At 41.5% G+C, this 1153433-nt stretch overlaps 2 protein-coding genes and 1 long non-coding RNA gene across 12 annotated transcripts; 1 reads left to right on the top strand and 2 right to left on the bottom strand.

The window, feature by feature from the left end:
- Nucleotides 1-263164: 263164 nt before the first annotated feature.
- Nucleotides 263165-278488, top strand: LOC135972957 (uncharacterized). Its single transcript, XR_010589576.1, has 3 exons — nt 263165-263296; nt 275412-276333; nt 277999-278488. It is a non-coding gene; the product is annotated as an uncharacterized LOC135972957 (long non-coding RNA).
- Nucleotides 278489-316817: 38329 nt separating this feature from the next.
- On the bottom strand, nt 316818-393250 carry HGF (hepatocyte growth factor). Of its 2 annotated transcripts, none has more exons than XM_024114760.3 (18): nt 393043-393250; nt 380973-381138; nt 377019-377131; nt 376213-376327; nt 367283-367410; nt 363799-363919; nt 359115-359233; nt 343687-343861; nt 341485-341612; nt 339816-339918; nt 338312-338451; nt 336518-336556; nt 335882-335978; nt 332298-332372; nt 329120-329263; nt 327346-327452; nt 320963-321108; nt 316818-318295 (listed from the first exon to the last, which is right to left on the bottom strand). In XM_024114760.3, exons 1-18 carry the CDS (start codon nt 393116-393118, stop codon nt 318122-318124), a joined length of 2166 nt encoding a protein of 721 aa, XP_023970528.1. In that variant the 5' UTR covers nt 393119-393250; the 3' UTR covers nt 316818-318121. The 2 variants fall into 2 exon arrangements, with proteins under 2 accessions (XP_023970528.1, XP_005297021.1); XM_005296964.5 differs by having other exon boundaries at nt 367283-367425; nt 393043-393249.
- Nucleotides 393251-479721: 86471 nt separating this feature from the next.
- Nucleotides 479722-1139917, bottom strand: CACNA2D1 (calcium voltage-gated channel auxiliary subunit alpha2delta 1). 9 transcript variants are annotated; one of them, XM_065553645.1, is made up of 40 exons: nt 1139370-1139917; nt 1057197-1057278; nt 1033783-1033899; nt 843908-843967; nt 806179-806223; nt 760702-760831; nt 671607-671738; nt 641481-641550; nt 640286-640336; nt 638788-638887; nt 601315-601473; nt 594009-594113; nt 567523-567601; nt 562853-562902; nt 559202-559291; nt 555217-555285; nt 552247-552321; nt 551461-551535; nt 547293-547349; nt 541795-541866; nt 540455-540526; nt 534037-534098; nt 531288-531364; nt 529234-529294; nt 527163-527260; nt 519262-519346; nt 518891-518953; nt 514562-514665; nt 512635-512721; nt 512183-512250; nt 509117-509155; nt 506220-506291; nt 504499-504651; nt 504355-504407; nt 500973-501028; nt 500712-500841; nt 497985-498097; nt 491022-491104; nt 489365-489453; nt 479722-481327 (listed from the first exon to the last, which is right to left on the bottom strand). In XM_065553645.1, the coding sequence occupies exons 1-40, from the start codon at nt 1139462-1139464 to the stop codon at nt 481291-481293; spliced, it is 3315 nt and encodes a 1104-aa protein (XP_065409717.1). In that variant the 5' UTR covers nt 1139465-1139917; the 3' UTR covers nt 479722-481290. The 9 variants fall into 9 exon arrangements, with proteins under 9 accessions (XP_065409717.1, XP_065409725.1, XP_065409722.1 ...); XM_065553653.1 differs by having other exon boundaries at nt 541795-541851; nt 1139370-1139783; XM_065553650.1 differs by lacking the exon at nt 489365-489453.
- Between the last annotated feature and the right edge of the window lie 13516 nt (nt 1139918-1153433).

The raw sequence follows: 1153433 nt of genomic DNA, 5'->3' as shown, positions 1-1153433 counted from the left end.
TCTACCTCTATCTCGCCTCAGTGGCTACTGCCAGTCACCATCTAGCTCCTACTCACTGGGGCAGATTGCAGTCTATAAACCACTGATCATCGGCAAGGGGGGTTGGACCTGCTGCCTCTGCCTATCTATGGGCTGCCTCTCTGCAGCCCCAGTACCCTCTGTGGGCCCTTAACTCAGCCTGGAGCTTTGCTAGGCTGGAGCTCCCCAGCTCCCTCTGCCCTTCCCCAGCACTGTTCCATCTCAGGTACCCTTCTCAGCTCCCAGGCAGACAGGTCCTTCTCTCTTCAAAAAGCTAGAGACCGAGTGTCTCTTCTTGAGCTCCTGGCTCACAACCCTTTTATAGGGCCAGCTGTGGCCTGATTGTCCCCGATCAGCCTTTCCCCAGCCACCGCCCTCTCCAGGGCTGCTTTTAACCCCTCTGGGCAGGAGCGGGGTAACCACCCCGCTGCAGGACGTACAATTCTCCCCCAAAGAGTTTAGTTACAAATTTAATGAATGCACAGCTTTTTTTAACAAGCATCATCATCATGGAAGCATGTCCTCTGGAATGGTGGCTGAAGCACGAAGGGGCATACGGATGTTTAGCATATCTGGCACGTAAATACATTGACAAAGTGATTTGGGATCCTTCTGGACAGATATGTACTTGTATGTGTTTAATATATTAATTATTATTAAAAATGAGGACAAATATGTTGTAAGGGTGAAAAAAGAGAAAGTAGAAGTTATACTGACAGTATTTTCAGTTGCAGCATATTCTTCTATCTGGTCAGTTTCTGACAAGAAGTTAATTTGTTCATGTGGAAAACACTCTTATTTTATTGAGGTTATCAAAGACTGTGTTTTATGAAGCTCTCTTCATGCCCTCATTTTTGGAGCCAAATTACAGCTGGGTTTTATAATCTGTATTGTAGAATTTTTTATCTACTTCTATGGAAACAAAGTTGTTGTTTTAATCTTTGATCACATAGTGATTTTCTACATCTGGTCCTGCTTGGTAGAACAAATCAAGAGACTGAACTGAGTTGGGTGAACACAGTCATACACAGTGGACTTCTGCAGACAATGTTCAAATTCAACATATGCTAGTTAGAAAGTATGTAACTATCAATGCTATTTCCTGCAGCTCATTTGCCTGTCTTTATGGTGAAAGTCCTTCTTTGTGGACTCAAATGTAAGACAGGCTTTTTCCTGGCCCCTGTGGGGTAAATTTTACCCTGAGCAATCACCTGCATTTAAATGTTATAATATTGTTATTTAGTTTGATCACTTTAATCAAAATTACTGGCCTGTGGTCAATAAAGGGAGGCTTTTATTTTAACCATCAATCCCTTATTGATGATTAATCAGATTTTCAATTTCCAAATGTCGCTGCTTATGATTTTGATATATAGCATGGAATGGTTAAAATAGGATGAAATAATTTCACCAGATCTTAAAATAGTGTGAAAAACTGTTGTATTAATATAACTTGCAATTTGTATTATTGCTTGTACCTGTTTAGAAGTTGTGGTGGTGTGATATTGGCAGGATATGGAAGATAAAGTTTATTTCCCTAGACCAACGTTTACCCACCTAAGCTTGCAGCATATACTTTTGAAATTAATAATTTTTTTGTAATCATTTACAAGCTCCACCCCTTATATTTATAGAATTGGAACCTTTATTTCAAATGAGATTGCTTCATGAAAGATTGTGGGGACAGTTGAAACTGCGATACAAATGAATGATGACCTTTTGATGACCCTGAATGGAAAAGGTCACATTTCAGATCTGGATCTATTTCTCCACACACTGTCCTTTAATGAATGGGTGAAGCAAATATCAAGATATTCGCTCACCGGCTACATGTTTAATTGCATCAGTCAGATAGTGACTGACCTGTTGCAAGTATATATATTATATTAAGAAACCATAGTGAGTTTGAAACTATGGATATGTACGTGACCTTTTCATTTCATTATGAAGTGCTCTGTTAAATTTCACTATATGGATGCATTCTTTAAAAAAGTTCTGGCTTGATAGAGTGATTAATTTGGTGAATTATTACTATTTAGTGAGTAATTTTAGCTGGAACTTGATAACTCTGGCTTTAAAGTAATATACTTTGCTTCATTTCTTAAATGCAATAAGCACATTTACAATGGTAGAGGAAAGGAATTCTGAAAAAAAAGGGGGATTATAAAATGCTGAAAAGATTGATCTTGACTCTTCATTGATAGACAAAAGAGCTGATATAGTCTATTGAAATAATCCCAAGGATCATAGATCTGTGAGTCAAGAGACTTGGATTCTCCTCACTACAGTGCCTTGTAGTGTGATCTTGAGCAAGCCACTTTGGCCCAGCAAAGCATTTATGCATGTGTTTAAGCAGAAGAATAATAGTGAGAAGAGCTACTAGAATGCTCAAGGAAATGGAGGGCCTCATCTTGTGAGAGGACTCTAATAGAGCTTGGCTTGTTTAGCCTAGCAAAATGAAGGCTGAGAGGAGATGTAGTTGCTTTCTATAAATACATTAGAAGGTAAGCACCCGGTAGAGGAAGATCTATTTAAGTTAAAGAATAGTTTTGGCACAAGAACTAATGGGAACCAAAGGATTCCACCCTCCACACAGATACACACAATGTATCACAAGTTTTTTTTTTTTCTTCCCCTGAAAAATCAAGGATGTCCACACCTGGAGATGAGGCACGGGAAGGGGTGGACCGGTGCTCTGAGGTGGTACAGAGAATTAACTCTCTCAGGTACTTGGTTCGCTGGTTCTTGCTCAGATGTGCAGAATCTAACTGATCACCATAGGAGGGGTTGGAAGGAAATTTCCCCCCCAAGTCAGATTGGCAGTGACTTTGGGTTTTGTTTTGTTTTTTTTTACCTTTCTCCTGCTGCATCGGGCACAAGTCACTTGCCAGTATCTTCTGAGTATATCTCATTTAATCAGTTGGAGAGGTTTGGGGTATTAGTACAACTCGCTCCCTTCTATTCTCTGCCTGTGTGGCACATAATAGTTTGGTCTCCTGAGGGCTGTTATACTCTGGTCTAATTTCAACTGTTGGGTTTAATGTGTGGTTCTAGGAGGTGATTGGGGTCTGTGATATACGGGAGGTCAGACTAAATAATCTGATGGTCCCTTCTGGCTTTAAACTCTGTGACTCTCTGACTCCCTATTCAGCAAAGCACTTCACTTCAATAGGACTTAAGCACATGCTTAAAGTTAAGCACATGCTAACTGCTATGATGAATAGGGTTGGACTGCTGAATGCAGACCCTAATTTCCCTATCTCATTTACATCTTTGTAAATCTTTGGTTTTAAACAGGTGGATAATAATTCTTATCTTTGTAAAGCACTATTGACTTAATCCTGAAAGGTGCTGTGCACCTTAAACACCCCCCCACACACACACTGAATTCAAAGCGAGTTGAGAGTGCTCAGTAACCTGCAGGGTCAAGGGCATAAACAGGTGCTGGGCCATTACAAAGTACGACCATTATGAAATGTGTGTATGGCTTCAGTGAGCTCAGACCTTGGTTACGTCACTTAAACGACACTTGTTATGGCCATTTTATGAAACATGTTGTGTTCATACTTTTTTATTCTAAAATGGACATTTATTGAGATGGTATTTTTAAACTAAATTGGATGAGCACATCTTAAAAATATGATGGGATAAATATTCAGCATGGAAATGTAGGCATACAATTTTGAGCATGGTGAATGGAAAATGAGGTTCACAGTTTTGGTTATAATCAATATAGGAGATGGAGTCAAGTCACAGAATGCAGATCCAGACTTTGAAACTTTGATTTCAATGGGTGCTGGATCAGACACTAGACAGTCCAGTCCAGTTAGATCAGGGCCTGGACTAAAGACTTCTGGGTCCTTCGGTCAGCTGCGTCCCTGACTAACTGCTTCATACAATTTCTCTGTTTACCTGTCTGTAAAATGAGTATAATGGTAGTTGCATCCCTCACATGAGGCTTGTGAAGCTTATTGCATTTGTAAGATGTTTTCAGATGCTTGGGTATAAGGTACCATATGAAACTGAAGGAACAGTGTTATTGTTATTGTCTGAGATGGTAAAAATACTGAACATGGAGGATGGATAGATTATCAGAAAGTAATTTGTAGCATTATAATAATTGTACTATTTCAGGAGAAAGAGGTTTGCCTTTTATCACAATTTTTTTCTTATATGGACAAATCAGGATTTTTAAAATAATTTTATGCCAGTTCACATCACTTATCATAATGGAATATACATCAGCTATCAATAAAATAACGTTTCTCTTGCCTAAGATTGCAGTCATACCTGCAGTGCTGTGAGCCTTTGAGTTCCTAAAGACCACAGTAAGCCATATCAGACCCATTGACTGTTGAATAGACATCCCCAACAACACCTAGATACTGCAGAAGGTGATGCTGGTGGTTTCATAGGTGACCAATGTCTCTCTGAACCAAGCGCCCAGTATGGTGCTAGGAGATATTGTGGTATTGTAACTGCTGACCTGGGAGTATGGATCCTCTTCAATGCAACAGGAATCCAAAAATTAAAAAAGAAAAGCCATGAGGCTCCAAGAATATTCTCTTTAGTATCCTCTAAAGAACAAGAAATTTGGTGGAAGGGCTTTGGAATTTGCAGGTTCTCAATCTTACAGTTTCCGGGGTCCTGGAAGGAAGGAAACTCCCAGGTCCGTGAAGGCAGAAGTCATATGGCTGTTGCTTTATATGGTTCCACTGGCCCCATTCATCTGTGGCAGCATGGGTCTCCATGTGGTTATAGAGTAGTATCTACAGAAGAGGCCAAAAAAAAAAAAAAACAGCTGGGATCTGTATTAATTGTTGACCAAATTTCCCCAAAGAAATCTGATTTGTCTGAAAAGGACAGTGTCAGAGAGAGTAGTTGGTCCCCATCTCTGCCCCTAAAACTATGTGGAGCCTCTTCTGCACTGGGTCCACATGGAAGACTTCTGTGAGAGTTCAGAAAGGGGAGTACTGTGGTGTACTGCCAAGACGGTGCATACACTCTGCTGCTGGGTCGGGGAAAGCATCATTGGAGGAGAATCATCTCTCTAAGGCTAGGTCTACACTGGGGGGGATTGAGTTAAGATATGCAAATTCAGCTGCGCTAATAGCGTAGCTGAATTCGACGTATCCTATTCGACTTACCCCCCTGTGAGGACGGCAGCAAATCGACCGCCGTGGCTCCCGCATTGACGGCGCTTACTCCTCCTGATGAGGTGGGAGTACGCGCGTCGATTTGGGGATCGATTTATCCGTCTAGATGAGACACGATAAATCGATCCTGGAGAGATCGATTTCTACCTGCCGATCCAGGCAGGTAGTGCAGACTAGCCCTATGTATAAATGGAAGGGATGAGCCAACCCCTGCTCACTGAAGATCCCACAGCACTTTTTGTAAAAGGAGGGATGCCAGACCCTATATTCTAGCTAAATTCCACATTTTTATTTCCTTTCTTCATTGATGATCTGGAAGAGGAAGTTAACACACTAATTAAATCAGCAGATGACTTGAAATTGGAAGGAGTTACAGATGCCTGTCAATACAGAGGGAGAAAAATCATCATACAGAGAGAGATTCAGCTTGGAAAAAAATGCAAATACATTTGTGGGGTGATACGTGCATTTTGCAATAATCAGTGGGAGGGGAAATTTGAAAAGTGGTAATATAGAGAAACATAATTGTGGCAGTGGTCAGCAAATTAGACAGAACATACAGTGTGATATAGCTGCCAACGAGGCCAATGTGATTTTGTATTACCAGGAACATGACGCCCCCTGAGATAATAACCCTTCTCTATACAGCTCTGGGATGACTGCAGCTGGAAAAATGATGGAAAGATATGAACAAAGTGAAGGGAGAAAAGTATGTGTAACTTGGCTAAATGGCAGCTAGATGTTGGATACAATAACTGCCTACAAACATTCACAGAAACACAAAGAGAGAAAGTGTTCAGTATGATACACAGTCTTATAACTTACATGAAAGCAATGAAACCAGAAACAGGAAAACCTTAGCTGAAAGTCTGATAAAACTTCCCGACAGTGATGTGTATTAGGTTTTGGAAAAGTGTCCCTAGACAAGTGGTAGAAACCCAAATGTCTGGGTCATTTATCACTTGCCAGGACAAAATAGTAGGAAAAACTGCCATTGAAAATAATACTGGATTGGTAGGGAGGTGGACTGGGTGATTCAATCAGTCTTTTTTGTGTGCGTCTCTCTCTCTATGTTTTTAAGGTTTAAGTCACCCTGGTGTATAGTTAGGGTTTCCATTTCTGCAGTTTCTAAAGAGCTTGTAACTTCTAATACTCATATCTTTCTAAGGCTGGGTCTACACTACCCGCCTGAATCGGGTCTACACTACCCCCCTGAATCGGCGGGTAGAAATCGACCTCTCGGGGACAATCGATCCCCGAATCGACGCTCTTACTCCACCGGCGGAGGTGGGAGTAAGCGCCATCGACGGGAAGCCGCAGAGGTCGATTTTTCCGCCGTCCCTACAGTCGGCTGCGATACGTCAAATTCAGCTACGCTATTCGCGTAGCTGAATTTGCGTATCTTAAATCGACCCCCCCCCGTAGTGTAGATGTAGCCTAAGATGAGCCTAAATTATGTCTGTGAATGTAACTCCTAGAATTAAATGAGACACATTTTTCTACTAAGAAATGTTGCCATTCATAATTTACAAAATGGTTGGTCTCTTGTACAACTTTATCTCTGTGGGGTTTAAGCAACATTATTTCCTTAATACATCCTGTGTTGTTCTCACCCAGAGGTACATGTCCCCCCGGGTGTACTCAGAGGTCTTCCAGGGGATACATCACCTCATTTTGATATATACCTAGTTTTACAACAAGCTACATTAAAAGCACTAGCGAAGTCAGTACAAACTAAAATTTCATACAATGACTTGTTTATACTGCTCTATATATTATACACAGAAATGTAAGTATAATATTTATATTGCAATAGATTTATAATTATATGGTAAAAATGAGAAAGTAAGCAATTTTTCAGTAATTGTGTGCTGTGATACTTTTGTATTTTTATGTCTGATTTTGTAAGCAAGTCATTTTTAAGTGAGGTGAAACTAGGATTGCCAGGTTTTTGACCAGAACATCCGGTCGAAAAGGGACCATGGCGGCTCCGGTCAGCACCACTGAATGGGCCGTTAAAAGTCTGGTCGACGGTGCAGTGGGGCTAAGGCAGGCTCCCTGCTTGCCCTGGCTCTGTGCAACTTCCCAGGAGTGGCCGGCATGTCCGGCCCCTAGGCACAGGGGCGATGAGGGAAGCCCCGCATGCTGCCCCCACCCCCAGTGCCAGCTCCATAGCTCCCATTGGCCGGGAACCATGGCCAATCGGAGCTGCGGGGTGGCGGTTGCAGGCCCGGGCAGCGCGCACTGCACAAAGCTATCTGGTCCCTCCACCTAGGGGTCGGACATGCTGGCCACTTCTGGGAGCAGGGCGGAGCCAGGGCAGGCAGCGAGCCTGCCTTAGCCCCGCTGTGTCGCTAACCAGGAGCTGCCTGAGGTAAGTGCCACCCAGCTGGAGCCCTCACCCCCACCTGCAACCCAACCCCCGGCCCCAGCCCTGAGCCCCTTCCTGCACCCTAATTCCCTCCCAGATCCCACACCCTGAACCCCATGCCCCAGGTTTGCACCCCCTCCTGCACCCAAACTCCTTCCCAGAGCCTGCACCCCTCCTGCACCCCAACCCCCATCCCAGCCCTGATCCCCCTCCCAGAGCCTGCACCCTGCACCCCTCCTGCACCGCAACCTCCTACCACAGCCCTGAGCTCCCTCCCACACCCAAACTCCCTCCTGGAGCCCGCACCCCATACTCCATCTCGCAATCCAATGCCCTGCCCCAGTCCTGAGCCTACCCCTGCAGTCCAAACCCCATTTCCCCAGCCTGGATGCCCTTCCTCCACCCCAAACTCCTCATCCCCAGCCCCACCCCTAAGCCCGTACCCCCAACCAGAGCCCTTACCACCTCCTGCACCCCTGCCCCAGCCCAAAGGCCCCTCCAGCACTCTGAACCCCTCATTTCTGGCTCCATCCCAGAACCTGCACCCCAGCTGGAACCCTCACCCCCTCCCACACCCCAACCCCGTGCCCCAGCCCAGTGAAAGTGAGCGAGGGTGGGGGGAGAGTGAGCAACGGAGGGAGGGGGACTGGAGTGAGTGGGGCTGGGACAGGGCCTCAGAGAAGGGGCTGGGCAGGGGGCATGACAAGGGCATGGCAAACCTAGATGAAAGCTGGAGGTACACAAGACAAATCAGATTCCTGAAAGGGATACAGTAGTCTGGAAAGGTTGAGATCCACTGTTTTAGACAAAGACAAATGCTTTTCAAAGCTGCTAATTTCACATGCCTATTGTTCAGTAAGACAACACTATCAGAGACATAATTAAAAGGTTTTCCTTTTAAGATATAGCTGTCTTATTGGAAGGGGCAAAGTACCACTGCCCCCTACTAGAAAGTACTTCTGCCTTCTGCTGGACAGGCATCACAGCTCAAATTTAAAATACTCATGATCAGGGCATAGAGTAGCACTCTACCACTATTTTTTCCCCTTAAATTCAAAAACTGGACAAAAAATGTTTCAAGTGTTGGTATTTTTAATGAAAATGCATTTTTTCACAAACATATCTGTTAATTGATAAGCAATTTTCCATTGAAAAAAGTTTTCACAAAAAACTGTCAACCATCTCTACCATAGACTAAAATAATAATTTAAAAAATCATAAAATATACTTAAATACCAATGACAAAAATGTAATCTCCTTGTGGCTATTCTTCAAGGAGAACAAGAGGCTAGATTCAAAATACAAATTAATCATTGTCAATTATTTATTCAGCTCTATCAGCTGGTTTTATGTCTTATCTGGAAGGGTGCACATCCAGCCATGCATTGTCTTTTTGGGGCCCAATTTTGGGGCATTGAGTCAATAATGATTAACATAGGATAATGCCTATCAGCACCACTTCCTGCAGCACTCTGGGTTTTCCTTGGAGTTGTTTCATTCAAGTATTGACCAGGCATAATATCAGAGATTTTGCAAGATAGCAGCCCAGGTGATAACAAAGTTGATGTATTACTAAGCCAAGAAGTCATGAAATACAATCAGGTATCTGGAATTCCTAAATATGATCATCTGCATTGTGTAAAATGTACTTATGTGAGAATGTCATACTGTATTTCAGACTAAAGTGAACAGGTAATTATGGTATTATTATAGACAGCTGAATGAAAACCTCTGTTCAATGTGCAGCTATGGTCAAAAAAGCAAATAAGATATTAGGATGCATAAAGAATTATTTTGTTAATATAGAGACTAATCTACTGCCTTTATATAAACAACAGTGAGGCCTTATTTGGAATAGTATGTGTAATACTGGTTACCCCATAACAAAAAGGATACTGCTGAATTAACAGGGGTTCAGAGAAGGGCAAGGAGAATGGTTAAGGGCCTGGAAAACTTCTCATATGAAAAGAGATTGAAAAAAGTGGGATTTTTAATTTTTTTTTAGAAAGGAGACAAATAAGGGAGGCTATGAGAAAAATATATCAATGAATGGTATACAGAAGACAGATTGGGAACATCTCATCCTTGTCTCATCACACACGAACAAAGGAGCATTCAGTGAAACTAAAAACTGGTAATTCAAAATTGATAAATGTGTAATAAAACTGCAAATCACATCATGTGTAATTAAATTGTAGAACTCATTGAGGCCAAGAACATAATAAAATTTAAAAAAGAATTGGATATGTTTATGAATATCAAGACTATCTAGAGCAGCTTTAGTTAATTATAAAAATTTTTAGAAGGGAGTTCAGTCCCCAAATCAATTTCTAATGATTAGAGATAGGGACCACACTTAGTTTGAGAGACATATTATCTCTCATCTACTTCTTGTAGGGTTCTTACACCTTCTCTATAGCATCTAGTACTGGGCACTGTCAGAGCCAGGATACTGGACTAGATGAACTTGGGGGTCTAATCCAACCTAGTAATTCCTATGTTCCTTTAATGCCCAAATTATACAAAGGCAAACAAACAAAAAGGGTCTGATTCTTCTCACATCTCACTGTCATTACAGATTGTCATTTTTGCACATTTTGCCACCTCTGCTCATATTTCAGTTTCAATAATTACATTCTACTTTTCTAAAATTCCTCCTGCGGTTTCAGCTGGACACAGTATTTTCCTGCACTTATTGTACCTAACAGTTACGCAATGTTCCTGTGTGCTTGTTGGGTATGTCTACACAGCCAAAGCGTCTTAACGAGACACAATATATCGATCACTACCCGCTGATACAGCGGGTAGTCTGGACGTACCCAAGCACTAACCAGGGTCTGTGCCAGGCATTTCCTATGTGTGTTGAAGCCCATGTTGTGTTGTCTTCACTGCTATTGTTACCTGTACTAGCTGGATTTAAGATATCTTGGGTAGGCTAGTTCATGCACGGCTCTGACATTCCCTCATGAGATAATGTTTTTAACTCCCGAGACTACTCCATTCCAGCAGTGGCTAACTGACAAATGTATAGGGCTAAGACGTTGCAGTCTTTAGTCAGGGAAAACTCCTTTTGAAGATTGCAGGATTTGGTCTAGTCTGTAGAACACTTTGGTATTCTTTGGAGTGAAAGTTACCATCAAATCGTGACTTGCTATATTTATTCATTGATTGATTGATTGTTTTCAAGACTCATAAGTAGAGGAGAAAAATATTAACAACAAAACTGGGGCCACAATGTTTCTCCAACTTTTTTTTTCTAAGCAGCACTAAAATATGTAACATCTTCCTTTGTTAACAAAACGACACTGATAATGTAATGCATTTGGGGCCAGATTATTGAACCCTCATTTACGGTGATGAATACCAGCTCACACTAGGAGCGCGACTGAAGCCAATGTCATGAGTAAACGCTTACCAATGTACATCAGGGCTCCAACATGTAATCCTGCAGCCATTGTCAGATAATTGTGATAACAGAATCATGAAATTAAAAAATATGACACTATGCTGTACATTTTAATGTTTAAATTCTTTTTAGGGACGTGTTCATTACATCAGCGTTGCTATTCTTTCTTATTGCTGTGGTCATTGTTAGGAAACAGCTTTCATGTACTGTTAACCAAATTAGGAAATATAATCTCACAAAAGATTGAAGGTTTTTTTCTCCTTCAAAGGAAGAAAGAAGGCTGCTAAACTCTCTTTTAGAATGTTATATGCATCTGGAGTTTGGTATTATGGAACCAGCAGGGATTTTTATCAGTGTTCTTCAGAATGGGCAACACCTGCAGCCTATTGGGGATAATGCACTTCATCTCCTCTGGGAAATACACAGTAGACTATTTCCATCCACTAAAATGTAATTATGGCCCTTTGTATCAAAGAAGAGGTTGATTTGAGAAGTTTTTTACATTTGTCAAGTGTATTTTGAAAATGAAACCAGCCAGCCAAGGGCCTGATCCAACATCAGCTGAAGTCAATGGATGGGCTCCCATTGATTTCAGTGGGCTTTGGATCGGGCCTTAAATGGTACATGCAGATGTGCATCTTTTCATGATTTACGTCAATACTGCAGTGGAAGGGCTACGTGTTAATAATATACTTTAAATTACAGTATGTGATTGAATATTAAAGAACGTTTTGAAATGTTGAGCTCCTTTCAAGTGTTGCAACATCAGCGAAAACTTTAAGCATCTCACCTTATTGTTTTTTTCTCTCCTTTGCACTTCATTTTTGCTGTGTAGCCTATTTTCTTTGTATGTTCAAATACTTTTCTATTTGCAAAAAGATAAACATAGCAAAATACCATACTCAGAAGGAAAAGGATAGGCGTATATATTGAAGTTTTTGAGTCTCTGGCTAGTAATAAAGGAGATGGGTAAAGGATATCAGGACAATGAACCTATTAAAAAAAGACAATAAATATGCCTATGGATGGTTTAAATAAGCTGAGATGGTTAATAGTGCCTGATAGCAACAACCCTGTCTGAATGCAATTCCAAATTGCCTTACTGATTTACAAAACTCTCCCTGGATTCATTAAAGCCGCTGTTGTCTCTGCAATGAAATGGGAGCAAATAGTGTCTCGTTCTCTATATCCAGGATACATTAAACTCATTAGGAGAACTAATTTTCTACAATAATAATTATTCCCCACTTATCTAGCCCCTTATATTTCAACGTGCTAAACAATTAATTCTCCTGACATTTCTGCAAGGTAGGTAAATAAGTATAAATTTCCCCATTTTATACCTGTGAAAAATGAAGCTCAGAGAAGTGAAGTAAACTTTCCCAGTGTCTCGCAGTGAGTTAGTATCAGAACTGGGATCAGACTTCAGGAAGTTATGGCTTCCAGCCTTTTCATTAGTTCACTAAATTTTGTTGCTACTCTGAGGGTACGTCTTCACTACCCGCAGTATCGGCGGGTAGCAATTGATTTATCGGGGATCGGTATATCGCGTCTTGTTAAGACGCAATATATCGATCCCGAACGCGCTCCCTGTCGACTCTGGAACTCCACCGGAGTGAGCGGTGGTAGCGGAGTCGACGGGGGAGCCACGGACATCGATCCCGCGCCGTGTGGACCCCAGGTAAGTCGATCTAGGATACTTCGACTTCAGCTACGCTATTCACGTAGCTGAAGTTCTGTATCTTAGATCTATCCCCCTCCCCCAGTGTAGACCAGCCCTGAGTCAAGGTATCTGGTGTTTGTGTTGCCATTCACATTGTAGAAGAACGGCTCTCCACCTCATCAGAAATGTTCTCCTGCACAGGTTATTTTCTCTTCTGCTATGTTGTGAAGCTTGCAGCACACAATTAGAAGCTTTCATACGTCGGAGGCAAGAAGTCCTTCCACTTTCTGCCTCGGCATGGAAGCACAATCCCATCTATCCAAGAGTTCACTTAAATGACAAGTTGAGTGTCAAGGTGTGCTTTTCAGGTTAGTACAATGTATAGAAGGGGTCAGAAGCTAGCGGTTATGTGCTTCGGCTTCCTTCTCAGAAGCCTGGCCAGCTGTCTCCTATGTATAATGTATGCATTGAGACAGATGGTTAGGGTATTTGGCAAACATATGTGTGATGACCTGTATGCTGTTACAGGTCACCTACATACTCCTGCTGTGGAACTGCTTATAATTCCTGCATGTGGGTTTGTCCCCATGAGTAGGGTCCATAGTATCTAACACATTGGGAAATCAACTGATAGGAAAGAATTCAGCTTTGCCGCAACTCATTCTTTAGCAATGTGTTGGGGAAATGGATATAGCTAACATAAGGACTGATCAAACAAAGGAACCAGGTGCCAGGTGACATGAGTTGGATATATAGCCTTGGCCTCTGAACTGTTCCTGTGGCAAATAAACTTATGACACAAAGTCTCTTTTGATGGAACTCTACAATATAAGTACTCTCCCTTTTTAACACTGAGGTCCAACGTAGTTTTAGATTTCTTGTATATAGCTTTTGACCAGTGGATATTTGAGAAGGCATTCTAGTTAGTTAAACTGCTGAAGTTCTAGAAAGAAAAGCTTATTTTCTGCTTTGGGCACATTGAAAATCATGAACAGATCTTTCAAATGTCATTCCTTTTGATAGACCTGAGTCATTTTATTCCCACAGTTACTGTCTCATTAATTAGTTTCTAGTCTCATTGAACTCAGTAGGATTACTCACAGGCATAAAGTTAAGCACATACATAAGTAGTTGCAGAATCTGGGCCTTATATAGAACTCTTCGCTTTTGCTGAGAGCTTTAACCTCTTCTGTGACTTTCTTTTCTTGGTGGCTTAAGTATCCCATGGTTGAAGAAGACACAAAGGAATTCAGGGAATAACTAAAGGGAGATCTTTACTATGGAAGGGTAAGTGTATTTCAGACTATTTAGCCATATTGTATAAATATATAAAAATGATATATAAAATCCTGAACAAATTATCACATCTTTTAATACAGGGGCTTGAAAGATGAGAATGTTTACTTCCCGCTCTCACCCCCCTCACACACACCAAGAAGTCATACTTCTTGCCATATCTGTGTTTTTTTTTCTTAGGATATCTATAATCTAAGCAGTGGGAGATTGGAGTGTAATACCATAGCACACTGAGAACATTGTGTTATCTAGCAACAGCCAATATGAGTGTAATAACTTTTTAATGGTTAAACACACATGTGAACAGCAGGTCCACTGGCCCTGAATAATTATTTTTCACAGCAAGATCTAGATCCTGGCCCCTATCTCCAGGCAGGCACTTCATTTACTGACTGGTGTTCAGTTCTTTCTTTCAGTCGATAATGCCAGTTTGAGAAGTATTTGAAAGAAAGTGTGTGTGTGTGTATGGGGGGGGGGGGGGGTTAGAAAGTTGTATGCAGAACTTTTTCCACACCTGGTATCGACAAGATCCTATGCAATGGCATTTCAGTGTTTGCATCATCCCTAGATTCTTCCCTTAAAACATTTTTTAAAGCTAAGTTTAAAATCTGATCAAAACAACTAACGTGAGAATTCAGAAAACAGGCCACTTACATTCAGTTGAATCTTAGTTGAATACTTTAAAGTCAGTTGTTAAAATGAGGACATATACTTAGTAACATTTTAATTGGTTACAGGCTCAGACTGGATCTCTACATCCCCCCTGGAACTTCAAGAAATTCAGAACTGGATCCAGACTTTGCATCTTTAATTCTAATCCATTATAAAGAACAATGGGGCCATAAATATTCGGGGGGGGGGGGGGGGAGGGGTGATTTGAGAATTGGATTTTTCTTTTCTCATCAATTAATTTTGGAATGGAGCCCTCATCGTCTGTTTTAAAGGTTTAATTATAAACCCTATAAATATTCCTTTCTCTTTTTATTAAACTTTTAAAATTTAATTTCTTTTTACTCTTAACTTTACTTCCAAACATATGTGTCAATATCTTACCCCTTAGAAGTATATGCTATCTTGGTTTCCAACTATAAATTAAGAAATCTGTAGTTAATTTTAAGCACCAGAACTCTCTTCTTAGACTATATGATTTCCAATTATATAAGTACACAACCAGTTCCTACTGTGAAAACAACATATTATTTTAATAGAAGTTCAAAGATATTATCACTTTGCCAAGAGGAAAAAAGTAGGGAAAAAGGCAATTATCATAAATAAAAGAATGCAGCGAATTTGCTAGTCAAATGGACCGTGGGAATTAGCTCCAGTTGTGCATAGGTCACAGGAAGGGAATTTCTAAGGATTGATAGTCCCCTCTGACTGCCCTTAGTTCTAAACACTGGTCCAATGCATTGACTTCAGCAAAATTGCTGCTTATATAGTTCCTGATCCAAAGCTCAATGAAGTCCATGGAAAGGCTTCCCCACTGACTTCAGTTGGCTTTGGGTCAGGCTCTTATACCAGTGGAAATAAGGAGAGAATCAGGTCCAATATTCATGCAAGACAATAGTCTCCCTGTTAGACTCTGCTCTAGGCATTTCTACTGTGCACTTACCTTCACCTCCCACAGTTCAGGTCCTTAGTTTCAACTGATGCATTTCTGGACGATATAGAATTCTTTTGATGATAAACGTTAATTATTACCCCTAAAGTAGGTAGCAACTACAATGCCTCTCTGTGTCTGTCTAATATCTGGAATATTTGTAGTACATTTTGATTAAAAGATAAGGTGGACTTCACTCATGTCTTACGTTATCTAACTGCCCAGCTCATGGTAAGAGAGCAGAGCATTCTGCTGAAAGCTTTGCTCTTTTAAAATGTTCCCCAGCTATAATGAAATTGCACTTAAGAATTCCAGCAACAGCTGTGAAGATTGCTGTTTCATTTTTGATATATAAAGAAGTGTGAAAAGAGCAATACCAAGAAATAGGCAGCAGCGGATGAATATTAACCCCATGGCATGGCTAATCTGTATGCTAGGAATCATTTGTTCTAATAATCAGAATTTAATGTTATGTACCTGCTGATGAGCAGAAACATATTTTTCTTCCCTAAAATGAAAAGCTCTCTAGGCTTCCTGAAGCCATTAAAGAAACTGAAGCTAAATTTCCACTGGTGTCTGTGTGATGGATTAGTCATGCAACTGCTAGAAACAAGAAGTGTTGTGTATTTATTCCATTGCACACAACACGGCAAAACATCCCCTTAAGGACTGAGTGCCATATGTTCCCCTTTCACATCAAAATATGCGAAGAAGAACAAAAAAAAATCAAAAAATCCACATGACTTTTGAAACACGGACAATGGACTGAAATCTTCCCCATTCCACAGCATTGGTGGGTAAATGATGCAGGAAATGGGGGAAAGGCGTAGAGATCGAGAAAACCTGAGAAATCCTGTCCTGATCCCCACTGATTCCTGGCCTTGCAGGCAGATAGATTTAACTCCAGAATTTCACTCAGGGGCCCCCTTAACAACAGTAGCATTGCTGACTCTAGCTATTTATCTTAGCTTAGAAGGTATTTATATGGCCCTCATTACCACAGTATCTGAGCATCAGTCAGTCTTTAATGTATTTATCCTTATAGCACCCCTATGAGGTAAGGAAGTGCTGTTATCCCCGTTTGACAGATAGAAAACTGAGAAAGAGAGAGAGTGACTTGCTCAAGGACACAGGAATCCTGTGGCAGAACAAGGAACTGAAGCCAGGTTGCCTGAGTCCCAGCAAGCACTGCTAACCATTACCCTCTTGCTCAGATTCTAGCGGTGTAGGTCCAATGCCTGCACTCTGGGACCCACTCAGATGGAGCTCACTAAGGGCCTGTTCCAATGCCTGTCAAAGTCAGTGTATCAATGGCAAGTCCAAGACCAAGTGTCAGAGGATTAATTTGTGCTAGTTTAAGCAGCACTTACTAATTTAGAAGGGTTTTTAGCCTGGAGTTTAGTCTATGGAGCAGTGAAATTCTGCTATGCAGAGCGTCAGTTCCAACCTCTTCTGTTTCACTGCCTATGCTTCCTTTCTCTACACATTCCATGGGGCACAGAGTTTTTGCAAAGGGAACGGAAGCAGTTACATAGTGGGCAGGAAAGCTCCTATGTAGCCACCTTTTCTGTCTGCATAGCTACACCGAAGCTTTCTGTATAGGTTTTGCTTCCCTTGACATTGCACAGTGGTGAAACGCTGTACCCTAAGTAGACAGGTTGATCTTCTTGTTGATATATTTATAAAACTCCCATGGTCAGCAATAGAATTTACATGGTTGTAGAACCACCTCAAGGACAGAAATATCCCCGTTTTTATATTGGTTATTTTAAGAAATCAAGTACCTGAACTGAATTATCTACAAATTAAGGCACAGATTGCAATGCGGAGAATGCAGTAATTCCTGGGTTTCTGTCTAAATTCGAAGATTTTTAAAAATTCTAAAAACGAATGCCACAAAAGAGAAATATGGTTTATGATGCAGATTAGAGACCCTACTTTCAGGCAGAAAGAGATGGGCATCTGGTAGATAATAAAAGGATTAATCAATATGTCACTTGACTTTTCAAAGGGATAGGATAATTTAAAAGCACATATCACAACTTCATTCCAAAACTGTAGACTGGGCTCATGTGTCATTTTTCTACCATAGCTGACACTTTTTGAATCATTTTTTCAGGGTATGTCTACTTAAGTAGGAACAAAGAGAGGAAATGTTCTTCCTTTAAAAAAGTAATGGCACAAAAAGTCCCTCAAGGCTTTTCTTCAGCTCATTAAAAGCTACAGGAGAGATTTTCAAAGGCACAAAATCTGTGCCCACATACCATTGGAAATCATTGAGAGCTGTGTGCTTAACTCCCATTTGTGCCTTTGACAATCTCCTCCAGCTCTTGCAATATGCCAACTAGTGATATTCATAAGACATTACTGTGTTGGGCCCTGTGGAGTGTGCAAAAAGGAGAAGGGGGGTTCATGCCACTAGATTCCCTACCCATGTGCACCCTATAGGGCCAGGGCATAATGTGGGCCTTGCACTTTCCTGATCACAAGAGGTATGCAAGCCAATGCTAGCCTCTCTAAAATGTGTGGAATATAACAAGGCTGCACTGATCCTTCTCTCCTGAGGCCATCATTGCTGTTCAGACAGAGGGGTGCACTGAGCCCGAACTCTAGCATTCTAGGAGGCGTTGTGCTTGTCTGAGGCACAGTGGGGTCTGGAACTCCTCTTGGGGCAGTGTACCTCTGCACCATCCTTCATGTGACACTGCGCCTGCAAGATACAATATAGCTCCTAATCTTGGTTGCTCATATTCTTCCCTTCATCTGCCAGAGGCTAACTATTTACATGTACACATACATGCAGTTAGTGAGCCCTTTCCAACAGTCATGGACAATCCCCATTGAAGTCATGAGGAGGGTAGGATCTGAAGCAGTCTTAACAGCAGCATAGTTATTGTAGGGGCTTTTCTACATCGGGGATTGACTACCTGTGGAAATTGACTGGCAGAATTATAGCAGCATAACGATATCACTGTAGCTATGTTGGTATAACTTCCTGTGTGGAGATGTAAAAAGTGACTCTATTCTATTCTGATGACTCTGCTTCTAAAGCCATTCAATTTCACCATGAAGTCAAACCCTAGTCAATAGGATGGTGCTAATGTTGTCTCAGTTTCACTGGCAGACCATCTCTCAAACAGACCTTCGATTTCTCCCAGTACATGGTAAGCTGTCTCCAGGAATCTGAAAAGGAACTTTGAGGGCTGCAAAAAGAAATCTTTTAAGGAAGTAAAGAGTTTTATTGACTGAGGATGAAATGATTCCATTCAAGGAACAGACACTTCATAACTGAGTGTTCAAAATGCAAACGCTTTAGCTTTTTCTCTGACCCCATGTCTCCGCCAGGTCATGGGCGGCCAGATCTAATGGTCAGAGCTGGAGTCCAGTCACAAGACAGGGGTCGAGAGCCAGCTGGGCCAGGATACCAGGAGATCAGAAGCAGGAGACAAACTTGAGATCAGAACCATGAGTCAGGAACCAGAGTCAGGCCAGGTCAGAGTACCAGTGGATCAGAGGCAGGAGACAAACCAGAGATCAGAACCACAAGTCAAACGCCTGGAGTCAAGACAGGTTGGGTTGTCAGGAAGTCAAGCTAGGGGAGCAGGAGCAGAAAGCACACAGTCCAGAGCAGGGTGGATCCCAGGGGTTCAGAGAACTTCCTGTTCCTGGTTTAAGTAGGGTCAGTGGGACAATTGGCTGCTCTGGGACTCAGCCAATAGTATCTCGAGGCAGAGCCTCAAACTGGGGCTGGGCTTCATGAGTCCTGGGTAAGCAGTTGTTAGCAGGCTGCCAAATGAAGGATTAGAGCACGACTACTCATGTGGACCTGGTTTCGAGCCTCTAACCTTCCCAGTCAATCAGGTACCACAGTTTACCCCGCTTGACCTTGGAAGTGAGGACTTTGTGGACAATATATCCCTCCTAACCTTGTGCGTGCACTAGTGGGGGGCGGAGATTGGGCTGTATGGGGAAATGTGTTCTCAGTGTAGGGTTTTAGGAGTGAGATATGGAATATGGGGTGGACTTTAAGGGACTGAGGGAGCTGGCACTCAAAGGACACAGGATTAATTTGTTGCCGAATCCGGTACAGGCCAAGGAACTGGTGGTGTAGTTTCCAAGAGGGTCTGTCTGTGTAGAGGTCTTATGCAGAAAGTCATACCTTTAGTCTCACAGAGTCAGCGGGGCCTTGCTACCTATGTTTGTCCTCATGTTTTCTGTAGTCCTCCTTTGCCTTCTCAAGGTATCCCTTCACCTCTTTTTGGATGTGATGGATGTTTTGTACTAGGTCCAAGGCCAATGGCTTGGGGGAAGATGTCAGTAGTTGTGAGTGAAATCAGGGGTGGTATCCATAGTTGACAAAGAAGGGCTGTGGCCTGTGGATGTGTGGTTTGCATTGTTACACAAGAACTTGGCATATGGCAATAACGAAGACCAGTCATCCTGGTGATGGTTAGTGCAGCATCGTAGATATTGCTCTAGGATTGATTCTTTCCATTTGGTATTCGACTCAGGATGGTAGGCAGAGGACAGGTGCAGATAGACCCCTAATAGACATAGGGCAATGGTCCCCAAACTGGGGGGAGTGGAGGAACATTCAGGGGGTGCAGTGGGGCCTAGGCCAACCCCCATGGGGAGTGGGTAGGGAGTGCCACCTAGCCCCATTCTATCCCCAGCTCCACTCCAGCTCTGGTCCCAGCCCTGCCCCCCAGCCGAGGCCCTGGCTTTGGCTCCCAGCACCGTCCTCAGATGCTGACCATGGCTTGGATCCCGGCCATGGCTCCCACTTCCAGCCGTGACCCCGCTCCTTGCTGCGGCTTTCAGCCCCACCCACAGCTTTGCTCCCGCTCCCAGCTGCAGCCTGGGCCAGCACCCATAGGGAGCAGGGAGGCAGCGCCACCCAGCTCTGCTCCAGCTCCGGCCCTGGCCCGATCCCTCACCGAGGCCCCAGCTTCAGCTCCCAGCCCCAAATGTGCCCTGGCCCCGTTCTCAGTCCCCAACTGTGGCCTGGCTCCTGGCTCCCAGCCCTGGCCCCCCTCCTGGCCGTGGCTCCTGCTCCGAGCTGTGGTGCCTGGACACAACTCCTGCTCCTGTCTGTGGCTTCCCAGATGTGGCTCTGGCCCCAGCTGTGACAGCCTTGGCTCCCAGCCCCCGCTCCCAGGGCGGTGTGGACAGATTACATTATAGGTATGGGTGGGCATGACATAAAAAGTTTGGGGACCACTGACATAGGGCCTCCTGCTAGAAGTGTGCAGTGAACTGGGCCCTCTGCTTGAAGATGACAGGATCTGGGAGGCCATGAAGATGGACTGTGTTGTTTATCCAGAGATGGGTGGTTTCTCCTGAGGAGGGTAAACTTGTGCAGGGAACGAAGTGCACACTACTTGGCTATGGAGTACACAAGGGCCATCACTGATGTCCGTAACACTGATGCTCATGCTCCCCAGCTTCTGCTTTCCAGTGTCTGCACCAGGTTGACCCTTGTCTGTGTCTTGGCAGCTACCTTCTTCAGATGGTTGTGGAAAGTTTGTGTGCAATCCAGCTTCACTCTGAGATAGGTTAGAGTGGGATAATGTTGTACAGTGTTGCTGCAGAAGGTCACTTTCAGGGTGTGCTTAGTGCTCCTGTTATCAAGATGAAATTCAGTGACTGTTGTTTTGTGGGGGTTTGGCTTGAGCCTCTATTTTAGAAATATTTCCCCATGGTGTTTAGGTCCCTGTTCAAGGTGGACTCTATGTGGCTGAAGGTGGCTGCTTGTGTTGACAGGGCAAGATCATCACATATGCAAATTTGTGTGATTTCGTTGGCGGCATATTGCTTGTGTAGACATTGAAGGGTGTCGGCGCAAGTACCGAGCCTCTTGTCGGTTCATTGTTGTGGAAATGGGGCAAAGTGACTTCGCCACCCAAGTGGACACATAACTCCCTATTGCTCAGCATTGTTCATAGTAGGTGTAGTGTTTTGAGGAAGGGGATGATCCTTGCGAGCTTCAGCATCAGGCATTTAATCCAAACTGTATCGTAGGCCAATGACAGGTCTACAAAGGCTGCACCGGTCTTAGATTTCCTCTGGAATCTGGTCTTGATATGCATTACAAGGGCCAAAACTTGGTTGCAGCAACTGTGTTTAGCCCAGAATCCTGACACCACAAGAGGGCTGATTCTCTGGAGGATGATACATTCTAGGAGTTTGTTGGTAGTGCACAGGATATTGGACTATAGCTTCCCAGGTTGTTGGTTGGCTTGCCCAGTTTGAGTGTGGTAATGAATATCACCTCCCACCAGCTTTTTGGATGCTTCCAGATTCCATGGTTTTGGTGTACAGCTTTTGCTAGCCATTGGCATCCCCTGGGGCCTACTTGATGAAGAAATTCCAGGAAGATACCATCTCCGCCGGCCTTTCTTCATTGCGGCTAAACCTTCCTTCACTTAGTCTATACTGATGGCTACGGGGTCTTGTGAAGGGATTGAGGTCATTATCCGATGTAGTTGACAATGTATCTCTTGCTTGGTGTTTCTGTTGAATAGCCCTTTTGTGCTCTCCACCAATTTGGAGGCTACGGAGTTGGGCCAGACTTTTGAGGTCTGATATTCTGACTGATTAGTGGCTCCAAGACATCATAGTAAGGCCCAGGCATGGCGTCTAGAGTGTGTGAATTTCAGACCTTCAACACACTCAATCCACCAATGGCATCTGGTTGAGTCTAGAGACAAGGCCTTTGCAACCTGTGGGCTGCCTAAATGATTGTATTGCTGGTGAAGGTCCTGGTTCTCTTTTGTCCAGCAGAGAGTGTATTCTTCCTGGAAGCCCCGGTGGACACTCTTCTTGGCAGTGGCAGTAAAGAGGCCAATGAATAGTGATAACATTCTGGTGTTGCGGGGATTTGGATCACCAGTTTTTTTATGGCTTCCTTATAGCAGTGCCAGTCAGCTTTGGCCAGGTTCCACCATGGTATTCATTATGACAGAAACACAGGGATTTTGATGCGGTCATGGGTAATGATGGGCCTATCTTGGCTGTTGGGGATGTCGGGAAGCATTTTATGGGATGCATGAAGTATGTTCCAGCTTTGATCTTTGGAAAAAATGGTGAGATCCGGGTTGTAATCGCATTGTGGAAAGTTGCTCATTGTTTGGGATAGATAACCAGTTGCAGATATTCCGCGGACATCCAGTCCATGAGGTATTCACCATCAGTTTCATTTACTTCATCGCCCCACATACTATGGTGGTTGTTAAAGTCACCAATATATATGGCTGGGATTGCTGTACTTGGGAGCGCTGGCTTTGGCCATTTCAAGTTAGGGGCTTTATACATGTTAGTAATGTGTAGTTCCCCTATCTTGATGGTGGAGGTGGAGGTAGCTTCTTCTTCAGTTGGAGGGAAGACGTCAAAATCCGTGATGGTGTTCTTCACATATGTGGCCAGGCCATATTTCAGATGCTAGTGGCTAGTCATGAGGTTGTTACGTGGATATGGTAATGGCTAGCCTGTTGGTCATTAGAGACATGGGTTTCTTGGAGTGTAAGGACGTCAATGTTATGCACCTTTAACATGTTCGCGAGATACTAGCACTTCACGCAGGAAAGTCCCTCAGTGTTGAATTGGAGGATCCTAGTTCCAGAACTTTGTTCAGTCACCGGGTTCATAACATCAGTTGTGATTTCTTGCTTAACAGAGTGGTCTTCATGAAGGCTGCCATTTTCCTCTCCATCGTGATTTATATAGTGGCATTATGATATTTTATGTTTTATTATCTATCCCTTTCCTAATGATTCCTAACATTCTGTTCGCTTTTTTGACTGCTGCTGCACATTGAGTGGATGTTTTCAGAGAACTATCCATGATGACTCCAAGATCTCTTTCTTGATTAGTACCAGCTAATTTAGACCCCATCATTTTGTATGTATAGTTGAGATTATGTTTTTGAGTGCATTGCTTTGCATTTATTAACATTGCATTTCAGCTGCCATTTTGTTGCCCAGTCATCCAGTTCAGTTTTGTGAGATACCTTTGTAACTCTTCACAATCTGCTTTTGACTTAACTATCTTGAGTAATTTTATATCACCTGCAAATTTTGCCACCTCATTGTTTACTCCTTTTCCCAGATCATTTATGAATATGTTGAACAGCACTGGTCCCAGTACAAATTCCTGGGTGACACTGCTAATTATCTCACTCCATTCTGAAGAGCGAAAGGTAAAAACCATTACTTTCTACCCTTTGTTTCCTATTGGGGTGCCAGGAAGTCAAGCCGGGGTAGCAGAAGCGGGAAGCACAGAGCAGGGGGATCCCAGTTGCTCACATTTCCTGTTTCTGCTGCTAGCTTAAGTAAGGTCAGCAGGCCAATCAGCTGCTCTGGGACTCTGTCAGTAAGACCACGGGGTGGAGCCTCAAACAGGGGCTGGGCTTCATGGGTCCTGGATAAACCACACTGTGGAAGGTTAGAGCATGGCTGCTCCTGAAGACCTGGGTTTTAGTCACATGGGTCATGACACCACATTTCCTATAAAGACGGGGAGTCAGACATATTAAAAATATGCTAAAGAAAAATAATACACTCTTAAATCCTAAAAGAATAATGACAAAAAGTAATGTGCATTAGCTGAAGAATGAAAATTAAGCACATTTGTGAAGACAGGCAGGGAGAGTTGGTGACATCCAGAACAAACTTAATGGTTATGCTGGCAAATATCATAGCCCTAAAAATGCAGAGAAGTCTCCTTTGATCAGAAAACCAGTGTAAGAACTGAGTGAAAAGTTTTAATAATATGGTTCTGTCAGTGCTATTAAATCATAACATCTTCCAGGACTCTGAGTAGTGTTTCTTATAGAGTACAAAGAATCTTTCATAGAAATTTGTCAGAAGAAATAAGAATGACTGCTCACCTCACTGTATTTGCAGAGAAATTAAAGACAAACAAACACTTCTCTGCCCAGGCTATCCCATAAACCCTCACTTTCATGGATTCATTCATTAAATAAAAGGAAACAAATAAAAACAAACAAAGCTTCCTTGTTGATGATGGAATACACATATAGCTAAGCAATTATTGTTTTGTTTTGACGGGCTTAGTTTGGGATATTATATGCCTAGGGAAATAATGTGTAGTGCTGGAAACAGAAGCAGTAGGGAAGATTTAGAAGGGCTTATTCTCCTAACAGGATTTATGGAGAGAATCACTCTCTTAAATCCACCAAAACCCCCAAAACACATTTTTCAAACATGTACACTTGACAAATAAACTTTATTTGATCTCTAGAAGAACTTAAATGGGATTTAGTATACTTGATGCAGTTACTCATGAAATCTTATTCTAAAAAATAATTCAAAAAGTGTCAAACTGTCAAAGGGACTGAAAATGATCCGAAGATCAAAACAAAAAGAAAAGAATAATACATATATTTGGTGAACTGGGGAGAGGTATATAGTGAGTTACCCCATCTTTTTAAAATAACTTTAATGATCTGAAAATGGACTAATGGCATGTTAATGAAATATTAAAATAATGGCATGTTAATGAAATATTAAAATGATACTGAATAGAGAAGTGCTTTGAATTCCAGCCAGGCTAATACAAAGGGACACAGAAAGGTTAGAAATATGGGCAGAAAACAACATGAGACTCAGATTGGAAAAATCATGCCTCCTTGGTTCTTGGGCCATAATGCAAACCTACAACCACTTTTGCTCCAAGTACCCAATAGAACTTGGCCAGACCAAAGGGTTTAGGGCCCAAATCCTGAGAGCTATTTAGGCACCTAATTATCATTGAAATCAATGAGAAGTAGATACCTAAATACCTTTGAGGATGTGGGTCTCATCCAGGGGTGGGCAAACTTTTTGGCCTACGGGTCACATCTGGGTATGGAAATTGTATGGCAGGCCATGAATGCTCATGGAATTGGGGGAGAGGTTGAGGGCTCTGGCTGGGGGTGCAGGCTCTGGGGTGAGGCCAGAAATGAGGAGTTCAGGGTGCAGGAGGGTGCTCCAGGCTGCAGCAGAGGATTGGGGTGTGTTTGTGGGGAGGTGAGAGCTCCAGCTGTGGGTGCGGGCTCTGGGGTGGATCTGGGGATGAGGGGTAGGGGGCATAGGAGGGTGCTTCAGGCTGGGACTGAGGGGTTTGGAGGGCGGGAGGGGGATCAGGGCTGGGGCAGGGGCTTGGAGCATGGGAGGGGGTCAGGGGTGCAGACTCTGGGTGGCACTTACCTCAAGCAGCTCCCGGAAGCAGTGGCATGTCCTCCCTCCGGCTTCTATGCGGAGGCATGGCCAGGCAGCTCTGCATGCTGCCCCGTCTGCAGGCACTGCCCCTGGAGCTCCCACTGGCCGCAGTTACGCATAAGAGCCAGATGGGGGACCTGCGTGGAGCCATGATGCATGGAACGGAACAAGCCCCCAACTCTGCTCCCCGGTTGGAGTGCCGGAGTTGGGCAAGCCCCCAGAACCTGCTCCCTGGCAGGAGCACAAGGGTCTGATGGACAGAACATGGCCCGCGGGCCATAGTTTACCCACCCCTGGCCTAATCCAAGATTTTTAAATTTCTTCATGTCACAGCTAGTTCCAAATCAGCATGTAATTTCTGCTGCTAACACTCTAGCCTTGATAATAATGTCACCTCTCACAGGTCACCTCTCTACCATGGTGATGCATTGGGAAGAGGATGATGGGAATCAGGATTTTCACAGTCAGGGAAACAAAAAATTATGATGTCCAACAGGATACTGAATTAATTCATCAGCTGCACATTATTCTTCCTCAGAGCTGTTTGAACCCAGCAATCTTCATACTTCACAGGCAGCCTTGTCAATAGTCATTCTACCTTGAAAGGAGCAAATGTGAGCCCAGACCTCAAACCACTGATTGACAAACTTTAAAACTCCCTCTTCCTCAATCCCCAGATTCAGCCTAACAACAAACTCCAGAATGTGGTCAGTTTCGTGTACTGAGCCAGAAACTATCTCAAACAGTTCCATGATTGTCATGACAGCCAGTTTCTGGAGGAGTTATTGTCATGAACACAGAAGTCCCTGCAGACAATCAGCTTCTGTGACTCTAACATCAAATCAGACAACATTCTGGCTGTTCAGCCATGGGACCTGAAGTGCAGCGATACCAAAGCCATCTTCACTACATCCTTGGACTCAGATATAAGGTGGACACAATATTAATCAAATATGGCTTAGAGCACTATCTACATTTAAGGCCAGCACAACTCCATTACCTCTTGGGATATCTGCTTAGCTGAGAACCACACAGGAGACAACTGGCCTAACAATAATCCTGTAGCATCATCCAGCAAGGTGTCAGTAGCATATGAAAAATTCAGGGTTTCATGCATGCTCACATAATAGAAGGTGATAACCATATTAGCCACAAGCTTGTGTTACACAGTGAGAATGATAGACTGGGCTTCCTCTTCATAGGTATGCTGTGTAAATGTTTGACCACCATAACACTTACATGAAACTGAAGTTGCTGGGAGTTCGTGTGGATCTTCACAGTGGTGGAAGGGTGAATCTCTGTTACTATAGACTGCCTTTTTTTGTAACAACCCATTTTTAAAATCACACTTATATATTTATTAGTTTCAATAAAACCAAACCAAATGAAACCAATAGATGTTAGGGTTCACATATCAAAGTAGAGTGAGGTAGATTATTTGCAGTGTCTTTTTTTCCTGAATCTTCTTTCCAGCCATTTATCGTAGGTGAGCCATCCTGTACAGACCACTCATGAGATGACAATTAGATTCTCCACTGGAATTCATGACTATCATCATTAATAAAGATGCCAATGCCTTACACATGTTTCTAAATAGGTCGTAAAGAATAAAAGACAGGTTTCTGCAGCAAAATGATAGGCACTTTTTAGGGCTACCTTTGCCCACTGAGCTATTCCAAGTCTCCTTTCACCATACCCCTTTTGTGTTGATTAATGACTTCACTGTAGAGCCCATGTCAAACAAAGTTACAGTAACACAGTGAGCTCCCAAGAGGTAACAGTGTTGAACCCTGCAGACCTTTGCAAGAAGTGTTTTCTAAGTATCTGTACATTTGGTGTCAGATTGAATACATCTGGGATAGATTTAGAGTGAGTTTGTTTTTTAGCAGAGTTATCCAACTGTTCAACACTTATTGGAAGTCATTCTTATCCCTTAGATAACTGCAACCTATTTATTAATCAACTATATGAAGAAGTCGATGAAAACATTCATGAGAACTTAGGAATTAGCAAAAAAATTGGAAAACTTGAAAAGTGAGTGTTATACTGAAATACCAACCAAACACTTTTTTCTAAAGTGTCTCCTTAGGGCTGAAGGTTATTTTTAGTACATGTATATTGGGTTAGAGATATTCATTTGGGGTGAAGCCAATGGGAACACTGCCATTAACTTCAATAGAGTCAAGATTTCAGCCTTATTTATTTATCTAAAGACATTATATTATAGCTGTTCATTTCTTTCCAATTAGCAAGAACAATAAAACAATACAATTTGACAACCATCTCTAATTACAGGGCTAGAATCTACCAGTTCTTATACACAGTGAGGAGAGCAAGAATAAAAAGCCTCCTGCACCATTTGTGTGGCTGATATATGGGCCTGGCAGAATTCCAGAACTCCACTGCATCTTCTGTACTCCTCTGGGGCCACATGGTAGCATAAAGGGGCAGGGAGGTATAGGAATCAGAAGGGGGTAGCAAGCTGCACCCCATTCCAGGATTCCCTGAGCCAGCATGTCTCCCATTGCACCCTCTGGAATGTACACTTCTTCTTACTATGGGTAATGCCCAGTTTGCACAATGTAGCCCTCAGCACTCATATTCCTTATCCCATTGTGACTTCCTGGAAGGTGCTCTACCGCGTCAGCTGGTGGGCAGAGGGAGTGAGTCCCACAGGAGAGGAGTTGAGAATAGGCTCTTTGGGACTACAACCAGAGCTGTTGTGAGTGGAGGGAGTTAAGACAAAAAGTGGATTAACATTTTCTTCTAAAAATAGTGAATGGAGGGGGAGAACCTAGACTTTGTCCCAGCCAAGATTGCAATAGATGGGGAGAAATTCAGATTCGCTGAAGGGCTCAAGTTAGCACTCCAGAGCTCTCAGTTGGTTCAAAGTATTCATACGCCTGTTATCGTAGGCATCATCAGGTGGCACTGTTACAATATGAACAGTTACAGCTCTATATAAATAGCAATAATTAAGAAGAGATGAGAAATAGAGTTCATAGAAGGTACAGAAGAGGAGGCGCATAAAGAAGAAAAGACATTGACAAGGAAAGGGAGCATTGATACATCTCACAGATGTATTTAATTCAGTATTTAAACAAGAGTCCGAGAAGCTATGTCTATCATAAATCACAAAAAGCCATCTGTGGTGCTTTATAAATGTCTCTTTGTGACCCAGAGTCTGACTCACAATAAGGTTATTTTCTTTGCAGTAGAGTCAAGAGCCAATATAAGATTAAAGAATCTGAGATGAATTGGGTCCAAGAAGTGAAACAATTTGACTAAAAACTCCTGGACAGGTAACAGTTTTTACATGAGAAATATGAATGTAAATTGGGCATTCTGCAGATCATAACAAACAACTGGAACACTGTCTACTTTCTTTGTAGTAATAACATATTATTTCAAGAAGAATTAATAACAGATATTTTCCTTTCCCTTATTTATACACTACCTATAAAGGTTCAAAGAAATTTTAATGCCCTTCTAGGAAACTCTATACCTTTCTGAATTTTAATGGAACAGGAGTAAATTTTATGCTTATTGAAAGACACGCTTTTTATGTGTTTGCCTAGTTACTCTGGTGTCTCTGTTAAATGCTGTGAATGATAAACATGTGTCCTTCCCAGTTGCGTAACACACTGAAAGCACAGTAAACTATACTTAGCAGTAGTGGTAAACACTGAAACATCATAAATGAAATTTAAAGGTAACCATCGATACCTTAATGAGTAATATCAATTCATTTCAAATTACCTAGAACTGGACTCAAAGACAAATATCCTCATTGCTTTTACAGCCTAGAGGCTAGTTTCAGACTTGAAACTAAAAAGTGTGACTACTTAAGGCTAGATTGTTAGTATCCTTTGAAATAGCATGCAGGAAAGGGAGCCAGGGAGCCTGGCAAGGAGCCATCTTCTGTGCATGGCCTGTGCAAGGGCTATGTAATGACTAGTGTTGACAGCATCTCTGCCAATATATGGTGCTGTATCTTTATCTTAGTGCTAAGTTATTAAGTGCTGGAGTTGTTACTTACAGTGTCCCAATAAACCCTTTATTATATAAGTGAATATTACAATTACTCACAATAGCGCCCTGTATCAGGAACTGCTCATCCTCTGGGAAGCAAATTAACCTAAAAAGGCACAGGCAGGGAGTGGGGGAGGTGGTGCCATGGCCAAGGCTGACCCTAGACCAAATGGTGCCCCAGACGAGGAGTGTCTTTGGTGCCACACCCCTCCATTTGTTCAACTTTGGAATACCTTATTTTATTGCATTTGTAGCCCATTTCATGACTTTGATGCATTGTTTGCATGCATGATTTATCCCTGTCATATAAGATGTTAATTTTTCATGCTAAGATCTGTAAATCTGTAGTTATTCATGCCATATATAAGCAAATAAAAATCTTTTCCTCTAAGCTTATAGAAACATTTTAATTTTAATTATAACTGAAATGTATTAATATTAAGAAATTCAACTGTGCACGAACATTGTGTGGACCAGTATTAAATAGTGTTACAGTAGGTGACAGTTTTATAATGTTAATCCTAGTCCTTTAGTTCAAAAGGTTGCTTTTCTCACATTCGCCCTCGTGAACTGAAGCACAGCATCAGAGAGAACCAAAGACTGGCCAATAGCATTTTCAAGCAATAAAATAGCAAGTAATATCAGTCTCTTGTTGGCCATTGTCAATTGAAGATATGTTTTAATGAGCCTCAGCTTAGAAAAGCTGCACTCACCACTCGCAACTGTGAGCGGAGCATGAGCAGAATTCTCAAAGCTATCCACACATTAGGAAAAGTGTCCTTCAGCTCTGCATTATGAATGAACTGGAAAACTTGGAGTGGAGAGTCCTTCCCATGTGCAAAATGTGATGGATGTTGTCCAATTTGACACAGAGATCTTTATCATTGATGTCTGAACATTCCCCAGGTGTCAGTGTCTGGTGAAGGTCTGTACAATTGTTCAAGAGTGCTTTCCTGTCAACTGGAAGCTTCCTAAGGTCTTTTCATGGTGCTTCATTTGTCTGAACTTTTTTTCGATGGACACTCGAGCAGTGTTAATGAGCAAGTGAAAAAATACCCTTTTGAATTTTTCTTCCAAGCTTAGCATCACCTCATCTCTTCCCTCATAACCAAACTCTCTTCTTTGATGAATATGAGTTTCCTTGAAGACAGGCTCAACTCCTAAGTTTTCTGCCATTTCTTAGACAACAGCAATGACATCTTCAAATCCATTGTCGCTATAGGCCATAACAAAATTAAGGCAGCTTCTCATCAAAGTAGTAGCGGTTACAATGTCCATTGACTGAGTTTGTAATGCTTTGCTTACAATGTTTACTTGGAACAGGGCATCCTGCCAAACCACAATTGTGACCAGAAATTTGAAGTCAGTGATCTGGTTTGTTAGGCTTTATGTCTCGTGTCGGATTCTGGTCTTGGCTTTACTCGACTGCACAAGTTCCATCAGGGCATTGTAAACCTCAGTCACTTTGTACCTCACTGGCCTTAGGCTGTCAATGCAGCTCTCCCAGCAAATGTCACTTAGCAGCGTCACAGTCAGATCTGCAACATTGCCCTTGAGGCTGTTCCACCTGATAGTTGATGCTGAAAACAGGACATGTATCCTTTGCAGTACTCTGAAGAGAGATATTGAATCTAAAGAAGATGACAATGCATCTGACACAACCAGGTTGAGGGAATGGCAGCCACAAGGCATAAAGAAAGCTCTTGGATTCAGTGCAAGGATCCTTGCCTGGACACCACTGTTTCTTCCCTTCATGTTCGTGCCGCTGTCATAGCCTTGGCCACTGCTGTCCTAAAGCTTTATTTTATTTCCATTCAAAATGTTCATAAACAGTTCTGTTAGGCCTTTTCCAGTAGAGTAGTTCACAGACTGGAAACAGATAAAGTGTTCCTTTACTTGAATACAGCCATCCTTGTCAACAACAAATCTTACCGTAAGTGACATCTTTTCACTGTGACTAATGTTGAGAGTGAAGTCCATTATTACAGCATAGTACTTCGCTTTGCCAATCTACATCAATATGTTATCAAGCACCTTTCTTGCCATAAGGTCAATCAATTCATTTTGAATTGTTTTGCTGCAGTAATGATTCATAGCTTCTTTATATACTACTCTACATAGGTGCTCACGCATGATATCGTTGTATTTCCAAAGGCGCTCTACCAAAGTGAGGAAATTTCTGTTATGTTCAGTGAACAAGTTATGTCACGAGCCCCAGAAAGCCAAACTATTCTTTGCAAGGAAGAGGGTAATTGAGATCAGACACTTGAGCACGTTTTCCTGTGCTGGGTTTCTACATTAATAATACACTGGATTTTTGCATTTATGTATTCATTCAGCTTAAGCCTGGACTCGACCTCCATCCATTAGGTATAGGCCATAAAAGGGCTGAGCACCTTTGCATGTTGCTTCAGAACATCAGCTAAATTATGCCAGTAATTGAAAGGTGTCAACTGTCTAAAATGGGCCATCCTGATTATCACTACAAAAGTTTTTTTTCTCCTGCTGATAATACCTCATCTTAATTAATTAGCCTCTTACAGTTGGTATGGCTACTTCCACCTTTTCATATTCTCTGTGTGTATATATATTTCTTACTATATATTCCATTCTATGCATCTGAAGAAGTGGGCTGTAGCCCACGAAAGCTTATGCTAAAATAAATTTGTTAGTCTCTAAGGTGCTACAAGTACTCCTGTTCTTTTTGCGGATACAGACTAACACGGCTGCTACTCTGAAACCTGTCATCCTTCTTCATTGTTTCTCTCCTTTTCATGTAAACTGGATTTTTCTTTGTCATTACTCTCCTTTTCATGTGAGCCACATTCTTCTTTATCATCACTCACCTTTACACTGCCAGGAAAACTGGACAATTCTCTATCACTTTCTTCACATTCCCATTCCTTATCTTCAGGTAAATCTACTAATTTCTTAATAATCGGACTTCCATTATTTACGCTTCACTCCTCAATTTCTTCTGCACTGGGACAATTGCTACTGCCTAAAGCCCGATCTGCACTCTGTTTCAGATATTTTCCCATCAAATTTGCCCCTTGCTGCAAACTACATTGCAATTGAGCTTTTCGCTTCTTATACTGAGCTTCTGAAGGCTTCTTTGGGAGCATCTTTTATTTTCTATGGGTGAAAACAGATGGTATTAGGGAGAGCAAAAGTCCATGTTCTGCAGTCTTAGAAAGTCATGAAACATTGTGCATTAAGCATGGAAAAGAAGTAATAATATTTCTTTTATATTGTTGCTTAGATACGGGTTTTATATACCGTATATACTTGTTCATAAGCCGAATGTTTTTGGTAAAAAAGTGATGCATCAGAGAGTGGGGGGTCTGCTTATAAATGGGTCTACACCAAAATTTGATGATTCAAAACTCTATGGAATAATTGAATTGAATGTCTAATCAGGGATCGGCAACCTTTGGCACGCGACCCGCCAGGGTAAGCCCCCTGGCGGGCTGGGCTGGTTTGTTTACCTACCGTGTCTGCAGGTTCGGCTGATCGCGGCTCCCACTGGCCGCGGTTCCCCGCTCCAGGCCATGGGGGTGTCAGGAAGCGGCGGCCAGCACATCCCTCGGCCCGCACCGCTTCCCACCACCCCCATTGGCCTGGAACAGCAAACCGCGGCCACAGAGAGCTGAGGGGCTCCAGGCCTGCAGATGCTCCAAGTAAACAAAATGTCCCGACCCGCCAGTGGCTTACCCTGATGGGCTGGGAGCCAAAGTTTTCCAACCCTTGAAATATAGGGTCGGCTTATGAAAGAGTCATACAGTTTTTGATATTTTTACCTATCCATTTTGGGGGGTCGGCTTATAAACGGACGGGCTAATGAACGAGTATATACAGTATATATATATCTGGTGTCTCATTAAATATGTCCTTTATCAGTCACTACTTACACTCTTCAAATCTTAAAACACAAGTACACTTTCACAATTGTACTATAAAACAAGGTTCACAATATTGCAGCTGTGCTCTCACTTCACTTCAGTTCGGTCTTATATCTCACTGACTGACTGGTGACTTATATACCCATGAAATATATAAGGGAGGGATAGCTCAGTGGTTTGAGCATTGACCTGCTAAACCCAGGGTTGTAAATTCAGTCCTTGAGGGGGCCACTTAGGGATCTAGGGCAAAATCAGTACTTGGTCCTGCTAGTGAAGACAGGGGGCTGGACTCAATGACCTTTCAAGGTCCCTTCCAGCTCTAGGAGACAGGAAGTCATGGCTGACAACATTCTAGGAGGTTTGAGGAAAATGGAAGTCTGGAAAGTTCCATGAGATTCTGCAAAGGTCCAGAACATTCTAGGAGGTTAATGAAAAATGAATCCACATATGGAATACCTGTTTAAATACTTCAAACATTCTATTTTTCCTTTTGTCGTAAACAACAAAAATACCACCGTGAGCCCAGTGCCCCCCAAGCCTAGCATGCTAGGTGGTCGCCTGGGTCACCTACCCCTAAATTAGGCCCTGGTCATAGCCCTGGCCTCTCCACACTCTCTCACAGAGCACTGCTAATGCTCCATCTTTTTTGTTCTATTAGATGTAGAAAAGTCCACAACCTCTGTCTGCACCAAGCATCCCCAGGAAAGGTTGTACCTTCTAAGTGAATATATCTGAATGGACTTCAAAGTAGTGAGAAAGTTCAGTGTTTAGGGTGCTGTCTTGGGACTCAGGAAACCAGGAGTCATGGGGATAATAGCACTACCTTGCCTCATAGGGGTGTTGTGAGAATAAAAAGATCTGTAGTAGGGACAAAATGTTGCCTGTTCTTGAGGTGACCAAACACCATGGCTTGGTTTGCATATGAGAGGAAAGGACATGATCCTTTTTCCAGCTCACGTTGTGGATTTGTTTGTAAGATCATGTTGCTGTGAACCTTCAAAATGCAGTTAGAATTCTAGTAACTACAGTACAGCAAAGAGTTGATCTTTTAAACACTGGAAGTGATTTAAACCGTAACACAAAAAGAAAGAAATCATTAGAAACAGATTGAGAGGAGAGACTAAAGACTAAAAAGAGACAAAAAATGACAGCCCTTGACCCTGATAGATAGATTATCACAGTCAGCAATTTCTGGAGCTAGCCATAAGAGTGCTAATCCCAGTGATTTCTCTGTGTATTAAATTACCTTAGAAATCACAAGACTTCACTTAATGCAACTTGTTTATTTTGAATTCTATTACATCTCCAGCTATGAAAACATTATCAATGTCTTTTAAAAGCTATAATTAGATATGGTCCTGAGCCACAAAGTTGGACTCTGAATGCTAAAGGAAGTCCAGGGTTGGTGGAGATGCTGAATCTAGGTTTTTGATTTAGACATTTAATAATCATAATCATAACCACAATAATACAAGTATAGAGACAGAGGTCAGTGGTCTAGAACAGAGGCAGATCCAAATGTCCCAAAAAGGTTAGGGCAACACTGGAGAATATTTGGATCTGGGGAAGTTGCTTCGGGTCCATCTTTAATTACGATCTTGACATATGGGGCAATTCTTCTCTCAGCCCAAATAAGCAAAGAATAATCAAAGAGCCAGACTGTGAATGCCTTATTCATGGTGTTGAGCATCTATATATATGAGCAGTCCCTCGAGGGTCAGTAAGACTAACTCACCGGAGTAAGTGCTAATTAGTGTGAGGTAAGGGATTCACAGTTTGGCCCAACCGTGTCTATTATGTTCCATTATTTAAGGAACCAGAGTCAAACATGGGTCGTGTCCATGAGGTCCAGTTCACAGTCTTGCTTTTGTTACGAAGTCTCGTTTCACAGACATGGTGTGTTATCCTGGACTATGTAACTCAAAGGGGGGGGGGGATCGATTGATTTGAACAAGAAAGATTTTGAGAATATGCTGCTATAAGTTTCAGAGGGGTAGCCGTGTTAGTCTGAATCTGTAAAAAGCAACAGAGGGTCCTGTGGCACCTTTAAGACTAAAAGACTATACTTCTATTAGTCTTAAAGGTGCCATAGGACCCTCTGTTGCTTTCTGCTATAAGTTGAGTTCTACCTTCCATTTTAAAGTTTGCAACAATTCACTATAGTATATGCACACTGATTGTCACAAACATTAAAATGCAAGGTAGGGATATAATAATTGAGCAATAAAAAGAAATAAATTAATTTAGCAATACCCTAAAGCAAAATATATATCCCATTTTCTGATAAACTAAACTATTATTTTCTTGACAAGTATACTGATTCATCATTGCATGAAATTTGGTATTTAAACAGCAACTTCATTTTTTAAAAAATTATAAGTAGAAATATTCCTACCTTAGACAGCAATGAACGATAGCTACATTCAGAATAGTGTTATTATTTGTACAGCCTGATGACAACATGTAAAACTAGTGTGTGTTTCTTTTTGCTGATGAAAACTATCTAAAAAAAGTTGATTAATAGGATTTAGATGTGATACACTAAACCTGTCTCAGTTACATGGAGCGATAGATGTTGTCAGGGTAGAAAGGATAGTCCACATCTTTAAATCATTATAGAATTTTACTTTGTAAATGTTCCTTGAACTACCAAAGCATCATCTGCAGGACCACACATGGTCTGATGTTTAATAGACTTGAGAGATGTTAATGGACTGAGATTTCTAGCTGCTTCAAGGTTTGAAGGCTTGCAGCAGTCTCTGAACATTAATCCCCTCCTGTTTATTAAGACAGAGCATAGTATTTTAAATGACTGGATTTAAATTTAATGAGCCACTTTGGGTTAGACTTCAGGAGCACATTAGAGTGTTTATTATGTTTTGGTATTAAATGCTTAATGATTTTTAACAAACATTTGTAAGCATCAAACACCTCAATTAGCAGCTGGTGTTACGAATGGATTTACAAGTTTAAGGCACTGGCATTTGGCTTCATTTGGACATTCTTTTTAAGTACAATGGAATTTAGGATCATTTAATGGACTCTGTGTTGGGCTGCAATGAGAACACTTTAAAAAGTGAGCCAAGGACAATTATTTAGCTGCAGTTCATATTTGAAATTTTTTTAATATCTAGGGCTAAATGTTGCTTTTGGTTACAGTATGCAATCATACATGTAGAAATGAGAACATAATTTGGCCCTTCTGCACTACAGATGCATGAGCACACCCAAGGGCAGCATTTGGTCTTCTAGTAGTAGTACATGAAATTGAGGTCAACCAATCAAACCTTGTAAGACAAAGGCAAACCATTTTATTCATAAAATTTAGGGAAAGGAGAGACTCTTCATAAATCCTATGGGTAGATCTCCCCATCATATACAGTATGTTTATCGCAACTACCCTTTTATAGACAGGGGTGCACACTGTTAACCACCATCTACCATGCCTGCTCCTGCATGAGGCCCTGCAAACATTTTGAGAGGAAACAGAAGCATAGTTTTGGCTCTTTCATGTTAACACTTTTTGGGTGCATCTTTCCCCTTTGCACACTTTCTTGAAGAAAAGGGAATGAATGGGACTTTTTAAATATAAATACTGGATTTCTAATGATTTACTTGATTTCTAATGATTAATTATAGTTATTTACACATTGCTATTGGAGAGGATAAGATTTATGCCCTGGCTAGTTTACAGACTAGGAATCATTCTGCAAATCCTTATGCACTTTAATTAGTACTTGCTCATGCACTTTGCATAATTGATTTCAATGGCATTACTTGCATGAGTCAATCTAACAGAATCTGCTCCTTCATTAAGAAAATAGAGTATTCTAGAAAATATATAAAATATTCATGAAATTGCCATTAAACACAATTTTGGTCTTAGTATGGAAATAATAATCATATTTGAAAATGTGTTAGCTGGTTATATTAATCACAACCAGCTAACTGATTTTAAAACATGATATGCCTGTCTCCAATAGTTGCTAAGTCATGTTTACCATCCCACTGGAGAAATGTAATGCCAGACAAGCTAAATGTATTAAGTATGGTAAAGGACTAATTCAGTCAATCCTACCACATGTTAGTTAAGCGGATTTCTAACATGACACTTTTTACCCAGCATATACATGGTCTTAGAGACAAAGAGTAAAAGACAGCAATAATCAATGGAGGCGGAGGAGGGGTATGTGAAGCAAAGCAGGTTTCCTCAACCAACCAATATTTAATTTTCAAATAATGGTACTGTACACCAAGCAGCCATCGTATGTCTGTTTTATTTATTTTCTGATGTTTGACATACTAGCAATTAGTTATGGAAGTAAATTTAGTAGTAAAATGGTATACGTATGTTCACAGAGAAGGATATAGTAGGTATTAAAAAGCTTGTGAAAATAGTGGAGAAAAGCATAAGAACCAATGGCTGGAATTTAAAGTCAGACAAATTCATATTAGAAACAATGCACAAAGTTTTAACAGTAAATGTGATTAACCACTGGAACAAACTACCAAGGGAAATAGCGGATTCTCCATCTCTTGATGTCCTTGAATCACAACTGGATATCTTTCTGCAAGGTATGTTTTAGCCAAACACAAATTATGGACTCAATGCAGGGGTAACTGGTTGGAATTCTGTGGCCTGTGATATATAGTACATCAGACTAGATGATCTAATGATCTCTTCTGGCTTTAAAATACATGCGTCTATGAAAATGTGTCCATTTACTTTAAGGCTGAGTTTTAATAAATACTCCTTTGCTTGGGTGTTCATTCACAGTAGGAGATGACTGTCGTATGAAAACATTCTGTTTTATTGAGTACTCAGTTATTTCAATCCATCATCTATTGAGAGGCAATGCATGTAGAACACTGTGTAAGTCAGGATAGTACTTTGTAGACACACAATACTGTCACAATTGTTGTTGTGTGTGTAACACTGATGCCTCTGGGTGGGTCAGCAGCAGCAGGGATTGAACCTGACACCTCTGGCTCTTAATAGAGGAGTCACTCCTGCCTGAACTCACACCCCACATCTAAAGCTGTAGCAGTCTTATCAACCTATAGTTGGCCTAGCCACGACACAGAGCGAGACAGTGTCATACCAAGGAGGCATAGTTTACTCTTATAAAGATATTTGTATCATTCTATACTGTAGACACCAATCTGCAGGCATATAAAAAGAAAATATATTTGTTGCAGGGTACTTTCCAGCACAGTCCACCCAGGGTGTGGCACTACCATCACCCTGACATCAGTTTCCCTCCAGCTCAGTCCTGTAAAGTACACCCACTCCATAGGGTGTAGTTAATGTTCCCCTTCATTAAGGTTGTTTATTAGAAGACAGCAAAAAATGTATCCCTTGTTCAACTTTATGGCAGGGCTCTCTTCCAAGTCCTTGTAGTCCTTTCCAATTAGCCTGGTGTCAGGGCTTCACCATTCCAGTTGTCCCTTCCCCAGAGCTCCACAGCTATCACTGATATCACAGCTTCAGACATAAGTTCTCTCAGCTCCCAGCCACAGGTTTACCCTTCCCTAGGCCTCTATCTGTAAGGAGACTACACCAGGTCTTTCCCAACCTCGGGCCCTCCCTCACTCTACAATACTCCCTGTCTTTTTATTTCCTTTCTTGTTCATATAATTAGTTTCATGTCTCAGATATCTGATAACACTGCCTCCCTCCCACCCACCCCCACCTCAGTTTGGTCATAAGTGATCCTTCTGGGGGAACTACAAGACCCAGAAACCTAGTCTTAAAAGGATGAGGTCTTGGAACAGAGCTGGCTAACCCTACTCCTAGGCCACAACTACTCCTAAAGGCAACAGTTGGAATCCTTCTAAATTGAGATTCCTCCCATTTAGATCATAGAATCTTTCACCTTGAACCTCTAGTGGTTCCTGAAATCCATCCAAGTGCATTGTGGTAGGATTGACTGAATTAGTCTTATACCATACTTAATACATTTATCTTGTCTGGCATTATACTTCTCTAGTGAATCTGACAAAATATCCCCTGGCAGCTTGTTATAGTTCTTTACTACAGAGCTTACTCTGGAATAATTTATGACTCATATATGGTTAAGAATAATTTTCACGCTGTACTAAAGTTTATTCTTTTGGATGCAGTGTACATGATAGTTGAAGAATTTTGGTTTCTGAGTTTATTGCCTTTGTGAAGTAGCAGCATTAAATTGATTTGAGACCTCTTTCATTTTATGTTCTTCTTCTGAACACTTCACTCTCATGTCTTTTTTAATCAAATCCAGTGCGTGCCACAGTGAAAACAGGAATCTTTTCTCACTGCTTTAAGAATGCAATTCTGTGCAAAAGCTTACATATCCTTACATTAAAAAAACAACACAAACATTTGTTGAGACAGAGTTCTTACTGTTGTGCTATGACTTTGCTTTGTTCATAGAATTATCTTTTTAGCTATAATCTCTGCTATTTTACCACTTGTAAATTGTGATTTTTTAATCGTTATTTTACATGTACTCATTTATTAGTTAGGCACTATTTCTCAGCGCTTTCAGTATGGAATCAGAAGTTGTATATTGTTTACGGTTGCATTTGTATATAAGTGTTATAACAAAAACTACTAATAGAACTGGTCTAAATTTTCTGAACTTTGATTTTTGTTCAATGACATTTTTCATTGTAATTATAAATTTGGATAAAAAAGAATACTTTTTTGCAAAAAGTTTCACCAATAATTCATCCTATTTTTCAACCAACTATAGACTGGTAGGACATTTTTCAAATTGTGATTAAAATTTTTGTCAAAAGGCAAAACTTTCACAAAAATATTTCCCATTTTTCAACCAGCTCTAGCTACGACTCATTAGATCTGTCAGGAATTTCCTGTCAAAATGATTTTTCGATAGAAAATCAGTTTCTGCAAAATTAAAATGTTCTACTGGGAAAATTGAAATGAAAATTTCATTTCAGAATGGTATGACCCACATTGAAATATTTTTACCTGTTGAATTGAACTGAAAATTAAACTGCATCTGCCTCTGGTTCTGGCATGTATCATGGAAGTTGTAGCTTGAGTTTTTCAAGTCTCCATAGTCCATACGGTGCTACTTGGCTGGACACCATCTTCCACGATGCATTATAGTCTCTCCTCTGACCAAAATATGTCATACCTCATGGGAATCACATTACTTGTGGCACATAAATAGGAGATATAGATCATACAGGAACCCTGACCATTAGGGAGGAATAAGGTCAGGAGGCACCTGAACAAGAAGTCCCATGAGGCACTGCACACAATAGGCAGATACAATTTAATGTTGAAACTAACTCACAATGAAATATTTTGATTTGGTTCAACCACCAACATGAACAATTTAAACACTTCAAAACAGAAATTGTAAACTTTTGTTCCATGAAAAATTGATTTTTGACATGATTCAAGATGAAAATCAGTTCTGAAATACTGGAATTTCCAAGAAGAGAGAAATTCCAATTTTCATTCAGCTCTGCTACTTAAATAATATTATTTAGGAGTAAACTCTGCCTGCAAAACCTCACTGGCACCCTTTTTAGAGCAGTATAGAACTGTACCGACACAAAGCTATGTCTTTGAAGCATGATAGAACTAGAACTCAAATTTGCTAAATGTATAAAGAGGAATTTGGAATATTTCTGAAGTACAAACTGAGGTTTAAAGGCTCGTGTATTACTAGCACATGGGCTTTGGTAGATTCTGTTTACTGTGTTCATCCAACACCTATTCTTTGGTATTTTAAATAGTAATAGACAGTTATATAGCACTATTATTAAGCTATATATAATGCCAGCTCTGGCAGTGAATAAACAATGTCTGAATCTAAATTATATGATGGAAAATTCAGACAGAGAACAGCAATTTTCCCCCCAAAAAACTGACCACGACTGTTTTAGTTTCCAGCACTGAAAACTCTACAAATCTGATATTTGATGCATGCAAAACATACAAATGACAGCTTTCTATATACCCTCACTGAAAAATGATTTGCAATGAGGTTTTCTGTATAATGTTACTCCCTTTCTGTGTGGGTAGAGAATACACGGAGTTTTCCAAATGATCTGTTGTGCACAACTAAATTGTGTCATTTTTTTCTGCAAACCCAACACAGGGATTATTCGGAGCTGCCTCGCACTGGGAGAGCACAGGTGACTCTACAGTGTCCTACTGAATGATACAGCCCGCTCTTCCCAGTGTAACCTGCCTGTTGCATGCTGATGCATCGTGGGGGCCCTTTCAGGTGATGCATGCTCCCATAGCCACATGAAAGGACCATTGTCTGTATTGGGATGGGAACATGAGTGCTGTTTCCTGTGGAGTGCAGAAAGCGACAGGAAGTTCCTTGTCCCCTTCTCACTATACACTCATAATTCAGCCTTCATATCTATAGAGGGTTGTTAATCAGCTACAGAGTCTTTCACTCACTGGTTTGAATCCAATCCAGGCTTGTGGCAGGTCCATGACCACACACTCTTACTATCTGATAGTCTGTATGAAAGTAATTGTTGGTCGTAGTCCAGCTTCTAAATATTGTGCTATGAATATGCATTTCATTATTTAACCAGCAGTTCAAGTATCCCTTGAGGTGGGATCAGGGAATGGAACTGAGACGGAGTCTTTGTGGGCAGCTGGGTAAGAGAGAAGGGAGTGTAGATCAGGTTTACATGGCTTGATGGGGAGGAACTTTTAGAGGTTTGGTAGGAGTTTGATAAATGAGTGAACTGTTGAGGGCCATTCATCTCTCTTAACATGCCTCTGTTTGGCACTACACATACAAGTCTGAGCATGTGCATCATATTTGTATTATTCTTGCCATTAAAATAATCTTGTCAAATGTAATAAATGAGATGAAATCACAAATGCAGGGTCAAAAGTAAAGATAAATATATGGTAACATTTCTGCTTTTAAGATAAAATTGAAGGTAATTAAAATATTATTCTCCTCGCTGAAGTCAAATAGATTGTACCAGCATAAAGTGAAAGGAGAATTTGGTCCAGTCATGATATCTACAACCTAACTGGAGTAAGCATTGTAACTGTACAAAAGTGAAATTGAAAAATGGCAAAATTCTTTTGCTAAGATATGAATCACAATGTCTCTCTTCTTCGTTTTCTATCAGGAATGGAATCTAAAAGATATTACCCATCTAAGTTGGCAGCAACAAGGGCCAGGTTCTGTATCTAGGGGTTCCGTTTCAATAACGCAATGCAAAACCGGCTCGAGCCCCCACCCAGTGACCTGGGACAATTACATACCACCCCCTGGGTGCCTCTAAGAGGCAATACTTCCCCTCTCACAAGCACAGAGTCTGAGTGTAGCAGAAAATGTTTAATAACATGATGTAAACGACATCAGCATTAAATTGGGAAAACACCACAAACAGGATTCATAACACAAACCGTGAGCAAAAAACCCACCCCAGCAAACTGGGCTGTGTCCTTTCCCTTTGGTTCTTGAATCCAGCAACCCAAAAATCACCCAGAGTCCCCAAGGTCCAACACCCACAAAGTCTCTTGGATACAGCAACCACCCAAAGTCCCATAAGTCCAACAACCGCCAAAGTCTCTGTCCCTGGTCAGTGCAGCCCCAGAGTAAAAGGGGGGCACGCAGGATGTTAAGGGGCACCTTACGTGATCCGAGGCCGTCCGGCCATCTCTCCATGGGGTTTCGCCACAGCCTTCACCATGAGCCAGTCCACTTCCTGCCGTCCCACGAACCACTCCGCTCTACGAGCTGCTCCGCTCCGCTCACCGACCTGTGAGCCGCTCCAGCGGTCCTCGCAAACAGCTCCGCTCACCATTCCTTGGGCCGCTCCAACTGTCCCCGCAAGGGTCCGCGCCACTCGCTGCTCCTCCAGTCGTCCCCACAAATTGCTCCACCAGCTGCTTAGCAATATAGCTTCAGGCTCCCCCACTGGTTAACACAGCACTTAATAACTTTAACTCTTTTGTGATTTCAGCTCAGAGTAGGGGAGCCCTAGTGCTGGTGCACCATTGGCCCAAAGCAAATTCAGCTCAGCAGCCTGTAACTAGACTCCTAATGGAATCAAAGTTAGCTCTGATATTCAACAGTGGAGAGAGGAATTGGTGTTTCAAGCTCTTGGGGGGAGGGGACAGGGCATACCATCAGGTACAAATAAAGAACATATCAGATATTAAACTGATAAGAACAGATATAACTTAGAGAATTTTTTCACTTCAAGGTCCCAGAAGCAAAGACAAGGTTTTCATCTTGAGGCCAAAAGACCAAAAACATCAAGACGCTTGATCACGGCCTTGGATAGACCAAGAGACTACCAACACTTTACCTGTCCCCATCCTCTCTCCATTCACTGGAGTTTTGTAACCCATGCCCCTTGTCAAGCAAGTGCTACTTAGGTAATGGTGAAGGACTCACTCAGTCCTGTCATACAACAGTTCCACTGGCCTTGATTCACAGAATAAGGGTAACAAAACTTTATTCTTCCTGCCCCAGTGACAGAGAAACTGGGGGTCTCACACCAGCAAAAGTAACCACTTTCAGTTGCTGTTGTTTCATGCCAGGCGGGTGGGTGTGCCTATGCAATCCAAAAAGCGGTGCCCCCAATTTTTTTTTACAGTGTTCCTATGCCCCCTCCCCAAGCACGGTCGCCGCTCCACTTCTCCCACCTTCCAGGCTTGCAGCGCCAATCAGCTTTTTGGCGCCACAAGCCTGGGAGGGGAGGAGAATTAGAGCGGGGGTGGCGTGCTTGGGGAGGAGGCGGAGCAGAGGTGAGCTGGGCTGGGGAGCTGCCGCACGGCTCCCCGTGCCGGGGGGGTGGGGAGCTGCCGCGGGAGTGCCTCAGGGTGTGGGGGGAGCTGCCGCGGAGGTCCCCACCCCAGCTCACCTCTGCTACGCCCCCTCCCCGAGCACACCGTCACTGCTCCACTTCTCCCGCCTCCCAGGCTTGCGGCGCCAATCAGCTGTTTGGCGCCGCAAGCCTGGGAGGGGAGGAGAATTAGAGCGGGGGCGGCGTGCTCGGGGAGGAGGCGGAGCAGAGGTGAGCTGGGGTCGGGAGCTGCCGCACGGCTCCCCAGGGGATGAGCTGCGGCGCAGGGGGGGGGGCGCCTCAGGGTGGAGGGGGGGACGGAAAGCTGCCGCAGGGCGGGGGGGGAGCGCAAGGTGGAAGTTTCGCCTAGGGCGCGAAACTTCCTTGCACCGGCCCTGCTCCTAAGCTAATCAGTGGCTAATGCTGACAAGAGGAGTGTGTGCTAAGCCATGCCCTTCTCAGAGTTTGGCACCTATGTCCAGGCTGCCAGGCGGTGCCTATCTTTGTTTGTGGTTCATGAACTGGGGGAAGACAGGTGTTGCCTAAATCATGTGTGGGGCCCAATCTGATAGGTGTGCTCGGAGGCTGAATAACTCCACACAGAAGGAGGAGGAGGAGGAGGGGCCCTCCCTTATAACCTTTAGCCTAGCGATTAGGGTACTTACCCAGGATGTGGGAAATGCCTAGTTCAACTTCCCCCTCTGTCTGATGAAGGGAAGGAATTTGAACCGGGATGTCACCTCTCATATGAAATCCATAACCATGAGGATATGGGACATTTTGGTGTGGGTGTCCTTCAATCTCTCCTATTGCAGCTCTACCACCCTAATTAAATAATTAAATATTAATTGAGGGAGATAAATTGTTAGAATGACTCTATAGCCTAGTGGTTAGGGCACTGCCCTGTGAGGTGGTAGATTCCTGTTCAAATAACTTCTCCTGCGGAGTGGGGGGCTTGAACGGGGGATCTCCCACATCCAGGCTGAGTACTCTAACCATAAGGCTAAAGGTTATAAGGAAGCTACTCCTGAGCTGTGTTCTGGAGTTAGGTGGCCTGGGTATGTCTGCTGGATCAGGCCCTGCACACGAGTTAGGCAGGCGAATACCTGTTTTTCCCCTTGTTCGTAAGTCACTCTGGGGCTTAGATGGGAGATAGGTGTCTGGGCATCTAGAGTGGGGCAGTAGTGCACATGATCTGAAGTTGAAACATGGGCACCTAGAGCACTTTTACTAAAAAACCTTAGGATCTGAGTGACTCGAGGCACCTACAGGGTTAGGTGGCAGTTTGTAGACCAGAGTAGTACCTGAAAATGTTGGGCACCTAAGTACCTTTGTGACTCCTACCTTAAATTACTTTCACTAATACAATAGGGAACACATTTATTTGCATTCATTTGTTAAAGGTACTATATGTTAACAGTAAGAACTACTGGCTTGAATTGATTCCTGTCTGTGGTCAAACTTCCTGCTACTGTTTGCAAACTACAATTAAAAAAGGAAAATATGGCTCTTCTATTTATATACTACGAATATACATATTCAGAAATGCAAATAGGTCATCTATGGGCTTGTAGAAGGGGATCGCCCAATCCAGCACCAGGCCCATCTGCTGCCCCAGTTTCCCCCTCCTTCTAAATAAAAAAACACACAACAGGTACTTTCAAGTTAACTCTCCCTTTCCTGTGGTCAGACTATTAAAATAGTTTTTCAAGAGCCTCTGATTGGGTTCCAGCTCTTGGTGCAGGGTACTCTGTTATCCTCATTTAAGGGTGTGTATCTAATATAAGAACATAAGAATGGCCATACTGGGTCAGACCAAAGGTCCCTCTAGCACAGTATCCTGTCTTCTGACAGTAGTCAGTGCCAGGTGCCCCAGAGGGAATGAATAGAACAGGAAATCATCAAGTGATCCATCCCCTGTTGCCCATTCCCAGGTTCTGGCAAACAGAGACTAGAGACACCATCTCTGCCCATCCTGGCTAAGAGTCATTGACAGACCAATCCTCCATGAACTTATCTAGTTCTTTTTTGAACCCTGTTATAGTCTTGGCCTTCACAAAATCCTCTGGCAAGGAGTTCCACAGGTTGACTGTGCATTGTGTGAAAAAATACTTCCTTTTGTTTGTTTTAAACCTGCTGCCTATTAATAGTCCTTTAGCCCTCCCTGGACTCAAACTATTATTCTGCACTTGGTTTTCCTACAGCTCTCCCTCTAGGGCTGCATCTAACAGTCTGTTATAGCCTCCCCAGCAGGCTCCTGTCCCCTTGTAGGCCTCATGCACCCGATCTTCTGCTTAGAAACTAGGGAGATTCTCTATGCTACTGTCTCCCTGTACAGACTCCCTGAGCTAACTATTAAAGCAGCTGGTTGGTTTGCCGTTAGCCTGTAGGTCTGATATCTGACGGGCTAAATTAGGCTCAAGTGAGGCTGAGCCCAACTCCTTTGAAGAGCCAGCCTTGGAACAGCTGCATGAGGGTGTGCATGAGCCCAGGATCAGTGCCCTCTGACAGGGCTTACGTGTGTATTTTTGTCATGTGCTTGTTTTGTTTTATTTTTCAAAAGAGACATTTTTTCAAATTAGAGCCAGCTCCTCAGCTGGTGTAAATCTGCATAGCTCTAATTAAGTCAACAGTGGGGAAGATCTGGTCCATAATCTTCTTTGACCTCAAAGGATGAAGCTGGCCATCATATTTTTCATAGGCACTACCTATGGACCTAAGGCAATGATAATCAACCTGTGACTCTTGGAGTAAAGAAACAAATGAATGCCTGAAAAAGACAGCTCTGGAGAAGAGGGAACCTACAGCCAGAGAGAGCAAACAAGAAAGAAGTAGGGCCTAGAAGCTGATACATGTATTGGAGGAGACAACACAGAAAGATGAAGTACGGGAAGCAGTGGGGAAACCAGAAAGCAGGATCACTGTAGCAAAAAAACAGTGTGTCCCTCTCATCAAGAGCTGTGGGCTGGAGTCTGTGCTCAATCACCACTGTGGCTGAGCCAGCATAGCTTTGAGAACCAATTAGTCCTGTAAATCCCAGATTTCATTGATTTATTTTGCTGTAATTTCTAGCTATAAAGATTTTTTTTTTTTTTTTTTTTTACTCTGTGTTGTGTCTTTCTTATGAGAAAAACATTTGGAAAGAGTTTCCAAAACATCTCAATATGGCCTAAAGGTTTTGCTGGACCTAAGGCTCCAGTTCTTGTCTTCTCTTCCTTAATACCTGCAGCAATCTTTGACACAGGGAAGATGCAGACTGGCAGTGATATTATTGGGGCTGAGGGAGAGGGTTCTAGCAGAGTGTAGCAATCAGTCAGGGAGGTGGAGCTAATAGAAAGGGCAGTTAGAGACAGTTGACAAGAGGGGACCAAATGTGTCACTTGGTTGGGAGACAACAAAACCAGACTGTGAAATGAAAGAAACCATTGCCAAGGGTTTGGGTGTAATTATGACCACATGTCTTGCTAGTCCTGCCCCTGTCCTTATGTGACAGAGTGGTCTGCCGTGTGAAGACAGTACTGCCTAGTGGTCAACCACCCTGCCACGTGACATGGCCCTTTACTGGTTTGAAAGGTCCAATATAAGGATCTAAGGTGGATATGGAAGGAGAGGGAGCAGTCCCAGGAATGAGTGGTGCTTGGGAGGAAATCCCATCACCGTATCTTTAAGAGCCTTGGGCCAGGAGTCTCACAGAGAGGGTGGGACAAGGCTCCATTCTCATCCAACCAATCAGGAATGAGCTGGGAGATGGGGACTCGAATGTTTGCTATTCATACATAACACAGCAGACATCAGCAGGAGTAGGCTACTAAACCCTCTAAGCCTAAGAACTAAGTGGGGCCAGCTGAGGGAGAAGCTGGCTAAGGCCCTACAGCAGGATAAAGGAGACCCTGCTACAGGAGGAAAGTGTGGCTTATCCTGCTGAAGAAGTCCTTCTCCTTGTATCACTTTATAATAACTGCTCATATAATGTACAAGAAGATGATTATGGGGTAATAAGTGTCTGAATTACTCAGTCCAAGGAAGAGAGCTGGGGATCCTGCTTTGAGAAGAAACAGTGACTATTTGAAGTACACTTGGTTCTAGGAGGAGAGCTGGGGCCTTTTGGTTCAAGGAAAGAGACAATAGCTACAGTAACTCCTCACTTAAAGTCGTCCCGGTTAACCTTGTTTCATTGTTGCAGATCAATTAGAGAACATGCTTGTTTAAAGTTGCGCAATGCTCCCTTATAATGTTGTTTGGCAGCCGCCTGCTTTGTCCACTGCTTGCAGGAAGAGCAGCCCGTTGGAGCTAGCTGGTGGGGGCTTGGAACCAGGGTGGACCGGCAGCCCCTCTATCAGCTCCCCTAAGTTCCCTGTGCTGCAGCCACTCAGCAGGCTATCAATTGCCAGGCAATTCAGCTGTCCCTCCCTCCACTGCAGTGTGCTGCTCCTGTACTCTGCCTTGAGCTGCTCCTGGGAGCCTCCTGCTTGCTGGGGGAGCGAGAGGGGCAAGTGGGGTGCTAATGTCATGGTGTCCCCCTACCCCACCGCTCCTGCCTCCCCACTCCTTTACCCCATCTCCACAGTGGGAGCGGGGGAAATGCTCAGGACGGAGGGAGCTTGCTGGCAGCAGCTTCTGTCTCAACTTGCTGATCTACTTAAAAAGGCAGTGTACTTAGAGTGGAGTCAGTACTTAAAGGGGCAATGCGCATCTCTCTCTTATACAGGGTGTGTGTCTCTGTCTCTCTTTGCCATGCTGTCTCCCCTCCCTCCATTTGTGCTGCCTGGTAGAGTGTGAGGTTATATTAACAACAAGGTGTTAACCATTGAGGGCTCAGCCAAAGGCTAGTTCATCATTTAGCAGTAAGGCATTCCCTGGGAAATATCCCATCCTCTTCCACTCTCCTACTTCACCACCTCAGCCAAACTTCACAATCATCATTCCTATGTACAGTATTAAATTGTTTGTTTAAAACTTATACTCTGTCTGTGTGTGTGTGTGTGTGTGTGTGTGTGTGTGTGTGTATATATATATATATATATATATATATATAGAAAGAGAGAGGCTTTTGTCTGGCAAAAAAAAAAAAAAAAAAAAAAAAAAAAAAAAGTCCCTGGACCCTAACCGTGCCTATTTACATTAATTCTTATGGGGAAATTGGATTCACTTAACATTGTTTCACTTAAAGTAGCATTTTTCAGGAACATAACTACAATGTTAACCTGGGAGATTGGACTAGTATGCATGTTATTCACACATAACACAGCAGACACCAGCAGGAGTAGGCTACTAAATCCTCTAAGCCTGAGGACTAAGTGGCTCCAGAGATGCAGTCCTGGGGACCAATGTTCCACTAGAGGAGCAGAGAACTCTGAGTTGAACCCAGGAGTGACTATTTTTTGAAGGGAGTGTTTCTTTTGTGACTTTGAGTTCCATGAAGGGAATTGAAATTTTAAGTGATCTGGCCATAGGACTAGGTCAAAGAAGACCCACACATATGTGGTACACAGGAGGTGGCAAAGAAAGGGAAGACATAATCACCCCATATCCAGTCTCAAGGGGGTCCTGGCTGGTGAGTTACTTCTGTGCATGTGGGGCTTGCTCTGGGGTAGGACCCCATAACACCTTGTCAGGGAAGGCTTCAGAATGTCCTTCTGCTGCAATTAACTGGATGCATCTGTTACTATCATTTTTTATGTTAAATACCTCAAACTCATGTCAGTAAGGACTTTGGAGAAAGAAAGGAGGGAGCAATCTCCTGGGGAAATCTCCTGAGGAGAGGGGTGTGTGTCAGAGAAAAAATACAGTAGAAACCAGCTGGTGTAGGTTATGGGTCTTGCTTTGGATGTTAGAGGTCATGGGTACAAATCCTGAGGCACGCATAGTATATAGAGTGAAAATTGCTAGAAGAGGAAGAATTATCCACTGGTAAGGGCCCAAGACTAGTTTTTGGGAAACTTAAAATCAATTCCCACTTCTGCCATGGGCTTTGGTGTGACACCAGGCAAGCCACTTAGTTTATTTGGGCTTCAGTTCCCGATCAGTAAAAGGGAGATAATAGCACTTTTGTACCTCAGAGGGGTGTTTTCAGGATAAATATATTAAAGATTGTGAAGAGCTTGGATATTATGAACTCTGACAGAATCAGGGGTATGTTGCTTTTTTAAACAAAAAGCTACATTTGAAAATTTATAGGTTTAGGATTGGTATTAACCACTAAGGCTGTGATCTTGAAAACACTTACACACGTGTTTTACTTTACCACTGTGTGTAAATCACTGTGACTACTTATGGTAGTGACATTTACTATGTGCATAAGTGTTTGCAGGATCAGAGCTAACTGTAAAAACTTCTGTAGCTGGCTAACATTGGTGAGCTTGCCAGCCCTCAGCATACTTCCCACTTTTCACTGTATGTATTATAAAAAGTCACTGGAGACCAGGCAAGTTCATCAGCGAGGTACTACACTTAGAGCTGGTCCCATTAAAGTCAATAGCAAAATGCTCATCAACTTCAGTGGGTCTCAGCGGCATAGAAAAAATAGGCCTAATGCTTTGAACAGAACTGGTAAAAAAAATTTGAATTCCAACATTGTTCCATACAAAGCTTGCATTTTTTATTAAAACTGTTCCCATTCTTTGGACCAGCCATAATTTGGAGACCTCCACATTTTCACTTTCTCTTCCAATTAAAGTCTTCCAGATAGGGTATATGTTTTGGATATTTAGGGCACAGAACTTGGAATCTGTGATGTATGGACCTGGTTTGAAATTCACATTTTACCAATTTTTACCTGCTTCTGTCTGCTGCGGTAAGCAGCAATCCCAAGATAGGAGTTCATGGATTCCTAGTGCAGAGAGAGCATCTCCCGCCTAGCTCTTTTTTTCTCTCCTTGCCCCCCACAAACCACACTCATGAGACCCCATCCTTGGTTCCCATTGAAAGGTGTTTAAGAAGCTGGGAGACTTGAACATCTTCAAGAGGTGACATTTGCCCATCTTCTCTTTTTGGGGGGTTGGCTGCCAAAAAGGTCATTTGCTATCCCACAAGGCTTTCTGATGAACAAGGTGCCACCCTGCCCAATGTAGCAGCAGCAGATCTTGGAAACTGTCCACTGCACTAGGCGATTGAGCACTATAGGGCCCAGACCAGATCTCAGCTAAGCATGGGGCAAACCCTACCTCCAACTGCTGTGTAAGTAAATAAAAAACATTGTTGAATGATTTATTTTTTGGAAGTTGAGAAATGTGTTAAATACATCATAAATGGCAGGATTGTGACTTCAGAGTTATGATTAAAAATGAATAGCATCCTGTTGCCTTACATAAGATGGGACCCCATAACAATTATACCTTGTCTGATGCCGCTTTCTTTGGTATTCCTTTAGAGCTTCTTTGGGATAGTGTTTATGATTGATTCATTCATCAAGTTTTAAATCCAATAGAGATTATTATGATCCTCTAATTTGACCTCCTGCATAACATAGGCCACAGAGCTTTACCCAATGATGCCTGCATCACACCTAATAACTCGTATTTGGCCATGACAATTCACATAGTGCCCTGTAATACTTGCAATTATCATATATGAGCAATCAGTATAAAGTAATATGAGGACAAGGACTACTACTTAGAATATTGTTTTAAATAGTAGCCATACGTGCTCCTTATGGGTTTTATTTAAGGTTTTAGAGAGGCATAAGAGCTCCACACGTTATCACCACAAATGAAAAATATGAACAATCTGGGGAGGCACGCAGTGTCTTAAGATGAGTGAAGTTAATGGTATGACATGTTGAAGAAACTATCCCAAACTACACTTTTAAAAAAGCAGTAAATACTTGGAATGATGATTTCTCTAGGGTGCCAAGTGTTCGCGTGGAGGGAGTACTCTGTTTTGCTGGTGTTGTCAAAAAGGATACACAAATCCCTGCCTGAGATAGATACATATCAGATGATTAATTTGTTTCAACATTCTAAATGGAACACTGACTCATCCCTGCATAAAATATATTTCACTTTCTTTATAAACACATTTTATGATAGCAATAAGCAAACCAAAGGGGTGAGATAATGATAAGATCTCAGCATTTTGGCCGTACTTTATGGCTCACAATGCCTTAGGGATAGATTTTCAGAATAACCACACCTCTGGTTTTGTATCCTGGCCTGTATACAGAGTCTTGAAGTGAAAAACTGTATTAATCTAATCTTCCAAACATGCTGTGTGTGAGCTGATTGTCTTTCTCCTCTCTGTAAAACAAGATGATGCACCTCAAGATCCCTTCCAGGTGATTTAGGGATTAACACAGACTAAGCCATCCAGTCCTGTCAGCTTTACTTGTGTTTTTAGTCCTTACTCAATGGGACAACTCATGTGAGTTAGGATTGCATGGAAAGGCCTTAGAGCCATTACAATCAGGCTTGTGCAGGAAAACTTGGAAAAATGAATGATAGATAATTAGTGTCCATTGTCTGCTAGGCATTTTGGATAAACAGGGTGGTACTTAACGTGATGCTGACAGACCAGGTGACAGTTTATGCCAAGGCCCCTAGACCTCACTGACCACTGACAAATGCGTAGCTGGAAACCGGTCTGGATCATCTGTGTATTAGTATTGTTAAAATAGGCATTAGAGTCATAAAAATGTATTTAGACTTTATGAAATGCTTGTGAGTTGCTGCATACATTAATATCACTTAGAATATCCGTATCCCATGTTATAGGGCAGTATTTAAGTATTTGCTCTGTAAACTGTAAAGCCCCACAGTCAGAATAGAAGCATCACCAAGTGTGAAATACTAGCTTTCCACAAGAGCTGTCATCTCCTGCCCAACAAAAGAAGGCCCATTGACACCAGACAAGCCATTGAGGAACATCAGAGGACAAAAGACTTTGTTGATTGCTCTCCCAGGGCCATGAAGAGGAGATGTGCAGGTGCACACCTCCCATCAGCTTGAACTCTGGGGGAAGGGAATAAAAATCCCTAACAGGAAGGAACTGGATCTCTGTGCTGCTTGGACTTGAAGAGGACAAGATTCCTAAGCATAAGCAAGGGATCCACATCTGCTTGGCCTGGGCTAGCCTAAGAGGCCACATAGAGTTTGCATATTACAGCAGCTTCTATCACCTTTTGGAAAATAACACTTATTTTTGTGTGCATGTTTACCTGCTTTAGCCTTGTTAATAACTCTCATTTATTTTTCTTAGTTAATGAACCATTAGTTAAGTTATTATAGGATTGTTTACAAGCAGTATCTTTGGTATTGGATCTAAGGTGCAATTGACCTGAGGTAAGTGACTGGTCTTTTAGGACTGGGAGTTGTGTTTTGTGGTGTAAGGGACCATCGATCAGAAAGGGAAGTTAACTTGGGTGGCAAGATAGACCGGAGTACCCAAGGGGAACTATTTGTGACTCCATATTAAGGCTGGTATAGCACTTGAGGAGTTTACACTTGATACATGGTTGGTGAATCTAGATATTGAACACACAACCAGTTTGGGGTTTGTGCCCTGCTTCTTCACAGTCTTCCCTGAGGTTAGTACTCATGCGCCTGAGCTTCTCCAGTCCAGACAGCTTGACTCCTAATAAGCAATCTCCTCTCCAATTTAGAGTTGGCTTACATGTGCCTCAAGAGGGGGCTACAACAAAGCGTTGCCAATTCCGGCATCTTGCAGCCTATGGTGCTTTTTCATAAATCCCCAGCTCCTGCAGTTGTGTGACTATGTGATAATATCATTTAATCTCTTGGGGGGGTGAGGGGAGTAGAGAAAAAGCTAAAAGCCACGAACCCTGAATCTTCAAAAACTAGAAGGCAAATAAAAAGAACCCGACATGCACATTTTTTTTTTCGTTGCATGATTTTTTTTAAGCCAGTCTCATGACTTTTGAGGACTGAATCTGGAATTGGAATGTTTGGGATTGGCAATGCAGCTGACTGCACAGCTGCTCAAGGGCCTCTCTCAATAGCAATCTGTGGGAAGCACAGAGAGTACTCACCAGGCACCCCTCTCGGAGCAAGTCAGTGAATAAAAGAGCCCCAGGAGGAGGACAGCCAGGGCCACCAGCCCATGGAGCAAAGTTGGCATTCTGTGAGAAACAATCTGTGAATGGATGGAATAGACTGCTTCATGCCATACACCTGGAGCAGCCCTGAGACAGCATATGATTGACTGTAGCAGAACTTCCCTGATGTTCCTCTAGGGTTGGTACAACCTGCCCTGCCCTCCTGCACCAGGAAAGGGGCATGAAAACCACAATTTGGCCTTTAAAGTTTAGTAACGGTTTTTAAAATAAAGACACTTTAGAACACACTTTAAAGTGGAAAACATTTGCACTTAAAATTGCTTTGTCAAGGAACTGTTTAAAATGCGAAGAGAAAAGCTGCAGCGAAACATTTAAAAACTTGGAACCAAATGTATGGTATCAGGACTAATTGAGTGAATGATTGAGACCATCTTGTCCTAAATGCCAACAATTACTTAATGGAGCAAAAGCCCACACGCAGCAATGCCTTTCTCCCCTAGAGTTGGCTGCAGGCAGCACCCCTTCCCCCCCTCACCACTCTTATTTTCACTTTCCATTCCCTGCAGCCTCTCCCAAACCACATACACCCCAGCCAGGAGGAGAAGGGAAATCTATTAGAGTTTTAGTGCATATTTCCTTGCTGATCAGCAACCAAAATAAATCATGTCTTTATTCTGAACCTGGTGCTGAGATCCCTATTTGAGGTACTTCAATAAGACATTTGCTTGAGCAAGGATTTAGTTCTCCTTATATTACCATTAAGTATTAACATCATGGTTGTTTAATATCAAAACTGATCTATTTTAACCATATGACTGTAAAAACAGAGAGAGTTTGTGAGATTCTTCAGGGGAAAAATAGCTCACTGGAGCCATGAAAATAATTATGGTTGGATGCTATAGCCTATCTTCTAGAACAGAGGAACTCCACTCTATATAGAGTCTGTACAGGGAGTATTACACATACTTTTGCATAGTAAACATGCATTACACATACTTATTTTGATAAACAAAGGGATAGATTTTTTTTTTCTGAGGTAGAATAGGAGTTCATATTTAACACATTATCACCACTTGCCCTTTCAGACACTGAAATAAGATAGGTCAGAAAGTTGGCCTCACTGCTGGCTTTTAAACTATTAATCACAACCTATCATTTTTAGCTGGGACAAAACCCAGCATTTTAAACATGTTTCAGATATACTGCTCTGTGTTTTTGTACTGTACATGAGCTATCTTTCCAATAACAAGATTTGATCTACTATGTCTTAATTTCATTATGTGTTATAGTAATCAATCACAGCTGCGAAAGGAAACATACTTGAGCATAATTTCATTCCTTTAGATCAAACTGAAAACAAACTTTGTACTGTATGTCATGGAATACATTAAATATCTCATACTTCAGATCACATCCTAGACATGATATATCAATCATCCACAATTCCATTTCTTTCTGCAAATTATGGGCCTCTTTTCCGGAGTGTTACTGGATGACCTTTCACTGTGTTCAAAGGATGGTATAACAAAGTGGCACTATAGCGATCATTTTACATTCTTCTCTTATTTTATATTTCCACAATCCGTTGAAATAAAAACACATTACGTGTCTAAAAAATCAACCAAGAAACTGTACCAGATTACATACATTCACTTGATCAGCCAGTGGTAGAAGTGGTTAGGCACCAGGAGTATAAGACTACAAACTACAACTCCTATAAACTATTAACACAAATGATGAGAAGCTCAGGATTGTCCGAGTCCATGGATTTAAACAGACAGATTTAGTTTCTAGGCCTGAATAGAGTAAGTATATCCTTATGTAGGCAGGGAGCTCAGAGTGATTGCTGGTAGCCTCATTATAAACCTAGATTGGAAAAGATGAGTTTCTGACGCAGGGTTTTATATTCTAGTCCTTTCCTGTGGAGCTGACAGAACAAGAAAAGAGCAAAATGCAATTGCAGAGCTTTCAAGCTGTGTCTCACCAGGCCTTTCTATTCCTGAGAGCTGCAATATGAATTATGGAAGCAGCCTTGTGTTCTTGCCTCCTGTCAGTCAATCAGGATTCACCTGATGAGTCAGAAAGTTTTGCCTTAGGAAAGACTAAATAAAAACTCGTGTAAGAAGGATGTCAGGGTTTGGTCCAATCTCAAGAATTTTCTTCTGATATTCAGCCTAATTTTTTCTTGTTTTTATTTTACCCCAAAATGTGTTGTTATTCTGAGCAAAGACAGGTTTCATATCAGAATGTTATTTTTAGAAAACTCCAAGGCCAGCTTCTCTAGGGGCAGACTATTAAGCCATCCTAAAATATGGATGATAACAAGGTGGGTGGGTTAAGGAGGACGGGGAAATTCTCCATGGAACTTTTTCTGTTTCCACAATGAATCTGCCATTTCAGAAGGTTTATTTTTGTTATGCAGTCATATCTGCTTCACTTCCTCCTGCTGCATGCTCTAGGTCAAATTCACATGCAACTGACTTAAATGGATTTGCACCTATCTATATCAATTGTGAATTTGGCTTTCTGTGGCTATTGTGATTGATATGGTGACTATTAAAGCCAATGGCAAAGCTTCAGTGGTGCAGGGTCAGGACCATAATTACTTCCACTTATCAGGCATTGTATGTGTCTCTTGAATAAATGTTTAGTGTAAAGCCAAAATGCTTCCTGTATAAAACACCATCCTCAATAATCCCCTAAAATTCCCCACAAACCCACTGTTTGTTTTTAGCTAAATGACATTTTAAGAACAAATTAAACCAATATCAGATATTTAAAAAATACATGGACAGTGATGTCTTAAGAAGTCCAATAAAATCAGTATCACTCCTTTTAAAAATACCACAGGTGCTATGTTCTTTAAAATGCCACATAAAATCAGTGTCACTCCCTGTAAAAGACCACAGGCAATGAGTTCTTAAGTGCTGTCCTTAAAAAAAAAAGATCCTTTTAAGAGGCACACAAAATGTTAGATAATCATTAGTCCAGAGACATTAGTCCAGATGTCTCTGTTATCTTAAATAAAAAATCTCGATTCATTTTTAAAATGCTTGAAAATATACTTCTAGTAAAATAAGCATGCAGTGGAAGGAAAAATATATATGGAAAGAAAAATAATTGCTTTTGAACAAATACACAACTCGTGTGCTATTTGTGTGTGTGTATTTGGGAAGCAAAAATATTATAAAATAATTAATATTGAAAGCATATGTCAGTGGAGTCCCACTGAGAGCTTCAACAATTTCACAGTACACAACACATTTTCAAGTGAATATAGCCCCATGCTATAGAAAACTATGTCTGAGGTTTTTACATTAATTTCTTTTTTTTTTCCATGATTGACCTGTTTTGTATGATAAACTGTGTTGATTATATAATATTTCTACACAGGGACACTCAGGAAAATTAATCCAAATTAACTAAACATGTGAATGTCAAGTGGTTTAGTTAAATTACATTAAACTCCTTTGTAGACACTCTTTCAGAACTACCATGGCCTAATTTGGTTTAGTTTAATGTGAATTAAGCTAAACCAAATTAAGACCACCTTAATTCTGAACGAGTATCTACAGAGTGGTTTAATGCAGTTCAACAATTCCACTTAAAATTTACACCTTTAGTTAATTTGGATTAACCTTCCTTCTTGTCCCCGTGTAAACAAGCCCTTAGGTTTGTATTTTGACTATATTAATTGTATTATCTGGCAACCCAGTTTTCACTGTGCAGTTTTTTTTCTTTTTAGAGAGTAACACTGTAGTATATATTAATGCTTACAGATAGTGGAAATAAATCCCTTAAGTAGCAATTGGGATTTTATAATCACCTGGTAATGTTATTTTGATCTCTTTCAAATTTCATGTAGCAAAGTTAAGGGTGGATACGTGGTAACAGTTAGGTGGGATGAGATGAGGGATGAAAGATAGGTGGAGTCAGCACCAGTGCTAGCCCATTGGCAGAAATATCCCCTCCCCATGCAGCCATAACACATACTAATAATTAATAGGGGGGCTCTTTCAGCTGCTCCAGCCCTAAGCAATTGCTTAGTCTGTTTAGGCCTAGCACCAGCTCTGGGTGGTGTGTAGGTTCATTATCTGAGTAGGTGAGGGTAGAGAAGGAATGTTCAGGGGGGCAGTATCAGGCACTCCAGTAGAGCCAGGCAATTTTTTTCAGTTGAAACTTTTTTTCACCCAAAAAAGGCAGACTCCCATCGATTGAAACGTTTTACTAATTTGTGTTGATTTTGGCAAATTAAAAAAATGGTTTGTTTGGACATTTCTGACATTATCAAAATGAGAAATGTTGGGTTCTTGCGGGGAGGGGGAGGAAAGAAATTCACAAAAGGATTTAAACCTTAGGCAACATTCACAAACCCCCCTGAGGAGGAAGAGGAAGTGATGATGATCTCTTATACCCAACAGCCCAGTGACTAGGGTGTTCACTTTGCAAGTTGGAGACCTGGATTCAGATGGTCAGTGGGGCAGAGCAAGTGAATGGCTCCATAGTTTGGTGGTTAGGGGCACTCCACCTGAGAATAGGAGACCTAGGTTCTATCCCATGCTCCACTAACTCTTGAAATGTGGAACAGCTCCAACAGGAGAGATTGAAAGCACCACCTCCACACTAGCCAATGGGCAGGTAGTCAGGGCACTTGCTGGGGAGGTGAAAGATCTGCATTTAAGTCCCTGATCTAAAGCAGGAATTTGGAGCTGAGTCTCTCACATCCCAGGTGAGTGCCTTTACCAGTAGGCAATTGGGTATAAAGTGCAGGTTCCTCTTCAGTTTGTATTAATCTGTTCCTGCATTTCCTCTGCTTTTATTACACATACACAATATGAAACAAATTTTCTGACTCTCTTTATTGGCTGAAAATTCCAAAGCCCTGGGTTTCATGCCTACCTGAACTGATTTCCCACCCCTCTTCCTCTCTCCCATTTTTTTGGGACTGCCAGAGAATCAAAATATCAGTTATCTGCACACCTCTAGTCTCCACCTTGTGTCCTGCTAGCTGGATCCTCCTGCATTATATTCAGTCTTCTCCCTACAGGCTGCTGCTTCTTTCTGGAGCAGGAGGAGCAGCTAGAGGTGCAACAGAGATTCAGCTGGAAGGAAACTCTGTAGGGGAAACCTCTCTACCTCCCTGTACTCCTCCTGCCTCCTCCAGCTGCCCCAGATTTTTGCCTGGGCTGCAATTTGTATGGATTGCTGTTTAAACCAAAACCAGGCCAGTTGGAAACTATTCAGGGGATAAAATAAACCATCCCTCCCTCTCAAAGACTATTGAAGGGAAGACTTGGAGATATAGGTTCAATTTCCTGCTCTGCTACAGACTTCCCATGTGATCTTGGGCAAGTCACTTAGTCTCTCTGTGCCTCAGTTCCCCATCTGTAAAATGGGGATTGTAGTAGTTTCCTGTCTCACAGTGGTGTGATGTGGGGGGAAAAAAACTATTAAAGATTGTGAAGTGCTCAGATACCATCATAATAGGTACCTTTGGGTACCAGGGAGAGAGAGAGAAATTTTAAGGCAGTACTTTGTCCTTCAGCTTCCCACTTCATCCTTACTGGGCTAGGTAAACATTTTTATTCCCCTTTCTCATGCAGGGCCTGCTTTCCATGGGCTCCATTCTATAAATTTGCTTTAATGAGCCCTTGCGTCTCTCAGGATTGGCTCTCTGGGACCCAGTGCAACTCGAGGGTGATGGAGCAGTGCACAGATGGTTGAAACCCAATCTTGTGATTCCCTAATTCTTAGGTCACAAGGTGCTTGTCTGATCCAGAAAAGCAAGTTACAGCAGTCTCAGGGCTACTCTCGATTGCACCAGCTACAGCAGTCCCCTGCTGCAGGCCATTCCAAAGCAAAAGAAAACACAGCTTTTCCCATCAGACTGGGGATAGTGAGGAAAGGCATCTACATTAACTATAGGTTTCAGAGTAGCAGCCGTGTTAGTCTGTATCCGCAAAAAGAACAGGAGTATTTGTGGCACCTTAGAGACTAACACATTTATTTGAGCATAAACTTTTGTGGGCTAAAACCCACTTCATCAGATGCATGCAGTAGAAAATACAGTAGGAAGATATATATATACACATACAGAGAGCATGAAAAGATGGGAGTTGTTTTACCAACTCTGAGAGGCCAATTAAGTAAGAGGAAAAAAAAAACTTTTGAAGTCATAATCAAGATAGCACAGTACAGACAGTTTGATAAGAAGTGTGAGAGTACCTACATGGGGAGATAGATTCAATGTTTTAATGGCTCAGCCATTCCCAGTCTCTATTTAAGCCTAAATTGATTGTATCTAATTTGCATATCAATTCAAGCTCAGCAGTTTCTCATTGGAGTCTTTTTTGAAGCTTTTTTGTTGCAAAATTGCCACCTGCAGGTCTGTCATTGAATGACCAGACAGGTTAAAGTGTTCTCCTACTGGTTTTTGAATGTTATGATTCCTGATGTCAGATTTGTGTCCATTTGTCTCCAGCCAAACCGGACAGTCTCTATGCAAAAGAATGAATGGAGACAAATCTGACATCAGGAATCATAACATTCAAAAACCAGTAGGAGAACACTTTAACCTGTCTGGTCATTCAATGACAAACCTGCGGGTGCCACAAGTACTCCTGTTCTTTTTGCGGATACAGACCTAACACGGCTGCTACTCTGAAACCTGCCTAACTCCACTTTCTGATAAGTCACTGCTCTGGGTACTCAACAATGAGTAGTATCTGAACTGGGTGGCATGGCATTTGTCTAGTGTAAACATGGTTTTCGGGGTTAAGAAAGCATACAACTGATGTATTTATGCCATGTAAAAACTTCTGAGTGTGCAAACTCCTGCTCCTTAGTGAATTTCGACCTTCAAGTTACTAAAATCCAGAAACATACTAATTTTTAAAAAGATATATATTCTTTGTTAAGCAGTAAAGTGTAACACTCATGAAAGCTTATGAGACAGATACCAGGAAGATAAAAGTATACAAGTGAAATTATTTGTAGGCTGTGGTTTATGCAGGAGTGATGGAAAATATGGCTACCTTTGTGCTGTGAGGAATAGTGAAGCTTTTGCTCCACTTGAGATGTGTCCAGCTGTGCACAGAATTTTGTTTTAATTTAATGTCAGGAACTATAATTAACTAATAGTAAAATGGTCATGATAGCATTTGCAATCTATTGAACAAAACACACTCTTATAGCAGACATATGTGTAAGCAGAGTCAGCATGAGCTCTATCCTGACATCTGGTGGTGAATTGTGGCAAGTTGTGGAAAAGAACTTCAGGGCTGATCTTGTTTGCATAGGCATACCCACCCCGCCTAGCATGAGCCCAAATGGTCACTTTGGCTGCTGTGGGATCCCCAGTTTCTCTGTTATTGATGCAGGAAGAATAAAGTGTTGTTACCCTGATTATGTGATTCAAGGACAATGAAACTGTTTTATGACAAAGAGACTCACCATCAACTAAGTAGCACTCGCTAGACAAGGGACATGGGTTCCAACGCCCAGTGAATTGAGAGAGAGAGAGAATGAATGCCTGCCTGCTTTTGAGGGCCTGACATACTAATTGCTTCTCTCTACTGTGGAATATCAAAGCTAATTTTAATTCTATTAGGAGTCTAGTTACAGGTTGCTGAGCTGGATTCACTTGGGGCCAATGATGTATCAGCACTGAGGCTCCCCTACTACAAGCCGAAATCACTAAAGAGCTAAAATCACTGGGGGGGGGAGGTTGAAGATATGTTGCTGAGCAGCTGTTGAAGCAGAGCAGTTTGTGGGATGACTGGAGCGGCTCATGGGACAGCTGGTGGAGCGGAGCGGCTGGCAGAGCGGAGCAGTTTACAGAATGGCTGGAGTGGCTCACGGGACGGCTGGTGGAGCGGCTTGCAGTGAAGGCTGCAGCAGAACCCCATGGAGAGGCAGGGCAGTTGCCCTTGGACCATGTAAGGTGCCCCTTAACACCGTTGTGCCCCCACCCCCACCCCCAGGCTGGGAGGTAAAACTCTGCAGATAAACTTTTTAACTCTGGGGCTGCACTGACCAGGGACAGAGACTTTTGGGTTGTTGGACTTTTGGGACTTCGGGTAATTTTTTGGGTTGCTGGACTTAAGACCCTGAGGGGAAAGGATACTGCCAAACTTACTTGGGGGGGGGGGGGTTCCTTTGCTCATGGTTTGTATTATGAACCCTGTTTGTGGTGTTTCCCAAACATAATGCCGCATTGTTTCCCTCCTTTATTAAAAGGATTTTGCTATACTCAGACTCTGTGCTTGTGCAAGGGGAAGTATTGCCTCTTAAGGGTGCCCGGGGGGTGGTATGTAATTGCCCCAGGTCACTTGTTGGGGGCTCAAGCCGGTTTTCCATTGTGTTATTGAAATGGAACCCCTAGATACTGAACCCGGCCCTTGTTGCTGCCAACTCAGACGGGCAGAAGGGTTACATATGTTTTCATTTTGTCTCTTTTTTTTTTCTTCTCCTTTAACAAACATTGTACCTAGAGAAAATGAAATGAAAATAAAAACTATATTAAAATAATATAAGGAAAATTTAAACAAGGAGCATTTTTGTGAGCTGGGAAAGGGGGATTGCAAGGTGCCAAACGGACACCTTTTGAGTCTGGAATCCTCTTTATCTAGGGTAATTTTCACTCCTGTGCAGATGGCAGATGCAAGGCTTTAAGTGGTGCATAGACCTTGCTCTGGCTCTCTCCGCACAGCTGAATTTTACTCCTACAGAAAAGGTGGTGTGTATGCAGAGGAAGCTTTCCCACACTGCCCTGAAAATGTACTTCCCCCTGTACTGGAGGAACCATCTCCACATGAGAAGGTTCTAGGAAGGGAAGTATCTTAGTCCATGCAAATCTTGTGCTTTCCGCTGATGCTACCTATTAAAGTTAAAAATGATGTTCCAAAACCTCCACTATTAATCATTGCACTACGATGTCCATATTTCCTGGCACTGCAGCATAAGCCACAGTCTACAACTCATTTCACACAGACCACTGAAGAGATTTCTGTTATTTCTTGTTTTGGGTTGGATTTGAAGTGGCCATTTAAATAATGGAAGGCACAGTTTTCTGTCAAGTAGGATCCTGGTGATATGAACATTTGGAGTTAAAGCATCCAGAGAACAGCATCCCGTATCTCCCTTAATCTCTGAGAAGAGAGGCAGGAAATCAGATTGGGAATCTCATTAGAAAAGGTATTTCTACTGCAGCACTGGAAATATTTGCTATAAATTCACATGGGACAGATCCTGAGCTGGTGCAAAACAGTTGTGTTCAATTCCAATGAACGCAATATAGCTAGATCAATCTATACCAACTGATGATCTGGCCTAGCATTTTCCTTGCCCTGACCCCATCCAACAGGTTTTACAATGGATGTATTGATCTGGCTCCTGGTTTTATTTATTTATTTAGGCACCCACTCTACTAATCACTATGAACCACTAAAATGCCAAGAGATGTGCTAGGTAACCCAGCCTTTATAATTTTTCTTCAGTAAGTGACAAAATGGTGCACACGACTGCTCTATATGGGTTTTGTTCAATAAGAGTGTCTTCCAGCTATTCCGTTTGTTCCATGACAATGTGTGTGACCCGGCATAATTTATGAGGTCACAGGTCAAGTACGTGAAGGGCTAACACAGACATAAATTTCGGTACGGACTAATAGGTGAAAGGTCAAAAAGTCAGGTCAAAGGCTAAATACAGATGAAAGTGAATAGGCCACATGACAAACCATCCACATGCTAATAACATATATATGCTTACTTGATCAAACAAAAGTTTCTTGTCTCAGGGAAATGTTGTAATTTTATTTTAGTCACCAAAAAATGTCTCTCTTAAAACTGGCTAGAGTGTAGGCATGGGCAAAGTTCAGGCAGGCATTGTGTTCAGCATAGGAGATTTTAGGGATTCTTAGTGATTTTAATGGGAATTGGGCATCCAAATCCCTTAGGAGCTTTGAAACTCTCAGCCTACATATTTATTGCATATGTATGTATGATTATTTTATATATGTGTGTGCACATGTGTATATATATATTATACTCACACACACAGAACTACATAAAGAGAACATTATTGAGATTGCTAAAACAAGCACTCAAAAGTTAAGAAATGCCAGAATTAAGGTTGCCTGGGCAATCTTAATTTGTCTCCTTACCGCATATATATTATGATTTTTAATTACATGATCATATACTACTTTTCCCAAAGGACCCTGCCTCATTCATTGCACCGGATGGGCTTGGTCTGGGGTTTAACCAGGGCTGTGTCCTGGAGGAGACTGTTGCCAGCAGGATTCTTGTTTCATGTGTTGCAGAAGTTGGAAGGTGTGTAGTGAATGAGTCAGGGGTTCCAAGAAGAGAAAGGACAGTCTTATGGTTAAAGCAGTTGGCTGCTGCCCTGGGGAACTGGATTCTATCTCTGTCTCTGCCATAGAGTTCCTATGTGATGCTCGGCAAGTCACTTAAACCAAACTTTTCACAAGTGGACACTAATCGTAGGTTACTCATTTTTTGGTTGCCTGGACGAATCACATATGTAAGAATTGCAGGAACAGACTCTAAACTAGGGTGTAATTTCAGTTACCTGATGTTATAATTAGATGAGTGATTATGAACAGTACTAGGAAAAGAGGAAGGGAGGATGGTGGTGATAAAGATGAGATTATGTGGATGCTCTGATTAGTCAAGAAGGTTCTGAAAACTATTTTTTTTTTAGTTTATTTTCTTGCAACATTCTATGTGTTTTAGAGAAGACTAGGGCTTGTATGTTTCATGAGAGGACACTTGGAAGAGAGGTTGGAGGCATAGGTCAAGAAGGGGGTTTTAGGAGTAGATCGCCAATTGGTACAAGACATGGAAGCAAGAGAGGAAGAAGATGACAAAGGAGTGGTTATGAGGTATGTAGCCAAAGGGGTAAGTATAGTAAAGAAAAGAGATGGGGCAGAGAAATGATGGGAGTTAAGTCATACAGAGAAGGGAGGAATAAGAAGGGGAAACAAACAATGTCCTTATAGATCTGATCCGAGTCTTTTTCTTCTAGACCCTGTACGTCACTGCTTGTCATATGCTACATATGCACTACAGATCAGTAAGCTTATTCTTAACTTGTAGACAAGTATGAACATAGGATTCCCAAACCCCATTAAACATTCAAATTTTTACAGATATTAGTACAACAAACTGTGATGTGTGTGCAGTGTTTTCTTCTTGGGGCACTATGCACTTGTTGCATATAGTACACATGCGCATGTTACAAATAATAGACATGACGTGTACTTTAGTGATGCTGATAAAATAGAACCCATCACTGCCCTCAGTTTGGGTTTTGCAAAAACAAAGCCTGACTAATGAGGTTTAGCCAAAACAAGACATATAAAAAACCACTCTGATTGCCTCTTAGACAGAAGAGACAAAAATGTGCCAAATGGCCTCCTTCCTTAACTTTGGTCATTCAGACAAAATGGTGCCTGGCTCCAAGCCACCTGAGGTTTTGGTTTTGCAAAATCTCACTGACTTGGTTTTTCCAAACCAAAACCATGATGTCTTCAGCCCAGTTCTGGAGTGTAGGCAGTGAACATGTTATAGTGTATGGGTCACCTGTATTAGCAAGTAGATTTCTATTGCATAGTCGGATACGTAAGTGCGTACAGTTTCCAGCTCCCGTTAAAGTACACGTTACTTGAACATTGTCGTTGGGCATCTTTCCAATCACACAGTAGTGCTGGATCTTGCATACACTGAAGTCAATGTCAAAGCTTTCATTGTCTCTAGTGGTGCAGGATCTGCCCCTCAGTAAGGCATTAATGAAGTTGTTGGATTTATAACTGTGTAAAATCAATGTATATGAAATGAGAATGAGACCCATAATGCTTGAAAAAGTTTCTGGTTTTGTACAACATGGAGTATCATTGTTTTATAGATCCCTTCAATTGAATCATATGCTGTTGTTTCAACTTGTTAGGATTTCCTTGTGAGCTTTTGAAAGAAAAATAGATTTACTCCATTGATTATCCTGTTCAATAAATTGCCTCTATTTTTCCTCATGTTTATGGTAGAGAACTTTATGATCTAATCCATGTCAGCTCAAGGTGAGTTCATTTATTAACTCCTGGAAGAAATATTGGTCCCGTATGATCTTTTTATTTAACATTAGAATAAAAAACTGTGGTTACCCTGTGACTAATATTTGATGTTTGAAATATACACTTTTTGACAGGTTTTGAGTAGCCCGCCAACCATTTTGTGATGTTTTCAGCTATAAAAGACAGCTTCCCAGGTATTTGGCTAGACAGGGCTATGGAAAAAGGAAATAGGCTGACTCCAGATCTGATGGTTTAAAAGTGAGTAGTGTTCATTGTTTGTGGCTCATTCTTTGCAGTTTTCAAGTTGTGGTGTTCATACGACAATGAAAAATGGTTACCCAGGAAGGTAAAATCACATCTGCCTTCTAATTTTCTAGGTAAGCTGGAGTTGTTTTTATTGGTTTTAGACAGTAAAAATCTTTAAAAGGATCATCCTTTTGTAGCGGGGCAGTCACCCCACTCCGGTTAGGAAGGGGTTAAAAGCAGCCAAAGGAGGCTGGTTGGGTAAACAGTAGGGTGACCAGATGTCCCAATTTTATAGGGACAGTCACGATTTTTGGGTCTTTTTCTTATATAGGTTCTTATTATCATTTCCCCCGGTCCCAATTTTTCACACTTGCTGTCTGGTCACCCTAGTAAACAGCCACAGGTGTGACCCAATTAGGATCCAGGTGACACTGATAAAAGGGCAGGCTGAGGGAATGAGAGACTCTTGCTCCAGCTGAGGAGCAGAGAGGACCAGGCTGTCTGGGAGAGCAAGTAGAGCAAGGGTACCTAAAGCAGAGCAGGGCTGGGGAAAGGCAGGTAGAGCTGAGGAGCTCTGGCCATGTGAGTCCCCAGGCTGAGGCCTTGCTAAAGGCCAGGGGAGGTACTAGGGCTGCAGGGAGGCAGCTGGGGCTAGAAAGGCAGCAGGTCCAAACCCCCTTGCCGATGATGAGTGGCCACTTCAGACTGCAGTGGAAGGGGCTAGATGAAGACTGGCAGTGGGTAACTGAGGTGAGGTGGGCTTAGGGGGTTGGGGTTCCCCGGGGAGGGGAGACCCAGAGTGTGGAGTCACTGCTGTGGGGCAGCACCCCAAGGTAAGGGGCACTGGGATCTGGGAGGGACACGGGGCCGGAAGTGCTATAAGTGGTGGAGATCAGGAGAAAGAAAGTACTGGGTAGGAAGACACTGGCCAGCAGGAGGCGCTCTGAGGCTAGAAGTGCTAATTCCCAGACTGACCAGCAGGAGGCACCATGGCGGTGAGTGCCCACTGTGCTACACCTTTCTTTTGTTTGAACAGATTTTTGAAGTAGGTCAATCTCCCAACAATATTTAGATTATGAAAAAGAGATCCACAGATGCCATTAGGAAATGTTAAATTGTTCATTTAATTTTATGCAAAAGAAGAGACAAAATAAGTAGAAGGAAATTCCATCTTGCCCCAACCAATATCTTCACTAGATGTTTTTCGATTTAACCTATGGGAATGACAATGAAGATTTTCATCAGATCAAGAACTTGATAAAATGGAACTGATTAAGAATCTCAGTCTATTTAGACATATATTTTATAAAAGATATATATTAGTTTTACCTCACATAAATCACTGTATATATCACTTCTGTGGTATATATGATGACATCCATGTGATTAAGTTGGAAGAACCATACAGTCTACTGAACTGGGAGTCAGGAGACATTTGTTCTGTTCGCAGCTTTGCCTCCAACTCGTTGGGATTGTTTTCACTGCACTGTTAGCTCAGAATATAATTTCAGTGCTTCCCCTAACCTGGCACCCATCCACACACAAAAGTCTTTATCTTGAGTTAAGTAGTCTAGCCTGTCAGGTGTGTGGGTTGAAGCTTGAGTGTTGATGATGCTCAAGATATGCAGTGGGGATTCCGCCAATCTGCTGCTAATGTAATAACTCTGTTCTGCTCAAGTTGTATTTTGCAGCATAACCACTTTCAATTAAGGTTGGCTAACTCAAGAAGAGTTATCTCAAGTGTAAATAACTCAAACTAACACTGCAGTGAAGTGAATGAATTGTTGATTCAAGTTGACAAACCATTCACTAACTTGTGTCAAGTTTGCCAAATAGTATTGACCAAACCAAAAAAGTCAACATTTTGGTAATGTCACTATGAAACATTTCATTTTTACCTGAAAAAATCCATTTAGATTTTCAGGTATTTTGATAAAAGCAAGGAAACGGGTCACAAAATGGCCACTTTATTCTGCAAGCATATCAAGAAGGGTCCAATTTCTGAGAGGGTTGAGTGGTCTTGAGATGTTTGACAGACAGCCACATCTTCTGACCTCCCATGAATACCAGTGCTTCTGGTAGATGATGGTTCTCATGCCCCTGGTAGATCTTTTTTGCCTCTTATAGGTGGTTCATGAATAAGATGGATCTGTTAGACCCAGTTGGTGGCAGCAGGATTCAGGGAGGCTGTTGATAGCACAGGTTGAAAGTGGTAATGTCAAAATGAAACATTTCATTTCATTTTGACTTTCAGCTTTTTGACAAAAGCAAGCAAAGGATTCACAAAATGGATGCAGGAGGAGGTACTGGTTATGCCCCCTCTCTTGTTGGTAAGTTTTAGCCCACTAGATGTAAGCTTTAGCCTCACTTCAGATGACAAAGACTCAACTACCAGGCTATCCCATCACCCTCACTCTTTTCCTCACCCAATGACTATCCATTGTCATTCATGGTGGCAATTTTGTCATTCATGATGACAATGAATAGTCATTGGGCAAGGACATTCTCCTGCCATGGGAGAGATCCAAGTTCAAATCCTTTCTTCACATTAGGTAGAGGAAAGAATTGAACCTGGCTCTCCCTTATTCCAGGGGAGTGCCCTAATCACTGGGGCTAAACTTTTAAGGAAATTGGCATCACCACCACCTTCGCCTCCTGTGTCCATTTTGTGAATCCTTTGCTTGCTTTTGTCAAAATGCCTGAAAGTCAAAACAAAATGAGACATTTCATTTTGACTGTACCGATCATTTTGACTCAATGCTTATGTTTCAATACTGTCAGAATGTTTCAACTTGAAATTTTTTCAGCTTTTCAATTTGCTGGAAATATTCCAAAAAATGTTGTTTTTGTTTCGGGTAAAAAAAATTAGTAGTTTTCCTAAAGTGCCAGCGAACCAAAAAATCCATTATTTGCTCACCTCTAGTGAAGACAATCCCATTTTTTGGCCTTGGACAAGTCACTTCTTTCTACCTCTTTCCTCTGAGCTCTAAAATAGCTGTGTATGGTTTAGTTTACATTTTAACTGAAAGTTTGGCTTGGTTCTTATTTTAATTGATCCCATTCTCTTCTGTCCAAATGACTTTCAATGTGTTTTACTAGATACGTTGGCTAACTTCTTTTCCCCCTTAAATGTTACATTAATGGAAAAAATGTAATTTAAAGAAAATCTCCATGTGAAGAGCAACGAAAACTGCAAATGATGATGTAAAAAAACAATCTTTGGAATAATCAAAAATCACCATGGTTTCCCTGTTACTGCTTCATTCTGACTGAACATAAAAAAAGTCCTGCACATTCAGAAGTGTTTGAGGATGATGTTATGAATTCATGAATTCATTACTGTAATGAGCATTGCACCATTTATGTTTTAAGCCAAAAGGAGCATCTTGTACTTGAAGTGGCTGGATGACAAATGTGATATATTTCATATTGTTTTTAATGCCTAATTAAAGTGTGAATAACCATAAATAAACATGTGAAATGGGGCCAGATTCTGGATTCAATAATCCTAGTTAATTTTACACTCTCTACAAAATGTCCTTTGTCTTACAAGCAAAGACGATTCAAACTTATCTATAGAGGCGTTCTTATTCCTGCTAGACCATATCAGCAGTAGGTGTTGGTATGCATGTAAGCAACTATAATAGTATCTGGTGGCTATGGTTTAGTGCATTCAGAACAAAATAACGGAGCCTTTTAGTGAGTGATTTCTCAGACAGTTTCAGAAAATGTTCCTGGGTTTTTTTTTTTTCAATGAATATCAAAAATTGCACACAAGTATCAAAATAATATTTAAAATCTGACTTAAAACAGACCAATCTGAAAATTCAGAATTAAGGATGAAACTGTCCCAAACACCTTCATTAAACTTATGCAGCAATTACTTATATACATCACCCAGCAAAAAGCTACCCTAAGGTTATGGTGACAAAACATAGGGCATACAGAAAAAAAATCCATCTTTAACTCACAACATTGCACCTTGGATCCATTAATATGTAAAAGGTTTTTTTCAGAAATGTTGGGTTTGTAGGATCCTGCAGTTTCACTATTAATTGTTAGTGGAAGATTCAAAGCCAACATAAATTTCATACATTTTCCTTCCAACTCCTGCTAGTGTGATGGATGGCCCTGTTTAATCATCCATTGTTCAGAGACCAAGCAGCAGTGGGATTAGTTAAGGATGGATATTCAAATTCATAATCTAGATTTCCTGGATTTTGTCAATACAGAACCTAATTTTAACATAGTTTAAATCTAGGGTCCAGTCCTGCAAAACCTTGCACTTCCTGAGTAGTCTCACTTTAATTTATATAGCCTTATGCCTCCTTAATAAAAAATTACTTCAGTTTAGATTCTTTTACCATTGGGAGAACAAGTGTAAATACGTCTAATGGAGTCAAATGTAGTTCAAGAGATTCTAGGGGAATCTACATTAATGTATTGGAGTCTAATTTTATACCGTGTTATGTACTACCTCTGAATTTGGCCCTAAGACTTTCAGACTACTCACTTGAATGTAGGAAGTTAATTAACCTTGCCAAAGGACTTTGGAGAAAGATATATTTTCTGTTGTAACAACACCTGGAACATTCAGTTAGAAAGGTTTAGTGTGGTTGGAAGAATAATTAATAAACTAATAAAAACATTCCCAGAATGACAGGGTCAAAAAAGGACCTTTCATTTATGCATTCAGATTACTCAACTGCCCAAAATACTGTATGTTTGGGCAATAATGCACTTTGAGAAGTGAGGAATTCAGTTAGTTCTTATGGATGTAGTGCTGGGAAGGGCTGGAAAAAGCAAAGGAACACAGACAACATTAGGAAAGCATATGAACTGGAGAGAGATCTGCGAAATCAAGCCTCTAGCCTTTGGAAGTGTTTAAGAAAAATGCCAATGATTATATCAGTAGTATTCTAAACATGAATAAGCCATTTTAAGAAAAGCATAAAGAGATCTCCATTGTATGCAGCCAGGCATTAATTATTCTGTATCTTGCTCCTCTAAAAGCTTTCTGTATTTTCTCAAAGTTTATAAGTCTTGTCCAGGTCAGGGGAGATATAGACTGTTTTTCTGGTGAGGAATCAAAACACATAGAAGGCAGCCATATCCCAAATCACTAGCTGCTTAGCCTTAATTTTTCAGAACAAACAAAAAGAATATTCTTTGGCAGGGTTGAAATTCCAGGGAAAAAATCTCATTCGGTTCTCAGGATACTATACAATGAACACACTTTTTCGCAGTTCCATATTTGTGTGGTACAGCTGTAACTGGATTTAAAATTGGTTTAGCTGAACCAGTTTGAAAACTGACTAGAAAATGTTTCTTACTGTAGACAGGTTCTTTGTATGCTGGAGGCTTCCTAGAATTGTAGTGAGATTTTAGGATTAGCCAGGCATCCTCTTCAGAGAATTTTCTTTTCTCCATTAATTGGCATGAACTGCAATACATCAATTATCTCTCTCTTCAATCTGTTTTTGTAATCTACTTTTCCCCTCTCTGTATTAGGTCTGTGCATGAAACTGTAATAGAGCTGGGCCACTAATGCAGACCCTCCCCCCGCAAAACTATGAATATTTGTTTTAATTTTTAAATGAATGCCTTTAACTATTCTTGCACCACTTAAGTGCTCTTTCTAAAAATATTCCAGCAAATTATTTGCTGGAAAAAAACAAGAAATTAAGTTTCTATATTAATCAACATTCTCAAAGTAAATTCAAACTTGTGGGTGTCCACAATAGTAGCCTCATTCCAATTAGTGCATAAAAAACATCCCATGTCGATGATTCCAGTGAAAAAAGCTTAAATTCTGAATATGAATATTCACAATGGAGGATTTGTGAATGAACTGCCAACCAAGAATTATTTAGAGATTCCCCTGAATAACTGTAAAATGAATACATTCAACAAAAATCTGAATTTGGTCACAGACAATTTGTGACTAGGTAAAGAGAGGAAAATGGCAAGTAATAGAAAAGTTATGAATTATTTGTCATGTTCTAACCTGTATACAGGTTAGAAATTCCATTATTAGAAGGCAAGAAATAGGGTTTTTGTGAATGATCTTACTGTTTAACTGAGTGTGTACACAGCTCTTAAAGAGACACTCTAGTTAGCTGTAGTGATGTTTTTTATGGAAGTTGAATCTCTCTTCTGTAAACTCCTACCTTAGTATGGCTCTCCCTCTCGCTTTCTGGATTATTTATTTAGGTGTAATTACTCCTTACAAGTTATGCCAAGCAAGCCAAAAAACAAAACACAACATAAACAGACTATAGACACTTATTTCTTTTCTTGATTCACTGACACTAAGCATGGATCATCACATCCAAAAGAATTACATAAACTCATTTAGGAGTTGCTCTTAGAGCCATCCACAGGGTATAAAAAAGTTCTGATAAATTATTGTCTGAAATTATGAGTACTTTTAATTACCAATTATCAAACACACCTTCCATTCATTCAGCATGCTTTGTATGGACCAAACTCATATGAGCAGAAAGCTGAAACAGAATCAATGAACTTTAGATTTTCTTTCATAAGGAATGTCAACTTGTTGGTTAACCCATTTTGTCTTCAAAGTCTTCCTAAATTAACCTCTTCATCAACCATATGTCCATGCTATATTACTCTGTGACAATTTAATTTGTGAGTTAAACTGAGTTTTTTAAGGCAGCAATATTATCTTGTATGTGTATTGTTAAATGCTGTGTATAATTACAACACTCAGTATAGAATAGTACATAACTCATTAGGATATTGCAGGTTCACCTTTCCAGAGGACTCAAAATATGTATTTTCATTAATAAAAAGAGGAATAGGTCCCATTAACAGGCAGTCCAGGATGCTCTAAAATACGTAACAATACATAATTCTTTCAACAGAGCTTTCCTACTATATATCATGTGTATCAGTAGGGAGAGAGATGTACCTTTTGTCATCCATAAAATTGCAGGTTTTCTCCTGGATGAGGGCACATAATTCCTATTAACACTCTCAATTTCTTTTGCAACTCAGAAGAACAACAGATTCCATAGTCAATATCATATGGATCAAATTTGTGATCAGAGGCAGCCTAATTTTATGATGAGCCGAGCACTGTCAACTCCCATTGACTTCAATGAGAGTTGAGGGCGCTCTGCACCTCACAGGAGGCTTTCAGCATCTTGCAAGATGAGAGAGACAAAGAAGAGTCCATCACTTTTTCTCATTTACATTATTTAGCAAGCAAGGAAGGATGGTTTTATAGTTAAAGTGCAAGACTTGCTGTCAGAAGACTAGATTTTCTGCCTATGGTTGTGCCACGGATGTCTTTCGTGACCTAGGAAAGCCTCTTAATCTCACTGTGCAAGTTTCCCCACTTGTGCCCAAACATTTCCTTTTGCACCTCCCTTACCAGTAATGGAATCTGTCTGCACACCTCCTCTCCATTACTGCACAGTAGGCTCAGTAGAGGAACATGGGATGAAGACAGAGCTGGGGACCAGAACTGGGGATGAGGGAGATGCTGGGGCTGGAGGTGGAGCTGGGCTGGGGGTGGAGAGGGAATGAGGGCAGAGCTGGGCTGGGGGTGGAGTGGAACTGCAGCTGGGGGCGTTATGGAGCTGCGGCTGGGGGAGAGTGGGTGGCGCTCCTTCCTTGTCCAACATGGGGGCTGGCCCGGGCCCTGCTGTGCACCCCTCCCAAAGTTCCTCTGTGCCCCCCTCGGGCTGTGTGCCCCACAATTTGGGGACCACTGGGTTAAACTATTAAACATCCATGAAGTGCCTTGTTATACTTAGTCAAAGACTACAGAAATGTAAATTACGATTATTTTACTCTCCACTATTACTGTTTGATTTTTTTTTTCAAAAGATGGATTTGTGTTCAAAAAGTCAATGTGGTCTATGAATTGAGTGTTTTCCAAAAAAGCATTCAGCTATGTCATGTGAAAAGCTGAGCACTCATTTTATATTTTCTTTCCCTCAGTTTTAGGGTTGTCATAATACGGCCATTCCCGTCAGCCTGCTTGGTTTCCGAAGGTCTCTATGTCAGCCTCAGAGGCTCTCTTTTCATAACCCATGTTAGCCTCCGCAACATTGCCAAAGTAATGCTTTTGTTTGAACATTTTCACATTCCCACCCCATCTTCACATTGTCTCAATATATCTCATGTTCTGCATTTGATCTGGATAAATACAATGGGTTGCTGAGTGTTCTTACCAAGACGAGAGGTTTCAGATTCATTCCACATGGTAGTGTTTCATTTTTAATTTCTTCTTGTTTTCCTGATTGCTGTTGTGAGCTGTTTGAAGTTTACAAGCCAAGTTCTGCTCCCACTTAAGCAAATGCAATCCTATTAACTCCAGTAGTGTTAGCTCTGTGTTCTTGGGGAACCAGGGTGCAGTACCCAGCCTGTCTGACTCATGAAAGACCCCCATCCCCTCACCCTGCAGCCTCTGCTTGAACCAAATCTGCATCAGAAGAAAGACTTACAAAGAGCAATGAAAAGGCAGTGGGAGACATACCTAAACCCTTGGGATAAGGATGGCAGAATTAAGGAAACTCCCAAGGCAAGGACAGCATGGAATTCTGGGACCAGAAAAGCAGGGAAGCACTGCATGATGGGGGAACCTCTGCTCAAGATGTTAATGAACCCACACCTGCACACACCCAGCTCAGTAGTTATCAGACCAATTCTAGTAATAAATCCTTTATTGCTATCGAAAATAGTGAAGCTCCCTAACTGCATTGTGAGCTCCCTCCAAGGAACACCTCCCAAAGCCAGGAATGATCAGCTGCTATGTCTAGCCTGAATAAAACAACTTGGCATTCTCCCTTGTTTACACACAAACAAATTTGGTGTTCTCCCTTGAACCAATGTTGTTTATCTACAAAAACCCCTATCCATGCTCAAATAAGTGTTCTGATGCCTGGATCTAAACTCTGCATCAGTTCCATTGGGACTTCATCTTCTCCTGACTGATTGTGCTGGGGGCTCTGTCTGTCTCCAGCACTCCAGACCCTCAGCTACCACCACCACCTGGGACCCCCGATTGATTCAAGCTTCAGGGAGTGGTGAGAAACCATCTCTCTCACTCTCTCTCTGTCTCTCTAGGTATAGCCTTCTGACCCTGACTTGTGTGATCAGTTATAGTTTTGTAAACCTGACTTTTAGAATAAAATTTAAGTTAGATTTAATATTATATTATTGGTTTGTTTGGCTCCCCTATGGTTGTTACCTGGCAATAAGTAACTTTCATGATTAAGCTGGTTGCTTTCTTTCTCTCTCTCGCTCTCTCATGGGTGTTTTTTGGTTTCCTTATTCGCTCTGCAGCAACACTCCTCATACCTAAGCTAAAAGATCCTTGCAGCGCCCAAAAATCCTGTGGGGTTTGCTCATCAAGTGGGTTACTACCAGAACAATTGTAACGTGAAAGGGGATAGAGATGTGCTGAAGCAGGGACATATGAGGGTGGCAGTTTGCAAGTGCTGCTTAACCCAGCCTACTGAGTCCAGGGACATATAAGGGGTCAGCTTGGGAGTGCTAATTAACCCAATCCTCTGACGCGCTCTGTTAATGTGTGTGTGTGTGTATCTGTATAAGAACACAAGTGACACAAGTAGTACATTTATAGAAATAAAGAACACCCCTCCCAGAAAAGTAACCCTAATAAATGAGCATACCCCAAAGTAACGGGCAAAGCTGGTAACAGTAGGTATAACAGAGGGCACAATTTGGACCAGTTCCTCAAGTTGGCTGGGAGTCATAGGCTTTTTCTATGAGGTAGCTTTCCTGTTGCCTTTGTTATCTAGATGTCTTTGCTTTGGCTCAATGTATGTGTAAACACATCATGGTGTGCAGTGGCATGCTGCAACCTTTTTAATAAAATTGGCCTGGTATGTACTTTATGCCTACCATAAAGTTCTGGGTCTGTACATATTTCTATAACTATTCAAGGCAAAATGGATCCTCTCCACACTTCATTTTAAGTAAAGAGAGGCAAACATGGACTGAAGAGCTATCCATGGGGGGGGACTGAAAAGCTATCCATAGGGGGTCATAGACATACTTGCACAATAGTAAGTTATCTCATGCACATCAATTTTGACTAAGATTTTTCTTGGGATTTTTTTATATTTTGCCCACTGACCTTCTAGGTCATTCTTTGTACACATTTTGTAGTCCTTCTGCAGGCTACTACTCTTGACTGTTGTAGATGTGCTACATTTTATCCAGAACATGGGCTTGGTGCAAAACAATGCACCAAAGGTAATTAAGGAACCCAATTTAGTAAGCGACCACATTCACAGTATAGAAGAGGACACGATTCAGGAGGACTCCTCTCCCTAGCAGTTGTGCAGTTCTTAAAACATTGCAATATGCTTGTCTGATTACAGTGCCTTTGCCTTATCAGTTTACCAGCCTAAAGTTATTGGACCAAGCACTTTTTATCTAATTTTGATCGGACTCCTATTCAATGGATGGATTTGAAAGCAACTCAAACATTCAACTGGAAGAAAATATTCAATGAAAAATGGAGTAAAAATGAATAGGAAAAACTGAGAAAAGGAACAGAGAAAGGGAAATGGTTTGAGAGATTCCTGGCTGCCTCTCCCTGTCCTTGTACATCTGTGAGAGTCTGTCTACAACCTGGCCTATAACTTTTCCCATGCTGAGCAAACAAAACCTGCTCAGGAGAGGAATGTCACTGATAGCATGCCAGTGCCTCAGCACTCAATGAAATTTCCACCCAAACTGTCAAGAATCATTTCTCTTGCAGTGGAATGTTCACGGCAGCAATCAGGAGAGTGAACTTTGACCTGAACATTTGTACCCGGCCTGTTTCTGGGCAAGTGCATAGCTGTGAATTCCCAATGAACATATGTCAATACACTCCCCCTCACACACACACGCATACAAACTTTGCTCTCCATGTTGTCAAAGGAAAAATGTATCTCTTGGCATTATACTACAATATAGTCAGAAGTTTTCTTTACATTTTTGTGTGAATTTGATTGGCCTGAACTATGAACGAGGCTAGTATTGAAATTGTTTTCATGTTTGTGATCGCTTAACGCTGCACCTGCCCTCTTTGTGCAGGCAAAACTCCTATTGATTTCAATGGGACATTTGCAGGGCCTAGTCCTGGGGTATGAATGCAAACACTGTGAGGCAAGTTCTAATTCATGGCATATGATTGTTTAGAAATGTTCGATGGTTAATTTAACAGAAGGCCAAATTGTGTGGTCCTCGCTCAAATTTCTATTGAAGCGAATGAGTTTTCCTGAGTAAGGTGTGAATGTAAATTAGATAAAGGACCTGTGACTATGTCAAGGCTCCTTCCCCACTCTGAACTTTGGGGTACAGATGTGGGGGCCTGCATGAAAACTTCTAAGCTTAACTACCAGCTTAGATCTGGTCCGCTGCCACCACTCCCAATGTGCTAATTCCCTTCCCTGGGTAGCCTTGAGAGACTCTTCACCAATTCCCTGGTGAATACAGCTCCAAACCCCTTGGACCTTAAAACAAGGAGAAATTAACCATCCCCCCCTCCTCTCTCCCACCAACTCCTGGTGGATCAAGATCCAACCCCCTTGGATCTAAAAAACAGGGAAAATCAATCAGGTTCTTAAAAAGAAGGCTTGTAATTAAAGAAAAAGGTAAAAATCATCTCTGTAAAATCAGGATGGAAAATAACTTTACAGGGTAATCAAACTTAAAGAGCCCAGAGGAACCCACTCTAGCCTTAAGTTCAAAGTTACAGCAAACAGAGGTAAACACCCTAGTAAAAGATACATTTACAAGTTAAGAAAACAAACATAAAACTGGTTTCAGAGTAGCAGCCGTGTTAGTCTGTATCCGCAAAAAGAAGAACAGGAGGACTTGTGGCACCTTAGTGACTAACAAATTTATTAGAGCATAAGCTTTCGTGGACTACAGCCCACTTCTTCGGATGCATATAGAATGGAACATATATTGAGGAGATATATATACACACATACAGAGAGCATAAACGGGTGGGAGTTGTCTTACCAACTCTGAGAGGCCAATTAATTAAGAGGAAAAAAAAAAGAAAAAAAAAAGATAAAACTAACACGCCTTGCCTGGCTGTTTACTTACAAGTTTGAAATATGAGAGACTTGTTCAGAAAGATTTGGAGAGCATGGATTGATGTCTGGTCCCTCTCAGTCCCAAGAGCGAACAACCACCAAAACAAAGCGCACAAACAAAAGCCTTCCCCCCACCAAGATTTGAAAGTATCTTGTCCCCTTATTGGTTCTTTGGGTCAGGTGTCAGCCAGGTTACCTGAGCTTCTTAACCCTTTACAGGTTAAAGGATTTTGGAGTCTCTGGCCAGGAGGGATTTTATAGTATTGTACACAGGAGGGCTGTTACCCTTTCCTTTATAGTTATGACAGACTATCACCCATACAATCCGGAATGCCCACTTTAATGACATCAGTATGGAGAACTCTAATATGTTTACTGATGTATCCAGTTCTGGCCTTTCCTAACAGGTCTGACTGAAAAGAAGGAAATCTGGGTGCAGAAAAAAATAAGACAATCTGCCTTCATAGAAACCCACTGCCTATAAACCTATACTATATCATCTTCCCACTCTGAGCCAATAGTACTTGCCTTTCTGTTGACATTCTATATATCACTTGTCCTTATGAGGTGTCAGCCTCCTGGGTATTAGACCAGAGGTGTTCAGCCTGTTCCATATGCTATTTCAGTTGTCACCAGATGTATCTGAACCCACATTTCAACAAATGAGAAAGCTGTGTTCGCAGTAACTCAGATTTTCAACACAGTTGTTACTGAAGTCAGTGGGAGCTGCTGGGAGCTCAGCAGGCTTGAAAATTAGGCCACTTATTGAAGTGGACTAAATATAGACTTATGAGCCTTCCTTTAAGCACCTATTTTTGAAAGCCGTGGCCAATTACTTGGCCACTTCTGCTTCATTTCCATCACCATGCTCCAGTGAATAAATGAACCCCTATACTTTTCACTATGTTGTATTCTTTTTTGTCTAGAAATGTTCTTAAAGGGAAAAAAAATCACTGAATAGTTTCTGATACAATCTACCATTAGTACCTTCCGTTTTCCAACATGGCTTTCTTATAGACAATCCATGAGTGTCATTTCTCAGCTAATATATTTTGTTTTATAGCCCTCTGACTGCATGTTACTGGTCTGAATAAAGATGTTTTTCTCTGCATGATTGCCAGAGCACTCAGTTACTGGATGAAATGCTCCCTCTGCTGGCCAGTGGAACACTAGATCCCAGTGCTGCTTCTCCATTGACGTTAATAGGATTGCTCAACATAGTAGGTATTCGGTAGTAAGTAATCACAGAATCAAACTCTTAGTCTTAATCATGATGAAACAGAATATTTCAATCACCTACAGAAATCAATTGTGTTATTGGAAATAAAATAAAATTACCTTGTTATTACAAGTTATTTCTGCTGTTACTTTAGAAAAATGAGGTTTTCTGGGGCCTGATCCAAAGTCTGTTGAAGGGAAGTCTTTCAATTGATTTCAGTGGGCTTTGGATAAGGACCTTTTCATACAAAATGTAGACTGGTTTTAATTTGTCATTTTCTTTCAGTTATCAGTCAACTCTGATTTAACAATGGACATTATGTACTGAGAAGAATGTGAAAATAATAATTGGGCTATGCTCAGGTACGTGAAGTTATTCTGAGTAGTAGCAAATAGAGGGTGAAATTCTGGTCCCGTTGAAATCTGTGTGGACGTTTAGCCATTGACTCTAATAGGTCCAGGATTTCACCTGGGCATTCAACAGGATTGGAGATATTTTGCTGTCTGTTTCTTTAATTCCATACCATTAGTTTTGTACACTGTAATTAATCCCTATTAGAGCGGGGTCAATTCTGCATCTGAACATTCATTTACAAAGCACTGCATGTATTTGCTCTGATAGTACTCACAACTTCTTTCATTCGCTTTCTGAGAACACTTGTACGAGCTAATTCCATAACAACATCTCCAGATTATGAAAGTGCTTGAACACTCATACAAATATATATATGTGCAAATGTAAAATTTTGTTAATAAAGACTGACAGCTCCCGAAAGGCATCTGGGAACTGATTCATATCATAAATGTTTGGAGACCTGTCTTTAAAGGTCTTTGGCTTTAGAAATTGGGAGGGAGGCTTGTACAGAGCAGAAGGAGAAAACAATTCCATTAAAATAAAGTAGCAACAGTGATGTTAAGATAAATTTGTATTAATTATGAATGGTGATAAGAAAATTGAGACTAGTAAATTCAATTTTAAACGCTTGACTGATGTGTAAAATATATGACAACATGCTTCAATGCACAGCAGAAACTGCTATTCCAATTTATCATATATGGCATTAAAGCTCAACACAGACTTTGCAGTTTGCATTGCAAAGCCCTGGCACAGAGGCAATTAATTCAACCAGATAAAGACCAGACTGTGCCCTGCACAGCTAGAGCCACACAGGTAAACTACTTGGAGAGAATTCAATAACAGAAAATTAAATTGAAAGTTTGCTGTAACCAGCTAATAAATCTGGCTTTCTGTGGTTTATGTATCTCTGTCCCTCAGCCAGGAAGGAAGCCACTTGTTCTAAATTTGGAGTTACGTACACAGCCAGAGTTATACTGCCCCAATGAAAAAGAAAATATATGAAATTTCCTAATATTCTTTTTCAGCTTCCTTGGTCTAAAATGCTCTAAGCCTTGCCTAACAAAATTAAAGCCTCCAAAACATTGAACCACAAAGAACTCCTTGCTATAGCAAACCTTTTATCGATATCAGTTTAACCACCCTGAAGTGTCTTTGTAATTTAGGAATCTTAAATCTGAGTTATAAACCTTTGGAGTAGGGACTGTGTCTTCCTACTTGGGGTGCTTCTGTAATGTTGATAAAGATTATCCCACTGCATTCTTTGCTCTCTCATCCTATCCGAGGCCTCACGTTCTAGACCGTGAACGATTACTACAGATTTCATAAAACAGTTTTAAAACTTAGAAAAAAATAGAAATCATTCTCTGTCCATTCAGGAGGAAGCAGAAATGGAATCTGGGACCAAACCGTGATTGCCTTCAAATGAGTAGTCCAACATTGGTCCTAGGAGCATAAGTAAGGCATTTACAATGTTATCCTTTATAAATAAACACAAAGTCACAAACTACTGCATGTGCCAGACTTAGAACTGCATATAAATGTTACAGGGTAGCCCTTGTGTGATGGCCGCTGAAAGCTTTAGTTCATTTATTTAAATGCATGAAATCAATATACTTTAAAGCCATATTCAGGACAGTCAACGGAGATTAAGCAAGAAAATATAAAATGTAGTTAATGAAGATGGACAGCTACCTCCAAGGTATTGAGGGCCTGAGCCTGCCAGGTGCTGAGCATCCACTGCTCCCAATAACTTCATTGAGGATCAGGCCTGATCAGAACTTTAGTATTTTAGGTTGGGATTCATTACATTTGATGAATGGTGTTGCTCATTCCTATGAGGACAGTGGTTAGCATTAACTAATGGCAGCTATAGTATGGGCAAGTTCTCAAAGCTTAAGTTTCCACACACCAGGCTGTCAGCACACCTCAGTCCTGACCACAGCACTACCGTTGCCTTATAATCTGGCAATTGCATTAGTCAGTCAAATAACTCATGTGGGCTCTAACAGCCAGAGGCAAATACTTCCATAAGCCTTTAATTTCCTTTTGGTACTCAACCCCTATGTACATCTGCTTTGTGAACACCCACTAAGGTACCTCTGAATGCCTGCTCACCTCCAGGCAAAATGGCTAGATCCTGAGGCCCCTGCTGGCCCGTTTCCATCTTCATGAAGGTCAGGCCAGCATAGTTAAGAGGGTGTGAACATAATCCAAGGCCCAGACCCACCTGCAGAGGGACAGAGTGGAGCCTGGGGGAGGGCATAAAGAGATTTAGTTCAAGCCTCCCCCCCCCCCATACATGTGCTGGTGAAAGAGTATGATGGCTCATTTGGGGAGCTCTACTGTCCACCTCTCAGTTATCCTGGGGGTGATGTGTATGTGTGTGTGTCTTTAAGCCCTACAGGTGCTCATTAGAGCTGGTTGGAATTGTCTGATTCATTTGGGGGGGAGGAGGTTGGGAATGCTAATTCATCCAAACTGAAACTCTTCACAGGAAAGGGTTGGTTTCAATTGATCTCCCAATTCAATTTTTGTATTTGAAAAACAACATTTTGAAATGGTCAGATGTCGCACTCTCCAAATGAAATTTTTGTTTTCTGGTTCAAAACAACTTTTTGTTTCAAAAGTTTAGTACATTTATACTGAAAAAGCTTTTAAAAATTTACAGGGTCAATCACAGCAAACATTTTGATTTTTTCTTTTTATTTTCAGATTATCAATCCATGAAAAGTGAGATTTTTTACTTTTTGTCCTAATTGAGGATGGGAAAAAACCTGAAATCTCAAACTCTCATTGGACAGGAAAACCATTTCTCATCCAGCTCTAGACCTCATTTTGCCTCCAGACAGCTCCACACTCTCACCACCTGGGCTTTTCCCAGGAGGCCCAGAGTCACATGCTCAGAGGTTACGTTGAACATGGCATAAGTGCCTACATATTAGAGCAGGTCAGAGAACCAAATTTTTTCCCAGGGTAAATTCCACAGGAAAAATCACCATTTGTAATCTATTGATTTAAAAAAGGTGGAGTAGATGTTCTGGATGAATTATTTCAAGTTAAAACAAAAAAAAAAAGTATTTCATTTCCATTTAAAATATTATTTTGTTGTAGCTTCTGGAAACCGAAGCTTATTAGGTTTTGGATTTTAGGTCCCATTCCTTTTTTATACCTCTTCCCCTTTATTTCCCCTGGGGGGAAGAGGAGAAAGAAAAGGAGGGAAGGAAATGAGGGAAAGCGAGGGGAAAAAACTTTTCAGCCTCTTTTTAATACTGTTTTCCAACTTTTTCTTGTGTCCTCTGGATTCACATACTCTTCCTCTAGCACAGAGCCCAGCCTAGTGCTGTGGGGATACCGGGTATTTCCCAGACATGTACAGTAAGAAAATACTTGTTCCTGACTTATGAGGCTTACAGTCTAGTGTACAAATTACAGATCTATTACAAGAAGTAATAATTAATGATGTTCATATACTTTTTGAATACCTCCAAAAATGGTCCAAATCAGCAGGCTAACTACTACTGACAGAGTATATCAACCTATTAGGATTTTCCATATTTAGTTACAATAGCATGCTATTGGGATCATAAAAAGACCAGCTCTTAAACACTAATAAAAAATAGAGAGAATTTTACCCACTGAATTTTAAATTAATTTTAGCCTGTAGGCATTTGGAACAAATTGGGATTTCTTTTAACTAGACCATATTTCTAGTATGGAATGTATCAAAGCAATATATTCTTTATATATGTCTACAATCTATGTTTGTAAATAATCAGTACTCATTCTTAGCCTCTAATTGGTCAGACCAACATTGTCACACAGATCACAAATACAGAATATCGCTGTACTTATATCATACTCATCAGTGTAGTGTCTGAGTGCCTAATTCATCTTCATATCCACTATACAATTGCTGTCTAATATTAGAAAAATAATTCACTGTCTGCTCAAAGGAAGGAATTGGATTATCAATATATTTAAACAAGGTGTCCAACCAATGGCAGTCAGGAGTTTCTGGGAGGTTATTTCAAATCCTGGTGATGCTGCTATTCTGTGTATGCGTGTGGGTGGGGGTGGGGGAGAGGGGTCCTTAACTTATTTAAAATACTGCTCAAGGGACTGATCAAAATAGAAGTAGATAGAAGTCTTTCAATGGGTCAAAGAAAAGACTCTCTCTTTTCCCCACAGAAGTAAACCAATGAGTTGTTCTGAACCTTACTCTTTCTGAACAATGCTGTTTAGTGATACCATGGATTAGGCAGGGCCAGATTAACATAGGGGCTTTAGGGGCTGCAGCCCAGGGCCTCAGGCTAAGGTGGGCCCCACAGGCCAGATGCAGCCCACTGCTTCTTTTCATCCGGCCTGCAGAAAGTCTCTGCACCGTGGGGCTAGACACGCCTCGGCGCCCCCCTGTCCCCCCATGGAGATGGAGCTATGAGTGCCGGCTCGCTGGCATGCCCCTGCGGCCCCTAGGTGAGGGGCATTCAGGGAATCTCTGTGCACTGCCCCCACCCCCAGTGCCAGCTCCGCAGCTCCCATTGGCTGGGAACTGCGGCCAATGGGTGGTGCAGGGGCAGCACCTGTGGGCCCAGGCCGCGGGCACTGTGCAGAGCGGCCTGGCCCCTCTGCCTTGGGGCTGGACATACCGGCCACGTCGGGAAGCAGAGCAGTGCGCAGCCAAGGCAAGCAGGGATCCTGCCTTAGCCCCGCTGTGCCGCCAATAAGGAGCCACCCGAGGTAAATGCCTCCCAGCTAGAGTCTTCACTCTACACCCTGACCCCAACCTGGAGCCCCTTCCTGCCCCCAAACTCCCTCCCAGACCCCGCATCCCAACCTGCATCCCAACCCCGTGTCCAAGCTCTGAGCCCCCTCCCGCACTCCCACTCCCACTCCGAGCCTGCACCCCGAACCTCCTGCCGCACCCAACCCCCCCGTCCCATCCCTGACCCCACCCCCCCAACTGGAGCTGCACCCCCTCCTGCACCCCAATCCTCTGTCCCATCCCTGAGCCCCCTACCGCACTCAAACCCCCCAGGGGCCCCACAAAATCTAATAGCGCCGGGCCCACAGGAGAGTTAATCCAGCTTGCGGTTAGGGACAGGTTCATTTTTTCCTGGCATCTCTCAAGGCCTTTTTAATGGAGCCTAAATAAACCTCTCTTAAGTAAGGCCATTGCCAACGCACACTCCTGGAGATACAAAGCCTACTCAGCTTAACAAAAGCAAGTCTAAGATTAAACGCTTTCTATAAATGTTTTCCTATGACATTTTTCATTTCATTTTTTCTCCTGCACTTCATTTTGATGCCAGACTGTAATATTGCTTGACTGAGGGCTGGAGACCAAGCCCTACAGGCTTGCTGTGTATAAAGGTAATCTCCTTTGTTTCCCAGTGATGATTACCCATATGAAAGGAATTACAGCTTTTCCCTCTTATTAATGGGCCTGATCCAAAGCCCACTGAAGTCAGTGGGAATCTTTCTGTTGATTTTAATGGGGTTTAGATCACCCCTATTTAGTAAGTGTTTAAAAACAGACCTTAGTGGATTTCTGCTGTGAGGCCAACATTTTAAAATGTGAGTATTTAAAGATTGGCTTAAATCAGTGGGACCTGCAGGTCCTGGGCACCTCTGAAAATCCAGCCCTGTTGATTTGAATGCCTAAATACAGTGCTTAATTTTGGGCACCCACATCTGAATATTTTTGGTCCAGGCATTGTTCTTCTGGAGACCTGGGTTTTGATCTGTGTCACAGTTCTACTCAGCTTGGTGAGGCAGGGCCTGATCCTGCCAAGCACTGAGCATTCTCTACTCCCATTGAAGTCAATGGGAGTTGGGGAGGAAAGGAGTAACACCTAACACTCATGGGCCTTTTATCTTTTCTTTCATTTGTCCACATAAAACCAACACAGTTTGGCACGTTCTGCCCTCTCGGCAATTTCTGTTCAAGAAAAGTCTGGGAGTGAAATAACAAGGGTGTGGCTAGTTTGAACCAAAGCATATTGGCACAGCGGAGTGTTTGGAAAAATAAGTGGTGTCTCATCTTGACAAAATACCTTGTTTTAGCTGGGCTCTGACTTTCATGATCGCTATATCCAGGCCCTTTTTTCCTAATGTTCAGAATCCAACTGTTTTAAAGCCATGAGACAGAGAACAAAAAGAAAATATGTTTTTAAAACAAGTCCAGCAACTGCAATTAAAGCAATCATCTACTCAATTGACTGTTACACATAACATCAAGTAATACAACAAACACCTTTTATCCATAATAGTTCAAGGCATATTCGCTTTAAAAGCACTCCAGTGAAAAATTCCAACATCCCCCCGCTAAGATCCAAGTACAAAGAATATAATCAAAATATATCCCTAACTACAGAGAATGCACAAGGCACGTAAGCCCTGGTGTATAATTTTCATTCTTGATCATAAACGACTGTAGAGAGTTAGCCTTTTATGTGGACAAATCAATAATGACTTCTTGAGAGAAAATATTTTGGAATGGCCAAGGAATTGCTACAATATTTAAGTTTGAAAATGAATTTATTGTGAGCATTAGCTTTCTCTTTGATTTCGGCTCTTTCCATCAGTAGTAAATCAAATAGTCCAGCTGTGAAATAAAAACAGGTGCTTGGGTCTCCTCTCTCTGCTCAGGTCCTGACCAACAGTATAGTCAGGCAAGCTGGAAAATGTAGCTGGAAAACAATAAATGGTCAGATTTTCTAGCCAGTTTACAGCTCTTTTACACCAATGGGGTTACAAAGGCGTCAGAATCCAGATGCATATGCCCAGTGCATCACTGCTCTGGTGTTGGGGAATTTACTGCTGACACATCTGTACTACAACCAATCCTGTGCCTCTACCCCACATCTAGCACAGGGGATGAGCCAGGGTTAGGAATAGGCAAGGAAGCAGCATGGGGGAGCACAGCTTTACTATGGAAATTCTCTAATCCAGCAGTTCTCAAACTGTGGATCAAGACCCCAAAGTGGGTCGTGACCCCATTTTAATGGGGTCACCAGGACTGGTATTAAACTTGCTGGGGCTCAGGGCCAAATTCGAAACCCCCCTGCTCAGGGCCAAAGCCAAAGCCTGAACCCCACTACCTGGGGCTGAAGCCCTTGGGATTCAGCTTTGGCCCTCCCACCCGGGACTGCAGGGCTCGGGCTTTGGCTTTGCCCTCCCCCCGGGCGGCGGGGCTCAAGCTTTGATTCCCCCTCCTAGGGTTATGTAGTAATTTTTGTTATCAGAAGGGGTCATGGTGCAATGAAGTTTGAGAATCCATGCCTAATCCTTTATGGACTCTAAACCAGAATTTAAGGCTGCCTTCAAACAGCTTTAAGTTGGGTTGGAGTTGGCCCCAAGAATTCTGGCTTGCTGGCGCCTTCCACTACCTCTGAATCAAGAGAGATTATAGCCCATGATGTTAGTAAAAATAGTTAGAATTTTTGTTTACATGGCCAATAAAGATATCATTATCTACACCCTCCCCCCAGAATTATAATGAATATTTATTACAGTGCCGAAAAGTGTGCTAGGTGCCTCACAGTCCAAATAAGAAAAGATAGTCCCTTCCCAGAAGAGTTTACAATCTAATTTCAGACATGCCACAACAACTCAACAGTAGGAACAGGGAGGGGTTCCATGGACAGAGGTTAAATAAATAAGATTATGCAGCTGGGGCCTGATCCAGCATCTACTGAAGCCAATGGGCTATGACTCAGACCCAGTAGATGGAGGAAGCAAGGCTGAGGTTACTTGGTGGTTGGTTAACTCAGCTTTCAATACCGTGGTCTGCTACTCAGTCTGGCTCTGAATAAAATCAAAATTTAACAGCACCATTTGCTACACACTCAGACTTTTCTTTGCTAGTAGCTTTGAGACTCAACTTCATGAAGGCTACTGTAAATGAAATAAATGTCTTTGTCTCATTTATTTTAGCTTTGGGGAAGCATTTGAACCAGCAGATGGTAATGGATTTTCGGATTAGCTCAAAAAGGACATTCCATGTGTTGGGTGGCCTGAAGAAATGTGTTGAAACATTTCTGGGGGAAGTGGACAGTTGGGGCTCCCAGGCTAGCAATATAGGTAGAAGAGAGGGTGCTCGGTGTAGAGGAGGGGAATGTGATAAGAGCTCTCATGTATATTTACTAGCTCTCTGGGCTAAGCAAAGTGAGAATGGGAGAGTGGAGGGGGATAATCTATGGAGAGAACAATTTTAGTTCTTTATTTCCACAAAACTAAACTGATGAGTAAGGGTGTGGAGGATCAGGCCCCTGTGATTTCCAGGACTGGCTTCTGTGGTAGAATTACTTCACCCCCTTCAAACTGGAGCATTAGGATTACTTTCAATTAATTTAGTCCATCACCTCTGTAGTGTTTAGCTATTGTTCGTGTAGTTCAAATCCAAATGCACCAACAAGGTCAGAGTTCAGAAAAAACAGTAATTTCAGATCTCAGCAAAGATCCCCGAGGATAACACTCCTTCAGCATCACATAACCAAGCAGACACAGTAAGAAGGTGTGAGATGTATGACAGGGTTACAGTCTTTATTATCTCAGAACCCTACACATTCCAAAGTGCTCATTAAAAAGTTTATTTGTGGAAGCACATTAACAAACCTCAGTTGATACAACTCAACTTCCCGGAGTTGAGTCTCAAAGCTACTAGCAAAGAAAAGTCTGAGTGTGTAGCAAATGGTGCTGCTAAATTTTCATTTTATTCAGAGCAAGGCTGAGTAGCAGCCCACAGTATTGAAAGCTAGGTTAACCAACCACCAAGTATCCTCAACCTTGCTTCCTCCATCTACTGGGATCCAATGGAAGTGGTAATTGTACCATGTGTAGCTGATGTAAAACTAAATTACATAACGGGTAAATATATAGTTAGTATTATATGTAAGCATATACATATACCAAAGGGATAGTATAATTAGTTTTCTAGCTGTAAACATACAAATTAGCACATGAACAGCCCCCAGTGATCCATAAGATCTGGATAAAAATATAGGTTTTAAAATTCAGAGCCAAAGTTGGTATAAAATGACCACTCTTGCTATAAAATTAATAACTCCTTTTAAGAAAAATGATATTTATATAGTCCATAGAGTCAGTTGGTCCCCAAGTAGCAATGCTTACTAACCACAGTTAAACACCCACAGCATTGCTTTAGACTACTCAATATATTCAGTGATCTGCCTTCATTGGCACATCTGCTAACTATCTTCTTGCTTAAAGGTCTTTTTATGCCAACTCATGTAAGTATAACAAACACACGGTAGATTGTGATGCTTGTTTGTAAGAGACATTTATTGTTATTGCTTTTATTGCTTTCTTTAATTTAATATATCAGATTTTAAAAGCATCTATTCAATGCAACAAGTATAAAAAATACAGGCCATATAAACAACATCCAAACCAGCAGACCATCCTGACCCACATGGTTAGAATCAGTGTAGGAGCAAACACTTAAGTTCACCCTTCCCACAACACCAGGCTGTACCATGCCATCCTGTCCCCCCACCACATAGGCTTTGAAAATAGATGGGTGCTGCATCCTGCACTAAAAGTCAAAACAGATTTGGGCTGTTTCAGACAAAAGGGAAAGTGATTTCCAAAGATGTGAGTCCCTTCCACCATGTATTGCTCTGCTAGCAGCCCCTCCCTTCCATTTTTTAAACCAATGAAGTTCCAGTTCAATCACTACTATGTCAGGATCAGCTGAGGAAAGAGGCAATCTCTCAAGTAGGCAAGCCCCAGCCATGTGGGCATGCACAATGACACTTTATTTGGTACCACTCTGTGGCTGCAGTGTGGGGGGAAATGAGAGCTGGGAGTAGCAGAGGCCTGTGCAACAATATTTTCCTAAAACGGAAGGAGGAAAATTGATGAAAGTTTTTTTTTCTTTCTAAAAATGTTCACAATTTTTCTATTGTGTCAGTTCATGGGATTTCACACACAGACTAAGGCTCAGAGGGTTTAAAACTGAGGTCCTGCACCACTGGAAGTCAAGGGAGGCTTTGCCATTAATTTCAGTGAGTACAGGACCAGTCCCTGATGCCCAGATTCACAATGGTACTTAGGTATTAGAGGGGTAGCCATGTTAGTCTGGATCTGTAAAAAGCAACAGAGAGTCCTGTGACATGTTTAAGACTAACAGATGTATTGGAGCATAAGCTTTCGTGGGTGAATACCCACTTCGTCAGACGCATGGGTATTCACCCACGAAAGCTTATGCTCCAATACATCTGTTAGTCTTAAAGGTGCCACAGGACTCCCCAGTGATACTTAGGTATTGCAACACTCATCCCTTATTTGGCAAACCGACTAGACAGAAGGGATATTTCCTAAGCAAATTGACAAATGAATTCCACAAAGAACTGCCCTGCCCCCTTGTGCAGTGAGCATGGTAAATCTCTCAGATTTGGGCTGGGTTCCCATTTAGAGGTGACACCTAAGTAGAGCCAAAAAAGTTGTTACTGTTCGAGTCAGAGCCACTTCTATGGAGTCAGTATTAAACCAATATCTTTTTGATGATGTTGGGAGAACGGTGTCCCCAGAGACACTAGGCCAGATAGTCAAAAGGTGTAAGTCAATGTAGCTCCACTGAAGTAGATGAAGCGTTGCTGATTTATACCAGCAGAGGACCTCAGCCAGTTGTGTTATGGATTAAATGTAAAGCTGTGGTCCTGATCATTTGTCATCAAAGATCACATTGCATTTGCAGGAGTGTTCAGTTCTCATGTCCTGACTAATTCTATCTCAGTATGCCTAACTACATCTCCTTACAATGTTATCTAAAATATATGAAATGACAATTAAATATCAAAAGCCCATCAATAAAATATACATCGACTTGGGACCAGGATATAGTTAGGCATACTGTGATAGAATTAGCCAGGACATGAACGGATAGGTGAGGGAAATGATTTTAGAATTAGTGTCAATAGCTGGGATAAGTTCCAGAAGCTTTCATGGAGACAAATCTCCAAACCATCTTAATACACTGTATCACATCTTACATAGGTCCTGCTTAGCTCATAAAATGTTATATGCTGGGATTCATCAGCAGTGAATCTGCTAACACTGCACTTCTTCACCTGGCACATTTAATTACATGCGGATCGCCCTGGAGTCCAGATTTTCAGGGGGATGTTAAAAATGTAAAACACTCTAATCATGGGCTTACCAGCTTGCATCAATATGTCAACAGCCTTACTTGGAGATGATAATGAACACATCATAGCAAAAGTTGACCTATTTATGATTGTTCTTACTTACGTGAGCCAGGATTTACACTGCAGTCCAGTGTCCCTATATAGGGCATCTGGTTTTGAAAAGTCTGGGACGGTCTTGTCATGAGGTGACTTACCAGCATAAAATATAGAAAAATAAAGTTTAATGTTTTCCGTACAGTCATAGAATCATACAAATGTACTGCTGGAATGGACCTCAAGAGATCATTTCTCCCAGCTGTGCTGAGGCAGGACCAAGTATACGTAGATCATCTCTGACAGGTGTTCATCTAATCTGTTCTTGAAAATCTTCAGTAAAACCATGATGAATTCATCAATAGAGGATGCAAAACAGCTTTAATCATTAGTCTTTTGCCCTTTACAAACTATAGGTGTGATACTTCTCATGTTGAAGTCAACTGGAGTTTTGCTTCAGTAGAAGCAGAATCAGGCCCTGTGTTTGCATCATTCCTTTTTTAGAACCAGAAGAAAGGGAGGAGAGGAGATGAAAATCTAGCAACACCCCTCACCCCCAGGAAGACGGCTACCTGTGCAGCATGCTTTACTTTGATCTCTGCAAAGCTCCAGACCTGGGCATGATCGGGGGGCAGCGGAGGAGAGCAGCTCAAGGAATAGCCATACTCATTGTGCACCTCAGTGTGCTGTCCCTCCACCTAGGCAATGATGAGTGAGACTGTAATGTCTTTGGAAACTTCTCTCTCCATTGTCAAACAACCCCTTTGGGAAGTTCTAGAGGCATCAGCTACAGGAGAACCCTCTGGAAGCATGTATGGGACCAAGATGGGGTCAGAAGCCAGCATGGAGGCATAGGGCTTCTGAAGAGATTGCACTGGCCTCTTGCAGGTTCCCAATAATCTGTAAATTTAGGGAGCTGAATCCTTTTGTGCCATGGAGGGGCAAACCCCGACGTCCCTGATGAAATAAATCCAAAGGAATTTTATCAGACGAGCCTCATGGAGTTCCTGTCCTCTGCATGGATGATTCCTCCCAAAAGTTTCCTTTGACCCTATAGTACTGCCTGCTCTACTGGAAACTTGGCTGTGCTAAGGTAACATCCACAAAGATCGGTTCTTTGTAAAACCCACATGCTTTAATATTCTGTATTTACACAGTTTCCTTGTTTCCTCTTTTTTACTTGGTTCTGACCAATAGGGAGGAATTGGGGGTGAATCTGAAGGCGGAAGGCAATTTGAGTGAAAGTGATGATGAAATAAATAATGTCATGATTCTAAGGAAAGGAAGGAGTGAGAGCAATAGAATAAGGACAGTGGACTTCTAAAAAGCAGACTGTAACAAATTCAGACAGCTAGTAAGAAAGGTCCCATAGGAAGAAAATCTAAGGAATAAAGGAGTTCAGGAGAACTGTCAGTTTCTTAAGGAGCCAATGTTAAATACACAACTGCAAATTATCCCAATACAAAGGAAAGATATAAAGAATAGTAAGAGGCCAATATGACTCCATGAGGACTGATTTAATGAAAATCAAAAAAGAATCCTATAAAACGTGTAAATATGGACACATTGCTAAGAGGAGAACAAAAGAATTGCACAAACATATAGGGACACAATTAGGAAGGCTAACTCATAAATTACCTAGCAAGGGACATAAAAGACAATAAGAAGAGGTTCTTTAAATATAGTGGAGCAAGGAAAAGATGAAGGAAAGTGTAGGTCTTCTACTTAGTGGGGAAGGAAAGCTAATAACTGATGACATCAAGAAGATGGAGGTGTTTAATGTCTATTTTGCTTCAATTTTCACAAAAAATAACAGGTTAATGGTAACTGATAATCAACACAATTAATATTGAAAACAAGGGAGAAGGAACACAAGTCAAAATAGGGAAAGAACAGCTTAAAGAAAATGTAGATAAATTAGAAGTATTCAAGTCAGCAGGACCTGATGAAATTCACCCTGGGGTACTAGCTGAAGAAATCTTGAAATCATTAGGTAGAACTCACAAAGAATGAGGCGATCCCAGAGGACTGGAGAAGGGAAAACACAGTACCTATCTTGAAAACAGGGAAACAAAGAGGACCTGGGGAATTACAGACCAGTCTAACTTCAGATGGTGGAAAGATACTGGAACAAATTATTAAATAATCAGTTTGTAAATACCTTGAGGATTATAGGGTTATAAGGAATAGATAGCATGAATTTGTCAACAACAAATCATGCCAAACCATCCTAATTTCCTTCTTTGACAGGCTTACTACCCTAGTGGATGGGGGAAATTAGTATACATGATATATCTTAATTTTAATAAGGTTTTTGACACAGTTGCATATGACATTCTCATAAGCAAACTACAGAAATGTGAGCTAGGTGAAATTACTATAAGGTGAGTGCACAAGTGGTTGAAAAAATGTACTCATAGAGTACTTATGAATGGTTCACTGTCAAACTTGGTGGACATATGTAATAGGGTCCCTCTAGAGTTTGTCTGGGTCCAGTATTATTCAATATTTTCATTAATGACTTGGATAATTGAGTGGAGAGTATACTAATAAAATTTGCAGATGACATCAAGCTGGGAGGGATTACAAGGATTTTGGAGGACAGGATTAGAATTCAAAATGATCTTGAAAAATTGGAGAACTGATCTGAAATCAACAAGATGAAATTCAATAAAGACAAATGCAAAGTACTACACTGAGGAAGGAAAATCAGATGTATAGCTATACAATGGGGAAAAACTTAGCTAGATGGTAATACTAGTGAAAAAGAACTGGGGATTAGAGTGGATCACAAGTTGAATATGATTCGTCAATCTGATGCAGCTGTTAAAAAGACTGATATTATACTGGAATATATTAACAGTAGGACGTGGGAGGTAACTGTTCTTGTCTACTCACCACTGGTGAGGCCTCAGCTGAAGTATGTGTTCAATTCTGAGTGCCACACTTTGGGAAAGATGGGGACAAATTGGAGAGAGTCCAGAGAAAAGCAACAAAAATGAGAAAAGGTTTAGAAAACCAGACCTATGAGGAAAGGCTAAAAAAAAATCCCCAACAACCTGGACATGTTTAGTCTTTAGAAAAGAACACCGATTGGAACCTAATAACAGTTTTCAAATACGTTAAAGGCTGTTATAAAGAAGGACACGGACAAGAAGTAATGGGCTTAAACTACAGCAAGGGAGATTTAGGTTAGATATTAGGAAAAACTTTTTTTAACTACAAAAATAATTAAGTTCTGGACTAGACTTCCAAGGGAGGTTGCGGAATTCCCATCACTGGAGGTTTTAAAGAACAGATTGGACAAACCCCTGTCAGGGATAATCTAGGCTTACTTGGTGCTGCCTTAGTGCAGGTCCCTTCCAACCCTACATTTCTATGATTCTATTATACTCATGGCAGGAGGAACCAGATCTAAATTTTGTGAGGATGAACTATTAAATCTTTATAGAAGCAAACAGTGCATGTCTGCTTACTATATGGATTATCAGGTTCAAGGCTATTAAAGAAATTGGTCTGCGTGGCTACAAAGATTATATGAGTTAATAAAACATCTTTTATATACTCAGAGAATGTGTGTGTGTGTGTGTGTGTGTGTGTGTGAGAGAGAGAGAGAGAGAGAGTAGTGGGGGTATGGTGCAGTAACTCTGAAAAGCATGTCTGCACCTCCCATAGAACAAACCTGATATGTTATTAAATCCAGCCAGCTAAAACAGCTACATTAAGGAAAGTGTAGCTGCTGAGAAAGCACAGCAGTACTCTATTATACTTCAACTCTCTTTGCCTAAGTTTCCCCATCTGTAAAACGGAGATAATGATAGTGACCTTTGTAAAGTACTCTGAGATCTACTGATGACAAGCACTATAAAAGAGAAGGCTATTATTTATTTGTTATTATTCTTTTATTATATAGTCCTATTTAAAGAGGGCAAAAAAAGCCTTTAGTAGAAGACTGAGGTCAAATTCCCTGCTGGCATGAATGGATTCAGGTTCATTGACTTCACTAGAGTTTTGCTCAATTATCCCAGCAAAGAATTTGGCACCTAATTTTAAAAATATATAAATACAGTGACCTCTGTATTTACATTGCCTATGCTTTCCGTTATATAAAAAAATGTGTAGAGGTATTTCAAGCAGCAATTTCAACCACTTTAATCAGGTATCAAAAGATGCATCCGTTTAAAAGAAAAAAGGAGTACATTGAAAGTGAATGATACAAATATTGAGGTCACTTTTCCCCTGTGATGGGGTAAACAAACCCCACACTGGAGAAGAAAGGGTTCAGGGACAGCTCTGGGCCCAAGCAGCCCCACCTTGATGCACATGCGAAGCCCCTGCACAAGCTGGAGGGGAGCTTTAAAAGGGAAGCAGAGCACCTTAGAGGACAGTATGCAGTGGAAGGGAGCAGCCCTGTATTTTGAGTTTGTGGGAAGGACCACTACAGCTCTTGTTGCCTGAGGCCTGGCAATACTGACCTGACCAAGCCTGAAAAATTGGTACTAGTGGTTGTTTATGAAGATCAGGAACTTTATTTTGTGTTCAGTTCTTTAATTTGCCCTGTGGGAAAAAGGGGACTCTGATAGAAAGTGATCCAGGGAGGCAGTTGTATAGCACTCGAAGGAAAAGGACATAGCTGCCCACCATTGGCACAGGATAGGAGCCCAGTTGAGAGGGGTGGGCCTGGGCTCCCCTTAAAGATGGAACAACAATAGGAGCTTATCCCTTGGTGGGGAACTGAGTTGGACAAAGAACTGAATGCACAAGAGTCCAGACCCGAGTCCCTGACCTAAGGAGGTAGCCCTTAGAATCGTAGAATATTAGGGTTGGAAGAGACCTCAGGAGATCATCTAGTCCAATCCCCTGCTCAAAGCAGGACCAACACCAACTAAATCATCCCAGCCAGGGCTTTGTCAAGCCTGACCTTAAAAACCTCTAAGGAAGGAGATTCCACCACCTCCCTAGGTAACCCATTCCAGTGCTTCACCACCCTCCTAGTGAAATAGTGTTTCCTAATATCCAACCTAGACCTCCCCACTGCAACTTGAGACCATTGCTCCTTGTTCTGTCATCTGCCACCACTGAGAACAGCCGAGCTCCATCCTCTTTGGAACCCCCCCTTCAGGTAGTTGAAGGCTGCTATCAAATCATCCCTCACTCTTCTCTTCTGCAGACTAAATAACCCCAGTTCCCTCAGCCTCTCCTCGTAAGTCATGTGCCCTGGCCCCCTAATCATTTTGGTTGCCCTCTGCTCGACACTCTCCAATTTGTCCACATCCCTTTTGTAGTGAGGGGACCAAAACTGGACGCAATATTCCAGGTGTGGCCTCACCAGTGCCGAATAGAGGGGAATAATCACTTCCCTAGATCTGCTGGCAATGCTCCAACTAATACAGCCCAATATGCCATTGGCCTTCTTGGCAACAAGGGCACACCCATTCATATCCAGCTTCTTGTCCACTGTAATCCCCAGGTCCTTTTCTGCAGAAGTGCTGCTTAGCCAGTCGTTCCCCAGCCAGTAGCAGTGCATGGAATTCTTCCTTCCTAAGTGCAGGACTCTGCACTTGTCCTTGTTGAACCTCATCAGATTTCTTTTGGCCCAATCCTCCAATTTGTCTAGGTCACTCTGGACCCCATCCCTACCCTCCATGTATCTACCTCTCCCCCCAGCTTAGTGTCATCTGCGAACTTGCTGAGGGTGCAACTGATTCCATCATCCAGATCATTAATAAAGATGTTGAACAAAATCGGCACCAGGACCGACTCCTGGGGCACTCCGCTTGATACCGGCTGCCAACTAGATATCAAACAGTTGATCACTACCCATTGAGCCTGACAATCTAGCCAGATTTCTATACACGTTATAATCCATTCATCTAATCCATACTTTTTTAACTTGCTGGCAAGAATACTGTGGGAGACCATATCAAAAGCTTTGCTAAAGTCAAGCTATATCACATCCACCGCTTTCCCCATATCCACAGAGCCAGTTATCTCATCATAGAAGGAAATCAGGTTGGTCAGGCATGACTTGCCCTTGGTAAATCCATGTTGACTGTTCCTGATCACCTTCCTCTTCTCCAAGTGCTTCAAAATGGATTCCTTGAGGATCTGCTCCATCATTTTGCCGGGGACTGAAGTGAGGCTGACCGGTCTGTAGTTCCCCGGGTTCTCTTTCTTCCCTTTTTAAAAATATGGGCACTATATTTTCCTTTTTCCAATCGTCCGGGACCTCCCCCGATGAATTTTCAAAGATAATGGCCAATGGCTCTGCAATCCCATCAGCCAACTCCCTCAGCACCCTTGGATGCATTAGATCTGGACCCATGGACTTGTGCATGCCCAGCTTTTTAAAATAGTCCTTAACCTCTTCTTTCACCACTGAGGGCTGCTCACCTCCTCCCCATACTGTGTTACCCAGTGCAGCAGTCTGGGAGCTGACCTTGTCTGTGAAGACCGAGGCAAAAAAAGCATTGAGTACTTCAGCTTTTTCCACATCATCTGTCACTATGTTGCCTTCCCCATTCAGTAAGGATCCCACACTTTCCTTCAGCCATCTGAAGACTGTCCCATTATTGGACATTTGTGTACTCTAAAAAAGGTGGAATGCTAACTAGGCCGGAAGGCTGAGTTGCAAAAAAGGGACTGACCACCACAGGGTGGGATTGATAGTTGGGGACATCCAGAGGAAGATGATGTATTGCATCCCTCCCTGACTACTAGATGACACTAGTGGTGAGTGTTCCCCTTTCACGGCCCCATATCATTTTGACAAAGAGATAGCATTATAAAGAGATAGCAGGGGGGGAGGGATAGCTCAGTGGTTTGAGCATTGGCCTGCTAAACCCAGGGTTGTGAGTTCAATCCTTGAGGGGGCCACTTGGGGATCTGGGGCAAAATCAGTACTTGGTCCTGCTAGTGAAGGCAGGGGGCTGGACTCAATGACCTTTCAAGGTCCCTTCCAGTTCTAGGAGATGGGATATCTCCATTAATTTATTTAATTTATAATTTATTAAATCCTAGGGGTATCACAAATACAGATATTGTAGAATGTGTGTATGACCCTGAAACTATTCTCCAAATAGCTGAGGTTTTGACCTGCACATCAGTGAGAGGCAGGGAATCGCATAGAGTGGAGGAGTCATCATCCCTCCTCAACTCCATGACCATGTGAACATTCCCCCAGTGGAGCACTGCAGAGTTTTGCAATCCGGGCTTGACACAAAAGAGGGTGGAGCAGGATTTGCCAAGTCTGCAGAAATCCATTCAGGGGTAATTTTGCTTCAATGGGTTTGCTACTATGCAGTTGCAGGGTGTCTGTCAAAGGCAGAATGACTCACTCCAGCAAGAGGAAGAGAGGCTACAACAGATTTGTAGAGGGGTGTGAAGACAGAGTCAGACTAGAAGTTCCTTAGTGATCCACAGGATAGAGAGGTTATATCTCCTATCTTCTGCCTGGGCTCCTAAATCCCTCCCAGTTGTGGGTTAAACTGTGAGAAATCTGTTTCTTGGGCATCCTGTAATCCCCTTCTTGCTGTGGTATTCTTGTGGGAGGGTACAATCTGGCCCTGAGAAACCATGCCTTTAAAAAGTATTTTCCAGTTTGCCCAATTGTCCTGCACACTTTCCTGGTCAGATAATGTGAAATAATGCTGAAATGTTGAATCCAGTGTGCTGGTTAGAAAACTCAATTTGGGGCAATAGCAGTGCTTGTACCTCAGTTATTTTCTTTTGAATGCTAGAGATTCTACACATCAGACATACAGCTCTGTTTCCACTCCCATCTCATCAGCCTTTTCTGATTAAATGAGAGATTTGTACAACTTCTTCCAATAATGCTATGATTCTTTTCTGGCAGCTCTACAAGAAATGAGCATTCCGAAAGAGGCAACATGCATTCAGCAAGGGGATGGGAGACAGGCATTAGATAGTACATGACTTTAATTCCTGGTTCAATTCAATAGGAATTTGAAGTGTTCATTGACTACAGAATTAGATCCAAGAGTTCCAAATCCAGCTCTGTCACTGGTTTCCCATGAGGCATTGGGTAAATCATTTAACATCTGTTTCACCATGGTGAATACTTCTACTTACTTTCCTAGCTTACAGGGTTGTTCTGAGGATTAGTTAATGGTTGTAGAACATTTTAAAGGCATACGACTGATATATAAGTGGCAAATGTTGTTATAATTATTAGTCCTGGGTGTATATATACACTTAGGGTTCACAATACTGTAGACAATGAGGACGTTTGTTAGTTTTGCTTTTACTGATACAATTGCTGCAGTATTTTGATGTTCTTGGATGTAATGCTTCTTAGGGTGGCATTTCTAAAAGTTGTAACATTAGATTTATCATGACTACTAATGGTGGGTACTTTTTGTAGGCAGTCCAACAGGAATATTTAAGTTTAGGGATATGCAATGTTTCTTCCTAAAGGAGAAAAAGCTAAATATCTGCAAAAAGGGTTTTAGAGAAATGTTTGGCATACAAAAAAATCTTGACTTAGAATTAAACTTGCCCAGGTACAGGAGACTTATATGTGTGTTACCTCATTTCAAAGGTATTAAGATTTCTCTGAGTGTTTTGGCATTTACCTGATAGTTACTGTAAAAATACAGGGAAAACTTCCTTTCCAGTTCTTTCAACTAAAGCTACTTTGAACTGGTTTCCAACATTGAACTCTATTCATAAAGTACCTCATAGCAGAAACTTCCTAGTAAAATGCAGAGAAGTGGCTTGCACTAGTTTTGTAAAGCACACACAGTAAAGTTGCATGTGTTATTTTTAAAGGTCTGGGTCTAAATTACAGACATGTTAGGAAAGCTCCTTAGCCACAGGGGCATAATAGGATCTGTACCTTCAAAGAGACCAAAGTCCCCTTTGGGACATGCTCTCTGCTTTTTGGTTGCCTTCTGATTTTTATGATCAATGTCCAAGAGCATTAAGAGATCCCAAAATGCAAACTGTATGTGTATCCTTGGCATTGAATCAGCATGGCAGCTCTCTTGAAACTCATCTAAACAGTTCCTGGAAATGAAGATTTATATTTTTTCCCCTGCTTAAAAGTCCAAATCTGTTCTGTAGAAGATGTGGATCAAGGGGCAGGGATGAGACAAAGCAGGCTAGAAAAAAGTAGTTCTTAGCTCCATTACATGCAAATTCTCCAAAGAAAAACTTGGAAGGTTTTCCAAACATACAAGAGCAAACCTCATTTATGTTATGGAGTGAGTGGGCAAGTGAATCACAGCTAGATTGAGCCACTTCATAGTCTTTAAAATATGTTCTCTCAGTGGTACTAGCTGCATGATCTCACAGACAACAGTGATGCTTGTTTTGAATATCAGCCAGGATTTCAGCCACTTGTGGTTTCAGTCAGTTTTTAGCAGCAGTATGGTATAATATTGCAATGCATCTTATTTGCATGTTTACATTCCCATTCCAAAAAATACATTAGTTAAAATTTCTGGTAAATCTATTTTAAAAAGAAATTAATAATGTGAGTCTCACATTTTGGGTCATTAACACAAGTTGTGTTCCAAACTTGGGCCTTGGTAGGTTAAGAGGTATCCTGAAACCCAAGAAATTCCTATCAGTGTGTGGGAAAAATCTTCCAGGGGAAGTTGTGAAGGCTCATCTCTTGGGACTTTGCAACAAGACTGGATAAGCCACTAGAAAATATGGTATAGGGAACAATCCTGGACTGGAAAGGAGAGGCATTAGATACATAAGCATTTTTTCCCACTCAAATTCAACGATAAGACTAGTTAGACTTGAAGACTTTGGTCAGCCTATGAATTTCACTAATAGTGATGTGTTGGCAACTATAGGGGACTTTTCTTCAGGCAGAGACACATCCTTCCTGGATTTTCTTTACAATGACTATACAGTTGCTGTCTGGGGTTCTAGGAAGACTAGTAAGGAAAGGAAAATCAATTAAAGTGGTTACTTTGTGTGTGTTTGTTGCTCTTGTGTGGGGGCCGTTTGCTTGCTTGCTTTTCAGGTTTGTTTGGTGAATACTGAATTCACGGTAAAATTCCCATTGACTTCAATAGTAGCAGTATTAGGCCAGCACTGATCGATTTTGAAAAAATCCCACCTTTGGAGTTTGTGTGGCTTTTTTTGTTACGGAAAAACAAACTAGTCCTGTATTTTACAGATAACATGTATGTTTAAAAATGTCGTGTTTTTCTCAGAGCTGGAGTTCTAGTTCAAATGGCCACAGACATCTGTTTTAATTACCAATATGGAGATTCCGTTTCTGTTTTCATTATTCATTTAGGGCAAAGTTGAGATCATTCGGTTAGTCTTACTTGTAAGCAGGGGATAGCTAGAACTTTAGGACATTTTTTTTAAAGGGCGGGGGTATTCACTGGCTTTTAGAAACCCTAGATGTTTTATTATCCTCTCTCTTTAATTTTTGGGTAAAGGTTTTCGTTGCAAGTCTCAGATTTAAAATTTTCTACAGCTATCAGATTGCAGGCACTGTGGAAAGCAAAGTCATTACTGGGTGATATCTATTAAGAGGAATTCAAATGGCAAATGTTAACAATCTGTAACACCAGGGTAGCTTTTTTTCCCTGTGTCATAAAAATACGAAACAGTCACAGTTACCACAAAGCTTCATTCGCTTTCAGTGTGATAGCTGACACAAGTTAGTTACACAAAATCTGCGTGTAAGCTGTAAAGTGCCTGAATGCTTGGATTACAAAAGGGGGAAAATAAATAACTGCAATTAAAGGATCAAACATTGCAATGTTGTTCCTATTTTATCATGTGACTTTAGTTTCTTAAAAGCACTTCAGAGTGAAATCACATCAAATGAAGGTCCTTTATCCCCTTTGGAATGACAGATGACATTCAGGTATTCTAGTGAGTAAAAACAGTGTTAATGGTTTGATTAGAGAAAATTCCTTCTGAGAAATCTTACCGGAGTTGCTTGTAATGTCCCGAAGGAAGTTTTAACTAACAAAATTACTTGTTCCTCTTTTATTTTCCAAATGAATGTAAAGAACTTCTGTAGGTTTCTCATTTCCCATCTGACAGCATCATAGTGTATTCTGCAGGAACAACTTCAGCCATGAAGCACTTCAGCAATTTATTTAAAATAAATATAATTTTAGGTCATGAATACAAGATTTTAACACAGAGATAATATTCATCTTAAATTTGTAGTAATCTGAATGATGATTGTGAAGTTCAATAGGAAGCTTTTATACGACTCATTTCCAACACTTAAAAAAAAAAATACCTGAGCAGGATACCTCACAGTATAACCCTGCTGTGGTGGAGACCGTGTTATCTGAATAGTCACGGGAATCTACAGGAGTTTCCTTTGAACACCTTGTGAACCAAACTCCAATATTCAATTCACCAATTCCTTGGAAGCTAACCCTGTGGGGTTCACACCCATGTAACTAATAGTACAAGATAACATGTCTAGTAATACATATTTTCATTAGGTGTTGCCAGTTACTATTGTTTCTTGGTGAATTTAATCATTTTAAAGATATGTGAAAGTTCTGCAAAAAGTATTATTATTGCTCTCTTATCATGTCAGATACGGTGGAAATGTTTTGTCACATTCTAACCACTACGTTTCTTTTGTGGCTCAGTGGCTACCAGTGATCCCAGGGTGCAGATTTTTTTTCTATGAATGATTTTTTTGTTTGTTTTTTTAATTTACAAAAATGAAAACATCAGAGTTTGGGAAACTGTAACCCTACATTTTGAACAGCCTTTGAATTAGATTTGGTTCCAAGATCCACCAATGAAATACATTCCCCACTGAGATAAAACACTACACAGCAGTTTAGGGCAAGAAGTGAAGTTATGCAGTTAAAACCACAGCTGCAATACAGTTACCTTATTGTGTTGATTTATTGGTAATGCAGAGTTAGCCAGAATGTAATCACTAAAGGTGGCATTTGGCCAGGATACTGAGGTTAACACCCCTACTCTGACTAAATGTGCAAGAGCTTTAATGGTCACAAGTGGTCAAGTGCTTGATTTTTACATCTCATCCAAAAAACACCCCCCCACACCCAAAAAAAAAAAAAACCATTCCATAGCACAGTGCCAGCAACACCTGCTTGAATATCAGTTCAGTACTGATTTGGAGGGAACAGCGCCATCTACTGAATTACCATCACCAATTCATATAAACCTGTAAATTGTTTTCTTCCCCCTCACTAACTGATCCAGCCCAGCAGTTGTTTAGCTTGAGAAACCTACCAGTGTCACATGAACACAGGCACCTAGGGAAGTTTTGCAGCAAAAATTAAAATGCCAAGTGAGTTTAGGCACCTATGGGGTTTGGAGACACTGAGCTGGGGTCTTGTGTGCCTTGGTCGGGCCTGATTCTGGGATTTAGGCCTCTAAAGTAGCAGGTGCCTACATCCTTTAGTAAATCTAGCCCTTTGTCATAGCTTTAGCTGTATTCCTTAGTGGCATAAAATGGCTTTTTTTAGGGCTATCGAGTGGTTAAAAAAATAATGGCAATTAATCCCGTGATTTAAAAGATGAATTGCGTGATTAATCACGTTGTTAAACAATAATAGAATAGCATTCATTTAAATATTTTGGATGTTTATTACATTTTCAAATATATTCAATTTTCAATTACAACAGAGAATACAAAGTGTACAGTGCTCACTTTATATTTATTTTTTATTACAAATATTTGCACTATAAAAAGAAAAGAAATAGTATTTTTCAATTCACCTAATACACGTACTATAGTTCAATCTCTTTATCATGAAAGTTGAACTTACAAATGTACAATTATGTACAAAAAATAACTGCATTCAAAAATAAAACAATGTAAGACTTTAGAGCCTACAAGTCCACGCAGTCCTACCTACTTCTTGTTCAGCCAATTGCTCAGACAAACAAGTTTTGTCACAATTTGCAGGAGATAATGTTGCTTGCTTCTTGTTTACAATGTCACCTGAAAGTGGGAACAGGTGTTCTTATGGCACTATTGTAGCTGGTGTCGCAAGATATTTATGTGCCAGATGCGCGAAAGATTCATATGTCCCTTCATGATTCAACCACCATTTCAGAGGACATGCGTCCATGCTGATGATGGGTTCTGCTCGATAACGATCCAAAGCAAGCGGACCAATGCATGTTCATTTTCAGCATCTGAGTCAGATGCCACCAGCAGAAGGTTGATTTTCGTTTTTGGTGGTTCGGCTTCTGCAGTTTCCGCATCTGAGTGTTACTCTTTTAAGACTTCTGAAAGCATGCTCCATAACGCTTCCCTCTCAGATTTTAGACAGCACTTCAGATTCCTAAACCTTGGGTCGAGTGCTGTAGCTATTTTTAGAAATCTCACACTGGTACCTTGTTTGCGTTTTGTCAAATCTGCTGTGAAAGTGTTCTTAAAATGAACAACATGTGCTGGGTCATCATCTAAGACTGCTTTAACATGAATTATATGGCAGAATTTGGGTAAAACAGAACAGGAGACATACAATTCTCCCCCAAGAAGTTCAGTCACAAATTTAATTAACTCGTTATTTTTTAATGAGCATCATCAGCATGGAAGCGTGTCTTCTGGAATGGTAGCCAAAGCATGAAGGAACATACGAATGTTTAGCATATCTGGGACCTAAATACCTTGCAACACTGACTACAAAAGTGCCATGTGAACGCCTGTTCTCACTTTCAGGTGACACTGTAAATAAGAACAGGCAGCAGTATATCCCGTGAACATAAACAAGCATGTTTATATTAGTGATTAGCTGAACAAGAAGTAGGACTGAGTGGACTTGTAGGTGCGTTTTACATTGTTTTGTTTTTGAGTGCAATTATGTAACGAAACAAATCCACATTTGTAAGTTACACTTTCACGATAAGGAGATTGCACTACAGTACTTGTATGAGGTGAATTGAAAAATACCATTTCTTTTGTTTATCATTTTTACAGTGCAAATATTTGTAATAAAAAATAATAATATAAAGTGAGCACTGTACACTCTGTACTCTGTGTTGTAATAGAAATGAATATATTTGAAAATGTAGGAAAACATCCAAAAATATTTAATAAATTTCAGTTGGTATTCTATTGTTTAACAGTGCGATTAATTTTTATAAGTTAATCGCGTGAGTTAACTGCGATTAATCGACAGCCCTACTTTTTTTGCTTTAAGTTCACATAGGAAAAGTATGAATAATGAAATCCAAAGTAAATGGACCTGAAAACAAACATTTTGTTTCATAGATTCTAGGACTGGAAGGGACCTCGAGAGGTCATCGAGTCCAGTCCCCTGCCCTCATGGCAGGACCAAATACTGTCTAGACCATGCATGACAGACATTTATCTAACCTACTCTTAAATATCTCCAGAGATGGAGATTCCACAACCTCCCTAGGCAATTTATTGCAGTGTTTAACCACCCTGACAGTTAGAAACTTTTTCCTAATGTCCAACCTAAACCTTCCTTGCTGCAGTTTAAGCCCATTGCTTCTTGTTCTATCCTTAGAGGCTAAGATGAACAAGTTTTCTCCCTCCTCCTTATGACACCCTTTTAGATACCTGAAAACTGCTATCATGTACCCTCTCAGTCTTCGCTTTTCCAAACTAAACAAACCCAATTCTTTCAGCCTTCCTTCATAGGTCATGTTCTCAAGACCTTTAATCATTCTTGTTGCTCTTCTCTGGACCCTCTCCAATTTCTCCACATATTTCTTGAAATGCAGTGCCCAGAACTGGACATAATACTCCAGTTGAGGCCTAACAGCACAGAGTAGAGTGGAAGAATGACTTCTTGTGTCTTGCTCACAACACACCTGTTAATGCATCCCAAAATCATGTTTGCTTTTTTTGCAACAGTATCACACTGTTGACTCATATTTAGCTTGTGGTCCACTATAACTCCTAGATCCCTTTCTGCCGTACTCCTTCCTAGACACTCTCTTCCCATTCTGTATGTGTGAAACTGATTGGTCCTTCCTCAGTGGAGCACTTTGCATTTGTCTTTGTTAAACTTCATCCTGTTTACCTCAGACCATTTCTCCAGTTTGTCCAGACCATTTTGAATTATGACCCTAGCCTCCAAAGCAGTTGCAATCCCTCCCAGTTTGGTATCATCTGCAAACTTAATAACCGTACTTTCTATGCCAATATCTAAGTCGTTGATGAAGATATTGAACAGAGCCGGTCTCAAAACAGACCCCTGCAGAACTTGTTATACCTTTCCAGCAGGATTGGGAACCATTAATAACTACTCTCTGAGTACGGTTATCCAGCCAGTTATGCACCCACCTTATAGTAGCCCCATCTAAGTTGTATATGCCTATTTTATCAATAAGAATATCATGCGAGACCGTATCAAATGCCTTACTAAAGTCTAGGTATACCACATCCACAGCTTATCCCTTATCCACAAGACTCATTATCCTATCAAAGAAAACTATCAGATTGGTTTGACATGATTTGTTCTTTACAAATCCATGCTGGCTATTCCCTATCACCTTACCACCTTCCAAGTGGTTGCAGATGATTTCCTTAATTACTTGCTCCATTATCTTCCCTGGCACAGAAGTTAAACTAACTGGTCTGTAGTTTCCAGGGTTGTTTTTATTTCCCTTTTTATAGATGGGCACTATGTTTGCCCTTTTCCAGTCTTCTGGAATCACTCCCGTCTCCCATGATTTTCCAAAGATAATAGCTAGAGGCTCAGATACCTCCTCTATTAGCTCCTTGAGTATTCTAGGATGCATTTAATCAGGCCCTGGTGACTTGCAGGCATCTAACTTTTCTAAGTGATTTTTAACTTGTTCTTTTTTTATTTTATCTTCTAAACCTACCTCCTTCCCATTAGCATTCACTGTGTTAGGCATTCCTTCAGACTTCTCGGTGAAGACCGAAACAAAGAAGTCATTAAGCATCTCTGCCATTTCCAAGTTTCCTGTTACTGTTTCTCCCTCATCACTGAGCAGTGGGCCTACCCTGTCCTTGGTCTTCCTCTTGCTTCAAATGTATTGATAAAAAGTCTTCTTGTTGCCCTTTATTCCTGTAGCTAGTTTGAGCTCATTTTTGCCTTTGCCTTTCTAATCTTGCCCCTGCATTCCTGTGTTGTTTGTATTCATCCTTTGTAATCTGTCCTAGTTTCCATTTTTCATATGACTCCTTTTTATTTTTTAGATCATGCAAGATCTCGTGATTAAACCAAGGTGGTATTTTGCCACATTTTCTATCTTTCCTAACCAGCGGAATAGCTTGCTTTTGGGCCCCTAACAGTGTCCCTTTGAAAAACTGCCAACTCTCCTCAGTTGTTTTTCCCCTCAGTCTTGATTCCCATAGGACCTTACCTATCAGCTCTCTGAGCTTACCAAAATCCACCTTCCTGAAATCCATTGTCTCTATTTTGCTGTACTCCCTTCTACCCTTCCTTAGAATTGCAAACTCTATGATTTCATGATCACTTTCACCCAAGCTGCCTTCTACTTTCAAATTCTCAGCAAGTTCCTCCCTATTTGTTAAAATCAAATCTGGAACAGCTTCCCCCCTCGTAGCTTTTTCAATCTTCTGAAATAAAAAGTTGTCTGCAATGCAGTCCAAGAACTTATTGCAAAGTCTGTGCCGCACTGTGTTATTTTCCCAACATATAGCTGTTCTTAAGATGGACTTTTTTTGTCAAAACGATCAACCGCAAACTAAAAGTGAAACAGCTGATAGCAAAGAGAATTGCTCCATATTTCAGTTTACCCTGCCAGCTTAAGAGGAAAACAAAGACCCAATGTGAATGCAGCTGTGGAGTTTGTTATCGTCAGGAAGTTATGGAGGAATTGGAGTGACTCGTAAGTTAAAGTTGCAAGACTGAATTTAATCTCTAAATTTGGCACAATACTTTTAATTGGCCAATTAAATTTTCTATCTAATTGTTTAGTGAAGTTAGTAATGAGTGCAGAGGAAACATTTTCCTCACATTTCTTTGAGTTCCTCTAACTATATAAGCACAGGGCCCAGGCTTATCCCCATTTTATACTAGTGTAAGCAGAGTCAGGATAAGCTTTACCGTGATATCTGGTGGTGAATTATGGCGAGGATGGAAAAGAACTTCAGGGGCTGATCTTGTTTGCATAGGCACACCCACCCGCCTAGCCTGGGACAACAACAACTGAAAGTGGTTACTTTGGCTGGTGTGGGATCCCCAGTTTCTCTGTTATTGGGGCAGGAAGAATGAAGTGTTGTTACCCTGATTCTGTGAATCAAGGCCAGTGGAACTGTTCTATGACAGAGGGACTCACCAGTAACTAAGCAGCACTCGCTAGACAAGGGGCATGGGTTACAAAACCCAGTGAATTGAGAGAGGTTGGGGACAGGTATGTGTACCTGATGGTATGGGCCCCTTTTGAGAGCCTGGAACACCAATTGCACTACCCCATCTCTCCACTGTTGAATAACAGAGCTAAGTTTGCTTCCATTAGGAGTCTAGCTAGAAGGTGCTCAACTGAATTCACTTTGGGCCAATGGTGCACCAGCACTGGGGTTCCCCTACTACAAGCTGAAATCACTAAAAGAGCTAAAATTGCTGAGCTGAGATCACTGAGTGCTGTGTTAACCAGTGGGTGAGCCTGAAGATATATTGCTAAGCAGCTGGCAGAGCCGAGCAGCTTGTGGGATGGTTGGAGCAGCCCATGGAACAGCGAGCGAGCGGAGTGGAGCAGTGCAGAGTGGAGCTGAGCCATTTGCGGGGGCAGCTGGAGCGGTTCATAGGACAGCTGGTGGAGTGGAGCGGCTGGCAGAGCTGAGCAGTTTGTGGGACGGTTGGAGCGGCCCATGGAACGGGGAGCAGAGTGGAGCAGTTTGTGGCAACGGCACGCCGCGGCGCAGCTGGTAGAGCGGTGCCATTCGTGATAAAGGCTGCAGCAGAACTCCACGGAGAGGTGGGGCAGTCGGCCTCGGACCACGTAAGGTGCCCCTTAATATCCCGTGTGCCCCTCCATTTCCGCCCAGGCTGGGGGGGTAAAACTCTGCAGATAAACTTTTGAACTCTGGGGCGGCACTGACCAGGGACAGAGACTTTGGGGTTGTTGGACTTTGGGGTGATTGGACTTAAGACCATGAGGGGAAAAGGACACTGCCAAACTTACTTGGAGGTGGGTCTTTTGTTCATGGTTTGTGTTATGAATCTTGTTTGTGGTGTTTCCCAAACATAATGCCGCATTGTTTCCCTCCTTTATTAAAAGGCTTTTGCTACACTCAGACTCCGTGCTTGCGAGAGGGGAAGTATTGCCTCCTAGAGGCGCCCGGGGGCTGGTATGTAATTGTCCCAGGTCACTGGGTAGGGCTCGAGCAGGTTTTGCATTGCGTTATTGAAACAGAACCCTAGATACTGAACCCTGCCCTTGTTGCTGCCAACTCAGAGGGGCAGAAGGGTTACACTAGCATAAATCAGGAGTAATTCTAATGAAGTCAAAGGAGTTTCACTGTGTAAAACCTGTGAGCGGATAAGCAAGTCAATGACTATGTATCTTTATCTTCTTATGCTCAGTCACAATTCCATGTGCTTTGGTACCCTTAAGGTGTCAAAATATGTGTAATGAAAATATTGTCTGTAACTCACCACATCAATATGCTTTAATAGAATCTTCAGTTCTTGTTTGTTTCCAGATTTTCTGCAGTTTACGGTGGATGAGTGAAGTTAAATAGAGGAGCCTATTGTGTAAAGTTCTTACTTTACTGTGAATAACATTAGAACTGATCAAAAAATGGAATTTCCATCCCATGGGAAATACTGATATTTCAACAAGGTGAGAAGTCAAAAATACAAAAACTTTGTGAAATGAAGAGTTCTGAGAAATTTCAGTTCAGAAATGTCAAAATATTTTTCTTTGGGTCAGTTCAACATTAATTTGCATCTGCCTGAGCCACTATGGTGCCTCATGGGAGTCATAGTTCTGGTGTCCCTCAAGCCCCCATAGAAGTGCCCATTTATTGGGAGAATAAGTAGCTAAATAAGAAGGTGGTGGGGCCTTCTGAGTGTCTTATTCTTGATCTATTCAAGTCAAATGCAAAACTCGCATTGATTTAAACAAGATCAGGCTCTGAATGAACGTAAAGCACTTTTGACATTGGTTGAAATCTGCTCCAATAATGCAAAGTGTTACCGTACTCAATTTAATTTCAGAACCGACAAGTAACTTGGAAAATAAGGTCCCCAGTGTGTAATGTAGAGCTATGGTTTTACTCTTCATTCCTTAGTTTTATTATTACAAGTATTTTTTAAAGCCTAGTAGTGCCATTCATGGGCCAGGATGCCATCATGCTGTTCAAACACTGATCAAAAAGATGGGCCCTGCCCCAAAGAGCTTACATTCTAAGTATAAAAGAAAAGATAACAGCTAGATTAATGGGGATGACATGAAAATAGACAATATTGGCCAGCATGATAGGCTGAGGTCTCAGCACACTAGCAACCTAATCTTTGTCAGGTTTTTTGTAGGCATTACAGCAAAGGAGCAGAATGGGAATGGGGACGGGGACAGGGACAGAGGAGGGGGAAGCATGAAGTTGTTTATTTTGAAAATTTAACAACAGGGTGAAGGAGGCCAGCACTGAGGAGTGATCAAAGATAGGAGCTGACCTTTCACTACTGAATGAGACACGATAGGTAATAAAGGGCCATGAAAGTGAAAACAAGTAGATAATGTTTGATAAAATAGAGAAGAGGGAGCCAGTGAAGAGATGCAAAAAGAGGTGTGACATAGTCAAAGTGACAGGCTAGGGAAATGATCTTTGTAGCAGCATGCTGAATGTATATTAGCACAGCAAGAAATTGCAGATTATTGACGCCCGCGATGAGATCCTGGAGGAATGTTTTTTTTTCTTGTCCATCATCTTAATGAGATTTGTCACTGGACATATCTGAGAGACTGTTTAAAAACCAACCAACCAAGAGATTCAGTTCAAATGATCACCTCTATTGCATTTGAGAAAGTAAAACATTTGAGTGTAATCCTGCTCCAGTGTTATAGGCCCCAACTCAGCAAAGTATTTTCATGTATGCTTAACTTTAAGCACATGTTTAGGGTCAAATGAAATCAACGGGACCTACATAAAGTTCAGCATGCATGTAAGTGCTCTGCTGAGTTGGGGCCTTAGAAGTTCTGTTGTACCTATTCATGAAATATGTTCCCTAAACAAAGTATGAACACATAATAGACTCAGGGAAGACAAATAAAATTACAATGCATATTCCATTTCAACAAGCCTGAAAATGGTTCTGGAAAATACCTTCCTGGCAAGAGAAGCCATTGTGCTCAATGGAAAAAAATAGTGTTGAATTTCCAGGGATTCTGTCAACAAAACATTAAAGTAGCTCTGAGGCATATTAATGCACTAATTCCAGTAACAAAACCTTTCACAATTCTGTATACATGTGACAACATCTGGACAGATTTTATGAACTAAAATGAGATGATGGGATGGTTGAAACTAAACTGAAATAGTATTTGGAAAATATGGGAATACTGTTGCATATGAGAAAGTCTGGCCAAGATAGAATGAAGTAAGTATTTGATACATACTGTGTCTAGGGGACCATATTCTGCCTTTTGGGGGGAAGCATTTGACCATCTATATGTCATTTCCTTCTCTAGCTATTTTAATAACATCATTCTAATTCACAGATGTGTTAAACACAAACATACCAACTTGCACACATTTTAAAATAAGCCACATACTTCTCGGGACCCTAAACCGCAGCAGTATCTTAAAAGACTGATTATGTCAGCCATCATAAACTTTAGGAAGTGTAAGAGGATTAAGCCCAGGAAAAAAAGTTTTTAAAAGGAGTCAAACAAGCAGAAAGGGGAGATAAACTTTTACCATCCTGCAACCTAAAATAAAAGTCAAATACAAAAATGTCTTTAGAATACGGGTTGACATAGTGTTAAGGTTACAGATTTAAGGCCTGATTCTTCTTGCAAGTTGGAGCCCTTAAGTGCATGAAGTTCAGGAAATTGAAAAATGAACAAACATTAAGTGATCCATATTGCATCCACAATGTCTTTGATTCCTACTGTTACATGTGTGTTGAAGGGTATATAATGGGTGAAATCTTGGCCTCCCTTTGACTTCTATATGGCCATAATTGAATTGATTATATGCAGAACAGGCAAGTGAACATCAATGTGAGATTCTTGTGCCTTTCATTTGCTAACTGTTGTGCATTTAAAGTTGTAACCTTCATAGGGTATTATTTCTGAAAATTTGCTAAATCAGATAATAAATGACATTACCAAACAATACCATGCTATTACCACTAAGATGGCCCAGTGCTTGGACAAGATTGGCTCTTTGATGAAGAATAGCTAGTTGAAATGGGAGCTGAGCAAAGTAGAGACAATGCTAGTGGGCAAAGGAAAGTATTTTGAAGAGTTTGCAGCCATAGTGCAGTCTTTTATAGTTTAAGGTTTGTAACAGCATGGTTTTCCTCTTTAAAAACCAAAGGCCTAGGGCCTAGCCAACCCTGCTTACTCAGGAAACACACCTGAGCAAGGATCAGTTAATTCCCTGTAAGGGGCAATGAGGGGAAGTAATGGTGGGGAGGTTCAGCAAATAGCAGGAACTGCAGAGAAAAGGGGGGGGAAACTGGAGGGATGCCAGAGACAGTAGCTTTGGAGGAAAGATCCTGAGGGCAGAGAAAAGGCCAGCCAGAGCAATTGCCTATGATGCTCTCATTTTAGGTTTGTTGTTTCTTGGAAGGACCAGTGGGACTGATCTGTTGTGAGCAGAGTTATGGAGTCCTGTCCTGATGATGGGGAGATTGGTGGTGAGAGCTACAGACCCACCCAGGCCACAGGGCAGTGCTTGGGAGGAGGCCACATTACACCACCGGTGTAGTTGGCAGGATTTAAGACTACCTCACGCCAAGAAGGGAAACAGAAGCTGTGCAGAAGCTGAAGGGATAACTGGAAAGTTGTCCATTTATTGGCAGAACAGCAACAAAAGACTCAGGCCCTTCTCTCGCAACTCTTGCAAAAGCAGCAGGAGGTTCAGTTTTCCACTCAGTAGAAGTGGCATGACTCTGAATGCCAACAACAGGAGCAGTTCCTGCAGCAACTGAATAAATGAGTCCCATTGACTTTTACAGGAAGAGACAGGGCACGCCTGTCCTGTACCGGCAAAATTGGGCCTAAGGATGCTGTTGAGCTCTTTCTCCACTCTTTGAAGTGGGTGGCCAGTGCTGTAGGCTAGTAAAAATGCACTTAGGCAGCAAGCATGGTGCTGATTTTGACTAGAGAAGCTCAAGTCATGCTTAGAGCTTGAGTGATACATAGTCATATCATGAGCTGAAAGCAGACATCTTGGACAGATTGGGACTGCCATCAGAAGCATATTGGCATAAATTTTTCATCAAGCTGTTTTTACAGGGAGTACGGCCCCATATGGTAGCCTGGAGGTTGCAGGACCTTGCTTGTAGGTGGCTGAGTCCAGAGACAAATTTCTGGGGAAAAGTCATGGACCTAATTTATGTTAGAGCAGTTCTTGCAGGTCCTGCCTACAGGAGCTCAAACTTGAATAAAGCATTTCCACCTCTCATCCAGAGTGGAGGGAAAGGCCTATCTGGGGACTGAAGGAGCCAAACATCTGAAGTGGCAGACCAGACCAGGAGTACCCAGTTTGGGAGGAGAGGTCAGTAATGGGGAAGAACAAACAGTCCACTTATTCTCACTGACTGCCATTCTATAGGGGAATTTTTACCAGAGAAACTTCAGTAGTGGGTTTAGTTGTGGGGAGGGGGGACCATATTTAGAAGAACTGTCCTCTTATGGAGTGACTTTCTGAGGTCACTAAATATGGAGGCTAGGGTCCCCTCCTAAGAGGCTAACCCCTCTGAGGCGGACGAGGAGTCTCTCCAATGTACACTTCCAATTAAGGATGGGAGGATGTGCAAAGAGCTTGCCCTTTTGAAGACTGGAACCTTGGGAAAGTTTGTCACCCAGGGACAAGTGAGAGAGGACAAGACATACCCCAGGACAGATCATCAAATGTGGGAATAGTGTTTTAATTTATTAGCTGAAGATAGAGACCCATGTATATGAAAAGAAATAGGAAGGGGTTCTGGCCCAACCCATGGATACAGAGGAGAGTTTGGACATGAAAGCCAGCCCACCAACGGAACTGGTGTGCAGCACGGATGAGGCAGGAGATTTGCTAAAGTTTGAATTAGGTACAACCCAAATGGAGAGGTGTCATGGGGATCAGATTCATGATCAGGAGATGTGGGGGGGGGACTCAGCCTGTGCCCATAAGGACTAAGGACATAGTCAGAACCCAAAGGGGGCCCTGTGAGGAGGTAGTAGGCCTTGAGGAAACAAGGAAAGCATGGGTATCTCCAACCTACCCCCTGTTATGTAGGAGCAATCAGGCAAGGAGTTGCAGGTGACTCTAAATGAGAAAGGAACAGAGGGTCCTATGGCACTTTAAGGCTAACAGAAGTATTGGAGCATAAGCTTTCGTGGGTGAATGCCCACTTCATCAGATGCCATTCACCCACGAAAGCTTATGCTCCCAATACTTCTGTTAGTCTCAAAGGTGCCACAGGACCCTCTGTTGCTTTTTACAGATTCAGACTAACACGGGTACCCCTCTGATACTAAATGAGAAAGAGCATCTGCTCATCATGGTCAGCAAACTGTAAGGGGAGCTGGAGAGTGCTCAGGTCCAGACGCCACAGAAACAAGGGTATCGGGGAATTGGGTACAGATGCTGATCTTGTCCGGGTAAGGTTCTAAGAGGGTGTAACAAGCTGGCTACCCTGTTAAGAGCCAGAAGCCTGGAGCCCAGCCAACTCCACTTACTAAGGAGACACACCTGAGCAGGGATCAGCTGATTTCCTATAAGAAGCAACAGGGGGTAGAGCTCATAGAGTGAGGCACTGCTGGAGATAGGAGGCCTGGCAATAGCCTTTGAAAAAGGAGCCTGAGGGCAGAGACAAAGCCCAGCAGCATAATTGACTTATATTATTCTCATTTTTGGTTTGTTGTTTCCTGGAAAATAAATAGAGCCCTGCCAGAAGGGCTGGAAAGGCTGCTCTGTAGTGTGTGGAGTTGTGTAGCCCTGGGAGGGGTAGACTGACAGAGGGTCATTGCAGACCCACTGAGGCAGAGGGCACACTACAGTGCCACACTTCAATCCATAGCTCAGGAGTGCTCCTGAATCCCTCACGGGTGGTAAGGTCTTATAGAGCAGCATCCACCTGTAATGCTTTCTGTCATCTCTAGGGGGGGCAGGAAATTCTGTCCCATTCTGGCAAACAAAGACCTGGCCTCAGTTATTTATGTCTTCATCACCTCTTAGCTGAACTACAGCAATGTGATATACGTGGGCACGAAGCCTTTAGTGCTTAGGAAATTCCAACCAGTATAGAATGCTACGGCACGTCTCCTTAGCAACAGTTCCTATTGCAAGCATATCAAACCTACCTTCTGCTCCCTATGCGTGTCTCCTTCAGAATCTTAAATCGAGGTCTCAGTCCTTATCTTCAAGGCACACAATGGGCTGGGCCCAGGGTATCTAAAAACTGACTAATGCTCTCAGGGCTTTGGAGCGGAGCCTGGAACTGGAGCGCAGAGCAGCTCCGGAGCAGTGGAGCTGCAGGTTTTTGCTTGGAGCTGGTCCGGAGCCGGAGCACAGCTCCAAAGCCCTGAATGCTCTAGGATGAAGACTGATTGACATCTCTGCTCCTCTGGCATTGGGGAACTTTCTACAATAAGGGTAAAGCACAGGAGACAGAGCTCGCTGAGGGGGTAACCAGGTGTACACAATATGCAATGACCCTTCAAGGAGTGGGGCTTTATTGTACTTATGAGCAACAAACAGCTACTCTGTTAATCCTGCACTCACTTAAAATGCAAAGGATGGCTGTCACAGTGAACCTGCCTTCAACAGCCTTCTGGGCAGAACAGATGCACCCACCTCAGTTTCCCCTTTCAGGCATCCCAAGGACTCAGCAACATCTCTCGTGCCTAAATAATACCCCTCCTTGCTCCAGTTTATTACAAAAACATAATGCAACATAGTCCATAACAGAAGTCATGCCAGTTAATGTCATGGGAGGCGGAGAATGGAAACAGTCAAAACAAAACAAATGGATTTAAAATGTTGAACCAATATTCCAAGGAAAGACTTTCAGTAATAGTCCTTCTCTGATGTTAGGTAACTTGAGTGCAAGTAAACTCTAAAGTAGTTTCCACATTATTATTTGTATCCATTCTGTACACCCCACACTTTCCATACTACTCAGAAAAATGGGACCAATCCTAAATCAAGTTTTAACATAGCTCCATTGCAACCAATAGAGCTAGGCCAATTTATAGCAGCTGAGGATTTGTCCCAGTGGGGTACTGTAACAAGCCGGGTAGCTGAAGTGCCCTACCCTGTGGCCTATCATCTTCTGTGGTAGGGACCTGCTCCCCCATTCAGGTTCCTCTAGTGTCCTACCCTTCTGGGCTCACTATTGTCCTCAAAGCCCCAAATACTTCACTCAAATATCTTCTATTCCCTCCTGGGGTCTATCTTCAGGCCAGGCTTTCTGGCCAAACAGTTATAAATAATGCTATCAACCACTGACACCCCTACCTACAGGGCTTGGAATTCCAGTCTCTCTTCCTATTCCTCTCAATCCTTCACTCTGTTCTCAAGGCATTGGCTCGCATGGCCACCTCCCTCGAGTCTCATCCCTTCCCAGTGCCCACCACAGGAGATAATTCTCCCCTGCAGTTTCTCCAAATCCTCTTACCCATGATTCTCACCAGCCACCTCCCCAGAGCCTTCTCTCATTTGACTGACCTGTATCTCCTGTTTTAACTTCCTTCCTCAGCTACCATGTCCCCTCCAGGAATACCAGGTGAGGACAAGCCCCTTACTGGATGTACACTAACTCTTTCCTAGGCTGATATTCCTTACCAGCCCTACCCATGGCCACTCACCTCAGGTAATGGCCTATATCCCCTTAAAGGGCCCAGTCACCTGTGACAGGTACATCTTTCAAAGGCATCCAGTGGGTTAAGCTTTGTAGTCCAAAGTAACAAAGAGAGAACTAGGCAAGATTTAAAGCTCTTTCCTCCTGCCACACAATTTCACTCTAAATCCCCATTCATAAACATTGTAAATGCATGTCACAGAAGCTCCCCTTTTCAACCTTTCCCCACACATCGCATCTTTACATATGACTTGTTCCAATTTCCATTGAAGTCCATTGATTTCAGTGAAAGTTAGGTGAGAGTGTTAAAATGGATGCTGAACAGACAGCAGGGAATTTAGATCAGTCATTTATGAACAACATGCATTGTAGTCTGGCACTCTTGAGTGAACACTTCTCTCCCCTCCTTCCCTCAGGGGGTCTAATGGCAAGCTGGCCATCTGTCCACAAAGAAGAAAGCTTTGATAAATGTGAACAATTCAGCTTTTATTCAAATTTGGAGAATTCTCCACATTAGTGTGAAGTGCTCTTAGAAAATATACCATGACATTTTTGTGGATGGAGCCCTTTTTGTAAGTTTAACATTTGAAATGTAATTTATGGACTATGCTTAATGCTTAAAGGGAGTCATTTGAGCCAGGTATCGTAGAAAAGAAACTGTGGTTCATAAACATTGGAGTTCTGAAATCTGCCAGTTTTTACTTTCTGCTTTAGTGAACGACTGACTTCTTAATTAGAAACAATTCTCTTGCTTCCAAGATCTGATGGTTGACCAAAATGAGCAATAGCAAAAAAGTAAAATAGCTCATTATGGTTATAAGTATATCCTTTGATATAAAATTAAATTAATCGTGCATAGAAAAACATGCATAATAAAACAATATTTATCTTACTGGTTCCTTTGTCAATCATGGTTCATTCTGTCATCCAGTTTTACAGGAAGAATTAAGAATCATGAATTTATTTCAGGCTTCACACGATGCTGTCATTCATATACATGGTGATATTGTGTCACAGTGGCATAATGCAATACCTGGAGATGGACAAGTGAGTTGATTTTATTGATTCAGATGGAGATTAGCAAAATTAACTGAAAACTGGCAATTGTGACTGGGCCTTTCCTCACATTTTTTCAGATTAATTAGAACCAAATTCAAAATAAATATTGGGCGTGTTAGTCCCACAGAAAATAAACAGCAACAGACACTGATGATATCAAAGAATTTCCTTCATTTTTAACTTATTTTCTTTGCATTCTACCAATTGGCTATTTGCACCAACCCCATCTTGCCCCCTCTGTTGCAGACTTTTTACCTCAGCCTGACTCCACATCTGCCCTCTTCCCCTCCTCTTCTCTCCTGTCCATTCCCTTCAGTGTCCCTTCACTTTTCTTTCCATTTAACTAAATCCTATCACATTTTATTATATCTAATGGAACCACCATGACATTTGCTGCCATCACATTCTTCACTCAGCACGAGGGTGGCCATATTTCCCAAAGGAAAAATGGGACACCGCGTGGGGCTGGCTCAAGCCCCCCTCCCTGTGTGTGGCTGGGCCGAGCTCTGCCACCCCTCCCCTCTCGTGGCTGGTGTCGCTGCTCGCCCAAGCCCTGCCTGCCCCCACCCAAGCCCTGCCTCCCCCTCATGTGAGGTTGGCATTGCCATTCGACCTCCTACCCACATCCCAGTTTTTTGACAAAAGTGGGCATTTGTCCCATTTTTTCTTGCCAACTGAACACATTGGCAAGAGCAAATGGGACAAATGCTCACTTTTGCCTAAAAGTCGGGACAGGGCTTAAAAAAGGGACTTTCCCAGCCAAAACAGGACATATGGTCACCCTACTCAGCACACACATTGTACTCTTTTCCCCTACCCTGTGTCTATCTTGTCTTTTTGAGTGTAAGCTCATTGAAGCAAGGACTGTCTAGTACTCTGTTTTGTGTAGTAACTAGCACAATAGGGTTCCATTCTTAGTTGGTGTCTAGGCACTACCATAGTAAACATGATTATTAATATATTGTATGCAGTGTTGTAGCCATGTTGGCCCCAGGATATTAGAGAGACAAGGTGGGTGAGATGATATCTTTTAGTGGACCAACTTCTGTTCATGAGAGAGACAAGCTTTTGAGCTTACACAGAGCTCTTCTTCATTTCTGGGAAATGTACTCAAGAGCATCACAGCTAAATGCAAAGTGGAACAGATTGTTTAGCATAAGTAGTTAACACATATTTCAAGGGACCTTCAAGGTGAAATGGCCAGTTAACACCTCTCCAGTCATAGGGGGAAAAGGAGGGGAAAGTAGGGTGCTGGAGGTTTGGTGGCTTTTACAACAATCTATAATCAACTAACACCTCCACCACCACACTTTTGCTTCCTCCCCCCCCCCCATTTTCCTCCTATGACTGGAGAGGTGCTTAACTGGTCACATCACCACGAAAGTCCCTTGAAATATGTGTTAATTATTCATGCTAGACAATCTGCTCCACTTTGTATTTAGCTGTGACACTCTGAGAACATTTTCCAGACCTGAAAAAGAGCTCTGTGAAAGCTTGAAAACCTGTCTCTCTCTCACCCACAGAAGTTGGTCCAATAGAAGATATTACCTCATGATTTCTTATCATGATTAATAAAACAAAATTGTTCGGATGAATTCTTATGAACAGACATGACTGAGTTTTGCAGAGTTCTGCTAGTGGGACATCGAGTACTTCCTTCCTGCACTGTTGCAACACTGACCAATAATATTGTTTTGTCCTAGCCTGCTTTTGAATTCCTAGGGCCAGATTCAGACATGGTTTAAGCAGGTGCAGCTATTTTGAATTTGCTTCCTGAGCTTGGGATTCTGGGTCGTGTAGCCCAGAAATCATGAGAACTATAGGCTGCTGCAGAAGCATGCTGGGTATAAAAAGGCCTGCTTTCTTCAGTTGAGCAGAGAACAGGGAAAAGATAGGATGTATTGGAGATAGAAGTTGCTTAGGTAAGGAGGAGACTATGAAAGGACAAAAGTGCTGATCTTTCCGAGGGAAAGAGCTTATAGAAGAGGCCTGCAATAGAAGCCTGAGAGGAAATTCTAGGTGGAGATGACAAAGTCATCTGGGAACTAAGCATGAAGAGTAGTGAGTCTCTCATAAAAGGAAAGAAGATGCTCCCAGGTCTCAGATAGGGAGAGGAGGATTGTTTACTGTTGAAGGGGGAGATTTTGGTTCAGAGGGCTAAATTGCCCAGCCAGTGAGGAAACTGATGCACTGGCAGACTATGGTGATAAAGAAGTAAGATTCCTGTGCTACAACTTACTCCAAATCTGATTTAATCCATAGTGCTTTTATCTCTAGAAGCTCCCTTAACTTCTGGATATTTAGTTCTGGATATCTCAATTACAAATATTTTCTTAAATATTCTTTACTTACTCACTTTTACAATATCCTGAGCATATTTAATGCTTCCTACATGTTAGCATCCAAGCATATTTAATGTTTCCTACTTGTTAGCATATCCTCTTAGCTTTTTTCCTCAACCTGCATATATCACATTCTCTTGATATCCTGTCATAGTTCAAGCCTTTTAATTGTTCTTTTCAGGGTCTAGGCTAAGATCAAAATTAGAATCAGTTAAGTAGCATCTATGTCCTCTGTCTTGGAAGGACTATTATATATTACATACCTCCTTTTCAGGGAGATGTTTTTTGATTAGGTCTTTTCAGTCTTTACTTAGATCTGAATCCTTTTAGCATTTCTGTATCCTTCTTTAGATTCTTCCTTTAACTTCACTCTTTAATTTTGGGCTGTTCCCTATAAAACAAATGCAGTCATATGACCCTATAAAGACTGCAAAAATAACAATATAGGATGGGAATATAAAGTTTGAGAGAGAGAGAATATGTGCTAAAACCAAGAAAAAGTTACCTACAAGTCCTACAGTTTATTATTCTAACCTGAGTTTTACAGCACCACAGATGAGTCTCACAAGCAGTAACTTGGGGAAGGAGGAGGGGAATAAGTGTATATTTCAACTAAATAACTTGCATCCATACCCAAATCTTACATACACTGTATTTCTTTCATCCACAGAAAAAGGACTACTTATTTTTTCATCGTTTCCAGTGTTCAACACCCAAGGGGCTAGAGGTGATTAGGAGCTGGGGACAGAAGAATAAGATCTCTCCCTCCTCACCCCCACTGTATATATATATATAGAGAGAGAGAGAGAGAGAGAGAGAGAGAGAGAGAGAGACCTTTTGTCCAACAACGTTATTGGTTATTCTCCTAAAGGTCAGATGAAAAGAGGTCATGACATTCTTTGCTAATGCACAATAAGAGCCTGTCCCTCCCTCCCCCCATTGAAATTAATGGGAGTTCTGCCATCAGCTATAATGGCATCAGGGCCAGTCCTTGAATGAATGTGTGTCACAGTGTCCTGCTGAGTTTTATTTGTTTTTTATAATGTTGCCTCTGGCACTGAGGTGTTTACATGGTGGGCCCATTTAATCCTGGCATAACACCATTGAAGTCAATGGAGTCTAACAAAAGTTGAATCTGACCCAATATTTCTTCAATAGTACAAACATCTATGGGGAAATCCTGGCCTTATTAAAGTGGGATCCTTGCCAATGATGTCAAAAGAGTGAGGATTTCACCCATAAAGCTGATCACACAATAACTGATTGATAGGGTGACAGAAAAAAAAATCCCCCAAAATATATGTTCTGAATATTAGACCATATATAGAGCTGGTTAAATAGTGATGAAAAAATAGTTATGATAAATGTTGAATAAACTATTCATGAATATTACTTGAACTTCTACTACTATACTACCTAGATGTGAGCTAGTTGAATCTTTCTGTTTAGAGACTCAGTTTCTCAGAAGACTCAGAGCTATGTGAATCCACAGCCAGTAGGTTCGTCTAGCTCAAGCATAGTATGTGAAGACTCTTGAACCTTATTTTTTTCCCCTCTTACTTATACTGGTGTTATTTCAGGGATCATTCCTGATTTACACTAGCATAAGTAAGACCATTTACTTGCATCTTTCTACAAGTGTAATTACCTTTGTGTTTCTTCTCCTTTTTGGTGGGCCCCAGTAAACCGCAGGAATGCTGAGATCTTAGTGTGTGCGTCATGTTCTTCTCTAAAATTACTAGAGATCCTGGCATGTTGATCATAATGATGCTATTAAGACAGTATTAACTCTCACTAGATCCTCTGAGGCTCCCTTCTGCTGGGTCTCAGATCTGATCGGTACAGCTACTGATCCTGATGAGCAGCCCTAGCTGTGAGGTGTCCCTCCACTTGCAAGCTTGAGGGTCTGAATCCCATTCTAAACACTGCCATGGCCCTCAGCAGTGTAGTGTCTAATGACCTGTTTCATACCTACTCTGCACGCCCCTCCTGCCCCACAGATGAGAGCAGGTAGAATGCTCAGACTCCATATCTCCAATGTAGTCATATCACTTTGGCATAAATTTATTCCCCTTGGCACGTTATCGCTCAGAACAGGAGAGTATAAGCATGTGTAAATATACAACTTTATGCTTAGATTCATATTTACCATGTGTTTTAGACAAATGTGTCTAATTCTAAGTCTCTATGCAGGCAAGACTTATACTGAAGACACCGGGAGTTTAAATTGCATAAGAAGTGGATACTTTTTTAGCTTTAGAGATTGTCATTGTAGCTTATAAGGCACTGAAAACAACAAGGTTTTGAATGTAACAGAAGCTAAGGTAAACTGCAGCTTGGACTGCATTTGCGTATGTTCATTATGAGCCTCAGTGATTTTAAGAAACATTGGATGTTGCCCAGGGTATTGTGCCTTTAGGCCTTTGGTCCTATATGATGGTTTATTTATCTGGCCACTAGACCCAGTTAACAAAGCCTTGAAGAGAAGAAACTTCTTTCCTGTGTGACTAATTCTGTTTGGAATCAGCAGATACTCTGGTAATTTTTGTGACAATAAAGAATTGGGATACAAATGAAACCAAAGAGGGCCTCATTCAATCTGGACAGAGAAGTGTTTTTTTGTGGTTTCTGCAATCCAGGAGCCAGACATATTTTGTATCAAATCAGATTCAGAAGTAGAACTGTAGTTGATAAGCTATGATTATATGCTATTCAACCCTAAAAAACATTTTTAAATTCTTGTGTCACCTATCTATCTTATTGTCTCTGACTCCTTATATTTTATCAGTGTCATATGGGGGGAGGGGAATAGTTACATTTTCCAACAGACAAAGCCCTTCTTTATACAGTTTATTACAGATGAAAGGGTAATAGAATTGGCTGTCAGCTAAATCTTTGGATCCAATCCTGCTAACCCTTCATTCATATGAGTAACCCCAAAAGGCTACAATAATGAGTAAGCAATACTTTGTATGAGAGTAAAGATTCACAGTACCAGGTCCTTTGCTTTACATCTGTATAACAGCTTAGTCTACAATACCAACACTATATAGTGCAATAATTGACATGTATGTTGTACTCTTAAATCATTGGGATATTTAAATACTTAAATAATGTTAAATAGTAAGTGTCACTAGGGAGCTAATCACAGGTCAGTTAAACTGGAAAAAAGTTTCTTGAGACATTTCCAATATTAATTTAAAGAGACAAGTAATTTTATTCTAACTTTGCTAAAATCACTCTGTCCAGTCTACCAAATGCTAACTTTTTCACATTTCCTTTTAGGAAGTATTATAATGTTTTAATGCTATTTTATTTAATGGAATGAGGTTAATCTTCTCCTCTCTTCCCTCCCTTTCCCTCCTCCCCATAGAGAAATATTTTTCAGATATCCTCCACTAGATATCAGCATATCAGTGACTACTTCTACTTTAATCAGGAGACATATAATTAGATATCTCAATCACCGACTTCCCTATACCATTGTAAATGGTTTAATATTCTTGATTGTTGTGACAAGGCCACACAAAAAGTGGAACCAGATTGAGGGTACATTTAGAAAAAAATTATTAAAACCTTTCCCATTTGTTTATCATGTGGTTTGGGCTGAATATTGTGAAATGTGGGTCTAGCTTATAAATTAAGTCTATGTGAAATTGGCAAACTCTTCTTATCCTAAATATGAAATGATTTGTGATGGTGGTGAGCTGTCAATTTCAAAAGGTTCCATTCAGACTCTTATCCACATGTGTCTGGAATGAAGGCTGGAAATCTCAAATCTTCTCCCAAAATATGTAATATATCCTGGTTTCAATCAAGCTGAAGACAGCCTTTCTTACAGTTTCAGTTGAAGATGTACTCATTAATCAATCCAACCACAAGGATTTAAAGAACCCTGAGCTCTGCGGAAGTTTAGGTCCAGATACAAACTTTGCAACTTGGCCATATAGCATCCATGATGATCTATAAACGTCACCCCACTGAGGGCAATGTTAAACAAACACTAAAATCCATGACTCTAGGGGCTGGAGCTTTAAGAAAAACACAAGGATCACAATAAAATCAAGAGATGGCAACATTCAATTTCATTGACATTAATAACATTGATAAAACCCTAATCTGAAGGCCTGAATTGGACTATAGGGCCAAACAGTCCTGGTAAGGCAGTACTGTTGGTATTGAGCCCCATGCCAGTGCCAAAGGCAGTGTTGGTCCCAATGTGAATACCTATACCACAGTGCCCAGCTGTGTCAACATTGAGGATGGTGAAAGCCACCAGGGAAACATCTGTGTAGGTTCCTGGTACCAAAGTCTCCCTTACTGATCCTAGTACTGGCTCTACCCCAGCTACTGGTGGGGTGCACTAGGGTGTGGTACCGAAGGACACAAGGATTCAGTGGCATGCTCAATTGGAGAGGCTATCAACAGCATGACCCTAGGAAAAGTCTTGGACCAATGGCAAGGTTGGGACAGAAAGCCAGAGCAGGTCTGCAGCTGCCTGGTATGCCAACGCCATGGATACAGTCAGTACTGGCGTCACCCTTGTCAGTACCAGACTTGGCAGACATCCAGAGCTTGGAACCGATGTTACAGGGTTTCTGTCCTCCCTACTCAGTACCATCCCTAGTATCGGCCCCATGCCGTTCCACGCTCTTTCTGCAGGAGGCAGAAGAATAGCCCTGAGACCTGCAATGGTCTCAATTGGTCCTATGAGACCTCTTCTTGGTGCCATCGATAGGGAATGGCTCCTCCACCTCTTCAGGGAGGTGCCTGCCCCTGAACGGGCAGCTGTGCTCTCAGGGCCCAAGGGTGATCTTCAGCCCAATGAAGGCCTTGCTACTGAATTAGGCCTCATGGTCTATTCAAGAAGGTGTGGTGGTTGAGGTGAATGTCTCGAGCCACCTGAGTCCTTTTTCTGAATGAGCTGCAGATTGAATAACACTCTTTAAGGGGGGCATAACCAAGACAAAGCAAGCAGCACATATAGGGATTGCTGTTAGGAATTACTTCTCCACCCAACAATGTTCAAGCTCCATTGAGAGCATTACTGGGGAGCCAGACTATAACTAGCACTAACTACTAACTAACTAACTATATACAATAAAACTAGGCTAAGACTAATTGTAAGGTTGTGAGACTACAACAACACAGAGCTCCAACTCCAGCCAGAGGCGGTAAGAAGGAACTTACTGGTTTGGGGCGGCGCCCCTTCATATAACCAAGGGAAGGGCCACAGCCATGAGGCATGAGTACTACTTCTTTACAAGTACTGCTCAGCAAAATATCTGGCAATCTGGGCATGCACGAACCTAAGTGGAATGCACGTCTCCATTTACTCAAAGAAGAAAACATGTTTTGTTAAAATAAAAACCCACCTCTTCCTCCCCACAATTAAATCAAACCCAAAGGTAGGTTGGTTGTTTTCTGGTGGATCAAAAATACATGCTTAACTGTTTTTGTTGGTATCTTGCATCCATTTTATCTTACTTGTGATCTATGGTTTCACTGGAACAAAAGTAAAGACACCAAAAACCTCTAGTACAGGAGAGTTTGTTCCCTCAATAACTTCCAGCCCAAATTCTAGACCAAAGAAATTAGATAAACCTCCAAAACTATCCTGTCTACTTCTGAAATTCCCCATCATTGGTCAACTTCTGGGTTTTTTTGCATGCATTTGCACTCTTCTTCACCTTGCGCACTTGCTGTGATACATCTGCACAAATAATTTATTTTAAGGTTGGCTGGTAAACCCAAACAGCTTTATTGTTGTTCTGTATTGCCTAGATAGGTCATGTGTGACTGCTGCTTGAATTCAAACAATTTTTTTGGACAATATGTAATATTTTTGCAACTCACAAAAGGCACTGAAAGGGTCATATATTTGCAAGAAAGAGGAGAAATGTGTTTGGTAAAATGAACAACAGAGATACTTGAGCTGATTATAGTTTAAATAATGTAAAAAATACTGTATTACTACCAGTATGGGACAGAAATCCATGCCAAAGATATGCTTTCATCTTACCATATGTACCATGTGGTAACATCGCACCTTTCCACTTTCAGGAGACTTTCAGTCACTCAATTTTATTTTTCTAAGGAAGATAAATTGTCTTTTACAAGTGTCTTGCAAATCTAAGACCTCTCTAAATAGCTCAAGCCAACTCTTGTTCTCCTTTGAATTAACTATTTGCTACTTCATCACATGCATTAAAAAAACAGAGCAAAATGTCATAGGTATTTTATTTTAAATCTGAACCAGACCCTTTAAATATGAATCAAAATGGAGACTTCCCCACTGACTTCTCTGGAAGTGGGAGCATACCCTATAACTGCTCATGAAGTCCTAATAGAAAGATAAGGCAGGTGAAGTAATATATTTTATTGGATCAATTTTTGTTGGTGAGGGAGACAAAGTTTCTTACCAACAGATGTTGGTCCAATAAAAGATATTACCTCACCCACCTTGTCTCTCTAATATCCTGGGAGCAACTATACTGCATACATGAAGTTTTATGGCATTTTTCCATAGAACTCACAGAGCTGAGTTTCTAATACTGTGATTATGTACAGCAGAGTAAACTATGAATCTGCTTGTTTCAATGATTCTGTTTCTCATTTTATTAATGTTCACTGTGGTGCTTGACCCATACACATTATACTTCTAAAATGACCCAGAATGGGCCATCCATGTACTTTATGACTCCACTATGACAGGAGACTTGCACTCTATTTCTAGGTCTGTTCCCTCACACTGCACCAACAGTCATCACTCTGACGGGGTTACCTCAAGCCCTACATCAAACTACTGGCTGACCAGAAAATCTCATTCATACTCCATACATTTAGGGTAATCTAAACCCTCCTCCTCTTCAGAATAAGACCTCTAAAGATCCTAAGACCTTTAGACATGGATAGGGCGAAAAAAATAAATGGGGATAAAAATAGGTGGATCTTCAAAATCCAAATTGAAAAATACTTTCCCTCCCCACCAAAAAAAAAAAAAAAAAAAAAAAAAAAATTCCCCACCACAATTCAATCATTCCAATTGTTTACAGATTATATATACTTTTTATTATCAGACACCGGTTTAAGAAGCATCTTACACATCTGTCACTGAATTTTGTGCAACTATCTCGTTTACATACATATGTTGAATATATTAAAAACAATCGGCCAAATTCTGTCCTGAATTGCACTACATGCAACCCCCAAGGTATAATGTGGAGCAGATTTTTTCCTATGATAGTAACTGACTAGTGAATAAGTAACCTGGGTTGGTTTTTTTAGATCATGACTGTAATTTTGACTATCCACACAGCCTTTCACAAAGCTACATGGATATTTAGAAACGTGACTGGATAAAGATGCCTACTGATTCAGTGGCCTCAACATTCTATAAATAGCATAAAAAGGGCCATACTGGGTCAGACCAAAGGTCCATCTAGCCCAGTATCTTGTCTTCCAACAGCGGCCAATGCCAGGTGCCCCAGAGAGAATAACAGAACAGGTAATCATCAAGTGATCCATCCTCTGTCGCCCATTCCCAGCTTCTAGAAAATAGCTTCTAGATAGTGATGAAAATACTGAACGAAATACTTGGATGATGGAAAATAATAATAACATTTAATATAATAACTTATGTTCATCCACAATCAATAACTTCATATTGAACCCACAATGTAGTGATATATACAATCTGAGGTTGACTAATTTCTGATGCAACACTGTTCTTCAGCTCCTCCTGCTGCCTTCACTATGTCATTACATAGCTATTGGTAGATTGAAAACAAATATCAAAATTAAGGACAACTATTAAGTACTATGCCATTAGTCATGATCTCTGTTAAAGTGTATCCGCCTACCAAAGCTTTTTCCTTGTTTCTAAGTCGATTGGTTTTCCATCCTTCCTAGAGTTTACCTCTTCCACTTGAAATGAAATTCACTTTTTTTTTCTTTTTCTTTCCCTTTTTTTGTAAGAAAAGGAGCAAATAGAATATCCCCTGTTTAGGTAAATGCAGATAGCATGGAGCTCAAGAGCTGTCCTCTCTGAGGCCTTTCTATTCACCATCTTTTCTACTCCATGACAGTTTCATGATTGTGGCACCTTGCACATACAAAATGCTGACCCCACCGGAATTCCTAAGTATTCTGGAACTGTGTCTGAGGCAGTTCTTCAAAATCCTGAATCTCAAGTCAAAAGTTGAGTTAGACGGTTATGTCACTTTTGGGACTTGCACAAATATGCAGCAGGGTGGATTCTCAGCTGGCCTAAATCAGCCTAGTTCCAGCTCCAGGGGCTTTAGCAGATCTACACTGATTTATACCATCTGGGGATCTAACCTGATTCCTTTGATATGTGAAAATAATAGTCAATTCTGAAAGCTGAGACTGAAGGAATCTTCTGCCTGTCTGATGAGTACAGACTGTGCTAATTAGTTCAGTGTGTCAGTTACTTTTGTGATGCTTTTGACAAACAGCATCCCCCTAGTTCTTTTTGTAATGTCTTAACTTACTTTAATAGGGAAATTTCTCCTAATGACCAAGTAACAAATGGATGGAGGGGATCCCATTTTCCTTCTGGACTGGCCATCCAGCTTGTGAATTCTGCCCAGATTCCAGTCTGTACTGAAGTTCCCACATACGCGTAATATAGAACAGGTGGAAGCAAGGTGGCTCATGAGTGAAAGGAAATATCATAAATTACAAAGTCCTAAGTGAGTTTTGTAAGTCTCCTCATGAGTGAGCCAATGACAATAGATGCAGCAACCCTCCTGCATGTGATTTACAGAGAGCGGGAACAAAAGAGAGTGAATGGATTAAATTCATCATTGGCATAAGCTCATTGAAATCATAGGGTTTACACCAATGATGAATTAGGACTCATATATTTGTCAGTAGGGGGACAGAACAGGTCGTACGGGGTGGGGGAGTGGCACTACATGTGAAAGAAAATGTAGAATTAAATGAAGTAAAAATCTTAAGTGAATCCATATGTTCCATAGAATCTCTATGGATAGAAATTTCATGCTCTAATAAGAATATAACATTAGGGATCTATTATAGACCACCTGACCAGGACAGTGATAGTGATGATGAAATGCTAAGGGAAATTAGAGAGGCTATCAAAATTAAGAATTAAGAACCCAATAATAGTGGGGGATTTCAATTATCCCCATATTGACTGGGAACATTTCACTTCAGGATGAAATGCAGAGATAAAATTTCTCGATACTTTAAATGACTGCTTCATGGAGCAGCTGGCATGGGAACCCACAAGGGGAAAGGCAACTCTAGATTTAGTCCTGAGTGGAGCACAGGAGCTGGTCCAAGAGGTAACTATAACAGGACCGCCTGGAAATAGTGATCATAATACAATAGCATTCAACATCCCGATGGTGGGAAGAACATCGCAACAGCCCAACATTGTGGCATTTAATTTCAAAAGGGGGAACTATGCAAAAATAAGGGGGTTAGTTAAATAGAAGTTTAAAAGTACAGTGACTAAAGTGAAATCCCTGCAAGCTGCATGGGTGCTTTTTAAAAACACCATAATAGAGGCCCACCTTCAATGTATACCCCAAATTAAGAAACACAGTAAAAGAACTAAAAAAGAGCCACCGTGACTTAACAACCATGTAAAAGAAGCAGTGAGAGATAAAAAGACTTCCTTTAAAAAGTGGAAGTCAAATCCTAGTGAGGCAAATAGAAAGGAGCATAAACGCTGCCAAATTAAGTGCAAGAATGTAATAAGAAAAGCCAAAGAGGAGTTTGAAGAACAGCTAGCCAAAAACTCCAAAGTTAGTAACAAAATGTTTTTTAAGTACATCAGAAGCAGGAAGCCTGCTAAACAACCAGTGGGGCCCCTTGATGATCAAGATACAAAAGGAGCCCTTAAAGACGATAAAGTCATTGCGGAGAAACTAAATGGATTCTTTGCTTCAGTCTTCACGGCTGAGGATGTTAGGGAGATTCCCAAACCTGAACCGGCTTTTGTAGGTGACAAATCTGAGGAACTGTCACAGATTGAAGAGTCACTAGAGGAGGTTTTGGAATTAATTGATAAACTTAACATTAACAAGTCACCGGGACCAGATGGCATTCACCCAAGAGTTCTGAAAGAACTCAAATGTGAAGTTGCGGAACTATTAACTAAGGTTTGCAACCTGTCCTTTAAATCAGCTTCTGTACCCAATGACTGGAAATTAGCTAATGTAACACCAATATTTAAAAAGGGCTCTAGAGGTGATCCTGGCAATTACAGACCGGTAAGTCTAACATCGGTACCGGGCAAATTAGTCAAAACAATAGTTAAGAATAAAATTGTCAGACGCATAGAAAAACATAAACTGTTGAGCAATAGTCAGCATGGTTTCTGTAAAGGGAAATCGTGTTTTACTAATCTATTAGAGTTCTTTGAAGTGATTGGGCAACAAAATGGCAAATGAAATTTCATGTGATAAACGTAAAGTAATGCACATTGGAAAAAATAACCCCAACTATACATACAATATGATGGGGGCTAATTTAGTTACAACAAATCAGGAAAAAGATCTTGGAGTCATCATGGATAGTTTTTTGAAGATGTCCACGCAGTGTGCAGAGGCAGTCAAAAAAGCAAACAGGATGTTAGGAATCATTAAAAAGAGGATAGAGAATAAGACTGAGAATATATTATTGCCCTTATATAAATCGATGGTACACCCACATCTCGAATACTGAGTACAGATGTGGTCTTCTCATCTCAAAAAAGATATACTGGCACTAGAAAAGGTTCAGAAAAGGGCAACTAAAATGATTAGGGGTTTGGAACGGGTCCCCTATGAGGAGAGATTAAAGAGGCTAGGACTCTTCAGCTTGGAAAAGAGGAGACTAAGGGGGGATATAATAGAGGTATATAAAATCATGAGTGATGTGGAGAAAGTGGATAAGGAAAAGTTATTTACTTATTCCCATAATACAAGAATTAGGGGTCACCAAATGAAATTAATAGGCAGCAGGTTTAAAACAAATACAAGGAAGTTCTTCTTCACGCAGTGCACAGTCAACTTGTGGAACTCCTTATCTGAGGAGGTTGTGAAGGCTAGGATTATAACAGCATTTAAAAGAAAACTGGATAAATTCATGATGGTTAAGTCCATTAATGGCTATTAGCCAGGATGGGTAAGGAATGGTGTCCCTAGCCTCTGTTTGTCAGAGGATGGAGATGGATGGCAGGAGAGAGATCACTTGATCATTGCCTGTTAGGTCCACTCCCTCTGGGGCACCTGGCATTGGCCACTGTCAGGAGACAGGATACTGGGCTAGACAGACCTTTGGTCTGACCTGGTACAGCCATTCTTATGGGGGAGGGATAGCTCAGTGGATTGAGCATTGGTCTGCTAAACCCACGATTATGAGTTCAATCCTTGAGGGGGCCACTTAGGGATCTGGGACAAAATCAGTACTTGGTCCTGCTAGTGAAGGCAGGGGGCTGGACTTGATGACCTTTCAAGGTCCCTTCCAATTCTAGAAGATAGGATATCTCCATAAATTTAATTTAGTATTAGTATACAAACTGACATAATGAAAGAGTTGTATTGCTTCGATATTGGTATTCTCCTTCTGACAATTGTCAATGCTACTGTGACGGGTTGGATCACAGAAACCCCCTTGGGAGCTGCCACCCGATGTGCAAAGACTACCCCTGCTTCTGTTTTCCCTGCCAGCTCAGGACTCCAGCACCCCGTCTTGCTGAGCCAGACACTCCTGTTTGGCTCCACACACAGATCCAGGGTCTGAATCTCCTGTCCCAAAGCTGCAAGTTTACCTGAAAACAGCTCGCAGTAGTGCGCTTGTCTTTAGCACTCAGATGCCCAACTCCCAATGGGGTCTAAACCCAGATAAATCCGTTTTGCCCTGTATAAAGCTTATGCAGGGCAAACTCATAAATTGTTCGCCTTCTATAACACTGATAGAGAGATATGCACAGTTGTTTGCTCCCCCAGGTATTAATACATACTCTGAGTAAATTACTAAATAGAAAGTGATTTTATTAAATACAGACAGTAGGATTTAAGTGGTTCAAAGTAGTAACAGACAGAACAAAGTAAGTCACCAAGCAAAATAAAATAAAATGCGCAGATCTATGCCTAATCAAACTGAATACAGATAATTTCCTCACCCTCAGAGATGTTTCAGTAAGTTTTTCTCAGACTGGACACCTTCCAGGCCTGGGCACATTTCTTTCCCCTGGTACAGCTCTTGTTGCAGCTCAGGTGGTAGCTAGGGGATCCTTCATGATGGCTTCTTCCTTCTCTGTTCTCTTCCCCCCCTTTATATATCTTTTGCATAAGGCGGGAACTCTTTGTCTCTCTGGGTTTCCACCCCCCCTCACTGGAAAAGCACCAGGTTAAAGATGGATTCCAGTTCAGGTGACATGATCACATGTCACTGCAAGACTTCATTACTCACTTGCCAGCACACACATATACAGGAAGACTCACAGGTAAATACAGCCATCTGCAGACAATGGGAGTCATCAAGATTCCAAACCATCATTAATGGTCCACACTTTACACAATTACAATAGGCCCTCAGAGTTACATTTTATATTTCTAGTTTTAGATACAAGAGTGGTACATTTATACAAATCAGATGATCACACTCAGTAGATTATAAGCTTTGTAATGATACCTTACAAGAGACCTTTTGCATGAGGCATATCCCAGTTACTTACATTCACTTATTACCGTATTTTCTCTAAAACTATCTCAGTTACATTATATTGACTTATTATCAAGTTTTTATAAAACCATATAGACTGCACAACGTCACACCCTCCTCCTGAACTTACTGCCAGAGACTTGGACACTGACCATGGCGGAGGCAGTATACCTAAAATTCATTTTTGGGCTCCCCTATGGGGCAGACACTCCTGTGTCCCCCAAAAGGGAAAGAGACCCTGACCCAGCTGTAGGCTCACAGCTTCCAGCTATGAGGGACCTTTCGCTGGCCAGCAAAATCCCCCCCCTTTCACTCAGGTTGGGTTTGCTTCCAGCTAGAGTCCTTGGGGTGTGTTCCCACCGCAGCAGTCACCAGGACCCCAACTTCCAGCTCCAGGATACATGTCTCTGTGCACCTCTTCCACTCCATTACAGCCAGGTCATGCTTCTGGGTCTTAATTGCTTTGTCACTTAAGTCCAGGCTGGTGGGCAGCCTTTTCTTTTTCCAGGTCAGGCTTTCCCCAGGCAAATTGTACATCAATTTCCATTTGTCTTCCCTTGAGACCATCACTTGATGAGCTGGGATACCACAGAGAACACCCTCCTGCCAGAACAGGCACCCCTCCACTCCTGTCTTGCTAAATTAGACACCCCAGTCAGCTTCAGCACAGACAGAGGTTGGGCCACACCCATCTGCAGTTCACTGAAACTGAGATGCACTCAGCTCAGGGGCTTCTTAGTTAACAGAGACATTCCCAGCGCCCATTGTTCAGTCTTTCTGGGCAATTTGCAACTTGTGTAGTTTTAACTTCTTTTGATCTTCATTCTTACTTATTTTGCTTCTTTTTCTGTCCCTACTTCCCTTTCCCGAAATAAGCAAACAGAAAATAACAAACCAGTAACCACTTTGTCTGTTCTCCAGCCACCACACTTAAAACTCACTTAAAATCACTACCAGTATCTCAAAGCAATCAGCTGTGCACAGACCCTGCTCGACTACGCCACTGTGACGGGTTGGATCACAGAAACCCCCTTGGGAGCTGCCACCCGATGTGCAAAGACTACCCCTGCTTCTGTTTTCCCTGCCAGCTCAGGACTCCAGCACCCCGTCTTGCTGAGCCAGACACTCCTGTTTGGCTCCACACACAGATCCAGGGTCTGAATCTCCTGTCCCAAAGCTGCAAGTTTACCTGAAAACAGCTCGCAGTAGTGCGCTTGTCTTTAGCACTCAGATGCCCAACTCCCAATGGGGTCTAAACCCAGATAAATCCGTTTTGCCCTGTATAAAGCTTATGCAGGGCAAACTCATAAATTGTTCGCCCTCTATAACACTGATAGAGAGATATGCACAGTTGTTTGCTCCCCCAGGTATTAATACATACTCTGAGTAAATTACTAAATAGAAAGTGATTTTATTAAATACAGACAGTAGGATTTAAGTGGTTCAAAGTAGTAACAGACAGAACAAAGTAAGTCACCAAGCAAAATAAAATAAAATGCGCAGATCTATGCCTAATCAAACTGAATACAGATAATTTCCTCACCCTCAGAGATGTTTCAGTAAGTTTTTCTCAGACTGGACACCTTCCAGGCCTGGGCACAATTCTTTCCCCTGGTACAGCTCTTGTTGCAGCTCAGGTGGTAGCTAGGGGATCCTTCATGATGGCTTCTTCCTTCTCTGTTCTCTTCCCCCCCTTTATATATCTTTTGCATAAGGCGGGAACTCTTTGTCTCTCTGGGTTTCCACCCCCCCTCACTGGAAAAGCACCAGGTTAAAGATGGATTCCAGTTCAGGTGACATGATCACATGTCACTGCAAGACTTCATTACTCACTTGCCAGCACACACATATACAGGAAGACTCACAGGTAAATACAGCCATCTGCAGACAATGGGAGTCATCAAGATTCCAAACCATCATTAATGGTCCACACTTTACACAATTACAATAGGCCCTCAGAGTTACATTTTATATTTCTAGTTTTAGATACAAGAGTGGTACATTTATACAAATCAGATGATCACACTCAGTAGATTATAAGCTTTGTAATGATACCTTACAAGAGACCTTTTGCATGAGGCATATCCCAGTTACTTACATTCACTTATTACCGTATTTTCTCTAAAACTATCTCAGTTACATTATATTGACTTATTATCAAGTTTTTATAAAACCATATAGACTGCACAACGTCACAGCTACATCTTTCAGAAGAAAGTGTAAGCACAGTGCAGCTAAGAGTATAACACATTATTGGTTAGGACTTGAATTTCTTCTTCCCCACAGTAGGTGGTCAATTTATGCCCTGAAAATTAGGTAGCTTTAATCCAAGCTAATATAATTTCAAATGCTATTCTTATCTGGAGTCACGGCAGTGTCTCCATAATGAAGAATGAAAAAGCAGTTTTCATTTCTGTCTAACCCACTCATATGAATTTATTCTGAAGACTAACTTTGATCTCAAACTAATTTACTCAGAAAGTTTCCTTTTGAGCAGAATTTTCTGGACTGAGACCAAACTTGAGAAGAGAACAATAATAGTTTGAGGTTAGCCAGACTAAGTGTTTGTAAGTTATGGGAGTGGGACTTCAAAAAAGCATTTAAAAAAATTAAAAGTTTCAACCTTTTCTATTTCCAATGATAGCACAAAAATGGGTTATAAAGATGTCGGGAAACTTTAGGAAAAATGTGAGCTGGAGGAGGTGATGGCTTCAATGAGTTTGATTGCATTTGCCTGCCAATATATAAGCATAATATTTTAATTCGATATATTCTGTAATAGACTTACATAGACACACACATACTTATGGGCTCCAATAAAATGTATATTTAGTGAATTCTGCAGTAAAGCACATTTTTTAAATGTGTGCAAGCCTCTGAAGTATTTGACAGCTACAAGCTGTGACACATCAACACAGAGCCTGAGGTCAGTAAGAAATCTGCTGTCCTTCTCTAGGAGTATCCTGCCCAGCTGTGAGGATTTATTTATTTATTTAGCATTAGCGTATCCACCGAGCCATGCAATAGCATTCTCTGTGGCCAAGTGGAACTCTCAGAGCTCACTGCTGAATTTAGTTAGCGGGCACCTCTCAACGATGTGTATCATTGTTTGATCTGCACTGCAGCTGCAGCTTGGATTGTCTCGAAGACCCCAACGGTTCTGGTTGGCTGCACAGAGGCCTGGCCCAGTCCAGAATCAGTTAAGAAAAGCCCACTGATGACATGGCAGTTTGAAGCTGGGTGGGCGAGCAGTAGGGTTTGTGATGAGAAACTGGTGGCTGATATTAAGCACCAGCCTTACCACCATAGGGACTCCGCTATCATATCCTGGTATGGCAGCCTTGACCACAGTGGGTGTCGTGATGAAAGATGTGTAGCTGGTGGGCTAGAAAGGTCATTGAACAAGGACAAGCTTGGGTTGGCACATTATACATTCTCACGTGTAAGCAGGGTCTGAATGAGTTCTCCCCTGACAGGTAGTTGTGATGGGGAGAGACTTCAGGAGCAAACTGTATTTACATGAAAACACCTACTCTGCCAAAATATCCAGCAGATAGATGGGTGTTGCTCAAATTGATCAACTTTGGCTAGTGTTGGGTTACAAATCACTTTAGTACTGAATGAAGGGGTAGTGAAATTTTGTTTTCTTTATTGTATGAGTAAAGGGGAGCAGAACTGTCCTTAACCTGTCCTGAACGAGGGGGTCACCCTCATCTGAACGGACCTCGTTAAGCCAGGGGCTTGAATGCCAGACTCCAGTGAAAGCAAGTGGGATGGGGGTGAGCCCTAGCCAGGAGGTGTGGACTCTCCCTAAGGGTTCCCAGTCTGGTTTAACCTGTTCCTTCCCACTGTTCAAAAATAGAGCTAAATAGGCTCCATTAGGAGCCTTTTGTAATGTTAAAGTGCTCCAAGGAGACCTGAAATCTCTTCTGGTGGGGCAGTGTTTATGACCAGCATGCTAAGAGCTGAAAATCACTAAGAGACTGACCTGCAGAAGTCACAGCAGAGAGGCAGGTGGCAGCAGAAGGTGATTGGCAGGAGCAGCAAGCCAGGGGGCACAGTGAGCTGTTGGCCAGCGGGAGCGCCTGGGTGATGAGGAACAGTGACTGGCAGGGCAGCCAGCCAGAGCAAGTGCTCATATGGTGGAGCAAGCCAGGTGCCTTTTTCCCTGGGTGGGAAGTGAACTCACACAGATGCACCTCAGAACCCTGGGTCCACACTGACCAAGGATAACCGCGGTGAATGGCATATGATGAGAAAGCAGAGAGGGGCACAGAAAAGGAACTTTTGGTTGTGCGACTCAAGAACATGAGGCAGAAGACACACACTCTGGGGAGGGTGTCCTGCTCACAGCTTTATGATTACGAATCCTGCTTGCTGCATTTTCCCTAATTAATGGCCAGTGACTTCCCTCCTTTCATTAAAAGTTTCTTTTCTACACTCAGACTCTGCTTGGAGTGGGGAAGTATTACCTCTCAGAGGCGTCCAGGTGTGTAATTTTCCCAGATTACTGGGTGGGAGTTCCAGCTGGTTCTGTGTTGTACTGTTGAAAAGGAACCCCTAGAAGCCAGCCCTGGTTGCTGCCTGCTCCACCTGGCAGAAGGGTTACACAAGCAGGTTACCATCTGCCGTCTCCCTCCTGATGTAAGGGGGAGCAATGTGGCTCAGAACTGGAAGCCATGGAATATGAGTTGATTGGTGAGTTCCTGTGATGATACACATAGACGTGGGAATGAGGTATACGGGGGGTGCTGCAGCACCCCCAGGTTTCATGGGGGTTCCGCTTCTGGCCCCGCACAAGGGGTCCCAGCTGTTGGCCCCGTGCCCGGGCTTTGCTCCTGACCCCGCTCGCGGGCTCCTGGCCCCAAGTCTGGGGCTCCAGTTCTGGGCCCCCGACACGGGGTCCAGGCTACCGGCCCTGCTCCAAGGGCTCTGCTCCTGGTCCCATTCCAGGGGTCCCAGCTGCCGCCCTGCGACCAGGACCCTGGGTGCTGCCCTATGCCCGGGACTCTGATGCCGGCCCCGTGCCCCACACCGCAGGTCCTGGCTGATGGCCCCGTTCCTGCCCCCAGCAGTGGCCCCAGTCTCGGCCCCTTACCCCATCTGGGTCCCCCCGCTCCCGGAGACAGAGCCCTGCTCCTGGCCCCAGATCTGCGGGGAGAGAGGGTGCGGACAGGGGCAAGGAGGCTGGCTTTCAGCACCCCCACTATTAAAAGTGTTTTAGCACAACTGATGATACACATTGTTGAGTTGAGTTGTACATCAACAAGTTTAGTGTGTGCCGACTGACTCCATAGTGGCACACAGTATTCTGCTTTTGAGTACGAGATGGCAAGGGCTGAAGTCCTTAGGATTCTCAGCCAGTTTGCTGAGAAGGTTGTTGCGTGTCTTGACCTTCACTGCTATCTTGCTCAGGTGGCTTTTGTATGTCAGTGTTTGGTCAAAGGTCACACCTAAGTAAACTGGGTATGCTTCATGCTTCAGTCTCAGGCTGTTCATTATGTTTAGCTTCCTCTTAGAGTTGGCATAGTGGAGGTGGAATATGCTAGGGACTGTCTTGCTGGTGCTAGGCTGAAGGTGCCATGACTTGTAGTAGTCAGCCAGCTTTGCAGCGTGGTCATTCAGGGTCTTCTCCAGCTCAGAAAAAGTCAGAGCCCGTAGCCCGCTGCAAATATTGTTTGCATGGATGAACTTCTGTGACTGGGTTGATAGCAGATCATTGAGATATAGATTGAACAAGGCTGGTGCTAGCACAGATCCCTGGCGTAATGCATTCACCTGTTTTTTCCAAGCACTTGGTGGCAATGGATCAGTATTCTGGTCGTGCCACCTGTCAGTATCTGGCACAGTCCGGGGAAGCTAATGATCCTCCTAGTAAACCAAATTCCACCAGTTCATACTCAAATAATCTCGGTATCACTGCTTCTGGTAACCCTAAGAATGTGCAGCCTCATGGCTTCCATACCATCAGGCCCGCACTCTGAGTCTTATCGCTCAACACTGAGGGTTGATCTAACAGCCCAGCGACACTTAATCAGCACTTTTGCTAATCAACATGCTATCGATGTGATCTGCATACAAGAAAGCTGGGAGGATTAGGAAAGCTCAGTTTGGTTCTGAGCTCTCTGCAGCCCACAGGTGGTCTGGCATGTGGTTCCTGCCCATAGTCATCCTTCCCTTCAGGGAAGTGGCCTGTTGCCTATTGCTGGCCGGTCACCAGCAGTAGCAGGAGGACACTGCATGTGCATGTGGATGGCACAGAGACCACATATAAAAGAACTGAGCTCTTGCTCAGGGAGTGGGATGGGCTGAGCGAGTATTGCTGGCACTTGTGTTTAAGAAGCCCAATAGAGCACAGTTATCTCTTGATACTTTTCTAATTTACTGGGAACTGTTAGTCTGACCATGGCTTTCAAATCATTGTGTACCCTTTATTTTCACTCTCTATTTCTAGGAGACCTAGTCAACTAATCCTTTTAACTACTTAAAATTGGTGAATATTAATGGGGACAAAGAGCCAAGTGGATACAACCATGCCCTCCAAGCTCATGATACACAGAACATGTGACCTGACTTTTAGACTGCTCTGGTGCAGCATGACACTTGCAGCGCCACCCTGCTGCGAGGTAGATTACAACATATTAGTGGCATCCTGCTGCGAGGTAGATTACAACATATTAGTGGCATCCTGCTGCAGGATAGATGACAACATATTAAGCCTGACATTGACTTCCAAGGGGAATGGTGACTTGGGATTTTTAAATTTGCTCAGAACACTCAGAAATATTCTGTAGACAATTCTCTTGCACTGGCAGACAGATGGTAAAATAGATCTGTAACTTTGATGGTTCTGCTATATTAAACTGTAGCTACACTTAGAGCAGGAGCCATAAAAAAGTCAAAATCTTCCAACAGTTACTGTACAACTGTAAATTCCTATTCTAAATGGGGGGGGGGGTGGGAAGAGTGGTGGCTCGTTTAGCACTAAGAAGAACAGGAGGACTTGTGGCACCTTAGAGACTAACAAATTTATTAGAGCATAAGCTTTCGTGGACTATAGCCCACTTCTTCGGATGCAGTGGGCTATAGTCCACGAAAGCTTATGCTCTAATAAATTTGTTAGTCTCTAAGGTGCCACAAGTCCTCCTGTTCTTCTTTTTGCGGATACAGACTAACACGGCTGCTACTCTGAAACCTTTCGTTTAGCACTGTGTAACTCTCGGTGAATGTTGACTCTTCCAAAGACAACCTCTGTACTGCTGATTATCCAGACAGTGCACAACAAAATTTGCTTCCTGTATGGCTTTTGCTTTCACTTAAGCTGTAAGAGCCTTTATTCCCAGCATCTTCTGGACCCATTTCCAGATGTTGCTAATGGATCCTCAGAAATTTCTGTTCCCAGCAGCTGTTTTCCTTCCTTTGAATACACTCTCTGTTATCCAGATGCGCTGCCTAGCCATCTAGCATGAAGGATACTTAAATCTGTCTTTAGTCTATTGCAAATCATTTATCTTTTAAAGTACAAGATGTATGTTCATCCTCATTTTTCTCACTCTCTTCCTGCCACTTCCAGCCACTCATTAGGACTGCTAGGCAGGGAATCCCAGCCTGGGTGTCCCTGCATCCCCCAGATGTTTTAAGCCACAAGAGCCTGGAATCCTGAGATCCAGGGCACATTGTCTTCTGTCTGGCACCATTTTCTGAGAACTGGAGCCCACCGCCCACTGCTTCTGGGAACCAGTGGAGGATGTCCATGCCCCTGAACTAGTAAACACCACCCACAAGGACCACCTCTGAAACACCCAGACAACTATTGCCCTGGAGGTCCCTAGGGGAGGGGTTGAGGGATCACAGGTCTTGAACCCAGGGCTGCAGGTCCTAGGGTTGCCAACCCTGCAGATTGTCCTGTCCTGGAGACTCCAGGAATTGTAGATTAATCTTTAATTAAAAATTATGTCATGTGATGAAACCTCCAGGAATATATCCAATCAAAACTGGCAACCCTAGCATGTCCCCAGGCAGCAATCAGACCATGGCCATCACCTGGCAGCTCACCAGGACCAGTGGAGAAGAGGGCTAGCAGAGGTTTAGCTCACTAAGAGCTCTGCCTCCGAAGTTCCTGATTGGGGGAGATGTCTGGCCCCACTGATTGGCTTGGATGCACTACTTAAGCCAGAAAGAGGCCCAGAGACAGAAGGAGGAACAGTTGTCCAAGTAACTAGGTGGGTGTCTGGCTGGCTGCTGGTTTGGACTCCTGCACCCAGCCTGTTCCTGCCCTCTTTATCCCAGATTCTTTCCTGCTCTCAGTTCCTGCTTTCCTGCCTTGCTCCAGGTCCCTGCTCCTCGGTCCTAAACCTGACTCCAACTCCAGCTTTGAGCCTTGCCTTGACTTCCAACTCAGTCTCTGATCTCTAGTTCCTGGTGCCTGACTCCAACCATGTCCCAGGCCTTGCACTCTACTGGAGAGTAGTTTTGTGAAGACAATGAGAACTTTACTTCTAGAGAATGGACTGAGATCACCGACTCATTTCAAATAGGTCACCAAACAGCCATCGCTGTCAATATGGACCATGTAGGCACTGTAGTTGTAGCCATGTTGGTCCCAGGATATTAGAGAGACAAGCTCTAAAGCTTGTCTCTCTCTTACCAACAAAAGTTGGTCTAATAAAACATATTGCCTTGTCTCTCTAATATGGACCATTGCATTTAAGCTATAAAAGTTGTCACCTTCTCAACTATGCACTCCTTTCCAGGAAGATAGGACCTTTTCAGATACTTAAGAAACATACGGCAAAGGAGTGATAGGTGGTGCAGTAGGTCTGTAAATAAGCTTGTCAGGTGTAGAGTAGAAGGTAGTTCAAAGCTAACTTAGATAACAAGGGAAATATTTTTTTCAGTGTGCTAAAGCAGCAGCATATGCTTGTCCACAGGAAAAAAACACCAAACAAATATGACACAGTATCTCATGAATGTCAGTCTCCGTTCCTTTACAAGCCCAGGGCTGGGGGTTGAAGGAGATCAGGAGAGTGACACATCAGTATATCTTGCAGACCTTTTGCCCAACAGTGCTATCAATCAGTTTCTTTTATGAGTGCAAGAGGTCACCAGATTATTTATTTCCCTTTGGCTGCTTTACAAGTTTCAAGCATCTCATATCCAATGATGAAGAAAAGCTGGGGCTGGCAGTTCAAAGAAATTCAGATGGCAGTAAAGGAAGTGTCATAGACAGGCAATTGTGGTGAGTGTAAAAAGCACTGAAAACCCAATTGTATGATTGATGGCACCCCCAAGCAAAAGCAGGGTACATGCTACTAGAGGGAATATCAGAATATAGACTGCCTTCTCCTACACCTATGACATGAGTATGTCTAAGTTGGCGCAGCCTGAGTTAAGTATGCATAAAATTCCCTGCCACTCCAAAGCAGTCTTCTTTTGATGTTGCTTTTGATTAGGGCTGCCCTGCCCCAGAAGTTATACAAGCTGTTTCCAACTTGTCAGTTCACTGACAGATCTTCCTAGCCATTGCAATGTGGCATAGGATTTTGCATGCCACGGCTACACAGGCCTCTCTGTAATTAGAATCTATTGTTTCCAGTGGAAAAACAAACATGGTAATGAGGGAACTCTGGAACGGCACACCGCAGAACAGTGGGTGATCTTTATACACCATATGTGTTGCAAAGCTCAGAGGCATAGCAGGAAGAATGGAGGGGGGGGGGCGAACAATCTCCAGTTTGGCTTTGTGAATTCAATTCAAAATCTTGATGTTAACGTCACATTTGTTGAGAGGCACTACTACAGTAGCAAAATTCTAAATACTGTTCTCACACCAGTAGCGTACAACCAGCTCCATTAATGAAAACATTGCCAAACATCTCCCCCCAGCCTAGTTCCCAAGTTTGAAAAGCTAAAAGGATTTTCTGTCATAAGATCTATTAGAACTGTCAGAGCTTAGCTACTACTATAACTCCAGGAGAAATAAAAGGGGCATATTGTGAGGATGAAAGGCAATAAAAATTATCAACGAATATTTATATTTCCCCAGCATGGTAATGAAATTCAGATTGTCAGAATGATTTAATTGCATTTAGTTTCTGTATTACTGCACTGACCTGTAATGACAGCCTGCTTATAACTTAAACAATTATTTTTCTTTCTGAAACTTGGACTTTCAGACATATAATGTATATATCTTTTGGGCTCCTCAGTCTTTTATAGAAATTCTGTTTACACTAGGCTTGAAGGGTTTGAGTGCTTTCTGGATGAATGACTCAGGCCAGCACTTCCTTTGCTCCTTTGTGTAGCTTCAGAAACAGGCTGGTGGGGCTGAATGGAGAAGGCGGGCAGCAGTCCGCATGCATTTGAGAGAGCTGAAGTGAATAAGGGAGCAGTTGTCTTGGAAGGAGTGCCAAAATTGCCAGCATTTTTTGTTTGATGAGAGAAAACCTCATCCCAATTTTGTGTAGATGGCTAAATGGCCTAATTGCATCTAAATTGAGTATTTAGCAATAATGATGGCCAACATTTTCAAGTCAGAGTGCCTCAATTTAGAGAGACAAATGGGCGAGGTAATATCTTTTATTAGATAAATTTCTGTTGGTGAGAGAGACAAGCTTTTGCGCTACACAGAGCTCTTCTTCAGGTCTGGGAAAGGTACTAAGTGTCACAGCTAAACACAAGACTGAACAGATAGTGTAGCATAAGTAGTTAGCACATATTCCAAGAGCCATGCAAGGTGATGTGGAATCTGTAGTTCCTGCTTCTGTGTTTTTAAAGTCATCTGCTGTGCCCGAGCCAATGAAGGCCCACTGCAGGGGGAGTGATTGGGGAATGCCTGGAGATTTGTAACTCAACTGGCACTCATAGGAGCAGTGCGGGTCAATGGGAACCAGCACATATTCCAGTCAGGACCTCAGTTTGCGGTTCAGGGAGACACTGTCAGGATGCCCAGTCTAACCCCCTTCACCAAGCCTGGCATAGATCATATCCCAGATTCCTTTGGGCTGGGTTCCTTGTGGGACAACTGGAGATAGCATGGGCCACCTCACCACAGCAGTAACACAGGTTAAGGTGTCACCGGCACTCTCTCTTCAGGGGCAAGTTGCTGGCAGGCCGGGTCTGTCTGTATCGGTTCAACTGGTGCAGCAGAATCCGACAGCGGAGAGTCATGGTCGTGATGCCTTTCTTCTTTCTTCCCATCACTCATGTAGACGATTGTCAGTCTGGATAACAAGATCTGCAAAGGTGTTCATTCACACTGGGGACACGACTTGGGTCAGTTCATCCTTGACCTCATCCCACAAGCCCCACCGAAACTGACATAACTGGGTTGCCTCATTCCATTTTGTGTCTGATATGAAATGGCCGAAGTGAGCTGAATAGGAACCGGCCCCTGCTGGAGTTTCTGCGGAGCAGCCTCAGCAGAGCAGGCATGGGTAGAGTCATCAAAAACGGTTGATATTGCCCACTGGAAGGCATCCCAGTTGGACAGCACTGGACTGCTGGTTTCCAACAGGGCGGGTGGCCCTATCTAATGCCTACTCAGTCAGTAGGCTGACTACCAGGCCTACCTTGGCCGGGAAGTGAAGAGTAAATCTGCAGTTGAAGTAAGTTCAAGAGGAGGTGCTGATTCATGAAGCCTCAGAATTTGGAGCAGCTTCCATCAAAGCACCTGGGCAGAGGGATAGCAGCTCCAGGCTTGGGTGACAGTGTGGCTGAATGGACCTGGAGCACTGTGTTGTCTGCATGGACTTGCTCCTGCAATGCCTGATTCTTGGCAACCAGCTGCACCTTCTGTGCCTACCATGGTTCAGTGTCTGCCATGGAGATAGATCACCTGATCATGCAGTGCCAATGTCCCTTGAGGTACAGGGGACTTCACTGGGTCCATCCTCAGCTGAGTCCTCCCATAAGAGTTGGAGCAAGCTGTAAGGACCAGGGCATAGACAGTCAGGCTTAGTCGTCGGAAGCCAGGAACTCACGCCAGGAGTGAGAGCTGGAGACAGAATCAGTAGTCAAGCCAAGGGTCAAAGCCAGAGTTTGAGTCAGGGAATGAGCCAGGGGTCAAGAGTCAGGTGGAGGAGCAGGGGCCTGGAGCAAGGCAAGAAAGCAGGAACCAGGAACAGAGCTAGATCTGAGAGGGAACAGGCTGGGAGGCCGGGCTCAGGAGTCAGGATCTGAAGTGGCAGCCAGCAGGGACCCACTTCGTTGCTTGGACAACTTCCTGTGCTTACTTTTGGCTTACATAGTGTCCCAACCAACCATGGGACCGAACACCTCCCCCAGTCAGGAGTTTCATGGGTGGAGCCCTTGGCAAGCTAGAGCACTGCTAGCCCCCTTCTTCACTGGTTCCAGTGAATTTCAGGTTGGCGGCCATGGTATGAGCACTGCCTGGGGACCTGCAATCCCTCACATTGACGTCATTTGGAAACCCTATTGATTGCCTTCATTAGGGTTAGTGACTTATAGTGAATAGTCCCATCTACTTATGATATTTATCTTTTTTATCACTTTGTCCATGACAATGAATATCAATTAATTTGGTTGTAATTGTTTCAATGAACAGTTTTCATGAATGTATCTGTAGTCAGGATGCTTAGTGTGGTGATGGTTCCTCTTCTTCTAGTGTGCTCACATGAGGCATCTCCAAAGGCTTAACACGTGCCCCATTGTCAAAAAAAGAGCTGAAGTCAAGAAGGAGAGAAGATAAGGGAGACAGGAGAAGAAAATATATGCCTGATTACATCCTGAAAGTAAGGAGGAAAATTAGACCACTGGTCTATTGTGATTTTGATTGTTGCCTCTTAAGAGGTGCTCCCAAACTATTGGGATGGGTGCTATTATAAGGTAGATTCCTGAACCTCTTGTAGCATTTACTCCTTTAAGTATTTGATATTTGGAATTCATTTTGTGATTGGTCACCCAAGTCATTCTCCATTTGTTGATTGGATGACCTAACCTTTATAAATGGTAGCAGTGCTGAAATCTCTAGTGTGCTGAGTTTCTCAGAGGATGGAAGGAAGCAGTTTAAGGTATAAAGCAGGATAGGAGATTTTTTAGAACATTTTAAATATTTTTTCTGTCTTCTTTCTTGTGCAAAAAAATGAAAACCAAAAATAATTAATAATAATAATCCTATTTTAGTATAGATTCAATGATACCTGGGTTCCTTCCTGATGGAGAACAAAAAGTTATAAGCCAGGTTTAGCAAAGTTTATATCCCATTTTCTCTTGCCACCTACACAAGTACATGTAATGGTATGTGTGCATAGTCCTAGTTCCAAAGGTTGTAGCCAGACCCTTGTTTTTATTCGAGTTTTTAGTTGGCAGTGTGCCTGGACACTGGATAGGATCATTCAGGGACCCACTGTGCACTCTCCAGTTCTATACAGAACACAGGTTTTTTTCATGCATCTGCCAAGTACATGGATTGATCTCCACTTTATATCACATTATTGCTAACCATTAACTACATAGGTGTACTCATACGTAGGTGTGCTGTGCTAATTGTGAAGAGTCCAATCATCCTTCTTCTGTCCATCACATTTGATTAGCTACCTCAGTGCCACTTATTGCTTATTGCTTTGTCCCATACAGCAGTATCGTATGTCTATGCTTATTTAATTTACCGGTCTCATTTTTCCGTCACCATTTGCCACAAAGAGCAGCACTCCTTCCTTGTCATGCTGGTGGGAGCCACCTGGCCTCTGCATCACTTTATACAGCCCTCAGCCTCCCGTAGAGTTAGTTCCAAAGGTTGTTGTCATTCCCTCTTCCCACTATCTCAGGGTCTGGCCAAAGTGCAGCCCCCTTGATTTATGTTATATAAGCCTGGAGTCTGTGCTGCAAAGTTTGCCCAAGGACCTTTCTGCTCCCTTCCTTGTGGCCCTTTTCTCCTTACTGCTGCTCATACTGACATTGTACTTGAGAAAATCCAGCTGGTTAGTTAATTTTGATTTAAAAAACAACAACAACCCTCTCATAGTCTTTTCCTGCCTCCTGACACCCATGGCCCCAGATGCTTAAACCCAGTGGACGGAACACTTTGCACTGTGCACACAAATTAACCCACTTGTGAACAGCAACACCGTATAAATATTTTCCATAAAACCAGATGATAATGAGGTCTATTCGGAGCTCTGTGGTCTAATGCCTCAGACACTTGAGGATTCTTATGTGTTCTGTAATTGAACAGATTAGGGTCATAGCTAGTTCAGATAATCACTTTCCCTCCAGTATCATCTCTTACTCAATATTTAATAAATACATGCAAAATGATGAGTGTTCTTTCCTCCCAGGATATATAGTAAAGAGTAATTATTAAGCCACCTAGAGAGAAGGTACAGTACTCACTCACAGAGTTTATCAAGCAAAATGAGGCCTCAGAAAGAAATCTCATCTGAAGGAAAATAAACAGCCTGGGGTTTGGAAAAAAATTGCTTCATTCTTTTTCTGGACTGCTCGATACTGATACCAGATGCACAAACATAGAGGATCACAAAGTGAAGAGACTTACATATCTGACCATCTAGCAGCGTCTGCTTGAAACTGCAGTTCTGCTCCAAAAGATGTCTGACCCGCTGTCCTCCAACAGACCAATTAAGACAAACTCTGACTAAAATTTATCTGCTCAAATATCCTGAAAAAAGGGATTATGATATGACTAAAAGTGGGAGGTATTAGCCTTACTCACTTGCATTCCTTGTCTAAATTAGGCATTTTGAGGTAAATTTTCACAAGGGAGGCTCCTTTTAGCTCACAGGTCTTTTGAAATAAATTACCAAAATAATTGAAATTGGTGTGATTATATTGTGTTAGTTTGACAAATAAAATATGTGGAATTTTGCAGTATTTTAAATTTTTTGGTGCAGAATTTTTAATTTTTTCATGCAGAATTCCCCCAGGAGTAATTAGGAAACAATGTGGCTCAAAATGGAGATTTATAATGCTCTATACGCCAATAAATTATCTATTTAGCATCACATTGAGCTTTTACCATCTTGGGTCCAATATGTGTTTTGTCTATGCTTTGTGTGGCTATAAGTATCTGGAGACAGACTGTGTCTTATACATTTCTATAGCATCTAACCCCCAAGAAGCTTACCTTGGTTCCTGGGTCTCTGTGCAGTAGTACCTCAGGGAGAGGCACTGTCCCTGAGAGGAAAGGGAGGGGACAAGGGCAGACTCAGGACTTGTCTACACTGCGAAGTTGTCAACAAAACTTTTGTCTTTCATGGGTACTTAAAAAAGCCCCCCCGTGAAAGACAAGAGTTTTGCCGACGCTCTCCTGCCAACAAAGCTAACCCCGCTCGCGGGGCTGGAAGTATTTTGTCGGTAAAAGTGCCAACAAAGTACCGAAAAAGAGCGTTTACACGCTTTGTGATGTACACAAGCCCTCAGAGTCTGCTAGACAAACAAGAGGGAGAGAAGAGGGACACTGTTTCAAGAAATAGAGGCCCCTGCTGGCTCAAGGAGGATAGCAAATGTGCATGGATGGCCACCTAAGCGCCTGCTCAGAGAAGGAGCAGTGTCTTAGAAAAAGGAGGGGGTAGAGGAGGGGTTTTCAAACTGGGGGTCAGGACCCCTCAGGGGTCACAAGGTTATTACATGGAGGGTTGCAAGCTGTAAGCTTCCACCCCAAACGCCAATTTGCCTCCAGCATTTATAATGGTGTTAAATATATAAGAAAGTGTTTTTAATTTATAAGGGGGGTTGCACTCAGAGGCTTGCTATGTGAAAGAGGTCACCAGTGAAAAAAGTTTGAGAGCCACTGGTCTAGAGCCAGCCAGTGAAAGGGAAGGACTTGCTGTGGGTGTGCTCGTGAGTCCCAGATCTGAAGGCAGGAAACCCCCTGAGAACTGGCCTCTGGGTACCTGGAAGCAATGGCCCTCACCTTGGTTCTTTCCATAGGCACCGACTTCCTCTGTTCCCAAGGGGGTGCTCAACCCCCGCTCCACTCCAGGCCCCGTCCTCATTCCACCCCTTTCCCAAGCCCCCACCCTGCCCCGCCTTTTCCCACCCCTGCTCTGCCCTGGCCCACCCCCATTCCCCCCCTTCTCCCAAGCCCCCACCCATGCCCCACCTCTTCCTATCCCCACTCCTCCCCCTCCCCCCAGCCCGTCCTGCACACCACCAAAGAGCTGATCATGGCAGGTGGGAGATGCTGGGAGGGAGGGGGAAGGGCTGATAGGCAGGGCCACTGTTGGATGGGAGGCATGGGGGGGGGAGGTGCTGATCCACGGGGCTGTCGGTGGGTGCTGAGCACCCACTATTTTTTCCTCATAGCTGCTCCAGTCCCGGAGCACCCACGGAGTTGGCATCTATGGTCCTTTCCCTTTCCAAGGTGACTCCCAGTTTGTAGAGTTTTGCAGAGAAAACTCCCCACCCAGCCAGTCTAGCTCCCTAGATACATCAGTTACTAAAGGACAAGTTCTGTTCTTGCTGTTAGTTCAGGGATACTGCCTGCTGAGAGTGTATCTGAGCACTAGGGGAGGAGATTGGGAGTTAGGATTTTAGCAGAGTTATTGTATCTGCACCTGATCCCTGCATCCCTTGTGGTGAGGGGAAATCTTGGGACCAGCCTGACTCCTGCATGAAGAGGATCTTTGCCAGCTGCAATCATCAGCCCCTCAGCTAAGGAGTCCAGATCCATCTCTGAACCTGGGGATCATTGGTGGATTTGTGTATGCATCACCTTTTAGTGAGATAATCAGGGAAATTGTTTGGGAGATACCCTATTCCCTGAACTGTGTTCTCAAGCAAGGGGCTGAGGGTTTGGGGATTTTATTACCTGCTGTCTGGTAAACCCGTGGAGGGACTTATCATCTTATCCCACATATGAGTCTTTTGCGCTGTCCTAACCCAGTCAGCCAAGTTGGTTTGTTGCTACTGAAGATATCATTGTCACAGGTTGCTAAGGGCCTCTACAGAGTACACATACCAATGGGACACTAAATTTTACTCTTGCTCAGGTCATTTGACTGAGGAAATTCATGGGTATTATCAGTTTGGGCACCAGTGACAGTGAGCATAGTGTTTTACCTTAGTAGAGAAAGGGAAATGGAGGCACTGCCAAATGCATTCATGTGGGAAGAAAATAAGGAAGTTATACCCTGCTGAGCTGGACACAAGATCCAGAAGAACTCAGGTCTGTCCATCAAAACCCACAAGGAGATTGGTGCTAAAGGAACTAACCAGGATAGGAGTGCTACAGCTCATTATCAATGCAAAATAAATAGTATATAAAAGTAATATTGAATCTCAGTATATTATACATTAGAAATGTTCTTCATTTGATTTCATGACTTCAGAACCTTGTGCATTATAGCAATATATCTAACTGACTTAAAATAACTTATATTGCACTAGTGCAAGTAGCACCCAGCATACTAAGGCATGTGTGAAGACTCTCACGCCAGACCCACCACACTAACTACCCTTCTTTGCCTTGGGAGCCAATAATAGATTCTTCACAGCTGTGTGGGGAAAGATCTGTGGGTTTGGAATGTGATGAGTGTAGATGTTAACAATTTCTCTCGTTATGTCTGAAGTTTCTTTTTTACCTTGGTTTTAGTCTGTGAAGTTTGGACGGAAGAAGAAAGGGCTGTGTTCCCTCCAACTGTGTCAATTTCTTTGGCAGCTATTGGCTTAATGAGGTGAATGGAGTGCTTGTAAATGGTGCTTGGATCTACCTGTGCCAGCACAAACTCCAGACTTGCCTTGCTTCCGTTTTTTATTATTATTATTATTATAATGACAGAGAGCTCCACTGTATGATTCAAGAGATCAGAATTCATCAGTAACGTACTGTAAGAACTGTGCCATTGTTCAGAAATCAACCATGGATATTGATTGCATAAGACCTTAAGAGTCACCACATTTTGATGCAAGATTTATTTTCCTAGCTTTGTGGGCATATGAAAAATATGCCCTCTCCCACCCTTCCTACATGTCCTCTTTTAATTAAATTACTAGCTGAGAACTGGGCAGTAGGTCCTCAGTCCTAGAGCCAGCAGAGAAGGAGCTGGATGGATAGTCAGACGGATGCAGAGGGAGCTGATGGACACACAGCTGTACGCTGTGGTGGCTTTATTGTTCTGGCTGTCAAACTGAAACTAACATGAAAGTGAGGCTTTGCACAGAGCCCCCCTGAACATTTAAAGGGACAGGACATCACATTCCTCCACCCTACTTTAAAAAACTATCCAAACATATCCGTTATCATTTACATGGCTAACATGAAACACTAATATAAAACATAGCTTAACTAAAAGTTGCGAGTGGACTACCACAGACTCTTAAATAGAAATGGATTATTCTGCCCCGGAATAGCAACTCACTAACTAAGCTATTTATAAATTCAGGTGCACAACTGTTTTTTTGCATACTTTTGGGATAACTTGGTGATGGTGGTGCCGCAGTATCCTGAATAAGAGGAACAATCACTGGTAAGGAATTAACTGGATCAAGTACCAAAGATTCTTCCACCAAGTTGTCAAAATTAGGAGTTGTAACAGAAGGAGGTTAGATCAGAGGAACAGAAAGTCCTCCTGTAACATCCCTGGATTCAGTACTTGTTGAGACTGCAACTGGTCCACATATGTTTTCCATAAAATACCACTGGATAGTTTTACCATGAATGAAACAGGTCCTGTGCATTTTACAAGTTCTTCAGGTACCTATTTCACTCCACAACTGTAGTTGCAAGTCCACACTATGTTTCTGACTCGAAAATAATGATGATGAGTCTCACATCATTGATTAATTTGCATAACTTGGGATTTGGCTACATGTGAGGCAATATCAGGATGTAGTAGGTCCAAGAGGCATGCAAAAGATTGCTTCAAGAAAAGAGTTACATGTGACTTCTGGGTAGTAGCATGTAGTGTGTTCCTGTAGACAAGCAAGAAATTGTCCAGTTTCTGCTGATGACTCAAAACAGACACAGGCCAGCAGCAGGTGTTTAATTGCTGTGTGGACATACGGTTAGGCACAATTCCCTCCCTGTGTGTATGTGTGTGTTTATGTGTCAGTAGCGTGCTGCTTCTGATTTTCAGAGAAATAGAGAATTCATTCTACAGTAGATTTATATCAGGAGTGGCTATAGATTCATATGCTAAGAGGCTAATATTTATATTTGGAAATTTGGGATCCCGCATCAGAATAATCAATCTTGTGTCTATTAGTGCTGACCAGGAGCATCATCTGAAATGATTTAATTGTCACCAAATCTATTGCACTGTTCTCAAGATTACAGAAAACAGGGGGGGCTTCATATTTTATTAACTTAAAAACTAATCAATCTTACTGGAAGTCAAATCTATTTTAATTTGTTCTCACAAGCTATATATTGGGTTTGTTTAATTTCCAATATTTTCACTCAGGCTCCAGATAAAACACTAGCTGAGATGCATATGAGAGGAGTAACCTCTGAGGGGTTAATTGCTCAAAATAGATATAGAGCGCCTCCAGGGCATGAGTTGCTGTTGCTCTTCTGTTGGGAGGGGAAGGCTGGGGTTGCACTCCCTGCCAACAAATGCATGGACATCAGCCTCCAAACCATGTGGATGTTGTAGGATTGGCAGAAAACATGGAGCCATCTATGCAGACTTCAGCTGCTCCAGAAACCTCCCCCCTTCCTCATGGCTCCAATTCAGGTGCTTACATTACGTACTTCAGTCTTAATGACTACAATGGGATCTAAGCAGGTGCCTGAATGCTTTGATGAACTAGGCCCTGAAAGATGGAGCCAGGAATGAGAGCCTGTTTAGGAAGGTCACAGCCCCAAGCTGTAATAACTTTGCTGTTATACGTGGGAGGATGGGCTTACATTTTTCTGCCTTTCTCCCCATTTATTTCTCTTGATTTTTCTCATAACTATTCAGTTTAATCTTCTGGTCATATTTATAGACACTATTTGGCTACCCCTGCTCATACAGTATTGTCTTACCTTCTGGGTCATTCCATTGGGTTCAGCAGCACTATATGGGGAGTAATTCAAAATAAGTATAGATGTGTGAAGGGCCATATCCTCAATCTGGTGGTGAGGAGACTAACAAGTTCTTCTAGGTCTGTTTGGCACTAACAAGGGGCACCTGTGAGGCTTGGTCTGCCTGGAGGGGGGAGTTTAAAAAACGAAAACCTGCCACAGGAAGGGATGGTGAACAGGAAGAGGACTGACACACCTCCACCTCAGAGACTGCTGACCCTAGAGATAGATCAGCCAAGAGGGAGACAGTCACTGGCTGCACCACTCCAAAACTGCATAGACCAGCTGTAAAGCAGGATGACCCAAGAGGAGTGGCTGGAGATAGACCCTAATTAAAGACTATAGACCTGTTGATAAGCTAAGCCCAAAGGGCTGACTCCAGAAAGACAGTCTAAGAGACAGCCTACCTTTGCCTTTCTTTTCTTTCTCTTGGGTTCCCCTCTCTCATAGGGGAAAGAGAGAGGCAGGGGCTTTTCTTTTGTTTGTTTCTCTTAGAGAATCCCTCGGATGATACGAACTGTGGGAAGGATATTGATAATCAACATGAAGCGGGGTCTGGTGGGGATGCAGAGGAGCCCCTATCCTTATACCCTACAAGATTGCAGAATAAGCCCTGTGAGGGGAACAGAAAAAAACCTAATTTTTAATCCCTTTAGAAAAGGTTTAGGGCATACTGAGCCAGATTTGCCTCTCCCATGCATCTAATGGAGTTATTGACCCCAGTGTGGAGAGGCTGTAAAACACCCCCAAATTGGACTGGAAGAGTCTCACCCTGATTTTGTACAGATGTTAATGACCACACAAAGTACCAGGCAGTGGAGAATCAAGTCCACTCTCTAAAAGTCGTCTATCATGAGCTAGAATTTTTTAATTAGTCTATCTAAAAAATATTTCCTTTGATTCTTTGTGGAATGCCATGAAGATGATAAGCAATATACCCATATTGGCTGTTATATTTATGTTCCCACTCCTTGTAAATTAGGATGAACAGGGCTTGATACATCTGACTGATATTTTTTCCTCCCTGTGCAATGTTCTTTCCCTTGTCAGCAGCAAACCACAGGCTTACTGATAAATCCAAGGCAACTCCTCTTCCATGTTATCTTTTTAGAAAAAATCAGAGGGATTGGACATATATGGATGACAAGAATGTCTAGAGTTGTTATACCTAGTCCTAAAAGAGTATTGGAAGGGATATAAAAGCTCCATGCTTCAGGGTTTAAAATCAATTTCTTAACTATTAGAGATTAGGGGGAGACATTCATGGGAGGCAAATTATCCCACATCTGCCTACCGTGGGGTTTCTTGTACCTTCCTCTGAGATATCTGATACTGGCTAATCTGAACTAGAGCACGGGTCTGACCCAGTGCCTAAGCGGAGTACTTTGCATTTGTCCTTATTGAATTTCATCCGATTTACTTCAGGCCATTTCTCCAGTTTTTCCAGATCATTTTGAATTTTAATTCTATCCTCCAAAGCACTTGCAACCCCTCCCAGCATGGTATCACCCACAAACTTTGTAAGTGTACTCTCTATGCTTTATAAGTATACTCGTCTTCAGTGTTCTTCTGTCTGATTTAGTTCTTTGAATTCGCCCAGCTGTTTTCTATCTGAAATAGATTCACTGTCCAATGTACAAACTATTTGTACTTTTATGATAGTTTGGGGAGGTGCTTAGTTACGATAATCCTTCTTTCCACTTCATTTGCTGCATGCCTGTACAGCATAATCTTCCATTTTGTCCAGGCTTAGTTTTTCTTCCAGTGAACTGTCACATTACTTAATTGAATCTTATAGTTCATAACAAATTGCGTTTTGAGCAGTATGATATTTTCTGCAACTCTGAACTAGTCCAGATGTGTGTTCGTTATTCTGGTGTAAGTTTCCAAATGGATATTGAAGGGGAATATCCCAAATATGCACTTTTCTGTGAGCATAAGTAGCAATTGTAAGTACTCACTATATGTGATACGCACATGCACATCAAGGCTAAGGCCACAGCATATGTAACACATATATGCACATCAATGCTAAGGCCATGTACCTACAGTTCTATGCATGTATCAGAGTGTTCTGAGGTATTGTCTTTTCCAAAAGGTACGTTATTTCAGTAGAATCTGGAGACCCCAACTCATAATGATGCACCATTGTGTTAGGCATCGTACAAACACTGATTCAAGCCCCCAAGAGCTTAGTCTAAATATATAAGACAGAGGAGGGCTGTGAGAGGAAACAGAATCATGGAGAGGTGAAGTGACTTGACCCAGGTCACACAATAGGTCTGTGGCAGAGTCAGGAACAGAACTAGGCCTCCTGACTCTTATTCTAGTGCCTTCATTAAACCATACTGCCTCCAATTTTAGGGATTAGAGATTTACCTAGTGGCATTAGGTAACATGCATGTAATGAAGTCTGCTGTAAGACTGTGCTTACCTGCATCTTATATGGTAGTTCAGTAATAATTGCTTAGTTGTAATGTTTTCAAGCACTTCCTTCATTGTCCAATACTAGTTTACAGCAACTTTAGTCATTCCAAAGCTAGTATTACAACTCCAACAAGCTGCAGAACCAAAATGTTAAAACAAAAGGAGCCCCCCTAGCAAGGGGTGGACAAGAACCTCAACTTCATTAGCAAGTAGAAAACAAAATAAATAAATGACGTGTAAATATTTTGAAACTGCAACAAAAATCTTGCTAAGTAGGGGGTCATTTGATCAACCTATAGGAACAAACAATGAATATTACTGCAAGTTTTTAATGAATTTGTCTCCAGTCTGCCCCAGAATTTTTCCATGCTGTGCCTCTCTCCTATTAAAATAAAAATAGTAACAATAACATTAAATGGGTTTGTTGTAGTGAGAAACTGGCTTATTAGGCTAGTATACTGCTGTGTGAACAAACAGTAGATTTTCTATTTTTAGCCACATGCAACAAAGTAGCCGGAATTCTCTCCAGGGTAAACCAGCACTTGTCTTCAATGGGCCACTGCTTTATGTTTGCCGTTTGTTTGAATTTTCTTGTGGGGTTGGGATGTGGGAGGCTACCAGCAGGTTTTAATTACAGCTTGTATATATTTCCCCATGTAATCCTGGATTAATGAGACCAAATACCAAATTAGGGAAGAGTTTACTTACATAAATAGAGGTTTCTCCACATTCATTCTTGGATCTCAAACCTCCAGCAGCTCCACTATTCCCTAAAAAAGCATGTGACATGAAGGAGGCCAGACTAGATGATCATAGCAGTGTTTTTTGCCTTTAAACTCTTTGATAAATAATTAAGTTTTACATTGTCATTATTCATATTCATTATTCGGGGACTCAAGTGCAAATGCACCCACTCACACCAAAAGGGAGAGAGACACGTGAGAAAGAGAAATGATGTGTTCAAAAGGTGCAATATTCTATACATCCATATAATGACAATGATAAGTGTTCTTGAACAGGCAGAGTAAACGCGAGAGCCATTCTAAACTGAGCTGACGGCATAAATCAAAGTTGTGAAGGTACGAGATATTGTGATCCCTTCACCTACCAGTGAAATGCAGACACAGCTGATGTGTAGAACAGCAATTATTTATCAGTGCACAGCAAAATTACAAGTGACAGTTGATACATCAAGGAGAAATAAGTAGGCAGAAAGTAATCACCAAGTTATATGAACACTAGTTAACACTAGTTATATGAAAAGTGCCAGGAGATCTTTAGTGGCCAAAGGTGTTCAGGACTTTGACTCTAAGTGCCATCTGCAGGAAACAAAGTTTGTTTGGTTAAACTTTCCTGGTTAGGAAGGGAAGTGAAAGCAATATCACATACTAAGGCTAGCAGCCTGAGTACAAACTGAGGGAGTTCACGGAGCTAGGTCAAACAGACCCAGTGCATATCTGAGCTGGGGACCAGGCTCTCCACTGCCGTTTAGACATACCCTATGTGATGTGATGGTTAAGAGACCAAATGAAATTGCTGAATGCATAACATAAGGAAATATGAAATAGAAGCACCACAGTATATGGCATTAGTGAGACCATTACTGGAATACCACGTAGAATTCTGATATCAACACTTTAAAAACGACAAATTGAAATGAATTCAGCAAATACCTACAAAAGTGATTCACTGTAAGGCAGGTTTTCCAGAGACTGAGGCTAAAAAGTTCAATCTATTTAGTTTATACAAGAGAAAGTTAAGAATAAAGCAGGGTGAAATTTTGTGGCTGATTTTTTTCCATGGAATAATGCAGATTTGGGTCAAATTCAGCAAAAAAAAAATAATAATAATCCTTTCATTAGGATTTTTTTTTTTTTTTAGTTTTCAGTTTGCCAAAAACAATTGAAAATGTTTCATTTTTGGAACAGCCAGAGAAATGAGAAATCAATTATTCCTGCGTCTCTTCTTAAGAGTGACTTGATCACAATCTGTAAGTAAGTATATAGGTAAACGGGGAGAAGAGGGTTCTCTAATCTAGCAGACACAGGTATAACAATGGCTGGAAGCTAAAACTAGACAAATTCAGATTGGAAAGTGAAGCACTTAATCATTGGAACAACTTTCCTAAGGATGTTGTGTACTCTCCATCACTTGAAGTCTTTTAATCATGACTGAATATCTCTCTAAAAATGTTTTCTAGCTCAACCACAAGATATGGCCTTAACACAGGAATACCTTGGTGAAATTCGAATGCATGTGTTATGCAAGAGCTCAGATGAGCTGATTGTAGTAACCCCTATTATGGCTTTATAATCCATGAATTTTAGTCACAGTTAAGATCATTTAAGTCCAGTCTGACTCCATTGAGTCACTCTGAATTTAGATCATTAAACTCAGAATTTGGCTGGTCCATACTGTTTAACTTTCTGCAGTTCTTAAGAAAGGCACTAGACAATATTCATAAGTATGACTTCAGTGGCACACACGTTTTCTCTTGTGCTGCTTTCTACACCTTTGGAAGACAAGTACTAAAAGTGTGTTAAAACACAATGGCTCCCTGATTTTGACATTGCATAGTACATTGTATACGGTAATATGCATGGCAAGAAATCAAAGCACAGAGGGCAAGTGGTTTCCTATTACTCTGAGCAGCCTGTTATGCCTGCTCATCTGAACCCAGAGTTATTTTTAAAATGACCATAAAGCCAGAACCACTCTTAGAGACTTTTTTTATATTTCCATAGTATACAGGATATTTCTTGGGTTTTTAATTGCTTTTTTGGCTTCTTTCATTTTTATTGCGGGTAGTATCTTATGTTGCCTTTTGGCTTATTTATCTTCTTGTATGCTTTATGTTGGACCATTATTGAGTGATTGGGAGGGATGTGTTCCAGTAAGGCAAACATTTTAAGGGGCTAGTGACTCTGTTACAGTGTAATTGTTAAATTGGAGACTCATGATGACATTGTAGGTTTGTGGGCAATTATGCAGAGAAATCTTCCAGGTGGGCTTTGAACTATGAACATAGATTTGCCTTGTGCTCTGGGTTCTTTTGTTTGTTTTTCTTTTCTACATGTCTACATAAGGGGAATAGTTTTTCACTCTTTCAACTGTTGTTTTACTGTGGCACATATTTCACCTTGTAATTATATTTGTCCAGGGCCAGGAGGAAGGGGAGACCAAAGTTTCCACAGGCTTCCTGAAGAATTTCCATACAGTTCAGCCACTGTGGTATTTTATTCCCCACACATATATTTGGTATAATAATGATATGAAGGAAGTAAAACCTTCATTGTTATGTTGGTCCCTTGCTATGGAAAAGTTCGAGCAATTCTTTCAGAAGTCATTGTTAATTGAAATGCTAGAAACCATGGGCCAAAACTTTCAAAAATGGCCACTGATTTTGAATGCTCCCTGGAGATACCTGTAGGCCTGTCTTTCAGTGGTAATCCAGCTCCCATTGACTTTAATTGGAATTGTATGTCCTCAGCACTTCTGAAAAAAAATAGGCTAAGTCTTAAAACTAAGATTTCTGAAATCAGTGGCCACTCTTGACATTCTTAGCATTTGCACATGTAAGAGCTGCCCTTTCTCAGGTCAGTAGTGCAGTTATTTCTTTGCTAATCTGATTTTGCCAGTCTGACATTCAATAGCTCCTTATCTGTGAGTTGCTGCATTACCCACAAGTCATGTCATTCATTGTAAAGTACTATTGAGTATAAGGGTGATAAAGCCAGCGCCCTACTAAATTAACTTTACTGGTTACTTTTTGGCAGCTTTTCATATATTTAATATAATTATGCTCATGATAAATCATTATTGGATCACATTCTGCGGTCCATACTCATTATTTATTCAGCCAAACCACATTGAAAATCAGTGTTTGACTTCAGTGGCAGTCTCACCTGAATGAAAAATAACAGCCTCACCATTTGGCTAGTTGTTGATAATGATTACTGTGAGTGAGACTGTGACTTGGATTATATGGGCATGCATGGCCCGAAGGAAGAGTAATACCCCTTTGCTCTCCTGCATGACCTACTTGCACTTTGGACCAGGAATAACTGTGAGGAGCAGGTGCAGGAGGACTATCAGTTATCAGCCATTTATTGGCCCAAACCATCTAAATGATTTTGATCCATTTACTACACCATTTTGCACAAGGCTAAATGAAGCTGCATTCCTTTCTCCTGCACCAATGCTGACTATTTAGAGATGTTTAAAAATAATTTTCTGAAAGAAAACCATGGGAGCTTCAAGAAACTGGGGTTCTCTATTGCTGCAAAGCTAAAACATTGTACTTACAAAATTGAGTAACAATCTCATTAGAACTCAAATAAACATAGAGTGAGAAGGTCCAATAGCTGCAGGTTCCTGGTTTGAGATCATCTGAAATGTCAAGGAGCTTGGACTCTTCAAGCACACACCATAGATCCCACCTGGCTGACACAGGAAAGCAAGAACTGCACCTCCCTGAACCAGCTGGTACTTCTGAATTCCTGCAGGGAATCATCCTGAGAGAGGGCAGTCAGTGTTTGTATTGCCAGCCTCCCTCAGGGTTTCCAGGAGTAGCTCTCAGTTGTGGCTGAGACTCCATGGAACACTAGATACTATCATCATAGGTGCTGGAACTAGGTGTGCTGGGAGTGCTACAGAACCCCCAGGCTTGAAGTGGTTTCCACCATATACAGGGTTTACAGTTTGGTTCAATGGCTCTCAGCACCCCCACTATACAAATTGTTCCAGCAGCCCTGAATATCATGCTGAGAAGTGCTAATGGCTTGTAGAAAGAGTCATTGATATATAAGTAAAACCCTATCAAATCCATGATCCATTTTGATCAATTTCACGGCCAGAGGGTTTTAAAATTGATCAGTTTCACATTTATAGATGTTTACATCATTCTGAGTTGGGTGACCAGATGTCCTCTTTTTAAAGGGACAGTCCTGTATTTAAGACCTCCTGCAGGTATCCCAACTTTTTCTTAAAAATGGGCAAATTGTCCCATCTCCCCGCATCAGTACTAGCAGATCCTGCTGCTGGTTGGATCCCTGCTCGGCAGCCGCCCTCCCACCAGCAGTGAGAGGGGGGGTCCAGTGGCTGAAGATGAGGGTGGGTGTGCAAGGCTGGTGGCGGGGCTGGCCGCTCCCCCTGCTGGTCTATCAGTGCAGCCCCGGCTGCGTGCCAGTTCTCAGCTAGCAGGGCCATGCCCCTGTCCCATTTCCAGCTGGAATGAGCTGCGTGCTGCAGTGGCTGGTGCGTGCAGGCAGGCGCCAGGCAGCGGTCGGTTACGTGTAGCCTCTGCTACCCACCCATAAGCCCCTTACATCCTCCGTCACTGTCATCTCCCTGCTTTTGCCCCTTTGCCCTCCCCATCCCCTCTGCTCCTCCATTTCCCCCCCGGTGGGCACGTCCCGCTCCCAGCGTGGTGCAGAGAACCAGCCCCAAGTCGGAGCGCTTAGCTGACTGACAACCTGGCCAACAGGCTCCTTCCTTCCTCCACTTCCTCTGGCTGGGCTGGCACACTGGCAAAGCCCAAGACCCTCCGGCCTGGGGCACTTTCCAGGAGGAGCTGAGTCCTGCATGTGCCAAATCCCCACAGAGCACTGGCATGGGGAAGCTTCTGTGCCCCACCGCTAAGCTCTGGAGTGGTGCGGGGGGGGAGGTAGGGGGATTTCTAGACTTCATACCCCAAATCTGCAGGCTCCACAGCAACCCCTGGGGCAGGGGCTTAGCACCCTCTTCACCCCCCCAACCCACCGCTCTGGGTCCTGCCCCCAGAGAGCATGAGTCAGCTCCATTCCCTAAGCACCCTCCCCTGCTGAGCCACCTCTCTGGTCCAGTTTGCTGAAGCCCCTGCAGTCAGGTTCCCTGGGCACAATGCATCCTTAGGACTTAACCCCTTCCTGCCCACGCTGTAGCCAGGGGGACAGGAGACAGCAGGGTTATGTCGGTGGCCAGCAGCAACCTGGAGGTGTTAGCTGTCTTTTGACACCGTGTGGGCAGGAAGGGACAAGCTGCTTCCAGCCACAGAGGAGTGGGTGGGGGAGATGAGCCAGACACCCAGGTCATTCCTCCCCTGCGGCTGGAAGCAGCTCCAGTCCCTCCCCTCCCACACAGGGCCAAAAGGCTGCTGCTGGCCATGTTCTGGTGTGAACCCTGACAGAAATCTGGGGCGGGGGGGCATGAGACCTTGCATGCCTGCCCCCCACACACGTGTTGCCTTGGGAAGACCTGGTGCCAGGCACCAGGAGAGGTGGGTGCATCCTAGGGGCCCAGCCAGGATGGAGGGCAGGGAGGGTCAGGTCAATCAGTCACCCCCTTGTTTGAGAGTGGTGTACACGAGTGTGTGTGTCACCCCTCCCCATGGGAGTGGGATAGGGATGTGTGTGTCACCCCTCCCTGTGTGAACTCTAAAGCCTTAAAGATAAGAAGATAAATAAAAAGAATCCAACTATGCAGTATTTCTTTTAAATGGGGGCTCAGTCAACTTGATGTTAATTTGAATATTTGTACTGCATAGTTCTGATTGATTGCTGTTGAACTCACTTGAATACAGGTAATTTTACCAGGTGTCCCGTATTCAGCAGAGGGAAATATGGTCACCCTAGTCTCGACCCATAAGAGAATTGTGGGGGGGTCTCAAAGCTGTTGTAGGGAGATCACAGAATTGTCACCCTCACTTCTGCACCACCTTCAGAATTCAGCTCTGAAGGCAGCAGCCGCAGAGTTTCCTGCAGCTGGAAGAGGTAACTAGAGGTGCGTCTGATCTTCCCCCACCCGGCCCGCCCTGCCCTACTGGGTCAGAACAAAAGTCCATTTAGCCCAGTATCCTGTCTTCCAACAGTGGCCAGTGCCAGGTGCCCAGAGGGAATGAACAGAACAGGTAATGATCAAGTGATCCATCCCCTGTCGCTCATTCCCAGATTCTGGCAAACAGAGACTAGGGACACCATTCCTGCCCATCCTGACTAATAGCCATTGATGGACCTATCGTCCATGAACTTATCTAGTTCTTTTTTGAACCATGTTATGGTCTTGGCCTTCACAACATCCTCTGGCAAGGAGTTCCACAGGTTGACTGTGCATTATGTGAAGAAATACTTCCTTTTATTTGTTTTTAACCTGCTGCCTATTAATTTCATTTGGTGGGCCCTATATCTTGTGTTGAGAAGTAGTAAACAACACTTCCTTATCTACTTTCTCTACACCAATCATGATTTTATAGACCTCAATCATATCCCCTCTTAGTCGTCTCTTTTCCAAGCTGAAAAGTCCCAGTCTTATTAATCTCTCCTCATAAGGAAGCCGTTCCATACCCCTAATCATTTTTGTTGGCCTTTTCTGAACCTTTTCCAATTCCAATATATCTTTTTTGAGATGGGGCAACCAAATCTGCACACAGTATTCAAGATGTGTGCATACCATGAATTTATATAGCGGCAATATGATATTTTCTGTCCTATTATCTATCCCTTTCTTAATTATTCCCAGCATTCTGTTCTCTTTTTTGACTGCCGCTGCACATTGAGTGGATGTTTTCAGAGAACTATCCACAATGACTCCAAGATCTCTTTCTTGAGAGGTAACAGCTAATTTAGACCCCATAATTTTATATGTATAGTTGGGATTATGCTTTCCAATGTGCATTACTTTGCAAGGGAAGAAGAAGTCCTATTGCTCCCCAGCCCAGCAGACTAGCAGCTGGAGCCCGGTGAAAGGTAGGATGTCCCAGCTAGGGAGCCCCTAGCCCTGCCCCTCTCCCTCCCCTCCAATAGCTAGATTTCACATGGGAGGTCTGATTTCACAGTTTGCAACATGTTTTTCAGTGCAGTGAATTTGGGAGCGTCTTATGCATAAGCACACAGGAGAAAACTCATAAAATGGGAAGAATTACAATGCCATATAGTAACCACACCTACACTGAGTTTGTCATGTAGTTAAAACTCTGAGGCTTTTTTGTGTATTGGGGAAGAGGGGGGATGGTTAATGGCCAGGCCATGTGGCTGCAGATGAAGAAATTTGGATTAGGGTGGTGGGTCCGCAGGCTATGTCTAAGATTTCCAATGGGGTTCGCACCTCCATTTTTAGAGATCCACATATGCAAGAAGGTTGAAAACCACTGGATTAGGGGTTTGTAGGTTTAATCGACGAGGCCTGAAACAAAGCTGCAGTGTGGTAAGCATTCACTTTGGCTATGAGACCCAGGAAAGAGACAGGGGCGAGAGAGTTGCTTCTGGGGAGAACGCAATGGTGCAAAAGGGAGTTGCCTGGGTGCAGGTTGTTGTTGTGCCCTGTTCAAGGAAACGGGACTCATGCAGATTTTGTAAATAAACAAATTATACTAACACACCTGACTCCATGTCACCAATTTCCATGTCAAACAGTAAACTGACCAGCAAGGCCCCATAGATACTGCAGTGATGGGCACTGATCAGAACTCTAATGGTGCATGTGTGTGTATATATACACCGCTCAGACATGCTCATTGGGAAGCTCCCACTGAGATCAGTGTGGCCAGGACAATGGCAAAGGATACTGTGGGGAGATTGGGAAAACATATGCAGAGCCATATAGAGATCTATAATATCTGCCTCAAATGATTGGCTGAATAAGTGGGGACTGCTTGTGGGGATGTGCTGACTCAGTGGATCCCTTGGCCTCCCTAGCTCACACCTACTCCTGGCAACAGTTCCATCTCGGGGGCAATCTTGGCTGACTACAATGATGTTACAAGGGCTTGCAGTGCCTTGTGTCACCCCATAGTCTCTCCATCATAGATTTGTGTACCAGTCGGGGCCCAGCTCTCTTTCAATGGGAGCAGGATCTACTTCTGTTTGACAGTATGTTACTGGAGTCTTTAAAGGAGTTTGATATACAGTTTTATGAGAAATACTCTGTCAAACTATATTGTATTTACTTAGTCAATCTTTAGAGGAATACTTTCCATGAAATATTTACATTTGGAAACTAAATAAAAGATGTATTTAATTTTCCTTTAGTATCTCAGCATGGATACAATTTCTTCAAGCTGAGCACTACAGTTCATAATGAGAGAGGTTTTGCTAATAGTCTTATATGTGGCCTATGGAGATTTTGTATCCATTCCTGAGGGGAAAATGGTATTAAAACATTATTAATGTTGTAAACGATCTTAAAGAGTTGCTGATTTAAATGTTGCATCCAACTTCTGTGTGATTTTCTTGTATAGGCCTTGTTGCAAATCTGCACATTCTTTTTGAATTCTGTAATAAAATTCAGATACTATATTTTAAAAAGTCCTCTATTAGGGATTCAGTTCTTTAAACTGAGATTTTCGTAAATGCATTGTGTGGAGGAAACAACACATTGGGAATTTGTACCATTCTGGTTTGGTAAATATAAAAGTGAAACATTTGGGGTTATTCTTTTTTAATAGTTTTTTTGTAAAAAGAGAAATTAAGAAATGCACATATCAGTTAAAGCCACAGTTCCATTGGCCCAGGGCCGGCTTTAGGGCGATTCAGCCGATTCCCCGGAATCGAGCCCCGTGCCCCTAAGAGGGCCCCGCAACGTCCCGAAGGAGTTGCCGCCGAAGTCCTGCCACTGTCTTCGGCGGCAGCTCAATCGCTGCCGCGGAGGAAGGTCCCTCTGCCGAAGTGCTGCCAAAGGCATTGGCAGCCGATTGAGCTGCTGCCCAAGTCCCGGCACTGTCATCGTCGGCAGCTCAATTGTTGCCGCTCTCTTCGGCAGCATTTCAGCAGAGGGTCCTTCCTCCGTGGCAGCAATTAAGCTGCCGCCAAAGACAGTGGCGGGACTTCGGCGGCAGCTCCTTCGAATCGTGCCCCGCGGTGCCTAAAGCCGGCCCTGCATTGGCCAATGTCTGCTCTTGGATTCCAACTCACAGCTTCCCTTTGAAACCTATGGGAGTTGCGTGCTTGTGTCTTAGAGCAGAATTTGACCAGATCTCTAATTCTGCAATAACACACAGCACATATGGTTTTTCACAAAAAGTTAAATAGTGAAACACATTCTTAACCACAGTAACTGTGCTTGGTCACAAATGTTCAAAAACACCTTTCTTTTTAAAAAAATATATCAGTTTCTTTTGACATTACAAATTTAAATGAATTACATTTTAAAGCAACAACAAGAACTGAGTTACCTACAAGGGCACAGGTGCTGCTGCTGCTGATCTTATCTGACTTATCTAACGCAAAAAGTAATAGCAAAAATTCCTTAAGTATATCAGAAGCAGGAAGACTGCTAAACAATCAGTGGGGCCACTGGACAATTGAGATGCTAAAGGAGCACTCAAAGATGATAAGGCCATTGCGGAGACACTAAATGAATTCTTTGCATTGGTCTTCACAGCTAAGGGATTGCCAAACCTGAGCCATTCTTTTTAGGTGACAAATCTGAGGAACTGTCACAGATTGAGGTGTTATTAGAGGAGGTTTTGGAACAAATTGATAAACTAAACAGTAATAAGTCACCAGGAGCAGATGGGATTCACCCAAGAGTGCTGAAGGAACTCAAATGTGAAATTGCAGAACTACTAACTGTAGTTTGTAACCTATCATTTAAATCAGCTTCTGTACCAAATGACTGGAGGATAGGTCCATCAATGGCTATAAGCCAGGATGGGTGGGGATGGTGTCCCTAGCCTCTGTTTGCCAGAAGCTGGGAATGAGCGACAGGGGATGGATCACTTGATGATTACCTGTTCTGTTCATTCCCTCTGGGGCAGCTGGCATTGGCCACTGTTGGAAGAGAGGATACTGGGCTAGATGGAGCTTTGGTCCGATCCATTGTGGCCATTCTTATGTTTTTATCATGCAGCTCATGCAAATGGATCCCTACATGTTTTACAAATCAAATCAGTAAGACTACCTGAATGAACAGGTCAAGCAGGGTTTGACCCTATATGTAGGTGGGAATCATTTCACTTGCCACTGAGAGGCAGCTGCTGCTGTGAAACCATAGCCATTAACAGCCAGTATATAGCAATCCTGGGTGATTTCTGCCCCCGCCAGTGTTCCAAGACTATTGGCATCTAGGCCAAGTGAAAGGAAGCACCCGCGGAAGTAGGAAAAGGCACTAGTAAATTCTGACTGAGGACGCGGGCAGGTAGCAAGTTCCAAATGGAACGGAGACAAGGAGGCAGTGGAACTGGGAAAGGAGTGGTACACATATGGTAGGTTGACCAGATAGAAAGTGTGAAAAATCGGGATGAAGGTGGGGGGGTAATAGGCGCCTACATAAGAAAAAGCGCCGAATATCGGGACTCTCCCTATAAAATGAGGACATCTGGTCACCCTAACATATGGGGAGGAACATTTCCTAGGCAGCAATAGCAGTGCCTCAACCCAGAGGGGAAGAGGCAATGGGCTGCTTCTTTACACCCATCTTCTAGGTGAGGGGAGCACTGCAGGAAAACAATGCTAGTACAATCTTGTCTGCTCAGTGGCTTCCCTCCCCTCTAAACTATATCTTTCAGATTCAAGTAGCTGGCTGTCAGCTGTACCTCATGCAGCTGATTCAGATGTAGTCAGTGGGGGGGGGGTTTCCCACTGAAGCTTGACAGGTATATGGAGGTGGGACCTAGGCCTACAGCAGTCATTAGTCCTCCTAATGCAGACTGGGGAGCCCTGTGAAGGAGCCATGGTGAAGTGTTGAAGGGGACCGTGTGTGAGAAAAGTAGAACAAGGAGTAATGTGAAGAAGGGGTCCACATGTAAGGGGTAGGGGCAGGGGGTGAAGATCCACCAGTGGAAAAAAGGCAGCTGTGAGAGAACCAAAATGGGTATTTGGCTAGCACACACGAATTAATTTGATTGTTCTTAAGTAAAGCAACATGTGATCACAAACAGTCAGAAAATTAAACCTCTAATAGCATGGCCCCTTCTCTTGAAAGACTCCACCTCCAGCTCCTAATATCATATTGCTGTGATGTTGGTTTATACCTGATTCAGAGGCAGGAGTTCCAGCTACTGAATCTCCATCACAGCTTCCTGTAGCCCCTCACAATTTCTTGGAAGTCTCACATCCACCTACTGAGCCAGCTCAACACTAGTTAACTGGTGAGATCTGATAGGTTCGCAGCACAACATAACCTACTTCGAAAGGGTCAAACCATGGCTAGCTACCCTCATCCTGAGTAACAGTACAGCAACAGAAGATGGCTCCACAGAGCCATTACTTCCCCTAACTCCTTTTTCTATCACACCATCCATATGTGTTTGTGTGTGTGTGTGTACGCACACGTGTTCATAGACATACAAAACAAAATACATTTGTGCAAAATTGTCGATCAAACCACAGATCAGCAAAGCAAAAATAACCCTTTACACCTTTAAAACACTGTACAAAGTTGACCAATTTACACTGAAAACATGTCAGTCGGGGAACTGCAACACAGAAAGAAGTGAAGAGACTAGGCCAAGAGCACACACTAAATCAGTGACAGAGGTGAGATTAAGATTTGGGAATGCCTGGGTCCCAGTTACAATCTCTATCCACTAGACAACCCTGGCTCTCACTCAACTGGTCCAAAAACAATCAGACCTAAGTAACAAACTGAAAAACTTACCTGTCTTTATTACACAATCAACATTTTGTACCAGATATTCAGCTAGCATAAATCAGTGTTGTTTGAATGGATTATAGCAATTTGCACCAGCAGAGGATCTGACCCACTGGTTTCTAATTCAGAATAATGTGTCATTTTATATTAGTAAATCTGTACTGTTCTGAACCAAAAGAATTTTTATTTATTTTGTTTAAAGAACTGACCCAAAGAGTCAAAGACACAAAGTATCAAATACTTGGAAATTTTAGTCTTTTTTTTATCAACAGTAAGATAAATGATGTGTTGGATGAATCTGAGCTAAGAAAATATAATCAAGGCCAAATGTAGACAAAGACTAATGCTATTCAGGGAACACACTGAAAACAAACTGATGTTGACCTCTAGTATCACCAATAGCTGCAGCCATATATATGAGATAAAGTTCAACTTCAAACCTGACTATTGTGGGATTTTCCATACTCCCCATTATTGCAGCATCAAAACATTTCCCTGATAAATTAAATCCCTAATAGATTTCACAAAGTTCTGCTTTTTTCCCCTCACTGGTTAAAGAAGACTGAGCAAAACTCTTTTTGTTTTTAAACTCATCATCATGCTAGTTATGGTGGAAGCACTCCATAAAAGGAGAGTACCTTGTAATCTGTCCCCAAAGTGCTAAAACTCTGGACTACTCTGATGTCTCTGGAAACTCTCCCATAGCCAAAGCTTCTTGATCAGGAATGCTTAATCCTTAACTCAGACATTCTTCAACTTGGGTTTTGCTTTGTAAGCAGCCTGGTTCCAGAGGTGCACAGCTGTCTTGGAGGATCATGGAAGGAGACCTGGTCACTGATGTAGGTGGTTCCACACTTACTGATGGCTTTGAAGATCAGGATCAAGGTTTTTAATTGGTACTTGAAATGGACTGGACCCCAGTGGTAGGCTCAGAGCATGGGGTGAAGTCCTCTCATGACTGGTCTATTTGAGAAGGTGGACCTGCACTAGCTGGAACCTCAGTGTTGCATCTACCTACGGTAGAGACCGTCGAATCGCGGAAGTCAATGAATGGCTACGCAGGTGGTGTCGGAGAGAAGGCTTTGGATTCTTCGACCATCGGGTGGTGTTCCAAGAAGGAGGAGTGCTAGGCAGAGACGGGCTCCACCTAACAAAGAGAGGGAAGAGCATCTTCGCCAGCAGGCTGGCTAACCTAGTGAGGAGGGCTTTAAACTAGGTTCACCGGGGGAAGGAGACCAAAGCCCTGAGGTAAGTGGGGAAATGGGATCCTGGGAGGAAGCACAAGCAGGAGAGCACAAGAGGGGAGGACTCCTGTCTCATACTGACAAAGAGGGACGATCGATAAGTTATCTTAAGTGCCTATACACAAATGCAAGAAGCCTGGGAAACAAGCAGGGAGAACTGGAAGTCCTGGCACAGTCAGGGAACTATGATGTGATTGGAATAACAGACTTGGTGGGATAACTCACATGACTGGAGTACTGTCATGGATGGATATAAACTGTTCAGGAAGGACAGGCAGGGCAGAAAAGGTGGGGGAGTTGCGTTGTATGTAAGAGAGAGGTATGACTGCTCAGAGCTCTGGTATGAAACTGCAGAAAAACCTGAGAGTCTCTGGATAAAGTTGAGAAGTGGGAGCAACAAGGGTGATGTCGTGGTTGGAGTCTGCTATAGACCACCAGACCAGGGGGATGAGGTGGACGAGGCTTTCTTCTGGCAACTAGCAGAAGTTGCTAGATCGCAGACCCTGGTTCTCATGGGAGACTTTAATCACCCTGATATCTGCTGGGAGAGCAATACAGCGGTGCACAGACAATCCAGGAAGTTTTTGGAAAGTGTAGGGGACAATTTCCTGGTGCAAGTGCTGGAGGAACCAACTAGGGGCAGAGCTTTTCTTGACCTGCTGCTCACAAACAGGGAAGAATTAGTAGGGGAAGCAAAAGTGGATGGGAACCTGGGAGGCAGTGACCATGAGATGGTCGAGTTCAGGATCCTGACACAAGGAAGAAAGGAGAGCAGCAGAATATGGACCCTGGACTTCAGAAAAGCAGACTTTGACACCCTCAGGGAACAGATGGGCAGGATCCCTTGGGAGAATAACATGAAGGGCAAAGGAGTCCAGGAGAGTTGGCTGTATTTTAAAGAATCCTTATTGCGGTTGCAGGAACAAACCATCCCGATGTGTAGAAAGAATAGTAAATATGGCAGGCGACCAGCTTGGCTAAACAGTGAAATCCTTGCTGATCTTAAACGCAAAAAAGAAGCTTACAAGAAGTGGAAGATTGGATTAATGACCAGGGAGGAGTATAAAAATATTGCTCAGGCATGCAGGAGTGAAATCAGGAAGGCCAAATCACACTTGGAGTTGCAGCTAGCAAGAGATGTTAAGAGTAACAAGAAGGGTTTCTTCAGGTATGTTAGCAACAAGAAGTCAAGGAAAGTGTGGGCCCCTTACTGAAAGAGGGAGGCAACCTAGTGACCGAGGATGTGGAAAAAGCTAATGTACTCAATGCTTTTTTTGCCTCTGTCTTTATAAACAAGGTCAGCTCCCAGACTGCTGCACTGGGCAGCACAATATGGGGAGAAGGTGACCAGCCCTCTGTGGAGAAAGAAGTGGTTTGGGACTATTTAGAAAAACTGGACGTGTACAAGTCCATGGGGCCGGATGCGCTGCATCCGAGGGTGCTAAAGGAGTTGGCGGATGAGATTGCAGAGCCATTAGCCATTATTTTTGAAAACTCATGGCGATCGGGGGAGGTCCCGGATGACTGGAAAAAGGCTAATGTAGTGCCCATCTTTAAAAAAGGGAAGAAGAAGGATCCGGGGAACTACAGGCCAGTCAGCCTCACCTCAGTCCCTGGAAAAATCATGGAGCAGGTCCTCAAGGAATCAATTATGAAACTCTTAGAGGAGAGGAAAGTGATCAGGAACAGTCAGCATGGATTCTCCAAGGGCAAGTCATGCCTGACTAACCTAATTGCCTTCTATGATGAGACAACTGGCTCTGTGGATGAGGGGAAAGCAGTGGATGTGTTATTCCTTGACTTTAGCAAAGCTTTTGATACAGTCTCCCACAGTATTCTTACCGCCAAGTTAAAGAAGTATGGGCTGGATGAATGGACTGTAAGGTGGATAGAAAGCTGGCTAGATCGTCGGGCTCAATGGGTAGTCATCAATGGCTTCATGTCTAGTTGGCAGCCGGTTTCAAGCGGAGTGCCCCAAGAGTCGGTCCTGGGGCTGGTTTTGTTTAATATCTTTATTAATGATCTGGAGGATGGTGTGGACTGCACTCTCAGCAAGTTTGCAGATGACACTAAACTAGGAGGCATGGTAGATACACTAGAGGGTAGGGATCGGATACAGAGGGACCTAGACAAATTAGAGGTTAGGGCCAAAAAAAACCTGATGAGGTTCAACAAGGACAAGTGCAGAGTCCTGCACTTAGGACGGAAGAATCCCATGCACTGCTACAGATTAGGGACCGAATGGCTAGGTAGCAGTTCTGCAGAAAAGGACCTAGGGGTCACAGTGGACGAGAAGCTGGATATGAGTCAACAGTGTGCTCTTGTTGCCAAGAAGGCTAATGGCATTTTGGGCTGTATAAGTAGGGGCATTGCCAGCAGATCGAGGAACGTGATCATTCCCCTTTATTCGATATTGGTGAGGCCTCATCTGGAATACTGTGTCCAGTTTTGGTCCCCACACTACAAGAAGGATGTGGAAAAATTGGAGAGAGTCCAGCAGAGGGCAACAAACATGATTAGTGGTCTGGAGCACATGACTTATGAGGAGAGGCTGAGGGAACTGGGATTGTTTAGTCTCCAAAAGAGAAGAATGAGGGGGGATTTGATAGCAGCCTTCAACTACCTGAAGGGGGGTTCCAAAGAGGATGGAGCTCGACTGTTCTCAGTAGTGGCAGATGACAGAACAAGGAGCAATGGTCCAGGTTGGATATTAGGAAACACTATTTCACTAGGAGGGTGGTGAAGCACTGGAATGCGTTACCTAGGGAGGTGGTGGAGATTTTTAAGGCCTCATAGACTCATAGACTTTAAGGTCAGAAGGGACCATTATGATCATCTGGTCTGACCCCCTGCATGCTGCAGGCCATAAAACTGTCCCTACCCCTTCCCTGGACTCTGCTGTTGAAGTCCCCAATCCTGTTTTTAGTGACTGCAATCGGCAGAGACCCTCCTGCTAGAGATCCCTGCCCCATGCTGCGGAGGAAGGCGAAAAACCTCCAGAGGCTCAGCCAATCTGCCCTGGAGGAAAATTCCTTCCCGACCCCAAATGTGGCGATCAGTAAGACCCCGAGCATATAGGCAAGAGTCTCCAGCCCGACCCCGTTAGCCATTATACTATTTACCTACCATTGCTTGGCTTTCCTTGACTACTATGTTTTACCATTAAACCATTCCCTCCATAAACTTATCTAACTTTATCTTAAAACCAGACAGGTCCGTCGCCCCCACCGTTTCCCTCGGTAGGCCGTTCCAATATTTCACCCCTCTGACGGTCAGAAACCTGGCGTGGAGATTTTTAAGGCCTGGCTTGACAAAGCCCTGGCTGGGATGATTTAGTTGGGAATTGGTCCTGCTTTGAGCAGGCGGTTGCACTAGATGACCTCTTGAGGTCCCTTCCAACCCTGATATTCTATGATTCTATGATTCTATACCTTCAGAAGCAGATACAGGGAATTAAGACTGTGACAATATTTGTTTTCTACGTTATATATTGGCACAGCCAGTGGCCTAAATGATCTGATTCCAGGATCCTCTCTTGGAGTTTTGTGCTGTTTCAGTACAAAATAGACAACATCCTAAGCTGACTCCAAACCCATTTGAATTGCTGTCTGTTCCTAAAAGCAAACAATGGTACTCATTCCACAGCCTTAGTGGAGAGAGATAATCTTGTTGAGATGAGAACTAAACCTGTTTTGAATATGTCTACATTTTACAGAATAGATAATCCAAGTAAATCAGCTATGCAAAACCCTCAACAAAAAAATAGCAGAATGAAAATCTGATCTGGCTGAACGCCACCGGTAACTCATCTGCATCTATAATTTTCTCTTAAATAATATCTGTTATTTCTTTATGCAGATGAAAGGGAGAAATGTGGGGATATGTGTGCTGTTAATTTACACCTATAGCAGGAAGCCAGGGATGTGGGACCAGGGAGAATTCTTGGCAGAAGCTCTATAGTGAATCAGAAGGAGATGGACAAAGTAGCTTTAGGGATAATACTATTTTCCTTATTGTAATAAAGTTGCTTATTCGGTGTTAGAAGAAAGCAACTCTCTGTATTTCTTTACCATTGTCACATGACAATTGCCATTTGCCTATAGCCTTTGCAGATGTAAGTGAGGCTCCCCTTAATAAAGATGTCTGCTGTTTCCCATTATTCTTAGTTGAACAGAATCCGTACTGTCCTCAGTGAACATGGCCACCCCTATTCATCATTGTGTATGTCCCAGCGGGAGACAGTGGTGACGGGGTGGAAGGAAACTGGAATGCAGAGAGGCAGCCTGAGTTGCAGGAGAAATTGTGGGCATAGGAAGGGACTCTGAGGTAAGAGGTATGGTAATCAACAGTAGCAGATTCACATTCTTATGATGTAGTGGTGGTGGTGTGTAGAATGGACTTCCATCTAGAATGGTCTCTTGCAAGTCTTCCTTTGGAAAGAATCAGTATGGGAGGATTTAGGCTTCTTAAATCCCTCAAAATTGAATCTTCCAACCTCATACATAGTCGTTCTCGCACTCTACAGCTTTCAACCTCAGCTGTATAAACCTTAGATAAAAAGCATACCTTCTTTTGCACATTGAACATTAACCCACCATTGCTGTAGACTTGTTCTCAGTGAGTGCAAGACTGCAATTAGCTGAGATCATCTACATACCTCCTCATCTGTGACAAAATCAAATTGTTGGCAGATAGTTCCATCAATGGCTGTTAGCCAGGATGGGAAGGAATCGTGTTCCTAGCCTCTGTTTGCCAGAAGCTGGGAATGGGCAACAGGGGATGGATCACTTGATGATTACCTGTTCTGTTATTCTCTCTGGGGCACCTGGCATTGGCCACTGTCAGAAGACAGGATACTGGGCTAGATGGACCTTTGGTCTGACCCAATATGGCCGTTCTTCTGTTCTTAAAATCGAATAAACAGATGTTAAGGATATGCCATAACTTTTGACACTGAACACTGTTTAGTTTTCTCTCATCAGCTGTTTTTAGCAGCCATGTTTCTACTCCATATAATGGGTTGCCATCACTATCGCATTGACCTCTCATAGTCTTAGTTGTCACACAAACTTCCCACTGCTCAAATGGAGGCTTTTGAAGATACTAAAATGCAGTTGATGCGAGATCAATCTGACACATGACTTTTTAATCATTTTACAATAACATTCCATAGAGCATATATAACATGGATTGCAGATCGACCTGTATGGAAACCACATTGGCTGTCTCTCATTCTGGGGTTGAGACCATGTTTTGGTTGATTCAGTAGTATGATTGTAAACACCGTCCCCGGGACTGACAGCAGCATTATTCCCCTATAATTAGAGCAAGCTGATCACTCTCCTTTTATAAAAAAGGTGATAATACAGCCCTTGTCCAATCTTCTGTAATGTGACCAGTTTCCCAAACTTTTAAGACCACTCTATGATGCCATTGAACTAAATCTGGGCCTCCATTCCTTAGCAGTTCTCATGAACTATTGTCAAAACCAGGTGATTTAATCATTTCGTAACTGTTTGACCACAAACATCACTTCCTCTAATGTCACTGGTCTGTTTTTTGCTAGTTTCACTTTTGGATTAAGTTGCAATTTATATTTTGGTGGGTATCTGTTCATTATTTCACAAAAATACTCTTGCCAGTGCTTAAGTTGTGATCAGCATCCTGGCAGTATTTTTCATTTTTATCCTTAACTGGTGAAAATCACAAGAATGAATATCCAGGTGGGACCTTCAGAGTCTCAAATACACATTTCTGGCCATGACTTTCAGAGGCTTCAATACACTGCATCATACTGTTCCGCCATTGACTATGATGATTCCAACAGGCCTTCTTGACTGCTTCTTCAAGACATTTATTTTTCTTTATTGCCCATTTCCTCTTCTCTTCACTGACTTGATTCTGACCTTCCAGTGCATCCATTCTTAACCACATCTTTTTTCTCTCCCACAATTTGATGGCAATCCAGTGTTGCTTTTTCATTCTCATTAGTCCCATTTGTTCTCCAGTAGTCTTTATAATAGATTCTAGACATACAGTCAACTTTTCCTCCAAGTTAGACAGCTGCCCATTCAATATAGAATTTGTGTTGGAAATTTCTACTGCATAACTATTAGTGATCACTTCATCATGAAGCTTACCAATGTTGAAGCATTTTCATGCAGTAGATACTTGCCTCTGGAACTTTATTAAACAGAACATTTTTGCTATTAGAAGTTGATGATCAGATTCCAGAGCAAGATCAACCCTCTTAAATACAAGAACATCCTGGATGAGTTTAGTCAAGGGTTTCCAAACTAGACCGTGGATCCAAGTTTGCATTGTCACCTTATCAATATTGAAAGGTATACTTATGACATTTCACATGCAAAAACCATTAAAAATAGTCCATGTCTGTACGTAAATTTGTATAGATACATGCCATTATCGGATCTCTCTTCCAGTAAGCTGTGTGGTCCCAGTACCAATTCAAATCCAGTTCTATCATGGCCAAATTTCGTGTTCATTTATCCTAAAATGACAATATGAAGTTGGGGTGACATACTAGATACAATGTCAACTAATGTCATAAAAAGAATCTTAGGATCATGCCTTGCATCATGTGGTGCATATGTACTAATAACTACCATACATCCCACCTTCAAACTGAAAAAGGCAGCTATCAGGGGTGGAGAATAAGCCTGACAAATCAGTAGTGCAGACTGTGCCCCCAGGAGCAAAACCAGAGCAGCCCCAGACTGCCTATTAGGTGTATCACAGGCACACAACAATCAAAAGGTCTGACCACTACTAGTCAGAAATGTGCTGTCAGTCTTCAAATTCCACCATATCTCCTACATGCCAAATATATATATACATTCAACCATAGGCATAGTTTGATTCTATATTTCAGGGGGCAGCTCTAATCAGGCCAATGGGTCTGAACGTGGGTGGCCAAGTTCCATGCCTGCCTAAGGCTTGCATTTGGTGGGAGGAAGCCCCTCCTATCCCCACAAACTACCCGCATTCATTCAGCCTTTCCAGCTCTTCAGCCAGGAGAGTTATTTTTCTGACAGGTCTTAATGATTGAACATTCCATGATCCCATCCTTATATACCGACATCGCTGCAGAAGCAGACATACCGTCTTTATATCAGGCACCTCCCCCATCTCCGATTTATGGAAGAACCATCATGGAGTAGAAGATTTAGATGAATATTGAAGTTTGGTTCCATTGTGAGTAGTACATGAAACGGCCAAAGCAGACAAAGCTTTATGTTCTTTTCTTCTCCGTGTTGATGCTAGAGATGTTTTACAGAGATGGCTTGACGGGCCATTGCCCAACCCTCCCACTTTATCCAGGGTTGGTACCCTCACTAGGGACAAAGAACCCAGTGTTGTGCTTAGCGGGAGAGAGGCAGGTAAATAGACTTCAGGTCAGGTAGGGACACTGGAGGGTGAAAAAGGTGGTATCTGAGGAGGAGGTTATGAAAACAAGGTTATATAGGGACAGAAGAGGAGGGCTGGGGCTAATGAAATGACAGAGAGAGGTACTAAGAGGTAGAAGAATGTGGGCAGCAAGGAGGTTGAATATGGAGGGTAATGGTGAGGGGAAAGACAGTAGGGCAGGGAAGGAGACTGCACACAAAAGAGAATTACGGAAGGACAAGGATGGAGGATGTGAGGTGCAGCAGACTCAGAGGGAAGGGAAGAGAGGTAGGGGACTGGATACTGGGATAGCAGGCAGGGAAAATGTGAAGAACATGAGAATGAAGAAAGTAAAAATAGGAGGCAGGAGATAACAGGGGTGGATCTGAGGGGCTGGAGATGGAAGGGAAAGTATATGAAGAAGACTATGAAGTGATGGAACTGGGTGAATCAAGAGGGAGGCAGAGGAAGGACATGAAAAGGAGCAGAATGATACTTCCCGTAATGAAGGAGAGGTTAGGAGAATTCCTCAAAGAAACCAGAAGAGAGGCCAGCATTTTTATATATATTGTATCATTTAAGGTAACATTTTAAATCTGAAATGATCATCCACAAATTGGGATGCTTCCCTCAAAAGATAAAAATTTATAATTCAGACCAAAAATACGCCAACATAATTTATTTTTTGAAACATTTTATTACTTTTAAGAAAACCTCATGGGCTTGGGTGTCTGCACCACTATTTGAGTGGTACACCCATCTGGATGCACTCATATTTGTGCAAAGAGGCCAAGTCTTGTACATTATAGAATATGTACAAATCTTCATACAATTCTCTACTTTAACAGGTTTTTTTTAAGCGCCTGCAATACTTTTAATGTAGAATTATAAGAAGTTTGAGGACTACTTACCCCTGGCAATATAACAGATGGTTTCAATGTATTCCAAGCATTGGCAAGCAAGGAATAGGAATGTCATATTAAAAACAATCTTTGAAGGATATCTCTGTGTAAGAATGATAAAAGAAATGTGATAATTTATTTATCTTGGAAAATCATTGGCCCAGTATTTCAGATAGTTCTGTTATGCATGACGTGTATATAAGCCAGTATATTTATCCTTCTCGTCTATTTTTGAATGCTGCCTGTGAGCTGGAAACAGAATATATGTTGTATGATTATGATTTTATCTTTGATAATTATCTTGCATTTATATAGCACCTTTCATTTTTCATTGCAAATGACCCCAAAGAATTTTGGGCATTTTAAGGTGATCTTTCGGCAGTGCTGTGTGGCTAGTGGCTAGCACATGGTACTGGGAATTGGGAGACTAGGGTTCTAGTCCCATCTCTGCCACTGGGTAATCTTGGATGTGTCTTTCGCCGCCTTGTGCCTCGGTTTCCCCATCTGTAAAATGGGGTAATGATACTTACCTCCTTTGCAAAATATTTGAGATATACTGATTAAAAGCATGATATAAGATTGTAATAAATAATAATATCTCTCAGTTTCCTCCTTCCACCCATAAAGTATAGCTACTCTGCTGAGGTATGTTTAACAGTATACAGCAATGCCATTCATTGGTTTGGAGGTAGACGTGAGGAATACCATCTTCAGTTGAAATTGCAAGGAAACTTCAGGTGGACAGAATGTTTTGATCCTTTTTGGGATTTGCCTAGAACAGATTTCAGATCCCCCTACTGTTGAGAAAAGTGTCAGATTATGTAACAAGGTGGCCTTCCCCTTTAAGGGCCAGGAAGCCTTGGGTCAGCTAGCCCTGTCCCTCTACCCGTGCCTTGGGTGTGAGACATAGAGGGTCTTGAGTGGGAGCCAGTAAGACTCCATCTAGTTACAGCTAGAAGTTCCAGGAAAGACAGAACCTGGGAAACTGCAGCTGGCCTGAGGTAGAAGCTGCAGGTGAATGTGGCAGGGAGCCAGTCTGGCTCCTACAGGGAAAGGGTTTGAATTGAACCCAGCTCTGGGAAGGAGGGCTGAGGACTCTTGGCTCAAGGAGAAAGCCACTGAACTGAGGCTGGACCGAGAAAGCCAATATGTGTGAGGACTAAATAAGTTGGACCTTGGAAGGGGAGTGTTTAAATTACTTTTGGACTGTGATGTGGAGTTCTTAAAGGGCCCTGAGCAGACCATCAGTTGAACAGGACTTCAGCCTTGTGTCTAATCCAAAAGACAGCACCTCTAGTAGCAGAAGGGTCCCTAACATAATTGGGTGGTGGTTCCAGGCAGACTGAGAAGCCCCTGTTCTGCTAAATATGTATTTAGCTTTAAGCATGTGTTTGCATGCTTTCCTGTATAGGGATACTTTTCTGTATTGGGACCAGAGAAAGGAGGGCCACCTTTTTAATCACTAGAACCATGCCATGTATATAACTAGAAAAGGAATTTGCATCAGGGAAGACTTTGGGCCAGATTCTCAGTTGGTGCAGACTGGTAGCTCATAGAAGTCTGGGAGCTACGTTAATTTATACAGCTGAGGGATCTGGCCTAAAATGTGTAAAACATCCAGAAAACTCAAAGACAGTTAGTATTAAATGGTTTTACATACAGTAACTCCTCACTTAAAGTCGTCCCGGTTAACGTTGTTTCGATGTTAAGTTGCTGATCAATTAGGGAACATGCTCCTTTAAAGTTGTGAAATGCTCCCTTCTAACGTCCTTTGGCAGCTGCCTCTTTTGTTCACTGCTTGCAGAAAGAGCAGCCTATTGCAGTTAACTGGTAGGTGGTTGGAACCATGGTGGACCAGCAGTCCCCCTATCAGCCCCCTATCAGCTCCCCACTCCCCTAAGTTCCCTCTGCAGCAGATGCCTGCAGTTCAGCTGTGTCCCTCCCCCTACTGCCATGTGCTGCTCCTGCCCTCTGCCTTGGAGCTGCTCCTAGAGACTCCTGCTTGCTGTGTGGGGGGAAGGGAGGAAGAGGAGGGCTAATGTCAGGGTGTCTCTCCCTCCCCCCGCACCCCGCTTACCCCAGCGTCCATAGAGCAGGGGGGACACACTACGGAGGGAGCTTCTAGGCAGTAGCTGTGGTCTCAGGAGGTCTCAGCAAGCTGATTTAATTAACAAGGCAGTGTACTTAAGCCTGGGGTCAGCTACTTAAAGGGAAAATGTGCATTTTTTCTCTCACACACAGGGTGTGTGTCTCTGTCTGCCCTCCCTCCTTTCCTGCTGCCTCCTAGAGTGTGAGACTTAACCCTTGAGGGCTCAGTCAATTGCTAGTTCATTTAGCAGTGAGGCATTCCCTGGAAAATATCCCACCCTCTAACTCAAGGGTCGGCAACCTCTGGCACGTGGCGGGAAGCTGCGGCCAGCACATCCCTCGCCCGCCCCACTTCCCGATGCCCCTATTGGCCTGGGACGGTGAACCACAGCCAGTGGAGGCCGCAATTGGCTGAACCTGCCGCGTCAGCAGGTAAATAAACCGGCCCGGCCCGCCAGGGTTCTTACCCTGGCGAGCCGCGTGCCAGAGGTTGCCGACCCCTGCTCTAACTCCTCCTCCTCAACCAAGCTTCACAATCATCACTGTGTACCAGTATTAAATTGTTTGTTTAAAACTTATACTGTGTGTGTGTATATAGATATATAATATAGTCTTTTGTCTGGGGAAAGAAATTTCCCTAGAACCTAACCCCCTCATTTACATTAATTCTTATGGGGAAATTGGATTCGCTTAACATCGTTTCGCTTAAAGTCGCATTTTTCAGGAACATAACTACAATGTTAAGTGAGGCGTTCCTGTACTTGTTACTATATAATATGTTTAATTCTGAACCTTTCCCTAATATAGACAACATCCAAAGAAATTACCATTCTTTGTAATGTAAGGATGAAAAGTGAAGCATTCAAAAGTTAGGATGGTCATACTCCCGGGTGCTGGAGAAACTGTAATTCAGCTCCCTTATCCATATGCATTATGATACAGTTGTTAGTTACATGATCACATACTATTTCGCTACAGGACTCCTGCCTCATTCAGTAATGGAGTAGTTATTTAATATTACCTTTCATCTTCCTCATCCAATGCGTAGCCTCAGGCCCTATTTAATGTCCACCATTCAAATCCTTCACTGAGTACAAAATTATTAATTTCCTCATGGGCATTTGTCAAGTGCTCTCACCATAGTATTGAGTGTCTCATGAATATTAATAAATCTGTCTTCACAACACTACTGTGAGATTAGATGGTATTATCACTCCCATTTTAGAACTGTGGAACTGAGGCTTGGATCCTGTAAATACCTTTCAGGATCTGGATCAGAGAGATTAAGGCCGAAATCTACTAGTCTACTAATTTTGGGTGCCCAATTTGAGACACCTAAGCACTGATTTTTCATTGTATTTGGATCAGGCCCTATATAAAGAAGTTGATCATAGGTATTGCCATTGATCACAAATCCAAGCCGTTTGTTACACACCCACAAACTTACAGAAAACCTGCCGTACCATTTTAATAACAAATGTGCTATTCTGTACCTGTGAACAGACCCTCAAATCTTTATAACGGTGGGAAATGCTTGTTTGAGATATTAACAACCATCCCAGGAAACGCATTACTGTACGGTTCATGAAAGAAAACACTTCCCTTGAGATTGGCTAAAGAAAAAACAAGAAATATAAAATATATAGCAAATCGTAATTCAGATTTGACAATCCCAAGAGTAGTGTGGAGGCCATTTGTCTTTAATGAATACACTACAACATACAAAATAATGTTTGCATTGGCACTCAGGAAGGATGTTGACCTGCCAGCCCATAACAGTACACCTGTACATAATGACAAGCCACAAACTTAGCAATAAATACAATTCATACAGCATCTGCTGTGCACCTAGTCACAGATAACAGTGTCATAATGAATGCTACAACAGAAGCCTAGTTCTCTAAGTGAATACAAGAATGTGGCACCAACTGCCAATGCACCCAACTATGTATGACAATGCTGTATCAAAAGAAAGCGTGTGTCCACATATTCAATGTTTTTACCTGGTTATCCATCTCTTTATGTACATGTGTAATGACCTGGGCACCAGTCTCTAAATTCCTTGTAAAATACAAATACACGGTTACTGAAGATAAGATCAAATAAAATTAATAAGATTTAGTATATCTTTCTCTGGTCTAGGTAAGTGAATATCAAAAAGGATCTGAAAACTGATATGCCCTGATCAAACAAATTAGGTTGGACTCAACTACGTGACAGCTGGGTTTTAAAACAGTTCCACTGAAATGGTATGAGCACCACTGCAGACAGTGGCACTCCCCCATTATTCAAGGCATTTAAAGCATCCGCTATCTCGAAGTCCATACTCTTTAACCATGTGTATTACACAGCATGTTTCATATATAATTTCAGATTATTTTTTTATCTGGCACATGATGGCCGGGTTTTATTGCCTTTGCTCATTCCATTTCAGTACTTAAATTGATCACAGAAGACTGTAAGTATGTGTTCTGCCCTAAAAACAAAACCTGATTGTACAAATGTTATCCTTGGTATTCCTCCCTCCGTTACAGAAGACCTGAGGGGTGATGGCTGGAATGTGTTCTCCCAATCATGAGCCTAAGGAAACACTAACTAAAGTTACTCGTTACTTTTAAAGCATGCCCACACATTCTTCAAAGCTTCTCCAAGAGGTTTACATTTTGACGCTGCATCAGAGCAGAAATGGACATATTTCAAAGTACTTTTAAAATATTGTTCATCTCCTCCTACCTGCAGAATCCCACCTTTGATCCCCGTTCTGAGTAATGAGCTAATGAATTTATTTAAAAAAAAATATATTCTCCGAGGACTGTCTTTCACAGACTCCCACTTCATCCCTGTTTTCCTACCCAGATCACAGAAATATTTCAAGAAACCATTCAACCTTTCCTAGAGCAATCTCAGGTCCTTTAAATCTTCTCATCCAAAAGTCAACGTCTCTTTAAATGTGATATTGAGAACTACATTCTTTTCATTTTTTCACCAGATGCATTGACTCATCTCATCTTAGTCCATTAGTCATACTGTGGTATGACAGTGTGTACGTTTGAACCAAATCAACAGCTGTGGCCAGACTTTTAAGTATCATCTTGTGGTTTCTGAGCCAAATTCTGAGAGCCATTGAATTTTTCAGGGCTTTTGAAATCCTCCATTTAATTTAGAGTATATGAATATATGAAAAATCAATTAATCAATATCTCCTACTTATCTGATTTGTTTTGGGTCCTGTTTTGTTTTGTGATTTTGTTATATCTAGTGTAATATCTTTGTACAAAATTCAGTCATTCTGAAAGTACAAAGAGGCAGGCAAAAGCAACGACGCCCTAAATTTATCAATTTTAGAGTTATGCAAACCAAATGGAATAATCCAGTTCATTATAAATGACTCACAGACTGCAAGTAACCTTACCGACAACTTTGTAAAATATACATTTGAGTTATGTTATGACATTTATGTTCAGAAAAAGGCATTTGATCAGATAATGTGAAAACTACCAGAGTAGCTCCATTAATCAGACTTTGTTTCTTCTGCAATCCAGAATGTAAACACTCATGCAAGTGCAAGTTAGGGAAATATGTTTATTATGTTATCCTTTTAACCCATGAACTGTTAGTATATTTAATACAGAATTGCATCTATCATTCTTATCCAGACAACTCTCAACTTAGAAACATTGTATTCTTGGGAAATACTACTTAAAAAAAAAATAATGAGACAAATAGTCAACAATATGTCAGGATGTTGAAAAGTTGCACATGACTGGATTTTTACTCACTTTTGCTATTCACGAGGGGCATGAATGTCCTTTGCTGCCCAACAAGCAGACTGTGACTCAGTCACAGGCTACTTTCTGGTACCCTCTTTCACGCTCTTGATCCATCCTGGAGAAAGTATTCTATACCAGCTGTATAACTGGCACAGATTACTCCCCTCTCTATGCTGCACAGCAGTGCTGGGAAGCACTTGGGGGTGGGATGCATTCTCTAACTTTCTACCCTCCTGCACAGAAGAAGAGCAGTTACCCTGTGCAGTGTAGTCCTTCTTCCCCGTCCCCTGCCAGCCTCCCTCCCCCTCAGTGACCCATGATACAGGCAGCCCAAGTAAGGGAATTAAGGTCTATGTTACTGTCTTGTATGGGTGGCTCACAGTTGAGCCCTAGTAGTTTAAAGTGGAATGCAATGCTGTGTTGATCAACTCTAATTCCAAGATGAACATTTTGTGCTAGAAACTGTCTTGTTTTTTCAGTAGTACAGTTAATCTTATAAGGAACTTAGCAATAGGTGCAATGCTCTTTTTTTTTGCGCACCAGTTACCGCTTTGTCAGTCCAGAGGACTGGGCCTTTGTGTTGTGGAGCTATGGAAGGGTTTTACAACATTGTCAGTCAGGAAATAAAAGATGGTTAGAGAAAGGCAAGCTAATGAGCAGATGGAAGTTCAGTAACTGAACCTATTGGCAAGACTAGACCTGTGATAGGTGCTTTCTAGTCAAGATCTAGTAGCCTTTTTTCAGGGCTACAATAGTGTATGCTCTGGCATATGGCTGCTAATTGACTCTGCTCTTGTTCCCACTGAGGCCAGTGGCAGCAGAGCAAGACTCAGAAATTGCCTGAGCAATGCCTTATCTAGTACTACATTGAGATTCTGTTTTCAAATTAACTTAATTACATAAGAATGCAAGACATTTGAGGATAAACTGAGGCCAAGAAACCCCACTAAGTCTGTTTCTCTTTGCAGTTAACATACCATGAGTTGCAGTGAACCAGCTCATGAACTTCATCTTTCACCCCATTCACTCTTCATGCTGAGTCTAAAGTAATTCATTAGACTGGGCAGGAAGAACAAACCTCAAAATCATTGAGCTTACAACCCCGTCTCTTCTGCTTACAATAACCAGAGTAGCAATGAGCAAACTCATTTTACTTAATATGGAGCTCAGTCAATATGTTGTGTGTGAGAGATTTGGACTTCAAATCCAATGTGGTAGGGGTTGTGGTCTGCTGAGGCAAGTCTGAAAAAAGCAGCAGAGAGAGAGGAGGGAAAATGTCCAAATGAACAAATAGGTGAAAAATAGAGAGTGGGCAGTATGGTTGTTGTACATGTAGGTACCAATGACATGGGGAAGAGTAGGAGAGACGTCCTGGAGGCCAAATTTAGGTTGCTAGGAAAGAGACTGAAATCCAGGACCTCTATGGTGGCATTCTCAGAAATGCTTCCAGTTCCACACGCTGGGCCAGGTAGGCAGGCAGAGCTTCAGAGTCTCAATGCGTGGATGAGACTATGGGGTAGAGAGGAGGGGTTTAGATTTATTAGGAACTGGGGAAACTTTTTGGGATAGGGGGAGCCTATCCAGGAAGGATGGGCTCCACCTAAACCAAAGTGGATCCACACTGCTGGCACTTAACATTAAAAAGGTTGCAGAGCAGTTTTTAAACTAAGAGATGGGGGAAAGCTGATTGCTGCAGAGGAGCACGTGGATCAGACAGGGACTTCTCTTAGAGGAGAGTCTATTGATAGAGATTCTCTAGGTTTTAGTCAGGAGGAGAGGATGGAAGAGGATAAAGTATGGGCCAGACCAGACGAGAAACATTCACATAAAAAGAATCTGACACATCAGAAAAGGGCAGACAAATAAACAGTGACAAGTTTTTAAAGTGCTTGTACACAAATTCTAGAAGTCTAAATAATAAGATGGGTGAACTAGAGTGCCTCGTGTTAAAGGAGGATATTGATATAATAGGCATCACAGAAACCAGGTGGAGTGGGGACAATCAATGGGGCACAATCATTCCGGGGTACAAAATATATTGGAAGGACAGAACAGGTCATGCGGGGGGTGGGAAGGATGGAGTGGCACTATATGTGAAAGAAAATGTAGAATCAAATGAAGTAAAAATCTTAAATGAATCCATATGTTCCATAGAATCTCTATGGATAGTAATTCCATGCTCTAATAAGAATATAACAGTAGGGATCTGTTATCGACCACCTGACCAGGACCGTAATAGTGACGATGAAATGCTAAGGGAGATTAGAGAGGTTGTCAAAATAAAGAACTCAATAATAGTGGGGGACTTCAATTATCCCCATATTGACTGGGTACATGTCACCTCAGGACGAAATGCAGAGACAAAATTTCTCTATACTTTAAATGACTGCTTCTTGGAGCAGCTGGTACAGGAAGCCACAAGGGGAGAGGCAATTCTCGATTTAGTCCTGAGTGGAGCACAGGAGCTGGTCCAAGAGCTAGCTATAACAGGACCGCTTGGAAATAGTGACCATAATATAATAACATTTAACATTCCTGTGGTGGGAAGAACACCTCAGCAGCCCAACACTGTGGCATTTAATTTCAGAAAGGGGAACTATGCGAAAATGAGGAGGTTAGTTAAATTAAAAGGTACAGTGAATAGAGTGAAATCCCTGCAAGCTGCATGGACACTTTTCAAAGACACCATAATAGAGGCCCAACTTAAATGTATACCCCAAATTAAAAAACACAGTAAAAGAACTAAAAAAGAGCCACCGTGGCTTAACAACCATGTAAAAGAAGCAGTGAGAGATAAAAAGGCATCTTTTAAAAAGTGGAAGTCAAATCCTAGTGAGGTAAATAGAAAGGAGCATAAACACTGCCAAATTAAGTGTAAAAATGTAATAAGAAAAGCCAAAAAGGAGTTTGAAGAGCAGCTAGCTAAAAACTCCAAAGGTAATAACAAAATGTTTTTTAAGTACATCAGAAGCAGGAAGCCTGCTAAACAACCAGTGGGGCCCCTGGACGATCAAGATACAAAAAGAGCACTTAAAGACGATAAAGTAATTGCAGAGAAACTAAATGGATTCTTTGCTTTGGAGATTCCCAAACCTGAGCTGTCCTTTGCAGGTGAAAAATCTGAGGAATTGTCACAGATTGAAGTGTCACTAGAGGAGGTTTTGGAATTAATGGATAAACTTAACAGTAACAAGTCACCGGGACCAGATGGCATTCACCCAGGAGTTCTGAAAGAACTCAAAGGTGAAATTGTGGAACTATTACCTATGGTTTGTAACCTGTCCTTTAAATCGGCTTTTGTTCTCAATGACTGGAAGATAGCTAATGTAACACCAATATTTAAAAAGGGTTCTAGAGGTGATCCCGGCACTTACAGACTGGTAAGTCTAATGTCAGTACTGGGCAAATTAATTGAAACAATAGTAAAGAATAAAATTGTCAGAGACATAGAAGAACATAAATTGTTGGGCAAAAGTCAACATGGTTTCTGTAACGGGAAATCATGTCTTACTAATCTATTAGAGTTCTTTGAAGGGGTCAACAAACATGTGGACAAGGGGGATCCAGTGGACATAGTATACTTAGATTACCAGGAAGTCTTTGACAAGGTCCCTCACCAAAGGCTCTTACGTAAATTAAGTTGTCATGGGATAAGAGGGAAGATCCTTTCATGGATCGAGAACTGGTTAAAAGACAGAGAACAAAGGGTAGGAATAAATGGTACATTTTCAGAATGGAGAGGGGTAACTAGTGGTGTTCCCCAAGGGTCAGTCCTAGGACCAATCCTATTCAACTTATTCATAAATGATCTGGAGAAAGGGGTAAACAGTGAAGTGGAAAAGTTTGCAGACGATACTAAACTGCTCAAGATAGTTAAGACCAAAGCAGACTGTGAAGAACTTCAAAAAGATCTCACAAAACTAAGTGATTGGGCAACAAAATGGCAAATGAAATTTCATGTGGATAAATGTAAAGTAATGCACATTGGAAAAAATAACCCCAACTATACATACAATATGATGGGGGCTAATTTAGCTACAACTAATCAGGAAAGGGATCTTGGAGTCAACATGGATATTTCTCTGAAGACGTCCACGCAGTGTGGAGCGGCATTCAAAAAAGCAAACAGGATGTTAGGAATCATTCAAAAAGGGATAGAGAATAAGACGGAGAATATCTTATTGCCCTTATATAAATCCATGGTACGCCCACATCTTGAATACTGCGTACAGATGTGGTCTCCTCATCTCAAAAAAGATATCCTGGCATTAGAAAAGGTTCAGAGAAGGGAAACTAAAATGATTATGGTTTTGGAACAGGTCCCATGTGAGGAGAGATTAAAGAGGCTAGGATTTTCAGCTTGGAAAAGAGGAGATTAAAGGGGATATGATAGAGGTATATAAAATCATGAGTGGTATGGAGAAAGTGAATAAGGAAAAATTATTTACTTGTTCCCATAATATAAGAACTAGGGGCCACCAAATGAAATTAAGCAGGTTTAAAACAAATAAAAGGAAGTTCTTCTTCACGCAGCGCACAGTCACCCTGTGGAACTCCTTGCCTGAGGAGGTTGTGAAGACTAGGACTATAACAGGGTTTAAAAGAGAACTAGATAAATTCATGGAGGTTAAGTCCATTAATGGCTATTAGCCAGGATGGATAAGTAATGGTGTCCCTAGCCTCTGTTTGTCAGAGGATGGAGGTGGATGGCAGGAGAGAGATCACTTGATCTTTACCTGTTAGGTTCACTCCCTCTGGGACACCTGGAATTGGTCACTGTCAGTAGACAGGATGGACCTTTGGTCTGACCCAGTATGGCCATTCTTATGTTCTTATGTTCAATTTACGAACAGGATTATATGACAGAGTTGCCTGTGCTAGCAGGGGTCTGGACTGGAAGACCCAGGAGGTCCCTTCCAGTCCTCTGTCCAGTGAGCCTACATAACACAATTACAGCAAGAAAGAGAGGGGGACAAAGACAAAACTTCTACTGAAGAACAGATATAGGATGTACAAACCACATGCAAGCTATATCTATGTGATAGCCTAGCTTTTGGTGGGTAATGGTCTAATCCAAACACACAGCGCTCACTGGTTTCTCTTTAGCTAGGAAAGCTTTTATTTATTTATTTATTTTTGCATGATTGTTAGTTTTTAAATCAATTCACCTTTGATATAATATTGTGCCAGATCTCCAGCTTGTGCAAGTCATCATAGCCTCCACTGAAACCAATGGCGCTACATTGATTTACAGCTGCTGGGGATCTAACTCCTTAAGATTTAAATTACAAGGAAATACTGGTCTGTAAATTTGAGCTAGTTTTATAAGTGATTCAGACAAAAAAATGTGTGTGAGATACCCCAAATGTCATATGGTAATGGGTATCATTTGTATTTAAGTAGCACCTAGAGGCCCCAACTGAAAACGAGATCCATCTGTGCTAGGCACTGTAAAAGCTCATAGATGATCTCTTCCCCTAAGAACTTACATTCTAAACAGATAAGACAGCCAAAGGGCAGGAGGGGAATAAGAATCCAAGAGAGGTGTAATGATTTGCCCAAGGTCAGACAACAGATCAGATGCAAAGCCGTGTCTTCCAATGCCTAGTCCAGTGCCCTGTCCACTAGACCACACTACTATTATACCACCACACAATACTATTCACTTGTCCCTAATAAGAATGCTACTTTGTTCACCAGAGGTTACCAAAGGAGAGGTTAAAATGCTTGTTCTCCCCATTGAGAGATCCCTGGACCAGCAAAAGCAACTAGACCTATAGTTCTCCGGGTTTAAATATAGAAGATTCTTCATTCAGAAAAAGCAATCCAGCCTTAACAATCTGCTTTGTGTCAGCATATAATTTCCTCTTATTGGTAATGTCTGTTCTGTAACTAATTTAATATCACAAAATATTATGGGCTCATTCCTCAGCTGGTGTACATTGATTCAGCTCCACTGAAGTCAATGGAGCTACAACAATTGATGTTAGTTGAGAGCTTTCTTTTTGCTTGTCCCTATTTTTTAAAGATAGTGCAATTCAGAATTCTAATAAATTTTTGATACGTGATTTCCCTTTACAAAAGCTGTGTTGACACTTCCCCAACAAATTGTGTTAATCTGTGTGTCTGATAATTCTGTTCTTTACTATAGTTTCTACCAATTTGCCTTGTACTGAAGTTATGCTTACCTATGTGAAATTGTCAGGATCTCCTCTAGAGTCCTATTTAAAAATCAGGGTTACATTAGCTACCTTCCACTCATCTGATACAGAGGCTGATTACAGTGATAGGTTACATAGTATAATTAGTAGTTCTGCAATTTCATATATGAGTTCCTTCAGAACTCTTGGGTGAATACCATCTGGTCCTGATGACTTATTACAACTTAGTTTATCAGTTTGTTCTAAAACCTATTTTACTGACCCATCAATTTCGGACAGTACTTCAGATTTGTTGCCCAAAAAGGGTATCTTTGATGTGGGCGTCTCTCCCAGATCTTCTGCAGTGAAGACCTGTGCAAAGAATTAATTTAGGTTCTCTGTAATGGTCTTGTCTTCCTTGAGTGCACTTTTAACACTTTTGTCATCTAGTGGACCCACGGCCTATTTGGCAGGCTTCCTGCTTCTGATGTACTTAAGAAAAAATACTGTTAGTTTTAGCATCATTAGCAAGTTGCTTCTCAAATTCTTTTTTGGCCAGCCTAGTTATACATTTACACTGTACTGGCCAGTTTGTGCTCCTTCCTAATTTCCTCATTGGGATTTAACCTTCAAATTTTAAAGGGTGCCTTTTTGCCTCTAACAACCTCCATTACTCTGATCTTTAACCATGGTGGCATTCTTTTGGTTCTCCTCCTGTCTTTTTTTATTTGGGGTATACAGTGTATCTGAACCTCCATCATGGTGTTTTTATGTAGTCTCCATGCTGCTTGCAGGCATTCTACCTTGTGATTCCTTTTTTTAAATTTCCATTTAACTAGCATACTTTCTCATGTATAGTTCCCCTTTTAAAAGATAAATGTTACTGTTGTGTTGGGTGGGGGGTTCCCCCCACCTCTACAAGGATACCAAATTTAATTATGTTATGATCACTACTGCTGAGCAGGTCAGCTAGAGTTACCCTGTGGAACAGATCCTGTGCTCCACTTAGGACTAAACCAAAATTGCCTCTCCCTTTGTGAGTTCCTGGACTCATAGGACTGCTCGAAGAAGTAGTCATTTATGGTGTCTAGAAATTTTATCTCTGCATCATGCCCTAGGGAGATATTTATCCAGTCACCATTAGGATAGTTGAAATCACCCATTATTGCTACATTTCTGGTTTTGTAGCCTCTCTAACCACTTCCTTTAGCATTTCACAATCACTGTCATCATCCCGTTCAGGTGGTTGGTAGTATATTCCTATTGCTACATCCTTATTATCCAAGCATGGAATTTCTATCCTTAGGGATTCTATGGTCCAGTTTGATTCATTTAAGATTTTCACTTTATCTGACGTTATTATTTTTTTTTATGCAGTGTAGTTGTAGCTGTGTTGGCCCAGGATGTTAGAGAGACAAGGTGGGTGAGGTAATATCTTTTATTGGACCAACTTCTGTTGGTAAGAGAGAAGCGTGTCTCTCACACCAAACAAAGTTGGTCCAATAAACGATTTACCTCACCCACCTTGTCTGTCTATGCTTCTTTAACATTGTAGTGAGGTGGTGTGGCTCCCCGCCGCCCCAGAGGGGGAAGAGCCCATCCAGAGGCCGGAGTGGGCAGAGCTAAGGAGCTCTGAGCCTGCCCCTCAGAGGGTCAGGCAGCGACCCGGAAGTATAAAAGCTCACCCTCACAGCTCAGTCAGGCCCCAGCTGCCGGATAGACCAGACGTCTCCAGCCTAGCTCATGACTGGAAAGACCCCGCGGCCCAAGGCAGCTGCCAGGACTGGCTGGGCCTGCCCTGCGCCTGCTATCTGGAGGAGCCGCCAGACTTGCCCTGCGCCCACTATCCATAGGAGCTGCCGGACCTGCCGATCAATCCCTGCCCTGACAAACCCATGGTCCTGGATCCCCCAGAGGCAGACACCAGGACCCAGGTAGGCCCCAAGGGGGAATGTGGAAGTAGCCCAGGGGCAGCCGACCCCAGTCTGGCTACAGCACTGCCAGATCCTATGTCAGTGTGTTGCAGCCAGGATCCCCACTGACAGCAGCGGGTCTTCTGCCACTGCTAGGGCCCCGGGCTGGGACGCAGTGGAGTGGCAGGGCCTGCGTTCTCCCTGCCACCCAACCCGTGGGTGGCAGTCTCCCCCCTCCCAGGCCTTTTGAGGCTTGGGGCCTACTATTGTTGCTCAGCCCTGACTGAGGGCCTGAGCTCCTGACTCAGCATTTGTTGCCCTGCCCCAACCTACGGCCTGGGCTTAATACCTTGTACTATTGTTGCTCAGCCCTGACTGAGGGCCTGAGCTCCTGACTCAGCATTTGTTGCCCCGCCCCAACCTACGGCCTGGGCTTAATACCTTGTACTATTGTTGCTCAGCCCTGACTGAAGGCCTAAGCTCCTGACTCAGCATTTGTTGCCCCGCCCCAACCTACGGCCTGGGCTTAATACCTTGTACTATTGTTGCTCAGCCCTGACTGAGGGCCTGAGCTCCTGACTCAGCATTTGTTGCCCCGCCCCAACCTACGGCCTGGGCTTAATACCTTGTACTATTGTTGCTCAGCCCTGACTGAGGCCTGGTCTACACTACGAGTTTAGGTCGAATTTAACAGCGTTAATTCGAATTAAGCCTGGACACGTTCACACGATGAAGTCCTTTTTTTCGACTTAAAGGGCCCTTTAAACCGGTTTCTTTACTCCACCTCTGACGAGGGGATTAGCGCTAAAATCGGCCTTTGCGGGTCAGAATTGGGGTAGTGTGGACAGAATTCGACGTTATTGGCCTCCGGGAGCTATCCCACAGTGCTTCATTGTGACCGCTCTGGACAGCACTCTCAACTCAGATGCACTGACCAGGTAGACAGGAAAAGCCCCGCAAACTTTTGAATTTCATTTCCTGTTTGCCCAGCGAGGAGAGCACAGGTGACCACGCAGAGCTCATCAGCACAGGTAACCATGATGGAGTCCCAGGATCGCAAAAGAGCTCCAGCATGGACAGAACGGGAGGTACGGGATCTGCTCGCCATATGGGGAGACGAATCAGTGCTAGCTGAACTCCGTAGCAGTAAACAAAATGGCAAAATATTAGAAAAGGTCTCAAAGGCCATGAAGGACAGAGGCCATAACAGGGACGCACAGCAGTGCCGCATGAAAATTAAGGAGCTAAGGCAAGCCTACCACAAAGCCAGAGAGGCAAACGGAAGGTCCGGGGCAGAGCTGCAAACTTGCCGCTTCTACCCGGAGCTGCATGCGATCCTAGGGGGTGCAGCCACCACTACCCCAACCGTGTGCTTTGACTCCGTCAATGGAGAAACACACAACAGGGAAGCAGGTTAGGGATACGAGGAAGATGAGGATGAAGATAATGTAGATAGCTCACAGCAGCAAGGAAGCAGAGAAACCGGTTTCCCCAACAGCCAGGATATGTTTATCACCCTGGACCTGGAACCAGTAACCCTCGAACTCACCCAAGGCGTGCTTCCAGACCTTGAGGGCACACAGGGGACCTCTGGTGAGTGTACCTTTGTAAATATTACACATGGTTTAAAAGCAAGCATGTTTAATGATTAATGATTAATTTGCCCTGGCAATCGTGGCCAGTACAGCTACTGGAAAAGTCTGTTAACGTGTATGGGGATGGAGTGGAAATCCTCCAGGGACATCTCCAGAAAGCTCTCCTTCATGTACTCCCAAAGTCTTTGCAAAAGATTTATGGGGAGGGCTGCCTTATCCCGTCCGCCATGGTAGGACACGTTACCACGCCAGGCCAGTAGCACGTAGTCTGGAATCATTGCATAACAAAGCATGGCAGCATATGGTCCCGATGTTTGCTGGCATGCAGACAACATCCATTCCTTATCTCTCTTTGTTATCCTCAGGAGAGTGATATCATTCACGGTCACCTGGTTGAAATGGGATGATTTTATTAAGGGGACATTCAGAGGTGCCCGTTCCTGCTCGGCTGAACAGAAATGATCCCCGCTGTTAGCCCCGCGGTAGGGGGGAGGGGTGAAGTGATCATCCCAGAGAATTGGGTGTGTGTGGGGGGGTGTAGTTGGGTTTGTGCTGCATGTTAACCCGGAAACTGCAGCCCCTCCATTTACACTGCAAACCCATTTTAAATGGCCAACCCAAGGGGTGCTTGGTATGGGAAATGAGGGCGCTACTGTTTGAAACCATTCCCACATGTTCAGAAGGTTAAAAAAGCCAAAAGACTGTGACTTACCATGGCTGCTTGCAAGCCGAAATCTGTTGCCTGGCACTGCGTGAGTGAAATCTCACACCAAACCGGCAGGTCCTCAATATAAGAGGAAAAATGCGACCTTGTAATGAAAGCACATGTGCTGTGTAATGTGAACAGCAAAATTTAACGTGAAAGAGTGTACCCATTGTTCTCTAAAATGTGTCTTTTTTAACCACCTCTCCCTTCTCCTGCACCAGCTGCAAATGTTTCTCCTTCACAGAGGCTAGCGAAGATTAGAAGGAGAAAACAGCAGACTCGGGATGATATGTTCTCGGAGCTCCAGATGTCCTCCCATGCTGACAACACAGCAGAATGCATGGAGGCAGTCAATGTCAGACTACAGAAAAGCACAATATGAACGAGAGGAGAGGTGGCGGGCTGAATCACGGGATGAACAGAGCAAGTGGCGGGCTGAAGATGATAGGTGGTGTCAGCTTGCAGACAGAAGGCAAGAGTCGATGCTCTGGCTGCTGGAGCATCAAACTGATATGGTTGAGCTGCAGGAAAGGCAGCAGGAACAGAGACCGCCGCTACAGTCCCTGTGTAACCAACAGCCCTCCTCCCCAAGTTCCATAGCCTCCTCACCCAGACGCCCAAGAACACGGTGGGGGGGCCTCCAGCCACCCAGTCACTCCACCCCAGATGATTGCCCGAGCATCAGAAGGCTGGCCTTCAATAAGAGTTAAAGTTTCAAACTGCAGTATGTCCTTTTCCGTCCCTCCTCCCCCACCCATGGCCTCCCCTGGGCCACTCTATATGCATCCGAAGAAGTGGGCTGTATTCCACGAAAGCTTATGCTCTAATAAATTTGTTAGTCTCTAAGGTGCCACAAGTACTCCTGTTCTTTTTGCGGATACAGACTACCACGGCTGCTACTCTGAAACCTATGAAAAAATGGATTGTCCCTTTAAAAATGGGGCATCGGGTCACCCTAATACAGAGTGATTTGGCTCAACACCAACTTTATTTAGAAATAAACAAATCTTTTCACAACCCTTAAAAACTTATATCCCTCAGATTACTCTGTGCTTTCTGTGAGGGGTAGGTACTCCAAACGAACTCTGGTATTTGTTTATTTCATTAAAAATGTTGACTTTTTGGTGAAAAACCAAAAATTTTGGCTGAAATCTTCTATTCAGAAATGTTGGCCCCAGTGGCTTATGCTCCTATTCTTTTCTGAGAGCTGGTTATTCCAGTCAATGTATATATCCCCTGATCTCCCATCTTGCTGAGCTGCATCAGAGGAATACTATGGCCACAGTGAATTAGGAAAGTTGTAGTTGAGATGGGAAGTGCTGCCCACAGAAGAGAATGGAGTGTGATATGTAAAGAACCAGAGACTAGAACCCAAGTCTGTAGAAGCTGATAGTCCACCAGTGCCACCAGAAGGCCAAGTAGAGATATAGACAGGGAACACTATAGAAAGGAGGTGCCACAGAAAGTGCCACCCAAGAGACCCAGAGTGATGGTACGCTGCAATTTTCTGATTGGCCAAGCACCCTATTTAACCTTTAGGGGTTGCCACCAGGAAGTTGTCTGGGTAACTACATAAACTGGTACAGCCTCTGATCTCCAGCCTGTCTCTGACCCTGGCTCTTGCCTCCTAGTTTCAGACTAGTACACTCTCTGACCCCGGCCTGACTTTGACCCTGACTCTTGCTTATAGAACCTGGCTTTTGTGATTCATCCAACTCCTGCCTGCCACTACTGGCCCTGGTGAGCAGACCTCAGCCCAGCTGTGACCATTAGGCTGCACCGCCTGTGCACTAGTCCCTTACATGAGGGACCAGAACTACAGCTCCCAGGAAGCGCTATGGTAACATTTCCAGATCAAAATGTTTGGCTTTCAGCTGAAGGCTTTTCGGCTTTCAGGTGTCTGGGGTTTTGTTTTTGTTTTTTTGACAAAAAAATCTAAAATCTGCCAGGGAAAGCAGACAGCCTGAAAAATTCCATTTTGACAGAAATTGGGTTCTGGACAGAAAACATTTTAGATGGGAAACAATCTCCAAGCAATTATAGAATCTGGTTATGTATCATGGTGTAGATTTCTCCCATGTGCAACCATTTGGTTTATAATCCAGCTCTCATTTATGGGCAACACCAACCGACAAAGATATATTCTTAGGGCAAGAAAACATGAAAATCACTCTCAAGGGCTCATCCAACAGAGGATTTGACTTAAAACAAATGTTGTCACTGGATGATTTATCAAGCAGCCCTTCATTTAATTAGAGAGACTGAGATACAATCACATAGGGCACACAGCTGGCACCCTGCCATTAATCTGTTTTTGGCATTTTGCCAGTCATATTAAGACAACAAAATAGTTTGTATGTGCCATCAGCATATATGTTTTGGCATAATTAGCAGCAATGACATAATCAAGCTTGTAATAATATTTGCATCATTATATGAAAGCATTCAAATGTGTTGAAATAATATATTTTCTTCTTTGTGTTGTGTAAAATGGAGAGGTCACATCCAGTTCTTATGCACAAAATTTACTTTCAGACAGAGGAGACAGACTCATAGACTTTAAGGCTAGAAGAGACCATCATGATCATCTAGTCTGACCTCTTGCACATTGCAGGCCACAGAATCTCACCCACCCACTCCTGTAATAGACCCGTATTGTCCGTCTGAGGCCAGGTCTACACTACCCCCCTAATTCGAACTAAGGTACACAACTTCAGCTACGTGAATAACGTAGCTGAAGTTCGAAGTACCTTAGTTCGAACTTACCTTGGTCCACACTCGGCAGGCAGGCTCCCCCGTCGACTCCGCGGTACTCCTCTCGCCGAGCTGGAGTACCCCAGTCGACGGCGAGCACTTCCGGGTTCGACTTATCGCGTCCAGACTAGACGCGATAAGTCGAACCCAGAAGTTCGATTGCCAGCCGCCGAACTAGCGGGTAAGTGTAGCCAAGGCCTGAGTTACTGAAGTCCTCAAATCATGATTTAAAGACTTCAAGTTACAGAGAATCCACCATTTATGGTAGTTTAAAGCAGCAAGAGACCTGTGCCCCATGCTGCACAGGAGGGCGAAAAAACCCCAGAGTCTCTGCCAATCTAACCTAGGGGAAAATTGCTTCCTGACCCCAAATATGGACCCTCAGCATTTTCAGCAAGACCCAACAAACAGGCACCTGGGAAAGAATTCTCTTTAGTAACTCAGAGCCCTCCCTATCTAGTGTCCCATCACTGGCTACTGGGGATGCTTTGGTTTTGATACTGGATAAGTTGAATACATGGTAGTGGAAGTCTTCTAATATTGGTCCAACCCATGAATTTAACTAGTTTTACAGTTTAACAGTTTCTAAATTCCTATTACTAAAGACAAAACCACATGGCTGAAATATTCGTAGCATCATAAATCATTAGTTTATATGAGTATGTGGTATTATGTGCTTTGCCTATGCCATTTAGAACAAAGGGCCAGGTTCTTAAAGGTATTTAAGTAATCAGAGAAGCAGATAGGAACCAAGTGGGATTTTCAGGCACTGTAGACTACATGAATGATTGATGGGTGAAATTCACCCTTGTGCACAGATCTCAAAACAAGACTTGGTGCACATGTCTTGTGCTGGCTCTATTCTGACTGTGAATTTCACTGACAAAGAACAGCTATTCTCCAAATATTAGCATGAAGAAAATCCCATTCACATTCCTGTTTGTAATAGTGACTGATAAGGGGGACAGATAAGGTCAAACCAGATAGTTGGTCAGAACCCAAATGAATATTGGTGAGTATCTTTTTCTACAGTATTGAACGAGTGTTATCAATCAGGTAACTGTGTGTGTAAATGAAGAAAGAAGATGGGCAAAGGGCTACAATTATTAATAAGATCGCATCGTTACTCATTTTTGGTATGTGTGCTCACAATTATCCAACAAATGTGCGCGATCATTTTGGCAGTGTCATATGTAGGTGCATAATGGGGTGTGCAAAAGTATCTGAAAATCAAGTTTATTGTGGACACTGCAGCATTTCACAGAAACCAGAGAACATTATAGCAGCAGTCTGTACAACCTGCAAAGCCTTTCCTGAATCCACCCTCCTGCGTCTGATGAAGTGGGCATTCACCCACGAAAGCTTATGCTCCAATACTTCTGTTAGTCTTAAAGGTGCCACAGGACCCTCTGTTGCTTCCTCCTGAATATGTGATCTATGGTACACTAGTGACATCAGCTGGTCAGATCAGGAATTAACATGTCTATTCTTGGGAAGAATTGGTTACTCCGACCCTTCATTGACTGGAACCTTCTGCAATAGAATATCAGCTACAATCTTCCAGTCTCCTCCTAGCCCCAGCATAGCTGCCACAATGTCACCATTTTTTTTCTGTTCATTTTTCTCTAGCCTATTCTATTGTGGTTTATTTTGCTCCCTTTCCCCTAACGGTTTACCCCCCTCCCTTAGCATCCTATTCCCAGTTAACAGAGAGCTCCATGCCAGGGGTTAGAAGAGTTCCTTTGGTAGCTTTCTGAGACCTGTGTGATTCCAGCTTATGCTGCTCTTCCAGCTAAGTGCAAGTTGGGTTGGTAAGAGAAAAAGAAAGCAGCTAGACTGGTGCTTTAATGGGAGCAACCAAGATATTAGCTCCACCTGGGGGGAGAGCAATTCTATAGTGGGTGCTCAGTGTATGGCAGGTTTCTCTGCTTACAGCGCCCTTTCTTTCTCCCCACTGGAACCTTCTGGTGCTCAGCTCCTCCCCTTTGGCACTTGGAGATGAATCACCTCAGAGATGACCAGGATTAACGTAATGCAGTGGTTTTCAAAGCCGGTCCGCCACTTGTTCAGGGAAAGCCCCTGGTGGGCCAGGCCAGTTTGTTTACCTGCCACGTCTGCAGGTTCGGCCGATCGCGGCTCCCACTGACCTGGAGCGGTGAACCGCAGCCAGTGGGAGGTGCGATTGGCTGAACCTGCGGACGCGGCAGGTAAACAAACCGGCCCGGCCCACCCAGGGCTTTCCCTGAACAAGCGGCAGACCGGCTTTGAGAACCACTGATATAACGGACATCAAAGGGATAGCAAAAAAGAGCAAGTGCCTGAAGCTGCCCCAAGGATTAGATTATCAGAGATGGCAGGGCAACAGCCAAATGCACTGCAAGCTCACCCTGCAGTGGATTTTCTGACATGCACAGGTAATGGTGCACCCTTATTCATGCTCTGGGCATAGGGAAAAAGGGTAGTTAATGCAAAATGCAGGAGGGAGTTGTGATGTTGCACGCTGTATGATTTTATGAAAGTATGCTGATGAGTGTGAACATAATGTAAGTAAAATATGCTTCATGCAAAAGGTCTCTTGTAAGGTATCATTACAAAGCTTATAATCTACTGACTGTGGTCGTCCTATTTGTATAAATGTATCTCTCTTGTATCTGAAACTAGAAATATGAAATATAACTCTGAGGGCCTAGTGTAATTATGCAAAGTGTGGGCTATTAATGGTGGTTTGGAATCTTGATGGCTCCCATTAACCGGGACAATTGACTGTAGATGGCTCTGGTTTACTTGTAAATCTTCCTGTATACCTGTGTGCTGGCAAGTGGGTAATGAAGTCTTACAGTGACATGTGATCATGTCACCTGAACTGGAATCCATCTTTAACCTGGTGCTTTTCCATTGAGAAGGAGGGGTGGGAACCCAGAGAGGGACAAAGGATTCCCGCCTTATGCAAAAGATATATAAGTGGGTAGAACACAACAAAGGGGGTTTCTGGAATCCAACCCGTCATGGGGTAAAATGAATGAGGCTCAAGAAGAAAGCAGATATGTCTGTGAATTGTGTGTGTGTGTGTGTGTTTGTGTGTAAGGCAGCTGATGGGAAGGAGGTTCATTCATGGAATGATGGTGGTGCTTGAAGAGATGCTTGCAAAACACATACAATGGATAAGAATGGAGCTGATCTTGAACTCCTTACTAGGGCAAATTCCAGTTGAAATTTGTGGGGATTTTACCTCAGTAAAGAGATCCCCATATTAGCATTGCCAATCATCATAAATTACAGAAGCTGTAAGAAAAATGAATAGCAGACACCATTCTGCACCTGAACGTTGTTCCTGCGTATAATGTTCTTTCACAAAGTGTGATAATTTGGCATTAATAGTATCAATGCCCGTGTTCCTAAACCTTTCTCCTTTTACTAGAATCAGGTTCACAGTGTAAATAGATCATATCATGTGTTCGCAGAGCATCTTAGGAAATACAGTGGGAACACAATTTAACCATTCCTTAGCCACTTCTCCTTCAAGGACTGGTTAAAATTCACCTGTACAGGCTTGCTACTCTTATACTATACTGTTAACCTCCTGTTGTCTGCTAGTGTTAGAAAATGTTAAATAACTCCATCCAGATGTGACTTGTCAGTAATTTTGCCAACCCTCTCGGATTGGTTGGGAGTCTCCCCGAATTGGAATTGATCTCCCGATGGCTACTGAAACCAATCCGGGAGATTTTAATAGGCCACTAAAAGGCCGGTCAGTGGTGCAGCGGGACTAAGGTAGGCTCCCTACCTGCCCTTGCTCCACGCGGCTCCCAGAAGCAACCAGCGTGTCCCTCTGGCTCCTAGGCACAGGGGAGTCAGGGGTCTCTTCGCGCTGCCCCTGCTCTGTGTGCCAACTCCACAGCTCCCATTGCCGGTAACCATGGTAACATTACCGGTAACTTCAGGCAGGGGCAGTGTGCAGAGTCGCCTGGCCACCCCTGAACCTAGGAGCCGGACATGCCAGGTGCCTCCGGGAGCCACCCAAGGTAAGCGCCGCCTGTCCGGAACCTGCACCCCAAACCCTCTCCTGTGCCTCAACCCCCTACCCCAGACTCAGCCCAGAGCCCCCTCCCATACCAAAACTCCCTCCCAGAGCCTGCACCCCAAACCCCCTCCTGCACCCAAGCCCCTCCCCCAGACTCAGCCCAGAGCCCCCTCCCATGTACTCATGTAACCCCCAAGGAGATTACCTAGATTCCTGGGGCTCTGTCTGTTGGCAGCTCAGAGAGAGGCACACTGTCCCTGGTAGGGACGGGGAGCCAAGGCAGACTCAGAGTCTGCCTGGCAACCAATAGGGAGTGAGATGCCCCTCCCAGGGAGTTCAGGAAAGGGGAGAAACCATTTTTGAGTCAATCTGGAGCCAGCAAGGGCAAGGGCAGGACTGGTTGTGTGGGGAGCTAGTGAGTCCCAGGCCTGCATGCAGGGTTCCCCCTGAGAACTGGCATCTAGGGACCTGAAAGCAAGATCCCTCAGCTGGGCTTTTCCTTCTCCACTGATGATTCCCAGTTTGTAGAGTTTTCCTGGGAAACTTCCCCAGCCAGGCTGAGTTACCCTCCAGCTCCCTAGGTAAGACCAGTCACCACATGGTCAGCTCTGCTCTGTCTGCTAGTCCAGGGCTGCTGCCTGCTGTGTGTGTGTCTGGACGCTGGGCTGGGAGACTACAGTTTGGATTTTAGTACAGTTGTGTAATCTGCACCTTGAGCCCTGCACCCCTTTGTGGTGAGGGGAAATCCTGGGATTGAAGCAGCCTGATTCCTGCCTGAAGAGGATCCCTGCCAGCAGAGATCAGCCCCTCTGCGGTGACTGAGGAGTCCAAATTCATCTCTGAATCTGAGGATCATTCATGGAGTTTGTGAGTGCACCATCTTTTAGTTAGTCAGTCAGGGAATTTGTTTGGGGACCCCCTACTCCCTGAACTGTGTCCTCAAGTCAGGGAGTAAGGGTTTGGGGATTTTATTACCTGCTGCATATTTTGCAGCAGGTTATAAAATACATATTAAACCTGTGGGGGGATTTACCACCTTCTCCCACTTGTGAGTCCTTTGGGCTGTACTGAACCCAGTCAGCCACACTGCTGAACCACTGCAGAGAAGAATTTTATGGTCATAGGTCATCAAGGGCCCCAACAAAGTACATGTACCAACGGGACACTAATCTTACATTTGCTACATCAAGTCACGTGACTGGGGAAAGTCACAGGTATTATCAGCGTGGGCACCGGTGACCCTAAAAATAGTGTTCGACCCTGTTATGTTATATTTGTCTCCTGTTTATCGTGTTGAATATATTATATGTGTTTGTGTTATTTCCTGGAAGTCTCCAACTATCTGGCAAGTAAGGGGGATTATCCTGCGGTTAGAATTTTTCTCCCAAGCTGCCCTGGTGACCCTGCCAGGAAGGAGCGAGGGGGATGGAGGCACCGACAAATGAATTCATAGGAAAAAATAAAGAAGATACACCCTGCTGAGTGGTTGGTGGGATCCAGAAGAACCCAGACCTGTCCATCAAAACCTGTCACCAGATTGGCATTAAACAAGGTAACCGGGTGGAAAGGGGGCACTACACTCCAAACCCCTCAGCTCCACCACCCAGCCCAGAGCCCACACCCCCTCCTGCACCCTCTGCCCCAGCCTGGTGAAAGTGAGTGAGGGTGGGGGAGAGTGAGCAACAGAGGGAGGGGGGATGGAATGAGCAGGGGTCGGGGCATCAGAGAAGGGATGGAGCAGGAGTGTGGCCTCAGGGAAGGGGTGGGGCAAGGGTGTTTGTGTTTTTGCAATTAGACAGTTGGCAACCCTACTTGTCGGGGGGGAGTGTGACAGTGTACCCCATAAGGCTTTATGGGGGGGTGCTTATAAATGTATGTATGGCATAACTGGAATATGTTTTGTACTGCCTGTGCCATGTAACATATCTCCATAAAGGTTATGGTCTACTATATGTATTCATCCTGTTTGTACACATATATCATTTTCTACTTGAGGTTAAGAATATGGGCTGTATACTTGCTTGGTTTCTAAGTAAGCTTTGTGAGGCATTTGGTCAGCTTCTTTAGGAAGGAATTCGGAAGGTTAAGTACCAGATCAGGAAGCACTTGGGGAACAATGCATCTTGGAATGCTCCAATCCACATAAGAAGTCTTCCTGGAGACATACAAGATACCATGTGGACAATGGCTTTGGCCTGTAAAGACTGAGTCATGCAGGGACATGTGACTTGCCCAGTTGACTCCAGAACTCCATCTTGGAGCTGGACTTTGCATAGGAGTGAGGAGGGGTTCTCCACCCACAAGAGAAAGTCTATTTAAACCCGTGGGAGACCCCTCCATTTTGTCTTCAGCTGGCTAAAGAAGAAGCTTCTCGGCGCCACCCCAGGATACTCGACGGAAACTGGAACAAAGGACAGTAACTACAGGAGGTGTGAGTGATTGCTGGACCCAGGCTAAAAGGAGATTAGCCTGTAACAGGGAGCATTCTGGAACTGGTGAGGATCTTATCTGTATTTAGTTTGATTAGACATAGATTTGCGCATTTTATTTTATTTTGCTTGGTGACTTACTTTGTTCTGTCTGTTACTACTTGGAACCACTTAAATCCTACTTTCTGTATTTAATAAAATCACTTTTTTCCTTATTAATTAACTCAGAGTATGTATTAATACCTGGGGGAGCAAACAACTGTGCATATCTCTCTATCAGTGTTATAGAGGGGGAACAATTTATGAGTTTACTCTGCATAAGCTTTATGCAGGGTAAAACGGATTTATTTGGGTTTAGACCCCATTGGGAGTTGGGCATCTGAGTACTAAAGACAAGCACACTACTGTGAGCTGTTTTCAGGCAAACTTGGAGCTTTGGGGCAAGTTATTCAGACCCTGGGTCTGTGTTGGAGCAGACGGGAGTGTCTGGCTCAGCAAGACAGGGTGCTGGAGTCCTGAGCTGGCAGGGAAAACAGGAGCAGGGGTAGTCTTGGTACATCAGGTGGCAGCTCCCAAGGGGGTTTCTGTGATCTAACCCATCACAGGGAGCATGGAGGGTCAAGTGCCCCCCCCAGCAGCTGGCCCAGGTGGGGGCTGGAAGGGGTGGGGCCAGAGCCTCTTCCAGCTACGCTGGGACACTATCTGGACACTGCCTGGTGCAGCGCAGCCACTGCTTGGGAGAGCACCTGGCTGCACAAGTGGCAGGCTATCACCTGCCCACGCTCCGCTTACCGGGACAGTGGCCGAGTGAGCCGGAGTGCCTCCACTCCTCCGGCATGCGTGGAGTCGGTCCCTGTGCCATAAGCTGAGCATGGCCAGGGAGCGGGCTGCCGCTGCCCCACTCCCCAGCCAGCCTCTCTCCGAGGCAGCTGCTGCTGCACATAGAGAATGCCGGGGGGAGAGGAGGGCTCTAGCTCACTCAGCCCTTGTCCAAGCCCGGGCAGGAGGCAGCCCGCCACCACCGCTGCTGCCAGGCACGCTCCCAGGCAGCTCCTGCACGGCACTGGGCAGTATCTGGGAGCAGTTCCATCCCACTCCCTGCCCGGGTCTGGCTGCCAAGAAGAACAGCCGAAGAACAGTGCTGGGGGGAGCCAGTGTAGTGGGAAGACAGAGCCCCTCTCCCCCCATGGGGAACGTGTGGTGGGAAGAGGGCAGGGAGAGCGTGGGGGCACTGGGATACAGATTGAGCTCTGTCTTTTTCAGAGCAGGGACTATCTACCTATGTGTCCGCACAGCATCGTATACAAGAATGGCAATGCATCATTTCTGAGTTACCGCAGATTAACTCGACTGTTCAGTTTTTCTATTTGACTGAGTGATGGAGAGACATGTCATAATAAAACAGAGCTGATGGGAACACAGACAAGATTTGCTTTGAAAATTATAAAGCAGAAGCCAATACAAGCCTGATTTTGGTTTGACCCATTTTTCTTTTAACCTATTCCAGATCCCTTGCCAATAGACTTTGCTCTGTCTGCATCCTAACTTTCAATCTCTGTAGGTCTCACATCTGTATTTTGCCTGCCTTCTAATTACTAATATTGATTTTCAATCCCTCACCTGTCCTCCTTCGTCTGATTAAAAAAAGCAGATCATCACATTCAGGTCCAATTAATTTATTTACAGATACACTGGTCTAACTTAATACAAAGTCCTGGATCTTTTACATTCCTTCTGCCCAACAGGGTGAATTCCATTCAATACCACAGAGTTCCTGTAGAAAATAAATCACTCCCTTCCTACAGGACCTGTGGCATTTAAGGCCCCAAACTATGGGTCATTAGAACTTAAAGTCTGCCTGTTCATGTGGAAACACCTTCGGACAGTGGGTTAAATAGAGCTTAAGAGAACCAGTTTTCTCTTACCCTGTAATAAAAGTCACTTAACTTTTCCCAATGTACTTACATTAGAATTCCAGGCAATCGTGTTAGCCTGGTAGCTGAATTTGGCTGACTCTCACCTGGGCCCAGCTTTCTAAGTGAAAGAACCAAAGGAATATTGAATATGTGAATATTGGATCATTCATTAGACATATTTGTCCACTGATTCATGGTATCCCTCAATACTTGTGAGGCGCCACAGGTACCCACAAAACACTGGACAGACTTACACATCCTGCATCAATTGAAGAAGGACCAATGTACACAAGGTGACCAAATTGAATGAGCAGGCTTGGTTATAAGAGAATTATTATAGACCAGTCAGCTTAACGTCTGTATCTGGAAAGATAATGGAGCAATTAATCAAACAATGTGTGAGCACCTAGAAGATAATAAGATGATAAGTAACAGTCATCATGGATTTGTCAAGAAAAAATCATGTCAAATCAATCTAAGACCCTCCTTTGATAAGGCAACAAGCCTTGTGGTGGATAGGATGGGATGTGGGGGGGAGCACTAGGTGTGATCTATCTTGAATTTAGTAAGGTTTTTTAGATGACTTTCTCTTAAGCACACTAGGGAAATATAGCCTAAGATGTGCACACAACTGGTTGGAAAACTGTACTCAGAGAGCAATTATCAATAAGGCTAAGATTTTGTCACGGATATTTTTAGTAAAAGTCACAGACAGGTCATGGGCAATAAAGCAAAATTCATAGAAGTCCGTGACTTGTCCGTGATTTTTACTAAAAATATCCTGACAAAATGGGGAGCTACTGGGTCCCCACACCACCCGTGGTGGCTTTGCAGCTGTGGGGGCCCCAGCTCAGAGCTCCGGGGGCCTCCTCCACCAGCAGCAGCTGGGAGCTCTGAGGGAATCCCGCCACCCACAGCAGCTCGGACCTCCAAGCTATGGGGTACCTCTGCCACCCGTGGTGGCTCGGAGCTGCTGGGGGCCCTGCCCCCAGCAGTGGCCAGGAGCTGCAGAATCCCCACCACCACCCGCGATGTCTTGGAGCTCTGGGGTCCATGACTTCCACGACCTCTGTGACAAAATCATAGCCTTAGTTATCAATAGTTCACAGTCAAGCTGGAAAGGCATATCTAGTGGGGTCCTGCAGGGATCTGTACTGGGTCTGGTTCTATTCAGTATCTTCATAAATGATTTTGATAATGGCACAAATAGTACTCTTATAAACAGACAACTTAATTTGAGGTTTAGCATATTTTCCAGAAATTGTGAAATATGGCCTCATTCGTTAAATTGACCTTCAAAATATTAATATGCATTATTCATAAAATATGGTGCAAAACTTCTGTGATTACCACAATGCAAAAAAACAGTTGACCATAATCATGTGATGAAGGCAGAGTGGAGAGCAGTGGCGACTGGCTGGGCAAATAGCTCTGAAGGCAGTACCTCTGCCAAGAGCAGCGCAGAAGTAAGGGTGGCATGGCATGAGGAGCGGGTTGTCACAGCCTGAAATATTTCCAAAGAGGGTCCCAGCAAAAAAAGTTTGAGAACCCCTGATTTATCAGACTCTCTTATCCAGGGTGACTTAGAAACTTACTAGTAGTATAGTACAATACTTGTATATTGTACGTACACATCTATGAAATTTGCTATTTGCTATTTATGTGACCAACCCGCGAAAAGTGTGATTTCTCTGCAATGTAAGTAGATTTCTATTTATAAAGTTTGTGGATGACACAAAGTGGGGATGGATTTAAGCACTTTGGAGGACAGGATTTGGATTAAAAATGATCTTAACAAACTGGAGAAATGGTCTGAAATAAACAGGATGAAGTTCAATAAGAACAAATGCAAAGTTCTATATTTAGGAAAGAATAGTTAATTGCACAAATAAAAAATGGGAAATGACTGCCTAGGAAAAGGATCTGGGGGCTCTCCTGGATCACAAACTAAATATGAATCAATAACATAACTGTTGCAAGAATAACATGCCACACTGTCAATAAAAGTCAATAACACGCAACACTGTTGATTTAGTTGGTGTTGGTTGAGCAGGGGGCTGGACTAGATGACCTCCTAAGGTCTCTTCCAATCTTAACCTTCTCTGATTCTATGAAAAGCGAACATAATTCCAGGATCTATTTGCTAAAGTGTTGTACACAAGACAGGAGAAGTAATTCTTCCTGTCTACCCAGCACTGATTAGGCCTCAGATGGAGGATTGTGTCCAGTTCTGGACACCACACTTCAAGAGAGATGTGGACAAACTGGAAAAAGTCCAGAGCAGGGCAACAAACATGATTAAAGGTCTACAAAACATGAACTAAGGGGAAAGATTGAAAAAAATGTGTTTGTTTAGTCTGGAGAAGAGAAGATTGAGGGGCAACTTGATAACAGTCTTCAAGTATGTAAAAGGTTATAAAAGGAGGGTGATAAATTGTTCTACTTATCCACTGAGTAATGGGCTTTAATTAAGAAGTAATGGGCTTTAATTATAGCAATCTAATTTAGATTAGATATTAGGAAAAACTTTCTAACTGTAAGGGTAGTTAAGCACTGGCACAAATTACCTAGAGAGGCTGTGGAATCTTTGTCATTGGAGTTATTTAAGTACAGGTTAGACAAACACCTATGAGAGATGATCTGGATAACACTTAGACCTGCCTCAGTGCAGAGGACTGGCCTAGATGACATACTGAGGTCCCTTCCAGTCCTAAATTTCTATGATTTTTTGATAAATGAAACCAAATATTATATACACACCAAAAAGAAATCCCTTAAGGCTTTTCCTTCCTTTGTGTTTTGGCAGCTTTGTCATTGGGTGGAATCTATGGATGGTTCTGGCCAGTCCAGCAATGAAGGAAGAATCTTTGAGTTTTTGGAACATTGTTGAGAGTGAATTATATCATATACAAGTGGAAATATAGAGCAGATATTTAAGAATAATTCTGTAGCAGTATATGTTCATCATTATTATCAGTGTGGTGGTACTCAGAGATGCTCATTCCTCCTACACATTATGGAGTTACGGCACTACCAAATCAGCATTTCTATTGGTGTGGTCTTTTGCCTTTCAGAAGCATAATGGTGAGGAACGGATGAATAACAAGACTTACGGCTAAGTGTCTGCCTTAGCTAGAGGTTAACAGGATTCCCCTCTGCCATCAGAGGGTTCAGTATCTGAATCCCTGCAAGGACATGTATCATTAGCAACTAGGAATGGGCAAACCTGTATTTCTCAATTTTATACCATGCTAAGGTTTTCATGTTCTTTTGTGAAGAAGAATAACTCCAGTGGAAATATAGAGTGAAAAAAGTAGCTCAGTGCAAACAAGCTAGAGGGAAAATTTGAAGAAAAGAGAAGTAGAGAGGGAGAAAGAGACTGCATTTGTTCACTAGAAGTGGTTTATCACCTTGTATGGGTATGTCTACACTGCTGTCATAACATGTAATTGCAGCTTGCATGGACATACCTGAGCTAGGTTCAATTTAGCTAACTCAAGTACTAGAGCAGTGAAGCCACGCGAAAACAAGTGTCAGCCACCTGAGTAATTACCCAAGGTAATTATTACCCAAAGTTCCAGGTGCGCTATCACAGTTTCATTGCCCTGGGGCCCAAATTAGCTAGATTAAAGCTAGCTTGGGTGGTCTACAAAAGCCACAGTCACACCCAGTGATTGTAATATAAACATACCCTCTGTGGTACTCATTTGTGCCTGTCTAGCTTTTAGAGAGAATGAGGGTGATGCGATCCTCCATACTGAGCAAAAGTTTCTAATGTTTCTAGGAAAACTTGTTTTATGTTTAAAACAAATCATTCTCGGCAGAAGTGGGGAAAAAGGGGTCAAATTACTAGTAAAATTGTATGTGAGCTGGCACTAGTTCTATGACCCCCAAAATTCCAGAGGTTTGTAAAAGTTTTGAATTCCAGAGACTGTCCATGCCTATTACTACCAATTACAATACATTAAAAAGAAGAGTTAAGACAGATCCTATAGGGATTTTAAAGAAACCCTATGCCATGTCATACAGACACATCAAACACAGGACTGCTGTTATAGTTAATGTGGCAGGAAGCCAACAGACTCAATAATGAATCCAAACCAACGCTGATTTAATCACCTGGAAATACATAAAATATAGCAATATTTTTTTCCCCATTGCCTGGCACATCAGACATAGCTACACAGGGAGTTGCACTGGGGAACAATTCCAAATGTAACATCTCTCGATGAATCATTTGGCTGAGAAGTAAAAGTAAGGTTCTGATTACATGCAATCACAAACGATCGCATGTCCCTTTTTGCAAGAGTAGGTCTTGTTAACCCAGGTGTCCTGGCCACATTCCAGTTTGAATAAATACTGGAGATGATATTGCCTGGGAATTTCACTTTTAATTTTTTTTTAAACAGTGGATTTCTAGCATTCATTGTTACTGAGGAAAGCGTGAAAATATCAATCCTAAAGGCTAAGGAACCAGAAAGCTTTATATATCTATATCTATGTATATACCCTCACCGTTATTATTTTTTTTTAAAGTATAATAAAGCTGGGGTTTCTTTTATATATAATAATTTGTTAATGTCCATGGTGGCCTACCTGCTATTTATCTTTCACATGATTTAAATACATTCTAATCTTTCTATGTGTATATCTGTTTTATTACAAAGATATTCTCTCTTGCACTCCATTGTCATATCCCACCTGTCCCTGCTTGGAGCTGTCATGCTGACAGTGACTTATCCATGACTCATTTCATATAAGTAGAGCCCTACCAAATTCACAGCCATGAAAAACGAGTCATGGACCATGAAATCTGGCCTCCCGCTATGAAACCTGGTCTTTTTTGTACAGATTTCACAGGGGAGACCAGCGTTTCTCAAACTGGGGTCCCTGAACCAAAAGGGGATTGTAAGGTTATTTTAGAGGGGTTGTGGTATTGCCATCCTTACTGCTGCGCTGCCTTCTGAGCTGGGTGGCTGGAGTTTGGCAGCTGCTGACCAAGGGTCCAGCTCTGAAGGCAGCAGCACAGAAGTAAGGGTGGTAATACCATACCAGGCCATCCTTACTTCTGTGCTACTGCTGGTGGTGGCTCTGCCTTCAGAACTGGGCTCCTGGACAGCAGCAGCTGTTCTCTGGCCACCCAGCTCTGAAGGCAGCACCGCCGCCAGCAGCAATGCAGAAGTAAGGGTAGCAGTACCGCAACTCCACTACAATAACCTTGCGACCCTCCGACAACTCTTTTTTGGGTCAGGACCCTTACAATTACAACACTGTGAACTTTCAGATTTAAATACCTGAAATCATGACATTTACAATTTTTAAAATCCTCTGACCATGAAATTGACCAAAATGGACCATGAATTTGGTAGGGCTCTAACTATAAGGCCATCAGCCCAGGCTTACAACTCCATTGCAGGATCAGGCAGAAGAGGCTCTTATTTTTTTTTTTGGTTTCATATATAAAATAACAACAGAAGGAATACAGAAAATCACCAGCAAGGTACAGTACATTGTTTATAACTATTCTCTTTAGACATTAAAATGATTACATGGACAGATTCCAAAGTATAGATTGGAAAATCAAGTGGAAAGTGAAAAGACAAATAAAACAACAGCAGCACAAATGGTCATAGAAAGTTCTTCATAGATTTTAAGGCCACAAAGGACTATTAGATCATCTAGTCTGACCTCCTGTATAATACATAGAATTTCATCTGGTTGCTCCGGTACTGACCACAATGTTTGGCTAAAACATATCTTCCAGAAAGTCATCCAATCTTGATTTGAAGACTTCGAGAAATGGTGAATCTACCACTTCTCTTGGTAGTTTGTCTTATCGTTACAAGGCTAGTTGTGCATCTCAGTCCCTTTTCTGATCCCAGGTGCCAGGCCTCATGCCTTAACTTATCTTGGCGGAATTCCCCAATTCTCCCTCTCTTAGCCTGGACCTTGGCTACAATACACTGTGTATCCATGTTCTTACCCTGCAGGTCTGGCACCCGCAGTTCTTCCCTTCGGGACTCTGTGACCAATGCTGAGCGTAGTGATCAGACAAACTTCTTAAGCCAAAGTGTTGTTTGTTTTGCAGTAGGAACAAAACATTAGGGGGAAAGGATTTTAGGACAAGTCTACATGCATGTCCATCTTACCTAAAGACTTACAATCCCCTGATGGTAACCTAGACAGGCCTAATGTCTTCAGACACTGCAGTTCGTGTCTGTGTCTCACCCTGGTTCCCTGAACAATTACCCTGCCCCCTTGAGAGTCCCTTTTTTATATCTTGTTATAGCTTTTTTAAAAAATCTTTTGTCATCCCAGACCTTCTCCTGTCCTAGAATTGTCTGTTAACAACCCTAAAGTGTTTGTGGAGAAGTGGCTAAAGTTGTCATTCTTTCTTTCTGTGCTTACTTTTCCTGACAGCCCCCTATTAAACTAAACCAAAATATTCCTACAGTAGACATCTGAATAACCAGGTCAATGTACAGTGTTCAGAAATTATTACAGAGCAGTTCCAAATCCATCACAGTTTGGTCCAATGGTTAGTCACCCTCACTGTTAAAAATACGAACCATCTCAGAACAAAGTATTATTGATACAGTGTTTCAAATGATCAAAACGACAGCAAACATGGTGCTATTGGAAATTTGTCAGGGTAGCCTACAGAGTACTTAATCTTTTGGCTGTGCAGGAAATACAAGAGCAATACTACAGCCAAGCGGATGGACAGCAGTAAAACAGCAATTTGAGCGTTAAGGATTGATCTTTTTATAGCCACATTCTTAAGGTTTACTAATGAGCAACAAGTATGGATTGCAATATTACACCAACAAGCACAGTCTTTTCCATTTAATTGTTCACAGCAGAAGGAATGAATTAGACATGCCCATGAATGAAAGTTTTATCATTATGTCAAATAAATGGTCCATCTCAGTATCCTGTCCTCCATCAGTGGCCGGTGCCATATGCTTCAGTGGGAATTAACCAAATATGGCAGTTATCAAGGGTTCCACCCCCTGTCATACAGTCCCAGTTTCTGGCAGTCAGACATTTAGGGACACCCAGAGCATGGGGTTGAGTCAGTCTGTCAATACATTGAACGTGACATCCTGCCCCCATTGACTTCAGTTAGTTTCAAAAGAAGCATGTTGCCATTTGAGTTGTAACCTCCCTTTGTCCTATCCAAAGATATCTATCTTCTCGACAGACTCTGTTTGAACCAAACCGTCCAGATTCCAATTCCTTGGATCTGCTCTTCACCCCTGATCTGTGTAATGGACCAAAGCAAAAGCTTGGATCTGAAAACTTGGAAAGTGTGGGTTCAGGTGTGAACTTTGCCTTTCAGGCTTGACTGTAATGATATATAAGTGCTGCACCATCACTGATAAAACAGGGATCCCTTTCTTCAAAATTGCATTCCTGGGGTAAATGGTTTGTATGATATAAAGAGAAAATTAAAATAAGCCTTAAGCGTATGGGGAACCAGAGTGTTGTAGCTTTATATTAGAAAGGGAAGTGTGTATGAAAGACCCTTTCAGAAAGTCAGCACTGTATAAACACACAGGACCAAATCCTACCATCCTTACTCTTTTCTTATTCGTACAAATTTCTCATTGACCTTGGGGGGTATTTTACCAGTAGGGTGACCAGATCACCAAAGACAAATATCGGGACGCGGGGGGGGGGGGGGTGACGTGGGGGGGGGGGCGTGGCGGGGGGGTGACGTGGGGGGGGCGTGGCGGGGGGCGGGGCCAAAAAAAAAAAAAAAAACTTCCTCCGCAAGTGCTGGAGGGAGGCCCGGGAGACTCAGGGGAAGCGCGGGGCCGGGGTGAGTAACAGTCCGGCCTGGCCCCGAGCAGGCAGGACTCAGTCGGGCGGTAGGGAGAGGAGGGGGGCGGCCCGCGGGGCCAGGCGGTGGCTGTTCTCCCCCCCGGGCAGCGGGACTCGGGAGCAGCCGCTGCTGCAGTTCCCACTGCCGCGGGGGAGGAAGCGGCCATGGCGCTCCGCGGCTGCGGCTCTGGCGCCCCCGAACCCCCCGAGCCGGGGCCTGCTGCGGGGACCCAGCAGCGCGCACGCTGCGCCCAGCCCCTGGCCAGCGTCTGGGCTGCTGCCCAGCTGGTGCTATCGCGCGGCGGCCCTGGAGTGGGGGCAGCAGGCCCCAGCCCCCCCGTCCCGCAGGGGAACGAACGGGGCTGGGCTGCCGATGCCTCCGCCCCGGGGCCACCGCGCGATTGCACCAGCTGGGCAGCCCAGACGTGCCTAGCCAGGGGCTGGGCCCAGCGTACGCGCTGCTGCAGGCCCCGGCTCGGGGGGTTCGGGGGCGCCAGAGCCGCCGAGCGCCATGGCCGCTTCCTCCCCCGTCGCCTGGCCCCGCGGGTCGCCCCCCTCCTCTCCCAACCACCCAACTGAGTCCTGCCTGCACTGGGCCAGGCCGGACTCTTACTCACCCCGGCCCCGCGCTTCCCCTGCGTCTCCCGGGCCTCCCTCCAGCACTTGCGGAGGGAGGGGGAATGGTGAGCCCAGGGAAGAGGCGGGGATTCGGGGAGGGAGCCAATCGGGGGAGGAGGGGGCGGAGTCGGGGCAGGGGGGGGGGGGGGGCGCGAGCACTTCCGGGCTCGAGGCTCGGGGCATTTCCTTGTTTGTCCGGTTGTCCCGACCGCATGTCGGTCGGGGACGCGGGACAAACAAGGAAATATCGGGACGGTCCCGATAAAATCGGGACGTCTGGTCACCCTATTTACCAGTGTAAGCATCAGGATTTGGCCTCTAAATACAGAGACAGTATTGAAAATAAGCTTTTTAATGGTAATATAACAATTTCCACCTCTCCTCCAGCAGATGGCAGTGCAGCACATAACAAAGGATTTGTTGAAAATGATACCCAATTATGAAGTTTACCTTTCAATTAACTTGCTAGAGAAATATGTAAGTGGTAAGGCTGAAAATAAGAAGGAAATAATTTAAGAATTTGCAGTCTCAAGTTTAAAAATGTTATGTGCTTATTTTATTTTGATTTTATTTTATTGGTTGGTTTTAATGTGAAGTTTAAATATTGCATCCATTATTATAGTAAATGATAGAAAACAGATGCAGAGTACTTAGGTAATTGATAGAAGAGAACAAAACATTGTTTAAGATATTGAAGGACATTGGTTTAGATAATGATGCACTTAAAAAAAAAGAATCACACACAACTTTACCCCCATGGAAAGGAAGGAAGAAAAAGTGAGAGAACCACACATCACAGATCCTAGTAACTTTATGTAATATACTTTTGGAAGCACTCAGATTCAGTGGGGACGGGCAGAGTGCAAGAATCTGACTAAAAAAGAACAGAATACACAAATCAAGGCCATTTATTGGGCTAATATATATCAGTTCATGAAAGCAGATCCTGGATCCTCTATTGTTGGTGTCACAAATGCATAATTTTTCATCATGATAGTCATTTCACAGATACATAGAATTTAAGGCCAAAAAGACATTAGCTCATCTAAACCTCCTGTATATCATAAGCCATTCAGTTTCACCCAGTTAGCCCTGTATTGAGCCCCATAACTTGTGTTTGGCTAAAGCATCTTCTAGAAAGGCACCTAGCTTTGATCTGAAGACATCAAGAAATGGAGAATCCACGACTTCCCTTGGTCATTTGTTCCATGGTTTTATGACCCTCACTGTTAAAAATATGTGACTTGTTTCTAATTAGAAGTTGTCTGGCTTCAGCAACCAGGCATTGATTCTTGTTATGCCTTTCTCCACTAATTAAAGAGCCCTTTAGTATCTGATATGTTCTCTCTGTGAAGGTACTGATACAGTGCAATCAAGTCACCTGTCAATTTTCTTTTCAGTAAGCTAAACAGATTGGCCTCTTTAAGTCTCTCACTGTGACACATTTTCTCCAGCCTTCATTTTGGCAACATCTCTAATTTTTCAACATCCTTTTAAAACACTGTGTGCAGTATTCCAATATCAATTTCACCATTGTGACATACAGAGGCAAAATCACCTCCTTATCCTAACTCATTACTCCCTTTTTTCTATATCCAAGAATCACATTAGTCCATTCAGCCACAGCATCACAGTGGGAGCTCATGTTAAGATGCTTTTCCACTATCACCTTCCCAAAATACAGTCCTCCATTCTGTAGGTATGGCCTGCATTCCTTGATCCTAGATATATAACTTTTGCATTTGGCTGTATAAAATTCATTTGGTTTAAATGGGTCCATGTTACAAAGAGATCCAGATCATGCCATATGACTTTCCTATCTTTTTCATTATTTACCATTAGGCCAATCTTGGAGTCATCCACAAATTTTAGCAGTAGTGATTTTATACTTACTTCTAGAGGACAATGAATAGCATTGGGCCATGCACTAATCTTTGTGGCACCCCACTAGAAACACGCCATACCATGATGATTCTCCATTGATGACTACTTTTTGAGCTGTCAGTTAGCTTGTTCTTAACCCACTTAACACATGCATTATTGATATTTTACAGTGCTAATTTTTTTAATCAGAATGTCATGCAATGCTTAGTAAAATGCCTTACAAAAGTCTAATTGTTTTACATTTATGCAATTACCTTTATTAACCAAACCTATAACCTCGTCAAAGAATAAAATCAGGTTTGTTTGACAAGACCTATTTTGCATAAAATTATGATGATGGGTATCAATTATATTTCTATCCTTTAAGTCTTCATTAACTGAGTCCTGTATCAGCTTTTCCATTATTTTGCCCAGGACTGATATCAAGCTAACCATTCTATAGTTACCCAAGTCATTCTGCTTGTTGCCCTTTTTGAATATATGCAAACATTAGCACTCTTCCCATCTTCCGGAATTTTCCTGGTAGTCCAAGGTTTATTAAAAGTTAACATTAGCAGGCCAGAGATCTCCTCAGAAAATTATTCTAGGGTACAAGTTATCTAGGCTTGCTGATTAAAAGTATTTATCCCTAGTAGATGTTATCTAATATAGTAGTCATTTACTAATGGACTGGAAAATACTTCATCATCCTCGTGAGATAGGAATACATCATCCTACTTCTTTGAAGTATTTATTGAATACTGCTTTCATGCAACATTAACAATTTTACAACCTCTATGTAATAATGGCCCTAAACCATTGCTATGATTTCTGTTGTTCTTAAATACTTAAAAATCTCCTCCTTATTGTCCTTAGCCCCGCCAGCCATGGATTTTTTTTCTTTAGCTTCCCTTATCAATTTTTTACACATCATAATTTTTAAGTTATATCAATTACTATCTATTTCCCTTTTTTCCATTTGTTATATATTGCTTTTTTATTTCTGATTACTGCCTTTACTTCAGCATAAGCTTTTAAGCTAAGTTGTCCTATTTCTTCATTGTAGAATCCTTGGGGTTTTGGCCATCTAATAAAGTCTTCTTAAAGAACTTCCAATTTTCATTCACATTTTTCTGTCTAAATATTTCTTACCAGTAAAGTTCACTTATAATTTTCCTTAGCTTTGGGAAATTAGCTCTTTTGGAACACCAACTATACATATTCCTAGTACATCTATTACTGGTTGGGCTGTCCTCTGTTTGCTCATATTGAATGTAATCAAGTTATAATCACTGGTCGCTAGAAAACTACCAGCTTCCAGTCCAGTGATTAATTCATCTTTATCCATCATAATGAGGTCCCAAACAGTTACCTATGTTGGGGCATTACAAAATTGTATTACAAAATTATCATCTATAATTTTTAAACACTTCAGTGACGTTTTACTACTGATGGCATGAGAGCTCCAGCATATGTCTTCCAAATGTCCAGCATATGTCTCCCACTAGAGTGTGGCCGAATGTTCCACAAAATGTTCAGCTTCACACCAGCTGCCGCACACCTCCAGTATTTTCTGCCTGCTGTCTTCTCTTGCTCATGGGATTTAAAGGATCTTCAAGAAGATTACTTAGATTTTCCTATTTTTTCAGTTCTCTTCCAAGATACCTGAAGTCTTCTATAATACATGTAGTTCACATGATATCATGTCATTTGTTCCAATATGTATCATTCCCAGTGGAGATTCGACAGATGACTTCATAATCCCACCTAATCTTGCAGTAACATTTCATGTTTTCACTCCAGGCAGACTGCATATTTTCCTCTAGTCTTTGTGTCCTTTGCTGAATTCTATGTCCTCTCTTCCTAACAGGGCCGGCTCTAGCGTTTTTGCCGCCCCAAGCAGGAAAAAAAAAAAGCTGCAATCGCAAGCGGCGGCAGCTCTACCTCCACTTCATTCTTCGGCGGCAATTCGGTGGCAGATCCTTCGCTCCAAGAGGGAGTGACGGCACCGCCACCGAACGTCTGGACGTGCCGCCCCCCCTCTTCATTGGCCGCCCCAGGCACCTACTTGCTAGGCTGGTGCCTGGAGCCGGCCCTGCTTCCTAATAGAAATCTGCCATAGATAACTGCTTCCTTTCTTAGGATGGTTGAAGAACCTCTCTTGGTAGCTGCTTGCTTCACACTGCAACAATGGTAATCAGGTATGTCCCCTGTAGTTTTCTGTTCCATTTCTCCAAACAGTATCCTTTGTTTGTTGACTTGAGGAGTATTAGATAACAATTCAATATTGGTAGCCAGGTTGAAGGCCTCCTGACCCTCTTTCCCCCTTGGTCACAAATCGTCAATTGGCTGAACTCCAGTTCCCTTAGTGACAATGCTTCCCCTTGTAGCATCTGTAGCAATGATTTCTGAAGCTGGTTGTCCAATGGGTCTTCAATTTTTCAGATGCTACATAGTTCTGTAATTTGTATTTCCAGACCACATATTTTCTCCAGCATGGCCACCACCTTGTACTGCATGCACCAGAAATCTCTTGTGTCTTCCGTCAGAAAGAAAAACAGCTTATGTAAGGCTGGTTGTTCCCTCATTTGCACAACTTGGTGTTGAGCCTTACCTAAATGGAATGAACCACACCCCCTCTCCAACTCCCCTGTGCTCCTATGTGTCTAGAAAATTTTCTGCCTGCCCTAGTAAATAACAAATTTCAAAAAACTCTTTTGACAGAAAAATTTTGTCCACTGTTAATAAGCCCCAAAACTGAGATGTCAAGACACACTAGGAAGCCCAGATTAGAGTATGCTCATTGGCACTGTGGAAAAGGTGAGTCTTTAGGGGAAGACTTGAATGTTTAAGGCCTGTACATTCTATTTTTCTTTATTTCTGAAATGTTTAATTTCATTGACGACACCCATTTTTCTTTCTATCTTGGTATCCTGCACAGAAATTTCAGACAGATGAATGTGAAGAGACTATTCAGATCAAGTGGCCTGTCAGTCAGTGCTGCTGGGTATTGAAATAATTGGCTGATGATGGACAAAGTGTTGAATTAACAGTGTATTTGCACACTGTGGGTGTCAGACATTTATTTCAATATTATGTCACCAAACAATGAAATTGAAGGACTTAGACAGTTACCATCTGTTCTGTGCAGTCTCTCAGTGGCCTGACATTCCGAGTTCCTTAGGCTGTGGCCAGTTAATTTGATTTCCTGGCTTGGTGTGTTAATTACTTGGTTGGCTATCTCACTGTAGGATTGTATTATTTTTAGAAATAGGGACAGGATATAACAAAATGAGAATCAGCTAGGGGATAATGTATATGAGGGAAATAGTCTGAAATGGATATGGTGGGAGCAGAAAGGGATAGAAACCCAGAAAACAGTAATTCTGTAAGGGATTCTGGGCCTAGTCCATCTCCAGTGAGGTCAATGGAGTCTTTCCATTCATTTCAGTGGATGTGGGACCAAGTCCTTAGTGATGATGTGGCAGCAGAATAAATCATATGGAGTTGGACATATTCCATGGATCTCAGCAGGCAGGCAATACTGCCAATGTAGTACACAGGCAAGTTAGCACCTGAAATACCATCTTTCCTTCTAGGCACCGAGGGTGAAACCCTGGCTCTATTGGCGTCAGTGGTCATTTTGCTGTTAAATTCAGTAGTCATGGCTTTTATCCCTGATTCCCTGAAACATGTAGACAAACTGACTAGAGTTCGGAGAACAGCAACACACACCGTGAAAGGAAAGGAGACAGTGAATTATGCAGTGACAGTAAAATAATTAATACATAGAGCGAGGCTCAGCAATCTATGTGGGATGTTTCACTAAAATGTTTCACAGCCTCAAAAGGACCCATCTCCAGTCCTGGGTTCTTGGGTGGCAGCGGGAGGATTCCAGAGCACTTTAAATCTACATATGAGAATCACATTATCCAGCAATATTATACTACATAGCAGTTTAGGAGAGGAAAAGAGAAGTACAGGATAACTAACTGAAATTCAGGTGAAATACAGGTAGGCACAACGTAGTCATTCAAATAGGAATTTGGTTAGAACACCAAGGTTAAGCCCCAGACTCCTACAAAAAGTATCTTTAATGAACTAAAAAGGATTTCTGTCTTACATCTCGCCCAAGAGATAGCAACATCCATGAGAACAGTGCCTCAGGCCTTGTCTACGCTACGGGGGTAAATCGAGCTAAGTTATGCAACTTCAGCTACATGAATAACATAGCTGAAGTCGACGTACTTAGATCTACTTACTGCGGGGTCCACACTATGCGATGTTGATGGGAGATGCTCTCCCATCGACTCCCCTTACGCTTCTCGTTCAGGTGGAGTACAGGAGTCAGCAGGAGAGCGATTGGCGGTCTATTTAGCAGGTCTTCACTAGACCCACTAAATCAACTGCCAATGCATCAGTCGCCGCACATCGATCCCCTGGTAAGTGTAGACAAGCCCTTAGTCTCACCATGCTGGAGCATGTGCTTGGTTTCAGACTCAGGAAGAAGTGTGTCACTTAGTGAATCACCAACAGCACTTCCTACAGCACCATGGAGTGCCCTAAATGATCTCCTGTCTAAGTACTGATCAGGCCCAATCCTGAAAGGTTTATGAGACCTGAAGAGAATCCCAGGTTTTAAGTCCAGAAGGGATCATTATTATCATCTAGTCTTACTTCCTTCATACACAAGGCCTAGAACGGGGGTGGCCAACCTGTGGCTCTGGAGCCACAGGCGGCTCTTCCGAAGTTAATATGCGGCTCCTTGTATAGGCAGCAACTCTGGGGCTGGAGCTACAGGTGCCAATTTCCCAATGTGCTGGGGGTGCTCACTGCTCAACCCCTGGCTCTGCCACAGGCCCTGCACCCATTTCACCTCTTCCCGCCCCCTCCCCTGCGCCTGCCATGCCCTTGCTCCTCTCCCCCCCCCCCCCCCCCGAGCCTCCTGCATGCCACAAAACAGCTGATCAGGAGGTGCGGCAAGGGAGGGGAAAGGCGCTGATTGGCGGGCTGCCAGTGGGTGGGAAGTGCTGGGAGCGAGGGGGAGGGAGTGGAGCTGATGGGGAGCTGCTGATGTATTACTGTGACTCTTTGGCAATGTACATTGGTAAATTCTGGCTCCTTCTCAGGCTCAGGTTGGCCACCCCTGGCCTAGAATTTCACCCATTAGTTCCTGCATTAAGCCCATAACTTGAGGTTGAACTAGAGCTTATCTTTTAGAAAAAAAATCAAATCTTGATTTAAGCCATCTTATGTTAGTCATGTACGTTCATATGACTAATAACTAAAATAATTATTCATTTTCAGCCAGTTTCTGATGTTCTTAACCATGTGGAATCATACTTGAAGCCAAAGGGACCACTCATGGAGTAAGGTGCTACACAACATAAGTAAGCATGTCAGAATCTGGCCTTATATTGCAGCACGGCTGGGTTGAGCACCCAGAGAGAATCCTGCTGCAGACCCTGCCTGCAAAGATGGGGAACCCTGCCCCTCCCAGCCAGGGACTGCCCCATGTACCCAGACTCCCAGCCAAGGACTGTCCCCCATCACCCAGGCCCTGCACCCAGGGACTGCCCCTCATCCCCTCTCCAGACAGCCCTCCAACCAGGGAATGCCCCCCATCACCCAACCCCATGGGACTTTGCCCCCAGCATCCAGACCCTCCAACACTGGGCTGGCACATGGTGCTGCCCTGCAGAGACGGGGTGCCCTGTCCAGGGCAGAACAGCTCCCCCCCAGGGAATGCCCCCTTCAGCAGCCAGTCCCCCATCCAGGGACTGCCCTCCATGCACCCAGCCCCCTATCTAGGGACTGCCCCCCAGCAGCACACAGCTGCTACAGTATGTATCCCCCCATCCAGGGACTACCCACAGCCCCAGTCCCCCCATCTAGAGTCTGCCCCCATGCACCAGCTCCACCCCTGTCCCCACAGCCCTTAGCCCCCTGCAGCCCCCTCTCCAGGCCCGCTGATCTCCTACCTAGGCTGCACGTAACTCAGCCGCACAGCCCGTCCTATCAACCTGCCACTGCGGTTCCTGCTCCAGCTGGGGTGGCTGGACCTGCAATCCTGCGAGGTCGGGGGCGCTAATTAACCTGGCCTGGTTGCTGATACTTCTGAACCTGATTCTGCTGGGGGCCCTGATTCTGGGCCCCATCCTGTGCCACCCCATTTTTGCACACATACCCCAGCTCTTCGCCCAGAGCATGTACCCCTCCCACCCTGAACTAGTTACGGCCCTGAGGATGTCACGTGGGCCACAGGTGTATGCTGATTAGGACGCAAGCGGGCTGCAGGTTGAGACCCACTGGCTAGAGAGATCTGTTGGAATTCCCAGACACTTTGGCCCAATTTTTTACAGGTATTTAGGCCTTGCAATACCAAACTGATTTAGGAGCCTAAATCTCATTTTCAACAAGGATCTAGGCACTTAGGATTCTAAATCCAATCAGCTGTTGATGGGATTTAGACTCCCAAATACATAAATCCCTTTTGAAAATGAGATTTGGGCTCCTAAATCCTTCAGTCGCTGCAATGCTGAGTGTAGCAACACCTGAATACCTTTAAAATCTGGGCCTTTATGATTTGCATGAACTTTTGAAAAGTACTGGAATGCTACATACTTACTGTAGTGATAGTTGGTTTTGTGTTGATATTTGGCTTGATTACAGTCTTAGGAATTGCATATATTATTACAGTTGCTGTGGTGGTCAACTGACTAGCGTTGTTTCCATCAAATTCATCAGCTACTTAGGTCAGTAGTTGAAAGATGGTCGGACTCTAAGTTCCTTGAAACACATCATACTGGAAATTCTGAGTGGTCAGAAGGAGGGCCAGTAGTTTGTCTCTGGAGTGTGAAGCAATTATTAGTTCTGCCTAGAAATAATGAAGCTATAGAATTAGAAAACAAGATTGACCTCATACTGTACCTAGCTATTCTGCTAGTTAAAATACATTGGGACTCTGTGTCAAACATATTACCAGCAGTGACTTTTTGGTTTGCTTTCACAACCATTCTAGATTCCCAGAGGACTGTATTAAAACAAAGATATCAAATTTGTGTCATTCTTGGCTCCCACAATAGAATAGCTGAGATGAATAGCTGGTGAATCTTTATCCAAACAGTTCAACTGAAGAAAGGGGTTCTTAACTGTGAAATACACAATTGTGTCATAATATGGCAGAGGACAGGAGCTTCATAGTTCACATTCTGTAAAACAAGAACAATAAGAAATTATTGTTAGCAGAATTATTATACTCCCTCCTTCTTCCACTTCTCCTCATCACCCTATAAACTCCCTGAACAAAGACATACATAAGCATACATTCATTCCCCCATGCATAAATGGTGGACTAACAGAATTACAGCAGTCACCATTCAAATTCAATATTTATCTGCAGTTACAAAGGGAAAAGGAACTATTCTTAGAATCAGAACAATACCTGTGAATACAATAGGAAGTAACTCTGGGCCAGATTGTGCACTCCTTGATCATGGGGAGTACCTTACTTCACAAACAGTCCTTTAATTTCACTGGGTTTACTTGTGAAGTATAAATTGGTCAGTATGAGCAAGAGTATCAGAATCTGTCCCTCTGGTATCTCAGATAACACTTCACAGTGTCCATGAATAAGTGTTGATAAATTGCATCCGGGATAACTGAAGAGTCACCACATAATACCAGTCCATTGGTCATATCCTCTGATACATCATTACAACTTTATGCCTTCTGTATTCTAATTTCCTAATACAAGAATTTTGAAATTTGCCAATCATCATTTACTGGTTTGAGATCGTTATTTCTTCCTAATTAGGCAGATACAGTTACAGAAATAACACCACTGCTGTACAGGATATTAATTGCCTAGCTTTCATATGACAGTGAATGCACAGTAATTTCTCTTATACCAGCTCAACTAAAATCAATTTTAAAAATAGACAGAAAATGCTGCCTCATTAGACCAACTGATAATGTTTCCAGAACCTACAGTTGGGGAAAAGTCTGCACAGAGAATTCCTTCTTACAATAGGAACTAAATGTGGCTACGCTCTGGCTGAAATATATTTCTAGTGGGGAAAGAGTTCCAAAGGTGAGGGCCTGATATCAAAGCATAATGTTCTCAGCTTCTTCACGCGCCAGCTTTGGAAAAAAAATAGCCAAAATATTCAGGATGCACACAGATGACTTGATGGGCAAGACAGAAGTGGTGCCGGAGATAACTGAGGGTTTTGTTGATAGTAATAAGTAGCTTGAATTTCATGAAGAAGTAAAATCTTTCTTGTGGCTCTGTAGTCTCCTAAGGGGTCTCCACAATAGCTGGCATACATGGGACAGAGTTCTATGGTGGTGGCTTGCTCTAACATGTGGATTAGGAAAACTGAGTGCAAAATTAAGCCTTATATTCTCCTGTGTCTACTTCTCTCATTGCATAGCACAAAAATTGTTCCACAGCAACAGTCACAACAAGCTGAGCCTGCCGACTTTGAATTATCTATTCTTTCCTTCTACAATGTTCTTCCTGTTGCCTGGGTTTGTACATAATATCCCAGGGCTCTTGGCATAGAACCATGACTGGCATGGTCCATTGAATTTCCTATTGCCAGGTAGAATATTACTCACTAAAGTCTCTCAGTATACCTAGGGAATAGTCCAAATGACTGGAAATATACCTTACCAATGTGTGTCTGGAAGTTCATCTTCGCAAAAACTACCAGGAAGAAATAAACCTCTCTTTGAATTAACTATTTGTACTAGCTGAAAACTAAAATACAGCACATATAAAAATATAAAATAATCCACTGATTTGTTAAGTGATGAACTACTGTTTACCTGTTATTATGTAGCGCTTTGTCTTTCCTTTCAAAAGATGGTCTATCAACAGCAGAGTTATAATGCTCTGCAGATGGCTCATGGTACACATAGAACAGTGCAGGTTGCAGGAAAGAGCTGTCAGTCAGTTTGCCTGGAAATCTGTATGGCTTTATAATCTGTTCTCAATTAAAGAGAAATGAGTCAAATCAGGACCACTCAGCCAGCCTTTCCCCCTAATGATGTAAACAGGAAAGTCATTTTGAATGTTTATCTTATTAAATTCACCATTAAATGATTTACTAAGGTAAATAAAGCTGCCTACTCTTCCCTGTGAGATTTTGCTTTACTTTTTAGGAACAAAACATAAGAGTCAATTCATACTTAAATAGTGGATTAATATACCTTAAAATAATGATGTGAGAAAATAAAGAACAGTGGGTGTGCCATGAAGCCCTATTCGCTATAACAGAACCAATTAGCTAACAAGATTTAGGAAGAAGCAATCAATTGCACACATACAAAATGGGAAATAACTGCCTAGGAAGGAGTACTGCGAAAAGGGATCTGGGGGTCACAGTGGATCACAAGCTTAATATGAGTCAACAGTATAACACAGTTGCAAATAAAGTGAACATAATTCTGGGATGTATTAGCAGGAGTGTTGTAAGCAAGACACGAGAAGTAATTCTTCCGCTCTACTCTGCACTCAAAATCTGACTTTGAGTCAGCTGAAGACAAAATGGAGGGGTTTCCAGGGCCTTTTATATTCTCTCTCGTGCAACATCACAGCCACAAGATGGCATCTCTAGCCACCTGGGCAAGGCACATGTCTATGAATGATTCAGCTTTTTGCAGGCCTTCACCATTGTTTATATGTTAGTTTGAACGTTCTCAGGAAAGCTCAGATGTGGATTGGCGTCTCCCAAAGTCCATTGTTAGTTAAGTACTCCCAATTACTTGAATAACCCCCTCACACTATGTTGTCCAAATCTGTCTTATGTGCTTCCTACAGCAAACACTTTAAATACAAGCATAGAGCCAACGCAGATATAAAAATGATACATGCATACAAATAGGATGAATATATTCAGTAGATCAGAACCTTTGCAAAGATATGTTACATGGCATATCTAGCATAAAACATATTCCAGTTATGTCATATTTACACTCATAAGCATATTTCTATAACGTATTATGGGGTGCAACATCACAGTGTGACTATTTGACCATGTGGATGTTGGATTGAAAAGTGTGACTTGGGAGTGCTTTGTTCCAGGTGGACCTTGAGTGGTTGATTGGAGGGAAGGCTTTGAGCCGGGCCACCTGCTTCGAGCCAGCAGCCTTATAAAAAGGCAACCAGTTGTGAACCGAGTGAGCAGCGAACAGAGGACAGGCAAACAGAGGGAGTTTGCCTGCGGGGAGTTTGCACAGGGTGTTTTTGCCTTTCAGGCTCCTGTGAGCAGTACATACAACATCTGAGGAGCCTCTGAGAAGGAAGGCATGGATAGTGAGCGATCAGCTGTTGTGACCTGCTCAGAATGTGCCATGTTTGACTTTCTCCCAGAGGACAGAAGCGACTTCATCTGTACGAAGTGCAAGCTGGTCTGCATATTGGAAGAGAAGGTTAAAGGACTACAGAATCAAGTATCAACCCTGCATTGGATCAGAGTACATGAAGATTTTCTGGATAGAAGTCAGTGTTTGGTGCTGGAAGCACAACTTGCTGAAGAATCAGAGTGTGCAGTGCAGGACGGGGATGCATTATCCTAGGGATGGGGGTTCCATGATCACCACTCCCAAGAGAAGGAGATGGGTGATGGTAGTTGGGGACTCCCTCCTAAGGGGGACAGAGTCATCCATCTGCCAACCGGACTGGGAGATTTGAGAAGTGTGCTTCTTGCCTGGAGCTAGAATCCAGGAGTGTCGGAGTGTCTTCCAAGACTGATCAAGACCTTGGACCACTACCCATTCTTACTTCTCCACGTGGGCACCAATGATACTGCCAAGAATGATCATGGGTGGATCACTTCAGACTATGTGGCTCTGGGAAAAAGGATAAAGGAGTTTGAGGCACAAGTCATGTTCTCGTCCATCCTCCCTTTTGAAGGAAAAGGCCCAGGTAGAGACCGTCAAATTGTGGAGGTGAATGTGTGGTTACACAGGTGGTGTTGGAGAAAGTGCTTTGGATTCTTCAACCATTGGATGTTGTTCTGGGAAGAAGGATTGCTAGGAAGAGATGGGATCCACCTAACGAAGAGATGGAAGAGCATCTTCGCAGGCAGGCTTGCTAACCTAGTGAGGAAGGCTTTAAACTAGGTTCGCTGGGGGATGGTGACCTAAGCCCAGAAGTAAGTGAGGAAGTGGGATACTGGGAGGAAACACAAGGAGGACGGTACAACACAGGAAGCCTCCTGATTCATACTGAGAAAGTAGGGCAATCGGCTAGTTATCTTAGATGCACGTACACGAATGCAAGAAGCCTGGGAAACAAGCAGGAAGAATTGGAAGTCCTGGCACAATCAAGGAACTGTAATGTGATTGGAATAACAGAAACTTGGTGGGCCAGTTCACATGACGGAAGCACTGTCATGGATGGGTATAAACTGTTCAGGAAGGACAGGTATGGGAGGAAAGGTGGAGGAGTTGCATTGTATGTAAGAGAGCTGTATGATTGCTCAGCGCTCCAGTATGAAACTGGAAAAAAGCCTGTTGAGAGACTTTGGGTTAAGTTTAGAGGTGAAAGCTTCAAGGTGATGCCGTGGTGGGTGTGTGCTATAGACCACCGGATCAGGATGAGATAGACAAGGATTTCTTCGGACAACTAACTGAAGTTTCCAGATCACAGGCCCTAGTTCTAATGGGGGACTAAAATCACCATGACATCTACTGCGAGAGCAATACAGCAATGCACAGACAATCCAGGAAGTTTTTGGAGAGCGTTGGGGACAACTTCCTAGTACAAGTGCTGGAGGAACCGACTAGGGGCCGTGCTCCTCTTGACCTGCTGCTTACAAACAGGGGAGAATTGGTAGGGGAAGTAGAAGTGGGTGGCAACCTAGGCAGCAGTGACCATGAGATGGTTGAGTTCAGGATCCTGACAAAAGGAAGAAAGGAGAGTAGCAAAATACAGACCCCCATCTAAGCAGACTTAGACTCCCTTAGGGAACTGATGGGCAGGATCCCCTGGGAGGCTAATATGAGGGGGAAAGGAGTCCAGGAGAGCTGGCAGTATTTTAAAGAAGCCTTATTGAGGGCATAGGAACAAACCACCCCAATGTGCAGAAAGAATAGCAAATATGGCAGGCAACCAGCTTGGCTTAACAGTGAAATCTTCAGTGAGTTTAAACTCAAAAAGGAAGCTTACAAGAAGTGAAAATTTGGACAAATGACTAGGGAGGAGTATAAAAATATTGCTAGAGCATGCAGGGGTGTAATCTGGAAGGTCAAGGCACAATTCGAATTGCAGCTAGCAAAGGATGTGAGAGGTAACAAGAAGAGTTTCTAAAGGTATGTTAGCAAAAAGAAGAAGGTCGGGGAAAATGTGGGACTCTTACTGAATGAGGGAGGCAACCTAGTAACAGATGATGTGGAAAACGCTGAAGTATTCAATGCTTTTTTTGCCTCGGTCTTCACAGACAAGGTCAGCTCCCAGACTGGGCAACATAGAATGGAGAGGAGGTGAGCAGCCCTCAGTGGTGAAAGAACAGGTTAAGGACTATTTAGCAAAGCTGGACATGCACAAGTCCAGATCTAATGCATCCAAGGGTGCTGAGGGAGTTGGCTGATGTGATTGCAGAGCCACTGGCCATTATCTTTGAAAAATTGTGGTGATCGGAGAAGGTCCCGGATGATTAGAAAAAGGCAAATAGAGTGTTCATATTTTAAAAGGGGAAGAAAAAGAACCCAGGGAACTACAGACCGGTCAGCCTCACTTCAGTCCCTGGCAAAATCATGGAGCAGGTCCTCAAGGAATCCATTTTGAAGCATTTGGAGGAGAGGAAGGTGACTAGGAACAGTCAACATGGATTCACCAAGGGCAAGTCATGCCTGACCAACCTGATTGCCTTCTATGATGAGATAACTGGCTCTGTGGATATGGGGAAAGTGGTGGATATGATATATCTTTACTTTAGCAAAGCTTTTGATATGGTCTCCCACAGTATTCTTGCCAGCAAGTTAAAGAAGTATGGATTGGATGAATGGACTATAAGGTGGATAGAAAACTGGCTAGATTGTCAGGCTCAACAGGTACTGATCAATGTCTAGTTGGCAGCTGGTATCAAGTGGAGTGCCCCAGGGGTCGGTCCTGGCGCCGGTTTTGTTCAACATCTTTATTAATAATCTGGATGAGGGGGAAGGGATAGCTCAGTGGTTGCTCATTGGCCTGCTAAACCCAGGGTTGTGAGTTCAATCCTTGAGGGGGCCATTTAGGGAACTCGGGTAAAAATCTGTCTGGGATTGGTCCTGCTTTGAGCAAGGGATTGGACTAGATAACCTCCTGAGGTCCAGAGTGACCTAGAGAAATTGGAGGATTGAGCCAAAAGGAATCTGATAAGGTTCAATAAGGACAAGTGCAGAGTCCTGCACTTAGGAAGGAAGAATCCCATACACCGCTACAGGCTGGGGACTGACTGGCTAAGCAGCAGTTCTGCAGAAAAGGACCTGAGGATTACCGTGGATGAGAAGCTAGATATGAGTCAGCAGTGTGCCCTTGTTGCCAAGAAGGCCAACAACATATTGGGCTGTACTAGTAGGAGCATTGCCAACAGATCGAGGGAAGTGATTATTCCCCTCTATTTGGCAGTGGTGAGGCACACCTGGAGTGTCCAGTTTTGGTCCCATCCCCCCACTACAGAAGGGATGTGGACAAATTGGAGACACTCCAGTGGAGGGCAACACAAATGATTAGGGGGCTGGAGGCACATGACTTATGAGGAGAGGCTGAGGGAACTGGGGTTATTTAGTCTGCAGAAAAGAAGAGTGAGGGGGGATTTGATAGCAGCCTTCAACTACCTGAAGGGGGGTTCCAAAGATGATGGAGCTTGGCTGTTCTCAGTGGTGGCAGATGACAGAACAAGGAGTAATGGTCTCAAGTTGCAGCGGGGGAGGTCTAGGTTGGATATTAGGAAACACTATTTTGCTAGGAAGGTGGTGAAGCACTGGAATGGGTTACCTAGGAAGTGGTGGAATCTCCATCCTTGGAGATTTTTAAGGCCCAGCTTGACCAAAAGCCCTGGCTGGGATGATTTAGTTGGTGTTGGTACTGCTTTGAGCAGGGGATTTGACTAGATGACCTCCTGAGGTCTCTTCCAACCCTAATATTCTATGATTCTATGATCTAGATATAGTGATTTCACTACCAGTGGGTCTTTCACTGATGTCCACCTATCCTATTAAAAGAGCTCATTATGACAGACCACAGCAAATCAGCAGCTGCATCTGTAATGTATACAGGGAAAATGTTTTGGCCTTGTCCGAGAATGAAAACTCTATGGTTGTATATTTGAATATGCTGCACGACATTCTAAATAGTCCATCATTCTCCCAAAGGCCTTTGTGTTACTGAATGGAAAGTTTGCTTCTGGCTTTCTTTATTTTAAATTATACATGGACTTGCCTTCTTGGATGTCTACTATATTTCAGATGTCTCAAAGGACTCCTGGCAGGCTGCTTTTATATCAGCTTTAAGCTTAAAACGTGCCTTGGCTCCAGCTACAGATTGGTGGACTGTGATGGATTGAGATGAGACTTTAAACACTTCAAGGTTAAAAGGCTACTTAACAGTGGGTGGGCAGATCATGGTAACTTTCCCTTACTATAATTGTATTTTCATATTTCAATTTTACTCATGTATTAAGAAAATTACTCCTCTATAATTGTAGCTTTCTGATTTGCTGTATTTTAAGTGAAGATGGCAAATTGATTCAGGTAAAGCATTAGTAACAAATCACATTTATAACAAAACCTTTCTTATTGAAGGATCACAAAGTGCTTTGTAGGTTTAAAAACTGATTGGCAAATTACACTGAAACTTGTTAATGGTCATTAAATGGTCATATGTGGTTTTCTGGCCATTATAAAAGGTTGGTGCACTCTCTTTCTCTCTCCTCTCTCTCTGCCTTTTTGTGCAATGGGAAAAAAACTTTCCATGCAATAGGAAAAATGTTTCCCACTCAGCTCCAGTTATCAGCAACTGGATGTCTCGGATTTGATAAAAACTGCTTAATCATTTATTATCCTTTATAAACCAAATCTTAATATAAAGTGTTACCAAATATTCAGAATAATTAAATGCCCAGGCCTACAAAGGAAGCTCTACATAATAGTCTTCATTTTGCTGTGTTCATTTGTGCAGCAGAGCAGAAACAGGTGAACATTCACATTCTCTAAGTTAAACCACGTAGCATTTCTGAGGGTAACTCATATAGCACAACAGACACGGGGGAACGTGAAGCAAAATCCAGGTCTCCACCCTCTCGACTTAGTTATTTTAAAGAGCTACTTGGACTTCAAACAAGATCAGTTAGTTAGGGAAATATAAACATTAGCTATTCCATTAAGAACTTGTCTAACTGTGGCTACTTAGGGTAGGTCTTCAATGCAGAGTTAGCCCAGGTGAATAGCACCCAGATCTGAGCACCTGGATTAGCCTATTCTGGATGTGGGCATCCCCACAGCAAAGCCATACCCACATTACTATGTCCTCACTGTTTTTGCACTCACCCATGTGCATGTAGGTGCGTGGGTCTTTGTGCTGAGACACTTAGGAAATAGATTCTAACCCAGTCAGTTGTGTCAATGGGTGAAGAACTTGTCTGTCCTTTAGTGGGGATTGTGGGAAGGCATTGGAGGACTACCAACACTCTAGTGATTTAGCCTGTGTCGTCATTGCAAAGTGGGCAGGTTCATGCCCCAAGGGTAAATGGATCCCAGGCTCTAACTCAGAGCCATAGCCAGGTCAACTTTCCTGGGCTTAAAGCACTTCCAAACCGAGTAAAAGGTTTCGTTGTGTGGGCTAAAACTTGGGTAAGAGCCCGCGTTAACTCTGCAGTGAAGACATAACCTTAGTGATTTCTATAAAAACACACCAGGCCTATTGCTAAGTTATTTTCTCAGTCAATTAAATTCCTTTCCGCTGCTTCTTTCTGGCCTTGCTTGTTGGATTTTGCAGACATATCCAGTCTGTGCTTGGGACACTAGCACCATCATTTCTATTGATGCTTTGAGTCAACATGAGGACTGAATCTAGTTAGGAAATAATGTTCCTGGTGGGGGATTATACAAGGCAATAAACAGCATTTGTGGGTGATCTGCAAAAGCCATTGTATAACCCCAATGCTATGAATGTTATTAATTTAATGTGACAAGTAAAAACAAAATTCAACAGACCATAACATTAGAGAACCATTATTGTGGGCGGTGACTTCTGAAGGTCTGAAAATCTTGGGCGGCTGCCTTTTAGGACTTTCCACTGGTGAACTTACATCCTGTGTCCCAATGCCAAGCAGTTCTGATGATGAACAGCAGAGCCCTTAATATACACTAATATAGATTTTTTTTTAATTGTGAGAAAGACATAGCTCTGGTAGATATAGCCATGGCCTTTGCATGCTAAGGACTTTAGGTAAAAGTTTATATAGCCTAACACCTAAGGCAAACACACTTCTGCCTGTGAGTAAGGGCTGCAGAAGAGGGCACAAAAATGTGGCACTGAAATCCAAGTAAAGCTTTTTGAAGTCAGCGGACCTAATTCTCCTCTACTTCCAGTTTTACAGTGGTATGACTGCAAATTACTCCTGGTTCACACCAATGCATGTGAGTGAAGGACAGAATCATGCCTAACAGGAATTTTGCGGGTGTAGCCCAACTACTTTCATACAAAACATTTTAAAGTCCTGTTAAGAAAGGGAAAGCAAAAGAGAGAAAGAGGAAGGGGTTTGTCAGAATCATCTGTGTCTCTGCACATGTACAGAGATCAGAGCAGAGCAGAGATAACAGTACAAGGGCCTGATCAATATACAGTCAAGTCAATGGAAAGACACTCAGATGCAGACCCTCAAAGGTGTTTAAGCAACTAACTCCCTCTGATTTCAATGGGAGCTACGCACCTAAATACCTTTGAGGATCTGGGCTCCCCTGATTTAAGTAACCACTGGTTCAGACATCAATTTCCCAGCAATGTGTAGTAGTTACACATACAGGAACTGACCTGAAACCCATTGAAGTCAAAGGAAAATTTGACTCCACTGGACTTTAGATAGTATCTGAGACATGAAATGGGCCCATAAATTGAATATAACAAAAGACACACATTTCTAATCTTAATGATAAACTGCCTTTTGTTTTCCTAACCTGGCAATTTGACAGAGTGTATTTATTAAAGGATGGAGGAAAGAAAAGTTAGAGAAGATCTGTGTGGCATTTTACTACAAAGTCAAGGAGTTTTCTTAATTTATATTTCACGGAAATGGTACAAATGAGCAAGAAATACCGTGTTACAACCTGAAAATAAACACGTGCTAAATCCAATTTTATTTTCTGAAATAAAATACATAAATTCACAAACAATAATAAAAAAAGAGTAGGCAAGGACAGTCAACATTTATAGTAAAAATGTAACTTCATTTCTTGCATACCAAATAAAATGTTATTCATGATTGGCCTCTCAGGGTGGGTTTTTTATGACGAATTCTTGAACTATCTTATTATAACCATAAACAATCCAAAATCCAAATTTTATTATGGGGTGTGTAGTTTTTATGTTGGAACAGAAATATATTTTGCAGTTTTCAATCACTGGAATATCCTTAGATAGTTTGATTTGCACCAGCAGAAAATCTGGACCTTTCAGTCAATGGTATGATATACACTGATTATTTCACTTGTGTCCAGAATGATTCTGCGGTACAAAATCTATTTATAATGTTTATTTTATGGACTAGTTTGACATAACTGATTCAAAGATGCTAAAGAATAAATGCATAATGCCATGAAATGTATGCTTAGACTGTAATTCTCTATGGTGCATTGTCACCTTTGTTACACCATGATGGTGTCATGTACATCTTAAAAGTATTATTTTAGGATTATAGTTTGCAAACATAATTATGTAAATTAATTTGTAACTGTTGTATCTAGTACTGTTGTTTTATTCATAAATGTGTGTATGAGAGAGACAGAGAGAGAGTGTGTATGTGTAGATGCTACCTGAATAGATATAAAATTATCTCATATATCTAGGAAGGAGAGAGAGAAATATAGTGCTAGTTACATGCCCTGCACAATATCTTGTTCAGTTTATTATGCAATCTCATATGCATACTCATGCAATCTCATCTCATTACTTCAATTTTCCACACCCGTTGCAAATAATATATTCTTTGAATCTATGAATCTATTATTTGCAAAGGCAATAATTGCTCACAGTATTGAATTTATTATGTTTTACAGAATAAACTAGCCAGTGACATATAATGCATCTTTTTAGGTTAATAAAAATTTTGATTCACTGACCTTACTAAACTTTTCACTTATCCACAGCTACTTAGGTTGTTCTGTCCTTCATTAAAAAACCCATGGAAATATAGAGTTTTCAACAAATAATCTGAAGGTACATGGGGTTTAACTCTCATACCACAAACATCAGTTTTACATTTGTGTAACACATCTGACTTCTATGCATTTACACCAAGTATCTGACATCAGAATCAGGCCCCAACTTCATTTGTTCCGACACCCCATAATTTTTGGGGGGCGGTGCGGGACAGGGACATATAAATCATCTTATTGACCCAAACATTGACTGTGACCACAGCAAAGGTTGTTTCCTCTCTGATGGGATCTGCTTCAATGTCATTGTTCATTGCTTTTACCATGATAAAATACTGGGACTTTGTTTCACTGCTTCGTGCATTGAAAACCTTTATGACACCTGGCAGAAAGACACAAAAAAGTCTCTGAGCAGAAAGTTAATACATATTCTTTCCAACATAAATCTCCACTTTAAGTTAATTAATCATGGATACTTAAATTGCGAGATGATTGTCTAACAATTGTGGCTGAGTTGCGGACAAGACATGGAAAATCATTATTTGCGGTAATGTGGAAAAGCTGATTATGGGAGCCCAACCATGCCCGGGGGAGCCCACGGCTGACAGCGGCGGATCCCACTGTCAGCAGCCTGGGGCTGGGGTGCTGGAACAATGTTTATAGTTGGGGTGCTGAGAGCCATAGAACCAAACTGTAAACCCTGATATGATGAAAACCACTTCAAGTTAGGGACTGCAGCAGCACCCACAGCACTCTTGGTTCCAGCTCCCACTGTCGGCCGTCCAGGGCATGGCTGGATTCCTGCTATCAAAATTGCATTGGAAGCCTAATATTGTGGGAGCTGCAATTTCCACAATATTGCAAAGTAGGGCCTTAACTATGAAGTAGGGAACTCAATGTCTAACTGACATTATCTGGAATATCCACCTTTGAATATATTTCTTTCATAGATTCATAGATGGTAAGACCAGCAAGAATCATTATGACCATCTACTCTGAAAGCAAACGTGTTAAAGAGGTAAAAGCCAAACTAAAAATGTTTCAAGTTCCATTAGCTCGACTCAGTTAAGTTACATGCATTTATAAGCATGGGTAGTACCTGAATCTGGCTCTATATAAAACATGGCAAGGATTCCCAAATTGTCTTCAGCAATGATGTACTTCAAATTGTTGAATGTCCAGTCCCCATCTGTAAATATGACTCTCCCAACCAGAATATCCATTTTGCTATTTTCAAGCACACTTAATATATTTCTGCTAGCACTTGGAGTCTCCTCGTTAACATGAGTCACTTTTACAGTTGTGATGGTGCCTGTGGAAGAAGAAGGAAGGCAAGGACAGCAATTTATATCTTAGAAAAGATCACAATGCAGATCACTGAGGAAATGTTCCCCTTGCAGCTTCTTCACAGCTCTGAAAGTAGAACAGTTGTTCAGTTGCAGCTGTTTTGCTCCCATGTGTACTTTTGTGTATTCCTCCACACACATCACATATCCTGTACTGACATTTGTTTACAGTACCTTCTAATGCAGCATGAGCCTGTTTCTCTCTCTCTTGGGAGAGATTCTGCTTGACAGCTCGAGAGCCTGGTCAACCTCAATACAAGGTTAAGTACAGTTCCTTCTGTGACATTGTATTTTAATGAGTCTAATGTTACCACAGTTTCAAGAGCTATTATGTTAATAATCTAACCTTACATATGGTCCCCCTCATCCCAAAGGACCCTAAAGTGCCTTAAAAACTCTAACGATTGTACACTTGCCAGACATCAGCTGGTGTAAATCAGCGTAGCTCCATTGAGTAATTTGGAGCTATGCTGAATTAAACCAGTGAAGATCTCACCCTACACCAAAGTACTTTCCCATTCCTAAACAGCACCCAGCTCTGTGTTAAAAGACAGCAAGTGTTTAATAGCATATGGCCACAGCAAAGAAGAATACTCTCCTCAACTGAAACTACTGTGCTAGGAAATAGAGGTAAGTAAAATGTAGTTTTACTCTATTTGTATAAATTGTTAGGCCTGAATTGCAATAAGACTTGTCATCATTAGCTTTGTTTTGAGTTTGAACTGTGTCCAGGAACCAGTAGTGATTGAACAGAGCTTTTGGTGGGAGTGCCCCAAAGATGTTTGTGAATTATTTTACTTTGTTCACAAACTTCTTCATGCTGCTGTTGATGGCAGATGTCGGAGTTTGAGCTAACTTAGATGGAATAGTGTCTCTGAGGGCTGAGTTCATCATGTGATGAGGAGAGTTAGCTGATCTCAGCAGAGGTTATTTTCACTTGGAGTCAAGGAACTGTTCTTCTCTGATTCAGCTGGAAAAATCCAGAATTATTTTTTCCTGGCTCCTGTCTCTGTCTGGCTCTTGCAGAGCCATAGTCTGTGGCCTTCTGTCAGGCCCTCAGTTACTGAGACCTGACTTATTTCCTATTTAAGTTGACAGTTATATCCCAGTTTTACAAGGGGAATTATTTCCCTGATATCTAAGTTCTCTTGTGAATTAGAGTTGTTCTTGGACAGGTGCCTCAGAGATAGAATGAGAGAAGGTGGATTAGTGACCAGACCCAAAGTCTACTGAAGCCAAGGGAAATGCTTCCAATGATTACAATGGGTTTTTAATCAGGTCATAAGGGCACAATTCAATTATCACCTAGGTTTTATCCCACTGCCTCTCTCTCTGCCACCCACGTGCACAAGCCTTTTGTATTGATGGAGCTAAGAAACAACTATTTTCAGCTGCTCTTTTTTTACGTACTGACATTATGGACCAGATCCTGAGCTTGTGTAAATCAACACTGCTCCACTAAAGTTAACGGAAACACTCCCTTTGGCTTCAATGGGCTTTGAGTCCAGTTGTGACTCCATCTTGTCACGTTGAAGTCAACAGACCTACATCCATTTATACCAGCTGAGAATCTGGCCCTACCTCTGCAGGATACAAATAATCTTTGCCTGGATAACTATATGGGAGTGGCCCCATTTAGGAGGAGATGAAATTTCTGTTCTGTTAACAGCCTCCAGAAGAAAAGGACACTTCTTTAAACAAACTAAACAGTGAGGTTCTGAGATATTTGCATACTCAATATTATTGTTCACATTAGAAAAACTCTGTAATTGCTTCTTTAATCATTTTGATCATACAGATATTTGAGTTGCTGAACAGTACTTCATGTCTCCTCTGGTTATTTCTGATGACTGCAAGTGGCCATTACTTGTTTGCAATAGTGTGCTTCTAACAGATACTTGAACCATCAGTGTATACTTAATCTGTATCTGAGCAAAAGTACCAGAGTCATCGTTCAAATGTTTAGGCCCAATCTGTGGCAGTAAAGGAACTTTGTTCATACTTGAGCATCCATCTAAAAACAGCATGTTAACGTGTAACCTGAACTTGAAGGAATTCAAAGCATTACTAGTCAAATGCATTTAGGACACTTGTGGGATTGTGCTCTTTATAACTGAATGAATGTACTATAGATGTGCATGTGCAACTAATATATGCTTTCCCTTAAGTATGGAGGAATGACCAGGGTATCTTTATTCCCTGGAAATTACTGGCTGCTGGAACAATCCCTTGAGGCTATTTGCAGCCGGGTGTAAATTAAAGCAGTCATGAGGGTGCTCTAGTTTACACTGAAGGGGCTACACCAGAGTCAGGGAGCACAAAATGACTAAACAGCCATTTTTATTCCCTCTCCTTCCTGTCTGTGCTCAGCACAGCTCAGCTGGACTGGAGGATATAGGCCACAGTTGTTGTCTAGTGACCTTTTTGTTTTATTAAAACAGAAAGTTTACAATGCCAATGACTACAATAATCTCTAGATCCTCAAAAGATATGCAGGTGTCTAACTTCCAATGGATCCTTTGAGGACCTGGGACTGAGTGTCCTCAATTTCCAATAGATCCAATGGGACCTAATGGGGGCTGCGGGAAGCAGCACGGGCCGAAGGATGTGCTGGCCACCCTTCCCACAGCCCCCATTGGCCTGGCATGGCGAACCGTGGCCAGTGGGAGCCGCGATCGGCTGAACCCGCGGACACGGCAGGTAAATAAACCGGCCCGGCCCGCCAGGGGCTTTCCCTGACTGACCACGTGCCAAAGATTGCCGATCCCTGTGCTAGTCTGTCAACCAAATAATGGGAAGATTTGTTTTTGACAATAGCAAAGTGTTCTTAGAAATAATTGAACCACATTTGCTGTAACTTTTCAAAAATATTCAGCCTGAGGCAGACACCTAACTTTGAAAATTTCAGCTTGAACAGTGAAAGTTTGGCGAAATTATAATCAATAGAAAGCATGAGGCAACTTAAACCATAGTTGTTGCTCAGGCCTATAAGAGGTAGAAGAAATAGATTCTGCAAAAATCAATAGTCTTCAAGGAGTGCATTAGTATATTACACTTGTGTTCCACAACCATAAGAATACATTTTCTTTAATGGATTCATTTGGAATCAGTGCAGATGTTATGGATATTTAGAAAAGAAGTAGCATGTAATTCAGTATTTTAAATATTGAAATAAAGTGTCCCACTCTAATATTCTGGAACATGTCACTTCACAGTAAATTAAAATTGCTTCAGACCTCAAGAATCAAAGTGGAAATCAAAATTACACTGCTGTATAGCCACACTCATGGATGTAATTAAAGGTCTGTCAGCACTTTCATTATATAAGCCCCATTTTTTAAAGCATTTTAGAACTTGGCCATGACATTTTGCTTTAGGCTGAAAGCTGGGATATGAGTTTCCTGCGTAGGAGTGAATTTTTCTTCCCTATGAAATTTAATTGGAATTAGATTATCCTCTTATGTTTCCTTTGAGTAGGAAAGGGTTAAAAGAACTTTTGTCCAGTTTTTGATGCTCCCCTCACACACACAAGCAAATGACTTTGTACTCCCTTAAAAACATTGCAGTTACTTTAGTTTGCAGGGACAGACTAGACCATGGTGCTTGCCCAATGCTGAAAGCAACATAGACTGAGCAATTATTGTCCTGTACTTTTGCTTGTTCAGAGTGATCTATGACCATTCTAAGGTAACAGCATGGTTGGAAACTAATTACGGTATATACACCCGTGGAAAGCAATCGACTACAAAGAGAGTTTTAAAATACACAAGGAATGTTGGGTTTGTCCCAAATTACTCAACAGCTGATATTTGTACAATGTCAAATTATACATAGAACTCCTATAGAAGTAAGTGAATAGAGGAATTCATGATGAACAATGAATTTTATACAAGTTCTCATTTCCACTGAATACAGTACTTTCATATACTGTTATTTTTTAGAAGAATTATATCCACTGCCACAGAGCAAGGAAGCTGCTTATCCTAAATACCAGAATTAGTACAAAAAGCATTGCTGATCATTGTAGACTTGGATAAAATTAAAGGTGATTGTGGTATTTGGGAAGAGTTGTTCAGAGGAGCACCACCCAGGTACCAGGTGGAGGCATTCTGTCTGCAGAGTCTACAAGCAGGGAGAATTCCTGCATGGTTATTGGAGCAGCATGACAAGGAATGACATGTACCATGTTCTTTTAAAGGATGAAGCAGGTTCATTACCCACTGCTGCGCCTGAACCTTAGCAGATGTTGTAGGGGAAAGGTAATGCTCAGTATGCTCCTACTCTACCAAGCCAATCCTCTAGGTATGGAATATCTCCATCCTTGCCAATCCTTCCTCCTCCTCAGCCCCTTACACACCAACCCAAATAGAACCACAAGTGTTCTCACAAGCGAAAGATAAATAGTACACGCTTTATTTATCTGTGACTAAATGTCATCATCAATCCAGTGATACGACAGAAAGTCTTGCTTTAAATTTTATTAGTAGTTAGAGTAAATGTTTCACTGGAAAACTCGTTGAGCATTAAATCATAGGTTAAAATGTTATCAGGGCCTGTTCTGTCTCTATCTCCACATGCTAGGGTCACACCAGAAGGGTTCCAAGGGGAACTCTTTCAGGAACTTCAGTGCCACATGTGACAAGGACATGAGGGGAATCAGAGGTGGCAGTTCAAATTGGTGCATCATGTTAACATATTTATATATGCAGTAACATATAGTAACATATTTCTCTGGCAGTTTTCCCCTGGAAAACAGCTAAGACGACTTTTATTTGTGTCCTTGGTTTAAGATAAGAGGAAGGCTGAACTGTTACCTTTCCATTTTGTATATGGTGCCCAGAAACCAGAGCGATGGCTGTATCAGGGACTGAGTCCTGCAAGGTGCTGAGCTCTCCTGCAAGTTGCGGAAGCATCCTCAATTCCCAGTGAAATTAGTTGGGATTGAGAGGATTCAGCTCTGCCTTGCTGGGCTGCCCTCTCGAAACACATTTAGATAGAATGTTTCCACTACAGATGAGGTTTTAGAAACACATAGGCATTAGGCACCCAACTCCCACTGACTTTTCAATACGACTGGGTGTCTTTCTGCCCTTTGTGCTTTTGAATGATTTATTTTTAAGTTAATTCTTGTGCTTATGAAAAATCCTGCATTGACCAGAATGAAGCATGTAGCCTTGTATGTGTCTACATCATAGCCAGCACCGGTGCAAGATTTCCTATGATTGTATATCAACCCTTACCTGGAAGAACTTGAGGACTTAGGGGGGAGATAATTCTCTATATCCATTCAGTCCTTGACATGCTTATCAATGGTGATGCTGATTTAGGAACTGTGTGGACAATAGCCAACTAGGACTTGGGCTGAAACAATCAATTTATTTCATACAGTGAAAGCCACTGAAATAGTGGTAGAGAATTGTGGACAATATCAGCTTGCCTCAGATCTGAGTGCATATGAAGTAGATATGAAAGGCTCCATATATTTTGATAGCAATCCTCTAAGTGATTTAGTCATGTTAATTTTCTGTTGTATACAAAAAAAACCTTACATTCAGTGCAATGCTAATGTCAGACTAACATTCCCAAAGCTATTTTGGATTTGGTTTTTGATTTACACTTAAAGGTCCTGAGCCCACTGGGGAGGGTTATCATTTACATCCTGTAAAATGAGAGGTACTGCTACTGTAGAAGAATGCATTCTGTCACCGTCACAAGTTCTGACTACCAATACCCACCTATGAGGAACAGCAGGGTCTTCATAGTCCAAAGGGTAGGAAATTGTAATCTCACTAGTTTCTAGAAGGCCGGCAACATGAAAGAACATGTCAGTGCTGATTTTACAAGGCAAGTTGAGGCAACTGAAACAGCCGTTAAGAAATGCAGAATCTGAAAGACTGTGGGGGCAGAGGTGGAGGAATTGCTATAAATACTCATTTGAAGGGAAGAGTCATTTAAATATAAGCATCATATCCTGATCCAAAGTCAATTGAAGTCAATGAGAGGCTCTTCACTGGGTAGTGTCTGTGTTGAGTTCTTTGGGTGAAATGTACAAAACCTGAAGTCCTGTGTGATTCATATGGCTACTAATGATCCCATGGGACTTTCTGTAAGAGCACGACTAGCCTTGGTACCCTTAGCTAAAATCCCCACACAGAATCTGTTTTGCAGGGTACTGGTTAGTTGACACAGGCATCCTCAATTCCAGAGGCAGGTGTATTTGCGTCATGGTGTATATTTACTATTTGGAACCCTTTCAGGTGAAAAGTGCTTGATAACAGTAAATTTATATCTGAATAGGGGGTATGGAATGGCTTCCATATGAAGAGAGATTAATAAGACTGGGATTTTTCAGCTTGGAAAAGAGATGACTAAGAGGGGATATGATTGAGATATATAAAATCATGACTGGTGTGGAGAAAGTAAATAAGGATGTGTTATTTACTTCTTCTCATTACACAAAAACTAAGGGTCACCAAATGAAATTAATAGGCAGCAGGTTTAAAACAAACAAACAAATAAACACACAACTCACAGTCAACCTGTGGAACTCCTTGCCAGAGGATGTTGTGAAGGCCAAGACTATAACAGAGTTCAAAAAATAACTAGATAAATTCATGAAGGAAAGATACATCAATGGCTATTAGCCAGGATGGGCAGGGATGGTGTCCCTAGCCTCTGTTTGCCAGAAGCTGGGAATGAGTGACAGGGAATGGATCACTTGATGATTACCTGTTCTGTTCATTCCCTCTGGGGCATTGGCCACTGTGGGAAGACAGGATACTGGGCTAGATGTATCTTTGGTCTGACCTAGTATGGCTTTGATCTTATGTTCTTATGATAGCATTATTAATAAAAATAACCAATACTATTTTTAATTTGAGGTAACTTCCTTACTATTTCAGTAATGTAATGAATAACTGAAATGAACCTTGCTACTGACAACTCTATCATGTTTAATAATCAACACTTAATTCAGTGTGCTATTGTTACTTCAAGGATAGTTTCGTTAATATTCAAAAGTGTGTGCATTTTGGTAATGAACTCCTAGAGTTAGATTCTCACAGCAAGAGGAGGGGCTGCTAGTTGCATCACTCTGACTCTGAGCCACCTGGTCCCATTACGAGCAGCTCTAATTTATGCCACTGGCATAAGGTCCTCCATCAAGGATCTTGTATCAATGGAGGATCAGGTATGGTGCAGCTCCACCCTGTCACATCCCTCTTTGTTCCTGCAGACTCCTGACATGCACCTTCCCTTCTTATGACAGAAGGGAGAGAGAGAAAAGGGACATGGTTGGTGCATGAGGCAACTATGTTGCCTCTGTAAGCGTTACACCAGTAAGGACTTCCCCTGTACAAAGGGAGTGATAGCAGGAGGAGGGATAGTGCAGTGGTTTGAGCATTGGCCTGCTAAAACCAGAGTCGTCAGTTCAATCCTTGAAGGGACCACTTAGGGATCTGGTACAAAAATCTGTCAGTGATGGTACTTGGTCCTGCTGTGAAGGCAGGGGCCTGGACTCAATGACCTTTCAAGGTCCCTTCCAGTTCTATAGGATAGATAGGTGCTCTCTACTGGCATTCTCCAGCTGCTCTAAGTCCACTTCATGCTATTCATGGAGAATTTTGGAGGGGCTGTGCTTAGTGCAGGTAAAGTAATGTAATATTAATTTAAATCTGTGTTAAAGTGTTTTCTATCCATATAGGCATAGAAGGTCAACATTTTGAATCAGTGAACCTGCTCATGCCTTGATCTCCCCTCTTTGGAGGGGGAAAAAGGGATTGTCTTGCAAAAGTACTTTGGACCAGATCCTCAGCTGGTATAAATCAAAGTCAGTCAAGCTATGCTGAAGATGTGGTCCAGTGTAACCAAAATTCTTGCATCTGCATTGCCACTGTATCATAAAAGCATCAGGTAATGTATGATACTCTGCTGACTTCTGAGTCTTACAACGTTCGTTCTGAATCACAGCTTTGGGAATGTTGATTTTCCAGATCTAGTATTAGAAGGCTGTTCAATAATATATTAATGATATAACTCATTTTACAATGTGGCTTATGGGTAATATGCTGTCAGATTCTCAGTAAAATATATCCTATGAAACATTTCAGTAAAATTAAAAAAACATGCTTTGATTCTGTCAAAATCCCTTGTGTGTAAACTACAGACTTCAGAACAAATTGTACAATGCCTTTCTTGTATATGTCTATAAAATACTGTATATGTATTACCATTCAACCAATACAATTAAATTTCAGCCTAAGCGGCCTGTTTTTTCCAAAATAACCGGGACTGCGTTGTGTACTCCTTCTTAAGTAAACAAGGTTAAATGATGTTTAAGTATGCAAGATAAACGAAATCCTTATATTACAGTTAACAATGAATAGCTAATTACATTGACCAGCCATTAGTCAAATCAACAGTAATTTTTCATGAAGGCCAAGGGACTGATTTTCAGAGGTACTGAGCACCTGCAGTTCATGCTAACTTGAAGCTGAAGGTGTTCAGCATTTCTAAAAAATCATGCTATGTGGCAGAGCTCAGAATCTAGCCCACTATCTCTATTCCAGGTGCCTTGTTTGGCCAATGTCATGTGGAGGTCAGACTAGTTGATCTGAATGGTCCTGTCTGGACTTAAATCTGTTAATTGTTTCCAAAAATCAGGGGTGACATTTTCTGGCTAACTTGCATCAAGGTTGCACCAAGTGTAAATGAAAGCAGAATTTGGCCTTAAGGGCCTGATCCTCCAACCCTTATGCATGCAAGTAGTCCTGTTGCCATCACACTCACTACTACTTATGGAAAAGACTGAGCATCTAAAATTCTACTACACTTGAATTCATGCATTCAAGGTGTCGCATTCAAGGTGTCTCTCTCACAGAATATATTATTTGTCACTTATCATCCGTTGTGTTTTTATAGGTGCAATAGCATTCTGCTTACTTATAAAACACATTGCATTGTACTTTAGATCTTCACATGTTGCCAAGGGACTTGTCTAATATGTAGAAAGGACTTAATAGTGTAGTTTGTTTTACATCTACTTGTCCCACTGAAATCACTGGGAGCTTTGAGTGCACAAGGAAAGCAGGGTCTGGGCCTGAATTCCCCAATTACAGCCCCAGTTTAGCAGTTTTAGTACCCATTTCCTTATTACCTTCATGTATAGAAAATGCTCTGTAAATGTCCACAAATTCATAATGGACTTTGTCTCCTACATCTCAATCAACTGCAGGCAATCTGAGCACCATTCTCCCAACAGGCAAATTTTCCAAAATGTTCCTTAGAGACCCTGGCATATTACTTTTGGACAGTAAAAATAAGGACAGTAGAGCCTAATGAGACATTGGATTGAAAAGTGTAGCGCGGGTTACAGAAATAAAAGATCAGTTTCACTTCCTAAAGGCGACAGCTGTCTCTGTTCCAAATGGTCACAAACACAATCTCTTCCAGTATTTCTCCAAAATAGACTTTGGGCCAGATTCTGATCTCAGTTGCATGACTGGAATGAAAGTAGCCTCAGATTTACATCAGTGTAACTGAGATCAAAGTCTAGCCTATTAAATGAAGCAAAAGAGAAAAGCAGATAATTTCTGTATTTTATGAATCTAAACACTTTAAAAGGCAATCATTTGAAACCAGATATAGTCTAATGTTCTCAGAGCAGGAAACTAAAGGGATGCTGTGTTGAAGGCAAAACCAAAATACTCTGAAAAGAAACGTTTCTGAACTACTGAAAACAGAGTTGCGGTTATGTTTCATCTACTAGGAAATGTTCTTCAGGCTGAGAGGAAAAATAGTCAGTCTCTCTCTCTCTCTCAGGGCTTGTCTATACCACGCAGCTTTTAGCGACAAGGCTGTCTCAACACAGCCTTGTCGATAAAAGTCAGCGTGTGTAAATGCTCTTTGTCGGTACTTTGTCAGCACTTTTGCTGACAAAATACTTTCAGTCCCACGAGCAGCGTTAGCTTTGTCAGCAGGACAACGCTCCTGCCGACAAAGTCGAGTTCACACTGCCACTTGCATCGGCAAAACTTTTGTCTTTCGCGGGGGCTTTTTAAAGTACCTGTGAAAGGCAAAAGTTTTGTCAACAACTTCACAGTATAGACGAGCCCTCAGAAGAGTGAGCAGCACTTGAAATGTCACCTCCAATATTTTTCTGGTTTTAGTGACTATTTTATTATTAACTCTTGTTTATACTTTTAAAAATGTTCCTGACTTATAAAATGTCTTATCATAAAGAAAAAAAAATCAATCATTACCCAGCATGGGCATAGCTAGTGAGATTAGTACACTTGCTACATGGTCAAAAGTTGTTTATACCCAAATGGAAGACGTAGTAAATACTCACACAAAGACAGGGGCCTCATTGTTTGCATTCTGGATGTTTATGGGATTGGTGCCCATGCATGATCTGGGAGTTATTTTTTCCCTGTCTTTGGCAGCAACAACCATGTGGAAATGGTAAAGTACATAAGAGAAGCAAGATTTGTACTTAGAAACAATGAGCCTAATTCTATAACCTTACTCAGTGTGAGTAGTAGTATTTGCTCATGCCAGCTGTTCCTCTGAGGTCTGTTCTTGTGCTGGGCCCATCACCACAGTGTCTGAGTATGTCAATGGGAATACATGCATGAGTGAGTGCAAGGGTTGCAGAATCAGGCCCATTGTGAAAAGTAATCTTGTTGAGCTTACTTCTCCCACCCTTTCTTATGTTGAAGAGCATCTTAATTCATGAATAATAGTGCACTCGTTATCCCTAGACTACAGTGCATTTTACAAAGGAAGCCAAGAGCATTATCCTTGTTCTACAGATGGGGAAACCAAGGCACAGAGACTTGCCCCAGGGCAAACAGCAGCAGACCTGAAACTAGAACCCAGGTTGCCTAAATGCCTATCTACTGTGCTATTCATTAGACCAGCCATGGGCCTATTTGTATAGTGAAATACTACTCCTCATGTGTAAGTGTGGCAACAAATGGCTCTAAAGGATTGTACAAAATCCTATCCTACAAGTTGTATAGATACGTGATTCCTTGTAGTATATTTTTGCATAATCCACCTCCACAGACTCCTGTTTTATGAACACATTGTGACTGAGCCACAAGCTACTAATTTCATCAATCCCCTCCCCACCGACCATCCTGGGTTGAGACACAGGTGCATCCCCCTCCCTTGACCAATACTGGGAAGGCATGGAAACTCCTTGAAGGAGCTTCACCCAGGACATGATCTCTGACTAGCCAGTGGCCAGAGCAGGATGGGCTAGGTAGGTGGTATGGCTATCTGCGAGCAGAGCAGAGAACCTGAATTGTGGCTAGAGGAGTTGTACGGTGCTCTGGGAGCAGAGCAGTGAAGCAGGCTATAGAGAAGCTGAGGAGCTGCAGGTAGAGCAGGAAGCTGGCTGAGGGAGCAAAACCTAAGGCTCCACCTGTACAGCAGGGTATGAGCACCGTACGTTGTAGCTGGCTAAAGGTCTGTGCTGTTCTTGACTGGCTAAGCAGCAGTTCTGCAGAAAAGGACCTGGGGATTACAGTGGACGAGAAGCTGGATACGAGTCAACAGTGCGCCCTTGTTACCAAGAAGGTCAACGGCATATTGGGCTGTATTAGTAGGAGCATGGCCAGCAGATTGAGGCAAGTGATTATTTCCCTCTATTGGGCACTGGTGAGGCCACATCTGGAGTATTGTGTCCAGTTTTGGGCCCCCCACTACAGAAGGGATGTGGACAAATTGGAGAAAGTCCAGCGGAGGGCAACAAAAATGATCAGGGGGCTGGGACACATGACTTAAGAGGAGACACTGAGGGGACTGGGGTTATTTAGTCTGCAGAAGAGAAGAGTGAGGGGGGATTTGATAGCAGCCTTCAACTACCTGAAGGGGGTTCCAAAGAGGATGGAGCTCGGCTGTTCTCAGATGGTGGCAGATGACAGAACAAGAAGCAATGGTCTCCAGTTGCAGTGGGGGAAGTCTAGGTTGGATATTAGGAAACACTATTTTGCTAGGAGGGTGGTGAAGCACTGGAATGGGTTACCTAGGGAGGTGGTGGAATCTCCATCCTTAGAGGTCTTTAAGGCCTGGCTTGACAAAGCCCTGGCTGGGATGATTTAGTTGGTGTTGGTCCTGCTTTGAGCAGGGGATTGGACTAGATGACCTCCTGAGGTTCCTTCCAACCCTGGTATTCTATGATTCTATGTCACAACTTGAAATCAACCGCTTAAGCCACTGTACTTAAGGTATCAGCAACCTCTCTTTTCTCTCAGCCTCATTAATATCCCTTTCCTTTAGCCATGTGCGGGTGTTTATTGGGATCCCCCATGGTTAGTACCAATAGATTTAGCAGCTGAAGCATCTTCAGCACTTTCTTCTGAGTCATGACACACCTGGCATGCTACTGAGTCCCCTGGCGTACCACAACACTGAGCACCTGAATCAATTACAACATCTTGTGACCTCTCATTGACCCCATTTTGCTTAAATAGATATTGTTTTTTTCAGGTAAGACTATACGGTAAAATTTTCAAAAGTACCTGAGTGACTTAGGTTTAACCATTAGGGAGCCTAAATACCATTGACTTGAAGGTTGAGATGGTTAAGGAAGCTAAGGCCTCTTTGTTTGAAGGTAGGGTTGATATCTTGGGGTTATAGTTAATAGCCATGGAAAGTCTTACATAGATTCAATGGCTATTTAAATCAAACTCTTCTTGTTTTAGGATTAGATTTTTAGAGGTGCCTATGGAAGTTTAGGTGCCCGACCCTCATTGACTTTCAATGATCATTGGGTGACTCTTCCTTAGGGGTCTTTGAACATCCGACCCTTAATTTTGAGGGGTTTATGTGCATAGGATGTTTATAAGTTTGAACTGGTTTAGAAAGAGAACAGGATAGGCTAAATTTAGGATTTAGTTATTAAAAGCCATTCTGACACTCTGCCAAGGTAAATGACATATTTGGAAAGGACACTACACAGAAATTATTTGCTGGGGTAAACTCCTTCTGAGGGTTCACCACTACTGTCTTCTAATCCTTTTTCCCTTTTCTCACCATTTGTTGTACTCATAGTGTTAATCATGCCCTAGATTTTTAAGCAAAATGTCATTAAAATCAATATCAAATTTGTATTTCTTTCTAAAGAAATCATCTTCTTAGAATCAGCATTTTCTGCACATAAATTTAGAGGATTTTTTTATAGATCTCTTTGTAGTCTTACTTTACAGTCTGTTTCATAATACAGAATTGGTTCAGAGGTTTTGTAAAACACACCATTATCTGAATCCAATAAAAAGTATGTGGTTGTGTTAGCTGAGCAATGCAGTAAACTGAAAAACACACTAGTTAAAATGTACATGAATGTTTTTTTCCCTGTGCCTCTTTAAACAGCACTCTTTGGACAGAACATACTGCAAGCTGAAATGAATCATATGAAAACAGATCATGTAAACTAATCCTGTGTAGTCATCCACTTCCAAACGTCAAAAAGATTTTCTGAATTCTGTTAAATCCTCAGATGTAGGTTTCCAAGCTATTTTTATATGATTACATTCATTTTTGATAATACATTTTAGGTGTACAAATTGTTGTCTTACAGCACTGAAGTCCTGGTTTTATTAATAAGGAGAAAATCTGTTTCCTATTTGTTCACTCTACTGTTCAGAATTAAATGCCAGTGGAAGAAAATCTGTTCCCCAGATCTCCACCACATGAGAGAATTAGGGTGGCCCTGGCTATGTGCAGCAAGTCACATGCAGTAGGGAAAACTTGTGTTACTTCACTCTAGTGATAACTATAAAAAGGTTTCTTCTCTGGAGAGCAGAGGGATGTAATTACATTATGTATGAGGCCACATTTTTCGTCTGTCTCTAGTTTTGTATTTGCAGGCACCTGCAGGTTAAAACTACAAGAACAATCAAATTATAGAATTTAAACATATTAGTACTTGGGGATCAATGCTCAGCACATTCTGAGTTCCTTCAGCTCCCAGCTGAGGCAGCTTGGATGAGACCACTCCGCACGTCAATTAGTTAGACATAATAAAATCAAAATCTAGCTGCCACACGTGTTGTCATGGTCATCTGAGCTAGGAAGGTAATTGGCTACTGCTCAACCTCCATGGAAATTTCATTTACTCTTCATGAAGGTCAAGAGGTATGGGGAAAATATCACTCTGTTCAGACACTTGGATAGGTGGGATGTGTCCTATGTATTTATGTACTCCTTATTTCAGGCTATGTACTGTTTTCATTTATAGTGGTTCAACCTCATTGATTTCAAGTGGATTACAGCAGCAGAATCTGGTCCTTGGTGTTCATGAATGTGTTGATTCACCATGTTGTTTGTGAAGCCATTGTTACCACACACACACGAATCTGGTCTTTTCTTGGTGCCTGTGTAAGGCTGACAGACTCCGGTCGTCAGCGGGAAGGATCGAACCTGGGACCTCTGGAGCTTAGTGCATGAGCCTCTACCGCATGAGCTAAAAGCCAACTGGCTGTTAGCTAAGGCTGTAGAGCAAACTCATTAATCTCTCTCTCTAAGTGGTCTCAATGCCACTAGATGGGACTGAACACCACACCCAGGAGGTGTGTGGGTTCCACCTGCACAGTTTTATACCTATTTTAAGTTGATGAAGATAAGATGAAAGGTCATGGCCCATCTTTGGGAATTCCCATTCCCTGTAGTGTGGTGGGAACGAGGCTCAGTGGATGAGTGATTTCCACTGGCTTTTAATAGCTCATAAAATAAAACAAAACATGTTTATCAAGCATCTTTATATGTGACCATCCAAAGTTACCATTATTATAAAATCAGGCAAAATAATACAGCTGAATGGTGGGTGTGATTAAAAAGAAAATCTTTAACCTCAAAGAGAAAGTTGGGGAAGCCTGCAAAACACAGAGTTTCAGATGGCAGCTCATAATATAAAATACTTTGGTCACTTTTGTCTGGTCTTGGATCAGCGGAAGCCAGAACACCTGGAAGGGATAGCCAGTATATTTCAAGGAGGTTTGACAGATATGGTGTCATTTTGTGAAAGACTTCACATATGGCGGAGGGGGAGGGACTACAATTCTGGAATTAAACTAACAAGGAAGAAGCCTGTGTAATGTTCCAAACTTGTGGATAACCCTGTGTTTTTGTCATTGCTGCCACAGAAGTCATGGATTCTGCTATTTTCTTGTTTATTTGTTTTTTAATACATGACCTTTTACATTTTTTTCCATTTGTCTGGGAATCTGTCTGAATGGGACTGTAACAACTGAATGAGTGTCAGAGAACCTCGAGAGCAGCACAATTCAATGCTGAGCTGAGTAGGTTAAGGGGAAAAGAAGAGGTTAGCAACTCAAACTATCAGACAAGTACATATTCAGAGGAATTCTTTAATTTGTCCAGGGTTGGTGAAGTTTATTTCAAAAGGTTAAGAAATGTATCAGCATGGAAGATTAGTTTATATTTACAAAGTGTGGCTCTGGTATGGGTTTCTACTGGTCCAATCCTTCTGTGAGCTGCACATGGCAGATCTCTGTAAGTATGTGAAAGAACATGCCCACATGAGAGTAAATGGCCATTCTTTTGGAACAATGTATCTGATGCAACACAAGCATGCTATTGTGTTCCATAGCAACGAGTGAATACCGTAATGTTGGTATTTAAATGAAATTCGTATTCAAGAACCCAGTTTAGACTATCACATTCAAATATAATTTGATTAGGCTCATAGGCTAATCACCTTCACAAAGGTTTCTCCTGATTTCCACCAGGACCCAGATTCTCTCACATTTATCTATAGCCTTCTACAGAGGATAGGATGAAGAGGAGGCACCTGGAGGCCCATTGTGAAGCTCCATCCATTGAAAAGAACAGTTCTTAGATGCATCTTACCCACTTACTTCAACAGTTTCAGAAGGGTCTGGATCTCTTGACAGAACTGTGTAGACATCTGCAGAGATTGGAAATGATTCAAGAACGGATACAGAAATGTCTGGGCAATAGGAATAACAAATTGGACGCATTACAATACCTCAAACAAGTTTGTCTAATGGCAATAAATTGCTGCTTTAATTCCTGGAAATAACTGATTTCCTTTTTATAAAAATATGCATTAAATCTCTAGGTCCAGTCTTGAAGCTCTACAGTTCTTATGCAGACAAACTGCAGGCAAAACACCCATTGACTTCAATGTGATTAATAATAAAGGACATTAAGCAAAATCATTTAACTTTAAAAGGAACATTGAATAGGAGTCAAGATTTTTTTTATAAAATAGTTACATATCCTTCTACAAAAAAATGTCACTGATTTGATTTAGTTATAGTATCAGAGTGAAATTATATCCTCTGAGTTTCATTTGCAAGCCAAGTAAAAGAGTTGTGTTTAAGAGAGTAAAAGCACAAACTGTTGATCTACTGATGTTCTGCCTTTCCCCAAAATACATCTCTTCATACCTGCACTCCTGTATCTTTTTGTCTGTGAAACTAAAAGGCCACACCAAAGACAGAACTACAGGAATAAAGGGCTTGTATACACCTTGCAACTCCCAAGGTTTGGTCCTTAATTGGCCATTTTGTCCCTAATATTTCAGACAAACATTGGATGTTATTCAGGTACATGTGTCCCTGATTAGCAGTCTACCCAGTTTCAGATAACTAGACAGGCATTCTGCTCCCTGTGTGGCAAAGGACACTTTTAGTCTATAGGTGACCATAAAAGATAAAATTTAACCCAGTTGCGGAGGCCCTCTTCATTATTTAAGCCCTGCATAAGGAGGAGATAAACACACTGGTACCTTTCAACCCTGCACACCATAGAAAAGGTCTCCATGCTAGCCCCATGTTGTCTGCTATAGAAAGTTGGCTCCACACCAGGAGAGAGTCTAGGGAACAGTATTTACAGAGATCCAGTGGCCTTGACACTCCATCCAACTAGCACAAAGGAGCTGCAACTACTATTCCAGCTCATTGCCTAGAGCAGTAGCGGTAAAGTGAAAGGTAGGTTGGGGCTATACAGACACCCCGTAGTCTGGCTCCATTTTGCATGGGTTAGATTTTGACTCCCCAACTCTATTTTACTCCACCGAAATACAGCTCAGTTACTTGTGCTTTATTTGAGTGAATTACTCTCGAAGGGCACATATATATATATATATATATATATATATGGGAAAGGTTGAACGATCACATTTGAAGAACACATGGGCAGAATATCACACAGACTGTGAATTATGAAATTTGAGGCCACCGTTTGGATATTTATCACTGTCATAGTGTGCAGAGATGGATGACAATTCATGTACCATGCAATTTTCTTCATGTTGGCTTACATACATATTCCCATTAACATTTGTATTTATAGCCAGTCCATTGCTTTTCCAATGTATAGACCTAAAGATTCAACAGTGACTTGCCCGTGCCAGCAGAAAAAACTATGTTGCATACCTGACAGTCATCCATATTATCTAACAAAGTGTAGGAAGGCAGTCTGAGAATTTCCATTTTCTCCTGCCTCCAGCTGCAAGGGGTCGTTTGGGCTTTTCAAAGTCCAAAAGCTGAAGAGCAACACTGCCAGTGCCTGATTTTTTTCAAAGTTAACAATATGCCAGTGAAGTACATTATCATATTCTGTTACTATTTTAACAGTGGTAATTTTAACCGTCCTAGATATTTGAGAAGTGCAGCCTATGATTTCCTCGTATTTTAAATGCTGGTTTGATGTGCACTATGACAATTCAATTCAGAAGAAATCAGTTTTAGCATGTGGTTTGCACAGAGAATATTTTAGATGGTAAAATCAAAGAAAGAATATAGCAGTAATTTAATTTAAAATCTCTGGGTATGATGGCAGGGGAAATTTTAGCAGTAAATGCTTGTTTGGAAAAGGGGAGTTTAATTAATGATTATGTAGCAAGTCCTGTTCTTGCTCCATATGGATACAGCAGTCTGCCAGTGCAAAGCATTTTGAAGAATCTTGACATTTCATCTGAATTGTTCCATCCAAATTGTTCCAGTGCCCAATTCAGCAAAGCACAAATGTGTTAGTGAAATCAGTGAGATTACTCCTGTACATAAAGTTATGCACATAATTAAGTGCTTTGATGGACTGGTGTCTTGGATCTTCTTTAGCAAAGTGGTTAAGCATTTACCTTATTTCAAGCACTCAAGAAGTCCCACTGTTTAAAGTTAGGCAGCTGCTTAAGTTACTTACCGAATCAGAGTCCTAGGCCTCAGTTCAGGAGAGCACTGAATGGGGGCCTTAGTGCTGCAGAAGTGAAGAAAGAAAGCTTTGAAAGATCTGGCGTAGATGCTGGTACCTTTGAAAGTGAAACACCCAGAAAGAGGAGAAGGTACAAGGAAAATGAACAAGTAAGAGAAAGAGGTGACCCAAGCAACGCAAAAGGTGAGAGTTGATGCCATGGGCACAGGGTGAACACAACACTGGGGGAGTCTAGCCCCTGTCCCCTTCCTCTCTTCCCAAGACCACGCACCTCCCCTTACATTCCCCTCCCCTGCCAGAGCCCGGAGTACACACCAACCGTACCCGCCGCCCCCCCAACTCCCCCAGCCCCAGCGTTGGGCAGGTGAGTGGCGTGACTGAAGTAGCCCCAGGTGCTGGGCAGGCAGCGCAGCCGGAGCGCCCCCAGCCTCAATGCTGGGCTGGCAGCACGGCCAGAGCATCCCCAGGTGGGTGTCTTGGCCTGAGCAACCCCAGCCGCAGCACTGGGCAGGCAGGTGGCACGGCCAGGGCGTCCCCAGCCCCAGGGTGCTGGGTGGGTGACGCAGTCTCAGCACCCCCAGCACTGGGCAGATGGAGGGGTGGCTCAGTGTGGCCTCAGCCCCAGCACACCCAACCCAGGGCCTTGTGTGCACTGGCCCCAGCCTGCCTGCCCCAGCCTCTCAGCCACAGAAGAGCCAGAAGGGAACTGAAACAGGCAGGAGAGGTCTGGGGGTGGAGCATAGGCGGAGCCACACCAGGCTGTCTGGGGAAGCACAGCCTTCCCCGGCCTATGCTTCCCACCGCCCACGTTTGATGCATAAAGAATAAAAAAGCCACCCTACCTGCACAAAAAGGGTTATGATATGGCTCATAGGTTTCCTAAAACATATGCTTTTGGATTCTCTCCATGTCAAATGCTATTTTTCAAATACATTATAGTATCAGAATTAGTCAGTGCTGGATAGTCTCACTCTCATGAGGGAGATTAGTGTCTTGAATATGGTGTACTCAACTTCTGAAACAGCAAAGTGGCCAAGCTTTAATAAAGAAAAGCTGTTTCAGTATTAACATTGACTTCTTTTGGTCTTTAATTTCTAGCTGAACATGAACCTCAATATCCTAAATGCTTTTTTTTTTTTTTTTTGGCAGACCTTTTAATCTGTTTTATAAAGACAAATTGAAAAGTATTAAATTTTACTTGGGTCCAAGACAAAACACTGTCTGTCACGCTGAAAATGCATAGTTGATATTTGCATCTTTGCATCTTAATATGTTGCTTTTATTTACAGTCATGTTAACTGAATCCAAAGGGATGGCATCAGAAAAAATTGAAGCCTATTTAGTGATGAGAGAAAGAGCTGCTATGTTGTGTTTTCCTCCAAGACTTTGATATTTGCAACTGGGTTGGTATGAACTTCTATTTTACTAGACAAGCTGAAGATTTATGAAAATTAATTGATGGCCCATTCTGTATCTCTTGCAAACCTAAAACCACCATTAATATCAAAGGAAGTCCCAGATGCCCAAGGAAAGCAGGATCAGGTCCCTGGCAGCTGTACATGGCAAACCTTTGCACCTGAATCAGGGATCTGCCGTTAGGACGTAGAGATGATCCCTGTGATAAAGGAGGTCTTGTTGTAGATGAAACATTGAATCTGAGGAAGCAGTGATGGTTCTTAGAGTTTGGCAGATTGGGCTGCAAATGGGTGGGTTGGAAAAAAGGAACGGATGGTGGTCATCAGGTGACCAGTGATGGTCCCACAGACAAAGTGGGAGGGTTTAAGGATGGTGGTTAGAGCTTCCAGCTCCACTTTGCAGTACTTATCTTTCTGGGAAAAAGTCATTCGCCTTCCTATTCTTAGTCCCCAGACAGTATATAACTGTAAAGTCAAATAAGGAGAGGAGAAGGGCCCAGTGAATCTGACATTGTTGAGTCATCATGTTGCCACCATTCTTTGAAGGTGGCCCTGATGGCCAGGAGTTTCTTGTCGCACACATCATAATTTATCTCAGTGGGACTCTGTTTCAGAGAGAAAAAGGCACAGGGATGAAACAACTGGTGAGGATCAGTAAATTGTGAGGACCATGCCTATTGTGAAGTCCAAGGTGTCAGTCTCGACTATGAAGCTTATTGGGGGGTCCAGATGGGTCAAATGGGGACAGAAATAGATGACTTTTTCAAGCAGTCAAAAGATCAGTGAATTTAGCCCCCTTTTTGAGGAGGGATGTTATAGGACAGAGGTAATCAATTATTTTTGTCAAAGTCCAAATTTATTGGTCAAGGTATAGTCAAGGTCCAGACTCCACAGAAAATAATACAAAAATAACAATAATGATAATAAATAAGAAGATTTCAAGGTCCATTCAAAAGCTTCTGGTGGTCCAGATTTGGCCCATGTTCCACCTATTGACTATCCTTGTTATAGGAGCTACCAGGTTAGAGAATCCTTGAATGAATCATCAGTAGAAGTTTATGAACCAAGAAACCACTGCACCCCATATATATCTGAGGACACCTTCCACTCAGTAATGCCTTTAACCTTGCAGGGATCCCTGGAGTGTCCTGCCAGGAGATGACATAGCCCAGAAACTCCATAGTATCCTTGTAACATTTGCATTTCTCAGATTTTGCATACAGTTGATTTTTGCAAAGACAATAAAGAAGAATGCACATATGGTGGTCATGGAGTTCTTGAATCTCTGGAAAAAATGAGAATATCATCTAAGTAGATGATCACATATTGATTAAGGATTTCTCTGAAAATGTGATTCATAACATACTGGAAGGTATTGGGGGTGGGGGCATAGCATAGAACAAAGGGGATGACCAAGTATTCAAAATGGCTGTATCTGGTTTGAAATGTCATCTTCCATTCATCTCCCTGCTAGATTCTGACCAGATTGTATGTTCCACTCAAGTCCTTCTTAGTGAAGACCAAAGGCAAATGGACCTTTCCAGGAGTTCATTTATGAGAGGAAGGGGCTATGGATTGTGGACTGTGATCTTGTTGAGGGATTGATAATCCACATTCTTACCCAAGGAGGGAGCTCTCCTTCTTACCCAAGAAGAAGATATGTGCTCTTCGTGGGAAAGTTAAGGGACTGATGAACCCCTTCAACAGATTTTCCTCCAGGTACTCCTAGAGGGCTTGCAGCGTGGGTTCAGATAAGGTGTAAATGCCAGATAAGGTGAAAAAGGGACCTCCTTTCCTACTTGATTGGGCAATCATAACTGCAGTAAGGAGGTAGTATCCACCTTATGTTTCTCAAACACCTTGGCATATTCTAGGTATTTGGTCAGAATTCTGGGCACTACTGATGAATCTTCGATTTGTGACTCTGGATCCTTTTGGGGTTGGAGTGTGTTGCAGGATGCATCTGGTCATGGAAAGACATGCTTGTCAGCACCACAAGGAACAGAAGAGTATAGATTATGAGCACCAGCTGATTCAGAGGTCATGAGTAGTGAGCAAGGGGACACTAAGGATGAACAGTGAATGTAAAGCACAGATGAACTGCAAGATCTCTCAGTGACCGCCAAGAGTAATGACCACCAGGAGGGCTGTCTGAGGCATTCTAGGGCCTGAAGAGAGGAGTGACCTGTTGCTAGCGTCGACAAGCACAGGGAAATCTTTGCAGAGGATGGGAATTTCATGGTCTTAACAAAGTTCTGGTCTATGAAATGGACAGAGGCACCCAAGTCAACCAATGCTTCTTAGTGGATGTGTGGCATGACAGAATGCTGGAGTCGAAGAAGGAGATGGAGTGGGGCCGTGTGCTTGTTAGGGGTTGCCAAGATTCCCTCAGATAGGCAACCATGTGATTCGCTGTGAGGAGGAGTGAAGCACCGACCCAACCCTAGTCCCCTAACCAGAGCTGGGCTTTGGCATTTCTTGACTTGAGGGTGGGGCCAGCTGTTGGCCAGGCACCCTGCTGAAATGTGCCTGGGCATCCCACAATACAGTCACAACCCCAATACCCAAGGGTGGTTCTTTTAATCAGTGGAGTGGGGAGGCCAGACTCAGTAGATTTGCATCTGTTTGCCGTCTGATAAGACAACTGAGATTGTGGGAGACAAAAGAGTTCTGGTAGATGGGGGTTGAGTGGCACGCTGTTTTTCTTGGGCTCGCTTTGTTAGCTGATTATCAATCCAGATGCAAAGATCAATTACAGCTCTCAGGATGGGTGGAGGATCCACCCCGGCTAGTCCGTCTTTGATAGAGTCACTGGGTCCCTGCCTAAAGTGGTTTTGCTGCATGGCCTCATTCCAGTGGGTCTCTGCAGTGAGACATAAAAATTCTGCTATATATTTGCTCTGCGCCCTGCCAGAGGTCATGGAGAGCAGCTTCTGCATTATGTTCCGGTTTAGGGTTGTTGAAGATGCCTGCCATTGCCTCTACAAAGCTCTCAAAATGTTTAAGGAGCGGCCTGACCCTCCAGAAGTGGAAATGCTCACTTCAGGGCCTCTGAGTAGGTTCAATACTAATCCCACTCAGGATTGATGTCTGGGTGTCTGACTGTGGCCGCAATACGAACTGGAGATGACTTTCGTTAAGGAACTCACAAAACTTGGCACAATGCATGTCAAATTTATCAGGGAAGGGCAGCTTAGGCTCACGGACAGTGGATGTGAGAGTTGGGAGGACAGATGATGCTGTCTAGGCTTATACCTGGGCCCTATAGGGCCACATTCTGGTCACATAGTACAGCGACCTGAGCCCACAGTTATTGTAGGACCCCAATGACATTTAAAGGTGAGTTGGGCTCCCGCTGGGGTTGTTCTAGAGCGGCACTCCATGCCATGGGATGAAGCCCAATTCAGCCCTGGGACGGCAGCGGGGGGGAGGAGAGTACAAACTCTAGTGGAAACAAAGGGAGTTGCACATGCTCAGAGCAGGGCTGAATTTGTTCCATTATCTGTAAGATGGAAATGTGAACGATCCTGATCCTTGAGACTAGCCCTTTGTAGCATCACCTGGGGGCAGTGAAGCTGGTCTAACTGGGCAAATAAGGATTCTGTCACTGTGGAGAAATCACCAGGTGGCAGCATGGCAGATTCTATGCCATCCCCAGGCCCAGCGTTGGGGCAGATGGGAGTTGTGACATGGGGGAGGAGTGTGACCAGAGACAGGGGGATGGCCAGAGAGCTGCTGTATTCCAGCAATCCTAGGCTGGTGTAATGTGTTTTTCGGAAGCTACTACCAGTCAGCATAAATCTAACAGCCAGCTTTTCCCCTGCTCTTATCCCTCCCATCAGGTCCTGCACCGAACACACCTCAACTGGACCTTCAGATTTGTCTCTAAATAAGGAAAATTCAGTTCAATCATTAGCTGTTTCATTACATGATTCCCTGCATCAAAGTCCTGATAACAATACCAGTTGCTGGATTCACACTGAGGCTTTGTCTACACTACACAGCTTTTAGCGACATGGGTGTGTCGCCACAGTCCTGCTGCTAAAAGTTATGCAGTGTAGCCGCTGTTTGTCCGCTCTCCTGCCAACAAAAGACTTCCACCCCCAAAGATCGGCATTTGTGAAACCATTCACACTGGCACTTGTCACAGCAAAATTTTTGTCTTTCGGGGGGAGGGGGGGTTTAACACCTCTGAACGACAAAAGTTTTGTCATTCAATTGCCAGTGTAGACAAAGCCTGAGAAAGATCCCACCTTCAGTAGTCATGAATAAGGAAACCAAGCAGACAACGAAGACATCATTTGCACTAGTGTCCAACAATCAAAGGGATTAAAGTGGCTGAACTCTTAATCACCGCAGTAAGGAAGTATGTGGATTGTTGTATCTGGTTTCAGGAATGCTACATTCTACTGTACAGTATTGTATTACTAACAAGATCTACTTGGTGTCATTCATTTGATTTACTGTTTTAAATGGAAACATTTCCAAATGCTGCTTGAACTTTTCAAGAATACATTATGGTAGAAATACCATATTGTGCCAGGAGCAAGAGTGCCAAAAACTAAAAGTATTTTAAACATTGTGTTATTTTTTTGGACACATTTGCTACAGGTGTGTCTTTTTCCAATCCTGGGGGCAATGAAGCTAAACACTGCAACCTATTGAAACAGAGCCTGAATAAAGAAGTCACAAAAGTTTTCAGTCCTGTGTACCGTTCTCTCTCTCACCTACCCACCGCCTCAACCTGCACTCTCATGAAATGTAATGCACTCATTGCAGTCATTTATGATATTGCCATTATAGAAGAGAAAGTAGGTCTCTACCAACACATGTCCATGCACGTGTGTGTGTACATGTATATGTGTGTGTATATATATATATATATATCACCTTTGCTAGAAACTCATGTTTACTCTCTGCTCCCATAATGCTCTGCGATTTGCCTTCCTTATAGTTTGCTTACAGCTTAATACTTTGGTCCCTTTCTGTGGCATATTATAAGGAAAGAGAAAAATAAGGCTGTGTACTGTCAATCTGTCACGATTTACTGCATCCTCATCTGTGGCCAGTGCTTTGTAGATGGGTTGGAATTCTGGTTAGCTCTCATCAATAGCTGCACAGGCTGTGAAGCAACAATGAAGACAACCTTTCTTTCTAAGGATGTAAAATAGAACCAGTGTAGGCAACACTAAAGGCCTGGATACCTATATGCAGAAGAGGGCAGAATTTGTCTGTCTGTCATCCCACAGTTAATGAAGTTGGATTCTGAAAAGGTTCAGAAGTTCAGCTCGAGAGGGATATGCTTCCCAAATTATCGTTACCTCTCTTAACGAAAATTTCATGAGAGCAGGCTCTCTCCCATGTGATCTGGAAATACCATCCAACCCTTCCTTTGAGTGTTTCCATATTCTTGTTTAACATCATCTGCAATCTAGGTGACATGACAAAGTTTGATTGTTGTTTTAATAGGTTACTGAGCTTTGATTCTCACTCTAACCAAACCCAAACATTTTTTCAAGCTTCAGCCCTTATTTTAATAATCTCAAGTGTACATTAAGGATGGACAGAGGGTCCTATTCTCATTGCCTCAACTGTAAGCCAAATCTGAGCCTGTAGGTCATCCTAGAGTTAAATCTACCTCCCCCTACCCCAAAAAAGTGAGTAAAGTACAGTGACTGGAGTAGTTTATCACAATCAAAAGTGAGTGAACCCCAGCATGCCAACTCTCTGACAAATGGGCATTTTTTACTTAGATTGCAAGCTGCTTGGGGCAGGGACCATCTTTGTTTGCTGTGGTAATACAATTAATAATAATAAATAAAATAAATTGTGGACACATTCCATGTGTTTGTATGAACAAGCTGAGGCTGAGGTGCTCTAAATTAACCATATACCTGTTAAGAAATTAATCTATTTCTATATGAAATAAGTTATTGGTTTTAAGTTCTGCTCCCAGCAGACAAGCATTCACATAATCACAATTAGCTCTTTTTTCCTGTAGGGAAATTTATGGCAGTTACACTTCATAAACTACTAAGGAAAAGAGTATAGTAAAAAAAAGCAGTGTGTCTCATCTCTTTATGCAGAAAACCGAGGGTCAGAGCACACTAACTTTTCAGGGCTATCGATAATATTGATTCAGAGATGCTTTCTTCCCTTGTGGACAATAAATCTTGATTCAGTTATCAGCTCAGTCCTTTTGGGTCAGCCTCAAAATTAAATACTTTGTTGTCTGTAAAGAAAAGAAAACAAAGACATTTTTAGATAAGAAGGCTTCGATTTTTACACCCTCTTTTTGAGAACTGAAACATCTTTCTCTTAAATATCTCAAGTATTAAATCAGCATCTCAAAGACTGGGTAGGGTTACAGTCATAAAAACATTAATTTAAAGAACAGAACCAGTTGCATTTAAAAATATGTAGTGGCATAAATATCATTAATCGGCCCAAAGTGAACTTTATAAATTAGAGGGAGATTTTTTCAAAGGCACGAATGAAAATTATGCTCCCAGTTTCTAGCCCTTGGTTAGTTAGACCTCTCCCAGTTCATTTGTTTTAATGTCTCCATCCCTGTACATGAAGTTAAGAGAATTTTCAAGTAGTTCTTCACTAACAGTAAAATGCAGTCGATTTCCACAGAGGCAAGTATTAGTATACTGTGGGGTAGAATGTGGAAGGTTTAGGGGCTTGCGTGAACATGGAGAGCAGCCCCTCCCCTCATGATCCTCCTCCATCCTGGTGTATTAGTGTATGGGTGTTATGGTGTGGGCTAGGAACCCTTTTCATTTGTTCTATCTTGTTGTGCTGAGACTGAGTTCTTTGCAATATGGAAAACATTTTGGTTGCCCTAAACACGAGATCAACATGAACACAAAATCTAACCATGCAGTAAAGATGCCAATCAGGAATGTATTTAAACAATCGAAGGGAAAGCAAATCCAACCCTGATTTGAGTCAATTCTTCTGAGTCTCCAGTAATACTGTATGGATTTCTGCCACCAGCAACAACAGTATCATAAGCTCGGCTTAGTTCTGTACCAGCAGGTGTAGTCCCATTCAGATTCACTGGGATCGTGGTAAATAAGAGATCAGCTGGGGCCTGAGAAACCACTTGTAAAATAAAGAAAGGGAATTAGGAACCCTTACCAAAGACTAGCCCAGGGGTAGGCAACCTATGGCACGAGTGCTGAAGGCGGCACACGAGCTGATTTTCAGTGGCACTCACACTGCCTGGGTCCTGACCACCGGTCCGGGGGGCTCTGCATCTTAATTTAATTTTAATTGAAGCTTCTTAAACATTTTAAAAACCTTATTTACTTTACATACAACAATAGTTTAGTTATATATTATAGACTTATAGAAAGACACCTTCTAAAAACGTTAAAATGTATTACTGGCACGCAAAACCTTAAATTAGAGTGAATAAATGAAGACTCGGCACATCACTTCTGAAAGGTTGCCGACCCCTGGCCTAGAGCAACATGATGGTGATTTTTTTATATAGTTACTGTGTGAAATACAGGTGGTCAATTTAATATAAAAGCTGAATTTAATTTAATAACTCAGTTGATTTTTAAGTACTTCCAGGTAGCATTAATACAACTATTCTATAACTTAATACCTTGCTATAGTAGTTACTATGTGTATATTAATGGCTTATTAATTGTTTCTATGAAAATATCTTCTATATTGCTAATTTACAATGATAGTGGCCAAGTTTGCACCCTTCCACTAAAAGAAAAAAGCCATGGTTTGGTCCTGTGACAGGGTGTACCAGGTGCTTTGAGGCCTCCTGCTGGAGGCCTTGCCGTCTTGCCACACCCACCCCAGGAAAAGGAGCAGTCAAGGTGGGTCCTCCAGGCCTGACTAGAAAGGCTGCAGGGAAACAGCCAATCAGAGTGAATCAGGCTCAGTTAAAAGGAACTGCATGGGCTGAGTAGTTCAGTTGCTGGCTGGGACCAGAAGCATGAGGAAGGAGCGTAAGGCTGTGAAACTCTCCAGGCAAGGAGGACTCTCCAGGCAAGGAGGCCTAGGAGAAACTGTGTGCAGGCAGGGAACAGAAAGAGACCCCTGAGGTAAGGGTGAAGAGGAAGGGGCTATGTGGGAAGTGGCCTAGGGAATAGCAGCAGCAATGGAGTAAAAGGAAGCAGCATGGGGCTGCTATTTGTAGGGTCGCTGGGATGGGACACAAAGTAGTGGGCGGGCCCAGTCTGGCAACTGGCAGAGTGGCCAAAACCCTGAAAAGGGACAAGTTTCATGTAGAAGTCCAAGCAGAGGGCTGGAATTTAAAGGGCTCTAGGATGGGGCTGAACACCCTGCAGAGGGCCAAACATTTGTTGAGCTTTGTTACACCGGGAAGGGGACTGAACTTGAAGGAATAACTTGGCTGGTGAGCTGGGGTGAGAAGAACTGATAAGGAAAAAGAGTCCCCAGGGAGAAAACTCTGAGGGCACTGCTCCATATGAGGGCAGGGATGGACTTAAAGCTAGCCCAGAAGGGGCTGAGAACTGAGCCCAGAGACAGGGCTGTAGATACCAACCAGGACACAGTGATAGGCCCTGTTGGACCTTTTACCTCAGCAGGGGTTTTCACATATTGATGATGGGACTGGGTCACTGAAGACCCACCCAGTGAGGTTAAGAGCCATCAGGAGGTGCCAGAAGCAGAGCGAGAGAGTGTGCAAGTTCTCACCCAACCCACAGGAGGTGCTCATGAGAGGTGAATGTCCCCTGTCATGGGTCCTTTGAAAAAGAAAAACTCCACTAGATTTCCCTCTGAGTTTTCCCCACATACTTCCACTGGATTGTTGGGATAGCAGTACTGGCTTAGCCCCCAGTTCTCACAGCACCCTTGGTACCTTTATACAGACACTGGGTTAAGGCCCCCTGATCCTCTTCTCCCCCAGCTTCTTGTCTTTGCAGCTCCAATGGAAGGAAGTGGTCATCTAGCTGCTACTGCCCCTGCTTGAAGGGTTGGGAGTGCAAGTAGTTCAGACAGGACTAAATTCAGCCCTGATATAGAATCATAGAATCATAGAATATCAGGGTTGGAAGGGACCTCAAGAGGTCATCTAGTCCAACCCCCTGCTCAAAGCAGGACCAATTCCCAACTAAATCATCCCAGCCAGGGCTTTGTCAAGCCGGGCCTTAAAAACCTCCAAGGAAGGAGACTCCACCACCTCCCTAGGTAACACATTCCAGTGTTTCACCACCCTCCTAGTGAAATAGTTTTTCCTAATATCCAACCTGGACCTCCCCCACTGCAACTTGAGACCATTGCTCTTTGTTCTGTCATCTGCCACCACTGAGAACAGCCGAGCTCCATCCTCTTTGGAACCCCCCTTCAGGTAGTAACTAGGTGCAACTCCATTGAGCTAAGTGGAGTTACACAGTTGTAAATTCTGTTACTAAACGTCTCTGATATTTCTACAGATTCATATATAAGATTAGTAATTTATTCAAAACTTAACGTAGGTAGGTCACATAAACTTGAGAAAATGAAAACTATTGGGCCAGACCATTAGCTGGTGTAAATCAGCATAGCTGCATTGATCTGAGTGGCACTACAGCCATTTACTCCAGCTCAGGATCTGGCCTGGTGTAACTTTTTTTTGTAAGCACAATTGAACCATTGGGCCATATGGTAAATTATTCACCTAGCCTATGTTGTAGTTACACCTACCTGCATATATTGAAAGAGGAATACAGTTGGTCACTTCAAGAGCCAGGTTCATATGGGTTCAATATCCAATACTGATAAGTACAGGGTATTAGCTTTCAGGTTCTGTTGCTTCATTTGTATGTAGCCTGTAAAAAACGGAGTGTAGACTTAACAGACGGTTTAATAAGCTCCTGGAAATTACAAAAGACAGATACTGTCTTCTGAGTGGCTGTGAAAATTTAGTTGGATGCAGGTTTGATTTGATTTATTTGACAGCCATAATTGCAGATGAGTAGGGACCTGATCCAAAATCCATAGGAACTCTCATTGATTTCCATGGGTTTTGGATCAAGATGTTAGGAAAGGGATCCTCCGTGTAGCTAGAAACATTAAGTATGTAGTAATGTAAGGCTTCGGTTTCAGAAAAAATGATTTCATCCTCCTTTACTCTCTCTCTCTCTCTCTCTCTCCTTCACACACACACACACTCCTGTTATTTAGGACCACAATTGGGCCTCCCTTATTCACATTGGATAGCACTGAAGTCACTGGGAGCCCTTTTAGAAGTAAGCTACTATCCAATGTGAGTAAAGCCCTTAAAATTTACCTGAAAGATGGGCATTTTCCCCTTAGGCCTCGTGGAAAAGCTATCTATATGCACACCCCACTGAAGTCAATGGCATTCTACATGTTTTTATATATAACGTTACATAAAAAAACCTACATTAAAAACATTAAGATTGCAAAGTCAAGCACTCAGCAGTTAGGAAATGCCAGAATTAAGCCTCTGCTTGCCCAAATAAGGGTATAAACTAGCCCCAGATTAGTTGTATGTGTTTCTAGGGATATAAGTTGCAGCTGCAGAATGACTCTTTCAAACACAGCTCACGAATGCATATGCATCTCAGACTTCGTAAGAGCAGCTAAAAATCTTATTGACTATATTAACATAAAGGGACGGATTGAGGGGGAGCAGCCAAATAGCTAGTTCCTTTCTGTCATTAATTTTCAAAAGATAAGGAGCATATTAGGAGGATGGGGGCTGCGTGGGGACTCCATGACTCAGACAGTGAATCACTGGTTTTTCCTCCAAACAAATTTCAGACTTTACTTGAATCATTAAAGATCTTTTGAACTGATAACTTAAGCAGCCCTAGGGAACAAGTGAATGATTTTCTCTTCAACCTTATATATAAATTGTTATCCAGAACATGGAACAGTCTACAGATTCACTGAACACACAGAATCTATCCTCACCATTTATTGTTCTGCCAAAGAGCATTAAATAAATTAGTTTGGAATGGGAGAGTGGAGTGAACTTAACATGGGATGACATTAAGTTTTGCAAAAGGTGAGAAGAAATGTCGTCATAAGGGCCTTGAGCTAACTTTTCAAAAAAACCTAAGTGACTTAGGAGCCTAACTTCCATTTTCATAAGTGACTTTGGAGGCTTCTAAGTGCTTGAAAATGAGACTTGGGATCGTAAATTTCATAGGGCCAAATTGGCAAAGGTACTTAATTACCCAACTGCATCTATAGGTGCCTAAGTGTAACATTTAGGCATCTCTGACTTTCTCAAAACCACCACTCAGCTGCCACCTAACCCAGAAGGAGCTTAAGTTTCTGCTGGTGGGTTTACATATAACTGCCTAAATCCTGATGCTGCCCCACAGCTAACAATCTTCCTGGAGCCCTGACTCAGGGCGAATGCTCAAGGGGATTCTAACACTAGGTGTTCTGCTGCCTACCTCGCCAGTGGTACCTGATCCATGAGGCATCCTCTGAACATGCCTAACCCACTCAAAAGGCAGTAACGGGCAAGAAGAGAGAGTGTGTCCCCCAGGCCACTCACCAGGAATGTGGGAGACCCAGATTTGAATCCCCAGACTGCCTGGTTTGGAGCTGGGAGCTCAAGTCAGCTCTCCCACATCCAGCTTCCATTCTTAGGTGCCCAATTCTCCCCATTCAAGGCACGGGGAGCTTGGGCATCTAACTCAGCTCTGAGAATTCTGAGCATTGCAACGATTAAGTACATTTGTGAATCTTCCCCTTGGGCCCTTTTGAAAATTTTACCCTTAAGGATTAGTGAAATTTCCCCCCTCATCTACATTAGGAAGCGTTATCATTTTTAACCCTGGTTCCAGTAAAATTTACTCAGCTATTCCTGATTCATCACTCATTTTATCACCTTCCTTACTACTAGAGTGGCTTGAAACTTGTTTTTTTTTTTAATTTGACAAAAGAAATCATTGGAGGGAAAATATTGAGGATGCTTTGATGAATTATGTCCATCATTTTTAGACCAATAATAAAACTGGCCAAAATCTTTAGAATTTAGAATTTTGAAAAAATATTTATGTAGCATGGGGAATTCCTCCTATGTTTTGACCATCTCTACTCTTATTTATCTATATAAGATAGGATTTCAAAAGAGCATAAGAGACTCATGCCCCCAAATACCATTGAATTTCAATGGGAATTGGATGTCTAAGAAAATCTCAAGTATTTATTTGTGATAGCACCCGCTATTTGCTAGGCATTTCCAAACATTCAAGAAGGATGGTCCCTCTTCAGAGGAGCTCATGTTAATTAATAGGCCTATTTTCTCTCTCTAGTCTTTTCCTGTCTGGTATATGGGTAAAAAACTCTATTTCCTGTTAACCGCCTAGTATAAATAAATAAAATAGATCGGGATAATTTACCAATTCTGTATCTGTGTCCACAAGTTGCTCCCAGTAAAAGGGGAAATAACTTACTTCTTGAGGCCAAAACTTCCTGATTGCTCAGAGGCTGTGATAATAAAGAGCCAATGTATCCGTTATATCCAGCTGGTATTTTTATTTTACACTCTCTCCCAGTAACTATTATGGACTATATATTAATTTAACATCTGCCTAGAATTATAGTAGAGATTGAAAAATATTTTAAACCATCAAGCCATCTCCTTGCAAGGCGGGAGCTAGTCCCCAGAGAGAGGATGTATCAGATACTAGACTGATTAGCCTAGTGAATGAAAACTGTGTTCCTTGACTCATTGTGTGTGTGTATGTGTGTTTAACATATATATAAAATAAGCATTGCTCATAGAGTCTGCATGCCAAGTAAAGCTGGACTTCAGTCAGAGCTTTCAAGGAAATCATGTGTTCTGTGTTGCCTATGTACTGGGTTTGTTTAGTTTGTTGCTTTGGTTTGTTTAATATCAATGACTTGACACTTTGGGTTGTTTGTATATCAGAGTAACTAAATTAAATGCAGGATTACCTGGAAAATTCAGAGAGAGTAGAAGATCAGAGACAGAGTTGCAACAGCACAGAGGAGCACAATGAGGTCTCAGTGAAAACTTAAACAAATGTATAAAAAATATACACTCTCATGCTTCAAGGCATCAACCAACCACTTACTCCCTAGGATAAGGAAGAAATTTATCCTGTGGGCAGCTTATTCCATAAGTGTCCAATGTGAAGTGTCTTACACCATCCCCTAAAGCAGCTGGTATTTCAGAATAGTAGGGACAGAACCTCTTTTTCTTCCATGACCAAATTTATGGTTGACAAGAGATAACTAGCGCATGAAGCTACATAGATCTCTGCATGCTACACAAAGAGGTAAGCCCAGAGTAGGATGCTTCCTGGGTAGTTCCTCCTAACATGTATGCTCATATCCCAGACAAGGGCAATGTTATCCTTTGTCTTATTTCTTTGTACAGTGCTTATTACAATGGGGTCAGGGTACCTTAGCACTACCACAAAAGAAGAAACTCAGTGAGCTGAAGCTTGCAACATTACTTATCTCTTTTGCAGGTGTAGCCCTTATAGGGAATAGAAGAGCTTGATGTTAATGTGTTTAATTTATCCATACTGATTTCAGAAGTTAAATACCAGCTTTTTGAAGCCAGTTCATACTGAAATGTGGCATGCTATGTAAAGTAGAAACTGGAATAAGTTTATTTTTTCAGCCCACACTCGTTTATTCTAGGAAAGGGAAACCATTCCTTTTTAATTATAAAGCAATCAAAAAAGTATTCCTGATCAAATGCTTTTTTTCACCCCTAATAAAATGCAACAGATTGTTTTTAAGCATTGCTAACTTAGGGCTGCACAAATATATGGCAAAGAATAAACAAGTTTGCCTACAAAATGGCATAGACTAAATTCCACTCACCTTACTGAGTCAAAAGGATTATTTGTGTAAGACCGGCAAGCAGGATTTGACCTCATTAGCTTCATCCTGTGGAAGGCATTTGGGGAGAATGAGTAATATTTTGAGCAAAAATCAGTTTGAAGTCATAGGACAAATAAAAAGTCCATTGTGGTTTTCTTTTTTGCAATAATATTTAAGTTAATTTGGTTACTTGTGTGAAGATTTATGCTAATAGCTTTGGTTCCCCATTTACACTGGCAATTTCCCCATGAAACGGAGAACATACTCTTCTACCCCACCTCAGGAAGGATAAAAATTGATGATTTTAAAAAAAAACAACATTTTATTTCAATCAGATTTTTTTAAAGTAAATTCATTTTTACTTTTGAAAATAAAATATTTAAAATTAAAATTGAAATTATGACAGCCTATGTTTAAAATAGAATCACAGTACATGTTTGCTGCTGAAGTTTTAAAGAAAATCAAACCACTGAACAGGTAGAAGTCACTGGCGAAACAGCTGGAATCAGAGTTTGTCACTTGCTACAGCTGGTGCAAAGAGAATATTTTCTTCATTTCTGTTTATTCAACTAGTTCAGTTCAAAGACTACTTCGTTCAAAGTTGAGAAACTGATTGGGAGCTGAAAAAGCAGGAAAGCTTGTTTTCCTCTTCCAATCTATGAATAATCTATGTGTGAAAGGATGAGATCTACTAGTTCTGAAATTTTGAAGGATATGGTGTCCAAAAACAATCAGTTCAATTCACTAACTACAGATAATATTTCCTTTGTTTAATAAATCAGTTCATTTTAAATACAAAACATATCTCGATAAATATCTTATATATCCAGCACATTTAAGGTAGTTTTATTTAACTAATGAAAACAATTTGGAAATGGTGTATTTGTGAATTAATTGAATTCCAATGTTGATCCAAATACAGCTTGACACAAATCACAAGTAAAAACATAATCATTATTTAGTAAATAAAAAAAATCTATCATTCCATTTGCTAACATAAGAATATGTAAAAAATTAATAATATGAATAGATGTATGTTAAGCTATATAATTGCACAAATTTTGTGTAGCTGTTGTGTATCCTTGTTAAGCAAAAAGAAGCATAAATTAGTGTAAAGGTTGATTTGTAACTAAATGTAGCATGTTTTACTTGTTGGCAACCAATGAGAATCAAGCTTTCTCTGGGAAAATAACTAAAGTACAAATGCAAAATAAGATTAAATCAAAGATTTAAAGCAGGATTTTCTGCTTGCAGATTTTAATCATGATTAAAACCCTGTCCCGCCTTAATCCAACCTTCACTCACTATATTTTATTAGTATTAAGGGATCCCAACCAAGGTTAAGGGACCAGTGTGCTAGGCATTTCATAGATTTGTAGTAATAGCTTAGAGTCTGACTAGACAAGACAGACAAATTATTGTCCCCATTTTACAGAATTGAGGCATAAAGATTAAGGTCCAGATCCTTAAAGGTATTTAGGGGCCAAGCTTCCAGTTGATTTCAATGTAGACCTAAGTGACCTGCCACAGGCCATACATGACAGAGCTTGAAACTGAACTCAGATCTTCTGAGTCCCAGTCTAATGCCTTGCACATAAGATCATTATTCTTCTCATTTGATTCTTCCTAGCACAGATATCTGTCTCCTGAACAGACTCCACAAACTATTTTTGCTCCTGTTCCCAGTGAGTCCATCCTATACTGATCCACTCCCACTCTGTTGCTACTTCTTTTGCAAACATTCTTACACCGGGTTGTCCTACTCACCCCTGAGCTACCATAGCTACCATAGCATACAAACACCTAGAGTAGCTTCAGTTTCTTTCTGCTTTATAAAATGAAAATGGACCTTATTTTACAGACATTTACACAAAGGAGACTGAGCCTCATTTAGATTAATCAGGAGTTATTTTAAATTTATTTTTAATGTAGGGACTAGAGCAGGCAAACATCAAATTTAAAAATCTTTAGATGAAAAACCGACATTTTTCACAAGAATGTTCAGAATTTTTTTCATCTTTTCAGTCAGATTTAGCAGACATATTTTCTATTTTAGCATCCTATCTTTGAATAACATGAATGAAAAATTGCTACTTTATTTATTTGTTAGGATCCATTTTCATTAGTTTCAGATTGCAGAAGAATGCCATTGATAGAAAAAATGATCACTATATATGAGGAGTTTGGCTGAAAGTACAATGAAAGCTTTGTTTATGCTCTTGCTGAGAACAGCCAATAACCCGTTCAGTGGGAATTGTATATTTTTGGCATTATTCTGTAATATTTCAATAAGCTTTTATCCCAAAGAACATTACAGTTTCTGCAAACAAGAATCACTTAACCCATATCTGAGGTGCAGCCATCTCATGGAACATAGCTGCTGTTTGTGCATAGCAATGCAACACAAGAATTTAAGGCCAAGACATGAAGAATACTGTATTCAGCTAAAGCAGGAGGGAAGATATCCCATCACAGAAAAATCACCCGAGGCTTTGGGATTAAGCACCACTGTCTGTACAAAAAGTGCCAAAAATGCTTTTCAAGTGTCATAGGTTTTCATCAGGTGTACCTTGTCTACTTTTACAGGTTTTACTCAAGTTCAGTGTGTTGAAATGAATCATACCATCGCTGCTAGGAATCATTGCATGAAATCCTGGTGCCATTGATGTCAATGCCAGAACTCCCATTGACTTAAATGGAGCCATGATTTCACTTGCCTTTGTATTTAGAAGTACTCGCAATTCTTGCCGTGCCATAATGTGTCTGTTTCTGCTAGCCCTGCCTGTGTTCTGAATGTTCTAGCTGTGCTTGGAGAGTGGAAGAAACCAAGAGTGCAAGGGTTGTTTCTTTGTGTCTCTTACTGCCCTGAATTAACTCGGGGGTGGTACCATTGGACTGGAGAATAGCTAATGTGGTTCCTATTTTCAAGAAAGGGAAAAAAAGTGACCCGGGTAACTACAGGCCTGTCAGTTTAACATCTGTAGTGTGCAAGGTCCTGGAGAAAATTCTGAAGGAGAAAGTAGTTAAGGACCTTGAGGTCAATGGCAATTGCGACAAATTACAACATGGTTTTACCAAAGGCAGATCATGCCAAACCAATCTGATCTCCTTCTTTGAGAAAGTAACAGACCTATTAGATAAGGGAAATGCGGTGGACCTAATATACCTCGATTTCAGTAAAGCGTTTGATACTGTACCGCACGAGCAATTATTGGTTAAATTGGAAAAGATGGGGATCGATAGGAAAATCCAGAGGTGGATAAGGAACTGGTTAATGGGGAGACTGCAGCGGGTCGTATTGAAGGGTGAACTATCAGGTTGGAGGGAGGTCACCAGTGGAGTTCCTCAAGGTTCGGTTTTGGGACCCATTTTATTTAATCTATTTATTACTGACCTCGGAACCAATTGTAGGAGTGGGCTGATAAAGTTTGCGGATGACACAAAGCTGGGAGGTATTGCCAATTTGGAGGAGGATCGGGATATTCTGCAGGAAGACTTGAATGACCTTGTGAATTGGAGTAACAGAAATAGGATGAAAATTAATAGTGAAAAGTGTAAGGTGATGCATTTAGGGATGACTAACAACAATTTTAGTTACAAGCTGGGGACGCATCGGTTAGAAGTAACGGAGGAGGAGAAAGACCTCGGGGTCCTGGTAGACCGCAGGATGACTGAGTCGACAATGTGACGTGGCGGTGAAAAAAGCCAATGCGGTCTTGGGATGCATTAGGCGAGGTATATCTAGTAGGGATAAGGAGGTGCTGCTTCCGTTGTACAAGGCACTGGTGAGACCTCATTTGGAGTACTGTGTGCAGTTCTGGTCTCCCATGTTTAAAAAAGATGAACTCAAACTGGAACGGGTACAGAGAAGGGCCACTAGGATGATCAGAGGAATGGAAAACCTGTCGTATGAAAGGAGACTCGAGGAGCTCGGGTTGTTTAGCCTGACCAAACGAAGGCTATGGGGGGATATGATTGCTCTCTTTAAATATATCAGAGGGATAAATACAAGGGAGGGAGAGGAATTATTCCAGCTCAGTACTAATGTGGACACGAGAACGAATGGATATAAACTGGCCGTGGGGAAGTTTAGGCTTGAAATTAGACGAAGGTTTCTGACCATCAGAGGGGTGAAATATTGGAACAGCCTTCCGAGGGAAACAGTGGGGGCGAAGGACCTGTCTGGTTTTAAGATTAAGCTAGATAAGTTTATGGAGGGAATGGTTTAATGGGATAACATGATTTTAGTCAAAGGAACAGCGTGCCATCGCTGGTAAATAGTATAATGGCCAATGAGGGTCTGGCTGGAGAATCTTGCCTAAATGCTCGGGGTTCTACTGATCGCCATATTTGGGGTCGGGAAGGAATTTTCCTCCAGGGTAGATTGGCAGAGGCCCTGGAGGTTTTTCGCCTTCCTCTGCAGCATGGGGCAGGGATCGCTAGCTGGAGGATTCTCTGCTAATTGGAGTCTCTAAACCACAGGATTTGGGGACTTCAACAGCAGAGTCAAGGGGAAGGGTTGGGACGGCTTTGTGGCCTGCATCATGCGGGAGGTCAGACTAGATGATCATAATGGTCCCTTCTGACCTTAAAGTCTATGAGTCTATGAGTCTATCCACTATGGCCATAATTTTATAAGGTGGGTGCCAAACTTCAGGCATGAAATAAATGGCCTGGTTTTTAGAGGTGCTGAGCACCCCCACTGCCATTGATGTCACTTTGAAATAACTAAGAGTAAAAAATACGGACACTTTTTAAGGAGCCAAATAAGGACTTAGATGCATCTAAATCTTCAAATACTTGAAAAGCTTCCATGAAAAAGATGGAGAAAAGTTGTTCTCTCTTGCCACAGAGGACACGACGAGAGTCAGTGGGTTCAAACTACTGTATAGCAGATTTAGATTAAATCTCAGGAAAAACTTCCTAACTATAAGCACAGTAGGACAATGGAACAGAATGTCTCAGGAGTCTGTGGAAGCTCCTTCACTGGAGGTTTTAAAAGGAGGCTGGAGCCAGGGCCTGTGCAACCACTTAGGCAAATTAGGCAGCTGCCTAGGGCGCCTAGTGGTTGAGGGCACCTAAAAGCCCACTCAGGCGAGGAGGTGGAGTGGAGGTGAGCTGGGGCGGCGGCGGGGGGGGCGCGGGGAGGGCCGCCCACAGTAACGGGGGGCGCACAGGGGAACCGCTCCCCACCACAGATCACCTCCACTCTGCCTCCTCTGCTGAGCATACAGCCCCTGCTCCAAGTCTCCTCCGATCGGTGCCGCAAGCCTGGGAGGCGAGGAGAATTAGAGCAGCGCCGGCGTGCTCAGCAGAGGAGAGCTGGGGCGGACTTCCCGGGCCGGGTTAGCTGCCGTGGAGGGAGGGCTTGCAAGGTGGGGGTAGCTGCTGCAAGGGGGGGCTCCCCGGGTGGGGGGGTGGGTTTGCTGCTGAGGCGGGTAGGGATAGCTGCCACGGGGGGGCTCCTCGGATGGGAGGGGCGGGTGGGCGTGGTTAGCTGCCACGGGGGGGGGCGGGGTTAGCTGCCATGGGGTGGGGGGGGGCGGCGCAAGGTGGAAGTTTCGCCTAGGGCGCACGTGAAACTTCCTTGCACCGGCCCTGGCTGGAGCCATCTGTCTTGGATGGTCTAGAAACAACAATCCTGCATCTTGGCAGGGGGTGAGATTAGTTGACCCTTGTGGTCCCTTCTAACCCTATGATTCTATGCCTAGCTTTAACCATCATGTTTGAAAATTTTGTCCTAAGTCTTTCAGGGTGTTTAGTTTTTCTAGCTGTCTATGTTAGTTCACTACTGTGTCTCTGGCACACATGAAATAAAAATGTGCGTATATTTTGGTAAGGAGCTTGCTGTCGTTTGCTGAGATGTTAGGGATAAAATCTAAGAACTGGAAGGGAAAATCTGTTCTGTTTCAATTTCCCAACTTCATAAAGTGTTTTCATTATGGAGGCGATCTTGCACAAAAGAGATGATGTCTATGAAAAGTACAGTTTGCAGATGCTTTCAGATGACAAATGATGATGAAACCAGAAGGAATTTCTAGTAACAAACCGCATGTCAGACTGCATTAAAGATTCAGCCAGTTATCAACTAAGAAAACAGGCTTTAGTTATACATCATGGAGTAAACACCTAACTACTTTATTCAAGTGCTCAGAAACAAAAAGAAGTCTGACCCTAAGATGAGTATGAGAATACACAGAGGAATCTGCCAAGTATAGGTCACAACATGACTCTACTGTTGTACTGATGAAAGGAAGAGATGCACATGTCTTCTTGCCTTGGGCAATGTTTAATTAGCTTACATAAAGGTGAGCTTCAGAATTTAAAGCTCAATTATTTGGCACATTCTGACCCCTTTGTACTTTGCAGGCTTTTCCACTGCCACTGGATAAAGAAGTATAAGGAGTTAGATGGTGCCTTAAGGACCAGAGGCCCTGTCCCAGCCCAAGTACAACTAAACCACAACTCAGAAGACTTCTCAAGGAGAGGTTTCCACATATCCTCACCCCACTGCAATATGAGATGGGAATGAAATAAATGCCAGCAGTAGGAAGAAACAGACCATGGAAATCACCTTGGGGTGGATTGTCGCAACCCTTTCTCAGCCATGCAGACAATGAAGTGGAGTCAGGTCCGTGTTACTCCCCTTTTCAGTCCTGCTGTAGGAAGGAGATCTGAGGCTGCCTGACTTGCTACTCCCCCCTGCAAACAAGTGGGTGGAGAGGGGATGAAGAGAGTGACTAATGGAAGGAGCTGTGATTCCCACTTTTCTACCTCTGGTTCCCCAACCAGTGACTGGTCACAGTACCTGGTAGCACAGTAGTGAATAAGTTGCTCTCAGCACCCAGTTTGGTGGTGCAAACACTCACTCCATCTTACTCATGACAGATTGGGATGGAGGGGATCACAATTTGCATATTTATAAAAGATATACTTGAGTCCAACCACAAGGCATCAAGCTTGATGCAGACACCATGGAGTGAAATTCTAGGGTCTTTATTCCGCAGAATGCCAGACTAGTTGATCACAGTGGTTCCATCTGATCTTGAACTCTACTTGAACTCGTTGGTCTCTAGGCAGTCTCTTTTTTGAGCTGGATGACTCACATATGTCTGTCTCACTGGAAACATTTTTTAGAGATGGAGTGAGAAAGGGACCTACCTACACTCTCCCCATTCCACCCAAAAGCTATCATCAACAAGGAAGATAAAATGGACACAATTGCATCTCATTGTAACAGTAATGATTTGGACTTCATCCAAATGACTACATTTAAAGACCATTAAAGAAGGTAATATGTTTGGCTAAGTATGGGCTTGTCTTGACTACTGGGGAGACTAATACTGTTGCAATCGATGCAGTGGGCGTCGATTTAGCGGGTCTAGTGAAGACACACTAAATCGATAGCAGAGTGCTCTCCGGTACTCCAGCTCCCCAAGAAGAATAAGGTAAGTCGACTGGAGAGTGTCTCCCATTGACCAGTGCAGTGAAGACATCGGGGTAAGTCGACCTAAGCTCCATTGACTCCATGTATTCACATAGCTGGAGTAGTGTAACTTAAGTCGACTTACCCCAGTAGTGAAAACCAGCCCTATGTGTGCATGTGTGTAGACCAGCCCTATGTTTTCAACAATTATTAGATGCTTTAGTTTAACTTTCTTTAAATTATTATTTTCATAATATACTTCACTTGTTTCCCCGAATATATTTACATTCTTAAATAAGTTTAGACAGCTTGGGTATACACTGAAGTTTTAACTGTCCGTTTATAAGTTGATACATTATGTTTGCTGTATTGTAAAAGAGCACACACATTTTTCTTATTGGCTAGTGTTCATTATTACTTTTTGGATCAAGATTCACTGAATCTAAATATTTATAATTTGAACGTAACTGTTTAAAAATGGAATGTGCTTTGGGGATTTGTTGTATCCCTCCTACAAGATGGGAGGGTCCCAGAGCTCTGGCTGCAGCCTGAGCCCGAATGTCTACTCTGAAATTAAACAGCCCCTTAGCCCAAGCCCCAGGAGTCCAACGCAACTGGTACGGGCCACTCACAGGTGCCTAAGTGCAATGTAGACCTACCCTTAAAAAAAGAGTTGACATCACATTTGGGATCACAAAACTCAGATTTGCAAGTGAATTGTGGGAGTCAGACTGAAGTTCACCCCGGTGCAAAGGGATCAGCACAAGTCCAATGTACCACATAAGCACCACAAAATAGGGTCTAAGTGGTGCTTGAGTGGTGGCTGGCTCCTCTGCTCAGGGTGAACTTCATCCTTAAAGAACATAGCTCTCCTACAAAGCATTAAAAACAAAGGACTTCATTCACATTTACACTTTACAGCCCTTTTTATACTGCCAGGGAGGTCTACAGGGGCCATGTGTAAATGAAAATTTCATCCAAGATGTTTTAAATTATGTGGTGACTAAAGTTGACTGATACTGTGTTCATGAACCTTTTTGGTGCATATTTTTTAACTGTGTTTGTGTCCCTTGTTCACGATTTGCAAATATTTTCATAGACAGGTTTTTTGTTCTCCCAAATGTTTGGAGAATGACCCTGGTTCATAAGATTACCAATTTCCGAATATGAACCAGGACGTCCATGCATGTTTTCCCCATTATTCTCGTTTTAAAAGTTTCAGTCATCAAATAAGAAAGCAGAAAAATGTCATGTGCCTTAGATGATCAATCACACCCCACTAACAGTGAATAACTGAACTTGTGAACAACCTATAGGCTGGAATTTGTTTATGTAAACTCTTCATTGGATAATTACAAATAGCAAATAGATTTATAAAATTCAGTCTGTCAGTGAATGATGTCTAAAAAGAAAGGGGTAAATTTGCTGTGAACTATTCAACACCCTTTAGTTACACCCAAAACATGCGGACATCATCACTGCAAATATAGATGAGTGATGTGATTTCTCCTTTCTTGGTATTCCTTTTAGAAAAAGCTTCATTGAAAAATATGGTGTAATGAAGACAGAAGTGATGAATGTACTGACAAATGGCTTCCTGTCTTAAATGACTTTATGAACCTACATCTGGAAGATGGTGACTAATGCAGGACAATGAAATTAGGCATCATTGAGCCAGGACGTTCTAGTGACCACAACAAGATCCAACAACTACTATAAGATTAGAAGTTGTTATGTGTAAATCACAACTGCTTCTAATCAGAAACAGAAGCAAGATTTCAAGCAGATCATTTTGGGGAAGATGTCAAAGAAGCTTAGAAGCAATGGAGTGGACAGAGAAAATGAAATACACTCTACATCATAGTGTAAGGAATTGGTGGAGCTCAGTAGATGTAGGCAAGGGTGATTTATATGCATAGTACACTTAAGAATATGTAGAACAAATAACAGCTTTTTTTATGTCTGTAAATTTTGCCCAAGCAAGTTTTTAAATAAAAAAATTGTTTTATCTTACTCACTTTATAATTTCAGTGAATAATTCTTGGTCTGTAAATTGTGTGAGAGTAACTTGGTGGCGGTATTTGACATTTGAAATTACAAGCATGTAGGGTAGTTTAAATAGGACCCATCAGGGACGCAATGTGTTTCTGTTACCTGATTCCGTGAGGTATGTCTACACTGCAATCTGTGGTTGGGTTTACCCACACCTGCATTGTTAAAGTACCAGTTTAGATGCATGCGTAAGCTTCAGCATGGGCTAGCAATGTGAGATAGTACCAAGGGTCTCCAGTGTTTGTACAGCGCAGGCGGAAGCCCATGCCACTGCATCTACATGGCTATTTTTAGCATGGGTAAAGGTAGCACAGATATGCTGATCTGAGTTCAATCACATCTCAGATTGCAGCACTGACATATGTAAATGTAACCTTAGAACCATGTATCTGTCATGTATTTACATGGTCAACATTTGCTTGCTATTAATATGCTCTAATAATTGCTTAAAACTGGCTCTGTAAGACTGTTGCAGCCATTAAACTCCTTCATTGAAATATTTGTAGGTGTGGATACAAGTGAAGCAAAGTTCACTTAAAAACTCAGCTGAATATTTATGGAGAAACTGCTGTGCTGTTTACGATCTGAGTTTTCAGCTCTGCTCCTGACCTTGAAAACATAAGTATATAAACATGGAAATAAAGGTTCTTTCTTTAACTACTTAGGAATCCAACATCTTCCCAAAGGAGGAACTACATGAAGGTTTCTAGGGCAAGTTCCTGATTCTTACTGGATCAGTATTGATTCCTTGTTCCCAAGGGAGCCAGAACAAATCTGATGCTGGTCTTGCAAAGATATTTATGCACATACTTAACTGTATGTACTGTGAGTAGTCCCACTGACTTCAATATTGACAACATGAATATTGTCTTCAGTGGCAATAGTCACAGGCTGTAAAGTTTAAGCACATGTGTAAGTCTTTTCAGGAGGTAAGGATATCTTCCTGTTGCTGAATGCTATTCCTCTGTGGTGCTACAATAAAGTGAGTTCCTACTTGTGCAGGTCTAAATAACTCTTGACCTCAACACACTGATCCAAGCCCCTACAGATTTGTAAACTACTGTGATGTATATTTACTTTTTATTTTATAGGAGGCGAAGCAACCAAAATAAAGGAGCATGAGTATCCAATATAAATACTATGTATTCTGTCAAGTCTGGCCATTTTCTCTCCAGCTCATGCATTAATTTTCCCAGCATAGGGATACTTGGTACAGGCATACCCCTCAATCAGTGCCCTAGAGAAACTGTAAATAAATAATCCCCTTTCCCATTAACATATTAATGTATGGCATTTATCTGACTTATTCACATGCATCAGTAATGTTGAATTACATGAATAAATTAAGTTAATTCATTAAGTTAATTCATTAAGTTAAACACTGGAATAAATTGCCTATGGAGGTTGTGGAATCTCCATCTCTGGAGATATTTAAGAGTAGGTTAGATAAATGTCTATCAGGGATGGTCTAGACAGTATTTGGTCCTGCCATGACGGCAGGGGACTGAACTCAATGACCTCTCGAGGTCCCTTCCAGTCCTTGAATCTATGAATGAAAATAAATTAATCAGATGATATATTGCAGAGCCTTGGATTCATGCAGAATGTGTGTGGTACCATACCTAAAAGGATAAATAATGTTTTTGTTTTTTTCTAAGACTTATACTTTTGGTAGAGGAAAAATACAATTTCTGTAAAGCCATGCAAATAAATTACTAAAATAAATATAGCCATACGAATTTGGAGAGAATCACAACCGGAGGTTGGCAAACAATCCCCAATAAACGATTGGTTCAGCAAATTGGCAATTGAGCACAGACTAATATTACTAAACCCACTTGTTTGCTCTTCTCAATTCTTCAGCTAATCTTTTGTGCAAACAAATTTCAGGCTGTGATTGGTTGCCAACTGTTCTCTCTGAGTATTTGTGTGAATATTATCCATGCTGTGAGATTGGCCAAATGAATCACATGATATAGTTTCTTCTACCGACTGGATGACTCCTCACCTCACAGATGTACACAGAGATTTAATAACTATATGAGCAAGTTCTCCTATGAATTTACATTCACTTTCCAGAGATATTCTTGCAAATAGATAAACAAAAACTCACACCGACAAAATGAAATAAGGAGGGTTATGAATACCAGCAAAGTGAATTTGGGTTTTTATTTGAAAGACCGTTCATATTAAGGCCTCAAGTCACTAAAACCTATGTTTAATTTTAAGCATGTGAATAAGTCCATCCCTATTCAGCAAATCAGTGGAGTGGGTGAAGTCAATGGGATAGAGCACATTCTTAAAATTAAGCATTTTTAATTCTTTGCACAATGGGGGCTGGGAGGTGAGGGTCCTGAGACTTTTTGCTCTAATCACTCAGCACTAATTATAATTGTTAACTAGGGGTATGGGTTGCATTGAAGAGTGAGAATGTGTATAATTTTACAATTATGTTTTCCTTATCTGATGTATAAAATATTTATCATTCATCTTATGCCTCCTTCAATTAGACACAAAAATATTTAGGACCTGATTCTGGACCACTGAAATCAGTCGTCTCTCCTATTAGCTTCAGTAGGTACAGGATCAAGCTCTTAGTCACTATTAAAAAACCTAAAACCCAAGCAAACCATATATATAAAATACTGTACTTTAGGGATGAAATCCTGGCTCCACTGAAGTCCAACAAGCATTTTCCCACTGACTTCAGTGGGACCAAGATTACACCCCCACCCTATCTGAAACAATGTATTTCTAGTCATAATGTCCCCCTACATTTGGCGAACACTGATTTTAATTTCTAATAGCTATGTTTGGCAATAATTATATATTGATCATATTTATCTTACTCAATGTGTTTTTTGAAGATTAGAGAGCAATATTTGTGCTTTTTACTCAATATAAAGTGACTGGTAGATTGTTACCAGCATAACTACACATGCCAAAGCACATGTACAATTAACATCTTAGCCCTTATCAGCTTATGAATGCAAACACAGCTGGAAGAAGAGGAATTAACACAGGCATCATGATTAACTGCTGTATTGGATATTACAGAGGAACGACAGACATGATTTTTTAAGCATGAAAAATGTCTTTTGTCGATTCTTTGAATTAATAATATATATATATTGCTTGCTTGTTTTTACATCTTAGAGAAAAATAAATTAAAGTTGGCTTCAACAAATATAGATTTGATGAGTTTTAATGAAAAAGGACTTCCCAGATAGAATCCAAGATCCATAATCAAACAGGATGTTTAAATACCAGGAGGAAGTCGCATGACTCTGGGCTTAAGCTTTATGCAGCAAGAAGTCAGATTAGATCGTCAGACTAGTCCTTTCTGCCCTTAATATGTTTTACTCTCATCTATCTAATCTAAGAGACTCCATTTCAGTCAATGAGGAATTCTCCTCTTTCATGGCCATTATAACTTGTTAGTAGTTTGGTACCCATATGAGGAGGGGGACTTACTCCTGCTGTGCACACTTAAGTGTTCACCCATGTGAGAAATGGTCAGAGGTGAAGTAAGCCGGTATGGCCCGGTACAGTGTACCGGCAAGAGCCAGTACGCAGTGCCAGACCAGACCGGCTGGTGATTTAAAGGGTCCGGGGCTCCCATCGCCTCCTGAGTCCCGCTGCCAGAGCCCCAGGGTAAAAAAAAAAAGCCACCCGGACGTGCTTCCTCCGCTGGTGCCTGGAGCCGACCCTGGGGGGGGGGGTGAGCTTTAATACATAGCCCAAATGTAACCAAAAGGCGCAAAATCCCAAAGGTAAAAGCATAAAAACTTAAAATATAGTCATTAAAATCTCATAATTTTAAATCTAGTCCCATCATTTTTTTTGGATCTTGTAGCGGTGTGGTCACCTGCTCCTGCCCTGAAGGGCTTGAAAGCAGCCCTGGAGAGAGCTGCAGCTCTGAAACCTGGGCTGATTGGGGAAGTAGCCACAGGTGGGCCACACCCCAGTCAGGCCACAGCTGGTCCTTATAAGAGGGCAATGGACCGGAAGCAGACAGTCTCTCTCTGCCTTCAGAGAGAGAGAAGGGCCTGGCTGCTGGGAAGCTCAGGGTGCCTAGAGTGAGGCAGGGCTGGGGAGCGGCCAGAGGGGCTGGGGAGCTCCAGGCTGCCAACTCCCCAGGCTGCAGGGCCTTGTCCACGGCCCCATAGAGGCACTGGGTTGCAGAGAGAGGCAGCAGTCCAGACCCAACCTTGCCTATGATGAGTGGCTGACACTGCAGTCTGCCCCAGGGCGCGGGCTGGTTACTGGCAGTAGCCTATGACTGAGGCAAGGTAGGTATAGGGGGTGGGGAGATCCTGAGACTGCAGGGGTCTTGCCAGGGGGCAGCACCCCAAACACAAGGGACACCGGGTCCTGGGAGGCACATGGGGGGCCTGCGGCAGCGGGACACCGGCCTGCAGAGGGTGCTCCAGAGGCTGGAAGAGCTAATTCCCTGGACAACCAGCAGGAGGCGCGCAGGGGTGAGTCACGCATCGCTACAGTCCTGATCATGATTGTTGAGCATGGCTGGCAATAGTCCATTAATACTCTTGTTCACACATATGAACACTCTTGTGAACTCAAGTGTTTGTAGAAAGAACAGTCATTCCCCAATGTTGACATGAACAAAAGGAGAGGACTTGGAGTCAGGAGTCCATTTCTGTTCCCAGATCTGCCACTGATTTATAATGTAACCCCGAACAAATGACAAATGGCTCTGTTGCTGATTCGATCTCTCTGAAATAGATTGGCATTGCTAGGCCTAATTAAATAAAGTTTGTACAGTGTTTTGAGATCCCTGGAGGAAAGGCATGAAACTAATGCAAAATAGCAAGAGTTTGTATGTACGGGAGATTAACTGCAGTGATATTAGGAAGCACTCTCCCAGCCCTGGATCAGATAACTAATTGCTTCTAACACATAACGAATAGAATACTAAGCCATCCAGTCTAGCTTGGCTGTCATTATTACTGCAGTTAATCAAAAAGGAGTGGGCAGAGACAATGTATTCCAAAGGCAAAGCCCAGTGTGAAAAAGACAATTTTGTTGGATTACGTGATATGACTAATGGGGCTGCACATAGAGCATGCTTGCTTATATTGTTAGTCCTGAATTTGGATGTGGATATGAAATGCTATGAATCATTGACATCAGGGATGGAAAAGGCCTAGTACTAGTCATCTAGTTTATTTCCCTTGCCAGCACAGTATTGTTCTCTAGTGCTTTGTCCAGTACTGTCTCAAAGGATGGGGCTTCCATCACCTGCCTTTGGACACTTCCACATTTCAATAGATCTCACTCTACAAAATTTGTCCTGATATGTAGCCTGATTTTTTCCCTTTCTTTGCTTCCTGCCATCCCATTACTCCTCATTATACCTCCCTTTCACTACATTAAATAATTCCTTTCCTTCCTTAGGGCCAGGAGGTGACTGGCCCCTGCATAGGTGTCTCAGCAGGGGGTGATTACATGAGTAACAGTAGTCCCTGTGAGCAATTAATGGTCACACCCAGTGAACTAATCACCTGAAAGAGGACAGGAGTGTTGAGAGCTGACAGAAGACAGTGACATTCCCTCTATGAGACCAGCTGATGGAGCAGAGCCAGCATCCCACGGGGAGCAATCTACTGTATGGTGCAGAATGTATAATCACAATGCATGCTGGAGGGAGGGTAAGACAGCTCCAGGACATGGTCTGCCTTAATTTATGGCCACCTCCCCTTGGCTACCTATTGGCTACACCAACAGTCAGAACTGAGTGCTATGGGCACACCCATTTCTACTGCCAATATACCCTTCCTGCCCCATCCCCTCCCCAGACATGTCCCCTTCAACAGGGCCAATGTAGGGGCAGGGTAGGGGCACTTACATAAACCCCATTTTGCTCCTGTGCTGGGAAAATTCTCCCTTGACCTGTTCTTTATGGGTGCTATAAGCAACCAGACCAGTGTTATAAGTGTCAGGCCAGGCCTGAATTTGTTTAAATATTTGTAGGCCCTCATGCTATAACCCATACTGATCACAATGGGAAGAGCATGAGTAAATATAACTCATGGGAGCACACACCACCACCATCAGTCTATGCATTAATTTCTGTTAGGATTGCCCCAACCACAGTTCCTGTGATAGCATCAGCAACCGTTTGTTAAGCAGAGCTTTATATTTATGGAGAGCTAGTGTGTGATTTAGTATTCCTGTGCATGAAGGGATTAACCTTGCAATATAATATGGTATAAACAACTCCAGCCCCAGAACAACATAAAGGCTCTGAATAATGGTGGCAGTGAGAGTAAAGATGCATGTCCTGCTCTGACTGTTGTGGACTGGGTGAGCAGGCAGGCAATTTGTTCCTGCTATTGAGTATTTCTATGTATAATAAATTTACTTGCAGTAGGTTAGTGAGCTGGTAGATGTCTTTCTGTACTTCATAGAAATCCAGACAGGATGCAGTCCCTAGTAAATAATGGTGACAAAGCCGGAACTCAAGCTGTGCAGATGTCTGTATTGTAGCAGACTTGTAGTAATTTTCTTTAATAAACACTTCCTGTTCAAAGCAGACTGTGATTCCAAATATCATACCACCATAGTTTCAGAAAAGAAATCTTATATCACCGTAGAGTGCAGATAGGAAGCTTAACAGCTGGTGTGCCCCAAAATGTTTCCCTAAAGATTGAAAAATTAAGTATGTTAACTGGGACAAGGGAAAAGGAGCTTGCGGGAACTGGAACCAAGTCATCCTCAATGTTCATCAAACAAAGGTTGGGCCAGAGTGACCCCCACAGTGGATTTTGCTTTTGGACCAAAACTTGAAAACAAGCAGGTTTAAATCCAGAATTCTGTGGATGGAACCATTCCAGCAGCAAAGCCATTAATTTTCACTACAAAGTGGTTTAGGTAAAAATAACACTTCCTTACTCAACATATCTGCTCCCTCTGATTATCTGATTTTTGTTAGAGAGAAAAGTATTTTATTACTGTACCTTTTGCTCCTGCTAGTCCTGAAGAGTCAACAGAGCTAAGAAACGACTTGTGTACTGGCAAGAGAATTGTTACTAAAATCCAGTCAAACGTGCCTATGCAAAATCTCCCAGATAGTAGGCAGCATATGTCAAGATGGCAGTTAGAAATGGATTTTTACCTGCAACGTAAATCAGTGAGAGCCAAACAAACTTGGAACCCCAAGATACCATTTGTAGGGTCTCTTTTCTGACTCGAATGTATTTGAAGGAATTCTCAAGGTAAAATTAATACATACTTATGAATAAAAAGATAAATTTTCCAAATGACCCACTAGTCCTCTCCTCCCCCCCACTACCACGTATAACTGCACAATTGGCTAAATACATTATGGGTTTTGTCATCCTTTTAACCATCAGCAATTGGCTACTGTCAGCGGGATTTGGTTGACTAGTAGTTTGAGCTGGAATGGAAAACTGTATTTCTATTATGTATATTGCCTTTTGGGGATGAACAATTTCCATTCTTGTCTTAAAGATACAGAATGCAAACTTGTCAGGAACCTTATAAGGGCAGTTGGGACCAAAGGTCAATGCAGGGGCAAACCTGAGGCTGAGAGTAGCAGAGGAGTTTGTAGTCAAGTTCTAGGCTGGGGTTGATACCAAGGATCAGAGTCTAAGTGAGGTTTCAGTGTCTGGGTCAGGAGGTGAGGTCCAAGTTAAGCCAAGGTCAATGCCAGGAATTCAAGAACAGGGAGTAGGAATGGTCATGGGAGCTACAGGACATCTGTGCTGGTGCCTGGGTACTTCCTGGAACTCCCCTTGGGTTTCTGTAGGGTGGGGAACCAACCAGGACCCATGAGGCTGCTGCCTGTCAGATCCTTTGAGGTGAGAATTCCCATGGTCTTTGTCCACAGCAGGTTGTGGGTAGTGGAGATCAAGCTGGTTAGAACTGCCACTGGCTAGCAACATGACCTGCCTGCTGCCTGGCAGCTCTGCAGGCCTGAGTTTGAGACCCAGTAGACCTTACATTTCACCCACCCCCAAGGATGCCCTCTGCTGGCCTGGGTTTGTCTGTGTGGGCCATATGGAAGCTGCTATGAGGTCAGGGGTATGGACTTGGAATGCTAGCTCCCCAAATTGCTCTTCTGGGCCATAACCCTCCCAGTCTACAAGGTACCAGAGTGAGCTGCATTTGACTTTCATGTCCGGTATGTTGTGGACCTCATACTCACTGTGTCCTTGGATCCACACCAGCCGGGGTGGTGGTTGAGCCTGGGGAGAGAAGGGGTTGTCAATATAAGGCTTTAACAAGGCTATGTGAAACACTGGGTAACGGAAGTCTCGTGGTCATTAGGTTGATTACGTGGTTAACGGAATGTGGTCCAAAGACTGGGCAGTCCTTGGTATCCCAGGATTATGGGAAAGAGTGCTGAGCAGATCACGCCCAACCTAAAGGACTTCCCAATGGTCCTGTACAGCAACTTCCAGAGTTACAGTCTCCTGTGTCACTTGCCCCAATGACTGGAATGAGCCACCTACAGTCTCCTCTAGATCAGGGACTGTCTTTGATTGTACTGGAATACCCAGGGCATGGGCCATTTCATCATCTACAAAGTTGACTGCTGCCCTGGAAGCCACCAGTACCCACTGTGGGGGAATTTGGCAAAGCTCCCGTGGAACATAGAGGCACACCCAGACTTCAAGGTGTGGGGAGCACTCACTGTGCCTGGGGCTTGACTTAGTGCGGAGTCGTCATCATCATCATCATGTTCCCATTACGCCTCTTGCATATAGGGCAGCAACAAAGCTCCTTGACGCCTGTCTTTCTGGCAAGTCTGTCAATGATTTCCCGGCTGTGCCCCCAGGTTTTTCAGCTCAGCTTCCACAGTTCTTCGCCATGTTGTTTTCAGGCAGCCTCGTTTTCGCTTGCCTTCAGGTGTCCATCTTATTGCTACTCTGGTGATGGAACGCACATGGCCAATTCATCTCCAACACCTTCTGGCAATGATGGTGCTCAGATCCTCTTGGCTGCACTGTGTCAATAGATCTTGGTTTGAGATTGTTCTTGGCCAAAAGATACGGAGGATTTTTCTGAGGCAGCTTGTATGGAATGAAGACAGTTTGGACATGTCATACTTTCTCATTCCCCAGCATTATGCACTATAAAGTAATGTTGAAAGTATGTACTTCCGATAAATCTTGAGTTTGGTTTTGGTGTTGTATTTTGATGATTTCCAGACTGTATTTAAGCTCCTGAAGGTGTTCCTGGCTTTATTGATTTTGTTCCAAATGTCCTGGGTTGTTCCATTGTCTTGGCTGATGGTGCTACGCAAGTATATGAATGTTTCTACATTGGTGAGAACATAATCCTCTATCCGTACTGGCGATGGTGAGGCAATATTAAAGGTCATGATATCTGTCTTATTGTGATTGATTTTTCAGTCCAATTTGCTGGCTGAATGCATTGAGTCAAGTTGTTTTTCCTTGTATACGGTGTTGAGTATGTGATAGGAGAGCGAGAAATGGCCCCTTGACATGTCTTCTGTTGTACGCTGCATTACCCAGTCAAAGGCAATGTTGAAGAGGATTGCAGACATGACACACCCCTGACGTACTTCTGTTTTGACTTCAAAACTGAGCTCATTGTGATCAACACTGCATGTAACGTTGAAATAAAAGCTTAAGATGATGTTTTTATACAGAGAGAGATTCCATATGCCCACAGAATGTGCCATGGCTGGTCCTGTGAATGTTATCAAAAGCCTTCTTAAAGTCTATGAAGTTTATGTAGAGCTGCTGTTGCCATTCTAAGCATTGTTCTATTATGTTACATAGAGTGAAGATCTGGTCTGTGTATCCATGCCCTTTCCGAAAACCGGCTTGCTCTTTTCTGAGAACGCTATCAACTGCCTCTAATATACGCTGGATTATGATCTTACACAATACTTGGCTTGGCACAGATAAAATGTGATACCATGCCAGTTATTACAATCACTGAGAGTTCCTTTCTTTGGTATCTTCACTATAACCCCATTGGTCCACCCATCTGGCACTTTTTCCCTTTCCCAGACTGATGTAAATAGAGGGGCCAGGATAGATGCTGCTAACTCAGGATTTACCTTGAACAATTCTGCATTTAGGCTATTGTTGCCAGGAGCTTTCCCATTTTTTAAGGATTTGATGGCTTGAATGATCTCTTCCTTAGTTGGGTTGTCTATGTTGATATCAAGATCTTCTTCTGCCTCCTGGATGTTTGCTTCCTCTTTAGGTGGCTCTCTGTTCAGCAGTTCTTTGAAATGCTCTGTCCAGAGCATTTCTTGTTCTTTTTCTGTTAGTAGGTGGCCTTGTTTGTCTCTGATGAGAGTGTCTGTTGGTGCCTGCCATTTATCACTGATAAGCCGCGTCATTTTGTAGGCGATTCCTTGTTTACCACGAGCAGCTGCATCCTCTGCTTGTGTTGTCAGGTTATCAATATAATGTCATTTGTCTGCTCTCACAAGGCATTTGACCTCCCTGTGTGCTTTGCTATACTGCTCGCGGTATTTGTCCTTTAGCTTCTGGGATTTTGTGTCTAAACTTTTTTTCTTCAGGACTCGTCTGGTTTCAATGGTGTTCCTTGTATAGGTGTAATCCACTCCTTCCTTCTCTTCTGCCTGTAGCCTAGACAGGCTTCACTGCTCTGTTTATAAATTGCTGTTACTTTGTCCCACTTCCTGTTGATCTCCTCATCTGCATTCCTCTCCTTTTCATCAAGGTCTGCAAATGCCTGAAACCTGTTCTTTAACTGCAAAATGAAGGCTTTCTGTATTTCAGGGGGCTTTAGCTTATCAATGTCATAACATCTATGTCCCCTGTTTGGTGGACCCACCCTTCTCAGTTTTAGCTTGATGGAGGCTGTCACAAGGTGGAGGTCACTGCCAACATCTGCACCCCTTCTCACTTTCATATCTGTCAGTGAGCATCGCCATTTGCCATTGATCATCATATAGTCAATCTGGTTCTTATCTCTGCCATTTGGAGAACACCATGTCAGCTTGTGAATTGCACAATGTTGAAATAGGGTTCCGCCGCTGACTAGGTCATTCATATTACAGAAAACAACAAGCCTCTCTCCATTTTCACTCATGGTGCCACACCCATGTCTTCTCATTGCTCTGTTGTTTGTGTTGTCCTTACCAACCTTGGCATTCAGGTCTCCCATGACGATAGTTAGGAATAGGGGCCATTATCTCAGAGCTCACCCACGCCAACCCACTCTTCCGGGTCTGGGCATGGTTGTTTCTCAAACTGAGTGTGCTAGAGCTCAGGACGGACAGTTGGCAAGGCATGGCTGGATCCATCACAGTAGAAACATAGTCCACGGTGGCAACAGTGCTCTTTCTCTTCAAGGGTCACATGGTGGTGGGCATTATCCAGCTGCATAGGTTCAGGGTCCAGTCTGGAGACAGATACCAAGGGCTGCCCGGACTCATTCCTTTCCTCACATCACTCAGGAAACCTATTGTCAATGTATATGAACCGGTCAACAAAGGCATCTAAGTTGGTCCACATGAGCTAAGTCATCTTTAATCTCCTCAAGTAGTCCCCATCAGAACTAGTAGAGCTTTGGCACTTCCTTCCATTCAGTGTTGGGGATTAGTCACCAGAAGTGGGCAGTATAAGAGGAGGCCAGTCCCTGCCCTTGCAGGAGTTTGCACAGGGCTGCCTCCACCAACTGGGCACTGGGGGGGGGGGGGGGGGGGGGGGGGATCATCAAATATGGCGGGAAATGCCGTGAGGAAGGACTCCCAGTCTGATAACATTGGTCTTGCTCATGCAAGCAGAGGCAGGCCCAGTCCAATGCATCTCCCATCAGGAGGCTAATACTGAGTCCTACTTTTGCTTGGGTGGTGGAGAAGGATGGGGTGTGAAGCTGACACAGCAAGTGGCGTTAGTTAATAAATCCCATGCATTTTGGCGGTCCCCATTAAAATGTTTGGGAAGGGGGACTTGGGGTCCAGGTTCTGGGTACACGGCTGAGTGTGTGCTCATAGTACAAAATTCCTGTCCTGAAGCTGGGCTGCCTGATCTTGATATCTGCTGTCTGATGTACCAGCTGGGCCCACAGTGCCATGTTTTCATCATGGAGCCAGATGGATTGTCTGCAAAGAGCTTGGGTCTCTGTTGAGATACTTGGGCTTGAAGCATGTGGTGCTCACAGTCAACCCATTCAGGCATTTTCTGTACCCTCTAGAGCATGCTGGGCAGGGATGCCACTGCCCCCACGTTACCGCTAGGTAGGCCTTCACCATGGGCTAGGGTGGTCAGGCTAACTGTCAGGATCTTGACAAGGGCAGTTCAGACTAAGGATCATCGCAGGGTCAAACCTGAGGCTGAGAGTAGCAGAGGAGTTCATAGTTAAGTTAAGTTCCAGGCTAGGGTTGATATCAACAGGGCTGGCTCTAGGTTTTTTGCTGCCCCCAGCAAAAAAAATTTTGGCTGCCCCCCACCCCAGCCCTGGGCTCTCCCCCTCCACCCCCCAACTGCACCCTCCTGCTGCCCCAGCCCTGGGTCACTGGTAACTCGCTCCCAGGGCGGGTCATTCAGCAGGAATTTTGGATGTGCACAGAACACAGATACGATTGGTTCCCATATGGTTACAGAACTGCAGTAAAGTGGAACAATTTTCAGCTTGTGTGACTGGATGATATCTGGATGCATATTATAAGACTGTCCTACATAAATGAGAAAAAGTTGAGGTGCGTTTATTATTCTTTTGTTCCATTCTTTCTTTCTATGGGGAACGCACTATCACGGTCTTCCTTTTAAACAAATAAAACTTTAAAAAAAAAAAAAAAAAGCAATGGCTGTTGAAAATAGCAATTCCAGTCCTAATAACCACTGGGAAGCATTTCTTGCTCAATTTATTCTACTTTTTCTACAGCAAGTTACAGTGGATCAGTATATTTGATTTGGGGGAAATGAAGTAACAACTGCCCAAATTGAGCTTGAGCACTCCTGGATTTTGAGGGTGTTCAAATCTGGAAGGCAGGTGCTAGATTCCCTTTCTGAATATTAGCTATATATGGAAAGGAAAAGTCAATTTCTGCTTCCATGGCTCAGAAGTGGAAATCCTCCTAAGTGCCTGGTACTGTATCTAAAGCTGCCCAGGTCCAAAGTCTCCCCTCCCTTACTTTTCATTTTAAGTTCTAGTGGGATCCACATACCTCCCTTGCTAGGCTTCAGATAGAGAGGTGCACCATCCATTTAGTCCCCACAATTCCTTCTTTGGGGGACAGCCCAGGGCTGGGGGAGCAGGGGAGTGCAGGTGGGGGCCAGAGCTGGGGCGGCTGGGGATGCGGGGGAGTGGGGGGAGGGAGAGCCCAGGGCTGGGGTGACAAGGGAGTGCAGGTGGGGGCCAGAGCTGGGGCAGCAGGGGGTGTGGGCGGGGGAGAGCCCAGGGCTGGGGCAGCAGGAGGGTGAGGGCCAGAGCTGGGGTGGCAGGAGGTGTGGGAGGGGAAGAGCCCAGGGCTGGGGCAGCAGGGGAGTGCAGGTGGGGGCCAGAGTTGGGGCAGCAGGGGGTGTGTGGTGGAGAAGAGCCCAGGGCTGGGGCAATACAGAGGTGCGGGGGGGGGACGGCAAAAAACTTAGAGCTGGCTCTGTTCCTATCATTCACAGCAAGCTGCAGATTTCAGTTCCATACTCCTTCCCCTACCCTTTCCTGTTGCTAGTGGCCAAGGGAATGCTGGGAAATGTAGTTCTTTCCCTGCTCCAGGGCTGGCTCTATTGGCAGGGAGCTAACCAAGGAACTACAGCTCCCAGGGCCCCCTGTTGGTTCTCAGCTCCCATGCTGGATTCTTGTGCCCCTTGCAAATCTGCCGCCCCAAGCAACTGCTTGCTTTGCTGGTGCCTAGAGCCGGCCCTGGATACCAAGCATCAAAGTCTGAGTCAGGTTTCGAGGCTCTGGGCAGGAGGAGAGGTACTAATCAAGCTGGGGTTGAAGCCAGGAGTTCAAAAACAGGAAGCAGAAATGGTCATGGGAGCTACAGGAGATCCACACTGGTGCCTGGGTACTTCCTGGAAGACCTCAGCGGTTTACATAGGACAAGGAGTAATGAGACTTCTGCCTGTAAGACCTCCTGAGGTGAGATTGCTCATGTTCTGTGTCCACAGCAGTTTGTGTGTATTGGAGCATGATCTGGTTTTAGCTGCTACTTGGTGTCAGCATGGAAGCGTCTGCTGTCTGCAAACTCTGCAGTCCTGGGTTTGAGACCTGCTGCACCTTACAAAAATTCTTCATAGGAAATAAATTGGTATAATTACAATAAGAGAATGATGGCATAAAATGCACCTTGATTTCACTACTCATGTTAGGAAATTTTAAAAAATGTCCACTACTGACACCTATTTCCTGGATGCAGACTAAGTTCCAGATATGATTGACTCTGGTAGGATCAGAATCTTTGACAATATAGCACAGGAACTATAAAATAAAATGTGATATAATGAAACTACATATTGGTATACATCATAAATAATACAAAAATTCCTCAACCGTTGCACAACACTATCAGGTGCCTAAATAACTTTAAAAGGCTGGTTCCTAGTGGAATTTACAAAGTATCTAAACAAATTGGAGGCCTGACGCCCATTGACTTTCTTCTGTCGTTTGTACTTTTCTCCTGTGTTAAAGTTTTCTGCCTTCTCCCTTTTTCCTACATGTTTCCCATTAATGGGTTTAATCTTCATAACACCCTTGAAAAGTAGGGCAGCATTACCTCATTGCTACAGATGGAATGCTACAGTACAGCATGGCCTGAGAGCAGGGCCGGCTCTAGGTTTTTGCCGCCCCAAGCAAAACATTTTTGGCTGCCCCCCCCCCACCCACCTTTTTAACAAACCGCAGTGTTAGGAAGAAATTGCATGCATTTGTGGAGAACCTAACGAATTTGATCAGCATCACATATTGTATAAAAATACAAAAAACCCTTATAAATAAAAATCTGCCATTCTGCCTTCCAATGCTGGCTCTACTCTCTTTCTTAGAGACAAAAGGGAGGAGTGAGGTTAGCACTTCATTAGCACTTAAGTAACCTATAAATATCAAAGAGAAATTCAGAAAGTCAAGCCACATGAAACAGTTCTGTTTTAGGGTTTTTAGAAAATGTGGTCATTGGTGCATTTTGTTGGCAGGAGGAACTAGAAGTAAATATGCATTAGATCTACTGTCTTTGTGTCCACTGTGGGATAAAGTTGATAAGTGGGAGGATCCCCACTGGTACAGCTGTGTGAATGAATATTCCCTCTCTTGGCCTCTCTCTCCTGTCCCCTCTCTGCTGCTGATGTGCTAAGTCTCTCCGGCTTGGAGCAGCGGCCTGGAGTAGCTTTTCCCATGAGAGACTGAGTAAATAAATGACTGTTGTGGAATTTTAAGAAGTCAGCCCCTCTGTTCCCACATCTCTTGCTTTCTGCTCATTGAGAGCAAGCGAATCCACCCATACAAACACAGTCTAGGGAGAAGGGGCTGAGGACGAATCAAACTGACAGAACCAAACGGGACCTCCTCATTCACCACAGCACTCCCCGTTTACACTTGCAGTGGGGATCAAACAGTTTCTCCTATTTTGATTTCACTTTAGTATAAATCTCACCCCCCTGTTCCCTGCAACCCCATCTTTAGTGCTCCAAATGCATATGGAAGACATAGGGACTAACCCTCAAACCTTGTACCCGGAAAGGGATGGGGATCTAGTAAAGAGGGTTCAGGCAGAGGAGCGGGTGTGGGGGTGCTTGGGAGCTCTACACTGGCAGAGAAGTGGGGTGTGATGTACTCGTGGAGGAAGAGAGGGGGTATCAGGAGGATTGCAGGAGAAGAGATGCAGGAGGAGAGGGCTGGGGGAGAGCACAAGGGGTGAGGTGCGGGTGAAGGGAGAGTACAAGGTGAAGGGGTGTGGCGAAGGAGCGATGGGGGGAGGTACAAGTGAAGAGGCTGCAAGCGTGATGGGGGGTGCAAGGGCTGAGAGGGGCAGGCACTGACAGCTGCTTCCCCAGCCCCGTGCAGGCAGAGCCGAGAGGATGGACACTGACCCCCATGTGCCCGAGCCACGGGGCTGGGACCCCCACTTGGAGCCGGGCTCTGCCTCTCCCCGCCCCTGGTGCTGTGGGGCCCAGGGCAAGCAGCGCGGGGTTGAGGCGGAGGAGGTGCGCGGCGGGCTGGGACTGGGGGCAGGATGGGGCAGCAGCAGCTCCCTGGCAGCTTGGGCTGCCCAGCCACTCGCCCTATCAGCGTACGAGCCGGGATCCACGCCCCCTGCCCAGCCCGGCAGCACCCTGCACAACCCACACAGGCGGGAAAACGCCACACTGCCCTGGGGAGACTCAGAGCTGCAGCGGTGGCGGCAGCAGGACCCCTCCTCTCTCTCTCTGCATCCCGGGCCCTGCTTCCCTCCCTCCCCAGCTCCTCACACACTCCGGGAGCCCCTCTCGCTGCCGCAGCCCGGGCTCAGCTCCAGGGGACGATGCTCTGGCTCTCCAGTGGCAGGGCTCTGGCCAGGGCCAGCTCCTGGCTTTTTGCCGCCCCAAGGAAAAAAAAAGAGCCGGAGTGACGGCCCTTGGAAAGTGCCGTCCCAAGCACATGCTTGGAGCGCTGGTGCCTAGAACCGGCCCTGCCTGAGAGACTTGCCCAAACTCTAAAAAGTGTAGAGCCCAGATATTACTCAAGACTTGGTCCCTGAGCCTCATCCCAATGGCTATTGTTATGAAAAGCCTCCGCTCAAATGCGATTGTAAGATCTATAGTCTGTACCATTAAGTTCTGCAACCTTTTTGCAGAAATCTTTTTGCAAACTTTGTAATTTCAGTTGTAGTTAATATAGCCTTTTAAGTTTTGTAACCCTTACTATCTCTGTAACCTTCTCAAGTTACCACTTGTATGACCTTCCAAGCTTTGTAATATTCAAAGAAAGTGTGAACAAGGGAGTGAATGTGAGACTGGGTGGAGAGAAACTGCAAGGAGACAGGTGTGTCTGATGTAATCTGCCCTGAGAAGGCAGTCAGGAAGTGCTGAAAAGAAAAGAAGAACCTGGTATGCAGGAGCTAGGAGCAAGGACTGGGAATGCTTCTCGATGACGGACACAGAAGAGAAACTCAGTGTACATGACAGGAGCTGCCCAGTTCCAATAAAAAGGAAACAAGTCGTTGTTGGTGTGTGCAGGACCTGCTCAGCAGCCTGGATTCATGACCGCAGGCGGACACACCACGCTTCGGCTTCTCGGTCTCCATGCTGACTCCGGTAACTCTCCGCCTGTGTAAGTGTGTGGGTGCATGAGGGTATGAACACAGTGACTGTGTGTGTGTATGAATAATCTCCATCTTTTTCCTATCAGTTCAGCGGCATCGTAATAAAACTAATACAAGTGTGACCCTGGGTTGGTTTTTAGGGAAACAGAGGCAACAGTTATTTGTGCACCAACGTGTTTTAGGGATCCCACAGATAGCTCATCATACAAGGAAAGCAATTATGATGGCATTGCAACACAATGGGCTGTAAATTACTGTATAATGTGTTATGTCCACAAAACAAAATTCTCATGTTCAGGGGATAAGCCAATCTCTAATTGGCAGGGGTTAGAAAGAAACTTCCCCTGTTGGATGATTATTTAATAACTGTCCACTCTGGACTTGTAACCTCCTCTGAATTAGCTGCTACTACCCACTCTTAGAGACTAGATGTTAGAGTAGGTGAACCAGTGGTGTGAGCTGGTATCTCAATTCCTATGTTTCTACTTGAAAAAGATCAAAAACTCAATTGTCCAGTCTTGCTTGAAGCTCATTTTCCATTTATTTTAAATCTCCAGAGGAATCTCAGAGGATTTAGCTTTATGGTGCAAAACATCCATAGTGAATCCCCACAAAAAGCAACTGACTTCATCTTTTCTTTGCAAACCACAATATTGAGGCAGGTTGCCCAAACGCTTTGTGAGTCTGGGCTGAGTTTCAGTAGAGTCTGGACTGGTTTTCCAGTGAAAATGGGCAAAGTTCCAAGCAAACTTGGGTGAGTTTTGAGCACATAGGAGCCAAATTATGATTTTGGGTGGAAAACATGCAAAACCGCTCTCAAAGGCAGGCAAAACTTACATTGTATTAGGTTGAAGGCAGGATCTTCAGCTATTGTAGATCAGGATAGGTCCGAGGTCAATGGAATTGTGCCACTTTATACTGGCTGAGGATCTAGTCCTGTAGCTTTATTTATTTTGTTTTCTGCAAGACAGGCTAGAGAACTTCATCGAACCAAACAACATGATGTACACAATTTTAGAGATCAGTATTACACACTTCCTAAACAGAAAGTCCCCTCTTCTTAACTTTACTTTGCCAAACAGACCCCACGCACTTTTCCCCTCAATCCGTTAAGTTTTATTATGCAAACAAACACACAGAGACAGCAAAGAAAAGTAAGAAAAACGGAGGCAAAAGGGCTGATAACACTTTGGGGGGAGAAACAAGGAAAGCTTGCTTACCGATGCACTGCAATAACAATCAAAGGTGTGGGAATGGGCGCCTTCTGGTCCTTTTACCCTCCTCTGGTGTTGAGTGCAAGGGATACCAGTCTACACACACACACACACACACGTCTGATTGGATGTTTGGGGGAGGAGGATGTCGAACTGGGCAATGATGGCAGCAGGTTCAGCATAGGATGCAGAGGGACTCTAGCATTCAGCTGCCTTTCTTGAACTTCATCCAAATGCCTCAACATGTCTGGTTGCTCCTTCATAATCCGCAGCATCTCTTCCTGCATGGCACAGTCTTGTTCCCTACATGCTCTCCTGTCCTACCTGTCCATGTCTCTCAGACAGTGTAATCTTCCATGCTCTGAGCTCCGTACTCTCACTCTCAGAGGCGCGCATTAACTCATTGAACATATCCTCCTGGAGACATCTTTTTCTGCCTTCTAATCTGGGAAAGTCTCTGTCCCAGTGTAGAGGATGAGCGGATGGACAAGGTTTCAGCTGCAAGGAATGCAAAGCACATTGACCATGCATACATTGTTTCTGGTGCAAGGTTAATTTTTTTAATTAAAAAACCACCCCTCAATGCACTCCCCTGCAAGCCACAATGTAATTACAACCGTTGGCTACTGCAAGAGTCGGTTTGCTGCTCCAGCCATGGTGAGTAAGGCCACAAGGCATGGGCAATAGGTCTTGTGCTGCTGCTTTTGTGAAGACATACTTGGGATCACAGGTTGGAACTTGAGAAAAGCCACCTTTCCCCTAGCAATTTGGCTGGTGCTTGAGGACAGGCACCAGCATAAAGGCCCCCCCCCAAAAAAGTTTGTTGTTTTACAAAAGCAGCACAGGGTTGGGGCGGAAGGGAGACAAACAGGAAGCTGCCACCACCCCTTTTTTTTCAATGCTGCTTACAATACACGGTGATCCCTTCCAACCACAACCACAGCACATTTGGGAAAGCATGGTTGTGTGACCCAAATTTCACCAAAGAGGGGAGGATTACTTGTTGACTTGTTTGTGGTCTAAGGGCTAGCATTGAAAATTTCCTGTTTCCCCTAGGTGACCATATATGATATCACTCTCCTGAGGGTAACACAGGTGGCAAGGAAGCAGATGCTGCAAGTGTCTGGGTACAGATCTGGTCCTTGTGCAGCAATGATGGTAGCAAAGTTAATAGTGGAGTGGCTTGGGGAAGTGTCTTACCATGGTGGACGAAATAAGGCAGCCCTTCCCAGAATCCTTCTGCAAAGGATTGCAGAGTACCTCCATGAAAGCTTCCTAGAGATCTCCATGGAGGATTCCTGGACCATCCCCATGCACATAAACAGTCTCTTTCAGAGAGCACCCTCTGCGTAGCTGGAATGGCCACCGATACCCACTACACCTACTTTTTTGTTCAGGTTAAACATAAAAAAATAATAGCATGTAATCCCTACTGTTCGATTGGAAATGTGTACTCACCAGAGATGCCTTCCCCGGCATCATGCTCCACCACTAACTGGTCCTGCAAAGGGATGGGCTCCAGGGTTAAAAACAGTTCTTGGCTGTCAGGGAGAATGGATCCTGCCTCACATTCTTCTCCTCCTCCTCCTCTTCCTCATCAACAATGTCCTCTTCATTGTTGCTCGATGTCACCCAGGGCTCCTGGGAGGTATCCACAGAGTGTTTTGGGGTACTGGTGGGTCACTGCCGAGAATCGCATGCAGCGCCTCATAAAAGCGGCATGTCTGTGGGGCAGAACCAGAATGACTGTTCGCCTCCCTTGTCTTCTGGTACACTTGCCGAAGCTCCTTTATTTTCACGCAGCACTGCTGCGTGTCCCTGGTGTAGCCCTTCTCCCCCATACTGCACGCAATCTTGCCATAGATATCAGCATTTCTTCTGCTGGATCGGAGCTCTGCCTGCACAGACTCGTCTCCCCACACAGCAATAAGATCCACCACCTCCTGTGTATCTATGCTGGAGTGTGTTTGCGGCCTTGAGTCTCCATGATCAGCTGTGCTGGTGAGCTCTCCATACTGATCAAACAGGAAATAAAAATTTAAAAGTTCCCGGGACTTTAACAGGGGAGTGGCTGTTTCCTGTGAACCTGGTTGATGTGCAGTGGAGTTGAAAGTGCTCTCCAGAACGGTCACAGCGGAGCGCTGTGGGACACCTCCTGGAGGCCAATTCATTTGAATTACACAACACGGTGTCTACACTATCCCTAGATCGACCCATGGCTGTCAAATCAAGCATTACGCCTCTCATGGAGGTGTAGTACAGATATCAAATTTGCAGGCCCCTTAGATCAGTGGAAAGGACGCGGTAGTGTAGACGCAGTAGTGACTAGATCGACTTAACGCAGCTTATGTCGACCTAAGTTTGTAGTGTAGACCAGGCCTGATTGTGTGTGGGGCTTGGATTTTTCTTAACTATCTCAGTTCAATAAAAATCCTCATTAAATAATATTCCATCCATTACAGAACATCTTACAGATAAATTTTCTAACAGCTGCTTTCAGTTTAAGTAATTTACTGTAGCTAAAAGCTCTGACAGTCCAGAGACATTTTGCTATGAAGGTTTATCTCAACTTGTTAAAGTCTAGATAAGAAGTTGCCAGCTTTCCTGCTTCAAAAGAGACAAGAGTAATTGTAACTACAAACTCTCTATTTATCATTAAAATGCACAGTTTTATAGGACCAATAGAAAGCATCTGAATCTCAGCAAAGACAAGGCATGCATTATGCAGTTTTAAACTGAGGCTGCTCAAACAGCAGATCACTGGAAAGAAGTTTACAGATGTTAGTGTGTACTCACTCATATCAGAATAAGAGAAAATAGCACATGCCTAGTCAGAAGATTATTTGAAAGAATGTAATAAGGACCTCATCCTGTAGGGTACTCAAGAATCCTTGATTCCCTAAGTACTTCATAGCAAGCACTCAACACATCACATGATCAGGCCATGAAACTTTGTCAAATATTGTTTTTCCTACTTGATCCTTGGCATGAAGAGAATTTAATACTAGGCCTGTGCACTCATGAGATAGTTTATGAACACTAGAACATTGGCCTAGTATTCATTTATTACAATATTTTAAAATGATTTTGAAAGAAAAGGGCTAAGAGAGTTTGGGAAGACCGATTAGTTTAGGAGACTGTTATTCTCATCAGCGGCCAATTTATCATGTGCCTACAGTACATTAACAAAAAATGAAGTCTACCTAATGCCTAAGTAGGTAGGATTCATGCAAGATTACCGTGAGGACTGACCTGCTGGAATCTGCCCTTTCCAAAGAAAAACAAACTTTTCAAACAGCCCTGTGAAATCTATCGAAGAGAGAAACAGTCCTACAGAGAATTGGGCTTGTTCTTTATCACCTGAATATAAGACTCCTAAGTTCAAATGAAGGTGTTTGCCAGAGGCTGAGCCCCGATGTAGCTTTCAACGTCCATTCTCTTGTGTTTAAAAAATTCTGACCCAGCATAATTAGTCTCCTTTAGTTCCCATTGGAACATCCAGTGGAAGGTTACCTGATAAGATACCATTAGTTTCCCAAGTACAAGATGCTGCAGTAATTCTTTCAAATGTCACCTTTTGTAACCAGAGAAGAGGATTTGTGTTGACATATCATTTACCAGACAAAGGCCTTGGGCCTTATGGAGCTGGAATCGGTTGAATTTCAGGGCACACAAAGCTTATCTGTTTTTGTGGAAAGGGTATATTGAAAGATGTGTGACTAGCTTGCAGTAAGGAGTGTAATTGACCATGCAAGGCTGAATGAGTTGAAAAAAAATGATTGTTGATACTGGGCCAATTGATATATTGGAATATATTTTTGTATATTGTTATTACATGGAAATGGACATAATATAATTTAAAGAAATAGATGACAAGGCTCTGAATCCATTCCTACAATATTGTAACTAATCATATAACTAAGGGCTTCAGGAATTTAATCAGGTTAAAGTGTGGAATTCTCAGAAATACTCAACATTGGGTTAGTCAATGTTTTACCATTTACTTTAATGGGAACTCTTAAGCAAACACATTTGAGAATCCCAAATAAAACCAATAGTCTTATGTGGAAATTGAATAGGGTTCTAAAGACAGTACCCAACATTGTATGGAATGGATATCATTATTAAATCTAGAGGCTTTTAAAGCAGCCTAGAATGCAATAGAATATTATAGCCCTGCAAAAGAATTCTGTAAGTGGCAGTTAAAATTCTATAGAAAGGTTACAGGTGAAATTCCAGTTTTCCAGAAGGGTCAAGTCAACCAGTTTTGCCTCACTGGTGATTGTATTGCATCTCTTTTGTTTGGCTTTGTCACTAAATTCTCTATATTGTTTAAATTTCTTTGCCAGATTGGTTGGTAATATCCAAATATATTAATCCCATAAATAAGTAAATATTGAGATCTGTAAATGGTGGCCTTTGTCATCTGAATCTGAGCTTTAAATGAGCTCTCTAAGATTCCAGCATTGCAAGCTCATAATATGCAGACAGACCTTTGCATCTCCTTGGAGTCCCATTGACTTAAATGGAGTCCCACTGACTCTGTATAGATACATTTGTCTGCCCGTATATCATAGAATCATAGAAATAGAGGGCTGGAAGAGACTTTGAAGATGCAACATGTCCAGCCCCCATGCTCTGGCAGGAACAAGTAAACCTAGACCATCCCTGACAGGGGTTGTCCAACCTGTTTTTAAAAACCTCCAATGACGGGGATGCCACAATCTCACTTGTAAGTCTATTCCAGGGCGTAACTACCTGTATCGTTAAAAAGTTTTTCCTAATTTCTAACCTAAATCCTCAATGCTGCAGTGTCCCTCTGGATTCTCTCCAATTTGTCCACATCTTTCCTAAAGTGTGGTGCCCAGAATTGGACACAGTACTACAGCTGGGGCCTCAGCAACGTGGAGTGGAGCAGGGCTATCACCTCCTGAGTCTTACATATGACACTCCAGTTAATACACCCCAAAATTATATTAGCTTTTTTTCCAGCTGCATAGAATATTAGGGTTGGAAGAGACCTCAGGAGGTCATCTAGTCCAATCCCCTGCTCAAAGTAGGAGCAACACCAACTAAATCATCCCAGCCAGGGCTTTGTCAAGCTGGGACTTAAAAACCTCCAAGTATGGAGATTCCACCACCTCCCTAGGTAACCCATTCCGGGGCTTCACCACCCTCCTAGTGAAATAATGGTTCCTAATATCCAACCTAGACCTCCCCCACTGCAACTTGAAACCATTGCTTCTTCTTCTGCCATCTGCCACCACTGAGAACAGCCTAGCTCCACCCTCTTTGAAACCCCCCTTCAGGTAGTTGAAGGCTGCTATCAAATCCCCACTCACTTTTCTTTTCTGCAGACCAAATAACCCCAGTTCCCTCAGCCTCTCCTCATAAGTCATGTGCCCCAGCTCCCTGATCATTTTCATTGTCCTCTGCTGGACTCTCTCCAATTTGTCCACATCCCTTCGATACTGGGGGGACCAAAACTGGACGCAATACTCCAGGTGTGGCCTCCCCAGTGCCGAATAGAGGGGAATAATCACTTCCCTCGATCTGCTGGCAATGCTCCTACTAATACAGCCCAATATGTCATTGGCCTTCTTGGCAACTAAGGCACACTGCCTCACATTGAGCAGGACTACCACCTCGATAGTTATTCACCATTTTGCAGTTGTTTATTTGTTGTTTCCTTCCTAAGTGAAGTACTTTACTACTTTGTCTTTATTGATTTTCATCTTGTTAATTCAGACCAATTCATCAATTTGTCAAAGTCAATTTGAATTCTAATTCTGTCGTCCAAAATGCTTGCAATCCCTCCCATCTTGGTGTCATCCATAAATATTATAAGCATACCCTCCACTCCACTATCCAAGTCATTAATGAAAATATTGAATATCACCAACCCTGCAAAACCCCTCTAGATACACCCTCACAGTTTAAGAACTGCTCTTTAGGGACGGTCTTGCACTCACTTAAGCACTCACTTTATAGTAATTTCATCTAGGCCACATTTCCCTAATTTGTTTATGAGAGTGTCATGGGTGTGGGGAGTTAAAAACCTTTACTAAAATCAGGGTATTTTACATCTGCTGCTTACCCCCTACCACTAGGTCAGTAACCAGTCAAAGAAGAAATTAAGTTGGTTTGGTTTGATTTGTTCTTGACAAATCCATGCTGGCTCTTCCTTATAACCCTATTATCCTCCAGGTGCTTACAAACTGATTGTTTAGTAATTTGTTCGGTATCTTGTCAGATATCACAGTTAGGCTGACTGGTCTATAATTCCCCAGATCATCTTTGTTCCCCTTTTTAAAGGAGAGGTACAATGTTTCCCCTACTTCAGTGTTCTGGGACTTCACCCGTCCTCCAGGAGTTCTCAAAGTTAATTGCTAATGGTTCCAAGATTGCTTCAGCTAGTTCCATAAGTATCCTATGATGAATTACATCAACCCCTGCTAACTTGAATACGTCTAAATATTCATTAACCTCTTTTTTCTCTATTTTGACTTGAAATTCTTCACCCTTCAGCTTTCTTGATGTCATCAGTTATTAGCTCTCCTTTCCAGCTAAGTAGAGGATCTACATTTTCCTTCGGTTTCTTGTGCCTAATATATTTAAAGAACCTCTTCTTGTTGTCTTTTCTATCCCTCGCTAGGTGCAACTCATTTAAAATTCTGCTTTGTATTAGGTAGAGGAGGGTTTTGAACATTAGCCTACCACATACCAAATCAGTATCCCAACCACCAAGCTGTGGAGCATAACACTGATGTAGGGATGAGCTTGCAGGATAGGGGGCCAAGTGTGAAAAGTGCTTGTCTAATGACAGGAAAATATCTATGTCGTATTAGACCACCTCTAAAAGCTGATGCACAGCAGGATTGAACCCACTGAAAAACTCCTTTTAAGAGCTGGTGACCTTAAACTGTATTGACATATAATTTTCCAGCAAGAAATATACATGTGAAAATAGATAAATAAACCAAGATACAATAGTCTATTATTCAGTAAAGATGTGGACAATTTGCAGAAAAGCCCAGAGGAGAGCAACAAACATGATTAGGTCTAGAAAACATGACCTACAAGGAAAGATTGAAAAAATTGGGTTTGTTTAGTCTGGAGAAGAAAAGACTGAGGGGGACATAATAACAGTCTTCAAGTACATAAAAGGTTGTTTCAGAGGGGAGGGTGATAAATTGTTCTCCTTAACCACCGAGGACAGGATAAGAAGTAATGGGCTTAAATTGCAGCATGGAAGATTTAGGTTAGACATTGGTAAAAGCTTTCTAACTGTAAGGGTAGTTAAGCACTGGAACAAATTACCTAAGGAGGTGGTGGAGTCTATGTCAATGGAGGTTTTTAAGAATAGGATAGACAACACGTCTCAGAGGTGGTCTAAATAATACTTAGTCCTGCCTCAGTGCAAGGGACTGGACTAGATGACCTATCAAGGTCCCTTCCAATCCTATATTTCTATGATGTATATGATTCTGTTTAGTAATTTGTCACAATTTTTAATTATTTGTCATTTTATATCCATGAAATGTCATTTATATAAAACTGTCACAATGACATGAGAAAAGAACTCCCTCTCAGTTGCTTGTGTTAGGCTGCACTTACAAGATGGTGTCTTGGCCAAATTCCAACTTCAATTCATCCTGCCCGACATTTCTCCTTCCAAGGGTATGCTTCACTTCCTGTCCCAAGCTTTTGTATATAGTTGCCATGCTGTATGAAACAATTATTTCATTTCACTCAGTGGTGGATTAAGTGATCCCAGTGTATAATCAATATGTCAATATATAAATAGCTATGAAAAACATTTTAATAAAAACACTAGGGCTGTCAATTAATCACAGTTAAGTCACACGACTAACAAAAAAAATTATTCGCGATTAAAAAAAAATAATCACGATTAATTGCACTGTGAAGCAATAGAATACCAACTGAAATTTATTCAGTATTTTGGAAGTTTTTCTACATTTTCAAACATATTGCTTTCAATTACCACACAAAATATAAAGTATACAGAGATCTCTCTATATTATTTTTATTACAAATATTTGCACTGTAAAAAGGATAAAAGAAATAGTATTTTTCAACTCACCTGCGGTGCAATATCTTTATCATGAAAGTGTAACTTACAAATGTAGATTTTTATTTTGTTACATAACTGCATTCAAAAACAAAAGAATGTAAAACTTTGAGCCTACAAGTACACTCGGTCCTACTTCTTGTTCAGCCAATCGCTAAGACAAACAAGTTTGTTTACATTTATGGAAGATACTGCTGCCTGCTTAGAATCATAGAATAATAGAATATTAGGATTGGAAGAGACCTCAGGAGGTCATCTAGTCCAACCCCCTGCTCAAAGCAGGACCAACACCAACTAAATCATCCCAGCCAAGGCTTTGTCAAGCTGGGCCTTAAAAACCTCTAAGGATGGAGATTCCACCATCTCCCTAGGTAACCCATTCCACTGCTTCACCACCCTCCTCCTTGTGAAATAGTGTTTCCTAATATCCAACCTAGACCTTCCACACTGCAACTTGAGTGCGGGTTTAGGCACGCTCAGAACCTGTCTACCAGACCAGGCCCACAGGCAAGGTAGGCGGGGCAACACCTAGTTTATGAATCCCACTGTGACTGTTTAAAAGCCTCTAATAAGTATCTGCCAAGAAGTAAGCATTAAAGTAAGACGCCTTGGGTTTGATTCAGCTATACGCTTTAGCTGTTCTCTGGCCGTGTAAAGCAGCCATAAACCCAGCTAACAGCTAAACCAGCTGTAGGGCTGTTTTGTGTCACTAGAGCCACACAAAGCAGCCAGACTGTACCAAGTGAATCTGACATTTGGATTTTAAAGATATTTTTCTCACTTCACAATTCCATTTATTTTCGTTTTCATTGGAGTGGTGTGACAGGCCATCGTTTTTCTACCAACAAGACAGTGCTCACACATTTCCTGAGCACAGGTGCTATGAAGTAACGTGACGACTGACCTTCTGCTCCCTGCTTCACCAGGTGTTAACTGAGGCCTCGTCTCTATTTCTCATAGTGTCATTTAATCTCGATGAACAAGGAGAGAAGCAAGTGTTTGGGAAACTCTGGCATAAGAACTTAAATCTTCTTCTGTTGCTTGCTGAGTGGCTGTTCAGGGATGGGGGAATACTCTTCTGTTTCTCACTCTTTGTGCCAGAACATGCAATTCCTTCTTCTGCATCATTTACATCACATATTAACAAGTCCTGATAGCACACAGCACTGAGCGTCTCCATTGCTTTGAAGAGGCTGCAGACAGTGGGGAATTTGAAACTTGATATGGTGTTGTATGTTTTAAAATATTTTGGGGTTAGCTCTCCTGCTACTAGCTCTCCACTGAGTTAAATGGTGACTTTCCAACACAGCCAATATTTTTCTCGCTTTGAGCATGAGTTTAACTTAATAACCATAATTAGGACAAGACTTTTTGAGGAGCCCAATATGTAATTTACCAAATACCCAGGCCTGTACTGTTGGAAAAGGGGATGGTTTGGTTTGCTTTTTTCCCCCACAAGTCGTCAAACAAATGACTAAATAGATTGCTCCTGGAATTCTGTTTGGCGGTGCATTGTAAAGGAATCCAGTCAGCTTTGATTTCCTGTCAGATTTGTTAATGCTAGTGGCTGACTACACAGACCCATGCTGTTGTCTGGCTTTTGTTTTTATGGCTCTTGCTGTGAGTGAATGCGGGGTGTCAAAGGGCTAAAGCCTCATAGGGATTTAGGGGCGGCAATGCTCTGCATTACTCCTAGGAGCCCTGCCACCTGCTGGGAACCTCAGCCTCTCATTAGGTACATATAAAAGGGTATGTCAGAAGCCAACAGACTGAGTTGGGAGCCATTTGTCTAGCTAGAAGTGAAATGCAAAGGAAGGGGGAGGAGCTTGGGGCTGCTGCCTAGAATCCTTTGATCTGTACCATAGGGGGGATGCCACTGATCTGGGCCTTATTTGCGCTTATTTGCAGAAGTTCCTATTTGCATTCTTGAATTCTCCTCTCCATTTTGCGCTGCCTCTCTCCACCTAAAACTTACTTACCTACCTACTTACTTCAGCATGAGGACACACAAATTCATTAGTTCAGGCCAAGTTCTAACTTCATTCAGTGAATGCAGTTCTCATTGACTTCAATGGGCAGATTTTTGACCTTTATTAGCCTCGTCTGAGCTTTCAAGGAAGATCTTGGAGAAAGCTGGAAACTCAATGGTCTAAATCCTGATCTTAGTGATGACTATGGCAAAGATCAGATTGACTACAGTGTAGGCGGGGTTTGAGCTGAATCTCCCCTCTTGGGGCAGGGCTTTGGAGGGGGCAGAGAAAGGCTAGGGGATAGATTCCAGGCTTTCCCTCTCTTCTGACAGCCCAGCTGTATTATGAACTATGTTGCCATTGATTAGTCATGCCTGTGCAGGCCACCCCTAATCCAGGGGTAATAGATGGCACAGCAGCACCAGCAGCAGTCCCTTCCTAGTGTACTTCCACAAAGTGACTTCTCCATGGCTCTGCTTCCTCTCACGCCAAAGTCATGGAGCCTGGACCCTGCAGAGGTGGTCTCTGTGCACATTTTTGGGCATTTATGTCAGATTTTGCTCAGCTCACCCAGGAGTGGCAAGTGTCCATTGCTGGCGCTGTCTGTCGCAGAATTTAAGTGTCCTGCAGTGTAAATGCCCAGCATTATTTTTATATTCAAGCTGGGAAAATTGAAGGGAAAAATGGGAAGAGAGTTCCACAGTCAGGCCAGCAAAGCAGAAAGGAGAGCGCCTGAGGTCGTTCAATATTTGCACCCCGAAGATAATTTGGAAAGCACTTTTCAACATGAGAAAGCAAAGCGAAGTGTCTTCACACAGCCAAGTGGACTTCCATGAAAGGAGTGAAGGGATAAGCTGATCAAGAAGCTGCCATTAGTGGACCATAAATCTTACCCTGAGAACAGTGTGAAAAGTAACATTGTGTCATAATGTTGCTGTTTCCCTGTTGTTTTCCCTTGTCAGCATTCAAATGGAATAAGGTGCGCCAGAATAAAACATGGAAAGAAAGGGCATGAGGATTATTTGTGTTACAATACTGCCTCGAGACCCAGACTGAGACTGGGGGTCACATGTGCAAGGTGCTGTACAAATATATTGTGAGAAACAGTGCCTGCCCCAAAAAGCTTAAAATCAAAATAGCCAACAAGAAAGGTAAAGGAAAGGAGGGAAAAAAGAGAGGCACAGAGACTCAATGTCATTTGCCCAAAGTGAGATAGTAGGTCAGGGCAGAACCAGGACTAGACAGCAGCTTTCTTGATTTGGCGGCTTATGACATACTTGCGAGACCAACTGCCCTCCAATTAAAAAGGGAGATTTGTTTTTAAATACTCCCAGTGAAAGCCATTAAATGTTAAGTTGTTTCTTCTACCTTCCTAGAAAACATTTTATAGACTTTGATGCTCATCAGTAAATGGATGTTATTTGCACTTGTATCTCTCCTGTGATTCCCTGTGTCACCTCACCTTTCCAGGTTTCGGTTTTCCCATCCTGAAGATGAAGATGAAAATATTTATCTTTATAAGTTGGAAGCATAATCAATGTTTCCAAAGTAAGCAGTGTAAGATCCGGGTATGAAAAGGTCTATATAAACACAAAGCAGGTATTATTCAATCACCTCCATATTTTTTACATGGACATAGGTTTAATGTCTAACAGCTTAACTCCATTAGGAAACAGACTAAAAAAAAAACTTGTAAACTCTATTGGGAGCAATCCAACAGTGACATTTGTTACTGTTTATTACTTACGCAGTCGCATAGATGTGCATGATGCCTTACAGAAATAAATAAACGAGTGCCTAAAAGTTCCTTTTCATTGCTAGTTTTTGTGATCTAAATTCAGCTTTAGATAGATTTATTGTTTACACCGTGCCCAAGAATGTGCTATTGGCTGGACATAGCAAAGGAAAAAAGATGGAAAGCTCTGAAGAGTTTAAATGAATGCCCCAGTACTGCAAAAACTTACATACAGACCGTAAGTAGTTCACTTAGAGCCACTGGGCTTAAAATGAAGCAGGTATATAACCCTTTGCAGGACTGGCTCTAGTTTTAAATGTGATGCAATGAACAAAAGAAACAGAGAATAAAGGGAGGGCTGTTGTGGTAAGGAAGGATAAAGGTCACCTGGCCACTCAGTGTTTGTGTGTGCATAGCTTAAACATTTCATTGACTCTGGCCATATGTATTCTAAGAGCAACACTCGCAACTTGTGGATGACAAGGAAAAGGTGGGTTTTTAGGAGGGATTTAAGTGAGGAGAAGTTGATGGCTTGGACCCAGAGCCTCAAAGGTACTTGAATGCCTAGCTGCCTCTTTATGCACCCAAGTCCCCGTGCCGATGACACTGCCAGTCTAAAAACTGCTCAGCTGTTGTCAAACCCTATAGACACCTAAGTTCCCACAAAGCCACCAGCTGCCTGATGTCACTGCATAGCTAACAAGCAGCTTGGAGCCCTAGCTCAAACAGAAGCCCCAGAGGTCCCCTCCCACCCTCACCAAGCACAATTCTCAAACTAGGCAGGTGCATACTATTGTAACAGTGAAGACCTGTTCCTGGGGGCATGCGCTGAGCATGCCTGAACTCTGATCCCTGCCAGACTGCACAATAGGAGGCCCGGATGCAAGTCGCCAATAAGTGGGGGAGTACAACACCAACACAAAAGGCAGCTGGGGAGGGGGCACAGGGAAATAGGATGAGTGTGAGAGAGCACCCTGAGAGCAGGGAGTCAGAGAGCTGGCTGGCCAGGCAGTTGTGAGCAGCTCACTGTCAGGGAAACTGAGCAGGGCTGTGAGCCTGGGGAACCCAGGGACTATGGCAGGCTGATGGGCAGCTCATTGAAGCAGGTAACTGGGCTGGGAGGAAACCAGGCAAGTTTCTGTCAGATACCTGATAGAAAAAAACAAAACAAAAAATCTTCTGTCCAAAAAGTTCCAACCAGCTCAAACGGGAAGCATGTTAAAGGAAAGGTTGGAATGACCCTGCCCCTGACCCCAGCAAGTGTACAAAACTGCCAGGAAGTTATGAGTAAAAGAAAAGGCTCAGCAGAAAGTAAAAGAAACTAATACACATGAATTCGTGCTGGCATGTTGTAACAACTGCAGTCATTAGCTTTAAGTGGGAACAGACGGGATTAAAGAATTAGATGTTTACAACTAAAGCAGGCCTTCACTGTTAGGATAAAAGGGAAGGGAAGTCTGGAAAACCCAGCCCGTGTTTGAGACGGAACATTCATAACAAAAGCAGGTGAGATGGGAGCCCAGAAAGAACTTTAACGGGGCACTTATTTCCTGTAGCGGAAAAGCTGTGGCTTCCCCATGGACGGCTGGCTACCTGTGGATGTAACAGATGAATCATACGAAGAGTCAGCAAGCCAGATTCCTGTACATGTGTGCATGCGCTCTCACAGCCAGCCTCAGTAGAGACTGGCACCAGCAACTGGTGAACGTTGCAGTAAAATGATGTGGCACAAAAGTGAAAAACAAGCATCCAATCTTATGAGTAGCAGCATCCTCAACTGTCGTTTCAGTCAGTTGTTACGGTCCTGTGTGGCGCCACAGACACAGCCTATAGGTGAAACAGTCGTGGCATCCCCATTCCCCATAAGCTCATTGGCTCAAATGCCACCCAGTTCACTCAAAAAGCCAAAATTTGCTCCTAAGCTACTTGGTTACATACAGGCAATGCAATTAAGGCCCCCAAATAAGGTTTAAAAATGGGGTTTGTAATTATAAGCCTCTTTTTTTTATTTATTAAGGTAGACTTCACTCAGAGGGTTGCTTACACTGAGATGAGCAGCAGCCTTTCCCAGTTATCCTTTAGCTGAAGAAAAAAGTAGAAGTGAAAGCATTTTAGCTACTCCATGGAGTAAGACTGTTGTGAAACTCGGGACTGTGCAGCAGATGGCACATTTACGCACCAGGCCTGATGAGCCCATGCTGACACAGTCTACATTACCAAAGCTTATGTGATACGTTAAACCCCATCCACCCCCCCGGTTGTATTACATGACCTCAATCCTCCAGGAAACAAAACCAGATGGGGAAATTTCCAACTAATATAATCTAAACCATATTAGCTATTTAAAGTAAACGCTTATCACCAGTGACAAAAACCTCATCCCCAAATCACTGAAAATCTCTGTAGCCTTATTTTTTCTTTTTACTAGCCCCCATACAGTCCCTAACACTTCAAAGTTCACGTTTCCTAGCTTAACCACCTGCATATATGGCTTTATAAAACTTTCCTCCAGAAAGGCACTATCATAAGCCACCCAACCAAATGCACTATAGACTGGAAGAAAGGCCCCATGCTAAGAAATACTAGCGCCTCCTGACAGGTGCTGGGTGTCCTCCATTTAGACTGAAATGAAGGACTGCTCAACACCTAATAATTGTTCTCTTAATTGGGCGGGGGTGGAATTCCATCCAGAACAACTAGTTGATTTGCATGTAAGAAAATTACAGCTCCTGGAATTCAAACTACATATAACATGCATATATATGGAAAAAGTGGTTGAACAGACAACAAATCCTATTCATTTTACTCATTAGGTCCAATTCAGCAATGCACTTCATGTGCTTTGCTAAATCAGGACCTAGAGTAATTCTACTGTAGTCATTGGAAATAAATGCTCATGTGAACAAGGAGAGCAGACTTTGGGGTCTAACCACTAGACTCACATGGGGTTTATCATTGATTTCAATGGGAGGAAGAGCAGGCCCTTGCCCTCTAAAGTGCAGTGTGCATTACAGCCTCTGTGTGCATCTGGAGAAGTCATTGCACTTCAAGTGTTTTGAAACAGTACGGATCATTTTTAAGCAAAGCAAGGCTATTAGATTATGCTAGGGTAGCTTTTCACACCATATATCCCATGTTATAAAAAGTGAGACCACATAAAAGCATTTTATTTGTTCATTTTAAAGCTTATTTGGTATTAACCTTTTTATGGTTTGCCATTTTTGTTTCCAGATGTTTCCTTTCTTATTTATTGCAAAAGGCTTTTATTATAATGTAGCTGTCCAGAGATTGGTGCTTTTGAAGGCAGGGGTGATATACATCAGGATATTGCTTAATGGCCTGCTGTGTTTACATGAGGATTGCAGAAAACAAACACTAAGCGTCTTTTGGGGCTTTTCTCCCTCATTTTCAGAGTACACTGTTCTTAGAACTCCCATAGATAACAAAGCACTAACCAGTGAATTTAATATGATAGCAATAACACTTAGCAGGGCTTTACCTCTCCAAACTGCTATGCAAACAGTGAATTCTCACAACACTTCTGTGAGGTTACCTAAGCATTATCATCACTTTCACTGAGACAATATGGTAACAGTTCATTTTTGTATAATATCATTTGTATTCCTAATTTTTTTAAAGAGGCAAACATAGGAATGCAGGTACAGGAATGCATTATGAAGTTAGTGACAACATTCCTATTGACTTCAGTAATCATGGATAAGAAACACTAATTCTAAATGTCATTTAGAAAAAAAACTTTAAAAAAAAAGTGGATTCAAGATGCAAAATTCAAATCCAGATTTCAAACACCCCAAAATGTGTGCATTTTTTAACCAATTTTTGTGTTTTACCATTAATGAAGATGGGGCCTTTGGCCAAATTCAGATCTGGATTTGGATGTCAAAAAACTCAACTAAGGTTTTGGTTTGCACCCACTTTGATTTTTAAAAACCAAGGACTAGACTTTTAACCCTGAACTGAAAATTAGTAGCAGCACTCCACACTTCTGTATAAGACTGAAGTGACAGAGGGCATTTGTTCTATATCCTAAACTATAATGAAGTAAACAAAGATGAATTCTGAGGATGTCAGGTCTCTGCTATTCATTTTGTAAGGTGCTCCTCATAAGTGTGGAATGCCCTCATGTGGAATGCTCAGTGTTAATTGCATGTTTCCTATTAGTTCCTTCCCTCCCCACCCCATAAATACTTCCATCTTTTGGGACCCATGCCCTCACTCTGAGTGCTAAATTCCTATTAGGACTTCTGAGGGTGGGTTGGTGGGATCCAATCCTGAATTTGGGGTCAATTCCTCCTTTTATATGCAGACAGTGTTACTGGCAGTATTGAATATGCATCAAGGGAAGAATGTCTATGTCAGGGGTCGGCAACCTCTGGCACGCAGTTCGCCAGGGTAAGCACCCATAGGGCCAGTTTGTTTACCTGCCGTGTCCGGAGGGTTTGGCGGATTGCAGTTCCCACTGGCTGCGGTTCACTGTTCCAGGCCAATGGGGGTGGTGGGAAGATGCGGCCAGCACATCCTTCAGCCCGCGCCACTTCCCGCAGTCTCCATTGGCCTGGAGCGGCGAACCGTGGCCAGTGGGAGCCACGATCGGCCAAACCTGCGGACACGGCAGATAAACAAACTGGCCCGGCCCGCCAGGGTGCTTACCCTGGCGAGATGCGTGCCAGAGGTTGCTGACCCCTGGTCTATGTGATCCCAATCCTACCTCCTTTGACATCCAAAACTCAGACACTGAAGTCAGAATTGGGCTTCTTGTTTTTTCAAGGGCATTACCACCTCTGCCCAACAATACAATTTCCAAACCTCAAATAAGAAATCTGATGCTGATTTGGGTGGGATTTTTATAAAATATTTTATTAAGAATAATAAGGATAAAGGTTACAAAAATACCAACTTTGTTAACTAACAATAATGCCATTAATTACAGATTTTTTGTAATAGAAGTTATAACCACAGTGTTCCCTTGTGATAGGCATTCAGCTAGTCTTATTCAATAGGCAACATTAATATGTTCCTATTTAAATACAAGAAAAAGAATCGAACCATCCACAGCATTTCACTGACAGCTCCCTGAAGTCAGATTCCAAATTAGGAAACTCCATAAGCATAAGTCCATGAGCCTATTTATAAAAAGACACTGTAAAGGTAGGGTGAAAAGCAATGTTAGTTCTTGTCAGCAGCCCCAATGCTTGTGATACAGTATTATACCACTGCATGTGAAGAAAGAAGAAAATAATTGGTAAGAAAACATTTAATGACCAGTCCAACAGACTTTACGCTGCCAAAACTCCCACTTACTTCCAATGGGGTCAGTTGGTTCATATTCAGGCTTCTAAGGGGATATGATTTTTCATGCCTTTTGATATTTGGGGATTATGTAAATGGATGTGTAGCCATCTTAGACAGTACAGAGCAACCTTCAAGCCAGGTGCTGCATGCAGTCTTTTGGCAAAAAATATCCACTGATTTCAATGGGCATTTTTGCCCGAGTAGATTATGTCCCTCACAGAAAACTTCAGGTATTATTCTGAAAACCCTAAATTGCATGAGTAGCCCCATGAAATTCCATGGGACTACGCACAGGAGCAAGGGTTTTCAGGATTTCCTATGACAGCTCTCATCTTAAACCTGGGGAAAGGATTTCAGCAGCATCAAGACCACTTAGAGCTCTAATTCCCTGGGGAGTCATGCATTTGTTTTCCTTTCATGACTTTAGGATTAGAGTCAAGGGAAAAAAGCGTAAAGAGGAGGTTTGCAGTAACAAATCCAGATCCAGTGCCCACCAAAAAAAATCAATAATAAAGCTCCCATTGATTTTAATGGGGCAGAACCAGCCCTTAAGTTTTTCAAAGTCCCATGTCAATTATTAATTACACTTCTCTCTGTTATCCCAGCCCTGGGACTAGTTATCCTTCTTGCCTGGATCAAAAGTTTGAAAAACAAAGCTGAATTTGGGTTAAGAAAATGTCAGTGACTGAGGGTTTTTTCCTAATTACTTGTTTCATAGCCTTTACATGACTACCACCCAATTTTTCTCTTAAATATGGCCCTGGCCAAAACTGCATCCACAGAGCCCAGGCAAATGCCCATTTAAGTCAGTAGGAGGCGCTCCTGGTACTTCAATGAGCACTGGATCAGGCCCCTAGTTGTTATAAAAAATATTGTTAAAACAATGAAAAGTCCCTTAACAGTGTCCTTGTGAAGGAGAATGCTGTAGCTATAACATTTGCCTGGTACAGTACCATTGGTACCAACAAGAAATATTCACAGGAATAAATGAAGTACAAATTAATTACCACGTCATTATTCTTCTCTTTCCTTGCTTTTCAGAGTGTCAAATTCTCTCCATACTGAGAGAGAGCGCGCGCACCCCTAAGCAAGTGCTTACAAACACATTAAGTTCTAGAGCATTGACTCTGCACAACTCATTTTACTGAGATGCTGCCCAGAACAAACAGGTAAAAATCCTTACACATTGTCTAACAAAAAACAGTATATTTATCATATATATATATATAAAATCATATTGTCCTCTGCACAGCAGACGATTATAACTAAAATACTTTAGGATCCAATTTATTTTATTTTATTTTGTTGGTAGACATAACAAAATGCCTGCAAATATAATACAGTGAGCACATAACAAGTCTTAGAATAGGAAAAGTAAATATGTCATTGTATACTTTATCCACGCTCTTCTCAATGGCACAAAATAAAAACTCACTTGGAGTTCCTCATCTCTCCTTAAAAGTTAATCCTTTTAGTTAAGATATAGTCAGTGTATATTTAATGCGAATATACACTTTACATAAATGGCAACAATTTCTTGTAAGTGCTACAGGCTAAATCCTGCCCTCTGCTGGGCTAGAAAACAAGAGGAGCCTTAGGGAGAGTGTATGAAGCCTAATCCTGTTCACTAGCAGACAAAGTGGGAGGTACACCCAGCTCACATCCAGGCATACAAGTGATGAGCCGGAGGAAGCCCTTATGAGTAGTCCTACTCATGGGAGTAGTCCCATTTTGGTCAGTGGGACTACTCACATGAGGAAGGATTTTCAGGAACATGCCTATTTATCTGCTTGCTGCATGACCTCTTGCTTTGCGCCAGTAGACTGTTTTGGGTGTTATTCAGCGAAGCACTTAAGCCTATGCTGAAATCCGTCCCTATTCAGCAAAGCATTTAACTATATAGCTAACCCATTAAAGTCAAAATGCTTTGTTGATTAGGGACAGTTTGGGGAATCAGTGCCTTCTCAGCCTCCCAAGGCAGCTCCCCTGCATGGTTATTTTTACCAAGGCAGGATTCAGCCCTATGTCACTTATATGTAATTATAGTGAAATGTTCTTTACTTTTACACAGTGATGTCAGTTTAGGGGCTATGTAGTTAGATATGGTACATACTTTACAGTCTGCTATCTGAAACATATGCATTTACATATGGTAGTTCATGAATAAAGTAACAATGAAGTTCCTTACACAATTTAACGTACAGTAGTAAGTACAATGGGATTATATAATGTATCATTTTTCCAGCAGGTACATGGTAATTAGTGCCATCTAACGTAAAATATTGCCATTTGCTAATTGTTTAGTACTTTCAGCTACACAATACATGTTCTAAAGGAGCACAAGGAAACCTCATAGATGTTGACTGTTTGCTCTCTTGCTCCATTTCTAGTATGGAAAATTATGGCCCTAAGTGTGCAAGTAGACATGCAACACAAGCATAAACCGTTAGAGACATGTTGCATACTTTACAACAGGCCAGATTTATCTCTGCAATAATTCTATTGGCTTCAAAGAAGTTATACCAAAGATGTATTGTTTAACCAAATGTTTAGGTTTTTCTTGAAGATAATATAACACCTATAAATAAAACATATTTAATGTTACTGAAATCAAAAGATGTATGTTCCATTCTATTTGAAATTTTGGTTCTTTTAGTGGTTCTGTTTGTTAAATATGAAGGGCTGACATTCCGCCCCCCCGACAGCATATGCCTTTTGCAATGCCCTCAGGCATACCTGAGGGCACAATTTGCTTTTAAATGCATTAATGAAAACAATATTCTTTTTTTTTTCCTGTTGATTCTATCAGCTCATAGTCAGATTCTACTCTTATCCTGCTGTAAATCCAGAGTTATTCCCTTGAGTTACTGAGAAATCTGGCCCAAACTCTCTATTACAATGCAATTAATTTTAACAGTAAAAATGGTCTGTCATTAGCTAATCAAGATACATTCCTGGGATCCCACGAAATACACTTTTAGGTGTGTTTTTTAAATACGAGGGTTCATCTACACTGCAGCTGGAGGTGCAGTTTCCAGCTCTGATTGAGCTAGCACACTAAAAATAGCTGTGTAGCCACAGAAACCTGGGCAGCTGCATGGGCTTAGCCGCCTGATTGCAGCCCCATCAGTGACTCTAGATAAGTACTCAGGAAGCTAGCCCATGCCATTGCCAGCACCAACAGCTACACGACTATTTTTAACGTGCTAGCTCAAGCAAATCTAGCACGTATAGATTTGTGTACATCTACCTGAGCAGTGAATTACACCTCCAGCTGCAGAGTAGATGTACCCTGGAACAATTCAAAAAAGACTGATAACTTGCTAATCAACCTGTTTCTCGGTCTCATCCCTCATCCATAGGATATATTGTAATATCCCTTAGGACAGCAAGTACAGAGCCAGATCCTATAAATCCTATGTAAAAGGAGCTCCCAAGGACTTCAATGGTTGCTCTGTTCATGGAGGGCTTGCAGAATTGGACCCACAATGAAATGAGCAAATAAAAAGATATTTTAAGTTTAGCATTTAACATATTTAAATTCTGCATATGGGGGAAGAGAATTAGGTCCATATATGCTGTTCTTGATCAACGCACACAGCTCTCAATAGAACTTTTGCCACAAACAGAGAGCAGTATATGGTACATAGCAAGAGTAAGGAGTGTTAAAGAAAAAAAGGCTTTGTTTGTTTCTCATGGACAAGCTGATCTGGAGAAGCAGCCTAAAGAGGCCACATGAGCTATTTCCACAAAACACTTCTGCATTCAGCAATAGTATCTTTGCAATTTTGTTTACCCATTCAAGTATCTTCAGGAGATATGTCACCATACTTGCATATTCTGTAGCTCACTTCAACATCTATAAAACAACACTGATAGACAAAATCTTCAGAAAACACCCATAAATATCAATAGAAGATCAAGAAACTTGACTATCAAGTAGTTTTTTAAAAAATCATGGATCTTTACATTACACATTAATTTCACGCTCTCTGAAATCTTCATGTGAATGGAATTGGTGGTTTTGTGTGAAATATTCAGCTATAACTCAGATTTGTACGTCAACAAGATTTTGCGTATCCACTTGGAGTAATATGCCACTCTGACAAAAATCCCAGGACGATTTGGAATAGCACATCCGCGGCCAGGAACGATAACACCCACTATTATTTTCATCCTGTTTTGTTCACAGACCAAGGGGCCACCATAATCCCTCTAGGAAAAGAGAAATAAAGAACATTAATTTGTGAACAGTAAACGACACAGTTCCCACTTGTTTTCTTTGAGTTATTGGGTAGCAACCTACTCTAGGAACCTTCAGTAAGACTATCCATGGAGTAGTGTGATATCTTCATTTATACAGAGCATCACAAACAGGACCTACATCAACAAACAGCAGGGTTGGCTCTAGGTTTTGTCAGGCCTCTATGCAAAGAGCCACGCAAGAGAGGCTCCATCCAGATACCTTTTCACCTCTGATTGTAATTCCTCCAAACTTCTACATACCAACAATACTGCTTCCTTCCCTCAGCTAGCTGGCAAGTGCAAAATATGTACAGTGTACATAAAAGCCAGTCGGCAAACAGGACAGATGGTTGGAAAATCTCTGGTGCAATGCCAGGCTATTGATAGAAGGGTTCTGAGAGAGCCAGCAGTGATATCCCTCTATCACATGTTGGGCAGCAAGGCCCCTGGGTGCATAGAGCTGCATGTGTTTGCACAGATGGCAAAGGCCATCACCAAGAATGATTCAGAAATTAATTAGCCACAACTATAAAAAGGAGAATACCTCCTCTCTCCTCAATGAACAAGCATAACTCATTATTTTTAATGGGTGATACACACATGCATCAATACAAGCTCTACATGCAAAATTCCCATCATATATGTGTGCACTAGCATGGCACACACTAACTGGCCCAGGTGGATCCTGCTGGCACATAAGAAAAGTTCCCTAGTGCATGCTAATGTAGGCCCATTGTAAACAGTAACACGTTAACATGTGCTAGAGAACTTTTAGTGTGCCTCTGCGGGGTCCATACAGCGCAGTGCGCAACACACTAGTGTAACTAGAATTTATAACTCTCTGGTGATGACTAATGCACCGTGTAGACAAGCCCTTAGTTAGCACTGACATTCTTTAAGTTTTGATTAGCTAACGAACTATAAAATCATGCAATCTTCATTCACTGATGCCAGCGAGTAAGGACTGGGCACTAAGAAGTGTTTGCATCAGATCTTAAAATACTGCCTTAAACATAAAAGATAACTATCCTTGTATCCTCTCCAGATCACTTCAGAATGAACAGTGATTGACCTCTTCAAAAAAACAGCTGGTTTTCTTAGCTCTTGCTGATTGCAGGCTTATTCACAGACGATGCCTGTACTATTATAGCATCACCAAACCTGCTGGTGAAATATTGTCTACTGGGGTTTCACCTGCCATTCTGACTTAATTTTCCTTAATCTGATAGCTCTATTTTTCTGTTTGTTCCATACTGATAGAGGTTGCTCCAAGGGAAACACAGGAAGAGGGAAATCATCCACTGGTTATAATCATAATTAATATTGATTCGCTTCATTTCTTCTTACAGGAAAAAATGAAGAGCTGGATTTCCTGAGGACTTCTATCTATGCAGGAGTGTCATTTACATCTAAGCACCCACGAGAACTAATTGATAATGAACCAAATGTTTAATTTTGAAGAAAATACGTTGTTATAACAAAATGAACCCACTAAGGAGTCACATTAACATGCCGCTACCTAAACAGGACATGCCTCCCCCAAGTCTTGGTGCTGTCCTTGGGTAGGGAAAAGTCCATTGTTTTATTTATAGTGAGCTACTTAAAACTTCCTTGTATCCATCTAAACCAAATGTGTACTCATACTAGTGGCTGTTGCCCTCTCCACCCATCATCTCAGCTGGCAGACTGTCAGTCCAAAAATGATACATTACTACAATAAGAGGATTTTGTACCTTTTCCTCTACATCCTAATCAATTCTCACTCAAAGTGACTGATTCAAACCCAAATGAAGTCAGTGAAAAGACTCTCCCTGACTTGACCGAGCTTTGGCTCAGGCTGCAATTGAAGGATACCAACGTATCTCACAAAGCTCTACTGTTCTATCTGGAAACAGAGCTACCATCTGCTATGTCTTTGTTCCTCTGGTAAGATCCCCACCACAATCAAGGAAGAATGCCAATATATCCCAGAAGTGTATATAACAACTAAAACTGCCACAAATTCTGAATCTAATCTATTTGATAAAGCTGCAAACACTCTAAATCCCAGTAGTCGTTGCATAGATGGTGAGACATCTACCCTGAGAATGTTGGAACTCTGTTCATAGCTCTCTCTTTCAACATCACAATGATGTGGCCTATTTTGTTAATTTCTTGGGCAACTCCTCACTTGGTTAAGCAGCTAAACTGATTGCAATCCTACTGGCAATTCAGATAAACTGCTACCGCTGCTCACAGACTGCCTGATGTTGCCACCTTATTCACACTGAATAGTACTTACTCCACAAACAGACCCCAGTCCACCAAAGTATGTGATTTAACCATGCTGAGTAAACTTTGCATGTGCTCAAGGGCTTTGTTGGATTGGGGTCATAGTCCCATTGATTTCAGAGGAACTAAGAATAAGCTATTATCCAATGCGAGTCAGGGTGGCAGAAAAGAGTCTTCCAGAAAGAGACCTTTGTTTGCAATGTGCATTGAAAGGAAATAGCATCCATGTTTTCTTTCTACTTACAAATTAAATGCAGAGAGAATAATTAGGCAAACACCAGGAAAGTATTACTGGTAAAGTAAAAAACAACCCCTGAGCAGATGTTTGTAGATTCTTGCACTCTATCTATAGCCATACTATTTTACCTCACATGGTCCAGTGCCAATGCCCTCAGCCCCAGCGCAGATTTCTGACTCGTTCACAGTAATCTTTCCTTTGAGATATTGGTTGCACTTCTCATTTCCCATAATAAATAGGTTTGCTACTTGGAGCAGGCCATCAAAGTGAATCACTAGCATTGAAAACAAGAGCAACAGTCAATTGTGCACAAATTATATTACATTTTAATGAAAATGAACACTAAGTACAAAAACTGTTTATGCTGATATATGTCACCTTACCAGCTGCACGTTCTACCAAACTCTCCAGTAATATACATGCATGTTTTAGATTTCTTACATTTGTTACAGCTAAATGACAGGTAAGAAAGTGTGTCTGGAGTGTGTTTAATATTTTTAGATTATAATACCTGGAGATGTTTGTTGTACTTGTAATAGGGTTACCCGTTTTTCCCGGACATGTCCAGCTTTTTGGTACTCAAACCCCCGTCTGGGGGAATTTCCAAAAAGCCGAACATGTCCAGGAAAAATACTCCAGGGACGCAGGGTCCAGAGGCATGGGGGCTGCCCGAAGCCGGTAGCGCTCGGGCAGCTCGGCGCTTACAGAGCCCAGGAGTTCAGGGAGCACTGCAGCCGCCAGAGCCCGTGAGGGGAAGTGCCCGGCCGGGGGCGCAGGGTCCGGAGGCATAGGGGCTGCCCGAAGCCCAAGCGCTACCGGCTTCACGGTTTGCCAGGCAGCCTCCAGATCCTGTGCCCCCAGCTGGGCGCTTCCCCTCCGGGCTCCAGCTGCGCTGGGGAAGCGCCGGCCAGGGCGCAGGGTCTGAGGGCTGCCCAGCAAACCGTGAAGCCGGTAGTGCTCGGGCAGCCCTTTCCGCGTGGCTCGGAGGGAGGAGGGGGAATGCAGGGCGCTCAGAGGAGGGGGCGGAGTTAGGGCAGGGGCTTTGGGGAAGGGGCGGAGTTGAGGCGGGGAAGGGGTAAAGTTGGGGCGGGGCCAGGGTGGGAAAGGGGCGTGGCCAGGGCCCCATGGAGTGTCCTCTTTTTTTATTTTTTAAATATGGTAACTCTAACTTGTAAGAGTACAAGACTGGAGTATGGATTTCCGGGTTCTATTCCCTAAACAACCAATGATTTGCTGTATGACTTTGGAAAAAATCACTGAGGGTAAGATTGAGACTTTCGGTGCAATTCTGACTCCACAAAAATCAATGGGAGTCAGGGCCGGCTCTAGGCACCAGCAAAGCAAGCAGTTGCTTGGGGCGGCAGATTTGCAAGGGGCGCAAGAATCCAGCATGGGAGCTGAGAACCAACAGGGGGCCCTGGGAGCTGTAGTTCCTTGGTTGGCTCCCTGCCTATAGAACCAGCCCTGAAGCACAGAAAGAACTACATTTCCCAGCATTCCCTTGGCCACTAGCAACAGGAAAGGGTGTGGGAAAGGAGTATGGAACTGAAATCTGCAGCTTGCTGTGAATGGTAGGAACAGAGCCAGCTCTAAGTTTTTTGCCGCCCCCCACCCCCGCACCCTGGGCTCCCCCCGCACCCCTGTATTGCCCCAGCCCTGGACTCTTCCCTCCGCCCCACGCCTCCTGCCCCAGCCCTGTGCGTCCCCTCCCACACCCCCTGCTGCCCCAGCTCTGGCCCTCACCCGCACCCCCTGCCGCCCCAGCCCTGGGCTCTCCCCCAAAGAAGGAATTGGGGGGACTAAATGGATGATGCACCTCTCTATCTGAAGCCTAACAAGAGAGGTATGTGGATCCCACTAGAATTTAAAATGAAAAGTAAGGGAGGGGAGGCTCTGGATCTGGGCAGCTTTAGATACAGTACCAGGCACTTAGGAGGATTTCCACTTCTGAGCCATGGAAGCAGAAATTGATTTTTCCTTTCCAGATATAGCTAATATTCAGAAAGGGAATCTAGCACCTGCCTTCCAAATTTGAACACCCTCAACATTCAGGAGTTCTCAAGCTCAATTTGGGCAGTTGTTACTTCATTTCCCCCAAATCAAATATACTGATCCACTGTAACTTGCTGTAGAAAAAGTAGAATAAATTGAGCAAGAAATGCTTCCCAGTGGTTATTAGGACTGGAATTGCTATTTTCAACAGCCATTGCTTTTTTTTTTTTTTTTAAGTTTTAGTTTTATTTGTTTAAAAGGAAGACCGTGATAGTGCATTCCCCATAGAAAGAAAGAATGGAACAAAAGAATAATAAAGGCACCTCAACTTTTTCTCATTTATGTAGGACAGTCTTATAATATGCATCCAGATATTCTCCAGTCACACAAGCTGAAAATTGTTCCACTTTACTGCAGTTCTGTAACCATATGGGAACCAGTCCTGTCTGTGTTCTGTGCACATCCAAAATTCCTGCTGAATGACCTGCCCTGGGAGCGAGTTACCAGTGACCCAGGGCTAGGGTGGCAGGAGGGTGCAGTTGTGGGGGGGGGGGGGGGAAGAGCCCAGGGCTGGGTTGGGGGGCAGCCAAAAAATTTTTTGCTGGGGGCAGCAAAAAACCTAGAGCTGGCCCTGATGGGAGTTATGTCATTGACTGCATCAGAGCAAGGATTTCACCCTTTGTCTTGCCCTGAATAAAAGGCAATATGCAGTTGTGCCACCCTCAGATCAGCCTAGGGAAGGAACTATGACTTAGGGTATGTCTACACTGGTCCATGCCAGCTGCCTTGGCCTAATGGGCTGTTTAATTGCAATGCAGATGTTCAGGCTTTGGCTGGAGCCCAGGCTCTGGGACCCTGCAAGGTGGGCGGGTCCCAGAGCTTAGGCTGCAGCCTGAACCTAAATATCTACACCGCTATTAAACAGCACCACAGCTCAAGCTCTGTGAGCCCAAGTCAGCTGGTACGGGCCAGCCACGGGTGTCTAATTGCAGTGTAGACATGCCCTGAGAGTAACCATCACAAATTCCTTCACTGTTCAGCTACTCTGGATAGCACAGTGTGGGTTGAAGTGCAGAACCAAGGCTCTGCTCACACTCTACTCATCTGTTTGAGGAAGAGGAAGTAGCAGCCCACAGAGCTTGCTCTGCATGTAGAGTGGCAATCTGCTTTAGGTATGGCATATAGCATAGGGGCCTCACTTGCCTGTTCTCTGAGCAACCACATATGGGAAGCTACAATGTTGCCCTTGATCACAGTGTGACTTCGTTTTCCCAGTTGTAAAATGGGCATAATAAAACTTCTCTACCCGATAGGATATTTGTGAGGACTAATAAAATCATTAAAATTTACAAAGTATTGTACAAGATCCTTGGAAGAAAGCTGCTATGAAATGTATATTATTTTTTTATGAAATAATGTAATAGTTAAAACTACTATTAATTGTCTTAGACTAATTTTTTTTTTTTTTGCTGACAATGCTTTCTCTTATTACTTCACTGTGTTGAAATCTCTTTCCCCCCCCACAAATAGCTTCCATTTTCCTGTGGATTTTCTCCACTTTCTCTTTTGTGGATATGATGCTGTCAAGTCCCATACTGTAACCATTATCCCCACATCCAAGAAGAAATGGCATGTCTACATGGGGAAATTGATCGGAATAGCTATTGCGGAATAAACTGTTCTGGAATAGCTGCCCATGTGGACACTTTTATTTCAGACCAAGAGGGCTTCTTTCTGGATTATGATTAACTAGAAAAAGGCACTATTACTCTAGAATAAGTGTCTCCACATTGAAATTATTCCAGAATAGTTAGAGTGCTTTAAAAATCACACCCTAACTTATTCCAGAATAATTTCCCTGTGTAGACAAACCAAAGAAAACATAGAAATGGCCATATTGGGTCAGACCCATGTTCCGTCTAGCCCACTATCCTGTCTTCCAACAGTGGCCTGTGCCAGATGATTCAGAGGGAATGAGAAGAACAGACCGATTATCAAGTGATCCATCCCCAGTTGTCTAGTCATAGCTTCTGGCAGTTAGAAGAACATGGGGTTGCATCCCTGACCATCTTGGCAAATAGCCATTGACGGATCTAACCTCCAGGAACGTATCTAATTCTTTTTTGTACCCAGTTATACTTTTGGCCTTCACAACATCCCCTGGCAACAAGTTCCACAGGTTGACTGTGTGTTATGTGAAGTACTTCCTTATGTTTGTTTAAAACCATCTGTCTATTAATTTCATTGGATGACCCTTGGTTCGTGTGTTATACGAAGGAATAAATAATAATAAATAATACTTCCCTATTCACTTTCTCCACACCGTTCATGATTTTATAGACCTCTATCATATCCCCTCTAGTCATCTCTTTTCTAAGATAAACAGTCCCAGTCTTTTTAATCTCTCCTCATGTGGAAGCCCTAATCATGTCTGATGCCCTTCTGTGTACCTTTTCCAATTCTAATATATCTATTTTGACATGGGGTGACCAGAGCTGCATGCAGTATTCAAAGTGTGGCCATACCATAGATTTATATAGTGGCATTAGGATATTTTCAGTCTTATTATCTATCCCATTCCTAATGGTTCTTAATATTCTGATTGTTTTTTACTGCCACTGCACATTGAGCAGATGTTTTCAGAGAACTATCCATGATGACTCTAAGATTTCTTTTTTGAGTAGTAACAGCTAATTTACACCCAATCATTTTGTATATACAGATGGGATTATGTTTTCCAATGTGCATTAATGTGCACTTATCAACACTGAAGTTCATCTGCCATTTTGTTGCCCATTCACCCAGGTTAGTGAGATCCCTTTGTAGCTCGTCGCAGTCAGTCAGCTTTGGACTTAACTATCTTGAGTAACTTTGAATCATCTGCAAATTTTGCCACCTCACTGTTAACCCCTTTTTCCAGATAATTTTTGAATATGTTGAAGAGCACTGGTCCCAGTACAGATTACTGGGGGGACCCTGCTATTTACCTATCAGAGATAGGGCTTCTTTTTAGAAACCTATCAGCTGCCATTCAGCTGACAGATCGGGCTGCAGTTAGTGTGGGAGGGTTCTCATACAGTATGTGCACCAACACCGGAGGGGGATGAAACACTTTGCCAGTGGGTTTCACAGCTATTTGCTAACAGCAGAGGAAATGTCAGATTCCATTTCTGGCTCAGGGGTGGAGAGGAGAGCATATTCTAGTAGGTGTAGACTCTTCTGCTCACCCCTCATAAGTTTAACCAATTCTCTCCAACCTATCCCTGTCCCAGTTCTGTTTTTTCCCCCATCACTAGCTCCTCATCCCAGTCCTAGCCTCCTTGTCCAGCAAGTCCTAGTGCCCCCATCTCTAGTCCCTGTCCTAGTTCCCCCCACTTACAGTCCAAGTCTCCTTGCCTAGCCATTCCTGGTTCCCAGCCCAACCCTCTAGGCTCTTTGCCCCCAGTTTCCTTGCCCAGCCCATTCCAGTTCCCTGCTGTCTCCTCATCTGATCTGCCTCTGTCACACACATCCCAAGACTCCAGCTACCTTCCTGATGTTCCCCATCCCCACTGGCTTCCAGTCCAGGTCTCTTTGCCCAGCCAACACCAGTTCTCTCTCTCTCTCTCTTTCTCACACACACACACGTGTGTCAGACCAGTCTCCCCTCCCCCCCACCACCTCATGTTCCCTACCTATTGGTTCCTAGCTCCTAGTATCCTTGCCCAGCCAGTCCCAGTCTTGCCCCTCTCTTCCCCCCCACCCCAAACCATGAGTCCCATTTTCCTCCTCACACTCCAACAGCCTCTAGTCTCAGTCTGCCAACCCCTAGGTTCCTTCTCCGAATCTACTCCCCCCAACCCTGTTGCATTCCAATCAGGCAGCTTTCTCCTCCAGCAGGACAGCACTGAGAGCACTTGCTCTCAGTTCCAGTGCCCATCCCTGGCCCTCAGCAGCCCAGGCCTGCAATAGCAGGCACAGTCTTGCTCAGCCCTAGGCTGGAGCATGTGCACTACAGATAGATACTTAAGTGATTTTACCAGTTAAACTCTAAGCAATGTCCACTGAGCATGTGTTAACTGAGATTTTTCAAAAGTTTATAACTTGGCCAAAATTGAGCAGATTTTCACAGGGATGACAAAAGGAGCATCTCTGACACAAAGGCCACCTCCCTGCCAAATTTAAAATCCCTGACCAAAGTATGGGACTGCTACAGCTTCTCAAAGAAAATGTCATATTTTTTTAACATATATAAAACCATGCATTTTTCCCTAGCCTCGTTCTCAGACACAGCTGAACTGTTTTGGCTTAATTTTTCAATAATATTGTAAAGCTTGACGAAGACATCGAGCAAGGAAAATTTCATCTGAAACAGTTAAAGTTTGGCAATGTTATAAGCAATTGAAAACAAGATCTTATAATGGGACATTTTAGGGAACTTCAATATTAGGCAGCACTACTAGCCCTGCCTATCACATGTTGGGAATGGGAACTAAGCAGCATATATTGTTTCACTCAGTTTTAAAAACTAATATCTTACATCCTGTGTGTCCCCATCCGTACACACTGCAGGTGGTCCTCTCTGGAATGGTACATCCAGAAATGGGCAATCTGATGAGATCCACAAAATTATTGAATACTACAGCTCTGCAAAGAGAAAATAAAGAGTAGATATGATGGATCTTATATAATATTTTAAACTGCTTTTTAAAAAAACAATATGATCTACGATAGCTCACAGTAATAATTAAAAATTGTGCCAAATTTTCTGCTTTATTTTTCTTCTCATGAAAATCTGGGAGTTCCTTTTAACTGCTTTTTGAATTGCAGATGTTATTTCTCAAGCAGCTTTCCTGTAGTGCTGTTACTGCTTTTATTCTGTTTAATTTGGGTTTTCTGTACAAAGATAAACAATGAAGACATAAAGAGGATACCCTTAATTTGAATAAACATTTATGATAATATGATGGTACATATGAAGGGTCATATGTACAAAAGGAGCTCACTTACAATCTAGTGTTTATTTTATTCTATAAATTAAAACCACACACCATTCTATTTAACGAGACCTGATTATCAGGAAGAAAAATACATGTAGGGCATGATTTTTCAGAAATGGCATTTGTTTTTGTTGGTTCAGAAGGTGAACGTGCATTTTTAACATATGTCCAAGAATTTGGGCTCCGTTCTGACGGAGGGCTCATTAACTTGAGGATCGAACTACATGCGCAAAACAGACTCTCTGGTAGTTGCTATTCCACACCAGTTATTGGGGCTACTGGATCAGCATAAAGATTTGTGAGCCCACTCTTGGTTAGGGTGATCAGATGTCCTGATTTTATAGGGACAGTCCTGATATTCGGGGATTTGTCTTATATAGGCACCTATTACCCCCACTCCCATGTCCTGATTTTTCACACTTGCTATCTGATCACCTTACTCTTAGTCATCTCAACTGTGGCCTTTTATGCCAGACTTCATGGGACCAGTGTAGAAGCTGTTTCTTTAGTACATAGTGAGTGCACAGGTACCATTTTTCAGCTATTCTGCTAGCAGACACCAGAATAACCCCTAAACAGAGACCTTGTACTGGACATAAGAATGACAGGTCAATTCCACCAGCAATGAATTGCTGGTAGAAATATAATCTAGCTACTATCCTTTGCATCAGCAAAAACTCAGGATGGCTGAAAAATCAGGTACATACTGTGAAGAATATTAAGCCAATCCCCAAAAGAAGAAAACAAAGCTTAGCAACTAATCACAAAGTTATAAATTATATCACTGTGAGTAGAGTTGGTGAACATTTTTGTCAATGTTTTTCAATGAAAAATGGCTTTTTTACACACACACACACACACACACACACACACACACACACACACACACACTCCACAAAGTTTTGTTTTCATCAACATCTTTCCTTTTTTGAAGGGGGAATTTTGTTTCTATTTTTTTTTTCATTTTATTTGGATGGGGAAAATCCTACTATTTTGCTCTTTTACTTTAACACACCCTTTCCCAGTGGGGTGGTGGGAAGTTAAATATTGTAAAGGTTTTGTTATTTCTCCTCCCAAAAGGATTATTTTTGTTTAAAATAAATGAAAATTTTCAAACAAGCTGAAAACGTTGTTTCTTTTGATTTTTTTCATGACCTATGCTTACTTTTCCTTTTTATGACCAGCTGTAAGTGTGAGTTTAATCTATATGGACATAATCTGTATTGCTACTATTTAGGTCTGAGCCCACAGTTCTTTCTTAGGCAAAACACCCACCAACTGGAGATCCTGGAGTTGGGAATATTAAGAACTAACCTGGCAAGTTTCAATAATACCAAATCAGACCCTTCAGGTCCATACACCAACTGGGAGATGTTCAGAACTTGTTTGCGTTTCTCTTCTCTTCTTTTGATATTATGAACTCCAAGCCATGCTTCATAGTCTTTCAAATCTTTGTACCTGAATAAGGCAAATTTGGTATGACACATTGGCATGTTACTTGGTCTAGTCTCAACACAAACATTTTTTTGGTACGGTAACATTCACATATACATGGAAAGATATTATCTGACACTCTTTGGTAGCGATGGACCCACACTGCCATTTCCAAGTCAAATCAGAACTTTTCCAAAAAATTCATCATGTTCAGATATAGTGTTTTGGTCTGGAAATAAAGTTCACATCCAGTTCTAAAGTTTTCCAAAATCCAAAAGCATTTTGGTTAGCGTCCATCTCCACTATTCCTGTATTCTCTCTCTCTTTTTTTTTTTTTGCATTTTATATCGATTCCACCAACTGTAAGATTGCATTATTTCACTTTGCAAGTACTGCAGCATGATAGAGAATGTGTTAACTGGTTATTAAAATTGTGGCATCTAAGACAAGAACTACTGAAGTATTATTTTTAAAAGTGGAAGTGATCCTGTAGCAGTTTACCCATCTTTTATCCACTTCTATATTAGGAACATTTATGATAAAAATATGCAGTTCATTTCCACGTATATTCATGGCAGGCCTCTTAGTCTATACTCTGGAAGATGCTAGGTCAGTAAATTAGAACACTTAGTAATTCAGCAGTGTATAGAGGGGAAAACAAGTAGGGATAAAATAAGAACTAATAGAAACTTGCATCCAAAACTCAAACGGAACCTTTTGGAAGACCCAACAGGTCAAACTTTTAAAAATTATTTAGTTTTCATTTGCACAATGAAACTATACTTCCTGATTTCAGCCAGTACCTAAAGGGGATGAACTCAAAGTTTGTTCTGTTTATATTTCCAAGGCAGAATAAGAAAGCTCCAGAAATTTCATGACCTCTCGGAATTCTTGTGAATATTCAGATATTATGGAGAAATGATGGCTAAGTAGTAAGGCTTGAATGCACAAAAGAAATTAGTTGTAGTAATGCTGAGCAGGGCCGGCGCGTCCACTAGGCGACCCTAGGCAGTCGCCTAGGGTGGCAGGATATGGGGGGCGGTATTTTGCCGTCTTCAGCAGCAATTCGGCGGCGGGGGTCCTTCTGCTCCACGTCTTCGGGGTGCTTCGGCAGTATGTCCTTCACTCGCTCCGGGACCCGCTGCTGAAGCGCCCCGAAGACGTGGAGCGGAAGGACCCCCCGCCGCCGAATGCTCTGAGGAGAAGCGCTGCCACCTAGGGCGGCAAAAACCCTGGCGCCGCTCCTGATGCTGAGCATCACAGCACCTACCTTTTAGGTGCCTAGAAAATCACTGCAATTCACTAAGCCTGAGTTAGGCACCGTGGCTCCTATACAGTGAATGATAGGCTCCTTTGATTGATTCACAGAAACCAGTATGCTAGGCAGGGTGTCACCTAAATTAGCCAATGGGAGATGCTGACCAAAGGTGAGTGTCAAATCCCACCACCTCCTAGAGATAGGCGTTTAAGTCCAGGCCCCAGGGAAGCAATTAGGTCTGCTAGCAATTCTCAGCTGTGAATCCTCTCTTGGAGTTAGGCACCTTTATGCCATTTTAGCAAGCTGCTGAAAAGGAGGGAGGGAAAAGAGGAGGAACACACTCATAATTTTAGCCAACTCATGAGGATAGTCACCTGGGATGTGGGAGGCTCCCAGTTGAAGTCTCCCTCCACCTGAGGGGGAGAAGAGATTTGAATTGGGATCTATCACTTCTCCAGTGAGTGCTCTAACCACTGGGCTATGTGACATTTGGATACAGGGCTCCTTCAGTCTCTCCTGGTGAAGCTGTTGCACTCTGGGTCAATAATTAGTCACCGGGGGACGTGATCCTGAATCGCTCATATCCTAGGTAATGTCTAACCATCAGCCTATAAGGGCTTGTCTACATTACCTGCTGGATCGACAGGCAGCGATTGATCCAGCGGGGGTCGATTTATCGCGTCTAGTCTAGACGTGATAAATCAACCGCCGAGCGCTTTCCCATCAACTCTGGTACTCCACCAGGGCGAGAGGCGCAGGCAGAGTCGATGGGAGAGTGTCAGCCATCGACTTACTGCAGTGAAGACACTGTGGTAAGTAGATCTAAGTACGTTGACTTCAGCTATGTTATTCAGGTAGCTGAAGTTGTATAATGTAGATCGATCCCCACCCCACCACCATTGTAGACCAGGCCTAAGTTATTCTCATGCATGTTCTCTCTCTCCCCACCTCTCTCCTCTCCCCGCCCAATGACTCAATGGGTTCAAACTCTGCCACACAAGTCTTTCCCCTTAACTTCTTGTTTCCATTCTTTTAAGGGTTTGGATGGATGGAATGTGCCACTAACTGTAATTTTTTCCCCCTAATAATATCCAAACTTTCAGATTCTCAGTGAACTGAACCTTTGAACTTCTTGAGATTTGCCCAGGTTTGTATTATACTCTAGCCCAGTGCTTCTCAAAGTCAGGCCGTCGCTTGTGCAGGGAAAGCCCCTGACGGTCCGGGCCAGTTTGTTTACCTGCCGCGTCAGTCGGTTCGGCCGATCGCGGCTCCCACTGGTTGCGGTTCGCCGCTCCAGGCCAATGGGGGCTGCAGGAAGCGGCGTGGGCCGAGGAATGTGCTGGCCGCCCTTACCGCAGCCCCCACTGGCCTGGAGCGGCGAACCGCAGCCAGTGGGAGCCGCGATCGTCCGAACCTGTGTACATGGCAGGTAAACAAACCGGCCTGGAGCACCAGGGGCTTTCCCTGCACAATCGGCGGACCAGTTTTGAGCACTGTTCTAGCCAATTCCCAGCAGTAACATGAAATTAAATTTTATAAAGAGGCAATTGTCTAATCATCACACTTGAAAGAGATAGTCATATTTCATACTTGTCTGTAAAATGTCCAGTGCTTTTTTGGAGCAATGATAATGATAATAAATGAATATCAAGGTTCCATAAAGACATTCATTATCAAGAGAGAAGGACTGAAGATAAAGCAAGAGGGAAGATTGCAGGGTTTAAAGGGAAGATGCATTGTGCCACAGGCTTAAAAGAAAGAAAATACATTTCAACAATGCAAATCTACAAACTACTGTACCGAGAAGGGAAACATTGTCTTGCTGTTAGAACCCAGTTTTCCTTTACCAAAGTACCTCCGCAGATATGTTTATTCCTGAAAAAAACAAAACGGGGAAAAATTGTATGATTTGTTTTTTACCAAGCCAAAACTTCTAACAGCACTTCTAAGGCCACCGTTCAGTTACACAATCATACTATTTAAGTAAATGTAGTGCCATTAAAAGGTAGATTGACAGCCCCAGAAAATGAATATTTCCCTCTACAGTGCAGCTGTATCATGGATAATACTGTAGCAATGTAGGCTTTCCTCAGACTGCCCTACCAACCCGACTATCTCTAGAGATGAGAGGGAAGTTCATTTCTCTGTTCATTCATTTTTTGGCCTCAGTGCTGAGACTAAAATAAGGGAGCCAAATGTAAAACTGTGATGTGGCTATCTGTCTAGTAGGAACTGGACTGAAATTACCAGCTCATTTCATACAGGCTCCTAAACTGCCACCAGATGGTAACAACATTTGGTCATTACTCAACTAGATTGTATTCCAAGTATTGACCTAAAGGTGGAAAGTTCCTATTTGATTACCAATCCCTTGGGTTATCCAGTCCCCGCATACTTCAGTTGGAAACAATCTGCAATGTGTGATGACCTGTGCGAGATTATAGAAACTGTGGCATACTATATCATGTAAAATTAAAAGGATTAAATATGACAGATATTCCAGGAATAAAGAAGAGAATCTGGAATGCAGATTAATTAGTTTACTTCTTTCTACTTCCAAAATCGTTATATTTATTTACTGCCGCTCTTTGGAAGGAGAGTCTGACACATCAGTACTCTGGGAAAAGCTTAACTTCTCACATTTTATAAATTCAAATCATACAGATGTTCAAAGCTTTAGCAAGAACTACTGGAATGAGCCCAAATTCACTTATGCTTATTCTATGTTGCAGTTCAAAGATAGCAGACTAACACAGATGTTTGCCTTCTACTTCTTTTTGGACTGTATTTCGGCTGGGGAACAACAAGTTGGGTTCTTTTTAAAAGAAAGATTCTGTCCAGCTTCCTTGAAACTGCATCACAAGTAAGAGTGCATATAACCTTTTTGTTAGTGTCACTTGGCCAGATTGGCATCATCTCATTTAGAAGTTGTGACTGGTACATACGCAGTGGCATACACAGAGGTCAAAATTCTGCTTTAACAGTGGCACAAATCCAGAGTAACTTCTCTGCAGATGAAGTTACTCCAGATTTACTTAAGTGTAATCAGTAACAGAATCTGGCCTAGATCTCAGGATGCTCAGGGTAATTAATTTTCTTTACATTTTAGAGATGGGCCTTAGCTGCAAACTATGGACCCAGATCTGGTTTTCAAGCAACCCAAAGTTTAAAGCGCTTCAACTCCAAGTTTGGTTTTGCCCATTTTACCACTTTCTAATGTTTCAAAACTAGGATTAGGAGACTGATTTGATTTTGAAACTCTCTCGTTCCCCCACCCCCCAAAAAATGTTCTAGAGTGATCTGAGGTTTTGGTTCAGACCTCTATTTAAATTATTGGGTTTGTTTCTAACAATATAACAGTTGAATAATAAAACCATATTCTTATTCACCACCAAAGTATTTTTCAATCATAATTTTGTTCCTTGTGAATTTTGCTCACCCTCCCTACTACCAAACAAATGAAAAGCTTTTTGGAATTCACCTTTCAGTAAAAGACCCCATAATCTTTTAAATGTCTCTGGTCCTTCCCCCAGCCACTGGTCATTCTGTCTCTCTTGAGACTATATTGTGGTATGGCCTGGGACACAGTGTCCAAAGACACATTCCAATTGGCCAGTGGCTGGGCTTTTTCAATTATGTCACCTGTGCAGCCACCCCTGACAATGCACAGATGAAGCCTCATCATCAAAAACCCCACAAAACAAAGCTGCTATGTCCATTATGGGTATGTGCTAGAGAAAAGTTAACGGGAAGGGGAACAAAGACAGTTAGGGTGGCAAGAGAGGTAGCAGTGACAGGTGGACAGAGGGAAGCACTGAGGGCAAATATATCTGAGATTTAGACAGCCTACTCTTTCAAAATGCCTTTTCTGCAGCAGTTTGTGGCCTGCAAGCTACATTTAACCCGCTTGCCAGAGTAAAAGCTAAACTGGGAGTTGCTTTTGGTGACCAAATATTAAAGGGGAGAATCAAGACACCTGCCATAGTAGGCAGGTAGAAGATAGCTTTGGAAAGGGTCAGAAATGTGCATATATGACAGGGTTTGGGCAGCTGTGGTGTAAGAGAAAAGCCATGCCCACTCCTTCCTTTTCCTTTCCTCAAGTCATATAACAAACCTCCTTTTCCTTCTTTGCTTGCATGTGCTGAACACACTTGTCTGGTTCAACATAGCACATATGCACCTGCCCTGCTTTGTCAGTCGTCCAGCTGAACTCAATGCGTCACATGTTAAGCATGCACTTAAGTGTTTTGCTGATCACGCCAGCCTTGCAGGATCAATCCCTCAGCCAGCTGGTCAGCAGCTTAGTCAAGCGGACAAAAACATTGTTTTTTGTCAAACCAACTGGGACCTTGAGACAGACCCTGGAAATATTATAAATGAGAATTATTTGTATTTTGGCAGTGCCGAGGAACCCCAGTCATGGACCAGGACCTTACTGTGCTAAGTGCTGTACAAACGCAGAACAAAAAAGTGATGCAACATTCCTGTTATTCAGGGAACATGGTCACCATAGAACAGTTTGATCATCCAAAATTAGCTTTTCTAATAGAAAGTGAGTTGGAGATGGATGGGGGATGGGAGGGAGTACAAAGGGCTCAAATCGTCCACAGCTCTTTAAAGAAAGGCCAATACAGCTATCAAAATAGTACAGAAATATACATCAATTGGAAAAGGCAAACAAATGGGTTAGGAACTGCATTTGTGGAGGAGCAGAATAATGAGTTTAAGGAACATTCATTTTTTTCTGTTGGTAGTTCTTCATATGGTACCAAACGGAGAATATGAGATAAAATATTACCATAACTGTATCAAATAAGATCTTGCATAATGTAATCTACATTTCCAGCTGTGGACATTAGGATCTTGTTTTACAGGGAGAAAAGGGATTCCCTTATTGCTCATATTTATTTCTCATGCATATTGCATTTCAATTGCATGTAACGACATGAACAGATAAGTTTAAAATTTGTCACTGGTGTAAATCCTGCATATCAGCTTAAATCTTAATGTATTGCTGTTAAATTGCAGAAGGCAACATGCAACTCAATTTTCTTACAAGAGTCACTGAAACAAACATTTTAAGGCTGGATGTGATGCCAATGATATAAATGGAGCTACAGTAGCTAATCTGGAAAGCAGAAGGTTATGCATGTTTTATAAAGAGCAGTTCTTATACATAGGACAGAAATAATGAGCTTATAACCAGTTCATTGACATGAAGGATACAGACTTGGATTCAACAGTTGTTCCAGCATATTTCTACTTTGCTTATGCAGTGTTTAAGCACAATCTATGTGTGTCTTTACTGAGGTCTATGTTTTAGTGTAACCTCAAACCTATATTTTTTAAAGTAGGGTCATCTTTTTTTGCAAAATGATAGTTACCTGTAAGCCAAACTAACCATCCATCCTTCGTTAGTTTGTGTTGGGATTCCATTTACAACTCTCAACTGTTTGGTTGAGGCACAAGAAATGACAGTATCTGAAAGCAGGTCCAGAGATCACATTTTACTAAAAACAGCGGTAGGAAACCTGTACAGTTGCACATAGGGACCACAGAAAGGTCAATTTTTAACAAACAGATTTTTTTCTCTCAGAGCTACTAAAAACATTCAAAATTACATCAATTGGAGTGGCACTAGGCCATCAAATATTTAAACAGGCTGCTGGCATAAAAACATTTAAATAGTTTTATTGTTAAGATCCATGTAATTATATAGTTAATTCTGATAACTAGCACCATACCTCACCATCTGGAAGGGTGAGTTTAAAAATTTATATCACAGAACATCATAAAGTTATCAGCTCGCCAAGGAATTTTAAGTTTTTCTTTTGTAAATCTCATTTTCTTAAGCCTAGAAGTAATTTGCTTTCTTTAGCTGATCTTTTGGCATGCCAGTTAGAAAGGATTGGCTAGTTGTAAGGGACTTATTCCTTTACCTCATACATATACACAGAAACACTCAAAAGAAAGTGGAAATATCATAATGGGACATACAGTATACAAGTAAAATTACTTACGGTCTAAATTGGTTGTGGTAGGAGTTGTATCACCTTCACCTAGCAGACACACAAGACGTCCATAACAGTGAAAAATAAAAGAAAGTCTAAAATTAAGAGGAGTCATAACAGAAAAATAAATGCTATGTTGCTGATTTTAATAACTCACAAAGATTAAGGCTTAAATGGGCTTTGGAAAAGCCACAAAGGCATAGAGGCAAGGAAGGGGGTAGAATTTCATTTCAGAATTTTTTTTAGCAACATTTAAAAATGTTTATTTCACATTTTTCCTCTTGGCTGAATTTTGGATACATCTGAACTACATGAACATTTACCAATGCATGCATCTGGTTTCACATAGCATCGGCCTATACTAATAAATAAGGCTGGTGTTACGAAAAGGAGTTACTTGTCCAAATTCAACTGACTGTCCAAGGAAGATGGGTTCCTAGCCCTAACCCTTTAGAAAATATACATCTTATTTATATATTGATATTAGGGAAAATTTATCTGAAGCCAAATTTGTTATCTGAATATCAACTCTATATTCCAGTTATTTTTTGAATTGCTTAAGCTTTGTTCAAGTTAGGAGAACTTTCATCTCTAACTATGGGTTTGAATCCAGAAATCGCACTGCCAGTGGTGACCAAAAATAATTACCATTGCCACATAGCCCACCAGTGCTTGCTGTAAACAATCCAAGAGTACAGATAATAAAATTTAAAGCTGAAAAGGTTTGACATTTGTTCAACTATTTCTTTTCCTCTACACTGACAAAACAAAACAAAACACTTTTTACACAGTTTCTTTACTTTCAACAGATATAACAGCACCTGAATCAGAGGATCTCCTTCTAAGGGCTGGTCTACACCTAAAACTTAAGTTGACCAAGCTGTATCACGTGGGGTGTGAAAAATTCACACCCCTGAGAGACATAGTTGAGTCAACCTAAGCCCCACTAGACACCACTAGCTCAGTGGAAGAATTCTTCCATCAACCTACCTACTGCCTCTCAAGGGGATGGACCTACTACAGCAATGGAGAAACCCCTTCCTTTGCTGTAGCAAGTCTCTACACTACAGCTGCGTGGCTGCAGCGATGCAGCTATACTGCTGTAGCGCTTGCATTGTAGATATAGCCTGAGCATGGTTGCAGTGTTAGGGTCTCAAAAAATGCTGCCAATTGCTCTTATGAATTAGTGTGATTTTATTCCTAAATCCTAGAGAGCATAGGAACACATTTCTGCCTTAACCCAAAAGCCTATTTTACTGTTTAAATGTTCTCCCAGGTTATGAAGCATTTCCGGTTTTAAGATACAAACTGAAGATAAACATCTTTCAAACTTAAATGCGAATTCCATATTACTCATCATGAGCTTTCCCCCCACTAAGTGATTTGTCCAAGGTCACATGGGAAGTCTGTGGCAGACAGAAAAAGGAATTGAACCTGGATCTCATAAGTTCCAGGGTAATGCCCTAGCCCCTGAATCATCATTCCTCCTCTCCTTGCTTTACTATCACCGGTAATCCTGTAGTGGGCAGGACTCCTTCATCTGCTACAGCCCTTTTGTCCTGCTGTGGCAGCATAACTGAGCCTCAGAGCCAGTCAAGGGAGACTCTCCCTGGCACAGGCTTTGTAGAAGGCATTTCCTCCCCATTGCCCCCAAGTAATGCACCAATTATTCATGATAAGAGTTTAAGTTTTGTAGTGCCACATGTAACAGCCAGAATATAGACAAATGTACATGAAAACAAGATAGCCAACATTACACAGCTGACAGTCATTCCCAGGTTGCAAGGCATCTTCAGTGCTTACATCGAGAAACTGGGCAGTAGTCCCAGGGAATGAGAGGATTGCTTGTGTAGCACCAGGGACCATGAGCATCATCATCTGGATTGCGGCAGTAGTTTTTCTTCAATTTGCTAATATCTGGTTCCCTGAATACTGGTATGTGCCTACAGAAGAAAACATGCTACCAATAAGTATGTTACTATGAACATTCATTCCTAATTTTAAATGAATTCACATTGACTATATTCAAGCATAAGGACTGCAGGGAGGGCTGCAGAGTTGCTTTGTAGTTGCTTCAAGGCATGGCAGGAAAATTAATTTCCTCAGCTTGATATCAAGAAACCTAGCACAAAGCTACATATTCAGGTTGTGTGCTCAATGGGAGGCTTTGGGCCATATTAAAGAGCAAATACTAGCTCCTTTCAATTAAGTGGGAGTGGCTGGTGAATCAGGATTCCACGTTCCACACCAGAGATCAGAGAGTGGCCTAAGAATCCACCCACATGCCTTAAAGACTCAGCTTATAGTGTTTTCAGAGTATGCCCGAACACACGCATACATGTGCATAACAACAGGACTTCTGTTTCATCTAAACTGTAGAGATTTTCTACATATGCTGATGAGAGTGGGATGAGCCAATCAAAGCAGACAGCTTATCGGTCCCAATTAGAATAGACACATTTGTACATTCAGATCATGACAAATCCCTGCAATATAATTGGTTAATAATAGCAGTCAACACAAGTGTATAGCAATTCACGTATTGTACAGTGAGAAAAAACCAGACAGTGACTACACAAACTAAACACACAGCACAAATCAGAGAGCAGCGAATTGCATTACCGAGCTAGAACAGTTTCATTAGGGCCAGTAGTTGCGTGGCATCCCTGCACGCTGAATGGCTGAAACAGTTCCATTTGTGATTAATCTTGTGAGGAGGGTGTTGTACCTTTAAAGCACCTGCACTCTCTGCTGTGGGAGTTATTTAGAGCCCCTTTCTGAGCAAACTGAATTGGTGCTCAGAATACAGTTGAGTTATGGACAGCCCAGAGAGCTCTTATTCTTGCTTAGAACCTTTCTTGGGTTGTTTATCCATTTTCATCTTAAAACCAAATCGAAACTATGTCTATTAAACTGAGTTGCCTTTTCCACCACCAATCATCTTGGCTTCCCATTGAAGTAAATGGGACTTGAGGATGCTCAGCAGGGAGCACTCAGAAACTCGCAGTATATCATCCGTAGGGAGCAACTATGCTACATTCCCTACCCTCCTCTCCCACAACTTTAAAGGATAGAGACGGAAAAATCCCTAGCAATGAGTGTACTGGCTATGAGATCCCAAAGTCTGTAATTAGTGGCAAGTCTGAACAAAGACACATTGTACAATATACTTAAATGTTGAAGGAAATTATGCTGGGAACTCCAGGGCATATTTTGAAGTGTTTGCTTAAGACAATGAGGTGCCAATTGGAGGTGGTGTTTGTGCAGGACTCATTGCGCATTCTCTTTATGTCTTGTAGCTACACACCTCCTTAAGTCATCAATATTCTTGTCCCACATGGAGCAAGTTAGCCCAGATCTTGTCTTAGACAAATTCCCCATGTAATTCTTGCCATTCCCATGATAGCAATCTGGAAAAAGAATATCGAGAAAAAGAAATGTTGAAGGAACTTGTGCAATAATGAAAGGAAAGTTGTTCTTTTACAGCAAGCATCCAAATAATTAAAGATAATCAAGTGCTATATTTAGCAGACACTATACAAGATAAAGCAAACATAACCAAAACCAGAAAACAAGTTAATGAGAGAAAGTGAACCTTTCTGAAATTAGATGATCTATCCCCTTCTCGAGGCCTAAGGTCTTAACTATAGCATGCAATAACTTACTTTTACTGTGTCTTTCTTTGATAAACTGGAAGCTTTTCAGTTTAAATATCATTTGCTTACAGTTAACTTAACAGGGTCACTGCAAATTATTCTACTTTTAAAAGCTGCCAGGAGATGTTGCGCTCTTTTTAAAAAGTCCAGATGTCCTCAACAGAATTGAGAACAAAACTTCCGAACTCATTAAGGAAAGGTTCTGGATTTTGGCAGCAATAGAGAACACTGGAGTTTTTCTGTTCTCTGGCATGGTCAAGGAGTAGCACACCTTCAACTTAAATACAATTTAAAAACATGCCTTGATAATGAAGCATAAATTATGTTTATTTCATGGTGTGCTGCCACCAAACATGTATGTGTAAAATCATTTGACATGGTCAATAGCACAAGACTTCATGTATAAAATGATTGATTTAAATGGTCAATATTTTAATTATAAACAGATTCCCCGAAACACACTTTTTTTTTTTTTTTTTACAAACACAAAAAAAGAAGGCAAAATTTAATCCTTGTTAATACAGAAAAATGCCAAGCCGCTTATCCCACCAAAAATCTTAATGGGATGCTAAGATAAATGGAATACAGCTGAAATCTCTTCTTATGAATTATACTAAAATAGGGTCAAAGCCTGAGCATGTCTACAAGGTGCTGAATCCAGTCAACTCCCATTGATAACAATGCATCTTGCAGGATCAAATTCACATATAGAAGAGATCCAATAGGAAAATATCTATAGAAAATTTATGTAATGTTAAAGGTTCAGATTAGAATGCTTTCTGATTTTGTTTAAAATTCACAGCTATTTGGGTAGGTTGCATGTTATTGTCTAAGTTCATTTCCCGATAGTCAGGAGTCCACATTAAAACAACCAACCAACCAACCATACATCACATCTGGTAGCTTTGTTGGCAATTTCAGCAGAGAGATCAAGACATAGCTAGGCCTGGACAATGATCTAGAGATGATCCCTCCATCTCAAGGAGAAAACACAATGGTCCAGATCTTAGTTGGTGTAAAATGGCACAGTTTCTTGCTTTCAATGGAGCTGTATTGATTTATATCAGCAGAGGATCTGATGCAATAGGGCATCAGGTGGGGAAACACTTTCACTGTTGCTTCCTTTGCCTAACTAGAGGGACTAGGCCAGATTCAGATCTCATTTACACCACTATAAATCCAATTACATTCAAATGAAGCCAGTCAAGTTGCTCTGGATTGCATAGGAGTAACTGAGATCAGAATCTGGTATCCCAGTCTCCAAGGAAATGAATCTGGCACCTTGAGCTTAAAATATTTTATCTCCTTTGTATCAGTTACCTTGTTCACTTGACACATCACACTTAGGTATTTGGGAGCAATAACCGATCCGAATGTTTGGGTCAGTAGTAAAACACCAAGGTGACTCCGATCCATCTGGATTTCGACAGTAGTTCTCTCTTAAATCCCTATAAAAATAAATATGCTATTTTATATTAGGCAAAACCTAAAACTTCTGTGTTCTAATTGCTTTTCTATTACAAGTTAACAATAATAGAGGCTTCTTGAAGTCTGTATGTTATTGATCAGTACTTAGTGCAGAGAGATTTAGGCGAGACAATATGAAAGCAGGGACTAATAAAGTAAGGCAATTGTAACTGGAGTATGGTTATAGGGGAATCATCTCCAGTAAATCTATGTTTTGACTAGCTATAGGATTTCACTTTAAGTACAATAATATTTTAAATATAGTATATTTCCATATGGGAACTTCCACCATTTTTTTCAAAGCTTTCTCTGATTACAAAATTCTTGCATGGCATCAGATACACCTGAAACCTATTAAAAGTATTTTAAAAAAATATATAAACCATCCCATATCATTAAAAATTCTCAGTACTTTGAATGGCTTTGTAGAATGTACAGAAATGGTGTCCTGTAGTTTCTCATTGATTTAATTAGGAAACTGAATCTTAGTATATGAAAAAATTGTGTTGAAATCCTATACAGGTGTTACCTTTTGAATAGGAATCTAATCACAAGGGAGTCTCTCTTTAAAAATCTCTCACAGCTTGAATTAAATAGTCAAACTTCTCAAATGTAAGTTTTATTCTCTAGTCTCTTGAAAGCTGTTCTCACGTTCTTTGCAATTTCACATTCAACAGTATTTTCCCATCTGCAACAGTCATTGATAACTTATGGTATAATAAATAGGCCTGATCCTGTAACCCTTATTCACATGGGTTTTCCTCAGTCACACAAACAGTTCCATTGACTTCATGAGGGCTACTAGCATGATTAATAACTACTCATATGAGTAAGGCCTGCATATCAGCGCATTATTGTTTTCCGGGTGAACTGTTACAGGGCTACTTTTTTACAGGAGATTGTGAGAACTGTACATTGAGCCTAATCTTACAATAGTAGTGACTCGGGCAAAATGCCAAAGACTCAATTGTATTTTGGCTGAGAAAACACTGCAGGAACAGCCTCACAGATTGTCTTTAAGTGGGCTCAGGAAGGTCCTGCTTAAACATCTATGAGATTTATACAGGAGATTCAGGACCAATAGCAATTCTATTCCCCCCACTGAAGTCAACAGGAATGCAAAAGGTTAACATGTGAGTGATTTTAACCCAATATTCTTGCCCAAGGAAAAAATGCTTTTAGCTTTGCACCTATATCCAAGTGACTCCAACTATTGTTCATTTTACTGATAACTCTCTAAAGGATATAACACACATTAAAGAACCCTGACAATGCTCCAGGTCAATGCAGGGACCGACGTGGCAAATATAAATGTCTTGCCCAAAACCACAGAGCAAGTGCTTCTGAAAGCCAAGGTTAGAACTCGGGCTGGAATCTCTTCCACTCAAGTCTTGTGCGCAGGCCAGGGGATCAGTGTCATTAAATCTAGACAAGGTGATGAAAATACACGCTAGAAATATAGTCATTAATGAGAAGAAAACAGAACTGACAAGAGGTCAAAATAAAAAAGCTCCAAAAAATATTATAAATGTCAAGTATCCACAGTGAGATTGTTTAGCTAAAAAGGCGGGAAAAAAACACTAAGTTACGTCTGCATATCAAAACTACAGATAAACAATTGTCTCCTTCCAAGAAACAGTGATGGTTTATTAATGGGATTTAGGCCACAGTATTCTAAACACACATGTACGTAACTTTGAAGTCAATCAGTGTACTCATGTGGTCAAAATTAAGCTCATGGGTGTTTTTAGGATAAGGGTCTTCAGTGTGTAAAAACAAAGACAGCCTTGAACCAATTCATCTGTGACCCATAATAACCCATAATTTTTGTTTTCAAAGAGTAAGAATTATTTATAGCACACTCTTGCAATATTCACATAGTTTCCAATGTCAGAGGCAACAATGAACATGTCAGCATGCAGAGTAATGATGATGATGACGACGATATTAAAAAAATAACAACCTTTCTTTGAATACCCTTTGGCGACACAAATGTCTAAATTGCAGGAACTGATCTCTGCCCTGTAATCTGTGACACCTGCACGTGCTACTCACTTGCACTTGAAGTTTTCGGGAGTGATATTGTGCTGGTGAGGAAACTGAGAGTCCCAGTGCTGACATTGGACTCCACTCCATATGGTGTTCACGGTACCTCGGTAGCCCTCACCTTGCCCCTTGATGCACTCTGTCGTTTCTACGGCAGCATCGGTGATGTTCACAATGGTCTGCGCTGTAAATGGACAGAAAAAGAGCTGTTTTCTTTTCCTAAGAGGGAGTCTGGTGTGAGTGTACTGCAGTTCAGCTTCTATAGCTACTCAAATCCAGGGCCTCTGATGACATTGTCAGTGAGGGTCAAATCTGGCAACTCAAACAATTAGCTGCTCCTTTAAACTTTTACAAGACCAGTGAGATTCTCTGCGGCTGCAGAGACTCATGTTAGCACATTTGCTTTCAGGATTAGGGCATAAAATGTCTGAAATATATAAGGGTTCCTACGTAAATCTTGCTGCATAGAGAGATGCTAGGTTGTTTCTACAGCAGTCAGTGTCAGAGGGATATTCTTAGTTATTATAATCCCAATCCTGAAAGTATTTACACACATTCTTAATTTCACGCAACTGAGTAGCCCCAATGAGACGTCCCACACGTTAAAGTGAAGTATATGCATAAATGTTTGAAGGATTCAGACCCTAATGTCATTTTTTTTCCCAATGCACCCAAAATATCAGTGATGGATTAATGAGCAGTACCCCACTTAAAAAGCAATACATCTTATTATTAGCTAATGTCCTAAAGCTCCTTTAAGCTACTCATTTTTATGCTTCATAAAGTTAAGAAAAAGAAGTGCCCTAACTTCTGGAAACCTGAGATCAGAATTCTCTAGAGAGAGATAAATATTTTCAAGACTAACAAATGCATCAGACTCAAGATCTTTCACAGATGTCAATATGAGCTGCATTAATCCTAGTCTGGGCTGTTTTGAACTAAATTCAGACAAACAGTGGCTTCTCAAATGAGTCATTTCAAATGCTTGAAAGCCTCTTTTTATTTCCTGTAACACTGCTCTACAGCCAAAATGCTTCTGAAATAAATGTAGTCAAACTTTACTAATTCTAGGTCACTGAGAACGAAAATGATGCTTAAAATTGTTGATTGGCTCTAGTTTTCAAGATATGCTATTGGGTCAGTATATACGACCCTTGACTTGGGAATGGCGAGGGTAAGTGAGTTATAAAGGGAAGGGATCTCAATTTAAACCAGAAATGACTAAAATACATCTTTGACTGGATCTAGGAATAAATCTATGACTGGGTTTGGACAGTACTTGCTTTTTAGGCAAAACAATGAATGATGCAATCTGAAGCTGGTATTGCGTCATAAATTATATGAATTGCATCATATTATTCCTAGAAGTCATGGATGATGTAATCATAATGAAGCTTACATCACTCTGCTGAACAAATTGCCCTATATCAGCTCTAGAAATCATACAGTGTCTTGCTCTCTTATTTGTCAGTGTTTGCTTTTGCAAAGGGACACATTTCTGTTTAGCCAAAGTGAGCAGAGATGCCTCGTACTTGTGTGAACAGTGCAGATAACTTCTGCTATGTTTGTTGTGAAGTGACTTTTGCGTCACAAAAGCGCAGTATAACCACTATGGTTAAGAAAGCCTATCACCTTTATTTTGGCTGCAAAATTGGAGATCAGGACAAGAGGTGGGCTCCACACATATGCTGCAACACTTGTGCAACAAATCTTCGCCAGTGGTTGAACAGGAAAAGGAAATGTATGCCTTTTGCAGTGCCAATGATTTGGAGAGAGCCAACTGATCATACCAGCAATTGTTACTTCTGCATGGTGCCTCCAGTTGGGAAAGGTGTGTCAAAGAAGAAAAAGTGGACTGTGCATTATCCAAACATTCCATCAGCTATATGCCCAGTACCCTACGGAGAAGGACTGCCGATTCCTGATGCACCAGAATCATTCTCACTTGAGTCAGACGAGGAAGAGGAAGAGGATGAAACTTCTGGTCCTGAACCATCAATGTCACAGGACCCACATTTTCCCCCTTCCTCCAAGGTGAACTGAATGACCTTGTCAGGGATTTGGAACTACCCAAGAGTAAGGCAGAGCTGTTGGGCTCCAGACTACAGCAGTGGAATCTCCTGGCAGGTGAAGTTAGGGTTTCCATGTTCCGTGACCGTCAAAAGGATCTTGTCCCATTCTTCTTCATGGAAGGTGATCTTGTAGCCTGCAACAACATCGATGGTGTGATGGCAGCCCTCAACATCGTTAACGATCCAGATGAGTGGAGACTGTTCACTGATTCATCGAAGACAAGTCTTAAAGCTGTTTTACTGCCTAATGGCAATGTTTTGCCATCAATTCTAGTTGGTCATGCAATCCATATGAAGGAAACCTATGACAACATGAAACAACTTTTCAGGTGCATAAACTATGACCAACATCAGTGGCAGCTTTGTGGCGATTTGAAGGTTGTTGCTCTCTTGCTTGGTCTGCAGACTGGAGACACAAAGAACTGCTGTTTTCTCTGCGAATGGGATAGTCGTGCAAGAGATTCCCACTACATCAAGAAAGATTGGCCACTCCGACAGTCATTGGAGCCTGGGAGGAAAAGTGTTCAGCATCCACCACTTGTTGAATCAAGGAAGATTTTGTTACCACCCTTACACATCAAGCTGGGTCTATGAAGAACTTTGTCAAGGCCATTGACAAAACACAAGCAGCTTTCAAGTACCTCCGTGGAAAATTTCCAAAGTTAAGTGAAGCTAAGATAAAGGAAGGTGTCTTTGTTGGTCCTCAGATTCGTGAACTTCTTCGAGATGATGCATTTGACCATGCACTGTGTGGCAAGGAAAAGACGGCATGGAAAGCCTTCCAGTTAGTGGCAATAAATTTTCTCAGAAACAAGAAGGCAGACAACTACAGGTTGTTGGTGGAAAACCTCCTCAAGGCATACAAAAGCCTTGGTTGCAACATGTCACTAAAGATACATTTTTTGCACTCTCATCTAGATTTTTTTCCACCGAACTGCGGAGCAGTGAGCGACGAGCACGGCGAGCGATTTCACCAAGACATTGCAACAATGGAGAAACGCTATCAGGGCAAATGGAGGCCATCAATGCTTGCAGACTATTGCTGTACAGTGACAAGAGATGCTCCATTTAATGAATACAAGAGAAAAGCCAAGAAGCGCCGAGTAGACACTGAATAGGACTAAACTATGTACAGAATAGTTTTTTGCCTTTTGTTTCATAATACATTTTTTATATAACCCTTTTGCTGATTTTTAAAGTGTTACATAAACAGGACAGGTGAAATATGATCATGTAAAGCAACCATAAATACATGAAAAGACCTAGGTTTACAATTTATGATTAAAACTCTACTATCTACACAATATACATAGACATAAAATGTAAAAACTTAAATATCTTAGAAACAGTAGCCAATCAGTTGTTTTAATTGTCATATTTGAATTCAGCACATCAAAATACATAATAAATAGCACATTTTATCTCTGAAGCAGATGACTTCTCAAAAATTGTAGACCAGTGAAAAGTTGATGGGAAAGATGTAGCATAAAATTTATTAAGTAATGCAAAACTAAACACACTACCTTGATGTCAGCGTCTTCCAAATGTCCCCAAAACCCACCTTTGAATAATTATTCAAGAGTCATTTTGTAACTGTCGCTAATTGGTATTTGTCCATAGTCTGGTGAGTAATTTTACAAGTTAATTTACCAGCTATAGTTTTCAACTGTAAATACATTAATAAATGGTCTCTAAATTATTTTTTCTATGTTCCAGCAATTAGAATAATTTAGATGTATTTTATTGATGTCATTCATTCTTAGTGCTTTAGTAATTCCAGCCAACTGCGCTAATTTGCAAAGGAAATGGATCTCAGGAAAATTAAATGTTATAACATAGGGTTTCTGTAGGATTTAATTTCAAATCCCTCATTTTAAAGATCCTATTAACGTCAGTCAATAACATCAAGATGCACAGTGGTACTGTGTATATATATATATATATATATATATATATATATATATCTGTGCTAGAATTCAAAATTTCTCTTTTATTCATCTGTTGGATGCTTTTACCCAGGCCAGCTCCAGACACCAGCCGAGCAAGCTCGTGCTTGGGGCGGCAGATTCCAAGGGGCAGCATTCCGGACGCCCTTTTTTTTTCTTTTTCTTTTTGGTTTGCCGCTCCGGCCGCCCTGTAGGGGGCAGCATCGCGGAGGAGGGGAGTGCCCTGCAGCAAACTTGGCAGGGCAGCCCACGTCCTTCCCTCCCAGCCGACCGGAGCGGCACAGAGCCCTCCTGGCAGGTGGCGCGGTGGGAGGAGCCGCGTGGCGAGCGCTCCACTGAAGCCCTGGCCACCCCCTTCTCTCTCCCACCCCGCTCCCTCCCCTCCCCCCCTGCTAGACCAGGCGCACACTCCGCTGCACATCTGCAGCACAGGGAATCCCCCTGCACCCTGGCTCCGGCTGCCCTGCAGGTTTTTTTTTTTTTTTTGCTTTGCCGCTCCGGCCACCCTGCAGGTTTTTTTCTTCCTGCTTTGCTGCTCTGGCCACCCCGCAGGTGTTTTTTGTGTGTGTGTGTGCTTTGCCGCTCTGGCCACCCCGCAGGTGTTTTTTGTGTGTGTGTGTCCTTTGCCGCTCTGGGCCCCCCGCAGGTTGTTTTTTTGTGTGCTTGGGGCGGCAAAAAAGCTAGAGCCGGCCCTGCTTTTACCTCTGCTTCATAGTCATATTAATTGCCTGTCTCCCCTTCCCAAGGCAGTCCAACTGCACAAGTTGCCCCTCTGCACTGAAGTTATGATTTTCAAGCTCATTCCAAAGCCAAAAGGCCATAGTGATATCCCTTGCATACCTAGGTTTCTGCAAGCTGGTAAATGCATCCTCTAGGGTGGATTCACTAAAGAGAGTAGCTGTTCTTTAGTTTTCAATTGTTAAAAATATTTTTATTGATTTTATAAATAAAGCAAGGGAGAAGAACTGTCTCTTAGAGAAGCACTTAAGACAGACCAGTGCTGGGCAGGGTTAGCAGAGGCTTGGAGAGCTCTAGGCTGACGACTCCCAGACTGGGGCCCTGACACAAAGGGGCAGAGAAGGTGCTGGGCTATGGGGAAGGGGCCCAGGGAAGTAGGCAGTGGAGGAGAGTTGGAGGAGGGCAGTAAGTGGCTGGGCCACCCCTTTTACCCCCACTTGCCAGTAATGAGTGGCTAAGCCAGCCTGCCATTTGCCCTTGAAGGAAGGGGCTAGACTGAGGATTGCAGTGACCCACTGAGGCGAGTGATAGAACCAGAAGCTGCTGGTCTAATAACCCCATCTCTGCCACTCATAAAATGTGTGACTTTGGGCAAGTCACTTAACCACTCTGCATCTTGGTTTCACCTTTTACAACGTTATATAATAATATTACACGACAGCGCTGTTGTGACGATTAATTAGCAGAGCTGAGTGAATTATTCACAATGAACAATTTTTCCACTGAATTTATCCTTCCCCCCCCTTTAGAATAATTGCAAATAGATTGCAATTTCCTCAGACTTATTCATTCTTTGAACTAATTTAATTATATTATTCCTCAACATTTATTCTGTGTATTGATCATAAACTGAGCTGAATGTATTTGGAACTTGATATCCATAAATTGAGCTGTGTCCTTTAGTTCCAATTAGTCAGGTAAGTCACAAAGTATTATTTCAGTTATCTGATTGCATGAGAAGGCACTTCTGGTACCAATACGTAAGCCTCCAAATTTAAAATTTGGCTTCTGGAAATTCTCAAGGATGCAACTTTAAAATGCATTTTCCATGAACATTTTCAAAAGGCAAAATACAAAAGGCATATGAATATGTCCCAAAAAAATCTAAATGATTATTTCTTTTTTTACAGTATCCCATCCACCCAACTCTATCAGGTCCCTGTCCTGCAAAAAGTCCTGCATGGATTGCTTTTCAGGATCAGGTCTTAGTCCCTGATCCAGCAAACCATTTATGCACATTTAAATTTAATCGCATGACTAGTCTCATTGAGTTCCATAGGAACACTCAAGTGCTTAAAGTTACAGATGCTTAAGTGTTTGGCAGGATCAGGGCTTAATTAGTAAAAAGGTAGAACTGACTTCAAAGGGAGTATGATGCTGTGTTATGTTTTTACATTTTTATAAAAAGTGCTGTGTGTTATATATTAACGCTGTTCTATGAAGTTTTGTAATTGTTAGCAGAAATATTTTTGTCATTTATTTGTCATTTTTTGGAACTTGAATGAAACTATTTCTTACAATTTGAGGACCAAAAGGAACCCTATTAATTTTATCATGGACTAATTCAGAAAGCTGTGACAGATTCTCCCACATCCCTTCTACGCCTCTACACTTTCACCATCACACCTCTAACGCAAAAACACAAAAGTTTCAAAAATGCAAAAGTACCAATTTCTCATTAAATTGTCTCTCTTTTAATATATTTAAATGAACCTTTATTAAAGGAAACCCTTGCGCAGAAAAAACAAAACCCATATAGAATTTTGGGAGGAAGGACAAGCGTACAATCTGGAGCTTTGCATGGCAAACTGAGGATGATCTTCTCGATCCTACTCCTCACAACAATACTCGGGTAGGAAAAGAGCAGTCAACACTAACATCTGTTCCTTCCCTGGAGAATTTCAGTAAAGAAATGAGTATAGAAGAGACATAGAAGAGTATAGAGATAATTCGCAATGAACTAACAGAGCCAAATTCTGCTCTCAATGATACCAGTGTAACACTCGTTCGAGTCAATGGGATTACCAGGGTGTAAATGGGGGAAGAATTTGTCCCTGTTTTTTAAAGACAAGCAGGTTTGTGCCTAATACAGTAGGGGAACTGTTCTAAAACAACTCAGTCATAATAAAATGTGACCTGTGTAATGCTGCAAAGTTCAGTGAGAAGCTGGGGTGATCTGTTGAGCAGGTGCTGCTCATGCATAGTAAAGCGGTCCCAAAAGAGCCTTAACTCATGCCCTGCATTATTATTGAATTTGAAATTTTAGGCTATACCACAGCTCGCGTCACTTTCCTCCCCTATATTTTGAACATTGGCTCTTCAACCCCTTCTATGCGCTTGGTAGCTGTATTATGATATACAGCACAGCAGAGGAAAAAATACCTGCTTTATAGCATTGGCGTGGAAGAACCATGTAGCGCCAATTTTAATCTACATTGCCTGAGGGATAACTAAGGAATAAATTTGAGTTGAACCCCCAAAAAACCCACAGAGGGTCATATCTTGGCACATGCTACAGCCTGAATGTGAACACCAACAATTAGCTAGGTCTGGAATTCAGATACACATTTCAGAGTTTTCCCCACCTCTATAATGGGCTGAAAAGCTTTGAATCCAAAACCCCTTTATATTTAGTGTGTTCAAAATCCAGATATGGATCCAAATTTTGACCCTGAATCTCACCTCTAGATTAAACAGAACTCCTACATATCATATTGAAAAGTATGCTAGAAGTAGAGAGATGGAGTCTTTATAAAGCGATAGAAAATAATACATAGTTACACACAGTGAACACTGTAATAACCCTCTATTAGGCCTCATTGTAAAATTAAGTGGGAGGTAACTATCAAATTTTAAACACCAGTCTCTTCCCACTGACTCACTTCTATAAACATCTGTATGTTAAGTAAATCTGAAGCTTGAGTTGCACTTCCTTTATTTGTGTAGTTTGTTTCAGCAAGACACTCGAAGGGCTTGCCTACATATGGACACTCGGGAAAGTCAAGACAAATTAAGTGAAGGTCTGAAGTTAATGTGCATAAATCCAAGTGCACTAAACACCTGCATGGATGCTCTCATTCAGAAGTAAAGTGACCTTGGTGCATTGTTGCTTAGGAGGATTAAACTACAACAAACTTTACTTCTGAATGAGAGTATCCACATGGAGGTTTTAATTTATGCATTTTAACTGCACAGCTTTAGTTAATTCATTTAAACTCCCTGAATAGACAAGCCCTAAGTCACAGCTCAGCATTCAAATCAGCAAGGGAATCTCTGCTTCTAAAAAATTTAGTTGACAAAAATAGAGGAGTTCCATTTCTTTATCCTCCCAATCAGTGTTGACAACAGCACTATCGTCCCTCTGACCCACGCTATCAACCTTGTTGTTATTTCTCCATTCTCCTTCACCCATCGCCTCCAGGCACTCACTGAGTCCTGTTACCTCTTCCTCCTTAATACCTCCAAACATAATCCTTTTTCCTTTGTCCCTTCTACTCTGATCTAGGCTTTCAATACTTCTCACACTGACTGACATCTGCAGCCTCCTCCTCTCTGTGCTCCCAAAAAATGTCTCCTCTCCCCTCCCCGTGTAGGCCAACTAACTGTATCCTTTTCCTCTGTCACTCTAGCCATGTTACAGTGTCCACCCCCCACCTCTGATTATTATAACAGGCATCCACTCTCCTTTCCCATTAATCCCAAATTCCTTGTCCTTATCTCCTCTTCACAATCCCTGTCCCTGCTTCCATCTCTGCTCTCATTTCCTCCTACACCCATTCTGACTATTTTAATGCTCCTTTGTATCTTCTCGCCTAACTAGAAATTGGCCCAAGCCAAAACCACATCCACATATGTGAACAACTTCAAACCAACTTGTGTGCTCGAAACCTCAATCCAGATCCAGCTTCTGCAGTTTGAATCCATCTCTAATCCTTATTGTTCCCATCATCTCCTTCTCACACTCTTGGCTTTATGTCTTCATTTTTATACTGTCTACTGTGCTTGAAAGAGACTTCCGTTTCTGATACACCAAGTCCCCTCCTTCTGCCCCTTCAAATCCTTCCCTAAACATACATTTATTTTATGAAGTCATCCCTACATTGATTTCATCACCAAAAATGTTGCCTTCTTGCATGTGAACTCTTTCACATACCATATTTCTGAATTAAACTGCAAACACCTTGGTGCAGAGACAGGATTTGTTGTGTTATATACACTAATGCATGCTATGTACCAAATCCTGAGCTGCTGCTGAGAAGTGTACTCAGTGAAGCTTGGGTGGAGTATGAGGGAGGGAGCACAAAGGTGACTGTAAGCCAAGAATTCACCTGTGCTGAGGAATCACATGTTAGCCAGTTAAACCAGCTCTAAGGCAGTTTATGCAAAGCTGCTCTAACACACAGTAAGTTCTGGGCCAACAAATTATAGTAATAATAGCAGCAAAAGGCAATTTCAGATTAATTTAGAGAAGATACTACAGTAATTGATTATTAATTTAGTTTTTTTTTTATTATGAGGTTTCATCATCAACCTTTAGTACTTATATGGCCCCTGTAGTAGGAAGAGAGCCTGAGACATAAGCCCTTGTATCAGAGGCCTGGTATGAGGCAGGACCGGCTCACACAATCTGGCAAGAATAGGGCTAATATTGCAAAAATACTCATTCCTCAGAAGTGCTAAGCACAGAGTACTCAGGCAAACACATCCTGATATCAAGTAGTACCAGAACATCCCAATATTAAGGATGATGCAAAAACATCCCCCAAGGATAACAGGAACACACTGACCCCTCCTTAAAGATAAGGTCAGGATAACAGTACGTAATAAAGATGTTTTGATCGAACCAACATGTACAAGTTAATAACTAGCCATGTCAGGGGGCAGTAACTAACTATGTCAGAGGCAGTACTAACTTATATGTATCAGGGTATAAAAATGCATCTCAAAGGGAATATCTTTGTCCAGCCGAGTGGGGAATGGAAAGTCCCGCCTTTCACTGAGCTGCATCCATCGTCACGGGTATACACGTCATAGTATCCTAGGAGAGTCTGCCAGGTGCTATTACTGTGCTTTGTCAACAATAAACCTGGCCTGGCGCCTTCGTACCTTAATGGATTTTGTGGTCATTGGGTGGTTCACTCAAGGTCTGCTGTGCTGGCTGGGGCAGCACACAGGGAGAACACACATATGCAGCCAAACATCTAACCACAGCCCCCATTACCCTAGTATCTGAGCACCTCACCATTTTTAATTTATTTATCCTCACAACATCCTTGTGAGGTAGGGAAGTGCCATTATCCCCATTTTACTGATGGGGAACTGAGGTACTGAGAGAGACTAAGTGACTTCCCCAAGGTCTGTGGTTGAGCAAGGAATTGAACCCAGGATTTCCAAAACCTCACCTACTGTCCTAACCTCAAAAACAGTGGTTTTCAAACTTTTTAGGCTACATACACCTTTCCAAATAATGTAGCTTACCGCACACCCCTATCTGAGATAGGCAGAAGCAATGTGTGGGGCGGGGGGGCATGCAGGGTCACGTGCCCCCTCAGATTTCTGCCTTCTATTGAGAAACAACTTCTAGAGGTTTTCAAATTGTGGGACACATACCTCTAGGGGAGCATGGAGGAAAGTTCAGGGGAGCAAGCGGCAATGCGAGGCAGCTTGGGCCGGTGAGGCCAGGCAGCTCAAGGAAGGAGTGCCACTTCCACCCCCTGACTCACCTCAGCGAGCCACTCAGTCTGTCTGGGTGGGGGCAAGGCGCAACCAAAAATTGTAACTCAAGGGGGTGGAGCGCTCAGCTCAAAGTTTTGAAAAAGCTCCCCCCCTCCCCGAACGTTACTCTGCAGGCCCCTACGGGGGCGCACCCCACAGTTTGAAACCCTCTGATTCTGAGGTACACCAACGCTGCTGCAGTTTTAATTGAAAGGAGATTCAACTTGATTAGATTGCCAAGTCTTACTAAATAAAATGTATTGTTGGCCATTATAGGATTTTTCCCATGTACCCCCTGATGAGAGCTCACATACCCCTAGGGGTATGTGTATCCCAGTTTGAAAACCACTGCACTAAAACATCCATCATCATTTAATGGAAAACACTCATATTTACCTGAGTTTTATTCAAGTTTTGAAGATTTTAAAGAAGTGGAGGTTTTTTTCTGCTGTAAAAGTACACAGATTGGAACACTGCTTGCTACTATTGTCTGATTAGTACTGTGAGATTGATAAATTGCCTGATTCTAAGGAACTTTTGTATTGTGCATGCCTCTTTTACGTATTCACCCTTACAGAGAACACTACCATTTACTATAATGAAAATTTAGTTTCAAGTGTGGAATTCCCCGTCAGCTGAAGATCCAAAAGAAGACTGTGTACCCAATGCAGAGAGCCCAACTTCATCACAATATCAAGAGCAAAGTGCTCAGGATCATTAATGTAGGCCATTTATTTTTAGAAGGGCTGGTACTGGGATTGCATTTCTTGAAGACTCTAACGTAATCTTGACTGTTGGGGGCGGAGGAGCCATTACTAGAGTTTGGAAAAGATCCCCTAGCATATGTCTTTAAAAAAATTGGATCAGACTGTGAATGTTAAGAGTTACATTGATTGTTAAGCTTATTTGACCACCAAAGCCAGATGTGAATCTTCAGAGCACTGACACATCAGCTTGGGAAATGCCAAAGGGTAAACATTTATAAAAGTTGCATTTGTAAAAACCGTCAGAAATGATAACTTAGACAAATTTTTTAGTAATAAAATCTCCACTACCAGAAAAAAAGTATATGAATATGTTACAACAGAGGCTGATTATTCAATAAAATACACATGTTGAAAGTAGTTGTGGACAGAGGTGGATTAGGGGTTTGTGGGGCCCTGAGCCAGAGCAAGTGGGGGCCCCTCCTCACCTCTTCCACCTGCAGTCCTCTCCAACCCTTCCCCACCCCCACTTGCCCCGCTCCACCTGCCCAGCCCTCCTGCCAGGGAGTGGGATTGTGGCGCAGGGGCTTGCCCTTCCCCGCCCGCCTGGCGCTCCTGGCAGGGAGTGGGGTCAGGGCGCGGGGGCTTCCCCCACTCCCTGGCAGGAGGGTCAGGTGGACATGCAGAGTGGGGCAAGCCCCTGCACCCTGACCCCGCTCCGTGGCAGGAGTGCCGGGCGAGGGGAGTGGGTTAGGAGCACCCATTTTTCTGGGCGCCCCCACTGGTTGTGGAAAGAACTACCCAGTAAAAAATAAAGATTAAAGAAACAAATAAGTAAATTGCTCTTCACAATCTTTAAGCTAGGTGTAAAGACTCAACTGTTTTATATTTAAGACAAAAACTTGGTCCAAACTAAATGATGTCTTTGGCTTAATAACTTCCCAGTTGTTCTTGGAGGCCAAAGTCGGACGCTCAGGTAGCAAAAAGTCCAAATGCAAGAAGGTGCTTAAGTTCACAGGAGAGCTCTTTCGGCACAGGTCACACATGAAATGATGTACAGATTTTTGAAGCCACTATTTTTGATCACATAAGGCAGCAGGGTCACTTCCAAGTAAGTTGCCACTGGTCTGGGCACCCCCTTTACAGACATCATACAGCATGGCAAATTGTCCTTTCCTTTACACCACTTTTACAATGATGTAACGCCTCTGACTTTAGTGGAATTATTCTAGACTGACGCTGATCCATGTGAAAGCAGAATTAGACTCAAAGTGATGGTCTACATCAAGGAATAAATCAGGAGTAACATCACTGTAGTCAACAGAGTTACACCAGCATAAATACAGGGTAAATGAGAAGTTAGTCATGGCCAAAAAGGTTACAGTAGCATAAAACTAGTACTGTACAAGTGACTATGGACTGTTCAGAAGTATTGATGGGCAAAATTTGAAAACATTGAGAAGTTTACATTGGACAAGAACCCAAAAGTTAAGGAGATAAATTCTGCTTTTACACTGTGTGCAGCCTCTTGGATGTTATACAGGGGTGGCAAGGCAGAATGTGGCCCCAGATATTTTATCCACACTTTGACCATTGAGGGGCTAAAAAACTGGAAGAACATATTTGTTCATACAATTTCCAGTTCTCTCTCATTTTGGGCTAGTTGAAAATACTGCTTTTTCTTGTCTCAGTCAAAACCAAAAATTGCAGAGGACTATGAAAACTAAAACAAACAATCATAAAAGTTCACTCAACTGTTTTTCTTTTTTTTTCTTTAAATCCACAAATAAATAAATTTAGCTTCCGCATGGATAAATGGTCTGATGGTGTGGATTTTTAACAGCATCAGTTAACCTTTAAAACTAACTGTGACAAATTCTGATGTCATTTATAACCATGAAACCTTACCAAAGCCACAATCTCTCTGAAGAATAGTACTGCACATAAAGAGCTCTCAAGACATAAGTACATATATCCTTACACAGAAAAAAAAACTATGTTAAAAACGACATTAAGGTAGCAAAGTCCAGCACTCAAAAGTCAGGAAATGCCAAAACTGAAGTTCCCTGTGTGACCTTAATTTGGTCGCTTGTGCATGTGCATTATGGCACAGCCCTTAACTATGTGATTTCAGTCTATTTTTTCCAAAGGACCCTCTCATTCAGTGCAGAGGATGGACCTGCTGTGGGGATGCATCATGGTTGTGTAGTAAAAAAGAGTGTTGTCTGCAGGATCCCTGATTCATTTGCTACTGAAGTTGAAAGGTGTATAGTGAAGGAGGCAGAGGTTGCAAGAAGAGAAAGGACTGTCTCATGATTTAGGCAGTTGAATGCTGCCCTGGAGAGCTAGATTCTATCTCTGCATCTGCCACAGATTTCCTATGTGATGCTAGGCAAGTCACTTATACCACACTTTTCACAGGTGGCCACTAATTGTGTGTTCCTTAGGCTTGGTCTACACTACCCCCCCTAATTCGAACTAAGGTACGCAACTTCAGCTACGTGAATAACGTAGCTGAAGTTCGAAGTACCTTAGTTCGAATTAGTTCAAACTTACCTTGGTCCACACTCGGCAGGCAGGCTCCCCCGTCGACTCCGCGGTACTCCTCTCGGCGAGCTGGAGTACCGCAGTCGACGGCGAGCACTTCCGGGTTCGACTTATCGCGTCCAGACTAGACGCGATAAGTCGAACCCAGAAGTTCGATTTCCAGCCGTCGGACTTGCGGGTAAGTGTAGCCAAGGCCTTATTCGCTGGGTGCCCAACTTGAGACACCCGGTTTTCAGAAGTGCTGAGCACTCACAACTGCAACACAAGTCAGTGGGAGCTGTGTTTTGAACATATAAAGTGCTTTATAATACTAAGGACACTAAAAATCAGCTTAAACTGGCACTCAGAGTTAGTAGACACTTTTCATCTAAATCTCTCTGTGCCTGATTCCCATCAGTAAAATGGGGAATAATAGCACCCCTTATTCCACAAGGGCACTATGAAAATAAATGTATTCATGTTTATGAAGCACTCAAATACTATAGTGATGAATACTATAGAAATCCCATAAGGAAATGAATAATTCTGTCTTCAGAGGAGGGTTTGAATTGTGTCCAGTAAGCAAGCCAGGAGATCACATATTGAACAAGGATAAAAATATTGAATAGCTGCCCATTCAGTGAGCACTATCCATCCTAAGCACTGAATGAGGTAGAAGCCCTGTTTAAAAATGTGTATGTGATTATGTAATTGAAATCTGTATCATAATACATACACCCAAAGGAGTGGAATTAAGATTGCATAGGCAACCTTAATTTTGGCATTTCCTAATTACTCTGTGCTTGATTGTGCAACATTAATGTTCTTTTAATTTTGGTTTCCTTGTGAGCACAGCCCAACAGATTGCCCTTGGTGTGACAAACTGTGGGCAGAAACAGAACTATGGGGACAACCTTTACCCATCAAATGTGATTTTTGTGGGTGGAGAATGGATGGTCCTTATAACAAGATCCAAGACAAACATCCTGAGGGCAAGGATGGGCAGAGGCCTAGTAGAACCTCTAGAAAAGGAGGGAAAGTGAGGGAGAAGACGTATCTTTCCACTGAAAAGAGGGAGGAGACATGTGACAGAGTGATGAGGGCTAGCACTTGAGCCAGCACTCTAGGTACCATTATTAGTATTAATTAGGTTTGCCTGGAGACGTCCTAATTGGACAAGGTGTACCTGACTACCAGGCCAGATTGGGGTTGGTGAATGAATGATCCAATGAGGCATGCTCAAGGGGAAAAAGAGGAGAGGAACAGAAAGCTAGGTGAGCTTGACCAGGGGGTCCCTCTGATTAGAGCCACCTTAACCCCTTCCTCTATTTGGGAGAAGGGGTTAGAAAGTTAAGATACGGTGTCTAGAGGTATGGAGACACTGCTATGGATTGGTGGAAGGATTAAAATACTATAAATAAACCGCACAGTGGTATTTACAAGGAAGACATCTCAGTGCAGTCTGTGTTTGTGGAAGAGGTGGGAGTGTGGCATGCTACCCTGTGACATGTGTATTAATAGAATAACTATAAAAAGTGCTAAATAATGCATTGCTGATTATGTCTTATGCAGACTATTGATGAGATTGTAAGCACTGTTCTTTGCTTTATTTTAAAATTAAGCAAAGCACAATGAATGAACAAAAACAGTTATATTCCCCACCCACTTAGAACAGACTATTTGAGTCCAGATTTGGGAACGGGAAAAGGAAGCAATAAATTTTTGCTTTAACTCACCACACGTTTTAATTGCACAGAACTCCCACGGGGTGTCAGGGTCAAGAGTGTAGCACCATGGTCTTGGCTTGCCATCGGGATTGCGGCAGTAATTATCATCAAAGCCCTTGTCAGGATATCTGCAAACCACACCAACAAATGTGTTCAGCGCATCTGGCAACACTATACAGGCATGCACAAGACGTGTAAAGAACCAATTCCATCTCAGACAAGTTTGATACAGTGCCCGCTGGCTTGGGACCTGATCGTGTGGGGTTGGGGAATACCCTCTACTCCCATAGAGGAAAATGAGGGTGAAACCTCACTGGAAGCACTGAGCAGAATCAGGCCCTTGGAGAGGGAGACTCAGCTTTGGTAACATGCAGGACACCAGATGGGGTAACTCAGCTAATTGCTTCAATCTAGAGCATGGCCATCCCTTGACAGATACACAAGCCTCACATTTTTTTTTTCCAAACAGCCAAATGAAGTGTGGATTATATAAACACTGCCTGGCATGCCAGACTCATTAAGAAAACAGGTTCTCTAGTGCAACAACCCTGGGTTCAAACTGGAAGCTATTTTCAATTGCTTTGTGACTAATGATAGCTCCATTTTGGTAACACAGCTTGTTCTAGGTCATGCCCTCATTTCCAGCATTGCAAAAAATATTTAAAACTTCCCTCTCCCTTTATCTTGTCAAGGTTTGAAACTGTCGTGTTATTTTAATTGTTTCCATATTTGTCTCGCCTCTGTTAAACGGACAAATGCGGGGAACATAATAAGGAGACTTACTTTATCTAAATGGTCATAGAACCAGCCATAAACTTCCAAATGCGGGGATAAATGTAAAATGTATTTATTGCCAATAAATGCAAAATGCTTTGGTTTTGCAGGTTTTTTGCAACATGTTTGAAAGAGAACAAAAAGCCGGCTTGCCCAAGGGACTACTGTGAAAACTTATTTAAGGGGACAAAAATGTTAACTACCTATGAACCTGAGACCTTCCCACAACTGCAAGCAGATGTGCTTCTCATGAGGACATGATTTACACGTGATTTACAAAGGTGTGCCGATAGGGCTCTCTACCCACCATACACTCATCCCAAAGTCTGTTTGTACAATCCTGCCTTCCTTGGGATAAATCACACTCCCTCTGCTACAGCAGGGTTTGAAAGGTGGGGTAGGGAGAGAATTGAAAGAGGATTCAATCATTATTGTCATTGAACCCTGCAGAATGGGGTGAGGAGACAGGGCTATAGCAACATGAGAGCTTTTTATCCGCAGTAGCAACTGTGCTCCACAATACTCATTACTGCTTCAAGACAATTGCTAAGTTCTAAACTGGGAGAGGGGGTGAAGTTTAAAAGTACCCTGATATCTCCAAGGACCTTCCTCTGACCCCCACAACCGATCAGTCCCTGGGATGGGGCCAGGGGAGGGGGTAGGATCATCAGAACCATTTCCCCTAAAGGCCATCATGTAACTGTACACTAAGGGCTCAATCCTGCAAGGTGCTGAGCACTCCGGTCCCAATCCAGGAAGGCACTTAGGCAAAGACTTAACTTCAATTGCATCATTTATGGTTTAACAATCATCACCAGAGTGCTCAGCATCTTGCAGGATCAAGCCATATAGACAGAGAAATGGGGAAATTTCCAGCACTATCCACTGACATCTTTTATACCCTGAGTATAAATAGATTCTTAGGGAACTGCTCCCTGCAAGGACTACAGATGACCTTGGTTACAGGAGGGTGTTAGGGTACAAAGCTAATCTGAGTATCAGTCGGGTGGGAAAGAAGCCCTTTTAGACTTCCTCTAACCTTGGGGAACAGAAGAACTCCAGTTTACCTCCCTCATTTGCTCACATGCAGAGAGAGTGGGTGAGGAAAAAGCTGTCCTGCTCGGTTACTGATTTTGCCTACAGTGTTCTCAGATCTGCTTGCTCCTTTCCATGTCCCTGGGAGTCAACTAGTAGCTATTTTAGTCCCTACAGCAGAAGACCATTTAGTGTCCCTTCCCTCACAGGTAGCCACAACAAGCAGGGATAAACTGGATGATGGGTTTGCAATCTGGCCAACCCAATCTCAGATTTATGTCGCTGAGAATTATGTAATGGCCCTGTAGGAGTTAGTCCAGTCTCCAGGTTTCTTTCCCCCAAACATACCCTGGGCCATAGTCTGCCGCTTGGATCAGAGGAGGATTCTCAGGATTCCTGAGATCTTTCAGATCCCCGTTACACCTCCTTAGTGATTTTTGTTAGGTTTATTATTTGTTTTTCCCCATCCTCCCCCTGAAGCAGCAGTAGTAACCTTGACTTCAGGGGCTAAGAAAGCAACAAGACACTGCTCCAATGTCAGAGACAGGTCCATTTCTAGGTTTGAAGAGAGTTATCCATCGAAGTTCTGAATATTGCATATTTTTTTCAAACAGACCAAGATTGCTCTTTAACACCAATGGACGATCCTTATTTATTTGTTCATGTTGAAGTTTACCTCCCAAATGCATCCCTAACATGAGTATACTGTTGTAAATTAAATTACACCAGTGATTAATTTGGCTCTCTGATTTGTCACACTTAAAAAAAATTGAATAGTGTTTTGTGGGGGCTAAAACTTTTACTGTTCATAAATATTCCAATTTTTTGTGTCCAAGGCTACAACCTTGTAGGTCAAGTTGTTGTATAAAGCCATTTCCATACCAGGGATATAAATCAGGAGGTTGTAATGAAAAGACAGACAGATTTTAAACTGTACTGGTTCATCTCAGTATTTCTCTGCTATACATGAATATAAGTCACAGTCCTGTGTTGTGCTCCGTACAGAGGGACTGCTGTCCCAACGCCAAGCCACGTCAGTCTCAATGAGATTCCATGAAGGTGCAACAGTGTGTCTGTGCAGAGCACAAAGCAGGATCATAGAATCATAGAATATCAGGGTTGGAAGGGACCTCAGGAAATCATCTAGTCCAACCCCCTGCTCAAAGCAGGACCAATCCCCAACTAAATCATCCAAGCACCAGAATGAAATCCTGGCTCCACTGAAATCAATGACAAAATTCCCATGGACATCAGTGATGCCAGGATTCCACCCTTAGGGCAAGTCTACACTACAAAATTAAGTTGACCTAAGCTATGTTGACATACAGCCACTACAGTAAATAAATTGGTTTTGCATGTCCATGCTACGCTCCTTGTGTCAGCGGTGCTTGTCCTCACCAGGAGTGCTTGCACTGATTTAATTGTCAGTGTGGGGCATTGTGGGATGGCTTTTGAAAGGCAGCAACACTGAATGTAAGCAACAGTGTCCACATTGACACTAAGGAGTCTGGTGGCACCTTAAAGACTAACAGATTTATTTGGGCATAAGCTTTCGTGAGTAAAAACCTCACTTCTTCGGATGCATCCGAAGAAGTGAGGTTTTTACTCACGAAAGCTTATGCCCAAATAAATCTGTTAGTCTTTAAGGTGCCACCAGACTCCTTGTTGTTTTTGTAGATACAGACTAACACGGCTACCCCCTGATACTTGACACATTGACACTGCATCAGTCTAATTACGTAGCCCTAAGTGGTACGCCTCTCGTGCAGGTGGAGTTATGAAGTCGGTAAAGTGGGTGAGTTACATCAGTGGGAGCTACATTTTAGTGCCTTACATCGACCATACTGTAATGTAGAGCAGGTCTCAGACTTCTTTTTCCCAGATAGCTCTCATTTATTCACACCCCTGAGCAACACAAATTATGCTGACATAAGCTGTGGTGTAGACATAGCCTAAAGCTACCAGTACCTTATTTTAAAGCATAATGACTGCATTTCATTATTAATACTTGGTACTTTATAGGGACACATTCAGAGGAAGATCTCAGATATTTGCAGATATGAATTAATCCCAACAACATTCTTGTGAGGTAGGTTAGCATTATTTTACCTATTTTATAAATGGGCTTAATCAAAATCAAATTTTTCAGAAAGGCTTGTTTCAGTCTGAGCCCGTGTTAGGTTCCCCCTCCCTAATGCAGTAGGGGTTCAAAGGCCTTTATGTGTGGCCTAAACCCACCCACATAGCCTCTCCAGAAGGGAGTGTAAATGTTGCAGATGGCTGTCTGCACTTTGGTGAATTTCACGCACTAGAATAAAACCTTTCTTGTCTGCAGTTTTTTAATGCTATTTCTGACTCACTTTTTTGGCATTATATCTATATCTCATCAACTTATTGTCCAAAACATAAATCTATGATCATAAAATGCTGAACTTAACCATTCATAATTGCTTTTCCAGGATGAAAATCAGTGTTGATTTTTTTTTAACACCTTATGCAACATAAACTAGAGAATTAAGACTGATAATTGCATAGGGTCTAGCTATTCATTATTGAAGTAAATGGATATATTGTAAATTATTAATGTTGGAAGGCTAAATTCATCAGTATTTGTAAAGGGCTTTGAGATCTCTGGTAGGTGTAAAGTATTACTACTACTAGTAATTATTATTATTTATTTTGTTGTTGTTATTATGTTTGGTTTTTTTCTAGTGACGTCACTCACTCTGTGTATACAGACATATGTATCTCCTCAGACCATGTAAATTCACATAGCATATCTCCATAAAGTTCAATGCAGCTGATTTAAACTAGCTGAGGTTAGGCCTAACGAGTACCAGAATGTGTGTAATTTTTAAAAGAAAACAGTGAAGAAGTATTTTACCTCTCTGGTCTGAATTTGTGCCTGTGTGGTCTCTGAAGGTCCCAGCGCTGACATTCCTTGCCTGATTCAGTGTGATCCATTGGCCCTCTGTAACTTTCTCCATTGCAGGTCATGCATTCAACTGAAAACAAAAAATAGTATGTTAGTAGCTCATAACACTAGTAGAAAGAAATTGCTGTCATAAACTGAAGCTGTCCTGCACAGAGAATTATAATATTATAAAAATAATACTTCCTAGATCATCAGTTTCACACAGGTGTAAGACGCGAAAAAGAGTCCGGTGGCACCTTATAGACTAACAGACGTATTGGAGCATAAGCTTTCGTGGGTATTCACCCACAAAAGCTTATGCTCCAATAAGGTGCCACCGGACTCTTTGTCACTTTTTACAGAGCCAGACTAACACGGTTACCCCTCTGATACTTGACAGGTGTAAAAAACGCCCTTCAAAATAACGTCTCACTGTGGGTTCCTTTTAAGATCTTGTCAGATGATTAGATTTGGTGCCAGGTTAGTTCACAATCAAGTTACTTTGGATGCATCTGGATGGAAGCATTTGAGGCATTTACATACCCGGCATCTTTCTTGGGCATTTGTAGAAATTAGTTTGAGTGTTAAATGAAGACCTAGATCTAAGTTTTGATAAAGCACACACCAAGCAGGAAAATGTTACTGTTGATTAAATAAGTGATACCTGCTTGTATGACAATTATATAAATATATGTACACATAAGTTGTGATGAAACCTGATTATGGATAAAGTTAAAACCAAATTGAGATTAATAGGTGTGAATGCACCCATTAATTAGCATAACAATAAGGATAAATTAATCACAATCACCCACTTAAGGCAAAAGGGTTATGGTTTTGGATTGTGTGGGTGGAAGGGTTTGTTTTGGTAAGTCTGTAGGTGAGTAGGCAGGGGCAGAACACAGAACAAGGGAGAAACAGAGACAGCCTGAAGAAAACAAAGCTGAAATCTGTAAACATACAGTGACCCTACGAGAAATTTAGGAATGGTCTGGGTCAGGCGTGCTGGATTAAAAGATGCCTGGACCGGTAAGCTAAGAATCCACTCCTTATAGATTCATAGACTTTAAGGCTATAAGGGACCATCATGACCACCTAGCACATTGCAGGCCACAGAACCTCACCCACCCACTCCTGTAATAGACCCCTAACCTCTGGCTGAGTTACTGAAGTCCTCAAATCATGATTTTAAGACGTGATGTTATAGACAATCCACTATTTACACTAGTTTAAACCTGCGAGTGGCCTATGCCCCATGCTGCAGAGGAAGGCATAAAGAAACCCCAGGGTCTCTGACAATGTGACCCAGGGGAAAATTCCTTCCAGACCCCCAATATGGCGATCAGTTAGACCCTGAGCACATGGTCCTATTGCTATTGGTTCCTCCTGCATTCAGAGAAGCAGGATGATGTACACTCCTTGTAAATAAACAAGATTGCATCAAAGAATGTATTAGACTCCATCATCAATTTCTGCTCCCAACTGAAATATCCCCAGGGCCCTGAACTTTGGGTCAAAAAGGGGTAACTAATTTATATATACACATTATATTTATATACACCTCTACCCCGATATAACGTGACCCAATATAACATGAATTCGGATATAATGCGGTAAAGCAGCACTCCGGGGGGCCGGAGGGGGAGGAGCTGCGCACTCCAGTGGATCAAAGCAAGTTCGATATAACACGGTTTCACCTATAACGCGGTAACATTTTTTGGCTCGCGAGGACAGCATTATATCGGGGTAGAGGTGTATAAATATACATTTACATTTAAATGTACAAATCACTTAGGGCTTGTCTACCCCTAAAAACATTATAGTGGCATAGCTGAGCTGCTGTACTGCTTCAGTGTAGACACTACCTATGCCGATAGGAGGGATTCTCCCATTGGCGTAGGTAATCCACCTCCCCAAGATACAGTAGCTAGGTTGATGGAAGAATTCTTCTGTCAACGTAGCACTGTATACTTGGGGACTTGGGTCAGTTTAACAATTCCACTCACCCTGAAAAATCCACATCCCTGATCAATGTAGCTAAATTAACCTAATTTTCTAGTGTAGACCAAGCCTTCGAAAATGATAATTTAGGCAGTTAGAGAATGAATTCTTCAGTCAAATCATCAGCCAAGAAGCCCTTGATCTTGCATTCAGCTGCAGGTCTAATCCCAGCTGGAGCGCACTTTAGATTCAGGCTGTAAATTTTGGTTCTTGGTCCAACAGAGTCTGGATTTGTTAGCCTTCCTAGCATATTGCAAAGCTTACTCCAAATGCCAGCAGTAAAGAAGGGACTAGGCTGATTAGCAGGGTAGGAGGGCTTGGATTTGAGGTAAATAAGGCAGTCATATTAATATATTCCTGAACTGAAGAACTGCTGAGCCCAACACTTAGAATCAATATACTGAATATCATTGACCACGTTCTGTGACATGCCGAAGGGAAGGCATGGGCTTTAGTGCTATCAAAATCAAAATAAATAGATCAATATAAGAGGAAAGGAACAGCTTCCATATGAGGAGAGATTAAAAAGATTGGGACTGTTCATCTTAGAAAAGAGACGACTAATGGGGGATATGATAGAGGACTATAAAATCATGAATGGTGTGGGAATAGGGAAGCGTTATTTACCCTTTCACATAACACAAGAACTAGGAGTGACAGAATGAAGTTAATTGGCAGCAGGTTTACTGGAAGAATTTCTTCATCCAACACAAGATCAACCTCCATACTCTGGAAGGGGATGTTGTGAAGGCCAAAAGTGTAACTGGGTTCATAAAAGAATTAGATAAGCTAATGGAGGATAGGTCTATCAATGGCTACTAGCCAAAATGGTCAGAAATTTAACACCACACTCAGGGTATCCCTTCACTTCCAACTGACGGAAGCTGGGACTGGACAACTGGATCACTTGAAATTTCCTTGTTCTGTTCATTCAGTGGCACAGGCCACTGTCAGAAGACAGGATGAATCATTAGTCTTACCCAGCATAGCTATTCTTATGTTCTTATTTATAAATATCAGTTGATAGAACGCACCCAATCAGAATGCTCTAAAGCAATTACATTGACCAATGTTCCTTACAGATTATCACATGAGCATCATTTGAAGGTGAAACAATAATTAACTTTCAGAATTCATCCTCAAATCCATTATGTAGCAAAACTCAACTCAACATTAACTACGGACCTGCAACAGGTGCTTTCATAATGTACTGAACACAACAGAAATTGTTAGCTGATCTGTAGTGGACTAGAGAGCTGTTCAAATGATCTCATTTGTGTGATAAGCATATCATTACTCAAACACCTCTTGCTAAATCAGTCATTCTTACTAAGAATTGAGCCATTCTTTGTTCAAAGCCCAAATAGAAATACTCTCTAATAACTAATAACAGTTACATACTTGCTTCCAGGGCAGAAGAGACATTTCTATGGTATCAACTGTGTCATGTTACCTTCTGAACAGAGAGGAATGTCACAGACTTCATGGCGTATCTCTGGATTGCTTGTAAAACACCAAGGGCCTCCTTCTTCCCCTCGGGGATTCCGACAGTAGTTTTCCTGTAGGTCTTTACCCCGATAGCTCGAAGGCAAAAAGCTAGTTTTAAAATGACAATCATTACAGTATAAGAGCATGCAAACTTTGTTGTGAATCTTACTGTATTCATGAATACTTACAGCTTATGAAACTCTGGCTTTCTTTTCCGCACACGCTATATGTGCCTGCACACACATCCATACATCTCTACCTTAAATTTTATACAGTTTCTCATTTTAACATATGACAAGACCAAAGCTAGATTCACCCATCTTTATTCCTATTGAGTAACACCTTACTCAGCAACTAAGTCCACTGATTTCACCCCAGGGTCTCCTACATTTAAATGTGCTTGTCAAATAGATGCAGAGTTGAAGTAATGTACGGTAATTAAGTTTATCACATAAATGAGATAATTTAACAGTAATCTAATCCACTAAATTTCTATTGTGTTCAGTACATATAGACATAGATAGATCTAGTCTAATGGTGCTACACAACCTGAGTAGAGGTAGCAGAAACTGTCCATTAGATTGTGTGTTCTCAGTCCAGGTGGATCACCTTTCTTTATGGATAGATCGGAGAGTTGTACTGAAACTTTTTTTCTGTTGTAATACGGGTTTAAGATATGAAAACCACTGTATTACAACTACAGACGCAGACTCTTTACATATTATAAAAACAACTCCATTATACTTTACATTTGGAATAACCATACCCAAGCATTGCATTCTGGAATGTGTTTCCATCCTGTTCCAATATAAACTTTGACATTCTGATGCTGCGTAAGGAGACCAAGTAGGAAATTAGCATCATGTTCCTGCAGAGAGTTTTGGAGCAACATTTCCAACCACCAAACTAAGTGAAGTATTTAAGATATTACTTCACTCACTTTGTCCCTCTCATATACTGTAACCAAAACAGCTACAACACTGCAAACAACAATTTTGCCATCTGATATGGAAATTCCACAACACAAAGAAGATGGAAGACAAACTTAACAGCAACATCTATTTCCTGAGCAAATGCAAGAAACAAAACAACATCCCTAGAGAACTCACCATCTATAACCCTCTGACAACCACATCCAATTCTGAACAACTCTGCAAAAGGATTTCAGAAAAACTAAGGTGTAATCTCCTGCACCTCACATATTCTGGAAGGGACCACCTCAAACGAGAAATCATCACATGTTCCCACACAATGGAAGGGAAAAGTGAGGAAACCTACCTGGAGATCATACAAGAAACCCAAAACAACTATCAAAATACTTGCTGACAGCCATGCAACACAAAAACAAAAGTGGAACCATCTATAACAACAACAACTCCAAAACCCTCAGAACTTCACCTCCAGGATAAACCAGGGCACAAGGACCTACCACATGGACACTACACAATACCCCAAAATCAACAGCCTATCACAATTACCCTAACTGGAACTGAATTACCAGTATTCTCTGAGGGACTGAACTTCTATCCCACCATTGAAACTGATACCACACTGACATGTGGAGAACTGGAAGAATTCTTTCGCTGACTCTCTCTCAAAGAATTACTTCACAACAAAGTTGACATCAACCAGAACTACCCATGTCCCCACCGACAGTCATAAATAAAAAAGAATTATCTGACTGGACACCCATCAGTGGAGGAAATGACACACTTGATCATTACATCACAAAAGACTGTGGAATCCTGAAACATCATATCTACCACAATCTCTCCACTGCCAAGAGGTCAGCTACACAGTCCCTGAAATCCAGCCACCATACAGTGATCAAAGCAGCAGCCAAAGTGAACGCCCTCATAGTCCTCAGTTGTGATGAGTACATCAACAAGGCCAACTGACAAGTCTCCAACACCACCCTCCTATAAGGAATTCAAAGAAGACCCCCCACACCACAAAGGAATTTAAGGATATCATCAAATCCTTCCCCAGACAACTCCAAGAGAAACTCTACAACCTCCTCCCTCATGAACCTACCCCAGGGAACTTCTACATGTTTCCCCAAGATACACAAATTAGCGAAACTAGGCAGACCCACCATATCTGGCCACAGCACGCTTATGAATATGAAAACTCACAGAAATCATCCTCAAAACACTCACCACAAAAAGGGCAAGTTTTCTCCAGGACACAAGCGACTTCATCCAGAAACTTCACAACATTAACAATCTCCCTCAGCACAACGTACTTGCCACCATGGAAGTCACCTCCCTATCTACCAATATCCCTCACCATGACAGCCTCTCTGCGTGCCTCAGATATCTTCACAACAATGAACGACACCCGAATGTTTCCACCCGAAACACATCAAACTCATCCATTCCATCTCACCCTTAAGAACTTTACATTCAACAATTACTTTTTTCCAAACCACGGGAATAGCCATGAATACTAGGATGGCTCCCCAACATGTCAACTTCTTCATAGGTCACCTCAAGGAAGAATTTCTGGAAATATGCACCATAAACCAATGAAATACCTGATATACATCAATGATATTTTTATCGTCTGGAGAGATGACCTAAACTCCCTCACAGATTTTCACCACAACTTCACCAACCACCACCTATCCTTCACTCTCTCTAGAACACTCCCATACCAGCATCAACTTCCAGGACACTAAGATAAGCTTCTGTAATGGAAAGCTACAGAAAACTATACACAAGAAGCCCATAGATCACCAGACTTACCTTCAAAGATCCAGTAACCACCCCCGACACACCAAGAAATCTGTTATCTACAGCCAGGCAATCAGATACCACAGAATATGCTCCAAGAAGAAAGCCTGGGATACACACCTTAACACACTTAAAACCACCTTCACCAAACAAGGACACTCCACCAGAGAAGTAGATCACCTCATGGAATAGCTTACACGAACACCTCAAGAGGACCTGCTTCAATACAGAAAAAAAAAACCAAACCCTGACTGTATACCCCTAGTTGTCACTTATCACCCCACACTGAAACGCTCATGAGGTATCATCAAATAATTACAACTCATACTTGCTGGGGACCACATCCTGAAAGAAATCTTTCCCAAACCCTCTCTTCTGGCCTTCAAACAACAACCAAAGCTCACCAAGCTCATAATCAGAAGCATACTCCCTATAGACCAGGACTTACGAACTCAAAGCAGCACTAGACCCTGTCAAAACAACAGATGCAAAACGTGCAGCCATGCTACAATGATCAACACCACCCACAATACACCTTTCAAGATCCAAACGTATATCACCACATGTGGTGTACCTCATCCAGTGCATCAAATATCCCATCCTTTAACTTGTCCCTGCTCAGATTTAAATCAAAACCTGTTCCAGTACAAGGATTTAAGGTAAAATGAAGCACCAGAACCAATCTGTGAGCTTTGGGGCACTGGACAAATCCAACTAAGTTTGTAACATTGGGCCTGATGTAGCAGAGACAGTCATGTCCGGAGATAGATATCGGCAAAAACAGAGGGTTGGTCAGAAATTAGGAAGAAGATGTGCTACCTGCCTGCAATGATTAAACTTAAGAAAAGGTTGGAGTTTGGGTTCTGGTTCTTTTTATGAACTGGAGTGATATGTGAAAAATTTCTTAAGTTTCCAGAATCTGTTTGCCCATGTCTAATTCATGTTTTAGTCCCATTCTTGTTTTAGTCCCATTTGCACTGAGAAAAGATGACGCTTTGTGAAAAGTGAAAGAATAATTTTTGGAATCAAATCACTGGAAAGTTTCTATCAATGTACCCTTACCCTGGGATTATCTGAATATAGTGAGGATATTTTGTAATATTACATATTTATAAATTTTAAAGGAAGGCTATATGGCTCATAAGACTAGCAATGAGAATCAGAGCCTTTCATGTCTTGGTCACTCATTTATAGCCATCTCAGCCAAGCTGGTAATCAGCAATGCCAGGATATGTCTTTGGTAGTATATGAAATAGTTGGTGTTCTTAGTACAGTAGTTAATGGATGTGTCTCTATATTGCAAAAACAAAAACACCCTTTGATTAGTACTAATTGTCACCCTTGTTGGCAGTCTTATTAGAGAAACCAGACTGAGCGGGCTGGAGTCTACATGTTAGTCTACCCTCCAGGTGAGAACAGAATTGAGGCACAATGAGTCGGCAGCATGAAGAAGCTTGAAGTGTTCCTGCCAGGTATCTGCTCTGTGAATAACCAAAAGACCATATCCATGGTTCTCAGTCTTGCATTTTTCACAGCATTATATTCACTCATTTCTTTAAAAAGCTAATACAACTGCTTTTCTACACACTCTCAGAGTAAAAGGGGTTATACAGAGAGAGAAACAAAGGCATTAGATGTGATGCCACAGGTCACTGCAGTCAGTAGAAAGATTCCCATTGATTTCAATGGATTTTGGATCATTCCCATAGGGAGGCAGGACTGCAGTAAAGTAAAAACATATATTTCCTGTGTTTAGTGATGAGCCCTTTGGAGTGAGTACTTCAGTCTGTATCTTAGGACTTGGGATTTGCTCTAATTACAGCCATTGGTGTAGCGGGACTGGTGAAACTCCCAGTGTAGACAGGAAAAGGCACTATTTGCACTAGTAGAGCTTACCCCTGCTTGAAACTGGGGTAAATTCTCCAGAGCTAATAGCTAATCTGCTTGTCTATGCTGGGGGTGTACAGTAGTGCTACGGCTGTCATCAGTGCAAATCCCCAATTTAGAAGAGACTACACTTGCACTTTACTCTTTAAACTGAATTAACCAGTTGTTGTACTCATACAGCAGAACTGATCCAACTCATACAAGAAATACAAGAACAGCTTACAGTTGCTGCCTCACTTGGCTAACTTCATGGTATGAATGAATAACAAAAGGGGAAAAAAAGGAAAATCTCTACCCACTCCCACCCACCCCACCAAAAATGTATTTTTGTCTTTTTTTAACCTTTGGTTAATTAAATCTTGGAACAGACTGAGTTGGAAAATATCCCGGTTACTCACATCCTGGTTGCAATTAGCACGATGTAGTAGCATAATTTAATGGGAGTTTTTCCTATTCTTGGTCCTTGGAGAGAATAATTTTCCTCATTTTACCATTGCCCATTGCACATTTGTTCCTTTTTTATTCTTCTGCATTTTCATCACATAACTTTCTCAAAACATCTTAGACCTTGTCTACATGTGTGGTGGTGAGTATGGTATGTGCAGCTACAAGCTCAGTGAAAAGCAAGATAAAGACAGCTCTAGGCAAACTTTTCTGATGGAGAATACATCCCGTGTATGTGTTAAGTGGTGTGTCACTGAACGCTAGAGTATTTCATTTTATTATTTTACCATCACAGAGTCTCTCAGCTCAGAAATAACCATTACAAAAGCGAATCCAATTTACCCCAGGATCAGGATCAAAACCATTTCTGAAATCATTCACACCTTCCCGTGTCTGCCTTTGTAATTTGTAATCTCTTCAGAGCAAGAAATGTCTCTTACTCTATATTTGTACTGTGCCAAGAACAATGGAGCCTAGGCTTGTCAACCCTCCAGGTTTCGCCAGGAGTCTCCTGGAATCAGGCCCTATCTCCCAGAGGCTACTGAAGCCGATCTGGGAGATTTTAGGGCGCTAAAAGGCCAGCTGCACAATTGGATTAAGGCAGGCTCCCTGCCTGCCCTGGCCCCACACTGCTCCCAGAAGCAGCTGGCACATTCCTGCGGTCCCTGGGGGTGGGAGTGGGGAGGCGGTCTCTGCACGCTGCCCAGAGCGCCGACTCCGCAGCTCCCATTGGCCGGAAACTGTGGCCAATGGGAGCTTCAGAGGCGGCACCTGCAAGCAGGAGCAGCGCACGGAGCCCCCTGTCTCCCCCACAGGGGCCGCAGGAGCATGCCAGCCACTTCCGGGAATGATACGGGGCTAGGCAGGCAGGGAGCCTGCCTTAGCCCCACTGTGCTGCCGACCAGGAGCCACCTGAGGTAAGTGCCGCCGAGCCAGAGCCTGCCCCTCCTGCACCCCAATCTCCTGACCCAGCCCTGAGTCCCCTCCTGCACCCAAACTCCCTCCCAGAGCTTGCACCCTACTCCTGTACCCCAACCCCAGTCTCAGCCCCCTCCCACACTCCAAACCCCTTGGCCACAGCCCAGAGCCCACACCCCCTCCCGCTACCCAACTCCCTGCCCCAGCTCGGTGACAGTGAGTGAGGGTGGGGGAGAGTGAGTGATGGAGGGAGGGGGGATGGAGTGAGCGGGGTGGGGCAGGGGCGTTTGGGTTTGTATGATTAGACAGTTGGCAACCCCAATGGGGTTTGGTTGGGGCCTCTAGGCACAACTGTAATATAGAGTAAAAACAATAACAATAGCATAATCATTTTAACATCAAAGCACTACCTTCCAGAGTATGGAGCAAGTACAAGTTCTGAGGAAAAGCTTATACAAAATGAGTAAACTTAATTTCTTTCCATGAGTATGGAAAAAAGATTTGTTTCCACAATTGCTACCTTGTGATAACCAGATGTTGTGACAAAACTGAGCTAATAACTCCCACCCTACATGTTAGTAAATTCCAAACACTCCACTGTTTGCTTCCATTCCATCTCACTCAAACCTCCAATGATGAAATCAAATTTTCTGATGTTGAGAAACAAAATTAGTATGTGACCACCTTGTTTATCATGACCTTTTCAAACAAAATCTATTGCGCAAGGCGGGAAGAAGTCAGCTTCACAGCATGCTTCTCAGATGAGTAGCCATCCAAATTCATTACTACAATGCAAAAGTAAAACTGCTAAAGATATTAACCAAATACATTTACAGTAAACCAACTTCTGTATGCTGCTACCACTGAAGTTAATGGGAGTTTTGCCACTGACACCGAAGAAAGTAGTATCTGAGAATGACTCTGAAAGGTAATGAGTGCTGAGGTCTCAAGTGCTGTGTGAGCTAAGGACTCTGAATTCCTTTCAGGATCAGGCCCTAAACTCAAGAATTAAGTCCTATAGCTATTGTACCATTCTCCAATTATTGCTGTGTTATTATTTAATCGTATATATTATATATGTAATCCTAAATCTGAAAGGAAATATAAACCAAAACAATTCTTCATGCATTTATTATGACTAGTTCTAAAAATGATAGCCAGTACTCTCAAATCCTCTACAGACTGCATGCAACTCCACTTTAAGGCCAACTTCCTCTGAGAAACTCTTTCATGAGTGAGGTTAGTTTCTAAACCGTACTTAAAAGGACAGAGTGGTAATGCTCCTCCGGAAATGAACGGGAAGTCATTCATTGATTTGTTTATTGATTTCAAATACCTATTCCAAGCTCAAGGTGCTTTAACAAAGCTTATAATCCACAAGATTTGCAACATGAACCAAACTATAGAGACAATTGTAAGCACCCAAAACAGATAAACTAAAACCCCCAAACCCGCCACTTTATATTCGTAAAACTATCCCTTTCCCAAAGACCTGGGGACGGGGGGGAGTCAAAAGGTGGGCGTTGCAGAATTTTACAGTGCACTGCAAATTTAAGGGACAAATTCTGCTCTCAATTATTGTTCACTAATGTAAATCTGGAGTTACTTCACTTCTCAGTGTAAATGAGGGCAGAACTTGGCTCTTGCGTCTTTAACATCAAATTATAGATCTCTAATGTCTAGAAGGGATCATCTCATCCATAATATGTATAGATAGCTGTAAATACATGATACACTGACTTAAAAAATATATAGACTTTGATGGCTCCCAGGGTTGGTATTAAGACTCCAGTATGGTTAACTCCCATTTAAAAAAGAAATAGCCTAATTGGTTAGACGGATTGGCTGGATTTGGATGCTAGGGCCATCAGCAGAAAGGAAGAAGAAGACTGCTCTTTAATCCTCCTGATCATCCCTAATGCAGCTCCTTGCTTCTACCCTCTGTTCACCTCTCATCATTTGTCCTCTCTTCACGGTCCTCAGCTACAAGACAAGACACTGCTTAAAACTGCTGTGGAGCCAACTGCTTGGCCCATAGCACTCGGCTGGCTGGACACACCTTTAATCAGCACCTTCCTTCAGAGCGAAGTGTGGAACAGGTTAGAAATCCTACACACATCACCCACCATGCTTCCACTAAGTTTCATTCCAGAAGCAGCATCCTCCACTGAGTAATCATCATGCAGCAGCACTTGCCTCCGCCCAACCCCCAGTAGCAATTTCCTTCCAGAAATACATCCCAACTCCTTCCACCCAGCACAACCATCCACTCAGCAGCAGCCAGAAGCACAAAGAAGCACCTGTGCCCCCCCACCCCCACCCCCTGCCCCATCCACCCCTGTTTCTGAAATATACACCATCATGCTATCTTGGGGGCATTTGTGGTTATTAAAAGTAATCTCAATATTAAAAATGTGCATCTATAAAAGATAATGATCTTGGAAGCCCTGGCAAAAGTAAATATGACTGTTTTGGATCACAGGCAGAGAAAGTTTGTGGCTCCTAAGACTTCCTTAATTGTTTGATCTGGGATATGAATTAGGCCATAACTAGGTTACAGAATTCAATGGAGCAACTCAGTTCCTCAATGGTATAACTGAATTCAGAATCTAGACTACCCTCTATCCCCAAAATCCTTCATTTTAAATATAGGTTGGTAACTGGAAAGGTCCCAGTTAGAAAATGCCTAATATTTCTGGGTCCAGTCATTTCAGAGACTGAAAGGTGAAATGCCTGAAGTTTTGGAAGAAGAGTAGGGTCAAAGACCCATTACTCATTTGCAAAATTAAAAATGAATCAGGAGCTACACCCCACCATACATGTTTGTACTCCATGTTCTTTAACTTCAATGTACAGGATACCAGCAGAGTTCCAAAAGCGTCTGCCCTTCTTATGTTCAGACTATGCTTACCTGTGCTCGTGGGGTATCATAGAATTCCATGCCTGACACTGGATGCCACTTTTGGTAACTGATATTGTTCCCTTGTAGTTTGCGCCTTTACCGATGATACAGTTTCTAATGTAGTCTGTTGGAAGACAATGGAGGGGGGGAAATAAGAACCTAGTGGAAAGTCTTGTTTACTTGTTGAAAATGAGAGCTGGTAAACATTTTTTGAACGAAAAGGATTTTTGTTGAAAAAGTAGCCTTTTTTTTTCCAGAAAAGTTTTTTGTTTTTTTTTCCTAGAAAGGCATACAGCTTTTTGTGCAAAAGCTAAAGAACAATGATAATGTCATGTCATAATTTTTAACGTTTCCACAAAGAAGTGCCTTTTTTTTCAAAATACTTAATCCTAAACATTATCAAAAATGCTACTGAAAAGGTAATTGAAATGTTTCATTTACCAAAAGCACATGCTGAGCACGTTCAACTCACACTGACATCAGTGACCCAAACAGGAGCAACACTAAATCCTATGGCAATAACCCACTGGATTAGGCCTTTAAATAGTAAAGTAAGCAGCAGTGCAATCCAGCACATAATATGCGACATAAATACCAAAGGACACAAAACTGAGGCTCTTACATATACAGTTCATCACTGAGCTGTGTATCTCAGCAAAGATAAAGGGTATCTTTTAAACAGAGAGTTTTAAGGCACAACACATCAGCTCCTCGAATGCACAAACCATCCTTTCCTCGGGTAAGACACACAGTCATAAAGGTCACTTGCTGACTCCCTTCTCCGTAGCACTGTGCTTGGGGAATAAATCAGTTACCTTTCTTTTCATATAGATCAAATGCATGGTCTTGCTTCTTCCTCACTCCATTCGTCATGCTATTGAAAGAGAACCAATGGCATCGTTTTGTAGCTTTGTCAAAAGCAAAGGCCCTGAAACGAAAATCTCAATGAGGAAAGGAATCCTACATGGTTTACAGCAATGATAGATGACACACCAATGAATATACTATGACAATAAATCCATTTTTACTGGGAAACGCACAGAAGCAGCCAAATTGGTATTTAAACCCATGACTGTGCTGACAAGCATACAGAAACAAAGAAATTAAGTGGTTGTGGTTGTAGCACTAAATACCAGTTTTGCTGCTTGCACTAATTTCAGGTTTCACTTGTCATTAAAAATCTCTATTTTAAAAGTAAGACTAATGTGGCTGAGGCAGTACATGAAGCCCCAGTTGTGCTCTTTTCTAAAAAAGACATTCCCTTCTACTATAAGAGGTGTGGAAAGAAAGAGGGGGATATACTGCATTGAACCGCATAGGCCAAATTCATTCCTCATATAATTAGATGCAATTCAGTTGACTTCAATTCAGTGGACTTACACTAGATATGAATGTGGCTGATGAAGTTGAAAATAATGACAATACCCTGTACCTAGACGAAATCTTCCACCCCAGGATCTCAAACATTAATTGAAAATTGCATGCCTCACAGGGGTGTAGAAAGTATTTCACTCATGTTTCTTAAAGATAAATGGAAGCTCAAAGCGGAGTCAGGAATATTATTGTTAATTATTACAATTATGATAATCCCTTTTCCTCCCATCCCTGTCCTTTGCTGTTGTTTCATTCCACTCCACTCCTGACTTCTTTGCCTCTTCTCTCCCACTGCAAAGTATGTCCCTCTAAACTCAGCCTCTTTCTTCTCCAACATTTGCTTTCTCCACTCTGCTTTGGTGCTACTCAGCCCTCGGCTCTCTGTGAGCTGAGGGGTGAAAACATTATCTACTATCTCATGACCAACCAGACTTCCTCTGCTACAGATTTGTCCACTCCTCCTTCAGTTCCACTTTATTCTTTCCCAAAATAGCACCATTTCTCCAGCTTTACTGACTCCCACTATTTCTGCAGCCTTATTAATAGACTTTAAAAATCTTGACTCCTTCCTAAAATCCCACATATCCTAATGCCACAAACCACTGTCTCTTTGCAAGATGTCATGGCCTTTTTCAAAGAAAAAATGTTATAAGATAAGATGCGACTTCTCACCCCTTCACCTTCTCCCCCATCACCACCACCACCGTTTCTCATCCCTTCTCTAACCACTCTACCTGTTCTTTGGACTCCAACCCCTCCAAACTGCTAACCTGAATCCCTCTGCCACTTCTTCAGCCTCTTTTCTACCCAGTTCTCCTAAAGATGCCATATCTGATCTCTTTTCTGACAAAAATCAACCATTGACCCCCATCTGCCTCTCCAAATATATTCTCATTTCCCTTCTTCTCTTCACTTCTAAACTCACTGAATGCATCATTTGCAACCATTTCCTTGAGTACCTCCTCCAGCTTCATCTTGGATATTTTCTAGTCTAGCTTTTGCCCTCTCCACACAAAGATTTCTAACAACCTTTTCCTGACCACATTTTCAGAGCTGTTACACTCCCCAAAATTATTTTTTATTATTATGATGATGATTGGAACTGACAGTGAACCAAAAAGTAAATTATTCTCACAGCTTGACTGGTCAATTTTATCTTATGTATATAGTCATTTTCATTTTTTATTGTCACACACTAGCACAATGCTGAGGATTGGGCTCCAAACTCTAAGGGGAAAGTTAAACATTGATTCTTTTAAATATTTATATTCATTTCTAAACATTTATTTTTCACTGGCATTAAAGAAATCCTGTTGCCCTCTGTGCATTTTATATCAATACTTAGGGCCAAATACTGTATCAATTGGCTTAGGGCCAAAACCCAGACGTACCAATTGAGGGCCCTGGATACATAAAATGAGTCCAGTTAATGCTGCCTGAGAGGGCTGGTTTCTGGGAGCCTAGGCAAGGCTTTTTCCTACAGTGCATGGAGCTGTGCATCATGGAAATCTTTGTCTGACACTGTGGAGGGGGGGGGGGGTGGTAGCCTAGGGAAGCAGTAGATGCTGGGCCTGTGGATCCATGATTAGGCAGATCTGACATTCATTCTAACTCAGGAAGCAAGTGCACATCAGAAGCAGGACAGTGCTGCCACTCTTCCAGCTGGATGCAGGATTCCTCCCGTCCCCCACTCCTCCCAAGCCCTTGTATATCTCCCCAGTACGCAGCCTTTTTATTCAGGCTGTGCACAAAGGAAAGGATTTGCCCCTGAATGAATGCAACGGCCACAGTCATGATGGAAAATCCTTCACAAATGAGAAAGTAATGAAAAAATATGAGCAGTTCTAGATTATTTTTCATAATGGATTAAAATAACACACATGTATTAACCTACTTTTCAGGACACAGCAGCCAGAGCAGCCACAACTCGTGAAAGCTTGAAGCAATTTTCTTGAGCAGATGTAGGAATTTAGCATTGTTCAAAGTCTGGCAGAGTTCAGAAATAATTTTTATATTATGCAACCTCAGTAATTTTATTGTGGGCCCCATTTCTGCACTCCTCCAGCTCAGCTCAATGGGCAGGATCCCATGCTGTCTTGAATCTTATGTCTGACCTGATCAAGTTCCCACTGAAGACAATGGGAGTTATGACTCTTACTTCAGTGGGGACAGGATTAAGTCCATAGCCATGTGAAAAGTGAGTGTCAGTTGGGTGCAAAATATTACCTACCATTCTCATCAGGTAGCATTTTACCCACCTGGCACTCATTTTTCACAGGGGCCAGAACTTGCACCATTGTTGGTGACTTTCGTGGGAGAAGGACCAGGGTCTATATGAGTATCTCTGCAAGGGAGGTTCTCTAAATAAAGCATCTGATTCTGGTCCCATTTGTAGTCAATAGTAACACTTCCACTGCCATCAGTGTTGGTGGATCCTATTTTCCAGCACAGGAGTTATCTGCATCTCTCCTCTGCAATCAGCATTGGCCTGCTAAACCCAGGGTTGTGAGTTCAATCCTTGAGGGGGCCACTTAGGGATCTGGGGCAAAATCAGTACTTGGTCCTGCTAGTGAAGGCAGGGGGCTGGACTCGATGACCTTTCAAGGTCCCTTCCAGTTCTAGGAGATAGGATAGGATATCATTTTCTTTCATTTGTAGTCACACCCATAGATTAATACAGGCCAGAGGGAAAATTCAGGTCCATTGCATAGTGGATAAAATACTGTGTTTTATTCCAAAAGAGAGTATAGATCAATCTTACTGTAGCCAGGGAAGCAATCAGCAGCAAGGTGTGTTGAAAAAGACAACAGGCACCTCAAGATATTTAATGCTCAGAGTTTCAATTTGTAATTATTATGCAGCCCAAAATGTTTGATCACATTGTACCAGAGATTCTACGTACATGCCAATGAACTTCAGCCATGCACTTAACTGTGTTCCAAGTGTGGAATTCCCACTGAAGTCAACATGAGTAACATGTAAAGGATGAAGGCAGAATATGGCTTAAAGTGGTACTGCAGCAGTGGAGCTGTAATGTACAACAATAACCATTTTAAAAGCAATGGAGAAATGGAGAAAACTCAGACACTCTTCTGTAATAACAACAAACCTAAAACAAGCCATCCACGTCTTAATTTGAGCACATTTCTTTAGATCTAGTATGCAAAAAAAATTACAGATTGCACTGGTAAAGAAATCCGAACTCCTCCAATTTCACGTTAAGGGTTTGAGAAGACCAGAGAATCTCTGATCACGAAGAGCAAGATCACAGCTGTCAAAACACAAACGTCAGGCTATACACTCTATCAAGCCCCAATGATGTGAAGGTAAGTGATGTGCTTGGCTAGACGTCACTTTAATAATGAAACAAAAATATTAGAGATGTAATAACTTACTTGCAAGGGAACGAAAAGCCTTTATTCCTGCTGCATCTCTTGGCACATTGCTCTGTGGTGTTTAACAACTTGGTTTTTCCCACTAGCGATAGGTCTGATCTAATTAGCATAGTCTCGCCTGTCTTTTTGAAGTCATGAAGAGCATTTCTCCTTTTCCCTTTGCCCTCTGTGGAAGAACCCAATAAGATAAAAGAAAAGACACACCTTTAAAGAGAGCAATCAAGATAATGATTTCACTCAACAATGTATGCAGTTTATTAAGAAACCAAACCCACATCAGCTCCCACAGCATGGAGGGGAAAATGTCACTTGCAGCCATTGATCTGCATTCATTCAAACACAGAGATCTTTTAAAAATACAGCAGATAACTTCAGTTAAACAATTGTATAAGACACTAGTCTAAAGAAGTAGGCAAGAGTCGGTGCCAGGAGCACATCACTTATATTTCAAGCTTTACTTTTTTCTCTCCTCTGTACAAGTTGCAGCAATGCATGTTACAAAAGATGCTCAGCAGCAATTAGATTATAAAAGAGGTTCACTAGAGCCTGTTACTTTTTGCAAATATAGACCACAGGCCTGATTCTTCATTACCTTGGACCATGTGTAGGTTATTTGTGCCAGTGCAAAGTGAGTTTAAAATGCTCCCAGGTCAGAATGGGAGCATTTTACATTCATTGTGCAACGGTGTAAATGACTAAACAAGAGGCAGGGCAGAAGAGAATCAGGCCCCATGTCTCAGAACAGACTTCTGCCAACTACAGGAGGGTTCCCAGGAGCCCCTGATTAAAAGTCCACCATCCCGTTATATGGAAGTCTATGATGAGCTCATTCCTTCACTGGATGCTGCTCAACCAACCATCCAAGAGACAGGGCTGGCTCTAGGTTTTTTGCTGCCCCAAGCAAAAAAAAATTTGGCTGCTTCCCATGCCAGCCCTGGGCTCTCCCCCTCCCCCCCTGCCCCCAACTGTACCCTCCTGCCACCCCAGCCCTGGGTCACTGGTAACTTACTCCCAGGGCGGGTCATTGAGCAGGAATTTTGGATGTGCACAGAACACAGATACGATTGGTTCCCATATGGTTACAGAACTGCAGTAAAGTGGAACAATTTTCAGCTTGTGTGACTGGAGGATATCTGGATGCATATTATAAGACTGTCCTACATAAACGAGAAAAAGTTGAGGTGCCTTTATTATTCTTTTGTTCCATTCTTTGTTTCTATGGGGAACGCACTATCACGGTCTTCCTTTTAAACAAATAAAACTAAAACTTAAAAAAAAAAAGCAATGGCTGTTGAAAATAGCAATTCCAGTCCTAATAACCACTGGGAAGCATTTCTTGCTCAATTCATTCTACTTTTTCTACAGCAAGTTACAGTGGATCAGTATATTTGATTTGGGGGAAATGAAGTAACAGCTGCCCAAATTGAGCTTGAGCACTCCTGAATTTTGAGGGTGTTCAAATCTGGAAGGCAGGTGCTAGATTCCCTTTCTGAATATTAGCTATATCTGGAAAGGAAAAGTCAATTTCTGCTTCCATGGCTCAGAAGTGGAAATCCTCCTAAGTGCCTGGTACTGTATCTAAAGCTGCCGAGGTCCAGAGCCTCCCCTCCCTTACTTTTCATTTTAAATTCTAGTGGGATCCACATACCTCCCTTGCTAGGCTTCAGATAGAGAGGTGCATCGTCCATTTAGTCCCCCCAATTCCTTCTTTGCAGACACAGCAGGGGTGCAGATAGGGGCCAGAGCTGGGGCGGCTGGGGATGCGGGGGGGGGGGGGGGGGGGAGAGCCCAGGGCTGGGGCAATACAGGGATGCGGGGGGGGGGGAGGGGGCGGCAAAAAACCTAGAGCTGGCTCTGTTCCTACCATTCACAGCAAGCTGCAGATTTCAGTTCCATGCGCCTTCCCCCACCCTTTCTTGTTGCTAGTGGCCAAGGGAATGCTGGGAAATGTAGTTCTTTCCCTGCTCCGGGGCTGGCTCTATAGGCAGGGAGCTAACCAAGGAACTACAGCTCCCAGGGCCCCCTGTTGGTTCTCGGCTCCCATGCTGGATTCTTGCGCCCCTTGCAAATCTGCCGCCCCAAGCAACTGCTTGCTTTGCTGGTGCCTAGAGCCGGCCCTGCCAAGAGATGAATTACCCCTTGGGCTCCTCAAAATAGTTTAAAGAGGGTTGGGTTGGTTTGCTTTTGCCTTTAGATCAGATTGCACCAAGCTTCAAGTATTAAAAACAGAATTCTCACAGAGAGGCCACCCCTCCTGCAACAAATCCATATAGAATCTTCACTCTGCCACCTCTCATTTCAAACTGCACAAGTTGAACAATGGAATATAGCTACATATATAATATATTCATTTATTTTTCAGAGACAAAATTACAGTCATTGCCAGTAATGGGCAGGTTAATATAGACTTCTTTTACTGGTGGTACTGATTACACTCCTGGGTTGTTGTTATGTGAAAAAGCTTTTGTTTAAAATGAAAATATTAATAGATTCCCTAGTTCCACACTTCTTTTTCTGCAGGAGCTGCATTCAGTGGACACAGAATTAATCACATGCTAAGGGGGAAAATTTATGGAGAGCCCCCTGTGTAAAAGCAGGCAGCTTAAATGAAGTTGCCTTTTCCACAATACGGATTCTAAAGTCAATGCACTGCAACACACATTTCATTCTCATGTGCCAGAACTAACACAGTAAAGTGATCCTTTTTAGCAAAAGGTGGTAAAATGTTGAAAATGCATATCTTATGAGATTTCTTTATTATTGCTGAATTATGAATTATATAGCGCCTGAGCCAAGATCTCTCTGACAAATGAAGGTGAGAATCCATTCAGCAATATCAAAGTATTTCTTTCCGGTTTCTGCTGATAACATTTCCCATTCTCTGATAAGTGTCATTATCATAAATCCATATGATAATGGGCTCTTAAACTGTCACTAGCTAGCATGAGAGAGCTGGATACAAAAGTGAAGTAGCTTAGCTCAGCCTAAAAGTACTGTAACATTGTTTTATTTTTTTTAAATGAACAGTTGTCCAAAGAGGATTAAGAGTTTGATCCAGCAATTTCTAACAACCCGATTTACTTTAGATCTTAAACAACTACATTCTGTGGCCCTGATTGCAATGCAAGAGGAAAGGATCAAATTAATCCTTTGTGTAACTCCATTACAGCAAACAGAGCTATACCAGAGATGAATTTTAACCATGAATGCTTATCATTCTAGTAATAAAAAAAAAAAACAGAACTTTTACTTTAAAAATAATAAAACAGATTTATTGCGTAATCTTAAACAATTCTCAAGAAATGTTCTCTATTAGATTAGGGCCTCTCAAACGCTGGGCTGTAATCAGTAAATGATGTACGGCATGTAGGATGGTCACTGATGCATCTCCAGAAAACAGGACATCCCCTCAGTTGCCCCACCTGCCAGCATGATTTCGCACACACCCTGCGTGCAAGTCTCACCAGTGAGGACAGAGTGTCATGCTCTGTAAAATGGTGCCCTCTGTGCATGATAGCAGATAAAACCACTTCCAGTTTTTTTTCAGTACTCGATGTGGACAAACCATACACAAACAGGCCAGTCCATCTTAAAACTGAATGAATGGCTTGCCTAGCCACATGTAATTACAATTCATCCCTACTCTCTAAACTCTGAGTAACCAAAACTTCTGGTTAACTGAGAACGGCTTATTTCCTCTTGTTGCCTATACTGAAGAATGTTTTTTTACTGAGCAAGTCAGAAATTTATAACTTGAGTAGCCCTGACGATCCACAACGCTGAAGGTGAGTTTTGCAGGAGCAGCGCTACATAGTTCAGCAGAATTGTAATCATGCAGTGCTTAGATACCTCAGAAGTAAGACCCTACTTGAATTGCGGGATGATTGTCAAAAAATTGCGGCTGAGTTGCGGACAAGCCATGCAAAATTGCGGAAAAGTAATAATGGACCTTATTATTTGCAGTAATAAAGTCCATTACTTTTCCGTGATTTTCTGGTTAGCTACCCAGAGCTGAGAGCGGGGGCTCCCACTGTCGGCCACCAGGGCTGAGAGTGGCTGCGTGGGGCTGAGAGCAAAAGTTTCTGCTCTCAGCCCTGGGGTGGCCGGGGCTCCCACTGTCTGCCCCGAACAGGGCGAGGCTCCTGCTGTCAAAACTGCAATGGAAGCCTAATACTGCGGAATCCTCAATTTCCGCAATATCGCAAGTAAAATAGGGCCTTACCCATAAGCTTAGTTTCAGTCTTCTACAGCAGTGGTTCTCAAAGCCGGTCCGTCGCTTGCTCAGGAAAAACCCCTGGCAGGCCGGGCCAGTTTGTTTACCTGCCGTGTCCGCAGGTTCGGCCGATCGTGGCTCCCACTGGCCGCAGTTCACCACTCCAGGCCAATGGGGGCTGCGGAAAGAGGCGCAGGCCGTGCTGGCCGCTCTTCCCACAGCCCCATTGGCCTGGAGCGGCGAACCGCAGCCAGTGGGAGCAGCGATCGGCCGAACCTGCAAACACGGCAGGTAAACAAACTGGCCCGACCCACCAGGGGCTTTCCCTGAACAAGTGGTGGACTGGCTTTGAGAATCACTGTTCTACAGCTTACCTTCAATAGACAATAAGATGTTGTGTTTTGGTTTGTTTTTGATTTTTTGTTTATTTAAACAAGATAACTATCTCCTGTCAGTCCTCTTGTTGTAAAATCCAGGTGTAAACAAGGCAACCTCAACATAATGGTAGTTTTACTTCAATGTAGCTTGTGGAGGTAAACCTAGGGGGCAGAGGAGGACCTATGGATTACCTTGACCATCTACATGAAGGTAAAAACAACGAGGAGTCCTTGTGGCACCTTAGAGACTAACAAATTTAAAGCTACCTTGTCTACATTAGGATTTTACAATAAAATAGCTATCTCTTTATAAAAAAAAAAAAAACACCTTTTTTTCTACTATAGACACAGCCATACAGTACACAGCCATAGAGTAACTTCAGACTTGTAGAGCAAAACTGAAGCTCTCCAGCAACCTCCATTTAGTCAAATCTCCAGTTTTTACTGAGTTTTCAGATGTCCTCCAGGGTTTCTGTAAAATGGGGGTTCATGATTCTACTTGAGAATGTTGCTAATTCTTATGACTTTATTTCTTCCAAGTTGTAATGAAGAGATACTTCAGAGGGTAAAATCCTCCACACTACTACATGCGGCAAGGCCATAGATACTGGAGATCTACACATATTTCCATCAATAGGCAAACTAGACCAAGTCATTCAAAAATGTCAAGAATATTTTGATCCACACTTTGGAAAGGCACATTCTCAATACAAGACACCAGCTGCCGGGTGAGACCATTGATCATTATATGAACGATAGTGATCACAGACAGAAGTAATAAAACTAAGTCACCTGACTTTGAACAGTTAACAGATGGACTAATTAGTGAATAAATTATTTGTGGTATTACTGATAACCAGTTCAAAGTAAGATTAAGAAAAGAACTTAACTTTGCAAAGAACAGTAATTAAATACAGGGCTAATGTAAACTATGCTTCCCAAATGAATGGAGAAGCAAGCAATGAAAGGACTGAACTGCATCTAATTAAAATAAATGTTCACTGAGACACAGAGGCAGAATAAACAAATGGCAAAGATTATATTTGTTTGGAATAAATGTGAAAACAACCACAGTATATCATGCAAATTATCCAACAAGAGAGCAACCATTCTGCAAGAGAATGCCACACACAGTCCAAATTGCAAAAGAAATACAAAGGCAAAATATGTTAACAAATATACAGCTGAAGAAGAAAGCCAAATGGTGATGATGTAGAAACAGAGTTTCCTGGTTAAGTCTCAATAACATTTACAGTGCAAGTGTAACCCACACACCTCCTGGGCGTGGTGTTCTGTCCCATTTAGTGGCACCGAGACCACTTAGAGAGAGAGATTAACGAGTTTGCTCTACAGCCTTAACTAATAAGCAGTTGGCTTTTAGCTCATGAGGTAGAGGCTCATGCACTAAGCTCCAGAGGTCCCCAGTTTGATCCCGCCCATGTCGGTGTTACACAAGATTATGCAAAAGACCAATTTCTGACAAAGGAAATAAATGACCAAACATAGATTTCAAAATAGATACTGCAGCTGAGTGCAGTATATACAGTGATAGCACACTGTTAAAATAAAAAAGCATGTTTGAGAATGCACACAAAATGAGCCCATGTAGCAAAGCCACACTGACATGTTTATATAAGAAGAGATAGCAGTCACTAGAGTTTGAAACTATGCAACACAAATACCATACTTGTATTGAAGAGCAGTGTGCAAATACATATGATCAAATGGGTGTAGAACTAGTCTACAAAACAGGATAAAAAAGATATTCTTAAAGAATTCAATGAGGTTTATAAATGGACTAGAATCTACGAGGATATTATACATCCTGGGTATATCATATATTAATACAGGTTCCAGCATGCCAACACAAATACATATAGAAAGTAAAAGCTAAATTTAACCAGCAGCAAAATTAGACATTATTGAAAGAATTCTGACAACAACCGATTGGGTTAACAACATGGTCATCATAATAAAATCAAACATGTTAAAGATTTGTGTAGAATCAACAGTTTTTAACAGTGTCATCAAACATAGTTTGAGAAGGTCATTCCAGGACTACTAAATTCAGGTCTGTTCAGTTTTGGATGTAAGCCACAGTTTTTGGCAGACCCAGATCAACAGAGAAAGTATAATATTGGCCTTTTCCTCATCCCTTTTGGTAGATATGTTTAAGTGACTTCCCTTTAGAATTACTTCAGCACTAGAGACGTCCCAGAGCTTTGTGTGTATTGATGAAATTAATAATTGCCCATGACTGCTGGTTTGGGGCAAAAATGATCAGCACAAAGAGAAGTTGCATAAAGTTCTGCAATATGACAAAGAAAAAAAACTTTAAATTGAATATGAAAAAAATGACAGATTGGGTTCAGTGAGATTAGTTATGTAGGCCACCAGCTTTGTGAAAAAAGGGTTTGCCCAGATCCAAGAAAACAGAGACAATTGTACAGATGGAAAGTCACTAAATAAAACAAGGAGGCCATACAGAGATTCAGCCCTAGCTTGTCACAGTTAAGTGCTTCCCTCAGAATGCTGCTTGAAAACAATACAGAATGGCACTGGGATCATTTTAATTTCCAAAGTTTTCTCTTAGCAAAAAAAGGTACTGACAAAGGATAGGTGCTTCTGTAACAACAATCTGGAAAAAAACAAACATATATGTTTTGTCCTTATTTTTGTGCTTTACAGTTGCTTTTTAGGCCAGTTGTCGAGATGGTGGGAGAAAGGAGGGAGGCTGTTTTTTGTTTAATGTTCATTGCTATTGTTTATTTTACCAGTGACTCCTTCCTACAACAGGCACCCCAGTAGCAGGCACCAGGATTAACCTTTTATTAGAAACCTAAGTTTCAAATTCAGTAAGTCCTGTCCTCACAACTCATCTGTACCAAAGCCCATTAGACTAAAGATAATGGTGACAGCAGATAATGTGTTCTAAAGTCAGATGGTATATACATAAGGACATCCCTTCTTCCAGGAAAAGGTTATCTGCTCAGCAGGATGCTGGGACAGACTAGAAGAACTGACTGTTTGGCAGCATGTACTCTGACCGGCTGTATCTAACCTCTGACTACAAAACGAGTCTTTTCTTTTGAGATCTGTAGCCTTCAAAGCACTGTATTTAACACAGAAATAAATCCCCACCATGTCACACTACCGTCCACAGTGAAAGCAACAATCTTTACAAGCATTTGGTGTTTCTTTCACCTCCAGCAGTGTGTTGTGTACATTCTTCTGGAAAAGGAGCTTGGTGGTTGCTGGGTATGCCAGGCAATGGGAAAAGATGCAAGGAAGCCCACCTCCCCTGTTCTAGAAAATCCCTGCATACTGGGCAACCACAGAGCGGCTGGGGAGCAGAGCCACAGCTCCATGCTAGCACTGGCCTCCCCCAGATGAGGTGGGAACATGACCCACCCCTTTTCATGCTTTCTAGAAGACTTGCTCAGGGACTGCAGACAGTGTGTACTGCTCCCATTTAGAAGATGGCAAAGCTGTCGCTGTAATGTGTTCTTCCTGAGTGACCCAGGAGGAATTCTGGCTATGTTGGTCCTCCTGATGTTGCTACTGCAGGGTAGCCCCACAACGTGAATGCTGGGGGAGAAGTACAAGACTCTAAACCCACCCTTACAAACAGAATTGTAAAACTCCTCTGCAGGGTCCAGAGAGAGTGCCATTGAGTTGACTGCCCTCCAACTATGGTAGGACAGACCCATGTCTCCTGATTTCCAATCCTGTATCATCCCCACAAAGCCATCCTTCCTCTCCTTCACAAGGTTTAGAAGGACATAAATTGCACATAATACTCAGAAAGAAAGAAAAAAGGCTCAGAGGAAAGATGTCATCCTCTGGAGAGAGAATGCACATTTCCCTCCCAACTCTGGCCTCAGTTAAAGTATTATCTTAATGAAAGATAAGCTTCTCCACTAAGAGGCTTTTTTTTCTTTGATTTCAGAGCACATTTTCCCAGTTTTTATGCAACATCCTAATCTCAAGTCTTTTTATTCTATTTTTCTCTGGTTATGTTGCTCACAAAAATGATATTAATGGAAACAAAAAAAATCTGTTAAGTAGGGTAAATTCTGTACTGCATGAGAGCAAAACAAGAAGCCATTGGCACTCTGCGCCAAATGGATTCCATTAACCAGAAAGAATACAGTCTTCAAAGTGGCAGAGTTTTCCATTGCTGATGACATATAATATAATGAATATTTACAGCTAGGGAGGGAAGAGAATAAATCACATTAGATTTGTAAAATATATGCAGTTATGCAAGCCACATGGACACACAACACTCCTATGGCTACCAATATTTGTATAAAGCATTTTTAGTTAAAAAAACAAAATGCTCTCCCACATCTTGTACTACACCTGCACTTCATATTCTTTTCATCTCATGTGACCTACAGAAAATGCTGTGAAACTTGGTTTTAAGAAAAATGGTAGATTAGAGTACGGTGACCAGACAGCAAATGTGAAAAATCGGGATGGGGGAGGGGAGGTAATAGAAGCCTATATAAGAAAAAGACCCAAAAATCAGGACTGTCCCTATAAAATAGGGACATCTGGTCACCCTATGTTAGAGACCTCTTCATGTGAAAATTTGATGCGTTTTTATAAATTTTTCATTCCCACGTGCTAATTTGTGATCCTGGTTCAAAAAATGGGGGTCATTTTAGTTCAACAGCTTTTATTGAGCTAAGCAGTCTGTTTTTTAACAGAGTAAAAGACATACTCACTGGGAATACTGGGATGTTATTAAGAATATCTAAATAGGCTGAATATCGGGGGGGGGGAACTTCCTGAGGAAAGTTATTAGCTTATAGAGTAGTCTCTCAGTGTAAATGATAGATACCTACAGAATACTGCCAATGGACAACTGGCTAGTAAGAACTTCACATATTTATCTCATTCATCTATTCTTATCTTATTATTTATATATTTAAAAAGAATCAGACCTCTCATAATGGGCATTGCTGGCTCACGTCAACACGTTCTCAGTAATGTATTCTTCACTCTCTCTCTCTCTATCCACTGACGTATCCTGACTTCTGAGTGCTGCAAGTCAGAGACTCTTATGTTCATACAGAACCTAGCATGTTGGACCGCCAAGCCTTATTTGGGCTTATAGGTACAACCATAATACAAATAATACATAATAAAAGTAAACCTCATAGCTTGACATATTTAACATCAACAGAATAGGGACATTCATACATTAGCAGGGAGGTTGATCTGAAGATATAAGAAGTCTCCTCTATCTCTAAGTTTTAATACACAAGTCAAATAGCTTCATTTCTGAAGAGTTTCTAATGCATTTAATATACAGTATAAAGAATATTTTTTTCAGATTGTACAGGGCCTCTTAAAAATCCCCAGTAAAATAAAAACCTCAATGGAGAAATTATTCAAGGAGACGTCTTAGTATATGAAAAAAACAATATATTTTAAAAATTATGGCACAATTTTCCCTCATGTATCTTGTTCTCACAGGAATTTCAAGTTTGGCCTTTTTGATGAAACTCATGGTCTTCATGAAAATAGGAATAAAAAAAGCAAAACAAACAGAGTCACGGCACTGAGCTGTCCAATGGTAATGAGTGGCAAGACTCATCTTCTTGGTCCAATAGGGTGGATGCAATATTAAAGTGAGGGCAGAGGGGTTGGAAGGGGGATGAAAATGGAGAGCTGTTGCTGAGAAATGGAAAAGTCACCATTTTTTCAAATTGGGCGCAGCTCAATGGCATGGAAACTATGAGGCACATGCGGGAAGGAAATAGTACAAAAAAGTGTACTAACATGGGCCTATACCAGAACACCTGCTGAGTAAGCCCCACAATACTTGAAATCAATGGGAGTAGAGGGCACACAGCACTTCTCATGAAATGTTCAGCACCTTACAGAATTAGGCTCTTATCTTAGAAGAATATGACAGGATTAATTGAAAGTGATACCATCAGTATATTTGTGACTTGCACATTCAAAACACAAAATAATCCTGTTTCAAATTATTTGTGCAATTCATTATCACTCTTTTGTATTTAAGAAGACATTGGATGCCTCCTGGAGATATATCCCGGGATCACGGAATTGAGCCCCAGGTCAAGGCAGCCAGCGAGTTCTTGAGATTATCTGTACTTAGACAGGGGGTTCCCTGTGTAAATCCTGCTTACCCATTACAAGCCTTTGGGAAACAGCAGCTGCTTCCTCCAAGACACCACAGTGCAACTGCAGTCTATAAAACAGGTAGTTGTGTATTATGCCTTCAGAACCTGTCCCACAACTCCAGGCTCTCTGTGTGTGTCTGTGCTGGACCTCCGCATTGTTTATCTGTCCTCCTGCTCTCTGCAGGTATATTGCCCACTGCTGGCAGATCTTCTCCCTGAGCTGCATGTTATCTTTTCCTTCTGTCTGTCTAGCAGAGTAGCAGTCTGTCCTTCACTGCTTTGGGGACGGAAGGAAGGAAGGAAGAAATGAAGGAAGGGAAGGTGTGTGGAAATCTTTGTAAAACATTTTTCCTCAAGTGCCTCACCAAAGAGCCAATAGGAATGCAAAGCCAGTCCCTCCGCTATCAAAAGGAGCACGTTAGGAAATAAATTCAACTAGACAGCTTCCAAGAATTGATTGCTTATTATTGTTCAATCCTAGCACCTTCCACGCCCCCAATTTCATCAGGAACTGAATTGAGACACTAATTAAATTAGAATTAATTCAAGCTTAGAAATAGCATATTCCTGCTGCTGAATGTGCACAAAGACATGCCTGCTATTTGGACAGTGACTCCAAGGCACATACTATCACATGTTTTGGATGTTCGTTATCTCACAGTTATTTAATCTATTACTGTGCAATAAAGTACAGATGTTTCTTCTTGCCCTGATAACAGCTGAGAGTTCCAAGAAGCAATCATGAAATACTGTCTACCATTTTTAGTTCATCCAGCTCCCTGTCTGTCCTGAGACACCCCTAAATATGGGGATGAGTGAGAAGGTAATGGTGGCTCAGAAGCCCAGAACTAAACCACACATACAGGCTGTTTGTGCAAAGAATATACACAGAAATACACAAACACGATGAAAAATAATTGGCACAGATAGTATAATATTTCATACACTACTGCCTTTCACACCAAAAGATCCCTAGTACTCAGAAACTATTCTCCAGCAGAAAGGATAAGATCCCTTCTCCCTCCAGTGCAATCTGTGTGCAGCTTTCAACTTGCCAGAGCAGAAGGATTGTTCCACTAGAAGTGACACTTGGTTTGCAACTCACCATTTGTGCGCTGCAACCATCTGGGAAGGAGTAGGTAGGTGTGTTTGTTTTACTGAGGTAAGGATGGTGTGGGTGGAGATTTTTCTACTTTCTCTGTATCCTTTCCCAAAGGTTTGTAAATAGTGCACATTTCCACCCAACATAATAAATGGGAAAAGGAAAGAAAAGGGTGCAGAAAAGGGAGATCGCTGGCAAAGTGAGAGAAAAAACTAACCTGCCAAAGGGATGGTGATGGGAAGCAGCAGCAGCAGATGGAGCAGCAGGACCGGCAGGAGTTTGTTGGCCCACATGCTGCCGCTGGGCTGCAGGGAGGAGGAGAGGAGATGGCTCGTGGAAGGACCCCAGTGCACAGTCGGTCACTAGAGGAGGCTGAGTGAGCCGCGCTGCTTTTTATTGCGATGATCTAAGTTTGTTGTGTGATTAACTGGAAAGATCGGAGTCCCAACTCCCTCTTACGGTAAGAGATTGTTTAACAACATCCCCTCTGCCTCCTCTCCCCCTCCCCTGCACCCAGAAGGAGCTGCCTCCTTCCCTCCCGCCAGCCAGCCGCCCGGCAGGCAGCAGGCAGCTCCTGCGGCAGAGGGGTGCAGGGCGCCCAGGCGAGCTGCATCGCCCGGTGCAGGGGGGCTGGCAGGGCGCTCGCTCAGGCCGGGGAGCCCGGGGGCAGCGCCACGCTCCAGGGTCCTGACCCTGCTCAGCTCACTGGGAGCTTTGCCTTGTCTTCACTGGCCCTGAGCGCGGGGCAAAGGCCGGATTGGGGCCCGCGGAGTGTTACATGGGAACCTAGGTTTGCCCCAAAGGGGTGTGTGGGCGGCGTGGACAGCAGCTGGACCCTTCCCCCCCACATCCCCTGTCTCACCTGCGACCAGACCCCTCCCCCATCCCACCAACAGCCGGACCCAGATCTCTCCCTCCTGCCTCACCCCTCACCTGGGGGCAGACCCCGTCCCCTGACTCACCTGCAGCCGGACCCTCTAACCCCCCTCCCCGTCTGTCCCCTGCCTCATCTGCAGCGGGACCCTCTAACCTCCCCATCTGTCCCCTGCCTCACCTGCAGCCAGACCCTCTAACCTCCCCCGTCTGTCCCCTGCCTCACCTGCAGCCGGACCCTCTAACCCCCCCCCCCCCCCGTCTGTCCCCTGCCTCATCTGCAGCGGGACCCTCTAATCCCCCCGTCTGTCCCCTGCCTCACCTGCAGCCAGACCCTCTAACCCCCCCATCTGTCCCCTGCCTCACCTGCAGCCGGACCCTCTAACCCCCCCGTCTGTCCCCTGCCTCACCTGCAGCCAGACCTTCTAACCCCCCCCTCTGTCCCCTGCCTCACCTGCAGCCGGACCCTCTAACCCCCCCGTCTGTCCCCTGCCTCACCTGCAGCCGGACCCTTTAACCCCCTCTCCCCGTCTGTCCCCTGCCTCACCTGCAGCCAGACCCTCTAACCCCCCCGTCTGTCCCCTGCCTCACCTGCAGCCAGACCCTCTAACCCCCCCGTCTGTCCCCTGCCTCACCTGCAGCCAGACCCTCTAACCCCCCCGTCTGTCCCCTGCCTCACCTGCAGCCAAACCCTCTAACCTCCCCCCCACGTCTGTCCCCTGCCTCACCTGCAGCCGGACCCTCTAACCCCCCCGTCTGTCCCCTGCCTCACCTGCAGCCGGACCCTCTAACCCCCTCTCCCCGTCTGTCCCCTGCCTCACCTGCAGCCGGACCCTTTAACCCCCTCTCCCCGTCTGTCCCCTGCCTCACCTGCAGCCAGACCCTCTAACCCCCTCTCCCCGTCTGTCCCCTGCCTCACCTGCAGCCAGACCCTCTAACCCCCTCTCCCCGTCTGTCCCCTGCCTCACCTGCAGCCAGACCCTCTAACCCCCCACGTCTGTCCCCTGCCTCACCTGCAGCCAGACCCTCTAACCCCCCACGTCTGTCCCCTGCCTCACCTGCAGCCGGACCCTCTAACCCCCCCATCTGTCCCCTGCCTCACCTGCAGCCAGACCCTCTAACCCCCCCATCTGTCCCCTGCCTCACCTGCAGCCAAACCCTCTAACCCCCCCGTCTGTCCCCTGCCTCACCTGCAGCCAGACCCCCCCCCATTTCCTGCTTCACCTGCAGCCAGTCCCACCCAGTCCCCTGTCTCACCTGGGGCCAGAACTCCTCAGCCAGAAGCCCTCCTCCTGCCTCACCTACCGCCAGACCCCCTCACCTGTAGTTAGACCCTCCTGCCTCACCTGCTGCCAGGCCTCTGACTCACCCCTCCCTCTCCTACAGCCAACCCCCTCCCCCATTCTGCAGCCAGATCACCCCTGCTCTTTCCCTCATCTTCAACCAGACTCCTGACCCGAACCCCCCTCCTTCACCTGCAGATAGACCTTCCCCCCTCCAGACTGCAGCCACACACACCCGGGCTTCTTCCCTCACCTGCAGCCAGATCACCCTTCCTTCATGCTCTTTCCCTCACCTTCAGCTAGACCCCTAGTCCCCCTCCCTGATAAGCAGTCTTATCACTTATTTCAATCAAATTCTCCCACTGTTTCCAGCACCTGTGACAGCAGCAAGGCAGATAGAAACCCTTCCTCAAATCCCCCCCGCGACAACAATTACCCCAATTTCTTCTTCCACACTGCACCACCACTCTTCCCATACCATGCAGCCTGACCTCACCATCACCACCCTCACTCCACCAGCCAAGTTCCAGTTCCCTAAAATTGTAGGAACTTAAAAGGGCAGATAAAAAAAGGCAAACACAAGCTGGTCTGGTGCAATTAGAAGAAACAAACAGCAGAATCCAAAGGCGCGTTTATCTTCACATCTTTCATAGGCAAATGTCAACAATGTTTTTTCTATCAAACTTTAGTGTTATTTACACTGAAGCAATGTCATTAATGCTCAATTTAGGTTGTAGATCAATTTAGCAAATAAAATTCTAGAGTTCAGAATATAGGGAATTATCTGTTCTGGCTCCTGCACTGATCTTAACTCTGTCCTCTTATCCCAAGAACCCACCCTCTCTGTCTCACAGGGCCATCTTTGGCTAATATGTGTGGGGCACAGACAACACAAGCAGGCAGGAAACCATAATTCCCTTCATTTTCCACAAACCAGCCAGAGACCTCCACATGTTGCCATGCCAACCTTAACAGCATCCATATTCAGTCTCCTTGTATTATTCAGAGACACCCTCTCCCTCCCCTTTACCAACTCCTACTATCTGCATTAATACTGCTCATCATTTTTTACCCCTATCTTTGCCCCACTTACCAAATGCAAGCAAAAAGGGTGAGTTGAGGTAACAAAAAAAAAAACAGTCTAATGCATATTTTGGGGGCTTAGTGTGCAGGTGCTGGGTGGTGTTGGTGGCCTTTGATATACAGGAAGTCGGAATTGATGTGTCTTCTGGCCTTAAACCCTATGACTCTGTAAAAAAAAATGGCCTTTTTTCTAAAACAGAATATTTTTGGAGAAAAATAAATTTCCATTTTTGAATTCCCCAAACATTCAGTTTTTTCTTCCTCCTTCCATTTTATTTGTCGCAGTGGTACAATGGAAAAAGGAGTTGGCAAAGAGAAGATAAGTGAAGGGAAAGAAGAAAATGGGCAAAGGGGTCTGTGCAGCTAAACAAATTTTTAAAGGAACATTTTTGCAAACAATTTCAAATTAAAAAAATGTTCCTTTTCAAAACTTTCAAAATGAAAGTTACTTCTAAATTTTTCACAAAAAATGACAGTTTTTCAACCAGGTTTAATCCCTACTCAAGCCTGGAAGCATCAGGAACCACCACCACCCATTCTCCACCCATGGGCCTGACACCCTTCTTACCACCACCAAACCTCCCCTACCATATCTTTATTTGGATTAAAACCTCTGCAATCTCATCCACCCTCCCAACATGAGCTAGACACTCCACCTTTCCCATAGGTAAATTTTTAAATTAATGGAGATAGCCTATCTCCTAGAACTAGAAGGGACCTTGAAAGGTCATCAAGTCTAGCCCCCTGCCTTCACTAGCAGGACCAAGTACTGATTTTGCCCCAGATCCCTAAGTGGCCCCCTCAAGGATTGAGCTCATAACCCTGGGTTTAGCAGGCCAATGCTCAAACCACTGAGCTATCCCTTCCCCCCAAGTTTACCATCTCAGTAAGAGCTACAAATCCCTATCTTTGTCCCACCTACCAAATGCAGGCAAGGAGGGTGAGTTAAGGTCATATTAGCATTTAACAAAAACAACATTCTAATGCATAATGCATGTTGTCTTGAAATGGCTATACTATAATAAGTCATAATTGATTTCTGGTCCCCCTCTCCAATAAATGGTAACAAAATGATGACAGTGGAAAAACAAAACCTCAAATCACTCATCTTCTAAGACTCACCGCTTTATTGTATTCTTTTCTCCATCCTTGATTGTCCATTTAGGGCCTGATTTTTAATACCCACTTTCTCTGTTTTGTGCCTTGCAGATGCAAATCATGGCATGTAAACATCTATTTACTGGATTAACCAATTATGCAAGATTCTTAGGGCATAAATCTTGTTTTAATACTCGTTTGTAAAGAGTTTGGCATACTTCTGATGCTATATAAACAATTATACTGCTCTACAGCCAAAATGCTTCTGAAATAAATGTAGTCAAACTTTACTAATTCTGGGTCACTGAGAATGAAAATGATGCTTAAAATTGTTGATTGGCTCTAGTTTTCAAGATATGCTATTGGGTCAGTATATACGACCCTTGACTTGGGAATGGCGGAGGATAAGTGAGTTATAAAGGGAAGGGATCTCAATTTAAACCAGAAATGACTAAAATACATCTTTGACTGGATCTAGGAATAAATCTATGACTGGGTTTAGACAGTACTTGCTTTTTAGGCAAAACAATGAATGATGCAATCTGAAGCTGGTATTGCATCATACATGCTATGAATTGCATCATGTTATTCTTAGAAGTCATGGATGATGCAATTAGGGTGACCAGACAGCAAATGTGAAAAATCGGGACAGGGGGTGGGGGGTAATAGGAGCCTATATAAGAAAAAGACCCAAAAATCGGGACTGTCCCTATAAAATCGGGACATCTGGTCACCCTAGATGCAATCATAAAGAAGCTTACATCACTCTGCTGAACAAATTGCCCTATATCAGCTCTAGAAATCATACAGTGTCTTGCTCTCTTATTTGTCAGTGTTTGATTTTGCAAAGGGACACATTTCTGTTTAGCCAAAGTGAGCAGAGATGCCTCGTACTTGTGTGAACAGTGCAGATAACTTCTGCTATGTTTGTTGTGAAGTGACTTTTGCATCACAAAAGCGCAGTATAACCACTATGGTTAAGAAAGCCTATCACCTTTATTTTGGCTGCAAAATTGGAGATCAGGACAAGAGGTGGGCCCCACACGTATGCTGCAACACTTGTGCAACAAATCTTCGCCAGTGGTTGAACAGGAAAAGGAAATGTATGCCTTTTGCAGTGCCAATGATTTGGAGAGAGCCAACAGATCATACCAGCAATTGTTACTTCTGCATGGTGCCTCCAATTGGGAAAGGTGTGTCAAAGAAGAAAAAGTGGACTGTGCCTTATCCAAACATTCCATCAGCTATACGCCCAGTACCCCACGGAGAAGGATTGCCGGTTCCTGATGCACCAGAATCATTCTCACTTGAGTCAGATGAGGAAGAGGATGAAACTTCTGGTCCTGAACCATCAATGTCACAGGACCCACATTTTCCTCCCATCCTCCTCCTCTGAACCACACCTCATAACACAAGGTGAACTGAATGACTTTGGCAGGGATTTGGAACTACCCAAGAGTAAGGCAGAGCTTTTGGGCCCAGACTACAGCAGTGGAATCTCCTGGCAGGTGATGTTAGGGTGTCCATGTTCCGTGACCATCAAAAGGATCTTGTCCCATTCTTCTTATGGAAGGTGATCTTGTAGCCTGCAACAACATCGATGGTGTGATGGCAGCCCTCAACATCGTTCACGATCCAGATGAGTGGAGACTGTTCATTGATTCATCGAAGACGAGTCTTAAAGCTGTTTTACTGCATAATGGCAATGTTTTGCCATCAATTCCAGTTGGTCATGCAGTCCATATGAAGGAAACCTATGACAACATGAAACAACTTTTGAGGTGCATAAACTATGACCAACATCAGTGGCAGCTTTGTGGCGATTTGAAGGTTGTTGCTCTCTTGCTTGGTCTGCAGACTGGAGACACAAAGTACTGCTGTTTTCTCTGTGAATGGGATAGTCGTGCAAGAGATTCCCACTACATCAAGAAAGATTGGCCACTCCGACAGTCATTGGAGCCTGGGAGGAAAAGTGTTCAGCATCCACCACTTGTTGAATCAAGGAAGATTTTGTTACCACCCTTACACATCAACCTGGGTCTAATGAAGAACTTTGTCAAGGCCATTGACAAAACACAAGCAGCTTTCAAGTACCTCCGTGGAAAATTTCCAAGGTTAAATGAAGCTAAGATAAAGGAAGGTGTCTTTGTTGGTCCTCAGATTCGTGAACTTCTTCGAGATGATGCATTTGACCATGCACTGCGTGGCAAGGAAAAGACGGCATGGAAAGCCTTCCAGTTAGCGGCAATACATTTTCTCAGAAAAAACAAGGCAGACAACTACAAGTTGTTGGTGGAAAACCTCCTCAAGGCATACAAAAGCCTTGGTTGCAACATGTCACTAAAGATACCTTTTTTGCACTCTCATCTAGATTTTTTTCCACCGAACTGCAGAGCAGTGAACGACGAGCACGGCGAGCGATTTCACCAGGGCATTGCAACAATGGAGAAACGCTATCAGGGCAAATGGAGGCCATCAATGCTTGCAGACTATTGCTGGACAGTGACAAGAGATGCTCCATTTAATGAATACAAGAGACAAGCCAAGAAGCGCTGAGTAGACACTGAATAGGACTAAACTATATACATAATAGTTTTTTGCCTTTTGTTTCATAATACATTTTATTTATATAACCCTTTTGCTGATTTTTAAAGCGTTACATAAACAGGACAGGTGAAATATGATCATGTAAAGCAACCATAAACACATGAAAAGACCTAGGTTTACAATTTATGATTAAAACTCTACTATCTACACAATATACATAGACATAAAATGTAAAAACTTAAATATCTTAGAAACAGTAGCCAATCAGTTGTTTTAATTGTCATATTTGAATTCAGCACATCAAAATACATATTAAATAGCACATTTTATCTCTGAAGCAGATGACTTCTCAAAAATTGTAGACCAGTGTTATTAATATATTTTTCTTCCTCCTGCAAACTAACAAAAACATTAATCTAATCTTGATGGATGGTTAACATAATGTGGTGGGCAGGCAAAGGTATGGGACAGAGTTGAGGATGGTGTTGGAACCTGGACTGAGAATTTACTCACTCTTCTTTAAATTCCATTGTTTTGTTTCTTCAGACTGGGATTTTCCAAAGTCCCTAAGGGAGCTAGCCACCAAACTCACCTTGAATTTCCATGGGATTTGGACACCTAAACTCCATTAGCATCTTTTGAAAATTCCTGCCTTCAGCATTTTTTTAGTCTACAACAAAAGTCTTGGTTTTGCTAAATAGTTTTCAAATATTGTTTAAAGAAAAAAAAATCAAGAAGCAAGACCAGATATTTATTTAACTTGGGTAACATTTTGAAAAGTGCTCAAGTGACATAGGAACTGAAGTCCCATTTTCAAAAATGACTTAGGCACCTAAGTACCGATGAGGATCTGTGCCTAGGAGCCTAATTCCCACTGATTTTCAATCACACTTAGGCTCTAAAACTAAAATCCTCAAATATATTTAGGTGCCTATCTGACTCTTTGAGTACTTTATTGCTTTGGGGAAGGAAGGAAGGAAGGAAAGGTCCACCATTTAGGCGCCACTGACATTTTCAAATCGACATTTTCACTCAGGTGCCACCTAATCATCATGGAGGTGACTAAGTCTCATAGGTGTCTACATTTCCTGCAGTCCGCATTTTCATTTGCAAAGCCACCTAAGCCCTGACATCACACCAGAGCTAATGAGCAGCTAAGAGCCCTGGCTTAAACTGAAGTTCCAGAGGCCCCAGAGCTGGATTCTTAAACTAGGTGGGGAAATGCATGGCCCAAACTTGTGGGCATGCTTTGAGTACACGCAAGACCGGATACCTGTCAGACCCCACAGTAGGTGGGCCAGAGGAAAGTCACTAATAACTAGAGGGGTGTATTATTATTAATTATTTGTATTGTGGTAGTTCCTATGAGCTCAAGTCATGGACTAGGACTGCATTGTGCTAGGTGCTATACAAACAGAACGAAAGATGGTTCTTGCAGGGCCGGCTCCAGGCACCAGCGAAGGAAGCAGGTGCCTGGGGCGGCCAATAGAAAGGGGCGGCAGTCCATCCAGTATTGGGGCAGCACGTTCGGGTCTTCAGCAGCAATTAGGCGGCGGGTCCTTCAGTCCCTCGCTTCCTCTTCGGCAGCACTTTGGTGGCAGCTCAATTGGGTTTTTCTTTCTTTTTTTTTTTCTTCGCCACTTCGGGCGGCAAAAAAGCTGGAGCCGGCCCTGGGTCCTTGCCCCAAAGAGGCTTACAATTTAAGCATATTTTCCTTCAAATTAACCAAATTTCATCTTAAAGTGCAGTTATTCTCTGAAAGGGAGTCTGTAAAAATGGAGTTCCACGCTTATAATGTCTCAGTGATTTCCAGATCAAATTTGATCTTACAGGTAGAAAGAGGAATAAAGATGCTGTAGTTTAACTGGAAGTTATGGGTTCGATGCAGGAATAACTAGGTAAAAATCGATGGACTCTGCTATGCAAGAGATTAGACCAGATGACCATAATGCTCACTTTTGGCCTTCGAATCTAAGAGTCTCTCTCTCTCTCCCCCCCCCCCCCCCACAACTGCCAGTCTTTCAAATTCACCCTGATAACCCTGTTCCCATGACATCACCAGGGTTAAAGATGATGTATTTGGAAATTAGCATAACAATCTTGTACAGGATGTCCAAGGAGAAAAGAATCTTGTTCATTTTACCCTAGATGTATTGACTCTGAGCTGCTAATAGGAGTAAATAGTTGCAAAAGTGTATTTTGCTTGGTAAAGTAAGCAGACATGAGCAAAGATCTAGGTGAGCAAATGCATAAAAGTCACTATTTTTATACAATCCCTTATCTGACCATAACCACACTTTAATCTGTTTTTCAGATATAGCACCCAGTGCAGAAATCTCAAATATTCACAATTTTGGCTTTGACAAAATTAGCCTTGACAAAAGATACTGAATCCAAATTAAGTTTAAAGGGAAGCATTTTTAGTCACATGAATCACCTAATGTGTTCAAAATAAATCTTTAAAAAAAAATCTTGGCTTATATATTGTATTAAGCGTATGAATGGTTTGTGTATCACTGTGAGCCATGTATTGTATGCACTCCATGGGGAAAAGGTTGCAACAGCTCCTCCAGGAAGTGAAAACAGTAGGAGATGACTAAGGCAAATCACTCAGGTTATAACACTGCTAGAGAACTACCACCTCCTAGGGAGGCTCACATATTATAGTTCAAAATGATAAATTGGAGAAGATGGGGATTAATATGAGAATTGGAAAACAGTTAAGGAATTGGTTAAAGGGGAGACTACAACAGGTCATACTGAAAAGTGAACTGTCAGACTGGATCGAGGTTACTAATGGAGTTCCTCAGGGATCTGTCTTGGGACCAATCTTATTCAAAATTTTTATTAATGACCTTGGCACAAAAAGTAAATAAAATAAAATTTGCAGATGACACAAAGTTGGGAGGTATTGCCAATAGAGAGGAGGACCAGAATGTCATACAAGAAGATCTAGATGACCTTGAAAACTGAAATAATGGAAATGGGATGAAATTGAATAGTGCAAAGTGCAAGGTTATGCACTTAGGGATTAACAACAAGAATTTTTGCTATAAACTGGGGTCTTATTGGTTGGAAGCAATGGAAGAGGAGAAAGACCTGGGTATATTGGTTGATCACAGGATGACTATGAACCGCCAATGTGATGAGGCTGTGAAAAAGGCTAATGCAATCCTAGGATGCATCAGGCAAGGTATTTCCAGTAGAAATAGGAAATCATTAGTACCATTATACAAGGCACTAGTGCAACCTCATCTGGAATACTATGTGCAATTCTGGTCTCCCATGTTTAAGAAAGTTGAATTCAAACTAGAACAGGTGCAGAGAAGGGTTTTTAGGATGATCAGAGGAATGGAGAACCTACTGTATGAGAGAAGACTCATAGAGACTGGCTTGCTTAGCCTAATCAAAAGAAGGCTGAGGGGAAATATGATTGTTGCCTATATTTACATCCGAGATATAAATAGCAGGGAGGGAGAAGAGTTATTTCAGTTAAGTGTCAATGTTGATACAAGAACAAATGGATATAAACTGGCCATCAGCAAATTGATTGACAGAAGCAGGGAGTGGATGACAGGAGATGGACCATTCAATGATTACCTGTTCTGTTCATTCCCTCTGGTGCACCTGGCATTGACCACTGTCAGAAGACAGGATACTAGGCTAGATGGACCATTGGTCTGACACAGTGTGGACATTCTTATGTTCTTCTGTTCTAAGTTTAGGCTTGAAATTAGATGAAGATTTCTGGAACAGCCTTCCAAGGGGAGTAGTGGGAACAAAAAAACTAACTAGCTTCAAAACTGAGCTTGGTAAATTTATGGCGGGGATGAGAGTGCTTATAATGGCATGTAGCCGATCTGCAACTGCTAGTAGCGAATATCCCCAATGGCTGGTGATAGGACACTAGATGGGGAGGGCTCTGAGTTACTAAAAATAATTATTTCCCAGGTATCTGGCTGTTGGGTTTTGCCAAAATGCCCAAGGTCTATCTGATCACCATATTTGGGGTTGCGAAGGAATTTCCCCCAGGTCAGATTGACAGAGACCCTGGAGGGTCTTCACCTTCATCTGCAGCATGGGACATGGGTCACTTTCAGGTTTAAACTAGAGTAAATGGTGTATTCTCTGTAACTTGAAGTCTTTAAATCATGGTTTGAGGACTTCAGTAACTCAGCCAGATGTTATGGGTCTATTGCAGGAGTAGGTGGTGAGGTTCTGTGGTCTACAATGTACAGGAGGTCAGATTAGATTATTATGATGGTCCTTCTCACCTTAAAATCTATGAGTCTATTTTTACTGTCTTTAAAAACAGGACAACATAAGACAGGGAAAAGAAAAGTCCAGGGCATAGATTGGGATAACTACATGCCACAAAATCTCATTTAGATATTAAACTGGGGTCTACCAAGATCAAAGACAACTCTAATTATTTACAAACTTTCTTACTTCTTCATCCCTATGTTTTTGCATGAAATTCCATATATTTTTTTTTCAAGATGATACTGGAGCATAGATTCTGTTTTAATGGCTCAACTCTTTGGTAGATATAGGACGTGATACTGTTCTCACTGTACTCAATTGTAAGGGTTTTTTTTTAAGTGGGCTATGTATACATACATATATATGTATCTATGTATGCATTTATTTAGATTATTTAAGCATCTGTCCTATATTCTGAGTATTTTGTAACAACTTAATAAAAAAAACTTAAAACAATGACATTTGTCTTGTCATTGTGTTAACAAAATAAAAACCTACCCCCTTCCCCATTTAATTACAAATCTCTCCAACCATATCACCAATTCCCCATCCCATTGATCCACTTCCACACCACATCTTGTAAAGGGAGGGAGGGAGGGATAGCTCAGTGGTTGAACATTGGCCTGCTAAATCCAGGGTTGTGAGCTCAATCCTTGAGGGGGGGCCACTTGGGGATCTAGGGCAAAATCAGTACTTAGACCTGCTAGTGAAGGCAGGCAGGGGGCTGGACTCAATGACCTTTCAAGGTCCCTTCCAGTTCTAGGAGATGGGATAGCTCCATTAATTAAAAAAGAGAAAATGTATTTTCTTTTGATCATTGTTCTTTTCATTATTAATTATTATTAAGGCATAATGCAAATATGGTTACTTCTATAGAGGAGTTCCATTAAAAACAATGGGGCTCCATGCCAGAGTACTTTATTTGCAGGTATAAGTGTTTACAGGATCAAGCCCTTAAAGTTCAGGCCTGCTCTGAAAAAATGGTTATGTAAAAATTGCAGCACTGATCTAATTCAGCAGATCTACTCCTTGTGCATATTCAGAATATATATCTACTGACTTAGGAGTTAAAAGGAGTACTTTTGTTTTGTTTTGTTTCTATTTCATTCACTCCTTTTAGCCCTGCAGTGCCAACACAGCCAAGAGAGGGTAAACATCATCAGCAGAATTGTGAACTAAATTCCAATCAATTACATCTGTGTTACTCGTGTCTAACTTGATCTGCAGAACCTTTTCTACTGATTCTGATGTGTAAGAATGAAAAATCCTCACTTGAATCTTAGATCCCAGGTTCAATTTGTGAGGCTGGCAGTTAGAAAAAGAAACATAATTTTACTTGCAAAGTGAGTACCTATTATATTGATTAATTTGAAATGAGGGAGTAAACACGGAACCCCATAACACCATAGTTACTAAGGGCTTGTCTGTAATTATAGTGCTCCAGAAGTACGGCTGCACCAATGCAGCTGCGCTGCTGTAGTGCATAGTGAAGAGGCTACCTACACCAGTGAAAGAGCTTCTCCCATCAGCATAGGTACTCCACTTCCTGAGAGGCGGTAGCTATGTCAATAGACGGAAGCCCTGCCATCAACACAGCACTGTCTACACCAAGAGTTCAGTCAGTGTACCTGCATTGCTAAGTGACGGAGTTATACCAACGTAAGTCTGTAGTGTAGACCAAGCCTAAGTTACTTTCTAGAGGATAGTCACATTGTGCATTTTTAAAAATTCATATATTCAGCCATTAGTCAGTTAACCTTCATTTACTATTATGTATGTGTGTATGGTTAGGTGTTAGCAAAAATTATTTAACCAAAATCAATGTATTATTAAGGGCTCTACACTTATGCTACGTGAGTCACACGTCCAGCATCCTTTGTGCTGGAAATATGTTAAAAACTGTGTGTACGCTTTTATTCTTGGCATATGAAGAGATCATCAAGGACAAGACAGTATTTTGCAGAGCTTTGCTAAAGTAATAAACTCTTATAATTGTTGCAAGATTGTTAAAACTAACAGGGTACAGATATCCAAAAGCCTTGGTTAGTAGGTACAAAATGCACGGGAAAGGAAAATTAGGGTACATCATGTCATAACAAAATTTGGGTAGTTTCCTGTCTATGGTAACAGACTAAGGTACACTTATGGTGAATAGTGAGTTAATATTTTTTGGAGCAGACTACACTGTGACTGCGACCTCTGATTAGGTCAGTTTAATCTTTGCCTGTGTGTATGTACTGTTATATGTTTGATTAAGCAAAGTTATCTGATGACTTATCAATAAATGAACCATAACATAGTCACCCTTAATATACCTGTCACTACCAGGAGCGGCGCCAGGGTTTTTGCCGCCCCAGGCGGCAGCGCTCCTCCTCTGAGCATTCGGCGGTGGGGGTCCTTCTGCTCTGCGTCTTCAGGGCACCGAAGACCCGGAGCGGAAGGATCCCCCCTCAGCCGAATTTCCGCCGAGAGCGGCAAAATGCCGCCCCCCAAATCCTACCGCCCTAGGCGACCACCTAGGGTCACCAAGTGGAAGTGCTGGCCCTGATCACTACTGCTCCTCCTTTAATACAGGGGTTCTAGCACATAGCCCAGAGTTTTGTCACACTTACTGAATGTGTATCCTTTTTCTTTGAAATGTAGTCTAAAAGCAATAGGCTACCTGGCCTCTTCTCTCTGTGTTTATTGCCCACTGCTTCTGGAAACTTGTCTTTTTCCAGAGTGATTTAATTTTTTTTAGTTAAAATATTCAAATGTAGTAATGTTTATGCATGCATTCTGAAGATTATTTATTACCAGAGAATCCCATCTTCCATTTTAAATATGTTGTGGAGAAAAACTTGAAAATGTGAACCTTAAATGCTCCAACACCAATAGTCAAATAAAAAGAATCTAAAATGGGGGCCTGACTCATGATTTTTGAATTTCTGAGGTTGACAATACTGCTACCCTTACTCTGAGGCTACATTAGGTGCACATAGTATTGTCGTTGGCATAAAGAAGAAAGGCATTAAAAACCAGAGAAAAATATTTAAAAATAAGACACAGACTTGGCCCAGCAGCTGTCAGAGAACCAAGGGACCTCTTCTTCCCATCTGACTCTTTCATAACAGAAACATCATGTCTGAGAAATAATGAGAAAACCTCACCAAAAAAAAAATGATGCTGGAAGAAAAGTTGCACATATTACATCATAGAGGCATTAATAACGAAGGTTAATGCAATGGATACTAAACTAGAGGAATACATTGGCTGTGCTCAGAGAATGTCTCCTCCCTTTTACAAAGATTCTACCAGTTTGAGACAGACTTCCTGTACATAAAGACCAGGATTAAAAAGATCATCTAATTTTTTCATTGACTTCATTGGGCTTTGGATCAGGCTCAAGATGCAAAATTCTGCCTTTACTGTTGATATCTCTCAGATAGAAACTTTTGAAGTGCACCCACTTTTTGATAAGAGAATGAATGAAATGGACAGAGGAGAGTGAGGTTTAAAAGTTGATGGATTATGGGATGAGTGGAGTTACTTGAAAATCCAGAGACACATAAAAACATTAGACCTGGAAATTCCAGAGGATGAAGACTTCCAGGGTCAGCTTGTCAAGAGTAAAATATCTAAGCTTTGATATCAAAGAAGATCCTTTGTACCTAGAGTGCTGTTACACTATTCAACAAAAAACAAGATGGGGATGTAGTAGTTGTCATGCAATCCCTCAGACCTGAAGGAATATTAATAGCAGCACGGAAAAAAAAAAAGAGGAATTCACAACTGAGGGCCATAAAGTGCTGATATTTCCTGATTTAAGCCTGGCACTCCAAGGGCTACAAGCTCACAGACATCAGAAAAGGATGTTATCAGTAAAGGAATCTCAGACTGAATTCTTTTCAAGAACAGGTCATCCTGTACTTCAATTGAATCAAAGACTCCTGGTTTGCCATGTGATCTTTGCAGTGCAGCTACTGGAAATTAATCAGGGAGGAAAAAGAGACATTCGGCTGAGGAATCAGGACAGGAACTCTCAGAAGAAGACTAAAGAAAACTTGAATTTCCTAGCTATTTGTGCTCTCTATACTGAATAAGAAATATTTCCACTGTTTATCTGTTACAATGCTTAACCACAATTACTGAACAACACTGAACATGGTGTAACCTTGGGTATACTTGTTATGCAACTATTGCTTTGCAACTATTGCACGATCTGTTGCGTTTCTGTTCCATTCAGTTTCTTATACTGCACCCATCACCAGGGTATCCAAGTGCCTACTGACACAGTGCCCATCCACCCAGCTCACCGGGGCAGGCCCGTGGCCTCCAAGACTGGGTCTTTGGCACCAGCATCCCCTGTCTCTCTCCAGGGTTTCCTGCAGCAAATCTAGCCAACCCAGACTCTTGTAGGAGGCTTGTACTGTAGCCTTTCAGGGCACAATGTTCTCAGTGAGTATTTACAGGGACACAGGAAGCCTTTTCAAAACAGGATAACCATTTATTAGTCACCTGGCACACAGAATCAGGAAGTCCTTAGGTTAGCACAGAGAAAGGAAGGTTAAAGCATATTCCAAATCCACTCTGGTTAGCCAGAGCCCCAGCCAAGCTGCAGAGAACCTCATTATTCAGGCTCTGTGTCTTTCTCTGACTGACCTCTTTCGTCAGATCCCTGGACAGGCCTGACTCCTTCCAGCAGCCAACTTATCCTCCCATCGCACACCTTCCAAGCCCTTTGTTCTTGAGCTGGGGGATGCTGCTCGGCTTCCCTGTTGAGAGATGGGGAAATCCATCTCCCTCCGGGCCATTGGTTACTAGGTGTCAATGTCCTGGTGACTGGATTTGCCATTGTCTTTTTGGATTTTCCACTGAGGTGGGGCATATTATCTGATATTTTTGTTTAGTATTCAAAGTTACTGAGAAGACTTTCTTGGAAATAGCATCTTCTGAACCAATATCCATCCTATATTTATCTTCCCAGAATAAACTATAAATTCTGTTACACAGGAGAATGGCAATTTTTGCACAGTTTCTACTGGTCTCAAATTAATCTATTTTGATGTCCACAAGATTGTTCATCGCTTCAACTCTCTCTTTTGCCATCTAAAGTGATTTCAGCTCTCACCACAATTTAACAAAATGAATAATGGGCTAAATATTTGAAATAGAAGTGGACTGTCCAATTCCAAATACTTCAGGGCTTCTGTGGAAGGAGGACTATACGTTTGGAGGACTATACGTTTCAACTGTTCTGGGTACAGTGAACAGACAAATTATTGGTTTTCACCTGTTTTGAGACAGCAAATGTGCAGTGGTTCAATTTAACTACTTTTCATTAGTAAAGAAAACAATTAAAAATCTTATTCTTTAGTTGATTCTTACCAATGAATAAAATAATCTCCTTCCCGCAAACACTTGGATTTCCATGCACTGGTCTATTAAGCTACATCTTAATATAACATTCCAATGTACTTCTTCAACTTCTTCACTGCAAATCAAGCACAGAAATTCTTCTTCACTTGTTAAGGATCAATAAAGTCTTCTCATGGTCCTGTAAGATTATTTTGTGCACAGAGCCTTCAGTTATGGCACTCTTACAAATAACCCAGTGATAAATGTGAATTAAACCCCTGTTAGAATTGGAAGACAAATAAACTGGGTCCCCCGCTTGTGAAAAACTTCATCTTGACTTTTTTTTTTTTTTTAATAGTGCCATTTGGAGGATACATCTGGTATTTATTCTCCAGAACTAAAATAGCTAATAGGCTACCTGCATTTAAGGTGTTCCATGTCCCAAGGATGTCTGATATGTGGTCCAATTGGAAGAAATGGTATGGAAAGCTGACTCTAAATCTGGAAATAAATTACAATGATTAACAGAAACATGCAATTAACTAATACAATGAATGTTGTATGTCACAATTTAAAAAAAATTCTAAGCACTGATTACATAGGTAAACCACTTCTATGCAGGGTTTCTATGAGCTAAATGGTAAAGAATATGGGATTTAAGTTGAATTTTTTTAAATGAATTATATAGGAAAAATCATTATTTACATGACAGTAATGTCTTCCAGTCTTTTAGTGATTTTTAAAAAACCCTTCTTTTGGATCATAATAGAGATACAAAAGTTTTAATTAAATATGACCAATAACAACAAAATTATTCGCAAATGTTAGTTAATGAAGAGTTGGGACACTAGGAGCAAATCTTACAAGCAAAACTAATAGGCATTTTAGGTGGAGTAAGGAGTTTTATCAGGTTATAAAAAGGGATATCACTATGCCAAAGCCTGCATTAACCCTGTGAGCATACCCCGTGTAAGCTAGTAAATTCGAAGAACTATGTCACTCCAGAATAATTTACAAAATGACCAAGTGAGGTACAGACTACTGTAGGAATAGACATTTGTAGAACCAAATAAATTAGTTAATTGCAAATCTGGATTCTGGACAAACCAGTCTATAATGAGCAGCTAGTCTTTGTGACATTATTTTAAAAAGTGAAGGCCGGGCACAAAAAATAACATTCCAAATGGGAATGAAAGGTCATCTGAGAGGCAAAAATTCCTGTGCACTAGATGTGGCTGAAAACATACACCAAGAAACTGCCCAACATTTGGTCAAATATGCCATAAATGCAGTAGCAAGGAAAAAACACTATTCAAAAAGTATGTCATACAGTTAAAGCCAAGAGTGACCACGTGCTTAAAGAACAACAAAGCAATGACACAGCTTTCATAGTAGGTAAAGTTGCTACAGAGCAAACTGCTTCAGAATGGCAAATGCAGCTAAGTGTTAATGGCAGTGTTGTATTTTCTTAAACTGAATACTAGAGCATAAATGAACTGTTATTCTAAAGAAAATACACAATACTGTAGCTAAGGAAATGGTACTGTAATCTAAAGCCATATTCTGGATTTAAAACTGTGAAAGGACTAGTAAGAGTTACAACTTGTTGTGAAAAACAATATCACTTAATGTGGCAAGGGTAAGTGCAGATGTACCTTCTGTGTTAGAAATGGAAACCTGTAAGGTCATGAAGTTAGTTAAAAGAGCATTTGCTCTAAATGCCACAGAATCACAAATACAAACAGGGAACACAGGAGAATTCTTAGATGTCTTCCAGGACGTCTGGATTGGATGAATACTACAATAAGAAATACAAATCACTAACTACAGTGATCCAAACACCCAGAAAAATTCCACTTGCCCTAATAGATATATGAGAAAACTTGAACTCTATAATGTAGAAAATCTGTGAATTATTGGAAAACCTAATAAAGTAAGGGTACGTGTCAATTAACATAATTAAAAACAAAGTAATGAAATGTGAACATTGTCTGATGACAAGAAGTGGCAGAAAAGCTCCCAGAAGTAAAAATAGTCTTAGTTCTAGATCCAAGACAAATATTCTGGGAAGTAAAGTTAGATAAGTCCAGCTCTAAGGTAGTGACTTTCCATATAGACATTATAGATGGGATCCTCAGTTGGTGTGAACTTTCGTGGCTCTGTTGAAGCCAATGGAGTGATGATAATTTACACCATCTGAGGAGCTGCCCCTGTAACTTTAAGCAAATAACATTTGGTATTAGTTCTATTCCCAAGGCATCACACAGTAATTGCAGAGAACTTTGATCGATTACAAGGTGTTGAAGTTATAACAGATGATGTTTAAATTTGGACTTGGGACCTTAAAAACACAATGCAAGATTTAGACAAGTTTTACAGAGAGCAAGAGAAAGACATGTAACAATGAACTTGCAAAAGTTAAAAGTGGGGGGGGGAGCTAGAGAAAGGTCTCTATATTGGACATAAGTTGAGCAAAGATGACTTAATTGCTGATTCAGATAAAATAAAGGCAATGATTGAAATATACACTCCACAATGTAAAGCAGATCAACATATATTTATGGAGATAATAAACTCTTTGATAGAATCCATTCTGATCTATGGTCAATAAAGCATTTGGGGAACTGCAGAAATTGGGAAAACAGGCATAAATAGGCACCTGGGCAATTAAAAATACTGATCACCAGTCTGACAGTTTTAAAATCTGGTGATTTAACTATGCCAATTGCATTAATAAATGCATCTTCCAAAGGACTTAACACAAGCCTTATGCAGAACGGGCAGTCAGAGGTATTTGAACTGAGATCTCTAAACAAGGGAGAAAGATTTTTATCTTAGACTGACTCAGACTGAGAAGGAGATGCTGCCCATTGGGTTCGATGTCTTAAATTTCCAACAATACGTAAATGGGAGAGACAAGATACACAAAGAAACTGGTTCAGGTGTTTTGTAAAGTGAACTTAAATAACCTTTAGCACCACTTAGAATTCACCATGTGATGTCAAGTCTGCCAATATAGGATCCCCATGTAGAATTGTGACGGGATGTTCCTAACCTTCGCGGCCCTCTGCTGGAGGCCCCACTGCTCTGCTACACCACAGCTCAGGAAACAGCTTTCTGAGAGGAAAAGAGCAGCAAGTAGAGAAGCATACGGGAAGCAGTTGTTTTGGGGAACCATTGAGATCCAACAACTAGAAGAGCTGGGGATCAACAACAGCCAATCAAGGCCACAATTGGTGACAGGTATTCAGGAGGAACCTTGCTGATATAAATCTGGGGAGGGAATTAAGTCCTAGAAGGGTAAGAACAAGGAACTACTTCTATTTGAGTTTGTTGTACACCAGGAGAGGGTTGCACTGTGTGACCAGGCTGGAGGGCTGAGTCACAGAAGACCCACAGAGGCGGTCTGGCAGCCTGCAAAGGGTCCTGGGAGCTGAAGAGACGTTAGGCCTGATTTTCTGAGATGCCGAGTAACTGCATCTTCTACTGATTTTAACTAGAAATGTGTGTGCTCAGCACTTCTGAAAATCAGAGCCAGTGTGGCTACCCTTACTAAAGTAAGGATTCTCTGCACCTTGAAGTCTTTAAAACATGATTTGAAGACTTCAATGGCTCAGACATAGGTTAGGGGTTTGCTGCGGTAGTGGGTGGGTGAGATTCTGTGGCCTGCGTTGTGCAGGAGGACAGACTAGATGATCATAATGGTGCCTTCTGACCTTAAAGTCTATGACTCTAAAATAGTAAAAGTGAAAGTGACATTGATAAATATGACATTTGTATAGTGAGCAGTATCCACCTGCCCATTGAATTCCACAAGTTCGTATCAGAACTGATCAGGAACTTTCTAACAAAATGTTTGGGTTTTTTTTCACTGGAAAAATGTCAATTAATCAAAGTCGAAATGATTTGTGGGAAAGGATTAGTTCCGACATCTCTCCTGATTCAAAACATTTTTGGAAAAATAAGTTTTGAAATTGTTCAAAACATCCTGTTTTGATGTTTTCAAAACAAAAAGTTGTGTTTTCTGTTTCAAAACTGTAGTTCATTTGTAGTTAAAAAGATGTTTAAAATATTAAAAACATTAAATAAAATAGAAATTAGCAAAATGTTTTGATTGAACCAATCTGATGTTTTTCAGTTTGTCAGATCACAAACATATTCAAGATTTTGAGTTTTCACCCCAATTTGGGATGGGAAAAATTTCAAAATCTCAAAACTCTCACAGAATGGGAAAATCATTTCCCACCCAGCTCTAGTTATGATTACAAACAATCCCGATTCTTAGGAGTTCACTAAGAACAGTTCCCTATGCAAGAAGATAATACACCTACCCCCGGGAGCTGTATTACAGTTGCAGAGGAAACCATAATTTAGCCTTCCCTAACTTTTATGTATTTAAAATCTCATTGATGTAGTGTAGCTTGCATTACACACACATGTGTTTGTGCATGTGAGCATGTATGCATGGGTCTAATGCACGGCTGGGGTAGGGCCCTGCGAATGGAGACATCCTGATTCTATTCTTAAAACAGCCACGACCAAGTTATTTCATCTCACTGTGTCTTTATCTTAATGTTTGCAAAATAGTTATAATTTTTATTACCCACATCATTTATATGGTGTTACGAGGCTTCATTCATACATTAAATGTTTGAAGACTGTTTTGAGATCTTTGAGGAAGGCTGGTGGAGGTGTATAATTATTAATTACATATATTTTAAATTATAAACCCTATAGGGCAGGGGATTGTCTCTTTATGTTTGTGCAGTGTGCAGCACAATGGGGTCTCCACTCTCAAGTGGGACCTTTGGGCATGACCATAATATCAATAATTAGAAGTGGATCTCTTGCTTTAATTGACCTGGCATCCAACACATGGCAAATACAGTGGGTGAAATCCTGGCTCTGTTGTGGTCTTTGACATATTCTGTGCCGGTTGAACAATTTTTTCACTTTTTTGTGGTCTATAGTTTTCTTCCAGGTATTTTACAAGATTCCTTCTTGAGTCTTCTACAGATGAAGTAGACACTTCTTGAAGAAAATTCAAAAGAATACTGGATATGAAAATAGATATTTCCCAGGGGAGTAGTCCTCAGTAAACCAGCAAACTCCTTTCTTAAACAGTCAGATATATGACTGGAGTATGGGTCTCCACAGATTGTACATGAAAATCAGATGGGCATGGGGAAAATGATCCAATTTTCCCAATTGTAAGTTTGATCCATGTGGTACACAGCTGTTCTTTACATGAACAAATTCTTGAGAAGCTAATTTGCTGGAAGCAAAGTATGTTTCTTGAAAGCTATGGTAAATATATCACAGTGCTCTAGCAGTTTTTATTTGCCCCTGTTACCATTGATAATGTACAGCATTTCATGACATAAGATAGTGGTTTGTCTCTTTTAAGATGGTATTGGAAAGCTCAGAGAAGTGGTAATATGCAACATGTGTTTTGGGGGATTGCCTTTGCTGAACAGTGCAGCAAATGGGAATGTAACTACTAACAACCACAGAAAACTAGCACAGAATGTCTAAGGGATGTGTGTTAATCTCTAATATATGGGTAAGGGACTGTTCTGGAGGAGTTTCTTCTTGTTTTAGGTTGGTATTTTCAGGAGCACCCAGCACTGGCTTAATTCTGCTTCCATTGAAGTTTCTGGTTATAAACTCTCATTGACTTAAGCAACGTTAGGTGATTGCTGAGTGCTTTTGAAAATCCCAGCCTTAATAATTTACTACACAAGTATGAGATAGGAGCATTACTGTTTGAGTGACTCTGCCCATAGTTTGTTTCTATCTGTCCAATCCCTAAATTACTTTTAGAGTCCACAACCCACAATTCAGTAAAGCACTTAAACATGTGAATTGGAGCCCACGTGGGCCAGGTCCTCAGGCTGGTGTAGATTGGTATCACTCCATTGAAGTCTACAGAGCAATGCTGATTTACACCAGCTAAGGATTTGACTCCTTCTTAATCTTATTCTCCATTCTTTCTCTCTGCCTTTGATGATATTAGTGTGTGGTCCAGTCTCTCTCCAGAACCCAAGAGCAGTTTCTGCCTTCAGCTCTATCAGGATCCTGGGTTGACATGGGGCTTTCATGTCAGAGGTGTATAATGCACTCTTGGAACAGCTGTAATGGGAAAGCCCCAGACTGTGTGAAAAAGGAACAAGACAACCTCACTAGGAAAACCAACAATCTGCTAGCCTCCACAATCAGACCACCAAAGCTATGGGGAGATAAGAGGGATAAAGATGAAGAGTGAGGCAAGAGGATTGCTGCAAGGCCACGGAGGGGGATTGCTTGTCTATCCTAGTGTGGGCTTGATAAAGGTTTGAGGAAATGGCAGAGGTCCTACTCTTTTCCAAACCAGTTCAACCATCAGTAGTGAGCATGTTTTTTAAGTTTATTTTCTTAGCTGCTGTATTTTTGCTATGAAGGCTAAGGTGCTAGATTTATTACTTATTTTAGTGTACATGTTTGCCAAGGGCACGTAGGGCTCAGCATAGGCACCTTTTTAATATTTTGTACAAATCTAAATCGATGAATGAATTAGGTACCTAAATATCTTGCTCTGTTTTCATTTTTCAATCCCTTTTCAGCTCTTGATGAAAGATGCTGGGAGATTAATTTCAAACCTTACTTCAAATAGCAATTTTTTTAGAGTCTTAAATTCAGAATGTTTTCTGACAGTCTACTAGTGCATGTAAATTTTGTCCATCATGAAAGGGTTTTCTTCCTCTTTTTTCCGCTTCTGTTTTCTTAATTATATATTTTTTTATTTCCCTGTGATATTTTACATTCTCAATCCCTTTCCTTTGCATTAGAACTGCTCAGTGACATTCATAAATGATTAATGACTTGATGGCATGTGCTGCTTTATAGCATGAAAGCCATTGATATACCTTTCCCTTGGGGTCAATTATCCTATGGAACAATATCCTTTACCTGCTGCATCAAGGTTCTGAAGCTTGGCTGTAAAAGCTGGAGTTGTAGTACTTGAAGAAATCCAGAATACCTAACTTTGAACTACAGGATTCTTTCAACCCTAGTTTCTGTTTCCTAGAAATAACTTCATTTCAATTGCCATTCTGTTTCAAAATGTAAAAGGAAACAGCAACAATTATTGTTATATAAATATTTTAGTATAGTTTACTGAAAACAATTGGGTGGGCGACGTGCCTCCATGGTGGTTTATGTGTAATTTGGTTCAGTTATAGCCTAGTCAATACATATTATAAAAGCCCCCTGTATTTTTAAAACTGTAATTTAGTGCTCTGAAGGAAAATGTAGAATTAAGCAGCATGTATATTATGAATTTCTTGTTAGACCTATGACCATAAGATTGTAGAAGAGTGCAAGGGACAATAGGAGCTGTTAATAGTAATTATGGAGCAAATCAAATGTTAAACCCACAAGTCTTGAGTACTTTGGCTATATTGTGATGTTTGGCTATATTATGATGATATTTATACTTATATGGGATCTCAATCTGCTTTACAAACTTTAGTTTAGCTTAAACCCCCCTGTGAGTTACGTATTTTGGCCCCCATTTTATAGATGAAGAAACTGAGCACAGATGGCTTAAGAGACTAAGAGCTGAGGACATTCATCTCAGCACCTCACAGTACCTCAGTACCATGAGTTAGTCCAACTGTCTTCAGTGGAATTACTCATATTTGTAAGGTCTCCTCTCATGAGGATGTGGCCCAGGAGATTTGGCCAAGATCACACAATTCATTTGTTACAGAGATGGGAACAGAATCCAGATCAGTCTTCCGGGAGATTAATCACATTCCTCTCAACCTTGAACTCTGCCACTGTGTGAAACAAGCTATCAAAAATTTACCACAATGTGGAACATTTGGGTTTTGTTGCATGACATTCCATAAACAAGAGATTATAGTATTTTTTTAATATAAATTTCTCGGAGACGTTCTCCTACTTTGTTGATCAATTAAATCAATTTCGTAATCGTTTGAAGATGGGAAAGGGTCACTACCCAGGCTCCTGGAGGAGGATCTTTTAACTTGTTCTCTTAACATGCTATCATTAAGGGGTATGTTGAGCACACTGGAAGAGGTTCTATGGAGACCGGGTGCTTATACATCAAGGGCCCCTAATATGCTTGTCATGAGCACCTTCTTCCAGAACAAAATTTTTATCATCCATTCTCTCTGGTTTAGCATTTATCCTAATTATTTATTTCTAATTAGGTACATTTGGGAATTCTTTTAGTATACTTACCTTGAGCTTGTTATGAATTTATCGTTGTAGAAATGGTGCACTGCTTTATGGATCAAAGTAAAATTACACTTACAAAATATAAGGAAAAGGCCAAATTTCTGCCGCAATAAATCAGTGCATCGTCATTAGCTTCAATGGATCTGTACCAGTTTACACCAGCAGACGTTTTGGCCTGTAATTCTATTATTTCTATGCGTCTCACTCTCCCTTTGAGAGTTGGCATGATCAATACGTTATGAGTTCTGCTTTCTGTAAAGTGTGTCGGTAATCCAAAAAATTATTCTGGAAAAGGAAAGTGTGTGCATCCATAGTCATTCTTTTAGGTGCAATTACTGCCTACTCCTCTGCAATCTGAGGATTTCTGACTACAAAATTAGTATGGTTCAGTTGTACAATGGGAGAAAAGGCCAGCATATATGATGGCGTGTTGCGAGGGTACACAAATTGCTCCTCCCCAACTCAGGTGCAACCAGGGAGCTCCCTGGGGCAGTGCATCTCCACTCCCACCTCTTCCAGTGTGCTCAACATACCCCTTAATGATAGCATGTTAAGAGACTCCTCCCTTAACAAGGGCCTAGCTGACCTCTCGAGCCAACCCTACATTTCGATGATTCTGTATTTAGTACCAGACTTGAAACCAGGTGCTTTCTGTAAAAAGGCCTGTTCTGGCTGCAATGTCAGTAAAGAGGTACTATGTTGGGAAGAATCTTCTGGGATTCAACAGTTGCCATAACCATAGAACACTTTAGCAGAGTGGTGGGAAGAGGAGCAGCAGTGGAGAGTGTGCAAAGCATCACCCTGAAAATGTCAGAGTGTTTAAATAAAACATCAAAAAATTAGAACAGTATTTACCTGTTCACTGGGGCGGGGGTTTCTGTCTGTATCCCTCCCCCCCCCAGGTCATCTTCATTTACCCTTGCTTTGCTCCTCCATGCCAGCTTCCTATATTGTGAGTAGTAGCATGGAGAAGAGCATCTTCTGTGGTGCCACTATAGTCCCTCTCCCCTACACTTGTCAGTAGAAGGAGACACCAAATAAGCAGTGTTTATGTCCCTGCCTCTCAATATGCCAGATTGCACAGCTGTGCCACTGTATCATTGGCTATATTCTCTGACAGCTATACGGTTGGTGAAGGATACTTCTCCAGACCAGGAGGAGACCTGGAAATGGATTATGAGTCTCTGGGATACAGTTTGGTTCCCAATCTGCTCATCGGGTAGCTCAGCTAGACACTGCCCCAGACATGGGGCCTGTGGGGGAAAGCCACTGTCCAGCCCTGAGATAACATTAATTTCATGTGGTAGACCTTCATGCCACTTTAAATAATTGTCTTCCTTTACAGGGTTTTTACACCCTTCAGACACTTGCAGATACTTTTGTCCCTGCTTCACTCATTGCTTAGCCAAGCTGCCGATATTTAGTTCTTTTCCTTTCCTAATCATTCAGCCCCTTTAGGTATTTAATACTTTTTTTTTTAATCATCTCTGAATTCCCTTCATCTTGTCAGCATTCTTCGGCTACTGAGAGTGCCCAGACTGAATGCCCTATTATTCAATTTCCAGTAATGCTTCATGTTAACATGGAACACAGATTAATAGAACCATGAAATTGTCTTTTCCTAGGATTTATGGTGCTGAAATGTTAAATTACCTTTCGATAGGCACTTCTAGGGCTGGGGAGGTTACCTCTCTCTCCTCCTTGTAAAAAATCCACTGTTCACTTTGGAATAATTTACCTAAATGCAGAGGGCTTTTTATATAAGGAATCCAACTAATGAATGACAATGAAAAGGATTCCTTTCTTCTCTCTGGGGAAGAAGAGGAGGTCTGGATTAAGAGACAGTGGAAGGATTTCCTTGATGTAATTAATCTGAAATGCCCAAGGGTTCACAAAATCTGAGAGAGCGAAAAAGGGACAGGTCTGGTAGGACTTAACGAACATCAGCCTCAGAGAGAGTTTGTGTTGTTGCAGGTCCCAAGTGAGCTCAGGCAAACTCTGGTCATCTTTCAGCCAATTTATAGGAGAATGAGCCAGAAAGGTAATGTTCACCATAGTTTGCAAACTGATTTATACCAGTCAAGTCAAAATGTGAGCGTTACTGTTGACATTGTGTTTAATTGGGCACGGTAATGACTAAAGGCTTTTAAAGGTCACTCTGTCCAGATGTTCAGCTATTAGTCACCATCACCCAACCAACTTTCTACAGTAAATACAGATAAAATAAGGAAACGTAACCTTCAACAAGATTAGTCCTCAGGGCTAAAGGGATCATGCATTTCTGCTTTTTTGCCCTGCTAAATGTAACTCCTCCACAGCAGAGAATCCTACTGGAAGTTAATCTTATTTTACAAAGAAATAGGACCAGTTCTTGCTTTTCTCAAGCAACTAGTTCTCACTTCCATGAGTAGTCATATTGTAGGATTTGGCACATAGGTAGTATACTCTATTTTATTCTTTCTAAAGTCTTTATTGGAGTGCTGGCTGAGCCACAAAGTTCAGAACCAAAGTCTCCCAAAGCTGTGGCATGCTCAGATCATTTGGTCCCATCCCTCCTATATACCTTTAGCATTACTAATTCTACAGTAGTATGTAGTATTCATCTTTACTATTGTGCCAGTATGCTTTTAGTAACATTTTGAACTAGGGCTGTCGATTAATTGCAGTTTACTCATACTATTAACTCAAAAATTGATTGCAATTTAAAAAATTAATCGTAATTAATCGTACTGTTAAACAATAGAATACCAACTGACATTTATTAAATATTTTGATTGTTTTTCTACATTTTCAAATATATTGATTTCTATTACAACACAGAATACAAAGTGTACAGTGCTCATTTTATATTATTTTATATTTAAAATATTTGCACTGTACAAATGATAAACAAAATAAGTAGTATTTTTCAATTCACCTCATATAAGTACTGTAGTGCAATCTCTTTATCATGAAAGTGCAACCTACAAATGTAGGTTTTTTTGTTACATAACTGCACTCAAAAACAAAACAATGTAAAACTTTAGTGCCTACAAGTCCACACAGTCCTACTTCTTGTTCAGCCAATTACTAAGAAAAACAAGTGTGTTTACATTTACAGGAGATAATGCTACCCGCTTTTTAATTACAATGTCACCTGAAAGCGAGAACTGTTGTAGCTGGCATCACAAGATATTTACATGCCCCAGATGCACTTAAGATTCATATGCCTCTTCATGCTTTGGCCATCGTTCCAGAGGACATGCTTCCATGTTGATGCCGCTCATTAAAAAAATGTGTTAATTAAATTTGTGACTGAATTCCTGGGGGGGGGGGGGGGGGGAATTGTATGTCTCCTGCTCTGTTTTACCTGCATTCTGCCATATATTTCATGTTATAGCAGTCTCAGATGATGACCAGCACATGTTGTTCATTTTAAGAACACTTTCACTACAAATTTGACAAAATGCAAAGAAGGTACCAATGTGAAATTTCTAAAGATAGCTACAGCTCTTGACCCAAGATGTAAGAATCTGAAGTGCCTTCCAAAATCTGAGAGGGATGAGGTGTGGAGCATGCTTTCAGAAGTCTTAAAAGAGCAACATTCTGATGCGGACACTATAGAATCCAAACCACCAAAAAAGAAAATCAACCTTCTGCTGGTGGCATCTGACTCTGATAATGAAAATGAACATGTGTCGGTCCGCTCTGCTTTGCATCATTATCGAGCAGAACCTGTCATCAGCATGGAGGCATGTCCCCTGGAATGGCAGTTGAAGCATGAAGGGACATATGAATCTTTAGCGTATCTGGCATGTAAATATCTTGTGACACTGGCTACAACAGTATCATCAGAACGCTTGTTCTCACTTTCAGGTGAAACTGTAAACAAGAAGCAGGCAGCATTATTTTCTACAAATGTAAATAAACTTGTTTGTCTGAGCGATTGGCTGAACAAGAAGTAGGACTGATTGGACTTGTAGGCTCTAAAGTTTTACATAGTTTTATTTTTGAATGCAGGTCTTTTTCTGTACACGATTCTACATTTGTAAGTTCAACTTTCATGATAAAGAGATTGCACTACAGTACTTGTATTAGGTGAATTGAAAAATACAATTTCTTTTGTTTTTTACAGTGCAAATATTTGTAATAAAAAATAAATATAAAGTGAACACTGTACACTTTGTATTCTATGTTGTAATTGAAATCAATATATTTGAAAATATAGAAAACATCCAATAATATTTAAATAAATAGTATTCTATTGTTTAACAGTATGATTAATCACAGTTAATTTTTTTAATTACACGATCAGTCGTGATTTTTTAAATTGCTTGACAGCCCTATTTTGAACATTTATATTAAATGTCACATTATATAGTAAAAACTCACTAATTTGCACTTTGGTAAACTACACAATTATAATTAGTACACACACAAATATTCATCTCTCCCCTTAGCTCAAAGATTTAATAGACAAGTCCTGCACTGAGCTATCATATTATTAACATTTCTTAGTCATTACAAAGCACACTACAGTGCCTTTATAGCACATGATGGAATATTATTGCAAATAATTCAAACAAAACTAGTTATCAAAAATAAATGCAACAAGTACATTTCAATGTAGTATTTGGGGGGGTTTATTGCATACGTTCATATATATTGCATACGTTCATAGGTCCAATCCTGAGGGATCTAATTTAATTTAATGTAAATTGAGAGAGTTCAGCACCTCCCACAAGGTGCTTAGCAGCTTGCAGGATTTAATCAACTGTTATTTATGAAGTAGGTGAAATTACCACTGTTGAATGGAGTGTACTGGAGGAGCCATGGAAAGTTTAGGGATTGTGAGCCAGGTTGTTGTTTTTTTTTTTTTTTTAGCACTCTAGCTATTTCTTAGAACATACAGGTCTTTTAGAAATTTTCCATTGTATCAAACTTTTTTACATTATTTTTTTCCTCTCCCACTTTCAGACAAAACATGGATCTCAAAAAGCTCTGAAATGACATTAATTATGACATTGAGGATTCTTCTGCTTTATAGACTTGTTCATAATTCATCATAACATAACTAAAAGCACACAGTCTATTGCAGGGATCGGCAACCTTTGGCATGCGACCTGCCAGGGTAAGCACCCTGGTGGGCCGGGCTGGTTTGTTTACCTGTCCCATCTGCAGGTTTGGCCATTTGTGCCTTCCACTGGCCACGGTTTGCCGCTCCAGGCAGCGGGAAGCAGCGGCCAGCACATCCCTCGGCCTGCGCCGCTTCCCGCAGCCCCTATTGGCCTGGGACAGTTGGAGCCGCAATCGGCCGAACCTACGGACACAGCAAACTGGCCCCAAACAAACCTTGGCGGGCTATGTGCCAAAGGTTGCCAATCCCTGGTCTATTGAGAACTGTTATGCTAGCCAGAGTGAATATAGTTGATGGCATTGTACCAGGCATCATAGAATCAAGTTCCCAGATCTGACTCAGTTTTGTGACTTCATGAATCTGTGAGGTAGCCCCATGGGTGACGCCAGGTAGGGTCAAGTTGTGCACCCCTTCCTGCATCGATGGAGCGTTGAGAGCACAGTGTGCTGGGATGTTGTTGTCCATCCTGGTGAACTGTCCAAAGACTATGCAATGCTGCTTTTGAACTAAGTGAGTGATTGGAGAAAGGCCAGATCTCTGGGAGATTATGGCATTCCACACAAAGTCCAACCACTTTATGGTCAGGGTTTTTTGCTAACACAACATATGGAATGACTCTAGCCCCTCTAAGTCTGTCTGTAAGAGGTCCAAGTTTCTGACCTATAGAACAGCACATAGGTTTGATATATGCTGAACTTTGTCTCAGGGCAGAGATGTTATTGCATTTGTAGGCAAGACGTGGACTTCATGCAGGAGATGGCAAGACAGAATCATTGGAGTACATCGAGTTTACAACTGGCAGTCATAATCTTGCAATTAAACAATTCAAGAGCCAACCTTGCTGCCACTAAAAGTCAATGGCAAAACTCCCATTGACTTTAATGGAATCAAAACTGAGCCCTTTAATTACAACTTCTCATGCTATTCTATGATTCAGTCTTTGGAAAACTACAAAGAAATTCTCACCACTTAGCTAGCTGCTGCAGGCATTGGACTCAAATATCTTAGAAAACCAAAGACATTACTCTTAGGCTGTTTATAATTTATTTTTAGAGGGGGTCTGAATTAAATGAATCAACTATACCACTACAATTTGTACCTCAAACCCTCTTCTTTTAGACATAAATTAGTTATATTTAGTTGCTCAACGTGAATGCTTTCCAGCAGAATAGTAATTAGTAACTTAAGATACAGCAGTGCAGTTGTTTGTCATTAAAATCTGTACAATTGCTTCTTTGCAAGTAATTAACATTACCATAGAATAGGGAATACTGGTAACACCACAGTCATGTTAATTAAGCAAAGGGTATAATTGCACAGATATTGTTAACTACTCTACACTCACAAAAGTGGTAAGAGAAATCTATTATTTTTTAGGAGGCTATCTACGGTATAACACTTTCCCCTCGCCAAAGGAAAATGATGCTACTGAATCTTCTTGTCTACCCATCTTTGTGATGGTTCAGTCATGCCCCTTATTATTCAGTGCTCAGGTTCCCAAATGAGATAAACAGCATTCTTTAAAAGATATATTGCCAATCTTTACAGTAGAATTCATTTGCTGGAGTGATAAATCTAGAAGCGAGCTCCGTGATGCCTGAATACAGTCCCATTTAATCTGGGAACACTGTCACAATTTATGTAATGTGCTGCTCTAAAGGTTAACAAGAAAACATCCAACCTCTTTTTTCAAATGTCAGCCAAATACTTTATAGATTTCTCCCCGTCCCCTTCTGTAGCCCGTTTAGTCAAATTAGTGCAGCTGTCTAAAAGATCAGATTTAAGGCCTTTGAATGTTCCCTGGAGCTGAGAACAGATGCCTCAGGAGGCTTGCCAGCCAAAAGGTAAGGTGGATTAGTGCAACGTGTTTTCCAAGCACATTGTGTAGACAGAAGTGACAGGTGGGAAGGTAAAGGTCCAGTCGGTCTATTGAGAGATCTCAAATGCCTGGAAACAAATTTACCAATTGCTAACAGGCTACAACACAAAGGGCAACACTGCCCTTTATTTATAGGCACTGCAGGTAGCGGACCACGTCCGGCCACATGTTGGTTTCCAAAGTGATATAAATGGAGTGTGGCAGCTTGACTCAGAGTTACCAATGATACTGCACTGCAAGGAGCACACTTTGCAAAAGAGCAGCATGAGCCTCTGGCCAACTCACGCTGCAGATGACATGACTGCTAACCAGTGGGGGGGATTGTTCTATGCCCTCTTGAGGCTTTAGTTTGCTAGCTAGTTCAGGGCATCTTCCCTAACACTCCCTTGAGATCTAAACTGGAATCCTGCCCTGTTCCTTGGGCACAGTAGTTGGAGGCTTCATTTCCCCTCTTCCACCACTAGCAGAGCCACTCAGCACAGATAAGGTCTTCCGCTAAACCATCTATGAAGCAGTCAAGAAGCACCGCAGGAGAGGTCATAAGATGTTTCTTCTGCCCCTTGCTTGCTCTCCACCATTGCTCATCGCATCAGTAGTCCCTGTGAGAAGGATTCCTCCCTCAGTGAGCAAATCACCTGAAAGGGAGGTGGGAAGGGGAGCATGGTCCAGCCCTCTCACACTAGCCCTCAGAATGGGGTCAGCGCACTAGGGGGGAATAATGTACCTATTCCCTCACTAACTAGCTTAAGTACTGGTATGGCTTCCATCATCATGAGCACCTCACAGGGTATTTTCCCTCACAACGCCCCCTGTGAGGTAGGGATGTGGTATTAGCCATGTTTTACAGATGGGTAGCTCATGTACATAGACTAAGGGCCCGAATTTTTTCCATTTTAAGATATTTAGGTGCCTAAAGATGCAGACAGACTACTAGGTGCTTTTGAAAATCCAAATAGGTGTCTATCGGTAGGCACATAGGGCCAGATTTTTAAAGTTATTAAGTGGTCACAGTCAGACAGAAAGGAGCTGGGAATTGAACCCTGCTCTCTTGAGCCCTCGACTCGTGCCTTAATCAAAGGGCTGTCCATCCTCTTAGATACACCAAGAAGTCCTAGAGGTACAATCCTGAGAGGCAACGTGTGTGGTGCAAGCTCCACACCATCCTTTTGGCAGGTCTATCTGCAAATCACACACTCCAGCTCATTGTGAATTCCTAAAGGTGCTAACTAACCACTGCAATTGAAGAAAATGGCAATGTGGTGAGGATGTTGAGGAAGATCTGAATCCCACTAGTACACAAACCTTAGCAGTGTATCTGTAGGGCCTGGTAGGGGGTACTACTAACTAAGATCCAGCTTTCTTACAAATGCTGGTCCATTCTCTCATTTGTGCACATGCATGAAACCCATTAACATTATGGGAGATAGTGATGTGTCAAAGATAGAATATGCCCTATTTTGAGGCCAGTCCTGAAACCCTGGTGCTGGCTTGTCTCCACTTAGGATGACCAGACAGCAATTGTGAAAAATCGGGACAGGGGGTGGGGGGTAATAGGAGCCTATATAAGAAAAAGACCCCAAAATCGGGACTGTCCCTATAAAATTGGGACATCTGGTCACCCTATCTCCACTGGCTATTATGCATGTATAAAAGACTGAAGATAAAATTTTCAAAAGTGCTTAAATGACCTAGGAGCCAAAGTCCCACTGAAAAGCCATGTGATTTAGACGCCTAAGAAAAACAGGCACTTCAGAAAATTTTACCCTGAACGATTTATATAATTATTGGTATTTAATGAGCAACTATGTATTACAATATGAAGATCAAGATAGAGAAGCCACCATCAAAAAGTGAACAATTATGTCTAGTTACTGCACTATACAGAGATACCATAGTTTCTAACTATAGCCAGACTACTACATGGTAGTCTCTACCACAAAGTTTCATTATATATCATAAAAAAATGGCGCGAGAGATCAGGTATATCTATAAGACAAATTGCACTGATCACTCCTCACCTTCACTTTGCCCACCAATCTCTCTACCAAGTCTAATTCTAACCGTCCAAACACCAGAAGAAGTGCGGTTGCTTGGGGAAGCTCTGTGTGTGTGTGTGTATGTGTATATATATATATATACACATATGAATGCGCATACACACCTTTCAGAATTCAGGGAATAGAAAAACTGCAGAAGTGTTACAGCCATAGATCTGAAACATATTTTAAACTTATGGTAAGTTTAAGTGGATTTAAAGTTTACTTAAAATACCTAGAACAACTTTCTCTGGTCCATTTTCTGCTAACTAGTTTGCTTTAGGGACCAATATATAAAACAGATATTTTATTAAATTAAAACAGAAAGAGTCTGTGTTTGTGTATATATTGGCAAGTTGGTTCTTGGCCTAAATCCTTGCCTGAATTCCCTATTTACATTCAGTAAAAATAATCTAAATTACGTTTATAATGTGGTCAATTATAGGCATAAAGGTAGATTTCTATATATGTCGATAAGACATATATGAATAGAAAATGTTTAAGCTACCACGAGAAGAATGGGATCATAATTTGGCACAGTTATATTTTACAGACATAATCATCTTAAAGTTCTTTAAAAGTTACCTTTTTAAAATATAAAGTTTTTCTTCCCAATTCCAGATTAGCAAAATAAATCACAGCTATAGCTTACTATAGGTTCTGACCTACTATGGGCTCCCTTTTGCAAATTTCTGAATTCAAGAACCTAATTTACTAGAATTGTTCATCAGTTTTTCATTTGTGCTGTAAAATTATCAACTACAGTATTATTGGGAAAAGGGGGGAAGCAGAGTCAGTGGTGTTTAAGATTTACTGAGCTTTACAAACAGGGCTTTCAAGCACTTGGGGTTTCATAAGCAGTGTGAAACCTCCCACCCACCCCATAATTAAACTAGTGCCGTATTTTCCGGCGTATAAGACGACTGGGCGTATAAGACGACCCCCAACTTTTCCAGTTAAAATATAGAGTTTGGGATATACTCGCCGTATAAGACTACCCCTCTTCCAACGCACACCAAATAAAAATTAAAAAAACATCAGATTTGATTTCAATATGGTAATTTTAATTCAAATGCTTATGACATGCAGGTACTTAGCAGGAAAACTGTCACTTATAAACATAAGGCTGTTTGTCATCAAACATGTAAACATAAAACAGTGCAAGTGGATTAAACTTTTCCTAATTCACTCTAAAGCTGAAAGGAAGGATAAGACAATAAACCCATGGGAGCTGCCATGCTGTTTGTTTTCTAAGCTGTCAACCAAACTGGAACTGATGATGATAGGAGGAAGATAACAAACAATAGAGAGAGAGCAAGTGCTGGGCAAGTCCCTGGCGAGTTAGCAACGCCCATCATAACTGCAAGCTACGGTATTTTTACAGGTTTTGCTGGCATGACAGTTTCCCTTTAAAAGCCTTCAAAATCCTCCTGTTCGTCATCTGACATCATAAGTACATCAATGACATCTTGTGATACATTTGTAAGGCAGTCATCGTATGGATCGAATTCCGTATCAGATGGTGTGGTCTCAGCTTCGGCTTCCTCTTCATCTTGCCACAAGTAGTCGTCCTCCATACCATCTAATGAATTTGATATGCCACACTTCTTGAAAGACTTGATTACTGTTTCTGCATCAATATCATTCCAGGCTTTTATGACAAACTTGCACAAAACATCCAACTGTGGAGCACGCATGTTTCCTCCTTTTGTGAATGACTTTTTGCCGCTAACCATCCATTCATTCCACTGTTCTCGAATGTGATCTTTAAATGGCTTGTTTAGGCACACATCCAGTGGCTGTACCAACGATGTCAATCCTGCAGGAATAACTGCCACATCTGTGTTTAGTCTTGCAAGCCTTTGCTTGGTGCTGGGAGTTAAATGAGCCCTGAACATATTCAAAAATGTAGTCTACTGGTGTGGGATAAGTCCACCTGGTCGCCTGCTCCATACATTATCAAGCCATAGCTTTACCCCTTCTTCATCCATCCAGCCTTTTTCATTCACATATACAAAACAACCAACAGGGAACTTGAGTTTCGGCATTGTTTTTCTTTTAAAAATAATCATTGGTCTCAGTTTGGCGCCATCAGCTGTGCATCCTAGTACCACTGTAAAACTAGACTTCTCATGTCCTGTTGTTTTAATTAAAATTGTTTTTTCACCTTTTTGATGGACAGTTTTATTTCCAATCATATCAAAATTAATTGGAGTTTCATCCATATTTCCAATACTACTTAACGCATAGCCATGTTTAGTGCGCTGTTGTATTACGTATCGATGGAAACTATTTACTTTGCTATCAAGATCTGCAGGTAATTTTTGGGCAATTTTCGTCTTTTGCCTCAGTACCATATTATGCCTTCCCATGAATCTAGTACACCAGGATACAGTGGCCTTAAATCTGTTGCTGTGATCTGGGTTAGATTTGGCCCACTGAAGTGCAAACAAACGTATTTTATTTCGTGTCACTACATAACCGTTTTGGCGATGCTCATTCACCATGTCTGCTACATGTTTTTCGAGTTCTGGCCAATGTGGGGTGCCTCTTCTTAATGCACACTTACCTCTAGGCATACTCTTTAATGCTTTTTCATTTGCTTTCCAGTCCCGAACCATCTTTTCTGTTACTCCATATTGTCTTGCAGCAGCGCAGTTATTATGTTCCATGGCAAAGTTTACAATTTTAAGTTTGAAACTGGCTTCATATTTCTTTCTTCTTGCTGGTGGAGCCATGATGGGGTTTTGACTGTTGGAAATTTGTATACTGTACTGTATGTACTGGTGCTATACTGTATGAACAGGTACAGATACTGGTGCTGTACTGTATGTGGTACCCAGTATACCACAGCGATGTACCTTACCGGCGATTGGCTGGTTGTTGTATACAAAGCCTGCTTGGATTGGTCAGCTCTCCCTGCCTGCCCAGCCCTCCCTGTCTCCAAGACTATCAGAGCGGTAGCGCAAACACGCCTCTTTCACCCGTCTGGCCCGCCCTTGTATCCTATTACCTCCTTCTCTGCCTCTCAGATCTCGCACATGCGTGCCTGTGCCGCTTCACTGCAGTCCTCAGGACTGAGATCTGAGAGGCAGAGAAGGAGGTAATAGGATACAAGGGCGGGCCAGACGGGTGAAAGAGGCGTGTTTGCGCTACCGCGTGTTTTTCTGGGCACACCGCCGCTCTCTCTCTTTTTTCCATACCCCGGGCGTCCCGGACGCCTGCAGCTTGCTCCGCCCTTGCTGCTTTCATACGGTCGCCGCATATGGCGGGGATGCGGCCGCGGCCGTTTTTGAGCTCCCCCCACCATATGCGGTGACCGCAGATTCTCCAGTCCGGCTTGGAAGTTTCAGCACCCGCCCTATTAGACGACACCCGGCGTATAAGACGACCCCCGACTTTTGAGAAGATTTTCCTGGGTTACGAGGTAGTCTTATACGCCAGAAAATACAGTATTTGTTTTTATGGAGTTTAAATTAAAAACATGTTTCTCCAACCTAAAGGGATGCCTGAGTCAAGCAAACAGAAATCTTAAAAGACAAACTTGTATGATGTTACTTCTCCTTTTAAAACTTTAGGTCACAATGGGAGTTTTGCACTTGACTTCAGTGGGGTGAGGCTTTCTCTATAAGGAATTAAACCAAACTTTCTAAAAGTAGCATTGATTTTGAGTGGTCTCTGTCTTGGGGCACCCAGCGTGAGATACCTTGGGTCTGATTTTTCAGAGATACCGAGCTTTCAAAACCCTAGAAATCAAATACAGTTACAGAAGCTCCGCACCTCTCTAAAACACACCCAAGCTGTCTCACATTGGACACCCACATCATTGCAATACCAAAAATCAACAGCCACTTTTGGAAATTTTAGCATCATTTCTTAAAATAGAGATTGAAAGAATTTGCTGTGTATATAGAAAGTGTCATTATTGTTATTAAAATTAGCTCTGTGGAATACAGAAAGAGCAGAAGTGAAATTTGGCAAGCGATGGGGATCATGAAAAATAGCAGTTCTTTGCATTGTCTAAACCTGGCTTCTGTAACTCGTGATCCCTAATGTATGGGCATACTGGAAAAGAGAAGCCAGGCAAGTGGGATACTTAGTTTCCATCAAAGAGACATTAAGAGTCTAAAACTCTAGACAACAAAAGTGACACATTTATAGCAATTGTGTAGGAGCGGTAGGAAGAATGAATGTATTTAAAGGGCACAGTTAAATTTAGATTGGCAGTTTCATTCTGTTTAAACAATTTCCTCATCACAAACTGTAATTATTTTTCCTGAGCTCAAGTGCTTACCACATTGTCGTCAATCATCAGCAAGAAAAGTCTATACGAAGATCTTCTGAAGATGGCAATACAAAAACAATCCTTATGCAATGAGCGCTCGATCCGAGAAAGTGTTAATTGCAAGGTGTGGAATCACTGCTACTTCCGCTGACTGCAGTGGATGCTAAGCAGTTTGCAGGATTGACCCTTGAGTTTCCGTTTACATTCCTGGGGCCGGTTTGCCAACTTCTGTGGAGAAACTTGTAAGAAGGGGGAAAAGGAGAAGGAAAAGTCTGAGGTTGAATTCATGGAGTTTGCTATGAACTGTCCCCTCAAGGGAGTGGAAGGAAGTCTTCAGATCTCACAGAAACAGAGGGAAGAGCACCCCAGTATTCACTGGGAGCTGTCCATGCTGCTGCAGTGTGGCTCTCTCCCATTGGGGGCCTGGGATATAAACCATGGTGGGTAGCTGATCCAGCTCCTGGCCATCTTGTCACCTTCCCGGAGTTCCACATGGAAATTTGAGTTGTACATGCAGGTGCTGCAGCCTCCTGCCCTCATTTGCTTTCAGCCTCATCTTCTCCCCACCAAAATTCAGAGGAAGGCTGTATGCACGAAGCAAGCAGAGGTGGCTGGACGGTGCAATGGAGATATAACTCCTGCCTCTGCATTGAATGCTCCCTCCCCATATGGCTCTTCAAAGGGTGATCTGGACCAGACAGACACTGATCTAACCAGTAGGCTAAAGAGGCGAGAGTATATAGCAACTTTAGATAATACAAAGCCAGGCTAATGCAAAAGGATAGAATTATCAGTGCTTTATCTCATTTATTTTCCTGAATATATTTCTGCAGGAATACTGTGACTGCTATAGTTAAGGATTCAAAATGATTTCTTTTATGAAAGTCTTCTTCCCAGCTGATCATAACTTAGTGAAATTCTCGCTCAATTTTCCAAGCTTGGTCTTTGTTCAAAAGTAAGTTTTTCTGGAATGTTTGAGTAAAACTTGAGTAGTTCTTGGGTGGAGAATGTAAAAATATAGTTTTGGGGTTTTGGGGTTTTTTTTTTGTTCATTATTAAAAGAATAAAAAACCCTAAACTTGAGATTTTTAAATAAAAGCCCAAGAGAATAGCTGAGGTTTCAATGTGGCATGGAAATAGCCTTCACTGTGGTGCAATGGACAGTTCTGTTCCAGACAAAACCAGTTATGCTCCTTTGGAAAAATCACATGAGGAGCCCTCATAGGAAAGGGGTGTTTTATTTTTGGTTTTGGTTAACTGGTTAAAGGCCTGATTCAGCTTCTACTGTATTTTATACAACCTTAAATACACTTGTGGAGGGTTTAGGAGAATGATGTATTAGCTATTCTCTGTATGCCAGCTCATGGAAAGTACCCAGCAAGCCAAACTAATGCCTCATTTGCAGCACGTAACAATGTAAAGTAATAATTTAGAATTAAATGACAACATTAACTCTTTAAATTACCATCTCGTTATGAGCAGTGCGTCAGTCATACATTTTACTGTAAATACACTGTTCCTATTTAATACAGTTAGATATTTTGTACTTGGAAACACAAGGTTTTTATGCCACCTCAATGAAAAATTCCATTTTCAATTTATTTACATAGCTTTTGAGGTATAATGATAATTATCAACTCTAATGTGTGGAACTATACATTTTGAACACAAAGTCTAATTCATTTGTCTCTGGAAAAAAACTTTTTAAAAACAGTTTTTGAAAAACTATTTTAATGTACGTTCAGTACTCAGAGAAAGTAGTTTTTTAAATTTTTAAAGTCACTTGAGAGCAGATCACAGGAAAAATACAAATCAGTTTGACTCGTCTCTTCTGTAAATATCTATCAAGAAATATTTTGAAAGAGGCACTATTAAGAGTGCATTTATTTTCCTTTGAGTGAAATACTACTATAATAAAAGTGCATATATCTACAAAGGGAAAGACTCCTGTTAAATGTATAGTACATGGAGCCTAAGAATATTAGGATATTGAGTAGAGAGAAAGGAACTTATATGAAAAGAAAATCACTAAATATATATTGGACTGTGATGAAAATGAAATTAGTGTAAGTAGGCAACAATGAATACATATTACAACACATGTTTATCTAAGATTTTAGTGGGAAAGCATGATATTATATTGTATCTGAGAATTATGTGGTCATCTACTAGACTGTAATATAATCGTATAAATGGGCAGAGGTAAGGTTGTGAGCACAACCCTAATTTTGGCATTTCCAATTTAATTATGCAAGCTTTATTTTCTATTATGTGTTACATATAATAACTATATCTATATGCATTTGTGTGTGCATTGGCCTTCAGGCTGGGTGTTTCAAAGATACCAAAGGAAGTTAGGTGGTGGCACACAACCCCCCACTGAATTTCCCTTTGGCACCTTCGAAAATCCGAGAGGAAAACTGAAAAAGACCGTCCCTCTAATGAGTCTTCTTGAAGACAGATAGGCATGTTGTCCCATAAGGATATCGTAAGATGTCATACCTGTTACTATTGTCACACTATCAGAAACTGATCCTTTGACTCAGTTATCGCCTTGGCAATACAATTAAAACATATCAGCAATTCTGAGATACAAAAGACACAATGTTGTAGTTGGAATTATTTCAAGTAAAATAACATGAAACCATTCAGTGGACCGAAGGCTTGAGTAGCTGGACCTGATTCTGATCTCAATTACACTGCTGTAAATCAAGAATAACTTCAGTGAAGCTAATGGAATAACTTCACTCCACAAGATAGTCTCCAACAGATACCAAAAAGAACTACACACCTCTGTGACACAGCAGCCCATGGGTGGTTCAGCAGCTCCTATCAGGCCTGACACACTCACTACACCATAGTATTTATCTATAAAGAGTGTCTTGTAAGGTATCAAATAAAAGCCACGAACACATTGGTCATTAATATCATTTTGACATGTATATATTAACACTATGAGGAATTATGGATACTTACTGTTTTCTTCCAGACACGAGGGAAGGTAGTTATTAATGTAAATTAGGCATTGTGAAATAAACACAAAGGAAGCCACATTTACATGTAAGTCAACCGGAAAAGTTGAGTGGCGGATGTGAAATCAGAATGGGAAGACACTGGAGTCTGAATGCCTTCCTGACTCTGGAAATAAAGACTGCAAACTATGAGAAATATAAGGAGAACCAAAGGGACACTTCATTGTCCATCTTTGAGAGAGCAAAAAGGACAGGTTTTTTTGTATCCATGAAAGCTGGCTTCTAGCTAAGGGGTCTAGAGATGCTGGGGGGCTGCTTTAAGTGAGAAACTTAACTTTAGCAAGCTAAAAGCTTTGTCTAACTTATGTCTAGTGTCTCCTAGAAGCATGCTATACTTTTCTTTTATTTGTAACCATATCTGTTTCTACTGCCTTTATTCAGTGTCATTTGAATCTCTTTGTTGATAAAATTCTCCTTTATTTTATCATGTATGAATTCTGAGTTGAATCACGTAAACTGATGAGTACATTCTCTTTGGAAGCAGTGGACTTGGTAATTACTGTGAGCATCCAGTGACAGGGCCTGGATACGACAGGAGAATGCTCTTCAAAGATGCTCAGAGTCCTGAGATGTTTGTCTGGGGTGGGCTTACAGACCGGGGTGACAGGGAGCTGTCACCCGGTTTAGCTTCAGCAAGTCTTTCTTTTGCTAAGGCAAAGGGGTAAAAATGTCACCCATAGTTCTGGGCGCTCCAAGAAAGTGTCACAACTTCAGCTTCATCTAACTCATGCTCAACCTTAATGGTGACGTTAAAACGGATTAACATTCCAAATGAAGAGACGATGTAGCGGCAAGAATTGCTACAATGTGGTTACAAAAGAGCAGGTGGTCACCATTAAGGTTTTGGATATTGAGCAAGTTGGATGAAGCTGGGATGTGTGTTGCTTTTCAGTATCTCTTGGCCATGGAAGTGAATGTCTTATGGAATTTCAGAGTATGTTAATGACAGCATTTTAGGTGATGTGAAGGTGGGCAAGAATGCTGGAGGCTTTTCCCTTAACTTATTTCCATGCTTTTAAGGGCTTGTTGGGGGTTGGTATGTCTTGTTGAAAACTTAACTGCCACAAAACAAGGCTTTTGTGTTAATAATAATGTTTCATCATGCCAAAAATCATTGAATGAGGAGATTGCAATTTTACCTTGATTTGTGTCTTCACCATTACAAGTAAAATTCCATCCCCAGTGATCAATGGCAAAACCCCATTGCCTTGAATGGGCCAGGAATTTACTGTAAAAATATAGCTAAATTATTTGGAGTATTAAGACTGTAGGGGGTTTTTTTGTTTGTTTGTTTTTTTCTGATTTCAGAACTCTAATGGTGACATAGGATAACATTTGAGCCATATCTGGGATAGAAGCCAATAACATAAGAGGACAAATCTTGCTAGCCTTTATTCACGTGAGCTGTCCTAATGAAATCATCTGTAAGGCAAGCAGGACTTGACCCAAGATTAAAAGGTCATTAAAAACAGAAGTAGTCTTAGCTCATAAGCAAAATACTCTGTGCATGTTCAAGGAAAATATTGGAACCATTTCCAAAATTAGATTTGTCTGGGGACAGGGACTCCGCATATGCTCTGTTGTGTTACACAATCATATTGTGCTTCAATAAAGTATGCCCCTTTTTACCCTGCGATCTGAATAGCATTAGTAGGAATTCTGTTTAATTGTAGCCAGCAAAGTGCCAGCACAGTTACCCTGAACTCCACAGAAATATATATTTTGCTTGGAGAATGAACCAATCTAAGTAAACAGTACACATGCTACTCCTCTTTCTATAGCAAGGTTTTATAATATGGTTCCCAGACCAAAAATCCCTTCTCACATTGGTCAGGGAAACACAGTTGGGCCGGGCGAGCAACAAGTTTGTTTAAATGCGTTTGTTGTTTGCCCAGTTTTGTTTCCACTGACTAGGAGTGCAAAAAACATACAGATCTGTATGCAGTATAGGCAGTTTTGGCATTATTCATAATTGTAAAGTTGGCCCTTGCCATCCTATAGCAGTGTGCTCCAGCGTTCTAGAAGGGGTATGGCTGTAATGTTCAGGCTGGAAACCGATGTTTTTAGTTCTCTGTTCTTTTTTTTTCCCACTTAGGTGATTATGGCATTCGTCTACTGTTAAAAAAAAAAAAGACATGCTGAGTAAAAACAAAGAGAGCTAATGAAAGAGATGAGTTTGAGGCCACCCATTTAAAGAAAATCATCAGAGAAATAAAAGTAATAGAATTTAGATTGGCATCTTCCCTTTTAATTTTCCCCATGACAGGGTACTTTATGAGTCATCTCTCAAAGGGTCAGTGCTGCTGGCAGGCCAGATTGATCAGCCACTTTACTTCTCCTGAGGGCCACAGAAAACAGGATCATGCTTTGTTTTGTTTTTTAATATTGGAGAGCAGAACATGTAGCAGATGCAAACAATAGGAGCAAAGGCGCACAGCGCACCATGACTCCAACTATGCTTTTTTTTTTTATGGGAAAAAACACCAGTCTAGGAAAATAAGGATCAGAATTCTAATTTCCTTTTTTTCTCCCCTCTCTGCTTTTAATATATATTGCAAGATCTATGATTCATGCAAGTGAATTTTATTAGAGAGGTTTCCTGCTTGGTGGGTTAGCACCAGAAAAATGATTAAATAAGGTCTTGATCCAGCATGTTCCCTTCATATATATCTAACTTTAAGCATGTGAGTAGTCCCAGCAAAGTCAGTGGAACTACTCCTGCTCAAACTTGGGCACATGCTTAAGTACCTTACCAGACAAGGCCATAAACTTTACATTGAAGTCTCCTGGAAAGCCAAAATGAACCTGTATTGACTTATAATGTGTCACATTATTAGTATTGAGTATCACCTACAGGCATCATCCAAAATTGGGATGCCATTGTGCTAGGCAGTGTACAAACACAGTGAGAGACAGTCCCTGTTCTGAAGAGCTACAGGAGGGGAAACAGAGTCATTGAGATTTGCTCAAGATTGCACAGCTGGTAGTGACAGAGCCTGGAAGAGAACACAGATCTCTGAGCCCCAATGTAGTGTCCTACCACTAGTCCACACCGTCTCTCATACCAAGTAAAGTTACATTTACTGTACATTTCTTTTTACTTATTAAAGCAGCTGGACTTGAGGACTTTTCAGTAAAAAGTGATAACTAATAATGTTTAACACTTACTTCATGTTTGATATCTTTAGAGTCCTGTATAAATACTGATGCAATGATTAATAATCCTCACATTGATAGTAGCAATTATTCCAAGTTCTTTATCACTAATCATCTGATTGATCAGAACCCTCAAGAAACAGTACTGATGTCTATTGAAGATGAGAGGACAGCTACTAAATTTGGATTGATCTTCTATAGGTTCTTGGTTCTGTGTTTATTTTAAAATTCCGTTTCTTGTTCCTGTTTCTTAGTTTTTATTACTCGGGGAGGCACTAGTTTTCTTGGGATTCAGGCTGTACTTCAAGAAATTGTTTGTTTCTAAAAGAAAGGAATGCTTTCAGCAATCCAAGTCTATGCTAAATCTGTATCTTTAGGGTATGTCTACACAGCAAAGAATAACCCACGGAGGGCCCATGCCAGCCGACTCGAGCTCACGGGGGTTAGGCTGCAGGGCTGTTTCATTGCTATGTAGACTTCCGGGCTCAGGCTGGAGCCCAGATTCTACGACCCTACAAGGCGGCAGGGTCCCAGAGCCGAGGCTCCAGCCCGAGCCTCGACATCCACAGTAATGAAACAGCCCAGTAGCCCAAGCCCCTGCAGGCCCGAGTCACCTGGCACAGGCCAGCTGCAGGTTTTTCTTTGCTGTGTAGACATACACTTTGAGGCCTGATCCAAAGCCCACTGAAGTTAATGTTAAGACTCACACTGACTTAATACAATTTGGATCAGGCCATCGGTATATTGTGGACCTGATATTTTACCCCTATGTTAATATCAGGCCTTCCTTTCTGGACCTACAATTCTGTGAGTTCAAAAAATTATGGCTGTCATTTTAGACCTGCAATTATCAAAGAGGTGCAGGTTAAGTCATCTAGATGTCTAAGCAGCTGATTTGCAGGTACGAATATGGGCAGAGACACCCACAGATAGAGGCCAATGATTTAAAAAAAAAATCAATCCTTCTATGAGTGTTTTATCACCCTACAAAAGCTTCGCTCAGATTCAACACAAAGTTTTCAGTTGAATACTCTGTTTTTAACCTAGCTTTACAACAGGGTTTTCAGGGCTTGGCATTTTAAAATATTATCTGGCATTGTGGCATTCCCGTACCTTTCCCCCTCAAGTATCAATTTTACTCAGTTACATGAAGCACATAAGCAGCAATTCGACAATTTTCATCTACAACAACATTCTAGTCTCGCTGTGGTCATGCTTAATTAATAGAGTGAGAGGGAGTCTGACAAAAGCAAAATAAAAGACAAATGCTAAGAAATATAGAAAGGCAGAAGTTCAGTGGGAATTGGGTGCATACCCCTGGCTAGATGGTACCTGAATGGCACAGCTCTGTGGTAGGAGCCCACATTGCAGCAAGAGCCTCTTGGAAGAATTCTGGCTGACTCAGAACCCCTCCTGTGACTTTAGGTAGTCTGTGTTGCAATGAGATTCCAGCAACCATTGAAAAGGTTATAGTACAGGGGTCGGCAACCTCTGGCACGCGGGTCACCAGGGTAAGAACCCTGGCGGGCTGGGCCAGTTTGTTTACCTGCCGCGTCCGGAGGGTTCGGCCGATCGCGGCTCCCACTGGCCGCGGTTCGCCGCTCCAGGCCAATGGGGGCGGCGGGAAGCCGCAGCCAGTACATCCCTCGGTTCGCGCCGCTTCCCGCCGCCCCCATTGGCCTGGAGCGGCGAACCGCGGCCAGTGGGGGCTGCGATCGGCTGAACCTGCAGACGCGGCAAGTAAACAAACTGGCTCGGCCCGCCAGGGTAAGCACCCTGGCGAGCCATGTGCCAGAGGTTGCCGACCCCTGATCTACACTGTGGCCTGGTGATCAGGGGGTGGAGTCTTGTGCCAGCACCTCACCTTGTGCACCTAAATAAAGTCAGCCAAAATCTGACCCTAGAGATAAAATCCTGGCCTTGCTGAAGTAAATGGGAGTTTTGCCATTGACTTTAATGCGGGACAAGATTTCACTCTGTGTGCACCAAGTTTGACTTTTTTCCTCTATCACTTTTCCATCTTTTTGTCTTGTTTTTTTTCCTATTTTAGCCTCAGACCCTACCCCATTTACACTGATGTTTGCTATGTTAGTTGTCCAGTCACTGCTAACTTTTTGATGAAAATGGAAACAAAAACGGCATTTAATGCTTTAGCCATGTGTTTTCTGTTATTGTCTTTCCTTCCTCATTGAGTATGGGCCTATCCTGTCCTTGGTCTTCCCTTTGCTTCTCATGTGAAGCACTGGAATGGGTTATCTAGGGAGGTGGTAGAATCTCCATTCTTCGAGGTTTTTAAGGCCTGACTTGACAAAGCCGTGGCTGGGAAGATTTAGTTGGTGTTGGTCCTGCTTTGAGCAGGGGATTGGACTACATGATCTCCTGAGGTCTCTTCCAACCCTAATCTTCTATGATGCTATGTATTTGTAAAAGGCTTTCTTGTTACCTTTATTATCCTGAGGTGGCCTTTCTAATTTTGTCCCTATATACTTGTGGGGTTTTATATATATGTATTAATCCTTTGTAATTTGACCTAGTTTTGGTCTCTTACCATACTTCCTATCTTTCCTACTCATTGGGATAGTTTGCTCTTGGGCCTTTACTAATGTGTCTTTAAAAAACGGCCAACTCTCCTGAACACTTTTTTCCCTAAGTCTTGCTTCCCATGGAATCTTATCTACCAGTTCTTTGTGTTTGCTAAAGTCTGCCTTCTTGAAATCCATTGTCTTTATTCTGCTGTTTTCCCTCCTACCATTCCTTAGAGTCATCAACTCTGTCATTTCATGATCACTTTCACCGAACCTGCCTTCCACCTTTAAATTCTAAATTAGTTCCTCCCTATTTGTCAGAATCAAATCCAGAATAGCCTCTCCCCTAGTCATTTTCTCCACCTCCTGTAATAAAAAGTGGTCTCCAATGCATTCCAAAAACTTCTTGGATAATCTGTGCCCGGTTGTATTATTTTCCTAACAGATGTCTGGGTAGTTGAAGTGTTACATCACCACCAAGTCCTGTATTCTGGATTATTTTGTTAGTAGTTTTTAAAAACAACCTCATCCACCTTTTCTTCCTGATTAGGTGGTTTATAGCAGACACCTACCATGACATCATCCTTGTTTTTTAGCCCTTTTATCCTTACCCAGAGACTTTCAACAAGGCTGCCTTCCACTACTATCTCAACCTCAGTGCAGATGTATACATCTTTGATGTACAAGGCAACACCTCCTCCTTTTCCCCTGCCTGTCCTTCCTGAACAAGCTGTACCCTTCTATATTAATATTCCAGTGGTGTGAATTATCCCACCAAGGTTCTGTCATAATTATGTCATAATTGTGATTATTCACTAGTATTTCTAGTTCTCCTGTTTATTCCCGATATTTCTTGGATTAGTATACAGACATCTAAGATGTTTATTAGATTTCCCCACTATATTCCCTCTTGTCTCTCCTTTGCTGAAAACCACAGAATAGGACAGTAGAACAATGCAGGGTTAGGACTTAGGACTCTCCTACTTCTTCATAAGTTCTCAGTTACCCGGCTTCCATATGGTTACGCTTGAAAAAAATGTGATATATTGGCTTGACATTTGGATGCAACCCATTGACTATCATTCCTCATCCAGCTCCAAGAAAGATGGAAACCCATAAAGCAAGATATGTGAAATGGTTATAATTTATGTTCTTCTGTATCCACTGGCTTGCTGTTGGCATCACTCAGTTTAAAAGATCAAGGTTCAAGAGTCTATTTTTAAATTGCAGTTAGTTATTCTTTATTTCATTCAGGAGCATTGAGCTTATCATTGCTTTTGAGATTTACAACTGTTCCTTTCATTGTCAGCTTGCTAATAGGCAGTAGTGAAACTCTTGGGACCCAGCGTAGGAAATTTGAGCAGTAAGTAATTGTTACAGCTGGATTCATGTTCCACTTCAGAAGCTTCTTAACAGCATTCTCAGATGTGGGAATAATCCATTAGCAACCCAAGGGGATTGCTCACTGGCCACAAATGTTATCTTCATGAGATGATGCTATCCAGCCCCCTGCCCATGCATATTGGGATAAGAAACCATGAAGTAGAGAGTGGCTGTAGACCAAAGCAATGGTGCACAGGACAGGAAAAGTAAACTATTAAGCAGATATTAATATTAAATAACTATGATCACAAATCCGTTGCAATCTGATGAGTGTCTGCTGCTCTGTATGAAGCGTGTGTGGTGGGTTCTGTCCTATATTCCTTCCCCACTCCCCAGATCACTGACTGGACTGTTTACAACTGCTGGATTAACTTCCTCACCGCAGCCCTGCTGCTAGATCAGCTGTACCCAGCTTCCAGACCTATCCCTGGCGGTTCCGTCTTCTTTCTCTTGCTGCCTCTGAGATCTTTTTTGGATGGTTCAATATCACTTCAAGCTTAACACAGCCAAGACTAAACCATCATCATTCCTCCTTCAAACTCCCTCCATTATCAATTATGGCTAACAATGTCACCATCCTCCTTGTCAGCCAGGCCCGTAGCCTAGGAGATCATCTTTAACTCCTCTCCTTGTCCTTCCACACCCAGGCTGTAGCCAAATCCTGCTGGTTTTTTCCTCCACAACATTTCTAAACTCTGTCCCCTTCCTTTTTGTCCCAAAGGACAAATCTCTCACCTCAGCTAACACAGTGGTCTTGTCAATAGTAACCTAGCTCCTTTCCAGTTAAATGCTTCCAAAATACTGCTGCAAAAAGCGTCCCTCTTGCCTGGTGCTTTAGCCATGTCTCTCCAGCATCAAATTCGAACTTCTTGTTATTCCAGTCTGTCGGGGGGCTGGTACATCCTGTCACCCTTAGGGGTGAGGGAAAGGGGCGTCACAGGCCTGTGGCCTAGTAACCAGAGTCAACAGTTCATCCTTTACTCTCAGGGCAGTGAAGCCTAGCGGCAAGAGTCAATAACTCAGCCCTTGGTATCAGGGCAGTGTGGCCTAACAGCAAGAGTCAATAGGGCAGCCCCTGCAATCAGGGCAGAGCAGCCTAGTGCCCAGGGTCAATAGCACAGCCCCGCTATTAGGGTAGTGCAGCCTAGCAGCAAGCGTCGGTAGTACTGGTGAGTTGGGCCACCACCCCGGGGTGGGTGGTGGCAGGAGTTGGGGGACCTGGGCTCTTCCTCTCCACTGGGTCCCAACACAGGGCCCTGTTGGTGGCGGGGTAGCCCGCCACCAGCTCAGTGGAGCTCCTACCGAAACACGCCAAGCTGGTCTCTGGTTCTATGACCTATTCTGGGTCACTTCCTACCCAATTCTCTGCAGTTTGCCGTCTCTGGGTTCCCACGGTGTCTCCACTCTCTGCGGTATCTTGAGCTTGAGGGTTGGGGTTTACCTCTGGCTGCCTTGCCTCTGCATCCTGGAATGCAGGAGGTCCTCCCACTGGAGCCAGCAGCTCAACTCTTTCCTCGCCAGTGGTCAACCCAGACTGAGTAGCTCTGTTTCCTTTTATACCCTGTCCCCAACTGGAGCATGCCCAACAGGGCCGAGGGGTTGTGGCCTCTTTGTCCAAAGAGAAGGATTAACCCCTGCTACACCAGGGCAGGGCTGGTACACCCTGTCACATAGTTCCTATATGACACAGCCCCTGCCAACATCTCTGACCTCGCCTCCTTTTCTGTTCCTTCCCTGTTAGTCATACTAGCCTCAATTTTCTTTTCATCTTCTACTTCCACCATTGTCTCTGCACTTTCTTCTACCATATGTTGCCACCTCACCACATTCAAATCTGTCCTAGAAACTTACTGCTTCCATCTCACCTGAAAAAGTGAGTGGAGCCTGAGGAGAGGTAACTTTTAAAAAACGACAGCGAAAAGGCAGAGGAGACGTTATAGGATCATTCCAATATGCTGAGTAACCGTGTGATCTCACTGTCATGAGGTTTGTTGACAATCTTTGCAGAGAGCATAGGGACTGAATAGGCCATGGAGAGTGAAGTACCCCCTCCTCCTTACAAGTGCATTGTGACACACTGGCAGGACAGTGTGAGTGAACCTACCTCCCCCACTGCTGGTGCAATAGATAAATGGAGGTATCCAATCTCCAGGGCTCTGCCCAACAACTTTCACAAATTCTTCAGTCACCTTTCAGTCACACTGGACAAAAATCAACTTATCATAAAAAAAATCATAGCCACGGACAAGTAATTTCATGCCACTAGATATTATCTGGTTGTTTATCTGAATGTCTGGAGTTCCTTAGATTGCACTTTCACTTCCTGCTCACCCCAGCGAGGACAGAATAGACTCTGCTGTTGATGTCTCAACACCACCTCCTGAAATGAAAACTATTGTTCTTTGAGGCTTTCAGTTCCTGTTCTCTCTCTCTCTTACACTTACACACACACACACTGTACCCCTTTCTGATTCCCAGATTTACATGTAATATTAGCAAAATTTGCATTCCAAACAATAGCTAAAAAATTAAACAAGAAATCTCTGCAATCTGAAATGGAACCAAATACCACTGTCTAACCAAAATGACTAATTTTGGGGGGGGGGAAGAGGGGGTGCACTTACTTTGCCATCTACTGATGAAAAACACTATATAAGTGTGAGGTATTATTATTATATTATTATACACATTTTATATTTTAATCAGCAATTGCATGCAAACATTTCAGAGTGTGCTTGATTTCTTTCAATTGGTTTTGATGTTATAAATCATTATTTTATTATCATTTGCTTTGTGCCAAAAGTGTGTGAGGCACTTCATGGCTAAATAAGAATACAAGGCTTTTGGCCTAGAAAACTTACAATTACTACTATGTATTATTGCTGGTGTGGGTCCCACTGTGCTAGGTGTCACATAGAAATATGTACAGAGGATGGTCCCTGCAACAAAGACATAGGGTGACCAGACAGCAAGTGTGAAAAATTGGGACAGGGGGTGGCGGGGTAATGGGAGCCTATATAAGAATAAGACCCAAAAATCGGGACTGTCCCTATAAAGTCGGGACATCTGGTCACCCTACAAAGACTTATAATCTAGGTAGACAAGATACAAGCAATGGAAGTGGTAATACTGCCCCAAAAAGCAAATGACTGAGTGATGAAGTAATTAATGGCAGAATCTGGCCTAGGATCTCTTTGCTGAATTCTGCCCCAAATTCATAAAGAGAATAATCAAAACTCCTGGCAATTCTGTCAGAAGATTCAACAGCGGTGGCCTAAGGCCAATGCGATGTATTCAGCCCCAAACTACCTATATACATATGACTTAACAGCCAGATCACCATCCTTCAATCCTCTATCCATAGTCCCAATCAGATGCTGCATTAGTGGGGTGGGGCAGAGACTGGATTCCGTTACTGCCCTGCCCTGATAGAAAGCTGCACTTCTGTTTCACCATCTGGTTTCCCAGCACAGGTAGCAGGGTCACACAGACCTCTGGAACATCGCACCCAGGGTCACTGGGATCTGAGAAGAACCATGAGGAGTAAGGAAAGAGGAATACTTCGTATAGGTTCAAAGACAGGCTGGATCTAGCTAGGTATTTATTTCACACTTAGTACTGTGGTATCTGTCCATGTGAGGATAGGACCAAAGCTGGAGTGCCATGATTATGTTGCCGTGTAGGAACCTAGCTATAAATGGGGAAGGAATTACATGAGCTCCAAATGTGTTACACTGCCTGCGGCCCCATAGAAGTTAGAGCTAACTCTGAGACGCGAAACAAATTGCTTACACCAGGTGAAGACACTTGGTTTTCTTTGCAGAACCTACAACACACATTCTTGTGATTGCTCTTATTGGAAAACTGTCAGTGATGTTAGCTCGCCAAGATCTGGCTCTGGGCTACAGCAAAGTTTCTTCATGTGATGCTTTTAGACTTGTAGCTGAAGAGGGTAGCTCCCAAAGAAGCTGTATAACGAATCCTCACACTGCTTCTTGAAATGGCTTTGACAACAGATTTTTTTTAATTACTTCTACTTTTAAACCACTGAAAGATCTAGCATATTCTGTTTTAGTCTCCCATGTACATACTATGCCTTTCTGACACCCAGAATTATTAGTAATTTTATGTAGACTTATTATGAGTTAAAGATGCAGTAAATCATGCTCTTTTCCTAGTACAGTATGTCTGTTACACACACACACACACACACACACACACACACGGAATGTTAAATGAATTTGAAAGGCACTTTTTTTTTTTGCCATGTTTTGTTTCATTTGACCTAGTCAAAGCACTGGAACTAGTGATGGCTTCCTGCACCAGGGAACAGATAGAGGCAGCCTGCCCATACCGTGTGAACTGGCCAAAAGAGTGATGTTGGTTTTAGTTGCAAAAGGAAGCCTCTAAACTGCCCCTCCTGGCTGGAGGAGGACACTGAGCACTTGCCATGTACGGGAAGAAGTGAGGTGAAGGGGGAGAGTGAATTTCTGATAAATAGCACCGCAAGGCAGCCACCTTGTCTGATGTTTGTGCAAAAAAGTGTCTGGAGTTAATTGAGAAACCACTTCCTGCTGAAGAGATCTTTTGTGCAGCTCCTCTTGATTGATTTCCAATTTTATTTCCTGAAAACATGAATTGTAGGAAGCCGTATCTTTTACGTGCTCATTTTTTATACCAAAGCTTCATTTCCATAAGTACTTGCTTACACAAACCCCTACCCCTGCCACACACAATTAAACTAATTTAAACAAGCATGTCAGTGAAGAACAGATAGGCCATTTTCTTTGACTGATGGTGGATCAGTTTAAAAAATGACTCGCTTGACACACAGCTAATAGGTATTGGATGTTACGCAGACAACCACACTCCGTTCTATCCAGGCAATGGAAAAGGGAACAGGATTGGGACAAATAGTTCCTCTCTCTTATCTCATACTGTCTTGTTGTGAATGCCTAACACAACACAGATGTTTTATATTAATAAACATTCATCATTCTGTTTGCAATGCAAAACATTCAGTTATATTAAGAGACTCAAAGATGCAGGTACTTCTGAAAACCCTCCTTTTAACAGATGGTTGGCTACTTGTCACCAGGGCAGACATTTATTAAAAGCTCATACCTAAAGTTACAGCCTTAAAAAAGTGGTCCACTGCTGAAAATCTAGCCATTTCAGTGCCTAATTGTGACTCAAGATGCCTAACTCTAGCCATCTGGTTTTGGAAATGTTGGTCCAGAAGTTTTTCTTTGTTGCTTGGTACCTAAATCAACTCACTGACTTCTTTGAGTATATTGTACAGTTTTTGAAGTATAACGCTTAGGTTTTCAAACTAATTCCCACTAAAATGAATGGGAGTTGGGTATCCAAATCTTTTAGGCAGATTTGAAATTTCAGTTCAGATGCATGTGACCAGGTCCTACCCTGAGTCAGATGGAGGGAGCCTCCTGACTCTAGCTGGTAAGGTAGTTTAAATTTTGAAATTTTGCCATGAAAAAAAGGGAGACATCGTAAAAGTTGTCATGAGACTGTTTCCCATGTTTGGATTAGATCTATGACCAGCAGCAGCATCACTCTAAACTCCAGTAGGGCATGGTTGACTGGCAAAGGTCAGGATCTCACTCAACTAGCATGTATGCTGCTACCAAATGCAGTCCTGATGCTTCATGTTACATCGCCTATATTTGTAAGTGAAGAGAACACTGACTCAGTAGACAGGAATATGACCACTGTTTTTAGTTCTGTGTTCCTGGAGAAAACCTGAGACCTGTTTTTTTGGAATAATTCATGCATTATGAAGGGAGGCTGCATTTAACATTATAAGAGGATTTTTAATTGTCTATTCTGTGTTCAATTACTAAGCACTGACAAAACCACTGCATAATTCTTGTATATTGACTAAGAGAGAATTTTGTAGTACTTATGCAATGAAATGGTCATTGTGGTTATTTCCTAATAACTGCAAACCTTCTTTAGGAATGTTTCAGACATGGGTTAAGCTAGAATGAAAGCCCTGCAAGCTTCGAGTGCAAGATGCTTTCATAACTTCAAAAATTAAAGGTTTGATATTCAGAATCCTCTTGTGCATGTACAGTTTAGAGTGCACATGCTTTCTGTGAAGTATCACCACAACAGATGGGTGAGATTTTTCAGACAGTTTATTCACTAGAAAATGCAGTTTGGGGCAACTTGAAAGTTTTTGCAAATTTGACACAAATTCTGATTTGTTCAACCCAAAATGGGTGTTTTCGATTCACCCAAGTTTTTCAACGTTTTTGAATATGGTTCAGCCCAAATCAATTTTTCAAAACTGCCAGCAAAATGAAAAATCAATTATTTGCCCAGCTCTAATCACCATGATGCATAGATGGTGGAGTTTAATGCTACCAAGGGTAATGGGTTCTGAATTTGCAAATTCCAAAATCTGCTACTGCAGGTGCTAGAATCTTCTGCGTGTTAGTGCATAAGAAGGGCATGTGCAAAAGTGAAAGCTGGATGGCAGAATCATTGCCGATCAGGCCCTTGATGTTTCATTGTGGTGATTATGTATAAAATATATTTTTGTTTTTAACCACATTTCTGCCATGCAGTCTTTTTATACACCACAGTTACAGGAGATGGGCATCTTATCCGGTCCCTAAAACACAGCAAAAAATGCTAGTGTGGGCATTCAGTATTCTGCAACTCACCACATTAGAATGAAAGGGAAAACTGTATGATGAACAGATGAAATCTGAAATACATTAGAGAAATCACAACAGAAACATGGGTAGTCCTGACCAACAGTCATAACTAAGCATTTTAGCGCCTGGGGCAAGCAATCATATTTGCACACGCTAGAGGTGACGTGCGTGCAGGGAGTAGGCATTCAGGGTCTCGCCCTCCTCCCCCCCACAGAGGATTTCAAAATGTAGGGCATGCCTCCCTAGGGAGCTGGCAGATTGGAAGCTGGTGGGAGCTGCCCGGCCCTCTCGAGCCACTGACTCTCTGTGCTGTGGGAGCCCAGGCACTGGCTGGCTGCCCAGCAGCCCTTCCTGCCCTGCTCCCCAAGCTTTGCTCCCACCAGCTCCAGAAACCAAGGCTGAGAGAACAGAGCGACCCCTAGGGTTACCATATTTCAAGTTCCCAAATAGAGGACACTACCAGGGACCGGGGGAGGAGGAACTGGAGCAGTATTTGGGAGGTCCAGTAGGGGGTATTTGGAGGGCACTGGAAGAGGTACCTGCGACAGGGGTACCCACTAGAGGTGGGCTGCCAGGACTGAGGGGGATGAGCCAGATTAATGGGGGAACCCCAGCTGCTGCTGAGGGGATGCGGCATGAGGGGCTCCTGCTTCCCCCTCCATTTCCCATCCCTGTCTCATCCCTCTTCCCCAGTGTCCCTTGCCCCATCCTGCTCCCCCAACTACCACATCTCCCGCCCCTTGTCCTAGTCCATCTCACTTCCTGCCCCATTGCCTCTTCCCCCAACTTCACCCCTTTTCCCCCATGCCCCCCCCCCCACAGGCACTCACCCATGTACAGAAAACAGGATGAATGCTGGCCTTGCAGGACGCACAGCACACGTAGAAGGGGAAACCGACCAGCACTAGGCCCCAGGAGGCAGTGTGCAGCTGCAGAGGCACCATGGGAAGGAGAAGCAGCTCTATACTCCCTCTCCTCTGGGCCCAGGCCTTTCTTTGGAGGGGGAACAATGACCCCCTGCCTAAGTATAGCCTGGTTGGTTCTGCATAGCACTAGTACCAGTATCTCCAGACACTGGTATGAATAGTCAGCCATGATTAGATCTGGGGCTTCACTTCTGCCTCCGCCCTGCTGGATCCTGCCACCTTGTTTCTGTTTTATTATCCCCACAATTAACCCTCCCCTGCCCCCAAGTGTTTTCATCAGGTCTGTCAGGCTGTGCTGGTTAGTGACACACTGAGGTCATTCCTGGAAATTTGGTACCTCATCTCTAAGGACAGATTCTGCCACCTTTATTGACATTGAAATCAATAAGACTACTTTCTGAGTCAGATCATAAAGTGGCAGACCCAGACTGTACTTTCAGGAGTGATATCAAGGGAGTGTAGACAATTATTTTGTAGCATTCAAAACAGCTGTTGCTTCTTTAGTGCTAGTTAGGGTGCCCAGATGTCCCGATTTTATAGGGACAGTCCCGATTTTTGGGTCTTTTTCTTATATAGGCACCTATTACCCCCCCACCCCCGCCCCGATTTTTCACATTTGCTGTGTGGTCATCCTAGTGATAATCATATTTATGATTGTTTGCAAAACAATCTCCATCATTTCAGATTCCATTTGACTAGGCCAGGGATGTTGAGAGAGGATACAAGAATTGTACCAAGTATTTCAATCACAGGCCATGTCTGACACCTATAAATATCTTTAAACATTAACACCAAACTAAATGACATAACTTAACCCACCTTAATAAATATTTCCCTGTGGTTCTGGACAGCTTTCAGGATCTTGAAGGGATAAGAAGGAATGAAAAATGCCAGTAAAGATGTATTTTAACAAGATATGCAGTAGTCTTGCTAGAGAGGATGTGAAGTAATATAACCACCACCCACCAGTAACTAAAAAGTCATAACACTTACAGTTTCTATAAGGGAAGTTCAAGGAATTTAATACAGCAGTAACTGGATGAAATTCTATGGCTTGTGTTATAAAAAAGATCAGACTAGATGACTTAATGGTCCATTCTGGCCTCAAAGTCTATGATTGTAGGATGATGATACATACTACTTTACTGAGCTGTGCTAAGCAGTGATATCACTAACTAGGCAGAACAAAGCTGCTGTCTCAAAGATTTAAGTCAGTAAAATGGTTTCTCTAACTCAGCACTCCTTGCTCTGGAGACCACAGATGTGCCAATAAGAACTTGTAGCCAACGGTGTCAACAGCAGCTGAGAAATTTAAGGGGCTCAACATAGACATTTGATCTTCATATGTGATCATGTTCAAGTATATTCAAATAGGACCAGAGTTTTCCAGACTGTTGGACCTCACTGCTTGACCATATATTGAGATCAATGGTTCCCAAACTGTAATACGTGGAACACTTGCTGGTAAGCTACAAAGACCTGCCTGGTTACATTGTGTGGGCTTTCTTTTGTATTTCCAGCCACTAAGTCACATTTAAAGAAGCTAAAAACACATTCCATATTTTCTTAATCTTAATTCTCCATGTTGCCCATTGCTGTAGCTTCTCCAGGCATGTTCTGAATGGGAAGGGAGGCGGTCTGTATTTTAATCAAACAGGAGAATAGCTGTTGCAAGATCATCTGAAGAAGTGAGATTTTTACCCACGAAAGCTTATGCCCAAATAAATCTGTTAGTCTTTAAGGTGCCACCAGACTCCTTGTTGTTTTTGTAGATACAGACTAACACGGCTACCCCCTGATACTTGTTGCAAGATGTTCACTTTCAAGATGTGCCTCACCCTATGAAAGAAACTGAGAACACCTGATTTAAATCAGTGACAAACTCTTTTAGAACGTAATTCTGTGGTCAAGGAAGTCAAATACCTACAGTTTGTCCTTCCAAAAATATAGACACATTGTTTTCTTCCTCTAAATATGAATTGCCATTTTCTCCTAATTGCAAGTGATACCCTCACACATTTAGGGCCCAATTTTCAAAAGAGTTCAGGGCAAGATTTCTAGCACTCAACATTCACAACCAGGACCAGATTTTCAAGAGAGTCCAGTTTCTATTTAGACATTTTCAAAAGTGCTTAGTGCTCAACACCCAGCCCACCATTGTACGCGTATCTGGATTTTCCGAAGAGATCACACTCCAACATGCTGAATGTGCTTGAAAATCTGGCCACTTATTTGGGAGCTAAGCACTTTTGAAAATCTGTCCGTTGGTGCCATTACCTACAATGGAGAAAAAGCATAAAAAGCAGACTATGCTGGGAGCAGTTATCACATAGATAAAAACTGTGAGGAAATGTACAGGAAACATTTTGTTGTTTGTAGTTACATTATTGACGTCAATTCAGTCATCCTGTAAGTATCTCGAGAACAGATGTCACTTTTCAAATGTTTTGTATTATAAATAAATTGGCTTCTGACCTCTGTAACAAGATAGCTGCATTATAACTCTAAACATAATCACTTGCGTTTCAATAGCAGCAGTGTTAAGACTTGTTTATAAATCTGAAAGTTAATTTACAAAAGTTGCATTGAGCATGCTGCATAAGATAAACATGGGGGGGGGATACTGTTTTATGGGCACAATGACTTTTATGCCATTTAGCTGTAATGTGAAGTGGGTCTGATATATTGGGGAGTGTTTAAGAATATTAACTGGGATTGAATAAAGTCTTAGTCATTTCCTATTTTATATTTCGTTAGTGAGCTCCTCTATGGATTTAGCACTAGGCTATACAACACAGAGATGTTGAAATGCAATGTTCTAATCCAGAGAAGCCGGGCTTAAAGTGGAACACCACTCCATCTTCTCTGCTAAAAGCAGAGGGAGGGTGCCCCTCCGCTCATTGACTTGAGTGAGTTTCCCTTTCCTCCATGGACCTGAAAAGAAGCTTTCACCAGGCAGAGGAAACTGCAGCAGGAGGAGGAGCTGTTGGTGCCTGGCTGAAGAGTTTCCAAGGCTCCCAGCATCTTTCCAGTTGATGGAGCCTTTGAGGACACTGAAGATGAGGACTGATGTCCAAGGAAATTAGGAGCCTAAGTACCTCTGTGGATCTGGGCCCGAATGCTTGAATTTGACCTGGTATTCATTCGGGAGCCATGCAGAGGCAGAGATCAGAGTAGTGGGATGATGTACTCTCAATGCCTATGCTGCTGAGCCAACAGGCTACTTAAATACTATCCTCTGCCTTCAATATGTTAACTATAATTATTATCCAGCCACACTACTCTGAACCAGTTGAAACTTTTGGAAAGTTGTTGGTTACAGACCTGCAAACAGTACAGACAATTACTGAGATGGAAAAGGGCATTTGTCACAGCAGTAGCTACTCGGTATCCAGAAGCAATGAGGAGTCCAGGCAGACACTGAGGCTGCAGACTGACTCAATGATCTGAGGCCTCCAGTGGAAGTTTATGTTAGAGATGATGAGTCCTTAGGAATCAAGGCAGAATAATAGTTACTAAGGGCCAGACTGTGATCACCTCACCGGATTGTATAGGCAATGTCCACTTTTTATTAAATTTTCCAGGTTTCCCTCAAAAATACCCAAAAAGAATCTTCAGGAAAGAGCCACTGAAAATTGAAACATTTCAGCATAGACTCCAATTTTCTCTTAAACCAAATCTTTTTTTGCCAAGTGGGCAATTTTTGCTCAAACATTTTTGATTTTGCCCCCAAAAATTTTTTTTAGAAAAGTGTTGACGAAACGGTTCATTTTCATCAATCCTTTTCATTGAGAAAAAATTACTTCCCCGTACCAGCTGTTGTAGTTACTTCAAGATAGCATTCCATTATGTATTTCACAGACCAGACTTACAGTGGCTGCTACTAAGAAAAGCAGGATGGCCCAGCAGCTAGGGTGCTCACTTACAAGTTGGGAGACACAGCTTCAATTCCCTGCTCTGCCCCAGGCCAGTTGCTTGCCCTTGGGCAAGTCAGTTAGTCTCCCTGTGCCTCAGTTCCCCACCTGTAAAACAGGAGTCATAGTATTTCCCTACATCACAGGAGAGTTGTTAGGCTAAATCAGAGGTCGGCAACTTTCGGCATGCAGCCCGTCAAGGTAATCCGCTGGCGGGCCGCGAGACATTTTGTTTATGTTGACCGTCCACAGGCACGGCCCCCCCGCAGCTCCCAGGGGCCGGGCTTAGCCATTCCCAGCCAATGGAAGTTGCGGGAAGTGGTGCGGGCCACAGGGACGTGCGCGCCGCTGCTTCTCACAGCTCCCATTGGCTGGGAACGGTGAAGCGTGGCCACTGGGAGCTGCGGGCGGCCGTGCCTGCAGACAGTCAATGTAAACAGAATGTCTTGCAGCCCGCCAGCGGATTACCCTGCTGGGCTGCATTCCAAAGGTTGCTGACCCCTGGGCTATATTAATAAAAAAAAAAGTGAGCTGCTACAGTAATGGGAGACATAAGTACCTAAAATCGATAGAAAAGCCTTTGCCAACATCTACTATTTATTTGGTAACTGAGATACCACATATTTTCCGTTCACTTATTGTAGCAGTTGTGGTAACTATGTGGTATGTACTGGTTGATGCTTTAATGGTAATGGATATAATTGGATTGCATGAAAATGACACTCAGAAATTAGACTTTTTTTTTTTTTAGTTTGGTTGTTGCCAGGAAAGATGTCATCCCATCTTCACTGCCTCTGCCAAAAGGAATCAAGAAACTTAACGAAAAATGTCTATTGGATAGTTATACATTTAGAATGCAAACAGGGCTAAATTTCAGTGGAAGTTATATCCATGTTAAATATAGAAAGATACACTTATAACAGTACAAAATGTATATTATCCCCTTTTCAAATCACTGACTGTTCTGTGAGAACAGCCAGAAATGACTTCAACGTTTTATTAAAGGGGAGATCCCAAATATGTTCTGATCCTGTTGTAAGTTACCCAGGCACTGTCAAAACTTACTTCAAATACACCAGAAATCATTAACAACCCAATCAACCTTGTCCCAAACTCAGTATGTTGTATTTGGAAGTAGGAAAAAAAAAATTATCAGCAAAACTTTGTGGACGGTGATTTATCGCCGGCTAAGAGAAGAATTGCTGATCTCTAGAAAACAGAAAGCCTCCCTATTTCATCCTTATGTATTCAAACTCTCTAAGAAATGACCCCTCCTGGAAAAACATGTTACAACTCCAGAGGGCAGCACTCTGTCTTTGATCTAATCTGGTCTTCCTGTGTGGATTATCTTCAAGGAATTTAATAACTCATATGGCACAAGTGTTTCTTCAGTTCCAGTGCTGAAAGATAGGGATCCTTAAGAGATCTGCCCCGAGATAGGGCTAAAACTAGTTACCATAAATCTGGGCTAGGACAATGTAGCAGCTCTTTCCTTTTGGTCTCGGCGTTGAACACTGAACATACTGACAGTCTTTTTTTACCCTTTGTGTTTGATGAAACAAAGTAAGTGCTAAAAATAATTCAAAATACTAAAACTGGCTAACAAAGTGCTTTACAGATAGAAATTAATCCTTAGGATTATTGTTATTTATGTTTGTATAACAGTAGGGCTCAGTAGCTCCTCCAACCAGGATTGAGGCCCCACACACTGTGTGGGAGTATAATTATCCTCACTTTACCCATGGAGAAGTGAAGCTGAGAAATTAAATGAATTGCCAAAGAGCACACGGGAGGTTTGTAGCGAAGCCAAGAATCAAACAGAGACCTCCCAATTCTCAAGAGCAATGCCTTAGTTACAAGACCATCCTTTTTCTCATCCTTATATCTGTGAGGTAAACAAAATTACATCCATTTTACTGACAAGGCAACAATTATGGAAGGGTAAGTGACTGGCCCAAGGCTGTACTGGAAAATAAGGACGGAGCCAGGATTAGCACTCAAGACTAGTTCTTATTGTACAGTCCTAGTTACCGATGCATTTACCTTCTCCTTCTTCAAGTCTATCTTTATAACATTTCTGCCAAATGGCCTATAAACCCCAGACTTTCCCATCCGCTACAGAAATGATAACTGAATAGATAACATGACAAACCATACCCCAATAAAAAATGAAAAATTAAATAAAAATTATGGAAATACAGCCAAACTTCACCACTAACCACTCTGCTTTTGTGGCATCACATTTCTGCCTGCCCTCACCTATAAATTGTCCTAACAAGGCCTAAGCCCACAGACCAAGTCAGTGGAAAGTTGGGCTTTTTTATCAGGCATACATGCCTCTACACTGGCCTAAAATGGACTGGCATATGTTTATATCAAACTACAAACTCCATTTTGTTTGGGGAATGGCATTTTGAGCGTAAACTTCACAGTACTTTCACTGCTATCTATTAAACTTCATCATGGTTTGGAATTAAGAATATAAGAATGGCCATACTGGGTCAAACCAAAGATCCATCTAGCCCAGTATCCTGTCTTCCGACAGTGTCAATGCCAGGTGCTCCAGAGGGAATGAACAGAAAAAGTAATCAGCAAGTGATCCATTCCTTGTCACCCATACCCAGCTTCTGGCAAACAGAGGTTAGGGATACCATCCCTGCCCATCCTGGCTAATAGCCATTGATGGACCTATGCTCCATGAATTTATCTAGTACTTTTTTGAACCCTATTATAATCTTGGCCTTCACAACATCCTTTTGCAAGGCGTTCCACAGGTTGACTGTGCATTGTGTGAAAAAATATTTCCTTTTGTTTGTTTTAAACCTGCTGCCTATTAATTTCATTTGGTGACTCCTAGTTGTTGTGTTATGAGAAGGAGTAAATAACACTTCCTTATTTACTTTTTCCACATCAGTCATTATTTTGTAGACCTCAATCATATCCCCCCTTAGTTGTCTCTTTTCCAAGCTGAATAGTCCCAGTCTTATTAATCAATCCTCATATGGCAGCCGTTCCATACCCCTAATAATTTTTGTTGCCCTTTTCCAAAGCTTTTCCAATTCCGATATATCTTTTTTGAGATGGGGCGACCATATCTGCGCGCAGTATTTAAGATGTGGGCATACCATGGATTTAAATAGAGGCAATATGATATTTTCTGTCTTATTATCTATCCCTTTCTTAATGATTCCCAACATTCTGTTCGCTTTTTTGAGTGCATGTTTTCAGAGAACCATCCACAATGACTGCAAGATCTCTTTCTTGAGTGGTAACAGCTAATTTAAACCCCATCATTTTATATGTATAGTTGGGATTATGTTTTCCAATGTGCATCACTTTGCATTTATCAATATTGAATTTCATCAGCCATTTTGTTGCCCAGTCACACAGTTTTGAGAGATCCTTTTGTAGCTCTTCGCATTCTGCCTGGGAACTATCTGGGAGTAGTTTCGTATCATCAGCAAATTTGGCCACCTCACTGTTTACCCCTTTTTCAAGATCATTTATGAATATGTTAAATAGGACTGGGCCCAGTACAGACCTCTGGGGGACTCCACTATTTACCTCTCTCCATTCTGAAAACCGACCATTTATTCCTACTCTTTGTTTCCTATCTTTTAACCAGTTACCAATCCATGAGAGTACCTTCCCTCTTATCCCATGACAGCTTACTTTCCTTAAGAGCCTTTGGTGAGGGACCTTGTCAAGGACTTTCTGAAAATCTAAATACACTATATCATAGAATCATAGAATCTCAGGGTTGGAAGGGACCTCAGGAGGTCATATAGTCCACCCCCCTGCTCAAAGCAGGACCAATCCCCAACTAAATCATCCCAGCCAGGGCTTTGTCAAGCCTGACCTTAAAAACTTCTAAGGAAGGAGATTCCACCACCTCCCTAGGTAATCCATTCCAGTGCTTCACCACCCTGCTAGTGAAAAAGTTTTCCCTAATATCCAACCTAAATCTTCCCCACTGCAACTTGAGACCATTACTCCTTGTTCTGTTATCTGGTACCACTGAGAACAGTCTAGATCCATCCTCTTTGGAACTCCCTTTTAGGTAGTTGAAAGCAGCTATCAAATCCCCCCTCATTCTTCTCTTCTCAGACTAAACAATCCTAGTTCCCTCAGCCTCTCCTCATAAGTCATGTGCTCCAACCCCCTAATCATTTTTGTTGCCTTCCACTGGACTCTTTCCAATTTTTCCACATCCTTCTTGCAGTGTGGGGCCCAAAACTGGCCACAGTACTCCAGATGAGGCCTCACCAATGCCAAATAGAGGGGATGATCACGTCCCTAGACCTGCTGGCAATGCTCCTACTTATACAGCCCAAAATGCCGTTAGCCTTCTTGATAACAAGGTGCACTGTTGACTTATATCCAGCTTCTCATCCACTGTAACCCCTAGGTCCTTTTCTGCAGAACTGCTGTCTAGCCACTTGGTCCCTAGTCTGTAGTACTGCATGAGATTCTTCTGTCCTAAGTGCAGGACTCCACACTTGGCCTTGTTGAACCTCATCAGATTTCTTTTGGCCCAATCCTCTAATTTGTCTAGGTCCTTCTGTATCCTATCCCTACCCTCCAGCATATCTACCACTCCTCCCAGTTTACTGTCACCTGAAAACTTGCTGAGGGTGCAATCCATGCTATCCTTCAGATCGTTAATGAAGATATTGAACAAATCTGGCCCCAGGACCGACCCTTGGGGCACTCCGCTTGAAACCGGCTGCCAACTAGACATGGAGGCATTGATCACTACCCATTGAACCCGATGATCTAGCCAGCTTTCTATCCACCTTATAGTCCATTCATCCAGCCCATACTTCTTTAACTTGCTGGCAAGAATACTGTGGGAGACAGTATCAAAAGCTTTGCTAAAGTCAAGGAATAACACATTCACTGCTTTCCCCTCATCCACAGAGCCAATTATCTCATCATAGAAGGCAATTAAGTTAGTCAGGCGTGACTTGCCCTTGGTGAATCCATGCTGACTGTTCCTGATCACTTTTCTCTAAGTGCTTCAGAATTGATTCCTTGAGGAGCTGCTCCATGATTTTTCCAGGGACTGAGGTGAGGCTGACTGGCCTGTAGTTTCCCGGATCCTCCTTCTTCCTTTTTTAAATACGGGCACTACATTAGCCTTTTTCCAGTCATCTGGGACCTCCCTAATTGCCATGTGTTTTCAAAGATAATGGCCAATGGCTCTGCAACCACATCCACCAACTCCTTTAGCACCCTCGGATGCAGTGCATCTGGCCCCATGGACTTGTGCTCATCCAGCTTTTCTAAATAGTCCTAAACCACTTCTTTCTCCACAGATGGCTGGCCACCTCCCAGTGCCGTAGTCTGGGAGCTGACCTTGTTCGTGAAGACAGAGGCAAAAAAGCATTGAGTACATTATATTTTTCCACATCCTCTGTCACTAGGTTAATTCCCTCATTCAGTAAAGGGCCCACACATTCCTTGACCTTCTTCTTGTTACTAACATACCTGAAGAAACCTTTCTTGTTACTCTTAACATCCCTTGCTAGCTGAAACTCCAAGTGTGATTTGGCCTTCCTGATTTCACTCCTGCATACCTGAGCAATATCCACTGGATTCCCCTTGTCCACGTGCTTGTTGACCCTCTCAAAGAATTCTAGTAGATTGGTGAGGCATGAGTTTCCTTTACAAAAACCATGTTGACTCTTCCCCCAACAAATTATGTTCATCTATATGTCTGACAATTTCATTCTTTACTATAGTTTCAACTAATTTGCCGGGTACTGAAGTCAGGCTTACCAGCCTATAATTGCCAGGGTCACCTCTGGAACCCTTTTTAAAAATTGGCATCACATTAGCTAGCCTCCAGTCGTTTGGTACAGAAGCTGATTTAAATGATAGCTTATAGACTACAGTTAGTGGTCCTGCAATTTCACATTTGAGTTCCTTCAGAACTTTTGGGTGAATAGCATCTGGTCCTGGTGACTTATTGCTATTTAGTTTATCAATTTGTTCCAAACACCTCCTGATTGCAAGAGGTGTTAGTAGACAACTTACAATGGAAAGCAGTCAGCTGTCATTAACGTGAATAATCCTCCATTCAAATGGAAGCACCTTAGATCAATGAGCTGGCTACTGCCCAGAGGAATCAGTTCTCAAAGTGGGCTTGTAACCAAGCAATAGATCACCTGATGAGGGACTTTAAACCACTCAGTAGAGTCACCCGACAGAGGGGACTGAATCTTTACAAAAAAGACTCTCTCCAACAAGGAGGAGGAGACCAGAACTAGAAGGCATCAAGAACCCTGGATTCCATAGAACACTGACTAAAACCAAAAGGGTTCGCTGAGTGGTCAGGGATTTATATGCAAGTTTTGTTATTGTTTTTCATATATCTGCATATTTCTTGTGCTTTGTCTAAGAGTAAAGGGTGATTGGTTTAGAAAGTCTCTTTGTTACTTGATTTAATGGTCACGGAGCCTCAGAAGAGGTAAAACCGTAATCCAGTGGGTCTACAGCTTTGGTGGAATTCTTGGCAGTGTGTTGTGGCTACTAGTGAGGCTTGGGAGACCTGACATTGGTTACAGGGACTAGGCAGTTGGACTGCCCATCTCTTCAGAAGGGGAGCTAGATACCGGATCTATGCCCCCGAGTCCATGCCTGCAGGCCCAGAGAAAGTGCTGAGCATGTGGTTGGATCCAATGGTTAGAGCCAAAAACAGCACTCGGGCTATAGTCTGCCAAGGGGAACTCACACAGGGTTGTACAGCCTTATCTACAGCAGAGAGATTTACGATGCTAATAAATGGATGCATGCATAGAACACGGGGGCATAGATCCGGTATCTAGCTCCCCTTCTGAAGAGATGGGCAGTCCAACTGCCTAGTCCCTGTAACCAATGTCAGGTCTCCCATTCATACACCGAAATGCTCGCAGTGGTGTATCTACAGGTGTGACACTGGGTTTAGACTTCTTCCGGCAAAGCTAAGCACCCTGTACACGGAGGACAGAGATCACTAATGTAATTTCAATAGCACAAATATTCCACCCGCAACTATCCCACTGTGCACTGGTTGCTGTCTGGTGCACTCCACTGCCCACCCATCATGCTGACCAGAAGTCACTTGCTTGTATTGTGACTACAGTGGTGTAGAACAGTGATAACCTGGACATGGAAACTGACCCAATCCTTAACTTGTATCGTATCGGCAATCTACTAGCAGCATATACGTGCACCTTTGGAGTTTAACCCCATGCAATCCGAGTGGTTCAACTGGGAATGGTTAATTTCTTTAGTGCAGACCCAGTCTCTGGTTCACTTACCCTTTCTTGCATAAACAGGTCAGGTTATCCTTGAAAAGTGGGCATTACATTTGGTAGTGGCATCACTATCCACATGTTCAGAATATTTTGTAGGCCATCAGAAATAGCTTGCATTAATGCTGCCCAGGGACATACCATGTCTGCTTTTTAATACCAGTTCCTTTTAAGGATCAAAAAGACACTGTATGTATACCTCCGCCCTCCCCCCAACTACCAGACATAATTATTTGCTCTCACAAAGTTGCTATTGATTTATTTTTGCCATCCACCATCTCTTTTTCTCTCATATTCTGTCTTCATATGGGGAGCTTAAAATAGAGAAGACATCTTTGGACCCCGGGCTGGCGGAGTCAGGGTTTGTAACCTGGGCATGGCACTCACTTTCTGCTGGAGTGATACTGGCAGTGACATTCTGGAGCCCGCCCTTAACAGCTGATTTCACAGAGCAGGAGTGTTATTATCTACAACAGTTTCACTTTTATTTTCCCAACATGAGGGAATTGGTTACGATAATGGTTGGCAGCAAGAGAAAAGGAACAAAAACAAATCACAGAAAAAAACCCTACCACATCATGTATATAATCAGATCTCATTGCTACGTTATTCTGGAAATTATTCTGACATAGGTGCTGTCATTTTCCTGGAGAGAAGGCCCAGCAGGTCAAACTCAGTGTCCTGTGTATGTAAATAATGAGGGGCAAATCCTGCCATCTGTATATTAAGTAGCATCCCATTTCACAGACTGTCCACTCATTGCAAGTTATTAATTGAGCATGAGGAAAGGTGGACCTGAGAGAGTAGTTTGTCTGCTTGGAGATGTCCTACTGTACCTTGGTCCTGAGGGTATGCTTCTGCTGAAGCATTTGACAGTAGCTTCAGGAGACTGCAATATCATACTCAATGAGCCTAGGAATTGGCGCACATGTTTAAGAGTGGATACCCTCTTGGTTCTGTTCTGGGGAGGGGAGAAACATGTAGCCATCATGCCAGGCCCACACTCTTTCTTTTCTTGCCAAAGTCTTCCACAACTTTTTTCCTTAAACAATCCTCTGTCCTCCAGCAATCCTGATTCTAGTTTGACAAGTTCATTGAACGTATGCAGGACAAATGGATCTATGTGATGCATTAGTCTGCACCAGAGGGGAGTAAATTCTAGTGTGCACTAGAGTGCAGTGCATTAACTGGCCCATGTGGACCCTGCTGACATGCACTACAAGTTTCCTAGTGCGCATTAATGATGTCCTCTTTCAAGCAGCACTATATTAACACACCCTAGGGGACTTCTAGTATGCACCAGAAAGGGCCACAGGGGGCAATTAGTTGGTAACATACTAAAGCACACTAGAATTTACGCACTCTGGTGCAGATTAATGCACCAGGTTGATAAATGGCAAGTGTCAAGGTTCTCAGTGTTCTTGCTTTCCCTCAGATTTACATTAAAGCAGCAAACCCTGTGGTCCCCACTCAGGCAAACTTCACGTGAATAATGACTGCAGGGTATTGGCCTTCAAGCGGTGATCTGCAAACATATACGCATGTGAATAGTCCTACTGAAGTCAATAGGATTAATCATGTGCACAGAGTTAATCATGGCAGAACTGGGGGTCCTTGAATTAGTAGCGAATGCTTTTATGTGAGCGAGAATAAGGATTAATATAAAAGCTCTCCTCAACATTTATACGATTTTTTTCTGGGGAGGGTTCAAAGTGAGTTTTTTAGTAGGAACCTGTGAACTTGATGGCATGAAAGACAAACCAACCTTAAACCTCACTCACCGCAAAGCAAACAAAACCCACAGTTTGACTTTCAAAAATGTTTGGCTAACTTTTTCCTTTGTTTTTCTGCACATCTGCATTTCCTGGTTTGTGCCAGAGATGAAAATGCCAAAATACTGAGATTATCCTTGTGAAATAGCCAGGTCAGCTGAAAGCAAAAACCCTGGCTTTGAGCCACACAGTTATGGCTAAACATCAATCAGCATCCCATACTCAGATTCATACCAGGCAGTATATAAGTGTTTTACATTAGAAGCAACTATAAAAACCAGGCTGTGTGTATCTGAAAAGATCATTTAAGCACTGGATTATTGAATTTAAGTTTTAAGAGTCTATAGTGGGAAGCCTGTTATATATTTCTTTTCATTCAAATTATGCAATAGGGAAATTAATTTCTCCATGTAATTTTTTTCTTCATTCCAGTCACAGGCTAATATAGAAAGCTACACACAGGAAAATCAAAGACAAAGGACTAAAACTAAGAACCTTTTTTGGAAAGGGACTGAGAGTTACTAATGGTTTTATATCAAGTGGTTTATTTATAAATGGAGCATCATAAAGAACATTCAGATATTTCTTCCACATCAAATATACACCGGCAAGCTCATTAACTAATATAAAATGACTTACATATAAGTCCATCCACTTCAATGGAACTATGCTGATGATTAGGCCCTTCAAAATATATATTTTAAAACTTATTTCCCCAGAGAAGGACAGTGCCAAACAGGAGCATTTTAAACATAATCAAAGCCTCTTCTTTCCATGCCTTCACATTTCTGTGTCTATGGCATGGCTACATACACCCAATTCTCCTTGCCTTCAGGGGAAGATTTTTTTACAGTGGGTTCTATTGTCAGCAACTGAATCAGCAGCTCTTGGAACAGACGCCAGCCAGCTTGACATCTCAGGAGTAGTTATGTTGCCAACATAATAGTGAGTTTGCTGCTGCCCCTTTTATAAATCTACAGAGCTAAGAAGTGAGGGAAAACCCAGTGCAGGCCCATGTGATTTGCATTCAAGTCTCAGTGTGCTGCCTTCAGTAATTAACTTCTGTGGTGAGGACCCCCCGGAGTGGTAGTCAGTTCCCAGTGCTAACCCCGTGCTTTGGGGTACAGACCCCCTCAGCCTTTGGGGAGGCAGGAATTCATCCGAAAATCGGTCCAATGACATTGTTAGTAGCAAACACTCAGCTTGATTGGCAACAAACTGCCCCACTGTCCACCTGGGCAAGGAGGCAGTAGCAGCTCTGCAGAGCCTGCTGATACCCTTTTGCCTGGAGCTGTGCCCTGGGGAGATCACAAAAGGTTCCACTGAAGTCAAGACAACTCACATGAGTAACTAATGTGCCTACGTTTGCAGGCCAGACACCTCCACACACACACACACACACATTAATTTTTTTTAAATAGTGCTGCAGTATTTTTTCTTCCATATAATATAATCAATACATTTTACAGGTTTCACACCACAAGAAAAAATCCATTTCACTTGGCTCCTACTTTTCAATCGGAACACCCAGTCAAAAAGGGACCTTCCCCAGCCCTGTGCAAATGAGCAAGTGAGTGAGGGTGGGGGAGAGGGAGTGACGGAGGGAGGGGGGATGGAGTGAGCGGGTTGGGGCCTCGGATAAGGGGCGGGGCAAGGGTGTTCAGTTTTGTCGATTAGAAAGTTGGCAACCCTCTGTATGAAGAGGGGAAGACAGGTATCGTATTGAACATCTAGAGCTGTGTAATAAAATGGAGCGCCATACGATTTTTAAGGGCCTGACAGAAAATAATCCGTGAGAATGGAAATGAAGCGAGCTATGTTTGTAATGTGCTAAGCTGTCTGCATCTTTTTAACATTGACTATAAATGCGGATATTTGCTTTTGGATTTTGTTTTTTGGGGGGCTGAAAACCAGTTCTGAAAAACTTGTCAAGTGTGGTCAGTCACCGCATCTGATATTGAGACACTACACTAGGACTATGCCTGCACGTGGCTGTGATGCCCAGCTTGAATAGATATACTTGCGCTGGCTCGGAGTATCAAGGGCAGTGGTGAGCGGTGGAATGAGCTAGTCGCCCTGAGTACAAATCTCCCAAGACCTCCTGGGTATATTTGGGGGTAACTAGCCCATGCTGCCTTTTGCTACTGCTACACTACTATTCTTAGCACGCTGGCTCAATGAGAGCTGGAGCAAGTATGTCTCCTGGAGCTAGGAATCACACCCCCAGCTCCAAATGTAGACATAGCCTAGAAGGACAGCAGGTTCACGAAGCAGCATTAAATGTACAGGTTCCCTCAGCCTACACGAAATAATGCAATTTTAGTCAGCGTTGCCAGTTCCTGCAATTTTATCATAAATCTCTTGATATTTAGGTTTTTGGTAATCCCCAGCTTCTGGAGCTGAGAATGCCAGCTTTTTTTTTAATTTTTAAGTAAGTTTTTTATGCATACTGGTGTGGAGAAAATAGAAGCAAGTACACCCTAAAGGCCAGAAACCAAAAAGTCAAATCAAAGAACCCTGCCCCTGCCACACACACTTTCATATTTTTTTTAAAATCTCATGATTTAAAACAATCTCATGACCTGTGGAGGGACGGGGATGGGACCCTGACTCATTAGTTTTGAAGGCTTGGGTGGGTGATGTTTTTTATTTAAAATCATGCGCCTATAGCTCAAAGCACTGAAAATAAAATTAATCCTGAGCAGGGGCGGCTCTAGCTTTTTTGCCGACCCAAGCACGGCGGGCAGGCTGCCTTCGGCGGCATGCCTGCAGGAGGCCCACTGGTCCCGCGGCTTCAGCGTACCTGCCACCGAATTGCCGCCGAATCCGCGGGACCGGCGGACCTCCCACAGGCAAGCCGCTGAAGGCTGCCTGACTGCCGTCCTCGCAGGGACCAGCAGGGCGCCCCCTCGCGGCTTGCCACCTCAGGCATGCGCTTGGAGCGCTGGTGCCTGGAGCTGCTGCTGATCCTGAGGTACAATTGGGCATGGATAAATGTACCTGGACATTTGCAATTGTCTATAGACAAATAAGGACCTGACCGTGGGAACACTTGCTGCTGGGCATAGTGCTTGCTTACTCTAGCAATACCTCTGGTGTCAATGCACTTCTGTGCCTGGTACTGTGTGCGCATCCACTTGGGCCTCTAAGGTTTGATCTCATGAAATGTATTTCTTTGCTTATTATGTGTGTGTAGATCTTGTGTGCAGACATAATTACAGTCAGAGATCGATGAAAACTGTGCTGTAAATCCCGAAGATGTGGGGGTGAAGTGGGGTCAAGAATCATCTGTGGCAGAGAGGGGGGAGGTCCCTGGGGCAACATGTTCTGTAGCTGTCCTTACTGCTCCTCCTAAAAGGAACAGTGTATATCTCCTAGTGCCTCTGGCTCATACAAACAAGGAGGCTGGGTGGTAGGGATCTGGTCATTCCTGCAAGTCAGTCAGCTGTGTCCCACTTTGTGTCCTGGTCAGACCTCTCAACTGCCCTGTTTTTCACTGTCCACTATGCATTTTGGAGCATTTGGTTTCCTCATGTATGAGCCAGAGAGAAAACACTACCCCACAGAATCTTCTTTGCTTTAGGGCTGGTGACCAGAAAGCCGCAGTTCACCTCTCTCACCATGACTGCTCCCATACTTCACCTTGTCCACCATGACTGCTGTTTAAATTTCTCCGTACCTCACAACCTTTACTCTCAAGCACTCTTGCATGACATGACATTTCTGTTTTGCCAGTTTTTTTTAACTAACTGGTTTATTTAATTCACACAGTGAGAAAATATCCTTAAAAACAGACTTTCTCGTTAAACCATTAAAATCTGCCAATGAGGTTGCAATGTGCAACACAACCCAGGTGGTTCCTTATTTCACTCATTTGTCACCCATTTCAGTTGTTCCTGTCACACATCAGAAGGTCTGAAGGTGAAGGAGTAAGGCCCTGGCAGATGCATTATCCAAGCCCTGCTCTTAGTGCCCAAGGGAGTATGAGGAGTGGATCCTGCTTCACTGCTGCTAGATGCCCACAAGGGAAAGAAACTGGAACATCTTCTCCCCCACTTTGTGCAACCACACAAATTGGGATAGTGTTTTTGCCCCAGGATTTAATTCACAGCATTCATCACATTCAAACGTGTTTAAAAATAACTCAATTGTTGTTATTTTTCTATTCCACTTCTAACATTCCCACTTACTGTTGAAAAATATTGTAAACTGTGCGGGTTGTAGCCTATTCTTTCTTACATCTAGATGGTAACATATATGAATGACCCCCCCGCCCAAAGTGAGAGAGACTGAATCAACAAATGACTGGATGTGTACAATACCAGCGTTCTGAAATGTCTCTAATTTCAGAAATCATTCTTCAGCCTTTATCCAGGGACCAGAGCCAACATCTGTGCTTCCTACAAACTGAAATATATTACTCCTTAGTGGACATTATAGATTGATGATTTGTTTTGGACAGTATGGGAATTAACTAGAGGGTTTTCTTTGCACTAATATGAATAGGGGTATGGAACAGGTATAAAGGACCCCTTTGAAAAATATTTGTAGGGTTTTACCACACTTTAGTATCTACTTCATTTGCATTTCCCTGTAAAGGTCTGATTTAACTAAAATGTAGCATCAAGTGTCACATCAGTTTGGGGATATCTTAACATTTTAAATAGCAGTTTACTCATGGATTTGCCACATGTTGAAATAACAAACCATAAATTGTCAGAAAGAATTTTTTTCCCCTGGAAGAAAGTTGCTGTTTTCATTTCACTGCTTGAAATATTGACTCAAAATAATGGTGTATTTTTTTTGTTTTAAAAACCCATGAATCCATCTAACTTAAGTGCTAAATAAACCAAATTGATTATGAATTTAAGAAGTACAGAGTAGTTTGAATAAAGGTATGAGAGAGAGCTCTAAATAATATAACACACAGTACAGACAACAGGATGTTAACTAATAAAGCCCCTGACTCAACTGAGCATTTAAGCAAATGCTTAAATTCATCCTTATAAATACAGCAAAATCCTTAAGCAAATACATAACTATGTGCTCATCTTCTATGGTCTTTAGACTGTCAACCAAATGACTTCCTGCTGTATAAATGCACTCGAACATACCACATATTATAAACCTCAGAATGCTTTCCCATAAATAATGTTACAATTTTAAGGGCCAATATCTCGAACTAGAACAAGCAGTGTCTTGAAAGATGGGAATCACCTCTTTGCCTTTGTATAATGGTTCTGTTTCTAGCCCTAAAAAGGTAGTGCTATCAGACTATAAACCTGTCATTGGTTGAAGACCTATTGCCCATCCTGCACCTCATCTCAATACAATTTTGGGGATAAGAAACAAAGAAGGGCAGGATTTTTTCTTAATGGCAGCTATTCAAAATTGCTCTTGGGTTTGGAATATCATCAGGGCTGCCCAGAGGGGGTGCAAGTGGGGCAATTTGCCCCAGACCCCGCAGGGGCCCCCACGAGAATATAGTATTCTATAGCATTGCCACTTTTTGTTATGGAAGGGACCCCCGAAATTGCTTTGCCCCAGGCCCCCTGAACCCTCTGGGCGGCCCTGAATATGATAAGTCATTCTGGAGTGATAGGTTTGTGGGCAGGGTGCAAATGATGAGGCTAAAGGTCCATGGTGCAATTAACACACACAAATCTTCTCAGAGATACGTGTAAGTATATAGAGGTACAAATGAAATGGTATTGTGAGTAATCGAGTTCCTCTGAACTCATCCCATGGGAAACCGAGATATCACACCACACCGTCACATATTATCTGTGCGTGTGGTCTCCATTTCACGTTGAAGTGCAAAGTGCAGCCATCAAAATAGCTCATTAAATGATTAAAAAAAAACTCCACCAACCTTAGGCAACATATAGTGACTTCGGCCCAGCTCCTCAAAGGTATGTAGGTACCTAACTCCCTTTCAACAGGAGGTAGGCACCAAAGGATCTGGCCCTTAGCAAATGTGCCCAGAAGTACATAAATACAAGCAACAAAGTGTAATGCTAATTTGAAAGGGACATTAGGCCAAATTCTGTGCACGTCCTGTGACCCCTGTTTTCTCTGTAGCACTACTGAGGGTCAGGGCCGGTGCAAGGAAGTTTCGCGCCCTAGGCGAAACTTCCACCTTGCGCCACCCCCCCACCCATCTAACCCCGCCCCCCGCCCCCTCCACGGCAGCTAACCCCGCTTGCCATCCCCCCCCACCTGGGGAGCCCCCTCCCCCACAGCAGCTACCCCCCCTGCAGCTAACCCCGCCAGGGGGAGCCCCCATCCACGGCAGCTAACCCTGCTCGCTGCCCCCCCGCCTGGGGAGCCCCCCCCCACGGCAGCTAACCCCACCTGGGGAGCACCCCCTACAGAAGCTAACCCTGCCCGGGGATCCCGCCCCAGCTCACCTCCGCTCCGCCTCCTCCGCTGAGCACGCCGGCACCGCTCTAATTCTCCTCCCCACCCAGGCTTGCGGCGCCGATTGGAGGAGAATTAGAGCGGGGGCTGTGTGCTCAGCAGAGGAGGCAGAGTGGAGGTGATCTGGGGCAGGGAGCGGTTCCCCTGTGCACCACCCCCCTGTTACTGCTGGTGGCCCTCCCCGCCCCAGATCACCTCCACTCCACCTCCTCGCCTGAGCGGGCTTTTAGGCTCCCTCAACCACTAGGCGCCCTAGGCGGCTACCTAGTTTGCCTAGTGGTTGCACCAGCCCTGCTGAGGGTGCCAGGTCCAGTTTCAAGATTTTTGCACAAAAGCCAAATAGTAAATAATAAGCATGGCTTGTGGGAAATTTAGCTTTTGAACAATGTCTCTGTTTTCATATTTACCCTTGGTTGCTAAATGAAATCTAGTGTCCAGAAGCAGAAACAGTTCAATGATTTGGTAAAAAAAAAAAAAATGCATAAATAGACACATTAGCCAGCAATGTGTGCTCTATTCCAGTCAATCACAATGTTTGAGACAATAGAGGAATCAATTATGATTTAATTGAATCAATAAAAGGTTGGCATAGCACAGCACAGCCCAGCCCAGGCAATAAAAAAAGAACACTTTTCAATATTGCTTTGCTGGGGATAAACCATCTGAAAAAAGAATGAGGAAATCTCTCTCTTTTACTCTCCAATATCTAGAGTTCAGAGCTGTATTTATTTTTAATTTTTTATTAACTGAAATATATAAATTCATGTTTCAGCCAATTTTTCTGTCTTTTGAGGAGCTATCGTGTTTTCTTTAGTCTGGGTCACCAATAGGGGAACCAAAGATGAATCACCTTCAAAACATTAATCAGGCATCTTAAAACTATGAGACATAACATCAGTGAAATCACTTTAAAGATATTCAGAGGACTACAGCCTTTTTCCAGCAGCTGCATTTCCCTCAATTCCATAGCGACAGAAGTTAGACGGCTGTAACCTCTCTGTCTCTAAGGGTTCTTTTCAAAGGTGGTCACAAAGTTTAACATTTTAAAATAACCTATTGAAGCAGCAAAGTTAGCACAAAAACAAAACAAAACAAAAAATCAGGCCATCCTGTGTTTCCAAAAGGCCATCTGCCTACATTGCCAAAGATTATATTACTCTCAGCATAACTATAACCAGACACCCTAGATGTATATTTCAAGTTTCATGATTTGTGGCTTTGATTATGTATTTCATTTGTGGGTCTTCGCTTTGGCCGATAGTGAGTAATACTATCAAATATGGAGGATCAGGCTGGTTCTGGCCCTTGCTTGAGTGTACAAGAGGATAGGAGTACACAGGGGACTGGGATTAATCCCTGCTAGCAGCCAAATGAGGTGGGAAGGAGGCAGAGGTATAAGAGGTGGACATGTGTAGCAGAGAGCATGCTACATCCTCCTGATAGATGGCACAAGGGGCATGCTCCCCTCTGCATGCCAGCACAAAGCTAAGCGCCCTGCCTGGTTCACTGCGCTCCAATGGCATAATGTGGCCTAGGATAGTTAAATGCAACACTATTCTATACTGTCAAGCTTCAAGTAGACCCCACTACCCAATGTTACTAACTGACTCTTTCTATTGACAAGTATCAGAGGGGTAGCCGTGTTAGTCTGAATCTGTAAAAAGCAACAGAGGGTCCTGTGGCACCTTTAAGACTAACAGGTGCTCCCAATACTTCTTTCTATTGACTTAGCCAAAGTTTTCTAATTTGGCTCCCTGAAGTTAGGCACCCAAATCCATATTTATAAATCAAACCGGCCTCTTTTTCAGAAGCATTGAACATCCCTTGTTCCCAATCCAGTCATGAGACCTACTGTGAGCTACAGGGATCTGACAATCAAGGCTGGATGCATGCATATATGAGCTTTGCTGGATTAGGGCCAGAATATTCAGCATCTCATAGGATTAAGTCTCAGGTGCTTAAATATGGATGCAGGTGTGTGGTAGGGCAGCTGCCCCACTCCTGTGGAACAGGGATTAGAAGCAGCCCTGGAGAGGGCTACGGCTGTGAAAAAGGCTAGGCTGATTGGGGAAGGAGCCACAGCTGGGCCACGGCCCAATCAGGCCACAGCTCTCCCTATAAAAGGGCTGTGAGCCAGGAGCTCAAAGAAGAGACTCTTTCTCTAGCTTCTGAGAGGGCTGCCTGGGAGCTGAACAGGATACCTGAGGTGGAGCAGTGCTGGGGAAGGGCAGAGGGAGCTGGGGAGCTCCAGCCTGGTAAACTCCAGCCTGCAGAACCTGCTAAAAAGGGTACTGGGGCTGCAGAGGGGCAGCCCAGACATAGGCAAAGGCTGCAGGTCCAACCCCCCTTGCCGATGATGAGTGGTTTACAGACTGCAGTCTGCCCCAGTGTGCGGGGGCTAGATGGTGACTGGCATTAGCCACTGAGGCAAAGGGGGGGAAAAGTTTCCCCTGGGTGGGGAGACCCAGATTGTGGATTATTGCTGGGTCAGAACCCTGATGTAAAGGGCACCGGGGTCCGGGAGGGACACAGGGGCCAGCGGCAGGCGAGACACCGGCCTACAGAGGGTGCTCCAGGCTGGAAGAGCTAATTCCTGAGATGACCAGCAGGAGACGCCGCACCTCACCCCACCACAAGATGCCTAACTTTAGGGACCAAACATAGAAAACTTTGGCTGAACCAATTGATGGTCATTTAGTAACTCTGCTTACTGGTGCCCACTGGAAGCTTAACGACATAGAATAGTATTTTGTTTAACCACACTAGGCCATATTATGCCACTAGTCTTACTGTAAAAACCACAAACAATCAGATTCAAACAACATTAAGGGTCACAAAACAAGAAAGCACTACGCTTCAGGTGGAGACTCCATCCTTCACTAACCCCATTGTGGCTAGATACTGAATCATGAACCTAGTTACACATGGGTGAAACACAAGGCCACCAAAATGTCACTGGCATGGTCCAATTTTGCTTTAGACTTTTGGGTTTATTCAAATTTGAAACGGAAGGTGCAATTCAGGAGCTATCAATCCCACTTTACCTGGAACCAAAATATAATTGCCAAATCCCCTGCAAACTAAAACTGCAAATTCTTCACAGATCTAATAATAACATGGAGCGTACCATAGTATTCATTCCATATTATGAATTTGTGGAAAAATACAGTTAGCCAAGTATGTGACTTTTTTTTAACAGGGATTCAATGGCACACATAAGCTTTGAAAAAATTATGATAGGGATGTACATTAAAAATAGTATGGCCTTGCATCCATAATAATGAGTGCAAAGCAAACTTCCTCATGAAAAGTTATTCTGTGTGTAGCTGCTTTTAAAACCTTACTTTCTCAATCTTTGTTTGTGAAATAAAAGAAATCCTCAAACATTACTTTGCAAACACAGTTTGAAGCCTGATTCTGATTTCCCTTTCACTGTGTAAATCAGCTATATTTGAAGTTGCAGGAACAATGAAAGCCTCAAGAGTGAAAAGAGTCAGTGCTCTCAATTACAGAAGAGTGAATCCAGATTAATTATAAAACTTGGGTTTCCATTCAACTCTGTAATGTCAACTTCTCCTGGAAATAATGAAAGTATCTATGTGGCTCCCAAACTAGATTTTCATTAAGATCTGAGACAGTTACCATGTAAAGCAGCTAGTTCAAATATAGATTTTAAAAAAATCCCACTGTGTGGAATCAGTACAATGGAGTTCTTACATGCAGTTATTCTTCTAGTGCTGCATGCCACACAGAAAAGCACAGTAGGAGTCCAAACTTGTGAGACCAAAGGCTACAATGATAACTTGAGAGGGGCCCACAATCTGCATCTATACACATTCTCAAAAAATGAACACCTATTTGAATCTTCCTTGATAGTCGAGGTGGAGGTTAAGCCTCTAATTTTAGACCCAGATTTACATTTCAGTAGACACACACAAACAAAAGTCGTGTCAAGCATTTTGGTTTGCCCCATTACAGAAATAAAACCCAGATACAAAATTCAGATTTCAAAAATGGCTTATGCACCTGAAAGTCACCGGGGCTTAGATCTCAACTTGGAGTTCTAGGTAGATGTCAAGACACATATTTTATGCCAATGAAGGATGCATCGGGCCTTTGGGGTGCAGCTTGTACATAGCCTAGCATTATGTACAAATCCTGTAATCCTTCATCCTAACTGTAGGTGGGCAGGATGGAGTGAGGGTGGGCCCAATTTACAAATCTGTAAAAAACAAGTATCATAAAAAATATACCTTCCTAGACTGAGCCTATCTGTGCAAAGCTTTAGCTGCCTGTATTTTCTTTTCATAGCTATTATAAAAAACACATGATGAAATTTAAGAAATCATATTGGAAATTCTGACTAGGGTGAGTGTAAATTGTTTGAACTATTGCTCAAACTACTAAACAATTCAAATAACGTATGTTAACTACACATACCATACCATAGTGCTAACTATTAGTCAGCACCCTAAAACATAATGTTGCTTCTTTCCCCAGACAAAATACAGATATAAAATTGTACTCAAGGGCATTTGATTTTCAATAGTTAAACCACAAAATGTGGGCTGAGACCGTAAGAACAGTCTGACTTAAATCCATACAAATTAAGAATGGAACTCTGCCATTCTACTCCTCGCACTGTATATTGTGTATGAACTAACCAATCCAGTGTATGGGAACTGCTTGAGCGATTGTCGTTAGGGAGAGGAGAAAACCAGCTCGCAGGCCCTCTACTTCTCATTTCCTCCGCAAAACAGCTGCCAGAGGCAGCCATGACCAGCACCAAGAAAATGTAAAAGAATAGGTCATGAAAGCAATGGCAAAAGCAGCAAATGCAGCATATTCCTGAGATTAAAGGCCTCTCTGATTTACTGGACATTATGCTGAAGCAGCAATAGCAGCATCACCCTTCAAAATCCACTGTAGGTTGAAGTATCTGTGATTCAAACTAGATTCTTCTCTCTCAAGAATAAAAGTGTTGGTCTACGTTAAGACTTCTCAAGTTGCAGTCAAGGAAATGAAATCACTATCCGTCCACACACAAGCATCACTATCCAGCATCAGAGAGCCGGAGCACGCAATAAATACAACCAACCAGAAGACACAGTTATGACATGCCTGGAAAAACAACAAGGAGTCTGGTGGCACCTTAAAGACTTCGGATGCATCCGAAGAAGTGAGGTTTTTACTCACGAAAGCTTATGCCCAAATAAATCTGTTAGTCTTTAAGGTGCCACCAGACTCCTTGTTGTTTTTGTAGATACAGACTAACACGGCTACCCCCTGATACTTGACATGCCTGGAGTTTTTCGTGTAGAAGGGACCTAAACAATGTTCCTTAACACGTTTAAGGTTTCAGTCGTCTTACAGAATACAGCTAAGGACCTTCCAACCTTGCAAGTTGCTATCCTCTGACAATTAGGACTCAATCAGTTGTGCTAGATGGAAGGAGTAAGGAGGCTATTTATGCACATTAAATTGACCGGTCTCATTTGTCTGCTTATTTGCTAAATGTTGATCAATAAAGGAAGCTTTTTTTTTAGAATAAATTTAGAATTCATTATTCATGTTAAAATAATTTCAAATAATCTCCTAATGAAGGACTTCAGTATTATGATAAGAGAAGTCTTCTCCAAAAGTCACAAGCAGGACACAAAATGACCAGATTCCCTCTGAACCATGGGAAAGGTGTATGAATGATTCAGTCAAAATTAAATTAGAACTTAAACAAACTAGTGCCTGTGCTTCTGTAGCTTCTCCCAAAGCTCAGTGGGGCCTAATGGCAAGACTCCAATTTACTTCAGTGGGTTTTGGATCAGGCCCCCGATTGGTTAAACTGTCCAGGCAGAGCAAGGGGATTACCAATTACAGGAGTGCTTCTTGCTCAGTCAAGCACAGTGAGGAACACTGAGCAAATATAGCACTGTGAGATTTTTATGCATAGCTACCAGGTAACTCTGATTTTCTCAGATTTTAGTAGCAAAGCTATGAACACAATGGAGTAAAGTCATCTCTCAAAATAATATGGTGGAACAGATGTAATGCGCTATCCTAGCCTTGATCTGCACTGGTGACCAGTATAAAATGTTTCACTGTGGCATACCCATTATCACATTAGACCCTAGAAGACAGATTTGTGGGCAGAACTTGGAAACAGAATATTTTGTCATTAATGTTCGATAGATGTACAATACTTCAGAAAGACTGCAGGAGGTAACACTACAATTTAAACTAAAAACTTGTATCAGGAGCTCTATGAAATTTAGGAACAGAATTTTGTTTTTTATTTGTACCTCATCCTCATGGCATTCAGCATGCAGCACAACATGACAAAGTTATTCTAGCAATACAATGACAATAGTACAGTTACACTGAAATGTTTGCTACGGTTGATGCTTGTGACCTGCTGATCTGCAGTATCATGTGCTGTCCAGCAATCTTACATGCAGTGGGCCTGATACTCTGTGGTGTTATATGGACTAGAGGACCTGTTTTGAGTTCTTCCCAGTTTCTCTCACTCACAGTTCAAATATACAACTGCAATTCTCTGAGATCTTATCAATGTAAGCCTGGGCAGAGTGAGTAGACAATCACAATTCTCAGCATGATTGTTTCAGGCTCTTTGCAGACTCAGGCACAGAGCCTGCAATGTTACATTTGGTTTAACTTTCTAAAAGTTTTGCAGGCAGAGACTTTTATTTTCATGAAAGCATAAAGTTACGAGGGTGATTTCTGAAGGCATAACTGGCATTAGCTGAACATCTCCTATTGATTTTTCATAGGAGTTGGGCTCCTAACCCTCCATTTGTGGTTTTTAAAATCTCCTCCTAAGCTTCTGCAGAAAAATTATGCAGCAAATTCAAAGAGACAGATAATTGTTCAGAAATTTCTGGGGGGCTATATTTACATGCTATTGTTCAAGATGACAACAAATCCAGACTTGTTCTTGATTTTAAATGATAAACTTTTATTCTGAATATACTGTTTTTGCACAAGAATTAACACAACATTTTCTAGGATTATAAACTTTTTTTATAACATTATTGTACAAATTTTTACAAAATTTTATTTTTTCCAGCTTTTCAAGGTCGACAAAAGTGTCAAGAGAACACAATAAAAGGGAGAAAAGGCCTGTTTGCCCAATCAGAGCAGTCAGGGGCCTTTTTCTGCAGGAACGCACAGTAAGCATCTCAATAAAAATATTCCAGAAAGCATGAGCCAGACATTCCATACAACACAAGAAGAGAAGAGAGCTTTGTCAGATCACAATCGCAAATTCATGGCATCTGAACAAGACAGTATCCCTTTAGCCTCAGTGAAATTATTTCTTCAAGATAATCCTTTAAAAAAAAAAACCCAACAGAAATGCTGGTAAGAGGGCAAAGCCAATTTTTTGAAACTCTGGAATTATTTTCATACTCTTTGTTGTAGGTTTTTTTACAGTAGTGTACATTGAATATTAACAATATTAACACTGTGGTATGGAAAAAGAAACAAAAAAGAAATGTGGCCTTTGCTAAAGGTCTGGATGTCAGATGAAGGTTTAGGGTAAAGCTTTATACTCCAAAAGGGTTTACTGACATTTAGTCTTCGGTAGACTTTCTAAAAAACTTCACAGAGCTTTCTGCAGTGGCTTGCCAACATTACTGGAATTCTGAATTACCAGCAGGGTTAGCATCTGAATTTGCAGGACTAGTGGGATTAATGCAGTGTTTTGAAATTAAGACAAAATAATATTTAAGTTTTCTGAGCTTCAATGTAAAGGAGAACAAAGAGTCTCAATGTCCTTTAAAAGATATTGAAAACTGTCAAACACAGCAAGTAACACTTGGGTTGCAAAGGTCACTTAAAAGGGATACTGCCTATTTGAACCCAGTAAGGCCAGTATTTAAAGTTAGTAAAAGGAATATTATAGGAAAACTTACAAATGGCAGCAACACTGTTATTGTCAAGTTAAGCGATAAAGCCTCAAGCATTAGAAACATGAAAAAGATTATATTAAAGTCTTAAAGGTACAGGACCTAAAAATCTCTTCACTCAAACTTGCTAACTATGTCATGTAAAAACCTGTTAGAAATATGAACCACAGTCAGTGTTTTGGCAGTAATGCTGGTTGTTCAAATGAAAAATAAGAAAGAAACCATTCATGTTAAGTCCTTATACCTTTTTGTTTGTTAGTACAGTGCTATAATGACTTGAACTGTGGTTAACTGTCAGATATACAATAGGCTGTGTGACTACAATGTGAACTAAAACAGTTCAAGCAGCTTGTCTAGATCCCTTAGTGCTGTTTAAAGGCTTTAAAACAAATATAAACACAACTTATTATTTGGTAACTAAAAAATGCAAACTGTTTTTACAAGATATTATAACTTTTAATATCTCTCCATTTTAAAGGCTAGGATTGAGGGTTTTTTCTAACAAACAAGTCTACTATGTGAGAGTTAGAATTTATGATGTAGATAATGTTCACAATGTTGTGTTTGCTCTTCTGACAAAAAAATTATCTATATAGTGCATTTTTGAACCTTAAATAATTGGATGTCATTTGCATACAATCAGAAAATACCTAGTTCTCTGCAAACAGCAGCAAAAATTCAATTTTTTTAATCTTAAAAATATTAAGCTTTATGAAAAACAATAGTTGGGCCAAATCCTGAGTTTTCAATCTGTCACCACACAGGCAGAACTTCTGTGGAAGAAAAATGTACTTGTACAGAATGGGATTTTCTAAAGCATCTATGTGACTTAGGAGCACAAGTCCTATTGACTTTCAGTGGGACTTGAGCTGTTAAATCATTAGGCATTTTTGATAATCCCACCCATAGCCAATCAGAGTTCCCTTGGGAAAGGCCTGTATGCAGATCTGTATTTGGAGGGTGGAACAAGTAGCGTGGCTGTGTGAGGGCCGTGAAGAACTCTAGTCCCTTTGAGGTGCCAGTGCTACTTCCCGCCTACTTCCCAGGATTGCATGAAGCCCAAAGGCGACAGGGAGGAGGTAGAGGCTGGTGGTATGCCTTCTGGGAGCAATGTGGCTCTGTACCATCCATTTCTGTGGGCTATGCCGACCAGGCACAATCAAGGCCTCAGTAAGTAACATGGGATTTGACCCATCTCTGTTAGCAAACCTAGTATAGACACATACACTCCACATTATTTGGGAAGTGTAAGCATCATACTTTTCCATGAAGGCTTTTCTTCGGGGAAACTAAGTGGAAATATTTAAACATATAGCACTTAATATTCTTATAACCTTTCAAGTAATTAAAAAAGCAAAATACAAACTAATAGGTAGTCTTAGTAAGCTGAGTTTTAAAGTCCTAAATATAATAAATATTGCTTCCATCTGACAAACCCCTTCCTTCCAAGAGCATTCTCATTGGCAGCATGTAGCGGATTGTAGAATGGAATTCTAGATAGAATTGATCAACAAACTACAGCTGACATTTTTCATTTGGAGAGCAGGCATGGAGAGAGTGAAAGGAACTCCAGCAACTAAGGCTGTCAATTAATCACAGTTAACTCATGTGATTAACTCAAAAAAATTAATCACAATTAAAAATATTAATCGCGATTAATCACAGTTTTAATCACACTGTTAAACAATAAAATACCAGTTGAAATTTATTACATATTTTGGATGTTTTTCTACATTTTCATATACATTGTATTCTGGGTTGTAATTGAAATCAAAGTGTATATGATTTTTGACTATAAATATTTGCACTGTAAAATTATAAACAAAAGAAATAGTATTTTTTCAGTTCACCTCATACAAGTACTGTAGTGCAATCTCTTTGTTATGAAAGTGCAACTTACAAATGTAGAAATTTTTTTTGTTACATAACTGCACTCAAAACCAAAACAATGTAAAACTTTAGAGCCTACAAGTCCACTCAGTCCTACTTCTTGTTCAGTAAATCCCTATGACAAACAAGTCTGTTTATATTTACAGGAGATAATGCTGCTCGCTTCTTATTTACAGTGTCACCTGAAAGTGAGAACGGGCATTTGCATGACAGTTTTGTAGCTGGCATTGTAAGGTATTTACGTGCCAGATATGCTAAACATTCATATGCCCCTGCATGCTTTGGCTACCATTCCAGAGGATATGCTTCCATGCTGATCACGCTTGTTAAAAAAAAAAGTGTTAATTAAATTTGTGACTGAACTCCTTGGGGGAGAACTGTATGTCCCCTGCTCTGTTTTACGCGCATTCTGCCATATATTTCATGTTATAGCAGTCTCGGATGATGACTCAGCACGTTATTAATTTTAAGAACACTTTCACTGCAGATTTTACAGAACACAAAGAAGGTACCAATGTGACATTTCTAAAGACAGCTACAGCACTCGACCCAAGTGCCTTCCAAAATCTGAGAGGTATGAGGTGTGGAGCATGCTTTCAGAAGTCTTAAAAGAGCAACACTCTGGTGTGGAAACTACAGTACCCAAACCACCAAAAAAGAAAGCTGCTTTGGATTGTTATTGAGCAGAAACAGTCATGAGCATGGACGCATGTCCCATGGAATGGTGGTTGAAGAATGAAGGGACATATGAATCTTTAGCACATCTGGCATGTAATATCTTGCGACGCTGTCTACAACAGTGCCATGAAAACGCCTGTTCTCACTTTCAGGTGACACTGTAAACAAGAAGCGTGCAGCATTATCTCCTCCAAACATAAATAAACTTGTTTGTCTGAGTGATTGGCTGAACAAGAAGTATGACTGAGAGGACTTGCAGGCTCTAAAATTTGACATTGCTTTGTTTTTGAATGCAGGTCTTTTTTGTACACGATTCTACATTTGTAAGTTCAACTTTCATGATAAAGAGATTGCAATACAGTACTTGTATTAGGTGAATTGAAAAATACTATTTCTTTTGTTTTTTACAATGCAAAGATTTGTAATCAAAAATAAATATAGAGTGAGCACTGTACACTTTGTATTCTGTGTTGTAATTTAAATCAATATATTTGAAAATGTAGACACCATCCAAAAATATGTAAATAAATCATATTCTATAATTATTTAGCAGTGTGATTAATCGTGATTAATTTTTTAAATTGCTTCACAGCCCTACCAGCAACACTACTGGCAGGGGAAATTCCCCACTTATCCTCTCCCCATGCTGCTGAAATCAGCTCCTCTTCACTAGGGAAGAACTGAATCCACCAAACTCAGTCAATTGTACGTTTAATCAGATGACTTTCCTAGAGATATCAAACTGTTAATTGTGATAATTAATAGGTTCCCCCTGCCAGCACTGTAATCCTAAACATGGGAACATACACAGCTGGAACCAAGGGTAATGTGAAAAAAACAAACAACTAATCATAGGCACATCTACATGTAGTCATTTCATCTTGTAAGCCATGCCATAGGTTTGAGTGGCTTCTTCAATTTTCATGGCATATTGATGCATGCCTAATAATTTCTGTAAGCTTTTGACGTGTTCAAGATTATAGTAGTCATTTGCCAGCATATACATACCAACGCTTTGCATTTTCATTTTTTTAAAGAACAAATGTATTGTACCATGTAAATATTACCATATTGCAGCTGTTAGCAGAATTGCACAATGTCAGCAGAGTTGCACATTCATTGGTTTAGCTGTCTTGCAATACTGTTTAGTTCTGAAAACTAGAAAAAAGCGCAAATCATATTTTGCATGTACACTATTCTACAGTGTAATATTATAATTTACTGCACCAATTTGTATCACCAACAAGTTTGTATAAAACAATTGTTTTTTTATTGTTATTCACAATCAAGTATCAATGTGCACACATATAGATTCAAGGCTCCCCATTTGTTCGGATTTCGTTCTAATTTCAGCAGCCAGGAAATCTTGCTCTATTAAGCTTGCTATATTCAATATAAAATAGCAATAATAGGAGTTTAAACATTAAGGGGTGCTACCATGCCATGAAAACAAAAGGGGAACCTGGCATGAATCTCAGAACAACATATACTCTTCAAAAATAAATGTGTCAAATCTGATTTTTATATACTTAAAATATCTGTACATAGGTTTTCATGTGAGAGCACTAATCTGTATAAAATCCATCTCATCCCTTTTGTCCAGCCAACTAAATGTACGCTACTTTCTTAGCTTTTTCATTGCACAGTATATTCAGAGCTCTGTTTAACAATATAATTTAAGATTATTTAATTGCATCACATTGCAATGTTCAGTTTCTCACACAACAAAAGAATCACTCAGTTACCTTTTCAATGGACTATACTCTACCATTCAAGAAAACAAACTTAAAAACAATAAAGTAGCAGCATCATCATGCAAAATACCCTTGGAAACCAACGTTCAATAATCACAAAGACATTTTGTATTCACAAGCTTTTTCATTTGAGCATTTTGAAGGATTTGGCTAGCGTTACGGAACTGCACTGCGAAGAGAGCACTGATCATTACATGGAAATTAACAGCTTTCTGAAAGGGACATGACACCGAGTTCAGGAGGAAAAAATCACTTGGTTACTCTCAAACACCTTTATATTTCAAAATTCAGTAGCTTCTTGCTTGCTTTTTTGTTTTGTTTTATTTTAAAACCAACAGTTTATGAACCTACCAAAACTTAGCTAGCCACCTGTTTTGATTAATTTTGGCAGAATAAACCACTCATTGTAAGGCATTTCAGTCTTGGTGAACTTCTGGAGAAGACTAGCCGATAGTTTCAATTCACTAAGCTGTTTTGTACGAACTGAAGTCTGCCAACTATTTATATTCTGAACACAACTGATGTTCAAAGCAGCTGTAATGGTATTAATACAATAAAAGAGGAGGGTTAAAGAAATGTGATTTCACAAGTGTTCATGTAAAAGCATATAGGGTCTGCAACAAATTCAATGCTCAGATCAAAATAAATGGAAATCATATCATACATAAGCTATTTTAAGGGGAGCCCTTTTACATGAAGTCATCAACGATACAACAATGAACACAAAAATCTTAGATTCCTCAATAAAGCACATATAGAATTCTGTTCTGATGGCAGAGATGATGCAGCATTCACACATGTTTAACGATCTGACACTCCAACATGCAGCCACTGTGGGTGCCTTTATGAATCTTTCACATAGACTGATACCAAGTTATGGGCATTGCTGTTCTTCTGCTGTCTGAATAGCTGACCCTTTGATAATGAAAGTGAGGGCTAACGTTTTGGCAGGGTCTTGATTAGTTATGCAGGTTTTGGTTTCACAGGGTCATAACTGGCCATGTCTGCTGCCAGATAACAGCCAAAGCAGGACAAACTGGATTCCTATCATAGACCAGAGTGGTGGGCTCAGTCCAGAGACCCCACCACAGTCTGACGAATCTTCCTGTTGGCAAGAAAACGAGATAGTTCAGCATTAGTTGACATTCACTCTCCAATGAAATAATCTACATTTTAGCCTGTCACTTGTTGAACTACATTGCAGGATGGATTTTGGTCTCAAATACATTGTTTTCCCTAAAATGCCATTAAAAATATTCTTGGAGGCAACAACCTGAATTTTTAAATAAAGTGTGATAGAAGGTACACCTAGAATACCCTTGTAAAAACAAAGACAAATACTCACAGACGCACTGTGTCACTCACCATAAAAAATGCAGGACGCGTGTGCATTCAGATGAGAAATAACTTGTGAAACTACTAGTGAGCCCTACATCACTCTGTTTATCTGGCCTAAAATTAACGTATTTAATTCTTTGCATTGACAATACTGTTTTTTTTCAAACACCACTTTACTGCAAGGAGAGCTGGAAGAGCAGTGAAATCTTTGTGATAAGACAAGGGAGCCTATTTAAAAAAATAGCCATTCCCAGTACTCTGTGGGCACGCCTTCAGAAGGAGTGTACTCTGTCAGACCAAATATCGCTATATTCAAGTGCTAGAACCAAATCTTGCACTGACTTACTGAATACCCTTTGAAAACTCCAAAGACTTGCTCTTCAGATCTGGCTAGACACCACCATTATGTTCTCCAATTCTGGGGCTGGCTAGGAGCTCTAACTAGCACCAGCTGATAATGGCCCACAAGGGGCTCCTTATGCCAACCAGGGATCATAGTTCTTGGACTGCACCATCCCTCCAGCCCCTTCCTCCCCCCCCAGAGATGCCCCTAAATTGCCTGTGGTTTAACTGTCATGGATGAAATATTTAAAATATTTGTGGATGTGTAATCTACACACCTTCTGGGTGCGGTGTTCTGTCCCATCTAGTGGCACCAAGACCACTTAGAGAGAGAGAGAGACTGAGTCTGCTCTATAGCCTTAGCTAACAGCCAGGTGGCTTTTGGCTCATGCACTAAGCTCCAGAGGTCCCAGGTTCGATCCTGCCCGCAGATGACCGGGATCTGTCAGTGTAACAGATGTCCTTAGGATCACAGCCCTAACTCCTGATTTGGCTGAGATGCACTTGATGCACTGGAGGCAAGGGGTAACTAAGGTGGCTTTATGGCACCCTCATGGTTCCTCAAGTCCCCAGGCTGATGTAATTTATGCCTGGCTACCCAGGGACCAGTAGGTGCTCCAGCCATGGCCTCCTCCGCCCCCCAATCAGTACCACCTGAGGATTTCCTCTTATGCCAGAGAGATTCTCAGGTAGCTGGGTAAGTCAGCTTACAGACCTATGCACCACCCCAGCAGGCAAAGCTTTTAGATTTTGCAGTGGTTTTATTCTGTATCAAGGGTAGAAGGAGCCATGCTCTCTTTATTCATGCTCTCTGTCTACCTTCTGAAATATCTCACCACAGATGGAATAAGTTATATCTGGCTCCTGCAAAATGAAATGCTCAGATATACCGATTGGAAAGCTTATTATTCAGTGTTGGAAATGCACTGAAAGCCTGATCTGTGCTGTAGAAAACAAACAAAGACACAGCCCCTGCCTCTAGATCTTAGAACTACGTTTGCTGGGCCAAACGCGCAGCTGATGTAATCTGGTTTAGCTCCATCGAAGCTACTTTGATTTAGACAACCTGAGGGTTTGGCCCATTGTATTATGTCCAGACTTATGGGGTTTGGCAACTCCAGTAACACATAACTAAAATAAACTTCAACCGAAGCTTTCGTCCTAAACTTGGCTCCTCCCAAGGTTCCCTGCAAAGATTTCTCCATCCTCGACCCCAATTTTCTCTACCCAAAGAGCCACTCGCTTATATCACGGTGGAGTTAATGAGCCACACCTGTCACAGTCAGTCAGCAACTATCAGCCACCATTTCCCTGCAGGGTCCTAAGTCCTCTTACCAGTGTAGGTACCCATGAAACTAGCCACCTGTATTACAAGAACCATCAAAAGGCTTGGTTTTGAAAAGTCTTTAATCTGCATATGGAGTGTTTTAGCCATTATCAACCTAAAAAGTTGATTTGCAACCACACTTGTCAGACAGATTTTAAAACCTCTCTCTGGAAAATCAAGGAGTTATTTCAGAGGAGAAGATGGGAGGTCCTGTGTTTTTTTCACTGCTCCAAGAGGTTAAACTGCCAAGACAAGGCAGGTTAGTGGAAGACCAGGGATATTTTTTTTATAAGTATTCAAGTGCTTCTAAAATCGTTACATCATTCTCTTGCAAAGAAAATGTCTCACGTTTGCTTCTGTTCTTTACCAGTAGCAGCAGACTACTCCTTTCATTTGTCAGCTTCAGTTCTAGTAGTTTGAGATTTTGTTTGTTGATTGTACCCTAGAAGTTCAAATTTCCAAAGGTTGCTGGTCAACAAATAAGTCACGAGTGAACTCTGTTGCATAAGTTTCTTCCTTAAAGTGAGCACCATTAGAAAGGCCATTATCAGTGATGGTTTCTTCTGATGTGGGTTCATCAACAAACAATACTCTATAGCACATTTCTGATACTTAGTCTCACATCACTGAAACGCTGCAAAGGAGGTATATCTCAAGAAATGGTTTAAGCTATTGATAGGTTTAAAGGTTTGAGATCTTTAAGTACAGAATGAGGCTGTCTGCAGCTGGACATTGAAAGGAAGGAGCACAACTCACTTCTTAGATAAAGCACATAGTAAAGCCAGGGGCTTAAAGCAAAACTGGGTATAATATGAAGGGGAATGTGTCAGATTTAGTGAAAATAGCATCTGGTTAGGATACTGGTGAACTAGGTGGATGTCCACCTATAGGAGTTACTCAGTATTCAGTTTTTCCTTCACCTTTGTGTTAGGGCAGATGGCTGGGAAGATCACACTGATAACTGAACCCTTTCATAGTTAGATATCCTTGACGTGTTGTAGCTTTCCATTGTCTATATGAGAATCATGAATAATATGCACTATTCTGGCACATTACATTAACAGTGCTGCACCTGCCAGATTGAAAAATACGGTATTTTGACTGCATGCCACTTCCGTTTCAGATAGTCTCACTGTCTGAGAGAAGTGGAAGATGGCTCAGAAACTGTGGGGTAACAAAATCTCAGGCAGAAGAGAGTATATAAGACACCCTTACCATGCTTGGGTGAGTTCGGCAGTACAAGACTAAAAACATATAAGATATATCTATTTTTTAAAAAATTAGTGAGCTTTTACTCTTTTGGGTTTTGCAGGTTGTTTCTGACTTAAATCATTTGGAGTTTCTGAGCCTAAGAACCAACTCATAGCGGAGCATGTATCTTCACAGGTTTGCTCATGACAATTCCTGAAGACATCCTCTGTGGGACTCAGATAGCTTTTTCTGCCCTAATCAAAGGTGGATTATCCATGATAAGGAAGAAATCAGTGATACTGATTTAAATTATTTGTGTTTTTTTCCCCAACAGTGTGTATTGTAAGTGGCAAGGTTCCTATGTGCTGTAACTGTGCAGATATGGGAAACAATCAAGGCTGACGAAAGAGAGGTGAGAGGAGGAATAAGCGAGAGACTGATTCTATTCTGATTTACACGTAAGGGGTGGCACCACTGAAACTAATGGAATCACACCAGTAAAAAAATGGTGTGAGAGCAGAATCTGACTCAGTGAAGCTGTTTTCCCTCACTCACCAACTCTGCTAAAGGAACGTAGTTGTTCTGGAATTTTCTGAGAACCTTCATCCCAAGATTCCTTGTATAAGTGCATCCATAAGATTAAAACATAATGATGAAGAATCTCTGAGTCATGGCCATCTCTGTTATTTTCTCCCAAGTATTAGTTTTAGATCAGTTGATAGCAAGCTGCTTCCATACTCCTTTTCCTGCTCCAGAACACGGCTGGATAACCTTTTCAAATCATTTAACTTCATGGAAGGCTGCCTGGAACTTCTCTTTCTTTCACAATCATTCTGTTATTTACAAACAATTTTCACACACTTCTTCCCATCTGCCAGCACTGTCAGACGCCGGACCTGTTCTTTTCCAATTCATAACACTACTCAGTCCTGAATCAGGATGTTTTAACTGGGACATTTTTTCTCTGTTACTAATCATTTGTAGTATGGATTTTCCCTCACCACCAAGAATCCTTTTTTGTCATTTTTTTTCCCTGCTAGGAGTGTGAGCGTTCCTGTAGTCAAAAATCACTTGCTAGTTCGCCTCGACATCAAGGGTTGAGAGGAAAGAGTGGGAAGAGAGACAAATCCAAACACTATTTCCCCTAGTTAGGCAGTCCTACCACAATAACTTTACATAGGCTTATTTTCTGGCTATACAGTAGCATCCTAATTTAGTATCTTCATGTTAGCAGTCAATGTTTTTACATAGCCACACATTTACATCAAAGTAAGTGTATCAAAATCTACTGGGGGACAGCATGAGCTGTCAAAGAAACGTGTAAATACTTGCTACCCCTTCAGAAGCACACTACAACTAAATTTAACGTCATGTTATAAAATATTATTATTATTATTATGATTAATTAGTTGTATTGCACTAGCGCTGAGGACCCCCAGTCATGGACCAGGACCCCATTGTGTTAGGTGCTATATAAACACACAACAAAAATGAAGTTCCCTGCTCCAAAGAGCTTACAATCTTGACCTTTTAACATATATAGAAGACATTTTGAAAGCTGCATGTTGTAAGGAAAGCTCCTTGATTCAGCAAAGGACAACTGAGTTTGAGGTCCATTCTTGGTCATACGTAAACGGGTTACTTTCTGCCACTAGATGGAGCCATAATTCCTATATGTACTACTTGCAGATTTCAGAGTAGCAGCCGTGTTAGTCTGTATCCGCAAAAAGAACAGGAGTACTTGTGGCACCTTAGAGACTAACAAATTTATTAGAGCATAAGCTTCCGTGGACTACAGCCCACTTCTTCGGATGCATATAGAGTCAATATATGTTCCACTCTATATGCATCCGAAGAAGTGGGCTGTAGTCCACGAAAGCTTATGCTCTAATAAATTTGTTAGTCTCTAAGGTGCCACAAGTACTCCTGTTCTTTTTACTTTCAGATTGTCCTGATCAAGAAGTCCTTTGGGTAGACTATATGCCTTTTTTTGGAAAACAGTTGTGTCACCTCACTCACCCTAGCCATCGAAAGTTTTTTTGGTGCAATATTAGTGACCTTTCTTGTGATGCCTGATGTGTTGATCATTTCACTGGTAGCCCATTTCACAAATGAAAAATTCAATTTAGTCCAATCCTGCAACATGTTAAGCAGTCTCACAGCACGCACTGGCTTTGGTGGGAGTTGAGGGAGCTCAGTATCTTACAGGAGTGCTCTGACACTTGCATGTTGTTTTCCTTTTTTTTTTGTTATTGTTATTTTTTAAAAGCAACCAAGTACAAGTACATAACAGGGATAACCCCTTTTGCTGTGCCCTCCCAAAAAGAAGACAAAAAGAAAGCTATAATTCATTAACCAGATTGTCAGCTGGTGTAAATCAGTTTGGTTTCTGTGACTTTAACAGAGCTATATAGATTTATACCAGATGAGAACCTGACCCAAATTCACAGAATTATTAAGGGCTGGACTGAGGAACAAAAAGTTAACTTTGCATCTTGCCTAGTTTCCATCTACTGCTGCTGAGAATCCATCTGTTGAAGTTGTGTTATAAGGTTTTCCTTCCATGGGAGTTTTGGAATGCCAACACTGGATTGGGCCATTGGCAATTTAATTTATGGGCAGATTCTGCTAAACTTATGAATGATTAGTACCTTAATTGATTTCAATAAAGCTACTTATAGAGGAAGGCACTACTCAACGTGAATAAAGATGTCAGAATCTGGTCTTCATGTTTTACATGGGGCTGATGTTGGAGAGGAACTTTAATTCTTCCTCCCAATCTTGAACTGCACCTATTCAACTGCCTATGTTTACTAGTCATGAAACTGTTTAATACAGAGGTGGGCAAACTACGGCACATCCAGCCAGCGGGACTGTTCTGCCCGGCCCCTGAGCTCCTGGCCCGGGAGGCTAGCCCGGGTGCAATGCTCTGGGCAGCAGGTCTGTGAGCTCCTGGGGCAGCGGAGCTGCAGAGGCATGCCGCAAGCCACCGGTGCTCCAGGCAGCGTGGTAAGGGGGCAGGGAGCAGAGGAGGGGGGTTGGATAGAGGGTAGGGGAGTTCGGGGGGTGATCAGGGGCCGGGGGTGTGGATAGGGGTGAGGGCGGTCAGAGGGTGGGGAACAGGGGGCTTGAATGGGGGTGGGGGTTCCGGGGGAGGTCAGGGAGAAGGGGTGGTTGGATGGGGCAGGGGTCCCAGGGGCAGGGAGGCAGTCAGGAGGGGTTGTATGGGGCGGCAGGGGGCAGTCAGGGGCGGGGTTTTGGGGACGGTCAGGGAGTGGGGGCGGGGGATGGAGAAGGGGACCCAGGGGGGCAGTCAGGAATGAGAGGAGGGGTTGGATGGGGCAGCAGGGGGTAGTTGGGATGGGAGTTCCGGGGGCGGTCAGGGAACGGGGGGGTTCAATGGGGGCGGGGGTTCCGGGGGAGGTCAGGGAGAAGGGGTGGTTGGATGGGGCAGGGGTCCCGGGGGGGCCATCAGGGGGCGAGAAGCAGGGGGAGGTCAGATAGGGGGCGGGGCTGGGCACGCCTGGCTGGTTGGGATGGCACAGCCTTCCCTAACTGGCCCTCCATACAATTTCTGAAACCCGATAAGGCCCTCAGGCCAAAAAGTTTGCCCGCCCCTGGTTTAATACGTTATGTGAAGTTCAGAAAAAAACAGCTATCAAACTAAGCATGAAGTTTTTTTTTATTAACGTCCAAGTGATTTAGCTTTTTCCAACACTAAAGGCAGTAAAGAAGATGAACTCTTACAACTGATTTGTTTTAGTTTTTTTTTACCTAGTTATAAATATCACCCTATCGCCATAACTCTATATACTTAACCTTTCAAAAAATTATCTAAAACATTGCTGAAAATATTTTTAGAACATTTAGAAACAAATTTAATGTATCTACTGTATTTTAACATTGAAACTTAATTCCCATCATATTATAATGATTCTCTTTGTTCTTTTCATTGTTCATAGCTTTACATTAATAGTCATGGTAGCATCTCCCTCTAGTGGTCTGCTGAGAAGTTATACCAATACTGATATCTATATTCTGACACTCTTCCACTGTACGAGGAACATGCTTTATGATATTACTCAGATCATCGGTTCTTTGGTATATTAGCAATAATGGGAGCTCAGAGTTTCCAAACTAATAAACATAACATGGAGACAAAGATTGAGCTCTCTTTATGAACCCTGATGTCTCCATACACTAGTATTCTAGACTCATAGTGCTGAATCTTGTGTTCTGAAACATATATCAATATTTTTATTAGAAGCAAAAGTTCTCTTGTATCTTTACTAGCCAATGACACTGTGTTTTGCTGGATATTAGGTTAAAAAAAGTAAACAAATTTTTTTTATTCCTAATAACAAGCAATGAGTGTTATTATTTTGATCATCAACCTCTGTATGGACTTGGTGACACTGTGAACTTCTCCTAATGTTCTCCACAGCAATGATTTTGGCAAACCCTAAAGACAGCATTCAGTTATGCTGTGCCATGTATAGTTTTAGATTTGCAGGAACTGTAGTCTCTTCCAACTACTTTGTACCTCTGCTTATTTCTATGCAGAAAGTTTGTCCTAGATGTCTTCCTCATTTTCATCTTTACCAGGAACATAGGAAGCAATAAACATTTTGAAGTGCTAGCACGGAAGGTAATGACAGCGATATGAAAGAAGCTCAAATATTGCAGCTCTACAAAGCGGGCAGGTTCCTGACTCTATGGGGGCGATCCTCACAGTTCTATTAATTCTGATTTACAAGGCTCTGGGCAAGGCTTTTTAATTTTTAATTTTTCCTTAAATTGCTACAGGAATTTGTTCCAGATTGCTGTTTTGGGGACCCATTTCATTTCATTTTCTTTCGTGGGCTTAGTTAGTAAAAAAGATTGTTACTCTTTTATGCAAAGAACAAAAACAAAACAAAACAAAAATTAGAGAAAGTAACTGACCATCCACACCATATGAAAACTTGCAGAAAAATGAAGGTAGGAGCGGACATCATGGCAGAGGCACGACTCGTTGTGCATATAGGCTGATCCTATTAATAACGGGCAAAGTAGCAAGTAGAGGAAAGGAAAGAAAACACAGAAAAAAAAGACATACAAGATGAGATTTCATGCAGTTTGCTGGCAGTTAGCAGAGTTAATGTGAAAGCATCCACTCAAGAGCAAATAAACTTAACCAAAATATTCCACTGTTACAGAGAACACATGACTTACACACCAATTAGCACATCAAGCTAGTAAGCAAGAGTTGTACTTTCACACACAATAGCACCTGGATTGTCATCTGTTGGAAAAGTTCATACGATTAGGACTGTTTTTCAGTCCCTGTGGAAGCCAATTGTTTTGCATTTGCTGATCAAAAAGAAAGGTTTTTTTTAACATAATATTTTGTTTGTGAACACAAGAGGGTTTGAAAGAAAATCCATTCACCCCCAAGGCTTAGGCTTGTGTAAGCATCATGAACATCTGAGACATTACGTCTCCTTGGATTTAGCTATATCAAGACCCAGCACACTGTAACAACAGGATCAAACAGTGGCACTGGCAATTGCTTTTACAAAACCATTTGTCTGGTCCTCTTCGTTGAAAATAAGCCCTCTAGATTTCTGGCTACTAAATAAAGGAAGGACGGGTTTAGGAATATAGACAGGTATTCAACATGAAACAATTAATGGTTCCTAAAAAAGTAAAAATTTACTACTAAATTGCCTTCTGCAAATTCTGCAAACCCCTCATAGCTATTAACTCATTTGGTGTAAAAGCAGGTTCTAAAAAAAAGTAAATCTACAGTTTTGGGGTCAAATGCTTCAAAATGCCAAGTACCCTCAATACCCACTGTCTTCACTGAAGGCTGGAGAGCTCTCTTCACCTTGCATGATTGGGCCCTGAGAGAAGACAGCATTATGGATAAGGAGTAACCACTGCGATTTGCATTTTTAGATAACACACAGTTCAACAACCTATCAGTTAAGATTTGACATAACATTTTCGATTGCTTTTCTCTATTTCATACAGTATTTAAAAATGAAAGCGAAAAGGCTAACTAATTATCCCTCTATTTTTTCTTCACTGCAGAATGGATTTGCATTCCTAAGAGGCATGACATCCTGAAATAGAATGCTTTAAGGTCCAGATTTTTACAGGCATTTAGGTGTCTAGCTGCCTTTAAAAATCTGGCCCTAAGTATCTTTTCAGTATTCAGAAATACCAATGAACAAAGCTTATAGATTAGAGAAATAACCAGGATAACCATCTGAGTGCTTCCCAGAGCCATGGGGGAATTGTCTTTGGCACCATCATGTGCAGAGCTCTAGATTTCTTGACTTATTACTACTGCCAGGAATCATGTGTGAAAGTGCGGTGTTTACAAGAAAGGCAGATAAGAAAGCAGCTGTTAATTTTATGATAATCATGGAACATTTGAAATAAAGTGACTATGGTTCAGAGTGAACAGTATGTTTAATGAGAGATAGGTTACATAATCAGATGTCAGGTACACTAAAACATAGGGTTTATTGTTGTTCTGAAACATCTCCTATAACTGCTTTTACATGGAAAGACACTATCTCAGAATCTTAATGCCTTAAGAGTTCAACCTTACCGCATTATCGTTATCAAAGCAGACATCAGGCCCCTTTCGGTATCTGGGCTGCTTCACCATTTCACAAGGATTTGGCCCTTCATCTGATCTTTGGCTAAGGAATGTAACATTCTTTTCCTGTGTACAACACATTAGCAGCAGCAGCAGCAACATTTATTTTTTATTTTTACTATCACAAGCAGTTTAAGTGGTGTCAAATACTTATGGCCTCGTTCGTGACACATACTTTGCCAGCCATGGCTTTGTGATGATGTTGGTCGCATCACATTAACCACTCACTGTTACTGTTCCCTATTAAAGAAAATGGAATTAATAGAAAAATGTGCTTTGTTTTGACTTGAGCAAGACTTTTGATACTGTCTCACATGACCTTCTCATAAACAAACTAGGGAAATGCAACCTAGATGGAGCTACTATAAGGTGGGTGCATAACTGGCTAGAAAACCGTTCCCAGAGAGTAGTTATCAGTGATTCACAGTCAAGGGCATAGCGAGGGGGGTCCCACAGGGATCAGTCCTGGGTCTGGTTCTGTTCAATAGCTTTGTCAATAATTTAGATAATGGCATAGAGAGTACACTTATGAAGTTTGTGGATGATACCAAACAGGGAGGGATTGCAAGGAGGATTAGATTAAAATTCAAAATGAGCTGGGCAAACTGGAGAAATGATCTGAAGTAAATAGGATGAAATTCAATAAGGACAAATGCAAAGTACTCCACTTAGGAAGGAACAATCAGTTGCATACATTCAAAATGGGAAATGACTATCTATCCCACTATCCCCACGAACATGATACAGTTCTGTGGTGATCTGGAAGCCTACTTTCGTCGTCTCCGACTCAAGGAATATTTTCAACGCACCACTGAACAGTGCACTGACCCACAGGAACCCTCCTACCAACACTACAAGAAGAAGAACTCTGCGTGGACTCCTCCTGATGGTCGAAATGACAGAGTGGACCTCTACATAGAGTGTTTCCGCAGACGTGCACAGGCTGAAATTGTGGACAAACAACATCACTTGTCCCATAACCTCAGCCGTACAGAACGCAATGCCATCCACAGCCTCAGAAACAACTCTGACATTATCATCAAAGGGGCTGACAAAGGAGGTGCTGTAGTCATAATGAACAGGTCAGATTATGAACAGGAGGCTGCCAGGCAACTCTCCAAGACCACATTCTACAGGCCACTATCCTCTGATCCCACTGAGGAATACCAAAAGAAACTACACCATCTGCTCAAGAAACTCCTAGCTACAGTACGGGAACAAATCTACATGGACACACCCCCAGAACCCCGACCAGGGGTATTCTATCTGCTACGCAAGATCCATAAACCCGGAAACCCTGGACGCCCCATCATCTCAGGCATTGGCACTCTGACAGCAGGATTATCTGGCTATTTGGACTCTCTCCTCAGGCCCTATGCTACCAGCACTCCCAGCTATCTTCGAGACACCACCGACTTCCTGAGGAAACTACAATGCATTGATGTTCTTCCTGAAAACACCATCCTGGCCACCATGGATGTAGAAGCACTTTATACCAATATTCCACATGAGGATGGACTACAAGCTGTCAGGAACAGTATCCCTGATGAGGCCACAGCAAGCCTGGTGGCTGAGCTTTGTGACTTTGTCCTCACCCACAACCACTTCAGATTTGGGGACAACTTATACCTTCAAGTCAGTGGCACTGCTATGGGTACTCGCATGGCCCCACAGTATGCCAACATTTTTATGGCTGACTTAGAACAACGCTTCCTCAGCTCTCGTCCCCTAGTGCCCCTCCTCTACTTGCGCTAAATTGATGACATCTTCATCATATGGACCCACGGAAAGGAGGCCCTTGAAGAATTCCACCTGGACTTCAACAATTTCCACCCCACCATCAACCTCAGCCTGGACCAGTCCACACAAGAGATCCACTTCCTGGACACTACAGCACAAATAAGTGATGGTCACATAAACACCACCCTATACCGGAAACCTACTGACCGCTATACTTACCTACATGCCTCCAGCTTCCATCCAAGACACATCACACGATCCATTGTCTACAGCCAAGCCCTAAGATACAACCGAATTTGCTCCAACCCTTCAGACAGAGACAAACACCTACAAGATCTTTATCAAGCATTCGTAAAACTACAATACCCACCTGGGGAAGTGAGGAAACAGATTGACAGAGCAAGACGGGTACCCAGAAATCACCTACTACAGGACAGGCCCAACAAGGACAATAACAGAACACCACTGGCCATCACATACAGCCCCCAGCTAAAACCTCTCCAGCGCATTATCCACGATCTACAACCTATCCTGGAAAATGATCCCTCACTCTCACAGACCTTGGGAGGCAGGCCAGTCCTCGCTTACAGACAACCCCCCAACCTGAAGCAAATACTCACCAGCAACTACACACCACACCACAAAAACACCAACCCAGGAACCTATCCCTGTAGCAAACCTCGTTGCCTACTCTGTCCCCATATCTACTCTGGCAACAGCATCAGAGGACCCAACCACATCAGCCACACCATCAGGGGCTTATTCACCTGCACATCCACTAATGTCATATATGCCATCATGTGCCAGCAATGCCCCTCTGCCATGTACATTGGCCAAACCGGACAGTCCCTCCACAAAAGAATAAATGGACACAAATCGGACATCAGGAATGGTAACATACATAAGCCAGTAAGTGAACACTTCAATCTCCCTGGTCATTCTGTTACAGATTTAAAAGTCACTATCATTGAACAAAAAAACTTCAGAAACAGACTTCAAAGAGAAACAGCAGAACTAAAATTCATTTGCAAATTCAACACCATTAATCTGGGCTTGAATAGGGACTGGGAGTGGCTGGCTCACTACAGAAGCAGCTTTTCCTCTCCTGGAATTGACACCTCCTCATCTATTATTGGGAGTGGACTACATCCACCCTGATTGAATTGGCCCTGTCAACACTGGTTCTCCACTTGTGAAGTAACTCCCTGCTCTCCATGTGTCAGTATATAATGTCTGCATCTGTAACTTTCACTCTATGCATCCGAAGAAGTGAGGTTTTTACTCACGAAAGCTTATGCCCAAATAAATCTGTTAGTCTTTAAGGTGCCACCAGACTCCTTGTTGTTTTTATCTAGGAAGGAGTACTGTGGAATGGGATATGGGGGTCAGAGTGGATCACAAGGTAAATATGAGTGAACAGTGTAACACCGTTGCCAAAAAAAATAAAAATAAAGAAACATCATTTGGGGATGTATTAGCAGGAGTGTTGTTAAGCAAGGCACAAGAAGGAATTATTACACTCTACTCTGTACTGATTAGGCCTCAACTGGAGTATTGTGTCCAGTTCTGGGTGCCACATTTCAGAAAAGATGTGGACAAATTGGAGAAAGTCCAGAAAAGAACAACAAAAATGATTAAAGGTCTAGAAAATATGACCTCTGAGGGAAGATTGAAAAAATTGGGTTTGTTTAGTCTGGAGAAGAGAATACCGTCAGAGGACATGATAATTTTCAAGTAAATAAAAGGTTGTTATAAGGAGGACAAGAAAATAGGACAAGAAGCAATGGGCTTAAATTGCAGCAAAGGAGGTTTAGGTTGGACATTAGGAAAAACTTCCTAACTGTCAGGGTGTTTAAGCACTGGAATAAATTGCCTCGGGAGGTTGTGGAATCTCCATCATTGGAGATTTTTAAGAGCAGGTTAGACAAACACTTGTCAGGGATGGTCTAGATAATACTTAGTCCTGCCATGAGTGCACGGGACTGGATTAGATGACCTCTTGAGGTCTCTTCCAGTCCCATGATTCTATGACTTATAGGATAACCTTCCAGTGCTTCTAACCAAGATAATAAAGATACACACCGCAAGACTGTGTATGGGGAAAAAAAGCCAATCTAAAACCAGAATGCTTTACTACAACGATAGGAGGGGTTCTCCTATCACTATAGTTAATCCTTCTTTCCAAAAGGTGGTAGCTAGGCCAACAGAAGAATTCTTGTCTATGCAGCAGCTTAGGTTGGCTTAACTATGTCTCAGAGGTGTGGATTTTCAGATCCCTGAGAGATGTAGCTACGGCAATGTAAATTTTCAGTGTAGATCAATGGCAGATCAATGGCACTCGTCAGATCAATGGCAGAAACAAGAATAGGACCCAGGTCTCCTGAAACCTGGGTAGTGCCCCATCCACTGAGTCATTCTGCCTCATAGAGACTAGAACAATTCTATGCTCTGATGCAAGCACCCTGGACACTCCATGGAACTGGATTGTAAGGTTAATATTTCACTTTTGCAACTGTCCCAATGCAAGACAAGGCACAATCCAGTTTACTGTATTCAGGATGCAAGATGGCATGGGATTTGGTCTTAAGCCTAAAATGTTAAAAAATAAATAAATGAAAAGACAACATATGGTCAATTTCTTCCCTAATTTACGTCTTAGCTGTATCCACCCACTCACTGATGCCATGGTGATTTATATGTGATGAGATTTATGTCATGGGAGAAAGGAGAGTAAGAAACAGGGATGATAACTTAAAAGGCCATCAACATGAGCATATCCCTACCAGACAGCAGGAAGCGGAACCTAATAAACACCTATAGATGAATAGAACTCAAAGGTCATCCCTCCCATCTCTGTGCTGTCATGCTACATCTGCATTTCACAATGGGCCCTGGTTATGAAAAAGACAGCTTGGCTTACTGCAGCTCAGGTGAATAATACATATAGCAATTCATTTAGTGAAAAATTAGCCCAGCCAGCTGGTCAAGGTTTCATCTACTGCCCCTAGCCCTGTGAAGTAAAATGCACCATGGGAAAGTTGCACCGTTTCTTATTAAACTTGCTTTAGTTTGTGCAGCAGGCCCTGTACATAACCTGTAGACAGTACCTGTAGTTAATCAAACTGACATGGAGCCAAGCCGGTCAGAGTAGCAGCCTACATTTACCTGGTGCTACAGTGCCACTGATGCTGCTTCCACTGATGTAACCTCCCTTTCATCTGAAGTGCAGGCAGAATTCCAGTGTCGTAATTAATGTGATACTTAATGTGTCATTTTTGCCGAGGGATTTCCACCATCTTCACCATAAGCAGCTTTATCATCAGGTACAGGAGTAGCAATGCTTTTATAGGGATTTGCAAATCTCTCCTCATGGACCTACTTGCATGTCAGGAATATGTATTTCTGGCAGCAATATTTTTCTACTGTCTGGATTAATCGGTCAGATTCTGGCTCCTTGCCTCAACACCCGAACGCCACTTCAGTGTGCATAAGGGCCAAAAAGAGTGCAAGGAGAATTCCCCTGGCACAGTATATGCTGTCCTATGCTGCTCCTGTCGCTATTGCATATGGGATGTGTTTACCAGGGATGGAGATGAGAAGGAGTAGCTATAGTCCTGAGCAGCCCATAGACGACAAGGGGAAAGCTGCCATAATTTAGAATAGTGCGCTGGAGGCTAGAGGGAACTTGTGCAAAGTGCTCTATATTAGAGCCTGCATGGGCCTATTTTTTAAGTCTCATTCCCATCCCATCCCGCAATACCCATTCCCAGCCTCTCCTGCATTGTTTCTTTCATTTTTATCCTGCTCCCACCTGGAAAAAGCCATAGATCCTGAAAATCCCACAAGAGAGACAGATTCCCCCATGTTACTAACTAAACAAAAACCAACCAAACAAAAAGACGGTTGGTTAGTATATTTTATGTATATATATAAACGAAATTCAGACAACTTTTACAATGAGAAGAATAAATCAAATATCGCTTAAACCATATAAAATACTTTAACTCCTGTTATCATAGATATCAAATCTCTTTCTATCCCTCGCTTAAATTTAAGTATTAAAGGCTTTATTTAAAAAAAAAAAAGAAAAACTTGCTTTACATTGCTGAAATTCTATTTATGACACACCAACGAGAGATTTGGTGTTTTCCACAAATTACCGCAGCCTAGGTTTTTTGCCCACCCAATCCCGCAACGAAGTACATTTTACCCGCTATTATGGCAGCTGGTCCTGCGGGAGCCGTGGGATCCCAGTCCCGTTGCAGGACTCTGCTCTATACTCTGCTTGTATTCCCTGCTCTGTGCCTCCTGCAGTCTATGAAGAAGCCCCTTGGGTGGCAAACAGAGGAACTGCGGCCTCCATGGCCAGAACAACTCCAGCCCCAGCAGAATGATCTACGGGCAACAGGTGCTCTTGCACCCTACAGTATGTCAGCCACATTAGACAGATGATTGGTGAAGCCTGGTCCCATTACCCCTGCCTTGGGCTGTGCCTTCTGGCTTGTGCGTCTCAGCAGAGGCATTTCTCTTTACCCTGTCAGGTCTACTCAGAATGGCTGCAGACCCCAGAGCACCCAATACATGTGAACAGGCGCTTTTCACTTCTTACTCTCTCCCCTTGGTGAGGGGAGAGAAACTAGTATGTGATTCATGCTTAATGAATCAGGTAGCATGCAACTGTTAAGCTCTGGCCTCTCCCCTTCCATTTCTTCAGGTCAGTCACCAAGTGGTGTGACAAACTGAGGGGCTTGGGATGCACCTTTTGGTCCTCTGCAGAAAGGCTGCTTCCTACAAGTTGCACCAATAGCAGGATACTATGACAACAGGCCATTATATACTTCAGTGATGGCTGCCCTGACCGACTGACGAGTCATTCCAGTGCACGGGCTTCAGAAGATTTTGCCTGGTAACACAGTCTGGGAACAGGTATTAAGACCAGCATATCACATATATGCACATAAAAATTCTTAACACTTTGAAATCATTCCTATTTAGTCCATGCTATGTTTGTTGTATATGAAATGCATCTGATAATCATCTGCTGACTCAGATACCACAGTGATGTGTGTCTCAGAAATGTATATAAATAGGCATATTTCTCCAAATCCTGTTCTAATATTTGGTCAACAAACATCAGTTTATGCTACTAGAAGTTCTGACTTTAAAGGATACCCGGCTTTTCTGCTTGCATCAATGGCTTTGGGTCGCAGGAGCGGCACATCCGTTGGCTGTCACTAATTATAAATACTAGATTGGTGTGTGAAAGCTTTTCTGCATGATAAAGTCTGAAAAAGAAACACAACTCTAGTTAAAAAAAGCAACAATATATCTTCAGGGGCTTGTCACATTCACTAATGATATCACAGGTAACAACTTTATAGATTGAACTAGACTGCTATACAAGGGACAGCTGGTCTTTTTTAAGAATAGCAAGGACCATTCAAGGGGAAATTTTGTAATCTTTATTGACAGGAGTGTTGTTCTACATTAGAGCAGATGCTGTGATTAAAAAATGGAAAAAGGGCACAGGGTGACCTTATACCACTAAGCAGCAAGTTGCATGCTGCTAAATCAGTAACTCCACTAAGTAGTGAAACCAGTTCAGCTACAATTTCTCTACTGCCAATGTGGTGTGAAAAGAAAAGCCACTCTAAACAGGATAGGAAATGAGGGTTTAATATGAGTAGTGAGAATACTGACATCTTTAGAAATCCAAATGAGCCTTTTCAGTTAGAATATAATGTATTTGAGTACATCACATCTCTATTTGATACAGTGTTTCTATGGCTAGGTCTACACTACCCGCCTGAATCGGCGGGTAGAAATCGACCTCTCGGGGATCGATTTATCGCGTCCCATCAGGACGCGACAATCGATCCCCGAATCGACGCTCTTACTCCACCAGCGGAGGTGGGAGTAAGCGCCGTCGACAGAAAGCCGCAGAAGTCGATTTTGCCGCCGTCCTCACAGCGGGGTAAGTCGGCTGCGATACGTCGAATTCAGCTACGCTATTCACGTAGCTGAATTTGCGTATCTTAAATCGACTCCCCCCTGTAGTGTAGATGTACCCTTAGACACTATAGTTAAGAGAATTTATGCACTTGGCTTATATTCAGGTGTTTATACTGTATACTTCGACAGCTAGATGGAGGGATAGATAGGTGTAAATAAGCATCCAAGTGAGTGGAGAAATAATGTAAAACTCAGCGACAAAGAGAATATTTTCTAATTGCTGAAGAAAAGCTTTTATGTTGTTCTGAATTTAGAGAGCTATTTATTTGTAACTGGCTTCCTGACACACTTTTGCGCCCCTAACAAAAACAGGCAAAACGTATCCTTTGGTGTAAGTGGATAAAACTTCATTGACCTCAGTGGAGTTTATCCCAATGGCTAAATTTGAACCAACAACTCCTTCAGGTCATCTGTAATTTTACAAATGACTCATCCACACTAGTTGACCATTTTAGGGGCCCAAACATATCTTCTGATTAAATCAGTGAAAGAGAATCTCTGAGGATGGCTCCGTTTCTGTCCATAGTAGCACCATTCTACCCTTTATGGAATTCAGTATTTGACCCTGTGCTGTGATTGTGTCCAATTCCCTGTGTGTACGTTGCTGGACTGAAATACCCTATGAAACATTTTCCAGGTGTTCAAGGCTTGGCTGTTTATAGCAGTTCTGTTGTCTCCAACACTTTCAGAAATTGCTAATAACTGTCAGCCCTTGTTTCTGTAGGCTCTGGCATGAGGCACGGTATTGTGTGTAAGGTTATTATACTCCAGGGGAAGGGTGAGCAGAGACTACATGTGGGCAAATATAAAGAGAAGCAGTAAGCATAAAAGCATGCTTACTTTTTGGCATGGAGTGGAGGAACCAAGGCTTGACACACTTGCACATCCACTCCAATATTCAAGAGTACCAGATTAAAAAACAGAACAAAGTGGCATGGAGGAGACGAGGGTTTAAATACAATTCTCATCATGCTAATGAGGTGCTTAGCTCTATGTTTCCCACTCTGACTTCTCTCTCTTGCTATTGCATAGCCAGAAATGTTCTCTTTAATACAGGATCAGGTACTCTGTGCTGGTGATCATTTCTTACCTTGTACACTTACATCACTTGTGCCATATCTGTGCTGTGCTATAACACACCCTAAATGTCCTCTTTTTTATCCATTTGTAGCTTAATGTTTGTTTAAGGATTTTAAACTGAATTATCACAAATCTGTCTACACGGAGATTTTCAAATGGCTTCTTTTTTTTTGAACAGGTTAATTATATGGTAATTTTTATAATCTTTCACTTTAGAAAATCTGTCAATCTAATGATTTAGGATAGAAGAAATTTTTGAGTCTCCCAAACTATATCGAGATTGTAACATCTTTAATGAAAGCAGCAGCAGCGTTACTGGACAACTCAAGGCAAAATATCAAGAAGCTGATCAACACTTTAACATTATCTGCATTTAAATTGATAATGGGATGCACAAACAAACCCCTCTGTTCTAAATATCTTTGATAGAACTCAAGAATTTCAATTAATAAATTAGAAAAAAATACAGTGAAAAAAATTAGGAATAAAATGTATTAAACACCAATTATCCTACTAAAATATATGTGGAGACAGTCCCATACAACAGAAAAACACAACTTGTGGTAAAATAATTCTGTGCACTATTATTGCTGTTTCAATCTGTACTAATACACACACATACATTCTGTCATGTATGTACTACACTACACATATGTATGTAGATCTTTATCTTTCTTAGATAAATTTGATAAGATTATGACACAGTATAGTTTATCCTTCAGACAGTAAAGTAATTACCTACTTCTAAGATTAATATGCACAAAAAAGACTCCTCTTTACATTTTGTATTCAAAGTTGAAAATTTACCTGGAACAGTTTATACAGTCTACAATCCCACTAAAGGATTTATCATCATTTTCAAAGAAATACTGAGTTTGCTCAGTAATGCAGCTCTGTTTGGATAGGATAGTAGCGTAATCCTCATCATCTGCTTCCGCTGAGGAGAAAGAAAAAACAGAAACATTTTCAACTTATATAGTAGAGTGAGCAGAATTTGGCTGGCACCTGGATTCTTATCTTCTAGTTCATTCAAAGTTGACCCTTCAACAAACCTGAGTCTTGACTTACCTGCCTCAAGGAAACGTGGAAAAGTCAGGCCCAAAAACAGCTGTTGCAAGATAGACCTGAGCACAGAAAAATAATTTTGTAGTGAAATAGTTATTTACCTCTCCTTTAAACATAGCTTTGCTAATATGGGAGCGCTGATTGTTTGCAGGAGACCCTAAATACCACTGGGATAAAAATAATGGTTAATAACAACAGCAACAACATAGCTTAATTGCACTTATACCAACTAATATGAATGTGTTTCTTTAATATCTTACATTTTGTCAGTCACCCTCTTCTTCCCCTTCAGCTTCTGTCCCACATTATCTTTTTACTTGACAATCAATATTCAGTGCCCCTTTCACCCATAATTCAGCTAGCAGAGATGCTGAAGAGCAGTTTAACTGTCATCCTTTAAGATCTCCACAGAATGTTAAACAGGAATCCTGAGATATCTCTCACATTTAAACCAATTAGGATGCCTTAAATGACAATAGTCATACATAGCTCAAAGGGCTTCTGGTACTTTCCACTGATTAAGCCTCACAAGCCTCCTGTGAGGCAGATAAATGCTGGAGTATTCTAACCATTTCATATAAAAGTCATCTCTGTGCTGGCAACTTGTATTTATATCTCCACTTCTGCACTTCAGCCTATCCCTGTCATTTCTTCCTCAATGCTGCGAAAAAATTAAGCTTACCTCGGATAACGCTAAGCTCTTATTTTTCTGCCCACATCACTCCTATTTCAATTATTGGAACCTCCTCCTCTCTGGTTCGTCTGTCATCCACAATGCCCAACCCCTCCTACCATAACCACTACAATTAGATTCCTTCCATCATCACTCCCTCTCTTTGAATCCCTCCCCCAGCTCCTTCTTCATTAACTTTAAACTTCTTGTCCTCACCTTCCAGGCCTTTCTTCTGCCATCAGATCTGTCCTAGTCTATTATTGTGGCACCCTACTCCCCCATATATTCTACTACTCATAAATGCCAGTCTTGATGAACCTTTAATCTGCTTCCTCCACAGCCTCATATATTTTTTAATAAAATATATCTGCCAGTTATTTCTGTGGCTAGGGCTCTGCAATACTGCAAACATTGGGTTTGTTTACATAACATCAGGACTGGGAATGCTGCATGGGCCATCTGCTTGTCAGTAAGGATGAAGAGAAACCTCATGTCATTCAACAGTGACTCCGCTGGCTGACCCAGAAGGAAGTCCCCATCAAGCCCTTTTTAGCTTGAAAGAAAGTGATCATGGAATTCACTGAGGATGAGAGAGAGAGGAAGCCTGAAAAAATGGGGAAGAGCCTCAAAGTTTCCCAGAGTGCAGAGGACAGAAGATATTTACTTAACTGATTCCTCATGCTCCCCCAAAAAGCTTTGAAAATTGTCACTCACTATCCTATTCCAAATTTTTGCCCGAAACGTAACAGTTATCCTTAACCCAGCTTCTCCTATTTCTCTGCATTTGCTTTCACTAGCTGCCTTGCTGAAATGCACTCTGATCGGCCCTTTCTATTCCACTTCCCTAATGGCCTCTCAGCCTGCTTGTGGCCTAGATTCCATTTCAAAAATTTCCAATGAAAGCACTTTCTTGTGGCGCTTTCAACTGAAACTCTGTGGAAAACAAGACCCAAGTCTAAATTGAGTCCAGATCTCTGAGTTTGATTTGAACACTGATAACCCACATTTCTCTGTTTGAGTAGAGCTTAGGTTTCATTCCTGGATCATTTCCCATCTCTGGTTTTGAGGTTCATTTTTGTTCCAGAAAACAAAGATCTTAACTGTTCCTGTTAACTAAATGTAACCAATAATAAAAACAAATATCTAAAGTCTTCATAGTGCCATCTGTGAGATAACTGCTCTCTATATATTTGTTCAGCTGTGATAGATTGCAATGCTTACCTCCAAATAGTGTAAATTACCTACTATTGTGCTATAGAATATGCACCACAAAACTTTATCATGAAGGACAGATAATCTCAGAGGGTAAAATTCACACCAGTGCAGAAGGCCTGCCTGACGCCGACCATATCACTTAAGTCCAAATTAAATTTTTGCTGCATGGTTTTGGTATCACAGGGATGCTTAATCTGTAGAGGGCTGAATTTAATTATATATGCATTGTGAAACTAGCAAAACAATTTTTGTGGCTATTGCTAATTACTGCACGGATTTAATTCCAAAATGAGACAACTCTGTGGTGTGGAGTTTTAGATCAGTTTCTATATTTATTCGGTATTGTGTTTAGCTAAAGATAGTAACCATTAAAACAGTTAAGGGGTGAAATCCTGACTCCACTGAAGTCAATCCCAAAATTCTCATTGAGTTCAAGAGAACCAATAGGTTTCATCCAATAGGTCTAAAAGTTAAAATTGACTGCCATTTCCTCTTCCCTGTTCTGTGAAAGTCTCTAAGGTATATGTTGCTGGAACATTACCCAAAGTTCTTTTTGTTCTTACAGAGGAAGTATAGTTTTGTTGTTTAAATTGAGCAAAGGAAGAAAAATGGAAACAAGCTGTTATACTATATTGTTTTATATGTGGCTTCTTCCGTGAAACAGTATAATAGATTCATAGATTCTAGGACTGGAAGGGACCTCGAGAGGTCATCGAGTCCAGTCCCCTGCCCACATGGCAGGACCAAATACTGTCTAGACCATCCCTGATAGACATTTATCTAACCTACTCTTAAATATCTCCAGAGATGGAGATTCCACAACCTCCCTAGGCAATTTATTCCAGTGTTTAACCACCCTGAGTATCACTAGTTTATAGTATCTTTGATAAAAAGACAATGAACAAAACCAACTGATTCTTTCAATGAGCAACTTTCAGTGAATTACACTACCAAACAATGCATTTTAATGGCATCTGGTGTTCTGAAATAGGACTTGCTTATGTTTTCTAATAGATGCCCTTATGTGCCTAACAAAACGATTCATTGACACCTCAAAAACTGACTCTCTCAACCTACTTGCTTAATAATGCACTTGAAAAAGAACAATATAGTGAGTTATGAATCGAACAAGTCCCTCTGAAAGCTGCATGTCAGCAACCTAGATTAAAGATGATTCAACCCAAACCAACTCCTGCACCTACGCATGCTCAATGTAGATTGAGAACAGAGAATTACAACGTCTGGGAAGTCTCATTTTGATTTAAGATCAATAAAATGAAGTTTCCAAGGAGTCTGGGGAGGTTACTAAAAATGTTCACTGTCTGAGGCTGCAGAAGTAGTAAGACTCCAGAACAGCTCCTAGGAACTGAAGAGTCTGTTATTATCATACATAGACACTATAGAAAGAAGAAATTAATTGTTACCAAATACATTTTCTTTTTGCTGAACTCTTAATTATGACTTTGGTATAAACATTACCAGAATTTTTGAACTTACCAAGCGGCTGCAGAGGCCCACCATCCGACATGCAAAATTTCCGCTACTGTAGGCTACAAAATGAAGTATAAAGATTGCACCATTAGTACAAGTATCTGCACATAGGTAAGGGGAATGCTGATAACTTGGCAAGCGGATACTAACTACGTATGCAGAACGAAGACCAGCTCCTTGCTTTGGTTCTTCTTCAGGATCACACACAGACTGATAGTCGTAAGACTTGTTAAAGGCATATAAGGACATGTTAATGAGGTTTCGCATCAGGTCAGGGTCAATCTCACCAAAGAATCGTCCAATCTGGAGCAGAAAATTGTAAAAAAGATTAGTTTAAACACTTCTAAGCTGATGTCACGTGATAAATGATATACATATAATTTACATATTCTGATCAATGATGCTGAATTCAAAGAAGGTATAAATCCTATAATTCTTACTATAGGATAATGGTGATAAATTACAAACGTCTTTCATTTTATGTTCATTTTGCATTTACTTTACATTCTCTAAAATAATAAATTGTTTTCCAGACCTACTCAGGCAAAACTCTAAATGACTTCAGGGGAAGTTTGGCCTGATTTATAGCTGCATGATTTGGTTCATTGTTATTATTATAAAACCCATAAGGGACTCATTTTTCACACGGGCATCAACCTGACTATTTCCATATCTACTCTGAGTGTTTAGTTTTTTTCCTTATGAATAAATGACTGCACATGCAATATTTTAGGTGCAAACTCCAAGGCCATTTCTGAATGTTCGACTCTTGATGTGATTAGATGGTAGTTTGCGTTTCCCCCTAATGTTTGTACTCATTACATCAACGGTTATCAAAATCTGTTCACATGCTATCACAGTATCTCCTATATGGTGCTTACCTCATTTCTTCTAGGTGGAAAAAGGTGGAAACAACCAAAAGATGCTTCTGTAGCATATTGACAACTTTACCATATAATTCCTGAATTAGGAATTCAGGAAAAGTAGGCTGCTGCACCCCACCACATGGGGAGCCACCATCTTCTCCAGAGATCAAAATTTCCCATGCTCTGGCTTTCCAGCTGAACTGGGATCTTACCTTCCATTACATAACTGACTATAGTTGTGTCACATCAAACAACAGCTATTGCTCTGCAACGTTGCACTGTGATGTCATAACACCAAGACACGATGATGGTGATGATAATATGTTGCAGTCTCATGAAGTGGATTCTTTATCCAATAATTCTTCAGTGTAACAATTAGATTTGATAGAAAATGTTTCATAGGAACTTTTTTTTTTTTTATGAAAAATGGCTTTTTGATTAAATGGACATTTTCCACAACTGAAAACCAAAATATTTTTGGTTTTTTTTTGACAGAAGCTCTAAAAGGTACTGAAAAAAAATTGAATTTTTTCATAGAAAAAATATAACATCTTCATGTCCTCATACATTAACACAGAATAATTCTGTGCTCCAGGCACTTACACTACGTTAGCTCTATGTTTCAAGCAGTCTGACTCAGGGAAACGAAGCAAACTCTTCATCCCATTTCTTATTCACTCCCTTAAATCACTATAACCAGGGCCACCTTAGCGCAGGCCTAGACACGTCAAGTCACTAGTAAGACAGTGATAAAAGCTAGCAAATTATATGAAATTTGAGATTTGGCAAATTTTCTTTGTGGTTTGGAATGAGTCTGTGATTCATCACCTCAAACTCTGATAACCATGATTTAAATAAATGATAGGAGGTCAATGAAGAGCCATACTCTATCTTTGTATAGTGAACTTAGGTTAACAGGTCATTTTTAATTATAAACTCTCTCTGTCTTAATGGAGAAGTGAGTCAATCTCATGTTTAAATGCATGAATTTAAAAACACATATACCTGTTGGGTATATTCATCCTGATTTGACATCAAAAGAAATCCACCGTCATCAAGAACAACACAATCCAGGTGCTATTACAAGGGGGAAAAAAAAGGTATCTTTTTCAGGAAAGTTACAGAAAATGGTTCTCTTTCCAAGCAGCCAGACACAATCCCTGAGAAAAGGCTGACATTCAGCATTTCAGATATATCTTAAAATCAATGTGGCCTGGACTGGAGTGTCCCTTTTCAAAAGAAATCAGCTTGGCTACAAGAATCTGCACGTTTAACCTAGTTTCCAACTCTCAAGATCTAGAGGTTTCATGTAAAACATTAGTATCTGGAGAACTTCACACTCATTGTTCCCTTGCTCTAGTAACTATTGTTTCACCCATTAACACCTGGGAAAGGTGTTTTCTGACTTTACCTCTGGTATTCAGAAAGTATAAGTAGGGGAGACTATGTTCAGGACTCTAGGGCATGAGGCCAATAGCCCTGAATCCATAAGTGTTGTAAAATTTTGCTCAAGGGGCCCACTTGTGGCTTAATTTTATGTAACTTGTTTTTGTAAATTATTTGTTCAGGATACTTAACTAGCCCTAAGAGTGCAATGTCCTTACAAAACCCCTTCATACATGGATCACAGCTCGGATAAAGGGATTGCAACTTTTGATTTGGTCTTAGCTCAGACTTAGAGACCATTCTGATTTGTAGCTTTTAGCGGTAGGAGTCTTTTAAAATAGCAAATCTGGGCTTTCTGCCTATAATTATTTTCACATTATTTACTTTATTTCGCTCTGGTTATTTCACCCCCTTCAGATGATGAACCCCTTCTTCTCCAACTAGGGCACCAGTTCCACATAGAGCTAAGAGCCATTTTCTCTGCTGCTGTCCCAGTGGCATGGGTGGATTCCTGCAGGTGCCAGGTGCTGGGGTCAGAAAGTCCATTGATTAACTATAGAGCAGCGTTTCTCAAACTGGGGTCTGCACACAGACACCTGGGGGTCCCCAAGGGTACTCCGGGGGTCCGCGGGCCCTGCTGATCAACTCTTTCCCCTCTCTCCCTCAACTTCTCCCCCTCCCTCCCAGTGCCTCTACATGCTGGGAAATGCCTGTTCAGCGGTGTGCAGGAGGCGCTGGGACGGAGGGGGAGGAGCCAGAAAGAGGTGGGGAAGAGGAGGGGCAAGGGTGGAGTGGGGACGGGCAGAGGTGGGCTGGGGGTAGGGCCTTGGGTGAAGGGGTGGAGTGGGGGCGAGGCCTGGGGCTGAGCGGGGGTTTGGGGTTTTAAATTTTTTAAATTCAATTGGGGATCCTCGGGTTGCTAAAGTTTCAGAACCGCTGCTATAGAGCATACACTGATCTTCCTGTGGCCTGAGGATGTGGTGCTGCTGCCTGGGCCTGACAATTAGCCATAAATCCCACACCCAACAGTCATTCTCCCAACCCCACAAAAGAACTCACAGATGCCTCGATTGAGGAAGGCGCTTAAGCACACAAGAGAATTAGGAGTTCCTGGCAACATTAGAGCTCCTGAAGCTGTAAAATCATCACCCATTAGTGCTTCTAGGGCCACATGCCCCAAAATCCTGGCTCAGCAGGGGATGGAGGGAAGGCAGGCAGTGGAAAGCCTAGTATCCCCACACGCTGGAGGGTGCTGTGTGCATTATGGTAGATTTAAGGTTATCGTCTGTCTCTCTCCCTCAAATTATCTGATAATACAGAATCCAAACTAAATATTAATATAACATGAAAGTGTAACACCAACAGATCCCGGTCGCTGGTATCGAACCTGGGACCTCTGAAGCTTAGCGCATGAGCCTCTACTGCAGCCGTGGGCAACCTGTGGCCCGCGGGGCTTCCAACAGCTCCCATTGGCTGGGACTGGCGAACCACGGCCACTGGGAGCTGCAGGCGGCCGTGCCTGTGGACGGTCAATGTAAACAAACAGTCTCGCGGCCTGACAGTGGATTAACCATGACGGGCTGCTTGCGGCCCGCAGGCTGCAGGTTGCCCACCACTGCTCTACTGCATAAGCTAAAAGCCACGTGGCTCTTAGCTAAGGCTGTAGCAGACTCATTAATCTCTAAGTGGTCTCGGTGCCATTAGAGGGGACAGAATACCACACCCAGGATGTGTGTTGGTTACACATGCTCAACATCGGTTTCCCTGCCTTCCCTCCCACTAAAATGTACAGGATGTCTGTGAAAGAGATACAATAAGACAGAGGAGAAATCAATTATGATCTAATATTCACTAGGTGAAACATTGTGCATCTGTTCTTGCTTTCCACCTTTTCACATTCCTTCACCTCTTCTTTTTGTCTCTCTTCTCAATTTCTCTCATTTTCCCACTCTCTTTCTTTAAAAAGCTTCACCATCTTTTCTCTCATCTTCTTTTTCACGATTCCCCCATTTCCTACTGCTCCCTCCCATATTATGTTCTTTCTTCTTCGCTCCCATTTAGTTCTTATAGTCTCATTTCAAGGACTCCCTTGCCTATCACCTCATTTTATTTTCTCACAATAGCATCCCTCTCAGAATCCTCACCTCTGTCTTCCTAGACACAGAAGACTGTTAACTAACTCTAATAATAATTAATGGAGATATCCTATCTCCTAGAACTGGAAGGGACCTTGAAAGGTCATCAAGTCCAGCCCCCTACCTTCACTAGCAGGACCAAGTACTGATTTTGCCCCAGATCCCTAAGTGGCCCCCTCAAGGATTGAACTCACAACCCTGGGTTTAGCAGGCCAATGCTCAAACCACTGAGCTATCGCTCCCCTGCTAACACTGCTTCTATTTTTAACCTGCAGACAGTAATTGGGTATAACAGTGGTCTCAAGTTTTGATGGACCCAAAGAACAAACCAAGGGGACCCTTCCCTCTCTGCCAGGTATTTATTACTAAGTTTATTCTTACCATACTGTTTCTTTCACAGCCACAAAGTTCACTGTTGCACTGGAAAACAGAAGAATACGGAATGTTTTCTTAGAAAGTCTGTACTATTACATGATATTCATTAACTCATGAGTATAAACAGTTGGATTCAAGACAAACCCAGGTATTTTTTGTGTGTGTCTGGCTGTCTACTGAAGGGTTTTATATTGCTACCCATTACCATCGTATCTGAGTGCATTGCACTTGCCACTAGGGGGTCAAAACTCTGCTCAGGGTAGATTTATTTATTTATTTATAGATTTTATTAATTCCCTGCTTGTTTCTTTTGGTTGGTAGTGGTATATATATATTAGGGCTGTTGACTAATCACAGTTAACTCATGGGATTAACTAAAAAAAATTAATCACGATTAATCACACTGTTAAAACAACAGAATACTGACTGAAATTTATTAAATATTTTTGGATGTTTTTCTACATTTTCAAAGATATTGATTTCTATTACAACACAGAATACAAAGTGTACAATGCTCACTTTATATTATTATTTTTATTACAAATTTGTACTGTAAAAATTATAAGAGAAATAGTATTTTTCAATTCACCTCATTCAAGTACTGTGGTGCAATCTCTTTATTGTGAAAATGTAACATACAAATGTAGATTTTTTTGTTACATAACTGCACTCAAAAAGAAAACAATGTAAAACTTTATAGCCTACAAGTCCACTCAGTCCTACTTCTTGTTCAGCCAATTGTTAAGACAAAAAAGTTTGTTTACATTTACAGGAGACACTGCTGCCTGCTTCTTATTTACAATGTCACCTGAAAGTGAGAACAGGCTTTGCAAGGTATTTATGTGCCAGACATGCTAAACATTCCTATGCCCCTTCATGCTTCAGCCACCATTACAGAAGACATGCTTCCATGCTGATGATGTTTGTTAAAAAAATAATGCATTAATTAGATTTGTGACTGAACTCCTTGGGGGAGAATTGTATGTCTCCTGTTCTATTTTACCCAAATTCTGCCATTTATTTCATGTTATAGCAGTCTTGTATGATGACCCTGAATGTTTGTTTTAAGAACACTTTCACAGCGAATTTGACAAAATGCAAAGACGGTAACAATGTGAGATTTCTAAAAAAAGCTACGGCACTTGACCCAAGGTTTAAGAATCTGAAGTGCCTTCCAAAATCTCAGAGGGACGAGGTATGGAGCATGCTCTCAGAAGTCTTAAGAGAACAATACTCAGATGTAGAAACTACAGAAACCAAACCACCAAAAAAGAAAATCAACCTTCTGCTGGTGGCATCTGACTCAGATGCTGAAAATGAACATGCGTTGGTCCACTCTGCTTTGGATCGTTATTAATCAGAACCCGTCATCAGCATGGACACATGTCCTCTGGAATGGTGGTTGAAGCATGAAGGGGCATTTGAATCTTTAGCGCATCTGGCATGTAAATAACTTGCGACACCGGCTATAACAGTGCCATGCTCTCACTTTCAGGTGACATTGTAAACAAGAAGCAGGCAGCATTATCTCCTGCAAATGTAACCAAACTTGTTTGTCTGAACGATTGACTGAAGTAGGACTGAATGGACTTGTAGGCTCTAAAGTTTTACATTGTTTTATTTTTGAATGCAGTTATTTTTTGTACATAATTCTACATTTGTAAATTCAACTTTCATGATAAAGAGATTGCACTATAGTACTTGTATTAGGTGAATTGAAAAATTCTTTTGTTTTTTAAAGTGCAAATATATGTAATAAATTACATATAAAGTGAGCACTGTACACTTTGTATTCTGTGTTGTAACTGAAATCAATATATTTGAAAATGTAAGAAACATCAAAAATATTTAAATAAATCATATTGTATTGTTGTTTAACAGTGCAATTAATCATGATTAATTTTTTTAATCACTTGACAGCCTGTGTGTGTGTGTGTGTGTGTGTGTGAGTGAGAGAGAGAGAAAGATGGTGGGCACAGAAGCTACCAAAACTGAAGAGTGGTGAACCTCCTTGATCTATAAATAGAGTTAAAGTGAAAAACTGGCATGTTCCTATGTATTTTCCCCCAGATATATAATTAATACATAGGAACATGCCAGTTTTTCACTTTAACTCTGTTCAGAGATCAAGGAGGTTCAACACTCTTCGGTTTTGGTAGTTTCTGTGCCCACTGTCTCAATCTCTCTCTCTCTCTCTCACACCCACACACACCCTTTCTTCCTTCTATTGTGTGTTGGGCTACTCAGCTCCCAGACCACACTGCAGCCTCTTTTGCACTCACTGACACCCACAAGTCCACTTTCTTTCTTTTTCAGACAAGCAGCTTCCTTCACCTCATGTTGATGTGTTGGGACGTGTAGTTGCTTCTCCACACTCAGCTTACCAGTAGAGCCGCAGCTCGGATAGTATTAGCATGCCAGACATGAATCTGGGTTCCCACCAACTGTGGCTCATTGAGCCTGTTTGCTCCTCAACTACTTCTTGTCCTTCCCCTTCCCTAGTGTGCCAGATCCTTCCTTTACTTTTCCTTCTAGCTGCCGCTAATTTTCTCCCCTTCTCATTCAACTCCTTTAAAAATTCCCATTCAACTCCTGCCAGGTGGAAGGGTCCCAGAGCTCGGACTGTAGCCCAAGCCTGAACGTCTATGCCACAATTAAACAGCCCTGGAGCCTGAGCTCTGGGAGCCTGAGTCAGCCGGCACTGGCCAGCCATGGGTGTCCCTGCTTTTCTGAGAATTTTGGCTCATTGTAAAAACACAATACTGTCTCTAGTGGCTGACGTATGCCGTTGTTATGCATTTTCTTTTCTCCATTGTTACTACTGAATCTTGAGACATATTCTAACCTCCAATGCAAGACATGTATAAGTGTGTAACTGAAAAAATACAGCTGCTTTTTAATAGATGCATTTTGTGTTTTGAAATGCTTTAAACACCACCACCAGTCAGCAATTGTGGACCTTTGTGAAGTTGTAATACAAAGCTGCCTGCACGGAAGGGGGAAGCACCGGTTTATGCTCATAGCTTAGAGAAAAGGTAAATGAAGTTCAACAGAAGTCAGTCAATTCCTTACCAGGCTCTTGGTTGTGGTTTTGGTGAAATTTTCCATCCAGCTGGTTGCATCAATTTTTATTCCAACAACTATAACAAACAAACAAAAAACTCAGAAAATTCTATTTAGCAAAATGAAAGGAAACAACAACAAAAGGCAAGATCCTAAAACAGATGAAAAATTCACCATAAAAGTCTAACTTCTGAAGCTGATAAACTAAAAGAAATAATGTTTCTGACCAGTCATCTATCCTCCAAGGCCCTTCATCACTCTAATCAATCAAATATCTATACTAACACACTGTTAGATCTTTGGCTAGATTTTCACCAGCAAAATTTTAAAAAGCCTTGTGAAGAAAAATTGTAGAAGACTGAGACTGCTTTGTGATTTCAGTTAGTTTTCTTATGTAGGTTCGTGATGGGCAACAACAAAAGAACTTGTGTATTTAAAGTACTAGCACCATTCCATCTTACCTGCGGGTTTAAGAAGTTTTCCACCAATGGTTATTTCCACAGCCTTGCTCACCATAATGCCTGTTTCATAGCTACTGGCTTCACTTTCTGAGAGTAAGGGAAAAAACAAAAGGTTAAAAAGAGTGATGTGCTCTTTTCCTATTCCTGGCCCTAAATAAAGAAGTCCTAACCCTCAACTCAAGTTCAATCAAGAAATTAACCATTATTTAACTGGCAACCATCATCCCCAAACCAAAATCTCTATATGAAAATGTTGTACTTACTAATTGTACTTAATAGTTACCCCCAGCTATGCCTACAATCATGAACAATCAGAACAGTTTGAGGAAAATATATTTTGCTCTTCTTTATTTACTTTGTACATTTGACAGCTGTGTATTTCAGTCAGTTTCACTGTTCTGTGTGGTTAGTGAGACCCTGATTCTGCAAACACAGCCGTGAGCAGCCCCGTGAAATGCAGAATAGGGGCCATAGATTGTATGGTCATTAAATAGAGCCCATGCAGTCTTCTAGTCACTGGACAGTGCGCAGCCCACTAATAACACTCAGTAAATGATGACTGGTACTGTGACAGGCTAACCTGCAGGCAGCACTGTTTAATATGGAAAATGAAGTAAAAAAAAAAAATGTCCTGAGAGCTTTCAAAGGAACAGGATTCCTAAAAGGTTTTGAAGCAAGCCATTTTACTACCTGGCTAGTATTTTTTGAAAATTGCAATAATAAATATGTATATGAAATAATTGCAATAAAATACCCCCTCTAAGAGGGAAGAGTATCTCATTCACAGCAGCATCTGCTTTCAGAGGAGCATTACAAGGTTAATGTGTCTCAGTGATGGACCTCTTCTCATCAACCAGTTTATTATTGTGGATATTTAGGTTTTAAATATTACAAAAGGTCACAGAAACCATTTCAGCAGAATAATATTGATCTGTAAAATAATTCAAACTCAAAGGTTTGAAATGTTAAATACATCAATGGCACAATCTGGGCTCCATGCAGAAGAAAAGCTCGCAGGACCACACAGTTCTGTGATTGTACTTATCCAAGCTCATTTTGGAAAAAATAAATAGTGTGGTGTTAAAGCAGTCATGAAACTTCAGGCCTTTCTTGCCACTTTGCACCTCCCTTTGGGCCTGTTTCCCCATGGATGGCTAGAGCCGACATTGATGTGATCTAGGGAACTCAGCTATATAAGATTGCTCTTGGATCCCCTCTCCGATGTCAATATATGGAACTGAGGCTCTTGCAGACAGTATGATACACAGTCACTGTATCAGAGGGGTAGCCGTGTTAGTCTGAATCTGTCAACAGAGGGTCCTGTGGCACCTTTAAGACTAACAGAAGTATTGGGAGCATAAGCTTTCGTGGGTAAGATTCAGACTAACACGGCTACCCCTCTGATACTTGACACCATGCAAGGCACTGCATTTAGCCGTATGGAATGGAAATCTATCCTCTGGAGATTTCCATTACTTGCATCTGAAGAAGTGAGGTTCTTACCCACAAAAGCTTATGCTCCCAATACTTCTGTTAGTCTTAAAGGTGCCACAGGACCCTCTGTTGACAGTCACTGTAGTTTCCTTCACACAAGAAACTCTGCATTTGGGAAATCTACAGAAACCTTTCAAGCCCAATTAATTAATAAAATATATAACCAACATGCATTTTAGCCTGTTAGTTATCGGGAGAAACAATGCAGAGCACATAGCTTTACTGGGATGGATGACTGATTGTGATGACATTTTCCAAACCTGAGTGACATTTTTTTAGAGCTGCTTCCCCAATGAACCGGCAGACTCTGTTGGAATGTCTGTTCTGAACTATGTCATTTTAAATAGCGAACTCAACTGGTAAGAAGGAAAACATCCACGAATGTTTATATTGTGCCAGTCTCCTCTGGAATTTCAAAGTAGTGATGACTTACTGTTGTAGTATGGAGCTGTGAAGATATAGTTGTCATTATCCAAGCTCCGTTTATAGAAACTGACTTCGTAAGTTTCAGGATTTTCTGTCCAATCATCTCCTGCCCTATACATGGGGGGAAAAAGGTCATAAAAAAGAAAGTCTGTCAGATTTTCATTTTAAGCTGCAAGGCAGAGGTTTTTTTCCCCCTTAATATAAATGTCTTGATTGGGAAACTCATGAGCTCCTTTTATTACAATGTATGTGTGCCTATCCTTCACAAAAGTCTGAGCTTTCAGCAACTTAAATTACAAACTGCAATGAGAAAAACAAAACCAAACAGACCATAGAATGGAGAAAGGGTTCCTGAGAACAGCATGGACCAGGTTCAGAATTTTTATACGGACATTTTTCTGTTTTTAAATCTATCACTGGGTTTATTTAAAACATAAAACCATAGAGTTATTTTGCATGATATCCTTTATTCAAAATCACACAAGCAGTTAACAGACAATTAATAAGAGAGGGAGAGAGAAACTGAGAACTACAGGCATGGGAGGCAAATCCATTGGGGAAATATACTCCATGATATTTTTAATGGGTAAAATATACAAGATAATCCCAGGAAAAAGATAAATTTGCCATATACATTCATATTAATATAACCCCCCACACACCCTAAATAACTGAAGATAAGAATTGCATGATATGGTATGAAATTTTATCACTTTCATGTGTCCTCTATATTCTCTGTTAATGTTACATCATTCCCCTTTACATCCTGGGAGTACTTGTGATTAGTACTTCAGAGTATTCATGATTTTCAAGCTTGCCAGCCAAATGAATGTTGAGCAATTAAGGGTTAAGTGGCCAGATGGCTTTTAGAAGGACATCACTTTACTGCTATACTGTGCTAAGAAGAAGCTTGGATTACTATGACCTGCTCCGGCTTCACAGTCAGTAGGAATTCAGTAACATTACAGACCAGTTTCAAATGCGACATAGCTAAAATCTGTAGCTCAAAGAAAATCAAGGTACGCATATGAGATTTCACATGTAACAGTGTAGATTATTTCAGCAGGAAAAGTTGCTCTTAGATCAGCTGTCCGTCAGTCAGTGCATTGACATACTGACTAAAAGAAAGATCAGCTGACTTTTTTTTTAAATTTTATTCACCCAAATTCTGGGCATCCATCGTGGGCCTAAGTATGTGCACGAAAGCATTATGCCCGTGTTATTCTCCAGTTCCCACCTGTCTTCTATGGGAGCATATCTCCTTCAGAAACTTTGCTGGGACCTGCTCTTACAAACTCCCTGTGTTCAGGTGGACTATTGCAATCATATGGAGCCCTAATGAATTGGGACTACACATAGGCAAAGAGATCCATTTGTATGGTCAGTTTGTCTGTGCGGCGGTTGGAGGGGGAATCAGAGATTTAGTGAGAAAATAACTCCATAAGGATAACTTAAAGCAATGTCTCATTTACAATGCAGACAGTGTCTATGACATACGATTACCTCACCTAAAATATACAGGAAGGTGCAACTGAAAGACAACCTACATAGTAGCATTTCTTATTATGTATCGGAAGGGTACAAAATATATCGGAAGAACAGAACAGGTCGTGCTGGTAGGGGAGTGGCACTATATGTGAAAGAAAGTGTAGAATCAAATGAAGCAAAAATCTTAAATGAACCAAACTGGCCATAGAATCTCTATGGATAGTAATTCCATGCTCTAATAAGAAGAATATAGCGACAGGGATATATTACTGACCAGCTGACCAGGATGGTGATAGTGACTGTGAAATGCTCAGGGAGCTTAGAGAGGATATTAAAATACAAAACTCAATAATAATGGGGGATTTCAACTATCCCCATACTGACCGGGTACATGTCATCTCAGGACTGGATGCAAAGATAAAGTTTCTTTGACACCTTAAATGACTGCTTCTTGGAGCAGCTAGTCCTGGAACCCACAAGAGGAGCGGCAATTCTTGATTTAGTCCTAAATGGAGCACAGGATCTGGTCCAAGAGGTACCACTTGGTAATAGTGACCATAATATAATTAAATTTAACATCCCTGTGGTGGGGAAAAGACCACAGCAGCCCAAGACTGTAACGTTTAATTTCAGAAAGGGGAACTACACAAAAATGAGGAGAAAAATAACTTAAAAGGTACAGCGCCAAAAGTGAAATCCCCGCAAACTGCATGGAAACTTTTTAAAGACACCATAATAGAGGATCAACTTAAATGCATATCCCAAATTAAAAAACATAGTAAGAGAAAGTGCCACTGTGGCTTAACAACAAAGTAAACGAAGCAGTGAGAGGCAAACAGGCATCCTTTAAAAAGTGAAAGTTAAATCCTAGTGAGGAACATAGAAAGGAGCATAAACTCTAGCAAACGAAGTGTAAAAATATAATTAGGAAGGCCAAAAAATTTGAAGAACAGCTAGCCAAAGACTCAAAAAGTAATAGCAAAAAATTGTTAAGTACACCAGAAGCAGGAAGCCTACTAAAAAACCAGTGGGCCCACTGGACAATTAAGATGCTAAAGGAGCACTCAAGGATGATAAGGTCATTGTGGAGACAATAACTAAATTCTTTGCATAGGTCTTCCCGGCTGAGGATGTGAGGGAGATTCCCAAACTTGAACCATTCTTTTTAGGTGACAAATCTGAGGAACTGTCCCAGACTGAAGTGTCATTAGAGGAGGTTTTGGAGCAAATTGATAAACTAAACAGTAATAAGTCACCAGGACTAGATGGTATTCACCCAAGAGTTCTGAAGGAACTACTGCAGAACTACTAACTGTAGTCGGTAATCTGTCATTTAAATCAGCTTCTGTACCAAATGACTGAGGGATATCTAATGTGACACCAATTTTTAAAAAGGGCTCCACAGGTGATCCCAGCAATTATAGGTTGGTAAGCCTGACTTCAGTTCTGGGTAAACTGTTTGAAACTATAGTAAAGAACAAAATTGTCAGACACATAGATGAACATAATTTGTTGGGGAAGAGTCAACATGGTTTTTGTAAGGGAAATCATGCCTCACCAATCTACTAGAATTATTTGAGGGGGATCCAGTGGATATAGTGTACTTAGATTTTCAGAAAGCCTTTGACAAGGTCCTCACCAAAGGCTCTTAAGCAAAGTAAGCTGCCATGGGATAAGAGGGAAGGTCCTCTCATGGATTCATAACTGTTTAAAAGATAGGAAACAAAGGGTAGGAATAAATGGTCAGTTTTCAGAACGGAGAGAGGAAAATAGTGGTGTCCCCCAGAGGTCTGTACTGGGCCCAATTCTATTCAACATATTCATAAATGATCTGGAAAAAGAGGTAAACAGTGAGGTTGCCAAATTTGCAAATAATACAAAACTACTCAAGTTAGTTAAGTCCCAGGCAGACTGTGTGAAGAACTACAAAAGGATCTCTCAAAACTGAGTGACTGGGCAACAAAATGGCAAATGAAATTCAGTGTCAATAAATGCAAAGTAATGCACATTGGAAAACATAATCCCAACTACACATATACATCCACTCAGTGTGCAGCGGCAATCAAAAAATCGAACAGAATGTTGAGAATCATTAAGAAAGGGATAGATAATAGGACAGAAAATATCATATTGCCTCTATATAAATCCATAGTACACCCACATCTTGAATACTGTGTGCAGATGTGGTCGCCCCATCTCAAAAAAGATATATTGGAATTGGAAAATGATAAGGGATATGGAATGGTTCCGTATGAGGAGAGATTAATAAGGGGACTTTTCAGGTTGGAAAAGAGACGACTAAGGGGGGATATGATTGAGGTCTATAAAATCATGACTGATGTGGAGAAAGTAACTAAGGAAGTGGCAGCAGGTTTAAAGCAAACAAAAGGAAGTATTGCTTCATACAAGGCAGTCAACCTGTGGAACTCTTTGCCAGAGGATGTTGTGAAGGCCAAGACTATAGCGGGGTTCAAAAAAGAACTAGATAAATTCACGGAGGATAGGTCCATCAATGGTTATTCACCAGGATGGGCAAGGATGGTGTCCCTAGCCTCTGTATTCCAGAAGCCGGGAATGAGCGACAGGGAATGGATCACTTGCTGATTACCTGTTCTGTTCATTGCCTCTTGGGCACCTGGCATTGGCCACTGTCGGAAGACAGGATACTGGGCTAGATGGACCTTTGGTCTGACCTAGTATGGCCATTCTTATGTTCTTATATATCCTTGGGGTTACCAAAGAAATTTCAGCTGTATGCATAACATCCATTAATTGGATATTCCATTGATATGGCACACAGGAATTATTTTCGCATTCTGATCTTATTTGAAAATAAAATGACCCTTACCTTTTAGGGAAAACTCTAGTGATTCCACCATCCGTAACCACAAATTGTGCAACAACTCCATTGCTATGACAAAAAGCAGAAGTTTAAATGAAAGCTAATTAGAACTATTACCAACTCCACCTTCACAACAGCTGCCATTTAGGCACAGAATTATGAGAAAAATATACACATTTTCTAATCAAGATGAAATACTGAAATATACATATCACAAATCTAGTTTTATTTTTGACTTTGATATCTAATCACAAATTTGAATTTACCAGGCCTTGGGTCTTGACATTCATAACAAATTTACAAATACCCCAATGACTACAGAGTTAATAAAAAAGACATGAAAATGATATGAAAAGATATGAAAAAAGAACACTCACAGAGATTGCTTACTCCAATAATCCTGGACTAGTTCATTTGTAAATCCTGCATCCAGCAAAACTCTAATGACCATATCAGCATTACCTAGCAAAAGAGACAACATGAGTCACCTGAAAACACATGACTTTGAGATCTGTAAATCTGTTGAAGATGAAACTCTGAATTTCTTGATTCCTGCTACTTATTAATAAAAAACGACGTGATTTTTCAAAATGTTGATTGATGGTGAGAAGAAAATATGCTAATTTAATCAAAACCTTTAAGCTAAAATTTTCAAACTCAAGTGGTTAAAGTTAGGGTTGGTCTCCATTATGGGGAGATCCACACTGCTGCAATCAATGCAGCAGGGATTGATTTAGTGGGTCTAATGAAGACCCGCTAAATCGATGGCAGAGCACTCTCCTGTCAACCCTGGTACTCCAGCTCTACAAGAAGAGTAAGGGAAGTTGACTGGAGAGTATCTCCCATTGACTCAGTGCAGTGAAGACACCGGGATAAATCAACCTCAGAAATGTCGACTCCAGCCACATTATTCATATAGCTGGAGTAGCATAACTTAGGTCGACTTATCTCCATAGTGAAAACAAGCCCTTACATTACCAAATCAGAATACAGAAGACAACTTTTTAAAACTTGTCTTTTTAAAATTGGGCGCCTAAATCTATGTTTAGGCAGTTTACTGGACGTGGCCCAAATTTCAGAGGTATGAGTGCTCACAGCTTCCATTGAACACCCAGAACTCTCACTGAGTGCAACACCTTTGAAAATCAGGTGCCTAAATATTGTGGTATTAAGTTTGAATAGTTAGAGCCACTATTCAGGGTGGCCACTGGGTGAACTTAGTAAGGAGGTAAGACTCTATGTAAACAAGAAATAAAGAAAATCCTGCATTCACTCTGACCAATGACCAGTGTCCTGGATCTCTGTAATCTCCACATATATAGCTTTAGGTGGCTTGGGCTAACTTTAGCTTTGCCTACATTACATTCTATAAAGCCACCCAGGTACCAGATTAATTATCCAGTCATTTAATGTGGAAAGAACCCAATTTTGTATCAAAGATGAAAGTTAACATACTCTGAAGAGCACATTTTCATTCAAATAGCTGACATCTCATCCTTCTCAGAACATGCAATTAAGCAATTTCATTTGTTTTATCTCTTCTATGTAGGAAACTGCTGCAGTACCTTTCCCAGACCCAAAGAAGAGCTCTCTGTAGCTTGAAAGCTTGACTCTCTCACTAGGGTGACCAGACGTCCCGATTTTATTGGGACAGTCCCGATTTTAGGGGACTTGTCCCGCGTCCCGACCTTACATCGGTCGGGACGCACTTTGTCCCGATATCGGGGGGACCGCGGCAAGCCGGCATTGCTCACGTCTTCTTCCGGGCCCTGGGGCAGTGCAGTTGAGTTTCTGCTGGGCTGGCCGGCAGACGCCTGCAGAGTGCTGCAGCCCCACTCCCCAGGCACGCACAAAGGCAGGGGCGGGGCTTGTAGGCACCAGCAACGAGCCCCCCCGCCCCTCAACCTGACCCGTGCCGGAGCTACGCAGACAGGAGCCAGAGGGACGCTCCCTCCTCCCCCCGATGCCAGCCCTGTGAACATGGCTGCAGCACGGCCCCGCTTCTCCCTCCTGCTCCTCGCCCTAGTTGCCCTGCTCCTGCCCGCACAATGGCCCCTCTGCTTGGCCGCCAAGCACCTGGACCGGTGCTTCGCCGAGTGCAAGCGCTGCACCGACCCAGAGTGCAGCAGTAAGTGGGTGCAGGGTGCTGGGGTCCCCGGACGGGACCTGTCTGCTGGATCCTGAGGCTAGCACTGCGGGGGGGGGCTGTGCCAGGCAGGCTCTGGGAGGGAGGATGGGGGGGGTCCGATGCCGCTCTGGGTAGCCCGTGCGGGATGGGGTGATGATGCTGCAGGGACGGGAGACCCATGGGGAGGCCGGGGTGGAGGCAGTGCTCTCGGGGCCGGCCCTCGGGCAGGGCCATGGGGCCGCACTTGTGGGCACAGCGATCCGGCCATGAACCGGACGTTTTTCCGTCCCTTTAAAGGGCCAGTAGCCCAGCGTCCTGTCGGGCGGGTTCTCCCACACGTGCCGGTCCAGCCCCAGTGCGGGGTGTGAGGGGAGGCGTGTGTTTGGTCATCGGCTCCCCAGCCCCATCTGCAGCGTTGGTATGTTCCAAGCGGAGCGGGAGGGGAGACAGTTGGCCGAGAGCGGGTGGAGGGAGGGGGCTGGGGGATGTGGCCTGAGCGCATCCTCTGGTGCTGGGGGGGGGTGTTCCAGGCGCGCACAGGGGAGGGGCTTGTTTTTTGCCCCCTCCACGCGTCCCGATTTTTCACTTCTGTCATCTGGTCACCCTATCTCTCACCAACAGAACATCTAAGGCTATACCCTTGAAAAGCTATTCAGAGGTCAGTGCTTCTCAAGCTCTTCTATTTTGGAGACAACTTTGTAACAGAAAGTTCTTTACAGTACCCTAGTGATTTAGGTAAATATTATAGTACCCAATTTTACAGCTGTGGAAAATAAAACAATGGCTGAACCAAAGCCCAATGAAGTAAACAGAAAGACTCTCAGGCCACTCAGTGAGGCAGCAGTTGAATTGGGATTAGAACTAGGGAGTTCAGACTCCCAATCTGAATTGCACCGAACTCTGTGGTTTCACTGCAGAGGATATCGCAAACTTTTTCTATGATATTATTTCTTATGCCTCAAGTTTCATTCTTACCTTTGGACTCAAATGAACTCAAAATGACCCATGGTCAAAACCACCCAAGTTTTTCTGCATTTCACATTTACTCTATTCATTCTCTACTACTCTTATGCAAAATCATAAATCAGTCCGTGAACCTTTGCAAAAAAGCTTTCAGTAAATCCACTTTAAAATTTGAATTTGTAATGATCTCTACTACAAACATCAACGCAATCAACTTCTAGGCCATGCTCTAACCAGTAGACAGCACTGCTTCAATCCCATTTTAATGAATTACTTTAATCTTAATTAGGACATATTTACATTATCCTGCTAAACCCAACCTGTTTAGCTGCAATCCTTCACAACCTTATTCACGTAAGGACTCCAATTACTTGGAACTCATGGAATTAAATTTACAGAGGTGATTGTTTGCAGAAACAGGGATGGTAAGATCCAAGTCATTTGGACAGAGCCATACTAAGGTACATAACAAGGACAAGGTATTTGATTAAAAGTAACCTGTCCAGCTGAAAATAATGAGAAGAGATCAGGGACTGTGCTGAATATTACCAGGGCTAGTTCCATACTTGGTCCAAATTTCCACTGAAGCCAAATGGGAGTTCTGAATATGACTCGATCAGTCCCTAAACGTTTAGCTGTAAAAAGTAATGAAAATTAAAGCTATGTCCTACATATGAATTAGATAACCTTATAGATGGTATTAGCTTATAGATGGTATTAGCTATTCCCTTTTAAAGACAATTTTTTGTTAAGGATAATCTCCAAGAAGGATCATTACACATTACTTTAGTCAACACTGTTATCTTAAGCATTCAGGAGAGTACCTGTTTAAGTTACAGTTATGAAAAAAATAAAACAATTAGGAAAATAAATTCAAATATCATTGTGAATTCAAATCTGAGAGCTGGCAGTAATTTGACAATGTGCTGTATGGTTTAATTACTCTCTAAGCCCTAGTGTGTACCATGCTGACACTAATGTATCCTCAATACTCAATTATAAACTAATGTAGGCTATTAGCTTAGAGTTTTCATTTATTAAAATTTCTTTCTGGGTTAAGTCATTTGAGATGAATAATCTCATTTCTAAGACTGACTCAGGGGACACACTCAAAGTTACAGTCATACATTATACAACCATAATACATCATCTGATAAAACAAATGTGTGGACAATTAAGAAAATAAATTAGCCTTAAAGATAGTTACATTGTGAGAGGATTTCATATCTTGTTGCAGATTATTCCAGCTAGGTGGTCTAACAAAGTAAAGACATTTTTACTGCAGTTCCCTTTGGATGAAAACTACCCCATAGTAGTGCTTAGAATCTGATATCCCTTCGGCTTTCATGATAATTGATCCCATATCATGACAGATCACAAGAGGTGTATTTTTCTCTCCATGTCTCTTTAAAACCTCTAGCAATGCTAACAGGAGGTAGGCACTCAAATGAATATAGCCATTAAAATCTTCTTTGAAATTTTCTTGAATGGTAATGTTTAACTGATGTCTTTAACAACAGAAATATACAGTGGATGCATTTAATAAGTTCATTCCAATTTTAGAACTATTATCATTTCCAAGAATATTTCCATATTTACAATGGGGAATACTACTGGTAACACATCCCAAAGAGGAGTGAACTATTTAAGTGCACCTATTGTAAGACTAAGCTTCTTATATTAAAATATTGTTCATTCTACTCTGAAAAATCAGAATGTAAAAATGACATGCTTTTACTATTCAGAGATCTGTTTCCTTTTTATATTCAGAGTAACATCTGTGAAAAAGCAACTTTTGTGCATTTAGTGACAAACATATGCTTTTTCCTGCTTTCCCAGTTGAGCAAACAAAGCTAAGGCTGAGTTCGGAATTCTATTCCATCTTGTGCATCTAGACATTATTATTTTTTTGTATTAAATTCCAGTCAGTCAGCAAACCCACTGAAGGCAATGTTTTCGCATGGGTGAAACTTACTGCATGACTTGAAAACAAAAGGAGTTCCCAGGTATAACCCTAATTTGGCCCACAGTATCTTTATTGTTGGTGATGATGCATGAGCTGTAAAGAATCAAGTTTAACTCCAAAAGTGCGGCTGAATTTGCAGAGGTGACAAAAAGAAAAATGTCTTTTTTATTTGTGAACTGACATAGTTGATATGGAAATCACTGACAGACAATAAACACGGGACCAGGCAATGCCACTTGTACTTTCCAAAGAAGAACTTCACTTAGGCCTGATCAAGTAACACACATAATCATGAGAGTAGTCCACCTTGACTATCAGAACTATATGTCATTTAAGTTAAGCACATGCTTGTGGGGTTTGCTGGATTGGGGCCTTAAAGAAGACAACTAAGTACAAAATACTCATTCTATGATTGAACCTTCCTCTGGGTTTTCCTGCATATTTGGTCTATTAAACATGTAAGCTTCTCTGTCCTTGTACAGAATCAAGCACACAGCTGGTGCTTAACAAATAGTAAATAATAAATTATAATGGCAGATTGCATTCACCCAAGGAAAATGCTTAACAGACATTGACTAAAGGAACCCCATTTTGCAGTCAGTTAAGTTTAAACAGAGGCACAATCCTGCACCATTGAAGTCCATGGGACTTTTGTTGCTGGCTCCATTGACAACAGGATCAGGTCTGAAGTGACTTGCCCAGTGAAGGTGACAGCAAGCCAATGGAAGGGTCAATCACAGAACCTAGGAGCCCATGCCCTCTCCTCTAATCAGTAGCAAATTTAATGGCAACTGTTTTGCCTCAATGTAGAAAGTGACTGAGCAACCTCAATTCTATACAGTTAGGGGCAGATTTTGATTGGCTCTTTATGGGAGAACTAGAGTGGAGAAGAGAAATAGAAAGCCCCTTCCTCCACCCCAGTAAATTTACAGAGGAGGCAGCCAAAACTGGGGTTCAAAGTGTTGGGGTCACATCAGAGTCAAGGTCCGCCAGTGCTGTCAGAAGTGATCCAAGCCCCGGAAGTGGATTGTCTGTGTAGGTGTGTGGCTAAGACTCCATCATCTCCCTCCCAGTATACAGCAGTCACTGGCTGGCAGTCATGGGCAAGGCTGCACCATGGGGAGTGTAGGATCCACTTTTTTTTTTTTATATAACATATGCAGTATATGCCTCTACTTAGTGTGTTTTCTCCAGGGATCGGGATCATATGGTTTAAATGTAGATTATGCCTCCATCCACAGCGCTCGAGTGTTCATTCAGCCGCACTTTTGGAGTTAAACTTGATCCTGTGCTTGTGCTTCCCTGGTTCATAAAATTAAAGATTTAGGTCTTTGTAGCCAAAAGCCCTCCGTTACCTGGACCTGGCAGAGCAGCACCCACCTCCTACCCAGGGAAGTGATACAATTCTGGGTTTTATCAGGATCCGCTGTAGGCATTGCGCTATTTGCTCCTTTCTCGCAGGACTGGGAAGGAATTTTTCCTCACCGCCAGACTAGCCAAGGCGAAGTGAGTTTTTTCCACGTTCACCACAATTGGTTCGGGGCTGGGATGGGGGATTAGCTGAGACAAACATGAAACAGGAGGTACTCCGTAAAGAATGCATGCAGGGATCAGATAAAATGGATTTATAAAGGAGTGAAAACGGGGAGGGGGAGAGAGTAGTTTGGGGATCCTATGACTGGTACAGCCAGGAGCCAGCCCCCATCCTTTATAATCCCCTCTTAACCCTCATTCAAGAGGGGATGGATGTTGAGGTCCCAGCAACAGATTGGCTGGGAATGTGCTGACAGAAGCCCCCAGGTATATGTGAAAGGATCTTGGAATTACCTGCACTGTATACTTATGTGCCAGGTACTCCCAAACATTTAAGAATAAAATTGTGGCCTAATTAGACCACACCCAGCATCTCCTGTCCTTCTTCCAGCATAGCCGGACAAAGAAAGGATTGGAGCAACTCAAGAGAGATGCCATCTGCTCTTGGCTCCGTCAGAAGGTTTGTCAATGGCACTAAAAACAGCTGATGGATCTTAATGAATATCTCAGGCGTCTGATATATGTTCATCAGGAGGGAGACAGCATTAAATAACATAATCCGTGTATTCTCTCCATTCTCTGAATCATAGTGGCGGTGTCAAGTAGACCCGAGGGCTCCAGCTGCTGCCAGACCTGCTCTGCCACATCTTTCTCAGCAACTTTCCCTAACAGAAGAAGATTTGCACTAGGGTGATAATTGGAGAGATCATCGATGTCATGGAATGGTTTTTTGAGCTAGGATCTAACAAATTGCCATCCTATGTCTTGTTTATTTTACAGGAATACCGCATGTTCCATTTGTAAGCACTCGTTCCAGTACCCAGACTTCAAAATTCAATGGAATCCATGCACATGAAGGGAAATGATAAAGCAAAACTATAAAAGGAATATGTCTTTTGTAGTGAACAGGAATATGTCTGTGAGCCCTCTAGTGGACCTCCCTGTCTTCTGCTGTAGAAGCCACCAGACCCTAACAATAATTGTGTCTTTACTCTCTACACAACATTCAGAATAGGAAGAATACACACGGACAAAGCTGGGTTCCGAATAACCATGTTTACTAACGATAGCAAGCATAGAATGCTTAGTGTGCGCTTCCACACCTGCTCTGTTAGTTTCTGGTGCCTTCTGAAATAAAAGGCCCACTAGAGGGCTCACAAACTATTTGAAGGGATATGCTACAATCTTCAGAACGGATCTATCTGAAAGGTCTTTATACCCTTAGGCCAGTGTTGAAACTGACTGTGGATGTCGGTAAATATTAGATAGAAGACAAAGATTTTTTTTTTCTTTTAAATTCTGCCTGTGGCATTGTGTTGGCTGACAAAAATGTGAACCAGAAACAGTGAGGGAGTGTAGAAGGGAACTGACTGGCATTTTGGATGCTGCTGGAAAACAATCCATGAGGGAAGTTTGTAAGTTGTTGAATACATTTTGCTTCATATTATTTAGGGAGATTTCTCGATGGTCACAGCAATCTGCAAACCAATCTTACCAGTGCTCTCTTGGATATAAATAAAACCTCTGATAAGTTCAATGCTCTGGCCTGTATGTAATTCCATTAAGCAAATAAATACAGAAAACAATCTTAAAACACTGGCATAGTGAAAGCTATTGTCTTGCAGCGGTTTTCATATTTTTATATCTCCCTGTGAAAATAATTTTAGTGAATGGAATAGAATACTTACATGAAGGGCTGTTTGGGGTATTTCGATCAATAAACTCATTGAAATTTAAAAGAAATTCAGTGTTGTTGTATGATACTTTTACATCATTACAGTATTCTCTGAAAAACAACAAAACATCAATCTTGTTAGTTTGTTTCAGGTGCGACTGGTGCTATCAGAAATGGCTCGCATTTCCTGCAAGCCAGGCAGAGCTTTGCAGACCCTCAGATTAGCGATAGTATATTATAACAGACAATGGAACAGGATTCTGCAAAATTCCGTTTACCCTCTTTGCAGAATTCAATAGGAAGAGACCAGTTTCCTCGCCATCTTCTAAAGTGTTTTAAGTGACCCAGCCAAGGGAGCAACCTAAATTATTGGTTAAGTAGAGGCAATCTTCAGCCAAAATATACTGGAAATCTTATTGTTTAAATGACCTCTTAAGATTGGAGGCCCTTGACTGGCGATTGTACACTATTAAAACTGAATTAGAGACTAACTACTCCCTCCCCCCACAAAATTCACCTGGGTAAAGTAGGTTTATTTACACATATTTGGTATGACCACATACCTCGTGTGATTCTCTGAAGCAGAGCCATAAGTAAGTATGCTAAAAATCACTGTTCACTTTAAGGGGAAACATTAGCTAGCAAGCGGCATTAAATGCATTCATTTCATATTAAAATATGCACTAGATTTTCCATAGGAGAGTAAATGATAAAGAGAAGATAGGTGTTGAACAATTACCAGTGCTATAGGGAAGTAGCTCATTTTCAAAATACCATGTATATGCTATGCAAAGGGAAAAGTTGGTTCAAACATTTCTTTAGAAAGAACCCACCTTCCTGCCATTCACTTATTACACCATGACCAAAAAGAACCCAGGCAGAATTTAGACCCCAGTCCTATGGTCAGCAATTCAATGGGGCTCTTTGCCTGGTTCTGCCCACATATATTAGTTGCAGGATCAAGTATGATTTATCAATGCTACATTCCATTATCAATGCCTCCGACTCTCCAAGAAAATTAAATGCTCCTGATCAGTTTTAGATTGCTTTGAGTTTGGGGGCAGGGGGGCCCAACCAACAAAAAAAAACACACACCCCACAACTATTTGCTTTACATGCGATTTCTTTTAGAATACATCTTTAGTGTGCTAAAAAAGCTTGAGCTTTTGAGCTAGAATGAGTTTGAATCATTCTAGACTGATTGTGTATAGATGATTTCTCCATTGTTTATCACCATTGTCTTTTTAAGATGCTACATATAAAGACTGACTAAAGCAAGAATTTCAGAGTAGCAGCCGTGTTAGTCTGTATCCGCAAAAAGAACAGGAGTACTTGTGGCACCTTAGAGACTAACAAATTTATTAGAGCATAAGCTTTCGTGGACTATAGCCCACTTCTTCGGATGCAAGAGTATTTATACTAATATGTTTCTGTTGCACAAATACAATGGATTAGGAAAGTAGAATTCCTTGGGAAAACCCAGGAAACTAATGCCCTTACTCCACTGAAGTCAATGGCGTTACACCCAACAATTGCTATCGTAGCTCTTATGGAAATACTCTTCATCCTTAAACCTCAAAAGCCTTTACAAAAGAGATAAGTATTATTATACTGATTTTACAAGTGGGGAACCTGAGGCATGGATAGGTTAAGCCAGTTTGTCAAATATCATCTGGATCCAGGAATAGAATTAAGAACTCCTGAATCCCAACGCTGTATTCACTAGACCACACTATCTTTCAATAAATAAATAAATGAGGCTTAGTTGGAGGTAGCACTTTTTTCTTTTATCCTTCCCAATATTATAACACTGCAAAGTATGGACTGCTATATGATAAACTATGAGATGAAGTAGCCTGAGAAGATGTTATCCATATTCTTCCTATAAAAATGATATCTAAACTTGGAAATCTGAGTTTAACCATTGCTTAACAATGCCATATACTTAACAATTTCCCCCAGCACATTTCATGTGCAAAATTAAGTTTTATTGGGCAAGTCCATGCTTCATAAATGTCACTAACCTGATCAAGACTTCTTATTTACTGCTGTGTATAATGCTTAGAACTGGGAAATTGACCAACCTTGGTGCTATAAAGGTATAGCCAGCTTCATCAAAGTGATCAATCTTTAGAGTTTCTGAATCTACAAAGATGAAGGTTGAATATCAGATAAGTAAACAGAACTTTGTAAAATTACTTGGATAATTTCTGCATGCATCTGTGAATTTTAAAATATGTGATCTCTAAAGAACATTTTTCTAACAAATGTACTATACCATCATCAGTATTCCACATTGCAGGAAGAAATGATCTGATTATTATACAGCAATACATCAAGCAATAACAGAACAATAGAAGCAAGTTAAGTCTGAGTCATTGTTTCATTCTCATGACAATATGATAATCCAAAGTATATGTGACATTTCCATTATCATTACAATGTGATCATTCAAAATACTTGGAATGTTTAGGATTGAGAACATCAAGGAAAACATTTATCTCTAATATTTTCATCAATAAAGGTATAAAGCATCACTTTTACAATAAGTCCCTTTCAATGTTATTGAAAAGAGTGGTCTGAAAAAAAGGAATGATATATCTGAGCATCAGCATGAACCAACAGGTGGACAGGATCAGACAAACAGGGATTAGAGATTAGCAACAAATTGAAATGTGCATGAAAACACAAAAACATTTTATAGAGTCCCCTCCCCCTTGCTGTTGCTATGGTACCCAATGATCATGGGAGAAGTCCAGAAATGAAGAATACAAAGGAGAATGTCCAGTAGGAATGGAAATATAAGTGGAAAATATCAACTGCAGTAAACAGAAGGAAATTGAGCAACAAGAATATACTTGCCCTTTTTGACTGTGAAAATCCATCAGAAAGAGAAAGCAGGGAAACAGAAAAAAACAGGGTAAAGCAAAAGGGGTCACAAACCAATATTTTATTCAACCACCCCTTGAATAAAAATATTGTGAATAGATCATAGGTTCAATTTATGCACAGCTGTAGTCTGGGAAAAAGACAAACATCTTTGAAGACTGAGTGTATGTCCTTGTTTATTATTTCTGAGGTAACCTCTATATACTGTGGCTATTTCAAGGGCCTATTTTGCAGGGTATATTGATGCCGGTGCGACATCAATAGATCTAGTCCATAAATAGAACCACTTTTTTCACTCATTAATACTTTAATCACTAGTTCCTATTTGATAAAGTTAAGAAATAAATCATACAAAATGACTGGTTGGTAAAAGCTTATCATGTTATCTCCTACCCTGCATATGATTATAGATGGCATGGTTGTCAATTAAACAACTTCTAACCACGTCTTCTCTGAGATAATAGCAGCTATGACTGACAAGGAGACTTGTAACACATGTGGAAAATGTTTTGTCCTTGTAAGTAAGTTTTTACATACATATATTTCTAAATGCAAAACTGGAATTCATTCAGATTTGGATTAACACTTGGATAAAGTTAAAAAGATCTGATGGCTCATGCTTCATTTACTGGCTCAACTATGGTCAAACAAAATAAACAAAACTTTATAGCTGGAAATACATCATACATATTCTTTCCAGTCAGTTTTCTAGAACCTGGAAGTGGCTTAAAATGAGTGTCATTCAAATCAGATTCTATAGACATCCACTGAAACTATTTACAAAGTGCAACATAAAAGCTTAACTGTAAGCCAAAACTAAATAGCCCCTAATATTACTATATTTATAAGAGCAGCATGAGAAATTGCTTTATACAGCACTGTAATTACTGCAAACTGTGAAAAGAAGCTTTGCTCTATAGCCTACATATTAATATTTAACAGGTGGAATATTTAAATGTCAGCTAGCAGACCCTTAAAACGACACCAACAGAGGATACACAAAGCAATGATTCTATAGGTACATAGCAAAAGGGAAGGAGCAAAGTTGGGGTACCTGCACATATTCTAGCTATGTAGAATATTTCTTGTACCTTGAATGTTTACAATGGGTTAGAATCATTGCTGTAGATTTTGGGTACATTATGATAACATTAGGGAACTCCACACACTATGAATTTCAAAATTAAATTTTTAAAATGTCTGTGTGTCAGAAGTAGGTCGGAACCCAGAGAACCTTCAAAGTACTTACATCTGGCCTGAGTTATTGGTTCTTCTATTTTGGCTTTAATGTAGTAAAAGCTGTAGGATGGTAATACCAAGGCCAAACTGCAACAGAAATAACAAAGGCATAAACAAAGACATAAAGACACATTTAGCTCAGTGGAGAAAACTTAGAAGTTTTAAAGCAGTTTTCTCAAGTCAGCTTTGATGTGTCTTTGACAACAATTAACAAGTTGGGGATGAAAATTATTGTGAGATGAGATGATTTGATTATTATATACAGTCCCACACTGCCATAGTGCTAATTTTAGGCACCTCAATGGGGTTGAAATTAACTACATGTAATAGGGGCCTGAAGTAAAGTGGGAGGCATTCTAGGATCTGCACCCATCATAAAATTTATAGGCCAGTCACAATTTTTATGGCTATATCCATTGAAAGTTAGACTTAAAGAACATCTGAAAAAAAATCTCACATAATTCTGAATTGCTATGAAAAGAGTATGATGATGACCAAGTCCCCTTTTAGTAATAAGACAGCTACTGATATGTAATGCACAAACTTGTAGTTCTTGAATTTACATTATCTCCGAGAGACAGAATATCTTCTTAAAGTAATGCAGTTACTTCTGGACAAAACAATTCTTTGAACTGGATTATATAAGAGTGCCTTAAGAGTACAATATATTTTATAATGCACCTCCTTTGATTTCAATATCCACTGTTGTTTAGAAATGATTCTGCCTTTTGGTTTTGCCACTAAAAATCAATGAATGCATCTGAGAGCAGAACTTTTAAAAAAGGATGTTAAAGGTAACAGGTATAAATCCCCATCAGAGACGTATCTACTTCATCCCACATCCTTAATGTTTGCACTCAATTTTCATTAACATAAAAGTGCATTTTACCACTGGTTTCTAATGGATGGCTGCAGAAATTAACATTAAAAGAAGTTGTACAACTGGGCCATAAGCAAGATTACCTTTAATAATGCATTTGCCATTTAAACATCACAGAAGTGAGATTCCTGATTATTTAGTGATAGCCTTCTATCAGTTCCCCTCGAGGGAAATCAGGAGAGGTTTACCTGCCATTAACAGTTATTGCTAACAGAAACTACTAATTAAAATCTATAATTTTATGTTTAATGGGACTGCGGCAATGTGAACCCAGGAGATTAACTGCTGTCTCTCAGCCTATGAAAAACAGCTATGAGAGGAATTTGGTATGAAGTGAGAACACATATAAATCAAATAAGCATCTGTACTGCGTAGTAGATAGCACGATAGGATGAAAAATACCCTGCTTTCCTTCAGAAAATAAAAATGGGGGTAACAACAGAAAAACAAGGTTCTGAATCGTATAGATCAAGCCAGCTCTTTGTTTTAATTCACAACAACTAGGTTCATGGGGTGGTATTTTGTTTGTTTGTTTTGTAAAATATTTTGGTCAGAGACTGTCATTCATTATATATTTGCACAGTGCCTACTACCCCAACTTGGTCTCTAGACATCATAGTAATGCAACTATTATTATTGTGGGTAAAACTCCCAATAGTACATATTTTTATTAAAATAAAATAATCCTTTTAATGTTGTTTCCAGTTTCACACTACATAGGCAAAACACTGCACTGACGGTGATTCTGCTTTGTGACAATTTGTCCAGTCCTGAAAGGTCCTGAGTGCCCTAACTTGGACATTCAGAACTTCATAGAATTTGGGCCCAATGTTGGTAATCTTAAAAGTATTCAGCTTTGAAACTAAAGTCTGATAACTTTCTTGGACCAAGTTCAGCCCAAATACTTTAGGAAGGGGATGTCGCATCCCTTCCAGTGTCACAGCGATGTGTAGCTATAGTGTTTGAAATCATGCATTTCAGGCTAATTGTGAGAGAGTGTGGTGCACCTTTTCCAAAGAGTGTTATCTTTCTCTGCTGTTATCTATAGCCATACAATTTTATATACAAAATAATATAATTGTTATTTAACATTTGTATATGGCCTCTTAAATGCAACTGCACATTAGAGTGATAATACCACAGTACTTGCTTGCCAAAATCTGACACGGTAGGTTAGATATGACATGACATGACATGACAAATAATGAATATAAGATTGAGAAGGAGGTTTACACAAAATAAGGTTGAGATATTGCTTGTTTTGTAAAGGCATGAAACATTAGCGCTTCCTTTTTTATTTTATTTTTTTAAATTTTACTTGCAAAGGCCAGTGTGGGAATGGAAATTATTGTTGGAGAGACTGCAAGAAAAGGTGGGATTAGAGGAGGAGCTGAGGGAGAGGACCACAACCAAAGACACAGTTACAAATCAAACACTACAAAGATTTTAAGAGTCTTGCAGAATTTATGAGATCCCTGAAAAGATAAGGTCCACTTAATATTGATACCATGAACCACACAATCGTCTTAGTAAGTATGGTGAAACTTTGCTAGTATGCGAGTTGTTTAGAAAGCTCCACAAAAGATTGAGGCCTTGACTCTGTACGCTTCCTTCAGCAAAACACTCATGGGCAATGGGAGTGGGGTTTTTTTTTGTTTTTGTTTTTGTTTTTTAAGGCCTGCAGGACTGGACCTTATCTCATTAGGTGGTGAGCAGAGGGAAATCCTCAAGGAAGATGCACTGCACCAATGTTTGTCTCTCCATTCTTTTGGACAGAGAGAGTCAGTTCCTAGGCTTTTTAGTGTTATAACTAATAAAAATAAAATTATTCATCAAAACAAACAAACCAACACTTTCTATTAAAAAACAGATTAATTACCTGTAATCTGTGCCATTCACAGCGGTCCATGTATATGTTCGATTTCCTTTGTCAATATACCTCTGGAAAGCAATTTTGATAAACAAGTATATCATTGCCACTGGAGGCTCAGTAAATGCCAGGTTTTGGTTTATTATTGAGGTGAAAGGAATGTAAAACTCAATAACAAACAAGCTGTTGGAATTCTTTTGCTCCTTTCATTAAAATGTGACCTGCTTTGCAATTACATTTCTTCAACAATTTCCACATTTAGAACAGATGTTACAGAGTCATCTGCATTCTTTAAATCTAATAAAGAATTTTAGAAGTGCTGTGTCAGGTATAACGAACCATAAATTTGGCCTGTCCATTTACCCTTAGTGTCTATTTGTCAGATTACTTCTTTTTCTTGTTTATTGTTTATTTTAAATACAGGAAAGAGTCTCCCCCCCATAAGAATGGCCCAGTGATCTTGTATCTAAACAAAAAATTAGTGACAGCAGCAAAGCATTTATAAGCAACCCTATAATAACAAACCACTATGCCTGTACATACTTACATATACTAATATCTGCTTGTCTGTGTCTCTGGGACATTGTATATACAGGGATAAATACTCTATGGCTCTGGTCATGCACACACTTATGTATTTGCTTAACTTTATGTACATGAGACGTCCCATTACAGTGAATAGGACAACTCATTTGTGTAAAGTTAAGCATGAGCATAAGTGTTTTCGTGAAGTATGAGATTAAAGTTAGCTTTTCAATTCACTTGCTTCTGGAATGAAAGATGACACGACAGACAGTTTAAAAGGTCCCCTGACTTCCCGTAGAAGATTTAATCATCATTAATGCACCCCGCTGGAGCAGTTTTACTCATTTTTCCACATTAAAAATTATAAGTATATGCCAGCTGTAGCATATTACTGCTTTATAGTCGGAGACAAAGATTTATGAGGATGTCTGCAATAAAATCTGTGCAGCTGCTGCATCACAACATTACTAATACTGTTCATATGTGCTACAGTACATGTTATTTCTGTCCCTGTGCAAAAATAAAAACACAAAAATTAACATGATTATGAAAAAAAAGGTGTTTTTGGTTCCTTCTGACTTTTATAACTTAAATAAATCTCTCTTCTCTTGTTATTTCTCAGCACAGCAGGGCAGGTGTAAACAATCTAAGAGCCATTTTGCCACAAAGAAGATGCTTGAAATGCTTGGAGATATTTTTGACTTAAGACTTATAGATGGGTGAACTTATTCAGCACAGATATCACCCATGTTTATTTACTTCGTACTATTGATTGTCACACTGCCCATCCACTTAAAAAAAAGCAGTAAATGCACCTTATCTTTCTCTTGCATTTGTGACTTCATGAAACATTAAGGACACAAGTATCAGGTGCCACAGGACCCTCTGTTGCTTTTTAAGGACACAAGGAATTTCCCTATGCCAAGATGACTATGATTATGTAATATTCTCACCACGTCCCACACGGGACTCAGAGGATGGGTAATGGAAACCAATCACTACTGGGTCTCTAGCTGTAACCTGGATAAGGTCAGTAGTACTTCTGTCACTGTCATACGAGGGCTGTTCAATGAACTGTGTGAAATGAATTGGAGATTTCAGCCTACTTTCTAGTGGACAGGTGTCCAGATCACAAAAGTTACTATTATTTACATTTGGCATCATATGGGCACCTTTGTTCAGGATATCAGCAGATAGCCAAGGATTAATTGGGCATGGAAACTGAACCACTTTCAAGTACTTGAAGGGGGGTTCCAAAAAGGATGGAGCTAGGCTGTTCTCAGTGGTGGCAGATAACAGAACAAGGAGCCACGGTCTCAAGTTATAGTGGGGGAGGTCTAGGTTGGCTATTAGAAAAAAGCTATTTCACTAGTTGGGTGGTGAAGCACTGGAATGGGTTACCTAGGGAGGTGGTGGAATCTCCATCCTTAGAGGTTTTTAAGGCCCAGCATGACTAAGCCTGGCTGGGATGATTTAGTTGGGGTTGGTCTTGCTCTGAGCAGGGGGTTGGACTAGATGACCTCCTGAGGTCTTTTCCCAACTCTAATCTTCTATGATTCCCCCTAGAGGTGAGCCCTACCGGCCAGTATTCTGGCATATTGACAGAACAGTGTAGGAGAGCTTGCATTGCAGCTATACACACTGCATATATTCTGAAAATAAATAGAGAGATATAAATCCAATATATTAAGAAATGTAGGGTGAGAAAGAACCTAGTGAGGTTCTGCAACTTGAATGCATTGATCTTAACATTCTTTAACTTGTTCTTTCCCCATTTTGGCTTGCATTCCTTCCCCCTTGTTGCTAATATTATTTGTTTTAAGTATCTGTTCAAAAGTTACCTTTTTAGTAAAGATTGAAACTACACAGACATTAAACACCACAGGCTTCTTGATGTCATCCATTATTAGCTCTCCTTCCCCACTAAGTAGAAGTCATGCACTTTCCTTCACCTTTCCCTTGCTCCTTGTTTTTAAATGATGCATATATGTATGTATGTATATATTTAAAGAATGTCTTCGTGTTGTCTTTTATGTCTCTTGTTAGATGTAATTAATTTTGTTCCTTAGCCTTTCTGGATTCCTCTACACTGGAATAAAAGACCCATGACACAGCCGCAGCTGGGCAGATCAGTGGGGTCGAGCTGTGGGGCTAAAAATTGCTGTATAGACATTCAGGCTCAGACTGGAACCTGGGTTGTAGGACCTTCTACACTAACAGGGTCCCAGAGTTCAGGCTCCAGCCTGAATACAAACATCTACACTGTAATTTTACAGCCCCAGAAACTGAGTCAGCTGACCCGGACCACCCATGGGTGTATAATTGTTGTGTAGATGTACCTTCAGATTTTGTCCCTACATGCTTGTGCTATTCTTTTGTCCAGGTTTCCATTTTCTGTAGGGTTCCTTTTTGATTTTAAGTTCATTAAAGAGCTCCTGAGGGATCAGATCAGATTAGAACAGAATTCTGCACTCTGCCAGGACTCTCACATGTTGTGGGATAGACAATGGGTATCTCAGACGTTAATGGAGGGGGGGATTTTATTATTGTAGTTGCCATGGATATGTGTGCAGGTAAAAAAGAACTTGGAAATATAAGACACATATGCTTAATGTTAAAGAAAAGTCTGGATTGTGCATGACATTGGAGATATTGTTGAAGATTAATTCATCACGTGTAACATGATCCTCTTATCATGCCAAACTAATAGGTGGAGTAAGTGCTGGTCCTACAAGGAGACTGATTTAAACACTGGTCCTCAGGTTTTCCAGGATTTCAAGAATTTACGGAAGGAAAACAAACATAACATGCCCATTTGCATCATTTTCTGTCTTTCCCTCATTTTATCAAACTGTCATCCTCATGAAAAAGTCTTGCATCTGCTCATATTGCATTGTTATTGCAGATTACTTTGTTAAAAATAAAATAAACTGAATGCGATGAGAGTGAGAATGCTATGATTATTATCATAATTTTATAGTGCAATACATACTTCACAGGCAAATGAAATAAGTGGGACCTGACTCTGACCTCACACCATTTTAACTAGGGTTATCAGGCATCCAGTTTTCGATCGGAATGCCTGGTCGAAAAGGGACACTGCAGCTCCGGTCAGCACCGTTGATTGGGCCGTTAAAAGTCTAGTTAGCAGTGCAGTAGGGCTAAGGCAGGCAGGCTCCCTGTGTACCCTGGCTCTGTGCGGCTCCCAGAAGTGGCTGTCATGTCCCTGCAGTCCCTAAGCGCATGAGCGGCCAGGGAGGCTCCGCGTGCTGCCCCCAGCCCAAGCGCCGGCTCTGCAGTTCCCATTGGCTGGGGACCGTGGCCAATGGGAGCTGCAGGAGCGGGGCCTGTGGGCATGGGCAGCACGCATATCCGCCTGGCTATGCCTCCCCCTAGGGGCCACAGAGACATGCCAGCTGCTTCCGGGAGCCACCGAAGGAAAGTGCTGCCCGGAGCTCACATCAAAACCCCCTTCTATGCCCCAACCCTCTGCCCAGCCCTGAGCCCCCTCCCTCACACTAACTCCCTCCCAGAGCCCACACCCCCTCCCGCACTCCGAACCCCTCAGCCCCACCCTCCATCCGGGAACCTCCTCCTGCATCCCAAAACCCTCATTCCCAGCCCCATCCCAGAGCCCACACCCCCAGCTGGAGCCCTCACTCCCTCCCGCACCCCAACCCTCTGCCCCACCCCAGAGCCCGTACCCCCAGCCAGTGCCCTCAGCCCCTTCCACACCCCACCCCCTTCCCCCAGCTGGTGAAAATGAGCAAGTGAGTGAGGGTGAGGAATAGTGAGGGAGGGAGGGGAGATGGGAATTGAGGCAGGGCCTTAGAGAAGGGGTGAGGCAGAGGCGGGGCAAGGGTGTTCAGTTTTCTGCAATCAGAAAGTTGGGAAACTAAATTTAACTCAATTGACTTCAGTGGGGTTACTCCGGCATTACAGCAATGTAAGAGTAGGCTCAGGCCCAAATTCTCTTACCATTTCAGTTCAGACATAATCGGGGCGGCTCCAGGCACCAGCGCAGCAAGCGTGTGCCTGGAGCGGCAAGCCGCGGGGAGCGGCGTTCCAGTCGCCGTGAGGGCGGAAGTCAGGCTGCCTTCGGTGGCATGCCTGCAGGAGGTCCGCCAGTCCTGCGGTTTTGGCGGCAATTCGGTGGCGGGTACGCTGAAGGCGCGGGACTGGCAGACCTACCGCAGGCATGCCGCCGAATCCACGTTACCAGCGGGCCTCCCACAGGCATGCCACTGAAGGCTGCCTGACTGCCGTGTTTGGGGTGGCAAAATACATAGAGCTGCCCCTGGACATAATGTAAGAGTTGGAGACAGAAGAATGTAGGCTGTTGGTGGGGGAAGGGCAACAAGAGTTACAGCGCAAAGGTTGCTGCTATCAATGATGAATACATATGAACAATTCCGTTTACTACTTTATGGTTTGTTTATATTTATATATATAAATGATGATTTATGTACTTTTTTTGTTTTTTTATACATTTATATTTTTCCTATTCAATTTTTACATCTCCCCTCATCTCTGGGGCCACAACAGGTCAATTCAAGCCTCTTCAAGCTGTTCCTACTATTTACAATACAACCCCAAAGATCTGTTGTGGCAGGTAGGAATCAACAGAGTGCAGCCTACTGTACTCCGGTTGTTACTCCGCCCACTGATATACACCCTACCCTGGGGCCTTAAGTGATGTGGCACAGACTTATGGCAGACTTACACCATCTATGGATTCCCCTATTTCTGGGGGCTGCCAGATCATTCAGCTTTAAAGCAGCTTTGTGTTACTGCAAAACTTGTCAGGGTTGAGGCCCAAGTTTTCTAGGTCTAACTTCTTGGGAAAATAAAATTTAACAACCAAGACATGGTGTTTAGAAACCCACTTCATCCCATAAGCACACCAAGATCCAGAGTAAAATTTAATCTATACTATCACTGTAAGTGTTTGGATGATTCATTTGCTTATTGTAATGAATCCTAATCTAGGAACTGTAAATTGTATAATTATTTCCCCCCCACTACTTTCTTCATATCCAACCAGAATATAATGCCTTACAAAGCAACATATTCCTATACCAATTTTGCTAAGGGATTCACGTAAAGAAGTATGAGAAATCTCTGCTAAATCCTTGACAACAGAATTCAGGGCCTTATAAACACTTGTATGATTTTGAAGCACCAAAGAAAGAGAGAAACAAAATACCCTTGTTCTTAAGAAATGTGTGCTTTCCCTTAGTACAAGCCAGGAAGGTTGGCAACTCGGGGGCGGGGAGGGCGGGGGAAGGAAAATATTTGTACAGGAATAATCCACGAGCAGGACCAGCTCTAGGCACCAGAAAACCAGGCATGTGCTTGGGGCGGCACAATTCCAGGGTGGCATTCTGGGACGTTTTTTTTTCCTTTTGCTTCAGCAGTTGCGCTCTCGGAGGTTTTTTTTGTTGTTGTTGTTTGGGGCGGCAAAAAACCTAGAGCCGGCCCTGTCCACGAGGCTATTATAGAACCAGGGCCGGCTCCAGGCACCAGGCAACCAAGCACATGCTTGGGGTGGCACTTGGTAAGGGGCGGCCAATCTTGGGGTGGCGGGGGGCAGCGTGGCGCAGCATTCCGGCGGCGTGGCGCTTGGCAGGGGGGCGGCGCGGGGCGCAGCACTCAGGGGGGGTTCCGGCGGCTCGGGGGGGGGGGGGGGGAGAGCACTCGGCGGGGCGGCGCTTTTTTTTTGCTGCTTGGGGCAGCAAAAAAGTTAGAGCCGGCCCTGTATAGAACACTGGAAAAGTAGAATGTTAGCTTTTAAATATAAAAGTTTCTTATAATCTAAAAGTTTCTTAAAAATATAGAGTTTCTTGTCATCATTTTGCAATGTTCTTTTCTGAAAGTAGGACAGCCTATGTTACAGTCTTACCTCATCTTGAGACTTGACCAATGTTTTAAATGTTCTTTCCCCACTTTCTCCATCTATCATTTTTTTCCGAATCTATATACAAGTAGATGAAGAAAAAACAAAACCAAAAAAAGCAAACAAAAATAAAATAAAAAAGGAAGAAGAGGGTAGGGGGAAGAGACAAAAGGAAAATCAGAATCTAGGAGTGACGTACAACATGATTAATGTTTTCCAAGATCCTTTGCATCTTATGAGCAATACTATCATATTGACACATTTGAAAATAATAGCCCACTCAAGCCTACTTATCTTATCCCTAATAAAGAGAGCCCAATCCTGTATTTCATACTCTTGTTGAGCAATATTACTGACACTAGTAAGACTCCTCATGACAGTAAGGACTACTGTGAAGTCAATGGGAATTTTGATGCAGAACTAATGCAATTTGCCTAATAGCTGTAGTTATTTTCATGATAGCTATTTGAAAGTCAGCTATAGTGTGTCTTAAAATGGGTGAGTACAAACTTTTTGTTTCAGTCTGTGTGGATTAACCCTCCCCAAGTCTTGCTTTGAGTTTTGGGTCCAATGGAATTGGAACCACCAACTTTCAGCTGGCATTATACTGAAACCTGAATTATAGAGGTTGTGAAACAATAATTTGGGTCAAGTTTGTCCAAAAGAAGTATGAATCTTTAACAAATCTTGCCTGGAATTTGAGTTTATAATGATATCATAAGATAGGCATGTCTTATTTAAGGTTTTTTGTTCGTTTGTTTGTTTTTTTGTTTTGGAGGATTCGGGTTTGTTGTGAACACTTTGCTTATTTTTCAGTGCTTTAAAATTGATTGTTGAGTCATAATAATAATTTTGCATTAGTAAAATGGAGGGAAAGAATTTTTGTTTAAATATGTTCTGCAGTTCATGAGCATGCTTCAGAAATGTCATAAACAGAGCTTATCTGCTTACATGATAAAGTGGGTCATGCATTGTTCACACTAGGCACTCTTAAAAAAGTGTACTGTTTTGAATGATTCTACCATTCCTGATGGCACTCCCCATTATAGAGAGAGAATAATCGGGAATCTTAATCTTAAAAATATAATCTTTCAAATGACAGGGGTTTTTTAAATGTGCCAGGTGCATAAAAGAAGAAAATACATAGATTCAAAATAAATTTCAGAAACTATTAATTAAACCTGCATTTTAAGAGCAATTAAAATCTGAAGTCCATCTGTCATTTAGAAGAACAAGAGGTTAAGGAAATTGGAGGAATGTGCAGCAGTTATTATATTTCAGCTATTACCCAGAACAGTGAAGAATATATACATCAAAGCAGGCACTACATTACTAGTGCTTCTTACCTCAACTTTAATATCATTTTCTAGCTCAGCATCCAGAAAATCCAGTGTAACGGGCTCCTGAGATTTAGGATTCTGAAGCAGAAGATATTAAACAAATCAAATAATAAAGATCTCTCACTCGGTGTTATGAATAGGTCACTGGAAATCATTCAAACCCTCCCTTAAATCAAAAAAGATTGTTTAAACAGGATTACTTACCATTCTATCTTTTAATCAGATATAGCATAGTGGATTGTTAACAGTGCTATTTCACTTAAAATGGATTTTAAAAAGAGAGAGGTAATCAGGTGAGTGATAACTGGATTAACCCTAAAAACTAGTGCCTGCCTACGGTTGGTCACACAGTGTTAATGGCTGAAGGCTGCTTCCTCTGCTAATTGTAAGCATGATAACAGGGTGACCTGTCAGACAAAGAGTCGTTCCTTAAGTTTCCTGCCACCAAAAAGAAAGGGGAGACAGATAGTGAGAAAGTCTTCTGGGCAACTGGTAATATTAACACCTGCACTCCACTATAATGAACCTACAGCAGACTGATGGCAATGGCATGAGTTGGTTGTGGGTGAAGATGAAAGGGACAGCAAGTACAAGAGAAAGGAATGACAAAAGGATACGGTCAGATGAAAAGAACCTCTTATAGAAACGAGATCATGGAACATATAGTTGCCTCAAACAAAAAGTCTGACATATGGTAATTTGTAAAAATGAAGCTTTGATAAAGCAAGGTAGTTAGCACATATATAACTTTAATCACACAATTAGTCCTATTGACTTCAATGTACTTCAGTACCTTGCTGAACCAGGATCTAAACGAGCAAAGACCTAAAATGGAAACTGTCGTGACCTGCAGAAACATGTCTTCCATATTTCATGTTCTGTATGCCAGTGTTTTTCAAAGTTCAGATCGCGACCCAGGACTTGGTCGCGGCATGTAAGGAACTGGGTCGCCTTGCTCAGCAACCCAGCGGCTCTGGTCAGCACCAGTGACCGGTATGTTAAAAGTCCCATCGGCAGTGCTGCCCAGCTAGGGCAGGCTAGTGCCTACTTGCTCCAACACCGCGTTGCACCCCGGAAGCGGCCAGCAGTGGGTCCGGCTTCTAGGCAGCAGGGCAACGGGGCTCCGCGCACTGCCCCTTGCCTCCGCCCTGAGTTCATGGCCAATGGGCGCTGGGGTGGGACGGTGCCTGCGAGCGAGAGCTGCACCGAGCACCTTCGGCACCTCCACCTAGGAGCCAGACCTGCTGCTGTCTGCTTCCAGGGTGTGGCATGGACTACAGTGCCAGGACAGGTGGGAAGCCTGCCTCTGCAGGCCGGCTGTGCCGCTGACCGGGAGCCGCCGGAGGTAAGTCCGCATCCCACTCCCCTGCTCCAGCCCTGAGCCCCCTCCTGCACCCTAAACCCCTCATCCCTGGCCCCACCATAGAGCCTGCACCCTCAGCCCTGAGCCCCTCATTCCTGGCCCCACCCCGCAGCTGTCACCCCAGCACACCAACCCTCTGCCCCAGTCCTGAGCTCCTCCAAACCCCAACCCCTCATCCCCAGCTCCGTTGGGTCGTGGGCATCAACAATTTTCTTCAACTGGGTTCCCAGAAAAAAAAGTTTGAAAACCACTGCCGTATGCTACTTCAATAGCAGTGCATAAGTGTCCTTTAAAACAGAAGGTCACTGTGTTGCACTGAAACCCTTTGCTTCAGCAGCACTTAGTGAATTTTCCACTGGATTTTTTTTTTTTACACAGAGGTGACACAATAAAGGGAATAGCTAAAGGGAGTTGTGTGTGCAGAGTGGGTTCTGACAGAAAATCAGTCACACTGCAGCCAATGTGCATCACATGTGTGATTCACAAATCACATAGGTGACTTCATTCTAAGTGAGGCTCAAGATGTTCATTTTGCGCCTCATAATCTTTAATGCATTTATCCTCAGGACACCCCTCTGAGGTAGGGAAGTACTATTATCCCCATTCCACAGATGGAAACTGAGGCATAGAGAGGTTAAGTAACTTGCCCAAAGAGGAAGTCTTCGGAAAAAGAGAGAATTAAAACCAGGTTTCCCAAGTCCCAGGCTACTATCCTAGCCACTGGACCATCCTTGATGCACATGTGTGAAGTTAAGTGTGACTGTATATGTTTGCTGGATTAAGGCTTTATGTAGGATTGTTAATGTATCAAGTGGTACAGGGTGGGGGGAAATGTGTCTGAACAAATCACAAGCCCTTAATATCTATAATTTTACAACCATCTGTTTCTAACTATCCCTAGTCCTGGAGTAAAAGCTCCCAGCAAAATCCTGGTTACTCAGTAGTTATGTAAGGCACATATGTAGTTTAGGCTTTTAAGAAAAAAGGATTATGGGGCATATTTTTTAAACCCTGCGAACATGATACTGGACTGATTCAGTACAGAAGAGGAACCAGGTCACCAATGTATTTTGTTTTGATTCGGTGGAAAAGAATTTGCTTTGTGTAAATGGGACATTACATATAAAATGGGGATTCAAGCTTTCACCAATCAGTGCATAAGTATTCCTTGTGATGTAATTAGCTAAGCAAAATTTATTATTGCTTGGTATATGCTAGGCTCCAATTTACTAGGCAGTTAAATCAAAGGGACAGAGGCATCGTCTTCCAGATGCGATAGGATCAACTGTGCTAATTTATTTTGATAATAAGTCTAAAATGTCTTCTTTCAAATCAATGGTCCTATCCTTTTTTATCCTAACAAACAAAAATTCTCAAGATGTAGCCCTCATATTTTGGCAGCAGCTAATTGATAGTAGCAGGACAAAAATTAGACTTTCTATTAAATGTACATGGCCATTATACAGTATATGAATATTTTACTAAATAGTGCAGGTATGAATCTCCTCCTCCTGATGCCAGTTTCTCTCCATTGATTTCAATGTAGCTAATTCCAATTTACATTGGTCTGAGTGGACAATCATGTCCTATACGTCTTATTAGGAAATGTATTCATCTAAATGATTTTGGAGTACTGGGGGCCAATAGCCCAGCTCTCTGTTATACGAGTGCTGTAGTTTAATGGAATTCACATGGGTATAAAAGATTGTAAGATCAGTCCTTACCATTCTAGAGAAACAAAAGTGCAAATTATTGGATGGATGGCGTTTTCATTCTTTCAGTAAGAAAGAGTTATTCTCTTGAAGAGAAGCAGAAGAAATTTTATATTTGAAATGAAAGTATCAGTTGGACAGGTTTGAACAAAGGACTCTAGGCTAAATACAGGCAATTAAACACTAACTGTGTATTTATAATTGCACAGGAATCGTCTGCTCTTATTCATCTAGAACATATACAATTAATCAACTTTAATGCAACATCAATAAAACACATATCGCAATTCATTACAAGTTTCTCTTTTGCTATTCATCAACTTTTCCCCAACAAAATCACACTCAACAACAAATAGCAAAAGGCTAAAATGTAAAAGCAAATAAAAAAATATTTCCTTACATGCAATGGATAATGAATAGCACGATCAAACCCAAACAGCATGCATGAAGGCATTGCCATGGCAGAAGTGGCATTGTGAAGTTTGTATCCCATTCCAATACGCAAAGGGACAGAGAAGAAAAGAAAATGGTAAAAAAAAAAAATCACCACATCAAATTAACATAAACTATTTCTCTCAAATGATAACCCGGGCTAGTCTTAGTTAAGGAGTCCCAGAGGTTAGATGACTGCTTTAAAACAAAAACAGTGAAATTCATTCAACAAAAATATGCATTAAATGCATCTTGCTGTTTGGTTTAGGGTCTCAAAGTACTTGACTCATTTGTACTTTATCTATCCCAGCATCCTTATGAAGTACATACGATTATCCACATCTTGCAGATGAGGAAACTGAAGTGAGTGAACATAGATGCTGAGACTTGCCAAGGTCACAAAGGAAATCTGTACTAGAGATTGGAATAGAAATATTAACTCCTAGTCCAACAGCTTAACCATAAAACCATCTTTTCTCCCACTGTGGGTTTTTTTTCCCTGAAGAATGTGTTTTATTTCTCAGGTATTTGGGCTCCATAAGGTTTCCCTTCCTCTAGGTTGTCATTTGCTTGGTTATTTATTTATTTTGCATGTGTGAAGAAGAATCAAACTTTCTATTAAGTTTGTTCTTCTATTTACCCATTCAGACGTGCACACAACCAGACTAAATAAGCACAATTACATTAACATTACCATACAAAAGCAGAACTTAACAAAACAAAACAGAAGTACACCACCAGAAGTGAAGCATGCAGGCAAGGTTAGAGCAAATCTACTTTCAGCCTGGATATGTTATTTTTGTGAAAGAAAGAAAGAAAGAAAGAAAGAAAGAAAGAAAGAAAGAAAGAAAGAAAGAAAGAAAGAAAGAAAGAAAGAAAGAAAAAGAACTGGTGCAGCAACATAAAAATAAGTTCATTAAACAGTCATTATTGTGTTCTTTGAAAGGATTTTGGGAGCAGGCCTATATCCTTACATATTCTTAGAATATGGCATCTCTCTTCCTTACTTTGAACTACAAGACTCTAGGTTTTACCTAGACTGAAAGGGTAAAATCTGAAGATGTGGACTGTCAGATTCTTTTATATACATTAAGCTAACCCATGATCAGGCTAAGTTCAGAATCGTGGGTAAAATCATGGCCCTGTTGAAGTATATGGGGGTTAGTCACTGACTTGAATGGAGTCAGGATTTCACACTGTTTCAGTGCTAATCAATTAATCTTTGTCTTCTTTAAATAAGCTGCTAACTTCATATACTAAATTATGTAACACCCTAAAATGGACTCCCATATGAGTAGCATATTAATGTTATATACTGTATTTAATTTTTTTGTATTGCTATTTATATAGTTAAACCATTCTTTTTATATTTCACTGTTTTCAATAAGTGTTTTGTATGCAAGGACTTTTATCATAATTCAAATTGCATGACTTGTCACTTATTTTCTTTCCATGCTTAGTGAGATGGCTTCTAACCATAGATGTAGTTATGCTGGTTGATCACAGAAACCCGCTCTGAGTGACAGATAACATATGCACCACTTTGAGACTTCCACATAGAAAGCTACACAAATCACCAAAATTCCATGAGGGTGTTATGATACAGCACATACTGTGCAATAAGACTTGGCAATAATTTCACAAAGAACGAAGCACAATCTTCCCCTGGCTTTCAGGTTTATGAAAACAAATCTAGCACAAGTAGTCTCTTTTTTCAAACTGCAAATTCATTTCCAAGTCTGAAGAATAATATTTACAGCACAGCTCTAATTAGCAGCTATTAGTAATGCATCATAATTTAAAGGAACGTCTTCAGGTACAATCGTCAATAATCGTTTAACAAAAAAGGATGCAAGCCTCATGCTTTGGAAGCTGTTTGTCAAAGTAAACAGTTCCCTAGTTAGGTTCCTCCTAATAAGCAGAGCGGAAGCTTTCTAAATCTAATCTGCAACTCTATGCATTTTAACACACTAATGATCACCTCCATTCACAGTTACCTGGGCATTGGGTCTCCTTTTTCTCACATTAACTTTTGGTATGCCCACACCAATATGCTGAAGTAACAGAAAAGCAGTAATTTATAACTTCACACCATTAACACACAGTTAATTATTTATGGTCTATACTCTACCCTCAAGATCTACTCTTCTCCAATGGGCATTTTCCTGGAATCACAAGACTAAGCTCATTTTGACAAAGTAGTTTCAGAGTTCTGAGTTCTCTGTTAGCATCACATGTTTCAAGCTGGGCAAACAAACAACAAACAATGGTAAAGCAGGTGAATTAAATTAACAGAGAGCTCTACATAACCAGCACATTCTGCCAGAATTTTAATAGATCACAGAAAAGCACATTCCTTCTCACTCATCACAACATTGGCTCCTAAAACAAACCACCTCCCTTTTGTTTTTCTTTTAAAAACAAATCCAACATATATCTAGTATGAAGTGCATAAAGTACACAGGACCTTATTCAAAGCCTACTGAAGTCAATGAAAGTCTTATTCATAGAAGGGCTTGGAGCAGGACCTTAATGAACAGTGGGCGGAAAGGACGTTGATATCAACAGTAGAGCCAGGGGTTCATCCATTTTCTATTTCAGAATTTGTATCCTATTAAGACTGAACATGTTGAGAGAAGTTTATTCCAGTATAACTCCACTGACTTCCCTGATTGGATCTATCCCTTGGGATAACTGATTCTGGCTCATGACAATTAATATCTCTCTCTCTTATATATATAAAAATGGACATCAAAGTGTAAGTTAATATTTATTATTGAGCATCACTCATTTAAAAGTTAATGTAAACGAGATTAGAATTGAACTCGTATTTTGTTAAAAATATGATTTTGTAGATTGTGTAACTTAAATGATGGTGTTTTCTCAAGATAGTCAGAATAACAACCTTACAAGTTCTTGGTAAATGGTGGGGTTGTTGATTTGTGAGTTGTTACTATAAGGCAATATTCCAAAATGTTAATTATGTCGAACCAGTTTTGATTTTCAGGTTACAGATTTTAGGAAGGAAAGCAAAAGGCATTCAAAAGAAGGAACTAATGACACTCCAGCACACCCTCACCTCTTCAAAGATAAATGCGTAGGTATGATTTGGTATACATCTATTGAATAATTTCTGGCAAAGAGGGTTAAGATGTTGTTCGTTAGTATATTAAGTGCAATCACAAAATTCAACTAAAAATTAATATAGTGTGTTAAAAGAAGATCAGGCATTCTATACCTATCGGTCTTTGTAGTGTACCTTAGTTTGAGGATTGCATGCACCACCCCAAACAAACTGGCAGTAATAAAGTCTAGTCTGTACAACTGTTAATAATAATAATACACAAATGAAAGCATGCTTAATACTCAGTTTGCACATTCTGCAGAGGACATAAAACACAATATATCATTTATGAAATAATACATTTTTAAGAACATTCTGAAACAGCCATTGGAGAAGTACTTGGGGGACATCTCTATTCATCTTCACTAGACTTCAGTACCACAGAGTAGTAGTATGGATTTGTTTTTAATTAAAGGGGGTTCTGAAGTACATTTTGAAAATAAATCCACATTTGAAAATAAAGTAGGGTTTCCCAGAAAACCAATCGTAAAGTCATGAGATTAAGTGAGTTTTGGTGAATATGATATTATTTTAAAAGGCAGTTCAAGAAATTACTCTTAAAGTGCTGGAATGGTAATAAAAATCTAGGTTATACAATACATCATGGTTCTTTGCTTTTTATACTTTTTAATTCCCTTCTTAAGGGCATTTCATCAGGATGCATGTATAAAAGAGCCTAAACTCATAGGGAAAACCTGGAAGCCTGCACCCTAGCAAACAAATGATCTGATCCTGCAGGATGCTGGCAGACATCAATGGAACATGACATCAGTGCTCAGCACCTAGCAAGATTGGCCCCCACATAATAGTAATGCATTGACTCATTTTGTTTGTCTCTTTAACAAAGGGCTCATATCAGTTGCATAAAAGGCGACGAACAACAATAGACACTTGCCCCAACCATTTTGTTCTTAGGCGACCTCTAATAACCTTTAATGAAAACAAAATCACCCAGTAATGGAGCAATTAATATATGTCATCAGTGTAATTACTATTTCTCCAAAAACTATTCAACATGTTAATTCATCAAATGAAAGCTGACTAAGGGAGTCCTTTACACTTCATCAAAAGCCTAATGCACTTATCCATTAAGCTGAAGTGCATGCAAATTATTAAACCAATAATCCAACTTTTCCTTTTCTTTCCTTTTTAAAAAGGAACTTTTACACTAATTGCAGTTTGAAAATGAAGAAAACATAGACAAAAAGCAATAGTTTTATAAATCTATTTTATTTTATCAGACAACATTTCTATTTCTTCCCCTTGTTATCATTAGAGATTATTATGTTTAAATTATAACCTTTCCTTCCAAGATAAGTTTCCCTTTCTGTTACACCTGGTAAGTACTTCAAAATTTTGTGTTTATTACATCACACATAAATTTCTCAGATGACAAATTTAGAATGATGACTATCCTGCAGGATAAAATGCACCACTGAAAACCACAGATAAGATCATCACCCATCCTTGGTTACCCCTGGGGTAAGTAAAAAAGGTGGAAATGTTTAAAAGTGATCTAAAAGCCATGGCTCTATCTGCAGTAGGATTCCACTGGTGCAGGAACTGAGGAAGACAGCTATAAGGAGGACTTCCAAGGATGACCTTGCAAGCCTTGCCATAGGTGACATCATAGGGGAGGGGTATATTGAGGGAAAGGCTGCAGAGATTACAGGCAGTCCTATAGCCTGGGGGTAGTTCCCTAGGGATAAGTTATGCAGGGAACTGAGGAGCAGTCCAGGATGAGAAGGCCATAAAGGTGGCCTAGAATCACTTTAGCTCCCACTTCCCCCTGCACGGAGAGTTCTGCATTTGCAGAATCTCACCCATATATTTAAACATAAATTGTCCTAATAATGTTAATAGCAAATTTTAATATTAATAGCTGAAAAATCTAAAATCTAATTTGCTTTTCACTATTTATCCTGGTTGATTTTCCCCCTTTTCCTTTCACACATTTCTGGTCTGGTCATTTTTACATTTATTTCTTTAGTTTCTATTTAATTTGACTTGCAATTTCTTGTGCACTGTACAATGCTGCAGTGTGTGTGTTGCGGACACTGTGGGAGGAATGTTTATTGAAAAATGTTTCTAGTAAAAGTAATACAAAACTCATTGAAATATTTCTATTGGATTAGGCCACCTGACAGTTTCTCTTAAAACAGACAAGAAGATGGACTAAGATGGGGCAAAACCGCGTTAAAACACACATTAAAAATCTGATTCAACGAATAATTATACACTATATAATTTTACTAAAGTGAAAAGTCCATTTAAAGTCTATGAGGCTACTTACATGAGTAAAGCTATGTAGTGTGTAAATATTTGCAGGATCAGGGTCATAATTAGCAGAGATGAGTACAAACCAAAACCTTTGATTTGAACATCTCCAAACTTTGAGAAAGTTTACATCCTGGATTAGCTCTAGAGCTAAATCTGAATTCCACATAGCTGACTATCTCTCTATAGTGGGCCAAACCAAACCCTAGCAGTCAATAATCTTTGGACAAATTCTCAATCAGATCTCAACTCTAGTAATTAGGAAATATGCAAGGGGAAATATGAAAAAAGCAAGTTCTCCTCAGTATGAAAGTTCTTCTTTAAACTAAATCTATGGTAGCTACAAAGCATAAATAAAATAAAATAAACATTTTCAGAAATAAACTCTTAAGGGTTCTGTTCCTGAGGTCACCTTGTAACAATCTTTCCCCGCCCCCCAAGGAAGATACACTTCAGAATCAGCTTTAGTGCTGTTACCTCAAGCTATTCATTATTATTAATATTATTATATTATTAAAGTAACAAATTATATGCTTGACAATAATGGTGTAAGAGTGGAATGTTTGATTTTCATTTTTCAACAAGGTCCAAATCGCAGTAAAATCAGAGGGGGTCTATTGACAAAAGTGGGTTTTGGATCAACCCCCAAATCGAGATATTCACCATTGCTGTATACCACCTTAATCAGCACTTACAGTGTGCTTCTCTTATGTCTGATAATAATTCCAGAGCAACAGTGATATAAAATAGATGATTTTTCATACCTTTGGTTGAAGATCTGGATGAAGTAAAACATAACCATTAGGGTCAATTGCAAAATAGTAACCATTTGGGCACAACTGAAAGAAAAAAGAAATGATGTGCACTGTTATTAAGCTTAGTCTAATGAAAAAGATTTAGTTATGGCCTTTTAATAATATTCAGAATGTGGAAAATATACAGCCTAAGGCAAAGCTGAAGTACGTGTGTGTGTGTGTGGGGGGGGGGTGTTAACCAGGTATCAGTCTCACCTACCATATAAGAACGATTTTAAAAAATCTTTTATTTCTTTGGTTTTTGTTTTCAATGATGACAAAAATGTTATTAGAAATTAACTACTAAAATATCTCGCTCTACACATGGGATATAAATTATACCTGCTATCATACAAACTAATATGTGAGGTGAAGGAAAGGTCACTAACTTCATAATGAAGGTACACTGTGTACAGTGTAATAAAAAGACTACATACACCAAACATCTGGATGACAGCACTCTCTGTGGTCTCCCCAGGGGATTTAAGATCTGCTACTTTCAATGCCAGTAGAAGACAGGTGTATTGTGCAAGTAAGCTGCATCCTGATGACCATTTCGTGGAGCAGCACTGATACTAGCTACAGAGGAAGCAATCACTCTCTAAAGTGATCAGAGGAAAAGAGAGCGTACGCTATAGGAGGTCTGGTGATCTTCTGACTCCCATCTAGCCCACGGTTAGATGGTCTGTGAAAGTGTGTAAAAAGAATTCACGCATAAAGGGAAATAGCTAATACTAACGAAAGAGGGCAACTTACTGTAAACCGTGGTGTCAGTTTTTTTATGTCCTCCAAAGAGACATCAACTCCCATAACTCCAAGAATCAGCTGGTTCTGGGGTAAGATTACAAAAAGTTAGTGGCAGTTTTAACATGTTGACAATACACATGCAAACATGTAGCAGCTGAATCTTAATTTTGCTTTCATTTTTTTTTTCGTGACAGGTACTAGTTAAAACTTTTTTGGGGTGATACATACCTAGAGAGAGAGTCAGCTGGTCTTTTAATGAAGAGCAGCATAGTTATGTGAGGGTGGAGATCAACTACTGCACTCATATGAGCTTGATTAACTGACAGGAAGAAAAGAGCAGCTGCATGGATTTTAAGGACCTTATTCCACACCAGCCAATAAATGGAATAATATTAACACCAGCCTCAGAATAAAATATTCCAGAAGGCTAATAAAAAGGGGATGTGGAGACTGAAGTGAAAACAGCAGGTTCCAATATAAAATAATGTACTTTCATGGATAAATGGGTAACAATTTCAAGAAGCAACAGAATAGGAGTATAAAAGGTATAATACATCTCCATTAAAGTCATTAACATAAATATGGCCCACAAAATTATTATGACTTAAATGGCATAGTAACAACGTATAAAGTCTTTATGAACTTTCTCTCATGTTTTTACAATATATACTTTACAATATATACTATTAATTAAATCTTATTTCAAGTTTCCCTTCTTTTTTAAGGAGGGTACAAGTAGAACATGCTCTTTGGTGTCTGGATCATGTCTTCCTATGTGTCTAGACCAGGGGTCAGCAACGTTTGGCACGCGGCTCGCCAGGGTAAACACCCCGGCGGGCCGGGCCAGTTTATTTACCTGTTGACATGGCAGGTTCAGCCGATCGTGGCCCCCACTTGCCGTGGTTCGTGGTGCTTACCCTGGTGAGCCGTGTGCCAAACGTTGCCGACCCCTGGTCTAGACAGTATACAGCATAATGTAGTCCCAGTCCTGATGAGGGCTTCTAGCCAAGATTTTGAAATCCTGCTTGTGATTTTCCCCTAAAGAGATCTGATTTTCAGAAAACTTCAGGCACAAATTACTAGGAGTCTCAGTCTGGACACTCAAAAATTGAGACATGCAAAATCAGTACATACACAAAGGCCACTGTATTTAGCATAAAGCAACAGAGGGTCCTGTGGCATCTTTAAGACTAACAGAAGTATTGGGAGCATAAGCTTTCGTGGGTAAGAACCTCACTTCTTCAGATGCAAGACAAGAAGTAAGGTTCTTACCCACGAAAGCTTATGCTCCCAATACTTCTGTTAGTCTTAAAGGTGCCACAGGACCCTTTGTTGCTTTTTACAGATTCAGACTAACACGGCTACCCCTCTGATACTTGTATTTAGCATAGTAACATCAAAGCCTGTATGTACTGTGTACCATAGAGTCAGGGAACACAAGAGCTCTCCCCTCTCCCATCTGGAAAAAGGAGTCATGTATCTCCATAATATCATTTCCACCCATTCCAATTCCCATGGATGTCATGGAGGGCACTCCAGGGGTTTGGAATACATATTGGGGAAGGCGGCAGAGACTACCTAGGAAACGTAATAGAGTTTTAATTTCCCCAAAGAACCCGACTGAGTTCAGGAACCTTTAATGAGTGTCTAGCACCTTACTTTACAAGCAGACCCAGTGAATTCAATGGGATCAGTGTGAGGTACGGCAATATTCCATGACTAAGAGTATAAGAACTTGACCCTGAATAGGAGAGGTTAAGGAGCTTATCATAAACTAGTTTGAGAAACATTATGGATCTAATACTTTTTTTTCCTGGGCCTATATGGTCTCTGATAAATTTAAATCAAAAAAAGTATTTTGGCTAAAATAAGCTTTTGTATACTTCAATCCACAAATGGATAAATGGAAAATGGAAATGCTTTCTCATTTCCAACTCTGAATAAAATGTACATGATGACAGTTTAAGTAGCCCAGATTAACACTGAGACTATGTCAAATATATAGAATTTTTACTTTCAACTTCAGAATATACTCTAGGCGTGATTCAGAAAAAAACAAAGCAGTGTCAGGATGCAGCAAAAAACATACATGGTTTCAACACTATACAGGGCCAAATAATAGAATTATGCCTATCTAATAATTAGATGTCAATCTATCCATCTATCTATCAAATGTGTGTAAATTAAAATCTAATCTCTCTTTCGATATGTTAATGTTTAAATTAGGTCTCCTACAGTTCTGCTACACACTTCACAAAAATACATATAAAACAGGTCTATGCCCTGAGGAACTTATAGCCTACATAACAGACAGGTAAAGATATACAAAGGTGAAAGAGGGATATGTATATGTATACAGACAAATTTGGATGCTTCATTCTGCAGTGTAAATACGGTTGTTTTGTTTTGTATATAATTTATTACACACAATCTAATGTGTTATCGCTGAGAAAAGCAGGAAGCACTCTATAAAGTAAGACAGAATCATTTTCATCATGTAATGGAAGGGAAAAAACAGATATTCCTCTTCCTCACTCAATTTTGCTGGCAATGCCCTAGAAAACTGGCTGTTCATTTGAAGTCCAAGTATCATTATAATTATTGCCTATTATCGTGAAATTTCATAACTTCTATAGATTTTATAAATGTCTCTAGGCTTCTCTTTTGGAAAGACCTATGAATTATTATCACCTATTTCCCATGTAATTATTCATCCCCAAATGCATTCTCATTACCACCAGGTCACGCAGACAGATCAAGTAATATCATATGTTGAAACTCAGAACAAGCAATGTGATTTGCATTTCCTTGTTCCCAGGTGGTTATCAGATAACTCGATATGACCATTTGTTTCTGATTGTACAAAACAGGCATACTGTAGATAGCTCTTTATAGAAATATCTATTTCCACAAGGACTGCTACATCAAGTTTTATTAATGTAACTGAAACTTACTTTTCAGCTTTAAATAATAGCTTACCTTGTTCCCTTGTTGGTCTACTGTTCGATTAAAGACAGGCAGAGTCCCGGTAATGACAAGGCCCAGTTCCTAGAAAATAATCATAAGGGATGAAAAAAAAATCTGTAATGAATAACAAATATTAAACAAAAATAAATTAAGACAAAATCGGTGATTACCTTTTTTAAACCCACGATATAAATCTGGGCTCTTGTTTTGCTAAAAATCCCCAAAAGCTATTAACTGAATAATTAACTTAAACTTTATTAAAGATCAATTGTCAAACAGTGTGTTTAATACATTGTGCAATACTTTTTGAATAAACTATTTGATTAATACTTTTCCAGCTTCTATTGCTGGGTAAAAAATTGTGTTAATATATTTACTGGTGTGTGTGTAAGAAGGCTCTGCCCTCCCCACACACACAGGTAACAACTCAATGTTTAAGATGAGTGGTGTTCTACAATTAGAATATAATATCTCAACTCAAGAGAACTGTAGGTTGATGAGACTTAATTGACATCTATACATTAGAGAATGTGTGAGAGAGAACTAATTAGCAGTAGTTATGAAAAAACCCCAACTCCTTAAATCAGGGGGGTAGGAAAAAGGAAAGTAACAATTAAGTCAAATCAATACAGAAACATCAAACAGCAGGTTGAGCTACTTATGGCATCTCCATTGTTTCCTAATGTCATTCCCAAAAGCAATACCTTTAAAAAGGGAGTATGTCTGGAATGATGTACACTAATCACACTTGGAAAAAACTGCCACATATAACCTTCTGGAAGGTGATAGTGCCAAGAATTTAGCCAGAGCACTCGTTACGTGAAGATATTTTGGTTGTATCACCCAGGCATGAGCAGACTGTGGGTATATCTGGATGGCCTGAATCTAATCACTGTAATGCAGGCAGATGACTGATGCTAGAGAACTATCTTCGAGAAAAGTCTTATGATTGAACTAAGTGCAGAGAGCCATTAATAGTCAACATGCATGGTAACGAGACACACTAACTTCTAAGAAGAATTTATTAGGTAAAAGCCAGTTTTCTAGGGCATAGAGAAGACAAACTATGACAAGATAAGACACAGAATAAGAGTACAGAAGGGTATGGAGAGATTATCGGGGGGAGAGGAAGGTAAGAGCGATCCCTGGAAGAAATGTGTTTTAAAGAGGCATTTCAAGGAGGTGGGAGTGGATATTTAGTGGAGCAGAAGATGGAGCAAAGTAGAGTAGTAAAAAATGAAGGGAGCAGAAGGGGAAAGGAATGCGATAGGTACTGAGCAAAACAGGGAGTAGGAGGAAAAGAGAGCTGAGGTCAAGGTGGGTACCAGAATATGTAGTGTAACAAGGCTCAGGATAAGGAGCCTGACTAGGATGAGTAATGTGATAATGCTGTGTGGAGATTCAAGAACAAGAGATGATATGGTCTGAGAGAAGTAATAGAAAATTATACCCTAACTGTTCCCCAGCTGCGTACAGCCAAAACCACTCCTCCTCAGATGTGCTCACCCAAAACCCTTTGCCAGTTGTCCTTCCCCCAGGTGCTCACCCTGATCCATTCTTTACCTGAGCTTACTTTTGGACAGATTGGTGGGGATGGATAGTGATGTGAGGAGATCAGACAGGAAAATATAATAATGGTCAAAGGGATAAATGACAAGTATTTTAGTAGTCTGGATACCTTGGCACTGACAGACAGAGCTAAGCCATATTAAAGAAGGAGAAGTGACAGTGACAGTCTTAGCAGGAGACTAGATGTGGGGAAAGCAGGAATAGAAATCACACTGTGGGAGTGAGCCCAGGAGAAGGGAAAGACAGTGGAACTGTCAGGGAATCTAGAGAAGGGATGTGGTGGAGAAGGATCTGGTGGAAAGATACGGGATTCTATTTGGAGACACTCCATTTACACACACAAAACCAAGCAGAAGGAGAAAAGTCAGGGACTAGAGAGGTCAGTTTGGGAATTACCTATATAAAGATGGTGCAGTATATGAAACCTTCAGAGTGGATGAAGTCATAAACAGACAGAGAGTATAAACTCTAGAGGGAGGAGAGGATGGAACCCAGAACAGCCCCTTGATGAATGCCAAATGATGAATGTTAAATGATAGGGGTAAGAGGAGATAGAGGCCACTGCCGGGAGCTATATTGTGATAAACATATATAACAAGTGCCCTTATTATTAGAGATGGGCCTGAACTAGACCCCTAAATGTGAACATCCCTAAACGCTGGGAGTGGGGTTTCAAAATCTGATCCTGAACCAGATCCAGCTTTCAAGAACGGAGACCCTCTGCAATGGGCTGAACTAAGACCCTCCACTAGAACAGACTCAAACTATTAGAAGGCTTGAGATCTAGGTCTACGTCCTCAACCCAGCATGTCCATACTTTATTCAACTCTGTGGGGATTTTCAGGAGGCATTAAGGGGATTCCCTAACTCATAGTTTTCTGTCATGTTAGATCGTGATTCCTACAGAGGGCAGCTTGCTTACTTACCAGATCAGTGGGTTGGGAGTTACCAGTGTGGTTAGATATTTGGCACTTTATTTTCTAAGCACTGAGCCGCAGACACTAGCCTTGGTCTGAATTTTGCAACTTGGGTCCATCTTTACTTAAGTATATTTATACAGAGAATGTTTGCTTGTTTACATATGTGAGTAAAGACATTGAGTAAAGGCTTAGAATGAAAGCTTTTTGTAACCCACTGAAAACATAAACCAATGTAATGGTTATTTGCAGCTATCCCTGTTCTTTTTGTTTAATTAACCAGATCTCCTCTGACACCCATGTTACAAATTTAGCTTTGACTTTAGAACAGGATATGTACAGAACATATGAACTTTCCTCATAACATCCTTCACATTTCCAGTAAGTACCTCGACAGCAACCAAGAGAATGTGGTCAATGAACTTCTGGCTATTAAAACTGCAATGACACAACGTCGTTTCCTCTATGTCACGCACTGTTCCATGATGGACTGATAAAAAATTAGATATTTTAAGGAAATGAAGGCAGGAAGAAGTGGATTTTGACATGACTCTAGATGACCATGTGAACTTGGATAAATATGTGATTTCAGATGATCATTTTACAGTAATTTCTGCATGATTAGAAGTATGTACAGCAAGTTTATCTACTTCAGAAGTCCTGACTGCTGCTAATAATACTTAGCTTTTCATAGTTTCCTGCATATGTTTGTTTTAAAAGACCCAAATGATAAACTAGCAGCGTGGAAAGTGCTGGATTATGCCCTTTTGGTTGTTTCCTCCATCACATACAATAGTCAACTAAACAAGCAGTTGGCTGAGACAGTGGGCAATTGCAATAACCATGTACCTCCGGAGTCCAAAGCCTGTTCACATGCCATGTGAAAATGAGTTGGCTGCTTTTCAGTTTATTTTCCCAACTGTGCATTTTTTTCACAGAACAAGGTCTCCAGACAATTTAGCACAAGTGATGGTCTCTGCTGTGCAGAAGCTCATACTTGGAAAACAATATTTTTCATTTGTTTGTTTTATGTCAGCCGTGAGCTGCATTTAGAGATCTGTGTGTGGGAGGTATTTCTGGAATAAATCACATGTCTATCCATGTCTATCTACTAGACGAAAATGATAAAGATAGCAAGGGCAGAAAATGTCCAGCTAAGATAGCAAGGACAGAAAATGTCCAGTGGTATAATAGCAGTTCAGAGAGCTGCTTTATGACAACTCAGAAATGTTACATTTTGGGATGGAGGAGTTTGAGTCTTTTGTAGGTGGTGGACAGAAATGGGAGAACTCTTCATTTTATAAATGTTTTTCTATATATACAAAATACTCTGCTTTATCCACAATGCAGTTCATAAAAATGTTGACTTAAGTTATGCATTTCATCTGAGTACTGTAAGGTTCTAAGGATTTAAAAGCAATGGATATATTCAACTTATAAGCTTGTACACTTCCAAAATGCTCTATACTAAAAGGATATTTTTCTTTTTACTACATAAATATAGCTCATACCAGTGCATCCAAATACACATTGGTCCACTGGACTTGTTTTGCTTTATCTCCAGCTAAAACCATCGGTCTCCCCAAAACGTCCAAATATTCCTGTTAAAAGGAGCAAGAAGCCCATCAGAGGCAAGACATTATCAAATCAACATTCAAAAATAGTGCCAGGAAAAAACCAAAACATATGACAAAAAATAAAGTGAAGTTAGTATAAGGGCATGATTAGCAATAGAATAGAAAAAAGCTTATAGTCATTGCTCTCTGAAGTTATACATCAAAGCAGATCACACTTGGGTTTGTGCTACATATCACATTAGATTCAACAAGGGGTATTCTGAGTCAGCAGCTCCACTGGAACATATATCTATAAAAATGAATTTTAGGTGTAATAGTAATAAGACGACAACATTTCAGAACCCTCAAAAGTGCATGAGGGAACAATGGGGTGTGTTATTTGTTATGATGCATATCAGGGGTCAGCAACCTCTGGCACACAGTTCGCCAGAGTAAGCACTCTAGCGGGCTGGGCCAGTTTGTTTACCTGCCGCGTCCGCAGGTTTGGCCGATTGCGGCTCCCACTAGCCGCGGTTCGCCGCTTCTGGCCAATGGGGGCTGCGGGAAGCGGCGCGGTCTGAGGGATGTGCTGGCCGGGGCTTCCCACCATCCCCATTGGCCTGGAGCAGTGAACTGCAGCCAGTGGGAGCCACGATCAGCCGAACCCTCCAGACGCGGCAGGTAAACAAACTGACCCGGCCCGTCAGGGTGCTTACCCTCGCGAGCCGCGTGCCAGAGGTTGCCGACCCCCAATGTATATCATCAGAGAGCAATTACCAATAAGCACCTTCTCCAAAGTTACATGTCAGAACAGATCACCACGACTGAAAAGACCCAGTGCTGCCTCTAAAATAATCAAAAACAGTAATGATAATTGACTTTCTTCTCATTTGAAATCTAACAATGTGAACAATAACAATACAGATGAAGATGACACTCCAGCAGTTTGTGAGGGAACAGGCAAAAGGAGCCACTTTTGCCTTTTCTCCTAGGCCCTGGAAATTTGCTAACACAGGAAATGGAAGAAAGATATACATGAGATAGTGAAGGAAAGATATACATGAGCTTCCCTCACTAATGGATGTAGTAGACATTTCAGTGCTTCCTATTGTACTGTGCAGAAAACCAGCTGTTTGTTGTTCAGAGATGCTGCAAACAGAACTCTTTGAGAGAAATCCAATCCACTGTGTCCACTCAGAAACCATGGGAGATGGTGTATTGGAACTACTTCTGATAGATAAATTAGACAGATATACTATATGTAGATCCAGGCCTGCTTTATGTGGGTTCACTATGGAACACTACCAATAATTTTCCTTCCCAGCCTAGTAAGTGACCATTGGGAATGTCTTGTAAGGCACTGTCTACAGTTCAAGCTTGCAGGGCTTCCTGACATAGGAGATTTGGTCCTAGACTTTCTTTGTTAGGTTGATGTAAAATGTGGCAGCCTGATTGTCAATTTGAAACAGGACCATCTTTTGAGAGACCAGGTCTCTGAAAGTCCTCGGTGTATTCAGGGGTGTCTTTATAGCCATATAACTTACATGCAAATGATCTTCTTGGACAGGCCAAGTGGTTTTAATGTAACCCCCACCCCCCCTTCTGTGATCTTCCTAATTCTATCTGTCTAATACAATTTGAAGGAAGGAATTTGCAAATCCTTTCCTAATTACAGACATTCACTGAACTGCCCCAAGTGAGCATGGCTTGGAGTCCATCCATCATCCAGGAGTAATGTGAAAGTCTTTGTGTAGCTTGACACCACTAGCATTTCAGGGTCCACTGAAGTTGTGTGGTATATCAATTATAAATACTGTGGACACCCTGAGACCCAATATCTACAGCATGGTCTTTACTGGTTCCAGCTGGCTCTGGAAAATATTTCCCATCAATTCTACAATATCCAAAATACAATCCTGAGGTAGAACTTTTCAAGTCTAGCAGGGCACCCATGTATTCCAATAGCTTCTGAAGAAAAAAGCTGGGACTCTAGATACTTTATTTTGAACCCTAGTGTCTCCGGTGACCTGACAGTTCCAGGGACTGGTGCTTGAATCTCTTCCAATTTTTTGTCTTTGATTAAATAATTGTCCACATAGAAGAAAACATGTACCCCCATTCTGTGTGAGTTTGGGATTATGATTTCTAAACACTTTGTAAACACATGTAGCATGGATGCAAGCCTAAAAGGCAAGACTCAGAATGGTCCCTTGAATTCTCTGTGTCCAAGCACCACTCTTGAATGGCTTCATCCATACTTATTCATATATGCTAATGTCAGTACAGGGGAGGCAGGATTAAGTGGTTTGATACCCCATGGGATATGATGGATTAGTGCTGACAACTGCACCAAATGCACTGGAGGAGTAGAATGTGGACCTCATCTCAAACACAATCGGTGGTCCTGTGGAGCCAAGGATTCAAGGACACCTACTGGTGTCTAGAGTTTGTATGGATGAAATGCGGGAAACATGAATGAATGGTCAGATTGGTTGATATTTCCCACTGTTGTCTATTGTAGCTCCTGGAGTCATCGGTAGTCTTCACTGGATGCTACTAGAAAACCAGGGGGAAATCATCTGCAGATAATTAACTGAGTACGTTACTTTTGATGCAGGCCTGGTTAGGCTCCTATGCATAGGTGATGCTGAGTATTGTTTCAAGAAGAGTGGAGCTGAGCACTGGACTAGTTTCCTGAAGCACCAAGCGCATCAAAACTTTGACACTGCAGTGAAACTGACACCAAGACCTCCAGGTGCAGTTTTGTGGTCCATTTTGAAAAGACTGGGCAATGCAGATGGTGCTGAGAGTTTTGACACGTAGGTGGTGTTCTCAATCCTGAACTGCCTGAGACTGAAGCCTCTTAAGTTTGAGGGGACTTAGGGGAACTGTGTGAAGAGGGCAAGAAAGTATTTAGGCACCTTATTCAGGACTTGACTGCTCACAGTAACATCTGTAAGTAAGTCTCCACAATGTTCTGTTAAGGCTATAGCAGTCATGTGCCTGTGCATGCACAGTTTAACTGCATTTGGAGCCACTAAGCTGTCTTCTTTCATAGCTACAACACACAAAAAAGGATGGGGGGAGTGGAACAAGACAAATCCCACACATTTTTCCAACATAAAGTTTGAGAACCAAAAGCTCTGAACCTTTTTAACACTAAAGAAACTGTGGATGTGAATCAATTGATTGACATGGTTCTAACAACAGACAAAGCCAGTTCATAAGGATTTATGGCTGGAACTGTAAACACTGGGGTTGCAAATACTGGGGTTGAAACATCAGGTTAGCAACTATGTATGTCTTTCTTCCATTGAAGGGTCTTGGCTCAGGATACCACCTATTGGAACCAATAGCTTTAGAACTTAGAGCTGGCTTTTGCATTCCTTGAGCTGAGATGGGGATCTGATGAGGGGCAAATGTTCTGTATTGGTTTATGAGTGGACACCTTCAAATTTGTTTCACTCTGCAACTATACCTAAAAAAGATGTATTTCATTTTACTTATAAGGCAAACCAAAAGTAATTCTTGTAAATTGTTTACTATCACTACAGCATTTCTTTGACTTATGACTGTACTTGTAGTTTGCAAGCACTACAGACGTACCTGTGTGTTTATTCTTATCGCTCCAATGGAAGGAATTTCATAATAGTAACCTAAAATACATAATGGAAACAATAACATGCTGCTACATTATAATGCCATGCTCTTCATCTGAGATCACTTGAAAGAAAACATTCTATTTCCATTTCTCTTTTACTTCCAATAATTATGGAAAGTCTCTTAAAAGCATTTGCACAAAAGAACTACTAAGCCATAATTATTTAATTAGATTTCAGAGCAATGAATAGACAAGTAAGTTGTGCCATCACCATATGTGCTCCATGCTAGTTATTCCTGGGCAGTGACAAGCTGCTTTCTAACCTTTGTTTTTTCCCCAGAGGAAGAAATGGAATTTTCATACATTTCCCCCCTGCACTCACAGCTATTTTGAAGAACAAACATATTAAAGAGGTATATTAAAAGGCAGTGACAACAATACAAATTATACACTGGATACATGTTTAAATCCAATTAAAATCTAGTTTGCCTTCACAATGAAGTGAACTCATCCACAGCATAAAAACATTGCTTATTGTGTGATAAGAATGAAAACATCCATTGACGTATCCACTCACAAAATAGAAGTGGCATCCATTCATTTATCATTTGCATTGTTGTTATTTATTTGCATTATAACATTGCCAAAGGCCCCAATCATGCTCGAGGGCCCACTGTACAGCTATAAGAAGTCACAATCCCTGCAGACCTCAGACTATCAATCACAAGTAATAGGAAGGACAGGGGATGGTGGAGAAAGGTAACAGTAATAAAGTTAAAGTTACATGGTCTAACACTGTTCACCACTTGATTATTCCTAACAATCTGATTTAAAAATAACTAAATAAAACCTCTGCCTGTTTCTTTGCATGTGCAATTTGATAAACCACATTATAAACTGAATAGAGCTATAACATGGTCACTCAACACCTTAAGCTGGGTGGTCAATACTAAATGAACAGCAAAAGGAATTAGACTGTCATAATGTAGAGACATACACACTATAAGAAGCAGAGGGTTTTACACATACACCTACCCCAAGAGGTAAACATACACCTAGATCTCCTATAAAAATAACATATAATTATGTTATATTGATCTACTGGTCATTCATTGTCATAAAAAGGTAATTGAGTGGGAAACCAGGGGAACATTTGATATTCTTTTGCTATTATTACTAAGTGCAGCCAATCTCTCTAAAAGTCAGCAGTGGGGAAAAAATCTCTTAATCGTCTTTTCCTTTTACTGATCATACATCCTCTGCCATTGGCCATACCCACTGCTCTTGAGAAGTTTTATCTGCACATGATAGGTCAAATTCTGACGGATGCAGAGCGAGCACACTATTCACTAAAGTCAAATATAATGGATTCCTCTGCATCTTATCTCTCGGTAATCTCCTCCAAAACCACAACAAACTATCAGCTTTATCTGCCTGACTCCCAGATCTACCTATCTCTCTCTCTCCTCCAGAGCTGACTCTTTATATCCAAACTAAAATCTCCACCTGTCTGACAGCTCCCTGTGGATATCTAACTATCAGCTCAAGCTCAACATGGCTAAAAGAGAGCTCCTAATCATCCCACACAAACCCTCCCAACTGCCTCCTTTCTCAATCATTATGGACCACAGAATCAGCCTGCATATAACTCAAGCCTGTATTACGGGTATCATTTCCAATTGGATCTCTCTTTAGGTCCTAACATACAAGCTCTCTGTAAAACTTGCAGTTTCTTTCCGCATAAGCTCTCTAAACTACGGCATCTCCTATCCATCTATCCAACTAAATCTCTCATTTGTCTCATATTTCAATTACTGCAATATCCTTTTTTCAGGCCTTAATAAATGTAATTTTGCCTTGCTCATATTCACTCAGAATGATGCTGTAAAAATCCTTCTGCTACCCTGTCACCACTCTTTTTGAATGTCTCCACTTTCTCTTCTACATCAAATATTAGCTTCCTTGTTTTCATTTTCAAGACCCTTTACAACCTGTCCTCAACTGTCTATCATCTCTAACTTACTATCAAAATGTCAACTCCAGCCTCTGATAGGCCCAGGATGCCAGCCTCTATCATCCACTGTTTACATTTTTAAACAAGCATCTTCATTCCTGCTCCCACTCTGTACCCTCCTGCTTGGGACAAATTCCCCTTAAACATCTGCAAAACTAACTCACTCTCCTTCAAATCCCTCAAGTTCTTGTTGGCCATGATACCTACAAAAAACTTGAAAATGGTGAGGCCACTAGTGTGCCGAGACCACAGCCTGTCATTATTTCATTGTACTGTCCCACCAGTTTCTCTATATACATCTGTTGTCTCATCTTGTACTTAGATTGTAAGCTCCTTGGTTGGGGACTTTTTGTTCTGTGTTGGTAAAGCACTTAGCACAATGGAGCATAATTAGGGCACTTGGAGCTATGATATTACACATAATAATTGTACCCATTATCTCTCAGCATTTGGACCTAAACTGGCATACAACAAGAGAAAAGTTGGGTGAGATTTTTACTTAAGTGGGAGAATAGGAGACAGTCGGATGATAAACAAATTGCCAGCAACATACAAATAACAAAGTATTTGGGGGAGGCAAAGGATAAGGGAGTCTAAAAGTTCAAGGGTGTAAAGATTAATAGCTCTCTCACCATGCAGAAAGTAACCTTATTTCTGATTCTGAGATCAGTTTATCCCAATAGTTCTTGACTGTGTAATGTACCACATATAGTCTACTGTAAGTTTGGAACTAGAAATTCATACTATTATATGATCTCCTTGCTATCTCATAATGTGATTTATAATGCATCAGCTTGGTATCTACAAGATCTTTCTTTCAATTAGCACTTAGGATTGTCTATGGCGGTAAGATAATTAAAAATAAATGTTTTTGGACAAAATGATGGGTTTTGACCACAATAATATTTTCAGCAAAAATATGGATTGTCATATAAAAATCATTGGCTGATAAAGTTTCGATCAAATCTTAAAAAAATGTTTTTTTTTGTTCAAAATGGTGGATGGATATCTTACTCTTCTTTCTCTCTCTCTCTCTCTCTCTCAAAAGCAACAAAACTTTTTTCCATCATTTTTCTAGGGAAAAGGGTGAAAGAAAATACCCTCCCCCCCAACTTAAAAAACAAAAACAAAACAAAAATCTCACTCCTTTTTTATAAATGAATTTTTTGTTTTGCTTTATTTCTTAATTCATTTTGATTTATTTGTGTGGAAATAAAAGGAAACACTATGAGATATTTCAGATTGAAATTTTTGTTCATTTCATTGGACAACAAATGTTGACAAGCTCTTCTCTTGGAAACATCTTTGCTTAATTTTCTAATTTGTCCTCAATATCAGCTTCTCATCTTCCACCAAAACAAGAACTTTCCAAAATATATACGATTTATGATACACTATTATAAGAGAAAAGTAAAAATTGTTGATCATAACATTTTCCTGACAAAATATCAAGTTTCAATAAAATTTCCTGATTTTTACAAAAATGTTTGAAATGAAACAATTTGTTTCAAATCAGCATTTGATATAGTGAACATGTTGATAATCAGAAATTTTGATGTCAGTATATCAAAGCAAAATGTTTAATTTCAAATAATAATTTTTAAACAAAATATTTTGAGATTTTTGTGGTCATGTTTTTTGGGGAAAGTCTCACCCTCATTTATCCAGATCTGAGGCGTGTTAATTACCAATAGGTATTAAAGTGGTTACTGAATGTGTGCAGGTCAGAGCTTCCTTCAACAGATTTAAAGAATTGAGCTGAATAATAGACAACAAAATGAGATTGGTACTGATTGTAGCAATTGGTAGCATACTACATGAATTTATTCAGACTTCAACTGTGGTAAACTGAGTTGGAGGTAAAAACTTGTACAGTTATCTCAATCTATTCTGATTGCCTGGGGATATTTTTTTCAAGTTGAGCCTCTAAACAAGCAAAGACACACAGAAAATGTGGCAGAACGTCTAGCTAGTTGTTAGCAGAATCATCAAATCTGGTAGAGATGTTTCAATTCCAGATAATCAAATTCCTGTCTGTGGAATTAAAGGTTAAAACTTTCCCTAAAAGATCTCATTGAGACAGAAACTACATTTATATTGATGTAATTGGCAGAAATTTTAACTGCTACCTGGCTCCAACTTCTCCCCCATTCCCAGCAGCTTCAGCCCCCCATTCCCCTGCCCTGTCCCCAATACAGTATTCCTGTTCCCTCCATGCTGACCCGCTTATCAGCACCTAGCACTTCACGATGTGGCAGGAGGTCCCAGCCTCTCCATTTGGAGGAGAGGAAAGGAGTTGCTGGTAGCTGCCTAAGGCCTTTTGTGAACCTATGCCTTGGTCTGTAGATCTGAACGAGAAATATTCATTTAGTTCTGTGAATAGCAAAAGACTTCTAAATGGAGTGTATGATCAATTGACTCTACTTTTCAGTCTTAAAACTGAGTTCCTTGAGAGGACAATTTGACAGAACCCAATGGTCTACTAAAAGAGAAAATAAAAATCACTATTTAGAGCCCTGATTCAAAACATCAAAATGAATTTGTAAATCAGGCTAAGGTTTTTAAATCTGTAGTCCTGTGTAACACCTACAGAATGGTTTATATTTTGGGGGATAATCAAAGCTTTATATAGGTATAAGCTCAGAGATATACACACTGTACCTTTATTTTGGCAGGCCATCCATTGTATGGGTCCTTTGTCATAATTATGTTGACCAACAGAAAATGTGAATACACGTACCTAAGCAAATTGAAAAGAAGATACACATCATTTTTCTCCATGTCATCAATCAGATGCCATTTTCAGACAGCGCTACTTGGATATCTAATTAATTAAAACAGTGTGATAACATTTTAAATTCCAGCATTGCATCCAATACCTTATAATAGCTGCATTGATGTATGTTATATCTACACCTTGATGTATTTGATATTTAAATAGTAAAAAGACAAGTGGGAAGAACACTCATCCATACTCTCAGTACTCTGAGTCCAATACATAGGGTTACTATTTACAAGACATCTAAATACACTTGTTTTGGGGTGTGAATGATCATTTTTGAGCATTTTATTAAATTACCTCACATAATCCTTCTTGAGCACTGTGTTGTCCGCAGGGAGATGTAGTGTGCATATTTTAGGCAGCAGAAGTCAGTGCAATGCAAAATAAGACTTTCCAAGATATTACAGAATTTTGATGAGAACCTTTACTCCGAAAGTGAAACTTGCAAATAATACACAGAGTAAAGTTTCATTAGACCCAGACCTGCAAAACTCCCACTCACTTCAATGGGAGTTCCATGTGTAAGGACCTGTTCAATTAAGCTCTTAAAAACTCTTCTTTAAAATATACTCTTTTGAGGATACAATTTTGTCTTATTCCATAGGTGCAGCTCACTGACTTCCATATCTGTGTATTTGAGAGCAAAATTAGCTACAGAGATGGTCAAAATTTTCTATCGATGTCTTTTTAAACAGAAAACCCCTATCCTGTTCATAAGACTGAAACACTGGACGAGCAGATAAATTTGTTGTACAGTTATCTGCAGACTTTGAGACTGGTAATTCAGGCCAAGGCAGTAGTGTGGTGTGATCTCTGTAGCAGTTCTATAAGGAATTTGGAATGAACCCCCTTGACAATGAACAGAAGAGAAATATATCTACTGCTCCTCAGGGCTTGTCTTCACTGCCGGAGTCAGTCAACCTAAGTTATGTTACTCCAGCTACTTGAATAAGGCAGCTGGAGTTGACGTAGCTTAGGTCGACTTACCGCGATGTCTTCACTGTGCTGTATTGATGGGAGACGCTCTCTGGTCGACTTACCTTACTCTTCTCAGAGAGATGGAGTACTGGGGTTGACCAGAGAGCGCTCTGTCATCGATTTAATGGGTCTTCACTAGACCCACTAAATTGACACCCGCTGCATTGATCAAAAGTAGCAAAGAACAACAATTAAAGCAATTAGGTGTTTGTTAATTATGACTTGGCAAACTGCTGGAGCATTAGAAAAATAATTCTCAGAATTTTCCTTCATTTTTGATTCATCCAGAACCAAGGAAAACGGACCCCTGAAAAGATGAGTTAGCAAGTCGAAGTAGGGGAGTCAAAAATCTATGCAAGATCCTGTCACCCTTGCTCATGCTGAGTTACAATGGGACTACTCACAGATTAAGGTACTACTCAAAACCAAGACTGGCCCTTAAAGTAGAAAACTAGAGACATATACTATGTTCAGTTCTAAGAGACCAATCAGGAGTACCCTCCAAATTTTGTTAAATGGAACAATCCTATTTTCAGGCAACTAAGTATATAGGTGTGTTGTACAGAGGTGCATACCTTGTTTTATCATATTTGAATCAGCTGTTAGTAATAATCAGCTAATTCTCAGTTTCTCAAACTCTGATGACAATATTTAATTAATTTGTTTATTTAGCTGTGGATAGCGCTTTACTTACTAGCATGTGCGAAGACAGGTCCTTGCCTCAAAAAGTTTATAATCTACATTAGATGAAGGACACAAGATTAAAAACAACAACAACAAAAAACCTTCTAGTCATAGTGGGGATAGCAAGGAAAGAAGAAAGACAGTGGAGAAAAAGAAGAACTGCTGTTATAGGAAGAATGTGGTTTTTGGTTTTCCAAGAATCAAAGTAATTTGTTTTGTTTTGCATTTCCCTCCAATTGAACAGGTGCATGCAGGTCAAGGTAAAATGAAGGGTTCTGGCTGCTACAGATATTAAAGATTTCAGGCACTCTAGAAGCTGTTGTAAAGGTAGAGGTTAAGAGCCATTATTAAATGCAATAAAAGCGATGCTTTGGTTACAGATGTTAGTCTTTATGGTTTTTTTCTCCAGTGTGTGCTACTGGAGTAATGTAAAGCAAGAAATAATTATGTGCTTCCTCTAGTACATCATGTACTGTAAGTATAATACAAAAGAAATGGGTTGATGTGGGTTATTCAGAAAAGTAGTTACATAACTGGAACACAAATTCACATGCACTTTTAGTATTCTAAACAAGGCAGAGCAAATTCTTTATTCACAGTTGATTTCGGTGTGGTTGTATGGAATGATGAGATCGAACTTTGGCTCAGTAGGTTTGCTTGCCTTAGTGTAGGTAGGAAACATTTACTCATATCAGCCACAGACCAAAGACCATGGAAGTCAGTAGGAGTCATTCCACAGACTTCAGTAGACTTTGTATCAGGCCTGTGTCACTGAGGACAAAGACCCCAAGCTGTAAGCCTATATAGTGTTATAGACCAAAAGATGGCAAATTAAAGGGGAAAGAAATCAAGATCAGTAGGGTAAAGCATGTCCCAGAAAATTACTTTTCACTATTTAATGCAAACATAAAGACATCTTTTCACTTTAATTTTTGCTTATGGTTGTATTTCTTCTATTTAAAGAAGGGAATAATACACTAATTAAACCTATTTTTCTAAATATAAATCTTAAGGCTGCTTTTTTTCCATGCCACGATGCACAAGCCAGAGAAACGCTATACCCTTTTTAGGCTGCCCCAGTTAAAATTCTGAACACATCTTTCCTTATTATTACTTTATTCTGTGGGTATGCGTCATAACACATAAAACAGTGGATTATTGTGAAAAGGAATATGAAGGATGTTTTGATTTTGTTATGAACCAGAAGGCACTTATTTCAAGACACTCCCCAAAATGTGTGCACATTACACTTATGTTGGGAAGAATGTGAGAAAAAGAATGAGATTTTAACTCAGATTATAATAATGATCGGGGTGTGGAAATATCATAGATTGTCTTTCATTAAATCTCTGGTTAGGTCATTTAGGCTGCAATAGTGTGTGTATTGATAACTTACTTCCAAAGTACTGTCTTAATTCATCATTAGGGGCCTGACTCAGCAAGGTACTTAAGCATATGCCTAAGTTTAAGCATGCAAGTAGTCCATTGAAGTCAATGGAAGTACACATGTGCTTCAAGCAAGGCATATGTTTAAGTGCATTGGGGACTTGAAGCCACTCTTTTTCCAATTTCTTCAAAATAAGCTGTTCCTACCTGTCCTTCTCAGCCTTCCGTATATTTTTGCAATCAATACCTATCTCTAGGTCCTCACACTCACCCCAACTTAACTTCAATCGGCAACACTGGCTGACAAATTAATTTACAGTCTCATCTAGAAAAGAACAACGGTTTAGTTATCTTTAAAACTCAGTTCACAAAGGACCAGATTCTCAGCTGATCAAAATTGCTGCCACTCCAATGCATACACTATGTTTTGCAAGTCTCCAGAGGATGATTGCTGATTTACACCTGCTGAGGATTTGGCCCTAAATTATTCTGTTACCTGTTCAGACAATTTCATTCCAAAGCACTGGAAATACTGATCTAAGAACAACTTCTTTTCTACCTACATAATTTTTCAGTTCCCACTGAAAACTCAGAACAAAATTAGGGCCATTAAAGACACTAATCTGGATATTGAGGCAGACAGTCTCTGTTGTGTAATTGAGGCCTGATACAATGCCAACTGAAGTCTTTCCAGTGACTTCCATAGGGTTTGGATCAGACCCTCGATAATACTTCATTTGTGCCTAGCCTTTTGTTTTAAATAAGACATAACTGGGTAAACTGACTGTTTTTTCCCCAAGACAACATTGGGGAAATAAAATAAAATAAAAATTACTCCTGAACTTCCTTGCAAATGAGGTAATTTTATATCAGTTTTACAAATGGGAAACCTCTAATGCAGAGAGAATATCTGGCTTGCTTAGTGTTGCATAGACAGTAACTGAAATCAGCATTAGTGTGTATACTGAATCAGAATTACTTATATATATTAAAACATAGTATTAAAACGCTAGTCTTGAATAAATCTTATGTACAGAAAGTGGCTGGAAGACTAACATACTAACTTCACCGAAGTGCACAATAAAGTGTAGACTTTATGGAAAGGTAAATTGACATGAGATTCTGATCCTCTTAATTTCAATTTCGACTATGGCGGAGTAAGGAACTACTCAACATGTGTAAAGGTATCAAAATCAGGCTCTTGATGTCTCACAGAGTGTGGTCTTAGTTGCACCAGTTAGCACTTCCTACTGTCAAATCCACAGTATGGGCAGAATAACACTGTTTGATGATGATTATTAATTGTAATTTATATTACAATAGAACTAAGAGGTTCTGATTGAGATCAGGGCCTCATTGTCCTTGACACTCCACATACACATGGCAAGAGACAGTTCCTGGCCTGATAAGCATTCAGTCTAAATAGGCAAAGGACATGGGAGAGAAATTATCATCCCCGTTTCACAGGTGGGGAGCTGAGCTGAGCTGAAGAGAAATTAAGTAACTTGTTCAAGGGCACGTACTGAGTTTGTAACACAGCCAGGAATTGAACCCAAGCCTTCTGAGTCCCAGCCCAATGCTTTGACCAGAAGATTATTCTTAAAGGAGGCTGCCTGGGACTCAGCTCAGAAAAATTCAAGACAACTTTCCTAATATAAGATCTGATCATTAATTTCCTCTGGCTTGTTTCAGACTTTCAACGCTTCTAAGAGTCAAATTATATTAATTAAGGCTTTTATTAGTAAAGAACAAAAATATTTTAACATATCCCTATTCAGTGAAGAGAAAATTGGCACAAGACCTCTCAAATGTTTCTGGTCAAGAGCCAATAAGAAAGAATGTGACTACAATATTAATTGAAATGTGAAGGTTAATATTTGAAGTCTTCAACTATATGCCAATTCACATATATCCCTAAACTCTCTCTTCACTGACAAATTCCTTCAAGTGACTTCCACTTCTAAGCAAAAAAGTGTTTTTGTCTGTCTTTATCCTTCTAGACATTTAAAAAAAATCTGCATTCAATATGAGATATTTTATAGTGCAAAGGCAGAAAATACCATTACATTGTGACCTGAGGAGCAATCTCTATATTAACAATCCTTTACAAGTATCAGTAATGCAGTTCCATATCTTATTACTGCCACCTTGTGGAACAACTGGGGAACTAACATACAACTACCCATTTTTGAACCTGTCAATGGAAAGTGTATGACATCTCTCTCTGTTTTGAAGTTGGCAGTTCTTTCGTGCAACTAATCTTTTTTTAAAATGATGATGATTATTATTTATTACTATTATTTCACAAGGGTACAGAAGGACATCTTTTCTTACCAATTAAATATTTACTGTTATTATCATGCCACTGGATTTCTAAACATAAAAAAATCCATCCCACCAAAGCATCAGATGCTCTATTTTCAGTCCTTCCACTTGTTGGAATGCTTCACAATATTATTCATAAGCTCAACCATGTCCAGATCAGATGAAACTAGAAAGACTGAACATAGACAAGTTTGATGATGGTACTAAGTGATATTCTCACACTCTATTATTCATCAAAATAGTTTGTAATAAAGGTGGCAGTGAGCAGTCTCAGTGGTTGGTCAGGGCATTAAGCTCCACATCTGAAATATTTGAAGACATCCATTAAAATATATCACATTAATAAAATGGTTTATGATTTTACCTTGCTGTGTTTCCACAAATTTCCCTTGCCATTTTTAGGTATGCCTTACTAAAGCTGGGCAAAATTTTTCAACCCAAACTTTTTTCAGTGAAAAATAGAGATTCGGCAACACAAAGATTTTGCAAATTCATGTTTATTTCACTGAACTTGTTCTGGTAAAAAAGGTATCAAGTCTTTGATTCAGAATGATTTCTCATTGTTATTTCCTTTAATTTTATTTGTAAAACATTTAAAAATGCTCAAAATCAAAATGAAATGTTTCATGCAACCCAAAATGAAGTTTGTTTAAAAAAAAAAAAACTTTTTGATTCACTGAAAAATTTCAAAATGACTTTTTTTCTGAACTGAAAAATCCATTTGGCTATATGTGAGACAATTATTATTAATGGACAAAATTCCCAGCTGATATAAATCAATATACCCCCACTGACTTCAATGGCATTACACTGATATGAACAAGCTGAAGATCTAGCCCTTGAAATCCTCACTCAGTTTGGACTCCATCCCAGATAAGCCCAAACTACTGCTGAAGATAAATTAACAACATCTAGATTTGGCTCACTGATAATAACAATGTAATAAAATATTATTGATAATAAGCACACCATGTCCTCTGTATGCCAGTCTCTCCTTGTATTTGATCCTTCAATCAATCGGATTGATCACCTTAAACATTTCCAATTGCAGATCTAAAAAAAGGCTTATTTGATTAGGATTCACTGGAGAATCAAACTGAAGGACAGTATGGGATAGCAGGGGTAGTTAATTTTTTTTTCAAGGTCCAAATTTCTTGGTCAAGGTATAGTCAAAGTTCAATCTCCAGAGAAAATACCTTAAAAACCCCAACATAATGATAATAATAAGTACATAAAAAGATGTTGGGGTCCATTCAAAAGCGTCTGGTGGTCTGGATTTGGCCTGAAGTCTGCCTATTGACTACCCTGGGATAGGGGCAGGGTAAAAACTCTATGTACAATAGTAGGAATGGGAATTCCCAATGATGTGCAGGAGAGGATTCTTGGGGGTTCTTGAGACACTCAAGTTATAATATATCAAAACTATAGGTTGGGATGATTTCCCTTTCTCTGAGGGAATATGGTCTCAGCAGCACCATATTTAGCCCATCCTCCCGGTCAACCACATAGTGGCAGTAACGGAATGACACGGTGTTAAACGAGCACCCTTGAGCTGCCCAAATGTTTCCCAAAGTGGAGCCTGAGCACTCCTCAGGAAAGGATGGTCTTGTGGATAAGGAACTGAACTCAGAAGACCTCAATTCAATTCCTGGTTTTGCCATTACTCGCTAAATATAGCTAAATCGTCTCACTCAGAGATGACATACACCTAGATCTCTCAATATTTCTGAAGAGGAAAGCATTGGCATGTAGATGGGATCAGATTTCAGAAGCTGCTCATATCTGCCCTACAAACCCACCCATCCCCACTTCAAATTATAGAAGGGGAACACTGTATTATCAGCATATTTTCCCAGGGACAATGCATAGACATTTTAAAAGTTAATTTTGTTTACCCAAGGCCTCTTACCTTGTTTATAATTAAGATAAACCATGTATTTGTTTAAAGCGGAAAACAAATTAATAGATTTCCCATGTCCCTCTCCTCTATATGAGCACATGCTGTCTGATACTCGGGTTTGATAACAAACTAAAGGGGAATTTCTTTGGTAGCTCCTTGTTATAAAGTGGGGGAGAATACTCAAAATTACTGAAAAGGTAGATGAATTTGTACATCCTCAGTTTTATGTTCGTCTCACTGCAACTGCCTATAATCATACTCAAGTAAAGCTTTCTCTACATCTAGATGGAGATCTCCGCATAGACTAAGAAAAGGGGCCACCATCCATGGCAATTCTGGAATAAAGATAGGAGATCTTATGAAATGTTTTGATAGAACAGAATTTGATGACAATGACATTGGAAGTTGGCCAGTTTAGTTAAGGTGATTTTCATTGTTCATACTACAATATTAAGACTTTTCCCCTTTTTTGACCTCATCAACCTCAAGGAAGAATCATTACCTATAAGACTGTCATTTTGCATGGCTGAGGATAGTAGGATAATTTTAATATCCCGTTGAATATTATTATTTTCTTGCTTGCTTCCATCGTGGTCCTTCTCCAGCTATTGTGATCAATTCATTTATTCAGTTCAGACTGCTCTCTGGAAATATTGTACTGTTCTCTTTTGCATTGTTACTCTTTCAGCTTTCCACTCCCATTACTCTGGTTCTCGCAGCATGAAATGTTTGATTGCAATTAAGTGTTTCAAATGCCAAAGGGTTGCATTAGAATAGGAGGGGGGAAAGACCATAGGAAATTCTCATTTCCGAGCAGAGCCTATTTACAGGAAATATTTGCCTCTCCAATTATCAGTTACACAAAGTTCAAGTCTAATTTCACAATGGTCAAATCTCCAAAGATTAATGAAAATGTGACGCTGAGGAAAGGAAAAGCAGTGAGAGAAATGTAAAAGTAAATGGTTTGGTGAGGTGGGCAAACGATTAATATCTCACAATATAAGCAAAAATCAGATTTAAAGCTTCTTTTCTTGCTGGTACCATATCGCCCAGGGATTGTAAAGGTTTCAGAACAGCAGCACATAGGTGAGGGTTCAGAATGAAATTGCAGCCTGAAGTTTGAATGTCCATCCTTTGTTAGTTTAAATGAAACCCTCTCCATTTTCTTTATAGTGTGTGCGATTAATGACGAAGCTCAATTGTTCCATTCACACACACAATAGTATTTCTTCCAACACCCCTACTCTTTTTTCCTCTTCTTATTTAACATCCAACTAAGTTGACATTAAACCTCTATATACCAACCCACCTGTTTCCAATCTCGTCCCCAACATACTCCATTCTTGTTTCCTTTCTTTGACCCCAATGTGCTTCTACCTTCATTCCCTTAAAATGTAGCCCCAGGTGGTTGGCACTTTCTTTAATGGGTTTTCTTTTACGGAGCCCTGATATGAATCCAAGAGCTCAATTAACAGGGAAAATCCAGATTGCCAGCAAATTTGCAGCTTCTGTTATTGTTTTAAAATGAACACTTTGGAAGGGGGATTGGGCAGAAGGATTTGTATTACCATTGCCTGAAGTGCTTTGCTTTTCCTTTCTATGTTCTATTTTAAAATCTATGAACTTTAATAGTATTTCAATGTCATCATTTTCTAGTTCGTTTTTTTCATGAGTATAAAAAGAGAAAATGGAAGTACCGTATATCAGAGAAGTCTCAAACATATTTTTTTAAGATTGTGCTGAGCACAATTTGACTCCACTTCACTTACAGTTAAAACATTTCCAGTCTTGATATAATTACATCCATTGCTGCTACTCACTGTCAGCAGTTGGTATATTTCCTAGTGTACCTGAAGGATCGAGTCATAAATTCACACATGTAGTACGGAATGCTCTTTGCAATTTAAAATAAAGGTAATACTATGCAGGTTAGCTAAACTTGCTTGTAAAACTATATTTTATTTGTCTAGATTAGGTCAAAGGACAACAAAACTGCATCCAAAATCTCAAGATTCCTTCTATGCATCCACTACAAGAACAGTTAAAGTTGTTGCATCAACATTACGGATATAGAAATTTAGACCTCATCCGTAGTAGGAATGGTTTAGAATAATAAAATGAATCTTGCCACAGGACAGATGGGGACCAGGTAATTCTCACTGTGAGGTCCTTTCCATCCTAAATGATGCATATTTTCAATTACTTTAAGAAAAAAAAATCTATTGATCTTTGACTATTAGTGGTAAATATTCCCAATGGCCTGTGATGGGATGTTAGATGGAGTGGGATCTGAATTGCTACAGAGAATTCTTTCCTGGGTGTCTGGCTGGTGAGTCTTGTCCACATGTTCAGGGTTTAGCTGATCACCATATTTGAGGTCGGGAAGGAATTTTCCTCCAAAAGCAGATTGGCAGAGGCCCTGGGGGGGTTTCGCCTTCTTCTGCAGTATGAGGCACGGGTCACTTGCTGGAGGATTCTCTGCACCTTGAAGTCTTTAAACCATGATTTGAGGACTTCAATGGTTTAGACATAGGTTAGGGGTTTGTTGCAGGAGTGGGTGGGTGAGATTCTGCGGCCTGCGTTGTGCAGGAGGTCAGACTAGATGATCATATTGGTCCCTTCTGACCTTAAAGTCTATGAGTCTTTTCATTTTCTGGTAAAGAAGAATTTATACCTTATCCTGCAATCAAAACTCCAATTAACTTAATTATAAGTGTTGCCTGAGGCCCCAATCCTGCAAACACTTTTGTATATGCTCAACTCTACAAGCATGAAAGCTAAGGATCAGGGCCTGATTAATGACAGCAGGATAGGGCCCTCTATTTAAATCACATCTTAGTTGACAAACAAGATAAATCTTGTTTCAACATGATATGGTGTGAAGTAGCGGAGGGTTATTTAATGAAAAAGCTGAAAATCCTTTTCAATCTTAACTACCAATAGATTATAATTGATAACATCTCATTTAGCTCAGCTTTGAACTTTAATGGAAGAATTGTGTCTGCTACTTTCTCAAATGGTAATTACTGAAGATATTTACTATGGTTCCAGCTATTGTATTTAAAAAAATGACAATAAATATTCTGCAGAGTCTAAGATTGCAACACAAATAATTATTTTTTTAATTTTTGCAAATATGCTTTTCACAAAACAGGGGACATGCTCTGGGAAAATTGTGTTTGTTAACAAAATGCAGCACTGATATGAAGCCGGAAGCATCACCAGCAAAGATGCAATTGCCACAAACACAGCAGTTAGCAAGCACAATACTTTGTTGTCCACTGATGCTAAAAGGAACCTTAAAAAAAAATGTAATTCTTGATAAAAGGTGTTTTCAGCACATATTCCAGATTAGTTCTTTGTTCTATGTGGGTGAAATTCACGTCTGTGCAGGGAACCAGTACCAGGACCATGAGCCACACACATATCACTTAAGCCCTTGAAATAGGCTTAAAACCCGGATATATAATATTATGTAAATTTAGATACAAGGCTAATGTGAATATGAATTCAAGTAAAATAATTAACTTCAAAATGCTGAACAGAGAATTAGACATAATGGAGATACAGTGGGCCAGATCCAGAAGTAGCTCTATTGGTTTCACAGAGCTCTCTGATGATATATACCAGCTGAGGATACGGACCAGAAACTCCCCATACATGTCCGTTCTTTCCAATTAACGCCAGCATTCTGTAGCTGATGCTAACCTTCATGAACAACAGATTTTCAGTTCACTGTAGTGGATTATTATTTGTTATATGCAGTGTTGTTGAAGTCGTGTTGGTCCCAGTATATTAGAGAGACAAGATGGGTGAGGTAATATCTTTTATTGGACGCTTGTCTCCCTCACTAACAGAAGTTGGTCCAATAAAAAGATATTACCTCACCCACCTTGTCTCTCTATTATTTGTTAAATATAGAATGAACTCCTGGCTCCACTGAATTCAATGGGGAGTTTGCCACTGTCCTCAATGGTGATCAGGATTTCACGCATATAGCACACTTGGAGTTTATAACACTACATTTGACATGCAGCTTGACCTTTCCTGCGATGTCTCCATTTCTTCTACAGACTTCTTTAAAAAGAAGATTTCAGCTGGGCATAGCACTCTAGTGATGACTCACCAACATTAGTCTGCAGTGCAAGGAGCATTTCCTCTTGTCTCTATTGAATATTATAAAATGTCCTTGTGCATTCTACTCTTATGGATTGTGCTTTACTAACTGCTGGTAAAAGGTTGTCATGGGTCAAACCTTAAATTATTTTCCTGGTTAGTGGTGTGTAGCATTACTGCCAATATATTCCCTATTACTGATTGTTTTTCTAATTTACTTTTAATTAGGTCTTTGCCTATAAACCTTGCATGTGTGTCATCTGAATTGCCTGTCTCTTATCTTTCCCTGTTCTATTCCCCGAAACTATTCAAATCATTTAGAATGATATCCTGGCTCTACCAAAGTCAATGGCAAATGCCGTTTCAGTGGAACCAGGATTTCACCCTTAAAATATTTATCACTTTCTAAAGTATTACTTTGTTTTTTTCTAAATCAGGTAGCCATCTATCTACATCACCCATTCTACATGCAAATTGGGTAGCCATCCATACACATGCTACCATCTGTGGATGTAAAAGTGAACACTGAGTTGAGACCTTTTTAATCCTGTATCTTTCTATGGCAATTGTCTCCATTCCTTTTTTTTTTTTTTAATGTTGAGGTAAACAAGTGTTTGCTTTTCCATAGATAATCATCAAAACGTATTAGGAGCCTCTTTTATTTTAGCATTTTACGCTCCTGTATAAGTCTCTCATTCGTCCCTTTGCTTTTCTTACATTTTGCATCATTTTAATATTCTACAGCTTTTCTTAATGCTCCCCATTCAATCACATTAATGAGTCAAGAATTTATTTGTCTTGTTTTCTGATCTTTATTTATCATCCTTACTTTCTTTGACCTCATCTACTTACAATACCCCAGTTTAGTTCTCGTATAAGTTTGCACTGTTCAGGTGCTTTGATTTAAGTTACGTTCTCTCCATCATGTTGGTTCCTGTGATCAAGCCTCTGAAATTATTTTTTTATTAATGATAATGATTCTTATTCTCAACTATATTTCTTACAGGACATAATGTTCTTGAATCAACCACATGCTCTCCTTTTCCTAAAAAACAACTCTTCCTAAACCCTTCCAAACAATCTAGGGCAGTGGTTTACAACCATTTTTCATTTATGAAGCCCTAAAAATTTTCAAATGGAGGTGTGGACCACTTAGGAAAACTTAGACATCGTCTACGGACCCCCAAAGATCTGCTAACCAGAGGTTGAAAATTACTAATATAGGTTACTCAAGTATTTAAGCCTTATTTTCTGCTCCACAAGACTTAATTTAAGCCTCTGATGCACCTACCCTTACTGAACCTCTTATTTCCTTTCTCATGCTTCCTGTCTATATAAATACGAACTTCATATTATCTGAATGGAATTTAACTCTGTTTCCTGATGTTTTCCATTTTTACTTTATTTTTAAACCCTTTCTTATGCCACCTGTTTATAGTACTACATATACCCCTCTTGTTTCACTGCCTGTTTGTTTCAGCTGTTCTTTCCTTCTCATGCTTACCGCAGAGCCTCCCATATTCTCTTACCCCCTTTACCTCTACTGTGAAGTCCCCCACATATTTCTATCTGGTTTCTCACCAGAACATTGGCAACCCTTCTGCATTGATTCCATCTGTTCCAAAAAGAGACTTAATACCCAACACCTGCTTATCAATTCTTCTGACATGCTTTTTTGTGCTTAAACTCCCTTCCCATAGTCTTATCATTTCTGGACAATTGCACTTGCAGTTTTGTACCTTAGCTTGCTTTTTTCATACCAGATCCTGTTGTACCTGTTTTATCCCATGTCCTCCTCAGTGGACTGAAATGAAAAACTCTATAGCTATTACCAGAAACATTTCTACCAATGGTATAACTTCTCTTTTTTTGACATCCAAGATCGGGTTAATAATAAAAAAAACTTAGGACCATGATGACATATATTATGAATATTTTAAAGAAAAACATCTTCTCACCAGCATTACCACCACGTAGGTGTTTTTTTTCTTAAGCCCAGTTCTGCTTCCCTTTACATAGAGCATTGCTGATTCACTTCTTTAACTCCTTCCATTCTGCTTGCTTTCTCATCCTAGGCTTTTAAGTGAAATGAAGGACTCAGTGGTATTCCAACATTTCTCTGAATTTTACAGCCTTTTCTCTTTTGGACAACCAATTTTTCCCTCTCTTGGCTGTCTGAGGAACTTTTAACCTTCCCTGTCCCCAAACTACACTGATTGGGTCTGACCGTGATGGCTTCTCTGTTACACACAAATGAAACATCTTTCTCTTGAATGTAAGTGGACAGTCTTTTAGATGTCATTATTCAAGCAATGTGACATTTTGCATCGCTCGCAAATCATAGGTTCATATTATTTGAATGTAAATGAAGACCATAGAAACACAAGAGAAATATAATGGGACTTAATGTGAAGATAGGATAGACAATCAATACTCCAATACTGTCCGCATACAATGCCTTCACAAAACTTAGAGCTAGATGGAGGCTATAATTTTCAAAAGCACCCAAGTCCTATTTTCAAAAAAATGTTATAGACCTTTAGGAAACTACATTTCACTGAAAATCAGTTGGACTCACGCTCCTAGGAGCCTAAGACACTTTTGAAAATGGGACTTACACTATTAAAAATTGTAAATGCCTTTGAAAATTTTACTCCAAATAACTCACCCAATTAAAATAAACAGTACATAGGTATTCACTGGATTGATTTGAAAATGAAAGCCTAGTTTCTGTACAGTTCCTAAAGTTTCATACACCAATGGCTGCAAAGGACACCTGGAACAAAAATAAAATGGGACACACAGATTAGGAGAGAACGTAATCGAACACAAAGCTGACTCTAAACACAAATTCACAAGAACTTGCAGTTGTGAGAAAACTGACACAGAACCCAACTAAACACCACTAACCATAGCAGTTCTGTTCCAAGGAGCAGTATGTTTGTTTAAATAAATAAAATATAATCTGACTTTCTCGCTTTTGTTCCAACACAAACACAATGTACTCTGTGCATTAAATTGTTTCCTATCCCCACAGCCCTGATTAATCAATTCACACCATCTACAGCATCAAACTGATTGCAATACTGTGTCTCAATCAGTATTAATATTGTAATCTGGACTGCAACATTAACAAAAATAAAAGCATCAAATAGCCCTGTCTGTGCCAAATGAAAGAAAAAATTATGCCATTTGGGTTTTATGTAACAGATACACGTGACCCAAACATGACTGAAAATATTACTTTTCAACAAAACTATATTAAAACTTTTATTAGCCATCTGTGGTTCACAACATCACTACGCTGATTTTATCTAGCACAGCAGATAACACCGCACACAAGAAAAATATCACATGATATTCTAGATAAGTTTATATTGATAATGAAATAGCTGCCTAAAAAAAAAAAAAAAAAAACAAGACCCTGGCACATATTGTGCCCTGTAGCTCCATGCATGGAGGGGACCCACTGTGTGCAGATATTCCTTATTCTACACAGACTGGGCTGTCAGATCAGCTGTCCTGCGGCATTATCTGCCTCCCACCTGGATTCTGCATTGGTCTGTCCCAGCAATCTGGGATCCACATAGAAGGAGGGGTAGACTGTGCAGGCCAAAGGGAGGCGAGGACAAGAAGAGCTGGGGGACATATCCTCCTTCTTCCGACCTCACAGAAATTAGTCAGAAGCGTTGATAGAGTCTGGTGTTATTCCTTCAGTAGAGCCCTATCCCTGGGGCAGTCACACTCTGGGAGTGGCCCTGTCAGAATGGTTCCAATAGCAGTGTGTTGCTAAGGAGCCAGGCAGATGGGGTGCAAATCTAGAGCCCCCAGGCCTCTGTACAGATGATCCTGGCTTCCCAGGGTTGTGCAGGCACCAGTTTTGAGGACAGACGCCATGGCCTTTTCTATGAGAGGACTCTGCTACCTAATGGAACATCATGTGGGAATCTCTGTAAAAAGATCCCCTCCCTTTGATACGTTTTTGCCATGGGAGAGGATGATCTGGGCCAGTGCTAGGTAATGATGGCCTAAAATTTAGATTTGTAAGAAAAACGTGTACAGAATTTGTGTGGCTATTTTTGTGGAATATTTAATTCAATAACTGGCTGCATTTAATCTATGTCACATACCCAGATGCCATGACAGTGGGTACACAACAAGTCATTAATTAAATAAATGGTGCTCGAGAACCAGGTAGAGAATAGATATTTTCTTTTAACACGGCTGTATTACGCAGTGACAAGTTGAACCTCAAACTAGAAGAGTTTTTGATGATGTTCCAATTAAAAAGGTGCAAGCAATTAAATTGCAGAATTTCTGAGTGCTATCCCAACTTTTATCCAAGTCCCTGCTTGCTCTCCCAGTTATGAATGTCACCGCACTTTTAATAATTAAAAGTAAAATCGGAGAGAGAACAGAAACCTTACTAAAGTAGAAGTCGTTAGAGAAATAAAGGGTCAGTCTTAAATAAATTGAATACATTTTATAGAGAACATGCAAACTACAAGAAATTAACAGTGAGGGGCAATTTTTGAACAGGCCTGTCCTAAGCATTAAGCAGAGCTGAGATTCATTTTCATCCATTTCAATAACATTTACATGGGGCTTATTCGCTCTCCCTGTCTCTTCAAAATAAAGGAAGAAGCTGTAGTCATCTCAAAAAAAAAACAGCCTTGTTTTTACTCTAAGTGAGGGGCTGGAGTAGGGGCTGCAGTTTGCCACTGTGGTGAGAGGCCGGGCAAAGGACTGCCGGTTCCCCCAGATTGAGAAGATGATTTGGGGTGTGTGGTGAAGAATCAGCTAAACATGAGCTCCCAGAGTGATGCTGTGGTCAAAAGAGCTAATGTGATCCTCAGATGCATAAACAGGTGAATCTCAAATAGGAGTAGAGGGGCTCTTTTACCTCTGTATTTAGCACTGATGCAATTGCTACTGGAATACCTTGTCCAGTTCTGGTGCCCACTATTTAAGAATGTTGATAAAATGCAGAGGATTCAGAGAAGAGCCATTCAGAGAATGGTTAAAGGGTTGGAAAACATGCTTTAATGATAATCTCAAAGAGCTTAATCTATTTAACCTTCTCTTTGTCAAACTAAGGGGTGACTTGATTACAATCTATAAGTATCTACCTGGGGAACAAATATGTAATAATGGGCTCTTCAGTCTAGCAGACACTGGTATAACATGATCCAGTGACTGGAAATTGAAGCTATACAAATTCAGATTGGAAATAAAGTGTCAATTTTTAATAGTGAGTGTAATTAACTATTGGAACAACTTGCCAAAGGTTGCAGTGTTTTCTCCATCACTAACAATTTTTAAATGAATATTGGATGGTTTCTAAAAAATGTGCTCTAGGAATTATTTTGGGGACATTCTATGGCATGTGTTACACAGGAGATCAGACTAGATCACAGTGGTACCTTCTGGCCATGGCTATGAAGGATGAGAACAATACTCTCACCATACTCTGGCTGGAAAAACTTTACTGAGCTGACAGTCAGTTGACATAAAGCACCTTTCCTTAAACCAACAGTAATTTTTTTTCAGACCCAAGGATAGAAAAGCAGGGTGGAAAAAGCTGCTAGATTTTAAGAGGGTACTAATGAGATTGGCAGCCCAGGCTTCCCAGGACTAATTCTTTTGCAGCGTGAATTGGATCCACTCATCCCTGGATTTTCAAAGTAAGATGTATATAAAAAGTTAGGATTGGGGTAGAAATGAACTCTGCGGTAAAGGGTCTGCTCTAGACCTTAGTAGATTGCTTGGTATTTTTAGATATAGTAGGACAGTAGGCTAACTTTGCTTAATGAAAGTAAAAGGCTAAGAGGAATAAGGGGAAAGCCACGTCTTTGATGGTAAGGCTGTTGTAGTGTCACAAGGAGTTAAAGGTCTTTGGCCAATGACAGATGAAGCTAGGGAGAGACTGAAGGTTATTGTCATCTCAAGGGCCAATCCTTGAGGCTTTGCCACAAGAGAGAGAGAGACCTCATCAAACCTGTTTTGCATCATTAGAAGAGAAGCATTTCCCTTATCTGTTTTCATTTTAAACCTCTGTATCTTCTGGGAGACAGACCTAACTAAACTGCGAGGTAAACACCACCTCAGGAAGTCCTGGATAAAAGAGTGAGAGAATTGTATAAGGACGAGTAAAACCAGGGCAACTAATAGGAGCCAAAAGACAACTTGGGTTACCACTCAAAATTTTTGAAATTTCATTAGTCAGTTCTGTGTGCTCAAGTGTGACATAAGCAATACTCCATCCAGCTGAAAACTGATACATGGTGAATAGTAAATGATGTATTCCTACATAATCAAGGTGCAGCCTATTAGTAATAGTAACAAAGGGAAGGAAATTGGAGGGAAGGGGGTGTTCGTTTTTAAATACACAGTTTTTAAGTTGCATGTTCCATTAAACACAGAAATAAAATATCAAGGGAGGAAGAATAGTTTTTAAAGTGAATGGAATTAGGAGATCTGGGTTCTATTCCCAGCATTGGCAAAGACTTGCTTTGTGACCTTAGGCAAGTCATTTATTCTCTCTCTGTGCTTAGCCCTCAGCTCTACAATGGGCTCTGCCCAGGTGCAAGATTTGGCCCACATAGTGCTCATTGCAGGACTGTGGCCTTAGTTTGTTCTTCTTTTTTTTTTTTTTAAGGGGAATAGTATAGTTACCTAATCAATAGGGTTGTTGTGAATCTGTACTGTGAAATTCATCCATGTTTTGAAATGCTTTGAGATGCAGGGCACAATCTAATTTCAGAATATCTATGCTCTATAATTAAAACATACAAAAAATGTTTCTTCTGATTCAGTGTTTTTATTTATCGATCAGTTTCTCCAAAAAAACTGCCTTGCATGGTGTCAAGTATCAGGGGGTAGCCGTGTTAGTCTGTATCTACAAAAACAACAAGGAGTCTGGTGGCACCTTAAAGACTAACAGATTTATTTGGGCATAAGCTTTCGTGAGTAAAAACCTCACTTCTCACTCTATGCATCCGAAGAAGTGAGGTTTTTACTCACGAAAGCTTATGCCCAAATAAATCTGTTAGTCTTTAAGGTGCCACCAGACTCCTTGTTGTTTTCCAAAAAAACTGATTCATTTCCGTTTTTTAAAGTCTCTGAGTGAAAGTCATCACTAATATTAACAGATAACACTGGAGAATGGCCTCATATCACAAGGGACTAATGTAATATATTTCACATAAGTAGCTGTGAACATTACGGTGCCCTGAGAAGACGCCATTACTTGTATAGTTGCTGTCTCACTAGAGGAAAGTGAAGTAGCTGCATGTGATTAGCTGGTTCATGGAAATTAGAAATGAAAGTGACCTACTAGATCTTCTTCCCTGGCCATTATAGGATTGTTCCCTCTGGTACTTTTGTTTATAAATGTCTCCAAAGAGAGGTCTTTTATCAATTCTCTTGGGAAACCATTCTACAGTTCAATTGATCTCATAGTTAGGAACATAGTCTAGAAATTAGCCTAGCTGTAAAGCTGTGGGAACTAGAATCAGACTCTGCAGAGCCTAAGATAGCTGACATTCCCACGGTGCTACCGAGATACCATGAGGAGCCCCAGCCAGGGTGCACTGTGGAGAAGGTGCCACAGGAAGTACTTCCCAAGGGACCCAGAGTGACCCTGATGCCCTCTGATTTACCATCTACCCTATGTAACCCTGGAGGGTACCCCAGGGAGTTGTCTGGTCAACAACAAAGACTTCGGGCCTGCTACGACTCCAGATCTCATCTCCTGATCTCTGGTCTCCGATCCCAGTTTGACTCTGACCCTGGTTCTTGCCTGATACCACCACTGGTCTCTGACTCCAGCCTGACTCTGAACTTGATTCCTGCCTCTCAATTCCAGCCTTGTACTATCTCTGGTCTCTGACTCCAGCCTGACTTTGACCCTGACTCTAGTGATTCTTCTGACTCCTGTTCATTGAGTACTGTCCCTGACATGTGGACCATAGCCTAGCTGTGACCACTAGGTCAGCCCACCTATGTCCCTTACAGTCGCACTGTGCTAGTACCCAGTACAAAGTGGCAGTAAAGCCAGGCTAGCTGGCCAGTGGAGGATTCCTCCTGCCCAGTACCTTCTACACCACCACCCCTATTACAGTTCCCAGAGTAGAGGGCATGGTCTGGGCCAAGACAAATTGTCATGGTAATCCCTACTTTCTGGGTCACCTTAGGGGTAAGTAACAATTGATGTACAGTAGAGTAATCCAGACTCTAGCTTAGCATCCAGGAAGCATAAAGTTGGTTTAAAATCTTTGTCCCTCCTTAGACTATGTCAAGTTTAGTTCAGACATAGCTCAGGGTCTGACCCATTCAATCTAAATCTTCCTTAGTTTCATCCAGTTAACATTACATTACGCCCCTTTAGTCCCATCACATGCATGTAAAACACACATACACAGAAGAATCACTCCCACCTACTACTGAAATGCAGGCATCTTTGGGCAGAATTTGACAGCTGTTAAATTTCACTAACAAATCGAGTCTTAAAGTGGAAAAATGCCACATCTAATTCCAACTACTGGGGTAATTACAGAAAACAGAACACACACAGACTGGAATTTGGACAACACATTGGGGCTAGCACCCTATCATGAAAGTGTCACAGGTTTTTTAATGGCTGCGAGTAGTCAGGGCTGTGGTTTTCAGAATTCTCTTTAAAAGATATATGCCACTGTCTAAGCTTATGGAAAATAGCTCTTCCTTTAGTTATGCTGACTTGTAATTTGTGTGATAATTACTGCTAACCGGTTGTGAATAGTAGTCCCCAAGGGTTCCCTCCTGCAGTAATGGGTATCAGAGAAATGCCATCCAGTTAAGGGCCTTGCTTCGCTTGGCCATTATATGTAAATATTCTGCTGTCTCCAGGGAAGTTATCTGTAGTCTGGCTGCACACACAAAATGAATATTTACCACTTTCATTCCTGTAATTTACCACTGCAAATGTGGTATTTCCCGTGTTTAATGCAAGCACTGTGAATGCCACAGTAAAGGTAAACATGCCAATTGTTAAATAGCACCCTGTGAAGTTGTATTCTGTTACACTACGTATAGCTTTATAAAAGTGACAAGGTATGATTCAATGAATAATTTAAATTTCCAAGGCATTACTATTATTTTTAGTGCAGTAACACCTCAGAGCCTTTGGCATAGCCCAGGACCCCATTGTGCAAACATGGTCCCTGCATGCAGAAAAGTTAGAATGTGTCCCCTCAAAATATTAATGGTTAAGTTTGTTTTATAACAATATCTGCATTCACACACTAAGAGATTTAAAGAGACAGAAAGTGACTTGAAATATAGCCATATACCAGCATCAACAGATGAAAATCACAGTTGCCAACTTTAGCAATAAGCCAAACATCAAGCTAATCCCATTTCAAAACAAGGCCAAAACAAGCCAATCCCTAAGAACCCCGACACTCTATGTGACTAGATCCCCCCGGCGTGCAGTCTGAGACTGTGGTGGGCCCACTGTGCACCCCAGACTCTCTCCCCACCCTTGCCCCTGCTAGCTCCTTGCCCCTGCTTGCCAGGAGCCGATCAGAAAAAAGAGCAACAAGCTACAAGCCAAACAAGCAACAAGCCAAAAAGTAACCAACAAGCAACTCACAAGCCAATTAAGCCAAAAAACAAGCCCAATTTCTGTGTTTCTTTTTTAATGGGTTTGGCATCTCTGATGAAAATCAGTAATTTAATGGGACATTTTTCCTACCTTTATTTTCATGGGTTGCTGTTTTTGTTTTATAAAACTGTTTATTGTTTTCTTTGACTTGTCAACTTGAAGGCTGAGCTAAGGTCAAGCTCCAGTAACAACTAAACAATGCAAAGAAGTGTAAATAGGCCATGTTGTGTGATTGGCCAAAAGGTGCTTAGCTCCCTTACATGACAAAGAATGACAAAGCGATTCACACCAAGAAGGAAATACTTTGAGAACCAAAGTGAGTTCAGCTTGGAGGGGAAGCAACAATATGGAGTAACATAATCTGATTTGAATAAAGGAAAAGATGGCATTTTTGTACTATGGACAGGTAATAAGTCTTCCAACATAAGGTACATATTACAGTATAACTAATTCTACTCTACCTAATTCTACACTAATTCTACCAATGTCATATATACCATCATATGCCAGCAATGCCCCTCTGCCATGTACATTGGCCAAACTGGACAGTCTCTACACAAAAGAATAAATGGACACAAATCAGATGTCAAGAATTATAACATTCAAAAACCAGTCGGAGAGCACTTCAACCTCCCTGGACTCTCAATAACAGATTTAAAAGTGGCAATTCTTCAACAAAAAAACTTCAAAAACAGACTCCAACAAGAAACTGCAGAACTGGAATTAATTTGCAAACTGGACACCATCAAATTAGGCCTGAATAAAGACTGGGAGTGGATGGGTCACTACAAAAACTAAAAGCTAATTTCCCCATGCTAATTCCCCCCTACTGTTACTCACACCTTCTTGTCAACTGTTTGAAATGAGCCACCCTGATTACCAGTACAAAAGTGATTTTTCATCCTGTTGGTAATACCCCACTTTAATTAAATTGTCTCATTAGAACTAACCCCCCACTTGGTAAGGCAACTCCCATCTTTTCATGTACTGTTATATACATCTTCCTACTGTATTTTCCACTCCTTGCATTTGATGAAGTGGGTTTTAGCCCACAAAAGCTATACATTTGTTAGTCTCTAAGGTGCCACAAGTACTCCTTGTTCTTTTTAATTCTACTCTATTCATAAAGGCATTATTATACTGCAGTCATTAATGTAGCATCTGAGCATCTTCCAGTAGTGCATTAAGCAATGTGATTAAAATCTATCATATGTTGTTTGTTCTCCCCTTCTCTCTCTAGGGAGAGAAGTGTGTGCAGTGTGTGTCTCATTTGTTTGTTTTTTTAAATGTATATTTATGTTAGAGAAGACAGGGTTGAAGAAATGTGCCTTGCACTTAGAGTAGAAAGAGGAGAGGTTTGTGATGGCCCCTACTTCCTTGGGGAATTCATTCCACAATCTCAGACTGGCAGCCAAAAAAGTTACATCTCCAAGGTCACAGTGATTCACTGTATTATGCAACAATAGTGAACAACATCAAGATTTTTCTTTTACAACCCCTTTGCTAAGCATAGGGAGAAATGCTCAAACATGAATGCATATCATTCAAGAAAAGATACCACCACTTGGTTCTGTCTTGTGCGCATTACACAGCTCAGCTGCATTTTGTTACTCTAATGCTATTACTGAAAAATACATGGAAGCAGATTCTGATAACCTAACTCATCTTGAATAGAATCTGTCTGTAATTTAGTCCCTATTAAGTTCAATGACTACTTGTAGCATAAGTAGCCTGGAGTAAAAGTACTAGAATCAGGACGATAATCATAACTAGTGAGAAGATTTATCATATCTTGCATGAACACAGCTTACTATATAGTCTTTAAAAGGCTACACTATTCTCTGTGGCTATTTCTTTGCAAGATACAAATATTAATTTTCTAATCTTGGAATGCATGTGCCAGTGGCTTTACTTTTATCCTCTGCCAGTCTAAACTTTAATTATAGATGTTAACAAAGAGAGAGAGAGAGAGATACACATTTAACATTCCAGAAATAATGCTTATCCTTGTCACCAGATAGACCATGAGCTCTTGAATTAATACTAATAACTTTTGCATTAAGATATTACTTTGAGAAACACCAGAACCTTGCTACAATAGTGTGGTTATTTGTATTAGGAGTTCAGACAGATGAATTTGCCAGTACAAATCACTGATTACCCTCATTCTATCTTTTGCTGTAATATATTTTTTAATGTCTTTAATTATATTTTGCAACCACAAATTCACCTTCAAGAATGTGAAGATGTTTACTTGATTGAAGAAGCATTTTCTTTTTCCTTGAATAAACTTTGTACTTTTTAAGTGCCACACGTCAAAAACTGTACTCACTGTACTTTCGAAGTCACTTTGGTGCAAAGCAATAATACAGGCATTTTTGCTAGTACATTATTAGATAAGGAAAAGGAATGTTGGCATTTACTGAAACTTAAACCAGAAGATTTATAAAATTAATCAGATATGAGTCGCTTGCATTACAATTAATTGTATCAGAAAATGTGCTCAATTACGGCATATGTTCCAACAAGGTGGCCATTATCATCCACAAATTTTATTTAGTAGGCAGTATCAAATTGTGTGACGGACAATACCCATACATTTCATTTCCCATGCATGGCTGAGGAATTTGTTGTCTTTCTTAAACTTGTGTAGTTGGACACAATGTGGGATAGAGTGTGATTCATTTCTTAGCATTATAAAACTGCACCTGTCTTAGGTGGACATTTTACCCTATTTCCAATCCTAAAACACAATTGCAAATGGAAAACACTAAAATGACTCACACTCGTTCATGCCTCTTTCACACAATGTCATTTAGTAACTATTCTTTTGGTTTTGTTGTGTCATACTAAATGCTATCAGGCACAGAAAAGAGGTAGGATAGCATGAAATTTCCATGTATAATTTGAGCAGGCTGCACAGTCAGTATGCCTTAGAATTGAGTAGCTACAACTCGAGCTGTAAGTGCAATGTAGCTTATTGTTAATTACCAGTTTTAAAAAAAACTTGGTACTTATGGACTACCTTTCATTCAAAAGTCTCAAAGTAATACACAAAGATTAACTAAAGCTCATGACACCACTGTGAGGGAGACTTTATATCCATATTGCAGATTGAGAGCAAGGCCGAAAACAAGTGAAGGAACTTGTTCAGGGTCACACAGTGAGTCATCATCAGAGACAGAAACAAGCCCTGGATTCCTGGGCCCCAATTCAGCAAGGTACATGCCCAACTTTCAGCACATGAATAGTTCCACTGAAGTCAAAGGGACTGTTCATGTGCCAAAGATACCAAGCATCTTGCTGAGTTGGGGACCTAATTCCTAGCTACTTGCACTACACTGACTATAGATCCATCAGGAGACATTGGGAGAGTTAAAACTATCTTAATTATGAAGCAACTTACATTGAAAAATATTGAGTGAGGATTCGGCATGACCCGAATAACATAACTCATAGAATTTGAGACAGTGATTTCTGCATTGGGTCCATAACTCCTGGTTGAACTACAGCACATCTTTTAGAAAGACCTCTAATCTTGATTTAAAGAGTTCAGGTGACAGAGAATCTACCACATCCCTAGGTAAGCTGTTCCAGTTCTTTACTGTTAAAAATATTCACCTTATTTCTAGTCTGAATTTATGTAGCTTCAGTTTCTAGCTATCCGATCTACTTATGTCTATATCTGCTAGATTAAAAAAAAACCACTAATTGCTATTACAAAGAAAATATCAGCTGTGGAGGCGTACATATCAACAGAGATAAACAAAACAGAGAAGAGTAGTGAAATGGCATATATTGGGAACTGTTATCCAGAACTATAGCCCTGCAAACCTGTGATCCTGAAAGCTTTAGGCAAATAAATGTTCATGTACAAAATTCTCTTAACTTGTTGTCTGTTTTGTATGGATGTTACATACAGTCATGAAAACGAATGGCTCACTGCTTAACACAGGAATGCCAGTGGGGAAAAAGGGGAGAGATTGTGCAAGTGTGTGTGTCCCCACATGCACAGCGGTGACTTGTGTGGCCTTCAGCAAGTCACTAAATCTTCCTGTATCTCATGTTCTTCATTTGTAGTACAGGGATAATAGCTACCTATAGCACTGGAGTTACAGGAAAGCTTAATGCATTATGGTTTACAAAGCGTACTCCTGGGAGAATTCTGTGCCACTGCACATGTGCAGAATTCATGTGTCTTGCAGATTTTTTTTTCCTCTGCAGAAAATACATTCTGCTGGAGAGGCTCTGCTATTATGCCTTTTGCCCACCAAGGGCTTCCGTGGCACCAGAGCAGAGGCAGCAGGCTCACCACTCACTAGCCATAGCAGTCAGCAGTCGACAGGGAGAGAGCAGAGGTTGCGTCCCTCATAGTGCCCTGCCTCCAGGGCCAGGAAAAACAAAATGGTCTCATGGGGCTGCTTGGAGGGTCACATGGACTGGAGTTCAGAAGGGGTCATGGGGGGACAATCTAGGACAGGTGCTGAATGGGAGTGGGGGTGGAGGGACACTGCGAGGTGCGGGTGGCTGAGTGGGGGTGCAGGGACACATGGGGACAGGGGCAGATGTGTCTGACTGATTGGGAAAGACTAGGGTCAGCCAGGATCTACATGGGGGAGGCTCCCCAGCAGTCCCTCCCCTACAAAAAAACTGTTCCAATCTTCTCCCACCCACACCCAACAACCCTCCAGGTTCATTCCCAGGCTCCTTCCCAGAAATTACTTCCCTCAGCTCCTCTTGTTCCTCCGGGTTCCCAAAGCCTGTGCACTGCTTCTGAAATACATTTCTGTATTGTAGATTAAATGAATTATTCCTTAGAGTTCTGTATGAATATGCCTAGTAAGGGAACTATTTGTCAAAAAACATTTCCTGAATCTTTTTTGTCTGTATAGTTACATACTTGTTGACAGATATTTAGAAATAAATTACCAAAATAATTGAAACTGGTGTGTTTATATTGTGCTATTTTGACAAATAAGATATGCAGAATTTTATAGACTTTTAAAATATTGTGCGCAGGATTTTTAATCTTTTTGGTGCAGAATTTTTTATGTATTGGGGCAGAATTCTCCTAGGAGTAAAAGCTTTGAGATCCACGGGTGGTAGGCAGTGTATGAATGCAAAATATTATTTAATAATTCCATCACATTTTCATACCGATATTGTTGACTGGGAAAACTTCCAATGGTGTATTATTCAATACTTGCATCTCAAAGATACCAGTTATTTTGAACACTTATGAAAACACATGTTTTTTTTCCAGAAACCACCTAAATGTCCCATTAGGTATCTTCATACCTTCATACAAAAGCCTTGTAAATGCCACTTACTTTTTTGTCTTTGTTGTATCTGTGGAAAATCTCTTGTGCTCTTTCTTCACCACCATCAGTAAACAACATAATGATCTTATTGCAATTAGCTCTAGAGCCACTGTGCTGTAAGAGATTAAAAGAGAAGTATGCCTTTAGTTCTGGCTCTCAAAAAAAAAAAATGCAGAAGTGTAATATAGTTCCCAGAAACATAGTTCAGCTCTGAAGGGCAAGGAATGCCTCATTTTTATGCATTATGCAGAGGAAAGCACATTATTTAAGTATTAATGGGTTAAAACCTGACCTCACTGGATATGTTTACACTTCAATAAAACAGCCTCCCTGGCTGGCCCTGGTCAGCTGACTGGAGTTCGTGGGGCTTGGGCTGAGGGGCTCCAAAACAGCAGTGTAGATCTTCCAGCTTGGGCTGGGGGGAGGCTCTAGGACCCAACAATGGAGAATGTCAAAGCTTCTGCTGACCTCAGTGGAGCTAGGATTTCACTCAATAAGTCTGTGTCCAATATAGTATTTCTAAGTATATATCCTGCTTTTTGTCACCAAGATATTAGTATTATTAGTGCATCAGTTCTGAAAGAAACTTTCCTTCACCCTTTAAGAGCCAAATTATGGTACACCTCAGATCTGACCAAAAGCAACATTGTGGTAATCAGGTATGTTCCACCCAAAGAAGCATAAGGGACCTGCATGGAATAGGGTTGTTTGGAGTGGAGGTGAATTGCATATTTGTTAAAACAGAACATTCAGATCAAATCCTGCTGCCAAATTCTATTCATTGGATGCCTGAATGTGACTCAGACAGTGGATATCTTGCATATGCAATTTAAAAAAGAGGACATTTTCACTCTCTCCTTCAGTTTTACTCGACCAGACTCCCTCCTTCCTCCCACGCTCTGGAAATCAGAAGCGGCCACTGATGCTTCAACTCATAGGAGTGCAATCTCAGACACCCTGAGTGTCTCAAGTTGGGATCCCAAGTGCTGAGACAGTCAAACTCTCTGGCCACTAATTTGGTCCTTAAACTGAAGATCTGAGGTAAATAAATTACCACTCAGCTCCCAGTGAACTTACCATCTCTTAGGTTTTAGGCTTACAAACTCAGTGCTGTAAGAGATTTGTTTTGTTTTGTTTTTGTTACATTTCCTCAGAATCAGCTCAGGTTTCCTCTTCATTTATTTTTGCTGACTTTTTATTTTTATTTTTTTTTGGTTGCTTTTACACTCAAAGCACATGTTTTGCAGGCTTACACAAAGTGAGGTAGGTTTTCACCAAGGTTACTTGGCTACTTGGAGGAACAAGAAAACCCCTGCTCCTCTGAGTCAATTGCAACACCCGTGGAGGGGAGGTGCTGCGCACCCCAGATTCCTCTCTGTAAACAGGGTGGGAGGGTATGGGAGTGGGAGGAGCCCTGTCTCAGATCCGTAATTCAGTAGCCAATGTAGCTGGCAGAGCAACTGGGAGAAGCAAGCTGCTCATGAGAAAAGGTGAAGTAACTTTCTCTACAACGAAAACAAGGGAGAAGTGAGGAGAAATTCTGACCCTCTGCATCACAAATCATCCAGTGGTATGTTCCTGGGGTGCTGAAGCTATGCAATGACCCTAATAGAGAAGAAACCATAATGTAACAATCTAGTCCTCACTGGTTAATTGATGAGCACTAATACAGCTACTTTATTATATAATTCTATAGTACACTCACCAAATTCTGGTATTAAGAAAATAAATCAAAATTCTTTACTTGCTATAACTGCATTTTTACTAAAACTAATTCTTTACGACCTTTTGACATCAGAAGCTCAGTTTTCAAGAGGCACCTCTGTCTAACGAAGGGCAGAACTGAGCCTTATGAATTTTCTTACCAGTAATGACGAATGAAGAAATTTGAAATCATTGCATTAATATCACTCCTGTCAGCACTGTAAGTTTCATTTGGAAATAAAAACTGCAGGATCACTTTTGCTTGTAAAATATTATGTACAATACATTGCTTTGGGCTGCTGCTCTTTTATATTAAAAAAAGTAATAAAACTAGAACAGGTATTTTTTAAATATTGAAAAACACCTACCTGTTTAATGATTTAATAGACGTTCCAAAATAAATTCATAAGGGCACCACAAAAATAATTGACTGGAGGCCCAAATCCTGGCCACCTTACTTTCACAAAGTGTTCCACTGATTTAAAAGGACAACCTACACAAGTAAGGTAAAGCAAATTTGGTCCTTGTTCTGCTGGGCCAACATCTGTACTGACTTACTTTGTGGTTTAAGTTAGACATCTAGTGTGCATCTATATAACGTCATAAGAGTGCACAATATTTTACTGTCTCTATCCCAAAAGAGCTTACAGTGGGACTATTAGCACATGTACTATGGTGCTTAGATAAAAGTGATAGATGTAATGGAAACTTAGATTTTTATTAGCCAATCAGGACTGGAGACCCAACAATATACAAACATAGATTAAAAGATGGTCCCCTGCCATTGTCACTTGCAATCTCATCAATAGAAATCTTTACCAGATCAGGGTGTAATGAGTGGTTGAAACCATGGGGAGAAGGAGCGGGAAGGGAAGATGGTGATTATATTAGAATTGGCTGGTTGCTGTAGTTTGCCATGTATGCATCTTGAGGTACAGCTTTGGTACTTTCACTACGGCAAAGGAGGTCTAACTGCACTCTCTTGCTGAAAGGGTGATGGAAAATGGGGCTCTGCCAGTAAAAGTAAGTGTGTCCCCCACAGTGGCTGCAGGACAACCTACGGTCTCCTAAGGTAAAGAAGTGGTATGAAACTGGTGCCTATGTGTATTATTTAAATACAATACATGTATTGAAAATGTATGCTTCATACCACAGGCATATTAAAGCTTTATATTTTACATCAGACTCTGCATTAACACCAATGCCACTTAGGCTAGGTCTACACTACCCGCCTGAATCGGCGGGTAGAAATCGACCTCTCGGGGATCGATTTATCGCGTCCCGTCGGGACGCGACAATCGATCCCCAAATCGGCGCTCTTACTCCACCAGCGGAGGTGGGAATAAGCGCCGCCGACAGAAAGCCGCAGAAGTCGATTTTGCCGCCGTCCTCACAGCGGGGTAAGTCGGCTGCGATACGTCGAATTCAGCTACGCTATTCACGTAGCTGAATTTGCGTATCTTAAATTGACTCCCCCCTGTAGTGTAGATGTACCTTACGAGTAGAATTTCCTCCAGAATATATAATTAGCTGCATACTTTATCAAATATATTGCTATAATAAAAGAATCATATTATGAGTACATTCTGTTTAGTTTAAAAATAACTAGATGTTCTAGTTTATATGTAACTATACATTTTGCAATAATGGTGATATATTGTTCATGTCTATATTTAGATATATATTACATTTTGCAATATGGCTATTTGCTTCATATTAACGGTAGTCTCCTGCATTGTGATGTAGTGTTATTCTGTACTACCATACCTTCCCTGTTTCCCTAGAGTCCCTTTGTATGGTGGTCTAAGCAACTACAAGAGGAGCTTTTCCTCTTTCTTTCCTGTTCCCTCTGGGTTAATCTTTATGAACACTGTGTTAGTGAGCAAGTTTATGCAATATTTCTTACCTGTAAATTACATCGGGATATAGCACAGCTAGGGTTGCAACTTTCTAATCACACAAAACCGAACACCCTTGCCTCTTCTCCAAAGCCATGCACATTCCCTTCCTTTCTCTGAGGCCCTAACCCCGCTCGCTCCATGCCCCCTCCCTACGTCGCTTACTCTTCCTACCTTCACTCACTTTCACCGGGCTGGAGCAGGGGTTTGGGGTGCGTGGGGTGAGGGCTCCGGCTGGGGGTGTAGGCTCTCGGGTGGGGCCCGGGATGAGGGATTTGGGGTGCGGGAGGGGACTCTGGGCTGGGGCAGGGGGTTGGGGTGTGGGTGGGTGAGGGATCTGGCTGGGAGTGGGGCTGGGGATGAGGGTTTCGGGGTGTGCAGGGTCCCGGCAGCGCTTACCGCAGCTCCAAGTAAACGTCCGCCAGGTCCCTGTGGCCTCTAGGTGCATGGGCGGCCAGGCAGCTCTGCGCACTGCTTTGCGCCCACAGACGCTCCCCTCCCACAGCTACAATTGGTCCACGGTTCTCCACAGCCAGTGGGAGCTGCGGGGCTGGTACTCGGGGCACGGGCAGTGCGCAGAGCCTCCCAATCCCTAGCTGCCCCAGCGCCTAGGGAATGCAGAGACCTGGTGTCTGTTTCCGGGAGCAGCATCTAGCCAGGGCAGGTAGGGAGCCTGCCTTAGCCCTGAGCCCCAACTTCACCGCCAACCGGTCTTAACTAGCTGCAAGAGTTCCTTTTCAACCGGGCATTCCGGTTGAAAACTGGATGCCTGGCAACCCTAAGCACAGCTCACTTAACCTCCCAGCAGCATAGGGAAAAAGAAGACTCTCTTCTGCCTGTGTGCAGACTCGTGCACCTTGTGTCTCACTGAATACGTGTTGTCAGGGGGTGCTATTTAATCTCTGCTGTCCCTCCCCACAATCTCCGAGTGGGAGGCTCCACTCTCACAAATGTATGAGTCTGTACAAGGGGTGGGGGAATCTGTTATGGGTTCCCTTAAAAACAAGCATATTTCCAGTCTCTGTCCTACCCCAAGGAGCCAGCAGGGAAGGCACAGATTCTCTTACACGGCCAGGGCTGGCTGTAAAATTCACAGTCCAGCCCACTGTGATGGTTTGGCCACCCATCATGTCAGAGATTTATAACTAAGTCAAAACATCATTAACTTACACATGCGTTTAATTTACAACTTTTCTGCATTTTCAGTGTAGGATTTGATCCATCTTGTCAGAGATTCGTCTATTAAAGAATTCATGCTACCAGCTAACAAGACGTAATATCATGTCTCAGATGAAGATGAAAATGTGCTAAAATACATCAGAAACCCTTATGATTTTCTTAATCCTCCTAATGACAGGATGTCTCTCTATTTTAAAAATCCTTTCTGACCCCCCTCTTAGGATGCTAATTGTATCTTCCATTCTTTATTTTATTTTATATTTTTAAACTTCAACTAAGCAAGCAAGTAGCTAGCCATCTTTTTTTTTTTTAAATGAAGGTGCTACCACATTCATTTTGTGGATAAAATTGCTTTACTTTGAAATAATTATCACACTCTTAAAAACTGAGTTCCCTTACCTGTATGTCTGGAATATAGCTTGGTGCATGAAACTCTATGAATGCATCTTGCACAATGAGTTTTCATGTCATTGGGGAAGGAAAAAGCAAAGCAATGTAAAAGCCTCCTATTTGGAATCACAAAAGGCTACAAAGTGATTTAAAGAACAATTCCTTCTATAGTATTCATTACAATAGGGCAAAAATTAATTGATCCACCAAATCTAAAGAACACTGAGTAAAGATTTCTTTGCAAATATAATGTAGAAGAACAGTAGATGACACTGACTCACAAATCAGCACATCCATATTACTAGCGGAGTGCCTTAATTTATTTCAAAGATGATATTAAAATATTTATTTCCATCCAGCAATATTTCTATAAAGCAATTTTCCTGTAGGCACAAAGAAGGCAACACTTGCTTAAGTGTGAGAGTGAGTTCAAGTGGTCGTCATCCACAGCCTACGTAATTATTATAAGACCTCGACCTTTTTAAATATTTAGCATCCTTGGAATTTATTATAAAGCTGATCTGTCTTAGTCTCGTATTTTATTTCTCTTTACCTTTGCATTTAGCTTTGAGAACAAGTGCATCTTGTGACTTTGCTGTATTCATTGCTTTCAAATTAGAACTTCTATTTCTATTTCCTAGTGATTATTTAAGTGCTAAGAATATACTCAGTTTTGTACCAACCATAACCCCCAGTGTCTCTCTGCTCTGGGGAACTTACAGCTCTAAACAAAACTCCTTCTAGCTTTCTCCTGTTATTGCTCTAACATGCCCACAGTCAGAGAGGGACAGAAGTGACATTGGTCTCAAGTTGGACTAAAAGATTTAAATAATTATTTTAACCTTCTGCTTAAAGTTTCATATAATCAGCTGCAGAGGGCATTGAACCCTTTATCCCACCTACACTGAGTTGGTCAGAAAATATTCTTGCAAATATTATACTGTTTTTTTCCTTCAAAATTTCAGTTGGATGGAAATTCTCCAAACAGCTCTGTTCCCATGGCATGATACAGAGTGACAGGAGAGGGGCCTACGTCCAACAGGAAGCTGGTGAGGGAGAAAGAGACTGACCTCTATTGAGGGAGATCATAAGAGTCAATAAAGTTTCACCAGGAATGAATTCAGCCCATTCTGTTTAGTAGGCCAGATAATAAGATGGTGTTAACTGGCATAGTCCATTTACGTCATTTGAAGAGCTGTCCCATAGCTGCTAATATTATGAACTATACAAGTATACCTCTACCCTGATATAACATGACCCGAAATAACACAAATTCAGATATAATGCGGTAAAGCAGCGCTCTGGGGCGGGCGGGGCTGCGCACTCCCGTGGATCAAAGCAAGTTCGATATAAGGCGGTTTCACCTATAACACGGTAAGATTTTTTGGCTCCTGAGGACAGCGTTATATTGGGGTAGAGGTGTATTTTGATTATGTACATTAAATATTTTTAAAAGAAACAGTAGTAAATAAACTGATTATGGTAAATTGGCAATATTATTTCACTATACTCCTAATTAGACAGACACTGTGTGGGTACAATATGGGAATAGGTAACATAATCAAAAGATGGAGCCAATGCATTCCCCCCGGTGAGGCGGATTCCTTTCTCCTTTCCATGTTTAAAATAGTTTGGAACAGTCTCTTTCCTCCATCCAATATCCCTCTGCTAGCTAATACCTCTTTATAACCAGACAAGCATGCACTATGTATAAAATAAATGAAATCAGGAAAGGTGGATATATTAAACATGACCGAGAGACACTCTAAACCAGGGTATAATTGAAATATTAATCTGAGATGTAATAACATACTTTCTTCTTTGAAAACTGGCAGCAATGCAGCCAGTATTGAAGCCATGTGACAACTGGGAGAGAAGCCCATTGAAAAAAGAAGCCCAAAGTGAAACAAAAACAGTACATCACAGTGACAAAGAAGTTTCCCCTTCAAAAATCAAGCTGAGTGGAGCTCTACTAAGGGAAAGCATACTGATGGGATACATTTGCTTGCTACGTAATTGCATCATAAAATATATCACACTGTTTACTGCTTGTGGAGCATTCAAAGTGACCATCTGGACATTAAAGTTCTATTACCAAGGATCGATAGTATAACAGCACAGAGGGAAAACTTGGTAATACTTACATTTTGCAACTGTTCAAAAGCATAGGTAAAGCCTTTCTTGTAGTCAGTGATTCCTTTAGCTGAGATTTTGTAGACTGCCTCTTTCAGCTTCTTCTTGTTCCTCACATTAGCTTGCACAAGATGATTAAAGCAACTGACATTCTGAGCGTTATTGTTAAACTGCAAAATAAGTATTAAAGAACATTAAAGCCAATAATGTTGGCTTAATTTCCTATTTTGCTCTATATTTCTATGTGCTGAGGGCCAGATGCTGCCTTCAGTCCCTACATGCAACTCCTAGCAATGGGTGATCCTGAAAAGATTCAGATGATGCAATAACGCACACAAACATTTGGATACTTATCACTTTATCCAAAACATCAAAGTCTCTTAAATACTTCAAATTAGGGCAGCAAATATTGCGACGCTCTTCAATTTGCCCACATCTTTCATAAAGTGTAGTGCCCAGCTGAGGCCTGTACTGTGCTACTTGGCACTGGTGAGGTCTCAGCTGGAGTTAGTGTGTCCAATTCTGGGCACCATGATTAAGGAAAGATGTGGACAAACTGGAGAGAGTCCAGAGGAGAGAAACAAAAATGATAACAATGATAAAAAGTTTAGAAAAACCAGACCTATCAGGAAAAGTTAAAAAAACTGGGAAAGTTTAGTCATCAGAAAAGAAGACTGTGGGTGGAGGGGACCTGATAACAGTCTTCAAATATGTTAAGGCTGTTTTAAAGAGGACAGTGATCAATTGTTCTCCAAGTCCACTGAAGGTAGGACAAGAAGTAATGGGCATAATCTGCAGCAAGAGAGATTTAGGTTAGATATTAGGAAAATCTTTCCTATTATAATGGTAATTGAGCTCTGGAATAGGCTTCCAAGGGATATTGTGGAATCCCTATCACTGGAGGTTTTCAATAACAGGCTGGACAAACCCCTGTCAGGGATGGTCTAAGTTCACTTGGCATTGCCACAATGCATGGGGCTGGACTTGATGACTTCCTGAGGTCTCTTCCGGACTTACATTTCTGTGATTCTATGAAAATGGATATTCAGTCCTTTACTTCTAAGGCCAGATCCAAAGGTCACTGAAATAAGCAGAAAAACTCTGACTGGAGTTTCAGTGACCTTTGGTACAGGCCTTACCAGTCGAACAGAAGTAGGAATTTCAGAGGTATAGAAAAAATGCAATAAAATACATTAAAAAAATGGGGAAAAAAAGGTTGAAAGTTTCTTGAAACTTTTACTCCTTGGAAAAGTTGAGAGTCAAGTTTTAGGTTGCTTCTTATTTTATCCAAATCAACTGGCCCATCCCAAAACCTATCAGCACACAATGGGAGTTGCAAATCAAAAACAATTGCTATATATGGCCCCCCAAAATACAAAACACTCTTGGCAAAAATAAGCACATCATAGTATAGATATACATAACAAGACAATTTTTAAACCAGGTTTCCATTTGTCTATTATGCACATGCTTTTATTTTTTCGCACTATCACCCATGATAGGTGGGAGATCATAGCATTTGGTAACTTCTAGCACTCATGTCACAGTGATCAAATATATACATGCCAAATGCTTGTGTATATAAAGTTTTGCCTGCTCAAGTGGAGGTCATTTTGTGATCTCTTTGAAATTTGGTCTTGTATATGGTGACGTATCGTGTATTGCAGTAGCACCTATGAGCCACAGATATGCTTTTGGACACCGCTGCGCTAGGAGTGGCACAAACAGTGCCCTATATTGCCTGAAAATCTATTTTACATTCAAAAACAAGGACAGTTGACACATATTACCAAAAAAACCATTTTCCTGCCCAAATAAATGTGAATTGGTTTGACTGAACATAAATACTAGGTACAACAGATACTTTTTGCCATTTTATATGCTTTAAAATTCTCACCAAAGCTCTTTCCTACCACTCTAGCAGTGTATGGGGCCTTAAAGAGAATGCCAGTCATGTAAAGTCACCTTAGCATAACTGAGCATCAAGCCCCAGGAGTTTAATTCTGTCCTTACATCCTGAACACCTCTATTCAAGCCATTTGTGTTGCGCTCAGGGTAAGTAAATAAGAGGAGATTTTGACCAGTGATTTTACATATTTAGCTGGGATGCTCAAACTATTTCTATTTTCTTACTGTAGGATAAATTCAAAACTAAAACTCCAAAAACCTATTTTTCTGAAACAACAGGTTTGATTTAAACCAAAGAAATAAAGAAATTCAGAGGGCCAGTTTATAAACACATCCCATTTTATCCAAGTGCTAACTGAGCACGTATATAATGGGTAAATATTAAAGATGTGCAAAAATTTTACACACACACACCCAACTCCTAAACAGGACAAAACGCCTGATTCTAGTACAAACCCAGAGTGTGAGTGGAATTCTGAGCAAACCTGCCAAGTTGTTATATTTGGTATAAACATTATAAAACTCATTGGTTATAAAGTGTTTCAACCCCAGATCAGGAATTTCTAGTTTTAATGGTTCACTTGTACCCAGAAATCAAAGCAAAATTCAGGGGTGCAAAATCCATGCAGGCCCAAACCAAAAAGAGATTCCTACAACCCCACAGGAATTTGGTGACACCCCACACAAAAAAAGTTTTCTCTCTGCTGCTCCTCTATCCATGTATAATATACCAACCTAGAATATAGAATTTTATGAGAGTCTCCTTCTAGTAATTAGATGCACTGACTATACCAGCTTCCTCTTTTTCACAACTAAGGCTACATCTACACTACAGGGGGGAGTCGATTTAAGATACGCAAATTCAGCTACGTGAATAGCGTAGCTGAATTCGACGTATCGCAGCCGACTTACCCCGCTGTGAGGACGGCGGCAAAATCGACCTCTGTGGCTTCCCGTCGACGGCGCTTACTCCCACCTCCGCTGGTGGAGTAAGAGCATCGATTCGGGGATCCCCGAGAGGTCAATTTCTACCTGCCGATTCAGCCTAAGAGTGCTCCTGTTGCTCACAGAAGCCTCTGGTTTTAGTGGTGGTGATCTGAAGATTGAGTCCCCATTGACTGATATGGTGTTTGCACATTCCCGCGGTCACAGTTCATTACAATTAAGGATATAGCATTAACTTTAATTACCCATCCTAACTTTGATTTTTGTTTGTGTTGTCAGCTCCTTTCAGTATAGTAATCTTTTTATGACTGAACGTCAGATTCTAAAGTTTATCCTTGAACCATCAAGTCCTTTTCTTATATCAGACAATGGAGACTGATAAATAAAAGCATAAAACTAAAGAGAAAGAACCTCTGGAAGAAAAATACAAACATCACTCAGGACTGTACATGGATTGATAGGATATATCACCTTGTGTGTGTCAATGACTGCAAACATTCACTTGTATTTGAAACAAGATAAATAGATACAGAGATAACCTAATAGCATAAACAGTTTGAATGTCACTCAGATGTTATTTCTGATGTGTTGGAGGAATATATCATAGCCAGTCAGCTATTTGTATAATTGTTCAAATACATGCAACACAGTATATTCATTTGACATTTGTGTCCTACTATTTTTGAATATATATGTGTACACAATGCAAGCAGGAGATGCACATTATTAATTATAGCGCTAAGCATAGAAGAAATATTGGCACATAATCTTATTAGGATGCCAAGCTCTGTCGTCATTCTCAAAGTGACAATATTTTGTGTTTTATACATTTTGTACATGGTATAAAAAACAAACATCCTTTGTGCTCTGATCAGAGCAACATTTTTTATGGTACATTTCAGGATTTAGTTGCATGAAAAATCCCAACACCACACACTGAGGAGATAGAACTCTCTCTAATTATTTTATAGGTCTAATTAGTTTAGCTGTCTGTAGTTACCATTTTCCTACCAACAATGAATTTAGGCAAATTTTAATTTATAATCAGGATAAAGCTACTGTAGACATCTGTTCAGGGAGTGAGTCAGGTTATTAATATTTTCAAATATCGAATTCTTGCAAAATCTGTTCACTCGTTTGCATTACATGGAAGACAAAAATACAATGTGCTTACATTTTATGATTATTCTGTACTATTCACTCAAGTACACTAAATATTGTAGAAACATGTTGATTCATAGTGTATATAGGTAGCATGAGTGTGTGTGCAATGAAGAGGATGACATTTGTCTCCAACACAAAATCTATAGTTTACAACTATGGAATCTTTTCCGATTATTCTTGTTTGCATTTATTTATTTTTACTATGCCTTTAATAGTTTAGCTCTGGATTTCATTTACTGTGAAGCAATTGTTTATACTATGGGTATATGTGCTATCTACTATCGGCAGGGCTAGCAGCAGTGCCACCTAGTATTATTACCTGTCTCTTCGCATTAGAAAACCCTGTTCTCAGTTCCTTAGAACTTTGCCAAATTTTAAGTGTTCAGGCTGAAATTTTATATGCTGGGTGTCAACCTTAGGCTGCTTTTTAAAAAAAGTTTCAGCCAAGACATTTCAGGCATTTTGAAAAAGAAAACTAGTGAAAAATATATCCCTCACCAGGTCTCTCATGCAAGGCTCTTAAGCAAACTAAGCAATCAGGGGATTTGAGGGAAGATCCTCTCATGGATCAATAACTGGTTAAAAAATAGAAAAAAAGTAGGAATAAATGGTCAGTTTTCACAATGTAGAGATGTAAGTAGCAGGGTCCCCCAAGAATCTGTAATGGGACTAATGCTGTTCAACACATTCATAAATGATCTGGAAAAAGGGGGTGAATAGTGAGGTGGCAAAATTTCCAGATGATACAAAATTACTCAAGATAGTTAAGTCCAAAGCTGACTGCGAAGAGTTACAAAGGGATCTCACTGAACTGTGTGACTGGACGACAAAATGGCAGATAAAATTCAGTGTTGATAATTATAAAATTATGGACTTGGAGAAAATAACCCCAACTATACATACCAAATGGAGGGGTCTAAATTAGCTATTACTACTCAAGTGATCTTGGTGTCATTGTGAAGAGTTCCCTGAAGACAACCACGCGATGTGTTGCAGCATTCAAAAAAGGCTAAGAGACTGTTAGGAACCACTAGGAAAAGGATAGATAATAAGATAGAAAGTATAATGCCATTATATATACATCCATGGCACGCCCACACCTTGGATAGTGTGTGCAGTTCTTGTTGCCTCATGTCAAAAAAGATATATTAGAATTGGAAGAGGTGCAGAGAAGGGAAACAAAAATGATGAGGGATATGGAACAACTTCCATACAAGGAGAAATTAATCGACTGGGATTGTTCAGTTTAGAAAAGAAACAACTAAAGGGGAAATATGATAAAGTCTATAAAATCATGAATGGGATGGAGAAAGTGAAAAAGGGAGTGTTATTTATTCCTTCTCATAATACAAGAACTAGGGGTCATCCAATTAAATTAATTGGCAGCAGGTTTAAAAGAAACAGAAGGAAGTACTTCTTCACACAATACACAATCAATCCGTGGAACTTGTTGCCAAGGGACATTGTGAAGGCCACAAGTATAATTGGGTTTACAAAAGAATTAGATAAGTTCATGGTCCATCAATGGCTATTAGCCAAGATGATCAGGGACACAACCCCATGCTCTGGGTGTCCCTAAATTTCCAACTGCCAGAAGCTGGGAGTGGATGGATCACTCTGTAATTTCCCTGTTCTCATTCTCCCTGAAACATCTGGCACTGGGCAATGTCAGAGACAGGATACTGTGCTAAATGGACTATTAGTCTGACCCAGTATGACTATTCTTATGTTGTTGTGCTATATTGATTCTGGTGATTTTTTCTTTCAGGAGCTCTAGCATACCCAGACTTTGGAACGGGGGCTTGACATTTGGCAGGAATGGCCTTTGTGTCAGGGATGTGTCTTTTACTGTCCCTGTGAAACTCTGCTCAAATTTGGCCAAGTTATAAACCTTTGAAAAATCACTTCACAGTTGCTAAGTGGAGACTTCTTAGAGTTTAGCAGGTAAAAATCTCTAAACAGTCTATCCTCACTGAGCATGCTCCAACACCTCACAGCTCCTGCAGGAGATTGGACTACACATGCACCCTCACCACAGAATGACTATGTTCCAGCCCAGGGATACAGGGGGAAAGCTGGATTTCCCCTGTAAATGTTGTTCCCAGCTGTTCTGTGCCAGGACAGGGTCAGGTACTGAAACTGAGAGCTGGGTGCCACTCTCTCCTGAGCTGTCAATGACCCCTCTCTTAGTGCACAGGCCAAGGTCCACAATGTGGAGGAGGAAGCTGCCTGACTCGAAGAGCTGGACTGAGATAGAAAGGAGTAGATTTGGATAAGGAGCCTGGTGAGACTGGGACTGGTTTCAGGGAGTCTGTGATTTGCATTGTGGGAGTCCAGGAAAAGCTGGGCACAGAGAACGGAACTGAGGGCCAGAGGCATAGGGGAGGCTGGGACTGGTTGTATAGGGAGACTGTGTGCTGGGGAGGGAAATGGGGGGGGGGGCGACTGAGATCAGATGAGAGGGCAAGATGCAGGGGGAGAACAAGGATTGGCTGGGCAAAGAGACTGGGACGAAGAGCCAGAGAGAGGGGATATTAGGTGTCACGTTATTGATTTGAACTGGGACCATATAGAACATGGTTGCAACCAAAGTCCTGTAGTGGCACCAAATCTTGTGTAAAGGGGGTCAAATCAGGTGTCTAAGACAAGGTTATGGTTTGCTGGTTATAATTATGCTGTCTATATGTGTGTATCAATTTTGTAGTTGAAGTTATGAATATTGGCTCTATACTGCCTGTATTTCAAACTTATGCATTGCTTCTGGGAGACATCCCAGACAAGTTGGTGTTAGCTCTGCCTAGCCTGCTTGATGGCCCATTAAGGACCATCAGCTATACAGTTGACCCATGGAGAGAAGGCAGATTTTTTTTATATATATACGCCTTATAACTCAGCAAAGTATGCACAAACTTGCCCATGTGACTCCAGACTCCATTTTGCTGTAATTTTCCACAGTAAGAACAAAGAGGTGTTCTTACACCTGGAAAAGACTATAAAAGGCTGATGCCTCTCCTCCATCTTGTCTTCAATCCTGCTTCATACCTCTGGAGCGACTTTGCTATGAATGGAAGTTCTACACAAAGGACTGATGACCTATCCCAGTGGTGGATGTATTCCAGAGACTTGATTTTGAACCTGCAGTTTATTTCATCACTGCTACAAGCCTGAACCAAGAACTTTGCCATTACTGTATGTAATTGATTCCATTTAACCAATTCTAGCTCTCATCTATATCTTTTTCCTTTTATGAATAAACCTTTAGATTTTAGATTCTAAAGGATTGGCAAGAGCATGATTTGTGGGTAAGATCTGATTTGTATATTGACCTGGGTCTGGGTCTGGATCCTTTGGGATCAGGAGAACCTTTTTTCTTTTAATGGGGTATTGGTTTTCATAACCATTTGTCCCCATAACGAGTGGCACTGGTGGGGATACTGGGAAACTGGAGTGTCTAAGGGAATTGCTTGTGTGACTTGTCGTTAGCCAGTGGGGTGAAACCAAAGTCCTCTTTGTCTGCCTGGTTTGGTTTGCCTTAGAGGTGGAAAAACCCCAGCCTAGGGCTGTAACTGCCCCGTTTTAAGCGATTTGTCCTGGATTGGGATTCTCAGTTGGGTCCCGCCAGAACCGCATCGTTACATTAGGACAAGGTACCAGGGAATGGTTGGGGTAGGGGACAGATTGGTTGAAGAAGCCAGGGAGGTAGACTAGGACTGGGAGCCAATGGTGATGGTGAAACAGGAGTTTGGGTGGTGGGAGGCAACTGAAGGCAAGCAAGATAAGATGAGGAGGGGGAACTGGGACTGGCTGGGCAAGGAGGCAATCAATGGGTTGAAGAAAACTGGGACTGAGAGAGAGAGAGAGAGAGAGTCTGGAGGAGAGAGAAGGAATGGCTGAGCAAAACCAAATGGGACTAGAATGAGAAGCTAGGGGAAGGGAAGAAATAGAACTGGGACAGTGGTAGGATGGAGAGGTCAGAGCAGAAGGGTTCACTCTTAGGGGGATGTGCAGAAGAGTCTGCGACTACTACAGCACACTCCTTCCAGAGCCTTGAATGGATCCCAAGTTTACTGTGGCTCACCATTCTTCCTTTGTCAGCAAACATCTGTGAAACCCACTGGCATCCCCCTCTATGTACATGTAACTGCATGCCGAAGTGAAAAAGCAGGCTGCGTCCACACTGTGGTGTGTAGTTACACGCCACACTGAAAAACTCTGATGGGAAGAGGCAGAGGGGACTCCAGCAGCGAGGAGCTGGCAGAGTCTTTCCCCGCTGCCAGAGCCTTTCTCCACTGCCGTGCAGAGCTATACACACAGCTTGCTCCTCACTGCAGATAAAGACTCTGGTGGGAAGGAAACAGCAGGGAAAGACACCAGCAGCTAGTTGCATTGCCTTTCCCTTCTGCCTCCCCTGTGCTAGAGCTTTCACTACCACGTGTGGCTATACACACCACAGGATAGACCCAGCCCACTCCCCGCAGCAGGGAAATACTCCATCGGGGGAGGCAGCAGGCAAAGGCTTCAGCAGTGAGGAGTTGCCAGAGCCTTTCCCCCTGGCCTCTCCCCTGCCTGAGCTTTTCCCTGTCGCAGGAGCTTTTCCTTGTGGCAGGGAAAGGCCCCAGCAGCAGACATGCCAAACCCATGAAAAAACACAGAAATTGGGCTTCTTTTTGACTTCATTGGCTTATGAGTTGTTTGTTGGCTAGTTTTTGGCTTGTAGCTTGTTGCAGCTTTTTGCTTCTTTTTTTTTTTTGATCAGCTGCTGGCAAGCAGGGGCAAGGGGATGCAAGTAGGGGCAAAGGGAAGGCACAGCAGGCCCACCACAGTCCCAGACTGCACGGCGGGGGGATCTAGTCACATGGAGTGTTGGGGTTCTTAGGAATTGGCCTGTTTTGGCCTTATTTTGAAATGGGATTAGCTTGATTTTTGGCTTATTATGGAAGTCGGGGTGCTTATTTACCGTGTGAAAGTTGGCAACTGTGCCCAGCAGCTGGACCTTGTCTTGCTTAAAAATAGCAGTGTAGATGTTGGAGACATTGCTTGGGTTTGTAGAGAGCCACATAGAAGTATATAACCTACGGTTCTGGTGCGTATGCAATGCGTCACTTTCTACACTGGAATGTATACCTGTGCGAAGGTATACACACACTGGCATAAATACAGATGTAGCCATAGAGAAAGACAACTTATTACTGCTATCAGTTACTCTGTTAGCTCTAATGGCAGAGTTCTGTGTGGTGGATCTAAAGGTTCCAACCTAAGATCCCTCTAAACGGCGGGGCCGTGCAGCAGGTTAGGAAGGGCCATGCAGCCACAGGGGCCTTGAGAGGAGAGAGGTAGGGCATAGGTGGGAACTGGGGAGGGGAGCAAGTTGGGGTGTGCAGGGCTGTCACGGGCCCCTTCCCTGGAGCCCCGTGCTGCTGGCGGGAAGAGCGGGGAGGAGTCCCTCCCCCGGAGCTCGCTGCTGCAGGCAGGGAGAGGGCTGGGGGGAGTCTTCTGGCCCTGGGGCAGCCTGCATTCAAAACTCTTCATCCCCGGCCCCACCCTACAGTCTGCACCCCAGCCCAGAGCCCCCTCCCACACCCTGAAGTCCTCATCCCCGATCCCACCCCAGAGCACGCATCCCTACCCCATTTCCCAGCCCAGAGCCCCCTCCTGCACGTCAAACCCCTCATCCCCGGCCCCACCCCAGAGCCTTCACCCCAAGCCGGAGCCCTCACCCCCTACACCCAACCCTCTGCCCCAAGCCTGAGCCCCCTCCTGCACCATGAACCCCTCATCTCCAGACCCACCCAATGAACCCAGAGCCCACACCCCCCAGCCAGAGCCTGCACCCCAACCCTCTGCCCCGGTCCTGAGCCCCATCCCACACTCTGAACCCCTCGGCCCCATCCCCCCACATCACCCCCATATTGGTGCACATAACTAAATTCATTCCACCCATGCACTTAAAATATTAGAGGTAACACTGGAACCTGGCAGATGACCCACGTGGGTGTTAATAGATGCCACATGATACAATTTCTAATGTCAAAGTTGCTTTACAGTCACAAAAACTATGTTGAAAGTATATTAGGGTTGCCAAGTCAAGCACTCAATAGTTAGGAAATGTCTGAATTAAGGTTTCCTATGCTAGCTTACTTTGATTCCCTTGTGCATATGCATGATACTGTTTTAAAATATATGCTTACATACTAATTCTTACACAGCCCCCCGGCTCATTAAGTATACAGGATGGATCTGCACAGGGGACAAATCAGAACTGGCTGTTGTTTGTAGGGCCTTCGCCTTCTTAGGTTCAGAATTCGGAAGGCGTGTGGGAAACGAGGCAAGGAATTGCAGGAAGAGATAGAATGGTCTCATGGTTAAGGCAGTGAAATGCTGCCCTGGAGAACCAGATTCTATCCCCGACTCTGCCATTGGCTTCCTACGTGATACTTGGAATGTCACTTAAACCAAACTGTATACAGATGGTCACTAATTGTGTGAGTTCCTCATTTTCTGGTGCCTGACCGGAGACCTTTGGGTCTGATTTACAGAAGTTCTGAATACTCACAGCTGCAACTGAAGTCAATGGGAGCTGTATTTTGAACAGATGAAGGAGTATACAATGTTAAGTACTCTGAATAATCAGATCCTAGACATCCCAAATTAGGTACTCAGAATTAATGGATACTTTTGTCCTTCTTCTCTCTGTGCCTCAGCTCCCCAACTATAAAATGGGGATAATAATATCTTCATCTCATGAGGGTGTTGTGAAGATAAATTAATCAATTGAGTGTGAAGTACTGAAATACTTCAATTATGAGCACCATAGAAAACCTCATGAGGAAATTAATAATTCTGTTTTCTGAACAATGAGGACAAATAGCTGCTCAAAGTATGCTCCATCCCTTCTGTGCATAGAATGAGGCAGTGGTGCTCTGGAAAAAATAGCATGTGATCATGTAATTAAATACTGTATCACAATGCATACACACATGGTTGATGAATTAAGGTTGTACAGGCAACCTTAAGTGTGGCATTTCCTAACCTTTTTTTATTTAATTCTTGGCTTTACAACCTTAATGTTCTTCTAATATAGTTTTTTTGTGTCTAACGTGTACGCATACACACAATTTTCCAGTAAATTATTACCTCTGAATCTTAGATGTAGTTAAAAATATATATGTTAATTATAGGGTTTGTCAAATTTACAATATATGTCAAAGCAATATGACAACAGATAATTATAGACTAGGACCAATTTCTTCACTAGTATTTAAGAAAAATGTGTAGAAACCCCCTGTGTTTAAAGCAAGTGTCTCAGTCCTGTGATACCATAAGCAGTTATGGAATGATACCAAAGGAAGCAATGCATAAAAAGGTTTCCACGAGGCAGAGCATAAGTGGATAAGGTGATCTCTAATTAAAGAATTCCTGACCATACACATATGTTCTGTATTGTTACTCAATACATGCTCTTAGGTTACTTAGAAAGTACTTTAATTTTCAATGCCTTGAAATCAGTTATGTGTGGATGTATGCTCTGTGCTACTGTGTACTGCAGAACTGGCAACTACCATATCAACACCAATAGTAGAAGACATATGAATTACTGGCAGGTATTATCAATGCTAATCATGCACCATTTTAAATCAATGGGAGTTTTTACATTGACTCAGTAGGAACAGGTCCAAGGCCATAAAGAAAGTTATGATTTTGGATAATGAAAATAGATAAGTTGAAAGGAAAAACTCTTAAGGTATTACCATCACTTGCAACGGGTACTTCAGTTTTATTTTAGGTTTGGTATTAAAAATACTGCTGATGGTATTGTTTTTCTATTGTTCTCATACACGGCTCTGGGAACTTGAATGGAGGATCAGGCCTTAAAGCTGATGAAAAGATCCCTTCCCCGCCCCCGCTTTTTAATACAGAATCATTCCCCCAGACAAGGGCTGGAGCTGATATTTTAACAAAAGACTAAGTAAAGCCAGAGAAGGTTTTAGCTTGGTAGGGATCCTGAATGACATCACAGGCGCTATCATGATGGTTCTGGTTATTAAATAATCTATAGTTTGGAAAACCTTACAATGGAGATGAGAGAAAACAACTTAAAAAAAATAAATAGTTGCCCAAAATATAATAAGCATCAAGTACTAAGTCATGCTATAACAGACTAGACTGCCAAGCACAAATTGAAGGAAAAGGGTTGGGGGGGGGGGTTAGTATTGCTTCTTTTTAAACATTTGTTAAAGATACATTAAAATATGCATTGCAATTGGCAGAAATGGCAATTTCTGAGAATGGGAGTCTTTCTCTTTCATCTGAGATTGGAGTTCATCTTTAGCCACACTTTGGGGCTTTTAGACACTCATTATATTGGTGTTATAATGCTGTTCTCCTGTAGTATCCTATTCATGTCATGATAACTTCATGTTAGAGAACAGTCATTTTTCATCCACAGCTCAATGCTATCCAGTATACTTATCAATAAACCAAAAATATAAAATGAGTTGTCTAATATATACATATTGATTTTTTTAGTGTTAATCAAAAGTGTTTGTCCAGTAATTATTGATTAATTGATTAAAATTCAGTGGCTGATCTTTAGCAACAATGTGAGAATCAAGGAGACAGAGGGAGAAAGTAAAAGTGAGAACAGGGAGAAAGGCAGAAACAAGAAGAAGTGGAAGTGACTGATAACAGGGATCAACAGTCCCACAAGTAGCTGTCTCCTACATTTAATCTGCTCATATAGTGATATAGCTATATGCGGCCTGCTTCTCCACTGCCATACACCTAGTGCCAAGTAATTGTAAAACACTACCCAATCAGAATGGTAGCATATTAACACTTTCTTTGCATGAGTGTAAATGATGCAAAGTGTCAGCAGAAAATCAGGCCCATAGTGGGAAGAATAGCACAGCTGGTAGTATTGTAAGACATCGTTTACAGGATTTTCCCTGCCTGAGTTGTATCTGGGGGGGAAAGTATTTGCTTCATTGTCTGGGAACAGATTTTAATTATAGGTATAAAGAAGGCCTTGCTTTATTGTGAAGGGCATCTTATGTATGTCAGCAGATAGCCACTAAGTGCAGTGCAACTGAGAACTCTCACTAATAATGCTGAAGTTTCTGGGGCAGTAGTTCTGTGCTTGGGGAATATTTACTGAGCCTCGTAACATGTTTTAAGCTCTAGTCGGAAATCTAGGTGCAGAGTTAGGATCTAAGTAGAAAGAGACCTAGGGTGAAATACTGGCTCTGTTGAAATAAATAGGAGTTTTGCCATTGACTTCAATGGGGCCAGGATTTCACCCCCCAAGTCACCCACCTTCTCTCTTTCCATTGCTCACTCTTAACACCTAAATATCATGGTGACTGGGTGCATTCAAAAGATAAACAGATAAATCCTTTAAGTGTAAAGGTTTTATTAATTTATTTTGTAGGGCAGATGACCAACAGTGGAAAGCTTAGCCTACAAAGTATTGTTTATGCTATCATTTACTGGCACTCCAAGGCCTACAACAGCCCAGGTAACTAGGTCAGAATGAGAAAAAAAAAATCAAATCTGTTTCAAACCTGTCTTGCAAATGTGCATGCAGCTCCCTCTTGCTCCTTGACTATATGTGAATAAATTCAGTCGACATTATTACGGTAGTGTTTGTTATACTATATATTCATGTACAATTGCACATGTAATTTCTTTTTGTTAGAAAACAAACGTGTCGAAGTGCCACATTAACTAGAGAGTATAAGAAATTTGTTGTTTTCCAATGTCACTGTTGTTTCATAAGCCATCCTTGAATTAATGTAAAAACTAGGGCTGTCACATGATGAAAAAAAATTACATCGCGCGATGAAAAAAATGAAAGTGAGAACATACGAATGTTTAGCATATCTGGCACGTAAATACCTTGCAATGCCAGCTACAAAAGTGACATCCAAATACCTGTTCTCACTTTCTGCTGATATTATAAATAAGAAGAGGGTAGCGGTATCTCCAGTAAATGTAAACAAACTTGTTTGTCTTAGCGATTGGCTGAACAAAAAGTAGGACAGAGTGGACTTGTAGGCTCTAAAGTTTTACATTCTTTTGGTTTTGAGTGCAGTTATGTAACAAAAAAAAATCTACATTTGTAGGTTGCACTTTCACGACAAAGAGATTGAACTACAGTACTTGTGCTGAGGTGAACTGAAAAACACTTTTTTTTTGTTATTCTTACAGTGCAAATATTTGTAATAAAAATAATATACAGTTTGTATTCTTTGCTGTAAGCGAAATCAATATATATGAAAATGTAAAAAAAATCCAAAATATTTAATAAATTTCAATTGGTATTCTATTGTTTAACAGTGCGATTTAAAACTGCAATTAATCGCTATTAATTTTTAAAATCGCAATTAATTTTTTAGTTAATCGTGTGAGTTAACGGCAATTAATGAGTTAACGGCAATTAATCAACAGCCCTAGTAAAACCCAAACACGCGAACACCCCCCGTCTATTTTTATTTTGAATATTGTATATTTTAGCACTAATCTAATACTTCGTCATCTTCATGTTCCATATGCTTTGTCAGACAGCGGATTTTGTTCATTCTTTGCCCCTGTTAGTGATGCCCTTCAATGGTTTATTGATACGGCTTCCTAGTACATATTCTGTTTTTCCAAGGCATTTTCCCCCACCTACTTCCCTAAAATTGTTGATAACTGTTGATATAAGGGTGTATCTGACATGAGAAATAGCTAACAAAAACATCTACATGTTTTCTTCTGCATCAATAAGGGAACAGGAAACTATTATTCTGTCTTCTCATTTCTATGGCCCTGATCTAAAAGCCATTAAAGCTTACGGTAATCTTTCCAGTGTTAAGGGAATTGGATCTGGTGTTATGTTTATCATCATTAGCCTCTGAGGAGCCTGGTCTGACTCTCCTGATTTGTCAGTCGGTAACACCTTAGGCTCCACAAACAACATACACTCTGCAATGTATGAGAAGATTGATAGAATGTAAGTAGTGCAGACCTTAAACATGAATGACCATGAGAGAATGCTATATTTATTCAGATATTCTGCATTCTCTGAACCTGTTATGTCACCATCTGAGATGGGTAGAGGAGGCTGCATTTTGTTAAACTTGGTGGATTGGAGCTTTAGTTTTCAGAAAACAACAAGTAGGCATGTTTTGGACCAAGGAGAGAATAAGGGTGGTGAGAAAGATATATGGTGCCCAGTTCTCACTCATCTTTAGCCATGAAGCAAACTCTTTATGGTTATCACCCTTGCCTGAAAAAAAAAAAGTGACAACATAGGTGAATTCAGTTCAGAGTTTTGATGTTCCCTATTCCTTTGAGTCACCTACTATCGTATGCAGTGCAAGAATAATATCAAGCTAGAAGTGTAGATCTAGACCTGGTATTGAACTGAGGATTCCTACTAGAAAATATTCACACAATTAATAATTTTAAAGTTCAGTCCTTTTCTAAAGGTTTCTCCCCATTCTCTAGTCTTCCTCTCCCCTCCCCACCCCGAAACGCTGGTTTGTGGTGATTCTGATTTAGAAGCAGTACAATGTGCTTTGCCCACACAGCAAAACCACAAGTGTATACATTGCTGTTAAAATAGGCTTTGAAGTTATGAACGGACACACTCAAATGCTGTTTCTTATAATAGTAAATGATGACTCACCACCTAATTATTAGGTGCACATAGGATGTGAGAGCACAAAACATTTTTGTGCTAAGGAAGTCTTTCAATTTGCCTTGACCTAATTTTGAAACTGGGAACGGTAGCATTACATGAGGTAAAGTAATTTTTTAAAGAAAATTTTCTAATGGACAATCAAGTACTGAGAGGACATTACAGTACAAATGTTTGCATAAAATCCATTTCTTTTTTTGTAAGAGAAGAGTGGAAACATTAAACAGTCTCAGTCAGATTAATCAAGTTTCACAGAAATCTAAGAACCAAATTCTGTTGCAATACATTGAACAGCTATAGCCATACCACAGTGGAGATGAGGGAGCTGAGACCCAGAAAGAGCTACTCTTCCCACATCAACACTCTGGACGCAGAATCATGAAACCAGAACCACTCTCTTCTGACAACATGGCACATATGGCTTCAGCTCTACCACCCACCCAGCCATCTGACCTCAAAGAAGAAAATCTGCAGGGAGAAGCTGGCCCAGAAACTCAGACAGCAGCAGAAAGATGCAGCTATAACAGGGACCTTTGGGCATTGTTCATATCATCAATGGCAGACTGCTTTTTTTTTTTCACCCCCTCCCCCCTCCCCCAGTTTTTAGTATTCTTCCCGCTCTGCAGACTGGCTGTTTGTTGCAATTCCCATTGTCATAGTTTCTTCACTTTAGCCTCATTGCACCAGCCCTCCATACTCACTTTCTTCCCCACCTCCCTTCAATGTACTTCTCTCCCTTCATCTGACCTCTTAGCCAATGCCCTCCCAACAATCTACCTCCACACCCTCGCAAAAATAATAATAAAAATAATACACCATGGAACTAACATGCTATTGGCAACCCAATGTTTACTTGACGTGTATGTTTCATCTTCTTCCCACCAATCCAAAGGTGCCATGCTTTGTTCTGCTCCATCTACAATATGTAAATTTAATGAAATAATTTGTATAAACTTGATCTTATAGAATCATGTAAGATTAGGCTGGAAGAGACCTCAGGAGGTAATCTAGTCCAATCCCCTGCTCAAAGCAGGACCAATACCAACTAAATCACCCCAGCCAGGGCTTTGTCAAGTTGGCCCTTAAAAACCTCTAAGGAAGGAGATTTCACCACCTCCATAGGTAACCCATTCCAGTGCTTCACCACCCTCCTAGTGAAATAATGTTTCCTAATATCCAACCTTGACCTCCCCCACGGCAACTTGAGACCATTGCTCCTTGCTCTGTCATCTGCCACCACTGAGAGGAGCCGAGCTCCATCCTCTTTGGAACCCCCCTTCAGATAGTTGAAGGCTGCTATCCAATCCCCCCTCACTCTTCTCTTCTGCAGACTCTTCTCTTCAAGCCCAGTTCCCTCAGCCTCTACTCGTAAGTCATGTGCCCCAGCTGTCTGATCATTTTCGTTGCCCTCCGCTGGACTCTCTCCAATTTGTCCACATCCTTTCTGTAGCGGGATGCCCAAAACTGGATGCAATACTCCAGATGTGGCCTCACCAATGCCGAATAGAGGGGAATAATCACTTCCCTCGATCTGCTGGCAATGCTCCTACGAATGCAGCCCAATGTGCCGTTAGCCTTTTTGGCAACAAGGGCACACTGCTGTCTCATATCCAGCTTCTCATCCACTGTAATTCCCAGGTCCTTTTCTGCAGAACTGCTGCTTAGCCAATATGGTCAATATACCCTCACCCTGCCTTGGGTAGTGGTGGGGTAGGTATATGCATGCTCAAGGGAGTATGTGAGTGGGTGGCTGCTAGGAAGTCAACTGGGTGCTGGGACATCAAAGGGTTAAGGGAGAGCTCCAGGGGTTGAGGATGCTGAGGCTACTTGGGGCAGAGGGACCATGGAGGGACCTAGAGAGTGCTATGGAGTAGTAGATGCTGGGACTCTTTGGGTATCTAAGGGAAGACTGGCTGAGGAACAAGGCAGGGAGTCTGGAGGTGGTATGGGCCCCCTCACTGTGCGGCTGCTGCCCCCGGTGCTTTCTCTTGCCACTGCTGCCACCGACTCCTGGCTGCTCATTCCAGGCCCTGATCTAACAGGGAAAACAGTGTCCTCTAACGGGCAAACACCACATGCCAAACACCTGCAGTATTTCTGCCTCTCAGCTGGATATGTGGAAATCCAGCTAAGATATGGGAAAGTGTGACAGGGTTGAGAGATGCATAACATCTTGCCTACATAGACTGTAAGCTCTTCTGTCTCTTACTTGTACAATACCTAGCTCAATGGGGCCCTGATTTTGGGGTCCACAGGTGCTATGGTAATATTAATATAAAATGCATAATATGTAAATACCCAAGAGTCAGGATATACACTTGCTGCAAAAGCAACATTGAGGTTATCTATAGTCTGGCAGGCAATAGACACCTGAGGGATAACCCAGTACAAGAGAGTGTGAGGGGAACCATTTCTAGACAAGGTGTACATGCATAAAAACATGTGAGAACAGAGGGTCTCTGCTTCTACATGGGAGGAACAAGGAGTAGGGCAGATGGCATCTATTCCATCATCACTTTTATTAAATTCAGAGTCCAAAGGGTTCACTTGTTAATAGTGTTTCACAAGATATCAAATATAATTTTTAAATGGCTGTAATGCACCAAGCGTTTGGGATAGTTACTTATACATTTTTAAATGATAAATTACCTTCTAAATGTATGGCAGTTATGTAGCTAACTGCATGTATCTTGCAGAAAAAAAATTGTATTGAGCAACACTGGCACAAAATATTAATTGAACAAAGAAAAAGACAAGGTCAAAATGTCTACTTTTACTGAGGAAAGTTATAACGAAGAGAGAAGTTGCATATTTGTAAAACAGAGTGTTAGACCAGGAAAACAAGAGTCTTCAAATGCTAGACTATAATTAGAGGACAGCAGGCTGAAGTAAGGAAACAAAGTAGACAAGACTAGTTTTCTATTAGATAAAACAATCAGTTTAGGTAAAATCCTCCACAGTGGACATCAACCTATTCTTCAGGAGAGGAGCCCAAGAGTCTGAAGGTCAAAGAATGATTGACAAAAACGGCCGTAGGGAGGGACAAAATTCAGGGTTATATTTAATTAATCTGAGCTACAATAAACTAAAGAACTGAACTAATTGAAGCACTTCATGTGTAAAAGCCTCCAGACTGCCCTTAGAACTGGTTAGTCCTTCCTTTTGCACAATACTAAAATAGTTCAGCGCTCTAGCCAGCTGACAATGTGACAAATACCAGACTCATCCAGGACCATTTGGAACCTCAGACATGGCAAGAAATATCCTATCTGGCCAGTTTTCTGTTACATTCATATCAAATATGCCAGCACTAATTCAACCATTAATCTTTCAAACATTTAGCTATTATAAGCAAAAATATCTGCATACCATATTTGACAACTACCATCCATATAACTTATCCAAGAATAGAAATCAAACAATTTGGTTCTCCTGTAGCATTTGGTGACATTATAAACAAGTAAAACAGTAATAGTGCAAGGAAGTACATTCCTTACACTGCCTTCAGATTGTTTGTGAGAATATATACTTCACACTTTTACAGTGGCTTTTATATACCTCAAAACTGAAAAACTGACCTGCTCAACATGACACTGGAAGTCTATGGCACAGCCTAGAATAGAGCCCAGCTCACTAGACTCTGAGTCCTATTTACTAATCCTTACACCAAGTTTCCTTTCACTTTTCAACAGAGGAAAATCACCTGACCTTGTACCATGGTCTTTGTGACTAATTGGACAAAATAACTTTCACCTACTTTGTTTCAAAAAAGTATGTGCCATTTTTTTAAAAAGTCCACATATATTAATCCTATGATAACAATTATGTCCTATTAAAGATTTAAAATCTGAACTGATTTAATCCATATTTTATTCAAGAATCATTTTTAGCTTATCCATAATAAATGTACATTGACTGGGCATTTGACACACTGATATTTTCCCCTCACTTATCACATTAAAAGTAATCATACTGAAATCAAGATATTATTGTGACGAAAAGAAATTTAAGATGGATTTTTGGTACTGTGCTGTGGGTTGAAGGAGCCATCTTTAAAAGAATAGCTGACATTTGCAAGTAACACCCAATTGTTACAACTAGAAGACATGTGTTTACCATGCAAGTCACTTTACAAACATGAATGAGGTTTCCCAGTTCCCATGTGAAATAGTCATGTATTATTCTTCTTTAATTTGCAAAAAGAAGAACAGGAGTACTTGTGGCACCTTAGAGACTAACAAATTTAGTCCTGTTCTTCTTTTTGCGGATACAGACTAACACGGCTGCTACTCTGAAACCTTTAATTTGCAAGGTAACTGCAGCAAAAGGTGTCTTGCCCAGGTCACATGTGCGTGAGCGTCTAAGAGACTAGACGCTAAGAAGCTTGACTCAGTTCCATGCTGTCTCTCTCTGCCACATACACCCAATTCCCCGGTTCTCAAATTTGTCCTTGAACTTTATCCTTGATATCCTAGTCTATCCTATGTTAACCACAAGGGCAAATAGGACATAAATCCTCAAAGCATACATTCTTATGAGGATCCCATAACCAAGATTTAGTCAAAAAGTATATATACTGCTAATGAAATTTATTCTGAATAATACAGCACTGCCAAAGAAAAATCTTTGGTTTCACAGATGATGTATAAATTGATGTACATTAGAAATTCTCTCTTTATATCTACAGATTCAGAGGAGTAAAGAGGATTTAAATCTGCAGTTCAATGTTAATCTTTCTTTTGGAGAATGTGGGAGGCAATTTAAATACAAATGAAATATTTAAATTGACTTTCCTCCTTTTATTACATGGAGATCCAAAGTGTCCCCTTCATCCCATCGCCTGGAGTGAATATTACTTGCATTGCCAGCAAAACTCGCAGGCAGCATCCACTAGGAAATCAGAAATGGAAGCATCAAAAACAGAGCATGCAAAGAGCATCATCTTGGGACATGGAAGTAGTTCTACCATTCATTTATCATTAGTACAAATGATTTATTATATTAATCTGATCTTTACAGGAAAGCACTGTATGTACATTGTATCCAATATGTTCATATATATGTTTTTATATAGCCAAAATAGATGTTTCCCATTTATCACAAGGGACTCTCCCTTTTTTTATATATTTGTTCAGACCCAACCTCTCGATCAGTATATATCTATGCTGTTTCTGGTGTAGGTGGGAGCAAAATATACTCACGTTGAGCCATAATGAAAATCAGCCAACAGGAGAATGATTAGCACATATGAACACAAGTCATCATAAATAAAGCCTTGGCCCAACGGTGCTATGCAACTCATTTTCACAAAAGATAAAATATTAGGGAAACCATCTCAATGGTGAAAACATATTATATATTAATCATTTCTATCGCAAATTAATGAGACATCTTACAACATACTTTGCAGGCTTCAACCACTAGGTGGCACTATAGTAAAAAGCTTTGCCTGACCTGAACTTACACAGACCAGCATTTTACTTTTACACAGAAGGTTTTACACTTCGTCCTTTCTCCCTTCCCAGTATAGCAATCAAAATCACAACTTTTTGTGAATGCCGTAAATTGCTTGTTAAACAGACTCATTATTACTTTCTCTTGTGCACCAGATGGGCTGAAGGAACAGGCCCATTAAGATATAAATAATACAGAAGCCTCCATGTCTTGAACACAGGAGGTTCATTGCTATGGGGAGGACAGAAAACCGAGCTTATTCAGCTGCAAAGTGCACACACGTTACAAACACAAGTCTATTCATTTCAAATGAATACTTCGGAAGTGTTTGCAATACTCGCTGATTCCAGCCATAGGCTGAAATTTTACACAGTTGACGTGATGCCTAAATGTCCCCCTGACCTTCCAAGTACTGTACAATAGATGATATTTGTAGTATTTGCCTATCTAAGTCATATTTAAATCTTAGCTCAGATCACACTCTCAGACCTCCTTCCTTGTCACTCCCTTAGTCACATCACCTGTTGGTTTATGAACAGTTATTGCAGAATGCAGCCAGTGTAATCAGAATCCCTTTAAATGACAATACACTGACTAAAAATGAATATTAAGCAAGAGTCAGATTTTTGAATTTCGATGGGTATTTTTAGATGTCCAGCACCGCTTGATGTTTATGAAAAATTAGAAGCACTTGAACCAATAAGTAATTCTGATCTCTGGGCCGGCTACAGGGACAAATCCCATCTATTTAAAATACTGCAATGGGGTTATCTGAATAAATCAAAATATGACTCTGGGAATACTGAAAATTGAAAAAATACAGTCAGCATGTTGCAGACCTAATATGATATTACTGCTGCTGATTTTTCAGTCTACTGAGGGTTGTTGCTACGCTACTCCTACCTCATGGCTAAAGCAGCTTGGTGACCCAGTTGTATCTATACATATTAAATAAGCAGGAGTAAATCAGATCTGATTCTATAAGGCTTCCCCTTGTACCTAAATCCAGCTTTGCTGCTTTCTGTTGTGTGTGTGTTTATATGCTGTCGGCTCCGTAACAGGGTTTTAGGTTAATCCTGAGAATACCTGAACGAGAATAAGGGCAATTTTCTGAACTACAAACTATATTTTAGTAGATATTACTAATATTTATCACAGGCAGAGATACTGTAATAAGACACAATAGAGCACTTGCAAATGTTAATCACCAGTAGATTTCAGAGCACTGGAATATTTGAGCGAATTCAGCAAACAATGGAGGTTTGCCTTGCAGTCCAGACATCACAGAGAATAACATTTTATGTTAAAGTTTAGGGTTCATATCTTGTTATGGAAAAATAATGTTTTTCTGTTATGTTTGCATGCCATTCAAAATAAAGTCTTCAAGAGACATTTCACATGCACAATACACATTCTGTATGGTGACCTATACAAATCTCACTCTTTCAGGAGCACCATATTTAAAATTATTCTGCACAAACAGGAATATATGTTGAATGTACTGTATGTAAATTTGTAATACTGTATCTCCTCATATTTGACAATATAATACTTAGTTCTTCCTTTTCATGCTAAACATGCTTTGAAATGTTTTTTATGTAGAGAATTACATGCACATGAATTACAGAAACATTTAACACTGTCTGGCAAAAACATTTATTAAAGAAGATACAATGAGAGATACCTTTTGTACAATATATCAGTTACCATAATGAAGTCTCTCTGTTACATAGTTATTCAAGCAAAGACTACATGAAATATTTAGGATTAATTCTGGGCCAAACTCAGTATGAATTTACACTGGTCTACTGATAATCTCCAAGAGTACAAAATCTGGATTGCACAGAAATCAATGAAAAAATATCACCTGACAAAGGAACCAACAGTTGGAATATAGGGTAAGATTCTGTGCAGTGCCTCTTGGAATTACTGTACAGAATTCACATCCCAGGGGCACCGGGGGATAATGTGGCTTTAAGTCATTTTTGTGCCTTTTTTGATCCTCGACGGTATGTGAAACCTGGTGTAATTTAGACAGCCATAGGCACCTGTCTAAGTTATGGCAGACTCCCCAGCCTGCCTTCTACAACCTGTCCCTCCTTTCCTAGTCCCTCTGCTCCATGGCAGGCCCACTACCAGTGTGTGTGTTAGACTTTAACAGAGTTGCTCTAGATTTATACCAGCATACATTGCAGTACAACAATCTGGCCAACTGTTTCAAAAACATCAAGAAACTACCAAAGAAAGAACTTGTTCCTCTTTTAGAAAAGCATAATTAATAAGAGAACAGGAAACAATCAACCCCTTGCATCAAGGTAGTGGTCCTTTCTCCACTGGGAATAATTATTAATGTTAGGACTAAATGAAGTAGCAGTAATAAAATCTGGGAATTAAAAGTAGATGAACCTGACAATGAACTTGAGAAATCCATACCAAATGCCCAGTCTCTTCTGACCTCCAAAACAAAGAATTCGTCAGTTGTTCCTGGAGCTTACTTATCAGTGCACCTACAGCAAATGTGATGACAGCCACTTTCATACACAGAACAAAAAATCGGACAAGCCTGTACTCATAGACAAGTTAACTTTAAATGTAGTTTAGTTCCAGTATCCTAGGAAGAAGACATCCAAAAAATACATGGCATTGGCACTAAGATAATATGGACGACAGCAGGCCTCTGTCTGGCAAGACTTCTACATTTAAAGTAGTTATGGAACTGGAAACAGCTAACGGATTCACTAAGCAGTGGAAGTAAAAGGTAGATATACAGTCCCATTTTATACACTACTAATTTACCAGAGAGATGGAGGTTAGTCTAGAAACCATTATCATTTAAGCAACTTGCAAAGTTGTTGATAGTGACAGCTATAAGCAGGGACAATAGTAATCTGTGCTGAAGCCCAAACCAAGCAAGAGTAAATGTGGTCTAGCTAGTCTGCCAGAGTTGGAAATAGTTTCATTCCAGTTACACTGCTTAGCAACAACTATGTAATTTTTAATAACATCTCTAATCCCAAAAATCCTGATTTCTAGTCTTCAGTTTCTAATTTCATTTGATTTGGCTCTTCGTTTACTCAGATGTATTCCAGTCTAGCCAAATCCAAAATTAGACAGATTTTGTTTTGAGGTCTTCTCAACAACGTTTTTGCTGCCCTTTTTCTTTATGTTTTTTTTAATAAAAAGAAAAAAATATTAAACAACATAAAACAACAGTAAACCTTAGCCAAGATATTCAAAACTAAGAGCCCAAAATTAAGCTTCTAAACCTATACTTAGGCATCTGCCTCATTTTCAGGGTTCTGAGTTCCCACTGAGGTCCACTAAACAGGCATTGAAGTCAGTGGAAGTTGTTGAATACTCAGCACTCTTGAAAAATCAGGCAGGTGCCTAAATGTGCCTTCAAGTTAAGCTCCTGTTCTTTAACAACTTGGACCCTATCACTGCTCACAACTTGGAATTCCAGCTTTCAAGTGACATGGAAACTTACAGCTAAATCTTCAGAAAGGAGCCTTCTCTTTTCAGGGACCATTTTGATTTGTGCTCAGAATTCACTTTGTGGGCACAAAGTTAGGAGCAAAGTTTAAAGTCACCAATCATTCCTGTGAAAAAAGCGGGGAGCTAGTACTTAACCCAGACCAAAATGTAGCCCTTACTATCTAACTCTAGGGATTAGAGAGGAAGCTGCTAGAGTGTACAAGGAATAGCAAGATGGGAAGCAGAGTTACATGACTTTAAGGCACCCCTCACACGCTAAAGCTAAAACCAAAGTGGTAGGCCTGTACTAATGCTTCAGGACCCATAAACATTTCCAACCACTGGTCTTGGACCATTGATCACGAAGGAAAGAAACTGTAACCTCTGCACATGGTCTATGCGACTGTCATTTTCTGAGTTCTGAAAAAATATACATACTGTACTGGGGCAACCAAAATTTTTAAACTTAGCAGGCTTTATTAGTTTTTTTTAAACACAACATGCAAGATGCAAAACCAGTAATAACTTAGTCCCCAAATGCTTCATAATACAATTTCTAGTTATTCAGGGTTCAATTTAAATGGCATGCTAGCACTGAGCTGTTAAAACATGCACGTATGTTCATTGAGGTTTTTTCTTGGTTTTATGCAGTAGCATCTTTGTGGTCTGAAATCAACGTCTACGATATTTTTTAAAGTACTTTCCTTTCTGTGCTGCACACAGCTCCCATTAACTTTAATTGGTATTATGTACATATATCAACAGGGAAAATGAGCCAATGGTCTCATTCTTTCTTCCCAGATTGTATGTTCCAAGCAAGACAGTAACAATAAGAGTATTAAATAAGCTTTCCCAAGGTATTTCTGTTTTATGTACTGGGAGAATATTTTAAGTTAAATGCTGATTCTGTCTGTCCATGAAATGCCCATCACTCTGACTGCACAGTAATAGTCAAAGTTCAGCTCTGTTTGGTGTCTGATTCAGTACACCTCTATGTTGATGAACTAATTTGTTGGTTTATGCTACAATACATGAACGCAGTACATTATAGTAAAGTATGGCTCACAGGGCTAAGGAAATTAAGAAGGTGTTTAAATAAATATAAAATAAAATATAAAATAAAAAGAAATCCTACCAATGGTATAGATGGAAATGGTAAAATTGTTAAAAAAATGCTGCAGCAAAGGTAGAAACGTTCAATGAATATTTCTGTTCTTTATTGGGAAAGAAGCAGGATGATGTACTCGTATCCTATGAGGAGGATGAGATACTTTCCAGTTCATGAATAACTAAGGAGAACATTAAACAACATCTATTAGAGATAAGCATTTTTATATTAGCAGGCCCAGATAACTTTTACCCAAAAGTCCTAAAAAAGTTGACTGAGGACATCTGTGGCTCACTGATGTTAATTTTATATTTGTAATAAGGGAGAAATGTGAGACGATTGGATGAGTGCTAATGTGGTGCCTATTTTCAAAAAGGACAAGCAGGATGAGCAGGGTAACTATAGTCTGGGTTAGCCTGACATCAGTCTCGTGAAATAATGGAAAAGCTGATACAGGATTAAATTAATAAAGAATTAAAGTGTAGGAATATAATTAATGCCGGTCAACAGAGTTTTATGGAAAATAGGTCTCCAATGAATCAGCTGTCGTTCATTGATCAGATTACAAATTTGCTTCATAAAGGTAATTGTGCAGATGCAAACTGTGTACTTTTGCAAGGCATTTGAATCAATATCGCACAACCTTCTGATTACAAAATTAGCACTACACAATAGCAATAAAGCACAAGTTAAATGGATTAAGATATGGATAACTGACAGGTATCAAAAAGTAGTTGTCGCTGGGGAATCAGCATGGAAGGGGATGTTATTTGTGGAATTCTGCAGGGATCGGCACTAGGTCTTGACACTATTCGACATTTTAATCAGTGATCAGGAAGTAAAGGTAAAATCACTGCTGATAAAATCTGTACATTGTACAAAGATTGGTGGAATGGTAAAATTTTGATGAGAACAGGGCAATCATACAGAACAATCTGGAATATTTGGTAAGCTGTGTCCTTTAAAACAAAATGCATTTTACTGCAGCCCAATACGTAGTTATACATCTAAGAAGGAGGAATGCAGGCCATACCTACAGAATGGGAGATTATCCTGGAAAGCAGTGACTCTGAAAAAGATTCAGAGCCCATAAAGGACAAGCAATTAAACATGATTTCCCAGTGTGGAAAAAAGGGCCAGGGTGGTCCTTGGATGTATAAAAAGGGAGTAGGAATAGGGAGAAGATTGTATTTCTGTATACTGGATCGGAAAACCTACTGAAATTGTATTTAAAAGTTTAGATGTTTGTTTAAACTTTTACAGCAATATTTTGAAAAACTAATTTTTGCAAAGATAATCCCTCCCAATGCAAACAAAAATTGCTTATTTAATTAAGAACGGTGTATATCTTGTCTCAAACATAAGGGCTCTGATTCAGCACCTATTAAAGTAAATGAGAAGGGTTTTCATTGATTTCAGCAAACATTGGACAAGTCTTTTCCCAGGAGCAGTCTTAGGGTTAAATCCTCACCTGGAATCAGAGCGCTACAGCTCCACTGATATCATTGGAGTTCCATCCATGTACTTATGGTCTGAATTTGACCCACTGACTTTCAGACTTCTTGCATAGATGGAGGCTCTTAGAATTGTCTTTCCATGGACCAATTTAAACCTCTGCTTCCAGGACCTCCCTCATGCTCGCTTGATCCACCCAGATATCTTTAGCAACACTCCACCTCCTCTCAAACAGCCTTGTTATTTAGAATGCCCCAGCATCACTGAAACTCTAGCAGCTCCATTGGACCATTGCTGATAACCTACTATGCAGCCTAAGTAACTATGGCTAAAATTTTCGAAAAAGCCTCAGAGAATTAGGAGTCAAACTCTTATTAAAATTCAATGGAAGGTAGATGTCTGTCTCCTTTGAAGATCTCAGCCTATAATTTGGGTGGGAGGGCTGGGAGGTGTATTGTTTCAAAACAATTCTGCCCCCCACCCTAACCTCCCTCTCACACATTCCCAAACCACAGCATAATAGCTAGAGATGAGCTTTCAGTTTTCCCAAAGCATGATTCTATTATCCCTAGCACACGCATAATATTTCATTTCCAGTATCTAAACAGTAAATATTTGGTTGTATTTTTATAAAGGGTAAGTGATTCTAAGCAGCCCTACAGCTTCTGACCTTCAACATGTCTGTTGTTACAAGTTAGTGTTTTCCTTGGTGCAGTTTTTTTTACCCTCTGCAGGCTTGAAGTTGAAATACATTTCTCCAGAAACCACAGCCTACTCACAATCATAAACAAATTACACTCCCTGTGTCAACATTTGCAACCAAGTCTCTAAATCATAGCGTGCTGGGATTGAATTGCTACCCCTATCATCTACCACTTACTGCTATCAAAGCATATAACCGGATTAGTGGGAAAACAGCTGTATTACTCATACATTTAAGCTCTTTCTAACAGCAGGTTTCCTTTCTGCAACAAAGCACAGCTCTTCAGATAGCAGAAATGTAAATCCCAGAGGAAATTATGACATATTAACCCTTGACAGTCTTTACATGACTTAAATAGTTCAGCCAGCCCTTTCTCCCTGGAAATAAATGCAAGGACTACATTAAATATGTAGAACTAAAGTGTTTAGCACATGCAGTTTTAAGCTTGCTGTTCCCCAGGATTTCTACATAAACCTAGCATGACTGATTAAATCACACTGTGCCACTTCCTAGAGCTGATTGACATGACCCTAAGTCCCAGTCTCTCAGGTGTGGGCATGAATAGCTACATGAGGGTTTTGTCGGGCAACACCTTGGCGTAGTTTAGCTGTAGAACAGAGATCTGGATAATTTAACATCTCATTGCTAAACATTGCTATGATTATTACATTTATCAAGCTGTAGAATATTGTTACTTTCTTGGCCAAAAGATACAGAAGGGAAAACGCGTAACTGCTGATGAAGGGAAGTCACACTTCATAACTGTAATTCCTCAAGATGTGCAGTCCCTACCTTTATTTTACCGTGGTTATGTATGTACTCCATGACCAGAGATTGGTGGTGGTCCCCAAGGTATTGGATACCTTTGGTGCCAAATGGCGGGTGGTACCCCTTTGGATGGACAAGGCTGGAAGTAGGACGCTCTCAAATCTCTGTCTAGACTGAACTCTCTAGGTGAGGAAAAGATGGTTCCACCAAAATGTTCCAACCCTCCAGAAGATTTGATCCAGTTCTAGTGGTAGTGCCATTGGCACCAGTATCAGAAAGCAACAGCTAGCAGAGGGAATGGGAGATGTGCTTCTCCCTGGTGTTAGAATCTCCCTGGTGAGGGCTGGTCACTCGGGGGTGGAGGAGTGGCAGTGGGGAACGATAGCCCAGGAGGAAGAAACTATCCTCTGGTGTGGTGTTGGATGTTGGAGTCTTAGAAAGGCTGAGTCTTGTTGTCCTGCACCACTGGAGACAGTGTGAAGGAACTCTTGGTAGTCGGTGGTTCCTCCTGAGGCTGTGGTGATACTGCTAGTGATGGAGCCTCCAACCGCATGGTTAACATCAGTACTTATGGTTTGTGGGCCTTCAGCTCTCAGTGCTTTGCTTTAGTCAGTACCAAGGTTGGTGTTGATGGTGATGCGGGGAATGGTGCTGATGTAGCCTTGCTCCTGTGCCCCTTTTGACCATGGTCTTGAGGCTTAAGATGACCTAAGTCTCTGTGTCCTGGGCAGAAAGACTTGCTCAACTTGGATGGAGAGGGATCCCTTCTCTTACAAGGTCTAGAAGATCTATTCTTACATTTATGAGAGTGACTCTAATCGTTCCCACTCCTGAGTCAGACATAAAGCTATGATGAGCACACTTGATGTCTCAGGCCAACGTACAGGGGTCTCCCCGGCCTGGATCTGACTGAGGGCTCGTGGCATGATACATTAGATACTTCTGAAGCCAGCGTTCTTGCGCTTGCCACATCTGGCTGGGAAAGGAGAGGCAAATACTGTCCTTAACAGAGATATGAGCTTCTCTGAGGTAGTAAAGGCAGCACTGGTGGCCATCGCTGACTGAAAAGGGGCATAATCTAAATCCTGCGCCGGGGGATTGGAGGATTTCCTGGGGTGGGGATTGTGATAGGGTTTCCAACCCACACAAGGGGTTAAGGTGGCCAGCTGGGCCAATTAACTGCCTAGGATGCACCTGGAGGGAAATAGTCTGGGAAGCAGTCACTCTCTGGGAGAAGAGAGGTGAGTTTGGGGCTGTAGAGCAAGTAGCCTACAGTTACTCCCTGGGAGGAGGGAGTTTGGGGCTGGCGAACCCAGAGAAGGAGGGAGAGCCAGAAGGTAAGGAAAGGCTCAGGGGAAAGTCAGCAAGATTCAGGATGGTGCAGACTTTGGCTGCTGATTAGAGGGCCCCGATGGAACCCTGTGTAGAAGGCGGGCCCGGGTTCCCCTACCAGCCACTGGGTGAAGTGGCTCCATAGGGGCAGTGAATGGGAAGACTGCCTAAGACTGCTGGTAAGGAAAGACTTTGATACCCCAGAAGGGGGAAGCACGCATAATGACCTAGACAAGGGGCCAAATCATGAAAAGGGAGCACCCTGAGTGACACAGAGAGAGAGAGAGAGAGAGAGAGTGCAGCAGTAGGGCACACAGCGAGCTGAAAAAAGGGGCCTCAGACCTGGAAAGAGCTGATTCACTAGACTGGCCAGGTAGAGGTGCCACCTGCTGTGAGTGGACCCCATGATAGGGGAACTATGAAAACCGCTAACAATAACTATCAATATAAGGTTTCAAATATCAACAAGGAAGAATGTCAAAGAAGATCAATTCCAGGAACTGGAGGATTTCAACTCACACCATGAGGCAATAAGAAAGACGTGAAGAGGCTTTGGTCCACATTGCTGCTTATACCCTCAGTATGGAGCGTAAGGAGAGCAACTGTGCAGGCAGAGACCAACGGACACTACTTGCTAGAAATTGCCAGTCTCAGAAACATGAAGCATATGTGTATCTACAGTGAAACACAGATAGGGACTGGCACATGAAGAAGAACCTACAATTCTTGCTAAGGTAATATAAGCCAGCTGTCTAATACTGTGCCAGTTACCACCCAGATTTTTATTTATTAGCTATAAACATTGTTAACCAATAATATGGGCCCACTGAATAAAATTACAATTCTTTCACATGAATAAAGAGCTTTGTTTTGTTTTAGGGAGAATCAATTTGGAATTGTTAACATGATTATTCCTATTATTATGAACATGACCTTTCATGAACATAACTCCATTCATCCAAATGATCCTCAGGTCATTTTATGAAGTATAGGTGGGAAGAATTAGATTACATTAGGGTTAAAAAATAATCACTGAGCCCACTACTCTTTAACTGCATAAACCATCAGATTTTTCTGTAAAAAGGAGAAAAGCAAGCAAACAAACAAACAAAAAAAATGGGAAGAATCCCATATTCAACTAAAAGTGAAGCTGAGGTGGCACTTCCTGTTAAGAGTCTGCTGTGTGCTGAAGTTATATATGTAATTTAAAACAATCTAGTTTATTTATTTCCATTTTGGTAATTGTTTACTTTTTGTGTTTCACTCTGGCAAGCTATTACATAGTGCTAAGCAGCTTAAGTGAAACAAAAATTAAACACACTATTAAAATCAATAATCACCACAGCAATTAATGTCAATGTTGTGTTGGGTGAATGCCACCTAAATTTAAGTTATATAAAAAAATCCTTATAGTGGAATGTTTAATTCTCATTGTCATCATCATTTATATATATTTAGTGCCATGCTGTCAGTGTTTGACTTGGCTTTGAGATTTTGGCTGGGCTGTGGGAAAATTAAAGAAAGCAAAAATAATATAGAAAAATAAAAACAACATTAAAAACAAAATATGACTGTACCAAAGTTGTTCTATTTTTACTTCCATTGCCTGAAGAAAACCTTGCGGCGGTAAAATCATTTCAAACTTGGTTTTCTATTTGTGGCATACACATCCCATTTTCTTGTCACAGAAAGGAAAATGTCATAGTTGAAATCCAATCTTGTCTTACAACTGCAATCCAAAATAGGGTTTTAAACACTTTAAAATATAGGTTATAAAAACTGAATTGTGATACTGCAAGGATATAGCCTATTTTTAAATAGTATATATACACAACGCCACCACTACTTTCCAAACTGCATTGTATAAAAATATTTAAAAGATGTCATATTCTGTTATGCACAGATCCGTGGGCCTTGACTTCCCCTGAGTATGAATGCTCTAAGACAAAAACATCCTTGACTTCCACAATGAAGTCTCTAAACACTGCCACGCACAAGAGCATCACAAATGTTCACTGGATTAGAAAATATATTGATATTCTGCAGGTTATAATTCAACTGCTGAGCTTATTGTGAAAGAATTCAAATGGTATTTAACTCCCTTTGATGTGATGAGTCCTTATTTTCGTACAGTGCCAGATCTTGCTTGCCTAGCTCACTTGAGTAAAGCAAGGAGGATTTCCCAAGTATACAAAAGGTTATGAGAGCAACAGAAAAAAAACCAGTTGCTCCACATTAAAAAAAAAAAAAACAAGAAAAAAGAAACAGAGCATAAGTTCCCCTATGTACATGACTGTGCATGTATGTTCATGTACACATATTTCAGCAGGCACTCTGGTCATGCTGGGTATAGTTAAAGTTTGGTCATGTCTAGGGCTGGGAATGGTATTCATAGTGAACAATTTTCTTCATTCCAAATTATTCAACTAATTTCCATCTAGGAACTCCTCATGAGTTTCCCATGTGTATTTGCTATTCATTATTAGTTGTGCATGGTTGGAACGTAGGCTACAGAAATCCTGGATCATGGCAGGACCTGAACTAGGTTCTCCATTGTGGTCAGGCGAGAAGACTGGGAAACAGGCCAGAGGGTGTGAGAGGGGGGGAGTCTGGAGATGCCTTAAGCAGAGATTGGGAGGAACCTGACTGAGGGGGTCACCACCCTAGATTGCGGGGATCACCACTCTAGAGTGGCAGGTACTTATATAGTCCCTTCCCCTGGCAATGACATGATAGATTGCAAAGGCATGAGATAATGCAACCATCTCAATTTGTCCATTCATTTTCACCTAAAACCACTCAGTTTAACACAAACTGAATAATTAAGGAAACTCAAGCTTTCAAGTATGCCAGACATAACCAACAGAATAACCTACAGTACCATAACTGAGTAACCTTGAACTCTTAGATTGGTAAGACTATAAAGCTCTTGTCTAAAGCGGCAGGAAAAAATGAACTTGGGACCAGATCCTCAGCTGCCAAAAATGGGCATAGCTCCATTGAATGCAATAAACCGTGCTGATTTACACCAGCTGAGGGTCTGGCCCCTTTTCTCTTAAACCGGAGAAGATCCAGAAGGACCAAACAATGAGATTTCAATTCACTTTGGCAGGCATCACCATTTTCATTATAGAAGCAGTTTTTCTGCTTTAATAAACAACTGAGCATGAGGTATTTTCCACTGCAGTTCAAACCAAAGAAAACCCTCTAATTCAATATTAAGAACTTTAAGGCAGAAAATGCCACTTCCATTAAAGCTTCCTTCTTTACTACTAGAAGAGAGGTCTAACTAGACTGAGAGCTAAAAGATGAAGCAGTAAATGGTGTTTAAAGAGATTTTTTTATAGTGTTATTTCAGGACGTTCTCCCTGCAGCCTGGTTATAATTTATCAATAGAAGTTGAAAATTGTCTCCAAAATCATTACGTACTTACTCATCACACATGCTGTCGCTTGGCTTTAAGGGTCTGTCAGTGCTTCCATTCTAAATTCCTATATTCAAAGTTGTATAGTTCAGTCATAAAAAAATAAAAATAAAAAAATGCTCAAGGCTAAGCCATGGCATTCTAGGGTTCCCCGCTGTTTAAAAACAAACTACACCAAAATAACTTATTTTTTTGCCTTCACACAGTTTTGCAGTTCAGGACTTGGCATATTGAATCCTAGGCCAGAGCTTGAAAAGCAATGCTAGTCCAAGAGACTGTTTAAATTGCAACATTTCTTGAATCTACAGATTTAGGAATGAAAGTTAAAGAAATCACAGTAACTGTATTTTTTGAGTTTACGTCCTCTGCATAGGCATACGTTTGGGAGATATACCTCCGCCCCTCCCCCTAAACCTGAGCTTTATTATCCTTCCAGAAAACTATGCTCACACCAGTCCTCCAGTTCCAGATACACATGGATGCCAGGAAGCCTGAAGAGAACAGCAATTACTACGAATCACATGGCAAATGATCCTAGTGCTGTACACAGGCTGAAGAGTAAGACTTTGTCTGGGTAGCAACTGTTGCCTACATAGAAATAAAGGCCCTTCTGGTGTGCCAGTTTTATTGCAATGAGAAAATAGGCAACTTTCAAGTCAGAAGTCCAGAACAAGTCTTAAGAGGCAAGGGCAGGAATGAAGGAATCCAGGATCAGCATGTGGAACATGAACTTCATGATGTAATAGGTCAATTTCTGAAAATTTATAATGGAGCAAAAGCAATCTTTGTATTTTCAGCATGAAGAAATACTTTGAATAGAAGCCTCTCCCCACTATAGCACTGAGGCAATTTCATTGATTCTAAGGCCAGAAGGGTCCACTGTGGTCATCTGGTCTGACCTCCTGTCCCTCACATGCCATAGAACTTCTGTAGCCCCATTCTTAGGACAAAATCCACCTTTGCATTGAGAAGCATCTCATGAGAGGAATACTTGCCAAGGAATTGGGAAGGACAATTCAAATACAACATGAGGTGGAATTTGATCAAGTAACTGAACTGAATAATCTTTAGCAGTCAATAATTCACAGCAATCCCACTCCCTTCTGCAAGGTAGCAGAGCAGATGGTCTGCAAAAGGAGGAAGGGAGGGTCAGGAAAGCCATATGCAAGCTGGTTCTAGGCTCTCAAATAATGCTTTAACCCTCAGGGCTAGCAGGTGTATGGGCAGCTGACATTGCAGCTGCCTCTGTCTGGCATGTTTCTCTTTACCTAGTCTTCTGTTGTCAAGAGTGGGGTTTCTGGACCTGAGAATAGAAACCATCAAGTGAAAGGTGTTGTGTCTTATAACCAAACGAAGATTATGTAATGCATCCTTTGCTCGGCCTCCCACCACTGACCTTGCAATGGACCTGGTTTGTTTTTTGTCTCATTTGCTTAAGAGTTCTCTTCACTATACAAAAGACCCCCCCACACACACACACACACTCTCTCTAATGAGAAGATGTATAACTCAGCTCTTTGCCTCAATTAAGTGAGAGCATGGAGGACTTAATCCAAAAGTAAAGACGACAGATGATGTCTGCCGTAACTGCCCTAAGAGAAGTGTCAGAGCACAATAGGGTGCAGAGAATGCTTGCTTGACTCTGCATTCCCCTAAGACAACCCCTACGTATGCTCCACAGGCAAATGATCTAAGCAGTGGAAGCATCTGATACCAAAGCTGAAAGAGCTATCCTGGCCTGGTAGCTGTCCATACAGATCTGCAATTCCAGAAGAACAAACCTTCCTTCCTTAAAAAACTTGTTCTTCTTTAAAAAGCAACAGAGGGTCCTGTGGCACCTTTAAGACTAACAGAAGTATTGGGAGCATAAGCTTTCGTGGGTAAGAACCTCACTTCTTCAGATGCAAGTAATGGAAATCTCCAGAGGCAGGAGATTTCCATTACTTGCATCTGAAGAAGTGAGGTTCTCACCCAAGAAAGCTTATGCTCCCAATACTTCTGTTAGTCTTAAAGGTGCCACAGGACCCTCTGTTGCTTTTTACAGATTCAGACTAACACGGCTACCCCTCTGATACTTGTTCTTCTTTGTAACTTTACCAGACAGAAAGGAACAACCTGGTTAGAAGCCCTTCATCATCTTTCTAGCTCTTAAGGCAATCACGATGTAAAAGTGGTTGAAGAAATTCTGGAGTTCTTGCCAAGATAGGCAATTGGGAGATAGGCAATCAGCTCTCCTTGGTGCTGCAGGAGCTAATCCTAGCATCAGCCCTATGTCAAGGACATGCCCAGTTCTTTAATCAGAAGAATATTTTCCATTAAGTATTCCTGGGGGAATTCTGCGCCACTGTGCAAGTGCAGAATGCATGTCCCCTTCAGATTTTTTTTCCCTACAGAAAATACATTCTGCCAGAGAGGTGCTGCACTTACACCTTTCTCCCACCAGGTGGTCCCAGAACAGAGAGCAGCCAGCTGACTGGCAGTAGCAGTCAGCGGCCAGCTGTGGTCCTCACAGTGCCCTGTCTGCAGAGCCAGGTTAGGAGGCATGGGATATGCGGGAGAGGGAACAGACAAAGCGGGGCACATGGAGACATGGAGCTACTTGAGGGTCACAGACTAGGATTGGGAAGGGCTAGTAGGGGGGAACTAACTGGGGCAGGGGTGTAATGGGGGTGCAGGGCCACATGGGAATAGGGAGCAAGGGGTGCAGGGCTACATGGGGACAGGGGAGGAGGTGGCTGAATGGGGGTGCAGGGTCACATGGGGACGGAGGCAGGGGGCACAGGACCACATGGGGACAGTCAGGGTACAGGGACACATGGGATTGGGGAAGAGGGGTGCACGGACACATGGGGACAGAGGCAGATGTGCCTGAATGACAGACTAGGGGTCAGCCAGGATCTGCATGGGGGAGACTCCCCAACAATCCCTTCTGCCTTCCAAAAAGCCTTGTTCTATACTTCTCCCACCCACCCACAACAACCCTCCAGATTCATTCCCAGCAATTACTTCCCTCTCCCTCAGCTCCTCCGTTACTCCTGACTCCCCCAATCTGGGAGTTTATGTGACCACCACACCTAGGCCATTCACGTTGAGCTTCCAGCTTCTCAGTCCTCTTGGCACTGCCTAGGAAACTCATTCCATGAGTCTGTTGGTGAAGGGTTGGTGAATAATGATAAGATATTGGGAAGGTGGAAACTGTTGATAGCAGTAGATTGTCCACGTAAAATAGTTTAATGTGCAACCTGTGGTGCATAGTAGCAGGATGCATACTCTGGAAAGTCACAACCTTTACCCGACAGAGAGCCAAGGCTCGACCGCTGGAGGGTGCTGTGTCTGCCCTGCATAGCCTGCTAACTCTGCTATGTTGCTCCTGCCACTGTCCAAAGAGGGTTCTCCACCAGGCGCTTGAGGCTTGATAGTCCTTGATCCATATTATGATTCTTCCAGCCATTTAAGCTCTGAACATTCACCCAGACCATTAATTTCTATATTAAACAATACACTGTTACTGTTTGTCATGATGTACCATGAGCTGCACTAAATTACACCAGCTGAGAATTTGGTCTGTTATTGACAGGAATAAATGACTAAACAAGGTGGAAGTCAGTGGAGAATCAACTCCTTACCCTCATCTTATTCTTTCTCAAATAAGCAGCTCCTTTATTTTCCACTACTGAGGCTGGGAAGCATGCAATGATCTCAGTAGTAATTGCACGTGCAGAACAAATGAATAATGTTCGATAGAGAGCAACAATGTGGATTAGAAAGAAGAATTTTGCTCTAATAAACTGAAATTTTCTTAAAATTAAGCTTTCTTACATCCTGGTAAAAAGCAAACTTTGCCTTGCACAGTCCTGGATCTCAACCAATCACTTCTAATTTCAAATCCACATGTCTCAAAGCTTCAGTGCTTTTCATTATATTTAATAAAATGTTTGCATCACATATTTCAGCTTGGTAGGACTGTGTGTCCAGCTTAAGACACAACCAAGTACTCAACTCCGGCCCAGAAAAGAGCCTCCTTGTATCACTGCTGCCAGCACCAGTTACTGAAAGAATTGATACTCACTGAAACTACATTCACGAAATCATCATCTGACAACGTTTCTAGCATCTCAATGACGGAGGTTCGGATCAACTTCAGCGTCAGTCCACTAACGCTCCCACTCCTGCATAACAGAGATAATTTTAAAAAATGGACTGAATGAGTTCAATTGAAAACATACAGTGGAACTAGATTTTATAAACTGGCTCCCATATTTCCATACTCAAGATTGCTCCAGAAGTGCTTACTCAGCCCCAAGTCTCACCTTTAAGAGTTGCTCTGCAATGGAAGTACTTGCTATAAAAAAACAAAAGTTCCAGGGTTGGTCTCCAAGCCATAACTTTGTGGCTCAGAGGAATAGTTCTGTCACCTGACCCATACTGACACATTCTTTCCTCATTTTCAATTCATGATTGCCATGAGAATTTCTCACATGCAAATTATGTGTTCCCTAAATATTCTAGGGCTTTACATTTTCAGGGATCTAAATTGCAGAATGTTTGTTTCAGGGCAAAGCTCAAACTGGGGTGGTGGGGGGAGAGAGGGGTGGAATTGCAAATGCTAATAAAACACACCTCTGCAATACAGAAGTATTTGACTGCATTTAAAAGCATCAAATGCAATCTCTCCCAGTGAGGCAAAGAACCAATGAATAGATTTTTTTCAGTATAAAGCAATCTGTGAGACACTTCAAGCCTGATGGTTCCCCCAGACTCTTGACATTGGCTTAACAAAGGAAATCTTGGCAGGGGTACAGAGAAATGTTTTTTATGAATTTCTTCCCTTAGTCCTCAAACAACATGGAATAAATCTCTGAATATAAATACCAAACCAGGGGCAAATTTATTTATACAATGGGAAATGGCAACTGTAAATTTGTCATAGCATTTTATAACATTATCTTCATTAATATTATTGTAATGTAGAACAACCCCATTTGAATAATGGAGCTAATCAATACAGCTATAAATGCCATTTTACTCTCAACATTCAGTCCCCTGGTATTTAATTTTGGCTTTACATTCAAAACACTTTTTTTTTAAAAATCAGGGTATTCACACATTAAAGTATTTATTTTGACTGTTTGGGGATTAATGTTTTGACAGCTCTGAAGGGGTCGAACTTTAGGCTTTTGAACAGCTTAAGATAAACTGTGGAAAGCTAGAATACTATACATTAAGCATACATGAGTTCTCATCCTTTTGGTCACCAAACCATGCTAATTAATTCTCAGACAAATCCAGCTCCTTGCTTCCAGTAATTTCTTTTGTGTTTCACAACAAGCTCTGGCATTCACCTGAGACATTTTCAATTGGTTACTTCAGTAATTGAGATGTTGACAATATAACAACATCAGATGGACATAAAGGCATCCTAATATCAAGGCCGTTTTTTCCAACAATTCAAATAAATGTCTTTTATTTTCAATCTCATCTCTCCTTCAACTTGCAATAGTTTGTTCAAAAGGTGCCAAATAGCTTTTCATCTCTCCAGTATTAATATCCAGTCTTTAAACACTTACGCATCAACTAAAATAAGCATGTCTTTTGGAGATGCAGCTCCTTGGATGTACCTGAAATAAACAAATGAAAAGGTATGAAAGATAAAAACTTGAAAACACCACTCCAGCATTTGATCAAAAGACCCTGTGATCTCTAAAACCAAGTCTACCTGAACCAAAGGAACTTCTCAATTGTATCTCAGTAGGAAATTCATGCACTGTCACTTTTTCTCATTGCTTCTCCTTCTAGGTAAACGAAGGTTCAAGTAACAATAGCGAGACCTGGAGGTAGGATGTAGGAATTCACTATTCTTGTATGTCGACAACAGAGAGGGGTGAATAGGATTTGACAGCTAAATATATCTTGATGACAAGTTAGCAGGCGAATTATTCCAGCAGCCCAACTCAGGCAAAGATTTTTTTTTTAAATGAGAGTACAGTAAAATGTGGCAAGAGTGACTACTCATGGGAATTAGTAAATGTGGTTGCTTGTAAGATGTCGTTTCTCTTCAAAGGAATGGCACTGCCACCTTTACTTCTGAACTGCTGCTGGGAGGCCAGACAGCAGTTTCTTCATAGTTAAATTATAGGGGGGAAAAGGTTCTGTGGCCTCTGCAAGTAGTTGCTCGTGACAGGTGGTCTCTCTTCAGAGGTGGTCACTCAGGCAGGTTTGACTGTATACTTAACCAATAAAAATGAGCAAAATATAAATGAGAAAATACAGTGAGCAAAAAATGGAATAGTATTCTGATAGAAAAAATGCTCAAAATCGGTACTGAAAAAGAGCATTTTAAGAGAATGTCCACTGCTCTGGTGACCGTAGTACTAGCCTAACCCTCTAGGGCTGTGTTTGTAAATCATTCTGGAAAACAGAATGATTCATTTTGATCATCCTAATTTGGTTTGGTTTGGTTTGTTGCCTTCAGTCCAAGTGTTTAATGGTCTTATCGTTATGCCACCTGGGTATTTGTCTTTATCATGAAAATTCCTTCTGTATAGCAATATGGTATTGCATACATGTCACCTACCCAGAAAGCTGAACTGGGCTTACAAAGAAAGTGAAAATATTTTAAAATTTGAACTTTTAGTCCTCAAAAATTATCAGAAGAGCGTTTAGTGTAGTGTTTAGTACATATTTACTATTGATTTTGTTCTTTATCAGAATATGTACTACGTTGACAATTTCACGTGCTTCATTCCTCCGAAGAAAGCTTACCATGGTCTTCTGCGAACATCATATAGATCTATCTTGTTTGGAGTTCGGCTTTTATCTACCCATGGGGAGGCTAAAAATGAAAGAAGATATATTGTACTCATTTCAGTATATTGCACATTATTTGAATAAAGTAACAGAATGCTAAAGACTTTTCGAGAACATTAAAAACCCCTTTAATATTTGGTATATCAATATTTCACACTATTAGTACTATATAAATAATTACATGTGGTAGGAAGTTAGAATGTTCTTTATCTTCTTACACTTTACTAAAAATATTGTTTTTATTAAAACAGTTCAAAGGGAAGTACTGCCATTGACTTCAATGGTGCCAGGATTTCACCCAAAGTATTTTTGGGATTGGAGATAACCTTTTAGGACAAGCAGATACTTTATAAAACAAACTTTTAAAAATATTCTGGTCTCTGGAAATGCAAGCCTGATTCAAAGCTCATTGAAGTTTACAGGAGTCTTTCCACTGATTTAAATGGGCTTTGGCTGAAATCTCTGATTAGGAAACAGATATGTAATGAAAGTATCCTGAAAATGACGTGCAACTAAAGTATGAAGGTCTGCAAAACTGCAGAAGAGGGAAATCTGAAGAAATCAGGAAGATTCTTAATCTTTGTAATACATCAGCCCCATTGCCCTCTACACAAACAGATCGAGGCAAGCTATTTCCAGAGGATAGAGATATTAACAATTTCTCTCTCTGCACTTTTGGAATCTGGAGAGCCTTCAAGCGGTTAAGCAAAGCAATAAAGATACTTGGGACAAATTCTGATGTCGGGTACAACAGTATAAATCCAGAATAACTAGTTACCAACAACCCATTTTCAAATGTACCATCAACATTATCACTATTTATTACTGAGTACCAATAATAGGACCAATCTCTGAGTAAAGTCGGGGATGATGATCTTCATGTGATGGACAAAGGAGTTCTGTCCCTCCTGATGATATTAGATTGTATGCTTGTGACAATCTCCCTTTCCAAAATTTCAAATAGTTTATCTGTCCTCTTTCCCATCTCTCAAGTCACATTGACTTCCACTAAGTCTTTCTAAAATGACCACTATCATTTTTAACATAGGCCATATATTATTTTTGTCTGAACTAAAGAGTAAGCTCCTTGGGGCAGGGAACACATATTGTTATTTACGCAGCACCAATTGCATTATTGGTGTTCAATAAATAATTATAGAGAACTTTAAAAGTATAAACACACATACAAGATAAGGTGAACCTGATCCAAGAATTCAGTTCCAAACTTCTCTGAACTTTAGGTAAGTTCATATCCAATCTGAGCTTTGTAAGTTAGGCTTATCTCTACACAAAAGCTAAATATAAAGCAGTTATATACCAATGTACATAGAGAACCCGGATATGAGTTACTGTGCATTCAATTAATAAAGGAGTATAATGATTCTATATTGTTAATGACCACTGTCTGCATTGGCATCTGACTATCCAAATACAAACACTTGCACAAGGTGCAACCCACAAAACATAAAAACAAAAATATATACCACTTTGATTCATAGAGAAAACACACAGCACAGTCTTCTACACCACAACAGCTTCATACATGAAATTTCCAGGTTTGAGTGAATATTATTTTTAAGAATGACTGGACTTCAAATTTCTGAGCAAGTTTGGCAGCATTTACTGAGATATGCAAAGACTTAACACACAGGACAACAGCAATTCATTAATTTTGATGCCCTGATGGAACAATAATTTGTGTTTGCTTAGTGTTGATTATATCTAGTTTCATATTTCACATTTTGTGACCCACACAGACTAATTCATTTATTAAAATCTGATCTGAAGATTCTTGCTTGAAATACTCCCTCTTGGAGTTGAGAAATTTGTATTTAATTTATTCATTTAGGTTTATTTAAATTGTATAGCCTAGGCACACATACAAAATGTAATTCAAAATACAAACAAAATCGAACTGTACTGATGCCCACAGTTACAGACCTTGCCCATGGAATACAAAATCATCCCTTACCAAGCCCTCCCACCCAATCAATGTCTCCTTGAGAAAGTCTGGGAGAGCAGACAGTTGAGGGAGGTCCATTAATATCAACCCAAAGCCTCTTTAAAAGAATCTTGGTTACGTCATTAAATTATAATAATCCTGAGCAATTTGTTGTGATAATTGAATTGGAAAAATGCTTGGATTTGCCAAGTGGTCAGTTTTATTTCAGATAAAAAAAAAATAGGTCCGATGCCTTAATTGCTATCTGCAATCTTATGTTATGATTATTGGTAATTCAGATAGAAGATGAAAGATTGTCCTACACAAGAGTTTTTCTAACCCTAGTCTTTTGTGCTACGAATGTAGAGATTTGGGCTTTTATTTAAGATGGAATCAATCTTTTGAAGGGGTATAGATTAATAGACTATATCCTCAGCTCATCAACTCATAGACTTTAAGGCCAGAAGGGACCATAACGATCATCTAGTCTGATTGCCTGTATATTGCAGGCCACAGAACCTCACCTACCCCCTCCTGTAACAGACTCATAAGCTTTGGCTGAGTTACTGAAGTCCTCAAATCATGATTTAAAGACTTAAAGTTACAAAGAATCCATCATTTACTCTAGTTTAAACCTGTAAGTGAACCATGCCCCATGTTGCAGAGGACCGTGAAAACCCTCCAGGGTCTCTGCCAACCTGACCTATGGAAACTTCCTTCCTGAACCCAAACATGGTGATCAGCTGAACCCTGAGCACGTTGGCAAGACCCAGCAGCCAGATACCTGGGAAAGATTTCTCTGTAATAACTCATTGCCCTCCCCATCTCATGTCCCATAGCTGCCATTGAGGATTTTTGCTACAAGCAGTCACAGATGGGCACCATGCCATTGTAGGCAGTCTCATTATACCGTCCCTGCCATAAACTTATCAAGCTCAGTTTTTAAGCTAGTTAGTTTTTTTTGCCCCCACTGCTCCCCTTGGGAGGCTCTTACAGAATTTCACTCCTTTGATGGTTAGAAATCTTTGTCTAATTTCAAGCCTAAATTTGTTGATGGCCAGTTTATATCCATTTGTTCTTGTGTCAACAATGATGCTAAACTTAAATAACTCCTCTCTCTCCCTGGTATTTATCCCTCTGGTGTATTTATAAAGAGCAATCATATCTTCCCCTCAGCCTTTGTTTGGTTAGGTAAAACAAGCCAAGATCCTTGAGTCTCCTCTCATAAGGTACGTTTTCCTTCCCTCTGGTCATCCCAGTAGCCCTTCTCTGCACCTGTTCCAGTTTGAATTCATCTTTCTTAAATATGGAAGACAAGAATTGTACACGGTATTCTGAAAGAGGTCTTGCCTTATATAATGGCAATAACTTTTCCCTATCTCTACTGGAAATACCTTGCTTGATGCATCCTAGGATTATTTTAGCCTTTTTCATGGCAGCATCACATTGGTGACTCAGTCATCCTGTGATCAACCAGTACACTCAGGTCTTTATTCTTCTGTGTCGCTTCCAACTGATGTGGCCCCAGTTAACAGCAAAAAAATGTGTTAGTCCCTAAGTGCATGACCTTGCACTCTGCCTATTAAATTTCTATTACTCCAGTTTTCAAGGTCCTCCAGATCTTCTCCAGTTTAACAAACAATTTCCCATGTGGAACTGTATCAAATGCCTTACCGAAATCGAAGTGTATTAGATCTACTGCATTTCCTTTGTCTAAAAAATCAGCTATCTTCTCAAAGAGATCAGGGTGGTCTAGCATGATCTACCTTTTGTAAAACCCTGTTGTATTTTATTTAGGGGCTGTTTATCTCTATGTCTTTAACTACTTTCTCTTTCAAAATCTGTTCCAAGACTTTGAATACAGTTGAAGTCAACCCAATGGTCCTGTAATTTCTCAGATCACGTTTCTTAAAAAAAAGGTATTATATCAGCAATTCTCCAGTCATAAGGTATGACCCCTGATTTTACAGATTCAGCTGGTGCAAACTGGCATAACTCCAATGAAGCCCATAACATTATGCTGATTTAAACTACCCGAGGATCTCGCCCAGATATAGCGAAATGTTTCATTTCATGAAAATGATAATATAATTTAAGTGACAAATACTTCTTTTTTAAACCAAAAATTCTGGATGCTCCAGAGGAAGAGACAGTGCATGTAGATTTCCATGGCCTAATGGAATCCACAGCCCTGAGTTAGGCTCCCAGGCTCCCTATACAAAGCATGGGGAAAGTTAGAAGCCTAAGAATGGGATCCAGAAAGGCCAGCATGCTGAGCAGAGACATGCCTTAACTAGCCAGTAGGAAATGCCGAAGAGAGGGCTGTGGCCTAAGTGTCACCTAAGCCCAGGGGGAGGGAGGCACATATCTCCACTTGGGATTCGCGGCCTTCAGGCCTGTTCTGGAGTTATGCACCTACATTTTTTCTTGCAAAAAACTGTTGTGGTGGTGCTACTTCCATCCTTATAACTTTTACCCCAGGAGTTAGAGCATTCACTAAGGATGAGGAAGGCCCAGGTTTAATTCAGGGACTTGAATTGGGTCTCCAACATCAGAGGTTTCTGAGGCGCCCCCCACAATGCTATAAAAACTCCACAGCCCAGCTGTGCTACAACAACTGTTTTTCACCATATAAAAAACAGGGCTGACGAATGGCAACTGCCTGGGGCCCCTCACCACAGGGGGCACCTCGAAGCTAACTTGCTCCATCTTTGGCTTCAGTCCTGTGGGCTGGGGTTCAGGGCCCTGGACTGCTGTCCCGCGTGGTGAGGCTTTGGCTTCTGCCCTAAAATGCTGACTTTACCCACATTTATGTTTTTTCCCTCAATGTTTCTATCAAATACCCCTCAAAGTCACTAAAGACTTTTCATTCTGCAATTATTTTTTTTTATGCACCAGAATTAAAGTAAACATGAAACTTCAAATTCTACAACTTCCTGCCAATGTGCATAGATTCACCCCCCCCTTTTATTTGGCACAATTAATGATATGCCGTCAACTGGTTTAGATAACACCCCCCTCCCCCCAAATAAGCCACACACAGTGGTTACGATTCAAGCAAAATTCCATGAGCTCTACACTGTAACTGTGAAGATAGTGAGAGAGAATTTTGCCGGAGACCTGGCTTGGGATAAAATTGTACAAACACTAATTAAACACTTATCTATAAAATAGGAGGTAGTATCATTATCCCCATGTAAAGCCGTTTGAGACTTACGGATGAAAAGCTCTATAAGAGCAAGATAATAAATTAATAAATATAGTAACAAAAATAGCAGACAACAATAACAATACTTCAGAGGTGTAGTGCTTATTGCCAGGCATACATTTATTGATTTTTATGAGGCTTCTTCTAGCAGTAAGCACTACACCTACCCCAGTAGTAAATGTTTGCAGGATTAGGCCCTGAGTTAAGGACTGCAGCATTTAATCAAAATAGTCTCTCATTCAGTCCAAAAATGTACTGAAATCCTGCTTTAACCTCACGAAATCAACATGACTGAATTATTAATTAATCTCAAATTATCTCCCTTGAATTAGGCTTTTTAATTGTTGGTGGGTTTCAGTGGTGTCAAATCTGTTTGCTGTTTTGGTTACAACCTAAGATTTAAGGGGTCTTATTAAAATTGTTATTTGTAAATTGAGGAATTAAAGGGCTATTTGGTAGTTAAATGATTATGTAACTGAAATTTGTTGACGGCATGTCACCTGCGTTGATCTGAATTTGATTGAGCCCGATCTATAGTTTATCAATATTTAAAGCTTGTAAATGCTGCCTATGTCAAGATAGATTCAGATTATATAGAAACTTCATTAGAAGGGATGTTCTTTTCTAAGGGCTGCACGCTGCCCTGGATCTGTATGCTGAACACCCATTGATGTTAATAAGAAGAACTGCATTTTGGTTAGCCATGTCAACACTGCAATGAAAGACCTGCAGAATGGTCAAGACCTGCCCGGGTCAGCTGACTCAGGCTTGTGGGGCTCAGACTGCAGGACTAAAAATTGTAGTGTACACGTTCGGGTTCCAGCCCGAGTCCGAATGTCTACACTGTAGTTTTTAGCCCCACAGCCTGAGTGTGCAAGCCCAAGTCAATTGACCAGGGCTCAGAGATTCAGTGATGTGGGGTTTTTTCTGCAGTGTAGATGTACCCTATATGGCTCCAAGTCTGTTGAATATAAAAGTAAGTGATGTGACAAGACGTTAGATAATTCTTCTAAAAGCATTATTAACATTCAAGATTTCATTTAGTTTCATTTCTAAAAATCAATTGATTTAAATACCCATTTTAATCAGATACACTAGAATCTGACTTGTAGAGTGCATTTAAGACCCATACCTTTATGTTTCACTGTAATATACTATTACCCTTGAACTATGTCAGCACTGCAGGATTTTTTTTGTTGCATACAATATATTTTAGTCATGCTCTCAATTAAGGTTCTTCTTCTTTGGCATATTGTTAGACTTTATATCATATTGATTTGATATCCCTTCATCATCTAATCTTTGCATTATGGAGTTAGGGTGACCAGATGTCACGATTTTATAGGGACAGTCCTGATTTTTGGGTCTTTTTCTTATATAGGCTCCTATTACCCCCCACCCCCTGTCCTGATTTTTCACACTTGCTGTCTGGTCACCCTATATGGAGATGAAGGTTTGGATACATTTCAAGCAAGATTTGTTCATGTTGTTTTGTTGTTTGCTAAGCATGTGGGAAACTTCTACTTCTCTGACTACTGAAATGGAGATTACAGGCTTTAAAATGAAAGTAACCTTACGGGGGGAAGTTTAGGTACTAGAGAGTCTTAGGGTGAATGTGGATGTATATGCAACCCAGTTCTTGAATTTCTATTAAATGGATCTGATTTTTATAATAAAATAGGTTTTGCTATACTGTATGGTGATTTGTGTGTTATATGGTTTTCAGACTCTGTAGTTTTTGCTCTCTGTTTCCTCTCCGTGTTGCATTCAGAGTTATTTTATGACTATACTGTATTTTAATGTATTTATTAAAGCCTTGATGGCACCAAGTCTATTTTGCCACAATCTTCTTAATCATTGTTGCCCAAATTATCTTTAATTTAAATAATCTTTTCCCTAAAATGGAAAATTTTAGAAGGGTTAATAATTAGTAAGAATTTTGGCATCAATAGATGATTTATTGAACATGGATCAGACAGCTATTTCTTTAACGGAAATTGCATTTTACATTTTCTTAAAGAAATGTTCATAATGGGGCTGACAACATGGAGGAAAATATGCCTGGAGTGCCAGGCTAGATACAACTGGCCTACCAAGACAGGAAGTTTGAGGTACAATTAATAGCTGCCTATACATTGCCACTATTCCCATTTTAACAGGAATTCTTATATCAAGTGAAGACACACAAACGAATTCAAGTTTGGAATGTGAGACTGTCTACACTGACAGTGAACTGTATTCAACAGCTATCTCCTAAGCTACTTACATTAAAATGAGTACCGACCTGGAGTCAGCTGGTGCAACCGTGGCTCAGCAGTGTTATCCAGCTAGATTTCAGTAATACATGCAAAGTCGGGGCCTTATCCATAATTAAAATCATAGATGCCTGTCATTTAATTAGTCGCTGCCCTTGCATTAATCATCACGAACCACAGAGTTGGTGCTCTGTACGCTGATGTAGATTCTGCACAAGACCCCCACATAACACTAGTGTGACTGTTGTGACCTTAATACCTAGTTATATCTTGAAAAATAAGCTCTTCCTACCCAGTTTTTCCATGCCCATCGCAGCAGAGATCAGACAGCCCACACCCTAACAACTGATTGCCCCTTCTACCCAGCTCTCCAAATCTCCATGTCATGAAAGTGGTGTTCAATCCTTTTGACTAGTGAAAAGGCAAGGGAGATCATCTGTTGCCGCTGAGTGAATGACCTCTTGTCTGAGTAGGTTGTAACAACCAACTGCAGAGGCAGAAAACTCACAATGAAAGTTACAAGATGAGGTGAAATGGTCACCCAGCAGTGAGGAGTCCATCCCAGGCTGGACTGGGGGACTGAGTGGGAAAGGAGGTCAATTTAAAGGGCAGTCCTCTTGCTGACACAGATGGCACTGCTGCCAATTAGCAGGGTTATGGAGAAGAGACATGGGATTGCCCTGACCAAGCAGATGGCGCCACCAGTGGAGAAGAGTTGAATCTGTGGAAGAGACTCCATCCAGTTCTCTGGGGGAAATATTTAAGATAACTATACAGTATTCACAACAAAATACCCTCTCACTCACACACGGTTGAAAAGTCTCTATCTGTGAGTATCAGAGAGAACACTTCTCCATGGTTCTTTATTTTTAGCAAATGACATTGTCTAAACAAGTGGACACAGGAAAGAGATCACAGACTGCAGCAACACAAGCAACGTTTATGCTACAGTGGGCAATCCCATTCCTAAACTAGTTTACACGGGCAAAGGCTTTTTAATTTTTTTTTTCCAGGTGAAAGTCACCCTAGCAAAGACTGTCCCATGCAAAGCCTTCCCTACTACTTAAGCCCCACATTTGCTTTGAGTAGATGAAAGAGAGGGTAAGTAGTGTGAGGACACATTCCTTAGCATCTCATGCCTGTCTGGGTGTGGATTGGCTCTACTTCAGCCCCAGCCTGGCAATTTGGTTTGCATTAGGGAAGGCTTCCATTAGGACAGGGGTGACTAAATCCATGATTCCACAGGTCCAGTCTTCCTAACACCCTAAGGAGGAAGAGGGGGGTCTGTGGTTGTGGGTGCAGCCCTGTAACTTGCCTTTGGTTGGGGATGATATTAGCCCATCACCTCCCGCCAAATCACTGGCATGGAACCCAATATTTCTGTCTTTATATGGGCAAAGTGAATTTCATCTTTCACATGCATCTGTAGCTGAGGTATCTGTGAACTAAATACAACGCTGAATGGGGTAAGAATACCCATAGGTTTGGAGGTTGTAAAGTACTTCAACAAGAAGCCTCACATTTTTGAATGTCATTAGTGAAGATGACATCTTTGTTGGCATTTGTTTTTTCTCATAAATATTAACTGCAGAAGTTTCTATTTAAATGATAAATGCACTGTGGCAGTGTTACCTTCCATATAATATATGGGGACTGGCCATGATGTGAACATTTTGTTACTAGAACTAAAATGCTTTCATGTGATTGACTTGGCTTGCTTGCATAACTGCTGGCATTCAACACGATAGCTTTAGAAATATGAGACCCAATTACGTGAATCGTTAAAATGTCTGTATCATGAACATTGTAAAAGCAACAAACATTGTAGTCCTTGGCCTTTCTTTCCAGACATTAAAAAAATATAAAGTGAATAATGATCAGATGGAGACTCATTCTCTGTTGATGAAGCCATTCTGACTAGAACGTTAATTGCACTGATAATTTACAAGCTGAAACACTTGGAACATTCATGTTCCTCTCTCTAAAGTCTCCTTTATATTTCCAGTTGTAAAAGGGGAAATGTCAGCTACACAAAGATGTATGAAAAAGCCCACAAAGTTCTCCCTTAAACTTTCTCTTTGCAAGGCTTCAGATTCATTTCATATGGATTTTTCAGACTTTCTAGTCTCCTATTATCTGCTACAGTAATGACTTTCTTTGGAGAGTTCAATATCATGGCAAAACTATTACTCGGCATTAATGGTTAACATAAGAGCAGCTGTGCACAGCAAGTCCTTCATTTAGAGAGATACCATTTTATTTGATTAGAAATTGATTTTAAAGCTGTTCCATTATTAATTTGCCTTAGCAGGGAAAGCCTCAGTAGTTGAGAAAGACAGGCTTCCATTGACATCGGGAAAGATTTTCAAAATAACTTTTTTCCTCAATGTTTTAAAAAACTTAAGACTGGCTCTTATCTAGTTATCTTTAAGCAGAGAGTTTCAGAGCACTTTACACACACACACACATTAAGGGGAAACTTATCCTTCCAGATACTAATCTTCAGCACTCTGTTTTCCTTACATATATTGTTCTCCCATTAAAATCTATTGACCATCTAGTTACAAGACTGACATTTTGGTCTTAAAAAACACCAACTTCAAACTAGGAAACTGTACAGGTAGCCAGTCTCTCTAACCCACCTTCTTATCATTTCAGTAGTAAGACAGACCTAGCTCTCATCTTCCTGGAGCCTTTTAAAGTAGTTTGAAAATTATGGAGACTGAATTATGCCATGGAGACATGACACGTTCTGATGACTGTTCAGGACTGTCTGACATTTTGGGATGAATTAAGTGAGTAGAGCAGAGGCGGTAAGATATTCTTGCCAGAGGAACTGCCAATCCTTTTACCAAGCACTCAAAATTTCCTGAAGCTACCTAGCTAGGACATACTGCCTTCTTGTAGCAGGTATCTAACAGGAAGTAGAGGACAGAAAGTCCTGGAAACAGACAGTTAGTTTAAGGATTCTGAGTAAAATTCTGATTGTAGCTTCATCCATTAAGTTGTTGCTACAATTGTTAAATAAAATAGTATTCTTGAGATAGTCATTGAAACCCCTCTGATAACTGAAACCGGAGACTTTCCACTTTCTCAAGAATACTATTCTAGGCTCTTTTTGGTATAACACTGATAAATTGCATCTAAGGCACTCTCCTGGGACAGCTGATTCAGTTTTGCTGTCTATATTATTTCACATGGTTAATCGCTTATCAGAACTGAGAGTTAGACTAGATTAAAGCATTCTTCTCAGCAATGCTGTGCAGCCAACCTTTCTTAAACTGTTTCTTGTAACATGAGCACAAACACCTGTACATCATATTTAACTACAGAGAAACGCTTCCCTCTTGTTTATTTGACTGGAGTCCAAAACATAACAAATTCCATTATTAAAGGTCTTATCCGTTGAGCAACAACATAAACAAAACAGAAAGTGAGGAAATGACTAATAAGGCGTTCAGCAAAGGCCATATAAAGACAAACTAATTCTTGAGTTTAATTACTAATTAGTAAAGCAAAAATAATGTGCTTCCCATAGCATCATTATACTGACCCACTGATTAACAATTATAATCCCAATTACATCTGTAATTAAGAAGGATTTCAAAGACATTACAAGGGAAAATAGATGGTCTGCATCTACATTTCCATTAAATCTACCAAGAATTCTATAGTTAATTGTTCTTTTGGGCAGTTGCTTTTTACAGCCCACAAGTGAAATTAGATAGCAGGATAGATGTCACACAAAATGTGAACAGCTTTATTATCTGTCATCTATTCTGTCAGTGTGGACCTTTCTGTCTGCAAGAAATCCAACTAAGGTCAGTAAAGCTTACGTGAGTGCAGCCCACATGGAACTAATTGCAGGATCAACTGAAAAACTGAAACCCTCCCAAAACTCAATGGCAGACAATCCCTCTTTCCTCCCATCCAACATCTAATCCCTAGTTAGTAAAAACAAAGCAAAATCGGATAAAGGATCTCAATGAAATCCAAGACGTAATTTTCCCATTCTAGATATAAAAAGAACAGGAGTACTTGTGGCACCTTAGAGACTAACAAATTTATTAGAGCATAAGCTTTCGTGGGCTACTGCCCACTCCTTCGGATGCATATAGAGTGGAACATATATTGAGGAGATATATATACACACATACAGAGAACATGAAAAGGTGGAAGTTGTCTTACCAACTCTGAGAGGCCAATTAAGTAAGAGAAAAAAATTTCTTTGAAGTGATAATCAAGCTAGCCCAGTACAGACAGTTTGATAAGAAGTGTGAGAATACTTACAAGGAGAGATAGATTCAATGTTTGTAATGGCTCAGCCATTCCCAGTCCTTATTCAATCCTGAGTTGATTGTGTCTAGTTTGCATATCAATTCCAGCTCAGCAGTCTCTCGTTGGAGTCTGTTTTTGAAGTTTTTCTGTTGTAAGATAGCCACCCGCAGGTCTGTCATTGAATGGCCAGACAGGTTAAAGTGTTCTCCCACTGGTTTTTGAGTATTCTGATTCCTGATGTCAGATTTGTGTCCATTAATTCTTTTGCGTAGAGACTGTCCGGTTTGGCCAATGTACATGGCAAAGGGGCATTGCTGGCACATGATGGCATATATCACATTGGTAGATGTGCAGGTGAACGAGCCCCTGATGGTATGGCTGATGTGATTAGGTCCTATGATGATGTCACTTGAATAGATATGTGGACAGAGTTGGCATCGGGCTTTGTTACAAGGATAGGTTCCTGGGTCAGTGCTTTTGTTCAGTGATGTGCGGTTGCTGGTGAGTATTTGCTTTAGATTGGGGGGTTGTCTGTAAGCGAGGACAGGTCTGTCTCCCAAGATCTGTGAGAGTAAAGCTGAGCTGGAATTGATATGCAAACTAGATACAATCAACTCAGGATTGAATAAGGACTGGGAATGGCTGAGCCATTACAAACATTGAATCTATCTCCCCTTGTAAGTATTCTCACACTTCTTATCAAACTGTCTGTACTGGGCTAGCTTGATTATCACTTCAAAAATTTTTTTCTCTCTTACTTAATTGGCCTCTCAGAGTTGGTAAGACAACTCCCACCTGTTCATGCTCTCTGTATGTGTGTATATATATCTCCTCAATATATGTTCCACTCTATATGCATCCGAAGGAGTGGGCAGTAGCCCACGAAAGCTTATGCTCTAATACATTTGTTAGTCTCTAAGGTGTCACAAGTACTCCTGTTCTTTTTGCTGATACAGACTAACACGGCTGCTACTCTGAAACCGGTCATTCTAGATGTGTTACTTTAGCAACAAGAGGAAAAATAAGGGACATTGAACATTTTAAAGGCTTTCAGATGAAAGTGTAAAGCTAATGAAAGGTAATGTTTTGCTTGTTGCCAGCTTGTTGTTGAAAGATACTTATCATCTACACATATGCCATTCCCATGAAGACTGCATTAGGCACAAGCCTGAAAAATGAGCAGCCTTACATCATATTAGGAAAGCCAACAGGCTCTAGCTCTGGATAATAAATAAATTTGTTAGTCTCTAAGGTGCCACAAGTACTCCTGTTCTTTTTGCGGATACAGACTAGCACGGCTGCTACTCTGAAACCTGTCATTATGCAAGGCACTGCATTTAGCCGTATGGAGTGGAAATCCATCAACTTCATGAAAAATTCATACAGATACAGACAGACATCATCTTCCTTTCCAAATGCAAGCAGATGGACATCATACCAAAAGGACTAAAGGTAAAAAATCCATTACAATCTACATATCACACAGACTATGCTGAGAGACTGTGTCACACACTCTCAAAGAAACTGTGAAACCACCTGATCAGCATCCTATACAGCAAACAGGGAAAGATTAAGAATGAGCTCTCAAAACTGGATACTCTCATAAAAAAATCAACCTTCCACACAAACTTCCTCATGGATAGACTTTACAAAAACTAGACAAGCCATTTACAAGACAAACTTTGCCTCTCTACAAAGGAAAAAGGACACTAAACTATCTAAACTGCTACATGCCACAAGGAGCCACAACTGTAGTTCCCTTAACCCACCCAGCAATATTGTTAATCTTTCCAGCTATACTCTTAGCCCAGCAGAAGAGTCTGTCCTATCTCGGGGCCTTTCCTTTTGTCCCTCCAGACCCACGAACATGATACAGTTCTGCGGTGACCTAGAATCCTACTTTCGACATCTCCGACTCAAAGAATATTTCCAACATGCCTCTGAACAACATACTAACCCACAGAATCCCCCCTACCAGCACTACAAAAAAAAGGATTCTGCGTCGACTCCTCCAGACGGTCAAAACAACAGACTGGATTTCTACATAGATTGCTTCCGTCAACGTGCAAAGGCTGAAATTGTGGACAAGCAACATCACTTGCCCCATAACCTCAGCCATGCTGAACATAACGCCATCTACAGCCTCAGAAACAACCCTGACATCATAATCAAAAAGGCTGACAAAGGAGGTGCCTTCGTCATCATGAATAAATTGGAATATGACCAAGAGGCTGCTAGACAGCTCTCTAACACCACATTCTACAGGCCATTATCCTCTGATCCCACTGAGGATTACCTAAAGAAACTACACCATCTGCTAAAAAAACTCCCTGACAAAGCACAAGAACAAATCTGTACAGACACATGCCTAGAACCCCGACCAGGAGTATTCTATTTGCTACCCAAGATCCATAAACCTGGAAATCCTGGATGCCCCATCATCTCAGGCATTGGCACACTAACATCAGGCTTGTCTGGTTATGTGGACTCTCTCCTCAGACCCTACGCTACCAGCACTCCCAGCTATCTTCGAGACACCACTGACTTCCTGAGGAAACTACAATCCATCGGTGATCTTCCAGAAAATACCATCCTGGCCACTATGGACGTAGAAGCCCTCTACACCAATATTCCACACAAAGATGGACTACACGCTATCAGGAACAGTATCCCCGATAATGTCACAGCTAACCTGGTGGCTAAACTTTGTGACTTTGTCCTCACCCACAACTATTTCACATTTGGGGACAATATATACCTTCAAGTCAGCGGCACTGCTATGGGTACCCGCATGGCCCCACAGTATACCAACATTTTTATGGCCGACTTAGAATAACGCTTCCTTAGCTCTCGTCCCCTAGCGCCCCTACTCTACTTGCGCTACATTGATGACATCTTCATCATCTGGACCCATGGAAAAGAAGCCCTTGAGGAATTCCACCATGATTTCAATAATTTCCATCCCACCATCAACCTCAGCCTAGATCAATCCACACAAGCGGTTCATTTCCTGGACACTACTGTGCTAATAAGCGATGGTCACATAAATACCACCCTATACCGGAAACCTACTGACCGCTACACTTACCTACATGCCTCCAGCTTCCATCCAGGACACACCACACGATCCATTGTCTACAGCCAAGCTCTAAGATATAACCGCATTTGCTCCAATCCCTCAGATAGAGACAAGCACCTACAAGATCTCTATCAAGCATTCCTAAAACTACAATACCCACCTGCTGAAGTGAAAAAACAGATTGACAGAGCCAGACAAGTACCCAGAAGTCACCTCCTACAAGACAGGCCCAACAAAGAAAATAACAGAATACCACTAGCTGTCACCTTCGGCCCCTAACTAAAACCTCTCCAGCGCATCATCAGAGATCTACAACCTATCCTGAAAGATGATCCTTTACTCTCACAATCTTGGGAGACAGACCTGTCCTCGTTTACAGACAACCCCCCAACCTAAAGCAAATACTCACCAGCAACCACACATCACTGAACAAAAACACTGACCCAGGAGCCTATCCTTGTAACAAATCCCGATGCCAACTCTGTCCACATATCTATTCAAGTGACATCATCCTAGGACCTAATCACATCAGCCATACCATCATGGGCTCGTTCACCTGCACATCTACCAATGTGATATATGCCATCATGTGCCAGCAATGCCCCTCTGCCATGTACATTGGCCAAACCGGACAGTCTCTACGCAAAAGAATTAATGGACACAAATCTGACATCAGGAATCATAATACTCAAAAACCAGTGGGAGAACACTTTAACCTGTCTGGCCATTCAATGACAGACCTGTGGGTGGCTATCTTACAACAGAAAAACTTCAAAAACAGACTCCAACGAGAGACTGCTGAGCTGGAATTGATATGCAAACTAGATACAATCAACTCAGGATTGAATAAGGACTGGGAATGGCTGAGCCATTACAAACATTGAATCTATCTCCCCTTGTAAGTATTCTCACACTTCTTATCAAACTGTCTGTACTGGGCTAGCTTGATTATCACTTCAAAAAAAATTTTCTCTCTTACTTAATTGGCCTCTCAGAGTTGGTAAGACAACTCCCACTTGTTCAAGCTCTCTGTATGTGTGTATATATATCTCCTCAATATATGTTCCACTCTATATGCATCCGAAGGAGTGGGCAGTAGCCCACGAAAGCTTATGCTCTAATACATTTGTTAGTCTCTAAGGTGTCACAAGTACTCCTGTTTTTTTTGCTGATACAGACTAACACGGCTGCTACTCTGAAACTGGTCATTCTAGATGTGTTACTTTAGCAACAAGAGGAAAAATAAGGGACATTGAACATTTTAAAGGCTTTCAGATGAAAGTGTAAAGCTAATGAAAGGTAATGTTTTGCTTGTTGCCAGCTTGTTGTTGAAAGATACTTATCATCTACACATATGCCATTCCCATGAAGACTGCATTAGGCACAAGCCTGAAAAATGAGCAGCCTTACATCATATTAGGAAAGCCAACAGGCTCTAGCTCTGGATAAATGGGGAAAGTGAATTCCAGCAGAAGGCCTTCTACTCAGAAAGCTCAGATATTCAAATCTAGGGACTGGTAGCAAAATTATGTCAGCTGCCATGGTGGCACATGGGGAGAGAGTTGGCCTCTCAGCTTATCCAGGACTCTCATTATGTAGGCCTTTATATGTCAGAATAAAAATTGTGAAATGGACCTGGAAGTAAATAGGAAACTTGTGCTGTCTTGGTGTAATATATTTCCTGTTGCTTAAACTGGTAAGGAAGCAGGTAACCTCCTTCTGGACTTTCTGTAGCTTTTGATTGGTGTTCAAGACATATCTCAGAAAGAGTGTGTTGCAATAATCCAGTCTGGAGGCCACAAAGGTATGGACAATGGGGACAAAGCAGATAATAGAGAATAATAGGTGCACATGGCTTAGCAGGTACAGGTGTGTGTGTGTGGGGGGGGAGGGGAGGATGACTTTTAACCACTGTTTCTACAAGAAAATCTAAGAGCAATTTTTGAGGCAATTCTGTGAGCAGAACTAATAATTCAGTAAGGAGACACAAGATACTCCCAATGTAAATGTTAAGCCTCATCAGTGCCATTTTCTCTAAATGGAGATTTCTGAAGTTAACTCTTTCAATTATCCACGAATGTATCCTAAACATCTAAAAGACAGTGTCGCCAACTTGCAATTTTATCAAAAGGTCTATAATATTGGGTGTTTTTCATCAAACTCCATAACTTGGAGTAAACCGATTAGGTGAGGATATCAGTTTTCATTGGAAAAAAAAAAAAAGTAAATCTGCCACTCTTCTGGCTGTTGAAAATATAGTGGAACCCCATTTATCCAATCTAACTGGGACAGGGGCCAGATCTGATAATTCAGAGAATGGACAGGGCTCAGCTTGTCAGAGGCTTGGTCTGTCAGCCCCGGACAGTGGGGCTCAGACTTCAGCTGAAGCCTGAGACCCTACACCCAGGGCTGACAGCAGGAGCCCCGCCTCCTGGGGCTGACACAAACCCAAGCCCCGCCACCCGTTGTTCCAGCTGTCAGCCCTAGTTCAGTTAATATGGAGAACTGGATAATGGAGGCTCAGCTAAACGGGGTTCTACTGTACATGAAAATGACACCTGAGTACACAATGAAGGCTCAAAAGCCAGAAGGCAAAAAACCCAAACCAAACAAACCTCATGATTTTTAAGCCAATCACATGATATTTTAGGACTTGACATGATATTAAATAGGACACTGTTACTGACTTACACATAAACACTGTGGCTATGATCCTTCCCTACAGTATGGACACAGGATACCCCTCATACGGGAAGGGCACTGGCTGTCATTCCAGGTAATGCAACAGAGAGGGCAGAAAGGGATGTGTCCACAGTGCACTGCAATCTGGCTATTCTGTTGATGCAGTGGACCACATAGGGCTGTTATATGCCATTGCTATTTAGAGCAGCCCTAGGGATGTTGTACGTTGTGTCAGAGGCTAGTCAGGACCTCAGCATGTGCCATAATTAGGGAAGTGCTACAGTGAAGCCAGCTTCCCCACTCCTCCCCAATGCCTGCTTCTAGTAGTGCTCCATGAGTGGGCATAGGGTTTGTCTGAATAAATTATACAAAATAATGGTTTGGTCACAAAAATTTAAACAAAAACATCCAAGTTTTAGAAAAATCACAAATGTCCATGGTGGTGGTATTTTAATCAGCATATCCTTTATTTTGCACATATGCAAAATGGGTAAAACCCCTTATAAGCACTGAATTCTCCCCCACTTCTATCCCCAGCCTAATAATTTAAAACCACTACAGTGGTCTCTGCTGTTTCAGCCCTGCAGCAGCAGGGAAGGAAGGCAGTCAGGAGAGAGTCACTTGTGGTCTTAGGGAAGGTAGCGGTAATGTCTCAAAAAATGCATGAGTATTTCTGCGCTCTCTCAGCCCCATAGGATGACCAGATAGCAAATGTGAAAAATCAGGAGGGACGGGTAGGATGCAGTGGTGTTGTGACCCTGTGCATCAGGGGCTGAGTCACAATGCCCGGCGTGTGGAGCTGAACCCAGACAGCCACGTCGGACAGGAATCCATTCAACAGGAGACTTGCAGGGGGGGAAGGGGCAAAAGTGGGACAGTCCCGCAAAACCCAGGGTTGTTAGGAAGTATATTTGTGGAATGTGTTAGGGAATAGAGGATTGAGATTTCCTGTTGGAAGGAAGGAACCAGGTTGGATAAAAAAAATCAAAAAAATTTTTTTTTTATTTAAATCAGATTTTTTGATAAAATACTTTTTGAGAAAAAAACCCATCTAATGATAGTTTTAATTAAGATACATTATAGCTCAATGATATTTCATCATGAATAGGGATTATAAATTCTAATTCTATAGTATGAGACAATATATTTATGTAATGTTTACGAAAAGTTTTGTCAATGAGTTCCAATAGTTCATGGATTAGTGACCCAATCTTATGGGGTTCCAGGGGCTTCTGTAGAGATTATATAGGTTAATCTTTCTATCTACCCAATAGGATTCAGTGCTCAGTCTAGAAAATACCTTCAGAGATGCTTAGTTTTGCAGTTCTTAAACTGTGGATTTGTCTCCAGCGATAACATGCTTGTTAACAGCAAAAACATTTTAAATAAATAAATAATATATAGAGGTGAGAAATAACAGACCTCAACCCTATTGTCCCTCTACAAATTTGTGTACATGGAGTCAATCCCTTACTTCTCTCTAAAAGTGCAAAGTTTCAAAAAAGTTCAATGAATAGAAGATTGTTGGAGGTGGAATAGATTTGGACAAGGAGAAGAAGTCTGGAGAAAAATGTGAGAAGGGAGGGACAGGGAGTAGAAACAAAAGTGAAACTGTTTGAAGTGATAATCAAGCTAGCCCAGTACAGACAGTTATCTGGGCTAGCTTGATTATCACTTCAAAAGTTTTTTTCTCTTAATTAATTGGCCTCTCAGAGGTGGTAAGACAACTCCCACCTGTTTATGCTCTCTGTATGTGTGTATATATATCTCCTCAATATATGTTCCATTCTATATGCATCCGAAGAAGTGGGCTGTAGTCCACGAAAGCTTATGCTCTAATAAATTTGTTAGTCTCTAAGGTGCCACAAGTCCTCCTGTTCTTCTTTTTGCGGATACAGACTAACACGGCTGCTACTCTGAAACCTTTCATTATGTTTGAGCAGCATATTCCGGAGGTCTTGAGGTCTTTCTGAGTGTAGCCCTCATTGATTTGAGATCTACCATACCGTTCTCTCACTAGAAGGGAAAACCTATAATGGCAGCAGGCCATAAAAGAGATCCAGTTGGGGAATATTTTAATGAAATTCCTCTACCTGTGGGTAAGACAGGCATGTGTGCAAAATGCAAACAGTGTAATAAAGAAATGCAAGACCTGGTTGTGCCGAATGAAACTACATCATGAGAAGTGTTCCTTCTCAGGAGGAAGCTGCACTGAAGACGATGAAAGGAACATGTCTGAACATGAAGGTTGATAAACTTTTTTATTTCACACTTCTTTCTTAAAGACTGCCTGTCTTCCTTCTGGACTATTCTTGAATTCTCATGTTTGAGCAAAAAAATATAGTTGTTACTCTATCATTTTAGATGCAGTTGTGATAAAAAATAAATAGCTGAAATAGGCAGATCTTCCTTTTACAATTTCACCTTTAAAGTAGCACTGAGTATCAGTGAATGCAATGAGTAATACTAAATGATCAGTATGGTACACCTCTACCCCGATATAACGCGACCCAATATAACACAAATTTGGATATTACGCGGTAAAGCAGTGCTCCAGGAGGAGGGGAGAAGGGGTTGCGCACTCTGGTGGATCAAAGCAAGTTCGATATAACGCGGTTTCACCTATAACGTGGTAAGATTTTTTGGCTCCCGAGGACAGTGTTATATCGAGGTATATGTGTAATAATAATTAAATAACTGCATTGACTTATTTTGTTTAGGAGAATCTATCCTCAACATATAGGATTCTCAAGACTATCCACCTTCAAGATCACTATCATTTTCTATAGTTCCAGAGTTCTATAGTTTCTATAGTTATCTGCCAACAATGTCCGATTTGGACACAAATCAGACATCAGGAATGGTAACATACATAAGCCAGTAAGTGAACACTTCAATCTCCCTGGTCATTCTGTTACAGAATTAAAAGTCACTATCATTGAACAAAAAAACTTCAGAAACAGACTTCAAAGAGAAACAGCAGAACATCATGTATGTCACATAGCGACAGTATATCACCTGTAGCAAAAAGAAAAAAAAAACCCTCCATCATCCAGAAACAGCCATAGATAAGTTTGTGATAAGAACTAGCAGATTACAAAAAGACGTAATTGATGAAAAAATTGCCTGGTCTGTTTATGCAACAAACTCTCCTTTCCGAATGACTGAGAACCCACATTTCATTAACATGGTTCAGTCATTAAGACCAGGATACAGTCCACCCAATAGAGCAGATGTTGCAGGCAAATTGCTGGATAAAGTGTATGAAAGAGAAATTGAGCACTGTGCAAAAGGTCTAGAGGATAAAATTGTTAACCTGAGTCTTAATGGGTGGAGCAATGTCCACAATGATCCTGTTGTATGTGCTTGTGTGACAACAGAAGAAGGGAATGTCTTCCTTACAGAAACAATGGAAATGCACACACAGCAGAATACTTACAAGAACTAGCAGTAAAAGCTATAACAAACTGTGAAAAAAATTCAAATGTCTAGTATGCAGCTTGATCACAGACAATGCTGAAAATGTATCCAAGATGAGAAGAAATTATTTAGAAGAGAGTGAAGAGAGTCCCAAGCCAATAACATAGGGTTGCAGTGCTCATATGATGCACCTTCTAGCCAATTTATTTCAGTGTTCCAGAAATAAAGGCTAACGTTGTTGAAACTGCAAAATACTTCCGTAACAACCACTTTGCAGGAGCTGCTCTGAACAAAAGTGGGAGGAACCAATCTAACTCTCCCACAAGACATGCAATGGAACTCAGTAGTGGACTGTTTTGAGCACTATATCAAGAACTGCCCTAATCTGATGACAATTTGTGAAGAAAATTGTGAAAAAATAGATGGCACTGTCACAGCCAAAGTTCTCAACATTGGGCTTAAGAGAAATGTTGAACACATGCTGAGTACCCTGAAGCCTATTTCTGTAGCCTTGAACAAAATGCAGGGAAATAGTGGTTTTATTGCTGATGCTGTTGAAATTTGGAAGGAACTGAGTGAGATCTTAAGAAGAGAAATGACTGAATTAAATTACAATCATTAAAAAAACGAATGGGACAAGCAATATCTCCAGCTCATTTTCTTGCAGATATTCTCAATACTTGGTACTAGGGTCAAACCTTAACTGCTGAAGAAGAGGAGTTGGCTATGACATGGACATCCAGCAATCATCCCTCCATAATGCCAACTATAATAAACTTCAGAGCTAAGGGTGAATCATTCAAGAACTATATGTTTGCTGATGATGTTTTAAAGAAAGTCACACCAGTGAACTGGTGGAAGTCACTTAAGGACTTGGATTCAGAGACTGTTGAAGTGATAATCTCACTTTTAACAGCAGTAGCTTCCTGTGCCTGTGTAGAAAGAATATTTTCTTCCTTTGGACTAATTCATTCCAAATTGAGAAATCGTTTGGGACCTGAAAAAGCAGGAAAGCTTGCTTTTCTTTTCCAGATTATGAACAAACAGGAAAATGAAGGTGAAGACGACTGAATTAGCTGCAGAAGCCAATATTTTAAGTTTCTAATGTTGACATGGCTGACATGGTCGATTTAATTTTTTTTAAATCATTTAACTATTTTAGTTAAAAACAATTTTAATAAAAACAAACCTGATTTTTAAAAAAACTTGACTGTTTAAATTCAAAAATTCATATGCTTGTTTTGTTAAAATAGTATATGTTTGCTGCTGAAGAAAAAAATCCAGACTACATAACGTTGTTGTTTTAGTTAAATAAAACAATTTAAATGTCTGTCTGGTGATGTTCTCCTAGTACAACATGGTAAGAAAATCCTCCAAATATTAATGATTAACCTGTTGAATTGGAGATAGTTCACCTCCCAATGACTTCATACATATCTGTTTCAATTACCTTTGGTAAATGAAATAACCAATCATTCATTTTTGATATAGCTGTAAAACTAATCTGAAAAGTTTTCAAAATAAATCACTTTAGAAATGTATAGGGTGTACCTTCTAAAAATGAAACCTACATCTATCTCTGAGTTGTGAAGAATATGCATTAAAGTTATAACAACCAACAAGAATGCACTTTTATGTAGAAATCCGTGATTTAATGGAGTCTTCCTGACTACTGATTTAAATCAATTTGATTTAAATCGAATCCACCCTGGAAGGAACCCCACAATATGCCCCAAACAGGGTCAACAAAGAAACTGAGACATCTTGATTAACTCAATGGCTCAAGTTGTCACCAATGAGTTCTGTCTGCAAGCATGTTTCCCTGGACCACTAGTGTAGGAGGGTCCCATGACTTTATGGCCTATGGCTGTAGGTTTGACAGTATTGTGCATAAAAGGGTCTAATAACTAAGAGAACTCTATGTATATTCACTGAATTCCTTCCATCTCTCTGTTTACCTTTTCCTTTCTCCCTTGCAGTCTCATCTACTGCTTGATAATACATGTTTTGTATGAGTCTCTCTCAGATTTAGCTTACACTCTGTCAGACAGATATTTGTAAATAAGCACTTTCTTGTCCATCTCTTTGTTACCAGATCCCCACACAGCCTGAGTTCAACAAGTCCTAATTTCAAACATATTACAGAATCATAGGATCATATAAACATTAAGTTGGAAGGGATCTCGAGAAGTCATCAAGTCCACCAAGTCTTAACTAATGCCAGTTAAATCATAATTTAGCTTATGTACTAATACTTCCAGTTCTTTCGTGTTTATTCCCCATACACCTTGCGTTTGTGTACAGACATCTAAGGTTTTATCTATGCTAGAACTTTTATCAGCAAAACTTATGTTGGCTAGGAGTGTGAAAAAACACCCCCCACCCAACATAAGTTTCACCGACCAAAGCACCGGTAGAAGATGCTATCATAGATACCGCCACTCATTGTGGGTGGTTTAATTATGCCAGTGGGAGAACTCTCTTCTGCCAGCATAGAGTGACTACACAGGAGACCTTACAGTGGCACAACTGTGCTGCTGTAAGGTCCATAGTGGAGACATAACCTAAGATATCAAGGAGACTCCCCCACTGATTTCCCTCTTGTTGTCCCTATGATCCTATTATAATTTCCCAACATCTAACCCTCTCTTAATGTTTCCTTTTTTATACTTGCCTGTGAGCTTTTGTTATCTCCCCCCTTTTAACCTAGTTTATGCTGTGCCTTCTTTCTATAGAAGTTAAAGGTTGCTAACAAAGATTTTTTTGTTTGGTTGGTTGGGTTTTTTAGCTCAGTGAAAGATGCTTCTATTTAACAGTACACTTTTGTCAAGGGATATTGTATATACTAGGTTTGTGACACTAGGGCAGTAGGGGAAATCGATCTAAGTTATGCAACTTCAGCTATGTGAATAACGTAGCTGAAGTTGACGTACTTAGACCTACTCACCATGGTGTCTTCACTGAGGTGAGTTGACTGCTTCCGCTCCCCCGTCGACTCTGCCTGCACCTCTCGTTGCGCTGGAGTACAGGAGTCTACAGGAGAGTGCTTGGGGGTCGATTTATCGTGTCTAGACTAGAAACGATAAATGGACCCCCGCTGGATCAATCGCTGCCCGCCGAGCCGTCGGGTAGTATAGACATACCCTAGGTCTACGAGCAAGAATGGCTTTGATAAGGATAAGTTTGTAACTAGAAGGCTGAGGAATTAAAATTGCCAGTGAAAAATGTCACTTAAATGTTTTAGCCATCTTACTTCACTAGCCTGAAACTTTTGCTAGCCAAACTTGTTAACTTCATGTCTCAGCTGCTGTTGCAATTATTCCCCCATGTCAGAAATTTTGGAAGAAACACTCTAGAAAAATATCTGCTAGCAAATTACAGGATGATCTATGAGAGTTAGTACATTTCATTTTAAACTGGTAACATTTTACATTTTCAGCGCATTACAACTAGATACATTTTGGATCACTAGTAAAATGGTCAGCCATGACTTGCAGCAAGCACTTCCAGTCATAAATAATTAGAGGATTTGGAGATCTCTGGATTCTTTACATCAAGTCCCACCATACTGCAAAGAGCAGCCACTGCTGATACAAGCCTGTAGGGAGAGCAGAGACAGCAACTGGGTAGAGCCTCATTCCCCCCCCCATCCAATGGGCCAGCCAACACTTTTTAGTCACCATGGAGGGGGAAGTTATATGCTACTGCTTTAGACCAGTAGTAAATTACTTCCCTGTAGGAGTTGAGTTAGAAGGTGAATTGTACTCCTACCTCGGTTGGCTCCTTAGTTAGTGGAGAAAGTAGAATCACAATCTAGCCCTTAAATATGAACTACTGAATGTATCTGGGCTTAAAGCTATCAGCTCTGAGGAAACTCCAACTTCTTCAACCTTGCCTTTTATAATATAAACCCAGCAGCATGTACAGATTTAAAAACCCAACCCAACCCATCCATACCAAACAAAAAACTTTATACTCTTCCCCCCCCCCCAAACAGAAGATGAGAGAAAGAATTATCCCTACATAACTTCAGATACTATAGTGATGAGGGTAGCATAAGAATGTATTTTAATAGAATAGAATATTATGGCTGGAAGGGACCTCGAGAGGCCATCAAGTTCAGCTCCCTATGATGAGAAAGGACCAAGTAAACCTAGACCATGTCTGATGGCTGTTTGTTCAACCTGTTCTGAAAAACCTCCAGTGACGGCAATTCCACAACCTCCCTTGGAACCTATTGCAGAACTTCACTATCCTTATAGTTAGAAAGGTTTTCCTAATTTCTAACCTGAATCTACCTGGCTGCAGATTAAGCCCATTACTTCTTGTCCAACCATCAGTGAGAACAGTGGAGAACAACTGATCACCGTCCTCTTTATAGCAGATCTCTTAACATATTTGGAGGCTATCAGATCCCTCCTCAATCTTCTTTTCTCAAGACTAGATTTGCCCAGTTTTTTAACCTTAAATCATAGGTCAGGTTTTCAAAACCTTTCATCTTTTCTTTGCTCTCCTCTGTACTCTCTCCAGTTTATCCACATATTTTCTTAAGTGAGGCACCCAGAATTGGACACAGTACTCCAGCTGGGGCCTCAACAATGCAGGGACAATTACCTCCCGTTTACGTACAATAGTCTTGCTAATATACCCTAGAATATTAGCCTTTTTCACAGCTGCATCACATTATTAACTCATATTCAATTTGTGGTCCGCTATAAGCCCAGATCGTTCTCAGCAATATTACCACCTAGACAGTTATTCCACCACTTTGTAGTTGTGCGTTTGATTTTTCCTGTGACTGTAGTACTTTGCACTTGTTTTTATTGAATTTAATCTCATTGAATTCAGACCAATTCTCCAATTTGTCAAGACTGTTTTGAATATTAATCCTGTCCTCCAAAGTGTTTGCAACTCCTTCCAGCTTGGTGTCATCTGCAAATTTTACAAGCATACTCTCCACTCTATTATTCAAGTCATTCATGAAAATATTCAATAGTATTGGACTTAGAACTCACCCCGTGAGATCTTGTTAGTTATTTGACTGCAAACTGTTGATAACTATTCTTTGAGTATGGTCTTTCAACCACTTGTGCAACCACTGTCTAGTAATTTCATCTAGACCACCTTTTTCCTGGTTTGCTTATATCAATGTCACGTGGGACTGTGTCAAAACCCTTACTAAAATCAAGATACATTGCATCTATTACTTCTTTCCTATCCACTAGGCCAGTAACCTAGAATAGAATAGAATTGCCATCTCATCACTCTCAGAACGAGGACATCATCGTCTGAAAGCAGCAACTGAATACCCCATCATGTCCTGTGATTCAAGATATTGCCTACTAGCCAGATCTTTTGAGGTCATGCCCTTCATTCCATTCTCTCCAGTTCAAAGAGCTTCAAAAAATACAGTTGTTACTCTATGGTACTATCATTTTAGATGCAGTTGTGATAAAAAATAAATAGCTGAAATAGGCAGAGCTTCCTTTTACAATTTCACCTTTAAAGTAGTACTGAGTATCAGTGAATGCAATGAGTAATACTAAATGAGCAGTATGGTACACCTCTACCCCGATATAACGCGACCCAATATAATGCAAATTCGGATATAACGCGGTAAAGCAGCGCTCTGGGGGGGTGGGGGGGGTAGCTGCGCACTCCGTTGGCTCAAAGCAAGTTTGATATAACGTGGTTTCACCTATAATACGGTAAGATTTTTTGGCTCCTGAGGACAGCGTTATATCGGAGTAGAGGTGTATTTACAGCTAGGGTTGGGTAGACAATTTGCAGCTAATAATTTGTTTGACAAGTTTCACATTTTTCTCTTTTTACAATTACAATTAACTTGGTATCGTCTCAAAGATATTAATTATGGATTAAATTCACCCCTTCACATAAGTACTGCCTGTAGCAGTTTTGGAAAGGCTGAACACCCAAAGCATGAGCACCACTGCAGCAGTTCATTTTACCTGAAGACCTTAAAGTGCTTTACATAAATTAAGCTTCAGAACATCCATAGAAGGCAGACAGATCTTTTTATGCCCATTTTACAGACTGATAAACTGAGACACAGAATTTAGGGCACACATATAAAATGGTGAGAAAATACACAAAAACATCTTGGCTCAAATTTCCAAATCCCAAAGTGCTCATCAACTTAAACTGTAGAGTGTAGGGTAAAGAATGCACACACAATGTTTACGCCAGTGACAGTCTACTAGTGCTATGTGCAGGACACAGAGTCCAGTTACAGAAATACCTATCAGTCATATTTGCAACTTACATGCACAGGGCTAAGCACAAGAACACTTACCTATGGTTCATTAGAGTACAATAGCTAGATGTAACAGCTGGGAGGATGCTGACTGTCTAATACTACTATGTTTCCATAGTGATCACTACAACTATTGTGTGATTTGGATGCATCTGACTATGCAGGTCCTATTTCAGCACCTCACAGAAATGATGTATTTTTGTTGTCAAACATTTCTGGAACATTTGCTTCTCTGTCAGCTCCAGGAAGCTGATGTGTTGCCTATAAACTTTATGCTGTGTGTACTTGGAACTCTTGTGTATCTTCCCTCGCTTTCATTTTCCTCTATATTAAAAGACTGAGCACTTTTCTCTTTGGTTGAGGGTATTGTACTCTCATTTCCAAATCACCCTGTGTGTCTTGTGATGTCCCTTTTCAGTCTAAGGCAATAAACAATTTTTGGACACAAGGGGGTGAAATCCTGGCTGCACTGAAGTCAATGGCAAAACTCCAGTTGACTTCAATGGGACCAGGATTTCACCCATAAACATTGTTTTTTCAACATGATATGGGGTTCTGAATAGTATAATATTGGCACTTTTGTACTATGTAAAACTACAATATAGAGGTTTTAATGAAAGTGCATGACTAACATCCATATGTTAGTCACATGTTTTGTCAGTTATACTGATGACATATTGTCCCTATATACACCTGATGAAAGCAATAAGTAAGACACTTTGAATTGACTTGATTTTACTAAATGCATATCCTATTATAGCTCTTCATGGCCCTAGTCCTGCTTCCATTGTAGTCAATGGATGATTTATTATTATTTAGTGGAAGCAAGCTGAAGCCCACCGAAAATACATTAATATACAAATTATATCTTGATTGCATCTGCTTTACATAGATATAAAAGATTATTGCTATATTTTACCATATCTATATATGGCTATGCAGCTACAAAACACATACATTCAGAATCTCCAATATATTATTCCTATGAATATTCAAAGGACAGTATTTTTTATACCAGTTAAACTGTAAGGATGGTTTAATGGTGCGATTGCAAACTTTAGACTGGGGAGACCCAGGGTCAATTCCTTGCTCTGTTGACAGACTCCCTCTGTGACCTTGGCCAACTCACTTATTCTCGCTGTGTCTCAGTTCCCACCTGTACAACGGAATTAACAGCACTTCCCTACAACAAAGGGGTATTGGGAGGATAAATACCTTATTAAAGATGTTACATCTGCCACTCAAATGTTATGGATGTAAGCACCTAAAATAGATAGCTAAACTAGATTTAATTGGAGGAAATGTATTTTCAATACACCTTTAAGGATATTTTACAAATATGTTTGCCATTTAAGAGTGCCAGCTGTTACCGACAGTTATGCAACAGTGGAATGTGAGACATCACAGATACAATTTCCCTGTACTTGGAATAAACCACTGCATAGTAACTATTGATTTATTATGACGTTTTAATGGTGACCCCAAGGCACAGCACTAATGTACCACATAAGTATAGTGACAGAGAACCTTGTAACAAGGGAAATATGAAAGTAGCCTTTTCATTATTGTTTACTCATTACCTCTCACTGTAGTTATTTCATCAACAAACAGCATGGTGACATCCACTGGACTGAGGTACTATATAATATCTTTTTCCACAGCTAGCCCAAAGGAGCATAACAGCCAATTCCATCACTTGTGCTAATCATACAACTACAGTATTAAAGTAAACCTCTGAACCCTCAGAAATGCCAGCAATCCACCCTGAACAGAAGAAACACCCTAAATTTTTTTCTTAACCAGTTCCAGGTAAAGGAGATACAAGACAACGTACTTAAACTTTATGCTATTGCTGGTTATAGCGTAATTTAAAAAAGAATGGAGAACTTCAACAATAAAAGCACCAGTGTAGAGAACATGCCTAATATAAAACAAATCTTCGTAATAAATTATCCTTATGGAATATATTCACTCAACGGAGTGTATTGATAGCTAAAAACCATTAAAATATACATCTTCTTACATTAATTACTGTGATGCAATAAGCTGACTATTTGACAGGTGGAATATATGCAGGTTAAAAGAATGCCAGTTGTATTAATTAGTTTTAGCTTTAGTGGCATGGCCATAAGTGTTAGAGGTCCTGAATCTGGAGAATAAACACATCATCATACAATTATGCTTAATCTACAAGGTTATCTGCCAACCTATTGAGTCAAGCATTTGTGGAGCATGTAAGGTGCAAACCTCACCAGCAAGTGTTCCAGCACTATTTTGTAGTTTCCTCTGCTGTCATATAGGGCTTATTTACATTCTGAGCTGGGGGTGTGATTCTCAGCTCAAGACACAGACCTGAGCAAGTTCTGATCAAGGTAACATGCTAAAACTAGAGTGTAGCCATGGTGGTATGAGCAGAGGGAGCCGGGGCTAGCTGCCCCGAGTACTTGCTTATGGTCTCAGATGGATATGATTTATAGCAAGCCTGTCCCACCCCTCACTCTGCCACCCCTACACTCTATTTTTAGTCCTCTAGCTGGATGAAAGCTAGCAGGAGTATGTCTCCTAGAGCTGGAAATCACTGCCAGCTTGAAGTGCAAACATACTTTTAGAGAGCTACATACTGAAACAATGCAGCTGCACAATATTCCAAGCAACATTCTACTCCTGAAATCCATTCCTAAGTGCTGAGTTACAGCTGATGGAATATTCTGAACCCAATTTCCCCTCTCACACCAGTTTTACACCAAGACAGTTTCACTGAGTTAATAGAGTTGCTTCTAATTTGCAGTGGGGTAACTAAGAAGAGAACCAGGCCAGCTATAAATTTTGTTCTGAGAAAATTAAGGTATCTTTAATTGTCACAGTATTGCTTGAATAAATAAAGGGGAATTCCTTACTGGTATTTCTGAGAGACACGTTATTTGGTTATAAGCTTGCAATTACCTGGATAATACCGGGCGAGGCCAGTCGCACTGCCAAAAACCTGCCATAACAAAGTTGGGTCTTCTTCTCTGTTCTTTTTGAATACCTCATCCAATGCTCCAGTCCAGTTGAGTTCATTTAACACTATTGTAGCTGTAAAAGAGGATACATATTTGGTATTACAAAGCAAAGTATTTACATAATTAGCAGCTAATATTCCTTAAAGGAATTTTAAAAATTGTGAAAGATTTAACATGACAAATATGGTGCAGGGGCTGAGTAAACTATTCTAACAACTATTCCAGAGAGTATGTAATTTAAGTAAACAACAGAGTAAGTTTGAGGAAATGCAGTCCTGCTCCTTGAAAGTATTAATATTCTTTAATTTTCTTGAACTGCTTTTTTCCCAGTGATTCATCTGTATGCAAAGATTATTCTTATTTTTTTTTGGATACTTAATTTCTTCTGTGGAATATGTTGTTTCTGATGGGTCATTCTAGTCTTGATTCCAGGCTACGAACAAGTAAATTAGAGTATGCAACCACATAACCTATTTGATCACAGGACACAGCCATGTGACAAAGCAAGGTGATACCAACAAAAGATGTATAAGTCATTGGAAAATGTAACAAAGGTCTCTCTTTCAAGCTAAATGCTATTATTTAAGATGAATTCCATGGAAAAGAGAAAACAATGAATTAAACAACATTAGAATTGTAAAACTGAGCTGGGACTAGCAACCAAAACCATGCTCATTATTGCAAGTTAACAGGACTTCATGTTTATGGATGTGAACACTTGCAGAAAGATCAATTCTGTGGACATTAATATTCATGAGCAGGGTCAGTTCCACAGTGAACTTGAGATACAAGGAAATTCATATGCTTAAGCATGATCAGCACTAAACACTAAGTGGCCAGTGACATGGAAATTCATATTCACAAAGCTGCCCGGTACTGATGCTTGTGTTACTTTTGCAAATATTTATATTAGCATGTTCTATGCCTTAGTTTTAAAAGTGGAAAAAAGATTGTAGGGGCTTTATGAACAATGCTCCGCTACAGTACTAATCAACTGAACAAATAATGAAGTTGAATTATGGTACCATGCTTTAATCAGTTGTAAACCCAACTAATTTCCAAAGATATTTCAATCACAGTAGGCACCAGCTTGGCATTAAGATTTTTAGAAGAGAGCAAGGTTTTAGTTGGTGGTTGGGTCACTAATGCTTTCCTTTGTCTTGTCTGATGCTTCAAGACAGAAATACATAGGTTATAAAGATGATAGTGACACACTCATTACCAACAGTGAACTCAAAAGGGGTGGGGGAGGGGGAGAAATATATCTGGAGTGACAAAATGCATGTACAATATTGCTTTTCATCAGAATTCTGTTGTATTTCTACAGAATTGTCTATAGGAAATTCAAGCTGGACTAAATAAAGTGAGTCCATCTTTCAGACAAAAAAATGGATCATTCTGCAAAGCTTTATAGGTGAGGTGGACGGAGGACCAAGAATAAAAACTTGGTACAATATTGAAGTTAATATCGGCATCTAAACTGAGGTTTTGTACTTAGAGTAATAAATTGCTAACATTAAATTTCATAGGTTTGTTTTTTTAAGGCTAACGGGACATTTGGTACACATTGTTCTGGGAAAGAATTATTTTTTCAGAGAAGTTTCAAAAGTGCTTTCTGTTCTCCTGAGATGCAGACTTTAGGAGAAATATAAAATTAAACCTCCTATTCTCCAGATCCCTTCTAACCAATAAATCTTTACTATATACCCAGTCTCTTTGTCAAATATCTAATTAAATATATATTTACTTAAGAGGAGCAATTCCCTCAGGTAAAGTAAGTACTTACCTATCATTTTTAAAATGTTTATTGTACAATGATGTTCTTTAGAGCAAGTTTGCTCTATTGTATAATTATGTAATGAAGCACTGCAATCTTTGTACAGTCCTTGTAACACTCTTTTTAATTTGTGCAGTGATTCTCTCCTGGACCTTACTTACATTACTAAATACCTAAAGTGGAATCCTGGCCCCAGTGAAGTGAATGCAAGTTTTGGCATGGAGTGCCTCTAAATTAAGGACATGGGGAAGATGAAAGGAGGGTTTTTGCATTAAGACACTGGACAGAGACTCAGGAGATAGAGGTGCTATCCTCACCTCTGCACAAACTTCCGTTATAACTTTGGGCAAGTCACTTAGACCACTGAAGTCAATGGGATTTAGCATATGCTTAAGAGTATGTCTACACTACGAAATTAGGTCAATTTTATAGAAGTCGATTTTTAAACATCGATTTTATACAGTCGATTGCGTATGTCCTCACTAAGCGCATTAAGTCGGCGGAGTATGTCCTTACTATCGTGGCTAGCATTGACTTACGGAGCAGTGCACTGTGGGTAGCTATCCAACAGTTCCCGCAGTCTCCGCTGCCCATTGGAATTCTGGGTTAAGCTCCCAATGCCTGATGGGGCAAAAACATTGACGCGTGTGGTTTTGGGTACATGTCATCAGTTGCCCCTCCCTCCGTGAAAGCAACGGCAGACAATTGTTTCACATATTTTTTCCTAGAATATCATGCGATCTGGAGGCTTCTGCCTCAGGCTGCTCTCCAAGCCGGCAGCACCGCGCGGTTGCACCTACCCCAGCCTACCCCTTGCTCCCATGGCTCATGAAGCCTGGACAGTAGTAAGAAGCAGTTCAACTATAGGTTGAGCAAGTGCAGAATGGTGGTAGAATGTGCCTTTGGACGTCTAAAAGCTCGCTGGCACTGTCTGCTGACTAGGTCAGACCTCAGTGCAACCAACATTCCCATTGTTCTTACTGCTTGCTGTGTGCTCCATAATATCTGTAAGAGTAAGGGGGAGACATTTATGGCGGGATGAGAGGTTGAGGCAAATCGCCTGGCACCCGATTTTGAGCAGCCAGATACCAGGGCGATTAGAAGAGCACAGCAAGGCGTGCTGTGCATCAGAGAGGCTTTGAAAACCAGTTTCATGACTGGTCAGGCTTCGGTGTGACAGTTTTGTGTGTTTCTCCTTGATGCAAACCCGCCCCCTTTGTTGATTTTAATTCCCTGTAAGCCAACCACCCTCCCCCTTCAAAATAAAGTAACTATTGTTTTGAAACCATGCATTCTTTCTTTATTAATTAAAAAAAAAAGAGATAACGGACAAGGTAGCCTGGGTGGGGTGGGGCAGGAGGGAAAGTCAAGGCCACATTGCTTATTGTAGCCACACTAAAAATCAAACTGTTTGAATGACAGCCTTCTGTTGCTTGGGCCATCCTCTGGAGTGGAGTGGTTGGGTGCCCGGAGCGTTCTTGGGCGTTTGGGTGAGGAGGCTATGGAACATGGGGAGGAGGAGAGGAGTTATACAGTGGATGCAGCGGGGGGTCTGTGTTCTTGTTGGCTTTCCTGCACTTCCAACAGACGCTTCATCATGTCTGTTTTCTCCCCGACTAGCCTCAGCATCACATCCTGCCTCCGCTCTTCGCGCTCAGTTAATTTTTTTTTTTAAATAAATGGAGATATCCCATCTCCTAGAACTGGAAGGGACCCTGAAAGGTCAGTAAGTCCAGCTCCGTGCCTTCACTAGCAGGACCAAGTACTGATTTTGCCCCAGATCCCTAAGTGGCCCCCTCAAGGATTGAACTCACAACCCTGGGTTTAGCAGGCCAATGCTCAAACCACTGAGCTATCCCCCCACTCCTTTCCTGGCCTCTGCCACTGAATGCCTCCATGCATTATGCTGTGCCCTATCAGTGCGGGAGGACTGCATGAGCTTGGAAAACATGTCATCGCGAGTGCAGTTTTTTTCCCTTCTAATCTGTGATAACATTCAGGGAGGGAGATGATAGGGGGAGCGTAGAAACATTCTACGCTCTAAGATTCTGGGGGGACTGCATGGTCACCTGTGCTGCTGAGTGCTGCTGAGTTCACCATGCTAACCAAACAGGAAATGAAATTCAAAAGTTCCCAGGGTTTTCCTGTGTACCTGGCTAGTGCATCGAAGTTCAAAGTGCTGTCCAGAGCGGTCACATTGGAGCACTCTGGGATAGCTCCCGGAGGCCAATACCATCGATTTGCATCTGCACTATCCCAAATTTGACCCAGCAAGGTTGATTTTAGCGCTACTCCCCTCGTCTGGGAGGAGTACAGAAGTCAATTTTAAGAGCCCTTTAGGTCGACAGAACGGGGTTGGTTGTGTGGATGCAGTCATTTTTGAATCGACCTAACGCAGCTAAATTCGCCCTAACACCATAGTGTAGACCAGGGCTTAGTGCTTTGCTAAATATGGATGAACTTGAGCACAAGTGTAAAGCTAGACATGTGCTTAAGTGCCTTGCTCAATTAGGAAGGACTTATTTCTCCATGATTCAGTTTCCCATGCTTAAAATGGGGATAACGATACGCCCCTATAAATCTATTGAAGTATGTGAGGTGCTCAAATACTACAATGATGAGTATCCCAGAAAAGCCTATGCATAAATAATAATAATAATAATGGTTAACAAGGGGAAAAAAGAGTGATCACACATATTATTGAAACAGCTAGATACTACAGTGACAAGGACCTTACAGATATAATAGAGTAATTCACCTATTAATAATTCCTCTGATTTTTCTCCATGGTTTTATATGGCAAAACCCCTTCCCTACTTCGGATATTTGTGGAAAAAAGGTGCTAGACAGTTAACTTTAAGCATCTTCTTTATTTATAGGTTGATTCCTCACCACCCCACATCCTACCCCCAGGATTTTAGAATATATACTGTATTTTGCCTTAAAGTACTATTTTTGCACATGTGAAAGAGACTTTTTTCCTTATTTATGCATTTTAAGAATGATTTGTTAAAAATGAGAAAAAAAAAAAGTCCAGGAAAAAAACTGTTTCCTGCCAAGTCTGAATGCCCGAAAACAGGAGTTTACGAGTGGAGTTTAACTGGACCAGCAAAAGCAGCTCACGCCAACACCAGTTATAGTAGTAAAAAAAAAGCTGGGAGAAAGCTGCTAATGATACGAATAGCATTTCTACTGTCACATTTTCAAAAGCAAACCTTCCAGCACTCCAGAAATTAATATAGTGAATGCTCCAGTTTTAAATTGCAGAAGTAGCTCACACAATTGTATGGTTCAATTTGCATCAACTTCCTTTTAATTCACTCTCTCACTGTGACCGAAGCAATGTGTCATGTACTTGGAAGCAAATATGTATAGTGCAATGGGGGAAGACTGTTATTCAGATACCACAACATAAGGTCATTAAAACAACCATTCCAGGAGGAGGTTTGGTATTTGTGTGTGTACTATAAAACAACAAGCTTCTATCACAAACAGAATATCCATCCAAAGGGACAGGGAGTGAAGAAATAATTGTAAGGAATTATAGCTTTCACCATCACTTTCAAAATTTGTATTTATTCAAGAAGCTTAATACTGCTTTGCAGTTGTTGATGGATGTACCCTCACTTTAAATAGGCAGGAATGCCAAAATTTGCTGACAATGAGATCTACCACTTCTCTGGCTGCTAATAGGCAATTTCAAACTGGCACCTCTGATGAATAGTTGATTCTGGTTAAACTTCTAATAGCAATGCCTCTGAAGCTTTCCAGCTTAAGAAAAGCCATCTTAAACAAACAAACCAACCAACAAACAAACAAAAAACAGCTATTCCTCAAACCACTCCCCCCATAAAATATCAACTCATTTTGCACATAACTAAATCATTCCAGAGATATTGAATTCAGCTGACCATGATCTAAACTTTAAGATTTGGATTTCTATTGGCTTCCCAAATGTAAGTGTTTCTTATAGTAGCTATAGTACATTTTCATTTATTTTTGTTGTTTTGAAAAACTGGACCTTCCTAAAATGGACTTTTGATGAGTTGTAGTGGCCAGGTCAATTGAGAAATGACATTTTCTAGAATCACTTACCTTATCTTTTGAAGCACACCATTGTAAGAGGATGGAGCTTTTGATGATAATGGCAGAACATCAAGATTTAGATAACTGGCTTACTCCTAAATCCTCTTAAAAAACAGGCCTTGGTCTTTGGAGATTGACTCTCAATGTACTTCTATTGCTAACTCCCACTTGACATGGGCAGGAAAGGAAAACTAAATTCATCATCATACAATAGGCAACATCATTCTTTCCTGCTAATTCCATTGAAATACATCCATCTTTTCTCCCCCCCCCACCCTTTTTTTTGTTTGTTTATGACATGGGATTCAGGAGCCTCGACAAGCCCTGGATTCAATCTGCCTCTGCAAATTCAATCAATAAAACACTACACTGTTATTTGCTCTCTGTTAAGCAGAGCTGGAAGAACGTAGTTTTGATGATTTATTTAATGTATAGGCCCTGGCCTGAGTAGAAGGCAATGTATGACTTTATTTGAAAAGCCTGGGAGCTATTTACTATCTCCAAAAAGATGTCAGCTACTGTTCCCTAATGATGCTGCTATGCATACACTTGAGGGAACAGAAAGCACCTCCTCAGCAATGCATTTATAACATAAAAGTGATTGTCTTTTAGTGTGATGGTGGGGGGCTGGGTTTCCATCTCCTATTTTAATGAAGTTCAATCATTGATTTAAAAAAGCACACACAACTTAGGCAGAATTATTGCGGTGAATGTTATATATTATTCCAGTCAAATACTGGGATATTGGAGTGAGGATATATTTACATGTGTGTATTTATTCACGTGTTCACACTTGTGCTCAACCCCCCGCTCCCCAACCCCAGTCAATAACATCCACACATTACGGAAATTCCACTGAAAATGTATTCTATTTTTCTGCCTCATATGTTTTATTACAAAACCAGTACACTTTACCTACATTTTCAGAGCTTAGACACTTTCTGGTGCATGTTAAAGGAAATAGTGCTAAATATACTCACCAATCACAGAAAGTTTTTACTGCTATCACATTTACGTGGGGCTGAGAAAGAAAGTGTAATTTCCTGTAAGTTTCTAAACAAACCTAGGTACTGAGAGAATTTGTATTAAGTGCTTGGGTGGCTCATACATATAAATCTGTGGCTGCATCCACAAATACTAAAGTCCTGAAGAGGCCATTTTAAAAAAAATAGAACTCAGTGATTTTCAGAGCTTCAAATGAAGATACTGGGGTAATTCACCTCACAAGGTATGACCTGGTGACCTACAATTTCTCCCATGATATAAAGCTCATCAGAAGTAAAAATTCTACCATACATTAAGGTAAGTCTTTCTCTATGTGTGCTCTTTCTGTTAAGGCTGTGGTTATGTAGGTAGGAAGTTCTCTGAAGAACCCATGGCCTCTACAGAAACTTTTTCCACTGCTTGGAGATCATCTGTCCTCATATCAGTAAGTCAGTCTCCAGCTGTAGGGTCCTCTTGCTTTTAGATGCACAAATAGCCATGCTGGCAAAACAAAACAAAAAAAACCCCACAACTTCCATCTGTGACTAGCCAGAAGAATGAACTCTGCTGTATTGGTCACAGACCAGGCCACAGTGATGACCTCCAGATAACTGATACAACTTATGTCAAAAGTGAAACTAGAAACCCTGAAAAAAGCTCCATCTGAGCAAAAAAAGCAACCTTTCAGTTTAACCACACAGTAAACACCTCACCAAAGTGCAACACTCTCTGTGCTTGCTCATTACTCAATACAAGTTCAAGGTCTGCATCCTGTTATTCAAAGTGTTCTATGGGAATGGCCCTAGCTACCTAAGAGATCTCCTCTCCCTCTGCAAACATGACCTCACACAACAGCTGAGTTCCACCAGAACAGTGATGCTGTCAATCAAAAGGGAAAGCTCATGGGTGCAAGAGAAAGAAATTATAGAAAATCAGGGTTTTCATGAAACTAACCATTTTCAGAACTTAATACAGAATTTGTTTCTTAGACATGGCTTCTCCCCCACTAATGTGTTCTCTCTCACATACTGACAAAGAAAAACAAACACAAATATTTATAAAATAATTAAGATATTCTTCTACATGTCGAGAAGTGAGAGACACAGAGAGAGAGAGAGAGAGAGAGACAGAGAGAGAGAGAATGAGAACAAGCACTATTGCGATTTCTTTTTTAATTATATAGGAAGAATTACAATACTAGGGTGTTGGGGTCAAATAGGTACCTACACAGATACTGGAACCCAGAAATTAACCCTAGAATTCAGTTAAAATAAAAGGCAGATAAGCAATGATTATTAATGCCACACTGCATAATTCTAAAAATAGTAAATATTTACTCTTCACTCCTTTGCATTGTGTAGGTAAATAAATTCTAAGATATTGCAAGATTCTTTCTTACTTAATTTTGATATTCTGTTGAGCCAAAACATATTTGTAGCAAATGGGAAGATTATTTATACATACACAAAGAAAGAGATAAGAAGAAGAACTGTGCAGTCGAACTACAATATGCTAAATTTTTCAATATTACTGCAAACATTAGTAATTACCTGCTTTTTCAGTTATTTAGATTCAAATCATGATCCTATTGATTTAATCCTAAATCACTAAAATATTCTCTAGAGCAGCTATCTCGCTGAATATATATTTAAAATAAAAACATATAGCTGTATTGTGGACAAACTGGAGAGAGTCCAGTGGAGGGCATAAAAAATGATTAGGAGGCTGGGGCACATGACTTATGAGAGGCTGAGGGAACTGGGCTTATTTAGTCTGCAGAAGAGAAGAGTGAGGGAGGATTTGATAGCAGCCTTCAACTACCTGAAGGGGGGTTCAAAGAGGATGGAGTTAGGTTGTTCTCAATGGCGGCAGATGACAGAACAAGGAGCAATTGTCTCAAGTTGCAGTGGGGGAGGTCTTTGTTGGATATTAGGAAAAACAATTTCACCAGTTGGGTGGTGAAGCACTGGAATAGGTTACCTAGGGAGGTGGTGGAATCTCCATCCTTAGAGGTTTTTAGGCCCGGCTTGACAAAGCCCTGGCTGTGATGATTTAGTTGGGGTTGGTCCTGCTTTGAGCAGGGGGTTGGATTACATGATCTCCTGAAGTCTCTTCCAACCCTAGTCTTCTATGATTCAAATGTACTTAATTCATATTCTTATTTTTTGAATTGGTGAATGCAAAGAAATATAAACATTTGTAACAGAAATTATCATCAGCAGCACGCTATATTCAAGTTATATACATTTTGTTTGTCTGCTTTAACAAAAACTAAACAGGCATCTCTGAAGAAACACAAAGTAACACTATCTCCTTTATCATTTTGTCCAAGTACCAATATGGCATTTAAAGGACAGAAGGAACTAAAAAAATACGGTTCTAAAATTGTTCTCTCTAATAGTTTCAAAAATAGTTCAGTAAGCAGGGAAGAAATGTTCAATGGGATTTTTTAGTGCATGTAACTGTTTGGTCTTTTAACTACAAATCAAGTGCAAAACCTTGGTTTGGAATGATCCTTAATCAGTAGTTCAAACTGAATAATTTCAACATCAGAAATTGCTGAAGCATAATTTTATGATATACATGTAACACTCTTAATTAGAAGTCCAAATGGTAAAACACCCTGTACTTTTTTTTTTTTTTAATGTATGAGTTCTCTATTCCCCATTACATAGCTGACATTATGGATTAGATACTTCTATTAATGAGTCACCAGAGAAGACACTGAAATCTAGCATTCAGTTGTTTCTTATGTCAAATCAAGAAAATTAATTGGCAATGCCATATGATGTAAGCTGACAGGTTTAGCTGCCACATGCTGATAGCAAGAATGGCACACTAAAAGCTCATAAAAAAGAGAAATGCCCAGGAGAAGGAAATGAGAATAAAAATGTCAAGAACAGAGGATGGAATTAGGCTTCTGTTACATCTCAACAAGAGCAATTAATAACATGTAAAGTAGGCATCCAAAGCTTCACCAGTACGAACTCACAGTGTTTAAATGAGTTATTCACCACTCTATATAAAACAAAGGAGAAACATTTTAAAAATGTACCCTGGCCTACAGGGGAGGCTCCAGGCACCAGCGCAGCAAGTGCGTGCCTGGGGCGGCAAGCCGCAGGGGACGGCGTGCCGGTCGCTGTGAGGGCGGCAGTCAGACTGCCCTCAGTGGCATGCCTGTGGGAGGTCCACCGGTGCTGCGGTTTCAGCGGCAATTCGGCAGAGGGGATGCCGAAGGCGCGGCACCGGCGGACCTCCCGCAGACATGCCGCTGAATCCGTGTTACCAGCAGACCGCGCTGCCGAAAGCCACCTGACTGCCGTGCTTGGGGCGGCAAAAAACATAGAGCCGCCCCTGCTAGCCTACTGTCAGTTGCAGTTAGGGTGACCAGATGTCCCGATTTTATAGGGACAATCCCGATATTTGGGGCTTTTTCTTATGTAGGTGCCTATTACTTGCCACTCCCTGTCCCGATTTTTCACACTTTCTATCTGGTCACCCTTGTTGCAGTGTAGATTTCTCTCCAAACTAGGGATGGATGCATCTTATGATTGTAGAGGTTTTAGCACCTTGTGAATTCTTTTTTTAATTCACAGTGGTCTCATAACTAAGTCAGTTTGCAAAACTTTTTCCTTTGTAATTTAAACACATTTATTTTCGAAAAATGGCTTCAGCTTGAAAATAAAAGAATCTTTTGTACTTTAATGCATATACCATCTATTAAGGATAAAAAACGTTAAAAGCTAGGATGGCACAAGTGATATCCCTATTTTTGGAGGGATTTCTTTTTTTGCAATCTTTTTAGTCTGCCCACTCAGTCCAATTTGCACCCCTTTCCCGCTGCTGCTCCGGTCCCTTTCACATGAAACACAAATGCAATAATATCCAATGGTTCTGTACTTTCAGTTTTACAATTATAACAATCAGGGTTCAGACACCCCAAGGAGATAACAGGGGGTCGGAACCCCAAAGAATGAGCAACTCAATCAACTGATTGTACACAATGTTGTTATATATAAATATATGGCAAGTATGGTTTTTATGAAAGCTTGTAATACCTTTGAACTTGATGGTCATTAGGAGAGATGTATACATTCATAACTATACCTGTATACATGTGTATGTACGTAGAAAATTGTAATTGTAACTGTGGTGCAACTACACCACCATCTCACAACAGGGGATGAAGTAATCAGGCAAGGGGAGGCTAGTTGTTTACACAAAACCAACTTCAAATACCATCCATTGTCCAGCCAGGTGGACCACTGAAGTTAATGGAAAGACACTGAAATCGAAAAGAAAACCCCAGGCTTGGAGAACTGATGCTTGGTCTACACTAGGAATTTTCTTCAGCATAGCAACATCTCTCAGGGGTGTGAAAAATCCAACCCCCTGACAGAGATAGCTATTCCGACCTAACCACCAGTGTAGATTGTGCTAGGTTGATGGAAGAATTCTTCCATCGACCTAACTACTGCCTCTTGGGCAGGTGGAATACTGACATCGATGGGAGAACCCTTCCCATGGCCATAGGTAGCATCTACGACAAAGCACTACAGTGGCACAGCTGAGCCGCTGCAGTGTTTTAAGTGTAGACATACCCTGAGATATAAGAGAGTTTCCCCCACTCTGAATAACCATGAGTCATCATGCCAGGAGAAAGAGGGGGGGAGAAAGAGAAGGAAAAAAAAAAACTTTTAAAAACAGGCTTGATTTTGAAGGGCTTCAGATGCTGTCCATAAATTTCTGGCTAAGTGGAGTGCTGTCTGTGAAACATTGGATCCCCTCTAGGACAGAGGGCACACTGGAAAACTGTTCCAAGACAACAGGTAACTTGTGTTAGAAAAGGAAATTTAGCTAATACAGAAGCATAAAGCCTGAGATTGTGTCTTTATGTTTATTTTCTGTGTAACCTGCATGTGTTGACTTTTCCGAACTATTTCATCTCTGAATCTACAATTTTTCTATTAACTAAACTTTTGGTTTATTTTTACCCCAAGCAGGTGAACTGAGAACTGGGGGCAGGTTTCATTCCTTTGTTGGTGACAAACCAGAGGGAGAAAAGTCCAAGTTTCTAGCAGATAAGAACTAAGGGATTTGGGGAACTGAGAACAGGAAGAGGCTGTTGAGGTCATCCTGCAAGGAGTAACTAGGCTGGTGGAAGCCAGGGTGAACCTCTAGAGACTTATAGGCTGGCTACTGGTGTCAGAGCTCTGAGTCATAACAGCACAGCACCCAGGCACCCAAAATTATAAGACAGTGGTGATAGATTCCCTTACTGGTCTGGGTGATCCCCCAAATGTCAGAACAACGCTCAGAATTATGCTAATGGAGTTTGGCCAACCCAAATCATAACTAAATACAAACACGACTGCTTTGTTTGACCACTGAAAGGGGACCAGTGGCTCTACACAGAACAAAGAAAGGGATACATTTCATTAAAATAGCATTGAGAATTATTGCCTTTTTAACCTTCTTTCTCCACCCCTCAGTATTGCATTCATTCTGAAGTCTGATTTTATCAAGGTTTTTAGGTTTTTTTTTCCCCATTTGCCAATAGGTGGTGATTATATAAACTGTAAGTACCGCCTACTGGTGTATAAACACCAGTGAACTAACATGAACCAGCTACCGACCTCACCGAGCTATTGTAGTGTCCGGCTATATAATTTATAAAACATTTTGCAAATGTATTATTAAGGGGACTGTCTGGCAAAGGCTGAAACAGAATTCAGGAGGCAGGGGTCCTAAACCTATTATCACTTATTTAGGATCTTCTCCACCATTATAGTAATTTAGACTTCAAAATCTCTTTTAAAAACTAGCACGCTTAAAATCTGCTTTTGGCTTTGTCCAGATAGGAAATCTGCCCTGATTACACTTAGCCACTGATGTAGCTACATCAGCACGTACCTCTAGCGTAGACAACTTCACTATTGGTATCGTTGCAGGTTACTCTACAAAAAAATTAAGGTAAAATGCACTAGTACAAGCCAGTGGTATAAGATTATAATGGCTCATTCTGTTTGATCTAGGGGTTTGTGCTGGTGCAGTTACACTACTGGCTGGCCAATGATGGCTGAAATTGGGGAAAATTCAGGCCTTTGAATGAGCAAAATAAAATGAACAGAAAACCCGGCTGCGTATGCACAAAGATTTAAAACACAACTTCAAAACTAATACGCCAATTTATTTCAAACCTGGGTTGTTCTTTGGACCTCAAAGTCATCCAGGCTAGATGAGACCTAAACTTCTAGTGCAGGGGTGGAGGTGGGGGAAAAAGGGGAATTACAAGAGAGAAAATCCTTTAAGAAGAAAAAAAAAAGTATTTTCATCTGCCTTTATATAGCATAAAGGAGCCAAAACAGGAAAAGCTTTCTTTCCCTTTGCAGTTTGCTGTAAACTGTTATGCTCACTCCTACTAAAATTTATATTATTTGTAGTCTGAGAATTCTTTGAAAACAGAGATGTTATTACAAATTAATTTCATACCATTCACAGAGTACCAAATTGTCAAGACTTTCCTTATGACAAGTATACTGTATAACAGCCTTCATTCCTCTTATTCTTACACCAGTGGCAGTAACGCCAGACATATGTTTGATGTTTGTTACAAATAAATGAAAGGCAACTTTAACAGGCCAACTTTAATAACCACAAACATTGCTGATTTTTTACAGTGGCTCTAATCAACAGAGAGGTAAAGCAGTCACTAATACACTTATTCATCCAATTAAATATATGGAAATCTACTTTAAGGGATGCAACACTTTCATAAATATTAAAAAGGCACAGACCATTTCAGTGGATTTGGCTAATGGAATCTAATTTAAACCCCATGTAAATAGAAGATTAATGAGCAATGGGGAGATGGGGATACTGGTTTATTCTATCTAATTGTATCTAAGGCTATAGAAATCCAAGACATACATACTGAGTATCACAGGAATACTATGAACAAACATACGTGAGAAAACTGATGACGAGATAAAGCCTGTTCCTTCAGTTTATGTAGTACAGATATGAAAGACTCTTGGTCTTTGTTGATACGCTAATATTCTCATGGATGAATTTTCCAGCCTAAATAATAGTAGAGTTTTCCTAACCTCTGTAATTTTTGCTTGGCCAAAAGATTGCACCTGGGTTCTCTCTGGAGAAATCTGCTGATAAAAGAAAGGATTGGAGTGTGGCTGAGATCTCCTCCCTCAAAGGAAATCAGTTGGAGGGATACAGAAACAACAACAACCCACCATGCAACTGCGAATGCCTTCTAGAAAGCCAAACAGTCAAATAATACAAAGGAGGCAGGAAATCCTCTATCCAAAACATGTTTGTGTCCTGGATGTTTATTTGAAGAATTAATAAAGCTGTTCCCTCTTCAGAGGGCTATGAGATTTTGGAGGAGTTAGAGATGAAGCTAGCAGCCTGTGCAGACAGTGATGCTGCTTATTTCCCCAAGGACCTCAGCCAAGATTTTTTTGCTATAAATACTCTTCCTGCATTTATACAAAAGGAACAGCTTGTGTTTTATGTAGTCTACAATACTATTCCAAATGGAATAGGAGGCAGACACGCTCCTATGCCTTGTTCTCCATGATACCGAATTACATTCCGCTCTCAGGGTGAAATCCTGGCATGATTGAAGTGAATGGCAAAATACGCACTGGCTTCCATAGGGCCAGGATTTTACTCCCCCTTCCCCTATGGTTTCATCAAAGAGCTTTTCCTGCATCTTTCATCTGTTATGTTTATAGTCAACAGATTGGTAGCAAGGTCTAGAGAACTGAGCACAGGACTGGGAGTCAGGAAATCCCAAGTCTTATCATTTCTTTAGATATAAAACCAAACAAAACTTCAGAAAGCATGTTTCCAAAAGTTCATGATGTCTTTGACATCAAAGATGCAAAGAACTTAGATAATACAAGTGCAGAATTTTTTTTCAGTCCCATAAAATGGGGGTTACCCTTCTGCCAACAACTAAGCCCCGCCACACAATACACCCCCAGCACCCACATTTCAGATTTATCATCTGTATGTCACCTATTCTTTGGGTGTTCTATAAACAACTATCCCAGCCAGCCATCTTACCTGAACCCCATCATCATAGTGCCTGAGAGCCACACAATTTTTAATGGCTTTATCCTCACAATACATCTGCAAGATAGAGAAGTGCTATTATCCCTATTTTACAGATGGAGAACTGAGGCACAGAGTGTCTAAGTGATTTCACCAAGGTAATCCAGGAAGTCCGTAGCGGAGCAGGGACTTAAAGTTATCCCAAACTCTAGGCTACTGCCTTAACCACTGGACCATACTGCTCAGGTATTATAGGAAGTGGTAGTTGTTAAGTCTTTGTTGGAGGTCTCCTATCCATGTACTGACTTACACTGACCCCATTTAGCATGTGAGATCCTATAGAATCCCAGCACAGGAGATACAGCTGCAGGAAACGCTTTAAGCAACTGCAACATTAGTAAGGAAAAGACCAAATCATTTTTAAAACAAAGCAATATATATTTGTCTTAAATGTTACAAAAATGTAGTTGCAAAAGCTTCAGGTATTTTAATCTTAAAAGCCATCACCCCACTCCTAATTAGTAACAATTATATAAAGAGAACTTTGGAATCCTAGAGACTGCTGAGAATTGATTCTTTTAAAGCGTAGATGTAATTCATTCCATAAAACAGGAAGGGGCCAGTGATTAATTGTCTTTAAGAAAATAAAAACATATGTAGCAATTGCTGAACAGTAAAGAAAAGCATCTGGAACCAAAATGGTCAGGACTATTTTTTTTCCCTAACACCTGTCAAATAACTGAGAATAATTGAACTAGCTTTTCCAACACATGCCTGGAATCAAGGACTTAAAGTATTGCAAATTCATAAGATAAAGACTATATTAAAATGGGAATCTGGGTTTAATGTAAGACATTTAACTTGGAGCCATGCTTCATAGTAAAATATAAACAAACTTAGACCCCACTCCTGCAAATATTTATGCACATTAAATTTTTCACATGATACATGAAACATATGAGGACCTGTAAGACTGGGGATCAGATCCTCAGCTGGTGCATACTGTTCATAGCTTTGACTTCAGCTGAGAATATGATCTTACTTCCACAGGGCATTGTGGTCCAAACATACAAGGCCCTCCTTGCAGGACTGGTTTAAAAAGGAAAAATAAAGAACCATTGTTCTTTAAATCAATTAAAAATGAGTTTATAACTAAGCAACACTGGGCTCATCATAGTGAGATACCACTGCCTCCATTTGTGATGTCATTCACTGCATACAGCGATTAGACAGCTCAGATATAATTCTGGTCTGGTGAACTAAGAGTGAAGGGTCAAATAAATTAAAGCAGATTAATAAAACATAGCTGAGAGGAGGAATAACTGGGCTTGCCAGTGATAGAAGATATGCTTTCAACAAGCAATACACTGGTCTGTACTTAAATAAATGTGTCAGTCTATCTGGAATAAAGTGTTGCTCAGTGATTTTCAGGAGCAGATTTGAAATGCTCCAGCTATGGCCATATTAATCTGTTATAATTGACAGCAGATGCCACACAGTTTCAGCTAGCGGAACAGAGCCATAAAAAGATAAAAGTACAGGGCATGACAAGAGATATCATATCAAGTTGTTCAAAACAGATTGTTGATATGTAGTATAAGAAATACTATTTGCCTCTGGTTTCTTGTCTGGTACTCCGTCTCTTGTCTAGAAACCAACCACTACCTATTCACTGTACAATGAGAGGCACATTCTTGGTGCAAATTGTTATAGTTCCATTGGTTCAATAGAAGCTAAGCCAGCAGAGATGTGACAACTTGCACCTGGTGAGGATCTGCCCTAGAATCGATGCGCTTATCAAGAACATCTGCCTTTTCCATTAAAATGAAAGACCCACTAAGCAAAGCTGAGCCACTTAAGCCACTTAAAGGACATGACAACACTCTAAACCAGCATATTCCCCTGTACGTCCTATACACACGACACTAGTCCAGTAGGGAAACCAGCATCAGATCTCCATTAATAGGACCCTACCAAACTCAGGGTTCATGTTGGTCAATTTCATGGCCACCAGATCTTGAAATTGGTCAATTTCAGATGTTTACATCTGAAATTTCACAGTGTTGTAGCCCCAGGGGTCCCTATCCAAAAGAGGATCGTGGTGGGGAGGGTCCCAAAGCTGTTGTAGGGAGACTGCAGTATTGCCACACTCACTTCTGTGTTGCCTTCAGAGCCCGGCTCTGAAGGAAGCAGCTGAGGAGTTTCCTGCAGCTGGAGGAGGCAGGTCCGATCTCCTCAGTGCTGCTGGGAGCACCCCAGCCAGGGGCTCCTAGCTGCTAGTCAGAGCTAGTGGTGGATTAACACATGGGCCCATGGGGCCTGTGCCCAGAGCCCCCAGCCAATTTGAAAAATGTGTGCCCCAGCCCTGGCAGGAGCCATGGGGTGGAAACCCCGAGAATCAGCAAGAGCTATGGGGGCTGAAGCCCTGAGCCTGGGCAGCTCAGAGCCCAGGTAGGAGCCGTGGGGGGCAGCAGGCCTGAGCGCTGGCACCCTGAGCCCGGGGAGGGGGGAACGGAAACCCCGAGTCCTCACTGGAGCCGCGAGGAGTGGCTGCCCCAAGCCTCGGCTGGAGCTCTGGGCTTGCTGCAGTGCAGAAGTGAGGGTATATTGTGGGGGTGGGTCTGATCTCCCCCATAACAGCCATGCAAGGGAAGGACAAATCCTGTCCCTCCCCAGCCTGGCTGATTTTGGGGAGATCAGATTTCACAGGGATGGGTTTATTTCATGGTTTTTCACGGCCATGAATTTGGTAGGGCCCTATCCATTAATGTCCATGAAGCCTTTGTGGACTTTTTTAAAAACATGAGACTTCTCCACATGGCTAGATGTTGTTAACTGAAGGAGAAGGAGCAAAGCATTCAGCAGATATTGTATCCTGTTGAGCTGAACATTAAGAATACAAATAACTAATATATTATACTATAAAATTGCTATTTGTATTCTTATTGTTGTTCAGCTCCAGGATCCAAAATCTGCTGAATGCTTTGCTCCTGGTACTGCAATTAACAACATCTAACAGTACGGAAAAGTCTCACGTATGAAAAAAAAAAATTTTTTTTCCTCAGAGTACAAAATAGACCCATGAAGCTTATTGATCAAAGATCATTTTCTTTTTGTGCCACTGAAGAGATGTGGTTTACAGAGCATTCAACAAAATAAACCAGATCTCTCATTTTAGCTGCAGGTAACTGATCTCTGACAATATTTTGAATATATTCCATTGTTCACAGTTATGGCATTAAAACAAGTTTAAAAATATCATTTTTTTTAAATTTTGTCAATCTATTATGTTTTGGCAGATACTGACACAGAAAAGTCTATCTTATTCTTTTCTCTATCAGCAGTATGTAACCAAAAAGTCAAACTTACAAACATTATTTTTGGTTTACAATGTTGCTGTAGCCATGTTGGTCCAAGGATATTAGAGAGACAAGATGGGTGAGTTAATATCTTTTATTGGACCAACCTCTGTTGGTGAAAGAGACAAGCTTTCAAGCTACACAGAGCTGTTCTTCACGTCTTTTTTATTATTATTATGTTTTATTATTGAGGACAGGCTCCTCTCTGGGACCCATAAAGGTGCCTGAGGTAAAAAAAGCAAGGACATCATTTAAGGAGGCATTAGAGCCCCAGCCAGGGCTACAACCTGGTTTTCACAAAATTGGATTTCAGATGCTAGCAGTCAAAAAGTCTGGTCAGTAATCCACAGGTACCCCGTATATACTAGTAGATTAATAAATAGAGGGAAACTGATTTTGCTTTTCCTTCAAGGCACCTTATGCAGGGCCGGCTCCAGGCACCAGCCCTCCCAGCATGTGCTTGGGGTGGCACCTGGAGGGGGGCGGCGCTCTCCCGAGGACTGCGGGGCCGCTCTCCCCAGCCGGCTGGAGCGCCGGGGGAGGGCGGGGCCGCGGCTGGGCTCTCCGGCCTCCTCCCGGCGCTCCAGCCAGTCGGGGAGAGCGGGGCCCCGGCTGACCGGGGAGAGCGGGGCCATCCTCCCCCGGCGCTCCGGCCGGCCGGGGAGAGCGGGGCCCCGGCCGGGCTCTCCGGCCTCCTCCCGGACCTCTGGCCAGTCAGGGAGAGCGGAGCCGCGGCCAGGCTCAGTGCCCTCCCCTACTGCGCTCCCCACCGGGGGGCGGGGGCGGCAGGAGGCTTTTTGCCTGGGACGGCAAAAAAGCCAGAGCCGGCCCTGACCTTATGCCGCAGCAAAGTACAAGCCTAGATACCTTGAGCACAGGAAAATAATCAATATTCTTATGGCAACATAATATTGAAAAGAAAAGAAAGAGAATGCATCCAGTCCATACTGTGCAACAGCTTATGATAAAACGAGGAAGCAGATGAACAATGGTATACAGATGCTCCCCGACTTGTGCAAGCCTTGCATAACTTGAATTTTGCGTAAGTCAGAAACATATCTCTGACCATTATGCAAAAAAAGAAAAGAAAAGAAAAAAAAATTCTCATTTCTAGTTTATGGAACTTTTTCCGTAAACTGGGATTTGCGTACATCGGGTTTATGTAACTGGGGAATGTCTGTATTCAGAAGCCACTGACTATTGAGGCAGGGGATGAAAAGAGGAAGTGATGTTATAAATCATTTGTCATTATTACTCCATCACTTATTATTAAGTATTCTTTGTAACAAGGCCCCATTTTGCTAAGTGCTACACAAACACATAAGAAAGTATTTTCCATGGCCTGAAGATCTTAAATCAAGATCTTAAAAACAAGTGAGTGAAATAAATAATAGCAGGGAATTGGGGGAGGAACCATAATCATTACCATAAGAACAAGTAGTTTCATATAGTAGGTATGGGCACGAGTGACCCATTTAAAAGCCCCCCTCCCTTTGCTTTAAATGAATACCAGCAATTCTCCATCCCAATAATCCCTACCAGCCATCTATCTCACCATTATTTATAGACATACTTGCTATAGGCATTTTGGTAGAAGTGAGAAATGATTTGAAGGTGGACAGGGAAGTGGCTATGCACATGAGATTAAAGGACGTTCTATGCAAAGCGGCACAATAATATGCTTATGGGGGAAGAGGACATTCAAGGCTCACATTGTTGGCAGAGCAGAGGGAAAGAGACAGAGGTACCAGAATGCAATAAAATGCAGTAGCAGAAAAGTAGCAACAGGCCAGATAGAATAAGATGGAGGAGGCAATTACCTTCAATAAAGGGGAGAATGCTGACAACCCTCTATGAAGAAAAGTAAGTCAGGATTAATTCTTGTGAGATGTATGGAGACAACGCGAGTGACAACAGCTCAACCAGGAAAACTAATTACTCACGGGGAAAAAAAGTAAAAGTAAAATGTAACCCTACCTACCCAACCAAAGCACAACCTGCAAAACAGCACAATGAAAGATTGTTGACAAAGTGTGTCTTTTGTGTAATTTAATTACCGTATTAAGTATTTTGTAATTAAGTATTTTATGGAAAATACAAAAAGCAAAAAAATCCTTCACATGTGGTTTGTTAACAGATACGTTACTGATCTTTGGCTTTTTCTGACTCAAAAAGAAGCAGCAGTATGTTAAAGCAAAAACACATTAAAACATTTAAATCTCACAGGACCCTGTGTAAATACACTGCTTAGGGGGAAAGAAAAAAAAACAAAAAACACCTCAGCAGTTGTCCATTAAGAGACTTCTATTCAAACTTGCAGCTTACTGTCAAAATAATGTCTCAGTTGGATTGGTAGTTAATGCTTCTTGGCCATGTCAGAATGTAAAGGGACTTGTCAACTAGCTTATAAGTCAATATAGACATATAATGTTATTGTAGCTGTGTTGGTCCCAGAATACTAGAGACAAGGTGGGGGAGGCAATATCTTTTATTAGACCAACTTCTGTTGGAGAGAGAGACACGCTTTCTAGATTACACAGAGCTTTGACCCGAAGACGAGCTCCATGTATGCTTGTCTTTCTCAACATAAGTTGGTCCAATAAAAGATATTGCCTCACCCACTTTATCTCTCTCTCTCTCTCTATTGTGATAGACTCAGACCAGTTGGGAACAGCAGAGTAGTACAAGGTAGATATACTGGCCATTGGATAAGCAGTTTTCTGTTCCCTGACTGACCAGAGCAGGGGCTGCTCCAGGCTAATGAGAACACCTGACTCCAATTAACCTGCTAAGAGTCAGGTGAGGCTGTTAAGCACCTGACTCTAATTAAGGCCCCTCTGATGAGCCAGGGAGCCAGAGGAGAGGAAGTGCGGCTGAAGGGCTGGGTGATGAAGACACCCTGAAACCACTGGAAAGGGAGACCTACGGTAAGGGTGAAGAAGGTGTTGAGAGAGAGAGAAGCAGGGGAACTGTGGGGAAGTGGCCCAGGGAAATGTAGCAACTCTGGCAGTGAAAGGTCGGCTGCCAACAGCTGCTGCCATTAGGGTCCCTGGGCGGGAACCCGGGGTAGAGGGCGGGCCCGGGTTCCCCCCAACCCACCACTACAGAAACACCTCCTGGGAAGGGAAGACAGGCCCCTGTCAGGATAGGAGACTAAACTGTTCTTGAATAAGCCTGTAGGGACAACAGAGACTGTGGAAGTTCTCTCACCAACCTCCTTGCTGGCTTATGATGAAAAGGGCTCAGTAGACTGTACCCTGGCCCTAGAATGAGAAGGGCTACGTGGAGGGTCACAGTGAGCCTTTGAGGCTCGCATAAACCGCCTGGAAGCGTGGGACCCACAAGGACAAGGTCGGAGCTCTGACACACACACACACACACACACACACACACACACACACACACACACACATATATACATACACACACACACACGCTTTTTAAACACCAGCAAGAATTTAAATCAAAACAAATATCCACTAATTTTAATATGCAATCTATGCAGAAACATTGTATGCCTTGTGCTCTTTCTTCCATATCTTCAGTAATACCTAATTCTATTCCCCTGCAACTCAGTGCTGCTGTGACAAAATTATTAACAACCAATCTACTTTTGTGTTATTTCTGCCTAAATCAAGTGATGTGAAGGATAAGAACCCAAATGTGACCATGTAATGTAGCCATATGTTGTATGTCCTGTGGTGCAAAAGATGAAAGACAATATTCCTACAATGGGAATAGGCTCAAAGTCAATGATAGATGCAACAGTCAAACTTATGACAACAAATTATTTCCCACCACCACCGATGTGTCAAATAAAGGTGATTTAATTTTTAGCCAAGACCTAATTCATCCAGGTGTTCCTGGTCACCAATGAACCTTGAAAGAAGTAACAATAACCACTAGGCTCAAATTTGATGATTCAAAGATCAGATTTATAGCCAAGCTATAGAATGTTAACCTGGAAATAGAATGGGGAAGATAAGGACTTAGAAAGGAACAGGATGCAAACTGAAAAATAACATTTTGTTTTCAAAAATGCATGCAATCTATTTCTTATTATAGATAGGCAGAAGCGAAGATGAATGGTTATTCTGTTTTCCCCTCAGGATGCACAGTACTGTAGCTCTACACTATGCTTCTATGAGCCGTTCCAGGAATTTGTAGTTTGCCGATGATCTTGCTCCATCCCTATGCCTGAAGCTGTCCACACATGTATCCAGAAACATGCTATTATATATACTATTATATATATGTAAGAGCTCATTTCTCTGTAAAACTGGCCACTCAAGGTACTTCTACACTGCAACAAAATACCTGCAGGACACCCACAGATGACCCAGGTCAGCTGACTCAGGCTTACAGGGCTCAGGCTGCGGGGCTATAAAATTGCACAGTAGCTGTTTGGGTTCGGGCTGGAGCCTGGGCGCTGGGACTCCATAGGGTCTCAGAACCCAGGCTCCAGCACGAGCCTGAACATCTACTCTGCAGTTTTATAGGCCCCACAGCCAGAGCCCCGCAAACCTAAGTCATAGAATCATAGAATATCAGGGTTGGAAGGGACCTCAGGAGGTCATCTAGTCCAAACCCCTGCTCAAAGCAGGACCAATTCCCAACTAAATCATCCCAGCCAGGGCTTTGTCAAGCCTGACCTTAAAAACTTCTAAGGAAGGAGATTCCACCACCTCCCTAGGTAACCTATTCCAGTGCTTCAGCACCCTCCTAGTGAAATAGTTTTCCCTAATATCCAACCTAAATTTCCCCAACTGCAACTTGAGACCATTACTCCTTGTTCTGTCATCAGGTACCTCTGAGAATAGTCTAGATCCATCCTCTTTGGAACCCCCTTTCAGGTAGTTGAAAGCAGCTATCAAATCCCCCCTTATTCTTCTCTTCTGCAGACTAAACAATCCCAGTTCCCTCAGCCTCTCCTCATAAGTCATGTGCTCCAGTCCCCTGATCATTTTTGTTGCCCTCCGCTGGACTCTTTCCAATTTTTCCACATCCTTCTTGTAGTGTGGGGCCCAAAACTGGACACAGTACTCCAGATGAGGCCTCATCGATGTCAAATAGAAGGGAACGATCACGTCCCTCGATCTGCTGGCAATGCCCCTACTTATAAAGCCCAAAATGCCGTTAGCCTTCTTGGCAACAAGAGCACACTGTTGACTCAAACTGGAGTGTCTAAGGAGATTGCTTGTGAGACTTGCGGTTAGCCAGTGGGGTGAGACCGAAGTCCTCCTAGTCTGGCTGGTTTGGTTTGCCTCAGAGGTGGAAAAAAACCCAGCCTTGGGCTGTAACTGCCCTGTTTGAGCAATTTGTCCTGAGTTGGCACTCTCAGTTGGGTTCCGCCAGAACCGCATTGTCACAGAACATGATTGGTGATCAGGACAGGGACAGTGGGGAAACATAATCCTGCACTAGTGAGATCCCTGCCTTGCCGTCACCAAGTTAGTGCTCCTAAGATCCAAAGCGGAAATGCACAGCGAAGCTCCTCCTTAGCATGCCACACATCACCCTCTTAGACCCATTCTTTACCCACACTACCTTTTTTTTCTTAAACTTTTCATACTTGAGAATGAGAAACTAAGCATGCAGACTCACTTCAAGGCAGAAGATGATGTCTAATGCTAAACCTTGCACTCATGAGTAACCTTCACTTACACTATACTAAATTACTGTCATACTACATACAATAACTGATTTCTATATATTACATGTGCACTTGCAAACACATCTCAAGCCTCTTTTGTGCCCACTTCCTCATACCCACACACATACACACACACACACACACACATACACACACACACCTATCTATCTATCTCACAAACACTAGCAGCACAAATCCTGAAATACACACTCAAGGGGAAATCATGGCCTACTGAAGTCAATGGAAAAACTCAACTGACTTCAGTAAGGCCAGGATTTCAGTCATTTCTCATTCATAGGTTCTTAATAAATTTATAGATGCTATGGGCCAAAGGGACCACTGTGATCATCTAATCCAGTGGTTCTCAACCTATTTACCATTGTCGGTCGCATCCAATACTACCTGTATGGCCCTGGGGATGTCACATGGGTCGCAGCTCTGTGCTGATTGGGCCTCAGATTGAGAACCACTGATCTAGTATGACCTTCTGCATACCATAGGCCATACAATTTTCCTTAGTTAATTCTAGTTTGAATTAGTGTATATCTTTTAGAAAAAAATCATCCCATTTTGACTTTAAAATTGCCAGTTATGGAGAATCCATCACAGTCCTTGGTAAATTGTCACAGTGCTTACAGAGTGGTTAATTACCCTCACTGTTAAAAGTTCATTTCCAGGCTGAATTTGTCGAGCTTCAACTTGCAGCCATTGGATTCAAACAATACTCCATTGACTGAAAAAGAAAGTTTTTCTGGGATATAGCCTCAGGGTCCAATTCACCACTCCAATTTTAAATCGGCATATCTTCACTGACTTCGAAAGAGTTACATCAACTTAAAGGTGCAGTAATACAGAATTGCATCAAGCCTTAAGTAAACGATACAAAATACACACACACTTTACTAATATGGGTAGTCCCCCTGATTGCTATGTATACATATATGCAGGACTGCACCCTGAGTAAGAACTTCTTCCCAAATATGAATATGACAGGAGTCTATTTAGTACTAAGGCTGCCAGCAACCACTTAAAAAATTTGATTGTGTTGTCAGTTTTTCTTAATTTTTAAGATGTGTGAGAAGAATGGATCCTATATCGAATGTTACTAGACTAATTTGCTTTTCCACAAAATATTAAATAATGCTTTACTGTTCAATTTAGCAACATACACATGGATACAAAATCAGCTAGTTAACAGATATAATCAAATGGTCTATCTTGGGTGCAGTGACTGTTGTGTGGGCAGCCTTGCCTAATGATCAGGGCAGGAGGCTGGCTTAAGGGTTGAAACAGAGGTAGCCAGGCCTAGTGGCTGAGTGAGGAACTGAGTTATCAAGTCTGGGGAGCAAGCTGGAGCTGAGAGCCAGAAGCCAAGGGTCAGAGTCATGGTCAGAATACGAATACCAAGTCCAGAGTAGGCCAGAACCAGGAATCAAGAGTTGGAGCCAGAGTATCAGCTGTAGCAGGGGAAGAATCCAGGAGTCGAAAACCAGGAGCAGAACCAGGGACAAGGAACAGCAATGGGGATCCGGAATGAAGGCCAGGAGCAAGAAGGGAGCTGAGAGCAGGAAAAGGAAACAGGACCAGAAACACAACTGTGGGTATGAAACACTATTGAGCAGCCAGGGACCCAGGCTGCTGCAGAGTTTATGACTGCCTGCTGGAGTCTTCAGCCAATCAGGAAGCCAGGTTCATTAGCTGAGTCAACTAAGGGCAATAAGCAGAGACTGGGTTCAGCTGTGGTCCCGGATATTGGGAAAGTAACTGCTTGGTGCATGGATAAGGCTAATGGTTTATTAATGAAACACCATAAACCAAATACCTTCTTTGGGCAACAAATAAAGAAATCTCACTATTACTAGTCTAGTCTAGTCTAAAGAGATAAAAGATACATTTAGCACAGTGAGCAAGAATGTGCTGATGTAGGTAGCAGCATACCTTTTTGATTGCATCATGGTGCCATCTTTTAGCAAGCCTACTTAAATGTCTTGATCACTCATTTTACCAGATGCTAATGCCACCAGTTGGGGGAAAAGTTAACTAATTGTCAGAGGGGCACCTTGATTAGCTGGAATCTTCTAAAACAAACATTGGATGTAGGCACATCTTTATTTGTATACCAATGCACATGGTGGTTTATAAAGCACACTAAACAAATTAAAGGACACAGTCCCTGCCCCGAACACTTTACCATCTAAACTGCCTAGATAAACATACAGAAATGAACTGAGGATGGGATAGGGGAGGGAGAAGATGGTTCAATGTCATTGAATAAACCTCCTTCCCCAACACAGAGAATAGATGCACAGTCATTAAACTGACTGAAGAGCTGTCCTGCTGCCTACCTAGCATAAGCATTTCATTTTAAATGGTCTCCTACAATGTGTTAACTCCTTAGTCCCTCTGTGCCTCAATTTCCCCTCTGTAACATGGGAATAATAGCATTGCCCTAGCTCATACCAGTGTTGTGAGGATAAATACATTAAAGACTGTGAGGCACTCAGATATTACAGTTATCGGGGCCGTATAAATGCATAAGAGAAAGAACAATACATCTTCCTGTCATCAGTTAGTGTACTTGTGTAATTAACATATTGTTGAAAATGGATTAGAAGTAAAGCTTGGCCAATAACAGATCTTTTGGGGGTTGGGGCTCTGACAAAGTACATATTTTTGGTAATATTTTTATGAGTACTATGGGTGCCTTGGTTTCCCCCATACTTTGGACTGCTACCCAATGGGAGAAAAAATTATACAATTTAGTTTGCTCTCAAGGCAGACTAAGAGATACACATGTCAGCCCACTATTTGGATTGAATGAACAGAGTCATTAAGGAACTGGTTGAAATTGACCTGGGTCAACAAGGGTTCCAGAGAGACAATGCAAGCTCCAGTGACTCATGGATCGACATTCAACAGTGGGAAGCTCCGACTAGGGGGTAATGAACTCAGCATGGCCCTACCTGGAGAACACAGGGTGACAGACATGTCCAGCAGGGAATAAAATGTGGGCTTCTGGGTCTGTAGGGGCTAGCTCTCTAATGGGACTGACTAAGGAAGCCAGAGAGGGAGAGACATCTCTCTCTTCCAACTGTCCCAGGCTTATCCCCCCTGTCTGCTCATTGGCTCAAACCCTCCCCAGGCTCAGACTTAATTATGTGGGTTTGAGTAGTACCTCTCCACACCTCACGCACAGCCAATCAGGTTTGTGCGCAGAATCAGAGAAGGGGGGGCGGGAAGAAAGGAGAAAGAAAGGGGATGCAGGAGGGTCTTCTCACCAGCTCTGCACTTGCTTATCAAATCTGGTCCCATGTGCTAGACTGGATGCTGCAATGGGCTGGCAACACTGTACCCACTTAGTATTGAAGTACAGTAGGGTGAGATGGCACCTTTTGCTGTTGCTGCTCCTGCTGAGTTGCCAATTCCCACCGGTGGATTGGAAGGCATCACTACAACCAGATTACCATAGACCTGCATGATGGGCAGGGACAGATAATTCTTCTCCCTGGTTACTGTGGACCTTGATTCACCCATACCTCAGGACAATCGTCTGCTGTTTCTTTGTACCCCAGCGTGGTATGCACTTCACTTTTGTTGATCTATTTGCAAGAGGGAGAAGGAATACAGGTAGTTGTTCCCCTTTTGCTTCTTTCTTTGTGGTCTCTGCCTGCCATTATTCTGAGGTGAGAGGAGGAAGAGAATGTGATGTCCCGAAAGTCAACTCTGGAAGTGTGGGAGGCAAAGGGAAAAGGATGTACTCCAGCCAAATTGGAAACTGGAAGGTTTAACTTTAGGAGGTCAAGTCCTTAAGAAAAAAAATGAGGGGGAAAAGGAATAAAAAGGTTACAGGAATGCTCTGCTTCAAGTGAAGAATGTAGTCTGCCATCTATACAGAAATGGAGCTGAGGTTCAGCTTGGAAGAAGATCTTAAACAACTGCCCCAGAGATCCACCTCCAGGAACTGTGGAGGAGAGAATGCCCCAGCCGCTTTAAATAGATAGGGGGTGAAGAGAATATGTATTCTTAAAATTGTATATAAAATGTATTCTTAAAATATAAATATTCAATTGAACTTTTTCCCCTCCTGTGCAACAATTTACAAAAGCTTAATTAAAAATTAATAATCAGGGAAACGCTATTGCCACAGAGTGGCAATTATATCCAGAGTGACTAATTGAAAAGAAGCACATTAGTAAGAGTAGTATGCTATCAGAGTAATATCGCTTATCTTTGCATATCATTATTGTGTGCCCTGATGTCTCTTACGAAGCAATATCCATCTTCCCAGTCTTTTCAGTATTGTATATATTTTCATATTAATATTATTCTTGTAACAACCCTCCACTTCCTTGTCAGTTTGCATTGCATCTGTTTTTATATCGATCTCATGCAAGCAGCGATCTTTCACTTCACTTGTCAGTTTATATTGCTTCCCATTTTTCATTCATCTTATTCAAGCAAAGAGCTTTCACTTCCCTTGTCAGCTTCTATTGAATCTCCTTTTATATTGATCTTATTCAAGTAAGAGCTTTCTACTTTCTTATCATTTTCATATATAGCACATTCATTTTTATATTGCCATGTTTATATCATTACATTGCTTCATTGCCATCCCCCAATTTCATCTTTTCTACAATTACAAGTATTTTTCATGATCTGACATTAATTATTTATCATTATTATTATTTATTGTTCAGATGGACAATAATAATTAAGGTTGATTTTATTTTTGTTCAGATGGACAATAATAATTAAGGTTGATTTTATTTTAAAGTTCTAGATTTATATCACTGTAGGCCATATTCTGCCACCCTTACTTACACTGAGTAGTGTCTTACTCCTCAAGCTCCCCTCTTGATTTCAGTGGGACTGCTTGGGGAGTAAGGTGGTACCATTTGGCATAAGAAAGAATGTCAGACTATGACCCTAAACAAATTAAAATTCCACAGATCAAGAATAAGTGCTTCTTTTCTTGAGTACATCAGAAACATATAAATGACTAAACTTGAAACACTAATCAAACTATGCTACCAATAGTCTACCATTTCAGCCTACATTTATGGTCTATTACTATGGTCTTTACCCAGGCAAGACTCCCATTGAGGTCAGGGGTAGTTTTGTCTCATGTAAGAACTGCAAAATTAATCCTTTTAGGTCCTGCATCCTGCAAACACTGAAATGTGAGCAACTTTATACATGACTATTGAGCTCAACAGAACTTTCCCCCCCTCTTATCCGTCTGGAGGCTCACTGCTTCTTATCAGTTTCAGAGAACTGACCATCAAAACAGTCTCTTTGCCCAGTTGGTGTTGGTGTGCCCTGATGTAAGGCCAAAGTGTAGCGTTACCAAAAGTGAGTGGAGCTTCTTCAAAACCACCCATCTGCGACCCTGACTTGAGCTGGGCAGAACTGACTAAGAAAAAGCTGCCAAGCTAGCCATGCTGCAGGTATCATGGCAGGAGGGAGTAGAAAACTATTCAGCTTTGAACAGCTATTAAACCAGGCTAAATACCAGAATTTTGGTGGAACTCTCATTAGTACAACCCTTATGTACATATTAGTACAAGAAAATATCAACTAAAGAACAATAATTATAGAACAAAACCTATTCTAGTCCCAGGCTCAACACATTTTGTTGCCTTTAAAAACTTGAGAGTATTGAAAATAATACATGGCTTCTATAGACAAATGCTGTGTGGATGGTTGAGTGATCTGCACTCCATTTGGCACTTTTTAGACATTCCACATCTTTCTGTTGTAGCTTCCGATTATACAAGCATGCATTTTAAAACAAGACAAAGCCTGAACTTTAGATTTGAATTTGCAGTAAGGAAAGAGGTCAGTCTTTCATAAAAATTACCGAACAATTTCAGAGTAAGTGATTCTCTCATAAATTCACTTTTTATTTTGCACAGTGTAGCTATGTGTATCAGTCGTCAATAATGCTACCAAGCATTGGGACTTGAGTGAACTGGGTTTCTTTTATTTGTCTTTGCATTATAACTGTATTGATCTTGTAGGTAATGCCTGTCTGAGCTCAGCTTATTAAATCAATTGACAATAATTTCTGGAGGATTGAACTATGGGATGGAAAGACTTTGAGAACATTTGAAATATAAAAGGAATAGACAGACAATGCTTTCACTTTTGTTGAATCCTAGAAACACAATACAAATATTAGGGCATGCTTCTGCTTTTCTTCATTACAAGAGGACAGTGAGGAGTAAAATTATATGAAACTCATTTACAGACCAGTTCTAACCTACCCTGCAAACGAAATAGTGTCTTGTTGGTGGCCAAGTAAGCCATTGGGTAACCAGGTGGTCTCTATACAAATTAAACAAAATATAAACACTTGCTAGTGGAAAGTACCAAAAACTTTCCTGTAGTCAAAATTTACGCAAATAGAATCCAGAATTTACTGTACAATGGCATCGGGAGGATACATTCAAATTGAAGACTAAGTTTTCACAAAGGTTATCAAGAAAATAACCCACAAACCTCTTGCTTTCTGTAACTATGCTGTGTATAAACGCACTCAGGAGGAAGTGACGCTCATTAACAGTCACATTGCCTAAGCGGCCAATTAATAGCACAGAGATAAAATCCATGTGTCCAGTGAGTCCTAGGAGTCCTTCATGTCAAGCCAGCTATCACTGTTGGTGATACATACCTAAGTATTTTTATCTTGATTCCTTATCTAGTGATTATATTATCAGATTATGCATTCAGACAATCACACTGCTTTAAAAAGAGTAAAATAATGGGTCTATATTGTCTTATTGAGTGACATTTTATCACCAGCTGTTCGTGGAAACAAAAGACAGCAAAACCCACACATCTGAAAGCAACATGGAATCATGCTCAAATAATCAGATATAGGCTCAAGGGCTACTCTTATCACTGCCATCCACCAGCAGATAAAAGAGGAGAGAAGGGACGTCAGTTGTGTCAATGATATTGTCAATACTGCCAAAAATAAATTTACATGGAATCGTGATAGTACATCATATATCAACACAACTTCAGCACACACATATGAGGATATATTATCATGATCTTATGATAAAAGCACAAGACCTGGACTCAGAAGAGCTGGGTTCTGTTCTTGGATCTGTAACTGACTTCCTCTGGAAGTATGCAGTGTTGTGTTTGCTGTGTCAGGATATTGGAGGGAAAAGGTGGGCGAGATAATATCTTTTATTGGACCAACTTCTGTTGGTGAGAAAGAAACTTTCAAGCTACACAGAGCTCTTCCTCAGGCCTGGGAAATGTATTTGGAGTGTCACAGCTAAATACAAGGTGGAAAAGATTGTTTAGCATAAATAGTTAGCACATATTCTAAGGGACCATTCAAGGTGAAGTGGCCTGTTAATACCCCTGCAGTCACAGTGGGAGGGAGGGGGAAAGAAGGTGGTATGGTGGGGAAAGGCAAATATCGGGGGGGGGGGGGGGAGGAGAGTTATTAGTGGGTTGTAAATTGTTGTAATAATCTACAACAACAATCTATAATTGTTGTAATAACAATCTATAACAATTTGGTTTGCAGGGTAGGTTAGAACTGGTCTATAAATGAGTTTCAGATAATTTTACTCCTCGCTGTCCTCTTGTAATGAAGAGAAGCCGAAGCATGCCTTAATATTTATATTGTGTGCAAGTGAAAGCATTGTCTGTCTGTTCCTTTTATATTCCAAATGTACTCAAAGTCTTTCCATCCCATAATTCAATCCTTGTATTTAGCTGTGAGAGTCAGATGATGTTTCCCAGGCCTGAAGAAGAGCTCTGTGTAGCTCAAAAGCTTGTCTCTCTCACCAACAGAAGTTGGTCTAATAACAGATATCACCTCACCCACTTTTCCTCTGGAAACTCATTTACTTCTCTATGCCCTGGTTCCCTATCTGCAAAGCAGGAGATAGTAATACTTCTCTACTACACAGTGGCATTGGGAGGATAAATTAACTGATGCTTGTCAGGTCCTTAGACACTGTGGTGATGAGCACCATAGAAAAGCCCTTAAGTAAATGAAATAAGTAAACTGGGACATGACTGTGTGTATCTGAATTCCACTGGATGACCAAGTCTTACTGATACCTAACAGAACAACCTCTTCCATGAAAAAATTACCCTATAAATAAAGGTTTCAGAGCAGCAGCAGTGTTATTCTGTATCCACAAAAAGAACAGGAGTACTTGTGGCACCTTAGAGACTAAAATGCTCCTACTTTTTCATGTTCTCTGTATGCATATATATCTTCTTACTATATGTTCCATTCTATGCATCTGATGAAGTGGGCTGTAGCCCACGAAAGCTTACGCTCAAATAAATGTGTTAGTCTCTAAGGTGCCACAAGTACTCCTGTTCTTTTTGCCTATAAATAAAATTCAGATTCTTTTATTCAAACAGAGCACTCTATTAATCTTGTTTGCAGGTGTACTTCACAGATCTGACATATTAGTAAATGCTTTGTATGGTTCATCTGAGCCATCTGCAGTAGTAACTGAAAGCATTAATTTTTATACTGAAGCCAGCACTGGGAGGCTATTTGGCTGATTTTTCCCGCTTAGTCCCATCAAACAGAATGCGCACAAATTGTGTTAGCTTTTATTACTATTTGGTTGCTATTACCATTACATATGCAGTAAAGAATAGAGAGCCACTGCTCTGCTTCTTTGACTAGCAGTGGTTCCAAATCACCACCTTCTCATGTTCGATTAAATGGTATTTTACTTCCCTCTTCATAAACTATTAATGTACCTGGAGTGCAAATAACAGCATGGAAGTAACACTTGAAACAGCTGCACACACCTCAGTGACTGGCTGGCTGCAAATAGTTACAGAGAAAGAACACAATGTGTAATCCAGTAAAAGAATTAAAAAGACAATAAATCATGTCTCTGATCAAATTATTGCTGGAGTTTTAAATTAAAAATATACCAACTTTAAGAACTTACCTTAAAAACTAAAGGATGTCATCTGAAACTGAATATATACTAAGTCATACCAGTGTCATTATGGCTTCCTCTGTCCTCTTACTATCACATATACAAAGCTGTTTGTCAGTGAACAAATATCCCAAATTGTGCTTTGTTGTATTCTTTGCCCAGGACCATCATGGCAGATGACCATCCGTTTAGTAATGAAAGTGTCAGTAAATCCAAAAGATTGCATCAGTTTTACCATGATTTTTTATTCATCTGACAATTCAAAGCAGAAGTGTGTTATTCAATTCACAAAAATCCCATTTTTTGAAATGTTGGAATTTCCTGCCAAACAGAAGTTCTGATTCCCAACCAGCTTTAATATATGAATCCATGAAAATAAGACATACACACAGATGCGCAATGTCTAAACAAGAACACTTCCATTGCTACTAGACACCTGCAATTTCCTGACAAAACATATTTGCCATATGGAGAAAAAAATAAAAAACGTATTTACATTTTTGTTTCCGCATGTGAATATTGTGTTTTCCTCCTGTTTTGTGCTCTATTGATATTAACAGCAGCCGTAAGAATCTTTTGTACTTCAATAGCCATTAAAAATAAAAGTAAAAATAAAAAATACTGAAAACTAAATTAGCGCAGGGGGTTCCGTGTATTGACTATTTCAGGCCCTGCCCATCTTCACACACCACTGTGGCTGCACTGCATGTACATACCTGATTCTATTTATCTTCCTAGAGTGCCAACTGAAATCAAAAGGCCTGGGTCTTCATTAACAGCTTGTTTTTTTGTTCAGAAATGACTGAGGCACTTTAGCAGAATGACTTAAGTGATCAATAATTATTGATTCAATCACAATGGAAAAATTAGATTGATTGTGATATAGAAACAACTAATAGGAACAAATTTATCAATCCAAGTAGGTAGACATACAAGCCTGTTTAAACATTCATTTCAAATTAGGCTGTTCGGCAACATAGTTAACTGCTTTATGAACCAAACCAATGACAATTACTATAAATGGAGAGTGAATTATGCTTCCCTCAGGGAATTTCAAGTCTTTTTGCTTTTGCTGTAATTGTAGAAAAACTGCATTTTCCCAAGTGGAACATGAGAAATATTAATAAATTTCAACATAGAAACATTTATAGCATATACCTTCATTTTAGAATGTTCTTTCCCCTCAGCAAAAAGCCATATCCCAAAGCAAGAACTAGATGTTTACACAACACCAGATGTGCATACTAATGTAATTAATGAAAGACACTTCCATTGCCTGAGGAGAGAGAGAGAGAAATGTATGCTGTCTCCTAAAGAGCCTCGAGTGCAATCACAAGAAGTTGTCCACCTTGGAGCAGTAAACCTTTTGATTCAAATGCTCCAGTAAGTGGCTCACAGCTTGATTCCAGGTATTATTTTCTTGTAAAAAGCTTTATACCAGACAGCTGATCCTGCAGGGACATCTAAATGTTCAATCACATTTATAGAAATTTAATTTAAAAATCTGCAAAACAAGAATATCAGTGGTGGCTAAGGTTCTGTGATTATGCTGTGTGCTAAGGTACAGAAAGCAACAAGAATAAAGCCACCTGCAGAACTGCTGGGCTTGTGATTTTGCAGGAATTTAAAGTAATACTCCAGTTTTCATATATTGATATAAACTGGTAAACTGTCCTTGGGCAAATGATTTTATGATTTAAAAGAGCACTTAATTCACAAGTACAAATCTAATTCTCTCATTTGCTGTTGCAGAGCACACGTCTTAATATAGTTACTCAGGGTGGGCACTGGAGAGAGGATTTTGGTTTATGTGCATTACCTCAGAAGCCACAAATTAAACTGACAGTAGATATTATTACATCTAAGGCTTTTTCCTCTTTCCACTAATTTTCTAGGTCTATCACAAACTGTTCTTTGTGTATCCTGGAGGCACCATCACAGTTTCATTGACTTCAATGGAGCTACAACAATTTATACCAGCTCAGGATCTGATCACTAATGTTTACTGTTTATGGTTTCCTTATTCCAGGCTCATTCACACTGTGACTAGAGGCATATTAGCTAGAAATTGCAATGGTCTTTTTGATTACCATTATTATATTGCAAAGTCATGTATAATTTTGGATCCACTACCACCCTTTAGTCTCTTTTTCATACTGCATTCTAGGTTAATAATTTACAAATATCTGAAGGGTTGAAACACCGAGGAAGGATAGGAATTATGAATTATTACTAATGGAATAAAAGAGTATTGTTAAGGCTGAGATTAAATTAAGAAAGGGAAAACAAAACCTCCTGACAGCGAGATCGGTTAAGCTATAAAATAAAGATGGAGTGATAATCCAATAGATATTCTCCATCTCCGATCCATGTAATGACAGGAAATGAAGAATACTGTATCCAACAGTTTTTCTCATGGAGACAAGTCATTTATATAGGAAGAATATTCAATCACAAGATACTGGTACTTGGGAAGCATGCCAAGTTTGAACCACTACTCATCTGAATAGTGCAATCTTTTAATAACCACATATAACCATGACTTCAGCCTCCTCATACAATACTGGAGAACTGGAACAAGACTAACTCAGATGGTAACAATGACCATAGGTTCTAAGGCCAGAAGGCATACGTGTGATCATCTAATCCAAATGCATGAATAACAGGCCATAGAAATAATTCCTCTTTGAATGAGTGCACATCTTTTAGAAAAGCATCCAATCTTCATTTACAAATTATCCATGATGGAGAATCCACCACATCCCCTGATCCAAATGTTTAATTAGCCTCATTGTTAAAAAAATTAAAAAATTACACCTTATTTCCAGTATGAAGTTGTCTAGCTTTAACTTCCACCTATTGGATCTTGTTAAACCCTTGTCTGCTAAATGAAGAGCCTATATTTGTTCCCCAGAAGGGAATGTATGAACTGTGATCAAGTAACCCCTTAATCTTTTCTTTGTTAAGCTAAATATACTGAGCTCCTCAAGTCCATCACTATGAGGCATGCTTTCCAATCTTTTAATCATCCTCATGGCTCTTCTCTAAACCCTCTCTAACTTAGCAACATCTTTCCCGAATTGTGGACACCAAAACTAGACACAGAATTTCAGCTGCGGCTACACCAGTACCAAGTACAGAGAAAACATAACTTCCATGCTCCTGCTTAAGATTCCCCTGTTTATGCATCTAAGGAATGTATTATCCCTCTTGGCCACAAAAATGCACCATGAGCTCATGTTCAACTTATTAAACACCATGACCGCCAAGTATTTTTGAGTTACTGCCTTCCAGGACAGAGACTGTAAAAGTGGCTTTTATTCTTTGTCCCTGGATGTATATATTTATATTTGACTGTACTAAAATGCATATGATTTGCTTGTACTCAGTTTACCAAGTGTTCGAGATCCCTCAGTGTAAGTGACCTGTCCTCCTCATTATTTAGCACTCCTCCAATCTGTGTGTCATCTGGAAACTTTAGAAGTGATCATTTTATGTTTTCATCCAGGCCATTGATAAAAGTGTTAAATTGCATAGGACTAAGAATGGAGAAACAACTTCTCGATAATGATTCCTGTTTAGAATTACATTTTGAGACTTGCTAGTTAGCCAGTTTTAAAATAATTTCATGTGTGCCATGTTAATTGTACAGACAAAAGGTGAGCGAGGTAATATCTTTTATTGGACCCACTTCTTTGGGTGAAAGAGACAAGCTTTGGACCTACACAGAGTTCTTCTTCGGGTCCTTGTGTAGCTCGAAAGCTTTTCTCTTTCACCAACAGAAGTTGTTCCAATAAGAGATATTACCCATCTTGTCATTGGAATATCCTGTGACCAACAACACTGCAAATAATGCTAATCTTCTACCATTATATTTTTTTAATCAAAATGTTAAGCAGTACCAAGTCAAATGACTTACAGAATTCTAAGTGTATTGCATCAACACTTTTTTATCTTTATCAACCAAACTTGTAATCGCACACAAAAAAATATCAATTTAGTTTGAGAGGATCTATTTTCCATAAAACTATGGAAATTGGCATTAGTAGAAGCATTGACAGCAGATCGAGGGAAGTGATTATTCCCCTCTATTCAACACTGGTGAGGCCACATCCGGAGTATTGTGTCCAGTTTTGGGCCCCCCACTACAAAAATGATATGGACAAATTGGGGAGAGCCTTCAACTACCTGAAGGGGGGTTCCAAAAAGGATGGCGCTCGGCTGTTCTCAGTGGTGGCAGATGACAGAACAAGGAGCAATGGTCTCAAGTTGCAGTGCGGGAGGTCTAGGTTGGATATTAGGAAAAACTGTTTCACTAGGAAGGTGGTGAAGCACTGGAATGGGTTACCTAGGGAGGTGGTGGAATCTCCATCCTTAGAGGTTTTAAAGCCCTGGCTGGGATGATTTAGTTCGGGTTGGTCCTGTTTTGAGCAGGGGGGGTGTACTACATGACCTCCTGAGGTCTCTTCCAACCCTAATCTTCTATGATTCTAATTATATTACCTTGCTTTAATTCTTTATTAATTGAATCATTATCAGTCGCTCCATACATCCTGTAAAACAATGCATCTTATTAGGACTCCTTTCAAATACTGCTTAGCTTGCAATATCTGATGGTACAGCATGGCCACATGGCAAGTCGTAGTTAGTCACCTGTGTACCCATCATATGCCGCCTTCTAGGATCTGCATGGGCAGAAGCCTATCTATATTTTCTTCTGCATAAATCTTTTAAATACTAGTTTGATCAAACAATTCAAATGCAAACTAATGAACCAATATTCAAAACGAATAATCCTAATGAAAGAGGATATTGCATTTTGCAGTATAAAACCCCAGAATCTGCTGCTAGTCTAAATAGTTCATTCTTGCACGGTATTGACTATTGCTTCTGTCAATCAATAAGCTTTCTGCTCTCTTGATTTCCACATAATTACTGAGAATAAATCAGGTTGCTTCCTGTACTGCCAATTGGGTCTTTTTGCTATCTTACATTAAGATCTTGGACACCTATTTCCATTGAAATACTTGTACCCATAATTTAAATCATTTCATTCATGTTTACCTATTAATTATAGTTTAATTAGAGAATATATTAAGCTCTCCTTCAACAGATGCTGTCGGTTTCTGCAATTTACCAGCTATGTTGACACTGCAGCCTCACCAGCTCAATATACGAACAGTTCCTGGTTTTTTTCCCTCCCAGTATCAATGGTAGGTGCCATTTCCTAATACAAAGGATAATAAATCCTTGCTTATTAAAAGTGCACCCATGTATATATTTCTGAAGAAATTATTCCATGGTGGCAGAAGACACACAATAGACCCTAGGGAAGAGCCCACATTTTAAATCTCTTTCTCTAAACTTGACAAGAAAAGGGATAATCACATCCAGTTATCACAAGTGGACATAAATATATTTTTCTTGAAACTGCATATCAACAAAACATAATATCCTTAAGTCAGGAAAGACATAGCCCAATATATACATAACATTTCATTGTGAGAATAAAACATAGAAAAGATTATGTAATCTGAGTGAACTGTGGCTCCAAGGGTGAAAAAAAGAAAGAGAGAGAACAGAAAACACCACCACCTTACTGGTCATCTCTGCTTTTCAGAGCTATTAGCACAGCATAGTCAAACCAGAAGAGAGAGTATGAGATGGATTCTATTTTTTCTTGTGTATTATCAATACAATTGATTTTTAAGGCCATGATAAGGTAAAAAAAAACAATAACAAATTAACAAGATACATAAGGAACAGGATGGAAAATAATATGGCAAAAATTATAATTCCATTACATTAGTCAATGGAGTGCCCCCATCTGAAATATTGTGTACATTATCAGTCACCCCATCTCCAAAAAGAATATTGAAGAATTAGAAGGAGAAGAGCAATGAGAATGATTAGGGACATGGAAAAAAAACATATGAAAGGAGACTGAAAAGATTTGGGATAGTTTACCTTTAAAGGGGAAAATAAAAGGTCATGATAAAAGTATATAAAATAATGAAATGTATAAAAGAGGTAGATTGGGAGTGTTCATTCATGTTGTGTTCTAACATAGAATTGGGAAGCAGATCCAGATCTCCTGAGTTCCAGTCCAGTCCCCTAACCACACGCTAACCCTTCTGTCTCAGTAGCCTTAATAGAATACAAGATGAATGAGACTGCTCCGTAGTTTCCAGCACAATTAATTACTCTTTCTTGCTTGCTTGTGCTAATGGTATAAGCTGCTTTTGTGGGGAGGAGAGTTGTCTCAACAACAAATAGCAAATTACTAGATAAACAAGTACTGTAGGGCATTTACTAAATATACAACACAGCTTTGCTCTCCATGTTGTTAGTAACAGATTTTTTTTTTTTGGCTTGATCAATCTAAAAATATTCTCAAAAGGCCTGAGAATTAAGTCTTTGAGACCAATCTGGCTTTCACTGAAATTTACATTTACATTCAGTATCTAGCAGAAGAATTGGAAACATGATTTAAAAAACCTAATTTTGATAATTAAGCTTTTCTAATAAGCTGAAACTGCATCATTTAGCTCCAACATCTTATGTCACTTTATGAAACCACAGACCTAGGAGCACTTCATGTAAAACTTGCTTTTTCACTAACAGAATACACTGGCCAGTAATTGACAAGAGAATGAAACTGAACAAACATATATTCTGTAATCACCACCCACAAGGGGAACAAGTGGTACACATGATTAAATTCACACAGCCACCCACCGGACACATAGGCACACAAAAAGAGCAAATCCACAAATCTCTGTTAGACTGGGGATGGGGAGAGGAAGTAAGTATGTGCATAAATTGGTCTGGTGAGACCTAAAGCTGTTCACAATTAACTATTTTGCATGAAGCAGTATTGCATATTCATTATAACTGTATGGGGCATAGCTTAGTTAGTTTAACTGGAAGTCAGGTCAAAGCAGATTTACTAGAGTTTGGCCTTAGATGAAATGCTGCTTTCTATCACAGCATATTTTACTTTTTATTTTAATATGTATATTGCTTGGGGGAACTTACAGCTCCTTCCCATAAGTTTGCTATCTTCTTAAAAAGATTGTTTAGGTTTTATTTCAATGTTTAATGACTGCTCTAAGGTATTTCAAAAGAATGCCTAGAAACAGCTCATTTTTAGAAGTACAATCCTTTCATGAATCACATGAAAGGGCTAGGAATAGTTAAATTAACAGTTAATCAAGACTTCAGAGAGAATCTGAATACTGCATTTACCATTAACATTGCAAACATGTTCCTATAAATCAAGAGAATTTCTCTTTTTGTCTTTTAAAATATGATTTTGGTGAATTTTCAGTATTCATCAAAGCAAAAGGTTGATAGTAGAGTCCATCATTACATGGGGAGAAACTGTGCATACTTGGAAGGCACAACAATCCTAGGCTTTTTCTGAGAAGAAACTCCCCATTTGCAACAATTTAATTAAGTGGATTTATGTTATTAACAAGTATATTCCAATAACTTTACCAAACAAACCAATTCAGTTACAGCCTAAAAATGATTATTTTACAGGCGTACAGAAGTGATAGGTCAATGCTCTATAGATCACTATCCCAATCACCCCAAGATACTTTTACAGACAAAATGAAGTAAGCATTCTCTTTGTCTTCCCTCTTACTCATTATGCAAATTACCCAATCCTGGATCTCAGCTCTTGCCAGGCCTTTCATAGGGATCTCTATGAAACACAAACATCTCCTATACAGCTAAATATCTGAGTTAGATCAAAAGAGTTTTGCCAGGCCTGGCCTCAAAAAATCATTAAGAATTAAATCCTTCAGAATCTGTCAACACAGAAAATGAACAAGCTTCTAATACTTCAAATCACATTACTAATTTACAAAGTGCAGACAAATCCATACTCTATGAAGTTCATTTGAAGAATGCTTTCTGATGCATTTCAAATTGGCTGGGAGATCAATTTTGCAAGACACAATCACCACATTTGTTTTCATATATAGATATATAAATGCTCATACACAAACACACCCTTTCAACTTCTCTGATATCATGGTAGACTTCAGCACTTCCTATCTTGAGAAGCACTTTGTTCAAAAGAAATGTGTGTGCTTTATTCTGTTAAAATAATATTCCAACTTATGTCATGCACAGAGCACTCAATATTTCCATTTTACTCATGAAAATGCAGCTCACAAATAATTGAGAATTCCATGTAGATTAATTTAAATATATAACCTTGTAATGTAAAATTTGCCAGAAACCTGAATAGTGTAAATAAACTACCTAGGATACTACCTAGAATCACCTACCACACCATCTATAACTTAAATAAGAATTGCATGATTATCATCATTTATAGAGCTCCTTGGAACTACATGGAGCTTCAAAGAAGACAGGTTATTTGCCCAAATTTACAATCTATGGTCATGATCCTGCAACGGATTCTGCACCAGTAAATCCTTGTGCCTGCATGGAGTCCCAGTTAGCTCAAGAGAGCCCTGTATGAGGATAGGGTCCCTTTGCATTGAGTCAGTTGCAGAAATGGGGCCTAGAGTAAAGCCATAAGAGACAAGGAGGAATGAGTAAAGGGTTGGGCTAAAGTAAGATAAGAAGAGGATATAGCCCCTTGAAAGGCCAGTGTGTTTGTATTTGGGGTTACAGCATTCATATTTTATTTCTTTCAAATATTAATTGAATTAACATTATGAGAGAGAGTTTATGGAAAAGCACAAAGATGTGGGCTTTAAAGAAGGACTTAAAGGATTCCATTAATTCAACTGCAGAACAAAGTACAGTGCATCCCACATATTAACTGACAACTGAGGCATAATTAAATGTTAAACATAATGTTTTAAGGTGGAAGAAGTGTACCTGACTAAAGAAAGAAGAATATAAACCAATAATGGATGTGTATCATCAAATATCAAGAACACAGCAAAATTCAAAGATGGACTGGATGTCTATAGATATCACAAGAACGTCCAGAGTTATAGTATAGTTCAGGCTAAAAAAGACTATTGGAAGGGATCTAAAACCTTATTCCCCAGGGTTTAAACACACCTCTAATTGTATTCATTAGGGCAAGACTTTCATGGAGGAAATTATCAGCTCATAGCTGCTTTCTGAAGGTTTCTATGGAATCACATGAAGCCGATCCATGTCAAAGACAGAATATTGGACTAGATAGACTATGAATCAGATCCTGTATGGCAATTCTTATGTTCTTATGAAAATAACTTGTCATGGAACTGGTCAAACCATTCATTAAGAATATTTTTTGTCACAAGTTTAGTCCATTTTTGACTGGCCAATCATTAGGAAACCAATCCTGACTCTTTCGAATGTATTAGGAATTTGTTGAATAGTTTTGACATAATTTTCAGTCTTCTGGTTGTTTGCAAAAGGTTTGCTTAAAATAGTCACTGTTATTATGTATTGTTATTGGTCAACTAAGTCACATGCTATTGTTTCTACTTCCTGGTTGGGTGACAGGAAATTAATCAATGACAAATAAAGAATAACTGATATTTGACTGAATAATTATTTCTGCTAAAATTTGTGAAGCTGTAGGTGGTTTGTAGCCACCTGAATACTTGTGAATAATAAATATTGCACAACAAAGCATAGTGAACCAAACTCAGCATGTTCATTTGCAAATTTATATATTAATTAGTTTACCACATGACAAAATTTGTTGAAAAATCCACCGTATCATCCTCCCTCAACTATTTATGCACAAATATGGAATATTAAAAAAAATAAAATGTTTACAAAGAAATGGAAGAGTCACATTTTAAACTTATATCAAAACATCCTTTTTAAATCAATAGGAAGAGTTGCAGCAGGTTTTCAGCATTAAGGAAAGTGCTGCATGATAGGTGTACCCTGTGAAAGTTAACTGCATCCAGCTACCAAACCGCAGAAACAATACAATCTCCTAACTCATTCACTGTTAACTCGGGTAAGTGGAAATACAGCCTTCTTGAACGGAGTCTAATATTGTTCTAAAATAGCCGGCTAAATATCACTGCCTGTTCATTTTTTTCGTGCATTTTTGAGGGGGGCAGGAGGGGAGATCTCTCCAATAGGGACAACAATGACAAGTTAATGAAAATGTATAATTTCCTGGAAAGAAACCATTTTCTTTGTAGAATACTACACATTTGTTTTATTATTCTTGCTATACAGAGCAACATGTCTGCCTTCACTAAAAGTTAAACCTGATACTGGATGTCTATCAGCATATAGAAGTTAGAGTTAAGATGTCATGCCACACACAACACCTGCAATTTATTTTACATCAGCGTGCTGTTGCCATCTCAGTCCTATTAGTGGATCTTTTGGGCTCATATTTCCTGACCGAGCTGATAATTTCAATTTTTTTTTTTGCTGTTTTGGACAAATTGTAATGCAATAGGTATTCAATTAAGATACAAACAGTTCTAAGACTTGGTGCTGCTTCCATTGAAGTCAGTAGCAAAACTCCCATTGACTTCTGTAGTTCAGGATCAGAGCCTAAGTGAAAGGAGGCAGGAGCCACCTTAAAAAAAATGGAGAAAGGTGCCCTTTCATACAACCTAAAAATAAACAGCATGGGTTAGCTACAAAACAAAATCATTACTGATACGAGACAGACATTCATTGTAAGCCAGAGTCAAGGTGTATTGGAAAAGATATAAAGAACGCTAACCGGCCCTTCCATCACTTCCTGGGCACTGCACTGACCCAACATCTTAAAGAAAAACAAACAATGATAATTGTCCTTTTGTGGTTAACTTGATTCTTGTTCACATAAAACACTCAACAAGTCTGTTGTCTGAATCAAAAAGATCACAGCTATATGGAAATGCTACAGCAAGTAACCGTCTTTCTAAAATGCACCAAAATCCTTTGGTGGGAAGGAGAATAGCAGCAGCTAGGCTCAATCATTTGAGGGAACAGAATGCTGTTACTGATTCAGTGCCTCCAGTTTAGAAAGTAAATGTTTCCATTTCACCTCAGCATTTAAGCTAATGGCAAGAGATTTTCTATTGCAGTGACATTATCTCCGACATCTATATACAGCAATACCTGCCTACAAGACGAAATGTTGCCTGCCAATCTTACCCTTTGAAAACCAGAGTTCAAAGATTTTGTGTAGTTGCCATGAACTGTGGCACTTGTATAACACTTTTAACTTATAGATCTTAAAGCAGTTTACAAAGGAAGTGGCATATCACTACCCTTATTAGAAAGAGATAAGGAAGTGACTTGTTCAAGGTTGTATCCCTCAAGGGTGGGGAGGGATAGCTCAGTGGTTTGAGCATTGGCCTGCTAAACCCAGGGTTGTGAGTTCAATCCTTAAGGGGGCCACTTAGGGAGTTGGGGCAAAAAAATCAATACTTGGTCCTGCTAGTGAAGGCAGGGGGCTGGACTCGACTCGATGACCTTTCAAGGTCCCTTCTAGTTCTAGGAGATAGGATTAATCCATTAATTTAATTTACATCAAGTTACTGAAAATGAAACTCAGATCTTCTGCCTCCAGGTCCAACATCCTACCCAGTGAACCAAGCTGGCCTCTGTGTGGATAGGAGAAATATGAAAGAAACAAAACAATTATATTTCTTGAGAACTATAAAAAACAATGGGAATAAAACTATTTAAATAAAGGCAACTACAGAAATAATGCCAATTGATTTAAAAAAAGCAAACCAACCCCTCCACACATACTCATTACCCTTTTCCCCGATCATAAATCAGAAAGCAGACACACAGCTACAGCAGAGCTATAAAGCAGCATAGATCAGACTCTAGCAGTGGGTCAGTCTTTTGCCAGCCCACTACTACTACAGATGTAAGAGTAAATTTGAGGGCAAATAAATATTTCAATTTTTCAGCTGTGTCATAATGTGCTGATTAATTTTCTGCAGATTTGTTGTAAAAAGCCAAAATATCTTTTTTTTCTTCTTTTCTATGTAATGGATGTTAGCAGATTCCAGACTTACAGGGTAAAATGCATTGAAATCTTTACATAAATTGGGACTATACCTCATTGCCCTCTCAAAATAAATGTTTGCAACATTCTTTGTGGATGGAGACAAACGCATATTTGAGGCATTGTTGGGCAGATAATCACATTATTCAGTGTACACACAAAGAGAAATTTAGTCTTGAGAGATTAGGAATACATGAGACCTGGGAGATATATTCCCAACTCTACCACTGATTTACCTCTGGAATCTTGAGTAAGCCACTTAAACTTCTGTGCCTCAGTTTATCGTATACATAAATTGAAACGTACATAGTGCATTTTATTCACTGTTTTATTCACTGATCTCTAAACACTTTAAAAATAGCCTCAATTTAATAGAGATAGTGAAGTGGAAATGCAGGGAGATGAAGTGACTTCACAAAATCAGTAACACAGCTGGGAATACAACCCAGATCTTCTGACTCCCTTTCCGGTTCTCTTTCCACTGGATCACACAAAATCTCAGTTTGTACAAATCTGGAATTCTCAAGCACAGGTTGCTTCTATTGTTTCACAAGATCACAATTTTGAGCAATGTCCTACCAACAGAATTCAATATCAGGGAAAATCAGCATGTAAAGTATCCATTTTAAGAGGGCACAGTAGCGGTTTGCCTGCCGAATGGCTGACATCCTTCATTTTATAGCAATAGACTGAAAAGAGGAAAAGCGATAGTGACCAAAGGCTAAGGCCTCCAGGTTGACTACTAGATAACAATGCCTTAAGGATTATTTTTTTCTTTGGCATCCCATTGCAATCTGAAGGACAGATGGAGCATGCCAAAAGGAAGAGAATAGCTATAAACCAGTTTCAGTTGTTTTAAAAACGTGTTACATTAAGCCTAAAAAACTGTGTCTCTTTATTTAGTACAATTTTAACGATTCTGTCAATCAATCCTTGGAGAAAAAAGCTATTGTGTAATAACAAAGGCATTATTTTTTAATGTCAAACAAATTTATTTGATAGGAATGCACTGTAATTTATATGAAACTGGTTTAAATAAACTGGATGATGATTCCAAGGATAAAACAGGATGATTCCACATTGACCGCACCGCACTTTTAAGCAGGGGGAGGAGGGGTATTTGGCTGGCTGGCCGAATGAAGAGGACAATGCTTTAGGGAGGGCCAGGGGAGATGAAAACTGCTGCAAAAGGATCAGCATGGTTGCTGACTCATCCCCTAGGAATGCAGGGATTAAAAGGGGCAGCGCTGCACCTGAAGCCTCCTTTTTACATGGAACAGGCTGAGGCAGGACCCACCCTCCCTCTCCTTTCGGTGGTAAAATACCAGGTTTGGTCAAGACCTGCTGTGTGCATTATGCTAGCTGCCCCTTTTTTAGGGGATCTGTGAAGGAATTTTTCCCTTACCAGCATATTGGCTTGGGTGCAGTTGGGTTTTTTTCGCCTTACCCATAGTGGGTTCATAAAGGGCTTTGTTTATACATGAGATGAAGGGCGGTAGGTTATATGTCGCAACTCATTATTTAAGTGTAGGGCGGATGTCCAGGGCAGGTACTCCATAGGAAAGGTATACAGTGACCAGATAAATGGCTTGGAAAAGGACTTAACACTCCTATGACGGGGGTGGATAGTAAGATCACGGCAATGGATATACTGGAGGGACCCCAACAGAAAAAGAAGGGGAGCTGGTGGAAGCCCCCCCCATATATAGTAAGGTCCCGGCAATGGATTTGCTAGAGGGACCTGAATGGAAACAGAGGGGAGCGGGTAAAAGCCCCCTGGATAATTACAGAATAAACATGGGGTTACCTGTGCTGTACACTTTTATCTGCTGGGTAGTCCCCGACATCTAATAATAAAGTTACGGCCTGATTAAGCCCATGTTAAATGTCTCCTGTGCTTCTTTTGGTATAGCCAGACCATCACTCTACACCTGTTATTACCTATCAGCATCTGATAAAAGGAAGAAATTGAAAGAAGAATTTCAAGGAAATTTGAGTAGTCAAATTCTTTCTTTGTGCACAGTAGTTGCATCTCTACTGCCTCTTGCACCATGTTGAATTTGGCCAAGGTTAAACCAGATGACTCAGAAGAGTTTTTGGATAAACTTGATCAGGATCATCTATTGAAGCAGCCTTGCAAAATACTATTTCCTTGGATGAGTATTTGGTTTTCAAGGAGTAGTGTTGCAAACTCTTGCAATTTCATCTCCAGTCTCTTGATATTAGATGTTTTTACTAAAGCCCCAGCTGATGGATTCTTGTGATTAAATGGGAATCTCAGCTTTCATTTAACAAAAAAATAAAATATTTTTTTTTCTAGCTCTCACAGATCCAGAGAAAAAGCTTAAACACGTGACACAAATGCACCAGAAAACCAATTAAATGAGCCTAATATTTATTAGTTTTTAAATCTCTCACAATCTTTAGGCCAATCTCATGACTTTTAAAGTCTGGCTCATGCTTTTTGGATTTCTGTGGTTGGCAAGACTGTGGTACAGACCAGTTTTCCAACCATCATCACCATGGAAAAGTAGCTTTTTGCCTATCCTGTTAAATGTTCAGGGCTCTAAATAGGATAATATGGCCAGACTCTGTACAACCTAAAAAACAGCTTTGTCTCATAAGTAATGAGCACCTTTTTTGTGTGCCCTTTTTCTAATTAAATTTCCTTTGTGGTTAAAGCAATAGAAGAATGCATTTTAGCTTGACATCATGTAGCATTGTGGAGTCCAGCTTGTTCGCAACCTTCAGGCAAAACATTCAGTTCCCCAGCCACTCTTTAAGGGAAATTTTAGTTCGCAGATATTGTGTGACTAGACATAGGGGATTATGCAAGTCTTGATCAATAATCTGAACTAATATGTTATGAAAAAAAGACATACAAACCAATCACCTGCACAATTTAATTTTACAAAATGTCACTGCTGAGTTACAGATAGCAAAAACCAAAAAGCTATTTTTAAAATCAGTACATTTTTTTAAAAAGGTCAGAATAGCAAAAATGATATACTGATTGGGGGTAGGGGAGAATCATTAGAACCATGATATTTGTGGATGTCAATTTTGAACCTGGGACAAGTTTTATGGTTAAATGGTAAAAACGTATAAGTGGTTTGGGAAAAAACCCACCCAGAAATGTACTAATGTTTCTGTGATGCACAGAAACATTAGTACATTTTGACAATAGCAGGGTAAATGTACCTATAAAGTATTTTGGCATTAAAAATTGTGGTGCCAGTTTGGAGAGGCTACATGGAGCTATCAGAATTTATTAATACTGCTCAGTCTATGATCGAGTATGGGCTGTCAGTCATCACTGTTAGTCCTTGCCAAAGGAATATTTAAAAGTAACTGTTTGATCTATTATGTACATATACAAAGAAATTTCAAATGCTTTCCCTCTGGTCCTTTTAGATATCTGCAGGAGATGGTGGGTCAGGGATTATAAAGCCTGCATGAAGTTACTGATGTCCCTATGACTGACACATTCTTACACTGACAGGGAGATAGATTGATAAAAGTCACCAGTCTCATATCTCCAGAGGGACTGAAGAAGGCAGGAAGCATAGTGCAAGAAGTCTTCTTGTTGTAAAACCTGAGAGCTGGGGGGTAGGAAAGCTTTACTTTTGTAAAGAACACTTTTCTCTTTAATAGAGCCCCTCTACACTTGTTCATAATTATGCCAACTGCAATCAGTACCACCCATACAAAACAACTTTCAACATTCACATTATAGCAATCTTGGGTTTATCTTTTCATAATGAAACAGAAAACCTTACTTTAAACTAATGTAACCTAAATGCCCCTTACTTTGCAATGCCTTTATATTATATTATGATCCAGAGAATATTTGCATTTTGCTCACAAGTTCCACATTGTTTTCATTATAACTATATCATATAATTATATTAAACTTGCCTGGCCTAGAGAAATATTTCCAGCAGATTTCTCTGTGAGCTAAGACAAATAGTTAACTCTGGCCCGTATGATCCTCCACAGATCCACATGCATCTTCCAGAGATCCACATCCTTTAAAAGGGCCAAATCCTACTTTCTGTAGGCAATTATTCCTAGTGATGACAAGTTTTATAGAGGATCCTCAGTGGAAGGTTACAGTCAAACAGTTTGTTGTGTGCTTAAAGTGGAGTTCATGCACCATAGCTCACAGACACTTTATCCTCCAAACCGCTATACTCTGGTTTATTATAAACTGCCAACATCTAATCCATATGGAATCAGGACTCTTTCCTCCATTAGATGACCCCTTGACAAAAATCCAGAAATTACATATCTCACTTCTTAGGCTCCGATCCTGCAAAGACTTGCCCGTGCTTAACTTGACACACTGCAAGCAGTCTCATTAGAGCCAATGGAATTACTCAGTGCATAGTTAAGCATGTTCATAGAGTCACTGCAGGATCAAGGCCTTGGTCTCCATATACAAGCCAGAGACAAAATTGTTCCCACAAACACCATCCTCATTAGAGGCCAGAGACCACAGTGTGGATCCTCCTGCTATATGGCAGAAGACAAAGACACTACACAGCACCTCAGAACTCTTCCCAACACTGAGGAAATACCTTCCAGATCTAAGTGTATGCTATCTACCCTACACATGGATATCTCATAATAATTATTGCCTATAATAGAATTTATAAGCATGCTCATAATGATATTCAAGAAAAGAAAGATTTGCTTTCCTTTTTTCTTCTCAACTTGGGACGCATGAATGACTAACTGGTATAATTCATGTACTCAACTGGGCAGATTAATTTCATGTCGCAAACAGTAATAATATTGGGGAACACATAGAAGGTGGATAGGGAAACAAATGAGTTACGTTTGGTAGAGTCGCCTTAGTATACAATTTTCTTATATCTGACTGTTAATACATCTTTAACTGTTACAAATTTTAAAGATATTCTGGGGCTGTCTTTTTGTTGTGTGTGTATTGTACCTAGCACAAGGAGACTTTGATCTATTGTTAGATGGACTACACAAATTATTAATTATTAAAAGTATTATGCATACAATTAAATTATTAGCTTTATTGTCTATTGACAAAGTATTTTGTCTGGATTCTTTGGAACTGATTTTTGGTTGGGTAGCAATTATAGCATTATATTTGTTCTTTCAGAAAAAAAAATCCACATGGGGGAAAATAAAATCATTTAAATAACCAAACATACAAACTATAGTTGATGAGCCAGTGGAGCGAACCTGCATGTCAAAACACAGTTTCTACTTTGCAAAGCACGTGGGATTTTCATGGTTAGCAAATGTAAATTTCTCACGCTGGTGAGAGCTACAGGAAATGAAATTTAAAGATAATAAAGAAATAATTTAACAGCTACACTGTATACCTCTCAGCAGATCAACTCTAAATATAGAGCAGGTATCATGTAATGGAGTTTCTCATTTATTCACTGTCCAAGCTATTACACTCAAGTTGGAACTAATGGACTTTTCAGGACACAATTCCACCTCATTTGTAAGTTGTCAACAGAAAGTTATTTGGTTTCCCTATTACTTTGCTCGCATGCAAGAACCAATTGCAATATGGTGTTTTTAATATTACTGTAGGATTTTTCAATCCTTTCCAGTTATATTTCAGTATTGGAGCATCTCAGATATTTGACAGTCCTAAAGTGAGTTCTAGAAAATATGTTCATAAGAAAAGTAGGAAACATGTTTTAGGTTGAAAATGGCAATATCAATTTCTCTTGGAGTGAAATCCTGACCCCACTGAAGTCAATAGGAGTATTAACGCTGACTTCAATGCAGCCAAGATTTCACCTGGTGCTTTATTTAAAGGGTGATGAATACCTCACATACTCCTGTTGACTGCGATGGGAGTTCTGATGTGTGTAACTGAGGACAGAATTTGACTCATTGAATAATTCCATGCCTGATCTTGGGCATCTAACTCCATTAGGCTCTTTTGTAAATCCAAGTTTAGATTTATAATTACCAAATTGGAGGACACAAGGCTGTCTACATTCTATACAAACTTAGACCACTATTCATTCTGCCTGCAATTTTTCTGGGCACAACACTGCAAACATTAATTGGAGGCCACTTTTCAAAAACAGGCCCATTTATTCCCAACCTGCATGTGAAGGACTGCTTCTGCAACCTGAAGCATCCAACACAATTCTGTGTCAGTTTCTGTAGTCAGTTGTTCTAATGTTAAAACTGAACTACGGTGCTATATAATTAACCAAAAGAAATCTATATTCAAATAATGCTGAAGAAAGTAACTTAAATTAAACAAAGGTTCAAGAATATTACAGTGATGGAAACAAGACTGTGCCATTACACTGATGGAGGCAATACTTAGATTGTGCCATATAGACATTTTGAAAGGAAGGTGAGGAGACATGACCTGAACAGGAACACTGGGAAGCATTCTGCAGAAGCACAGTGCCTTCCAGAGCTCCCAATTAGCAGACAGGCTTGTTTCTCCCTTAAATTGAAAATACTTAAATAAATAAAAATTACTGAGCAGGGTTAGTAGAACATTGACTATAGTAGTGAACAAGGGGATAGATCCTGCTTCAGATAAAAGTTTACAAATTTTAAAAATAATTAATCCATCCACATTTCCCATTCCCTGATTTCAGGTACAGGGGTATATGTAAATTTTAGATCTGTATCTGAACTATATGCTATTTGTGAACAGGCTAACACAGGTAGTGATTTTTTTTTTCAAATATGCAGATTCTTAGCCAAAACCCAAATTATTCAAAATCCAAACTTGTTACTCATAATTTGGATCAACTGTAATTATGGTACTTAAAATAAGTAATAATTCATTATTTTCTAAATATGGAGGCATAAAGTAATATATTGATATGCTTTGATACTTCTTAATCCACACTTTAATCATCACATCACATTTGCAGGTCAGCCGATTCAGGGGTGCTATATTTTACTCTTGAACCCTAAAGAAGCAAAAAGATTCACAATGCCCTCTTATATTGATATAAAAAGATTCATAATGCCCTCCTGTCTACAACACTTTAGCAGCAGAGACAATGATAATTATTTCTATTTCACTGAATTTCTATTACATAATGAAAAAAACTGGAGCTAGAAATAAACCCTCAAAAATCTTTGAATACAGAGTTGATACCAGGATTTTATTCTACGCAGCTTGCATTTTTACAAACATTTTCTCTAAGAAACAATCCGTAGTGCAATTTAGGAAAGCTTGCTGGAATCTCAGAGCACATTTAAATTTTGTTTTAAACTGATAGTAGTTCCAGTTGAGTGAATCTCAATTTCATTATTGTGGCTGCTCTTTATAATGGACTGCACTGGAACTCCTAAATCCATCATCCTCAAACTTTAAGTGAGATTTTCAAAATCTAGACCCACCTGGATCTGAATGGTTTACCTCAAGTCCATGTCTAGTTAAAATACTTTGCATAGCTTCAGTTTTGGAACAACTCCAGACATGAAAGTAGGCCGGTATGGGACGGGACGGCGTACCAGTAAGAAGCCGGTACCGGCCTGTACGCAGCCGATGTTCAAGTGCTGCCGCACTTTAATATCACTGCTTCTTTTGCCTTCCCATCGGCCGCCCTACCGGTAGGGGCAAAAGGGACAGCTACACTGGGGCTGGTGATTTAAAAGGGCCTGGGACTCTCGGCCACTACCGCTGCTACCAGCAGCAGCCATAGCCCTGGGCTCTTTTAATTCACCGCCAGAGCCCCGGGCGGCGCGGGCCAGGCAGGGAAGCTGACCCTAGCCCCGCCCCTTCCACCTGAGGCACTGTCCCTTCTGCCCAAGGCCCCGCCCCTTCCGGGGGCCTGGAGCTGGCCCCCATACCGGTAAGAGATTAATATTACTTTCACCCCTGAACAACTGTATCAATCTGTTCCAGTGGTAAGGTAGCATGAATGAATATTTCAGCATTAAACAGTTTTAGCTAAAACACAATCAGCAATTCATGCATAGAATTTGACCTCAAACCAATCTACAATGAAGACTGCAATCAAATGGTTTTATTGTTCTAAATCTGGAAGGGGGGAAAAAAAAATCAGTCAGTGGAATTATTCCAGAAAACTCCATCTACATCAGCAGAATTATTTTGGATAACACCAGCACAACTGAGATCAGAATCTGTCACACTACTATATATTAGAAACAGTTTCGCATACTTTTTTTTTTTTTTTTAGTTATTTACCAACTCACAACTTAATCATATATGAACTCCTTTCAGTACCTAATAACTCAATCACATATAATAATGTTGCTAGTCAGAGACAAAGTAGGAACCTTCACAACCAGATTTGCTGGGATCACATTGTACAATCAACAACGGATAGACACATGAAATCATGAGCAAGAGTTGCAAAAGCTTTAACAAGATGGCCAGCTAAAGCCTATTTTCTAACTCAGTAGTGGAATTGCTATGTTGGATTTTGTTCAGTGGTTTACTGGTTATTCAGAGTTCTAATCTACCTTTACAGTAATTGTACTGAATCTGTTCACTCACTGAATCCCTACACCATGCCAGAACTCAGGTGTATATCTTGAGACCCTTCCATTCATATCAACAGGGCTGGCTCCAGGCACCAGCCTACCAAGCATGTGCTTGGGGCGGCACCTGGAGGGGGGTGGTGCTCTGGCCCGAGAGCGGGGCCGTGGCCCGGCTTGCCGCCCTCCCCCCAGCGCTCCAGCCGGCCGGGGAGAGCGAAGCTGCGGCGGGCTTGCCGCCCTCCCCCCGACACTCCCGCCCATTGGAGAGAGCGGGGCCTCGGCCGGGCTCGCTGCCCTCCCCGCGGTGCTCCAGCCGGCCGGGGAGAGCGGGGCCGCAGCCAGGCTCGGCGCCCTCCCCTGCCACGTTCCCCGCCAGGGGGCAGGGAGGGCGGCGGGAAGCTTTTTGCCTGGGGCTGCAAAAAAGCCAGAGCCGGCCCTGCATATCAAAGTCATTAACCATCCACAGACAAAGACAGGATTTGGCCCCACATATTTTAAAGGTTTTATAGGGTGCTTTAAATTGAAAGGCACTATATACATGTAAAGTGGTATTAGTGCTAAATTCTATCAACAGGACAACTGCTAGCAGGGCCGGTGCTACCATTAAGGCAAACTAGGCCATTTTTTTTTTTTTTTTTTTACACAGAGTTCCTGGGCTGGGCTGCCGGCGTCACGCTCAGACTCCCTCTCCCAGCACAGCAGCCGCTCCACTTCTCCCGCCTCCCAGGCTTGTGGCGCCAATCAGCTGTTTGGTGCCGCAAGCCTGGGAGGGGAGGAGAATTAGAGCGGGGGCGGCGTGCTCGTGGAGGTGGCGGAGTAAAGGTGAGCTGGGGTGGGGAGCTGCCGCATGGCTTCCGAGGGGGGTGGGGGGTGGAGATGCTGCCGTGAGGGGGGCGCCTCAGGGCAGCGAGGGGGTTCTGCTGGGGGGGGGGGGCCGCAGGGCGGGGAGCTGCCGCAGGGCTGGAGGGGGGGACACAAGGTGGAAATTTCACCTAGGGCGTGAAACTGCCTTGCACCGGCCCTGCTAGTTATTCTTCACTTACAAAACAAAAGCCCATCAGTTTTCTAATAAAATACTAATTTATTGAAAAAATCCTATATATTTTTACCAAATCCAATCCAGTTAAAATTACATATTTTAGACCAAGAATTATGTGAGAGGATAGTGCATGTGTTTTGTTGTTGTTTTTTTTAAAGATAGCAGAAGTAATCCATTTTTTCAAGGCACAGAAGCAACTGGCTCCCTATGCAGGAGTGTTAGATGTTCCTGGCCCTCAAAAATAAGCCTAATTTGACCCTCAATAAACAAGGTATTACTCACCATAAGAAAGGGTGGCAGAGTCTGGCTTCATATAGTAGTAGTCAGCTCTAAAGACCTTGAGGTTGAAATCCTGGCTCCCTTTGACTTAAATAGAGCCAGGATTGCACCTTGAGTGTTTGACAAAAGTTTAGGAGTTAACATAATTTAACTAAGAAACAAAACAACTGAGTTCTGTGAAACAAAAATGGATTATCCCATCCACGTTTTTGTTAGCAACTCAGTTAACTGCATTCCTAGCATGATCTTTGTAAGTACCACTCCTGCCCCTGCCCCTGCCTGCACACTTTGCATGTACAAACATGAGTGTTCAAATACTCATACCCATGTGTGATGGACTCAAATTAAAAAAGAGAAAAGAGAAAAGAACACCAAAGCAAAACAACTAGCCCTTGAAGTGTGCATGTGGCCTCTAAAAAGAAAAGAAGGGGGGAACTGCCACCACATTTAAACTAGATGAGATTTGGATTTAATTTACCACATTCTACTTTTATTTTTAAATGAAAACCTGAACAATTAAAAACATGTATACTTAGTGAAAAATTATCTTTATTAAATCAAATTCAATAATATATTCCCACTGGAACCACTAAAAAGTTCTTAAGAGACTATAAAATGCCACATCCACCTAGAACAGAAGCATTTTGTGGGCTTGTAATGGTAATGGCACACACACACACACACACACACACACACACACACGAAAAAAGTCTAAATTTAGAACTAGGTTAAGTTTTTCAGAGAGTTAATTTGCCGAAAATGCAGATTTGGGTTGTCCAAAAATATTCATGAATTCGTGTCAAGTTCACCAAATAGTTTTGACTGAATCAAAAGTCAAAATATTGCGGTAACATCAAAATAAAATACTTTGATTCTATCTGAAAAATTTTGTTTTGATTTCAGACGTTTTGACAAAAGCACGGGAAAGGGTTCACAGTGCAGGAGGAGATGGTGCCTCCTCCTCTATAAGCTTTAACCCAGTGGCTAGGACTCTCATCTGGGAAGTGACTGTAAGAACGCAGGGATTAGGAGCCTGGGCCATAGCAGTGCAACTAGCAGGCTGTGCAAAGCCACAGCCAGACAGCACTGTGCAGAATAAGCACTACAGGAAGTACCACCCAAGGGAGCCAGATTGACAGTAACTTGCAGCACTCTGATTGGCTAACCACCCTAGTTAACCCTGGAGGTATCTCAGAGAGTTATCTGTGCAACAAAACAGATGTTGGGCCTGCTGTGACTCCAGACCTCACCTCGCCTCCTGATCTCTGGCCTCTAATTGCAGACTGATTCTGACCCTGACTCCCAATTCCAGCCTGGTACTACCTTTGATCTCCTGTCTCTGAACCTGGCTTGATTTGACCCCATCTCTTGGTTATTGAACCCAGCTCTAGTGACTCTTCCAACCCCTGCTCACTGATGACCACCCCTGACATGTGGGCGTCAGCCCAGCTGTGACTACTAGGCCAGACCGCTTATGCCCCAGCCCTTACAATAACGACAGTGGATAGTCATTGGGTTAGGGAAAGAGTGTGAGAATGACTCTACAGCCATGTAGTTAGGGCTCTCACCTAGGATACGGGAGACTCAAGTCCGTGCTCCAATGACTAACTATTTGTAAAAGTGGAAGAGCTTTAGGAAGAGAGACTGCGAAAACCCCATACCAGAATATTCCATAGCTCAGTAGTTAGGGCACTCGTGTAATATGAGAGGGGCTCACATTCAATTTTCTTCTTTACACCAGGCAGAGGGGAGAACTAAGCCCAGGTCTCCCACATCCCAGGTGAGCTTGCAAACAGTTATAAGGGCGGCAGAAGCACCACTATCTCCTCCTCCTGCCATTCTGCAAACTCTTTGCTGTTGTCAGAATGTCTAAAAATCTAAACAAAATGTTTCATCATTACCAAAACATTTTTGATTAGCTGAAAAATTCCAAAAAAGTTTCATTTTCAGTTTGACACAATACATTTTGTTTGGTTTTTCAGAATTGACAGCAAACCAAAAAATCCATTGTTCACCCAGCTCTATCTATGGTACAGTTTGGATAAGATCCAAATATTAGAGTAGTTTGGATAAGCATCAATCTTTGAATGCATAAACCTATATTGGAAACCTAACTGTAGCAGGTTCAGTTATCAGATTTCAGGTATTTCCTACTTCCAATAAAGCCAGAAGAAGAATAGGCAAAAATAAATAAATAAATACATTAAAACTTCTTTTCATCTCCAGTTCCCCTCACCCCCAAAAAGTAAAAATAAAATAATTTAAAAAAAAGGTTAAAGTTCTGACAAAATATTTCTTCAAAACTAGGGTTACCGTATTTCAACAAGCAAAAAAAGAGGACGGAAGGGCCCCCGCCCCATCCTGCCATAGCCCCGCCCCTGCCCTTCCCACTTCCCCCCCTCAGAACCCGCAACCCTCCCCCCGCTCCTGTCCCCTGACTGCCCTCTCCTGGGACCCCTGCCCCTAACTGCCCCCCAGGACTCCACCCCCTACCTAAGCCTCCCTGTCTCTTGTCCCCTGACTGCCCCAACCCTTATCCACACCCTCAGACAGACCCCGGGACTCCCACATCCCATCCAACCACTCCCCACCCCCTGACAGCCCCCCCAGAACTCCCGACCCATCTAAACCCCTCTGCTCCCTGTCCCCTGACTGCTCCGATCCCTCTCCCCACCCCTGCCACCTGACAGCCCCCCCCAGAACTCCCAAACACCCCCACACACACTCCTTGTCCCCTGACTGCCCCCTCCTGGGACCCCTGGGCCTAACTGCCCTCCAGAACCCCCCCCCCACCTAAGCCTCCCTGTTCCTTGTCCCCTAACTACCCCTTCCTAAGACCCCCCCCAACTGCCCCCCAGGACCCTACCCCCTACCTGTACCCTGACTGCCCAAAACCTTATCCACACACCCCCCAGAAAGCCCCCCCCCGTCTCTTGACTGCCCCCTCCAGAACCTCCCTGCCCTTTCTCCATCCCCCTGGTCCCCTTGTTGTTGACCTTTGCCTAATGTCTCTGTGAGCTTACTCAGGAACGGCCTGAGCCGTTCGTCCCGGCACGCTGGGCAGCAGTGAAGGAGGAGCGGGGGAGGAGCTCCAGACTGCAGGATCTGCGAATGCAGGGATGGAGGGAGGGAGTGATCTCTGCTGCAGGGGAGAGGAGGAGGGGCTCTCTCTGGCTGTCGGAGCCCCATGTAAGTGGCACCATCCGGCCGGCTGCCCTGTTAGCCGCGCGCGCTCTGCATGGGGGGGGGGAGGGGGGGGGAGTCTGGATATTTACAAATTCCCCCCTGGACGCTATTTTTAGCTCGAAAAGCCGGACATGTCCGGGGGAATCAGGACGAATGGTAACCCTATTCAAAACTCAGCTCCAAGTCTCCGAAAACACATTCGTGCAAAAATTTATCATGAAATAAATTGCCAGGCTTTAAAAATTCACTTGTCTTCTTACATTTCCAATCCTTATTCCCTCCCTCACAGCCCCGATTGCCAACCACTACATGACTTTTTTAAATTTGCTTTGAGCAGTTCTGTCAGCCTGTTTTGGAGGCTATTCTAATTTAAGATTTCATTATCTTTTTTCCTTGAATCTCTGAATGGTCTGTCACTTGCTATAGCCATCACACTCAGTTACCCAAGCGCGCCTTTGATTTTGAACCACCAACGGAGAGGAACAAGGTCTCGGTTTTATATCTTCCTTCTTGTATGCTCTCTTCCTGTGGTCAGCCACTATTTATTCTTTTCCCATTATTAAAAGTGTACCAAAAAGTAAGGACCTGGCTCTATATGGTGCTGAGTGCCCTCAAATCCTGCTGAATTAAACAGACATTCAGCACTTCACATGCCTGGGCCTTAAAGCCTCAAATTTAATTAACTTTATCAATAAATAAAAAAGTCCTATAGAATTTAATAGGAATAGAACCAAGAGAGTTGTATCAAAATATAATGTTTTATAGACATTACTTTAAAATGCATAAAATACCCTTTAAATAAGTATTTTGAACCACTGTGTGTGTATATCTATATCACAATTCTAAAAGTTGACTTTCAGTGACATTTAGACTTCTAAGTGCTTAAGTCACTTTTGAATATGAGAATTAGCTGCCTTTGAAAATTTTATCCTATAGAACTTTGGCATAAGGGTATCGTCACTACTCTTTTTTATACCAGCATCGTATTATTGACACCAGAGTCACCCTTGTGCCAAACGGCAGCAGGAATCTGGGGCTGTGCGAGTCAGTGACACAGAGTCTCGATATAAGCTAAGTATAAATGGTTATATTTATACATATATTCCAGGCCTGGAACAGAGGTGGTCACAAATAGCATGCAGGCAATAGCCTCTTTCAGAAATCTCAACTCATACACCAATGTCTGGTTCCCAAGAAGCTACTCTGTCCTGATAATTGGCTCTAATTAGAGAGATTAAGTCTGAGAGTGAACTCTGCTGCAGCTCACTCCAGTTTCTTTCAAAAGATCCTTCCATAACAAAAATCAATACAGCCTTTCTTCAAAGACTAAAAAAATGCTGGCTCACTAAGAAAAAAAATGTGTAAGATTAGTGTAACAGTATCATCCAGTGACTCCTGCAATAACTATTATTTATTTATATTTCAGTCATTCCTAGGAACCCCAGTCATGGACCATGACCTCATTGTGCTAGGTGCTGTACAAATGTAGAACAAAAATATGGCTATTGTCTGAGGAGCTTACTATCGAATTATAAAACAGGAGACAACAGATGGATATAGACACACAGATGAGGAAGCATAAGGAGACAAATGAGACAATACTGGTTGGTATAATAGGCAGCAGTTACAGATTACCACAGGCTTAACCATTGTCAAGTTTGTTTACGCTTAACTACAAAAGAACACTTTAAGGATAGATGAAAGGAAAATAAGGATGTAGATGCTTTACAGATGTTTATAGGAAGCTCCTCCCGAGCATGAGGGGCTGCAAGGGACGGAGCACGAAGGCGCTTGTTTGATAATTTAACAAGTGGCTAATGAAGCATCACTGGCTGATCAGCGGCAGAGTCAACATCTTTATAGTGTGGCAAATAGGATTAGGACATGAAGATAACAATATTATCCTTGTATTACAGATAGGAAAACAAAGGCAAAAAGATTAAGGGTGGAATTTTCAAAGCATTCAGTGCTGGTCTAACTTTGCTCCCCCTAAGGTCAATGAGAGTTTTGCCATCAACTTCAGTAGGATCAAAATTAGATCAACAGAGTGATTTCGAAAATCCCATTCCAAGTGGCTTGCTATGAGCCACGGAGCAAATCAGTGTCAGATCCAGGACTAGAATGCTAGTTCTTTGTTCAGACAATACCTGTGCATACAGTTATATATTAATATAATGATTATACACGTGTTCAATATTATTCCCAGAATATTTTAGATGAAAAATAATAAAAAAACAGGAACAGAAACAAAATATTTTCACAACAAAAATTCATTTTGATCTAAATTTTCCAGTTTTTCAACAACAAAAAAAAACTGAAAAATAATGGGACAAAGAGACCTGTGGCACCTTATAGACTAACAGATGTATTGGAGCATAAGCTTTCATGGGTGAATACCCACTTTGTCAGACGCATGGGTATTCACCCACGAAAGCTTATGCTCCAACATATCTGTTAGTCTATAAGGTGCCACAGGACTTTGTCGCTTTTAACAGATCCAGACTAACCCGGCTACCTCTCTGATACTTGAAAAATAATGGTTTCTATTCTCCACTCCCTATTCCCTTCTTTTCTGAAATGGGAAAAACGGGGTGAGAAGGAGAGGAGCAAATCCTCCACATCCCAATTTTTTTAAATTTAATTCAAAAAAGGTTTTGAAAATATATCACATATTTCAACTAGAGAAGAGAAGGCTGAGTGGGGACATGATAACAGTCTTTAAATATGTAAATGGTTGTTATACAGAGGACAGTGATCAAGTGTCCAATGAGGGCCAGAAGAGAAGTAATTGGCTTAGTTTGCAGCAAAGGAGACTTAGGTTGGATATTAGAAAAAAAAAATTCTAACTATAAGGAGAGTTAGGCAGTGGATAGGTCACCTTGGGAGACTGTGGAAATCCCATCATTGGAGGGGTTTACGGGCAGGTTAGACAAATGTCTTTCAGTGATGATTTAGGTATTCTTGGTCCTGCCTATAGATGGATTAGATGACCTTTTGCTGTCTCTTCCAGCCCTACATTTCTATGATTCTACAACTAGCTATAGTAATTATTTTTTCATACATTTGCGTAGATGTTACAACCTTGCATGGGAGCAAGAGTCATATGAGTTGAGGGACTTAAAAGAAGAAAAATACATTTTGGCTTTTTTGCGGGATGGTTGATTTTAGGACATATGCTGAATGTCCTTCACCATGTAAATGGTGGCATACAACATATAGGGAGAAGGTTTTTGATGTTCACATTCCGTACCCCTTTAAAAAAAAAAAAAAAAAAAAAAGAATAAAGACACTCTAGATCAGCAGTTCTCAAAATTTACCAACCCGAGAACCCCCTTTTGCTTTAAAATGTTTAGCGGACCCTCATGCCCGCTGCTCAGCCCCAGGCCCCACCCCTTCCCACCCCCCGCTCCTCCTCTTCCCTGCTTCTTTCCGCCCCTATCTCAAGCACGCCCTGTCCCCAGTCCTCCTGCTCCCTCCCTCCCAGTGCCTCCTGAACACCACTGAACAGCTGTTCCCTGGCACGCAGGAGGGAAAGAAGCTGTGGGAAGGTGGGGGAGGAGTTGATCAGCAGGGCCCATGGACCCCCCAGGGGTCCGTGGATCCCAGTTTGAGAAATGTTGCTCTAGAATATTATAGAAAATGAAAACATCCCCATGTCTCCCTATAAAATGTGACAGAAAACTATATACCCATTATATTAGATTATGTAAAATGATTCAAAAACCAATAGAGGATATCAATCTGCATTATAGTATATAGGGTTTTTTAAAAGAGTAATTTCTTTTGAATCCTACTGGTTTTATCCCTACTAATTAAATTCTATAAGAGTTGTCCAGGCAGGTTCATTTTGGAATTTCATGTTTAGGCCTAAATCACTAATCATTTTGGGTTCCTCATTTTATTGAGTACCTAACTGGAGACATTTTAAAGGAAATCAATTTTCAACAGGGTCTCAATGCTTTCTGAAAATGATTTTGTCTCAGTGGGTCCCCAAAACTGAGGCACCCAATAGTCACTTATAGAAATTTAGTCCTTTACTATTGCAGTTCAACTTTTTGTTTTGGCAATATGCTTTTTTTTTTAATGGAGATATACCTATCTCATAGAACTGGAAGGGACCCTGAAAGGTCATCAAGTCCAGCCCCCTGCCTTCACTAGCAGGACCAAGTACTGATTTTGCCCCAGATCCCTCAAGTGCCCCCCTCAAGGACTGAACTCACAATCCTGGGTTTAGCAGGCAAATGCTCAAACCACTGAGCTATCCCTCCCCCCATTTGCAGACTGGCTATTGTATATTGCATTGGGTTTGTTGCAGTTTTTGTTTTAGGGTTGTTTAACAGAAAATTATATACATACACACACACACATATATACACCCACATTCAAAATAGCCTAAATTTCATTAGGATGGGCACACAGCCCTCCATAAACTGCTAGGTTACTGACTTACTTGGATAAGTATCTGGAGAAACAAAAGTTCATCTGTTGACAACTATGTGAATGGCAATTAGTTCAATTATTCTCATACAGAGACAGTAAGCGTCACAAGAGCCCTCTCCCGCACCACACTATACATTTATCTACATATATCAAACTGGTTCAATGTCATCTAAAGATATATACACATAAAAGGCAGCAAATTAGATTGTAACTTGTGACATACACAAATGGTTAATACTTTTGAGTGTATTTAGTTGCCTGGAGCTTGTCTACACTTACAGTGCTGTAACATTTACTGAAGACGCTAACTACAGCAATAGGAGAGCTTCTTCCATCAACGTAGTGCTGTCTACACTGGGAGTTAGGTCAGTATAATTGCATCTCTCAGGGGTGTGGATCTTCCACACCCTGAGTGATGTAATTATACCAACATAAGTTTGTAGTATAGTCCAGGGCTTAGCATGGGAAAAATTCAGCTACCTTTGCTCATGCTGATTATTATCTTATACAGCGGCTTCCATGGAACTACTCACAGAGTAAGTTATTACTCAGTGTGAGTAAGAATGGCAAAAGCAGGCTCGCCATATAGATGTTGAATTCAGGACTAATTGATGCATCGTATCTACAGGATATGCAAAAGAGTACAATATATAACAAATATAGTTTATTTTCATGAATATTTTTAATACTGTGGTCATTATAAAATAAATACTGAATAAAATGATTTTACAGCTTTTGTTTAAAAAAAATCAAAAAACTAAATTTCAAAGTACTTTATTCAGTGGATCCCTAGTTCACATAGTGTATTGAACAGCCAAAGACATTAGGCAGAAGAAATCTGGGATTAATGGTTTGTCATGGCAGCACCCTACTATTAAATTAGAAACTAGTGCCTTCTAATAGTCAGGAAATGACCACATATGACATGCAGAGTGAACTAGAGCCAGCTGATCAATTAAACTGGTAATAATAAATTAAGAATAACATTGTTAAAATAGTCTACATGGGTTTAAGAGCTCCAGGAACTGTGAATCTGAGGGACACACACAGTATTCATACAGAAAGCACAAACTTACAAACACACAGTTCCTCTTGGTGATCTCTCCCCTCTTCCATCTACTTTCTTCCCCCTCTGCATGTTAAATCTTCCATATCATCACTTGCAAAGATGAATCAGGATTTAAAAACTACTATACAAATATTGTGTGCTGGATTCTACAATAAGATAGATGCTATAATTATAGTAGATACGATTTATTCTAGCCAATTTTATACAGCCTTGACGATCCAGGCACCTTCTTAATAAACATCCCAAAAGCACATACCAGATGACTATCTCAATAGGGAAATTTTAAACACCATACCTATGGGGACGGTTTCCTTTTTAATATTTTATCCTACATATGTTTAGTCTTTTTCAGCATTAAGAGCTCTGAATCCTAATTTTTATCTTCTGCACATCTATAATTTAACAAGTTTCATTCAGTTCACTCTGAAAATCCAAATGAATGAAATGTCCTTAGAGGGCAGGATTATTAGGACATGTTGTAAATCTTTTAAATCCAATAACCCAAAGATATAATTTCTAGTTAAGTATTGTGGGGAGGAGAGGGGAGTCATAACTGACGGCCATGTTGGTATCATGCACTACAATTTCTTAGCTACAAGATCCTAGCCTTGAAATAAGAGACTTTTGAAGCATGAGGACAAGTATTAATAATAGATTTTCCTGGTTTCAAGTCCCTCCCTCCCCTGGTATTTCAATAGCTCGAAAGCAGCTTTCCTTTTCAAAAGAAAACCTTGCAGGCATTTTGTTCACAATTTATGTACTTATTCCTTTTGATATTAAAAATAAATAAATCACCTAGACACTTTTGAAAACGCATCACTGTGCAGAGAGTAAATTTATAAGAGGTATTTCACATTCCTAGGATGTAAAAGTAACGAATATGATTTTATTGACCGTTTAAAGACAGTGTGTGCTTTGCTTATAGCCTCTATGTTCCAAGTAAGAGGTAGGAGTATGTTCCTTCCCCGCCTCACCTCCCTGTATCTTAGCAATATATGGCAGTTATAAATAACTACTACATATTGCAATGCTGCAAAAATTGAGAAAATATATTTTCCTCACCTTCTTAAAGGCCCTACACAACTCGATACCTTGGCCTACTCTGCATCTAAGATCTCATTTCTGAGTGGGTCCACATTTGCCGGGAGACGGCAAATACTCCATACCCTCTTCGTGTTCTTCACTCAATCCCACCTGTAGGCTAAATTGGACTATGAGGGGGCAGGGACCTGTACAGCTATGTTACTTCTTCCAGGACCATGGCTTTGGACAAGAGGAGGGGAGGGGTGTGGGAAGACAGTGGCTCTTTGTAGTTCCTCCTGACTGTTAGGAGTGAGTTAACAGCACAGAGAGGAATGGTGCCATGGCTATGCCCTCTGTCTCAACACAGTAGCCAACAGAGCTAGCTAGGTGGAAGACAGAGTGTACTGCACCCTGAAAAGAGCAATAGCAAAGTACTTCATGCCCCAGAGCAAAAAGGGAGTGGGGAAAGAATAGTACCTCTCTGGGAGAAGTTTAATGGTACCATCAAGAAGTGCATATGGTGAATCTAATTAACTAAATAATATTATCTCATGTCTGAAGTTAGATGAGCTCCTTGCAACAGAAAGTGTCTTATTTCTTCTGTAAAGCGCTTTGTACAAATTTGTTATTGTATAAAACACACAATGGAAATGTCGATACATCATTTCCTCTAGTGACTCATTTGTACCATCATATCTGCTTTTGAAGGAGAGAATAAAGTACACGCAAACAGCTGGTCTAAGTTCCAAAACGGACAAACATTCCCCCATTCCACCCTAATATCCCTTCCCCCACACCTCTCTGGAAATTGTTAAGATTGAATGGTTATAAAACCAGAGATGCCCATTCATCCTATATACTGGATCCGATTTTGATCCCATTTACACTTGAGGAAATCTGGAGTAACTTCATTTAATTCAGTAGAGAGAGGATTTTCACTGGTGCAACAGCAGATTTTGCACCACCACCACCACATACTATGCCTACAGAAGCCCAGCTGACTTGAAGCATCCAAATGATGCTACTGACTTAAAGGTAGAATAGGTGATATTGCCCCGTACAGAGGACCAGCCCAAGGTTTATGGATCACCTCAATCCTACTTAAACTGATCTTAAAAGTTTAAGTGGGATTTAAGTGTGAATAGTCCATCTGTTGGCTTCTGCACAGGACTTTCACACAGTAAGAGCAGACAATATAAACTCCAGAAATCATTAGCTATCTGGAATCTTATTAGAAATCAGTCACTTTCTCTTCAGGATTTTTGTTTAAACTGGTATGTCATTTCTCTCAGCTTCTCCTGAGTAAAGATGCATTAATGGTCACTGATATATTTTGCTGGTTTAAAATATAAATAGCACTGTTAGATGATGTTATCAGATGAGTCTGGCCTAACCCTCTTGCAAATCTAAATTTCATCCACTGATACATGAGGATTCAATACCCTTTGATAGTTTAAAATCTGTCAATACAAGAGAAACTGATAATATGTGAGTGTTAGGGAATAGCAAGGCCTTAAAACTAAAACAGAACCTCAAAATGCAAAAGGCAAAATTACTGACAAACAGTGGTGGATTAGCCACTAAACCAATGGGGCCTCTGCCCAGGGGTCATGGCCAACTGGGGAGCCCCAGAAAAATGGGGTTGGGATGTGGGGGCTTGCCCCGATCTGCCTGCTCGGTGCTCAATGATGCAATCCCACTCCACAGCAGGAGCGCTGGGCGGGGGAACCCCCATGCGTCGAACCCAATTGCCCAATAGGATTGCTCGGGGTGTGTGTGACTGCAGGCAGAAGGGGAAAGGGAGGGGCCCTCCACTTGCTGTGGCCCAGGCCTCCACAAAACTGTAATTTGCCTCTGCCAATAAGGCTTTTTAATAATTTACAAGCATGATGCTAGAATTTTGAGCAAAAGTCTCCTGAAAACTCATGTTTGGAGAAGATAAGAAATGTTGACATTTAGGGTCATGGTGTTTCCCATAATTCTCCTACTCAAACAAAGATGAATGAATAATTGAAGATGATATACATGTACTAAATTATGATACTGAAATATAAAGCTGAAGACTTGCTGAAGAGTAATAATAAGGGTTTTGTTAGTTTAATACAATAATTTATAATTAAGGATAGTGAATGAGTTTGGATAGTGTAATATTTAGCAAGGCCAAATTTGGCCTACCTCTGTCTTGGCATGAGTGTTGTCTTGCCAATCTCTTTCTTTCACATAGACTTGTTTAGATAATGCTTACAGCTTATAAGATAAAGGTGATTTTTTTTTTGTATTGGAGGACTGAGATAAGAGGATAATTAGTATACTAAACAGGGCCGGCTCCAGGCACCAGCCCACCAAGCTTGTGGCGGCACCTGGAGGGGGGCGGTGCGGTGGTCCGGCTCCGGCTGCCGGGGAGAGCGGAGCCGCAGTGGGTTTGCCGCCCTCCCCCGGCACTCTGGCCGCCGGGGAGAGCGGAGCCCCAGCCGGCTCTCTGCCCTCCCCCCGGCGCTCTGGCCTCCGGGGAGAGCGGAGCCCCGGCCGGGATCTCTGCCCTCCTCCCGGGGCTCCGTCCGCCAGTGGAGCCGCGGTGGGCTTGCCGCCCTCCCGCCCAGTGTTCTGGCCGGTCGGGGAGAGCGGCCCGCGGCCGGGCTTGGCGCCCTCCCCTGCCACGCTGCGGGAGACACGGGGGGCGGCGGGAGGCTTTTTTGCCTTGGGCGGCAAAATAGCCAGAGCTGGCCCTGATACTAAATACACAAAATGTCATGCTAGAAGTCCCTGTGTTGCAGACACGTCAAGTTTCACTCATTTGGTGTGAGACTCCCTCATTGGCATGCTCTCTCTTAGGGGAGAGTCTAATGATAGAGAATCTCCAGGTTATAGTCAGGAGCAGAGGATGGAAAAGGATAATGTAAGGGCCAGATCAGCTGATAAACATTCACATAAAAAAGAATCTGACACATCAGAAAAGGGCAGACAAATAAACAGTGACAAGTTTTTAAAGTGCTTGTACACAAATGCTAGAAGTCTAAATAATAAGATGGGTGATCTACAGTGCCTTGTGATAAAGGAGGATATTGAAATAATAGGCATCACAGAAACCTGGTGAACTGAGAGCAATCAATGGGATACAATCATTCCGGGGTACAAAATATATCGGAAGGACAGAACAGGTTGTGCGGGGGGGGGGAGTGGCACTATATGTGAAAGAAAATATAGAATCAAATGAAGTAAAAATCTTAAGTGAATCCACATGTTCCATAGAATCTCTATGGATAGAAATTTTATACTCTAATAAGAATATAACATTAGGGAATCTATTATCAACCACCTGACCAGGACAGTGATAGTGATGATGAAATGCTAAGGGAAATTAGAGAGGCTATCAAAATGAAGAACTCAATAATAGTGAGGGATTTCAATTATCCCATATTGTCTGGGAACATTTCACTTCAGGATGAAATGCAGAGATAAAATTTCTCGATACTTTAAATGACTGCTTCATGGAGCAGCTGGTACGGGAACCCACGGGGGAGAGGCAACTCTAGATTTAGTCCTGAGTGGCGCGCAGGAGCTGGTCCAAGAGGTAACTATAACAGGACCGCTTGGAAATAGTGACCATAATACAACAGCATTCAACATCCCTGTGGTGGGAGAACATCTCAACAGCCCAACACTGTGGCATTTAATTTCAAAAGGAGGTACTCTGAAAAAATGACGGGGTTAGTTAAACAGAAGTTAAAAGGTACAGTGACTAAAGTGAAATCCTTGCAAGCTGCATGGGCACTTTTTAAAGACACCATAATAGAGACCCAATTTCAATGTATACCCAAATTAAGAAACACAGTAAAAGAACTAAAAAAGAGCCACCGTGGCTTAACAACCATGTAAAAGAAGCAGTGAGAGATAAAAAGACTTCCTTTAAAAAGTGGAGGTCAAATCATAGTGAGGCAAATAGAAAGGAGCATAAACACTGCCAGATTAAGTGCAAGAATGTAATAAGAAAAGCCAAAGAGGAGTTTGAAGAATGGCTAGCCAAAAACTCCAAAGGTAATAACAAAATGTTTTTTAAATACATCAGAAGCAGGAAGCCTGCTAAACAACCAGTGGGGCCCCTTGATGATCGAGATACAAAAGGAGCGCTTAAAGACAATAAAGTCATTGCGGAGAAACTAAATGGATTCTTTGCTTCAGTCTTCACAGCTGAGGATGGAGATTCTAAGGGAGATTCCCAAACCTGAGCCGGCTTTTGTAGGTGACAAATCTGAGGAACTGTCACAGATTGAAGTGTCACTAGAGGTGGTTTTGGAATTAATTGATAAACTTAACATTAAACCATTAAACCGGGACCAGACGGCATTCACCCAAGAGTTCTGAAAGAACTCAAATGTGAAGTAGCGGAACTAATTAACTAAGGTTTGTAACCTGTCCTTTAAATCGGCTTCTGTACCCAATGACTGGAAGTTAGCAATGTAACACCAATATTTAAAAAGGGTTCTAGAGGTGATCCCGGCAATTACAGACCGGTAAGTCTAACATCGGTACCGGGCAAATTAGTTGAAAAAATAGGTAAGAATAAAATTGTCAGATACATAGAAGAACATAAATTGTTGAGCAATAGGCAACATGATTTCTGTAAAGGGAAATTGTGTCTTACTAATCTATTACAGTTCTTTGAAGAAGTCAACAAACATGTGGACAAGGGGGATCCAGTGGACATAGTGTACTTAGATTTCCAGAAAGCCTTTGACAAGGTCCCTCACCAAAGGCTCTTATGTAAATTAAGCTATCATAGGATAAAAGGGAAGGTCCTTTCATGGATTGAGAACTGGTTAAAAGACAGGGAACAAAGGGTAGCAATGAATGGTAAATTCTCAGAATGGAAAGGGGTAACTAGTGGTGTTCTCCAAGGGTCAGTCTTCGGATCAATCCTATTCAACTTATTCATAAATGATCTGGAGAAAGGGGTAAACAGTGAGGTGGCAAAGTTTGCAGATGATACTAAACTGCTCAAGATAGGTTTCAGAGTAGCAGCCGTGTTAGTCTGTATCCGCAAAAAGAAGAACAGGAGTACTTGTGGCACATGGAACATATATTGAGGAGATATATATACACACAATATGTATATATTGTATATATATAATGTATATATATCTCCTCAATATATGTTCCATTCTATATGCATCCGAAAAAGTGGGCTGTAGTCCACGAAAGCTTATGCTCTAATAAATTTGTTAGTCTCTAAGGTGCCACAAGTACTCCTGTTCTTCTTTTTGCTCAACATAGTTAAGACCAAAGCAGACTGTGATGAACTTCAAAAAGTTCCCACAAAACTAAGTGATTGGGCAACAAAATGGCAAATGAAATTTAATGTGGATAAATGTAAAGTAATGCACATTGGAAAAAATAACCCCAACTATACATACAATATGATGGGGGCTAAGTTAGCTACAACGAGTCAGGAAAAAGATCTTGGAGTCATCGTGGATAGTTCTCTGAAGGTGTCCACGCAGTGTGCAGAGACAGTCAAAAAAGCAAACAGGATGTTAGGAATCATTAGAAAGGGGATAGAGAATAAGACTGAGACTATATTATCACCCTTATATAAATCAATGGTACGCCCATATCTCGAATACTGCATACAGACGTAGTCTCCTCATCTCAAAAAAGATATACTGGCACTAGAAAAGGTTCAGAAAAGGGCAAATAAAATGATCAGGGGTTTGGAACGGGTCCCATATGAGGAGAAATTAAAGAGGCTAGGACTCTTCAGCTTGGAAAAGAGGAGACTAAGGGGGGATATGATAGAGGTATATAAAATCATGAGTGATGTGGAGAAAGTGGATAAGGAAAAGTTATTTACTTATTCCCATAATACAAGAACTAGGGGTCACCAAATGAAATTAATAAGCAGCAGGTTTAAAACAAATAAAAGGAAGTTGTTCTTCACGCCGCGCACAGTCAACCTGTGGAACTCCTTACCTGAGGAGGTTGTGAAGGCTAGGACTATAACAGCGTTTAAAAGAGAACTGGATAAATTCATGGTGGTTAAGTCCCTTAATGGCTATTAGCCAGGACGGGTAAGGAATGGTGTCCCTAGCCTCTGTTTGTCAGAGGATGGAGATGGATGGCAGGAGAGAGATCACTTGATCATTGCCTGTTAGGTTCACTCCCTCTGGAGTACCTGGCATTGGCCACTGTCAGTAGACAGGATACTGGGCTAGATGGACCTTTGGTCTGACCCGATTCGGCCATTCTTATGTTCTATCTCACTCTCGCACACATTTCTAAGCTTATCTCACTTATTTTGAGTAAATATATAAAGATGTAAAATATTTTTGCTCAGGCGCTGAAAGAGAATAATACATCCGGGGCCTCAGGCATGCAGCTTAGAGTTTGGAATGACACTTTCCAAGCTTGTGTCCTATGGTAACCATGGAGACTACAGGCTCGCATTCTATATGCATGCAAGAGGAGAGGAGGAGGATATGTGGGGCCGTGGGGGTGAATAATTGACAGTCCAAAAAATGAGTTCGCCCCAAAAATGAGCAGGACTTGACCGAAAGTTTGCAGGTTCTTCAAAATACAGTTCAAAATTTAAACCATATTGGACAAATTCATGGCCCTCCATTGTCCTGGTAGCAAGCAAGACTTCTTTTTAAAATGTACTTATTTTTTTATATGTGGTCTTCTCAAGTTCCCATTACTGTCCAGAGTTCCCAGGCTTGACTAAATTTTATCCCACTCAAATGCAGGAGAAGAGACAGTGTCCAGTCTTGTTCGAAAGTATAAGACACTATTCAGACCAAACCTTGCAGTAGATGGAACAATGTCCTCTATTATCCAAGTGAAGCTAGCAAATCCTGAGCCATGTTTCAAATTTGAGCCACCAAAAGAAGTTATGAAAAAAGCAAAAGGGGGCCACATAGCAATTCAACAAACCACATGAATAAAATATGAAACCAAATTAGATATTAAAAGGAATGCAAACTCTGAATCCTTTATCTATGGTTTATTAGCTTCAAATTAAATTAAATTTAATTACTTTATTTTACATTCATTTAATATATTGTTTGGTTGTGTTTTATTTTAATTATTTAATTTTATTTTACTTTGTATTTATTTTGGAATCTGATTACATTTACTTTTAAATGTAAATGTAATGTGAGCAATAAGATACAAACCAAATAATATATGTACTATAAAGTGTTTTTCAAATGGATGATCACTATGACAAGGTGATATGAAAAATAAACATATTGTTGTATTGATAACACCATTTTCTTTTTTGTTAGGTTTATAGAAAAGTGTTTGTTTTTGAGCATTTTTCTTGTTCTGTCTACTGACTGTGTGCCTAAACCAGAGATTAAGAACTCTGGACCTCAGGGATCTCCAACCATACAGGTTTTTGTTCCTGCACATAATTGTTTTTATTAAAATCCACTGGTTTATACTGCATATAGAATTCTCACATACCCTAGATTTTAGTATGAAGTAGGACATATAAGTGTTTCATATGCAATATTAAGCAATGCACATTTTAAAACAAACTGTTAAGTGCTGATTGGATTAAAAACCTGGACTATTGGATGTCACCAAAGACCGAAGATGAGAGTCCCTGTTTTAAGCAATGATCTAATGCACCACCTGGAAAGTCTCACTCTTTGGCCTTGAATCTCACCCTTCAGGGTTGCAAATCTCACTTTTATGGACAGTCAACCCTTGGCATCTCTGGTGTTGGGAAAACAGTAGTAAAGTGACTTGAAGACATAACAACATATGCATATTTGTATGGGGGGGTACATAAAACACAATGCTTAACGTTTATTGCTGGAAAGCTAATGAATATGTAACATTAAAAAGTATAAGAAACAGAGTGAACAAGGGCCCAAGTCAGAAAACTACCAGACCAGAAGCTGAAGGAATAATTCGGAAGAATCAGACCTGAGAATGAGGTGACCATCATGAAGTGAAGGTGAGCTTCCCAGTACCCTGGAACAAAGTGACTAGGGCCCCTACCTGTTCTGTCTTATCTATTTATTGCCTGTCTGTCATAAATATATGATCAGAAACCAAAAGTGACAATAATTCCATCTGAACATTTATAAAGATGAAAATTGATTAAGCCTATATTGGGTGGACTTGTGACTCCATTTCCTGACCTGACAGAAGCAATGGGTAAGAGATGTCTGAGGAGCTACTGTGAAAATTTGGTCTCCAAAATATATTTAGGCATTGTCTACAGATTAAACATTAATTACTCAATCAATTTGGATACAGTATAGTAACAACCCTAGAACCTCCAGGCTTTCCAAAATTTGTAAGAAAATCTGGGAGGCATGGCAGACCCAATGTGTCAATACGTACTCAATACAAAGAGGTCTCACTGGATCAAAATCTGCATTTAATTCACCAGAAGATTATTTTTCACTTACATTTTACTGCATTGTTCGTATCCCAACCAGACATTCAAGCTACAGAAAAGGAGCTGGAATGTGCAGATACCCCATTCCCATTCTGCCTAATCTACTGAGCTAGCCAAAAGGAGGAGCTTTTGCGAAGAATTACCTTACTAGTAGGGACTTCTCTTTGGTTGCATTGAGAATTGTAATTTCTGTTCATTTATAGTGTGCTTCCCACCTGTCACTAGTATGTTTAAGTGATTAAATAGCAGACCATATCCTTGAATGATTATGGGAAAATATGTCAGATCAGTGATCCATACGTACTAATTCCCGGTTTTAAGAACAGGAGTGACAAAACACAGAAAGCTCAGTAGCTGATAGTTCCCATAGAGCTCATTGCTACAACTGCATGCCAGTCTCTCATGGGAAATTAGACCCTAATTACCCATGGTACAGGCATGTTGTTGTAATGGGGAGGGGGACACTAAAGGTTTCAATCTGCCTTTTTCACAGCAACCTTATGAAAATAAAATCCAACTGATTCCTTGATTTAATGGAATGAAAGTTTCTCTCTCAATAGAATTTTAAAATATCAGGGTGAACATATTGTGACAAAGTTCCTCCTCTATCTTGGTGGGTCCTGAGCTTATTGGTGGATTTTCTTGCCTCAGAGATTCACCATGTGGATTGGGGAACAGCCCAGAGACCTCCCCCTCTGGGAGAACCCACAGTCCAGGTCAATTGTGAGGTTTGGGGGGAACCCGGGCCCGTCCTCTACTCCGGGTTCCAGCCCAGGGCCCTGTGGACTGCAGCTGTCTATAGTACCTCCTGTAACAGCTGCAGGACAGCTACAACTCCCTGGGCTACTTCCCCGTGGCCTCCTCCAAACACCTTCCTTATTCTCACCACAGGACTTTCCTCCTGGTGTCTGATAACGCTTGTGCTCCTCAGTCCTCCAGCAGCACACCCTCTCAGCTCCTTGCGCCTCTTGCTCCCAGTTCCTCACACTCCCACCACAAACTGAAGTGAACTCCTTTTTAAAACCCAGGTGCCCCGATTAGCCTGCCTTAAATTGATTCTAGCAGCTTCTTCTTAATTGGCTCCAGGTGTCCTAATTAGCCTGCCTGCCTTAACTGGTTTAGCAGGTTCCTGATTACTCTAGTGCAGCCCCTGTTCTGGTCACTCAGGGAACAGAAAACTACTCATCCAGTGACCAGTATATTTGCCCTCTACCAGACTCCTGTACCCCACTGGTCTGGGTCTGTCACAATATGTTAGACTTTATAATGACAAAATTATCAGAAATAAAGATAGTTATTTGTTAGAACTTTTATTTTAAATTGAACCAAACCACAGATTCAGTGAAAGCCCCATTCTGTGAATGATGGGAGCAATCTCACCATTAGATTAAACAAAACAGGATATTTCTTGTACCAAGAACAGGGGAGGTAGTCTAGCCATACCATAAAGCAATGTAAAATATAGAGCATAAAGCATTATATATGAAAAAACACTGTAATCAACTGAAGATCTCCAAGTACTTTAAAAGGAGAGATGGGGAAAACTGCAGAGTTGAATTAAAATGTCTGTGTTTAACTCATGTCACTAAAGGTTTTCTGTTTTGTTTGGGTTGCTCTTTTTTTTTTTTTTTTAACTTTACATTGCTTTATGATATGGCTGGACTACAGCTAGCTAGCTAGCAAAAAATCAAAATAAATGGGAAAAATTAAAATCTATAAGATTAACAATTCCCCCAGTTCCTCATTTTTCCTCCTTACAAAACAATGGATGCCAGTACATGAAGTTTAACAAAAGCTAAAGAGAGAAACATTTGTGGGAAGCCTTTATAAAAAGACTGGCAACATATTCCTAATTAATTACTTTAAACATAGATCTCTCTCTCTTTTCGAGATTTTCAGATGATTTCATACTTGATTTTTTTCATATTCATATACATATACACACACACAGTGTATACATCTCCCACCCCACGCACATACTATATATGAAAAAAAAAAATCAAATATGTAACCTGAACATCTCCAAATAATGTATTTATAGATATTTATCTCTTTGACCAGCGGTATATTGCCAATATTTTCACAAAGGGTTTGTTAAACCTAATGTACTGGCATCCATCGTCTTTGTGAGGACGACAAATGAGGAACTGGGGGGAATCGGTTAATCTCTTATAGATTTTAAATCCAACAGGGACTATTGTGATCATACAATCTGACCAATTGCTTGAAACAGGCCACAGAATTTAACTTAGTATTTTCTGCATTAAATCCAATAATTTACGGTAGACCTAACAGCATATCTTTTAGAGACTTCCCAACTTGATTTCAAGTGACGGAGAATCCATATATCAAACAAGCATGCTGTCAATCATAACCAAGAGAGAGGAAGCAAGAGCTCTGGCACAACCAGCATATAACAAATGGTTTGCCAGAACAAACTGCAAGTTATATCGATAGTATAGCATGGTGTTCAGTTTGTATAAACTGAAGTGGGTGAACCTGAAGGCAATCCAGGAGCTTCCTTAGAATTTTGCTTTTTAATACCTGCCATTTAATGCAGTCTATCCTTTCTATAAACAAAAATACATATTCATATTTTTCCAAATAGTTTTGATGAATCACAGAGGTTAGCCATTTTTGGCAGGGATAAATTAGAAATATCCATAGACGGGGGTGAACTTCAGAGGCAAATAAAACATCAGAGTCTCCCCTTTGATTTGTTTCAGAGTGCCACAAGTACTCCTGTTCCCTTTGATTTGGTGAGTTTTGACAAGTGAATCCTGTGAGCTCTCTTCATTACAGCCATGCTTTGGACTCTTTCTTAAGGTTTTAAATAATACCAAGCTTAACCACTTGGATTCAATTCTTACTTCTTTTTAAAAATTCTGCATAGTGCACAGTTAAGGCTTTCATATTAAAATATAAAAGTTCTACTGACTCTCAAAAATCTTGGTATCTCTTTTACTGCATAGCTACCCCCACCCCCTTAACCTCCTTGCCTGATGCTGGATATCTTGTACAAATACATACACACTATGGTTATAATACTAAGTAACCAGACTTTTTGGGAGGTTCTTCAAAGTAAAATATGCAGATTATTTCATCCCTTTATACACACAAATGTACAAACTCATTATAATGCTGCCTGGGCCATTCATTTCATTCCTGGTGCTTCACCCAGTGCTTAATTTGTGCTAGGGCTTGATAGGGCTGAGCCTCCGCACCTATATGCTTGCTGCATCAGTTATGAAAGTAAATCATTGCTTGAGTCCCAGCACTTCTTTATTACAAATTAAGCACTGGCTTCACCCCCAATACTATCAATAGCAGAGGATAGGGGTCAGGGAAGGAGAGAAGAGAAGGAGAGAGTGAACCTGACATACTCATTCCCAAAGTGCTTGTAGCCAGCCTTTCAAAATGATTTTTTTCCCGCCCACATGAGTGGCGAACACCAGCTGGGAGAATAACCAAGTGGTAGGGAATTTTTTTTGTCCTATGAACAGGAAGACCAAACTAGGATAAATTACTGTGCAATAACTATGACCTCTTCCACTGATGCAGCATAATTTCTTGATGTATCAGAAGTGACAGATATAAGAACACTTAAAATCTATTTCAGTCTGAAATTCATATTTGGCTGTTTAAACCGACATTTAGAAGGAATGTCTGCGGACAATTGTTGTGCTGGTCTGTCTACTGTAACCAGCTATTCTGTAATTTCTGTAACCAGCTATTCTCATAATTTTTAAGGCTTCCCTCATTTTTAATGCCTGTCTGCTTTTGTGTTTAACAGAAACTCAGTGACTACTGAACCATCCATTTAGTTTCTTGCAGATTTTCTGTACTACTGTACCTCCACTGACTCATCTGCCTCCCCTATTTCATCTGGTAGAATCATGATTCATTTCTTCGTCTCTCTAACTGTATGAAAAAAAATCAACAAAAGGCTTTGAATCACTCACATAGTAATTATTTTTGAAATGCCCTTACTCATTGAATTCAAATGATCAGATTACCGTAAGGAAAAATACAACCAAGATTATCTACACTACTTAATTAATAACTACACTTCGGAAACCATGTCAGCAGCTTCTTAAAGGATACATTTGTGCCGCAGAAGTACTTGCAGCCTGAGCTAATGAATATAGGGTAATATATGATAGAAAAGCAAAAATGCATGATTTACTGCCTCCAACTTCAGGCAAATAACAATAACTATTGGAAATAAAAGCTATCCAAGATGTTTCATGCACAAGCTAGTATTAAAAAATGTTATATGCCTCTTCTAGCCTTCTCTGCATTACTGAACATGACCATTTTGTTTAAAGTAATGCAGTAAAAATAATGACTATTTGATGTTCCTTGAAAAATACTGGTGAGCTATGTTAAGGAAGCTCAAAGGATTTTTGCCTCACCAAAAAAACCCTGCTTTCCTAAAAAATAATTAAAATTAGAAATGGGTGATCTTCAAAAGATTTAGTCTGGGTTCATTTCAAGTAAGTAACTCCGTTTTCTATTTTTCTTATTTTCTGGAGTTCAGCCTAAAACCTTATTGCAGAAATTACAGCTGCTGCTTCTACTTGCTCTAAGTCAATATGGAAAGATTCCCAGACAAGGAGGAAGTACAGAGGCTTGAGTGACTGCAAACAAGCAGCTGCTATTTCAGGACACTAGAGGGAGTGCAGAAAGTTGTTAACCATGCTAAGAAGCTGTTTTGCAGCCAGAGTGGAAAGTTTCATTCAAGGCAGACAGTCCTGAATGTGCACATTACTTTGAAGCTCCTGGCCAGTCAGAAGTGAATTATGTCAGGGGTATAAACCGGCAGCCATTGGATCACCAGTCAGATCCAGTCCAGCCCTATAGGGAGAAGATAGCGCTGCCAGAGGTAACCTGGACTGAATCTGTGGGGTGGGTCTCAGTGCAGTTTCCTGTAATTTTACAGGTTAGTTGGACTTTATTGCTCTGCAGCAGTTATATGTTAAGGTATCTATACAGTCCTTAATCCCAAGAAGGAAAATCAGTATTTGTTTATATAGCAATGGGTTGTAGCGAAGGGCATAGGGAAGTTTGCTACTTGCCTAAAAGGCTGCTGCTGCCTTACTCTTGTTATTCTAAGGGCTTTTCTATACTTACGCGCTGGTTCGGCGGCAGGCAATCAAACTTCTGGGTTCGATTTATCGCATCTTGTCTGGACGCAATAAATCAAACCCAGAAGTGCTCCCCGTCGACTCCGGTAATCCTGCTCGGCACGAGGAGTACGCGGAGTCGACGGGGGAGCCTGCCTGCCACGTCTGGACCGCGGTAATTTCGAACTAAGGTACGTCGACTTCAGCTACGTGAATAACGTAGCTGAAGTTGCGTACCTTAGTTCGAATTGGGGGGTTAGTGTAGACCAGGCCTAAGAAGCAAGCTTAGAATTAAATAAGTAGGGCAGATGTATGTGTGTGACTATATATATTGTTGAGACACAAGGCATGGCTCTGTGCCCTGACTGACAGAGCACTAGTCAGATCCAGCCCAGCCCTGCAGGGGAGAAGATAGCGCTGCCATGGGGTGGATCTCAATGCGGTTTCCTGTAATTTTACAGCACTCAGTGGGAATGAGACTGGGAAAACATCATAAAGGAAGAATCGTAGATTGGAGGCCAAATATCTTTGTGAGCTGTATAATATCACTGAACCAGAGATACCATGTGAGCCTAACAGCTACAGTAAATGTCAGTTTTACTTATTTTGTTGTGTTTATGCTCAATATTGTGGACACTGAAACAACTGTTTTTGTGTTACAACTAAATGTTTTACCAATTTGTCAATATAATACCAAGGGTGACCCTCTTTGAAAGCAGAAGATCTCAGATTGTCAGAAATCCCAATCCCTGTATTTATTTTGTGATATACATATATACAATTTTAGGCCCACTGTTGCATTTTTTTATTTTAAAGGAAAATAAATCTCTAGTTAGTGATATCTTTGGAGTGTTAGTCAGTAAAAAGAAATTTGAAACTGCTCAGAGAGAGAGAGAAAGAAATGGTCTTATGGTAAAGATCGGTACTAGTTTCCTAAGAAGAGAAAAAGTGAATCTTATTATAATGTTCACTTTTGGAACTTAAAGGTTCTGACAGAAAATCCAGCTTTGTTTGGCTACGCGAGAAGGACAGGATACACTGGATGTGGCCGCAGACTGCAACAACTATCGGGGGATATGTTTGCTCAGCATGGTGCTTGCAAGGGTCCTACTGAAAAAACTCAAAGTCCTCCAAGTGCTTGCTGAGAGAGGCTACCCTACGAGTCAGTGTGGGTTCAGAGCTAGATGCTTCATGACTGACAGGTCCTTCATATTGTGCTTGCAAGAAAAAAAGCCATGAACAACAGGCACCTCTCTATGTAGCATTCATTGACCTACAAAAGGCCTTTGACACAGTAAGCAGGAATGGCATCTACTGAAAATTGGCTGTCCACAAAAGGTGCTCTCCCTATTCAAGGAGTTCCATGAGGGAATTAAGGCAACCATCCAGTGTGAAAATGAAACATCATCTGAGTTTAGTATTGATACTGGTATGAAGCAAGGCTGCATCTTAGCACCCACCAGCTTTGGCATCTTCTTCTCTATTCTTCTTTTTGGAAACGATCAATCTGGTATACTAACTGAACCGAGGATGGACGGCAGCTTGTTTAACATCAGACGATTCCAGAGCAGAATGTCTGCCACCCAGCTTATTATTCGGGATGTGCTTTTCACAGATGACGCTGCATTCGTCTCTAATTCACATGATTCATTGCAGGTCATCATGAACAAGTTCTCTGATGCAAGCACCAAGTTTGCCATGGTAATCAGTATCAAGAAAACAGTTGTCATGTCACAAGGTACCAACATTCCACCTAAAATCTGTCAATAATGAAGCTCTGGATAATGAGGAACACTTCTGCTATCTCAGTTCAATTCTTACCAGATCACTTAACCTTGACAGGGAACTTGATGCTACAATTGGCAACGCTTCTGTCATTTTTGGCAAACTTATCTCACGTATTTGGAACAACAAGTTGCTAACCGGGAACAGAAAAAAGTGTCCATCTCTCAGGCTTGTATCATTAGTAACCTCTGTGATGGGTTCCCCCTAGGGTGCCACTTGGAACTGGGTTACCACTGAGCCCTCTGAATCACAACCTGGGCTCCCTCTCACACTGTGCTGCTGTGACAAACTCTAGACTGCTCCCAATCCGACACTCCCACCAGCATTTGCACAGGCAGGGACACACCCTGTTGCAGTTACATGCAGGCTGACCAGCCACTACATGAATCAATAGAGAGGCTACAGCCAAAATAACTCCCAGCTTTCAACCTAGGACCCCCAGAGCTGCTGTTATCCTTCCCTGGTCTAAACCCAACCAGTATGAATTTATTACCCAGTTTGCTCCTCCCTCAATGTGGAGAGGAATATGCACAATTTGCTTGTGTTAACCAAGTTGAGATTTCCCCCAGACACTTCACTTAAAGGAACACTGGTTTAGATTAAAACATAAAACCAGTTTATTAACTACAAAAGGCTAGATTTTAAATGATTATAAGTGATAGCAAACAGATCAAAGCAGATTACCCAGCAAATAAACAAAACCGCAAATGAAACCTAAAATACTAGATTGCTAATTCATATCAAGTCTCTCACCCTAGCTGATGATACAAGAAGTTCACCACGTTTCCATACACAGGTTAGAAATCCTTTTAGCCTGGGACCAACACTTCCCCCAGTCCAGTCCTTGTTCCTCAGGTGTTTCTAGGAGTTCCCTTGTGTGTGGAGTGAGACCTCTTGATGATGTCACACCCCTCCTTATATAGCTTTAACATATGGCGGGAGCCCTTTGTTCCAAAATCAGTCCCCAGCCCAGTTTGTGGAAAAATACAGGTACCCAAAATGGAGATACGTGTCATGTGGTCTGGTCACATGCTCTTCCATGCCCTGCTGCGTCATAGCAGCCATGACTTACAGGCCATCTGGAGTGTTCTCAGGAAGGCTCACCCACTGGGGATAAGCTTCTCCTAAGGCCTATTGTTTTTCCTCATGGCCCATTACCATGAATCAGAGTAGCAGCCGTGTTAGTCTGTATCCGCAAAAAGAACAGGAGTACTTGTGGCACCTTAGAGACTAACAAATTTATTAGAGCATAAGCTTTCGTGGACTACAGCCCACTTCTTCGGATGCATATAGAATGGAACATATATTGAGGAGATATATATACACACATACAGAGAGCATTACAAACATTGAATCTATCTCCCCTTGTAAGTATTCTCACACTTCTTATCAAACTGTCTGTACTGGGCTATCTTGATTATCACTTCAAAAGTTTTTTTTCTCTTAATTAATTGGCCTCTCAGAGTTGGTAAGACAACTCCCACCTGTTTATGCTCTCTGTATGTGTGTACATATATCTCCTCAATATATGTTCCATTCTATATGCATCCGAAGAAGTGGGCTGTAGTCCACGAAAGCTTATGCTCTAATAAATTTGTTAGTCTCTAAGGTGCCACAAGTACTCCTGTTCTCATTACCATGAATGGGCCCTTCCCAACCATCTAGACTGGAAGCATCTTACGTAGTGGGTGTCGCCCAGGTGTAACTACATTTGAAATACAGATACATAGTCAATATTCAGAACTTTAGATACAAAAATGATACCTGCATACAAATACAATAATCATATTCAGCAAATCTTTCTCTTTCCCCAGAAAAGAACATTTCGTTCTTAAGATAGTAGCTTTAAAATAGTAATAATCATGGCAGCTCACTCACTTGAGTTATCTCTTCTGCTTTTTATGACACTTAAAAGCCATCTGACTCTCACTCTGGGAATTTCCGTAAGCTACCCACACAAAAAATAATAATAAAACAAGATTTTCAGAACATTAAAAGCAATCCTGACCCTGAACTTCTGTGCCTGGGTTCATGCTTCAATAACTTTCTTCTAGGTTTAATATTGGTTCCTGCCAGGCAGGCTGGGAGTACATGAAGGCTTGGTGAAACTAACATTTGCTTTAACCTGACCTCAAGCCATAGGGTTTGGTATTTGGAATATGCTGACATAGTGAATTCATTTAAAGATCCACTTCACTGATTATATTTTTTCACAAATTGCTTGGTAATTAAATCATAGTAAACATGCAGAAAATTAGAACAGTATAATATACTACATGGAGCTAAGTAATGGTACACTGCTTTTAGTCAGTTCTTAATTTCAAAGACTTGGACATGAAGAAAAATTCAAGAGCTTTAAAATGTTCTTGTTTGTCAATTTCAGCTGTAGTAGAACAAGAAGCCCATGTGTTTACTTTTCAGAATATAGGGAAGAGATCTCACTATTAATAAATTGTTGTAATGTTTAGGTCATTAAAAACTTATCTCTGCTTTTACAGAAGCTTAGGGGATATTTATTTTTTGTTACATATGTATGGTTCTTGGGGGGAAAAGTACCTCATCTGCATATATTTTTGTTTATTTAATTACGGGAGGCTTCTGCTCTTAGTCACCCTGGAGACAGGCAAATGTCAGGAAGACAAACATGGTTTTATGGCTAAGGATGGGTTATCACCTCTAAGAGTGTTTATGCCAATTCAGAAAAGCTACATTGTGACATTTATCTTGCTTTACTCTCTATGCCAATTTCTTTTAAATTATGTTTTGAAAATTGGATGTAAACTTGGTAATTGCGATTGGTGCTTTGGATAGAACATTTGATAGGAGTTTTAACTGTAAAGACTGCAACTGGCAAACACAATTTGGTGAAAAGGATTTCAAAGAAAACACTGAAGATTCTTATCAAACCATAAAACACAGGGATAAATGAACCCTGCCCTCCCCCTCTTGTATAAAATACCAGTTTGGTTCAAATATAAACCTTATCTTAAGAAAAAACAAGACATGTAAAACATTCATGTTTTAGGAAAAGTCCTATGAAAATTAATGTAGGATTGTGTTATCAGAACAATAAATCTAGGTATAATGTGGGTTTTTTCACCCTTCCAAGGAAAACTTCTAAATAAAAACACACAAATAAGTATATATATTTTCTTGTTAAAGTAACTTTTATAAATACTCTAAAAACGTTATTGAGAAAAGCCTTTAGGAAAAACATGTATAATAGGAAGTGTTTTAAACCTTTGATTATTTCTTACATGTTGAAATGGAAAATTGTTTTGGATGGTTTACTTATAAGTATTTTAACAAAATGAGCATTTAATATAATTCCCTAATATCACTGCTATGTAAATGGTAAAATGCTTTATGCACCAAACTAAAATTTAATGACCTTGCTAAACTGATTAGTAATACAAGAAGCCATTTGAGTATAGAATAATTAAATGGGGAATTAATTAGTTACTGGCTGTGCTCAAGCAACTCCCTCACCCATCTCAGGAAGACAACAATATCCTCTTTCCAAAAAATTATCATGGAGAATTAACTTCTTTAATAACTATTTATGCTAAAATCTCTCTTTAATAGTAGATCCAACAGGTAGTTTAGCACAAGTAGTTAGAGCATACTTTAAGGGACCATTCAAGGTGAAGTGGCCAATTAACAGCCCTGTAGTCATACGTCAAAAAGGGGGTTAGTGGGTTACAAATTGTTGCAATAAGGCATGAATCTTGTGCCTTTATTAAAACCACGATTTTTAGTTTCTAGCTAACTTATGAATTAAAGCTCCCAGGCTTGTCTTTTGAAAGTGTTGGGCAGTTTCCTTTGAGGATGAGGACTGAGAGGTCAGATATAGAGTGATCATTTTGTGAAAAATGTTCACCCACAAGTGATATTTTTTTGTCTTTTATCATTTTTCTCTGTGAGTTCATTCAAGAGCATAGTGATTGTCTGGTTTCACCAACATAGTTGTTAATGGGGCATTTAGTGCACTGGATGAGGTACACCACAAGATGTGATGGGCATGTGTAGGACCCATGGATCTTGAAAGGTGCGTTGTAGGGGGCATTGATTATTGTAGCTGTGGGGATAAGTCTGGATGCTTTGCATCTGTTGTTCTGGCAGGGTCTGGTGCCGCTTTCAGTTGGTGTTTCCTGGTCCAGGGGGAGCTTGCATCTGAGGATGAGCTTAGAGACATACCAATTCAACCAGAAGTTGGTCCAATAAAAGATATTACCTCAGACACCTTGTCTCTCTAAAATCCTGGGACTCCCCTGGCTACAACAACGGTGCATATTTTGATTTTGGTTTTCCCTGATTTGGCAGTAAAAGAAACAAGTAGTAAGAGCTGGCCTACCATTTCTTGTTTCTCTGGACTGTAATTTTTAAAATAAAATTACTTCGCGTCCAACAATTTTAAATTACCCTTTTCTACTCCACAAAAGGTGGGCACAGGAATACTAATATCCCTATTACGTTATCACCACAATTTGAGTTTGATAGCATGAATCTTTATCACTTTCATAGACACAACAAAATAATTCTAAAAAGAAAATTGTCTTGCCTAGAAGAAAAAACACCTTATATTGTATGCATTTATTACCTCTTTAAAATATTTACAATGACGCACAGGAAATGTTTAATATACCTCTACCTCGATATAACGCGACCCGATATAACTCGAATTCAGAAATAATGCGGTAAAGCAGTGCTCCGGGGGGGAGGGGCTGCACACTCTGGTGGATCAAAACAAGTTCAATATAACGTGGTTTCATCTATAATGCAGAAAGATTTTTTGGCTCCCGAGGACAGCGTTATATTGAGGTAGAGTTGTACTCCCTTGGTCTTCTTTAAAATTCATCAGATGTAACATTCCAACCTATTTATAAAATCCTTTATTAATATAACAGACCCTTCCTGAAATAAACCTTACTTATTACCCACATATGGATATTATGAGAATAAAAACTGAAGGGCAGGTCCTATATGTATATGTAAGATAGTCCATATGTAGGATAGATTCCCCTGTCAACAAGAATACCAAAAGACTGGAAAAAACCCTTCAGTTTTTATTCTCATAATATCCATATCCAAAACTTTCTAAGGAATAATTTTCCTAACAAACTTGTAACTTGGCATATTCCAGGCATCTAACCACCTATGGATCATGTGCAAATTCTATTTTTTTAAGGATATGGATGTCAATTACCAAGGCCTCAGAATGATAGTTTTCAGATTGTTCTTAAAGACTTACTCTTTTCCAGGCCAAAAATGCACTAAATCTTACCAATATATTATTTTATAATGTCACATCAGTAGCTGATGTTTCATGACAGCAGCAAATACCATCAGAATTACTATCAGAAGATCTCCATCAGAAAATAATAAATACATATTAATTAATTATTAATTATTATTATAACAACATGCTTGAGCTCATTGGCATATTCCATTATAGGTAAGAATTGAAATAAAAAAAAAACACATTATATATATTTTCATTCTATGGGGGAAATCTCTGGGTAAAGTTAATAGGAGTTTTTCCATTAATTTCAATGGGGCCAGGTCTTCACCTTCACTCTTTAAAAGAGAAAGGAGAATTTAGATTGCTATACCAATAAAAAGAGTGCACCTTAAAATACCAAATCCATTCAGGATAAAAAAATAATACATAACAAATATTTCACCAAACTAATTCAATCATCTGAAAACTCATAACTATTTATCATTGCTCTCAAACATTTCGGAGGAGATTCTCTACTGGGTTACCAGAAGCTGCCTAGACTTATTTAAAGTGATGTCAGTATGTTGAAAAGCTCTTTGTTGCATTTGTATGTAAGCAGTGTCGATTTGTCACTTTTATCAACTATTTGGAACTAATTAGATAATGAAGTGATGGCAGTCTTGATTGCTGAAAATTTATAAACATTTAACTTAGGGTGAACGTTTAATACAACTGAATCAGGAATGACTATAAAAAGTATCTGCATTGGTACCTCATCCAGCACCTCTTCCAAAGTCTGCAGCAACACCAGTACAGAGGTTTAACTGGAGCTATGCAGGCATTTGCTGCAAACTGTGAGAGCAACTGAGGGTGGTATCCCTGAAGCAACTGACCTTACTTGCCTTATGCTGAAGTTTGGCTCAGTTTTGGCTTGCAGTTCCACTCATATGCTTAGAGAGGAGAAGGGTAAAGTTCCAGTGCCTTGTATAGGAATTAGTCATGAAACGAATGTAATTGTTAACAGGAGACACATCTGTTTCCCAAAACATGTAGCAGAAAGTTGATTCTGGGGCCCTTTTTGTTTTGAACAGAATTTTGATTTTATCTTGAGACCTAAATGGAACCCTAAAAAATGCTGAAGATGATAGGCCTGGTTTGTGTCAGTTTTAGCCAGGCTGACACAAGACCTCCCTTTTGGCAAGATTGCCAGTCCATACTCTGCCATGCAGGCAAGAAATGGAGATTTAGGCTCCCCTTATGTTCCTGCTTGACCCCATTCAGAATGCAGGTACAAGAGCACAGACCACTTCCCTGATAGTCCCTTCTGCAAGCACGTGTGCAGGGAAGGGATGTAGAACGGCGAGCAGTGACCTGGATGTGCTCCTCACCACATAGCAAGAGTGAGCTTTTTCACAAAAAGAATGACATAAAACTTACTCCCTATCCACACCAACAGGAGTGAATTGTAATTCTTGGCAGTTACACACTTGTTCTTCCATCTGCTTCTGGTGAGATGCAGTTACGTATCACCCCTAAGCAAGGCTGATTGTAATATGAGGAAGCCAATATCTGTGGTGAGGAATCAGTGATTTTATCTGTGGTGAGGAATCAGTGATTTTAAAGCCCACACTTTAGGCATCAAGAAAGGAACTGAAGATAGGCGAAGCTATGGTCAAAAGACCTCAATGAATATTCAGACGCATGAGGAGAAACATACCTGTCCCTCACTGCCATTGTTTCTAGCTCATGATACCAAGTGTATGGTATGTCAAGAGATGGGATCTGCACAGGCAAATCTCCACAGAGAGGAGAGGATTCAAGGGAACTATCCTTAAGATGGTTCTGTGAGATATAAACATCCAATTCTATATCCCACACTCCCACCCCCCAGATATATAAGAAAAAAAAACATTAAAGAAGCCTAACCCTGTTTTCCAAGCTATAATTCAGTTACAAAAGATATTTGATCTCAGACTCTAAAACTTGTAAATTATGTTTCACCCACTGTTTTTCAGAGGTATTCACTGCAATAGCCCCTCATGACAGTTTGCAAGAAGTCTAGTATGGTCAAGGAGCTGCAAATCAAACTGTTCTAAAATGGTACAACCATTCGTTATGTAATGGGCACCAAAAGCTGAGGAAGAAAACAGCAGTTTGATTCATTTGAACAGCAAGATGATGAATTAACATCAGTTTGAAAATATGTTATCACTCTCCCTTGGGTTATGAACAAAAAAGAAAATGTTCTTGTTGTTGAAGAAATTTGCTTTTGATAAAGAATTATATCCTAGTGTTAAAAACAGTATTTGTTGATACATGACTGTCCAAACTTGTCCGCTATATTCCAGATATTACAGTCTTTTGTCACCAAAAAATAAATCTGGTGCTGTTTTCCGTTCTCATTAATATGAAATCTGTAACTTGCAAGAGTTATAAAATTTATTACAAGTTGGGGCCCAAAAATAAAGTTAATTTGTAACTTTATAAGTCAAAATTACACATTATTACCCTGTAGTGAGTGTGTGTGTGGAGGGGTTGCTGACAGAGAATGAAACCTGACAGGTTTGAAGACTCTCTCTTCTCTGAATCTAAATCAAAAGTCGTATCACCAGGCAGTTTATTCTGGCACTTAATGTGATGGTCAGTGTCAAAAAATCATGAATATCTCATGAACCACATCTACCACAAGTCATGAAACAGTCCTCTCTCATAAAGTATTTACATTTTAATCTTTTAGATCCATTTCATTAAATACGAAAGTCATTCCTGCGCTATGGAAGTGACAGGTTTTTCCCTTTAGATTAAACAGACAATTTGCTAGTAAAATTACTTTAGAAATATTTCTATGGGATATACATGCTTTTACAAATCCTGCCTAGAACCTTAACACAAGATCCAGATCCTTTAAATATTCCTGTGACCACAAATCACATCTCAATTCATAGAACATTAAAAAAATTAGTCTCCCAGTGATGGGAACAATATGATTTCTCATAAGATTTTAGCAGCTAAATGTAAGAAGATCTAAAAATAAGGCAAGGAAATGGCTGTTATCTTCACTTTAATCCTTCAATTAAAATGAACTTTAGCATTTATTAAAGTCAGAATCCCAGAATAATCCTCTAAATCTGTGTCATTCAGACACACCATATGAGGAATACCAGTCATTATGATTCTCCCCTCCCCAATCCTGTTGACATTTCCATTTTCACTCCTATGTCATTTACTGATGCAGATACACAATGATGGCTTTGAATTTTAAAGAAATACAGGTCAGATTAGAGTCTCATTCCTGTTGATGAGATTTTGGCAGACTAGAAAAGTCTGCAGAATAAAAATGAGTAGTGCTAACTACAGAACTAAAAGACAGATCCCTCCTTTTATAATTTTGCAGGCACTTCTATGTGTGTGTAGCATCTCTTTTGTGTCTTCCTACTCCATATCGTACCTTTTTATGAAGTTTCATGCAATAAAATACTCTATTTTGAGAGACAATTTAATACTGAATTTTGGGTTGCTGTAATTACTCACTTGGAAACTTGAGGGCTATTGTTTCCTGTACTGGCTCAGTTTGAAGAGAACTCATTCAACACTCTCTGCTAAAGGTCTGGTCTACCAAAAAGTGCTTCAGATAAGCTACATGCAATACAAGTACTACCATCTTGAACAGCATGCTATGTCAATGAACTGTATATGCTTTTGGAATACTTCAGATGTTTTCAGTGCTCATCTCTGCCTGAGGCTGAAACCATCTAACAAAGAGCTGTCGAGAATAGTTTAAATGAGAAAGCAGCACAAAGAGTGAATGGATGAGAAAATTAGGACATTCACAAGAATTTACTTTCTCAGTTCCTGCTCCCTGATCCATTTCCCAAATTCAGATCTTCTCTCAGCAGATCTTTACCTCTCTCACATAGTAGATAGTCTAACTAAATAAGGCTTCTTCTAGCTCATAATAGGAATATCATGCCTAATGTACCATATGTGAAGCTCTTTAAAAGAAAAGCATTCAAAAAGATATGAATATAAATGAAAAATAGGCATACTTAGCTATTTGCTTTTATGAATGGGGTGCACATAATAAGCTTATTATAATTATAAAACCACGTGTTCACATGCTACTTACAGCCTTCGTAAATATCTGTTGGTATGTGGACTGCTGCATGCTGGTAAGATATTTGTCGTCCAAAAACAGCATCTTCTTCAAACACTGGTCTGATTTTCTGGCTTCCAGATTCACTCTCGTTCTTTTCAGACTTTAAAGGAAAAACATTGAAAGGCCAAAATATTAAATTTTATCTTAAGAACAATTTTATTCACATTTGCCTCTTGGCACAGAATAGACTCATACTCTTTCTCTAATAGCTATCTGTGTGTATAGGTCTCTCTCTCTCTCTCTCTCACACACACACACACACACACACACACACACACACACACCCCATTATCCTCTCTTGCGCTGGTTTTAACCAAGAGATCCCCCATTAAACTCAATGGAATTAAAACTGACATAAGGAAAAGGTGAAACCAGCACTATACACCAAGATTCATATTTTTATATATATATATATATATATAAAACACATACACACAATGCAATGCAAGAGCATTTAATTTTATTGCATGACACTTATTCATAATTAATTAGAGTTACAAGCTCATTATAAAGCTGTAGGTGGAAAAGTGTAAGTGCGATTTATTTCCATATTCCTATTAGGAAATTATCTTGCAGATTGCAAATCCTAAATTGCTACAACATTGTACATTTCATAAGTAGATTTTACATAAATGGCTCGTTTGGCCTATAACAAGAGAAAAAAAGGAAATAAACATGATATAAGTATTCACAGGATTTTTTTTTAAACTCACCATAACAGTTAACTACTTGGAACAGCAATAATAAATATAAAAATAAAGTATCACTATATTGTTATTTTTAGTATTATACACAAAGACACTGATTTTGTAAGCTATATTATGTTTTTAAGAATAATACAGATTTTAACCAGTCAAACATAACTGTCTTTAGATTATTAGTGATGCATTTCTATGCTGTCCATCATTGAGTAATTTAATATTAACCAAATATCAAGGCAACCATAGGATGGCTTGACTGAAATATCATAGCCATTGAAGTATCATAGAATCATAGAATATCGGGGTTGGAAGGGACCTCAGGAGGTCATCTAGTCCAACCCCCTGCTATCATCTCATTAGCTGCCCTACCACTTATCCTAATGCAGTACTAGTTGGAGGTTTGAGCATAATACAGGGTAGTGTGACGTTTCACTGTTCCAGCAGGAAAGCTGGGAGGTATTGCACTTTGGAAGACAGAATGCCTGCCAGAGCTCCTGGGGGAAGAGAGTCTGGGCAGCCCAATACTGGCTATTTTTATGGCATGCAAGTGACAGCTCTATGAAAAGCCAGAGCAGAGAAACAACCATGTTCTTGCCTCCTCCACTCACCCTCTTTGGGGGAGCAGTAAGGGGCAGCAGTCCTATGATCTCCTAAGTGCAGAGAGAGTGATTCTGTCTGTCTCTCTTCAGGCAGTGCAAGGATGTCAGGAGGCTCCTAACACTCCTGTCTGTACTGGGCATCCACATAAGTCTGAGTCAGAATTTACATGAATAGGTAAAATGTGTAGAACACGTTATAATCCTTAGTCCCTATTTAGGGCCAGATGGTGACATATTCACATTGATCAGCATTTATCTTCACAAGTAGTCCAATGGACTTCAGGCCAATGGACTAACATATATCAGCAACTGTAAATTGTTTACAGTCTATCCCTTCTACATTGTACATAGAAGTTTCTCTTTTTTGTGTGATGGAATTTAGCATTAAAACCAGGAAAGTAGATGGAGTAGGATACATCTGCACAATGTTGCATGACACATTTCAGTTTAACACACTATCCACCCCCCCTTAAGAAAACAGGAGTCTCAGTAAGAAGTTCTTGGTGTTATATGTAGATTTTAAACAATCATACTAGATCCAAAAACAGTGATTGTTTATGATTCAAAATGATGGAACATTAACATCGCTCTAGACACAATGTAATTTGGCCCAATTAATGTTTTACCATAATTCTTGCTTTTCAATTATAGGGCAGTGTAAGTGTTTCCAAGTCTGAAATGCCGCCTAACAGTTAGCAAATTTTGGTGTGGTGGTCATAAGTTATTTTCTGGCCTCATGCTGTCCAAACTAATGAGTTAGACTAACTCTGTAAATGAGATCCCAACAACAGGTTGTTGATGTGAGAAAATTTCTCTCATGCCTGCAAACAATTTGATTAAACAAATCACCAAAAATACTGTCGCTTATTTTGAGATCAGCACTAACAGTCTCAAACTATGTTGACATGCTCAGAAAAGAATGCTGGGGGCCATCAAGCCACATTACCACTATAAAATGCCAGAACCATGTAGTGTTTCCCCTCTTTCTCGACAAAGATTATTTGTTTTGAGTTTGCGGAGGTTTTTTTTTTATTTCAAAGCTTCACTATGGTCTGTTCTACATAAAAGTAGTGCTCCCAAGAGCGAGCTTTCATATTTGACTGGAAGGATTATAAAAACTCCGTATTCCACTGAACATGAATCTCTGCAATCTCTTTTCTGCAAGGATTCAATTCAGTTCTGAGTAAGAGATATTAGAATTGTTGATTGCAACTACAGGCTCAGATGATTGCATCTTGCCAAGGGGGAAAAGGCACACATCCCAGAGGGTTCTCTAGGTGAGGTAATCTCTCTTTGTTCCTCCCCTATTATTCTCTTGGGATAGAGGGGGAGTTAGTCTGCCCACTTTCCACCCACCTGGCATGGAGAAGAGGTTGCAGGTCCACTCCCACGTTGAGCTATCACACAGGGGCCTTATGCTTTCACACAAGCTCTAGCCCCAAAGACCCCCTGAAACTCCTACCAGCACTCCTCCCCAAGATGAGAACTCTTGCTTTAGAGATCATCAAGCCAGGGTACGGGATCTTTTCTGTCTATGCTCCATGGGCCCAAAGGGAGAACTACATAGATCTGATGGTTCATTCACTCACTTCCCTCAACTCATTTAGATTCCCTCCCCATATGCATGGTTATGATCATGGTCTCTGTGGCCCCCAAGGGACTGGGCCCAAAGGATTCACATAAAATGCACCAGCAGCCTGCCTTCAAGTGCCTACTTTTGACCTTAACTGGGCTGGCATAGAGAGCCACTGTGATGACAATGGGTACAACCCAGACCCCATTGCCCAGCAAATTTGCCTATCTCCCGTCCACAATCTACAGGCACAAAGTGGTTTAAATGGTGCCTGGGTCCTTCCAAACTGGGTGAATTTCACTCCTAGTCACTAATTGACAAAATCCAGTTGTCATAATGGTTTCTCAGTAATTAATAGGAATTTACCAGTTCCCCCTGAAAAATATATCTTAATTAGAATAATGTAGACTCAGAGTAACGCTGAAAAAACAGTGTATTTTCATTAATCACACAACAACGAGAGAACTAAGAATTATGTTTCTATCAATAGACTAAAATGTATTGGCTACATTTTTAATATCCAGACCAACTTTGTTTTCACAAACATACCACATAGCACATATATTGTGAAGGAAAGTAATCTAATGTAGCTTGTGAATACAATTAAAATCTAACTCCAACCAATTTCTCTCTTGAGGCAGGAGCTTGAAATGCAATCAATAATGGCACAGAAAAATCCCACAGGAGACAGAAGCTGAAGATTAATTTTCCATCTATTCGAACACAGCCTACACTTATTGAATTACATTCTTACTACCACTGACAGTCAGCAAAATCTCTCACTTATTTCTCTGAAATAAATCTCCAGACCAATTTCTCCCTGCCCTGTTTAGCAGATACCATCCGTTTCTCCTTTCAATTCACATTTGTACCAGTTTAGGACATTAACTTTAAGAAATACATTTTTCCCCCAATCATGCACAGTTCAGCACCAGAATAGAGGGCCGTGGATGTTGTGACTAAAGTATTTATTTAGGATTCAGGAAATGTGGATTCTGCCATAATCCTTCTTTGTGACCTTGACCAAGTTGCTTACTGCTTGATCTGAAGTAAACTGGAGACTTCACCCCTACCTACCCATTCCCCCCACCCAACAATCAGGCCCTTAAACTCTATGATCTGGAATAACAAAGACACGTATACGTTGGTTATAACACTGAGCGTTGCAACACCTAACCTTTAGGCACTGTGAAAAATCACTGGAATCCACAAACCCTGGGTTAGGAGCCTAACTCCCTATACAATGCCTGGGGAGAGATAGGTGCTTAAGAATGGTATCCACAAAAACCAGCATGTTAGGCAGGGAGACACCTAAGCTAACCAATGGGAAATACCAATGAGAATGGTGTATCCTAAACCCCACTCTTACCACGAAGTTAGGTCCCTAAGACTGTGCTGCAGGTAGGTGTCTATCTCTGCTTGCGATCCACAGCTGGGAATCCCTCTCGGAATCAGGCACACTTGGGTGTGTCAGCTGTTCTTGCAAGAAATGCTGGAGGAGGAAACAGTGGTGTCTCCCTTATCACTTTCAGCCCAGTGGTTAACACACTCGCCTGGAAGGTAGGAGAGCTGAGTTAATTTCCCCTCTGCCTAATGAGAAGAAAGATTCCTGTTCAAATCCTATCACCTCTAAGGAAAGTGGCCCTAATCAGTGGGCCATGGGATACTCTGATATGGCTCTTCCTCAGTCTCTTTTGTTGAAGCTATTCCATTTGGGAAACACAATTAAATGGTCATAGGAGCAAGAGGACTGGCCCCTTGTCTCCCACCACCCAGGTGAATGCCTGACCACCCAGCAACAGAGTCATTCTAACTCATCTTGGACCCAATGACTGTTGAATTATTTTTCCACAGTGGAACAGCTTCAACAGAAGAGAATGTGGGAGCCAGCATAAGAATCTCTCATAGCCCACTGGTTAGGGCGATTACCTGAGAGATGGGAGACTGTACTGAAATCCTCTCCCCTTATCAGGTCAAGGGGAACTAGAACCTGGTCTCCCACACCCTGAGTGAGTGCTCTAACCAGTGAGTAAAGGTTATAAGGGAGCCACCACAAACTCCTCCAGCTGGATTTTGAATGGACCACAATCTGCAGGTAGATAGTTGTTCTCCCACCTATCTCTCCCTGGTTTGAAGATTATGTTGGGTTTTAGGCATCTGGATGTCTAGAGTGAGAGATTGCATGCATGCCTGGAGACAGAAACGTAAGCATATAAAAACTTTTACAGTGAAACGTTAGGTGCTTAGTGAGTTTAGGCAGGGTTATACAGCATTCAAATGGGGGTTTTGTGGATTGCAGTGGCATCTAAATCTGGGATTTAGGCACCTAAGTCCCTGTGTGGATCTGGGCCTATGTGACTCAGTAACCCATATGTAAACTAGAGATACTATCTTCCCTACTTCACCCAGGTTATCGTGAATGCAAATTCATTCAGGCACATAAGGTGCTCAGATATTATGGTAATGGGTGGCACTGAGACCTATCTAGAAAACAAACCTAGAGAACTACAAATATAGACAAACACCTTTAGAAAACTTTTTCCCACTCACCTGTGGAGAGTGGGTTGAGGTTTTGACTACTTTTAAGTTTCATTTGTTTTAGATAGGGGAGTAAAATATAATTTGCTCTTTCATCATGATAGTAACAGGAAGGCGAGCAGATTTTTTCCCCCCCTCTGCTATTAAATTTTCTTATAATTTTAAGATCTGTTTATAAGAGTTTATGCTGTATTCCAGCAAAAATCCAGTAGACTGCATTAAGAGGGTTATAAACCAAAAAATCCTTCCATAAACACATTAAAATATTTTTGATTCCTGCTTTCTGTAGCTGTTAGCAACAGATAGCCTGAAAAATAGAACTGTAGTTTGAAAAATACCATATAACTGAAACAAAACAAAAATTACTCTTGAATTGTTTTCTTTTGGCAGATTACTTACATATGCACACCAAGAAAGTTACTCTTGAAGATTTAACACAGGTGCCAAATGGCACAGGGTAGATTATGCTATGAAAGGTGGAGATAGCTTTACTAGCTGCTAAACAGATGCAAATCCAAACCAAAGACAAATTATAATTCCAGACAATTGTTGTGCTTCTGTGGCATGGACAGGGATTGACATGCCTAATAATTTCACATGATTTTGCTGTCTAGATAATATGTTTTGTATGGCTGCAAAACTTCCTTATTTGTGAGTAACATTACAGACTGGATTCAATCATAAGAATGGTGTTATGAATTTAGAGGAGTAAATGGTGCTATTCTGTGTCACTCTCTTCTTTCTCTCTTCCTGTAGAAGTCTTCATGCTTTGCACAAGTTTTCCATCTTCACTTTCAAGCTTCTGCTTCACTTAATTCTTAACAACATCTTTCTTTATTTCAGTGGCTTTCAACCTGTGGTCTGTCCACAGACTATGTCTAAGGGGTCCACGGAAGGTTGTCTTTACCACAGAACAGTGGTAATCAACCTATGAGCCGTGGATCTCTGGAGGTCTGCAGACTAGGTCTACGATTCCCAAGGGCATTCACGCCTCAATGCAAAATTGTTTAGGGTCCACAAATGAAAGAGAGGATGAAATAAAGCAGTGGTTTTCAATCTATCTCACTGCTATGCTCCTTCCAACCGTCTCAGCCTCCTATATGCTCATTTAGCATTTCTGATCCACTCATCTTGATGGCTTCTACCATGCTAACAGATAACGCTTGGAATTCCTTGCTTCCCCTTCTCCATCACGCCATTCATTCATACCCACTTTTTCTAGAAAGTTTTTCCAGTGATAATCCAGATGTGTAATGACACTGACTGCTCAACATTGGCCTAAATTATACGGTCTGTCTGAAACCGAGCCAGTTCTGCAAATCTTTTCAATGCACGTTTTGCTTACTCAAGAGAAATGTGCCATTGACTTCCTAAGCCCTGATCTTGCAATTTACCTCACCCTGTTGAATTTCAATGGGGCCCATGCATGTATGTCTGCGTTCCGATCAATTGCAGGATTAAGGCCTATAAGTATAAATTATTTCAGGTCCTTTCTTCATAGGTGTTAGTACAAAGCCTAGTACAATGGGACCAAAACCTGTCTTGGGCTTCTTGGCACAGTCACAGTATGAATAATATATGACAACAACAATAAATATCAGGAGCAAGAGTTTGCAAGATCCAGCCCTTAGGCCCTAATTAAGCAAGACACTTCAGCATGTCCCTGACTTTAAGCACATGAGTAAATCACAGTGACTTCTATGTAGTCTGACAAAGGCTAGCTATGTAGATATTTAATACAATCTGAGAGCTCACATACCACAGAGATGGGCAACCAAGAGATAGGTAGAATCTGTATACTTTTACTACAAATCATGCAATATGCTGCATCATAAAAGGAAATTCTAAAGGCTGCCTTGTAATCATTTAAAATACAGCTTAAATGTATATATTTATAGTCTGTTTTGGAAATAAAATGATTTTCAGAGGCTATTGATAGGTACACCTCCAATTGTTTGGTAGTTTGAGTAATCCAGATCATTTGTGGAAAAAAAAAAGTTCTCTGAACTTCTTTGGTCAGAAGACAAAAACGGGAAATTTTGAAAGAAAAGAATTGAGAAATGTCCAGAGCTCCTGGCTCCATTTGGATGCCTCAAGAATTGTATTTATCCTCACATATTCATATGCTGCTAGAGCCAAGAAATGAAAAGCTTATGAGAATTGAAATGAATAAACAAATACACAAATATACTTTTTTCAATATAATTTCAGTTCAGATTGAATTTAGAATTTAGAATTCTCAGTGGTTCTTGTTTTAGCCAAAATGGCTTACTCCTCATAAGCACACAAACATGGAGATAATAAATAGCACTACTTTAGAATTCCTAATGCACTTATTCATATAATATATTGATGTGTCTATTACTTAGTTTTTGAATCTCGACCAATATGTTTTATTAATCAAATAAAGAGAAACATAAGATCATATCAAAATCTTTTGCTGGGGAGTGGCATGTATGGTAATTTTCACAGTATCCTTTCATTGACACATTTATGCATTAAAGAAAAATATTATTAGCATAAGCCATTATGTAATATGAACACCATTACAATGTCTTCTTTTAAATGAAATAAGTATCCAGTCAAATTTTAGGTGCCCAGAATTTTCAGAGTTACCTGCTGTTAAATCTCAGGGTTGGGGTTTTTTTGTGTTTTTGTTTTTGGCTTTTTAAAATAGATTTGTAACACAAATATTATTCTCAGATAGGGCTTCAAGTTTTATGATTATTACATGCAATCCTCCACCCCTCAAATCTGCCCCTGAAAACATTTAACACCCAATTATATGAGCTGGGTTTAGAGTGGGAACATTTTTCAAAATTTATGGAAATTCAAATAAGATTTAGGTTTGACCATGTGTGACGGGGTGTACTAGGCCCAGAGGAACCATGCTGAGGTGAATCCTCTGGGTGGCCTACAGAGGAGCTATAGGGGAGCAGCTAATCAGGGACCAGCAGGCTCATATAAAAGGGGCTGCAGGGCTAGAGAAGTTCAGTTACTGCTTGGAGCTGGAAGAGCAAGAATGGTGTTCCTGGCTGGCTGAAGGAGTTGCAGTACTAGGGACAGAGCAGTGCCTGGCAGGGACCGGGGGAGCAAGAAGGAGCTCCTGGCTAGCTGTTGGGACTCAAAAAAAGATTGCCCTGAGGTAAGGGTGAAGGTGCCACATGGGAAGTGGCCCAGGGAACAGTAGCAGCAGCAGACTTAAAGAAAAAGCAGCAGGTGACTACTATTTATAGGCTCCCTGGGTTGGGGCATGGAGTAGTGCGTGGGCCTGGGTCCACCCACCAGGCACAGGCTCCCTGAGGAGGAAGTTGTACCAGGCCCAGAGAGGGGACTGAATACCCTGATGGGGGTGAACAATTACTGAACTTTGAAATACCCCAGAGGGGTATTTCAAATTAACCAATATTGGGTGATGGCTCAGCTGGAGGGCTGGGATCAAAGGAGATGGCTCCCTAAGAGAGTGGAGAAATGGCTTTGAAAGGCAGCTCAGAAGGGGCTGAGATTGAAGGGTTGACTGATCACTGAGCCCAGGGATAGGGCTACATATAAGGACAGGACAGAGACCATTGAGACAGGTCCTGTTACCCTGGAAGGGGTCTAATAGGTTTGGATACCTACGAACTGCCTGTCACTGGGCCGGAGGGCTGAGTCACAGAAACCCGCCTGAGAAACATCTGACAGGGGTCACCATAAGCTGAGAGAATTGCAGACACACACTCGGCCAGGGGGCAATCACATGCGGTGAGTGCACTCAGTTACACCACAATTGTAATCTCTTTTGGTCTGAGTTCTCATGAACACTCCTACAAGCAAAGTTTTGTTCTCATGTACGTTCTAGGAAAGTGAATTTCAAACCTGGAGCCATGATTCAGTCAGTCAATTAAAAAACAAAATTAATTTCATGATACAATATTGCTAGATTCAGGTGGGTTCAAAAAATAAATAAAGGATAGTCCAGCCAATCAAGGACCTGTAAGAATACCATTTGACTTTAGATGAATAATGAATATCAAATAATGGGTGAATATCAACAATCTGCTAATTATCCGTAGGGTGAAATTTGCTTGCATAGATCATTTACTCAACAACTCCGTATAATGAACAAATTTATACAAATTGGGATTTTTAAAAAACAATATACAAACAGAAATAAAGGACTAAAAGCCAAATAAGTAGTTTATAATAAATAATTTGACCAGCCCTAATAATTATTCAAATAAACATTATCCTATCCAGACTTTTTAAAATTTGATAGCATACTGCAGTTTTATATTAAATCGAGATATTAAAAATATCAAGAAAAAAAACCTTCTGCAAAACAATTACCTAAATGTAAAAGCTTGATTCACTGTTTTTAATAATCTGCTCTCTTTTTGGCATGCAATAGTTAATGTAAACAAGTATTTAAGATGAATAGAGCAACATTAAAAGCACTGAAAATAATTCAATGTATATTTTAAATGAATTAAGTACTCATGGAATATGACAGATTGACCACCTCCTGAGTCATGCGGTTTGCCTAACCATATTCTTAGGTTTAACTTTTTGTCACATTCTGGGCTGCAATGCAGCCCATACAGGCGTGCTTAGGGTCAGACTTGTCTACATTGTCTAACAAATTGTTTTAATAAGTATCAATGATTAAATTTAGAGCAGAATATGTTTTTTATTTTATGCAATCATTCTTTTTTGCCAGAGCTTTATCAAGAGCGTGCAGTAAATAGAAGTATGTGATTGTATTCAGAATTTTACTGTACTGAATAAAGGCATATAGTCCCCCACTCACACTTGTGCGCGCGCACACACACACACACACACACAAATAAAGATTAAAACCATTTACACTTTTGTCACAGCCTTCTACACATATTTAGCAATTTTCTAGCAGCTGAAAAATTGCATTACATAAAATGTCAATGAAGAATTGTTAATATACAACACATATTTAACAGTTATGCAAGAACTAGGGCTGTTTAAAAGTATATTGCAGCTGCTGATTTACAATAGGTTAGATTACGGTTAGCCCTTAAATAGTCGTAGGAGGGAGCAATGATCTATTTCTACTGGCATGGCTCAAATAAGGCCTAGGGTAACCTTTACAGTAAGCACCGTAAGTCCCATTTCCAAAAAGGACTTAGGCACTCAGATTCTAAGCCTTGGATGTATTTAGGTGCCTAAATCTGCTATTTAGGCACCAGTGACAGTCTCAAAATTGCTGCTCAGCTGCTGCCAAACTCTGTAGGTGCCTAAGTTTCTGCCAGTCATTATTCACAAAGCCACCTCAGCCCCAACACTGCCCCACAACTAACAAGCACCTCGGCACCCTCACTCAAGCTGGCGACAGAATGAGATGCAGAGAGACACAATTTCAGCTGCTAGCATATGGGCTACCTACTTGGATAAGTTCTCAAGCAGACAGAGGCACCTATCTCCTGACAATCTATCAGACGCACCAAGTCAGCCGCTTAAGGCCCTCACATCTCCCCACTGAGCTCCTCAGCATTTCACTCCTGGCTAGCTTAGGTGGCATGCACTCAGCTAGCTGGCTTTGAGGATCGCTTTCTTAGGCATCTTACTCTCTCCGTGAATATTATAGGGAGTCCGGACACCTAATTTGGACCTGAAGATTCCACTAGGCTGGAAGGTTGAGTGGAGCAAGGCCTGCATACCTTTATGGATCTGGGCCTCAAAAGCCTAAGTCTCATGAGATGTATCATTCCCATAACTAATGGGTTGCATGGGAATTGTGCTCTGGAGTGTCTACGTCATTTTGGGGAATAAGATGGGGCTCCTAAGTCATTTAAGTGTTTTTTAAACATTTTGCTCCTGATCACAGTTGCAGACTTAGTGCTAAAGTGACATTCTAGCTCTTTTTTATATGTCCAAGATTATCACAACAACATAAAAGAGAACTCAATGTTAAATAGGTCTGGGCAAGAAACAGTTTTCCCATCCCATGAGATTTTGACTTTTTTTCACATCCCAAATTGGGACAAAGTTGAAATTGGGGGGGGGGGAAATTTAAGAAAAAAACAAAAACAAAAACAAAAAAACAACCCCCAAAAATTGTTTCTAGTAAAACCTGAAATATTTTGTTGGATAATTTCTGTTTTTGTTTTGACTGCTTTCTTTTTAAAAAAAAAAGCCTTTTATTAGTATAAATTAAAGTCATTTCAAAATGAAAACCCACAATTTTTAGTTTTGAAAAAATTTACATGTGATGTTTCAACCATTTTGATGATTTTTTTTTAAAAAAAAATTTCCAGTTGAGAAATTCAAGATGACCCTTTCAATTTTTACAAAAAGGGCATTTTCTGTCTGAATGTTTTCTGATGGAAAATCCCCATGCAGATCCAATTTAAGCTCCTTATGAGCTAGGCATCCTTACCAGTTGGACGATAGGTAAATCTAAGGCACAAAGCCATTTAGTGCAAGTACTTAAAACTTGATTGTTTAAAGCAGGGGTCGGCAACCTTTCAGCAGTGGTGTGCCAAGTCTTCATTTAATCATTCTAATGTAAGGTTTCGCGTGCCAGTAATACATTTTAACGTTTTTAGAAGGTCTCTTTCTATAAGTCTATAATATATAACTACACTATTGTTGTATGTAAAGTAAATAAGGTTTTTAAAATGTTTAAGAAGCTTCATTTAAAATTAAATTAAAATGCAGAGCCTCCCGGACTGGTGACCAAGACCCGGCCAGTGTGAGTGCCACTGAAAATCAGCTTGTGTGCCACCTTCAGCACGCGTGCCATAGATTGCCTACCCCTGGTTTAAAGTTTAATTTTAAGTTTGAGAACCTTACCCTAAGTAGCTTGCTTAAGATCACAAAGTGAGTCACTGGCAAAACTCTGGCAGTACTCTGAATAGAACCCAATATTCCCATCTACCAGTCTATACCTAAACCTAGGTGGCGCTTCATAATAAGAAATGAATTACTTGTATCATTAAAGAGAATATCATTTCCATGACTAGTTTATTATTAGCCACAAATTATTTTATTTGGTAGTGATACTCAAGAAAATAGTTTGAGGACTAAGAAATCATTTAGCAATACATTATTGAAAAAATTACATAATTTTTCTTTTTTGTTGTTAAAAATAGAAGTTGATAGGGATACAGCAATTAGCAATAAATCAGAATAGCAACTAATTTTTTTCATGGAACAATTTCAAATATGTCAGCATTTTGTAATCTCTAGCTGTTAAGGAAACTTTGATGCTAAACTCACTGACAAATGGTTTATTTTTTTATAGACATTTCCATGGTATTCATAAGTGCAATATGTTGGCCTGCAAAACATTAATGAAGTAAAACTCATAAAACTATTTTACAGATGGAAAATTTGAGGCAGAGAGGTTTAAGGACACAATTTTCAAAAGAATGGACAAAAATCAATGGTCACTTTAGAAAGTTTGTATGTAATTTGTTGAAGATTATATAGTAAATCTGTGGCAAAACACAGGTTAGTGAAGTCCCAGTTTAGTGTCTTGAAGATGAAACTATCTCAAACTGACTGATGGCCTATTAGAAAGGGCTGAAGCCTGCAAATTCGTATGCACAGAGTCACTTTGCTGATGTGAATAGTCCCACTGAGTTTAGTGGGTCCACTCATCTGTTTAAAATTACTCACATACATATTTGTAGCTATGGCCCTGAAGTAAGTCATACAATATGGTCATTGCTATCACTAATGCTTAGGAACAGACTGTATTCCAATAATGTATATAAAATAGAGCTGTCAAGAGATTAAAAAATTAATCACGATTAATCACACTGTTAAACAATAATAGCATACATTTTCAAATATATTGATTTCAATTACAACACAGAATACAAAGTGTACAGTGCTCACTTTATATTTATTTTTGATGACACATTTGCACTGTAAATTAACAAAATAAATAGTATTTTTCTATTCACCTAACACAAGTACTGTAGTGCCCTCTCTTTATCATGAAACTTGAACTTAGAAATGTAGAATTATGTACAAAAAACATGGATTCAAAAATAAAAACAATGGAAAATGTTCAGCCAATCACTCAGACAAACAAGTTTGTTTACATTGCAGGAGTTAATGCTGTCCACTTCTTGTTTACATGGTCACCTGAAAGTGAGAATAGGCATTCTCATGGCACTGTTGTAGCCGGCATAGTAAGATATTTACATGCCAGATACACTAAAGATTCCTATGTCACTTCATACTTCAACCACCATTCCAGGCAACTTGCATCCATGCTGATGACGGATTCGGCTTGATAACAATCCAAAGAGGAGTGGACCGATGCATGTTCACTTTCATTATCTGAATCAGATGCCACCAGCAGAAGATTGATTTGCTTTTTTGGTGGTTTGGATTCTGTAATTTTCGCATCAGAGTGTTGCTCTTTTAAGACTTCTGAAAGCATGCTCCACACCTCATCCCTCTCAGATTTTGGAAGGCACTTCAGATTCTTAAATCTTGGGTTGAGTGCTGTAGCTGTCTTTAGAAATCTCACACTGGTACCTTCTTTGCGTTTTGTGAAATCTGCAGTGAAAGTGTTCTTAAAATGAACGTGTGCTGGGTATCATCCAAGACTGCTATAACATGAAATATATGGCAGAATGTGGGTAAAACAGAGCAGAGGACATACAATTCTCCCCCAAGGAGTTCAGTCACAAATTTAATTAACACATTTTTTTTTTAACAGGCATCATCAATGTGTCCTCTGGAATGGTGGCTGAAGCATGAAGGGGCATATGAATGTTTAGCATATCTGGGCATGTAAATACCTTGCAATGCGGCTACAACAGTGCCATGAGAATGTCTGTTCTCACTTTCAGGTGACATTGTAAAGCAGAAGCGGGCAGCATTATCTCCTGCAAAAGTAAACACTCTTGTTCGTCTGAGCAATTGGTTGAACAAGAAGTAGGACTGAGTGGACTTGCAGGCTCTACAATTTTACATTGTTTTGGTATTGAGTGCAGTTATGTAACAAAAAAAATCTACATATGTAAATTGCACTTTCACGACAGAGATTGCACTACAGTACTTCTATGAGGTGAATTGAAAAATACTATTTCTTTTGTTTATCAATTTGCAGTGCAAATATTTGTGATAAAAAGAATATACAATTTGATTTCAATTACAATACATTTGAAAATGTAGAAAAACATTTTCAAGAGACACATGCAATGTGCTTATCTTTCCCAACAATCAAAGTGACGCTTTAGCTAGCTGAATTTACTGTATATGTTGAAAACTTTGAATTTTAAAAATAGAAACTAAAAGATTTCTGCCATCTTCCAAAGCAAAACCATGTAAAAAGTATAATAAAAATGCTGATTTATTAGGTCAGATTTTTCCTCTCCCAACAGTATAGTAAATAATATGTTTGCAAGCAATTGTTTATTTTAAATGGTGCATCAAAAGCCAGGAGTGTGCTTACTTAATAACAAAAGATTAAGCACCGTTTTCCTAACAGCCAGTAGCAATTTAGTCTGAGATGCAGGAGACTAAAATTCATAGGCATGATTTCCACAGCTGAGAAACAGGACAACTGATGTTGAGCAATGACTTTGAGGAATAAGATCATTTCAACCAAATTAAAAGTGTATAGCAGCAATCAAAGGAGAGCTGATATGAAAGTACTAAATTGCAGCAGCAATTACACCTGACTAGACAGCAGCTTATCAGCAATTCAGACTACACTGGGAAAAGGTGCTAGAGCTAGACATTTACACAATAACTGTAGGTGTTCTAAGACAGGCAAGTGCCGACGGAACACAAACTGCCCCTTTGAAAAGATGAATGTAGATGTACATAGAGGAATTTCAACAGCAGGTAAACAAGGATGTTATGTTCCTTTGATGTGTAAGATTATCCTGGTGTTTGGACAAAACAGACTTGAGAGAGACAGAAATGACAACTTTTGAAAGGTGTTAATTATTGGTGAAACTCTCCCAGGTGTGGAGAGCAAGATGCATAGCCCTTATTCTCAGAGACGTTGAAGCAGAGGCGCAGTAGTTGGCGCATCTACATAACATTTACACCACTGAGAGGGGTTTCTATGCTGATCCCGTATAGGCCAATATGGAGGGGCTACTGGTCCAAAATGTATATGGCTCCAGTAGAAACGAGCCCATGCATAGTGGTGCACACCACCTGCAGTCCGTTTTTCAGTTTGTAGCCTGGAACAGCAGCTACAGAAGCCTCAGTTGAAGCTTAGCAGCCCCCTGTGGATTGCTGGATCCCATTCTCCAAAACAAAAACAGCGTTCCCTGCACAAAGCCTAATTATGTACACATTTGCGTGAGAATTTCCCCTTTAAAGTCCACTGTTAAAAATTTTCTCAGGCAAAACTCAATAGCAAGTTTAGGTCCTGATTCTATAGTGTCATTCAAAGGCTCAACACTTTACATTATGGAGAGACTACAGACCCACTTTAACCCAGCCATACTCTATCGTCCCTTTATTCTAGTTAACTGTATAGCAGTTCACCTCAGGATTAATACACCATAGCCATAGAAGAATCACCATCTCATCTCGGAGAGTCACAGTTTACTCCCATACAACACAACTTAACAAACCATAACCCTTAAATCACACGTCTTCCCAACCACACATGATAGTATATCCACTAAAATGCAAGACAATTCTCTGCAGATCTGAGTTGGGACAGTCACAACACAACTAGCAAGACTGATGAAGGTCTCTTCATGATACATTTTATATAATTAAAACCAATTCCTATGAACTGGAGATAAAAGCATTGCTTGCTTCACTGGCAGTGTCTTTTCTGCTGGCACTGCCTATCCTGGCAGCCAGCTATCTTCCTCCTGGCTCTCGCTCACAGGTCTACTCATTCCCTTTCTCGCCAAGTCCAGAGTGCTTTACATTTTCCAGGCCAGATTGTGTAAGCTGATTGGGCACACTGACAACAGCATGGTGCACAATAAGGAGACTGAAAAGTAAGGGCTCTGGGTCACCATTCTGTATCCTTACTATATTCAGATCAAGATGCCCTGACATCATTATTTATCATATACTTCATAGTAACAAGCAAGTCCCGATCAGGACATAGATGGCTTGCTGAAGGAAGTAAGGGGGCTCATGGGATGGGGGTACATCATCTTGTCCTGTGTGGTTCTCACTCCAAGATTCTGGGCAAAAAAAAGACCATAAAATAATACCACCAGTCATTTTTCTGCCTACCCCTGAGAGATGACTTTTTGACGGTGACTACCTGTTTCAGCATTAGATACATCTTGTGTTCATCACATTTTAACTGTTTTTAATTCTGTGAAATTTTTATGTGAAGAGTCCCATTGTTCAACTCCTTCAACAATTTCAAATTAGACTTCAGCTGACTTCTCCAGAAAGTTCCTGTGGCTCTTTCTAACATTTGCATGAGCTTTGGCAAAATTAGTGGTTGATCCTTCTGTCTTTCTTTTTCTGCCTCTCTGCTCATGCCTAATATTTTGCTAAAGTGGCTTTGGCTTTGGTAGTGTGGTAATTGATAGTTTATACCAGGAGTGGATGACTTGATCTGAATAAAATAAATTGTTACTTTGTCTAAAACCAAATCTAAACCTTTTTGGAAGGTCAGAAAAGATCCATTTGATTATTTTTATTATATAACAAAACAAAAGCACAATTCCCTTTGTATTTCCTATCTTCCTTGGAACTGGTTGTACTGAGATCCCATGAGGTATTCAATCAGATGTAATGCAATCTAAAAAAAAGTATGCCCAGTCTTGCTGAACGTCTACTGAGAATGTGTGATCTTGTGAGTTTTCCAGCCCAAAGCATTTTGGATAAATTAGGATATGCAACAGATAGATGTCAAACCAAAGCACCAATTTAGAGCCCAATCCTGCTTTTACTGAAAAAAAAATGGCAGAACTCCCTTTTTTTCTATGATTCATTGACCAGATCCCCAGCAAATACAAACTGCTAAATTCTCAAATTACTTCACTGGTATTTAGCTATAAAACCAACATTAAAACCAATTGAATTTGGATAGTTATGAATTTGAGTTCTTTAACTGATCCTCATGTCTTTGTCCTACACTATATACAGCCTTCACCTGAATCCTAATTCCATCTCATAATGCATTGCTGTCTTCAGCTGTCCCTAGTCCAATTCTAGTACTGTTTGCACCATGCTCTTGGCTGATCCCATCTCCCCCTCCTCAATTTTACTAGCCTCCAGTGTTGTTAATAGTAATATTTACTACCCTAAATGTTTAACTCTGTAGAAAATTTAACTCATCGGTTCATGCTGATGTTAATTGTTGCTATATGCTCTGGCTGTTTGCACTGTAATACCCAGACAAACAGAAAACCAGTAGATAATACCAATCCAAGTACAAATCCCCACAAGTTACACATGGAGCATAGAATCATAGGAATGGAAGGGACCTTGAGAGGTCATCCAGTCAAGTCCCCTGCACTCCTGAGGACTAAGTATTATCTAGACCATTCTTGACAGGCTGCTCTTAAAAATCTCCAATGATGGAGATTCCACAACCTACCTAGGCAATTTATTCCAGTGCAAAACCACCCTAACAGATAGGAAGTTTTTCCTAATGTCCAACCTAAATCGCCCTTGCTGCAATTGAAGTCCATTGCGTCTTGTCCTATCCTCAGAGGTTAAGAAAAACATTTTTTCTCCCTCTTCCTTGTAACAACATTTTACGTACTTGAAAACTGTTATGTCCCCTCTCAGTCTTCTCTTCTCCACACTAAATGAACCCAATTTTTTCAATCTTCCCTCATAGATCATGTTTTCTAGACCTTTAATCATTTTTGTTGCTCTTCTCTGGACTCTCTCCAGTTTGTACACGTCGTTCCTGAAATGTGGCGCCCAGAACTGTACACAATGCTCCAGTTGAGGCCTACTCAGCACAGAGTAGAGCGGAAGAATTACTTCTTGTGTCTTGCTTACAACACTCCTGCTAGTACATCCCAGAATGTTCACTTTTTTTGAAACAGACATACCATGGCCACTGGGAGCTGCAAGGGGCCGTGCCAGTGGACAGTCAATGTCAGCAAAATGTCTTGCGGCCCACAATCATATTACCCTGAATGGCCACATGTGGCCCGCAGATTGCCCACCACTATTTTATTCCATTATCTAAATCATTGATGAAGGTACTGAACAGGACCCAGAACTGATCCCTGTGTGACCCCACTCATTATGTCCTTCCAGCATGACTGTGAACCACTGATAACTACTCTCTGGGAATGGTTTTCCAACCAGTTTTGCATCCACCTTATAGTTACTCCATCTAGGTTGAATTTCCCTAGTTTGTTTATGAGAAAGTCATGCGAGACAGTATGAAAAGCTTTACTTAAGTCAAGATATACCACATCTACTACTTCCCCCACCCCTTCACAAAGCTTGTTACCCTGCCAAAGAAAGCTGTCAGGTTGGTTTGACATGATTTGTTCTTGACAAATCCATGCTGACTGTTACTTATCACCTTATTATCTTCTAGATGTTTGCAAATTGATTGCTTAATTATTTGCTCCATTATCTTTCTGGGTACAGAAGTTAAGCTGACTGGTCTGTAATTCCCCAGGTTGTCCATATTTCCCTTTTTATAGATTGGCACAGTATTTGCCTTTTCCCAGTCTTCTGAAATCTCTCCCGACTTCCATGACTTTTCAACGATTTCCCCCCTGCTTTCCCCGCAGGTAAAAATTTCCATATGGTAGATTCTGAATAAACTGACAGTTCACTATATGAGCAACTGAAGAGTTAAAGAAGTTTGGCATGAGGCAAGGCTAAGAAAGTAAAAGTTAGAAGAACGTATCAGAGGGGTAGCCGTGTTAGTCTGGATCTGTAAAAAGCTACAAAGAGTCATGTGGCACCTTATAGACTGACAAACGTATTGGAGCATAAGCTTTCGTGGGTGAATACACACTTCGTCAGATGCATGTAGTGGAAATTTCCAGAGGCAGGTATAAATATGCAGGCAAGAATCAGTCTAGAGATAACTAGGTTAGTTCAATCAGGGAGGATGAGGCCCTATTCTAGCAGTTGAGGTGTGCATTGGTGATCTTCCAGAAAACACCATCTTAGCCACCATGGATGTGGAGGCTCTGTACACAAACATCCCACACACAGATGGAATACAACCTGTCAGGAACAGTATCCCTGATGATGCCACAGAACAACTGGTTGCTGAGTTCTGTGACCATTATTTCAAATTTGGTGACAATATATACCTCCAGACCAGTGGCACCGCTATGAAAGAATTCCACCACGATTTCAACAGCTTCCACCCCACCATCAACCTCAGCCTGGACCAATCTACACAGGAGGTCCACTTCCTAGACACCACAGTATAAATAAGTGACAGTCACGTTAACACCACCCTATACCGAAAACCCACCGACCACTATGCCTACCTTCATGCCTCCAGCTTCCATCCCGGACACAACACACGATCCATCATCTACAGCCAAGCGCTGAGGTACAACCACATTTGCTCCAACCCCTCAGACAGAGACCAACACCTACAAGATCTTCACCAAGTATTCTCAAAACTACGATACCCACATGAGGAAATAAGGAAACAAATTAACAGAGCCAGATGTGTACCTAGAAGCGTCCTACTGCAAGCCAAGCCCAAGAAAGAAACCAACAGAACTCCACTAGCCATCACCTACAGTCCTCAGATAAAACCTCTTCAACGCATCATTAGTGATCTACAACCCATCCTGGACAACAATTCCTCTCTTTCACAGCCCTTCGGAGGTAGGCCAGTCCTTGCCCACAGACAACCCGCCAACCTTAAGCATATTCTCACCAGCAACCACACACAGCACCATAGTAACTTTAACTCAGGAACCAATCCACGCAACAAACCTCAATGCCAACTCTGCCCCCATATCTACACCAGCGACACCATCACAGGACTTAACCAGATCAGCCACAACATCACCAGTTCATTCACCTGCACGTCCACCAATGCACGTCTGCTATGTACATGGGCCAAACTGGACAGTCAGTACGTAAAAGGCTAACTGGACACAAGTCAGATATTAGGAATGGCAATATACCTAAACCTGTAGGAGAACATTTCAATCTCCCTGGACACACAATAGCAGATTTAAAGGTAGCCATCCTGCAGCCAAAAAACTTCAGGACCAGATTCCAAAGAGAAACTGCTGAGCTACAGTTCATTTGCAGATTTTACACGATCAGCTCAGGGTTAAACAAAGACTGTGAATGGCTAGCCAACTACAAAAGCAGTTTCTCCTCCCTTGGTGTTCACACCTCAACTGCTAGAAGAGGGCCTCATCCTCCCTGATTGAACTAACCTCATTCTCTCTAGACTGATTCTTGCCTGCATATTTATACCTGCCTCTGGAAATTTCGACTACATGCATCCGACGAAGTGGATATTCACCCATGATAGCTTATGCTCCAATACCTCTGTTAGTCTATAAGGTGCCACAGGACTCTTTGTTGCTTAGTTAGAAGAAAGACTTTCACTGAGACACTTTAGCAAAATATTAGACATGAGTAGAGAAGCACAAAAAAGACAGAAGGGTCTACCTCAAAATGTTGCCAAAACTCATGCAAATGTCTGAAAGAGACACAGGACATAATTAAGGAACTTTCTGGAAAAGTCAGCTGAAGTCTAGTTTGAAATTATTGAAGGAGTTGAGCAATGGGTCTCCTCACATAAAAATTTCACAGAATTAAAAACAGTTAAAAAGTAATGAACAGAATAAAAGACAGAGCTGTAGGATACCTTTTCTTGGACCATCATTAAGGGAGCTGAAAGGCTAGGAACCTGCTGAGAACACACAGGAACAGTTGAAGCAGCAGAAATGTAGTTGACCTTTTGCAGTCACACTGGGCAAGAATTATTTCTGCAGCTAAACCAGAGATTGCTTACTATTCAACACATGTCTGGAAAGACATGACTTGGATGCAGAAGTACTGTCTGAAAGGCGTTACATAAAGGATTGTTTCAAGTCTGATGCCTTGTCTGTAGCTGACATCTTTATTTATGGAAACTATAGGAAACAGTAGATTGTAGTGTTAATGCTCACAGAAATGGAGAAGAGGACAGCACTGGAATGAATAAGATAGCAGATAGACAAGGTCTGCATTGGACTCTGTCTTCTTAAGATTAGTTTCACTTACCTTCTGTTCTTAACTGGATTAGAGAGAATAGGATTCTCTCTCAAACCACTATTGGGGGGCTACCTGGACGTTGGGGGGCTTCCAAGGGAGAAGAGCCAATAGCACTCTCTCTCTCTCTCACACACACACACACACACACACACACACACACAAAGAAGGGGAGGAACTGTGACTCAAAGGAATGACTCTGCCAATCCTGGAGGGTGCAATTTACACATCACTCCTGGCTCAAGACTGTACCCAAAGTCATAATGTAGACTTTAAAATATATCCAAGGTAACTTTAAGGTAGTGTGACATTATGCCTTGAATTAAGCTAATACTTCAAAACTCCAGTGGAAAACAAAATTACTTATTAACCCAACACTTCGCTACAAGTTTTGGCACATTTTCCATGGCTAAGACATCATTTGGATTGTTGTCTCAGTTGTCTCATTTATAATTGGAATATTTTAACTGATTTTGTAACATTGTCATACATTAGTTACCAGTGTTAGTTTCTTATCAAAACCACAGTGCACTGTTGTAAGATTATATTTGGCAATTTCTTTCATTAGATACTATAAGTAATATGAGTTTCAACACAAGTTTAGGGGGTTCTGAACATAACTGTCAGCACAAAGCAAAGTGATTTTTTACTTTCTTACATCAAACTCAGCAATATGGACACAGTTTGTTTAGATACTAATCTATATGAGGTCTTCATTTCTGAACCTATTAATAAAAGAATCTTTAAAAGTCCTATTTGATGGGCTCATCCTGGGGTGCCACCTGGAACTGGGGTACCTCTGAGCCCTCTGACTCATCAGCCTGGGCTCCCTCTCAGCACTGTGCTGTTGTGACAGGCTATAGACCGCTCCTGGTCCTACACTCCCACCAGCATTCACACAGGCAGGGACAAACCCAACCGCAGTTGCATGCAGGCTTTAGCGAACCACTGCATGAACCAACAATAGAGAGGCTGCAGCCAAATTAATCCCCAGCTCAAGACCCTACAGCTGTACCATCCTCTCCTGGTCAAATCCTCAATCAGTATGAATTTATTACTCAGTTAGCCTCTCCCTCAATGTGGAGAGGAATATCCACAATACAAGCTGAGATTTACCCCAGTCACTAAAGTCAAGGGCCATTGGTTTAGATTAAAACATAAAACAAGTTTATTAAGTACAAAAGATAGATTTTAAGTGGTAGAAAACAGATCAAAGCAGATTACTTGGTAAATAAACAAAACCGCAAACTAAGCCTAAAATACTAGAAAGACTGGATATGAATTAACAATTTCTCACTCTGACTGATGATACAAGCAGCCTTGCAGATTTTCAAGGCACAAGCTGCATTTCCTTTGCAGCTTGGACTCCCCACCCCCATTTCAAATCCTTTTCTTTCGGAGCTTCTTCCAGGTGTTCAGTTGTGGGGGAGTGAAGAACAACCAATGATGTCACGCCCTGCCATATATAACTTTTCCATATGGCGGGAACCCTTTGTTTCAATCTTGGTTCCCAGACCAGTTTGTGGAAAAATACAGGTACCCAAAATGGAGATCAGTGTCATGTGGTCTGGTCAAATGCCCTTGCAAATCTTGCTGAGTCATAGCAGTCATTACTTACAGGCTGTCTCGAACGTTCCCAGGAAGGCTTACCAGGTGGGGGATAAGCTTCTCCTAAGGCCTATGTTTTTTCCTAATGGCCCATTATCTTGAATAGGCCCTTCCCAACCAGCTGTCTAGACTGGAAGCATCTAGCCTACAGATGAGGTCACTCAGGTGTAACTACATTTGAAATACAGATACATAGTCAATATTCATAACTTTAGATACAAAAATGATATGTGCACACAAATAGGAATCACATTCAGCAGATCAGAATTTTTCCAATGACACCTTACATGACTCATCTTGTACAAATTGCATCTTATTTCATAATCCTATCATAATCATACAAGCATGAAAAATATCAGGTGTAGTGTCACACCGTATTCAACCTTTCTTGGAAAAACCTGCAATTTTCAAATCCTGATTCACCCTCAGATCAACCACATATCTATTTATGTCAGATTTAGTTATGTGGCTTAAAACTAAATGATTAACAAAACTCAGTGTGACTGATGCAATTCAAAGTGACATATCACAACATTCATACAAGTAACATTTTCATCTAGAATTGGGGAACACACAACTTTGTCTGTAAATACTGTTTCATTGAGAGGCCTATCACTAAGTTCAATCAGGATTGACAATTTACCCAAAAAGACCCAAAAGACAATTACAATTTTTTTGTTATCACTCATGTTTCTGATAACTAAGATCTCAAAGAAAGTAACATTCCATTAAAATTATGAACTAGCTTTAGGGTTGAATTTTGATCTTTAGTGTGGCATAAACTTTAGCCTCCGTTGGGGAGACTTGTTCTGATGCACGTCTGCCTTGAAGGTAGGATTCTGTGCATTATGAACACCCTCATCATCTTATGATATTGACTATAGCAGCATTCTTGCCATTATTATTTCATAACACTGTTTCCCAGGTAGGAGATAGCTCTGGGCATAGACATATCTCATTATCATGTATTTTTCATACAGCTCCAAATGCATATTCATACATTGGGTGTGGGGGAGAGGGGAGGGAAGAAAAAAGACTTGCATAGTTTGGAGTAATGTGCTAAGAGCATGGTGTCTGATTTCTCCCCCAAATTCAAATAGAGTGTAAGAAGAACACCTTCTCCTTCAGGTGATAATTTATGATTCCAAAGACAGCATCAAAGGCGCCCAAGCACTGTTTAGAATCTGTTTAGAATCAAACTGTCCTGTAATAACTTTGACATGGAAAGACTTGACACGTCTCCCAGCGACGCATTCAGTAGGTGTGGAAGAAGCTCATTTTCAGGAATCAACTTGACAAAGCCTTAGTACCTAACTAGCCAACGTCAGTCATCTACTCACTGTCAGTTCAAATGTTTATCTTCCCAAGGAATGGCATTAATTCACACTGGCACTCAAAGCATACTGTTATTGATATTAGATTTCAGACCATGTGAAAGTGCACAGTGAAATCATGGAGTGTGTATTTTGCTAAAAGAGACTGAAGCAAAGTCAAGAGGGAACTACTGGAGACTGGAAGGATGGTAGGTGAGTGTGCTCTTACATATAAAAAGGAGATGGGCATACAGTGGGGCAAAAGAACCAAGGAAAATTTGTTTCATTTGTTAATTTGTCTTCTACAAGACACTGGCCACATCTTGTGCTCTTTTAAGGCAAGGCACATTTTGCTTACCTGCACTCAGATGAGAATTATTATTATTATTATTTATTTGTATTACCTAGGGGCCCTAGTCATGGATCAGGACGTCATTGTGTTCCAGACGGGATTACCTTTTAGCTGTAGAGTTCAACATCATACCTCTCAATCTATCTGCCAATAATCAAATCACAGTGTGCAACAAAGACCCAAAGTGAGGGACAAAAGGAAACTTCAAATGCTGTTGGAATCATTCCTTTGGGGTACACAATGTTTCCTATAAGCTTGGTTTCATGCGTCTTTATTTATGAATCAAATAAGTTTCTCTGTGAGGCGATCTCAAATAGGTGTTGAACATTAGTAACTTTGGGATTATACTGAGTGACACTCCTCAAAATTAGGTACATTTAATGTGTATGCTCACCAGAGTTACCTCTGCTTCTACTGAAGAACATGGGGCTACATGCTCAACACAAGTTGGAAATGTAAGTTAGGGAACAATGCAATTGTCCAGTTATTGAGTAGTGCATCACACAAGGAACATGTTGCATTGTGCTCCATAGCATGCACACTTTCCATTTAGAAAGGCTAGAAAAGGGGTGGAAAAGAACTCAATATGTGATTGTAATCTATAAAAGCATATGGGATTTGGAACCTGGCTGACTGAGACACTGCTTCTATCACTGTGTGATCCCACCACAGTTGTGACTGGCAAGCTAACACCTCCTAGAGCACTCAACATAAACACAAGATTAAATGTAGCGTACCAGCATCACAAGTTCTACTACAGAGCGTCAAAGTGAAATTGGCATGATACCTGAAGCATTGTCTGAATATCGTTTTCATTGTGTTGCTTTTCACAAGCATGAAGCAGAGTGTAGCAACTGATGTAGAACAGCAGAGGAAATAAAATAAAGAACACAAGATTTGGAAGGAAACAAAGAGTTAAAAATTATGGTAACCAAAAAACAGATTTTGGGAAAGAGGGAAGCAAGCAGGGGACAATCATGTGACATTCCATATAATTTTATTTCAAAACTTTTCTCCTCCTAACACCTTATAAAAATTTAAGTGTCAGAATCTAGCTATTTATTCAAGATATTTCTATAGTGTTACCACCTTGGTACCCAAAATAGGGGTTTTAAGCAAAATATCTTCTCAAGCAACATGGTAGTGTTGCTAGCACATCAATGGAGTCCTATTCTAGCGAAACCTGTCTTGGAAGGCAGTGGAGTGGAAGTCCCGGATTGCTTCAGTACTCATCATTCAACTTTCATGGCAAGGTTTCAATCTATTTACAGCAAAGTTTCACTCTGCCGTTGGCTGCACTGATCCCCTTGGAATCCCAGCATCACAGATAGGTGGGAAATTTTCATTTGCCATTCTACTCTGTTTACCCTGAGGAGAATTCTAAGCAGATGAGGTAGCAGAGGGGAGAGAAGTAGACAACATGCTTTTGGGATCCCCAGTTTCCTGTTCTGCTGCAGGCAGCCCAAGCAGATGGTGAAGAGAAGCCTGGCCAATTTTAAAATAGCTGCTCCATACTGAAGCTCAGAAACAAATAATCACTTTCTAGAGGCTCCTCCCACTGCTATGGCAGCTCCCTTGGTGGGAATGGGGTAACAAAAATAATTTTCTGACTTTACTATTGAATGACAAGATTACACCCAAGATTATACGTGATATCGTATTGCTCAGCCTAACAGAAACAAGCCTGCAAGGTCCAAAATATTGGCCAAGCACTTAGGTCAAAAGGGACAACAGTGAAAAGGATAGTGACTACTGTGAATGTCTGAAGAATTAAAATGGAAAAAAAAATAAAGAAATATGTAACTATTAAAGGTGGAAGGAAATACATGTTTATGAATGGAAAGGTAAGTGCAAGTTAACATATTGTCAGGATGCTGCAGTGATGTTTAGCTAGCACATTCCTGATTTTTGTTTTTCTTTTTCTTTTCTGTTGATCTGCATTTTTCTGCTTTTATCCCAGAAGGAGCCGAGCACTGTAGAAGTGCAGTAAAGAAAAAAAAAGTTCAAATTTTCATACCCCCTAAAAAGGATTAAAATTTTGGATGGTTCTGATTTTGTTTCCATTGATTTAATCATCTCCACACTTGAAGTAAAAGTAACTGAAGAAAGAGTAACTGAAAACTATACCGGACAGTCCCTCCGCAAAAGAATAAATGGACACAAATCGGACATCAGGAATGGTAACATACATAAGCCAGTAAGTGAACACTTCAATCTCCCTGGTCATTCTATTACAGATTTAAAAGTCACTATCATTGAAAAAAAAAACTTCAGAAACAGACTTCAAAGAGAAACAGCAGAACTAAAATTCATTTGCAAATTCAACACCATTAATCTGGGCTTGAATAGGGACTAGGAGTGGCTGGCTCATTACAGAAGCAGCTTTTCCTCTCCTGGAATTGACACCTCCTCATCTATTATTGGGAGTGGACTACATCCAACCTGATATAATTGGCCCTGTCAACACTGGTTCTCCACTTGCGAAGTCACTCCCTGCTCTCCATGTGTCAGTATATAATGCCTGCATCTGTAACTTTCACTCTATGCATCCGAAGAAGTGAGGTTTTTACTCACGAAAGCTTATGCCCAAATAAATCTGTTAGTCTTTAAGGTGCCACCAGACTCCTTGTTGTTTTTGAAAACTATACTGAGCATTCCATATTTAAAGCTGTGTGAAATTCCATTACAAAAACACCAGAACAAATATGGCTAACATGGTTTCAGCACAAAACAGAAATTTATTCCAGGTCACAAATCTTAGGATCAGCCAGGTAATGGAGGTCAATTTGGAGTGAACCTGGGCTCAGTTTCCAGTAAACCTGGGCTAATTGATTTTCATGACTTATTTTTAAGGAGTTAACCTGAAATGTAAATCAAACAAAATTCAGATGTATTAAATCTCACAAATTAACACCGAAGAAAAAACTGACACTAACCTCTGCAAACCAAAACCAATGAGTTTCACACAGCGTTATCAACGTGTCTCTGAAAAACAGTGTAACAGGTACCTAGAAAAAGAGCCATTAAAGTGTCTGCTTCCCAGATAATAATTCTATTCTCAAAAGACACACATTCTCATGGATTAGATTCATTGTGAAATACACACTCAAAGTTCTGTCTTCTAACATAATTCATGTAAATAACAAACAAAAGTACAGTGCATAATTATTCATTATTTAAAAGGACGGATTGGAGAATTTAAAAAACACGTGTTATGTGTCTTATTTGGCAATTGCAATTACCTTGCTTCTCTGCTCTATATTTTAAGAGGAGAGGAGGGAGGCAGAGAGAGAAAGATGAATTGAGGGCTTGTATTATATTATATATGCCAATATTTTAAAAAATACCTAAGGATATGAGGTGCCCAACTTGGCACACCAAAGGTATATACTTCCTGAAAATCAGTCCTTTGTATGGCACCTCAAGTTCGGCACCCAAATATTGTGGCATTCATAATCTACTAGTCAGTTTTGAAAGATCATACCCCTATCTACACCTATATCCACACATAACCCCTTCCCTCCTACCCTGCCTCCTCCTTTCTTGGTTTATCTAATGATTTTAAGCTGAAAGTATGTACATTGGCCAAACCGGACAGTCTCTACTCAAAAGAATAAATGGACACAAATCTGATATCAGGAATCATAACATTCAAAAACTAGTGGGAGACCACTTCAACCTCTCTGGCCACTCAGTAACAGACGTAAAGGTGTCAAGTATCAGAGGTGTACCTGTGTTAGTCTGAATCTGTAAAAAGCAACAGAGGGTCCTGTGGCACCTTTAAGACTAACAGAGTATTGGGAGCATAAGCTTTCATGGGTAAGAACCTCACTTCTTCAGATGCAAGTAATGGAAATTTCCAGAGGCAGGTATAAATCAGTATAGAGATAACGAGGTTAGTTCAATCAGGGAGGGTGACGGGCTCTGCTAGCAGTTGAGGTGTGAACACCAAGGGAGGAGAAACTGCTTCTGTAGTTGGATAGCCATTCACAGTCTTTGTTTAATCTTGATCTGATGGTGTCAAATTTGCAAATGAACTGGAGCTCAGCAGTTTCTCTTTGGAGTCTGGTCCTGAAGTTTTTTTGCTGTAAGATGGCTACCTTTACATCTGCTATTGTGTGGCCAGGGAGGTTGAAGTGTTCTCCTACAGGTTTTTGTATATATATATATATGCGCCATCATGTGCCAGCAATGCCCCTCTGCTATGTACATTGGCCAAACTGGACAGTCACTACGCAAGAGGATAAATGGACACAAGTCAGATATCAGGAATGGCAATATACAAAAACCTGTAGGCGAACACCTACATGACCTCCTCCAAACATCTTCCTTATTCTCACCACAGGACCTTCCTCCTGGTGTCTGATAACACTTGTGCTCCTCAGTCCTCCAGCAGCACACTCTCACTCTCAGCTCCTTGCGCCTCTTGCTCCCAGCTCCTCACACTCACACCACAAACTGAAGTGAGCTCCTTTTAAAACCCAGGTGCCCTGATTAACCTGCCTTAATTGATTCTAGCAGCTTCTTCTTAATTGGCTCCAGATGTCCTAATTAGCCTGCTGCCTTAACTGGTTCTAGCAGGTTCCTGATTACTCTAGTGCAGCCCCTGCTCTGGTCACTCAGGGAACAGAAAACTACTCATCCAGTGACCAGTATATTTGCCCTCTACCAGATTCCTGTACCCCACTGCTCTGGGTCTGTCACATATCCCTGCCCCCTGCTCAACGCCAAGGGGTTGGGCAGCTTGGGACGCCAGACAGTGCACACGTGACAAGCCATCGGCATTGCCATGACGGCTCCCTGCTCTGTGTTGCACATGGAACTGGAAAGGTTGGAGGGATAAGAACCATCTGGTCACCCTTGTGTTCTTCTCCTTGTTCCGCTGCATCCATTGAAGAGGGGCATGGTCAGTCACTAGGACAAATCTGCGCCCGAGCAGGTAGTAGCGCAATCTTTCCATGGCCCATTTTACAGCGAGGCATTCTCTCTCCACCACTGCATATTTTTGTTCCCTTGGAAGGAGTTTCCGACTGAGGTATAGAATTGGGTGTTCCTCCTTCCCGACCATCTGTGATAGAACGGCCCCCAACCCAACTTCCGATGCATCCGTCTGCAGGATAAACTCCTTGGTGAAATCAGGGGCTATCAGCACAGGGTTACTGCAGAGGGCAGTCCGTAGGTCTGTGAATGCTTCCTCTGCTGCGTCAGACCACCTCACCAGATCAGGTCCACGGGCTTTCACTAGGTCTGTCAGGGGGCTTGCCCTTGTGGCAAAGTGGGGGATAAATCGTCGGTAATACCCCACCACACCTAGGAAGGCCTGGACTTGTTTCTTGCGACTTGGTCGGGGCCAATTATGGATGGCCTCTAACTTGTTCACTTGGGGTTTTACCAGACCTTTTCCCACAATGTAGCCAAGATATTTGGCCTCTGTAAACCCTACAGTGCACATGGCAGGGTTTGCTGTAAGGCCAGCTTGCCTGAAGGTATCGAGGACTGCCTCCACCTTCTTCAGGTGGATTTCCCAGTCTGGGGTATGAATGACCACATCGTCCAAGTAGGCAGCAGCATAACTGTTATGCGGGTGTAATAGCTTGTCCATGAGGCACTGGAAGGTAGCTGGGGCCCTATGTAGTCCAAAAGGGAGGACAGTATATTGAAAAAGACCCTCTGGTGTAGAGAACGCAGTCTTTTCCTTTGCGTCTTCTGCAAGGGGAATCTGCCAGTACCCCTTTGTCAAGTCTAGGGTAGTCAAGTACCGGGCATTACCCAGACGGTCCACTAGCTCATCTATGCGAGGTATGGGGTACGCGTCGAACTGGGATACTTCGTTGCAAAATCTTGTGGTGCCATCAGGTTTGGGCACCAGCACGATTGGGCTGGACCACTGACTGTGGGATTCTTCGATGATCCCCAACTCCAGCATTTTTTTTACTTCCCCTTTTATTTCCTCCCTTTTGGCCGCTGGCACCCAATAGGGCCTCATTGTTACTCTGGCGCCAGGGTTCGTGACGATGTGGTGATATGTCTCGGTTGTTCGACCCGGTTTTGTCGAGAACACATCTTGGTTCCGGAAGATCATCTCAGACACCTCATTCTTCTGGTCTGGTGTTAAATCGGGAGACATTCTCACCTGTTTGGAAGGCTTGTTTTCCTGGGTTAGGTCTTTTTGGACCGCTGTGCATGCCTCTTGTGCATGCCAGGGTTTCAGAAGGTTAACGTAATAAATCTGTTCTTGTTTTTGTGTCCTGGCTGCCGCACCTTGTAGGTTACTTGCCCCACGGGTTCAACCACCTCATAGGGCCCCTGCCATTGGGCCAGAAGCTTTCTGCCATGGGTACCAACACCATAACCCAATCCCCTGGTTGGAACTGTCGCACTTTTGCCTGGTGATTGTAATGGGTTCGCTGGGCCTCCTGTGCCTTCTCCAAATGTTCCTGGACAATAGGGGTAAACCGGGCTATCCGGTCTCGCATCTGCATTACATGCTCTATTATATTTCTCCCCTCATTGGGTTCCTCTTCCCAGATCTCTTTGGCGATATCTAGTATGCCACGGGGGAGACGCCCGTATAATAACTCGAAGGGGGAAAACCCAGTTGAGGCCTGTGGTACCTCCCGGATAGCGAACATAAGGTAGGGTAGTAGGGTGTCCCAATCCTTCCCGTCCCGACTTACCACCTTCCTTATCATAGCTTTGAGGGTTCGGTTAAACCTTTCTAACAACCCATCAGTCTGCGGATGGTAGACCGAAGTTCTCAGGGTATGTATATGGAGCAGCATACAGAGGTTCTTCATTAGCTTTGACATAAATGGGGTTCCTTGGTCGGTTAATATCTCCTTCGGTAGCCCCATTCGGGCAAAGATCCCCACCAGCTCTTTGGCTATAGTTTTAGAGGCCGTGTTCTGCAGGGGGACGGCTTCTGGGTAGCGAGTAGCATAGTCCAAAACAACAAGTATATATTGGTGGCCCCGAGCTGTCTTCTCCAGGGGTCCCACTAGGTCCATGGCTATTCGCTCGAAGGGGACCTCTATGATGGGAAGGGGTACTAAAGGTGCCCTCAAGTGGGGACGGGGACTGTGCAGCTGACACTCCGGGCAGGAGGCACAGTACCTCCGCACTTCTTCATGTACTCCGGGCCAGAAGAACCGTCGTAGGACTCATGCCAGGGTCTTCTTTACCCCCAAATGCCCCCCAAAAAGATGACTATGAGCAAGACTTAATACAGCGTTCTGGTGTTTTTGAGGTACTAGGATCTGCTGTACCTTCTGCCCCTGTACTGGTGCAACCTGGTATAAGAGATCCTTCTTCATTATGAAGTAGGGTCCTGGTCCCTGGATTTTTCCTTCCACGGGGACCCCATCTATTTCAGTCACTTCCTTCCTAATGTTGTCATACTTTGGGTCTTCTGCCTGGTCCCGTCCAAAATTTCCTCTCCCGGGGCTAATCTGCCCAAGATCTAGGGGCCCAGTCTCTGTTGCCTCTACTAGTTCAGAAGCATTAGGGTCGGGGTCAGACTCAGGTGCTTCTCCCTCTTGCGTGGCCTCCTTTTCAGCTGCGCGGATCCGCCTACCTACAAGAGCGACTCTCTGGCTTTAGGTCATATTCGGGTTCCCAAGGCCTTAGCTGCCCTTCTTTCCCTTTTTGTCTTTCTACCCTGTCTGGGAGTGGAGAACAAATCTGGGGATATTTCAGAGAAGATTGGGGGTTGACAGTCTGCTGTGGATGCCTCACCAATTTTAGGGTCCCCATCTTTCTCCAATCCCCCTACTGCGAGTAAGTTTCCAAACCCTGGGAAGTCCCTCCCTATGAGCACCAGGTATGGGAGTTTAGGGACTACACCTGCTGCTACCTTAGTAGTGTTCACTTGGATCTCGATTTTTATTGGGATGGTGGGGTAGTAACTAACTGTCCCATGGACACATGTTATCCCCGTACGTTTTGCCTGCAGCAGCTGACTACGCTTCACGAGCTTCCCTGAGATAAGCGTGATCGCACTCCCCGAATCAACCAGTGCCATGGTCCCTACCCCATTTAGTTTCACTGGTCTGGTATACATATGTGGGGTTAGTGAGACCCCCACAGGTGGATTAGGAAGCATGGATCTGCCCAGTTCCCCAGGTTACACTGCATAGGCTCCTCAGCATTGGGACACTGTGCAGCTATGTGTCCCCACTCCCCGCAGGCATAACATTTGTATGGAGCCCTAGGCGTTCCCCGGTCTCTTGGTTTGGGCAGTCTAACATCACGATCCTCTTCTCCCTCAGTGCTCCGACTTCTTGTGGCCTCTGATGGGCCTTTAGCCTCTCTCTTTTTCCACCTGGGCCCTCCTGGTGGCCCAGTCACCCGAACTTTAGGGCTTGGTGCTGCCAGTTTAACCCGGGGTGCCTCTTCCTTTACTGGTCAGGTCAGCTCCCTCGCTGTCCTTTGCCTCTCTACCAGGGCGACAACCTCGTCATAGGTGGAGGGTTCGTTCTGGCTTACCCAGGCACGAAGGTCTGGTGGTAGTCCCCTCATGTATCAGTCGATGACCAGAATCGCTAGTATCTCTTCCGGACTCTGGGATTCTGTTTGCAACCACTTTCGTGCGAGATGGATGAGGTCATACAATTGAGACCACGGGTTTTGTCTTCCTGGTACCTCCAACTGTGATACTGCTGGGCCCGCACTGCTGTCGTTACTCCAGATCTGGCCAGGATCTCTGCTTTCAGCTGGGGGTAGTCTGCCGCAGCCTCTTCAGGCAGATCATGGTAGGCCTTCTGGGCCTCCCCACAGAGGAATGGGGCAAGGATGCCAGACCACTGATCGAGGCCAGGCCTCCCGTAGGGCTGTCCTCTCAAAGGCCAGAAGGTATGCCTCTACATCATCCTCCAGTGTCATTGTCTGCAACCAATGGCTGGCCTGTATGAGCCGCGTCCCATCATGGCCACGATTCAGCTCTGTAAGGAACTTTACCTGGTTTACCAGTTCCCACAACATAGCTCACCACAGGACCTTCCTCCTGGTGTCTGATAACACTTGTGCTCCTCAGTCCTCCAGCAGCACACTCTCACTCTCAGCTCCTTGCGCCTCTTGCTCCCAGCTGCTCACACTCACACCACAAACTGAAGTGAGCTCCTTTTAAAACCCAGGTCCCCTCATTAGCCTGCCTTAATTGATTCTAGCAGCTTCTTCTTAATTGGCTCCAGGTGTCCTAATTAGCCTGCTGCCTTAACTGATTCTAGCAGGTTCCTGATTACTCTAGTGCAGCCCCTGCTCTGGTCACTCAGGGAACAGAAAACTACTCATCCAGTGACCAGTATATTAGCCCTCTACCAGACTCCTGTACTCCACTGGTCTGGGTCTGTCACAGAATATATATCTTCTTACTATATGTTCCATGCTATGCATCTGATGAAGTAGGCTGTAGCCCATGAAAGCTTATGCTCAAATAAATGTGTTAGTCTCTAAGGTGCCACAAGTACTCCTGTAATTTATGCTTCTCTGTTGCCTGCATTTGCAAAGAGGCATGGAGCTGCATTTATGCACCTGCTTTATATCTTTCACTGAGTCTGTATTTCAGGTATTATCCCCAGAGCAGTCACTAAGTGCCATGTATCTCCTGCAGTAGAGCTCACACACTTTTAAACAGATTATGCAAAACTTTATAAAAGTGGCAGTGTTTCATATTTAAAAAAACGATTAGCCATAGGCATGATCTTGTTTGATACAAAACTGGGGTGCTTCCCTGTAGGTAAAACTCACATTTTAGCCTTAGTCAAAGCATTAGTTCCTAGTTTGTTCAGTCTCTTGTGGCGTTTCCATTCTTAGACCTCCCCCTCTGAGTTTAGTAAGAAAATGAATAAAAAGTACTGCTGTCGCTTTAACTATTAGTAAATGATTAGCATCTGCACAAGTGGTACTGCTCCATCAGTCATGGCTGCTTTCCAATATGGGACTGATGAAGGAAATCCTCTTCTCTCATAAATCACTTGTGTCAATTAGGGATGCATCCCTTGCCGGGAAATGCAATTGACTGTTCCCAATTAAGGCCTAATGAATAAGAGTAAAAGGGGTGCTGGAAGCTTCCAGCCAGGCATGGCTGTTCTGGTTTGAGGTTAAGCTAAATGTTAAATAAAAAGAGCAACACAGGTAAAAAGAACAAGACTCACTCCTTTGAATTAATTAGCTAAGTCACTGCAATTCTGTACTCTCTTTTCCCTTAGGGTATTATGTTCTTTTTGTGGAAAGGATTATAAGAAGCATGATTAGAATAAAAGGGGGAAAAGTAGATTTGCCCAAGACACATGATATTACCTGCATTATAAATTAAACAATATGGTACTGATAGTGCAGGTTACCACTGTCCTAACTTATCATTTGACTTGCAGCACCGCAACTGATAACTAACTTATATTAACACCATATAAAACAAGGCAGGGAGCAGTAGTCTGTGAATAATGAAGACCTTAATGGGCAGTTCTGGAATGATTCCACACATCAATATGACTTTACTAGTTTATTCTGAAATCTCCAATTACAAATTAATAAGCAGCTTTACCCTGTGGTATATTTATATCATTATAGTTTACAGTGGCAATTTGGTAACTAAACCTGCTACATGTTTAGTGTTAAAAATTGAACATGAAAAAAATAATTTCAAGCACTATCACACAGAAGACACCAGAAAACACTGAATTTTAAACTCTAAAATTAATGTGTGTTTTATGTTCTGCTACTGCAGGAGCTGGTATAGCTAGTTAAAATACACCTCTACCTCGATATAACGCTGTCCTCGGGAGCCAAAAAATCTTACCGCGTTTAGGTAAAACCGCGTTATATCGAACTTGCTTTGATCCACCGGAGTGTGCAGCCCCGCCCCCCCGGAGCACTGCTTTACCGCATTATATCCAAATTTGTGTTATATCGGGTTGCGTTATATCAGGGTAGAGGTGTACAAAGAAGGCTACTGCATAAACACATAATGAAAACACAAACTGTGCACTGCCTGTGCGGTATTAGAAGTGTCCTGCTTACTGCAGTTTGCCACAGATGAGATGTGACCAATATTAAAAAAAAAAAATAGGAAAAGAACCTAAAGAGTAAACACAGGGAGATGGAGCAATTAAGGACTTCCTAGAGGGATGGATTATATGAGCAAATACAGCGGAGCGAGAGATTAGATTTGGAAAAGATCTGTGAAGAAAAAAGTGATGATTTGAAATAACGCCAGGGCAATGCAACACTAGAAGAGAAGACTGAACAGTGAGTCAGAAGAGACTATAAATAGAGAAGAGTGGAAAGAGCAAGGAGACAAAATGGAAAAAGCAGAGAAAGAATAATTAAAATGTGTGGAAAAGGACAGAACAACAGGGCTGTTCAGCTGTCATATAAAAGCATTGTATCTTTCATACACCTGGACTCTACACCTTCAAATAAAAATCAATTGCATAAACTACAACCTGCAAAAAAAGGCTAGGAAATATTTTCTAGTGAATGGAAACCTACTGGTTTAGTCACAGTTATCTGCTGTGACCTTGGCAAATCACTTAATCTACTCTGTGCCTCATGTCCCTATCTGAACAATAGGAAGAAAATACTTCCTTCCTTGTGAATATAAAATACATTAATGATTATGAGGTGCTCACATACCATGGCACTGAGGGGCATATAAGTAATTAGATAAACTAGCAGCATCTGTTTGATGTTGCAGAACTCCAGAGACTCGTTACTGATTGGAAAACTAAGGGTTACAACTTGATTGTTTTATTTGTTGTATTAGAGAATCAGAGGCCAAAGAATGACTAATTTTCAAATTGTTTAAAAAACAAAAAAAATCCAAGTGAAGAAAACAGTTAGCCCCCAGAAATATTCTAGATGGTGGAAAGAGTGACAGAGGTGGATCTTCAGAGCATTGTGTAAATAGGAAGGAGGAAAGCAAACTGGACTGAGGAAAGAAAAAGACACCAGAAAAATAGAATGGAGTAAATTAACAGGAGGTATTTCAGGTTAAGAAGGAAAAGAGAGAAATCTTGAACTAGATTCCTAAATGGTTAGTTTAGCAATAAAGATTTCGGAGGATGAGAGCTACACATCTTTCAGGTATGGAAAAGGACATAAGCCCATATTCTTGACAAACTGAAGTCTCAAGAGTTGGGCCTTGGGACGGATAAAGCATGAGTTTACCATAGACCAAATGAAAGAAACTGAAGAAGAATGGCTGAGAAATTGTCGCAGGGGGCAATGTTTCAGAGCTGAAGCTAGACAAATTTATATAGATGGGAGATATGACGCCCAGGTCACTTACTCATTCATACACAACCTCATCCTAAGCTTTTTAATACTAGAGTTGATGTGATATTTGAGTTGAGAAGAAACCTGGAGATGGTGGAGTTTTGTTTCAAGGTGCACTTACTACAAATTAGTAGAAGGCTGGGTTTTGATTGAATTAAAAGAGACCCTTGTAGAGCCAAGCAATCGTGAGGTGAAAGCAGCAGAAAATGAATAAAGGCTGAAACAGTGCGGGGGGAAACAGATTTGGGTATCAGCAGCATAAAATAGATACACAAGAATAAAATCTGATAGGAAGTATGCCAAGGGGATGCGATCAACAAAGAACTTTGGGACACCATGGCAGGGAGGTTCAGTGGGAAAGGGTTTTCCATTGCCAAGCACAGAGGAGGAGGAGTTGAATATGTAGAACCAAAACAACAGAAGCAAAGTGGCTGTAATTCCACCAGATGGTGCTTGATGATCTGGAAAATGTCACGGACAATAGTTTTAAATGCAGCATTAAAAGGAAGAAAAATGAGGGCACAAATGGAGCCACAGACCACTAAGGAAAGATCACTGTCCACACACAGAAGGGTAGTTTCAATACTGTATAAGGGTTAGCTGATAGAACACATATTTGTGAAGGTTGTTTTAGAAGATATTAGCTGAGTGTGAAGTGTCTAACATCAGGACCCTGTTATACTGCCCATTGTACATACAGGTTAAGAAAGTGTCCCCATCCTGAGGAGTTTACAACCTAAATAGGCAAGACAGGCAAAGGGTAAAAGAAAGCAATACACCATATAAGCAGAACATTGGAATCAAAAGCATAGAGCTTATGCAGCTTGCTCAATCTCACACACAGTCTGTGGCAGAATCTGCAATTATTATTAGTTACAGTAACTCTTCATTTAAAGTTGTCCCGGTTAATGTTGTTACGTTGCTGATCAATTAGAGAACATGCTCATTTAAAGTTGTGCAATGCTCTCTTCTAATGTCGTTTGGCAGCCGCCTGCTTTGTCCACTGCTTGCAGGAAGAGCAGCCCGTTGCAGGTAGCTGGTGGGGGCTTGGAACCAGGGTGAACTGGCAGCCCCCCATCAGCTCCCTGCTCCCCTAAATTCCCTGTGCAGCAGCTGCCCAGCAGGCTAGCAATTGCAGCTGTCCCTCCCCCCACTGCCATGTGCTGCTCCTCTCTTGTGTCTTGGAGCTGTTCCCCGAGACTCCTGCTTGGTGTGTGGGGCGGAGGGAAGGAAGAGGGGGGCTAATGTGAGAGTGTCCCCTTCCCTCTTGGTCCTGCATCCCACTTACCTCATCTTCCATAGAGCAGGGGGGGACACACGACGGGGCTCAGGATGGAGGGAGGTTGCTGGCAGCAGCTGAGGTCTCAGCTAGCTGATCTAATTAACAAGGCAGTGTACCTAAAGTAGGCTTACCATATCTAGTAAATAAAAAAAGAGGACCCTCCACGGGCCCTGGACCTGCCCATTTCCCCAGCCCCGCCCCAACTCTGCCCCTTCCCCACCCTAACTCCGCCTCCTCCTCCCTCCCACTCCCAGCCACGGGGAAAGGGCTGTCCAAGCGCTACCGGCTTCACGGTTTGCCGGGCAGCCCCCAGACCCTGCGCCCCCGGCCAGCGCTTCCCCAGCGCAGCTGGAGCCCGGGAGGGGAAGCGCCCAGCCGGGGGCGCAGGGTCTGGAGGCTGCCCGGCAAACCGTGAAGCCGGTAGCGCTTGGACTTCGGGCAGCCCCCTTGCCTCTGGACCCTGCGCCTCCAGCCGGGCAATTCCCCTCCCGGGCTCCGGCGGCGCAGGGTCCGGAGGCATGGGGGCTGCCCGAAGCCGGTAGCACTCGGGCAGCCCGGTTCTTAAACAGAGCCAGGCTGCCCGAGCACTACCGGCATCGGGCAGCCCCCATGCCCGGCTCTTAAACGGAGCCGAAGAGTCAGAGGAGGAGCAGAGCCGCCGCGGCTGGAGGCTCTGCTCCTCCCCTGACTCTTCGGCTCTGTTTAAGAGCCGAGCTGCCCCAGCGCTACCGGCTTCGGGCAGCCCCCATGCCTCCGGACCCTGCGCCGCCGGAGCACGGGAGGTACCCGAAGACGGTAGCGCTGGGGTGGCTCGGCTCTTAAACAGAGCCGAAGCGTCAGGGGAGGAGCAGAGCCGCCATTTTCCCGGACATGTTCGGCTTTTTGGCAATTCCCCCCGGACGGGGGTTTGAGTGTCGAAAAGCCGGACATGTCCGGGAAAAAGAGGACGTATGGTAACCCTAACCTAAAGGGGAAATGAGAATCTCTCTCTCTCTCTCTCTCTCTCTCTCTCTCTCTCACACACACACACACACACACACACACACACACACACACAGTGTGTGTCTCTGTCTCCCTTCCCTCCATTCCTGCTGCCTTGTAGAGTGTGAGAGTTAACCCTTGAGAGCTCAGCCAATTGCTAGTTCATCATTTAGCAGCAAGGCATTCCCTGGGAAATATCCCACCCTCTGACTTCACCATCTCAACCAAGCCTCACAATCATCATCGCTGTGTACCAGTATTAAATTGTTTGTTTAAAACTTTATATATGTATTATATATATATAATACAGTCTTTTGTCTGGTGAAAAAAAATTTCCTGAAACCTAACCCCCTCATTTACATTAATTCTTATGGGGAAATTGGATCCGCTTAACATTGTTTTGCTTAAAGTCACATTTTTCGGGAACATATCTACAATATTAAGTGAGGAGTTACTGTCTTTGTATTACTGTATAGGCCTCAACCAAGTTCAGGGCCCCATTATGCTAGGCATTGCAAACACATAGTAAAAGACAGTCCTCTTCCCATAGCCCTTACAATGTAAACAGATGAGGGAGACAAAGGGTGGTGAGAAGGATGTAATATTATCCACATTTTATAGATGGAGAAGTGAGATATTGAGGTTAAATAATTTTCCTAGGTAAAATAAAGTCTGTAGCACACCGGGGACTTGATCTGTTTGAATCTCGTCAGTACCTTAACAACAAAGCCATTCTTCCTTCCCGATCATATCTCCTTTTCAATAAGGCATCAGAGAAGAGTTTGCTAGAGGAAACTTCTTAATATTCTTTAGGCTCAGGGAACATGGGCAGATGGATTGGCAGACATACAACTATGTTATTTTCAGGAGCATGTAATGTAATAGATCTATAAAGAATTACATATGGCTCTAATACAAATCCGCTGAGCAAAATGAGTGCTGATTTTCAAAAAAATATATACAACAGTATCTAAATGTAGTATTTTCCAGCAATGTTTATGTACTGTCTCTACAACTATTGTGCTATAAAATAACACAAATGAAACAGCCAGGGAACAGACACAACTTTCATTTATTGCATTTTTTATTCTTTTCCTGGCTGGCCCTAAATAATGACTGTAATTTGCACTGAAAAGCACTTGCAACTAGACTTAATTTCAGATTGTCTGTAAAGCATCTAGCATGCTGTATATGCACACTATATATAACAATTCATCATACGAAGTAAAGATTCTGGGGTTTTTTGGATTCCGGTGTGTGTATGTATAGATGGAATCTAATATGAACTAAAACTGAATATACTCCTGGACTAGATAACCTTGCACTATTTAAAGGACTTTGCAACGGTGCATACATTTCAGACTTGGAGTTTGCAAAGGTTAGGATGAACCAATATTCAACCACCACTAGCATAGAACAAGATGATCACAAGCAAACAAGTAAAGAACAGAAAAGGCAAACATGCTGTGGGAGTAAAATAATCAGGAATATGTGATAGAATACAGAGCTTTTCATGTCTAGGTCACTGGGTAAAGTCTGATCTAGGTTAGTAGCAAACAACTGATAGATATTAAGTGGCCTCTGTGAGTTGGGTCTTATTCCAGTTTCTAGTATACATGTGTTCACATCACAGACACAATCTGCCAATAACTGACATCCTCATTGACATCAGCAGATAGGCCAAAAAACTACATTCACAGAGAAACTGAGTAACCCTTTCAACCTTAGTGGTCCCAGTTTAGTGTAAAAGACACATTGGTGGAACACTCTGCGAACGCTTTCATTGCTGTCATCTGAGCTGTGGCTGAACAATTGAGAATGACTGTTCAATCTTGCTAATTCAGTAACTTTCACAAATGTGATATTGGGCAGGGAGAGGCAGGTAGAGGCAAGAACCAAATTAGGTTAAAAGGGCTTACAAGAAAAGGTGATAGTATTAAGACTCATTTATCGGAGATTGAAAAGTCAGGATATATAAACTTGAGTATCTGTATAACAGTGATAGTTTAGTTGAGAACAAAGAAGAAAACAACATGCAAAAGGTGTATCGACATTGAATCTTGCAGCACAGTATGTGGAACAAAAACTGTCCTGAATTAACATAATTTATGGAGACAAATACAAAATGATTTCTTTGGAAAAACCAACAGTCAACCAAATAAGTGAAGGGTCTGAGCAGGCTAATCAGAACATTCAAGACAGTTTGGTTGTACAAGATCAACAAAATCCTCTAATGCAGTGGGTAAGTCAGTTGAATTGAAGACCAGAGTAAACAAGTTTCCCCTTGCTTCAAGAATAGATGGGTCTAGGAATTAGGTAAGTCAAGTGAACTAAAGACCACAGGAGTTACCAGAGTAAGCAAGTTTCAGACAGGCTTCAAGCAGGGACATGCACTATAGATCTAAGAATTTAGTTAATCAAGGTGGTAACGATGCACTTCTTCATTGTGACTCCTTTCTGCTGGCTCTGAGACAAAGTTTATCTAAGTATCAGAAAGTGCCAGTGCTTGATGAGATTTTTTTCCTTTCTTTCAGCAGATACACAGTCTTCACTCTAGGAGCAGTGTCTTGCACTCCAGTTTAATTCCAAACTACTGGAAGGCTAACTCAGTGCACCCATCTAAATGTCAGGTACCCACAAAATGTGAAAAGGTAGGAAAAATGGAGCTGGGCTGGGAATGGGTAGGGGGATACTATTCTAAGTAAGAGGTCTGGAGGAGAGGAGTCAGCTGAAGTAGGACCTCAACTCAGTGAGTTTGCACATTAGAATTTAACTAGAAATCAGTGAGACAGAAATTGAAGAAAGGTCTCCTGAGCTTCTTTTGAGTGTACATATTTCAGATGAAGACAACAGCAAATCTGTTCAACTAGATATCTCGATGAACATAAGATTGACCAGAAATCTGGTTAATCTTATGTTCATCATTCACTCTTTTCAGGTAGTTTTTTGAGAATTTGTAATAGTATTATACATATAAAAAAATTTCACATTCAAAGCGCTCTGCAAAAAATTATTAATCCATCCATAGCACCCCATGAGATAAATTTTATCCCTATTTTACAGATGGGAAACCAAGGTAAAGTGGTTATGCAACTAGCTCAAGGCCACACAGTCAGAGCCAGTGCTGGGATTAACAACTCAGAAAATCTCTGGTCCCTAACCCCTGCACTCATTCAAGGTACCTAGATAAGGGAGAAGATCTAAATTTACTACATTTAAAAAAATATATATTTAGGCCAAGGTTTTCAAAAGTGACTAGTGATTGTGTGTGCCCAACTTGAGACTCCTTAAAGGGGCCAGATATTCAGAAGTGGGTGCTCGGCACTTTCTGAAAAATCAGGCCCTTTTAAAGGTGTCAAGTCGGGCATACAAAATCATTAGTCACTCTCGAATACATTGGCCTTTTTTATATTATGTTTGCTGCCTATGTTTTCTTTTCACGTACTGTATATGCTAATGGAAATAAGTCTTCTACTGTTTGTTTATAACCAGTGAGTGCTCTGCTGCTTTAAAGGTGATAAAGGTTAGTGCTAACATGAAAGCTTCGCCTTTGATAAATGCTGAAGAAAGAAAGGCATTACAGGAATTTATCCAGGATGAACATGTCCAGCACTTAGTAGATACACTGAATAGGCATCAGTGGCAGTGAAATGTGAAGATGTCCTAAATGGTCAGGGCCTAACCAGAATTCATGGGGACGTCATTAGTGGCATCTGTGGAGTCAGAACACTAGTTTCAAAGGCAGCCAAGCAGCTTCTGATCATGCCAGTTACAAAGACTGATCTGGCAGAGACAAAGCACATGTTTCTCAGAGCAACCAGAGACTTTAAAATCCAACAGCTTCTTGAAGTGTAATTCTTTGTTCATTCACATTGTTTTCTTACATTTGAAGAAAAAGAAAAAAAAACTAAAAGAGAAAACAAATTCCGGAGATAAAAAAAAATCCCTGCTTTCCCTCACTTCTACCTTTAGAAATATGAATTATTATGAAAGGAGGAAGTGCAATGAACTGTGTCAGCATATGACTATGTAAATATACCCAACTCAATCAGAATGAGATGCTCTGTTTTACCAAGCTAGCTAGTATTTATATTGCATTCATCTCCAAAGCATCTCAGGACATTACAATATTATCAATGCAAAGCATACGGACCATTCGACGGTGTTGCCCCGTTTAATTTCCTCCTTTCCAACCCATTAGATAATTAATCTAATTAACCACTGCATCTAGGGAACTTGATCTTAAACTAAACAAAAGTCCTAAGAATTGCATTGGTCCTAAATTACTGCTCTTCACTTTTGCCAACTGCCTGAATTTCTCTCAGGGTACATGAGGTAAATGAAAATCACAAAATTTACAAGGACTGAGACCAGCCAACCAGGCTCAAATATTATGGACTTTTGCTTTGAAAAAAATTCCTCTAAAGCTATCACTCTGGGAAATGCTGGAGTACCTGACTGAAGCCCAAGGGTTTCGAATGTTTCATTTGTTCAGAAATAGAATAGTGTTCAAAATAGTAACTTTTATTGGTGCTGGTTTTTGGAATTACATGCTGTGCTGTTGCTGTCACGTTAAGGTTTTTTCTATTTATTGACAAATTCTCCGTAACTGACTGACAACTGCTATTAACTCAACAATCATGTTTCTTAGTATTGTCTTCTGGTGTCAATGGCTGTAGAGCTCTAGAAAGGAAAGGCGTCTAAAGCAATGCAAACAAGCTGGAAGGAGCAAGGAACCTAGAAGAATAAAATGACTTTACTGGGAAAAATGTAAAAAGGAGAGAAAACCTACAGGAGCTCTGAACTGAGAAAGATATAAATTGCTGAGTGGTATTTGCATTGCAGCTGTGCCTAACCTATTTTGACCATTGCTATAAAAAAAAGATGCATCAAAGAACCTCTCAATACTATTTTAAGCCAAAACCGCTCAAACGTGGATGCACACATTTAGAATCCTAACTGCATAATTAGGCACTTTTAGAGAAGTGGCCTGTTTTCAGAAATGCAGAACACCTGAAAATTGCATAGAATTCAACAGGATAGGTATTCAGCATCTTTCAAACTCACATCACTTTTACTTAGGTGCTGAAGTATAGATTTATCTTCAGGCACCAAGTTTGAAGATTTCATTCTGTGGGTTTGGTTCCTTGTGAACAAACTTTCTGTACCTGCATCCCAGTTGAATACCAATATCTGACATAAGCAACTCAAATAGTTTTGTTTGACATGATCTATGTATCTTATTTATTTACCTTACCGCAACAGCATCAAGTTCTATAGTGATGCCATCAATCTTTTAGCAATACTTGATTACAGAGTGCAAATGAAGCATGTTGATCCATCTGATTAATATATTCCAATACCTTTGCCATTCCTTTATAAATTAAATCTATAATAAAAAGGCAGCTGTATTATCTCAAGTGAAGGAGAAGATAATGTCCCTTCCTCCCAAGAGGCAGAAAGATGTTTAATATTTAAAGTCATGGTGGGAAACCTCATATAATTTACTCTTCTTGGGCCAGATTCTCCATTGCCTTTTAGTCATTTGCATCAATGCAAAATAGGTGCAAATTGCTACTGTTTTTAATGTATATCCATTTTCATCCATTTTCCACTCTCTTTCCACTGCTGTAAATGCCTACACAGGGTGCAATGATGCAAAGGAGAATCTGACCTCTTAAGTCTGCAAAACTGGGCTAGGGATCTCATAAGAACAAGCTTTTTCATGGTCTTTTCCTGCTGTTCTTGAATTTTCTGTTCTTAATTCTATAGTATTGTAATTCAGATTTTACAGTTTGATTCCATACATAGGCAATGCTGTGGTGAGAGGGTTATCTTCCCAAGCACACTCCCTCATTAATAACTCAGAAGGCCTAATGAGGAAAAATGTAACCTTAATAAACAAACACAAAATGCAACCTAGCAGTCTATCAAACTTGGTGTGCATGTCCAGAAATCCAAAATATTTCCCAGAAGTAGTTGAAAATGTCCGCTTAACACCTTTAGAATCTTTAATACCCCTTTCACTTTTCTGAGAATTTAAGCATCCTACAATTTGCAGGTAAAACAAGAAGATAACATATTACTTACATCATTCTGATCATCCTTTGCATTGTAATAGATGATTTCATTATCCTGTGGGGGGAAAAAGAAAAGAAAAATCATTCCATTAATTGAAAAATGATGATGAATACAGAGGTCCACGACCTAAAGTAAACCTGAATATATACATTGAAGGGTTGATCCTGAATTTGTTAATTTCCAAGCAAGATCAGGCCCTTTCTTAGTTCTGTCTTCTTTGTGAACCAACAGATACGACAGAGAAATGTCATTTATTTAGCACTTCTTTCCTGAAAATTTATAAAAGGTATATCAACAACAACTTGAAGAGTATAAGCTATGGTGGGGAGAAAACCTGCTAATGGAAGGCCTATGAGAGCTATTTGTTTTAAAGATATATGAAGAATTCACCACCTAAAGTGATAAATATATGCAACAAAACAACCTATCAGGCAATAGACATGATAACTCACTAACTTTACAAAGGTAAGTGGGTTATTAAATCTTTCTTGTACAGATTTCATTCTTCATGTTGGGTAGTAAAAATAAGCCCTGGGACTATGCATCAGGAGGACAATCTAATTGTTGTGGCATACAACAGAATGTAATGCTCCGGTGGATGAACTGTAACATTCTAAATCTAACAGAGCCGTGAACTAGCGTAACGTTAGCTACTGCTGCAATATCATTCTGAATCTTGATTTACTGATTTCTCGAGAGGGTTAAAAATTGGCAAATTTTCCCATTAAAAAGTCAGTCATTTCTGTTGTACATCTATCAATCCTGCAGAATTCTGTAATGTGGACACTGCTCACCAAGACACTGAGTCTGCTTGCCAATAAATATCACTTTTGTAACATATAACCCTTTGCACTTATTTACACTCTTCTGCTCAAGGATCTCAAGAGTGTTATGCTAAGACCCTACGTCAGTAAAGCACTTAACTATGTGCTTAAAGTTAAGCACATGCTTAAGTATTTTGCTTGTATCCGAGCCTAAATCACAAGGCAATCATTATTGCCAGAGGTCAACCTCCAAAATCATTTGTACTTTTAATCCTGTTTATATTAAATAACCAATTTTACAAGGATATATTTGAACTCTTACTCTACCTTTCTTTCATGCAATAATTGATAACTAAGTGTAACATTAGACCAAAATGGGCTCACAAAACTGGGTGACTGGCAGATGAAATTCCGTGTTGATAAATGCAAAATATTGCACGTTGGAAAACATAATCCCAACTATACATTTACAATGATGGGGTCTAAATTAACCTGTTACCACTTAAGAAAGAGATCTTGGAGTCACTGATAACACTGGTCTACAATTTTTGAGAAGTCGTCTGCTTCAGAGATAAAATGTGCTATTTATTATGTATTTTGATGTGCTGAATTCAAATATGACAATTAAAACAACTGATTGGCTACTGTTTCTAAGATATTTAAGTTTGTACATTTTCTGTCAATTATCTATATTGTGTAGATAGTAGAGTTTTAATCATAAATTGTAAACCTAGGTCTTTTCATGTGTTTATGGTTGCTTTACATGATAATATTTCACCTGTCCTGTTTATTTAAAAATCAGCAAAAGGGTTATATAAATGAAATTTATTATGAAACAAAAGGCAAAAAACTATTATGTACATAGTTTAGTCCTATTCAGTGTCTACTCGGCACTTCTTGGCTTGTCTCTTGTATTCATTAAATGGAGCATCTCTTGTCACTGTCCAGCAATAGTCTGCAAGCATTGATGGGCTCCATTTGCCCTGATAGCGTTTCACCATTATTGCAATGTCCTGGTGAAATCGCTTGCCGTGCTCGTCGCTCACTGCTCTGCACTCACTGCTCCGCAGTTCAGTGGAAAAAAATCTAGATGAGAGTGCAAAAAATGTATCTTTAGTGACATGTTGCAACCAAGACTTTTGTATGCCTTGAGGAGGTTTTCCACCAACAACCTGTAGTTGTCTGCATTGTTGTTTCCGAGAAAATGTATTGCCACTAACTGGAAGGCTTTCCATGCCGTCTTCTCCTTGCCACGCAGTGCATGCTCAAATGCATCATCTCGAAGAAGTTCACGAATCTGAGGACCAACAAAGACACCTTCCTTTATCTTAGCTTCACTTAACCTTGGAAATTTTCCACGGAGGTTCTTGAAAGCTGCTTGTGTTTTGTCAATGGCCTTGACAAAGTTCTTCATCAGACCCAGCTTGATGTGTAAGGGTGGTAACAAAATCTTCCTTGATTCAACAAGTGGTGGATGCTGAACACTTTTCCTCCCAGGCTCCAATGACTGTCGGAGTGCCCAATCTTTCTTGGTGTAGTGGGAATCTCTTGCATGACTATTCCATTCACAGAGAAAACAGCAGTACTTTGTGTATCCAGTCTGCAGACCAAGCAAGAGAGCAACAACCTTCAAATCGCCACAAAGCTGCCACTGATGTTGGTCATAGTTCATGCACCTCAAAAGTTGTTTCATGTTGTCATAGGTTTCCTTCATATGGACTGCATGACCAACTGGAATTGATGGCAAAACATTGCCATTAGGCAGTAAAACAGCTTTAAGACTCGTCTTCGATGAATCAATGAACAGTCTCCACTCATCTGGATCGTGAACGATGTTGAGGGCTGCCATCACACCATCGATGTTGTTGCAGGCTACAAGGTCACCTTCCATGAAGAAGAATGGGACAAGATCCTTTTGACGGTCACGAAACATGGAAACCCTAACATCACCTGCCAGGAGATTCCACTGCTGTAGTCTGGAGCCCAACAGCTCTGCCTTACTCTTGGGTAGTTCCAAATCCCTGACAAGGTCATTCAGTTCACCTTGTGTTATGAGGTGTGGTTCAGAAGAGGAGGATGGGAGAAAATGTGGGTCCTGTGACATTGATGGCTCAGGACCAGAAGTTTCATCCTCTTCCTCGTCTGACTCAAGTGAGAATGATTCTGGTGCATCAGGAACCAGCAGTCCTTCTCCATGGGGTACTGGGCGTATAGCTGATGGAACGTTTGGATAATGCACAGTCCACTTTTTCTTCTTTGACACACCTTTCCCAACTGGAGGCACCATGCAGAAGTAACAATTGCTGGTATGATCAGTTGGCTCTCTCCAAATCATTGGCACTGCAAAAGGCATAGATTTCCTTTTCCTGTTCAACCACTGGCGAAGATTTGTTGCACAAGTGTTGCAGCATATGTGTGGGGCCCACCTCTTGTCCTGATCTCCAATTTTGCAGCCAAAATAAAAGTGATAGGCTTCTAACCCTTATTCACATGCATACATCTTACTCATATGAGTAATCCAGGCTACTCACATGAGTGAAAATTTGCAGAACCTGGAATCTAAAAGGAAGATACACCTTTTCCCTCATATAAATATCAACATGCAAGATTAATTTGAAGAGTACTAACTATGAGTACAGCAATTCTGAAGTTCTAGGCTAAACACAATTAATTTTTGATGATAAACAAGACTTGTTTTGATGATAATAATAAAGCCACCATGCTTTGTGGCCTTGGATGAAGCCATTTCACTTCGCTTTCGCCATCTCTCAAATAGAGATAATGATACTAAACAAACTAGGAAAATGCAACATAGATGGAGCTACTATAAGGGGGTGCAAAACTCTCAGCTCATCACATTCACAGACACATGAGGAAATTCCTTTTACCACTAGAGATCAAAGCTAATTGTGAGTACATTGATTGTTTTCTGGCTATGCCAGAAGAAGGACAGGAGACACTGGACGTGGTTTAATTAGGCCTCAACATTATTTCTAAATTGCATAATCATTTACATCATTGAAGACCTTAGTGGCTCAGGAGCCAAATCAGGATCAACATTACCCAAAAGAGCCACAGTAGTGGGAATCCATTGTTTTATTTACATCTCTCTCTCTCTCTTTTTATATATATATATAATTATTCTCTCAGCAAAATGACTGATCAAGTATTATTATTTTATCAACTACAACTGTAAAAGCATCCTGATTGGTTAATAACTTAGACTGGTTAATAATTAAATTGGACAGTGTTTTAATTATCATGTGTTGCAAAGAGCCGCAAGAGACACATTGCGAGCCTCAGTCTGAGTATCACTGTTTTTTATATACCCCAGTTATAGGGTATAGGCTGTCAGCCCTCCCTCAGCCAACCCACTGCTGGGACCTTGCCACCTCCTCCCACCCTCAAATGAGGGTTAAGTGGGGGAGAGCTATAAAGGAGCAGGGGGTTGACTTCCTGCCATACTAGTCATAGGAGCCCCAACCCCCTGTTTCTGCTCCTTTAGAGAACTCATCCTTGAAATCCTTTACCAATCCATTTTATCTGATCACTGTATCCCTTCCCTATGGAGTACCTGTGCTGGACATCCACCAGGGAATTGGTGAAGGTTTTTCAAGGCTTCCCAGGGAGGGAAAAATTGAAATGGTGGCAGCGGAACCAGAGCTAAGCTGGTAGTTAAGCTTAGAAGTTTTCATGCAGGCCCCTACATTTGTACCCTAAAGTTCAAAGTGGGGATCCAGCCTTGACAGCAAGCAATTCAAGTATCTGACAATATCAAATGATGGTTAGATTTAGGACCAATTTAGTAATGTCACTTTTCTGGCTGTCCAGATTATCCTTATCCTACCATGATTTCATTGATCCTATTGTCTGCTAAAGTAACATTGATTTTGTGTTATCATTTCTGTCATTTTATTGCTAGTTTTGGATATGAAGTAATTCCTATGGGCATTAAGAGTTGTATACATTACAAATTGAGTTATGTTATTTACTCCCCAAGATACAGCTATTCAACATACAGAATCCAATGCCTCTGATTTCCAGGCCTGTGCAGAGATTTGGGCAAACACACAGATAAATAAACAAGAATATAAGCATGAGAAAACATGCACTTTCAAAATATTTGCAAATCGAATCTGGACACACACCACAGTCACTAACTTAAAGGAGGCTCACCATTTTCTCTCTTAGGGTACGTCTACACTACGAGAGTAGTTCGATTTTACTTAAATCGAATTAGTGGAACCAATATTACAAAGTCGAACGTGTGTATCCACACTAAGAACAGTAATTTGACTTTGTGAGTCCACACTAACGGGGCAAGCGTTGACATTGGAAGCGGTGCACTGTGGGCAGCTATCCCTAGGTCCCAGTCCCCGGTGCCCATTGGAATTCTGGGTCGAGCCCCCAATGCCTGCTGGGGAAAAAAATGTGTCGAGGGTGGTTTTGGGTAACTGTCGTCATTCAACCATCACTCACGCCCTCCTTCCCTGATAAATATACACACAGAGAACATGAAAAAGTGGAAGTAGCCATACCAACTGTAAGAAGCTAATTAATTAAGATGAACTATTATCAGCAGGAGAAAAAAAATGTTTGTAGTGATTATCAAGATGGCCCATTTTAGACAGTGGACAAGAAGGTGGGAGGATACTTAACATGGGGAAATAGATTCAATATATGTAATGACCCAGCCACTTCCAGTCTCTATTCAAACCCAAGTTAATGGTATCTAGTTTGCATATGAATTCAAGCTCAGCAGTTTCTCATTGGAATCTGTTTCTGAAGCTTTTCTGTTGCAAAATTGCCACCTTTAAGTCTGTTACTGAGTGACCAAAAAGAATAAATGGACACAAATCTGACATCAGGAAACATAACATTCAAAATCCAGTACAAAATTCAACCTCTCTGGTATATATGTCTTCTTACTATATGTTCCATTCTATGCATCTGATGAAGTGGGCTGTAGCCCACGAAAGCTTATGCTCCAATAAATTTGTTCGTCTCTAAGGTGCCACAAGTACTCCTGTTCTTTTTGTAAACCACTAGTACAGCATAATATGCATCCATCATTAATAGGCAGCCTGAAAAGAACAGCAGCCACAGAGTACAACATTTTACTATTACTGCCAGTTAATGAAGTTACTCCTTTGGATTACATGGTAGAGGTGTATGATATGAAGATCCTGGTTCAAATCACAGCAATGACCCATGAAGAGTATAGTCCTTACTAGTCCTGATCAAAACTCTTTATTGGTGGAAAAAGAGCTTCTTCGCCACCACTGAAAAAAATATTGCTTTCCACAGAAAACTTTTGACTTTTTGTAAAAAAAAAAAAAAAAAGTACACCCCAAAACCTAAAATTTTCAGCTTAAAAAAATTTCAAAATTTTGATTTGGAAATGACCCAGAATGTTCAAGGGATTTGTAGTTATGTGCCTTTTAACACCCCCCCCCCCCCCGACTCTTTTTCACTTTGGTGGTCTCCCAAGCCAGACTACACAGTCCAGCAAGAGGGGAGACTGCAGTGTTTCACATAGGAGACTGGAGACATGAGGAACCCAAACTATAACAGCACCATGGCAGCATTTCCAAATAAAAAATTTTCAAGTTTAGGCCAAAAAATACACATTTTCTTTTCAGAACTTCATATACGGTAATGTAGGAAAACAAAGTGTTTTCAGTATGGTTTAAAAAAAAAAAAAAACAATCACCAGGCACACCAGAAAGAGTCCTAAAGTAGCAGTTCTCAAATCCATACAGAGCTAAAATTGTGTTGGCTCTCCTCATCACTGTATTTGCCACAGAGATGTTATGAAATTATGAATTGGAAAGGAGACATCCATAGCAAAAATCACCATTAAGCAGTGTCCCATACTCTGAAAATATTTGAGAACCCCTGCTTTATAGAGTCACCCTATACAGCACTGTAATCAATTACTGCATAAGTTATACTGTAGTAGGATACAGTATGAATAAATTAATATAGAAAATAAATTGAAGTGTTTTAAAATCTTACATTAAATTCATATTTCTCTGTTTATGTATTCAACATCTCTGCCTTCACATCATATTTTTCTACATCTTCTGTCCTATTTTACATAAAATTCTGCCAAAGCAACCTAGAAGAGGTGAAGTATAATGTCATTGTTGAACGCAGTAATCCTCACAGTAATGAAAAACCACCAGGAAGTATGTGGATATGTAGGAAATGTGGGAAACACACACACCCCGCAAACAAATTTCTGGTTTCCTTCGTGTTTCTGTTATATATCACATCAACCTTGTTTTGAACACAAGGATTAGAGATGGGCACAGTTTTTCAGACACAATTTTTTTTCCCCAGTGAAAAAATGTACATTCTGCACCAGCAAAACATTTAATTAATTCTTGTCCATTCTGCCAAATTGTTTTGGTTGAAAAAGCTACTTTAAAAAAAGTTTCATTTTGACATTTTCAGAACAAATTGGTTCCATTTTTCAGTTCAAAAGGATTTTTTTCTTTCGAAGTTTCCTTTAGTTTTAGAAACATTTTAAAACAGTCAAAATCTAAATGTTTAGTTTAACACCCAACGTTATTTTTACACTTTTTGACGTGCAAAAATAAATAAATAAATAAATTATATATATGTATATAATAATTTTGTTAGAAATTGAACATTTTTTTTAATTTTTCAGAATCGCCACCAAACCAACATAATCCATTATTCACACAGCTTTACCAAGGGTTCATAAATGCAGGTACAATTCTCAACTCTGATCCCACAATGTACAATGCAGGGTAAGACCCTCGTGCCTGCACTGGGCCCCATGGACTTCTCTCAACAGGAAGCAAGGAGAACACAACTGTTTCTGACCTTTAGTCAGGCTCCACAGTATTCGCTTGTCTCCTTTAAGGAAAGTGATGTACAGTCATCTTTTTTTTTGACTGCACAGTTTAATCATTCAACTGCTTTAAGACCATGTCCACATACAGATTTTGAGATCATTTTATGTCACGAATCAGTCCCAAATACTTATCAAATAAACAGAACACGTATGCAAGTTTTGGGAACCATATACTTGAGTACCAAGTAAAATTGTTACTGAATTATACTGTTTTGGCTCTTTTCACGTGGACATATCAAAATGGTTGAGCAAGAAAAGCTGAAATGGTCTGTTGTGTGTTTAGGAAATGCCAGTCAATACTTCTTTTATTAAGTGTTGGTAAAACACATCTGGTTTATTTTCTGCAGACATTTTTCTGCCATCCTGTGCAGATAAAGAACTATTCTTTCTGTTTCCTTTAGGATCATTATGATTCAACACGAACCTAATGGGCCCTAAGAGAAATAAGCTATCTAGCCTCCGTTCAATACCTCTCTTTGTCTGACTTATACTTGTCAGGCACAGTTAGACTTGGCACAGAAGAAAGCTAGATGTGACCTGCAATAAAGACTAAATTATTCCATCTCGAAGTGTCTCTAAACAAACCATTGCTGGGTAAAAATTTTGTCTATTTCATAGATTTTAAAAAAGCCAACTATTACAATTAATTAGTTTTCTAATAATACTTTAAAAGTCTTGTTTAGGTTAAATTTCAGACAGGCAAAATGAATAAGGAAAAAAAAAAGAATATCAGCTAATAACATTTTCCCCTTAGTCTTTGAGTTAAAACACTGATTTGCCTCCTGTCTCTACAGCCAACTTGCAAAAGCACAATAATTTAATAAAATAAAAATGGCTAAATATACAGGAAATAACATGTGAAAATTATTCAGTTTCTAAGAAACAGGAGAAAAATCAGGTTAATCTTGTTATAAAAACAGGAATCTTGGGGGAAAAAACAGCTATTTTTAATGTGATTATTAGGCAAATCATAGAACTGGAAGGGACCTCGAGAGATCATCTAGTCCAGTCCCCTGCACTCAAGGCAGGACTAAGTATTATCTAGACCATCCCTGACAGCTGTTTGGGGATTTTTAAGAGCAGGTTGGACAATGATGGAGATTCCACAACCTCCTTAGGCAATTTATTCTAGTGCTTAACCACTCTGACAGTTAGGAAGTTTTTCCTAATGTCCCACCTAAACCGCCCTTGCTGCAATTTAAGCCCATTGCTTCTTGTCCTATCCGCAGAGGTTAATGAGAACAATTTTTCTCCCTCCTTCTCGTAACAATCTTTTGAGTACTTGAAAACTGTTATCAAGTCCCCTCTCAGTCTTTTCTTCTCCAGAGTAAACAAACCAATTTTTTTCAATCTTTTCTCATAGGTCATGTTTTCTAGACCTTTAATTATTTTTGTTGCTCTCCTCTGGACTTTCTCCAATTTGTCCACATCTTTTCGGAAATGTGGAGCCCAGAACTGGACACAGTACTCCAGTTGAGGCCTAATCAGCACGGAGTAGATCAGAAGAATTACTTCTAGTGTCTTGCTTACAACACTCCTGCTAATACATCCCAGAATGATGTTTGCTTTTGTTGCAACAGCATTACACTGTTGACTCATATTTAGCTTGTGTCAAAACAGTGCAATAAGTTTCCTGTAAAGAGATGATCTCCAGGGGCTGTGTGGGATGTAGTCACTATGGGGTTTACCCAAAGGATATGACATACTCCGGAGGAAGGAATGTTACATTTCATACAATAATTTACAAAATATTCAATTGTTACAGTTCTGATCCACGGCTTGTGTGAGGACCATTCTGACTATTTTGTGCACCAGGATTGTCTTTAGATCTTATTGAGACCAATACAGGGAATGAACAATGCTCCTGTTATAATGCAGACACTGGAAAATATAATGGAGGATTAAAGATGCTGCACATTTCTCGTTACATTCATCTTAATTATCACTGCTTTTAAAACAGGAGAATTGGCCCTGTTTATTTCCTGTAGGATGAATCTTCAAATTGTTCCTCTGCTCAGATTAACAATGAGGTTACCAATTTCTAGCAAGTGCGGTGGTGGTTTTTGTGATGGGAACACCTGCCTACTGTGAAATGAACTGAGATCATTGACTAATGGTACCAGACACAGGGTGACTGGTTCACTAGAAAGCTTTGTCTCAGATAGTCATCATTCTCAAGACCTGTAGGCATGATCTTTCATACAAATCAAACTGTTTATCAGGTGTTAGTGGTCATTGTGTCACTCAGAAACCTTGGTAATGAGTACATATAAATACCTAGACAAGATAGATATGTGCCCCACAAAAATCTTATTTTGAAAACCTTGAACCCAATGCTTATTATAAAGTAAGGAACCTGGGGAATTAAGGTTTTGGTTACCAAATCAGACAATACTGGGAAGGCAGCTTCCTGTCAGATGATGGTGCATCCTCCATTTCAGTTTACGATGATCAATGACAGGCTCAGAATTTTGTATTACATACAGAGCATAAATAAAATCATAGTAAATCAGACATCAGGAAATTAACACACTCTATTGTTAGTAGCGGACACCTCCTCTACTACATGCCATAAGAATGGTCATTGGTACAGGGTTCCTAGACTAAAATGTTTCCTATTTAAAAAGATCTTTCCAGTGCATACACATACACTTTTTAAAATGTAGTTTATTTTAATTTGTATTGCACTGCTGCCAAAGTAGAGGTAAATTAAAAAAAAAAAGTCTGCATTTGTCAGCTGTTATATCACAGAAGTATCTTAATTCCTAAAGTCAGAGGAAAACTGAATATGTTCATCAGCAGCACTGATTTAGGGAACCTTAATGTCTGTACATTCTGATTTTGCATTAAACTGAGCAACAATTAGTTCATGTTAGAATCAGTTTTTGCTATAATTTAAGTCACAAGCCGGATGGATAAAAATATTTTAAGAAAAATTGAAAAATCCAGATTAAAAAAAATAATAAATTAATACGCATTTATTTATTTTTAAATAAACATATATAAAAATAAATTTATAATCGATGTTAAGGCCTAAACTTACTATAATCTATTACAATTATTTAAATTAAACACAAGAAATAATATTAAGTACATATTTGCTGCCAGTTAAAGAAAGTCAAAGCACTGAACTGCTGGAGGTCACGCTAAGCATCTGGAACCAGAGTTGGTCGAACTGCTAAACCAGTATTTAACAGCATTAGCAGATGCAGAGAGAATATTCTCTTCATGTCATTGATTCAAATCGTTCAGTTCAATGTCTCGTTCATTCGAAGTTTAGAAACCAATTGGGAGCTGAAAAAGTAGGAAAGCTTGTTTTTCTCGTTCAGTCTATGAAATAAAACTAGGTAAGAGGGTGCAATCTACTAGTTCTAAAATCTTGCATGACATGGTGACCAAAAAAAAATTCTGTTAAATTAATTAAGTACATATAACACTTCCTTTGTTTAATAAATCAGTTAGTTTTAAATGCAAACCATATTTTGATACACATTTTTTCTTATATTTGGCACTTTTAAGGTAATTTTATTAAACAACAAAACCTGAAGATGCTGTTTGTACATTTTAACTTAATTTGAATTTCTATCCAAACAGAGTTTGACACATCACACAAAAATTAATATCGTAAATATGAAATGTATCATTCATCATTTTCTAATACAAAATGAGTAAAACTTAAGAATCTGAATAAATGTAAGTTAACCTAAGCTATTTTATGTAAATCTTAAATGTGTATAGATATAGTTTATCTTCCAGGTTAGCAACAACAAACACCAAATTTGGTGTAAAAACTACATTTAATTGCAACATGTTTTCATGGTTACCAACCAATGAGAATCAACCTTTCTTTAGAAAGGTAACTTAAAAAGTACAAATGCAAAACACAATTAAAGTCAATTATTTAAATCAAGGTCTCCTGCTTGCTGACTTAAATCACGAATAAAATCAGTTATTTAAATCACTTTGATTTATATCAATCCACCCTAGTCACAAACACAGCCCTGTAAAGAACTGTAAAATACACTAACACAATTGTTATTCTGTTCAAACTTTCTCTCTGGAAATGATGATGGAAAGTGGATATGCATTAGAAAAGAGTCAGGAAAACCCTTCAGTGTCACCAAACTATGAAGTTAAGTCTTCAGATAATTTCCCTCATTAGAACGGTTATAAGAAATAGTCTTTTGACAACCCTGTCAGGGTGATTCTTAATTTCCTACTGTTTAAGCTTCCACTGAAAAAATGAAGCATCTACTTTAGATATTACTTACAATTAGGCTATAGGATAAAACACAAAAGCAAATTAATGTGGTAAAATAAAACTACTATATCCAAGCCCACAAGGAACAGCTGCCACAACTGAACCATCCCTTCGTAATGTCAAAATGTACACTTCAATCGGATTCTTCAGTGAAGCTTCCCCACATAATTGTTGTCTATTCTGACATACTATAATACTTTTTAACAACCTGGGCATCTTCACACCAAGATTTCTTATTATCCAATGTCCTATGATCAAAAGCTAATCTATGTTAAACATAAAAACAATTGACATTACAATGAGAAAGCTTGTTAACATTTTAGATTTTTTTCCCTTATTGCAACTGAAAAATTACACCCAGAACTCTGCTACCAAGTGAAGTAATTTTAATGTAAAATCCCAAAGTCCAAATATAACCATCATGTAAGAACGAAGACTCTGCAACTCCAAAATCATTGCTGCTAATAACCTTTGCCACATCTGATTATGGCATCAGGATGGTCACTGTAGCAGTTATCTGAAGTGAAAATTTGTCTTCAAATGTAAGACTCTGATTTGTAGCAAGTGACAAGTGCTACAGTTAGGGCTCTAGGTCTGTCACAGAGGTTGCGGAAGTCACAGATTCTGTGACTTTCCGTGACCTCCATGACTTCTGCAAGGGCCAGTGTGGCTGACCCCAGGGCCGCCCAAGCAGCCACATCACCTGCTGCTCTAGTAGCCCCCGGCAGTGGTCCAAGGGCAGCCAGAGCCACCGTGGTCCATGGCCCCGGCAGTGCTCCAGTCTACGGCCTCAGGTCAGCCAGAGCACCCATGAATTTTTGTTTATTGCCCGTGACCTGTCCATGACTTACTAAAAATACCCGTGACTAAATCGTAGCCTTAGCTATAGAGTATAGCTGTATGTATACTTTAATTGTATACTATGGTATGTTTAGAATACAATGCTCCTGCCAGGGTATATGAGGATAAATGCCAAAAACATAATTTTACATCATAAACCTTTTAAAATTCTGCTGACACAACTAGGATACAATGTTTTGCTCTTGCTATATTCATTAATCAATTTAATATTGATATTACACCACCTGGTAAGTGGGGAACTCCTGTGTTTCTGACTGCAAAATGAAAATATATGTACTACCAAACTGACAATCATTATCTGTGCACACCTTTTGTCTACAAGTCTCGCAGCGTTCATCCAAATGGCAGCTTTTCTTTCTTCCTGAAGATGAGATTCTACTGAGTGCATTAAGAGTGATGTCTATTTTTACTTGTAAGCAGTACTCCTGTTCACATGAGACAATATATTAATCTATTTGACAAAACAAGATTGTGCAACAAGGTCCCACAGGAACAAAGGACCATCACAAACCTCACTAATTTCTGCAAGGTACTGTTATCTTGCCTTCTCTAACAAATATACAGCAACAGGTGTGGTTGGATGGATGAACAGATGTTGCTATATGTTTATAGATTTTAAAAAATCCAATCCAAAACACTACTGCACACACTTTTCCCCCTTGGGAGCAGGGCCGGCTCCAGGCACCAGCCCACCAAGCTTGTGCTTGGGGCGGCACCTGGAGGGGGGGGGGGGGCAGCGCGGTGCTCTGGCTCAGGCCGCCAGGGAGAGCGGAGCCGCGGCAGGCTCTCCACCCTCCCCCCGGCGCTCTGGCTGCCGGGGAGAGCGGAGCTCCAGCCGGGCTCTCCGCCCTCCTCCCAGGGCTCCAGCCACCAGCGGAGCCGCGGCGGGCTCGCCACCTTCCCCCTGGCGCTCCGGCCGGTTGGGGAGAGCGGCCCGCGGTCGGGCTCGCCACCAGGGAGAACGGAGCCCCGGCCGGGCTCGCCGCCCTCCTCCCGGGGCTCCGGCCACCAGCGGTGCCGCGGGGGGCTCGCCGCCCTCCTCCCGGGGCTCCGGCCACCAGCGGCTTGCCACCTTCCCCCGACGCTCCGACCGGTCGGGGAGAGCGGCTCACGGGCGGGCTTGCTGCCCTCCCCCCGGCGCTCCGGCCGCTGGGGACAGCGGAGCCGTGGCGGGCTCGAGCCCTTCCCCTGGCGCTCCGGCCGCCGGGGAGAACGGAGCCGCGGCCGGCTCGCAGACCTCCCGCCGGCGCTCCGGCCGCCGGGGAGAGCGGAGCCCCGGCCAGGCTCGCAGCCCTCCCGCCGGCGCTCTGGCTGCCGGGGAGAGCGGAGCCGCGGCAGGCTCTCAGCTCTCCCCCTGGCACTCTGGCCACCGGGGAGAGCGGAGCCGCAGCGGGCTCGCCGCCCGCCGCCCCAGCCGGTCGATGCCCTCCCCTGCCGCGCTGGGGGGTGGGTGACGCACGGCGGGAGGCTTTTTTGCCTTGGGCGGCAAAAAAGCCAGAGCCGGCCCTGCTTGGGAGACCATGAGAGAACACGTGACAGATGTTAGTTCATATTGCTTAATACGCTTAAAGGTGCTCCGATACTACAGAGATGAGCATGTTATAAGAATCGGCATATAGATTGTGGTATATAGAAGAGAATAACTGGTAGAATGCTATGTATTCAGCAACCATTTATATGTATATGGAATTAATACTTCAAGGACACTGCAATGTTTAAACAGCAAAGATTCTTATCTCAGCTACACTAGTGTAAATGCAGAATACTCCCCAAAATGTTACTCCAGAACATGAGTTAAGATCAGAACATGAATCATTTTAAAGGAACAGCATCATCTTGATTTTAAAACTGATTCATATCAAATACCTAAATTTTCTAAAGCTTCACCCTTTCAATAAGAAACCAAGATTTAAAAATTCTATATTAAAATATTTTACATAGATTTTTCTACCTCCTCCCTCCCCCGCTTTTTTAAAACAAGGTCCTTTCAGCAGACAAGCGAGAGCAAACCTCAGCATTACTACAATCAATGTGCTCAGCCCTTCACTCCTCTCATCTGTCCACACACTGCCCTTCAGATCTCTTTTGTTTCAGTGGCTTCACCATATCATGTAACTTTTAATGGGTCTGATACCAAACTCACTGAAGTTATTGGAATGGCTTCAAAGGGCTTTGGAACAGGCCCTGTGTGTACATACAGTAAGTATTTGTTATGAGTTGAAGGTCACAAGTTACATTATTGTAATGTCCAATATGTTTAAGCTTCAACCTTCTACACCCAGCCCCTCCTAGAATAAATAGGAACCCAGGAAACCCTAGCACCTCTCAACCTGCTGTCCAAGCCCTGATCCCCCTCCAAGCGGGCACCCTGCAACCCCTCCCACACCCCAACCCCCTCCTCCAGTCCTAAGCCCCTCTCCTGCACTAAACGCCCTCCCAGAGCCCACAGCCTGAACCCCCTCCTGCACACCAATCCCCTGCCCAGGCTCAGCCCGGAACCCCTCCCACTCTGAACCCCTCAGCCCCAGCCCAGTGAAAGTGACTGAGGGTAGAGGACAGTGAGTGATGGAGGGAGGGGGGATGGAGTGAGCAGGGCAATGCCTCAGAAAAGTGTCGGGGCACAGGCATGGCCTCAGGGGAGGGGCGAGGCAGGGGCAGGGCAAGGGTGTTTGGGTTTGTGTGATTACTGTTATTTCAACATTTTCTTTGAGGTAGAACCTGGGTTGCACTTGAATTCAAAAAGTGATCAAGTTCTTAAAAAGGTTGGAGACCACTGGGCTAGCATGTCACAACTCATTATGTAAGCTTGTGGTGGATGTCCAGTACAAATACTCCATAGGGAATGGTTATAGTAATCAGATAAAATGGATTAGCAAAGGATTTAAATTAGGTATTTTTTTAAGGAGCAGAGAAGGTGGGTTTGGGGCTCTTACAACTGATACAGCAGGGAGTCAAACCCCCAATTATTTATAGCCCCCCTTATCCCTCATATTGGGTTGGCAGGCCCCAGCAGAGGGTTGTTCTGGGACCAGGATGAATAAGGGAAGGGCTGAGGGCAGCTCCCCAAGGATATGGAAAGGATTATAGAATTACCTGCACTGTATAATTTTATATGATGGGTACTCCCAGATATTTAAAGAATAAAATTGCAGCCTAATTAAAACCATATCTAGTGCCTCCTGTCCTTCTTCGGCATTGCCGGAAAGTAGCATTTACAGGTGGTTATTGATCATCAGATTTATTCCTACCGTTCTTTTTCCTAAGATCAACAGTAATAGTACACCAAATGTGCCAAATTTAGTGGCAACAGTTGATTAGAAAGGATTGCCAGGTATCCGGTTTTTGACCGGAACACCTAGTCGAAAAGGGACCCTTGGTGCAGGGCTGGCAGGCTCCTTATCTGGCTCCATTGTGGCTCCCATGGTCAGGGAGGCTCTGTGCGCTGCCTCTGCCCCAAGCGCCGGCTCCACAGCTCTCATTGGCCAGAAACCACGGCAAATTGGGAGCTACAGTGGGCAGCACCTGCGGGCAGAGGCAGCATGCAGAGCCACCTGGCTGCTCTGCCTAGGAGATGAGGGACATGTTGCCGCTTGCAGAGAGCCACCCAAGGTGAGCGCTGTCCAGAGCCCGCACCCCTCACCTCCTTCCACACTCCAACCCCCCCGCCCCAGCACTGAGCCCCCTCCCACATCCAAACTCCCTCCTGGAGCCTACACCTCTCCCGCACCCTGAACTCCTCATTTCTGGCCCCACACCTCCAGCCCAGAGCGCATACCTCCTTCCACACCCCAACCCATTGCCTCAACTCGGAACCGCCTCCCACACTCCAAACCCCTTAGCTCCACCCCCCAGGCCAGCGCCCCCTCCTGCACCCTGAACCCCTCATTTCTGGCCCCACTCCGGAGCCCGCACCCCCAGACAGAGCTCTCACCCCTTCCTGCACCCCAACCCCCTGCGCCCAGGGCCGGCGCTTCCATTTAGGCGACCTAGGCGGTCGTCTAGGGTGCCAGGATTTGGGGGGGTGGCAATTCAGCTGCGGGGGGTCCTTCCGCGCTCCGGGTCTTCGGTGGCAATTCTGTGGCAGGTCCTTCACTCGCTCCAGGACCCGCCGCCGAAGTGCCCCGAAGACTGGGAGTGCGGAAGGACCCCCCCACCGCAGAATTGCCAACGACGACCGGGAGCGCGGAAGGACCCCCGCCTAGGGCGCCAAAAACCCTGGCGCCGCTCCTGCCTGCGCCATCCAGGTGAAAATGAGCAAGGGAATGATGGTGGGAAAGAGCAACAGAGGGAGGGATGATGGAGTGAGAGGGAGCAGGTCTCGGAGAAGGGGCAGGGGTGGGGCCTAGGGAAAGGGGCAGGGCAAGGGTGTTCGGTTTTGTTAGAAAGTTGGCAATCCTATTCAACTCCCATTGCAGTCAATAGAAGTCTCTTGGATCAGAGCCAAAATGAGTGCATGACGGCCTTCTCTCAAGCAGATCTCTGGCCTTGAACTTACTCAGCTTTCTGTCACATTTCATCTAATTTTTTCACAGGACTGTGTCAATTTCAGCAACCTTTTTGATGGTTAAAAGTTGAAAATAATCGTTTTGGCTTTCTCATTTCAATAAGGTAAAACATTTTCTTTTGATAAGGTAAATGTTTCCATTCAACTTCAATGTTCTGATTCCTTTTGTTTCAATTTTTCATATTCTATTAAATTATTAATATATATTGGCTGTCAATGAATCACAATTAACTCAAGTAATTAACTCAAAACAAATTAACTTGATTAAAAAATAATCATGATTAAAACTGTGATTAATAATACAGTTAAATGAATAGCATACCAATTTACAATTATCATAAATATTTCCAAATATATTGATTTCAGTTACAACACAGAATATAAAGTGTGCAGTGCTCTCTGTATAATTTTTATTACAAATATTTGTAATATTAAATATTAATATTTATATTAAGAAAGATAAAGGAAATAGTATTTTCCAATTCACTGCATACAAGTACAACTTACAAATGTGCACTTGTAGGCTCTAAAATTTTACACTGTTGTATTTTCGAGTGCAGTTATGTAAAAAAAAATTCTACATTTGTAAGATGCACTTTTTACAGTGCAAATATTTGTAATAAAAATAATAATATAAAGTGGACACTGTACACTTTGTATTCTATGTTGTAACTGAAATCAATATATTTCAAAATGTAGAAAAACATCCACAAATATTTAAATAAATGGTATTCTATTAAGAGTGTGATTAAAATAGTGATTAATCAATTTTTTGTAATCTCAAGTTTAATCGTGATTAATTTTTAATTGTTTGATTACCCAAATATAAAGCTAAATATGATACATATAAATACATTAAAATTAATAATTAATAGAATATCAAAATTAAAATTAATCAGCACACTAAAGTTAAAATTAAATGCTTTATCTTAACTAATGACAAATTTATCTAAATTAGATGATTCAGCATTATTGAAACTATCATAGTTCCAATTTTTCAGAATTTTTGTTTCATAGGATATTTCAAAATTGTGGCTTTTTGTTCTGATTCACCTTTTAAACAAAAATTAAGGATTTTCCACAGAACGCAGTTCCTGACCATCTCTACTAATCTTTTTTTTTTGTAAAATGGTAGCTGAAAACAAAAAGCACTACAAAAGGAGAGAGAGCGCGCGCGAGAGAGAATATTATACTCAACAGTTTAAATTAAACATCTTGGAGACAATATCCTAATACAAAACAAAGGATGGGAGCGATGAAGATAATTATTTACACCTGTACACAGTACAAAATCCTCTAGCAAGGAATCTGTTACATGATGACAATGTAAGACCAAAAAAAGACGCTAAAATTACACCATTCACATCTCACACTTCTACTAAAGTTTTCTTGTATTTCTTTCCATTTTAGTTCACTTGCAGGAACAAGTGGAGAATCTGTCTGCACATCTTTCTGTCTGTCTATCTGTGTGTACTAATTCTCTCACACAAAGAGAGAAAGAACATGCTGTATTTCTGCTGGTACATGAAACTCACAGGGCCCCACTCTACTCCGAGTTATAATATTTCAATCATGTGTAATAGAACTGAATTTGGCCTTCATATACCAATTATGGGCCTTGTGCAAAGGCCATTTAAATCAGTGGAAGGTCTCCCTATGAACTTCAGTGCCTAACATTCATTTTAAAAATAATTTTCTTTTTTCTGGAAAGATTTAAAATTTTATTCTGGTTTATACCACCTCTTAAAGTCTATTCACAAAAACCCATTGAGTTATTTACAAATGTAAAAATGTTATACTGCAGCTGATGTATTGTTAGCACTGTAGCTAGCTAAATTTGAAAGATTAGAGAGAAGCTATCAAATCTCTTCATTGCCTCTAAACAATTCCAAAAAAGGTAATGAAATTCAGGCCATTTCAGACCACATATTGTTTTCATACAGTTTGTATCACCCACATACAAATGTAACTGGCATAATGGCAATTATTGTAATGGGGCTCTCATTGAGATAAATCTTACCCTCTTTGTAAGATTGATTTAAATTATTTTTCTAAATCTCTAAGATGTGTCAGGTGGGCAGATGCCAGGTTTAAGGAATATTCAAAACTCACCCAGTTAATAAGGAACAAAAACAAACATACTTTAATTATTCAGCTTTGACATCTATTATGTACATACCCTGCCTACAATCACTGGAATAAAACAACATTTAATGGAATATACAGTATTTCAGCACCACAAGGTAACTACTGAGTATGTATAAGTACAACTGATTTTATTACCTATTTAATACAAAAATGAAGTTAAAGGTTTTTGGGTTTTTTTCTGGTTAGTCTAATGAATTAAGCCAGGGAAACTAAGATATGTTAAGTAACAAAAGTCTGTATCACTAATCATATATTAATGATAGTTATATTTTTGTCCGGATTATTAACTTAATTGCACTAGTACAAAATTGGGACCAATCACTTATTACATTTGTAGGTCTGTTTTAAGGTTTCCAAAATAGTTATATTTTATATGTAAACTTAAATTTAATATTTGTATTCTTACAACTTTCCTTTCTTTAGACCTAATAGAAGTTCTTCTGCAACTCTGTTTCTTTTTTAAAAAATGAGTGGAAAGATATTAAAAACTTCTCCGATACTAAGATGTAATAAAACTAATGGCTGCAGAGATTTTCTTTTAATTTTCACTGTTCTGCAAAGAACAAAAACCCACAAACAAAACTACTGAACACTTTATCTTTGGGAAGTGGAAAAGAGTAAGAAAGAATCACACGACAGTTGCAAGTCACATAATTCGATGCACTTCTGGAAGGTGCTCAGATACTAAAGTGATGAGGACCAAATAACAAAACTGAATAGAATAGAACCACTCATTTCCAACTCACCAGGCGAGAAGAACTTTATGTCTCTTCTCTCAGCCCCTCAACAGCTAGAAATGTCTACTTTAACCCAATTTGTAATTTCAGTCAGTGGAGATATGATATCGTATTTTTTAATAAAATATGCTGCACAAAATGAACTTGAAAATAAATAACCCACTTACCTAAGCTTATTGCAAAAGGCAGAATGCCTGAACACAAGATAGAGATACAAAGAGAGTCTATCAAGTTTAAAGAGTTCATTCTCTTGGTTTAAGGACTTTAAGAGTTGTGGTGATCTTGTCTACACTTGCAGTGGTGTAGAGGGTATGTATAGCTACACTGCAGTGAAAGGCAGGTTGCATCCACTCTGCGGTGGGAAGCAACAGTCCACAGCAAAAGGCTCTGGGGGGGAAAACGGAGGGGAAAGACTCTGGCAGCGGGGAGGCAGCAGAATAGTACTGGTATCATGGGAAGAATTGCTTGGATAGGGTACATACCTGAGCTGTGTAGGGGATATATAGGGCCCTCCATTTTTGGTTTTTATTTTATTTTCCCCAGGCATTTTATCGGCATTTATTACAACAACAAAAACAGGTGGAAATTGGTCAAAAAAGCTATTAATTGTTCTGGGTAAATATCGGGGTTTATTTTGGTAGACAGAAGGACAGGGGGAAAATATTCAGTAGATTAATGCTTTGACTAATGGAATTCAGTGTGGCTTACTGCAGAACTAAAACAGAACTCAAAACACAATGCCTTTAAACGGGTTTAAAAAATAGCTTTCTAATTCCCAAATAAAACTTTTCATTTGAATAAACACAGTTTACTATTTAGACTTAGAACTATTTGCCTATAAATATGTACATTTTAATAATTGGGCCTCACCATTTGCAGCGCATAAACTCAACTTCATCCTTTTCTCCTGTTTTTTTTTTTAATTTTGAATACTTCCTTGTGTTCAAACGTATTCTGATACAGATTTTCATTTTCTTCCCAATTTAGTGTCAGATCCTTAAACCGTTATCTGTTAACAGCTTGAAATGTGTCCCTGGTGGGTGTAAGTTTCATCAGTTCATTCAGATGCGCATGCATTTCAGAGTTTGCATTTGTGCCTGTTTTTCTATTGTGTTATCTTCATCTAGACTAATACACAGCGTTACTTCAACAGGCAGCTTTGCATATACACACAGACTAATGTATCATCATACATATATCTCATGAAATGTATTGTATTTTTCTGATATAACGAGTTATTTTTTATATATTTGGGAATGACTCAAAAGTAGGGGGAAAAATGGGGGGGGGAACACTAAATCACAGTTGCCAACTTTCATGCGGTAAATAAGCACCCCGACTTTCATAAGCCAAAAACCAAGCTAATCCCATTTCAAAACAAGTCCAAAACAGGCCAATTCCTAAGAACCCCAACACCCTATGCGACTAGATCCCCCCGGCGTGCAGTCTGGGACTGTCGTGGGCCCGCTGTGCACCCCTGACTCTCTCTCCCTGTTTTCCCTCCCTTGCCCCCCCCGATCACAAAAAAAAAGAAAAAGCAACAAGAAAGCAACAAGCTACAAGCTAAAACTAGCCAAACAAACAACTCACAAGCCAATTAAGCCAAAAACAAGCCCTATTTCTGCACGGGGGTGTTTGTTTGTTTGTTTTTGCGGGTTTGGCATGTCTGCTAATAATACTTTTTGTAAAACCCAGGATTTTTTCGCTTAAAATAGGTTTAAGCTGAAAACAAAGAGGCTTAGGTATATACCCCAAGTTACTGGTGTAGTTGTACTCTGTTTGCCTCACCATCTACACTTCTATTTATTCCCATGCTAGCTGAGCATGTAGTGTCTATAGTCTACACACCACACTAAGTGTAGACTTACCCTAACATTGGTTTGGGAAGCAGCTTGGTCTAACGGAAGACTGTGCATCGAAACAAAAGACAGGAATTCCTATTTCTCAATCTCAGCTTTGCCAATTTCTGTGTGGCTTTGGACAAATCCCTTCACTCCAGTGTCTTGGTTTCTCCTTCTGTAAAATTGGGGAGAATCAATCCTATGATCTGCCTTATACAGTATCCACCATCCAAAGTCAACATTTGCTAACAGCTATTATACAGCAATGCCACTACATTTCCCTATATTTCAAATAAGAATCGACTACAACAGGTCATACAACTCTTTTTGGTAATTACTGTAATTTTTAGGTTTTAAATGTCCCTCTTTTTGTTCAAGTGACTCTCATTTCAAGAAATATCACTCATTTTTGTCCCAAAGCGGTCAGTGTTCCACACAATCTTAGCCTCAGCTCACTTCTATTGTTGAAACTTATTTACAGCAGAAATAAAGAAGCACGACAATATGGTTATAGATAATTTTTCACCCACAATAAATTAATCGTACACTATTTTAAGTATCTTGAAGGAACATTTGTGTGTACCTTGGGTGTGTTGCACACTTAAACTTTGTCATGTTGACCACTGCAGGTGTGTTATGTGCAGAAATCAGTGCATATTTGTCTAGCAACATGTGCCAAGTAGTAATGGTATTGGTCACCATCGGAAATCCTCATTCCGATTCATTAAATTTCATTTGGAGTCCACCAACTGCCATTGACATCAATGAATGTTGAATCAGACTATAATCCCTATCTGGAATATGTTGTTTTTCAAGTAGTATAAATTAAATCAGAAAAAGTCACTCTCATTATTGTATAACCTTGTCTGCGCAGGGACATATAATAGTATAACTATACTAGGAAGTTTCTCTATGTAGACAAGCAGTTCATTTTTTGTATGTTTTTTCCCTTGTCTTCCTGTTTCTAACTATTGTCAGTTTTCCTTCTGTCTCTTCTTTGACCATATAACATGCACATTTTTATTATTTTTAAGCAAGTAATGTTATCACATACAAATTGTTCTGTGCCCTCCTATCATTTTATCTAAAGGCCAACCTGCTCTAACACTATATTCCCTTGCACTGCCCTGCATGAATGCCAAGTACTACGGGTACTTCTCATACAGAAGACAAGAAAGTCTTCCTAAAAGCAAAGCACTTGCATTAAAAGAGAACTTTTCTCCCCCTTAAAGAAACAGAGTTCATAAGAGAAAAATGTGGCAACAAGCAGCTTAATACGTCATTCCTTTTCTCTTTATTTTTGTTCTCTATTATAGAATGGACTCCTGTATTTGGTTAGCTCAGATCAGCTTTGATTGCTTTTAATCAGTCCACTGTGTACATGACAGCCTTGGGTCGACTCCAGCTGCACCCTCCTTTTTCATTCGGATGACATTTTGTAATATTTGTGCCAATACCATTTTCAGATTGAAGTCATCACTTAAAAGGAAGGTCACCTTCATTATACAATCCCAATAATAATGACAGCCATTTTTGCAAAAATGTCACCTATTCATTAGTATTAGTATTTACAGTTATTTAAATATTGGTTTAGTATGTGTCTAAAGGTCAAGTGTTCCCCAACTGCGGGAAAAAGAAGAAAAGGAGAAAAATTCCAATAAAACCCCAAACAAGGTTCTTCCTTTGAGTTTCCTCTGCATCCTCCCCTCTAAGAGGAGGCATCTGTAGCCTTGTGCAATGGAAGATACCTGGAAAAACAGGAGGCAAACATGCAGATTCAGGTCCTTCTGTGACAGTTTTAGGAGTACCATGCCTCTGTGCGCCTCCTAAAGACTGCAGAGGGATGAGCTCAATTTAGATTAATTATTTGGATTATTTGAGTTCTAAATGTGAGGATGGTCCATTTTGGTTAACATATGAAAGATTTTTTTTTAAATAATTTCATGTTTATCATTGAAAATTAAATATGATTTATGAACATGTCATGAAATGGAAAATGCATAACAGTCTGAATTTATTACACATACACACCACAACTAGAGCTAGTTCCTCAACTAGATGGTACAGATCTAAATACAATATTATATGTAGCTGTGATACTATGAGTACCTTTCCCAGATCTGAAGAAGACCTCTGTGTAGTTCAAAAGTCTCTCTCTCCCCAACAGAAGTTGGTCCAATAAAAGAGATTACCTCAACCACCTTGTCTCAGAGAAAAGTGTCTCATTCCTTCAGTGGCACAATATTACTTTCATAAAAATCACAGAAAAGAGTCCCAATCTCACCTCACTTGTTTAACTTTCATGAAAGTCAGAGGCACAGCACAAAATGGATGAAGGATACAAACCAAACCTCCAATGTAAAATGTTTTTAACAGTGGGTATCCAGCAGATCTTCTCTTTATAGTTTTAAGTGCATTTTAAAGTCAAGCCTGACTGAGTGGGAATATCATTAACTTTAGGATTGTGTATCTATTTGTGATTACTGGAGAGACATCAAATACTTGCCATCTTTAGCTGTGGTATGAGCTGTTAGCCTTGGAACGTCAGCTCTTAACATTAATTACGTAAACATACTGTGGTAAAAATGCCATTTTTCATTTAATTATAGTATCTCCATTGAGGGCTTCAAACATTAAAATATTAAACCTCACAACTACCCTACTATACAGATTCCATCAATATTACAATCTTCTTTTTTCTTTCTACACAGAGGAAAGTGAGGCACAGACAGATTAAATATTTGTCTTAAGCCACACAAAAAGTCTGTGACATATGAAGAAAAATGTGAGCCTCTAGAATGTAGGCTGGGACTGACCTCGAGAAGTCATCAAATCCAGCTGCCTGTGCTGAGGCAGGACCAAGTATGGGAGCTTTTAAGCTGCAGCCAACCAGGGCCGGTTCCAGGTTTTTTGCTGCCCCAAGCGGCGAAGGGGGGGGGGAGGAATAAAAAAAAAAAAAAAGCCACGATCAGCGGCACTTCGGCGGCAGCCCTACCGTGCCGCTTCATTCTTCGGCGGCCGGTCCTTCCCTCCGAGAGGGACTGAGGGACCCGCCGCCGAATTGCCGCTGAAGCCGCGGATGTGCCACCCCTTTCCATTGGCCGCCTCAAGCAGCTGCTTCCGGTGCTGGTGCCTGGAGCCGGCCCTGCAGCCAACATTAGGCCTGCACTGCCCTGACATCTAGAGAGAGAAGATGAAAACAAACGTTTGAATGGGGAAAAAACCTCATCTATTCTACTCCCCTCAAAATCTCAAAGCAAATCTATTTCCAGTTTCACATAAATGTGGTTATTTCCCTCTTCCACTTCTGGGCACCTCAGCATATTCAGATTCCAGCCTTCTTGAAACAGAATTGCCAAATTGAAAAAAAAAATATGGGGGAGGAGATTGCTGGGTTTTTCTTTTTTGGGAGGTGGTTTCTTGTTGTTTGATTGCTTGTTTTCAAAAATATCGCATGAGTTGAGAAAGAGAAAATATTGAAATTCTCTCAAAAAATCATATCCTTTAGAGATTTTTCAACTCAATTTGCAGATCCAGGAGGTAATTCATAGTTTGGATACTTCTCAAATATCCAAGCTATTCAAATTGAACTGAATCTCCAAACCTTCTAAAGTGTGCTTCCATTCTGAAAAGTATCTATGTCAAAATGTCACCTTGTTACTTAACTGACTGGTTCCTTGCGTATATTCAGAGATATATCTGTTTATTCTAGTGAAGACATAAACATGTTTTTACTGCTTTTCTCCTATTAGCAGTGCAAAACCACTGCAGCTGAGTGAACTTAATTTTCTTCCTTCTCACACACCAACAATTTGCTAACTAAATTCCAAATGAAGATAATGGGGTTGAACAGATGAAATTGGTGGTCTCATTTAACCTGCAGGACCTTCTTTAGTGATGATGATGCACAAGAAGAAAAAGAAATTCATCTTGAGCTGGGTCACGCTGGCACGGCTTGCATTTATGGGAAAAATAATTTACTTTTTAAACTAACATTTGATTTGGAAATTGAGAAACAATACAAATGGAATCCCACAATGCCATTTTTAGAGTCACTTAGGATAGTAAAACTGCACTTTAAGTTTGTGATAAGTGATTCTTAAAGTAGCTACTAAATCTGCCATTGGAATGTAGTATGGACAAAAAATAAATAATTAGTCCTATAATGGTGCTACCAAGTCATTTAAGACTCTTGGAAAAATAGGTACCAAGTCATTTAAGACAGCAGCCTGCCAGAAACATCTCTTAACAGTACAGTAGGTTCTTTAAACTAAGCTAGAGAACCTGCAGGGTGCTAATAAATTGTGTACAATAGTACATTTTGCTTTTAATTAGATGTTTGTTCAGAAACCACATTAAACAATCATATCCAAAGAAGGTGATAATGCACATGTGTTTTCTCCAGTGGTGTCTAAAAGATGAGAAGATTTAAATTACACTGAACCCAGCCACCTCCCACCCCTATCAGAAACAGCACACATTTTAATTAGCGCATGGTCAATATGTAGAGATGGTACGTGATGTGTGAACAGACTTTAAATTTTTGAGACAAAGTGAGGTGTTTGAAAGATAAAATGACTGACTGACTGTTTATCTCCTCACCCTAAAAGCTTTCCTGGCACCATCCTTACCAGTGAATTTTCTCTTTTGGATGGATGTAATTTTTAAAATGACTTATATTAAAATGTTAAACTTCTGCAATGAAGTTAAGCATGTAAAGAGGCACCAAAATACAAAGACCAAAAGAGGCATATTAGAAAACAGGATATGTCAGATTCAGCACTTTTCAAAAGGTGTTTTTAGGGTCCATAAACTCTTCTTTTCCCACCTGAAGTGATGCAGAGTTTGTTGAGGAGCTTCCTACAGTACTAGCAAGTCTAAAAGAGTATATCTGAAGATCAAGGAGTTCAAAATTCTAGGACTAAATCCTCAGCTATCAGTCTCATTGAGTCACTAGTGCAAGAACTTCTGAGAACACTGAACAAAGCACCGGAGGATAAACCATAAGGAGTAGTTGCCATTCTCAGGAAGATAGAAATTAAAGAGAAAAAAGGCCATAAGTGATCTAGCCTAGAATTCTAGTATTTACTTTCCCAGGGATTTAATCAGGCTTTATTCTCTTCATACTTATACCAGTCAAGGGCAATTCCACTGGAGTGCAGAGTTATTCTGGACTGACACCCGTCCAACAGTTCAAAATCTGGCCAAAGGGATTCATATATTTCTAAGTGAAAAAAATAGTGTAAGGAGAACCAAGCCCTTAGTATTTCTCTCTAATGGCACATTTGTCTAGGCCAAATTTCAATCCTGTCACATTTTCATAAAACTTCTACATTAAGAGTTCTATCTCCTTGCCAGTTGTTGCCATCCTACATAAAGGATGGTGAAAAAGGTTCAAATACACTAGGAACTGAATTAAAATGGATTTAAAAAAAAATTGGAAGACATTTCAGTTAACTTAAGGGAAAAGAATCACAACTTGAGTCCAGGTACTGATAGATAGACTGTAATTGAGATATTTCCTACCCAATTTAAAACAGGCAGTACTGGAAATCTTTTTCCTGTAACACTTTGAGCCCATTTGCACAGACCGAAAGGTTAGGATGATTTGGATAAGCATCAGAGAAACATCAGAACAATCTACATGACTGCTCATTTCAGCATGTTATGCTCCATTTTTATTTCTTCTCACCATCTTCATTATATGAGGCACAATTCCATGAGTGGGAAGACCACAAAGTGCACACACAGCTGACTGCAGAATTCCATTTTCACATTATCGCAGCGAGATATATGGCATGTCTCATTTAAATTATGCACAAATCAAAGATATGTGTCACATAAGTGAAGGTAGCACAGGGCCCTTCAGAGGAAAACAAATTCTTCTCCCTATGACCATGACCATCTGTCTGTCAATTTAGATTAATCACACTGAGTTATCATCTCAATCACATATATCTCAGAAGCACAGTGCCCGATCCAAAAACCACTGAAATCAATGGAAGTCTTCCCATTTATTTCAATAGGCTTTGGATCAGGCCCTGTTGTGAAGACATAGACAAGATTGATACATATCAGCATGGACCTGATTCTCCATTGCCTTGAGCCATTTATGTTTTTAATCATATTTCTCAACTCCACCTACTTTCCACCTGCAGTCACTGGGCTTAGTTCTCTGTTCCCCTGCAGCTTGTGTAGACATTTATACCAGTGACAGTGGGCAGGAAATGGTACCAAATCGGAATGGTAGCTTTTCCCACCTACTTTGCACAGGTGCAATTGACTATAAAAGATACTGAGTAACAGAGAGGCTGGACTACTTTGTATAAACACGAATGGCTACATGAGGTACAAATCAGTGAAGAACTGAACCCCAACTCTGCCTCTGATGTCTGATTTATTTCCGCCATCTCAGAAGTTGAAAGATCAGGTTTGGCAACCTGCCTCTTTTAAGCCAGGCAATTAACAATACAATTGGCAAGATTTTCAGCTGGTGTTTTTAAGATACAACTTTTTTGGTGCTGACTCAGTGTTCATGAAAGAAAACAGACAGCCCTGGAGACTGAAGCCTTCAATCCATAGGAGAGGTCAAGCAAAGCAAGCTCCCGCTATTGCTCCCCCCAATATGTATCTACCCTGACCGAAAAGGATCACCTCTCATGGTAGGAGAATAGATTAATCTCAATTATAATTTCTATCCTTTGCCTCTCTGCTGAGCAACTTTTCATTACAGTTTTATGAAACCAACCTTCTCTCTTCAAGAAAACTAGAAAGGTATGAAAATACATGTTCCACAACAACATTTTTGTGACCTTTTCTCTGTGCCTCAAATTTAAGCTCAACTGATACTCAAACTCTGGCCTATTTTTAAATCAAACCAAATATTATATCTGAAATACTAAGATACAGGGAATTAAGATGGTCCCTAAAGAGTCCAGAACAATACCATTGTTTAAAAGATAACACACTGAAAGGAATTTTTAAGAGACTCTTTTTACATGATAATTAATTCCTAGAAGTCTTCATTGCAGTCTTCTTATACATAAGTGGATGCTAATAAGCCATGCAGAAAGACTCTGCTTGTTAAAATACAAATGAGATATTCCTTATGTTTATACATGTGTAAGTACAATTAATATTATGGACCCAACTGGAAAGAAAATTGCTTTAGCTAACAAACCATTGCAATGCAATCAAATGTGATACCAAATGTAATTGTAAGAGATCCATTTGGGGAATCAAGCAATTATTTCAATACAGAACATGTCCCCTCTACACCCGCTATTCCTTCTCTTTTAAAAAGCCCCTGAAATCCAAAAGAATAATTGAACTATCACAAGTGACAAAAAATATCTTCCTTTCAGTCTTCAAAATCTCAAGAAATTCAAAGTAGCAACTGATGAGGTTTGGTTGATTTGATGGCTGCATTAATACAAACTAATTTTAAAGTACATTTTTTGTTTCTCCAGCTCTATATTCAGCTAGGGAATTGCGTGCTGCCGGGAATAAAGGAAATGGAGAAGGGCAGTGAATTAAGTGGGCCTTTTTTCTTTTTCTCGTTATGTTCCTGCTGTTCAATATTTTGGATTCTTCTTCATAGTGTTCACATAAGTCTCTGGAGACCTAACACTTTCATGAGGCACATTGTATTTTATGGCCTTAAAGGTAACTTCAAATCAGATATATATTAATTGGCATTGTATTTAATCAGAAAAAACTATATTTTACAAACCAATATTTAATTAAAGCTGCCCTCCTTTACTCCAGAAAATATCCAGGATCTCTAATATTCCTTTGAAATGTTAAGGCACCTTTTCAGTAATTATTCCCACTACCCCAATGTTAAATTATTGATAAGAGACATTAAGAAGTTATTAGACTCTTTACAATAGTTAAAAACTCTAAAGCATTCATGTTAAAAATGGATTTTTAAAAGAAATTCTGTAAAAAAAATAATTTGGTTTCTATTATATTTATGATTTCTAAACATTCCTGTGTAATAAAGGTTTATTGGCAATGTGCCTACATCTTAATAAAATTCTACTTACATAGAGTAAAATTCACTCCACATAAACCCAGAGTGTTTGGGCTCTATGGTTTTGATCCATTGCCCACTGAAGCCAATAGAAATATCCATTGGCTTTAGGCTTTATGAAGATTGAATCCCGGATGGGGAGATCCACCCTCTAGGACAAGATGTTGGGCTTGTCACGCAGCCCCTCTATCGGCTATTCGAGGCCATGGGTTGGAACAGTGACCACAGCCCCTCTGTGCTGGTAATGCAGAGCATCGGGGGAACTAGATTCATGTAAGAGCCCAGTCCATATTCACACTCTTAACTTTAATGACGTAAGAAGTCCACTGAATTCAACATGCCAGCCCTCTGCCACAGATGTGAAGTTCACCCATAATACATAGCCACAATTAGTTTATATTCAGTGCATTATGTTTAATTCATCATTTTCTAAATTTTAACTCTATTAGGCTGTGCTCACCTCGCAAAATCACTAGAAAATGTTGCAGATTTCAGTTTGTGTTTATGGTGCTATATAAAATACATTTATTAAATAATAAATAGCTCCACAGTGTATTTATTTAAGGAAAATTCCAAAGTGATGAGAATACATCGTGTAGCACTGACAGATTCATTACAGCTTCCAGGAGATTACTGAGAAAGAGGGACGATTGATGAGTTATCTTAAGTGCCTATACACAAATGCAAGAAGCCTGGGAAACAAGCAGGGAGAACTGGAAGTCCTGGCACAGTCAGGGAACTATGATGCGATTGGAATAACAGAGACTTGGTGGGATAACTCACATGACTGGAGTACTATCATGGATGGATATAAATTGTTCAGGAAGGACAGGCAGGGCAGAAAAGGTGGGGGAATTGCGTTGTATGTAAGAGAGGAGTATGACTGCTCAGAGCTCCGGTATGAAACTGCAGAAAAACCTGAGAGTCTCTGGATAAAGTTGAGAAGTGTGAGCAACAAGGGTGATGTCGTGGTTGGAGTCTGCTATAGACCACCAGACCAGGGGGATGAGGTGGACGAGGCTTTCTTCTGGCAACTAGCAGAAGTTGCTAGAACGCAGGCCCTGGTTCTCATGGGAGACTTTAATCACCCTGATATCTGCTGGGAGAGCAATACAGTGGTGCACAGACAATCCAGGAAGTTTTTGGAAAGTGTAGGGGACAATTTCCTGGTGCAAGTGCTGGAGGAACCAACTAGGGGCAGAGCTTTTCTTGACCTGCTGCTCACAAACAGCGAAGAATTAGTAGGGGAAGGAAAAGTGGATGGGAACCTGGGAGGCAGTGACCATGAGATGGTCGAGTTCAGGATCCTGACACAAGGAAGAAAGGAGAGCAGCAGAATACAGACCCTGGACTTCAGAAAAGCAGACTTTGACTCCCTCAGGGAACAGATGGGCAGGATCCCCTGGGAGAATAACATGAAGGGCAAAGGGGTCCAGGAGAGCTGGCTGTATTTTAAAGAATCCTTATTGCGGTTGCAGGAACAAACCATCCCGATGTGTAGAAAGAATAGTAAATATGGCAGGTGACCAGCTTGGCTAAACAGTGAAATCCTTGCTGATCTTAAACGCAAAAAAGAAGCTTACAAGAAGTGGAAGATTGGACAAATGACCAGGGAGGAGTATAAAAATATTGCTCAGGCATGCGGGAGTGAAATCAGGAAGGCCAAATCACACTTGGAGTTGCAGCTAGCAAGAGATGTTAAGAGTAACAAGAAGGGTTTCTTTAGGTATGTTAGCAACAAGAAGAAAGTCAAGGAAAGTGTGGGCCCCTTACTGAATGAGGGAGCAACCTAGTGACCGAGGATGTGGAAAAAGCTAATGTACTCAATGCTTTTTTTGCCTCTGTCTTTACAAACAAGGTCAGCTCCCAGACTGCTGCACTGGGCAGCACAATATGGGGAGAAGGTGACCAGCCCTCTGTGGAGAAAGAAGTGGTTCGGGACTATTTAGAAAAACTGGACGTGCACAAGTCCATGGGGCCAGTTGCGCTGCATCCGAGGGTGCTAAAGGAGTTGGCGGATGAGATTGCAGAGCCATTAGAAATTATTTTTGAAAACTCGTGGCGATCGGGGGAGGTCCCAGATGACTGGAAAAAGGCTAATGTAGTGCCCATCTTTAAAAAAGGGAAGAAGGAGGATCCAGGGAACTACAGGCCAGTCAGCCTCACCTCAGTCCCTGGAAAAATCATGGAGCAGGTCCTCAAGGAATCAATTATGAAACACTTATAGGAGAGGAAAGTGATCAGGAACAGTCAGCATGGATTCACCAAGGGGAAGTTGTGCTTGACTAACCTAATTGCCTTCTATGATGAGATAACTGGCTCTGTGGATGAGGGAAAAGCAGTGGATGTGTTATTCCTTGACTTTAGCAAAGCTTTTGATACGGTCTCCCACAGTATTCTTGCCGCCAAGTTAAAGAAGTATGGGCTGGATGAATGGACTGCAAGGTGGATAGAAAGCTGGCTAGATCTTCGGACTCAACGGGTAGTGATCAATCGCTCCATGTCTAGTTGGCAGCCGATTTCAAGCGGAGTGCCCCGAGAGTCGGTCCTGGGGCCAGTTTTGTTTAATATCTTTATTAATGATCTGGAGGATGGTGTGGACTGCACTCTCAGCAAGTTTGCAGATGACACTAAACTAGGAGGCGTGGTAGATACACTAATAATAATGGAGATATCCCATCTCCTAGAACTGGAAGGGACCTTGAAAGGTCACTGCCTTCACTAGCAGGACCAAGTACTGATTTTGCCCCAGATCCCCAAGTGGCCCCCTCAAGGATTGAACTCACAACCCTGGGTTTAGCAGGCCAATGCTCAAACCACTGAGCTATCCCTCCCCCCCAATAATATATGGAGATATATACCTATCTCCTAGAACTGGAGGGTAGGGATCGGATACAGAGGGACCTAGACAAATTAAAGGATTGGGCCAAAAAAAACCTGATGAGGTTCAACAAGGACAAGTGCAGAGTTCTGCACTTAGGACGGAAGAATCCCATGCACTGCTACAGACTAGGGACCGAATGGCTAGGTAGCAGTTCTGCAGAAAAGGACCTAGGGGTCACAGTGGACGAGAAGCTGGATATGAGTCAACAGTGTGCTCTTCTTGCCAAGAAGGCTAACTGCATTTTGGGCTGTATAAGTAGGGGCATTGCCAGCAGATCGAGGAACGTGATCATTCCCCTTTATTCGACATTGGTGAGGCCTCATCTGGACTACTGTGTCCAGTTTTGGGCCCCACACTACAAGAAGGATGTGGAAAAATTGGAAAGAGTCCAGCGGAGGGCAACAAAAATGATTAGGGGTCTGGAGCACATGACTTATGAGGAGAGGCTGAGGGAACTGGGATTGTTTAGTCTCCAGAAGAGAAGAATGAGGGGGGATTTGATAGCAGCCTTCAACTACCTGAAGCGGGGTTCCAAAGAGGATGGAGCTCGGCTGTTCTCAGTGGTGGCAGATGACAGAACAAGGAGCAATGGTCTCAAGTTGCAGTGGGGGAGGTCCAGGTTGGATATTAGGAAACACTATTTCACTAGGAGGGTGGTGAAGCACTGGAATGCGTTACCTAGGGAGGTGGTGGAGTCTCCTTCCTTGGAGGTTTTTAAGGCCCAGCTTGACAAAGCCCTGCTGGGATGATTTAGTTGGGGATTGGTCCTACTTTGACCAGGGGGTTGGACTAGATGACCTCCTGAGGTCCCTTCTAATCCTGATATTCTATGATTTTATGATTCTATGAACCTGAAATGCTTTGCAATCTGTATGTATTGTCTCATCCTTGCACACCAAAAACCCACAATCAATTCAGTGGAAGTGGGTCTTGCCCACATGCTCAAAGTCTAACTGATCGCCATATTTGAGGTTGGGAAGGAATTTTCCCTGGGGTCAGATTGGCAAAGATCCTTGGGGGTGGGGAGAAGGGTTTCGCCTTCCCCTGGATCATGGGGCATGGGTCACTTGCAGGTTTAAACTAGTGTAAATGGTGGATTCTGTGTAACTTGAAGTCCTTAAATCATGATTTGAGGACTTCAATAACTCAGTCAGAGCCATGGGGTCTATTACAGGAGTGGATGGGTGAAGTTCTGTGGCCTGCAATGTGCAGGAGGCAGACTAGATGATCATGAAGGTCCCTTCTGGCCTTGAAGTCTATGAATCTGAGAGTTAGGTGAACACAGAATGCAGGTTTGGTCCTTTAGGGCCTGATTCAAAGACCACTGATATCAGTGGAAAGACCCATCCTGAATTCAGTGTGCAATGGATTGGGTCTTAATATTGTTCCCTCTAAAATACCAAACTTAACCCTCAGCTTCAAATTGCTCTTTACTGACTCCACCTTGCTAACTCAGGGTTGAAAACGGAACCCTACCCCTTTGTTTACACAGTTCACTGAGAAAATGTTAGTTCTTTACCAGCTCTAGGCCACATCTCCCTCTACTTACTCCACAGTCTCCATCTTCTTAAACAGTGGGACAAATCCAGTGTACACCATGCAATCCCAGCAAAATCAGTCTCTTCTGTCAAAAGCTTCCCTTTCTGAAATAGGTTAGCTCTTATACTTGGCATAGCCCTAAATAGTCACTTTTGTGTTGTTTGTTTGGACACCAAACACCTGAATCATAACTTTCCAGATGCCAGTTAGGTTTGTTATTGATACATCCCCTGACTTTGGGGATGGGAGGAGAGGAATCTCTCTCGAAGCAGTTCAAGTAAAATAAATATTGATCTGACGCTCTACTAAAATGTCCCAACTTCTGAGCTTTTGAGCATTGAAAAAAGTGAAGTTCATTTACTTTTTGCCTGCAGTTCTTGTGTAGTAACCGTTCTCACTTTCACCTGGAAAATAAAGCTAGAAACTAGAAATATTATAAGAAAGTCTCTCATGGAACTAGAGATCATTAAAAAATGAGGCCTCTTTCCGCAAGAGAGAGTCTCTTTGTTTTCATCCAAATTTGAATTTCATCTACATTCTTCCTAACCATCCCCACCCCCCAAAAAAGTCAGAGAATTTTTACTAGCTCTACATTAAACTATCAGCAGAATTAACCAGAAAGAGTTTTGGGTAAGTTTGGATAAACTTTCGGTTTTCCGAGTCCTCTCTGAACTGAACCTTTGGAGATTTGCCCCACACCAATTATTTTAGCATCACCTAATTATCCAAGGATACTAGATCTCTGTCCCAGTACAATTCTAGCTCAGACACAAAACCTTGGAAACTTAGTATATTTTAAACACTTCCTTGTTCCAACCTTCGTATATTTTACATACTTTTGTTGTGTAATTGTGCACAAATATTTACATTCAGAACAAGTTGTTACGACAGATGCTCTGACACTTTTCCTACTGGCACACTTCTAATACCTCTACACAGACCTCAGAACTTATGTCATGTCTTTTACCCTCGCTCCCCTCAGTTTCTTCCACTGAAATCAACCCATATAGTCTCTCTCTAAGAGTGAGACTCCCATGTTATATATGTATATTTGTGCTTGTTTTGTTTTTTCTTTTACCCTCCAAAACCCCGCAGGCTATCATTGTTCTACAATATGGCTGTCAAGACCGTTGCTGAGCATGAGCTAATTAAAATCAGCAATAGACTGTGTCCAAAAAAGCTTGTTTCTCTTGTGATTCATATGCATGGTGCTGAAGGGACTTTAATAACCCAAAAGCAAATCCTAGAAAAGAAACAACTCCATAAAAGACACTCTGGAACCACAAATACAATAAGAAGCAGACTCCATTGAAAGCCTTCTACAGTACAGCTTCTGTTTCCAAAACAGTCATTAGGAGAATGAATCTTGCAGTGAAAAATAAGTTTATCAAAAAGATCTGTGCGCAAGCTAATTTGATCAGGCATTTTCTAAAAAGTAGGCCAGAAGAGAAGAAAGATTACTTCTGGCTAAAATGGAACAAATTAAATTATAAGACGCTTAATACATTTATTTTCAATTTAATTGCATAACCTAATGTCAAGGTTATTATATTCTGCACGGTGTTCTCATCCTAACTCAAAACAGTAAAGCACAAGCTTGGTTTGCAGCTAATTTATTACAAATCCAACTGCAGACTCTTTTGGCCTATGAGATATGCACAGATTGTGATTGCCTTAACTCTATAACTCCAGCCACTGCCTGAGCTGCGTGCATGAATATAAAATTACATTTCAAAAATTACTTTGAGATCTCTCCTTGGCGATGAATTCTGATGAGACCAGAAGCTTTCCTGAAGGAAGTATGACAATCTGCATCTTTCCCACTGAAGGTGAAAGGCAAAAGAAACAAAGCAAAGCCCAGAGACAGTGCTAGCCAGGGGGCACAATTGCCTAGTGTAGTAGTAAAAGAGAGTATGATAAAACATAGTATCTAAAACTATCCACACCCTTATGCACGGAAACCACCAAAACAGCAGACTGTTGCTCATTAGTGATCCAGGCTCTTCTGAGCTAGTTACAGGATCTGAATTTGGCCAGGACCTAAGTCATTTTTTTAACTCTCTCTCTCTCTCTCTGTGGGCCCTACCAAATTCATGGCCATGAAAAACACGTCACAGACCGTGAAATCTGGTCCCCCCCTGTGAAATTTGAGACCAGCATTTATAAAACTGGGGGTCCTGATCCAAAAGTGGGTTGCGGGGGGATTGCAAGGTTATTTTAGGGGGGGTTGTGGTATTGCCACCCTTACTTATGAGCTGCCTTCAGAGCGGGGTGACCAGAGAGCGGCAACTGCTGATTGAGGGCCCAGCACTGAAGGCAGCAGCACAGAAGGGTGGCAATACCATACCATGCCCATCTGCAGTGAGTTTGTGTTTGAGACAAAGGATGTTCAAGTCACATGGCAGAGGATATAAAAAGTCAACTGCATCATCTCCATTTTGTCTTCAGTCCTGCTTCTTACTGAAGTAACTTCTTTACAAATGGAAGCTTAGAATAAAGGACTGATAGACCCATCCACGCTTTGTATGTGTTCCAAAGGAACTTTACAAGCTAGCAAACTCACCAGTGCTGCTAAGAACCTGATGCATAGAACTTTGGAGTCCATAAATGTATCTGATTGTTTTGACCATTAACAACTCTCTTCTGGTTCTTTTCTTTTATAATAAACCTTTAGATTTAAATACCAAAGGATTGGCTGGCAACGTGGTATTTTGGATAAGATCCAAACTAATATTTATCTGGTAATGTGGCTGGTCCTTTGAGAAGCAGAAGCACATTTAGTATAGTGAATAGAGTTTTAAGTAACTTCTCACTTTACTAGACCGATTTGCTGATTGGGAGCCAGAGACTGGAATGCAATAAAGGGGGGCTGTGTGATTTCTTTTTTCTAGCTTCTTGATAACCAGCGTAGGGGATCAGGACCATAGTTTTGTGGCTGGTTGGTGAGTCTAACTACAATGTTAAACATCAGTTTTGGGAGAACGTGCTTTCCTTTTTGCAGCCTGCCCTGCCCTTGCATTTTCAATGTGGGTTACCCTAGGCACCTTGAGTCACACCACTGTCCTACAGAAACTGATTTAACTCAAACGTATTCATTGTTCATTGCAAAGCAAATTAGCACATGTACAGCACTGATTCTTTCAATCAGGCCACACCCATGTTTTCAGGGGAACAGATCCCTGCTGACACAGCTGTATTGACAAGTTAAATTTGCAAGAATAGAGTGACAGTTGTAAAGTGGGAAATTTTTGAAAAGGCAGAGAAGTGAAAAAACTTACCCCAAACTCATCCCTCCACTGATGTGCTGCTTGAAATGTCTCTGCTTCTTTTGCAAGGTTCTGAGGAAAAAGAAAGAGACATTTATTTTGGTGTTTTCAATACTTGTCTTAATATAATGATGCTTGTAAACAATGGTCCTTATAGGAATACCTATTTTTCTAACCCTCATAACATCTAGCTGCATAACGGTATCAACATGACAATGAGATATAACAGGTGCTAGGCCGATTTCAGTGTATAGTTTCTTAAATTTCTTATTTATTTATTTTTTGTGGGGACACTAAATTTGATGAACAAATAGGAGATCACTGTGAAGACTTTTAAAGATGCCCGTCTACAAGTGGAATGTACTCAATATATTGGACCCTCTGCTGCACATCCAGTTGAGCCCACAGGGTAAAGACCAGGGCACCTGTATAAAGCCCAAGAAATAATGCCTTACTCAGGTTGTTCACCCTGCAGTGGTGTGTGAGAAACAAATAATATGCAGTTATTTGTAACATAATATAATATGTCCTGCAGGAAGGACACTGGGCTTTGGAAAAGAGGCATTGCCATACTGGATATTAATGATCTTCCACCTCATCTCTTCTTGGCTGCTAGCTCAGCCTGTAGACTTGAACAGTAACGGCCATTTCAGTGAGGTTTCCACATTATTTTCATCTGCCTAATACCAATTACTATTACAAGCATTTATTTGTTACCCATCACTGTGGTGACATAGATATCACAAGATATTCTGAGCTATTAGATATCATGACATGATTAAGTTGCCTCCTTCATAGGTCCCACTTTGTGTTTCATCTCCTTTCCTGTCTAGTCACTGTAAAACTCGTCTCTCTCACCAACAGAAGTTGGTCCAATAAAAGATATTACCTCTCCCACCCTGTTTCTCTAATATCCTGGGACCAACATAGCCATAACAACACTGCATATTCACTGTGAAGCAATTTACACCTGAATTGCCCCTCTCTAAGTCAAAGAATTCTTTCACCCAAAATTTCAGAAATCCAACACTTGTGGTAAAGCTCTTATCAACCCCATCCCTCTATGGTGCTCAACTCACATACATTTACGTAAAGGGTAAAGCTGAATTCCTAATCAAATCCGTTAGGAAACACGGGAGTTACAATACTAGAGCAAGCCTCTGACCCTATCTAGTTTGTTGTCCTCCCTCTGGCAGTAACCAGTTCCTGATACATCAACAGGCTCGGACAATAAACTATTTATGCAAACATCATGACCTTAGTCAATGTAATCAATGCATGACCACTAGAGCAGATCATTCTCTGTAGTATGACGATTGACATCCCTTGTTACTTTTTAACCTAGACACTGTAGTTGTAACTGTTTTTTCTCATACATGTAAATACATAATACTTTTTTTTAAAATCTCATTAACTTATTTACTTCTTTCTTCTTATTAAGTGATATTGCTATAGGTACACTCTCTTTATATATATTTAATGTATTTATTTAAATGTGTTGCCTTTCAATTTTATTATGCAATAAGGGTCACGGTGAAGGGAGAATGACTATCCCTTCGGATTCTTCTTGTGTCAAAATGTGATAATCCTTTTTATTTATTTTTCATTTTAAAACCCTCCTCATATGTAATTCCCAAGACTTTTCTGGTTCCCCTCTCTAGACATTTCCCTTTTTCAGCTATGCTCTGAGATGAGGTAATACAAAATTAATACTCAATTGAGTAAAAACATGCCATATATTCAAAAAATGCCATTATATTTTCTGTTGCTCCTTTTGCTCACCCAAGCATTGTAATCACTATATAGACTAGCTGAGCACATGCTGACCAGGACTACTTCAACCTTTTCCTTGACAGGTTCTACCTAATTCATAATCAGTGTTTCTGAAAAGGTCTCTTTCCCTAACATGCATACCCTTGCACTTACCACCATTAATTTAATCTGCCATTATGTTACCCAATCACTAAGATTTATTAGATACTGGAAATAATGTGTTTGCGAGCATATATTTCTGCATACATTTTACCACCTAAATACTTACCTCACATTATAGGTGGGGTTAATAGCACCACCTATTAAGGTTGCCAGACACTTCCCGCTATAAGACCACAGAAAAAAACAATGAGAGGTACTTGTGGCACCTTAGAGGCTAACAAATTTATTTAGGCATAAGCTTTCATGGGTTAAATCCCACTTCATCAGATGCATGGAGTGGAAAATACAATAGGAAGATATATATATACAGTACATGAAAATATGGGATTTGCCTTACCAAGTGGGGGGTCAGTTCTAACGAGACAATTCAATTAAAGTGGGCTATTATCAACAGATCAAAAATCACTTTTGTAGTGGTAATCAGGGTGGCCCATTTCAAACAGTTGACAAGAAGGTGTGAGTAACAGTAGGGGAAAATTAGCATGCAGAAATTAGTTTTTAGTTTTTGTGGTGACCCATCCACTCCCAGTCTTTATTCAGGCCTAATGTAATGGTGTCCAGTTTGCAAATTAATTCCAGTTCTGCAGTTTCTCGTTGGAGTCTGTTTTTGAAGTTTTTTGGTTGAAGAATTGCCACTTTTACATCTGTTATCGAGTGTCCAGCGAGGTTGAAGTGTTCTCTGACTGGTTTTTGAATGTTATAATTCTTGACGTCTGATTTATGTCCATTTATTCTTTTGCGTAGAGACTGTCCGGTTTGGACAATGTACATGGCAGAGGGACATTGCTGGCACATGATGGCATATATCACATTGGTAGATGTGCAGGTGAACAAGCTCCTGATGGTGTGGCTGATGTGGTTAGGTCGTATGATGGACCATCAGCGGCTCGTTCCCATGCTCAGAAATTTGACAGAGGACTGGCCTTTTCCCAACCCTATGAAAATCTGCCCATATATGGTCAAGTTACAAGCCTCTGGGAGAGAAGGGGGACAGTGTGGAAAAACAGTTCACACATGCGCAGTAAAGACTGGCTAGAGCTTTGCAGCTAATAAATGCTGATGATTCCATCTGCACCAAGCATGCTCCAGGCCAGGGCTAAGCAGGAAATTATCTGCAATTACAGCTCTGGGCTGCTGCAAGCTGGGGCCAGGCTGGCACCAGAACTAAAAGCAGGGAAGTTTTCTTTTCTGTGCTCTCAATCTCCCCACGCTGGTGTCCAGGCAGCAGGGAGGAGGAAGCTTCCTGCTTGGAATGCACAGGTACCTTCTGGCATTTCCTACATTTTGAGGACTTGACTTTGCAGCCTTAATAGTGTTCTTTTGATGTAGCTTTGATTTGGGGGTTTTGTGTGTGTGTGTTTGTTTGGGGTGAGGGTGAAACAGAGATGTAGATATAGATGTCTCATGCAAGTCCTCACACAATCTGTGGAGAACTCCCACTACTAACTGCTTTAGCACCCTCTCTTTAAATTCATCTTCAGACTTTGTAATGAGAGTAGGACTTCTGTGAAACACCAAAGGAAGTGCACAAGGATATCAATAAACGCATTTCCATATGTTTATTGCACAAGAAAAACCTTTCTAACTGGCCTTTGTTACAAGGAAAAGGCAATTCAAAGACCAATCCTTCATTTTAATATCCAACTCAGGCAAAACAGTGTAAAGGAGGTATGTTATTAGAGATATGTTCTTAGAGGGAAGAAAGTGGACTAGATGGCTCAGGGCGATTGATAACAGGATTCTAAAACTCTCTGATCCTAGTAATCTATTTGAATCTAGTTCAGATCAATAGTGAATAAAATTCATTACCCTCTGATGACATCTTGGTCTCTATGGGACAGATCCAAAGTCAATTAAGGTCAATGGAAAGATCCCCATTGACAATAGGTTTTGGATCAAATCTTACGTGAAATGAATTAGTGGTGTCAGTTTCATTTCCAGTTGACCGATAGCAACAATAGTTTTATCATGTGGAAATTGTCACTTTTGTTTGCAGTCTCAGCAAAGAGGCCAAGACCTGAATGATCACCACCCTGCTGGTGGTGCCTTTAGAAAGGAGTTTGACCACAGTGGTTGGTGGGAGACTAATAAGACGCTTCCATTGGTGCTGTCAGTGTTGGACCAGCACTATGGACAGAGGAAGTCAAACTCCTGGACTGACAGGCTGGCACATTTCACAAGCATTGCATTAATTTTAACTCATTATTATTATTTACTTGCAATCATCCTATAAACAATGTCAAAGCCTAGCCTGTTCGACTGCCAAAGAAGAGCTGTGCCCACTCTACTGTGTTAGGCAATTCAAACTATTCATAGCTAATAGGAAATTACTGATGTCTTATCAGCATTTCCACCCACAATTACCTTCCAACTGGCCAACTTCCATATTTGCAAAACAAAAATAATTCCATTATAACATGATTCATTATGCTGGGACAAAGCATGGCTTGCCCCCATACAACTCATTAGATTAATTCATTACCTCTAATACCTCAATGTGATAATGCACTGGCATAATGCAATGGGATGGGGATTTATAAATCCCCATTTCTTTACTCGATACAGCCAGTTCTGCATCAAATTATAGAGGATGTGCTCTGATGAGCTATAGCTGGTTAAACCATGTTTCATAATAATATAGCAAAGTGTGACCTCACCATACAAAACTATACAACACAGATATTTATTTGTATTGGACTCCTTACACATGCCTCAATATACCCTTGAAGGACAGCTCTGAATTGCTTCTGGTTTATAGAGAGACAAGAGGAACCCAAATGAGCCAAATTGGTAAACGGGTTACAATGGAGGAATATCTGTTTGCATTGTCCATACTAAGGATTTCAGAGAAAGTAAGGAGCAACCAGACATGAACCAGACATGAGCCTCTCTTTGAAATCTGTAGAGACTCTTGTTTAACAAGTTGTTCATTTTCCAAATAAAAACAATCAACCCTAAATAATAAAGCTACTTATCACTTCTGTAGCATTTTATAAATGTAGATCTCAAAATACCTTAAAAATATCTACCCACCTTTACATCTACATTTTGAATTTGGAGAAACTGACACACAGAGAGGTAAAGCCCCACATTTACAAAAGTGGCATTTAATTCCAGCTGCCCAATATTAGACAGCTGGGTCCCAATTTTCTAAGATGTTCCCTCATCTCCAACTGCAGATGTTCACCTCTGGAAATCAGGCCCTAGTTATGCAAAGCTGGGCATGCAAACTCACGGCCCCTTTAGAAAACTTAGGTCAAAGCTACTTGCCAAAAGTCATATGAAGTCATTGTCAAAAAAGTGAACAGAACCAAGGTCTCCCCATTGTAAGTCGATTGCTCTATTCACTAGACTACACTACTTTCCCCCCATCAACTGTTCTAGTCCCCCTGTCCTCTGATGTCATGCCTTGTTGTGGCGGGACAGCTTGCATGCTCTAACGATGCCCAGAGTCTGTGTCAGTGGGGGCTTTTTGCTCCTGGCAGATTCAACCATGCCAGACTGGTCTGTGGGGGAGGGGGCAGACAAAACAGACACCCTGGCCCTCCAGGTTGGGGGTTAGGCACAGGGCTCACAACCCTATCCCGTAAAAAACAAAATATGTTACAGAAACAGCAGCAGAGAAATCGACTATTACAGTGTGTGATGGCCTTCAGGAGTCAATGACCCGTAGGCCTGCCAGTGGTGAAAGCCGAAAGGAAGCCACTGGCATGAAGACTGAAGTGCTCAACCCCAACACAAAAACCAAACTTGTTTTTGGAATGTACCAACAATGTACAAAACAGAGAAGCTTGTTCAGGTCACAGCAGAGATGAGATGCTACAGCTAATACATCCTGGGTGTCAGCAAGAGCAGATGGACAGGATCAGGAAGATTAACAACAGCCTCGGGAGAAACTCTGCTGTATTCTGGATGGGATGATGGACACCACCATGAGGGTTTTGCCATCCTTTTGAAGAAGGGAATGGAGCAGTGGAAATCCATCAGCAGCAAACTTATGAGAGCCAGACCAAAAGGAAAACACAAAAATATCATCCTGATTCAGTGTCAAACAATGACAGAGCAATGAGAAGACATGGGTGTGGCACCATGAATGAAAACAGAGAGAGACTTGTTGATCTCTGCAATATGAATGACCAAGTCATCGGCGGAACCCTATGTGAACATTGTGAAATTCACAAGCTGACATGGTGTTCTCCAAATGGCAGAGACAAGAACCAGATTGACCAAATTATGATCAATGGCAAATGGCGATGCTCACTGACAGATGTGAAAGTGAAAAGAGGAGCAGATGTTGACAGTGACCACCATCTTGTGACAGCCTCCATGAAGCTAAAACTGAGAAGTGTGTGTCCACCAAACAAGGGACATAGATGTTATGATGTTGACAAACTAAAGCCCCCTGAAATACAGAAAGCCTTTGTTCTGCAGTTAAAGAACAGGTTTCGGGCATTTGCAGACCTTGACGAAGAGGAGGGGGACGCAGATGAGGAGATCAACAAGATGTGGGACAAAGTAACAATAATGTATAAACAGAGCAGTGAAGCCTGTCTAGGGTACAGGCAGAAGAGAAGAAAGGAATGGATTACATTCAGGACATGGAACACCATAGAAACCAGACGAGCCCTGAAGAAAAAAGTTATCCCATAAGCTAAAGGATAAATACCACAAGCAGTAGAGCAAGGCAAACCGGAAGGTCCAACACCTTGTGAAAATGGACAAACAACATTATATTGATAATCTGGCAACATAAGCAGAGGATGCAGCTGCTCGTGGTGAACAAGGCACTGTTTACAAAATGATGTGGCTTATCAGTGGAAAATGGCAGACACCAAGAAACACTCATCAGGGACAAACAAGGCCACGTACTGACAACAGAAAAAGAACATGAAATGCTCTGGACAGAGCATTTCAAAGAATTGCTGAACAGGGAGCCACCTAAAGAGGAAGCAAACATCCAGGAGTCAGAAGAAGACCTTGATATCAACTCCCCAACTAAGGAAGAGATCATTCAAGCCATCAAATCCTTAAAAAATGGGAAAGCTCCTGGGCAAGGATAACTTGAATGCAGAATTGTTCAAGGTAAATCCTGAGTTAGCAGCATTTATCCTGGCCCCTGTATTTACATCAGTCTGGGAAAGGGAAAAAGTGCCATACGAGTGGACCAACGGGATAATAGTGAAGATACCAAAGAAAGGAACTCTCAGTGATTGCAATAACTGGCATGGTATCACACTTATCTGTGCCAAGCAAAGAATTTTGTAAAATCATAGTCCAGCATATATCTGAGGCAGTTGATAGCATTCTCAGAAAAGAGCAAGCCGGTTTTCAGAAAGGGCATGGATGCACAGACCAGATCTTCACTCTATGAAACATAACAGAAAAATGCTTAGAATGGCCACGGCAACGCTACATAAACTTCATGGAATTTGAGAAGGCTTTTGATAGCATTCAAAGGACCAGCCTATGGTGCATTCTGCGGGCATATGGAATCCCTCTCTGTATAATCAATGACATCAAAAGCTTCTATTTCAACTTTACATGCAGTGTTGATCACAGTGAGCTCAGTTTTGAAGTCAAAACAGTAGTGCATCAGGGGTGTGTCATGTCTGCAATCCTCTTAAACATTGCCATCGACTGGGTAATGTGGCTTACAACAGAAGACATGCCAAGAAGCATTAAATGCACACCCTTCTCATCCCTTGAAGACCTGGACTTTGCAGATGATCTCACTCTATCACATACCCAACACCACATACAAGAAAAAAACAACTTGACTCAACACATTCAGCCAGCAAATTGGACAGAAAATCAACCACAAGAAGACAGCTATCATGACCTTTAATATTGCCTCACCATCACCAGTACGGATAGAGGATCACATTCTCACCAATGTAGAAACATTCACATACTTGGGCAGCACTATCATCCAGGATGGTAGAACAAGCCAGCACATCCGGAACAGAATCAGTAAAGCCAGGAACAACTTCAGGAGCTTAAATATAGCCTAGAAATCATCAAAATACAGCACTTAAACCAAACTCAAGATTTATCAGAGCTGCGTACTTTCAATTCTACTTTATAGTGTAAAATGCTGGGGAATGAGAAAGTATGACATGGCCAAACTGTCTTCATTCCATACAACCTGCCTCAGAAAAATCCTTCATATCTTTTTGGCTCAGAACAATCTCTAACCAAGACCTATTCACACAGTGCTGCCAAGAAGATATGAACACCATCATTACCAGGAGACACTGGAGATGGATTGGCCATGTGCTCCAGATGGAAACTGATTCCATCACCAGAATAGCAATAAGATGGACATCTGAAGGCAAGCGAAAACAAGGCCACCCAAAACCAACCTGTCGAAGAACTGTGGCAGCTGAGCTGAAAAACCTGTGGCACAGATGTGGAACCACTGAAAACTTGCCAGAAACAGACAGGAATGGAAGACCTTCACTCTTGCCCTAAATGCCAGAGGCATAATGGGAACATGATGATGATGATAATGATTGTTCTAGTCCCAACTATTGTCATACAAGTTGCCATTTTTAATGGTTAGAGTAGGGATAGTGAATCAGAACTGCAAGGATCTAAGATTTTGCAACTAATTTACAGTGTGATCACTAACAAGTCAATTATTCAACTTTACAAAGAAGGGTATCTTTGGATGAAAAGCAATGGAAGAACATCAAGAGTTGTATTATTTTTAAAATGCAATTAATATTTGACTGCATATTTTGTAAAGTTAAGTCGTTTTCTCTCACAGATGCTGTGCCTATTGTTCCGAGCAAGGAAGACACTGTACCACTATTGTTGTAGGAGCATGCAGTCTAGAGAGGGAATGCTCTGTTAAAAGTATAATTTAGAAGACACGACTCCTGGATCATACACAGATGGACTGTGCAGCAAATTAGGAGTTATTTGTGCCCTTTTTTGTTCCTTGGTGATGTACAAGGACAACCTCAACTTTTCTCACCCTCACCCCCAAGAATTTCAGCTTGCTTTTTAATCACAGAAATCTCAGGTCTTGCCTTCTTTCTTTCCTGGGAAGACTCTCTGGAGACCATGAATTGGACAGTGATGCAACAATAAGCTGAAACTTGAAAAAAGACTTAACACCGCCACCCCCATCAGAGATGGGATGAGTAAGTTGAAGTTTAGCTTTGAACCTACTATGATGCTACTAACCTACTGCAGATCCCCACAGGATTCTCCAGCAAAAACTGGGACACCAAGAGCTGATATTTTGAAGTTTAAAAAGAAGAGAGAAAGGGTCCCAAACAAACTTTTCTTTTTGCAAATTCATTTTTGATCATTTACATCACTATGTGCCTCAGTTTACCCATCTATAAAGGTGTGGTGAAGAAGAAAGTTTATAAAGTGTTTGGAAAACCATGACTGAATGGCACTACAGAAACACTAAGTAATATTATTATCCTTTTGAGTAGATATACCATGATATAAAGAAAATTAATAAGGCCAGCATTTAGACATTATTTTAGGTCCCCATGGATGATGGGGAAAAAATCTACTGTTACAAGGAGGAATATTTAAAAATATTGCATTGGGCTAATACTTGCCAGTGCTCTTACCTGCAATTATTTATATTTTTTATTTTTTAAAGAATCAGATCTGCTGTCCACTGTTTTCTTGATATGTGCCGTTCAACTAGGCATTACCTTAAATAACCTTCAATTCAATCAGGCGACAATTATTAATATGAAAACAACTAGCCTTTGAAACACTGTCTCTGCTCAGAAGCAGATATTCTCATCCACGCACTGAAAAAGAACACTGCTTGTTGTTACATTTCTTGTAATCTTTCCAACAGAGCTGCTACTCTAAAAGTAAAATATCCATTGTGGAAGACTAAGAAAATGCAAACAGATCCAAGGTTTATGTTTATTTCAACTTTTCTGTTACTTTTAAAGGGGTTACAAAAACCCACATAAATCCTACTAACTGTCAATCTTAGAACTGCCTGTTTTAAAGGTCTAGTCCCCAGATCCCAAAAAAGCCTTTGATGTACCATAGTCTGCAGGAACAAGACCTGAAGAAGCTTTATCTGATCCGTTGAAAGAGCAACTCCCTAAAAAGCCCATTCATCTTCTATCGTTCCCTTTTCTTGTCTGTCATATCTTTATCTCCCCCTAGCCAGCACAGACCTCTGTCAGTTCATGGCTCTATTACAATTATATTCAGTACAATGAAATCAATCTTCTTATGCTTTCCACCTCCTCCCCTCAAGTATTTCATCTTGAAATAATATTTGACTACCCCTTGGTACATTAAGCCATTATAAAATGTGTAATCCGAGAGTTATTAGACCTCAATAGTCTGACAAAAAGCTTTCTAAAATGCTGAATTCCAAGGAATTTTTTTTTAGGTCATTTAAAAAGAGATATGCCCAGGGAGAATGCAGCAGCATTACAGCTGGCTTCGAACAATTTAGAAATATAGAATGAACTTCAAATGCTGCTTTGGAGATATAATTCAAATACTCCATCCTGTTATGTATGAATAATACAGAAGACATAACTGTACAGTATGTGCAGATTATATATTCTATAAATAAAAGAACATATACTGTCACAAATATTAGTTTCCTTTAACTAATTATAAACGCCACACTACACAGGGAAATAATGGAAAGAAATGGGGTGGGGTAAAGCAGTTCCTGGCAAAAAGAAGCAAGAATGAAAGAATATTATGAGAATACTATTTTTAAAATGTTTTAATAAAATCTGATGAAGCATTGCACGATAGAAGAATTATTTATTTGTTCATAATACTGCTACTTTCTCTCTATTAAGCTGAACTTAATTAAACCACTCACATAGGACTAGATTCTGCTACCCTTATTCATGTATGGTACCTTACTCTGTAGTAATCCATTGCAGTAGATAGGACTATTTATAGAGCAGAGTACTAAATCAGTGATACTCAGACTGAGGCTCGCGAGGCGCAACTGGCTCTTTAATGTATCTCCTGTGGCTCTTTGCAGCCCACTATATTAAAACACTGTGATTTAATTATTAACCAATCAGGATGTTTTACTATGTTAACTAATTGTAGTTGATAAAATAATACTTGGTCAGTCATTCTGCTGTGAAAATAATTATATATAACTAAATATTTTCCCCATCATATTGTTTAAATATGAGTACAGCACTACAGTAAATGAAACAATGAATTCACACTACTGTGGCTCTTTTGGGTAATGCTGATTGCTAATTTGGCTCCTGAACCACTGAGGTCTGAGTATCACTGCCCTAAGTGATCATTCTTGCCATATTACAAATTTGACATGTTTTTTTTTCTGTGGGTAACTGCTATGAAGATAATTCATAGATTCCAAGGCCAGAAGGGACCATTGTGATACAGGAGGTCAGACTAGATGATAACACAGGTCACAGAACTTCCCCAAATATCCCCTACCGCAGATGTTTTAGAGAAACATCCCATCTTGATTTAAAAATGGTCAATGATGGAGAATCCACAATGACCCTTAGTAAATTGTTCCCATGGTTAATTACTATCACAGTTAAAAATGTATGCCTTATTTCCAGTCTGAATTTTTCTACCTTCAGCTTCCACCACTGGGTCGTGTTATACCTTTCTCTGTTAAATTTAAGAGCCAATTCTTAATATTTCCCCCCATATAGGTACTTACAGACTGTAATTAAGTCACCCCTGAACCTTCTCTTTGTGAAGCAAAAAAATTGGAGCTCCTTATTTCTATCACTATAAGGCATGTTTTCTAATCGTTGAAACATTCACACGGCTCTTCTCTGAACCATCTCTAATATATCAACATCCTTCTTGAACTGTGGACAGCAGAACTGGACACAATATTCCAGCAGTGGTCGCACCAGCGCCAAATATAGAGGTAAATCAACCTCTCTACTGCTACTCGAGACTCCCCTATTTATGCATCCCAGGATCACATTAGCTCTTTTGGCCACCGCATCACACTGAAAGCTCATGTTCAGCTTCATGTTCACCATGACCCTAAAATCTTTTCCAGAGTCACTGCTTCCCAGGATACAGTTCCCCATCCCTGTAAGTATGGCCAACATTCTTTGTTCCTAGAGGTAAACGTTTACATTTAGTCGTATTAAAACACATATTGTTTGCTTGCTCCCAGTTTACCTGGTGATCCAGATTACTCTGAACCAGTGACCTGTCCTCTTCATTATTTATCACTCCCTGAATTGGTTTGTCATCTGCAAACCTTTATCAGTGATGATTGTGTGTGTTCTTCCAGGTCATTGATAAAAATGTTGAATAGTGTAGTAGGACACAGAAGTGATGCCTGCAGGACCCCACTGGAATATTTGTTCCGTGGCCTTGCCGTCTACTCAGAACTTTGTCTGTGTAGCTTTTCTGCACCACATCACAATTCAATTCAAAACTGATTTTAGCAAATAGGGTCCCCATCTGAAAAGAGATCTTTGAGGGATGACCCTTACATGCACTTTGAATCGCACTGACTTCAGCTGGACTCCATGAGGGCATAAGAGTTCTCTGTGCAGGATTCTGGACCTAGTTACTATATGCTGTTTAGATTCCAACAAATGACATAATGTTTATGTACAGTGGTTGACAACTAGGTTGCCAGGCGTCGGTTTTTGACTGCAATGCCCGGTTGAAAAGGGACCCTGGTGGCTCCGGTCAGCACCAGAGACCAGGCTGCTAAAAGTCTGGTCAGTAGTGCAGTGGAGCTAAGGCAGGCTCCCTGGCACAAGGGTGGCCATGGGGGCTCTGCATACTGCCCCTGCCCCAAGTGCTGGCTATGGAGCTCCTGTTGTCCAGGAACCACGGCCAATGGGAGCTGTGGGGGTGGCACCTGTAGCTGCAGGCAGTGCGCAGAGCCCCCTTGCCCCTCCACCTAGGAGCTGGACATGCCAGCCGCTTCTGGGAGCCACACGAAGTCAGGGCAGGCAGGGAGCCTGCCTTAGCCCCACTGCGCCACAGAGCCACCTGAGGTAAGCACCATCCGGCTGGAGCCCGCACCCCAACCCTCTGCCCAAGGTCAGAACCCCCTTCCGCACCCAAACTCCCTCCCAGAGTGCACACCCCACACCCCCTGTCCCAGCCCTGAGCTCCCTCCTGCACCCCAAGCCCCTCAGCCCCAGCCACCACCCCTCCAGAGCCTGCACCCCCAGCAGGAGCTCTCACCCCCTCAGTGTACACCTGAACCACAGAGAATATTAAGGCAGCCTAGGTTCTTTAGTTCAAGTTCAACTATCTCCAGCTTTTAGCTCTGCAGGTCCTCAGTATCAACCAAGATGGCAACTGTCACACTGAGGAACACTATGGCGTCAGTTAAGAAACAATAGGAGACAAAGTGCAACGGAAAGGCAATTGCGTTGACTACTTGAAATTTAGTACTGAGACCAAAGGTGAACATTTCTGACCTGATGGCCTTCTCCTGTATAACAGTCTGTGTGCGTAGCCTTCCCTCTGTGTATGGCAAATTTAGTTCGACCATGAATGATAACTGACCATCTGATTATATTTTTCATAGTATAGCCATAGAATTGCCTTAAGTTTTCTTCCTAAGGTTCCTCGCCTAAACTATCATTAGGCATTTTATCTGTATTACAATAAAGCCTAGGAACCCCAGGCATGGACCAGCACCCCACTGTGCTCGGTTCTGTACAAAGAATAAAAAGATGGTCCCTGTTCCCAAACAGCTTACAATCTAACAATAAGACAAAAAACAATGTTTATAGACAGACAGATGGGTGAGCACAAGGAAACACCATTGATCAGCATGACAGACAGAGCTGGAATGTTATGAAATAAATTCACCTGCACTCCATAGGTGCTCAAATGGCAAAAAAATCCATTGACTTCAATAGCATCAGGATTTCACCCACTGCTAATGAGCACCATAAATAATCCAAGCCTAAATAGTTGCCATCAAAATTCACAATTAAAGAAACAAATGAACATGTATGCTGCCAAGCCCTCAACTGATGCATACTGATTTAACACTATTGAAAAATCACTGGAGCTATGCTAATTTACACAAGCTGATGATGATGTGGCCCACAGAATGACTGAATCACTCAATTACAGTGTTTTACAAAACATCCCATCACTTCTCTGATCAGCTCTGAATGATAATAGTAACATTGCTTCCTCATACTTTCTAGTGTTTTCCATCTTCCCCAAACTCTGTACAAATATTAACCAGCTAGTATTAAAATAGCTTAAGTATAATCCTTCATTGTCTTAAATACATAGCACATACATTTGATTAAGGGCTCTATAGCTGTATGCTGATCACCTTTGTATGTAGGAAGAAGACTTTAAGGCCAGAGATGTATGTAGGAGTAAAACTGGTAGGGGAGAAGAGAACTATTATTTCTATAATTACACAGTAGACTCACTGGTTTGGTACAGTATAGAGTACACAGATACTGTGAACAGTTCATCCTTAGGGCTGAATCCTGCCCTCTGACATCCCAGCAAGCAGAAATGGGTATTATGAGGGAAAAAGTCATCTGATGCACTTGCCATGCGGAGTGACTGATTTTTAAGGACAGGCAGCTATGAAGGCATAATTAAAGGAGAGGATTGCACCCTTAAGCACCATGGTGTTGCATGCACAAAAAGTCTCTTGATAGGCGATTCAATTCGTTTTGATAGCATGGAAACCTTAAATTGAAGAAAATAAACTACAACATAAATGATGGGCAAGACCATGTTTTCTAGAATCTCATTTCATGGTATGGGGTTAAATAATAAAATGCTTTCAAACTATACAGCAGGTGACCCACCACATTAAGCCTGAAAGCCATTTGGCTGAAAAAAAAATTTGCTAAAGTAATCTTGTTGCTAAAGTAATTGCTTGTTTGGCAAAGTAATTGTTGCTTGTTTGCCAAAGTAATCTTTTCTGATAAAGAAACTAGAAGTGAACAAGACTCATGCGGTGTGTGTTTGTGTGTGTATTACTAATTCATTTTTTACATTAATTTGTGGAAGACCAAAAATATATATTTGGACCATGACCAATTTGCTTTTTTTCCCCCTTCTTTTTTAATATCTTACCATAAAATAATTTTTAGTTTGATGTGCTTCCATTTATACAAGCAAAATGTACATAAATTACAGAGTTAAAATGTATATTTAAATCTAATGTAATCTAATAACAAACCCTTTAAAAATACTAAAATTCTGACGTTAGTAATACTGTGGGCCAGCATCCAATTCTTGCTGGCATAACCACAATATAAGGATTCCCCAGTACAGTTTAGTCTATGAGTAGCACAGAACCTAGGCCACACACCCCTAGGCACTTGGGTTTAGAGGACATGCTGGGCAAGAGGGAGTGATTGACGGTGAAGGGACCAAGTCTAGAGCACCATGTGCTTTACAAACCCTTAGTTGTACAACAGCCCCTTTGGGGCTGACAGAAGTTAAAGCAGATTTGAGGATGTTCTAACTTGCATCCCTATAATTGAGAAGAGAGGTATAAAGATAGCATAACACCACCAATGCTCATCATCACCCCGTCCATTGTTTTTCGCTGATCACAGCTTGGCTGAGACAAATGATCAGGCCCCTTATATTGTCCCCCACCACCCTTCTTTTATCTGTTGTAAGTGAATAGATTTCCCGGGAAACGTGTCAGACTAAGAACCCTGGAGACCCAACACTGCTTAATCATCTCATGGACAGGTGCCACACAGATAACAGCAATTCCAGATTCCCCACAGTGCCATGCCAACATGTCTCAATACACTTCTAGATGGACCACCCCTGAGTATTACAGTATAATTCACATCCATCAGTCCTTATCTTTTTTCATGAGACTGTCAAAAGAGAGTAATTGCCAGTAGTAACAGTGGCTTCTGAAGTGGGGACACCTGTCTACTAAGAATGGGACTTCTATTATAAACTGATTTGAACCCATGACTCAAACTCTATCCCCATTTACCAACCCCCTAAATTATCCAGATCCATCTCATATTACATGCTGGAAAATGTGTTCCTGGCCATAACACTGGAGACTAGAAAAGTTCAAACTCAACCTTAGTGTACCAATTAACTAAATACTATTTTACACATTTTATATCTTTGCCTAATGCTTTCCAAGCTCATCTTCTATTATCACATGAATAACAATTATATTTTCAGACCTTCTTAATCAGTTTTTCTAACAAGATGACCTCATATCCAACATGAGACAATCATATTAACTAATAAAATCTAATAGGGAAATCTGATTATCTTCCATACATTTAGAAGACTAGATTGAAAGGATTTCTGTTCAATGTCAGTTACACAAATGTAATGGGTATCTTCCTCCTTTATGATTCAAACCAACCTTTATTAATATGGATTAAAATGGACAAAGCGATAGACGGATTTCCACTGAAAACTCTTCTCCCCACTCCCAAGAGGATTTGCCATTCCAAACAAGTAGACCTGGAAACTTTTACTCTATGAATGTCCCATTGATTTGATAAGGCTACTTATGGAGTTACAGGACATCTGTGGTGACTTAAGAACATCTGAATCTTACCTCTGGCCCTCAGTGCTTGAGTTAAAGATGTGTCTGAGCATGTTTAACGCTCTACTCCATGTCACCAGTCAGAATTTGGCCCTCCATGAATCTCTCACACCCTAGTCCCAACTTGTTGCGCAGATTCAACTCCAAACATCGGATGAGCTAATGAGCACATACTGCACACGCTCACTACATTCAGAGAATTATGCACTGACTTAGTAGCAAAACAGGCACATTTTGATATGACGGAGGCTGTGGAAGACTTCATCAGTTTGATGTTTCAAGTCAGGTTCAGGTATTCATTCATTTTACTGGGTATTTACCCAAACTAAACTAAATTCTCACATATTTTAAGGTTCAGACATCCCTAGCAAAAGCTTCCCTCTTGCTAAACTCTAAACTGCTCAGGTGAAGAGGGTGTTTAAGATCTGAGCAATTTCTTTACATGGTCGAGAGAGAATTTCCTCTGAAACCCCTACACAAGCACACGATTGATCAAATGCTACCCAGACACTGGGTTTAAAGCATGTGAAATGTTCTCCCTTTTAAATCTGTAGGATTACTCATTGAAGGCTTTCCATAGACTTCGGTGGATTTTGGATCAGGCCCTTAGGCCACAGGAAATAAAAATCATCAAGCTAGGGCATAGGTGAACCTACTTTAAAGTAGGGCCCTTATGCATGCAGTAGGAAATAGAATTGCTTGATGTTGTTACCCTTTCTCTTGATACATACATATTAGCATTTAGCTGTAAATATCTGAGTTATTTCAGAGAAGATATATGCAAAAAAATGACAAAAAGTCTAGCATTCCTCATAAAAATAATGCTGAATTAAACTTTTATATATTTCCTAGTAATATTTAATGTAATTCAGCACAACCCAGTTCTTTTTGACAGAATATCATAATAGCCTCACATTTGACTCCCTTCTCGGATGTATGGAATAGGCAATCTCTGAATACAAATAGTGCCTTTCCTAATGGAAACTTAAACAGCAAGTCTGCATCTCTAGTGCATAACAAGAGGCTGAAATCACACTAAATATCACATTCTCCTCTTTACTGGATGCAAGGCAAATAAGAAAAGTGGAGTAACATGGCTTCAGCATGGCAGTGATTGTAGGTTTGGGTCTGTATGAGCTGTGCAATGTAACTGAAGGAGAGGCCTGTGGAAATCAGTCCCAGAACATGAAAATAACTTCATCTGTAACTCCCCAAACAGATATAAATTAGCTTACCATTCAAACAGGCAAAGCTATGGACACAGTAGTCTGAATTCAATAAGGAATTTTTCACCTGATCAAAACAAAATAAAAACAACCAGACTATAACAGTGTCTCTGCTTCTAACTTCTCAATGCTGATCTGTTCCAAATGATTAACAATCAGAAGCCTAGTCAGAGGGAAGAGTCTTGTGGTACAGCTGCAAGGCAAGAGGAAGGTTATTATTGCTGAATTTTGAAAATAAAATAAAATTTAAAGCAGGGTTATTTTATTTAGTCATCTGGTCCAAGCTCCTTTCCAATGCAAGGTTATTGTTCTTCATGGCCTCTCCTAGAATCCTTTTGACACAGAGTGCACAGAGCACACTGCAAACATTAATGAAGTCTCACATGTCTCTGTGAAGTAGGTATTATCATACCCATTAGTAAAATGGGTAACCCAATAAGCACAGGCTTGCGGAAGATCACAAAAGCACTAAGTGGCAAAGCTGGAAGCAACAAGGAGTCCTTGTGGTACCTTAGAGACTAACAAATTTAATTGGCCATAAGCTTTCGTGAGCTAGAACCCACTTCATCAGATGCATGGAGTGGAAAATACAGGAGCGGGTATAAATACATGAAAGGATGGGAGTTGCCTCAAAGTTGCCTCCCATCTTTTAATGTATTTATACCTGCTCCTGTATTTTCCACTGCATGCATCTGATGAAGTGGATTCTAGCCCACGAAAGCTTATGCCCAAATAAATTTTAGTCTCTAAGGTGCCACAAGGACTCCTCATTGTTTTTACTGTGTGGCTAGCAACACTGCCAGTACTAGCCTCTTCAGAGTGGGCAGGTGGAGCCATGGCCTTGCTAAGCGCAGAGATGAGTAGATACCTTTAAAGACAGCAAAGCAGTTGCATCTCTCCTGTGTCCTAGGAGCTCCTTCGTGGGCCTGATTCAGCACAACTGGCGTGAATCGTGTCCAATGAATCCCAAAGCTCACGTTGGGATGGCATGGCCCCAGCCCTATCCGCGTGCTGTGCCTTAAAGTCTCAAACTGGGCCCTTTAATAGGACAAATATTAAGGACACAGGACTAATTACATGCTTCTCAATAATTTTCTTGTTCAAATAGTGTTCTCCCTGAGTTTTCTGCAAACACATCTCTCTTTAAACAGCTAGAGAAATCCTATTGATTTTTTTCCTTCCTCCCATTTAAAGCATCAACCATTTCCCCTTCATTTCCCACAAATCCAACCCAGAGGCAACTGAAAGAACAACTCTGGATATTGTCTCTCTGCTCAAAAGGCATTTATTTGTCTCAAGCAGCAGTCATTAGTAAAATGGCATGTGGGTAGTGGCAGTTTGATTCTTTCTGGGTGGGCACCTCAAGCTTGTTCAGATTTTAAACATAATTCAGCTGAGTTTAATTGTAGTGCGGATGCAAGACAGTGATGTTTGAGATAGTTTTAGGAGTTAAATGGAATGTATGTATATAACAGGAAAGGGTTGCATCAAATATATCAAAGATATCATGCTATTTATGCAGATCATTTTCAATCTGACATCATTTGTATTGTATTGTTTCATTTTGGTTTACTTTTGTATTTTTGTTATTATAGTGAGTGGCATTCAATATATGTTAATAAAAATAAAGAATAAAATGTGAGCTTGGCTGGCATTGGTCCATTTTAATTGGTCTATATTTGAAAAATATTTATAATTTAGAGAAACACGACAAAGTATGTCAAGTAAGTATTTTAAATTAGATCTCTTAATCACAAAGGAAATTGGGGGTACTGTAACGACCGGGGAATTTAGTTATCCTCAACAAGGGTAGTCGTGAGAGCTCCAAGAAAGAGTTTTAGTTCTTCATGACCTAACACCATGCAGATGCATGATGCATGGTGTTATGTGACTTTCAAATAATGGGTATACTGAAATATGAACTTGATGAGTTAGCCTTCTGACACATCCTCATCATGAATTGAAACCATGACATGTCATTAAGACAACTCTCCACTTGTCTGGACTATATTCTATCTGCATTCATAGAATCATAGAAGATTAGGGTTGGAAGAGACCTCAGGAGGTTATCAAGTCTAACCCCATGCTCAAAGCAGGACCAGCCCCAACTAAATCATCCAAGCCAGGGCTTTGTCAAGCTGGGCTTTAAAAACCTCTAAGGATGGAGATTCCACCACCTCCCTAGGTAACCCATTCCAATGCTTCACCACCCTCCTAGTAAAATAGTGTTTCCGAATATCCAAACTAGACCTCCCTCACTGCAACTTGAGACCATTGCTCCTTGTTCTGTCATCTGCCACCACTGAGAACAGCCAAGCTCCATCCTCTTTGGAACCCCCCTTCAGGTAGTTGAAGGCTGCTATCAAATCCCCATCGCTTCTCTTCTGCAGACTAAATAAGCACAGTTCACTCAGCCTCTCCTCATAAGTCATGTGTCCCAGCCCCCTAATAATTTTCATTGCCCTCCGCTGGATTCTCTCCAATTTGTCCACATATTTTCAGTAGTGGGGGGCCACTGAGGAAGTTCAGACCTCTGGCTTTCATTTTAGAAGCACCTATGGTCATAAGTATTGTTCAGGGAAATTGGCAAAAGTAAGATGTTTCTAATGCTTTAATTTTAAAGCAGAAGTATTGAAATGCACAGTTCAAGTTATTCAAACAATCTTAATACCACCCTGAGAGCAGCCACAAATTCTCAGACAACTTTATCCATCCTATTAGTGACCAGAAAAGAAAACATTAAGAGTGGGTCATTTATTTAAACTTCAGGGGAAAAATAGTAGTTTTTGTACAAGCTATAAAATCTGCATTTAGGGATGCGGGCAAGGGTGCTAGTTCCTAACTTAAAACTTTGTAGGTTCCTAGTCAGTTTAGCTTTTGGTTTTCACCTGTGTAAGAGCATCATATATGCAGATAGATGAATGAACTAAGAGAGTCATCTGAAGACCTGTAAGTGGATAAATGTCCTTTTGCCATCTGCATGAATGGGAAACGTTTGTAACAAGTCTGCTATTGTATGACCACTTCTTGCAAGACAAGAATCAAAACGAGGGGGCAGTGGATATCGCTGGAGATCCAGTAGAAGGAGGCAGCTAAATAAAAAAAGTCACAAATGACACCTATCCGATCATCAGGAAGAAGGACAAAACATACTCATCTCCATGGAAAATAGACAGACCAGAAAAATGTCTTTTGCCAGTGACATTATGTATTAGTGCAATACACTATGGAGAAATATTAATAATAAACGAATATATAATAGCTCACAATATGATTCTGTCCATATTTTCTGTTAAAGTGTTAAATAGCAGCAACATGATTATGACATTCACACACTGGCAGAGCAGCTAATTCCATAGTTTACATACCCACGCGGTTCTTCTTTTTGGGAGTGAGGCAGTAGAAATGGGGGGTTTTGAAAACCTGTACGATACTCTAACAGCCTGATAGTGCCAGAAAATGTCTCTGTCAAGGAGACGATAAGATGCAGAGAGCGAGAGATAATGGCATGAAGAAAAATGAGCAGAAAGGGAAAATAAGAAATAGTCTGTCAAATCTGTCTTGACATCTAGCAGTGAAATCTTGCTAGAATAGTTTATCCAATCAGTAAAAGGCCGTTTCTTTTAACATACAATTTATCCTTCTCATTTCCAGTGTTTTCAAACCCTTAGAGTGTTTCTTATTAGATTTGCACTCTCATAATTCATATGCTTTAAAAGCAGGCCACATTATTGTTATATTTTTTAAAAAACATGCTTAAGGTGAGGGACAAATGCTGGAGTCATTAGTCTGAACTTGCCAAATGACCTGACAAATCACAAACTGCAGAACACCAGCGGCTACTTCAGTAACATCCCCTGCCGGCCTGCCAAAAAAAAAAAAAAAAAAACCACAAAGCTCAGCAACTGAGCTAGTAACTTTGCAGCCATAACCAACAAGATGCAGAGCAAAGTGACACCTATGCTAATTAAGCATGCCTTGTTACCTTTCTTTTTCATTTACAGCATCTCTGCAGTGTTAAAAGCCATAAGAAAAACTAAGGAGAACACAAAATTCTTCTAAAAATCCAACTAGTAGCACTCCTTTACACAGGTTTTCTAAGATTCCAAGGGCCTGATGTGCCTCTCTACACAGGTGTAACTCAATTAAGCTCATTCAAATTACTCCCGATTAAGGCTCTGATCCAGCAAAGCACTTAATCACATGCTTAGCTCTACGCATCCACTGAAGTTAGTGGATCTGGATCCAAACACCCATTGAAGTCAATAGGAATCTTTCACTGCTTTCAGTGGGCATTGATCAGGCCAAACGGGACTATTCATGGGCATAATGTTAAGCACCTGCTTAACTTCAGGACCTTATACAGGAGTAGGAAGAGAATACAGCAGATGTATCCCTCTGTGGAGGACAACCGAAGAAGAGGATACATATGCTCAAACTCTGATCTTAGTTGTACAATAAGAGCTTTATTCAAGTCATTGGGATTAAATGGTATTAAAAAAAATCAGTGGGAGTTCAATTAGGGTGACCAGATATCCGGTTTTTGCCCGGAACACCCGGTCAAAAAGGGACCCTGGCGGTTCCGGTCAGTACTGCTGGCCGGGCCGTTAAAAGTCTGGTCGGCGGTGCCGCCGGGCTAAGGCAAGCTAGTCCTTACCTGTTCTGGTACTGCGCTGCACCCCAGAAGGGCCCCTGCCCTGAGCACTGGCTTCCCGGCCAATGGGAGCTGGGAAGGCGGTGCCTGCGGGCGAGAGCAGCCTTAGCCCCCCCCACCCGCTGTGCCGCTGACCGGGAGCCTCTGGAGGTAAGCCCATGCCCCAACCCCAAGCCTCAAGCCCCTGCCCCGAGCCCCCCGCAAACCTGGAGCCCCCTCCTGCATTCCAAACCCCTCATCCTCGGCCCCATTCCAGAGCCCTCACCCCCACACCCCAACCCCCTGCTCCAGCCCAGAGCCCCCTCCCACACCCTGAACCCCTCATCCCTGGCCCCACTCCAGAGCCAGCACCCCCAGCCCAGAGCCCTCACCCCTTCCCACACCCCAACCCCGTACCTCAAATTGCAGCCCCCTCCTGCACTCTGAATCCCTCGGCCCCACCCCCCAGCCTGGAGTGCCCTCCTTCATCCCAAACCCCTCATCCCCAGCTCCATCCCAGAGCCTGCACCCCCATTTAGAGCCCTCACCCCCTTCCACACGCCAACCCCCTGCCCCAGCCCAGTGAAAGTAAGTAAGGGTGCGGGAAAGCGAGCCACCGAGGGGGAATGTAGGCGGGGGGGGGGGAGTGGCGCTTGAGGCAGGGGGCGGGGCTAGGCTGTTTGGTTTTGTGCGATTAGAATGTTGGCAATCCTAGTTCAGATTCAGCCCCATTGTCTTTTACTCTAATTAGCCTTAGCTGTTATCAAAATGCTATGTCATAACAAAAACCGTGTGCCGATATCATATTTAAAGGATATCTCCCCACTTGGGATATTCTGGAGCACATCTTTCTGTCTCTCCTGTTAGAGCTGTTCCACTGTGTATAAATATGCAATGAAGCAGGGGAACTGGAACCTTGGTCTCACATAGCCTAGGTGAGTGGCTTAACAACTTCACTATAGAGTCTATTGCTTACTCGCTATCCCCATGACTATTTAAGTTATAAAACAGTTTAAACAGGAGAGATTGGGAGTGCCCTACCCCAGAATATACCACAGCCCAGTGGTAAGGGCCCTCTCTTGAGACATAGGGAACCACAGGTCAAATCTTTTCTCTCCATCAGGCAGAGGTGGGGGATTGAAACCGAGTCTCCTACATGCTGGGTGAATGCCCTTACCGCTTGGCTGAAAGTTACAAATGGGGGCGCTACCTCCTCCAGCTTTCCATGCAAAAAATAATATAGGCATATAACTCCCTTTCACAGGCCTAGCTTAGCCACACCTCTCTCTTCATCATTTCCTTCTGGATAGTTGAGGCGGCTCCCCACTCAGTGTGCTTGCTGACTTTTGTGAATCCCATTCTTAGTTGCTTAATTCTGCCCATGCATTGCATAGGGAGTCTAGTCACCCAACTTGGGGCTCTGGATTCCACAGGGTGGGAAGGTGCCTAAAAAATTATGTGGAGCATTGCAGCACCTAAGTTCTTTTGTGGATCTAGACTTTTAGCTGTAGACCATTAGATTGATGCCCTGGTACATAGCTGCACACAGACTATTCAGCCGTCTCTTATACCTACAACTTCTTCCTTCCATCATCCAAAAATAGCTTTAACTTATTTTACAATTATAAACATTTAAAAAAATAAAAACAAAATTCTGAAATTTCCCAGACAACAACAACAACAACAAAAATCAATAAAATACAGGTGCAGTGCTCCAGCTAAAGGATACAAGTACAACCAATTGGCTTCATTAGCACATGCTCATATATCCTGTGAGACAATAGGGCCAAAAATAATTAAATGTTTATAATCAAACTGAGATGACATCATAGTATGCATTAAAGTTTCAACAACAGGCCTACAGAACATATGCCTTTATTCTTAATAAAATCCAAAGGTCAAGGGAAGGCACAGTAATATGAGCTTCAAAAAACATTAAACCATTCTGTTTCAGATCCTCAGCTGGTGCAAATTGCATAGCTCTGTTGACTTCAATGGATTAATGCTGAATCACACTAGTAGAGGATCTGGCCTCCTATGTTTAAAAGTGAATTAACTCCTCCATAGAAAAAAATAAATAAAAATATAGCAGTAATCTCAGCCGCCTTCAAACAATGTGGATGTTGACTTTAACCAGACAGAATATTGACAGCATAAGTGATAACTGAGCCCATGCCCTCCATATAGCGTATTAACAGCTTTGCATGTCAAGGAAGAAAGAGAGCAGGTGGTAGGATGTAGCTGCTGAATAATCAATTTAACCTCTTCAGTAGTGAGAAAGAGTCAAAGAAACACGTTTCCAATGGCAACAGCAAAAACAAAAAGTACACTGAAACTGAATGCTACTGTCAGACGGCACTGCTGTGATGGAAGTAGCTTTTAGTCACCAGAAAGACAAAGAAGTTTAACTCATAATCATAGAGAAATATGTCGGCGGGAGTGAGGGGGCATTAAGGGAATGCATGTTCACCTTAAGAAGTAAATACATCATTTTTGAAGAGGCAAGGTGCCATAATTATCAAACTGGAAAAAAACACAAAGGGCCTGAATCTCCTCTCATGCTGGTTTTGCATTGATGTAACTCCATTAACTTCAATGCAGTTACTCTTGGTTTACATTAGGGTACATGAGAGGAGAATCTGTGACTAAGGGAAGTTATCCAGACAAATCTAAAGTGCATTGACCATTCTGGTGTTGTCCAGCCATCTTTATTCCACAAAGGATAGCACCTGATTCAGAAAAGCATCCATATCCAGGAAAGCATTTAAACTCCTATATCATTGAGTACATGCTTCTATGGGACTTACTGATGTACATAAAGTTAAAGCACATCCTTGTGTACTTTCCTGAATCAGGGCTATGTTTTGTTAATGACCAAACTGACCTTACTCGTTTTCAGGAATGGGCCATCTCAAACAAATCAAAACTCCACCCCCTTCTTTGTTCCCTCCCCCATTTCTTGTCAGTGACACACAACAGGTTGATCTTTACATTTTGCCAAGATGCTGACTAGCAGGACCTGTCAGAGAAAGGTTTCTTTAACTCCAGCGAGGACTCTTATTTACTTAAACAACTGTAACTATGTCAATCTGCTTGACTTTTAATATGATCTGACAATATTTGAACAATTCCAAAGCTCTTTTGCTTCACAGATGTGCCGACAGCTTTATTAGGAACTATATTGATCAGACATCACCTCAAGCACATTATGGGCACACAGACAACTTGCCTCCTGCCTAAGTGGAGGTACTCAAGCACTGTAAGTACCTGTCATTATGGTATATGGATGGTACAAACTTTTTTTTTTTTTTTAATGGAGTGGCTACTTAACACACGCACAAATACATGGATGCATATTATCCATCCATCTGGTGCTGTCAATCATTTTATATCTGCCAACTATTGCACAAACTCCTATGCTCAAAAAGATCCCACTCCTTATGGGACGAGGAGCTGCAAGATCTATTTTTGTCCACCACACTTCACTCATCTTCCCGAACATTAAAGTCCATTTGAGGTTTAGTGTAATCAGAGTATTTCATCTATTTAGTCTCAAAGACTTTAAGGTCAGAAAGGACTATCATGATCATCTAGTCTGACCTCCTGCACATTCCAGGCCACAGAACCTCACCCACCCACTTCTGTAATAGACCCATAATGTCTGGCTGAGTTACTGAAATCCTCAAATAATGATTTAAAGACTTCAAGTTAAAGAAAATCCACCATTTACATTAGTTTAAACCTGCAATTAACGCATGTCCCAGGCTGCAGAGGAAGGCAAAAAAAAAAAAAAAAAAAAAAAAGGCCACAGTTTCTGCCAATCTGACCCAAGGGAAAATTACTTCCCAACCCCAAATATGGCAATCAGTTAGACCCTGAGCATATTGGTGTGACCCACCCGACAGACTCCTGGGAAAAAAATTCTCTGTAGTGACTCCAAGCCCTCTGTGACACTTTGTACCTCAAAGTAGCACCCTGGAACCACCATATTCACCACTGTGTTATGACTATTATATATTTTGTACAAAGTATGCCTTGTGAGGTATCATTTTAAAAGTCTTGATCTGCTGAACATTAATATCCTGTTGGACTGTATGTGCTATCGTTATATGTGAAGTTATGAAGCATTGCTAGATCTGTTACTGAAATATGTTGGGAGATGCCCACAGCCAACCTTTCAATTGCAACAAAGGACCAGCCAGACATGTGCTGATACCCCATTAAAGGGAATCCACTCTCCCAATGGCAATCACAGAGACTTCTCAGATAGAGCATGTATGCAATGGAGCCTGCTTGATCCCCATGTCACAGCAAAGATCCTTCAAGCAAACTGGAAGAAAATATAAAAGAAGGGAAGTGACATCATCACTTGGCCTCGCTCTCCTCCCCCTACAACTCAACACCTGGAGGAACGTCTGGAGGACAAAGACTGAACTGGGGCAGGGTGGTCCCAGGCTGGAAATGGAGTCCAGTCTGTGTATTGATATTCTGTAACCTGCTTGTACCATCTGTCGGGGTGAGACACTGCTTGATTCAAACATTGTTTAGTTTGTAGAATTTAAGAAATAAGAATAAATTTGCAGTCTAAGTAACCAACTTTGACCTCTACACTTGCTAATTCTAATCACTTAAAAGCTCTCTTTCTGTAGTTAATAAATCTGTTTTATATTTTACCTAAAACAGTGTTGAAGTGCTTGGGAAATCTCAGCTCAGTTTACAAAGGCTTATGTGTGTCCATTCCATATTAAGGGAGTAGCAAACTACATAATGAACTTACACTGGCCAGGTTTCTGACCAGTGCAATACAATATAGTTCTGGGGGTGCAAGGCTGGGGAGTAGGGTGACCAGATAGCAAATGTAAAAAATCGGGACAAGGGGTGGGGGGTAATAGGTGCCTATGTAAGAAAAAGCCCTCAAAATCGGGATTGTCCCTATAAAATCGGGACATCTAGTCACCCTACTGGGGAGCTGGAGGGGATTGGCTAGAGCCTCCCTATTATTCATTCATGGCTGGGAGATCATTCACGTTGGATGTGTCCCTGCCTGTGGATGTCTGTGTGAGCGCAGTGCCTATCAGAGGTTTGTAGCTTGACATCAACATCCCAGTGTGAGAGCTAGCCCAGGTTGGTGAGTTTGAAGGGCTCCAGTGGTCCCACAGTCCAGGTTACACATCAGGGTGCACCCCATCACATCCTCCCCATCTAGTATTCCATCACTAGCCATTGGAGATATCTGCTGCCAGCAGTCGCTGATTGGCTATATGCATGGTAGGCAGTCTCATCATACCATAAACTTATCAAGCTCAGTCTTGAAGCCAGTTAGGCATTTCGCCCCAACCATTGCCCTTGGGAGGCTGTTCCAGAACTTCACTCCACTGATGGTTAGAAACCTTCATCTAATTTCAAGCCTAAACATATGGATACAAACTGGCCATCAACAGGTTTAGTTAGGAGAGTGAGATTTATTTTTTCTGACAACTCTGGTGTCTGGATGACACACGTTCTCTGCAGGATGCACAGTGACACTAAAATTCTAAAACAAGAAAGAAATTATGCTAAATCCAGGCAGACTGGTCTTGATTAAGTCCTATGGCAGCATAGATTCATGGACTCATACAGCTGGATTTTAAAGGTATTTAGGTGCCTATTGGGATTTTTAAAAGCATCTAGGCACACAGATGCTTTTAAAAATTCGAGTAGGTGCCTAAATACCTTTAACAATTTGACTCACAGGTTCTAAAGCCAGAAGTGCGCACTGTGATCATCTAGCCTGACCTCCAGCATAACACGGGCCATAAAAGACTTCCCTGGATTAATTCCTGTTTCAACTAGAGCAGTTTTAGAAAAACATGTAATCTTGATTTTAAAATTGCCGGTGATGGAAAATCTGCCACAACTTTTGGTAATTACTGTTAAAAATTTGCACCTTATTTCCAGTCTGAATTTATCAAGCTTCCCATTGTTAAAGATGCCGAACTAATTACAGACATAGTGCTCAGAAGTGTCATGAACAATATTTGAACACAAAGGAAGTTGAAAGTTCCACAGCTGGCCAATTAGAGTCCACTTTTCATATCCCGCTTAATTTACTTGATGAAAAGTAAACAATACCTTATGCCTCATCTCTGAAACAAAATTTTAATGCTATCACTACATACAAAAAAAACATCAGTTTACCAATTAGTTCTTCTGAATGTGGACCAATGTTTCATTGCACACCCTATGAATACATTGTTTCAGTACAAAACAGCTAGTCTGTGGCACAAAGGAGATTAATTACTAAAAGACAATAGTAATTTTTTGGCAATCAATCACATATGCAGAAAAGTGAGGCATTCTAAAGAGGATTAAACTTCATTAAGGGCTTTCCCTAAATCTCATTTGAAATACTGCATAAAACAGCAGTGAGTAGTTTTAAAACTTTTCAGCACCTCCAAAGATAAATGGAATGAATTTAGAATAAAATTTAGAATATTTTTATTATTTTCCCCTGCCCATTTTTCCAAGTTCTTGTTATACTGCATCTACAGGTATTGGAGACATTCAGCTAAAAGCCACTAGTTCAAAAGAAGAAAATTCAGGTGATGAGCTGTTTTCCATGAAGAATGTAGAATGTTCCACATGGGCAGAGATTCGCTGACTTTTAGAGTGCATTGTACACTCTAGCTTTTACCAGTGTAGGTTGAGGGATGTGAGATGGTGACACATGGGAAGTTATTATTTACTGTGCAAGTCCCATTTTATTTTCCTGTGTTGGCTTGCATGGACAGTTCATTGCCTATTTAAGGATTTTTATCCTTTTTTTTCTGTACATTTAAGGTTCTGTAAAAAGTGCCTATGGCTATTATGGCTAGATATTTAAGAGATCTTAATAAATCAATCACTTTGTACTCATGTTAATTTGGGGCTGGATTTGCAAAAAACGTCACTTAAAATGCCGGAGACAGATTAATTAGATTCATGGTAACTGCAAACAAGCCTGATTTGCTGCATGCCCAGTTGATCTCATCCTCTCTTGCTTCTAACTTCCCTCAACCTCTCATTCTCACTAGGCTCCTTCTCCTCTCTCTATAAAAATGTTTTGGTTTCCCCTATCCTAAAAAAAACCACCTTCAGCCCTACATTCCTCTTAAATCATCATCCAATCTCCAAACACATTGAACACATTATCTGTAACCATGGTCTGGAGTTTCTTTCCTCCACTTCAATTCTTTTCTCTCTCCAATCTGGTTTCCACCCTCTTCCTCGAGTGAAACTACTCTCATTACACACTCTAATAACCTCTTTTTGACCAGATTTCAAGACCTGAACCCAATCTTATTCTCTTTGACCTCTAAGCATCTTTTGACATGGTTGGCCATTCCCTATTGAAATGTTTGCCCTCCACTGATTTTTGTGGTTCTGTCTTCCCTTGATTCTCTCTGAACTACCTCTAAACTCTCTTTCAATATCTCATTTGGTGGGTTATCCTCCTTCCCTCTCCCCCAGAGGTATGTATCTGTCAAAGCTCATCTTTGCGTCCTCCTGCTCACCCTCTACATTCTGTCTCTAGGTGCTCTTATCCACAACTATAGCTTAAAACTATCATCTTTATGTTGATGACTCACAAATCTACTTTCATCCAATCTTGTTCCTTGGCTTGTATTTCAGATACCTCTTCATGGATGTAGTTGTTCTCTTAAAATTAAGACAATCAAAACTGAGCTCAGATCTTTCCACTCAACCCTTCTCCTCTCCCCATTTCTTGTGTCATCATGACTACCATCCTCCCAGTCACTCAGGCCCACAACCTAGATATCATCTTTGACTCAGTTCTCTCTTTGGACATATTCAGAAAGACAAGGTGGGTGAGGTAATATCTTTTATTGGACCAACTTCTGTTGGTGAAAGACACAAACTTTTGAGCTACACAGAGCTCTTCTTCAGAAATACTCCAAATCATGGTTGTAGATGAAGTGTTCAATGCTCTTCTCTCTCACCAACAGATATTGCCTCACCACCTTGTCTCACTAATATCCGGAACCAACATGTCTACAACACTACTGCAAACTACACAGTCAGGTCATTTTTAAAGTTTGCTACTTTTCTTACACAACAGGTCTAAAATCTGGCCTCTCCTCCACACACACAGCCAAAATGCTTGTTCAGTCCCTCATCATATCACCTTGACTACTGCAAACTCCTCTTTTCTGGGACTGAATATTGCTACCTTGCGTCCCTCAAGTCTATTCATAATGCTGCTGCTAAAATCACTTGCTTGGCTCACATCAACCCTCCACTAGCTTCCTGTTCACCTCAGCATCAAACACAAGCTTCCTCTTTATCTTTACGACCCTTCATAACAGAGTCCCACTCTACTTTAGTTTATCTAGTAACCTATTACCATATTGACCCCGCTCCACCTTTCTTCTGCCAGCTACCTGCCAATCAGTTCATCTCTTAAACATCCCCGTGCTTTCTCCCATGCTGCCTCTTAGCTATGGGGAAAACTCCCTGATAAAATCCTAACTAACACTACCTTAGCCTTCTCTGCCATGATGCTGCTTACAGAACCCAACCTACTGGTCTTGCCTAAGCAGATGACAATGTGACTAATCCAGCTACCCCTTATTTCCTTTACCTCACTACCTTAAATTAAAAACAAAACAAAAAAACCTACAATCCATGTAACTAACGAATCTGGGCCAAGCCTTCACCATTCTTATTTCCTTCTATGTTGTATCCCCATTCCATGCCCCCCCCCTTTTTTTTTTCCATTTTGTGTCTAGATTGTAAGCCCTTTAGGGCAGGAATCATCTGTTTTCTACATTTGTACAATGAGGCTCAAGTCTGATTGAGACCTTTGAGAGTTACTAAAATAAGTTCACTAACAACAATTATTCACAACTAAAGGTGTTTTCCTTTAGTTGATGTAGGAGGAGAGTGCTGTCCTGGGGTGAAATCCAGACCCTTTTGAAATCAATGGAAAATTTCTCATTGACTGCATCAAAGCAAGGATTTCACCCCTACAATCTAAGGTGCTGTGTCTGATCCATACTTACAATGTGGGCACCTGTGTATGTATGCATATATAGTTTTTATGCATTGTTTTCTTCTGGTCAGATGTTTTATAAAGAAGAGACAATGCATGGACTGTATAGCATATTTTTAAGTGACCTAGAAAAACTCCCTGGTTCCAGTATTTGTGTGTATTTACCTGAATATATACTTCAGCATCGGAAGTCCTCCCCTCCCCCCCAAGCTCAGTATCCTTGTTTGGCTTATGACCCAACACCGCAGTCTACATATCCTGTGAGACCACATGCTAACTTTTTGTTCGGGGTTTTTATTCTGCTTTCTTTTGGGCAATGTTTAGACACCACAGTGATGGGTATGTTATAAAAAACATAGCCTAGATCATTGTCTTTTTTTCCAGTTAGAAATCCAGCTGCAAGATTCCATGCCTGTGTATGTTAAGGAAGAGTCGCAGTCTACCATTCTAGTACAAAACATACAAGTTAGCTTTATGTTAAAAAAAAAAAAAAAAAAAAAAAAAAAAAAAAGCTTAAAAGCATAGGGCACAATGAAGTAACGATACTGAAACCCCTGTATAAGAGTGCACATTTTCATAGCACTATACAAACATTAAATAATCCTTACAAGAACCTTGTGAGATAACTTTTATTAATCTTATTTTATATATGGGAAAAATGAGTCAGAGAGGTTAAATGACTTGCCCAAGGTCACATAACAAATAAATGGCAGAGCTGGGATTAGAACTCAGTTTCATCTGGCATCCAGCCTCAAGCTTAGTTCACTGCACACACTACTGTTCAAGTGAATGTGTTCTTGGCTCTACCTTAATATTCCTCCCAGGAACCATACCATTTTAGAAAATCAAAATGTACTGTACACTAGCTCTAGTTTTGCTTAACACATAAGTTATCTTTGTGAAAAATGGCACAAATTGTAACATACACACTTGATTCAACACTCAAAGTACAATTTCCCTCCAATCTGGAAAAAGACTTCTGAAAAGCTATTTCTGAAAGGCTTTTGTAGCATTAGCCTCCTGGGTAAAAGAGCTACCACAAGCAATCTGGATTTATCAATGATGATTTCCAGCAAAAGGTGTTTAATTAGGATGTCTCACACTTCTCTACATATGAAAATCTAATCACCACCTTCTACCTCAAAGAACACAATCAAGTAGCATTATCCCATCTCAAAAATGCCATTGCCCCCCCCCCCCCCCCCCATATTGCTTTCACATCTGGTATTACTTTGTTTTGTTAGCCTTTCGTGCCTCTTATCTATAAAGGGAAAAAATGCATAATACACACAAGAATAGCATGATCTATGAACTTTCATTTATTTTTATTCCAAATGAAGCTACTTAATATGGTTTATCTTCAGAATCTGGTTGTGAACAGAAAAAAGCAATACAAAAAGAACAAAAAAGAAAAAATGAGATTATGCTAAAAGAAAAAGTGTACAGAAGACAAATGAGTGTGTGATGAATGCCCTAATACAAATATATCTTGTAGTTAACACAGCAATCACTTTTTCACACCAATTCAGTGCACTGTTCCATCTAGCCCAGCATCCTGTCTCTGACAGTGGCCAATGCAGGCTCTTCAGAGAAGGGTGCAAGAAACCTCTCCTGGAAGGACTTAGATCATAACCTACTGTGACAGTTCTCATGACTGAGAGTCATCTTACCACCTTCTTGCTGGAGACAGGGAGTGTCTTCCTTGTGTTAGCTACCTGTCACTGCAGTCCTTCAGCTATTCAAGCACTCTTCTCTGGGCTCATACCAGCCCTTCTCTAGGCTCATACCTAAGCCCTTGCAGGTTAACAACAGGTGCACCCCAGTCCCCAAATGCCTTTGAATCATTCCTCTGTGATATCCAGCCCAACACTGCATACTCACAGAAATTCCAGGTCCTCTGAGCCCAGTTGTATCTTAAACCACTGCTTCTGTATCTACACAGCACTTGTGAGCACTTATAATAAAACAAAATTAGGTTTACTTACGAATGAATAGAAATAACTAGAAATGAGAGAGTGCTGAAAACAAGTAGCTACAATACAAAACAAAACAAACCTGGATCTACACTTCTCAGTAGTTACAAGTAGATTTCCCCCCAACCACAAGGTCTAGTCTATTGCAGAGGTGGGTGGCTCTCTCAATAATCAGGACCCAAAAAATTCATGAAAGCCGCCTCATACCCCAAGGGGTTCCTCAGTGAATGGAAGCAGAGTGTTCCTACAGTCTGTTATACTGAAAACAATCAGTTTCTATTCACAGCCAACGCAAAGCTCTGCCTGTCCTAATGATCCTTTTTCATCTCTAAAAGGTTTTGATTGTTTGGTGGTGTCTCTGATGGTTTTCCTTTGCTAGTCGTGGGAGGGAGCAAGGCTAGTCAATGGAGTCTTGCATTACCTTGCTAACTGATTAGGGAGGAGTGACAACTCCCACTTGCTTGGATGGGCCATCCTCAAGGTCCATTACCTCTTGGTGATGAATTTCGACTTCAACTCCATAAGGAGATTTTCAATATAAAAAAAGATTGTTTCTTAACTATTACCCATACATGCATCTTGCAATGATTGAGTCTTGATAAGTTACGAGCTTTCTGTAAACACCTTACATCAGGGGTTCTCAACCTTTGTCTTTCTGAGCTCCCCAACCCCGCAACATGCTATCAAAACTCCAGTGGCCAGTGAGAGGGGCTCAGGGCTCCAGCTGCTGGGGTGGGAGCAGTGGGTAGGGGAGGTGCTTTGGGCACAAGCATAGTTTGATGTCTATATCTGGGGGGGGAGGGCAGGGCCCAGTGGGGCTTGGGCCAGCTCTGCAAAGCAGAGCCTGGGGAGAGAGCGCCACCTCCGCCCCATCACTCACCTCATCAGGCCTCCCAGCCTGTCTGGGTTGGGGGGGGGGGGGCTACAACCAAGAATTATACCTCAAAAGGCAGGGGCTCAGCTCAAAAAGTTTGAAAATGGCTCAGGGTGCAGGCAGGGGGGAGCTAGGGGCTGTGAGCAGGCAGGGGTTTAGCTCAGGGTGCAGGGAGCGGGTAACTAAGAGCTGCAGGGAATAGGATAGCTAGAGGCTGTGTGCCAGGAGTGGGAAAGTGCACCACCCCAGGCACTGCTCCCCGAGGGCTCTACCGGCCCTGAAGCTGGGTCCACCTGTGCGGGCAGCTCCTACTGGCTGCACAAGCAGTCAAAGGGGACCGGGAGCTGAGGAGCATGATTTCTTCCTGTGTTAATTTGTTTGTTTTTTAATACACGTAGTTTATCCATCTAACTCTGTAAGCACCTACATTATAATGTTACTCCCACCAATGTAAGTTGCCCACTACCCCCGACCTAATAACTCCACCTCCGCGAGAAGTGTAGTGCTTAGGTTGATGTAATTAGGGGGACACAGTGTCCATGTAGACACTGCCACTTACATTGCCTGATGGCTGTTAGCCCAGCATGAGTCTCACAGCTGGAGGCCCCCCTCACCCCCACCCAGGGCTCACACCTGGAGCCTCCCTGGCCCTGAGCTCACAGTCTCCCACGCTGCCCCACTTAAGTCCTGGGGAGGATGTGCAAGCACTCCTGGGGAGGATGTGCACCACCGGCAGAAGGAGGGTAATATGGACATGAAGAACTGCATTAATTACTGTGGTGACTGCACGTCAACCTAACTTAGGTTGACTTAATCGTGTAGTATAGACAAGGCCTAATATGCTGTGCTACCAAAGCACCATTTCAGACAAGAATCTAAAATTGCTTCAGATCTCCCTGTAACGGGTTGGATCACAGAACCCCCCCTTGGGAGCTGCCACCTGATGTGCCAAGACTACTTCTGCCCCTGCTTTCCTGCCCTGTCAGCTTAGGATTTCAGTACCCTGCCTGGTTTGAGCCAGACGCACTAGCCTCTGCAAACCCAGACCCAGGTCTGAATCATGTCCCCTAACAGCTGTAGGCTTACCTGAAAGCAGCTTACAGAAGTGTTCTTGTCTTTAACACTCAGATGCCCAACTCCCAATGGGGTCTAAACCCAAATAAATCTGTTTTACCCTGTATAAAGCTTATGCAGGATAAACTATTAACTTGTTCGCACTCTATAACACTGATAGAGAGAGATGCTTAGCTGTTTGCCCACCCAGGTATTAACACATACTCTGGGTTAATTAATAAGTAAAAAGTGATTTTATTAAATACAGAAAGTCGGATTTAAGTGGTTCCAAGTAGTAACAGACATAACAAAGAAAGTCACCAAGCAAAATAAAATAAAACACACACATCTATGTCTAATCAAACTGAATACAGATAATCTCACCCTTAGATGCTTCAGTAATTTTTTCCCTCAGAGTGGAGACCTTCCAGGCCTGGGCACAATTCTTTCCCCGGTACAGCTCTTATTCCAGCTCAGATGGTAGCTAGGGGATTCTTCATGATGGCTCTCCCTATGTTTTGTTCCACTCATTTATCTTTTGCATAAGACGGGAATCCTTTGTCCTCTGGGTTCCAACCCACCCCTTCTCAATTGAAAAGCATTAGGTTAAAGATGGATTTCAGTTCAGGTGACATGAACCCATATCACTGTAAGACTTCATTACCCCTTGGCAGCACACAGGAAGACTTACAGGTAAAACAGAGCCATCTACAGTCAATTGTCCTGATTAACGGGAGTCATCAAGATTCCAAACCACCATTAATGGCCCACACTTTGCATAATTGCAATAGGTCCTCAGAATTATATTTCATATTTATAGGTTAAGATACAAGAGTGATACATTTACACAAATAGGATGATCACACTCAGTAGATTATAAGCTTTGTAATGATACCTTACAAGAGACCTTTTGCATGAAGCATATTCCAGTTACATTAGCATATTTTCATAAAATCATATAGAGTGCAACATCACACTCCCCTCTTGGTTAGGTGTTATAACCACATTACAGATAGCATAGAGGAACAGAGTTTATGAACTAGACTTTGAATGCTAAATTACAGCCCCAACTAGAGAAGGGGCAGAAGGGCTTGGCAGTAGTTGGAGTCTGCAGGAGGAAACTGTGACAATTCTTTCGGCGCACACACTGCTGAAATAGCCAATCTGCCATTCTTTTAGCAACAGCTTGTATTCCTTTATGGTGAGCTAGTTCAGCACCAATCCAGCTGGCCCACAGCCTATGCAGGCTGTCCCCAGTTCTCTGCTCCTGTCCAGGTAACCCCCAGCACATGCAGACAGCCCCCAGTTCTCTGCCCTGGTCCTTAGAAGTTGTACCCAGCTCCCACACAGGAGGGCAACAAGATTCCTTTTAGCCACACTCTGAACAGTTTTCCTTCAGTGCAGTCAAGTGAACGAGCCAGTTAAATGCACCGCTAATTTGAGCCCCAATCCTTTAAGCATTTGTGCAACTTTATTCATGTGTGCAGTCCCATGGAAGTCAATGAGGCTAGTTGCTTGAATACACTTAAACAAGTACTGAAGTGTTTGCAAGATCACACTATTGGCTAGCCTAAACAGGACCAGAAAATTTCACTTTTGCCCTGTGAAATATCAATACGCCTATTGCTGTATAAAAGTGAGATATATCGTCCATTCTTCATACAGTGAAATTCTCATGGACTCGGTGTATGCTGGACCAAGTGTACTGCAGTCTGTAAGGTTGTAGAAAACAAAATGTGCAGTATCATGTTGTATTTAAATAGTTGTATAATCAGTAAGACTTTCACAGAACATGTGCCCAATTTATTTATAACATTTCAATTTTTATTTAAAGCACATATTTGTTGCTCTCATGCTTTCACACCCATGAAGATATACAGTATCAGTAATAAGATCAGCATTTATTACATTTATTTAATTTATTTATTACATCATTTTTACACACACACACACACACACACACACTATATATAAACTGATGTGTCTTGCCTTTTGAGCGTAATCATGCAATCCCAGTGTTCTATGGAGGTAGCTATTTTGTATACAATGGCTAAAAGGGGTTTTTTTTGGTTTTAAGAATAGAGATGGGAGGAGAAAAAAAACAAACAAAAGAGATGCATTTTCCTGGACTGATTGTTTGGCACTAGCACAAGTAACTCTTCTGGATCTCAGACTGTCTGAGGAATATTCCCTCTCCACACCCTCCCTAGAAAAGTAAAAGGTCCAGAAAGATAGGCAACCTTAAGTATAAGGGTAATAATCAGCACACCTTATAATAATCAAACAACTATTTTCAGCCTTATGTAATAGTATCTGTCTATTGCATGAATATGAAATTGCCTATGTAAGAAATCACAAGGGAAGAATGACTAATGATTCAGGAGATTAAAAGATACTGCTTTCTTAAGGGCAAAGCAGGGTCTTCTGCAAATATGAAGGGCTCTAAAGACAGCAGGATCAGTTTGAGCAGACTACAAAGTTCTTCACTTGGGAAAAAAGTTTTTGATTTAATTAGCTCAATAGCTGCTATAATCAATCCCCTGAAATAGTGAGTATTTCCAGATATCCATTTTGCTTCTAACGTATTTAAATAGAACAAAAAGCTCTGTTACAGTGAATGAATCCCCAGGTTGGTAGAACAATCACTCAGCAGTTAAGATTAGTTCAGTGGAGGCATCTCTTTAAGCTAACCATCTCTGCCTCTCATTTATTACATATGCAAAGAGCAGATTTAACAACTTTATAGACATGTGTATGGTTTTAATATAAGGCCCATTTCTGCTTTCCTTAAGCATTAAAACTCACTGTTTTAACAAAGGAATTGAACCATGAATGTATAGGTGTTTGTTCAATATTAACATCCCTCATGTCTCAGACTAAACCTAGTCAAACAGCTCAGTAATAAAATGTCTTAAAACAGACTAGCAAGTGTGGCAAGGCACCTCCTTCATCTCACCCAACCAAATGCTTCCCTCTCTGGTGATGGCATGCCTGGGGTAAATCAGCCCCAGCCAACACTGGGTACAGTGTTTGTCTTCCCCCCTTTTGTACTGCTTTAGTCATATTTCCTGGGTAGGCCTATGGCGTGATTCTCCACCAAACAAAAGGGGAATAGTCCCATAAACACATAAACAAAGGGTGATACCTTCCCCTGCTTCCTCCCTGGGGCTGTGTGTCACCCTGTAGTCTCCACTGGGGTGTCAGTCCTTCCCTTAGCAGGCACTCAGCCTTGTCTGCCTCCCCTCCTGAAGAAGCTCACTTCTCTGCTGCTACCAGCCTGGTAGCCACTTGTCTCTTTCTCCCTCCTGTTTTTAAAAGGTCTCAGGCAGCCCTTAACTGGATCCAGGTGTTCCCAATTTGACCTGAGGTAACCCCTTCTCAGTTTATAGGGAAGAGGGCCTTTAACATTCTAGGGCTAACATAGCTACCTTCCTAGCAGAGCCCTAGTAGCTTGCCATGATTATATAGGAGTTAGTACTCTGCATTGTGGCTGCAAGCACCTTGGTTCAAATCCAAGTCATGATATTGCTTTGACAACAATATCACACCATCTTTGCCACACAAACTACCTTTTGAACCCTTTTTACTTTGCCTAACCACATTAGAAATACACACTAGATAGAAGGAAAATTGCTCTCTCCAGACATAGTACATTTGCTGGTGTCATTATCACTATTAATAATTGTCACTCTGAACACAAGTTTCCATCCACAAACACTGGATCAAATTCTGCTGCCTCTTAGGTTGGCATAGATCCAGTGTAACTCTACTGACTTCACTAATCTACATCTGATCTACCCCAATAAAACAGAGTAGATTATGGCCCATTTTACTGGTTCCAAACATACCCCCTTCATAGGTTTTGGCGTCACTGGAACCTCAGATAACAACAAAAATGTGGCTGATCCAAGCCACAGAGAGAAGCACCAGTAATTCTACTAAGCCAGGAGGACTTTTATATGTAAGCTTATTCCTCAGCTGAAACCCAATAATTAAGACCCATTACACAAACAAATGCTAGTTATTAAAACAGAAACTTGACAACCAGAGTTTGAGGGCTAAATGATGGCTCTGAGCACTGGTGAAGCCGTGGGAGTAGGCATGGTAACAGGGAGAAAGCTGCCGACTACCCAGTTGCGGCTGGAGGGAGGCATTAAGCCTACACAAGATATAACGGCTGCAAGAGTATGGGAAGGAGGAATGAGCTCAACAGCAGCACCTACCTTATACACAAGCACTGTTGTTTGCCTATCTAGGTACAGCTGGCTTGCAGAGGGCAAGGCTTTGGTTCATTGGCTGCAAGGCACTTGCTCTGGATTTAAACCAACTTAACTGACATCAGAATCTGGCACCAGTATTGCTACCAATTTCACTTCGAAATGTTATATATCTATGGAACTCTTCAGTGAAGTAGCAGTGTGATGCAACATCTCTCTTCGGTACTTATATGGCCCCACTACTGTAGTATCAGAGCACCTCACAGTCTTTAATGTATTTATCCTCCTCTTACTTGTGTGAGGAAGGGAGGTGCTATTCTGATTGTAAGCCCGTCAGGACAGGGACTGTGTTTTTGTTCTGTGCAGTGGAGCCCTGTTCCATCATTAAGGGTCCTAGCCGTATGGTAATACAAATAGCCTAATTTTACAGATGGGCAAGCGAGGCAGAGAGAGATAAAAGTACTTCTCAAGGTCACCTAGGAGGTCTGGGGCAGGTCAGGGAACTGAAAATGCGCAGCACATGGACCCCTAGACAACCCTTCCTCTTATTCACCTATCATAATTATTTTATGTGTTAATATTACTGTCCCTGAAATGATACTGGAACTCTAAGCATAGTGGAAATTTTGGCTGATGCAAAACAAGGAAAATTTCAGTTACATAGATAGGACAGCTTCTTAGCTGGTATACATGTTGTGACAAAGTTCCTCCTCTATCTTGGTGGGTCCTGCACTTATTAGCGGATTTTCTTGCTTTAGAGATTCACCATGTGGGTTGGGGAACAGCCCAGAGACCTTCCCCGCTGGAAGAACCCACAGTCCAGGTCAATTGGGAGCCCTGTGGACTGCAGTTGTATATAGTGCCTCCTGTAACAGCTATAGGACAGCTACAACTCCCTGGGCTACTTCCCCATGGCCTCCTCCAAACACCTTCCTTATTCTCACCACAGGACCTTCCTCCTGGTGTCTGATAACACTTATGCACCTCAGTCCTCCAGCAGCATGCTCTCTGCACCTTTTGCTCCCAGCTGCTCACTCTCACACCACAAACTGAAGTGAGCTTTTAAAACCCAGGTGCCCTGATTAGCTTGCCTTAATTGAGTCTAGCAGCTTCTTCTTTATTGGCTCCAGGTGTCCTAATTAGTCTGCCTGCCTTAACTGGTTCTAGCAGGTTCCTGATTACTCTAGTGCAGCCCCTGCTCTGGTCACTCAGGGAACAGAAAATTACTCATCCAGTGACCAGTATATTTGCCCTCTATCAGACTCCTATACCCCACTGGTCTGGGTCTGTCACAGTGTCTATAATAAAATTTGGAATCTCAGTATCTCCTACCCAAATTGAAATATAATTTCCTTTTCTTTGTATAGTTTTATGATTATACTGCAGGGATCTTTCCTTATCAATAAATAATTCATGACATAAACATTCTCTGCAACTGTATGTTACTATGCTTCTTGGTAACTGCGTGGAATCTATTATTTGCTACTTCAATGGATCTGCTTGCTCTCTCCACTCATATGAAACACAGGACCTGATCCTGTCTACATTACATACACAGAACTTCTAAGAGTTTTGTACGCACAGGGACTGCAGGATTGGGCTTTAAGACTAAAAAGCAAAATCTGTCTACGCAAATTATGCCTCACACTAGCTAGAACATAACTGCTGAAAATCCGTATAGAAACAAAATGCTCAAATTCAATGATGTAGCATGTCTTGAATTGTAGTTTATATAATAACACAAACTGAGCTGAATTGATTTTCTACAGCTATTTAAATCTAATTATATATGCCCTATTTAATTCTCTCTCCATTTAGATTGATATGAAACATTAAAAGTTCCTGTAAATAATTTAGTGTGAAAAAACACACAAGCTAATTAAAAGCTACAGGTCCAAACGCAAGCACATTATAAATGTACTTCTAAGAAACCAACTTTTCTATTAAGGTTTGAAGTACTGTTCTGTGTTAGGAAAGATGCTGTATCTTAATGGCATCTTTTAAAATAAATATGTGCTAGTGAAAGTGTTTAAGTTTCAGTTACTCTGATTTTGTTCTACCATGAGAGCGCATTTGTTTAATTACAGTTTGAATTACCAATAAGTGGCTAAGACCTAAATCTTGTATTCTTACCTGCACAATGCAATTTTTCACAATCAGGAATTAAAAGAAATTTGATCAGGGTTATTAATAACTCTAACTAATTCTAAAACTTAGCTCTTACATAGCACCTTACATCTTCAAAGCGCTGTACCAACTAACGTCCTGATCCTGAAATCAGATTGTGCCCAATGATGAAGCTCTATGCAGGTGCAAGAGTCCCCTCGTGTGAATCTAAGTATGGGAATGGGGCCCATGTGCTTGCTCAATACTGCTGTGCAGTATTAGTGATAAGAGTTCCATCTCCCCCAAATGTCTCAAAATTGTGACAGTGCCACTGTACCCTTCAGTTTCACACATAACAAATCTCAAAACAGATACTTGTCTGCAGCAAGCCAAACACAGTCATCAGCATTAACTACTGCTAGGACTGGCTGAAGTAAAATCAAGCTTTCAGTTAAATAAACATTTTCATGGAAAGTGTGTGCTTTTCTTGACTTTTTTTTTTTAATTTCTCATTGGAAAACCAAAAGCCTTCCCACAAAATTGTGTGTTTTCACTCAAAAATGTTCTGGTATTTAGTAGCTTTCAGAAGGAAATTTCTCAGTTGTTGGTAGTTTTCAATTTTTCAACCTCATTTTCTAACCAGCTCTAGTGTTAGGTCTAGAAAGTACCAAACTAGAACAAGGGAAATGATTGTATATTTCTCACCTCATCCACCAAAAACATATCCTTTTCCTCTCCCCTCAAGTTAAATTTGTATCACTATTTCTATGTGTCTTGAATACAGTTTTTCCATAGCATCCTGATCAGGAGTACACATTAAGACAAATGTCTCCTCTTGCACACAAATGCTATGACAGGCTCAGGAAATTATATTTTTTCCCCTGTTCTTTAATTTATACAGATTTCCCCTCCCTCCCCATGTGTTAAAGAAAAAATAAGCGAGTCACAGTTTCTGGAGGAGAAAATAAAACTAGGATTATTACTGCAAAGTGTACGTAGGGTCTGGTCTACACTACAAAGTTAAGTCGACATAGGTCACCTTGCATCAACTCAGTTGTGCACGTGGTAGGGTTGCCAACTTTCTACTCGCACAAAATCAAACACCGTTGCCCTGCCCCGCCCCGCCCTTCTTCTGAGGTCCCACCCCTGCCCCGCCCCTTTTCTGAGGCCCTGCCCCGGCTCACTTCATCCTCCCCTCCCTCTGTCGCTCCCTCTCCCTACCCTCACTCACTCGCTCATTTTCACTGGGCTGGCTCAGGAGGCTGGGGTGTGGGAGGAGGTGAAAGCTCCAGGGTGGGGACACAATTGAGGCGTTCAGAGTGTGGGAGGGCGATCAGGGCTGGGGCAGGAGGTTGGGTCATGGGGGGGGGGTGCGTGAGTGCTCCGGCTGGGGGTGCAGGCTCTGGGGTGGGGCTGGAGGGTGCTCCATGCTGGGACTGAGGGGTTCAGCGTGAAGAAGGTGGATCAGGGCTGGGGCAGGGGGTTGGGGTGTGGAGGGGAGAGAGGGCTCCGGCTGGGGGTGCAGACTCTGGGGTGGGGCTTTGGTTGAGGGTTTTGGGGTATAGGAGGGTGCTCAGGGCTGGGATAAAGGGGTTCAGAGGGTGGGAGGGGGATCAGGGCAGGGGCAGAGGATTGAGGTATGGGGGGCAGTGAGCGCTCCAGCTCAGGGTGCGGGTTCTGGGTTGGGGCTGAGTGGTTTGGGATGTAGGAGGGTGCTCCTGGCTGGGATCGAGGGGTTCAGAGGGCAGGAGGGGGATCGGGGCTGGGGCAGAGGGTTGGGGGTGCAGGAGGGGGTCAGGGGTGCAGGCTCTGGGCGGTGCTTACCTCAAGCAGCTCTAGGGAGCAGTGGCATGTCCCCTCTCTGGCTCCGTCCGCAGGCGCCGCCCCTGCTGCTCCCATTGGCCATGGTTCCTGGCCAATGGGAGTTGCAAGGGTGGCCCTTAGGCCAGGGGCAGCGTGCAGAGCCCCATGGCTGCTCCTAAGCATAGGAGCCAGAGGAGGGACATGCTGACTGCTTCCCAGGAGCCTGCCAGCCGTGCTGTGTGGTGCCGCCAACTAGACAGTCAAGGGCCCAGTCAGCCATGCTGACCGGAGCCTCCAGGATCCCTTTTCAATCGGGTGCTCTGGTCAAAAACCGGACACCTGGTCACCCTAGCACATGGCTAAGCTTAAAGTTGTCTCCCAACAATGTAAGTACCCTATTACAGCCACACAGAAACACCAGCTCCCCCAAGCAGTGTCGAGCCATGGTTAATGAACTGAGGTTGATGCAGAGTGTGTGTAGACAATGCATTATTTATGTCGACAATGATACTGCTCCAGCAGCTCTCCCACTTTGCCTGACACGGAATGTTCTGGCCACAACTGTGAACTCCACTGCCTAGGGGTCACAGAGGGTGGAAGGCCCCGCTCCCCTTTAAAGCCGTGAATTTTTGAAATGCCTAACAGCTCTCCACTGTCGTGTGAAACTGCCCAGTTGACCATACCAGCTAAACACTCCAGATGTGCTCCGGCCTGGAGTAAACAGGATATATTGGATCTCCTGGGCCTGTGGGGAGAAGAGACTGTCCAAACTAAGCTAAGACCAGCCATAGAACGTGGACATCTATAAGCAGATTGTACTGGGGATTCAGGAGAAGGGGTTTGACAGGGAACAGCAGCAGTGCCACATGGAAGTGAAGGAACTGTGTCAGGCATATGAGAAGGCTAGGGAGGCCAACAGTCAATCTGTGCCAAGCCACAGACTTGGCATTTTCACAAAGAGCTGCATGGCATCTTTGGCAGAGACCCCACCACCACGCCCCACAGCACTGTGGATACCTCCAAGGAGACTGAGTCACAGGCCCCTGGCATCAACAGCAAGGAAGAGGAGGAAGATGGGGGACATGCAAACAAGGGGTCCAGAAATGCCGTGAATCAGGACCTGTTTGAGACTCCACCACAGTCCAGTCAGTCAAGCACGGGTAGCCTGATGCAGGGGAAGGAGCCTCAGGTAAGCGTATAATTGTATTTCCAGTTAGTGATATACTGGTGGCGCCCCCAACTTAACAGGATACAGCTACTGACTTTTCACCAATATACTGGTACGAGAAGAGGGAGCAGTACAACAAAGACAGGTAACCTTATTATCTGCTTTTCATTCCCCTGTAGAGTTAGGCAATGGGGGGGTGGGGAGGCATGTGAAGTAGTTTGTTTATGTACACAGGGATATCCCCTGAACCCTCCTGAGAGGTCTTGATAAAATGTTCATGGAGGTACGCTGCAATCCTCAAAGTTTTCTAGGTATGACAGCCTTATTTCTTCCTCCGCAGTAGGAAATCAACAATAACTTCAGCAGACACCATTGCAGTACACAGGCCAGCAGCATAGGGTCCCATGCAGCTTCAGGACACTAGCTGCAGCTGTGTTCTCTGTGCCTTTGTTACTCTCAGGAGTGAGATATCTACTAAAAACTACCACCACCTATGGAAAATAGTGCCAGCATTCAGTGCCAGTGCCCTAGACTCATAGCTTCATGCAACTGAGTATTTCCCTCTCCTCTGGCAAGTCATACTCAGTATGCACACGCATTCCAAAGCAAAAGTGTCAAAACATGTTTTGTTTAAAACTTTTAAGGGAGCAATGGAAGCGAGTTCTGAATCTTAACTTTCATTTTCCATTGTGATTATATTGACAACGGCACTTGTGTGTGTTTTATCTGCAGCAGGTGCTATTGTTACCTCAAGCGGTTCCCTCTCCATGCCCACAGAAGGCCTGAGCAAGGTAAGGAGGAGAAAGAAGAGGACTTGGGATCATATGTTCAATGAAATCTCGCAAAACATTGCTGCATCAGACTGCGAGCAAAGGGCCTGGAGGGTGAACATTGCAGACAGCCCAGAGAAGGAAAGAGTGGACAGGAGACAGGCTCAGGTATCCCAGGACGAAAAGGAGAGGGAGATGCACCAGGACATAAATGGGGCTTCTCCAGCAGCAAACACAGATGCTGCTCACTCTTGTGTATCTACAAGTTCAGCAATCACAGGCTCACCTCTCTTTGTAGTCCGTGGAGAACTCCATTATAGTACATCCCTATACCGCCCCCCTCAGCATTCCATGTGGTATCAGGGGGCACATCCCTGCCCCTACCACTCCAGACCAGGGGATATTAAGGACAACTACTGCTTCACATATACTGACCTGTGAAAGTCACTGTTGCTCTATGTCAGGGGTCAGCAACCTACGGCACGTGCGCCAAAGGCGGCACGCAAGCCGATTTTTACTGGCATGCTTCTGCCAGCTGGGGTCCCGGACGCCGGCCCCGCTCAGCCTGCTGCCAGCCTGGGTGAACAGAATCCTAGGCCGGCAGCAGGCTGAGCAGGGCCAATGGCTGGGACCCCGGCTGGCAGGGGTGGCGGACAGAAACCCAGACCGGCAGCGCGGGTGGCAGACGGAACCCCAGACTGGCAGTGGGATGAGCTGCTCAGCCTGCTGCGGGTCTGGGGTTCTGTCCGGGGACTCCTGTAAATGTAAAATGTATTACTGGCACGCAAAACCTTAAATTACTGAAGACTTGGCCCGCCACTTCTCAAAGGTTGCCGACCCCTGCTCTATGTGTAGGTAAAATGGACAAGAATGTTCCTTTCCCGGGTTAAGTTCTGTTCCGTTACTTTATTAAGTTTTTAATGTATTTGCTTTTAAATTTCACATATTTTTCTTTGCACTGGTTTTGTTACTGAATAAAATTCTATTTGGAAAATAATTAATCTTTATTAGTTCACAACTCATGCTGCAGAGTGCCTAGCAGTTCTGAAAACACCCACTTACGTGTTACCGTACAGTGTGACAACTCATAGGATCAGTGACAAACACAGTGTAATAATCAAATGTACAGCAAGCACAGTAAAAATAGAGGCCTTGGCAGTGTTATAGTCACAGATGTACACCAAGCAGCACACAATTCCTAATAGGCACCAAAACAGTAGGATCAGGTAGAGTACAGTACACCACAACGCCTTCATGGGGCTCATGATTAAAGTGCTCTTTTAAAGACTCCCTGAGCCATATAGCTCCCCATTGAGCTCTTCTAATAGCCCGTACGTCTGGCTGTTCAAACTCAGCAGATCGCCGTTCCACCTCCGCCCTCCACCCCAGCAGCAACCTTTCCCCCCTTTGCTTCAGATATTATGGCAGAACACAGCAGGCAGCTAGAACCACTGGGATTTGTTTTCACTATGATGCCAGCATCCCTTCAATCTATCTAAAGCACATTCAACTGTAATTTGGTATCTGCTGAGCCAGTAGCTGAATCTTCCCTGGGTGCTGTCAAAATGGCCGGTGTATGGTTTCATGTGCCAGGGGAGCAAGGTGTAGGCTGGTCCGCCAGGATCCCTATTGGCCAATGGTAATCTGCTGGTTGGAAAAGTAAGTCCTTGCTTATAGCTTTCTGAACAATCTTGTGTTCTTAAAGATGAGAGTATCATACACCTTCCCTGACCAGCCAACATTGAGGTTGGTGAAACATCCCCAAGATCGGAGCTTAAATTCAGCCGGAGTTGTCTGGAGCAGAGCGCCAGGAAATATTTTCTAACCCACAGGAGATCTGGCACCTCCCATGGGGCTGAAACCTCAGGATTCCGGGAAATACTCGGTGAGAATTTAAGCCCTGCCCATGATCCACAAGCACTTCCATAACCATAGAAAATTAGCCCTATCTGTTGATGTATGTGGCAAAGCGGTCTGGTGCCAAAATAAGGCTATGCATGCTGTCTTTTACTCCACCACAATTTGGGAACCCCATTCCTGCAGATCCATCTACTATGTCCTGCACATTACCAAGAATCACAGTCCTGTGCAGCAAGAGATGATTAATGACCCTGTACACTTGCATGATAACAGCCCCTGAAGTGGATTTTCAACTCCAAAATGATTTCCCACTGACTGGTAGCAATCTAGCATTGCTACTTTCCACAGTGTGATAACCACTTGCTCTTCCACCGTCAGTGCAGCTCTCATTTTGGTATCCCTGCTCTGTAGGGCTCCGATGAGCTCGGCACACAGATCCAGGAATGTAGTTTAGCGCATCTGAAAGTTCTGCAGCCTTTGCTCGATGTGATCTCACCAGTCAGTGTTTGTCTCTATGGCCCAGAAGCAGCGTTCCACCATCTACAGCTGCTCTTTGAACACCACCAATAACAACCTTGAATTGGGTTTCCCTATGTCCCACAGCATTCAGTCCTCCAAGAAATCATCATGTTCCCTACTGATTCAGTTCTTCTTATGGCTCTGCAAATACTGGAGGATCATGCACCCTGTGCTTGCAATGCTAACGCCAAGAGTGCAGAGCTGTGGAGGCTCTATGCTTCCATGTCCAGGCTCCAGAGATGGTGGACAGTGAGGAGGACCGCGCAGGGTGAGTGGGATTTTTAAAAAGGGTCTGAAGATGATGAGACATAGATGCCATTATGAGATGGGGACAATTGCACACTGGGAAGTTGAACCCTTGCTCCTAGTCACCCCTGCTCAACTCATTTCTGTACTGCCATGCATTGCCAAAACTTCCCAAAGGTCAGCATACCGGACGATGGCAGTTTGCACACTGGGATACTACCCACAGTGCACTGCACTGTGCATCAACACAAACACTCGTGGTGAGTACATGCAACACTGGTGCAATGAGCCAGGTATGTACTTGCACAAGCGATACAGTAATCACAGTGGTTTTATGCTGACATAACTTGTGTTGACCAAAGTTTGTTGTGTAGACACTGCCTAAGAATGATGCAGTTATTTAAACAGCAGTGCTGCCAATATAGCTATCCTTACTTAGCTTCTGAACAAGCAAGAGCACAACGGTGGAGACAAAGCTCTTTCCCTCCCCCCCCCATTTCCAAAACTGATTTATTATCCAGCCCACCTCCTCACACACATGAATATACCACCTTCAGAACACAACATCTCCTACAGCTGTCTAAGCTATAATGGCAAACAGTGTAGTGCTGGATGACATCTTGACTTTACATTGTCAACTTGAGCCTCAGATCTGAAATGTGAGAAGAGACACCTACCACTTTTTATTTGGAGAAAAATTGCTTTGTAACTTAATTAAGGTGGTTGCTGACAGTTTGGAAGAAGAGAACTTGCTTCTTCTGCAAGGTTTGACAGTATCCATGGCTTAAATGTGATAATGCAGCTTATGCAAGAAATACTGAAATGTGACATTAAACCCTAGGCCTTAAGTTCACAGAATTCAGACTTGAACAGCCTGACAATTCTTTTTAAATCAGCCAATTTATTTAAAAGAAATATGTGCAAGTCTGGTTAATAAATGTATTTATCTAGGATCTGTTAATTGAAACTGAACTGAAACTGTAACATCTCTTTCAAATGATGCCTGTAATAAAGCTTTGAAACTGGTACTACACACCAAGAGATTGGCTATGATACTATAATGTGTAGTACTTCAGACTTATTTTAGGGCTGCTGTGAATATTTGGCATCAAACCTGACCATTGGTAAATGCAGTGTCACTAATGGCGAAATAAAATGAATGTTTTCTTGCTGACTAGCTACCTGATCTACTACCATAAATAAATAAATAAATAAATAAATAAAGCACAGAATATTGTGAGGAAAACTGATCAAATGACATGACTGATGCCTTAGATAGGACTGGTAGATTTTTTTTTTGTCAAAACCATTTTAAATGGAAAATTAGGGTTTTTTTAATAAATGGAATTATTCCACAAGAAGAGTCTGCTTTCCATGGAAAATTTCACTATAGCATCAATAATGCAAACCTCAAAATATTTATTCCAAAACCCAAAAAATTTAGATTCAAACTGAGACCTCAGTGCCTCATGGGAGTCTTGTGTTACCATCTCTCCTCTGGCTGAATTACTTCTCTTATGATGCACCACAGCCAGATACTCTTGTGATGTACTCCCTTGCCTCACCAAGAGGGAAGAAAATGGTATATCATGGGAGATATAGTTTAGCCAGAGAGCCCAGCCCTCACTGGAAGATGGGAGAACAAGGCACTCAAACTACAACTCCCATGTGGCATTGCAGTGCCAGTTTGAATCTATTTTTGGGGGGAGGGTTGGCTGAATTTTTTCACTGAAAAAAAAAAAAATCTAGATTTTCCATGGGGAAAATATCCCGTATTTTTCAACCAGCTCTAGCCTTAGGCCACTGTCAAATTTCACACACCGAGGAAGAATCAGTGGCCCTGAATTTCTTGCCTTTGCCTCGGAGTGGTTTTACAAGGTGCTTAGACATTTCTGAGACTTCAGCCTTTTTCAGATACATGGCTTGGTCCCACCTACACTATTAGACAGAATTATGCAATGAACATAATGGTTATCTGGAATGTAACAGGGCCCTCAGTATAGATGAATTAGTAGAATTGCAGGACCTAAAAGTTCCCTGGTACGTGACAACAGAAGGGGAAAGGGAAGGCATGCTTGGAAATGTAGTCCTAAACTGAAGCCTACAGGAAAGAGGAAGGGGGAATTCAGACAGAAAGACTGGGTGGGAATACTAGGAAATTGACCATCTATAAATGTGGCAAGTTCTTCCCAATCTGATTATCCTTTCCTGTCTGCTAAATGAGCAGCTGTCTCCATGGTCAGAAGTGGTCCTATATAAATGTTGTATTTGCTTGTGTTAATTCTGATGTAATGTATTTTTGTAATAAAAAATTACTTTATTTACAGACCTTAATTTATGATCTTTCCCTATGAAATTTGAACCTGAACAAAAATCCTTAGCCCACCGCAAATATAGCTAAGGGGTCCTACTGCTCTGGGGCATGTAGATTGGCATGTATCTACAACCTATCAAAAGCAGTGATGTGGAGCCACATTACCCCTGAGGAAGCACAATTTGTGACCTCCTTAAAGGGGTGCAACAAACCCTTCTCACATGGTCCACGGCCTCTCTGGGCTGCAGTTGTGGGGTGAATAGGGGTTGAGACGTGTCTCAGACTAATCCATTCCCCTCCTCACTACCTTCAGGAAGTATCTTGGTGGCAGATCCTGTGCTGCAACTCCAGCCAGCCTTTGACAGGCAACACAAGATTCCTCACTCCCTCCTGCCCTAGCCCGGCATCGCTACTTGAGGGCCACCGTCTAGCCTTATCGAAAGGGTTACTCCCCCCCCCCCCGCTCTCTCGCTCTCTCTCACACACACACACACACACGATTTTATACTATTACCTTATGTTTGACTAGTGACTGCCAGCTGTATTAAATACACACACGGCTTTCAATGGAATATGAATTAAAATGCTACTGACTTTTCTTGCTATAAAGTTTTCTTCTCTGAGGATGGAGGAAGAATCTGGGGTGAGTCTAAATTACAAACGACAATTCTCTGTAACTGTTCTCCGAAACGTACATACTTTGCGTATAAAGCAAGAAAATGGGGATAAAATGATGACTTCCCCATCCCTGCTACCAACGACATCTCAGTGGAAAAGCATCCAGCGACAGTAAAATGGGAGATGGAACCTGCTCAAGGATGCTTAGGGCATTCCTTCTTGCTTCTTTTTATCAGTAACAGCTGTCAAAAATCCACATTCTCTGATCTACTTAGATTTAGCATAGGATCTTGTTGATTATTTATTTCAGAGAGTTCTGTCCGACTGGGATTAAGATGTCCTAAAATTCCCAAGAGGGCAATTCATCATAACACAATAGAGAGTCTGAATAATGGACATCCACAATAGGCTCGGCTGACACAGTGGAAGTGAATGATAGGTGAATTGAGGTCATAGTCTTGATGTGAAGACATTGGACAATGTATACCAAGGCTGTCAATCAAGACATTACAAGGAGAAACTACATGAATATGAAACAGGGAACAATCAGATTGGTTTTTGTTTCGCTGTTTATAACAGCTAAAAGAAAGTAGCTTCTAGAGCTAATGAGCACTGCTTGCTGTGCGTGCCAATGTAATTCTAACTGTAGTTGTTACTGCTTAGAGCAAAAGAAAAATATCCAGTAAGAGCTTCAGTTATGCACTAATGAGGCTCAGTGCATTTTCTACTATTGCTGGAGTGGCCTATTTCTCCATTTTTCCCCTCCACACACACTTAACTGGAAGAGAATTTAAGATTTCAATAACAATGAAAGACTAACAATATTGATTGTATTGCTTTTGGTCTTATCATCTAAAAATAACTTCAACTATATTTAGAAGGCATAAATCATACCTTTAAACAGGATTGAAAAATAATATTGGAGGTGGTCAAAAAAATGTTGACATTTTCTGTCAGAGAATGCAGTTCGATCGAAGTCTAAGTCCTTTGTGAAATCGTGTAAATTTCACCTCAGAAAAAAGGGGGAAAAAAAGTTCTGAATGTCTGATTTTTTGTTTTGAAATGATTTTTGGTATTTAATATAACCAAAAAAAAAGGGGTTGACAATAAATTTCAATCAATCCAAAACTTTTTTCCCAGAATTTTTTTTCATAGAGAAATTAATACATTTCAGGGGTTTTGTTCCTAATCAAAACTACTCTTGTAAATCTCAAAATCCATTGCAAAATGTAATTTGTCCTCCGCACAGCTCTAATTTAAACCATACCAATGCATTAAACCAATGCCAGTGCATTTAATACAATATTTACCAAAGAAATTTACAAATACACCTCTACTCCGATATAACGTGACCCGATATAACACGAATTCGGATGTAACATGGTAAAGCAGCATTCCGGGGCAGGGAGGGGCTTCACACTCCGGTGGATCAAAGCAAGTTCGCTATAACGCGGTTTCACCTATAACGTGGTAAGATTTTTTTGGCTCCCGAGGACAGAGGTCTATATCAAGGTAGAGGTGTAGTTACAAAGTTAGCACAGGATCAATCCTGAAAGGAGCTAAGCACTCTAGCTTTGATATAGTTTAAACATGTGCCTAACTTTCAGCATGTGAGTAGTCTCATCAAAACCAGTGGGACTACATATGTGCTTAAAGTTAAGCTTGAGTTTAAGTGCTTTAGTGAACTGGGGCCAGAGCTCCAGCAGCTTGCAGGATTGAGCAACCCAGGGAATAATTTTCTCAGCTACAAACACCTTTCATGATCTCCTGAGCCAAAGGAGAGTCCTCCCGCAAGCATTCACATTCAAGTACGTTTCCCTATCTCAGCACCCTCAAATCATCATGTCAGTGTCATCGTATCCACATTTAGATACTAACGTTACCAGTCACTAGGGTGACCAGACAGCAAGTGTGAAAAACCGGGACAGGGGGTGGAGGGTAATAGGAGCCTATAGAAGAAAAAGACCCCAAAATCGGGACTGTCCCTAAAAAATCAGGACATCTGGTCACCCTACCAGTCACTAAAATAGATTACTGTTAGAAGGGAGGGTGCTGAATGCTATGTATTCTCATGGGTGGGATCCAAGTCCAAACAAAGTCAATGAAAAGACTCCCATTGAGTTCAACATCCCCACTCTCTAGGTTAAATACCTGGGGAGACGTTATATGAAATTTTAACAATTCAAAATTTATTTTAAAATAAAGATGTCACTAAACAGGAAGCCAGAATTTAGGCACCAAAAGATGAAGATAGGTGCTTATGAATATTCCATTAGGGACCTAAGCAGGTCAGGCTCCTCACTTGATTTCAATGGAAACTGGGCACCTAAGCTGCTTTGCAAATCCCATCTGCATCTTTAGGTGCCTAAACACCTTTGAAAATGTGGGCCACGAACTGGTATTAACACAGAGAGTGGATCTCAGCTGTAAACTTTACCTTTGAGTTAGAGATGCTGTAAACATTTAGAACCAACCCAAACTTTAATGAGTGGAGCAATTGCACCAAGTGGAGAATTAACATTAATGTGCCAGGTCCTTAGCTGCTATAAATAAGTGTCGCTCCACTGGAGTCTGTTTACACCAACTGAGGGTCCGGCCCTATGACTGCTTGCCTTGTGATTACAGAAATCTCAAATCACTGCACGCAGGCTGCAGTCTTCTCTCTCATGACTTCATTTCAGTTTTACGTCAGGGGAAAGATTTTGTTTTCAGTCTTTCATAGATCATGGAAATTAAAACAGATGCTTTACATAATAAAAATGTCCACTGTGTCATTTTATGCTGAATTCCTGCTTCATTGGAGTTCTAAAACTAACAGCCGTAGTGAACAGTGTGCTTCTGAATCACTTGCACAGTTTAATCTCACCAGCAGCTCACAATGGGATTCTTAGAGTTATATCGTTATTATTACATTAAAAACAAAACGCCATCTGTTACAAGAACATTGTTCAGGTTGCAAAGTCAAGCATCCAAAAGTTAGGAAATGTCAGAATCAAGGCTGCCTGTGAAACTTTAATTCTGTCCCCTTGTATGTTGATCCAATGCACTGGATGACATTGCTTGCTGCTGCGACCGCTGCTTTCATGGCAGCATCAGCTTGGCCCTAGAATGTTTGTATTAGTTGTTATTGTCCTAGCTTTGCAGGAATAATGACTAGATACAATGGATGCAGTTTAATTAGGCCACAACTGTATTCACTTAACATATGTGGGAATACCCAGCAATAAATCATACATGTAGGTCATTATCTCCATAATTGTTCCCACCTATATGGGAAGGCTGGCTGTCAGCAGGACCAGCTCTAGGGTTTTTGCCGCCCCAAGCGGCCAAAAAAAAAAAAAAAAGCTGCGATCGCAATTGTGATCGGCGGCACTCCGGCGGCAGCTCCACTGAACCGCTTTCTCCTTCAGTGGGAATTCGGCGGCAGGTGCTTCCCTCCAAGAGGGACCCGCCGCCAAACAGCCCAACATGCCGCCCCTTCCCCTTGGCCACCCCAAGCACCTGCTTGCTGGGTTGGTGCCTGGAACCGGCCCTGGCTGTCAGCCCTCCCCCTTCCCAACCTGGTCCCAGGCCATTGCTGCAGTGCCCCCATATGAAGATCAAGGCGGGGGGCTGAAAAGAGGGGGATTGTCTTCATTGTGCTACTGGGTTAATCAGAAATTTGTAAAAATTCCTTGATGTGTACTATGACGACCATGAAGGTGGCCATAAAGTGGCACAACCACTCTCAGCCCAATTCAGCTACCCTTATGTTGAGTAGTACCTTACTCCACAAGTACTCCTCCTGATTTTGATGGGACTACTTTCAGAGTAAGGCACTACTTTTAGAATAGGGCACCCTTCAGAATTAAGTATCAACCAGGGTAGCAGACCTGAGCCAAAGGGTTACACCATATACTTTAAGTCCCATTTGAGCTCAGTTATTCTTTATGGCTTAAGTAGTGGCCTCTGAAAAGCAATGAATTTCACTACATGCATTTAAGGCAGTCCAGTTTTTGTAGTCATTGGTAAGATGAATATATTTATTATGCACTGATAAAATACTATGAAATTCTGACTTTCTCAAGGCATCACCATAGGTGCAGAGTTAAGGTAATTTGGATACCTTCCCTGTGAAATTTCCACACTTTCACAGGTTTGGGTTCCTTGTCAGTTAACCTTAGCTCTGACTTTCCTGTTTCTAATTATTTGTTTGCAAATATAATGCTCTTAAACAAGAATGTACACACAAACCACTGATGCATGCCTTCAACATTAACTTTTCTCTAACAAAGTTTTGGTATCTCATTAAACTAGATTGTATGTCACTTTCTTCCTCTAAAATGAGTCCTCCTACAAAAATTCCCTTTGCTGAAGGTCATATTTAAGTTATTGACTTATTGAATACAGACAAACTCCGACAGTGGTCATTCTTATTCCTTAGATGGCAACAAAAGAAGTTCCGAGACCTATACTCAACAGTTCAAATAACGTATGAGATGGTACTTTGATGGGATAATCCGATGACTTGTGTTTTCCCCTCCATTTTCTTATCCTAATCCCTTTGTCCTCTCCTTCATTCCCCCAGGGGAAGGATGATGGTCCCTCTCTGGGGGGCAGGTCCAAGATTTCTTCTGGAGCCATATTCAGGCTTTTGATGACCTATAATAGGTGATCAGTAATATGGACCCTTAAAGACTATCCCCAATGACCTTGAGTGAACAATATGATTCAAATGCACCAAACATATTCACAGCCAGAACAATTCCACCCACGTTAGGAAACATGTCATCAAACTCCACTTCCTCTATTACCTTTTGCTGGTGCAAGTTTCCTTGTTAAATTGCCCTTCAAAATTGGGGGCTTAGTGTTTCCTATTGGCTTATTACTGCTTCTTCACATGCTAGAGCTGTGCACTGACCTGATAATGCAAAGATATGGCAGGTTCTGGGAGATGTGTGGGGGGGAAGGAAACAAATAGGGTACGTCTATACTTACCTCCGGGTCCGGCGGTAAGCAATCGATCTTCTGGGATCGATCCCGGAAGTGCTTGCCATTGCCGCCGGTACTTCTGCTCCGTGAGAGGAGTACGCAGAGTCGATGGGGGAGCCTGCCTGCCGCGTCTGAACCCGCAGTAAGTTCGAACTAAGATACTTTGACTTCAGCTACGTTGTTCACGTAGCTGAAGTTGTGTATCTTAGTTCGAAGTGGGGGGTTAGTGTGGACCAGCCCATAGAAAGGGTCTCAAACCTAAATTCTGTATCTAAATACCCATGTGTTCTGGGGAATTTCTGATCTGCATATACAATTCCAGCTCAGGACTATCCCTAGATGCAAAATAGTGCCAAAATAGTGGAGTCTCTCTCTCTCTCTCTCACTATTGTCTAATAAGAAAATTTTGATTTGATTTTGATTTTGTTTTGACTAGAACCAAAAACAAATAAATAGTAAAATTAAAATGAGTAAAGAAAACAGACAATATTCTTAAACTGTTATTCTTCTAATTTGAGTTTTACTCCCTTAGAAAAGGATTTTATCTTAGGAAATCTTTTTCACAAATGCTACCTTATCATATCAGAACTATTTAATCTTGGAGTAAATTCAATAGATGGGCACATGGTCGAACACGCATCCCCCCCTCCCCAAGACAAATGCACTGCACCAACTGACTCGGATCTTGGAAATGCCGAAGAGCAGATTCCATTAACTTCACCAGTAGTTATGGTTTTGTACTAGAACATATTGTGGCCCTTAGGATAGGATTTTCAAAAGTGCTCAAGTGATTTAGCAGCAAAGGGCAAGGTCTTCAAAGGCACAAAGGACAGGCCCACTGTAAGTCAATGGGCATAAGGCACCTAACTACCATTTATGCTATTGAAAATTTCCCCAACAAATCCTATCAACTTGCAATAGGATCTGGGCTCCTAAATCACTTAGGTGCTTTTGAAAATCCTACCCTTAGTAGATATAATATTATATTAATATTATTGACTTCAATGGGTTTTGGATCAGGCCCTTAGTGCAGTATCGGCTCTCTGTGAGCTGAGGGGTGAAAACATCATGTAGCGTGCAGGAGCCCTCGTCATAATGAAGACAATATTTTAATAATGTATGTGCAAAGTGTGGCAAGCTGTGGTCAGCTCTATTGATCTTAGGTAAAATACCGAGTACCTCTGATTAGCCACAGACAGCTTTTTAAAGGGTCATTTCATGCAGCCAGAGAACCCAAATTAATTCTTCCACTGCCTATTCATCTCAGAGTCAAAATAGAAAATTTTACAAAAGGCACTTAATATAACATAGGGAGCTTTCAGCAGCAACTGTGTGCGAAGGCTTAGTGTCGTTTCATTTCAAAAGCATAGTGAATGATACCCATATATTGTCTCATTAGCACTTTGGCTCCACAGTCCCACATCACAGGCAAAGAGACACTGTCATTTTTTTAAAGAAATTGACACCCCTTTAAACAAAACATGTTAGGAGACATTTTGTTTCAAAACAAGGACTTTTTGAAAGGAAAATTTTTAGAAAATTATTTTCTGCACCTGTAACTGTTTGTTTTAACACTATTGTTTCCTTTTTGGGGGGTATTTCATTTTCATGGTGACAGTATCAATATTCTCACAGAGCCTTATTAAGGCATGGAAGGATTACATTTTTATCAGTAGGTGTCGGTAAACATCCATATAATGCAAAACACAAAAACTGACAAAAAATATTTCCACTGATAGTAATCAAAATGTGCAGATAGGCAAAGAAAGAAAAATGTTGCTTGGGAATTTATTAGAGCTTGATTTAAGGATATTCACTTTGTATATCTTGACATATGATATTGATAATTTTGTTTTAACAGTTATAAAGCTTTAACTTTGAATCTCAGCATCCACTGTCAATAATTATTGTCTGGAAACCCCCTCATAATTTCCCACAACTGTGAAAAATTAAATAAATACAAAATGCTTAAAACCCATAATTTTGAACAACTGAAAATTTAAATCAATAACTGAAAATAATTCTTAAAAATTAACAGATATCTGTCATAATTAGAAAAAGCAATCTAATTCTGCCAATCCTAGCCATATTGTACAGTAAACAAGAATAATAAAAGATGCTGATATGTCCCTCCAATATATATATTATATACGTTACATTATTTTTCACTTAATGTATACAGACTCTTTTGATCAGTTTTTTTTAATAAAGATCACTTTTATTTAATTCATTCATGTGAGCAAGGTAGGTATTTTTCACATTTTGTAAGCTGGTACTGTATTCCAGAGGGTTCAAGTAACTCAATCAAGGTTGCACATTCAGCTCCTGATACAGTGTGTGCTTAACTTAAAGCACAGAAGAAGTCCCATTGGCTTCAATGGAACTACTTACATATTTTACTTAAGCACATGCCTACCTATAAATACCTTGTGGAACAGGGCCTAAGGCAGCAAGAGTCAGGAATAGGACTCATGACTGGAGATGAGCAAATAAGTTAGTTTTTGGTTTGGTGACTGAAACAAAAACAATGGAGAAAATGTGGTTAGTTTTGAACAGAAATTGTATGTTTTTCATTTTTTTCCTCGCCAAAACAAACAAAACAAAACAAACCCTCCAAAATTTTGTTCTGGTGAAACAAAAGGTTTGAAAGTGTCAATTTGAACAATATTTCATTTTTTAAAAGTTGATTTTTAAACACAATGGCAAAACTGTTATTTTTGCAATCTTGAAATGAAACATCAACATTCCAAAAATATTTTTCCCCAGCCAAAACTATTTACCAAATTCAGCCTGAATTTATGAACAGTTTCAGTGCCTCGAGAAATGCATTTCTCAGCCAATATATTATCTGCCAAACAAATTTCATCCAGCTCTATTTTTGACTTAGGTCCGTTTGGTTAATGCTCATTACTGCTATAGACTGACCCTTCAAGAAGTGGAGACTCATTGTTCTCACATTTGTGCACGTAACACAGAAAAGTGAAAGCTCTCACAAATCGTATAATTCTGCACGCTAATTTTCATATGCATCTGAATTCCCTAGATTTCTGCACATAGATGGAAGTAGTGAAATCAACCACATTATTCAGACACTATTGCAGACCCAGTGAAAACCCAAAGCACTGGAATTTGTATACAAAATCTGTTTGCACCAGATTCTCAGTCTCTTTTCCACCTCCCCAAGATCTTTGAATACATTTGGAAAAGCTTCAGAAAACTACCCAAATCAACCAATCTGCTAAATATTTTGAGAGAGAAAGAATGTTCTTGTTGTTAAGGCACATGTCAGGGAACCAGAAAACATGAGTTCCATGCTTGTCTTTCTCAGAGGCTTTATAAGAGAGGTATAAGTGTTCAGGGAATAGAAAGAAATTTCCCCTATGGGCTTAACGGTCCACTGTAGGGTTACCTTCCCCTGAATCACTTCATTAATTAACAATTTTAAAAATTCATATTACACACTCTAAAGATATGAACTCACAAAATATATATTTTATACACATAACAATAAAAGCACAGTTTCCATATTCATGACACACGCTGAAAATATTCATAATATTCATCTTCAGAAAAATGTAAATTCTTCCTATCACATCGTGTAACATTCTCTAAAGGAGGAAATGTAAAGTCTTTCCCCTAAGTGACACTTTGCTCATCTACCCTGTCTCATCTAGGCAATCAGAGCCTCTCTTTTCCATTTGCTGTTTCAGACTCTTTCACCACTTACTTTTTGTTCTCACTCTTATGTATATAACTGTTGACTGGCAATAGTAGCTATTCAAGCATATCCTCAGTAAAGTTATTTGAAACAGTTAATGACAGTAAACTGCTCAGAAGTGAGTGTTACCTCATAACTGACCTCATGTGTATGTTAAGCACTTTCTTCTTTGCCTTGGGACTACAAACTGCCCAGCACATTCAATTATCTCATCAAAATGATGCTTAACTATTAAAATGTTAAAGTTTCTGGCACTTTAAGAGGAAAGTGCTTAAACAAATTACTCCCTTTAATGTGGTAATTTTCACACTCACACAGGGCACCCACAAGCATATTCACTCTGAGTTTATTCTCAGAGCTAGAAACCTATCTATAGAATTCAGCATAGCTTGAAGAGACCTGGATTCTATTCCTAATCCCGCCCTGACTTGCTATGTGACCTTGTGCACATGATGTAACATCAATTATACTTCAAGGTTTCAGAGTAGCAGCCGTGTTAGTCTGTATCCGCAAAAAGAAGAACAGGAGGACTTGTGGCACCTTAGAGACTAACAAATTTATTAGAGCATAAGCTTTCGTGGACTACAGCCCACTTCTTCGGATGCATATAGAAGAAGTGGGCTGTAGTCCACGAAAGCTTATGCTCTAATAAATTTGTTAGTCTCTAAGGTGCCACAAGTCCTCCTGTTCTTCTTTTTAATTATACTTCAGTTACCCCATCTGTAAAACAAAAATCATGTGGCCTTTTCTTTCCCAAAGGGGCTCAGTTTCAATAGGAACTAGATTTCATAATGGGAGTTGCAGGTGCAGCCTGATTGAAAATCAGGCCAATGATGCTTACCCACCTACATAAGGTGCTTTGGTGATCTATGGATTTAAAGTGCTGCTTATTATGAGACATCAGCCTTGCTATGAAGTAGCTTCCCGTGTTTATACGGAAGACAATACTATGGGACAAATTCCATTTTCAGATGCACATGTCCAAATCCCACTGGCTTCAGTGACCGTTGCGGCAGATACTTCATGGCAGAATTTAGCCTTTGTCTGATCACAGTATAAGCTGGTACTGGCCACTGACACTGTCTCGGACAGTGGCCAGCTAATACTAACCACTGTCAGAAACATGGTATTGGCAACTTCTATGTTCCACTCTAAACTTGTTTTCTTCCTGGCACATTTACGGTGCCCCACCTCCAGCTGTGAGGTCAGAGAAAATGGCTCAATTTGACATAACAGATATAAGCTAATTTCTAGATGAGGTACTAAGTTCTATGTATGGCAGAAATAACATTCTTCTTCCCTGATCTGCTACATATATTACCTATTTTCTTATCACCATCAGCCTGTTTTTTAGTTTTTGGGTTTTTTTAAAGTTTCTCTTTCATTAGCCAGCACGGCTGCTGCAGCTGCAAGTTAGGGGCTTAATTAATTGTCTGTCTCTCTCTCTTGAGAGACAGCAATAACATGCAAAATGGAAATGTCAGTGCATCACCCAGAGCTCTTGAAACCCAATCACAAGCTTGTCAGACCTAGATGCAAGCTGCTCCTAATCACAGATTCCGTGTCCAGAAGGGACCATTGTAATCATCTAGTCTGACCTCCTATATAACACAGGCAAGAGAACTGCCCCAAAATAATTCCTAGAGAATATCGTTTAGACAAAACATCCAATCTTTATTTAGAAGTTGCCAGTGAGTGAGAATCCACCACCACCCTTGGAAATTGTTCCAATGATTAATTACTCTCACAGTTAAAAAATGTACAGCTTATTTCCACCCTGAATTTGTCTGGCTTCAATTTCCACCATTGGATCATGTTATACCTTTCTCTGCTAGACTAAAGAGCCCATTATTAAATATTTGTTCCCCATGTCGGTACAGTATTTAAAAATTGTAATCAAGTCACTCCTTAAACTTCCTTGTTAAACTAGTTAGATTGAGCTCTTTGAGTCTATCATTATAAGGCATGTTTTCTTGTCCCTTAATCATTCTCATTTTTTTCTGAATCCTCTTCCATTTATCAGCATCCTTCTTAAAATGTAGACACCAGAACTGGACAAATTCCAGCAGTGGTTGCATCAGTGCCATCAACAGTGGTAACATAACCTCTCCTCCTACTCGATACGTCTTTATGTATCCAAGAATTACATTCACCATTTTGACCCCAGCTTTGCACTGGGAGCTCATGTTCAGCTGATTATCCAACATGACCCCCAAATCTTTTTCAGGGTCAATGCTTCTCACTTTCAACCTTTCCAGTTCCAATGAGCCTCAGCAGCACAATCAGATGTTACACACACAAATTACAGCCTTTAAATACAGAAAGGTCTTGGTTCCAAGGAAGACCAAAAGATTGTGAACTCTTCCGCATGTTGTTGCATTCGTTAACCTTTTCAAGCCTGGCATTCATGAATGATAAAAATCAGCCAGTGCTGAGACGTATCTAGAAGCTATGGTTCCTCCTTTCTAAATCATAGCAAATATTTTGAAAAGAGGTATTCCAGCCCGGGAATATCTGTGCCACCAATTTTGTCCATATTCCTAGGATATCCCAATATGTGGCTCCTTCCACCCAGAATGAATGGTACCAAGTAAGTCCATTAACACAAGCCAAATGCCCATTTCATTACAATTCCTTCCCACTGGAAATCAAAAGAGAAGATGTGGGATAAAGCTGAACAATGTCATTGAAAAACAAACCCTTGTTTCTGTTCTACGGTATGTTGGGATCAGAAATTTCTCAAATGGTTGTTTCCAGCCACCTTGCACCTGATTTTGGTGAGGATAAATTGTTTCTCTTTTTAAACAAACTATACCTAAGGCTAAGACTATGTCAAGGAGGTCACAGAATCCATGACTTCCAGAAACCACCGTGATATTTTCCGCTTCAGCCCCAGGGCAGTGGGGGACCCTGCAGCTCTGAGCCACAGAGCCACAGCAGGGGTGGGTGCTGGGTCCCCCCTCCCTACCCATTTTGTCATGGTTATTTTTAGTAAAAGTTGGGGACGGGTCACAGGCTTCTGTGAATTTTTGTTTATTGCCCGTGACCTATCTATGACTTTTACTAAAAATAACCGTGACAAAATCTTTGCCTTAACTATAACTGAAAAGGAGATGAGAAGTATATTGACAGAGGTGGCAGGCCATGTACCAAAGCTTGGAACAAATGTTAAACAAGAGAGGGATGGTTTTCCCTTCATTTATAAAACAAAGGTTATTCATTTTCAGAACTATATATGCTCCCAAATTTATCATTTCAATGTCCAATACACAACACTCCTAGCATCATCCTTGACTTCTCACCTTTCAAGCCACTTATCAAAGAGTACCGTTTTCAGACTTCATCTGGTTTACTAAGGTTTGGGGTATATTAAACAATATTCAAATGGGAATTATGAAACAACATTGTCTTTGTATTTTCTTGCTAATCCTTTGTTTTAAGTCAAGTAGTCCAGCTCTCCACCTGGGTCTATTATTGTCAAATCAGACAATTGTAGTCATAAAGGTCTATTTTGGGTGCAAATACGTCAGACATTGCTTGAAAAATTAAGACAAAGTTAGCTAATTAAAAAAATAAAAGTAAGTGGCAACAACATGAATGTGTATTTCCATGTGTATGGTGCATAGTTATTTTATTGGATGAGCAAGCGAGCTTTGCAAAGTGTCCTTATAAAATATTGTGAGGGAATAAGAAATTATGGATGCTATACACCTGTCTAAGATGCTCATATGGCCTCCCTTATCACAATCTTTAATGTAGTTATCCTCACAAGACCCAGGTGAGGTAGGGAAACTATTATCCCTATTTTACAGATAGAAAACTGAGGCATAGACAGGTTAAGTGACTTGCTCATGGTCACATGAAAAGCATACAGCTTAAATTAACCAAGGTCAATGCAATGTGTTAGGAACAGGAATACAGCATACAAACCAAGTCATCACGGTGATGGCTGGCAAGTATCATGTTACTTCCATGATTTTTAATGCTGTCTTGAATGGCATCAAACATTGTATTTAAAAAAATAATATTTCCTGATCAAGAAAATACTATAGAATGGTCAATGTAATACTTGATAAACATTGCCCCCTAACACACACAACATTAATTCTTGATTCAGGACCTGATCTTGAAACCCTGACCTATGCCAAATGCTCACTTGAGCCAACTAGCATCTTGCCTTGATAGCAGGACACAGAAATGCTCACAATCTTCATAATACTGTACAGTGTAACATGCACAGAGATCACGTTGCTCCCACCAGTAGAACACAATCTCTAGAACTTTATGACCATTCTGCACCAACAACATGAAATACCTGAATTTTGAACTTGGACCAGCCTTGCTTAAATGATGAGATTACAGACTGCAGTGTTTTCCAAGACATAGAGCATTGGACTTGGGGTCAGGAGAAATAAAAAAAAAAAATTGGTTCAATTTAAACCAAAACCATTTTTTTCTTCAAATTTTATTGTTGAATTAAAAAAAAAAAAACCTACAAAAATCACCCTGAACGTTTTAATTAGCTTGAATTCACCCCCACTCCCAAGTTTTTCATTTTCATTCACCCTTTTGGCATGTTTTTCATCCTTAGTGTGTGTGTGTGTGCACAGAAGGTTAGCTTAGCCAAATTTGAATTTGAAACACTGTTTTGAAACAGGAAATATCTCAAAGTATTCAAAATGCAACATTGTGAAAGTTCTGTATTTTGACTTTCAATTTCCCTTTGCTTGTTTTTTTTTTTTCTCAGCTGAAATTATTCACTGGATTTGACCTAAATTTGTGAATAGTTTTGCAGCAGGGGATAAAGGCTTTATTTATTTATTTATTTATTGGGGGGCGGGGATCTATTTATTAAAAAAAAAAGTCAGGAGATTATGAATCAGGAGACTAAAGGTTGTATTCCTGGGTCTGCTCCTGACCTGCTGTGTGATCTTGGGGAAGTCACTTCACCTCTCTGTCTCCCTTTCCCATCCCAACCTTTGTCTGTACTGTCTATTTCTATAATGAACTCTTCAGGGTATGCACTATTTTATTACACTGCTTTGCACAATTGAGCCTCAATCTCAGTGGATCTTCTACTGTAATGCAAACAATAATCATCTATTAAATAAACCAGTTGAGCTGTACTAAGTTTCCAATATTTAAAAGTATCTTTTTTTTAACTGACTGGGCTTCTAAATCGAGTTCTAACCTGTTTATTCCGTCAGAGCATATTGAATCTACAACTTTTGGCAGTAACCTGGAAAAATAGCCATTAAAATTTATGGCACTTCAGCTAGGCTAGATAATGAATCAGTGTCTTGACAATGGCTTCGTACATATATCACAGCAAAAAGCAGCTGCAGATTACTGACAGAAACTGCCAGCATGTCCACCAGTTATTTTAGAACAGGCTGCTATGTTAACTCATTGGATTGAAGTGGGCTTAATCGCTGCCAAGCCAATCTGAGGCTATTTCTCTTTGTGTTGAGAAAGCTTTGCTCAGAGGTGAGGAATGTAATTGGATTTAGTCACTCGTTGCTCTCTCTCTCTCTCTCTCTCTCTGAAAATAAAACAGAACAAAACCACACACCCCAACTGATGAAAAGTGTCCGAAAAGGAAGAAAACTAACCCAACTTTCCGTCCTTAGCCTTAGGGCTGGTTTACACTACAGACCTGTATCGCTATAACGATGTCACTCAGGGGTGTGAAAAATCCACCGAGTGACACAGTTATACCAACCTAACCCCCAGGGGAGACAGTGCTATGGTGGCAGGAGAGTTTCTCCGGTTGACAAAGCCACCGCCTCTGGGAGGTGGATGAACTGTGCCAACAGGAGAACGTCAGCATAGAGGGTCTTCATTAAAGCGCTACAGTGGTATAGCTTTGCCAATGCAATGTTTTAAGTGTACACCTGCCCTTAGAAACCAACTAAATTCCAGTATAAAGCAAGATGATTGAGCACCCTCGGCTCCCAATGGACTTTCAATGGGCATGTGGGATACTCAGCACCTCACAAGATTGTTCTCTGGTTTTATTTTTCAATCTAGGAAATCCTTTACTAAGGTCCTGATTCAGCAAAGCTTTTAAGCCTGTATTTAAGTCCATCCTTATTCAGCAAAATATTTAAGCATGTGCTGAGATATCATGCAATCAATGGGATTTAAGCACACAATAACCACCATGTGCTTAAGTGCATTGGTGAATGGGGCCCTTTGCTGAAGTAGAGCATATGACAGTAGGGGATAATAGTTTATCAAGGAAGGGGCCATTTTTTGTTCTGTGTTTGTACTGCATCTAGCACAATGGGGTCCTGGTACATGACTAGGATTTCTAGGTGCTATGTTAATAATAATAATCCTCCTACATGTGTATATTGAGCCTGGAATAGGTCTTTGTCCCATTGTATTGAATATAAATAACTTGTACAAATCCCATTATACCTGCTAGTGATCTAATCTATTATATCATTCACTTCTTATTTGGTCCTATCATATTCCTATTGGCATTATTGCTACTTTCTGTCCCTTTGGGTAAGGAAATGGTTTCCTTGTTTAGCTGCAAATTCATGTCAGAGTAATGTATCACTTGCATTACACTTGCTGAATAATATAATCCTGGTGAGAGATTGCTGCAGCTCACAGATCTCAGAATTTTGAAAAAAAGAGGTTAAAAACTACCACTGAAAGAGGAAATTGTGATGTGATTTTCCCTATTACAAAATGGCAGGAAAATTAGCAAAGCTTCTTTTGTGAGTAAAGTATGGCCTATCAATCCTTAGTAATCTTTTATTCACAGCAGGTACTGAGTATAAAGCATCCAATTTGAAGCATCTGTCAATACCTCAGGCTGCAAGAAAGCTGTTTCTATTTACTGGCTAGGCCTGGCTCTAAGAGTTCCCCAGGGAAACTCAAATATTACAGGCTAGTGTTTAAAAAAGAAACTGCTACTGGAACAAATACATTTTTGCTTGGCTGCGATATTAAAAAGTGATGCTTGACCAATAATTAAATAAGCTGCCAGATAATATAAAATGTGTTGGTTTAGCTAATGTATGACAATGTCACTACAGAGAGTGATCTAGGAAACAAAATAGGAAACAAAGCACCAGCTCAACAAATTAACCTTTCTGGGTGAAGCAGATTGTGAGCTATGAACACTAATCAGATTTTTAAAATTCAGTCACAGGAAGTTCTTACTACTTGCAACGTACAAATGGGCTGAACTTGGGTCTGGCAATGAGTTTTCTCACAGTTCCCTTGCCCCACAGACAAGGAGGGCCACCCTGTAGCTAGGTTGGCTGCCTCCCATGTGCCCCCTTGTGGTCTAAGGTCACAGGCAGCCTGCCTCAATTTCAAATAAAACTTAACTTCAAGCCTTTTCTTGGTCAAAAAATACTCCTTCTAGGGGACTGGCTTTATCAATATAAAATAAACTGTAAATAAAATTCATAACACCCCCCCACACACACACACACACACAAAAGTCCATTCAAAAGTCCACACAACCCTGTTTTCTCTTTCTCTTCCTAGGCCTTCCTGCCTGGGGCCTTTGCAGTTCCTCCTCTGCTTGATCAGGGTCAGAGAGATCCTCTGAAAACTAGAGGCGGATTAAGCTCTCCTGGGTCTTGGGCCAGAGCAAGTTGGGGGGCCTTGGCACTGGAACTGTGACCCCACCCCACCCCTTCCACCTGCAACCACTCTAACCCCGTTCCACTCTTCCCCTGCAGCCCTGCCCCCATAGCCCTCCCCCCCATCTGCCCTTGTTGTGCCCCATTCTGCCCCTTGCCCTGCGGCCTCGCTTCCCCCCCCCCCATGCCTTCCCCCCTCCCACACCATAGCCCTGAGACTGGAGAAGCTCTGTGCCCCAGGGCCACACTGGGGGGAGATTTTTCCAGGGGCCCCAAATTGGCACGGGCCCCGGCACGGGCCCCATCATCCCGTGCATTAATCTGCCACTGCTGAAAACATTCCGATTTCATTTTGTAAAGTCTGAGGCTTTTTTTCTGCAGTAAGCAGCAGCAGCCACATTGGGACAGCAGCAGTAGAGTCACAGCCTCACATTCCCTCTCCATTGCATTAAAACAATGTAACATCGAGCTGTTAAGAAGAAGCTCCTGTCCTAATCGTACCCACCATCACCAGATAAAGAAACAGACTTTAAGATGTTTAAAGAAAACTTTGTTTGATAACCTTCTGTCTGGCAAGGAACAACTTATCAATAGCTGTGATTGAGAAATGTATACTTCTATTGTTTTGCATTCATGGTCCCTACTTCTCTATTTTTTTACCTGTATGGTCTCTGTCTGGTTCTTTAATTGTTTCTTTCTATTGCACAACTAATTTTGCAAGATTTAAATCATCTAAGGTGATGGGGTCTGATTGGTTAAAGAATTGTTTCATAATGGGCTAGGATTGGTGATTGGGCTAGAACCCTGTTTTGTAGGATTTTAGTTTAAAATGATTAGTTCAGGTACAGCTAAGCAGGACTATATAACCTATATAACCAAAAGGAAGTTCTTTGGAACCTAACTCCAGGACTCAGCCCAAGATCAGAGCTGCCAGACCCCAACACCCTGCCAATCGCACTGTGCAGAAACTGGAGCCCCAAATGGCCTAATTTTGACAGGCCACCAAGAAAAGTTCTTCTGCCTTATTGGGAGTGAGGAGCATTGCATGCTTTTCACAAGTATATTCTGTTTTGGTAACTGTTAATAAATAGAGGTTAAGGATATTACTGTGTAAGGCTCTTCCATCAGTAAAAGGCCCCGCAAACCCCCAGAAGATTATACCCTGAGCCCTAGGAATTGGGTAAGGATAGGTACTTAAATTAATCCAGTTCTTTTTCCCCACAGTACTTAAATTAACCAGGTTATGTCCAGAGCCCTAGGAACTGGATAAGGGTAGGTGTCCTTCACCCCATGCCCTAGGAACTGTGAAATGGTGGGGGTGCCTGAATTAAGCGGGTTACGCCTTGAGCCCATTGAAGGATAATGCTGCGTTCCCTAGAGTGTGTGGGTAACAATTTGGCCCTAAACATCCCATTGAACTGTCAGACAATTTCCAGTGTTGCTTTCTAAGAAGTGCTGTTATAATATACCCTTAAATGAGCTATCATTGTCTAATAATGCCAAACACGTTATAAACGGAGTATGCAAGTGAATGCTGTCCTGGAGGAACGCCTTAGAAACTGAATTATCCTCAACTCCGCCAAGCCAAAGTCTTTGTTGGAAGGAATTCATTGATCAAGATACAAGTGCAGATGCTTGATGTACAACCCTTAGTCACATTAATTAGCATCCTTTATTCTGTGAGTAGTCTCATTGGATTAGATGAAAGCTTATGATATGGCTCTCTGCAAGGAGCAGCGTACAGGTGTGTCACCACAAAGAGGAACCCAGGGTAGGAATGGTGACTCATAGGCAGGATACCTTCCCTATTTCAGAAGAAAGTAACTTACTGAAACACGTTACCAGGTGCATGTTCAGTTCTGCAGGCTGTCATACAGGGAATGGGATGCTCCATCCACCTGATGGGTGGAGTAACTGGACACGCAGCTTCTGCTGTCCCCATCATGTTAAGATGGGAACATTAATAGGGCTGTTCAGAGGGATGGAAAGGAGGTTTATTCTCCATTACTCCACCATATGGCCACATCAGAGTCAGTCACTATGCAGTCCATTTAAATTAGTGGGTCTACTGAGGGAATAAGGTTCTACTCAATGACAGTAAATGTATCAATCAGGCAGAAAGGTTTTCTGAAATACCCAATTTCCATTTTGTAGAACTAATGAAATTCCACATACACACATCCCTTGGATAATTAAATTTAGGTTGCTTGTGTAAAGTGGTGCAAGATAGTGGCATTTTGTAGAGACAAAAGAATTTGTTTTAGACACTGGGGATGATACAACTATTTATGTATCAGCTGTTTGCTAAGCACCCAACATCAGAGTATCTAGAGGCCTAGGCTTATCAGAATTCAAGGTTTGTAATAATTTCAAGCATTTTTTCATTTTTTGTTGATCTATTTTTTTTTCACCGTTATGGGAAATTGGGGAGGGGGGGCAAGTTAGACAAATATTTAATGGCCATAGATGTTGAGATTCAAAAAGTGAAAGCTTTATAACTGTTGCTGCTTGAGACGTTACTATTTTGCATATCCATGAATTTTGATTATTACCAATGGAAATATTTTTCCTTTCATGTGTAATTGATGTTTACCTACACCTACTGATAAAAACTTAGTCTTTCTAAGCCTAATTATAACAATCCGTTGTGCATGTAGCCCTATACATGTGTGACACTTTACAGAGCAAGTAAGGACAAGATCCCTGCCCTGAACAACTCATCTTGTAAGTGGATCGCAAGAAAACAGGACTCTGTATGAAATAACAAGCTAGGTAAATGGGAAGGAGGCAGAAGACCACAGAATAAGGGTTTGGAGATATATCATACTAAGCATTGGAAGGGGGACGGGGGTTGGTTGTTCTTTACATATCATGTAAAGAGACTAAGAGAATTGGTTTGGGGGAGGGTTGAGGGACCACACGAAAAGTTGAGTTGATGAGGGAGATGAAGGATGAGAGAGAAGTTTAGTGGCATACAGGATCATTCCATGCACAGGGAGTATCTGTTGGGAGGGAGGGGGATTAGTGGGGGATCTAATCAGAAGAGCGGTGGAAGAACAGTGATGAGATGTAGCGAGGGCAGAGTCGTGCAGAGCCTTGAATGTGAGGATGAGGAACGTGAAAGTAATGCGAACCAGAGATGAGACTCTGATGTTACAAAGGGTGATGAGGTTAGAGCTATGAATAAAGATGTCAGTCTTGTCGTTTGCAATATTTTTATAGCCACAGTGGTCCCAAGATATGAAAGAAACAAAATGAGTGAGGTAATATTTTTTTATTGGACCAACTTCTGTTATTGGAAGAGACAAGCTTTCGAGCTTCACAGAGCTCTTCTTCAGGTCTGGGAAAGGTAACCTGAGTGTCACAGCTAAATACAAGGTGGGACAGATTGGTAAGCATAGGGGGTTAACACCTGTTGCAAGAAACCACTTGAAATGGGCAATTAACACCTCTGCAATCAGGACAAAAGAGGGTTAAGTAGGTTAAAAATAGTTGTAATGAGCCATAAAACCAGTGTCTCTGAGGCCATGATTTTTAGCATCAAGCAGTTATAAATTTAAGCCCGCGGGCTCGTCTTTTCAAGGTGTAGTGAGATTTCCTTTGAGGAAGAGTGAGCGTGTGGCATTGTCTGAAGGCCAGAAAAGGAGGTTCAGGAAAGATTTCTTTCAGGTTGTGGTCCCTCGCAAGTATGGATTGTAATTGTTTGAGGCTATCCTATATGGGTACCAGTGTGGGATGACAGATATTAGCATTTTGGGTGCAGGGCATCAAAGTGGATGTTGGGAACAAAGTTCCATCAGTCCAAGCCAGGAACTACTGACAATGTTTTGACAGAAGCTATGGAAAGGAAGAGACTGATTTTGAATAGGTTGTAAAGGAAGCAGCCTGAATATGAGGGGAAAAGGGAAGGAGAAAAAATGCTATCAATATTGTTGGCCTAGGAAACAGGAATGACTGAGGAACTGGCAGATATGAAGGAGATGAGAGGGACTGAGGGGAGATGAGGGTTTCAGTTTTTCCTACACTGAAGGGAGTGAGCACCTGGATTCTGCCAGAGTGGGAAGAATAAAGAGGTACAGCTGTGAGCAAAGGGTGGTTCAAATAGGACACCTTTCTGAGATTACCCCTGTTGGTACAAGGGATGGAGCACAGAAGGGTAGGGGACAGATGAAGATATAAGTTAAGGACAATGAAAGAAGGATGAACGGAGCCCCAAATTTATGAGATTTTAAAAATTCAGATCTTGAAAGAGAGAGAGAGAGAGAGAGAGAGAGAGAGAAGGAACCAAGATGAACAAAAAGTTACTATACTCTCAAAGAGAACTGAAATTAATGGCAGATGATGGAAATATTTTTTCATTGGTGTGTAATTAACATTTACCTACATCTACTGATAAAAATCTAATCCTCCAAAGACTTTGTCTTATGTCAGTGTTATATTCCTTTATTTTAATGTGTTTACACTTGAATTATCAAAACAAGAAAATGTATCATCCACGTTGTGGTGTTGATCAGTTCTTTATTGACTGGCTGAAACAAAATTAACTCCCAATTGTTATGTGTAATTGCTGTTGGAAATGATAGATTTTTATTGGTACAAAGCTGCAAAGAGGCTTATGTTTTTGTTGGATTCATTCATCTGCATATTGTAGCAGAGAACCTGGTCTTTATCTTCCAAAACTTATTCCCTGAATGTAGCTTTTTCACACCCTGTGATTTTTTTCTTCAGACTGGGCCTTCTGTTGGAAAGTATTTTCACAGAGTACACCTCTACCTCGATATAACGCTGTCCTCGGGAGCCAAAAAATCTTACCGCGTTATAGGTGAAACCGAGTTATATCGAACTTGCTTTGATCCACCGGTGTGCAGAGCCCCGCCCCCCCCAGAGCACTGCTTTACCGCGTTATATCCAAATTCGTGTTATATCGGGTTGCATTATATCGAGGTAGAGGTGTATCAAGTTATTTTTCGTCTCAAGAAAAGGAAAAGGTGTCATCAGAACTTTTACCTGAAGCACAACGTATTGGAAAGATGATTAAAGCACAGACAAAATGACAGCATTCATCCCTAAACAGGGATCAATAGAACTGCAGTGTCACACAGAAAAAGGCCTGATAAATTTCTCTTTCTTTCTTTAGTCAGCCCAATAAGAAATTCTCTCATCTTCCCATTAAAGCCAGTTTATATTATAACACCTTTCCTTTGAAACAATGTTTGATGTAATGACTGATATTACAGAGAGCTCAAATGGTTATAATATATTTGACTTCTATTCTTCCTTTCTATCAAGAATCTCCACGCATGTTACACATAATGAGGCCCCAGTTCTCATTTACATTAAGGTCCCATTACAAAATTCTGGTAGTATAAAGGGGCCTTAAGTGGGTGTGGAGGTTTACATCCACATTAATACCCCTTTACATTGTCAGAGTGGTGTGAGTGGATTTTAATGTGAGAATCAGCCTCATTGCACCCATGGGAATTAGATATTTTTATATCAATTTCACATGAAATAAAAGGAGGCACTGAAAGGTTAGGTGATTTGTCACAAAATAGGTCTGTGACAGAGTGAGGAATAGAACCCACAACTCCAAAGCTCCTTACTTCATCCAGAACTCTGAAAGTCTTAGCCATTAATGAAAAAGGTCAGTTATTACTAGCAAGAGTGCTTTTGCCACGCTTGGTCGAGAAGGGTACCGTACTATCAACAGGTCCGGATTTACGGGCAGGCGATCCACGCGACCACCTGGGGTGCTGGGCTTGGGATACTGTCTTTGTTGTTAGTCACAAAAGGGAAAATAGAATGTTTGAAGTAACATGTTTCAGATATTGCATATATGGATTCATTTTTCACTAACCTCCTAGAATGTTCTGGATCATTGTAGAATCTCTGGGAACCTTCCAGACTTTCTGAGAACTACATATTCCTCAATCCTCCTAGAATGCTGTCAGCCATGCTCTTGTGGGTATATAAAGGGTGGGGCATCACCAGTCATTCAGTGAGATATAAAAACGAACTAAAGTGAAGTGAGAGCCTTTGTTTTATTGTGTCATTGTGAAAGTGTACTTTTGTTTTAAGACTTGAAGAGCTTAAGTAGTGACTAATAAAGGACATATTTCATGAGACACCAGAACTATCTATTGAACCCCCATCTATGCAACAATATAAAAGAAATACTGTTACATTTTTTGCCATGCTTAACGCGTAAGGTTTGATTAATTTCACAGTTGTGAGTGCTGAGTGCAGCTTTTCAAAGCTCAGCCTCATTAAAAGATATCTTCCATCGACGATGTCCGAAGAGAGACTGACATCACTTGCTATTTTATCTCTTAAAAATGCCATTGGCCAGTCTTTGGATCTCTCTGATGCTGTGCTTCAATTTGCAATGGCAAAAGTGAGACAAGCGACTTTTTGAACTAAAGTACTAGAGTTAACATTCTAAGGTTGTCACCTACTGTAGCACTACTTAATATTGGTCCACCCAGTTTTGGTGCACAGTTCAATTTCTTGATGTTAGTACATTTCAATTATTCTTAAAATTAAAGTTTCTATAAGTTTAAAGGAAACATTTTTATTGACTTATATATGTCATGAATAAATACAGATTTACAGACCCAAATGTGGAAAATTTACCATCTTATATAACAGAGATAAATCATGCATGCAAATGATGCATCAAAGTCATGAAATGGGCTACAAATGCAATAAAAAATAAGGTATTCAAAAGTTTAACAAATGGAGGTGGAGGAGAAGGAGATGCTCCTTGCCTTGGGAGCCATTTGGTCTAGGGCTGGCCCTGACTATTAAACTTCAGTGTCTCCAATAACTTTAGTACCTGCGAAGAGATCCAAGCATTTGTTGTGTGATTGATTCTCCAAGAAAGATTGAAAGTAAATAAATGAGAGAACTTCATTATTCTAGTTCTGATTTAAATCAATAGGAGGGTTGTAGGTATAAAGAGAAATTGCCAGTCTGTAGCTCCTGTATTCAAATACCAATTAGCAGTGCATGTACAAAAATGAGCTGCCCATGCACTGCAGATCTTTTTTTTTGTGTTTTCTTTGAATCACTAAGCCTCTTTAAACAAGACAAACAAGGCAAGGGTCTGATCTTCAACTGGTGTAAATCAGCATGTCTTCGTTGACTTCACTTGGGAGACAGGGGTCTTGCAGGTTTCAGAGTAGCAGCCGTGTTAGTCTGTATCCGCAAAAAGAACAGGAGTACTTGTGGCACCTTAGAGACTAACAGATTTATTAGAGCATAAGCTTTCGTGGACTACAGCCCACTTCTTCGGATGCACTCTGTATGCATCCGAAGAAGTGGTCTATAGTCCACGAAAGCTTAGGCTCTAATAAATTTGTTAGTCTCTAAGGTGCCACAAGTACTCCTGTTCTTTTTAGGGGTCTTGCATGCATTGAACTCAAGGGAGATGCACCAATTTGCATCAGCTGAGGATCTTATCCAATATGTGTAATTACAAGAGCCTGATTTTGTTCTAACTTTGTGTTTACCCTGCTATAATTCCAGTGACTTACACTGGTGTAGCTAAGAGCAGAATCAGACCCACATTGTTTGGCATAGACTAGGCAAAAGCAAAAAATTTAGAAGTAAACACAAGTATCAATGCCTGAAGCTTTTAATCCTCTTGCAGCCTCCCAAAAGGCTGCCCTCCTCAAACTGATAATTAATATATCCCCTCAATTGCCCACCCTAAACCTCTTCTCCCAGCTGCCCCGCTCCTCTGAAATCCTTAGAGTGTCTCCAAACAATCTATTTCCCTGTTGTTGCTCATTCCCACCCACTGCTTCCAATAGAAGTGCCTTTATCAAAAAATTCAGACACCTGGCATGGAAAGTTTCAGCCCAATTGGTTACAGTTTGGCAAAGTTTCATCAAATGAAAACAGGTTCTTATAATAGGAAGTGTCAAGCAATGTTAATAATAGACATCACTACCCACCCTGCCTATAATATACAGATACAGTTTTTTAATGCAACTGTCACAAATGGTCATACTGACAGGACTGCGACTGTATTCTGGAAGGCAATGACTGAAAAGGAAATTGTAGGTACCCAACTCAACATGAGCTTCCAGTGCAATTATTATTATTATTTATTTGTATTATAGCACCTAGGAGTCCTGAAGAATTTATAAAATAAGTAATGCTGTGGCAAAACGGGCTAACACAATACTCGACTATATTAACAGAGGAATAGTGAACAGGAGAATAAAGCACTGGTGGAATACTGCATGCACCGTTTAGAAAGGATGCTGAAAAACTGGAGAAGATTCAGAGAAAAGCTAGAGGGTGTGTCTCACCTAGAAGAGCCTACAGGAGCACAATCTTTTAGCTTATGGAAGAGAATACTGTCACATTTTAATCAGTCACCTACACATGGCATTTGAGCCCTGTAAACAAAGGGTTACCAATGAATCAAACATGTATTGTGATCACCTGTGTAAAATGCTGTGTTCTTTTGCAAAAAGCAGTTTCATTCATTCTAACACTTGGGAGCAGTGCAGCAATGAAACAGAGCCTGCAGCTATACCATGTCCATACTTAGTAGTTCAAACAGGTTTGAATTTGTCCTCTCTATCCCAAGAGCAACCTGTGTGAACTGGTTATCCATCATGTTGTTGCTGTTTACTTATCTCAAGGCCATCTGCCTTGATCCTCTACACCTTGTCCTCAATGTGACAGAACAAGCTAAGATGCGCAATGACAGATGAGACCCAATTTGAATCTGGTGGGGAGATTCAAATGAAAATTTTGATTTCCCAAAGGACACAGCAGGGATGAAGAACTTTCTGATTATATCAATGTGGCATCCAATCACAAAGGTTAGCAAAATGCAGATGGATAGCAAGGGATTAGCTACGAGACACTTTTACTGCAAAGCAACCATCACAGACTGTGCCCACTCCGGGCTCAATTCTGCAAACTGCTGAGCACTCTGGCCCTGATCCAGCCAAGCATGGAAGCACACGTTAAAGCACCATCCCATTGAAGTCAATGGGGCTGCTCATATGCTTAAAGTTAAGAATGGGTTTAAGAGCTTTGCTTGATTAGGGCCAGGGTTCTCAGCACCTTGAAAAATTGATTACTAAGCGAGCTTCTCAAATAACACAAAAAGTCACCCACAATTATGTGCAGATTAAAGTGGCAAATGTGGTTTGTGGTTACTTGTGGTGTCACATTTGTAGTTTTGGGAAGACCCATAGATATCTGAAAATTTTAGCAATTTCCAAAATTCAGCAAAATCATTATTATTACCCTGAAAGTACATTCTCATCTGCTCTTCCTTATTCTTCTCCTTATCCTCCATTTACAATCCAATTAGGAAGCACAGACAATACCATGTGACCTAGGTGACCAATCACAAACCACAATTAACGAACAAACGTAATATTCATTTTGTGAATAACCCAGTCTGAAATTTGTTTGTCTGAAGTGTCTGGTGAATACTTATAGTGAACACATTCAAAGGTATCAGAATTAGTCTGTGATAGATTTGTGAACAGAAATAAACGGTAAATATAGAACAAACATCCTCAATGAAAAGTTCAACCAACCCATACTCAAAAACTAAAGCTTTTCTTCTATTAATATGCTGTGAATCATAGCTACAAGCCACACAGAGGACAAAGAATTACAAAGGATATGAAATTTTATTAATGATTTATCTTAGGCAATTCTAAGAAGTCTGTGAGATGAGGGGGACAGCTGGAGATTTTAATATGGAAACCTGATTACTATGATACTGTAAATTGTGGGGAAATGATGAGTGCACTAAATACTGTAGGATTTTTCACTTAGCCGTTACTATCGCACACAGTAGTAGGTCAATTACTGAGCAACACAAGTCCGTACCTTGCAGAGGGCCACTCAAATATGCAACCAAGGGTGTGTGTGTGTGGGGGGGGGTGACATGTGGCATACAGAAAACTGGATTAATAGATATTGAGATTGCGAAGTCAAGCACTCAAAAGTTAGAAAATTCCATTATTAAGGATGTCTGAACAATCTTAATTCAGTGCCCCTTGTGCATATGTATTAATGATAGTCTTTAATTACATGTTCCCTTTTTTTTTTCCATAGGACTCCCACTTAATTTAGAGCACAGGATGGACAGCTCTAAGTGAATGATCAGCTATTCAGTATTTCATTTTATCCTGCAGCGTTCAAATGTGTGACCCCATGCCTTGTCTACTGCACAGCAAGCAAATGCCGTTCTGCATACAGAGTCTGTTTATGCTACTTATGTAACTCAGTACAAGTCTTTTAATCATTTCTCTGTTGGACATAGCACGGAAACCCTGACTAGCAGTTTGCGGACTATATCTTTAGCGTAAAGTGCCAGGCCTTTATGGCTGACACATACAGGACCAATAAATACAACAATATGCCAATTTTCCTGCATTCTCAAGAGCCCAGCCAAAAAAAAAAAAATCAGTTGGCAAGCATGTATTTATATATGTAAGCAATTCTTATCCTGCTGTATTCTCGTTCACATTGTGTTCTGAAACAGTTGTTGAAAATTACAACTATTATGCAAAATTGATCTGCCACAGAAGACAAATTTACTGTAGATAGCCAGGTACAGAAAGGAGATTAGTGTAATCTGTTCATTGATTTCTACACCCATCAACCTCCAGGGAATTGCGCAAATCCACAGAACATCCTTAATGGCATTTTTTTTTAACATCTGGGGCTTTTATAAAGCTGAATGATGTGTAAAAAAAATCAATTAGCCCAAAAGCTCACTAATGGCAGCACAATAGAGGAGGCTTAAGAACACTATAGACTCCAAGGAAGTTTTAAAATAAAAACTGTGCCTAATAAAATGATCCCTCCAGATTCACTTGTTTCAGAGAGTGCCATGCACAGATTGTGTATTATTCTGCTAAAACTTCTTATTTTGGAGTCATGCTACTTTCCTTCGTGGCAATCCACTATCTGAAATATGGCAGCAATTTCTCTCTTGTACTCAGCTATACACATACCCTAAATTCTTCCTCTGCTTCACAAATATCTAACTGGATGAGACACGAAGGGGTAAGCACTCTCTGGGATGCTATTGACAAAGTTCAGAAGGGGGATCAGGTGTGTTGCTCATTTGATAGGTAGGTGAAGGTTGACCGAGGTGGCAATATGATAATGTCCAAGCACGTCTGTTTCACTCAAGCACTATCCAATACATGAACCCTATGGATTAAGCACGGTGAGCAGCAAGGACCCACATAAATTTTAATCTCATTTTAAGCTGTTGCTTTCATTCTTTCAGTAGCTCTTATATTAATTTCTAGACTGGCCAAAGTTTCAAGGAATGTAAAGAAAAAGGAACTCTCACACGGGTGCACTCCTACAGTCTTCCATTTAGCAAACCTACAGTTCTGAACAATGTCAGCTGCAGGTCTTAACGTTCCAATGCTTTCCATCTGACTTCTTAATCATTGCCTAACATACGACAATGAAATGCTGGTGATCTAAAGAAAACAAAACTATTGCTAATGATGTAAACAGACCACTTATATGCAAAGACGTACTGAATGATCAGTAATGCAAACAATTTTAAATATGCATATCTACGTGTGGGTTGAAAAGGATTAACTGATAAATTATAGAAGATAATAAAACAACCTCTTTCCTATTATATTAGCTTCAAAATGTGTAGCTTCACAACGTTGCCCTTGGACTTAATTTTCAAATGCATTATTTAAGCAATGAGAGCTCTCTAGTAACTATAAAGCTATTAATATATTTGCTGCAAATGATTTTCATTAATCATTGCTTATTACAAAATACAATTATCCATAATATTCCTCATTACACCACAATCAGGAAAGCAACTCATAACAACAAAACAGTGGGGAAAATATTTTGAGATCATAGTTGTTGTTGTCTTACTAAATTGCTACTAATTTTAAAACTATCTGTATAGTAATTTTCCAACAAAATGCACCACAGGGAATATTGAGTCAAAATGTTCACTCTCTTTTTAGAGGTTTATCCAAAATTTAAGAAAACCTGAAATTTACAAGGACAGAGTTGAGAGAAGCAATCATTAGAAGTACTTTGGCTGATTGTTGTAATCGCATTTTTATCAGAATGTTACATGTTGTTATGTTAATTTGATAATTATGGTGATAAAGTCTTCAAAAATAGGTAGGGATGGAAAGACAGATAGCTTGAGCTCTCTCTTCCAAACTACTTCCTCTCTTTAAAATCTCTCCTCAAAACCTTCCCTTTCACTTTAGTTTACAAGTGATTCTCAGTGCAAAGCATTCTGGCATACTTTGCATAACCTGCTATAAGGATGAGGAAAGAAATGAACCATGACATACAGAGAACTTTTATGAACCCCATTGCCTCAGCTTCCAACTCTTACTCTGGATCAAAAGGAACTATGCACAGAATATATATTATAGTGGAAATATCACCAAAAAAAGTGAAGTAACTTTCGTCTCTAAAAGTCTTCCATCTTTTGAATCCCCGCACTACTTCTTTTCCATCTTGAAACTCAAAGTCCAGCTACTCACCCTCACTTATGAGGGCTTACACAACCCCATTACTCCCACTTTGTGCTCTAAGCACTTCAAAAACACCAATGGATTTATTATTCTTTGAAATACTCTTTTTTGAGGCAGGGATGTTGAGCATTATCATCCCCAACTTACAGGTGGGGAATGTGACTCACAAAGACCATACAATGAGTTAGTGTCATATCTGGGATTAGCAGGTCTCTCACCTCCCAGTCCTGTGTTCTAATCCTCCAACCAGACTCCCCTCCACTAAATTAAGGCTAGGAGTACTTTTTTCTGCCATTTGAAACCTATCTAAGCTCATCCATGTCTGTCAGCTGGTGTTGGAAGGCAGCTAACTGACATGAACAGTGATGTGGGACAAACTAATGCCAAATGCAAGTAGTGATGCCAAGCTTCACATTGTGAGGACTGCCCAATGGCATAAGTGCCCACATATTTTCAATTAATTATCCAAATTCATAAATTAAAAAGTGAACCACAGAAGAAAGTAAACATCCCTCCCCTCTGTCAAAGGATGAGTACAAAAATAGAAAGAGTAGCTGCTGAGGAGGATGTGTAGGCAAATGTCATCAGGAAAACATCAACAGAAAAAAAAAGACACAGACATTGCAGATGTGTTGGTTATAGCCATGTGATAAATTGTATCATACACTTTTGGTTGCCTCACTTACATTATTAGAGAGACAAGGCGGTTGGACCAAGAGGGCTACAACATCATTTGCATTATGTCCACTAAACTATTTCTAAGATTCTAACATTCAAAGTCTTTGAGTAGCTTCAAACACATACCACTGGAAAAGAAACATCTGGCAGATAATTTTCTCCTTTGCCTCATCAGATATTGAATTTCTACCCCTTGTGACAAAGTCAGACAAGAAAGCTACCACAGCGTGGTGGAAAGTAGATCTATCAGCTCTAGAATGGTAAAGGCTCTTTTCCCTATGAGTTGAAAAGAGGTTACTTCAGGTCAAGTAGGAACACCCGAGCCACATTAAGGGCTCCCTGTGCACTTTAAAAAAACCCCTTCTGGTGAGAGTGAGCAGGGAGAGGTTTCCCTTTCTGTGTTATGAACTTGTTACTTTTTGTGTGGCTGGAGAGTACTGCTTGGGCCTACCCTGAGGCCCCCCTTATAAATATTCAAAAATAAAACCTGAGTGAGGAATAAAAACTCTCCTGAATGGGGCTGATTTACTCCAGGCCCCCACTGCCAGAGGGGGAAATGTGGAGCCTGGAAGACGAAGGAGATGCCTTGCCACATGGTGTGAGGCCTATAATGGGCAATATTCCAATCTGCAAGTTTAAGGTTTGATTTTCTTCTATATGTTAGGGCTAGAAATTGATGATTTATAACAGAGCTCGCAATTCTTCCTCCTCCCATGTTTCTAGTGACTAGGGGCTTTTATTTCTACTCTGGTACATCATGAAGTATCAGAGTTTAAAACTGCAACATTATTATGGATGGAAAAGCTACTCCGGGTGATTTCTAAGTTTCTAATATTTATTGTTTTGAACATTTCTGTCCCTGAAAGGCATGATATGAAGGTGGGGTGGCTTTACAAACAGAGGAAGAATAAAATGGTGAAAGAAAACTAGAACAGTTAAACACATTTCTAAAGAGTATGTTTTAACCCTAGAATACATGATGGTTTGCAAAAAGGCTTACTGGGAATGTAAATGTATCTACAATACGGTCATCCTAAACTCATATAATTCAAAACTTTATACAACCTAACACCCTAGATTGTAGCAACAGCTAATTCCATTTACCTGTGGGGAGAAAAAAAAGTTAATACAACCTTAAAATTCATCTGTCCTCCAAAGTAAATTCCATGCAGTGCCATTTATTTCTGGGAAAAAAGTCATTACTTTTCTGCAGGGGTCTAGATTAAATTCCACCCAAAGAAGCAACCTCTCTTCCAGCCTGCCACTAGTGAGTAATGCCAATCTCTCTATTAAACTGGGCTTTAACAAGTTCTATTCCCAGTGCTGTGCATGAGCTCTTGCCAAGAGCATAATGGCTGCTGTGTTTGCCTACATACACTCTACATTACCAGAATCTAACCTACTTCTAGATGTAGGGTGCTGTATGAAACCAAATTCTTTGCTTTTTCTTCTGTGTTCAGCACTCTTATTAGCATCTACAGTTATTCTGGATTTTTCATATAAATGTACACTGGGAAGGAAATATGGGGGTAGAAAACATACAGTGCGTTCATTATGAAGGAATATGACTCTGACATTCAAAATATTTTAATTAGTCAGCTAGTCAAATCCAGATCTTGCCAATACAAGGGAGGATAATTATGGAAGTGAAATTAAACCAGGCAGTATGCAAGTACCAATTGAACGTATGGTGTAGTTTACGATGTACAAAAAACCCCAAATTGAGATACTAGGTGCATGGAGACAAAAATGGCTTTCAGCATAAACTTTTTTTTTCCATTATAAGGCTTTCGAATGCATTTCTTTCTGCTTTATATATGCCTAGGTTTGATGACAACTTGCCCAATTTTAAAACAGTAAAACGGTTGGTTTAACAAAAAGTTTAGCAATAACATTAATCTTTTGGATAATTGTTTTCCAATGACTGTGGATGTGGATTCCTTAGTCAGTTTTATAAGTGTGTAGATGGAACAAAATGTGAGGACTGTGTGATAGAAGAAATAGTAGTTTTGAGGCTGATATGTCAAACTTCCCCGCTTTACGCTCTTCTCTTCTTTTTAAGCTATAGTGTTTGTGCTGGATTCCTTGGAGACGGATGTGTAGGAGACTTCCTACACATCTACAGAATGTCTCCTACACATCTACAGAACAAATACAGCGTTGTCAGAAGCAACGCTGTATTTTCCTGCCTCAAGCTCTGCCCTGGAGAAGACTATTCAGGCCCCTTAAAGTAAAGTAAATAGGATGAAATTCAATAAGGACAAATGCAAAGAACTCCTCTTAGGAGGGAACCATCAGTTGCACACATATAAAATGGGAAATGACTGCCAAGGAAGGAGTACTGTGGAAAGGGATCGGAGGTGATAGTGGATCACAAGCTAAATATGAGTCAACAGTGTAACACTGTTGCAAAAAAAGCAAACATCATTCTATTAGTTGGAGTGTTGTAAGCAAGACACAAGAAGTAATGCTTCCGCTCTACTCTGTACTGATTAGGCCTCAACTGGAGTACTGTGTCCAGTTCTGGGTGCCACATTTCAGGAAAGATGTGGGCAAACTGGAGAAGGTTCAGAGAAGCAACAAAATAATTAATAAAGGTCTAGAAAACATGACTATGAGGGAAGTTGAAAAAAATTGGGTTTGTTTAGTCTGGAGAAGAGAAGACTAAGGGGGCCATAGCAGTTTTCAAGTGAATAAAAGGTTGTTACAAGGAGGAGGGAGAAAAATATATTTTCTTTAACCTCTAAGGATAGGACAAGAAGCAATGGGCTTAAATTGCACCAAGGGCAGTTAAGGTTGGACATTACGAAAAAATTCCTAATTGTCAGGGTGGTTAAACACTGGAATAAATTGCCTAAAGAGGTTGTGGAATCTCCATCATTGGAGATTTTTAAGAGCAGGTTAGAGAAACACCTGTCAGGGATGGTCTAGATCAGGGGTCGGCAACCTTCAGCACGCGGCCCATCAGGGTAATCTGCTGGCGAGCCACAAGACATTTTATTTACATTGACCGTCCGCAGGCACGGCCCCCAGCAGCTCCCAGTGGCCACAGTTTGCTATTCCCAGCCAATGGGAGCTTCAGGAAGCGGCTGCCAGCACGTCCTCTCGAGGTCCCTTCCAGTCCTACAATTTAATGATTCATCTCTTTCTCTCTGTTCAGACTGCCATCACAACGATGCCAATTAATAGCAACTGTGACGGAGAGTTTCTTTTGCCGTACTGGATTTGTTTTGTGTGCAGTGTGGATTCCTACCTACCCACAAGAAACTGGAGTCAGAGTACCAACTTATTTCATGTGAAATAAGCAGTCATTAGGTTGATCATTAACATCCTGGGGCTAAATTCAAACTGGGATTCATTGCCATCACATTTTCACACACACACACCCCAATCCTCTAATCTCCTTCTTCTCCCTACAGCCTAACAATTATCACCTAAGTCACTTTCCCAAGAGAGTTGAAATAAGTGAGAGAATCACTGAGAGAACTGTTTTGTGAGTGTTGGACAATGTAAGGAGGGCAAACTCTTTTCTTCTGTCCTACTAAGGAACGGTCTCTTCTCCTAAACCCATCTTGGACCCTTGGGATGTGAGGGAGGAGGGGAAGATGTCAAAGATTTCAAGTTTCATTTTTTCCCTTTGGGAGGAAGGACGGCCCTGAGGTCAGCCCGATAGACCGGTTCTCAGGAGATCTGATTTCAATTCCCAACTCTGATAAACACTTCCCATATGACCATAGGCAAGTCACTTATTGTTCCAGGACTATAAAATGAGAACAGCAGTACTTCCCCTACTTCACACTCAGTTACTATGGTAATCAGGGCTCATAAAAGTCCCTAGGTATTTTTAATAATACCGGGGCTATCAAAGCATTCTCCTTGTGCAGTTCCTGACAACAAAAATAAATCACACAAACATGTTTTAAATGGGGGTACAAAAACAATGTTCTGCTCGTGACTCTCTAACATTGGGCAAGTTAATTAAGCGATCTGTGCCTCAATTTTCCTATCAGTAAAATAGTATAAAGCTAGGGCACTTTTATGAAATGCCTTTGATACATACAGATTAATAATAATAGTAGTGGCAATCGCTCATCTCGAAAGACAATGGTGTAAGCACCAAAGCAGTTTAGTTACTGTATGTTGTGCAGCAGTATCACCACACGCAGCTAAGTTCAATTCTCGAACAACCATTCTTCCCACAGATAATGCAGGCGTAACACACAAGGTCACAGGATGAAGCTAGCGCACTACTAATGCGCACTAAGGGCATTCCAAAGTCATGTTCTCTCTGTGCTTCCCTCTTCGCTTTCCTCTCTTTCAACCACCCCTCTTCAACCCTCTCATGCAGCACAGCTCTCATTATGGCCTGTTGCTAGCTGCATCTTCCTACCTTGCAGTGTCAAAGTTAGTATGTCTCTCTTGCAAACGTCTTTGAATCTGAGTCTAAGTTGGTCGGCCCAGTGGCCTTGGCGCCTCTGCAAGTTCTCCATACAGTAGATCCTTTGGAATGTGCCCATTGTCCATCTGGTGATGATGCCCAAGCCAATAGAGACAGAGAGAGTGTGATGCTGTATGATTAAAGATTTATATCACTGTTGTTACCATTGTTACATGGTTTCCATAAGTCTTGTACAATGTATGTCATGTAATGTTTCAATGGAAAAGTTAAGATTTCCTAAGTATGATTATCCTGATTAAATCCATGTATCACATTTGTATCTAAAGTTATGAATATTGACTATATACTTGTATGTAAAACATGCATTGTATTCCTGGGTGACACCCACTCAGAACTTACAGTAGGGCTAGACAGCTATGTGTTGATGGTCTATCAAGGATATTCCACTCTCACAATGAGCCATTGAAGAAACTCATCGCATCCAGATGGCTCTTCCTGAGGATGCTTCAGATAGCAAGAAGCCAATGGCCACCTACTGTGATTCCGAAAACCATGTAAGGACATGTGATATGCTCATATGAGCCTGGACTCCATCTTGGGGCAGTAACTTTCCATTCACCAGGGACAGTAAATTTCCATGCACATGGCAGAGGATATAAAAAGACACCTGAAGCATCTCCATGTTGCCTCTTTCCTGCTCTAATTCTCTGGACTGTTGATTTACATCTAAAGAAGCATCTTGAACTATGGACTGAAGAAAGAAGAACAGGAGTACTTGTGGCACCTTAGAGACTCCTGTTCTTCTTTTTGCGGATACAGACTAACACGGCTGCTACTCTGAAACCTATGGACTGAAGAGCTTCCAATCTTTTGGAAGTTACCAGAGAGAGACTTTACAAGCCCACAGTCTATTCCATCACTGCTACAAATCTGATAAAGAACTTTAAAATCATTTTATGTATATGATCTATTAAACATTTATAATTTTTTAGTTAGTTACTAAGGATTGGGTGACAGTGTGATATTTGGTAAGATCTGATATTCATATCGACTTGGGGATGTGTGTCTGATTCTTTGGGATTAGAAAGAACCTCACATATGGTGAAATGGGTTTTCAATAACCTCTCACTATATTAGATTTGGTTGCCTGGATGGGAGCCAAGGGCTGGAATGACTAAAGAGGATTGTGTTTGGCTTCTGGTTAACCAGTGTGGTACTGCAGAAGCTCTTTTGTTACTGGCTTGGTGATTCTAATTATGTAGTAAGCCACCAGCTTTAGGGATTGTCTGCCCTATTTCTTGCAGTCTGCCCTGAGTGTGGCATTGTCAGTATGGTCTATCCCAGGCATTCGGTCACAGACAGATCAATTGGGATGAATATATCAGGGGAAGGGCATTCCAAAGTCATGTTCTCTCAAGAGAACAAGCCCCTGCTTATTGTCCTCCCAAAGTTATGTTATAGGAGTACTAGAACTTCCAGTACTACCAATATCATTGCCACAAAGAGAGATAGCGTAATTATTTTCTGTGGAGTGGAGTTAATTTTTGTTAGCAGGAAATGGGCTAGTAACATATGACAGTTTGTCATAATATGAGCAAAGATCCTTTATGACAGCACATGTACTTTATTTGGTGAGGGCCTCATATCAACCTCTGAACCTTTATCTTGAGTTTATTTTTATGCCATGCTCAGGTGCCTCTGGGATAATCTGCTTAAAAATTATTATTTTACCAACCCGACCTCATGTACAGCAAGGAGCCTCATGGTGAATGAGGACCATTGTGACAATACTCTCAATTCAGGGGCAGAAGTGATACTGCAGATGTGTTAAGCAACCAAATCAAAGCCTTGTGCAACTTTATACACCCAGACACAAAATCTGGTGCTGTGACCTAGGAACTAATTATATCACTGCAGGACTCATTCAGTCATCATGAAAACAGATATACAGTTTCCCTGTGTATACATTCATTCAGTCATCATGAAAACAGATATACAGTTTGCCTTTACTCCATAAACAAAAAGGAAGGTGCTTTGCTCCCTTTTTGAAAAAGTAACCTTTCCTGGTCTTAGGGTGACCAGACAGCAAGTGTGAAAAATCGGGACAGGGGGTGGGGAGGTAACAGGAGCCTATATAAGAAAAAGACCCAAAAATCAGGACTGTCCCTATAAAATCGGAACATCTGGTCACCCTACCTGGTCTACATTTTGTCTCCAGGCTATTATATTCCCTTTATTATCCTATTTAAAAAAAATCCCATGTCCTTCCTAGTCTGCTAAGTACCCTCCTCAGGCCCTGGATGCTCTTCCACACACAATCATCATATGATATATTGGTTATCAGCTTCCCTTCACAAATAAAAAAGGCTTCCTATTTTCCGTTGTTATACCTCCTTGATGAAGTAGGTGTATGGATATAGGAAATAAATATACTATAAGATATCACTGGCTCCTACGAGTTGAAAGAAAACCTGGCTTCATATTCCATAAACTCAATTTTTATTAAAAAAGGCATTAAGCTTGGCTCTCTACCCTTTGATCTTGTACAACTGCCTACGTAGCAAGTCAGGAAGGCAGGTCGGTGTTCTGGAGCTGCAAGTCCTCCATTCACATTTAGTTCCTCTCAATGACCTCAGTGTTTTCTGGCATTGATCAAATGCTAGTTCACTTGACCAATGCTCTTCAGAAACTCAACAATGCCAGAATCTAAATTAAGAATACTCATAGCAGAAAGCATTCACCCACTAAGTCTGAAACTACAGGAGACATCTCTTGTGATTAATTTAATACTTATATTTCGATACTGAAACAAAGCCTGAAAGGCAAGGAAATGCCAAGTCACGGGACACTTATTAAATGAACCTGAATACCCACTCAAGACATTTCTCCAGATAGTGACAGACTCCACATCTTCACACCTAACTTTCTTCCACTTCCAAAAGGTAAGAAAACACACTATATAAGCCACATTTTAACCCCTCACCATATAATGTAGAACCTAAATTACAACCTCATCAACAGCAACGTTAGGGAGGCAGCCTGGTCTCACAGATGGGGGTTGGGAGTTCTCAGTTCTATTCCCGGTTCTGACATCGTCCATGGCACTTCTCTGTGCCTCTGTTTCTCCCTCTGCCCTGTGTCTGCTTTGTCAAGTTAGGTTGTAAACTGTTGGGGACAGGGACTAGCTCTTGCTGGCTGTTTGTACAGTGCTTAGTAAAATGGGGGCCCAGTCTCAGCTTGGGCTTCTAGATGGACCTTATAACTAAGGCTACGAGTTTGCCCCGGAGGTCATGGAAGTCACGGATTCCATGACTTCTGCAGTGGCCCCTCCAGGTAAGTGCCTCCCAGAGCCCACCTCACCCCATTCCATTCCCCTGCCCGCTCCCACACTCAAACTCTGCTGCTGCTGGGAGGGGGAGACGCATAGCCAAGTAGGGAGCCTGCCGCCCACGCCCACCCCCCACAAGCAGCCGGGCTGCCCTCCCCCAGCACCCGCGGGGGCACCAAGCAGCCTCCCCCAAGTTTTATTCACTGATATTTTTAGTAAAAGTCATGGACAGATCACAGGCCATGAATTTTTGTTTACTGCCCATGACCTGTCCATGACTTTTACTAAAAATACCCGTGACTAAAACATAGCCTTACTTATAATTTAAATATGTAAATATTCAATGCTGTTGGCCTATGTACGCAGGTTAATGTGCCATGTGTTTGCGGGGGAAGCATGAAGTCATAATTAAGGTTTTTAATTTAGAAGAATGAAGGCAATATGGTGCCACAATTAAAGGGCTTTTGCCAATTACAGACACCAGCTCAATCAGTGTGCTCTTGGTGGCTTACAATTGACTGTGCCGGAAAGGCACAAAATAGCCCCTGTTGAGGGTCACTCTTCACAATGTCATCATATGATCTGACAAATGCTTTGCATTAGCTGTTTTCAATGGACAGCCCCCAAAATACATTAGCCACCCCTGCCCCTTGTTTTAGTCCCAGTTCCTTCCATCCAAATCCTGTACTGGTCTTATCTGCTCACCCAGAGGATTTTGAATGTATCCATTATTTGCTGCATTACTCAGACAAATGCAAGAACATCAAACTACAGCAAATGAAGAATGCAAAGTCTTCAAATCCACTGTCAGTTAGTTGGTTATTAATATTATCCCTGTTTTACACACGAAAAAACTAAGACCTAAAGTGGCAAAGGGACTTGCCAAGATCCTAGAGTGAGTCCATAGTAGAACCAGAAATAGTTCACTATAAGTCATTGATTTCAGTGGGCCCATGTAACCTGTATCTATGAACTTGTTCAACAAAAGGGCTTAATGAATCTATACCATCACTTCAGATAGAATTTATCTGTAAAATAATGCTACAAAATGATCTTTCCACAAAATAAATAAATCTTGGATGTCCCACATTACTTCCAGAAGTGTTACTTGGACAACTGGAAGACAGTCCTGACTTTTAGCAAGCAAACTACCATTGAGATTAAAGCTTTCTGATGACCAGAGGAGGCAGTTTTGGCTACAATCAACATGTAATTAGCTTTGTTGCCAGACCACAAATAAAAATATAAACAATTCCTTCCCGGCAAGAATCAATGTCTCTCTGTGGGCAATCAACCTAGACTAGTGCTATGAAAACAAGAAATAATTATATCAACTTCCAAATAAAATGTTTTTGTTTCCTTGCCACTATTTTAAAGAAATAATGAATGTATAACTTTGACATTACAAACATCTCAGCAGTCATAAATGATTGCTACATGCATGGTGACTTGTCTGAAAAAAAATCTGAGTATATGTATTCACAAAAACAAAAATCCTCCAGTTTAAATTATTTAAGGGTTGTAATGCAGATCAACAAAAGAAGAGAAATTCAAGGCTGATGAAAAGGAACAATGGGATGTTCTCAGGACTAGAGGATTCAGTCTGAATGCTGCAGTTTATCATTTGTCTCGGTTCGTGTCCCAGCTTTCACTTTTTTGCCACACCCAAACATAGTTTTTGTACCTCATTTCCTTGTTCTTTTGGGGATTCTTAACAGCTGTTCCGAAAACAAAATAAATGATAAATAAAGCCAGACTCTATTGTACAAGTGTATAAGTGCTGACATGATATACAGTGACGGTTATTTTGGGACCATCACAAGCCTGCATTTATATACCACCTTTCTTCCAAATGCATCCCTAAGCACTTTACAGACATAACTGGTCATTCTAACTGGAAGCACTTTGACCTCTACTAAAGTGCAACCACCTCTGGGGTAAAACACAGCAATTGTTTATCCTAAATGACAGTTTAGGACAGTGAAGTGAATTTAGGTGAGCAAGAGAACAGAAGACTTGCTACCTTCTGCTTTGGGAGCAAATAATACCACCAAAGCTCAGGTCTCCAAACTGATATTGCAGGGAGAGTAGTGGCTCTAGTGAATGTTGGTCTCTGGCCTCCCATATCCCACAGAACCCTTTCTACAGTGACTGGGCTCTCATAGATCTCAGTGAAATTGGTCAGTCCTTAAATCAGAATACTAGCGTTAACATCCCCACTCTTCTAAGAAATGCCATATGATTTTGAATGATTATAATTGTCAAAGTTGCCCATGCATATTGAAGCCATTATCGTAATTCAATGAATAGGTATTTCAATATTGTAATAACACCTCCAGTGCCTTAGTGGCCATGGCATTGAGAAATACATAAAGGGAAATAATCTGCATGACAGAGCCCTGCACTCCACAAGCTCAATGTTCTTTGTTGTATCCTAGGTGGTCTAAGGAACCTGAGGGCTGAAAAAAAAAAATTGTGTCTGTTAAATCCTTTGCTTGGATTCTTGTATTTTGCTGTGGTTTAAGGCTCTCTGCCAAGGGTTGTTGTGACCATACATTATTCCCCTCTTACAAAAGGGGTTGCTGTGATCTGTCAAATTCAGATGCTATACAGTATCACTGATGTTTTAAAAGTCTTCCTAAATAAACATTTGCCTCAAACTTCAACAACTCTCTGATAATTAAGAGGAATTTCATAAACTTCCATGGAAGGTTTCATTAGTTGTTTTTATAAAGAGTGGATTTATTTAAGGATGATGGATGTCCACTATATCTTTCAATTTCCTGTCATCTGCAGCCCTAAGCCATTTAATTAACCTGCTTCTTTGTGTGGTCTGGTCATTGATTCAGCTCAGGTTACTAGAGGTCTGATTCTCTACTGCCTTGTACTATATGCCATCATTTACACTGGGGTAAAGTGGATGTGAAACGCTACCATATTAGAATGCCTTACATGCACAATGTCCAGGTGTAATTGGCAATTGGTTCTGGCCTTATGACTCTCTTTACAAATGAATACAGGCATATCCAGTTCTCCCATCTCCTTATTAGTAATATTAGGGGAGGAGCCGGTGGTCATGGTACATGTAGGTACCAATGATATAGGGAAGGATAGGAGAGAGGTCCTGGAGGCCAAATTTAGGTTGCTAGGTAAGAGATTGAAGTCCAGGACCTCCATGGTAGCATTCTCTGAAATGCTTCCAGTTCCACACACAGGGCCAGTTAGCCAGGTAGAACTGCAGGGTCTCAAGGCGTGGATGAGACGATGGTATAGGGAGGAGGGGTTTAGATTTATTAGGAATTGGGAAAACTTTTGGGAAAGGGGGAGCCTATACAGAAAGGATGGGCTCTACCTAAACCAAAATGGAACCAAATTGCTGGCACTTAAAATTAAAAAGGGCGTAGAGCAGTTTTTAAATTATGGGCGGGGGAAAGCCGACAGGTGCAGAGGAGCATGTGGTTCGGACAGAGACATCCCTTACAGGAGGATCTACTAATGGAGATTCTCTGTGTCCTAATATGGAGGAGAGTATGGAAGATGACAAAATACAGGCCATGAGTTAAGAGATAGGACTTACACAATACATCTACATAGTCCTCAGCAGCCCGTAGCAGTGAGCCTCCCAGTCTGGGTCAACAGACTCAGGCTTGCACCACTGTGCTAAAAATAGCTGTGTAGACAGCTTTTAAGTTGCAGCTTGGACTGAAGTTCAGGGTGTGAAGGCCACCCCCTTCCCTAGGCTTCAGAACTTGAGTTCCAGCCTGAGCCACAATATCAACACAACTATTTTTAGCATGGTGTTGTGAGCCTAGCTAGCCTGAGTTTGTCTAGTCAGACTGGGAAGCTTGCTGCTGCGGGCTGTATAAACATAACCACATAGTGCACTGAAGGCCAAACAACTCAGATTCTCTTGACCAAAGGGGCAAGTGAGTTCCAGGGTCAAGGACCTGCACTAAAGACACATCATTATAAAATGAAAGGAGAAGAAAGTTCAGAAGGGAAAAAAATATTCCATAGTTGTGTGTACAGGCTGATGCTTACTAAATGTTTATACGGTAGAACCTCAAAGATACAAACACCAGAGTTACGGATTGACCAGTCAACCAGACACCACATGAAACTGAAAGTAACCAATCATGCAGCAGCAGCGACAAAAAAAAATAGCAAATACTATACTGTACCTAGCAACAGAGGGTCCTGTGGCATCTTTAAGACTAACAGACGCTGTTAGTCTTAAAGGTGCCACAGGACTCTCTGTTGCTTTTTACAGATTCAGACTAACATGGCTACCCCTCTGATACTATACTGTACCTGTATTTCATCTTAAAAGTAGGCACGTCTGGGCTGCCTGTCCCTACCCCACCCCTACCCCCGCATGCGGGACAGCCACTTACAGATAGGAGGTGAAGATGCTGGGGCTGTTAGCCCAAGGCAGCTGGAGCCAGCAAAGCAGGAGCAGTGCTGAGATTTGCGCCACTGTTTTTACCCTCTTTCCCCCGGCCTGGAGGGGTCGCGCTGTTTTCACCCCATTCCCCACCCCCATCCAGGAGGGGGACGTGCTGCTTTCTCTGTCTCTCTCTCTCACACACACACACGGCTGGGAGGGGGACAAGCTTGCAAACTCAGCCCGACCCAGGAAAGAAGCTGCCTGCAAGGAAGCTGCCCCAGATGAAGCCTGGCTTGGAGTGTCAGCTGCTGGATCTGCAGCCCAAACTGTGCTTTGTTTAGAGTTATGAACATTTCAAAGTTATGAACAACCTCCATTCCCTAGGTGTCCATAACTCTGAAGTTCTACTGTAGTTAGTTTGGGATGTGCCCAGCACATGGTCAGTGCCCCTGTGATAAGGCACAGCCTGGAGAATTAGCAGCCACACCCAATTATTCCTTAGCTCTTGGGTCTAGGCTCTATTTATTGTCCAAATGACCACAAACTCACACAAAAAAAAAAAAAAAAGGAAAATAAAACTTCCATCTGGAACTTTCTACCTCCCAGGGCTTCCCAACTGGAGTCATCCTTCCTCAGGGTCCACTGCAGGAGCCTCTCCCTTCCTGCAGCTTCACTTACAATTCCCCTCACTTCACTGAGTCACTTGCTGGGTGTTATAACCGCTTACTCCCATTCCAACTGGGTGTTAGGAACCAGGATGTGGGAGGTCTGGCCTAGTGGTCAGAGCAGGTCTAGTGGTCAGAGCAGGTGTCCAAGTCAGGGAACGAAGTTGAGGTTCAGAACCAGGGCCGACCCCAGCATTTTTGCCGCCCCAAGTGGTGGTGGTGGGGGGAAGCCACAGTCGGCGGCACTTTGGCGGCAGCTCTACCACCGCCACTGCATTCTTCGGCAGCAATTTGGCAGCAGGTCCTTCCCTCCGAGAGGGACTGAGGGACCCACCGCCGAATTGCCGACAAAGAGCTGGACGCACCGCCCCTTTCAGTTGGCCGCCCCAAGCACCTGCTTGCTGCGCTGGTCCCTGCTCAGAACCAATCAACTGCCGATTACCCGAGCCAGGAGTTGAGCCAGAGTCAAAGCCAAGAATTGAAGCTGAGTGTTGGAGCTGGGGTGAGACACCAAATGCCAGGGCCAGGGCCCAGAGCCAGGACTGGTTGGAAGTTAGGTGTAAGGGCAGGAACTGGAGAGAGGTAAGGATCAGGCATGAAGCAGGAGCATGGAACCAGGCAGGAGTGAGACTGGAGTCAGGAGCGGGAATCAGGAACAAGGTTGAGTGCAGGGTGAAGAACACAGGAAGCAGGCACAAGCAGGGTCCAAAGCACCAGCAACAGAGAATCACCTAATTGCTCAGACAACTTTCTGTGCCTCCTTCTGGCTTAAACGGCATGGCTGGACCAATCGGTGGAGACAGGTGATCATCCAATCAGGGCTCCCATGGGTGGTGCCTGGGCTGAGGCTGTAGTCCTACTAGCTCATTGGCCCACTAGGTTTCAGACAACAGTGGGCGAAGGCCAGGTTGCAACAACTGTCTGGGAACTCAAAGGCCTGGGTTTGAGATTGGGGTCATTGCATCAGGTCAGATCATTGGCCATACCTGGCATTAAAGTGCCAGGCCACCCTATTACAACACCTATTTTATCAGCCACTAGGATGCAAATGCACGGTATTGGTGCTGCCTGTATCAAGCGGCAAACAAATATAACAGCATAATTAGCCTAGCTTATGTGTACGCTGTACAGTTACTGTATTGTATATTTGAGTAGCATAATTTGGGATAGGAGATTTGTGACTGATAACTGTTAACATAAAATCAATTCAATATCAAGTCAGGCCAGTAGTATTTCTGACTTAATTTCAACATTGGTCTGAGCAGAAGGGAACAAGCTGTAGCATCCTGTTTGTGAAAAGGTTCCCTTGAACACATGTTCCAACTAGACTCCTGTTGTAGTCACAGAGGCCTGCGTCTCTCCCTTCCTCCCACCAATACCACCACCACAAAAACAAAATATCCTGCAATCTTGTTTGGAGTGTCAGTCTGCTGGAATTATGTGAGTCACATACTCAGAGAATTACCTTTATGAATAATGAGGGCCCTGCGCTACTTTGTGCATTTTCATTACATCTATTTACTGCTTGTTTCGAGGCATATACAGTGACCTTGAATTCTTAAGCAGTTGGATGAATTCTGAACCTTAAACCTTAAAATTCTGAACCTTAAAATATAATGATAGTTCAAACCCCCCAAAATGTAGGATTTCAATATTCATAGCTTCCCCTAACTTTCACCCTCTTCCATCAAATTAATCTCTCCAGAGCTACTTTGTGTGACAGGTCCAACCTGCAAAATGTATAGCTGTACCTAGACTCAGGGAGGGGCTGGGTCCTGCGGCAAAGATAGATAAAGTATAGCTGGACTGTCAGCCTTTGTAAGGCTTGGCTCTCAGAAACAGGGAAGAATGGCCGCATGACAGGACTCATTCCTAACGTTCCCGTTTCCCAGCTGTCACAGAACCTCCAGAAAGCCCAAATAGACCAGTCACCAGGACCAGCCCCCTAGAAAACAGCCAATTTCCTACATCCCCTCTAACTCATTTTCAGCATTTATAATGGTGTTTCCTTTCAGCATCTTATAGGGGCATTGGCTTTGAGAGGATCCATTAGTAGTGGCTATTAGTTGTGGTTTGAAGATGAAAAGCACTACAAGCTGTAGGTGCTATGTATGATTGCTCCCTAAACATGGGTTGAATAGACCTTCCCCAAACCAGCTTCTGTCCCTTGCACTTGACTGAGAACTGCTCTCGCCAAGGTTTCTAATGACATCTTCCAAGCCAAAGCTCAGAACCAGTTGTCCATCCTGATCCTCCTTGACCAAGGTGTCATCTCCCACCTCCAAGCAGCCAATGGTGTTAGACTGCATCGTTCACTTGTTAAATTTAAACAAGCACTTTAATGCTTTCTCCCATGAAGCCCCTCATGCTTGGTAGGTGCTCCCTGCAAATATCAACAAAACTAACTCACTGTCCTCTTTAAAAACCCTCTTAAAATTCTCCTTTGCCATGATGCTTACGAAAACACATGACTGTTACGCTTCTGGTGCACTGGCATTCGGGTGTTTGGGCTAGTTCACACAGTTTGCATGCACAACCGCACGTACAACACACAATTGTTTGTGAATGAGTTTTCAGAGCGAAGGTACAACTTAAAGCTTCACCCTTAACAGAGGCTTCACCCTTCTAAAAAATACTTAACTGTTATTTCTAAGCTTACATTCTGATGGCTGGTAGCAGCTATTTACATTAGAGATGGACAGTCCACTTCAGAAAGAATAAGAGATGGCCAGAAGCTGAGCATAAAGTTGGAAACTTTTTAGAAGTTTAAAAAAAAAAGTGCTGTTTGAGTGCATTTAAGAAAAGTTTTTTTTGTAAAAATGGATAGGAGACTTACCCTGTCCTGTAGAGAACACACCTTTAACACCACCTGCTGTTCATATACAAGGGCCCAAGATTTCCTGGGGTACTTGCGTCACGCAGTACTCCAGTGGACCTTGAGCAGGTTTGGCACATAGCCACATGACAAATGAACTTCCAAAGCCTTTAGTTTGCTGACTTTGCAAAGTTTCACTAAGCTAGAAAGGCCAAGTAAGAGTCAAAAATAGCTACTAATTTTAAAGAGTGAGAACATTCTGAACTGAATGTTTCCAAACGTTCAATCACTACATCACCTAAACAATGGTAATTTCATGCACATAACCAAAGACCCACAATTCCTTTGTACAAAGTAGAGAAGCAATGAAGATTGTGGGCTCTACTGCTGCTCTTTGCTTCCATACTTTACAGAACCAACTGCTCTCCCAAAGAAGCTGAAAACAATTTTATGTTCAGAAAGGCTTAAAGGGAGCTCAGCACGACCTACAAGACTCATCCTCAAAGACTGTCATTTCAATGCTGTTGGGCTGAAATTGTTCAGTTTTAACCACTAGAGGGCCAAAAGTATTTAGATGTGGGGTAGAAAAAGCAGTTGTGCAATTTACAACAAACGGAATAGAAAAAACAAAAAGACAAGAAAAAGAAAATCAGTAATTCAATTTGCTTAAGTTAAACAATCATCTCCAGGAAGAAAAATCTTGATAGCAATATCAATGAAGTATGTTGAGTCACATTGTAATCATTCAGATCTGGACTGCTAGATAAAAAATGAAAAAGAAAATTACATATATTGCCATGCTATAATTTTTAAAAAAGTTTATTAAAAACAGTTTACTTTGACTATATCACTTAGAATCATTCCACCAGATACAATGATGTGGATGTAATGCATAGCACCTTCAAAAGAAAAATGTTACAGTATCTAAATAATAAATTGAGGATATAATTCTAATTAACAATGGTAGAAAAGGTATCTTTATTCCATTAAACTTAAAATATAAAATCCTGAAATATGGAAACAGTGATGAGTGGGTAGAGAGGGAGACTAACACCGAATCTTTGTGTGTCTCCCCACTCCCACCCACCCCGACCATTTTTACTATTTGGGAATTTTTATGTTCTTCAGGAGGCTACATTATTACCGGAGTCTCATTACAGATTGTATTTGAAGCTAAAGTACTCAAACATTTATACCGGATTTCTCTACAGTTGGTGGGGAGGGAAGGAATCTCTGCTCTCTGGAGTATGAATAAGCAACACTATAAGTGTTCTGTTTTTATCTTCTTTAATTACAATCATACATTGGTGATACCTGAAACAGACTCCAACTTAACTAGTCAGTCCTTTCATTACCCAACAGTAATTGCGGCATTTATTTATAGCACTCACTTAAAACTCAACATCCACGACACCCTCCAAAAGTCAAGAAGACCCAATGGGAGTTAACAGCCTACTAAGAACACTGAGCATCATTAATGCATTATAATTCAAACAGCCAGTCAGTGTCAGTGCTTACATATACAGTGTTTTTAATCACTGCACATAGTACAGAATGAAGTGCTAGTTTTAAGCAGCAGCACAAGGAACTTCAAAAGCTTAACATTATATTACTAGGTTCATGGATTTATAGATTCCAAGGCCAGAAGGGACCGTTGTGATCATCTAGTCTGACTTCCTATATAACACAGGCCACAAAACTTCTCCCAAAATAGTTCTTAGGGCAGATCTTTTAGAAAAACATCTAATCTTGATTTTAAAATTGCCAGCAAAAGAGAATCCACCACAACTTAAATTGTTCTAATGGTTAATTACCTTTTCCTTATTTCCAGTCAGAATTTGTCTAGCTTCAACTTCCAGACATTGGATTGGGTTATAACTTTCTCTTCTAAACTGGAGATACCATTATTAAATATTAGGGTTGCCAGGCGTTCGGTTTTTGACTGGAATGCCTGGTTGAAAAGGGACCCTGGCAGCTTCGGTCAGCACTGCTGACTAGGCCACTAAAAGTCCGGTCGGAGGCGCAGCGGGGCTAAGCCAGGCTCCCTGCCTGTCCTGGCTCCACACTGTTCCCAGAAGTGGTGACAAGTCTGGCTCCTTGGCAGAGGGACCGGGGGAGGGGGGGTCTCTGAGACCCAAACCCCTCAGCCCCAGCCCAGAGCCCCCCCCCACCCACACGGAACCCAACATTTCTGGCCCAACCTGGAGCATGCACCCCCAGCCAGAGTTCTCACCCCTGCCCTCATCCCAACCCCGTCCCAGCCCGGTGAAAGTGAGTGAAGGTGCGGGAGAGCGCGCGATGAAGGGAGGGGGGTGGAATGAGTGGAGGTGGGGCCTTTGAGAAGGGATGGGGTGTTCGGTTTTGTGCAATTAGGAAGTTGGCAACCCTATTAAATATTTGTTCACCATGTAGATACTTATAGACTGTAATGAAATCACCCCTTAACCTTCTCTTTGTTCAGCTAAATAGCTGGAGTTCCTCGAGTCTATCATTATAAGGCATGTTTTCTAATCCTTTAGTCATTCTTGTGGCTCTTCTCTGAATCCTCTCCAATTTATCAACATAGTATTCCAGCAGCAGTCACACCAGTACCAACTACAGTGGTAAAATAACTTTTCTACTCCTACTCAAGACTCCCCTGTTTATGCATCATAGAATCACATTACCTTTTTTGGCCACAGAGTCACACTAGGAGCACATGTTCAGCTCATTATCCATCACAATACCCACATCTTTTTCACAACCACTGTCTCTCAGGGCACAGTCCCCCTTCCTGTTCCTAGATGTATACATTTATGTTTAGCTGTATTACAACACATACTGTTAGCTTGTGCAATCGTTTTGAATCAGTGACCTGTCTTCTTCATTATTTATCACTCCCCCAATTTGCGCGTCAAATGCAAACTTTATTAGTGATGATTCTGTGTATTCTTCCAGATCATTGATAAAAATGTTAAATACTGCAGCACCAAAAACTGATCAGCACCCTAATGGAAACACACCTGCTCAATAATGATTCTCCATTTACAACATTTTTCTTTGGCATTTGAATCACAGAGTCACGTGGAATAATAATAACAATATTGCATTTACACAGGGCTTTCCATCCAGGTGTCTCAACATGCTTCTTAAACAAATTAATTTGGACCCTGAAGCCCTCTGCAAGGTAGGTATTACTATCGACATTATACATATGAGGAAATTGAGTTACAAATAGATTAAGTGACTTGCCCAAGATCATACAGGAATACTGGCAAAAACAGAATTACATCCCCTGAGTCCTTTGTTTCAACCAAGAGGCTACATATCCTAAATGTCAGGAAGGTTTCAGATGCTATTATTAATTATGACTATGTTTGTGCAAGCCCCCATAGGGTCCAGTCATGGAACCCCTTTTATTAGGCATTGTACAAAGTAACAGTTCAACCCAAAATATCTACCATAGAAAGAGCAAGAGGTGTGCTTCTCCTGGCATACACATCTTTTTTAATATAACAGACGACTTAATTTAGACAGTGATTTATTCAATTTCCCATTTCCTCTCTGTCCCTCTTCATGTTGGATTCCCAAGTTCGTCCTACCACTTCTTGTACCACCTTTCCAGATTAATAAAGATGCAGTATGACTCAACATTTTAAAAGATACAGAAGCTGTTATGGATTTCAGCAGGGGGAAAATCCTTTGTCTTTTAAATCAATGTTTGTCTCAAATTGTTAGATGTTTATTCATAGATTCATAGACTCTAGGACTGGAAGGGACCTCGAGAGGTCATCGAGTCCAGTCCCCTGCCCTCATAGCAGGACCAAATACTGTCTAGACCATCCCTGATAGACATGTATCTAACCTACTCTTACATATCTCCAGAGATGGAGATTCCACAACCTCCCTAGGCAATTTATTCCAGTGTTTAACCACCCTGACAGTTAGGAACTTTTTCATAAAGTCCAACCTAAACCTCCCTTGCTGCAGTTTAAGCCCATTGCTTCTGGTTCTATCCTTAGAGGCTAAGGTGAAGAAGTTTTCTCCCTCCTCCTTATGACACCCTTTTAGATACCTGAAAACTGCTACCATGTCCCCTCTCAGTCTTCTCTTTTCCAAACTAAACAAACCCAATTCTTTCAGCCTTCCTTCATAGGTCATGTTCTCAAGACCTTTAATCATTCTTGTTGCTCTTCTCTGGACCCTCTCCAATTTCTCCACATCTTTCTTGAAATGCGGTACCCAGAACTGGACACAATACTCCAGCTGAGGCCTAACCAGAGCAGAGTAGAGCGGAAGAATGACTTCTCGTGTCTTGCTCACAACACACCTGTTAATACATCCCAGAATCAGGTTTGCTTTTTTTGCAACAGCATCACACTTATTTAGCTTGTGATCCACTATAACCCCTAGATCCCTTTCTGCCGTACTCCTTCCTAGACAGTCCCTTCCCATTCTGTATGTGTGAAACTGATTGTTCCTTCCTAAGTGGAGCACTTTACATTTGTCTTTATTAAACTTCATCTTGTTTACCTCAGACCATTTCTCCAATTTGTCCAGATCATTTTGAATTTTGATCCTATCCTCCAAAGCAGTTGCAATCCCTCCCAGTTTGGTATCATCTGCAAACTTAATAAGCGTACTTTCTATGCCAATATCTAAGTTGTTGATGAAGATATTGAACAGAGACGGTCCCAAAACAGACCCCTGCAGAACCCCACTCGTTATACCTTTCCAGCAGGATTGGGAACCATTAATAACAACTCTCTGAGTACGGTTATCCAACCAGTTATGCACCCACCTTATAGTAGCCCCATCTAAATTGTATTTGCCTAGTTTATCGATAAGAATATCATGCAAGACCGTATCAAATGCCTTACTAAAGTCTAGGTATACCACATCCATAGCTTCTCTGTTAAGCAATCTCTGTCATACACAAAGGGGCAAAATTCGGCTTGCAGTCACACCAGAATAAATCTGAAAGCCTATGGAACTGCAACAGATTTATGAGGATAAAGAACAGAATTTGGCATAAAATATTCAGATGCCCAGCATTCTGCACCCCTCACATTTGAAATCACTTTTGTTATCTTGAACTATTGCTTTCATTGTGTGAAAAACCTGGCATATTGCTATTGTTCTTGTTTTATAATGAACTCCAGAAATGAATGTGGATATTGTACTTCAACTGAGAGCCTAAACTGCTGCCCATTTTTCCTTCCCTTCAGTTGCTTAGCTTTGGGTTCAGGCCCAAGCAAAAACTGTACCATATCTTTCATGCATGATATTTATAGCATCTTTCATCCAGAAGGGATTCCAGAAGTGCATTACAGAGCATGGGGTTGCATCGCTGACCATCTTGGCTAATAGCCATTGCTGGACCTATCCTCCAGGAACTTATCTGGTTCTTTTTGAACCCTGTTATACTTTTGGCCTTCACAGCATCCTTTGGTAATGAGTTCCACAGGTTGACTGTGCATTGTGTGAAGGAATACTTCCTTTTCTTTGTTTTAAATCTGCTGCCTATTAATTTCATTGGGTAACCCCTTGTTCTTGTGTTATATGAAGAAGTAAATAACACTTCCTTATTCACTTTCTCCACACCATTCATGATTTCATAGACCTCTATCATATCCCCTCTTAGATGTTTTTTTTCCAAACTGAAAAGTCCCAGTCTTTTTAATCTTTCCTCATACAGAAGCTGTTCCATACCTTAATCATTTTTGTTGCCTTCTGTATACCTTTTCCAATTCTAATCTTTTTTATCTAATATCTTTTTTAAGAGGGGGCGACCAGAACTGTGCATAGTGTATTCAAGGTGTGGGCGTATCATGGATTTAGTTAGAGACAATATGATATTTTCTGTCTTATTATTTATCCTTTTCCTAATGGTTCCCAACATTCTGTTAGCTTTTTTGGACTGTCACTGAACAGTAAGCGAATGTTTTCAGAGAACTATCAACAATGATTCCAAGATCTCTTGCTTGACTGCTAATTTAGTCCCCATCATTTCATATGTATAGTTGGGATATATTACTTTGCATTTATCAAGATGGAATTTCATCTGCCATTTTGTTGCCCAATCACCCAGTTTTATGAGATCCCTTTGTAACTCTTTGCAGTCTGTCTTGGAGTTAACTACCTTGAATAGTTTCGCATCATCTGCAAATTTTGCCATTTCACTGTTTACCCCTTTTTCTAGATCATTTATGAACATGTAATACAGCACTGGTCCCAGTACAGTTCCCTGAGGGACATCACTATTTACTTCTATCCTCTCTGCAGTCTGAAAATTGATTATTTATTCCTACCCTTTGTTTTCTGTCTTTTAACCAGTTACTGATCCATCAGAGAACCTTCCCTCTTATCCATGACTGTTTACTTTGCTTAAGAGCTTTTGGTTAGGGACCTTGTCAAAGGCTTTCTGAAAGTCCAAGTATGCTATATCCACTGGATCACCCTTGTCCCATGTTTGTTGACCCCCTCAAAGAATTCTAATAGATTGGTGAGGTATGATCTCCCTTTACAAAAGCCATGTTGACTCTTCTCCAACAAATCATTTTCATCTGTGTCTGATAATTCTGTTCTTTACTATAGTTTCAACAATCTGCCTGGTACTGAAGTTAGGCTTACTGACCTGTAATTGCTGGGATCGCCTCTGGAGCCTTTTTAACAAAATGGCGTCACATTAGCTATCCTCCCAGTCATCTGGTACACAAACTGATTTAAATGATGTTTTACATATCATAATGGTTCTGCAATTTCATATTGGAGTTCCTTCAGAACTCTTGGGTGAATTCCACTTAGTTCTGGTGACTTATTATTGTTTAATGTATCAATTTGTTCCAAAACCTCCTCTACTGACACCTCAATCTGAGACAGTTCCTCAGATGTGTCACCTAAAAAGAATGGCACAGATCTGGGAACCTCCCTCATATCCCCTACAATGACGACTAATGCAAATAATTTGGTTAGCTTCTTCACCATGACCTTATCTTCTTTGAGTGCTCCTTTAGCCCCTCGATCATCCAGTGGCCCCACTGATTGTTTGGCAAGCTTCTTGTTTCTGATATACTTAATTTGTTTTTGCTGTTAGTTTTTAAGTCTTTGGCTAGTTGCTCTTCAGATTCTTTTCTGGCTGCCTAATTTATACATTTGCACTTCACTTGCTCCTTTCTATTTTTATCAATTGGATTTAACTTCCAGTTTTTAAAGGATGCCTCTAACCCCTTCTTTGCTTTGTTGGTTAGCTCTGTGGCACCTTTTTGGTCATCTTACAAAATGGGGTATACATTTAATTTGAGCCTCTATTATGGTGTTTTTAGAAAGTTCATGCAGCTTTCAGGCATTTCACTTTTGTGACTGTTCCTTTTCATTTCCGTTAAACTAGCTTCCTCATTATTGTGTAGTTCCCCTTTGTGAAGTTAAATGCTATTGTGGTAGGCACCTTTGGTTTTTCCTGCCCAGAAGGATGTTAAATTTAATTATATTGTGGTCGCTATTACCCAGTGATTCAGCTATATTCACCTCTTGGACCAGATCCCGTGCTTCACTTAGGACAAATCAAGAATTGCCTCTCCTCTTGTGCGTTCCAGGATCTAGCTGCTCCAAGAAACAGTTGTTTATTGTGTCAAGAAACTTTGTCTCTGCAGCCTGTCCTGAGGTGACATGTACCCAGTCAACATAAGGATAGTTGAAATCCCCCATTATTGTTATTATTGAGCTTTCTATTTTTACAGCCTCTCTAATCTCCTGGAGCATTTCACAGTCACCATCACCATCCTGGTCAGGTGGTCAGTAATATAACCCTACTGCTATATTTTTATTATTCAAGCATGAAATTTCTATCCATAGAGCGTCTATGGTACAGACAGGGGAGACAATGCTTGGGTGTGCAGACAGCCTGTGTTGGATATCTACCGTGTGGGTTCCAGTGTGCAGGGCACTCTATTCGCCTAAGCCACACCTCACCATCTACATTACTATTTATACCTGTGCTAGCTAGGCTATAAGTAAGTGTAGACCTATCTTAGACTGCCAGCCCTTGGGGGCAGGGACTATGACCTCCTGTATTCCAATGCCTAGACAATGCGGTACTAGCAGTACACAAGTAAGTGAGGTAGGATGGAAGGATGGAAAGGAGCACAGAGGGCAGGGAGAGTGAAGCCATTCATGGAAGGGCAGTGAGACAGAGGAACGGCGGGTGGGGAGTACGGCAAACAAACAACTGGCAGGCTGAAAATAATGTCTGCAGTTCAGAGTGGCAAAAGTAGCCTGCTGTCCAATGGCTGTGAAGGGGGGAGGCAGCCCCTGCTTGGCTACTCCCAGCCCTGTTCCTAGATGTTGCTGTGAAGGTCGGTGTAGTTTTGGCTGCTCCTGGGTGCTGGCTATGCTAAGTGGGAGCTCCTGCTCTGCCTCCCTCACTCCATGTCGTTGGAAGAGGGGAGGCCAGGTCAGATTAGGTCCACTGGAGCCAGGGACCCCTAATGGAGAGGGTTCCCCTTGCCCCAGTTTCTAGCTGTTGCTGGGGTCTCAGCTGTTCCCGGAAGCTCTCTCCAATTACAGGACTGCGGGGTGGGCAGGAATGGCACTGAGGCCCGGAGGACTGTGCCCACATAGGAAAAGTGCTCCTAATTCTATCAAGGTGCAGCCAAGTGGTGTCAGGTGGGCATCTCAGTGGCCTGCTGCCAGTGAAGTAAAAAAAAAAAAATATATCAACACTAGCCATGTCTTAGCTATAATAGTTCATATCAAGAGCAGATTACTAACTACTAACGTATTTAGAGCCTTGGGTTAAAATATCTGAATATACTGGCACCGTGCGGCTAAAAACTATAATAATATGTATGAGATGGGTTAGTATATTGATAAATGCCCTTAATTCAGCAGTATGAGGTTTAAATTATAGATTCCTGCTGTGCTTATATGGCTATAATGTTCCTTTCTTATAGCTATACAAGTGATTGTTAGTGACAAAGATTAATTTGATGACTGGCTTCTTGAGTGTTAGGGTGGAGAAGCTATGGGAGATCTATGGAGTGTTTAATGATGCATGCATACGTGAGAGAGAATGTGTAATTTGCTGGGAGAGACAATAAAGGAAAGAAAGCCCTAATGATGCCTTTCTGTTCTTTTTTCAGAGACAGAAGGGGGAGTAAGATGCTCTTGATTCATTCCCCCTGCCCTTATTCCTTTCCCTCCTTCCTACAAGCCATTTTCAAAATGATTTCTTAAGTAGAAATGCTACTGTAGCTATATTTGCATTTACTGGAACTTGTGCTTCAATGATGGGAGTCAAACACTTAAAAATCTGACTCTAAGCCTTTTTTAATATCTGGGCCCACCTGTCTAAGACTGAGGCATGGGTTACTGTGATCAGTGCTCATGTATGGAACACTCTTGGTAATAATGTTTGCAAGCAATGCATGAGAGTTCAGCTGCACCTATTTCAGTATCATCACAATGCAATTAATACTATCCATGAAAATTTGTTTTACATTTGTTGGGATGCAGTTAGAGATGGACTTAACACACTTCAAATTATTCATGTACTTCTGAATACTCTGGATGAAATTCACAAGGGGCACTTTGGCAACCTGCCACCCAGTGGAATTCACAATGCTGCTAAGCACCCAAGCACCGTACACAATGCATGGGGATAGTGAGGCACCTAAGAAAGCGATTCACAAAAGCCTACAAGCTGAGTGGGGAGTTGCCTAAGCTAGCCAGTAGGAAGCGGGGTGCGACCTAAGCCCCACTCTTCAAAGGGAATTAAATGTAGGTTGGAAGGAGAAGCCTATCTTCACTCAGGAGTCACAGCTGTGAACCTTCCTCTGGAATTAGACATCTGGGCCAGGTCAGCCCTTTTTCAAAAAAAATGAGGAGAAAAGCTAACTTTTAGCACAGTAGTCAGGGCACTCACCCAGGATGCAAGAGGCCTGGGTTCAATTTCCTTCCCCCATCCAAGAGAAGGGGCCACGTCCCTGGATAATGTTCTAACCACTCAGCTATGGGGTAATTCCAGGGCAAGTCTCTCTCAATCTTTCCTGATGAAGCTGTTCAACTTTGTAAAAATAATTAAATATTCACTCGAGCAGAGGGACCGGAATGTGGGTCTCCCACATGAGTACCCTAACAACCACAGGAATATAGAGTCATTCTCACTTTCTCTTTGGCCCAAATACTATTTAATTATTTACATACAGATCCCTAGGGGCTTCAGGCACATTTTGTATCTCCCCCATGCCCAGATATTATATTTTTGAGAAATGTCAGGTGAATATACATTTAAGAGAGACTAAAGAGAAATATTTAAAAATACTCAATTTAGAATGAAGACTGTGTCTGCCATTCCAGCAGTAGTAGGCGAAAAAGCCAATGAATTAATGATGTGGCATAGTTAATTATGTTATGGACGTTCAACAGCTCTCTTTGTTTATAATACATTTTATTTCTCTTTTGATTCATAACTGACGCACAGACTTTCTTTTCTAATAGCCTTAATAAAGTTTTCGTGAATATTTTTCCTTCCATGTCCGTTCTCAACATTGCTATTGGTTCACCTGAGACATATGGAGTGACTGATGGACTAACTTTTTTTTAAAGAGTTCACTGTTGTGTGATAGCAAATGTCACTATGAACCTAAAGCTTAGATTGTGCTAAAATGCTTGATATTACAGTTACCATAATAATAAAATGACTACTCATATGTATGAACAGTGAAACTTATTGAACAAAGTAATAGTGCTAATAATAATCCATTCTCCGAGAAGTCTGAAGGAATGCCTAACATAGTGAATGCTAATGAGAAGGGGGTAGGTTTAGAAGAGAAAATAAAAAAAACCAAGAAGTTAAAAATCTCTTAGAAAAGTTAGATGCCTGCAAATCACCAGGGCCTGATGAAATGCATCCTAGTATACTCACGGAGCTAACAAAAGAGATACCTGAGCCTCTAGCTATTATCTTTGGAAAATCATGGGAGACAGGAGAGATTCCAGAAGACTGGAAAAGGCAAACATAGTGCCCATCTACAAAAAGGGAAATAAAAACAACCCAGGAAATTACAGACCAGTTAGTTTAACTTCCGTGCCAGGGAAGATAATGGAGCAAGTAATTACGGAAATCATCTGCAAACACTTGGAAGGTGGTAAGGTGATAGGGAATAGCCAGCATGGGTTTGTAAAGAACAAATCATGTCAAACTAATCTGATAGCTTTCTTTGATAGGATAATGAGTCTTGTGGATAAGGGAGAAGCGGTGGATGTGGTATACCTAGACTTTAGGTAAGGCATTTGATATGGTCTCGTATGATATTCTTATCGATAAACTAGGCAAATATAATTTAGATAGGGCTACTATAAGGTGGGTGCATAACTGGCTGGATAACCGTACTCAGATAGTAGCTAATAATGGTTCCCAATCCTGCTGGAAAGGTATAATGAGTGGGGTTCCGCAGGGGTCTGTTTTGGGACCGGCTCTGTTCAATATCTTCATCAACAACTTAGATATTGGCATAGAAAGTACGTTTATTAAGTTTGCAGATGATACCAAACTGGGAGGGATTGCAACTGCTTTGGAGGATAGGATCAAAATTCAAAATGATCTGGACAAATTGGAGAAATGGTCTGAGATAAACAGGATGAAGTTTAATAAAGACAAATGCAAACTGCTCCATTTAGGAAGGAACAATCAGTTTCACACATACAGAATGGGAAGGGACTGTCTAGGAAGGAGTACGGCAGAAAGGGATCTAGAGGTTATAGCGGACCACAAGCTAAATATGAGTCAGCAGTGTGATGCTGTTGCAAAAAAAGCAAACGTGATTCTGGGATGCATTAACAGGTGTGTTGTGAGCAAGACACGAGAAGTCATCCTTCCACTCTACTCTGCGCTGGTTAGGCCTCAGCTGGGGTATTGTGTTCAGTTCTGGGCACCGCATTTCAAGAAAGATGTGGAGAAATTGGAGAGGGTCCAGAGAAGAGCAACAAGAATGATTAAAGGTCTAGAGAACATGACCTATGAAGGAAGGCTGAAAGAATTGGGTTTGTTTAGTTTGGAAAAGAGAAGACTGAGAGGGGACATGTTACCTGAAAACTGCTATCTAAAAGGGTGTCATAAGGAGGTGGGAGAAAACTTGTTCATCTTAGCCTCTAAGGATAGAGCAAGAAGCAATGGGCTTAAACTGCAGCAAGGGAGGTTTAGGTTGGACATTAGGAAAAAGTTCCTAACGGTCAGAGTGGTTAAACATTGGAATAAACTTCCTAGGGCGGTGATTGGAATCTCCATCTCTGGAGATATTTAAGAGTAGGTTAGATAAATGTCTATCAGGGATGGTCTAGACAGTATTTGGTCCTGCCATGAGGGCAGGGGACTGGACTCATTAACTACATAACTAACATCTCACCCTGGTTGGCAAAAGGGCTAAGTATTGGAACAAGCACTGTGAATCAATCATAGTGTATAAACTGAGATGATCCCTTTTATGGGTGTGACACATTACTGGGACTCAGTCACTGACCTGTTCTGCAGACAAAGCTCCCGGCAGTTGTCATTCCCATAGCTCTCACACACACTAATTACACTGATTTTAAGTGCAACTGGGAAAGGCTCAAACAATTTTCCAGTCTTCTCAAGAATATTATAATGAAAAAGAATAAATGTATTAAGTAACCTAGAGGATAATGAATAATAGTTGCTGCTTTGATCACTGCCAACGTACCCAAGCTATCTGAAGGAGGAATTTTATCTTAGGCTGCCATGGCTCCTTCCCAGATACATTTGCAACGGAAAACTTAAAGGCAAAATGAATTAAACTGAAATCAGCAGACAAATTAGAAAGACTCAGTGAACTCATTGGATCAGTTGACAAGGCTAGTTCTCAAGTAAGCATCAAATACAAGATGATTAAGAGATCTATTTCTCCCAAAGATCTTCCCTTTAAGACTCCTGCGACATAGAAAAGAAACACCAATTGGTGTTTTCCTAAGCATTTATGCCTCATTTCTACAGGATATAAAAAAAATGGTGCATCTTGCCAGAGAGTTCTATGATGGAGCAGTTTCTCAAAACAAAGAGCAAACCTGGATATGGCAAGGGCTTACCCCAGGCAAAGTGGTCCTTCAACATAGTCTGTGTTTTGTAAACAGTTAGTTCAGGAAAAGAAAGCCAACAGTAAAGCCAACAGGACACCTACACGAGCACTGTATTAATGCTCAGAGGATGAAACAAAACGTGTACCTTCTCTGCTGAAGTAACAAGTATGAGCAGCCTAGACTTCCGCTCCCCCACCCCCCCTTTTCCCCACCCAACACACCTGCTATCATCCCAAACACTGCTCCCTCTTTGTCTCCAGCTCAAGGAGTTTCCTCCTAGCTCTTCAACCCCTGCCCTGTATCAGTAAGACCCACATTACGAGAGAGAGACACCCCAGTGGGCTGATTTCCTCCTGTTCCCTGCTTGCTTTCTATGGCTGCTACCTGTTTACCTATTACTCTGCTATGTTCCTAGCTCCATTTGGGTTCCCACTCCAGCCTGCCTGTTTCCTGACCGAAGAGAATCACTGCTGGGGAGATGGGTTGAGTCAGAAGCACAGACCAACAGCAAGGAGGGAATTTCTGGCAGCAGGGAAGAGGCTTATGGGATTAGAATCCCAAGCAGATCTGAGCAGCCAGAAAACCTCGTAGAAAAATCAAGAAAGAAGGAGGACCTAACCCAAGCAGAATACATTTTGGTCTAAACTGAAATATGAAAGTGAAGAGAGAAAGAGTGTTTATGGTACTAGGCTGTGATTTGGGATACTCAAGTTTAATTCTCTGCTCTGCCACAAACTCTGTGTGTGACCTTGGGAAAGTCACATAGCTTCTCTGTTTCTCATCAGTAAAAGAGGGATTTCCCTATCTTACAGGAGTGTTGGGAGGATAAATACATTAAAATTGTGAGGTGCATCCTAATTCATTCCTTTACTGCTAATTACCCACCGACCCACAACACCCTGCACAATTTTGCAACCTCCTTGCTGTTTACACCTTTAAAATCTGTATACTGCTATTGTTTCCTCCATCTTTACCCTTCCTTTAATTTATCATTTAATTCAGCTACTGTGTACATATTAACTCTTAGTCTTTCCTATTAAATCAGACCTTTCAATCCCTAATTCACTTTAATTGGTATTTCCTTGAATTCCTTCCAGTCTCTCAATGTTTGGGCAAGGAAGTGCCCAGAAGTGTACATACGGTGTATGTGTATACAAGGGTATTAACAGGCCAATCATAACCAGCAGGCAGAAAGGCAAGAGGGCTTAGCCCCCCTCCAATCTCTCTCTGCCACAGGGGTGTAGTGCTATTTAAGTGCTCCAGAGAATTGCTCCAGCACTTGAAATGCAGGACAGAGCTATGCTCCAGCTCTTCAGAAACAGCCACAGCATGCTCCACTCCTCTCCCAGCCTCCCCATGCACAGAAACTCACCCACCGATACTGCTTGGGACGTGTAGCCTCCGCCCGGTGCTGTGCACTGCAGCTCCCACGAGGCTAGGAGGGAGGCCAGGGCTACACACAGGAGAAGCAGCGGAGTGGGCAAGCTGGGCTGGCTTTGTCAGGGTCAGCAGCAGCTGCCAGGGCAGACTCTCGTGGTTAGAGCACTCACCTGAACCTGGATTCAGTTCTCTGTCTACCATAGGCTACTGTTTTGTTGGCGGTGAACTTTGGGCAAGCCACTGAGTCTCTATGTTACCCATCTGTAAAATGGTGGTAGTAGTACTCCCCTAACTCATGACTGCAGGATGAATCCATGAAAGATCACGAGGCACTCAAATGTTGTGGCAAGGGGGGCCACATATTTCTATCTGACTACTTCTTTTACTTATCATAGGTAACTTGGTTGAAGTCAACAGGGTTGCTCCACATTGACATAGATTTGACTGAGATCAGGATCTAGCCCTATAGATTTTGGGTGGCCATTGTAGGGGTGCTATATGGGGTAGGGGACACATAACCACGAACAATTAACAACCTGAATTTCTAAAGAAAATCTTGCCAGACAAACTTGATTCCTTTTTTGGGGGGTAGATTTACATAATGAGTAGGCCACAGGGATGCAGTGGCTGTAATATATTTGGATCTTAATAAAGCATCTGATAGCGTAGTTGAAAAATTAATTAAAAGTGGCTTGGAACACTGTCACGTCATTGTAAACTGGCTGAATGGAACATAAACAAAGGCTAAGGATACAAGGCTGTGGGCCAAATTGACTGCAGGCATAGATGGGTACAACTCTGATGAAGTCAATGGAATAAGTGCCCACCTACATCAATGGTGAACTGGCCCAGTGTGTTAAACTGTGGGGAAATGTCTAATGAGGTACCACAGGGTAGGGGTTAGGTTCTGTCCTGCTTAATATTTATTCATGATCTGGAAGAAGTGGGTAAGCAGCATGTTCATGAAATTTGTGTGTGATGTGACGTGGGATCCACACACTAGGGAGGACAGAAAAATACAAAGGGGGCAGAGAGATTAGCAACTTGAACAGACCAAAGTAGCTTCAACCTGGCAAAAGCTGCAAGCTGATTAATCTGGGAACCAATATTCAGAAGTACACAAATTCAGTGGGAAGGAGGGACCTGGAAAATAGTAATATTGAAAGAGACATAGGGAGATCAGTGGAGAGCAGATTGGGCACACATTTGCAACACATCATGGGAGCAACAGGTGACAGACCCTCTCTACAGGGTCTAGAATAATCCATAGGTGGCTGATGAAAATATTCTTTATTTTAGTAAATAAAAAGATTTTGGGGTCTGTTCAAAAGCATCTGGCGCGGTCCGCCTATTGACTTCCCCTGGTCTAGTCCATCACTAAGTATCTTAAGGTTTATGATGTGCTTAGTATAAAGGAAAGGACGTTCTTCCAAAAAAGGGGGATTTCTCACCTCAGGTCACAAAGGTTTATAGGTTTCCTGTATATATCACGAGAATTGCATCTCTGTTTAAATAATCTCCTTCCTATCTCTCTAAAGAAAGGTGCCTAGTTTCAGTAATTTCTTTTTGTGCAACCATTTCAGGAAACAGTTTCACTCATAGTGTAACCCACACACCTCTTGGGTATGGCATTCTGTCCCCCCTGGTGTGTGGGTTACAATAGTTTCACTGTTCCAGTCCTCTGATTTCCTTAGCTTGTGCAGTTCAAGATTCCCTATAATACCCTGACAGTGCCTCAACCCAGACTTAGAGCCACTATATATAAAGAGATAGAATACAAACAGCAGGAGCAGGCCTCCTGGGGGTATACAGAGAGAATTTGTATTTAATTAATGCAGGTTTCATCCCTAAATGTTTAGCCTGTGTTTTGAGGCATTCAGCTAAGGTGCCAATTAGTGATAACTGGAACCAGTGTTGTTTTTGTGACATGGACACCTATCCACTTTTAGATACAAACTAGAATGCAAGCGTTTATTCTCATAGGCCACCCATAGCTATCAGGGTTTTTTAAAACTCCAAACATGTCCATATAAAGGTTATTTGAAATCTAAATAGTTGCGGGGAAATTAAGGGTCAAAGATAAATCTATATTTATTCTAATTCACTGTTTACCACTTAGATCCCAAACCTACAGCTAAACCTGAACAAAGAAATCCTTACGCTCATTGATTTCCATACGTACACATGGGTCCACTAATCTGGTTAAATCTAATTGCCAAATGGGGGGCTTATTTTTGTGCATCTACATTGGGCTTGGACAAAAACTGCCCCAGCTTGTCTGTAGACAGTTTCACTTTCTGGTTCTCCTGCATGTTGCTGCAGCATTTGAGCTACAAACATTTCTGGGAAATATCAAAATCAAAAGAAGGGGGAGAAAATGGGGCTTTAATTAATATGTTCATAAGTTCCATTAAAAATTTACTATTTGACATTAAAAAAGCTGAACACAAAACCTAAGTTTTAGGCCTTTTAGCATTTACTGCACTTGCAAGTAATATAAGGAGTGGAGCAAGTAATGAGGCAGGCCTCCAAGACCTCGTAATAGTTTTAAATAAAGTATAGCCCGTCATCTTTTATCAAGGAATTGTAAAAGCTGCTTTAAAAAGAGGCACCTCTAGTTCAGTGGAGCTGGGGCTGTCCGTATGTTTTCAGATGTTTCTCTCCCAAGTTAAGCTGACCCTTTCTATTTAAATTCTAAATCAGGAGGCCTTTAATCTCCTGCTATAGTTTTTTTTCTTTCTTTCAGCAAAACATAAAAGTTATAATAGGGTGCCTGAGTTGAACCAGTCTTTTAAACTTTACCACTGTTCTGATTCAAATACAACATTTTTCTGCCTTTAATCGGAAGAACTATTAGGACAGGACATTAAATAATTGTGTAAAAATAAACACATACAAAAGATATGAAGGCGTTTGGGCTGGTTTTCTCATCTCAAAGCCTTTGCAATTCGACAAGCATATTCTGCTCCCAAAACCACATAACATACCATATGCACCCTCACTTTCAGAAAATGTGCTTCATCTTTTTTTGAAACATATAAAGATATTCTATGAATGTCAAGATATTATCACGATGAGATATAAATTATAATTTGTTGGAGATGCATGTTTCTGGCAGCATGAAAGTTTGGACACTCAAGGTAGCATTTTCAAAACTGTAGTATGGTTGGGCAAACAAAATGCATGGACAGATATTTCCACATGCAAGTCCTACCCCTGCAGGTCAAAAGCAGTTCAGTGAGGCTCTCATTCAGCATGGTACTCACGCACATGCCTAACTGTAAGCTTGTGGGTAGTCCTATTAAAGTCAATGGAGTCTACATCCCTACACAGGCAAGTGGGCATGAGTGAGGAATGGGTGGAGCCTGGACTGCACCCCAAAATGCAGTAGCTAGCACAGTGGAGCTGGTGCTTGGTGCAAAGGGCGTTGGTATAGACCTGTAGTTCTCAAACTTTGTGACCCCTTTCACATAGCACGCCTCTGAGTGCGATCCCCCTTATAAATTAATAACACTTTTTAAATATATTTAACACCATTATAAATGCTGGAGGCAAAGCTGGGTTTGGGGTGGAGGCTGACAGCTCGTGACCCTCCCCCCCCCATGTAATAACCTTGTGACCCCCTGAGGGGTCCCGACCCCCAGTTTGAGAACCCCTGGTATAGAGGAGCTGAAGATTACTCATTCCCTGGAGCAATGGGAGAGGTAGGGAGAGTGTTCTGGTACTAAAAGTCACAATTTCCTTCCTGCTCTGCTTCTGGGCAGCACAGCTATCTGCTGAAGGCAGATTACAAAACGACACTTTAACCTGATTTGTATAGCTGGGCTAGGCAATTTACTGAAAGGTAATGAAGACAAGGCCCCTACCCTACAGAATTTATAAATTAAACAGACACACACACGATGCCATAAAAGCACTGTGCTTACATGGTGAACACAATTTATGTTTGGATTTTATTTTATCTACCTCATTTGTTCATCCTTCCCAGTGGAGTGAACTAAGGGATCGAGTTAAAATAAGGACTGACAAATTCTCATTAATGAAAGCTGCTTGAAACTTCCTTTCCTGGATGCAAAAAAGGCCTGATTCGCCTCACACCCTTAACATTACTGAAGTCAATGAAGTTAAACCAGCATAAAGGGTGAGGAGAATCGCATTCAGCATGTTTCATCTTTTGGTTTATATAGTTCTTGGTTTTCAGTCTTGTATTTCTTCTACCTTGTTAGTCTGAAGTTTTAGGTTATATATCCAGGTTAAACTGTTTTTCTCCTTCCCTCCCCTTGCCCTGCGCCTACTGTTCATGATTCTAAGAAAAAGAAATTAAGTAGACTTATGTCCAGCCCACAAAATACACTACTTAACAGCCATGAGGAATCAGTCAGATAACCCTGAATGTTATAATCACAATAGTAAGTTTAGTTTGGTGAGAAGCAGAATCCATTTTCTTAATTTAACCCTCATGCATAAGGGTCTGAAAGAGACAGAAATGGCAACACAATTTTTGCACAATGAACTATTTCTCATAACAGAAAAATATGTAGGGAAAAATATTTTTTAATAAAAGATAGTTTAAAAATTCTGATTTAAATGGAGAGACCTGATTCTTATAGCAATAAAAAAATCTCCAGGGTGTGTATTTTTGTCCATTAATAGATGCTTTAATTGCTGAAGGCATTTATCCATGCACAATGCACCCAGATTGTGCATCAATGGACCAATAACATTCCCCACAGCGCTCCAATGCTATGTCTTCCACTGCAAACTCTTTAAATCTTCCCCTCTTCATTCATTCTGCAAGTCTCCCTTTAATGTGGCTATTTTATTTTAAACGCTATTTAACTAATACTGGGATAAATCCTCAGCACGTCTAAAAATGTCAAAACAAACCCATTGTTTAGGAGAGGTGGACAATTAGAATTATAGTCATCTTCCCTTTTTTTCCATTTGTGCAGGTTATTTGCCATCTATCTTCAAATCCTATTTAAATATATTATACATGGTGAAGCGGGGAAGGGCTCTTTGATCATAACTTCCTTTCAGAGGCAGGAAAAGGCATAATAAAATATGAAACAGCAACAATTTCAGAAGTGTTTTTTCACTGGATTATAAGCAGTCACCGGCATTCGCATTGGAAGGGCGGTATGATTAGGCACTGCTAGAACCAAATGCTATGAAGTAACATCACTAATCACAGCAGACTTCATATCATGTTCGTATCAGATGGTGACCATCTGCAACTTGAAAACTGACATTGCTTTGCTTATTTATTACCTTTATTTACTGTATTGTTGTCATCCGTTCTCACATATGCAATATTCCCCTGCAGGGAAGGCAACATTTTTGCATTCCCCTTGGGCTGCCAGTTTGTTCAGTTCTGCACAGAAGCATAATTTCTTTTCACCATGAAACAAAGTCCTTGACAATTCACCAATCTTACAGGAGACCCTGCTGTACAATTGAAATTCACCAATAATATCTTCCAGCAATAATAGTCCTCTACGTTCTATTCCTCCGGGGATGGACAGAGAACTCTAGTACCTGAATAATAGAATGCAGCTCCCGGTAACAAAAAGTAAGTTAGAATGGACAGGAAAGTTGCTTTATTAAAGCACATAAAATATGTTTGCTCTGTCCATGAGGACAAAGATTTTATCCAAAGCTGCTAATATGTAGTATGAATTTGGGGTTACAAATGGCTCATCTTAATAGTTTTGGTTTGTTGCCCATATATATACACCCTGGTTTCATTCAAATAGCTTATAACAGAAGCTGGGAATGGACAATATGGGATGAATCACTTGAAATTGCCCTGTTCAGTTCATTCTCTCTAAAGCATCTGGCACTGGTCCCTGTCAGAGACAGGATACTGGGCTAGATGGACCATTGGTCTGACCTAGTATGGCCATTCTTATGTTCTTATATATGCTGCAGGGAATCTTGGAAAATCAGAATTTGTTCATCTCCTAGGCAACAGCTCTATAAAGATGAAATGCTTAGTGAAAGGCAATAACACCTTACTTTTATATAGCACATCTCATCCTGAAGGATCATAAATGCTATATAAAATATTGAATGGGGGGGAACAGATATTAATGCAACATTAAGGTTGCACAGTTAAGCACTCAAAAGTTATGAAAAGTCAAAAGTTAAGTGTTAATGTGTTACTTTACTGCTGTTCCCACTGCAGCACATCTGATATTGTAAAATAAATTATTTTGCACACAACAAACACTGAGCCCGTGTATCATTGAGGCTAAGAGCTCCACAGGATTCAAGAAAGAAATCGGACATTTCTATTTATTTAGGTATTTATAAGCTTCCCCCACATCAGCATAAGTGCTTCATAGTCATTAGCAGATTTCATTCTCAAAACAACCCTCTTATGTAGGGAAATATTAGGCCCGTTTTATGCATGGAAAGTTTAGACACAGAGAGATGAAGTGATTGCCCAAAGTTACACAGGAAATTTCAGGCAAAGCTGCGAATTAGAGCCAAATCTCCTGAGTTCCAGTCGTGTGCCTTAAACACAAAATTATCCTTCTTCCATATGTTCATATGGATAATTAAAAAAAATATATCCAGAGTAAAAAAATATTCAGTCATAACAGTAAATACTAAAACAAACAAACCAAACAAGAGTTTTGGAAGGACTATAAACTTTCATGCTGCAGGGCTTGAGACAAACTCTATGGGAGAAACTTCCCCTAACTGCCTGCTGCCGGGTTTCTTGCACCAATATTTGAAGCGACTGGTATTGGCCAGACTGTCAGTGAAATGACAGTGGATTACTTAGAGCACTGGTCTGATCCAGTCTGGCAATTCCTATTAAACAGGCCCCAGACATATCAGTGTATTATGCAGGTGTTGCCCATGCAATCAGAAACATGTGAATGGTCCGTTGAGCCCCCATAAAGCAACACTGACTTTACAGGGATTCTAGCTTGTGGCCTTAGATCCTGAACCCACAATGGGTGGGCTCTTGTATCTGAGATCAATGAGGGGTTCTGCCACACTCAGCTCATTAGGGTCTTAATTTGCACTCTGGCAAATTATACAGATTTTCATGATTATTACAATATCTAATCAGAAATGCTTTCTACATCAACCTTATCATGCCAGGGTCTTTATGTTACCTCTGACCTACTGTTTAAAACAGATTGTTAAGCAGTGTATATTACTTTTTACTGTTATACGTCTAAGAAGAAAATTCTTGATTTACAAGATGAGAAGATATTCATCATGTCAATGCTCATTAAACTTTTATTGTTATTCTCCAAATACAGATTTTGGTTGAGAGATGAGTAAAAAAAGATGATGGGTTACATTTTACATATTGATTTATTCAATAATTTATGTCACACTGGTCTTTACAATAACTGGGCATGTTTAAAGGTCTACTGTCAACAACTGTCCACAGAGCAGACCAATCCTTGCCAAGACCTAACTGCTGGTGGGGGGTAAGGGAGACGAGACACTCTCCTGGTTACTGATAAAGCAAAATCAATGAGCCAGTGGGTAAGATAATTGTACTCACTACTGGCACTTCTCTGGTGCAGGTAACAGTTTGGGAAGAGTTTAAGATGCCACTTTAAATAGATTAGAGGTAACTGAAGATATTAAAAAATGGAAATGAATGGTCCAGAATGATGCAAAGTTCATGGTGCTCACAAATAAATGTGCATGCACCTGCAAGTCTTAGGACCTTGTTTGATAAAAGAAATAGGCAGTGGAACACTTTATGGAGCACTCTGGAGGACAGTAGATGGGCTTCACTAAAATAAAACGTTTTGGTTCATATTTGTGACTGTGGTCTCATCAGGCATGCATTTAAAATCATGTACTTTACTAAGGTCATTATTTACAGTGACAGTTAAGTTGCATAGCGTTTCCTGGTAATAAATGATTGAGGAGGAGGAGAGGTGTTAACTCCCGCTGGTCATTAATACACAGGAAATATCCCCTTTGCTGTTGTCATTATTTTAAGGTGAAAATGGATTATGTGAGTGTATTCCATTTTAGAACACCCACAATACAGGGGCTATGTCCCAGGTATGACTATAGATGAAGGGATATTTTTTATCTGTGATCCAGCTTCTGTTGTTATACAGAGCATATTTATAAAGACTGAATGTCCCTGTCAGTTTGCTTGACTTATCTTTCAAAATTCTGTTTATTTTATCATTCGCTCAAATGTGGAGTTTCTTCCTAGTCCAGATCTACTAAATACTCCCAGCTTGCTACCATTTAGCAGCAACCTAGTAGAACAGAACAGTAGTATTACATACGCTTGATAACCCAATACTGCTCTCCATTTCCTCCCTCGGAGACTGTCCCCTTCCTATACCTCTGACAACAGTTGTTCTCACATGGAATGTCTTGGTCTGTCTGTCTCCATGGTTCATCTTCTGGAAGTGGACTATAAAGACACTCATTCTCAGAAGTTCCCTGCAGCTCAACTCATTCCTTCTTGCCAGATAGGAGTACGGTAAAAAGAAAAGTGCTGTGGCTGTCTACTCAGATTGCTACCAGAAAAAGCCTGCCATTCTGGGTGCAATGATCACCAGTGAAATGGTCGATTACAGAGCTGGTCAAAACCTGAAAACCTATTTTCCATAGAAATTTTGAAGTGGGTTTTGTGTCAAAGTTGAACTATTTTTCATTTTTAGAAAATGTCCTTTTTTCTACACTCTTCTGCACAGACCCAATCAGATGATCCTGACAAGCAGTCAGGACCCAGGGTCAGAGCAGCGGCAAATCTGAGGCTAGTAGCAGAGGAGTACTTAGGTTCCAGGCCACGGTCGATACCAAGGGTCAAAATCAGAGTCAAGTTTCAGGGTCCAGCAATAAGGAGCACGAATTATCATGGCAGCTATGGAAGAGCCACACATTGCCGGAACATTTCCCGAACATCCCCTTAGGTTTATATAGGGCAGGGAGCCAATCAGGAGCCATGAGAACTACTGCCTGTCAGACCCCTTCAGAGGAGACAGCCTATGGTCTGGACCCACAACAGTCATAGAGTGCAAATTGGTGGCAGCATAGAACTGTCAGTGACCCAAGTTCTAGACCCATGGGGTCTTAGATGAGAGCTCTTGAAGTAGATGTCTGTATTACACATTGTCCTTGCCAAATAATGGCAACACCATGAGAGATGCTCAGCCTCTGAAACTTCCATTAATTTTAATTCCCATTAACTTTCATGTGAGTTGCAGGAACAAAGTTTCTCTAAAGAATGTGCCTGACCATTTCAATTAGAAATGGAATCTTTACATTTTCCTTTTCATACATATACATAAAGGAACCACAGGAGGTATATTCCAATCTGAATCCAAAGATCATTATGAAAATGGATTACTGTGTGTAAAGAAATGGGTGACCCTAGGTTTCTTTCTGTGTGTGCTGGCTCATAATGCCAAGCTATAATGAGAAAAATTGATGAGAAATATCTAATAAAGACAGCAAACAACACCCGTTCCAACCCACAATTTTTATTTTTATGTACTTACTGTTGCAGCCTATTATAATCTTCAGATTCTACAAAGCAAAAAAAAAAGTAGTGCAGTTGCAGAGACAGGAGGCGATAAGGCGCTTCAAAATCCAGATTTGCTATATCGTAAAACCTTTAGAAACTAAATACCATAATCCAATAAATGATATTGGATTTTTATGATTGGATTAATATTGGACTGCATATTATTCCAGTGAGCAGCTGCTCCTCGGCCCCCCACGCAAACACATTTCCTTTAAACAAGGGATTACAGAATCTGCGCTGTTGCTCACTGCTTATTTCCCTTCCCTTTCTGGTGGATTACATCGGATCACAGGGGGGTTCTTTGCCTTCTAATTTTTCATCCCAGAGTCAAATCCTAGACTAAGTAAATCAGTCAAAAAGAACCTATTGTTTTTAGATGAATGACAATTCTCACTCTTTTTTTTTTTGCTTCTGTGGCTATAACCTTCTACCATTCCTTAGCACTCTATATCAGCCTCCCACCTTACAGTATGAATATCATATGTAAAAATATAACAAAGCCCTTAGTTATATGTAACCATACAAGTACTTTGGCGTTCTTATAGTCTGTGTTCCATTAAGTTTATCATAGTTACCCAGAGTGAGGAACTAAGATAAACATTTCACAGAACAAGGAAAAATAGACCTGGAAAAGACCTGTTAGGCCACAAAGTCCATTTCCTCTTAAAATACAGTTAACAATATAGTCTCCATTGCTTTGTTAACTCCTGTTTTCAAAGACTAAAATGGTGCGACTACGGAAATTCCCCTTGGAAGATTATTTCATAATGGAATAACTATTTTTGCTAATAGTCAGCCTAATATTTTCCCTTTATCTCATTCCATTACTGCTATCTATAACTCTTTGGAAAACTCATTCTCAAACCCAGTAGTACTTTAATACATTTGCAGATGTATTGGTTGCAATGGAAAAAGTCATAGAGTAAGACACTTTTGAGCATAAGTGAGAGTATCACAATCCCCTTTACCTAGCTATCCCTTCCTTTCCCCTTTGTTGTTGCTGCTGTTTTTTAACTTTTTATTTTAAAGTACTTGTAAAGTACCTTTCTTTTGTACTGAATATAGCTCTAGTCTTTTGTACAATAGTGGCCTAAACATTTTGGTGGGTGAACCACTATATTTGAATATTGTGAGTACCAAATGGCAAAAGGCACTATGGGAGAAACAAGGTGGGTGAGGTAATATCTTGTATTGGACCAACTTAGAATCATAGAATCATAGAATATCTGGGTTGGAAGGGACCTCAAGAAGTCATCTAGTCCAACCTCTTGCTCAAAGCAGGACCAATTCCCAACTAAATCATCCCAGCCAGGGCTTTGTCAAGCCGGGCCTTAAAAACCTCCAAAGAAGGAGGTGAACTTCTCTTGGTGAAAGAAAAAACAGAAGTGGATTCAATAAAATATATTACCTCACCCACCTTATCCCTCTAATATCCTGGGACAGACATGGCTATGACAACACTGCATACAAAAGGCACTATTGGAAACACAAGCTGTTATTACATACTGTGCTATTCTACATGTCAGGAGACCAAAGGCAAGGTTTTCTCTCTGCATCATCTATTTCACAGTCTGTACATACTATCCCAACAGATCAGAAAGAGCTAGATCATAACTTTACAACCTGTCCTAAAAAAGGAGTGGCACTGCCCCAGTACCAGTCAAGAGAATGAATTGTTACTCAGAGTCACAATTCATTCTCTGCATCCCTTTTCCTCAGGGAAGTAGTGAAGTACTTCACCACTTTTCATGGAGCAACTTATTCCCCCGATGTGTTGGGCCACCCACTCTCTGAAGCAAGCAGTCCCTTCCCCTCTCCTCCTCTTTCCTGCATATTTGAGGGACTAGACCCCATAGCCAGATCCACGATCTGAGCAGGGCTGCACAAGGGACTATGGGTATGTCCACACAGGAATAAAAAACCTGCGACTGGCCTAAACCACCTAGTTCAGGCTGCAGGGCTGAACAATTGCTGTGTAGATATTCGGGCTGGGGTTGGCGCCCGAACATCTACACAGCAATTTTTAGCCACATAGCCTGAGCCCTGCGAGCCCAAGACAGCCATAGCTGTGCCGCAGGGCTTTTATCCCTGTTTAAACATACCCTAAGAGAGGTCTTACTCCCATAGCATGTCCAACTCATGACTGTGGCCATCTAGCCCAAAGGGAAGATGAAGATACAATAGCACCTCACCTGACCTAGGTCGAGATCGATTTTCATGTCAAATTGAAATACAGTCAACCTGATTCAAAGGATATTTTGTGTCACCCCATTTGGTTTCTTATCGCTGTAGTTTCAACTGTGGAAATTTGCAGCTGAACTAAAGAACATATTAAGTTCCCAGCAAGGTTTGGCACTGCGCATAAGACAGCATGCTGGCACGGAGCCGCAGCAGACTATGTTTTACAACTAATGATATATATTACCATAGCCTTGACACTAAAAACACATACCCAGTGCCAGTCATTCTGTTGCAGTCTAAATGCATATACATCTCAAGACAGTTTCCATTTATGCTGGCAACCAAAATGTAGCGAATAAGGATGCTCCACTCTGAAGATAAATAAAAGCAAAATGTGGGATGTACCTAAAAGGATTTGACAGACTGTGGCATATATTTTAAAATATAAAAGAGTACAACATAGAAATGTTGGCATTATTCAAAATGAGGACAAGATATTTACCAATGATATGCTATTTGCTAGGCCAGACAAGCAGGAGATGGGGGGCACCAAAAACCTTCAGATCTCCTTCGTTTACACAAAAATAAAGTATTTATAATCTCATACTTTGCATTTATTCAGTGCTTTTTCATCTGAAGATCTAAAGCACTCTTTACAAATGAGGTATACCTTCAGAGATGAATCACAGACAGGTGACGTGACTTGCCCTAAGTCACACAAACCAATAGCAAAACTAGGAACAGACGCCAGGGGCCACGACCTCAGCCGGTGTAACTCTATTAGACTTCAGTAGAGCTGTGACCGTTTACATCAGCTGAGGCTCTGGCCCAGGTCTTCTGGCTCCCAGTCTGGTGACCCGTCCACGGGACGACACATCCATCCATTGACTTTGATGTTCCTTACCATGGTATCCGAGAACCTAGATTAATGTGAAAAGAGGAAGGAAAACTACAAAACTCATTGCATCAGAGGGGTAGCCGTGTTAGTCTGGATCTGTAAAAAGCAACAAAGAGTTTTGTGGCACCTTATAGAATAACAGATGTATTGGAGCATGAGCTTTCGTGGGTGAATACCCACTTCGTCAGACGCATATTAGAGGGATAAGGTGAGTGAGGTAATATCTTTTATTGAACCAACTTCTGTTTTTTCTCTCACCAAGAGAAGTTGGTTGCTTTTTACAAAACTCATTGTTTATTTATATATTTTTGTTATATTGTTGAGAACAATATGGGGGGAAAAAAAACAAAAAAAAACCATTGGTTTGCCCAAGGTATACCATTCCCACAGCTTAGAAACAGGTGTCAGGCCTAGAAACTGCACCTGTAGATAGAAAACTACAGAGGATGATATATCAGCAATGGAGAAAATATTAACCTTGAAGTTAAAAGGGAATACCATAGAAATGTTCCCCTGATATAGCTTCTGCATTTTTATGACATCATGAGAAAGTGCTCAGGCAATCAGGCTGACCAATAATTGTCTCGTTGTTTCCTTGTGCTCCCCTGTCTGTATCCATCTGTTGACTCTTGTCTTATACCTAGATTATAAGCTCTTTGGGGTAGGGGCCTTCTTTTTGTTCTGTGTCTGTAAAATGCCTAGTAAATGGGGTCTTCATCCGTGAAGGTGCTAGGTGCTACTGCAATACAATAAATAAATACATAAATAAATTATGAAATAAATAATAGAAACAAGACTTGATAGCTACGATCTCAAAGGGTTGCATGGAGTTTATTATACAATAAATACAAAGCAAAGGGCGCCTCTTTAAATACTCGGGTAAACAAAAAAGCGGCAAGGGAAATTTATCAAGAAAGGAAAATAAAATGTTTCAGAGAACAAAGGATATAAAAATAGAAGACAAAGTTCTAAAGAATCACTGAAAAAGTAACTAGCAATGGTTACTGCACTTTGAGCCAAACACCTTCTTCAGCTTTTACACAAAACTTGCACTAACATGAAGGAAAGTCCCAGGCACAGACAGTGAGTACAATTCAGCTTTTTTCTTTCATTAGATTTTATTTATTTTCATTGCGTTCAGCTACGTTTTTCTTGAGAAAGTATCTTATAAGCCACTGTTTTAAGACTAGAATCAGAGGCTTAGGGGAAAAAATTATATACAAAGATCAAAGACAAACACACTCCCTGCTTCCAACGTGACAGAATAGACATGTTAAAAGAAAGAGTATAATTACTTTCACACATAGCAATAATGGGATGTTGTTTAGGAGGATAATGGAAGATAATTCCTAGCTAATATTCTAAAAAACGAGGATCATTTTATGTTATTGAAATGTTATCTATCCACAGCAAGTGTCTGGGTGGCAGACACAGAACTGTCAGAACAAAACTAAGAATGTCCTAACCCAAAGGGGAAACTTTACCATCCTGATAAGAAAAGAGAATAGTACGTGATGGTCTCATACTTGGAAACTGTTGTGATGGTTTGTGCTTTAAGAATGATCATTTCTGAATGAAGTATTAAGAGATTGATCTCTGAAGATAGCTGAAGGAGATTAAAAGCTTTACTTGGCCTTTCTCCACAACCCTATAAATCAGGGAGTAGGCTGAGAACCTAAGTACACTGTCTAAAATTTTCAAGAGTGATTGGTCATTTTGAGTGCCTCAATTTTTGAGTGTCCAACTTGAGACACCTTAAAGGGACCTGATTTTCAGAGAGTGGGTATTCAGCACTTTCTGAAAATTAAGCCCATTTAAGGTGTTGCACATTGGGCGGCTTGAAATTGATGGTATCACCGTTGAAAATCCTGGACAGTATATGCATATACAGTATCACACAACAGCAATGCAACTCTACATAATACACCTAGGTAGAAGTTGCTGGATGAAGCAAAGGGTGGAAGATTGTGATTAGCAAAAATGATCCTGGCTTCAGCTGGGGTTGTTGATCACCTGTTTTCATAAGTCACATAAACTCCAAATTCAGTAACGAGTTAATCATTTAAAAAAAAGGAGGGGGCTTTAAGAATTCACTATGGCAATTACTCATTAATATTGAACAGAACTATAATTACCATGGGAACATCCAGCATAACTTATGGATGTGTAAGTGAAGGCAGCTTTGAGCAGTTTCAATTCTGCATACTAAGCTTTAGTTCCAGCCAATTCATATTAATTAATGTGTCTGTATTCTTATTTTGCAAAATAATGCCAACTCTCATCAGACATGGGTTTTAAAGGTGCTATGTTTTTTCCTGGATGAATGAATACTCATTCAGCTTAGCCACTCAGAGCAACAAAAGGTCTGTGTTAGAAACTCATTTGAATCAGGTAACAGAATTATATTCCATCTGTCATGAACAAAGGAGGAACAAACAGAAAAGAAATGTAAGGGGGGGGGGATTATGATGGGACTCTGCACATTCCCCCTGCCCGCATGAGCGCACATATACACACGAAGAAAAAGAAGATATACTCTGTCTTATTGCGTTATACACACTAAAAGCAACGTCTACATTGTATGATATATTGAAGAGATGATGTGCATGTTTCATTTTCAAATTGGCTCTTCGTATACGGCCCGGAGGCATATTTCATTATAATTCTAATGTTATTCAAAAGGGACATGCTACACTAGAGATCTTATTTGCCAGGATTACCAAACTGGATAATACTTCATGCAAGTGCCACCTCACAATTAAAGCAGTCTTTATGATAAGACCACCTCATACATACCCAAACACACCACAATATTTATCATTAGATTAAATAGACCTTCGACAGGCCACATGTGTATAATTTAATAAGCCACATTCAAATACACAGAAAGATACTTCTTCTAGGGTGGGGGGAGAGGAATAGCCCCTCCCCCCCCACACACACATACACACAACCAACCAACCAGAACCCTTATCACTGCACTCCCAATGCCACTAACAAGTTTATCATTAAATCTAGGGACTGCTTGCTTCTGCAGTTCAGATGACCTGAAATGCCATGATAGGTTATAGTGAGAAAAGTGATCTTTCAGATTGTCAGGGTCTAGCCATGGAGGGACCAAAGTCAGGACCTTGAATCGCACTTGAAAGTGAATGGGAAGCCAGCAGACCAGGCTGACTTTCACCGTACAATTACTGCCTATTTCTCATGTTGCCTTCCTATAAGAAAGTTTTGTCAAGGCAAAAGCAGTACTGCAGCTTAGGCTTCACTTGTCTTGGAGCTCATTTATTAGAGTTCCACTTATAGATGTGCCCCTATTACCAGAGAACAGCATATAAATAAAGGCCTTCCTCTGTTATTTTTAGATGGCTCCCTACTGTATTGGTAGAATGCTATATGTTTTAATGCTATTCAATGAGCTCCCACTGTTTTCAGAAACTTCATTAAGCTCATAAACTCCTCAAGTGGATGGAGAAATTAGTGCCTTACATTTTCTAATTTCCAAAGCTGTACAATGAGTCATGCTCCATGCCCTTCCCTTTGTCCTCTCAATATACCCCTTTGCCAGCAGATCTCCATCTGTAGTCTTATCTCCCCTATAGATCTCATCACACAACATTCTTTTTTTTTTAATCCAAACCTCAAAACACATTAGCTTGGTTTCCAGGCAGTCAGTTGAGACATCATTTACTGTGAGTGAGAGAGGCAGAGGAGAATGCAGCTTCGTGTCACACTTCTGCTGTCTTTGACTAATCTGCAAGCCGCCCACTTTAATGGCTCTTCATAAATAATTCAATTTTTAATTATGCTACAAGTCCCCTGACCTGAAGTGAAAGAGAGAGACAGGAGGGGGCCATAGAGGAAAAAGTGCATTAGTTGGATCTCACAGTGCCTGCAGCAGCCGAGTTGTTCTCACTAAGTGCCTTTCCCTATGCAAGATGCACCTGCTTCCTAAACTTGGAAGTGTTTTTCTAATAAATTTGACAGGATTACCTGTGGGCTTCAAGGTAGGGACATTAATTCTAAAGTCAATTTCCTTTCCATCTCTCCCTCTCCATTATAGAGGCCAAGTTGTTATAGTTGGAGGTATCACATTTATCCACCCCATCCATAGCTAAAGTGGTCACCCCATCTTCACTATCTACCTGACCACAATTAAAACATAACTTAGTCATGGGAGATCCTGTGGGTACCACTTTCCTTCCCTCTTGGACTGCTGCTTTTCCACTTGGCACTTATCAAGAGAAGTTCAAAGTCTCCTTGAAGGTCATTGCCTGAAAGGGTGAGATATCCACAGGAAGGTAGAGAGTGGCAGTGGCTAACATTCATGCTGCTTCAGCAGCAAGCCATTAGCCCCGTCCTGACACACCTGAGCTCTACCAGAGAAAAAGTTCTGAGCTTCCCTTTGAGCCCAGGTCTCATTTTCTGCTGCATGCAGTGCTGTTGCCAAATCAGCCGCCAGCTATGGAGACCTTTTTTTTTTAATCTAACTGCATCTGTCACACAAAAAGCTGGTCAAGGTAGATCTGACAGCGCATACACAGCTGAATGATCTCCTCCCACCTACAACTATTTTTTAATTGCAATGAGGTCTCAATACACAGCAGAGCATCTGCTCATTAGCACTAAAGCACAATCTCTGCAACTGCCGCTTCCCCCACCCCATCCCCCATTCCAATCTCTTTACAATTACTCTTTAAGCACTGCAAATTAGAAATCCTGCCTGACCTTTGGGGTTAGATTTGTTTTGTGAATATTAATTCTTTTTTTTTTTGTAAAGGCCCAGCATGAAAAAAAAATATAGCAAACAAACCAAATTGATTATGGCTCTGATTCAGGAAACCACAGAGACCCATTCTGAATGGCAGCTATTGGGTCTGTATTGATTCCTTGCTGAAATGATATTACTACTTATTGATTTTAGACACAAAGCTCATGTTTTCAATTTGCTTAGCTTAGAATTCAGGTTGTTTTATGTAGCCTATATTGTTATATAGGGCAAAGCTTATACCATTCTCTGAGATCATCTACAGATTATGCCAAAAATGGGACAAAGATATTTTATATACTATAATTAAAAGAATAAAATAATTCCAGCATATAATTAGCCATCAAAAAGGAGTAGGAGGATTTCTCTCTCTTCTTAAAGAAACACTAATAGTTTTAAGCCAAACAATTGGATTTTGTTGAGTTGTTTTATTTCATTGTGCATTTTATCTAGATAGTCCTCCACAGTGTTGTGAACCAAAACAACACTATTTTAGTAAATAAGAACCAGAAACATAATTGACACATGTAATTCAATCTGGATCAATCTAGTTATTTTAGGTGTTTATACACTCCCCAATACCATAGTATCTGAGCACCTTGCAATCTTGAATGTATTTATCCTCACAACACTCATGAAAGATAGGAAAGTGTTATTATACCCGTTTTATAGAGGGGAAAACTGAGGCAGAGCGGCTAAGGCTAAGTCTACACTAGGAGCGCTTTCCCAATTTAGCTATACACCACCATATTACACTGCCAAAGTGCTTCTAGCGTGGATGTAGCTTTTGCTGGTATATCTTATTCCAGCCCCACTGAGTAAAATAAGATATGCCAGCAAAAGTGTAATTTTGCTGGTATAACTGCATCTACATTAGGAGCTGTTGGCAGCACAGCTATGTCAATCAGGGATCACACCTCTGACCAACACAACTGTGCCAGCAGAAATTTGTAAGGTAGATCTACTGTAAGTGACATGTCCAAGATCATACAAAAAGTATGCGGCAGAACAGAGACTTGAACCCAGATCTCCCAAATCCTAGATTAGGAGCCTAACTACTGACCATTTTTCCTCTCTTTGAGTAGCCAATATCCCAATCCTATAAATCACTTTGCACACATGAGTAGCCCCATTGATTTCGCTGGAACTATTCACATACAGAAAGTTAGACCCACACTTGAGTCTTTGCAGAATCAGGACTCAAGTGACAAGAAATGGGGGGGAAATGACACTCAGAATGAAAATTAAGTTAGATTTTTAAATCATCGTAATTTATTATTTGTTTTAGCGCCCCCAAAAGTTTGCTAGCTGCTTTACAGAACAGATAGAAGAGACAGTAACTGTTCCAAAGGCTGACAATCTAAGGCCTAGATCCTGCAAAGAGAACCACAAAGGTAGATTCTAACACATGCACAGGGTTCCACTGAGTCATTTTGACACAACATTTGAGTTGTGCACAACCAAGGAATGGCTTTGATTCTGGTTTTGCACAATTTAAGTCAAGTCTTTGGATTTCGATGTCATTTTACCCAAAGATCTAAAGTTGTGGGAGTGTAAGAGAAACTGGTTCCGACTCTTGACTCCACATTTCACACAGAAATGGACAAAGTTGGGGTGATCTGGGTTTTGTAAAGCCTTGATCAGGTTTTTGTTTTCCAAATCCAAACACAGAGGTGGCTTGGATCCAAGTCTGATTTTATCAGAACCACCAGCATACAGAAGCAAGGCAGTATGGATTCATTATTCTGGTTTAGACTCTCTCTATATAACACAGCTACTTTCAAGCTTTGAAGAGACCTGAAATTACCACCAAGAACATGGTAGGAGGAAAAGGAGACTAGCTGTTTATTTTCATGTAAATACATTCAGATTCAATGTTCACATGATATTCTCAAAGAATTGACTTCCAGAGGAAAAACTCTATTATTTAAAACTGTGTCATGGTGAGTTGATATTGTGCGTCTTGTAAAACTTCAACCGTGTAATTCTCCATAAAGTCAATACAGTAAATTTAGTACTAGGAGGATCCTTGATACAAAACACATTTTCAAAACATTCCGTATTCCATGTGATAGGACGGCAATGCTTCTAATGGGGTCCCTCTCAACTGGCGATCTGAAAGCCCTGACTCCTAAACACCATTGGAAGCCTCAGGCCACATATTTCTGAGCATGTGCAGTACAAAAGTAGGGGAAAGGTTAGCAGATCATAAACAAAGGCAGTGAGCATGTGTAGAATGCTTGATACATTGGCATACATTCAAGAATGTTTGGAATGTTGGTACTGAGCATGTGCAGTAAAGATCTGATGACATAGGTGCTGGAACTAAGGGTGTGGCTTGAAGTGGTTTCCATTATATAGAGGGTTTACAGTTTGGTTCAATGGCTCTCAGCACTCCCACTATAAAAATTGTTCCAGCGCCCCTGTCTGATGATGTGTCTAAAAATAGAATTGAGAAACAGTATAAAAGTCAGTGTGTCAGTGGGCAGTAGACAGTGTACTGACAGGATAGCTGAAGAAGGGAGTAGGAGCTGAAGAGTAGAATAGAGCAGAGCAAGACAGAGCGGAATAGAGCAGAGCAGACATGGTGGAGAAAGACGGAGCAGAGCGGAGAACAGTAGCAGTGGCAGAAGCAGCAGCAACAAAGCAAAAAAACAGCAGCAGCAGGAGTCCTGTGTCAGCAGACAGGGTAAGCCTGTCAGTTATAATTATAGCGTAGTACAGTATAGTGTTATAGTATGTGTCTGTGTGGATTAATAAAGATGCAAGTTTGTGTGTTGATAGAAAAGAACACATATAAGATTCAAAGCATTTAAAAACTGCTGTCAGCAGCCTGTAACAGACTGGCCATCTATGACAGGGTGCAACCATTTAGAATAATTTCAACTGTATATTATTGCAGTTTGGAATGCTCTTTAATTTGTTGTAAGAGATTTGTGTTCTAAATTATTACTGTGCTGGGAATTATTATTTGCACCAATAAAGAGCTGCCTTTTTTTGGAAAGAAAGCCATCTCTGTGTCAATCATTTATCAGAAGGCCGTATCCGTGTCCTCCAGGTATTTCCTTAGCCACCCTGGAGACCCAGACCTCAGGAAAACAGACTGGTTGAAAAAGTGTTGTACCAAACATTCCTTTGGTAAACCCGAGTGAGCTATTCTGGGAGTACCCTAATTCTGTTTTCAGGGTGACATTATAAAGGAGATTCTTTTAAAGGAGAATATCATTTGGCAGGCTTCATGTCTGATTTCCCCATGGTATATGAACATTAGCAGTGGGCTTAGGAGATAGTATTGGGATTTGGTTAGTTTCAAGGGTTAGAGTTCAGGTTCAGCTGTGTGGAATTTCACCAGCTATTCATGAGATTTCATCCCCAAAGGGCAGAAGCCTTGTAAGATAAGATGATGATTTTATGAAATTTCTGCCATCCAGGGCCACATCTGAATCGAACATGCAACCAAAACCATAAGGGCAGATTCAGTTCTAGAGATTTGAATGTTAACACTCTTCCTTCCCCAAAAATATGGAGAGGGTATCAGCTCAGAGGGTTGCTCTCCTTTCACCTTTAATTTTAAAAAAAGTATTCATTCAGGGCAGGTCTACCCTAGAAGCGCTACACTGGCGCAGCTGCGTCTGGTGAAGACACTCTATGACCACAGGAGCGCGCTCTCCCCTTGGGATACTTACTCCATCTCCACAACAGGCAGAAGCTATGTCAGCAGGAGAGCACCTGCCACCAACACAGTGCTGGTGTGGACAGCACTAAGGTTTCTAGAACTTGCATTGCTCAGCGAGTGTCTTTTTCACATCCCTGAGCAACACAAGTTAGATTGACTTAAGCAGTAGTATAGACCTGCCCTCAGTAACCCTAGCTTTATCAGCACTGTACAGATCAGATGAAGACACTGGGCCCTGTTATCCAATGAAGAATGCAAGTAAACTGCCTCTGAAGTTAAAGGGAATTATTGTATTGTATTATTTCCTTGCAAGGGAAAGAACCAGGGCAAATGTTCCTGCACAACAAGGAGTTTGAAATTTAGTACTCTGTATGCCGTTACTTTAATACAGAGTGTGTACATTATACCGACATACAAAAAGTAACTAGGGTCAAATCCTGAAGCGTCTTTCCAGGCCAATTTCTCCAACGGAGTCAATGTGAGTTTTGCCAGCTTAAGGATTTCTACACTGGGTGCCACAAGAAAGAAGGCTTGTGTGAACATACTCTTTGCTCCTCCCATGCATAATATTACACGTTTGAAAATTGGCCATAGAATTCCAGTCTGAGTTAAAATCTGTGATGGTAAACGAGCCTGGAATTTTATACAGTGCCTTGTATTTTTACGGTGCTGCTCTAGTTAAGATTAAAACCAACTTTCTGTTTAAAGCTCGACTCTTCTAAATGCCCTAAAATCTATATTCTTACTTGGATTGTTTTGAAATTTGGTGTATCTCACTGGGGTGTGAGGTTTTGATAGTGATCCAGATTTGGCACCATTTCAGCAGCTAGGAATACAGTAGCTAGGAAAAAACAAAAACAAAACACAGCTTTTCTTAAACTTGCCAGATTTTGGCAACCTATTTTTGTGCACAGAGATAAAACCAGGGCTCATATCACATCCCCCTCCCACGATATGGGCCCACCCCCAGCCCATCTACAGGTGTGTGACACCCCCTTTCTCTACCCCAAGCCCACGTGAGCCAGGATCTGGGGAAGATTTGCCCCTCTAGGTGGAGAGTTTAAAATTGGCATGCTCAGCACATGCACGAAGAACACAGTGCTGAGACTGGGGTGAGAACAGGTATGCCTCACACACACAAACTCTCCACCTGCCATGCAGCGGTTCAGAATCTCAGAACGATTGTTCAGGCTCCATTGGATATTCTCTTTCATGAAAACAGTTCATTGAGATGAAAGGGCCACTTCACCCCTCTGAATCTACAGCTTTGAAGTTTGAAACCCACCCTGTGCAGAAATCTGAAAATAAACTGAGAATAAAACATTTGCGAAAAATCTGTCTCTGTCCAGGGTTGAGGTTTTGTTTTGTTTTGTTAATTTACTTTGGGGAAATGTAATCTGAGTCCAGCAGAATATTGAGGAGGCGCTGAAACTGTTTTTGAAAAGAAGAATAAATTACACACATGAATGCTCACGGGGAGGGGAGGGGAGGACGGATTGGGGGTGCAAGAGTAGGTGGTAACAGGGGAAGAGGCGTTTGGGTCTGAAGTAAGGGATGGGAGTATTTTGGGGGAGAATAAATGGGAATGGGTGATGGGGTAGGAAGAGGAGTTGGGTGCTCAGGCAAGGGGAGGGAGCTGGAGAATATGAGGGGGAGCAGAGGAAGTTGGGGGTTCAGGGGTGGGGTGGATTTATCAGCCCTGCTTCCTCCTATTCCATGTGTGGATCTAAGGGAGCTCTACCCCTCTCTTTCTACCCACTGTGGGTTCTGGGGGACCCTGCTCCTCTTGGGCTGTTTGAGCCCCTCGCCCTACCCCTCCATGTGAGCTGACATCTGTAGCAGCAGAACTGAAGGTAACGCAAATTTAAACATCTGAAATCCCGAAAACAAATAGTTAAGATATACATCACTCCTATGGTGGGACGAGAGGAATGGCCGCGGGGGGGGGGGGGGGGAGGAGTCCAACTCTGAGGACAGTCAGACTGGATGTACCTGGGGCATGGTTGGGGAAGCCTGGGGTAGGAGTCCCAGCTTGAGGTTGGCAGTGAGAGTGAGGGGCCCAGCTCAGCATGTAGCTCGGGCTACAGAACCAACGTAGTGTGAGGCCCTCCAGTAAGCTGCTGCCTGTGATATGCGTAAGCAGCAGCATAGGGCAGGACACAGCAAGCAGCAACTTATTACATATTAATGACTTTCACAGAGCCAACTAATAGCTTAATGGGGTAGGAAGGGGCGGGGAGCTGGAAACGTTGGTGGATGGGGCTACATGTTGCAGGGAATGGTGAAGCACGGACTGGAGAGGAGAGAGACAAACCAGTCTTCCCTCACACACTTGAAGTTACTGTCACAACCATATAATAAAACTGTCAAGGTTTGGGGACACCCATAGACCACAAATGAGATTTTTCTTACTGGCCCTGTGAACTACTACACATTAGAAAGCATAACTATTATCCACCATACAAAATATATAGGAGGGGGAGGAGCATTGAGGAAATAACAGCAACCATGTGCCTAGTGGAAAGGCCACTGGACAAGGACTATTTATAGATCCACCACTGGTCTGCTGGATGACCTTGGGCAAGGTCTTCACCACTCTGTACCTCAGTTTTTCATCTGTAAAATGGGTTAATGATGTAAAGTTATATGAGATCCACTGATGAAAAACACTATATAAAGGCTAGGTCCTTTGCTTATTACATAGCCATAGCAGGCAGTTGTAGTTCTCATCCACTAAGTGACCATTAACTTCTACCAAAAAAAAGTTCTCTGTTTAAAAAAAATAAGAAATTAAATGGCAAAAAGTTTCATCAACACAGAGTTACGGTTACCTGGTGATAGCTCGCGCCCTACCAAAATGTCAAGTTCAGCAAAATTCAAACTTCTGAAAACCAGGAAATCCAGAGTTAAGGTAAACATCCACACAACCCTATCTCGGACCACTTTGAGTGATGCCCCAATATGCCCATAACACACACAACTCTTGCCTTTTGTGTCTGTCTGCAATGGACAGACACAAACTGCACTTGCCCTACACTCAAAAAATGAACCTACTCCCCAACAGAACACCACACTTGTAAAATTTAACCACTTCATACCCATTTACAACCCCTTCAGACAGGATATCACCAAAACCTATATTTCCCCTACATTAGTAAATCCAGACTGGTCTCATATCCTACCTTACTACTGACAATACTCATGGCAAGAATATCTCAGTGCCCTGCCACCGTCACAACCTACACAATTCTGTATTGAAATGATGCAGACTGGAATCTCCAGGTCATACACACTCTGGGTGGGGAAGGATTCAGACCCAGCTTGCCCCATATCACTGCTCTTCCAATATGCTCCAGCTTATATCTCCACCATTCGATACAGCTCCTCCTAACAGCGAATGGACGTGGAGCGCATGCAGATAATTCCCAGGGGCTATTGCTATCTCAGGCGGCGTGGAGGGGGCAGGATTAAGGTATTGTGGACGTTTACCTCAACTCAGTATTTCCTGATTTTCCAGAAATGAGTTTTGCTGAACTCAATGTTCTGGAAGAACACAATATAATATAAAATAAGGGCCAGGTTATGGCCCAACATGTGTACCCATACAGGTGAGTAATAGGGCATGTAGTGCCCCAGATTCCCCTGTATCAGCTGGCTATACCTTTAGTAGTAGTCCAGAAGGAAACAGCCTCCAAGGCCTCACTATGTCTCCACCCATTGCACCTGTGGCCAGAGAGCTGGTTGAGCCTTGGCTCCGCCCCTTCCCATGCACCAGGCAGTACAGCTGTGCAAGTGTGCTACACCAGGTATAAGGCTGGCAGAATATGTTCCACCCCCTGTCCAGGGTTGGGGAAACCAGGAGGCAAATTGTAACTTTATTACAATCTGGTGCCTGGTCTGTTCCTGGGGTAACAAAGCTATGTACTGCCTCAAGCAAAGGGTTTAAGGCAAAGCCACAACTGACCCCTTTATTTAGCCATCCTCAAAGGGACATTGAAATGGGAACCCAATATTCAGGTTCTGTGCTTTTAGAATAAAATAACTAACTAAAAACAGCAGAAATCCAACTGTGATTGTGTTATTGGTTACGGATTTAAACATTCTCCTGCAGGGCCTGCAATCCAAACATTGCAGCATGGTGCTTGCTAATAAATGCACAAGAAGCCAGTGAAATTGACCAGAACCAAAAGGACATATGTAAAATTGTATTTTTAATGCATATATTTCCCTTATCTAAAATAAAGGAAGTGCCAAGTGTAAATAAACTAAATAAATGCAGAAAAGTCATGGATTTTGTTTGTTTCCTTTTAAATAAGCTTGAATAATATAGGCACAATAGGGTGGGAGGTTGATTTTTTACATGCATGATTTTTAACTTGAAAAGTGTCCTTTGAAGTTAAGTGTGCATAAGTAATTTTTAAATGAAAAGTTTTCTAATGAAATAAGTTTCTTTGCACTTATATAATTAAGTAAAGGCTTTGATTTAATAAGTGAAGTTTGACAAGAATTTAGCCCATTGGCCCATTTTAAAAACACAACATAGCAGCACCAAAACAGAGGTTGAAAATATAGGATAAAGTTCATGTGCAATATTTTAATCATAAGTGCATATTTTGTCTGTACTTGCAGAAGAGTGTTTGTATGGCAGCTGGACTGTCATAGTAGCACCTGTGAAAGCCAACTGGATTAATAGCTAACTGAATTAAAATGAACTTCCTTAATGGATTTGAGCTATTAGCCACAAAATGGCTCCCTATCCCACAGCCCTTACTCCAGCAAAACTCCCTTTGATGTCAAAAGAGGCTTTTGCCTGAGTAAAGATGGTACCAACTTTTTAAAAAGTTTATCAGATAGATTAACAGAATAAGCTATGTTGACTCAGAGGGATCTGATAAAGCATATAGTAAATAACATATTTTCAAGTTAATATGCATACCAAAGTGTGTGTACCAAATGATGTGTACTCACTAAGAAGCTATTACAGTTCATTGGGAAAATATTAATTCACAAATGCATTCAGTGTGCCTAAGCCAGAAAATTCATTAGAGAGAGTAAACACCACACATTCTCTAAAACAAACAAATGAAATAATACAGCTGAAATCCATGACTGCCTGCCTGGTCTGAGTAAAACTCTACACCTGTACACAACCTCCCTGTTGCAGGACTGCTGGAAGTCAAACTGTTGAAGCAAAATAGATTTCTAAAGGCGCCCCTTTGCATGCCAATGACCAGAATTCTTCTTCACCAGACCGTCACTCACAACTATGCCAGGGTCCAAGCAGCTCTGGGAACACAGCATACGGTTAGGTCAGTCTTGTAGGAACAGTAAATACATTACTGTATGAACTAGGATAGTGAAAGGCCTTCCCCACTTTTTGGCCTACATACGTTTAGGCACCAATCTTGTAAGTAGACCCCTGTGCTCATGTGAAGATCCATTTTAACTTCAATTGCAGGGGCCTTGGTGTGTTTTGGAAAAGTGTGTGTTTTTTCATTTTAAATTTTTATATATTATATATAAATTCTTGAAGGTGAAATTATAAATCTATGTTGAATAAAGATGTGACAATGTGGAAAGGCAGGTTAATGGCGCTTATCTTTAAAACCGTTAGAAATAAACTCAAACTTTAACATGACATGGATCCAGCTTCCTCATTTAATCTAAACTTACCCTCCAAAAAGTTTTGGCTTGATTCTTATCCTGTTTGAGCTGTGTGTTTAATCCTGCAAAACAGACAGCAATTGAGAAGAGGAACACGGTGCTGGTTATCTTTCTAAAAGATTTGTTCTCGCTCAACGAGAAGTTATGGGCTTGATTTGAAAATACCTGGGTGAAATTTCATATCCTCTGTTATACAGGGGTCAGACTAGATGGCCACCATAGTCCCTTCTGGCCTTAAAAAAAACAACTCAAAAAAGCCCCCGAACCTATGAACCTATGAGATTTGTCCATCAGTGAAACTGAATGCAAGATCTATGAATCTCTGCTCTTAATTGCAGCCTGCAAGAGAACACAAATTCACCTCTGTAGCAGGAGAAAAACAGGAAGACTGGGCTGAGTTCACATATAAAGGTCTAGTAATTAAATACTGAATTCTTTTCAGCAATATATAATGTGGCTTTCAAAACAGACTCGATAGCTCTTATGCTCCAATGACAGAAAGGCTCTCCAGTCAGGTATGAGAGAACTGCTTGCTTGTTAACTGGATATCCAGCACAGCTATCCATTAACAATCTTAGCAAACTGAAGTAAGTATACCGTATCTTTCATTTTAGGCTACAGGCAGGCATTTTCACACTGACAGCCTGGGAACAGTATATGGGAGTGTCTTACCTCTGTAGCTCAAAACTGCTTTTGCATTCTCACGTTGAACAAAATGCTTTATCAATAATTCAAATAACAGAGCCTGCTGAGCATTAACTTACAACCTGAACACTGAACAAGCACTGGAGTTTGGCACAATAGATTGACACTATATTAGCAACAGGATCACGTTTTAGTGAATTACAATCACTTTACTTTAATCATAAGATATCTTCATAGTCTCCGATCAGGTGAACTCAAGGGCCTAGGTAGGCAGCTATTCTAAAACGTAGCGCTGAACTGATATGAGAAGGGTTGTGAGACCTGAGCAATATAGGGTGGTACTGTAACAAGCAGAATGGTGACACTTTTCCCATCCATCCTTCCTTAGAGCAAAATAAAATGTTTTTTAAAAGTAAATAAAAAGTACAAAGAATTGTCATAAGTTACTCTCCAGCAGGGAGGGATAGCTCAGTGGTTTGAGCATTGGCCTGCTAAACCCAGGGTTCTGAGTTCACTCCTTGAGGGGGCCACTGAGGGAACTAGTGTAAAAATCTGTCTAGGGATTGGTCCTGCTTTGAGCAGGGGGTTGGACTAGATGACCTCCTGAGGACCCTTCCAACCCTGATATTCTATGAGCAGTCGTGCACAGCAGCAATTTTCCTTAATGCTTGAGAAACCTGGCACATTGAATGGCTTTAGTTTATTAACGTAGCTAAAATGCATGACATATTCAACACAGTCTCAAAATCAGAATCAAAGAGTGAAAGTATTGGTGATAGCATAAGGACAGAGGAAAAAATGAAGAGAAATGTGTCCATCTGTGGTAAGCACAGAAAGAGAAATTCTGCAAGCTAAAGATCGGAACTGAGATCAAAAGTGAAGAATAATTCTGGTGTGGGCATAAGAAGGTTGACACTATTCTAGCCACCTTTGGTCAAGTATACGCTAAGCCAGTGGTTCTTAACCAGAGTTCCGGGGGCCCCTGGGGGGCTGCAAGCAAGTTTCAGGGGGGCAAGCAAGTTTCAGGGGTGCCACCAAGCAGGGCCAGTATTAGATTTGCTGGGGCCCAGGGCAGAAAGCTGAAGCTCCATCGCGTGGGATTGAATCCCAGGGCTCTGAGTTCCACCACCCGGGACTGAAGTCGAAGCCTGAGCAATGTAGCTTCACTGGGACCCCTGTGGCGTGGGGACCCAGGCAATTGCCCTGTTTGCTACCCCCCTAACGCCAGTTCTGGCTTTTATATGCAGAAAACCAGATATTGTGGCACAGGTGGGCCGTGGAGTTTTTATAGCATGTTGCTGGGGGCCTCAAAAAGAAAAAGGTTGAGAACCCCTGCTCTAAGCTAGACTCAATGTTCCTACCAGGGGTTGCAAACTGAGGAAGCCAATTCAAAGAAACTGTAAAGATGGGGTTGTAAATATAGCGGTCTTAAAGATAAAAAAGGAACAACTTTCTTCATGAACTCTCAGAATGTCTCCATTCAGATTTGGTCTATTTAGAGCCCTGGGAATTTTTTCTGGCAAAAGATTACACAAAAGTGCAACAAAGCATCATTTTACTGCTAATTGTGTGCCTACAGAATTTCAAGTAGAAGTGAAAGTGAACTGGAGGCCATCTTTGAGTTTTTTCTTTCATAAAAGATAATAAACCTTGACGCAAACAGGGCACCTACAAAGAGTATATGCACTGATCCCCGGCTCTTCTCAAGACTAGTCTAATAACTCTGATTCATCCCCAGAGCCAGGTCCCTCCTGCACCAAATGAGATGGCGATCCTATGCAAAAAATAATATGTGATTGTGTAAAGACGGTATCATACATACTTTTGAGTGCTTGAATTTGCAACATTACTGTTGTTTTAAATGTAGTTTTATTTCTGTTACACATAGCCACACACACTTTTATTATATATGTTTGGAATTCTTTTATCCTCCCTGCTTAGTTTATTAGCACAAACAAAAACTTTGTTCTATTGGGCACTTAATATTAAATCACTCCACTCCACCCATACAAAATCCTGAAAGCAAAACAAAAACAAAACAAACAAAAAGTTACCTTTTCCATAACTAGTGTTCTTCGAGATGTGTTGCTCATGTGCATTACATATTAGGTGTGTGTGTGCTCGCCACATGCACCAATGCTGGAAGTTTTTCCCTTAGCAGTATCCGTAGGGGACCATCTCTGGCGCCCTCTGGGGTGGCACCCGGTTGGCGCAGAGTAAGGGACAACTCCGGCTCCCCCACCTTAGTTCCTTCTTGCTGGAAACTCCGAAAGTGGGGAAGGAGGATGGGTTATGGAATGGACATGAGCAACACATCTCGAAGAACACCAGTATGGAAAAGGTAACTGTCTTTTCTTCGAGTGCTTGCTCATGTCCACTCCATATTAGGTGACTCCCAAGCAGTACCCCGGAGGCGGGTAGGAATTCACGGATGTGTAGATTGCAACACAGCTCTGCCGAAACCAGCATCATCTCTGGCCTGCTGAGTGATGGCATAATGTGCCGTGAATGTGTAGGTAGAGAACCGCAAACCAGTAATGGTGGGGGCCCACTGTAACCTGGAGGAAGCATCTGTGACCTTGAAAGATTGCTATGTGGAAGTATACGTGCTTTAAGTTGACGGCGGCATACCAGTCTCCCGGATCCAGGGAGGGGATGATAGAAGCCAGGGAAACCATGTGGAACTTTAACTTCTTTAGATATTTGTTGAGGTCCCTCAGCTCCAGGATGGGTCGCAGACCACCGTTGGCCTTTAGGATTAAGTAGTACTGGGAATAGAACCCCTTATTCTTGAGTTCAAGAGGAACTTCTTCCACCATGCCCAATGCAGTAACCCCTTTACCTCCTGTGCGAGGAGACTCTCGTAAGAAGGGTCCCTGAAGAGGGATGGGGAAAGGAGGTATTGGGTGGGGGAGTAGAAATAAACGGTAGGGTATAACCCTCCGCCATAGTATTGAGGACCCAGCAGTCTGAAGTTATAGCTGTCCATGCGGGGAGGAAAAAAGAAAGGCAAGTGGAGAACAGCGGGACAGATGGATCCGGGGTATAGTCTGGTAGGTTGCCCTCAAGCACACCCTCAAAATGCTTGCTTGCCCCCTTGCTTATTGCAGGACGAGCCCGACTGGGCAGAGGGTGGAGGTGGGTGGCTCAGGTTGCGCTTGTAGCCCTTACTCTTCTTATGTGGGGGCTCCTGGTGGGGTTCAGCGGATCTGCCTTGGTAGACTGGCGATCTAAGCCTTACACTGCTTGAGCTGTACTGGGATCTAGAGCGGGACCTGGAGTCGGAGCGGGCCAGTCATCTGTAGAATCTCCCCGATCAAGGGGATTTGCGTCTCGGCGACGGATGCCAGTGGGCGGGTGACTGGTGACCCCGTTCTGCGGCAGGACCGGTGCCGAGGCATTGGAGACACGATGGATCAGTCTTGACACTCATGCTGGGGGGCACGTGCCTCCACAGGTCTGCGCCAGGTTACCTGCGAGTGGCACTTCGAATCCCGCTGTCGGTTCCCAGGGTTTGGAGACCAAAGAGGGCTTCTCTGAGCCTGCCTCCCAAAGCCTGAGGCGTGACGGCTCCATGCGGGTGAGCACTGACAGAATGTCCCTAGGCTGAGTCCCATCCAGGACCAACTAACTAGAACTAATACTAAGGGTAAATACTAAACTATATACAACTATTTTACAAAGAAACATTCATGAGACACACTGAACTAATGGAAAGCTAGCTGAACCAACAGCAGTTCCAGCACTATCACTGGTGGCAAGAAGGAACTGAGGGTAGGGGGAGCCAGCGGTACCCCTTATACCGGGCCATGCAGGTACCACTCCAGAGGGCGCCAGAGTCAGTCCCCTATGGATACTGCTAAGGGAAAACTTCTAGCACTGATGCATGTGGCGAGCACACACCCCTAATATGGAATGGACATGAGCAAGCACTCGAAGATGAATATGAAGTTACTGGTAAAACCTTCAGCATTCCTTGCCACCTTCCCATTGCCTACTATGCCGTCACTAACACATTCCACCACACCCATAAAGGATTCACTTCCACCTCCAAAAGATACTGAAAAGTAATATGCACTCCACCTTCACGGAACAACATTTTAATGCAAAACCTTAATAGCAACCCCATGTTCTTTTTTACCAGACGCATCTGACTGTCACAGTGTCCATTTGTTTGCCTTAACAGTACTGTGGTTGCCATTAAGGATTTGTGACTGAAAAAGCCCCACAAATGCACATGGAGAATTTCCACTCTCAAATTCAGATATTAAAAAAGGATTGTTTTGCTTAAATATCAGTTGTATATATCTCCAAACCCCTAATGTAGAATTAAAAGCTACTGTGGATTGCTAAATTACCTCTTTCTAAATTAATTGGTCAGAATCTTTGAGTAAATTTATCAGAAATATAGTTGATTTCTGCTATTAAAAGTGTTCTTTCAGGGAAGGCTGGAAGTCCAAATAGCTTTCCTATTGAGTGCTCTGCCAACATGATTACCCCACTACTGATTCAAATCTCTAATAAAAATTTCAGTAATAAGAATATACACCCCAAACGATTTCTTAGGCTGTCATTGTTTCCTGTTCAAGAGAAGGCTGACTTCTAGACCAGTTTAACAATTATACAGAAGTATCTTTAGTAAATGTAGATTTTAAAAATGTGTCTACACTGGAGTGGAGGTATAATTTCTAGCTCGGGTAGGCATACACATCCTAGCTCTAAACAAATAGCAGTGTAGACACCGCAGAAGGAGGAGGGATGGGATAGCTGCTCTCGATTACACACCTAGGGTTTCAGATGGGATTGTACTTGGGGCAGCGAGGCCCTCCTTTCACCCGTGCAGTCATGGCTACACTACTATTTTTGAGCCAGTGCGGATACTTCTACCCAGGCTAAAATTACGCCTTCAGCGTAGACATACCCAGAACGTTGGATCTGAGATTAGGGGTAAAATTTTCAAAAAGTGCCTAAGTGATTTAGGATTGCAGCGTAAGTCCCATTTTTCAAAAGTGATTTAAGAGCCTATATCTCATAGGAAGTTAACGAGACTTAGGCTCTGAAGTCACTTTTGAAAAATAGGACTTAAGCACTATTGAAAATTCTACTCTAGGAAAAAATGTGTGTCTGCTCTCTTGAATTGGGTGGCGGTGATGTACCAAATTCTCAGAAGAGGTGCCAGCATTGGACATTGTGGTGCCGGATTTCTGCTTTGTTCCTCCCCCTTCCTCCCCTCCCTTTGTTTCTCCCCCTCCCAACCTTTTGCTAACCTCATCCACTGATCAGGCCACAATCCATAATGCAATTTGGCATTTCCTCTTCTATCATTCACCTTGGTGCTTTTATCCACACACCACACTGTTTTTGGGAGAGCATCATACTACCCCCTGTGACCACAAGCTCTGGTAGATGGTGGGGAAATACCACAGTTTGCCCAAAAGGAAGATGTCAGAGCCAGCAAATGTTGAAGTGAAGATTTAATAAGGGATAGCCTGAAAATTTACAGATAATTCACATTTACTTCTAATTATTTTAAGTTTTTGCAAAGGTTGTTCAGTTATTCAAGCTGTTCCCTACTTGTATGGTGCTGCCCCACTGCCAACAATCATGACCCAGGGCCGGCTCCAGGTACCAGGCACCCAAGCACATACTTGGGGCGGCACCTGGTAAGGGGCGGCAGGGGGAGTGCGGCGCGGCATTCCGCGGGGGGGCGCTCCGGCAGCGCGGTGCGGCGCTGGGGGGCGGGCTCCGGTTGCGTGGGGCTCGGCGAGGGGGCGGCGCGGGCGCGGCCCTGGAGGGGGGTTCCGGCGGCGCTCGGTGGGGGGTGGGGGTGGGCTCCGGCGGCGCGGCGCTCGGCGGGGGGGCAGCGCGGGGCTTGGTGCTCGATGGGGGGCGGGTTCTGGCGCGCGGCGCTTGGTGGGGGTGTGGCGCGGGCGCGGCCCTGGAGGGGGGTTCCGGCGGCGCTCGGCAGGGGGCGGGCTCCGGCGGCGCGGCGCTGGGGGGGGCGGCGCGGGGCTCAGCGCTCGGGGGGGGGGTTCCGGCGGCGCTTGGCGCGGGGGGGGCGGGCTCCCGCGCTCGGCGGGGGGGGCTCGGGGGCAGCGCTTTTTTTTGCTGCTTGGGGCAGCAAAAAATCTAGAGCCGGCCCTGTCATGACCAACACACATTTCATTCAATAAGTAGCTAACGATTGCAGCTATGCAAGGCCAGATCCACATTCAGTCTGCTGGTTCAAAACCAAATCAGGGCTAAGGCTTGGGTTCCGATTCAAGATCAATGAAATCCTGCTGCACTCTCAAGATTCCAACCCCAAATGACAGAAACTGCACACGATCAGCTGTTCTCACAAAATCTCTGCTATCTTGGGCACTCCTTGTGCAAGAACAGCTGTTCTCATTAAATCTGGGCTGCATCCAAATGGAAAAACAGGCCCATAAACCCCTTGAAGATTTGGATCCAATCCAAAGCTAGAGCTACAGGGACTGGTTCTCAGATCCAGGAATTCAAATACAAATTCCATAAATATTCTAAGGTTTTTAGATTCTAGGCTCTGGTTTAGTCGATATTTGGTATGTATTAAACTGGAATCTACTCATGTTTTGAATATGAAGTTCCACTGCAGAAATAGTGCAATTAGTATTGTCTGGCTTAACGCACTGCCACTCTCCAGTCCTCCCTGGTTAAACACACACACACCCTGAAGTAGTGTTAACAACCTGTCTGTGACAAACAAAAAGTCAACTGGCAAAACTGGCAAAAAAACAACTGGGTTTTTGTGTGTGGACTTCTGCATGGAAATATTTTAAGATTATTTTCTCCAAAATTAAGAAGAAAATCCATGCATTTAATCAATAAATAATGGTTAAAATATAATAAAAAAAGCTATGTGCCTTCTTGTAAGATACAAAAACAACAAGGAGTCCGGTGGCACCTTAAAGACTAACAGATTTATTTGGGCATCAGCTTTCGTGGGCATAAGCTTTCCTGCATCTGAAGAAGTGAGGTTTTTTACCCACGAAAACTTATGCCCAAATAAATCTGTTAGTCTTTAAGGTGCCACCAGACTCCTTGTTGTTTTTGTGGATACAGACTAACACGGCTACCCCCTGATACTTGTAAGATACAGTATGTAGCACAAAGGCCTTTGCACCTTATGTTATTTTTAGATCCCATTTTCTTGGGCCCTCCAAAGTGTTGTACAGAAGAACCAGAGGTGCTGGCAGCAGCAGCAGCAGCATATTATGATCTCATTTTGTGTTTGTTCCAGTGCAGGTTGGCATGTGACAAGGAACTTTTATTACCTCAGTAAGGGAGTATAAAGGGAACATCTGTCTTCCATGCACAAAACCATCAATGCTCTCTGCCTGAACAGAGAGCCTGTGAAAATTGACAACTTGTCGAACTAATCAGATTGCCTGTGATTCTGCTGCCATCTGATGTATTCTTACAGAGGGGACTTCTTATCTGTTTCTATGGACGTGAAAGTCCTTTTGCCAGCACTAATGCAAGTACTGTGCAACCATCTCTTCAGAAGAATGGCTGTTCGATTCAGTTTCTTAGCATAGTCTCTCCCTCCCCCCTTTAAATTTTAAGTAAATATACAGTTAAAAAAAGGTTTCTGGATTGACAGCCCTGAAGTCCTCTGTTTGTGCACACATATATTCTGATTATTAAGTTGGGTTTCCCAAATCATAATTATGACTGAAGGAAAACATTGCTCTGTTCATTTATGTCTTCTAAAAACAAGCAGAACCAGTAAGTGGTTAATGTATCTGTACAACTGTCTTTGTCTGACACACAGCGGCCTTGATCTCCGTGGAATCTGTAGCAAGAAACCTGGGCACCTCCAAAATGAGGTAGCTTCTCTAATGCCACAGATCGCTAGTTTCTTCAACAATAGCCTCTTAACACTACTACATGTCCCCCATGATTTACTTTACTAAATCCCCACAAATAACTAGCATATAAAACACAGCAGGCTGCTCGTCTCAAAAAGGGAACATGTACACAGGTCTTTGACTCAATAACCCAATTCCTAACCCCATGGAAGGAGGCAGCACTGAACACAAAACCACATCTATGCTGCATGCCGTTTTACAGACATAAGTCAGCCACTTATGACCTTTTATGCATACATTTTATAGGCCACATCAGCTGGTATAAATCAGCATAGTTGCATTGATTTAATTGGAGCTACATTGATTTACATCAGTTGAAGATCGGTGACAGTTATATACCCATAGAGCCTGACTGCATGCAGACAACAATTCAAGCTTTACTTAAGGCATATGGCTCAGAAACACAAGCTGTACATGCTGCTTCCGCCACCAAGCAGCTATCTCTCATTGGTGCTGCCAATTAGACTGCAGCATAAACCTTGGTACTTTAATTAAACACCAGAACTGACAGGACTTCCAGCAAGATAGCTGCTCTCACAGAAAAGTTTTTGAAAAAGTACTGGAGAACACAATATCTTTGGAGACGTCCCAGAAGATCTGTATGTCAATAATTCCCCTTTTACCAGAGTTATTTTGAATGCAAAGACCCTGCACTGAAGGAGGATTCAGCACAGTTTGTTTAACATTTCCTTCTTAACCTTGCTGCTTCTCTTGAATGGATATCACACAAGGTAAAGCAGCACTTCCCCCGTCAGGTTGCTACCCAATTCCCTCAGTCCTGCTAGGAGCTGTATCATTATCTCAGGAAGGGGCCCTTCGGCAGAGAACCCATGCCTTGTGTAGGCTGTTTGTACTCTCCCCAGTGTGACAAGTGCCATTCAGCAGACTAACTCTGCCATTTTCATTGAGAACCTGTAATTACCTTCTACAAGCAACACTTCAACCTGTTTAACTGATGAAAGGCCAAATACTCTAGATTGCACAGAGTGAGACAAATCACAGAGAGAGCTCAGGGAATATTTTGTCAGGGTCAACGCATACTGGGAGAGACACTAGGTTAAAGGCATTTACATTGTCAGCGCAGCATAATGCGTTTCTGCAATTCAAACCAGATGACTCTGAACAGTGATTTCAATCATTTAATCAGTGCTATTCTATTCTATCCTACAAAGCACAGATTAATGTTCTAAGCTGATTTAGATGGTTTCTTTTAAAACTTCAGGTCCACACACTGCCTTGGAACCATCATACAATTCTTACTAATACACCTCTACCTCAATATAACGCTGTCCTTGGGAGGCAAAACATCTTACCGCGTTATAGCTGAAATCGCGTTATATGGAACTTGCTTTGATCCGCCGGAGTGCGCAGTCCCGCCCCCCGGAGCATTGCTTTACCACGTTATATCCGAATGCGTGTTATATTGGGTCGTGTTATATCGGGGTAGAGGTGTATCAGTGAGGTGTGTGTGAGAAGTGAAGACAGTATAGGAACCTTGGTATTTAAAAAGGCCGTCTTCATCATCCTATAAAATATCTGGCTGAAACTGAGGCACTGCAGTACTGATACTAAGAATCAACAACTATGTGGTTCCTTGTCTTATAATGGGATGGGAACGAATCCAGTACGTTTATACAGTATAGCCCTTTTCCTCTAAAACCAAGCATACAAGGAATCAATTGACCAGCTACTGATATGCAGCTATTTCTGCAGTTGAACAAAGCAAAATGTCTGAAAGTGCATCACAATGCTACAGAACTATTTAGGACAGGAAGAGAAGAAGAAAAACTGGTTATTCATTCAAAACTGCAAGAAGCATTTACAGTAGGTAAGCAGAATTCAATTCCCTAAATTGGAATTTGACCATCTGAGTTGATTAATTCAGGTTACTAGAGTTAAATAAACTCAGGCTTGTGAAAGGTACCGTGGGATCTTTAATCATCAGAAGGAAAGGTTGCACCTCCAATACAGTGCTCCCCTCCCTCTCTACAATGGTGCTGCAGAATTGGTTCAATAGTGATGCAGAAGGACAAACATCATACCTATACACTGCGATTTCCTTGGATGGCCCCCATTCAAATACAAGACCAAAAAATATGCCCAACCACGTAGGCTTGTGGGACCTGACATGCGCATCTCCTACAGCGATGCACTTGCAGGCAACCAACCAGCACTAAATGTTTATCAGTGTTGTGCTGCCATTAAACGTTCAAGAGCCTTTCCTCTAGCTCTGCGGATATCAGAGAGCTAAGGAGATAGGATTGCACCATAAACTAGGCTAACTCCAGAAATTACAGTAACAGCCAGCAATGGTTCATATCCCAAGCAAATCTTTTTAACCAGCAGTCAAGACAACTTTTCATAAGACAAAGCAACCTCGAAGGCTGAAGTTCAACCCAGTCTTAAAAGCCCAGTTAAAGTATGTGATCACTTTATACTCTCTCTGGCTCACCACAAGCCATTCTGATAGCCTTCCCGGGGCAGAGAGAAGGAAAACCAGAGTTAACTCCTTGCCTACTGGGGATATAGTATTATGCTTCTATCCCATCACACTTCTCTAAAGTGGAAGGTCTTCCTTCGCCACCTCTCCCTTCTCCTTGACATACAGAGCCAGTTCACAAGGCTAGTTATGAAAAGGTTCAGTAGTATGGTGGTTCTCAAACATTGTACCATTAGTCCTCCACTTTATCAAGGCTTATGAGCTCAAGCTTCACACATGCTCGAGACACAAAGATATCCACCAGGAATCAAGTATAAGATTCCATACACCATTGTAACAGCCTTTACCTTGATATGCTTCAGTGAGATGAATGGGAGCTTGTTTCTGTGCACAGAGCTTACCTAGTTGTGGAAATTCTGGTCCCAATCTGAAAGTGGAAAGCTCCCCAAAGAAAAAGAGGTTCATGGAGGACCAGGGTCCAACTTGTTCCCTGAGTGCTGTTCCCCCTTGAGCTCCTGTCCCCTTCGTCTGCTCCCTCAACTCCCTTCAGGCAAGACCCTGAGGCACTCAGCTGCTAGCTTCTCCTCCCTCAGTTCCACACTGACTGGGCACCAGCAAGAGAGCACTGAATGCAGCAGTTGAGAGACACAGTGTCTTTACTGTTGGTACCAGCACCACTGTGGCTTCCAGCAGCCAGAAGGAATCACTGCTAGTGAAACACTGCTGGGTCCCTGCAGCCATGCTGGGCTGCATTGGAAAGACTTTAGCAGAAGCTGGAACAAGCACACAGGGAAACTAAGGCAAATGCCAAAAGCATCATTTTGTGTTTTCAAGGTTGTAAATAAGCAAGTAAGGCAAGAGTTTAAGGCCCCACAAAGACACTGCCCAAGTCCTGCAGTTTGGGAAAACAGTAGCCAGGTTAGGCACTGGACTGATGCACAACATAGTAGGGCTGGAGCTGCCTCCATAACACAGTATATGTCCCATGACCACTTGTGGGAGGAAGCAGTAAATAGATCCTCATTCTCAGTCATTCTTTGGCTTACTCCCACCCAACCCTTCATGCTGCCATGTGGAATCCCTAGAGGAGTCATGTTCAAAACCTGTGAGCCATGTTGAAAAACTATGTTCCAAGTTCTAACATGGTTTTGTCCCATCAGCATTTGCTGAAAAGGCCAGTGCAGTAAGGACCATGGTCTGCTCTCCAATCTCTGGTAGGCCTCTTATAAATAACTAGATAATGGATCGATGCTAATGGAAAATTCCAAAGATCATTAGTAGCTCCTCCTTGTCTCCATGCATGTGATGAAGATGAGCTCCAGCTGTACAGAAGAGAAAAATGAAATGTGTGCTGTAACAAGTCCTCAACCCCAGTTATAGAATGGGTCACCCAGCTAGCCAGTTGTAAAGAACTCACAATCTAGGTCTCCAGTCCTGGTGATAGAGTTGGTAGTAGGTCAGACTGCAGTGAAAAAAGCCTTATTTCACCTTTAGAGAGAGTTTGAATGTTGACAGCTGTCTTGTAAAACAAACATCTTCAATAAGCAAGCTAGTGTGGCATCTGAAGTGATTATTTCTTTCATTGAACTTCAGAAAACCAGAAAGCAAGTCATTATTTAAGCACTGAAAGTAAACCAGGCATCAGTTTCAAGTGGAGATGTGATTCACATATTAGCAAGGTTTGTGTCTCCAGAACATTTCAAATATCTTTACAATTTTCACAAGTATCTTAACTTAAGCTCTGAACCAAGCAAGATCTTTGGTTTCCTGCATTCAGTAAAAAAAAAAAAAAAAAAAAAAAAAAAAAAAACCACATTACAGGAAGCAAGCCCCTGTAATTATGTTTTGTCCACATTACAGTTTCCCTTGAGGATACCAATATACCCAGCATTATGAAACATCAAGCCACAATAATATTTCACTAGAGGAACTGAAAGCTTACAATATCAGTCTTTATTTGTCTGCGCTCCAGTACTCAATATATTATTGCCTTTTTCTGATTACTGATTTTCAAAGGCTTCTTTCCCAACAGTCGTACTACAATGAAAAGCAAGATGGAAGGGGTGTTGAGAAGGGACTTGAGAATTTCAACCTCAGGTGGTATTGTCAACACATTGTTGGGTCTGGGGGAGCAATTAGTTGAAGACAGATCTTGAAACGTACAGTTCTAACTGAAAAAAGAACGAGGAGTACTTGTGGCACCTTAGAGACCAACACATTTATTTGGGCATAAGCTTTGAGTTGGTATGGCAACACCCATTTTTTCATGTTTTGTGTATATATAACTTCCTACTGTATTTTCCACTGCATGCATCCGATGAAGTGGGTTTTAGCCCACTTTAAGATGCCACAAGTACTCCTGGTTCTTTTTGCTGATACATACTAACACGGCTACCACTCTGAGTTCTAACTGAAAACATGGAGCAACAGATCAGACCCAGTGGGCCCCCAAAGAAGGCAACTTACAAGATTGGGAGTTCTCTTGTAGTGCTTGACATTGCTTGGTGGATTCATATGGGAACAATTTATAACAAAAAACAACACATTTAAAAGTATTGCAGGGGGCCTGCTGTGGTACAGGATGGGAAAGACATAATATTAACCTTTTACATGAGGACAAGGCGCATGTTTTTGTAGTTCCTGGTGTAGAGTGGGATTTTTTTCAAAAGCTCCTCTGTGACTTAGGAGCACAGGCCAAAATTTTCAAAATTGATTTTGAATGCCTCCATTTTTGATTGCCCAACATGAGATGCTTTAGAGGGACCTGATTTTCAGAAGCTGGGTGCTCAGCACTTTCTGAAAGCCATACATCATTAGGTGTCAAGTTGGGTACCCAAAAATGGAGGCACCCAAAACCACTAATCATTTTTTGAAAATCTTGGCCACAAACCCCATTACAATAAGTCATCCAAGCACTTTTGAAAATCCCACATTTAATGTTTAATTTAGTTTAAAAACTGCTTTTTTAAAAATTAAAATATATACATGAAAAAGTTCTCTCCATTCATAACTAGGCACTCTGACCACTAATGTAAAGAAATCCATATTCTTGATCAATGATAAAGTCAGTTATGCCAAACTCTACTGTAACCTTTCTCAATATCACAACTGAGGTTACCAAGAAACTGGAAACCCTTTATTTCCCCATGAGATACATTGTTTACTTATCTCCTCATAAGTACAAGGACAAGGCATATTTAGTGATTAGATTTTTTAATTTGTGTTTGACTGAGGGCATCATCCATCTCCTATAGGGCAGGCATAAATTCAGCTTTTCTCCCCACCCCCCTGCTGAACAGCACTAGGACAAAGGGCCTCTCCGCCAAACACAAAGCAAAGAATTCCATGGCGCACACATTCTCAGACTGGAGGACGTGCAAATGTAAAAAACGATTACTAACCTTCCATAACTGTTGTTGTTCGAGACGTGTGGCTCATGTCCATTCTATGCTAGGTGTGTGCATACCACGTGCACTGTTGCCAGAGATTTTTCCCTTAAATGGCATCTGTTGGGCCAGCTCTACTGCCCTCTGGAGCCACGCATTTATGCACTGGTATAAGGAGCGCTGCCTGCCCCGCACCCTCTCAGTTCCTTCTTGCCAATATCTCTGGCGGAGGGGTAGGAGGGTGGGTCATGGAAGGGACATGAGCAATACACCTCAAAGAACAATAGTTGGGGAAGGTAGTAACCATTTTTTCTTCAAGTGCTTGCTCATGTCCATTCCATGCTAGGTCACTCACAAGCAGTACCCCTGGAGGTGGCCTCAGAGTTCATGGATGTGCTGACTGCAACACTGCTCTCCCAAAACTAGCATCATCTTGGGCCTGTTGGGTGATGGTGTCATGGTATGAACCAATAACCAGGTTGCAGCTCTGCAGATGTCCTGGATTGGTACCTGTGCAAGGAATGCTGCTGACAAAGCCTGGGCTCTTCTGGAATGAGAGGTCATGATGGCTGGAGGTGGGATGTTTGCCTGTTTGTAACAAGCTAGAATACAGGCAGTTATCCAGGACAAGATGCTTTGGGTTGACACAAGTAGCCCTCTCATCCACTATTGCCACAAAGAGTTGCAAGGATTTTCAGAAGGGCTTAGTTCTCTCAATATAAAAAGTGAGGGTCAACCTAACGTCCAACGTATGAAGCAGCAGTCCTCGGAGCTTCTGTGAGGTTTTGGGAAGAAGACAGGTAGAAAAAATGTACAGGTTGTTGTGGAATTGTGACATTGGACACTGGACATTGTGACATTGGACATTAAACTCCGGACACTGGAGCAGGTAGGTGCCCCAGAGGAATTGGAGGGACCAGAAAAGAGAAAAGGTCCCTGGCTGCCTGAAATGCATCCAAGATCAATGGCACCATCCGTTCTCTGGTACCACGGTAGCTCCCACACCAGATGCAACACCATTGTCAGAGTCAACAGTGCAGATGTGAGACCAGGAGTAGAAGAGCGGCTAGGCCTGGGTTTCAATCCCTCACCCCGCTTGTCTCTCTTCTGCACTGGCGAGCGCCCTCTCTTGGTTTGCTGCTTTTTGTACTTCTTCCTTGGCACTGGGGATGGAGAACGGTGCTGAGGGAGCACTTTGCACCGATGCCGAAGTACTCGGAGCCGAATCGGAGTGGCTCAGATCTGCAACAGGTGTCCTGGACCTTCATAGTGTGGGGTCTGAAGTCCCAACAGATTTTGCACTTGTCATTTAGTTAAGTTCCCCCAAGCCCTTTAAGCAACTCGAGTGCAGGTCACTCATAAGCGTAGGTTTGCCACAAGAGGCACAAGGCTTGAAACCTGAGGACCAGGGCCTGGCCCTGAGGTGAAAAGTCCTTTGATGACAAGAACTATATACACTATCACAACTTGCAAAAACTATATGCACTAAACTATTAACACTATGAATGAAGCAAGAATCCAGAAGCACTGGGAAGAAACCTTGCCAGAGGAAGAAAGGGTCGTTCCACCAGCTGTCACTGGCGGTAAGAAGGAACTGAGAGAGTGCAGGGCCAGAAGGGCCGGCAGCGCCCCTTATAACAATGCATACGTGCACGGCTCCAGAGAGTGCTACAGCTGGCCCAACAGGTACCACTAAGGGAAAAATCTCCAACAGCAGTGCATGGGGTGCACACATACCTAGCATGGAATGGACATAAGCAAGCACTTGAATAAGAACCCACTTATGGAGGTGCATTGTAGTCCCACTCTGAGTGCATTCTTCCAAGGATAAGAGTCTGTTAGTGTCCCAGTTGGAGTGCTGTCTCCTTAGCTCAAGCTGCAGGAATTCATGCTTTTTAGCTCTTGAGGTCACCCGTTCAATTCCCAGGGTATAGGACAAGATGGCAGCTGTCACACAAGCCATCAGCCCCTGTGCCAGGGCAGGGATGAATTATCCCTGAATGTCTCAGGGCCATCCTTACTCATTTGGTTCAAGAATTCTCTTGTATTTATGGACTCAAACCCTGATCCTGCTTTCACTGTAAAGCAAAAACTCCCAATTCAAGTCATGAAAGTTTTATACTTGTAATGAAATGTTAAGGAGTCAGTTTACTGACCAAATATAAGACAGAACTGGACGGGGCAAGAGAGGACATACCATCATTTGTGCACAGCTCTAGTAAGATACCAGATATTTTGAAAAATAATTAGATTTCTTCACATATACCATTAAACTAATTAACAGGCACTATCTTTAAGGTCTGGTCTAGAAATACTGTCGTTTGCAGGAAACAGTTGTGAAGATAAACCTACCATCAAGCCATTTCATATCCTAAGTAGAAGGAAGGATCCACCAAAATAATTATTTTCCTCTCTTTTCCTTCAGCTTTTTAGTTAGTCGATTTCAAATCCACTCCTGCATTCCTTGCCCATCCAAAGCCCCCATTGCTAATCACTAGCAGCCGTGGGTGTACAGCAACTACAGAATCAGCATCAGCCCCTCTTTTTCCCCCCCTTACCTTAAATCTGCATTTTTCGGCACTCTCTTTCGCCCCCTCCCCATTTTACTGTGTCAGGTCCTGATGCAAATACATGCCCATGTGAGAAAGTCACATTTACGCACATGGTTAAATCTCCATTGATCTCAATGGTAACTATCCTTTTCACTACAATTACTCCTGCACACAAGTGTTTACAAGATTTGGGGCTGTGTCATTTTCCCAGAATTTCCTTTGCTTATAGAGTTGCTATCACTTCAAGATATCCCTGAAAACTGTATATTAAATCCTCTCTCTCTCTCATTCACATATAAGCTCTTTGCACCAAAAAGTCATCTCTGGCGTTACTCTGACTTCAATGGAGTCATTCCAAGGATTAAGTTCCCCTTTGCCTGTACATTGGAAGGACATAGTACAATGATTTTTGTTCAGCTCCCTTAATCGTTCATCTTACAGTAGTGTTAGCTGTCTGAACATATTGCATCATTTCGAATGACTATGCTGTTTACTGGATTCCAATGGACTGAAGGCAAATAAAATTACATCAAGATCTCTGGTATCATTACAGAGGCCTTCCCTTTCCCAGCGCTGGCGATATTTCTGCACTTTCCTCCCACATGCTGCTTCAATAATGCAACAGTCAAAGTTCTACCTTCCATTCGAGACTGTTAAAAGTAAACAGGTTTTGTTGTAATGATTGGGGTTTAGGTTTTTAATCAGCTAGCAGCTTCCAGCCTTAGGAGCTTTCAGAAACCACAAAGAGCATCTGATGCCATTTTCATAGGAGCTCAAGCAGCCTCTTCACCATGCACCCTGTGGCATTTGATAGAGCATATCAGGCACACACAGAAATAATAAACATCTGCATTTAGGGAAACGTGGCATCTCTCCCCTCTGTGCCCAACAATCAAGAAAATAATCCACATGATGATATTAACTTCCATCTCCTTTGGACCCAATTTGGTACTGAGAGCACCCAGTTTTGAATATTCAGAAAAATGCAAATAGTGGAGGACAGCAACACACTCCCTAGGCTGGAAAACATGTTGCATGTGGATGGTAGAAGAAGAAAACATGACAGAAATAAAAGGAATAGGAAAAATAGACTAGAAATATTTGCTTTTCATTTGCTTTAATTTTGTCCCTTTTTCTACCTTGAGCTTGATTCACATCCCTCCCCACCGCCAACTACCAAGATGAACTATCCCCCTTGGACTAGTCCAGACAAGCCTGACCTACCTAGAGGGGACAGAGCACAGCAGGACCAGGTCACAAGAAAGGACAGACAGGTGATGCATCCTCCCATGGCTAGAAGCAGACAGATGAAAAGATCATACTTACAGTTCATTTACTATTTATTAGGTCTGGCTTTTGAACACTCCTTTTTCTTATCACCTTCAAGCCAGGGCAGTGACAATTAGCATGGTGATTTTTTTGTGTGTTTCCAGAATATTGCCTCAAGAGCAATTCCTGCCACGCAACTCCATTAGTGTACTGTGGTTCAGAGCCTTCCTTTCTGCCATAACTATATAACCCTTAGCATATTGAGAGAGCTTGATTTCCTATTAGCTACCTTCCTTCCGTGCAGGCGGATTGAGAAACAACTTGCATTTCTTTGCCTAGATGTAGCTGCTGCTATGGTTCCGTTTAGGATCAGGCCCCATGTGTTGTAATCTTTTTCTATTCTGATGACTCAACCCGTCAGGTTCGAGTGCGTGTGTTTGTTTGTGCATTTTGTTGTCTGTTTCCTTTCTCAGTCCACAACATCTGTCGAATATGCTTCACTGCACCGACTTTACAGTTAAGGAAACAAATGTCAAAGTTTGACTAAAAAAAAAAAATCAAATTCAGATCCATCCTCAGGAGCTGACCCAAACTCTCAAATAAAAACAAAAAAGTGCAGTATCTAGCACCAAGAGTTTAGAATGCATTCTGATGGCTCAGTAACCACTCAACTACATGCATTTTGCAAAGTGCCAGAACATCATTAATACTTCTGATCTGGGAATGAATTTTGCCTGCTTTGGGGACAGTACTGCTAACCTCTTAGCAGTACTGTCTAAGACCACATTCACAAAGGTATTTAGGTGTCTTAACATAATTCTGGTCCCTAGCCTCATTGCTTCAGTGGGGCTGATTGTTCAAGGTCTAGTCATGGAAGTAAACATTTGCAGTGGAAATGGAACTAAAATAAATATTGGCTTCATAAAACAATTCCCTCATTCCTGGACATTGGTGCTTTGGAATCTCCATCCTTAGAGGTTTTTAAGGCCCGGACTGACAAAGCCCTGGCTGGGATGATTTAGTTGGTGTTGTTCCTGCTTTGAGCAGTGGGTTGGACTAGATGACCTCCTGAGGTCCCTTCCAACCCTGATATTCTATGATTCTATGATTCAAATAAAAGGGGAACAAGTCACAGCCACCTTCTATTTGCTTTTGCAAAAACAAAAAGCTAATGTCCTAACGCTACCTATAATTCTTAAATTGTACACAGAACATTTTTAAAAAAAGCATAAGAAAGACACGTAGAGGAGCTGGGGGCCGAAAAGCTGATCAATCAAAAGTCACTGGGCCAAATCCTTAGGTGATGTAAAATGGCATAGCTCCATTGATTTCAAAGGAGCTGGATCAACTTCCCTTCTGAAAGCCTGGTCCAGCAGAGATTGCTGCTTTACATTTTCAGTCCATGTGGCAGAGGGAAGGAAGGGAATACAACGCTTTGTATTGCTTTCCAGTGACCATCTCTGGAGGATGAATGGAGAGCATATGGGAGGAGATTAGTCTAGCTTTCCTCTGTCAGAAAAGGGTTGTTAAGATATGGACCCTTTGAAGAAAAAAAGAGGACAAAGAAGAGGGAACTGTGGAAGGTTAGCGGTCCAGGGAATAAAAGATGAAACAACATTTAACATGCCTTGGGTGAAATCTTGGCTGCACTGAATCAAAGGCAAGACTCCCATTGACCTCAATGGGACCAAGATTTCACCCAGTGTCCTCGACTGATGTGGGAAAGTATAATTCTATAAAACGTATTGAGCTTCATGGGCTTGCATGGGTGAAAATGAAGACAGAATGTGACCTATTGGATGTAAAGATATCAATGAAATCCACTACAGTACTTTATGTCATAGTCAGACTGAAGTCTGTTCTCTCCTGCTCCAGGTTAGAGTGGCTGTCAGTCTTCGAAAATATTTAAGCATGTAAGTAAACTAATGTTTTTACACTTCTGAACTTGATGGAATTTTGAAACAAAACTGAGGATTCTTGGTAAAAACAAAAACACAGGGGAAAGGGAGAATTTCAGGTTCAGAGAAAAAAAAAAAACAGTTCTGATGCACATGCAAAACTTCATACCACACTCTGGGGCTGAAAAAGTACAAGATAGTTTCTGGGAGAAGCAGCCAAACAGGTGATGGAGGCAGTCATCACTGCCAGGAACGGGGGAGAAATGATGCAAGAAGATACATTTGCTTTTAAGTGGAGAAGGGCTTTAAAAAGGGAAGGATCAGAAGCTTCTGTTTGTTGTGGTGGACAAGACAGTGGAGGGACCAAACAGGTGTGGTGTACGACATAAAGAAGCTGATCTTAGCAGCAGTGTTTTAAGTAGACCTCTGAGAAAGTAGATGGGTGTCAGAAGGCTAAAGATGGGGAGATTGTAGTAGACAAAATGAGAGAGGAGGTGGGCCTGTCAGAGACAAAAGGCCGGATTTTAAGAAGTTATGGAAGAAGCAGTAGCAAGAATAACTTTGAGAATGAATCTTCAGCTCTGTTTAGATTGTAAACTCCTTAGGGTAGAGACCACTTCTTCTGTTTCACAGTGTCATGCACATTGTCAACATTCAACAAACAAAGTGTTTTACAGTACAGTTTGGATAAAGATGTATCACATGGTTTAAGGAATGGAACTTTGTTCCTGAAGCTGCAAAAGTCACTGTAGAGTCAATACATGGGTCACACAGTCTGTTTGGGCTCCAGAACAAATAACCAAGTTTTGGCATGAGTCCTGAGCAAGAATGTTGTGATCCAGCCAGCACATTGTTCAGTTTTTAAATTTCTGAAAACTTGAAAATGATCCTTAAACACTTTCCCCTGCCTGCGGTACGCCTCTTAATCTCCTACCCTAATATGCTGTGGATTGCTGTGAAAATTCCTTTCCTCAAAATTACTAGAGAGATTGAAAGAAATTGTTGCACACTTTTTAAGTAGTAACCAAGCCACTACCTGTAGAGCTTATTTGCTGTTCACAAAGTTTCCCCTTGGATTTTTGGTATAAAGTGCTGCTGTTTTATTACAGCCATTACAATTGCATATAAAGAACTGTTTGCTAACAAAAATATCAGAACCTGGATACTTATTTCATGATAATGTTTTAAGAGTTGGATTCTCCAAAAATGTACCTCGTGCTAGAAAAAGTCTAATTGAAATAGTTTTTTTTTTTATTTTAACCTTTATGTTTCTCTGTCTGTTACAACTTAGAGAGCACCATTATTTATTTTCTGTATTATGGGACTTCTGAGGTGGGCTGGATTACTGATAAACCCTTGGTTCATAATTTGGGAGGGTCCCTTGCATTTTCAGAAGCAGTACTAGTGCTCGCTGATGGAAACATTCCTCAGATTTCTTTGGCAGAGTGTTCCCATTTACAGAATCTAATGCAAAAATTGGCTCCACCAACACTTCCAGCCTTTCCCATCCACCAATCGGTTTCTTCCTTAAACGCCTCTGGGCTTTCTCCCAAACTGTCCCAAGTGCATGGCAAAACTTCTATCATTCAATTCATACAAATACTACCTTATAATTTTTTCAAATCCCTCCTTAGGATTCTACCACGATGGCCAATAAACCCAGCCTACTGATCGTGGTTAGGTGAGCGACAAGCTGTGAATAATCCCTTTTCCTAAGCCCTTCTTCCACCCCCAACACCATCACCAATTTAAAAAGTTATGGTAATTCTTCAACATACTCATTTCCTTGACCGTTATAGCCTCATCCCCTACTCTTTTGACTGTGTGTGTCTTTCAACTAGGACCGCTGTGCTCTTCTGGGCCAATGTATATTGCAAAGCCAAGTTAAAATACACCAGAGTTGGGGACAAAGCAGTCACAGTCGAGAGGATTGGGCTATGGAACACATTTGCAGAATACTAGGTAAACCTGAAGTCTGATGGTCTTTAGGAAATGCAGCAAAAACTTCATCTTTGGAAAGGTCTTATCATAGGAATTCACAACACTGCCACCACCTTCTACCCAATGAACCCCAGCAAACAACAAAACAAAACAAAAGACTCTGAAACAAATCAGCCTAAATAAAAAGTAAGTTAACAAAATCTAAAATATCCAAACCAATAACCCTGCCCCATGCAGAATTTTTACCCTGAAAAGGGAGACCTGCCAGAGACTCAATGAAGTACACTGGGGACTTTGCTATTCCTATCAATTTTACATGGAAGGCTCTCAGATATTAGGGTGATTGGTGTGAATATAAAACCCTAAAAGATTATTGTAAACCCTTTGCAGTAAACTCTCTTTTCTGTTAGCACAATGAGGCCCCCAAACCCAATAGGTGTCTCTGAGCAAAGCTATAATATAGATACTATTTTTTAAATCTCTTTCCTTATTTTGAGACCACACCTAGGGTATCATATCAAAATTCTGCACACCTCAGCACTATAAAGTTAGTGATGAACAGGACAGAGTGCAGAGGAAACCAACTGAAATGATTACAAGTGGAGGGAGGGATCTAGCATATGAGGAAAGATATAAAGGTCTCTATAGATATAGGGTGGCCAAGTGACAACTGGGGTCGTGCACAGAGGAATTATTTTTGGTGACACAAAGGAGTATATGTAGGAAATTTAAAACCTAGTAAAAAGGAGGCTGAACATGATAAGGAAAATGTCTTGACGGGGCATTTACTACATAGTGGAAAGTCTCCAAAGGTAAGCGTTGGACGCTGAATCATTTAGAACATTGAAAAATGGACTAGACAAAAGACTAGAATGCACTCTAGGGAAAAAATCCTTCCTTGGCGGGGTGAAGAACTACATCATCCAGTAGTTGAAGATAACCCCTGTTGAAAAGCCCTTCTAGAGAGCTACAATGCTTATGATTCTCTTTTTTATATCTGTTCCCCTGAAACTGGTGTTTTTAACCTGTTTTCTTGAAACCTAAAATGAAAATTAATGTTTGTATCATTCCAAAATATCCTAATTGGCAAAGGAAACGGCTCTGTTTGGTGCAGACACAGGTAAGTCACAGCCTGAATGGTATGAAATGAGCATTTCAAAACATTGTGCTCCTTTCTCTTTGTTTTGTTATTAGATGCTGACTGGGTAAGGTACAGAAGACATCACAAACCTTTTAAAAATGTACACAATCTGAAAAGATGGTAATTTACCCATTGGTGACACCATACCTATCGGAAAGCTGCTAATTAAGTATGCCTTCTGCTGGGTAGTAGTTTTAATTCAGTGCCAAACTCTGAAGAAGTCTAATTTCCCAGCTGACAAATGGTAGTCAGTGCAGTAGCAGCCTATGGTTGCATGCTGTCATGAATGTGCTGAGAATTAAAGAGGAAATAAAGCTAGTAAAAACGAGTTTTCTGTCGACACTGAAGAAGTTATGAGAATAAATTCTGTGGAGGGTGTGTAGAAAATGCAAGCAATCATGAATGATGTCCAAGCCACTGTATAATGGTAACTTGACATACACAGATCTCAATGGAGCTGCAGGAAGAAAAGCTCCCCTGCTGAACTGAACACAGCACACAGCTAAATAATAAATCAGAGCCATGTAGCCAAGCATCTTGAAAAAGCAAAACCACATTTCATTCACACATCTCTCCCACCACATGTTCCTAACACACACACACACCGAGCCAATATCTGACCTAACGACTGCTGCATTCTGAGACTGAAACTAAGAGAAGTCTCAGTAGAGCCATCTATCTGTTCATCTATATTGAATCTAGCAAAAATGATATTATTAATTCATGACAATATCCAGAGCACAATTTTCAGATTTGTATTGACCCACAAAATGTCACTAGAATATAAAGAGATACACAAATATGGTGTCTTGTGGATATTGTTAAGGATAGGAGAAAAAGCAAAACATAACTGTTGGGAAATGATTTGATACTAAACATAACATGTTTTAATACACTGCATATGGAGTATGTTGTGTATGCACTTTTGATTATGCAGTGCAATTCTGATACATCAGAAGAGTCAACCTGAAGCTGCTGGCATTTTCTAAAGGCGGGAGGCACTCTTCAAGAATGACATTCATAGTTTATATGGGTATTTTCACACAAAAGTTTTCAAAAGACCTTCTGCCTTCCCACCTGCTCCCAAGACACAGCTCACTGGGTCTGGAAAACTGGGGTTTCCCATATGGTGCTATGAGGAGGCAGTGGAGTAGCTCAAATACAGTTTAATAATAATAGCTAAAAAAACAGGCTATTATAATTATATATCTATAGATATAGATACACACACGCACAATGTACAGCAGAAAATGCACTACAATATTAAGTGATTTTACCTGCTGTACACCTCCCTTTACCAGATTATTTCTCCCCCTTCCCCGCCGCGACACTAGTAGTTGTGGATGTTTAGTGTAGTTTATTGTATTGTGAGAGGGTAGTTTGGGGATGTTTGCAGCGAAGTGGTTAAAGGGGGTTATGGAAGGCTGGCATTTTGGGAAGGTGGTAGAGCTGCAGTTGTGGTGTGAGGTCTACACAGAAACTACATAGAAAACTCAAAGGGTATATAAACTAGCCCATGGTGAAACTTTACACCAATTAGACCCCTACTTTTAGAGGCGAAAAACAGCCCAATTAAACCCATTTTGGGACACAACCCTAATTATGGAGGCACCAGGTGGTGACTCCATAATACACACGCATAACATTTTGGGAGTCTGAATATACATAAGAAAACAGGAATACACGTGGGTATGATCTCCTCTTTGTGTATAAGGAGTTGAAGCTCATGTAACATGTCATTTGATTGGTAATGTTCACTAGATTTGTGACAAGTTCACCTTTGACCTCCATCTCATGACAACACAAACATTTTTACTTTGCCTGTTGTTCCTCAGTTGGCTATTTCCACTAGCATATTTCCATATATGCCAGTAAAATATGCTTAAGGTGGAATAGTGCATGATGGTGTGGGTTTCTGCCACAAATGTATTACCCTAATAAAAATAATAGCTCGTAATAACTGAATGCAACTGAAGGAGAGAGCTCTCTGGAGAAGCTGAATGGACACATGGTCTACACAAGTCAGTACAGCACATATGTTTCTAATGACTGATCCTCTTTGAAAATTGCCTGCAAATAATTAGCCCCTGAGATTTCCACCTGAACTGCCTTTATCACCTTCCAGACAGGTAAACATGCTACTCTGGCACTTTCAGTCCATTAACTTGAAAAAAAAAAAAAAAAACACACACACACACACAACAGAACTAGATCCTGACAAATCTACAACTAATGCAAACCCTTTAAAAAGCTAAAAGAAAACAAAATGTCAAAGGGTAAAGCTCACTGCACGCTCAGCAACCAGAGCCCTAGGGCCGCCCACTCCCGTGACATCATCCCCAATATATCCAGCAAGTGAAATCATTGATCTACAGTGGTCTGACTCAGGCAGTCTACTTGGGGAATAGATACTGAATTTAGCAGCAGAGGCTGTCTGTTTAGTACTTTACGCTGGACTGAGCATTAATGAGTCACTGCTGCTGTGACACAGAACAACTCTGTGACAGCATGAAGAGCTAGGGAAAAGGAGCCTGTCTACAGCTGGTGTGCAAGCAAAAATTGAAAGGGAAGGGTTATGTAAGGTTTCTTTGCAGAAGAGGGTAGGTCCTAAAGCACCATTGCTGCTATTCTTTAGGTCTGAGGTAGTGTGCCCCTTGCTTGCTTTCTGAAAAATTCCTTCAGGTATGAAGCTGTTTCCAGAAGAGAGTTGTAATGGTTCACACAGGCTCATCACAGAAGGAAAACAGGCGAGTATAAGGTTACAAAATGTTGCCATTAGTGCAAATCTGAAATGTTCCGGCCTGTGTAATTACAGTTAAAAGTAGAATTGTGTGTGTGACTAGAAGCACTGTTTTTTTCCATTTTCCAATTTAATAGCATTTGGGACTACAGCAATATCTCCGTGGCATTCTAAAGTTAATTTCTGAAATGTGGTTCAGTCACCAAGTTGGAGGGGGAAATAAAACTTTTTTTAAAAAATGAGAAAGAATTGGGAGGCAGAGGGGCGAATTTTCAAATTAATTACTTGTTCACTCACCTTCATACCCAACCTTATCACTGCATGAAAAATAGCAATACATGAACAATTAGGTTCGCCATAATTATGCCTGTCATATTTACATGGAACAAAATTTATTGCCTGGGGTGGTTTTAATTACAATCAAGTGAGTGACTGAAGTTTTAATAAGATAGCCTGAATTTAAAATACATTAAAACCAAAAGGCATAATGGAAAAAAAAAAAAAAACACTCACTAATGAGCAATGACTGCTCAGGGTATTCTGCACCTGAAGATCAGCGGCAACTTTTATTATTGTTATAAAATAGGAGAATTATGTCACCACTAACTAAAATATGGTAAAATATCGTTAAATGGGTGCTGGCTGGTGAGTCTTGCCCACATGCTCAGGGTTTAACTGATCACCATATTTGGGGTCAGGAAGGAATTTTCCTCCAGGGCAGATTGGCAGAGGCCCTAGAGGTTTTTCGCCTTCCTCTGCAGCGTGGGGCACGGGTCACTTGCTGGAGGATTCTCTGCACCTTGAGGTCTTCAATAACTCAGGCATATGTTAGGGGTTTATTACAGGAGTGGGTGGGTGAGATTCTGTGGCCTGCGTTGTGCAGGAGGTCAGACCACATGATCATAATGGTCCCTTCTGACCTTAAAGTCTATGAATCTATGAAATGGTGCACGTAGTGACTCACCAGCTTTAGAGATGTCTTAGACCCCAGGGATGAAGGAATCAACAGGAGTTTTGGGTTTCCTCAAATTTTTAAAAACTTTTGTCAGAAAAGTTCTTGTGTGCTAGGAAAACTAATCATAATAAATCAATGCTATATTTGGGGGGTTGAGCAATGTACTCCATTCTTGGCCCCACCGCCTCTCCTTTCCTCCCTGGTCCCTTTTCAGAGTCACTGGTGGGGAGCAGAAGTGAACAGTTCCTGTGCTCCCTAGAACATGAACTGCTGTTGGGTACAGCCCATGAACAGTTGTGCAAGGGGGTGGGGGGGAGGAGGAGGAGCATCTCATGTACCACTTCTTGCCTTGACCTCTGATACACCTACACCTCTACCCCAATATAATGTGACCCAATGTAACACAAATTCGGATATAACGCAGTAAAGCAGTGCTCCAGGGCGGGGCGGGGCTGCGCGCTCTGGCGGATCAAAGTTCGATATAACACGGTTTCACCTATAACGCGGTAAGATTTTTTGGCTCCAGAGGACAGCGTTATATCGGGGTAGAGGTGTATAATATTATCATGACAGTGGTACATCATCACTGACCCCCTGTGTGCAGATTTATCTGAAGCAACACCATCCATGAGAGACTCCGCTTCATTTTATAAAAGGGGTTAACATTTAAGCAATTGAAAGTGGATCACTCACTTCCGACTAATGTAGGCTTTTACAGGTGAAGTTTCTATTTGTTTTGTGGGCAAATTAACAGTTGGATCTGAGAGAGTTAGAATAAAATACAATCTGTACCTTCAGGAAATTGCACAAGGTGGTTTATCATACTGCCTTCCTACCAATATATTCTGCCTTCTGAACCTTTCCATAGACACTTCCTTATGGTGTGGAGAGAGGGCTGGGTTCCTAGGGAATTGTGCCTTCTGTACTAACAAGTACATCAAAGGTCACTGTTGCATAGAAAGCTGACAGAAGCTGCCCTTGAGGAATATTTTAACATGGAAATTCAACTAGAAAGCCCAAAAGGCACAATAAAGGTAGGAGGTGGGCACCTTAATACTGACAGGGAAGGGAAACCTATCAAAGAAAGATGCCAGATGAATCTGCTGCTCGAATCTGCTTTGTGCTTTCCTGAAGAGAGAAATCTGCTGTTGCTTCTTAACTAGCTGTGCAGCAAGCTGTTTCCTGAAGATTCAAACACTGATGATCCAATTTTCCTTCTAAGCTTACTCGGAAAAGTCCCAGATTTACCCACATTCTTCTCCGAGGCTTACACATACTGCCACAAATTGTGCCACCAAGATGCTGTAGAAAAATCTCAAATTGTTCCAAGAAAGTATTTTCTACACCACTGAACCTCCATGGTATTATGCACTTCTATAATACCTTTCATCTGCAGATACTAAGGCTCTCTATAAGGATTATAGCCATTTTACAGCTGGCTAAAGTAACATTCAGAACAACACATCCTGGACTGAATGACAAAGAGAGGGGTGGTTGAGTCAATGGAAAGACTATGCAGCAATATCCTATTTATTACTATCAGTTATCATCTAGATTGCAGTGGAACTCCGAATGTTCTAGGATTTCTCCAAAAATATAAGACAAGTCAGTCCCTGCTCCAAAGCACTTACAATCTTAAGGTCAAATTCAGATACATTTACTCCAATTTTATAGCATCTTTTTGCAAGAATAGTTTCACTGAAGTTAAGGCCACTACTCATGCAGTAAGGTGCTATTTCATGTTGAGAAAGGATATCCTAATTTGGCATTAAAATATTTAATTCATATGAGGGGGTGAGGAAAAGTATACACATAAGTAAATGGCTTGATTCTGCCCCCCTCTGACAAAGAAATGTGAGTATCTTTCTCTGTGAATAGTCCCAATTGAATAAAAGGGCGCATAACAGGGGCCACTAATCTCTTGAGCACATCCTGCTGTTGCATGTGGTTTGCAGGCCTTTTCCTGCTTCTGGTACCCCCTGTAGGCTGTCAACCTTGCTTTCAGAGTAGCAGCCATGTTAGTCTGTATCCGCAAAAAGAAGAACAGGAGGACATATAGAATGGAACATATATTGAGGAGATATATATTGTATGTGTGTATATATATCTCCTCAATATATGTTCCATTCTATATGCATCCGAAGAAGTGGGCTGTAGTCCACGAAAGCTTATGCTCTAATAAATTTGTTAGTCTCTAAGGTGCCACAAGTCCTTCTGTTCTTCTTTTAAGCTTGCTTTGCGGGTCTTCAGAGGCTTAGCCCTCCAGCTGGGTGTCACAGTCAAAAATTAATCACTTCCAGAGTAGCAGAGTCACCAGGGTCTTCAGTGCTGGCTCTGGGCCCTTTAAACTCAGCCCTTTGCTCAGGCTTCAGGCCACTTTGCCAGTGGGGGAATCCCAAGTTCCAATGCAGAGACCCTATAAACAGCAGCCATGTTCAGCTCCCTTCAATTCACTGCTGCTGCATCCCTGGGACTCTTCACACCTGGACCCTTTATCTTCACCCCTTACCCTCAGGGTTAAAGTTCTCAGTTCCTCTCTCTCCCAGCTTAAGCAAATGCCACCAGTTGCACTCCCACGGCCAAAGCAGAGCACCTTCCCTTGCCCCTCTGGTCCCACCCAGGACTGATTTACTAAACCCCTGCAGCTCCTTATAGCTGAGCCTGCTGGACTCCGATTGGCTGCTTCCATGCAGCCTCTCTCTAGGCAGGCCTGGAGAACCTCCTTCGCTGCTCCTTTCCTGGGGCCGGGTTTGGTAGGACCACAGGACCTCCAGCAGGGGGCCACAAAGGCCTGGTGTACCCTTTCACAGGGGTACTCAACCAGCAAGGTGCTAATCAGTGTAAGGCAGGCAGGCAGGCAGATTAAAATAAACAATCCCCAACTGTTCATAAACTTCACAAAACTCAAATCCCACTAATGCAATTTGAATGGCCTCGAGATCATAATACAGGCATTGGAGAAAAGGGATCTAGGTTCTATTGCCGCCTTTGTCACAGGCTTCTACGGACTTCTCAGAGAAGTCACTTAAAATCTTATTGTTATAGATAAGTCCCAAGAATGCCCATTTGAGGACCTGCAGCTATGCATACAATTATTGCCTTTGGGTGTGGAGTGTAGAGACATCTGAATGCACACTAGTATGTGCAGCATTTCATGGATATGAACCTGAAAACAATTAGATGGACATGGAAACACTATAAAATGGCTAAAAGCAGAGGCCACAACTTACTTTATAAGTATCACCTAACAGTGGTAATAAGCTCAAGCTACCCAGCAGGGAGGTTGCAGTGTAGATTTCAGCTGGCACCAGTGGCCCCTGGTGTCCTATAAACATGAGAGTGAGGACAATGTCCTCTCAACATCCTCAAGCCTGCCAAAGGATCCGCACTGAAAGCCAGAGTCCAAACCTGCTCCTCTCCTCCACGCTGGAGGTAGGAGAGATAACATGAGGGAAGCCGCAAGCTGCACATGAGCCAGAGGCATGCTCCTTCACCATACGTTGCCATGCCCAGGACCAAAGCCCATGCAGACCACTGAGTTACAGGGACTTCAAATAGACCCCTTCCCACCTGTGACTGCACCCGAACCCAACGTAGTTGCAGCAGTTGCAATCTGACCCCAGACCTCCTACATGCTGCCTCCCAGTTATCAAGGTGAATATTTGCATGCAAATACAGGAACTGCACGCATCAATCGCAGGACCCAAAGACACTGAGAATTTTTCATACAGACATCAGGCCTCTACCTTTAACCTGTACTGGCTTTTGATTTCTCTGCACCTCAGTTTATCTATATGGACGCATGGCGCATGCATACAACCTTCAATGGAATACAATCGGGACCATCACTCAAAGAACTTTCCGAGGTTCTTGTATAGAAAAGGCTGCCACTATTGTAACGAGTTTCCATATAGGGAACATTTTGTTTGAAGATCTGCAATAAGTCTGCAGACTACAGTTCTTGTCATGTAGACAGTCAATTCCATTTAAAAATGTGCTTAGTGTATTTACACTTTCTATCCATTATAATAAACATTTGACATTTGGCCAGTGGCCTTGTCACAAAGTTGACCTTTAAGATTGTTGGTAGTATACAAAGAAAAATTCTCTAGGAGCTAGCAGTCTCTACCTAAGGAAATCTACAGAAAGACTGTGAGCCAGTGGGACTGCAGAATGAGAAATTCTTTGTAGTACCTCTTTGCATTTTATTCTTATTATAGCTGTGGCCTACAATAACTCTAAATTTACTGCATTTGTACCTAAACCAAGGTAAACATTTACAGCTGTCCATGTCTAAATAATGTTTAATCTTTTACAAAAGGTGGCACATTAGCACAAGTTGACAATACCACTTGTTTGCCAATTACCTGCCTTAACAAATAAGTGTCGCTTTCCCTGAACAGGTGTAATGAGATGTCAATTAGGCACCTAGTAGGTAACCAGACTGGGTTACATTTCCCGAAGTGATTAGTGATTTTTGTGTGCTTTAGTTTTTGGATGCTCAATCTGAGACCTCTGACTGACAGATTATATTAAACACCCAGCCCCCGAAAATCAACCTGGAACAAATTATGCTTTCATTGACACTAGTTTAAAATTCAGAGTATTTCCCATAAATCACTGTAAAACAAAATCAGAATCTAGCCTGGAGCATTTATTTGTTTATTAGTTCAATGAGTACTAATATAGAAGGCTACTGATCTTATGGAAAGTAGTACCTATTTGTTACATTACCACATTATAAGGAGAGAAAGAAGACTAAGATCTTGCCTAGGAGTGCTAGAAATAGCAAATTATGTTTAGTGCTCCAAACAACCACTATCCCAAATTCACTCGGAAAGCTGAACTGAAAAGCTATGCTGCTGCGAAGCCAAAAATTCAAGGTTTTCTACATCACTTGGGAAGATGGACAGTCAAACAAAATGTGAAGTGGTTCTTTAATCTAGTGGAGATAGCTGTGACAATCCAGACAAAATTCAAACAGAAATCAGGCACAGATTTTTAAAATAAGGGTTGGCTAACCACTAACATAAGAGAAGGGAAGTGGTGGATTCTCAATCTCTTGAGGTCCTCAAATCAAGACTGGATGCCTTTCTGGAAGGTATGCTTTAGCCAAACTTAAGTTACTGGACTTAATGCAGGAGTAACTGGGTGAAAGTTAATGGTCTGATGTACAGGAGGTCAGACTAGATCCGTAGTTCTCAACCTTTTTTCATTTCTGGACCTCTAAAAATTTCAAAACGGAGATGTGGATCCCTTTAGAAATCTTAGTCTACAGACCCCTAAGGGACCACAGGTTGAAAACCACTGTTCTATAGAAACGAACAGATCTCTCTCTCTCTTCCCTGCTTAATCAGGGTCTCTCCCAGGCCCCCCTGCCTGAAGAGCTTTCCCCATTCTCTTCCCAGTTTTTGTCAGGGTATCTCCCAGGCTTCCCTGTCTGGAGAGCTTTCCTAGCTCTCCCTAATTTATTTCAGCCACCTTCTGTTCTTTAAAGGGAATTGCCTCCTTCCTCTCAGGTAGGGCTCATTCTGAAATCAAGTTGGCTTAACCCCAGACTCTCCAGCCCACATGGCATGCAACCCTGTTACAGGAGCCTAAGTTTCATTTTCAAACGTGCCTTGGGAGCTTAGCTCAGCTATGAATTGCAATGCTAAGCAGAGAAATCCAGGCCTAAATTAATAAAGAAAAGCCTTGAGCATATGGGACTGGACCAGTGTGATTGTTTGGAGCAGTACTTCGCCTTCTCCAGCTGGTCAGCCCACTAACCTACAGTGAATACACCAATTTGCCTCAAGCGGTCTTGGCCTAGGTCATCTCAGTCAGATATGTAAGCAGTCCATATATAGTACTTTTGCTGCAATAGCCTGTGCCAAGAGGCCAGAGTTTCAGCAGAGGTACTAAATACCATCTCAGCACCTCTGTGGACTTATGCTACATACTATCAAGATGATGAGTCATGATTGTCAGTGTAGACCCCTTTTCACCTGTCCATAGGGATATAAAATCCACAGCAAACCATGGGGACAACAACAGGGAAAACTACAATCATGCAGTCTCCATTTGGATTTTCACTGCAAGCCCTTGTGGTTTACTTTCCTGAACCTCTAATGTTTTGCAAAGTGTGTGCATTATTTGAGTCATCGCTTTCAGGCACACTGTGCTACTTTACACTCTCCTGCATCCGTACAACCTGCATCCTACTTAATAAAATAAGACTCAAGACAAGGCAAGTGAAAACAAATTCAAACCACTGATATGTGGACAAGTTGACAAATGCTTGACTACATAAGTGTCACATCTCACTAGCTGTCATTCCAAAACACATCTGCTTCAGCCACTGCTAGTGACTTTCAAGAATAGACTACATTTGCATCTGAAGGTTTAAGCGAAGTTCATACATGCTAACTGACATAGTATTACCGTTTAAAGAGCAAAAATGTGCTTGTCTCACCACCCAGGATCTTCTTTCTAGTTTTATAATCTGTCAGTGCAAGCCATTATTTTAAGAGAAGTGCAACATTGCTCTCTGACATATGGGCTATGCTTTATTTAGTATCCGAGCCAGTTATTACTATTTGTTATTTGTATTACCGTGGTTCCTAGCAGCCCGTGTCAGGGACCACGCCCCCATTGTGCTAGGTGCTGCACAAACAGTTGGCAAGTCTCTTGTCAAGAATGACAACATTAAGCACCCAATGATAAAGTCTGCACATTTTGCACCCCAGTGAATTACTCATTAAAGGATTTTAGTGCAGTGCTGGAGAAAGGCAATACATACACAGAAATTAGAACACTAAAAGTCCAAATACCATAGCACATAGTGGAAAAATTGGTTGAAGAATCAAGACGCACATTGTTGCATAAAGATATACACTAGGCATGATCTTGCAGTACTCACACAGATAAAATCACCCTTTAACTTTATGTTAGTAAAATACATTTTAAACATTTAATGCGGGATTTTGGAAGGGTTAATGCTGCTTGCTTTGAGATGTTCATGTATGCTTTGTGTACTAAATTTGTCAATGTCTGGGAATTTCCCGCTATCTTTTCATATCTTTTCAAGATTTAAGAGCAACATTTAAAACTTTTTTTTTTTAAAAGTTCAGTCTAGAATAAAAATAAAAAGGAGTTTCTAGCCCTCCTGTTTCAGAAAGAAGCTTGATATGTTAGAAAGGAGGATATATAACAGATAATATTTGTAGATGTGTGTGCGCGCGTGTATGTACAAACGCAATGAAACATTTGCCTTGGGTACCAATAATTTATTCCATGTATCTGCCACTTCTTCCTCCTTTAACAACATTTTCCCCTCTTAACTGTGTCTCTGAACTGAGAAGCATCAAATTGCTTTTGTCTTACAATCCAGCAGATAAAGTCCACTGCTAGCTACCCTTAGGATGGGCAATCTACTTAAGTGACAATAAAACACTAGCAAAGTATGGGGAAGGTTCCCTTGTGAGCTGCTTTCTGAAAGGAAAAGTACATCCTGCCTTGACTGCTGTCAGCCCTTCAAGCTGTCCTCCCTACCAACATTTCTCCAGTGTACGCTCTTCCAGTGCTGCTGGGCAATGTGTCCACACAAAAAAAAAAGGGGGGGCTGGGGAACAGATGAAATTCTTAGAGCTAAACTTAAAACAGAGACTTCATCCAGATAATCATACTGCTGCTGCTTTCCCTACTGATAGCTTCTGAAACTGACAGGGCTGAATGGTGCATAGTATCAGCAAAGGACAAGAGAAAGAGAGACTACAATTCACTGAAAAGAAACCTGATCTTGATGAATGCCATGGAATCACAGCAATTCTTAACAAGCCCTACTTTAACTGGCTTGGAAAATCACTAACTTAAAGGCCAGGCATGGGATCAATGAAATGACTGCCAAGCTGATAAATACCTCCGCTTCCTTCCGTAAAACTGACTTGCTTGCATTCAGCAAAGATTACCCAAACGGATACAGGCAGGTGCACCAGCTGACCTCTTAAGCCTCAAAGATTCAGCACAAGGGAATGGAGAAGATAGTACTGTTGCCCGCCCTTCTTTGTAAGATACTACTGGAGTTTTAGGGCTTGTCTACACAGAAAGTTATTGTGCAGCAAGCCAGGGCATGAGTCTTACTTGCCATGCACTAGCTGGCCATGTGGATCCTGCTACTGTGCACTAAAAGTTCTGTAGTGCACTTTTGATGTACAACAGCAGCATGTCAAAATACACTATGGAATTTTAGTGCACTGTAGCAGGGTCCACATATTTGGTATATGGGCTTGCAGCTTTTGCGCCTACTGCTGTTTCCCACAACTCCAGCTCAAGGTGGGAGGGAAGGATTGTAATTACCTTCTGTCCCCTTTCTCTCAGAAACCCCTTCATCTGCTCCTCTCTTCAAGGGAGAAGAAGTGAGGTTTTTACTCACGAAAGCTTATGCCCAAATAAATCTGTTAGTCTTTAAGGTGCCACCAGACTCCTTGTTGTTTTTACCAAACTCTGCCTCTTCTGCATCCGTCTCATCACCGGTTTGATTTTGGGAATAAACATTTTGGACAACTCTACCTGTGTTGAAGTGTCTCTCTCTAGATCAGGCCTGAGCTCAGGGTCTCCTTTATCACTGCTAGCACCATTACACAATTGGGTTGGCATCTATTTAATAAAACAGGAGTACTTGTGGCACCTTAGAGACTAACACATTTATTAGAGCATAAGCTTTCGTGGACTACAGCCCACTTCTTCGGATGCATATAGAATGGAACATATATTGCGGAGATATATATACACACATGCAGAGAGCATAAACAGTGTGAGAATACTTACAAGGGGAGATAGATTCAATGTTTGTAATGGCTCAGCCATTCCCAGTCCTTATTCAATCCTGAGTTGATTGTGTCTAGTTTGCATATCAATTCCAGCTCAGCAGTCTCTCGTTGGAGTCTGTTTTTGAAGTTTTTCTGTTGTAATATAGCCACCAGCAGGTCTGTCACTGAATGACCAGACAGGTTAAAGTGTTCTCCCACTGGTTTTTGAGTATTTTGATTCCTGATGTCAGATTTGTGTCTATTAATTCTTTTGCGTAGAGACTGTCCGGTTTGGCCAATGTACATGGCAGAGGGGCATTGCTGGCACATGATGGCATATATCACATTGGTAGATGTGCAGGTGAACGAGCCCCTGATGGTATGGCTGATGTGATTAGGTCCTATGATGATGTCACTTGAATAGATATGTGGACAGAGTTGGCATCGGGGTTTATTCTCACACTTCTTATCAAACTGTCTGTACTGGGCTAGCTTGATTATCACTTCAAAAGTTTTTTTTCTCTTAATTAATTGGCCTCTCAGAGTTGGTAAGACAACTCCCACCTGTTTATGCTCTCTGTATGTGTGTATATATATCTCCTCAATATATGTTCCATTCTATATGCATCCGAAGAAGTGGGCTGTAGTCCTCGAAAGCTTATGCTCTAATAAATTTGTTAGTCTCTAAGGTGCCACAAGTACTCCTGTTCTTTTTGCGGATACAGACTAACACGGCTGCTACTCTGAAACCTGTCATCTATTTAATGACATTTTAAAAATAAAATAAAGAATACTTTTACTGGAACTGAAATAGGAAGTTTATCAATGAGATTACACAGTGTGGTATATTAGAACTGTTGAAATTAAGTTTTATGTTAGTTTGAAATAGGCTATGCAAAGCTCACACACACACACACACACACACACACACACACACACACACACTCAAAGTGGAGGCTTACATGGCCTGTATTCTGTACCAGTATATAAGGGCAGGCACTGTGAAACTCCTCCGAGCACATGCTAGGGTTAAGCAACCTAGTAGTGCTAAAACTGGAAGTATTTCATTGGAGAGCTGAAATACCTGGGATGTTACAGCTCAGACCTAAGGCGCATTAGCATAGCTGCTTGGGGCACATGCCCAGTACATGCCTACACCATTCCAGTGCTTGGCAAGTACAAGAGACAGAAAGAGATCATCAGTGTAAGCCAGACAAAAAACTATTTCCCGACACTACCTCTTCCTTTTTTCTTAACATTACAATGGACATTTGATCCCTTCGACTGTATGTTCAAAGGCTGAAATTTGCTCAGTTTTGGATCAATCCATTCACCTTTCATAAACAGTGCTCCTCCTGTGATTTACATCGTCCACATATCATTTACGCCATTCTCCTGCCTGAGTTTAGTTAATCACACATCACTACATTGCTGCTCACAAATATCACTTCATGAAACACCGGGTCCACAAGGACCCTCTCTCCCAGAAAGCCCCTTGTTCTTTGCTTAGGAGGTAGTTGAGAAATTATATGGCAACTGAATGAACAGATCAGAAAGTCAGTTTCCTGAACACTCTCAGTTCTCATTCAAAACATTGAAAGACCCCAGAATTTCTGCTGAAAGCAGTGGTTGGCCATAATGAGTTAATTAATCGGGGGGGGGGGGAGGGGCCAGTTATGCCAACAGCAGTTATCCTGGTGATAAGGCTGCAAGGAACCGATGTAAAACATCACCTGGCTTTCCTACCTAACTGGGTCTAGCTGATGTCCGCTCAGCAACCATTACAAGAGCTACCATCAGCACGGGCACCCGGTGACAGTGCAGCATTTCAGCACTTTGCCAGTCGCTGTGAGCATCACTGGCTGATCTGACAGACTTCTGGCATCTGTGACACAGGCGGATAATCTTTTCTTGTCTTTGGGAAGCATCTGTTAGTACCACCCAGCCTGTTATTGCGCTACCCATTATTTTTGCACAGGCTACACTGAGCGCTGGACTGGTAAGAGCCTAGAGAACAGCTGGTCATTTTTTTGTTTTTGTTTCACTTAATACGGTAGGTTATGGCACATTAAGGTCCTTTCTCATGCAGAATTCCAATCGACTTCAATGCCCAAATAGCAGCCAACAACCCTTCATTTTATTTGTACTGGGCAAGATGATTGACCTTGTTTATTTTGGATACCAACCGCCCCACAGTCCTTCTTGCCTTTGCCATATCAGCGCTAGACTACCGTAACATGCTACGTGGTGCTAGATCATGAGACTATCTAGAAACTGAAGCTAGTGCAGAAACCACGTATTAAGCAGAGTGTTACACCAGGAATGCATTGCAATAGTGATTGGTTGATTGCAGGGTGGAGTTCAAGGTGCTGGCTTTAATCTAAGAAGCAAACACACATTGGGACTTGATTACCTGATAAATCACCACCTACCCCATTCAATCATACAGTAGTTGCAATCACAGAGGCATTAGAAATGGGATTGATGGCTGGCTGGACATACTCCATGAAGAGACTCTGGAATTCGCTTGTATCCTTGGTTCACCAGAGCTTGGATTTGTTAACTTTCCAAACACACTTTAAAGCTCATGTTGTATTATTATTATGATTAGGCATGGAGGGTTATAGAGTTTAGGATAGTAAGATGTCAGGACAAAAGATTAATCTGATTGTCACATGTAAGCAACAGTCATCATCATCATCACTCCGATAACTGGATTGGTTGTTGGGGCACCATCATTGATGAGCAATCAATCGTCTCCACCCCTGATGATTGTGTGTCAGTGCTTAAGTAAGTCCATTCCTGTCCACTCTTTTATGTTGTCAATCCATCTCTTCTTCTGTCTACCTCGTCTTCTCTTCCCCTGTACTGTCCCCTGGGAGGATGATCTTGGATAAGCCAGATGATTTTGTTACATGTGCATACCACTTCAGCTTGTGCTTCTTCACGGTTGTCAGGAGGTCTTCATATGACCCAGTGGGTTGGGTGGTGATGTTGTGGACCTCTTCATTAGTGACGTGGTTGAAGTAGAAGATGCCCATGATTTTACAGAAGTATCTCATCTCTACTACCTGTATTTTCCATTCAAGTTCTGCTGTAAGGGTCCATGTCTCGCACGCATACAGAAAAATTGAGATGACCAGTACATGCAGCAGTTTCAGTTTCGATTCCAGGGAGATGTTCTTGTTCCTCCAAATTGGCTTTAGCTTTGCCACTGTTGTTGCTGTTTGTGCAGTTCTTGCCAGAATTTCTGCCTTTGATCCTTCATCAGTGATGATTGCCCCCAAATACTTGAACTGTTTCACTGTCTCTAGCTCTTGTGGGAACCTTTAAAAAAGTTCATTCTGGTTTGAGAGATATACCAGGTTACAGCTGCAAAATCTAAGCGATCTTTTCAAGTACTCCAAGTATATACTGTATGAAGTTGTGGATAGTCCAGGATACATAACATTGTGGTTTATTTTATTTGTGATTCTTGTGCAGCAAAAGCACCCAGAGCAATATCTGTCAATATAAACTCACTTTCACACAATAGAATAAGAGAGAGGAAAGATGGCTGGACAATTAAGGCAGACGGCTAGAAATGGAGGTTATTTACCTGTAACTGGAAGTTCTTTGAGATGTGTGACCAGCAGAGTCCATTGGCCCACACACGTTCAGTAGTTCTTTTCATGCTCCAGACCGATGGCATAACAAGGCAGTGCAGGCTGATGCCTCTCCAGTTCCTCTTCTTACTATAAATCCAATAGGATCCGAAGCAGAGGGATGGATGATAGGTAGAGGACTACAGATAGGGATCACATATCTCGAAGAACTTCCAGGTACAGATAAGTAAACTCCATTTTGTCTTCAAATGCTGGTGCCTATGTGTATTCCACATGTGGGTGATTGACAAGCAAGATTTAGACTGGAGGTGGGAGTGAGGACGCAAGCAGGAAAGATGCTTGAAGTACTTCAGTTCCCACTGCTGTATCCATGGCGGAGGCCTGAACTAGCGCGTAATGTTTTGTGAATGTGTCAATGCAATTCCAGGTAGCCACTCTGCATATGTCCAGTATCGGTACTTCCTGCAGTGATGCGGTAGAGGCCGCTTGTGCTCCCATGGAGTGTGCCCTTACTCCATCAGGTGAAGGGATATGTGCAAACTGGTAAAATGTGATGATGCACCAAGAAATCCATGTAGAGATTCTTTGAGAGGAAATAGCCTGTCTTTGCAACCCTTCCACTATGGCGAGAAATAGCCTAGGTGATTTTTCTGGTAGGTTTGGTCCTCTGCAGGTAGAATGCTAAGGCACATCTTACACCAAGGGAATGAACTCTCCTCTCCTTAGCAAAGGTGTGGGGTTTTGGGAAGAAAAACAGGTAAGTGGATCGTTTAGTTGACATGGGATTCAGAAATAACCTCGGAGTGGAATTTTGGATGTAGGCAAAGGGAGACCTTTTCTTTGTAACAGCAACTAAAACGTGACTTTCATGGATAGGAGGGACATGGAACATGTTGCCAAGAGTTCAAATGGCAGCCTGGTGAGCGTTAATAGGAAGAGATTGAGGTCCCACTGAGGTGTTGATTTGATGACTGATGGAAAGGTCCCGACTAGGCCTTTTATGAATCTCACCATCGTAGGCGGAGTAAAGATGGAACATCTGTTTACTGAAAGAAGGAAGGTCTGGATGGCTGCCAGAAGGACCTGCAGTGAGATAATGGAAAGACCTGAGTTCTGTAAAAACAGGAGACATCTCAGTCATTTTAGATTATCTGCAGAACTTAGAGAAGGCTGTTATACTGAGCCCAGGTAGAAAAGCTTCTCCATTTCGATAGGTAGCAAGTTCTAGTTGAGTCTTTCCTATTTCGAGTAAGATTAGCTTGGATGGATGCTGAGCAAGAGCGTTCTACTTCTGATGCCTATCCAAACACCAGGCCAGGAGATATAGTGGGTTTAGATTGGGGTGTCTGAGTCTGTCCCTTTCCTAAGTAAGGAGATCCCAGAAGGAGCAGATCCTGATAGGAGGACAGACTGAAATTCTCATGAGCTCCGGCAACCAGTTCTCAGGAGAACTGACTCTGGCTCTGTCCTGACAGATTTTTCTCAAGACCTGTAGTAATAGGGGAACAAGAGGAAAAGTGTATCGGATTGTTTGTCCATGACAGTAGGAGAGCACCAATAGCTCCTCTGTAGCAGAACAAGGGAAGCTTCCTATTTGTTTGGGATGCAAAGAGATCCTATTGAGGATTTCCCCACTGAGTGAAAATCTTGCTCGGGATAGAGCTGTGTATCTCCCACTCATGGTCTGCAGAAAAGCGTCTGCTCAGGTTGTCTGCTAAAGAGTTTTGATCCCCTGGAAGGCGTGTGCTTTGGATAGTGATGTGGTTTGGATGCACAGTTCCAAAACCTGACTACTTCTAGGCAAAGGGGAAGAGAACTTGCTCCACCCTCATGGTTTGTGTGAAAGACCATGGTGAGGTTGTCTGACATTACGTGGACATGGAGAGAATGAATGAGCAGGAGAAAAGCCCTACATGCCAGGTGGATTGCTGCCAGTTCTACTATATTGATGTTCAGGCTCCTGTGGGGTCTAGGTAAAGTAGAACCTCAGAGTTACAAACACCTCAGGAATGGAGGTTGTTCGTAACTCTGAAATGTTCGTAACTCTGAACAAAACGTTATGGTTGTTCTTTCAAAAGTTTACAACTGAACATTGACTTAATACAGCTTTGAAACTTAATTAAGGGCAGGAGACACAATTCTTGAACCCCGAGACTCTGGGAATAGTCCCTGACTGCAGGGAGGGAGCCCCCAATATGGGGAAAAGCACTATCTATACTATACTATAAAACTCTAACTATACTAATATAAAAACTGTAGAACTATTTACACAATTTATTTACAGACTATCAAGGATAATTGCTGGAGAAATCTGTGAGCACTGGGATTCCGACTCAGGACATGTGGCAACAACAAGGAACTGGAGAGGCGATAGCCTGTACTGCCTCTTCTGCCCTCGGTCTGGAGCACAAAGAGATCTACTGCACATGTGCTGGCCAATAGACACTGCTTATTAGAATTTCCAGATTCAGGCACATGGAATACACATAGGGACCAGCACTTGGAGGAGCAGTCAGGGTGTATGAGCTAGAAATGCGAGACAGATTGGGGTAGTATTCCTGGCTCTGTCACAAAGTCTGTGACCATAAGCAAGTAACAACCTCAATCTGCCTACATTTGTTACCTGTAAATGGAATTAACAACAATAACAGTAATCTACCGCCCCCTGCCCTCCCCCCCCCCCGTGTATTTTGAAGCTATGTTAATTGCAAAGCACTTTGAGATCCTTAGCTTGAAGGAGATCTTGAAGGAGATACCATAGCAATTACATGTGTCTGACGAAGTGGGTATTCACCCACGAAAGCTTATGCACCAATACATCTGTTAGTCTAGAAGGTGCTACAGGACTCTTTGTTGCTGTTCATAGCAATTACAGGCCATATTCTCCATAATTCAGCTATTACCAACCTAGAGAAAGGCAAACAGCTACAGTATACTTTGTTAAACATGTTTTGCAAAAATTCCTCTGTAAGTCACAGCAATAAAACACTACTATCTACAGGACAGGGCTCCAAGAATAAATCTAACAGTAGCCCCAGTCTCAGAGGATTACGCTAGGTCAGGCATTGCTTTCATTTTATGTTAACACTGAAAAACAGAAAACTGCCACAGCGGGGGCATGACATGCTGGGGGGCTCGTAGAGTATGTAGAGAGTCTCCAGCAGTGGGACAGCTGGATTACAGTTCCAGAGCTACCAATTTGTAAAGGAGGAGACTGTAGCTGTGGTCCCAGGGGGTTTCCTCTGCATTGTCAGGAGTTTGAAAATGTTCTGATAATATGATGCACAAACCTCAAGAAAGATACTATAGTATTTTACAGCAAACCCTGCAGTTATAGCCACTGTAAGGGATAGTGTTTAGAGCTACTACTGTAGAGTGGTGCAGTGCCTTTTTTAAAGAAAATATAAGCTTGCATTATCAATAGTTAACATTTTCAAAAGCTCTTAAGTGGCTTAGGCACCCTTTTTCCCCACTATTAATTATTTAATAAAGGCCTCATTGTGCTAGGTACTGAACAGATATAGTCCCTGACCAGAAGAGTTTACAATCTAAGCTCACAAGAAAGACAAAGGGTGAGAGAACTAGAGGATTATCATCCCTATTTTACAACAGGGAACTAAAACAGAGGTACTAAGGGTCACACAGAAAGTCTGTGGCAGGGCCAGGAATTGAACCCTTATCTTCTGGATATTGTCTATCCAGTGCCTTAATCTTCCTCTAACACCAGAAGTATTGTGTCTGGAGGTGGCAATATCTCTTGCAGTGGTCATCAACATGGCAAGCATGTAGTGTGGTTTAGCAAATGGGAAAAGAGACCAAAAAAATACATGGTTAGCTATCAAAAAATAATATTTTGGACACTTGAACAGTTCTTGTAAAAAAAATGAACAGTCCTAGCTAAACTGAGCCATGGAATTATTTTTGATTGAGGCAAAGCTGTTGTAGGCAGTATAGAATACAGAAGAGAAAATGGAGAGAAAAATAAAAGACATTCAGATAGCTGTACTTATATTTTTTCTCTTCTTGATATACATATTTAACTCTCACTGATGACAATGGAATAGTTCTTAGCAACTAAATTCAATTTTTCAACTGTACGGATGGTTTATGCAAAGAGGAAATGAAAGGAGAAGCTGTGAAAGTACAAACATTCCCATTTTTTCCTCCACCCAAAATAGCAATAAATAAGTAAGCTGCCATACCAAATCTTCAGCCAAAGCAAAGATTCCAGTACCACTATACATTTGTGTAATGTCTCTGACCCATGGATCTCAAAGTACTTTACCAAAATTTCTTACTTAAACTTCACAACATACTAATCAGGTATTGTTAGAACTCATTTTACAAATGGGCAAAGAGTGCTTATACAATCTGCCCAAAGTTGCTTTGTCATCTAGTAACTAAGAACCCAGGTGTTTCGGCTTCCATTGCAAAAGTGAACATTCCCTGAAATCATTCTAAGCCACCTGTGGGCAGGGCTTAAAAAACTGATAGAAAAAAGAGGAAAAGTAAGCAAAAAACTGATAGTAACAAGTGAAACTGTAGCAGAAATATAAAGCCCTCTTATGGAATTTGTGTGTATTTTTATCTGGGAACATAAATGATCAAGATACTCCCATGGAGTGTGGGCGGCAAATCGGACAAGAGGTTATTAATCAATGTACACCCTGTCACAGATGGTTTTTAAAGGGTCAGCTCCACTTTTTAGAAGAGTATAGAAAGAAGTTTCATCTTGTATGTAATCTGAGCTATTAAGCCAAAAGTAAGAAATACCCTAAGCATCCAGTCAAGTGCAGACACTTAACTTCCCTGCCAAGGGCAACCAGTTTGTGAAAATGAAACTGCATTAAAAATACAGGTAGAGATAGAGGTACTTGGTTATTACAGGCCATACTTTCAAAGAAGCATCAATCCAACCTCCATTTGTACACATATAACTGTGTGCAATCCAGGGTTGCCAACTTTCTGATTGCAGAAAACCGAACACCCTTGCCCTGCGCCTTGCCCCACCCCTGCCCTGAGGCCCCATCTCCCGCTCACTCCATCCCCCCCTCCCTGCCTCACTCACTCCCCCCCACCCTCGCTCACTTGCTCATTTTCACCAGGCTGGGTCAGGGGGTTGTGATGCAGGAGGGGAGTCTGGGCTGGGTGATGGGACTGAGGGGTTCAGAGTGTGGGAGGGGGCTGGGGCAGGGGATTGGGGTGTGGAGGCGGGTGATGGCTCCAGCTGCGGGTGCATGCTCCAGAGTGGGTCCAGAAATGATGGGTCTGGAGTTTTCGAGGGGGCTCCGGGCTGGGGTAGGGGATTGGGATGTGGGAGAAGTGAGGGCTCTGGCTGGGGTGCGGGCTCTGGTGTAGGGCCGAGCATGAGGGGATTGGGGGGAGGCTCCGGGCTGGAGCCAAGGGGTTCGGAGTATGGGAGGGGGCTCAGGGCTGGGACAGGCAGTTGGGGTGTGGAAGGGGATGCGGGGTGCAGGCTCCAGGAGGAGTTTGAGTGTGGAAGGAGGTGAGGGGCATGGGCTCCGGGTGGCATTTACATCAGGTGGCTCCCAGAAGCGGCCGGCATGTCCAGCTCCTACGTGTAGGCACAGCCAGTTACCTCTTCATGCTGCCCCCATCCGCACACACAGCCCCCCAGATCCCATTGGCCGCGGTTTCCGGCCAATGGAAGCTGTAGAGCTAGTGCTCAGGGCAGCTCTGTGCCTAGGAGCTGAACATGGCGGCCACTTCCAAGAGCCGCACGGAGCCAGGGCAGGCAGGGAGCCTGCCTTAGCCCCACCATGCCGCCGGACTTTTAACAGCCCAGTCAGCAGTGCTGACTGTAGCTGCCAGGATCCCTTTTCAACCGGGCATTCTGGTCGAAAACCAGACACCTGGCAACTCTAGTGCAAACATTGGTGCATACAGTTTTTGTATACTATCATGTGAGGCCATACACCTGCAGAACTCATTTTTGTTTGCGTTGATTAAATTTTCAGATGTAACTTTCTCATGTACGCACATTAGACCAGAGCCAACTTCTGCTGAAGTCACTTGCATTGAGGGATGGGTTAGGCCAACAAGCAATATTACACAAAAATTATGTGTGCAAGAGCTCATATGCACAGAGGCTACGTTTTGATCAGCTGAACAATGTAGATTACACTTCAAAATCGCTGGGTAAAAGCCCATAGCCTGCTTATATCATACTACCGCCTACACTAAATATACCCTTGTCCTTTGCAGCACATTCCTGAAAAATTCATCAGTGTTGTTGCCAACATATCTTTTCTTTTAACTGTTAGTATTACTGGCAATTTTAAAATCAAGATTGGATTATTTTCAAAAAGATACCCAAAATAATTCCTGTTTGACGTTGAGTGTTTGTTCTATGGCTTTTGTTACACAGAAGGTCAGATGAGATGATCACAATGGTCTCTTCTGGCCTTGCAATTATTGGCAAAAGATAATATTGCTGCACTCAGAACATGGAGGGAAGCCTTCAATCACACAAATATTAAGGACACTATAATGCCCCTTTTTACACATTTTATTCTGTTACCACAAGAAAAGGCTTTTAACTGGCTGCATGGTTGAGTAGGTATCCATTCAGAGGTAGTATTAATATAGCTATGCTTAATCTCAGAGGCCCTATCTTCACTGGCAAAAAGGTGCATTTTTCAGCTGAGTTCAGCTAACTCAATTGAATGACCCCTCCCCCCCCCTTAACATCTGAGTAGACAGCTTAATACTAGAGCTGAGCAATGAATGGAATTTGTCCCATGGGAAATTCTGATACTTCAACATTCCCAAATCACAACAAAAAAGTTGAAATATCAAAAATATTTTGTAGAATGAAAAAATTTTGATTTGGAAACGTCAAAGCATTTCGTTTTGAGTCAGTTCAACATTAAACTACATCTGCTTACGATGTTACTGTGCCTCATGGTTGTTGTTGAGGCAATTCATGCCCTCATTCTCCCCTATGGCTCAGCTTCCTGGCTGGAAGACACCTCCCATGATGCACCCACAGTCAGAGGGGACACTATATTGCATGATAGGAGAAGTCATCCAGCCAGGGAGCCCAGCCAATGGAGGAGAATATGGGCATCGGGCCTCCGAAATACTACTCCAAATCAGGTAACACAGAACTATAGTTTAATGTTGTGTTGCCTCAAAACAAAGTGGAAAATAAAAAATATTCTGTAAAATTGAAGTTTTCCTATGAAAAATTCCAATTTTGCTGAAACTGAATTTTTCATTCAAAATTGTTTTGACAGAAAATTCCAGACAAGCACTATTTAACATCTAATCATGATGTAGCCACCTATCTTAAACATGTTAAACAGGGCCTATATAGGCATTAAAGGGAGTTTTTAACTGAGTTAGCTTAACTCATTTGAAGAACACAACTTTTTGCCTACACGGACTTGACCAGATGGACTCGTACATCTCAAATATCTCTCATTTTGAGGGACATCATTCGTTTCAGTTCCGAGAATACTTAAATTCTATACAAAAATGGTACCCCAAACTTTTATTGCAGAAAAATTATTTCCAACAGAAATAAAAAATCATGGTGTGCTGGTTACAGAAACAGTTACCTAACACTACAAGAAAAAAACTCCATGGCATTTCCTGCACAACTCTAATATTTGTATGACTCTCATTTGGAATTTTGTGACACTTTGTGCCCCATATTTGGACCTTCGCAGATTATAATGGGGTAGACAGGCTTACTTTCTGGGAACAGTAAATATATTAACCTAACTAAGAGGAAAGATGATGATTAATCAAACGTAATTTCTCTCCTTGCTAGAAAAGCACCTGCTATCTTCATCCATTTTTTCACAATGATCTCTCCATATAAATGTCATACTATTTTCATAATATATGCAGACCAGAAATAGAATAATGAATCCCATCTGAGTTACCCGCAATGCTTGATGGAGTGACACTTTCATATATCACGTACAAAACCATCAGATAATGTTGTCCAAAAATCTTCATCATAGAGGTTTAGCACAGGGATGTAGTATAGCACTGCAGATTTTGTTACAGAAGGATTAATTTTCATTTATAGTCATCCTGGCAACCTGAGGGAAACCAGTATATTATTGGGTAAGTCACCGCCAATATTTGCTTATTATAACCTTGCCCCAACTTTGTTTCTGCTACATGCCTAGGGAACATCATTTACCCAGTAGAGTCCCTTGGCTATGCCAATGTACAAACAATGAGACTGCTGATGTCATTCACTGGTATCTCCCTCAGGGCATTGCTAGAAGCTGTATTGTCCTCTTGCATCATATTTGCCCTTAATTTAACACTTTGACACACTTTAGTCCCAATGGTAAAAACCCACTGTGGTGATTAGTAACAGCTATGCCTGACTCCATTCCTGCTCTCAGTCAAAGCTGAAGCTGTAGGTATAAACGTATCTACATTTCCGATCAACTTTTTGCAGCACAGATGATCTGTTTACAAAATCAGTAAGGCATATGGGGAAGCTACTGCATGATACAGAAATGTGCCTGGGAGGTGAAGAAGAACTGCTAGTAGAAGGCAACAGGTTAACATTCAGAAGATAACAAGGGAGTATCCCAAGTGTGTAAAAATGATCTGGAGGAGGGAATAAACTCAGAAGTCACAGTGTGCACTGATGACAAAAGCAGGAAGCTGTGAACAGAAAAATCAATGCAAAGTATCTCAACCATCAACGTTTATGGCAAGATGAATGAAACAGGTAATTTTTAACGTAAGATAATGCCATGGAAGACTCTAAATCACAGAGACTAATCACAGACTGATAATTAATAGAGAACAGAAGCCAGCAACAAAACTGAAGTTGGTAACAGTATTACCAAATCTCATGATTCTACTGGGAGTCTTGCACTATTTGGCATATTTCTGAAAGACCCAGCTCCTGGAGTCTTGTGAATACATGAGAATCTCAGCTTTCATTTTAAAAACATTTCTAGCCCAAGTGGCTGTGGAGAAAAGCTTAAAAATGTGAGTTGAATGTACCTTAATGGATCAGAACTAGAAAGTAAAAAAAAAAACACCCCAATTTTTTTTAATCTCACAATTATTAAGCCAGTCACATGACTTGGGAATACGTGACTCATGATTTTTGACTACCTGAGGTTGGCAATAGTGTGGTAATTATGACTTTTGAAGGATATGTAGGTATTTTATATAACAGCAGACAATATTCTGAAAGGAAGTGATGAGGATTTAAATATCCAGTTTTCAGCATGCACAAAAGTGTATACGTACATATATGTATACACACACACTTTTATGCCTATATACATATAAAGGCATAAAAAAGTGTGTGTATATACACACACATGGCATTAAAAAGCTAAACAAAGACTGGGAGAACATTTCATAGGAATAAAGGCAAACATTTAAATACTGGGAGTCTGCAGAAGTCCAACGCCATGCCTTGCCAACTGGAGCAGATGACTATGCAATTGTGGTAGGCTGGATGAGGGTTATATATATCCAAAGTATGCTCATCCAAGGAGGGGCTGATGCATCTGTTGTATTTGCTTAATTAATGTTTGTAAATCACAGAGATCCTCGGATGATTAAAAACACCTCATAAAGGCCAGCTAAAAATGGTAACTTCTGAGCTGTTTCAGCACCAAAAAGGGAGCATTAGGATCTAAGAGACTGTGAGCAAAATTCACATAAGTGCAGAGGGTTTAAGTGATGCGTAGGACCAATTCTGGCCCTCTGCACAGAATGAATTTCACTTTTGATGGATAAAGTGGCAAGGTAAGTACAGATGCCAGGAGTCTGATCCTCCCATGTTTCAACAGGAGTTCCTCATATGCATCAGGAGTCTACAGCCACATTGGTATAAATAACGAGCACTGTAATAGGTGCCTATTGTTAGTGGCATTACCAACCCTAAGCATTGAAAAATCATCAGTCGGGCCCCAAAAGTGGCTAAAAAATGAAGAGGTTTTTTAAAGAATAATTTGGGAGTTCTTTTTATTTGCCTTCTTGTTTTTGAGCCTTTAGTGTGCATTCACTTGACTTTTCAAGATTTTCTCAGCAATCATGAGGGCTAGAAACTTACTTTTTTAAGATGAAAACTGAGATTCTCACATTCTCTTGATTTCAGCAGCTGAGATTTTAAGAAAAAACAATGAAACTTGTGGGATTAACAATAAAATTGCAAAAACTGGCAACACTGTCTTAGGTGTACAATAGTTTGAATTATTGGACTGGGAAAGTAGTGGGGAAACAGACATGTTTTCAAATGTCTAAACAGTGGTTATCAATATAACACCTAATACCATATTTCACGACAATAATTCTTCCATGCAAAGTTCATATGCTATGTGAACACTAAGCCAGCCTCAGAACACCCAGTGACATACTGTAGGTGAGCAGCATGACATCCATTTTACACTTGGGTAAGCTGAATCACAGAGAAGTTAAAAGATCATGTATTAAAGATATAGCCCTTCATTAAGGATTGGAAAAGCTAAGGGATCTGGAAGAGTAATCAGGAATTCCTCTTGGCGAAGCACAAAAAGCAATGGCAGATCCACACTCCTTTAAATGGGTACTGCACATGGTGACCCCCTACTCCAGACTACTATACTGGCAGATGCAAGTGCATGGCTCTCCTCACCACCTGTAAGGAGGCTAGTACTGAAGGCTAATACAGAGCAGTGGTTTCACTCCCCAGCCAGCTGCTGGCACTCAACCCAGGTACAACTGGAGTGGGATGAAGGCTGTTTGTGCTCTCTCCCCCACTCCTAGATGGCCAACCACAATCTGGATTTAAGTGACTTGTTCCAGGCTACAGTAAGAGTCAGTGTGTGAAGATGCTAGAACCGAAGTGACCCATCTCCCAGTCCACTGTTCCATCCATTAGACCCCACTTCAAGATACGCCTGTGTGACGGGTTGGATCACAGACTACTGCCAAGACTACTTCTGCCCCTGCTTTCCTGCCCTGTCAGCTTAGGACTTCAGTGCCCTGCCTGGTTTGAGCCAGATTTGCTAGTCTGCTGCAAACCCAGACCCAGGTCTGAATCACGTCCCCTAACAGCTGTAGACTTACCTGAAAGCAGCTAACAGAGGTGTTCTCGTCTTTAACACTCAGATGCCCAACTCCCAATGGGGTCCAAACCCTAAATAAATCCGTTTTACCCTGTATAAAGGTTATACAGAGTAAACTCATAAATTGTTCGCCCTCTATAACACTGATAGAGAGATATGCACAACTGTTTGCCTACCCAGGTATTAACACATATTCTGAGTTAATTAATAAGTAAAAAGTGATTTTATTAAATACAGAAAGTAGGATTTAAGTGGTTCCAAGTAGTAACAGACAGAACAAAGTAAGTCACCAAGCAAAATAAAATGAAACATGCAAATCTATATCTATTCAAACTGAATGCAGATAATCTCACCCTTCGAGATGCTTCAGTACATTTTTTCCTCAGACTGGACACCTTCCAGGCCTGGGCACAATTCTTTCCCTTGGTACAGCTCTTGTTCCAGCTCAGGTGGTAGCTAGGGGATTCTTCATGATGGCTCTCCCCTTTGTTTAGTTCCACCTATTTATATATCTTTTGCATAAGGTGGGAATCCTTTGTCCCTCTAGGTTCCCACCCCCCACTTCTCAATGGAAAAGCACTAGGTTAAAGATGGATTCCAGTTCAGGTGACATGATCACATGTCACTGTAAGACCCCAAGCCTTCATTCGGCCCAGCCTGACTCACAGGAAGGCTTGCCTGCAAACAGAGCCATCCACAGTCAATTGTCCTGGTTGATGGGAGCCATCAAGATTCCAAACAACCATTAATAGCCTACACTTTGCATAATTACAATAGGCCCTCAGAGTTATATTTCATATTTCTAGTTTCAGATACAAGAGTGATACATTTATACAAATAGGATGACCACACACAGTAGATTATAAGCTTTGTAATGATACCTTACAAGAGACCTTTTGCATGAAGCATATTCCAATTATATTCACTCATTAGCATATTTTTATAAAATCATATAGAGTGCAACGTCACAGCCTGTTTCTAGATTTAACACTAGGAAAGGCAAGGGAGTGAACACACTTGGGGCTTGTCTTCACTACTGGGGTACATCGACCTAAGTTACGCTACTCCAGCTACATGAATAACATAGCTGGAGTCGCGATAACTTAGGTTGACTTACGCCAAAGTCTTTAGTGCACTGCACTGATGAGAGATGTTCTCGGAGAGCTGGAGTACCAGGGTCAACAGGAGAGTGCTCTGCCATTGATTTACCAGATCTTTACTAGACTCAGGGGGGAGGGATAGCTCAGTCCTTTGAGCATTGGCCTGCTTAAACCCATGGTTGTGAGTTCAATCCTTCAGGAGGCCACTTAGGGATCTGGGGCAAAATCAGTACTTGGTCCTGCTAGTGAAGGCAGGGAGCTAGACTTGATGACCTTTCAAGGTCCCTTCCAGTTCTAGGAGATAGGATATCTCCATTAATTTAGATATTTAAATTGACACTCACTGCATCAATTGCAGCAGCGTACATCTCCCCGGTAGTGAAGACAAGCCCTTGGAGTGCTCCATGCAAATCTGGTCAGGGTCTCTTAGGAAGGGCATTGTTGAGATTGAAAACGGCAGCAGAAGGCTACTCTGAAATGAATCAGGGTTTTGTGGGTATGAGTTACAAGAAGCAATTAGCCAGACTTGGCCTATTTAAAGGAAAGGAAAGGATCACTGCCAATGAGCAGTTTGAAATAGCAACTACTTGTAATTCAAAACATAAGGGATCATGGGATTAGAACTGAGCACAGACTTCTTATAAGTTCAAGGTGAATTTCATTTACACTGTAGGTGGTTGGAATATGGAGTAAAATGGCCAGTCAGCAGTAGAATAAACACACTGTGAAGCTTCAGCAGACACATGAACACATTGTTGGAAGAGGAAAATCAGATGCTACCATCACGAAAGACGTGAGGGTTAAAAAGATGAGGCGATAAAGGCTAAGTGATTTACTTGGAGATACATCTTACATTACCCAACTTTCACTGGGTGTCTGTCTCAAAACACATCTACCCAATGGATGATGTACAAATATTTAAAAAAATAAGTTACCTTAGAGGATCCAGTATTCATTCAATGTTTCAAGATTACCAATGACTGTAGAGTACTATCATCTTCATGTCATGAACATTCATGTGTACTTAGAGGAATATTTTTCAACCTATTTATCTTTTGATTTGCCATTTGGCCCGGGTCCCTAATGTGTCAATCAATAATGTAAACGTCTGTCCTATGCCAACTAACTAATGAGTTGATTTTCTATCATGAACTCACAAGCCATCATTCTGCATATGTCACATCCTGTACATATCAGACTGACACTGCGCCTACATTTATAAGCAGCAAAAACAACAACAGTAAAAACATGCATCAGTAAAACATGAAGACTCAAAAAGAATGAGAAATAAGTGGAAGAGAGAGATCCAATTAGTACTCACCACCAGGGCTTTTGATCTGTTACTCAGTAGTTTTTCAATATTGCTGGCTGCAATTTCCACCAAGTCACGTGCATTGTTGGCTTCCACTGTATACAGATCGCTGTATTTCGTATAAATCTGCATGAGAAAAGGAAATCATTCAGAACTACCACATGGGCCTGTTTGTTTACATTGTAATAACAGGACAGTGGCCTAGTGGATTGAATACAGGACTATGAGCCAGTAACTCTTCAGTTATTAGCCACTTCCCAAATAAACTAGCCACAAGCCTCAGCAAGCCGCAGCCTCTCTGCTGAAAACGGTGTCCCCATTGATTTGGGGATTCTGCGGCCATAATGAAGGGCTAAATTTATTATCATTATTGTTAATATTAATACTCAGCACTCATGAGGCTATTATGATAATTATTACTAATTATTCGCATCGCAATAAAGCCTAAAGGATCAAAGATCAGAGCCAAACTGTGCTAGTCACTGTGCACACATATAATGAACAGACGGTCCCTACCCCAGGGAGCTTTGGATTTCTGAGTTTCAGTTTCCCCGTCTCTAGAAAGGATATTGTATTTACCTCACTACTACCCATCTCACAATGATGGCTTAAGGATTAGTGCCTCTATTAGACTTCGGTGATCTAGAGCACTATGGGATCAATTCTGCAAGGAGATGAGCAGATCAAAATCTGTGGGATTTATTTAACAGTCCTCAGCATCCCCAAGCAATGCTCTGCTGCTTTCAGGACTGAGCCTTAAAAATGATTTTTAAGCAATTTTTGGTGGGCGGGAGGTGAGGTAGATACTTCACCTGAGACCTTAAAGGGCCCTGACTTCCACAAAGTGCTGAGCCTCCCCTATCTGAAAATCAAATGCCTATAAAGATGCCTGAAGTTGAGCCCTGAAATCACTGATGTGTTTTAGTCTTCCTAAAAGATTAAGAGCCAGATACTCGAGGTGAATCAATGTGGCACCACAGAAGTAAACATAGTTACGCTGATTTACACCTCCTGATGATCTAGACACTTATTTACCTTTATTTTAGTAAGGTATATCGCTCACCTAAGGGTTTGTTGGTTGTTTTAATATTGTCCTTACTTCCATGATTTAAAATTCACTGTGGTGAGGGAGCACCTCGTTCTGTTATTCTGCGGTGTTTCGAAGGGCAATAACTACCAAAAAATGTAGAGGTGTGGGGTTTGTTTCTGTTTTTTAAAAGGACACCCCTTCTTCCTACACAACCTCCTTAAAAGGGGAGAAAAACTCTAACAACAATCTGGAAAAAGAAAGAGTGTGTACCTTATGGCTAGATGGTGAATGGGGAAAATTAATTTATGCAACCAACAGATGGTCTGAGGTTACACAAGTGCTTTGCCTCTCTGAAACACTGCCTGATGGGGAGTTATACTGTCTTGTGGGAAGTAATTCTAGGCACACACACAGGAACAGGTCCAACACTAATTCACTGGCCGAGCTCCAGCAGAAAGAGCTCAGAAACTATCCAGCAGACTAATTCTACCAGCTGTGCCAGGCTTCTCAGGGTATAGTTGTATGGTGGCTTTAAAGGGACACACCAATATCAGGATCTGCCGCTTGCGGCTAGTGGATTTTGAACATTGCCAGGTCTGATGCCATTCTGATGAATGAAATCAGTCATGTCTGATAAGTCTTGTCAGTTCTGTCATTCACATGAATTACCATTAGCTGCAATCAGTTTTGATTTCCAGAACACTGGATTATATAAAAAAAAATTCAAAAAAATCAAAACCTTTTTCTCCCTCAAAACTGATTTAAAAAGAAAAAAAGGGTCTTAATTCTTGCTTTTGGGAAGATATCCCCCAAACGCCTGTAGAAAATCCACCACTCAAGCCTATGATTACATAAGATCTCACAAGTAAATATAAGTCCACTGTGCTGCAAAAAGCGGTGATTCAGTCACAGATGCTTCTTGCTCAGTTGATAGGCAGCCAATGCCCCAGTGATGTGCAAGGGGAGGACGCTAAAGATCTCATGACTCATTTTGCAAGTCTCAGTATCTTGGTCAAATTCCAGCATGGCTAATTATCTCATGCCTTCCTAAAGCTCCCACTGCAGGTCCAAAACCAAATTAGACATCCTGGACAAGATAGTCAGATGGAAAAGCATCTACAATTAGAGACAGATTTTATAAGGAGCTCAGGTCCTACTTAGGCATCTAAATATGGGCCGGATTTTCAAAGCTACTCATCATCCAGCAGTGATAGTTATGGCCAATGTGCCGATGTCTTCTGAAAATCTGGTCCTGTTTTTGTAATGACAACATGCATATTTAGTTACATTAGATAGGATAACAAAACCATAGAAGGGATATAAACCTTTTGCGTCAGGGCATAAACCAACTATTAATTGATAGGGGTTAGATAGAACATGTTAAAAATATATATAGTATTTAGATAAGTTAGATGCATTCAAGTTGGCAGGGACTGATGAAATTCACACTAAGGTACTTAGGGAACTAGCTGAAGCAATCTCAGAACCATCAGCAATTATCTTTGAAAGGGTTACTTGCCTAGCGGATAGGAGAAAGCCGTAGATCTGATATACCTAGATTTTTTTTGGTAAGGCTTTTGACAGAGTCCTCCATAACATTTTCATAAGCAAACTCAGGAAACGTGGTCTCGATTAAATTACTATAAGGTCCGTGCACAACTGGTTGAAAGACCATACTCAAAGAGTAGTTAACAATGCTTCACTGTCAAACTGTGTGTAGGGTGGGGGAGATGCATCTAGTGGGGTTCTGCAGTGGTCTGTCCTGAGGTCCAGTACTATTAAATATTTTCATTAATGATTTGGATAATGTAGTAGAGAGTTTGTTTATATAATTTGTGGATGATACCAAACTGGAAGGAGTTGCAAGCACTTTAGAGGACTGGATTAGAATTCAAAAGGACCGTGATAAATTGGACAATTGGACAATCAACAAGATGAAACTCAGTAAAGACAAGTACAAAGTATTGCACGTAGAAAGGAAACAATCAAATACAAAATGTGGAATAACTGGCTAGGCAGTCATACTGCAGAAAAAGCTCTAAGGGTCATAATGGATCACAAATTGAGAGCCAATAACATGATGTAGTTGCAAAAAAAAAAAGGTAGTATCATTCTGGGGTGTATTAGCAGGAGTGTCATATGTAAGATATGGAGGTAATTGCTCCACTCTATTCGGCACTAGTAAAATCTCAGCAGATGTGCAGTGTCCAGTTTTAGGAACCACACTTTAAGAAAGATGTGAACAAATGGAAAAGAGTCCGGAGGAGAGCAACAAAAATGATACAAGGTTTAGAAAATGTGACCTATGGGGGAAGTTTAAAAAAAACTTCTAGGCATGTTTATTCTTGAGAAAAGAAGATGGTCTTCAAATATGTTAACGGCTGTTATAAAGAGGAGCGTGATCAATTGTTCTCCGTGTCCACTGAATGTAAGATACTGTAATAAGTAACAGGCTTAATCTGCAACAAAGGAGATTTAGCTTAGATATTAGGGAAAACTAGAAGGATAGTTAAGCACTGGAATAAGGTTACCAAGGAAGTTTGTGGTATACCCATCATTGGAGGTTTTTAAGTACAGGTTGGACAAACACCTGTCAGGGATGGTCTAGGTTTATTTGATCCAGCCTCTCAGCAAGGGGGGGTGGAGTAGATGACCTGTAGAGGTCCCTTCCAGCCCTATATTTCTATGATTCTGTGTACGATTTATCCCATAATTGACCACTACAGAGTTTCTTGTACCTTGCTCTGAGGCGTCTAGTGCTGGCCATTGTCAGAGACAGGATACTAAATTAGATACTGGTCTGATCCAGTCTGGTAATACGTATATCTACATTTCTAGCCAGGTAATCATCATGGCCAACAGCCAGGTATATTGGGGAAAAGGGACACAAAAATTGTTTCACGGGACTGCCAAAAAGACCAAATCTGAGCTCAGTTTTGTAATCTCAAGAGGTCTAGATTTAAACAAACTGTACCAAACCCACCAGGATCTCCTATCAATAGTTAATACCCACCCTTACCACTTAAGAGACAACCACTGTAATCTTAGTGATCCTCATATATACAAAGCCTCTGTTTTGAAGCCAAATTCAGTACCATCGGCACTAATGAGGGGCAGAGCCATTATGGATTATGGATTTTTATGGTTTGATAATTGTGCAACAAATATGATTAAAAGGTTAATGAGATTTTGCAAAGAAATTAGATCAATTTGAAATACTTTTTACTCTTCCGGGGTGTCAAAAGAACCATTTTTCATTTATTTTAAATTTTTCATTAAAATTTTTGCTTTTGAAAATTTCCAATTTTTCATTTTACCCCTGCCTCTCCCCCACTTTTGTTCTTTTTCTTTCCATTTTGCCACTGAAAAGAGGGAGGCAAAGAAAAAAAAAAAAAAAAACACACAGAAAAAAACTTTTTTTTTTTCATTTTTGGGTTTCACTGGCGGGGAGGGGACGAAAGGAGGGGAAAAGGTTTTGCAAAAATTTCCATTCGCAAAAAAAAAAGGGGGGGGGGGCTATTTTTGATTACAGGAAATATTTAATTCCAAACAATTGACTCAGCTCTGCTCTATTAAAATAAAACACCACCCAAGAATACTGCAAACATATAAATATATGCAAACCCTCAATCTGCACATAGGGGGTTGAGGGTGGTGTATGCAGGTAGTGAACTTTTGATGCAATAAGTGCTAGGGGTGATAAGGGAAATTAAAATGTTTTCCCAACTCACCAGTTAAGTGTCTTAGCACTGAGTGTTCAATCGCAGAGTCCTAAGAGACGAACCATGTATGTCGCTATCACATGTGCCTGCAAAAAGCAGGAGGTCGCCTACAGAGTCTTCTAGCCTTTCAATACACTGCAACATTTAAACGCCCTTTATTGGTGGGGATTTGTGGGAAGTTGCAGGTAACTGAATAGCAGTTTAGCCAGAATGCTGGGTACCACTTTCAGGAACAAGGAAACATTTTCAACTCCCTCCCCAAGCTCCTACTCCAGGAATAATCCACGTGATTATAGTGGAGATCCAACAATGCCAAATTGGAATCCTTTACCCCATTCAGTGAAAAGCCTTCACTGCAGGCACTGTGGGTCCTGCGGATGAGAGGGGCTCCCTCTACTGAGGTTCACATTATTTCCAGAGACGATGCCTCTTTGTCAAGGATTTAAAGACGTGCTGTTACCAGATGACCTAACTTGGAAACTGGTACAGTAGGAATAAACATTTGTAGGATGTCAAATATCAGGGGGTAGCCGTGTTAGTCTGTATCCACAAAAACAACCAGGAGTCCGGTGGCACCTTAAAGACTAACAGATTTATTTGGGCATAAGCTTTCATGGGTAAAAAAACCTCACTTCTTCAGATGCATGGAGTAAAAGTTACAGATGCAGGCATTATATAATGACACATGAAGAGAAGGGAGTTACCTCACAAGAGGAGAAGGAGTGTTGACAGGCCCAATTCACTCCCAATTCCACTCCCAATAATAGATGAGGAGGTGTCAATTGCAGGAGAGACAGCTGCTTTTGTAATGAGCCAGCCACTCCCAGTCCCTATCCAAGCCAAATTAATGGTGTTAAATTTGCAAATTTGTAGGATGCTGTACTATAACATAGAGGACACAGTGCTCCTTCTCTCCCTTCTCCTCACTTAATCCTATCCCCAGGGCTCAAAGTATCAAAATTACTCCTCCCTTACCCGCCACTAATTCCAGCGGGTAATATACCCCGCTATTTACTGAACACAAACCTGTTTCAATTTTTCAGAGTGCTTGTAAATGTTAACACACTTCCCGATCTTTCCTCAAATGTGAGGCTTGTCTAATCTACCAAGGCAGGAATAATGGAGGAAAGAGTCACTAATTACTTGAGTTGCTTACATAATTTATTTGTTTGCTCCCCTATTCCTTGAATTCAGCTTTGATGCTGCAGAAAATTAGAGCAGCAAGGGGAAGCTTCAGTATCTGCATGCAGCAACAAACTTTTCATTCTCAAAGCCTTCCACCTAGCAGTCAAACACAATTAGCAAAAGCTCATCTCTAATAGTCATAAAGGTCCTTATCAGCTAAGGTGTGTTTATTCACCTTTCAAAATGCAATTTGGTTATCTATGGGGCTTGTTCTAAAGAGCTGATTTGAATACATTTTATTATATTGCTTTGACCAAGTGAATGCAAGTTTTCGTTAGATTTTGCATCTAACTTCATTTTCAGTACTTTAATCACTAGTATTTTACTAAAAGCTCTTCAAATTGACAGTAAAATACGCCATTTATAATGGAACAAAACCTCATTGCATGGATAAGTGAAATCTGTAAAGTCACAGCAAGAAAAATACACTCATTTCTCTCTCAAGTCAATAGTCATGTACTTTTCCCTTCAAGAGAGAATGTATTAAAATTGTTTTCTAAATAATGGATATTTATTCAAAGATAATGAACCGTAGTTTATAAAAAAAAAAAAAAAACTTCAGCGTGAAACCACACAAGAACAAGAACAATAGTCTAATGTACTGAAGATTAGAACTGCCAATTCCCCTATAGAAAGTACCCCTCTCTACTCTGTCTTCAAGGGCATATTTACAAATCCCTTACAAAAAAGACATTCTCTCTGCTTGCTGCAGGGTAGATAAGGAAAGTCAAATGTTTTTATACGAATCAAGAGTGAATTAAAGATGCACACTCATTGAGCGCCCTTATTATATTGTGTCTTACATATGGGGCATGCTATAACTGAAATTCCATTGAAATGGTTTAATATATTATACCACTCAGAAAAGTTGGTTCCTCCCACAAGTTTTCAAGAGCACTGAATGTGCTTCCCTTTCAATGGCCAGCATCCTCTGCATTGTTTTCACAGATTGCCCAGAAACAGATAATAAAGGAGCACTGAATCATTCCAAACCATAGTTTAATGCCTCTGAATGTTTTCATGCGAAGGCTGAATTGTTTATTCTGTTTTGCAACGACTACTACTTGTCTCTGTGTACCTTGTGTAATGCAAGTTTTCCAAATTTAAGAAACAAAGGGTCCTTTTCTTAGGAAGGAGGGCACTGAACAGAGATTTGGGAGATGTGGGTTCTATTTGCAGATGTGCCACTGGACTTTCTGCATGAATTTGGGCAAGGTACATAGAACCAGATTTTCAAAAGAGCTCAAGTGTTAAGCAACCACAACTGAGCTCTGTATACCTCTGATACCTTCCTGTGAAATAGGGAGTATAGTACTTGTCTACATCAACACGAAGTTGTGACAATAAATCTATGGATGTTTTTGAGACACTCAAATACTGCAGCAATGGAGGCCACACAAGTACCCAGATACTTGTCTCACTCCAGTCTTGCACTGCTGCAACAGTACTGGCAAGAATTATTGAACTACTACTGATTTTTATCTGTGATGCATTATATTGTTCAAAATTACCATCCACTACCTATCATGCTGATCAACAATATCTCAGTGTTTAGATGTACTGCCCTGTCTGTGGGTGTCCATTTGTTCTTACCATCAGGGACTCAGAGTTTTGAACCCTCGTCTATAGGATTCTTAAAAGAGTCAGGCAGTCCCAACCTGCCACCCAGGAACCTGTAAACAAAGGTTAGAACAGCAACTGACTCTAACAGAGGAGTCCAGTCCTGGAATATGATTAGGGGGAACCCTGAAGGGGCCTCAGCCCCTATTTAATCCAAGCACAAGAACAGGAAATTGTCCTTGCAACAGGGTTCTCCCTGCTCAAGACTGCTTTCCCTGCAATACCTGCTCCTACAGCCTGCTGCTTATCTCCAATAATCTGATGCTGCCTCTTTCCTGACACCTGACCCGCAGTTTGCCTTCTAGCCTGTCTTGGACTCTGATCTCCTAGTAACCTGTTCCTACTTGACTCCTGCTCTGATCACTAGGTAAGATTGCCCATTCATGACAGCTACTTAGAGTGTAAGCTCCTTGTGGCGGCGAGTGTTTGTACAGCACCCAGCACTATGTGGTCTAGGGTTCCTTGGAGCTATAGTAATACAAAGAATAAGAATCATAAGAGTACAACACAATTCCTCCTATTGACATGAAGACCAAGAAAAGGATAATTCCTATCTTTAATGGAATATTGTAAATATAAAAGTCACACAAATAAAATTCCTTACCTGGGTTCCTAGCACTAGTTTAGAATGTTAAAATGAAAATTTATCTAAATGGCTGGTCACCATTTATGTGACTTCTTTAAATTATAAGTTTATCTCATCATGTACCAAATTGTACATGATTTGTGTGGTTTCATGAAATAGTACAATGTTTTTGGGCATATGTGAGGAAGGGATATGGGAGACCTGGGTTTGAGTCCCTGCTCTACCACAAGCTTCCTGTATGACCTTGGGAAAATCATTTAGTCTCTCAGTGCCTCAGTTCCCCATCTGTAAAATGGGAACAAACAATACTTTGGGCTTGTCTATACTTACGCGCTGGTTCGGCGGCAGGCAATCGAACTTCTGGGTTCGATTTATCGCGTCTTGTCTGGACGCGATAAATCGAATCCAGAAGTGCTCGCCGTCGACTCCGGTAATCCTGCTCGGTGAGAGGAGTACGCGGAGTCTACGGGGGAGCCTGCCTGCCGCGTCTGGACCATGGTAAAGTCAAATTAAGGTATGTCTACTTCAGCTACGTTATTCACGTAGCTGAAGTTGCGTATCTTAGATCGAATTGGGGGGTTAGTGTAGACCAGGCCTTTCCTAATTTGCCGGGAGGATTAATATATTAAAGACTGTGAATGTCAGGGTCTGTAGTAGAGCCAGTCTACAAGCAACCTAATGAGCAGAGCTGTCATGTAATAGGCCGTCTGAGCGGCTACTGGTAGGAGTCAGCAGACCAGCTCTTAAATCAACTGCAGTAGCAGTTCATCAATTGCTCACAGCACTCGCCCACTACTGTGATAGCACCTGCCCCTGGCTTGAACCCAGCTGTATCCTTGCCTTCCTCACCCAGTAACCTCTAATCCTCAGCTCCAATTTCTGACTTTGGCTTTAACCTTTGTTTCTGGCCTCTGACCCTGGCTCCTATTCCTGGCTACTGACTCCTGCTCCAACTACTAGGCACAACTGCCCACATCCCAGTCACTGACAGTGAGTTGCTCAGGTACTATGAAATTGGACGGGGGCGCGTATAAGTTTCCAGCACTGCAGAATATTTTGTTTCCTTCATAACACTGTTTTTGTACATATTGGGTTTGTTAAGCCTCTCAAAATAAAGGGCTCCATCCTGCTGCCAATGAAGGTAATAAAGAATGTTGTCATTGATTTCAGTAGAAATAGGAAAACTCCAAGAATAGACATTCACCCAAACCTAGTCTAGAGTGTCCCCTTATTATTATTTCTGATTTCCATTATACTGCACACTTTCCTTGAATCTAGTTTGTAGGTAGCTCCAAGCACTAAAGTAAATAATTCCTGTCCTCTTACTGCCCTTAACAAATTCCTGAAGCAATACGAATACTTTCTCTATTTAAGTCCAGGGCCTGAGGCTTTTACTTATGACTACGTAACTTGTTTGCAACTAACTGATTCGTTATAGAGCATAAACTGCAAACTGTAGCCACAAATCCTCACCGTTTTTTAAAAAAATGTTCATGCCAGGAAAATCAGAGAGATCATGTTGAACACGGCTTACTTTTTTTGGTCAGATACAAAGTCTAAATAAAATTACAGTAGTTTCCTAGCAACCCACAGATGTCTTTGTTCTTGAAATTCTTATCACCACCACAAAGGAAGAAAATGCCCCAATATTTTACATTATCCATTGCTTTTTCACAATTATTAGTCATAAAGTGCTGTGGTGATCCGAGCAGAAATTACAGGGCAGACAATTTCTATATCCGTGACATCTCATTAGTAGTGATGGATGCACTAGGAAGTTCTAGAACAGGGGGGGCTGGCAACCTCTGGCATGCGGCTCGCCACGGTAACCACCCTGGCGGGCCGGGCCAATTTACTTGCCTGCTGACGTGGCAGGTTCGGTCGATCGCGGCCTCCACTGGCTGCGTTTCGCCGTCTCAGGCCAATGGGGCAGCGGGAAGCGGCACGGGCGAGGCATGTGCTGGCTGCGGCTTCCCACTACCCCTATTGGCCTGGGACGGCAAACCACGGCCAGTGGGGGCCGCAATCGGCTGAACCTGCCGCGTCAGCAGGTAAATAAATTGGCCCGGCCTGCCAGGGTGCTTTCCGCGGCGAGCCGCATGCCAGAGGTTGCCAACCCCTGTTCTAGAACTATTACAAGAGAGAGCCCACTCATAACTGATACATTCGCTAATGTTCAGGCAGATAGTGGGAGCTTGATCCTGCAAAGTGCTGAGCAATCTGGCCTGATCCAGCAAAGCCCTTAAAAAAAAAAAAATAATGGAGATATCCCATCTCCTAGAACTGGAAGGGACCTTGAAAGGTCATTGAGTCCAGCCCCCTGCCTTCACTAGCAGGACCAAGTACTGATTTTGCCCCAGATCCCTAAGTGGCCCCCTCAAGGATTGAACTCACAACCCTGGGTTTAGCAGGCCAATGCTCAAACCACTGAGTGTCTCTCTAAGCACATGAGTAGTCCCAAAGTCACGAGACTATTCATAGGCTTACAGTTAAGCAGGGGCTCAAGGGCCACTTTGCAGGATTGAGACCTTGCCCAGCTTTATCCTTGTCTACCCAGGTACTCAGCCTGGAAGTGTGTAAAGGCAAGAAATTATTTCCATGTTCTCGATTTCATACGTATCTAATATCTCAAAATAGACATTCAATTCTTCACCTACCACACAACAAAAATAAGGGGGGGGGGAAAATGTTCCTTTCAGTAAAAAAAATGATCTTTCAAAATATCTCATTGGATGTCATCTTGATAACAAACAATACTGTAATAGTCAACATGTACATAGCACTTTTCACCTTCTAGTCAACTTTGCACGTGTATGAATACACCTCTACCCCGATACAACGCTGCCCTCGGAAGCCAAAAAATCTTACTGTGTTATAGGTGAAACCCGTTATCTCGAACTTGCTTTGGTCCACCAGAGTGCGCAGCCCCGCCCCCCCCGGAGCACTGCTTTACCGCGTTATATCCAAATTCATGTTATATTGGGTCACATTATATTGAGGTAGAGGTGTACCTTGCGAGCAAGGATCTTACAAAATTAAGCCGTATTGGCCTGGGATGGCGAACCACAGCCAGTGGGGGCCGCGATCGGCCGAACCTGCCGCGTCAGCAGGTAAATAAATTGGCCCGGCTCGCCAGGGTGCTTACCTCCCTGAGAGATATGTATTGTCCCTGTTTCACAAATGTAAAAACTGAAGCCCAGAAAGGTTCAGTGGCTTCTCCAGCATAAAACAGTAAATTTGGTGGCAGAGTCAAGAAGAGAACCCAGGAGTCCATACTCCTCAACCCATGCTGATAATAGATGCTCACAACTAAATGTGGGAGTATATCAGGATCAGGACAATAGAAAACTTGAGCACCCATAGAAAAGTACTTCAGTAATCCTTCATTACTGACATATTTTGGCCAAAAAACATTTCATTTAAACACAGTGATACACAGGGCAATACCTATCACCAAGCTGAAGCCCCATGCCTACCCTCTACACGGGGGTGAATTTCACTCACAGAAAACTGGATTCCCTTTCTGGCATCTGACTGACCACTACATTCAGAAAGGTTTCAGAGTGGTAGCTGTGTTAGTCTGTATCAGCAAAAAACGAGGAGTACTTGTGGCACGTTGGAGACTAACACATTTATTTGAGCATTGGAACAAGGAAATCCATCCCCTGCTGCCATGAGAGCAAGCAGAAAGCAAGTGTCATAGGAAGCTGGAATAGGATGGTTTGCCACTTACACTTGCAGGCATGATTAAAAACAACAACAAAACAACCTCCATATGCCAGGAATAGTAATATGCTCAATAATTTCCCAGCTCATCATGTAGAAATAATTGAAAGTATGGTAATGCTGAGTCGCCCCTTCCCCTTGAGTCTGAATGAACTTTGTTAATGCAGCCACCTATGCTTAGGCTCTTATAACCGACTTCACCTGCTTGAAGAAGGAGCACTTCAAAATGCCGGTTTATTGCTAAGGGAGCTGAGGGAGAGTAGCATGTGCAAGTTATAAATGAGGCACGCAGTGTTTTGACAATCCCTTAATTTCCATTCGGATCATAAGGATAACATGCAGATGTGTCTTCAAATTTCCCAGCCTGCATTTCTAAAAGTGATTTCATTTCACTGACATCTTGACATCAGTTAGCAACATGCAAGCTCGACAGAACTTAATTTGGAGGATGCTCTTCATAATTCTCACTCCTTTGGTATTTGGTTTCACATAAAACTACACTTCTACCCCGATATAATGCGGTCCTTGGGAGCCAAAAAATCTGACCGTGTTACAGGTGAAACCGCGTTATATCAAACTTGCTTTGATCTGCCGCAGTGCACAGCCCCGCCCGGAGCTTTACCACGTTATATCCGAATTCGTGTTAGATCAGTCGCGTTATATCGGGGTAGAGGTGTATATAGCAATGGCAGGGATGTCTCTCTGGAGCAAAATATTGTTACAACACTGCTTTCATGTTTTGGAGACCACTATTTACCTTATCCCATCTTGTCTATTGTCTCAAATGCTACCCATTGGGCTCTGTAATTCACCTCAGTGAATGCGTGAAATGCCTATTTTCGGTGCCTGTGTTCATTGCCCTACTGCAAAAATCCCTTAATAATCATGCTCATCAATGATAAGGCTTTACATGTTTAAAAGAGCCATGCAGACCTCAACCACTTAACCTCCACAACAGCCTTGGGGTAGCTAAGTATTATCCCCTTTTTTACACATGAATTAAGAGACACAGACTGTGAGTGGCATAAGTCCGCAAAACGGGTTGGTGATACATCCAGGATTAGGACTCAAGAGATCTTGAGTGCCAGCCCTAAATTATAACGGCTCAACCACACTGACTCGCCAGTAATGAGCCCTAATGTATTATTACTCCTGAGGGAATTCTGTGTCACCGCACATGCACAGAATTCATGTCTCCCACAGATTTCTTTGCTTCCCCACAAAAAAATGACTTCTGATGGGGAAGCAAAGGGAAGTGCGGGTGCGTTGTTTTGGGTACCCGGAGCAGCTGGCAGAGAGGTAAATCACTGCAGGCAGGGGGACGGGGGGAGGGGGGGTTGGGGTCGCCCTGGCTGGTGGCTCCTACCCTGCGCCAGGTTCTGCTGCTAGTCCCAGCTGGGCTGCGGGGTGGGAGAGAACAGAACGTCCTCTTTCCCTGCAAGGAGCAGCCTGGTCCAGGTCAGAAACCTCCCCCGGCCACAGGAAGCTCCACACCCCCACACACTTCCTGCCCCCATCTCTCTTCAGCCATGGGGGAGGGGTCACTGTACGGGGAGCTGCTCCTCCATCCACCCAACCCCCATGCATCCAGACCCCCACCCATATACATACCCCCTGCCAAGCCACACCACCCATACCCAGAACCCCCCCGCCGAGCCCTCCTCCTCCTGCATCCAGACCCCCATCCCTGCACCTAGACAATCCCCCACACTTGAACCGCCAGCCTGATGAGCCCCACCCCCCCCAGCACCCGGACCACTCCAACGACTCCCTGTACCTGGCCCCCCACCCCACTGAGCCCCAACCAGATGCACCCAGACCCCCACACCAGCACCTCCACTCCCGCTGCTGAGTCCCCCACACCCAGACCCCCGCCGCTGAGCTGCAACCCTCTTCATCTCGACCCCCCTGCAAAGTTCCATTCCCCCTGCACCTGGAACCCCACAATGAGCCCATGTGCATCCAGATCCCCTCGCATATCCCACTAAGCCACCCACACCCAGACTGCCCAACTGAACCCTGTTACCTCCCACCTGGATGCCCCAACACTAAGCCCCTCCACACTTGGATCCTGCTGGGCTGAGCCTGACTGCCCCACACCTGAATCGGGGGCCAGGGCTGGGAATGCGTGAGGCTCTGCCCCTTCTCACTTGCTGTCTTGGTGCGCCTGGTGCGGAGGTGCAGGGGTGTGTTTCTAGGGAAGGCCTAGCCCTTATACTATGTCTCACCGAGTCTGTGTCCGTGGGCGGGGGAAGGGGATTCAGAGTAATCTCTCACCTCCATGAAGCCAGTGGCTTGTGCTCCCCTCTGCCATGCTGAAGCCTACAAATTTATTTATTGACAAATAAAATATGCAAATAAAATATATCCTTCCCATCATTTCTCCAAATCAATCATTTCCATCCCTAATATTATTTTCCCCCTATGAGCAAATGATTTTTACTTAGAAAATATCTGAACCAAAATAAAATGCAAAGGCAGAAAACATCAGCTGGTAATGTTCACAATAATACATATGGGTAAGGATAAAGAACAGAACTGGTTGAAAATAAATGGAAATTTCAAATAATTTTTGAGGGTGAAATTTGAAATTTTGGTCTTTTTTTAAAAAAAAGAAAATTTTAAAGAAAAACAGCCTCGTATTTTTGACCAGCTCTAATAAAGAACAAGTTTATCTTTTTCTGCGACTCCTGGGACTGTAATAACAGCATGCCTCATGAATATCATGCATGACTCACTATTGCTACTATTCATCAAAAGGGAAACATTCAGAAACTAGTTCTCTTTGGAACAGTATCTCTAAACTGAGGTTACATGGTTTAAAATGTTATTTGTTGCCACTGCAGTTTAGGGTACAGCTCCTGTGTATTCCTCATGTCAAAACTTCTAACACACAACCACATTTTTACTTTGATATTTACCTAACATATGCTCCTTGTCAATCAGTTTGAAATGGACAAGCTAGTGCATTGCTCCGGGTCAACTTGCCCACTCGGAGAACTTGATTTCTGAGTTTTGCAAGGGTCCCTCCTTTTCTTTCTATCTCCTTCTGCTAGAGGTATATTAGCAACTAATGTGGGTAATTAGAAGCAGACTTGTCACAGTTTATTAAATTATAAAAAGTGTCAATTAGCTTAGTCATGGGCTTTTGCTGTGAAAGGTCTATTTAAAATGGAAGCTATACACACACACATTTAAAAAACAGTAACTATTTGTGTACTTAGCTCTACAATTCAAACCATTCTCCACTCACTCCTGAGCAATGTGGCACTGGTTGTCCAGGACTAACAAACGTGGGTTTGCACCTTTCTGAATAAACTCTTTTTTGCTCCCATTGAAGAAAATGACCGAAGACAATGGGATCACCTGAGAAACAGGCCCCTTATTTTGGTACTTTATCTATAGACACTCAATTTTTAATATATATTTCTCAGGAAGCTTAAAAATACACTTGCTCACTAGGGCCTGCATATCATTTACACTGGGGTTGATTTACACTGAGTTCTTAAAGTGAACAGCAATTACCCTTATACCATGTTAACACCACCTGTTCGCTGCCAGAGCAGTTTAAAGAAGCCTTGGTGTAAATAAGAATCTTTTTTCTTTTCTTTTTTTAAGGCCAACAACTTAGGGTTACCACCTTTGAAATGCCCGGCAAAACCCCGGCACCACTCCCACAAGACAAGACTGCCTTAACCCCAACCACAAGGCAATTCTGCAACCGCGCCTTCAGCAGCCACTGTAACTAGAGAGGTAACACATACATATAAGATTGATAACATTGAACCTCTCCTCACTCTCACGTGACTCAAACCCTCTCTCACACATTCGTGCGGTGCACTTACATGTTGGTGGGAAGAAGCTGCTGTATTTTCAACAGTTTTGATCTATCACTTAAACTGCGGAATTGGGAACACTGCAGCATCTTTAGCTGGACACAAACTTTTAACATTTGATATCCCAGTGTATTGTGATAATAATGCAAATCTTTAGACCCACATAAAAAAACCCAGCAGATTAAATTATTTTTCTGGCAACTGGCAAATCCATTTTAAAAAAGCCACAGCGGTCAAATACCGGTCAGGGGTAACCCTACCTACAACAATTGCACTGTTTAATGTAACACAACGGTAGAGGACATGATGTTTCTAAAACTAGACTGGCCCTTTATTAAGAGAACTATTTACAGAGGTGCTGTAACTGCAGCAAACATTCAAGCCATATGCACAGACTGACTTACTGATGCCTCCTCCAAACTCTCCCCTCCTGCAACCTGTGGTCCTCCCCTCCAAGTGCCAATGAGGTTGCTACATGTGCAACATCTTGCAACTCTAGATCGCCCTGTAAGTTGTGCTTCACTAGGAGTTCTTTCCCATTGTTCTTTTAGTAAGAAACATGTACTAAATCAGAAACTGGACAGTATCAGGATGTGACACTGGTAATACAACCCACAGTTCTGTTTTCAAATGGGAAACTGAACAGGCAAAAAGTGATCATGTTTGTATCCTTTATTTCTCATGTATGATGTATAAAAATGGCTCACTGTTTTATTTTCCAAATAAGGTTTGCTTGCTTGTTTTTTAAATTAGAGATATCAGACCAGAACCTCAGCTGGTATAAATCGATGCTACTCTGATTGACTTCAGTGCAGCTACTCTGAACAGCAGTTGAGAATTTGGCCTATCAACTCAAGACTTCCCCTCCTTGCTGAGGCAACCTTTGGAGGACTGGAACTGAGATGAGGACACCACAGTTGGTAGAAAATCTGTGTTGGCACTTTCCCAGTTCTCATGCTAAGCCCCCTAATTAATGTCTGGGAAAACTGCACTGAAAAATGCAGATTAAAAACTATTTTTGGAAAACCACTTTGAAGCCATTCCGATACAGCATACATAAGCAGCAAAGGGCACAACGATGAAGTACAAAAGGAAGCATACATACTAAGCGCAGTCCATCTTAAGGGTAATAATAACTGTAGTTAATTGCTAGTCATGTTATTGCTTATTCCTACAGCTGATCAATAATTCATAACAAACTGTTTAGAGGGAGGATGATTTGTGGTTAAAGCACTGGACTGGGACACAGGAGATCCAGAATCTATTCTTGGCTCTGTCACAGACTTCCTATGTGACCTTGGGCAAGTCAATCTCTTTGTGCTCAAGTTCCCCATCCATAAAATAAGGATAATAGTGGTTCCTTTCCCTACACACACACACTATGGCTGTCTTGTCTATTTAGATTGTACTCTCTTCTGAGCAGGGTTTTCACTATCTGTATGCACCTAGCATAACGGTGACTCAACCTTGTCTGGCAGCTATAGGTGCTATTGCGATACAAATTAATAATAATATTCAATCCATTTCTGTTGGCCAATTGTCCACAAGCAGCAATTTTCTCAAATGTATTCACTATTCAAAGTTATTCACCAAATCATTTCTATGCATTCTGGGTCTTTTATAAGTCTTAGAATGTTCATAAGCAGTTTATTGCAAGTATTTAATATTAAGCTGCAGCACAAAGAATCATGGGATATGCCCCCAGAAGTCGTAGTGACACAAATGGGTGAGTGTAGCACTGGGAAGGACGCAGTAACTCCCACTGAACTCAGCGGGTGTCCTTCCACTGACTTTAGTGGGAGGTGGATCAGGCCCTAAAATTATTACAAATTTATTATATGTGCTAGCGGTGATTTTCAAACTCTTATCGCTTGACCAAATCAGAATGTTTTTTTCTCTAGAACACAGAGACACTTATCCTTCCTAAAGCCTATTTCCTGGCCAATTTACAGCTATCTACCCCATCCTCCGTGCACGCACTCCAGCGCTACAGCTGCTCACAAAATGTCATGACTATTATTTTATAATAGAAACGGTGTATTCTTTTTTAAATCTCATCATTCTCACCTCCAAGAAAAAAAAAAAAAAAAAAAAGAAAAGACAACTATTTTCCTCTCAAAGTTTACCTAAAGTGTGGAGACTAGAGGGCTGATTTAAAGCCCTTTGAAGTCAACAGAAGTATTTCCATTGACTTAAGCAGGCTTTGGGTCAGACAATAGCCCTGGAAATTTAGCCTAAAAGCTGCATGTTTCAAAAAGCTATGAGCAATGGAAAGCAGGTTCTTTGAATAAAAGTGCTAGTCAACCCTAACTGCAGAATTCACAAGCGCTTTATCTTTAATATATGTTAATCTCTCATACAGCAAGACTGGGGTGTGATACATGAAGGGAGGGGTTGTAGCTCCCTTTGATGGACACCCAGCCAGCCAGTTAGCTGTAAAATCCCTCTTGGTATCTGTTCTCTGCTTGCTTTACCTGTAAAGGGGTAATAAGCCCACAGGTAAAAGAAAAGGAGTGGGCACCTGACCAAAAGAGTCAATGGGAAGGTAGAACTTTTTAAAACTGGCAAAGAAACTTTCCTTTTGTCTGTTGTTCTCTGGGCTGCAAGGACGGAGCAGGAATGCTGTCTAAGGCTTGAACCAGGTATGAAAATTCATTTTCCACACCTAGAAGAAATTATTTGGATAGGGATTGTTTAGTTAGACACAATCAGGTTTATTTTTTATTTTGGCTTGTGGGTCTCCTTTGTGCTAACCCCCAATGCTTTTGTTTGCTTGCAAACTTTAAGCTGAACCCTCAAAAAAGCTAGTTTGGGTGCTTAATTTTTGGAATGGTTTCTTTTAAGATTTAGCAAAAAACCTAAGTTCCAGATGTAATTTTTTCCTTTTCGTTTTTAATAAAATTTACCTTTTTTAAGAACAGGATTGGATTTTTGGTGTCCTAAGAGGTTTGTGCTTGTTGTTTGATTAGCTGGTAGCCACAGCTAATTTCCTTTGTTTTCTTCTCAGCTCTTCCCGGGGGGGGGGGGGGGGGGCTTGAAAGGGTTTGAGGGTACTCCACAGGGAGGAATTCCCAAGTGCTCCTTCCTGGGTTCAAAGGGTTGAGGTTTTTTTGCATTTGGGTGGTGGCAGCATTTACCAAGCCAAGGCCAGAGAAAAGCTGTAACCTTGGGAGTGTAATACAAGCCTGAGGTGGCCAGTATTAATTTTTAAAATCCTTGTGGGCCCCCACCTTCTGCACTTGGAGTGACAGAGTGGGGATTCAGCATCAACAGGGGTTCATTTCAGAAGAGGTGCAATTAAGCACTAATGGAGTCTCATTTTAAAAATCAGAAAGTGAAAAGGATACTTGTAAATAAGAGAAAAGAGAGAGATTCCATAGGTCACTCCTTACAGGGTCTTACATTCCCACTTACAAAGAAAGGCAATTAAAATCTGTGGATACAGAAAAAAAAAAACCATACAGCAGTATAGATCTGTCATGAATTGATATTAATATGAAGTGGTATTTTACATGGAAACATACTGCATTTATGCTTCTTATTCTGGAATCATACGCACGCACACAAGGCAGTCGGCATACCCACTGAAACAGCACTTTGATTTGTATTAAGTGTGCTATACATTTTGGCTTTCAAAAGGGATTAGATACTATGTTCAGATTTTAACATTTCCTTCAGTTTTCATTTAATTGTGGTATATTCTAGGCAGGGCTGATAGCACTGTATCAACAGTAAGATTGCCCAACATTTCCCATTATAAGAACCTGTTTTCAATTGGTTCAAGTGTGACCAAGTTATATGCATTTGGGCTGAAATTTTCCATTCCTGGTGTCTGCCTCAGGCTGATTTTTTTTTTTTTTTAAATTTCAGGCAAAAGGGTTCAGCAATTTCCAAGAAAGAAATATGGATCATTATGTTGTTTGCTCATGTTAAAATATTCTAGACACTTTTTCTTTTAAAAGCTCTAGCACCTCCATGCTTTGGAGCAGGGACTTGAAATTTGGCAGGGGGCAACCTTTGTTTCACAGATGTGCCTTTTATTGTCCCTTGGAAACTCCATCCTAATGTGTCCAAATTCTTATCCTTGAAGAACTGCAGATCAAACATGCTCAGTAGAGGGTTCTTAGATTTTAGCAGTTTTCTCAAAGATTCTCTGTGCACTGGACATGTTCCAAGCCACAGCTGAACAGGGTTTTGTCTGCAATTGCAGTTCAGGGCTGCTATAGGCTGTTCTTAGTCCAGGCATCTAAGCAGAGAGACTGTCTCTCCTACGCTTCCCATGATCCCCCATCTGCCAGTAGGCCCAGGCTGCATGGAGGAAGAATTCATCTGAGTCTCATGCAGAAGGGATAAAATCCAGACCAGAGGGGAGGGAAAGGAACACATTGGGACAAGAAGCTTGGGGGTGGGGAACTAGAACTGTGAATTAAGGGGAGAGATGAGACTGTGGCGGGTTGGGAAAAGACACTGGGAGAAGGATGGGAAATGCCGGAGACTGAAATCAGATGAGGAGTCAGGCATCAGACTCAGAACGGCTGGCTACGGAGACTAGGACCAATACGTAAGGGGGAGGAGGTGATGAAGGAGAGGAGAGAGATCTGGCTGGAAGCCAGGATGAGGGGAGAGAACTGAGAGGGGACACTGAGATTGGACAAAAATCCTGGAAGGAAGATTGGGACTGGGAACATGGGAGCAAGGAGGGGCATGACTGGAGGCCAGGGTGAGGGAGAGAAAGATTGGAAGAGAAGCAGGAGAGGACAACTTGGACTGGCTGGGTAAGGAGATTTAAGTTTGGAGGAGGGATGAACTAGGAATGGCTACACAAGAAAACTGGGAATTGGGGGCAGACTAATAAGGGGATCAGAAGTCCACAATGATGAAACTAGAACTACCTGAGCAAGAAAACCAGGATTGGGATGAGTAGCCTGAGGAGTGGAGACTGGGACTGGGTAGGTGAGAAGTATGGAACTGGGACAAGGAGGCCGGGATGGTAAGAGACAGGACTGGGACAAGTCTGAGGGGATGGGACAGAATGTGTCACACTTGGGGCACATGCACAGAAGAGTCTATACCTGCTAGAGCACACAACCTCCAACAGAACGGAACCTATAATTTCTGAGTCTCACCATGCTCTGCTGTGAAAATCTCTGAAACCACTGGCAAAGGATCTCATCCCCCCCTTGGAGTTGGTCTACACAGAGGATAACAATCCACTGTTGCTATCAGTTACTCCATTAGTTCATGTGTCAGAGGTGTATGCAGTGGGTCTAAGGGTTCCTTTCCTGTTGATGAACCATGTAAGAGTGTCAATATGATCCCACATAATGGTATTTCAGGGTGTGGTTTTTTCCAGTTTCCTTTTTAAAAAACCTAGGAAATTACACATGAAAACAAGATGAAAAGAATATTATTAAGGCTGCAAAGTTAAGCTCTAAAAAATTAGGAATTCCAAATTAAGGATGCCTGTGCAACCTTAATTCAGCTGCTGGGGGCATTAGGATACAGCCTCTAACTCTCACACACTATTTTTCCATAGGACCCTTGCCTCAGTCAGTGCACAGAATGGACAGTGTTCACTTAATGAGGAGATTTTTTTCACCTCATTGTTCAGTGTATGCCTTCTTTACTGCAAAACCATCTAAATCCTCCTCTGATAGAGTTATTAGTTTCCTTATGAATTTTCTATGGCGCTGGTCACTATAGCATCTGAGTGCTTTACAAATATTAATGAATTCATTTTCACACTATACTTGTGAGATGAGTTGGGGGCATTATCCCTATTTTACAGATGGGGCAATGAGGCCCAGGAAGATTAAGGTCAAAAGTGTTCACTAATTTTAGGTTCCAAATTTCAGCGGCCTAAGAACTCCTTTTTTAGAGCTCTTACCATTATATGGCATTTTATATGATCAAAGCACATGTCCCATTGACTTCAGTTATAGCTGAGAGTGTTCAGCACTCCTGCAAATTAGATCCCAGAGTCTCAACTCAGGCACCCAGAAAATACAGAACACACTAAATTTGGTATAAGTGACTTGCCCAACGTCACATAAGAACTCTATGGCAAAGACAGGGACAGAATTTAATTCCCCGGGATAGTATTCAACTGCTTTAACCATGAGACCATCCTTTCTCTTCCTGCATTCTCCTGCCTCATGCACTATACACCTTCCAAATTCTGCTACAAATGATGCAGGGACCTTCAAACAACTGTCCCCTTCCCTGCATAACCTTGATTTATATTCAGAGCATGTCTATTCTGTGAACCAACTGGGGCAGAGGTCCAATGGAAAAAATAGTGTGTGACCAAGAAATTAAAGACTGTATCACAGTTCATATGCACAAGGGGGCTGAATTAAGGTTGCACAGGAAACCTTAATTTTGGCATTTCCTAATTTTTGAGTGCTTGACTTCGCAACATTAATAATGTTTTTTTAAAACTTATTTTTGTGTGTGCGATAATAGTATGTACAGTAACATGGATACCTCTTCTCCATAATAAAAATAATAAGAATAACATAAGAACGGCCGTACCGGGTCAGACCAAAGGTACATCTAGCCCAGTATCCTGTCTACCGACAGTGGCCAATGCCAGGTGCCCCAGAGGGAGTGGACCTAACAGGCAATGATCAAGTGATCTCTCTCCTGCCATTCATCTCCATCCTCTGACAAACAGAGGCTAGGGACACCATTCCTTACCCATCCTGGCTAATAGCCATTAATGGACTTAACCACCATGAATTTATCCAGTTCTCTTTTAAACGCTGTTATAGTCCTAGCCTTCACAACCTCCTCAGGCAAGGAGTTCCACAAGTTGTCTGTGCGCTGTGTGAAGAAGAACTTCCTTGTATTTGTTTTAAACCTGCTGCCTATTAATTTCATTCTTGTATTATGGGAATAAGTAAATAACTTTTCCTTATCCACTTTCTCCACATTACTCATGATTTTATATACCTCTATCATATCCCCCCTATTTATGTTTTTCCATGTGTCTGACAATTTTATTCTTAACTATTGTTTCGACTAATTTGCCCGGTACGGATGTTAGACTTACCGGTCTGTAATTGTCGGGATCACCTCTAGAGCCCTTTTTAAATATTGGCGTTACATTAGCTAACTTCCAGTCATTGGGTACAGAAGCCGATTTAAAGGACAGGTTACAAACTTTAGTTAATAGTTCCGCAACTTCACATTTGAGTTCTTTCATAATAATTTGTTCCTTCTGTAAAATATACTCTGGATTAAAGTAGTATAGCTAAAGAACATTAGATAGTTATTCTCCTCCATAGAAATCTAGGCTACAAAGACTTCTTCAATTCAGAGAATTTATATGTCAGAAAACTGGTCTTCTCTTTCAAAAGAGAGAGCTTTCCATGAACTTTCCTTGAATAGTTGCTTCCTGGATACCATACTGGACAAATATACAATGTAAAAGGAGCTGTGCTATTGTGTGTGGGTGTTGTAATAATCATAAACCTTACGCCTGGTACTGCAAAGCTGATTAAACATTAGCTTCAATATAAAGAGAGTGAATTAATGGATGTCTCCATTATTCATTTCCTTCTAAGTAAACAGTAGAGAAAAGGGATACTATAGGCTTTCATTCCAAAAGAAATCATTGTGAGGATGGGATGAATTAGTTGTTTCCCCTATATGACTAGCACCATCCATTTTTGACTGTTCTAGTTGTCACAGAGGCTCTACCCGTTTAGACTCACCTTGGCAAGCTCGTCCACCCCACTTGCGCTTCTTGCCAACGTTACAAGATCGACTTGCATTTTATCCACCCATGACTTTATTCTACAGAAATAAAAAGAAGAGAGAAAGATGTCCCATCAGATCAATGGCAAATAGTTATGATGATCACAAACACAAACGCAGGCTGACAGATTATCCTCCAGGAGGCAGATTGATGCCGAAGTCCCCTCGATATTGCTGTGAATCTGCTTTAGACATTCATTCTCTTTCTCTCTTTCATAGAAGCTGTCTGCCTTGCCCAGGCAAGGCCCAACACGGTGAGGAAGCTGTATACAATGACCTATCATCAAAAAAAGGGCAAAAAGTCAGGACACATGAAAACAGTTGTTTAAAGGGCACAGGAGCCTTGCCCTTGATTGTTGAAAAAGTAACCTGTGTGCCCTTTTGGAATATGCCACCAATACTGAGACATAAGTTAATGTGAATCTCTTTTGTTAGCTCAAATCTAGCCTGGTCTTACACCAACCAATTTTGTTACTATCTGTAGACTGCATGGTGGTCCCCGCATATCCTAGACAAGAGTTCCTGTCACAAAACCCATCACCACAATTAGCACTAGCTGACAGCTGCAGCAGAGAGGTTAGAGACTAAATGGTATAGAGACTGACTAGCCTTCCACTTGTATTTTGATTCTAAGTCTTCAAGTGTCAGGTGAACTTTTCTGCAGTTGTATCTCTCATAAGGTTGTCTATAGTGATCAGATCACCTGTTGGCTGAACAATCAAGCAGATTGTCAGCACTTATTATTACTATCTATGGTATGGTCCCCATTACCCTAGTATATGAGCACATTCTAATCTTTAATGTATTTATCCTCACAAAACCCCTGTGACTTCAGAAAAGCAGACTTTGACTCCCTCAGGGAACTGATGGGCAGAATCTCCTGGGAGGCTAATATGAGGGGGAAAGGAGTCCAGAAGACTGGCTGTATTTTAAAGAAGGCTTATTGAGGGCACAGGAACAAACCATCCCGATGTGCAGAAAGAATAGCAAATATGGCAGACAACCAGCTTGGCTTAACAGAGAAATCTTCGGTGAGCTTAAACACAAAAAGGAAGCTTACAAGAAGTGGAAACTTGGACAGATGACTAGGGAGGAGTATAAAAATATTGCTCGAGCATGCAGGGCTGTAATCAGAAAGACCAAAGCACAATTTAAGTTATAGCTAGTAAGGGATGTGAAGGGTAACAAGAAGGGTTTCTACAGGTATGTTAGCAACAAGAAGACGATCAGGGAAAGTCTCGGATCCTTACTGAATGGGGAGGCAACTTAGTGACACATGATGTGGAAAAAGCTGAAGTACTCAATGGTTTTTTTGCCTCAGTCTTCACAGATAAGGTCAGCTCCCAGACTGCTGCATTGGACAGCACAGTATGGGGAGGAGGTGAGCAGCCCTCTGTGGCAAAAGAACAGGTTAAGGACTATTTAGAAAAGCTGGACATACACAAGTCCATGGGGCCGGATGTAGTGCATCCGAGGGTGCTTAGGGAGTTGGCTGATGTGATTGGAAAAAGGCAAATATAGTGCCCATATTTTAAAAAGGGAAGAAGGAGAATCCAGGGAACTACAGACTGGTCAGCCTCACCTCAGTCCCTGGAAAAATCATGGAGCAAATCCCAAAGGAATCCATTTTGAAGCACTTGGAAGAGAGGAAGGTGATCAGGAACAGTCAACATGGATTCACCAAGGGCAAGTCATGCCTGACCAACCTGATTGCCTTCTATGATGACATAACTGGCTCTGTGGATATGGGGAAAGCGGAGGACGTGATATACCTTGACTTTAGGAAAGCTTTTGATACCATCTCCCACAGTATTCTTGCCAGCAAGTTAAATAAATATGGATTAGATAAATGGACTATAAGGTGGATAGAACGCTGGCTAGATTGTCAGGCTCAACGGGTAGTGATCAATGGGTCAATGTCTAGTTGGTAGCTGGTATCAAGTGGAGTGCCCCAGGGGTCAGTCCTGCGTCCGGTTTTGTTCAATATCTTCATTAAGTTTGCAGATGACACTAAGCTGGGGGGTGAGGTAGATATGCTGGAGGGTAGGGATAGGGTCCAGAGTGACCTAGACAAATTGGAGGATTGGGTCAAAAGAAATCTGATGAGGTTCAACAAGGACAACTGCAGAGTCCTGCACTTAGGATGGAAGAATCCCATGCACTGCTACAGGTTGGGGACCGACTGGCTAAGCAGCAGTTCTGCAGAAAATGACCTGGGGATTACAGTGGATAAGAAGCTGGATATGAGTCAGCAGTGTGCCCTTGGGCTATTAGTAAGATCATTGCCAGCAGATCGAGGGAAGTGATTATTACCTTCTATTCGGCACTGGTGAGGCCATATCTAGAGTATTGTGTCGAGTTTTGGGCCCCCCACTACAGAAAGGATGTGGACAAATTGGAGAGAGTCCAGCGGAGGTCAACGAAAATGATTAGTGGGCTGGAGGCACATGACTTATGAGGAGAGGCTGAGGGAACTGGGCTTATTTAGTCTGCAGAAAAGAAGAGTAAGGGGGGGATTTGATAGCAGCCTTCAACTACCTGAAGGTGGGTTCCAAAGAGGATGGAGCTAGGCTGTTCTCAGTGGTGGCAGATAACAGAACAAGAAGTAATGGTCTCAAGTTGCAGTGGGGGGCGGGAGGAGGAGTGTAGGTTGGATATTAGGAAAAAAATATTTCACTAGGAGGGTGGTGAAGCACTGGAATGGGTTACCTAGGGAGGTGGTGGCATCTCCATCCTTAGAGGTTTTTAAGGCCCAGCTTGACAAAGCCCTGGCTGGGATGATTTAGTTGGGGTTTGTCCTGCTTTGAGCAGGGGGTTGGACTAGATGACCTCCTGAGGTCTCTTCCAATCCTAATCTTCTATGATTCAAAGGCTGAGTGTCACCATGCCCCATTTTTAGGTGCCTAGAAAGTCACAGGAACAACACTGTGATCCACAAAGCTGAGTTATGTGTGCTGGCTCCCTATACAATGAATGGGGACAGAGAGTCACCTTAGAATGTGATCCAGGATGGAGTAGCAGGGACCCCAAAACAGCCCTTCACTCTCCTGCCAGGTTGTCAGAATGGATTTCACCTCCCCAGTTGCTATGCAGAACCCAAACACAGGCATGAGGCAGCTAGTGGTGATTTGACCTAGAGAGATTCTCTCAGCCTTGGTCACAACAGCAGATGCAGAGTAACAACACTGTTGGATGGCTTTGATTCAGCTGAAGCTTCAGCTCTGATCACTAAACAGGAGCTAAGCCAGAAGAGATGTAAATCACTCTGCCCAGCAGCTGCACACAGTGCATATGCTTTGGATTTCACTTCAATGTCATGTGAACAAGGTCAAGCTCCTAGGAATATAGATTGTAGTCCTTTATCGAACTGGCGCAAGGTCATTTGCCCTCCATGTAAGCCAGGGCATTTGTCCCTGTAAGGAGAGGTTTTTGTTTCAAATAGGTAGCACCGACAGGTAGGAGAATGCAGCAGTTAAAGTTCCAGAATCGTTGGGGATTATTGTCATTGTACTATTACGTACCGCAATTCAATTGAGGCACATCAATAGGCTGTCTCATTCAGATTATATTTTATTTTATTATAAACCCTCTCTGTCCATAAGCCATCACCCACACTTGTAACACTACTATCACATCCTGGGGTGCAATCTGGGATGAGGAGTTGTATCACCTCTTACCCTATAAACCTTATGTGCATTAAAAGCTTTGTTACTGTAACTCCCTGCCTGGGATGTTCACAGTCAGCGACTAGCATGCCCTGAGTGGTTGTGTATAACTGCAGCCTTAGTCCAGCAACTCTGAACTCAGCAGCCTGCCAGCAATACACCAGTCACATTCACTGTTTTCTACCAGCTTTGGTTGGTACTTGGAGGGTGACCTCAACACAACCCTTCCCCTGAATTTTCCCAAAGCCACATGCTCTGCAAAGTCCAGCCACCTCCTGGACCATTCAGAGAGATATTAAGGTTCATTTGCTCCTTTAAAGAGCCAAAAGCATATTACATCTTATTAAGGGCTTGTCTACACTTACTAGAGGATTGACGGTGTGGCAATTGATGCATCAGCAGTCGATTTAATAGGTCTAATGAAGACCCACTAAATCGACCGCCGATCGCTGTCCCGTTAACTCCTGTACTCCACCTGATCAAGAAGAGCAAGGGGAGTTGACAGGAAAGCATCTCCCATCGACGTTACCTAGTGTAGACCCTGCGGTAAGTAGATCTAAGCTATGTCGATTTGAGTTACGCTATTCACGTAACTCAAATTGCATAGCTTAGATCCACTTTTCCCTTTAATGTAGACAAGGCTAACTTAACTGGGGTAAATACACTCTTCCCTTCAAGCAGAGCACTGAGTTGTTTTATATTTACTATAACCCAAGTTTATTAACAAAAGGACAGAGTTAAGTGACACCAAGCAGGAGGAATAAAGTTAGAAAGGGCTACAAACACACAAAAAAGCAAAAATGCGCTTTCTAATGGCTAAGACCTTACTCAATCAGCTACAATCTTTGTTCAAGGTCATTTCCTTATCAATCTTCCATTCCCAGAGACTTCAGCCCCCCTGACTGATGGACCCATCTTTCTCGGCTTGCAAGAGCTCTGACCCCTTGCTTGTGTGTCTCACGATGAATGCCAAAAATGGCTTCTGTCCTTGCTTATTTCTTCCAAAGTTCAATGACCTTGTTCCAAGACGCAGAATGACCTCATGCTGTTCTTCTCTTCCTGAGGGCCTCCCATCCCCCTCCTTAGTTCCATGTAAATAAGGCTTCCATTGTTTTTGGTCAAACCTTGTTTAATTTTGTTGGAAACAGGTAGATGCATTCCCTACTGTCTGGGAGGGAACCTAACTGTTTCTCCCGGTGTTTGGTCACAGACTTTAAAGTATAGTATCATTAAGCAACCATATTTCCTCATACAGTGTTAACTGCAACATTTCACTAGGATATTAATCATCACTATATCATTGGCAGAAAAGACCTGACTAGATACACTTTTATAATACAGTAATATTGTATACACACAGTTGATTCAATTGTTTATCACTGGTCTATAATGACAAGGAGGTTCAGCCAGTAAACCTTTGCAATCTATTCTTAGAAAAGTAAAACCCAGACCAAGCGTCTCTCTCCTGCTGGGCTGTAGACACCATGTTGTCTCCACCCCTACTTGTTAGCTTGATAGTTTTGTTTACCTTATATGCAAATAGACCTTCACTGTCTCTTCCTGACAACTAGGCTGGTCAGAAAAGCAAATGCACATACCTTTATCTAAGGTAGACTGTGCTTACACATTGCTTGCCAAACACATTTTAAGTATATTATTCTAGGCCATGTCCAGAACTCAGGGAGCTACATATCCATATCCATGCCCCATACATACATCATGCAAGAATATTAATAATCCTACATGCCACCTTATAAATTGAGATTATGACCACAGTGTGTTAGGTGTGGTGAGTATGTCAGGCCTGACAAGAGCTGCCGACACAGCACTGACCCACAAATGGGCCTCTGTGTCACAACTCCACTGCAATAGTCTGTGCTGTTTTTATTCAACAGTGACACAAAACAGTGTGAATTAGTGAAATATAAACCAAGGCCAGATTTTCTATCGCATTCTGGCCTATTTGCACCACTCTGATGGTGCAAAGGGGCCAGCTTCACCCAGATCAGAATTCCCCTGGCATGGACCTGGCCCATACACCACTACCCCACCTGGCATCAGTGCAGTGGGATGTGCAACGGAGTCCAATGGGCACCAAGCATCCCCACAGCCAGCAGATGGTCCCTTGGGGAACAATATCAGTGGATGTAATTGCTGCAGCCCCCAGGCAACTCTAATCTACGCCGTGGCCAGCGGCATGGCCAGCACAGATAATTAAGAAATGCTAACAGCCTCCCTGATGGGTTTTCCTCTGCTGCATGAAGCAGAAACTCTATGCAGCAAAGAATCTGGGCTGAGATCTTTAAATCAGGAACCCTCCCCCTTGCAGTGGTGATGGGAAAAGCAATTTCCTATGTTCAGATAAGAACACAGGCCATCTTTAATTTCTATCGGGTCACCTAACTGATCTCCCTGATAGTGCAGGCTTGGCTCCTCCTACTCCATTTTCTAGAGCTTTGGTTAGTCTACTTTTCAATGGATATGCCTAAATTTTCCTTGGAAGACTATGCCACCACCTAATCCCACTGGAAATTCTCTTTCTGAATTTCATCCTTTTAATCCTATTTACCATCCTAAATAATTCCTCTCACGCATTTATTTCTAGTCTTCATCATTCATCTAGCTATATATGTGTACCTATATTTTCCCCTCCCATAGAAAAACCAACAGAAGGGGAAAAAAGTCATCTGAACACACAAAGAACTTCAGTGTATAGCAAACTCATCAGATTCTTCCCTCTAGAGGATGAGGAGAAAGCATGGATCGCCAACTCTGAAGAACCTAGAGATCCACAGGGAAATCTGGTCCTAACTCCACTGATCTCAGATCACCCGCAAGAAATGCCTGTCCCTAAGAGCATTCATCCCTTGATGGCCACGTCTGCATATTCCTGCAATTAGGAGCCATTGTTGCCTTTGGCTCCCCTTTTATGCCTTTGCGCTTTCATTCTGCTCTCTGTGGTACCTCTCAGGAGGATAGAAATCCTGGAAGTTAATTGTGCTTTCAGCAGTTAAGATCTGCTATTCTGGAAATATTAATGTTGTAAAATGGTTCAATATTAAAAAGAAATTGGCCATTTCTCATATTTGATATGGCCTCTTCCAGATTTGCAGTTATTTTAGATTCAGTTGCAAAACAGATGTGCTGTATTTAATCCAAGAAAGAAATGCCTTTGTTAAAGGGGAAAAAAAATAACCCAAGAATGGGTTGCATCTCATTACAGCGCATCCCATCGTGATCCATCAGTTTGGAATGTGACACAAATTATACAGCACAAGGCGATGGGAATATAACAAAGCTTACATTTACAATGCAGCACAATCTAGTGCCACCAAAATTTGAAGGGGACAGTGTCCACATTTGGATTGGATAGCTGCACTCACGTTCAAAACAAAGGTTTGCTTTGAATTTTTGGCAGTAACTATAATACCCAGAGGTTCCCAGTGTGTGCCAAAAGAGGCTTCACTGATAATTCCAGTCTACTGATAATACCAGCTTGTTAGGTGTCTCAGTAATAACCGGTCATATTGTGAGGAAAGCCACAGGAGTGTGTGCGGGCAGGAGAAGGGGTAGGAATGTTGCATGGAAATCTTAATGAAATTTCTGGAGATTCCCCGACAGCATTTGTCCAGGAAGATGGGGTTTGCCTCCCCTTAGAGCCTGCTACCTACCCAGGTCCCCATGGACCCTGAGGGACTCATAGGAGGCTAGGTAATCCATGGAGAGGCCATGTACCCCTACAGTAGCTCTAGTCCCTAGTACCCCACCCCTCAACTCCATTTGACCCATCTGATAGAGTTCTATAGCAGGGCTATAATGCTCCACTATATTCTGTAAAGTTGTTCAAAAAAAGAGCCAAGAGAAAGGCCCTCCATTTTCTATGAGAATGCATAGGATGTTGTCATAGCAGTTCAAAGCCTCCATTCACCCACTTAGACTCAGCAGCCCTGCCTAAACTAGAAGTTCTCTTAAAAGTTCTGACCGTCATGCTAACACCAGTGGAAGTGCTAGCCAGGGCTAATGCAACATGGTGGTTGAACAGCCAGTATATGAAGTCTCTCCCAGCACTCTAATGTTGCTAGCACTGGTGAAGCTGGACTGGCAGTAATGCAAGGGTGGGCAATTTTAAAACAAATGCTAGCATAGAGACAGCAGGTGAAATCTTGGCTCCATTGAAGTCAGTGTTCATGTTCTCTTGCCCCCACATCTCTCCCTTTTTTACACCATTAATTCCTACTCCCCTCACTGGAACACTGCTTTTTCCACTTGCTGTCCCACTTGCGACAATTTGGTACCAGCCTCCCAGCCAACAAATAAGCAGCTGCCTTCAGGGGTAATATTAATGCTCTTCCGTGGATCAGATTCTGAGGGATGGTTTGCATCCCAGAGACAGTGTGTGCTTTGCTTTTCCTCTTCGGCATCATATCAACAACAGTTCACCCCCCATCAGCTCCCTCCTTTGTTCATTCTCATCTTGAGACTCTCACATGGCAAGACAACATGCTGATGATGTGTCTCTGGGCTTATGGATTGATTACATTCTCACTGACTACTGTAATTAATTCAAACATTATTCCAAAGCTTTTCCATATTATTTTCCACGTTTCATTTTTCAGAAGCATCACATATAAATTATTTTAAAGGTCCTAGTTCAAATCTTCTCTGCATTTTATATCAAGTAAACATTTAATCTAGTATTTTCTATTCTAGAAAATTGCTTGTAAATGTGTATTCTTTATGGTGCATTTTGCGTGCCCTGCAGCTGTGATCTACTAAGCCTACCATCTGCTTTAGTGAAAGGGACACCAATTTGAAATCTAGTCACTTAAACACAACAAGAGAGAGTTAGTAGGTAGTAGTATCAGGAACTACAGTTGCCCCTGATATCATCTGCCAATTTGTGTGTGTTTTACCATCACATTTTCCTATTTTTTTTAAATGTCTCTTCTCCCTCGTTGTTGTGTGAAACACCCACACAAACAAAAAAGCTGAAATAGTGACATCCATTATTCAAAGTGTTTTCCAGTGCACAAAATAAAGGAAACTAAAGAAAAAAAAAACAGAATTTTCTTCTCTGATCTGTTCGAGTTATAAAAAGATTTTAGGTCTGATTTGTAACAATAATTGATAAAATCAGATGGGATTGATTTTTAAATTGACAATTTCCATTTACCACAGTTGTGCTCTCTGCAGTTAATATTTTTTAATGGTAATTGTCAGCTACTCAATTAGATCTGAGATGGTACAAAAACCTAGTTTAGTTAAAATTACTTTATCATGCTTAAACTTTTTTAATTTTGAAGCAAATTACTCCTAAAAAAGAGCATCAATCTCTTTCACGATGGGAAACTGCTGAAATGCAAACTCATGCCCTCCTTAATGTAGAAAAATATGCTCAGTTTTTCTATTAATATTACATTGTATAGAAAATAATAAGATCCCAGGCCTGCTTCTGATCTCACTTAGGCCTAATCTTGCAACTGGCTCCACACAGTTAGATGGGATAACAACAATGAAACTAATAAGCTAAAATTAACAGATGACGATCTCCCGCCCCACTCTAGCTTTGTTTAAAATAATTTTGTACCTTCAAATATTGATTTATAGTTTATATCCAGGACAGAATATTGTCTAGACTAGTCACCCTAGATTGTGTGGTTTCTGTGACATGGACTCTCTTGGTATTATTTGTTTCTGTAGTGGCTAATACAATAGGAATAATAATTCAGATTCTTCCCCCCACACTAATATTAGAAGTACCACATTATAAATTACTGTTCTAAAATTCCTACAAAGATTAATGTAATTCTCTCTCATTCCCACAAGCATCTAAGTAACGCCAGCAGTATTTACTTAAATTGTCTAATGTTTATAATTGTGAATGCCTCCACCTCACTACTAGCTCTAAGTGGCTTGGTTGCATATGGTTTAGATATTCCAAGCTTCTATTAGATGTGGTTTCTTAGGGTTACCATACGTCCGGATTTTCCCGGACATGTCCGGCTTTTGGGGGCTCAAATCCCCGTCCGGGGGGAAATCCCCAAAAGCCGGACATGTCCGGGAAAATCGGGAGGGAGGGCTGGGCCGGGGTCGCGGGGCCGGGCGCGCGGGGCCGGGCCGGGGCTGCGGGGTCGGGCCGCCGAGGGGGTGCGCTGGGCCGCGGGGCCGGGAGGTCGGGCCGGGAGCCGGGCCGCCGGGGGGGTGCGCTGGGCCGCGGGGCCGGGGGGTCGGGCCGGGAGCTGGGCCGCCGGGGGGGTGCGCGGGGCCGGGGGGGTTCGCGGGGCCGGGCCGGGAGCCGGGTCGGGCCGGGCTGCCGGGGGGGTGCGCAGGGCCGCGGGGCCGGGAGCCGGGCCGCCGGGGTTCGCTGGGTCGGGCCGGGAGCCGGGCCGGGGGGTCGGGCCGGGCTGCCGGGGGGGGTGCGCTGGGCCGCGGGGCCGGGAGCCGGGCCGCCGGGGGGGGTGCGCGGGGCCGGGGGGTCGGGCCGGGAGCCGGGCTGCCGGGGGGGTGCGCGGGGCCGCGGGGCAGGGAGCCGGGGGGTCGGGCCGGGAGCCGGGCCGCCGGGGGGGTGCGCGGGGCCGGGGGGCCGAGGGGGTTCGCTGGGTCGGGCCGGGAGGTCGGGCCGGGCTGCCGGGGGGGTGCGCTGGGCCGCGGGGCCGAGAGCCGGGCCGCCGGGGGGGTGCGCTGGGCCGGGGGGTCGGGCCGGGAGCCGGGCCGCCGGGGGGGTGCGCTGGGCCGTGGGGTCGGGCCGCCGGGGGGGTGCGCTGGGCCGCCGGGGGCCGGCAGTGCTGGGCGGCCGGGGGTGGGCCAGCCTGGGCCGCACCTCCTCCCCCCACACCCCCCCTTACCTGCCCAGGCTTCCCGCGAATTAAATGTTCGCGGGAAGCAGGGGAGGGGGCGGAGACTTTGGGGAGGGGCGGGGGAGGGGGCGGGGCTGGGGGCGGGGCCAGGGCCCCGTGGAGTGTCCTCCTTTTGGAGGCACAAAATATGGTAACCCTAGGTTTCTGAACTGGACACATTCTCAGTACTAAATCTGCAGGGGAAATTCTGCACAACACTTGTAGATTGTAATCCCAGACCAAAATGGCAATTTCTATTAAACATATCCAAATGTATCATATTATCACATTGTATTTTTGGGGGGAGGGGTAAAAGAGTAATGCGTCAAATTAAAAAGAAAAGAAAAGAAATGAGAGCTTCTGGGTACTGAAATGCTTGTCTGCTGCTTCTTTTCACTGAAGCCCACAGTGTAATATCTGTCTGACGGTTGCTCATGGTCAGAGTTTATTTAACAATTGGAAAGTTGTCACAGCAAACATGAGGTCTTGTGACTTAAAGAGGCAGCAATTTTTTTTTCCTGAGAAGGTCAGCAACAGAACCTTGATGCTGAAGAGAGGTTTATTTTTATTTAGTAGAGCATTAAAGTTGCAATGAGAATTTTTAAAGAGAAAAATCAGAATATATTTAAGCTCAAAAGAGACAGTAATACAATTGCTCTGAACCCTTGTTTTTGTCATCTCAGGCACTGAGAATTATTGCAGAGTAAAAAATTACTGAGGTTAGATTTCCTATGCTATACATTCCACATAGCAAAGATTTCCTCACTTGCATATATGTTGTTCTCAAAGATAAAGACAATAACCAAGAAGAAATGCAGTTTTGCCTAGTGGATTGGGACTCGTGAGTCCTGGGTTCTGTTCTTTGCTCCATCACTGGTTTGCTGACTGATCTTGGGCAAGTCATTTCCCCATGCCTCAGTTTCCTCACCTACAAAATGGGAATAATGAGAGACTTACCTTCTTTGTTAAAAGGCTTTGAGATCTATGGATAAAAAGAGCCACATAAAAAGATTACATATCTATGTTCCACACATGTGCAGCTCCTACTGACTTCAATGGGAACCTCATCTGAGTGTTCAAAAGCAGAATGTGGCCTGAAATTTCAAACATGGGGCCACAGCATGCCATGTGTTTTTTAAGCAAACTACCTCAGGAAGAGTTCAGCTGGATACTTGGCTCAAGGGCTGATGGTAAGATGTGGTCCATAAAGACCAATTTGACAGTCAATACAACAAACACTCTTTCACTATAGCAATTTACAATCCCCAGAGTTACAGGTTTAACCAGGGCCATTTAAACATATGTCTGGTTGAAAATCAGCATCAAAGGTCTCTGCCTTGGAGACCCTTCTTTACACAACCCAAATCCATTGTGGGTTTGGGGTTTTTTTTACGTTCAACGTGTGTTTAAAATAAACTTCACACCGTATTGTGCACCACTAGTTCAATATGTAAAAAAAGTAGAGCCCTCATGGATTTCAAAAATTAAAGAAACGGGGGCAGTTAATTCAGACAGTGTTACATCTGTTTTGTCACTGACGTCAATGGGAGCAGAATCAGGCCCTATCATGGCTTTGAGACTATGTGCACTGAGGTAAGGCCGAATCCTCCTGTGTTTGGCTCTGATGTTATGAGCAGACAGCTATGCACACCCTCATGGAGCCCCAGTGATTTCAATGTAATTCTAGAAGCATGTTTACACAGCCAACAGCAATGAGACTCTGATCCCAGGTTGACAGACACAGGCTTGCGGGGCTCACGCTAACACATTAAAAACAGCTGTGTGGACAGCACTTTTAAGATGCAGGTTGGGTTTTAGAGCCTGAGTTCCAGAACGAGCCACAACATCTACACAGCTGTTTTTAGCTCAGTAGCATGATCCCCGCGAGCCCAGGTCTGTCAACCGAAGCCGCGGGCTGTGTAGACATACCCTAGTTGCCCACTGCAGTCAGTCAGTCAACGCAGATCACAATGAGGTTTGGGACCTTAGCTATAAATTCCTCAGGACCAGCGCATATCTTGTCTGTGATTCTGAATGTGTTCAGCACACCTTTGAATATCTAATAAACAGTTAAAATAATGAAAATTGTGGATTACAAGAAAGTGAATTGCTTACAAAATAGTTCAATATTTCTCAGTGTATCAACCCCTACTCCCCAAAAATGCAGACCACATGCTCTTAATTCAATAGAAAAGCAATGTTTGAAAAATGAAGATAAAGGAGGTTTGACTCAAATAATGAAAGAGCAAGCACTGCTATATTTATCCAATCTACCCTTACTCTTTGTTTTCCTGCTCAGAATAACCTTCCCTTTCAGAATCAGATGCTTCTGGAAGAAGATTTACTATCCATGAAAGGAGGGGTAAAGGGAGCACAAAGAAAAAATCCTGCTACAAAATTATCATAAATACAGAATTGTCAGCCAGGATTTTTCCTTTCAGACAAAACTGAAGGGCAAGTAGAAACTGCTTGTTATTACAATTTCTAGCTGACATGTGAAAGGAGAACACACATTACAATGGAATTATTAACTTTCTATAAGGAAATCACTAGTTTTGCTAGTGTGTATGACTCCTAGGGAGAATTTTAATAATACTATATATTCTAATGACCTATCAAGCGGACAGTACTTGTATTTCACATGTGCTGATGGATTGATGGGTGAGGCTTTGAAAAAAGCAATGAGAGGCAGATCCTGTGAGATACTGACCAAATTGCATTGCGATGCGCTGATTGCCCTCAGCTCCCATTTATTCCAAGTCAAAGGCAGAGGAGGGTGCTCAGCATTTCAGAAGACTGAACACACAAGACCTGATGCAATGACCATTGAAGTGAATGCAAAGACTCCCACAGACTTCAATAATGGGCATGAGATCAATCCCTTAGAGAAGTGGCATTACCTTGAATCACACCAACAGTATCTAAAGATGGGTAAAACTGTCACCTCAGTTTTAAAGCCCAGGTGTAACATGGAAGCCACATAAAAGAAAAGCAGTCAGTATCCCAGGAAGTGAATGTCACATCTCTGATTGACTTATACCTTAGTACAGGAGACTTAACGATTCATTCAGATGCCACACCATGAAGGATCTTTACAACCACAATAAGAGACATGCTGAACTAATTATATAACCTTTGGGCATGTCTGAACCTGGGCCATTGGTTTCTCGGATACTTTGGCATAATCTATTTGCTGCTGGTGGATTGAAGGCATGTAAAATTCCATTAGTACTGAACAAAGGTGTATACAAAGGATTTTGTCCTTTAGCTCAAGTGGTAGGGGCTCGTGCTGTGAGTGCTGAAGATCCCAGTTCTATCCCAATGTCAGTGGGGTCTGTGTGCACTACCAGAGATTCATTGCAAAACTGGTTATCACATGGGACTAATTCTTGGAGATGATTGGAACAAGCCTTTGTCTAAATAAGAGTCAGACTATAGCCTCTAGCTATTGCACTGAGTGAGAAGTGGCTGGGAGCCATGCTGCCCATGAAGGAACTCTCTAGTATGCGGATGGAGTGTACACATTGCAGCATTCATTATACTGCAAGAATGGGGATACTACTTTCTTTCTTCTCCACTCCCCTTTACCCATCTTGTTGATCTTTCTAAGGGTAACACACTGCTGTCTATACAGTACAGGAGTGCCTTTCACATAAATTAGAGTACCAATAGCCAAGCCCCTAGGGTACTCCAGGGAGTCTCTGGGTTTTCTCTCTTTGCATGGTATAAACGCTTTGCTTGAAGTAGGGTTATTTATTTGGTTGGTTGATTTGTTTGTCAGTATGGCGGAAGGTGTGAGCCTCTGTACAGTGTACAGTCATTCTTGTTCTGGTAAAAAGGTTTTCTTTAGTGTCTATCCAGACTGCAAACTCATCATGGTAGAGATTATTTACTCTATGTTTGTCTAGTGTCTAGCTCAGTGATTAGTTGCAGCCTCTTGGCACTGATGGAATACTAATAAATGCCACCTTATTTCCCCCCACCCCTTTAAATTAATAAACGTCTACATCAATCTTTCGTGCAGTGCTCATGAAACTTGCTGCCTGCAATAAATTTTAATATTAATAAAATATTAAATAACAGCAGCACACACGTAGTGCTTTTCATCCTCCCAGCATCATTGGTATAAGTCTGGAGTAACTGAATTCAAATGAATGGGTTCAATTTTCATCTCATTTATACAAGTGTAAATCCACTGAAGTCAGTGGAGTGACTCCTGATTTACATTGTTGTAACTGAGGTCAGAATTGGGCCCAATGGAATTATTCCCAGTTGACACCCATGCAAATGAAATACTGTTAATTCTCTAATCTGTATATTTAGGTCCCCATCAACCTATTAGCTCAACATCTTGACTCTCAAAGCACTGTACATGGGTTAGAATTACTATCCCACTGTTACAGAAATAGAAACTGAGGCACAGAGTTTCTGTGATTGCCACAGATTATGATGATTTGGAGCCACTCCCTATCTGCACCAGATTTGATCCAGTGAGCTAGATATATGAATCTCTATACTCTAGAATGCCATGTCACCTTAGAGATCTGGGTTTTCTGGCGAGGGCAGGAGGAGAGAGAAGGTTAGCCCTCCCTCACATCTAACCCCCTTCTTTTCCTGGAGGAAGCTTTAGCATTTCCATGCTAAGCAGAAAGGCTTTAGAAGGCAAATACCCAGAATTTGCTCATCAAGAGTGAAATCCACATCTAGGCTTCTTGAAGTGGGTTAGGGAGGCAAAAATCCACCTCCAAAACCAGGTCCAAAGCTGAAATAGCAGCTGCAGCCCCTCCACATCCTTGACTAGGGCATCCGGGTCATTGGATCTACAAAAATACGGCTCTTTAGGTCCCTCCCCATTGCAGCACATGCCGCAGGCCTATGCAGGCTTGGTTCACGAACATCCAAGACTGCTCTACCAGCTGCTCCAGCAAATAGCCCCAAAGTGAGGCTTATGTGATGCAGAGAGCCTGTCACGGTCGCTCCACACCTCAGCTAAACACCAGTGTGAGCCCAACACAGTAGTCTTTACACCAGCGAAAGTTAGCAGAAGGATGGGTCAGTGGTTAACACACCTAATGTAGGACTTCAGAGATCTGGGGATAAGCCCCTGCTCTGGACTTATTGTGTGATCTTCACCAAGTCACACCGCATCTACGTGCCTCAGTTCTCTATCTGGAAGAGGGGTGCAGGGGATGCTGCCAGTCCCACGAACCAGGGTGCTGGCCCCCAGCCCCACAGTCCCAGCCCCCGCACTCAGGTTCCCAGCTGCTGGTCCCAAGGTCCACCTGCCCCACTCCCCGTTCCCACTGTCCGCATCCCCACCCTCCCGGAGCCATGGCCCTGCTCCCAGACCCAGCTCTAGCAGGCTGTGGGGGGCATGGACAGGGGCAGGGAGGGGGCACAGTTCCCCCACTCTAAAAAGTGTTCCAGTGCCAGTGCCACTGGAAACACTGGACAGGGACAACATTGCCTCCCTACCTCACAGGAGTGTTGTAAAGATAAACGGATTTAAGACCAAGAGGTGCTGAGAATCTGAGTAATGGTGGCCACATCTACCTAGGATAGATTCCGGACTTCAACAGAAGTTCTGCTGCCTGCATTAAGACAGCAGATCAGTCCTCAATTGTGTTGCTACTTTTTATAAGCAAACTCTGTATAAAGCAAGTGACAGACAGGTGTTTAGCAGAGCAAGCCCATAATTACAGCTGCTGCTCCACAAATATTTCTCTTCTTTTTTGCCAAAAGAGTCTCCTTTTACAATCTGCAGCATTCCAGTAAACACAAAAAATATTCCCTAATGGAAATTACTATTATACGGAGAATCATTTATTATTTTAAACACAACACACTTCTTAATGTTTAACCCAAGATATTTACGCCTGACACAAACTGATTCAGATCCAGAATTAACATATATCCTAAATAGAAGCCCTTTAAAAAATTATTAAAGTTTAACCACCTTCAGTTAAATGAGAAGTATCTCATATAAAGAGATAAGACTTAATGAAGTTACAGCTCATTGATTGCCATTGTTTCCTAGATGTGTTTCATTACAGGCTCTTACAATTGGATATCTATCAAGTACGTTTATTGCTTATAAGAAGAAAATTAATCAAATACTCAAAATCTACTTAACACTGCTATAGCCCAAAAACTAGAATTGCAGCATGCATGATAATGAGCTTGTTTTTAAATCTACAGCAGATGGAGCTTAATATATATCTTTTTTAAATAATGAGGAAATCTGGTCCAGTTAATAGAGCACAGGAATAGAAGACCCAGGTTTCCTTCCTGGCTCTTTATCTGGAATATTTCTGCATGTATTTAATTGTGTTTTAATCTATGTTGACACACAACTGCAACTTCTAGTGTAATTTAGACAGTGTTGCTTGCTGTGTCATGCAAACATCCATTGTGCAGGCTGTACATGAGAAGTTATATTCACGATTGTTAACACACAATACATGAAACTAAAAAGCCAACTGCAGTGCTGTGAGACCCTGGCAACTCACAGACTCAGACTCTGTTCCCACTTCTCTAAAATTGGGTTAATGATACTAACCTATGTAAAGTGCTTTGAAATTCAGGATGTTCAGACAGTAGGATGATGGGGACCTAAATAAACAGATTAGATAATTAACAGTATTTTCATTTGAACTGCTGTCAATCGGGAATAACTCCACTGGGCCCAATCCTGACCTCAATTACAACAGTGAGAATTAGGAATAACTCCATTGACTTCTGTGGATTTACACTTGTATAAATGAGATGAGAATTGAACCCACTCATCAGAATGCAGTTACTCCAGATTTACACCAATGGAACTGGGATTAGAATCTGATCCCCATGGATGAGAAGCACTATGTAAGTGCTTCTGAGTATTATTTTATTATGTCGTAGCTCTGTCCTTGGGCATTGCATTGCTCGCTGGAAGAAAAAAAATCATCATCAAAACGATGATTGAAAAATAAATTTCACTGTAATGGGATTTTATAAAGTGCTTAAAATGCACAGTTTTGCTAAGGCATTTTATGCATGAAACAGTTTTATCAATTGCATTTAACGTATCAGGTTCACATGTTAGCTGTCATTTATATTGAAATGAATTTTTCTCTCCAAAACTAATAAGCATTGCATTTTAATCTTAGTAAAAGCATAATGAAATTAAAATATAGCAGATTGAATACTAGTAAAGAAGTGATTATTAAGGTTAACAAGGAAAAAGGCTTATACAAATGAGATCAAAATACGTAGTTTGACAAATATATACGTTCCCAGGGCAATTGTGAGAATTCCATCTGGGCCACACACGTTGTGTCTTTACATTGTAGCACAGGCTTGCCTTCATGCAGCTAGAATGCAGCAGTTGGCACTGTACTTTTTGGCTGAATTAGCTACACAAGCTTTTGTACAGTAATACATATAAAGTTGTCATGATTAGAGTCAACAATTGCCGCACACCAGTATCTGAGGCACTGCAGTTAATGTCCTATTATAGAGTGCACAGAAAAGTGGTGGTATCTCACATGTGTCTGGGTGGTAAAAGTGTGTGAATGTTGCCTGCCCAATGTAGCGGCAAGAAAGCACTTGGTTGGTGCTAGGAAGTTTGTAAGATCACCCTGTCAATTCAGGGCCTGTTCCTGCACTCAAAGCCCTGCAGTAGAGGTTTTGCCTGAGAAAGGACTATAGGATCAGATCCCAACTCAGAAACGCACCCAAAGAGATCGTTTTGAAAGTATATTGTGACATTCGACGTTGTATGTATTGTTCTGTAGATATTTCTAAGACCATTCGTCATTGAAGACGCGTGTTTGCCAGAACTGCAGGTATACATCTGCTCAGAATATATTAATCACACCCAAATTCTCTCTTGATTTAGGCCCCCAGTTCTGCTCCCACTGAAGTCAATAGCAAAGTTTCCATTGACTGCAGCAGTAAACCCTTCCAACTGTGCAGCCTGACCGATGTTAGTGGCATTCCATGCAATGTACATCAGGGCACCATGCAGCCCATGGTAAGCATAGTCTTTGGATGTCCTCATTCTATTTATGCTCCATGTATACAAAGAAAAATAAATTAAAATACACCAATCTTATATTGGCTAGCTTGTAGGGTGACCAGATGTCCTAATTTTATAGGGACAGTCCTGATATTCAGGGCTGAGGAGGGGGGACATCTGGGTTCCAGTCCTTGCACCAATTAATATTTAATCTCCAGATGAAAAACAACAAATATTATTAAAAATAGACTTGTTTTTATACCATGCATTTCATAGTCTAGGTCAGTGTTTCTCAAAGCCAATCCATTGCTTGTGCAGGGAATAGGGTGACCAGATCACCCAAGTCAAATATCGGGATGCGGGGGGGGAGAGCGTGGTGGGGGGCGTGGCCAAAAAAAAAAAAAACCCTTCCTCCGCAAGCGCTGGAGGGAGGCCCGGGAGACTCAGGGGAAGCGCGGGGCCGGGGTGAATAAGAGTCCGGCCTGGCCCCGAGCAGGCAGGACTCAGTTGGGTGGTAGGGAGAGGAGGGGGGCGGCCCGCGGTGCCAGGCGGCGGCTGTTCTCACCCCCGGGCAGCGGGACTCTGGAGCAGCCGCTGCTGCAGCTCCCACTGCCGCGGGGGGAGGAAGCGGCCATGACGCTCGGCGGCTGCGGCTCTGGCGCCCCTAAACCCCCCGAGCCGGGGCCTGCTGCGGGGACCCAGCAGCGCGCACGCTGGGCCCAGCCCCTGGCCAGGCGCGTCTGGGCTGCTGCCCAGCTGGTACTATCCCGCAGCGGCCCCGAAGTGGGGGCAGCAGGCCCCAGCCCCCCCGTCCCGCTTGGGTCCCGCAGGGGATCGAACGGGGCTGGGCTGCCGATGCCTCCGCCCCGGGGCTGCCGCGGGATAGCACCAGCTGGGCAGCAGCCCAGACCGGACTGGCCAGGGGCTGAGCGCAGCGTGCACGCTGCTGGGTCCCTGCAGCAGGCCCCGGCTCGGGAGGTTCGGGGGCGCCAGAGCCGCAGCCGCCAAGCGCCACGGCCGCTTCCTCCCCCGCGGCAGTGGGAGCTGCAGCAGTGGCTGCTCCAGAGTCCCGCTGCCCGGGGGAGAGAACAACAGCCGCTGCCTGGCACCGCGGGCCGCCCCCCTCCTCTCCCTACCACCCAACTGAGTCCTGCCTGCTCGGGGCCAGGCCGGACTCTTACTCACCCCGGCCCCGCGCTTCCTCTGAGTCTCCCGGGCCTCCCTCCAGCGCTTGCGGAGGGAGGAGGAATGGTGAGCCCGGGGAAGAGGTGGGGATTCGGGGAGGGAGCCAATCGGGGGAGGAGGGGGTGGAGTCGGGGCGGGGGGTGGGGTGCGAGCACTTCCGGGCTCCAGGCTCCGGCGCATTTCCTTGTTTGTCCAGTGTCCCGACTGCACGTCGGTCGGGACGCGGGACAAACAAGGAAATATCAGGACAGTCCCGATAAAATCGGGACGTCTGGTCACCCTAGCAGGGAAAGCCCCTGGCGGTCCAGGCCCATTTGTTTACCTGCCACGTCCGCAGTTTCGGCCAATCATGGCTCCCACTGGCTGCGGTTTGCTGCTCCAGGCCAATGGGGGCTGCAGGAAGGGCGGCCAGTATGTCCCTCGGCCTGCGCCGCTTCCAGCAGCCCCCATTGGCCTGGAGCGGCGAACCGCGGCCAGTGGGAGCCGCGATCGGCCAGACCTGCGGACACGGCAGGTAAACAAACCAGCCCGGAGCGCCAGGGGCTTTCCCTGCACAAGCAGCGGACCGGCTTTGAGAAGCACTGGTCTAGGTAACTTCCATAATGATTTAAATACTGTTAATACAGCAAATGTGTAAGCGAACATGGTGGCTACTCTGCAACCAAGAACAGTTCACCACCGAGACTTGATCCTTAGAGACTGTTTGGAATCAACTGTTCTGTGCAGTTGATTCCTCCTGTTTAATCATCACAAGGAGTCATAAATAAAACATCTATTATCAGAAGGTAACATGCTGGTATATGATAAGGCCACATAGTCAAAGAAACACAAATCTTTGACTCCAACTTACCTTACCTCATCATCCTACAGTTACCGCTGCTCTCCTCTACAAAAGTAGTTTACCGAAGTGTTATATACAGTGGCATCTCTTTGTTGCAGAATATCCTCCAGACTAATAATCTATTTCATTTGCAAATATCTTCAAGCCTTCAAAGGCTTGTGTAAATGCTGTCACCTCTGTAACATACCACACGTGTCACAGCATAAGGAGACTTTGCACTGCAGAGATGTAAATAGACTCCATCTTCTAAAGGTAGAATTTATCTGCATTCAATGCTGGCATTTAAAAAAAAAAGAAAGGAAAGGAAATTGGAAAATAAAAACAATTGTCAAATCAAAAGGGTATTGAACTGAATGTTAAGCACCCACAACAGGAGCAAGTGTATAAAATCCTGGTGTCTTCAAATTGCTCGTGTCCTGTAAGGTCAATTCCACTGAAATTGCAGTAAGTTCCTGTTTAAAAAAAAAAAAAAATGGGGGAGCCAGTGGAATGTTATAGTATAGCTCCTGAACTGCAGATGCATATTAATGGCTGTCATGATCCTTGTCGGAAAACTTCTGGAAGGTGTGACAGACCCAGACCAGTGGGGTACAGGAGTCTGGTAGAGGGCAAATATACTGGTCACTGGATGAGTAGTTTTCTGTTCCCTGAGTGACCAGAGCAGGGGCTGCACTAGAGTAATCAGGAACCTGCTAGAACCAGTTAAGGCAGGCAGGCTAATTAGGACACCTGGAGTCAATTAAGAAGAGGCTGCTAGAATCAATTAAGGCAGGCTAATCAGGGCACCTGGGCTTTAAAAAGGAGCTCACTTCAGTTTGTGGTGCGAGTGTGAAGAGCTGGGAGCAAGAGGCGCAAGGAGAGGGAGAGCTGCTGGAGGACTGAGGAGCACAAGCGTTATCAGACACCAGGAGGAAGGTCCTGTGGTGAGAATAAGGAAGGTGTTTGGAGGAGGCCATGGGGAAGTAGCTCAGGGAGTTGTAGCTGTCATGCAGCTGTTACAGGAGGCACTATAGACAGCTGCAGTCCACAGAGCCCTGGGCTGGAACCCGGAGTAGAGGGTGGGCCCGGGTTCCCCCCCAAACCTCCCAATTGAGCTGGACTATGGGACCTTCCAGAGGGGAAGGTTTCTGGGCTGTTCCCCAACCCACATGGTGAATCTCTGAGGCAAGAAAATCTGCCAATAAGTGCAGGACCCACCAAGATAGAGGAACTTTGTCACAAAGGAAATAATCAATATTCTGTACTCCTTGAGTAAAGGGTTAATCTATTCCACAGTGCAGTTTGTTTCTCAGTACAGCAATCTTAAATAGAGGGTTGAAAACTGTTTATGCAAAAGATCAGGCCCAGATCAGCAAACCCTAACTCATCCGAGTAGCCTCTTGACTTCAATGGGACTACTCACATGAGTGACCACCACTTGTTTGTGTAATGGCCACAGGATCATGGTCATGGCTGTGCCAGCCACTGTGGATAGGCCACATCTGTGTTAAAGCCATGTGTGACTAACCTTCTCCAGTGCTTTATATCACAAATCTCTAACACAGTTACCACCAGGCCTCACAGGCCAGCTCAGCCACGTGCAGCATTGCCAGCTCTGCGATTTTATTGCGAGTCTTTCAATACTGATATTTCTCATTTTTCTTAAAAGCCTTGGCTTCTGGAGTCATGTGATTACACAAGAATCTCAGCTTTATTTTAAAAATAGATAAGTTTCTAGCTCACATAGTTGCAGATGGAAAAAACAGCAGAACATGTGACAATTAATACTCAAAAGCCAGCAGGCAAATAAAAACCACCCTTAGCTTAAAATCATGAGTTTTTTTTTTTTTTTTTTTTTTTTTTTTTAACATTCATGATTTTAGGAGGGGTCTGACCCATGATTTTTGAATGCCCGGGGTTGGCAATAAAACCTGTGCTCTGAAACAGGGTTTAAAGCCAAGGCTTAGGAATGATTTCTGAGCATGTAGATGGGGCCAAAGGTCAGCAAGGGTCACTTCACAGTAAAGCTGGATAAAGATGCCATTAAGTGTAATTCAGCTTTAGAACAACTCCTTCTCAAAAAGGCTTTGCTCTCCTTTCTCAGGCTGGGGTACATGCCCTATGGTCAGAAGACTACAATGCCTGTCAGTGCATTCAATGCATGTTACAAAGACAGACTATTGAGGAAGAGTGTCTGACATTTACACGGGAGCCATCCCTCCCCCTTTCTTCTCCTCCCCTGCCCCATCTAGACACATTCCCTAATTAACCATCAATACAAAGCATTGTAATTGAACAGATGTAGTAGTCATTAACAGGAATTACCCATTCTCCTATCAAATCAGAGTGTACAGAGAGGGCTCTGTTTGTAATGGGTGAATTTAATTGCCCGATGGTCCCCAAGAGGGATGTACAAACAGATCAAGACATCACACACACATAAATGATCTCAGCTCTGACAAGCTTTTTGTCACTCACTCATCCATCTTCGCTTACCAGGGTTAATAGTGGCTGGAATCGGAACTGGACGATTTAATAAATAAAAGCACTGGATGTGTTTCAAATGAAGCATACCAGAACGCAGGCTTTAGTGACATGTTGATTAAAGGTCCATACATAGCACAGGCTTTTTTATGAGGCAGCTGCTTAAAAGACAATCTATTTGAGTAAAAAGAGCAGAGTAGCTGGTCTCCTTTGGCAATTTACGGTGAAACATTTGTTTGCTTCACAAGGATCTGATTCACAATCACTGCACTTGCATGGTTTGTTGATTAAATCAGTTTCTCTAGCAATCATTAGAGTGAGCAAAGGGAGGGGGAAGCCAATTGATAAAGCAATTCTTCTCTCTGAGTTATGCAAAACAGATACATCACAACACTAACCTAATAAAGCATCCCTCTTCCCTTCTAGGCACCCTCCCCTCTATTTCCATTGCCTCAACATCAAGACATTTCTGTATGCAAGTTTGAGTAACAGAAGTATTTCATCAAAAATTATGCTAAGCCTCAGCCAGTGAGGGTGGTCACTCTGAGCTGACTGTGCTACCAAAAGGTAACCTAAGTTTGGAAATCAGACACAGCTTTTCACTCATTCATGTTGGACCAGGAAAGGTTTGATTCCCCTGAAAAGAGTGCAAATGCAAACCAAGGGCTCTGAATGAAACCACAATAGTGCCCTGAGTCCAAGCCCGGACAGAAAGCACGTAGCACCAGCCACAGAAGCAACAGCCCTCAGTCCTGGGGGATTAACAAAAAGATCAGGGAATCCACAGCAGGGCAGTGACAGGGTATGGATGTGAAGTGTCTGGAAATCCATGGAGAGGGAACTGAGAAAAAAGCCATTTGGCGAGGGAAGAGACATTTTTCTGGCGTGAGAGGCGGAGGGCCTTATTTAGCCTTGATCCACCCCTGAGCGAGTGGCAGTGAATAAGAAAATAGAGTAGGGCTACAGATGGCTGGAACTGTGCAAGTGGGGGAGGCACCTACATTGCAACAGGGTGGGAAACAAACTGAGTAAATAATGAATGGAGTTTTCTACTTTGTACCAGAGCCAATGGCTGACAGCTGTTTTTCTTTTTTAAGTGTTTTTAGACTGGCAGGATCAGGCAGTCCGTGAGCAGCTCAGTAAAATGGCTGCCATTCTCGCTAGAGAAATAAAGAGGTTTTGTAGACTGAATTTCACTTCATTGTCAAATCCATAATCAAACAGCTGGGCACCTTGCCGTGACAGCGCACAGCGTTCAGAGGACATGTTAATCACTGCGACATCTCTGAATGTCTAACACTCTCCCCGTGAAAGGGAAGTCTAACTGTGAAACACCTTGGCACAGCTGGATTGTCTTTTTCACCGAAGGGATAGTACTGAAGCAGCAGGTCCATTCCCTTATCAGGCATCCACTCACAAAGGTCAATAATCTGTCCACTTATCTTCTGTGCAAGGAACATGATTTACTTCAGAGGTAAATATCTCTGTGCCCAGTCATGTTGCAACCTCTCAGAAAAGGCATAGTGCTAAGCCCATAAATGTGTCTGATATTTACACTTTGGATTCAATGCCCCACTGTTAGAGCACACTTTGCTCCTAGCCTCCTCAGTGATAGAAACATCCAATACCTGGCTTTCAATGGTGCTGCGGGGTGCAGTAAGTCTGCTGATGACTAAGGGCATGTGGTCTACAAGTACATGCACTACAGCAGCAGCTACACTGATGTAGCTTAGTCACTATAGTTATAGAAGGTTTTTTTTTCCCCAAGCCACTAAAGTAAATCCACACCCTTGAGAAGCGGTAGAAGAATTTTTCCGTCAACCTTGCTGCATCTACAGTGAGGGTTGGTCAACCTAACTACCTCATACAGGGCATGACATTTGTCACAGCCCTGAGCAATGTAGTTACGTTGACCTAAATTTTAGGCATGGACTAGGTCCGAGCTCACTCTCAGGTCTTCCTTCTTGTAAAGATGACTTTCCAGGCTACACAGCACCAAAAGCCAATGCTGCTTTAGACTCGAATGGCAAACTCAAATGGGAAAAGTAGTGCGTTAGTAATGCGCTTCTATGTTAAGATTTCTCCCCTTCCCCTGGCAGGCATGCTGAGATAATTATATACAAACAACACTATACAGAACATGCGGTTTGCTTACTTCAAACCATCCTCTAATATTGGGGCATCTCTATTTAAGTATTATTGACTGAACCATCTTATGCAGCGTGTTAAAGTCACATAAAATTACTTAATTTCGATCAGCACTAATCCATTATCCAAATTTTGTCAAATTGATTCTCGACGGATCATGCAGGACAAGTGCCAGATTCTACTCCTCATAAAAATTGATTCCCTACACGAGGGTCAGGCAGCCTGCTTTAAACCCCATGCCTGTCCCACTGCCAAGCTCTTACATTCCAGTTATTGATTAAAGTTTCAGATGTGCTTTGGAAGGTACTAGATTTGCTTTTCTCTTTAGATTAGGGATGTTATATTACATCAGCACAGTGGATGGGATGCATATTGGGCCAGGCTCTCCATTGCGATGTAAATGGCTGCACCTCTACTGAAGTCAGTAGAGTCACTTCCATTTGCACCAGCTGAGAATAAGGCCCACTTAGGTCTATGTTGCATGGAGGGGAAAAATTGTCTCCCCTGCCTTTGTCTCTCTACTAATTTCTCGTGGACAGTGGAGGTGCCCAACTCCATTAATGTTAATCCATTCAAAAAATCATAAGTCCCACAAAGTCATGAAATTGGCTTAAATATCATGAGATTTTAAACAATTATTTGTGGGTTTAACTTGCCATCTGCCTTTTGAGATGTTAGGGTTCACATTTCCAAGCTTTCCTCGGCAAATCTGAGGGCTAAAAAACTTACAAAAGTGAAATCTGATATTCTCATGGGATCACGTGACTCCAGGAGCTGGGGTTTTAAGACCACCACCAAAAATGGTGAAATCTGACAGCACTGCAGCACCCACGTATTCAAACCAAGGCTTCAGGCTGTATTAAAAGTAGCAGGCTCATTCACTGACTGTGTTTGCACGTAAGTCAAACAGCGCTTGACTTAGGCAAGTGGCACTACACTGTGTGCACAGCTAGTCCATGTTCTTTGGAAAATATGTTTGTTGTCTCTAAACTCACCCTTATCACCACCAGCTTGATTTATCCATCTCTTGCATCTCATTATAAACCTACAATGTCAACTCTTTAGGCAGGGACTGTCTCTTTACTATGTCTTTGTACAGCACTTAGCTCAATGGGATCCCTGACTGGAGCCTCTAATTGCCTCTCAAATGATAAGGCTGATCTTTTTAAAGCTGCCAAGAGTATTTGCATGCCCAATTCCCATTATATTAATGGCTACAGGGTGTTAAAATCCCCTATGTGGTTTTGTTAAAATATATCTTTGCTTGATAATTTAGAGCACCTCTATTAACAATACTTCTGTTTATGGGCACCTCTGGTACACACACACACACACACGCGCGCATTTGAGTGCAAGCCAATCAGGTTCTTTTACACCTACGCGACTGGGTAGGTTCACACAAGATTCTGTACAAGAAGATGGAGCTGTTTAACCTCTCTTTACCCACCTGCGGAAGGAATATGCTGCTTCCCTATCTCTCACAGATGCTAGGAGTCTTAGTTACCATTTGCAAAGCAGTCTGAGATCCTCCCATTAAAAAAGGTCCTAACGGCACAAAATATTATTAAAACCTGATTTATCTATTTGTACCCTCTTTCTAAGGCTGTCCTTGAAACGGAATCCCTTTTCCATCCACAATATAAGCGTGCTCTGCTACATGAGATCTGTGCATGCGCTGCAACAGATGACACTGTGACAAGAATGAAGATGAGATGGCTTTATGTCTTGTACAGGTAACAGACCAGATTAATTAATGAAGGTCTAGAGTCTATGTTTAATATTTAATCATCTTAATACTTTGACTTACACAGGCTACTAAATACCCTCAGAGGGAGAAATGGAGAGCACTTTCAAGGAAAGGTATTGGTGAAAAAGGGTATGTTGACGTTTCTACTCAAGTTAAACTCTCAGTTGTACACAAATCTGATATACTTCTATTCTCCTGCGCAGATTATTTTCACTTTACAAAGACCAAATGAGAGATTCCCAAACTGTGGTCTGTGATGAATGCTCTGGTCACACAGTGCTGGTTTCTATTAATCTCCAGCTACTAACCTACATTAAAAGCCAACTAAAAATATCAGATGCTTGCCTACTGTTCTGCACAAGCAATTGTAACAGTAACCAAAGGGATCATCAATGGGAGGGGAATTGTCCCAAGACAATCCCTGTATTAAGACCTGACCTATAAAAAGTTTGAAAATCCCTGGACTAAACCGATTCCTCTATCGGGGTGAATTCTACCCTGAATGCAGATTGGAGGAAAGTGCATGATTATGGTTATCCTGGAGCAGACTGACCACTCTGATTCCATCAACGTACGAGACGCTTTCCTCCCATGCTGTGCAGAATTCACATTGCAAGGTGCTGAAAGATAGCCCACAAGGGCAACACTTGGAGAGTGAAGAATGCATTTATACCAAATTCATTACTTAAAGAGATACAAACTTAAATGTAAACCGGTGACCACTTTTTGCTGCCCAAGTTTTAGCTGGCATTGCAAGGAGTAAGCTCACGATTTCTCCAGTAATGTTGAGAGATGGTTGGTAGTCTATGAAAAGACAGACAGGACCACACATCTTATACAAATAGCAAGAATAGGGATGTTTACTAGTTTCCTAAGGCTAGGTCTACACTACGGGGGGAGGGGGTCGACCTAAGATCACGTAGCTGAAGTTGCGTAATAGCATAGCTGAAGTTGCGTATTTTAGGTAGACTTACCTGGCTGTGAGGACGACGGCGAGTCGACCGCTGCCGCGCCGCTGTCTACTCCGCTTCCGCCTCTTGCCGCGGTGGATTTCCGGAGTAGACGGCAGAGCCATCGGGGATCGATTTTTATCGCGTCTTCACTAGACGCGATAAGTCGATCCCCAATAGATAGATTGCTACCCACCGATCCGGGTCATGAATGGGTCTTATGTCATGAGGTGTATGAGCATTTCCTTGATCCTCACCTGGCTGCCTCTCTCTTTATGCAAAACCTTAGGTTATTGGATATTTAAAGAGGGGGTTGCAGCATTCAGTGGTATGTAGCATGCATACTACTGAAACAAAGTGTCATGGGTTTGCTTATTGACTAGAGGGTGCCATTCCATAATATAGCACAATCTAGGCAGCATGTACAATCAAAAGGCAGATGTGGGACAAGCCTTTCACTAACATGCATGTGACAATAGAAATTCTGATTTTCTAAACTTAAATAATCTTTCTGTGAGGTAGATAAGTACAGCTCTCATTACGGAAGGAGAAACTGAGGCAAAACGGTGATATGCTATGCCAGAGGCGAGAGAGAGAGTTAGTGACAGAGCTGGGATGAGATCACAGGAATTCCTAATCGACAATCCTTAAATCTACCTTGTTTTGGCTTTGTTTACAAATACAGCCTATTTCTGCCAGTATTTGTGATGTAAGAGAATATGAATTGCTTTGTTTTCCTGGACAAACATGAAAGACTTTCAGATTCAGATAGTCCCAATTAGACTATACCAGACAACTATTGGTTTCAGAGTAATTAAGAAGCTTGTTTCAAGCTTGGTGACTAGAGAGTAGTATCCTGAACTTATCAAGCATTGAACAATGTGCCTCTAGTAACTTTACCACAATCCTTGCCCAGTGGCAGATGTGAATGGATGTTTCAGAAGAGGTATAATGTAGGAGGAGCTCATGTCACACAGTAATTTGACACTGAGAAATTTGCTCCTGTGCATCTTTCATGCAGTAGAAATGAGCCCAGTGGTAGTAGATTAAGCATATATGCTCCCAAATGGCTTTCTGGAATTAAAACTCCTTCTCTTCGGGGGGTGGCTGCTGCTATATTTTTTCAACTTTGGGTTCTAACTTTCAAGAATCACAGAGCAGATAATAATTCCTTCCTTTCCATGTGTGACTGGAAACTTCCAGATTAGTCCTGGCTCTCTCTAAAATGGTCTTTCCATCAGCAAGTCTCCATCACATCTACTTCTGACCTTTACTATTTCTTTTTAAGTGCTACATCTATTATGGATCAAGTCCCTCTGCTAAACAGAAGCCATTCACAGAATCCATTCATACCAGTCTTGGGGAGGGGCAGTAGGCAAAACATTAGTGCTCCTAGGACAAAGAGGCAAGTGACCTACTTAATGCAAATCTAACCTTGTTGTGATTGGCCATCTAGACCATGTAAGGGACTACCCCCCTTTACAATGCCCTTTGTGAGTCTGTCAGTCAGTGTTACATCCTCCAAAATGGTAAATAACTTGTCAGAAGACACAAAGGGAGCTAATGTCAACGCCAGGCAAAGAACCCTCACTTTTGCCATTTACCCACAAGAACCTTAGGACCAGGAAGGACAAGCAAAATTCAGCCGACCTACAGCTGCAATTCGCAACAGGATTCCTCAAATTCACAAAGAACAGAGGACTAAATTATCATTTAAAGACATTTAAAACTCCACACTTCCAACCAAACTCTCAGCAGACCCCTTGCCGCAGTAAACGTAGGAACCTGAATCTCCATGACTTTACACCAACTACATGCTGCTGTAACTTCATCAGTTTTAGTGGAGTCACACGCACATAAAACACAATGGAAAAAAAAATCAAGCCCAAGAATGCTACACATTTTTTGAGAAAAGAGATATTTTCCAACACAATGTGTTAGACAGGCTGAGTTGCTTGGCATATACTGGTAATTAAACAAGAAAGGCTCTAGAAAATACACTGCAGGGAACAACTCCGTCTGATAAAGGGGTGACTAGATGAGATAATATGGCTTGTCTAATTTCTATTGGCCAAATCCTGCAGTCCTTACTCAAGCAAAACACTCATTGTAGACAAGTTAATTGTTTAAAGACCATGGTATGCAGTGACTTCAATGGAGCCCATTTAAACAAGTAGAAATGAATCACTGGTGGATCTTTGACAAAAATTGTCTAATTCCACTTTGCAAATTTTCACTTGTGAAAAACAATTTTCAGAAGCAAATTAATGCACATGCCAGGCAAAAATCAACAATTCACATCCTCAAAAGAGATTTTTATGTAAGTGGAAGGGAGAAAGAAATAAGAACAAATTTGGAAGGAAGTCAAATATTTTGCGGTTTGCAAATTCAAGGAAGGTGTGAAGTTTTGCACCCGGTGTGAAGTTTTGCACCCGGTGTGAAGTTTTACCCCACAGAGATCTGAAAACGAAGGGCTGATCCTGAACTAAAAGTCGGACACGCTTCCCTAAAGAGATAAAACAAGTAAAAAACAAACATTCTACGCTGACAACAAGGGCACTTGTGAATTTTAACCATACTATCTTGATTTTAAATTAATCTATTTATTCCACTGCCTTTTGCTAAAAAGCTATTGAATGTGTGTTTCACACTTGTGCTAGCATTCATCTAGTCTTGAGTAGAAACAAGACACATTTTTGAAAGTGAGAATAATTAGCCACTAGAACAATTTACTAAGGGTTGTGATGGATTCTCCATCAATGACCATTTTAAAATCAAGAATGGATTTATTTCCCCCTAAAAGATCTGCTCTAGGAATTATTTATGAGGAAATTCTCTGGCTTGAGTTGCACAGGAGGTCAGACTAGATCAGCAGATCTCAAACTGTGGGTAGGGACCTCAAAGTGGGTCGCAACTCCGTTTTAATGGGGTTGCCAGGGTTGGTGTTAGACTTGCTGGGGCCTGGGGCCAAAGCCGAAGCCCGAGCCCCACCACCTGGGGTGGAAGCCCAAGTCAGCCCCAGACAGGGCTCAGGTTACAGGCCCCCCACCCAGGGCTGAATTCCTTGGGCTTCTGCTTTGGCCCTCCACCTGGGGCAGTGGGGCTTGGGTGGGATCAGGCTTCAGTTTCCCACCTCGGGGTCACGTAGTAATTATTGTTGTTAGAAAGGGGCAATGAAGTTTGAGAACCACTGGACTAGATGATCACAATAGTCCCTTCAGGCCTTGGAATCTATGAATGATCATTACGCCTCCAACTCAGCAAAGCATTTAAGCACATTCTGAATAGGGATGGATTGTTAATTAAGCCCCCATTCAACGGCGCTTATACCCTGATTTACTAACACATTTAACCATGTGTTTAAAGTTTAAGTGCATGCTCAGATCCAAGCATTTAAGCATGTGCTCAACTTTAAGCTACATTCTTAAGTCTCATTCATCCTGTTTTTACGTTTAAGCACATCCTTATGTAGTTTGGTGAAGTGGGGCCTAAAACTGGCTAAACAGTGAGTAGAAATCAGCATGGCTAGCTAGCATTAGTGGATACAAAATAATTGTACTCACTCAGCTTTAATGATCTTTCACAGTCTTCATAATCAAGATTATGTCCATGGCTTTCTGTGGTCAACTAATTCTTGATAAGAAAGCAACTTACATCATAATAAGAACAGATTAAAGTCATGCCACTTAAGAAAACAGCTGAGGAAAATCAATGGATACTTAAAAGGTTCAAAGTGTTCTTATGAATGTCAGCATTAAACAGTCAAAGTTTCTAGAGACAATATAAACTATGCAACACAAGAGCAATGCCATATGTAAATAAGGAGCATGACCATTTGCAAGTATTTGAACAGCAATAATTACAATTTCTGCTTGGGATTCTTTGGGGAAAGAATTTGATAAGCTCTTATTTCACTCTGGTGATGAAAAATGGCTACTTAAAGAATGGACAGGGGCAATAAAAATGCAATAGCAGAACAGATTAACATTAAGGAAACAAATGATGGGAAGTTACTTTGTTTAATATGGCTTTATTTTGCTTACAACGGATTTGATCCCAATAGGCACTGAGCATCTCCTAGGAAATGCTGAGTGCTCTCAAATCCCAGTGGCACTCTACACCTTGCACAGTTGAATCAAGCTTATAAAACAGAGGGTGAAATCCTGCCACCATTGAAGTCAATGACAAGACTCCTATTGTCTTCATTGTGGTTGGACAATCAACCAACAGGCCAGATCCTGCTCCTGGTGAAGTTAATGGTAATCTTGTCAATTACTTCATTGGGAACAGACAAAATCCAGACTCACTTAACTTGTAAAATTATCACTACGTTCTCTTCCCCCCTCCATGCTAGAATAGTTTTTTTTTTTTTTTTGTGGTGGCTGAGGAAGGAGAGTTTCATACACTAAATCTTATTAAGGAAGAGAGGTTTACTCGGTCATCTTTCACCGATTTTATTAGTTTAAGTGCAATACTTTTAACAGCTGCAATTACTGATAGGCATGTAAAATGGTTCACAGCATAGAGAACCTATTCTCACAGGCATTTTATTCCTTTACCATTCATTCTTATAACTATGGCCTTCACCGTAATTATTCCAGAAAATCAGAACATTAACAATATAAATCAAACTGTGTTCCATTATTGTAAAGAAAGCGAGCATACTATAAAAGCCCTTTATCAAAAGCACCGACAATTTCCATACAGAGTTGTGCTATACTTGTGGTCAAGGATGCCCTGTTACAAAGCTTTGTTTCAGATGCTTCTAGCTTTATGAAAATTAACCTCCAGCCTGAAATTTCTCTTGCTTTTTATCAGGACCAGGGGAATGTGTATATATGTCCAATTGCATTCAGATATTTTTATTAGGATAATCGTGGGGGGGAGAGGGCTATTTTAAAATCAGGTTGAATTTTTGGACTCTAAGTGTTGTACATTTGTAAATGTCAATTTTGTTGTTATGGAATAACAACCTGGTCCTGTAACATGGAGCATTCAGGTAGTCCACTGTGCCTCCAGAAAGCCTGAGTCACCACAGAAATGCAACAGCAGTCCAGCTCTGTGCTACTTATTACAGGATTAGGGCCAGAGTCCTCATTCTAGACATGTCCAAAGAAATTTCATTTAGAAATAAAGTTACAGATGTTTAAAACTCATAGGCTGCACAATTCTTTGCAAGACCACCTAAACCAGAGAGGTGCACAAGGCTCAGTATGATCACTCAAAAATCATGAGATGCTCCCAAAAATTATGAGGCGATCTTAAAAAAAAGAAATCAAGAGGTGTTTTTTTTTTTGTTTTGTTGTGTTTTTTTTTTTTTAATGAATCAATTTGGGGTTCTTTTTATTTCTCTTTTGGCTTCAAGCCTTTAGGTTTCACATTTTCAAGTGCCACCTCGCTGCCATAATCATGGACTGGAAACTCACTTTTTTAAAAAAATGAAAGCTGCAATTCTCATGAAATCACTTGACTTCAACAGTTGGAAATTCAAGAACACTTCATGATAAAAATCACAGGTTGACAATGGACAGCTGCAATCCGATGTATGCATAAACATGGCATCATTCCACTTTATATCTGAGATGCACACTTTGGAGCACAGAGTAAACTGATTGGACTCTGTTCCCATCTCAGATCTGGCCAGCCATCCCCTCCTCTTAGTCCCCTATGTTATTAATGTTTGAACAATGAATCAGCCCTTTAATTCAGATTTTCATATTCTGAAATTATACAGCCACAGATGCAGTACTACAGCCTTGTGGTTGTACAAAACACAAAAAGTTGGAAATGGAGGCTGGGGATGGTATGGGTAGTGTCAGTGGACTTGCAGTACCCTCTGATGCCCCCTTACGAAGCCAGGGACCAATCATTCTAGAACACAAATTCCTTCCAACATGTACTTAACTGTGCATGCCACCACCTATTTTTGATTGTATACATTAAAATCACACCCCTGGGTGTTTTTCAATATGTGATTTTTTTTTAATTACATGCAGTAAGAAATTAAAAGCAAAAAAATACCCTACATTCATAGAAAGTTTAAATCCTCAATCATTAAAACAAAAAAAAAAAAATGAAGTTATGATTCCTACAGCAAGCATATCTAGGTCAACACTGCACATAACTGCTTATATGAATAAAATTCATTATACATACATATAGTTATACAATATAAATTTCTTCAGTGAAGTTAGAGATCTTTTAAAAAACAGGAGATTTACATTTGTTGTGATTTATGGTGCCCTTTTGTTTATTTATTTAAAATTATGCATTGTTTACACACACACACACACACACATTATATATACTGCAAAATCTTCCCAAGCAAATTAAAGCCTGCATTATTTTTAAAACTGTGGACATAATTTTACTCTCACAAAATGCCCCATCAGAATGAGCAAGTGGGAAATTTCTCACAAACATATCTTTGTGCAATGCTGACAGCCGGTGGGCAGGATCAAACCTGGGGTCTCTGAAGCTTAGTGCATGAATCTCTACTGCATGAGCTAAAAGCCACGTTGCTGTCCACTGAGGCTGTAGCAGACTCATTAATCTTTAAGTGGTCTTGGTGCCACTGCATGGGACAGCGTACCATACCCAGGAGTTGTGTGGGTTACATTTGCACGAACACAACCTTAAAAGATTTTAATCAGAATTTGCAGAGTTTACTGAATCTATTTTTTTTTTTTTTTTTTTTTTTTTTTTTTTTTTTTTTTTTTTTACAGAGATCAAATCCCATTCTGATATGTTGCCCGGTGTTAATTCAGGCCTGGAACCTGAAAGCTGTTCTGCAAGGAACCACACTGATGTAAATAAATTCACTTACACATACCCATGTAGAGCTGCTTGCAACATTGCTGATTTACTCTGCAACTCTACAAACAGAGTAATAAGGGCAGCCTTAGACTTTCTGCACACCACCAACCATAGCCAGAATTCTTCCCTCCCACCTGCAAGGTGTATCTCCCACACACACTTCAGTTCACCAATGAATATTCTTTACTTGTCTCACACACACAGCTTCCACTCACGTTAATGGGATTCTAGCTCATGGAAACATAGCATAGATTAGGGATACACAATGCATATTGGATAACAGTTTTGCCCTTGTTTTAGGCTGCATTTTCTTACACTAATCAGAATAATCTGAATTCAGGATAGTGTCATGTTGGAACATAGGCTGAGCTGTGATATACAAGCTTAGCAGGAAATAAAGGGAAGATTTTATAGTACGCATTAATGGACTAGATGTACAAAGGTGTTGAAACACACAGTGAATAGTTTGAGCTATAAAAAAGCGCTAATGCAGGCTTTCACACCAGCATAACATTTATATCTATGTAAGAAGTTAGACCGGTGCCACCAAATAGGTTCAGCTGATTTCTGCTTTAATTTATAACTAATAATGCTACGCCAAATTAATGATGGCTTTAGCCTCTAGTGGTGAAGATCCCAAGGAACATTATAATAAATTTTGCTTTAGTTGTTTCCTGAAAGGAAATAAATAAGTCCTCAAAGACAGATGGGTCCTTCAGCTCACTATAGAACCGTATGTCCTATCTGCACCTCCTCTCCTTGCAATAATGTTACGGAGGAGGGAAAGGCTGGGCAGATTTTCCTTCATGCTGAGAGACCAGGATAGCCAAAAGCCTGGTAGTAAGGACACTCAGCTGGGATGGAGGAGAACAGGTCTTCTGCATCCAAGGTGAGAGGAAGAGACTGACCCTATAGCCCAGTGGGTAGGGCACTCAGGTGGGATGGGGGACCCAGACTCACATACATGATCCAAAGAACTTCCTTTATATGAAGTGGAACAGCTCCAAACAGGAGCAATTGAGAGCAACCCATCCCAGAATAGTTGATAGCCTGTTGGGTAGGACACCCACCTGGATGTGAAAGGATGCAAGACCAAGGCCATGAACCAGAGTTGACACATCCCAGTGTGAGTGCCCTAACCACCAGGCTACCCTTCTTCCTCTATCATTGATGGCAAAAGACTTCCCATGATCTTAGGAGATGAGAATGAAAAAATGACTTTTTTTTTTTAATCTCAAAAACTTTCATTGGATGGGAAAACCACTTACCACCCAGTTCTATGGACAGTGACCCACTTGTAGATGGTAAATGGCCATTCCTATGGGGTAGGAAAAGATTGCCTTGGGATCCTGTAGCCTGCCACAGGGCTAGGAGCTGGATTTTGAAGTCCACGCATTACTATTAATTACATGTATTGCACTGAACCTAGAAGTCCAAACACAGAACAAAAAAGACAGCCCTTGCCCCAAAAAGCCAGCAATCTAAGTAATACAGCTCTCTCCTGCTTGCATAAAAATCGCAAGTCACCTTTGGAAAAACAGTGTTGCTATGTGCGCACATGCAATATTGATGGGTAGTCCTCTCAGAGGTGACCATATTGTTGCTCTGTTGCTACATAATTGCTCAACATAGCTTCTCCATGAGAGCAGGAGAACAATACTACTCTTGCCTTCTAAGATGAAAGGAAAAATATGTCCAAACGCTCACAATTATTATTGCTTTTGAAAATAAGGTGGATGTGAATACTTAGAATAAAAATGAATACCGGGGACTAAACTCTGATTAAAGTCAACAGGGTTGCATGAGTGTAGCTGGGGGCAGAATTTGGCCTTCAATTTTGAATCTTTCAAGCACTATCAACATTAAGAAGTGATGGTTGGATTTGCTGAGGTTATATTAGCCAGTGGTGTGTTCTGAGGACTAGGCAGAGACTCAGATTTTTCGTTAGCATTAAGCCATAGCACATATAGAAAAAAGTCTATGCATCATACCAGAAACCTGAATCTCCAAGCAAGATAACAGTGCCATTAACAAATTACTCCATTGGAATCTTACCATATGTTGTTTGCTCTGTACTTGTCAATACTGGGCATCACTTAGACTTCAGGCAGCCACAGAGTTGACTTGCAGGATCCAAAACACTGCATAGAAGGTGCAAAGCTTTTCTACAAATATTATCTCAGACCCTGAACCTGCAAACAGATAAGCTAGCACATACTCACATGCAAATGGGAACACTGACTTATACTTGCATCACTGGGGCCTAAGATTGCAATAGGAACAGGATATGAATTATAAAACTTATCAAACATAAACAAACTCCTCCTTCACTACAGTACTTGAAAAACAACCCCTGAGTCCAATGTTCAGTGTCTTACCTGCAACAGTAAGCACCAAAACCACCTCTCTACACTCCTGGAGTTCTGTCTGTATGAATTTAGCACTATGGAAGGTGGTGGATTGGCAGACCCGGAGAATGAAGGCATCCATTTATCTATAGCTGAAGCCTCGCATGGAAGGCAATATTGCAACTCTCCCACACAATGAACCACTAATATGTCAGAAGAAACATGAGATAGCAGGACAATTTCTGCTGGCGAGAGGACATTTCAGTCACAATGGGCATTACTTCTTGGCCTCTACTGAGACAGCTGACAACTGGCACCAATTTAACTGGTGGCTACTCTAGTGCGGACTCTCTGATCTGGATGGAGTCCATTAATTTCACATAGACTAATGAATAACCAGCAGATGGCAATGCTTTTCAGGAACCACTGAGCTGGGCTAGATTACTCTCTCTATTGTACACATTGGAATGTTCACCCCACTAGAGTTGGCAGTAGTGGGGTTATGAGAGTTGCCCAATGAGCAAACCTTTAAGGGGCTGTGGAGAACAAATGAGAGAGTAAAGCACAATCATTTACTGAGAGAGATTTAGATTTCTCCATGCATGACAATTCAATCTACTTTCAGAAAAATGACACCAAAATAGACTGTTGCCTCAGAGGAACCACACAGAGTCTGGAAATTGCCTTGAATTTTAAGAAAATGGATTTCCTGAGTCATTGCAGCCAGGGCCGGCTCCAGCTTTTTTGCCACCCCAAGCAGCAAAGAAAAAAAGAAAAAAAGACAAACCCAATTGAGCTGCCGCCGCTGTGCCACCAAAGAGGAACAGAGGGACTGAAGGACCCGCCACCGAATTGCCGCCGAAGACCCAGACGTGCTGACCCACCAACGGACAGACTGCTGCCCCTTTCTATTGGCCGCCCCAGGCACTTGCTTTCTTCGCTGGTGCCTGGAGCCGGCCCTGATTGCAACAAGAAATGTCTGCCAATACTACTTAGGTTTGTACATCTTCAACACCTTTTATAAACATGTACTAAAAAATCTTCAATATACAATCGGGAGGTATACAAGTACGATCCCATGTTACAGGTAGCAATTCTGAGGCTGGGAGATTAAATGGTTTGCTCCAGGCCACAGAGAGAAAATGCCAGAGCCCAGTTCAGAACTCAGGAGCATCTGCTATTTAGACCTATGCTCAGACTTCTCTGTTTTATCAGCATTTCCAAATTTTCCATTGTTACATGAATGTTGGTCCTCGGGGGGAAAAAGTTACTGGGTTTATGACAAAAAAAGTGAAATCTCACTGAGAAAAAACTCCTTCCCTGAAACCCTGTATTTGTGAAGCTAAAAAAAAAAAATTCTCAAAAATGATGGTTATGTTCCGTGTAACACAAAAGCAACCCATTATTATGTGCCAAATCGTTGAGCAGCTTGATATAATCTTTCTGTATGTATTTTTACAGAATGATTGCTTTTTATCTATAAATTTCCACTAGGACTGTCGATTAATCGCAGTTAACTCATGCGATTAACTCAAAAAAATTAATCACAATTTTAAAAAAATTGTTAAAAAAAAACTGTTAAACAACAGAACACCTATTGAAATTTATTACACATTTTTGGATGTTTTTCTACATGTTCAAATATATTGATTTCTATTCCAACACAGAATACAAAGTGTACAGTGCTTACTTTATGTTATTACTTTTGATTCAAATATTTGTACTATAAAATGATAAACAAAAGAAATAGTATTTTTCAATTCACCTCATACAAATACCATGGTGCAATCTCTTTATTGTGAAAGTGTAACTTACAAATGTAGATTTTTTGTTACATAACTGCACTCAAAAACAAAACAATGTAAAACTTAAGCACCTACAAGTCCACTCAGTCCTACTTCTTGTTCAGCCAATCGCTAAGACAAACAAGTTTGTTTACATTTACGGGAGATAATGCTGCCCACTTCTTAATTACAGTCACCTGAAAGTGAGAACAGGTGTTCTCATGGCACTTTTGTAGCCGGCATTGCCAGGTATTTACGTGCCAGATATGCTAAACATTCGTATGCCCTTTTATGGTTCCGCTATTCCAGAGGACATGCTTCCATGTTGATGATGCTCATTAAAAATAATGTGTTAATTAAATTTGTGACTGAACTCCTTGGGGAAGAATTGTATGTCTCCTGTTCTGTTTTACCTGCATTCTGCCATATATTTCATGTTATAGCGGTCTCAGATAAAGCTACAGTGAATGTGTTCTTAAAATGAACAACACGTGCCGGAGCATCAACAAAACGCAAAGAAGGTACCAATGTGCGATTTCTAAAGATAGCTACAGCACTAAACCCAAGGTTTAAGAATCTGAGGTGCCTTCCAAAATCTGAAAGGGATAAGGTGTGGAGCATGCTCTCAGAAGTCTTAGAAGAGCAACATTCCGATGCAGAAACTTCAGAACCCGAACCACCAAAAAAGAAAATCAACCTTCTGCTGGTGGCATCTGACTTAAATGAACATGCATCAGTCCACATTGCTTTGGATCATTATCGAGCAGAACCCATCATTAGCATGTTCTCTAGAATGGTGGCTGAAGCATGAAGGAACATATGCAAAGTAATGCACATTGGAAAATATAATCCCAACTATACATATAAAATGATGGGGTCTAAATTGCCTGTTGCTACTCAAGACGGAGATCTTGGAGTCATTATGGATAGTTCTCTGAAAACATTCACTCAATATGCAGCGGCAGTCAAAAAAGCAAACAGAAGGTTGGGAATCATTAAGAAAGGGATAGATAATAAGACAGAAAATATTATATTGCCTCTATATAAATCAGTGATAGGCAATGTGCGGCCCGCAGGCTGCACACAGCCCATCAGGGTAATTGGCTGGTGGGCCATGAGACAGTTTGTTTACATTGACCATTCACAGGCACAGCTGTCCGCAGCTCCCAGTGACAGCGGTTCACCGTTCCCAGCCAATTTTTTTAATCGCTTGACAGCCCTAATTTCCACTGATAGTCTATATTATAAAATACAAGCATAAAATATTATTAGATATGGTCAAAATTGTTCATTTGGAAAGTATTTGATGAAAAATGGCTTTTTTGTATTTTGGGGGAGGGGGAGAGGTTTGTTTCCCTTGAAGTTTTTTGGTCTTGTTTTTTGGGGGGAGACTTGGGGAGGGGATTGTAAAAGAGAAACCATGAAAAATGGAACTTCGTTTCTTCATTTTGTTTTCACCACCAAAAATAAATTGAAAACATTTGAAATTTTACATGACAAAAACTGGCTTTTCTCATAGTTATACAATCATGCCAGTTCTTACACCAGCCACTGTCGGAAGACAAGATGCCGAGCTAGACGGACAGTTGGTCTGACACAGTATGGTCATTCTTATGTTCATCATGAGAGTCACAATATTTGGTGCTTTCCTTGAACCCCACCTCCTGAAATCAGGTTATTCCATGAGAATTTCAGCTTTCATTTTAAAAATGTTTCTAGCCCTCATGGCTGCGGAGAAAAGCTTAAAAGCGTCCTAAAGGCTATGACACCAGAGAACAAAGGACACAATACACAAATAACCCCAAGAGCTATTCCTCTTAAAAATCTCATGATTTTTAAGCCAGAATCACAAATTTTAAATGCTTGGGGTTGGCAATATCGCATCCCTTTGGGAAGTCGAGCACCTTTGCTATGATTAACCACTGTTCAAGGAGAGTGAAGGAAAGCTTCATATACACTCTCACCCACCAACACAAGACCAGCCACCAACTAGCCCTTAGCATTTTGCATACTTTGTATTTCTGAAATACAATTGATTATAACCCACTATCTGGAAGGCCATTCTTCAGAACAGTCACCTGGTGAAAAGCACACCAAAATGATGTGACACAAAGATTTTTTTAATCCAAGGACACTGCAGGTTGCATGTGATTTTGTAGAAGCAGGATTTTATAATTGTACTATGAGAATTAATGTATGATTTGATTTTATCCTGTCAGCCACCCTTTTTGAATAGCAGAAAGGAATGACAGACCAGAACAATTCTTATGACTGATTATGGTCATCCTTTTGTTTTAGGATAAGTTATAATGTCTACTATGGTGTCCTAAATGTATTACAAATTAGACACTAACTATACATTTCTTGTTTTAAGGTTTTAGTAAGTAAGAGACAGGATCTTGTATTGTATCTATGTTAATGAGATTAGAGGAATGTTGAGGGCCTGAAGCCCCAGTGTGAATTGTTTTAGTTATAAGATTTAGCAAGGCTTGATTTACAATGTATTCTGCTGAAGAGCTTCTGTAAGAGATTGTTTGTGTGAATGAGGAATGGATGCATCAGGAAAAGATAAGGTGTGAAAGCCATCACAAATGTCCAGATGGTCAAGAAAAAGTGAGAGACTTGGAAAGAGCAGGAGACAATCAGAAAACATCCATTTGTATCTGATGCTAAACATGTTAGCAGCAGTGACGACCTCAGAGGTGAGGCAGGCACGCCCGAAGGCGAGACAACAAATAGACGATAATGATAGGAAGCCCGACAATAACCATCAAAAAATAACAGCAGAAAACCCCAAGATTAACACCACTTAAGGACTAATGATCACAGGATGACATTGCAAAATGCATGAACTCAAATGGGAATTTACAACTATAAAGCTAGGGTGTTTTGCCATGGAACTCTGGGTTCAGTCCTGCAAAGCCTCAGAGCATCAGATCGTGACCGACAGAACCCAGCTCCACACTCGTGCTCAATCTAACTGGCCATTAGATTGACTCGAGCTACAACAGACTGGTAACTATAAACATCAACTGGCGAGAGAGAGAGAAAAGCATATGCTAACTATTGTATTTTCAATAAATGTGGCGTATTTGCCTTCCCCCCCCCCCCCCCCACGCCCAAAAAGCATAACATTTTGTCCCATCTTTAGGAAAGGGCCACCTGCAGCAGGCTTCAGTGGAGATGGGAACTGAGGAACAGCCTCATAAAAACAGAAGTTAATAAAATATAGATAGAATTAGAGAAGGAGATTAGATGTGGCATTTTAGCATTTAGGCTCCAAGCATACCAAAGAACAAACAGGAAAGATTACTTGGCTATTTCTCTTTCAGCCCCTTCAACCCAAGAATGGCTTTGCAACAGGAACATTGCTCTGATTTAAAGATGAATGGAAATGAAATGCTTAAGCCACCTAACTCTCTTTTCCACTGACTGAGTGAGTCATCAAATTCTCTGTCCTTGTCTGCAACTGGACACCTCAGGGAGGAGAAGTAAACCAGGACAGGACATTCTATAATAATATCTAAGGCTATCGCTCAAAACAGAAGCAATGTGCTGGATGCAGAAAATACTGGGTGAGGTTCTTATGGCCCGGGTTAAGCGGGGCATAGTAGGTGACAATAATGGTCCCTTCTGGCCTACAAATCTGTGAATCCAGAGCCCTTGTTGCAAGTCTCAATTCCTAGGCTACACAACTGCTCCTAGTTTTAATCTTTTAACCTTTATTAAGGAGAGAAGTAGAGACCTATTACCACCAGCTCTCTCAGTTCCGTGTCTTATGAAACAGGCCATTACATCAGTCAGAACAAAACCCTGGACTGTCAGCTCCAAAGCACACTTGAACTAAAGTAGCAATTACATGAGCTGAGAGCAATCGTAGGCTCTTATCCTTTATGTGGATCAGCCACTGCAGAGGGACATGGCACACTTAGCAAACATTTACCCCTGCTCTGACAGTGTACAGTTTGGCCTGAGCATAAATGACCTAAAACAGGTTCCAGAATTTCAAACCAAGGGTAACTGTAGAGTTCCTTCTTCCTCATGCCACTATTCCACTGAAGTAGAGCTTTGCCTGAGAAAGGTCTGAGTAAAAGAAAAACAAGGATTTTGAGATCTGGCTCATAGCAAATAACCTCAGCCGCAGCAAAGTTAAAAAAAAAACAAAACACAAACACCCCCCTCATCTTTGGGAGATTTTTCCTGATACCTCATGCATGGTCACTTACAGCTCCATCAAGATCAATGTTTTGTAACTTGTTGTTAATGTAGGAGGACCCGAGCAGGTCCTAGTAGCAAACACCATCCCATACATTTGGTTGAATCCCAAAATATCCCCTCTCTCCATTAACTGTCAGTAGTCATATCACCAGCCAATTAAGTCCTCATTCTCTAACTCTGGGTTGTAAAGCACTTGTAGAAAAAAAAACAACACTCACATGTTGATATAGGGGAGACTACCTTACATAGGATAAACAGCATGGCATTATTACAAACAGCAGATCCACTCCTAACAGGTTAGACCCCAGGTACTACCCTTCACTATCTTCTTCTTCTCAGGAGTAGAGCTGAAACTCAGTTTTCCCTTCGGACATGGGTCTGAAGACACTGTTATATGGATAATTGTCTAGTCTCTTTCTTTTCTGTTAAGTTGTTGGCTTGAATGATATGTGACAATGAGATTCACAGGCTAATGGCAAGCTGTGTGAAAGTAATATTTTACCATCAGTTTGGAATTTGCCCCCTTTCATTATGGAAGGCTCCCCCCTGTTTAAAAATCTACAGTTCAGGACAGTCATATGGATTCATTTTAATCATCTCAGTTACAGTGAGTTTAAACTAAATTCTAGAGAGAGATTGCTTAAGGTAAAGCATTAAAATGTCACTAAATATTTATAAAAACGCAGTCAGCTATGTCCAGCCAGTCCAATTGCAGTCCTTGCAATATCTCTCCTGGGTTTTCTTAAGGGTGTGTGTCACCTCCAATATGCACTGCATTGGTGAAACTTCATTTTTTGGACCACTTCACTAGAGACCTCATGAATCCATCTACATGCCCAAACCTACTGTTTGATTCTTAAAATGTTTCATTCTGGGGATTATCAGGAAGGGTCCATGGGGCTGGGGTCCATTCATTTCTTTTTCCTATTGCCCATGCTTCTCTTTAGTAATTAAATACCTTCCCAATTTGCCAAATCCACACCCTCTCCTCATTTAGAACCCTCCTACAACTCCTTTGATAAAGCCCACATTAATAAGAGATGTGGGGGAGGAAAGTTATTCCCTCCTCTGGTTTGACCAGGGCTTCTGAATGTCTTCCCTGTGTCTGCCTTAGAGACTGGAAACACCCTGGCCACAGACTGTTCTTGGTTTTTTCCTTATGATAATGAGTTCTACAGAGCACTACGTGCTCTCTTGACCACAGTCCAAGAAACATTATGTAACAAAACTGAACAATGCTGTGTACAAAAGCCCTGCCCTCCACGTTAAGAACCTCCCCTCACCCCGCCAGTAAGGTGTAGCATGCAATACAACACATAAGACCAGAAGATTTGTTTGCCATGGGGAAAAATCCTATTTATAAGCACAGTGTCAGAGAGGACAGATGGGCACCCCTTGTGAATGGAGGACCAAATGACTTGAGGTGCAAGGCATCACCATACTGCTTGGGAAAGAGTCAAAGAGAGGATACTGTAATATAGCCTCAGGAACAAACAATGGCTCTTTGTGGCTGTACTGAAGGAGCAGGTGATGTCTTTGTTTCAGGTGATGGCATTTCTGCTATATGCAGTACCGGAAGCAGACAATTTTGCAAGGAGGCTTTGTGAGGTTCTAATAAGCCCTGCAGAATATATAAGATGATTGCAAATTCATAGCTAGTGTGTGATTTTTCTCTGCTCTTCGTTAACTTTCACCTATAGTGATAAATAAAATAGAGATAATAGGGGCAGGAATGATCACTAGGAATTAGAGCTGAAACCCCAACACCACCCTCTAGTCTTCTATTTTGCAAGACTAATGTCCTATCTATTTCTTGCACACGTATAATGAGGGTGCTCTGACCATTGGCAGTCTGTTCTGTTGACTATTTGCTCTTGCTATTCAAGAGGGTTTTTTTCAAATACCTAGCAAACTTTTTCTCTTGCCTCAAGCGATTGCTCTCTGTCTACCTACTTCCAATACCGGATAATTCCACTATTTCATTTATACCATTTCCTTGAAGGTATTTATAGACAATGATCATGTCCCCAGTCGTCTTTTCTGAGCTATTTAGTTTAGCTACTTTAACCTCCTCAAATGACTTATCCTCCAGTTTCTGTATCTTTTTTTAAAACTCCTGGTATTCTCTAGTTTTGCTCTCAATCACTCATTGTTTTCCAGATAGCTGTCCCCTAATTTATTTCAATACAATTTAATCTCATCTTTCTTGTGATTTTTTTTTTTAAATCCATCACAATGAATCTCAGCTCACAGCATTCAACTGTTCCAGGTCTCCAGGTCACTTAGCAGTTGGGTTAGGTATTTGTGCTTGCCACTTCTCTGAATGTTGGTGCCATCAATATATTCCATCAGAATTAAAGTTACACCTTCCTATAGGTCATTAATGAAAACAAGTCCTTGCTGGGAAATCAGCTATTAACCTTTGCTCCTGTTGATCAACCAATTTTGAACCCATGCTATGATGTTTTTATCTAATTAGTATTTATCCATTTTCTTTATCAATTTAGGACACCATTATATCACACTATGACGTGCCTGTATTTGTCTACTTGCTCAGGAGTTATGATAATGAATATGTCTTTTGTTAATGCTTTTTTGTCAGTTGGACACTCCTATCCAAAATATTTTATGACTACTTCCAGCTATGTTTCCAGAAACTAATTGGCTGATAGCTTCCTAAGTTCTTTCCTTCTTGCTAAATGCCTTTTCCTGTCCTCAAGTACCTCCCTTGACACACATGATTTATAGCAGATCATTTTCAGAAGTTCTGAGGCTCCTTTAGAGCTCTCAGAGGCATTTTGTCCAGTGCCGCCTGCACATTTACAAAGAGTACTCTGGTTAACTGAAGCTTGGTTATGCCTCCCTGGGGGTGAGGGGTTTGATAGCTACATGGCCAGCACAGGGATCTTTAACATATCCTTGGCTGGGGTACAGGGCTCTTGGCCCATGAAAGCTGGCTCCATTCAGCTTTCCCATTCATCCACCCCCTCACAGAGGAAACTTGAAACATTAGGATATATGATACTGAACTATGTGTTTAATTTTCTGAGAGTCTTTCACCATCTCTTTGTTCATCTCTTGTTTCAGGAGTCAGACTATTGCTGCTAATATTGTCCTTGCTCTTTGATTTGTTTGTTTTTATCCTTCTTACTGAAAGAGATGACCAAAGACAGTTAAAAGTTTTGCCATTGTACAATCACAACTTGCCAGTTCCTCTTGCTCCTTTATTAGCAGCACTGTTTTATCCCTAACTTGAATTTTTCTGAGTGAACTTAGACAATTTTTATATACCGTACTCCTTTTCTACGGTGTCGTTTTGCTGCCATATCTTCCTTAATTTAGATTAGGGTGGGCAAACTTTTTAGCCCGAGGGCCACATCTGGGTATGGAAATTGTACGTTGGGCCATGAATGCTCACAAGATCGGGGGTTAGAGTGTGGGGCAGGTGGCGTGAAGGCTCCGGCTGGGGATGAGGGGTTAGGGGTGCATGAGGTGCTCTGGGCTGGGACCGAGGGGTTCAGAGAAAGGTCGGGGTGCAGGAGGAGTTCAGGCTCCAGGCGGCGCTTACCTCAAGCAGCTTCCAGAAGAAGCGGCATGTCCCCCCCTCTGCGCACCGCCCTGTCCGCAAGCGCCGCCCCTGCAACTCCCATGGGCTATGGTTCCCGACCAATGGGAGCTGCGGGGGCAGCCTGCGGAGCCCCTTGGCTTCCCCTATGCATAGGAGCCGGAGGGGGGACATGTCACTGCTTCTGGGAGCCGTGCATAACGAGGTGACCCCACTCCCTGGTTGGAGTGCCGGAGCAGGGCAAGCCCGGATCCCACTCCCCAACAAGAGCTTGAGGGTTGAATTAAAACGTCTGGAGGGCTGGATGCGGCCCCCGGGTCGTAGTTTTCCCACCTGATTTAGATATACTTTCCTTCTATTCTCACTTCTTTTCCATTCTTTTGTACAATCTGTTCATCCCCCCGCCCTTCAGCCTTTCACATGGATCTATTTCAAAATATGACTTGCATTTTATCCCTTGGGCTACTTGTACTGTGTTCAAGCTGTCCCATCCAAAAAGTAGTAAATTAAAAAAGCAGATCACATCATAGCTTGTTCAGCCAGAGAACGATATTTTTGGAGTGTATGGGAATAACACTTAGCACTATGCAGGGCTCCTTGGGTTCTGGGTAGAGAAGTTTGCTGTAGAATTCACACTCGATTGTAGACGTATGCTCCAGTATCTAAGCCGCAGCCTGTGAAAGAAGGAATCCTGCCTCCCACACTAAGTACCTTAGTACGGTGCTTGAAGATTCCAGAGGATTTTACCCTGACAGGGGCACTCTTATATTTCACATATTAGTGTTTCTGAAGACAAGTTTGATGATCCATAAAATAAATTATAGCCAGGCACAGAGTACAAACATAATCTGTTCCACAGTGTTGCCCACACTCATAATTTTAATCACAAATCTCACACTATTTGGTAGAGTTTGTTAAAGCCCAGCTCCTGGAGTTTGTTGACATGCATCCCCTGTGAACCACCAGGAGTGGCCATGAATTCAGCAACTACAGTGCAGTCTGGAAAGAACCGCTTAGACCACCAAGCTCCCAAAGGCAGATGCTGAGATCTGAGTGAATGAAATCAGAGGCAAACCAGAACACTAGTTTTATAGGCAACTGTCCTAGGACCTCATTGGTCCAGAATGTTTTTCCACTTTCTTATCTAGCTGACTAAATCAGGTGCTTAAATCTTTCAGATGATCTCTATGAGAGGCCTTAAACTCTGAGGTGCCAAGACATATGAATGGGTTCCAGAGTGAATGTGGCAGCTTAGATATGAACGCCTTCACATTTTGCACCTGCAGAATTAGTTGGTTATTGGGAAAGCAATTAACTACCCCATCTGAATCTCCAGGCACAGATTGCTGCAGTCACATCACAATACTCTGTGGAGAATTCTTTGCTTTTTCTGTTTAGATTATAACAGTCTTTTTTTAAAAAATGTTGTTGTGATGTTACAGCCTATGGTACTTACATGTCCTCTAACCCCATAGTATCTGAGCACCTCACAATCTTTAATGTATTTATCCTTCCTATGAGGGCTATGGAAGCTCTATTATTCCCCCATTTTACAGATGGGGAACTAAGGCACAGACAGCATGAGTGACTTTTCCAAAAACTCACACAGGAAGCCTTTGGCAGAGCACTGTCTCTCAAGTCCCAGGCTTCTGCCCTTACCTCTGGGCCATCCATCCTTACAGCCATGGAAGAGGATTTTGAATGGAGCCTGCTAACACAATGGGATGCACTGGCACCTTGCAATCCACTCTGAGTGAGGGGTGGCTTGCTGTCAAACTGCCCCAGGAGCAGAGCAGGAACTGAGCTGTGACGCAGAAACAGTTTGGTCTCTGCTTTTCCATTTTTCCTTGGCAACTGCACCAAGCCCCTGTCCTGGCACCACCTACTTCCTCTTACGCATTGGCTCAGTTGTGCTGGATACTGCATTGGGAGCAGAGCCAAAACTCTCCCCACTGCTGCCCACCCACTCTCCATAGACCATTTGTGCCTGCTCCCTCTCCAACCACCCAATACTAGTAGTCTTCACAGGCAGGGTCACAGTCTGGTTCAATGTGGTTAGATCACATCAACAGGAAGTTACAGAAGAAGCAGTCAGTCACCTCCTCCAGTGGAATGTCCCTGGATAGCATTCAAACACACCCACGTTCACATTAAACAAAAACTATAGCTCCAGGACCAAGGTCAAGTTGGGTTTCCTCTCAGACATCACTAAAAAAGTGTATACAAGACCCGGATGGTGGGAGAATCAGCAGAGGTACCAAGGATTAAATGGGGCTGGAGACACAATGTCTCATCCCTAGAGGTTGCATGTTGGTGGGATGGACTGAGGAAATTTGCACAATTGTTGCCTATGCTCTTGTTCTTTGGTGTAGATTCCAATCATTATGGTGGTGAGGCTGGCAGTCAGACAAGCACGAAATTCATCCTGATGAAAAAACATTGGGTTATGGTTTGTAAAGTGCTAGATTTTGGCTTTAGCTCTGAACCACAGTATGGATCTGCACTGCTGCAGGAAACATCTCCCTGGGGCTCCTTATTAGTGCTGAGGTGGGGGGAAAAACCCACAATCTGTGACACCCCTTTAAGACATTGAATGCACAGTGCCCCGGCCAGCATGCAGGAGGGTGATAGACTCATGGCTCTCCCTACTCCCTGTCCCCTGTTTTCAGCCATGTTGCTCTCAACAGGAAGAAGCCTCTTGCTAGCAGCCCCTGCACTGCTTGCAAATGCAGAGGCTGCAATTCTAGCTGGTCCCCATGCAGCCCACTGAAGCAGGGGGAAAAGCCTTCCTCTGTCCTGCTGCATCCTGTAGCCACGTAAGGGATGGCAACAAGCTAGCCCAAATAAGATATGAAAAATGAGCCGTGTGCGCTAGGCAATTGTGTGATTATTAATTATTATATTATTATTATTATATTATTATTGAAAAACTTCAAAAACAGACTCCAACGAGAAACTGCTGAGCTAGAATTGATATGCAAACTAGACACAATCAACTCCGGTTTGAATAAGGACTGGGAATGGTTGGGCCATTACAAACATTGAAATCTATCTCCCCTTGTAAGTATTCTCACACTTGTTATCTAACTGTCTGTCTGTGCTGGGCTAGCTTGATTATCACTTCAAAAGTTTTTTTCTCTTAATTAATTGGCCTCTCAGAGGTGGTAAGACAACTCCCACCTGTTTATGCTCTCTGTATGTGTGTATATATATCTCCTCAATATATGTTCCATTCTATATGCATCCGAAGAAGTGGGCTATAGTCCACGAAAGCTTATGCTCTAATAAACTTGTTAGTCTCTAAGGTGCCACAAGTCCTCCTGTTCTTAATTAATTATTATTATTATTATTATTATTATTATTAAAGGAAGAGCATGGCAAATATCATAGGAGATATATGCAAGTTATTTAAATTTTTATCTTATTTAGAATCCTGGCAATTCTAAGAAATGTAGATTCTGTTCCTTAATTAAAGAGAAAGACATTAGTTTGAGCTAAACTGTTTGAAAAGAGCTTACAAAACTCTAATTGCAAAAACTAATTGCAAAATTAGAACCATCAAGCTGTAAAACAATGCCAGGTGGCAACATTCCTCTAATCAAGAAATTTAATTCTCCTCCCACCCTAGTTCCTTAGGAAATTTAATCCCCACTAAGAAGTATAAGACTGAACCATATTTATTTGGACAGACAAACTGCAGGTAGACCCTGCTGGCAATCTCTCAATCAGAGTCCCTCTAGGCATTTAGACTAGTGCCATAAATCTGACATACCGACTTTTCCCTTAAGAGGGGTGTGCTAATTGCGGATTTGCAACCCTTCTTATTCTGTAGCCACCAGAAGATTAATTGTTGAACCAGAATTTGATTGGCTGCAGTCAAGAAGGTTTACATGGCATTTACACAGAGGGGTGGTTTACATGACATGGCATTTACACAAATGGTGTGGTTTGAGATGCACAGAAATCCAGCAGTGTCATTTACTATGTTGGGTCTCCTTTCCACTTGTAGAAACAGAGTCCATAAAATGGGTAGTATACACATACACACTGCAATTTGTGCTGTGCTTCCATCCATATACTGCTGTTAAGGTTAATTCACAACTGCTCTGGTCTGTGTCCTGTCAGGTTTGTTATACCTTAGACAACTGAAATTGTAACAAACTACATGCTAGATTCAACCAAGCAAAAACAGAGAAGCATCAATTACATCCTTAGGCTGGGATCTTTAACAAGCTTTTAACCCAGAAGATGGTAAGCAGAATGGCCTTTCCTGTAAGGTTACCATTTGGGATTTCACAAGAGACATAGTAGTGGAAGCTGCTGACAGGATGCTGTGAATCAACACAAATCATAAGAACATAAGATAAGAATGGCTGTACTGGGACAGACCAAAGGTCCATCCAGCCCAGTATCCTGTCAGTCGACAGCAGCCAATGCCAGGTGCCCCAAAGGGAGTGAACCTAACAGGTAATGATCAAGTGATCTCTCTCCTGCCGTCCATCACCACCCTCTGACAAACAGAGGCTAGGGACACCATTCCTTACCTGTCCTGGCTAATAGCCAGGACTTAAAAGAGAACTGGATAAATTCATGGAGGTTAAGCCCTGTTATAGTCCTAGCCTTCACACCTCCTCAGGCAAGGAGTTCCACAGGTTGACTGTGCGCTGTGTACTTCCTTGTATTTGTTTTAAACCTGCTGCCCATTAATTTCATTTGGTGGGCCCTAGTTCATATATTATAGGAACTAGTAAATAACTTCTTTATTCACTTTCTCCACATCACTCATGATTTTATACACCTCTATCATATCCCCCCTTAGTCTCCTCTTTTCCAAGCTGAAAAGTCCTAGCCTCCAATCTCTCCTCATATGGGACCCATTCCAAACCCCTAATCATTTTAGTTGCCCTTCTCTGAACCTTTTCCAATGCCAGTATATCTTTGAGATGAGGAGACCACATCTGTATGCAGTATTCAAAATGTGGGCGTACCATGGATTTATATACGGGCAATTATCCCCCAACTAGGGTGGTCATGCCTTCTCCCTAGCCAACATCACCAATATTGAGATGGTGCTGGCAATGCCAGCATAAATGCTTGGTTAGTTCTTGGCCCATGACCAGAAGTTCACATTGTCACGCCGTCTGTAATGACTCTCAACTCTGAATGCTAATCTAAGGGCAGACTGACAAAAAACAGAGCAGAAATGCCAAACATATTGTATATTCTATAATTAGATTTCACCAGTCCACTAACCAGGATGAACTCCTAAAGCACTACATCAGTTTTACCACAACGTCACAGAGTCCCTTTGGGCATTCTAATCTGTTTTGCCAGCCAGGCAAGCTGGACTATGTGATAGATGGTCACTTTACACCAAAAATCACCACAACATTCAGGTTACTCTCAGTCTCAAAGAACCAGTCACTGCTGCAGCTCAGTTGTCCTCAGATCTCAAACCAAACCAGTTAGTGATAAACTAACTAAAGATTTATTAACTAAGAAAAGAAATGGAAGTTATTTACAAGATTAAAACAGGAAACACACACACACACACACACGTGTAACAATCTTAGATTTAAAAAGGTAATAGAAGCTTCTGTAATAAGCAGCTCTATATGTTTTTTAGGGCTGGCCCATGACAACCAGCATGGCAATCTTACTAATGTTTAGCAAATTTTGCCCTTATAACACTAATATCTATTTTAACTATTCTAACCCACAGGTAAGCCAAAGTGGTTACAAGTTGTGCATTTGTCAGTGAGGCCCTGGGCCTTGCATGAGCTAGCACCTGGTCTGACAGGGTCTCGCATATGACGAAAGGTACACAGGCAGACAGATATGTGCACACTTTGTGATCTGTGCTGGCTACTAGTTTTGACCCATATAGCCCTATATGACTTGCCTACCTGAGAAACCATCCTCTCACTCTGTGCCATAGTCCCACAACCGTGCTCAGTAGTGGCACTCATGTTTCAGCCTGGAACAGGCCCTATTTTTACGTATTCGTATTCTATTTTGAAATAACAGAAAGAAAGAGAACTGCATTTTTAACTATAGGACAGGAATTAATGTTTCAAATCTAGAAATGCAACGCAATTTTATTTAGTTATTTTAACTTTCAAACATCAAGAATCATTTTCAAGCTTATACCTTAAAAAAAATGTTTCAATTCTGATGAAGGAAGGAAGAATGGAAGCCGCCGGGCTGACCCCCAGGTTCTGGGAGCTTGTAAACCCTGCATCAGGAATGGCAGAAGAGAGGTTACAGTGCAATTGTCATAGCCTAGACTTTCATTCAAACACGAAGATTGCAGTTTTTCCTTGCTTCTTAAAACGGACATCCAGCCCATCTGTTTTCTGAGCGTTTTACTTTGACAAAACGGAGTCTGGCGTCTTGTGTGTGACTAACTGTGAGGAATCCTCTCATATAGGATACAGAACCAAAATGTCAATTCATTTTAAAACAGAGGGTGAGAACTCCTCATACATAAAAGGATTCTGTTTACTGCTCCCTCTAAAAGCCTTAGACAGGAACCCAACAGCAAGGACACACATTTCACTCTCCTTCTGACTGGTAAAATGCTCTAGCCAAGTGTTCTTTCATGAGGTCTCAAATCCACCAACACGCAAAACGTAGGAATAGAAGCACCATGCATGGAGAGTAAGTTTTTGCAACTTATACAGCCGCTTGAAAATCATATCTTCTGTTTGATCAAGTGACTGCCAGTGCATCCCGAGTGAACTTCTTTGTAACATGTAACTACTAAAAGATGCTATCTGTTCTAGTGGTGGCAGGCCATGCCTTTGCTTTATACAGCATAGGCTACATTGTGGCATTTAGCCATAGGCCGGCACTGCCCTATAGGAAAATGAGGAGGGACTGTACAGTATGAAGGAGGATTGTGCAGGTTTAGGATGATCCTGCCTGCCTCTCCATTCATGCCCAGCAAGCTCCAAAGACCAGCATGAGGGAGGGAGATAGGGCCATGACCCCACTCCCTTCCTGCCCTAGAGCAGGAGATACCATAGGGAGGGAGCAGTCCTTGTGCTGCACAAGATACCTTGTAGCTTCCCCTTCACACATGCATGGAGGGTTATGCATAAGCTGGTCTTATAGTTGCCAGGATAAGAAATGGTAGTGTCCACGGTCTCAAGACCACTGATACCAGTGCCAGCAATTTTCACGCTCAAACTGCCGCAGAATCATGTACGCAGAAAATCCCCAACATTTCTTTTAGGTCCACATTGTCCAGATACACGCCAAAGACATAATATCTCCAGGAGGTCTATTTTTATGAAGGCAGTCTTTGGTCTTTATGCTCATGTACACAGTTAGTGTGTATCCTCTTATTAACCTTCTTACTTCCTTAATCTTACATCCTTATCCTTTAACCCTTTTATCTTTTTTACATGGATGAACTGGGGAGGTTGTTTCCTGTTTAACACAATCTAATGCCCAAGTGTAGCCATTAGTCCCAATACATTATTTTCCAAATTCACCTTTTACTGGGACGGGTTCTAGAATTCATTTTCCTATCTGAATGATCACTGCTTCATACAATTTTTTCCTGGCGTAAAACGCACTGACAGAATTACTTCCAAACAACACAGACTAGGGGCCTGATCCAAAGCCCATTGAACTTGATGAAATGACTCCCATTCAGTCGACTTTGGGTCTGGTCCTGGATGTTTATTCTATTTAGCGAAATGTATCTTCTATCCAGACAAATGGTAAGGATGGGGGAAGGGTGGATAGATTCTGACCAGGAAGAGTTATATAGATGGTGAAGCAGATGGGTTCTCCCCAGTGCACTCTGCAAAGGGGAGAGTGGGAAAAGAAAGAATCCATCCAAAGCCTGGCCAAGCAGAGAGGAGGGTGTTGGAAGACAAGGAACCATCCATTGCAGGAGTAAGACTGGCAGAGATGATGGTGGGAGGAAGGAATGAACCCAACATTGACAGTCGTTAGTACATGCATTTAAAAAAAAATGCTCTGATTTTTCCAGCATGGAAGTTCTTGGCTACGTAGAGACAGACGATAGCTTTAGGTGAGAGGTCAGTGTTCTCAGCTGTCATTACAGACTAAGCCCATCTGTGCACAAGCAGCTACAGCTGTGCAAAAAAGGCAGCAGTTTCATGTCACACAAGTTTCATTTTGCTCCTTTGGAAATCAGGTTCCGTTTTCTTGGGTTTGTGCCCCTTGGAGTTTCAGATTCATTTGAGCCTAGACACTTAAATGGACACTCAGCCAAAACTGCCAGTTTTCAGCAGGCTTTTCCTCTAAACTGCGAAGAGCCAGTGAGTTTACACTTGACAGTTTCACGGTCCACACCTGAGAACATAAATCCCAGCCTGGTACCCTGTTCAACTGGCTGCAGCAGGGGGAGGGAGAATTATCTCAGCACCTCTCAAGCACAAGGGAACAGGGACAGAAACCACTTCTCCTCCTCAAAGCATCTTCTCAAGTGGGAGTCCTGCTGCTCTTGGCACATTGCCCTTTTACCTCACTCCGGGGCTTAAATCAACAGAGTGAACCATGCTAGCAGATAATCCCAGACCTGGCAAGCAGCCAGTAGTGGAAGGAGGAGGAGTATTTCCTGTTTCCCTGAAGAGGTTTCCAGGTGAACTGGGATACTGCGGGACACAGCCCAGCTGGTTGCCCCATGAAGACATAATAAATAAGGATGATGGTGGGCTACCAACCAGTTTCACCCTAACGTGATGACAAAAAGGAGTGGGGAGAACAGGCTTCTATGGAATGAGGATGCAGGATAGGGGAGCTTTGCCATTAACAAAAGGAACTGAACCATGGCAAACCAGGGGATAATTCTTGCAGCTAGAGAGGCCACCTGTAACAGAGTTAATAGGAAAATTATTACTGCGGTCTTGATCCATTTAAAGGAGCTATCCTCAAGGTGGTCTGTGGTGTTACTGATTTGACATATACATTCCATAGACATGTGCAGTCATAAGGGACGCAGAATATAAAGAATTACATCCTCCAGGCTAACAATTCAACACCCCTCTTTATGTGCTGTGCAAAACTCCCATTGAAATTAATGGTGTACAGATATGAGAGAGATGAGATCCCTTTAATTCCTGATGGCAATCAAAACAGAGAAACTACCTGCTCCCTTAAATTTAAAGTCGCAGGTCTTTGGCAAATACCTTTATTGGAAACTATTTCCAATAACAAATTAAGATTGGCCAATTAATGTTAAATATTGATAATGCACTGACCTCAGCTAAGTCATTAATGACTGCACTTTATGAAATAAAGTTATCACATTTTATTTTATTTTTCTTTAAAATGTTTTCATGAAAGCAACATAAAACATTCAAAGTCAAGATAACTGTATTTCCCACCATGCACTGGAATTTCATTCTTGTCTCAGGATGCAACTGATTAACACCCCCACACACCCATCACACTGACTGTTACTCTATTTTCCTTGGGAAATCCATGAAGAATACAAGTGCTAAAAATGCATTCGACACCCGATGGGTGAAGAGTATGCTTATTTCTAATCTCTTCCTAATCAATGATCTAACATCTCATTAAGTGGCTAAGATACAGGAGCTGTTTAAAATGCATTTTCTGCCCCTTCCTGATATATTCCATCACTGCAGCTTAAGCAAACCATTCCTGACAACCTTCTATTGTTTCACGGACGCCTGCTTATGGCATAGCTCAGACATACTACAACATATCCCAATTTGCAGATAGTCTTAAGAATACCTTGTAGTTTAACGTGTTTGTAGATTAAAAAAATAACCCTATCTTTTGGAACTTAGTAGGTTAAGAGAAATGCTAAATCAGTGCCTGCTGATTGCTGAAGCCAACTGACGGGTGGATTCTATATTTAGGATCCTCCTTACACCTGTCAAGAGACAGAGAGAGACAGCCAAAGAGAGAAAGAGAGAGAGTGCACAACAGAGCAAGCAATCCACAGCCCTGTCTCTTGTAGCAGAGAGCTAGAAATAAAAGCAACAAGAGCAATGAAGAAAACAGAGCAAATCCTTATTAGTTATATTACCCTGTTGTTGTGTGACATGCTCCCACGCTGTGCTTAGAGTGCACTGACTGGACTTCATCAGATATCAGTGATCCCAAAGGAAGGAGAGGCACTCAAGGCTGAATTCGGTCCCACTGTACCATACCTGGTCTCTTCAGGTGGAGCCAGTTCCCTGCTGTTCCTTAGCAGAACACACTATGCCCCTGCTGCAGGGTTTAAAATTCCAAACTGAACTTCAGTTACTATTCAACCTTGCACTTAACAACCGCACTGCAGACTGGCATATTCCAATTTGATTGTCATCTGTCTGAATCCAAGCTGCTTTCAAAATGCAAATCAGACAGCACTTCTTTTTATACTGAAGAATCTGAGATACATATGCAAATGCCACAAGACGAAAAAAAGAAAAATCACACAACCATCCTCTACAACATACAAGCAATTAATAAAACAACCCCACTACGGATTCCTCACTTCCTTTATCATCTTTAAATAAAACAAAATAATAAAGTTAAAATGTAACAATACCCAGCTATAGAAGCAGCTTTTATTCAAATGGACATTTTTTTCCTTACCATCCATTTTGTACCACTTCTTTAAGATTTCTAGTTTGCTTCTAAGAGGCAGCAGAATCACATTATTTATCATTAATACTGTATAAAATCAAAAATACTGAGATTGAATTGGGAAACAGCTACAATATTTAGATTTGCATGCACATCCCTTCCTTTAGACAATCCCTAGATAAAGAACCCTGAAACTGACCATTCCTGTATCCCGTTTCCACAGGATACAACAATAACCCAGCAGCACACATTCTCTCATATATATATATATATATATATATAAAAAAAAATATCTGCCACAAGAACTCTCCCACTCTTTCAGCAAGGGAAACCCAATTGCCTTTCAGTGATCTCTAGAGGTCAATATATTGGCTATTACAGACCAAAAGGTGGGAGTGATTCCAATGATAAGAGGCCCTCAGAAGAACATTCTGCCCTCCCCTATCTGGGGAGCCCCAGCTTAGATGCCAGTGATGACTACAACTATGGCAGCATGCAATGAGGAGAGCAGTGGCCACTGATAAATAGGTCTTAGTCCATTTCTATAACTAGCCTACAACAAACAAAAGAGGAAATTTATTTTTTCTATCCTAGGAGTAACGTATACCTACCTATGGTTTCATTTGGTAAAGATACATTCTCCCTGTCAGGATGCATGAGTGGGTCTGAGAGAAACTTTTTAATACTCGTGAAAAACAACTGCCATCCCTAGAAATGGGAGCGCTCATCTTGTCTACAGAAGAAGTATAGCAATAGTGCAAGGGTCCCCATGCTGCCCACTCTACCCTGGACAAAGAAACCACTGTTTTTTTTATTTTGGCTAGTCAATGGCAGAGCTCGCTCGCTCTCTCTCTCTCTCTCAAAAAAAGTGAATTAATGCTCTCTCAAGCAACACACACCTATCTAGATACAAACTTGTTACCAGCTGCAACTGATAAAGATTTGAGAAGCAACTGTATATAAAGATAGACCCTAACAAGAATATACGCTGCTTGGCAAAAAGGCGGCAGGGTAGATGCAGGAAATCTTCATACTATCAATATACATGTGCAGTAGTTCTATCTGCATCAGCATCACAGCAGCTATTTCAAAACTCATAGGGCGAAATCCTGACCCCATGCAAGTTTTGCTATAGACTTTAGCGGAGCCAGGATTTCATCCACAGTCTCATACAGGAGGCAAGTGGTTCAATACTTGTTGGAAATGAGATAGGAAATAATCAGTCATTGAGCCTGGCCTGATGTAGAATGATGACATGCTGTTTGTAACCAATATTACAGATAGGGTAATTGAGGCAAAAACTGACCAAATGACATGCCCAAGGTCACCTAGTTAAAAGCCAAAAACTCAATACAGTAATGGAGCATATTTAATTATATTTTAATATCTACATATGCTGATCCCTAATCATGTGATGGTATACAAATTGTTCATCTCATTAATATCTCTGCATTTAAAGAATCCATTAACAATAGTCACCATCTGCAGTATAGCAAAGAGTTCGTGTACTGCTGTTCTGTAACATGAATAAAGGAGAGAGCAGATAAATGGAAGTAAGGCAAAGGCACACATTTCAACCTCTGATGCACATGTGCATGTGAAAAGGAAGTATTTGGCTACCATGAAGATCAGTGACCCATCTGAAGTGAGGTGGTGGTCTTAGATCACTTCATAGTGGATAGATGTCATGGCACAAGACAGCCAAACACCATCATTGGGCATTATTTGTTATCTTTATCAGCAGTCATAGGAAAGACACCAAGGTTTGAATGGGCATGAGGTGAACTCCTCTCTTCCTTCTAGGTGTGGTCTCTCCAAACCGCAATTTCTGTCTGTATTCACCTGTTGTCTCTTATCTTATACTTGGATTGTGAGCAGCTTGGGGGACACGGACCATCTTTTTGTTCTATGTTTAAGTACTTAAAACAAGAGGGTCCTGATCCATTACTGGAGCTCCCAGGTGCAATGGCAATATAAATAACTGCAACAACAGAGGAGCTATGTAGGCTGATGAGAGGATACATCCTACTCTGTGTGAGAGAGGAACTCATTCCCCAGGTCTGAGAGTTTGGCACAATACACACTCACTATATTAAACTGTAATGTCACTGACATCTAAGAATGCAACTGGCAAAGGAATGGCCTAAATGACCTACGTGATCCCCTTCTATCTTTAATTTCTATGACTCTGTGAACTTGTTTGTCACCAGAATATTCAGGGGAGAATGATTGCCTATCTGTAGTGTTTAACAATATCTTGCCACACAGCGTGAATAATTGAACAAGCTACATTTTATTTCATTAAAAGATAATGTGGACTGAGACCAGACAGAATATCAACGACTGTCATGGCATTCCTCTAGTGAATGTTGGCAATAAAGATGTTATATGCAGAGCCACAGTGAAGTGGGAATTCTCCTTAAAAGAAGATCCCACAGATGTTTAATTCAGAGAAGCCTTAGAAAATCAGCTGAGGAAAGCATGTTGAACCATGGATTTGTATATACTCAATGCCAGTTCCTCTGGATGACTGGTAGTTGACAACACACAATTCAAAAATACATTTGATTGCATTACCAGACCCTGAATCCATCGCATACCCCAACCTTCCAGCTGGGTATGTAAAGTAAAATGTATTTTGCTAGTATAAAAACAGGTTGCAAGGAAGATAAGTGAGCAACGGAAACTAGTGAAGGATTGGGCTTTACATTATATTTTCATATTGTCTGCAGTAATATTTTAGAAGTCTCAGATTTGTGAATGTTTCCAAACACCTTAAGGGATGATTCCGTACTCCAGGGGTCTATGGTTGCTAACCCTCCAGGATTGTCCTGGAGTCTCCAGGCATTAAAGATTAATTTTAATTAAAGATAATGTCATGTGAGGAAACCTCCAGGAATTCATCCACCCAAAGTTGGCAACCCTAAGTCTGTCAGGACATTTGTCACCCCCCCCCCTTGATATTTAACCTAAATCTTCCTGATCTTAATTTGAAGCCCATACATGAATGACATGGCTGAAAACAGGTATAGTTGTATGCAGTGTAGCCGTAGCTGTCGGTCCCAGGATATTAGAGAGACAAGGCGGGTGAGGTAATACTTGTGTCTCTCACCAACAGAAGTTGGTCCTATAAAAGATATTGCTTCAGCCACCTTGTCTCTCTAACAGGAATACTTTTTAATCTCTGAAGTCATTCTAGTAAGTTTTTGTACAGTCTTTTCTTACCTTCTCAAATGTAAGAGGCATTAGCATTTTATGTTTTAAATTATGATCACTAAACCTCTGAGACAGGCAAGTATTATCCTGTTGTCACAGTGGAGAAAAATGAAGCAAAAACAATTAGCAATAACCAGACTCCAAGACTCCACGCCCCGCTCTATAGGGCCTCCATACTAAGCACAATCCAATCCTGTGACTCACACCAAGTGGACACATTCAGTCATATCTAGCTTTAGGCTGGAAAGTTTTAGGTGTTTTCTAAATCTACATTTTCCAGCAACTGATGGGCTGTTTAACTTGCCTAATGGTATATGAATGTCAGCAAAGCATAACCAAACCATGGGGTGCTCTCCAATACTACGCCACAGCATTTGCCTCTTAAATGTCTCTCCTGGAAGTACTGCCCTCTGAGCCACCCTCCTACAATTCAGATTCTGACACAACGGAAGGTGACAACAGCTTTCAACTGAAAGCAAAATCAGATGGTAAAAAAATATATATATACATATAAATATGATGTACTACCAGGCTTCTGAGTAGCCCTGTGTCCTAATGCACGGGCATCACTTCATTCCAGCCTATGTGACAGAGATTATATAAAATGTACATCCATCCATGCATCCATCCCCCTCATTCCCCTACACACACACCAGAATAATATGCTTCTGTAAATAAAGCCTATTTGTCTGATGATTTTCTGTTTAGATACAAAGGCTGCATAACACAGTTGTAATTGCGCCCCTCTGAAAATACACAGCATTTTCAGCCAAGAAAACCTTCATTAGTTTATTATCCAATTTTCCCAGGTGAAACAAGTGTCACACACAGGGGTGTGTGTCCGTCTTAATTATAGAGTGCTAACAGGCCAACTTGGCAATGAGCCAAATTACTGTTGAACCAGAAATCACATATACAAAAACAAAGTGTGTGTGTGTGTATATATATATATACACACAAACTATATAGTCTATACTTGCATACATACATTGTGTATACACACAGGATATACACCTCTACCCCAATATAACGCTGTCCTTGGGAGCCAAAAAATCTTACCGTGTTATAAGTGAAATCACATTATATCAAACTTGCTTTGATCCACCGGAGTGCACAGCCCCTCCCCTGCCCCCCGGAGCACTGCTTTACCGCATTATATCCAAATTCATGTTATATCAGGTCGCGTTATATCGGGGTAGAGGTGTATATATTTGATGGTGTAGCAGAGTGGACTCACCCCTGCTGCGCCTCCTGTTGGTGACCCTGGGAATTAGCTCAATCCAGCCATCAGAGCGCCCTCTGCAGGCTGGTGATCTGCCTGTCCTCTGGCCCCATGTCCCTCCTGGACCCCAGTGCCCTTGTATCTGGGGTGCTGCCCCCTGGCCATACACCCCTCAGTACTAGGGTCTCCCCTCCCTGGGGAACCCCCATCCACTATCCCTACCTCATCTCAGAATAAGGCCACTGCCAGTCACCAACTAGCCCCTGTTCCTTGGGGCAGACTGCAGTATAGGCCACTCATCACAGGCAAGATTGGGTTTGGACCTGCTGCCTTAGCCTAGCCCTGGGCTGCCCTCTGCAACCCCCAGTACCCCTTGGCCTCCTACTAGGCCGCAGCCTGGGGCTATCCAGCCCTACTCCACTCAGGTACTCTGTCTCTAGCTCACAGCAGCCAGGCCCTTCTCCCTCTGAAGGCAGAGAGAGACTCCTGAGTGCTTGGCTCCCAGCCTTCTTATACAGGCCAGCTGGGGCCTGATTGGGGCGTGGCCCAGCTGTGGCTACTTCCCCAATCAGCCCAGTAGCTTTTCCCTTTGCCCCAGCCCTCTGCTAGGGCTGTTTTAACCCCCTCAGGCAGCAGCGGGGTAACCGCCCCGCTACAGATGGGCATGGACCAAAATCTACTTATGAGCCTGCATGGAAAAATAAACAGGCCTATTTCAGTTACTGTAGACTTGTTTCACTATAACAGTTATAGAATCCCCAGTTATTAGTTTATCAAAGCAGTGTACCGTGACTTTTTAGAGGTATCTGTTGGTAACTCAGTTTCATACTTTCTCCGTAATCAGTTTCTCTGTTTCTGTTTTAACCAGGCTTGGGATTAATTATTTTTCAGTTGATCTCCAATTTGTGGCTCACCTGATATTTAAATAAGTATATGCTAGACTGGATTCCTATAAGTGGAGCACGTTTGGATTGGGACTCTTACAGACTGTAACACTTAGTTATCTCTGATAGGAAAAACTATTGACAAATTCCTGGGTAGCTCCGTAAGAGCAGATGCTACTTAAAACACATTTTGAAGTTTAGGTACAAGGCTTCACCCAAAATGCACCTGCGCCTACTAACTCCCGATGAACAGTATAATTAGCCACTTCCTGAAAGAGGCATGGATTTTTGTGGAAATATCCATATGTGATCATTTAATTAAAAATAGTATCATAATGCATATGCACAAGGGGGGCTGATTGCATAGGCAACCTAAAAGCTGACATTTCCTAATTTTGGAGTATTTGACTTTGCAATCTAAATAATGTTCTATAATTTAGCATTCTTCCATGTCATTTTCTTGTTTGTTTTGTTCAAAAAAAAGGGAAAAGCAAATTTTTTTATACACAGCTGTGACAACCCTTCTCCCCATTATTCATCATCTTTACACAGATTTTTACCACTTGGGCTACAGGACTAACTACATTAGTTAACGCCCAGTAGTGGAAATCAGGGGTCCAGGGTTATGTTATGCCAATTATCTTCTGTGCAGCTTTGGGCAAGTCCCTGCACCTCTCTGTGCTTGTTTCCCCTCCCACTCTGTCTTGTTTATGTAGACTGCAAGCCTTTCAAAGCTCTTCTTTAACTACACACAGCACAATGGGGACCAGATCTCAACTGGGGCCTCTAGGCATTACAACTAATATATAATGATGATGATGATGATACCCATCTGTGAAACGCAATCCAGTAGGTCAGTGCTAGCGCCAGGAACAGAATCCAGCTTCCTGACTCACATATTTTTGTTTTGATTTTATAATTTAAGGGGCATTATTTTCTTTTCATAAAGTGTTATACCCTTCTTCTGCATGGCGCTATACAAGGATTGCCAGCCAGGGAGTGACTTTTCAATGTAAATGATCTGGGTTAGGAGAGTTCTGTGATGCTTCCAAAAATAAATAAATAAAATTGGATGGATTTACCAAAACAAATGCATTGCTACAGTTTTTTCATTGCATCACTTCTCTATTGAGAGTGTGACCCAGAACTATCCCCATCAGGGCCAGTGATCCTACAGGGCCATGTTCTAATACCCTTTCTCATGGTGCATATTATCCTACTTCCCAAATAGAAACATTGAGTTCAGTGGGACTATTCAAGAAATAAGATAGTACATGAGTAAGGGTATCAGAATGTGACTCATGGTAATCTAAGCTGGTTTACTAAATAAATGCACCAGCCATTCTTTAATGGAGGTCTGCCCAAATAACAGCTTAGAAGATCATCAGTGAAAATAAGTTTGCTGTTTTCATGTTGGTCACTGGTGGAAATTTGTCCATAGCTAAAAAGAAAAGAATCCACAGCCACATAGATTAGCATAATGATTACTCACAGCAAAGGAAATTCTCAGACCTGGAATAAAAGTGAAGAGATTGGTCATCAGTGACATTCACTGGCAGAGATGTCTAGGGACGTTTGTACAGTACGAGCCTGTGAATCAAGAATGTGAAAGACTAGTAGCACTGGCTAGAAGCAGCGTTTTTCAAATGTGGCCACCGTGGCTCTTCTTGCAGCCAGAGCCTCCTGGGCTGTGATGGGGGTGGGGAGCAGTGGCCCCTCTCCCAGGGCCACCAGCAGGGGTCGGACCCTGCCCCCCTCCAGAGACACAAATGCTGGAGGTGCAGGCAGTTGGTGAATTCCCCACTTTCCCAGAGGTGGAGGAGGGGGCAGACTTCGGCCACGGGCTTCAGGCTCCATCCACACAGTAGCAGGCTCTGGTTCCAGGCTCTGGTCCCAGGCTTACCAATCACACCATCGTCCGTGGGTCCTGCAGCCTCCCTACCCACCTCCCCATCCAGGGCTTAATTTCTCCCAGGGCTTGGCGGGGCTGAGTAGGTCTGCTGTGAAAAGTGATAGTAACAAACATACAAATATCACTTTTCACAGCAGCAGACTTACTATCTAGCAAGTTTTTTTTTTTTAAAAGCAAAAGAAACAACAACAAAAAGACAAGAACATGCAAAGAACCTTATTTGTGTTTCTATTCTGTTTAGGTCCAGTAAAGAATAGAGGCCAGTGTACAATATTTTTATTACTAAGTCTGAAAAACAAATTACAATGATTTGGACATGTATGCATATTTATTTGTTTTTCCTAAAGTTAATTAAGTATTTTAGGAAAAATTGTCAGCACGGCCACCAGCAAGAGTTGGTGGCCGCACTCTGAGGTCACCAAACATTTTGTTGTGAGAATCCCTGGGCTAGAGTACTAAATTTGCATGCACAAGACTACAAAACTGAAATGAAAGCACTGATCATCAGAAAATTCACAGAGCTTAGTTAAAACCCCAAAACAAACAAAAATCCCTCTCTGTGACTTCCACTATCTTGGAGCGTAATCTTTGTAGAAGTGACTATTCCATATGGATTCACCTTTGTTATCTAGTATTTATCACTGTTCTACCTCTTTTGTTTTCACTTTGATATTCTGCACCTCTATTCATTTTTCAATCATGCCCAATTATGTTACTATCTTTTCACTTGATAAAGTATCACCCTAACTTTTCTCTCCACGTACTGTAATGTCAACATGCCTTTTCTTTTCTGCCAATAGTCTCTCCCTAACTCCCTCCCTTCTGTATTACTCTTCCTATCTGCTTATCGTGCTACCATTGCAATTTCACTCAGATGATTAACAGTGAGTAACTTTCTGAATTTTAGTGTGGTTTCTAAACTTTGTGTAATGTAGCATCTCGTCTGACTAGTTAGTAACTGCAAGCTTCAAATCAAATATTTACCCTTACCACTGGGTACAAAAACACTTAATATCTCTGTTTATAGGATATATAAGTACAAAAATGTCTTTATTTTAAACAATCATTTCAATTAAAAACTCAAGATTTTAATGTGTGTGTCACAGCTGCTACATCTGTTTATTTTTATTATGTTACTTATACCTAATCTAGGGGCAGTTCTACACCCCATTTAGAACCATAATTGTTTTATTTAATTCTTTTTAAAGGAGCTCAAACACAAAGCTGACTTATGCCTAGGCAACTGTCTGATGTATAGAGAGGATCCAGGCAAATATTTTATTTAGATTGGGTTGAAGTAACTTTATAACTAAGATGACAAAATTGTGTCACAAGTACATTGTGAGCCCAGTTCCTTACTGTTGTAATACTTCATTAATAGATTGTTCCATTGTCCTCAATGGACTACTTGTGGAGTAAGATACTACACTCAGTGTATAGATGGCAGAACTGGGCTCCGGATGAATAAAAACATGGAACCAAAGTTTCAGTCGCTGGTGCTTAATCTTAAGCACCAAGTATCCATTATGCGTCACAAATAGAGATTTTTCCCCCCAGCCGTTTCCCCCTTGCAGAAACGGCAGGGAGGAAAAATCTCTATTTGTGACGCATAATGGATATTTGTGTGTAAAAATGCCAATTTGTGTGCACAGTGACCCTGTTTGCACATGCAAGTACCTACTTCCATGAACAAATTCACCAATTATGTCTTCCAACATCCCAGTGAGGGAGTGATGAGTATTGTTAGGCCCCGTTTTGCGGACTGGGAAACTAAGGCACTGAGAAGCTTAAGGGGTTGATTCTATAAGGTGCTGAGAGCAGCCACCTCCCAATGTCGTTATGTTTAATGGAAACTGAGAGTGCTCTACAGGATCAAGACCTAAATCACTTGCTGAAGATCATACAGTGAGTCAATAGTATAAGAGTTCTTCTAACTCCCAGCCCCTGACCTTACGCAGGAGAGAGGGCTGGATTAACCTTTTGTGGGCCCCGTGTCAAACATATTTGTGGGCCCCCATTGGGGCAATGCAGGGCCGGCGTTTCCATTTAGGTGACCTAGGCGATTGCCTAGGGCAGCAGGATTTGGGGGGCAGCAATTCTGCGGCGGGGGGTCCTTCCGCGCTCCAGGACCCGCCGCTGAAGTGCCCCGAAGACCGGGAGTGCGGAAAGACCCCCTGCTGCAGAATTGCCGCCGAAGACCGGGAGCGCAGAAGGACCCCCCGCCTAGGGCGGCAAAAACTCTGGCGCCGCTCCTGGCAATGGAGCATGGCGTGGGGGGGGGGTGTCAGTCTCTGGAGCAAGAGGCCAGCCAGAGGCAATGGGGCATGCCATAGCAGGGCGGCTCTGCTCCATCCAGACCAGTGCGAGGGCACTATTTACAAACTGGCAGTTGCCAGATGCACAGTGGCCCACCCGGCCCTGTGCTGCCAGCATGCCCCTTCCCCTCGGAAGTAGGCCCATGCCACGCCACAGCACACAGCCCCTCTGCCCAACACCCCCCTGACTCCCTATGGTCAGTGCCCCCTGGACCCACTATGCCCAGTGCATCCCCCAGAGTCCCCTCCCCCACAAATTCACAGCTCCTTGCACAACACCACCCTTGCCCAGCACCCCCCTGCCCACAGCCCCACCATAATGGCCCAGCACCCCCCCTGAGACCTCCCACTCCTTAATACTCCAACACACAGAGATCTTCCCCGCCCCCTCACAGCCCAGCACCCCCACCCAAACCCCTCCAGAGACCCACTCCCCGACATCCTGTCTCCCGGTCACACTCACCAGCCCTGCTGGGAGGCGACTGTGTCTGCCGGGCTCAGCCAGCGGGGCAGCCAGGTCTGGTCCCAGGTGGGGAAATCGCTCCAGCCCCTCGGGAGTGCCGTGATCAGCCAGGTTCCCTCAGGACCCACTTGCCTGGAAGAGCCCAGCCAAACCCCCCCACACTTTCCCCCCACCACCACCTGGCTGAGACTGGCCAGGCTTCTGTACCAGTCCCAGGCGGCTCAGCTCTGGGGAGACAGGCGAGCCCCCACAGGTGGTGGGAAGCAGAGACTGCCCAGAGCCGGAGGCGCACTGTGGTCCGGTCAGGAGGCAGAGAGGAGCCCTCGGCCAGAGGCAGGGCAAGAGGACCAAGTCATGGGCGGGGGGCGGACAGGAGACCTCGGCTGGAAGGCAAGCCGAGAGGAGCAAGTGGTGGGTTGGGGGAGCAAGTGGTGGGTTGGGGGAGCCAGCAGGCTGGCGGTGTCTCAGGGAGCAGTGCAAGCAGAGCAGGCCGGGGCCACATCTGAACATGGGCCCAGCTCCATGGAGACACTGGCGCCATTGTAAACCCGGCATTGAAAGGAGAATATAACCCAGGCATTCCTACACCCCATTCTGACCCCTAGACTAGCCTCTTCTTTAAACCCCGTTGTATATTTCAACTCCCGGTGGAGAAGAGAGAAGGTAAATATTTTCCAATATATCTCTTGCGACAAAGATCAAGATTTTACTTTGCAGAACTCTGATGTTTTAGATTTTGTGAAGATTTTAAATATAAATACCTGAAAAAAAAAATCAAGCTTTTGCACCAGATGGTGGACTAGGTAATCAGCTCTGCATAATGAGGGGTTAAAAAAAATGACTTTGATCATTCCTACCCATGCTGAAATGAAATGCTGAGCTCTACAACTAATTGCTTCTTTAAAAAAAGAAAAAAAAAAAAGGCAAAACGTGTGAAAGCCATTTACATTTTAGACTTCACAGTATTAGACAATATACAGTGTTTTAAACAGGGAAAATACTTTCTTTGCAATCACATATGTATACAAAACAGCATTTGTTGCTAATCTGAAGGAACAATTTGCCATACCTTATAGCATGTTAAAAAGTCCTCTTTTACATGGACACTTGCTCAGCAATGCATAGACAATGAAGTGATGTCAGAGCTGATAATTTAAGGGGAAGACAAATGACCACATCTGATATCATGCATGGTTTCCTTTGTGATATGTTACTATTTCCCTTTGTGTAGCCTAATATGATCATGTAATACATTTTATTTTATACAATCTACACAATCGGGCCTTGACAGTGATGACTCATTCCCCGAGGATTAAAACCTGCATATGCACAATAAGAAATTATTTTATGCAGATTCGTCCTGAACCTTGGTTGTATATGGTACAGGCCTGATTCTCTTCTTGCATTCACCAATATAACTTCTATTCACTTCAGTAGAATTACTTCTGACTTATGCTGATGTAAGGGAGATCAGACTCAGGTCCCAAATTATATCTGTTGACGTTTATGCATGCACATTTACACCAAATTCATCCTTGGTGTAATGCCACTGAAGTCACACCCGGATTAATTTAGCCAGATTCTGCCTTCAGATATAGAACAGAATTTCGTCCCACCTATTTAATTTAATGTAATCTCCTTACCACTTCATGCAGATCACCCACTCACTTGCAAATCTAGCATTTCTGCAAAAGCCAAATGCAACAAGATGCCACACAAGAAAGTGACTTTGAATGTAATAAATTAACATTGTAAGGATTATACAAATTTCCTTCTGTTGTGCATGTCAAAAATGATTACCATGGAGAGGCCTGTTACTCGCATTTGAAAAACTTGCTACTTCAGTGGTTATCATTAGTAATAGCATTAATTCATAGTCTGTAATAAATCCACCCCCAACTAAACTGCCTCCCATGCAACATGTGTGCGTATTCCTTGGAAGTAATTTCATTAAGTAGCTCTATTTATCTTAAGTACTTACGTGGCTCCCATTCTCCCCTCTGTCTGTAATGTATTTATTCACACACCACCCCTGCAAGGTAGGATGGGTCCTAGGCTAGCATCCTAACCTCTGGACTAGCCTCCCTCTCTGTTTTCATTAGAGAACACTCAAGATGTTTATGGCCCATTTTCAAATGAGCTGAGCACCCCCAGTTCCGACTGTCGTCAGTGGGAACTCCAGGAGCTCATTAATTCCAGAAATAAGCCCCTCAGGTGTTCTCATTTGGGGAAATGATGGGGGTATATCAAAATGAGTGTAACTAACTGCTGGCATGAATCAGATATGCTGGTCTTTTTCACAGTGCTGTCTGTACATTTTTGCTGACTCCTGTGTTAGTTTCTAAAAATGCTACCGAGCTTATGTTTTACAATCTGTGTACATCCCAGGAGTAAAGATTTGGGGGATTAACTCTCCTAACGCCCCAGGCCTTCAGTCACCAAAAAAGGGGGGGAGGGTTAGGTGTGACAGCAACTTTTCATTTGTTCTATAAAAAGCATCTGCCGCGGGAAGCAGATAAATCAGAATTACTATCCTGTCAGGAAAGATCACGTGTATGCAGCTTTCTGAGGCAAAATGAGAGTATAAAAATAAAACCACTTTTCATTCATAAAGGGCTTTACAAACCTTAAGTAACAAATTAATCTAGACAGTCCCCTCCCCCCCATTTGGCTAGGTACTAGGCCCCTCATCTGTAAAACTGGGCACCTGTGAAGTAGGTAAGTATTACCCCCATTTAATAAATGAGGAAAACTGAGGCACAGATTTTAAGTGACTAGAACAAGCCCACAGAGAGACTCAATATGAAAAGACTGAACCAGTTTAACTATAATGTAATATATTTGCCCACGGGGATTTAAAGCAGAAAAACAATACCCCTCCCTTTAGTCTCCTTTCTCGTTATTCTTCTGCAGAAAAAATACCATTGAAACTGCATCATCCACTCATGGGGATGGTTTTAGCCCCGAGGAAGGGGGCACAGTTGGCAACACCAACAGATTGACTAGGTAATGCATGTGGACCTGTGCATACCTCCTACCACTGTAGAAGGCCAACCCTCTTTATGCAGTATTTCAATGTTCTATCCCACCCAATCTCAGATACAGCTCCCTTTAGCACTCTGGCCCCCACACCTCCACCTCAATCCCTCTTGAAGAGCGGTTATAGATATAGAATGGAATTACTGCTCCTGGCTAGAGAAGTGCTACTGAATGTAATAAGGGTGAAACCAACAGGGTTCTGTAGACATTTAACAAGGTTCTGTAGAAAGTCTTTTAAATACCTTAGGAATTTAATAATTCATAGAGGCATAGATTCCAAGGCCAGAAGGTACCATTGTGATCATCTAGTCTGACCTCCTATAACCCACAGGCTATAGAACTTCTCCAAAAATAATTCCTAGAGAATATAGTTTAGAAAAACATTTAATCTTGATTTAACAATTGCCAGTGACGAAGAGCCCACCACAACCCTTGGTAAATTGTTCCAACAGTTAATTACTCTCACAGTTAAAGATTTATGCCTTATTTCCAGTCTGAATTTGTCTAGCTTCTACATCCAGTCATTGGATCTTGTTCTACCTTTCTCTACTAGACTGAAGAGCCCATTATTAAATATTTGTTTCTCACGTCAGTACTTACAGACAGTGATTAAGTCATCCCTAAACCTTCTCCTTGTTAGGCTACATAGATTGAGCTCCTCAAGTCTACCACTTTAAGGCATGTTGTCTAATCCTTTAATCATTCTTGTGACTCTTCTGTGAACCCTCTCCAATTTATGAACATATTTCTTGAATTGCGGACATCAGAAATGGACACAGTATTGCAGCAGCAGTTGCACTAGTGCTGAATACAGAGGTAAAATTAGCCTCTCTACTAATTGAGATTCCCCTGTTCATGCATCCAAGGGAGGCATTTGCCCTTTTGGCCACAGCATAACACTTGTATCATATGTTCAGCTGATTATCCACCATGACCCCAAAATCTTCTTCTGAATCACGGCTTCCCAGGATAGAGTCCCCCATCCTGTAAGTATGGCCTACATTCTTTGTTCCTATATTATACATTTAACCATATTAAATGCATAGTGTTTGCTTGTGCTCAACTTACACAGTGATTCAGATCACGCTGCATCAGTGACTTGTCCTCTTCATTATTTACCACTCCCCCAATTTTTCCGTCATCTGCAAACTTCATCAGTGCTGATTTTATGTTTCCTTCCAGGTCATTGAAAATTATGTTAACTAGCACAGGGTCAAGAACTGATCCCTGATGGACCACATTAGAAACACATCTATTCAATGATGATTCCCCATTTACAATTGTATTTTGAGACCTATCAGTTAACCAGCTTTTAATCCATGTAAAGTGTGCCATGTTTTACATCATTCTAGTTTTTAATCAAAATATCATCCAGTACCAAGTCAAACACCATACAGAAGTTTAAGTATATTACAGCAACATTATTATCTTTATCAACCACACTTGATATCTTTTGTTGATGAGATTACAAATTAGTTTGATAGAATCTATTTTCCATAAACCCATATTGATTGGCATTAATTATATTACCCTCCTTTAATTCTTTATTAATCAAGTCCTGTATCAGATGCTTCATTATCTTACCAGAGACCCACATCAAACTCAGAGGCTTATAACTACCTGTGGGTCATCCTGTTTATGCTTTGTTAAATATTGTCACAAAATTAGCTTTCTTCCAGTGTTCTGAAACTTCCCCAGTTTTTCAAGACTTATTGTAAACAACAACAAATATTAATGGTCCAGCAAGCTCCTCAGCCAGGTCTTTTAAAACTCTTGGATGCAAGTTATCCAGACCTGCTGATTTAAAAATGTTTAACTGTAGTAGCTGCTGTTGAACATCCTTCTGAGATGCTAATATAATGGAAAGTGTGTTATCATATAACATCGTTATCTGTTTTTTCCCCAAATACAGAACATAAATAGTTATTGAACTATTCTGGCTTTTCTGCATTTTCATTAATAATTCCACCAGTTCCATCTATTAATGGACCAATACCATTGTTAGGATTCTTTTTATTCCTAACATACTTGAACTTCTTGTTATCCTATACTGCTGGCCATAAATTTCTCCTTGTGTTCCTTTACTTCCCAAAGGATTTTTTTTTTATTTACAATTCCTTACTCTCATTCCTCCATTTGTTATATATTATTATTTTTTATAGCTGCCTTCACTTCCCTTATAAACCAGGTTGTTTTTTTAACCATGACATCCTTCTTCCTTGGTTGTAGGATTGCAGCCTTTTGGCATCTAGTAAAGTGTTCTTAAACAATTCCTAATTATCATTCACATTTTTCTGATTAAATTTTTTCCTCTGAGCTGATCTAACTTGTAATTGTTTTCAGCTTTGTAAAACAGGCCCTTTTAAGCATCAAGTATATTTATTACTGGTCTGGACTTTATTCAGTTTGCACATTAGAAATGTGATCAAGTCATGGTCACTTGTACCTAAGCTACCATTAATATTTAGTTCTGTGACCAGTTTCTCTTTATCTGTCAAGATGTGGTCTAATATTAAATTCCCCTGGGTTGGATGCAACACGTTGAGTTTGAACTGAATTCTATAATATTTAGAAATTCCAAGGATGTTTTAGTACTGGCAGCATGATACTTCCAGCGTATGTCGCTCATATTGAAGTCCCCCACAATCACACAGTTGTTTTTTTCCTGCACACTCCAAATAGGTGAGTAAGGATTCTGTTCCATAGTGTGGTTTGGTGGTCTGTCGCAGACACAAACTAATACCCCATATTGTGCTTTGTCTACTAGGACACTGATTCATAAGATTATTTAATTCCAAGTTACCAGTGACTCAGGAACAGGTAATGTCATTTTTGACAGCGTGACATAGAGCCTAGTACAGAATGTTATTCTTTCTATAATTTTTTTAATAATGATAATAATAAAATACATTATATATTGTATAAGGTGTTTTTACCCATATCACTTCCTGCATTGATGGCTTCTGGGAAACTGGCAAAGTGCAGAGGGGAACATGACGCATGCAATAGCTGCACTTCCAGAATAAACTCACAGAGCCCAACCCCCAATGATGTCATATGGAGGAGCTATCCTAAGGTAAAAATTGTTACCTCAGAAAATATGGCTGCACTAAGGCATCCAAAACAAAATGCACTTTCGGTAGCATGCCAAGGAAAACGATGACTGCAATCTTTATTTTACTCTATCTAGTCACATCGGAGCTTTTGCTACACATGAGCCAAATTTTGCTTGACGTATTCACACATGTAGCCCAGCTGAAGTTATGTGAGTCAGGTGAGTAAGGGCGGCAGGACTGGGCTCTGAACACACCGACCCAATTTCAGGTACCAGGGTCCAAATCATTATTTGCAAAATCTGTATCTATCACAGCTGATCTGTATTCTTTCTCCTATTGAACTCTTAAAAAGCAGGGAAGGGGAGAGCAGCAGAGAAGGTAATTAAAGAGCATAAAAAAATCCCATAGAAGCAAGGTTTATTATAACCATAAATATTATAACCCCACATTCATATGCTATGAGTATTTCAGGGACTGCCTCAAATAAAGACAGTCTGATTTTGAATTACTGTAATTAACTGCAAAAGCTTGCTGATTTGTTGATGCAATATAATGTCAATCTTTTTCATAAACTTGTTAGAATCTTTGTAAATAAATAGCAAAAATCATACGAGGAACAAAAATCCAGCTTCCTGCCTCTCTATTCCACCACTGGCACATATGGGGGAGGGATAGTTCAGTGGTTTGAGCATCGGCCTCCTAAACCCAGGATTGTGAGCTCAATCCTTGAGGGGGCCATTTGGGGATTTAGTTGGGGATTGGTCCTGCTTTGAGCAGGGGGTTGGACTAGATAACCTCCAGAGGTCCCATCCAACCTTGACATTCTAAGAGGAGGAGGGGGGAATTTTAGGTCTGATCTTGCTCCCATTGAAGTAAATGAAAAACTCCTATTGAACTGAATGGGAGCAAGATAGGACCCATTATTTTTAGTTATTTAAAAATAAAAACAAAAGAGAGCGATGGGCCTAATCTGCAAATCCTTACTCATATGATGAGTTCTTGCCCATGCAAATAACCCCACTGATATGAATGGGGCTTCTCAACAAAGGTTCATTGATTAGGGTCAGATTCTGACCCCAAATCAAGAATATAAAACATGGGGTTTGATTCGGCAAAACTTGACTCAAATAAGAAGTCACTGCTCATGGAAGATATCTCATTGATGTAAGTGAGGTTACTGTATGGTAACAAATGTTCACACCTTTTAAGGAATACAGATCAGACACATTTAGTACTGATTTTTGTCACAGTGGAAATGTGCTCAGGAGTGAAACTGTATGGAACATAGGGATATTATCTTTCAAATATCAATCCCATCATTACATAATTCATTAATTTACTATTAATTCCCATTAAAGACAGTCGTTTGTAAACAAATGAAGCAATCATGTACAAAGCCATAGTTGACATTTTTCCCTTTGTAAATCATGTGCGTTCTCTACGCTCTGGCACAACACTATATATTTAATGATGTCTCAACAAAAGCCCAGAAAAATAAAACAGCGGGGGAAACATCAAGGCTTTTGCAAGTTTGTTATATCAGCATCGTTGCTTTTATTCTTTCAAACAACATCAGGGCCAGGACTGGCCTCCATGTGGAATGAGCATTGGCACTTATTATACAGATAGGATCTGTGCCCCCTGTAACTGATAACCCTGCTTCATCGGACATCTGCTTTGGGGTCACCCTTTGGACAACAATTCCACCTCATCAAACGTCAGCTCCACCAACAAAGTTCCATTCTGTGTCACTTTTACTAGGGGGATCTTCGTGAGAGGGAGCGATGTGTATCACCCATGTTGCCTCAGTCCATTGTGGGATCAGCCTCTTCCTGTGTCAGGCCTGCTGAGACCCAGCCCCCTCACTGCATAAATCCAAGCTCTCAGGGCATGGGAAGATGGAGATGCCGCTGAGGACTCTGCTGATGGGGGCACAATCTGAACTAATCTCAGTTTCAAAAAGGTGTAGTACTCCACACCTGGGAAACACCCGAGGCCCCAACCAGCAGCCCCTATGCAGGCAAAGTTGCCATGGGCTTTAGCTTGAGTAAGGTTTATGCAATAAGGCCCCTAGATATACTCCTCTGATACAAACTGGGATTTTTAAAGGTGCTGATGTGATTTAGGAGCAGAAGTCCAATTGATTTTCAATAAGGTATGTACAGGCTCTTAAGTCACTCCGGCTCTTTTGAAAATCCCACCCACGTTCTACTGCAATATGCATAATTAGCAGGCTAGATTTGACTGAATGTCCTAGAAAATTAGACTTATTGGACCCAACTTTGTCCTCAGTTAAACTCAAACCAGCACATTAATGTCATCAAGGTGTTACAAGTTCAGCTGAGGGCAGGATTCGGCTATTAATATTATATATTTGCAGTTTGTATTTAAACCATTTCTACAATCAGTAGAGTATTATATGGAAATAATTATGCTGTTAGAGCCAAAAAGCATATTCAAAATAAGATACTGGACAAATTCTCTCCTCATTTATAGGGGTATCAATCAGAAGTGATGAGAATCAAGCCCATAATATGTAATTGCAGCGTTCAGTTCATTATTATTTGCAATACCATTTATTGCTACAAAATCCGAGCTTTGGGCCCAATCCTGCAAATCATAGGAGTAGTTCAAGGGGACAGTGGGATCACTGATGTGAGAGAACTATATGAATGAGAAAGGTGTTGTAGGATCGGGTTCTTTAGTAAGTACAAAAAGAAAAACTGGGGCTGCATTCTCATTCACATATAATTTAAATATTGATTGATACTCATCATTTAATGACAGTAGACAGAATGACGTGCTCATACTGGAGAGCTTTGATAGTAATCAGAGCACTGAGAATAGGGATTACCCAAGGGAGAAAAATGAGGAATATGTTTTTAGGGTTTTTTTTGTTTTTTTGGTACACCTCTACCTCAATATAACGCTGTCCTCGGGAGCCAAAAAATCTTACCGCGTTACAGGTGAAACTGCGTTATATTGAACTTGCTTTGATCCACTGGAGTGCGCAGCCCTGACCCCCCCGGAGCACTGCTTTACCGCGTTATATCCGAATTCGTGTTATATCGGGTCGCGTTATATTGGGGTAGAGGTGTAATTAGAAACCTTTGCATTTTTTCAAGGTGTTAGAGTCACTAAATGCTTAAATCCAGAAAATAAGTTTGTATCATTTCTGTAAATAAGCCTGATTCAGTATTTACTAGAGACAAAAAATAAAGCACAGCATTTGACTTTAGCAAAATTACAGTTGGGGTCCAAGTAACAATTTGATTCCCAGCATTATAGATTGGTGAAGTTTCTTCTTCCTAAGCAGAGGAAAGGGTTTTTATCCCAAGTCCACAATTTGGCATTAGTCACGAATATCTTTATAAACTCGCTAAACAAAATATATATATAGGCATACAGGGATGAGAAACTCTAGTTCATCTATAAAAATACCAGGGAGTTTTGGGCCCAATCCTGCTTCCATTAAAACAAATTCGAGTAGGATTGGTCTATTTTCTTCTCTCTGTTATACTACCCAGGACTGCAACCCTCAAATCTTATTATAGTTCATTGGTTTAAATGAGATTACTTGCTTTGGTAAGAGCTGCTCACATGAGTAAGGGACGGAGGATCAAGGCATTAAAAGGTCTAACCTCAGTTACCAGTGGATTTGTGTAACCCAGTTTACTGTTTTTCGTTTGCAAAAGGTTAAACTAAAATTTAACCACTTCCCTCCCCCAAATTAAAGTGTTCAGCTAAATTAATATTGTTTTTTAAAAATATCTACACCAAAGGCCTTCTATTTAAGTGAACACATATAAAACTAACATACTGCCAGGCTCCCTCCCTCTCTTTCTAGCAGCTGAGTTCTTGGATAAAATCATTTTGTAGGGTATGAGCAATGCAGTTCTGAAAATAGCATCATTGTAAGATTAAAGATGGCAAGAACCCTAAACCACTGATTTATTTCAATGAAAATCTCTTTCTGATCAGTGACTATGCTGCAAGTTTTCAGTTTAGATTTTCATACCTAATAAAATGTAACAGCTGTAGGTTTGAAAACCTTAGAAGAAAAAACCATGGGAATGGAGAGGAGAGGGGACATCAAAACACTAACAAGAGGGAAAGAAATAAAACCAAAATACCAAGAAACTCCCATTCACTGATAATAAATATAATAAATGGAATCATATTCTGCGAATCCAAATAACTTTCGTTTATCACCATCATGCACACTGATATACATACACACACAAAAGGAAAACAATACTGGTCACCAAGCTATTTTGCACTCTGCTTTAAATTTATTTCTACTAGACATACATTCATAAGACTGTGTTTTAGGCACCTGTGGTTTTACACATCTTGTGTAGTGTTTGGCACTCAGACACATGATGCTGAGAACACACCAAGAGGTGATACTTCACTTCTCTGTTTCTAAGTGCATTACATCTTTTGGCTCCCTCTCTCTGTTCCATTTACATGAAGGCTCACGTCAGTGGGGTATTTTTTATAGCAGAGAGTATTTCTGAATATACCAAAACAATGCTATTTTCAAAAGTGCTAGTACTTGATATATTACAACTAGTTTCAAAGCTAAATAGGATATTTTGCTATCAAAGATTTTTTTTAATAAAAGGATCAAATAATCATTATACTGGAAGTATCAAAATAAAGTATGTACGTTTATCAGCACATTTAAAATACACACTGTGAATGTCTTCTGTCCACCTTTTGTCACTAATCATTTAATACAGAAAGTGATACAGAATATCAAGTCTAGCCTGTATAGTTATTAATGGTAGAATTACACTTGGTAGGACCATGCACAAAAACCAAAAGATAAAGATCCCAGTCCTTTCATGTGTGTCATCCTTACTTCAATGAGTAATCCTAATGACATAAAAGAGAGAAAGGGTGATTCACATGAGTAAGTGTTTGCAGGATTAGACCTTTATTTACTAAATGTTTGCTTGTCTATAAGTATATGCACAATTTCCTTGTTATTCTCGCATATTTTACATATTCTGAATAATATTAATAAATCTTATAACTCATTCCAAGTGACAAAGTCTGTCTCGGTTATGTCATGAACTTATACTTCTTATTTTAAAATCCAAACATTAGGAGAGAGTCATTTTAAAAAAAAGAGAGAACTAAAGACAGAAAATGTTTTAAAGGATTTGATAGAGCCAAACTATGAGCCCAATCCTGCAAATACATACACAAAAGCAGTCCTATTGAATTTAATAGGATCCAATCCTAAATTTGTCAAACACTTAACTGTTAAGTTTTAAATTGTGTAACAAAATATCCAAGTTAGTCCTCTCAAAGCATGGAGTACATATTTACATTTTATGTTAATCAGTGTTATAGTAAATATCAGCACTACTGTAATTACTGCTTTTTAGTTGATATCAAAAGTACAACTGTTTTAAAAAAAATCTGAAATTAAAATGGCTTATTATGTTTTTATTACTGTTATTTTATTCATATAGCACCAATAGTGTGCTAGGTTGTCCTTATAAATAAAATTAAAAAATACATCTAACATTAAAATATTGTATCTAGATATATAGAGACATTAAATGTACATATAAGACTAGAAAGAAAGAAATGCATTGTGTACTTTTACCAGCAGTTCAGTTACAAGTATGATAGGTCTGCCATATAAAAAAAATATTCTCATACAAGTGCAAAATGTGTGCAATGTTGCACATATGACTGAATTACTGGAAGTCAAAACATAAGAGACCACTGTATATTTGAGTGCACTGTATAATTTAGTGCATTGTATAATTCCTTAATATTTTGACACAGTGAAAATGATATATTTAACTAAATGTGCAATATATATTGATCAGTTGTCAAACCTTATATCAAAAGATCAAGTTATATCCATCAATATGCCTGCATATCCCAACACAGAAAATCTTCAATCTGATTAAAATATTCTAAAGTTGGCTGCTTGCAGCACTATGTGACTATAACATATTTTCTGCTTTTGAATGAACAGCTCAGGTTTCTATTTCATTCAGTATAGATGTTTCTAATAAGCTGACTCTCCCTATTTTGCTGGGTAAACATATCAAAGCCAAAGTAGTGAAATTGATCAAATGCCTGAGATTGTATCTAAGAGACACTAGTGAAAGCTTTTGAGTTTTTCTTTACCAAAAAAAGATATATTTTTATATCACTGTATTGATTACATGAATTTCTTGAGTTCTGCAGGAAAGATACATCTCATAAGAATGACATTAACTCATGCAAAATTCACAGGATAATGGGGTGGGAAACAATTGTTGATAAAATCAACAACTTTGTAGCCTTGTATATGCTAATTTTTAAATTACAATACACCCAACCAAGCAATATTCAAATATTCAATATTCTAACACCAACTTTTCAAATAAATGATAAAAGAGAGGAGTGCATATTAAAAATATTGGGAAAATACTTTTAGATGAATGTGACATATCAGGCATTAAACAGACTTTGGTTTTCAACTATTAGTGTCATCCTTGCGCAGGGGCCATAGTATCCCTTTCATTTCTTCCCACCCCCTCAGTCTTTTTTCTATTTGTTACTACTGGTATTTACATCTAAAATGATTTACACTCACAGACATTTTCACTTGTGTCATTTTCACTTTGTTCTTCCCCATTTACCCTATACACTGGTGAGCAAAATATCATTAAACTCGCGGTTGTTAAAAGCAGTATCCTAGCATTGTTTTCGGCTTCACCTGTTACATCATTACTCTTTGCAAAACAAGACCTCCTACCAGGCTGCTGAACTGTCTCCTAAATGAAATGAGACTTATTTGCTCTTTGATTTCATTTAAGAGAGGAAATACATTATTATGAAGGATAGGCCGACACTGTGGATTCTTTCTACAATATTTCAATGGCTTGATTTAAAAAAAACAGACAGTAAGTAGATTGTGGAGAACATATAAATGCTGTTAACCAAGAGAAAAGATATTTTTATTGTGCATTCCTTATCATTAAAGTTCTTTGATAAACTAATACCTTATTCTGCTGATGTTTGCTCTTATCATCATGAATAGTAAGAGTAACTGTGACTGTAAGAAGCAAATATGAACTGAGTGGACTCCTAAGATTTTTAAAAAAGTATCTCAAAGTAAAAAGAGACCCATAATTCTACTCGGAAATTATAGTATCTGCTTTCCGTCGTGTTTGTTTCCATTTCTTTTTCTGTTACGAATTAGATAAATTTAAGGAGAAGATCAATTGTGAATAATTGTATATAACATGATTTATCAATTCACTAAGAGATAGTCTTTTGATCTAGGATGGTGAAGTCTAAGAGTAGCAAGGATTTAAAAGACGGGTATCCTAGCATTATTTTTTAGTTAACTCTTCTTGTTTTACACAGCACATCTTTGTAACTCTTTCAGTCCAAGAAAATAGAAGTAAATGAAAATGAAAAGGCAAGGCTTCATTTATGCAATCTAAAAGATATTAAGTGGTTACGCAGTTATCTTTCTTAATCCCTTTCTTTCTTGTACCAGTGTGTGCATCCTTTTAGTCTTGCTCCAATACATAATAGAACCAACACAGAGAACTGAAACCAATTCTAACACACCAGCAGCACTAATTGGTGAAAAAGCACTACTGGTAATCACTGAAATCTCCTGTACAGAATGAGCCAGGACAATAAATTCTGCCCAGCATCAAACAACACAGAAAACTACCCTTAGCTTTGTTTTTCTTATGTAAAATGCATGTAAAGTGAGCTATCCACATAAAGTTATCTAATGACAGGTTTTAACCCAGGAACTAAAGTAAGTGCTTCTAAAAAGAAAATGTGGTCATTAGTCCACATTGTTTCTTATCCTATAAGTGTCTGACTGAAACTAAAATATAACATATTGGGCTATTTCCCCCCCCCCCCCGTCTTTCTTGTTTTGCATGCTTTTCATTATGTGATCCTAGCTTTGTTCAGGGATACACTTTCATGTTAATAACTGCGCAACGCTTTAAAATTTTCTATTACATCCATGCAAAACAGCAACATAAAACAGCTATTACTAAGAATATTTCTCTTGAAGATGCAAAGGTGAATCCCCTTAAGTAATTATTGTGATGGCTAATGTTTGAGAGTCTGCATGAAAACACGGCTACTTTACTTATGTTGCTTTAAACATGCAAAAAAGTCTGCTTTTGCACATGCATGCGCACACACAAAACCACACGAACAAAACAAACCCTGGAACTGTCAAAATATTAATGTTGTGAACTGGAGGAAATCCAAGTAGAAATGAGCGCATACATACATTTAAAATCTTCATCCAAAAATTATAACAACAACTGTCTTGGAAACATGCATGGAAAAGGCAAGGACATGTATTTCATGCATCTTTTATTTTAAAAAGAAAAAAAGAAATTGCTACAGTATTTTTAAAAATAGAAAGTGTTAAAATTCCAGTCACACAGAAATAACCTTTGAAGCTGGTGGGGGCGGGGAGAGGGGAATGTGTGCAACTAGAAACTTTCCTCTTAGCACAGCTAAACTGCTGGGGGTATATTTAGAGACTGGGATCTGCTCTGGAGTGTTGCTCTCATGTAAATCCCTTGACTCAAAAGTATAGTACTTGGCTTCCCCTGGTCTTGCTCTCGCTCTTCTCAGTGACCATCTATTGGAGAGCCTGGATCGATAAAACAAAAGCAGCCAAAATCCTGCAGTGTACCCCAGTTACCACTTTATGATCAGGGCTCCCCCACTCCCCAGGAAGGAGAACTCTCCTGCAAATTACAATCGCCACCCTCTCCCAAACACACACACACTTTCCCAGTGAAACGCTTTCCTTCCCCACCACCCAATTTAAAACCAAAAACCAGTCCAGATCCAAACTCAGGTGGGACTTACGTTGTGGCAGAAGGGAAGGGTCCTTCGGAGGACAGGTTCATCACCAGGGACTGGAAAAGTGTCAGACTAAAGACTAGCAGCCAGCCAGCAGCCATCTTCCTGATCGAAGATCGATCCCCCCCAGTCACGGAGACGGAACAAATAATAAAATTAAATGAGTAGGGGATTGTTTTGCTTTTTAAAGTGTCCTCCCTTCTCCGAGGAGCCGCCCAGCGATGGGCACAGCAGCAGGGACCGGAGCTGGGGGTGGGGAGGAGACCGATTGAGATCTGTGGGTGGAGCGGGGGATCCAGGGAGATACTCTGACTCGCCGCTACTCCAGCGGCAGCTCCGGCTCCATCCGATCCGCCGCCATCAGGGCTACTTTTGGAACAGATCTCTGCTCGCTCTGGCGTGCCCGGCTCGCTCCTTCCCTGATTTATTCCCGATTGCGGAGGAGGGGAGGGGAAGGGAGAGGCGGAGGAGGCGGCGGCGGGCGTGGGGGTGTTGGAGGGGGTGAGTTGTGGGAAGCAGCAGAGGCTGGGAGATTTCTCCTTTGCTTCCCTGCTACGAGCAAGAAGAAAAGGGAGCTGGGGAAAGTCACAGCGGGGGAGGGTGTTAGATGAGCCTCGGCGAGCCGCTTTCCATACAAGGAATAGGAGGAACTCCCAAAGTCAGCATCTGATCTCCCGAGCTTGGGGGTGGGAGGGGGGCTGTTTAGCCCCAGCCCGCAGCCAGCCACATGCTAGAAAGCCCTGCACAAGGCAGCCTCGCAGGCCAGGCTCCGAACCGGCCCGGATTTGCTCCGCAACGCACTTTGTGTTTTGTTGTATTGACTGGCCCTGTGCTGGAGCCTAGGCAGCCTGGGAACTGGAGCGCAGAATCAAGCGAGACTCCGGCTCGCCGCCTGGTTCGAAAGCCTCTCCGGGCTTGTCGCTAGCGGCCCCCTGGGCATGTGCGGCTGGGTCTCCGCACCTCCCGGGCGGCCCCCTGGGCATGTGCGGCTGGGTCTCCGCACCTCCCGGGCGGCCCCCTGGGCATGAGCGGCTGGGTCTCCGCACCTCCCGGGCGGCCCCCTGGATCTGATTCTCCCAGGCAGCCCTTGTGAGGGTGATTCCCCCTCTCAAGCTTGCCTTCAGGGAACCACGCAAGTTAGGCTAGTACTAGGCAGGCTGCCCCCTTACTTAACAGCTTCCATTTAGGCTCCCCGTGGAAGTTGGCCTGGTTTTTAAAAGTGCTCTGCTCAGCATTCACCAGCTCCCCTGGGGGGCTCTTTGAAAATCGGTTTCCAATTATGGGTGCTAAGCGCGGCACTTTTGACAACCTGGCCCCTTCCAGGGCCAGGTTGTCAAAAGTGCCGCGCTTAGCACCCATAATTTCCTTCCCAGGACAAGACCAGATTTTAGCAGTGTGTTCGCCACGTTTTAAGCATGCAGTGTTGTAAGCTTGTGGGTCCCGGGATATTAGAGACACAAGGTGAGCGAGGTAATATATTTTATTGGACCAACTTCTGTTAGTGAGAGAGCCAAGCTTGCCAGCTACACAGAACCCAGACCTGAAGAAGAGCTCAGTGTAAGGTCAAAAGCTTGTCTCTCTTACCAGCAGAAGTTGATCCAATAAAAGATAATACCCCATCCACCTTGCCTCACCACATTTTAACTCAGAGATCATCTTAGGGCCCAGGGTATAGGCAACTGGGAGCTAGGAAGGGGCTTTATCCCTACTAAAAAATTAGGGATTTAATTATTAAATGAAGAAAACACAGTTTGGAATAGAAGCTTGTTTATTCCACTGTATTACAAGCAGACAAATTTAGTCATCATAAAATATTACTCATTAAAGTGAGATTCAACAGTTATTTCTCTACCCCCATTCAAAAAAGTTGTCTATGCCCCTGTAGTAGCCACCACCTCTTCCACTCACAATCATGCAGACCAGCCCCTCCCACAGTCCCCACTACCGCATTCATCATCAATCGCATCCCCATGGAAACTACAATTGGTTTACAAGGTAAAGGAAGAGTGGGGAAATATGTAATGGATATTTAATAGAGCAGGTAGAAGAACAATGACAATTATTTTTAATTTCATCAAATTAAAAAAAAACAATCCAACACATAGACCTGAGGAGGCAGAGCTAGCAACATCTATCTTCAGTATTTATATGGCTCCCATTACCTGAGCAACTTAGAATCTATTTATCTCACTATACCCCTATGAAGTTGGGCAGTACTGTTATCTCCATTTTACAGCTAGGAAACTGAGGCACAGAGAGACTAAGCAGCATACCCAAGATCACACAGGAAGTCTGTGACAAATCACAGAATTAAACCCAGCTGTCCCAGATCACAGCCCTGTGCCCTAACCACCAGACCATCCTTCTACTCATGCAATCAGCCAGCTCTCTACACGACTCGCAGCAAATACTCCACAGACCACACTTGGAGAATCTCTGCTGTACAGTGCATTTGTAGTGCTATTTACCTTGTCTATATGTGTCATGCATCCGTATGGTACCTGAGAGTTTTATCCAGTCTCATTTTAATTATTCTAATCTAATGGAGTTTAGTTCCACCTATTCCTTGCTTCTGTTGAACATAGTCACTATTAACTCATTGGATTTGCTAAACTGGCACATCCCCACCCCTGAGACTTCCCTCCTGTCTAGCCAGGACTCCATTCCATTTAGCATTATGGGAAGAGCAGGGTGGTCATAACCCCTTGGTCACAAAGAAAGACTGTTTCAGAGCCACCTTAGCATTGATGTAGAACTCTCAGCCATCTTCAGTTTTGTTAAGTCTCCTGATATTTGGTGTTTTTCTCAAGAACCCAACTCCTGGAGTCATGTGACTATGTGAGCATCTCACCTTCCACTTAAAAAAAAAGTGAAGTTTTTAGTCCTTATAATTGCAGAGAAAAGCTTGAAAATGTGACCCCCCAGCAGGCACAAACACTAGAAGAAGAAAAAAAACTCATCAAAATTACATTTATAATAAGGTGATTTTTAAGCCAATCTCCTGATTTTTGGTGCCCCTGACTCATAATTTTTGAACACTTGGGGTTAGCAATGCTGACGTGAGAGAGACAAATGAGCAACTAAGGCAAAAGGAGGAATGATAGTGCAAACAAAGCCAGAAGCATAAAGTGACATGGGATTAATTTCTTCCACATTAACATCATATTCTTAAGCTTTCTGATGCTGCATTTGTCCTCTGTGCAGCAACTGTAAAAATTGTTAATTATAGTAATGGTAATACAAATAGCTTCCAGGATCAGACCCTGACCCCACTATAATAGTGTAATTTGTTCTGTGCTTGTACAGGGCCCAGCACACTGGTCCATGACCAGAGCTCCTAGGTGCTATTGCAATATAAATAAATAATAATAAAAGTAGTAAACAACTGGAAAGAATACAAGTAGAATTATTATTGCTCTCTCTAATACAGTAATACCCCAAAGGCTCCAATCAGCATCCAGATCCATTCTAAGCCCTGTACAAACACCTAGCAAGACACTCACCCTGAAGAGATTACAAGCTAAGGCCCCCTTCTGCAATTAATTCCATACAGGCGGAAAGGTCTGCATAAAGCTCATTGCAGGATAGAGGTCAAAGATAGACTAAGGCCCTGATCCTATATCTGACTGCACATAAGGGTCAGGACATAAGGGTTGTTGAAATGGACACAACACAGAAGCATGGCAGTCAGGGTGATGACCGGAATATGCCCTAATAGCTCCCTGATTATATACATATATCAAACTGGGGTGGGGGAAGGTATGTCTTTCCTTTTATTTATAGAAGATTCTTTTATTTTCTTTTTGCCTTGCCAAGGTATGGGAAGAGATGGAAATGGCAGGGATGGGATGAGTTAGCAGGGGTGAATCAGAAAGAGGGGAGGTGAAGGGACGGGAAGCATGGTGTCCATCGCCATCTGGTAGCAGAGGGAGGCTTTGGAAGCCCTGCACAGTCAGGAGCTGAACAGATGCCATTAGGCTGAAATGGAGGCACATAGCGATTTAGTATTTACCTCACTGTTTCAGTGGAAGAGGGAAGAGAGGGGGGTGCCCCTTCTGGATCAGAAAGTGGGTGCTGCTCCCAGACTGTATGAGTCCCTCCAAGAGATGCAGGAGTCTATATGGAGAAGCAGCGCATCTGTGTCAGCTCTGGGGGTCTCTGCTCCCCCACTCCTGCTCCCAGGCACTTTGGCTCCATTAACACTCTGAGGCTGGATATTTTGTCATGCTCCTCCATGTTAGAGAAAACAAGTAGGCAGCAGCAGCTGGGGGCAGCTCCGGAAGAGTAGAATTACTCAAGTGAACTCTTAGTTGTGTTGATCAGTGGAACCAAGGCTGTGCCTATTTTCCACTCTCCTGCTCCAGCGGGAGTAAACATGAATGTAGCACCATCTTACTTCTTTGCCCCCAGACCTAAAGCCTGGCTAGTCCATGCAGGGGTCCAGGCATGGGGCTAATGGTTTAAATCACAATCTAGCTTCAAAGCTGATTAAGTCTGAGGCCTCCCAACTTTGGCTGTGTCACTATAAGGGCAGGTTTCTATTATAACCTGATTATAAATATGTACTCTGTGGTGAAATTCATTGAAGGTTAGAACTAGGCAGAGCTGTGTAGGGTGCTCACAAAACAGGAACAGCTTGGTGGGCTTGAGGTTTCATTACAAACTTGAACCCCATAATTGCAACAAGCTCCATACAGGCAGACCTCTGTGCCTGTGCATAGCCCCATTGGGGGTGTGTGTGCAGGGGTCCACCCACATGGAGCTCACCATAAGGATCAGAGCCATGGCATTCCACCCAGATTCAGCCTGAAAACCTTGCAACATTTACAACCATACTTGGCACTGAGCCCAGTGTTGGAGAAACCTGAAGTTGAGTCATGGTTTTGCTTCAAAACCAAATGAAGCTTGGTGGTATATTTTGAATTCTTGTATTTTTTCTGAATCTGAAAATCAGGAGGCAAGATCCACCCTGACTCAGAGTGAATGATGCGTTTGCACAAACTCCAGGAGTGACTGATATTTAAAACCTTCCAACTATTTATTTCACTTGTGTTATTAAATAAATAACTGTTTGTGCTACAAATTATGGGGATGCAAAATACTTATCAATTTAGGGCCTGATCTTGAAACACTGATGCACATGAGTAATTCTGCTCAGGTGAGTTCCCACTGAGTTTGATGGGCAGGCTTGGGGGGACTTAAACAGGAGCACCACCAGCTTTTTTGGCGCCTTAAGCAGCGGAAGGTCCCGTCCCCGAAATGCCACCCCTGACAGAGATGGCAGAAGGTCCCGCCCCCGAAATGCCGCCCCCGACAGAGGCGGCGGAAGATCCGGCCTCCGCGGTCGCCACCCCCCAAATGTTAGCGCCCTAGGCGACTGCCTAGGTCGCCTAATGGGTTCGCCAGCCCTGGACTTAAGTTGCTTGCACATAAGTTTTTGCAGGATTGAAGTCTTAGATATTTCTTCATGCTCTTGCAGTCTAAAAACAAGCTTTTGTTTTTAGCATGAACTTTTCAAAAGTCAGATGCTTTCTGTATGCATTCCTGTGTCAAGTCATGTTTTATTGTTTCAAAGATCCTAAAAAAATCTTACTTTATGTAAGTCTTCACACCACAAGCCAAACAAATTGGAGAAAGCATAACCAAGGATCATATTAAAAGCAATAATTGACCTGTGTCAGTTGACCCATTTAAATCTTTTGTTTGGGTTTGGGGGGGGGGTTGAGCTAGTAGCAGTAGCTGGGAATGGGGTAGGAGGGTCAACAAGGAGGGAGGACTGAGTTGGAGAATTTATAGCAAGGAGATGGGATTCTGAACTGGGAGCTGTTGTACTGTAGAGTGGTCACTGAGCAGGAGGGAAATGAGGTGGAAGTATTTATGTATTACAGAAAGTGGAACTCAAACTGAGGTGGAGATAGGTTGAGATAAGAGCACTTTGACACAGTGAAGGTCTTGATAAGTGAGCTTGATAAATTTATGGAGGGGATGGTGTAATGGGACTGCCTACAATGGCCATCGGTGACTTTCATTAGCAAAAACACCAAACGGCCTTGAAAAGGACACTAGATGGAGAGGGCTCTGAATTACTACAGAGAATTCTTTCCAAGATGCCTGGTGGGTCTTGCCCATATGCTCAGGGTCTAACTGATCACTATATTTGGGGTCGGGAAGGATTTTTCCCTCCAGTCAGATTGGCAGAGAGCTTGTGGGTTTTTCACCCTCCTCTGCTACATAGGGTGAAGGTAACTTGCAGGTTTAAACTAGTGTAAATCGTGGATTCTCTGTAACTGGAAGTCTTAACCATGATTTGAGGACTTCAGTAACTCAGCCAGAGGTTAGGGGTCTATTCCAGGAATGTGTAGGTGAGACTCTGTGGCCTGCAATATACAGGAGGCCAGACTAGATGATCACGATGGTTCTTCTGACCTTAAAGTCTATAAGTTCTAGAAGACAAGAGGATTGGGCCAGGGGAGCTATATGTGTGCAGGCAGGAGAAATCTAAAGAACTGAGAAAGATAGGGACCAAGGAGAAGGGTAATGAATGTTAAGTCACTCTGATCTATCAGTATACTCACTATAATGCATATGGTAGGGAGGGGAGATTAGCTACTCCTGATTTACACCAGTGGAAGCAAGAGGAGAATCAGGCCCTATATATATTTTAGGCAATGCACCATATTCTGTCTATCTTATCTATCCTTGATATTTACATGGCCTCCATTACCATATTATTTGAGTGCCACACAATCCTAATGTACACCTCTACCCTGATATAACGCTGTCCTTGGGAGCCAAAAAATCTTACCGCGTTATAGGTGAAACCACATTATATTGAACTTGCTTTGATCCACCGGAGTGCACAGCCCCACCCCACCAGAGCGCGGCTTTACCACGTTATATCCGAATTCGTGTTATATTGGGTTGTGTTATATTGGGGTAGAGGTGTATATATTCTTGCACTACCCACAGATTACCACATTACAGATGGGGAACAGAGACACAGGAGGGGCCCAAGGTCATTCAGGAAATCTGTGGCAAAAAACGGATTTACAGAAATTCTACTCTTAGTTACACTTGTGTAAGGGAGTTGGTGAGTTTACACCTGTGTAAATGGGAGCATAGTTTGGCCCGATGGGATCTTAGTTCATTTAAGTCAACAGAAGTTTTGTCATTGACTTTTGTGAGAGCAGGATCAGGTCTAATACATGCTAACTTCATAACCCCAGTTAGAGATGGGAAGGTGGACCATTGAATTTTATTACTACTATTATTATTACTGCCTTCATACACTTTCCAGATGCATATATCAGGAGTAATTCTCCTGAAGTCAAGGGAGTCACATGGGTGTCAAGCCTGTGGGAGTGCAGAATCAGGGCCTTAGAATGCTTTTTAAGCAGAGAAATCCTAGTTTAGGACTTAAGACAGAGACCACAACATCAAGAGAGAAGTCAGAGTACTGGACTGAAGCATAATTTTAAATAATATGTAGAGCAGCTTTGGTTTTAAAGTCAAGAGCAATCCCATGTAAGTACATAGAATATAGTGCAGTCCCCTGATACATCTTATTAATGTCAGATGTATGCTCAAAATGGCAAAGCCATCTTTACTCAGGCTCTATGGCCATTGCTTTTTGAAAGGAAGTAATAAGACTCAGGGTAGTCTTGCTCCTTGTTTCCAGTGTAAGATATAGTAAAACATACTTTGACACCGAACGGCTGTTTTGTTTGCAAGTAATTATGAATAGAGATGGTTTCTTAGAGCTGAACTGTCTGCAAATAGAGTGGACTGTACACTCCACTCTGGAGAAATGTGCCATCCCTGGCTCTTCCACACTGCTGCAATGGGCTCTCTCAAACTGCCGGTTTTGAGAGAGTATCCTAGGTCAATAGACATGGGGCCAGAGCCTCAGCTGGTGTAGACTGGAGAAGCTCCATAGCTTATTTTTGAAAAAGTCTGGCAGCTATTTTCTGGGATATGCAGACAAAACACGCAACAGCAAGTCATCAGGGATAAAGTACCAGCACATTTCTCAATTCTGCCTTGCCCTGTAGGAGTCCTCAGGTGATAGGGTACAAAGATCCTTCCGTCTGTTTCCATTAAGCCTCTGTGCAGGGACCAGAACTGTGCCTAGTCTTTGTGCTCCTACAGCCTAATACAAAGCCCATTGGAATTAATGGGTGAATCCCATTGTGTTCAGTGGGCTTTGGAGCAGGCTCCTGATGCATAAGGACTTCAGAAGACTGGCAGTGACAGCTGTACTAGACGCCCACTTCATTCACACTTGCACTCACAACCATATACACAATGACACAAAAACAGGGGAAGTTGCAGAGCTAGGCCTGAGCCATGACCCTGCTGCCCTCCACCATCACACCTGAGCCACTGAGTGGAGAGTGCAACACTCGGTAAAAGCTACTGCATGCATTTTCCCAGTACTCCCAGAGGGTGTGTGCCTAGATCATGCACAACGCCAGTCAGAAGCTGGCAATGCACAGGTGTTCTCAAACCCACCATCCCCACCCAACCCAACCCAACTTAAATCCACAGCCTTGCCCTTATGTTTTATGGGTGGGATTTTGAAAAGGAGCACAAAGTCACTTAGGTGCTTATGAAACTCCTAGACAAAGTTCATTTAATCAGAAAACTAACTATTATTATTAATTGGTTAAAAAAAAAGAAAAAAAAAGAAAAAGCCTCTTCACTCAAAGAAGCTCCTAGCAGATGCAGTGATCGGCAGAGCCAAAATACTGCAAATTTATCCCAGAAAAGGAGAGACCTGGATGCAGCTCTTCCCACTGTACTGATTCACTGTGCAGCCCTTTAAAAAAGCAGCTTATGGATATGGCTCTGCATTTGGAGACTCTCTGAGAATGCATCAGCGAAGACATATTTGATCACACTGTTGTGGGTTAGGAGAAATGGTGGAGAATTTTGAACTAGTTTCTGCGGTTTTGCACAATTTCTATAGAACCCACATAAAATACAGAGAAATTGGGATCATTTGGGACATTTGGCAAGCCAAAGAAAAAGATGAGTTTAATATAGCAAAATACAAAAAGGACAGTGCAATGGTTAAGGTGCTACCCCTAGGACCCAGGGTTCAGTTCACTGCTCTATGGTAGACTCCCTGTATGAGCTTGGGCAAATCAGTGTCTTTCTGAGCCTCACCTCTGCATCTGTAAAATGCATGTCAGAGCATTTCCCTATCTCACGGGGGTGTTGTGAGGACAAGTTCATTGATAGTACAGTAATAGGGGACATTTAAGTACCTGAGATAAAAGATAACATTCCTGAGAAAAAACCAAGCCCCGTCTACTGGGATATGCAGTAGGAATATGTCAATATGTCAAGTAGGAATCTATTATTTAGAAAGCTCTTATGATGAGATAAATCAACATCATCATTCCCAAAATCTAACATGGTGTAGTGCCTAGAAGTCTTTACCAGGTCAGGGCTCCATTCCATTAGGTACATCAGAGAAAGACAGAAAAGGAGTACACAGTGCAATGCCATTGTGAAGAAGGCCAATACTATTTTAAAATGAGAATGCAGCATGCGATATAGAAGAGTCTCTTTAAGGGGTGGAATAAATTCCAGGTGAGATGGACTACCAGGACTACCAAACCATCCAAGGTGCATGATAACATCATGTTACACATTTTATGTCCTAGACATCACTTCCACTTACAAAGTGTGTGTATGTGTTGTGACTCTGGGAAGCTCGTGCCTAGGCCCTTAGGCCTCACTGGCCACTGACAAACACATAGCTGGAAACCAGTCTGGCTCACCTGTGGGTTAGTATTCATAAAATGGGTATTAGATTTATTAAAATGTATTTAGAGTTTTGACTCTATGAAATGCTTGTGAGTTGTTGCATGCATTAATCTCACTTACAATATCTATATCCCATGTTATAAGGTAATATTTAAGGGTTTGCCCTATAACTATAAACATTAGGAGAAAACAGCTTCCTGCAGCTTCCATTGGCCGGGAATGGCAAACCACGGCCACTGGGAGCTGCGGGGGGCCGTGCCTGCAGATGGTCAATGTAAACAAATTGTCTCACGGCCTGCCACCGGATTACCCTGATGGGCTATGTGCCGAAGGTTGCCAACCCCTGATCTATTCTGACCATCTGAATATCACAGCCCATAGAACTTCCCCAAAATAATTCCTAGAGCATATTTTTGAGAAAAACATCCGATCTTGATTTAAAAATGGTCAGTGCTGAAGAATCCACCATGCCATTTGTAAATTGTGCCAATGGTTAATTACCCTATTCAAAATTTTATGTCTTATTTCCAGATCAGGCCTTTACTCTCCACACCACTGGACTGCTGAACAAATTGAAAACTTAGCCTCTCAAGCCTCATGTTATGGAAATGCATAAGGAAGATATTGCATGCCAGGAGTAATATGGTATTTTTGTCATCAATGCATCATTTGATGAGGAACTTGGCTGTAGTTTGTAATATATAATATTGCACCAGACAGCCTCTTGCTGTAATTAATAGGAGTCTTTGGGACAGCTCTGCCAGGGTTGGTCACCTTGCCAGAGTGGAAGCTCAGGGTGCTCAGTACTTCGAGATCAGGGTCCTGTAAGAATAATGGAGAACTCCGGCTGCTGTGGCTGTATCACATCACACCAAGTAAGAGCGAGACTGGTCCATGGATGAGCCTCAGACAAGTTTTAAAACCATTTACATTAATTTTTAATGGCCTGATGCACCACTGCTTTTCCTGTAACCTTATGCAAGTGGCAGTCAGTTGAAATCAATGGTGTTACAGCGGCATAACATAAGAGTAACAGAGCGGTGAATCTGGCCTAAAATGAGCTCTAAAATAATTCTGAAGCTGTGACAAGTTAAGAATAGAAGGATCCCGATTCTCTTCTCTTTGACTCTGGTTTTGTGCCATTGTAACTCCTTTGGCAACAGCTTAAAAGAGTAAAGAATTGGGCCCAAGAAATTCAGGGTTAAGAACTCAGAGCCTGAGCCTGCATTCATACTGATTATTGACATACTGAAGTCAGTGAGAAGAAATGCTGTATCACTTCAATAGTAGCTTTCTTTGGGCCTGATTCAAAGATCACTGAAATCAGTGAAAGACTCCTAGTAAGTTCAATGAGCATTGAGAAGGTTAATCCCCATCATTGTCGGTAGGTGCTGCAGTACTTCTACGTCTCAAGAATGGGAATGATATATGTGAGCTACAGTCAATGAAGCATGAGGTGGACCCCACCCCTGGCCCCAGACCCGCCCCCAGCTGCGGGCCAAGCCTCAGCCCCCTTGCCCCATTCCCCCCACCCCCGGGAGCCATGGCCCCACTCCCAGCTCCAGCTCCAAGGGAGCGGGGAAGCACAGACAGGGTTAAGGAGGGGTGCAACCCTCAAAAGTTTGGAACAAAAGTGGTGGCTTATGGCCATGGAGTTCAAGGCTGAACGCTGATATTTCTCAGCTGCTTCTTTTCCCCTTTCTTCCTCCTTCTTCACTCCACTCACCCCTTGCCTTTGATCCTGTTTTCAGGACATTGAAGTATGTTAATGAGCATTCACCAAAGGGGAAAAGGTGATGTGGAAGAGAGAGATGAAAACAAGTGGATGAAGAGTGGGATGGTCGAGAGGATGAACAGAAGTTAGACAAGAAGAAAAGTAAGAGAGGGGAAGCAAGAATGTAGGAAGAAAAAGAGTGTGAAGAATCATGGGAGAAGGAAAGAGAAAATGAGAAGGAAAGGAAAGAAAGAACTGGATGAAGACAATGAAGGCAGGAAAATTAGAAAGAAGAGTAGAGAAGAAAAGGAGTAATGTGAGAGAGGCCTGGTGCACCACAGCTTTTGCTGTAGCCTTATGCAAGGGGCAGTCAGTTGAAATCAATGGTGTTACAGCGGAAGAGTAAGAGAAGGAGGAGTAAAGTGAAGGAGGAGAGGGGGAAGTGAGAACAAAGGGGGGGGAGGTATAAACAGGAGAGGAAGAAGAAGAAAGGAGAGTGACTAGGAAGATGAGGAGGGGAATAAAGGGAGGAAATGGTGGAAGTAAATAAGAAGTTCAGAGGAGATAGCAAAGGGGAGGGAGAGGAAGGTGGAGATGGGTACGTGCCTGGTCTACACATGCTAGCACTGCTTTAACTAAAAAGTGTTTTTTAAACTGGTGTTAAGTTTGTGCATATGTAACCTACATGGTTTATACTACAACATTTATTTATTTTTAGTCCAAAGAAAGGGGGAGAAGCAATGGGGAAGAGAGATGGATCATATTTGAAATATTGTGTCTCTGCAAAGATGAAGAGAGAGTAGGGCTGGCCAACTCAGCGAGAACAGTCCTGGAACATCCAGAACTAGGGTCTGGTTGTTACTACCATGCTAAGTAGCATTTCCAAATGTGTATAAGAAGCCTTCATTGTGAGCAAGGAATGTTGCAGGTCCCACACATTCACCATTTGAGGACTGAGCCAAACAAACAGTTTGTGGGCAGGGGGAGAATGGTTATAAATGTAGGAGCTAAAGACAACCCTGCAGATGCATCAGCTGATGGACCAGAACTAAGATGTGTCTGCTGTGTGGGACCCATCTACCGCTTTGGATACAGGCTCCAGATTTCCATTTCATCAGCAAAATGAAGACTAGTCACCTACTATCCCAAGGGCTGGAATGCTTAACTGTGGAGATCCCCAAACTCTTTGTGTGCTGACAGGATTCTGAAGCGTTTGAAAGGACTGAGATGCCGCCATTCTTCTCAAACTCTGAAGAGTTCATCTGATACACTCTACACATTCTGGTCACACTATAAAGACTGAGAAGCCATCTTTGGAATAAGGTCAGAGGGGAGTGTGTTTTGTTGTGTGTGCTAAATTATAGAAGTCTAAATGTTACGTTGGAACCTTATATTTAAATATATGCAACAGCAACAAAGGGGAAGTCCGTAAAAGGAACACATTTTCCATCTAATAGCTTTTGTGTACATTTGTAGTATTCCAAACCCTATTTATAATACTTTTCTGTTCACAATGCAGGTTTACTAATAAACTGTAGGGTACTCTCTTTGAAGTAGACTGGGAACTATTAATACCTACTGGTCAGTATTGTCCATACAATAGTCCTGAGGTTTAACTCTGTAATACTTTCTGAAAAGACAGAAAACTGACCTGTGCTTCAGCAAAGAGGTAAACTGGAAGAAGTGGAGTGTGATAGATTTATACATAATATTGCCTCAACTTCCCTCAACCCCATTACAAAGAGACACACTTATTTTGGATTAAGAATGGCATATTTCAGTTTAGCCTAACCTGGTAAAAATGGATTAAGCTAAACCAAAATAAGACATCCCTAATGTAAAATAAGAGTGCCCACACAGGATTTTGCACTAATTTGAATACTAATTTAAGTTAAGGGGTATAACTTCTTTGCATAGACAAGGCCTGATAGGAGGAGGAGGAGCAAAGGGACCGATAAGACAAACAAACAAAATGCCTTTAAGAAATAATAAACCTTCCTTCTCTGAGGAAGCCCATGGCAAGCAGGCTCTCTAAGCCTTTTTGAGTTTTATTTAAAATCTTTATTTTAAAAGCTTCTTAGTAATCTTTAAAATTGCCAATTAAAGAATCAAAGATAAAAGCAGCTGCAGATAAATGTGTGTCTCTGACCAGCCCCAATATCTATCATTAAAATGAAAGAAGGAATTTAAAAGTCACATTTCAAGTTGACAGTTCAGTAGAAAGACAATTTTTTTATGCTTGCTGCGAGTGTACAGCACATACTTAATGTGCACCCATAATACATATCAAGTCAACCCCCTGGCCTGATTTACACCCCACTCAACCCTCTAACAATGTCATTCATTTACATTAATTAATCCCCATCACAACTATTTCACAAATCATGATATAGAATGCTAAGGCCCTCATCTTGGAATGAACTGTGCCCAGCCAGACCCTGGGACTCCAGCTACACACAGCCCACTGTGGCTTCGGGGCCTAATTATATACATTGACTTTACCCTGCACTTGCAGACGTCTTATTGCCACTCCCAACTCCAGTGTTGTTTCCATAGTAACTAACATACCTAAAAGAAAGTGG

Source organism: Chrysemys picta, chromosome 1 (genome assembly GCF_011386835.1).
Source record: "Chrysemys picta bellii isolate R12L10 chromosome 1, ASM1138683v2, whole genome shotgun sequence".
In the NCBI taxonomy this organism is placed as follows: Eukaryota; Metazoa; Chordata; order Testudines; family Emydidae; genus Chrysemys; species Chrysemys picta.
This window is presented reverse-complemented; position numbering and strand designations above follow the sequence as displayed.

Coding starts and splice junctions, on each gene's coding strand:
- CACNA2D1 (XM_065553645.1), bottom strand. CDS start 1,139,464: ATGGCTGCTGGCTGGCTGCTAGTCTTTAGTCTGACACTTTTCCAGTCC. Junction 540,527..541,794: donor AAAATGATATTAAAGTTGAG/GTAAGAAGCACT, acceptor ACTTGTATATAG/ATTCGGAAAAAAATGATAGA. Junction 489,454..491,021: donor GCTTTGATAACGATAATGCG/GTAAGGTTGAAC, acceptor CGTTATTAATAG/GATCAGCCTATATGCACAAC.
- HGF (XM_005296964.5), bottom strand. CDS start 393,118: ATGTGGGCCAACAAACTCCTGCCGGTCCTGCTGCTCCATCTGCTGCTG. Junction 363,920..367,282: donor CATTCCTCTCTGTTCAGAAG/GTAACATGACAC, acceptor TTTTGTTTTCAG/TTGAATGCATGACCTGCAAT. Junction 332,373..335,881: donor ATGGTTAGTTTGGCTTACAG/GTAACTATCATT, acceptor TGTTTTTTTCAG/GAATAAACATATCTGCGGAG.